Genomic DNA, 1,147,697 nt, shown 5'->3' on the forward strand with positions numbered 1-1,147,697 from the left:
ACTGGCCATATTTGAGCAATACAGAGGCTCTCAGGAGGTAACTCTTAAGTACCCTGCAGCTCTAGGCCTGGTTCTTACTTCAGGTACGCAGGCTCACAAGCATAGTCATTAGTATAAAGGGCTCATTGTTGGACCTTCCTTCTTTTTTGGTCTTTGCCATTGCACTTAGGTCTTATATTTTTTAATGTGACATTTTGTGTGATCAATGTGTCTTTAAAAAAAAGATTTAAAAAAAGACCAAAAAAAAAGGTACTGTGAAAAAAGAAAATTACAGACAAATCTCTCTAATGAACATAGACATAAATATCCCCAACAAATACTTGCAAATCAAAACCGAAAGCACATTAAAATCATTATACACCAAAAGTAAGTGTGATTTATTCCTGGTATGAAAGGATGGTTCATCATAAGAAAATTAACATAATACACCACAGAAATAAACTGAGGAAGATAAAGAAATAACAGGCATCCAAATAGGAGAGGAAGAAGTAAAACTTTTGCTATTTGCTGATGTTATGATCATGTATCTAAAAAATCCAGAAAAATTCACAACAAAGCTACTAGAACTAATAAACAAGTTCAGCAAAGTTGTAGGCTACATGATCAATATGCAAAAATCAGTAGTATTTCTATACACTACTGATGAACAATCTGTATTATAAAATTCTATTTATGATAGCAACTAAAAAATCAAATATTTTGTAATACTCTTAACCAAGGATATAAAGGACCTATATTCAGAAAACTACACAACATTAGTAAAAGAAACCAAAGAAGACTTAAATAAATGGAAGGATATTCTATGTTCATACATTGGCAGACTATATATGTTTAAGGTGTCAATTCTACCTAACTGATTTACATATTCAATGCAATCCCAATAAATATCCCAACAGCTTTTTTTGCAGAAATGGAGAAGCCAATTATCACATTTATTTGGAAGATTAAGGAGCCTCAAATAGCCAAAAAGTTCTAAAAAAAAAGAAGAGTGAAGTTGGAGGGACTTTAAAGCATATTACTTAGCTACAGTAGTAAAAGAAAAAAAACACAAACAACAACAACAAACTAGCATGGTACTGGCACAAGGACAACCAGATTGACCAATGGAACTTAGAAATAGAACTTAGAAATAGACCCTCACATCTACAGTAAAATGATGTATGACAAGGCTGTTAATCACAACCAGCTGGAGCAGAACAGTCTATCCAACAAATCATGCTGGGAGAACTGGATGTCTATATTTGAAAGAAAGTAAGAGGACTTCTATCTCACACCTTATTTAAAAAAACTTTGTCAAGAAAGTTAAAAGGCAGCCTACTTAATGGGAGAAAAAATTTGGGAACCACATATCCTATAAGGGTTTGATATCACTTTTATATAAAAAGATCATACAAGTCAGCAATAAAAAGACAAATAGCTTAATTTAAAAATGGGCAAAAGACTTCCATAGACATTTCTCTAAGAGGAAATACAATTGGCTAAAGAGCACATGAAAAAATGCTCAACATCATTAGTTATTAAGGAAATACAGATCAAAATTACAATGAAAAACCATTTCACACCTGATAGAATTAAAAAATTAAAAGAATTAAAAAAAAATTACACAAAAAAACCCAGAAAACTAAAAGTTCTGGAAGGGATATGGAGAAAGAGGAACATTCCTTCACTGTTGTTAGGAATATAGAATGGAGCAGCTTCTATGGAAGATAGTTTGGCAGTACCTCAAGAAGCTGAATATAGAACTGCCATATGATTCATCAATCCTGTTACTAGGAATATATTCAAAAGAACTGAAAGCAAGGACACAAACTGACATTTGTACACCAATGTTCTTAACAGCATTGTTCACAATTGCCAAAATATAAAACTAGCCCAAGTGTCTGTCAACTGACGAATGGATATAAGCAAAATATGTTATGTACATATAGTGGAATACTATTTAGCTGTAAGAAGAAATGAAATTGGGGTACATATGACAATGTGGATGAACCTAGGGGATATTATTTTGAGTGAAATAAGCTGGACACAAAAGGACAAATATTGTATGGTTTCACTAACAAGAACTAAATGTGATGAGTAAACTCACAGAGGTAAACGTTAGAGTACAGGTTACTAGTAAATAGAATATGGGTTGAGAATGGGAGTTGATGCTTAATGTATATAACATTATTAATAAGGTTAATTGCAAGAGTGTGGAAATGAATGGAGTTGATGGTAACACATTATAATGAACATAATTAACATTGCTTATTTATAAATCTGATTGTGGCAGAGATACTATTTCAGTACTAAGGGACAAGAATAGGGGGGTAAAAAGGGGTATGGGATTTTTCCTTTTGGAGTAGTGAAAACATTCTAAAATTGACTGACATGATGACAGCACAACTCTGTGATAAAAGCAAGAGCTACTGAGTATACAATTTGAATGGATTGTACAAAGCATGGGAATGTATAACACAGGGAATCCAATGGTAGATGATGGACTGTGGTTAACAGGACAAATATATAATACTAATATAGACTGTTAATAACTTGGTGGGTTGGGGGAAAATACACCACATATAAGGTATGGGCTATAGTTATATTAATATTACTATAGTTAGTAGTAATATTTTCATGATGCTCTTCTAGTTTGTAACAAATATTTCACAACAATACAAGGTGTTGGTCCTCTGGAGATGTGTGAGAAATTTGTATGATGATATGCATGCTTGTTTTGTAAGTGCACAAATTTTACTGTACACTTATTGTTTTTCTGTAGTCATATATGAATGATATACTTCAATAAAATTTTCTTTAAAAAAAGAGTGTATGCTACATAATTCCACATAAAACTAATCAATGGTGATAGAAATAGTATAACATTTCCTTATGGCTTGTGGGCATTTCCTGAAAAAGAGAGAAGGTAATTTTCTGGAGTAACAGATGTGTTCTTTATCTTGATTGGGGTGTTGAATGTACATATACATTTGTAAAAATTACTGTAATTATATACTTAAAGTTTGCATTTTTCACTGTAAGGAGATTTTACCTTAATTTTTAATGAACTGAATGGGTCAGCCTAGTAGGGAAGACAGATAGGTAGATAGACATTTACAAGCTGATATGATAAATGAGGTATGTAAAACTGATTAGCTTTTTAAGGCTTTGTGAAAGGGAGGTGGGGAGTATTTTTTAAAAACTGGTCTTTAAAAAATGTCCCATTGTTTTAATGTGCAGCTGAAGGTGAGAACCATTGACCTCATCATTTGCCCCAGGGTCAAATTCTCAACTGCCATTATTCACCATTGACTCCCAATGGTACAGGGTCCAGCTCAACAAATATTTTTAAATAAATTTCAAAATTCTCTGCCCAGGAAGAAACCTGTGCCAATAATTACCTTCCTTATAACTCTTTCCAGCTTTTTATTTACATAATGTCTGACCATATACATGTGAGAACATTGAGAATAAACCCAGAGATGACAAATGATTTCATCTTGCCTAGCAACTCCAATATTGGCAGTTGTAGTCTATAGCCCATTGGGTTGGGGAGGATTCTGAGGCTGAGTCTGGTTTCAACAGGAAAGAATATCATGATTAGGTAATAATTGCCTGTCACAGGTGTGGAAAATGGCATGCCACACTTCTGCCCTTCCAAAAGAGCTCAAAATTGAGTGATGCGTAATATATAAATAAGGAAAATGTGCTATACATATAGAGGCTGAATATGTTGAAGTGGATCTGCCAGCTCTGTCTCAATAAGCAGAAAAAACATTTAAGGACTGTTGAAAACTATCTCAAATACAACAATTGAGAGACGATATATACTGAGTTTTAAAGATGTGGTTAACATCTACAAGCAGACAGATTTCCTCCTATGGGCTCCAATATGTACTCATGGAGTCATTGGATAGATACAGGCATACTTCCTACTCAATATTTGCTGGATGTGTGTGCCTAATTTTTCTGGCATGCATAGTGTCTGCAAGTCACTTTTAGAAATCTAGAATTCAACTGGAAAATTCAAGCAGGGTAACACTATAATAAGTACAGCTTATTATACTCAACACACTCTAGATATTATTTATATTATACCATACTCCATGGTAGAGCTATTATTTCTCTTATTACAAAAGTGGAAACTGAGTCTCAAAGAGAGTTTAAGTGGCAAGGAGGGTGAGAACTCTGGGTGTGTGACTCGTTTAGTTTGTGTGGTCAACTGTTCTGCTATATTATTTTAAGAAGTAATTATTTTGTTGTTTCCGAAAAGGGAGCTCCTTATGTCTTACTGGTGGAATTGTCTGACTCTTTGTGCAGCAATATGTGGGGCATCTGTGACCCAGATCAGATGACTGCCCCTCTTCCTTGGCATTGCCAGGGTCAGACAGAAGAATACATGCCTTGTTTTGGAGGCTTTTCTCCTTATTACCTCATTGGTGGTTTTTGGTTCTAGCTTGGCTCTGATCTCCCGCTAATGATCTACTGCTGAAAAGAAAATACACTTCCAGAATTGCAGCTTCCAGATTGAGAAAAAAAGGAAGCTGGGAATTAGAGAATGAGAAAGAAGCACAATATTTTCAGTTTCTGAATGACTCCAAGTGTAAACTTCATGCATAAGTAAACCTTAGCATAAGATACAGGTTCTTTATATTGATAATCCCTGGAAATATCTCAACACCGCCTCTGGGTTGCTTACTCTGCAATCTTGGCCAAGGAAATGTGGGCAAAAACACATCCCAGAAAGAGGGCAAGAAACAAGAAGTTGGGGGGTAGGGTGAGAGGAAGGAAGAAAGGGAGAAAAGGAAATTAAATGAACGCAATTACTAATGAAATTATCTATTTCACCGCTACCCAGCGAGAAGTTAACGTCAATGCTTTTTTCCCGTTCCATGTTACGTAACTAAGGGATAGAAACCTGTGGTTTTAAGATCTCTTCCAGATTTCCAGATCTCTTCCAGATTTCCAGATCTCTTTCCATTGCAAGGCAGAGCATATTTCCTGGAAACTGTAACAAGAAGATTAAAGAACGTTGCCACAGAATACCTATTTGCTTTTCTTGAGGTTTAATTTTCAGGTTTAATTTTCTTCAGGACTGCATTTCAGAATTTGAGAGAGGCCAGTAATGCCAAAGCTCTGATTCAGGGAAGGGAGAAAGCTCCCCTACACTGCCCCCTTCAGGCCAACTGCCACAAGCTGAGACCTGTTAAAGATTGTTTGGAACGTTTGCTTCCAAGAGTGAATTTGCATCAAAGGAAAAATGTTGCTGTCAAAATGCAAAAAAAAAAAAAAAAAAAAGTCGGTTATCTAGCCTGTGTACCTGAATGTCTTAGAAACTCTACCTTATCCTCCAGTATATTCTACATAATCTTCCACATAGCAGAAGCATGTTAATCTGAGCATTTATTAGGATTTAATTACATGCAAAACACTGCATTAGAGTCTTTAAATACATGTTTCATTTAGTTCCTATAAGAACCTTGTAAATTAGGTATTTAATCACTATTTTCCAAATAAAGAAATTGACCCCCAGGTTAAGGAACTGGCTCAAGTTCACATAAATATTAAGTGGCACAATCAAGATTAAGATCCAAATCACTGAATTTCAAAGTCCTTCTTTGCCCTGTGCCACACTGCATGACTAATACATGGGAGGAAACACTTCTAAGTTTCTATGTATGTGAGAACTAGTCAAAGATTACTTAGAAAAATTTTATTTGCTGCTACCTAAACTTTCACTGACGGATCATCCTAAAAAAATGCCTTTTATTGTTCTTCTAACTTCAGCTGTGTTGGGAGTTCTGGGCCCCCTGAAGGAATTGAACAATGTCGGTGCTTCTGTAAACAATTTATCCTTGAACATGGCCATGCTGAGAACTATAAACACTCTGAAACTGCAAATTTTGCCTCTATTATGCCATTCTCTGGTGCCTTGGGAGAAAGAGTTCCTTTTTCTCATGCAATTAAAACAGCACAAAACAACATTCGTTAGCTTTTATTTTAAAAGAAAAAACCGTCAGTGTAAGGCTGCTTCCCTTTTTTACTCAAGAGCAAATCATTCCATATGATTAGAATGCTTTATGTGAGAAGACAAGAGTTAGTTATTGTCATGGTTAGATGTTTTTCTCAGACCTACATCTTCAGAATTGAATCCTTTTTTCTGCATGAATGGAGAGTTGAGGTTAGTAATGGCAAAGGTAAATTATCTAGCATTAAGCATCATGAGGATGCTCTGAAAATGATAAAGTACCCTATAAATGCTACAAAGTTGTACCATAATTACTATTATAAGAGGTATAAGGTAAAAACAGTAATTTCATTGGTTCCCCTTGGTGCTTCCTCATCACTCAAGACCTTTCATAAATAGTCCCACCCAACTCTTCCAAACTTATCCTTAACTCCCTGAACCGAATATTTATCTTCTACTTCCCTCAAAATTTTATTGGTGATGGTGAATGCTCATTGTAGGTTCCAGCTCCATGCCTTCCCTGGGGTTATTTACTTATCTTAAAAGTTATGCCTGATCCCACCCCCACCCCCACTGTTATCTAAATCGCACACTTCTTCAGCTCAAGTCTACCTGCTTGCATGCTACTTGCCCTGATCATTCCAGTCCACCATGCCCTCTACCTCCTCTCAACTCTGATAGCACTGACCATCTGTTCCACCATTCAGGTTCTCACATTCATCTTTTTTTGTACACTCAGTTGGGATGGCTGCACAGAGTTTAATTCGAACTATTTATAGAAGTGTAAGTAGAGTAAGGGAAACCATCAAGAATGGTGAAGCAGCCAGGTCAAAGGCAACAGTAGAGAAGAATTTACTATCCCTTGACCTGAAGTAGACAGTGCAGGAAGAATTACTATAACCCAGGGAGAATGGTGGTTTAGGAGAGATGCTCCTGATAGGATCTATGGCCTTGACAAAGAATTGCAGCCACCATCAAAAGCAGACCAGCAGGGAAGCGACCAGTAAGAGTCCTAATCTTTGCCCACTCCTGTTCTTCCTTCTGCTAATCTTACCATGGTTGAACCCACCAGAAAGCCAGAAAGCAGGGAGCCTAGTTCATGAAATCCATGGACGTCATCCTCCCAAGGCCCATGAGAAAAAGTGTGGGGAAACCGTGTATTGACAAGGACAGTCCAGTTTGTATGGCTGGTTTCCTCAATTAGATTGTAAACTCCATTGGTTCCCACAGCCTGTTGATTAAAATTCTGACTTTCCAGTTCCCCAAATCTGGAACAGAGAGTGACTGTCTTCCCCTCTGGCTCTGGACAGATGTGTCTGGGCTCCTGGACCTTATGAAGGCCCCCAGGACCTTTCCTCTACATCTAAGATTACCTGAAACTTCCCATGTCAGTTCTGTTTTACCAATTCTTCCCTGTCTGACAAGCACTAAGAACTAATCCATGTGTGTCTTCCATTTAGGAAGTGCAAGGTGGTATTCATATTTTATTTCCTTGGTTGGATTAGCACTTATTTGCATAGTCATTTCACAGTATCATTGAGGCATACCTCTATCTGAAAAAACCAATTAGTAAAGAAGAAATTTAAGCACACAATCCAGTTCACCTCTCTTTAAAAAAATGCAACAGCTTCTCCAAGGATGTTTCTTACATAATTCATCCATTGCCTCTCATTGGTGACAAGTATGACCACACATGAATAAGGCAATTTATCTCTGAAATACAGGTTTTGAAAATCATTACTAATCAAACATTTTATGTCAGACTGACAGGAAAACAGCTCAGTTACTGTGAATGCCCCGGCCAGCGGGGCAGTAAACGGGGGCTCGTGGTTGCGTGGATGGGAATGGTGAGACAGGAGACGCGAGGAATGACAGCGAGACAGGGTGAGGATCAAGCTGCAAATTTTATTGAGGGGAACAAAGCATATATACTCTTGGGAAGGGGAGGGGTAATAGGCGGAGGTGGAAGTTAGGGATTGGTTATGGTTGCTACTGACGTGTAGGGTGGGTTTCAGTTTCCCCGCCTTGCGCCTGCGCACTGCCTTATCAGTCTGGGCAGTGGCGGGAAGACGGAGAACAAAGGCCTGAAAGGGAAGAAGAATAAGGAAGTGACAGGGCAGATTTGGATTCTGCCATGTTGTGGGACCTGGCATATTGTGAGGAGCTAATTATAGTTTGCTCAAATGAGAGGGTTGGCTCTTCTCTGGCAGCCGTGCTACTGACTCTCGCTGAGGTCGGCATACATTCTTTTTATCGCTCCCAACAAGTTACATAGTTTTAAATGTTTTAGAAACCCCACAGGTTCTTTTATTCTATGTCTTAGTAAAAAAATAAAGAAAAAACATTGAGCTATGAAAAAGGAATCTTGCAATGACTTGGTATCAACACTCCCCTTCTTCCTTCTATATTTAGCACACTCAGTACTACTAAAATTCTTACAAGTGGAAGAATAAATGAATGAAATTCTCCAATTCTCCCTCTACATTCAAGGTGACAAGTAAAAACCCTTATTGCTAGGAATATCAGTGGATAATCTAAACACCTTCTGTGACAAAGTTAATTGCCTCTTACTCCATTCCTCCAGTGAAGATGGAAAAGGTAAATCAATACACTTTGTTCACATGATAAATCTTCAAGTGACCCCACAGCCTTTGTAAAACAGTAAAAGGAGTCATTGCATCCTTGATAAACTCACTTACAAAAGAGCAAAGTATCAAAAATCAGTTGGTTTGCTGTACATTTATTTCTTCAAATCAATGTTAGTCCCATCCTCTCCCACACCCCACACCACATATGTATATATATGAACCCAAAAATGATTTGTCTTGTTCCCCCATTGATTCCCAGCTATCAGCAATATGCCGGGCACATAGGAGGAGCTCAACAAATATTTCCCAAAGGGAAAAGAAATCACCATATACCCCCAATGACTTTAGCGGCACTCTAAGGATATATTAAACCACTGGTAGAAATCTATTCCTAAATAATGATTATAACAATGACAAGGACAATAACAATAATAATAAAACCATTACTGTTTTTAGTTTCTTAGGCTGCTTAAAGCAGTACCATGAAATGGGTTGGCTTTAAACAATGGGAATTTATTAGCTTATAGTTTGAGCTCACAAGAACATCCAAATGAAGGCATCACCAGGTCAGTGCTTTCTTCCTGAAAGCTGCCCCTGATCCTTGGCTTCTCTGCCACATGGCAAGGCACATGGCGGTGCTGTTGGTCTCTCTCTTCTCTTCTGGGTTCCACTGATTTTAGCTTCTTGTTCCAGTGGCTTTTTTTCTTTGTCTGAATTTCATTCTCTTATAAAGTACTTTAGTAATAGGATTAAGTCCCTTCCTGAGTGAGGTGGGTCACACCTTAACTGAAGTAGCCTCATCAAAAGCTCCTACATATAATGGTCTGCACCCACAGGAATGGACTGACTTTAAGAACATGCTTTTCTGGAGTACATATAGTTTCAAACCACCACACTGAGTATCCTGTCCTTTATTCCATTCATTATACTTGTACTAGCAATTTAATCCTCAAAACATTCCCATAAAGTTTTATGAGGAAAGTACCATTAGTACATTTTACAAAAGAGAAAACAGAGGCATGGAGCTTCAGATATATCATTTTTCCTAGATTATGGGTCAAATAGGGTGGAAGTGAAGATATACATTCAGAGAGGCACCAGAGTCAGAGCTCTTAACATTTAACTATAAAGCCTCTGCTTATACACATAAAGAAAATGAAGATAAAATCCTTCCAGATACCGGGTATGGTATTTGCATTTCAGGGGAAGTGAAAGAATAATAGCGTTTTTAAAAATGTTTTCAAGTGTGCCAATTTGGAACTCTGTGACTTCTTTATCATCAGCTGAGTAATAAAAAACTTGGCTCAGTTGTTTTTGTCAATGCTGCTAACCCCCTGAAACTGGTTTGTTACTTTACTTATACCTACAATCAGTGTTTTATTACTGTGTCCTTTATCAGAAATCACTGGGTTCAGAATGGAAGAACAAAGTAGAGTTGCAAAACTAAGTGATTAAAAAATAAAACAAAATGTGTGTCTCGATCCTGAAAAGGGAAGACTGAACAGGTGGTCTTTCCCTCATATTAAAGACCCTTCCTGTAAATGACAGAGGAAATTAGTTTTCAAGTCATTGGATGTCTGTTTACAGTAGGTACTCCCAGAAAGTAGCAAAGGTATCAGGAGGGTATAATTTCCTCCTTTGCCCAGGGTTGTGTAGATGGTGAGAATGAAGAGAAATAAAAATAAAACATAGAAAAACAAAACAGTAAGACAGAGATATTGATAGGTGGAAGAGAGATTCAGGACAATTTCTTTATTATTATTAGAACACATTTGTTCCTAAAGCCACAATAGCCTGGTTTTTATTTGTTTCAGCCACATTTACTCCTTTAATTTCTTTTGAAAACATTATTTACAGGCACAATTCCTCATTCTTCTTTGTAACTGTTGAAAAAAGTAATGAAATGTGTGTAATTCTTCAATATAATTGGTTCAAAATCAAAGTTAGGTTAGGAAAAAGGGTCTAATTGTTTAAGATACAATTCAAAAAGATGAAAGAAAACAAGAGAGCTTCATTTAAGTCCTAAACAAAAGATGAAGAAAAATAACTGTAATTCTATGAATAAACAAATCAAAACAAGTAATTCTGTATTACCTACCAGATTAATGCAAAATGTTTAAGCAGAAGAAAGCAGATTGAAAAATATTTTTAATTCTCCCACATAAAAAATATCGTCTCACTTTATCCTTTGACTTTACCCTAGGCATCAGTTTTACCTGCCATAAGTCAGAGCATCTCAAATTTTTCTGGCAAAATTCTCCTGAAGGTAAGGGCAATGTGCATATCCTCCCAGCAGGCTAACCCCATTTGCTGCAAGCGAACAGTTTTCTGAGGGGTTGTGTTTTACATCAATAATTTGAACAAATTCTGCATTCCATTCAGTAATGTAGATCTTGTTTTACTCCAAATATTTCCCCACAAAATATTCGAGTAAAACTGGTACTTCAGAAAGATTATTGTTTCCATCCATGCATTTTCCTGCAGAGCCACTGGGATTAAGAGAATTTACACAGTCTAAGCAGTAGCCTAATGGAATATTTGATGTCCTCTCCATTCAAATCTCAAGCATTAAAGTTAAATACGATGGAGACCCACACTACTAAAAGAAACGTGTTCACAACTGGCAATTTGATTTACTTTTACTTAATTACTTCTGCCTTAACCTCTAAAGGTGATGCTAAGAGGCAAGGAGCTTATCTGTAAGGGATTAGCAAGAACAAAAAGTGAAGCTATGTTGGCCTCACCGACCATGAGGTCCAGAGGTTAATCATCTCATTTCTCTTTCTTCAAACCTCTAACTAGGAAGCCTGATTAGCACACTTATCTTTCCAAGCTTTTCAACCTTTCACCATTTTCAAAAAGTTATTCTATTTTTTTTTTTTTTTCTGTAGACAGCCATCACTAGCAAAGTATTCCTTACCTTCTGGCTAAAATGCTCTAAGGTGTCAGTTTCATAAAAAGACCAAAGTAATCAATTTAAGTCTTTGCCTTTACATACTTTCTTTCTCATATTTCCTAAACTTCCTTGTTACATCTGTGGGAGCTACAGAGTATGCATTATTTTTCCCAAGGGGTCCGGGGAAGCACAAAATAGGTAATCATAAAGTGAAACAATGTCTAGATATTAGGGAAACTTTATCCTAAAAGCAGCAGGAGACGACTCTGTACAATCCCTTCAGCTTTCATCTTCATGCTTAAAAGAAAAATTGCACTTCACCTTAGAAAAACAATTTTGAAAATCAAGCATTAAAAATGAGTCTGCACCTGACTGTACTCTTGCCCCTGCTATTTTTTATCGCAGTTATCTGCTTGTAAGTTTGGATCCTGTGCTACATGTTGAGATCCTGGAGGGCACGAATCACATTGGATTCCTCTTTGCATCTCCATGCTCAATGAGTGAGCATAGAAATGTCCACTCTTGGCTATTAAGTGGACTGGTCTTTCTTTTTTGTTTCAAATTCAACTCGAAGATCCCCTTCTTTTGACCATATTCATGTGCTTTCCTCACTAAAATAAGTTGGCAAGCCTGGTTCGGGCAGTAGGAGTTTGCATAACTGGTGACAATTATTACTGGTTAAGTGGTAATGGGAGGGAAGACACAGAGGTCAATCACAAAGCCTGCTCTTTTGCAAACCGTAAGGCAATGTAAACTTATTACTGCTAAGGTAGAGAATGAGATTGGTTGTAAGAAAACCTGGGTCCCATTTCAAATGAGATAATACATGAACAGTGTTATAAAAATATATCAGGTACCTAGTAAGAGAACTATAGATAATAATTATTCTTGCTACATTAGTACTTTCTGAATACCTTCTTGTCTTTGAAAACTCCTTATCTTTACTTCCGGCTTATTTCCCCTCACCATGATACCATAGGATTAATGACATAGTGTCTGTAATGTGTTTTGAAATCCCTGAAGTATTATAATCAACCCAAGTACCATTTTATTTATGCAAACTGTGTCTACCCAGCAAGTCCACTTAAATATCTAGGATTGGGAACTTCTGTCTCCTAAGGTTTAATAAATTATTCCCTCTGGCTCTAATAGCAAGTACTTTTTCAATGACAATGGAAGGGAAAGCAAAGGAATTGCTCTGTGGCATCTGTTGTGCAATGTTCTTCGAATGGCACATCTCGATAAATGCATGAGAGTCCTTGGAGAGTTACTGCAGACAGTGAAGAGAGAATGGTAGAAATCCCAGTATCTCTGGAAAGGAAGGCAAGACATGCTAAAGTTAGAAAAGACCCACAGTTTACGTCAAGAAAAATCAACAGTGATGCATTCAGTCTCTACTTTATGCATAATGGCAGCTTTTCAGAGTCTCTGGTGAGGAGATAAAAGTAAACAGAAATGCAGATGAGGAGGTGAGGAGGTGGTAAGTAAGAAGGGTGGGGGGAAGATGCTCTATATTACAGGTCAGAATCCAGGAAATGAGACAAAATATACTTGTGTGAGAAGTTTGGACCTGTCCTAATGCAAAATAGCAATTTCAAATTAATCGCAATACTATTACACACCCTTTGAGTGCCATGACCCATATATTCATATATTTAATCCTCAGGATTAATGAAGCCCAGGTAGGGTGAGTAATTTTTTAAAGACAAGATAGCTAATAAGCAGCAGAGTAGGAGTGCACTAAAGCCACCTGGCTCTGAGACCAGAGAGCTTTGTGTGGTGCTCAATACCTGTCCCTGTTTGGAGATAGATTTCACTTCTGATACTGAGGTGGCTCACTGGAAGCACTGGTTTACAAAGGCAGCTGAGCCCAGATACAGACTGTGGGCTCAACTCAGCTTTCTGCATGACCCATGGCAGGGTTTTTTATTTTATTTTTTTTAATATATATATATTTTTTATTTTTTAAAAGAAACTTAGACTATATAAATACAACACAAAAAATATAGGGGACCCTCATATTCCCTGACCCCCAGCCCTCCCATACTTTGCCACATCAATAACATTCCTCACCAGTGTGGCACTTCCGAATGGCAGGGTTTTAAATATTCTGTTTCCTGCCTAAAAATGGTTTCAAGATATTTAAAAGTAAACGAAATAATCCATGTTAAACACTTTAATATTCTGGTAAAAAATGCTGTCTGATCAATTCCAAATATTGTTAGTATTTAATTCATCTGGCTCAATGGGAAGAAAGCAAACCTGCTACCTTTAACATACATTTACCCTAACGTGGAGAAACCCCTAAGATGTTCCCAAGTACTACATAATCGATGCAGCTATTTACTCTCACACCTGCATTTTATAGCCCTTTGTCTTGTTGAATTTGAAGAGATCTTAAAAGCATTCTCAAAACTAATTTTTAATTAGAATTTTCTACACATTGTATGCAATCTGAATGTACTCATAGTAAAAACCATAGAAAGTGAATTATTTACCTCTAAGTCATCATCAGGGATAGCTCTTCTCCACTTCATATTCCAACTGATGTGTTCATAGGCATTGACTACAACTTCGATGGCTCTGGGATAAGAATGGCAAGCCTGTATCACCTGCAGAGTAAACAGTTTCTCTGCATTCATTGTACACATATGACTCATTCATTCTGCTTACAGTGACATCAAGGACTCATTGACCCACTGGGCTCTGTATAGTCTTTTTTTTTTTTTCATCTGGTTGCTTCAGCATCTTTGTGGTGTGTTGCTCTGCTGCTGCACCTCTCCACGCAGGTCTGAGATGCCTTTTTCCAAGTTCCAACCTGGGTCCTCCATATGGTAAACAGGAGCTCAATTGCTTGAGCCACAGCCACTTCCCTTGATTGCTTTTGAAAGTGTCATACCTTTGAGTATTCAAACCCCTTGCCAGCCCCAATGGTTGAAGAGCACTTAATAAAATCACACTAACTTCCTTCACCGTCCAGGAGCAAGGGAGAAATACCTGCTAACAAACAAGCAGGGAGCTTGAAGAATTGCTTGCTCTGCCCATAACTGAAGCAATTTCGAGAGAAGCTGTTCTCAGAACACCCTTCCAGCTGCCTGGGAAACTTCCAGCTCTAGGGAAAATGTTTTAATCAAAAGGCTGAATGTTAGTCATCTAAGAACTTCAGGTTTACTGATGACCCTGAGGTGAAGCAAATTAGACAATATGCTACGAGTAGACCAAAAGTGTCTTCCCAGTATAAGCCCTGAGAGGACTGATGGTACATACCAAACCATACTCACTGGCATTGTAACTTCTGTCAACAGATAAAAGATGACAAGAAATCTAGCTATTTAGCTAGCATATGCTGTTCAACAATGCATGGCCAACCAAAAACAAAACAAAATGAAACAAAAAAAAAACCCTTGGAAAGCTGAGTCAAGGTGTCTAACATTTCCCTTAGGAGACAGAAAGATTTCGCTTTAGATTTTAAGCTGTACTGGGTATTTGTACATTTAACCAAACTTTAGCGTAACTGAATTTTAGGCCTATCTGATCAATCATTTGAGCAACATTAGGAGCCAAGTGTGGAGATACATAAACCCCACATAAAAAAAGTAAAACACACTGATTTCTGAAGACAAGCTTATCATCAGCCTGGAAGGCAAAAGCACATAAACTAAACATGTAAAGACAATAGATAGGGTTGGTCCACATATTTAAGTGTTGGATTATATGGTTTAAAAATTAGGATTTATAGGTATTCCAAAAGGAAGACTTGCGGGTGTTGGGTTTAATCAGAAAGTTTTCTCGGAGGAGATGAGTTCAACTTTAGGTCCTAGATGGTGGAGGGTGTGCATCTGTGCCACTGCGCATGTGCACGCACTTATGCACCTGTCTGTATGTGCAGCATCAGCAAATGTAACAATTATGTTGAAAGAGAGGTACTTCAGGTGCACAGCACAACAATAAAAAACAGCTTTATTCTTTCCCTTTCTCCTGCCCATGCAAACCCATTCCCTAGAATTCTTCTTATCCATTCCTGGCATGATACTGCAGGCAAGACCCATAGCTGTTTCTGATTAATTTTTAATAATAAAAACTTCCTTCAGTCATTCTAGAGACAAGAACATCACTTCTGTAATAAAAAATGTACATCGTAATTGAATAAGTGAAACTCCAAATTTTACTGAATGTAAAAGCTTCTCGTCTTCTGTAACCCAGACCTGCTTCAGGGTAGACGCCTGTAGTGGGAATGGAGATATTGTGGCTTCTCTATTTCTCTACCTCCTCTTCCCCTCCTCTCCTTCCCACTCAACACTGGACATCTCTGGGTTTGGAGGCGATAGAGGGAGAGAAAAGGAGGACCAAAAGTGTTGGTTGATAGGTACCAACTTGATCTTGCATTGTTGCCCCCTGCATTAGGCTATCCTGTCACAGGGAGATTCTGTGGGTTCTGCAGAAAGACTGGGAGCATCCAATTCTCTTGATAAGGATAGTGCCTCTCCTCAGACAAGTCCCTTACAACCCCTGGCCCTAACCAGCAACTTCTATGTCCACCAGCACACTTCTTGGTTATTCTTGCCAAGATGCCCTCATTGCTGGATGTTTTTATTTAAAATTGACCCTAGCTGCCTCTCGGATGTGACCTACAAGTAGTCAATGGAGGAAGACATGAAAACACTTGTAACTCTCAATTTAGTCACGTCTTTTTCCTTTGCTACCAGACAAGCAGCTTAAGCCACGGACTTTCTCCTTTAAATTTTCTAATCACGAGTTACATGTCAGTCCTGTGCTTCCCTTGAAACTTGAGAAAACATGTATCAAGCTTTTTTGAGGAGTCCTCTTATAGCCCCTCTCCTGGAGCTTGAGATAAGGAAAAAGCCCTTTCCCTTTCACTAGAAGGGAGGGATGCTCTGCAATTCAACAATGTTCTCCAAAAAAATTTCTTCTCAAACTCAACTACTGTTTTGGGGCACAAGGTCACAAAACTGGTTTCCCAGATCCTTTGCAAGACCTTCATGGGTGATCTAGTACTGCATTAAAAAAATTTTTAATTTATTTTTAAAAAGATTTTAAAAAGATTACATAAATGGTAGATAAAAAATGTAGGGGGTTCCCATATGTCTCAACTCCTCCTGTCCCACATTTTCCTACATTAACAACATCTTTAATTAGTGTGGTACATTTGTTACAATTGATGAACACATATTGAAGTACTGCTATTAACTGTAGTTTACATTATAGTTTATACTCTGCTTCATGCAATTTTATAGGTTATGACAAAACATTTAATGGCCTGTATCCATCATTGCAATGTCATGCAGGACAATTCCAATGTCCTGAAAATGCCCCCATGTTACACCTATTCTTCCCTCTCCCTCCCCGCAGAACCTCTAGCATTGCGTTTTTAAATGTAGGGTGATCAGCACCTACATCTTGAGGCCTCAGGCAAAACTGAGACAGAGAGATGATCATTTTAATACTGGTTAAGTGTGTGTGTGTGTGTGTGTTTGTGTGTGTGTGTGTATGTGTACAGAGGTCAAATGGAATGGAGGGTCCATGTCAGGAAAAAGCTAAAATTAATTACAGGTAAGATGGAGTTGGCTGACTGTACATCAGGCATGCTGGTCTGAAGAGTTTAGGTTTGTCTTGACAGGCAGGAGGTGGCTATTATATATTCTTAACAAGAAAGAGTTACATTAAGTTCATTCCATTAGGAAGCATTTGTTGAGCACAGTGTTCAGTACCAGGACAGTAATTCTGGGAAGTTAATGACCTATTTTTATTTTGTCTTCAAGGAGTTTACAACCTAGCTGAAGAGAAAGACATATATATTTCAAAGAATTAGAGAGCAATATAAGTCAGTAAATAATAAAGGACTAACTTAAAAAGACAATTAAGTGTCCCTTGAGCATCATGAGCAAAAGCACAAAGGGAGAAACAAACATGTTAAGGACAAAGAACAGAGGGAGGCTAATCAGGAGGGTTCCAGTGGCTTTTCAGCTAACTCGCTAATGGTCATGGGAATGAAGGAAAATGAAGTTGTGGGAAAAATTCATAAGAAAGAATAAGAAGGACTTAATGATTAATCAGATATAAGGAATGAAGGATTCAACTTTGAAGCCTGAGATCAAGGACAAGTAGGAGTGTCACTGAAAGAAATAAGGAAATTGGAAGGGCTTACAAATTTTGGATGGACAGATAACGAACAGGAAGATATTTTACATGTAATGTTCTAGTGCCAGTCAAAAATGTGCATAATAGAAGTGTTGATGAGGTCAAGAAGGAGATGGAGACTTGTGTTCCATCAAAGTATGCTCCAAATGGAAAAGGTAGAGGACCATGAACCAAAGCTTGAGGAATCCAATGAGGCAGTTGAGAAGAAAGAAGGAAAACAATAGCTGCCTTTTTTTTTTTGAGGGCTTACTATGCTCCAGAGACTATGTAAAGTTCTTTATATATTTTAGCTCTCTTCATCTTCAAACAATCCTGTAAGTTTGATTTTACAACTATTTCTGTTTCACAGATCTAAAAACTAAGGCTTAGAAAATTGAAACTGAAAGTAATTATTGCTAGTAAATGGCAGAATCAAAATTTAAACTCAGGTCTGTATTATACCAGAAGTCAAAAGGAAAGTAGATATATCAGACTGAAAGATACCAAATGAGGAGTGCTCAAAGCTGGGTTATCATCAGAACCATGAAGACCTGAGAGATGAAGACAGACTAAATATCATCAGATTTGATTAAAAGGCCAGTTTATGGAAGAGCTGGCAGACCGACATAGATAAGGACCTGATTGTGTGGGATAAATGGAGGATGGATGGACATTTGTAACTAGGGCGGACCAGTCCCCATCCAATATGACCCCCGCTAAAGATTAAATGGCAAAATAGGATCACCATCCACTATACCATGATGTCCCAGCATGCAGAGTTTCAGAAATCCAATAAATGACACTGTATTTTCTTCCTGAATTTAGAACCCATTAACAAATGAAATGCAGAAGACAAACAAGTAGAAATCAGACTGTCAGCTATATCACTGATTACATAAAATATGTTTAGTTACATGGTCACATAGAGCTTCCTAACACTCCACCCAAAAATTAAATTTACATGCCAAAACTGTAGGTCTCTTCTTGGCAGAAAGAGCCTGTTTCCATAAACTGACCACCCAGAAGAACTAAAAGAATCAAGGAGTTCCCTAGGCCCAAGGTTAAGTAAGTGAACTCAGTCCTTCTTCCCAACTCATAAATCTGATAAGAGGGATGAGGCAGAGTTGGGGATAAAGGTTGAAAGGGGGTTATTTTAGCAGAATTTTCCTCATGGAAACCTGAGACAAAGGAAACGGCAGGGATCCTCTAACATAACACATCCTCTAACAAAACCCAGTTTCGATGGCCTAAACCCAATGGGAATAAAGAATGACAAGATATGGTAATCATGGACTACAGAAACATGTTGTTTTTTTTAAATTTTCTGGAGCACAGTTTCAAGTCAGGAGGCATAGCCTCAGCTGAGGACCTGTATCAGCCCAAACAAACAATCCAATCTGAGGGCCTCCACTAGGAATGTAGGGGCTCTACTGAAGCAGAGGTTTGAGTCAGTGCTATGCCAGAAAATGTTCAACAACTGGCTCGATGAAAAAATTGTATGCATGTAAGTATACATAAGTAAATTATAAATACATAATTTATGTAAGTATATTATAAACTTTAATAATTAAAAGGGCATGTAGCATGCAATTTGTAAATAATAATTAACTATATACTACACTTTTTTTTTTGAGGTACCAGAGGCTGGGACTGAACCTACCTTGTATGTGGGAATCTGATGTTCAACCACTTAGCCACATAAGCTTCCCTGAGTTGGATTTCTCATTTGTTTTGCTTGTCGTTTGTTTTTGTTTTTTCAGGATGCACCAGGATCCAAACCGGGGACCTCCCATGTGGAAGGTGGTTGCTCAACTGTTTCAGCCACATCTGCTCCCCTACACTTTATTTTTAAGTCTCTATATAGCCAATTGGTACTCATTGAAGACTTTTCTTATGTTTTTTTTAATTGATTTTGTGTGGATATTGATTTGCATCCATAGCTAACCTATGACTGCAATTAAAGAACATATGTAGTTCCTTCATGAACATTAGTTGATATTTTTATTACATTAAAGAGTAAGACAAGAAAGAAGCAGTGAAGACATATGTTGGAACTTCACTCATTCATCAATGACATGAGTAATATTTTTATTAAATCAGATAAATAGTTTTCCAATTTTGAAAGGCAAGTTCTTCACTTTGTGTGTGTGTGCTATTCACAATGTAACAGCTACAGACATGACCATGGACACACAATTTAGTTTAATCTTCACTATCATTTTCTCCATGAATTTCATAAGTCTAAATATTAACAAAATGGGAGTGGATGTGTCTCAAGTGGTTGAGTGCCTGCTTCCCACATGGGTGGTCCTTGGTTTGGTTCCTGGTGCCTCCTAAAATTTTAAATAAAAAAAAGAAAACAGCTCAGGGGAGCTGATGTGGCTCAGTGGTTGAGCACCAGTTTCCCACATACAAGGTCCCAGGATCAATCCCCAGTCCCTGATACCTTAAAAAAAAAATTAACAAAACAATAAATCAAACTTTGATTGGTAGCATTTGCCGATTTCTGTGGCGCAAATACTTTTTATCATGGCCTACTTCAAGTTGCCAACATGAGCTCACTGAATATGAATTTGAATATGCATGATGCACAGTGATACATCATTATATTGTTTCCACCAAACAGATACAATAGATGCAAATAACTTCAAAACCATAGACATATAGAGTAAAATAATTAGGAAATGTAGAGTAGAATAACTAGAAGTTAATGTCTTTTGAATATTTATGGCATTTTGAAACATAATGTGATTGAACATTTCTATGATTTAATTTTTAATAATGGTTTCACTAACAAATAGCTTGCAAAAATTCCTGATGATTTATCAATCAGTTTTCGTGAGCTGCTATGAGCCAACACTAGCAGACCACTGCTTTGAGCTATCTTCCTATTAAAGTAGCGGTTACAGAACATGACAGATTAAAGGTACATATTAAACTCCAATTCAGTGAAGACCTCAGAATCATCTTGCTCAGTCGCTGGGTCCAAATCACATAATGAAAGGATCTATTAACATGCATCCTCTGGGCACAGTGCACAAAGTTGTGCTATTGACCATGGCTTCTTCAGTCAGACCTAAACAAAGGGCAGCCCTATGTCATCAGTCCATGAGAGGTGAGCAGGTAGGCTGGAGCCATACATCTGTTGCTATAGGCCCTGTGAAGAAACAGCATTTCTGGGCCTGCAAAAAGTATATCTAGAAGGATTTCTATCTGAAAACACAGCTATTGGGGTGGGTAGGTAATATTCCAGCATCTTGGTCTTGCCCTCTTTAGCAAATAAAAATGCCAGGCCTGGTTAAATTTGAATTTCAAGTAGACAAGAAATAATTTTTAAGATAAGTATATCCCAAATATTGCATGGCACATACTTATACTAAAAATTATAGTCTACCTGAAATTCAAATTTAACCAACATACTCTATTTTTTTCTGGAAACCCAATTCCCAGTTCCTACTCAGAAACAGTTCAAATTAAGTTATGGATATAGGAACATCATTCATTCATAGCTTAGGTGTTTCAATTTGTACTTGGCATAGTCCCATATATCACAGGGAGAAAACATTTCACCTTTTACTACAATAAAAATTAGGTGGTTCCAAAACCTAACTTAATGCAGTCTTCAGATGCATGAAGTCCAAAATTCCTACTGCTGTCTTTAGTTTTTTTCTGAGACTCTGACTACTAAGTTTTCTGCTGAAAGAAGCCTTGGTTGACACAAGCTTGACAGTCTCCCAGCTCTTTTCAGGGGCACTGCAGACTTCCAGCAGAACTAAGGCAGTTGTATATATCCTCTTCAGCTTCAGTAATTCTTTCGTCAAGCACCAACAAAAAAGACCCTTCAGAAAAGCAAACTCCTAAATCACCATGATACACTGACTACCAGGATCCTTGACTATCAAATGAGGAAGGACTGGTAGGAAAACTTTCTGCTTCATCTCTACCTGCCTGAGCAACAGAAGATATCCAATGAGCTTTGCTTTCTGTGAGTCTCTGGTGTCTCTGTTCTCCCTTCATGAAGGAGAAGTTAGATAAAAAAGCTTTTCATAAAATGGTGGCAACTGAAGGGAGATTCAGATTCCTTTCTGTCACTGACCCCTAAAAGGACAAATGAATGCACGATTTGTGAAAAAACACAATCAAGATAAGTTGCCCTGCCACAATTCCAATCCAAATACCACCTCTAAGCCACTTTAGTAGAGAAATTCTAAAGCTACCTTGGCTCTGATATATTGATATTTCGAGGTACAGAAGGGTGCTTAATGATGAAAGAAGCTGTTTTTACCCTGGGCTTCACATACAGCATTCTTCACCTGCAGAATTCTTCCTTACCTTCCTCAAACCTCCACGTTACGGTTCCTACCCTAGAAAAATGTCCTTCTTGCCCTACAAGAAAACCCAATCGTGGCTCCCTGGGGTGTCACTTCCTTCTGAATTATACTAGAAGAAAAAAACCAAATGTCCTTTTGTGCCCTGGAAAGCAATCGCAGACCCTATAATTCTTTTTTGCCTTATGTAATTTATATATTGGCTTTCAGTGAAATACACCCCTCTACAAATTTGCTTTATATTTGGAAGACAGCATCTCCAGCTCTGACCTTGTTCCTTGTAAATAAGGAAACTGAATTCCCCATCCAGAAGAGAACAAATCACTTTATCTCCAGGATAAATGAGTCAGTCATTTACGTGTTGTAAAGATGACTTTCTCTTTGCAAAGTCGGGCTGCAGAGTAGTTGCTCTAAATCACTCTGAAGCATCTGCATTGTAAATTAAAGAGTTTTTCTTTCGTTTTCCTTTGGAAGGGGGCCAGCTCTCTTACACAGGCTGTTGGGTAGCAACGAAAATGTTTATAATGCCAGCCATCTATAAGTAGCCAACTCTATCTTATATCTCTTTAGCCTGCAACCAAATGAGAGGAAATAAAGGGAACTGAAAAAGAAGAAAATGCTAACAGTTCTTTGGGACACATAGTTTAAAGCGCATTTTATGAAAGGACATCTAGTAGAGGAGACTCCTACCTTGAAGTAAGAGTATATTTTGGGAGGATGAAGAAAGTGAACTATTTTGTTGGGCACCATTACTTGGCTAAGTGATTTACATACCTTACTCACCCAGTCCACAGACAATCCTAAAAAAAGGTTTTAATCCCTTCATTTTCAGTTGAGGAAAGGGGGATCTAAGTAATGAAGAGATCAGTTTAAGAAAATCATGGGCCAGGCCAGGGCCCTTGAAGTTTAACCCCCCTGCTCCTAACTCTTCTCTCTGTCAGGGGAACTGCTTCTGTGAGGACCCTGAGGACCTTCCCCTCTTCAGCAAGACTTATTTTAGAGAGCAGAAACTCTGTTTAAGGCCCCATTCTCCCTAAACTGGCTCTAAGATTGGAGTGAGGGGAAGGTTTTTTATTTATTTTCACAGAGATGTTTCAATCCACAGTCAACCAACAGTGAGTTTCAGAATATAATTCAACATTTAGTCTCTAGGCAGTGACTTACACATTGTGTCTCCAAGTCGGGAAGGGCCCTGCTGGGTGAACCAGGCCCAGGGGCCCTGAATCTCTTGCTCAATAGGTATGTCATAATAATATAGCAACTATTATTTTATGATCATGATTTAATTTTTATTATGTGCCAGACACTGTGACAAATATCCCAAGTACTACCTCATTTAATCCAACCAATAACCCTATAAGAAGGGTATTATTTATGGATAATGTGGCAGGGATGTTTCTCTGGACCTTCATACCCTTTGTCCCTCATCATCCTTTTCTCTGTTCAGGTGGCCTTAGAGTATAAGAAATGCACAAAATCCTGCTTCGAGAAGTGAACTGTATTAGAGAGAGATGGATTTGTTTGTCTTCTAGGAGTTCCACTATGGAGAATGGCCAGACTCTGGTGAGATGTGGGCAAGAAAAAAAAAGATGGAGATAGACCAAGGGAGAGATGTTTATAGATGTGGGAGCGGGTATAGGTGGGGATGGGGGAGAGACTTGGCAGAAACTGAAAGTGACCAAAAAAAAGAGTGAAGAAATGCCTGTCACCATCCTCTCAGATCTGAGATCTCAGATATTTGTGATGCGCTGCAAGTAAGAACTTCCTTCTGGTGGAGGATTGAGATTGCCTATTATTGCCATGATATAACAGCAGGGTAAATCCATTTCACAGGGAAGGAAGCTGAGATTTAGGAAGTTTAAAAACTTATCCAAAGTCACAGTCCTAGGTAAGTGGCAGGATCCAGGTTTATCTGACTCCATGCTTCTGTATTCCTGACATAAATAGCAAGACTAGATCTAGAATGAATGCGCTATGGGTGATTATACAGAATAGAATTTTAAAATAGAAACAAATTCATAAGTAATTTAAAATATTGTGTTTTATATTCATCTTAGAGGCTATTAATAATTGTTATTTTAGCCAAATCCAGGATGCCAGTGTATGATCCAGAAAATTTGTGCAACTGAAGTAGCAGATATTTATAGCTATAAGCTATGGATTGTTATACTTCTAATAAAAGTTGCTGAATTTTTCATAGGTTATAACCATTTGACCTTTTTTCTAAGGTTACAGTGTGTTTAATAGTTCTTGAATGAAAATATTCCTTGGCTCCAACCTAAACATGAAAAAGCAGTAAAAAATTCAAAAGCCTATTGACTTGTATCAGTGGGGAAACTGCAACAAAAGTGAGGATGCACAACTGAGATCAAACAGGAACCTTCAACAGTAGATTTCACAGAATATTTTTTCAGGCCATTTGTGAAGCAGTCTTTCCTTTAAATTGATAGGGAAAATATAAGATGTAAACATCTTCATGTATCTCAGCCTTTTCAGATATATCGTGAACCAAAATCCAGAGGTAAAAACAATTAATATCTAAATTTTGGGGGGATTATAAAATTTGGATTGGAAGGAAAAAGAAGCCCTAGGTGCAAACCCATATAAAGGTGTAAAGATTTATTAGGATATATATGGAATGCTCTAAATCATGAATAAGGAACTAGTTTAGATAATTTACCAAAAAAAAAAAAGACAGAAGTATAAGATAGGAGGGTTCCAAAATCAAAGGGAGAGTCTCAGAAAAGGGTGATGTAGAGTCTGTGTTCATGGAGATTCACAAAATGGACAACACTATTACTGCCTGAATTCTTGAAAATTAAACAAAATTATCCTTTCATATCTTTTCTTGTCTTAACGCCTCTTTAGGTTTATCTTTCACAGGGAATATTACCACAAAATACAACTACAAATAATATGTCTAAGAGCCTAGGCTCTGATGGTAGTTTCAATTAAAAGCATGACGATTGGCCTCTATTAGGCCTGGGCCAACCGGCAATCTTAGGATATTTCTAAGTTCATTCACTCCCCGAGGTAATCATCTCACATCTCCTCTTTTTTCCTCACACCTTCAAACTTTCTCCCCCATTGTCATTTCCAACTGAAGACAGAAAAGAACTTTGACAAGCTCCTACCAACACACACCTGGGTCTGTGCACACAGGCTCTGCCTTCCGTCTTGTTTTGATGAGTCAACTGTGAGTCTGTGCTACTAAAACAGACATCTCCATTTGCATATTATCAATGATGTTGTTTCAGTATCACCTACACTAACATTTCTCCCTTTCCTGGAGCACTCCCATCAGTCAACAAACATATTGTAATATTAACTATCATCCTCTTCCAACTCTCCTCCTTTACAAGAGAATCAAATTTAAAAATCTCATTGTCTTCACTTTCTTTGTTTGCCCTTTCCTTTGAACCCACTCCAAGCAACATTTTCTCCCAACTATTCTACCCAAACAAAACAAAACAAAAACAAACAAAAAAACACCTCTAGACAAGGTCCCCAATAAAACTGTTGCCTAATCCAGTGGACTTCTTAACCTTCACTTTATTTGAATTATCACCTAGATTTGACCCCAGTCTCCTTTTCAGAAATAATTCTCTCTCTTGGCTTCCAGAAAAACATTCTACTCCCATCTCAGTTTCTCTCTGTGGCTTCCTTTGCTGGTTCTTTCTCTTCTACCCAACCTCTAATCAGATCACCCCATGTCTTTCCCCCCACTTTTCTTCTCTCTCCAAACTCACTCTCTGGTTAATAACCTGATATCATGGATTTATATACCATACTCCTGATGAAGACTCCCAAATTTCTATCTCCAGTCTGGACCTTTCCCTGAACAATAGGTTAGCATTATCAAAATGCCTACCTGACATCTCTACTTGGACAGCTAACAGGCATCTCAAGCATAATAGAACTATTCATCTTCCCTTCTAAATCAGTTCCTCTGCATCAGTCCCGTCTCAGGAAGTGTCTTCTTTATTCTTTACTTTCTTTCAGCAAAAATCCTTGGAGTTGTTCTTGACATGTCTTCCTCTCATAGCCCACATCCAACTCAACAGCAAATCTCATTGACTAAATATTATGGGGTTTATTAAAGGAATTGGCTTATGTGACTGTGGGGATTGGCAAGACTGAATTCCACAGGGCAGACCACAAGTTGGAAACTCCAATGAAGATTTCAATGAATTCCTCGGGAGAACTGACTGGCTGAAATGGAGATATAAATTCTTCATTCCTACTGTTGAAATTATCAGTTCTCCTTTTAAAACCTTCAACTGATTGGATGAAACTCTTCTCACTGCTCCAGGTAACCTTCTTTGTTGACTACAGATGTAATCAACCATAGATGCAATCAACTGCCTGATAGTTTAAATCCATGAAATATACTCACAGAAACAATCAGGTCAGTGCTTGTTTGACCAAAGAACTGGACACTGTCACCTGGCCAAGTTTACAAATGAGCTTAGCCATCATAGTCCATCCCTTGTCTACTTGGAACCCATTCACATCTCCTTAAAATATACTTAATCTCTAAATAAAACCAATAACAGCCAACCTTTCCCCTAATCTGATCCAACTATCCTGTGTACAACAGGAAATGCACTAGCTTTTCCCCATAAGAGTGGTTAATAGTCACTCTTAAACTTTACATCCTAAAACTAAATATCATGACATAAAGTCAGTAAAATTTATGTGATAAGGTGATAAGATATGGAATAAAAAAAGTATTTGCTTCATGTACATATACAAACATATTCATAACAAAACAAGGAAGAAATATTCCTAACAATTTGAGTTCTTATTTCTGCAGCTGATTGCATGAACATAGTTGATAGTTATAACTACTATCTTCTACTACCCATTCCAAATTCCCTTTAACCTGAGCAAGCACCTTATCTGGTCTTGGTTCCTTACTTGATGGGATGACCCAATCCTTCATTCCTGAGAAGTCTGGGGCATTAATTCTTCTGCCTGGGTTGAGTTGTTATAGTGTTCCATTGACTTCTAATCACAGGCTTGGTGTGCTAAGAGATGTTCTAGGGAATTCCTGTGTTCCAGGCAACCTCTTCTTTATGTCCATTGTGTGGCAATTGTCCTCATTTCCCTGTGATAATAAGGTTCAATCACTCCAGCAAGTTTAATAATTCCTTTCTTTGGCTGTTGATTCAGAGGCATGAGGAACCCAAAGTGGTCAGGTAGAAGCTGAATAGAACCATTGTTGTGTCTCATGGTGGAAGCACTCCTCCTTTTAGTACTGATATTTGTGGACCAGTAGAGCTTAAGGTCAGAGGGTCAGGAAACAAAGTTTTTTCTAATGGATCGCTAGGGGTAAAAGGGAATGATGCCACTCCCATTTTTACCCCTTGGTTTCTGGAACTGTGAACATTGGCATGATGATTTGAAGCTGTATATACACCAGAAAAACATGTTCTTAAATCTAATCCATTCCTGTGGGTGTGAACCCAGTATAAATAGGACCTTTTTTGATGAGGTTACTTCAGTCAAAGTGTGTGTGGTCTAGCCTAATCAGGATAGGTCTATATCCTATTAATAGAGTCCAATATAAACTGAATGATTTCAGTCATGACAGAGAAAGAGAAGCCACAGGCAGAAAGAATCTGAAATAGAACCCAGAAGGGAAGGAAGAAACCAGGAGACACCACCATGTGTCTTGCCATGTAACAAGCTCAGGACCAAAAATCACTGGCAGCCAGCCCCAGAAGGTCGCTCTTTGGGAAGAGAGCACCACCTTAAGGACAACTTTATTTGGATTTTCTCTTAGCTTCAAAACCATAAGCTAATAAATTTCCATTGTTTAAGTCATCCCATTTCATGGTATCTGCTTGAGCAGCCTAGGAAACTAAAATACTTGGCTATGGGAAAAGAACACATAAAATGGATGCCGATTTTGAGCATATACAGTCTGCTAGAGAACATTGCCCCACACCACTGGATGCAGAGAAATTTCACTGAGGTGGAAGGCCCCTAAATTTGTGTTGGATTTATCTCCCACCCTCTGAAGCAAATACCTTTCCAATGCAGGAGTTCCTACTTCTTGCTCCCTAGTTTCAATCTGCAGAATGTTATGAATATAATGGACAAGTGTTATGTCTTGTGGAAGGGAAAGGCAATCAAGGTCTTGCAGACTACATTAAGACATAGAGCTTGGGAGTTGTTATATCCCTGAGGTAGGGCAGTGAAGCTGGCCTCACCAGCTTAAAGAAAACTGTTTCCGGTAATCTTTACTAACAGGTATTGAGAAAACATTTTTTCCAGCATAATAGCTGTATATCAGGTACAAGGGGATATGGTGATCTACTGAAACAACGATACCACATCTGGAACAGAACAGCAGCTGCAATTGAAACAACCACTTGGTTAAGTTTCCAATAATCCATTGTTACCCTTCAAGAACCATCTGTTTTCTACACAGGTCAAATAGGAAAGTTGAATGGGAATGTATTATAGAGGTATCAAGTCTGTGACTACAGTTAGATATTTGCTCACCAGACCTAGAATCCTTCTGCTTATACAGATCAAGTAAGAACTGTCTATCTATTTTACTTCTAGGAGTCCCAAGATCAACTAATCAACACCATAGGTCTCTGCAAGTCAGACTATTCTAAGTACTACCTTGACTCTACTATCCATTATCATAGCCCCACCAACTTTGTCTTTGGCGATTAAGTGCTGCCACTTGGTTCCTGCCAAACTGGAATCTCATCATCCCCATTATTTTTAAGGATTCAACTTCAGTAACGGCAGTTACCACAGTAATCTCTGACCTACAGTAAAAAGCAATCACAGAGCTCTTCAAGGATAATGGAGCTGCTCTCAAAAATGTATTCTTCACAGTCCCGGTGAAAGTTATATCCTCTGGACATTACTGGAATGGGTAAGCAGGTCTTACACAATAAATCCACTCTAACATTCCAGTCTTTCTAAGCCTTTGGATTCCCTCATCTATATTATACCAGGGCAATTCTGGCATTTGACCTCTTTTGGATCCATACTTCATTCAGCTGACCACCCAAACAAACTGTTGGATCCCTTTCTAATCCCTTGAGCTACAACACTGAATCAAGAATCTCTGCTTTGTGGTCCATGTTAAATTGAGCCTGATACAAATTTATCTTCCTTCTACCATTATCCCACACCCTTAATATCCATTCCCACACATAGTTTCCTAATTTATATCTATATGAATTGCAAAACTCATGCAGTTGTTTTAGAGTGTAGCACATCACATAATAGGTCACATTTTATACCTCATCTTTTGGATCCTGCTGGGACTTCAGTCCAGTTATATGTCTGGAAAGAAAGAGGGGTTGTGTGGGTGGATCAGGAGAAGAATTAGAAGTGCTTTGCAAGCCAACTACCTCAGGGCATTCCATTGCAATTTTATCTGGTGAGACAATATTAATCTCTTCAGAGGGAGGTATGAGAGCTATTTCCTCAGGGAACAGTTACAGGTTTGACAAGCACAGAAGGATTAACCTGTACAGATGGAGGCAATATGGCCGATTCTTTAGAGTAGGTTATTAAAAGTTTATCTGGACAGAAGACTCAGTAGAATTTAGGGTTTCATAGTTCCCACAATTGTCATTATCAGCACATTTGTCTCCATTCCAATTTTCAGGATCCCATTCTTTCCACCATCAATGTCCTCATTTTAACAGCAAGTACCATGCAAGTTGGAAATTCAATTTATTTTGTAATTCAGCCACTCACACAATGAGACTCTGGATATGGCATTGAGACATTTCCAATCTTCAACTACACAAAATAAAAAACTTTCATGTCCTTCATGTAGCACTTGGCCTGGGAACTTGAAGCACTGAGCTCATCCTTTAACAAACGTATCAGCCATATTGAGGAGCAACCAGCAACACCATTATAGCTTTTAGTCTACAAATCTCTGTTAAGGTATCAATCACACTGTCAGCCAGAGCCTTTCCTCTTATAAGCATTTAAGCAATATCTGATGGTGATATTTTTCATATTTGTATTGCCAATTTATGGCATGGACTATCAGCACCATATTGATTTTTGGAAATAGAGTCATTAGTGGCTTTTATTATAATCATATTAGAGAACTAAATTCCAAAAACCCCAGAACCAGTTCAGAAATCTCACCCGTAAGATTCTGTTTCTCAAAACCACTCTTGAGGGGTTCACCTCTCACATAGGTGTTGGGTGTCCACCTCTCACATAGGAGGTTCCAGTTTCAGTTCCTGGTGCCTCCTAAAGAAGACAAGCTGATGCAATAAGCTGACAAACAAGCAGACACAATAAGCGGACACAATGAGCAGGAATCAAATGTGGCTCAAGTGGTTGGGCACCCACTACACACATGGGAGGTTCCGAGTTTGCTTCCCAAGTACCTACTAAAGAAGATGAGCACAATGAGCAGGCATAATGAGCAGACACAATGTGCAGACAATGAGCAGAGACAATATGCAGATAGACCAGGGATTCATCTCAGTTGTGGGGTTCTCCAGGGAAATGGTACTGACAGGATATGTGTATATGTGCATGTGCGCATGTAAGTATTATGAGATTTATTGTAGGAATTGGCTCACATGACAGGGATTGACAGCTGTGAATTCTGAAGGGCAGGCTGCAAGTTGGGAACTACAATGAAGGTTATGATTAATTCCCCAGGAAAAGTTGGCTGGCTGAATTAGGGATAGAAATTCTTCTTTTTCAATATTGAAATCTTCAGTTCTCCCTTTAAGGCCTTCAACTGATTGGGCGAATTTCTCTAATCACTGAAGGCTATGTCCTTTGTTAATTGTAGATGTAATCAGCTACAGATGCAATCAACTGATGAATAATTTAAACCCATGACATAATCTCACAGTAAGAATCAGGCCAGTGCTTCCTTGACTAAACAACTGGACATCATAACCTAGTCAAGCTGACCCATGAACATAACCATCACAAAAACCAAGGCCGTTACCATGGCCTACATGGAAGCATACATATATGTTGTACAAACCACCTACATGCACACCCCTGTGACCTCTTTAATTTGTATATTTCAAGATGAAATGCATTTTGGCTTCCAAATTAATTAGTGTAATCAACCTAATGCAAGACCCTCTCTCACTCATGTACCTATAGCACCCTTTATTCCTCTACTTTTCATTTACTGCATCATATTAAAATCATCTCTTGCATATTCTATACTACTTGAAGGTGGGAACCATGTTTTAGTCATACCAGTATTCCTAGGATCTGGTCCCTGCCGGCCCATTAGAGATGATAAATAGATGTTAAAATGAGAGCCTGCACTGTGTAATATTACAAGAAAGGACACTGGAGCCTGAAGCCTGGCACTGCCACTTTGTGAGCTCAGACAAGTTACTTAACTTCTCTGGGTCTGTTTCCTCCTCTGCAGAATGAAGATAATAATAATAGTTACTTCCTAGAATTGTTATGAGAATTAAATGAGTTGGATTTAGACATGTAAGATGCTCATAACAGTGTGCCTTATATTTAGTAGTGCTTAATAAATGCTAGCTTTCATTAAACTGGAAGATTAGGTGGCCCTTTCATGTCTACAAACTAATTAATCCAAAGCAAACTTAATCATCTTTAGATCAGTCATCTACTTAAGAGATGGGAAGTACTGGCCTGTTTGACACCATTCACCTCTCCTGCAAATTTACAGTGACCTTCTGATCTTTTTCAACTCAATCCCCAGGCAGCCACTACATGTTGAATTGTGTTCACTTAGGTCATGAAAAATCATTTGTCACCTTTGTTTTCATTTCTAGCTCTCAGCAACAGATTTCAAACAAACTTGGACTAAGACAAACTAGTAGGGGTCTGGGCTAAAATAGGAAGTCAGATAGAAGATCTGAGGCAGTTATCCCAACCATTCAAGCTTCAAACCATCTTGGTTTACCTGGCAATTTCAGACCAAGGTGCCATTTAAACCTCATTCACCCTGCTGACTAATAAGTCCTCCACCTGGCCTTTTCTCACATCCTTACCTTATGGAACTGTGGAGGGTATATTCGAGCAGCCCCATGGTTCAACAGTAGCTGGTAGCAGATCTCGGGCTGGGCAGCAGGTCGTACAGAGGTGACCTTCAGCACGTACTGGATAGCAGCACAGCCATTGATGTCCATGAGGTTCGCTTCGGCGCCAGCTTCCAGCATCATGTGCATGAGCACATGGTCACAGTTCCAGGCTGCCTTGTGGAGGGGAGATTTAAAGTCATCATCCCGGGCATTGACCTCAGCTTTGTAGTCAAGCAGCATGCGGCAGATGAGGTGGTGATCCCTGCTGTACTCCTGTTCTTTAAAGCGGAGAGCCCAGTAGGTTGCAATAGCCAGTGGGGTCTCCATGTGGGCATTCACACTGTCCACAATGGCCCCGTGCTCCACGTAGAAGGCCACCAGCTCCGGGAGGCCAAAGTGGGCAGCCGTGTGCAAGGGCGTCTCCTCATCTTGGTTGTTGGTCTTCATGTTCACGTTGGCCCCTGTAGTGGGAAAGTGAAGGAAATGATTACTTAAGCATATTTAGCCATTAATCCCAAGCCCTCATTAAGCAAGGGCTTCTCTGGCTGCTTCTCTTTTAACCCATTGTGGGAATAGTCTAAATTTGAAAGTGGGAAACTGGCTTGAAGTTGAAATGTTTCCATAACACAGATAAGAAGTGCGGGCTTAGGAACACTGGGCCCTGACTAGACAGAACACTGTCTGGTCAGCATGAAAACTGTTTGCGTGAGGAGGCATTTGAAATTTGTATGGCCTGTTCCCTACTACTGTAGATGTTGCACCTGTTCCCCATTATTGCAGATGTTGCAGTTCTGATAGTGAACAGCTGCATGGTAGTTTTTAATAAATACGATGTGGAAACTAGAGTGAGCCTCTCAGTTCCAGAAGCTGTGAGTCCTCTGGTCCCATCTTTATTTCCATTCTTGTGCCTTTCTTTCTGTCCTTTTATTTCTTAAGTTCTGCGTCGCCTTCTTTTCAAGCCAACCTATTGCTGAGCTGGTCTCAGCAACTCATGACTTCCATACATTTTCCTTTTTTCCCAAGTTCCACTTCTGGTCCTCATGGAAACCATTCCTTTGAAACAACAGTGCCATCTCCTGGCTAACCAGCAAATGTATCCAGGAGGAAAGAACAAAGGATTTCTGCCAGAAAGAAGGATCTCTAATGAGTTTTAGTTCTGTGGTCAAGTGGATTTGTAAATAGAAATGGTTCTTATAACTAAATAGCTTTTGTCAATAAAATAACAAATATCGTTTAAAATACAGATTACATCTCAATCCCTGAAACTCATACAAGTAGTTTTCGAAATCATCAATTGTTTTCATGGTTTCACAAAATGATATTTTCTTCTCTTTCAAAGCAGGGAAACCTAAAAGTTTGGTCTGAACAAACTCTAGTGGTATGGAAATTGCCCAGTTCTCTGGCTGAAATTAAATACTAGGCTCTGTTAGGGCTGTGTTAGTCTATAGGATTTCCTTGGAACATAGACAAAGAAAAAGAAAAACAAAACAAAAACCTTGACCACCAAACTAGCTTAAAGGTCATAGATTGTATTGAAAAGGGTAGAAATACCATTCAATGAAGAAAAATGATTGAAATATTGCAACAGGTTTGATTTGCAAATGACAAAGGATGTAGCAAGCACAAATTTTTAGTGTTTTGAAAGCACCATTAATCTTTGGCCCAGCGGTTAGGGCATCCGTCTACCATATGGGAGGTCCGCGGTTCAAACCCCGGGCCTCCTTGACCCGTGTGGAGCTGGCCATGCGCAGTGCTGATGCGCGCAAGGAGTGCCCTGCCACGCAGGGGTGTCCCCCGCGTGGGGGAGCCCCACGCGCAAGGAGTGCGCCCGTGAGGAAAGCCGCCCAGCATGAAAAGAAAGTGCAGCCTGCCCAGGAATGGCGCCGCCCACACTTCCTGTGCCGCTGACGACAACAGAAGCGGACAAAGAAACAAAAGCAGACAAAGAAACAAGACGCAACAAATAGACACCAAGAACAGACAACCAGGGGAAGGGGGGAAATTAAATAAATAAATAAATCTTTAAAAAAAAAAAAAAAAAAAAAAAGAATATTTAGCCTGACCCAGTTATTTAACCTACCAAGAACCTGAAGCAACTTTTCCTTTTTCTGACAAGGAATGCTAAGTATTAGAATGGCCAAGTTGAGAAGCTGGAATTTTCCTCCTGACTAACTTAGTGGGATGAACCAAATGACCCCCAAAGGGCAGACTCTATAATCATAAAATCACTTCTACTAGAAATTCTTATAGCTAGATTGAGTATAAATCTGAAAGAGAAACTACTATTGTTGTTAAAATATTATGCCAACAGCTGTTTATTAAGCATTCGCCATGTGCAACATTCTGAGCTAAATATTTTCCTTATATTCTCTCACTGAATCTTCCCAGCAACATTTTCCAGTATGTGCAGTTTTTATCCTAATTTTACAGATGAAGAAATTTGTACTGAGAGAGGTAATCTACTAAACAGTGGAACTGAGGTTTGAAAGTGGACATTCCTTGCTTCAAAACCTCTTAACACTGTTTCATTCTACCTTATTATTATCTTCTGTAGGAAAAATTTCCTGTAATTTGCTCTCTTGTTGTATATTAGAACTTGAAAGTAAATGAGAAATCTCTTTACATTTTGTTAATTTAAAAAATCTGTTCTCCATGTCTCGGTGCCTTTATGTTCTTATTTATGACTTCCCCTGATCAAACGGAATATTTTGAGAAAGGCAATATTCCACCCCCCACCCTCCAAGTGAGGTTTCCAAGAGCACATGACTCTGTAAACTCTGAGAATGTCTGTACTCCAAACTTGCAGAAAGTGGAATTATAACCAAAGCTTGTCTTTGAGGGAGCCCTCTGTGTTCATCAGTATTCTGCCCTGAAGGAGTTCTGGGTCAGGTCTCCTTTCAGGTCAGACTTTCTTTGCTCTGGAGTGAAATGGAATGAATAAGAACTTCTTCCCAGAAGCCAGACACAGGGTAGCTTCAGACATTGGAGAATTTCCAGTAAGGAAGGGAATCAAAGGGTCAGGATGAAAATTTTACAGGCTGACTTGGAACAAAACGCATCTTTTATCTTTTAACGAACTTGGACATTTGCAATTGATCCTTGATCTCTTGGTAGAACTAGATATGCTACGTACTTTCCTTTTCTCAGCAGGAAACCTTTGTTTTCTCCATTAGCGTTGTGTCTTCAATGTAACTTTTCCAAGTGGTATAAAAAATAGGATAATTTGACTACTTTTTGAGGCTATAGATTTTGTGATTTATTCAAGAAATAGACAACATAAACATAAATTCTTGAGACTTGAAAAAGAATTACTGTAATGTGTAAATAAAGCATGTGAAAATAAAGCATGCATTATATGCTATATTAAACAACATATATCCAGCTTAAAAAGTAAATGTAGGTGATGCCATCATCAAGGTGATGTAAGAAATCCCCTGAAAAAAAGCCCCACAGAGATTCAGCAAATATAAGGACACATTCCACTTGCTTAGAACTCTGGAGCATGATAGAGACTAGAGGACTCCACAAATGCTGAATTTAAGAAAGAGAAAATTATCAAGTAGGAAACGCTTACTTTGGACCAGTCAGTCCTCTTCCCCTCTCCCTCACATGGTTCCAGGCAAAGATGGGGAGTTCTCCAGAGGCAATAGCCAAGCTTCCTCCCACCAAGGACACAGATTATGGGGGAACTCACAGACATTTTCAGGCACAGAGACCCAAGTCTGCAGAGACCCAGGACAGAACAAAAGTAGCTGAGGAATGCTGCACACAAAAGAGAAAAATTGCGGCAGAATGCCAGCAGCTAACTGCTGCACTCAATTAATCTAGTTACTGTCAGTGGGGCTCCCTAAACACAAAACAGACTTTTCTGAAGTGCCCCACCTTTCTGGATTGACCCCATCTGGCTCCACAGGCAGGCTTATGGGGAAGAAATCAGTAAAAACCTCACAGAGAGGGAAAAAAAGGAGGGGTTTTAAAAACTGAACTGCTGTAAGATTGGAGGGCCCCAGAACTGAAAAGTGAAAGAAAAATGGGCCATCGAGTGAAGGAGTGAATTTAAACAAATCATAGGAGCTGGGGAGAAAGTTCTATGTAAAATCAAACAGAATAGATCAAGATTTCCAGAGAAGGAACAGAGAAAAGGAACCTTTCTCCTGGATGTGAAACAATGACATAAAAAGTGTAATGCTAAAAATTATACTGTATATCCAAGGCAAGAATCAGATGAATAAGAGCTGAGAAAATCTAATCAGTTAAACTCAATTCTAAAAATCCAGAATAAGTTGGACCAAGAATCAAAGAAGAGCCTTAACACAAAAGACAATTGATAATAAAGCCCTAGACAAAAGGGAGAAAGAGACCCTTTAGAGTTAACTGATCAAGATAATCAGATGCCTAGACATCAGCAAAAAATTACAAACCACAGTAAGAAACAGGAAAATATGGTTCAGTCAAGGAACAAACTGAAACTTCGGAGGAGACACAGAATTTGGTACAACTAATCAAAGAAGTTCAAACAGATCTCCTAAATCAGTTCAAGGGATGAAGGAAAATATGTATAAAGAGATGAAGGATATTAAGAAGACAATGTGTGGGCATAAAGAAGAATTTGAAAGTATAAAAGGAAACCTAACAAAATTATGGGGATGAAAGGCACAATAGTGGAGATTAAAATACACTGGAGACATATAACGGTAGATTTGAACAGGCAGAAGAAAAGGTCACCAAAGTAGAAGACAGGTCAATTGAAATCATACAGCCAGAAGCACAGATAGAGAAAAGAATGGAAAAAAATAAACAGTGTCTAAAAGGTGTGAGTGACAGCATGAAGTGCACAGACATATATGCCATATGTGTCCTGAATGAGCAGAGAAGGAAAAAGGGGCAGAAACAATTTTTGAGTAAATAATGGCCAAAAATTTCCCAAACTACTATGAAAGACATAAATATATATGTCCAAGAAGCACATCATACTCCAAACAGTACAAATCCTAGTATATCTACACCAAGACACATATTAATTAGAATGTCAAAGATAAGGAGAATTTTGAAAGCAGCAAGAGAAAACCTATTTATCACATACAAAGGATCCTTAATAAGACTAAGTGCCAATTTCTCATCAGAAACCACGGTGGTGAGAAGGCAGTGGTATGATATATTTAAGGAACTAAAACAGAAAAAATACCAGCTAAAAATTCTTTATCTGAAAAAATTGTCCTTCAAAAATGAGAGTTTAAAAGATTCACAAATAAACAGAAACTGAGAGAGTTTATCAAAGAAAGGTCTGTCTACCAGAATTACTACAAGGAGTTCTGCAGGTTGAAAGGAAAAGTGGGAGAGAGTGACTTGGAGTAGTGTGAAGAAATAAAGATTCAGAGAATAGGTATACTATTGAAGCTAAGTTGCTATCTTTTCAAATTAGTAGGCTACAGACCTAGGTTTTGCAATATAAACCCTAGTATAACGACAAAGAAAGCATTTCTAAAATATACAGAAACAGAAATGAGAAAGGAATCGGTCAGATACATTAAAAAATATCACTTACACAGAAATAAGAGACAAAAAAAGACATGACATATAAAATCCAATAGACAAAATGGCTTAAATAAGTATTGCCTTTATTGTAATAAAGCTGAATGCAAACGGATTAAACTCCCTAGTCAAGAAACACAGATTGGCAGAATGAATGAAAAAAGCATGCTCCAACTGTATGTTGTTTACAAGAGACTCACCTTAGACCCAAAGTCACATATAGGTTGAAAGTGAAAAGCTGGAAAAAGATATTCCATGCAAATAGTAACCAAAGGTGGCCTACTAAATCAGACAAAACAGACTTTAATTCAAAAGCTCTTTTAAGAGACAAAGAAGGACACCATATATTAATAAAAAAGGAAGTCCATCAAGAAGAAATAACAATCATAAATATTTGTACACCTAACCATGGTACCCCAACGTACATGAGGGAAACACTGGCAAGACACAAGGGAGGCATAGACACCTCCACAATAATTTTTGGAGACTTCAGTATACCACTTTCATCAATAGATGGGTAGATCTAGACAGGAGATAAATAATGAAACAGATAACTTGAATAATATGATACATGAACATATCATGTTATATAACAGACATATATAAAAATTGCACCCCAAAACAGCAGGATATGCATTCTTCTCAAATGCTCATTTATCATTTTCCAGGATAGAACACATGTTGGGTCACAAAACTAGTCTCAATAAGTTTTAAAAGATTGAAATTATACAAAGCATTTTCTCTGACCATAAAGGAATGAAGCTGGAAATCAACAACAGGTGAAGATCTAAAATATCCACAAATATATGGGAGTTAAATAACACACTCTTAAACAATCAGTAGGTGTCCTGGTTTGTATTTGGTGGATCCCAGAAAATTGTATGTTCTTAAGCTAATCCACCCCTTTGCTTGCAAATATAATGTAGATGGGGCCTTTTGATTAGATTCCATTAAGGGGCATTTAATTAGATCACTTTTGCTTGGATTGCTTTAGGGTCTTTGATTGGAGTGCATCAGTTAGGGATGACCTATGTTGGGTCTTCACCCTCTTGTTAGGGTCTTATAGAAACTGAAAACTGGAAGCCAACTCAACGGGAAAAAAATCTTCTGCAACTATATATCTTACAAGGGTTTGACTTCCATGTTATATAAAGAGATAATACAATGACAAAATGACAAGCAACCCAATTAAAAAATGGTCAAAGACTTAAATAGACATTTTTCCAAAGAGAAAATACAAATGACCAAAAGAACATGAAAAGACATTCCACATCATTAGCTATTAGGGAAATGAAGATCAAAATTACAATGAGATATCATTTCATACCATAGAGAATGGCCATTATTTTAAAAATAACAGAAAAATACAAGTGTTGGAGAGGATGTGGAGAAATAGAAACACTCAGTCATTGCTGGTGCGAATGTAAAATGGTGGAGCCGCCATGGGAAAACAGTTTAACGGTTCCTCAGGAAGCTAAATACAAAATTACCATATGATCTGTCAATCCCCCTACTAGGTACAATAATCAGAATAATGGAAAACAGGGACTTGAACAGATATTTGCACACTGTTGTTCATAGCAGCATTATTCACAATTGCCAAAAGATGGAAACAGCCCAAATGTCCATTAACCAATGAATGGATAAATAAAATGTGGTATATTCATATGATGGAATATTATTCAGCTATAAGAAGAAGTGAAGTCCTGATGCATGTGAAAAAATGGATGAACCTTGAGGACATTCTGCTAAGTGAAATAAGCCAGACACACACGAAAAAACAAATTTTGTATTTTATCACTGATATGAACTAATTATAAAATGCAAGCTCATAGAGCTAGATTCTGGAATATATATTACCAGAGTATAGATTGGGGGTAGAAAATAGGGAGCTGATACTTAATTTGTACAGAATTTCTATTGGGATTGATTGTAAAGATTTGGAAATGGATGTTGGTGATAGTAGGACATTATTGTGACTGTAATTAACAGCACTGAATTATATATGTAAATGTGGTTAAAAGGGAAAATTTTAGGTCACATATGTTACTATAATCAAAATTGAAAGGTTAAACACAGGACTGTATAACACAGTGAACCCTATTATAGACAATGGACATAGTTAATAGTAGTATAAAATGTTCTTTATGAATTATAACAAATGTACAACATTTACGGTGTTAATATTAGGGTGGTATGTGGGGAAAATATATGTAATGTAAACAAAGGAGGTTATTTAATATAATTCTTTTAATAATCTTTCATTGGATGTTACAAAGAAAACTACTGTTTAAAAAATAGTACAATAATTAAAAAGTGCTAGCATCCTCTCTCACCCCATCACTCAAGAAGCTAAAAGGAAAAAAGGCCAAGGGGAAAACAGTGGACCCAAGCATGCTGTCGAGAAGAAACAGGAGACCAAAAAGGTGGTAAAACTCCTACATGAGAAAAGACCCACAAATTTTGGCATTGGAAAGGATATCCAGCCCCAAAGGGACCTTACCCACTTTGCCAAATGGCCCCCTACATTGGGCTGCAGTGGCAAAGGGCCTTCTTTTACAAGTGGCTGAAAGTGGCCCTGCCATCAATGAGTTCATGCAGGCCTTGGAAGAGAGGCTTGGAAGAGAGTCTAGAAATGAGGATTATATCTGTAAAAGTAACTAAGTGTAAAAAGAGTGGTGAAAATAAAATATAACAGATAAAATCCAATGGTCAAAATGGGTGAAGTAAGAACTGCCTTTACAGTAATACCTTTGAATGTTAATGGTTAAACTTCCCAATCAAAAGACACAGATGGGTAGAATGGATAAGTAAATATGAGCTATCTATACGCTGTCTACAAGAGAATCACCTTAGACTCAAGAATACCAATAGCCTGACCGTGAAAGCAACATGGAAAAAGATATTCCACACATGCAGTAACTTAAAAAAAAAAAAAAGTTGAAGTGGCTATACTTATATCACATGAAATAGACTTCAAGAGAAAAACTGTTAATAGAAACAAGGAAAGACATTATGTATTAGTAAAAGGGGCAATTCGCCAGGAATAAATAACAATCATAAATATATATTACATAACCAGGATGTCTCAAAGTACATGAGGCAAACACTGGCAAAGTTGAAGGGAGATATAAATGATTCTACAATAATAATTGGAGACTTCGATATACTACTCTCAGCATTGGATAGAACATCTGGGCAGAGGAGCAATTACAGAGAGCTTGAATAATAAGATAACTGGACTACACCTAATAGGCATATACAAAACACTGTACCCCCAAACAGCAGGATATACATTCTTCTCAAGTGGTCATGGATCATTCTATAGGATAGACCATATGTTGGGTCACAAGGCAGATCTCAACAATATCAACCTAACACCAAAGCCAATCAAAGCCAGATAAAGATATAATGAAAAAAAGAAAATTACTGACCCATCTCCCTAATGAAAATGGATATAAAAATCTTCAACAAAAGACTTGCTAATTGAATCCAACAACACATTAAAAGAATTATTCATCATGATCAAGTGGGCTTTATACTAGACATGCAAGGATGGTTCAACACAAGAATGTCAATCAGTGTAATACAAGACATTAATAAAAGAAAGAAGAAAAATCACATAATCCTATGAGTTGATGCAGAAAGGCATTTGATAAAATACACATCTTTTTTGATAAAAATACTACAAAAGACAAGAATTGAAGGAAACTTTCTCAACATGATAAAGGCCATATATAAGAAACCCACAGCTAACATTGTACTAAATGGTGAAAGACTGAAAGTTTTCCTGTTGAGATCTGGAAAAAGACAATGATGTGCACTGTCACCAATGTTGCTCAATATAGTGCTAGATGTTATAGCTAGAGCAATTGCAAAAAAAAGAAATAAAAGGCATTTAAAGGTAAAGTAAATAGTCTCTGTGTTTATGGTTAAATATAAGGAATCAATAAAAAAAAAGTACCTTCTAAACTGAAGCATTTAAATGGCTAATTCCAGGGGTCATTATTGGTTAGAAACCTAAATTGATATTAACAACAAAAAGTAACTTTATAACAGGAAAACCTCCAAAGGTCACCTCAATCTTGCTATTAAAGTGTAAGGAAAGATAATTTTGACTACTTTGGGAATCCTAGATTTTAATAAAATAATTGAGAAAGCATTTTTTCTTGTAAAAACAAACTCTTAATGTAATCATGGTAAAAGCATAGAAGTAAAAACAAAGTACTAAAATGGTAAAAACATTTGATATGTTACACATTGCATTGGAAGTGTTTAGAAATTTATAAAAAATTAAGAAACTTTTAATATTGTTAAACTCTCTTGTACATTCAAACCAGACCTTCAGTACATTGCATGTCGTCCCTCCATTTGAGTTATTGTCTACTTTGGTCACTGAAACCCCTAAAACAATAAAAATATCCACTATATCTTTGAACATACTCCTGAAGTGGATGGAGAGTACACTACAGTTTCAGACTCTTGCAGCAGTCAGCAATGACTTGATATGGCCCGATGGACAATGGACATTGCCTCCAGACTGGCTCTGTTTCATAGTGCCAAAAGGTGCTATGCACTACGCTGGTGAAACACTGGAGCCTTACCTTCCTAGTCTCTCTCTAGGGTCAGCTGTGTTACAGCGTGCTGGCTGTGTGAAGGACATACCAAGAGGAGCAACAATTATCAGAGTACTGTGAGTAGAACTTAAATAAACACAATTGTCATTATGGCCTGCTCCCATGGAGAAACAACATGTATGGTATTGCAAACTTTAAGCTTAGATCTATTAATTGCAGCTGAAAGAGGAACTTGTGCATTGATTAATATTAAGTACTTTACCTATATGTCTGATGATTATGATGATATCTTTTTCTATTCTAGATCATATGCAGAAGGGTATTGAACATGTTAAAAATCCTGGTAAGCTTAATTAATTTTCTAAGTGGTTAATGAATGTGCCTATAAGATAAAAGAATTGCTCTCTTAAATGCTGTCTTTATTTTGCTTGCAATATGCTTGTCTTGTTGTAGCCTATACTGTCTTTGTAAGTTTACATCTAGGGCAGTGCCTCTGTTCATACCTCTCCTAGTTGTTCTAAGCATAGCCACGGCTGTGGGAACTGGGGTTGGCAGTTTATACCCAAATCCAGCAGGTCTACCACAATCTCTCCCTAGAGTTAACCAACAGCATAAAAGAACTCAAGGAAAAGTGCTGTTTCTCATCAAATTTGGGAGGGTGCTGCCTCTGAGGCCACCTGGCTTTTCTCGCTATTGTGGTCCAGTATGTCATGGCTGGCTCCCTTTTTGGACCCACCTATTACTATTTTCTCTATCCTTTTAATAGAACCATGCATCTTCAGAATTCTAATTAAGTTTATTTCTTAATCAACACTTTACTAGTTATGTGGAAATTTCATCTGATTCCAACAGGGTACCAGACCCATCTTCCCTCAACCACAATAGAATATCCAGAAAGGTTATGCTCTGTCAGGCAGGGACTACTGACCTAACAAGCAGGAAGTAACTATGGAAAAATGACCATTGCCCCTAAGCACCCCTTAAGGCTAAAGGCATGAACTCTCTGAGGGGTAGTTGAGGCAGGTTAGTACAGGGAAATGAGGAGAAGATGAGCCACAACATAGTTGACAGACAATATGGTCAACAGACAACATGGCCATGAGACACTACCGAGACCTTGACCTTGACCTTGAGGTCCCAGTTGGGACTCTTTCCAGGGTTGAGGGGAGGCCCTGTATATTCCAAATAGGCCTCACCATTGGCCCCCACCATTGGTGGGGTAACCAATAACAACTGGGTCCCTTCCCCTTAGCATTGGCAAGGGGAGGAATAATTAATTGCTTAAAAGGTAACCACACAAGCCAAATCTCACACTCCCTGCCTAGAGGAACCTGCATCAAATCTCAGTGCATATTTCCATACTTCTCTCCTATTTCTCAGCAAGCTCTATTCTTTCCCCCTGTTTCCCAATAAACTCTTTTTACCAGCCTAACAGAAACAATAAAAAAGAAATAACAGGCAATCAAATTGGAAAGGAAGAAATAAAACTTTCACTATTCACAGATGATACATCCTATACCCATACCCAGAAATCCCCCCCAAAAAAAATCTACAGCAAAGCTGCTAGAGCTAATAATTTCAGCAGAGTGGCAGGATAAAATGAAAATTATAGTACTGTTTCTATACACTAGTAATGCACAATCTGAGGAGGAAGCCAGGAAAAAAATTTCATTTACAATAGCAACTACAAGAATAAATATTTAAGAACTTAACCAAGGACATAAAGCTCTTGTAGTCAGAAAAGTACAATGCACTGCTAAAAGAAATTAAAAAGACCTAAATAAAGGGAAGAACATTTATTGCCAGAAACATCTTAAAAAGGAAAGATGAAGTTAAAAGATTCTCACTGCCAGACTTTAAATCATATTAGCTAGCGACAGTGGTAAAAAACAGCACAGTACTGGCATAAAAATAGACACATTGACAAATGGAACCAAATTGGTGGTGAAAAGGCAGCCCATTCAATGTGAGAAAATGTTTGGAAACCACATATCCAATAAGAGTTTGATTTCCATCTATATAAACAAATCCAACAACTCAACAATAAAAGAGCAAGCAATCCAATTAAAAATGGGCAAAAGACTTAAATAGACATTTCTCCAAAGAAGAAACACAAATAGCAAAAAATCTCATGAAAAAACATTAAATATCATTAGGAAGATGGTGTCAAACTAGACAGACAGGGCTCAATTTTCTCACAAAAACAACAGAGAAAGAGCCAAAAGTTGACCAAGGGACCTGCTTTAGGGATCAGCAGACCAGAACAGTGCTTCACAACTCCCAGGAGGGTGAGGAACAGAGAGATGAAAAACCCAGAACAACAAATGTGAATTACCAAACCCATGTGGCAGCCAGGAAGGGCCCCCTTACCCCACCACCAAAATATTAAGCTGGGATAAAATATCTGGCTTACTGCAGTGGACTGAGAGAGGAACAGACATCTTCCTCCCTGTCAGCTGTTATAAGGGAAAAGGAAGGGAGAGTCAAGGAGCTTTTCTTCAGTGAAGAAGGTTGCTTTGAACCTTGGTGGTGGTCAGACCAAAACAGGAAAACGGAGGTTGAAACACCTCCCTGGAAGGCTTGCCAACAAGTGCCATCTCCTGGCCAGTCATGAAAATTAAATGGACAAAAACTGATTTAACACAATCCCAATAAAAATCTTAGCAGCCTTTTTTTCAGAAGTGGAAAAGCCAATTATCAAATCTATTTGGAAAGTTAAGGGCCCCTGAATAGCCAAAACTGTCTTTAAAAAGAAGAATAAAGTTGGAGGACTTTCACTTCCTGATTTAAATGATATTACTTAGCTACAGTGGCTAAAACAAAACAAAACAAAAACCAGCATGGTACTGGCATAACGACAGACAGACTGACCAATGGTACTGAATTGAGAACTCAGAAATTGACCCTCACATCTACAGTCAAGGTATATTTGACAAGTTTGTCAAGCCCACCCAGCTGGACCAGAATAGTCTATTCAACAAATGGTGCTGAGAAAACTAGATAGCACTGTCCAAAAGAAAGAAAGAGGACCCCAACTTATACAAAGAATAACTCAAAATGGATCAAGGACTAATTATAAAAGGAACAACTATAAAATTCCTTAAAGAAAATTTAGGAAAACATTTTCTAGATCTTTGGTAGGCAGTAATTTTCTAAAGTACACCCAAAGTATGAGCATCAAAAGAAAAAATAGATAAAGGGGACATTCTCAAAATTAAACACTTTGCCCCCCCCCTCCACCAAGGACTTTTTCAAAAGGGTGAAAATGCAGCCAACTCAATGGGAGAAAATATTTGGCAATCACATATCTGATAAAGGTTTAATATCAGTGATATACAAAGAAATCATACAACTCAACAATAAAAAGACAAACTACTCGATTAAAAAATGGGTAAAAAGACTTGAAAAGATAAATGTCCAAAGAAGAAATACAAATGGCAAAGAAACATATGAAAAAATGTTCAACATCACTAATGGTTAGGCAAATTCAAATTAAAGCTTCAATGAGACATTATTTCACACCTGTTAGACTGGCAGCTATTAAAAAGCTGGAAAACTGTAAATATTGGAGACGATGTGGAGAGATAAAAACACTTATTCACTGTTGATGGGAATACAGAATGGTATAGCCACTGTTGAGGATGTTTGGCAGTTCCTAAGGAAGATATAGATAGACTTGCCACTGACCTAACAATACCATTACTAGGTATATAACCAAAAGAACTGAGAGCAGTAACACGAATAGACATTTGCACACCAATGTTTATAGCAGCATTATTCATGATTGCCAAAAGTTGGAAACAACCCAGATGTTCATCAACTGATAAATGAATAAATAAATTGTGGTGTATGCCCATGATGAAATATTAGGCAGCAGTAAGAAGAAATGAAGTCGTGAAGCATATGACAACCTAAATAAACCTGGAGGACTTTAGGTTGAGTGAAGCAAGCCAGACACAAAAGGGCAAATACCACATGATTGTGCTATTGTGAACTAAATATATTATGTAAACTCATGGAATTAATAATTAGAATATAGATCACCAGAAAATAGAATGAGGGTAGAGAATGGAAAGCTGATTGTCAATCTGTGCAAAATTGGTTAAAATGTTGTAAATTTTTGGAAATAAATGGAAATGGTAATAGCACATCATGGTGTTTGTGACTAGCAGAGCTATTATATAGGTAAAAAAAGTGGCTGAAAGGGAAAGCCTAAGGATATGTATATTACTAGAAGGAAAGCTAAAAAATGTAACATGGAACTGTATAACATAGTGAACCTCATGCAAAATATGACTATGGCTGATATTGCATATATGACTGTTTTAAAATATATAAATACAAATAATCTAGAGAAAAGGGGAAAAGAATAGCAGCTATGTATGACAGAGGAAGCATAGAGAGATTGAAAGATGATGAATTTTGTTTGTTTGTTGGTTTGGTTTTTGTTAATCATTATTATTATTGTTACTGGAATAATGAGAATGCTCTAAAAATGACTGAAGTGATAATGCACAAATATGTTACCATACTGACTCCCATTGATTGTACACTTTGGATGTATTTATGCTCTATTTATATATATCATAAAATTGATTTGCTAAAAAATGTTCAATATCACTAGTTATTTGAGAATTGCAAATCAAAATGACAATGAGATATCATTTCACATTGCATAGAATGGTCATTAATAAAAAAACAGAAAACAATAATTACTGGAGAGGATGTGGAGAAACAGGAACACTCCTTCACTGTTGTTGGGAATGCAGAATGGTACAGCTCTGTGGAATACAGTTCGGCAGTTCCTAAGGAAGCTAAATGTAGAAATGCCGTATAATGCAGCACTTCTTCCACTAGGAAGATATACAGATGAATTGGAAACTGTGACAGGAGCAGACATTTGCACACTAATGTTATAGTGGTACAATTTACAATTGCCAAAATATGGAAACAAATTAAATGTCCATCACTTGAATGGATAAACAAAACGTGGTATATACATATGGTGGAATACTATACTGCTGTAAGAAGAAATGAAATTGGACACAGGATAACATGGATGAACCTTGAAGACAATATGTTAAGTGAAATAAGCCAGACACAAAAGGACAAATATTGCATGGTCCCACTAATATGAACTAAATATGAAGAATAAAAGCATGGAGTTAAAACCTTGAGTATAGGTTATTAGGAGATAAGAGGAGGGCCGAGAAGGGGTATTGATGCTTAATGTTTGTAGAAGTTTTAATTAATTTACCTGTGACCGTGTGGAAATGGATAGAGTTGATAGTAACACATTTTAGTGAGTAGAACTCATGCAGCTGGTTTATAAATGGAACTGCGGCTGAAAAAGGTAGTCTAGGGATGTAAATGCCAATTGAAAAAAATCTAGAGAATAATCTAGGGACTGAATAACATAGTGAACCTAGAGGTGGATGAGAATTGTGGTTAATAGTAAAAATGCAAGAATGTCCTTCTATGAACTAGAACAAATATACATCAGTATTCCAAGGTGGCAAGAATATGGAGAAGCATAGGAAAAATACAATTAATATAATCTATGGGCTATAGTTAACAGCAATACTGTAATATTCGTACATGAATGCCAATGATATACTGTGTTAATAATAAGTATAGAAAAAATATACCAGAGTAGGTTATAGACCAGAGTTGGTGGTATTAGTCTGATGATACTATCTCATAATCTGTAACAAATGTTCCACAGCAAGGTAGTGTGTTGCTGGAGGGGTGTTACAGGAATTCCACACATGTGCATGATTGTTTTGTACATTCACAACCTCTCAATAAAATATTTTTTAAAAAGTGCTATCATCAATTGCAACAAATGTCCCCACCAATGCAAGGTGCTAATGGTGGAGTGGTATACGGGAATGCTGTATTTTATGCATGAATGTCCTGTAAACCTACAATTTCTCTAATTAAAAAAAAGTAACTGTAAAGCTAAAACTTATGTAACCATTTCCCAGGTTAAGAAATTGAACACCGCCAGCCTCTGAGAAAACTTCCACTTTACCATGTTTCCCACCCCATCACAATCCCTCAGTCCTGTCAAAGGTAACTATTCTCCTGAATACTGTGATAATCATTTCCTTGTATTTTTATAAATATTTTTTGCCACCATTTTATATATCCCTAAACAAGATAATTTAGTTTCACTTAGTTTTGAACTTTTCGGAATCATAAGCACATATTCTTTTCTGACTTGCTTCTTTGACTCAACCTTATGGTTTTTATTTTTTAGAACAACGTAGTTTTATTTTTTATTTTTTAAAAAGATACTTAGATTACATAAATGTTACATAAAAATATGGGGGGTTTCCATTTGCCCCGCTCCCGACCCCTCCCACATTTTCTCACATTAACATCATTAGTGTGGTACATTTGTTACATTTGATAAAATGAATTTTGGAGCATTGCCCCTAAGCGTGGATTATAGTTTACACTGTAGCTAAATCATCGGCATTGTGATGTCTAGTTTTCATTTGTTTATTGTATTCTATCTTATAACATGAGTAAACCACAATTGATTCATTCCACTAATGATGGACATTTCAAGTTTCAGGCTATTACAAACAGTGCTGCCATCAGCATTCCTGCACTGGTACCCTGGTGCTCATGTACAAGGCTTTCTCTGGATTCTATATCTATGAGTGGAATTGCTGGGTTATTGGATGTACATATATTTAACTTCATTAGATGATGCCAAACAAGTGATTGTACCAACTTAAACTCTTATAAACCATGTGTGAAAATTCACCTTCTACCATATCCTCATCAATATTTGGTATTTTCAGTCTACTTAATTTTAACCAAACCGGTGGTTAGCATAGTGGTATCTCATTGTGTTTGAATATTTGTTTACCTAATTTTCAATTAGCTTATACATATTTTACTATTTTTACTGACAAACACTGGTTCTTTATTTAGTATTATTTCATAAGCTTTTCCATGTAATTATGTAAACTTTGTAAACATTATTTTAAAATAGCTACATAATATTTCATAAAGTAGGTATGCCAAAGTGTTCTTAACAATTTCACTAATATTGTATGGGAAGGTTTTCCCCAAATTTATCTTGTAACCAATCCCACAATTAATAAATTTGTATGTAAAATTTAGTATTATTTCTTTAGGATAAATTTCCCCAGAGTAGAATTATTAAGTTGAAACACCTGAACCATCTTATGGACCTTCATGAATAATTGCCAAAAATAATATTTACATATCTTCCATCCATGCCCTAGAGTAGCTATTTCACTCAGCAGTATTTTATTATACATTTTGCAAAAACTCTTAGTGTTTTGAAGTAAAAAATGGTCTCATTTTTTCACTTGATTATTAGAGTTTGAACAGGTCCCCTATGTATGATATATCTTCTTCAGTTAATTGTCCAATTTTTTGACATTTATATGAGCTCTCCATTAAATTAAGATGTAAGCCTTTGCTATCATACTGCTATAAAATTTTTAGGCAATTTATTGGTATTTTTCTTAAATACAATGATGTTTACTTACTCAAAATTTTCCTTCGCTTTTTTTCCTTCCCTTTGTATTAGAATGATCTACTCCCTTCAGAGGTTGCATAATTATACAAATTGATTCTAATCTAATTTTATAGAAAGTTTAAAATATTTAACATTTGTTTCGTCTGGAACTTATTTTGGCATTGACATCAATTTGGGAAGAACTGACATTTTTACAGTACAGAGTGTTTCCATGCAGAAACATGCTCTGCTTAAAACATTTTTTAACATTTCTGTAAGCTACCTCCACCCCCTAAAAAAAATCAATAACTTTCATTCTGGAGGAGCAGAGTAATTTATTTCTGGGGACTCTTTATTGATACAGAAAAGGCATTTGTTAAAATACAGCATGCTTTCTTGATAAAAACATTCCAAAAGATAGGAATAAAAGGAAGCTTTCCCAAGATGGTAAAGCACATATGTGAAAAACCTACTGCTTGCTTTGTACTCAGTGGTGAAAGAATGAAAACATTCCAGCTGAGATTAAGAACAAGACAAGGATGCCACTGTCACCATTATTATTCAGTATTGTGCTAGAAGTTCTAGCTAGAGTAATTAGACTAGACAAATAAATAAAAGGCACCCAAATAGGAAAGGAAGAAGTAACACTTTCATGACTCCCTGATGACATGATCCTATATCTAGAAAATCCTGAAAAATCCACAAAAGAGATACTAGAATTGATAGACAAGTTCAGCAAAGTGGCAGGATACAAGATTAATACACTAAAGTCAATCAGGTTTCTACACACTACTAATGTGCAATCTGAGGAAGTCAGAAAATGAATTCCAATTATAATAGTGACTAAATCAAATATTAGAAATAAAGTCAATTAAGGAATAAAGAACCTGTATTCAGAAAACTGCAAAACATTGCTAAAAGAAACCAAAGAAGATTTAAATAAATAAAAGGGCATTCTGTGTTCATGGATTGGAAGACTAAATATCATTAAGATGTCAATTCTACCCAAACTGATTTATAGATTCAACACAATTCCAATAAAAATCCCAACAATCTTTTTTGCAGAAGTGGAAAAGCCAATTATCAAATTTACTTGGACGTTTAAGGGACCCTGAATAGCCAAAAATGTCTTTTAAAAGAAGAATGAAGTTGGAGAACTCTCACTTCCTAGCTTTAAATGATACTACTTAGCTACACAGGTAAAAAGCAACATGGTACTGGCATAAAGACAGACAGATTGACCAATGGAACTGAATCAATAATTCAGAAATTGACCCTCACATGTACATTCAAGCTATATTTGACAAGGCTGTTAAGCCCACCTGACTCGGCCACAGTAGTCTATTCAACAAATGGTGCTGGGAAAACTGGATAGTACTGTCCAAAAGAAAGAAAGAGGATCCTATCTCACACCTTATGTAAAAATTAACTCAAGATGGATCAAGGACCTAAATAAAAAGTGATAACCATAAAACTCCTTGAAGAAAATTTAGGAAAACACTTTCAAGATCTTTGGTGGGCAGTAATTCCTTAAACTTTATACCTGAAGCATAAGCACCAAAAGAAAAAATAGATAAATGGGCTCCTCCTCAAAATTAAACACTTTTGCACCTCAAAGGACTTTTTTAAAAGGGCAAAAATGCAGCCGACTCAAAGGGAGAAAATATTTGACAATCACATATCTGATAAGAGTTTAATATCCATGATATATAAGAAGATCATACAACTCAACAATAAAAAGATAAACTACCCAATTAATAATAGGCAAAAGACTTGAAAAGACAACTGTCCAAAGAAGAAACATGAATGGCAAAGAAACAAATGAAAAAATGTTCAACATCACTAGCAATTAGGGAAATGCAAATCAAAATTAGAATGAGATATCATTTCACACCTATTAGATGGGCAGCTATTAAAAAATCAGGCCACTGTAAATGTTGGAAATGATGTGGAGAGAGAGAAACAATTATTCCTTGTTGATGGGAATGTAGACTGGTACAGCCACTGTGGAGGACTGTTTGGCCATTCCTAAGGAAGCTGAATATCAACTTGCCATGGGACCTGGCAAGTCAATATACCCAGAAGAACTGAGAGCAGTGACACAAATAGACATCTGCACACTGATGTTCATAGCAGCTTTATTCATGATAGCCAAAAGTTGGAAACAACCCAGATGCCCATCAACTGACAATGGATAAATCACAAGATATACACATGGTGGACTATTATGCAGAAAAGGAAGAAATGAAGTCATGAAACATGACAACATGGATAAATCTGGAGGGCATTATGTAGAGCGAAGCAAGCCAAGCACAAAAGGATAAATACTGTATGTTTGCTCTATTATAAACTAAATATATTATGTGAAATACAAATATATTATGTTAAATATGAATATGGGTAAAGCTGATTTTTCTTTGAAGCTGAACAACTGTAGGCTAATACTACAAAAATTTTAATTTCAGGCAAAAAAACACATTGTACTAAGTCAGTGGTTATTAACACTTTTTGTTCCATGGTTCCCTTTGCCAGTCAGATAAAAACCACAGACCCCTTAATAAGTCCACACTATACAGTTTTATTTATTATTTATTATTTATTTATTATTTATTATTTAATAAATAGATCACATCCGCACCAACATGTCCCCACAAGAATGTTTTTTTGAATTTCAATTCAAGTTCATGGACCCTTTGTTAAGAACCCCTGTTCTAAGTGAAGAAGAGCAGACACAAAGTACTACATATTGTGTGCTCCCATTATATAAAAAGTAAATATAAATTAATTTATAAAGATGAAATTAGATTAGTGATTATGTGGGGCTGAGGACGGAATGCTAAGGGGTATGGAGTCTTTCTTTCTGGGGTAATGAAATGGTTCTAAAATTTTTGTGGTGATGAATGTACAACATTGTGATTATACTAAAAGTCACTGATTATACACTTTGGATAGATCATATGTTATGTGAATATATCTCAATAAAACTGCTTGACAAACAAATAATTGTGCAAGAATAGCCAAAATTAGCAGCTGTATACAGCAGGGGAAACAGAGATTGGGAGAGGTGAGGAATTTTCTTGTCTGTTTTTTGTTTATTATTATTGAAATAATGAAAATGCTCTAATAATGATTGAAGTGATGAGTGCACAACTATGTGATTGTATATTTCAGATGAATTGTATGCTTTATAACTATGTATCAATAAAATTGATTTGTTTAAAAAAAAAAGTTACCTCCCTGGCACCAAGGAATTATTACCAATCACCAACTAGCAATGCATTTAGAAAAAGACTTAGACCAAAAGGGGGACATATTAAATACAAATGAATTTTTATGGCTAAGAGATTTCAAAGTGAGTAGGGAGGTCATTCCAAAGGTTATGCTTATGCATATCTCAGGAGGTTCTCGTTGACTACCACAAGGAACATTGCCTCAAGCATGGGTGTTCCTGAGGGCTCTAGAGACATCTAGACACTACAGGAAGAGCAGACAACTCCAAGAAATTGGCACTCGTCATTGGGCCTTACCTTGTAATGTGATAACTTACCTCCCCAATGTACCAGAGCAAGACTCATTATAATTTTCCTACACATGGTTCTTCTGCCCGTTTTATTTGAACCTATAATTAGCGTTATACCCATTAAATATATGTCCCAGAAACTTAAGTCTTCCAGCTGTTCATATGTAGGTTGAGCTCTGAATCTCAGCAGAATTGTAGCCAACACCTACTCTCCAGTTCTTCAAACTCACCCAGGAGAACTAACAAAAGGATGATGACGGACAATGCCCATCCCCCAAAACAGAGAGTATCTACAACTGCAAGCAAGGAAGTTCCATCCATTCGCCCCATGGGATCTAAGCCCCATCTCAATAAGAAACAGTGGGGATCACCATACCAAAATCCTCAAGATTGAGAAACAAACAAACATTAAGGGAAATGAAAATATGGACTAAATTAGGCTTATTATTATTTTATTAATGGAACAACTTATAATATCAATAGAAATAAAAACAGTGGTCACCAGAGTTTCGGAAGGGAGGGAGAAGTTAAAATAGATGTAACATGGGGCATTTTGGGGACAATGGAATTGTACTGAATGATATTGCAGTGACAGATACAAGCCATTATACATTTTGTCAAACCTATAAAAAGTGTGAGGTGCAAAGTGCAATCCATCATGTAAACTATAGACCATGATTAGCAGCAATGCTTCAATATGTGTTCATTAATTGTAACAAACGTACCACACTAATGAAAGATGTTGTAAATGGGTGAAAGTGTGGAAAGGGAAGGGGTGAGATATATAAGAATCCCCTATATTTTGATGTATAAAGCGCCCTTAAAAATAAAGGAAAAACTACTGGAACCATTAAAAAAAGCAAACGGAAAATACAATTGTAGATTTTAAAAATAAAATCGTAGGAGTTAAAATTGGAGATAAATGGACAATCCCCAATATTTTGGCCACTATGTTTCTAGAACACTCTCTCAGCTTATTTGCTTTTAATAGAGGCAATATACCCAAGCCATCTATTAGATCTGACACTATAGGGCACCATCTTCTTGACCCCTTCACTAGTTTAGCTGGTCCTTGTTACATACTACCCAATATTTGTAGACAGAATGTTGATTGTTTTCACTTCTTTGTTCAGTCTTTCAGCAGGCTGGAAGAGGGTAAGAGAGATCAGATGAACAGCCGCTATGGTGTATTTTGTTTCTTCTCTCTTGATCTACAACTTCCTTATTACCCTGCACAGCAGAGCCCACCACTTTGTCAGAGGAATATCTGCTCCTGTACGTGAGACTATCTCAGGAATCAAATTATTATTATTTTTTTAAAGATTTATTTTTTATTTATTTCTCTCCCCTTCCCCCCCCCCCCCCCCCAGTTGTCTGCTCTCCGTGTCCATTCACTGTGTGTTCTTCCGTGATCGCTTCTATCCATGCCAGCGCCATCGGGAATCTGTGTCTCTTTTTGTTACACCATCTTGCTGTGTCAACTCTCCGTGTGTGCGATGCCACTCCTGGGCAGGCTGAACTTTCTTTTGCGCTGGGCGGCTCTCCTTAAGGAGCACACTCCTTGCATGTGCGGCTCCCCTACACGGGGAACATCCCTGCTTGACACGGCACTCTTTGCATGCATCAGCACTGTACATGGGCCAGTTCCACATGGGTCGGGAAGGCCCTGGGTTTCAACCATGGACCTCCCATGTGGTAGTCCCCTTTCAATATTTAATCTCTCTCAGTATGTTTTAATTCTTTTGTGGAAACATTAAAACTTTCATGTACTTACATCTCTATTTCTCAATCCAAGAGTTTAAATAGTAGCTCTTGACACGTGCTTTATGAAATGAGGATGTCTATAAGCTATTTTTCCTTCTATACTTACATGTGTCATTTCTCCCAACCCCACCGAGAATGGCTCCCTTGTCTGTGTGCTCATTGCATCTACTCATCAGCTTGTTGTGGCTGCTTGTTGTGTATGTTCATTATCTGCTCATCTTCTTTAGGAGGTACCAGGAAACAAACCTGAAACCTCCCATGTGGGAGGTGGGTGCCCAACTACTTGAGCCACATCTGCTGTCTTCATTGTGTCTGTTCATTGCATCTGCTCATTGTCATCAGCTCAGTGCATTAGCTTCTCTTCTTTAGGAGGCACTGGGAACTGAAACCGGGACCTCCCGTGTGGGAGGCAGGCACCAGACTGCTTGAGCCACTTCCACTCCCATATACGTGTCATTTTTGACAGCTGCAATTTACAATGCCAGTGTTGTTAAAGATGTTATACTTGATTCTACAACTCAATCAACTTTTTCATGTTTTGCCCATGGTTAATTATAAAAGTTTTTTCAACTAACAGATATTTAATTTACTCTGACTTAGAAGCTGAATTCATTTTGGCCTCTAACTAGAAATATAGAAATATGGACCATGATGCAAGGCAGCCAGTAACCCCCAGCCAGGGCCAGCTTTGCACAGGACACCACACTTCTAAGGGTCCCATGCTTGCTTTAATACTCTGCTGTCACCATCTTGCAATTCTTAATAATATTTTTAATGAGAGGTCCCACATTTTCATTTTGAACTGTTCCACCTCAACCTACACCAGAAAAGTCTTGCAGTCAGTGCATGATATGCTATTAATCTCCTGCACAAGTGGATTGGTTTTCATTAGCTACCTACTGCCAAAGAAAGGAAAAAGAGCATAGTAGCAGCTACACTTAAAATTTCACCCCCTGCCCTACAGATTCTACCTGAAAATAGAGCACACTGGGTCCTACGGTGTGAGCTGACCCCAGGGCTCAAGGTAGTCAGCCTGGCTGAATAAGTGGCCAATGTGTATGCCTGAAGAGGAATTGGTGGCAGATCCAGAACTCCTCCCATTGATTCTCCTACCCACCTTTTTGCCTTCCCTTCCCCATATTTATTAATTTAATCTGAGGTTGTTAATCTTGCTGTGTTTATTAAAAATAAAATAAAATGGATGCTTCTAAAAATATTTGTAACTATTGCATTTGATTTTAGAATTACTAGACCATGGTTATTTTGCTTTGTGTCTACATGCTTTAAACATCTACTAAATCCAGAAGGTGATAGAGCTAGATTCCTAGAAATAACTTTCCTGCTCTTCTCTTCTCCTTTTTTCCTGCACTAGCTTTGGAGGGGTTGGAAATGACAATTGGTAAGATGGAAGAGAAGCAGTAGTGCTAGTCGTGGAAAGAAACTATGCACCCCTTCCTCAACTATATGCTTCCAGTCTGAAGCAGAGAAAAGGGAAGGAACATCAACTTTAAATCAAGCTCGAACTATTAGGCAGTCCTGGACATGTAGCTTTTGAAATGAAACTGAGCTTTGGTACTAAAGAGATTGTACAACTTTTTCATACATAAACATTAACAGGAAAGACAAAACTGTCCAGGTTTCCATCCAGGAGTAGGGGGGAAACTAGACCTTCTGAATAATTTAAAGAGACTATGGAAAACAAAAATAAAATTGCTTTAGAAATACAACCCAGGGAAACGGACTTTGGCCCAGTGGTTAGGGCGTCCGTCTACCATATGGGAGGCCCGCGGTCCCATGCGCAGTGCTGATGCGCGCAAGGAGTGCCGTGCTACACAGGGGTGTCCCCCGCGTAGGGGAGCCCCACGCGCAAAGGAGTGCGCCCGTGAGGAGAGCCGCCCAGCGTGAAAGGAAAGTGCAGCCTGCCCAGGAATGGCGCCGCCCACACTTCCCGTGCCACTGACGACAACAGAAGCGGACAAAGAAACAAGACGCAGCAAATAGACACAGAGAACAGACAACCAGGGGAGGGGGGGGAATTAAATAAATAAATAAATCTTCAAAAAAAAAAAAAGAAATACAACCCATATTTCATACTCGATCTGGTTAATCATAATTATAGGTGCCTAGTGAATTTTTCAGGCAGGGTACCTTTTGTTATATTTTCTAAGAACTCAAAGCCTGAGACTATTGTTTTATTAAATAGTCTTATCTGAAATAACATTTAAAGAGTATAGAATCCTTGGGTAGCAGCATTTTCTCCACAGAATTCCGTAGGTTTGTTCCACTCTTTTCTGATACCAAATGTTTTGGAGAAATGGAAGCCCACCAAATTTTCTTCCTTTACAAGTAATTTATATTTTATTTATTTACTTACTTGTATACTTTTACTATTGTTTTTATTGCTGAAATTCACATTTTATTAAAGATATACTGAGATCTTTTTCATTAATTTTGCCAGGAGCCAAATTTACCCATTTCATCTCCAAATGAATGTATGTTTTTAAATATTGGTCATTTTCAAAAAGGAAACATTTCTTTATGTATTGAAAACTATAAAGCTTTCTTTGCTTAAAATGTTCACCACCCACCAGTTATCAAATTCTAGACATTGAAAAGAAATCCTTTCTCCCAATTCCTTTTTTTAACCTCAGTCTTAAATGGGATGAGGGAAAACATGATAAATTATTGATTCCTTTTTTTATGTGTGTGTGAGGCTTAAAACAACATTACTTACATCACATTTTCTGTGGGGCAGGAGTTCGGGAGCAGCTTAGCTGAGTGGTTCTGGCTCAAGGTCCCTCCGTGGTTGTAGTCAGGTGTCAACAGGGACTGCAGTCATCTGAAGGCTTGACTAGAGCCAGAGGATCTGCTTTCACCATGGCTTCATCACGGGGCTGTTGGCAGGAAACCTCTTCTGGACCTTGCCAGGAAATCTCAGTTTCTTGCCAAGTGAGCCTCTCCATACTCTGCTGGAGTGTCCTCTGACACAACAGCTAACCTCCCCCAGAGCAAGTGATCTGTAAACTAGGTATTTACCAGGACCCTGCATCTTAGACTTCTAGGCTGGGCGGTGGTGACGCACTAGGAGTTTTACATGCATTTTCTCACATACTATTAACAGTGAGCATTATTTAGAAGCATCTCTTATTCAAAGGTTAGATCTCTTATATCTTACTCAGCGCTTTCTCGTTTTCTGTGTATTCTGGGATTGTTTCCTAAATCTGTGTCTTCATCACAGATGCAATTTTGTGCAACGTCAAGTTTGTTATTAACTGTCACCAAAGCATATTTTCAGTTGACTGCCTTGTTCTGGTTTCCATTTTGCCCTTTCATTCTACAATCTATGACAGATATATTTCCTTCCAATTTTGTGCAAAAAAACCTTATCCTTTAAGTTTATGCCGCCTAACAGAACCACCTTCTATCTCTCCTTCTCTACAATCTCACAAACTCTGCATCACTCTCTGCTTTTCACCCAACACATAAGCATCTGGTTCAGTGTTTCATGTATATTCGTGCTGGCAGCATGCTGCAATGCATTTGTGGATGACTCATCCAACACTTCTCTGCCAAATCTAATACCATAGATGATACACTTCTTGAAATTTCTTTTTTTTTTTTTTTTTCATCTTTGCTGGGAGTGCTTTCTTCTCCCTCTCTGGCAACTCTTTCATGGTTTTCTCTATGATTCTCCTCTTCTTCTCATCCCCTAAATTGTGATGCTTCACCTTGGATATCAACTTTTGCTCCATGCAGTTTTATTGTACATATCTCCCTTGAGCAATATAATTATTCTTTTGGTTTCATCAATGACATCTCAAAATTATATGACCAACCATAGATCTGAAAATGTAATTGTGTCTAGAATATATTAAAAACAGTTACAACTCAACAATAAAAAGACAAATAACCCAACTTAAAAATGGGTAAAAGACCTGAGTAGACATTTCTATAACTTAGATATAAAAATGGCCAGCAAGCACATGAAAACATTCTCAGCATCATTAGCCATTAGGAAATGCAAATCAAAACCACAATGAGATACCACTTTACACACACTAGGATGGCTATAATCAAAAAAGGCAGGTAATAACAGGTGTTGGTGAGGATATGGAGAAATTGTAACTCTTATACTCCCCTGTTGGGAATGTAAAATGGTGCAGCCACTTTGAAAAACAGTCTGTCAGTTCCTCAAAAAGTTGAGCATAGAGGTAGCATACGATCCAGCATTTCCTTTCCGAGGAATATATTCAAGATAAACATGTTTGTATGTTAATGTTCATAGCAAAATTTTTCATAATATCCCAAAAGTGTAAAAATATCCATCAACTGATGACCAGATAAACAAAATTTGGTATATCCATACAATGGAATATTATTCAGCAACAAAAAGGACTGAAGTACTGATACATGCTACATCATGGACAAACCTTGAAAATGTTATACTAAGTGATGATGATGTGTGATTCCATTCTTACAAAATGTCCAGAATAGGCAAATTCATAGAGATACAAAAGAGATTAATGGTTGCCTAAGGATGGGGGGCAGTATTTGGGGGAAAATGGAGACTGAAAATTCTTTTTCACTCGTCCTTATGCCTCATTGCTCTACTTTTCTCTACAATCACCAACTCCTGTCCCTCTTACTTCCCACCCTATTAGCATGCTGAATTTGTACATTGGCCTTTCCTATAGGAGCTCATCTTCCATAATTCTGACAGTAATGTATTTTAAGTGTGTATAGACCATATTTTCTATATGATACACTCTAGGCATTTTAGAGACACAAATTTCTCTAAAATCTGGCTTTTACATCTCAGGCATTCCTCCTTCTGATTCCTTATATCACACATTGTGCTTTAATTACTGAACATCCTGTAGTTCTGTACAAACACCTGTGTGCCTTTCCTTATGTTGTTTCTTTGACCTGTAATGACTTTAATTTCTTCTTTGACTAACTTAACACATCCTTCAAGACTTAGAACCAAGTCTTCCAGAAAACCTTCCTTTCCCTCCAGGTTGTACTTGGTGTCCCTCCACTGTAAGAATTTCATTATTGTATTCTAATGAATGACAGAGTTAGGTGTCTTTTTGCTCACTCTAATATCTTTCAGAACAGATGACATTACTAGTTGTCTTTGTGTCCCTAGTGCATGGCACATTCATTCATTCAGCAAATATTTATTGAGCACCTACCCATTATGTATCAGCTACTGCTTTAGGCTCTGGAAATACCAAGGTGAATAAGACAGACGTCTCCATCTTCATGGAGTTTACAGGTTAGTGAAGAAAACAAACCAAAAAGTTAACTCATGCAAATAGGATAAAATTACAGATAGTGATATGTTACAAAGAAAAATGAAGTTGGGTACGATGATGGAGAATGATGAGGAAGGAAGATGAGCTGTCCAGGAAAACCTCTCTGAGGGCGTGACATTTGTGCATTAAGGAAGTAAGCTGCCTGAAGATTGTGGGGGAAGGTTTTTCTGGCAAAGGAAGCAGCAAGAGCAAAGTTGCTGAGAAAAGAGCAAGCCTGATGTGTTCAGAAAACAGAAAGAAGGAAAATATCAAAAGAGGTGATAGAGAGAACGGTAATAAATAGCATTCATGAGGCATGCAAGGACCAGAGAGTGCCAGGCTCCCATTTAGACTCTACTCTAAATGTGAGGGGAAGCGTTGGAGAGTGAAATGACCTGATTTACCTTTCTCAAAGATCACTTTGGCTGGCTATGTAAAAGGTGGGCTATATAAAAGGAAAGCATGAATGCAGGAAGACCATCAGAAGTCTACTGTTGTAGTCCAGGAGGAAATAACGCAGCTTGGATTAGGATGGTAATAACATAAGTGGCTTGAAATGGTCAGACTGGAGATGTATTTTAATGGCATTAACAGGTCTTGCTGTAATGAGGTGTGAAGTATGAGGGGATGTGAGGGATCAAAGATGCCTTCTAGGTTTTTGGCTTGAGCAACTGGAAAAGTAAAATTGTCATTTATTGGGATGGGTAAGGTGATGGGTGGAGGCAGGGACAGGAAACACAGGCTCTGTCTGGACATGTTAAGTTTGAGATGCTTATTAAACATCCAGTGGAGATGAGTTTCATGTAATTGGATAGATGAGTGTGGAGTTCAGGGGAGAAGGTCAGGCTAGGGATACAAATCCAAGAATGAACATCATTTGATGATATTTGAAGCCATGGGACAGAATGGGATCACCCAGATTTGAGTGTAGATGGGTAAGGGGAAGTCTTTGAATGAACCCTAGGGCGTGCAAATGTCTAAACGTGAAAAAGAGAAACAGAATCCAGTCAGGAGACTGAAGAAAGACCTGTAAAGAAGTGAAAAAACAACTTGGCACTATAGATGCTTATTGAACTGAACTATATCTCATGTTGTCTGTTCACCTAATAAGTTTCTCCTTCTTTACCAGCTACCTATATTTTTTAAACATTGAAAATAGGAAGCAAATACCATAAACCATATCCCTCTGTTTCCTGAAGCAAATCCTTGTCATATCAAAGCTTCTCTGCCAACTCCTTAGAATATTGCTTCCCATCCCTTGGCTATGGACTTTTTTCATAGAACCCACATTTATTTATTCTTTTACTTTTAATGTACTAAGCCCTAAAGAAAACATTCTAGACCTGGTAGTTGAGAATAATGAAGATACATGCACTGAGCTTAGTTGCATTGTATTGATTTTATTTTTTGTCTTTTTAATTCCAGCCAAAAATTTTGATTAAAATTTAACAAAATAACCACAGATAAGACTGCATCATTCAGACTTTGGAAACTACACAATTATCATATCATTTTGCCCCAGTCTTGTTGGGCTCTTAGAGTCAGACCATACCTTACATTGACATATTTACTGAAGGAAATGAATGGCACTGCTGTTATTCAACCAAAGAAGAGATAAATTCTGAGGAAGGTGTTTTTAGTTTTGTTTTTTTTAAAGATTTATTTATTTATTTATTTCTCTCCCCTTCCCCCCTCCACCCCGGTTGTCTCTGTGTCTATTTGCTGCACCTTCTTTGTCCACTTCTGTTGTTGTGAGTGGCATGAGAATCTGTGTTTCTTTTTTTTGTTGCATCATCTTGCTGTGTCAACTCTCCGTGTGCACAGCACCATTCCTGGGCAGGCTGCACTTTCTTTCGTGCTGGGTGGCTCAACTTATGGGGCACACTCCTTGTGCGTGGGGCTCCCCTACGTGGGGACACCCCTGCGTGGCAGGGTACTCCTTGCACACATCAGCACTGCGCATGGGCCAGCTGCACACGGGTCAAGGAGGCCCAGGATTTGAACCACGAACCTCCCATGTGGTAGATGGATGCCCTAACCACTGGGCCAAATCCGCCACCAGGAAGGTGATTTTTGTTGTTGTTTTGTTTTTGTAATAGCTATAAATTTGCAGATCGTGTAAAAGAACACAGTCCTCTATCTGGGCCTAAAATTCAGTTTGTTCTGGACTGAGCAAGGGGAGGCCTGGATCAGTCCCAAAGGTAGAGGTGAGTGGCCCTCACCACCTAGAGGCAGGATGGGGATGTGGCAGGGAAATGGAAGGGTAGGAAGGAGGTGACCCCACTCCAGAGGCAGAATGTTATGAGGGAAGGGGTTAGTAGTGAGTAGGATATTACGTTAGCAGAAACTAATTGCATGAGAAGGAATTAGTTAGGCAACAATGGCCACTGTATTTTTGATGGTCTCCAAATTGGACTTCTTTTTACCAGCTTTGTAACTGAGAGTTCTGCAAAACGGGGAGTGACCAAGCATCTCAGAACACAGTATCTTCTCTACTATCTGAAATGTGGCATTCTGGGAGTTACATTCTCAATGTAAATAGAGTGAGTTAAAAAACAGCAATTCAAGTAACCAAGCAGGAGGCCCACATTGAAGAGGGAAAGAAATGATGCTAAGACAGACTGGCAGACCTGGATGAAAAGAAAAGCAAGGAGCTGGAGTCACTCTGAAGCTGAAAGATTAGTAAGGTATAACTGAGGGAATGATGGTTGAAAGGACAGGAAGTAAAATATTGGAGCAGTATAAAGATCCAGGATGTGATCACTTGGGTTGGTGGCTGACCAAAGCACATGACGAAGGCTGTTTGAGTTGAGGTCAAGGAGCTGTGTGGGTGAGGTTTGGATTAGTAATCTGTGTCAGAATTGAAATCTACCCTGGGGAGTGACAGAGCTAGGGAAAGAGACCATAGGAGCCCGATGACAAAGTCCTCAGAAGGAAATGGTTATCATTACAGTAAATGACAATGCTTAAGATGTGTAAAGAGTTTCTATTACTACCATAATAAATCTGCATGAATTTAGTGGCTTAAAAAAACATTTTTGTTGTGGGCCAGGAGTCTGACATGGATTTTGATAAGCTAAAGACCAGGTATCAGCAAAACTGTTCCTTTCTGGAAACTAGAGGAGAATCCATCGCCTTGCCTTTTCCAGCTTCCAGAAGCCACCATTTCTCTTTGCTGATGGTACCCTTCTTCCATCTTCAAAGCTAGCAAGAGTGTGTAGAATCTTTTTCACATCAAATCTCTCTGACCTTCTTCCCTGGCCACACTTCCCTCTGACATAGCCAAGAAAGGTTCTCCAATTGTAAGGACCTATGTGATTAGATTGGGCACACCCAGATAATCCAGGACATCTAAGGTAGGTCCAAAACTTAATTATATCTGTAAAGTCCCTTTTGCTATGGAAGGTAACATTTTCATAGGTTCTAGGGATTAGGACATGGACAACTTTAGAAGCCATTATTCTGCCTACTTCAGAATTTGCCTTTAGATGGGAAACTGGAGAGCATATTGATGTACACAGGGATAAATTCAGTTCTGACCCTCACCAAATGAGAGTACCTTCTACCTATAGGCCCCAATTCCATTCTTCTAATACAGCATTTCCCAAAATCTGGTCTGTGGCATATTACTACTACAAGATGCTTTAAAAATAAAGGCTCTGTGGTTAAATCACTTTTAAGAAACTGTATACTTTGTATATTTATGAATTGTATTAACATATGAAAGATCTGAAAAATCCTGGAATAGTAAGTCTGTCTAATTTAACATGGGTTATCTGGGACTTATTTGACCGTAGAACTCATCTTTTTGAAACACCTATTAGCCCCAGCTTCAGTATTTCTTATAATGGACTTTGGAAAATGTTTTTCCAGGCAATACAAAAATGTCTACATAGGTCCAGGTATGAGGGAAAAGAGCCAACTTGGATTACTATTAATATCCCCATTTAATAAAAGAGGATGGAGATACAAAGAAGTTTGAGTTCCTTAGAGCCAACTGGGATTACTATTAATATCCCTATTTAATAAAAGAGGATGGAGATTCAAAGAAGTTAAAGCTTGTGCTCACTAGCATAAGTAGTGAATAGAATAGTCAAGATTTAAACCTAATCCAGACTGATGTTCTTAATCACCAGACTTGAGCTCATCTTTTCATACCAAATAAAAAATGCCCACTGGCCAGATTTTGTGCCAAATGCTACCCCTGATCTAATTGCCTGTGATGGGAGAAGGATCATGAATTACCGAACACACTAACTAAAGCTTTTTCTTTAGCAGAAGTTGTGAACAAGACAGTTTTAGAAAGAGCTGAAGGAGTGGCAGGGAGATATTAATTGACATGTCCAGTTAACTGTTAATTGTCTGCAGTGGAGACAAGAGTCACAGAATAAGACCACTGGAAATTCTCAGGGCAGACTCCAGGCTAACTTCATTACTGGCAAAATTCCAAGAAGGAAGGGGAGACAGCATCACCTAGTGGGAAAAGCAAGTGCTCTGCATTGAAGGAGATCTGCAAAACCTGGATTCATAATTAATCAACTTGATGAAAGCTCAGTGTTTCAATCTTCAAGTGGTAACAGTATTAACCTCACAGTGAGGATTACATGAGAGTATATATAAAGTGCCAGGCATGCAATAGTTGTGATTATTATTAATTCTTAAGTCCAAGCAGATCTTTTTCCAGGCTCTTATCCAGTCTCTTTCTCCTTGCCCTCAGTTTAATTCAACTTTGCAGAAAGAGAACATAGTTACCGCCTTCACCACCCAGTTCTTTCGTTGGCATGCCCCTCTTAATAGTTTCTGTCCAACTTCTAAGGCTTCAGGTAAATAAAGGCAAAGGATGACTGGGGATTTTCTTTCAGTGGGCTCCCTCGCTGGGCCTCCCCAGCAGTACTGAGCCCATCAGTGGCTCTCAATGAGGTTGGCTATTACCTCTTCTGACTGCTAGGGTGATGCTTTGCCTCAAAAAAGAGGGGTCCATTCTCATTCTGCCCCCATTAGCTTTCTAATGAGTAGAAACTTCTTCAAGAAGCTGGCATATACTTGTTTCTTAGCCTCCAGTTCTGATGCTATTTCTATTTCCCCTATTTTTAAAATTATCTTAATGGGAAACTGAGAGGGGAGCCTCAGGCTTGTTTGATTTAACCATCTTGCCTCCAAATCTGGGCCCCTGATTCTCATTCTAAAATTGTTTAGATTATCTTCCATAAATTACTACTTATGGGGATTACAAGGAAAAGTTGCATTTCTGTTTATAAATCTGATATCTTTTGCTAAATGATGTTTAAAATGTTCAGGGGATAATAAGATCCAGGTTCCTCTAAGTAAGAAATAAATTAGAGAAGTGCTGATAGAAAAAAATAATAATAAAGTTGTAGAGGCCTAAAGAAATTTCATCCTTCAATTTCTAGTTTCAGAAAGTTTCAGTTACAAAACAAAGTTAGCACACCTAGGCTGAAATCTCAGAACATAAGTCAAATATGGCTTTTGATAAGAGAAACTAAAACAGAAAAAGCCAGTTGGAGAAGGAAATCTATAATGCTAACAGAGGGGAAAGATTTCGCATGTTCCTTCTGAAAACGCACTTGAGCGTAGTTTTGGGCAGCAGTAAGCAACCCAGTTTTGAGAACCGGACTACCCCAGATAGTCTCATAGGTAAAACCCCAAACAGTTAGTGTTTGGATTTTCAAAAATTACTAACAGCTAAGTATAGTGACAAGCATACTTAACGTGCACTTACTTATTATTTTAAACCTTGCTATTCCACATGGTTGGAGGCAGCAACTAGAAATTCATCAAAGTGTTGCTTTTAATTAAGGAGATTCATTTTAAGGAAAATTAATTAATGGATTTTTAATGTTTCTTTTTCAATCACTTATCTGTGCCTTAGGTGGAGCAAATTCAGCAAATACAATAAAAGCTTTATACTAAGAAGGAAAGAATAAGAGTCTGGGTGGAAGTGTCTGCCCTGCAACTGCAAACCTCCTAAATTATAAGGAATGGCAGCCTGGGGATAAATGACTACCTTGGTGGGATTTATTTTGGAATAAGCATTGACAATTTCACACATCTTTTAATCAAACACCATTCTAATGTACCTAGCTGCCTTCTTATATATATATATATTTATTCATATATACATGTATATAATATATATACATATATAATATATTTAAAATTATATGTATATATATAATTTTTAAAACCTTTACAGTAGTGGATTATTTCTAAGCTAATTGAATTCTGATACAGTACTTCTCTTTTAAACTTCTCTTTTGTGTCATCTTAGCACAAACTTTTCTTCCAATTTTTTAACTAGTTAAATGTCCCAGGAGGAAAAGTGGTATAAACCAAACTCTAGCAAGGTTTAGTGGCACCATCATGGACCCAAACCAAATAGAATTGGCCCTGTTTGAATCCTACCAGCTGTATGGACTGGGGACTTATTTAATGTCTCTGAATTTCTGACTCCTCATCTATAAAATGAGGAGAACAATAGGCACCTCACATGGTTGTTGCAAGGGTTAAATGGGACATTTTATTTTAAAGTAGCCGACATATCACAGATGCTTAATGTATGTTATTTTCCTTTCCATTTTCCCCTTCGTATTTATATATACCAGGAACATCAAGTTCCTTTATATCTAAAGCTGATGCTGTTAACTTTATTAAGCTCGATTTTCCATTAAGCATTTATCCTTATTCATTAGGTAGGAGGACTGACGCACAAAGATATTAAATTATTTACTCAAGTTTAATGAATGAAATTGAAAACCTTTTTCCTCTGCTTAACATGAATGTGCCCTTTTCAGTATGCAGAGCTTTGTTGCATTTATTCAGACGCTATCGCTAAGTGCTTAGTTTGGAACACAGGATTAATGAGCCCGGAGACACAGTGTTCATCACCATGGCAACCAAACTAGCTTTGCCCTGTTCCAAGCTCAAAGAATGGATGCAGGGATGCTTAACTCTGGCCTGCAGCATAAGCTGGGTGTTCTTTTTCATATATCAAGCTCCCCATTGCCTCTTCCAATTACTCCCTGACTCTCTTAAAAAAAAAAAAAAGATAAAAAGAACATCACTTCTCCCTTGGGGTCCTGCTTTTTTAGCTATCCCAGCTCTCCTCCCTCCTTAATGCATTCATTCCCCCATTAGTTTTGAATATTTTGGCATCTGACTCATGTCGTTCCTCTCCATACAAATTCCTGCCTTCATTCTGAGTAACTTTAACAGCCACACGGACGACCCACTCAATGTCTCTGGATATCATTTTTTCCAATGACTTTCTCCTCCCTCTGACTTGGTGATTCCCACCCATAGTCATACTGTGGACTGAGTTACCTGACATTTATCAATTTCCCAAAATCACTAATTCACATACATCTTATTCTCTAACAATAGCCTGCTGCCTTTCTATTTTACTGGTTCAACTTCCCTAAAACCGTTCTTGGAACACATTAAAACCCCTCTGTGCTCTTTTGTCCATAAAGTTTTCCTTCCGTTACTCTCCTCCTATCATCTTAGATTTTTCTATTCCATCATTTCAACAACTTTGTGGCCAAAATCTGAAACCCCCTCCATCTCTTCACAGCACCCACCTGGTGCTATGAGTGAAACTAGAGTGGAGTGAACTCAATTACCTGCTATCTCAGGGCCCATACAAGCAGGTGAGTACTGTGTAGTGAAACCACTATAGGGAAGTCTGGTACCATGATAAAGTCAAACATGAAAACTCCAGTGGGCTTCCAGACTGCTCAACAACCCAGTGGTTCTCAGATTACCTGATTCTACCACTCTCCGCAATAATTATATCAAACCTTTCACACCTCTTCAAACATCTAGCCCTTCTCTCCTCACTCTCAAAAGATCACCTCACCTCTTACTTTACATAGAAACCACCGTTCAGATGGAAACTTCCTTAAAACCTTACCACCATACACATCAAGCCCCTCCTTCTGTTTTTGCCTCTATTATAGAACATGTTTTCTCTCTCTAGAATCAGTTCCTCCACATGGGCTCCAGATCTCATTTCAGAGCCTTCTCAGAATCCTCACACTAGCCATTATCCCTACCTCATCTGTCTTCAGTCTCTGCCTTGTTAATGGATCTGGTCATCTGTTTTTAAAATGCTCAGGTTTCTGTCATCTAAAAAATTCTCAAACCCTCTGCATGAACCTTATTGCCTCCTCATCACCAATACTCCTTAAAAGGCTTGTTCATGCTTACTGCCCCCACCACTTTAGTTATCAATCCATTTTGGCTTCTACATCCATCACTCAGCTAATTGTTACAACTCCAATTCCTTCCAAGTCACTAAATCCAATGGAAACTTTTAACCCTCAATTTACTTGATGTCTCAATAGTATTTGACATGTTTGATTCCTCTCTCCTTCCTGACATACTCTCTTTCAATGGGAAAAGAAGAAACCTGTGCAACAGACCATGAACCAAGAGTCATTCTGCCCATAATGGTAATGGAATTAATCTAGTTCAAACACATTCTCTTGCCTGGTCATAGTACTTGTTATTAATTGACTATTCAATAACTATTCTACAATCCATAACCAATATATGAAATGCACTGGGCCATACTGAATAAACCAGGCTTTTCTCTTATGAAATATAGGGTTTAGTGAAGAAGGCAGCCACTAATCAAAGGATTAAACAAATAAAATATGTGTCATGAAATTACAGTATGCTATGGAAATAAGGAATATAATATAGGAGTCTGAATTTAAGGGAATTAGGGAATAATTATCTTCATAAGTGAAGCCTGAACTAAGGCCTTATTTAGGAGTTAGCTCAGCAAAGATGAGAGGGCAAAACCTTCAAGAGAGCATATACACAACAAAATATACAAAGACAGGATTTCCAGGTTAAGATGGTAAATTGAAGATATGCATCTACTTTTACTCTCTCTTGAGCCCTACTTGAAGGACAGTAAAATTATTTTTAGAAGGCATAAATCCACAAGAACAAGGAATATAACAGAAGAGGCACCTACAATACAATTTGAAAAGGTATGCTTGAGAGGGAAATGGTTCAACATATCCAAGGAAACTCAATCTTAAGCTAGCAGTAGGGAAAACCAAGAACTAATGCAGTTATCATTACAGAATTCCAAAAAGGCTCAGGAATTGGCAACACTAAATACCTATAAATGGAGATAAGAAAAAGGGCAGGATGAAATAAAGAGAATTAATTTAAAGTCTGTTAAAAAGCAGTCATGGGGAGCAGATGTGGCTCAAGCAGTTGAGCGCCTACCTCCCACATGGGAGGTCCCAGGTTTGGTTCCAGTGCCTCCTAAAGAAAACAAGCAGACAGCAAGCGAAAACAATGAGCAGAGTAATTCATTTTAATAAGATATAAAGAAGTCTCAAATAGGAATTTGATTATCTGAAAGAATTATGGCCTAAATGGAAATTAAATAACTAAACCAATAATTAATTTCATTCTTAGAGATTATTGTATCCAATAGTTAGAGCTGTAATATAAAAATTAGAATTATGTTATCATTAATTTTTATTATATTTGAATTATTTTTTACATTTATGAATGTCTGTTGCTATACTATTTATTTTTTTATAATTGATTATATTATATCTAACTTGACTTGGACTCTTGTTTAAAATTTGTAATATCTTTCTATCGATTTTTCTATTTACTTTACCATTTTACAATGAAAGACTTTTTAACAGCTAAAAATAAAAAGCCATTGATTATATACTTTGGATAGAGCACATGGCATGTAAATATATCTCAATTACACTGCTTAATAAGCAAATAAACAATTGTACAAGAATAGCCAGAAATAGCAGAGAGATTGAAAGGTGAGGAGTTTTCTTGTTTGTCTATTTTTTGTTTATTATTATTATTGAAATAATGAAAATGCTTTAATAATGAAGTGATAACACACAACTATGTGATTATACCATACATCATTGACTATACACTTTGGATAAACTGTATGCTTTATTAATATGTATGAATAAATTGATTTGTTTAAAACAACAACAACAATCAGACAAGAAAAAAACAACAAGCAGACAATGAGCAAAAATAAGCAACAGGGAACAGATGTGACTCAAGCAGTTGAACACCTACCTCCCATATGGGAAGTCCTGGGTTTGGTTCGCAGGGCTTCTTTAAAAAACAGACAGACAGACAACAAACAGACAAGAAGCAACCTTCCCCCCAAAAGAAACAAGACAACCAGCAAATAATGAGCAAAAACAATGTGCATAATGAGCACAAACAAGCAAACCAATGAGGGAGCCATGGGGGCAGGATAGGCAGTCATAATCCAAGGTCTGTCCTCCCCTGCATTTCACAAGAAAACTTCCCCTCTGCCTTCCTGGCAAAGACTAAGACGAGTGCTCTGTAGTGTGTGAAACAGAGGGTCTCTATACTTAGGAATACTAGGCACAGTTGAGAAAGTGGGTACTAGAAGGATTAAGTGAACATTTGCATCCTGCATACCCAGTTCTCTTTTACAACTTGGCAATCAAGCTTCAACCCAACAGGAAAAAGTGAGGCAGCTTTTTCTTTAGAGAATATGACCCACCTAAAAATAAAGATCTAAAGATAATATGCCAGAAATTCCTCAAGAAAAATGTCTAGCCAGATCTCCATTCAGTGAAGATCAGAGTCAAGAAGCTTCCCTAGCCCAAACCCCCATACAGTAAAATCCAAATAAGATTTTAATCACTTATTCTTAATGTAGGCAGCCATTCGAGAAAAAACTAAGGAAAGTCTCTAATATGATAGATTCAAACAATGTGAAGAAGACAATCTGGAGTAAATCTCCTAGAAGGTAGAGCATAAACATGAACTATATAACAGGAGCGACATTATAAGAAATTAGAGATCCAGTCCAAGAGGCACACTTCCAAAAAATAGCACTTCAGGAAAGAGAGGATACAAAACAGAAGAAAAGAACTCATGAAGGAAATAATTCAGGAACATTTCTTAGAATTGATGGGCATGTATTTGGGGGTTGAAATGTACAGTATAGTAGATGAAAATAAATCCACCAGGCTAATCGTAATGAAATTTCAGGATACCAAAGACAAAGAGAAAATTCTTAAACCCCCAGAGAAGAAAATAATAGGACACACATTATAGATGAAGAAATAAAATGGCTTCAGATTCTTCAGCAGCAATACTGGAATCTAGAAGGCAATGGAGCAATGCCTTCAGCTTTCTAAAGGAAAATGTTTGTCAACCTCGAATTCTATACCAAGTCAAAATAGAATAAATGCACTTGAGGCATTTGTGGCTCAATACATTCTTTTTTTAGGAATCTATTAAAGGATATATGCAACCCAAACAGACAATCAACAAAGGAACAGGAAGACCCAGGATACAGAAGACAGGAAACCTAACACAGGGGGAAGGCAAAGGAGCTCCAGGATGAGGAGAAATGGAGACTCTGGGATGACAATGATATACCAGATGCATGCTAAGCTAGGCTTATTTGGAGCAGGTTGGAGGCTCCAGAAGGGAATTTTTCAAGAAGATGAAATTCAAAGAACGACCATTGTGTTTAAATATTTTGAGAAAAGTTTAAAGCAATTGGTAAATGTTTGGGGTTAAAATTGTGATGAGTACTTAGAAAACTAAGAAAGAGAATAAAACAAAACAATGGACCCCAAGAAAAGCAAATCACCGTACAAAAAGGAAATTTGCAGTTAAAAAAGGAAAGGGGCTGTGTGTGTGTGCGTGCGTGTGTGTGTGTGTGTAGGGAAGTAAATGAGAGGGAAAAGCACTAATGTTCCTTATGGCAAATCAATAGATTATCATGAACTGCTTATCTTGCTACTCTTGTTTTCAATTTTACACATAAATAAATGATTTTTTCTTAGCACTACAGAGGTAAATACTAAACTAATCAACTAAAAGGAGGGAAAGAGATTGTTTCTGAGGAAGAAGTAATTGAGAACTAAGTTTTTCATAATAAACCTTGGTATGTATCTTTTTAATGTCCTTTATAATAAATTTTTATATTACTACCACCACTTTTAATAAATATATTTTTAGGTGCATTAAATTTCTTGTGATATTAGAAATACATCTTTTCTTAAATCACAATTTCAAACTATTTGTTTCTGGTATACAGAAATACAATTGATTTTTGTATATTGATCTTAAATGCAGTACCTCTGCTGAATTCAATTACTAATTCTATTTGACCATGGATTTTCTTGGGTTTTCTATGTAAACAACATATTGTGTGAAATAATGTCCACTTTTCCTCCTTCTTTTCTAATCCTCATACATTGCATTTCTTTTTCTTTTCTCTGTGCTGGTGAGGACCTCTAGGAAGAGGCTGAAGAGAAGTGGTGAGGGCAGCACACTTGCTTCATTCTGATTCTAAAGAGGATGCTTCTAAAATTTCACCATTAAAGAGACCATAGCTCTATAAAGCACTGCTTAAGGCAGCGTTTGCCAGTGTGGTATGATTTCATGTGGGGCATTCTTTACGAGGTGGGGACACCTGCTGCCTGACCTCGTGTGAGATGTAACCTGAAAACTAATTTCATATTCACCCACTTAGAGCAGAATGACTGGAGACAAAGCTCCTCAGGACAAACAGCCACCAGAGAGTCATTTTTGCCATCAGAGAGGAGAGGGTCTCTGGGCAAAGCAAGGTCAGTATTCCATTGCCCACTATTTACAGTTACTCTTACCTTCTATTTATGACAAAGGATTTTGGTTTGCAATCTTTAATTTAATAAGTGAAGTCAATTTGAAGAAAATGTTAAGTTAATATGGTACAGGCGGTATCTACAGTAGAGCAAACGTGGCAAAAATCCCCACGGTAGTTTACAAATGATTAAATGCATAAAATTCACACTATTGCTGTGTATAATGTAAGTAGATGGAAAGATGGAAGGCGGCAGACTGCATGGTGAGAGGGCTGTCTGTCAAGCAGGTATATCTATTTCCTTGAACAAAATGAAGGCCAATGACATCTTGCCTTACTGTGTTCTGCTTCACTGAACAGGGCATTTCCTAACATGCAGGTGACTTGTGTCATTGTCACCCCAAGTAGCAGGGGACAGTCCTTTAAAGGTATGGTCTCCTTTACATTGCCCTCACGCTACATTCTGCTAGGAAACATTTGAATTTTTATGGTTTTCTTGCAGGAAGAAATTTTTCTCCTACTATCAGGATTTGCTTCATGCAGAGTAAAGCAAGCAACTTCCATTTTCCTCTTACAAAAGGGAAGAGGTAGAAATAATATGCTGCTTTTCAGTCAGCTAAACCTGACCTGACTCTCTCTATTCGTAGGTAAATGCAGGATTCACAGAGAGGACATTTTCACTGAGGTAAATAAGCCCTCTCAACTGATGAACACTATTATACTAATACCAAAGGAAACAAAGGCCAGATGATGGGGGGTATTAAGTAGAAAGGCAAACAGAAAAATAGCAGACAAAATCCAGCATGGGGACAAAGCAGGCTCTGTAACACTGAAAAAATTGGGGAAAATCCTTTAGGAGAAAATTGCATGCAATTTTTTAGCCTCAATTAGCCTTTTCCACAAAGAGCACTTTTCCACAAAGAGCCCATTAAATAGCAAACGGAATTACATCGGTTTTCAGTTGCCATGGCATTGGTGTTTCCTTTAATGGACTTCTCTGATCCTGAGTTTAATGTTAGCCTGACTTATTTTCCTGGTCTGCAGGCTGTCTCAGTTCCCTCTGTCCAGCCATGGAGTGATATATTTGACTTCTTCCCTAAGTGCCTACGACATAATCCAAAGGAGAGAAAATCCAGCCTTCAACTATTCGCTAGAGACTGAAAGGGTAAAACAGACCAACAACAGCACTTTATTAACCATGAACATAATAGTTTTCACTTATTAGATGGCAGTGGGTCCCATCCATGCACTTGCAGGTCCTGGAGCCATTCCGAGATCATTCAGTAACCGTTTATTGAGCACTTCCTATGTGACAAGCACAGTCTACAGGCTGAGAATATAAAAATGTGAAAGAAAGGATGCAAAATGTTCACAGTTTTCTTGAGTTTCCAGATTAGAATATCTACTTTCAAATACCTCATCCCTCCCTCTATTTCTCCATCCATAAAATGGGTAAAATTTCCCTTAATATTTTGATTCACAGTTTTATTTGTTTTGTTTTAAACAGACTGGACAGTTATCACACTTAAAAAGAAAAAACATTTATTTTCTTAGGAGTAAAGATTAAAATGAATAGATTTGCTTTTCTGAAATTTCTTAGTTACAGATAAATAATAGTGATGATATCCAGTTTAACTCTGATAATTTGGATATTATTTTCTAATAGTACACAAATTTGTGTTTTTTCAGTTTTCCAGTGAAATAAATGACTCTCAGAGGGCAAAAGAAGTCATTTTTTTAAGGTTCCCAATACATTAAAAAATGAAAAAAGGCCAATACATAGTTTTTTATGTGATGGTATATTTTTAATATTTTACTTAATCAAACCTTCTAATGAAAATATAAAGTAAAATATACTAGACCTGTACTATTCTGAAGATTCTTAAAGAATTAATAGAAATTGTCTTAATTTTTAGGGTACTTCAGATCATGTGATCAAGCACAAGTCTAAAGGTACATGAAAAAATGTTGCCTTCTTGCATTCTCATCAGCTATCTCTTTGACTCTGTGTTTAACCTTGCTTAGAGAAAAATCTCTAAAGTTCAAATTTGAGGCTATTAATAAGTGAGAGCCCTGGCCCAAAAGATCCTGCTGCCTGGGATTAATCCTTACAGATAGAATTTCTGAGTTAACAGAGGTTTTAAGCTTTTGATATGTGTGGTCAAATTGCCCTCTAGGTTATACCCCTTTACACATCATTAAAAATATGCGAGAACAACTGCCTGTGTTTGTCAGCATATGTATTATCATCTTTTGTGTCCTTGCTAAAGTAATAAACAACAAAAACATTTAATTGTTATTTTAATTGGGATTATGCTTATTTGTCATTTATATATTTTTTTCCTGTCCATCATTTTTGTGGAGTGGGGTGAGGTGGGTTAAGTATATTTTACTTTTTTATTTTATTTTATTTTATTTTTGGAGGTACCTGGGATTAAACCCCACTTCATATACCTATTCACCCAGGAGAACTAACAAAAGGATAATGATGATGGACAATGTCCATCCCAAAAAACAGAGAGTATCTATAACTGCAAGCAAAATAGTTCCATCCATCTGCCCCATGTGTTCTAAGCCCCCTCTCAATCAGAAATAATATTGACATCACCATCCCAAAATCCTCAGGTTTGAGAAATGAACAAACATAAGGGGTGAATGCAACTATAGACCAAAGTAGGTTTATCATTCTAATAATAGAAGAACTTGTAACACCGACATAAAGACAGTGGTCATTAAATGTTCTGAGGGGAGGGAAAGGGAAGAATAGGTTTAACATGGGGCATTTTGGGAATATTGGAATTGTTCTGCATGATATTGCAATGATAAATACAGGCCTTTATACATTTTGTCAAAACGTAAAAAATTATGTGATGCAAAGTGTAAACCATAATGTAAATTATAGACAATAGTAGCAATGATTCATTATTTGTTTATCAATTGTAAAAAATGTACTACACTGATGAAAGATGTTGTACTTGGGGAAAGTGTGATAGGGGGAGGAGGTCAGGTATATGGGAATTCCCTATATTTTCTATGTAACTTTACATCATCTAAAACTTCATTAGAAATGAAAGAAAAAAAAACTGATCTAGGGGGATTCACACTGCCTGATTTCAAGGTTTCCTATAAAGCTACAGAAGCCAAGACATTGGCAAAACAACAACAACAACAACAACAACAAAACCACAGAAATATAGATCAATGGAACAGGTGAGAATCCATAAGTAAACCCATACATATTTGGCCAAATGAATTTTGATTAAGATTCCATATACAAAAATCAACTTGAGCTGAACTATTGGGGAACTTTTTGAGATGACTGTAGTGATAGTTTCACAATTCTGCATGTTTATCAAAAATTGTATAAAAACTATACTTCAATAAATCTGATTTTAAAAAACTGATCAAATGATCTCCTTCCTCAAGTTTTCCATCTTAATAAATGCCACCACCACCACCCATTTTATAAAGCCAAAGAGCTAACAACGATTCTCAAAACTTCCTTCTTCACCCGCCCCCCCACTTCTACACACACATTTAGTCCATCTCCAAATCTCATCGATTCTGCTTCCTAAACACATTGCAAACCCATTGTCTAATCATCCTATCCAAACTTTCACCTTAGTGCAAGCCATGATCCCCTCTCCTAGACTATTATAACAGATTCCTTGCTGGTCTCCCTGCTTCCATTTTTGCCACCCTCCAATTCATTTGCTGCATAACTCTGGAATGATGGTTTTAAGTGAAAATAAATCCCTGTCATGTTCATGCTTGAAATTTTTCAGAGGTTCCATATACAAACCCCATATTTTGGTCCCTCAAGGTCCTATTATGATCTAACACATCTAATGTCTTGTGGTACTCTCCTTTCCCCTCTTACCCCTCCACTCCCACCCCACCACAGTACTCCATCTACCCCAGTCCTCTTCCATTTGTTGAATACTCCAAGTTCTTTGCTCTCCTAGGCACTTGGGATAGGCAATTCCCTGTGCCTAAACTCCTTTTCCCTTGGCTCCTTTTTTAAATGACTGGATTCTTCTCATTCTTAAAACTTCAGCTTAAATATCACGTCCTTAGGGAAGTCTTCACTGAGCACACATTAATAGAAGTTCATTCCTGATGTTCTTTTTACAGCTCCTTGTTTTGCACCTTCATAGCACTTTTCCCAATTTATAATTACATATTTATGAATTTATAGCATTAATATTTATCTACCCTGTTAAAATATAAGCTCCTTGTAGGCAAAGCATATTTTTTCTTCTCACTTACTTAGCCCATTACCTGATACAGAGTAGGAACTAAATAAATATTTGTTAAATAAATGAGTAAATTAACAAACCCACTGCAATTAAACAAATAAGATCCCAATATGATCATCACTGGGTAATCTGGCTTCATAGAACTAAATTTATATTATAATACTATTATATTATAAATATAATATGTATAAATATAAATATATACATGTAAGATTTAATGCATGAGGACACCTGCTACATTGCCTAAGATAAATAAAGATCATCAAGGTTCAAAACTGTGAGTAGACAGCAGATAACAATACCTGCCACCCAGAAAGGCTTACCTCTCCAAACCAACTGCTTAGCACAGAGAATGGAGCTTGGAGTTGTACAGAAATGCAATGCTGTATGTCCACTTAAGGAATAGGAATTGAGTTTTGCTCCATGATCACAGAGGATCTTAACGCAATCCACGTTGGCCGTTTCACAAGCCACATGAAGAGGGGTTTTCCCATTGGGTCTACAGTTGATTGTAGCATTGTGGTCCAGTAGCACCAGAAGACATTCCACATGTCCAAACAAGACAGAAAGATGTAGGCCAGTTGCCCAAGAAGACTTTAATTTATAACTAGGCAACCAATAACCTGAACAAGAAAAGGAAAGGGAATTTAACTTCTTGACTTAGGAGTTCTCCCTATTTGGGGTGATTTTAACAGTATTTTACTTTGGTCACATTTATAAAATTGGGGGGTGGGGAAATTTCAGACATTGTTAAACTAGTAGCTAATGGGTCCGCAAATGTTTTGTTTAGTAACACATGTGGATATAGTTAAGAAGGACAGCTTTTCTCCAGTTTATACTCTCTATTACTTGCTTTTATTTTGTTTATTTACTTACCTGCCTGGCTCTTGAAGGCACTGGAATTTGGAATCTTTATTTACGTGATTATATTTTACATGGTGAATTACATGACACATTTCAGGACTTTTTTTAACTCCCAATCATTGAGGACTTATATTGAATGATTCCAGAGCTATTAGTTACAGGGTTGTAATTTTTATTCCATCGTGGTTCTTTTTCCCTGTAGTTCTTATTATTGTCAATCTAAGGAAGATAAGCATGTGTTTAACATTTAAAAGAAAATTTTCATGCCAAGATATTATTTCCTGCATATTTATATAATACCTTTTTTCAAAAAAAATGAAATAATTCACAGATTTCAGACAATACAAGATTTTTTAAATGATTTAGAAAAAATAATTTTTAAAAATAGGAAAATAAAAAGAGGTCAAGGGTAAGATAGGTAAACAAAATATAACCCATGCACTGAATGCTAACTGGATTGCAGATTTGTCTTTGAATTTCCTAGCAGCCAATGTAAACAGTAGTATGATGTGCCACACAATTAACTGCGACCACAAGTTAAACACAAATTAATTGGTCAGGAGAAGCATGGCTGGTCCTAGACTTGAGATCTTGGATAAATGTTTCCTATTACTTGTTGGAAAGGTTCACGTCCTCACTGTTCTCTTTTTCCTCTGACCTCTGACTTCTATTAACTGAGCTAGTCATTTTTCTGCAAGTTTCCAATGATTGCTGACTTTATAAACCTCCTTTCCCTGTTAATATCTATAGCCATGGAACTTAAGCTCACTATGAGCAGGGAAGGCAAACAGGTACAGAAAGGTAGAATACTGATGGCAAAATGAAGATGCAAAGATAGTTCAGCAGCTCAGAAGAGACTCTAGGGCTGAAACAACAAAATACATTTTAACATGGATAAACCAAAAGTTTGCTTTTAGGTTATAAAAATTCTACTCTGCAAGTACAACATAAGCAGAATATGAATTACTGAGAATTTAAGAAAAGACTTAGGAATCTGAGTCAATGGTCATGTCAAAATGAGCTAACAGTGGGACAGAGCTGCCAAAAGGCTAAAACAATCTTAAGTTACATTAATAAAAGTGCTCAGACCAAGGGAAGTAGAAGTTGTATTCTTCACTGTATAAATGAGGTCAGAATATATTTAGAACTCTGTGATTACTCTTGGGCTCCACCCTTTACAAGAAATGCTGAGCTCTGGAGGGCGCTGAGGATGATGACCACACTGAAAATCGGCAAAGTGCTCAGGTCAGGTACTAAACTTATCTTCTGTAAGTGAAAAACAGTGGGTCCAAGCTATGAGCATGTCACTCATATTTATCTTACAAGTATAATCACTCATGTAGGAAATGCCCTATCAGGCCACTGTATTATACAACTCCAGGGAACTCCACTCATATTGAACTTAGTGAATGGTGCTCCCGGCGTGGTGAGTCCTGGCAACCCTGCCTGCACATAAGAACATAAACTAGGGAAGCGGACTTGGCCCAGTGGTTAGGGCGTCCATCTACCACATGGGAGGTCCGCGATTCAAACCCTGGGCCTCCTTGACCCGTATGGAGCTGGCCCATGCACACTGCTGATGTGCACAAGGAGTGCACTGCCATGCACAGGTGTCCCCCACGTGGGCCCCACGCGCAAGGAGTGTGCTCCGTAAGGAGAGCCACCCAGCACAAAAGAAAGTGCAGCCTACCCAGGAATGGCGCCGCCCACATGGAGAGCTGACACAAGATGATGCAACAAAAAGAAACACAGATTCCCGTGCCTAACAACAACAGAAGCGGACAAAAGAAGAAGATGCAGCAAATAGACACAAAGAACAGACAACCAGGGCGGGGGGAAAGGGGAGAGAAATAAATAAATAAATAAATAAATAAATAAATAAATAAATAAATCTTTTTTTTAAAAAAGAACATAAACTATACTCCAGCATTGTCATACTAGCTAAATATTGGGAACAAGCCCAGTGTTCATTAACAGGGGGACTGTTTAAATAAATTTTGGTACATCCATACAATCAACAACTATACAGCCATTAAAAAGAAAGGGGCAGTTATATGTATATATACACATATACAGATATGGAAAGATCTCAGGCTATATTATTATCTGAGAGGCAGAGAACAGAACAATCTGTATAATATGCTATCATATACAAACATGTTTATAAATACATAGAACAAGGAACTGGTTACAGTGGTTGCCTACAGGAAGAACTGGGCAGCTGGGGGCAAGGACGTAGATGTACTTGTCTCTAAATATCCCCTTTGTAACTTTTGAATTTTGTACCTCATGCATGCATTATTATTTATAAAAATAAGTATTAATAAAATCAAAATTAACTACTGTCCCTTTGTCCAGGGGTAAAAAGTAATTCAATTTACAGAGGCCATTCATACGGTCTTTCATGATGCTAATGAGTCCTGCAGGATGCAATGAACCTAACCTGAAGCTTGTTTTACTGCAACCTAAACTCGGTCCTCACTACACACACATACACACACATAAACAATTTAATCACGTCATTCATTCAGAATTCCAGGCCCATCTTGCTTTCTCTTCTTTCTTCCTCTCCCCTTATCAAAATCAGCTCTTTAAAAATAAGTGCAAAGTAACTTCACTCTAAGTTTTAATGGATTGAGGATTGTTTAAAGTGTGGACCTTCTCAGGATTACCAGAGTTTATATAGGAATCTGTATCAACTAATATAATTAAGTCCTAAGCTATTAATTTGAAATTCCAGATACTGAGATGGAAAGGTATTTGATGATACGAACTTTTCCTGGCAGAGCTAACACAGTATTACACACACTCAGGACTGGGATGTATTAACCCCGTGCCTCTAATTCTGTGTGTGAAGAAAGATAGATACACACATATGATATCTGTTTCTACATTTCTATTCAGCCAGGTACATTTAATCTGTGTTCCAGGCAAAGAGAGTTTTTAAGCTCTATTGTATGCAACAGTGAATCACACATTAATATCGATCCTTAATCAGTTGTTTTAATAGTCAAATGTCCTCAACAGGATGTACTTTTCTATCTGCCTCAGAAGGAAGCTGGTTCTGGATTTGCAAGGTCAGGTTGTATTTTGCCTGCCCATTAGCAGCAAAAATGAGGCAGCTCTATGAAGCAACTGCTTGGAAACTCACTCCTGCTCCTGCAATGCAAAGAAAAATGGTCTCCAAGAGGAAGCAGCAGAGAGCTGATTAAGAAAACACTATTTTGATGTAAAAAAAGAGAAACACAGAATGTTAGTGCTGGAAGGAAGATTATCCAGTCCAAGTCTTTCATTTTCCAGATGAGAAAACTGCAACTTTTTCAGTCTGCTAGAGCCATAAGTTGCCTGCCTCAGTCTAAACTAACACGCTCAGGGTATCTGCAATGCAGGGTTTCCAGCTGGCTTTGTCTTTGCAGAAGCAGAATAGGTTTAGCTCCAACCCTGCTTCATAAATCACAGGGAAAGGAAGCATATCCTGAATTCATCTACAATATGTCACATCTCTAGGCATTTGCTTGTTGATTTTTCTTCCTCCCAAATTCCCCAAAGCACCTAGGAATATAACCTGCCCATTTATTACGTGAATTAGTCATCCTTGGCTTCTCAGTCAGCTTCATCTGTGTCTCTTCATAATCATTAATTGGTAAGTCAGACTCCAAGACCACTGGGTCCCGGAATCCAGCTGACCTCCAGATTGGAACTGTGCCTACAACTCATCTCTAAGAGATGGGAATGTGTGCAGGTGGGTGGCAGCAGGACACCATAGCTGCTGCCCCTGAAATAGAAAAAGAGGAATAGGACAGATTGGAGGATATGAATCTAGGTGTGCTGAAGTGTATCTTGAAACTGTGTTGAAGAGATTTGTTGCATGTTTGTGCATGTGTTGTGTGTGTGTGTGCTGGGCATCTGGATGATTCAGCCCAAACATATCAGGAAAGCCTACCATTTTGAGCAGAGAAACAGGCAGCCACCTAGCAAAGAGGCAGCCACCTAGCAAAGAGGCACCCACATGCAATCACAGATCTTAAACAAGGCTGCAGCCACCGGTCACTGAATAACCCCAAGTGCCCCAAGTATGGAAATGAGCAGGCGTGTCCTTTCCCTTTCATCTATTCTTCCTGAGGACCAAACTCAAGGTGAAGCTGTCTTCAAAACTGCAGATGCCGCTGCACATTATAGCATCGTGGGTAGATAACAATAGGTCCAGAGATCAGAATATGTTACCTCAAATGTAACTGCCAGTGGTCACAGCATGATAGAAACATAATTACCCAGTATGGTAGATTCACTTTTTAAGCTCTCCCTTCTTCCCACAGCAGAATCGTCCCAGGGCCTCGGAATCTAGAATGTGATTTATTCTTAGCACTCGTCTTTCAAAGAGCCTCCCTCTGCTCACCTCTGCAGATGCCACGCTGCCCTTTTACTGTGTGCTCAGACTGCACAAAGGACAGAGGTGGGGCGGGACCTGGGAACAAAGCCCTTTTTGGGGGAGTGAGGAAGCCGAGGTCTCCCTCTAAGTCAAACCACTCAGATGCTCTCCCATGGCTGTGTCTGCAGTCTCAGCTCTACGGCGACTCCCTGAAGCACAGCTCTCCTTGAGCAAGGGGCTTAAATGTGAGGAAGATAGGCAAATGCAGATTTTCATCCTTTGCAAAAAATCCACAGAGGACTCCCAAATGCAGGGCACGCCCATGTGGATTTATAAAATTTGTAGTTACCTTTGACCTTCCCCGGACCACAATATGGAGAAGCTGTCTATTTATGTCATTTCACCTTCATAACCTGGTAGATTGTCAGCATGCAGGGAGCCTAGAGAGGATCTTGCCAAACCCTTCTTTTACAAATGAGAATAATTAGACTTGTGGTGGTTAAATATCGTGAAGTGCCCATGTTCGAATAAATAGCAATGACAAAGGTCAGTTCTAACCCTGGGCTCCCCAGAATCTTCAACAAAGAGCCATCTATGATCTAAGGGCTGCATGCCGTTCACCTCCTTATCAATTCACTTGTAGGTGAATGTTCTCAAGGAATTTTAGAAGCTTTACCACTACAAAAGTATGCAGATTAATCCTCTTTTTCTTGTTTGTTTTTTAATTTAAATCTGAAACCAAGGATATGTTGTTGCATAGCTGAATAGAAAACGCCCTGGTTCAGGAGGCCTGGTAAGGAGCTAGGCATTTTGGCTCTAACTGAAGAGGGCATTGGTCCTGCTCCAGCATTGAGGGAGGATGTACACATCTCTGGTAAAACTTTAGCTAAGCCCAGGCTCTGCAACAGTTATCAGCTATAATGTTAACTGAGTCCAAAGTACCCCAAACGTGAGAAACCCCTGTTATTACAGCCAAAGGTTACACACGCTGCTCGTGGCTGGATTAGCAGACATTTGTTCTGCCAGGGTCCATGTATTTGCACAGTCCTGAAGGATTATAGACTAAAGCACAATTCCTGGTTATTTTTTAACAGTTAATATTTTCAGGATAACTCTCAGCATTCCCCTGGGAGGAAAAAAAAAAAACTTAAAATCTAAAGTTTAAAAGAAGAAAGTCTGAACATCTAGGAAGGGAAAAGGGCCCTGGGATGGCAAAAGGACACTGGAGAATGAATTTCTGGCAAAGAGGGAAATTAGGTGATAAAAGAGAGTATTCATTAAGAGAATAGAAATAAGAGTTTTCGAGACACTTGGGCAGCAGTTGCTACTTAGTAAAGTAGATAGAATACCTGCCAGAAAGTTTTCAAGTGAAATCATTCATTGGTTATTTTAATTAAAACCATGACTACCAACCAAGGAACCCACAGCTGTGGCCATAAATGCTGCACTTAAAGTACATTACACTGATTAATAAAAGGACTCTGATTAACCTTGCTGACAAGGGAATTTCATACCAACGAGCTAAGTACAATATTCTTCCTGTATCATTAATGAGCCAAGGCTCATACATCTGAAGGGGAGTCAAAATGTGTAGTTGGAAAACCTTTGGAAACAGCCATATGGGCGTTCATGTTTACAACATGGAGGTCATCAGTGAGAACCAATATGAATAGCCTTTGAGCTCACTTAGAGACCCAGCGTTCACTTTACATTCTGTCTGCTTGGTTCATAGTAAACCTTTTTGCACTACCATCATTGACTCTTCAGGTACTTATTGTATTTGACAGTTAAAATTTTGTTTATGTTTGTCTTCAAGTCATTCCAATTTTAAAGTGGTCTTCTGGTCGATGCAACTCTGCTTACTTGTTTTTTGTCTTTAAAACTCCTTTCTGACATTCTCTGGGAGGAATCTCAATGCTGACCAACACATTTTCAAAGTTTTCTTAAAAAGACGTGAGAGAACTTTTTTCCTAATAAAATATGATTTTTTTTCTGAAGATTTGATTATGATGCTAAACATAGCTTGAAAATAAAATGAGATCTCTCCAACTTTAAGAGCCATTATTAAGTGGAGGGGGTAAGCAAAACCGAGGGTTTGAGCAGGGTTTAATCTCTGGTTGCTTCCAAATATCTGCTCTGTCGGACAAATAAAAGAAGCAAGGGAAACTGCTCAGCGAGATGTCCCAGTGCCACAGATGGAGGGAGAGATGAGTTCCTGGCCTGCAGTTCTACCTTCCCTTCACAAAATCCACATTTTACATTTGCTCATGAGGTCACCTTTTGATTATTAGTGTCCCAATTAGATTGTGGATTGGAGGGGCACGGGGCAATATTCAAATATGAAGTTTGATTTATTCACCAGCAAAGTTCTGAGTTACCTTTTCAAAAATTACAAAGTGACTTTCCTACCGGTTTAGACATATTATACTTAGGAATACAGTCTGATCACTTTATGACATCCTATAAAAAATGCTATATGTTCAAACACTGTTGACTTCCAGCAGGACAATCAAATGTTGAATATAGAATTATAGTGTTAGTACTATAATTTAAAAGTAGAACGAGATCCATTCTAGGTTTTACACATTGCCCTGCTTACTAAGCTAAAAAATACTAAAACCTGAAGACCCCCACACTTTCAAATTAATGTTCTATTTCCTGCTGAAGATAGTGGTTACATAGGTTTGTTTCTATTTTTGTAAATTAATCAAGCTACATGCTTAAGATTTATATGCTTTTCTATGTATAGCTTTTTAAAAGTACATTCAAAAATTAAATAGTACTGTGCAGGAAATTCAATGGGCTTCAACGTCCAAGTGGTCTGCTTTGATCTAATAAAGTGTCACAAAGTTTAGTCCAAGCACATACTCTTCAAAACCACACACAGAAATGGATCCCATTCCTTGTAACTGCTCAGAAAGGAGCTAACTAACCCATTAGCCTGCTTACCCTAGGAATTCCTTTGTAGCTTTTTAGAAATTGATATAACCCAACCACTTATTTTTCTTCACTAGAAACTATGACTCTGCACATCACTTACATTCCTAACTGAAATATTTAAAAATTGATCATTAGGCTGGAAGACATATGAAAAAAACAAGAAACTCTGAAGAAAGAAAAGGCTTTAATCTGCGATTTAAGATTAAAGAGACCAGATTCTTATTCCTGTTAAACAGATAGTATGTATGTTTCTTTCTACACACACATACCCACGCGTGGGCGGTTTCCTCCATAAAATCTGAAGATATGACCATAAATTCTATTATTTCTGGCAAACACCCACCCAGCATACTTAAGAATGGAACTGTTCTTTTATTTTCCCAGAGGGTGTAATTTGCTGTCTCCCTAATTGAAAGCCACATCCTACAGTACTAGCACTATGAAAATACCCATTAGTGTGAATGAAAATTTACCTCAGTGAGGACCAAAGCAGCCTGCTCCTATTGACAAGAAGAATTTAAAACGCATTTTCTTCTCATTCAGGGGTGATGACACCCTTGGAAGCAGGAGAAACAATACCGTATTTCCCGGGAGGCTGCCCCTAAACCTCAGAACCTTAGCATGATCTGTGCAAATTGGCATATTCAGGAGATGAGAAAAAGCAATCTTCACAATTCCGGGTCATATAAAGTACCCACTGACTTGAACCTAAGTCATTTTACACTGGGCAAACATGTTAAAGAAAAATCTTTACCATTTCTTTAGCATTCAGACATGCTTTCACTGAACAAAACCAATAAGATGAAAGTAATCAGATTATATAATGTAGACTTTTTTAAAACAGAGTCCACATCCCCTTTCTTCATCTTTCAGACAAACTAGCAATTCCAATTTACTATAAAGCGCCCAAGTAAAAATCATAAACATGGTACCTGGCCTTAACTATTATATATTTCCTTCAAAACTGACAATCAGAGAGTACTAAATTCATATAGAAATATATAACATTAATACTTTTATGTGAATATTAATGGTGCTGATTTATATAAGAACAGAAACTATTTTAAATGTGAAAATAATAACTATTGCTCTTTAAATGCTATACGCAAGACCTTATCATCTATTTTGTTTAGGCAGAAGTGATGTTAAACAGGATGTTTATTTACAGTCCACTCACCAGATGGCCTAGCTACTCTAATTCCCCCATTAACTAGCAGATTTGGAAAATCAGAATCAGCACAATTCTCATTTATTTCTTATTTATTAAGCATGGGTTCCACGAAATCCCTTGATAAAAAAAATTCTGCTCTAATTTTTTGTTTTCCTCAGTTCTTTATAAGGCAGATATTCTGCAGTAAACACATTCACAATTTCAACCTATTATAGTAGTCAAGGGAAAAAAAGTTAATGCTTTGTTTTTTGTGTGCCTGCTCTGAAAACTCATTAGAATGATGAGGACCATCAAGACGCCTGTGGCACAGCCTCACCTATTCATTAACCCTCCACATGGGGAAAAACCCTCTTTTTCATCCAGATGGACATAGAGATGATATAGCTTTAAGTAGCTGTTAATAGAGAATTAGCAGCCTGATCCCCAAGCCAGCCACATCATCTGGATTATGTCTCAACAGCCTGTTTAGCTATAATTTAGAGATGTTTTCTATATCCTATGTCATCATAGTCAGAAGAAAATTAGAAATAAACAGTGCATTCCTAAATATGAGGTCCAGAATTACAAATTCCAGACATAGGGCTGGAGAAAGAAACAGAAGAAAAGAAAAGAAGAGTAAAGAAAGAAATATGTCAGACTCTTTTGCTGTCTACTTTAAGAAGAAAAGAAAGGTTAACTTAGAAATATTTTAAAAATAAGCAAGAGGTACTTGTTTAGAATACAGGGTGACTGACACTGTGCGTTATTAAACAGACAAACAAAAAAGTCCAGTTTTTCATTGATTTTACAACTACCCCTATATTTTTACCTTGTTTATAAGATGCCAAAACCAAATTCTCATCTTCAACTTCAAACACTGTGTCGACATCTATTTGCCTTTGGATTAAAATAGCCTTCAATTTTCCGAAGTCATTTGACTTTAGAGCCTCAAGAAAATTTTTCTTAACTAACTTGGCAGCTGCAGATTTAGTGAGAGGGGCAGTGGTGCCGTCCATCCTTCGTTCCCTCAGGAAGCTTTGTTGTGATTTATCAGGAGAGCAGCACCAAGCAAACAGGCACATGCTGGAGAGTCCACAAACTGTCGGCTAATTTTATCCCAAAGTTATGCTGATCCGTTCTATTTATATGGGGATCATTTCAAACTTCAAAATATCCTTCTTGGCTGTCACTGTATTTTCAGGTCTTTCAAACTAGCTGTATAGTAACTGATCCATTCAGTAACACACAGTTAGTGTCACTATGAAGGAAAGCCTTCATTTCAGAAAATGAAATGTCACTAGCATTTCTTATATGAGCAAAGTAATAATGAAAGATTTAAAAGCTCTCATTGCTTGTTTTGTTTTGTTGTTTTGTTTCATTTTTTGACTCAGTAAAAACATCTCGTGCCCAACTGGAAATTCAGTGCCTTGCTCTGTTTAACCAATATCCAAAACTGAAAATTTGCCACAGTTGCTGATACATGTGCTTCTGAAAACCTATAGTAATTTTGCACTGTAAGCCTCCAAAATCAAGTATGACCATACATGTTTGGATTGAATCCTACATTTTTAAAAATCCTAGATTAAAAAAAGAAACAAAAAAAATTAATTGGGACAATTGAAAATCTTAAAAAGGACTAGATATTATTTATATTATGGAATTATTGTTAATTTTTTAAAGTGTGAAAAAGGTATCATGGCTATGTAGAATACACTGGTTCTTAAGTCAGGCAGTAGAGGGTAAATTGTCATCATACATAAAACTTCTTTTCAAATACCTCAAAAATATGTATAAATAAGTGTGCTTTTATGCATATGTATGTGTGTGTAGACATAAAGAAAAAACAAATGTGGCAAAATGGTAAAAATTGATAAATCTAATAAAGGTTATATGGATGTTTATTAGTTATTCTTTCAGCTTCTGTATAAGTTCGAAATTTTCCAAAATCGAAAGTTTCAGGCAAAAATGTATACCCAATTTTTTTACTTGCAAATCATTAAAAATTAGAAAAATGATAATAGCAAGTGTTGTATAGAGAACAAAGAAATGGAACTTTAACTTGTGTTTATGAATTTAAAATTCATTTATAATAATATACAGTAATAATGATAATGTGTTATATATTATATCATGTATAAATTTCTAAATATATGTATCATGCTCATACATAGAAATGTCTAGAAACATCAATTCCCAAAAGTCATCAGCAATTATCTCCCAGTTTTGAGACTGCAGGTGATTTCTTCAACTCTTTCTTGTTTTTGGAATTCATTTACTATAAGCATATACTACATTTCTGATTAAAGTTATTTCTGAATTGAACATTTTAATAACAATTTGCTAACTCAAAATAACTACAGAATTACAGGTTTTATGAGGAAAGGGACTGAATCATTCTCCTGTTCTCAGCGTCTAGCACAGAGAACAAATAGTTAATTCATTGATTGTTCAGTATCCCTCCTACTGTGTTAGGTGGCAAATAAGACCCTGTTCCTTTTATGTCTACATAGGTAACTCTACTAACAGCTTTGCATTTATTGATATTTTTTGTCCCTTTCTGGCAAACATTAGAGAAGAAAACATTCCTGCAAACAGAGGGTCCCAGAATTTCCACATTATTAGAGTATAATTACTGATAGATAAGCCTCCAAAATTGAGTCTACTTAAAATGAAGACCAAATTTCAAAGAACAGTGGAAGGAAATTCTTTTTAAATTTGTCTTGAAAAATAAAAACATCTGGTATTCCAATTATATTCAAACTCAATCACTTGAGTTCCCATGAAACGCTTATAAAGTCCTTAAGTTTTTGAATTTTTTAAATTCAATTCTTATTCAGTTATTAGTACAGAAACAACTACTAAGTCTTCAGTAGTAAATGATTTTGTACGTGATTGGGGTAGTTTTTGTCATTTTTGTCAACTTCATGAAATCTTGCCTCACTTGCAACATTTGCAATTTCACTTTGCAAAGGACATCAGATGATCAAAGTGACGTTGCCTAGATGTAGACTCAACAATGAGGAATAGGTGTTCATATGTGCGTATGCCACCTTATAACCTTAAGGAGTGAGATAATGAATTATTCATGAATACAACCCATAATTGCTAGTGGTAATAAAGGTTGTTGTTGTTGCATTAATTAATTTTTTATTAGCGATATTGTAGATTTACAGATCATGCAGAAAATACAGATTTCCCATACCCCCTCACCTGTGACACAGTTTTTCCTATTATTAATATTTCCCTTAGGGTGGGACCTTTGTTACAATTGATGAAACTATATTATTATAATTATACTATTAACTATAGGGTTCACTCTTTGTGTTGTGCAGTAGTGTTCTTTAAATTTTTATATGTTTTATATAACATAAAATCTCCCTTTTTAACCATGTTCAAATATATAGTTCAGTGGTGTTAATTACATTCAGAATGTTTTGCTACCATTACTACCATCCATTACCAAAATTTTTCCATCTCCAATCAGAAGCTCTGTATCAATTAAGCATTAACTTCCCAATTCCCCACAACCACCCTGGTCCCTGATAAACTGCCTTCTAGCTTCTGACTATGAATTTGCCTAGTCTCATTTCACATCAGTGAGCTCACATAATATTTATCCATCTGTGTCTGGCTTGTTTCACTCAACATAATGTCTTCAAGGCTCAATCATCTTGTCACTTGTATTAGAACTTCATTCCTGTTTATGGCTGAATAATATTCTATTGTAGATACCACATTTTGTTTATCCATTCATCTGTTGAATGATACTTGAGTTACTTCCATTTTTTGACAAAGGTGAATAATGCTGCTATGAACATAGGTATGCAAATATCTGTTCAAGTCCCTACTTTCAGTTCATTGGGATGTATATCTAGAAGTGGAATTGCCGGATCATATGGTGCGGCTGGGGCGGCTTGCACCCCGATGCTGACGGCGGGGTTTGGAGGGGTCAGACTAGACCGCAGTGGCGTCTGATGCTACGGCAGACAGCATCAGAGGGGCTCTCAGGCGTGGAGGACGCACGGCGAGGGGAGGAAGAATGCCCCGGAGACCAGGTCTGTACGCAAGTCCGGTTTATTGCGGAAGGGGACACAGCTTTATAGGGTTAGGGACTGCGTGGAGGGATTTGATAGGTGCGGGCGGGTACTGCTTCCTATAGGTGATTGTAAGCGGTTGCTAGGCAGAGGGCTGGCTGAGAGGTTTGGAATAGGGGAGGGGAAAGGGGGAGTGAGAGCTGGCCGGATGTTGGGCTAGGCGGGAGATAGAAAGGGGGAGGGCAGCGCCGGCCAGCCACTAGCAGCAAAGGCCTAGTCAGGCGTAGTCACCTTATCTAGGCCCAGTGGGCAGAGGCGGTATCACCTCTTGCCGCACTGTTTGCTACTGTGGCAAGCCGGGCGCCCTTCCTCCCACAATATGGTAACTCTATACTTAACTTTCTGAGGAGCCACCAAACTGTTTTCAATAGCAGCTCCCCCATTTTACATTCCCATCAACAATGAACAATGTTCCTATTTCTCCACAGGCTCTCCAACACTTGTTATTTTCCATTTATTTAATAGTACACATTCTAGTGAGTGTGAAATGGTATCTCATTGTGGCTTTGATTTGCTTTTCCTTAATGTCTAATGATGTTGAGCACCTTTTCATGTGCTTTTTGGTTAATTGTGTATCTTATCTGAGAAATGTCTATTCAAGTCTTTTGCACATTTCTGAATTAGGTATTGTTTGCCTTTTGTTGTTGAGTTATAGTGTTTCTTTGTATATTCAGGATATTAAAACCCTTAACATATAGTTTCCAAATACTTTCTCCCATTGTGTTGGTTGACTTTTTACTTTCATGATAAAGCAATTTGATGTACAGAAGTGTCTAATTTTGATGAGGTCCCATTTATCTATTTTTTATTTTGTTGCTTGTTATTTTGCTGTAAAGCCTAAGAAACTATTGCTTGACACAGATCCTGAAGATGTTTCCCTATTTCTTCTAGGAGTTTTATAGTTTTCATTCTTATATTTAAGTCTTGATCTATTTTGTGTTAACTTTTGTATATGGTGTGAGGTAGGGACCCACCTTTATTCTTTTGCATATGGATATCCAGTTTTTCCTGCACTGTTTGTTGAAGAGATTATTCTTTCCCTATTGAGTGGCCTTGGCACTCTTGTGAAAAATCAGTTGGCCATAAATGTGATGGTTTATTTCTGAATTCTCAATTCAATTCCATTAGTCTATATGTCTGCCTCTTTTTTTCTTTCACTTTCCGAGTTCTCATATCTTTATTTGTAGAGGATATCCGAAGATTTCTTTAATTACATCGCACATTTCACAGTCCATTCCTGAGGTAATCTGTAATACTTTTCTCTATCTGTTTTGTAGATGCAAGCAATCTCAGGCACTAAAGGATCATGTGGATTGGGATCACAGAACAGAGAACAGATGGACAGGAGTACTTTGAAATAGTCTTGCAAACCACTGTGACCACAGAATATCAAGAGAAATGCTGCCATTAATATTTGAGTAATAAATTCTTATTGTAGATGCAACCTTAGACTGTTTGAAGAGGTATGAAGAGGTAATCTACTGGAAAAATGAATTTTCAAGAAAAATAACCCGTCTTGCTAGAGATAGTCATTTGGACCCATTATTGTAGCTTGCCAATGGAACATGTCATCTTCACCAGGACCTGGTGAACACTGCTGGGGAGTCCCATAACAGGTCATTAATTTCTTGTGGATTCTCTTCAGAGCCATTGTGGGAGGTGGGTGGCGAATGGTGTCCCCCGGGGGGGGGGAAGGCTAGGTGGAAGGGGCGAGGATGCGTAAGTCCATCTGAACTGATCGCGGGTCACCTGTAGAAGCCAGGGATCCGGAGTGCAGACCCACAGGCCCGGCTGAGGGCCACAGGCCACTAGGCTCCTGGGCCTGCTGCAGTGGCCCCTTTTGAGCCCCCACCATAGCTGCCTTTTCCTCCAAGGTTCACCTGCGGTCACCCCTCGGGCTGAAGTGTGGTTTGCTGGCCTGGCGGGGGAGCGGCCGCGGTAGGCCAAGCCGCTGCCCCCATAATAGGGTGGCTGGTCGGACTCACCGCCACCCCTGAAGGGAGCTCGGCATGGGCGCAGAGTGCCCTCGGGTCTCCCCTTCTTGGCAGCCATGCTTCTGCGGCCGCCCCTCCTCCCGGATGGCGCCACACGATGCCTGTGGGGCGGCACCCTTCTTCTTCTTTCTCCCTGCGCAAGCGCAGGGCGGAAAATTCCAGTCTGCCCTTTTCCCCTCCCCCGACAGCAGCAACAGCCAGGCGTGGGCGGAAAAATCCAGTCTGCCCTTTTCCCCTCCCCCGACAGCAGCAACAGCCAGGCGTGGGCGGAAAAATCCAGTCTGCCCTCCACCCCAGCAACAGCAGCCACCAATCCCTAAACCCTGCCCCTTCCCCCAGCAACAGCGACAGCCAATCCCTAATCACCACCCCTCCCCCGTCCAGTACCTCCCACTGACCTTTCACCGGCAACCAATCAGAACAGGGCGTGGCTTCGACCAATCAGCCTTCCCCAGGCCCTATAAAACTGTTGCCTCTCCCTCAATAAAGTGGACTTGCTTGTTTACCTTGTCTCTGCAGTAGTTCTTCTGCCGTGCGCCCTCCAGTCCTGAGAGCCCCCGACAAGGGCCTGGCCTCCCTTGTCCCCAGTTCGTCGCCTGCTTCTCCGGGCGACCCCCTCGTTGCCGGCTTCGCCGGGCGACCCCGTCAGCCGAACCGCGCAACCCCTGTGAGACCGACCCCTCGTCTGCTGCCAGACCAACCCCTTGTCCCAAGTGGGACCGACCCCTCGTCCCAAGCGGGACCGACCCCTCGTCCAAAGCTGGACCGACCCCTCGTCCGCAGCCAGACCCCACCTCTACCGACCGAGCAAGCCGCCGCATTCACCGCCTCCTCCTCAACCACCATGGATCCCTCTGCTGGGAAACAAGCCTGAGCTTTGGGATCGCCTGCTGCTTCTCAGTCGTACAGCCAGAGGGACTGCCTGTCTTCCTGCCTGCTGCTGTTTTGATTACTGTGCTTCAGGATAACTTTCAAAATCTGGAAGTGTGGTGTGAGTCCTCCAACTTTGTTCTTTTTCAAATTGGTTTTGGCTATTGAGGGCCCCTTACCCTTCCATATAAATTAGATGATTGACTTTTACATTTCTGCAAAGGATAGCTGCAGAAATTTTGATTGGGTTTGCCCTGAACTATAAACCATTTTGGGTAGAGTTGACATCTTAACTGTGTTTAGTCTTCCAATCCATGAACACAGGAATGTCTTTCCATTTTTTTAGGTCTTCTTTGATTTGTATTTAATATTTTATCATTTTCTGTGATAAGTCCTTTATTTCCTTGGTTAAATGTCTTCCTAGATAGTTGATTATTTTAGTTGCTGTTGTAAATGGAATTTTTTTCTTGATTTCCTCATCAGATTGTTCAGTACTAGTGTATAGAAACACTACTGATATGGGGGCATTGATCTCATACCCCATCACTTTACTGACTTTATTAGCTTTTGTCATGGATTTTTCAGGATTTTCTAAATATAGGATCATGTCATGTGCAAATAGGGAAAGTTATATTTCTTCCTTTCCAATTTGAATGTCTTTTATTTCTTTTTCTTGCCTGATTCCTCTGGCTAGAACTTCCAGTACAGTGCTGAATAACAGTGGTGACAGGGTGCATCCTTGTCTTCCTGATTTTAAGGAGAAAGCTTTCGCTCTTTTACCATGAGTATGATTTTTCACCAAAGGGTTTTTCATGTATGCCTTTTATCATATTCAGGAAGTTTCCTTCTATTCCTTGTCCTGAGTGTTTTTATCAGGCAGGGGTGTTAGATTTTGCCAAATGCCTTTTCTGTATCAACTGAGATGATCATGTGGGCTTTTCCCTTCATTCTATTAATGTGGTATATTACATTAATTGATTTTCCTATGTTGAACCACTCTTGCATACCTAGAATAAATCCTACGTGATTAGGGTGTATAATTATTTTAATTTGCTTTTGGTTTTTTTTAGTATTTTGTCAAGGATTTTTGTATCTATATTCATAAGGGATATTATACCATAATTTTCTTTTCGTGATTATCTTTACCTGGTTTTGGTATTGGGGTGATGTTGGTGTAATATCATTTATTATTTATTTATTTATTTATTTATTTATTTATTTATATTAACAACATTATTTTAAGTTCGCAAAAATAAAAGAACATAAAAAGGCAGCTCAACGAGTTATGGAAACATTTTACCTAAAAAATTCTTTTTTCAGGCACTTTTAGCTCATCTAATTACAACTGCTAATTCAATTGTTCTTCTACTGCTCAGAAAGATTCACAGATGAACATAGGTTAAATGAAATAGTCAAGATCTTCTTATTAAGGAAACAAATAAAGAAGAGGAAAAAGATGCTTACTCGTATTCATATCTCACAAAACCAAACCCCATATCCTTTTTTTTACCTTTAGAATTAATATAAGACCAACTTTGCCTTTGCTACAAAAAATTTGCAATGTTGTTGTTAACTATAATCCATAAATTACATTAGTCATATTTTTCCCATGTATCACCACATTCTTAAAAAGATGAATATTGTGTGGTCTCACTGATATGAACTAAATACAATAAATAGACTTATGATTTGGACTATTAAGTGTAGGTTGGTGGGAGATAGAATGTGGGATGAGAAGGGGGAGAAGATGCTGGTTGTATGTAGAATATTTAATAAGGACAAATTGATTATGTGGTAATGGTTGAACTTGATGGCAATACATTATAATTAAACAAACACTTGATTTATGGATGTGATACTGACTGAGAGATGAGTAGTCTAAGATTAATGTTACCTGGAGGACAGCTAGAAGATAATATTCAGATTGTATGACAATGATTTTGGAAGTACATGAAGATTGTGGTTAATAATATAAATAAAAGAATGTAGTTAACACACTACAGTGTAATAAAGTTTTAAACCAAACTCTACCATTCCAAATTTTTCATTTTCTGACTTCAAGATTATCCAAATAATTGTGGAGGGGAAAAAAGACAAATACATATGAATATTGAGAAGAAAATACAATATAATACTTAATTAAATCTTACATTCTAGTTCATAAAACAATCCATCCCATTAATGGAAAATTAGAGTTAGAAATTTCTTTATGTCAAGCCAACATTTGTCTATCCGTAATTTCTCCCCATTGAGCCTAATTTTGTACATATAATCATACATTTAGTCCAGAATCTTTTTTTATGAAGGTGTTTTCTATCATCTGAAAAAAACTTCATCAATCATAATTCCTCAAGTTGCTCAACTGTTCCTTATTTGGAGTAATTTTCAGAATCCCCTTGTCCTGCCTTCTCTGTACTGGATCCTCTCTAGTTCAATAATAACTATTTATCTTAAATTGTGGTGCCTAAAATAGATCCTAATATTCCCTAGCAGGAGCTGATAACTACAGATTATGATGGATGAGACGTGGGATACAATTCTTTTTTTTTTTTTAATTTTTTTTTATTGACTTTGTAATAATATTACATTAAAAATATATATGTGAGGTCCCATTCAACCCCATCCCCCCACCCCCCCTCTCCCCCCCCCCAACAACACTCGTTCCCATCATCATGACACATCCATTGGATTTGGTAAGTACATCTTTGGGCACCTCTGCACCTCATATACATTGGTTCACATCATAGCCCATACTCTCCTCCATTCCATCCAGTGGGCCCTGTGAGGATTTACAATGTCCGGTGATTGCCTAGTACCGTCCAGGGCAGCTCCATGTCCCAAAGACGCCTCCACCTCTCATCTCTTCCTGCCTTTCCCCATACCCTTCGTCCACTATGTCCACTTTTCCCATTCCAATGCCACCTCTTCTATGTGGACATTGGATTGGTTGTGTCCATTGCACCTCTATGTCAAGAGGAGAGTCAGATTCCACCTGGATGCTGGATGCAATCCTCCCATTTTCAGTTGTAATCACTCTAGGCTCCATGGTGTGGTGGTTGTCCTTCTTCAACTCCATCTTAGCTGAGTGTGGTAAGTCCAATAAATCAGATTGTAGGTGCTGGAGTCTGTTGAGGCTCAGGATCTGGCTATCACATTGTCAGTCCAGAGATTCAAATCCCCTAAATATATCTTAAACCCCAACATTAACTGCACCTCCAGCACATTGGCATGAAAGTCTTATGAAGGGAGATCCCATCTGAGTCCAGATTCATCACACATAAACACCATTTCCAAAGAGGGGCCATCTGCCCTGGTAGTTAACCCCATCGGCCATGACCATAACTCCCGTGGGTCTCTTTAGCCCTCAAAGGAACCAATATCTGGGGGTTGTATCTGCTTTATCTGTCTCTCTGACTCTGCTCAGTTGTGCATGAGGGCAAACCTTCTGCCAGCCTCCAGACTCTTTTTTAGAAACTCGTAGCCATATAAACTCATTTCTCCTTTCCATTTCCCCCTTACTTTAGGTCAAACTACAATTCTTTTTAAAATATATATATTGGGATTCTTGGCATGCTTTTAGCAAATCTGCCTCATGCTACAGTTGTACTTCCTTCAACAAATATCTATTGAGCACTTACCATGTATCATACATTACTCTAGGCATGGAGATACAACAGTGAACAAAACACAAAAATCCCTGCCTATGTGGAACTTAGCATTCTGGTGGATTGAAATGGTGATGGATGTTCCTGGATTTTTCCCATCTCCTGTACACTATAATTTGTCACAGAGTTGCAAATTCACTCATTTCATATGGAGATAACATAGTTTGCTATATTCAATTAATCAGTCTGATTGCACGTATGGGTACCAGAGAGGAGGACAACTTAATTTTCTTCCAATCTGATATATATGGTCGGATCCAAATAGTTAGCAATCTCTGTAGGTAAATACACAATCTCTTTAGATAAAAGTCTCTATATTTGAAAGTCCTACATTTCCCAATAAGATGATTTCTGGGGATAGATAGATAGATAGATAGATAGATAGATAGATAGAGAGAGAGAGAGAGAGAGAGAGAGAGAGAGATAGATAGATAGATAGATAGATAGATAGACAGACAGACAGACACACACACACACATACACACAATACTAAAAATAAAAATATTGAACAACCAGCATCAATTAGAAGAGACTTTAACTATAAATAACCAATCCAGCCAGACCAGAGTATAGTAGGTGACAGTTACATGACTTCAGGGTGACTAAGGGGAGATGGGGTCCTCAGATGGATCTGCTGACCTATGGACCTTCCTTGATCTCCATGGCAGAGTGGCTCCTCACTAAACCCATGTTATCTGGCTGTATTCAAATGTCTGGCTCCACCACTGGAACATGTGGTCCAGGCCATTTGCCTCCAACCTTGATGTCCTCAAACACTGCAGCCTCTTGGCTAAGTTAATCCAATGCATGCTCAGAACCCATGTGTCCTCTGTGCAGGGCACATCATCACTCCTGAGCACTCATACTCCATGCGGAGTCCAGGAGGAACCCGAAACTTTCTGCTGCCACCCTCTTGTCATCTTTTTATGTCCAGAACAGACATGGACCTAAGCTGAGGTCTACACTCTTGCTGATGCTGGAAAACTAGTCTCAGGTTTGTCTTAGGCATATCTGGTTGTTTCTAAGCTTCTCCCCACCAGAGATGTACCTGGAAGAAGTGCGTAAGGCGGGATGAAAGCATGGTATCTAACTCCTGATCTCCCTTTATCTTCTCTCATAATCCCTTAAAACTTCCAGCTATAAGTCTTTCTGGCTGGAAGAGTTCAGTTTGGGACTTTTTTCTTTCTCGTTAACTTTTCCTCTTTCTCTCTGGGTGATCAAAATCCTACTGGCCCTCTACCCAGGAGAAAGGCTACTCATCACAGCATTGTGGAAGGAACTCCATGATCTGAGCCCTTCAGTCTTCATCCTTGATACCAAACTGGAATGGCTAAAGTGATTTAGAAAGAGCTTGCCTTTCTTAATACCAGATTTTCAAAACTATTATCTTTCTAAAACTCAGCTTTGAGACTCAAACTTCATCAATGACCAATTTGTCCTAGGCTGCTCCATTCTCTCTCTCCTTAGGATGATACCCTCAAGACCTAGACTCGATGGTTGAAGGCTACAAAGAACATGACTTAAGGTTGAAATTAGAAACCATTGATTCAATATTCAGATAATAGTATTCCAATTTTAACTTTTAATCTAAAGAGAGGGCTTTAATTTTTTCCCACAGAAGCTCTTTCGGTACTGCTCCCTACTGCACAAAATATAATAATAAATCTAAACTTCATGGAATAATTTCAGAAAACAAGGCAGATTTCTATGAAGAAATGTATCAAATTGAGAAAGTTATCTGGATAATTCTGCTAAAATCAAGTTTTGACCAATCTGTCCAAGCAGTAGAGGATAAAACTGTTGGCCTCCGCTGCGGCACTGCAGGCGGGTCACTGCAGGCGAGTCGCTGCCGGGGATCGGGCCTACGCCACGGCCTGACCGGGGCGGCAGCGGGCGGCTCAAGGCTTGGGGGACGCGCGGTTCGATGGAGGAAAAACCACGGAGACGAGGTCTATGCGCAGGTCTGATTTTATTCGGGAAGTACATGGGGTTTTATAGTGTCATGGAGGCAGGGAGGTTGTGGGAGGGGCATGTCCGCGGGGCAGCTGAGGATTGGCTGCAGAGGCAAGGGCGGACCTGCGGTTTATGACGTAAGCCATTGATGGCAGAGGGGGTTGTTTCCGAGGTTGTGCCGGGGCGGATACGGGATGAGGGCAGTTGAAATGAGGCGGGGAGAACAGCGATCGGCTGGGAGGGGGAAGATAACAGTGGCTGGGAGGAGGGGCGGAGGGAGGCAGCAGCACAAACTGCTGCTGAGAAGGGCCATAATACAGGGAGGTTACGAGGAACAGGCGGGCAAAGTGTAAGGAAGCGAAAGGCAGGGTGGGAGCAGGGGACATAAAACAAAGATTATTTGTGCTTACAAAGAAACAGCACCTTCATTAAATTGCCATCAAAAATCATTCTAACATATAGAAAGTAATGTGACTACTATTAATAAAACAGGTTGAGACCTGCTTAAATTATCCAGACCACTGCCTCGAGTCACATCTCTCTAGGCCTCAGGAGGCCAAATTATGCAGTGCCCATGTTTCACGCTTTCTAGTCAGGCCTGTCAGACATTCCTGTCTCCTCAGCTCTTAGAAATGAAAACGCTCCATCTCCTAAGATGAGTTTTTTTATTAGTGTTTTGTGACATGCCCAGTGCAGTGTCCTCTGCTCTTGTAACAATATGAAGAGCTTTCTGACAAGGCGATGATGTTGTGGTTAGTGGCCTGGAAGACCCCCTCCTCGTACTCTCTGGGGACCTGTGGCTGAGGCAGCAGGCACAGAGGACGGGTTGCTCGTTCTCATGTGTCTCTATACCACACCATCTGTCTACCTAGAGTATCTTTGTGAGAACACAGTTTCCTCTTTCCTTATTGTATGTAAACATGAATTTGGTAATGCTATTGCAGTTACTTTTTTTTTAAAGATGTATTTATTTTTTATTTATTTTCTCCCCTTCTCCTCTCCCACCCCCACCCTGTTGTCTGCTCTGTGTCCATTTGCTGTGTGTTATTCTGTGTCCACCTGCACTCCTGTCAGCAGCTTTGGGAATGTGTGTCTCTTTTTGTTGCGTCATTCTGCTATGCCAGCTCTCCGTGTGCGTGGCACCACTCCTGGGCAGGCTGCACTTTTTTCTCATGGGGTGGCTCTCCTTATGGAGCACACTCCTTGCACGTGGGGCACCCCTACGGGACACCCCTGCATGGCACAGCACTCTTTGCATGCATCAGCACTGTGCATGGGCCAGCTCACCACATGGGTCAGGAGGCCCTGGGTTTGAACTCTGGACCTCCCACATGGCAGATGGATGCTCTATCAGTTGAGCTAAATCCACTTCCCACAATTACTTATTAAATACAACAGCAGAATAAAGCAGCCCAGGCTTCTAAACCATACCTACATAAACCAGCGTTTCTTTGAAAACAAAACCCCTGGGCCTTCCTGACCTTCCCAGGCAGGTGAATTAGGATGTCCTTGCTATCAGCTTACAGTGATGGGTGATAAAGTGCTCTGAGTCTACCATGTAGCCTCTTACTCATTAAGCATCATCTTGTCTGGCTTGATGGCTATTATTTCATATTTGTTAGTATTAATATCTTGGGTAAAGATGCTCTGGTTGCAGGTAACCCAATAACTTGAATTGACTTAAACAAAAAGAAGATTTAGTAGTTCACATAAGAGAAAATTCTAGCAGTAGAGCGGGTTTTAGAAGAGGTCTTATCCAGAGGTATACAATGTTACCAGGGCTCTGCCAGGTAGATGGTGTTATTAGTGGCATAATTATAATTGTTACCCTTTTTCTAGTTTATGGATAAGGAAAACTATGAACTAAGTACAATAAATGAATTATTCAAGGTCAAATGACAAATAGGTAACAAATCCAAGTTTCAAGTCTAGGTCCAAGCCAATGTTCCTGAAGTTCAATTGGCTTTTGATAGTTTTGTTTAGGTTAATCATAGTTAGTATATTATGATCATTGAATAACTTAGGGGAAAAATGTTTATTCCTTCATTCAATAAGTATTTAAAGGGGACAAGAATTATATCAGTTGTCTTTTGCTGCATGACAAATAATTTCAAAATTATTGGCTTAAAGTTATAATATTTATTATTTGTCACAATTTCTGTGGGTCAGGAAGTAGTATGGAAGACCTATCTTTGCTCTATGGCATTTGAGCCTCAGCTGGAAGACTTAAAGACAGGGAGATAGAAGATCCCTTTTCACAGTGGCTCAGTCACTTGGCTGATAAGTTGGTGCTGGCAATCTGATTCCTTTCCAAGTGGCCCTTTCCATGGGGCTGCTTGAGTATCCTCATAGCATCTTGTTTCCCCAGAACAAAAATTCCAAGAAAATGAGGTGGAAGCTGCAAGGTCTTCTAGGACCTAACCTAGGAAGTTATACACCATCTTCTGCCATATTCTATTGGTCACACTGACCAGCCCTGACTCAGGGAGACAACACAAAATCTTGAATACCAGGAAGTGAAGATCATTAGGGGACATCTTAGCAACTAGAAATTTCTAAGCATGGTAGATATGTGAAGAGAACATGCAAAAATCCCTACCCTTATGAACCTTATATGTTAGTGGAAGACAGGAAAGTATGTAGCTTGTCAAGTGATAAGTGCTACAGAGAAAAAGAAATCAAAGAACTTCTAAGGTCACAACCCATAAGTAATCTTTGGAAAATCTGAAAAAAAAAAAAAGGTGTGTTCCTCTGGATTGATAAATAATCAATCCTTTACTTCCAGGCTGGTGCTGGGAAGGGGGTATGGCCCTGGAGACATTAGAATTTCAAATAAATGGTCAGAGAAGTTTTTGCAGTTGAGGTGACATCTGAGTGAATACTTGAAGCAGGTGTGGGAGTGAGCCATGCTGATACCTAGGGGGAGAGAATTCCAGGCCAAGGGAGCAACAGAAGAGGAAGGGACCCCAGGAGGCTGCCCTCACTCAGATGGCCTCCGCCTCTTTTCAGATATTTTTAAAGCTCAATAAAGTTTGGGGGTGGAATGGAGAGACACCCATTTATTTTATTCCTTCTACTTTTTGAACCCAGGATGTCTCTCTCAAAGCTAGGCCTAGAGGAGAATCTTCGTAACTGTATTCAGAGTCTGGTGCAGAACAGACTCTCAAAAACAACTTGTAATAGATGTTAGCTTTATCTCTTCCATAGATAAGCAATAAAGTACATAATTTATTTGTGGATATTCAATATTTAAGTGGGATAAACCCAAAAAGTTTCAGAATCACATTAAGATTTCAGTTATCTATTCCAGGAGGTCATTCTATCATCTTTGATCTTGGGGCATGGCACTAGGATTATAATAGAGATCCAGAAACTAGCAAAGTTAGAACAATACTTTTTTAACAGTACAAAAAGTTCTTTAGACTACTTATGCTACTTCTTAAGAATAATGTCCATGGCTACAAGAATCAAGGGAAACAATGTATATAAAAATGCTTTATACATTGGAAAGCATTACAGAAGAGTTGGTGGAGCATACTGCTGTGGTCCATGGCAATGGGCTAACAGAGCACAACAACCCTCCTGAGAAAGACTAGAAGATGTGACTCTAAGGAGGACTGGCTGGGAGACCTGGATCATCTTCCAGCTCTGGTGTAATTCGACTAACTAAAAATACCTCTCAGTGACTCGGTTTCCTCTACGTAAAAGGAAACTCAATTACCCCCTCCTCAGTCTTTAGTTTTCCTTCACTGAATACAGTATCCTGTATATTGGCAAAGCTTGATGGTATTTTACAAATCTTAGCTATAACTTCCTGATAGGCTTGCCATAGAAAGCGGCAGTGTGGGCTGCTGGTCACCCACCGACTGGATCTGGATCTGCCTTCAACCAGTTGGGATGAGAGAGGAACTCTCTTCTTGGTCATAACTACAAACTAGAAGCATGTGTTTAGCATAAAATCTGTTTTTAAAAATCCCACAGAGAAGCTGATGTGGCTCAAGTGGTAAGGCCTCCACCTGCCATATGGGAGGACCTGGGTTCCATTCCTGGGACCTCCTGGTGAAAGAGAGGAAGAGAAAATGTGCCAGCGTGGTGAGCCAGTGCCCACGCGGTGCGTTGAGTACCCATGCGAGGGCCCACGTGGTGAGCCAAGTGCTCGCGTGAGTGCTTGCATTGTGAGCCAGTGCCTGTGCCATGAGCCAGTGCCTGCACAAATGAGTTGCACAGCAAGATGATGACCCAACAAGGGAGAGACAAGGGGAAAGTGAAAGTGAAGCACAGCAGAGACCAGGAACTGAGGTGGTGCAGTTGACAGGGAAACTCTCCACATCAGAGGTCCCCAGGATTGAATCCTTCAGAATCCTAGAGAAGAAAGATGAGAAGACTAAAAGGAGAAATACATATAGAAGATCACACAGCAAAGGGACACAGACAGCAAAAACAGTGGGGCAGGGAGGGTATGGGAGAGAAGAAAAAAAAATCTTAAAAAAAAATCCCACACCCAGCAGAACTGACTGTAAATGGCAGCCCCAAAGTCCCACTCAAGCACATCTTCAGTTAGAATTCCATTTATGGTCTGGCCTCTTTTTGTTTGGACTGGACAGTGCAGTGATGACTGTACATTTGGAACCGTTATCAGAGAACAAACGAGCTGAATCGCGTATAAGAATATTTAAACAGAACCTGTAGTTCCATCATCCAGTGTTCCTGGACGGTCATGGTCACTGGTGCGAGGCTGTTTTGCTCCCTTTCAGAGGCTGCCTTGCGGCTGGCAGATGACAGAATGGCTGGATCGACAAAGCAGTAACCGAGCCCTGGTCCACCTGAATCTTGACAGACTACACATGTGATGTCATCTTTAACTGTGAAAGACAGGGTTTCTTGGGTAAGACATCTCTGTGCAAAGAGCGGGGAGGGGTGTTAGCTCTGGGCTGGAGGTCTCCAGCAACTGACCTGCATCTACATGCCCTTCCAGCTCTGTGTGAGCATCAATACCAGCTTGTAGCTCCATCCCTCACCCCGTTACACAGTTTACCAAAGCAACTCAAGGGAATAATTTACCATAATTTTGCCTAATCAGAACATTAACGTCCTGATTCTAGTACAGGCAACATTTATATTTTCTTTTTACTTTAGATAACCTTACGAAACAGAAGGTATAGCACGTGAAGAAAGCTGCCCTTCCCTTTCAAGAGTTAAATAAGTTTGATTAGCCTCTGAATTGTCTTTTCTAACATTTTCAAGTGTACCATACAACCCACAAGTTCTTAGAAGCCAGTAAGCTGTTTACCATCACAAAGAGTCAACCCTTTCTCATTTGTTGGAGATATCTAAACAGTAAACGCCTACAGAACCTGGCCTGAAAGCCATCTGAGCTGGAGCGATGCTGAGCACAACACAGAATCCCCCAACTCTTAACAGAGAAAATTGTGCATGATAAGTCATTTACTCAAAGCTGCTGCTGGAGCTGGGGGGGGGGAGGGGTTGGAGAGGAAGGGGAAGCATATTTTCAGGAAAGCCATAGGGAAACAGTCTACTTAAAGAAGAAGAGCATCCTTGCTACTTTAGAACTTGCTTGTCAAGTGAAATCACGAATTTATAAAGCTAAAAGTAGTTTATAGTTAAGTATGTCAAGCCTACTCATTTTAGAAAGGAAGTACTGAGAGCAGATGCAACTTGTTCAAGACTGCATCCTTAATTAGGGGCAAAACTGAGGCTCTAATCTAGGATCAAGGTTTGTACTTTAGGTTTTGAACTATGTAATGTTGCTTCCCTATAGTTCTTGTTTTACATCTCCTCTCTCTAAACTGACTTAGTGTCTAAAGATTGGCAGCGACATGAGGGTTCATGAGAGATATTCTACTCTCTTTAAAGTGGTAAAATTTATGAAAACTTTTCCAGATTTATAAAATCAGTAACAATCAATTAGTATTTTACATACATGATTTGTTTATATGTTAAGTCTACTTGGAGGATTCAAAAGTCGATGCACAGTTTACACCTTGTTAGATATTTTTAGTATATTATTTCAGATAGGAATCAACACCCACAGCTTCAAACAATGAAGCACACTTTCAAGAGGCAAACATTTTTCTGGAGAGTGGAGAGAGAATCAAAATTAAAACCCTGCTGCTGTTCTTTTATGAACTGTCTTAACGTGTGCAGCCACATGATGGCAGTGTTCCTCGAGAAATGAACCTGGGAAAACAGCTGCAGTATCTGGGACGGGGGTTGGGGGGTTGGGGGGGGGGGGATAGGAGTCAATGCAGATAAAACGTGATCTAGATTAAATCACAGATATGGATTTAAAAATTCTGTTTTAGTCCATGTAAACCATGTCTTTCCTGATCTTATTTTCCAAGCGTGAATTTCTCTGTTCAGAATTCGTCATGGGTATATGATTTTAGAATGAGTTTCATTCAAGACATGAGTGGCTAACAAATGCACATAAATTAAACATCGTTCGGAGGGGGAGGGGGTGTCCATTTATTGTTTGTTTTCACTGCAATGGTATCAAGAAGAGCACTTAAAGCAATAAACTAAATGTGTTTTGTGCCATGTGTTTTCAGATTCTTCCTAGTCCGACATAGTTTTAGAAGTCTCTGTCTTTGGGGTGTGGGAAAGCAAGGCTAGCTTGCTTCTCATGCTCACAATTTTCCTCTAATGCTGAAAATATTCCCGATAAGACAAGAGTGGAGATTTCCTGAGTTCTGTCTAAAGAGGCGTGAAGCCACAGATGGAGGTTAAAGCAGCAGTTACTGTCAGTCAAGGCTGCAGGCAAGACTGTGAAATCAAAGATTTGTTCCCGTTTCCCAGCCCTTGTTCTTTCCAGTGACTCTTTGCTGCCCCTTGATAGTTCCAGGGGGTAAAAGAACTACACTTGTCCTCTAGATCTTCCTTCCATTTCTTGATCCCTCATAGGTGGATTTAGTGTTTATGGAAAGCTCAGGGACTGTGAGCTTTCTAGAAATCTTAAAAGAATGAATGTCAGTCACCTGCAAGGAAAATTAATTTGGGACAAACATGCAAAGCCCACCTAACTCGCACAGCTAATAGCCTTGGCTAAAAGTTGATGACTCTTGGAGCTTGGTTGTAAGCCCTGCCACTATATACCACAATTCAACAACTATAGGCTCAGTTATTATGTGTCCACCGTGAAAGACATGGCAGAAGTAGAAAGATGAGTAGGACGCAGCCTCTGATCTCAAGAACTAACAGTCTAGGGAAGCAGATTTGGCTCAACAGATAGAGCATCCGCCTACCACGTGAGCGGTCCAGGGTTCAAACCCAGGGTCTCTTGACACACACACAGTGTTGATGCAGGCAAGGAGTGCCATTCCATGCAGGGATGTCCCCCACGTAGGGGAGCCCCACACACAAAGAGTGCACCCCGTAAGGAGAGCCACCCAGCGCGAGAAAAGTATAGCTGCCCAGGAGCGGCACCGCACACACAGGAGAGCTGATGCAGCAATATGACTCAACAAAAAGAGACAGATTTCTAGTGCCGCTGACAAGAATACAAGCGGACACAGAAGAACACACAGTGAATGGACACAGAGAGCAGACTACTGGGGGTGGGGAGAAGGGAAGAGAAATAAATAAAAAATAAATCTTTAAAAAAAAAAAAGAACAGTCTAATCAAAGAAATTGGACAATACCAACAAGGCAGTATAGAGACGAGAACAAAGCACAGGAGGCAGGGCACTGGGGCATGCTAAAAGGAAGAAATCACACCTTCTGATCTGAAAACTCAAGAAAGATTTCATAGTAGAAGTGGTACTTAACATGGGATTTTGACAGAGACTAAGAAGCCCAGGTGACTAGAAGTCTTTCTTTATACTGTGGCATCAACCAGAAAGGCAGTCCCCTACATCTCTGCTTCCCATAAACCCTTCCCATCTTCCACCACCTATGTCAAATATCCTTCATGGTGGGGAGTGGAGGGTGGGGACAGAATGATAATCCAATTTTGCTGAAGTAGAAAGAAGATGAATAGAAGTCGAAAGTAACATTGGGAAATGAGTTTGAGTCTATAAATATTGAAGGTATTGAATGCAAGTAGAGCAGTTCATGCTAAATTTGACCTGCAATTCACCGAAGATCACCAATATCCTGGGTTGTGATTTGGCTCTCAAAAGTTACATCAAGCTTGGCAGATGGAGGATCTATGTCAGGAAAGACAGTCACAGAATACAGTTTATGACCTATTCTGTTTCATGGACAGGCTGATCTCTATTAGCAGTTCTGAGACTTTAGGGTACTTTAGAATCATCTGGAGGGCTTGTTACAGCACAGACTGCTGGACCCCACCCTTAGAGGTTCAGATTCACCCCTAGAATTTGGGGTGAGATGTGAAAATGTGCATTGCTAACAAATTCTCAAGGGCTGCACGTGCTGTTGGTCTGGACCACAGTTTGAGAACCACTGGTTGATGAGATCTACAGAGTATTTGCTGGGTTACAGAAACTTAACCAATCCTAAGAAACACACTCCAAAAAATATCTCGAGTCCCTCTCCCTTAATATTTCTATATTATAACGGTCATATCACCAAATATTTATTTTTATCTTAACCACATGCATGGTTGGATAAAACCATTTTATTTTTCAAATATGCTGTGCATAGTAGGATAAAAACTAATTCTAAAAATTTGTTTAATCTCCATCACAGACTTCATCAATTTTCATCTCTATATTGAACAATCATAACCAGTTTGGCCTAGAATAACTTAAAATGTTGAAAGAAATATAAAAAACAAAGTCACAAAAATTTTTTTTTAAAAATTAATGACAATGAGGTAACTTATTATCTCATTTTATAAATTTTATTTTAAAAAATCAAAACACGCAAGTTATTATTAAGTGCTACAGTCCATGCAAATCCTATTACATTTTGGCAAAAAATAAAAAGGAAATACAAATAGCCAAGAAAACAGTAAATGTATAAAAATGGCTTGAAGCAATAAATTGAGTTGTCAAGAAAAGCTGAAGATTTAAAGTTCAGGATACATATTCAGGTGAGGGCTACATGAGGTCAGAAATCAGCATGGACCCGACGTGATTTTCAGTCAGGCCCTTATCAGTTAAGGGCGTGCCCTTACATTTAACAAACACACACATAAAAACCTAACTTTACATTAAAGGTCAAGATTCATAGACTGTTAAGCAGGAAGAAGTCTTGAGGTCATTTAGTCGCATGGTTTTATTTTATAGTTGAGGGAAGTAAAGCTTAAAAGATTGAGAAATGTGCCCATAGTTATCCAGTTTCTCCCTGCTATCCCCCCATCCTGCCTAACTCGTCAGCCAGTCACTACCCTTCCTTTCTCTCATTTCCCATGCCACTCACGGGTGAAGGCCGCAGAACAACATTCGCTTACACCAGCTCTTAGGTCCTTCACCATTGTTCCCCATCTGTTGGTTCTGTCTCTCCAACAATGATTACAAATGCCTCAAAAGCAGGAGCTGCTTCTTCATCCCTCTCCTGAATTCCCTATGGATATATTAAGAGGCTGATTATTCCTTTTTTTGTGTGTGTATTCTTAAAAAGAATCTCCAAATTACAAAAGCACTCACAATTGGATCTGTATTCTATAGACTCTTTCAGGTTGCAAGAGGAAGGGAGACCAATCGGGCTTTCCCGGTTAATGGGGATTTATTGTGAGGACAAACAGGACAAGAGCCTCAGCAGCTGCGCACACAGCCAGGCCCCATGGAGAACGCATCACTGCCTGTTTTTGTCTGGGATAAACCTGTAGCCCCTGCAGCCAGGCAGCTGCTCTCTTGGCTTACTTAACTACCTACCCTCTCTGTACCTTGCGTTCTTCACCTTTAAGATAATAATACTACATGTCTCATTGGGTCGTGGTAAGGATTAACTGAATTGACATGTGTAAAGCTCTTACAAGGGTGTCTGGGGCATAGTAAATACTGGAAGAGATTGGTCACCATTATTAATTCAGCATGGATGGACATACATCTCCATGAATGGGAGAGTTCTGACTCTTCCTTGGATGAGAAGAATTTAGAGGTGCTAAATTCCCTTTATGTCTTCTTTGAGAAGTTGGCTTCCCCATGCTCCTGCCCCATGCCATAGTGTCTGCTCACTGGTGTCATTATTCCCTGGTGGAGAAAATCAGCTCACTACCCTTCACTTCATGAAAGGCATTAGGAGCACCCAAGTCCATGGAAACTCACCACTGGTGAGCAATTGCTTATTCTAGTGCCAAGCTCTTTAAGCCCTGATAGGGGAGAGAGAGAACTCATCAGACTGGCTTGCTTGTACTGAGGCAGTCTGATCTTGTCAACAGGTTTCAACAAATCTTTATGTAGCATGCCTAAATTATGCAAACACTATGGGGTGAGAAAATTAAAATTGCCAGGAGGACCAGAATTGAAATTTTATACACAGACCTGTGTTACTGTGGAGGAACACTCCATGGGATCAGCTGCAAATCCAGCTGGGGTTACCCGTATTTCATTATTTGCAAAGAGGCTCCCGTGTAGTTAACTCTGCTGCTGAATTCGGAGCCTGTCCTGAGCCTTTTCCTGCTTGAGGCCATGCATGTGGACCTTGGTAGGGCATTGTTAAATCGGTATTAGTGAAAGATGACTGATTTCCTCTACGCAGAAAAGTATTGCACTGCAGTAAAATGCAAATCCTCTAACAGACAACCGCAGATTTATCACAATGCGGATCCAGGGGTATCACAGGGAAACAGAAACATGTCTCTTCTAGTAGACTGGAGACACAAACTTCTGCAGATTGCCCAGGATTCTACACAGGATGGGCTACGAAATTTGTGGAACCAAGTGCAAACTGAAAATGTGATTCAGAATGAAAATGTGGTTCAAAAACTATTAAGAATTTCAAGATGGCAATAACAGAGCATTAATCCAAGCACGGGGCCATTCTGAACACAAAGTTCCATGGACCAGCACAGGTCACATATCAATGAAACCAGTCCTGTTTCCATGTGTCAGTGAAAAATGGCACTTTCCATTTTGATTTGGAAACATCACATGGCCTATAGGAAGAGAATATGGGGGCAGATATAACCTTGTTTGCCCAATTTCTCCAGTTCTGGGGGCAACCATGGGATTGAGGGAGGATCAAAATGGCATGTATTACTGAGCTCCCTGAGAATTATAAGTTTCAGTATACTCATACTTCTCTTCTGATCCTTGTTTTCTGCTTTGTGTACTATAAAACATGTAAAGGTTCTACCTTGGAGAAGTTTCTGTGCTTCGGTTTCTTAATATGTAAAAAAAGGGGGGCTATAATAACCCCTTCTGAAGAAAGCATAGTATGTTAGCCCAAATAAAATACTTAAAATTGTCCCTGGCACACAGTAAATGCTATAGAGACATTACCTGTTATGAACCTGCCACCTTTGCCCCAATTGCAGTCAACTCCACCATTACCACCGCTGCCTCTGGACTCCTGAGGTTCGTGTTAGGGCTTCCTCAACTGAGACAAGAGGGCATTGGGCATGGACCTCAAATTCATTAAGGCATAAAAATTTAGATATTTGTTTTATCTGCAGATGAGGTTAGACACATACAGCATGGAGATACACTGGTAGCATTGGATTCTGTTTCCCACACACATTGAATTGCTAAATGTAAATATTTTAAATTGCACAACACCAGTTCTGGTTCTTTTTTTTCCCATTTTAAAATACACCTGGAGTGTGAAAACATGGAGGTGGATGGACCTCCCTCGACTTTCCTCCATAAATTCTGCTCAGCAGTGCCAAAGGCTCTCTGCCTAGCCACTAGGATATCCCCCCTCTTCTCATCAGTAAGGAAGTCCAGAGCAGGCAACCACCGTGTTTAGCAAATAAGAGAGCCCACAGGAGAGAGATGGGAAAGCAGCACTGGCCTGAGAGCCTCAAACACCAAGCCTTAGTCCCCTGGGGCAAGTCACATCGGTTGAAGGGACCACGTGAGCATTTTTTTGTAGAACAAGTTAATATGTATCATCCCAGCAGTAGTGCCGAATGTATATATTTGAAAGCACAATAAGAAAGGAGCTAAAGGGGAGAGGAAGAGGGAAGATAATTTTCTAGGAAATCATCAAGAACTAAAAAAATATGGTATCAGGGATGACTGAAAATGGAAATATAGAAAAAAAAGGAGTTGAGTTTAAGGCTCTGAAAGAAAACAAAAAGTTGATCTTACTTTGTCATAAGCCACACTATGAGTTATTGTGTGAATTCTGTTCGTGTTTGGTGGTAGATTAGAAGGGAATTTTTTAAAAAGCATGTAAATATCTTTTCTAATGGGGGGAAAAAAGAATACGCTACTTTTAGTTTCAAATGAGTTAATGGATGGAAAAATGCCTTGCTAAGTCCTATTATGTAATAGCCGAGCATTACCGGCCTTCCTTCTCAGATTCAATCATCACAGCTGCAAGGCCTGTCCAAACAGCAAGCAGGAAATGATAATAGAGCCACAGCCACAGCCTCAAAAAGGTTTTACTGGTCTCCTGGAGGCGCGGGGGCAGACAAGGAATCTTGAACAGATCTCTGCACTGTGCTCTATAAAATAAAAAGAGAATTTTACTGTACAAGGTTTACACTTGTGGCTCTTTAAACAAGTATTTGTTCCTTCATTTTTTTAATTGTAAAGGAAAAATAGCATTTTATTTGCTTAGATCTGCACAATTTAAGGATCTTTAGAAAATAAGTGTAAAAAAACATCTCTTTATTGCAGCATAGAGATCAAAGAAAGTTGAATTCCTCTGATAGCTATTCCTTCAAGTGTTTTCTCAATATACTGGAATTTTCTTCTTCCTCTTCTTGTTCCTCTCAAAATGGTGCATAGAATGAAAAGGCAATGTATATTTAAATGTTTCCCTTGTGTTTCCTCTGCTCTTAAGAAACTGTGTTTTCCCCAAACATTCAGTGGTAGATTACACCTAATAAAAAGACTAGAACAGATACTCAGAAACTGTGTATCTCTAATTTGGGGAATGTTTTTAAATACATGCAAACACACCACAAAACTTTTTCCATGAGGCTCTGTATGCAATATTAGGATGGGACTACTCTGAGTCAGAATCGGTTGCCATGGTGACTGACCGCGCGCCTCAAGAGCTCTGTAAGGGAGGCACGTGCAGTAATTATATAAGCTGAAGTGCTGTTGAATAACCCCAGGAAGGCAGGACTGCCGCAGTGCAATTTCTCAGAAACTACTATTTTAAAATTCATACATCATAATGCCCTCTACTTTTATATGGAAATTCACCCATTTAGTATTTTTGAATATATATCGGATATCAAAGACTGATATAATAGAAAATAAAATTTACTAAATTCTAAACATCAAAAGTATATGCCAAGTGGGGTATATGGGAACCTCATATTTTTTAATGTAATTTTTCAGTGATCTATGTATCTTTTTTTAAAAAGGACAATAAAATATTTTTTAAAAATCAAATAAACATTGATCACAAGGGGACAAAGTATATGCCAAAAAACCAGCATTATATACTAAATAATTTATTTCCAACAATTTTTCTGAGCAAAAAACCAGTAATTAAATGGTTTAGTGTCTCCTTATCAGCGGCACGGGAATCTGTGTTTCTTTTTATTGCATCATCTTGTTGTGTTAGCTCTCCATGTGTGCAGCGCCATTCCTGGGCAGGCTGCACTTTCTTTCGTGCTGGGCAGATCTTCTTACGGGGCATATCAGCACTGTGCATGGGCCATCTCCACACGGGTCAAGGTGGCCCAGGGTTTAAACTGCGGACCTCCCATGTGGTAGGTGGATGCCCATCCATTGGGCCAAGTCTGTTTCCCTAGTGTCTCAAAATAAGCCACGTGGTTTAAAATCCTTTTCTTCAATATGTAAAACAACATACATTGAATAATAAGTCAATGTCAGTTTTAACTAAGTAAACAAAATTAAATTGGTTAAGCATGAAGTGCAATCAATACATGTTTTTTAATAAAATATATTTTTAAAAAGGAATTTATACAAATTCCCTCATTCTTTTTCACCTTTAACATTTCATATAGAAACATATAGGTCAAAGGCCTTGCTTCTAGAAGATGGATTATTACTTGTCACATAGGAAATTTGTCTCTGGTAATGATATAATGTTACCATGCCCTCATTTGACACAAAAATTTTGAATGTGGACACCAGATATTTGATTTTGGACAAGTCTTTTCACCTCCTGTAGACTTCAGTTTCATCATTTGTAAAACACAAGTTTGCACTGAGAAACTGTTTTGTAAACTCACAACTTCCCTAATTAAAAAAAAAAAAAGTTTGTGCTGAGGGCTCTTTCAGCTCAGAAATTCTATCACAAGATAAAGCGTCTGTGTATTAGTCATTTTGTACTTTTGCTTTGAAGCAAGGAAGCTGCTATTTATCCAGTTTCAACTGTATCCTGACACTGTGCTAGACATTTCATGTGTGTTATCTGTGGCACTGTAAGGCGGCACTGTTTTCCCATTTAACAAATGAAGAAACTGAGTCTTTAATAGGTGACTTAATTTGCATCAGAGTGAATCCACATGTACAAAATGTTCTTTCCAGCACACTGTGAGGCCCACACTCTAGTAAAGAACCTTCAGCCATGTGTACAGATGCATTATTTTTTGTGAGGATAAAGAAATGGAAAGCATGGTTTTATGACATGTAAAAATCTTTAAGAGCATTAAATTTTTAAGTTACCAGGAAACTCTGGAATCAAAGTGAGAAAGACTAAATTGAATTGTCATGGAATAGGAACTTCCAGATTCGTCCAAAGGCAATGGGATGTAAAATGTGGACACTGCTAAGTGTCAGAACAGTGCTAAAAAAGGTATTTGAACATTCACTTATTGCTCACTGGTACCCACTTATGGCTACTCATATTCAAGTGATTGCTCATGGCTCTAGGTCTGACCAATTGAATTTTATAAAAAATTAATGCTTGTAAAAATAATCAATATAATGAGCACTTAAAATTACAGATATGACACAGTGCAGGCTTTCTTCATTAACCTGAGTATTTTCCCTATGACTCTTCTGAAAGTCCTTTCTTCTCTCTCCCTGTATTTGAAGATGAAGTTGATAATGATGCTACCATCCAGGTGTCTATGTTTGTGTATGCCGCAGTCTCCCTCTATTATGTGCATGGTCATCAGTTCAGTAGTTTCGCATACTTTTTACTGAATCAATACCGGCCTTTTCATGCTTCTATCCACAGAAAAGATGCCCCACATGTGTATAACTCAATGAATGCAATTCACCCTCTTGAATCTTGGAGAATTTTTTTTTTCCTCAAGTCCCAATGTTATGGACCCCATCTAGTTTTTTGTTGTTTAAAAGAGTGGTCTGATGACAGATTTCATGTCCCAGAATTTATTACCTATTGTATGTACTGCAGTTCATTCACAATTATCCCATCTGCATTTAGGGTAAATGGGTGGCCCCATCCTGGCCCAATTTAATAAAAAAATAAAGAGACCACTCAAAGCTCATAGCTGTGTCAGCACTACGAAAAGGGTCTATAATCAATGCAAATGTGATGTTTGCCTGCTTTGTGCAGCTCACAGGCTTGACGCCCATCTCTCCTGCTGGATCAAACCACTCTTCCTTTTTTGCACTGAGAATCTAAAGAAAGATATGGACTATATTCTCCACTAAAATAAATAAATGAAAAAGCATGTGGCCGATATTTTATTGAAATGGTAATTGGTGGGTTGTTTCATGCTCTATTTATCCCTCCCTCCTCTTTCAAGAGTGTGGTCAAGCCTCTCGAGATGTGAATGGTGCCCCCGAGGTTGTGCAGAACATAACCTGCCAATCCAGTCACCGGAGGCTCCCAGAAAGTTCACTCCTGTGAGACCCCTGGAACCTTTATGTTATCCAAGGGAGAGTCTGGGACAGTATCAGTTAAGACTAAGATTAGACTAAGACTAAGGAGGCAGAATGGGTGCTTGGGGTCTAGTTTAATTTGACTTTAAGTTTATTAAATAATGTTTTTGTACACATTGAGTACGATCACTAAGAGTGTAGAAGCAAATTCACATCCTCTCTGCACTCCAATGCGTGCACACACAATCACACACACACAAGTTAGCACAGTGTTTCTAAGGGTTCGTGACTCTCACCCTGCACCTTACCTACCTCACTCCTTAGGTCAGTAGTAAGAACTTTAGTATTTAACAATGAATCATAATTCATGTATTTTTCACAAAGAGGGGTAAGGGTGGAAAGGTAACATAACCTTCTCAAGGTCACACAAGCCATACTGGTGGTGTTGGGAGCTGAATCCAGACTCTAACAGTGTAGAACTAGCCTCCATGGTTTCTACAAAAGCCACACTCATCTAGGATGTGGTCCTTACAACTGGATTTTACTTCTTTTAAATTCCTTCATTTCCTAAAAACACTACATCTCAGAGCCTGGTCATAGAGTCCCACGTCCCCAAAAAGAGCTCATTCACTCTGCACGTTCTGACAGGTTAAAAGAGGCCCCTGTTGGGCACATCACCTTCCAACCCATATAGCCCTCCAGCCCCGCCCCTCACCATAAACATCCCCATCTCTCAGAAGGATCGTGTGGCCTTGACTGGCTCTTGAACTTCTCCAAACTTAAGATTCCTCTTCAGTAAAATGAGGGTAATAATTCCTACGGCATGAGATGGTTCTGTGAATTATGAAAAGCAGGGCATACTGACTGCTTGGCAAAGGGCCTAGTACGTAGCAAGAGCTCAGTAAGTGGCAGCTTATTATTGTAATTAAGCTGCCATATTTTAATTGGGAAGCCTGATGCTTAGTTGATAATTCTTTAAAAGCAGTGTTCTTGTGACTTCCTCCAACAGAATTTGTCAATTCTTCCTTCGCACTACCACAGTGTTTTGAACATATTTCCTTGTTGCTTTTGGGAGCATTTTAAAAAATTATGTTTTCATACGTCTGTTTTCTCCAACTAGACTGACAGCCTCACATTCATCTTTTTTTTTTTTAGAGATTTTTAGAGATTCTGTTTTCCCCTCCCCCTACCCCCATCCTGCTGTTTTTGCTGTCTGTGTCCATTCACTGTGTGATCGTCTGTATCTATTTCTCTTTTTGTCTTCTCTTCTCATCTCATCTCTCTCTAGGAATTCCAGGGATTCAATCCTGGGGACCTCTGATGTGGAGAGAGATTCCCTGTCAATTGTTCCACCTCAGTTCCTGGTCTCTGCTGCGCTTCACCTTGACTCTCCCCTTTGTCTCTCTTTTGTTGCATCATCATCTTGCTGCGTGACTCACTTGCATGGGCACTGGCTCACAACACAGACACTCATGCAGGCACTTGGCTTGCCATGCTGGCACTCATGCAGGGACTCGGCTCACCACGCAGGCACCAGATCACCGCCCGTGCACTGGCTCACAACGCAGGTACTCATGTGGGCACTCGGCTCGCCATGCGGGCACTGGCTCACAACGCAGGTACCCACGTGGGCACTCAGTTCACCACGCGGGCACTCCGCTCACTGCATGGGCACCCAGCTCACTGTGTAGGCACGCTTTCTCTTTTTCTTTTTCACCAGGAGGCCCCAGGGATAGAACCCGGGTCCTCCCCTATGGTAGACAGAGGCCTTATAACTTCAGCCACATCTGCTTCCCCTCACATTCATCTTTGACACCTCAGCAACTAGCACAAGAACAAGCACATGGGCCAGCTGCCCAAGGTAGTGCCATTCATATTTTACTAATTTTAAATGGTGAACCCTGGAGTTGTGCCTTGCTGTGCCCTGGTTGTGCCCACAATAAAACACAACTATAGTAATTCTTACTTTGTTTGTAGGAACATTTGGTGTGAAGTCATATTTGAAAAGGAATAAAAATAATGGAGGGGGAAACGGACTTGGCCCAGTGGTTAGGGTGTCCGTCTACCACATGGGAGGTCCGCGGTTCAAACCCCGGGCCTCCTTGACCCGTGTGGAGCTGGCCCACATGCAGTGCTGATGTGCGCAAGGAGTGCCGCACCATGCAGGGGTGTCCCCGCGTAGGGGAGCCCCACGCGCAAGGAGAGCACCCATAAGGAGAGCCGCCCAGCGCGAAAGAAAGTGCAGCCTGCCCAGGAATGGTGCTGCCCACACTTCCCGTGCCGCTGATGACAACAGAAGCCGGCAAAGAAACAAGACGCAGCAAATAGACACAGAGAACAGACAACCGGGGAGGGGGGGGATTAAATAAATAAATAAATCTTTAAAAAAAATGAATGGAGGACTGTATTTTAAAATATTTTACCCAACTAGTTATAATCTTTTTCTAATTCTTCTAAGGTGTCATTTAATTTTCTGCTATAAACAAAGAAAATAGCAGCATTCCTAAAGGTAACATACATCCAAAAATTAGTACTATAGATTTTGTTAGAAGGCCTTTATAGGATTTCATTTAGAATTTAATAGTGAGAAAATTAACTTATCATAAACATAACACTTCTTACTTTTTCCTAGTCTATATAAAATGAGATCATTACAAGTCAAGTCTGGTCACATAATATATCTTCAAAGCTGGTGCACAGAACTCTTAAACATTCATTTAAACTAGGAGTTCTCAAAGAGTTTATAAGAATTCTGATTTAATTCGATTTGCTACTGATGTGTCTCATGGGAAGAAAGGTTAACTATTAACAAAAGAAACTTGAGAGAAAATTTAAGGGGGAGAAAATTAAAAGGGTTGAAATTTTAAAACTGAAATCAAGCTTTGCCTTCAGAACAGAATGCAATTCAAGCAAGACTAATTTCAAAATTATGATAATTTCACTAGCTACAAGAAGGTTACCTTGATCTAATCTATGAAAGAGTAGTTTGCTAATGAATAATTACAAAATACGGGAGATGTCTAAAACATTGTTTTTGAGCACTATTTGCATTCGTTGTTTGCAAGCACCTTTTGCTCACAAGCTGCCAATTACAGGTTTAATTCATTTATTAATTTAAGTCTAACAGCATTTCTAGAAATGTTTTACTAGTGATTATTGTAATTACTTAAAGTTATATAAACGCATTTATGTTCAAACTAATATAATCCAGAATTTTTTAAGTAATTAAATCTCATCTACTGGCATAGGCCAAGTGTTAGCTTTGATTTCATTCAAAAGATTTAAAAGACAACTTCTAAATTCATACTCTCAACTATATAGTGAAGGATTGAACTGTCATGAAGAAAGTAAATAACCAAAACATCCTTACAAATATGTTGAAAATTTGTCAGAATGATTTTTTTTACTCAGTTACATATTTTTTATGCATCTGTCTTAAACTTGCACTCATCAGATAATTTATCAAGCTATCTAATGCAATAGGACATCTTTTCCCTTTTAATTAAAATCCTTACATATCCACAGTTGCCATAATTTAGTTTTGTTTCTGAAGTTGTCTAGATTAATTTCACTGGTAAAATGTTAAGTAAAATTAATTGGTATAATGGATAATTAGGTTGAAGACCACTTATATCAGCTCAAGGATACTTTTCAAAATGATTCTCTTTCTGTCTCAATAGCTATGTAGAACTCACTGATCCTGCAGTCTTCATCTTAAACCTCTGCCAAATTTTTTAGAGCGCTCCCTAAAACCCTCTGTCCTCCTTTCTCTTGTCTCTGAATTTCCCTTGGGACTCTCAGTGAAACCCTTTCTCTTTGCCCCTTCTCATTTGCCTTTTGTATAATCTCAACTGTTGCCATGGATTCAATCATAACAATGATTCCCAAATCAATAGTCGACTGATTTCTCACAAGCAGCTCAATTCAATAGCTTAGTCTGTCTCTGAGGTATTTCTTCATATGTGTAAAACCAGAATATTTCCACTACTAAATATTCAAATGCCCTATTAATTGATATACTTTTACTGAAATTAGTTATTTCTTTGCACAATTCTGTTATTACTAATATATGATTTGTCAAATGAAGTTTAAAATAATTTGATTTTTATATCTTATAAGCTTTTTGCATATAAATAAATTAACAGAAAGGAACATTCTTTATACTCTGGTTTAGATGACAGACTGAGCCTATGCAGAAGCTTTTCCTTCCACACTGAATACCCAGACATAACAGAAAATATCTGTGGTTTAAAAATTGATTACGACAGAGGAAAGCATGAATGGATACCCTTGAAGACATTCTAGAAAGCTAAAAAAGAAACAGATGGAATTAACAATGGGGGGAAAACTGCTAAAACATAAATAGGAAGGTGTTACTACAAAAGGTGCGATTCTGCAGACTTCCAGTTCCAGACAAGATGGAGTAATCACACCAACTTTACTCCTCGCATTGGTCACAATAATAAATCATGGACAAAATGTGTAAGATGACATTTACAGAAGACTCTGAAAAGAGGAGAAAAGAGGCTTGACTGACTAGAGACCTTGAGACTTGAAGAACGACTAGGCAATGAGCTCCTTGAGATTTCTCTTGCCTCAAACATCTTGGCCTGGATGCTAGGGGAGTCCATAATCAGGAAACACCAACAGACATAGATGAAAAATAGCCCCAAGCAAAGTCTGCTCTCTCTAGACAAAGGATCAGGGTCCCCCAATGGATAGAAACCTTTTGGCCATACCTGCCTGTTCTTGGGGCAAACATCACAGAAATTACTGCACCCCTTCCCCACTACAATGGGCATGACAGTGGCAGAACTGTCATAAACACCATCCCCTTTGTAGTAACGATGAGTGCTCCTTCTCCCACAAAGCCTGCTGGAAGAACTCTGCCTTCCACCATCACTGGAACAGTAAATAGGAGGCACAGGTCCCAGCAGAGTCTATGGTTAGAGCTCTGACTTACGTGTTCCTTGCAGCAGTGGGGCAGTATTCCTCCCATGTATAGAATGCATGACTTTGACTATCTTCCTGAAGTAACAGGAAGGCACTCCTCCTTCACAGAGTCTATCAGACTTTGACTCTCACCCTCCTGTAGTAACTGGGTGGTGACCCTCCCCAGCTGAGTCAGTCTTCTATTCTCATCATGCAGTAAAGAGTGGCTCCCCTCCACCCATCCAGCCAGTACTGAAAGATGGGGTGATACAGTGCTGTCATCTGGGTTTCATATAAGTGGAGCAGATCAGAATAGAGTGGGAGAACAGAGGCTTTATAAACTAAATTGACATTTCAACCATAGCAGGCAAGAAGAGCACCAGGACATGCATCCTGCACCTAAATAGGTTGCTAAAATAGAATAGCTAATAGGAATCAGGATGATAAAATATAGTATCAAAATTTTCAGGATACAGTACAAAACTACTTGTCATACCCAAAACCAGAAAAATCTCAACTCAAATGAGAAAAGATAATCAGCAGATGCCAGCACTGGGATAACACAGATGTTGGTATTATCTAAGCAGAATTTTAAAGCAGCTGTCAAAAAAAAAATGCTTCAATAAGCAATTATGAACACTTGAAACAAATGAAAAAAAATAGAAAGTATCAGCAAAGAAATAGAAGTTATTAAGAAGAACTAAATAAAAATGTTAGAACTCAAAAACAAAACAACCTAAATTTAAAAATTTATTGGATAGGCTCAAAACCAGAATGGAGGTGATGAGGAAAGTGAACATTGAGATGGATCACTAGAAATGATCAATCTGAAAAGTAGAAAGAATATAAATTTTTAAGGAATTAATTGAGCCTCACATCTAACATTCATATCATGAAAGTCTCAGAAGGATAGAATGCAGATTGAAAAAATATTTGAAGAAATAATGGCTAAAATATTCCAATTTTGGTCAAATACATAAACATATAAAGTCAAGAATCTGAAAGGACACTAAACAAGAGAAACCCAAAGAAATACACACACAACTACATCATATTCATAACTCTGAAAACTTAAGACAAAAGAAAAAACCTTGAAAGAAACTAGGAAAAGAAATGACACATTGCTTCCGGAGAAACAATTACCAACCAGAAACCATGGTGGTCAAACCAGAACTCTATACCCAGAGATGAAAAGGCAAAGAGAATTTGTCACAAGCAGACCTCCTCTAGAAGAACAGCTGGAGGAAATTCTCCATTTAGAAAGAAAATGATAATAGGACACTTAGAATATCAGGAATCAAGAAAGAACAACTTGAAGGATAAATATGTGGATAAATCTAATGCACAATTTTTTTTCCTTGTGATATTTTAAAATTGTTTTGAGCAGTTACAAGTGAATATGATAACAATGTCTGATAAAGTTCTCAATTTTTGTGGGAGTAGTATTTTGAGACAACTGTATCATAACAGGGAAGGGTAAAGTGACCTCAATGGTGATATCATATCCACATTCTATTTGGAGTGGTAAAATATTGATAGTAGTAGACCATGATAAGCTACCTATACTTATTGTAACCCCTAAAACAACCATTAAAAAAAAAAAAAAACCATGAAGAGACCATCAAAATAAATACTCAGGAAATATACTATAGTTAAGTCAAAATGGAATTCTAAAAATGTTTAAGGAAACTCACAGGAAGACAGGAAAGGGGAAACAGAGGAATAAAAGAGGGAACAAAGGCAAGTTAATAAAACGGCAGACATAAATTCTGAAACTGCAATAATTACTTTAAATCCAAACAGTCTAAACACACCAATTAAAAGAACAGATTGAAGAAAGGATTTTTAGAAAAAGCATTACCAACTGTATGCTCTCCAGATCATTCTGGATTATCCAAGTGGGCCCAATGTATCATGTGTCCTTAAAAGATGAGAACTTTCCAGGCTGTGACCAGAGGGCTATGTGACAAGACAAAAAGAGTCAATGGGATATGACATTACTGGCTTTGAAGATGGAAGAAGGGGCCATAAGCCAAAGAATGGAGGCAGCCTTTAAAAACTGAACAGGCAAGGAAACACATTATCCCACAGAGCCTCTAGAGAGTAACATAGCCCTGCCTACACCTTGATGTTAGCACAGTGAGACCTGTGTCAAGCTTCTAAACTACAAACCTATAAAATAATAAATTTATATTGTTGTAAGCTACTAAAATTGTGGTGCTTTTTATGGCAGCAATAGAAAAATAATACAATTAGCCATCTTTGAAAGGAAAATTTAAAACTACAATGAGATATCACTGCATGCCTATTAGAATAGTTAAAATAAAAAGTACTGACATACCACACTGGTGAGGATGTGGAAAAAGTGAATCTCTCATATATTGCTGCTGGGATGTAAAATGATACAGCAACTCTGGAAAGAGCTTAGCAGTTTCATATAAAATTAAACATATATTTTCAATAAGACCCAGCAATTGCACTCCTGGATATTTATCCTAGAGAAATGAAAACTAATGTTCACACAAAAACTTATAAAGGAATGTTCATAGCAGTTTTATTTGTTATAGCCCAAAACTTGGAACAAACCAAATGTCCTTCAATGAATCGATAAAAAACAAACTAGTATGTTCATACAATGAAATACTTCTCAACAATAAATAGAAACAAAATAGTGATACTTGCAATAACTTGGATGAATCTCTAGAGCTTTATTCTGAATGAAAAAAGTCAATTCCTATGGATTACAACTGTATGATTTTGTTTACATAACATTCTAGAAGTGACAAAACATAGTGATAGAGTACAGAATAGTGGGTGCCAGGGTTTAGGGATGGACAAAGTTTGCAACTATCAAGAGGTAACATGGTATCTGCCTTAAAACCTATTACAAAGCCACAGTAATTAAAACAGCAAGGTAGTGGAATGACAGACACATAGAACAATGGAATCAAATAGAGAGTTCAGAAATAAATATTAGCAAATTAAAACTGGCAATATATTTTTGTAAGTACATGATCAAGTAGGATTTTTTTGGTTACTAATATTTCCACTACTTTAACAAAACTATATATGTAATTTACCATGTTAGATTAAAGGCAAGTCAATATGATTATCTCAAATGACAAGTAAAACTGTTGATAGAATTCAGGATTCATTTGTAATTTATTTTTTAAATGATCTTAGCATATTAAGTATTTAAAGGAACTTAACCTGCAAAAAGATACCTTCCAAAACCCTCAATTATAATTAATAATTTTTTTTATTTAGAACTTTTAGAAACATTCCAGTTAAAGTCACTTCTGCTCTTTTTTCCTAATATTCAATATATTTTAAGAGCCCTTAGAAACTGCCAAAAGAAAAAGTATTTTTGCAGTCAATAATTTTGATCACTTAGAAAATTAAAGTGAATCCTAGAAGACACTGCAAGATATCTCCTTGGATTTTCAGCAGGGAGGTCAGATATAGTATCTACATTCAAAAATTAATATCTTTGCTATATCCAATTAGCAACCAATTGCAAAATGTGCTACAAAAAAATAAGTTCCCATTTATAATACCAAGAAAATCATAAAATACCTAGGAATAAGCTAAATTATAAATGTTTATGATCATCATGAAAAGAAAAAAAATGTTTTCATGGAAAGGCAAAAAGAAGACCTAATTACCAAGTTCATGGTTAGGAAGACTCACTATTTTTAAAATGTCGGTTCTCCAAAACTTAATCTATAATACATTGTTCTCCACTTCTAAGCCCAATAGGGTTTTTCATAAACATTTACATGCTGATTATAAAATTTATATGGAAAAGTAAATTTTCAAGCATAAACAAATGTTTTGTTAAAAAAGATAACAGGGCTGGGACAATAAAATCTGTCCAACCTAATATCCAATTGCATTACAAAGCTATAGTGATTCAAACTGTGTGCCACTAACACAAAAAGGAGAACAGAGTAATATAATAAAGAATAAGGATTCCAGGAACATACCCATGAAGAGACAATAAAGCCAAATCACGAATCACAAATAGCAAAGGAATATCCCAAAAGATACTTGACCTCACAAAGATTCAGAAGAATACAAATATAAAGAAAAATCAGTCTGGCAAAAAAGAAAATGTTTAATGACATCAAGTGATTGGTGGGGATAAAGGGAAAAGTTATATTCATACTCCTGGTGTGCATGTAAATTAGTACAGTCAGTTTAGAAGGCAATTTGGCAGTACAATAAATGATTAAAACTGAAATTTGCGTACTTAATCAAGTTCTGGGGACTTACTCTAGAAAAACCTCTGTACTTTTGCACAAGAAAGCACATTCAAGAATTTGTAGTAACAAAAATCTGGAAACAATTTGAGAATCTATTGAAACAGAAACAGTTAAATAAACTTTGTTACATCCATAACATGGAGGTACTGCTATGAAAACTAGTACCAATTGAAAAATATGCACAGATGACCACATGTTGAGAGATTTACAGAATTCTATCAAATACAATTTAGATATCTGTAAGACTGTTTTTATGTTTCAATGATAGACAGTATGTGGAAAGATTTCCAGCAAGATTTAGGCATGCTCAAATGGTCTTTAGAGTTAGATGGAAATACATTTACTTATTTTAGCCATGCAAAATTTAATCAAGTGATATTGCCACTTAAGTGAGGATTTCATGGTCTAGTCTGATTTAAAAGTTGGGTAATAATGTGACTCAAATCCAGGGAGGTAACTTCTCTATGTGGAAAGCCCACTCATTTTTTTTTTTAGGTACTGGGTCTGAGCATTGAACCCAGACCTCATATGTGGGAAGCTGGTGCTCAACCACTAAGCCACATTGGCTCTCCTGAGTTGGTTTCTTTGTTTGTTTTGCTTGTTGCTTTGCCTGGTTTCTAGGAGGCACCAGGAACTGAACCTGGCACCTCCCATGTGTAACACAGGCACTCAACCACTTGAGCCGCATCTACTTCCCAACCTACTCTTGAAGTTAGAGTAATTAGCATTGCAACATTTCATATAAATAGGGATCAGTGCTATCATTATTGTCACAGTGATCTCATCATATCCCATATATGTTTGTTAGAAAACTTCACCAAGCAAAGAAAGTGAACCCAAAATTATATAGGAAAAGAACTCCCAAAATTATGTGAAATGATGCAATTTTTCTGTAATGGGTAAGCATCCTTCAACCTCAAGAAGATTTAAGTTAAGTACAGAAATGTCAAGATGAAATTATAGTCAATATTTTAGCATTAAGAAATTTGAGCATATTTATATTCTATATACCTGTAAAGTTTAGTGTTTTGTCTAGTAAATAACAGCTCACTAGAATAACAGTCTTGTGGTTCTAATTTAAAATGTCTCATGAGTAATTTAGTTAGACTTGCAATTTTAATTTAACATCTATGCTTCATAAACTTTATTGGAACATTAAGAGAATTTAAGAATCACCTATTTAGAAGTATAATTTATTTGATATATGAGTTATTTAAGTACCTTGGAAAGTTTTGTATATTAAATCTGTTGATGTAGAACTTTAAAAGGAAACAGAATATATCAATGTTATGAATGCAGTTTGAAAGAATTAAAGAAGTCTAATCAACTAAGTTTATAAATAGGGCTTAATATTAATTAAAGACCTCTTACAGGTGATTGTTAAAATTTGCTAGATTTATGGGCAGAAAAATATTTGTAAGCTCTACCTTAAGCATAAGGACTAGGTTTCATAATCTATAACTTTAATAAACTATTAAGTTTGAAAACCAAAGCTAACCTCTGAAGAATCTTTTACTGGGGCAAAAACGCCATCTTCCAGACACCAAAAACATTAGTTAACAACACTGTTTTATAAAAAAAACACACAAAAACAGTACCATATGTTTCTTTGGGTACATATGTAAGATGATGATAGACAAAGAAAGGAATACTATGAAACTGAAAATAGTGTTTTCCTCTGCAGAAAGATCAAGGAGACTTTATCAGTAACCTCTGAATATTTTGCAGTGAGAAAGCATTCACATATTGTTTGCGTGAGTAAAAACAAATGAAAGAAAATCCTTTGTCAGGTCATGTGTATGTGTTCTGGGTAGAACAATCAGGGTGAACATCTGAATTTCTGTGTTGTCTCAAAATGAGCCTGTGTCAGACTCAGTGTATTATTCAGCCAAACGGGTGCTGATGCAAAATATTAGAAGTCTGTTGGCTTTTATAAAGGGTATTTATTTGTAGTAGAAGCTTACAGTTACCAGGCCATAAAGCAGAAGTTACTTCCCTCACCAAAGTCTGTTGCCACGTAATGGAGCAAAATGGCTGCAGACTTCTGCCAAGCTTCAGGCTTCCTGGGTTCCTCTCTTTCCAGGGCTTGCTTCTCTTTCCTCACAAAAAAGCTCCTCTGTGTGCTTACTACCCACGGCTTCAGTATCAAAGCTCCAACAACGAACTCCAGCATCAAAGCTCCAACTCTGTCCTTTGCCATGTCTTTTATCTGTGAGTCCTCACACACCAAGGGGCGGGGACTCAACGGCCTACTGATGTGGCCCAATCAAAGTCCTAGTCATAATTTAATCATGCCCAGGTACAGACCAGTTTACACACATAACCCAATATCTATTTTTTGGAATTCATGAACCATATCAAACTGCTTCACTCATTTAACTTACTCCTTTTATTATTAATTCAAAAGCATTAATTCTAGCACTACCATTTCCAACCATCTCCTGCCAGAGGAGCTTTATATAATGGGTAAAACTAAGATATACAAACAAGCCTCAGAATGTCATGTTGGTACTGACATTGAGCATTCAGTTGTATTTGTCAGTTTTGCCATGGCAAGGAGAGACACATACTATCGTGATTCAGGGAATATTAATGAAAGAAGTAGGAAAGCAGGCTTTGAAGAGGGCTACGGGGGTGAGGAACTACTGTCATACAAGATTGTATTTTCCAAGTATAACCAGGAGGAAAAAAACCTTATTTTCATAAAGCTAAAGGCAGAATGCCCTTAGGGAAATAAGACTCTTGTTTGTTTGCTAGTGAAAGAACCTGCAGCTAGGTGGGTGTGAAATGATGGAGGCTTTGGAGCAAGGGCTGGAAGCAGTGACAGAAAGAGAGGAAAAACGGGAATCCTCTGCATTAAGATTCCATCCTAGGGCAATACTGAGAGGATCCTAGATTTAAACTGAATTTTCTTGGATGAAAGACCTTTGTGAATTGTGATCTAGGATCCTCTCTTGAAAAATAAATAGAAAAATAAAGTGGCATACTTGGAGTTCATATACAAAAAACACATACAAAAGTTTGCAAAACATGGTCTATTTAATTCAAATTACTGCTAACTGTTGAAAACTCGTGCTTAGAAAGAGCTATTAGCTTTTAATATTAAAGGATTTTCAAATTTATTGAGTAATTTTTCTCTTAAGAAATTTGCCACTTGTGCATATGGTCTTTCCTTATCATGATAAGGCTTTAGTAACATCTTACAGGATTACAAAACTCCTTGCCAAAATTCTATGCAAAAACTTGCCAGGCACCAGAGACAGCCCTACCCTGACCTGGAAACCAGAGCCAGGAAAGCTGAGACACCTGATCTAATCTTCCTTTGCACCTACACGTTAAGCCTTGGAAGAGCCACAGTCCCAGGGAGACACCCAACACCCTGGGCAGGACTGCACTCTGCAGAAATCCCAAATTGAGCGGGGCGCTCCTCCCACCGCCCACCAGAGGGCACTGTCTAAAAGCAGCGGCAATAAAGATCATTGCTGCTCCCACTAGGGCAGGATATTAAACGCACTTAATCAAGGGAAGTCAAATTGGGGTTATTTACAGAGAAACATCCTTCAGTTCTCTCCTGGGACAATCAGAAAACACAGCGAATTTTGGTTTTGCCTTTTGCAGACCTGAAAGGGAGAAAGAGATGCAGGAGAAAATGGATTGATGGCTCAGCAAAGTGGTAGGATGACTAGACCCAAGAAGTAAATAAGACCAGAGAGAAGAGCCTGGTGGTGACAATGGCTGGGAGACAGAGCAAGGCCATGTAGAATAAGGGAACTTAATAACTCTGATATTGTTTACTGACTGTGGTGTGATGAAACTCTCCTCCACTGCTTTCCTCGCTCCCCCTTACTCTTACCTTCAGTGCCACATACTTCATTGTCTTAATGACTCTTTGTGGATCATTAATGGAAAGGGAAGGGGGCTGTATCTCATAGGGTGGAAAGAAGAGAAGAAACACCAGAAATAAGACACAAACCACAAAAAGAAAACTCAGTGCAAGCATAAAAGCAAGGTGATATAATATAAGTCCCTGAACTTCACCCTGGAAATCTTTGAAGAGATCTAGAGCAATAGATTATGTGAGATGGTGCTTGAACAAGTTTTAAAAGGTTATTAAAGACAAGGTTAACCCCAAGGTTTTGAAGTCTAAGGACCATCCACAAGGTTACTGTGTGAATTACACAATCATCAAAGCCAGACTTGGAGAATGAAGAGCTCAAAGGATGATACTGTCAGCCATAGACTCTGAGATTCATTTTCTACCTCTTTCTCCATCCATTCATGTATCATCGATTATCTATCAACTTGTCCACCCCCGATTTTCCTCAGCTTCACACTCTATTTCCTCTAAGCCTTTCTTCAGTGTTTAAGGAATTTTCTCTTCTAATTAATAACACTGGCTGAACTAGTAAGAATGGACACCCACTGTGAAGTCTTTTGCCACATCAACCTACAACAAACAAGACAAAACACCCAAATTCCTTGGAAGCAGGTAAACTGGGGGAAGTGCTGAAAAAGTGTTTTTTCTTGTTTCTCCTCTTTAGAACCAGATTTTGCTACCAAAGATCTATGAGATTGCTTCAGTGAGTTTTCCTGTATCCCTGGAAGTGTCATGGGGACAACTATAAATCCCAAGTCAAATCCAGAGCTGCCCTCAGACTGGCACCCAGGTCTCATGGACAGGCACCAACCTGGAGTCTGGGCAAGGTCTGCCCTCACACAAGCCCACTCTTCCTTTTCTTCTCTTCCTCCTGTGTGTGTGCCTCACTATTTCCTCTGTCCAATTTCATCTACCAGGAACTTTCCATTATTCCATTGCCCTGCCTGGGCACATGTTTATGACTTCTCATGGCTCGTCGGCCTCTATGTCCTGCCCCACTTTGCTGGAATTGGCTTCATTTTTCCACTCATAAGACATTCAGGTAACTTCAAATTCTTCTCATATATAAGAATCATAAAACTTACTTTTAAAAATAGTTTTTCTAATGTATGTCAGTGTTAAGAAGCATAAAAGAGGTTATTTAACCTTCACACTACATGACAAGAAATAATTGGAAAGAATACACTTAATATAGCAACTCCCTAAACTCTGCAAACAACCATACTTCATATAAACAGCCATTTTATTTGTTCACATTAAGTCAACATATATGATAAGTGCTATCTGTACTTGGAATAACGAAGAGGCTTGCAGCTAACCCCCATGTCAAAAAAAATGAGCTCTCCTTCCCCAAGACATCCAGATAAATTCAAGCTCCCCAGTTTCTGCAAAATATAACATAATGAAAAGAAAATGTACAGGCTTAAAAAGAATAATAATAATAAAAGATTGCTTGCAGGAATTGTTTAAAAAGGCAAAAACTGAAATAGGATTCTGAAAGCAATTCCTTAAGACTTCCATGTCTACTCTCTTAAAATAATATATACAGGGAAGCAGGTATGGCTCAGTGGATAGAGCATCCACCTACCACATGGGAGGTTCACGGTTCAAATCCAGGTCCTCCTGGCCCATGTGATAAGCTGGCCCAGCACAGTGCTGATGCACACAAGGAATGCTGTGCCATGCAGGGGTGTCCCCCACGTAGGGAAGCCCCATGTACAAGGAGTGTGCCCCGTAAGGAGAGCTGCCCAGCGCGAAAAAAGTGCAGACTGCCCAGGGTGGCGCCGCACACAAAGAGAGTTGGTGCAGCAAGATGACGCAACAAAAAGAGACACAGGGAAACGGGCTTGGCCCAGTGGTTAGGGCATCTGTCTACCACATGGGAGGTCCGCGGTTCAAACCCCGGGCCTCCTTGACCCGTGTGGAGCTGGCCCATGCGCAGTGCTGATGCACGCAAGGAGTGCCCTGCCACGCAGGGGTGTCCCCCATGTAGGGGAGCCCCATGCGCGAGGAGTGCGCCCGTGAGGAGAGCCGCCCAGCACGAAAGAAAGTGCAGCCTGCCCAGGAATGGCACCGCCCACACTACCCGTGCCACTGACGACAACAGAAGCAGACAAAGAAACAAGACACAGCAAAATAGACACAGAGAACAGACAACTGGGGGAGCGGGGGAGAATTAAATAAATTTAAAAAAAAAAAAAAAAAGAGGCACAGATTCCCGGTTCCACTGACAAGAATACAAGCAGACACAGAAGAACACACAGCAAATGGACACAGAGAGCAGACAAATGGGGGGTGGGGGCAGGGAAGTTGAGAGATAAATTTTTAAAAATAAATCTTTAAAAACAATAATAATACATATAAAAAATATCTAAATACCTCCTGCCTCTTTGTGCTGTACATACATATCTCATTTGGCAAGGGGAATTGGTTCCTGGAGACAGGAGCATTAACTGATTGAGCAATTGGGGAGTCTTTCTGGCATTGCTCCTATAGAGATAATTCTGGCCTCTCCCACTGACCATCACTGTCACTTTTCTGCTTTAGGCAATGGTTTCTTTCCGTTTCCGTTCATTAAAATGTTAGCCTGTCCTCCCAGGCTGCAGTCAGGGTCAGGATGAGCCACAGATATCCCCAGTCTCTGATAGTTGTCCTCTGCTCCTCAGATGATCCCGTGAATGCACTTCAAATCTCTCCTCTAAATTGGACACACACACATACAAACACACACACAGTCCCATGGTCCTCTGCATCTGTTTCCTTGTGGTAGGCCAAGTTTTATCATTTCACTGCTTTTGTTATTCTGTATGGGTCAAAACTGTTCATTAGAAGAACAAATGGTAGGAACAAAGGAGGACACTCATCTTGGGACAAAATTACTAGAGAAAATTAATAGAAAAGTCTCTCACAAGATAAGAGTATATGGTAGCCCCAGAGCACAGAAAAAATACATGTACTTAGAGTGTACTATAATGGATAATTTTACACATGATTGTGTACTTACTGTGCAAGGTGGAATTAAATGGAGAATGTGTGTAGTGAGAGGCAACAATTAAAAAAAGAAGTCAAATATCAAAGCAGTGTCACTTTCCTTCCACCGAGCATCATTTAATATATCATATTTTCAATCTCTTCTCATTAAATGTAAAAGTTTATTTCATTTTGTCCCCATTCACTCATTTCCTCAGTATTTATTTATTGAGTCCTACTATGTGTCTTTCCCATCTCAGTTAATAGCAACTCCATCATTCCAATTGCTCAGGATAAAAAGGCTTGTAGTCATCTTTGACTTTTTTTGTCTCATACACAACATTCAATACAGTGAAGAATCCTGCCTCTGCTATTTTCCAAAAATATCTAGAATCTCAATATATCTCACCACCTCTACTGCTACCACTTTGGTCCATGCTACCATCATCTCTTCCTTAACTTGTCTTCTTGCTTCCAACCTTGCACCTCTACAGTTTATTGACTACACAGTAGCCAGAATGATTGTTTTAAAGGATGATCCCCTCATTCCTTTGCCTACTCTCCCACCCATCTCACCTCCCCACCCAGTGTCTTCCCATTTTGCTTAAAGGAAGAGCCAAACTTCATAGAATTGCCAACAAAGTTCATCATCTGATCTCTTTCTTACTATTTCATACCCCACTCAAAAGCCTCCTTGTCCCTCACACTCACCAGGCATGCTTTGGTTTTGTACTTGCTGTACCATCAGCCTGGAACTCTCTTCTTCCCAGTGTCCACTGGGCTAACTCCTACCCCTCCTTCAAAGAGCTGATCAATGTTACCTTTTAGAGAGATCTTCATGAAATACCTTTTTATAATAACAATCCCACCTACACACTGGCATTTCTCATATTCCTTCTTTTTGTCCATGGCACTTATCACCAAGTAACGTAACACATTTTTTCACTTATTTATTGCCTGCCTTTCCCACCAGAAAGAAAACTCCATGAGGGCAATGATTTTTGTTTTGCCCCAGCACATAGAATAGGCTTTGCTCACAGAATAAGAGCTTAAAAAAGAAATATACATAGAAGCAAAGAGAATAGTTACGAGTTTTTTTGTGATATCCTAGACAAAAGATGATGACTGCTGGACAAGACTGGTAAGGGCAGGGATGTTAGAGAGTAGTGGGACTCTGGATATATTTTGAAAGTAAACAAATAGGATTTGCTGATGTATTAGACGTAGGATATGAGAGAAAGAGAAGAGTCAAGGATAACTTTTTTATTTGGGGCTGGGGTAGGTAGAAGAAAGGAGTTGCCACTTACTAAAAAGAATAAAATAGGAGAAACCATTTAGGAGAAGGGAACAGATTAGGTGTTTGGTTTTGTATGAGATAAATTGGAAATCCCTCTTAGACATCCAAGTGGAAAGGTCAACTAGATAGTTGGCTATATGAAGCAAGAAATCTGGTAAGAGGTCTTAGCTGCAGAAATAAATGTGGGAGTCATCAATATATAGGTGGTATTTAAAGCCATGAACTGGATGAGAAAAAGGGGAGGAGGGTGAATGGAAAAAAGACATTCAAGCCTAATTCCCTGGGTACAGAAAACTAGTATTCTTAACAAGGAGAATAAGAAGGAGTGGTCAGAAAGGTAGGAGGAAAACCAGGAGAATACGGCATCCTGGAAGCCAAGTGAAGGAAATATTTCTAGGAAGAAATTATCAGTTGAGTTAAATGCAGCTGAAAATTCATGAGCAAATGAAGCCTTAACAAAGTAATCATCAAGTTATTAAAAACTTGATAAGAGCAGTTTCACTGAAATGAGGGGTTAAAAGCCTGAACAGAGTTGGTGTAAAAGCTAATGAATTGTATTAGTAGACCATTTAACAGTGATGCTTTGGAAGGGCAGGACTGGAGACAAGTGAGGAGAGTGTTACAATGTCCAGATCAAACCCAGCTGTAAACAATGGGAACCTGCCTCAGATGCCCCACTTCACATGACTTCTCTCTGCTTCACTAATATCAAACTAGGAAGCTCTGGCCAGACATGGAACCAGCTTTGAAGCCACCACAGTCGCCTCAATCACCTTGTTCAGGAATGAGTTCGACTTCTCATTTATCATCTTTAAATAAAGGGACTCACCAGTTAACAGAAATGCCTGACAAGTAACAATTAAGATGGTTTGAAAAATAGGCCTTATTCTTCCTAAAGGAAGTTATGCACTGGAGGAGATGGATCCAAAAAAAAAAAGGGTACAGAAGTGCGTGGCTATAGGAACAGATAACAAGACAATAAGAATTGGAGATAGTTAGGTGTAGATAAATATTTCCAGGACTGTTGCTGTAAAGGAGAGCAGAGAAATGAGATAATACCTGGTGGGAAAAATGAAGCCCAGAGGATTTTCTATTCAAGAGGACAGAAATGTGTGCTGTTGGGAATGATGCAGTAAAGAAGAAAAATTGATTATGTTGGAGAAATGGGGATATTTGTTGGATGATGTCCTTGAGTGGACAAGAGAACACTAAATCTGATGCTCAAGTGGTGAAACTGGCTTCAGTGGCAATCAGGAGGAAAGGTGAATATGTGGGCCCAAATGCAAGTAAGCAGGTTCATGTGGTAACAGGAGCATCAGAAAGTCTTCTGACTGTATCAATTTTCCTGGTAAAATGGGGAGTCAGGTTATCAACTAAGAATGATGATGGAGATTTGAGAGTGGAAAATGAGTGGACCAGTGAAATGTACTATGTACTATGACAGTTGGGCTGCACTAAGGACATATTTGGGGTTAATCGTCATGAATTTAAAATGAAACCAGCCAGTGTAGTTAAATGTTCTCTCCAGCCATATTCAGCTGTACAAGGGCAAGGAGAGAGTAGAGACTTAGATTTGAGCAGGTTTGGAGTTTTACCAAGAAAGTACACAGAAAAGAGAGAGGGGGCAAGGAAATTGAGACATATGAAAGGAAGTAATAAATATAATGATGCATCATACAATCTGAGCTGGGTAAGGTAAGAAGAGAGGACACAAAAGGGATAAAAGGCAGTAAAAAGGTGGTAAATTAGTGGACTGAGGTAAAAGAATTTTTGAAGATGGAGTACTTCAGGGAATAAACTAAAAAGATAAGAGGTGGTGATTTTGGAAAATGAGATCTTTTGAAACTGAGATTCTGGAGGGTTGAGTGGTGACAAGATCACTGGAGGACAAGAGGTTATGCAATGGAAGCTAGGTGTGGAAATATTATACAAATGGATGTTGAAATCACCAAGAATTTTGACACCATGGTATAAATGGGAGTGTTTGTGAGCTAAGAACTAGAATATTCAAGGTCAGAGGGCAAAGAGTGATCCCCACGATGAGGGCATCAGGAGATAATGCAAAAAGTTGAAGAAACTACTCAAAGAAGAGGTTAAGGATAGATTTTAATGATGGATTGTGAGTTTCAGAGGACACAAGGAAGGATTTGGGATTTGTGGAGGAGAAGTGAGAGATGGGAAAAAGTCTCAAGCTAAATGGCAATGAGAGCCTGAAAGGCAAGGGTTGACTAAAAAGTCTTGTGGGAGTTCTTTATCTATCCTTTAAACCCATCGCTATATGCCATTCCCTAGTAAGGGACCATGACATTATATTGGGCTTCAAATTTCAGGGAGTTCTGGATCACAGAGTGTTTCAACAATGGCAATGGAGGGATACTGGTATGGGATACCAATGACAGGTGATATATGGCTGACAGGGAGCTGTACAGAACATATGTCCAAGGTGCATGGTAATGTTTGGATATACTCATAGTGGCAACAATTAAAAACCACAGTAGGGGGGGTACTGGGTTCCTGGCCTGTGGTGCTCTGTCGTGGTCCCTAGGGGAGCAGCGACAGTCTCCCAGGTACAGTGGCGGGGACCGGGAGGGAGTGAGGGTTCAACAGTGAGCCCCTGATGCTAATGACTATGCTTGTGAGCTGATAAACCTAAAATAAGAACAAGGCCTAGAGCAACATTGTGCCTGGGAATTTCCTCCTGTCAGCCTTCATGTTACTCAAATGTGGCCAGTCTCGAAGCCAAACTCAGCATGTAAATGCAATGCCTTCCCCCCAGCGTGGGACATGACACCTGGGGATGAGCCTCCCTGGCAACGAGGGACCACTATCAACTACCAACTGATGATGCAACTGGAAAATGACCTTATACGGAAGGTTCAATGCGGATCAGAATATCCATGTCTACATAAAATACCATGACTTTAAAATGCTGTTTGACCTAAAGTAAGGGGGAAATGGAAAGGAGAAATGAGTTTATATGGCTACGAGTTTCTAAAAAAGAGTCTGGAGGCTGGCAGAAGGATTGCCCTCATGCACAACTGAGCAGAGTCAGAGAGACAGATAAAGCAGATACAACCCCCAGATATTGGTTCCTTTGAGGGCTAAAGAGACCCATGGGAGTTATGGTCATGGCCGATGGGGTTAACTACCAGGGCAGATGGCCCCTCTTTGGAACTGGTGTTTATATGTGATGAATCTGGACTCAGATGGGATCTCCCTTCATAAGACTTTCATGCTAATGTGCCGGAGGTGCAGTTAATGTTGGGGTTTAAGATATATTTAGGGGATTTGAATCTCTGGACTGACAATGTGATAGCCAGGTCCTGAGCCTCAACAGACTCCAGCACCTACAATCTGATCTATTGGACTTACCACACTCAGCTAAGATGGAGTTGAAGAAGGACAACCACCACACCATGGAGCCTAGAGTGATTACAACTGAAAATGGGAGGATTGCATCCAGCATCCATGTGGAATCTGAGCCTCCTCTTGACATAGAGGTGCAATGGATACAACCAATCCAATGTCCACATAGAAGAGGTGGCATTGGATTGGGAAAAGTGGACATGGTGGACGATGGGTATGGGGAAAGGCAGGAAGAGATGAGAGGTGGAGGCGTCTTTGGGACATGGAGCTGCCCTGGATGGTGCTTCAGAGGTAATCACCGGACATTGTAAATCCTCACAGGGCCCACTGGATGGAATGGAGGAGAGTATGGGCCATGATGTGAACCATTGTCTATGAGGTGCAGAGGTGCCCAAAGATGTACTTACCAAATCCAATGGATGTGTCATGATGATGGGAACGAGTGTAGTTGGGGGGGGGAGAAGGGGGGTGGGGGAGTGGGGTTGAATGGGACCTCACATATATATTTTTAATGTAATATTATTACAAAGTCAATAAAAAAAAAATAAATAAATAAATAAAAATTAAAAAAAAAAAGATGCACAAGTAAAAACTAACATTTTCAAGAAATAAAACTCAAACTGTTTTTGGGCCTATGTAAAAAAAAAAAAAAAAAAAAAGTCTTATGGGGACTTCTTGTGGGGACTGCAGAAAGCAGTGATGAGATGATGCAGATACTGGAGGTGAGGCGGTGAGTGTTGGAGAAGAGCGCATGTTCCAGGGCTTTCCTAGCACTCCTGCCAGCAGAGGCAGAGAGGCCAGAAGAGGGCCTGTCTTATGCCAAGCACAAGTAAATGGAGATATCTTTTCAGCCCATCCCCACTTTCACCTTCCATGTGTTTTCCAGGCTTGTGGAGAGATGTCAAATAGGTTTCATTCTCCATTTGGACAGCTAGTGACTACCTGGAGCACTGTGGTGTGAAGCGTTTCAAGACCACATATCCAGATTTAGGGGAGAGGAAAAATGGCTGAATCTATGGCAGTATCTGCTTTCCCTAGTTTGGGCTAAGCCCTAAAGCTCAATTCTATTCCTAATTCTCTGTCCTACTTATGTTTCAACCTACCTCCAATTCACTTATGTACTCCTGATGCTCTGGGGACATTATACATATCACTTCTCTTCAGGCTACAATTTCAAATCTTCCCAAAGGTCATCTACTCAGAGTGCTGTATTCTCAGCTAATGATCCCCAAGTCTCTATCTCCAGATAAGACTGCATTCCTGAGCATCAAAAACTTGTCTGTAATTGTCTTCTGGATTTTGAGTACAGCAAATATGTGTCCCAAACTGTAGTCATTTTCTTCTGTCCTTGCCACCTCAACTTGGTGCTCGTAGCTAATTCACTCCCGTTCACCCATTTGCACAGCCCAAGTCATCTTCAATGCCTCCTTTTGCCCCACATCTTATCAGTCACCCATTTCTATTAATTCCAACTCTGAAATTCCTTAAAACTGTTTCCTCTTCTCCCTCCCCACTGCCTCTGCCTTGTCCACATCTATATCTTCTCTCTGGTATAGACTTGGGAAATAGACTCCAACCTATCATCTACCACACAGTGATCTGAGTCATCTTTGCAAAACAAAAATGTTTCTCCCTTCTTTAAAAATTCTTTAGTGGCTCTACATCACATACAGGATAAAGATCAAAGCTCTTAGCCCTGACACGTAACACCACATACATTTGTCCAGGTGCTTCTCTCTCTCAGTAGAACACAGATACTACAACGGCCGTCAACGCATGAAATGTATACCTCCTTTTATCATTGAATTCCCAGTAACTATGTAGGGACACAGAATATACTCAGGAAATGGTAAGTGAATTAATGCAAGCAGGCGAGAAAAAGTATAAAAAGAAAATAGCTTTAAATTCTTACTTGAGATCATTTTCTACAACTCTCACTACCAGCTCATTCACTTCTGCTCTTACCAGAGATGGTACAGGAATAGAAATCTGTTTATCTGACAATTAACAAAAGATATATCAAGGGTGGGGGAAGATTCTGAGCATAATTTTTTTTTAAATATTAGATCCTGACTCCACCATTTTCCATTTTCCAGGTGTGTGACCCTAGGCAAGTTACTTAGCCTCTGACTTGTTTCATCATTTGTAACTGTAAAGTGTATGGAATAGGAAATGCTCAATAAATAATAGCTGTCATTATTTCAGCTGACCCCTTCGTTAAGCCCAGCAGCTTCTGAAATGGATTGCAGATATGGTTCATTAATAGAAAACTAGAAACAATTTTGCTATTACATGATGGAAAATATGCATGGATTTCCCAGAATATGGCAAACCTGTCTTTACTCTTTTTCATTGTGCTCAGGCCATACAGAGTCAAGCTCAGACGGAAGTGGGGGACCTTTTTATCTCTGGTCTCCCTGTTTTTTCCCCTCTCTGCCAGTCTTTTCTATCCCTCTGTCCTCTCCTCCTAGCATTCTGTCACTCCTGAGAGAGAGGCAGTAAAGTTCTATGGCCCTCTGTGGAAACAGGCTTGGATCTAATAGGGGCAAGAGGGCCATCTGGCCTAGGTTTTGGGTTCACAAAGAGCCTTAAATGTTGACTTTCAACATTATCTTGAAATTTGGTTGTAATTCCACTGACAGGACTGAAAAAGCTTATTCATTTAAAATTTGAGTTCCTTTACTGGATTCCTCCTCCTCTAACAAGGCAGGAATAAATATGTTTTATAAATTGCATAATGATTTTGTGACTAGCACATTACAGCATATTTTACTTTTGTGTGTATTAGGATGAACCATATGAAATTGTTCTTTGTTTTTGACCTCTACAACAAGTTTCATGGTTCAACCTAGCAGATGAAGAATATTAATTTGTTAAATATAAGTACATAAAAATATAGAGCCCTTTTTTTTCCTGATTCTGTTGTAACATTTCATCATATTCTAATATATTGGGATTCTCAGAAAATGGAGTGGCTGGGGAGAAGTCTCTTTTATACTTGGAGAGGTCCCAGTGCATCTACAAGACAACTCATTCTCTTGCTGAAAATAACCATATTTTATAACATCTCTTCAATGCATTTTTTTGTGTTAAAAGATCCACATCTTTTTTTAAACAGAAGTACAAAGGAGAAGGAATAAAGGGAGAATTGAGGGACCAACTCTCCATCACATATTATATAAAATGACAATAATCTCATCACCTACCATGAGCATTACATGTGATCATACACTGCAAGGAACTTTAAAAGAGTTAAAGGTATAATTATAAAAGCCAGGGAAGTGGCTGTGGCTCAATCAGCTGGGCTCCCATCCACCATATGGGAGGCTCTGGGTTCGCATCCCGGGACCTCCTTGTGAAGGCAGGCTCGCCCGCAAGGCAGAGAGCAGCGGAGTGCCGCCCAGCCCGCAAGTGCCACAGAGAGCCGACTCAGCAAGGTGACCCAACAAAAAGGAGGACAAGTAAAAACACAGAAGAGCTCACAGTGAATGGACACAGAGCGCAGACAACAAGCAAGCTGCCGGCAGCAGGGGGGTGGGGGGTGGGGAATAAATAAAAATACAGACACACAGAAGAACACACAGCAAATGGACAAAGAGCAGACAGCAAGCAAAGCCGCAAGGGGTGGGGAATTAAAAAAAACAAAAACAACAATGCCACTTAAAGAGGAGTCTAAGCACTATTTTCAGTCTGTGAACCCTTTGTTTCTGGTCCACGGTGAGATAAGTATGAAAAATTTAGAGTAAGCAACGAGAAACTTGACAAAGTAATTTTATGCCATTATATTAAAAAATATATGGGCTTATATTTTGTAGGTATGATTTTGTATTTCATTTTCCAGTACTTTTTCACTGTATTATTCAAAAGTGATAGATTGGAAATAAAGAAAAACTGGTCCTTCATTAATAATAGCATGGGAAGTGTTGACATAAGTGTAACTATTTCTAAAATTTTGCTTAAGGACCACTAAATTTGTGATTATAAACTAGTCTTAAGTCATTATTTTAGAAATACTGCTTCATGCCAGTATTTCATACCAGCTAGTAAGGAGTTGTCAGCGTGCAAACAGGTTGCAGAACAAGTCTCTTTTGTATTGTGTAACTTGTTTATTTGGTAGTCTGAGCTCATTTCTCCCATGAACTAACATAAATTTAGGATTATGTCCTTGGTGTAGCCTGTACATCCCAGTTATCTCAAAAAATTGCTAAGCTAGACTATAAAATTTACTAATTTGTATGGCATTCTTTTTTAAAAAAGATTTTATTCCCCTCCCCCTCCCCCCAGTTCCTCCCACTGTCTGCTCTCTGTGTCCATTCGCTGTGTGTTCTCCTGTGCCTGCTTGTATTCTCGTTAGGCAGCTCCAGGAACCAATCGTGGGACCTTCTGGAATGCGAGAGATGCAATTACCCTCTTGCACCACCTCACCTCCCTGTTCTGCTATGTCTTCTTATTTTCTCTCCTCTGTGTGTCTTGTTGCATCATCTTGCCATGCCAGCTCTCAGCATCAGCCGGCACTCCTGCACAAGGGTGGCTTTTCTGCACTGGGTGGCATGCCTACACAGGGATGCACTCCTGCGCAGGGTGGCATTCCAGCATGGGCCGGCACTCCATGTGGGCCAGCTTGCCCTCACCAGGAGGCTCTGAGCATTGAACCCTGGACCTCCTATATGGTAGATGGGAACCCAATTGGTTGAGCCACATCCGTTTCCCAGTATGACATTCTTACAATGGAAAAGATATGCCTCTAATTTGCAACAAAGAAAATATCTCTCTTCTCCATTGCCTGTGAGAAGTGATGGATTCCTAGCTCTGACATGGGGGAAGACAGTGGGGATTAGAATAAAGGTGGGACTACTTTTGCAAAAATTGTCTCAATAGCAAAATCAGGTGGAAGAGGATGGGGGGAGTAGAAGATCAAGTGTGAGGGAACTCACTGGCCATGTTGATAAAATTAAAGTGAGGGTTCCCTAGTATCCTCTAAGACTGAAGTTAGGTAGGTTTTGCTGGGCTCAAAAGCTCTTTATTGCAACTGCTTCTGTGCGCTAAACTTTAGAATTATTCTCCCTGCCTGCTCTAGCATCAAGATGGCAGATAGACTTCATTTTGAGTTGAGGTCTCTCAGCAGCTACCTTGAGGGTTTTATTTCCCTTTTCATTTTTTGAAAAGATTGCGTAAGGACAATTCTTGGGCATGGTAGAAATACTGCTCTAATCACTTAGTGATGTCTACTGTGGACAAGTGTAAAAGGGAAAGCCAACACAAGAACTGTTCTTTTGCTATCCTATGTCCAGCCAAAAAGGCACAAACCTTCAACGCTTTAATTTATGTATCATAGCTGAAGTCAGGAGGAATTCCAAAGAAAATGGCTTTTCTGAAAGCTTAGGAAAAACAAAAGGCAAATACACACAGAGAATAGCACGCAATTTGGTAATCTTATTTACAACCCAACGTTTCCTTGCTTTGTGACACATGTGAGGAAGCGTCTGACCTGGCTCCCACCCTAGTGTCCATGAGGCGTAGATTTTACTTGTCTCTACCTTGAAAACTTGGAAACAAGACTCTCAGACACAAGAAAGAAGCCCAGGCAATAGCCCCAGGCCCACTGTTTTAAATCCTCATTCCAAATTTTGATTTCATATGTGAGGCTCTTCTCTTCCCCAGTGATTGACACCAAAAATGTCCCTGGAGAGAAAAGCACACTCCTACCTATACAGGCAAAGATAATCTTCCCTATTGCAGGGTTTTTAATCCAAATTGTCCATAGATAGAATTCAGGGGGAGTTTATGAAATCAGATGAGAAAAAAATACAACTTCATTTTCAAGTGGAATTTAGCATTTCCTTCCAAACCGCAGAAGTGTTAGCAGTACTTGTGACTTTGTTACTAATGGAAATAACAGTTATTTTCATTATTACAATATAGTTACTGCAGATATCTCAGAATAACACTTAATGCTCATCACTGAAAGAATGGTGCTAGATCTTGTTGTTTGTTAAAAGTGTAGCACGCATATTACTATAGCACATACTTATTTTTAAATATTTTCATAATTGCATTTCAGTGTCAGTGATATCCCTTGCAACCCAATGTATTTTATTGCATCCACTTACAGACATTATTCTAAGAAGGTATCGGTAGGTTTACGAGACTGCCAGAGGGGTCCAAGGTACAAGAAAGTTAAAGCTGCTAGTTCTCTATCTACCATCCAGTATAACACAATATCCCTTGGGCCTGAATCAGAGATACACACATACAAAAGCAGTGGGGTAAGTTCCATGGTGGGGGTGGGGCTGGAGGTGGGGCTAGGGGAAAAGAGAAACTGGCATTTCCTTTTATTTACTGGTTGTTCATAAAACTGCAGTTTGTTGAGAAGGTGTGATTGTCTGTGGCCATCTCTGTCTACATACTGTACAGTGGAGATTAAACACTGAAAACCATTAGCACTGTATTTCAGATATACTCTTATTATAACTGTCTCAATCTTAATAGGTAAGTTTTTCTTTCATATTTTTTTTTGTTTTATTGCTTCATGTTATGGTTGTTAAATTTAAAAAAAAACTACCCTTATTTCCATAAGCTGAGTTTGAATCAAAAAGTGTCCAAACCCTTAGGCCTCTAGTTTAAATGAAATGTGACTTAGAAACAGGATTTTTCTTTCTTCCCATCTCTACCCATCCACTCACGTTGGAGTAGTAATTCCAACATGAAATATTTTAAGACCTGTTCCTGTTTCTTTTTACCATAATAATAAAAAAGGAATCTTTACAATTTTATTGTAACCCTCTCATACCATATACAAAAATTCATAGAAGAAAAAACCTAGGGAAAAATCTTCTTAGGGTCTTTGATATGGCAACAAAGCATAAGCAACAAAAGGAATATAAAGAAAAAAATTTAAATAACAAGAAGAGACAAAATAAATTGAACTTCACCAAAATAAAAACCTTGGGGAGAGGACGGGGTTCTCACTGGTTAAGCACCTGCTTCCAATGTACGAGGTCCTGGGTTCAACCCCTAGAACCTCCTAAAAAAAATTATAACTTCTGTTATAATTCACTTTTGAAGTGAAAAGACAACCTACAGAATGGGAGAAAATAAGTCATAAATTATCAGATATAGAGAACTAAAACTGAACAACAAAAAATACAAAAAAACATTTTAAAAATGGGCAAAGGACTTTAACAGACATTCCCCAAAGAAGGTATACAAATGGCCAACAAGCACAAGAAAAGATACTCAACATCATTAGTAATTAGGGAAATGTAAATCAAAATTATGAGCAGTTTACACCCACTAGGAGGGCTATATTTTTTAAAATGACATTAACAAGTGTTGGAGAGGATGCAGAGAAACTGGAACCTTTGTGCTTGCCGATGATAATGTAAAATGGTGCAGCCCTGTGAAAAATAGTTTGGAGATTTCTCAAAAAGTTAAACATAGACTTAACATATGTCCCACAATTCCACTCCCAGGTATATATCTAAAAGAACTGAGAGCAGGATGGCAAAAAGATCATTGTGCACCGATATTCATAGCAGCATTATTCACAATAGCCAAAAGGGGGAAACAAAAAGGATACCCATCAAGAGATAAATGATAAAATGTGGAAATACGTACAATGGACATTATTCTGCTGTAAAAAGGACTGAAGTTCTGACGCATGCCCCTACATGGATGAACCTTGAAAACTTTACATGAAGTTAAGACAGAAAAAAAAAAGGATAAATATTGCATGAATCACCTTACATGAAACATCTAGAATAAGCAAATTCAGAGGCAGAAAGTTAATTACAGGTTACCAGGAGGGAGTGACGGTTAGGGAGTTATTGCTTAATGGGTACAGTTTCTGTTTTGGGTGATGAAAAAGTTTTGATAATGGGTGATAATGATGATAGTAACAACATCATAAAGGTAATTAATGCCACTAAATTGTACATGTGAAAATGGTCAAAGTGGCAAATGTTATATTACCACAATAAAAATAAATGTTAAAAAAAGCTTTATTCTAGACATTTCTTACCTAAAAAGAGTTAAGAGTTCTCTTTGTAGACTTACGGAAATGGGAAAGGCAGGCAGGCTGCTTAAGGGTTATGCCTAGGTTATCTGGGAAAAGTGGTGAAAGAATTCAGTTTCACACCATCAGCCAGAGGAAAGGCGTGGGAAGGTATCTGGGGAAATAGGTTTCCAGTGGCGGGCGGAGGACCAGGCCAAGGGCCAGGCCAGGGCGGAGCCTCCGCGGCGGGCAGAAGGGCCCGGCCGAGGCCGGGCTTAGGGCGGAGCCGGGTCTGGTCCCCGCGGAGCCGAGAAAGGGACTCCCTTACGGCGCTGCCCGGCCCGGCGAGGCGGCGCCCAGCTCAGCGCCATGGGACGGCTGGTGGCTCTGAGCCTGCTGGGGCTAGCGCTGGCGTTCCTGGGGGAGAGGTTCTTGGCGCTCAGGTAGGTGGGACCGCCCGGGACGGAGCCGCGGGGCGCGCAGCCCGCGGGCCGCTGCGCTCCTGCCGCGCGCCCCCCGCGCCCCCGCGCCCCCCGCGCCCCCGCGCCCCCCGCGGCCCCCGCGGCCCCCGCGGCCCCCGCGGCCCCCGCGGCCCCCGCGGCCCCCGCGGCCCCCGCGGCCCCCGCGGCCCCCGCGGCCCCCGCGGCCCCCGCGGCCCCCGCGGCCCCCGCGGCCCCCGCGGCCCCCGCGGCCCCCGCGGCCCCCGCGGCCCCCGCGGCCCCCGCGGCCCCCGCGCCCCCGCGCCCCCGCGCCCCCGCGCCCCCGCGCCCCCGCGCCCCCGCGCCCCCGGCCCGGCTTGGGGAGGGGGAGGGAGAGGGGAGCCCGCGGGACCGCGGGCGCGGGCGGGTGGGGGCGTCTTCTCCAGGGGCGGGCGCCGCGGCAGGGGGTGGAGAACTTTCCACTGTTCTGTTCACCGGCCGGGGTTGAACGCTTCCACCCCCAGCTTCTAGTGAAACCAGCAGAGTTTGGGCCGAATCTCGAGATTTTCTGGAAAGTTTCTAAGTCTTTGCTACTTACAAAGTTCTTTTCTGCCTGGACTGACAGGCTAATGCTTTGGAATTACCCAAAAGCAAACCCAGTGCTTTAATTTGAAAACAAAAGTGTTACGTATCGAGACATGAACTATAAAAATTTACGTTAGTTCATTGGTGCTGCTTCTTTTTGTTGCCCAAACTTGCCGCGTTCCTTAATAAAGCTATTCTGCGTCCCTCTCCTCATTGTTTGAGAAACTCCTTCTCTAATCTTGGCGGTGTTGATCAAAGACCTTTGAGATATTCAGCTACTGTTGTTACATCACTTCCTTATTTATCTCTTCCCTCGGGAGGCCTGAGGCCAGAGTGCCAAACCCTCAGTAGTTAAAGCTCTCCCACATCCTCACGTTTCAGTTTTAAGGGAAAATCCCTGGTGGGTGCACATGTTTTTTAAATTACTAACTCAAATTTTACTAGCCTCATGCAAAAGATTCGAAGAAATATTGAGCCACCTAGTTGTATATAGTGTTCTCTCATAGGTTCCTGTAATAGAGTAAGCCGCAGTCCTTACCTTTATGGAGTTTACTCTATGATAGAGAAAGAGAGAAATAAACAAATATGGTACAAATTAAAAAGACCAGACAGGTGCAAAAGAACCCTGTAGGCTTAAAGAGGAGACAGTCTATCCTCTGAAGTTGGAGTTCAGGAGGAAGAGTCATTTGACCTTAAACGGCCTTAAAGGGCCATGGAAACACCTACATATAGGGATGAGGGAAGTAATCCCAGATGGAAAGTGCAGAATGAGCGAAGGCAGAAGGGGGGAAGTTCAGAGACTAGCAAATAGACAATCCGAGGGGAGAATAAGAGATGAGAATAGTCGGGAATGGGGGAAGGATCGGTTTTGAGGCTGTTCGGTTGAGATTCAAAAATTGGGACCTGCTTTGAGAAGCAAAAGGGAACCCTCTCTACATAAATATATTTAAACAGGAACCTGCTGCCAAGGTGTGTTTCATAGAAATGAACCTGGTAGGAGGAGTGGGAGGAGAAGAGGTCTCAGTCCTGGCTGAATGTTGGGATGCTCTGGAGAGCTGATTCTGATTCCATTGGTCTGGCTGAGGCCCAAGCATTGGGAATTTTTTTTTTTTTTTAATCCTCCCCTGATCATTCTAATGTGCAGCCAGGGCTGAGTGCTAAAACAGAGAATAGACACCTGGAGACTAGTTAAGGTATTAAAGTAGTTTGGACAAGGCTGGAACTCTGGAGCCCCAGATATGAGAGGCAGACCTGCTAAAGGAATGCATGGGGAAGGGGCAGTATTGGTGGGGGCAGGGAAGGGTGGGGTGGGAAGGGGTGAGATAAAAAGCCTTTTTGGTAGGAAAGAGACAAGTTGACCTTAACTTTCATGTTATGTAAATACCCATCCTCCTTTGTAGAACATGCTTGAGATACATGATTTCCTGTGATCTGTCTAGTCCTCAGTTTCAAAGGCAAGACAACCAAAATTTACAAACCATTAAGGCATCACTAATGTTCCTACTTTCAGTGTTTCATCATGTTGGAGTTTTCTTAGTCAATGGTCAATATCCTTTTCTCCTTACTAATCTTAAGGTTAAATCATTTTAAATGATAAATGTTACAAACCTAAGAAAGGAAAAGCAAGTAAAGTTTATTGATATAGAACCATAATATAGGTCGACACACCTAACATACCTGTTACTAACATAGGTTGACACACCTAACATACCTGTTAGGTAATTTACAATTTGACACGTCTTTATAAAGATTTGACTGTATGATAAACTTTATTGGACAGTAACTGTTGGGGCAGTAACTACTGGATAGTTATGGCCCCTATTGGCTGGTGTGAGTAATGTTGATGTGGGCATAGGATTGCCAGATTTAGCAAATAAAGACAGCCTGTCCAGTTAAATTTGAATTTCAGATAAACAACAAATAATTTTTGTATAAGTATGTCCCATGGAATATTTGGATATACTTGTACTAAAAACATATCATCATTTGTCTGAAATTCAATTTTAACTGGTGTCCTGGGTTTTATCTGGCAGCCCTATGTAGAATTGAATGAAGACAGGAACCAGGAGTCATGTGATTGAGGAATTTTGAGTGCCTGCTGTTACAGAGTTCAGTGGGCTGCCCAAAGATATGGCAGTTCTCTTTATTATATTTAGAAAAGCAGCCTATTTCCACTGCCCCATTAAGCAAGGCTGTTCAGAGGAAGGAGAAAGAACAGGGGTGCTTTGTTGTTGTTTTCACTCTAGTGTAATGCCTACTGTGTCACTATTCTATTTTTAAAGATGGTACTTTGCCACAGATGGGAAACTGTATTCTAAGTTGTCTCTTTTCCTTTCTAAGCTATTAATGGCTAAAGTTTTCAGGGGAGGATGGCATAGCACACCCACTGTTGAGCAGTAAAGGGCAAAATGGAAATACACAAATGTTCCCAGGCTAGGTGCTCTGTGTCACAAGGTCCATGGCCTCGAGTGAAGACGTGAATGCTTTAGAGACCCTAGAGATGGCAGGCACCTTCTGCTTGATGCCTGAGACCCTTTGTCAGCTCCATCAAGAAGCTGTCCAAACTGCACTGGAACATCTCTGAAGGGGCAGTTTTCTTTTTTCTTTTTCTTTTCTAACCACATCCTCCTTACCATTTATTGTACAGATACTATGTGCTGTGCACTGCACCAAAAAGTGTACAGAGATCTTTGTATTAAACCAAGATGTAGGCTTATTGGTATTTGGAAACAAAGACCCCTTGCATGTATTAATTTGGTCTTCATAAATATCTTCCTTCCTATATTATGGATATGAAAACTGAGCCTTGGAGAGGTTAACAAATTAGTTCAAAAGGTAATTAGTACAGCAACCTGTACCCTAAGCCAGGTCTTGTGATTCCAAGCACAGTTTGCCCAGCTCTGCCACAGCCTCCTTGATTCTTTGCTATTGGAGCAAAATTTCTCCAGCTTTTCATGTGAGTCCAAACCACTAATTATTTAGTGCAGGCCTCACAGGGACCCAAGGGGTAAATTCCAAGGCATTTTACAAAGTCTGTCAATAAGAGCTAAAATACCCACTTGTGTGTACACTAGTGTACATAAAAGATAAAGCCTTCACTTGTAAAGGTTTCTTCATCTACAGATTCCAAACCTTCAGTTTCATAAACCCAAAGGCAGCAAGATATGGAACAAAGTAACACGTGGTAGTAACAGTGTGCTCCCAGTTTGCTCAAGGCATGTTGTCACCTCAGCATGGTGCCCCCTCCACCACTACCAGCTAGGATGCAAGATGGTAACAATCCCAGAGAAGAACACTTGTCTCATTTCATTCTGGATGGGTAGTGCTGTTTCCTGAGTGAAAGAAATAGAGACATTGAGCCATATAAATGACTGTTGGTTAAGAGTTCATGCTTTGTGCCCAGATAGTCTGAATTCATTTCCCTAGCTTCACGACTTACTGTGAGACCTGAGGTTTGTGAATTCACCTTTCTGTGCCTCAGTGTCCTAATCTGTAAGATGGGGATAATAATACCTCCTCCAAAGTAGGGTTGTGAGAAATAAATGAGTTCATTTGTGCAAAGTGCTTCAGACAATGCCAGGCAGGTAGTAAGTGCTCAGTAAAAGTTCCCTGTGACAAAAGTGATGTTCAGGCAGGAGTCCTTAACTGCTGGTGTTGTGGACCCTTTTGGCAGTCTGGTGACACTTTGCCTCTTTCTCAGCATAATGTTAATAAATGCATAAAATAAAATACATAAGATTACAGAGAAAACCAATCATATTTAAATACTATGATCAAACTATTTTAAAAATCTAATTGATGATATAATATATGTTTCTTTACTAGAGCCTTAAATGGACCTAGAGGTAGGTTAATACTTAACAATAGATATTTTAAAGTAGTGATGAGTGTAAATGTAATTTTGACATACACACAACTGAAACGTGATATAAAGATGCCTGCATTTTCTCTCAGTAACAGAGTGACAGGTGCTGCTAATAGTACTGCAGTTCATTGCTCTCATTCATTATCAGAGGAAATACAGTTAGAGGTTAACATAAAGATTTTTTTTTTCTCCATCCAACTTCACAGATCTCTGAATTCTATCTATGGACCCCTTGAAAGTCAGTGAACCCCAGGTTAAGAACTCTGTGTGTGTGTTTGGGAGGGGGTGTTCATAGGAGGAATAATTGCTGGCAATCAGTGAACAAAGCCATTATACACTCTTTCTTGTATGATACCTACTGTATAATTGAACTAAAAAAAATATTGATTGTGTGTGTGTGAGAGAGAGAGAGAGAAGGAACATAGAACAGAGAAGGCCAACAATTTTCATCTTGAGTGTCCGTTTTAATAGGTCAGTAGGGTTGCCTTGAACACCATGACTGGCTGGTAATGGGTGAAGGGAAAAAGTGCTGTGATTCATTAGTGATAGCTGCCTGACAGCAGAGTGGCAAAACTGCTGTGCCATCTCTGGCATGGTACATTCATAGGCACCCTATGAACATTATGTATTAGAGAGGAAATAGACTGAAGCACAAATAAAAACGTTTTCCTCCTCTCAGGTTATCACTTACTTGTGTTTATACCATTTATCTTATTCTTTTTGTGTGTCAATATTTTTAGACCTATTAACATGCTAGTCCAAAGATGTAGTATCACTTTCTCTTGTGTATTCCCCAACTTCTTAAATCTGTTATCAGTTAAAAGTGCTTTGATTTCAAGTAATACACAGCAAATATCAATGGTGGCTTATGCAAACAGGGCTTATATACACGAAAAGAACTCTTTAGGTTGGTCATTCTAGGGCTTGTTCAATGAATCAGGGATCACATAAGGCTGGGTTCTTCTTAAATTTTCATTCCTTGGTCCCTCACTGTTGGCTTTATAGCCCTTATAGCAAAGTGACCACTAGCCCCAGAGCTGCTAATACTTTCTCTTGTATGTGCCTGTTCTACGAGGAAAAAAATATCTTTCCCAAAAGCCTGGATCATATGACTGCCCCTAAATGCAAAGGAGGCTAGAAAAGCAAATATTTGGATTGCCTATTTCTGTAATGGGAAGGAGTGAAGGAGGAAGGGGGAGAGAATGGATTTAGGTGGGTCAATCAAAAGCCTCTGCCATCTTTGCATGCAGACATGTACGGAAACCAAGAGTTTTTCAGTTTTCTACTGATGGAATTTGAAAGTCTTGACAGAACATGAAGAATAGAAGCAAAAGCCTCTGTCTCTTTTTTTTTTTCTTCAAATTATAAGTGAAAGCCAAGAAAAGATTATTTGATTAACTAAAAGCCAGGCATACCGTTGTGTAAACTCTAGTCTTATGGCGGTCTGCATATCTGAAGTGATACTGGAGGGAAGCAGGTGTAGCTCAGTGGCTGAGCACTTGCTTCCCACATATTGAGGTCGCTGATTCAATTCTTGATATCTCCTTTAAAAAAAAAAAGTTATAATGGACAATTACTGAACCTGTTTATGAAGATTGTCCTGTTAGCATAAGGGTCATGGTCAATCATTGTGCAATCCAAAATTGACTATGAAAATTGGAAAATATTTACACAGCACCTTCTATTATACTGTTCCAATCTATTATGTTACCTCAAACAGATATTTAATCCAGTGTATAGTTTATGTTTGAGAAAGGTAGTCATAATTATTATCCCTGTTTTTGTACAAATAAGAATAATATTAAGTTGTATAAAATTGACAATAGGAGTGGGTTAGCTTAGTAGTTGAGTGCCTGCTTTGCGTGAGCAAAGTCCCAGATTCAATCCCTGGTACCTCCTAAAAAAAAAAAAAATTGACAGTAAAACCAATGCATGGTACAGAAACTTGATGTAGTAACTGTAGTTGTTACCTACTGACTTCTTTCTGCATCAATTTCTGGATTCATACAATCTTTGGACATTTAGTTACATCCTTATTTTATGCATAAAGAAAACTGGGGCCTATAGAGATGAACTAGCCTGCCAAGAGTCATGCAATCTTATTGCTAAGACCAGAACACAGATCTCCTCACTCCTTTCTGAGAAAAGTACAACAGTGCGATGGAGCAGGGGCTGCTCCGTGTGGCTCCTGGCTCTAGCACTTCCTACCAGAAAGCAGTACCTACAGAAAGTTCCTTCCCTACTTCTGAGTTAGTTTCTTCGTCTCTAAAATAGGGATAATGGTACCTTATCCACAAGATCATTTTAAAGATCAGATGAATTCTTTCTGGTAAATCCCTTAGAACAGTGATATACTCAATAATTGTAGCTCTTTCTATTATTGATTTCCTTTTGTACCAATGATTATCAGCCTCCTCCTCCTCCTCTTTATTACTATTACTTCTACCACTATAGTAAGTCATATATACAGTTGATTCTCGTTATTCACAATTTAACATCACTGCAAACACTGATTTTGTGCTTAGTGAATACTGAACCATGGCTCCTATGGAAAATAAAGGGTTACACTCCTGTAAGCCTCTAGTTACAACATTTTTTATCAACCAATCAATACAAACCTTGTTTTATGTGTTTTGTTTAATGATATCTTATATAATGTATATTGTTGATTCATTAATATTGAACTCATGGCTAACAGCCCTATAATTCATGCCCAAATGAAGCTTATCTACACATGTCTTTTCATCATAAGATACATCACAGCCTTCTTGCACTTAGGAACACTAGACAGTGCTTCAGCACTGCACTTGGGAGCCATTTTAACTGTGAAATCACCAAAAAAAAGCACAAAAATGCAGAAAGAGTGGGATTAAATACACTTCTAAAGGGACTCTTGTTAATAATATGAGAACGTTGCCTTGTTCATCCTCATCTGGGAACATGGGCATCAGGCAACTCAAAATTTTCACTGCTCTGCACATGTCCATAAACAACTGTGAAAACACTGTGAGGGGAGTGGATGTGGCTCAAGCAGTTGAGCACCCACCTCCCACATGGGAGGTCCTAGGTTCGATTTCCAGTGCCTTTTAAAGAAAAAACAAACTGACAGTGAGCCGACAATGAAAACCAACAACTAAAAACACCAGGGAGCAGGCAACAAGCAAAAACAACAGGGAAAAAAAAAACCCAACAAGCAGACAAGAGCGTGAACAATGAGCAAAACAGACAAGGAAGCCACCTTGGTGCAGGGTGGGGGAACACGGAGAGACATCGATTTGGAGGTTGCAGCGACATTTTAGTGAGTAGGCAAATTCATAAATATGGAATCCATGAATTAAGAGGATCAACTGTACTTTTTTTTTTTTTTCCTTTTTAAATCATTTCTGGGACATTTAGGAATGAGATTTATTGTTTTTTATTTCTTTGTATGTTTTAAGTAGTTTCAAAACTAAGTTATCTGATTCCAAATTCATATTTAAGTTAGAAATTTTATGCGCTATGACTAGGTAAAATATACAGTTGGCACAACCTAGTAGTAGTTCTGTGTTACCTAGACCTAGACTTTCTTTCATGTTGCTGAGAATCCTGTAGTAGCTTTACTCATATTCAGTGTCTAGAAGGCAGAGGTTGTCAGGGAGATGATTAGGAGAGGGACAAGGGGAAAACTGATACTTTGTCTTTTAAATATGTGAAAAGCATGAACCACTTTGGAAAATGTAAAATAGTCTGCAAGTGAGCATATTGTTTTTATATAGAGAATAGAGATGGTGAGGAAATGAGAGGAGAGAAGGGAAAGCCTGTGGAATGTGTCCTTCAAAATCATAGATGCCATGTGTTTGCCAAACTGCTTCATGGCTCTTTACTGTAAGGTAGAGAGGAAGGGGGAAGATATCTATTATTAACGTTCAACATCCCCTAATTGTTTTCTTCCTTTTAGTTTTCTTGATCAGCAGCACCAAAACTCTAATTCCAGTAGTTGGTATTCTCCAACTTTCCCACCCCAATAAATCATCATGGGGACGGGGCCTTCTACTTTTATTTCTTAAGTATTATTGGGGTGACTTCTGTGTGCCAGGCTCCAAGCAAGACCATTTTTTCTTGGCATCCTTTCAGGTATTGTGTGATGCTCAGGATCATTTTACATATCCAGATCATTTTACAGATCATTGTCTCCTCTGTGGCTTCAGAAAAAAGTCAGGGCTTCCGGTTCCACCTCTAGAAGTTTCTTGCCACAACACCAGACAAAGCTGTGAGAAATGTGACCTGGTGCAATGTTTATATTTGCAGAGGAACTTGCATTAGAAGTTTTATTTCCTGAGTTATTGTCTTTCTTTTACCACCAGTGGCCATTCATAGAACTTTGTAATATGCATTTTTGTTCAGCCTCATTTTGGGTGTTATTTTATGTTCCTACCCTTGTTTTTCTATTTTTTCTTTCATGTGCTTCAGATTTATACCATATTTTATGTAGTGCTGCACATCTTTTTAAATCAAGTCAGTGGCCTTACCCTGGAATACATGGTAACCTCTTTCCCCAGTGTAACAGAGTTAGACTCATTTATACTTTTCCTACACATGATTCTTCTACCCCTTTTATTTCAACCTATAATTAGCACTATACCCATTATATATGTCCCAGAGACTTAAATCTTCCATCTGTTCATATGCCGGTTGAGCCCTGGATCTCACCCTACTCTTCAGTTCATTGGAATTGTCCTGGACAACTAAAAGAATGATGCTGATCGACAGCTCCCATTCCAAAAAGCAAAGACTATCTACAACTGCAAGCAAAACAGTTCCTCCCATCTACCCCATGAGATATAAGCCCCTCTCAGTCTGAAGCATGGTTGGCATCACCATCCCACAATCCTCAAGGTCGAGGAATGGACAACCATAGGGTGGAATAAAACCATGGGCCAAAGTAGACTTATGATTATTATTGTAGCAACAGAAGGACTTAACAACACCGATATAAAGATAGTGGTTACCAGAGGTTCTGAGGGGAGGGAGGAGGAAAGAATAGGTGGTGTTCTTAGAGCATTGAAACATACAATCAGTCAAAACCTATAAAATTGTGTGCTGCGAAGTGTAAACTACATGTGAACTGTAGACCATGATTAGTAGCAATGCTTCAATATTTGTTCATCAAGTATAACAAATGTATCACACAAAGGTAAGATATTATTAATAGGGGGAATTGTGAGAGGGGACGGTTTGGGGTATATGGGAATCCCCCATATTTTCTATAATATAAAACTTCTTTAAAAATAAAGTTTAAAAAATCCTCTGGAAAACAAGTCAGGGCATATGTAACCACATAGGGGTGTGTGTGTGTGCATGTGTGTGTGTATATATATATATATATATATATATATTTTTTTTTTTATTTAAACAGAAATCGACTTAAAGCCTCCAGAGAAGTAGAATCTGTAGACCTTCCAAACTGCCACCTGATTAAAGGAATTGGTATGTATGAGAAAATCCTTGCTGTACACATTACATTGTTTGGCTAGCAACTATAAAAAAATCATAATCACATTTGATTAACAAAACTCTCTTTGGCTAATCACTTTTGATTGCATGCATCCTGTATTTCTTCATTTCTCTTACTCATACTCTAGTTTATTATTTGTGTGATCTTATGTCTACTGTTTGATTGCTTGCTCGTTTAGTGATTTTTCTGAACTATTTTTGTAAAGACTGTATTCTTTGTCATGGGTGGTCACTGAGGTCTGTGAGCTTAGTGGCCAACCAGTGAAGATAAGTCAGAAAGAAGGTAAGTTCAATATAGGCAGTAGCTATGTTTGTCTGGCTCACTACTCTGTAACCAGTATCTGATCCCATGCCTAATACATAATTGGGGCTTTGTAAATATGTCCTTTTAAAAAAGTTGCTGTTGTATTTTCTAAGGCTCTGACTGAAGATTAGGGAACAGTTGGTGGGGCTTCCTGTCCTGTTGGCTCTGTGCAGATGCACCACCGTGCCTGACTTTGAGGAGGGGCTTCTAGGAATGAGCCCTGGTTCTGCTATAGGTAGTGACGGGCCTGTCCATAGTCTCCCTCCCACTAAAGGTCTCCCAGCTTGTCTGCAAATTCTTCCACGGTAGAATCCTTGTCTTACTCTGTCTTACACCTCCTACAATCTTCCACAGTCCCTAGTACATATTAGACATTCATAGACATTCAGCAACTATTGTGGAATTATTAATGAACCATAAAAATATTGGCTTTTCTTAGGGATCATTCAAGTTACAATAGAAACAAAAAGGGTTAGAGGTCAACCCATTCTACTTTCTACTTCTGGTTCTGCCAGGCATTTGCAATATGACCTTAGACAAAGCTGGCCCTTGTATTCATCTATAGTGATGCATTTTGTAATTACATTGATGGTTTTCAGACTTTAAAAATGATCGTGGGCCATTTATTTACAATCTTACTCTAAGAACCACGTGTGGAAATAAGTAGACAACCATTGTGTCCCTTCTGTCCTTATATAATGACATCCTTTGGAGATTGGAGAGACAGTTTAAGTGTTTTTTTAAAAGTATCCTATTCCTCATTAGTAACTTGTTAAACAATTTTGAGTACTGTGTTAGTCAGTGTTCTCTGGAAAAACAAAACAGGAACTATCTATATGTGGGTGTATCTATCTAGTTATATATAATGTAAATATTATGAGATTTTTAATAGGAATTGGCTCACTTGACCATGGGGATGGGCAAATCCAGATTCTGTAGGGCATACTACAAGCTGGGAACTCCAATGAAGTTGTTCGATGAATTACCCAGGAGAAGCTGGCTGGCTGAAGCAGAGAGGGCAGTTCTTCTTGCTGACTGCTGAAATCACCATTTCTCCCTCAGGATCTCCACCTAATGGGATGAGACTTCTCTCATCACTGAAAGCTATCACCTCTGTTGATTGTAGTTGTAAGCAACTATAGATGCAGTCAACTGACTAATAATTTAAATATCCTCCGTGTTTGCTTGACCAAACAACTGGACGCTGTAATGTGACCAAGCTGACACATGAGCTTAACCATCACATGTGCCCTCCTCGACTTTGTCTATTTATGAATTCCTACATGTACACACAACTTTTTTAAAGACAGAAGTGGAATCAAATTATATGTAATATTTCAGAACTAGCTTTTCCACTGGATATTGTATTTTTGGAAACCTGTGTCTGTACACATAGAGTTACTATTTTTAGCAACTGCATGGTATTTTTAAATAAAAAGTATATGCTCATGTAAATAATGTATGTACAAATCGTATATAAAGATAAAAATGGAAAATAAAAATCTCTCAACAAACTCTCCTTCCCCCCTCCCCCATGGAGATAACCCCAGAAAGTTTTTTTTAATCCTTCCAGAAATTTCCAATGTATATGCAAACAAATATATACATACCACCCGTCTAATTTTTTAACAAAATGACACTTTGGCTTAAATACTCTGCAACCTACTTCATTCATAACACAACATGAATAGCTTTCCACATCAGCACATATAGATTTACTTCTTTTTTTTATATTTGCACATACCATGATTTATTTAGCCAATTCCCTCTAAATACACATTTAGGTTGGGCAGTATTTAGCAATTACAAAGAAATCAGTGAACATCATCATACGTATAGCTCTTGTATACCAATAGATCCTTAGTGGTAAAGTTGTTCTCAGTTGACATATATTCAAAGTTTGATAGATTGCTAAGTTGCCCTGTGATTGACAGTACTAATAAACCCAATTCCTCGTGTATATAACCACATTCACTCCAGATGGCATTCACAATGCACTTATAGCAAAAACTGTACCACACACCAGAAGGCTTCGTCTTTCATGACACCATCAGTTTTCAGAGCAGCCTTTTCCCCTTCTAAGTTTCTTTGTGGTTCTGTTATTCACCTCTCACTCTTTACACATCCGTTTCCTACATCTCCTATTTTCCCATTATTCCTTTTGTATTTTCCCAACTCTATTTCCCTTCACCTGGGCTCCCTGGCTTCTTTATCCTGAGGTTTCTCCCCTTTCTTTCAGTTGCCCAGTCACTTAAAAGGAGGATGCAGAGTCAGATCAGATGACAGACTGACTAGGTCTGTGCTAAATAATGCAGGTAATTCTAGAACTGAGGTTGTTTTGGAATCCCAAGAAACCCAGCAACCCCACCCTACCTTTGGGCAGAAACTACAAACAGCTGGTACCTGAGCTAAGGCCAGGTGGCATCTGTCAGGGATGTTGTACAGGGGCTTGGGAGGGTGGATCCGTGATCACTATGGTTACTTTTGCTACAGAGTTAATAATTGTCATATTTTTAAATAGCCCTTGGACATGCAAAGCCCACCTTCTGTGAATTCAAGTCTCAAAGTAGACAATAGGGCACAGCCAGACATATTACAGGACAAACTGCCACGTGTATTCCTCTTACCACTCACTGGGATGGAGGACACCTTCGGAGAAAAGTGAGCCCAGCAACATTTGTATTCTGAACAGGCGTCTGTCTGTGTTGGTGACCTTTACGTTGTATGTGTGCGAGCTGCTGTCTGGAATTGGAAGGAATGAAGAAATATGTCACCTATGGCCTCTCTTGTGAAGTGTTTAATGCCTCTGAGGCACTTCAAAAGGCAACAGAGCGGAGAGGAAGAGTGATTAGAAGCACATTTGAGATACGTTTTTAGATCTAATTAGAATTGTGCTTTTCAAAAAAATTTTTTAAACTTTTTTTGCTCTTGCTTCGTGGTTAGCACACCCCATATGAACATTTGTTGAATGCCATATCAGTGACATGTGGTGGTTAGTAATAACTTTTTTTTACATGTTTTTAACAACAGTTGCTCAGTCAGTGGTCTTTGATTACAAGGAAGTAACAGTGTACTGGACAAATATTTCCATATAGGCTAATGCAATTTTGTATGGCAGCAGCAAGGGTAGAGTGTTCCTCATTTTTGTTTAGACTTTGGAAGCAGTGATAGCTGTTCCTCACCCCTCACCCTTTACCTGATTGACACACTCACATGCCTCCTCCAGTGCTACAGTCACCCTCACTGAAAATGAGCCCTTTGCAACCCTTGATGCCTTATCTACATAATCATATTGCATGCCCTTCTTTTTTTAAAAAGATTTATCTTTTATTTATTTCTCTCCCCCACCCCCCGCCTCCATTGTCTGCTGTCTTTGTGTGTTAATCTGTGTTTCTTTTTGGTGTGTCATCTTGCTGTGTCAGCTCTCTGTGTGTGTGGTGCCATTCCTGGGCAGGCTGCACTTTCTTTCGCACTGGATGGCTCTCCTTACAGGGCGCTCTCCTTGCGCATGGGGCTCCCCTACATGGGGGATACCCTTGTGTGGCAGGGCACTCCTTGTGCGCATCAGCACTGTGCGTGGGCCAGCTCCACACGGGTCAAGGAGGCCTGGGGTTTGAACCGCGGACCTCCCATGTGGTAGGCGGACACCCTAACCACTGGGCCAAGTCCGCTTCTCTTGCATGCCCTTCTGTTCTAATAAATAATAGTCATTTATCACCTTTCATACAGAAGGTGTGCCTTGTTTAGGGCAGAAAATAAGTTAACCATTAATTTCATTTCATGTATCCCTTCCCAGTCTATCTTCTAGACAGAAACAAAGCTTTCACCCACCCAAGATTTGGCAGAATATCAACATCTGAATAATAAAATTATGATGACAAGAGCTAGGTAACTCTATTTGAGTTTTTAAAAAATGAAAAACGTCTTGTTTTCTAAATATCTTTGAAAGCGCTGACATTCAGAGTCCAGGACTAAAATAAAAGTTTGAACGGACTGTCTCTCTTGAGTTAATAGTTTTATGCACTTAGTAGTCAAGAGCTCGTCAATAACTTCTGCTTGAGAGTTTTTAAAAAAAACATTAAAGTTTGTGTCCCCTATTGTCACATACTTTACAGTCCACTTATGAAAAAAGAGAACCAAAAAACTACCACTGTGAGATAGAGATAAACTTTTTTCTTTTTATAACAGATAAGGAACTGAGGCTTAGAAAGGTTTGGTTACTTTTGCAAATTCTCTGTCCAATATCGTATCTTTTTGCCAGAATAATTAACATACATCCTTGAGTGGTGAACCAAAAAAGTGAAAAATAATGGGCTACAATATTAGATACTCTGTTGGAAATGGTAAGGGCTAAGAGTTGCTATTACAAAATTATAGACGCTTAGAGAGGCGGAAAGTTTACTTTTCTCTTATGTAATAGCCCAAAGGTAAGCAAGAGGCCTAGGGCGATTAGGTGGCTGTGCTCTTTGTGCTTATTCAGGGAGCCAAGATGATGAAGAAACACAGCTGTCTTCAATATATTGCTTCAGTCTTGGGCCAAGGCTAGAACTCCAGATGTTGACATTTCCCAGGCAAGAAGGGGTGGAAAGAAAAGGTACATGGATATTATTTTCATTTTACTTTTACCCAGTAGTTGCATACGTTATGAATTCTCACATCCCATCGACTCAAGCGTAGGCACATGGCCACATCTATCAGCTCTTTTGCCATAGCCTGTTCTAGAAAGGAAGAAAGAGAATGAATACTGGTGAACAGCTGCCATCTTTGACCCAGATGTATATAGTTGCTAAAGGAATAAGGAGAGATCAAAATTAGGTATGCTAAGCTAGGAGGACTTTCTAGAGAAAGAGGGTTTTGAAGGAGGTTTTATACAAAAGTGTGAGATATGAATTTGTGAAGAGAAGTAGGGAATCTGAAAGGCATGGAAGTGAGAATTTGGGGTGAGGGGGCAGGGAACCAACATATGGACTTAATTTTAGTGGAATTTACAAAGTGAAGTGTGTTTGGAGTGGAGCCAGGGGATGGTTTTGACAGAGAAAATTCATTAAATGTTAGGTTGGATATATCTTCTATTTGATTTCAAGTCAAACCAAAAGGATTTGAGTCCCAACCTTACACTTTGTACTTTGTGACCTTAGGCAATTTGCTTAACCTTTCAAAAAATCCATAGTCTCAATTATAAAATAAAGGATGGTAATATTGTCTTTTAAGGTTATGAAAATTATGAGATTATTTCTGTTAAGTACTTAGCAAGGTACTTGGTAAGCACTTAATACTTGTTAATAGCTATCATCATCATCATCATCATCAAATTAAAAGGGAAAAAAATTTCTCCAGCATTGATTGCTCTTGTATTAATCTGACCAAAGAGGTAATATGAGGTGATATAAGCCTACCCTGGAGGTAGCTGTAGAAATGAAGAGCAGGAAGTAGATCTGGAAAATAAGAAAACTACAGGTAAGTTTCAGTATTTTCATTGAAATTAGGCAACAATGTGATTGAAATGAAAATATCTTAAAAACTGTTCTCTTCTTGATTATTAAAACAATTACTGTTGTTTATTTTTAAAAGTTTAAACAAAGTGAAGTATAAAGAAGGAAATGAAACTCATTCATAATCCTACCAGATTTAATGTTGCCATTTTTTCCCTCAAGCTCTTTATCTTTTTGTTTTCGTTGTATGCATGTACACATTGAAGTAAATTTTCTTCAATGATTTTTCAGGAAAAACAAATTTTAATGAATTGAGCTCTGACTAAATGGATCCAGGAAGCAAACCTGGGACTATAGTTTGGCTGTGTACATTTGCATGTGTGTGTATGTGTGTGTGACCAGTTGCCTGCTTACATCCAGTTGAGAACCACTGTAGGTCTAGAATCCAGTGTTTCCTTACCTTATAGGGGATCACAGACCCTTTTGGAAATTGCTGAAAGCCAAACATTTTCGCAGAAAAATTCTTATCTGCACATAAAAAATTAATTTAACATGGAGTTTTGGGAGTTCATAGCCCTTTGAAAACAATTTGTGGCTCTTTAAGAATCCGTAGACCCCAGGTTGAGAAACTTCTCCACTGTGCCATATTTAAGCTTATATTTATCTTCTTTCAAAAGAACTGGTGGGTCATTTTTACAAAGTAAAATTTTTAGCCTTTTTTTCCCTTGGCCCCACTCTCATTGCACAAGAAACACTGGAGGCAACAGAGTAAATGCAAAATCATGAATCAGAAACAAAATGACTGGGATAGATAGAGACTGTTTGGTTTTGACAACCTAGAAATAATCTTGGAGAAATCCTTTGGAGAGGAAGATTGGATTTCGTGGACTCAGAGAATATGTCATGATTTGGCTTAATCTAAGCGATTTTTATTCCTCTTTTCTTGTGTTTGGGTCTATTATCCATCTGCGGAATTTACACAGTAAGACCACTGGGAGGATCTTATGTCTAATTATTTGCTGTGCTATGTGGAGTGTACTGCAACAATCAATAAACAATCAATAGTAATTGTAGCCTGCCTCAGAGACAGAAGTTAGAAGCTTCGACTGGATTAGGTACATGGTATTTTTTATTATTTTTCTTTTGCTAGTTTTTTCTGTAATTTAAAGCCCAAGTTTAAGGATTAAAGGGAAAGCTTTCTTTGCTTATGAGAACAAGTAGGCATTGTTTTTTCAAAGAGGGCATGTGTGATCCCAGGTGTTTTATTTCTGTTAATGAGAGAAATGTCTGAGTTTGCTTCAGTTTGAATGAGCGGAAAAGAGGACAAGGATATTTGCATGGTTAAGTGACTGTGAGCCCTTCCTTCTGAAAGTAAATATTCCCCTGATGTCAATTACTTTTTTACAGACATCTGGATGTTTATCATGAGAGAGTACAGATGTCAACTTTTTCTGTGTTAGAGCTATAATGTGGTGATTACTTGACTTTGATTTGAGTAAATACACACTATCTAATATTTAAAGTCAGAAGTTCACTGCAGGAAGGAGTTTAGACTGACGTTTATTAAAAAGAGTGGTTCCTTGGAAAAAATTGGAACCATCCCTAAAGATACAGACACTAGTAAAGTAAACAAAGTTCTAATTACACGCTAACAACAGAATTTGAACATGACATTTATCTATTTCTTGAACTTATAGAAGCTGGCTCTGAAGATATTGACATACTTCCCAATGGTCTGGCTTTCTTTAGTGTGGTAAGTATCTCCTTCCCTCCTCTATCTTAGTAGTGGAGGTACAAGGGCACTTCATTAGGCCTGCTGAGCAGAAACTTGTTTTCAGATTCCATCGTTTTCTGAAATGTGCTTTGAAAAGAAAATAGGTCAAAACAGGATCTTGGAAAATTTCCTCCAGTTTATCCAAATGTAGAGATTGCCCTTCATTTCCCCCACCATGTTGCACTAAGATAATGCCAGTGCATTCAGTGTTTTACAAGCATGTTACTAAAAGGATATTTTGGGCATCAGATATTACCATTTTACTATTTTAAATATGGCATCTGCCCTTACAATCCATGAGACACTCAATTTTAAGCAAATATTCTTGTCGTGATTATTTATTTTCCAGTAATATACCTGCTTTCCCAAATCAAGGCAGGTGCTTTTTCTTCCTCCTCTGCCTTCCCTCCTCAAATTACCTATTATAAATGGAAAGTCAGTAGCTACATTTATTTATACTCTTCACTTCTGCCTTCATTCTTAGAAACCAAAAAATAATATCCTACCAAGGCATATAATAGAAAGCCTTGAAACTTGATAGGTGTGTGTGGTCCTGGCCTGCACCTGTGTTCATTCTGATGGGAAATCCGTGTTAAGAGGGCAGGTGGGAAGGTTCTGACCACCTCCTTTCCTGGCTTGGGCAGAGGCAAGGGTCCTTGGCATCTTCAGAGAAAGAAACGTCTGACTCTGAAGGCAGCCTATAGAAGGAATTATTCTCTTCCCTCTCAGCATGTTATTTTCAACCTCTGCAACTCAGAAGGGATATGAAAAACTTGGAGATACTTTAGAATAGAGTTTTGACACTAGTAAAATAGTTGTCAGATTTCAGAGAAAGGTGAGAGAACTTGGCTTAGAAGAGAATGAGGCATTTTTATATATGAAAAATTGTGAGCAACTGGTTATTGGTGAGGAAAAAAAGAAACACTATGGGCTTTAGCAAAAAGAAACATGAACATTTATACTTAATAAAACCAGTATAATTTTAAAAGAAAAATTTCATTTCACTACTACACAGAATGAATAAAGTGGTAGACACATACATGCACTATTCTGGCTTTGTTCAGAAGCATGTACTTGTGCACATGTCTGTAGTCTTAGAAAAAAACACTGAGATTGCAAGTCAAAATTATTCATCAACAGTGATGCAGGCGTCTTGAATAATCTAGAAGACAGTGCATTTTCTTTGCAAAGGGTATAATCTAAAATTTTTGAGTAATCCAGAACTCAACTATTTCAAGGTGTTCCCATACGAATAAATCTGAAATAGGAGGGGTAGGTCTCCAAACACAGAGCTGCTTGAGCTTAAGGGCATGCTACAATCCTGCCATCCTTCTGTTATCATCCCTTGCTTAAATGATTTTTTTTTTTTCAAATTAAGACACATTCCCACTTGAATGCTGTTTTAAATTTACTTAGCACTATCTGTAATACCTCGCAGAGTGTGCTTCCCCTCTGAATGAATATCACACACGTCATGATATTAGTTGTTAATCTTTCTTTGTAGTATTGCAGACCATCTAACCCATTCTACTCCACAGTTACAAATTTTAGGGTCACCTCATAAATAACACCGCACTCAGTAAGAGATTAGGTGACATTCATATATTATGTAAATAAGATTTAAGTAACAGAGACTGCTAAGATAATCACAGCGTTATCACCATCACTAGTGGAGCTTCCCATGCATGTAAACTATGCTCTTGCTTCTAGGACACTGATAAAGAATGGAGATTGTTACCAGCTGAAGAGGCACTGCCATGTGGCAATAGCATAATCCCGGTTTATTCTTTATGCTGGGCCTGCCAGCCTTGAAGTGTATTTGTTGAAAAAAAAATTTTTTAATTGGAGGGAATTCCTATTATGTCAATTTTGTCCATAAAGTGAGACTTGACTTTTTATTGCACTCTTTTAAATTTGCATAAAATATGACTGTTTTGTGTTAGTAAACTGAATAAGGCAGTGTATTTAAATAAAACACGGTATCACCAAGAAGGCTTTACTTAAGATTGTAAGGATGAATCAGGGTAAAATATTTATGTTATTAATTAACTGATTTAAAGAGAAAAGATCTAGATCATCTCAGTGAGTGCCAACAAAGCATTAAATACAGTTCAACACTCGTTGCTGATTAAAAGCTCCAAGCAAACTAGAACTCTTAGAGGACTTTCCCAAAATCTTTAGCAAACATCATTCTTGATGGTGAAACATTAGCTGTATTCCCAATATGTTCAAAAGAAGAAAATGCCCAATACCACCACACCTGTCAGTAATGTAATAGAGTTGTTAATAACCCAATACAACAGGAAAGAAAAAAAAAAGAGGGAGAAAAAAAAAAGATGAAACTGTCATTATTTTCAGACAATGTGATTGCCTGTTTTTAAACAATTCAGGAGCTTCAGCTAACAGACCAGTCCTAAAAGGAGTGAGAGTTCAGTGAAATAGCTGGATTCAAAATGAACATGTAGGGAAGTGGGTTTGGCTCAACGGATAGAGCATCCACCTACCACATGGAAGGTTCAAACCCAGGGCCTCCTGACCTGTGTGATGAGCTGGCCCACATGCAGTGCTGACGCATGCAAGAAGTGCCCTGCCACGCAGGGATGTCCCCCGTGTAGGGAAGCCCCATGCTCAATGAGTGTGCCCCGTAAGGAGAGCTGCCCAGAGCAGAAAAAAATGCAGCCTGGCCAGGAGTGGTGCCACACACATGGAGAGCTGACGCAGGAAGATGACACAACAAAAAGAGACACAGGTTCCTGGTGCAACTGATAAGTCCTGGCTCTCATGGAGCTTGTGATCCAGTGGGGAGAAACAGATAGTACGCAAATAAGTATGTGTAAGATGACGATGAATGCTTTAACAAAAAGTAAAGTAGGCTGGGGCAGTGGAGTGTATACTGTATAGTATACAGTACTATAAGCCAGACACTTCCAGGGACCGGGATATAGCAGTGAACAAATAAGACAGAGTCCTGGCTCTCATGGAGCTTGTGATAGTACACAAATAAGTATACGTAAGACGGCAATGAATGCTTTAACAAAAAATAAAGTAGGCTGGGGCAGTGGAGATTGATAACAGCGGTAAGGGTAGAGTCACACTGCCTTTTTAGATAGGGAACAGATAAGGTCTCTGAAAGTGACATTTGACCTGTGTTTTAGTTTCCTACACTACTTAATGCAGATACCATGAAATGAGTTGGCTTTAAACAATGGGAATTTATTAGCTTACAGTTTGAGGCCCTGAGAATGTCCAGATCAAGGCATTGTCAAGGTGATTCTTTCTGAGGACTGGCTACCCGCGATCCTTGACTCCTTTGCCACATGGCAGGACACATGGTGGCATCTGCTGGTCTTTCCCTTCTCTACCGGGTTTGCTTGCTTTCAGCTTCTTGATGCCATAGCTTTCTCCTCTCTCTCTATTCATTCTACTTTTAAAGGACTCCAGGAAGAGGATTTAGACCCATCCTGAATGGGTCACCTTAATTCAAGTAACTTCATCAAAAGATGCTGCACACAATGGGTTCACACTCTCAGGAGTGGATTAGCTTTAAGAACATAATCTTTTGGGGTTCATACAGTTCCAAACCACCACAAGCAGAGACCAATTGAAAGCAAAGAAGTGAGTCTTACAGATTTGTGGCAAAGTGACTCCCACAAGAGCAGCACAAAAGCCTCGAGGAGTAGGTGAGCTTGCTGTGCTCGAGGAACAACAGTAATCTCCTCCACTAGCCTTTTTGTTCCTACCCTGAATCCCCTAAACATATAGCATTGATTTTATATGTATAAATATGTGTATATGTCACATGGCAATAAGGGTAATGGCTTGAAGTGAACTAGGGTAAGGAGGACAGGGAGTGCCAGGTCAGGGAGTGTTTTGGTTGACATTTGGGCACAGATATGAAGAAATTAAGGGAGGAAACCTTGAATCTCTAGGGCAGAAGCATTCCTGGGCAGAGGGAATGGTGTGTATGAAGGCCTTGAGGTGAGAATGAGCTTGGTTTGTTGGAAGAACATCAAATAAGCCAGTATGGCCAAATTATTATGAGTGAGGAACGGAGAAATAGGAGATGAAGGCAGAGAGCTAAGGTGTCTGGGAGTGGTGAGGGAGGAGGAGAAGGGCATATCATACAGGGCCTTTATGCCATCACAAGAATTTTTATCTGAGATGGGAAGCCATTAGAGAATTTTGAGCAAGGTGTGGCCTCATCCAACATCATCTGGATTTAGAGGTCAGAAGAGAATGAAGGACAGAAACAGAAAGACCAGTTAGGAGACTGTTCACCTTGTAGGTGATGGTGGTTTGGACCAGGGCAGTCATGGCAGAGGTTGTGAAAAATGTTCAAAATGTTAGGAATGGATGTATTTTCAAGGTAAAGTCAACAGGATCTGCTGAAGGATGGGATATAGGGTATGAGACAAGGAGGGGAGTCATGATTGATTTAATAATGACCAAGACTGCTGTCATTCTTGGAGCAAATTGCTTGAGGGTTTCAACTCTTAATATGCAAACTCTCCATTTATTTCTATCCTCACCTCTGTCTGATATCTCCCAATCCACCAACCTCTGTTTTACTGTCTGAGAAAAACCCCCAGGCTTCTGCCTCAACTCAGCAAAATCACATATTTTGTTCATTTTCAGCATTTTATCTTTCAATTATTTTTTTCTATTGTCTCCTCTCTGATTTCTTTGTTTTGTTTTTTAATATTTATTTTTTTATTTATTCCTCTCCCCCTCCCCCACACCCCCCCAGTTGTCTGCTCTCTGTTTTCATTCGCTGTGTGTTCTTCTGTGACAGCTTCTACCCTTATCAGCAGCATGGGAATCTGTGTCTCTTTTTGTTGTGTCATCTTGATGCGTCAGCTCTCTGTGTGTACAGCGCCACTCCTGCCAAGCTGAACTTTCTTTTGCGCTGAGTGGCTCTCCTTACAGGGTGCACTCCTTGAGCATGGGCCTCCTCTACACGGGGAACACCCCTGCGTGGCAGGGCACTCCTTGTGCGCCTCAGCACTGTGCGTGAGCCAGCTCCACACGGGTCAAGGAGGCCCTGGGTTTGAACCACGGACCTCCCATGCGGGAGGCAGATGCTCTATCCATTGAGCCAAGTCCACTTCCCTTCTTTGTGTTTTTTACTTTATGCCTCCATCTTTAACCAAAGTCTCTATCATTTATTTGTGTTTCTCACTTTAGTTGACAAAAATGTTTAAGCCATTTGCATATAACTTTTTTTTTCTGTTTTAAAAAAGGGTCTAAAATGTCAAGGACTCCACAGCTTTGCACCAGATAAGCATGGAGGAATACTAATGATGGATCTAAAAGAGGAAAAACCTAGGGCACTGGAATTGAGAATCAGTCGTGGGTTTGATTTGGCTTCATTTAACCCACATGGCATCAGCACTTTTATAGACAAGGGTAAGAGCCAATGAGCCATAATCAGTAAGAAACTTATAATGGTTTGCCAATGATTATAGAAGATATAGTTGGATTATATTTATAAGAAAAGAAGAACAATGAACTCATAAATTATTTGTCTTCTTCATACAAACATCTTGATCATTTGCTTCTTCAGCTTACAGTAGTAGGTACGCTACATTTTGAAATTTCTAATAGTTAGTACCTAAAGGAAGGTTCAGATTTCATAACTTTTTTCCTATACCTATGATCATAGCATTTGAAAAAAGAACTATATTTCTGAATTCAACTATGATCAGATTATTCATGAATTCTGTATATGGAGTGGGAAACACTCTTTCTTAAAGGTCAAGGGACCAATGATCAGAAATACTACCAGACAGACAGTGATGGGAAAGACAAAGGAAGAAGAATGATCTGTTAGGTTGTCTAACAGCTTATACATTCAACCTTTCCTGGCTTGTGGTATTTAAATGTCAGCCTCTGCCCAAAGGACCAATGGTTATTTCTTGTAAATTGACTCTGTTCTTTCAATTCTTTAGATGACACAGTTTATCTCTTTGTTGTAAACCACCCGGAATTCAAGAATACAGTGGAAATTTTTAAATTTATAGAGGAAGAAAATTCTCTTTTGCATCTAAAAACAATCACACATGAGTTTCTTCCAAGGTACTTACTCCCTTTGTTCATTCACCAATTTATCTCTAGCATTTTCAAATATCCCCCAGAATAGACTTCTCATCTTTCATAAATACCAAGCATATATACATGTATTGTTTTCTTGTAGAGCAGTGAGAGCAACACATATGAGAGTTGTGCCTCTATTATAATAATCAGTGCTCTGTGTGTATTCACTTAGAAATGACAAAAAGTAGACTATGAGGAAGATGCTCTTTGGGCCCATTTTGAGAGTAGAAGACAAACTTCAACTTTTTTTTTTTCCCACTAAATCTGTTGCACTCCTCCGAGATGACTCATCACCCAGATAATATAATATCTGTCCTGCCAAGAAAGAATGGCCTGCTTTATGTGGGGTTTGTATGCTTTATTTGGGGGGTTATCCAAAGTGCTTTCAAAGGTTAGGCTAATGACCCTACAGAATTGGAAAGATTGGAGTTGGAAGTGGGTTGCCATTACTTCAAGAACATAAAGCTAGTTGATGGTGTAGCTGAAGGAGAAATCATCTGTTCCTCCAGGGCTTAGCTTGCATGAGCCTACTGTTATTTTATTTTAAACTTGACGAAATTTTTAAAAAATTTCTACTCCCTATCTAGGGCTTCAGCATGTAATTTCTGATCATTTTTCCAAAATGTACTACATAATGAATAAAAGTATAGATATCATTCAGGAAGGCTTTGCCTTATGGAGCTCTTTCAGAAGGAAGCAACACATTTTCCCTGATTCTGTTATTTTTCATTTAAGAGAGAATAAAGTGACTCTTTTAGAAATTTTTACCTAGGGTAATTGGAATTTAAATTTAATAACACCCTTGAAAATTGGTTTTAAAATTATAATTGTTTTTAGCATGTAAGTCTCTCACCTGAAGCATTATACTATGGCAATTTCATTATCCATCTATTAATTGAATGCCTGTTCATTCTTGAAAGGTTGGTTTTGTGAATCAGGTAGATATTGAACAATCAGCCTTCGTTTAACTAATAACTCAGCAATGAAACTCAGGAAAACCCAGCAACTGAGTAATTGGAATCTAGACAGATATTGACTGCCTGACCAGCTCACCAGCCAACCAGGTTCTGTCCCTATACATGGACAGCTCTGTCTACATATCAGGATTGAACCCTATTATTTCTTGCTATCAAAAAGAAAATACCTTAACAGCCCCTAGTTCTTTCTTTTATAATAAGTCTGCCATAATTGCTAAATGACTAGCCTTCAAAATTACCTGGTACCATACAAAATTGTTCTCTGACAAACCATTGTAGTATATTGCAAATGACTATAACCATGTGATTTTAGCTTATCTTTTCCTGGAAGACTTTTTACCAATGTAAAGTGGGTATTGTGTAATACTTTTGTATACTTTTAATATGGGTACCAACAAGGCTTTTTATTTTTTTCACAAAGTTATTTTTCTCTTTCAGTGTGAATGATATTGTAGCTGTTGGACCCACACATTTCTATGCCACCAATGACCACTATTTCACTGATACTTTCTTAAAGTATTTGGAAACATACTTCAACTTACACTGGACAAATGTTGTTTACTACAGTCCAAATGAAGTTAAAATAGTAGCGGAAGGATTTGATTCAGCAAATGGGATCAATATTTCACCTGATGAGAAGTACGACCCCTTTGAAAAATATCTTTATTTCTCCTCAGTCATGAGGAGAAAAAAAATATTCTTCTTTTCAACATGGAAATAGCTTCCTTGACATTTTTACTATGAAAATAATGTATGTTTATTGTAAAAGAGTGAAAGCACTTGAGGTCATAAGACAATAACCAGTTAAATTTTGATATAGAATTTAGTTTTATAAATGTAAATTTTTATAAAATGGGATGTTATTTACCTATACATATTAAAATACTATATATATCAAATATATGTATTAAAATATCAGATAGAATTTTATTTTAAATAAATATACCATCATTTTAATTGGTTGCATATTATTCCACTATAAGGATGATCCTTAATTTATCCAGTTCCCTATTGATGGAATAGTAGGTTGCCTGTGCTTTTTCTTCCCAAGCCATTGTATAGTTCTCATTTACCACTGAAAAAACTTATCTTTTTTTTTTTTTAAGTTAAAACTGCCTAAGGGGGAATTACAGCATAATGGTTAAATCTGTAGATTTTGGAGTCAAAGAGACCTGGGTTCAAGCCCCAGCTAGGGCACTGGCTAAATGAGCTATTATGAGGACGTCTTCTTGGCACATTTCTGCAAGTGTTCCCATAAGCAGATCCCTATACAAACAGAACGACTTTCTCAAACAGTGCAAACCCTTTAAATGTTAACTTAATAGCTATTAACTTAATAGCTTAACTTATTAACTTAATAGCTATTGCCAAACTGCCCTCCAAAATTATCTCCTGGTTTTTATATGCCCAGTCCCAGCCCATAAAAAAGGATATTCAATTCTTTATTAGCTTTCTTTTCTACTATCTTAGTGCACAGAACAACTTAAACTACAAAATGTAACCTGAAATAAATTTGGCATTCCTTGACAACAAAATTTCCCTATTTTCTTGATGCAGTTTTCTTCCTTTTCGTTGAGTACAGAAAATGAATGTAGAAATTAAATTGTCTGTAACTGAACTGATCCAGCTTCTCCTGTCAAACCTGCCTCTTTCCTCAACTCTCATATTTCTATTATGAAAGTCAAACTTTACAGTCACCCAAACTAAAAATTAATAATAAAAGGGGGATTGAGATTTCACTCCTCTTTTCCCAGTAACCTCCAACCATTGAGCAAGTCTGATTCTGCCCTTACCTCCTTCCCCACTCTCGCCCACTTTTCCCTTCCCTTTGACACCTGCGTGTTTTAGGTTATCATTCTCTCGGGCAACAGTATTAAATTTGCTTTTAGCTTACTTTCAGTCCATCTCCAGTTTTTGCACTGTTGTCAATTTTGCCTCTCTATATTCCACCGGCTGTTAAGAACTCCTGATGTGACAGATATGCCTCCTTCATTCTGGCCTCAGTGCCTTTGCCCCGGCTTTCCTCTGCCTGGAAGGTACTTTGTCCTCACTGCCTTCTTTTTAAATCCAGTCTCTACTTCCATATCCTGCATAATTGCCCCCTCCTTTGGGGCTCCTGAAAATTCTTTAGTCTCCTGACTTTAAATATTTTTATGATACCAGTGAAGCTGTACTAGGTGTTTAGTATATACAAACCAGACTGATCTTTCCAACGCACTATAAACTTTTGAGCAGGGAGACTGTGTCTTTTTCATGTTTCTTTACCAATGGTATTTGCTCAGTCCATGCTTGTAGAATAATTGATTCAAAGAGTAAAATTACCTTAAAATAGTTCATTAATTCACCCCACCTCCCTGATAGATTGTTCTGAATAAATGCTTATCTTTTACTCTTAAATTTGTCAATATTTTAAGGAAATGTGTATATGCAGCACTTATTGTTACATGTAAATGATCCCTAGAAATAACAAATTTTATTGTGGAATGTAAAAGCTTTTTACGTAAACAGAACCTTTGTTCTCTTGTCCTTTGAGTGGCATATATCATGGACTTTATAATTTCAATAAGGCCCTATGTTATTTTTCTTTTACACACCCTTTGAAAAATAATTTCACGATCCCATGATTATTGTAGCAACACTGAATTGATTTTGAAAGATTACTCTTTAAATAAAAATTGAACTTTATCACGCATTCCTTGAGGGCCCATCATTGATTATTTTCTTGGCAGGTTACTAAGTCATGTGCTTTCATACTTTATATTGGCATAGTGCTTTATATTGGCATTGTGCTTTATATTGGCATAGTGCTCTAACAAGTGTCCTTTCTGCAAAGGTACATCTATGTTGCTGATGCATTGGCTCATGAAATTCATGTTTTGGAAAAACACCCTAATATGAATTTAACTAAACTGAAGGTAAAATATTTTTTTTTATACCTAATGCAGATTTTAATTTATTCTATTTTGAAATTACATAGTTATGCTATATTAGAGCAATATCTTTCTTAGAACAGAATATGGATGCCAGCATTGCTCTTCTGGGTTTTTAAAATATTATCTCCCTCCAACTAGAGAAGTCTCATGTTCCCAATGATCACAAGGACTGACTATGATTGCATGCAGCAGGTTAGGAGTGATAATGCCAAAGGATTTAGGGCCCCATTCTATAAAGCACTGATGGCGCAAGATGAATTCCAGTAAGAATTTTCATAATTTAAAGGCCTAATAGATGCCTTCTCAAATGAAGATTTATGCATGTTTCTAGTTCTTTCAATAATAAATGAAGGAAGAAATTGAGTTCCAGACCATTATTATTTTTTTCCTGCCAACAATGCATATTTTAGGTTAAGAATTTCCTGTCTTGCTTGGATTGTGTTCTTTGAGCTGATTATTGTGCATTTTTTAAGGGAAAAGGAGTTCGTTATTTTAGAGAGATTTCAGATAGATTATCACCCTGACCTCCTATAGATTTGTTATCACCCTAATTTCCTTAATTTCAGGGAAAATGAAAAGCGGCTCCAGTTTAATTAGTTTTATTTTGAGCAATGTTGGTGGTAGAGGAGCGGAAACAGGGAGATGTGTATGATTTTCCCACATGCATAGAGGCAAGAAAGGTTAGCCCTAACTTATTTAATCAAGTTTCTTGTGCCATTTAAAAACTAACATTTTTTTTTCATTTGAAAGGTACTCAATTTGGAAACACTGGTGGATAATTTATCTATTGATCCTTCCTCGGGGGACATCTGGGCAGGCTGTCATCCTAATGGCCAGAAGCTCTTCGTGTATGACCCAAACAATCCTCCCTCATCAGAGGTTTTTATATTTTTAGTTTTTCAACCTTGATTATTTAAGTCCTTTGAACTAGTAATACAATAAACTGTCATGGGATGGTTTGTTTAGTCCTTTTAAACCAGTAATACAGTAACAGTAAACTATTATGTAGTGATTTTGAAATTGCTTTAAGCCAATAATTGGCAGACTTCACATTATTCAGATTCCTTAAGGAAAGTAAATCTTTTGCTATATTAAATTATGGTGGAAGCTGGTCAAAGGCATTTTTATAAAGACAGTGCCCTTCTTGTGTGGCATACTGGCAATTTTTTACATACCTCTTTTATTGTCAGCTTACCACATGACATGAGTTTTGTTATTGTCAAAGTAGTATAAAAACAAGTACATTAGTTAAAAGTATTTTTATTAATGCTGAATTACTCTAATAATCCACAATCCTGTATTAGCATGGAATGACTAGATGATTTAAGAAAGTTCTTTCTTTAAAGTTTGGAAAAGTACATTAATTTAGACATTAAGAAGGTTGGTAACTGCTGTTTTCAACAGCAAGTGTGCTTAATCATTATGTCCGTGTGGAAGACAGGGACTATTGGTGATTAAATGGCATGGGTGATGGTGGCTACATAGTAATCCTTTTTATCTCCTGAATAGGTTCTCCGCATCCAGAACATTCTCTCTGAGACGCCCACAGTGACCACAGTTTATACCAATAATGGGTCAATTCTCCAGGGAAGTTCTGTGGCCTCGGTTTATGATGGGAAGCTGCTTATTGGCACTTTATACCACAGAGCCCTCTATTGTGAACTCTAACGTGGGTCTTTGCTATGCAAGTGGGACAAATTCACTTAACAATTAATTTTCTATCAATTGCTAATTCTAAGGGAATTTAACCAGCAGAATTGACCAAGAAATGTATGGTATATCTAGGTAATTTTTTTCAGTAAGCAAAGATCCCTTCAGTTCTCATAGCATTTTTAAACTAAAGGTAAAATGTAAAATTTTTCAAAGATGCCAAGTAAATGAGAGAGAAAAAAGCTGCTTCAGGTAAAGTAAATACACCTTGCACAAAACAAGTTTCATCTTTGCCTTTCAACTGCCAGAGCAAGAATTCCTGTGAAACAGGGTAGGTTGTATTTCTTTAAAATGTGAGTGACCTCACTTCCAACACTGTAGCTGTTCAGAACTACTGATAACAATTTGTAGTGATACTTTTGTTTACTACTAAAGAGTTGAAGTTACATTAAAGACTGACTAAAATACAAGATGTGTCTGTGTTTAATTCATTAGCCATGTCCTCAGGGAAAATGAGAGGGCTGCCACTTCCAGGCAGGGTTTCCTTGGAATAGGCAGGCATGGCAATGTTAATTTCTGTCATGGGAAGCTGACACTTTTTATTGAAAGAATTCAGTGAAACAAAATTTTAACTAAATACGGTAACTCTAATTCTAGGTTAGTATCAAGAGCCCATTGGTTCTCTTCCTTAGTGAGAGCCCACCGCAGAAACTAGAGGAGATAAATGGCTGGAGCAGGATGGTCATCCCTCATCCTCATTGGACTTAGATGGGAACTGAAGCCAGGAGAGATGAAGTCACCTGTCCAGTGGCAATGCTGGGATCTGGGACAAGAATCCCTGCCTCACAGACATGAGTTCTTTGCACTCACTGTACCTCCTGTAAAAACATCATAAACCCTGGAGAGACACTTTCCCATTTCATGTAATTTCTCAAAGCACTTTATTGGACCTCTCATACTTTTTTCCCATCTTCATTATCATCATCAAAATATTTGTCAGTTATTTACAATGTGCCAGACAATGCACTAAAAACACTACGTTCGTTATCTAGTTTACTCCTAATCATAACCCTGAGGGAGTAGGTATTGATATTATACCATTGTTAACATTTCACAGCTCTCCATCTACTTCAAATGTGAAAGTCTGTACCCTTAGCCACTGCACAAGCTACTACCATAGTACTGAAAAGCTCTGCTTTATCAAATCCTAAGTTTATTGTGCATTTATCTGTGGCACTCTTTTTCGTCTTTAAAAGGTCAAATCATTCAAAAGAACTGAAACTGCAATTGGGATATGCCACCACTAGGTGCCATATTTGTGTGTGTTCATTATTCTTTTTAATCTGAGAGGCTGTTTAATGATAAATATACTTTTCTTTCTTTCTTTTTACAGAATCTCTGCTCTTTTATAACAGCTAAATGAGAACATATGTGCCCAAGGCAGGGAACAAGAGTAATTAAATATATTTTATAATACAGTGACAGTACTTTTTCTCATTCTGTGTATGGATTAAATCACTAATGACAGCTAATCTAAGATTGATCCTCTTTCTAGAGATTGATTTGATTCAATTTGAATCAATCAAGGAGCCAGAGCCTACCTGGGCTGCTGAATGTCTACTCTTCAAAGCAGGGATCCACAGCTCCCACTGCCCCGCCACCCACTTCCACCGTTCTTTGGCTACTTGCAGTTTTCATTTCTCCCTCGGCTTTCCACAAAAGGACTTCTGGGTGTGAGAGAAAAAGAGTAGGGAGAATACCAGTGGCTCTTAGCTTTCTGTTCCTGGTTTTCAGAGTTTCTATGCCAGAAGGCAGAAGGCAGAGAAGGAAATTTTTAAAAAGCACCTGCTCTAATTTTTTCCTTTTGTAAAGGGAGCTTTTCAGTTTATTTTTAAATTTTTAACACATTGAATGGCTTTTATATAACCAGTCCTGAGCTAAGCATTAGGATACAACAGTGAACCAGACACAGTAGGAGATATATTGACCAAAAATGGAATGATTAAAGGAACTGAATAGAGGAACATGATGAGAGAATAATTTGGAGAGTCCTTTTTTCCCTGCAATTTTTTATTTTGAAAACTTTTATGCATCAGAATAGTTGAAAGAGTGACTGATTAACTGTCACCCATATTCACCAATTACTGGTTATCATTTTGCCACATTTGCTTTACCTTCCTAAGTATGTGTAGATGCTTCTATTTTTCTGAACCATTTGAAAGCAAATTGGAGAGATCATGAACCTTCACCTCTACGTTCCTCAGCTTGCAACACCTAGTAAGGACTTTTGCTCTATATAACCACAGCGCTGTCCTAACAAGTAGGAAAGTTACCCAAATTTCATATTTTCTCAGTTGTTTCAAAATGTCTTTCATAGCTGCTTTCCCTGCCTCCTGCCCTTCACCCTCCATCCAGAATCCACCTAAGGTTCACAATTTAAATTTGCTATGTCTCTAGTCCCTTTTAATTTAAAACATTTGGCCAATCTTTTTTTTCCATGGCACAGACTCTCTTTGAATGCAGGCAAGATGTCTTGTGGAATGTCCTACATTCTGAATTTGATTGTTTCTTCCTGGTTCCTTTACTTAATCCAGCATCAGTCATATTTCCTGTAAATTGGAAATTACTAGAGGCTTGATTGGATTGGGGGTAAATGACTTTGGCAAGAATAATTATAAGTGATGTTTACTTCATATTATATTGCATCAGAATATAATATAAGGCTGTTCCACTATTTGTGATGCCACATCTGAGCATCTGATTAAGGTGGTGACCACCAGATCTATAGGGTAATATAACGTTTTCCTATATATAAGTCTGTGTGAATATCCTGTTCCCTATAACCTTTCTTTCATGTGGATTTAACATTTATTTATACTAATTGTCTAAATCAGTTTCTGTACTGGGGGTTACAAAATGGTGATTTTTCTTCCTTCATTTCCTGTACATATATTGGCAGGTAGTGCTCTGTTAAAACAACAACAAAAAACTTTCTCTGCTTTTGCTATCCCCATGGAGCTCACTCACTTTCTTTTCCTCCCTGCCTGGCTTCTTCCCTCCCTCTCCTCCTTTCTCCCCATAAGTATCAACTACAGATGGTAGATTTTTTATAATCCATTGCATTATAATTAGTTACCATAATGGCAATTTGGGACATTTAACTCCCTTCACGCTTGGCCAGGAGAAGCCCTTTAAGCTGACTCCTGTGTCCTTGAGATACGGGCCATTCTTCTTACATCCTCTTTTGCTCTCTGGCATAGCAGTATGTCCTGGTCTCAGCTTCTCTCTCTGCTCCAGACAGAGGACAGCCATTTCTCTAAGGAGTCCTATTTCTTTTAATAGAGTAGAAACCAAGTTCTGGGCTCTGGACTTGCTCATTACTACTGAGTTATCATTGCTTCTAGGCCCTTTTCAATTGACAGCTAGCAAATAATGTGTATGCGCGCGCATGCCCGCGTGCGAGGTCAAACTACTTCCAACTCAAATATAATATGACATTTTTCCTTACCTTCTTCTATTTTCATATCTTGTTTAAAGGGAAAATCTCACATCCTCTTAACCTTTTTATCCTAAAATATACATCAAAGTCTTAAAATGCCAATATTACTATTACTGTCAAACTTAAGCAAAACATATGAGTACATGATTTTTTTGCAGTTTTTTTTTTTTTACATAAATTAACCCATTTATCACATGCTAGAGATGGTTCAAATTGTGGCGCTGCTACTGGTCTTTCAATTCCTTCCGGCTCCTGATGGCAGACTGTACTGTGCCTGTAGAGGTGGCGGTGCAGGTGCAGGCACCACAATGCCAGATCCCCACAGCTTTTCTCTTCATTTGGTCTTGCCAAAGAAAAGGCAAGCGTAGTTGGCGTGCTGGCTGATTTCAATCTTCTTCACCACTTTCCTCAGGGAGGCGCCTGCGGGCCCCACATACACCAACGATTCCCACCTTCTCAGTGCATTTGGCCATGTTGCTGCAGACTAACTCCCGGCACAGAGACCCAGCTCTTTTAATTGAGGCAAAGCCACATGACATATTAACCATTTTAAGTGTACAGTTCAGTGGCTTTTAGATAAATTCACAATTTTAGGGGCAAGGGACAACCGTCACCTTTATCTAGTTTCAAAATATTTTCATCACCCCCGGGAAAAACCCCATATCCATTATGCCATCTGCCTCCTTTCCCCCTGCCCCCAGCTCTTGGTAACTACTAATCTGCTTTCTGTCTCTGGAGATTTCTGCTCTGGCTATTTCATATATATGGACTTATAAAATATGTGGTCTTTTGTGTTTGGCTTCTTCCACTTAACATAATGTTCTCTGGGTTCATTCATGTTGTAGCATGTATCAGTACTTCATTTTATGACTAAATAATATTCTATTGTATGGATATACCACATTTTGTTTATCCTTTCATTTGTTGATACATATTTGGGTGTTTGAATACCTGTTCTCAGTTCTTTTGGATATATACCAAGGGGTAGAATTGCTGGTTCATATGGTACTTCTATGTTTAACTTTTTGAGGAACTGCTGAACAGCTGCTGTATCATTTCACCTTCCTGCCAGCAATGTCCAATTTCTCCACATCCTACCCAACACTTGCTATTGTCTATCTTTTTTGTTTTAACCACCTAATTGGTGTAAAATGGTATCTCGTGTTTTTCATTTTCCCATCTTGCAGTTCTTTTTGTCTTTAAATATACCTTTCTAAGGATATAAAGTCAGAGTATGGTATCCAAAAGTACTTGATTTAATTCTCTGTGTAGTTAGAGTATCAGTCCATTACTTTCTGTTCATATTCAGTTTTAGGGTTTACTTTATAAAAACCTCTTAAATTTCATTTGTGTTTTTAAAATATGTAAAACACTAATACTGTTCAAAGTCAAAGTTATATAAAAAAGAATCTTCAGAGAAGCCTTCCTCCCATACCTGCCTGTCCTCCACCACACCCCAGAAATACATTTTCATTAGACTCTGATAAAGCCTTCCTGGGTGGTTTTTTGTTGTTTGTTTGTTTATTTTAAAATAGTCAATATATTATATCTGTGAGCGTATTGTGGGTCTGTATGTGTGTGTGTGTGTGTTGTCACATTTCTCCTTCAATTTTTATGCAAAAGGTGACTAATATACCTTGCGTCACCCTTTGCTTTTTTTCCTGGAAATCGCTATCAGTTCATAGAGATATTCCATATTCTTTTTCACAGCTTTCTACTGCAATTTCTATCTTTAAAATGGGATAATAATATCCATTTTGTAAGGAATTACAATTTCAATAAAATTGAAAGTCCTCATCTGGTCTTCTTTCCCAGTGATTTAAAAACCTACATGCATAAATCATCCAGCACCCACCTTCTTCGTGTCTAGACTTCTTTATTCATCATACTCTTTTCCTCCACTCAACCTCAGTCATCCATTCCCATGGTCATATTCTGTACCAGAACTTCTTCACCTCTGAAACCTTTATTTCAACTCTCAAATTCTCCAACAGTCACATTCTGTTTTTCCAAGTCACTTGCACAGCTATTGCTATTGTTCTACAATGGTGGCCTCATTCAGCCTCAAATCCATTGACAATCCCCCTCCCCCCCATCCAATAGTCCCCTCTCTACATAAGATCTCTCCTTGTCTAGTCACATGTCCACCCTTTACTCACTTCTTTGAATATTCTCTGAATGCTTTTGTACTTCTCACATTATCTTGCATTAAAAAAAAACCCACATTTATAACTACTGCATCATTTCTCTGAACCCTACTGTCGTGGTAAAAATATGTCCACACAGTTTTGACACTCTATTCAAAAGATGAACCAAATTCACCTCTCTTTTAGAAGTGGCTTTTGAGACTAGGTCATAAATGGCATTGTGGCTTCCTCCTTGCTCTCTCAGATCACTCATTCTAGGGGGAGCCAGCTGCCATGTAATGGCAAGGAACTGAGACCTACTGCCAACAGCCATAGGAGTGAGTCACATTGGAAGTGTCCCACCTGACATTGTCACAGCTACCTCATGAAAGACCCTGAGCCAGAACCACCTCACTAAGCTGCTTCCCAATTTTAGAGCTACAACAAATCTGAGATAATACTGTTTTAAGCTGCCATGTTTTTGTATAATTTGTTACATAGTATCAGATAACTAATACACACATCATAATTAAACTTCTAGAGATACACATTGTCTCCACTTACATCCCATTCATTCCTCAACCCATAATGGTCTGGCTTTGCTTTTCACCATACAGAAACTGTTTTTGTCAATTTCACCAAGATATTAAAAATATCAAATTTGATGATTTCTCTCTTTTCTCACTTCTTAGCACCATTTGAAATGCTCTACTTTCCTGTCCTTGAAACACTCTTCTCTTTTGGCTTTCATAACACCATTCCCCTCTTACTTTATAGGTTGCTCCTTTTCTTCCTTCTTTCCTGGGTCCCCACCTCATCCAAAGTAGAAATATAATGTTTCCTTAGGGCCCAGACTTGGACTCTCTTTCCTCTCTCATCTTTCTCATGCATTCCCATGGGCTGACAAACCTTTGGCTAATCACTTCAAATTAATATCTCTACCTCAGACCTGCAGTCATCCTTGATTTCTTCTGTCCTTAACCAGCAGTAACTCTACTTGATTCTATCTTCACCTTATGTCTCAAATTTACTCTCATCCTGTTTCCATTACAAAATACCTAATCGAGCCCATTACAATCTGAAACACTTTTCCAAGTGGGCTCCTCTCTGAGTAATTTCCACTCTCCAATCCATTTTCTCCTGAGTAGCAAACATGCTCAGGTGACACCATCTTCAAGCTTAAAACTGTTCTGTGCTTCCTCACCAAGGCCTGCAAGGCTCTGTCTCCTCTCTTGCTTCCTTCTCCAGTATCATCTTGCACTCCTCTCTTCCCTGAAACTTCAGCCGTGCTAATGTTACATGTGCAGGCCTATCTGTGGGATGTATTGCCAGAATAGGCTTGCTGGGTCAAGGGATAAATGCTTTCATAAATTTGACAGATATTTCCTAACTGTTCACCAAGGGATTGTAACATTTTTACTGACAAGCTTTTTAATTTACCTGGGATTTTCTTCCTCCCATGCTTTACAAATCTAGCTTCTTTTCTTACATTAGGTCTCAGCTTTAGTGTCACATCTTGAGAGAGGCCTTCTCTGCCATCCTACTTTAAGAATGTCTCCCCTATATTTCTTCATGTCGGACTAGTATTTGTTTTCATCTCTTACAATTCCTTGGTGAACACTTAGAAAATATCTGTCAAATTTACAAAAGCATTTACCCTTTGACCCAGCAAGCCTATTTCTGGCAATGTATCCCACAGATATGCTTGCACATGTTCAAAATAAGATATGAACAAGGCTACTTATTGCAGTGCTGCTGTTTCTCCTTCTGGTCCTGCAGTCTAAGTTCTTGTTGAATCAAATTTTAATGTATGTTGGATCCATCTGGAGGAATAATCCAAACTACAGTCAAAGAGGGTCTACAGAATATTCAAGAAGAACCCTCTAGAATTGCATGGAAGATTAATCTGGAAAGGCCTCTCTTGACAAAGTATGGCTTCTTAAGACCCCATCCATTCACTGGGTACTTGTGTAGTGCAGCATCAGCCCTATCAGGCCCTGGAGCTCCTCACTGCCAAAGGCACTCAGCACAGGTGACACTAGCACATTACAGGCTGCACCTGAGTGGGGGCAGGCCTTTCCCATGTGGGCTGCAAAAAGATAACAAACGACCTCTAAGGTTTAGAGTAAAGGGAATGAACCCAGACAAAGCCTAAAGTGAAGAATTTAAAAATAAATGATAATATAATAAAGTATCTTCAATCATTTGCCTGTGAATATACCTCTTCATTTTTTTCCTTTCTTCATGTTTCGCTGGGAGGCAGCAATTACAATAATGGGAAACTTGAACTTTAGTTCATTTGTGACCTGTGTCCAAATGAAGGCTCTGATATTCTTAGTTACATAACCTTAAGCAAGTTATTACATAACCTCTGTAAGCTTCATGTTCCTTATTGTAAAGTGAGGATAATTAAAAATAATGTGATAATGCATGTAAACTGCTTAGCATATGGTACAATGCTTACTATTTCCTCATCCATTCCATTTCTTTTTACTTTCCTTATTTTTTACTTCTCCCAAGCCCATATTTTGTACCCATCCATGTAATCAATATTCACTGAGCAAGTGTTAAGTACAAGGTATTGTGGCTGGCACTAGAAGACCCAGTGATCAGTGGGATGGAATCTCTCCTTAAAAGGAGCCTACAGTCCCATGAGCAGATTCGAATGTAATTAACAGTTAATGTTTGCAGACCCATTACCTGTTACTGACTGTGCCAAGCATGGTGCTGAGCACTTAACATGCATTGTCACATTTTAATTTTAAGCAACCTAGGTGGATCTGCAGCTTAAGAAAGTTGAGTGCCTTATCCAAGCTAGATCCAAACCAAGGCAGCCTGGAGCCATGCCCCACACACAGGCCCTGGCCCCTCAGCTCTGGGATCCCTCCTCCCTTCTCCATATAGCTACTCCTAAATCCTCATGAATTAGGCATCACAGTCCTCCTCTGCTTCCACTCTTTTACAATTAATGATCCTAAAAATAAGTTATCTTCTAGTTGCACATATGCAGGAAAGACTATATGAGTACTTAAAAGCAAAACTCAAATCTTTTTACTCATGTGTATTATATAAATGATTATTTTTGTGACTGTAAAGTGATTGGTGGTGGCATTTCATATTGTTTGAGGGAGAAATAATCTATTGATTTCAGTGGTATTAAGTGTAAAATAGATGGGAACTGGACCAGTGATTTGGTTGTAAAGAAGAGTAAATAGGTCTAAAAACAAAAAACAAACAAAAAAGTTATCAATGAAACTCTAGATTTCAGAGTGTTCTTTTAGTACAGGCCATCTTCCGTAGCTTTAAGAGAGGCAGCCTGGTAGAGAAGCAGCACAGCAAAGGGCATAGACCCCAGAGCTAGGCTGCCTGGCTCTGCCATTTACCAGCCATGCAATCTAGGTCAAGTTACTCAACCACTGTGCTGCAGTTTTCTCATCTGCAAAACTGGGATGTTACCTACCTCGGAGGATGCTCTGAGAACTAAAAGACTTCACATATGTACAGTTCTAAGAACAATGCAGGGCATGCCGTAAGGGTTACATAGATGTTAGGCTTCGTTATGCAGACCGTAATTGTCCACTTACTATACATACAGTAATTATGTACCCCATAGGTCAGGGACTACTGTTTTTTTTTTCTTAATATCCCAGGCCTGGTAAATCCTGGTCTCTCAACCAATAATTTTTCAGTTGAACTCATACTGCCATTTCTCTCTGTTGGTAAATTAAGAGAGATCATGCTGGAAGATGCCACTTAGTTCTGCCCAAACTTCCGGACTCCCCTACTTCAGCTACCACCAGCCGGGCCCCTCTCCTTCAACCTGATCTTCATGATGATAGGGGAAAGTGCATTCCTTGGCCGACAGGAACCGAAGACCTAGAAAAAGAAGGATCCAGAAGTCTTCTCAAAGCCTAACCTCCCAAGGAAACTTTTGACCCGTTTTCCCCACTCTGATCAACTTACCATTTCCTATTCTGTTACTTCCTTCTCCTAATTGTTCCTTATCTCATCAACCAGATGAGATACTGATATTCATAAACTCACCCAGTAAGCAAATTGACCTGGGCACGCACCAGTGGTGTGCACACCGAGGTAGGACGAGGAGGCCCGGAGACGAGGTTCTCTCTGTGTGCTCAAAATCTTGGAAGAGAATGAGATAAAGCTTCGACTATTTTCGCTTCGATTATTCTCTTCCTCCACGCCCCCCAGTGCCTCAGGAGCAATGACTTGTTAGCCCATGACCTTCCTTCCAGAAGAAACCCAAGGTGTCTGGCTCTGAACTCCAGCTGCGCGCCTCCCGCCCCTTCAGGTCCCACCTCTCGAGGAGAGGAGCTGGGACAGGCTTCCGCGGTGCTGAGAAGCGCACGTCCTGCACAGTCCGCCAACTCGTGTGTCAAAAGCCGCTGGAAGAACTGCTGATCTAACCCGCGGCTACCGGCTCCCTTTCCCCTCCCTGCAGGTTCAGCCTGGACGGAAAGAAAGAAAGAAAGGAGAAAAAAAAAAAAAAAAGCCAGAGAGTAAAAGCGTCTTTGAGCTCCACACGTAAAAGTGGCCTTGGCCGTCGCAGGGTGGCCTTGCCGCGCTGGCGGCGGGGCTGGGGCGGGAGAACCCGAGCACCGCAGCCGCACCTGGGCGGCGCCGAGTCCCGCCGGCGGGGCTGGACGCGCTGCGGCCCGCGCCCAACCAGCGGGCGGGGCGGCGCCCGGAGCCGGGCCCGGGGCCCTGCGGGAGAGCGCGGCGCCCGCTCGCAGCCCAGGGCACCCGGGACCATGGGGAAGCTGGTGGCGCTCACCCTGCTGGGTGCAGGCCTGGCCCTAGTCGGGGAGAGGTTACTGGCGTTTAGGTGAGTTTACACCTTGGTGAAGGGTGCTCCCTCTCTCTCCTTTTCCAAGTTAAGCCAAGGGCTGCCCGGTGACCCCTTTCTAGAGGGAAAGAGGGACAGTGTCGGCACCTCATTCCTCTCTCCACCCAGCAAAGTATCCCTTGAAAAGTATCTTATGTGGAAGTGGCTGTTTCCTTTCCTAAGAGTTTAGGGTGGTAATGCTCCCAGGTAATTTCTGAAAGCCCTGTCCCCTTTCCCAGGTCGCCCTCCAGCATTCTGCTTGCGCAGACACCAACTCCTGTGGAAGTGCCAGACCTGGGGGAGGGGAGACTAGGCTGCCAGCTGGGCTTCTGCCTGTCTCAGACACTGACAGAACTTGGTTAACCCTTAAGGATTATTGAGTTGAGAATAAAAGAGCAAGGCAGATAGTAGAGAGATTAGCTGAAACTTGCAGGTGGTAACTGCTATTTTCTAAGAATCCATCTGATGGTGATAGCCATCGCAGACATATCTCAAGAAAAGCCAATACTGGGCTAGAAAGAAGGAAGATTAGATATGATAGGTAGCCCTGAGGAGATCTAGAGCCTCTGCTTGCGTTCAGTTGTCTTTGTGTTTTTATTTATTTCCCTAAGTGGAAGCTGTTCTGGGACATTACAATCTCTAATTTCTTGAGGTGCCTGATGCCTTTCGGTAAAACTTTCTAATCCAGTTTGAGAGTATTTATTGTTACATTTGCTCCCAGTGCACCTGAGTGAGAAAATCATAAGAAAAAAATGTCATAAAGTAGTTTTAAGGAGGGTTTTTTTTAAGTGACAGTAAGATAAGTCTTAGTGTAGAGTCTTCCTGAATATAGTTTTACAAAAACGTAAATTACCCCAGTATTTAGTGTTCTGTGGAAACAAGAACACTATCTTGAAAAATAATTTGACCAATTGCTTAAATTATGGTCAATTTAATGAATTTATATGAGTGCAAAGAAAGTATGAAATTGAAAAGAGAGAGAAGGAGAGCAAAAGCTACAGGATTTAGCAGTTAGGGAACCCTGTTGATTTTTGATAAAATAGTTTGGGGAATGGGTGCAAAAGGCAAGATATAGAGGATTAAGGAGGAAACAGGCAGATTTATAATAGGTGATACTTTGGCAAAATTAAAGAATGCTATTTCGTATGTTTATATTAATAATATTGTTCAATTACTCACACTTAAATAATCTATTTGGGCAGCAAAATGTTTCCCATGTTTCCCATGAGTTTTGCAGCAATAAATATGTGAGGTTGAGTAATCAAGGCACATAAGCCACATAATGTCCGCATTTACCAGTAAATAAAAGGAGGCACCAAAAATTTCCTTGTTATGTTATACATAAATTTTAATAGAGTTAACCAATCTGAAGGTGTTTAAAGGCCGTATTTAGGTATTGATTTTGGATGCCATGCAGTGACCTCCAGTGTAGGTTTTTATCTTCTACAGGCAGAGAACTAATGTATCAAGAGAAGTGGAACCAGTAGAACTCCAGAAATGTCACCTTATTGAGGGAATTGGTATGTATATGATGGTCCCAAGAGAGGCTGGCATAATTTCTTGGTCACACTCTTCCTGACTGCCAACTAATTCTTGTTTTTAATTAGAAAAGTTGTGGATTAACAGAACAACCATGTATGAAATACAGAATTTCCCTATACCGTCATATCACTAACACCTTGTATTGGTGTGGCATATTTGTTAGAATAGATGAAAACACATTTTAAAAAATTGTACTAATAATAAAAATCCGTGGGTTGACTTAGGCTTCATTGTTTGTGTTGTGCAATTCCATGGATTTTTTAAAAATTTATTTTAGTAACTGATATGTAATCCAAACTTTTCCACTTTGACCACATTCAAACATATAATTCAGTGCTATTAATTACATTAACAATATTGTGCTGTCATCACCACCAGTCAATACCAAAATACTTTTATGATCCCAGATAGAAACTTTTAGGCCTTAGTTCCTTATTCCCTACCCACACCCCATCCCCTGGTATTCTATATTCAAGATTCTGACTCTATGAATTTGCTTTCTTTATACCATAACCATCATATCATACAATATGTGTCCTTTTGTGTCTGGGTTATTTCACTCAACATGTCTTCAGGGTTCATCCATGTTATCTGTTTTAGTTTCCTTGGCTGCTCAAAGCAGATTACCATGAAATAGGTTCAGCTTAAAGAATGGGAATTCATTCTCTTACAGTTTTGCCATCTTTGGCAATTATGAATAATGCCAATATGGACAGCAGTGTGCACATATATGTTAAAATCTCTGTTTTCAATTCTTTTGGGTATATATATATATATACCTAGAAGTGGAGTTGCTGGATCATTTGGTAATTCTATATTAAACTTCTGCTAAACCATCTTCCACAACATCTGCATCATTTTGCCTTTCTCCCAGCAAAAAATGAGTGTTCCTATTTCTCCACATCACTTCCAACACTTGAGATTTTCAATTTCTTTCATAGAGCCATTCTACTGGGTGTAAAATGGTATTTCATTGTGATTTCAATTTGCATTTACCTAATGGCTAATGAGGCTAATCCTTTTTGGTCATTTGTATCTTCTTTGGAGAGAAGTTTTTTGAAGTCTTTTGCCCATTTTTAAATTGGGTTGTTTGTCTTTTTGTTGTTGAAATGTAGGATTCCTTTATATATCCTGGATATTAAACACTTATCAGATAGATGGTTTCCAAATATTGTCTACCATTTTGTAGGTTATTTTTTTACTTTCATGATAAAGTCCTTTGATGCACAAAAGTTTTTGTTTTTGTTTTGATGAGGTCCCATTTATCTTTTTTTCTTTTTGTGTTGGTGCTTTGGGTGGGAAGTTTAAGAAATCATTGTCCTAAATTTTATTTTAGGAGTTTTATAGCTCTGGCTCTTATATTTAGGTGTTTGATCCATTTTGAGTTGATTTTTGTATATGGTGTGAAGTAGGAGTCCACCTTCATTCTTTTGCAAATGGAAATCCAGTTTTACCATTACCATTTGTTGAAGAGACTGTTCTTTCCCAATTGAATGGTCATTGCCCTTTTATCAAAAATCAGTTGGCCGTAAATATGAGTTGATATCTTAGGTCTCAATTCAATTCCATTGATCTATAAGTCTGTTCTTATGCCACTACTAAGATGTTTTGATTGCTATGGCTTGTATTAAATTTCAAGATCAGGACATGAGCAATGTCCAATTTCAGTTCTTTGTCAAAATGACTTTAGCAGTTTAGACCCCTTACCCTACTACAGAGATCTGATGATTGGCTTTTCCATTTCTGCAAAGAAGGTTGTTGGAATTTTTATTGAGATTGCATTGAATCTGTCAATCGCTTTGGGTGGAATGGACGTCTTAAACAATATTTAGTCTTCCATGAACATGGAATGTCTGTCCACTTATTTAAGTCTTCTTTGATTTCTCTAGCAATGTTTCATAGTTTTCTATATTCAAGTTCTTTACACCCTTATTTAGATTTATTATTAGATATTTGATTCTTTTAGTTGCTATTGTAAATGGGTTTTTTTCTTGATTTCTTCTTCTGATTGTTCATTACTAGTGTGAAGGAACACTGCTGACTTTTAAGGCATGGCTCTTCTACCCCACCACTTTGCCGAATTCATTTATTAGCTGTATTAGTCAGCCAAAGGGGTGCTGATGCAAAATACCAGAAATCAGTTGGTTTTTATAAAGGGTATTTATCTGGGGTAGGAGCTTACAGATACCAGGCCATAAAGCTTAAGTTACTTCCCTTACCAAAGTCTATTTCCACATTTTGGAGCAAAATTGCTGCTGACATCTGACAGAATTCAGTCTTCCTGGGTTCCTCTCTTCCCAGGTCTTCTTCTCTCTGGGCTTAGGGTTCCTTTCTTCCCAGGGTTCCAGCTTCAGCATCAAACTCCAACATCAAAACTCCAACATTAAGAACCCTTAACTCTGTCCTTTGCCATGCCTTTTATCTGTGAGTCCCCACCCTTGTTCCACCCTACTGGAACAAGAGTTTACATAACTACTTAATTAAGTAAACCTATGAACCCAATAAAATTTAATATGCCCAGAGGAAAAGATCAGTTTGCAAACATAATCCAATATCTCTTTTTTGGAATTCATCAATAATATCAAACTGCTACATTAGCTTTAGGATCTTGGTTGTGAAATTTTTAGGATTTTCTCTGTATAGGATCATGTCATCTGCAACTTGGGAAAGTTTTATTTCTTCCTTTCCAACTTGGATGCAGTTTATTTCTTTTCCTCACCTAATTGCTCTGCCTAGAACTATCAGTGCAATGTTGACAAACAGCGGTGAGAGTGGACATCCTTTTCTTGTTCCTGATCTTAGAGGGAAAGCCTTCAGTCTTTCACCAGTAAGTATGATGTTAGCTGTAGGTTGTTCATATATGCTGTTTATCATGTTGAGGCAGTTTCCTTCTATTCCTAGTTTTCTAAGTGTTTTTATCAAGAAAAGGTCTGGGTTTTGTCACATACCTTTTCTAGGTCAATTGAGATCATCATTTTTCCCCTTCATTCTGTTAAAGTGGTGTACTATATTACTTCTTTTTCTTGTGTTAATTCACCCTTTCATAGCTGTGATAAACCCCATTTAATCATGGTATGATCTGTTGGATTTGGTTTGCCTTTATTTTGTTGAAGATTTTTGCAGCTATATTCATGACATGTTAGTTTGTAATTCTCTTTTCTTGTCATATCATTATCTAGTTTTAGTATGAGAATGTTGTTGACCTTGTAGAAAGAATTAAAGAGTGTTCCCTCTTCTTCAATTTTTTGGAAGAACTTGAGCAGGATTGGTGTTAATTCTTTTGGAAAGTATGATAAAATTTCTCTGTGAACTCATCTGGTCCTGGACTTTTATTTGCTTGGTTTTTTTTTTTTTTTTTTAAATTACTGATTCAGTCTCTTTAGTAGTTACTGGTTTGTTGAGATCTTTTATTTCTTCATGAATCAGTGTAGGTAGTTTGTATGTTTCTAGAAATTTGTCCATTTCATCCAGGTTATCCAATTTGTTAGTGTATAGTTATTCATAGTATGCTCTTAGAGTCCTTTCTATTTCAGTGGGCTCAATTATAATGTTCCCCTTTTAATTTCTGGTTTTAGTTATAGCTAAAAGTTTATCAATTTTATTTATCTTTTCAAAGAACCAACTTTTTTATTTTCTATCTCTATTTTTTCAGCCTCTATTTTGTTTATCTCTTCTCTAATCTTTATATTCTTCTTCTACTCACTTTGGGTTTACTTTGCTCTTCTTTTTCTGGTTCTTCCAATTTTCAGATTAGGTCTCTGATTAGAAATCTTTCTTTTTTTTTAATGTAACAATTTAGCACTTTAATTTCCTTCCAGCATTATGTTTGCTCCATCCCATAAGGTTTGGTATGTTGTATTTTATTTTCATTTACCTCAACATATTTCCTGGTTTCCCTTGTGATTTCTTCTTTAGCCAACTGGTTACTTAAGAATACATTGTTCAGTTTCCACATACTTATGAATTTTTAATTTTCCCCTATTACTGATTTCTAGTTTCATTCCATTGTGGTCAGAGAAGTTACAGTGTATAATTTCAATACTTTTTAACTCATTGAGACTTGTATTGTGACCTAAGATATGGTCTATCCTGGAGAATGATCCATGTTCACTAAAAGAGAATGTGTGTTCTGTTGTTGAGTAGTGTTATATATATGTTTGTCATATATAGTTGGTTTAGAGGATCACTCAACTCTTGTATTTCCTTATTAACCTTCTATCAAGTTGTTCTATCCATTATTGAGAGTGGTATATTGAAGTCTCCTACTATTAATGTAGAATCATCAATTTTTACCTTCACATTTGTATTTGCTTCATGTACTTTGGGGATCTGTTATTACGTGCATGTAAGTTTATCATTGTTACATCTCCTTGTTGAATTGAACCCTTTATCAGTATATAATGACCATCTCTGTCCCTTGTAACTGTTTTTGACTTAGACTATTTTATCTGATATTAGTATAGCCACTACAGGACTTCTTTTATTACTACTTGCATAGTATATTTTTTCCATCCTTTTACTTTCAACCTAGTTATGATTTTTAGTTTAAGGTCAATCTCTTTTAGACAGCACATAATTACATCATGTGTTTTTATCCTTTCTGTCATTCTTTGCCTTTTGACTGGAGAGTTTAATCCACTTATGTATAATGTCACTACTGATAATACAGGACTTTCTTCTGCCATTGCTGTTTAGTCTTTGTAAGTCTTTGTAAGTCTACCTGTTTTGCCCCTCTGTTCTTCTGTTAATGCCTATTTTTATATTTATTTCATTTTTTGTATTTACCAAATTGACCCCCTTCTCATGTCTCTCAGGATGTATTTTTCATATATTTTCCTTGTGGTCACCATGACCCTCCAAGTTAACATTCTAAATATATAGAATCATATCTGATTTGATACCATCTTAACTTCAATAGCATGCTCCTACACTGGTCTTTTTTTTTTTTTTTTTTGTCTTTATTTATTTTTTTAATGTTACATTCAAAAAATATGAGGTCCCCATATATCCCCTATCCGCTTCACCCCATTCCTCCCCCCATAACAACAACCTCCTCCATCATCATGAGACATTCATTGCACTTGGTGAATACATCTCTGAGCACCACTGCACCTCATGGTCAATGGTCCACACCATAGCCCACACTCTCCCACAGTCCATCCAGTGGGCCATGGGAGGACATACAGTGTCTGGTAACTGTCCCCACAGCACTACCCAGGACAACTCCAAGTCCCTAAAATGCCCCCACATCACATCTCTTCCTCCCACTCCCTACCCCCAGCAGCCACCATGGCCTCTTTCTCCACACCAATGCCATATTTTCTTCGATTACTAATCACAATAGTTCATGAATAGAATATCAGTAAGTTCACTCTAATCCGTACTCTATTCATCCATCCTGTGGACCCTGGAATGGTTGTGTCCACTCCACATCTATATCAAAGGGGGGCTTAGATTCCACATGGATGCCGGATGCAATCCTCCTGCTTTCAGTTGTAGGCACTCTTGGCTCCCTGGTGTGGTGGTTGACCTTCTTCACTTCCATGTTTGCTGAGTGGGGTAAGTCCAATAAACCAGAGTGTAGGAGTTGCAAATCTGTTGAGGCTCAGGGCATGGCTATCACATGGTCAGTCCAGAGATTCAGGTCCCCTGGGTATACACTAAACCCCAGTGCCAACTACAGATCCACCTACACTGTTCTTATACTGTTGCACACTGAACGTTTTAGCTTCCTACTCCACCATCTTCATATCCTTTCTAAGTAATTTATTTCCTGAGATATCTGTTTCTTGAGTTTGTGTCCAGCTGGCAATATGATAGATTTTCTTGAGTGTCAGCTCTCCTATTAGGAAGGCCTGCCCATGCAGAATTCAAAGTGCAGGATCCTCCCTGTCTTTTCTTGGTCTGTGTCTTGCTGAGGGCTTGTGCTTGCTAATGGCTTCTGAGGTCCCCTAAGTTTGGATGACCCCTCTATTTCCCAGGATACAGACTTTCTCCCTCTCTTGTTGTTCCCCTGCTGGACTTAAACAAGGCAAGCCTTTGACCTAGGCCATCCACCTCATTGGTTTCTTATGCTCCTCTCCGTGTCAAAAGGCTTTTGCCTGGAGGGCAAATTCAGGGAGCAGTGCATGTCTGAGAAGAGTTTCCCAAGTCATTCTTTCCCAGTCAGAACAAAACCAGATACCCACAAAGTGCTGACCAGCTCCAAACTAACCTCAAGAGGGGATGAAAGTGGGGACAGGAAAGGTGCCAGGAGCTTCTGCCATGGCTTCTCAGAGCTACACTTTCTTGATTTGTCCAGCAAATGTAGCCCTCTAACTGTCCCTTGAAGTTCTAGTGAAGTGTACTATCTTTAGGTCTCCTCTACCACCTTTGTCTGGGGTGGGTTGGATCAATGGCTGCCCTCAGAGCCCAGCCTCCAGTAATCTGAAGTCACTAATCAAAAGCTGTGATCCACAGTTGGCCCATGCCCATCCCAGATCTTGGGGAAATGGATTTTTATATCCCTTTCTGGAACCTGCATGCTATACCAAGGGCTTTACTCCACTACAGCCTACAACCACAGTGGGGAGAGCAATTACTGTATTTACTGTAATTTACATCTTCTCACTTTTCCCTGTATGCTGTACAGTGTTCTTCTGTACTCTGGAATTTTAAAAGATTGATTCAGACGGTTTCTGCCTGTTTAATAGTTGTTCTGGTGGAGGGACTGATTCCTAGAGTTTCCTACTCTTCCATCTTCCCACAATCTCTGGCAAGTAATTTAATTTCCCTTATTCCCTACAACTTCTGAATGGACCTTCTGCCTCAACCACTTTACTCAAGCCACCCTATCCAAGGTGTCCAGGAATTTCCTAAATTATAAAATCTACAGCTGTTTTCTTGGACTTTTTCCTTTTTCATACCTCTCCGCCTTTTGAAGAATGTCGTCCACTACCCCTTGGGTCATTCACTTCCTGAACTCTCCTCCTTTCCCTCAGTGATAGTTCACTCACTCTCCTGTGTTCTTCTGTTGCCTGTCTTATTTTTCTTTCCTTCCTCCTCCCTTCCCCCTCCCTTTCCCTAGAGACAGTCCTCGCTTCAAGTTTTAATTTATTCAAAATTTATCTTCAAGTAGTAACAGGAATATTAATCTAAATTCCATAGCCTGAGTCCTAACCTCTCAAGATGCATGCCTTCTTTTCAGTCTTAACAGGTAGCTCCACCTCAAACTCAACCTAATCTGAAATCTACTTCACATTTCTGTCATTTTTTCTCTGATTCTCCCACATACAACTGGCTCTTTTTCTAGACTTCTTCTATCTATGGTACCATCTTTCACAAGAGACTCAATTCAAAGCCCAGGAACCATTTCTTTCGCCCTTTGTCCCTCATACTATTGCATGAGACACACTGGCACCAGTTTCCTGCTCCATGTCCTCACACTTGACAGATCTTACCTACTTGTTAATGCTGTACACGCTTATTATGGCTCCATGCCTCCAATTATTTCTGATCCTGCTTCTAGAAAAAAATCAGATTCTGTTCACTGTTATGGGAATGCATTCTTTCACTTTCTCACATTTATTCCTGAAATTCTTTTCACTCATTCTTCCATCTTTGCTTGCTGAAATCAGCTGCAAACTCCTCTTCTTCCTCAGCATTCTGAAACCATGATTCACTTACGACACTTCCACCCTGCTCTATTTTATAACTACTGATGTCCTCTCTTTCTCTCCCTATCAGTTGCAAACAACCCCCTAGGGTCAAAGATTGTGACTTATTTATCTATGCGTAACAGGATAGTTTATATAAATTTATATTTACTTTTCTTGCTATAAAAGAAACAGATTGAATAAGAGCCCTTTTTAATATTGGTTTTCTGTCTTTTTTTCTCTCAATTTCTAAAAAAGAGTAACCTGAACCTTATGCTTTCTGGTCTTGGGGAGATTTGTGCTATGGGTTGGAAAGCAGAATTAGGTGAAGACAATCCCCTTCCTGATTTTTGTTTTCAAAAGCCTGAGCTCCTCCAAGTGTCGGCAGGGACACTTGCCAACTGCTGACAGCGTTCTGTGGGAGGAACAGGTCCTCAGAAGGAAAGGCTTCAAGGTAACTTTAAGGAGGCTGGACTCTGCACTGTATCTCCCTGTCTGAACAAAGAGACCTTGTGCCCAAGTAGAGCATAAAAGTGGCAGAACTGCCTAAATTAAAAAGTGTGGCAGTGAGTAACTCAGTGTGACTAGTGTACAATGAAGACTAGATGGTCTTCCCAAAATATTTGCTTAGTTTTAAAACCCACCACCTATGACCATTGCACAAACCTAGCAAAGAGATTCAGTGAATCAGATTGTGAATTTCCCATCAGCTAGGGGGGGACAGGGGATGAAGGTCAGATGTAATCTGATTTTTAAAAATAAGGAAATGTGACACTAATTCATTTGTTTACTATTTTGTGGAGTAATGTTTATACTCACAATATGTTATCTCTAAAAGATATGGGCCTTGAAAGTAATTTAGTGCAGTATTTAGACTAGATTTGCCTCCCTGATGATTGCTAAGGTATGGTACAACTCTCAAATTGTACACTTCAACTAGATTTTTTTTATTTAAAAATTTTTACTGAAGTATATCATTCATACATGAACATACATAAACAATAAGTGTGTAGTAAAAATTGTGAACTTACAAAATAATATGTATAACATCATGCAGGACTCCCATATATCACCCCACCACCAACACACCTTGTATTGCTGTGAAGCATTTGTTACAAATTATGAAAGAGTATTATCAAAAAATTACTACTAACTGTAATCCATATCTTACATTTGGTGTGTATTTCTTCCCACCCATCCTTTTATTAACAACACCCTCTATTAGTACTATATATTTGCTATAGTTCATGAGAGAATGTTCTCATACTTGTTCTGTTAACCACAGACCATCTTCTAACAAAGGATTCACTGCGTTATACAGTTCCATGCCTTGCATGATCCTTTTAAAGTATACACAGTGGCTCTCATTCTCTTCACAGAGTTGTGCTGAAACTACAGCTAATACTGTAAGGCACAAGATGAAGTTCTGATTATCCATATACTTTTGAATAGAATGACTTAAATGATTGGAACCTGGCTGGAAGCAAAAGGGAAAAAATCCCTATTATATCTCTTGACATATTTACATTTTATTGTTGAGGACCTAAACAAATTAGAATGATTATGTATCATTTTTGAATGGGATAATACTGATATTTATCTGAAAACAATTAATTGCTGCTTTATTACATAGCCTTAATGTGTATGAAGCACTCTGTTAAGTCCTTTACAGAGGAATGATCAAACGAATCAGCAAGGTGGGTACTGCTATCTGCTTCACAGAGTAGGAAGCTGCTATGCAGAAGAATTAAGTTCCTTACCCAAGTAACTTACCCAGAATTAGTGGGTGATGAGCCTAGATTATGAACCCGGGGTAGTTTTCTCTTATGCTCTTGTACTTTCTGTTGTCTAACACTGCCTTTCTTATACACTGACAATACATTTTTAGTATGGAAGCTTCAGGAAACAAGTACTTCCACAGAAAACAGAAAATATGAGTCACAAAAATGCAGAAACATTAATAGAGGCTGAACAAACCCTAAACAAGGTAGAATAAATATTTTAGTAAAGATCCCCATTAAAACAGTTATGAGATCCAAATATTGGCTGAATGAGAGACTTTGTGAAGCAATGGAGAACTATGAAAGGATTTAGCAGGGAGGTGGTAGGGGGTAACAGAGCTGGTGAAATTTTTTTTTTAGGAGGTACTGGAGATTGAACCCGGGACCTCATATTTGGAAGCTGGCACTTAACCACTATGCCACATCAGTTCCCCTGAGTTTTTTTTTCATTTGTGTTGCTTGTTTGTGTTTTGTTTTTTCAGGAGACACCAGAAACTGAAACCAGGGGCTTCACATGTGGGAGGTGGGTTCTTAACAGCTTGAGCCATATACATTCCCCAGGTGAAAATTTGATTTGTGTCTTCTTAGAGACCCGGACTTTTGGGGTTAACTTTTCTGGTAGGGAAAAACTGTTCCTTTGTTTCCTTTGCCCAGTATTCATTTTGAGAAGAAGATTTGAAAAGTGGCATATTTCTCCCTCCAGAAATCAAATCTTACAAATCTTTCTATATTGTCATGTTTTTTTCAAGGTTTTGAGGGTCAAGGATAGATTTTTTTGTTTGTTTGCTGTTGTTTTTTTTTCAAGGTTAGTTTTAACCAGGGAGGTACTTGCCTGGCCTTGACATTTAATCAAAGCTGCACTTGAAATATGGAGCCTTATTAGGGCATTTCCCTGCAGGATTATCAAGTCAGCAACCTTGTATCTTCCCTAAACCTACCGTTTCTTCCCTTCCTGTAACTTTCCCTCTCTATAAGATATGCTTCTACCCCATTGTAGGATCTGTTTATTTCCTTAACTGGCTGTCAGAACCTTCTCTCTAAGATGTGAAGTGATAGAGTCACTGATAGTGACTGTTTCTCACTGTGCCTGTGAAATCCTTCTGTAGAGGAATGATCAAAGGCCAAATAAATGAAGTTATGCCGAGTAGTAAGGGTTGACAGTGAAAAAGCAGTAGATGATTTTAGACCTAGTAGTGATAGCTGTACACTGGCTAATGAGTATGTGGGGAACACTCATGGGAGGTGTCTGGGGCTCTTACTCCCCAGGAGCTGCTGTTGCTAAGATGCACTGGCCCTGTCAAGCAGCTGCTAAGGAGGGGTGGGAATAGTGTGCAATCAGCAGGCAATTATTTTCCTTTTCTGAATGCAAAGCACTAGCTTCCCTATGCTCTGATGGAATGAGTAGATAAAGACAGGCACAACACCTTTGAAAACATGCCCACTTTGGTTGTAGGTGAATTAACTGAGGTAGGTTTATGCTGCCATAGGAAATATGAGAAATGGTGTTGGAAGAGAAAAGGAACTGAACCAGAGATCATGCAATTCAGGATGTGTACACTTCCTAAGAACAAGGAGGTTCACTTATGTAAACCTCTTAAGTGCTGTTATCAAGCTCAAGAAATACAACACTGACATAAAGCTTACAGTCTATATTCCAATTTTTTTCATATATCCCAATAATGTTCCTTGCACCTTTTCTCTTCCCTTGCTAAATCCCATCCAAGATCATATATTGCACTTATCATTGCCTTTCTCAGTGCTTGCTTGCTTTTCTCTTTTTTCTCTCTCCATCTCTCTTTCTTTCTCTCACTTTCTTTTTCTTTTCCTTTTCCTTTCCTTTCCCTTTCCCCTTTTCTTTCCTTGGGACACATGTACAACATAAACTCTCCAATCTCAGCCACTCCCAAGCATACCATTTAACAGAATTAATCACATCCATAATGTTGCAATACCCTCACCACCTTCCATTACTGAAAGTTTCCCATCCCCTTAACAGAAACCATGCATTCATTATGCATTAACTCCCCATTCCCTGGCTCCCACCCCTGACGACCTCTACTCCAATTTCTGTCCCTATGAGCTTACATATTTTCTGATTTTTTTTTGTAGGTACCATGGAGTTTAAATTTAATATCCTAAATCTATAACAATCTTGTTTGCTTTGATACCAACTTATCTTCAGAGTACACATACACAATGTTCCTATAACCCTCCGGCACCCCACCTTATATAGTTCTTGTCGCAAATTACATGTTTATACATTGTAAATCCTAAGGCACTGATTTATCATGACAGTTTATGCATTTGCCTTTTAGATCCCATAAGAAGTAAAGAGTGGTGTTACAAATAAAAAATACAATAGTGCTGGCATATATTTACCTATGTTGTTACCCTCACTGGGGATTTTTATTTCTTTGTGTGCTTTGATCTACTACTGTCTGCTGTCCTTACCTTTCAACCTGCAGAACTCTGTTTAGCATTTCTGGTAGGGCTGGTGAAGTAGTGATACACTCCCTCAATTTTTATTTATCTGGTAATGTCATAATCTCTCCCTCATTTTTGAAAGTTTTGCCAGATATAGAATTCTTGGATGACAGTGTTTTGCTTTCAGCACTTTAAATAAGCTATTCCACTGCCTTCTTGCCTCCATGGTTTCTGATGAGAAATTAGCACTTAATCTTACTGAGGCGCCCTTGTACATGACAGTTTTTTTTCTCTCTTGTGACTTTCAAAATTCTCTGACAATTGACAGAGTGAGTAAAAATGCCTATTTAGGCATTTTATCCTGTTTGAATCTATTTAGGTTTATCCTGTTTGAAGTTCATTGAACATTTTAGATGTGTATATTCACGTCTTTTGTTTAATTTTGAAACTTTTCAGTCATTATTTCTTTGAATATTCTCTCTGCTCCTTTCTCACTTTCTTCTCTTTCTGAGACACGCTCCGACAATGTCTGTATTTGTATGCTTGATGGTGTTCCACATCTTCAGGCTCTGTTCACTTCTCCTCATTCTTTCTTCCTTTTGCTCCTCTGAATGATTTCAGTTATCTTCAGGTTCTCTGATTCTTTCTTCTGCCAGTTCCAATCTGCTGTTGAACCCCTTTAGGAAATTTTTAATGTCTGTTACTTTGGTCTTAAACTGTGTTTGGATCCTTTTCATAATTTCCACCTCCCTATGGATAGTATCATTTTCCTGATTTCCTTCAGTTATTTTTCCATGTTTTACTTTAACTCTTTAAGCACATTTAGGACCATTTTTTAAAAGTCTTTTTCTGATATGTCCCAGGTCTGGTCCTCCTTATTGATTGTTTCTGTCGGAGTTGGAGTCGGTGACCCGAGGGTATCGGGAATGAAAGACAAAGAAAGATTGGGTTCAGGGGATCTGAGAGCATTGATTTCTCAAGCTCATCAGACAACTTTATTGAGTCAAGGGGTTAGTATATATACCCCTAACATACGTGACATTCAGCACAAAATCAAGTTATCTATTACCCTTACCTCATTCTATATTAACTAGTGATTGATGAACACCAACAAACTTTACTGGAACTATTATTATAAAAATCAGTAACTATGCTCATAAATCTTGTTACTCAGGTCGTTCTGTTCTATATGTTATTGTTCTGCCTGCAGGTGTGCTTTCCCTGCCAAGATTGTGATCTGCACCGATAATCACAAGGGATAGTTTGACTCAGTGGTCATGGAAGCAACCTGCCTCCAAGGAAACAACATGCGTTTGTTTCCCACATTTCCCCCTTTTTATTTTAGTCAGGGTGACTGTGCCTGTCTTAGGTTGCCCCCCAGGGGGTCTTACCCATCATTGACTACCAGCCAAGCTCACTGACTTTGGGGTACTATTGTAGTGTTTTAGCAAGTACTAAGTTATTAGCCTGTCCCATTGTGTCCACATGGTGCAATCTCTGGCAAACACCTTTACCCAGGCAAGCGACAACCATGAGCAATAGGATTAATACACATATCCCTATTCCTAAGGCAGATGAGAAATGCTGAGACTTCCACCAATCAACAGGATTAAACTTATTTAAATGTGAAATCAAATCATTAAAGATGTCCTTATCATTATCTACGTATATCTGATTATGAGACATTTCTAAAATCTTTTTCTGCAATTCTTCAATTTCTAATGACATATTTCCTTTGTGTCCTAACAAATGATTTCTGATCTTATTTCATTGAAACATAGAAATGTATAATCCAAAGGAGTAATACAAAAATTACTTTCATTCCAATCACATTTCAATCCTCCTAACAAATTCAAATTATAAACTTGATCTCCTAAGTGTAAAACAGCAGATTCCAAATCACTAATTCTGTTATTAAGTCCTTCATCAATATGCTCTTGACTATGCCATAAGTCATGCACATATTGCTGTGTTGCACCGTCTCATGCAATGCAACAGCAGCAGTGGTAGCAGCAGTGATGACACCGATGAGGCCAAGAATGCCAGCTATGAGAAGTCCCAAAAATCTCTTAGATCGTTTCAACAGTCCTTAAGCCAGATGGAAAAGAAGATGACTCTCAGGAGATGACTGCCACATCTGATTCATTTTCACCAGGATCCACACTCCTCGTCTTCGGCGAGCCATGGTGATAAATATCTCCATTCTGTAAAATATTCTCAGACAAGCAAGTATACAAAGCCCCATCCTTATAAAATAAAGCATTTTCAGTAATGGTAGCCTTACCTACCACAAACACATATGGATCTCTGACACATGATTGAAAATGATGAATTTGATCCAAATGTAAATATTGTCCATCCATACTTTTATTACCTTTCCATTCAGAAGTAGATGCCACTCCTAAGAAGACTTTCCATATTTGTTTTTGATCATGGACTCCAGTGCTATTGCACCATGGAAAAGGAACCCATTTCCCTATATTTTTTCAATCACTATTATTTTTAGTAAAAATTATTTTTTCATCAAGAAACAAAGATTCATGGAAAGGATATTGTACATTACTAATTTGTTGTCCTTTGCTATTTAAACCATACTAAATAAATCTGCCCTTATATTTGTTGGGATTCCCCATAGGGGCATTTTCCCAAACTATTCCATAGGAATCATTAAAAACGACAGATCCTCTTCCCATATGGCATTCATACCATCTTTGCATATCACCAGCATTCCTCTTAGGACAACTATAACTTGGATACTTATTTTCTTGGTATTGATAGGATAGGAATAAAGTTACCAAAGTTTTAGTATTATTATGGCTAAAATTGATAATAGTTCTATTTTTCACAGTCATACATGGTAGGTGATTGCCAATGCAAAGAGGTCAGAAATCAAATGGAAGAATGAGATTATAAATCCTTTGTCCTTCTTCTTGTGACTTAAGTGGTAGTCTGTCATCCACGGGTCCAAGAAATATATGAGTTTTATTCAAATAAACAGGAAAAGAAGGATCTTTCCAGGTTAACACTCGAAGTAATGGGGGATTAGGAATATAAGCCCAATATGTGTAATTACCATTACCATTGCCGGTTTCACTCACTATCAGTAGGATCCATATGTGTAGAAGACTCCACTTCTTCAGTCCTAGGTTTAATCGTTTTTGCCGGAAGCCAGATTTCTTCTCCATTTCCTGAAATAATAAGAGCATAACCTCGCCCCCATACTTTAACCCTGCCTTTCTTCCATTCATTACTCAAAATGTCTTTCCAAAATACTGGTTGATTGTCAGATTCTGCAATTTCTGTGGATGTTTGAGAATGTCCAAAATGACATTCAGCCGGTGTCATAGAGTCATAAACGTTAAGAAAATTTAAGGTAAATAAAGCTTTAGCCAATTGATCTTTAGGTGATATCATACCATCATCTCCCCCTTCTTGTTTTAAAAGCATAGTCTTGAGAGTATGATGGCATCTTTCAACAGTAGCTTGACCTGTAGGATTATGGGGAATGCTGGTAACATGTTCAATAGCATATTTCCTACAAAAGGAAGCAAAGGATTTACTAATGTAAGAGGGTCCATTATCAGTTTTAATTTTTAGAGGGCATCCCATTACAGCAAAAGCAGACCAGAGATGTGAGCGAACATGATGAAACCATTCCCCACTTTGAGCAGTAGCCCACATGAAATGAGAATAAGTGTCAATACAAACATGAACATATTGTAGTTTACCAAAGGATGGAATGTGAGTAACATCCATCTGCCATAATTGATTAGGAGTCAGGCCTCTGGGATTAGTTCCAGCCTGAAAAGGCACTGCTGTTAGTGGTCCACAGGTAGGACAAGTACGAATAATTTCCTGCGCTTGTAGTCTTGTTAACTTTTGATATTTATTTCGCAGGCCTTTAGCATTAATGTGAGTTAAAGCATGGTAATCACGAGCACTTTGTAAACACCCCACGAATAAATCAGCTCGAGCATTACTTGCTGTCATAGGACCAGGCAAAGATGTATGAGAATGTATATGTGTAATGTAAATAGGATGCTGTCTTAATCTAATGAGATGTTGCAAATCAGCAAAAAGTTGAGATAATTCATCAGTAACAAAAATATGAGCCATTTCAATATGCTTAACAGTAAGGCATACATATTCAGAATCAAGGACAATATTCAAATGTTCCTTAAATATTGTTAACACCTTAATGATGGCAGCAAGTTCTGTACGCTGAGCAGACATGAATGGAGTCTGCCAAGCCTGTTCTTTTTGAGAAGTAACGTATGCAGCTTTTTTATTACTATTACTATAGTAAATACTGTAGCCCTGAAAAGCACTGCAAAAGTTTATTGTTGGGTTTTTTACAGATAGAGGAATGCAGCTGGCTTGATTTGTCTAAGAAGACACTAAAGAAAGTCTTAGCAAGTTTTAAAACAAAGTGATAGCAACACAGCTGGGCATTAACTTTTTGCAACAAACTAGCAGTGTTTGGGATTGCTGCATACTACAGTGCTGTTACTTTAATCTATGATAAGAGGTTGTTTCTGTGACACACACTCTTTTATAATAATTAAAACCATAATTAACAACATTGTACTTTTCTTTTTAATATTATGCTGAAATATTGGTAACTTTATACACTTTTAAGCATTTATAGAAAACTTTTACTCATACAACTTTAATTAACAGAGAGTTAAAGGAAAGAAAAAACTTGTTAATTTTATAACACTTTAAAACACCTTTTATTCAACTTATAATTTTTCTTTCACAGTAAAAGAACAAATCTTTTATAATTAGTTTGGAATAAAAGGCTACTTTTCAGGATTTGATTTTGAGAAAGCAGTTTTGAACATTATGTTCCTTTAAAAGAGATAAAACTTTTCCTTCTTGGAACACAGAAGAAATGATGAGGTTAAAGCACAAGAAGCTGTTTTGATAAAACACTTTCTTTGTATACTGATTATTGAGGATAAAAACTTTCACCATAACAGATTAATGATTTGAGAGGCTTTGAGAGAGAACAAAATTTTAACTTTGCATTAGTGTACTACTTGATATTAAAGCTTTTAAAATTTTATAGATAGATCCATCAAATTTTATTTAACTTTAATTATAAAAATTTCTTTTCTACGAACCTTCTGCACTTCAGTATTCACTCAGGTTTTGTTCCATATTTTACTCTTTCTTAATAACCAATCATTTTATCTTAGGACAAAATCATTTCCTGTTTCCTTAATAATAAAAATACATTTCATATAGCCCACATACGAAGTTATCAAGCAAACTTCTTATAACATAATACCGTCAACACTTAACAAGCTCGTTAAAATAATAAACTTTTCTTTACTTTAAATACTTAGTAGCATACAATATCAGAAACAGTTTCCTAGAAGCAAGTTGTCAAAAGAGGCTGGCTACAGCCAAGCTTTTCTGTTATAAAATTACCTTTTATTATTATTATTATTAATTCAGGTTTGTTTAATAATGACCTTTTGGAATTAGCCACTTAAACACTTTAAACAATGCTTCATAAGACTTTTTATAATTATTTATAACCATATAGACTATAATTATATTATTTTAAGACAAATTTTACTTTTACAGAACACATTTTTTTTTTTTTTCCAGTTACCACAACACTTTCTATAACTTGCCACATGCATTTAAGTTCCAAGAGTTTATGAAAATTAGCCATCCTACTTTAGGGCAAAACACACTTTTTTGCAAAAACTTATTAAATTTCAGTTAGCATTCTCACAAACTTTTAACCTTTTTAATATTCATTTAAGTTTTACATCCTTCATGTTATTCTGTGAAGAAAAATAAGCTATTCATTTCAATCTAGGCAAGAACAACCTTTTATAAAAAGACCTATAGTAATTTTGTTAATCAAGACTCACAATTTTTATCATTGTAGAGATCTTATTAACATTTAAACTTATGTATTAATATAAGCGCTTATTTAATTTTTGGCCATTTGAATAGAGTTCTTTTATAAATTTTTTTTTTTTATATTACCATCCGGAGGTATCAAAATATACACTGACATTGAATAACAAACACAGAACAATCACAACACAGTAACAGAAACATACAGTTTACAATTAACTCATAATTCTTACTTTCTTGGTATAGCTGCTTTTAAGCTCTCCATTATATCACATTTTAAATATCACTTCTTCAGATTTCTTCTGGAATCCATGTTGCCTGTAACATGCAAGCTTGTGCTTGGAAACATTTTTATTAGTTATCAGCAATCAGTTAAGATAACTTGAGCAGCATAAATGTAGTTAAAACTCTAATTTAGCAGTTTAGACAGACCATTAACACATTTTTGGATTATTACTCTGTAAGACTATACTGAGACTTGAAGTTCAGGAGTAAACTATTGATTTAAAACTGAAAATTCCTTTTTAAACCTTGATAAAAACTTTGTACTAATTTTATTATCTTGGTTAAATAAGCCCAATTAGAATTAGCATGGAAATAAAATAGAACACCAATGTTGCCATGTTTTTCTCTTTTTTCAGTGGCTTAACTCTATTAACCCCCACTAGCCCACAGCTGCGTTGTCATGTAGACAGCAGGGGTTTTGCAGAGTTGCTGCCAGAATAGTTTCCTTATCTTAGTTAACACTTTAACATAGAGTTTTCTTCCAAGCCTGATTTCACTAACAAGGACATTATTTAGTATCTTTGCCCGTTTTAAATCTTTCAATAGTTTAAAAGTTTTTGGCTCAGGATGAAACTTGACACCCCCTTGCAGATTCTTTGTATCTGATGATATCACATGTAATGTTACAGGGAAAGCAGATAATAATTGTTTAACATAAGGCAAAGCATCGGCAACATCTGAAAACATTTCTAATTTAGGCTTAGTAACAGAAGGCAATTCAGTAGGTACAGAGGGTTGTACTGGATACACTGAAGATATTTCATTAGGACACTTCACTGAGCTTTTATTGATGAAAGGGTTAATATCAGAATGAGGAAAAAAAAAAATGTGATGGTTCCCCATTTGCCTCAACCACCTGTTCTTGTTCCAATTTACTTTCTTTCATTTCAAATTTACTTATGGGCTTAGAAAATATAGTAATTTCATCTTTCTCTCCTTATTCAAAACAGTAAAGGATCTAAGGTGGCAGCAATTTGCTGGCACAAAGCCCACACAGATAAAGGAATGGATTCCCCTTTTGATATACTCTTCTTAAAGCTTTCATTACACATTTCCACTGTTTCAAATTTAAAACATTATGCCCCTGAGGCTGAAACCAGTAACAATGCTTCTGAATTAAGGCAAAAAGCTCAAGTAAATCTGCTATTTTTATTGTGATGCCAACCGTATGTAAAAGCATTTTTAAAACTTGTGAATATTCTTCCAAGCATCCTGGCTGATTACCCATACCCTGATGCTAGCGGAAAGCAAAACTTAGTAATATGAAGCAGCAATCTACCTGGGTTAACTAATTTCTACGCTCCTTACCTTAAAAAAGGCTTTTCAGCTTTCCGCGTTCCCGATCCAGAGGTGGAATATTCTACGCCACTGTGTCTTGATGAATCCTCTGCCTCGGGCCCCACATTTGGGCGCCACCTGTCGGAGTCTTAGTCGGTGACCCGAGGGTATCGGGAATGAAAGACAAAGAAAGATTGGGTTCAGGGGATCTTAGAGCATTGATTTCTCAAGCTCATCAGACAACTTTATTGAGTCAAGGGGTTAGTATATATACCCCTAACATACGTGACATTCAGCACAAAATCAAGTTATCTATTACCCTTACCTCATTCTATATTAACTAGTGATTGATGAACACCAACAAACTTTACTGGAACTATTATTATAAAAATCAGTAACTATGCTCATAAATCTTGTTACTCAGGTCGTTCTGTTCTATATGTTATTGTTCTGCCTGCAGGTGTGCTTTCCCTGCCAAGATTGTGATCTGCACCGATAATCACAAGGGACAGTTTGACTCAGTGGTCATGGAAGCAACCTGCCTCCATGGAAACAACGTGCATTTGTTTCCCACAGTTTCTAATGCTCTAAATCTTCTCCTTTGCTTTCTGTTTCTTTGTATGTTTTATAACCTTTTGTTGAAACCTGGGCATTTTGATATTTTAATGTGTAATCATTGGAATTTAGACTCTGAGGTATCTGTTCCTCAAGTTTGAAAACAATTAGTGTTGTGACAGAGCTTTCTTTGAATGCCAACATCTAAGGAAGGAAGGTAATTAGGCAGGAAGGCAGGAAGGTTAAAAAAGAAAATGCCTTTCCCAGTCTTTGCAGTGGAATGCTCTTCTTCAGGTTTTATCCACACAATAAGTTTAGAGATGGCTATAGGCTAAAATGGAGGGACCTCCTAATCCTTTCTGTGCATGCATTTTATCTTGGACATGTGCATGCAGCTCTAGGAATTCACCATTTACATGGTTCCTTTTTCCTAGGAACCAGTTTCCTCATGGTTATAGCACTGTACTACCACCAGCAATCCCTTGTCCCAGGCAACACAACTTGATGGTTCTCCCACAGCATTCTGTAGGGGAGCTTGGTGAGCTGCCTTCTACATATGAGGCAAGTTCCAGAATGGCAAGTCCTTCAGGCCATCACCAGACAGATTGGGCCAGATATACATGTTCCCAGTATATGCGTGAATGTTACTCTGCTCACTTTAGAACCTGAAGCAGGGGTCTGCTCAATAAGATTGCAGGCTGGATATAAATGGAGCCAGTAGCCTTTTTCTTGATTCAGTGCTTGCCCTGTTACAGTCCTTTGTTCTCTGGAGCTTTGTGAAAGCTGCTGAGAAAGCTTGCTAGCTGCTCAAAGCTTCTGTGGGTGAATGGAGCCCTGAAGCAACTCACTCTGCCAACCTGATTGGGGCAGGGGTCCTGACTCAGGTTTTATTATAGATTAGCATGCTTATGGGATTCCTGAAAGTTAATATAGTTTCCCAAGTAAATGGTTGAAAAAGTCAATATAGTTTCCTAAAGAGTTTGGAGTTTGGACTTTGGAGATTATTTTTTAAACCTTCATAAATGCATCTTTCTGATCCTCTGGTTCTTTTCTTTTGCAGAAACTGGTTCTGAAGATATCGATATACTTCCTAGTGGGCTGGCTTTTATCTCCAGTGTGAGTATTTTCTACACCTTTTAGATGCTTATGTCAATACCACATAGTGCATTAATGTTACCAGCTAGCACTGCCAGATGGACCCCTACTCCATCAACTGACCTTTGAGAAACAGTCCACTAAAAAAGCCAGAACATGATTCCAGAGGGCTAATCAGGACGCCACAGGAGAGTCCAGCTTTGTCTGCTTCATGGCGGGCAGCTCCCTGTGGGCACTGACACAGTCGGTAGGGTCTCAGTAAATGTATATTGATTTCCATTCCTTTCCTAGGCAAGCCCCTAGATCTGCAACATTGCCATCCACACCATCTTTGCCCTACCTGTCTGGGCCTCAGCCTCTGGTAGTCACCTGCTCCCTGACTCTTCTTTTTCTCCCTGTGCCGGTCTGTGTTTGGAGCTCTGTAAATGTTTGTGGCTCAAATGTTACCATGTTACTCTCACTTTCCACCTTGCATTCCCTGCCCTTCCTTCCAGGTCTCTTAAAGTGAAGTAGAGAAGAGCCTGTATTTTGTTTCCAGTACCTCCTTCGCAGATTTTGTGATGATCAGGAAACTATGTGTGGAACTGAATTTCAATCAATTAAAAATGTGTATGTTGTGAAGATGCTTAAAAGTATCATGTATTTGTTAAACCAGTTGCAATTTGGAATGGGGACTAAGATTTTGAAAAAAGTAAATTGATCACATTTTCAGTATGGATTCTTATTACTGGGATGGCATGTCTAATATTCCATTTTGGCTAATAAATTACCACCAAAGAGCATGTATTTACAAATCTATATAGCTGGTGAAACAAAACAAAATGGACACATATAATAGGCCTTAATGACCTAAATTATAGTTTTAAGTATGCACAGTAAGGTATCGTGAGGATCTCATTTGATATCTAAGCTACAGCTGCTGGTGATGATGGTGATGTTGGTGTGTAGGGTGTGATTTGTGGTGTGGGTGGGAGCAATTTTATTTCTTTACTTTTCCTTGAAAACCAGAAGAGTAGAAAAGCTTTTTCTTTGTTGACTTAAATTTTCTATTGTCAATTTAGATTTTCAATGTTATGCCAGATAGACCTTTAAAAATGATTATTCAGTACTAGGATATTGCTGTTAGGAAATATTTGTCATTCCTACTCTATGCTTCTTTTCTGTTTTCACTGGACCTGAAAGTACTGAATTATTGCAACACAGAAGGTAGAGAATTTCATCACAAATATTTCCATGAGAAATGTTAACATTAAGGTCTAAATAATGGAGCTCTTTTTGCAAACTAACAACTCATATTTGTAGGCAAAGGAACATGCTCTTATTTTTAATCTCTTTGCACTTTTACAAATTTAGGTCCTTCCCCTCCTTAGTTTCTCCTACAACCCTTTCTTGCTATCCTAGAACATGTTGCTGATTTGGAGAGTAATTCCACACAATAGATATTTTACTCTCCGGAGGCGCCCAACAGGCTACGTGCCTCCTTGCCTTATAACTTGGAATTCTGCTGTCTGCCTGCAAGATTGCTCCCTTCTTCAATGCTGCTGGCTAACTCCCATTTCTTTATGAGACCTCACTATTGTTGTACTTTACATCCTCGAGGAGGCCTTCTCGATCATTCTTCTCTTGGATTATGTGCCTCCTCTATGGTCTGCCACATCCCCTGTTCTTAGACTGTTCTATATCATACTATATTGATGGTTTCCTTGTTGCCGCATCACTGGACTCCACACATCCTGGGGCCAGGACTTTGGAGTGTTCATTGGCATGTCCAGCACCTAACACACTCGCTGGCATGTTTAGCTGCTTGGATATGTACTGAAAGCAGATCTGTGAATGAAGATAGTGGAGAATTTCAATTCTTGTCCACACAGTCTGTTGCACAAAATAAGATGCCTGTACATCCAAGTGATTTTCACCATTTTCAGTAGTAAATGACATCAAAAGTATACTTGCAATCACAACATGCAAGTGGAACTGCTGCCACAACTTCTTACCCAATGTCTGAAACAGAAAACTAGATAAATTGAGCCATTTAGCAGAAATGTTTCATTGATCATCACACTTTAAACTATGCCACCCTCTTCTTTCCCATCAGATCATTTCCATTTCCAAAGGATCTAGTCTTTCTACCAGCTAGCAGTTTCCTCACATGTTCCTAAATACTTCTGGTGGTATTCTCCTTGACATGCTTTCCTGGGCAATATTCTTTACTTTCATGCCTTTTTTTAAATGGTATAGCAGAAAGAGTCTGTACAATAAATGATCTGAGTGGTTTGGCAAATTGCTTCTTTGAGCTTTGTTTTCCTCATGTGAAAAGAATAGGTGTGGGTTTAGATAACCCTGACATTTTTTTCCTAGTGCTACCATTCACTAAGTCACTAGGCTTGGTGAAATTTTGGCTGTGGGAGAAAGGGTAGACTAAAGACTGAATTTTGAGGAAAGGAAGGATTCATAGGAAGAATGCTGATTTTAGTTTTGACAAATTGATTTTGAGCTATGCTTAAAAGGAAGTTGTGAATGCATACTAGAGTTCCACAGAGAAGTTACAGCTAAATATGCAGATTTTGAAAGTCATTGGGTGGAGCAGGTGGAGCTCCCTGGTTGAGTGCATGTTTCACATGTTCACTGGTACCTCCTAAAAAAAAGTCATTGAAACAGAGGAAATACCTGGAACCTTATGAATGAGCTCCACAAGGAAAGAGCAAGAAGGAAGAGGGGATGGATGAGGACAGAATGAAGAAGAATTTTAAGAGACAGGAAGAGAAGCAAGAAACTCTTCCTAGTTTTGATTTTTTGACAAGAAATAAGGGAGTATACTATAGTCAAATGCCAAAGAAATGTAGATAAGGATAGGTAGAGGAGTTATCAAGTAAGGTGTTTTGGAGGCCATTGGTATGACTTTTATAGAGGCATTTCTTTAAACTAGTGCGTATAACTAGAGTTCTCATTTCAAGGTATTGAGAGTTGGAGTAATTCAAATCAGGCAATAAGAATAGGTGATGTTTCTAAGAAATTTGATGGTGAATAGAAGGAAAGATAAATGTATTTGAAGAGGTAGCAATGCTAGATTTTTTTTAAAGGAGGGAGCAGACCAAAGAAGGGGTCATTGGTGAAGAACAACTACCTTAGCAGGCCAGCTCATTCCAGTTACTGGAATGAACTTTTTTTGCAATTTTTGGAGAATATGATTCATGCCAGAATTTTTAGATATGCCTATAAGAACAGAATATGTTATGTTGGGTCTTGATCTGATTCTACTATTTGCCACTACATAAAATAATCTTTCTAGGATGGGAGTAATAGAGTTAATTCATACACACTTCTTTCTTTGAGGAAGGTTAATTTTAGAATACCAGGATGGGACAGAATCTTACAATCATTTTGTTTACGTCTTCATTTTATAGGTGATGATACAGCAGGTCAAGGACACAGTAGCACACAGTAGCATAGCCTTGTCTCTTGCATTATATTTTTTGGCTTAACCCCTTCTTTCTTATATGAAAACATCTTCCTTATCTTCATTCTTTCCAATTTCATGGTCATGACATTGGCAACCCCCAGAGCCAATCACGACAACAGCTGACAAAGAAAATTCCAGTAATCTAAAAGAAATTTAAGGTTTGAACATTTTTGTTTGGCTTTGAGATTTTAGTTGGAGTATGAAAATGGTATTTTGATATGTCTATGTGTGTTTATTTATTTTCTATTTTTTTAAAGGGATTAAAATATCCAGGCATGCCAAGTTTTGCACCAGATGAACCTGGAAAAATCTTCTTGATGGATCTGAATGAGCAAAACCCAAGAGCACAGGCACTAAAAATCAGTGATGGATTTGACAAAACATCATTTAATCCACATGGGATCAGTACTTTCATTGACAGAGGTAAAGCACAAAAGCTTAAGATTAAGGAGGAGGTGCGCGAATGCATGCGGGGGGGCTCTGAGCCCTTTGCCTCACGTCAGCGGGTAGTTACCCTGAGGCTGACCGGCTCGGGGCTAGTGAGAGGAGACCTACGTCGGAAATCAATGCTGAAATAAACAATGCAGAAGCTGAAAGAAAACACAAGAAGAGAACAAAATATGGGAAGTAAATGTGGAGTGTGAGCAGATTCCCAAAAAAGCACAGGGGAACTCTGCAAATCACAGGAGTGTTTGCTGCATAGAAAGTCAAGAAATAAGGACTGTGATGTATATAGTGATGATAATATCTCCAGTTAGGAATTAGAAAATAATTTTGCTGAAGAGCTTCGACAATATATAAAAGCTAAGGAAATGGAAAATAGCACTCAGTTCTTATCATTTCCTGTAAGATCTGTGGAGAAAGAGGGGGCAAATGAAACTCAGCAGACTGTTAAATAAACAAGCAAACATTATCTTAAAGCTGGTCACAAGAATGGTAAACTGAAGGAAATGAAGCAAAACAGGCTTGCTCTGGAAACAAAGGATCAAATGCTTTCCTGAAGAAAAAATGGCTTACAGGATGAGGATGATAAACCTAATGAGCCAGGGATTCATCAGCCAACATACAGCAGAACCGCAAAAGAAAGCAAATTCGTAAATATTTTCTTGAAAGGAAATGTATTAAGGATGACCAGTGTAAATTTGATCATGGTGCAGTTGTACCATAGATAAAAACTGTCTGTGTTTGCACAGTGAATATCCATGCAAGTTTTACCATACAGGAACAAAATGTCTTCAGGGAGAATACTGCAAATTTTATCATGCTTCACTGACTGCTGACTAGAGGTTTGGATACGGAAAAAAAGTCTTCATGTAAACAAAAGGATATAAAAAACTGTCTTATGACCTCAGGAGGAGCTAGGATGACAGAGAAGAACCTTGGGAAGAACCTGGGACCTTGATAACAACAAAGTCACAATTAACCAGCCTTCAAGAGGAGATGTTCAAACCAGATTTCACACCTTGTGAGATACTGCATTTTCAAATTAACCGTTTAAGCCATCTTGATCTTGGTTTTGTTAACTGCAGCCAAAGGCAAGCTAATAAATGTGAAATGAGGTCAAACCTACAATTATCGATCCAAAGTCCATGTTCCTCCCCCTCACCAAAGATTTTGTTCAATGTCCTCTGCTTCTGCAAGACAGCACATGTTAAGAAAAGCAGGACAAATGAAAAATCAGGAAGGGCTGTTTTCATAACATGGGGCAGAAAACTGCACAGAAATAGTTATGTTTAGAAGGGCTGAGGGGAGAGTGTGAATATGTCTCATTAAGAAGAGAAGATGCCCAGTTCACCTAAAGCTGTGAAGTGCTATTGGTTTCTGTGAAATTGACAATACTTGTTCATATCATTTTTAAAAATGAGAAAATATAGGCTTTTTTAGTTGCTATGTGTCATTAATTCTAAGATACCTAGTTTCACATTGAACTTCTGTGAAATTTGAGTGTTTTTTACAATTGATAGAATATCACATTTGATTTGAGTTTTTTTTGCTTAATGATACATTAAAAATGGTGAATCTTATTGTCAATAATGTATTTAAATTTGATCAAATGTAATTTTAACTGAAGTTATACTTGTGTATAGTCAAAAATTTACTGTGAAATGAAAAAAAAAAAGGAGGAAATGATGAGATACAACGTACCCATCCCCAACTAACTGACATTTATGTTAAAAAAAGGTGGAGAAGCTGTTTTATTTTCAGGATATTTACTTATAAAAATATATGATTTTTTTTTTTATGGGGAGCAGATATAGCTTAAGTGATTGAGTCCCTCCTTCCCACGTACAATGTCCCAAGTTCTATTCCAATACCTCCTAAAAACAAACAAATGAAAAGACCATCTCTCATTGGGGGGCAGATGCAACTCAGTAGTTGAGCACGTGCCTCCCATGCATGAGATCCTGGGTTCAAGCCCCAGTACCTCCTTAAAAAAAAAGTATATATGAGTTTTTAAAACATTTTAAACATTGTATTGAAGATAATATACTGGTACTTATACCCTCAGCGGTATCCTCCTTCTTCTCCCCCTTCTTTCTTAACTATCCTTTCTTGTTTTCTTCTATAGAATATAATCACCATAAAATCTTATTTGATTTATTCATTCATTACTGGATCCCAGAGGCTAGAATAATATCTGGTGCATAGTAGGTACTCTATAAACATGTTAAATGAATACATGAATGAACCCTATGAGATAGGCAAAGCAGATACTAGTACTATGTTTTATAGATGGGGAAAACCGAGTTTAGAGAAATGCTATAAAGTGTATCTCCACTTCTTTACTTAGTAAATGGCAAAACCAGAACTAGAACCCAGGTGATATTACTTCTAATCCTGTGTTCTTTCCTTCCATGAGCGGGTCTATTTAAATAACTTGAAACCCATCACTTTTTTTTTTTTTGCCTGAAACCATATTAGACATATATACTTCACTGAAGGAGGTATAGTAAGTGATTGGATTAACCTGGAACTATTTCATTGCCTCAAATAATATCAGAGGTATTTTTGTTTGATTGTTTGTTTGGGGTAGTTTGGGTTTTGGTTTTGTTAATATGAGATGGGATCAGCTTACAGATTGACCCTCATGCATATGATCAGGTTTTCAGAAGTTGAATATATTGTAATTAACAGCTTGTTTTATTTATTTGTCAACTTCCCTTAATTCATAAAGCCAAAGCATCACTTATAGAAATAGGGGTGGAATGAGTAGATATAGAGCAAAAGTCTTTCCACAAAGCATATCTGACATGAAAGAGGGGTCCAACAGAGGCCTTTTAGAGTTGAAGGAGTGAAATGGGGGCAGTATGGTGATTATTCTTGCTGTGTTCAGCATAAGAGTGCCTGGCTGAAGGGCCGTGTGTGGGCTGAAATCCAACCCACGTTTGCTTGCCAAGCTTCGGCCTTCACACAGAGCTGGGTCAGCCAGAAGAAAGATTCATCTGTGAGGTTACATCTTTTCCTAATTTGCATAAAGATGCCCTATGTGTTTCAGAGATTTGGGGTATAAACTCTGCATCTCAGGGTTTGGCTTTGCTCCATTGCAGGCTTGGAGACTGCAATAAAGAGAACAAAGCAAGCTCTACAGTGGGAGGGAGGGAGCCATGTCCTTCAAAACTCCAGAGCTAGGCTTACCTAAAACTCCTATTAGGATTTTGAGAAGTCAGGTCACCACTCTCAATCCTGTTCAAGCAGTTCACATTCCAATATGAAAACAGATAGATGACCATTTTTGAGACTGGCAGTACCTGCAACTGGCTCCTTTGCTTTCTCTAGTTATTTACCTTCCATGTCCATTGAGTCCACTAAATGTTGATACTGCAGCCTCAGGTTGTTGACTTGTGTCAAAGGTTCATTCTCTAGCTGGGAAATGTTGCTTGTTTTGAGATACTTACACAGCCCTAATGTATCTTGCATGTTGAAGGGCCACCCAGGGAAACCAACTCCATGTTTCTGCATGACCTCCTGTAAGGGATGTTCTACAGGACAGGTTGGCCTTGCACAAACATTCTGTGCCTGGCTCTGCAGCTTGGTAGTGGTGAAATTGCTCATTAACCTCCTGAGGCTCAATTTCCTCAATGAAATGGGGATTCTAGCATTTGCTCAGCTTACCTAACAAATGGACTATGAGGATCAAATACAAGGAGTATGAGAAAAAGCCTTGGCAGTAACTAAGTTTTGTACCAAGTCTAATAATAGTGTTGCAGGAGAAGTAAACTTCTTGGAAATTATCCCTTTTTATTTTACATTTTAGACCATACTGTGTATCTTTATGTTGTGAATCATCCCCACATGAAGTCCACTGTGGAGATATTTACATTTGAGGAAAAACAACGTTCTCTCATACACCTGAAAACTATAAAACATGAACTTCTCAAAAGGTATGAAATTAAAGTATTACACTTCTATTTATTTTGGACCTCTGCTGTGTGTGTTGCTTTCTTTTGTTTAATGGCATTTTTTTCTAAAGGCATCTAAAAGTTCCCATGGTGACACTGCTCAACACTTTATTAGAAATTGCTGTATTCAGTATTGAATGTCCCTATACTCTCCAATATCTTGAAAGCATTTTAATCCTGTAAAGGTGCTCAATTAGATTCCCAGCTCTAATCCCATCCTCCATACCACAACAACTCAATACCTACTGTTGGATTCTCTTTAAACTCCCACTCCCTTTTCCAATTCTCTTGCTAAATTGTATGCTGAGAGCATCACCCACTGAGTGTTTTAACCAACCTCCAGATGGGCCATTTCTTTGTTCACTCAGTTTTAAAGTAGAATTTGAAAAAGCCCACGGGCACTTATGAAAATTTGCATTTATTAAGCATTGGCTATGTGCCAGGCACTATGCCAAACAATTTAATTCATTCAACAGCCATTAGCAGCAGGCATGAGTAAGCTGAGATTTAGAGAATTTTGGGGTTGTAACTTGCCTAAGTTATACGGTTTCTAAATAGGTGTAAACCAAGATCCATCTGAATTCAAACCTGGACTCTCTCTCAACGGTGAATTTTCTTTTTATTATTGTTTTCAGAAAACTAATGTGTTTTTTTTAGTAGATGGCCTGCCCATTTCAAGGCTAGAACAATCAAAGAATTTGGCTTTTACAAAATGGGGTCAATACTAAAAAGAATTAGTTACAAAGCAGAAGAGATTGATCTTTCCATGGTGTAGGAGAATAGAGAAAGAAAAGGAAGTTCATTCTCTCTACTGTCTTTCTCAATGTAACTTACGAATTTCTCCCCATAGAATTTGGGAGCAACAAAAGCTAAGGCAGAAGAAATAAGAGAAGGTGTTGTTGTTGAATGTCATGTTGGGCTCTCAGGCTATGGTGGAGAATGGAACTCCACAAGATGGTTGGGAAACTGGACAAGTCATCTAATCTGTGTCTCAATTTCCTCAGCAAAATGGGAATTCTTTCATTAGCCCAATTTACATAACTGGTGGATTGTGAGGATCAAATATAATAATGGGTGAACTCACAAAAAGAGCATCCCAGAAAGCACAGCCAAAGGGAAAACCTGATACAATACTACTTTATTAGGGAGCACAAACCCAGGAAGCAACGTGAGAGACTAGCCTGAGGTTGGGAAGGGATACATGTGTACAGCAAATACATCATTAAAACAGGCATTGCTAAATGCAACTGATGGTTTGAAATCATAGGAAGTTCCTCTAATAGTCAACATAAGCTTTATTACAGGACAATCTGACCATGACGAGTTAAGAAGAAATATCCACAGACCCCATTAGTCGAAGGTTTGTCTCAAGGGGTGTTAATGTTCCTGCATTCTTGGTTGTGCATGTGCAAGTCAAGTCTTATGGCATCCTATGCTTTTCTCTCTGTAAGAAAGCCTTGAGGTGGGAGGTAAGAGGCCCACAGCAAGCCTGATGTAAGGTACTGTCAGGTTGCACCAATAGGAATTCAGGTTCCATGCAGAGCTAGGTGCAGCTGCAGCAGCTGGAACAAGGCAGGCTTTGAGGATCTGAAGAGGTACTCAGTGGGGGCCCTGATGCAAACGTTGAACAGGCACTTATGAGGGGCACAGCAGGGTGCTACTGCAACAAACTGAGGGAACTTATCTGCAATATCAGGGCATACTTTTCAGAGAAAGAGACACAAACTGAGACCTGAAGGATAACTAGTCTAGTGATCCTGGGAATCTCAAACTATTTCCTGATTCATCTAAATTTTGCTTTCCTAAATTTAATCCAAAAATATTTAATACTTCAGACATTGTTCTCAAGTCACCAGTTTCTTATTTTTCCAAAATGGAAATGACTCTATTATAGTTTTTTGCAGGTTGTTAGAGTGAGACTTCCTCCGTTTAAAAATTTTAATGATATTGAAGAACATAAATAAGAAAGGCTATTACCCATAAACCCCCACCCCTTACTCAGAGAAAAATGTGATGTCAGGATGGATCAGGTCATACTACAATAACAGGAAAAAACAAAACAAAACAAAACACCTAACATTTTAGGGGCTGAAAAACCACAAAGCTTTGTTTTGTTTTGTTTTGTTTTGCCACTCATACTACATTCCAGTGTGGGTGATTCAGGGACTCACTGGCTCTTAAAGTCTTCCAAAAGGACATGTCCCTTCATTTCATTGAAGCCACATGACCATGCCAAATTTCCAGAAATATTGGGGAATTATACTATGAATACCACAGTAACTGTTATTAATGGTTACAAGTAAACAGATTTTGGAGTTTGAGGTTTATTTGCATTTTTATTTATGTTTTTGCTAACTACTGTAGAAGGGGAAACTGAGAAAATAATAAATGATTAAATGAAAATCATCAGGGCAATGCAAAATGATATACTTTCTGTGGACTTCTTCAACCCCTACTAGTTCATGTATACTTTTTCAAATTGATAAACAGATTGGTCAAATAGAAATTTAGTGCTTTTTGAAAAATGATCAGGATATTTAAATATCCCATGTGTTTGTTTGTTTCTTCTTTTTCACTTTAGTGTGAATGACATTGTGGTTCTTGGACCAGAACAATTTTATGCCACCAGAGACCACTATTTTACTTCCTTCTTCATGGCACTATTAGAAATGATCTTGGATCTTCACTGGAGTTATGTTCTTTTCTACAGTCCAAGGGAAGTCAAAGTGGTGGCTGAAGGATTTAGTTCTGCCAATGGGATCACAGTCTCACTAGATAAGAAGTAAGCTCTTTTAGAACTTTTCCAACTTTGCCCTTGATATTCTGGTGGACTTCTTCCCTAAAGAGGTGGTTCCTCCTAGACTTAAGTAGTCAGTTTATGTGACAGAGGTGTCAGGCTTAGCCAAGGTTCTCAGGGTTTTATGTATGTCATTTGTCTTTTATGTAAGACATTTGTCTTTTATGTAAGTCATTTGTCTTTTTGCACTGCATTTTCCCCACTAAAATGAGGAGTTTGGATTCAAGGAGCTCAGGTCCTTGTTCCAAATTCTAGAGTCTTTCATGACTCTAGAAAGGCACTTACCTAGCACATTAAAATGTGCAATATCTTTAACTCTTATAAAGCTAATAGGTGTTTAACCACTTTTACTAAGTGCAGCTACCCAAAAGGAGACCTAATTTAGATTGGGCATTGCCATTGTATAAGTTTCAGGTTTTCTTATACCCTACAGCAAAATAGTGTATGAGAAAAAGACTCTTTAGAAGTGTTTAAAAATAGATTAAAAAAAAGGAAACTACCATGAATATTCACACACAAATTTGAGATAATGAACAAAGATGCTTCCTGTAGAAAACAACCTTAAGTGTTCTTCCTCTTTTTAGAAATGATTGTGACTGTGCTTTATGGTCATCTAATACATTTTCTCAGCATTTGTTTTTGGAGGTATCGACTCTTCTGGCCTTATAAGAGGTCTGCTACCAATCCTCACTTTAAAAAATAAAGTGTGATTTCTAAGTAATGAAACTGATCCTATATGTCATATAGAAACATCAATTTTATTACAATATAGCCCCATCTCACATAAAACGCCTATTTCAAGTACTTCAAGAATACTAAAACTACTACTTCATCATCTTATTTAACTGGGTTTAGAAAGGCTGTGCAGTAGTACTTTGAACTGATGTGAATTTTTATACCTCTTCTCTGAAGTTAAAGTTAGTGTCATCTCTTATTGCTAATAGTTTAAATATGACTGTTGTTTCCTTCCAAGGTATATTTATGTAGCTGATGTAACGGCCAAGAACATTCATGTAATGAAAAAACACGATAACTGGGATTTAACTCAACTGAAGGTAAGAGCCCTGACTTGCCAACAGGGCCTCTTACATCCGTCCCCACACTTGACCTAGGAACTTGCTCCTCTATTCCTTGAATGAAGGAAACCTAAATATTTTAGAGGAAGGCTGGCTAGATGGCTCTTGCACTTCTCAAGCAGCCAAGCCCCCTAAAGATACCAATTCCAGGAGCCAGAAGGGAGTGGTGGGACAGAGCGGGAGATGGGGAAGGACACTGAGACAGTATCTTCACTGCTTCCTCTTTGCTGAAAGGTGATACAGTTGGACACCTTAGTGGATAATTTAACCGTTGATCCAGCCACGGGAGATGTGCTGGCTGGATGTCATCCTAATGCCATGAAGCTGCTACTCTATAACCCCCAGGATCCTCCAGGATCAGAAGTAAGTTCCTATGCTTCTCTGAGCTCACAGGCAAGGCTACAAAGACAATTTGTTGAGGTGCTGTGGAAGAATTTAAGTAGGTCGTATTTGATATTACAGAACCGAACAAATTCTGTATGTGGAAAGAGTAGAGATTTTGGCTCAATGGGGAGATATGACTTTCAGGCCACCAGGTGACCATTTAATGACAGTGGTTGCCAGGCAATGTCTCTTCCTTTACAGGGCTTAACTTGCTTTTGGGAGTAATGGAAAACATGAGCCTGACTGTTTGTATTGACCCATATTGCCATGTATGCTGTTCCACTCAGGATGCAGGTTCTGAGCAGGACCAGCATTTAGGCACTGGGAGAATCAGGTACAGAACTGTCTTCTTCCACACTACCCACCATCATGCCCAAATAAAGGGGTTTAATTGACTGTTGTTGCAAAAGAAAATTAGTTTTTGCCTTCAGATTCTAATGTATACGATGGTGTTGGAGAGTGTCTCATTTTAAAGGTATAATATATGTTATTTAAAAATATATCTTCTAACACAATAGCACAAATCATTGAATTTTCTGTGGCATTAAAAACAATAGCATAAACCATTGCATTTATATGGCATTAAATTTAAGGGTGAAAAAAAATCTCTAGTGAATTTAAATACGTATATAAATTCTTGGCACTTATACTCTAAGAGGTGATTCACAAAAGTTTATTGAAAAAGAAAAAGAAAAAATAAGTTTATTGAGCTCCTCAAATATTCCAGGCATTGTTTTCATGCTTAGGGTATATCAGAAAATAAAACAAAGATCTCTGCTCTTAGGGTGTGGGGACGGACAGAAAATGAACAATAATCAAAAGTAAGTAAATTATATAGCATGCTTGAAGTAGGTCAGTTCTATGAGAAAGAAAACAGAGTAAATGGTGTCAGTATTATTGTGATCAGGACAATCAGCAGGTCAGATTATTAAATACAGTGATCTGGGTAGGCCCCTTTGAGAAGGGAAGATTTGAGGAAAAACAGAAGTTCAAATGCATGTTTGGGTAGTTGGGAAATTGAGATTCCAATTCTAGCCCAGGAATTGGCACGAGGATAAATTAGAATAGGTACTTACTTCTGTTTCCAATATTGCTCTTCTTCAGTTTAAAAAAAAATAAGGGCTTTTCTCTCCTACTAACACAGTAGTCAGAGCTTCTTGAAAATAACACCAAAAATATAAAAAGAAACAAAAGTCCTTCCTGAGCTTAAAGACTGAAGAATTACTACCCTAAGCTAGCAAACTACTTTTGTCTTAGAAATAAGCCTCCCGAAATTATACAACTTTTCCTAAAAAGCCTAACAACGACTGCTTTAAGGTAATAAAAATATGATCCTCATAGGATGATTTGAAAACAAATTATTTAGGATCCTTTTTCATATCTCTGCTTTCAAGTTTAATAATTTGTTTACGTCAAATAAGACTTCTTTCTTCAGTATCACCGTTTGAATTCCATGTTTTCCACACAGATATCCAAACTTAAGTGTTTTTGTGTGAGAATCCTGAGCTTAAGGTGTAAGATCTTACTTAAGATTAAAAACCAAAATAAAATAAAAACTATTCTAATAAGAGATGTCTGAGTGGACTCGTGCATTTCTAATTGTAATTTTAAAAATTCCTATCATGTTCTGTTTGAGTGAACCTCAACCAGGCTATTGGGAAAACTGAGCTCCTATATATTTACTGATTAGCAAAGTAAAGTTTGTTAATCTGGGAATCAATAACTGCCAGGCTGTGAGGTGTCAGATTGAATTCCAAACTATGCATTCTTTATAATTCTTAGTCACTTCACAGATGTGAGGGGGCTCTAACTGCAGCAACTGTCACCCCACTGAGAGCCAGTTTGGGCTGGCTGGCTAACTGCGTGTCCCTGTGCCCTTTCATCCAGTAGCACTTACCCCCTCCCCCCATGCTGTGGGCTCAGTCAAAGGCAAGAAAGTTCCCACAGCAGGAGGACCATTCTCAGCTCAAGAATTGGAAAAGAACCTCCACTGGCTCTTACTTCCCCATACTGGCAATGTCTGACAAAATTGCATGAACCATCTGTTTAGGAATTTGGCTAAAGTCAGACTACTAATCCACTTTAGTGGATAGATAGCATAGGACATTAGTATTCTAATGAGAAGAAGAGAAAACTAGTGAGGATATACTGATCTCTGAAAAATATATTAGTCCTTGCCTTAGTTTCCTAGGCCTTCCATAACAAAGTACCACAAACTGGGTGACTTAAAACAATAGACGTTTATTGCCTTATAGTTTTGGAGGTTGGAAGTATGACTCAAGCCGTGCTACCTCTGAAGTCTGTAGGGTCTGACAGTGACCTGTCAGGAAGCCATAACTCAATCTCTGCCTCCTTCACATGGCTGACTTTTTGTGTCCAAATTTCCTCTCCTTATAAAAATTCCAGCCAAATTGGATTCGGGCCAGCCCTAATCTAGTTTGGTCTCAGTTTAACTAATAGTATCTTCAAAGATCTTATTTCCAAATAGGATCACATTCAAGAGACTTGAGCATATCTTCTTGGAGGACACAATTCAATCCATCACAGTTTTGGAAGGTGTGGGATGGGAAATATCACTGGGTGGCTGTGTGCTCATATTGTCTACTGATGAATGATCATCTTTTGACAGGTACTCCGCCTCCAGAATATTTTGTCCGAGAAGCCGCAGGTGAGCACGGTGTATGCCAATAATGGCTCTGTGCTTCAGGGCAGCTCTGTGGCTTCCATGTATCATGGGAAACTTCTCATAGGCACAGTATTTCACAGAGCACTGTACTGTGAACTCTAGGCTCCAGATATTCCTAAGAGTCTGCATGTTTGGTCAATGTAAGCCCACAATTTTATGGGAATTGAACTGTAAGTAAATAATAAACACCAAAAACCTGTGTCTGGATTTTCTTATGGATGGAAGTATAGGAGCAGAGAGAGGTTGCATAATATACACCAAATTGCAAATCAAGTTAGTGACAGTAAAACCAGAAGCCAGATCTCTCAACTCTTTGTCTTGTACCCCCAATATTCTTTCTATGATAAGATATTATGGTCTGTGGCGAGTGGGGTCTGTAGGCTCCCTAGGGCCCCACTAGAAAATGTGTTAGCAAATTTGTCTCATATAACTGACATGCTGAGCCAGTCCAGATCAGGAGAAAAGTTAATGTTCAAATATTTACAATTCCCTTCCTCTTTCTCTTCCCCCTATTGCGCTGGGTACAAACTGCTTATCAAGAGCCCCGGCCTGCAGATCAAAGTAAGAATTGGCTTTACGAGACTTTCCAAGCCCTCCTCTAACTTTCATTCTCCAGGAGTACAGATACACAGGAAATCAGATTCTGGGAAATCTGTCAGAGACGGGCCTCACAAGCTACCTTGGGGCAGGACTGATCTGTTCCTTTGTAGTAGGTTCTTATTTGTACTTAAACCTGAGTCTGAAGTATTGCTAATCTACTTGGTCTGAAACCTGAGATGGGGCCTCAGGACAAATGCTTTTAGCTTGTTCTTCTAGATAATTAAATAAACACTTACTAAGCAACCTCCAGTGGACTTGACCCTAAAGAATCAGATATTAATAACTCCATTCCAGCCTTAACTGTCTAAGGACCAACCAACGTTAGTTTGAAGAGAATGAATAGAAGCACCCTTTTTAGGTAAAAAAACAGCAGCAACAACAAAAATCAGGACAACCTTTAGCAAATCATTAATGGGATTGAGTACACCCAAGAACCGCCCTTCCCTTTTCATGACTTTTTTTGGGGTAGAGGTTAGTTGATTTTTCTTTCTCTTCTAGGGATGGGGATTTGGAACTTTCTTTTTATCCTAAGGCACTTTGGTCAGTTAGATTTAAGTTTTGCAGAAAAGTTTTATAGCAGGGTTGACTTCTCCTTTTTAGCTCATGTAACCCTTCCTGACTTAGACAGTAAGACTTTCTGGTTTCCATTGTTTCAGGGGAGTAATGACATCAAATATTACTGACTTTTGTAACCAATAGAATATTCTAGAAATGAAGTGTGACTTCTGAGGCTGTCATAAAAAGCACTGTAGTTTCCACCTTGCTCTCAGAAACTGAACGTCATATAAGTTTCTGGTTGCTTTAAAGTGCTAAGGTTTGGAGGGATTTGTTACAATAACAGCACAACTAATGAAACAGGAAACCAATGCACAAGGAGAAATTCAGCAAAGCCAAAATTTCATTCTTTAAAAAGATTGATAAAAACTAATAAACTGCTGGTGACACTGATAAAGAAAAAGAATGGCTCAAATATCCAATGTCAGTAATGAAAAAATGAAACATGCAGACGTTATAGACAGAGAGATAAGACGTGTTAATGAACCCACTTCATACTAATAAATTAAAAACTTTTATGGAAATAACAAACTCCTAAGAAAACCACCAACTTGCTCTATTAGGGCAAAACCAAAAACCACTGTAACAAACAAAACAAAAACGACTGATTTAAAAATACGTAAATGTTTATTCCTCTTTCATGTGAAAGTTCTCAGGGGAGATGGTGGTACAGCTCCATTTGATGCAGTCCTTCAGAAACCCCACCGGTCATGGCCCAGCAGGAAAGAGAAGGCACACTCAAGAAGGGCTGTTAAGGGAAGTTCTTTAAGGGGACACTGAAAAAGGTGTGGGGAGGTTAAAGGAAACTAACAAGGCACAGTACAATACCCCAGTGCTAGCAACAGGAGAGGATGGGGACAGGGAGTGGCCAAGGACTTTTCCATCCAAGCAGTTTCTAAAACGAGAAGAGAGGAGCTCAATGGGACACCTCAATATATTTTGGCTCTTGGTAGGACGATTCAGCAAATATGTGACAACCCAGCAGGGAGAGAGCAGGGGGAATAAATATCTTGACTTAACTCTTCCTCCACCTACAGATCTCTTGACCCTCTTCGCACCTAGAAGCCTGAAGATATAGTTCCTATAAATGGAGTCCATAAAACCTCTGGACCACAGAGTGGTAGAAAGTTGCATAGAGAGCAGCGACTGGCTTGGTTATGTCACTGCACCACTCCCTAGTTCATTGTAGTCCTCTGCATATTTGAACCTTCAAGTTGGCATTCCTTTAAACTGAAAGGAGAAAAATTAGAATTAAAAGAGGAATACCAAATATCTTAGGGCCAAGGATCAAAAATAGCATGCACCACTTCTGCTCCCCTTCAGATGGCAAAAACCAGTCATAGGCCACACCTAACTGCAAGGAGGATGACTGAAGAGGTATATGTTCAAAGAGAAGCAGAGACTAAGTATTAGTCAACACTTTGCAGTCCACTTTGCAGTCTGTGGCACAGTCCCCTGCTTTGACTACCAAATATCCATCTGGACCCTTCTTCCACACATTGACTCAAATATAACCCAAAGTCACATCCAATTTCTGCACCCAGTTCAAAGGACAGGATTTATAGGTGCTGTCCTCCACTTTAGGTCCTGATATGGTTTCATGTGACAACCTAGAAAATAAAATTAATCCCCCAACACATCCAAATTACAAAGGTTGAGAATGATAAAAATAACTACAATAAACACTGATAGTAAAAGATAACACACTCAGCAGTCACTAGCCTATAGCAAATGAGAATATTCCAGCAGGGAGGAATTGAGACGTTTCCTTGTCCTGGCAGTGAGGACTTTGCCACATCCTCTGTGATTCCAGATTTTGCCATTTGGGAATTCTTCTTAGTCCTTTTTCTCCTAAGGCCTCATCTGAAGTGGGTCTTGGAAAGACTGTAATTTTAGTAGCCTATTTCCTACAGGTGTAGGTTTGGGAGCTTTAGGACATTTTCAGGCTAGGCTTGTGGTTTTCTTTGAAACACAAGTACTTTAGAAACTTGATAGGCTTCTGGGTCTGTTTGTTTTCTGTCAACACTAATGTGCCAGCAACAATAGAGATTACTTTTTAAAGGGTAGTTTTTTAGGCCTACTTTATTTCCCTGTTTTCACGTCTACCTCTTTTTCTTGCCCTCATTTGAATGCTGTCTCTTTTGAGGCCTTTCAAATGAATGAATAAGAGGAGGCAACACCCTAATTTAATCTGCCACCAGACTGGATTCCTAGGTTTTCCTACTTGGGAGCCATTTTGGAAAGGCTATAGCAATCTTACCTCCTACGCTCAGGGCACAGAGCCAGCTGCCCTTTTAAATCACAGAACTTCAAATTTATAGACACTTTCTATTCCCTTCTACTTACATACCCTCCAGTTCTTACACGAGTTCATTTTATTTTCTTACCATCCTTTACTAAAAGCATCAAGGAATAGCCAACACACATCAACATTCTGCTTTTTCTTTGGGTAAATGGTTAGCCTTTTTAGTTTAAGAAATAGTTTTACTAAATATTATGCAATATTACAAGGTCATCAGCTTTGCAGCCTGTGATATCTGTTTCCTGAACTCCGGACTAACTACATATTCAAGAGCTGGTTTTCATGGCAACACTCCACTTTTTGGTTCATACTTCTATATTTTTAAAGGTCAAACTAAGTTGTTGTAATCAAGAGGCTCCAAATATAGTGGTTAATACAGATATGGGTAAGATCAGTATATAATAGTGGAAAGAAAGAGAGATTGGGGAACCCAATTTTCTGGGTATGAATCCATCCCCTGTGGTACTGTCATCACCTGCATGATCGATCCTGGCTCGCCGTCCTGCGGAACTCTTGTCCCTGGAAAAGGAGAAGAGCGTGTGAGGAGACACACCAAATGTCTTCAAGCCCACCTGGGAAATGGCACAAACCACTTCCACTGACGTTTTGTTGCCAAGAGCATAATCTATGTTTATATCTAATTGGAAGAGAGCTGGAAATTATAGTTTAGCTGGGTGGCCTTGTGTTCAGGAAAAAGTGGAGAATGGATTTTGATGGGCAGCTAGTACCCTCTATCACAATTCCCTTAACTGACTCAAGAAGAGTTTGGAAATCATAATATGTACAGAAATGATAATACTGTAACCATCAAGGAAATTTAATTAGTATTTAAAAAATCTTCACATTAAAATAAGCTAAAACCTAGAAAGTCAAATGTCCACAAATATTGAAATGGATAAATAAATTGTACTACTTTCAGGTAATGAAATAGTATAAAGCAATGCATACCATGAATCTCACAAATAATGTTAAGTTACAGAAAACACAATGTATGTAGTATGATTTTATTTGGGGAGGAATTCCAAAACACACAGAATTAAACAATTATGCTTGAAAAGCACATGTATTTGGTTAAGCTAGAGAGAACAGGAGGCAATGACTATCACAAAATTTAGGCTAGGGTTTGCCTCCAGGGTACGTGGGGATGTGCTCAGGGAAAGGTCCATGGAGGCTTCTGTGGTGATACTGATATTGTATTTCCTGACCTTGTTGTGGCATCAAGTGATGTCTACTTTATTACTATTTTATAGCTATATATACATATTTTATACACACACAATGATTTTTATATCACAAAATTTTAAATATATGGAAGAAAAAGTCAACTTCAAAAAATAAATAAAACAGTATAATATTGGTGCAAGACAAAAAGATCAATGGAACAGAGTAGAGATCTCAGAAGCAGACTTATTCTTTTTTTTCCAAAGATTTATTTTTTATTTATTTCCTCCCACCCCCCCCCCATCCCCGGTTATCTGCTGTCTGTGTCCATTCGCTGCATGTTCTTCTGTGTCCACTTGTATCTTGTATTCTTGTCAGTGGCACGGGAATCTGTATCTCTTTTTGTTGCATCACCTTGCTGTGTCAGCTCTCCATGTGTGTGGCACCACTCCCAGGCAGGCTGGACTTTCTTTCATACTGGGTGGCTCTCCTTACAGGCACATTCCTTGCATATGGGACTCCGCTATGTGGGGGACACCCCTGCGTGGCAGGGCACTCCCTTTGCGCATCAGCACTGCACATGGGTCAGCTCCACATGGATCAAGGAGGCCCAGGGTTTGAACTGTGGACTTCCCGTGTGGTAGGCAGACATTCTATTCGTTGAGCCAAGTCCGCTTCCCATAAACAGGATAATATTGGTGCAAGAAAAGACAAAAAGACGAATGGAACAGAGTAGAGATCTCAGAAGCAGACTTATTTATGTGTGAGAACTTAATGCTAACATTAAGCAGCACCAGTCAAAGGGAAAGGATTGTTTTTAGGACATGCCATTAAAACTGGTTCACTCTATGGAAGGAAATATAACTATATCCTGACTAACACTTCCAAAAAATTACCTAACAAGGGTCAATACTGGATGGAATAAAGAACTCCAATGAAAGATAACCTCTAAAGTTAATAGAACACAATGTGAAATAATATCATTATGACCCAAAGGTGGAAAGAACTTCTGAAACAAAATTTACAAAGCAGAAACCCTAGGACAAAACAGTCAATTGGATTTGTGACATCAAAATGATGGATTTCCATTCAGTGAAGAACACCATGGATAAGGATAATAGAGGATGTCAGAATGAGAAATATTTGCAAGATTGAACTGATAAGGTATTAACACATAGACTTTACAAGAAATACCTGAGAAAACAAAGCAGAGATAGTAACCTCAAGGAATAATAGGCAAATGGTGTGAAAAGGCAAATTGCAGAAGAGGGGGAGAAGCACATGAAAAGATGCTCAGAAACCTTAGTAGTCAGAGAAGTAGCCATTAAAACAGCATCCTTTATGATGTGGAGAAAGTGGCCATGGTAGTTGCTGTGGGCAGAGAGAGGGAAGAAGAGATGTGATGTGGGGGCATTTTTGGAACTTGGAGTTGTCCTAAATGATATTGCAGGAACAGATACTGGACATCATACATACTGCCATAACCGACTGAATGTACTGGGGAGAGTGTAAACTACAATGTAAACTATAATCCATGTGGGGCAACAGTGCTCCAAAATGTATTCACCAAATTCAATGAATGCGCCACAATGATGAAAGAGATTGTTGATATGGGAGGAGTGGGGGGTGGAGGGTGGGAGGTGGGGTATATAGGAACCTCATATTTTTTAATGTAACATTTTTTGTGATCTTTGTATCTTAAAAAAAAAAACAATAAAAAAATTTTAAAACATAAAAAACAGCACCCTTTAACTGCTTTATAACCTAGCAGACTAGCAAGTTTTAGAAGGCTTGGTATTCCCCAATGTTGATGGGGATGAGGGACCACAGGGAACTTCATACATCACCGATGGGACTATAGAAAGTTGTGGCCACAATAGGTTTGCTCCACAGCTCAAGGAACCACGAGAACTGTAGGTTCCAGAGCTGCTGCTACAGCCATGGACCGCACTAGCAAAACAGATGCTTGCAATACTGCTTGCAGTACTGCCACTTTCCCTACTTAAATTCATTTCCAAATTTTAGTTTTCCACAAGCCCTTCAGATTGGCAGATGCAAAATAATATCCTGTACTCTGGCTTCAAGAGAATTTGGGAAATACAGGTTGTGGATTCTACCTTTGCAGGTCAGAAAGGCTCACTAGGAGAGCAGAGTCCAACCTCCAATTGGGGTTCAGGCATCAGTATTTTAGAAAAACTCCCCAAATGATTCTAATATGTACCCAGGTTTTAAAACCACTGCACTCAAAGATGTTGGAAGAGAGGTTGACAGTGCTGACTTAGTGCCTTCACCACACCGTCACAGAGGTATGCCCCTGGAGTGCACTAACTACTAATGACGTGCTTGTGTTCATATTGTTTGTCACAATTCAGCAGGAATTTGTCCATCAAGAAAGCAAATCACTTAGTTATTGTCAAAACTCTTCTTTCCCATGCTATGAAGTTGTTCAGAAAGATTATTTACAGCTAAGGGTAAGTCATCCAATTGAGGTAAACTAAGAGGAATGTGCTTAAGTAGGAGCAGAGAATGTAACAGAATCTTTTAACATACTCAGTTTGAAACTCTATAACAGACAAAGCAGAAAAAGCTCAGTAGATAAGGGATGACTTTGCGAAATGGTGAAATGAATATTTGCTGAAAAATGTGTTCATTGAGCTCCAGGTTTTACATACCAGAGGAGCCCTGTGGTTCCCAACAGCTAGCTGGTAAATCATGTTAACTGGTAGAAATTCACTGATTCCATCAAAAATTAAAACCTTGATGAAATGCAGATGGAGCAGTCTGTAGAGAGTTATCCTTTATCATTACAGAAAAAATATTGTCTTCTTTGGTGAATCAGAAGATTTTCCCTGGCTGGAATGCAAATCACATCTTGAGAAAATAAATTGTTCGTGAATGAGTTCTATTGAAGCCCACTGATATTTGAAACAATCACAGTGTATGCCAAAAATTACACAGATACAACTTACTTAGATATTGGAAATAGTAAAGTCAGATGTGCCTTAACATTTACATGTTTAGAAATTTTGCTCCAGTTTTATCTCGCTATCCACACTCCTTCCCAGGATTCTTCCTGAGGAGCTCCATCTCAGTAATTCCCATGCTTCTGAAATCCTCTGTCAGTCCCCACCTGTAGGGAACCAGACAGACACTGAACATCAGTCACCCACTCCCAAGAGAGGAACCAAATATGCACTTTCTCATCCTATGTGGTAAATTGGATAATTGTCTAAATGTTCTAGTTCTCTTCTTACTATGCTGCACTCTTGACCTCAGGAGTGGTCATGTGAGTTAGTTTGGCTAATGAAATGTTGGCAGAGTAACGCAGGTCACTTCCAGGCAGAAATTCTAAGAGCAAATATATGGCTTATTGTGTCTCTTTTTCTCTTTGCCCAAAGACCGGTAATGGTTAGATATATTCGCCATACCAAAGCTGGACCTGAATTGATGATGATAGGAAGCAATGGAAGTGCTACACGAACGTTAAATGAACCATTGTTACAAGCCTCTATTGTAGCATGCTGCAGTAGTTCATTCTTTTTTATTTGTTGTGCATAGTGTTTCATTGCATGAATATACACAATCTATCTCTCTATATAACTAATGATGTATGTTTATGTTGTATCCAGATTTTTTTAATATTATGAACTAACCTGCATTGAACATTCATGAACAAGGTACTTTAATGCATGTAGGTAAGCATTTCTGTTGGGCTGGAATTACTGGGTAACAGAGTATTCGTATGTGCAGGTTTAGAAGATGATGATAAGCAGTTTTCCAGGGTGATTATATCAATTTATTCCTCCACAAGTAATGCTTGAGAGTTCTAGCTGCTCCACTTTCTTGCCAACACTTAATAGAATTTTTTTTTTTTTAATTTTAGCTTTTATGATAGGTGTGTTATAATATCTCAGGGTGGTTTTTTAAATTTGTTTTTTGCATTCCCCGATGACAACTGAATTTGAGGATCTTTCCATATGTTTATTGGGTACCCTCTTTTGTGCAATGAATATTCAACTCTTTGTCCACTTAAATAAATGGGTTGGCATCATTTTAAAGGAAAATCATTCTTTTCCTTTAGGGATTGTGATTTGTATTCTTAAAATTTTTGCCTTCCCCAAGGTTATTAAGATGAACTTTCTCTGTTATCTTATAAAAATATATCATTTTATTTTCTGCATTTAGATTTTTGATTCATGTGAAAAATATTTGGGGGTGGGCTGTGAGTAGGGATTGCCCATATGTATATCTAGTTGATACAACATCATTTATTGAGAAGAAAATCCTTTTCTCACTGCACTGCAGTGGCACTTTGTATTAAATAAGGTGTCATATAGGTGAGGGTCTATGTCTAAACACTTTATACTGTTCCACAGGATTATTTGTCAATGGTTGCATCAATACCTCATTCTTTTCATTTCTATGGGTTTATAGTAAGTCTTGATATTTGGTAGTGAAAATTTTTCAAATTTGTGCTTTTTTGAGAATCGTTTATGGCTATTTTTTACTCTTTGGATTTCCATTTAAATTTAGAGTCAGCTTGTTAATTTCTGCAAAAATCCTGATAGGAGTTTGATTGGGAGTGCATTGAATGTATAGATCAGCATGAAGGGAACAGATATCATTAAAGTTTTTTTTTTAAAAGACATTTTAGATTACGTAAAAGTTACATCTAAACTATATGGGATTCCCACATACCACAACTCCTCCCCCTCTGACATTTTCTCCCATGAACAACATCTTTCATTAGTGTGGTAGAGTTATTGCAATTGATGAACACATATTGAATCATTGCTACTAACCATAGTCTATAGTTTACATTTTGGTTTACACTTTGCACTGCACAATTTTATAGGTTTTGACCACATGTGTAATGAATGACTTGTATCTATCACTGCAATATCATGCAGAGTAATTCCAATGCCCCAAACATGACATTGCTGAAGTTTGAGTCTTTCTCTACTGGAAGTTGATATATGTATCCATTTATCTAGATTTTCTTCAGTTTCCATTTGTAAAGTTTGTAGTTTTCTTTGTAGAGGTCTTATGCATCTTTTGTTAGATCCACTCCCAAGAATCTGGCATTTTTGATGCTATCATAAATGCATCTTTTAAAAATTTCATTTTCTAATTTTTACTTATTGTACAAAAACAGATGGTTCTGCATACTGACTCTGTAACTAGCTACCTTAGTAAATTCAGAAATTAATTCTAACAGTTTATCTGTGTAGTATTTTGGATTATCTACACACAGTAATGTTTTCTGTGACTAATCAAAGTTCAATATCTTCTTTTCCAATCCTATCTTTTATTTCTTTTTCTTACCTCTAGTTTAATGAGTATAAATGATAATAGGGAGTGTCCTTATCTATTTCTCAGTCGTTAGGGGATCTTTCAAATGCTCATAAAGTAAGATGTTTACTGTAGTTCCCTCTCCCCCCCTCCCCAATTTGATAAAAAATCCTCATTAAATTAAAAGTTTGCATTCTCTTTCTCATTTATTGTGTGTTGAAATTTTAAAATTACTTTTCTACATCTCCTTTACTCTGTTAATTTTATTGATTAATTTTAAACTTTAAACCAAACCTGCATATTAAGTAGATGCCCTGTATAGTCATGATATACTACTTTTTATATATTGTGGGTTCAATTGGCTAATATTTTGTTCAGGATATTTATGTCTCTTTAATAGAAAGATTGGCCTGTAATTTTTTTTTTTTTTTTTTTGCATTTGGTGAATTCACTTTGTTGTTTTTTTTTAATTTTATTTTTTTAAATTCATTTTTTAAAAATATTACATTCAAAAAATATGAGGTCCCCATTCACCCCCACCGCCCCCACGCCACCACTTCCCCCACAGCAACACACTCCCCCATCATCATGACACATCCATTGCATTTGGTGAATACATCTCTGGGCATCGCTGCACCTCATGGTCAATGGTCCACATCATAGCCCATGGCCTGTAATTTTGATTTTCCTTTCTTGCAACTGATTTCTCAAGTTTTGGTTTCAAGATTATGTTGACCTGATAAAAGAGTTGAGGTGTTCTTTCTTTTTCTATTCTTTGGAAGAATTTGTGTAAAAATTTACTATATTTTCTTTCTTAAATGTGTGGAAGAATTCATTAGTGATACCACTCATGACTTGAGCTTCCTTTTAGGAAGATTTTAAATTATGGATTCAATTAATTTAATTAACAGAGAAATATTGACATTTTCTATTTTCTTGTAGTGTCTGTTTTGGTAAGTTTAATGATTTGCTCTTTTCATTTAAATTTTCAAATTCAGTGGAATAAGTTCAGAAAATTCTTTTATTATCTTTTTAGTACGTCTAGAATCAATGGTAATATTCTCTTCTTCACTGATATTTAGAATTGTTTATATGCTTTCTCACCCTCCCACCTTTCTCCTCCCTCTCTCTATCCATATCTCTCTGTCACTCTTACTAAGGGTTTATAAATTTTATTAGTCTTTTCAATAATCAAACTTTGAATTTTTTTGTCTTTTCTAAGTTTGTTTTCTATTTCATTGGATTGCTGGCCTTATCTTTATTATTTCCATTCTACTTTCTTTGGATATTTCAGTTTTTTTGAGATGGACACTTATGTAATTTTTTTTAGGAAATTTGGAGGATTGAACCCAGGACCTGTACATGCAAAGCAGGTGCTCAACCTCAGAGCTATACCTGCTCTCCTATATAATTGATTTTTAACTTTCCTTTTTTTTCCTTCTTTGCTTTCTTTTAAATGTTATATTTAAAAAATATGAGGTCCCCATATACACCCCTACCCCACCCACGCCACCCCTCCTACATCAACAAACTCTTACATCATTGTGGCACATCCACAGCACCTGGCGAATACATTCTGGAGAACCGCTGCAGCACATGGACAGTGGTCCACATTGTAGTCCACGCTCTCCCCTAGTCCACCCAGTGGGCCACGACAGGACACACAAGGTCCAGCATCCATCCCTGCAGCACTACCCAGGACTACTCCAAATCCTGAAAATGCCCCCACATCATATCTCTTCTCCCCTCTCCTGACCATCAGCAGCCACCGTGGTCACCCTCTCCACATCGCTACTACAATTTCTTCCCTTACTAATCACAATAGTTCCCCAGCAGAACACCAGTAAGTCCACTCTAATCCATATTCTATTCCTCCATCTTGTGGACCTGGGATGGCTATGTCCAGTCCCCCTCTACATCAAGAGGGAACTTAGATTCCACATGGATGATGGATGCAATTCTCCTGCTTGCAGCTGTAGGCACTCTTGGCTCCCTGGTGTGGTGGTTGACCCTCTTCACCTCCCTGTCAGCTGGCCAGGGTAAGTCCAAGAGACCAGAGGGTAGGAACTGCAAGTCTGCTGAGACCCAGGGCCTGGCCGTCACATGGATAGTTCAGAGATTCAGGTCTCCTGAGTATACACCAACCTAAACGCCAACCACAGGTCTGGTAAAAGTAACAGAAGAGGCATGTGTAGAAAGTTTATATCTGAGTCCAACTCCATCACACTCAGGAATACAAACTCCAAAGTAGGGCCAACTGACATGGCCCTGAACTCCAGAGCCATCTGCCTTGACCATAGAACCTGTGGGTCACTGCAACCCTCAGGAGAACCAGCACTTGGGTTTCCATCTACCTTGGCTGCCTCTGGTACCCTGCTGAGGCATGCATAAGTATCACCCCCTGATGACCTCCTGATTCTTTTTTGGAGACTCTTATCCATATATACTCACTTGTCCTTTCCATTTCCCCCTTTTCATCCAAAGTCAAAAAGCAGTTTTTAACAGCTGATATTACATATAGGTTGAGATATTCTGCCTATCTGAGTTGACCTCTTTGTTCATGCTCTTTTTGTAGTTATATCATCAGATGGTTCTTGGTAGTAATCCCTCAGCACCAGGGAGGCTCATCCCTGAGAGTCATGTCCCAATGTGGGGGAAAGGCAATGCATCTACATGCTGAGTTTGGCTTAGAGAGCGGCCACATTTAAGCAACATGGAGGCTCTCAGGAAGTAACTGTTAGGCACCCTACAGCTATAGGCATAGTTCATATTTCAGGCACACAGGCTCACAATCAAGGCCATCAGTATTAAGGGCTCATCATTGGACCATCCATCTTTATTGGTCTTTGCCATTGTACTTGCGGGGTTGTTGTTGTTCCATTGGGGAATGTGATAGAGCTCCCCTGGTCAGGAACTCAGCACTCTCTCATCTGTCATTTCCAACTGAAACCACTATGAAAATATCCAAACCTTTCCTTCTTTTTATTATGTATATTTAGGACTACAAATTTCCTTTAACCATTGCTTTAGTTTCATCTCCCAAGTTCAGATATGCTCTATGTTCATTATCAATCCAGCATACAATTTCTTTCAATTTTCCTGCAATATCTTACAATTTTCATTGTGATTTCTTCTTTCACTTATGGGTTATATAAAAGTAAATGGCTCAGTTCCTAAAGATTTGGAAAGTCTTTGTTATCTTTCTGTTACTGATTTCCACTTTAATTCTATTTTTATTTCAATTCTCTGAAACTGTTAAAACCTGCTTTTGCTCAGCATATGGTCTAGTTTGGTAAATGTGCAGTTGAAAAGAATGTATAGTCTGCAGTTATCAGGTGCATGTTCTAAATATACCTACTCAGTCAGATTTGTTAATCAAGTTGTTAAAATCATCAACATATTGAATTTTTTTGTCTCCTTGTTTTATACATTACTGAAATGATTGTTAAAATCTCTACAAGTGATTGTAATTTTGCCTTATTCTCCTTTTAGTTCTGTTAGTTTTCATTTTATATATTTTGAAGTTTTAAATTGTGTTTTTAGGCACACATAAATTTAGGATTGCCAAATATGGACATATAGATTTGGGAATCCACCCTTCAGAACTGTACAACTTTATATAAAATAGGGATAATAACTTTGGCCCTACCCCATTTACCAAGATGTTGTGAGATGAGTAGGTTGGAAGCACTGTGTAAACAATTTCTAGATTTGGATAGAACTTTATGGTTTACATTGTAATTGCTTTATCATTTATTCCACACTGCAGTCTATAGAAATTATCTACATTTTAAAGATGTTATTTCTGCTACCATAAAATTGCAGAAACTGACCATGAATCCAGTATTCAAAGTCCAGTCTTTTCTATCTTTCCTATAGCTGCCTCATGCAGCATGGTGTTATTGGCATTCTTCTGACTGTGGAATTTCATGCTTTCAGGCCCTTGAGAACATTGCAACCACTACAACCAGGTGTGGCATCCTCTGTAAATGAAGAATACTGAGTGTCACAACCAATTCCATCCTTTTGTGCTTCAACAGAATTAAACTTTGCAAATTTGGCTCTCCACCAACGCATTGACAATTTTTACTGAAAAAACATTGTATCAAGCTCTATGTGGAAAATAGAAGAATTAGTAGTGTGCTTTCATCAGATATATTTAGGAAGTAACATATGAACATAGGCAAATAAATACTTAGCACATGAGAATTGAGTGGGAAAGGAAATGATATGATAAAAGTCAAAGGGAAATCAGAATTTTTATAGGAGTCTTTCTTTTTCTTTTCTTTTCTTTTCTTTTATTTTATTTACTTTGTAATAATATTACATTAAAAATATATCTATATGAGGTCCCATTGAACCCTACCTCCCCTACCCCACCTCTCCCCCCCCTCAGCAACACTCCCTCCCATCATCATGACACAGCCATTGCATTTGGCAAGTATATCTTTGGGCACCCCCGCACCCCATGGTCAACGGTTCACACCATGGCCCACACTCTCCCCCATTCCATCCAGTGGGCCCTGTGAGGATTTACAATGTCCGGTGATTGCCCCTGAAGCACCATCCAGGGCAGCTCCATGTCCCAAAGACACCTCTACCTCTCATCTCTTCCTGCCTTTCTCCATACCCATCAGCCATCATGTCCACTTTTCTCAATCCAATGCCACCTTTTCTATGTGGACATTGGATTGGTTGTGTCCATTGCACCTCTATGTCAAGAGGAGGCTCAGATTCCACCTGGATGCTGGATGCAATCCTCCCACTTTCAGTTGTAATCACTCTAGGCTCCATGGTGTGGTGGTTGTCCTTCTTCAACTGCATCTTAGCTGAGTGTGGTGAGCCCAATAAGTCAGATTGTAGGTGCTGGAGTCTGTTGAGGCTCAGGACCTGGCTATCACATTGTCAGTCCAGAGATTCAAATCCCCTAAATATATCTTAAACCCCGACACTAACTGCACCTCCAGCACATTAGCATGAAAGTCTTATGAAGAGAGATCCCATCTGAGTCCAGATTCGTCACACATAAACACCAGTTCCAAAGAGGGGCCATCTGACCTGGTAGTTAACCCCATCAGCCATGACCATAACTCCCATGGGTCTCTTTAGCCCTCGAAGGAACCGATATCTGGGGGTTGTATCTGCTTTATCTGTCTCTCTGACTCTGCTCAGTTGTGCATAAGGGCAATCCTTCTGACAGCCTCCAGACTCTTTTTTAGAGACTCGTAGCCATATAAACTCATTTCTCCTTTTATAGGAGTCTTTCTTAATGTTGGATCATGAATTGGTGGTCACGGAAAAGAAATTCTTGGTAAAAACATCCATAAATTGCCATAACTAAAAATTTTAATAATTCAGTTTTTTCGCACATTTTAAAATACCTGAAATCTGAAATGATTGCAATTTGATGGTTCCTTAATATTGTGTTTTAGATTGATAGTTTTTTCTTTCTTAGTGGTACTTACAATAATTATGCATCTTAACATCAAAGGCACCTTAAAAGCAATAAAATATACTAAAGTATTCCAGAGGCTCCTGAACTATTTTTATTTTTCAACCATTCATTCATTCATTCATTTGACAACATTTATCGAGCACCTCACCTGTTTTAGGTGCTGTATCAAGTACCAGGGCTAAAACAAAGAACAAGGCTTTGTTAAATAGACTTACAGTCTAATAAGAAAAACAGAAAAGTAATAAGGTATTCACAGTACAGAGCAACAAGAGTAATGAAAAAGAAGCATGGGGTAATGAGACATGTGAGAAAGATATTATAGAGTTAAGGTCTGGGAAGACTAGCAGAAGTGAACTCCAAACTAATGCCTGAAAGAACAAGTAAAATTTGGTCATGCCAAAAATGGAGAATAGAGAAGATATGGAGAAAAGATTTTCATACACACACACACAGAAAACGCAAAGGCTCAGAACAAGAATTCCACAGAAGGTAGACCCTTATAAAATAATTGATGGTCCATTGGGTACCACTAATTTTCCAAGAATCTTTACCTTTCTCTTAAGATAGTAATGTCCTTAATGTCTGGCCCAGGTCATGGTGAGCTTCAGGGTCAATGTGTGAAACCCCTGAAATTGAGTATGAATGTTGTATATATGTGAAGCCAAGGAGACAGTTTACTGCATTCATCAGAATCTCAAAGCAGGTTGGGTCTCTTCCAAAAAAATGAAGAATTACTGCTCTAATGTCTCATTGAGCAGAAGAAATAACTTAGAAAGGACATTCATATTATATATTTTATGAATGATCTGTACTATAAATGTGTGTATTAAATAATATGTATGAGAGCAGGTCCTATGTTCATTCAAGTTTCTTTGTGAAGGGATGGGGTCTTAAAATTGGTCTCTGGATGGTGAGATGGATGTTTTATCGATTTTATTATTGGAAGCACTAGGAATCCTATTCATTTCTGGGGTTACTCATGCATCCTTCTTAATTCCAACAAGAACTGAGCATAAATGTCCTTTAGAAAATATGTCACAGTCTGAAATTTCTTGATCATCCTCTGTCTACTATATTCCCACATAACCACAGAGCTGTAGTTGACAATTGGTACCCTTAAACCCTACTTCTACTCCTGCATCTTCTGTCCTTGACTTTAGAAACTTCAGCTCCTGCAATTAGCACTTGTGACCTCCTCTGAAGACTCTGGAGCTAAGTGGACTCTACCTCATGTTCTGTGGATCTTGTTAGCTTGGGAATTCTGGGGGCGGGGGCGGGCAGGAAGGAACAAGTTGGGAATAAGAGAGGACAGGAAATAATGGGACCTTCGGGCTCTCCATGATCTTTTCTATTTTCTCTGAATAAAGCGGGGAATAGTGAAAGCCAAGTTCTCAATGGTGGGGAGCAAATCCCAAGGTCAATTAGATTTTGACTTAATAAAAATATACTTCTCCCCTATAAGATTTGGGGCTCATGAACCAGGAAGCATCTTCCTTTTGGTTTGAATAGTAGCCTGCCTACCTCCCTAAATGTCCTTTTTCCCTATCTAGAATTTTAACTTCTGAGTGTTGCTGGGGGTTGGAGTAGAAGAACAGTAAGTTAGATTAAGGGTTTGAGTTGCAACCGAAGCCAACACAAGATGTGCTGTCTTTGTATCTCAGTCCAAAGTGCTGTATCCTGTGTGTTGTCCTGGGGAAAGTTTGCTCTTGGCTTTGAAAGAGATGTAGGCTATGGAATGGAAGAAAGATAATATTGGTTGAAAAATGAGGTAAAGAGGCACAGAAAGGACAAATATCCAATGGCCTCAAACAAATACTATGAATCTCTTGGTGATAAAAACCACATAGGCTCTTTGATGTCTGTAGGATAGCTCTGTCAAAGGAGAAGGGAATGCAGTCTCTTGTCTCTTCTCTAACCCACTCTTCACTCTCTGCCCCTTGTGCTTCTTTTATTCCCTATTCCTTGCCATTCCTTCATTCTTATATTCTTTCTGTAAATATCTGAACATCTACTATGCTCCAGAAACTATTTGAAGAGTTGACAGAAAGTAGTTCATGAATTAAGGCCTGTGCCTTCCTGAAACTTACATCCTAGTGGGGGTCAACAGACTGAATGTGAGTAAATAGAGAAACAAGATGATTTCATATGATAAAGAGTGTAGTAAAGGTAGGAGTGATACAGTTCTTAACAACCAGTATAGCATAGGCCAGTCACAAATGAATGGGGCACTATGAGGGAGTAAGATCCTGAAAACCCTCTACTGTGTGGATGAAGTAGGAGATTTCCAGGAGAGAAAGGCATAGCCACTTTGGTGGAGAACCTCTTGCGGGGATTGAGGAAGTGGCTGTTCACCAACCAGTATAGAGGTAAGCCACTTTTTAACAACCAGTAACTCTATCCAGGTACAAACATTTAACTATCAGCTCTGGTGTCTTAGTGACTAATAGTGATTGAGGGTGCAGAGGGAAGCTACTATAGATCATAGCATCAGAGTAGGTCTCTCAAAAAAAGTAATGTTTCAGCTAGGACCTGAAAAACAAGAAAAATGCAACGAGCAGTTGAAGAACAAGTGAGGAGATGGAAAGAGCATTCTAAACAAAGACTGTAAGATAGAATAAGCTTGGCATGTTTACACAATGATAAGAAAGCTAATGTTGCTGGAATATTATGCGGAGTGAATGATAAGAAATTAGGTCAGATGGTTGGCTTAGGCCAGATTTTGTGGGGCCTTTTAGACCATATTCAGAAAGTAAAATAAAAAGCCAACAGAGGGAGAGTTTTAAGCAAGGAAATGATATGATCTGATATGCATTTTTAAACGATCACTCTGGCTGTGATGAGGAGAATGGATTGAGGGTGGGGTGGGGGAAAGGACAGCAAAGAGATAATTTCACCTTAGAGAGAGTGGTGGCGTGGGTCAGAGTGATGGCAGTGGAAATGGGGAGAAGTGTGCTGACTCAAGAATTATCTGGAAGTTTTGGGAGTTTTAAGGATATGACCACACATTGTCTGATATTCCTCCCCTCAAGAGCTGGAGCTTAATTTCCCTCCCTTTGAGTGTGGGCTGAACTTAGTTCATTTCTAGCAAATAAAATATGCAAAACTTCCAGGGATGTAGTTCTTTTTTATTAGAAAAGTTGTTCATTTACAGAACAATCATTGATAAAATACAGGATTGCTGTATACCGGTTTGGGATGTCACTTTTTATGTTAGGCTATTAAAATACTGTGTCTTCCATTTGGAAGTGTACTCTCACTCTCTCAGATTGCTCACCCTGGAGGAAGAAAGCTGCCTTGTCATGACGCAACTCTGTGGAAAGGCCCGTGTGATGAAGGAGGGAATGAAGCCTTCCAACAACCACGCAAGCAAGCTTGGAAGCTGACCTCACTCACATGTCCTTCCCAGTTGAGTCTTCAAATGAACCTGCAGCTCTGAACAAGAGCTCAGCTACAGATTCATGAGAGAACATGAGTCAGAGGTACTCATCTAAGCCATGCCCAGATTCCTGACCCACAAAAACCATAAGATACTAAATGCTTGTTGTTTTTAGCTAAGTTTTAGCATAATTTATTATGCAGCAGTAAGTGACCAATACAGAAGTAAGTAGAGCCTATGAGACTGACTGATATAGTTGCAGCAAGGGGGCTTGAGGGACAAGATGAATGAAAGGAGAAGTTTACATTTTTTGCTTGAACACCTGGATGGTAACTGGTGCCATTTATTAAAGTGTGGAGAACTTGAAGGAAAGAACATGTTGGGTGGGGAGGATCAAGAGTTCTGCTGTGGACACATTATACGTCCAAGTGGTAATGTCAACCAGGCAGCTAATCAGTGAGCACTCACCAGCCAGTCAGTCACTACATGCCTAATAAGGGACTATTCTTTACCAGGCTCTTTTCTATTCTGTGGGGGCATAATAGACAACAAGTCAAAGCTCCTTACCTCAAGGAGCTTCCATTTCAGCAGTTAGCAACAGACCATTAATTTAAAAATAAATAAGATTATTTCAGAAACAATGAGGAATGAAAAAATAGGGTAATATCAAAAAGTTGGTGGAGGTGGGATGTGCTACTTTAGCTAGAGTGATCAGGGATGATTTGTTAGGTGATTATTTTAGTTTCTTGGCTGCTAAAACAAATACTGTATGAGTTGGCTTTTAACAAGAGGAATTTATTGCCTCATGGTTTTAGAGGTTAGAAGGCTTACTTCCTCCTGGATTTGGAATCTTCTGGCTGGCCAGCAGTCTTTGGGGTTGCTTGGCTTTTCCCTCACGTAGCGTAGCACATTGTGATGTTTTCTCCTTTCTTCTGGTTTCTGTTGATTTCTAGCTTCTGGCTGCCCATCCCCCATGGTTTTTCCCCTTGCTGTGTCCAGTTTCCTTTGATTTTAAGGACTTCAGTCATGTTGGATTAAAACCTACTCTCATTTGGTGTGGGCACATCTTAACTAATAAAGTGTTCAAAGATTCTATTTACAAATGGGTTCACACCCACAGAACCAGCGGTTGAAAGCTGAACATGCTTTTTGTGGAGGACATGATACAGTTCCCAACAGTGTTTAAATGCAAGAATCAGAAGCTTCAGTGAGAAGCTTGAGTTGGGTGTATACATTTTGAAAAACACCAGCATATTGACGGTATTTAAATTCACCAAAATTTGAGATAACACTTAGAGGGAGAATGTAGAAAGAGAAAGGACTAGTCCCAAGACACTTTAGCATTTAGAGATCAGTGACAGCAGGATCCTGAAAAGAAATCCAAGAAAGTAGGGAAAAAATGGAGAGAGTGGGATCACAGAACCCAAAAGAGGAAGGAATTTGGAAAAAGGGGAGAATTGATTTGTGTACAATGTGGTAATGAGTTGAATAAGATGAAGGCAGTATCATTGTACAAATGTTATGGGCAGCATTAATAAGAGCAAATTTCACAGCTGAGTAGAAAGAACACAAGCAATATTAGAAAGAGTAAAAGGATTAAAGAAAAAATGGACAATTGGAAATATTCCCTAAAGTTAGTTGCATTTAGCTAATATTATGCTTATTAAAATGGGTAAGGGATTTGGACAGGGTTTCCTGGGTAGATTCTTCTACTCCACATGGTATGAACTGGAATCCCTCAATGGTATTCTGTAAGTGTCTTGGCTAGTCTGCATGGTCCGAGAAGGCTGTGGTGGTTTAAAGCTGTCTGTACCCCAAAAAAATATGCTCTAAATCTAATACATTCCTGTGGGTGTGAACCCATTGTAAGTAGGACATTTTGATGCGGTTACTTCAGTTCAGAAGGTATAACCCACCTCAATCATCTTAATTCCTATTACTGCAGTCTTTTATAAGCAGAATGAATTCAGACATGAAAGAAAGATAGCCACAGGAAGCAAGAAGCTGAAATGGAGCCCAGAAGAGAAGAAAGAGACTGGGAGAGGCTACCATGTGCCTTGCCATATGTCAGAGGTACCAAGGATCACCAGCCCCAGAATGCCACACTTCAGGGAGAAAGATCCCTTGATGATGCCTTGATTTGGACATTTTCCAAACCTTGAATGCATAAATTCCCATTATTTAACCCAAGCCATTTCATGGTATTTGCTTAAGCAGCCTAGGAAACTACAGCAAAGTCTTTACTCTTATGGCTGTTTACTTGATGGAGATGGCAGGAAGGCTGACCTTAGCTGACCACTCCCTGTGTGTCTTAGGGACTTTCACATATACTCTGTAGTGGGGTGGTCATATCTATTACACCCAGGTTCAAGGTTCAGGAGCAAGTGTTCCAGGTGACAGGAAGTGGAAGCTGCTGGTTTATTAAGGCTGTTCCTGTCAACTTGCACAGCATCACCATATTCTATTAATTAAAGCATTCACAGAACCTGCGCGGATTTGAGAGAAGGGGTCAATGGAAAGAGCGTCATAGAATTTGCAGCTAATTTTAATCTACAGGAATTGATACAACTGAAGCAGTAACTGTTGTAACTGCTGACAGGTCTTTCAAAGAGCTTGCTTGTTTGTTTTTATTTTGTTTTTTTGTTTTTTTTTTTAAACAGCAGGACCAGAGAAGGAGGGCAGTAGATAGAATTGGGGTTAAAGAATTGTTTTCCCCAAAAAACTACAGATGTTAAAGCAAGTTTTTATCTGATGGCAATCTTCCTGAAGAGAGGAAGAGGTGGGTGCTCTAGAAGAAAGAGCTGTTTAAGTGTAGGACTGACATCCTTGACAAGTAAAGAAGGAAAGGGACCCAGAACGAAGGGAGGTGTTGGCCCTTAGTGAAGCTGGAAACACTTTCTCCCTGATTATAGGAAACCCGGTTGTACAGAGACACTTCCTTCTCGTCTTTGTGGAAAAGTTCCCTAATCAAGGAGGCCTTCCCCGACTGCCCTTTGTTAAACAGCCCCTGCAGTACTCCCTGTCTTCCCTCCCTGCTTTCCCTGCTTTATTTTTCTCAGTAGCATTTATCACTAGTTATGCAATAGTAAAACATTTTACTTGTTTCTATGTTGTCTTCCCTCACTGGAATGTAAGCTTGACGGGGACTTCTTGTCAGGTCTCCCCAGCATCTAGAAAAGTGCCTGGCACAACCAAATTAGGTGCTCCATAATGTCCACCTCGTGAAGGAAAGAAGGAATATAGTACCTGAGTGAGCAGGAGTGGTGAGGAGAGAACGGAATGCTTGAACTCAAGGTTTTTGTAGTGAGGGAGGGTGGTAGTCTGGTGGGAACAGAGTTCTGCCTTAGGGGCTCCAACCGTAGTTCATCCTACGGTGATTTTTCTCACTGAGTCACCGTGATCAAGTTCCTGCACCCCTGAGCCACAGGGTGAATGAAGGCTCACCGAAGCTCTGCTTCCCTTTCCCACGGTTCTCCGTTTCCTCCAACCCGCCTCTACCCTCCTGGCCCTGTCCAGGCGGCTGTCAGTAGAGTTCCCTCTTGCAGGCGGCTGGTGTTGATCCAGGCGCCAGGCGCGGAGAGCGCACCTCCAGGCTCCTGCCGCCGACGCGCGCCTCGCGGTCGCTGCGCCCTGCGCTCGGCGAGCTTTGGACCCGGCGGGGGGAAGGGGTGCGGGCGCTGCTGAGCCGGGCGGGCGAACCCCGCGGCGGCCGGGCTCTGGCTGTCGGGGCATTCACCCATCAATCCGTCCGTTAGTCGAAGCCATGGCGAAGCTGATGATTCTCACCCTCCTGGGCCTGGGCCTGGCTGTCTTCAGGGATCGCCGGTCTTCCTATCAGTAAGTTGGGTTGTGGCGAGGACAGCAGCCCCCTCTACCTTCCAACCCTGTCAGTCCCAGAAGCCCCCCAGAAAAGGCACTAAGCAGAAAATCTACAGGCAGCTGTTGTCCGTATATCCTGCAGCGGGTTCATAAGTGTTTGTCCAACTTTCGTGGGCCACTTGAAGCACATCCTTGCCTACAAGAGATGGGCTAAGGACAGCACTGTGATCAGCCGAGTGGTCGGCATATACAAATCAATTTTTCACGAAGTGACGTGTGCTTTGGCTGCAGATTCACTTTTCAATCATTCTTCAAAACTGATAAGCAGACTTGAGGAAAGGGGACCCTGGTATTGTGTGCCTTGTCTGCCTGGTCGTGGGGCAAACCACCTGGAGAGATTTTCTATTTGAGATGCGGGTGAGAAAGACAGAACACCCGCAGGTGGGAAAGAGTGTGCACCATGCCGCCGGCCTGCTTGAGGGGAGAGAGTGGGAGTGGGGCACCAGGTCTGGTGGGAAGAATCCTCCACCTGGCATTTGATGTCCCGGGATGTGACTCTGCCTCTTCCATTGTGGGATCTTGGACAACTCACTTTACATCTCTAAACCTTAACTGCTTCAGTAAACTGAAAATAATAGTATACAGTCCTATATAGAGCAAATAGTACAGTGCCTGGGACATAGTAATTAATCAATAAATGCCTCCTTAAAGTGCTTTATAAACTGTTAGGTGCTATAGAAGAAACACAAGTTTTAAGCATGTATCTGTAATTATGTGGTAACTTTTTACAGAAGTCAAAGTCTGGAGATCATCCTGTTCTTCACTGAATCAATAATATCTTGTTATTAACACTGAAGTAAAACATTAATAAAAAATAGAACATTTTCGATTAAAAATATGATCCTTTGGACTGATTAAAAGCTTGCATTCAGAATAGTTTTTTTTTAAATGATTATTTTCTTAGTTGTTTGTTATTTTTATAATCATAAATTGTTAGAAAAATTTCAACTAGAAAGCCAGTGGTGGTTTTGGCTTTTAAATCATCTGAAAAATCAGTTTGTGAATTTTCATTAATCATGGGGCCATTTGCTGCCCACTGATTTTTTCCCCCCTTTAACACAGCGTAGGTGTAGTTTGTGGTATTGCCGTGGGGTGAAAAGAAATGAGATATTATAATCATCCAACACCTGATCTAAGGCTTGCAGCATTTCCATTCTCCAGTTCCATCTGCACCTGTGTTTGTTCTTCCCACACTTCCAGTTGCTCCACACCAGTCGGCCAAGATGGAGAAAGGGTCTTTCTAGCTTACCATTCCTTAATTTACCCTAAGAATGTAGACTAGGTATAGTGCACACATTTTGGTATAAAAGTATAGCATTCTAACCTTTACCCTAAAAAGTTTCTCTCTCAGCATGAGGTCTAAAGAGCCTATTTTATTCAACATCATTCTTACCCAAGTTTGTTCCTTGGAACCTGAATCACAAGAGGTGCCCCATGAAAAAGGGTTTCCTTGGGAAATGTTTCTTAGGAAGCTACTGTCAATGATAGCCCTCTGTTAGAGATTGGTAATGGATTCTGGCTTATTAAAGGAAACAGTTTTCCTTCATTTAAGCCATCTTCTTGCAGAATGATTTATCCACTCCCTCCACTCCCTGTTTTGGTACTATCCATAAACATCCTACAGAACTCTGTGGGATACCTTTTGAGAAGGGCTACTCTATAGCATTGACTTGTACCAAAACTTGGAATGCCACCTGAAGAGGTTGTGGGGATCTTATACCCAGAAACAAAGAAAGCTGTCAGTGGCAGATGGGCCCCAAGACTGATCACAAAGCATGTTTTCCTGGGAAAGACCGAAGTGCAGTGTGGCCATAGCTGAACTCAAAACTGTGACCCAAGGTCAGGGGGGGCCAGTCCTATCTCAGAGGTCCCTGAGTGGTGGTCCTGCTCCCTTCGTTGGTGTTGCCTACAGCTCACAGTTGCGGAGAGGACTCCTGCGGGAGACGCTTTGACACCAGGGGTCCTGCCCTGGGAAGACGGGGTCTGGCTTGTGATTAAGGGCTCCTTCTTTCACTTTCAGGGGTTGGGAACACCTAGATCCAGTAACCAGGGGTGGGAATCTCATTCCTCTAACATCTGGCCGTAATCCCATGTCTGGAAAGCGATAGGAAGTGGGAGTGAGATGGACATCTGGCTTTAGAATGGAAAAGGGCACCTAGGAAACCTGTAGCAGGAAAGGAGTAATGCCGGTGTGAGAGGATGTTGGGATAGAGGGATGAGGGCAGAGCCTCCAAGGTAGCTGCATAGGGGACAGAAGGGGAATTGCACCATTGTCTGGAAAGTGCTAAGACATTGCTACTCAAAGGATTCAAGGGGCCATTTGCATCTGCATGATGGGGGAGCTTACTGGTCATGCAGAATTTCAGACCTCAACCCAGACTGCTGAGTCTGAGTCTCTTTACTTTAAAAGATCCTCCAAGGATTTGTATAGTACTAAAGGATAATCAAATCCTAATATCACCTACATTAGAATCTAGACCAAGGTCAAGAGATCCTGACCTTTCTTCCCACTTCAGAACTAAGGCACCTGAGTCCCAGGAAGATCAGGGATATACCCAAGGAAGAAGTGGGAAGAGAATGTGCCTGCCTCAAGAACAACCTGAACCCCCAGAGAGGACATCCTTTTTTTCTTTTGAGACGGGGTATACCCAGGTGGGGGCGGTTGACAGGAAGTTCTGTCAGCTGGAGGGACCTTGTGCCCCTGAGGATTCTCTGATGCATCAGGTGGTAGCAGCACAGAGCAGGCAACCAGAGCGAGCCCCCGGGACCAAGCACCTCCCTGCCCACCTTTGCTGGGTGAGCACTGCACAAATCCAGGGAATGCCTTTGAAATATAATATAAATACACCCTGGGAGGTGTGGAATATTACAGCCTGGCATCTCTGGGGCAACTTTCTAAATTGCATGCAGCCACCGAGCTTCTTTTCATGAGGAGGGAATAATGCAAAGTCTGCATTAGATCTCAGTACATTTCTCCCACTTCCATTCTAACTCTAGGCAGTGGGAGGAGGGCAGGGCTTTGCACATCTGGATTGGACCCCATTTCTGCAACTTTCAAGACCCTTTACCATTCTGAGCCTGTTTCTCCACCTAAAAGTTATGGGTTAATAATATACCACAGTATTATTATATATATTACGATAGGTGCTCAGGAAACATTAGCCATCATTATTGCTACGTGCGGTCTCAAAATCCACCTGTGAAATCGAATGAGTGATACTTGAATATATATTATAAAAATCTTCATTGAAACCCTAGGCTGAGGACGATGACCCTTCAGTCTTCCCTATCAATGCAATCAACACCATCTGCTCAACAAGAAAAAAAAAACTGGTAATTGTAAAACAACGTGGTAAGAGATTGACAGATGCATATGTGAAGGCTCATTAGGATAAATGAAGGAATTATTAATCCTTCCATGGAAGATCGGGAGGAGCTGTAGAATATCATGGGTAGAGGTCTTTCCTGTGGATAAGGAGGTAAAGGATGTTCTAGGTGGAGGGAGAAGCATGAGCAAATGAAAAGAGATGTGAAGGGATATGGAGAAAAGAGTCCTTGGTAACCTGTATTCTAGTTTCTGACCCTGTGAATTTATTACAATTATTTCATATCAATTGACCAGCATTTTAAAATAAATGAAATAGAATTGAATAGAAAAGATTAGAATGCATCAAAATAGAAACATGAAACCTTGTTTCAGATATGTGTGTATGTGTTTGTGCCATATAAAATGCTTTTTCTAACGTGTTAGACTGAAAAGTTTGCAGGCCATTGCTCTATCACTTCCTTTTTCGTGTTTCTCATATTAGATTTTTTGAAATCCCTTTTAGTGTCTCAAGCCATGGGGTGGATCTCAACTTTCCTTTGAATTCTGCTTTCTAAGTTCATGTTTATCATTAATGAAACCATCTCCTTGCAGGCCAAGTCTTATTCATTTATTCAGTTATTTATCTCTAGCAACCAGTTAGTAGCCCTCTACTGATGCAGTTGTGCATCAGGATGAACTAGGTGCTTTTACAAAGCATTTCACAGGTCTCTAATTCTAGCCTTTTGTGCCAGACCCTCTTAAGATGAAGTTGAGAGCCAACGGCATGATACATAGTAGGAACACAGTGCATTTTTTTTTTCCGAAAGAATGAAGACCAAATTGCCCTCAAATTCCTACACTTTGTACCAGGTTGGTAAAAATTTTATCTAGAGTATCAGTTCACCTCTACCCCATCCTCCTATGAGTTTAAATTATCAGTAAGGCAAATTAAGAATTCAGCCAAACAAGATTTCTATGGATTCTTAGATAATTGTCACTGCTCACTATAATTATATTGTATCATTAGTTCTCAGAAAGTATTTATTGTTTAAATCTCTTGGTTGTGCTAATTTTGTGGTCTTTCTTTCAAATGATTCATCAGGTGGCCTGCTGGGTATTTACTTTTCACTTCTGGTCTTTTTTCCTTTGTCCTTCACTCAGATATTCCCCACGATGTTTACATGCTAGTGTGTGTGTGTTTGTGTGTGTGTAAGAGAGGGAGAGAGAGATGCTTTTTTATATGTTGGCCTTGGGTATGATTGTCTGAAGTAATAAATCCTTTGAGCACACTTCCATTTTCACATACCCCCCAGAACAGACCTTGGCGCCCAGCTAAAGCAGATGGGCAGGAGCCCAGCTCTCAGCAGACCTAAGTCTTCCATGAAAGAAATTGGAGCTATGTTGTTATTTAACCCGAATTTCCACATAGGGCTCCTTACATAACTGATGAATTTGTTTCTGCTCCTGCCAAAGTATACAGAGCTCTGTATCGCTTTTGTGTATCTATCCACCCCTTCTAAATAAATATTGAATATCGTGCCCAGAAGACTCCACATTGCTTCCTCTGCCCAAATGCCAGGAATGGGGAACCACAGGGCCAAAACCTGGACAAAGCAGGGTTAAGGAGAACTTTGTGGTCTATTCACCTTTGAGAAAATTATAATTTTATAAGTTTTGTGTGTATTTTATTTCTTTTTGTTCCTCTCAGAACACGGCTTAATGTTTTCCGAGAAGTGAAACCTGTGGAACTTCCTAACTGTAATTTAGTTAAAGGAATAGGTATGTATGCAAGAGGATTGTGTGTCTCATTTGTACTTGCAGTATTCTATTGCCATTTACTTGATTAATAACCTATCTAGTTTTGTTAAAAATTAAAACTTTGAACCAAGAGTGTATTATTAACTCAGTAAATTGTAAGTACCAAGTTATTTGACATTGATTTCACCAACAAATTACCTATGAGAAGACAGTTTTTTGTTTGTTTTTATTTTATTTCATCAGTTTAACAAAAGTAATATTCAGAACAGTGGTTGAATTTTTGGTAATATAACCTGAAGAGATAGCAGAGGGATGAAAGGAGAGAAAGATGAGAGAAAGAAAGTAGGGAATAAAGGGTAAATTTTTAAAAAGCTCATATAACTTTGTAATTACCATGAGGCTTCTCATGCATCTCTACTTTAATACCAGGGAGGAAAAATTTTCCCAGAAACTCTCAGCAGATTTCCCCCCAGATCTAATTAGTCAGAGCTGGGCAACAGGCTCATGCCCTAGCTGCAAAGGAAGCTGGGAAAGTAATTATCCTTTCTCCATGTGGGAGTTAGTTTCTATCATCAAGAACAGGGGGTGGGGGAATAACAGCTGATAGACAAACAGCATCTGTCGCAGGACTCAACTCCACATCTGGTTTTAGCCAACCAGCTTTGTTTTTTGAGGGCAACTTGTTTGAGATCCATGTTTTTGTTTGGGTTTCTTTTTTGTTTTGAGTTTAGAATTGTTCATTCAGTTGTCTAAGGTTGATAGAGTACTTGGAAAGGCTAGACTAGAAGAGATATTCAGTTAGCACCATTAAACTTGATCGGATATCTTATGGAGCACTTTTTCTGGAAAACAAATATGATATTTATATTGAATATCACTGGGTATTTGACAAGCGAGCATCGCTAAGAGTATAAATACAAAATCAAAGACCTCATTTGTCTCCAGATTAACTGAAATTTTAAAAATGTGCATGTACTTTAAAATAAAACTAATTTGAAGATAGTGATATTTTACTGATGTTTATAAGTAATAGTAAGCTCATATTCTTGATCATATGAAATGTGTCACTGTTTTATCTCAAGCATTTAGAATTTGCTTTTATTTCCATCATGGTTTTCAGTGCTCCAAATGGGTTTATCTGATTTGAAACTTTTCGGTATAAATAGATATTTATAAATTTACTCTATATCTTTAAAAAATAGTAAGCTCTTTTCAAATGATCATACTTTTGTGAGTTTCCATTAATTGTATGTGAGAGGTTTCAGACTCAGAAAAAAATGTTTCATCCATCAATTTAAAACAATGTTTATTAAGTTTAAAATTTAATGACACTAATGATACTTATATCTTTTAACTTGCATATAATCACATTAGTTGAATACATAAATGAAAGAATGAATTATGACGAATGTATCAAAGAAAAGCTAACTCTGTAGCCCCATTTTTGAGTTAGAAGTGATGGAGAAGGAAAGCGGTGGTTGACGCTTTCTGCACTAGTCTGAAACAATCTGTCCTGTCCTCTCTCATGGCAGAAACTGGTTCTGAAGACTTGGAGATACTTCCTAATGGACTGTCTTTCATTAGCTCTGTGAGTGTCTTCTTTTCCTTTTTGAACTCTAGAACATTTTCTAGGACTAAGCTTAGATGCTTCATTTAGGCTTTCTGTATCTAGGCGCCTCCTTTCAAATAAGACGAACAGAGTCATATCACTCAACAACCAAACCATATGCTATATATGCATTTGCCACTAGCATGTGTGTGTTCCGTGTGTGTTCCTGTGTGTACACGGAACTCTTATATAACCTTATCTTCCATTGTAGCAATTTGTTTGTAAGCTCATTGAATTGTCCATTTAACACTCTATTCTTCAAAGTACTTGACTGGTGCATTCAATAAATATTTGCTGAATGGAGTGTATGTTTGTATATACTACCTCACGTGTCATTTAGATTTTTATATATTTTTTGACATTTTTTTTCAGAACAAACCCTTCAATTTAAAAACTCTGATAGGTGATTCCATGATTTCCTAACCATGAAGAGAGAAGCCACCCTGTCTGTTGAACATCTCCTGCATATGAATTACTGTAGTAGGCAACACAGCTGAAAACAAAAGAAGCAAAAATGATCTATTCTAGGACTTCATAACAGAAACAAACAGTTGGTAGGGTACAGTATACAAGTCATCCAGTTGTTTTAGAAAAATCTTTGCTGCCTGTTTTTATTTAGTCCAGTTTTCCCTTATGAAGATGGAGGACTAGTCATCCTCTAAAGCAGTGTCTTGCAAACCTTTTCTTAAGCAACAGAATGCATTTTTTTTAGGAAAATCTCATAGGGTACCCCAATATATATAAAGCAAATAACAGTTTTGTTGTTCTAGACTTTCTTTGAGGTCTATGGAAGGAGGAGTTCCCCGAGCCCACTGGACTTCCCCTAAACCTCTGTCCCTGAGATGCTTCCAAAGAAACTACCAGGAGATCGTTTGAAAACCGTGACTGAACGTTGTTAATGGGGAAATTTTAGCATGTACACTATATTACTAAGATGAAAGTTTTCCTTAAAATCCTAGGAAAAAACAAAAACAAAAAACAAACCATGACCAATGTTCTCTGTAGTCTTTTCTTATATTATTGGAGACCTTAGTAATTGCACTTTTGCTTTGCTCTTCCTTTTCTAACTTTCCATTTTGAAATAATTTCAAATTTACAGGACAGTTACAAAAGTAATACAAAACCCATACAGAGAATTCCAGCCTTCTCCTACCCACCCACCCAGATATCCAGATCCACCATTCACTCTTCCACTGTTTATCTTTCTTGTGGCCTGGAAGCTGTAGTGTGGTACCAAATGGCTTTGCTGCAGATGCTGAAAGAACCTGTGCCTGTGTGGAGTGGCCGGTGGAGCACGCGGCCTCTGTAGCCCTGTGAGGGCCTGTCCTGTAAGCCAGCCAGAGGCTCCCTGTATGGCCCACGGCCAGCTCTGTGGCTCAGAGCAGACAGTATGAACCCATGTGCTGTCTGGTAGCCCCATCAGCATTTGAAGTATTTGTCTGTGCCTGTTTATTCTCTTCCGCTTTTCACAAGGGATTAAAATATCCTGGAATAAAGAGCTTTGAACCGAATAAGCCTGGAAAAATGCTTCTGATGGACCTGAATGAGAAAGACCCAAAAGTGTTAGAATTGAAGATCACTGGAAGTACATTCGATTTGTCTTCATTTAACCCTCATGGGATTAGCACTTTCACAGATGAAGGTAACAACATTGAATGTTGACTTAAAATAAAAGCACAGTTAAAAAAAAACACATTGTAATGAATGAATATTTCTGTTTACTCAACCAAAGCATAATCATGAATAATGTCATTCTGGGTTTTAAACTTACCTCCTGTGTTAGTTAAATGTAATATTGTAACCATTTAAGTGCTTGAGAATGCTAAAATATTTAAGATTTCTAGGGCACCTAATTTTTAAAGTGAAAGCGTTCACATTAGCCCTGTAATTACAATAATAATAATATTTAGCCCTAATCATTATAGTTTCCCCATTTATAACAAATGCAGGCATGTACAGGAATAGATTCCCTAAACTAAGTTCTCTGTAACCCAGATCCAGGGTCAGAAAAGCATCATGGTCAGCTGTCTCACTGCTTCAGTGCCTCCTTGCCCACTGGTTCCTCTGTTCTGTCTTCAAACTGGTTCTTCACATTTGGAGAACCTTCAGCATAACTTGTTTCCCCTTGCCTTTTGCTTTCAGTTCATTCCTTCCCTTCTATTTGCTGTCATTTCCTTAGCCTGTACATTAATTCTCAAGCCCAGTAGCACAGAGAATCACCTTGGGACTTTAAAAAAGCCTGATACCCAGGCCCAGGCCCCATTATTCTGATACAGCTGGTCTGAGAGGGGCCTGGGAGGCAGTGCTTGTTAAAAGCTCTCCAAGTGATAAAAATGTAAGGTCAGGGGTGAAGACCATGTCTATATCCATGGTCTCCATTTGTTCATCAACTGCTCCCTCCTTTGGTCTTTCTTCTGGACTTTTTCCCATTGTGGGTGGCTAAATTGTTGCTTGGAAAGTCATCAGTGATGTCCTTATTGTTACAAACCCCCCATCCCTTCCTCCCTTCCATCCTGCATTGCTTTCCCCTTTCTTTCCTTTCTCCCTCCCTTTTTCTTTCCTTCTTTTTTTTTTTTTTTTTTTCTTGCCATGTCTTTTTATGCTGTTGACCACTTTCTCTTTCAAGTGAACTGCTCTTCTCTGGTATTCCAAGATCCTCACCTGCCCTGGTTCTGATCCTACTGCAGTTTTCTCCACTGCTTCTTATTTTGTCACTTGCTTCCAGTTCTCTGAGAATTCCCAAAAGACTTGATCTTTTATTCCTCTTTATTTTCTATATTTCAGAAAGCACAACCATGTGACAGCCCTAACTGACCTTGCTTTCTAAGAAAATACTCTAAAATGTGGGGTATTTGTTATTTAAATCAGCTCTTCAGTTCCATTCCTTCAAGTGCTGATTAGATACTTCTTATTTGGATGCCTCTCCTATGGCCACTTTAAACTCAAAATATTGAGAAAGGATTTTCTGTCCTTTAATTTTCCCTTCACCTCTTCATCATGTGGCTTCCCTTCTTCTAGACATAGTTTTCCTTTTCAATGGTCACTCCACCAATTATCAACATTACATAGTATTTTTAAAATATTTATTATTTATTTGCAAGGAAATACAGTATTTAGTGTGTGTGTGTGAATATTTATACATATTTTTAAAGAAGGTACAGGGATTTGAACCCAGGAAGCAGGTCCTCAATCACCTGAGCTACATCCACTTCCTTAGTGTATGTGTACTTTTAAAAATAAAAATGGGAAATGTTACACAAATGCTTTTATACATGGCTTTTGCATTAAATACTACATCTTGGGCTTCTTTCTATGACAGTGCATTTAGAGCTACTTTGCAATGGCTGTTCAGGATTCAGCTGCAGGGAAATACCATAATGTAGTTCATCTGCTGTTGGATATTTGGGTTCTTTCCAACTTTATGCTTATTGCAAACAATGTCAAAATAAACATTTTGTATATACACCTTCTATGAGTATTTCATTAGGGTAAATTCCTAGACGTAGAATGTGCTGCACAAAATGTTCATCCAGGTTTTAATCCTCTCATGTTTGATTTCTGACTTCCTCCTTCCTCAGCCATCTGCAGAGTCTTTCGCTTCTTGGAAAATTTTCCCATTTCCTTTCCTTTCCTTATGGTGCAATCTCTTATCTTCACATGTCTGGATTATTCTTATAGCGTCAGATTATGTCACACTGTTATTAGTCGGCCAAAGAGGTGCTGATGCAAAATACCAGACATCTGTTGGCTTTTATAAAGGATATTTATTTGGGGTAGAAGCTTACAGTTACAAGTCCCTAAAGTATCCAACTGAAGGCTCTTTTCTCACCAAAGTCAGCTGCCTTGCATTGAAGCAAGAGGGCAGGCGATTTCTGCCTGGTCTCTTCCTCCATCTTCCTCTTGAGGTTATGTGGGCCCAGCTTCTTCTGATCGCAGCTGTAGTCTGGCATTGGGTTTGTCTCTTGGGGATTTATAATCAGCTGCAAACTACCAGGTGAATGGCTTATCTTTCCCCAGGGCCACGGGATAAAATAGTGACCAAGTTCTTTCTTCTTCCATGTCTATGGAGATCTCTGTTTTTTCCTAGGTGTCTTCTTGAGTGAATGTCTATTTTTCAGCCCATCAAGGGGATGGGGAGTCAATCCTGAGTCACACCCTACTGATGTGTTGACTCAAAGCCCTAATCATAACAGGCAATTTAATCAAGACATTCATCTGAATCTAATGTATTCAAAGGGTATCACACCCAGAAGAACAGATGAGTTTACAAATATAATCCTTCTCTTTTTTGGGGTTCATAAATAATCTCAAACTGCCATACATGCCTTAGCTCAAAGCCTCCCCAAAAGTAAGCCCTATATCCTTACCTTAAAACTTAATAAGGCAAGCGGACTTGGCCCAGTGGTTATGGCATCCATCTACCACATGGGAGGTCTGTGATTCAAACCCCAGGCCTCCTTGACCTGTGTGGAGCTGGCCCACACGCAGTGCTAATGCACGCAAGGAGGGCCGTGCCACGCAGGGGTGTCCCCCGCATAGGGGAGCCCCACGCGCAAGGAGTGCGCCCCATAAGGAGAGCTGCCCAGCGCGAAAGAAAGTGCAGCCTACCTAAGAATGGCTCTGCCCACACGGAGAGCTGACACAACAAGATGACGCAACAGAAAGAAACAAAGATTCCCATGCCGCTGACAACAACAGAATCGGACAAAGAAGAAGACACAGCAAATAGACACAGAGAACAGACAACCGGGGCAGGGGAGTGGAGGGGAAGGGGAGAGAAATAAATAAAAATAAATAAATCTTTAAAAAACAAACAAACAAAAAACCTAACAAGACTGGCACTGGCTCCCTCTGTGGCTTCATCTTCTCCCACTCCTTTTGCTCACTCAGCTGTAACCACTCCAGCTTTCTCATTTTTAAGTGAAGGAGCCAAGGAAGCTCCAGCCTCATGGCCTTTGCACACTCTCTTCTCTTAGCCTGGAAGGAATGCTCCCTTACTTCACTCAGGGCTCTGCTTTAATGTTGTGTTTTTGGAGAGGACTTCCCTCAAGAAGTGACTCCATTGCTTTCCATCCCTTTATCCTGTTTGATTTTTTTCTTTGTATCACTTAACTCCAACTAAAATATATGAAACACTTGCATGTTGAATGGATTAATGAAGAGCTTCTCTGTTCAATTCTCTTCAGTTCAATTTACTAAACTTTGCACTGTTTTTCTGTAAACACCAATTTGAACATGTCAAAGGTTCCCGAAGACTTACTGCTTCTTAAGGCAAAGACCACAATCTCACTTCCCTGGCTAATTCTGATCACATCTTGGCCACTTAAAGTGATCTCCTTAATTTCCCAAAGTTACATAGACTCATGGATGCTGCTTTCCTTTGTTTCTCAGATGTTCTTCTATGATATTTATTATCTTACTCTGAGTAGATATATACTGCCTGATCGTGCCTTCTCATATTGGTAGGTCCCTCATCTTTTAAACATTTTATCTCAACTCTGCATCTCACTGCAACCATCTTGAAGTAAAAAGCTTAACAAGCTCTTTGAAGTTTTAGTTTCTGTGCTGCACATTTTAAGTTGAGGATTTACCCTTCCCCCATCCCTGGTGGAGTTTTGGGTTTTCAGAGACTGTCACTGGTTCTTCCTTTAGCCACTTCCCTTTGGAGTGATCGCAAATGTATCTCTCTACAAAAAGATGAAAATATTCTATCTGCCTGACATCCTAAGTACTAGCTGGAGGTTGAAATTGCTTTTTGGAGACAGGGCTGACAGCTCAGAGCTCAGTTCATGTTTCAATTTTTTGTTTTTAATCTCCTCTCAGATAATACTGTGTACCTGCTGGTGGTGAACCATCCGAATTTTAAGTCCACAGTGGAGGTGTTTAAATTTCAAGAAGAAGAAAAATCACTCTTGCATCTGAAAACCATCAGACATGAACTTCTGCCCAAGTACTGTCCCGAGATGAGTCATATTTCTATTTTTCTTTAGCACCAGGGATTGATGAATCTACTTTTACTTTTTCCTTTTGGCCAAGAGGGTTATGGCTATTCAACTCTACTTTGCAGTGGTCACCAACACCTCCAAATGATCTTCTGCAGAAACTTTTGAGGACTCCAGCACCTCAGAGATGAATCCCCCCTCCCCCTCATTTCCCTGGCAGGGCTGGCTGCTGTCTCCTAGCCTCAGAATCGCTGTTAGAGATTTTACTAAGAAAACCTCTGCTCTTCTCCCAGACTAGATTTAGTATTTCAAACCTAAGCTAATTTCATAGTCAAATGTCACATCTTGAGCATTTTTTATGTTTTGATTTATTTTTTGAAAATAGACTCTTAGTATCTTCTTGTGTATTAGAAGCATACCCAAGAGGAGATGCGAAATCGAGTGCATCTAAAGCTCTCCATGCACTGCCTCTACTGCTGTCCAGTTCATACCATGTGTGTAATAACAGATTTGTGGCAACACTCAGCTCAATCCAAGGGTCTTTGACCATATAACATATGGAGAAAGAAACACCCAACATTACCCAATTCCAGTCAATCCAACCCAAGTCAATTGCCTTGCTTGCCTGTAAGGCTAGTCATGGATTTCGGACAACCATCTGACGCCATCTTCCAAAGCAATTTTACTCCCTAAGTCATTATGATTTTTTATAGAATCCCAGCCTCTCTTTGCATAGTTTATGCATGACTTTAAACCAACTTAGTAAATCCAGGTTTTGTTAAATAGTTTATTATTTACATGCTGGTTCCTAGCCTAGTGCCTGGCACATAGTCTATGCTCAGTGCTACCATGTCCCTTCCTCTCTTTTCTTACCTGGTGGTTTTGACAGTAAGGAAACTCAAATGGAGAGGCAGTGAGTTACTGAATCATCTAATTAGTGGCAGAGTAAGAAGAACTACAGCTCACTCAGTCTGTACCCTTAGGATGAGTAAAATTTCAGAGAACACCTTTTGGTTGGAGAGTTTCTTCAAACATTTATTCAACAAAAATGTTTGGAGACACCCTGGGTGTCTGAAAAATATGTATAACACCAAGCTCTGAATCAGGGAAATGTATGTCACATGGAGAAGTTGGTTAAGAATAATAATGACTAATAAGTTAATGACCTTTAATGATGTCAGGTACTGCACTGAGCTAGTAAAATGGATTATTTCATCGATATTTCATGAATACCTTCTGAATTAGGATTTACTATTACTCCTTTTAGATTAAAACAAATTAAGGCTTAGAGGATGTATTAACTTGCCCAAAGTGACACAGCCAGTAAATGGCAGAGCTGGGATTTTAACCCTGGTAGTTTGAGGATGGCACTGATGCTCTGAGTCAGTATATGATGAAAGCCTATTTTATTTACTTCATCATTTAATCCTGGAAGTCTCAGGTTTTCCCAGTTCCCTAGGGTTAGTGTGTTTTTGGGGGCCCTGTTGCAAAAATACTGATCTTTGGCAGCATAAAACCAGACTGAAAATAACCATGGCAATGTCACAATTAACCAGAATTCAAGGGTCTCAACCCAAGGATTAGCCAGGTGTATTTGCTGCTTCTTATTTGTTGTCATTTGTAGCATTAATCATTATATAACTAAACATATTATAATTTAAGCATGTTATTAATACTAAAGCAATGTTCGTTATTGATCATTAAGTATAGGCCAGGCATTGTGCCAAGATATTTACATTCATTATTTCATTTATTCTTACCCCAAACTTGCAAGGAACAGAGAGGACAATGAGGGACAGAGAAGTGGCTCAGAGCTTAGTTATGTGTTCAGGCCAAATAGATGATAGCAAACAGTGTCAGGATTTCAACTGGAGTCCATCAGATTTCAAAACTATTACTCTAAACCATTCCATGCCCCTTCTTTTTATGAAAAACAGGCAAGTGATAGCAAAGGATACCAATTGCTGAATTTTACTTTAAAAAAATGGAGAGAAAAGCCAACTTCCAGGTTTATGTCTGGAGCCTATACCAATTAATCCTGAATTCCTAGACCTTATTCTTCTTGGTCTACTAGTGGCTGCCACTGATTGAAGATTCAGTGGGTGCCAGGCTCCTTGGGAAACACACACAGGCATTGTCTCATTGCAATTCCTGTTGCAATTTCACAAACTAAAGATTATGAGCCTTAGTCTTCTGATAATGAGCTGTATGACCTTGAGAAAATCATTTGACCTCTCTTTACAGATGAGAAAACTGAGGCTCCGTAAGCTTACGTAATTTGACCAGGACCCCATAGCTGCCTCAGAGCTGATGCTTTGGCCATTACACTATCCACAGTAGAGCCAAGATGATTCTCTCCCAGACAATGGCCATGGGGAGCTTCCATCACCTCATCAGCAAAGAATGACTCACGTTTTTGGTGTTGTACCTATTAAAGCAGAAAAATTAGACTCATATATCTTACATTTGCAGTAACAGATAGACAATCAAAATCAGGAAAAAAGCACCATAGCATCTTATTTTTGAGCACTTTTGTGCATAGATATTTTACTCAGTTTAGAATCATGAAACGTTAAGGCTGAAAGATAGAGCGGTCCACCATCCCCTGTTAGAGATAAGGAAACTGAGTCCAAACATGCGATATGGTTTTTCCTAGGTCACATAGCTAATAGTAGCAGAACTAACTGAATTGCAAGTCTGCAGATGTCAGCTCAGTGTTTTTGCCACTGCTCTATGCCTCGTGATACCTTGGATTGACTGGAGTAAGTTCCATATGGGCAGAGATTAATTTTGCCCCAATAATGGCTCCCGGCCTAATTTAATGCCTACGTAATTTAGTATATCTAATCACACACTCCTACAAATTCTAACACTATTTTAAAGATACAACTAAGGAGCCTTTTATGTTGCATTTCTGTAACAACCTCTTTAAGATTTCTTAGCATAATTATTGTCTTTGGGGTTTGTATAGGTGGAAATGACCTCCTATTCATTCTGTGCCACAACAGCTAGTCTGAAAACCCCAACCCATATCTTGATTTTAGAAATAGACAATAACGGATGCCAATTTAAAATCCTGCAATGCCCAATACCTTCACCCATATATCATGTGTTGTGTGTGTCTTTTAACTGCAGTTTGAATGATATCGTCGCTTTGGGACCTGAGCACTTTTATGCCACAAATGATCACTATTTTGTTGACCACTACTTACAATCTTGGGAGGTGTATTTGGGTTTAGCATGGTCATATGTTGTTTACTATAGTCCAAATGAAGTTCGAGTGGTAGCAGACAATTTGGACTTTGCTAATGGAATCAACCTTTCACCTGATGGCAAGTATGTGAACGCTTTAAAATGAAATGCATTTCTTCTGATTCTCATTTGATAATCTTTATAGCAGGGGTTCTTAATAGGGGGGTCTGTGACCTTAAATTGAAATTAAAAAAAAAAAACATGATTCTTGTGGAGACGTGTTGGTGTGGCTGTGATATATCAAATAATACATGGTATAGTGTGGCTTAGTAAGGGATCCATGGTTTTCACTTGACTGGCAAAGGGGTCCATGGAACAAATGAGGTTAAGAACCCCTGCTTTATAGCTTATTCCTTTTTTGAATAATATGATACATTTTAGCATGTTGTCCTGTTAAGATGAAATCAGTAAAAATATAAAATATGTCTTCGGGGATAAAATTTATCAGGCCATAATTTTCTATTTTGTAAAGGCATACTATTTTGATTTTCTTATGGGATGAAAGGTAGGTTTCAGGAGGGGAAACAGACATTTAATATTACTAAACAGTATTGTCTTGAAGGAAGATTTTTTGGTGCATAATGGAGTTAATAGCAAGTAGGTTTATGTCTCAGCAGTGCTGGTCTGTGACAAGGTAAGAAGCTTGCAAGGAAGTGTAGATCAAGGTACAGCTTCTTTCATCAAGTCTCACTAGGAAAAAAAGCAGTGTGCTTAGTGATGTCATTGATTAACATTATTATCTGCAACAAACAATTGACAGACCAGCATTGGTCTGGAGACCACACTTTGAGTAACATTAGAACTTATTTTTAAAATCTATGTATCCATCCATCGATACCCTTCCTCAGCTTGCATCACCAAGGATTTCAGAGGATTAGTCACATATATTTAGAAAGAACAATATAGACAGCTTTCAGTTACTTGTATCATCTGTTCTTCAAAGATAGCGGATGATCAAGCAGTCATTTGTCTTTGTGTTTCCGGACACAGTGTGTGCTTACACTAACTGCAGATATTTATGTTGGGTGTGGTGTTGCACTTGGTTTGTAATGCTAAATCCAAAGGGTGGGGATAGACTTAGGGTAGGGCGGTTCTCTCGGATCCAGGCCAAGCACCTTGCCTTCTCTGGCACCTTCCCTGGCCAACGACCAGGGGCTTGTTGTCAAAAGGCTTTCCTGAAGCTTGCCTGTGAAAACTCAGCTTGCCACTGTGTTAACACACTAGGACAAGCACTGCTGTGCATTTTGATCCCCAATCATTGAGAGCTGGTGTTAGGGCTAAGTTTCTTTCCTACTGATCAGGACACTAGGTTCCCACTTTAGAAATAACTTTTAAGAGGCTAAACCCCTTTGGGCACTGTAAATTCGTTGGGTTCTTTCAGAACTTGGTGTGCTTTGAAATGGGTTCCATTTTCCAATCTCTAAGCAAAGTTCTTCCCTAGGAAGAGTTATTACCACTTCACTGTAACCTTTTGAATTGCATTATTTCAAGTTCTTTGATGTCGCTCTTTCTTCTTTGAAGGTATGTCTATATATCTGAATTACTGGCTCATAAGATTCATGTGTATGAGAAGCATGCTAATTGGACTTTAACTCTGTTGAAGGTAAGATGTATTAACACTGTATGTTTGCAGAGTGATAATTAGATTCTAATTGATTTGCAAAATTAAAAGCAAAGAAAAAAGGATTGTTTGATTGGAGTGGGTGAGAACCAATTTTTCACTCCTTTATTAAGAGTCATCGGCATCGTTATGCATTTATTTGCTATTCACTTTGACTCCGCTACAGAGTGGGAAACAGCAGGGCACACATCTCATCCGTGGAAACTTGATTCTTTCTGTTCTAGTTTTAAGTTGGACATTGTGTTCCCAGGCTTTCCTCGCCTCCTCCCACCCTCCCTCCCTTCAATTTTTCCTCCATGTTTTTCCGCCAAGAAATAGTTTCAACTTGTATTGAATACTGGAGTGCTCGCCACAGTGCTCATGAAGCCGGAGCCATGCTGGCCGGCACTGCCTACAGGATGTCACTGCCCTCACCGCTCTGCCTTCATCTACAACAGCTCTCCCTCACGCTGCCCCTCCTGCCTCCGGCTGTTCCTGGAGCCCACCAAGTGGGGCTCTGCCTCAGAACAATATCCAGGATGCTCTGCTCCAAGTGGCCTTTGCCCCAGATTGGCTCTCTCCTGCATCTCCTGCTGGTTTTTCCTAAAAGGTCTCCTCAGTGAGGGCTTCTCTGGTTACTGTATCTCAGCTTGTAACTCCGCCCCTGCCGCCACCACCCCACGTATTTCCTATCTCCTTTGCTGTGTTATTTTTCTTTAGCATTTATTATTAACATACTCTATATTTTATTATTTTATCTTCTTTATTATCTGACTCCACGCTAGGCTTTGAACTCCACAAGGACAGATATCTCCCCATGGATTTCTGGAACAGTTCCCAATGCACAGCAGTTACCTGTTTAGTTAACAGGGTGGAGTTGGGCATACTTCAGGGGCTCACCGTCCACCCCCACCAATTCTGACCGCTCCGAAGCTTTGAGCAGAAAGGGACAAAATCACAAAGGAGAGAAAAGAGAACCAGAGCAAAGTGCAGCATTTTGAAAGCAGCTCCCGCCACCTGAAGACTAGTCATTTCTCTCCTGCTGTAAATACGTGCAGCTCAAAACATTGTCGCTCTCAATTGCGCAACTGTTGCTGTCTGAGGTACTGTCATGAGGCGCCTCACTCAGAGAAAAATTACCTTGAAGCAATACCCAATGTAACATCATGTTTGGCATTAAAAATCATTGGCAGGGCTAGTTTAGCATTAGCTGAAGTGAAACGGAATTTCACACACTCATACTGGCTGGGGGAATAAAAAACAAACTGTGACTATAACAATAGTTACTTCTGCAAAATTGAAAGTTAAAGAATTTTATAAGAAATACCCAATCTAATACATATTCAACCCATAATGCTAAGGGTGCTGCTTGAACCAAGGCAAGACTGAAGGCAAGGCTTATTTCAGGTCTGGCTTCTACTTTCGGCAACAGCCCATGCTGGTCTCTTATGGTAATGGCCCATAAGAGGTCATTGGGTTGGGTGTTCAATGAATGGGGCGCCAGATCTTGTGTCCTTCTGCTCCCACCCCTGACTCTGAGCAGCGTTTCGTCAGCCATAGAAATCACCAATAGGTGCTCTTACCCCTTCCAAAGATAACAGCAGAGTACTGAGACAAACATTTTGTTCACTGAAAGAAAAGGTTATCAGAATGGAGTGTCTGATACTGTGACAGAGTGGGGGGGAATAGGAGAGGTGGAGAGACCTGGGCATGATTTTGACCAGAGGATACTGCTCAGCCCCCTCCTTTGGCCAACCTTGCCTGTTTCCAGGGTGAAAAGGAGAGATGACTTTACATGAAGCTGAGAATGAGGCTCTGCCAGGATCCTGGAAGCTGCTCGTCCCTTCCGTGAATGTGTGGGAAGTGCTGGGCTGACTGGTGGCTGCAGCTGCCTGCCCGTGCTCTGGCCTGTGCAGTGACTCATGACCAGTTACTACAGGGTCTCTGGGTGCTGTACTCGGGGCTCCGTTTGAGGTACAGGGTAGATATTGTTTCTCCAGCTGACAGTTGGGGGTAACTAACTCGATGGAATGTCTTCCCAGTAGAAGGCAGCCAAGATGATGAAAGGTGGAATCAAGAATCATCGGTGTTATTTATGATCCTGGGACAAAGCCTCAGCAGCAATCCCTGCAGTCATCATGCACTTGCAACTTATATTTAGAAAAAAACAGCAGAGGAACAGGGAGTTTGATAGCATCAGGAAACTAAAGCACAAACTTTTCTTCAACTACAAGGCAAAAATTAGACCCTAGGTGATCATTTCTCCTCTGGCTACACAGCCTATGATTAGCTAGTAAAGAAGAGCCTACATTCCATTGATGTTCTCATTGGAAATGAATCTACATTTTCCTGGCTGTTTTCTGAATGCTTATAAAAATGTCATTTGCACATGGCATTTTAGAAGGAACTGTTTTATGCTGCACTTACAATTTTTTTTTCCGTTTCAGGTTTATGTACAGATGTTAGGGACAAAATGGTTTAACCAAACTTTTAACAGCCTCACTCAGCTTTGCTTGTCTTTCCCTTATCCTGTCTGTTGAAGGAATTGACAAAGTACTAGTGTAGGCGAAAGGGTAGAGGAATTCCTTCAGCTCTGTTGAACTGCTCAGTCCCTGGAACCTGCAGTGTTTGTGGTCAAGGGTAACAGCATTTTCCCCTGACATATTGCTCTATCATCTCAATTTTTGCTCACTTTCTCTCATTTTTTATCTTGGCAGTCCCTCGACTTTGACACACTTGTGGATAACATATCTGTGGATCCTGTGACAGGGGACCTTTGGGTTGGATGCCATCCCAATGGCATGAGAATCTTCTTCTATGACTCAGAGAATCCTCCTGCATCAGAGGTCAGTTTGAGAAATGAATCACACACACGCACATCAGTGACCTTATTTCCTGGCTAGTGTTTTTCAGTTGAAAAACATAACTCTCACTTACTTGTGCAAATAAGAGGGAAATGGATAGATGACCCACGTGATCAAAAATAAGAAGGAATTTGACTTTGGGAGGTATTTCAGAGTCCAGACAGGAAACGGATGATATGCTCAAATTGTTAATTTGGAGACAGTTTAATAAAAAGCTTATATAAAAAGGTGTGGGCAGAGAAGAGGGATATCAATAGCAGATAATGCAGTACAAAAGCAGCAAAGGGTATAGGGAATGTTACCAGAAACTGGAACAAGAAGAGAACTGTGAGTGGAGAGGGTCGCCTGACAGGAGCCTGGCCTTTGTGTAAGGGCTGTAGTCAGCCAGTGAGTGGAGACTCCAAAGAGAGGAACCCTGGAAAGTAAACACCTGGCTTGCCTCGCACCCTCCCTTCCACTGCTGCTGCTCCTCACTGGATGAACCTAACCAGAAGCCGGAGGCAAGGGAGCCCCTCAAAGGAGGCCTCCATGCATGTGCTTCAGAGCAGAGTGGAGAATGGGCCTGGAGGTGTCCAGTACTGAACCAGGCTCCATATTTTTATTTGAATAGTAAATTTCTCCAATTTGGGAATTCATAATAGTTTAAAAAACATAACAGGGCCACAACATTATGGTCTAATCATTCATTTACCTGTCTTCCTCTCAATGGCCCCTTCCTGTATGTCAGTTTCATCTCTCAAGTTAATGCAAAGGGCCAGTTCTAAAACACAACTGGCCATTCTTTCTAGACTTTCCCAGCAAAATGGGAAGGGAAAAAACTCGCTGGAAAAATTTGGCTTAAAAAATCCTTTTATTCCACCTTAGTTATAGTATCCAAAGACTCTTTATGTGTCCACATTCTTCATTACAAATAAGAATTTGAAACTCTCTTTGCCATAGGCATTCAAACATTTACTCTGATTTGTTTTCTATTTTGATTTTTCAGTATGTACAAATCATACTTGTTATTTACACCAAGTACATAATATCATTATCGACTTACTTGTCTACAGCTATGGATTTTTAAACCTTTAAGAGTTAGCTTTACCTCTGAAAAGACATTTTTCTTTTTAAAATCTGACTTTAGATAAAAAAACAACAATAAAAAAAATCCAACTGCATATTTCTACATTATGGGCCTTCATACCTTTTATCTCTAAGTTTACAGGACAATTATGGTTAATGGAAATTCTTTGTGCCTTTTGCTAGGTTTTAGCTATTAGGATTGCTGTATGTTATGTTTAATAGAATTGAAGGAATGTATGCTGTGGTGAGTTCACTGTTTAGAACTGAGCAGAATTCTAATGTTCTTGCTTGTTAGCTCATTTGGTGAACTTGAGTCATTTGCTATAGCATGAACTTGGTTTGCTGTTCTGGAAAAAATATTCCCTTTCTAATGATGGATCTTGTAAGGAATAGCAAAATGTAATAATCCATTATTTAATGCACTGCTCCACTGAAGAGTGATTCAGTTTTATCAAAAGAGGCTTACTGAAGCCAAGGTATACCATCAACTATTTCCCAGTAACTGCTGCATTTTAATGCCTTGGCAATTTCCTAAGACACCGGTCTTTGGTGCCAGCTATTTTAAAGAAATCACTTTAAATTTTTCCCACTGACCTTTGAATATCCAGGCTGTGATATTAATAGTCTGCAATATTTGGTGTTCTCATGATATAGATATCTTTCCTGGCATTTATACTAAAGGCTTAAGAGTAACAGAAAGTTAGAGTAGAAGGTAACTTAGAGATAATTTAATCTCATCCAACTTATTTTACAGGATGAGAAACAAATGGTAAGTGGACGATCCAAAACATGACCCAAAAGCATTGCCTCACAATGTAGGGTTCTTTATATTTGGTTGAATCATACAAAATTGCCAATTTTATAGGCAAAACGGTCTAACGTTGACAATTTCATACGGTCAGCCTAACAGATTACTAATGATATAATCAAATTTCTCAAACTAATGAAGGAAACTGAACTTATAAAATCTTAAACATTTAGAGTTGGGATCTTAAGTTGAGGGGAATGGATGGGTGTGTTGCAGAGATGTGTTCTTTTTGGGGCCATACTTTTTTCTTTTTTTTCTCCTTTGATTGCCAGCATTTAAAAACCAGAAGTCATGTGCTGAAATCCAAATTCCCAGCTTCTCTGGGGGTGGAGAAAACGGGCCTGAATTGCAGCATCCAAAAATTGGCTGATACTGTGTAGCAGCTCTCCCCATCCCCCGGCCATTCCGGTTTATCTTAGTTCCCACTGCTCGCTGACATCTCACACCCTGGCTGTGCCACTCAATTACATTTCCTGCTTGGCCCCAGTAGGAGTTTGTGCTTGCTACCTGTTAAAGATCATCTGATCTAAACATGCCATTTTACAAGTGAGGACACAGATATCTTAAAGATGTAGTGATTGTGGAACAAAGTGTGATTTATCCAAAAAAGTTTATTTTTTCATTAAAAAAAAATTTATGGAGAAATGACTTAAGTGACTTAAAAAAAATAGTAACCTAATCTATTTCTTTGGTAGGTGCTCCGAATCCAGAACATACTAACAGAAGAACCCAAAGTATCGCTGGTTTATGCAGATAATGGCACAGTGTTGCAGGGAAGTACAGTTGCCTCTGTGTACAAAGGAAAGCTGCTCATCGGCACTGTGTTCCACAAAGCTCTCTACTGCGAGCTCTAGCAGGCCCACACACACCTGTGTGTGCAAACCATCACTTTCAACTGCTAGCCACATTCTACGCGGCGGCGGTAATCTCATATGCAAAGAACATGGACCTTAAATTTAGACGTAATGAGGGAGGAAAGTGTTTAAATGGGAGCAGATGCGATATGTAAGGCTTTTTTGAGAGTACACTATCAAATTGGACTTTAAATACCTGAAAATTTCACTTACCAATAAAATTCCTTTTTAATAAAATGAATACAATTGTCATATCAATTATTGTTTCTTCAGTAATTTAACTGTGACCTAAAAGTACTTTCCCTAAAACATGTGAACGCACATGAACTTATTTCTCAAATCTGCCTCACGTGCTTTGTCCAAAAAATATAGAGTTAAGCAGGACGATCTCATGTGACTTCAGAACTCTAGTACTCACTCAGGGACACCAGCTCATTCGGTATACATCAATACTTCAGACATATCTCCTTAGCTAAGACATTACATAATGGCAAACTTACTGCATTTTCCTCTTCTAGGTGTGACTTTCTCTGTAAATATTAACCTAATTATCCCCAACTCTCCTTTTATTGTAGCTGACTCAATTCTCCTGCAGCAATGTGAATAGTAAAACCTTAAAATACTTGGGAGTCTTTCACACTTGAAAATTATAAGCCTAACTGTTATCTCAGTGTGGGAATTATGGTAGTTATACCTGAACACAAATTGTACACATTGGTTTTTTCACTTCAGTGATCGGATAAACAATGAAGTCCATAATTGACTCGGCTAAAGCTAAGTGCCCCCCAAAATATATTGTTGAGGTAGTGGTGATAGTGGTGTTTTCTCCCCCAAGTAACTTATTGCAGAGGCTGTGAAGGAAAAAAATGGAAATGTGAACAACCAAAAAATAGAAAAGTTCAACCACCTTTGGCTATCAACTGAAGAACACGAGAAGGAGGAAAGCACGACAACATTTTCTTATAAAAGCTGGTATAAAGCTTTTATTTCTTATAAAGCTAGGTTACCTAGCTTTGTTTGTTTGCTTGTTTTGAAGGTGGCCTCAATGTTGTGTGACTTCTTTGGGATGTTAAAGTAGTACTTGGAAACAAGGATTTTCTCAGGCAGTCACCATGATGATGATCTGGACTTTGGGGAAATATATTTTGGTGATAAATTGAAAACCACAAGCAGTTTAAGACCACTTACTTAAAGTAAGAAATGAAAACATTTTGTATGGATCAAAAATCACTCTCCTCACATCAGGATTAGAGTTTTATTTTCAGTTATTATTTTAGTGGAGCATATCATGTGCCCTATGAGTGTTCAATTATTTCAGTGGTGTCCACAACCCAGGGAGCTGGCTCTTCTGAAGTATTTTTTTTTAAAGACCATTAATGAATGAATGTGGTGCTCAGAAAAAAAAAAAAGCATGTTTTCTTTAAAAAGAATTGTTTCAGTAGTTGGTCTCTATAATATTAATAAAACAACCATCCTCTCTTCTTTCATCCTCAGTAGAATAAGCACATTTAGTCAAAAACAGAAAGCAATCCAGTTTGACGTGGCTTACATTCAAGATCATTAAAAAAAGTATACATGCTTCCCCTTGGTTGGGAATTTCATAAAACACTCCAAGGAAGAGGAAAACTGCTTACTCATTCATGCTTTGATGCCCAGATCTAAATTTCTGCATTCTAAAGGTTTAGCTGCAGATAAAGGATAGCTTATGTGTTTTGGGGGTGGGGAATGGGGGAGGGGGACTAAGCCTTGTTATAGACAAGTCTTCTGCATTTTTAACGTTTTAGAAATAAAATTGTTTAAAATAGCCCTGTACTTTCACATGGTCCTGACTCACTTTCTTAGCTTGCCCCACTGGTGAGGCCACCCCCTTAATGGATTTGTCAGACCTTTTCCTGGCTGAAAGGTATTGGAAACTTTGATGATAGACCAGAAACGGGACAGAAAGATAGGTGAGGGAGTTACTGGTGGAGGCTTTGCTCTTTTAATTTTATGCCCAGTTCCATAATTGTGCTTTCAAATGTAATTCTAACCGCCAATTTACACTTTGCCAGAGTTAAAACTTATTTTTAGTTTCATTTCCATGGAAAATGTGCACTTTGCTCTTGATTGATAGATATATTTTGACAGTTAATACAGGTTTACTCAGTCAAGGCTTGTTTTAGTTGAAGGTGAAAATGGAAGAAGAAAAAAATTACAATGACAGATATCAGTGTTTCCTTTTTTTTTTATTGCATTCGTTGTCTAACAACAATAATACTCATTGGCAAGAGATGTATTTACACAAACAAATTAAATTTAATCTTAGATATTTTCAGATTGGTCAGAAAACAAAAGACCACTGCAATATTTTGCTTTAAATGTCTCAGAAAACCAAAGAATAAGGAATGTCATTTGAAACGGAACGATCTAGAGAAGTACATATTAACCAGGCACAAGAGAACAATTCAGACATGGCACTATTGTCTCTTTCATGCAAATGATCAGACACCAAAATGTACAAATTAAGCTTCAGATAACATGCTGCTCTTACTTATTGGACTTAAAATTATCTTTAAACAACTCTGTTCCTTTAGTGATATATAAAGAAAGATGAAAATAAATCAACTTCAAACAGTGGGATGGAATTCATCCTTTTTTTTCCCCCAGCTGCCCAATTTAGTTAGTAATATGTAGCAGGTAAACTAGTGGTTTAGTTGCAACACTATTAAAAAATACAAAAGCAGTAGTTATGACATTACATAATATTAAGGAAAAAAATAGGCATATATATTTTAAGGATTTCACTAAGCACTAACTAAATTTGATGTTGTTGGGAGGTGTTATCTAGCTGGAGTGCCTCTTAATTCTCACATCTTAAGGTAATTTATTATTGGCCAATTTTTCTTTCATGAATGAATGATGACATCCTTAACAGAAAACCTGAGTGTATGAATAAAATAGCAGAAACAAACAGGTGTGTACACCTTCCAACAACATACTCATGCTCACATCCACTTGTGTTATTATCAGCATTGATCTAACCGTGCCACCATTGGACACAAGAAGTAAATAAATGGTCAGGTGATGCCAGCACTGCCATCAGAAAGCCAGTACTTTGTGATTTAGGCACCACAGCTCCCAAATATGCGTTTCAGTGTGAGCAAATGCACAAGAACACAAAGTGCAATTTTTAGCCAAGAAAACCACAGTCTGCAGTTGAAAATGCCCCAAGCTGCATAAACATTTCTGAGCTCCAACTCAGCAATGTGCAATCTTGACATCAAAGCATTAAACCAAACACTTCGGGAAAATTTATCTTTCTAAAATACCAAGTATCCAGTAGACCAATTTTACCAAAATATATAAACATGTAGAAGGATAAGAGCATTTAGTAGAAATACTTACATTTAAAAAATCTCTTAAAATCTCATGAGCCAGTCAATGTACACACAACACAAGTGGCAGTAAGGCCATGATTACAGCTCTGGGTCATAAATGACATTAACCTAAGGTCCATATACAGTATTTTCTGTTTTTCAAGTTCCATATACAGTCTTTCTTTTTTTTTACGCCATGTCATTTCTGTGTGTTGGTGTAAGATGGGAGATATATTCACACATATGGAGTTCTATACATCTACACGAGTGGCATGCACATTATTGAGAAGTTGTCTGTTGTTCTTATTTCTTAATTCTTGTTCATCCTTGAATCCCTAGCAGTTCTGGGGTTAGAGTAGGGTCACAGGTCACATGCTATGCTTGTTCCACATGCCCTGATACGTGAGCCTTCAAGTAACAAGCAGCCCCTCAACAAGCCCACATAGACACCTATGCATAGGCACACAAGTACACTCTGTCTACCGAGAGAGAAGACTCGGCTGCATTTTCCAGGGGGGTATCAATTCTGTAGGCTTTCTCTTTGTCCTCTAACTTCTCTGTTGGGTCTATTTCAAGTCGCTACTTCAAGTTATTCAAATGTATTTTGTCTGGTGTTATTCTGTCCCCAGTGTTTTGGACTAAAACTAAATATCCTGAGAATTTAAGTATCAAGACAGATGCAAACAAAATCTGCCTACATACCCAGGCTGATTTTCAGAAGTGAATCACTGAAGCACATCCAGGTTCCTCACAACATTGATTTCTTTTGAGTATTAACCTCACCCTTGACATGAAAATGAAAACAATACTAGTAGACTATATAGACATTTTATTTCTGAACCTTAGCTTAAGAATATTGTACAACTAGATCTTTGATTAAAGGTAAATTTGAAAAGATTTGATAAAAAGACTGGGCTTTCCTTTTCCATTTTACCTTTTCTTTCCAAAAGCACTATGGTCCTAGCATTAACTAGGTGACATGAACCCAGGTGCCCCTGTCCGCCAAAGTGAAAATGCCCCTGACCTGCAGCTCTGCTGGAATAATACCTTTAGTTATTAAATGGAATTTGGTATTTCTTAAACTGAGGTGGGAAAATACAACATTTTGAAAGTATAGACAATTCTTTTAAAACAGGTGGGAAAATTCGTTTCAGAATTTCTTGAACATTATTGTGGAAAATTGGGTTTCCTCTCTTGAAGCTTTGTCTACAGAACCTTTAACACTTATAGTTAGAATCTCCATATAAATGCAGATTTTCATTTACCTTTCCTTCATGAATTTTTAAGCCATGTTAGATCCTGTTGCACATTCAGCTTGAAAACCATTAAAAGCTGAAATACTAGCTCAAACAATATATGACCATTTGCTAGCCTGGGCCTGGGCTAATTTAAGATTTCAGGCTAGAGATAATTATAGGATCACAGGTGGCCGCATGGGGTTGTTTGCTTCCTCACTTGTCCTCTTGCCACTTGGTTTCCAACAACAATAATCACGGAACAGCCCTACAGATGTTCCCACTTCACTCAGCTGAAAGTTGAGTTAGGCATTAGCGCCTCTCGTTGTCGTAGTGCAATCATAGTGTGAGTTAATGCTTATGCGATATTGCAGAGGGGAATCAGTGTCAACCTCAGCTAAATAATGCTAGACATGGAAAAGTTTTATTGTCCTAAAACAAAAGGTGTATTTCATCACTGTGTTAAATAGGGCAAAATTAGGTTTCTGATTTAACTTAACACCCTGAGATAAATGTCTTCTGATTTAGGCAAAGAGGAATGAGAAAAGTATTACATAAACTGTGAGTTACTTTAAGGGAGAAGGTCTTAAACCAAGTACCCTGTATAAAACTAAACTCTCTTAATGGAAAACCCTGACCTGGATATTTAGCTCACACAATCTTCTCTGTTTCGATCACCACACGTCACCACTCCCAAACCAAGTATTACCTAACCCAGAAACACTTTTTAGCTGTTTTCAGTGTCTTACCAAGCTGTCTTTTAGGGAATATAGTTCATGGTAACCAGATATTCCTTTATTTGTTTTCTGACCATTCAAAAAACAAACAAACAAACAAACTGCAAAGTCTTTTAAGATTCATGAAACAATAAATCTGTGTTAAATTGCATGGACACTAAAAATGGCTAGCATTAAAGGAGTTGTACAAGACCCTGGAACCTCAATTAGGTGTCATGCATTAAAATCAATAAAAGAAATAACAGGAAAAGAAAATGCTCACAAGATCTGAGGTCCTTCACTTTTTTTTCATATCCTTCTATCAAGCAGTTTACATTTTAGCCTTTGTCAAACAATCAAATCAAATTATTTTTACAATTTCAGCAGTTTTATGTAGCAATGTTGAAATAACTCATTGAGACCTATAATTACTATAATTTAACTTTAAAAAATCAAGATACTTATAAACTAAATGATTTGAGGAATAAGAATTTGATTTATGTCAGCTGGACACTGATCTAAACATTGGAAATGTAAAAATAAAGTTATAATGCAGAACAACCCTTCTAAAACATTTAAGAAACCTCAATACAATAAATCATAAATTATGTGCAGAGACAGAGGCTTATAGACATTTCCAGTATATACATCCATTTTCAAATATTATCAAAGTGTAAACATAACTCAAGATAATCACCCAACTTCTTCCACTCTTGAAATGAATACAGTGAAATTTCCAGTGTGATTCAGGTCACCTTTTCCAAAGATAAGCAAAAATGGCAAAAATTTACAATAGCAAGCACTAATATTACCAGATCTTGACTAAGTTATTCTTTTGGTATTAGAAAAGGCTTGCTGAATTTTGTAGCTCATTAATAGTGGTTTCTTGTTTCTCCTGGTATTAATAAACAGCAAAGCACCAGACATCTCCAGATATTAATAGAGTACCCTTATGGCAGTTCATTGTAATACCCCAAATGAAGAGCTACAGAAAAACATACTTTGGGGCTTTGATCATTTTAGAATTCAATGTTACTTTACCTTAATGTTTCTGAAGATTGAATGAGTGATCTGTACCTCCTGATGAAAGGACTGAAATTTAACAGATACCCTGTACTCTGGCACTGAAAAGAAAACAGGCCTTGGGGAAAGGACAGGCTTGTAAATTTCTAGTTTAGACAATTCCAGAATTCAGATATTCAGATGAACAAAAAAAAAAATCACAATGTTTAAAATCTGAGAAGAGGCTATGTGGGTAAGAGCCTCTAAAATTATCAGTTATCTGTAATCACCAAGCTCTGTGCATATGACACATCCGGTAGAAGTATAGACAGTGCTGGGAACAGAGCAGAGGCCCTACAGAGTGAAGGAAGCCAGACACTTGCCCAAGAATTCCTACGGCCTCAAGCCTCTTGTAAATGTAAATGGATGACCTCCTTTTTAGAGCCAATGCAGCAAAGAGAACCAGTATATGAGCATAAAAAGCAAAAACCCATCATTTAAAATTTCTCAAGATGAGTTCATTTTTTCCTCCTTCTGTCCCAGTCCCCTGCATTTTAATAAGTTTGGTAAAATACTGAAATCCTTAATACTGGTTTTAGAATAAATATAACTTCCTCCATTGTCACACTGTATTTTATGTATTGCCTTAAAGAAACTTTAACTGAAAAGTGGAAACTTGACAGTACAGAAGATAATGGCTTAGAAAAACCATTCAAAACATCTCTAAATTGTAACTGACAGCTCTCCTTTAAAGGAACATTCTTTGTGCTCAGAAAAAATTGGTTCTCTGGTTGAATGCTACTCAAATCTAAATTTTCCCTAACTGGTTTTTCTATTTTTCTTAAAGGTAAAATTTGTTAAAACACTGAATCAACTTGGGAAATCTTGAGCAAAATACATATGACGAGTTCCTGGTTGTGCCATAGCCAGGCCATAATGTTCCCCAGGAGAGAAAACCTGAAAATGCTGGTTTCCTTAAAAATCAATTTCTTTTTCAGAATTTGTTGGTGTGTGTGTGTGTGTGTGTTGTGTCAGTACCGCTGAAATACTGAATATGCAGCAGTAGCAAAGTTCACAACAGAACCCTATACCCCATGGCTGGATTTATGTCCAATTTTCTCTTTGTTCAGCTATATCTGGAGGACACATTTTACCCAGGAATCCCAAGGTAATAGCCACATCCACATTTTTAAGGCTTTTGTTTCCTTCTGGGGTTGACAAACAATTATAATTCTTTTCTTTCTGATGCCTGGCAAGCAGAACGGTTTGCTTGCCTTTTCCCATGGTGGTTACATGGCAGGCATCACGCTTCTAGGGCAGAGTCATCTCACCATTCAGACACTGGAATGAGGAAGAACATTTCCTGCTCATTGGTGCAGATTCCACAGCCCTAGAAGTAAATACTGATCCCAGATCTCAGGGCAGAGTGATGTTTTCTGCCATGCAGGTCTGTGCAATTACCCAGTTTCCAAATCTCATCCTGAAAATTCTTGGTGCTCCGTTAACAACACAACACTGGGGTGTCATGTTCTTGTTGGGTAGGGTCATAACGGCTCTCCAAGTGATGCAACACACCCAACCCAAACCAAAATGTTGGCAAATAAGAGACGAGAGAAACACAGCTATTTTGCATTTCCCACAAAGAAGATCCCTGGTTTGTTAATTAATCAAAGGTGGTTTGGGATTATTTCAGAAGGTTAAAATTAAGAGCATACTCTATTATTGCAGAAAATGCAGTTATTCGGTACCCAGTTCTCAGTCTGCTTAGAGCAGATTCTTTACATCATCAGTTTCTTTTCCATCCTCCAGAGCAGGCAGGGCAAGAAGAATGAGGACTTCTCTTGCAGCCCCTCACTCCCTCCCCTCCCCCTGCACGACTGTTACTGTTCACCAGCACCCTCTAGAACATCTGAGGTCGTCTTTTCTGTCTTTTTGGATTTCCTTTGCATTTGCTCTTGCTCCTTTTTCCTCAGCTTTTCTCTTTGTTTTTCCATTTTTTCTTGAGCCTTGCGAGCCTTCTCTAGAGACACCTTCATTTCCTTGAGTTTTTTTTTGACAATTGCTCGGTCCTGGGATGATGTCATTCCAAGAGCCTAAGGAGGAAACACATATATACAAACCAAATGTAAAAAACCAATGACATGAGGAGGAGGTTGACATTACACTGTGTTCAAACTCAGAAACTAAATTAAGCTTAGATAGAAGAGGTAAAACTGACAAAGAGCTGATTACATTTGCTAAATGTCTACATGGCAGGGGGAAGGGGGGTTGCTTTATTTGCTCTTTTGTTCTTCCAAGTCCCTAGGACAGTAAACCTCATTAAATAAATGCTTTTCAATTTGGTAATTAATGGGCAAATGAATGCAAAAAGGGCACGATTTTGCTTCTCCAACATTTGGGCTATAGACATTTTCAGATAAAAGTATTGCTATGTTCATCAATATTTTCAAAGGGTACAAGTGGGCACCTGCTGTCACAGAAGTGCAGGGAAAACTGAAATGGCTTCCTTTCTGCCAATGCATTCATTGGCAATGAGAACCTAAAATGTCCTTGAGACCAGAATGTTCATGTCAGCATGACTAGCCATTCTCTCCCTGCAGGCAGACCTATAAAGGAAGCCTGATTACAATGAGGAGGTTGCTAGATGAGCTTGGAATTTAGAATAAGGGCAGTTGGTTACATACTTTAAATGTTTCATGACCTTAAGAATCAACAGCCAGATGCATCCATCTTCCAGACAGGACAGCCTTGTCAATGGGGCCTTCATATTCACAGGCTAGTGATTGATCTCTAACCTTTTCAAGTCTGTGAGGAGATACTCATCTGCCTGTCAGCCCAGCAGGGGTTGGAGTAGGAGGAGGCTAGCTCTAAGTTCCTTTTGCCGTTTCTTTTTACAGGGGTGGGTGCTACCTCACCCTCTAAGAGAGATGGACTAGATGAATAGAAATGAGAGTGCGATGGAGGGGATGGAAAGAAAGTTCTGGGGAGATTTCTGGAGTAGTGAACAGGGAAGAGTAGGGGTGGAAGAGAAATGAATAAAGAAGGGAGGATTCATGGACCTGGGTCTTAACTTTGACGTGACATAAAGGTCCACACTGGCCATTATTAAAACTCATACTACCTGTGAAGTAAGTGGAATTAATACATGGACCATGTGTTGCTAGGTGGAGTGAGTCCCTAGCTCTCCCAACCAGCATCCTACCAGCATTCCAAAACTTCATTTCCTACTCAGGAAAAATTCAACTTTCTGCTGATTGTTGATGAAAATGATCTTTCAAATATGCCAAATGCTCTTATTTAATGAAGATATTTTAAGTGCTAAGAGTAACACAATTATACCTGATAACCTAACACAAACATACAATTCTTTACCTTAAGTTTACTGCCATCCAACTGCAGGAGTTGCTCTCCAGTGACGTTTTGGGCACTGAATTCAGATACATACTGCTCCAGATTTAGGCTCATTAACCAGTGAGAAACCTGCTGCACACTCCATTCAAGAACGGCTCGATTCTGACACTGACTGTGTTTGGGAGACTGTCCATCATCAAGGATCTGAGATAGGAATGTTATGCAGTGATGTTAAAGGACCAGAATGCTATGGCTCAGCATGGCATATTTTGCTGTAAAAAGGAATTCCTTGCCTACTAGAGCCACACTTACTTTCAAGTCATGAAATAATAAGCTAATCGTTCTAGTTGTGCATATGTGTGTATGTATACATACATACACACACACATACATACATATACATACTTAAAAGAAATAAATTTGTTTTTAGGTATGTGGAAATAAAAAAAAATATTCCCCAAAATAAAACAGCATTATTAATGTAGGAAATGTAATATTGAGGATACACTCTGATGTTGCAGGCTTTTACATTAAAACACTTTGGAAAGATGATTAGATATAAACAAATATTTCATTAATCTCTACATGCAATGCAACACTCTATATTTGTCCTCTGATCAAATATTAGAGATATTTAAAATACATTTTAAAAATACTGAGTGTCTTCCACTTAGGAGAACATTAAGCCCTCAAGTATTCTTAGGGAGAATTTCACATCCATTATTTCATTTGAGTAGCAAAGCAAACCTGTGAGGAAAGTAGGGCAGGTAATATTCATAATGATTTTTAATAGAAGAGGAAACTGAGGCTCAGAAAGTCTATAAGATTTGTCCAAGATCACACAGCTACTAAGTAGTACGGCTTGTCATTTATTGTTTATATTCCAAATTCCAGGCTCTTTGCACTGAGAATATTGCTTTCATAGTGCAAAAGGGCAGTTTGGTTACTAGAACTGCTAAGCTGAGAGGAAATAAAGGCAATGTCAAGTCTTGGGGGAGAGACAGGAGTCACTTTTGTCACCCATGTAGGGACCACAGAAGAGGAGATGATGAAGGCAATGGAGATGAAACAGAATGGAATGTGTCAGGGTAATGGTGATGGGAGCCAAATCGAGGAACTTTGGAGATGGAATCTGAAGAACCCTTTGACTCAATAAAATATTTTAAACTAAGATCCAGATGAGGGCAGAGATCAAAACTATTTAACATAAGGAAAACTACTATCACAGAGAAAAGTTTCCTTGTATTGTTGGATTTTTATATTATCTGCAAAGAGAAAAAGGAAGGTTCAAGCAGCATCTCCTAAGTCCCCACACACAGCCCACTGATAGCTCACCTCGTCATCTATCATATCCAGGCTCTGAGTGAGGGAGCAACAAAGGAATCAAAGAGAAAAGCGTTATAGACACAGCAGGCACAGCATATCTAGAACGAAGTTTTTATAAAACTAAAATTGCACCAAGCCTGAAGAATATGGGCAGAAAAGTTTAAGAGGGAAAAAAAGTTTCCTAAAATAAAAATCATGTTATAAAGGATTAAATAAGAATATTTAGAGTGAAATTTTTTTTTGCTTACAGTGTTCCCCCCTCCCCCATACTATTTATTTTCTGTTTATCTCTTGGGGCACTAAATCAACCATAAATAACATTTTCTGCCTCTCCAATACACTTTTATCCCCTGATAATTCTTAGCAATGCATTTTTTTTTTTTTTTGACCCCAGCTTCTAAATAAGTGTCTCTCAACCTGTCTTCCTTCTGCTGGGAAAGTCACATACGCCCACCTGGTGGTCATCTCCCAGCCCTTGTCTACCCACCCTCCGTTTCTATTGTGTGAAGATGTTTCAGTCTGTTTTTGTTCCAAAGGCCTAAGCTTACCTTAAACCCAGAAACCAGGAACAAGGAGCCCCAGCTAATTATGGGGAAGAAACTCTCAGTGGCAGAGCCCCCTCCCCCTGGGGTGGATAATTAACACTCAAGCAGCATAGGGTGTCTCCTCTTTAGATGAAGTGGGGCATGTGGAGCTGCCAGATCAGAGCAGCTCCCTGGGAGACAGACCAGATGGGATCACTTCCCTGCTCCTTTGGGCCTCTGTGCTATATAAGTAATAAAGTGGACATTTGCTGAAAGTTTCTGTTGTGCCTGTACCTCTTTTCCTATGACGCACTAGGTAGCAACTTGCTTCACACCCTGTTCATGGGAACTGTGCCTTACTCCTGCAGTGATTCTCAACTGGGGGCGACACCCTATCCAGAGGGAATCTCAGAAGCCTGGGTAGGGGTGATGGGGGCGGGAAGTGAGGGAGAAAGGGAATGGATAATTTATAAACTCCCAAGTGATTTCTGAGCTGTTCTCCATCTTTGCTCCCAGTACTCCATTTCGCCACTACCATATCTCTGTTTAGACTCAGGCCATTTAAATCAGAGAAAGGTTGTGGAGGAGATGTGTGTGTGTGTATAGTAAAGGTGTTTCCTGGACAGCTTTAAAGAGGCTTGGAAACAAACACTTCACTTTCATGTTGAGAGAGAAAGGAAGAGAAATCATGAAGATTTCATTCTAAATATAAAACCATGTTCTTGATGATTTGTATGCAAAATCTATCCTAAAAATATTTTCCAAGTGATAGTTCATGAGTAAAATGTATAATCTGAGACAGTAGTTCTACCATAAATGCCATGAAAGTACCTCATCTGATGACAGTGCTAAGGACTGAGAAGGCCCAGGTGTTCTGGGTTCTGCTCCTAAGCCACTCAGGTCTGCCGAACTGGTACTGCTGGGACTGAAGTCATCGTTGAAGGTAAAATTCTGTAAAAATAAATAAAGCTTGGTGTTAAGTGAGTATAGTGAACAAACCAGTGATAAATGAGCTTGCGAGTTTGAAAAAGGTTCTTTTTAAACAATCTGATAAGAAATTCATGTTGGTTTGGTGGTGACCTTCAACCAAGCAGTGGTTGAGAATAATGCCTCTTTTGTGGCTGAAAGGGAATTCTGGGTGCTTTCCATCTAATAGGTGTTTTAGACATAATTCTTCAATCTCTCTTCAAGGGTATAGAATTCATTGTCCTCTGCAACTGCTCTGAGGAGTAATATTAATAAGCCTATATCCTTTGGCCCTAATCGTGATGAGTAACAGTGTAAGTAAAAATACAAGATGGTGTGGAGAGGCTGAGTTATTAGGAACAGATGGCACTCCATATTAGAAAGGTAGCTACAACACCCCCTGGGAAGGATCACTGGTTGTTCACAGTGATAAATACTGTGAGAAATGGCAGATCCTCTCCTGGATGTATCCTTCAAGATGATGAGTTCTGGGGGGAGGTCACAATCTGATAATACACCAGTAGTTACATGCTAAAATACAACTTTCTTACACTGGGAGAGGGGAATTTAAATAAAACTTCCCCAGAACTTCATTAAAAGTGTTCACTGAATATGAAAGCTAAATAAATTAACAATGACTAGGTAGCTGCATTTGGGAAAACATTTTAAATCAAATCTGGACTGTAAGATAATGGTAGAAGTATTCAAACAACATTTAGACGTCTCAGATCCAATACTGAAAATGTTTCAGAGCCAAAGTGGTACATTGCTGTCAAAACTTCTTTTGCGAAAATTCTAGAATGGCTGGCTTCCCAGGAACTCTAAGCACTTGACCAACACCATCTTGTTTCATATTCTACTTCCTTTGGAATTAGAACTTTAGTTTTCAGTTAGGTTCCCTCGTATTGGGTTTAATTGGTTATCAAGAATAAATACCATATCAGAGGCTGGGGAGTTCAGTACCAAACAAACTCCAAGGTTTGCTAAAACTTCAGAAAGGGAGTCTAAATCAGAGCACACTGCCTGAGGCCAGTAGAACATTTAAGCAGGGGATAAGGAGGGGCATTTAATACAGAACATAACCATTTGATGTCCATAGGGATATAACCCCAAACTCAAGTCAAAACCCTTTGAACTGCTGACCTCAAGAAAAGAAATTCAAGTAATATTTATCACATGTTTCTGTTTGAGAAAGAAAAGTGAGCACAGATAAAGAAGACCAAACAACATGTGAAAGTTAGGCACCATATGTGTTTCAATAAAAGGTTAGATAAGGTTTGCAGCGTCATGCTGGAAATAACCATCATGTGTTTGAAAACAAATAACATCCATGTGTACAACTCCTAATTCTGCTAGAGTTAAAGAACTTTGGTGATAGAATTAAAACAGTTGCTCAACATGGCAGTTTGATATTCAAAGAAGAAATAAGTAAGGGTGCTATGTCATCAGTGGATTGTTTTAAAGAGTTTCATTTAGACCAATTGAACACATACTCAGTCCCAAATTTATTTATTTTCCAGTAAATCTTGAAGAGCACAGTGAAATAGTTTTGTAATATAATTAAAAGTGGAATACTTGGTAAACAAATCTATCATACTGTTCATGATTCAAATGTATCTTTCCCAGCATGGCTTAACTGTCAAACAGAGATTAAATAGTAGTATGTGAAAAGACAGGCAAATCAAAGAGTAATGTACAATCTAGAATGGAACAGTATTAAAGAAGGTGATGGTTAAATGAGGCTTTCTTTTCTCCCACACAACAAATACCATGCACTGTTTATTGCAGTGTTATCACATTGGTTTCTTGGATCCAGAGTATACACATAAATTGAGAATGCCTTCCAAAGACTGAAGAGGAGGAGGGGTTTGGGTTTTTCTTGTTTGCTTTTTTAATCCATGTGTTTTCTACCTTGGACCCCTTTTTATTTGAAATTAGAGTCTCAGGAGAAGACTGAAGGGGACTTGTAGGTGAAGGTAGGTTCCTGAAGGAATGGGTTCCTTTTCTGCTTTCATTAAACCATGAGAAAGGCATGCAAGGTGAGAAGGTGGAAGCCTGAGCTGCAGAGGATGGCTTGGGTTTCTGGTTTTCCAACTTGCCTCTGAAGAGCCTGTTTCATGAAAAGAATGGGTGTGTTAGACAATGAAAGGACAGAAATGAGAAATTGTTCTACATAACAGATACAGTATAAATGTTTGTATTTTGTCTAGAACATCAATCATAATAGCTATCTTTTTGCATCTAAATGGATTCTAAAATAATGATCGACATTTTCATATTGCTATTGTCATGATGAATTTTTATTCAATCTGCCTAATCAGTGTATGTGGTTGCATTAAAATCAGGGAGGGTCATAGTCTTTTAGGAACTGATATTAGGTTAGGCAGCCCAGCATTCAACTGATGTGGGTGACATCTCAGTGCCTTGTCACTAGGGACATTAGCTCATGACCAACATTTTTTCCTGTCTTCCTATGAACTTATGTTCCCACGGGTCTGAGACTTTAGAAAATGATGCTCATAATGCTTTAAGCAAAAAGCATATTCTATTGGTTTTCATCATAATCTTAGTGCCTTTTCATAGGCAGAGCACCAGACCTGAAGTCCTAATATTCTAAGGTGCAGGGTTGATCACCTCCTGAGTACAGGATGCTGGCCTTTTTCTCAGCATCAATTTTCTCATCTATAAAATGTGGATTATTTCACGTATCTCATATGATGTTGTTAAGAATTAAATAAGATAATACCTCTGAAGTGCTTTGGAAATTGTCAGAACATAAAGACTTACGTTTATTGTTTAACATTGAATGTATTGAAAGGCATTTGAGGAATAATTTGAAAACAATTTTTTTCCCTTAATGCAGAAAATCCCATATTTGTATTTATCATTTAGTTGAGAGAAAAATAATTATCACAAGCCAATTAGGCTTGGGTACTAGTTTATGTGCATTTTAGAATGTGTCCAAATGTTATTGGAATGCCTGCTATTTGCTAACCATTCCTGTCATTATGACAAAGATTTCTTTTCAATTAAAAGTACCTGAACAGAACACCATTGCTAGATAACTTGTCCCATTGACTTAAATAGTGAATTTGAGCCTACGCACAGCTCATTTCAAATACAACATTTAGAAATAATACATATTTCAAATTTATATAATAAATGCTTGTATAGTATAATTCCTGCCCATTTCCAAAGATTATTGTGAGAATCAAATGGGACAATAAATAGAAAAGCATCTTGTAAACTGAAGAGTAGCAGAAAAAGCAAAAGGATTATAAGAATCATAACTAAAGAGAATGGAAAGTCAGTGAAGTTTTGGTGAATACTGAGATCAGTTGGTTGGGTAAGTAATATTTTTGGTCATTCTAAAGATTCCAGAAGATCTGATGATTTTAATAGTGTATTTCTCTTTTGAAGAAAAAAAGGGCTGCAAAGATTAGCAGAGAAAGACTAACATGAGATACATCAACCTTCCATTTCATCCTAAAGTCTAAACTTGCCAAAAAAGGTATTATCAGAAGATGGGGATTTAAGAAAGCATGTTAGCAGAAGCATACTTTCTGTAAGAAGCACTTTTAGTTCTTGGACCATGGTCTAGTGCACTGTTTTCCAAACAAGCCTAGGAAGAATCATTTGGGAGAGCTGATTTTCCAGCATCCAAACCTACTGAATTCGCACTTGGGGGAGGGGAAGGAAGTCCTTCACTTGGGATCCATATTTTAATATGCCTAAGCTGACTCTTTATGCTTTAGTATCTATATTAATTGATATTATCCTGAACACAAACGTGAAGCTTCTGGAGCAGAGCAGATTATTATTTACTTATATGAAATAATTGTGCTGGTTCCCCAAACCCCAATTTCCCCCTCCAGAGGGACTGAGAACCAGATGTCATCCTATACATGGTCTATGCTAGAGATGAGGGACCCCAAAAATATGAATCTGGATGGTTACACAAAAGAGAGACAGCAGGCCTCCCTCCTGAGAGAGGGAAGAGAAATCTTCTCTCTTTAATGTACACAAATTCACTTGGGGAAGGATTTTGGGTTTTCACCCAATGTCAACACACATCTTTAGGGGGTAGATAAAGGGAATGTCTCTATGGACCTGGGTCCCATCCCAGCCACCCCTTCCCTCATAAAATGTAAGCTCATAACTCTGGGGAGGTAAATCTCTCTGAAGTTCTTACTATCGCTTAAGATACAATTTAACTTTAATGCTTCTCTGTTAGCACAGGTCCCAAGTTCCAGTAAAATTTTCTCAGAAAGTCGTAACTATGCAGAAACATAAAAGCATTTTCTCTATAGTCCTATATTTTTTTGTGTTTCTTTTTTAAAAAATATATTTTTAATTTTTAAAAAGATACTTAGATTACACAAAATGTTACACAAAAAAATATAAGGGATTACCATATGTCCCACTCCCCATGCCTCCCACCCTTCCCCATATTAATAACTTCATTAGTGTGGTACATTCGTTGCAGTTGATGAACACATTTGGAGCACTGCCGCTAAGCATGGATTATAGTTTACATTGTAGTTTACATGCTTTCCTACTCCATTCTGTAGGTTATGGATATATAATGGCCTGTATCTGTCGTTGCAATGTCATTCATGACAATTCCAAGTCCTGGAAATGTCTCCATCTTACATCTCTTTTTCCCTCTCACTGCCTTGACTCTTATAACTGGTATGTTTGAGAAAAACTGGACCTGATGTTTCCCATGGTCCCTCTGTTATAAATTTCTCAATAATTAAAGTAACAAGGGACATTTTTTAAAAGATGTATTTATTTATTTCCTGCTTCCCCTCCCCCTCCCCCCACACTACTGTCTTTGCTGTCTGTATCCATTTGCTCTGTGATCTTCTGTATCTATTTCTCTTTTGGTCTTCTCTTTTCATTTTTTCTCCTCTAGGATTCACCAGGATTTGACCCTAGGGACTTCTGATGTGGAGAGCGGTTCCCTGTCAACTGTGCCACCTCAGATCCTGGTTTCTGCTGCACTTCACCTTGACTCTCTCCTTCATCTCTCTTTTGTTGTGTTATCATCTCGCTGCATGTGCTCACCCCATGGGCACTTGGCTCAACGAGTGGGCACTCAGCTTGCCATGTGGGTACCAGCTTGCCATGCAGGCATGCTTGCTCTTCTTCTTTTTTACCAGGAGGCCCCAGGGATTGAACCCAGGTCCTCTCATATGGTAGGTAGAAGCCCTATCACTTGAGTTGCATCCACATCCCTGAATTTTTAGAATTTTATCCATAATTTTAATAAAGTAGTGAAGTGCTAAAACACATGGATACTCTTAGAGTTTATAAGCAGGCCATAATTAGTGACATCATGGCAATATTACCGTACTCCCAAGAGAATGGCCTTTGTAACAATGCTTTTAAAACTACCACCACTACCTTTTTAAAAACTGGCAGGAGATAGGAATACTGCTTCCTAATTATTGTCATTCCTTATTTGAAAAGGACCTTGGTAGCCCCAAATCCTGGCTAGGCAACATTTGAAACAAAACCTGAAGATCACACCGACTTAAAACTCTTTCATAAAATTCTCACTGCCAAGAAAATATTCAAGACAATTATTCCATGGGGACTTGCATAGTCAGCATTGAGGACAGGTTCTGAGGCCACCATGGTGAGTGAGATCATGGGAAGTGGAGCCTCTGGTGAGAGCCAAAAGTTTTCTCTCTCCAACTTTACACACAAGGTAATGAACAGAATGATGGAATAAGTGAGTAGATGCAATGAAGGCCCACTTCTAAAGAGATAACCGTTGTCCATATAGCTGCAAACCACCAGGTCCTGGGGTATTTTGAAGAGTATTTTCCAGTTCTTCATGAAGCCTGACAGTGCCCCTGCTGAGGCTGTATCCTGGGCTGGCCTCATTTCCTTTTGTATCCTGACCCTAAAACTGCATGAACTCATGTAATCTCTGTGTGTTTCCAAGTATCCTTAAAGAAGAGTGATAAGCTTGTATCTTCTTGGATGTAAAGTTGAATTTTTTTTTTTAACGCAAATTCTCTATTAATTTAAAATTACAGACCTATCAACCTTCCAGAAAATCTTTCTAAAATAAATGTCAATTTCCTTCTGGATAAATTAGACCTACAAAAGTAGCAGGAAATTATTCTATTACTGACCATTCTTACATTCTGTTTTGTTTTTTGGAACTGTTAGAAATAACATAAAATTCATTCTTTCCTTCCTTCTCTTTCTTCCTTTCCTCCCTTTCTCCTTCTCCTCCTTTCTTTTCTTATTAACCTTTTTGACTCTAAAGCAGGTTATGGGCTAAGCTGCATTTGCTTTATATAGCATATAGACCTGTAGCAGTTTGATACAATTATGAATTAAAAAAAATAGATATTGGATTATGTTTGTAAACTGGTCTGCACCTGGGCATGATTAAATTATGATTAGGGCTTTGATTGGGCCATGTCGTAAGGGCGTTAAATCCCCGCCCCTTGGTGGGTGGGGACTCACAGATAAAAGGCATGGCAAAGGACAGAGTTGGAGCTTTTTTGTGCTGGAGTTTTAATGCTGGAGTCTTGAGCTGGAGCCTGGGAAGTAAGCACACAGAGGATCTTGGTTGTGAGGAAAGAGGAGCAAGCCCTGGGAAGAGAGGAACACTGAGCCCAGCGAGAAGCAAGCCCAGGAAAAGAACCCAGGAAACTGAACCCTGACACACATTGGCAGCCATCCTGCTCCAAGATGTGGCAAAAGACTGGTGAGCGATGTAACTTATGCTTTATGGCCTGGTAACTGTAAGCTTCTACTCCAAATAAATACCCTTTATAAAAACCAACCAATTTCTAGTATTTTGCATCAGCACCCCTTTGGATGATTAATGCAAGGCCCTTCATGATCCCCTTGAGAAGTCAAGATTGACAGAAATGAACTCCTAATTGATCTAAATAGGTATGTGTTTGGTACTTCTTTTGCCTTCTTTTTTGCTTGTACACTAGTGGCTTGATACAATTTTTGGAAAAAATAGAATCACAAAGTCACTACTATTACTCTGATATTTTATTGCTGGGAACTGGGGGAAATAATGGCTTCAAATTAACTCTTTGTAATCCAAAGTTTCATATTTTAGATAACCGATATCTGGCTATTTCAATGGTTTATAGTTGCCAGTGCTATAGAGCAACTAATTCATTTACATACATCTTGAAACCATTTTATCTTGGTGGGGGAAGGACACCCTATGGATGTTTTTTGTTGTTGCTTATTTGCTTTTATTTTGAGAACAAGGCATTGAAGTATTTATCAAAATATTAAGAATTTAGGAACAGCCAGAACAGAAAAAGTATGACAAGAATATAGAACCCAAGAAGGAAGTAGAGGAGGTTAATTGAAGAAAACTTAGCTGCAGTCAGAGAAAGGGAAGTAGAATTCAATTTACCCAAACCAGATGAAGTAGTGCTATTACATTCTAATGTCCACTAAGGAGACTTTAGGTTGTAAAGTCAGATCTATCTGAAGGAGACTTGGAAACCCCATTGTCTAACAGCTTTGAAAAATATGCATCCAACTTTGGCTCAGGGCCAACTGCCCTGGACATACCCTGCTCCCAGATCCTCAATTCTGGTCTAAATCTCTAATGAATAATCAATTTGGCCCATCTGAGCTGGTCACTATAAACTGTTCAACCTTAACTTACTTGAGATGGTAAAACTGTTCCCTTAATGGGTCTTCCCAACACAGGGAAGGTTTAAAATGAAATAGCTATCTCCTGAGAGCCTCCTTGTTGCTCAAACGTGGCCCCTCTCTAAGTCAAACTCAGCATATAAATTTATTACCTTCCCCACCAGCATGGGGCAAGACTCCTGGGGATGAGCCTTCCTGGCACTGAGGGATTACTACCAAGCACCAAATAGCAATGCAACTGAAAAAAGACCTTGCCCAAAAGGGAGAAAGGGTAAAGACAAATGAGTTTATATGGCTAAGAGACTTCAAGGTGAGTTGGGAGGTCATTCCAGAGGTTACCCTTAGGCATATCTCAGCAGGATCACATTGACTGCCAAAGTTAGTACTGCCTCAAATAGCAGGGCTCCTGAGGGCTCTGGAGACAGTGTAGGGAGGGCAGACAGTTTGGGAGTCTGAGTCCTACTTTGAAATTTATGCTCCCCAGTGTGACAGAGTTGGGCTCAGTTGTGGTTTCCCTACACATGGCTCTTCTGCCCCTTCTATTTGAACCTATAGTTAGTACTACAGTTGATAGGTATATGTCCAAGAGACTTAAAATCTTTGTGCTTTCCAAGTGCCAGTTGGGCCCTGAGTCTCAAAAGAGTTACAACACCTACTCTCCAATTCATTGGACTCATCCAGGACAACCAACAAGGAGATGATGATGGACAACAACCATCCCAAGGAACAGGGAGAGTCTGCAACTGCAAGCAAGATAGTCCCATCCATCTTCCCCATGGGATCTAAGCCTCCTCTCAATTAGAGGCAGATGGACATTACCATTCCAGAATCCTCAGGATTGGGGAATGAACAATAGACTAGAGTAGACGTACTCTTATTCTACTGTAGACTGATTGTGATTCTAGCAATTGGACAACTTCTATCATTGATGTGAGGCAGTGGTCACTGAAAGTTATGAGGGGAGGGAGAGGGAAAAATAGGTGTATTATGGGGATGTTTTCAGGACTTGGGAATTGTTCTGAATGACACTGCAGTGAGAGATACAGGCCATTATATATCTTGTCAACTTACAAAACTGTGTGGGAAAGAGTGTAAACTACAATGTTAACTATAATCTATGCTTAGTGGCAATGCTCCAAAATGTGTTCATCAATTTTAACAAATGTACCACACTAATGAAGGATATTGTTAATGTGGGAAAATATGGGAGGGGTAGGGAGTGGGGCATATGGAAATCCCCTATATTATTTATGTAACATTTATGTGATCCAAGTATCTTAAAAAAAAAAAGTAAAGTATATAAAAAAAATAAAAACATAGGAAAAAAAATACAACAGCTAGATGATCATATAAATCAAACCCACACTATGAAATCATAAATTTAAGTTTAGGAATAATGAATATATTGTTTAAGGTTTAAGAAAATTTATACTGTTAGAAATCTGAGAAAATGTTTAGAAGCTATGTTACCAGAGTTAAGTACTACACAGGTATTTGTCTGAGTTTTTGTTATCATTGCTTATGGCCACCCAGTTACTTGATAATATTTGCTTTGTAATATTTGCTTTAAATCTTTTCTAGGCTCAGTTTATTCTGACATTCTCTAATGTATTTTCCCTACTGGCCACATGCAACTGCATTTTTGTTTCTTTTTCTTTTTCTTCTTTAAAGAAAATCTTGGCTCCTCTCAGGAGCACCTCTCTGGGCCAGGTATAGGCAAGAGTGAGGTATTCTTCTATTCACGCATATATGGTCATTGATCATGCCCCTCAATTCTCCTGTAAGGGTGAATTTCCATCCCAGCTCAGATAACTGTTAAGCAGAGATCCTGCCTTAACTCAGCAGCAAGACATAGCTGTTCTCCAGGTACTTGTAATGGAATGTAATCTCAAACTCACTATTGAACCTTAATTTATGTAAAGCTTCTTGGAGAGAAATAACATCCATGGAGACTGCCTGAACTATAAATCTATATAGTCTACTCATTCTTCAAGATATTACAGAAAGTCATCCTTGGACAAGACTGTCCACAAAATATGTATGGAGACAATTTTGTTTTCCATCAGAATGGTGTTACATATTAATAATGATAATGATAGCAGTTTTTGTTAAGAACTTACAATGTGCTTAAATGTGATTATCTCAATCCTCCCCAAAACCTGATGAGGTAGGTATATGTCTCCATTTTACGGATGATGAAACTGAGGCACAGATTTGTCCCAGGGGACAAGTGACAGAAATAGGATTTGAACCAAGCAGTTTCACTCCACAGTCTGGCTCTCACTGGTGTTCACTGAGGGCCACTTGACATTCACTATGAAGATATTGTTGAAGATGTATTTTAAGTACCAACCTTACTTCCTTTTTGCTTTATCTTATTTTCTCCCTGTCCAATTTACTTTTTCAAAAAATTACTGTTGAATCATATATACTTCTGTATATAAACAAATTATTTTTGGAAAAAAGAGTAGAAAAAATAAAAGAACAAACAAATGAGTTAGAATCAAATGGTGATTTGCTTTTTGTTTTCGTAGTCACAAAGATCAATACTGTCCAATACAAATATAATGTGAACCACATATATAAATTTAAATTTTCTAGTAGCTACATTGAAGATTAAAAAGAGGTGAAATCAATTTTAATATATTTTATTCAACCTAAATAACTGAACTATAATTTCAACATGAAACCAATATTACACATTTTTTGAGACATATTCTTTTTTTTTCAGCCAAAGTCTTTGAAATTCAGCATGCATTTTTTCCTCAGCACATCTCAGTACAGACTAGCAACATATCAAGTGCTCAGTGGCTACACGTGACTAGAGGGTACCATACTGGATAGTGAACATACTTATCAATGGGAAGATAGAGACCATGTAGCCTTAGTTCAACCCTACTAATTTAGGAAACCAAGGAATTCAGAGACTTGCCTATGGCAAAGTCAGGACTAATACCTTGTACTCCTACTCAGAGTTCTTTCCACTATTCATGTATATATTTATGGTGAATAGTGACGTGCAAATTCACTTCCACAGAGGACTGTAAACTCCCTTCACTGTTTTTTCCCTTATACCACCATTCAGTGTCCTCTTCAGATAAACATATCTTTGCATAGGGCTTTCCATTCAGTGACTAAACCAGGAGCTTTTCCTATAGAGGTCCAAAGTGCATGCTCTGTTGACATTGGCGGCTACTTACTCTAAGAATTGGGATAATCTTTTATTTTACTATTTGGTGTGTAATTTTGGAGATGAACAAGCTCTGCCAACTAAATGTTTACTGCATTTGTTATCTGCTATCCTGCCTGTCCAAATCAGAATGTTAACTGAACACATATTTGTAAAAGAATTAAATCATACTTCTTCGTAGAATCTATTATTACTATGTTTAGTCTTGTCTATTTTCTCATTTGTATCTTGCTATGTCTCTTGCTCTCCCTGTGGAGCACAACAGTGTTAAACTGTACACTTTGAAGAAGAAAAAACTAAAACCAAGACCAAACTTAGCAAATGTCTTGCCTCTTCAAAGTCGTTCAGCCTCAGGCCAAAACTGACTTCATCAGATTTTAACAACCTAATAAGAATTGGATGAAAAGCCTAGAGATAAGATTACTAACTCAAACCTGAATCATACTCTTTCCATTTCTAGGAAAGCCTCCTGGGGTGAGGAGTTTATTCCCTGGTCTTCTCCACAATTGCAGCACGACTTTGTAGATGGTGCTTATCACCCACCTACCTTCCCAGTCCTTGTGAAACTAACTCAACTGCATTAAGCCCTGACTGGGCAGTAATTCTGTTCTTCCTGGAAAATGTTTTCCAATGTGCTAGGCCCATTATTAATCTAATAGGAGAAAAGAAGCTGCCATTAGATTTGATTAGTGTTAACCAATTACTCTGGTAGCTCAAAAATTATTTTAGAAAAATGTCTCTAACCTTCCCTTGTTTTCCTTCTACTATTTCAATTAATGAATTCCTTTCAGTCCTGCCAAAGTCTTACTATAATTACAAAAATAATTATAAAATTATGATTCTAATAGAAAACTAATTTACAGCAATTGTACATGGGAAATGTTGCATATTATGACTATATTTTAAAAATATAAAGCTGTCTAGGCAACTAGCTAGATAACTGGCTGCTGGCTCAAAAGTTGGTACTAGCTGTGGTAAAGCAGTATGCGGATGTTGGCCCACCCTTGACTACCCATGGCTTTGCTTATAGTAAAGTGAGAACTCACCAACAGAATCAGGATTTATTTGATTTTCACCTGGGATTTATAGGCGGAGGGGATAAACTCTGATTACTACATGTGAAATTCAGTCAAACCTTCTCCCACCTGTTGGATGATCTGTGGTTATTACCCTTTTAAGGCAACGCTTCTAAGGGAAGAGGTAGTAACTTCCTCTGAAGGCCAGCAACCAAAGAAGGGCAGTGACATTTCAGAAGTGTCCAAATTTCTCCCCCATTGTGTGCTTTTGCATCTCTCTTTTCTTTAAATGGTTTCATTATGTTCCCCGCCCCCACGCCTCCAGCATATTTGATAGTTTTGTAGTCTAAATTTTAAGGCACAAAGTAGACAGCTTTATATTTTTTAGCCCCAAACCACACACATTTAAAATGCCTTTGACTTGCAGGTGGCCTCTAATTTACTGTTATTTCTCCCGAGACTGCTGACCTCAATGTCAAAGAGTTTTCTCCTCTTCCTTCATTGTATAACAGACTAATACAAATAATTAATTTGGGAATTCTCTCTTCTTGTCCCTTAACCCATTCTCCTACAATCCCAGGGTAAAGATACAATTTCCTCATCAAGGGATATGCCAGAAAAGAGAAAAAGGAGAAAGAGAAACAGTAGGGGCAACCTATAAAACCTTTAAGTAGTCCACAAATAATTTTATCATCTTTTTTTCTTAACATTTTTATCTGTGTCTTCCTTAGTCTATGACAAAGAGATGAATCCCAAATTTCATACATAAATTTAATGGTCATTTAGGTGCATAAATAAGTGGAGGTGACATGCTGTGTTGGAAAGAGAGGTAGTAAGGAGGCAAAATTAATTGTCTGTTGCATAATCCTGGACAAATCAAATAAATTCTATGAAGGTTAAGTTTTTTGCCAATAAAGTAAGGTGCTATCATCTGCCCTCCTGATATTATTGTTAGGATCAAAGTAAGTGATAGATGTAAAAGTGCTTTGTAACTTGCAAATAATAATAAGAACAAATTTTCTGAGAGAAAATTTTCTTTATTATTATTTTTCAATATTTACTATGTGCCAGAAACCATTTTATATGAAAACTCATTTAATTCTCACAATAACATTATGTGGTAGACACTATTATTGTCCTCAATTTTACATGAGAACAAAGAGGCAGGGAGGGTTAAATAACTTGTACAAAATTTTAAAAAGCAGTAAATTGGTGAGCTATAATTCAAACTAAGCAGTCAGACTCCAGAGCATATGTTTTACTGTCTCCCTATACAAACAAATTTAAAAATTATGCAGTCTCAGAATAAAATTGAGAAAATTTGACAACATGCTCTACAAAGCTCACTACTCTATAAGAAAGTCTTTATTGTTTAGTAACCATCATCATAGTGCCTACGAAATAATTAAATGGCCAAGTCCAGCAAGAGACAGTGGTCATTCTTACACACACATGGAAAGGACAGTCTTGAAATCCACTGAGGTATTTATGTGCAAAATGACCCATTCAGATTTAACAAAAGGAGAAGGGACAAAGTGTTATTGGTGACCAGGCAAAAAATTCTGAAATATGTCTAAAGTATCACATAGATATTCTATATTTATGTAAATAAAACTGATAATGTGATCATATATCTGCAGTTAAGGACCAATGGATATGCTCAAGGACAGATTGTGGGCTCTAAGAAGAAGGAATTTTGTGCAAGTTTTCTTTCAACTCAAGGTATATCACTTCAGCTCAAAGATGCTGACCATAGATTTTGGTGAATATGGAAGGGGTCCAGAAAATTTAGGTATAAAAATAAATCTATGTTCTTAATCACCCATCCATACCTGCTACCTGGTGAAAACCTACTGGCTTCTTTTTCCTTTTCTTTCCATTTCTTTTCCTTGCTGGAATTTTTTCGCAAAGGTGCCCTATAATGACAGCATGCAGTCAGAAAGGGAAAGTTGAACTTCTATCTGTTAATTCGTCTTTTACAGAGGTCTTGCTTTTTACATCATGAAGTGCTTACCCCAGATCCACAAACTGCTGCTTAATTTTTCCTTCTTGCACCACCAATGTACTAGATGACCTTAGTGATTTGGGACTTTGGGCACCATCTAGGGTATACACATATGCGAAAAGACCAATTACTATTATGTTTTTAAAACCATGAACCAAAAATCAGTGTATCTCTGAATCTAATGGTTTGTGTAAGTTCCTAAGTGTAAAAGAAAATAATGGATGCCTTTTTATAAGATGCAGGAAACAAAGCTATGTTGAGGAATACTCAGTTAAGCCAGAAGAGGGCCTGTTGGACAGAGGCCTAATATTCATCACAAAGAGTTTTTGCAACAAACGTATTGGAATGAACAAGATAAGCAAGAATAAGCACTATTAAATCATCCCTTGCATTCAAAACAGTGGCCAAAATGGCTTTTTTTTCTGTTCCTTTTCTGGTCTAACTCTTTGCTTCGAATGCTTGGACTCTGTCTTCCAATGCCTTTCTTGCCCTTGGGTTTTAGTGCCTTCTGACAGGAACCCAGCCCACTTCCCCCATATCATCAAAGTCCAGTACAGAAAGTCACTCCTGAGCCTGAGAGACTGAGAGAGAAAATGAGAATAGAGGCTTTCCCTTCTGGTCTATCTTGTTAAGGGCATGTGGCCAGTCCTGGGATAGAAGAGGGTAGAACATGGGATAGACTTCTTAAGCAGGCGTTGAGCTACAAAACATTGGTGTCTAGTGAAAGGCCCCTCTCATAAGTGCGGTTGACAGCTTGGCTGGCCTCCCGTGGTGTAGACTAATCTTTGTCTCTGAGTTATGCTGGCACTCTAAAGAGTAGCAGCTGCTGGGGGATGGGGACACTTGAAAAGATGCCGAAAACTGATCAGAGGAGAGGCTTTGCAAACAGAGTTCAACATCAAGTGTTGAATTCCACTAGGGGTCTTATCATACCTTAGACAATGTGGATAACTCCTAAGGCTATACCTGAACAATTAAGCAAAGGATGCTGCTTGTTTTTTGTTTATTTGTTATAGCATATCTAATTACCCGAGATGATTAACAACATTAGTGTGTAAATTTAATATATATTTGTATGTGTACTTTGTATGTGAAACTCCTCCTCTCTAATAATCTGTTGGTGTCTCTCTGTCTGCCTCTATCTGTTCAAAATTTTAAAAAATTGCAGGAATTTTCTGGAAAACAAAATAGTCCTGCTAAAAAAGTGTTCAATTAACCTTGCAGGTTAATTTTACAAATGATTTTGTTTACTTCAGGTGAAAGTTCTAAACACACATATATACACATCCTTAAAAGACATGAAACAAACTGTTCTCCTCTAGGAGTCTAGGTTCAAAGCTCTAAAGAAACACAAGACACTGACGAATACTCCAAAAGCAACAGGCTTTTCATATTAGAAGTTAATGATGCTCAGATTGCAGTATCAATTCCTTGAAATGTACATAATGAAATGCAAGAGTCAGAAATATGACCATGTCAAAATCCACTTCAAGTCCCAAACATTTATTATGTATATTTACATCATTACTCTTTGGGTAACTGAATTAAATAGCCACAGATGTGACACATACACACACACAAAGATCCACAGACATGGCACAAATGCCTTCAAAGGTGATTTGGCTAAGAGTCATTTTTAAAAAGCAGAATTTTAAGTTTCTTAATAGAAGCTGAAGAAAAGCAAGTTTTGGATTCTTCCAGATCAATCCTAATGCAATTCTTAATGGCTAAGACTGTAAACAGTTAAAAGTCTGTCTAATTATTTTCTAAATTAGAGATAGCTGGGATATTTTTTAATTAGCAGTAAGAGGACCAGCTGAGATGATGCGCATGGAATCACTCTGTAACCTATTAGCATTACAGTTATTTGGAAATCTTGGGACTAAAAATCTGATTTTGCCAATCAAAGAGCCTGCTACTAGGAAATCTCACATCATTATCTCACATATTTACTAAAGTGTGTTACAAGGGACACTTAAATGAATGCTTCCCAAAGGCTTAAGAGACAAGATTAAGTAACAATTCATTTCCCCATTTTAAACCCATCAAATATATTTTTAATGCATGCCAGAACTTCTGAGCCACATAAAAACCAACATTGGATTGGTATGATTTCACAGCAAGATGAAATGTGACACTTTGGTTATCTATCTATTTTGGTAGGGCTATGTAAGATTTCTATTACGTTATTTGAAATCTCTCCAATACTACCTCTAAAAATAAGTAGAATTCTGGGCCCCCAGGTTGGGTGCCTCAGTTTTCAGTTGGACAACTTGCTTTTTATTTTTTAAAGGTAATTAATGATCTCCTGTTAGCTAAATTCTAAGGCCATTTCTTGGACTTCATTTTCCTTAATTTTACTGCAATAGACTCTTGACTACTTCCTTTATGATGGGGACTTCCAAATCAGTCTTCCACTTCCCCTGTTGAAAATGAATTAACCATTTTTCTCTCATAATGTTTCTGATTTCTTGTTTTCTGGTATTGGCGAGACCTATACTTTCAGTGGCTAGAAACCCTGAGACCGGTTTTGAAGCTTCCTCACTTTCTTCTCCCTATATCTAGCCATCACCTACTGCTTCCTCTTTAGAGGTTATCATCATACAATGTTGTTACTGCTCCCTAACTCATCTTCCTCACACCTACAGTCTTTTCCTTTTTATTCTTCTGCTCAAACAGCTTTTGTTTTCTTGGTATAGGTATCTAAGATATTTAAATTCTAGAGCTTTAGTCTTAATCTAACTGTTCAATTTTATGTTGAACCACTCTACTCTGCATAAACACAGTGCTTCAGCCAGGCTGGGATAGCCCATTCCTTCAAATGTATCTTTTGTTTGCCTATCTCAGTTAAGGCTGTTTCTTGCCTGATGTGCCCTCCTTATCTAGGTTATTTTTTTTCCCCTTCCATTCTTAAAAGGTTTTGATTTTTTTTAAAAAGATTTATTTATTTATTTTTCCCCCTTTCTCTCCTCCTGGCCTGTGTTTTTGCTATCTGTGTTGTCTTCCCATTTTCTCTCCTCTAGGACTCACCGGGATTCGATCCTGGAGACCTCTGATGGGGAGAGAGGTTCCCTGTCATTTGTGCCATCTTAGTTCCTGGTTTCTGATGCACTTCACCTTGACTCTCCCCTTGTCTCTCTTTTGATGCATCATCATCTTGCTGCATGACTCACTTGCACAGGCACTGGCTCACCACACGGGCACTTGTGTGGGCACTGGCTTGCCACGTGGGCATGCTTTCTCTTCTTTTTCACCAGGAGGCCCCAGAGATGAAACCAGGTCCTCCCATATGGTAGGCAGAAGCTTTATCACTTGACCCATACCGCTTCCCTTAAATGGTTATGTTGTCTTCCTTTGTCAATTTAATGACCTCAGCTGTATAACAACCTCTCCCTAATCTACGCAATGATATAATTTACTATATCAATACTTATAGAGGCTTAATGCAACACATTAATAAGAAATACATCCTGTAAAGCTCTCAAAAAGTCAGGATTTCTTGGCTCTACTTGCATGGATATTAATTCAATAAATATTTTTTTGAAGGCATGCTCTATGCCAGATAATTTGCTACAGCCAAACATAAATTTGGAGTAATAATCTCTAGCAATGGTGAGCAGAAAGCTGATAGTGATTAATATACTCTACTTAATTGTGTCTGAATAAAGCTCCATTGCTACGTTAAGTCTAGAGATCAAAACTTGAGTATTAGACTGTTTAAAGAGTAGACATGAGGAAAATATTTTCATATCTTCTATTGCCACTAACTTGTTTTATAAACCTCTAGAAATAATAATTTTTGCTTCCTCTAATTTTAACTGAAACACAGATGTTTATTTTTATCCAGTTATAATGGATCTCTTTCTATCTCAGTTTCCTCTGAGACCCTTCAAGTATGAGAACAAAATGATGGTTTGTGAATATAGTCTTGAGGCAATTTAGAAAAGTCCCAAGTCCAGTTAGAATAGGCAGATCATTAGCTTGAGGATTGTAATCAAATGCAGCTGTAACTTAATTATCTTTGTAGTTACTTCATAGACCAAAAGTAATGGTGTATTACTTAAAAAAAAATCTAGATAGGTGGAGAAAATGACTAAGACATTTTCAGAATTTATTCAGCAATGTTGAGTGGCAGGAAAGATACTTCTAGACCAGGGATTGGCAAACTTTTTATGTAAAGTGTCAGATAGAAAATATTTTAGGCTTGTGGGTCCTGTTGTCTCTGCTACAACTACTCAGCTCTGCCACTGAAGCATGAAAGTGGACAGTATGTACCTAAATAAGCATGGGCGTGTTTCATTAAGGCTTCATTTGCAAAAACAGGTTGGGGAGGGGGTGGGTTTGGCTTCTGGACCCCTGTTCTAGAAGACCTGCATTCTTATTAATTCAAAGAAGAAACTTAATGAGCATCTATCAAATGCTAAAACCTTGTTGGGGACCAGGAATACAAAGATTAATAAGATGAGTGAGAACACCCTGATTCATACTTGACAACTAGCTCACTTACTATCATACACATGGTGATAGATGCAGAAACAACTGTGTGAAAAGTTCTGTGGGATTGAAGAGAGAATTCACTCTGACTGGAAATAAGGTGGGCTTCATTAAAGGAGTTAAAGTTTAAGATGGACTTAGAAGAAGGATCAGAATTTTCCTGGAGTAGAGTGTTAGGTGACAGTGTGAACATGAAGTCCAGTTTGTACCTGTGAATGTGTTTTAATCCCATGCCATTTCCTTTATTGATGAACCAATGAGTCATAAGATCATATTCACAAACATAAGCAGAGGAAAATCAGGTTAACCCTATTTAACCTCTGCTGAGTCCAGGTCTGAATAGTGAATTAGTCTCATATAACAAGGAAATCAAGGATTCTATAGAATGTGACTCAGCAAATTGGCTTTTGAGAATGATAAAGCCATATCCCTCTTTATTATCTATGATATATCAGCCTCTGCAATGTTATATCAAACATGGGATTTCCCTAAAGTTCAAAGGCAACTGAGGTCCTTTTTTTGGGAACTGAGTATGGGAAGTCTTTGAGGGACATGAAGGAGTTGCAGTAATGGCACTGCTGTAGAGAAATAGAGCGATTCATCATATATTCAGTCTAATGAGAATATTCTGTACAAATATCCAGGTAACTTTAATTTTATGCTCTCTCAGCAACTTTCTGATTTATGATCTTACCAAACGAGAGAGAGAAGTGGTTATTATGTTGCTGTATCTTCCAAAGTAAATCAGGAAATTAATATTCTGGTTTAAAAATCGGTGTTTTCTGAGTTCAACCAGCATGATCAGGCTCTCTGGGCTTGATTAAATCTGGGTGACATGTTGAATTTCTGAAATTAGAAAATTGAGGACCAGCTTCTTGACCTCTCCCGGTACTATTTGGTAATCAGAATCTCTCTGAGAGTCAGTTGGTTGATGGGTCTCCCTCTTTGATATTTTTCAAGGTGAAACAGAATTTTTGTGTGGAAGGCAAGAAAGTATAAGACCTTCCCAGTTGTTGTTGGTCATAGCTATGGGATGTCAGAGAGGCAAGGCCTGTCAACAAACTCATTTTTAAAAAACAAAACAGAGAGAGGGATGGGAGAGAGAGAGAGGCAGGCAGACAGACTATAGACTCTAGTCTGCAAACTCCTTAAGAGTGGGATGGAAATCTTTTTTTATCATTGTATATTCAGCCTTTAGCACAATACCTGACATGGAGAAGGTACTCAATAATTATTTGTTTAATGAATACATTAATGAATTAATAATATCAAATAATATGGAAGGTATAGAAGACTCTTCGAGGCTAGACATTTTTATCAAGGGAAGGAAAGAATGTAAGGCTACAGTGACTACTTTGACCTGGTCACAGTTAGTTGCCATACTAGTAACTGACTATTCACAAAATCAGTACTTCATAAAAGTTCAATTAACTGTTTCTGCCTTGTTACTCAGAAGCATGATCTGCCAAGGAAAATTGAGAATGGGAAAGCACAAGTACTTGGTCTCTGGAGAAGGAACAACTCATCCCCTATCTCTTGGTCCTTCTTTCTAATCCTGGGAAAGTAAACCCAAGAGGAGGCAATCATAAACAAAGGATGCATGGGGGAGAGGACAGAATTCACCCATGTTACCACTAGAATTCATCATGTTACCACTTTTATTACTGTTAAAGAACTGCTAAGCACAATTCATATCCCATCTGAGCGGAACATCTGCTGACTTCAAAGAATCATATAAAAATTAGAAAAAAAAGGCAGAGAGAAATAAATCCAGATAAGACCAGTCTTTTCAGACATCTCTGGGTCAGAATTCATGTTTGAGTGAGCCACTTTCTGTCTGTAATTTTTTCCTGTTACTATAGCATGTCCGATAGACATAAATAGTGGACCACAAAGTATTAACCTATAGCTCCAAAGTATGTTTCAGCTGTTTTACCTTCTTATGGACCAATCAGGGTGTATAAAATATTTTTTGAATGGATTAATATAGACAGCTTGCCACAAGTCTATAGCAGTGCTATTATAAACCACAATTTCATTTAATTAGTGAAAGTTTTTGAAGGCTTTAATTCTTTTGAAGTCAGGCCAAAATCACAGTGTAACTCCCTGACCAAAACTTGACAACCACTTTTGATCAACTACCAAGCTTGACATATAGTCTCTTGTCTCCATTGGTATTTTGGACTCCCTAAACAATTTTTGCTTTGAAAAAACTTCTACAAGATCTGTACTTAGTCTGAGGAAGATAATTCAGCAACTGCAGGTTCAGGAATGGAAATCAAGAGGAATATATCAGGAATAAAACTATGATGCTTACCAAATATTACAAAATAGTTTAAACATCCACAGTGAACTGTATTTCTGAGTTCACAATGTATTTGTGTAAAATTAGAATTTTTTTTTTTAGGTACTGGAGCCAAGGATTGAACCTGGGACCTCATATGTGGGAAGCTGGCACTCAAACAATGGGCCACATTGGCTCCCAGAATTTCTGATATTGCAGAGATAAATGGCATATGGACATTCCAAACCTGTACTGATGCGTATTCATACCTGCAATGTATGAGTGTCTCACATCATAGTTGACACTGGTTATTGGAATTCTTTAAAAGTTTTGGCAATATGTTATGTATGTGGGTATTTCTGTGCATTTCAGATGTGAAAAGTAATATAACCAAATCTATTGTTTTACCTAAAGGAGTAGATCAGATGTGGTGGGAGAATGAACCTATTCTTTTCATATATCTGCATTCTTTGACTTGTTTAAACAAAATTTATTACTTCTGTGAATTGCAACATAAACTAAAAAGAAAAGAGTCTATTGACATTGCTCTGAAACCTCTGGTGTTGATTCTAGGAGCTTATTTTTAAATTTGAGTACCCTCTCTGCATAATTTGTTTCATAATTTTCTATCATCTTTGCAATATAAATTCTTATTGTGAAAATTTCTCCTAACTAAAAACCAATTAATGGGTTAAGACCTACACCATTTTGATCATCATATTCTTTTTTTTTTCTTTTTCCTATGTGACCATGTTAGTGTTTATTTAAAGTCTGGGTTGTTATTCTAAGAAATATCTAGAAGGCCCTCTGAAGAATTTTTGTCAACAGTATATGTGTGGAGAGTTGAAGAGTAAAACTACTAACAAGGTAGGAAACCTATAAAAAATGGGGATCATGTGGGGATGGTTTCTCTTATCCAATAACATAAAATGAAAGTTATGTTAATTATTATTTATGAGAATAATATTTATGAGAATGATTATGAGAAAAAGTCATTTCTATATTGTACAAATTGAGGTGTTAGTGCAGAAAGTCAAAGCAAGAGCAGAAACGACAAAAAAAGTCAACAATACCTTTTTCTTGTAATATTTTCTTGGTGGTAGACTGATGATGGCAAGGAGATTCTTCCATATTGTGATCGGATTTTGAAGAAGAGGAGAGTGAAGTGTCTCCCCAAATAGAGGAGAAAGGCACCCTTTCTGGGTGTAGTGGTCCTTCATGAAATTCAGCTATGTGGTCAGATGAGAAGGGTGCACTGCTAGCCACTGGGGTGAGGGGAGACGCACCAGAATCTGATTCTGGAGAAGAAGTTCTCAAACCCTTGGGCAGAAGTGATTTGGGAATATGCATGTGGTTATAGAAACTGTTTGAAGGCTGTTGGTATAAGAGATTATAAAGGAGATTATGCCACTGAGAATTGATTCCACATAATTCTCACTTTGAAATAAGACCCTTTTTAATGAAACCCCCTGAAAACCAATATTTGCTTGTTGGTTTAGAAATGAGAATGCATTTTTTTTTTTTCACAACAGTTCATCGTATTACTATTGCAGCTAACACAGATATCTAAATGTAGAAATAATTAATTGCACATTCACTATTTTTTACTAAGTGAAACCAACAACTAAACATAAAAAAAACACCATCATAAAATAATAATATGGATAATCCTCTTGGTTAGTTCATTGAATGAGCAAGAAAACGATTTAAACTACAATAATATATCAAGTTGAGTGGTTACAAATTCAGGAGACAAAGAAGTGAACTATTCCAGCTGTTTTCAAGTAGGGCATAGAGTTTGGTTGCAGAAAAAACATAGTTTTCAACAAGTGACACAGCTCAATTCTACAAGTCAGAAAATGGGTAAGGATGCTCACCTTTCGCTCTAGACTGTCCTCCCCATCTGTTGAACTGACACTGTCATAGAGTCTCGTCCTAGAGGGTCTGTGGCGTTTGTTCTTCACAGAGAGTTGGGCTCGAGTTTTCAATGCTTTTGAATCCAGACGCTCTGTCTCTGGGACTGCTTCATTCAAGTCTAAGAAAAGAATATGCAAAACAATCAGTGAGAGAAATCTTTGGAGAAGATTGACAAAGAAACTATAGACAGTTGATTACAAAAGTCAAGGTTGTCAATAACACCAGGCAAAAACAAAGTGACAACTGTGATAGCCTGTCCGAAGAAAATTTACAGTCTAAAGGAAGAAACCGACACTAAAATTTAACATGCTAAAATAAAATAGCATTAAACCTTCCTATGACATAATTATAAAAAGCACTGATTTGTATTCGTTTATTTATCTGTATGAATATTTGCGTGTCTGATGAGCAAAGATAGAAGGAGAAGTTGTATATCAAGGTTGTAAGATTTTAATGATCCAGGACAAAATCCTATAGAAGTGAGGTTGCAAGGTCAAGTAGAGGCAACAGAAGGTGACCATCACTTAATATAAATACTAGTCCATTTGTGTTAATTTTTTCTAAAGTAAAATTTACTAATATACTGTAAAGACTATACTATTTTGGTCTCTCTCTCTCTATGTGTATATATATATTTGTCAAACTAAATATGTTCTGAAAATGTAGCTTGTTCCTCTTTGAATCCTCCAGAAAGACCACCAAAGAATTTATTTCAACAGCAAATTTAAGACAGCTAAGGAAATAAAAATACTAAACAAGGTAACACTACCAAAACATAAGAACTGTGAAGCAATCACAAGTACTTCAATTATTAGCATTACAGATGGGGTATGATAAGCAATTTTTTTTTCTTTCATTAACTTCCTTACTTCTACGGGCCTGCCTGTCTCTTCTCTTTTTCTGGAAACTACCTTTCCCCACCTAAAACTACCCTGATTCTTCACAGGACACTGTTTAAGTTGTTAAATACAAGACTAAAAAAAAAAAGAAAAGAAAAAAGAAAAAGTAAAATGGTAAACAAAGAAAAACTAGTTAAGGCTAGTGCGAGAGAGCCCATTATAGTCCTCTGTAGTCTAGCTCTCACCATCTTCAACCCTGCTACCCTAAACCCTAGACTCTAAATGAGGACTCAAATGATGTCTGGAGAAAAGTGAATACCACAACTACCTTTTACATCAGTATATGTAATGATGCCTTAGAAATAAAGTAGTTTGTTTATCAATCTCATTTTATCTTTTTTAGGTTGGCAGTCATTAATGCAAATCATAAAGTTTAAGGAATTAATAATTTGGTGCTTCTAGATTTAAATTAAAAATAAAGCAAGGAATCTGTTGCAGAAAATTAATATATACTGGTCTTCATGGAAAAAAACAGTTTCCTACAATATCATTTTCTCAAGTAATTCTTTTGTATACTATTATTCTAAAGGTATGCTCTAAATATGTTACATTGTATAACCAAATAAGGAAGACTCTTTACTCTTTATGTTTTTCATTTCTTATCTATAAAATCTAGCCCTTGGCATATTATTCTATGGTTCCAAAAAAAAAGGTTTAAACATTTTTTTTCCCTCCAAGAGATACATCTATTGAATGTCAGTATTTGTAGATGATTTTAACTATTCACCTCTGTACTTGAAAAAAGAGCAAATATTCAGGAAAGTTAGACAATTGAAGTATATATAAAAGGTAACTAAATGTTTTCTTATGGAGAAAAAATAATCTCTTTGATCACTAAGTCCTTCCAATAAAAATTTAAATTTGAGCTGTCCATTAGGAGATCCTTAGTTGTGATAATTGGGAGAAAAATAACCTTATAAACTCTTGTTTACATATAAATGTTGGAAACATCACATAGATGAAGGTAATAATATTATTAGAACTACTGTAGTACATGCAAGTTTTACATTTTATCTATCTCATATTTGGATTGCACACTCTAGAATATAAAGCACCTGTCACATACCCCACCTCATTTTTCCCCTCATAACAGCCCTGTGACACAGACCAATCAAGTATGTTATTTCTCTCTTGAAGCTCAGAGAGCTTCAATAACAATTCGCCCTTTTCTACAAAATTGGTTGGTGAGCTGACTTGAGAATTCGTCTTTTGACTGCCAGACTACCACTTTCTCCACTCCAATTTTAGCTAGTGTTAAAAAAGTCACTACAACAATATTTTAATACCATAAGAGTTCAGTGTTTTAGGTTATAAAATCACATATGGATGTATGAAATTTACTTCAACAGGCTACATATGAAATTCCGTCATTAATTTTCCATGTGTGTGTTAGAGAAGATGGAAAGAAAACAAAGCATATTGAATACCATAGAACAAATTACTTCACAAAGATTACTTGTCTGGTGTTTTAACAACAGCTTTGGCTACTTGGTGACAAATAACCAAAGGAAGAAGCTTCTACCTCTTTTGTAAATGCAGTCCTCTTTGCAATTGAAGTGTGAATCTTGAGGACTCGGGGTATTAACCAGCACCCAGGATTGCAGTAGCTATCTTATCACTAGGTACTGAACAAATAGAAAGTAAGGGAGAATGAGAACTACTTATTAACGGTGAGTAGAGTGTAGATAATTTATTCTGCAACTCCTGGCTCCATCACAATTCAGTAATTTGCTGGGGGCTGGTGTCCAAGAACCACAAAAAGGCAATCTGTTATATTTGCTTTAATTTAATTTGATTTTGTGCAAATCCTCAAGTGCAGAGATGAAAATCCCACCTATTAAAGATGCAGATAGGGATTGTGGGAAGAAGGCAGAGTAGGAAACTCCAGAAATCAGTACCTCCACCAGACCAACTATTAAAAAGGCAGGAACTGTCTGAATCAATTTTTTGAACTTCAAAGTCCAGTAGAACACTATATAGTATCCAGGGAAGAGTGGAAGGAAGAGGCTAATAAATTACAGTAAATTTCTCTCTCCATGTGGCAGTTACTATTGCCCAGCCCCCACTCTCATGGCAGGCAACAGTGGGATATGGACCCTGGTGTAGCTTCCTGAATCCAAAAACAGATATAAAAGCCACTTCTCCAATATCTGGGGTAGGCATGGGGCAATCAACTGAGTGTAGCTTTTGATTAGCTACTTTGCATCCCTGAGATCCAGCTTGGAGGGTGGTCATTGTTCCAACCTACCCTGGACAAAAGAGGCAGAGACTTAAAGATGGTATGCTTTGCCAGACATGCAAAAGACAGTTGAAGGGCTGTATTTGCTGAGCAGGTCAAGACAGCACAGCTTTGGAAAGCTGTGGAAGAGGAAGAGGGGACTTTCTTGGCACCCCTCCGCCCGCCCCATCCTCAATCTAGGTGAGTATGGAGCTGGCTGGTACCCCCTTTGTGGGCCCCTGGCCTTGTTCTGGTTGGGAAAGACTGATGTGGGAAATTCCTCTTAGGAGGGCTCCTCCTCCCAGAAATTGGCTCAGCAGTTGAGTGCCCACTTCCCACATGGGAAGTCTCAGGTTCAGTTCCTGGTGCCTCCTAAAGAAAACAGACAGACAACAAGCAGACAACGAGCAAACAATGAGCAAAAACAAAATGAGCAAACAAGTAAAACAACAAGCAAATAGATGAGGGAGCCAACATGGCTCAGTGGTTGAGAGCTGGCCTCCTGCATACAAAATCCTGGGTTCAATCCCTGGTCCTGGTACCATGGGAGAAAAAAAAAAAGAAAAAAAAAAAGAAAAAAAAAAGAGCTGGGATATCTATACTGATTTCAGATAAAATAGACTTTAATTTCAAAAACGGTTATGAGGGACAAAGATAGTTATTACATACTGATAAAGGGATCAATTCAACAAGAAAATGTAACATTTATAAATATCTATACACCTAACAGCACAGCCCCAAAATATATGAAGCAAATACTGACAGTTTTGAAGGGAGAAAATGATGGTTATACATTAAAGTAGGAGACTTTAACACATCACTTTCAATAATGGCTAGAACATTTTGACAGGAGATCAGTAAGGAAATACAAACCTTTACTCTAAACCAGGTAGATCTCATTTCACATAACAACACAATATACATTCTTCTTGAATGCATATAGATTATTCTCCAGGATAGACCATATCTTAGGTTACAAAACAAGTCTCAATAAATTTAAAATACTGAAATCATAAAAAGTATATTCTCTGATCACAATAGAATGAAGCTAGAAATCAGTGAGAGGGGAGAAAGGTAAAAATCACAACATGTGAAATTAAACATATACTCTTAAACAACCAACGGGTTAAAGGAGATATCACAAAGGAAAGTAAGAAAAATCTTGAGGCAAATGAAAATGAAAAAAACAACATACCAAAATTTATGGAATGGAGTAAAGACAATGCCGAGAGAAAAATTCATAGCCCTAGATGCGTGCATTAAAAAAGGAGAGATTTCAAATCAGAGACCTAATCTGAAAATTGGAAGAACCAGAAAAAGAAGAGCTAACTAAATACATGTGAGAAGAAAAAAGGAAATAATAAAGATTAGAGAAGAATGAAATAGCGTGTATAATAAACAATAGAGATAATCACCAAACCAAAAGATGGTTCTTTGAAATGACCAATAAAACTGCCAGAGGTTTAGCTAGACTGATGAAGGAAAAAGAGAGGATACAAATTCCTAAAATAAGAAATGAAAAGGGGGAACATTATAATAAATGAAATAAATGGGACTGTAAGAGGACACTATAAATAACTATACAGCAATAACTGAAATAACCTAGATGAAATGAACACATTCCTAGAAACACACAAACTACCTACTCTGACTCAGTAGGAAACAGTAGATTCAACAAACCAGTAACTAGTAAAGAGACTGAACCAGTCATCAAAAAAATGTCCAATAAAGAAAAGCTCAGGACAAGATAGATTCACAGGGGAATTTTACTGAACATTCCAAGAAGAATTAACACAAATCCTGATCAAACGTTTCCAAAAATTTGAAGAGTAGGGGACACTCCCTAATTCATTCTCTCAGGCCAACATCACCCTTATACCAAAGCCAGAAAAAGATATTGAAAGAAAACAAAATTATAGACCAATATCTCTTATGAATATAGAAGAAAAATGAACAAAATACTAGCAAATTGAAGGCAACAGCACATTAAAATAATTATACACTATTATCAAGTGGGATTTATTCCAGCTACATAAGGGTGGTTCAACACAGGAAAACCAATAGATGTAATATACCATATCATCAGGATGAAGGGGAAAAATGCCTGATCATCGTAATGGACATGAAAAAAGCATTTGACAAAGTCCAGCACCCTTCCTGATAAAAACACTTAGAAAATTTAGGAATAGGAAGAAACTTCATCAACATGATAAAGGGCATATATGAAAAACCCACAGCTAACATCAGACTTAATGCTGAAGACAGCTTTTTGTCTAAGATCAGGAAAAAATCAAGGATGTTAACTGTCAACACTGTTTTTCAGCATTGTACTGGAAATTCTAGCAGAGCAATTAGGAAAGAAAAGAAGTAAAAGGCATAGAAATTGGAAAGGAAGAAGTAAAACTTTCCCTGTTTGCAGATGACATGATCCTATATAGAAAATCCTGAAAAATTCTCAACAAAGCTCAGAGAGCTAATAGATGAATTCAGCAAAGTGGCAGGATACAAGAACTCAACACCCCAAAGTCAATAATGCTTTTATACACTAGCAATGAACAATCAGAAGATGACATCAAGGAAAAATTCCATTTACAATAGTACTTAAAAGAATCAAATATCTAGGAATAAATCTAGCCAAGGATGTAAAATACTTGTACATAGAAAACTTCAAAACATTAATAAGATAAATCAAAGAAGACCTTGAATGTAAGGACATTCATGTAATGGATTAGAAGACTAAATACTATTAAAATGTCAAGTCTATCCAAAATGATTTAGCGAGTCAATGCAGTCCCAATAAAAATTCTAACAATCTTCTTTGCATTTGTGGAAATGCTAAATACCAAACCTTTAAAGAAGTATAAGTGAATTCAAATAGCTAAAGACATTTTAAGAAAGAACAAAGTTGGAGGATTCACATTTCTCAATCTTAAAAATTATTACAAAGCCACAGTAATCAATACACCATGGCACCAGCACAAGGACAATATAAATATACCAAAGGAACCAAACAGAGTTCAGAAATCAACCCTTATATTTATTGCCCACTTATTTTTTTTTAAAGGTTTTACTTTTTTAAGGTTTATTTATTTATTTATTTCTCTCCCCTCCCCCCACAATTTATTTATTTCTCTCCGCCCCACCCCCCTGGCCCTGGTTGTCTGTTCTCTGTGTCTATTTGCTGCGTCTTCTTCTTTGTCCACTTCTGTTGTTGTCAGCGGCATGGGAATCTGTTGCTTTTTGTTATGTCATCTTGTTGTGTCAGCTCTCCGTGTGGGTGGTGCCATTCTTAGGCAGGTTGCACTTTTCTTTCGTGCTGGGCAGCTCTCTGTATAGGGCACACTCCTTGTGCGTGGGGCTCCCCTATGCGGGGGACACCCCTGCGTGGCACGCATCAGCATTGTGCATGGGCCAGCTCCACACAAGTCAAGGAGGCCCGGGGTTTGAACCGTGGACCTCCCATGTAGTAGATGGATGTCCTAACCACTGGGACAAGTCCGCTTCCCCCACTGATTTTTGATAAGGGGGCAAAGACCAGTCAATTGGGAAAGAATAGTCTCTTCAACAAATGGTGCTAGGAAATTTGGATCCCCATTTGTGAAAGAATGAAGATGGGCCTCTATCTCACACCATATACAAAATGAACACAAAATGGATCAAAGACCTAAATGTAAGAACCAGAACTTCAAAACACCTATAGGAATAAGTATATAGGGAAGCACCTTCAATACATTGTGTTGGGCAATGGTTTCTTAGACTTCATACCCAAAGCACAACAACAAAAGAAAAAAATGAGACCTCACCAAAATTAAAAGTTTTTGTATATCAAGGACTTTATAATGAAAGTACAAAGACAACCTACACAAGGGCAGAAATTATTTGATAATCACATACTCAATAACTGCTTAATATTTATATATAAAAAGAAATCCTTCAACTCGACAACAAAAAAGCCAAATAATCCAAGTGAAAAATGGGTAAAAGACTGGAATAGCCATTTCTCCAAAGAAGACAGACAAATTGCAAAAAACCACAAACAAACAAAAAAACATGAAAAGATGCTCAATATCGTTTTCCATTAGGGAAATGCAAATCAAAACTACAATGAGATTTCATTTCATACCTAATAGAACAGCTACTATTTTTTTGGGAAGCAGATGTGGCTCAAGTGATAAGGCCTCTGCCTACTATATGGGGGGACCTGGATTTGATCCCTGGGGCCTCCTGGTGAAAAAGAAGAGAAAGTGTGCCTGGACAGTGAGCCAGTGCCCGTGTGATGAGCTGAGTGCCCATATGGGTGCCTGCACAGTGATCCTAGTGCCTTTGTGACAAGCTGAGTGCCCACGTGGGTGCCCATGTGGCACTGCCCGTGCCTGTGTGGGGAGCCAGTGCCTGCATGGTGAGACGAATGCCCATGAGAGTGCCTGCGTGGTGAGCTGAATGCCCGCGTGGTAAGCCAAGTGCCCATGTGAGTGCCTGCATGGTGAGCCAGTGCCTGTGTGGCAAGCTGAGTGCCTGTGCAAGTGAATCATGCAGCAAGATGATGATGCAACAAAAGAGAGACAAAGAGGAGAGTCAAGGTGAAGTGCAGCAGAGACCAGGAACTGAGGTGGAACAATTGACAGGGAACCTCTCTCCATGTCAGAGATCGCATCCTGGTGAATCCTAGAAGAGAAAGATGAGAAGACAAAAAGAGAAATAGATACAGAAGGTTGCCCAGCAAATGGACACAGACAGCAACAACAGCAGGGTAGGGGAGGGGAGGGGAAGGAAAAAAAAAAAAAAGAATAGCTACTATTTTAAAAAAACAGAAAATGACAAGAGTTTGAGCAGATGTGGAGAAATGGAAACAATTATTCATTGCTGGTGGAAATGTAAAATGGTGTAGACACTTTTTTTTTTTCCTAATCAAGAAAACATTAACATTGGTTTGCTGGACTATATAGGCCAATCTTTATCACACTGCATCATGGGGAAAAGCTCTTTTGTTAGCAGGAGGAACTGCAACCTCACAAATAGAAAAACAAGATTCAGATTTTTTCCTCCCCCACCTCCACCTCCCCCCCTCCCTTATTTGGTCTAAAGGGATTGGTGAAAGTAGCTAGCCATCTTTGTGTATCACGTGTACAAGAGTTAAGTGTCTTGTAGGTGGACAGCTAACTGCCTTGCTGCACCATGAAGACTAAAGTTTATTTGCATTCTTCTTTGTTGTATATTGTTTGACATGGTCCATGGTCATTGTTGAAGGAAGGGAAGGGCGTGGGATGGAGTGAGGGGAGAAGGAACAGTAGTTGCTCAAAATTAATCTCTCTCCCCAAAGACATAACAGTTTCCTTGACACAGTCAGAGCATGGTTCACATGCAATACATCATGTGCACTTAACAGTTTTTCAGAGTCTGAAAGCAAATATCCCAATGCCATTTTACATTAGCAATTCATAGAACCAGTAATTCATAGTCTATCCTGAGATAATTTTTTTTAACAAGTACAGAACCAGCAAAATGGAATAGATCTGAGAACTTTCTCTTCGATAGCACTTATATCAGAAGGAGCTGGAAGGAACACTGTCCACTGTCCATGAAATTCACCATGAGTAACATCCTCCTTAGGAGTATCATTCGGAGGAGATGTGAGTAGATAGGAGGAAAATTCATATCTTGGAAGACTTATGCTTCTGGGTAACTAGAAGTGGGATCTGTTGACCATTATATCTTTTACCACCATGCTATGTTAAGAATCAGAATATTAAAACTCAAACAGACCTTAGGGATTCTAGTCCAACATCATTTCTCAGATAAGAAAACTGATGTTCACACAAAGGTTACTGACTTGCACACTAACTTGTATCCACAATTAATCTGCAGAAGAGCCTGGATAGAGTTGTTTTTAGAAACCTATGCTTTTTCTAGAAGGTCACTCTCAAGACAAAGTAAACTTACGAAGCCTTCTTCAAATCCTCTTTTTAGTCTTACTTTATGTTCCAAACAAAAATACATGTCAATTGCTTACTTTGTAAATTCCCAGAAAAATAGAGCATCAGAAATAAAAAACTAACAAAAAGGATTTTATTTGGCATTATGTTTATCCAAAGAATAAAATTCTTAAGTTAAAATTTAGCTGTCAGTTTTGTGGATGGCAATGTGGTAGGATAAACTAACTGGCTCAACATTTCTGAGTTACATGCTGCTAAAATTAGAGGCTTAGAAATGGTCATGTTTTCTCACTATCGTTCAATTCCTTACAAAGATTTTTAATCAATAGCATGACACCGCTCTTTAAATTCAAGACCCCAGGTTCATCTGCTACCCTTTTGTCCAGGTTATCCTGTTCCATTGTCTACGAGGATAAAAGGAAAATTTCCTTTTCCTTTTCTGCTTTCTTCTCTATTCTTTCTTTCAGACCTTCTTGTATTTAAAATAGCTGATCTCTAACAAATATAGAGCTAGAAATACAAAAGAAGAGCAGATTCAAGTGGATTAACAAATATAGACAGACAAATACAGAAAGGATATGAAGTAGCTAATGACATGGTCGTTTTGAGTGGGTGAGATTCAGTCTCACTATACCTACATTTTAAGACTAGTTTTAATATTGCTTTATATTGGATTCTATAAAAGAACTTAATGCCTTTGATTACAAATTTAGCAGCTGTTACGAAAAATGCTCTGTGAAATTAGGATGTTATATATCCTATTACATAGAGGCTGATTCCCTACAGAAATGCTGTGAGTCATTCAGCCTTTTCACTAGATTGACGTTACTTTGACGCAAATGGAATGCTGCCTACGGAACAGATAAAGACGGCAAGGGATCTAGGGAAATGGAACAGCATAACAATGGGGTCTTTTTGGCATTTTTACGTGCATTATTCTTCCCAAATCCGTGGAACATGAAACAGTCAAAACTCATATGATCAAACTGCTTCGCTCATGTTGTTATCCCTTGAAGTGCTGAGTATAATGAGGCACTTAGTGGCATTTTTAAACTTGAACTGTATCTGCATATCATTCACAGTCACTGAAATTTCATAAAAGATAGGTCCACTGGGATTTGTCTTGATAAATATTGCATTCAGAAGGTACAGTTATGGATTGCAGAGAGGCAGTATAAAATAGTTACCCAGAGAGTAGATCAGAAGTTAGTTTTCCTTGAACAGAATTCCAGAACAAGTGGCTCTGCCACTAAATTGGGCAATCTATTAATACCTAATCTCTCTCACAGCCCTCAACCACTATGCAGCCATGATAATAACATAGTATAATAATAAATGCATTGTTATGAGGATTAAATGCATTAATAGTTATAAAAGTGCTTAGAAGAGTGACTGACATGTAAAAACACTAATAAATGTTTATATTTACTGACATGGTAAGGCCAATAAGACATTATTAGGTGACTATGGCAAGCTGCAGAAAATGTTCATTTATTTTAAATATTTAAAAATCAGTAACATAAAACATATTTTCTAATTGTAAATATATGCATATAATGGCATAGAAAAAAATTACTTCCTACTGATAATGGTGGTTAAATGCAGAGGAGGTATTAGATTTAGGCTTGCTGGCCAAAGGGTACTTTAATTTGCATGTTTAGAAATTTTTGTATTTTGTATGATGTATTTTTTATTTACGTATTTACCTGTGTATTTAAAATGAATAACAAAAGAAAAAACACATATTCAGTGCGTTTTCTTTTAGAGATCTCTTAATTCTATTCTGTATTGTTTTGGACTCAATATTCCCAGACGTTGATCTTAGTCCAGGGAACTTTGTCAAAATCTCTGTGTGAATGTCAGTCCTCCCAATGTGAGAAGCCTGCTCTTTCATTACATCCACAGTAACAGCTTGCCTGCCTTGCCACTTTACTATCTGTCAGATAATTTGGCCTAAATAAGGCCCTATGGTTTAGTTTCCAGGTACTAATTAGTTTTAGTCTTGTATGGGAAGTTGTATTCAATCCCATATGTTAATCTGAGACCAAGTTACCCATCTTCAGCTCATCTTCTGATAGCATTTTGGTGGGAACCCATCCATGGGGGCGACACTCACTACTATTAATAAATGGTTTCTTTACAGCCATCTAAAAGCTGATTCATTTTGTACCCTAAGTACTATTTATAAAATTTTCAGGAAGCTGATTTCTTACTGTTTCAGAATAAGTAGAAGATTATACATCTATACATCTCATTTGCTAAACTTTGAAAGAACAATAAGGAATTCCTTTTTATCTCTTTATCAATAAATGCAATCTCAAAACTAACTGTATGGCCTTTGAAACATAATTTGGTCATTTGTTTTAAGGTAGTCCTTCTCCAGTGCAGTCTGACATCTAACTTGGGTCCTCTTCAGCTTTTGGTCAGCCTACACTCCTGTTCTTAGTTGGCAGAGAGATCCAAAATCTGCTGCCAATGTCACAAGAAACAACTCCTCAGCAATACCACTAAAGTGCTCAGAGAGATAGTGACTGCAAGTCAGGAAAAAAACTATGTGAGCTATCCTAATTACCATCAACTATTACTTGAAATAGTTGAACAAGTTGTATGATTCTCAGAATATGAGAGAATGCAGAATTTAGATTTAGACAGAGAAAGACATTTATTTAAATAGCTCAGAATTCTTTCAGTGTCAGATGTTTTTAGAATCTGATAAAAAAAATAACTTTATAACCTAAAAAGCTGAAGAAATGTAAAATCTAATCACATGAGCAAACTGGGAAATAAAAACTTCTGTGAACAGAACTAAAGGGTCATGTCCTAATTGTATCTAGGGAGATGGTAAACGTGGACGTGCTCTACTTGAGGTTATAGTATCTTTGACATGGCAACAAGAAACAAACTTCCATGTTTTCAGTCAGGATTGCCTATAAGAATCTAGTCAGCTTCTCAGTCAAATATGGATTTTAGCAACACCAAGCACACTAAATAGGAATCCCCCAGCCCCAATTATATATTGTGGTATAATAGCTTCCTTGGTTACTATAGGAAGAACTCAGATCTTATGTCTTTAATAGAAAGCAATCTCAGTTGTCTGAGATGATAAATGTTGACTTCCTTACTAGGAAAAGCATTTGTGAATGCTGGACAGATTTAGCTACATACAGCCAAATTTAGAAAATTTAAGAAAATATGTGCTTTACCAAATTGGTAAGTATTTAATAGATGTATAAGACTTTCTGAAGTACTTGGGAAAACTATCAGTCAGCCAAATGTAGTAATTGAAAAGGAAAGTGAATATAACAAATGTATAAATTGCAACTTTAAATGTTTGTAGGTGTTAGTTAAGTTTGTAAATAGGAAAGAAATGGTATTCAAAGGTCCCTTAGGAGTGATTTGCCAACTAAATCAAGTAATTCAAAAGGTTTTTGATAATGTAGTGTGAATAAATAAAATATTAATTTTATAGCTAAAATAAATCTGAGTAAATCTTGGTGCTCAAAATCCATCAGCATCATAAAAAGACGCACAACCAACAGTTAGCAGCATATCTGTATCATTTCTAATATTTTAGTATCCTTGTAAGGGTGGAACATATTTCCTATAGATCTCAGACATAATTACTGTACAATATTGAAGCAGAACAAATTAATCTGTGTCTACCTAAAGGAATTCAGTCATAACTTGATATTATTGTCTTAAATTAAAAGAAAAAACTCTAAGGAACTCATTGCTATAATTACTGAAATGGTATAATAGTCACATTGTTCAGAAACATACACCCAGGAGAATTTTCTGGTCCTAATTTCAGAGGTAATTGTTCATCTTTTCAGTTTTAATTTTTACAGATGTTAAGATCACTGTGAACAATTGTGTTTCCCTCTTGGCTGTGACCCACCATGAAAAAAACCTGTAGAAGTCTACGCCATGCTCTTCATATACCACACTCCATGCACCATCTCTTCCTTCCTACTTTGCTGTCCTTCCTACTTCCATCCTGATTACCAAACTTAACCTTTTAGTCCATTTTACCTTAGAATAAATGTGATATCTTCTAACCTATATAATTAGAATTCCATGGTGAAACAGACCACATTTCTAAAATGTAAAACTTACTTTGGAAAATAGCTGTCTTTGAAGTTTTCTTGGAAAGGAGCTAGATCCCACATTTAGGTTAAAATTATCTTTACTTCTAGGAGATCATAATCTCTTTAACGTTCTATTGCAAGTAAATTATAATTCAAAAGCCAAAATAACTGTAAAGTAGCCAATTTTTCCTAAATGAACAGAAAAGCTCATTCTGACAAAATTAATTTGTGCTTCAATATGACTTTAGGTATCTACTAGTACTAACATATACCTCGGTAAGATTGAAGGGTATAGTGACTTCTCAGAATTTATGAAGATGCAATGAAAAATATGAAGCAAGAGGAGCTGTCACTTTGCAACTGAATACCTCCTTTAAAAAAGTGTCTCAGTGATTTGGTGACAAAAAGTCTCAATGGCTTACATGGAGACAGACGCAAAACACACAGAAAGTTAGATAATTTAGGTGCTTTGTAAGAGGACATACCTTAATGATATGCCAGGAAATAATCAATAGATACTGATTTCTCATTAATTTAACTTATTTATTAACCATTTTTCATAGTGATTTAGCAGGAAAGTTCACTCTTTAATTAGTACAATTAATAATATTTCATAGGATAAATTATTTATTGGGGATTAAAAAGAAATGAAAATTGTGTAGGAAAAATGAAAATTGTGAAAGTTTACCAAGAAAATATATCTATAGGCATAAAAAGTTTGAAACTACTCCAGAATTCCTCCCCGCCCCCCCAATTTAGAACTAAACAATGTGACAGCATGGAATAATTATCTCATTGCTTTGTATCTAATGCTGTTGCATGAGGCACTTCTGATAATGTACTGTAAGCATTCACTTCACTTTTAATGACTTTCCATTTAATGAATGTTGGCTTTAATCATGCCTTTAACCTTATTTTAAAATTCTGGGCTCCAATGCCAAAAGTGAATGTTTAATATACTCTTGGACTCTCTCAGCAAATAAATTAGTTGTAGTAGTAGGGGTCAGTTTGGCCCCATATGACTGGAATTTGAAAAGAGCCAGTAACATTGAGGGCTCAACAGAAAGGACAAAGAACATGGTTACAGTGACAGCAGAAAATTATTTTTGGAGGCATTCAATAACCTAGGGAACCCCCTTAATGATGTGAATATCTGACTGGTGTTGGCCTTCTTTTTCCTTACTAAATCTTAAATTAATATTTTAATCCTTTATGTTTTTTTTCACTCTTACCTTTCAATATTTTTATTTAAAAATACCTATCTTATTCTAACAAATGTACCACCAATGCAAGGTGTTAATAATAGGGTGGTGTATCAGAATCTTGTATTTTAGTTACGATTTTTCTGTAAATCCACAACTTTCCTAATTAAAAAAAAAACTATCTTAAATATTAAATATACAATATTTTTAAGCACATAGCAAAATAAGGAAAAAAACACCCAGGTAACTACCATCAAGCCTAACAAAATATAATTATTTTTATTTTTGAAGCCCTCTCTAGGCCCCATTTCTAGTTTTTGCTCCTGCTTTCACTCCTAGTTGTTCCACAAATGTACCTAAGAAGAATAAAACTAATTTTGTTTGCTTTTTAACTATATATATTATAATATCTTGCATATAATATTCTACAAATCACCTTTTTTTGGTCTACTCAACATTACCTTAAAGGGTGTCTAGGAGTAGGATTTACTTTTTACTGTAGCTATTATGAATAATGCTGGTGTGAACATTCTGTACACAAGAGCAAGACTTTCTGGAGGATATATATGCACATAGAAGTGAACTTGCTGGGTCTTAGAATCTGTATACCTTCCACTGTACTGGATAATATCCAATTGTTTTAATAAAATAATTATTTAAGTGTCCTTTTTTTCACATGTTGCCTATCACATGTTACTATGAAACTTTATATTTGGGTATTGTTTTATTTTTGCTCATGAGGTTTGGGTTTCCTTTTTTGTGAACTGCCTGCTTCTGTGTTTTGCCCATTTATCCAATATGAGGTGTCCACTTATGATTGGTGTGGGTTCTTTAAGTATTTTGGATAATAATCTTTTTTCTCAGTTTTATGTGATGCAATTCTCCCAATTTGTGGCTTCTAGCTCATGAATTACGTGAATGTGTCAGTCTGTTCTGGATTCTTTATTCTGTTGCATTGGTCTGTTTGTCAAAAGCTGAGATTATACCATATGGTCTTAATCATTATTGCTTTATAATGAATCTTGGTATCTAGAAGCTATCTTCCATATATATTTTAGAAACAAGATGTCAAGATCTAAAGAAAATAAAAACCCTCTTCAAATTCTGATTGAAACTGTGGGATATACAGATTAATTTGGGCACAAATGGTATTTTTACAATACTGAGGCTTTCTATAATTCCAATTTATTTAGTTCTTCTTTATGTCTTTCTATAAGTCTTGAGCATCTTGTTAAGATTATTGACTACCTTATATTTTTTGTTACTATAATAAATCTTACCTTGTAAAAATTTACATTTTTATTTGTTAGAACTGATAGATGTCTAATGACTCTTAGAGCCATTGGCCCTCCTAAATTCTTATTAATTCTAATTCAGGAGACACTTTTTTTTTGGTATTCAGTCTTATCTGTGAATAAGGACAACATTGAATAGAAGTGATAATATCCATTTAATGGTGAAATGTTAAAAGCATTCTTGAATCTTGATTTTAAAGGGGATGCTTTATTTTAACATTTCACTATTGAATATGATGTTTGATGGAGATTTTTGTTAGCCTCACAATATCAAGTTAATGAAGTTCATTTCTGTTTCTAGTTTGATAAGCGTTTCTTAAAATATCATGAATAGGTATTAAAATTTATTAAATGCTTATCTTCATCCATTGAGATGATTATATGCTTTTCTTCTCTAGTTAACATATGAATTATTTGAGAAGGCTTTCTAATAGTAAATCAGCCTTGTGTTCCTTGGACAGATACAACTTGGTCATGAACTATAACATAAAATACATTCCTGGATTCATTTTGCTAATATTTACCTTAGGATATTTAATAGCTTTCAGTGTAATTTTGTCCTTTTGCTCAATGATTCATCTTGAATCATAAGATTGTCCTTCTTTGATCATTTCTCTTCTTTTTGAACATCTCTTCTGACGTTTCTTTTCTGAGGGTCTGTATAGTAAAAATGCTGTTTTTATCTGAAAATGTCTTATTTCTCTCCTGTTTTTTGAAAGACACTTTTGTGGAATAAACAGGTTGACAGTTATTTCTTTCAGTTTATTAAAGATACTGCTATACTGTCTTCTAGTTTCCAATGTTGCTACTGTGAAGTTGAATTTCAGTGTAGTTTTGGCTCTTTTCTCTCTGGATTCTTTTAGAATTTTCTCTTTGTCTTTGGTGTTTTATAATAATGTGCCTAATTATGGGTTTATTTTTATCTGTCTACCTTGGAACTTGTTAGAATTTTAAATCATTTACCCTTTAACCCAAGGATTCTACTTTGCCTATAATAGCAAAATGACATGATATATGTATGAGGCTATTCATTGTTTATAAGGGTCCTATTCTTAGTGGAACACAATTAAAACTCTAGCTTGATGAATTTGGAGAGGTTTCCCCATTTCCCCATTCTAGCTGGTTATAAAAACTTAAGGTCAGTGTTAACAATAAAATTTCATAGCAATCATGGGTCTCATCTGCCTGGTACTTAGTTTGATAAGTTATGCCTGGTGGTCAAAGGTATCTTAGAGAGGTTAGAAAGTACATGAGAAAAATGTGAAATGGCCATTTGAGATCCTAAACAGTAAGATATAAAATTTTGAGTGCCTTGGAAAAAAAGAAACAAACAGCTACAATAAAACTTTACAGAAAAGGCTAGTTTGGCTTTTTGAAAGCAGATTCTGTGGCACAGTTACCTGATGTACTCTGCTGGGTGAGTTTTTAAGGTCCCAATCCTGGCTAACATTCTCTCATTTGTATTAGTCAACTCTCAGAATCTTGCAGAATCCAGGATTTGTTCTGACTAGATCCCTGTAACATCTTATTACTTCATGGAACTTAACAGACAATTTAAATTGAATAAAGGAGTTGAAAGTGCCTTTCTGTCTCTAGAACTATTTATAAACCACTGTAAAAGGTCAGCTAAGATGCTCAACAGAGTTTTTTTTTTTTTTAAGGAGGTACTGGAGATTGAACTCAGGACCTTATACATGGGAAGCAGCAATTCAATCACTGAACTACATCTGCTACCCAATAAGAGTTGGTTTTATTCATGTGTTTGTTCGAAGAAGTACAGGGAATTGAGCCCAGGAACTTGTACATGGGAAGCAGGCACTCAACCACTTGAGCTACAACCATTCTCCTCAGCATAATTTCTGTTAATACTACAATGATGGTAAGCAATAAACTTTCTATGTGCTGTGTACTAAGCAAAGTGGTAACTAACACGGCCTCACTTAATCCTCATAACAACCCTATAAAATAGGCTAATTATTCCATGAAAGAAATTAAATAATTTTCCATAGTCACACAAATTACAGGTGGAAGACTTGATACTTAAACCCAGGTCTGTGATCTCCAAAAATTCAGGGTATTTTTTTCACTACCTGTCCTCTATTGACCTGAGTACAATAAATGCCTTTTTTTTTTTTTTTTGGAAAGAGTACTCTTCTACTCTCTCAGAATTTTAGAATTGGTAGATTTTCAGTTTATCCAAATTGTTTGCCAGCTATTTGCTTTATCAGTTACATCCTGGAGTTCCTCAAGGTGATTTTTTTAACCTATAAACAGGTGGACTTCAGATAAAACCATCAGCACAAAAATCAAATAAATTCTTAAGGGATAATAATATATCACTTCAAAAATTTTAAAAGTTTCTTTGAGTTTGTTTAAGAAAATCATCAAGTCAACAAAGAATCTGCATCATAATTCTACCTTAAGAGTCAAATCAATTGGAATAGTAAAACAAAATAGAAAATCTCAAACAAATCAGTATTTTAGTGTAAACCCGCTTCTTAAATTCTGTATTAACTGTTGATACCATATTTAATGAGTCAAAGAATAGATAGGAGCATTCTTTTACAAGTTGGTGATAGGGTTTTATTTTCTCCAACTAGTAGTGGCTTATATAGTTGTTTTAGTTTACTGAAGGCTACCATGGCACTATACCAGAAATGGGTTAGCTTTACAATGGGGATTTATTAGTTTAAAAACTTCTATTTTCAAGGCTGAGAAAAATGTCCAAATCAAGACTTCCTCAGGAGATGCTTTCTTCCCAAGCCGCAGCTGTGGATGATCAGGCACAGGGCAGAGTGCAATGGCAGTGTCTGCTCATCTCTCTTCTCTTCTCCAGGTCTCATTCTTTTCAGCTTCTGCCTTCAATGGCTCCTCTCAGCTTCTTGTTCTGTTGATTTCAGCTTCTGGTTCCTGGGGTCTTTTCTCTCAGCTTCTGGGCATTTCTTTGTTTCTGCAGCTTTCTCTCTCCCATTTATAAAGGACTCCAGCAAGAGGATCAAGACCCACCCTAGGCTATGCTCCACTGAAGCAAACCAATCAAATAGCCCTCAATTAAATCCAATCCAATCAAAGGGCCTCACACCCACAGGAATGGGCCAATTTATGAACATAATTTTCTGGAGTCTACAAAAGACTTAAACTGTCACATCTTACCCTCTGGACCCCAAAAATACTTGTACTTTCCATATGCAAAATACATTCATTCCATTATAATATTTCAAAATTCTTAAATAATTTCAGTTAACAGTATTAAATTAAAAATCTCATCAAAATCACTTACAGGAATGTAGTCTGCCTGAGACAAAATTCTCCTCAGACTGTGGACCTATGAAACTTAGAAAACAAGTTATTTGCTTTCAATAGAGAAGGGAAGGACAGTCACAGGATAAACATTCTCCTTGCCATAGGGAGAAATTGGAAGGAAAATTGGGGTCATAGGTCCCAAATAGTTCACAAAACTTGCAGGGCATACTTCATTAGATTTCAAGGTCTGAGAAGCATCTATGGAACAATGTCTTGTTCTTAGGGCCTGAATGAGTGGCAGCCCCACCCTTTCCAAGGGCTTGCCAAGTGGCCCTGTTATCAGCTTTATCCTCATCAAGCATTTGGATGGCAGGTGAACTCTAGGCCCCAAACTCTAAGAACACTGGTGTGATGGCCTGACACTCCCCAATCTCTGAGGCACAGAGGCACACCCCCCTCAGAACAGTGGGGTGGTGGCCAAACTCTCCCCAATCTCTGGGGATTGTACACCACCCTCTCTGAAGCCTGAGGTGTTAACATTCTCTGTGAACAATGGGGTGGAAGGTCTGCCCTCTTCAGGTGTGGGACATATTTGCCCTTTCTGCACATGTGGGTGGGTTTGCTCTCTGTGCCTGAGAAGATGTCCTCAGTCAAGACTGCAGCCTTCATGTACTGCCTTTGAAGTCATTTTTCCTTCAATCTGTTCCTTTTCTGTTTCTTTTAGTTCAGGCTGGCAGTGGTTCCATTCACACAGATCTAGATCTTGCAAAAAACGTGTTGATTTTGAATGAAGGAAACAGAGGTCAAAGCCAGGAGACAGTAAGACTTTTCTCAGATCTTTCTGGATAATTGCATTTCTAATCCTTCCTTAACACTGAAATGACTGTCTGGTTCCATGTTCAGTTAAGTCCTCACTTGGGGCAGTACTGTCTGGGACTCACTTTTGGAAGCTCAGAATTTTCTAAACCATCAAGTTCTGATCTTATTGTGCCCAGGAGTTCCATTCTTAGTGTATCTCTTTCCTCTCACATTTTGCTATAAGCTGCAAGGAGAAGCTAGGATGCACTTTATACATTTAGTATGGAAATAATCCCAGCTAAATATCCAAGCTTATCACTTTCAAATTCTGCCTTCCATCTAACATCAGAACACAATTTTGCCAAATTCTCTGGCACTTTAAAACAAGGATTGCCATCTTACAGTTTGCAATGACACCTTCATAATTTCTGTCTAAAGCCTTATCAGAAGTATTGTTAGCATCCATATTTCTATCAACAATCTAGACCTTCAAAGCCATCTAGGCCTTTTCTATCAGGCATCTCACAGTTTGTCCAGAATCTTCCCCTTACCCATTTTAAAAGCCCTTTTAATATTTTTGGAATTTGCGTAGCAGCACCCCACTCTTGCTACTGATTTCTGTTTTAGTTGCTAAAGGCTGTCAAAGCAATATACCAGAAATGGGTTGGCTTTACAATGGGGATTTATTAGTTTAAAAGCTTACAGTCTTGAGGCTGAGAAAAATGTCCACATCAAGGTTTCCTCAGGAGATACTTTCTCCTCAAACTGCAGGTACGGGTGATCAAACACAGGGCAGGGCCCAGTGGCAATGTTTGCTCATCTCTTTCCTCATCTCCAGGCCTTGTTGCTTTCAGCTTCTGTATTCTGCTGATTTGAGCTTCTGGTTCCTGGGGTCTTCTCTCTTAGCTTCTGAGCATTTCTCTCTGTTTCTGTGGCTTCCTCACGCCCATTAATAAAGGATTCCAGCAAGAGGACCAAGACCCACCCTGGGCTATGCCCCACTGAGGCAATCCAATCAAATAGCCCTCAACTGATTCCAATCAAATCAAAGGGCCCCACACTCAGAGGAATAGGCCAATTTAAGAACATCATTTTTCAGGGTCCACAAAAGATTCAAACTACCACAGCAATCAACTGAGTATGCTGAAAATGAACTAAACATTACTTATTCTAAACCTGAAATGAGTATTTGGATAGAATCCTCCACTTTTTAATTTGTTTACAAATAACAATTCCATATGAGTTACCTCACTTCATTAGTAAGTACATATTTCACAAATATTTTATTTTTATTGGTACACCAAGAAGTAGCATTACTTGGGAAGCGGATTTGGTCCAATGGATAGGGTGTCCACCTACCACATGGGAGGTCCAAGGTTCAAACCCAGGGCCTCCTGACCACTGTGATGAGCTGGCCCACACACAGTGCTGATGCGTGCAAGGAGTGCCCTGCCATGCAAGGGTGGTCCCGAGTAGGGCAGCCCCACATGCAAGGAGTGCACCCCATAAAGAGAGTCACCTAGCTCATAAAAAGTGCAGCCTGCCCAGGAATGGCACCGCACACATGGAGAGCTGATGCAGCAAGATGATGCAACAAAATGAGACACAGATTCCAGGTGCCGCTGACACCAGCGGACACAGAAGAACACACAGCAAATGGACACAGAGAGCAGACAACTGGGGGGAGGGGGCAGGGAAGGGAGAGAAATAAGTGGAAAAAAAAAAGAAGTAGCATTACTTAAAGCAAGTCACAGTCCAGGCTGCATTAATGAGATTATTTTGGCTGATTAGGAAGAATGATTCTCTATTCCAGAACATAACTGTGTGAGGCACATCATAAAAAATGTATTAATCCTATTTCCAGCTCAATTTTTTGTTAAAATATGTTGATCTTTATTACATTAGTTATGAAGAAAAACATACTGAAGGTTTCTTCTAGGGAGTATAACCTGCGGCTCACTGACATTAAATATTTATTAAAAGCTCACTTAAGAACTATAACACTTGGATGGAAGGAACTCTTAATGAATATTTAATCTATTCTCTCCTTCAAATAATCTAAAATTTATTTATAGATATATGCTAAAAGAATAAAAATATATAAGAAAAAAATGATGTAAAAAATCCACCTGTTCAACGAAAAGGCAAGAAAGCAGATAAAAGGAATTAAAAAAGATGGAACAACAAGGAAACATTTTAGATTTAAACACAAATATATCAGTAATTATATTAAATAATACCTTTCTAAATACATCCTACAAATAAAGATTGGGAGACTATAATTTTTAAAAACAACAACTATATACTGTTTACAAGAGACACAAAAAGATGAAAGTAAAAGGATGGAAAAAGATTTACCTTGCAAATGCTAACCAAAAGAAAGCTGTTATTTGGCTCTTCAAATACCAGACAAAGTTACTAGAAATAAAGAGGGTCATTTCCTAACCATCAAAGGTCAGTCTACCAGGAAGGTATAACTATTGTATGTTATACAATTGTAAATTTTATGTACCTGTTAACATCACCTCAAAACACATACAGCAAAAACCACCACAACTAAAAGAAATAGAAAGAATCCCAAATTACAATGTGAGATTTTTAACATGTCTTTCAGTACTGCATTCCAGAAGTTTGAACAATATGGTTAACAAATTTGACTTCACTGACGTATATGATGGACATCTATCTGAGCATCAAGCCTGAATAACAAAGAGCTAACTAAGTAGTATTATATCCTGTCCATCCACTAACCTCAGCAATTTAAGTTGCTTTTATTGAACACTATATTGTATATTTACATGATGCCATTAGAATAAACTGAGGTTCTTTGTGTGAAATGTCCTAATAAAATAATTAATGAATCTACTATAAGGATGTTATCAATATTAATAGTACTGTTCACTACTAAGCATGCATTATTTTATCTTACTACCAAAAGTTGTACTTTTCTTGAGCAGATTGTTTTTCTCTTATGAACACTGAATAATATAATGGACAAGGGTTTCCTTTTCCTTTCGGCAGCTAGAAAGCTTAGAGTCAAATTAAGGGCCCAGTCTTAGAAAAAGTGTAATATAATTGCAGCATCACTTCTAGTCAAACATTGTCCTCATCCCTGCTGTTGTTCTTTCTTATCTTGCCTCTTTCATTTTACCCTATTGTGTCACATTAGGTATCTTTTCAAGTTACTTCTAGACAGTGCATGAATGAATGAATAATGAGATTAAACAAACACGAAAGTGGTGGAGAGAGCAGATAGCCTTAGTGAAACTTGGTTACTTTCTCTTGCTCTTCCTGATAAAGACCTTTCTTAAATCTGAGTATATTTAAGATATGAATTCAATCCAGAGTAATCAGATTCCATGCAACCACATGCTATCAACTTGGCCACAATAAGCAAATACTATGTATAGGTGACTGATGACCTAAGAAGCAGCTGTCTTGAATACCTAGGCAGCCTCAGAGTTCCACTGAAATGTCACAAGTCTTAAGTTTGGAAACAAGCATACTGGGTTTCAGATTCAGTTGTAAAGCACCATCAAAAGGTGCTGAGTTTTGGGAAATCTGGGGCTTTATTGCAACACCTGACCCATTTTGTGGAAAAAGAGAAAGCAAAAGGAGAGGAGGCAATAATGTATTATTTCCATATCCTTATGCTCCTTCTTCCTAGATAGTCTTAAATTCCCTGGAAAGTAGCCAAGAAATATTATTTTTGAAGACATCAAAGATTGAGGAATTAGAGTCACAATCGATTTTCAAAGTCTAGAATTTCCTATTATCTTCATCTAACAATTTAAATCTTTTTCTTCTTGCTCAGTTCTCATTAGAGCTAAATATTAAGTAAGTAAGCAAAGGAACCAAATGCAAAATACTTTATATAATCTTCCATGTTCACTTTGGAAATATAACATGCAGTGTTCTCCAACTAGTGGTACACTGGCTGAGTAGGTGGTTGTGAAGAAAGAAGAAGCATTGGGTAGCACTAGTTAGACTTCACAGGGATCCTTGGACTACATTTACAAACCTGGAAGTTGCATAGCTCCTATTATGCTTCAAAACTGTAAATAAGTCAAAATGTTTACAGAATTAAGTACAAACTCTTTTCAGGTATTCAAAGCCCTGTAAGAGGAGCTTTCAGACCAAGAATACTCTATGACACTTCAAATGGATCCAAATTTATGTAAGGTCTATGAATCAGGAAAAAAAAAATTTCATTTTATTTTCTCTTCTTTGAACTCCCTCACATCTCTGAAGATCTTACATAGTGTTTTATGTCCTATTTTTTATCTCATACCAAACTCTTTACCTTCCTCATCTTTGAAACCAGTTACCCCACAAATTATATACATTCTTTTTTTTTTTTAAGATTTATTTCTTATTTATTTCTCTCCCCTCCCCCACCAGTTGTCTGCTCTATGTGTCCATTCGCTGTGTGTTTTTCTGTGTCCACTTGTATTCTTGTCAGTGGCACTGGGAATCTGTGTTTCTTTTTGTTGCGTCATCTTGCTGTGTCCGTTCTTCCTGTATGTAGCCCCACTCCTGAGCAGGCTGCACTTTTGTCGCATGGGGCAGCTCTCCTTACAGGGCGCACTCTTTGTGCATGGGACTCCTCTACGCAGGGGACACCCCTGTATGGCATGGCACTCCTTGAGCGCATAAGCACTGCGTTTGGGCCAATTTCACCACACGGGTCAGGAGGCCCTGGGTTTGAACCTTGGACTTCCCATCTGGTAGGCAGATGCTCTACCCACTGCGCCAAATCTGCTTCCCGTATATACATTTTTCTATACTTTTAAGGCCTATCACTGCTCTTTCCACCTAGTGGCCATTCTTTTCCCTTGCAAATCAGTGTGTCATCTAAAGCATGCGTAGAAGCAGGTTTCAGTCTTTAAAATAATTTTAAAAAATGATATGGTACTTATTTCTGACTTCTCAAAGTAGGATAATCATAAGCTGCCTTCATAAGTAACTTCCACCTATTTGTCTTAGTCATTCCTTCAGGATCTTTACGGAATATGCATAATCCTTCTTTAACAAAACAGTCTTTAAAATACTTGAAACTGAAAACTCTGTCATCATTAGGATCTTGGAAGATCTAGAAGCCCAGGAAGAACATGTTGTTGATGTGACAGTTCCAGGAACTGTAATCAAACTAAGATTACAAACTCTTTTTTTTCTCTCATGATCTCTCTAAGATGCTTGTCTTCTACTCTTATTTTAATCCTGGGCAGCCACAGGTATTCTAGGTACAACAAGGCAGAAAACTGTTATATACACTACATTACACAGTCCCTTAAAAATGACAAACATAGAATATGTAAAAATTAACATTTTTCATGTTATGGCACACATGGAAAATAATATTTGACCCAGTACATTGGAGTAAACTAGAGAGGATTCAGGACTTATTATGGGTTTTGGGGAAAAATCCATTATATTTGCTTTATGTATTTATGGTAAGAAAACAGTTTTAGAATATATTAAATGACGAATTTGTGTAAATAATCTATATGAAATCCTTTAATGAAATATTTGAGGTGACATACTTTACATAGAGAACCATACAAAATACATTCAAATATAATTTTAACAGTGGCAAAATTTCTGCATGGCTTTAAAAATGTTTTTTATTTATTTATTTATTTTATTTATTTATTTATTTATTTATTTATTTTTATCACTGTAAAAATTTACAATAGTGCAATATTGAGGGTCTCATAATTAACCCAATCCCGGATGGAAGTTCTGTCCTAGAACATGAGTCCATGTGAAAATATAGTAGTTTGGTGCTTTTCCTTTCCTCCTCCTTTCTTTCTCCCTCTCTCACTCCCCATCCCTTTCCATTTCTTTCATGTCTTTCCTATTTTATTTTGACAGTTTTTCACTGACATATAATTGATAATCCTTTTGCTTACTGAGTTGCCTTGAGGCCTAAAAATATGCTAAACTACTCATCTTACAGATAAAACACTTCAGTGCTTATACAGTAAATCAGAACTGGACAGTCCAAAGGAGGTGGGGAGGGAGAACACTACATCTAACGGGCAGAAATTAGGGAAAATGACTGCCACCACTGTACCCATCATATTGCAAAAAGATGCCAAGGGATATTTAAAATGTTGAATGACTTCTGTTAGGTCCACAGCCTTACTCCTATTTCTAAACCTCTAGCACTTCAGCGTTCCCTAGCAACAGAAGCAAAGGATCAATTTAGAAAAGTGCTTTCCAGAGCATTCTTGTCTAGCTACTGACCAAACCATTTTTAGTTTATGTGATCAAGCAATTGAAATTTAAGGAGATTTATCACTGACTGTCCTCGGCAGCAAAAATGGGAAGAGCACTGCTTGATATGTATGCTACCAATGTTTGAGATGACGGATTCTACCTCTATTGCACTAGCATGGATTGTTTTCAGTAAGAATTAGCAGTCTCGGCATCTCACTGTGAACTGACAGTGTTGCTAGGGAAACTGATAATTATGTGGCAAAATGGAGGGTGCAGAATAGAAAAAGGGTTCAGAAGAAATGTAAGGTTTTGATCCAAAATCAGCATGTTAATAGTATAGTCTGTTGATCTTCTATAGTCATATAATTTAATAAATACCATTAATTATATGTTTGACAAGATACTGATTTCTGAACTGAAAGAAATGAACCACAATTAATGGGAGCATGGAAAGCAACTTGTTACTGATCATACTTTGTGCCACAGCAGGAACATTTACTATAAATTACAAGTAATTCTAAAATTAAAATATTCAAAAAGTGAAAAGACACTTTGGTTTGATTTCTGGTGTTTTCCTTTAGATATCAATCTTAGGTGTTCCCAAAATAAAAATTATAATTCCATAATAGCTCTAATAAAATTGTTTTTTATCCCTCATAGACAAGTCATGCAGCCTCAAAACACTCCAATAGGTGGGGAAGAAAGAAGCATTACTATTTTTATATGAGACATAGAAAAATCAACCCAGAAGTTGAGTGACCTTCCTGAAGTCACACAGTGACTCAGTCAGTGGTATTTCTGGTACTAAAGTCTCCTCTTTCAGTTGCCAGAGAGGTGTTATTGATAAGTTATATCCTATTAAGGAAAAGCCATCAAAAAGAGATAAACCTGGTAAATGGACTCGATCTCCATATACACCTTTAATTTTAAGTGAAAATTTCCAATACTTATTATTTTTAATGGCTAAGAGTTAAATTTTTAAAATTAACATTATAATGTAAACACATGTCTTGTTTGCCAGGAAAACCTTGTTGGAAACATTTTAATATGTGAGAAAAAGCATCAAAAAATTAATAGCTCATTAATGAAACAGGTTTTACTGCATTGTCAAATCACTGTCTGTGAGTTGTAGGTCCTATAATACCAATCCTTATGCCCATAATTCTTTTATTTTCCCTTTTTCCAAGGACTGCTATGTATATATTTTAAAAGTTGAAACCAAAAGTTTTATATCTCTTGTGTATTTTTCTTTACAAATCCTTATACATTTTCTAATTTATAAGGATACATTCATATACACATAATTTCTATATGGTTTATGTGTGTGAGAAAATGAGTGATGAATTTATGTTGGTATATGAAAGAAGGTGACCATTTACAATAGAAAACTTTTCCAGTGCTTTGGTCTTATTTGGTCTTTGACAGGAGAAAGAAGTGAGAAGGCCACATAGGACATCAAGGAAAAAGCATTAAACCAGACACAGCTTCTTAACTACATGAATTCCAAGTGTTAGAAGCAGGAAGTCAGCCTTCTGAAATGTTATGCAAAAGTTTTTTATTCTAGTGGATTTAAATTTTTTAAATCTTCCTCATTAATGCATAAGTGCCCAGATCACCCTAGATGGGATGGACTATCATGTTTTGAGCAGTTTATCAAATCTATTGACTTTGTGGTATTTTTAAAATAATCCTTGGTTTTCTTTAGATGACATCGTATTAATTCTTTACATTAACACATTTATTTTTGATGACAAGTGCTAAAATTATAAGTTCCTATTCTGATAAGCTTTTTCCTCTTTTCCATAATAGGAAGGCATTTTCAGCTTCTAAATCTCTGCGTAAAAAAAAGAAGAACATAAGGTCACATTATATAGTCATCAAAAACGATTTTTGTCCTTAGGGTAAACAGACCTTGACTTAAGCCATCTTGACAAGTCATTTGCTTCACATCCAAGTTCTCCATGGTATCTCCTTTAGAGATTTCACCAAGAGATGTTCTTCTCTCAAAAATGTTGTTGTTATTGTTAACTTGAGTCCCATTTTGCTTCAGTAGCCTGAATACCTCAGCTTCCAAATCTCTAATCTAGAAAAAACAAATCCATTGATAAAACTCTAAACCAGTAATTCCTCTTTAAAAAAAGGGAAAATCACTCTCTTTATTTGGTGACTTTGAGAATATAACTCACCCGTACTTGTAAGCCTTGAACTTCCACAAGATGAGCTTTTTCCAAATCTTCTATTTTCTTTCTTTCTGCTTCCTGTCTTTTGATGAAATCAAGTTCTCTTAAGAAGAAAATAATAGATCTGATTGCATCAAACACTCAATAAATGTAGAAATATGTGCAAGTTCTCATGTGAAGCAATAAACTGTGCAGTGAGATAAGTAACTAGACAGCTATTTAAATAAACAAAACACAATCATAGTTAGATAAAAGGTATATAGTAATGAAAGAAAATAAACTATCTTTATTTGGTCACAAAGTAAAGAAAACTTCTTGGATTCTGCTCATTTTGATTTTTCATATGTAGCTCCTGTTTCTAGCATACCCACAATTCGATAGGTGCACTAATGACCCACCCTGTGTAGTTTAGTGGAGAGAATTACATGCCAAGGAAAAATAACCCCACATTTACAATGTCACATCCACAGTAAACTGATGGGAGTAGATGGTTAAGAGTACAAAAAGAAAATTATAAGATTGTTCTCTACCAATAACAGGGGAGGGGATGCTAGGTAGATCAAAAACACTGAAGGGGAGCACTAACTTATACACTTAAGATTAATATGGGAAGAAGGAGAATATTTCCATTTTGAGATTCTGGTATAGAATCTGCAAATTTAACAAAATTTGTTATAAAATTATTACACAAGCTATAGTCAATCATCATATTTTGGCAAGAAGAGTTAAAATAGTGACATACTGAATTCATGGTCACAAAGAGCAAATCCTGCCCCCCTTTTAACAATAAACTTTTAACAACAATCCCTCTTAAATAATTAAAAACATTATTTCCATGATAGGAAATTACAGATATATGGCAAATCTTACACATAAGCTTAGATTCTAAGGCTTTGCCTAGAAACCAAAAAAGTTATTGGCACTAATTTTCATTTGCTAGCAGAAGTAACTTGAAAAGTTCCAGACAACATCTCCTGGTCCATTCCCCTGAAATTACACCAAGATCTGACAGAGGGAAGCAAAGCAGCAGAGCTCAGAAAGGTTGCTGCAATGCAAAAGTAGACTGTGGTGATAGTCTCTTTTAGTGCACTGATTGAGGCCCTTATGATTCTCTTAACAGCTAAGAGATGCATGGTGGTAGGGTAGAGTGCCTTGCCAGTCAATATTAACACTGTTTGCAGTGGGCAAATTCTGCAGGTACGGATTCTAAGAATAGAGATAGAAAAAGCCCTATTGACGCCCTAGTTGCTGACTTACATGCACCATGTTCAATAGTCATTCTGCATAACTTTAGCTGGGCTTCTTGTTTTTAAATCATAAAGGTGTGTCAAAAAGGATATAAGACATTCAAATAATTTAACAGTTAAACTAAATGAGTATCAAAAAAATCTGGAGGTAATTGGTTGCCAAAAATTGTAAAATAGTCTTCCATGAGAAAATGATAGAAGCGATTTCTAAACTCTGATGTCTATTTATGCTATAACTATGCCTCTGAGAGGGATAATTCTGAGGTCCTTTTTGTTTTTTCTATTACACTAGATGTCACAAAATTACCAAATACAAACCTTCTTTAGACTCACACAATTATTCTTTTGTCATTAGAAGCTGCTTACTTTTGTTGGAAATCCTTGATCAATTTCTTTGCTTTGTTGTATTTCTTTTCCAATGCCTGATACTGGCTTTGAGTCTCTTTAAGGTGTTCATTTACTGTGTGGCATAATGTTTGAGCTTCAATCCAGTAGCTCTCCAACTTTATCATTCTTTCTTTATTCTCTTCTATGTTCTGTTGGAGTTGGTTTTTTTCTAGTTCCCACCTCACTTTCTCATTTTCTGCTGCTTGCAGCTAGGTAAAGCAAATGTCAAGGCAAGTGTCATTTGGGTATTTCTGTAGCAAAAATCCCTCATAGTTATAGCATATTTCAGATTGGATTCCATTGTGACATAACTCAATGACCAAAACACTTTGAGGTTAGAAAAGCAAGTATTATTTTCATTTTATAGATTATGAAATGGAAGCCTTGCAAAGTAAAAAGATTTTCCCAAGGTCGTACAACTGATAAATGATAAAACACACATTTGCTTCTAACTTCCTTGATCTTTCCATCAAACTATGTAGTCTGAAATTCTTTGAATAGCGAAAGACGTTTTAGAGTTTGATTGATTATATTCAATGAACTCTGACATATTTTGAGAGTTTAAAAAAAATGCCCAATTATATGTAAAAAATTAATCAAAAAGGGAGCAGGGAGAGATGGAGGGAGCATGGTTGAGGGGTGGAAGCTCTGTATGGTCCAATGGCTAAAAGGGCAACTCTGGAGACATTCAACTGACATTTGAATCCCAGTTCTGCCACTATTGGCTGTTTAACCTTGGGTAAGTCAATGACATTTGCTATTGACGTTCAATTCTGTTATTATCTATATGTGGAATTACAATATAATAAATGGGTATGTTTGGAACAGCTCCTTGGACATAGCAATCACCTGATAAATGTTAGCTATTTTTACCTTGCTTTTAACCCTTTTGTTGATATTATTATATATTTTATTTCAATTGACATGATAGAGGTTGGGGTACATTATTTTGCTGGTGGTGTTATGAATTTCTAGAGCCTTATCAATTCCATAGTTGCATAAAAGTATAGAAAAGACAGTATAACTAAAAATATAAATTATTGCTGGATTAATTTAAATCCCTTCAATGGAAGAGAAAAACAGTATCTTTTAGATTTGGTTTCCAGGGATTCTTAGGAAGAGATAGCATACTTTTCCAATCCCTTCATTTCTACAGAAATTCAAGGCTGAGCCATGAGGTGAGGGGTCAAATGTTGCTTATTCACAATAATCTTCTGACCCTCATACTAGTGTTTCATCTACTTCATAGATGCTTCCTATAAAGTTCAAGAGGATACAGATTCACTATACACTATAAATGTTCAAAATCCGAGAAATTTCAAAATCATATAGCATTCAGCAAATGGAAATAATATATATATGTTTATATGTGTATTTTAAATGAAATATTTTGGCAAAACAGATTAAAAAGTTAAAAAGTAGCATAAATGTCAAAATTGGGAATTTTATCACCAACATGGATAATAAAATAAGTAAGTCTAATTTATGGATATTACATGCTAATATAATTATCAGAAAAATGTAAAATACAAATGTATAGGATTTTCTAAATTAAATGTTTATAGTCTAACATAAGCTCCATTGAAGCACTTGTAATTGTAGGAGAATCTTTCCTTTATTTCTAGCCAACAAGTTTTTAAATCTATTTTCCCATTCCATGTCAAGGAATAATAACCATCTAAAGTAGGACTCATTTTTTTTTAAACACACCTTTTATTAAGCAATTCTTTTTATTCAAGTTGTTTATTTATGAGCCATTATTAAATTAAAAATTATTATTCATAGAGCTGGGCTGATACCATGAATGATGTATATACAAATTTTGACTAAAGAGTTTATAGAGTGAGAATACCATTTAACCAAAATATCTTTCCGAATTCATCTCCATTTAAAACACATGGAAAAAACAAGAGTGTTCAATGTGAACAGGAAAACAGATCATTAGGGGTGTGGAGGAATTAAGTCTTAATTTTTAAAAGATCATAAAACAATAAAGAATATTGCTAAAAGTAATTCAAAAGCTATTTTGAAACCTTTGAAATTACTTATTCCATAAAATTAGACATAATTCCCAGAACTGTGTCTATACATGTGCTATATAACTTACCAAAGACTGTTTTTTTCCCACAAATTTAAGAATTGTTAACTAAGCTTGTCTAAAAATTTCTAGTAACACCTGGCACCTAAAATCAATTATGTATGTATTATAAAATATTAAATTTGTAATATTTAATTACTAAATATTGAACATTTTCTATCAAAAATAATTTATGTACTATATTAAAATAATACATTACTTTTGATGAATATGTTAAATATGAATAAATGATTAAGCCTATTTAACATAAGAGGGATAAAGAAAAGATAAGGTATAAAGCTTGAGTTTAAGGGTTCAGTGAACAAATGCTCTTCCATGCCTGAACTGTTAAAATATGTTTTTTTGAGGGAAGTTCAAAAGGAAATTTTCAAAAGGAACATTTGCTGGCTCAGAGACGTGACCATATATGTGCAATTATTTAAGAATATATATATTTAAAAATATTGTGTTATTTGCACTGAGGAGAGAAATGGGAGTGCTTGCTCTCACTGGCAGGTCTGTGCATTTAACACAGGCAATGAATCTCTAGTATTTGTATTCTTCAAATACATAGGAAAAAAAAAAATCCTTTAGTCCTAGGGCTGAATTTATTCATAGTAACTGAAGTTTAACAAGTACAATTCAGGCACTCTGTATTGGTTCTTACCTTGGTCTTCAATTTTTGAATCTCAGCTTCTGTAACTGCATGTTTGATTTGCAACTGAAAATTGAAAAGAAAGAAAAAACAATTTGAATTAAGAGAGTACATCTATATTTGTATAGCCTCAGAGATTTGAAAAATACCCTATTACATAGCAGAAGGCCTTGAAAAGTGCTGCAATGCAGCAGGTTATAAATGAAAATGTCTAGTGTGTAAAATGACTCACCGGATACAAACTAATTAAACAGAGTTTACAGCTCATACTTCCTAACATCAGATTAGGTTACCAGTTTAATTGCTCAGGGACCAAAGAGAAGAAGGCATATTTTCTTGTCCTCTTTGCAGCTCTTCCTTTATAATCTGAGTGTCAAGACATCCCACAAGGAATTGTTTCCTTGCAGTCCTGTGGATTGAATGGCTAACAGAGGCAAATCAGTCAGGGTCAGCGTGAAAGATTCTATTCCAAATCTGGAAGAAAGGTGGCACTATGGTTCCATGAGACACACTTCATGATACACAGCTCTTTTACAGCTCTGGGTGCTGCAAAGGATGCTGCAGTAATGCAGTGAAATCTCTACTTTTTTAAATTGCAGGGAAGGTACAGATCCAGATTTTTGCCCTCCAAAAGAGTTAATCCTATTGAACACCCAGATACCCAACAGACTTCAGCTATAGCTTATTTGCAGGAGTACCACCAACATTTACAGCAGTTTGTTTCTCTCCTCCCTTCCATAACACCAAACACTTAATATTTTGCCACCAAACTCTTAATATTTTGCCACCAAACATATGAAAATTCCCATTAAGACAGGTACATAAAGACTGCAAATAATATCCTGTCAGTTTTGGTCAGGTTTTACCACCAAATGAATTTGACATAAACTTACAAAAAAGATTGTTTACCAAGCATTTTGGATTTATGATTGTAGATGAGGGATTATAGGCCTTTAATATTACTATCACTGAATAAGTCAAAGAGGTTTTCTTATCAGAAAAAAGTAATTGTACTGATGACTCCACTGATAGAAGAACAGATGTATGGAGTTCTTGGACTAGCAACGTGAAACTATCAAGACTACAATTCCTCTATAGACCTCAGCTTTCCCTTCCACTTGTAACTTTCATTTCCTTGGTTTGTACTCAGTTAGGGGGGCATATAGGAAGAGTGAAGAGGGAAAGAAGGAATACCTATCTAGGGAAGGCTGGTTCCAGACCCATAGATGCCAGCGGGAAAAAGTGCTGGACCTTGGAGTTCCCAAGTTCCTGGAAAAGCATTCCCTCTTTGAGGCGTTCAGTTCTGTTAATACATACAGCTGGCCATGTGGTCTGCATGGTTGAAGCTCTGCTCCTGCTATTTCTTCTGAGGGGTGATACTGAAATGGCAAATTTGACTCTGCCCCACTCATGTAACTTCCCTTAGCTGCACTATTTCAAACCTGGTCACAACTCCAGCCATGCTGATGGGACTATTGCTCTTTTGCCCTCTCTGGTTCCCGGAGATTTCTGTACTCTAACAGACTCTGGGGAGGAAGGGTCCTCCTGTGCCAATGGTTTGGTTATTTTATGAAGCCCAAGTAGCTAGCTCTGGTTCTTGTAGTTTCTTGCCATAATCCTGGTGGTACAACTCTTACCTTCCTTTAGCATATGTTTAGAGCACTAGTGTATCTGGCAAGGAGTGAGTTGCAAGCTTTGTCAATGACTGGATTGGAAAAGGCTATGAGAGACACAACAGTGCTGCTCCCAAATCGTGGCAACTTCCACCTAACTGAGATACACGCTCACCCAGAATGCTAATCTTAATGCATCTTTCAGAAGACTGACACAATGTCAGGCAACCCAGCCTGACATGGCAGAATACTCAAGTGGATCCTCTAACTAAAGGTCCTGTATTACACATACTCCTCAGATTTCTAGACTCACCCACTTTAGACATGGGAAACCTAAGGCTCAGAGAAGGTAAGAAAGCAACCTGATCTAGTTCCCATAGTGAATGGTTGGTAAAATCAGTATTAGAACCCTGATCCAGTGACCCTTTCCTTAGAAAATAAGGATTGATTTGACATGCATTTATTGAACTTTTGCTTTGTGTAAGATAACCCTTCCTCCTAATAAATATTAGTGTTAGCCACCCCCAAATATAAACTAAAAAACTAAAAAGGGCATAATTATTTAGACATTAGATTTACTATATTAATTATTTTCCAAGGAGATACTGTACTTCAGTGTGAACATGCTAGGGCATCCAGAAAATCCATGTGCCTAAGTGATTTTGGAGCATCTGCAATTGTTATTGATAAGATGATCTATTCCTAGTTCTTTTCTATCATTTGTCAAGTGTGAAGAGTGGTTAAGTCAGACTGCTTGCTTTTGTCTCATTTACCAGTTGTGTGACCTTGGAAAATTACTTTGCTTCTCTTACCCTCACTTTCCTCACATGTAAAATGCAGTTCCTCATAGGTCATGACTTTCCATAATGGAAGATTAAATGAGATAAACCATGTGAAGCATTTAGCACAGTGGCAAGCATATATAAGTCTTCAATAAAGTCAGCCAGAACTAAGAAGGAATGATCTGAACTCAAATATAATTACCCCAACTCCATTTCTCAGTTAAAAGTACTAAATACTGTAAAAATATCACACCTGAAATTGAAAACAATTAACAAAAAGCACCTCTGGTTCTATTTGAAGAATAGTAAGATCAAAAGGGCAGATTTCACAGTCAACACTGCACCATGGAGGAAGTGCCAGATTTCATTTTCTTGGGTGGTTAACTCTCGATAGGGTAACCAATTGTATGGCAGGCAATTTTTTGAGACTTTGGACTTTCTTTTCTCTAGAAAGTTGCTTCTCAGGGTCTCAAATGAAAAACGAGAGGGCAAGATGTGAAGATTTCCAAAGCCCTTCCAAATATTACTGGTGTGGCATTTATGAAATGAAGAGCCTGATGGTGGTTGTCAAGGTTGCAAAGTTTAGAATTTCTTGTCCCCAGCATTTTCACTCCTGCTAATGTAAAAGCTAGATTAATACAATGATGTGAGGAGTCAATCCTTGGAATATGAAACAGCCACAGTTGATCTCCAATTCTCCCATCCCTCTCATCTCACCAAAAATGGATAACAGATCTGAACTCATTAGCAGGGAGGTAAGAACAAATGATAAAAGCTTTGCATGTTACTCCTTCATACATGCAGCTAAATTCTTTAGAAACTGTAAAGAAGAATGAAATGTGTAAATTCAGACATTATTCAAATGATGGATAAAAGCTTTAGTGAAGGTTTACTTAGTATCCATTAGGCCTAAAATTACAGGTATGTAATTATTTTTATCTGTTTTCACATAAAGAGAATTTCTACAAACCTCTTTAACAGGAAGAGCATAAAAAACGAATTAATTGAAACCTTTCATTTTATATAGGAAGAAACTTGTTTGGTAAGCTTAATTCACAGAGCTAATAAGTGCAAGCACAGTTTTAGAAATCTTGGTTCACAATTCTTCTTACTAATGCTAAATTTCTTATACTTACAGAACCCTTTATCATTTTTTTATCATCCACCATATGAGGTTGGCAAGACTGGCACTGATAACCTCATTTTACAGATGAGGAAAACGTTTCAAGAAGTTTCAGTGTGTCTTCAAGTTTCCACCAGAATGAGGTGGTAGAATGGAAATAATTCTCACTAACTTTCTCTCTTTTCCTCCTTAAAAGGCTAAGAGACAGAGATCATAAGTGCCATCTTTTCTATCACAAAGCTGCTTTAAATGCAACTTATTTAATTACCATTCTTCATGGGCCAAATATGAATGAGTTGCTTTGGCTACATTTCTCATTTAATTCTCACAGAAACCCAGAGGTGTCATATCTTTACCTCTCAGATGAGAAATGATTACTCACACTGGACCATGGATCACTTTAGGTAGTCTAAGAATTCTGAAACTGAATGCAAAATGGTGCTAAATCAACTGCTTTTATTAATGGCACTTATCAAGAACATCTCTCTCATTATTCTACCAGAATTTACTGAATGAGACTGTGCCAGGTACTGTGAATTGAATAATGTCCCCCAGAAAGATATGTTCAAGTTCTAAGTCCTGGTATTTCTCAGTATGCCTTTTATTTGGAAATAGGATCTTCGTAGATGTAATTAAGTTGGACTTTGGATGGGCCCTAAACAAATGACTGGAGGGGGGATAGAGATATGTAGATATATGGAGCAGAAGCAGAGTGGAAGACCATTTGAAGATGGAGGTAGAGATTAGGGTGATTCATATACAAGTCAGGGAATGCTAAGGATCACCACTCACCACCAGAAGTCAGGAGAAGGGCAAGGAAAAGGTTCTCCTGAGAGCCTCTAGAAAGAACCTGCCCTGTCAATACCTTGATTTCGGACTTCTGGCCTCCAGAATTGTTAGAGAATAAATTTCTGTTGTTTTAAGCAACCAAGTTTGTGGTATTTGTTATGGCAGACCTAGGAAATCAACAGAACTTGTTTATCCCATTTTGGCTTGGGCTGTGAATTCCACTTTCCAAACAAAGTGGGTACAATGGGCCTGTGGTATTTCCATTTTATGTGGAAGAGAAAACTGCTTTTCAAAGAGGTGTAGAATCTTGACAAAAGATGTACAGTTGGTAAAAGGTTGAGTTTTCTAATTCTAGAGCAGTTCTTTTTCAATCTGCTTAAGAGATAAAAGGTATGGATATTTATCCCTTGAGAATGATCAAACTGACTGCAGAGAGAGGAGTTTAACAGGGATGGTTATTAGAAATAAAGTAGGAACTTTTGGTCTCCAGGGAATTGAGGTTCAGAGGAAAGACTTGGGATGGGAGGACATAAATAAAAGGAAAAGGTTAAGAACTATCCATCAGTGTCTTAACTTATAAGACCAACCTCTTTCATCTCTTCTGTCATCTCTAATATGAATCCCGTAGTTATCTACCCCAGGATTAAGATACAAATAAACATACATGTTCTTACAGAGAACAGTAATTCTTATTTAACATTCTGTAGGTGTATGTGATGTGTATATATTCTTTTTTTTCTTTCAAAAAGATGTATAAGTAACAAGCACTCATATCACTAAATCAGTATAACCCAATGTAACTGCACTAGAAATAGAAACATCCTTACACATAAACATAAATAGTGAGATGAACTTTTTGCACTCTCTTATCTTATGCAAACACAGAAAACATTTTTCTTTAAAAAGTGAAAAATATTATCTTTGAAGGTAGATATAAGAGCACTATAGAAAGGCATTTTACAATCAGATGAGAGCAATATTCCCACCTCGCACTTTAAAAGAGAAAAATAATAATTTATATTTTTATAGAACTTTACAAAGTAGTTTCAGCATTGGAATCAGTATTTTATCTTTGTGATTATTTGGTTGATGTCTGGCTTACTCATGACAGTGTAAGTGTCATGAAAGCAAAAATCGAAGATGTTTTGCCTACATTTTGGTGCTGTTAAAAGAAAACAATATGCCAGTCAATGACTCCAGGGATTCAGGCTTTCCTATAGTCAAATAAAACCATACTGTATTCATTTGTAATTTTGCTCAAAGCTTTATATAATGCACCTATATTCACATTACGAAAACTGTTTTTCTCAGTGACTATTTTGACCGTTTTAATGTCACTTGGCCAGCAGTTTCTGATGCAGCCTCTCTCCCTGCTTCCCACTAAATTTCCCATGTAGTCACATTAATAATGAAAATCTCACATCCAAAATGGACAGTAAAACTAAAAACAACTGTCACTAGAATAAGAGAGATTCATGAAGCTGAACTTCATTTCAAAGATAGGAAGACACTGAGCAACCCGCACTGACTGCTTGAGAGCCAATGAAAAAGGCTTTTCTTTTCTAGAAAAGAAACAGAGACAAAAGAAACAGGAAAAAAATGACAAATGTAAGAAAATGTTCACAGACCAAAAAACAAAACAAAGCACAAACACACAATAAGGAAAGAAGATTGGAAAGTAAATCAATGAAAGGGGGTCTCTTTCAAGAAACTGTAATAAAAAATTTAAAATACACAGCTAAAAAACAAAGAATAAAAGAGCTATATTATAGGAATTTGCCAGGGCATACTACTTTCATGTCACTGCTTCCAATATTTGTCAAAGTTGGACTGAAAGTTAAAACATTCAAGGAAGAGTTCTTAAATATCTCTTCTCTTGCCTCTCAGGCCACCTCCTGCAGAAGCAATTTTTTTTTTCCCTTCTGCATTGCACTTTGGTTGATGATATCAGTTAATTCAGAAAGCCTTTATAAAAAATGGGCCTAATCTAGGTATAGCTATTCCTATTGTAAGGGAATTCTGAGTCTTCTGGTTATTATATAATAGTGTACTCTAGTCACAAAGACATTCATATCTGATCTTAAAGCTAGGAACCGTAATAAACCATCTGAAAAATAAATGTATTTTGCCCCAAGGACTCTGTGAATTGTATAAATGGAATGTGTTCAACCTGATTAAAAATCATGGGTGAAGAGAAATGGAGTTTAACATGGCAGTATAAAACCTCCCTGGGCAAATTTCTTCTTAGGGACAGCTAAATCAAAGGACAGATTCAATTTGCTTGGAACTTCAGAGGATGATAGACACTGGAAAAAGACTCCTTAATCACGGAATCAAAGGACAACCCCCGCCCCACCCCCACCCCCCCAAAATGATGGAGAGCATTGAAGACCTGCTAGTCAGACCCTTCCCCCATGTTCTGTCCTGTGCTATTTAAGAAACACATAGTGGCAGTGATCTGGCCAGGGCACGGCCAGCTGAGAGCCACTTAAAATCTCATGCACTTTCAGGCATTCAGGCATGGGGACCCAAGGCCACATAAAACAAGGTGGGCCTAGGGTCAGTGGGCATGTGCATACAAAGCAGTCTCCTAGAAACCAGAGCAACCTACAGCAGAACTACTGACAGGCTGTGTACATTCCCAGTTTGCTTCTTAATTGCTAGTGCAACTAAATGAAAAAATTGTATATTTTGGAACATTGACCCCAACTAGTTCAGATTCCCTAATGTGTAGGTTTATCAGAGTCAGAAAAGCATATTCCAGTACACCTATTAATCAATGGACAATATATATTAATAAATAGGTCAACCCATCAAGAAATAACTATAAACATTTATGCACCTAACAGTAGTGCTTTAAAATATATAAGGCAAACAATGGCAAAACTGAAGGGAGAAATAGACACCTCTACAATAACTGTTGGACACTTCAATAAACTACTTTCATCAATGGATAGAACACTTACACAGAAGATCAATGAGGAAATAGGTAAGTTGAAAAATACTATAAATAATCTAGATCTAACAGACATATACAGAAAAGTGAACCCCAAAAGCAGCATAAATATTCTTCTTAAGTGACATGGATCTTTCTCCAGCATAGATCACATTAGGTCACAAAACAAGTCGCAAATACTTTAAAAAGCTTTTGTATAACTATACAAAGTGTCTTCTCTGACCACAGTGGAATGAAGCTAGAAATCAGTAAGTGAGAGAACTGGAAAACCCACAAATACATGGAAGTTAAATAACACAGTCTTAAACAAGCAATAGGTCAAAAAAAGGCCAAGGAAAATCAGGAAATATTTTAAGATGAACAAAAACAAAAACAACAGTAAAGCACAACATATCAAAACTTAGGGGACCCAACAAAGGCAGTGCCTAAAGGAAGATTTATACTTCCAATTGCTTACATTAAAAAAGAAGAAAGAGCTGAAATTACAGACCTAACCATCACCACAAACAGAAACAGTTTGGCCATATTTAAGTATAGAAATACCATTACCACCTAGCAACTCCACTTAGAGGTATATCTCCAAGGAATTGAAAGCAGGGACTCCAACAGATATTTGCACACTGATGTTCATCACAGCATTATTCACAATTGCCAAAAGGTAGAAGCAACTTAAGTGTCCATAAACAGATGGACAAACTGTGGTGTATATGTACAATGGAATATTATTTGGCTGTAAAAAGAAAAGAAGTTCTGATGCTTGGTACAACAGGGATGAACATGGAAGACATAATGTTGAATGAAATAAATCAGATACAAAAGGACACATATAAGTGAGAACACTCACTTATATGAAATACACAGAATATACAAATTCATAAAGTCAGAAACTAGAATGCAGGTTTCCAGGGAACTGTTGGGGAAGGTCAATAGGGACTTGATGTTTAATTGGTACAGAGTTTCTGTTTGGGATGAACTGTTTGGCACAGGATGACGGTGATGAGGCACAACTTTGTGAATGTAATTAAGACCACTGAATCGTATACTGGCATAATTCATTTTATTGTACTTGGTTTTACTGCACTTTGCAGATACTGTGATTTTACAGATGAAGGTTTATAGCAACCCTGTGTTGTTCAAGTCTATCTGCGCCATTTTTCCAACAGCGTGTGCTCATTTTGTGTCTCTGTGTCTATTACATTTTGATAATTCTTGCAATATTTCAAACCTTTTCATATCATAATGAAAAATTATATCTGTTATGGTGATCAGTGTGATCTTTGAATGTTACTACTGTAATTATTTTGGGGTCCCACAAAGTGTGCCCAGATAAGATACTGAACTTAAATGTTGTGTGTGTTCTGACTGTTCCACCCACTGGATGCTCCCCTTTCTTTCTCACTCTCCTTGGACCTCCCTTTTGCCTGAGACAAAACAATATTGAAATCAGGCCAGTTAGTTTCCCTACAATGGCCTGTAAGTGTTCAAGTGAAAGGAAGAGCCACATATCTCTCTCTTTAAATAGAAAGCTAGAAATCATTAAGCTTAGTCGAAGGCATGTTGAAAACTGAGACAGGTCAAAAGCTAGGCCCCTTGCACCAAACTGTTAGCCAAGCTGTGAATGTAAAGGAAAAGTTCTTGAAGGAAATTAAAAGTGCCATGCCAGTAAATACACAAATGATAAGAAGGCAAAGCAGACTTATTGCTGATATGGAGAAAGCTTTAGTGGTCTGGATAGAAGATCAAAGGAGTCACAACATTTCCATAAGCCAGAGCCTACCCCAGAGCAAGACCCTAACTCTCTTCAATTCTGTGAAGACTGAGAGAGGTGAAGAAGCTGCAGAAGATAAGTTTGAAGCTGGCAGAGGTTAGTTCCGGAGGTTTAAGGAAAGAAGTCATTTCCATAACAGAAAAGTACAAGAGGAGGCAGCAAGTGCTGAAAGAGAACCTGCACTAAGATATCCAGAAGATCTAGCTAAGATAAATGATGAAGGTGGCTACACTAAATAAAAGATTTTCAGTAGAGACCAAACAGCCTTATATTGGAAAAAGATGCCATCTAGCCATCTAGGACTTCCATAGCTAGAGAGGATAAAGCAATGTGGCTTCAAGGCTTCAAAGCTCAGTCTGGCTTTCTGGTTAGGGGCTAATGCAGCTGATGACTTTAAGATAAAGCCAAGGCTTATTTACCAGTAAAAAAAATCCCAAGGCCCTTAGGAATTATGCTAAATCTACTCTGTCTATGCTCTATAAATGGAACAACGAAGGCTGTATGATAGCACATCTGTTTACAACATAGTTTACTGAATAGTTGAAGCCTAATGGTGAGACATGCTGCTCAGACAAGGACTCCTTTCAAAATATTACTGCTCATTGACAATGTGCCTGCTCACCTAGAGTTCTGATGGAGATGTACAATGGAATTAATGTTTTCCATGCAGAAGTAATTTAGAATTTCAAGTCTTATTTAAGAAATAAATCTCATAAGGCTATAGCTATCACAGTGATTCCTGATGGATCTGGGAAGTCAATTAAAAACCTTCTGGAAAAGATTCATCATTCTGGATGTCATTAAGAACACTCATGATTCATGGGAGGAGGTCACAATACAATATTAACAGGAGTATGGAAGAAGTAGATTCCAACTCTCTTGGATGACTTTGAGGGGTTCAAGACTTCAGTTGAAGAAGTAACTACAAACGTGTTGAAAATAGCAAGAGGATTAGAATTAGAAGTGGAGCTTGAAGGTGTGACTGAATTGCTGCAATCTCATGATGAGAATGAGGAAAGAAAGTGGTTTCTTGTGATGGAATCTACTCTGGGGAAATTGTCATAAACATTGTTGAAATGACAAGAAAGGATTTAGAATATTATATAGACTTAGCTGTTAAAGTAGAGGCAGGTTTTGAGAGGAATGACTCCAATTTTGAAAGAAGTTCTACTGTGGGTAAAATGCTAACAAAGAGGATCACATACTACAGAGAAATGTTTCATGAAAGGAAGAGTCCATCAATGCATCAAACTTCATCATTGTCTTATTTTAAGAAATTGCCACAGCCTCCCCCACTTCAGTAACCACCACACTGATCAGTCAGCAGCCATCAACATTGAGGCAAGATCCTCCACCAGCCAAAAGACTACAACTTAATGAAGGCTCAGACGATAGTGAGCATTTTTTTAGCAATAAAGTATTTTTAAATAAAGATATGTATATTATTATTTTAAAAGACATAATGCTATTATACACTTATCATACTATACTATAGTATAAACAAAACTTTTATATGTGGTGGGAAACTAAAGAATTTGGTGCCTTGCTTTATTGTGGTGGTCTGGAACCAAACCCACGATATGACTGCATTTGAAAGGGATAAAGAGGGAACTTTTAAATTGTATATGTTACCACAACCAAAAACAAACAAACCTGGCTCATAGAACTGTACAACACCAAGAGTGAACCCTAAAGGAAACAGTGGGCTAAAGTTAATAGCATAATAAAAAAATTAAAAATGAAAAAGAAATGGGGACTTTCAAAGAAATACAGTGACAAGAATAAATTTAAATATCACCAAGAAAAGCCATTCTGATGGCAACTTGGCATCAAGTACCACAAATCCCAAAATATACACATCCTTTGATCTAATGATTCTACTTGTGAGAAATTATCCTAAGGATAAGCACACAGATATTTATTACAGTATTATTTCTAATAGGGAAAAAAATACCACCACCACCAACCACCTAGAAATAAACTAAACATCCCTAAACAAGGAATTAAGTAAATAAATTATAAAATATCTATAAGATTAAATAGTGAATTTCTATAATTTATGAAAGAACATTTGATTATATGGAAAAAGTATCCAGAGGAGGAATTTTGCACAGTATATACTGTATAATCTCCATCCCACAACATGGGATTATGAATAAGTTATAAATAAATTTTTGGCATCTTTATACATATTTGTATTTTCCAAGATTTTATAATGAACATATGTTGTTTTAAAATTAAAATATATTTAAAAAGTACATTCATTTTGATATTCATCTCATAAAATTTGTAATAAGGAACTGAAAATGTCAGTCAATGTACAAGGTGAGAACACATAAAAACTGTCCTATTTATAATAAATATTAAAAATTAGAAATTAAAAATAAAATGAAAAATTATAAATTTGCAATTATCAAACTTGTTTTTCACAAATAGGGAAAATTTTTTTCCCCCAAGTGGTCAAGTCCGTAACAGACCTAAAACCAGAAAAGAGCGGTGTTCAAGCCTCAATGCTTTCAGGTTGTTTTAGGGAGGCTGGAAATAAAGCATATTTTTCTTCAAATAATGGAGGCTACTCCACAAAACAATAAGGAGTAAATTGTTTGGGAACCCATTCATCACTGTGTTTTACATTTTGGGGTTGGTATAAGAGATTTGTGGTTATCCCCACTTGCCCCCACAGGATCTATTCTTGACCCTACTCTCACAGCTCCCTGCCTCAACAGGCTGACCTCTTCAGAATCCAAGACTGTATAGCTCAGGCTCTCTGGGCCAATAGGAGGCATCAGCAGGAGAAGTCTAGCAAGGGAACAGATCACTCCTGCCTCCAGGATATAGTTTTTAGCAGAAGATGCATTCTTATAAACTACAGATGTTGGATGGTCATCTTTGAAAGAGGTAATATCGTTCCCTCTCAGTCATTAAGTCAAAAGATGGTAACAGCTTCCTGCTGTTGCCACTTCCTGTATACTTCACTGTCCTTTGTAAATTTTCTTAACCCTGTTAAAAGCCTGTTCGCTAAACTCCCTTCAATGAAACCCTTTGGATATGCCATCTGATTTCTTTGGGGACCCTAAATATCTTTTTAAGAAAAAGATAATAAAAAAAAGCTTTCATGGAAAATCACTGCCTAGAGAAGAGCTCATCATTAAGTACCAAAACTTCTGGAATATAGAAAATATATAACCTAACTTACCACAAAACTACACATTTAAACCTATTGAAAGTATGGGCTAACAAGTTGTAAATTGCCACTATGACAGGTAACAATTACTTTAATTAATGAATGTGGAATGAGGTCTACTTAAATTTTACCTGGAAAGTCAAAGATATTCAAGACAGCCAGGAATTAAAAAGCTTTCTTTCAAAAACCGATTATTCTTAATATATTTATTCAAACAAAAATAAATGGGTATAGAAAAATACTTTGCAGGGAAACGGACTTTGGCCTGGTGGTTAGGGCGTCCGTCTACCACATGGGAGGTCCGCGGTTCAAACCCCGGGCCTTCTTGACCCGTGTGGAGCTGGCCCATGCGCAGTGCTGATGCGCGCAAGGAGTGCCATGCCACGCGGGGGTGTCCCCCGCGTAGGGGAGCCCCACGCGCGGGGAGTGCGCCCCGTAAGGAGAGCCGCCCAGCGTGAGAGAAAGTGCAGCCTGCCCAGGAATGACGCCACCCACACTTCCCGTGCAGATGACGACAACAGAAGTGGACAAAGAAACAAGACACAGCAAAAAGACACAGAAAACAGACAACCGGGGGAGGGGAGGGGAATTAAATAAATAAAAATAAATCTTTAAAAAAAAAAAAAAAAAAAGAAAAATACTTTGCAGATCAACAACTTACCTCTTTGAACTTATGACTGAGCTTGTTTGTGTCCAAGTCTGATGGGGAAAACATGTCTTCATTCTCAGGCAGCTCAAAGACTTCAATGGCCATGTCACTGCCAGGAAGAACGGGTCCTACCTCATCCTCCTCCTCATCTGTGGCATATTCTCCTGTCTAAAAGGAAAGGGAATTCAGAAATCTAACCACCCTCACCTCAGGAGGAGACGGGTTATTTGAAAATACTTTATAAATGAGAAATAAAACATGTTACTAAGTGTGTAAAAGAGTTAAGTAGGTTTTTAAAGTCAAGCATGCCTCATGCAGCCATGTTACAAACAAATATTAGTTCAAAGAAACAAAGTGGCAAGCCTATCCCTTATATAAGTGCATTTCTAAAAATCTAATAGCTTTAGTAACATATTTAGTATAGCAACAGAGTTCCCTTTTTCAATAGGAGCATTTGATGGTTTCACTAAAGAAACTTATATTCCTAAAGGAAATAAGTAATTCCTTTAAATTTCCATCTATTGTGTGAATAAGCACACAATGTTGAGGGCAGGGAAGAAGGAAAGGGAGATCAAAGCTGGAAGGGACTTTAAGCCTTAGAAAGGTTAATAGATTAATTCCCCTAAACTTTAGATTTCAATCAGCTCTTGTTGGTTTGCTTGCTTGCTCTTTTAATATTGTTGTTAACTAGTGACCTAAAGGATAGATGTAAGGTTCTAACTAGCAGCCCATACAAGTCAATTGCTTTTGCCTGTGCAATAGTTTTATAATCTTGAGTATTTTGCCAATGTTTGCTATATAACAATTGGCCAGAGTAGTAGTGGTTGCCTCCTTTAGATGGGTCATGCACTTTATCATACCCCACAACTCCCATAACTCCATAACGTTCTACACTGTTAGCTTCACTCCTTTATGATACCTTCAGGCCCCATAGGTATTTGACTTCATCACTCACAGAATAAATGGTCCTTATAAACACTAACTTCCTTAACATTATGAGAAATAGCTTACCCCTTGGCAGTATCAGGCTATGAGACTATAATTCAAAATAACTGCTCTAAATGTATATTTTGTGATGTTATTTAAAGAAAAATCATTGATTCACATGGTTGAAAAGACAAAGTTCACTTAATCCACACCTTTTCCTTCAGGTCCTAGTATGTCTAATATATAAAACACAGACAGTAATTCATATTGCCTTTTGAAAAACACTTTTAAATAGTGGACTGAACTAGCTCTTCCTTTGATTAAATAAGATTAGCATCTGGTTGTTTAGCACCTGGTTTGTCTTTTGGTTATAGGCTAAATTTTTCCTGCTAATGCTGAAATCCTAGTTCCTTTATACTATGTTTGCACATAAAAGAAATCTGGTCATCAGTCTCAGTCTAATAATTCCTAATGTCTTGAAGGCCATTGTTAAATTGCCATTTAGACATCTCTTTTTCAAGTAAAATAATTCTGGTTTCCTTATAGGTCTTACTTTCTCTAATTGTCTTAGTGGTTGTACCCTGACTTCTCTCTAAGTTTTCCACATTCCTCTCATGATGTAGTGCCCAGAAGTTAACATAATTTCTTGTAAGGAATCTGAGGGCCATTGACCATGATGTATAAACTGCCTCAGCATCCTTCAAATTCTCTCTCTCCACACGGAAGCTATTATCATCAAGACCTTGACTGTGGTGTTATTTGTGCATAAAAGTATTCAGGATATTTCATATAGAGCAGTGATTTTCCAAACTGGTTAGACATTAGAAACTTTTTTTAGAAATAAAATCAGAGATACTTTTATTAAAATGGAAAGAAGTTGGTGGCTTCTACCTTGATCCTGTATAGCTAATTCCTTACTACCTGGAACCCTAGGACTCTTTAGAACCCAGCCGGAAAATGGCTAAACTATAAATATCATTCTAAGTGTCTTTGGCACTGGCAGGGGTGGTTAGCTCCACATAACTTCTATTTCTTGGTTCAGTGAGAATCTACAAAACTCTAATTCAATAGTTAATGTGGTATTTTGGTGGTATTCTGTAAATTAAACATATATATATATATATATATATATATATATATATATATATATATATATATATATATATATATATAAATAACTAATAGGTACTTTGGTACTTTGTAAATCCCCATAATTTTAATTAATAGGAATATGGCAAGATTGGCAAATGAACAATTTCAAGATGCTTTGCTGGCAGTTTCGATTTAGAGGTATAAAACGTGTGGTTGTTTTTCACCCTGTAATTATAACCAGCAACAAAGCTAAGCCTTCATGATCAAGACTTTAACCCGGAAAATAACATTTACTTCTATCTTTCATGCTAATGTGCTGGAGGTGCAGTTAATGTTGGGGTTTAAGATATATTTAGGGGATTTGAATCTCTGGACTGACAATGTGATAGCCAGGTCCTGAGCCTCAACAGACTCCAGCACCTACAATCTGATCTATTGGACTTACCACACTCAGCTAAGATGGAGTTGAAGAAGGACAACCACCACACCATGGAGCCTAGAGTGATTACAACTGAAAATGGGAGGATTGCATCCAGCATCCATGTGGAATCTGAGCCTCCTCTTGACATAGAGGTGCAATGGACACAACCAATCCAATGTCCACATAGAAGAGGTGGCATTGGATTGGGAAAAGTGGACATGGTGGACGATGGGTATGGGGAAAGGCAGGAAGAGATGAGAGGTGGAGGCGTCTTTGGGACATGGAGCTGCCCTGGATGGTGCTTCAGAGGTAATCACCGGACATTGTAAATCCTCACAGGGCCCACTGGATGGAATGGAGGAGAGTATGGGCCATGATGTGGACCATTGTCTATGAGGTGCAGAGGTGCCCAAAGATGTACTTACCAAATCCAATGGATGTGTCATGATGATGGGAACGAGTGTTGTTGGGGGGGGGGAGAGGGGGGGTGGGAGGGTGGGGTTGAATGGGACCTCACATATATATTTTTAATGTAATATTATTACAAAGTCAATAAAAAAAAATAAAATTATATCTCAATTTTCAAAAAAAAAAAACAAAAAAAACCATTTACTTCTAGATCATCAATTTAATGAATACCATGAATGATTCAATAACTTAAAGTCTGATAAGCCATGACAATGTGATCTATTTTAAACATGAACATTGAAATGAACAATTTGACTTTTCTTTAACAGCTTGAAAATAGATACTTGTTCTCAATGTGTGAAGGAATTAATATACATATAGGAGGGGGTCTGACACATAACAGGATCAACAAATAATAATAAAAGAATAAATCAAATAATGTCAATTGTATTTACTAGGGATTATTTAGAACCTCTTAAGCAGATTTTCAATTATATCAGGAAAATTAGCTGCAAAAGTCAAGAAAGCAGTATTCTGTCACATATATTACTATTCCTAATACTGATTAGCAGAATAGGGTTTACACAATACACACAATTCTTACTTCTAAGTATATTTCTATCTTTGTCTTCATTTTAATTATCAAAATTATCTTCCTAAATCTAAAATAAGATCTCTAGTCCTTTTTTGGGTGGTGTACCGGGGATAGGGATTGAACCTGGGACCTTGTATGTGGGAAGCTAGTGCTCAACCACTGAGACCTTGTATGTGGGAAGCTGGTGGTCAATCCCTGAGCCACACTGGCTCCTGAGTTGATTTTTGTTTGTTTTTTAGGAGGCACTGGGACCTCCCATGTGGGAAGCAGGTGCTCAACTGTTTGAGCCACATCTGCTCCCAGGAACACTTCTTTGTGATTATTTTACTTTTTGATTTAGCTCTCCTCCTCTTCCAATTACTAAATTACCTGCAAGCATTCTAAAACTCTTTTTTTCACATTTCCATTTGCTATTGTTTTCTCTTTCCAATTAGACTTGTAAATATCTGAGGACAAGAAATGTCTTTTCCTGTCTTGATTCTATTTACTAATTATTATAGTGTTTTACTGATCCTTTGCTGTTCCTTCCCTGGATAAAGGATGCTTGTATTTCAACATCACATAAAAATTTGAGAATAAAGAAGTTACATTTAGTAGACTAAGAATAATTGGTTCTGATTCTTTTATCCTTATTGAAAAGAGAAATTACTTTTATGGTTACTGTGCAACAAAATAAATGATATTAATAACATGTTAGCAGAATTTCACAAACACCAAAATCAAATTTGGTACATAAAGAGGAAGATGGAAATGTAAAAAAAAAAAAAATGATTTGCTACAACAAAATATTTCCATTGGTAGCCAGCTACTTCTTTTCTTTCATTCTGGCCAAGTTCAACATCTTTCAAATAACCAGAGACTCTTGGGCTCAACCTACAAATCCATTTTAAATAAGACAAGAACAGTCCTTAAGGTAAGAACTAATAAAGTAAATGCTTCTTTTCATACCCATGTCTATTCTCTTAATTATTATTTTTTACTTTTCCAACACCCTAAAAATGGGCAAATATTGAACAGTGACCACTTGGCAATGTTTACTTTTTTTCCCAGCTCTGTACATTCCTCAACAACTACATAATTTAGGTACTATTGAACAATCTTATTTTGAGGAAACTGCAACTTGGAGAGCTTACCAAAGGTGAGACAATAAGTTGTGGAAGTGACATCTAACAGATCTCAATTCCCATACTCTTTCTTCTGAGTCATGCAACTTACAGTCTGCAGAAACTATAGTATTGCAAAAAAATCTGTAATACATTCCTATCATATGTCCCCAATCAAAAACCCTGGTATATAATCTGGCTGTGTTGAGATTCACCTTCCACAATATTCAGTTTACACTGAAATTTGCTACTTGTTTCTAGCGAGCCCCAAAGTTCTTATCCCCTTCTCTCCTCCCCTTCCCTCCCCTCCCCTTTCCTCCTCTCCTTTTCTCTTCTAATATGCTCACCCTTGGTAAATGTATAGGAGAAGTTTTCTCCAAAAGAACGGGGAGCAGTAGATGGGTTAGTTTCAATATGAAGAGAGGAAACATTAATAGAAAAAAAATACGGCACGTCATTGTATGTTAATTTAAATCATAGAAATATTCATTTGTTAGCCTAACATTAATAATTAATGTTATTAATATCATTTATTTTATTGCAAGGCCAAATTTTTCTCTTGGACTATGGGACAGTTGACTGGTGTTTCATGTACTCTGATATAAACCAGAACCATAACATATAACGCATGAAATTATTTCAGTGTCTTTAAAATGGGTGAAAAGTTAAAGACACAAAGCAAAATGAATGCAAAATCTCTCCCAAGTTTTATGGTTTGTCCCTATCTTTTGCACTTTCCTCTCACACCTAATTTTTTTTTGGAATTTTTTCTCTTATTTTTGTTATTTCTTTGTTTCTTTTTAATTTTTTATTTACTTTTTCTTTTTTCTTTCTTTTTGTTTTATTTTCTCTTCTCTCACACCTAATTTTTTTGAGCTACTAGTCTTTACTGAATCTTTCCAAAGCATTTTACCTAATTTTCACAGATACAATTACTTCCCTTCTATTCCTTTTTTTTCATATTACAGCAGAGCACTTAATATTTTCTTTAATTACATAATTACAATAACACATACAGCTGAGGGTTTCTGCTTCTTGGTAAATGTACACCTTGAATGGTGGGAGCAGACATGTACAAGACTGTACTAAAGCCTTGACCACTAAGGAGAGCTGTTGGTATCAGACTAGGTGTTATAGAATATCTGTGTGAAGAATATCTGTTAAATCGGTGAGATGGTTAAGTGGGAATCAATTAAATAGGCTTCAAATCCTGGTTTTCCAGCCCTGGGACAGTGAACTTATAGATTTCAGCTTCTGTTTCCTCACCTATAATGTAGGGATATAATTTTTTTGTCACGAGAGAGAGATGACTCCTGTAAAGTGTTTAACACCAGATCTGGCACACAATAGTAAGTGAGAAGTTGCAAAATAAAATAAGCTATGGCTGCTATTGCTAACTATGCTACACCAGCAACATCCTAGAGCCTTTCCAAACTGTATTTTGTAACTAGACTTTAGCTTTGATCTCATAAATATAATGTTCCTATGAGCCCTCAGCACATGGATCTTTATTTTATAAGCAAATTGGTCATTTCTGAAGTAAAAATTTTCCTTCCCTTAACCCTTTTCCTTTTTCAATATCTGGAGTTTTGGTGTAGGCATCAGCTTCCATGCATGTCTCTGCTCTCCTCACTCACCACCCTTTCCCCAACTCAGGTATCTAAAATGAATGTAAATCTACCTAACACATGCACAGAAGCTGTTGCCCTTAAAAAGTTTTTGCTACTTTATGCTTCCACTATGTACCTTACATAGCCCATAAAACCTTGCCTTCTCCCATCAACTTCTTTCAAGTGTAGGCTCCTTAAGGGTACCCTGTATGATTTATCCCTGTTATTTCAGTGTGGCTAACACATTGCATGGCATATAGCAGGCACTGAACAAATGTTTGCTGAATAAATTAATACAGTTTTAGACACATCTGCACAGTACAGCAGAGCCTGATTTTCCTGTTAATTCTCAGCTTTCCAGTCAGAAACCCAGTGAAGCACAGCTGCAGCTGGGGCCTAAATGACCCTTTTGGGGATTTTCTCTTGTTGTTGGGTTCAATCATTAGCAGTAATTTTTGCGGTAGTAATGTTTACGCTGGTAAATTCAGGGAAACTAAATGGTGCTAATCATAAAAATAGCCTTAATTATGCAGTTTTTGTTGGAATTTGTTTACTGGATTTGAATTTGGTTATACATATTTTCAGACTCAATTCTGTGAGAGAATAGGAGAAAGTTCTTTTTCTCTGGAGGAGAAAGACCTCAAACTAAAGCTTTAATGTTTAAAATTCCTAAATCTGTGCCAACTATCCAGATGGCTTTGAGCTAAAGCATCCTCTTTTCTGCAAAGGCATTTCTCTTGCCTTTTTTTTTTGGAATAGTGGCTTCTGTGTGTCCTAGCTTTGTAATATTTGGCAATTTATTCTCTTTGAATGTAATTTCCATATCTATAAAATGGGGATAACCTCCTTGATAAGCCTAAGAATTTACAAATTTACAGTAGTGATAAATGTGAAATGTTCATCACAGAACCTAGATTATGCTAAATGAACACATGACTTTAGGACTATGATTATTGCTACAATCCCTTGTTTTTCCATGACACTACCACAGAGTATTGCAATGAAGAGAGTAAGGACTTTGGGGTTGGAGAGACCAGGGCCCCAAGAGACAAAAACAACTAAATTTCATAGTTTCACCAAGCAGGAAAGTAATTTATCTTTTCTCTTGTGTGGTCTCCTCTTCTATAAAATGGTGCCCCTCATATTAAGTCAGTTTTCCTTCCATTTATCAATTCATTAAAAAATTTCTCATCAATCTTTTGTTCTCAGAATATTTTCAGATTTCATTCTTACTATTGTTAACAAGCCAAGAAACATCTAACATCCATATGTAATTTATTGGTATGGTCTTCTGTGTTCCTTGCCATCAGGCTCTCAGCTCTTCAGGTCATTGGTATTATTGCTAGACAAATTATTCTTTCTAAAATTCTGACCAAATAGAGTTAAGATTTTTCTATAAAGTCTTTTCTAGCAACTCAAACTCATCTTTCCCTTCTCAATATTCTCTAGCAATTGTGGCAGGCAGTTCATAAATTAGCATTGATTTTACAGTATTTTGAAGTCTTCTTTAGTTTTGTTCCCGACCTTCTAGAAGTATACTCCTCCAAAACAGAGACCCTATTTCCTGCTATAGTAGGCAGACACTAAAATGGCCCCCAAAGATTTCTGCTTCTAAAAAACAGAATACAACAAAAGTGATGTCACTCACTTTCAAGATTAGTATACACAAAGACAGTGACTTCCAGCTTTTTTGTCCTCTGGTGCATTCTCTCTCTCTCATCCTTGCTCTGGGGGAAGCAAGCTGCCATGTTGTGAGTAGTCCTGTGGAGAGGCCCACATTACTAGAAACTAATGTTTCTGGCCAACAGCCAATGGGGACCTTAGGCCTGCAAGAGCCACACGATGGACTTTAGAAGTGGATCTTCTGAGTCCTGCCAATAACTCTGAGTGAGCATAAGAGTGAATCCTCCCTTAATTGAGCCTTTAGATGACTGCAGTTCCAGCTGACACCTAATTGCAGCCTTGGGAGAGATCTTGAGTCAGAGGGACCTAGATCATCTTACCCTCAGAAACTATGACTTGTATTTCTTGTTTAAGTTGTTAAGTTTTGGGGTAATTTGTTATGTAGCAATAGAAATGGGTGCTGCCATATGGAAAAATGGGAAAGCGGTTTTGAAAACAGGTAGTAGGTAAGAGTTGGAATGAATTTGAAGAGTCTAAGAGAAAGCCTAAATTGCCTTAGACAGAGTGTTAGCAGAAATATGGGAGATCTTTGTTAGGTAGTGGCAGAAAGCTTAGCACCATTATCCACCTTCAGTAACAAGAAAGTAAGAAATGTTCCTGTGAATTGGGTGACTTAGTCAAGTAGATTTCCAAAGTGCTGAAAGTCCTGCCAAATTTCTTTTTGCTGCTTGTAGTAAAATGGGAGAGAAGTGAGATAAATTGAGGATTGTGAAACAGAAAAGAACCATGACTTAATGGTTCTGATGACTTTAATTCTAAAATTAAAAATGCTTTCCAAAGAAAGTTCAAATCCAGGATACTACCAGGAGAACGAGGTCTAAAAATGAAGGTTTGGCCATAAAATCTTTAAAATTTCAAGCTTGGGAAAAAGATGTGGCTCAACCAATTGGGCTCTCGTCTACCAAATAGGAGGTCCAGGGTTTGATGCCCAAGGCCTCCTGGTGAGGGCGAGCTGGTCCACATGGTGAGCTGGCCCACGCAGAGTACCAGATCACACTGGAATGCCACCCTATGCAAGAGTACCCCCATGTGGGAATGCCACCCAATACCGGAAAGCTGCCCTGTGCAGGAATCCCGGCCGATGCTGAGAGCTGGCGCAGAAAGATGACATAACAAGAGACACAGAGGAGAGAAAATAAGAAGACGTAGCAGAACAGGGAATTGAGGTGGCGCAAGAGAGTAATTGCCTCTTTCCTACTCCGGAAGGTCCCAGGATCAGTCCTAGAGCCACCTAATGAGAATATAAGCAGACACAGAACACACAGCAAATGGACACAGAAAGCAGACAATGGGGGGAGGGGGAATAAATAAATAAATAAATCTTAAAAAAAAAAAAAGATTTCAAGCTTAGGAAACTTCACCTTTTAAAATAATTGGGCAGTAAGCAAGACTACCTACTCCTCTAAAGGAAGACACTACCACTATTTTCCAAGGCTGTTCACTATACAAACATCAGTGATATGAAATAAACATCAGTGAAATAAAACACAGGCCATTGGTGTCTCTGCTCATAAGAAATGAGAGAAAAGAGAGACTCCTGGGGAATTGTCTCCCAACAATATCTACCATGGCTTTCTACACTGTTGTGGCTTCCGGTAAATTCTCCCATGAGTATGGTACTCCTGGGGTTATACTTACCAATATAATCAAGAGGGGCTAGGACCAAATCCATTCAGTTTGTCTCATATAGCATATAATTAATACACTATTAACAGGGTCTCTAACCAGCAGAATGAGTTGAACCATATTCTCTAGGTTCCTAGACCCAATTAGCTAAACAAATCCCATAAACCATATGGGTCTACTTTAGAAAGCTTTCTCCTTTCAATTGGCTTTCTCCTTAAGCTTTTATGTTGACCTTTTCACTTGGCCTATGGTCTATGGTATTAATCTACATAAGTAACTTAAACTATTTTTATTTTATTTAAATTATGTATCCATCTAAACACAGCAGGGTTTATCAGCTATTGTACAGACTGCCTTGCTTCACAAGGAGAAAGTTTAAGGCAATTCTATTGTATATCACAGCTCTGGTTAAGGTTGATCCTGCATGCCTTCCAGGGCTGAGGTGCTGTCACTGACCACTTCAGCTAAAGTCAGGACAAATTTTCACACCTTATCTATTTGGATAATTGCAGTCACAAGGACAATTTCCCATATGGTATATATAATATAGAGCCAGTTATCCCTCCAGAAATCTTCCCTGAGTAAATAAGGGAAGTCACATTTTGGAGGTATCTCTACAGTAATCTAAGGGCTACACTGAACTTCCAACTGTGTTTCTTAAATACATGAAGGGCTCCTATGACCACCCCTAAAGTACATGAGCACCCCAATTTGATCAATTGCTGTAATTTGTTCCCATAGTTTGCCATCACAAACATTAATCTGACAGTCTTTAAATATTCATGTAACAGAACAGGTCACAGGCAACAGCCTAAGAGTCAGTAAAAAAATATAACAAGGTTCAACAGGAGTAATTCTGGCCAGAACTATAATGGCCTTAAGTTCTTCCCATTGAACAAAGTGACCATTTTAATTTTTGGGTCTGCATAGCTTGTGCTGACGTTGAAAAGCCTAATAGACAACAGTGCAAAGCTTAGCTGAACCATCCGTGAACTAAGCCCAGGTATTTTAGGAAACCTCTGTGAATCAAAGGCCCACTGATACAGAGGCTTTGCTTCGGGAGACAGAATGGTGGGTAATGTACCCCTAAGTGGATAACTGTCACTTTTTAATGTAAACCTGAGATACTGCCAGGCCAGGATGGCTGCTTTCTTGAATATATCACTTCCATTTGGCAAGCAAAGTTTACTGGGTCCCTCCAACTCTGTTGGTGGGTGAGTTCAAGTTGATCTACCTCAAACTGAGACTATCAGGCCAAAGAGGCACAAGACCTCTGTGGGTCAGGCATTTAGTTTCAATAAGAGCTTAGCAGCAGGTTAATAGCTGAACTTCCCCCCCCCTGCTTAATTCTTTTGGTGGCTTTATCAGCAGGTGGTAGTGGTACTCTGGGAAATGACCTGAGTAATCTGGCAACCATTATGTTTTTAACTAAGCTGTGATTTACCTTTCTTTCTTGGGATTATATATTGTTTCTGCTGCACTACCTATGAGAGACAGGGGAGGCAGACTGGGAGTATTCTACATGTCCCACTACCACTCTGTACATGCAGTAGTCCCTGAATGGAAAAATCCCCACTGAAATATGGAACAGAAAAGTGCAGGCACATAACCCATCAATTCCATTATACACCCAGCAGCAGAAGCCACAAGAACATTAGATTGAATCTGCCCAAATGGTTTCATCCATAACGTCATTTTAGCTTCCCCTCCCACCACTGTGAATCCTGCCCAAACCACATCAGTTGAATTTGGGCATCCTTTCCCACCATGGGACTGGGTCAGATGGTGAATTATGAGAGAGGATTCAACAAAGCCATCTAAAGTTAAGCGCCTCCTCTCCTCAAAGTTCCCCATACAGAGCCCGCATGGGAGTCCTAAAGCATTAGTTTTCCCTGGAGGACAAAGAGATCTCTGTTGAACCCCTAATAATCTTTTCTCCTTAAAGCAGTTGAGGTTGGAATAGAAGAAAGAGGCATCGGGGTGGAGAGAGAGCAGCAACGTGCCAGTAACAAGGCACATTAACCTTCAGTATTGAGCAGTATAGAGGTTACTCATTTTTAACCAAACTCCCAATGTTTATATTTCATCTAAAGCCCTCTAGAGGTGGGTATGATTAGGGACATCATCATTTAAGCTCTGGGGAATCTTTGACTCAAAAGTCATAGCCTTGACTACCACACCAGAAATTCTGTTAAGAAGACTACCTTAATCTGGCATTTGCTGTGCCATTGTCATGATAATATCTCTTTTGTATATTTAAAGAGATATTATACAGTTTCTCATTGTCCAGTGAATTACCTTCGTTAGCATTGTAGACCCAGTGCAGGGTTCAAATAATCATGCAGTTTCTCAGGGAGTTTGTCTCAGATAAATATCTATGAGAGTACCGATATTCTCTTGTGTCATCTAAGACCCACTGCAAAAAAACTGAGTTATTTTACTGTGAATGAATATAAAGTTGGAATGACAGAATGAAGTCAGGGGTGAGCCAAAAGTTAGCCTACCTGTTGCAGTTTCTCCTTAATTAGCATTACATGATCTGCTCCATCACCTCCCCAAAGTTCTAAGCATTCAATTTGCTTCCGACCATAGTGATTGCAAATTTCCCTCCCTTCATACTCAAAGTAGGTGTGTGTCTCTGTAACTATTGTCCAATCCATGACGGATCTTTGCACTAGTGGGTACAGAGTATTACCATTTTTCTGCTTGTTCTTTGAACCATAGTTTCCAAAGGGTGATGTGAGGGGCAAATGATGCCTGTACAGGTAGAGATTTCAGGAAAGTAACTGAGAACTTGCGTTACTTGAATCTTTTATAATAGGCAGTAAGAATGCCTGCCTTTTGCTCTAGTAGGAAAGACTATCTGTCTTCCAAAGCAGTTCATTACACAAACACAAAAGATAGTCTGGAATAAAGGACAGTTAGAGCCTCAGAATGCAAGAGACCTGTGGAAAATTTTCTCCAAATAATTATCGGGGAAAAAAATGTCTAGAGAGTCTGCTGATTTTTAAGTTTCTACAATCTTATTCAGTTTACCTTTTCAAAGACTTTCCAACCATTATTCCCTTCTATGTACTTTGTCCTGTAGGTAAATGGGTATCCTTTTTACTTAAACATACTGAAACAGGCTAGATAGGGATTCAATAGATGGATCGGGAACCTGGCAAGAAGTCCACGTGTCACTCGGTACCCCTAAAATGGCTGCTGGAAGACCCTCACGAGATTCTGCCATCCGGAATGAGATTTCCTCCAGAAGCAAGGAGAAGCCCTGGATATTCTCCAGGGGTCTTATCATTGGGCCCTCCTGAGGGATTGATGGGTGGGGTAATCAATCACTGCAGCAAACAGCTGGGACTCCTTCTGTGTCATTAGCAAAGGGGAGGAATAACTAATGGTTTAAAAAGCAAGTAAAACACATAGTAAGCACAGATGTCACCTTGTTTGAAAGCTATTGTCTTGGAATCTGTACATCAGTTTCAGGAAATATGATATGAATAAGCTGAAAGATTATTGCTGTGGAAGGGAAAAGGTTTTATGGTGGATCTGGGGAAGTACTGTATATTGTATATATGAATTTCGGTGATCTAAGACTCTTGTGAAGCTGACATTATGTTGGGATTCACTTTACAGGAAGTTTTGGATCACAGAGTGGTTCAACAATGGCAGTGGAGGAATACTGATATAGGATGTTATTGACAGGATATATATGGCTGACAGGGAGTTATACAGGGCATATGCCCAGGGTATATAGTAAGGTCTAGATATACTCATAGTGGAAACAATTAAAAACAACAGCTGGGGGGGGGGTACTGGGCCCCTGGCCGGGGGGTCACTGTTGTGGACCCTGGGGGAGCAGCGGCAGTCCCCCAGGTGCAACGGTAAGAACCAGGAAGGAAGGAGGGCCCAACAATGGGCTCCTGATAATAATGGCTATGCTTTTGAGCCTATACACCTGCAATAAGAACAAGGCCTAGAGTAGCACTGTGCCTGAGAGTTTCCTCCTGACAGCCTTCATGTTACTCAAATGTGGCCACTCTCACAGCCAAACTCAGCATGTAGATGCAGTGCATTCCTCCCAGTGTGGGACATGACACCCGGGGATGAGCCTCCCTGGCACCGAGGGATCACTACTACATACCAGCTGAAGATGCAACTAGAAAATGACCTTGAATTAAAGGTTCAATACGGTTCAGCAGAATATCCCTGTCTACATATAATAACATGACTTCAAAATGCTGTTTGACCTAATGTAAGGGGGAAATGGAAAGGAGAAATGAGATTATAAGGCTATGAGTATCTAAAAAAGAGTCTGGAGGTTGTCAGAAGGAATGCCCTTATGCACAACTGAGCAGAGTCTAAGGGACAGATAAAGTAGATACAAGTCCAGGTATTGGTTCTTTTGAGGGATAAAGAGACCCACGGGTTCTATGGTCATGGCAGATGGGGTTCACTGCCATGGCAGATGGCCCTTCTTTGGTGCTGGTGTTTCTGCATGATGGAATTGGACTCAGAGGGGATCTCTTCTCACAAGACTTGCATGCTACTTTATTGGAATTGTAGTTGGTGCTGGGGTTTAAGATATATTTAGGGGATTTGAATCTCTGGACTGATAATAAGATACCCAGGCCCAGAGCCTCAACAGACTTCAGCTCCTACACTTTGATTTATTGGACTTACCCCACTCAGCTAACATGGAGTTGAAGAAGGTCAACCACCACACCATGGAGCCTAGAGTGTCTACAACTGAAAGCAGGAGGAGTGCATCCAGTATCCATGTGGAATCTAAGCCCCCACTTGACATAGATGTGCAATGGACACAACCAATCCAATGTCCACAGAGAACATGTGGAATGGGTGTGGGAAGGGTAGCCATGGTGGCTGCTGGGTTTGGGGAATGGGAGGAAGAGATGAGATGTGGAGGCGTTTTTGGGACGTGGAGTTGTCCTGGGTGGTGCTTCACGGACAATTGCGGGACATTGTAGATCCCCCCAGGGCCCACTGGATGGAACGTGGGAGAGTGTGGGCTATGATGTGGACCATTGACTACGGGGTGCAGTGATGTTCAGAGATGTACTTACCGGGTGCAATGGATGTGTCACGATGATGGGAGAGAGTGTTGCTGTGGGGGGAGTGGGGGGTGGGGGCGGTGGGGTTGATTGGGACCTCATATTTTTTTAATGTAATTTTTAAAAATAAATAATTTTAATTAAAAAAAAAAAAAAAGCAAGTACAAAGGCTTTTTGCTCTCTTGCCTTTGCCCTGTCCTGGTGTGTGTCCTGGTGTCAGTCTGTGTGCCTGTTACTGACCTCTGCACCCTGATCTTCTTTTTTTCCCTGCCATGATTACCATGCAGGTAAAACCTGGGCATTTACAATCTATAATGGGAAATTGCAGTCTGTAAATCAGCCCACTTTATCACTTTTCAGCCCCTTCCTCTCTACATGGGACCCACAATCTTTTATTTTCTCCCATTTCTCTTCCCTCCCTACCGTAATGAATTACTGGCCTAACTAACCTGATATGCTCTTGAAATTCATTTCTGCAGCATAGACAAGAGCCTAGACAAAATTCGGTTACAATATTCTATATTGTCCCAGCATTTACAGAAAAATCATGCATAAAATACAGAAAAATCATGCATAAAATACAAAATTCCCATACACCACCCTATTAGTAACATCTTCCATTACTGTGGCACATTTATTACAATTAATTAAAGGAAAATGTAATAATCATACTATTAACTATAATCCATTGTTTACAATAGGGTACACTGTGCTGCATAGTCCTATGTTTTAAAAAAAAAATTAGGGGAAGCGGATGTGGTTCAAGCAATAGGGCCTCTCTGCCTACCATATGGGAAGACCTGGGTTCAATCCCTGGGGCCTCCTGGTGAAAAAGAAGAGAAAGTGTGCCTGTGCAGCAAGCCAGCACCTGCATGGAGAGCTGAATATCGGCGTGGTGAACCGAGTACCCATGCGGTGAGCCAAGTGCCTATGTGAGTACCAGCATGGTAGGCCAAGTGCTCATGCAAGTGCCCATGTGGTGAGCCAAGTGCCCACACAGCAAGTCAAGTGCCTGCATGGTGAGCCAGTGCCCGTGCAAGTGAGTCATGGAGCAAGATGATGATGCAACAAAAAGAGAGACAAGGGGAGAGTCAATATGAAGCACAGCAGAAACCAGTAGTTGAGGTTGCACAACTGACAGGGAACCGCTCTCCACATTAGAGGTCCCCAGGATCAAATCCCAGGAATCCCAGAGGAGAAAAATGAGAAGTTAAGACAAAAAGAGAAATAGATACAGAAGATCACACAGCGAATGGACACAGAAAGTCAATACAGCAGGGTGGGGGAGGGGGAGGAAAAATAATTTTTAGTCTACAAACATATATAAAACCTAAAATATCCCCTTTTAACCACATTAAAATATATAATTCAGTGCTGTTAATTATGTTCACAATGTTGTCTTACCATCACCACCATCTGTTATCAAAATTTTGTGATCAACACAAATAGAAACTCTGTACAATGTAAGCATTAATTCCTAATTGCCTATCCTCATCCAGTCCCCTGATAACCTATATTCTAGATTCTGGCTCTATGAGTTTATTTACTCTAATTATTTCCTATCAGTTAAGTCATTTACAATATTTGTCCTTCTGTGTCTGACTTATTTCATTGAATATGATGACTTCAAGGTTCATCCATGTTGTTGCATGTATCAGAACTTCATTACTTTTCACAGCTGAATAATATTCCATTACATGTATATGTAACATTTTGTTTACCCATTCATTGATTAAGGAGCACTTTATTTGCTTCTATCTTTTGGTAACTGAGAATAGTGACACTAAGAGTATTGGTGTGCAAATATCTGTGTTTGAGTACTTGCCTTCAAATATTTTGGGTAAATACATAGAAGTGGGATTGCTGGGTCATATGGAAATTCTATCCTTAACTTTCTGAGGAACCACTATAACTGTCTTCCACAGTGGCTGCACTATTTTACCTGCCCACCAGCTTAGAATTAGTATTCTCATTTTTCCAAATCCTCTCCAAAATATGTAATTTTCCATTTCTTGAACAGAACAATTCTACTGGGTCTGAAATAACATTTCATTGTGTTTTTGTTCAGCATTTCCCTAACAACTAATGATGTTGAACATCTTTACATGTGCTTTGCAGACATTTGAATATTTTTTCTTTGGAGAAATGTTTATTCCAGTATTTTGTCCATTTTTAAAATGGGTTGTCTTCTTCTTATTGAGTTATAGGATTTCTTTATAATTCTTGATATTAAATCTTTATTTTATATGTGGTTTCCAAATATTCTCTCCCATTGAGTGGGATGTTTTACTTTCATGGAAAAGTCCTTTGATGTACGAGCTTTTTTTTTTAAGGAGGTACCAGAGATTGAACCCAAGGCCTCATACATGGGAAGCAGGTGCTCAACCACTGAGCTATACCTGTGCTCCAATGCACAAGTTTTTAATTTTGATGAGGCCCCATTTATCTATTTTTTATTTTGGTGCTTGTGCTTGGGTACAGCCTAAAAGATCACTGCCTAACACAAGAGTCTGAAGATGTTTCCCTATATTTTCTTCTAGGAGTTTTATAGTTCTGGTTTTTATACTTAGGTCTTTGACCGTTTTGAATTGATTTTTGTTTATGGGGTGAGGTAAGGGTTCACCATCATTCTTTTGGACATGGACTTCCAATTTTTCCATCACCATTTGTTTAAGAGACTATTCTCTCCCCACTGAGTGGACTTGGCACCCTTGTCAAAAATAAGTTGGCCATATATGTGAAGGGTTGATTTCTGAGCTCTGAGTTCTATTTCATTGGTCTATATGTCTGTCCTTGTGCTAGTGCCATACTGTTTTGATTACTATGGCTTTGTAATAAGTCTTAAAATTGAAAAATGTAAGTTCTCCAATTTCATTCTTCTTTTTCAAGATGACTGGTCAACTAGCAATGAATCTGGAAAAAAGACGTTCACCAAAAGGAGGAAATATTAAATACAAATGAGGTTTTTTTTTTCTTAGTTAGCTAGTAAAAAGATATTTGGGAAATGGGGGAAAGAACAGAGCTTACTGAAAAATGGGAGAGAAATATGGAAATACACACCAAGATTTGGTGTAGGCTCCTTTAGGCAGAGAGAGCATACAAGTGAGTTTTTATAGCGAAGAGATTTCAAAGTATGTCTGGGGATCATTCCAGAGGTTACGCTTATACATGCCTCAATAGGATCTAATTGTCTGCCACAAAAAGTAAACAGTGCCTCAAACAGCTGGAATCTAGAGATATCTAGACACTATAAGCAGGGCAGACAAGCTCAGGAAATCAGCACCCTGTCAGTGGGCCTTACTTTTGAATTTATGCTCACCAGTGTAACAGGGTTAGATTCATTTATAGTTTCCCTACACATGGCTCTTCTGCCACTTTTATTTGAACCTATAATTAACAGTATACTTGTTAAATTCCCAGAGACTTAAATCTTTGGTTCGTCCATGTGCCACTTGAGCCCTGAATTTCAGCAGAGCTGCAACACCTACTCTCCAGGTCATTGGACTCATTCTGGATAACCAGCAAGGAGATGATGTTGGACAATTCCCATCCCAAGGAACAGAGAGTGTCTGCAACTGTGAGCAAGGTAGTTCCATCCATCTGCCCCATGGGATCTAAGCTCCCTCTCAATTAAAAACACAGTGAGCATCACCACCCCTAAATCCTCAAGACTGGGGAATGAACAATGGGCTAAACTAAACATTATTATTCTATTATAGACTTATTATTCTAGCAATGGAAAAACTTTTGTCATTGATATAAAGGCAGTAGCCACCAGAGGTTCTAAGGGAGGGAGAGGGAAGAATAAGTGTAACATGGGGGCATTTTTGGGACATTAGAATTGTCCTGCATGACAATACAATGGATACAGGCCATTATACATTTTGTCATATCTTGGAAAATTGTGCGGGGCAGAGTGCAAATTATAATGTAAACTATAGTCCACGGTTAGTAGCAATACTTCAGTATGCATTCATCAGTTGTAACAAATGTACCACACTAATGAAAGATGTTAATGTGGGAAAGTGTGGGAGGGGGAAGGGTGGAGCATATGGGAATCCCTTATATATATATATTTTAATAACATTTATGTAATCCAAAGCTTCTTTAAATATAAAAAATAATTTAAAAAGTATAGGAATGTACAACACAGTAAACCTGATTGTAAACTATAGTTAATAGTATAATTACATAAAAAGTTATTTCCTGAATTGTAGCAAATACACCATCCTAAAGGAAGGTTTTACTATAGGATGGTATATGGAAACTCTGCATTTTATGCATTATTTTTCTGTAAGCCTACAACTTCTCTAAAATAAATAAATAAAACCCACCATTTTCCTTAAAAAAAAAAAAAAAAGATGGCTTTGGCTATTCAGGGTCCCTTACCCATCCATATAAATTTGATGATTTGCTTTTCCATTTCTGCAAAGTAGACTGTTGGAATTTTGACTGGGGATTGCATTGAAACTGTATGTTGACATCTTAACAATATCTAGTCTTCCACTCCATGAACGCACAATATCTTTCCATTTATTTAGATGATCTTTGATTTCTTTCAGCAATGTCTTGCAGTTTTTCTATGTATAAGTCCTTTACATCCTTGGTTAGATTTATTCCTAGATATGTAATTCTTTTAGTTGCTATTGTGAAAGGATTTTTTTCTTCATTTTTACAAATTATTTACTACTAGTATAAAAAAACACTTTTATTTTTGAGTGTTCATCTTGTGCCCTGCTAGTATGCTGAATTCATTAGTTGCAGTAGCTTCGTTATGGATTTTTCAGGATTTTCTGTACATAGGATATTATCATTGTATTAGTCAGCCAAAGGGTTGCTGATGCAAAATATCAGAAATCGGTTGGCTTTTATAAAGGGTATTTATTTGGGGTAGAAGCTTACATTTACAACACCATAAAGCATAAGTTGCTTCCCTCATCGATGTCTGTTGCCACATGTTGGAGCAAGATGGCTGCTGACATTCAGCCTTCCTCTTCCTCTTAAAGCTCCATGGTCCCAGCTTCTTCTAATAGCTGTAGGCTGAGATAAGTCTTGTCTCTCTCCAGGGGCCCAATACTCTCTGGATTAGCTGCTCTCCTCTCTCCACAAGGTCAGCTGTAAGCTTTCAGGTGAATGGCTCGTCTCTCTTCCCAGAGCCTCTGCTGTGTCTAATGGAACCTTCTATCTTTCCTCATGTATCTGCTTCTACTGCATGTTTACTTCCCAGGCTCCAGGATCAAAACTCCCAACTCTGTCCTTTGCCATGTGTTTTAACTGTGGCAATGCCCTACTGAAATGGCCCAATCAAAGTCCTAATCATAATTTAATCAAATAAAAGTAAAATCTCAGAGAGACCAGTTTATAAACATAATTCAGTATCTATTTTAGAAATTCATATGCAAATTCAAACTGCTACAGCTGCCAAAGCAAAATATCAGGAATGTATTGGCATCATAATGGGAATTTATTAAATTAAAAGCTTATAGTTTTGAGACTGTGAAAATGTCCAAATCAAGGCATCATCAGAGATGCTGTCTCACCAAAGGTCAGTTGCTGGAGATCCTGGAATCCTGCTACATGGCAAGACACAATGGCCATTCTGCCAGTCTCAGTTTCTGCCCCTTCTCCAGGATTACTTCTTCCCTGAGCTCAGCTGTGGGCAATCACAGCTCTCTCCCCTCTTCCCTGGGCCTTGTCTCCTCTAGCCTTTCAGGGTTTCTCTATCCCTGCCATCTTTTTTCTGTACCCTGATGATTCCAGCGTCCAGCCTCTGGACCTCTTCTTTGTTCTTTGAGGCCTTTTCTCTGCTTGTCTCTGCTTTTTATCCTGTTTATAAAGGACTCCAACAACAGGAACAAGACTCTTCCTGGGTCATACTTCTCTGAAGCAATTCAACGAAAAGACTCCCAACTGAATCCAATCCAAAGGTCTGACACCTGCAGTAATGGATTTGCTTCAAGAACATGATCTTTCTTGAAATCTACAAAATTTACTGATTTTCTTACGTTGACCAACTCTGTATAATGGAGATGAATCCCACTTGATCACAATGTATAATTGTTTTTGATGCGCTGTTGGATTTGGTTTAGTAGCATTTTGTTGAGGATTTTTGCATCTGTATTTGTAAGGACATTTATCTGCAGTTTCCTTTTCATGAGATATCTTTATCTGGTTTGGTATGAGGGTGATGTTGGTCTCACAGAATGAGTTAGGAAGTGTTTCCTTCTCTTCAATTTCTTTGGAAAACTTTAGCAGGATAGATGTTAATTCTCCTTGAAATGCTTGGTAAAATTTTGCTGTGAAGCCATCCAGTCCTGGGCTTTTCTTTAATGGGAGGTTTTTGAGTACTGATTTAATCTCTTTACTAATTATTGGTTTGTTGAGATCTTCTGTTTCTTTTTGCGACAGAGTAGGCAGTTACTGTATTTCTCAGAATTTATCCATTTCACTCAGTTTATCTAATTTATGCAATTTTTTTGGCATTCATTGTATTCCCTAATAATCCTTTTTATTTCTGTGGGGTTGGCAGTAATGTCCCCCCTTTCATTTCTGATTTTTGCCATGTATGTCCTCTTTTTTTGTCAGTGTAGCTAAAGGTGTGCCGATTGTATTGACCTTATCAAAGAATCGGCTTTTGGTTTTGTTGATTCTATTGTTCTATTTTTATACTCAATTTCATTTATCTCCATTCTAATCTTTGCTATTTACTTTGAGTTTGGTTGTTCTTGCTTTTCTATATCTTGTAGTTTTGAAATAAAGTCTCTGATTTGAGTTCTTTCTTCTTTATTAATGCAAACATTTAGAGCTATAAATATCCCTGTCAGTCCTGCATTTTTGCAACTCATAAGTTTTGGTATGTTCCATTTTTGTTTTCATTAACCTCAAGATATTTCCTCATTTCTCTTATTTCTTCTGTGACCTATGGGTTGTTTACGAGTAACTGGTTAACTTCCACATTTGTGAATTTTTTTATTTCACCCTCTGTTATTGATTTCAAGTTTTAGTCCATTGTGGTCAGAAAAGATACTTGGTGTGATTTCAATATTTTGAATTTATCAAGATTTGTTTTTTTGACCTAACGCATGGTCTATCCTGGACAATGATCCATGTGCACTAACAACAATGTATATTCTGCTGCTATTGGGTGATGTTCTATACATGTCCATTAATTTTGGCTGGTTTAAAGTATGATTCAAGTCTTCTATTTCTTTACTGATCTTCTGTCTCAATGATCTATCCATTATTAAATGTGGTATATTGAAATTTCCTATTATTAAAGTAGAATCATCTATTTCTCCCTTCAAATCTGCTAATAGTTTTGTTTTATATATTTTGGGGCTCTGCTATTAGGTGTATATATATTAATAATTGTTATGTTGTCTTTTTTAATTGATCTTTTTTCAGTATATAATGACCCTCTTTGTCATTCATAACAGTTTTGATTTAAAATTTATTTTATCCAATATCAGTATACCTAAGGAGATGTCTTTTGGTTACTTACTTGTATGATATATTTTTTCCATCCCTTCACTTTCAACCTACTTATGTCTTTAAATTTAAACATGCTCTTTTAACAGCGCATAGTTTGGTCATGTTTTTAAAATCATTCTACCAATCACTGCCTTTTGCCTGGGGAGTTTAATCCATTTACATTTAAAGCAACTATTGATAATGCAGGATTTTCTTTTGCCATTTTGCTATTTTGGATTGTAAGTCATATTCTTTTTGGCCCTCTCTTGTTCCACTTATGTCTACTTCCATATTTATGTGGCTTTTTGTATTGTACCATTTCAAGACACTTCTCATTTCTTTCTGAGTATATTTTTGATGTATTTTCTTTGTGGTTGCATGGGGTAAATATTTAATGTACTAAATATATAAAAATCATATATAGTTTGATACCAACTGATCTTCCATAACATACACTATACACTGTTTCTATATCCCACCATCCCTCACCATTTCTTTATTTGTTACAAAGTATATCTTTGCACATTGTATGTCCCAAACCATCAATTTAGTATATTTTATGCATTTTCATTTTAGCATCTATATGAAGAAGTAGAGTTATATAACAATACAATATAATAGTACTAGCATTTATAATTATCCATATGGTTTTATTTTCCAGAGGTCTTTATTTCTTTATGCTGCTTTGGTCCACTGTCAAATGTCCTTTCCTTTCAGTCTAGAGAAATTCCTTTATCATTGTTTGCAGGGCAAGTCTAGTGGTGACAAATTCCCTCAGCTTTTGTTTATCTGGGAATATCTTATTTGCTCCCTCATTTTAGAAGAAAGTCTTGCCGGATATAGAATTCTCGGTTGACAATCATTCCCCCCCACAGCACTTTAAATATTTGTACCCCCTGCCTTCTTGCCTCTATGGTTTCTGATGAGAAAACTGCACTTAATCTTATTGTATGTAGCTCAGACTCTCTCCTTATTCTTGGCAGTGGACAATATGATTATTATGTGTCTGGATGTGGTTCTCCTTGAATTTATCCTGTTTGGGGTTTGGGATTCACCGGGCCTCTTGGACGTGCCTCTTCATGTCTTTTGTTAAATTCGGGAAGTTTTTTGTCATTATTTTCTTGAATATTCTTTCTGCTCTTTTCTCACTTTCTTCTTCTGGGACTCCCATAATGCATATATTAGTATGCTAGAGGGTGTCCCACAGGTGTCTTGGGTGTTGCTCATTCTTTTTTATTCTTTTATCTTTCCATTCCTCAGCCTGAGTCACTTCAGTTGTCCTCTCTTTGATCTTACTGATTTTTTTTTTCTTTCTCTTTCACTGATTCTTTCTTCTAACAAATCCATGTGGTAGGCGGGAATGCAATCCTTGAGCCACATCTGCTTCTCAGAATGTTGAAATAAAAAAGACTCACCTTAACAAATTTTAATGAGGAAGTGGAGAATTTGGAACTCTTATTTACTGCTGGTAGGAATGTAACATGACACAAGCACTTGAAAAGCAGTTCTAGAGTTTCTTAAAAAGCCAAAACATATATTACCATATGACCCACTCCTAGATATCTACCCAAGATAAATGAAAACACATGCCTACACAAAGACAATGATTTTAATGTTTATAGAAAGAAAACAGTGAAAATACCCCAAGAGTCCAACAATAGGTAATAAATGAAATGTGGCATATCCCAACAATGGAACACTACTTAGCAGCTTTATTTATAATTGTCTATAACTACAAATTACTCAAATTCCCATTAACCAGTGAATGAGTAAGCAAATTGTTGAATATAACAATGGAATATTACCAGAAAATAAAAAGGAACAAATTACTAATAGATGCCCAACATGGATAAACCTCAAAAAGATTATAATGAATGAAAGAAGCCAGGCAAAAAAAAAAATTGTATGTACTTTGTGATACCATTCAAATAACATTCTAGAATTGGCAAGATTAACCTATAGTGTCAGAAAGCATATCAAATGAGTGACTTGGGCTGAGCATAAATGCAAAGTCCTATGAGGTGAATTTTGGAATAATGAAACTATTCTATATCTTGATGGTGGTGGTGATCCATCAAACTGTGTTGGAAACTGAGGCACAGTGGCCTCACAAAAAGAGACATGCTGTCTCCATGGCTACGCTTGCAACCTAAGGAATGTGGTAATTAAGAGTTCCCGGCAAATGGGATGAAACTGTTAAAGGCTGAAAGAAAAGATGAGCACATACCTTTTGTAGTAAATAGAACACTTAGACTTTGTACCTTGAAGTAAGATTTTTTGAGTTCCTTAGAGTTCCTTAGTAATGCTAATAGTTAACTGCATGTTGCTTGATGTCATGTAGGGTACGTGTTCCTGCTTGTTGTCACGTAGACTGGGGTATATAGAGAGCCCCTTGTAAACAATAAAGTTGTCTGAGGAGTTATTACTCGCAGACCCCCGATCTCAGCTCTCTCGCTCCGTTCCTTCCCCTTTTTTATTTCTTTCATTCCCGATACCCTTCGGGTCCAAATCTCCAACAAAACTGTTAACTTAAATGCACCAAAAATGATACGTTTTAGTGTATATTAAATTATTCATTAAAGTTGATTTTAAAATCTGAAATATGGATATATAATGTTTAAAATATCAAATTAAAGACTTAAGATCTGTGCATTTTACTCCATGTGAATTTTACCTCAATAAAACAGTTTTTAAAACACAACTTAGGAATTGGAATTTCAGAAATGAATTAGAGTTTTTACCACTCTTCCCAGTACCAACATCAGTTTAAAATGAATGGAAACTTTACCAGACCTGGCAAACCCTAATGAGTAAGCGGAAATACAAGGGCCAATGCAGGGAATGCATTTAAGGCAGAGAAGCCAGGAAAAGCAAAGGCCTGGGAGGCCACAGGAGTCCCTGTGGCTCGTAGGAACAAAAGCCTATGCTCCCCAGGGTAGAAATGCCGCTCATTCACTACGGCTTCTACATTTCAGGAAGGACTTCTTTACTCTCAGAGGAACTTAACGTTGTGAAAGAATTTGATAAAGTTCAGTTAGTATCTAGTATCTGGCTCATAAGTAAATATAATCACAATCTTATATTTGGAAAGAAACTAACTAAGAAAACATATTCAAATCCTTGCATCATGATAAATAATATAAAACAAAGAAAATGAACTGCAAAAAGATGGCATTAGGTAGGCAAACAAAGGTTCCCATGCTAACCTCTCTTTTCCCTAGGCATACCCCATCTCCCTATCTGTGCTCAGTGTTATAAGTAATGACGCTTTTATACATCAAGAATATTCCTAAAGAAGAACTTTTAAGGAAAGAAGGATGACCACTTCCTGCGGATGGTGTGTGTGTGTAGTTACATTGCTTGGTTAGATCAAGCATGGATAAGGACCTCAAATGAATATTTCTAAGGACTTTATAGTTCTGAGATTCAGTGACAAACAATTTACTGATATTACAGATTTGGAGATTACAAATCAAAGAATGTAATTAAATTTAATGATTTTAAAGATCCAGTCAAATTGGAGTCTGTGAGCAAACCATTATAAAAGTTTTTATTTTTCTTATTCTTCAGGATTCTCTAATCAACAAATACATTTAACCCCCACTTTTAAGCTCCACTATCTCTGCTGCTGGCAGCTGAAAGTAATAAGGACTCTATTTTAAAAAGCATAATACCTTTTTTGATAGTTCAGTATACCTACCATATAAATCATGCAAATGAGTACTGCTATAATTTAAACATATATGCATTTAGTTTTAAAAATATTTAGCCTTTTATTTTCATAAAAATTAAGAACTTTGAATCAAAAGATTCCTTGTAATAATGAATAAAGAGATAATATAAATTACTATATATACCCTGAATTGTATAAACCTATACAAAATGCATGTCGTTGTAAATTTTTTATCCTCTCTAATTTGAATCACAAAAGTTTAAAGTGTTAGGGGTTAAAAACATCCATGGTTATACATTAGGAAATGAGTTCAAATTGCAGAACCTGTGCCTAAAATACATGTTATATTTCAGAGTTAAAAACTACTATTCCAAATGATTATTTTCAAACTAGTATTCAACATACAAACACATAGCTCTACAAAAGATCTTCAGAGCATAGATCTAGTTAATAAGGCACACGGAGCATTTAATTTCACACATGAAGCAGGAAGGTACAGATAAACATTTTCTTCCAAAAAACAAACCTTAAGGAAATAGTTGTTATTGTTATTGCAGTTGCCAGAGACTCCTTGCAATTCAGTCACAGTGTTCTAAAATGGTTGACAACAAAAATTAAAGAAGGTGTCCCTCTTTACAAAGAGTAGCCTAATGATAAAGGACAGAGAAAACACTGAAGATCCAGTGCTTGCTGTAATACACACTAAAAGAATATTACTGCAGCTTCATAAAAATGCCCCCACTTTTAGTTTATCAATATTATAGACACAGGATAAAGTCAATTCACATTATTAAAAGGACATCCACAATATATTGCAATTTCTGGTTTACCTAGCATAAGCTGTTTCCAACTATGAACAGCAAATGGCATGAGCCAAATTTCCCTTTAATGTTTTACACATGAAAATCATAAACTTACAAACCTTCAATACTTACACAAACAATAGCCTTCATATTACTGTCCCTAATTAATATATGTTGATATAAGTAATGAAAGTGCATATCCATGTAGGTAGCTGACCTAAATTGCATTCATTTAAAATATTCTAATAAAATGAGCTCAAGTTGCCATGTTATAGTTATAATGATATTAATATTCAGTAATGAAATCAATCTGTGAAAGAGATTAAAGTATGTTTTACAGAGAAGGGCTCTCATTTCTGGAGTGATGACTAATCTTGTTATGGACTACTGCCTAAAGAGGCTATGAAATGCCATCTATAATCTAAGACTTTAAAATGTAATAAATATTATGTTCTAGGAGAATAAGAAGTAAAATTGTCATATGCTTTTAAAAGTGCATGTACAGTAGCTTACTTCAATTTGAACAATCATATCTATTTTCTAATTTGAAAGACTGATACTATACCAATTCATATTTCCTTTCCAGTCTAAGCCCACATTATTTCAAATTGCATACTGCTCTTTGATAGAAACAGACATCTAAAGTATACATATGTACCCCACATTCCACAAAATAAATACCAGAATTACGTTCTTCCACTACTGAAAGGTAAGCATTGACAGTTGCAAAGTGTGACAGGGGATTAAATTAGTTATTGGAATTAAAATCTAGTTGAAAAATTTACCATACCCCCAGAATTTCATGGGATAGTGCTGATCTGAGGGGTTTATTCAAATCCTCCTGGTTACCTTTTAGATTGTTAAAAAAAAAAAAAGGAAAAAAAAAGAAAAGATAAGAAAAGAATAATTCTACTAAATTACTAAATCCAGCAATAAAATCCCTAATCACAAATATATTCATTTCTGCATTCTCAATAGTTCAAATTTATATCTTCTTGTTTTTATTAGTGTCCTTCCTTTTTATCTTTTATTATTCAGCCTTTTTGCAGAGCCATTCCAATTTAAAAAAAATCAGAATGTTTAACAGACTGAACAGAAACAGGAATGCAATCTAAAATTGTATTTGCTGTTTGCTTATTTTAAACTCTTCTGGTTTAATTATTTGGGGGAAATTTTTAAAAAGCAGAATTTTTTAGTTTGAAGATTATAGATTTAAAATTCATATGGGTTATGACATACTTATTTCCTAAAGCAGTAAAAGAGCCATATCTAAGCATAAGCAGTACAAGATAAGGTGTTCTTATTCATAAATATAGTACTGATAGAGGACAATCATACTTTTACAACTTGGGGATATATTTCTCACATTGTGATATTTTCTCTGTAGCCAATTCCTCTCTTTCCATATGACAAGTTCCAAGTTACAATAATGCATGGATTATTTGATCGACACCAGATGCTATCTATCCTTCAGCATAACAATGCTGATCTAAGTGCTGGTTCTGAAAATCAGTTGGATGAATTTGGTTATGCTGTCTAATAGAGGTTTCTTGGCTGGTCCAGGGAATGTGAGAGGAGATATTGTCAAGTAAAAATGATGCTAATTTTGAAATCATAAGCTGGTTCTATACATTATAAGAAAAGTGAGAAATCAAGTGATTGATTACACATATTCAGGATCTGTTCTACCAAAGATAAGTAAATTAATAAATTTTCCAATTACATATGAAATTAACTCAATTATTCGAGAACCATTATCCACTAGATATTCAGTCTTGGTTCTTTATGTTTACTGGACATTTTACTTTTCATTAACAGAGAGAAGGCAAAAATAGAAAAGGAATATAACATTCAAATCAACCAATTTAATAATATTTGGTATTATGGGTAAAAAATAAATCTGAATAGAGTAGATAAAGTCTTCACTTTGGAGTGAATTTGTATTATTTGTACAACTTTCATATCTCCTGTATATAGAAAATTAACAGTTGGTTTTACCTGGCTATGTTTTGTGAGGCAATGTGTAATATACAAGAAAACAACACAAGTCAGAAAGGAAAATGAGAGCTAGACATGAAGGAAACGTTTCCTTGATCTTTTCAGTAAAGTGTGGGTTATTTGGAATAAGGTAGCACCTGATTTTGAAGAAAAAGTTTAACTTAAACTTTAATTTTTGTAAAGTATTTGTTTTTTCAACTATTCTTCCTTTTAAGCCCTATGTAACACTGTTTAGAGTAAAATAATTTACCAAGTGTTCTGATTCCTCCATGATTAGAAATATAGAACAAAGAGTCACACAACCTAAGTATTTGAAACTCTATCACCCTAAAGAAGAATCCTTTTTCCAACATCTTTTGTTACCCAGTTATTCAGTGTCTGCCTGAATACAGATAGACCCATCAGGAATGTACTCTCCATTCCATTCAAAAATAGCACAGCATGTTGCAAAAAGTCCAGATTCCAATCCTAGCTCTGCCAACCACCAGGAAAAACCTCAGGTCTTGCATTTCGAGATTAAAACAAATTTTTTTTCTAGTTATTGTAAAAATTAAATGAGATCATATAGTAAAGGCAGCTTACAAAGTGACTGGCACTGAAATTATCTGCTCAGGTGACCATCAACTCTGCTATTCTTATGGAAATAGGCAAATAAAAAACCCATAGGCAATATTCCATTCAGTACATGATATGCAACTAAGTATAAATAATGAGTAAAAACTATCCTTTTTCCATTTACTGAAATTATTAGAGAAAAATCCTTATTAAAAAAGGTTTATCTGTTGTTAGCTGCTTGAGTTTATAAACTTTTGGAGACAAATGGGATCAACTTCTCAAAATAACTGAAGTATATGGAATGTGGTCTAAAAATTTCACTTGAGGAAACTTAAAAAGACCTGACAATCTTATTTTCCCTCTTTTCTTGCTAGATCTGGTGTCTTTATTTGACAGACTCATATTATGTTAGGAGCTGGAAGGAATTTAGAGTACTAAGCCAATTCCTGTACTTTAAAAGCCTAGGATGCTTGGCTTACTCACTTTCACCACTTGATGTCACTGTACTTCAGATTCAAAAACTTTTTAGCAGCAGTGTGAGGAGGTCTGGGTTTTTTTAAAAAATCCTGCACAGCAATGACTCTACAATTTTAAAATAGGCTTGCAACCGAAGTAAGGCATTGCCTCTGACAAAACACAAAATATTACTGCAGAGAATTGAAAATTAGGTAAGAATGCAAGGTAAAACTATTGAGGAAATCATTCCTTTTTTAGTTTCAAAATCCAAGATTACATTTTCATGTATAGTATCTCAGCATAATGAGCAAATACTCGCAATTTCAAATGGACTCTGAAAGTGTAAAAATTAAATTAAATAATTAGAATTCTAAGAGTACCTGTTCACATAAAGTCTCTCTAAATTATTACTCTGACATAAAGTAAACCAAAAAATTTAAAAAAAGAAAAGTAAACTGATGTACTGCTTCTCATTTTCTACTATAAAAAGCAGAGGAATATGCTTCTATGGAATATCTAAGTGTTCATCTTGTCATAGTGTATTATCTCAGTGGGTGGAGACCTACACAGTAAACAAGAAAATATTAAACACGCCCCCCCCCAAAAAAAAAAAGTAGAGAAAATATCCTTATTTTAGTACAAATACAAGGAAACTTTCTATACATTTGGGTCAAAACAGTCCAGGCTATAAATACATGAAAAATATTTGAATGTCTGATTATTAATCTCTACTATGCCCTGGGTATAAACCAAAAAATTCTGGAAACAATATATTCAGATGAGCAGGGACTGAACATATGAAATACATTGTGCTTATAGCAAATGGAAGAGAAAATAATACTTGTTTTATCTGCATATTTATGTTTTATAAAATATAAAATGCAAAAATGAAATTGTTGATGTATATTTTGACTTGCCAATATGAAATATATGTACATTTATAAACACGTTTATAATAAAATGTTGTCCCAATATATCAATGTACATTTGGCATTTACATTAGAAAAAAGCCAGCATCTGTATTATATTATAATATACAAGACTTCCAGACTGCCATTTTCACTTGGGGGTTAGCTTCTATTCATTACTTGATCTTCTATAGAGAACAGGATACAAAATTATTTCAGTATGTATTTACTCTATAAAACATGAGCTTATGGAAAAGGTTTGTTCTTCATTATGTTAGCACGAATGACAGTGAACAGATTCAAAGAACATTCCCTCTTTCTAGAGGAAAAAAAAACAACCCTGGAAATATTCAGCAATTTTTGGTACTTTATTTGCATGTGTGTGCATGGATATGTGTTTTTTTTTTTTTTAATGTAGAGTACTTTCTGAATTTTTTTAAAAAACCACTACATGCTTGTTGTAGAAAATGTGGCAAAGTCTAGCAAATATAAAGCAAGGAAAGAAAAGCACCTAATGAAAACACTCAAAGGTGACTGTAACTTACATTTTGGTGTTTTTACCCTTTTTTGTTTCTTTAAAAAGTTGGTGAAAGATAGACTTACTTGGTTCCAAAGTCATCATACTGTAAAAACGATACCATTACTTGATTCAGAAGTTAATATCAAATGCAAGTAATATTTCTTTCTGTGGAGTTGAATTTTTGTTGACATTAGACATCCTCCTTGAGAAACTGCAAAAAATTTGTCAAACTGTTCTACAGTAGAGGCAGAGTTTTATAAAGTAGGAAAGGTAGTGACAAGAAATGTAGCAAAAAGAATGTTTCAAGTGATACTCACCTCATCATCGTCAGCATCATACTGGGCATAGTGCTGCTCAAGCATCTCTCTCTGGCGCCTTTCTTGTTCAAGGGTCTGGCTGATCAACTGGGCAACCTCACTCACTTGTCCTGGCTTTTCTCGTCCAATAATGAATCTGTAGAAAGGTTAAGGAGGACTTGTGTAGTTTGACTCTCTAGCAGAAAGAAGTGCTAAGAAAAGTAACCAAGCTTAATATCTGAGTGGGGTTCATCAAGCCTCAGTAAAATAATACCACTTTACCTCACATGGCTGCCTGGGTAGAAGGAAAGGTTAGCTGAAAAAAAAAGTGATTTTTTGGACACAGACCATAAATGCAAAGAAAGGAAGAAAGCAAATGACTATAAAAATATCTGAAGATTTATCATTTTGGGAGAAGAAGTAACATATGTAATCCATTCTATAGTACTTTATACATTTTTTATGTCAAACAAAATAGAAGAAAACTCATAATGTATTGTACTGTTGAACTTAAGAATCATTTCCATAATAATGTGCTCTTTACAATGCAAATATTGCTTAAAAAATTTTTAAAGTATGCCATAACTTGGGTGGGTAAATAAATGTAGAGGTACTGAAATTTCTGCTAAATTACTATAACTTTGGAGGTATAAAGGAGAAGAATGAGGAAACTATTAAATGTAGCACTTTTCAGTTTTTTTAATTAAAACTAAAATAATGGAAGGTGGTGAATTAATTCATCTCTTCTTTTGGAAAGGGAGGAAAAATGAGGGAGGTGTAGCTTCTAGAAATAAAGAGATAAATGGAAATATCTGTTGACATAAATTAATTCCTGTAAGAAAAAAGCCTAAAGAAAAATCAGGAATGACATTGAATTATTACAAGCTACAGTAACCTATGACACATCCTTGTAAACAAAATGTGTTATGTTCACCAAACTAATATTCACCTTTTAACATTTTTCAGAATAACATATAGTTGTAATCTTTTAAAAATGAAAACAATGTGTCTCTAGGATACAATTTCTGTATATCACTTAACATTATTATTTTGACTATGACAGAGTTTAACTGATGTTTCCCTCTGGTCATATTATACTTTGACATATTCAACTATAGTTTTAAGCAAAATAACTCACCATTCTCTGTATAAACATTAAAGTTCAAAATTTTATACTTAGATGTTAATAATTGTCTTTTCAGAAAGAGTTTATATAGTTCTAAACAGGACTGAAACTTGAAATCATTCTTGGGTGTTCATTTATCACTTGAGTTATTTATCTTTAGGAATCAAGCATAAATAAAATTTATAAATACTACAAGTTTTTACCTTTATTGAGGTATGATTTATATCTGATAAAAAAAATAAAAAGTATCTCTAAAATAGAAAATGTCTTTGATGGGATGACTTCACCAAAGTTAGCACCACTTACTTGCTCTGTGGCCTTGAATTTTATTAATATTTCTAAACTTTAGATTCCTTATTTGTAAAAAGTAGCATGACTGTAACAAGTAAATATTATATAATACATTTAAGAAGCATAACTGAGTACCTAGTAACTATTTAATAAACACTATTCTCTAGACAATGCATTATTATTATCTAGATAAGAGTCCATTTAAAAGTACTAATTATCCAAACTGTCCAAATTATCTCTTATTTGATCACACTAGTTTAAAGACGAGTTTGTGTTTGTGAATTGACCATAAGAAAAGGATAAAATACTTCTCTTAAAGTATGCTCTGAACACCTTAATTTCATTTGATACTGAAATATAAATTATGAATTAGATGGTTACTTTAAATATAATTTTAAAAATCTTCAAAAACATAACAAAGAATAAAGTCAGGAAAAGTCAGTTCCTTCTAAATCTCTATGACCAAATCCTTATTACCCACCACTGATGTTTCTACACAATTTACATCTTAAACATTATTCTCTTCAATTGAATTTAATAATAAATGTGTTTGAATCAGTCTGTTTCTAAACTTAATGTTCCTTTAAGAGAAAAAAATACATATTTTTTGCTTTTTTAAAGTTTTTTTCTCCAAGAGGGAAGGGTATGATCTTTTTATTATTAAGAACTAGCTATAAAGATTCAGGCAACAGAAGCCAAACTCTAATGGATTTTTAAATACAAAATTGAGCATTTATTAAGCTTATGATTATCAAAGGCAATACTAAAACTAAAATGTACAATTAGTGTTTATGTTTTCAGCATGGATTGTTTCCAGAGTTTAAACAAATCATCTTGATTAAATGTGTATTTTCTCACTAAGAACTGCCACCCTCTCCCCTCTCTGCATTATTTTAAATTAAAGAAACTGTAGGTTTACAGAGAACTCATGCAAGTACAGAATTCCCATATACCTCCCACCCACCCACACTATTTTCCCTATTATTAACACTTTGAATTAGTGTGGTACCTTTGTTACAATTAATGAAATAATATTATTATAATTATACTATTAAATATAGTCCATAGTTTTCATTAGGGGTCACCATTTGTGCTGCACAGTTCCATGGTTTTTTAAATTCTTTTACTCTGGTAACATATACAACTTAAACTTCACTCTCCCCCTCAGGCTGATATACAAGAGGCAAAGGCAAATAAATCAGTTTGTTCTTTTCATCTATTACTATTATTCTTTTCATCTATTACTATTAATCCATGTATTATCCTTTGGAGTTTAGATGACTAGATTATATGGGATTTATTTAATTAATTTATTGAATTGTATAGTGAGCTGTTAAGCAAAAACTAAAGAACTATAAAATTTCATTCACAATTTGCCAAATGAAAGCCATAAAGATCTCACATGCCCTGAATGAATAATATGAGGGGTTATGTCAAAAACGATGCTTTATGGAGGGTTTTTTTTTGACATTAACTGTTCTAATAAAATTGATACTAGTAAAAAATGACACTGAAGCAATGATGAAATTTAAAAATTCTCAATAAGGAATTAAGCTAGCCTAAAAAAGGAAAGGCTCTATTGGGCCTCACTAGTTCATTTATAAGCAATTCTTTCCTCAATCATTCTTTAAAGAGATATTTATTAAATGCATGCCAAAAACAAAAAGAATATCTACTGAATACATACCATAAAAATATTGTATCTTTAAAAAGAAAAAAGAAAAATAGATGTACAAGACCCACTCCCACTATAACTGAGCCATTTACTACAAAATCACAGTGTTTTTAAAGATTTCTATAAAGTAACCCATTTTTCCTCTTTTTGATTACATTGTATGTTCTTACTCTTAAATTTGTAAATAATGAACTTAATTCTAGTGAGCTTTCACTAGAGTTTACTAAAGTTTGCTGATAATGTTTAGAGGTTAACATCCTAGGCAACCAAACTTTTTGCCTTTCTTGTATTTGTATACACTTATATCATTTTCCTTTCTATTCAAAAGGCTAGATTAATAGAACATAATATATATTAAACATTTATTATTTTTTAAAGATTTTATTTATTTATTTAATTAATCCCCCCACCCCTCATTTTGCACTCCCTGTCTGCTCTCTATGTTCTTCTGGGTCTGCTTGTCTTCTCTTTGGGCGGCACTGGGAACTGACCTGGGACCTTCCAGAATGGGAGTGAGGAGCTCAATCTCCTGTGCCACCTCAGCTCCCTGGTCTGCAATGTTTCTTACTGACTCTCTTCTGTGTCTCTTTTTGTTGCATTACCTTGCTGCGCCAGCTTTCCTGCATGGACAAGCACTCTGTGTGGGCCAACACTCCACTCAGGCCAGTTCTCTGCTCAGACCAGCTTGCCACTTGGGCCAACATGCCTTTCACTAGGAAGTCCTGGGAATCAAACTCTGGACCTCCTATATGGTAGCCGTGGCGGAGCCCAATCACTTGAGCCACATCTGTTTCCCAGATTAAACATTTAAAAATTTAAAAATTCATCTATGAAAACTTACTTTTGAGAGCTATATCTGAAATATTTAAACTTAATTGTAAGCATTACCTTTTAAAATGAATTTTGTGTCTAATCTAATAATAATTCTAAGACTTTTTTTTCCTATGCTATATTTCAATGTAAAAAAAAAAGCTCGACTTTAAAAAACATGCCTAAAACATGCTACTTCAAGAATTATATTCTATTTAATAGGCATAAATTTTACAGTTATTTACCAAAATGACTACATCCATTCCAGAAATAACATTTCTCTACTTAATGGCTGATTTTGAAGTCTCAGATTTAAATGTTTAGGTATATGAATATTAAAAAGATAATCTGTGAAATCTGTATCAGTGATACTAAAAAGTCTAATCAAGCCAAAGCATCCTTTAAATAGTTTTTTAAATCTCCATTATTTTAATCTTCTTTTTATCAACAGCAGTTATGGACCACTCTCATGTAAGTAAGATTAAAAAGTTCAGCTATGCATGGTCCCAAATCTGTAGGGGCTGCTCATATTTTCTGAAGGGCTGGTCTGAGGAGTAATGCAAATGCAAAAGCCATTATGATTGATCATTTACACGAACATGACAACTCCCTCACTTTCCTATATTGTAATATATGACACTATATTATGTACAATCACAAAACCAAAGGCTCTGACAAAAAGTGGAATTTTCAATTTCCCCTGTTCATTTAAATGGCAACAGAAACATTTATTAACACAAAGAAAATGAAGTAAAAATTTTTCAAGATTCAATGAATTTCAAATTGAAATCTAAGATATACCAATGATCTTAAGCAAAAATAGAAAATAAACTTACATAATTATAATTACATGCCAACATGTGTATCTAAAACATAAACATGCATATCTATCCAAAACTTATTTTCAGCTATTTCTATTTTCTTTTGAATATTATCATCTCTTTAAAACAGGATAGAGAAAGTATTTAAGACCTGCAGACTAATTTATTTTCTATTTTATTTTCTATGATTCCTATAAAATTCTGACCTTGTGACATGTTATATGGCTCCATGTCAAAAGTAATTAAATACATATGCTGGTGATAAAGGTATGATGAATGCATAGTTATTGATCATAGCAGATACTTTTCAGAAGGCATTTAAAATTTAATGTGAACAACACTGAAGGACAAACGTATAAACTATTAAAAATTTTAGGTTTTCACCAGGAAACATTTGCAATATATAATAAAACACTCAATATTGTTAATCTAAAATGAAAAGAGAACAGTTAATGTGTTATACAATAAATACTGCATAGAATGGGTGACTTTAGAGCCAATCTGGATTGACCAAGTGCTCATCTCCAGAGTTGCCTGGAACATGATACTGACCATTGGTTAAAGCTGCAAAATGTACTAACTAGAGATAAATTGTTTTGCAAACATGGAGTGTATTAGGCAGCCAAAGGGGTGCTGATGCAAAATACTAGAAATCTGTTGGCTTTTATAAAGAGTATTTATTTGGGTTAGAAGCTTACAGTCACAAGGCCACAAAGAGTAAGTTACTTCCCTCATTAATATCTGTTGCCATGTGTTGGAGCAAGGTGACTGCTGGTCTCTGGGAGGGTTCAGCCTTCGTCTTTCTCCTTAGGCTCCATGGTCCCAGCTTCTTGCGATCTGAGCTTTAGGTAGGTGTAAGGTTTGTCTCTCTCCCCAGGGCTAGTTTCTTTCCCAGCTTTCTCAGCTGTTCAGGACTTTATTCTCTTCATCTGGAAACTACCAGGCAAATGGCTTGGCTCTCTCCTGGGGGTTCCAGCATCCAAAACTAAACTCTGTGTTCTTCTTCTCTGTGTATTTACTACCCTGTCTTTGATTGAGCATTGTTTATATAGCCCACAAAGGTGGGTGGAGTGGGGACTCAAATGAGTCACCCTAAGGACATGGTCAAATAAAAGCCTTAATCTTAATTTAAAAAGTAAAAGTGAAACCTCTGAATCTAATACAATCTAATATGCCCAGAGGAACAGACTAGTTTACAAACACAATCCAATATCTATTTTTGGAATTCATAAACAGTATCAAACTGCCACATGGGACAAGGCATACTAGGCTATCAGATTTGTTTAGTAATAATAATTGGATTTATTACTTGTACCTGGATTTGGAATTTGGGGGTTTTTGAAGGGTTAAAAGTGTTCATAAAGAGGGGATGTGTCTAAGTGACCAGCTTAATATAAGAGACCCCTACCACATACCAACCTTGGGCTTCTAAGTACAAAAGTGCCTCACATACATGGCTATGGTGGTTTGAGATGTGAGTCCTGTGCAACCCAGCAGTGGGAAGACTAAGAAGACTGCCTGAGCTCTCCATACCCTTCCAAAGCAGAGTTCTCTGCTATTGTTGAATCACATCTTTTCTAAGTATAAACTAAATCTTTTAAGTCCTTTCCTCAACTGATTACTTAAAGTAATTAATGTGACAGTTGTACTCATTGTGAGTAATTAGTTTTTAGTGATGTTAGCAAAATGGCAGAGCTGATAGCAGTTATACCAATGCTTGGAGACAGGCATGGGTTTCAGGTCCCCCAGGTCACAGTGACCTTCAGCTCATCTAAGTGAGATTTTCTCATCTTATCACTAGCTTCATATCTTTCCCCTTCCTGGCTCTTAAATTCCTCCCAGGTCCGTACTTAACATCTATTAAAAAAATTAAACTTAATTTAGTAACCTTAACATAACATTCCTATTTGATTATAAATATTAATAACTAATAAATGTGATAAAAGAGTCACTGAATAAGAAATATAGAACAGTACATATTGTTAAATGCTCTGTTTAAAATAGTTCATTTAAAATACAGGTCTAGTTTTTGGAAAAGCTCTATTAATAAGTATACCTAAAAATACATCCAGAGATTCAACTATTCTTTTTAATAAGTTAAAATTGAGCAAAACTTTCTTATTTATAGTCAATCATTAAGACCCTAGGTTAAATAATTTGGATGTGCAAAGGAAGCTAAAGGGTCCTTGCCAATGTTAAGATATTTGCAAAGTAAATGGCAAAATAAGGTGTATGCCTTTAAAGATGAGGTTAGTGTACTCTGCAACTTCAAGGTAAAAAAAATGGCATGACTGATAAGTGCTATCAGGAAGAAGAGATTACTAGGGAATAGGCAGGTCAAGGAAGACTTCTTGGAAGGTTAAAAACCTGAAATTTGTCCTCCAAAACGGGTAGCTTCTAAATAGAAAAGAGGGCAATTGAAATAATAAAAATGGCAGTTAGAAAGACACAAAAACAGTAATGCACAAGCTACATTTGAAGGATGAAGACTACACTACTGTGAATGTACCAGAGAATGAATATAGAGAGAGATAAGTGATAAGACCAGATGATGAAAGATGTTTAATACCAGGCTAAAGAGTTTAGATTCTGCACAGAATGGAGGGCTGTTAAAGGTTTTTGAAGAGGAGAGGAACATGATGGATGCAGAATTATTATTTCTATCTACAGGTTTAGTCTTTCTCCTAGAGTTACACAGAATGAATTGATTTCTTTTTCCATGATAGCCCTTCATATATTTGAAAACTGCTATTAGAGTCCTCCATTAGGGGTAATGATTTGCAGGATTGATTGAAGTAGCGACTAAAATCAGGGACAACAGTTAAGAAGACATTTGCAGTCTGAGCAAAGCTTGATATGATAAGAGTACAAAATTATGTGGTGAACAGTCTGGATGGGAAGAAAGGGACAGCTATGATTTCATGAAACTACAAGCCTTTTTTGCAATATAAGTTGGAGTGTATTCAGTATGTATATCTTATTGATTACATTAAAAAATTTTTAAACTCTAAGGGGCAGCTTAATTCTATCATATATAAGCAGCATTGTTAGTATTCTCTATTCATTAAAAAAGGCTGCTTAAGACTGTTGCTGACATAACTGAAGGGTTCAATTAAATAAACTCTCAGGTGTTTTTCAGAATAACATTGTATTTGTGAGCAAACTTTAACATGTTTAGTATGAATCATAGTGAGATAAATTATTAAGAATTTTATGAGCTTATACAATCTTTAAAACATAAATCCACAAATCATATTCATAATGCTGAGAAATTCATTGTGGTTGGAATATATGTAAACATTATAAAAATGGAAATATATTTCCCTAAAATAAAGTTTCTAACCCAAAACATTAATGTTTATTAATTACCAAACAGTAATTCACAAGGATAGGAATGAAAAGCTAATTATCTACATTTACTTTTAAGAGCTGAGTTACAGTAATATTGATGGGAAAAGGATTATATGTAAATCCAACACCAATTTATCCAACATACTATTTATATAGCTAATTATTCTAACAAGTTGTTTTACACTATAACTAACTTGAACATATTTATAAATATTTTACCGTGTTTTACTTCCCTTCACGTTTCAGGGAGCATATTTGTGATTGGCTTGGCTTCTGCATGACTGATAATTGCAAAGGAGTTAGCAGACAGGGGGCCTGGGCCTTGGGATTATATTTAATGTATGATAAGTACTAAACATTATTACACTCCTGTACCCAGGATTAGCTCAGGAGAGAACTTTAGAAATCACTTAAGATCAAGGTCCTCATTTTACAGATGAGAAAGTGAACCCTACAGAAGTTAGATTTCCAAAGTTACAAAGTTAATAGCAGAGCTTGGGTTATAATTTATAACCCAGGCTCTTTTTCTTATTCTAAGCAGGATAATATTGTTAGCTGAATGTGCCTTAAGCTTGGAACTTTACTCCCATAGCAGGTGGCTGGGGTGGGTAATAAATGTGAATCCTTCAGGATCCAGGCAAATATCATAAATGAGCGAAGAAGGCAAGGTATAAGAAAATAGGAATAATGAGGCTTTCCTTGTCTATTTCAAATTTAAATTTTAAAATAATTTTTAAGACAACAAAACATACCTGTAGGCTAACTCTATCCAAATTCATCAGCTAGCCTTTTAAGTCTTATTTCATATTAATATTCCATTCCAGTAGTCTTCAAATTTTTTTTGATAATCACTTTGTATTTTTAAAAAACCACTTCAGATGCAGCCATCTTGCTATTGCCACACGCCAGTATCGGAGGACTCTTCCTATTGGAGCTTTACCAAGACCATGAATCAAGAAAAGTTAGCCAAACTTGGGGCTTAGGTACAGATTGCGAGTCAGGGTTCTTTCTTCCTTTGCAGAAAGAAGAGGATGGTACTTAGAACAACTACAGCTAATGATAAAAAGTTTCAGAATTCTCTAAAAAAAAAAAAACTGGCTGTGAATAATATAACTGGTATTGAAGAGGTGAAAATGATTAAAGATGAGGGGAAAGTTATTCATTTCAAAGACCCAAGGTCCAGTCTTTCCTCTCTGCTAACACCTTTGCAATTACCCTCAAGCAGAAGCCAAACCAATCACAATAATTTTCCCTGGAATATTAAGTCATCTTGGTGCTGACAGTTTAACAAGTCTTAGGAAGTTAGCGGAATAGTTCCCCTGGCAAATGCTGGATCACAAAGCACAAACACCAGAAGACATTGATGAAGAAGATGATGATGTTCCAGATTTCATAGAAAATTTTCATGAGGCATCAAAAAATGAAGTTAAATAAAATATTTCTTCTGGCTTTTGGAAGCTGGCATGGATTAGATTGAATAAATCAGCTTTGTGATTCCAAAGATTTCTAGACAAGGAGAACATCATCTGCTACTAGTTCAGTAATACAAATATTTTGTATATTAATAATGTTGTTTGTTCAGCATTTTTGGTCATTTGGTTTTGCATTTTGAACTTCTTCCCAGGATTTATTCTTTTGGTCAAAATACAAAGTATTGGTGCAGTTTGAAGGTGTTTTGGTTTTTGATTCTTGGTTTTTGTTTTCTGTTCGGGTCTTTTTGGTGGGTATATGTGTAGGTATGTGTGTGAGTTTATGTGTATAGAGTGGAGAGCAAGTTGGAAACAGTTCTGTTTGTCTCCCTCCTTCCTCTAGGAGAAATAAATCTTCACAAAAACAAAACACTTTGGCACCCCCATGTTGTGTATTTGTTTATAAGAGTCTTATAAACAAATGCACTAATTGTAGTGTGTATTGTAGCAATTTTATCATAATTTGCTAAATTTGAATAAATGTAATAAATTTATTTTCAAAGCAGACTGAAATGAAATTTCTGATCTCACTTCCAAATGTGTATGTGATGCATGTTTCTGGAATTGTGTCAAATGCCCCCACAGTCTTTTGCAATTTCCTAAAACCACTTGATGGTCAACTGCCAACCTGTCTCCTGAAGACAGGCCAGGAGATGATGAGAGACCCCAGTTATAGTTCTAAAACCCCGCATAGCTTCTCTACCTTTTCTGTTTACCTTCAAATAAACATTTCAAAATAGAATCCTGATATGATCAGGTTGCTTAGAGCTTGCCTAGGATAAGCCTAGGCTCAGAGATTGGTGAAGCACAATGTGAGCTTTTGTTCTTAGACTAGATTCTGCCCTAAAATGGCAGTGTGCCTCCAGAAGTCTAAGGATCCTGGAGCGATTTGAGGGCTTGAGCCCAGAGAAGGCCATCTTTTCCTTGACTGTCACTTTCATCAATGGCTGATACAATAGTAGAAAATTTGGTGAGAGATAAGGCACATCCAGACAACACTTAAGGATTCTTACGTAATGATATGGACAAATTACATTTTGAGTTTTAGTCAATTTGAGAAAAAAAATAGAAAAAACCCCACTAGTGATAAAACTGTAAACCAATTAAAAAAACGTATCTGATTTGTTTACAAAAAACAACCTTCTCTCTCACTCTTTCCTAATCCTTCTTTTCCATTATCACTACAAGTACTGTCACCAACCCTGCTCTATCCCTGCCCACTCTCCACACAGAGAAGCCTCCATCTGAAAATAATTCTGTTTTTATGTAAGACTTTACCTGGGAAGAAATGTATTGCTACTGATTCTATTAGTAATAGGAATTGCTCCCTATTAAATTATTTTAATACACCCTGGGATTTCTAACATTAAGTATAATATCAAGCAAAAATTATCACTTAAGTGCATATATCACCCAAGTCAAACAGCAAGTAGTAGAACTGAGTTTAAACCCAGGTGTTAGACTCTAAACTCTTTCTGATCTTTCTCATTACAGGTGAGAGTCAGTATGACAATAGCAAAAGTGGCCCGGTATGGAAATCTAAAAAGCTGAGGTCTAGTCTCACTTCCATCATTTGCTCCTCAGTAAACTTCAACAAATAATTAGGCTTTTTGGCCTTCATTTTCCTCATACATAAAACAAGAAGATTGGATAACATGATTTGTAAGTTTCTTTCCAGTACCAGTAATGATAATATTTGTATTAATATTTATCATTTCTCCACTTACAAAGTATGTTTGCAACCACTCCCTCATTCCAGTACTGATATTATTAATCTATGGTTCTAACATTTAAAATATTTTATGTATATGCCAGCATTGTTTACTCTGTAGCCAAGGAGAATAGAAACAAATCAATGAGAAAATCAGTAAAACAGACAAACCCTTAGCAAGAATAACAAAGAAAGAAAGAGAGAAGATGTAAAGAAATAAAATCAGGATGAAAGGGGGGACTTTACGACTGACCCCACAGATATAAAAAGGATCATAAGAGGATATTGAGAAACTGTATGCCAACAGGTTAGACAACCTAGATGAATTCCTAGTAATGCACAAACAACGTACGTTGACTCTACAAGAAATACAGGAACTCAACAAATCAATCACAAGCAAAGAGTACCAATCTGCAAAAGGACAATCACATATTCTGAGGGGGCCCACAAACACAGATCTGAGAGAACTTTCATATGGTTTTTCATGTACTCTTTTCAACTATTTGCATACAGTACTTTCTCAGGACTGAATGAATTCTAAAATCTGTTCCTCCGTCTTTCCAACTGCCGTTTGGGTTTTTCTGCCACTCAGAACTCCTGGCTTTGCTGCAACAATCTATGTATCTTTTAAAAATTAATAAAAAATATACTTAAAAAAAAGAGGTAAGTTAAAAACAAACAAACAAACAAAACACCAGTTGGCTGAAAAGGTGAGGGTTTATTTCTGGACCCTCAGTTCTATTCCACTGATTAATACCAGTATTATGTTGTTTTGACCACCATAGTTTTGTAATGTTTCAAGGTAAGCAGTGAAATTTCTCTCACATCACTCTTTTTAGAATGCTTTTGGCTATTCAGGTGCACTTTCCCTTCCCCAGAATTTGGTAATTGCCTCATATTTCAGTAAAGTAGGCTGTTGGAATTTTGATTGGTATTGCATTGAATCTACAAATTAGTTTGGGTAAGATTGACATCCTCATGATGTTTAGTCTTACAATCTATTAACATTCTAATGTCTTTCCATTTGTTTAGGTCTTTGTTGATTTCTTTAAGCATTGTTTTATAGCTTTCCATATATAGGTCCTGTACTTTTTGGTTAAATTGATTCTTAGGTATTTGAATCTTATTGTTGCTATTGTAAACAGAATTTTCCCCCTCACTTCCTCCTTAGATTGTTCAGTACTAGTGTACAGAAACATTACTGATTTTTGTGTGTTGCTCTTGTAGCCTGTCACTTTGCTAAACTAATTTATTAGCTCAAGTAGCTTTGTTGTAGACATTTCAGAATTTTCTAAGTTTAGGATCATGTCATCTGTGAATAGTGTGACTTTTACTTCCTTTTTTTATTTGAATGCCTTTTATTTATTTATTTTTGTATAATTGCTCTAGCTAGAACTTCCAGTACAATTCTCAATAACAGAGATGACAGTGGGCACCTTTGTCTTGTTCTGATCTTAAAGAGAAAGATTTCAACATTTCCCCATTGAATACAATGTAGGCTATGGGTTTTTCATATATGCCTTTTATCATATTGGGAAATTTTCCTTCTATTCCTATTGTTGCATTCTATCAAGAAAGGAGGCTGAATTTTGTTGAATGCCTTTTTCTGCATTGATCACTATGATCATGTGGTTTTTGCCCTTCAATTTGTTAATGTGGTGTATTATATTAACTTATTTTCTTATGCTGAATCACCCTTGCATACCAGGAAAAGATCCCACTTGGTCCTTGTATATGAGTCTTTTTAAAATTTTTTATTTTTTTAATTTTTATTTCTTGCACAAATTTTATTTTTTCTTTTTATTTTCTTTTAAATTTTACATTAAAAAAAAATATGAGGTCCCCATATACCCCCAACCCCACCCATGCCACCTCTCCCACATCAACAAATTCTTCCATCATTGTGGCACATCCAATGCACCCGGCGAATACATTCTGGAGAACCGCTGCAGCACATGGCCAGTGGTCCACATTGTAGTCCACACTCTCCCCCAGTCCACCCAGCGGGCCACAATAGGACACACAAGGTCCAGCATCCATCCCTGCAGCACCACCTAGGATAACTCCAAATCCTGAAAATGCCCCCACACCATATCTCTTTCCCTCTCCCAAGCATCAGCAGCCACCGTGGCCACTCTCTCCATATCACTACTACAATTTCTTCCCTTACTAATCACAATAGTTCCCCAGCAGAACACCAGTAAGTCCACTTTAATTCATACTCTATTCCTCCCATCTTGTGGAGCTGGGATGGCTATGTCCAGTCCCCCCTATACATCAAGAGGGGGTTTAGATTCCACGTGGATGATGGATGCAATTCTCCTGCTTGCAGCTGTAGGCACTCTTGGCTCCCTGGTGTGGTGGTGGACCCTCTTCACCTCCCTGTCAGCTGGCCAGGGTAAGTCCAAGAAACCAGAGGGTAGGACTAAGGCCCAGGGCCTGTCTGTCACATGGACAGTTCAGAGATTTAGGTCTCCTGAGTATACACCAATGCAAATGCCAACCACAGGTCCAGTAAAAGTAACAGAAGAGGCATGTGTAGAAAGGTTATATCTGAGTCCAACTCCATCACATTCAGGAACACAAACTCCAAAGTAGAACTCCAGAGCCATCTACCTTGACCATAGAACCTGTGGGTTCGCTGCAGCCCTCAGGAGAACCAGCACCTGGGTTTCCATCTACCTTGGCTGTCTCTGGTACTCTGCTGAGGCATGCATAAGCATCACCCCCTGATGACCTCCCAACTCTTTTTTGGAGACTCTTAGCCATATAAACTCACTTGTCCTTTCCATTTCCCCCTTTTTATCCAAAGCCAAAAAAGCAGTTTTTAACACCTGATATTACATGTGTGCTGAGATATTCTGCTGGTCTGAGTTGACCTCTTTGTTCATGGTCTTTTTGTAGTTACATCATCAGGTGGTGCTTGGTAGTAATCCCTCGGTGCCAGGGAGGCTCATCCCCGGGAGTCATGTCCCAATGTGGGGTAAAGGCAATGCACCTACATGCTGAGTTTGGCTTAGAGAGTGGCCACATTTGAGCAACATGGAGGCTCTCAGGAGGTAACACTTAGGCGCCCCACAGCTATAGGCCTAGTTCATATTTCAGGCACACAGGCTCATAATTGGTGCCATCAGTATGAAGGACTCATCATTGGACCATCCATCTTTATTGGTCTTTGCCATTGCACTTGGGGGACTGTTGTTGTTCCATTAGGGAATGTGATAGAGCTCCCCTGGTCAGGAATTCTGCACTCTCTCATCTGTTGTTTCCAACTGAAACCACTATGAAAATATCCAAACTTTTCTATGTACCTATATAAATGCCCTAGAGAACTCCCTCCCAACCGTGTGCCCCCCACTAATGACACCCCACACAAGTGCTCCTCCCTCACCAAAGTTGAACCTCTCTGTAGTCAAAAACTTCTTCAAAAAGGAAGGCCAATATATTGCCAGGTTCCATTAATAGAAAAATGAAATACAGTGATGGGTTTAAAGGTTAGATACAGAATACACACAAATTTAGAAAAAATAAATAAAGGAAAAATAAATTGGGGTATCAAAGAAGTGAAAAAATGAAAAAGCTTTGTTTTTGACATTTTGCCTTTCATCACTGCTACAGGTGTTGCCCTGTATATACAGTGGCAAGGCAATTTCTTCCATTTCTTCCTCAGTGTCTACCTCCTTTCTTTTTTTTTTTTTAATTTTCCTGATTATTAAGTTTCTCTTGACATAAGTTTTAGGTCACAGTAATTCACATATACAATATATGGTTCTCCCACATATACAACATCAAACCCTTTGTCCCTTCCCCAACAGTTATCTTTTTACATGTTCATATTATATTTGCTGCAGCTAATGCACAGATATTGAAACAATAGCTTTCAAACATAGTTCCATTAGGGTTTACATTATGGTTTATATTTTAGACTATACAATTTTCTAAATTTTTAGTTATCTTATGTTTTACATTATGGTTTACATTTTAGCCTATAGACTTTTATACATTTTTGGTATAATTTAACAAGACCTATATCCATCATGGCATGATCTTGTGGAACACTTCCATTGTCCCACAGTTACCCTGATTCCATGTATTCAACACCTCTTTGCTGTTCCCCTCAGGGCCCACCATGACCATCAATGTTCATTACCTGAGGGACCATATTCAGAGATACTTGCAAAAATGTTGAGGGCTTCACATACTTGACTGCCCTAACCCATTGGGAACCACAGATTCTCTCAAGATATACAATTCCCTCTGTTTGAGAACATCAGTCCACCTCAGTATGTGGATATACCTTCACTCTCATTGTATGGGTCTCCGCCCAATGATATAATTCACTATGACAAAATGAGCAATCACACACTCCCCAGAAGCTTGACCTGTGTCAGATGCCCCACCCCCCCTTAAGCATCCCAAACATGCAAACTTCCATATTACATTCTCTAAAGAGTTTTCTCTGCATCACAATTTCAACCACATACCTGACAATCTCCCATGATCAAATGTTCCCCTCACCCTCTCCCCAATTTCTTGGGAAATCTGACCCATCCTCCCATCCCTAGCACCCCTAAAGCCCACACAGCCCCACCCTAAGTTATCCCTATGCTCCCATTTTATTCCTTCCCTATACAAATACTTACCTCCCCCTTATCATAGATTTCACCCAAGTAGCTGCCAGCTCACAACCTTCCTCTACCCTCCAACTACCTTAAAGTTTATCATCCAGTCTCTAGCTCTCTGAGACACCTTGGTTTACTTATTTCATATCAGAGAGGTCATATAGTATTTGTCCTTCAATGCCTGGGTTGCTTCACTCAACATAAGGTTCTCAAGATTCATCCATGTTATCACATGTGTTTGTATTGTGTTTGTTCTTATAGCTGAGTAGTATTCCATTGTATGTATGTATCACATTTTACTTATCCATTCATCTGTTGATGGGCATTTGGGTTGATTCCAACTTTTGGCAATAGTGAATAGTGCTGCTATAAACATTGGTGTGCATATATCAGTTTGTATCCTTGTTTTCAGATCTTCTGTGTATATACAGTGGAATTGCTGCATCATATGGCAAATCTATAGCTAGTTTTTTGAGAAACCACCAAACTGTCCTCCAGAATGGCTGTATCCTTCTGCATTCCCACCAGCAATGGATGAGTGTTCCCATTCCTTCATATCCTATCCAACAATTATAGTCTTCTGATTTTTTGATAGCTGACAGTTTTATGGGAGTAAGATGGTATCTTATTGTTGTTTTGATATGCATTTCCTTAATAGCTAGGGATTTTGAGCATTTTTTCATGTGTTTTTTAGCCATTTGTATATCATCTTTGGAGAAGTGTCTGTTCAAATCTTTTTCCCAGTTTTAAATGGGCTGTTTGTCTATTTTCAAGATATAGGAGTTCTTTATATATGCAAGATATAAGTCTCCTATCAGGTATATGGTTACCAAATATTTTCTCCCATTGTGTAGGCTCTCTTTTCACTTTCCTGACAAACTCCTTTGAGGTACAGAAGGCCTTAATTTTGAGTAAGTTCCACTTATCTATTTGTACTTTTGCTTCTCATCCTTTTGGTGTGAAGTTCATGAAGTCATTTACTATTACAAGGTCCTGTAAATGATTCCCTACTTTGCTTTCCAAGGTCTTTATGGTCTTGGGTTTTATATTTAGGTCTTTGATCCATCTTGAGTTGACTTTTGTATAAGGTGTAAGTTGGTAATCCTCTTTCATTCTTTTACATATGGTTATGCAGTTCTCCAGGCACCATTTGTTGAAGGGGCCATTCTCTCCCAGTTGAGAGGGTTTGGTGGCCCTGTCAAATACTATATGGCTGTATAAGTGAGGATCTATATCAGAACTCTCAATTCAGTTCCATTGGTCAATGTGTCTATCCTTGTGCCAATACCATGCTGTTTTCACTACTGTAGCTTTGTAGTATGTTTTGAAGTCAGGTAGTGTGATTCCTCCAATTTTGTTTTTCTTTTTCAATATGTCTTTGGCTATTCGGGGCCTCTTTCCTTTCCAAATAAATGTCATATTTAGTTTCTCTAGTTCATTAAAGAATGGTGTGTTGATCTTTATTGGGATTGCATTGAATCTGTAGATCAGTTTTGGTAGGATAGACATCTTAATAATATTTAGTCTTCCTATCTATCAACAGGGAATATTCTTCCATTTATTGAGGTCTTCTTTGCTTTCCTTGGACAGTGTTGTGTAGTTTTCTGTGTATAAGTCTTTTACCTCTTTAGTTAAATTTATTCCTAGGTATTTGATTTTTTTAAATTTACTATTGTGAATGGTATTTGATTCCTGAGTTCCTCTTCAGGTTACTCATTATTGGTGTACAGAAATGCTACTGATTTTTGTGCATTTATCTTATAACCTGTGATATTACTGAACTCATTTATAAGTTTCAGAAATTTTGTTGTAGACTTCTCAGGATATTCTATGTATAGCATCATATCATCTCCAAACAGTGAAATTTTGACCTCTTCCTTTCCAATATGGATGCCTTTTATGTCTGGTTCTTGCCTCAGTGCTCGAGCAAGTACTTCTAAGACTATGTTAAATAGGAGGGGTGATAGTGGTCATCCTTGTCTTGCTTCTGATCTTAGAGGGAAGGATTTTAGGATTTCACCATTGTAAACAATCTTTGCTGTGGGTTTTTCATACATACTCTTTGTCATGTTGAGAAAGTTTCCTTCTATTCCAGTCTTTTGCAGTGTTTTTATCAAGAAACGGTGCTGTATTTTGTCGAATGCTTTTTCTGCATCTATTGGTATGATCATGTGATTCTTCCCTTCAATCTGTTTATGTGGTGTATTACATTAATTGATTTTCTTACGTTGAACCATCCTTGTATACCAGGAATGAACCCCACCTGTCATGGTGTATAATTTATTTAATGTGTTATTAAATATGATTGGCAAGTATTTTGTTGAGGATTTTCACGTTAAGGTTCATTAGAGAGATTGGTCTGTAATTTTCCTTTCTTGTGTTTTCTGTTTGGCTTTGGTACTAGAGTAATGTTGGCATCATAGAATGAGGCAATGTTACTTCTGTTTCAATTTTTTGGAAGAGTTTAAGCAAGATTGGTGTTAGTTCTTTCCAGAATGTTTTGTAGAATTTTCCTGTGAAGCCATCTGGCCCAGGGCTCTTTTTAGTTGGGAGGTTTTTAATGACTGATTCTATCTCTTTACTTGTGATTGGTTTGTTGAGATCATCAACTTCTTCTTTTGGCAATGTAGGCTGCTTATGTGTTTCTAGGAATTTGTCCATTTCCTCTAAATTGTTGTTTTTGTTGGAATATAGTTTTTCAAAGTATCCTCTTATGATAGTCTTTATTTCTGTGGGATCAGTGGTGATATCTCCTTTCTCATTTCTTATTTTGTGTATTTGCATCTTCTCTCTTTTTTTCTTTGTTAATCTACCTAAGGGTTTGTCAATTTTATTGATTTTCTCAAAGAATCAGCTCTTGCTTTTGTTTATCTTTTCGAGTGCTTTCTTATTTTATATTTCATTTAGTTCTGCTTTGATCTTTGTTCTTTCTTTCTTTCTTCTTCCTTTGGGGTTAGTTTGTGGTTTTTAAACTAATTCCTCCACCTGTGCATTTAGTTCTTCAACTTTAGCTCTTTCTTCATTTTTGATGTATGAATTTATGGCTATAAATTTCCCTCTCAGTACTGCTTTTGCTGCATCCCATAAGTTTGGATATGTTGTGTTATCATTTTCATTAGTTTCAAGGTAGTTATTGATTTCTTTTGAGATTTCTTCCTCGACCCACTGTTTTTCTAAGAGTGTGTTGTTTACCTTGCAAATCTTGGTGCCAAATGTGGGTCTCTGGCCCTTGCAGATTTTCTGCTTCATTCCACTGTGGTCAGAGAAATTGTTTTGTATGATTTCTATCTTTCTGAATTCATTGAGACTTTTTCTGTGGCCTAGCATGTGGTCTATCTTGGAGAATGATCCATGTGCACTTGAGAAGAATGTATATCCTGCTATATTTGGGTGTAATGTTCTGTCTATTAGGCTCAGCTCCTCTAATATATTGTTTAAAGTCTTTGTTTCTTTATTGATACTATTTTGAGATGTTCTGTCCAAGGTTGATAGAGGTGTATTAAAGTCCCCCACTATAATTGTAGAGGCATCTATTCCTTCACTTAGTTTTTTCAATGTTTGCCTCATGTATTTGAAGGCACCCTTGTTAGGAGCATAAATGTTTATGATTGTTTTTTCTTCTTGAAAGATTATCCCTTTCACTAATATGTAGTATCCGTCTTTGTCTCTCACAATTGTTTTGCATTTAAAGTCTATTTTGTCTGATATTATTATAGCTACTCCTGCCCTTTTTGGTTATTGTTTCTTGTAAGACTGTTTTCCAGCCATTCACTTTCAACCTCCTTGAATCCCTGGGTCTAAGATGTGTTTCTTGAAGACAGCATATAGATGGGTCATATTTCCTTATCCAATCTTCCAGTCTGAGTCTCTTGACAGGTGAGTTTAATCCATTGACATTCAGTGTTACTACTTTCAAGGAATTATCTGTGTTAGCCATATTTTCTTTGGATTTGTGCTTGTCATATTCTGTTTGATTTTCTTTTTGTTTTTGTTTTTTTCTTGTTAGTTGCTCTTACACTCTCCTCCAACTCTATCTCTTTTGTTTTTTTCTTTCTTCCTGCAGAACTCCCTTTAGTATTTCTTGAAGGGCAGGATTCTTGTTGGCATACTCTCTTAGTTTCTGTTTATCTGTGAACATTTTAAACTCTTCATCATTTTTGAATGCTAACTTTGCTAGACAGAGTATTCTTGGTTGGAAATTTTTTTCTTTTAGTACCTTGACTATGTCATATCACTGTCTTCTTGCCTCCATGGTTTCAGATGAGAAATCAGCACTTAATCTTATGGAGTCTCCTTTGTATATGACGGTTCTCTTTTCTCTTGCTTTTAGTATTTTCTCTTTGTCTTGAGCATTGGATAACTTGACAAGTATATGTCTTGGGGTAAGCCTGTTGGGATTTATGCTGTTTGGGGTGTGTTGTGCTTCCTGGACATGTACATCCATTTCTCTAAATAGGTTTGGAAAGTTTTCAGCCATTATTTCCTCCAACACCCCTTTTGTCCCCTTTCCCTTCTCTTCTCCTTCTGGGATGCCTATAATATGTATGTTTGTGTGTTTTGCATTGTCATTCAAGTCCCTAAGTCCCTGGTGGATTTTTTTTTTATCAACCAGTTCTACTATCTGTTTGATTTCAGATGTACTGTCTTCCACATCACTTAATCTCTCCTCTGCCTCTTCAAGTCTGCTGCTATTTGCTGAGAATGTATTTATGATTTCTTGAATTGTGCTGTTCATATCCATTATATTTTTGTGTATGATTGCAATTTCTTCTGTATATCCAATTGTTTTCTTTACATTCTTAATCTCTTCCTTCACTTCATCAAATTGGTCCTTAATATATGTTTTGAGATCTTTAATTATTTGTTTGATGTTCTGCTCCTCTTCCTGGTTTTTAGTTTGTTTATTGGATTGGGGCATGTTTTGCTGATTATTGGTTTGGTCTGTAGTTTTTTGTTGCTGTTTGGTCATCATTTTATCTTGACAGGTTTAGTCAGTTGCTTAGCTTCTTTGTCTAGTTTGGAGTTTAATTAGTTGTTGTTTTTGTATGCATGTTAAGTCTTCTCTTTGTCACTTTGTTCTTCTTATTCTATTTCCTTGTTGTTGGCTAAGTTCACTTGAAGGAAAATATTAGGGCCAGAGAAAGTAATAGGAGTAAATAAAGAAAATGAATAATAGTAGTATTGATAGTAAATATTAACAGGGGAACCATGTGAGATATAGGAGAATCGATATTAGATTCATGTAAGGTTTGTAAAGTTATAACAGTAAGAAAAGTAGAGTATGTAAAAATCTGAATATGGGGAGGAACATAGTATGAATTAAAAGGCCTGTGTATTCAGGAGAGAGGGAATGAGAAAAGAGAGGACAATAATATAAAGAGTGAATATAAGGCAGAAAATAGAATAAAGGTATTAGTAATAAAAAGTAAAAAAAAAATAGGGGGCAAATAAAGTGAGGTGTAATGCAAGAGAAACAATCAAATGATGGAAGATAGAAAGATGTAGAGGAAAGGGAATAGGTGTTGGTGGCCAAAATCAATACATACAGAAAAGAGTAAATGGAGGATGAGGAAATACAGCAAATGTGAAGCTCTCTCTGCAGCACCTAATGTAAGAAGAATAAGAAAGCAGAGAAAGAAAGAGAGAAAAAAGGGGGGGGGGGTGACAAAAGGGAGTGGGGAAGTAAGCAGGAAAAAGAAAAAGAGAAAGAAAGAAAAAAGGGCCTTGAGGGGATAAAGAGAAAGGAAAAACAAGGAAAAACCAACCAAATACTAGGGAAAGTTTCAAACAAGTGATCCTGTTTGTAGTGAAATAAAATGCTTAGGGATCTGACGTTTCCCCCTTTTCTCCCTTCCTCACTTCTCTCTCCCCCAGGCAGCAGGAAAGCTGCCTGAGAGGTCCAGTAGGAGATTCAAGTGGGTCCTTGTTGAATCAGCTCCAAACAGAAAACAATGACTCTTAATTTCCAGAGAGAGAGAGCACCCACACCTAACCAGGAAACCCAAGTATGCCACTGGAGGCTTGGTAAGCAACTCCTATAGTCCCTCTCCTTTAGGTGTGCTATGAGAGGGCTTGTTGATTTTCTGACTCCACCTTCTCCCAGGCCCAAGTTTCCTATTGCAGGGTATTTAGGTGAATCGGGCTTTCTCAGCAGATTCGCCACTCCTCTTTTCCCATACTCTCCCCAAGCCAGTCGGTATGCTCCTCCAAGCGCAAGAAAAGGAAAAAAGAAAAGAAAAAAAAAACGGGGGGGGGGGGAGGGAGAACACCAGAAAATCAAACCCACACTAGCCAGGCCCCCCTACTGCACCCCCCACTGAATCCCTCCCACCCACAGAGTCAGTCCAAAACCTCCAGGACTTGGGAAAAGGAAGTCTGGGACTTGCAGTTCCAGGGCACGTAGGTTCATGGAACACAGGCTATGGGGTCTCAGGGGACATTAACCTAGGGACCACACATCTGGGGACCCACGGGGCCCAGGAACGCCACTGCACAACCAACAGTTCTCAGGAAACACCTCAGCCGCCAGCCCCAGGGGGAAGGGTCCCGCCAGTCCATAGCTTTCGACCTCTGTATGTAAGCTGCAATTCTACCTTTAGCAAGCATCACCTCCGCCACTCTCTCTCCACATCGATGTCCACACACTCTCCACCCTGCAAGCTCCCAAGACAGCCCACTCCAGCAAGAATCCAACCCCATTCGGCGGCCGCTTCGCAGGAGAGACCATAAGGTGCACTCACTCAGACGCCATCTTGCCCTATCTGTTATATAAGTCTTTTGATATGCTTTTGGATTCCATTTGCAAGTCTTTTGTTGAAAATTTTTGCATCTGTGTTTTTGATGACTGACTCAATCTCTTTGCTTATGATTGGTTTGTTTAGTTCCTGTATTTCTTGTAGAGTCAAAGTAGGTTCCTTGTGCATTTCTAGGAATTAATCCATTTCATCTAGGTTGTCTAATTTGTTGGCATACAGTTTCTTAATATCCTCTTATGATCCTTTTTATATCTGTGGGGTCAGTCGTAAATGTCCCCCCTTTCATTCTTGATTTTATTTATGTGCATCTTCTCTTTTTTTCTTTGCTATTTTTGCAAAGGCTTTGTCGATTTTACTAATTTTCTCAAAGAACCAGTTTTTGGTTTTGTTGATTTTTACTTCTCAGTTTCATTTATTTCACTTGTTATTTCTTCCTTTCTACTTGCTATAGGATTGGTTTGCTTTCTTTTTCTAGTTTCTCCAGTTGTTCGGTTAGTTCTCTGATTTTAGCTCACTCCTTTAAAAAATATAGGCATTTAGGGCTATAAATTCCCACCCTTAGCACTTCTCTCATTTATCCCATAAGTTTCGATACATATGTTCTCATTTTTACTTGTCTTGAGATTGCTACTAATTTCTCTTGAAATTTCTTCTTTGACTTACTGATAGTTTATGTGTTGTTTAGCCTTCATATATTTGCAAATTTCCCTCTTTCCCATCTATTACGCTTATTGTTGATTTCCAGTTTCCTTCCATTATGGTCAGAGAAGGTGCTTTGCATAATTTCAGTCTTTTTGAATCTATTGAGAGCCGTGTTGTGGCCCAAAATGTGGTCTAACCTGGAGAAGGATCCGTGAATACTTGAGAAGAATGTACAATACAAGCTGATGATTTGGGGTACAGTCTTCTGTATATGTCTATCAGGTCCAGCTCATTTATCATATTGTTCAAGTTATCCATTTACTTATTGATCTTCTGTTTAGTTGTCCTATCTGTTGATGTGAGTGGTGTGTTGAAGTTGCCAACTATTATTGTAGAGATGTCTATTTCTCCTTGCAGTTTAGCCAGAGTTTACCTCATGTATTTTGGGGCATGCTGATTAGGTGCATAAATATTTATGACTGTTACTCCTTACTCATGGATTGTCCCTTTTATTAATATAATGACCTCTGCATCTCATCACTTTTTTGCATTTAAAGTCTGTTTGATCTGACCCAAATATAGCTACTCCTGCTCACTTTGGTTACTATTTGTGCGAACTACTTTTTTCAACTTTTCACTTTTGGTCTATATGCATCCTTGGTTTTAAGGTGAGTCACTTGTGGAAGCATATGGACGGCTCATGTTTTCTTATCTATTCTGCCAGTCTATGTCTTTTGCTTGGGCAGTTTAATCCATTAATATTCAATATTATTACTGTAAATGCATTACTTACTTCAGCCACATGGCTTTCAAATGTTATATCTTATTTTTGTCCATCTTTTTACCTTTTTGATGACCCTTTCTGATATTCTACACTTTCTTCCAAACCTCTCACTCTTATCTTTTCTTTACTGGCTGTAGAACTCCCTTTAGTGTTTCCTGTAGAGCTGTATACATATATAAGAACTCTCTTAGTTTCTGTTTATCTGTGAATATTTTAAGCTCACTGTCATATCTGAAGGACAGTTTTGCTGGATAATGAAGTCTTGGCTGGCAGTTTTTCCCTTTCAGTACCATAATTATATTATATTACTGTCTTCTTGCCTCCATTGTTTCTGAAAATAAATCTGCACTAAGTCTCATTGGATGTCACTTGTATGTGACATTTCACTTTTCCCTTGCTGCTTTCAGAATTTTCACTTTATCTTTGGCTTGTGGCATTCTGCATATTATGTGTCTTCAGGTAGGTCTATTTGGATTTATTCTAATTAGAGTCTGATTCACTTCCTGGACACATACATTCATGTCTTTCATGAAGGCTGGGACATTTTCAGCCATGATTTCCTAAAATACTCTTTCTGTCCCTTTTCCCTTCTCGTTTCCCTTTTGAACTCCCATAACACATACGTTGGTGTGTTTCATTTTATCATTCAACTCCCTGAGCCCCTGTTTAATTTTTTCCATTCTTTTCTCCCTCCATTCTTCTCTCTCTTCAATTTCAGTTGCTCTTTCCTCTAAACTGCTGAATCTTTCTTCCATGATTTTAAATCTGCTGTTGTGTGCCTCTATTGTATATTTAAAATCACTCATTGTGTGCTTCATTCCCATATGCTGTGCTATTTTTCTATCCAAGATTTCAAATTTTTCTTTGTGTTTATTCAGTGTCTCTTTAATGTCTTTTATTTCTTTAGCCATGCTGTCCTTCAACTTCATGATTTGATTTAGGCGATTTGTATGAACTTCATTGATTAGTTGTTTCAAGTCCTGTCACCTGGACTTTGATTTGTTACTTTGCCTGAGTCATATCTTCCTTTTTCTTTGTATGGTTTGTAATTTTTTGCTGATGTCTAGACATTTGATTCTGATGCTGAGCTTATTCTAATGTTCAATTTCTCTCCCCTGCCTAATGATTTACTGTTAAGGAAGCTATTATTAAGTAGCTCTGTGGTACCACTGTTCTTTGACTCTTGGTTCAACTTATTTTAGATATTTAGGATTTCCCCTCTTGAATTGCTCAAACCAGGGCTAAGGCTCCAGTAATGGGGTGCAGACCAGTTTCCAAAGGTCCTTGGAGAAGATGGCAGTAACGGCAACTGCCTGCCTCTTTTATTTATTATATTTTTCTTTCTGGTGTACTTTTCTGGTCTGGCAAGCAGATGGCACTTTTGAGCAGACCTCTGAACTCAGACCCCAGGTACTAGGGAGGAATGCATTCAGTGCTGACTCCTCAGGTGGGTGGGTGGTACAGAAGCAATGTCCTCAAGGCTGGCCAAGCCACCAAAACAAACTTTCTCAGAGACTGTTCTCCACCCTAGGCCTGCCACACACTCCCTCCCTCTGCCTCTTTAGCAACTAGCCCTGGGCAGTAAGAAGGTTGTTTGGGAAGGCAAATTATCTTTAGCTCCCTGCTGACTCTCAGGGCAAACAATGTTAGGGCCCCACCTAGCCTGGTGGTGTGTGAACCTTCCAATGCAGCGGACCTACATTGCTGACCAAAATCTGAATTTGCTGTAGTTTGTGTCCCTCCTCTCCCCTTTCATTGGGAAAGAGGACCCCTGCAACCCGATTAGTCTGCAGGCACTGCAGTCTGCAGACTGCCCTTTGCTCCATAGGTGAGAGGAAGGGCGTCTGCTGCTGCTTTTACAGCTCTACTCAAGGGATTTTTCAATCAGCTGATACTCCTTTACTTTGCCCCTCTATCTTTTGGGTTGTGTCTCGCCTTCCCCTGGAGCCCTGAGCCCCAGAGCAGCCCTCCAGACAGTCTCCCTGCTGTCCTCTAGCTATTTTTTTTCCCCCGGGAGAGAACTAATCCCTCTGCCTCTCTAATCCTCCATCTTCCCAGAAGTGACAATAGAGATTTTTAAAAATACATTCATTAGCCTCAACACATTAAGCCTACTTTTCTAAATAACATATACACCATTGAGTAGATATATAATTGTTCTCATTTCAATCTGATGTATAACTAACTGGTTTTGGTAAAAGGAGTTGGGGCCTAAATTCATATTTATTAAGGATATAACTAGAAATTCAATCTTCTTAGCAATTCTTACTCTATTAGCAATAAGACACACTAACCTAAATTAATAGTTAACGATACTGATGTACACTGCACATCCACTTCTCTTCATATTTCTTGTAGAATACAATGATTTTTAATTTTAAATTGTATTCAACTGAAGTAATACTATAAAGAAGGAAAAATTTTAAAAGTCAAGTTTTAACTGATTAGGCAAAATTCTCATTATAATTACATACATAGATATAGTTACAGCAAAATTAAAATTCACTAAAATATCAAATAACCAAATTGCAAATATATGAAGTCTCTTTTTTACCTCACATTGCCTTTGGTGTTTCTGAGAACTGTTGCAGCAAAATTCTGTGTGACACCCACCAAGCTGATTCCATCCACTTCCACAATCTGGTCATTGACTTGTATTCTTAGGGAGGAAAAAAGAAATTCACAATTTTTCTGAGAAAACATTATTTCCAATGAATTAGGTGACAAAGTGCTTAATATATTATATTTAGATGCTTAAGATATTCACAGTCTAAAACTTGATTTTAATATACAAATTCCAGATCTTAGTTTGAAAGATGGTTTTGAAAGACAGCAATAAGTAATAATAAGTGCAAATAATAATTTTATCCATTATCCATATTCCTAGCACCAAGAATTGATAACTGCTAAAACATGACATAGCTATACCATATTTTGTTACTAAAAATTAAATAAAACAAAATATAATAGATCCTGATGAATTACATATGGGTCTTATTTCTAGTCCCTCATACTACCTCTCCTTTTCAAATTCACAAGAATTATAGGGAATCCTTCCTATTCAAATATACTTTCAATATGTATTGCTCATAAATATACACTCAGGGCTGTGTTTGTGTGCAAGTGTATTTAAGTGAGATATATACTATTAGTGTTGCTTACTGTATAGTACTTTTAAATCATTTACATATACTTTATATTTTATATATGCAATTTTTAAATTCCTAATGGAATATTATAAACATGCAGAAATGTATATGGTATAAGATGATAAACACCCCACTTTATCAAATCTTAACAATAGGCAATATTTGACTCAGACTTTCTCTAAAAAATACATTAGAGGAAAGCTCAAGCCTAATCATTATTTGTCTCTAATCTTTTCTCTGAAATGCTATACCCCAGAGATAATCATCATACTAATTGTACTCTTTATACTTTCTATAAATATTTGGAAATGGAAATAATATGCATGTGTGTTTATTTGCCATATTTCAAACATTATATAGCATGCCTCTTTTCCTGCAAATTAAACGTATTTTAAATGATACATCATCATAAAAGTAATTCTAGTACATTTTAACAACTACATAGTATTATCTTTTATGTATATACCAAAATACATTTATCAATTTATCCATGTAAATATCAATTTATCCATTATTTAATCCAATAATACTCAATTTATCTGTTATTGTACATATGGACACTGTTACTTTCAATTTTAGATATCATATAAATAGTGTCACAGAAACCAATTTCATTCATGTTTCCTTATACATACATGTGAGTTGCTTTAAGATATACAACTAGAAATAGGATTCCTGTGTCAAAGAACTTAGATATTTTCAACTTTACTGGACATCAACAAATATCAGTCAAATGGTTGTTCAAATTTACATTCTCAACAAAACTGCAGGAAAGGTTCTGAATCTTCACACCCTCACAAATACTAGATATATTTAAGCATTTTAAATATTGCCTATCTGATAGGTGAAAAGGTATTACATTGTGGTTGCATTTCCCTGATTACTAATGAGGTTGAACATTTTAACAGTTATCTGATCACTTCAGCAAACAGGTAATTTCTTTTCACCAATTTAGTTACTATTGCTGGCTTGTCTTTTTCTTTTGGATTTGTAGGAAATCTTTACTATCCTGTATGGTAATACTTTCTTAGTTAAATATAGTGCAAATCTTTGCCCAATCTGTAGTTTGTCTTTTCACATTTCTTTGGAAAATGGTGGCTCTTAGGAAAATAATTTAAAAATATATAGTCATACTTGTACCTCTGACCTTATTAGTAAGTAGGTTTTGTGTTTTGTCTAAGAAGTCCCTTTCTACATCAGGTTATAAAAACGTTCAATAGTTTCTTCTAAAGATTTTAACATTTTACTTTTCTGCATTTAGGTATTTACCCACTTGGAAATTATTTTATTTATAACAATGTGTTAAATCTATTTTATTTTTTAACAAATATATAAGATTGACCTAAGAACATTTATTAATGTCTCCATTTTTCTCCACTGATTTGTAGTGCTACCTCTGTCAAGTTTTCAAATGCACATAGGCATGTTTCTGGGTTTTCTGTTCGATTCTATTTGTCTGTTGGTTTATCTCTATAGCAATACTACACTGTTTCAATTAATATACTTTCATAATTAGTCTTGACACTGCCATAAGGCAATTCCTCTCACCAGGGGTTCATTGTCTTCAAATTTTTCTGAGCTATTCTTGAGTCTTTGCTCTTCCTAATTAATTTTAGGTTTTATTGCCAACTTCTAGGAAAACACTTCTTGGGGTTTTAATAAAATTGTACTGATTTTAAAGATTACTTTAAGAAAAACTGATCTTAAGTTTTTCCACCAATGAAAATTAAGTACTACTATAATTATCCCTGGGCAAGTGTTGTATACATCATAGATTGCTGATATAAGAAAACATTCAAAACTGGGAAATAAGACTAAAAGGAGGGCAACATGTCATCTCAGTGTCAGATGGATATATTATTTAATTGGTCTACCATAGGATTATTGAGAAGGAATGTATTCAATTTCACCAATTGTTTAATATTGATATAAGGTCCTAAACATATTGAATTTGCCTATTAATTAGATTTTTGTCCTGGAAAAATGCTTTTCAATCCCTCCATGTACTAACCTGTATTGTATTGAATTTAGCAATATTTAATAAGATTTCTTTATTAACTTGCTCTAAATACTGAACTCCAAAAATGACTTTGAAAGGTTTACCATCTTACTGGTTCCCTCATTAAAAAGTAAATTGAATAAAATCTTTGGTACATGTTCATTTTACATTGTGTGAAACTCATTTTTTAACTCTTTGAATATTGGTCTACGATAGTTTTGAGGCTCTACCAAGATGCCGAAAAGCATTAATAAAGCCAATTCAACTACAGAAATGCACTTCATACGGCACATCTTTTTCTGGTCCTCACAGTGCTCCCATGCAACAACAGAACTTTTTCTTTGTTTATATTCTATTTCTCTGTTTTTTTTCCCCCTACTGAAAATCTGCTTTTGATTTTTTTTTGGTTCTTGACCGCATGGTTCTGATTCTAATTTTCACATGGCTAATGAACAATTCCACACTGGTAGAAGCAAAAATTGGGATGCAATTTTATAATTTATAATTTGACTATTTGATGACCTCTACTTGAATTATGGAAATCTATTATCTCTGATCTGAGAGACAACAGATTTTGGGTTGCTAGCCTTTTGTCTATTTGTGAGCTCAAATTATTTCACAAAATATTTCATGACCATTGGGAAAGAAAAGAGCCCTTTCAAATCTTAAACATTGATTCTTTGTGTGTTTCTCTAATTATTTTGACCTGTGGTTGAGGTTGCAAAACTGATGCTACAGTTCCCCTGTGTTTCTGTAATTGAGAGAAACCCTTATCTCTTCTTGGTTGACTGTGAAATATTTTCCCAACTTAGAAGGGTATTAGTAAATTAAATTATAAATTCTCTGAAATTAAAGGAGTTCTGATCTAATTGATTTATAGAGAAATTAAGCACTTCCATGAATCTAATATTCTAATATCAAATAATGAAAACTTTATATTTGCTAGATGTTTAAGAAAAATACTTAAAGAAACTGCTAGCAGCTCAGAAATATTTAAAAATGAGAAAACAAGTTCGTCTATTAAAAGTGAATATTTGGACAAAATACGCTAATAATTTTAGCTAAAAATGCACATCTATATTTTTCCATGATTTTAAGTATGGAATATAACAGAAGTGTTTATTTTTGTAAGACATAGGTTTGTAATCTGATTTCCTAAAATTCTTAAAGCAATTTACTGATCAATAAGTAAACAGTATTCCTATATAATGTTTAAGATCATAAAAAATATAAAATTGTTTTTACCTAAACTTAATCATAATTCTTACAAACATTTATGTCAATAGTAATTATGTTTTGTTGTGTGTCAACTTAAAACATGATTTTCAAGATTCTCAGTTACTTTCAAACCTTGGTTACCAAGCATTGTTTAAAATATATACAACTCAGCTTCCTACTTTAAATGTTACAGTTACTCTAATTTTAAGTGTAAATGAATATATTCATTCTTGCCACTTTATGAAGTTGTAAAAATAACATGTATAGCTGCAACAAGAGAGATTTTCTAGTATATTAAATTGCTTGTGTATGACAGTCAATTATTTTGAAGTTCCTACTCCTAGGAAATAAAAATTAGTTAACTAGACTACATATTAAACATGGGTAATTGAGACTATGCTAGAAGCAACTATGAGAGAAAAAATGTAATTGAGTAGGTGAAATAATGGAATGAACTTCTTACAAGACAAAGAATAATTCAGTCCTAAAGTAAAGTGACAGTTTGTGCCGAATATGAAGAAACATAATGAAAAACAAAACTTGAGTGTATGGAACAAATTGTAGAACGTTTTAAGAAGTGATTTTTATATAGAACAAACTATAAAATGGGTTTAAGTTTTGGTGAACTTCACTCAGTTTTGAAGGGCTTATTCATAATATAATTTAGAAGAAAAAAAAGTGCATGTGGATCTCCAACTGCCAAATATTAAATTAATGCAGAAGTAGAACCTGACTTACTCTCTAGTAAAATAATGTATCTGGAAGTATTTAGTCTTCTCACTAAGGGGGATTAAGAAATTTTGTTTCTGTTGAAAATAACTTTCAGTGCTGTCTGTTGACTTTGTCATTTCCTTGATTAATATAAAAGACAAACTAAGTTTGTGAAAAAGATAACCTTCCTGACAATTCTATTATCCTTATTCTACTTCGATTTTAAAATAGCAGTTTTTCATTTCAATTAAATTGAATGGCAACATAGAGTACTTCAGGCCCCAGGCGCATATCCTAAGTAAAAGATATAAATCTCCTCTTATAATTCTTATAATCTTGAGCTTTAAAAAAAAGTAAGAAATTGGGATGACTTTTACAGTTAAGATTAGCCTTTGAGATATCTGAGGCCCCTAGTAAATTCCCAAATATTTGTTCTATTTCATCTTATAAAGAGTGATGTTAGAAATAGACTTGTTTGGTGTTTTCCATATTTCTAATTAACTCAACACTATTAAACTTCAAGGCAAGAGCTTTCAAATCAAAAGATAATTCAGCGTAGGTAATATATTAAAAATATAAATGACTCAGAGATTGTACAATACAAAGACTGGATTAAAGGTCCTGGAAATCTGTTAATAGTATCATTGTCTACAGCCTGTTCTTATCTTCAGAGAAAGCACAGCTCAAATTCTTATTAAACAATGAAATATTTTACCCCAATAGAGAAGTTAATTCTCCTCCACTCTGATAGTGCTGGTTACCATAATAAATTAGCCACAACCATTTACTCTTTGTTAACAAATAGGTTGCTTCTGCTTCCCTCTACTATACACAACTGATCATAAATTTGTGCCTTCAACTAAGAACAGTCTATGAGTCATGGAAAGGGCTATATACTAGGCCATCTTAACTAATATTTTAAAGAATAGACTCTTGATTACAGGCTTAAAAAACTTTAAAAAACTTTTAGATAATCTGAGTGGACTTTCAGGATTTCTAGGACTCTTTTTGATTCAGAAGCAGACAATATCATAAATTCAAACTGCAGGCACAAGACCCAATGAAAAAAAATTACATACAACTGATGAAATTGTAGAAGGAAATTTAATTGTAGTTATTTTTTTTGGAACACTGATTGGTATTATTTTTTATGTTCTTCCTAGTGGATATATGAGAAAGCCCTTTTTCTTTCTTCTGAAGCTATTTAATCATTGATTTAATAGGTAATGCTTTAATAAAGGGCCATGGACTTTATAATTATAATGGCATCTTATCCTTGCTAACCCCTCAAAATTAAAAAAATAAATACTCTTATGGAGTCTATCTACTTGTCTAATTACAATGGCTATTTGCATAGTTTCAGTAAAACCTCTTATACTGTTTAAGAGGATTTAATTGGGAAAATTGACTGTGTAACCAAGGCTAGAACTTGGGTGTCATTTTGGCAATCTATCTCATTTAATCAAGTATGACAACACACTACTAAGAAAAAAGCCATACATTATATATGTAGCTAATACCTACAAAACTCTCCTAGAAAAACTGTCCTAGTACTTGGCTTACAAAATCCAGCCACAAAGGAAGTAAAGGGAGTCACTTCTTGGCAGGTCATGAACCTTAGCAACATTTAAGGAATTTAAATAGATAAGTATTCACCCAAATGTATGAGTATGAAAGGTGACTATATAATGGAGAGAATTTTGAGACTGGTTTACTAGGTTTAAAATGTAAGATCAAATGATAGAGGTTTTTGGAAATCCAAGATAAAATTTCTTTTAAACATTTCCAGGCAAAGCTTAATACTTTAATGTTACTAGTTGCTCAAGACCATATAATACTAGATTTGCAGAACAAACTTAAGGAGATCTAAATTGTTAAGGAACACTCTGCTGCATTTGTGTAAATCATTAGGCCGAAAATACTCGAACTAGCTTTTTTTTTGAACAAGGATAAACTTTGAGATTATTTATGATCACAAGGAGTGTGGTCTGTTAAAAAAGTTATACAAAACTTAAAAATAGAGCAAAAAGGTGAACAAATAGTACTTCTGGTGTCATATAGGGATACTGTTAGCAGGTCCAACTGAAGAATTACTTAGAATATATTTTCTTCAAAACATTATTTACTATTGATTAAAGGTCCTAGACTTAATGAATCCACATACCAATTTGTAGATTTTTGTGTGAGACAAATCCAAATAAAGTTTATCAGCTAGAAGGATAACTCTCCAAAATAATGTTGCTTGAATTGGAGGACATTATTAACCAATAAATTTTATCTTTTAGAAGAATAATTCCCAAAAATAATGTTGCTTGAATTGTGGGACATTAACCAATCCTATATCTTACCAATCTTATTCTAACATTGTCCAGTATTCTTTTTTAAATACATAGCTCCTCAACCACTCTTTAAATCACCACCAGGCTTGCCAACTTACTAGCTATCTCACTAATTAGTGAGTTCAACAAAACATTTGGCAAATGTGCATTTCATATTAATATGAGAAATATATTTTTGACTTTTTGAAAATTATATTAAAACACATGGAATAGTGCATATTATAGCTGGTCTGATCAGACTGTCACATAAGAAATAATTAGAACCCCACCCTGATCTAGAAAGAGTGAGATGTTCCAAGTCTCTGTTCCAGAAACTTTGAACAACCAGTAAGAACTTGAAGAAATATCTTTCTCAAAGCTGCAGAAATAACATAAATTGTTGTAATAGCAAGGCAAGTGCTGAATCAAGAAAAATGCAACTTAAAATGTCACTAGGATAGAATGTTGATAGTGGGGTAATGTATGGGGGAAAATGCACCTAAAGTATACTTCTATAGGAAGTTGTCATAGTTATGTTTTCTTGATAGACAGAGGCCCACAGAGTAGCTAACAAAATATTAGACTTCCATCCTGAGGAAGTCCTGTTACATTCTCAAATAAGATGGCAAAAATCTCTGGAATATATAAATCATGACTAATAAAAGGAAACAGGCCAATAGGTCAAGGTTTCAATTTTAATATGTGTACTTATGTAATTATTCCTGCAAAAGTGAAACTTAGCTTAATTAAAATTAGTGCCTAAAAGTTACCTCCAGAAAGCCTCCTTGTTATTCAAATGTGACCTCTCTCTAAGGCAAATTCTGCAATTAAAATTGCTACCTTCTCCCTGACATGGGGGTGTCTCTCTGGGATGCACCTCCCTGGCACTGAGGGATTACTACCAAGCATTAGCCAGTGATGCATTTGGAAAAAGACCTTGACCATAAGGGGGAAATATTAAAGAAAAATGAGTTTTTATGGCTAATAGATTTCAAAGTGGGGGAGAGGTCATTCTGAAGGTTACACTTATGCAGGTCTCAGGCAGATTTCACTAGCTGCCACAGTAAACAAATCCTCAAACAAAAGTGCCCCAGAGGCTCTATGGACATCTGGATACCATATTCAAGTACACGGACTCATGAAACCAACACCCCCTCAGCAAATCCTATTTGGGAAAATAGGATAATCTATTTCCCCAATATATTTTAACACAGTTATACTCATTTATAGTGCCCCTAATCATGATCTTTCTACTCCTTTTATTCAAACCTGTAATTTTCAATATACCTGTTAAATATATCTCTCAGACACTTAAAATTTCAGATTGTTCATATGCCAGTTGAGTCCTAAATCCCAGCAGAGTTGCACCCAACTCCTACTCTCCAGTTCTTCGGACTTGCCCTGGACAACTAACAAAATGATGATGTTTCATCCCTTCAAAAAAGGAGTATCTATAACTGCAAGCAAAACAATTCCTTCCATCTGCCACACAATATCTAAGTCCCCTCTCAGCCTGAAGCAGTCAAAACAAACATCATCCCAAATTCCTCAAAACTGAGGTGTGAACAAACATTAGGGGCAAGTGTAACCATGGACCAAAGGAGGTTGACTGTTATAGTAGTTATTGTCTTGTGTTAATGGAATAACTTGATATAAAGACAGTGGTTAGCAGGGCTTCAGGGGGAAAGAAGGGATGAATAGGTGGAACAGAGGGCAGTGAAATTGTTCTATATAATACTGCAATGATGAATACATGACACAGTACATTTGCCAAAGCCTATAAAACTATATAGCACAAAATGTAAACCATAAGGTAAACTATAGACTTTGGTTAGTAGCAATGCTTCAATATAGGTTCTTCAATTGTAACAAATGAACCACATTAATGTAAGCAAGATGTTAATCATAGGGGAAACTGTGTGTGTGTGTGTGTGTGTGTGTGTGTGGTGTATTGTATGTGTGTGCGTATGAAGGCTATATGGGAAGTCCCTATACTTTTGGTATAATTTTTCTGTAAATCTAAAACTAGTGTAAAAATTAAGTTTATTGTTATTTTTAAAAAGGTAGAAAACCCTCCTTGTGGTGCCCTTTATGGCCCATCCCCCATTCCCATGCTGGTTCTGCTTAGAGCTGGCCCATGCTCCTAGTGCAGATCTCTGATCATAGCTCTGGAAGGGGGAGAATAAACATTATACACATACTTTTTACATGTTTGTCAGCTCTAGTCTGTCTGGTGGCTACCTGATGGACTGAAACAGGACACTTACTGTAGACTCATTAGCCATACTTACGCTGCATGCAAAGATAGCTCACAAAGATCTCATACAGAATGCTGTAGGAGAACATCAAAATCACAATTGCCTGAGGCAAAGGACTGCTGACTGTGGAAAAGTGTGTGATGCCTGGGACTGTGAGGAAGTACATTTTTCTGAGGTAAAGAGGTCAGATGTGTATACACATGGGAATTCCTAGGGTCATGCATTCATGCATAGGACAAGATACTTGCACAGAGAAGACCAGGGTGTCTCTTAGGCTATTCAATAAACTCTGTGTGTGTATAAACTCTGAAAAAAAACACTTGTGCAAGACAATGTGTAAAAAATGATAAAGGTGTTTTATAACAAACTGTCAAATGCCAAAGAGGGAGAATTCTGAAAGTTTCAAGAAGCAATGTGTCAAGTAGAAGGGAGCTTCAATAGCATTAAATGCTGATTTTTTTCATCAGAAACCATGGAGGTAAGAGACAGTGGGAAAGCGTTGAAAGAAAAAAATTTCCAACAAAGAATCCTATATCTAGCAAAAGGGTCTTTAAAAAATGAAGACATTCCCAGAAAAACAAAAGCACAGGAAACTTATCACCACCAGACTGACCCTTCAAGAAATGCTAACAGAAGTTCTTCAGGTTGAAAGGAAAGAACACTAGACAATTGATGGAAGTCCATGAAGAATAAAGATTTGGAGTTAAGATAATGATGGGTACAAATATAAATTCTTACCAGTGCTATTTTATTTCATTTTTAAAAATTTTTAAGAGGTACCATGGATTGAGCCCAGACTTCATACATGGGAAGAAGGTGATTAACCACCTGAGCTACATCTGTTCCCCTATTCCATTTTTGAATTGTAACTTACCTTTTACTTGCCACAGTTTCTAAAATGAAATTACATAAAATATAATGATAAATGAATGGTTTGGGGCACATAATGTATAAATACATAAATTGTGATAAGAACTACATAAATGTGGGAGGGCAAAGTGATAGGAATTTAGTTTTGTGTATGCCATTGAAGTTAAGTTGGTATCAAATCAAGTAAGATTATTATAAATTTAAGAGGTTAAATTTAAGGCCAATAATAACCACCAAGAAAAATATTGGGAAAATATGCACAGAAGCATAGGAGAAGGGACTCTAAGGGGGATTACAAAAGATCAAATAAAAATAAGTAGTTATGGAAAAACTGAGGGTCAAAAAAGATATAACTTACAAAAATCAAAGAGTAAAATAGAAGAAAGTCCTACATAATCAGTAGTTACTGTAAATGTAAATGGGTTAAACCCTAAAAGCAAAAGGCAGAGATTGGAAGATTGGATAACAAAAAGCATGGGCCAACTAGATGCTATTTACAAAAGACTCACCTTATATTCAAAGACACCAGTGGATTAAAAGTGAAAGGATTAACTAACATATTCTAAAGAAATAGTAATGAAAGGAGAGCGAATGACCTAACAATATTAGACAAAAGAGAAATTAAGTCAAAAAGTGGTAAAAATGAGAAAGAAGGGCACAATATATTGATGAAAGGGTCAATCCATCAAGAAGATAAAATGATTATAAACATAAATGCACATATAATCAAAGATCCAAAATACATGAAACAAACATGGACACATTTGAAGGAAGAAATAGATAGTTCTACATAAATTGTAGGAGACCTCAATACACCATTTTCAATATTGTGTAAATCATCTATTCATGAGATCAATAAGGAAAGAAAAGACTTGAACAATACTATAAACCAGGTAGCTCTATTAGACATATATGTAACACCTCCCTATGGGAGCAAAAGACAGTATCCTCTCAAGTGCACATGTATCATTCTATAATATAGATCATATGTTAGGTCACAAAATAAGTTTCAATACATTTCAAAGTATCACCAAAGTATTATACAAAGTATCTTTTCTAACCACAGTGAAATGCAAGTAAAAATCAAAAACAGAGAGAACTGGAAATTTCACAACTATGTGAATTTAAACACTATACTCTTAAACAATCAATGGGTCAAAGAAGAAATCAAAAGGGATATTAGAAAATATTTTGAGATGAATGAAAACAAGAACATACTATACCAAACATGGGGTGCAACAAAGGCAATGCTCAGGGGAAATTTGTAGTCCTAAATGATGATATTAAAAAAAAAAGAACTCAAATAGATAACCTATCCCCTCACCTGGAGGAACTAAAAAAATATTAGAACAAAACAAACCCAAAGTGAGGAGAAGGAATAAAATAATAAAGACTAGAGTGACAATAAAAGAAAGAGAGATTGAACAAATAATAGAGAAAAGCAAAGAAACCAAAAGTTTGTTCTTTGAAATGATTAATAATATTAATGAACTTTCAGCTTGATTGACAAAAAAAAGGTAGGACACAAATAACAAAAATCAGAAATGAAAAGGGGAACATTACTATTGACTTTACAAAAATAAAAAGAATTATAAAAGAGGCATACAAAAAATTAGATAACCTAGATGAAGAGGACAGATTCTCAAAAACACCTGAACAACCTACCCTGACTCAAGAAGAAATAAAAGATCTCAACAGATCAATAACAAGTAAAGAGATTGATTCAGTTATCATAATCCTCCCAACAAAGAAAAGCCCAGAACAAGATGGTGAATTGTACTAAACATAAAAAGAATAAATAACTCCAATTCTTCTCAAAGTCCTCCAAAAAGTTGAAGAGGAGAAAATTTCTAATTCATTCTATTTCTGTTGAGGTCAGCATCACCCTAGTATCAAAGCTTGATAGAGATATTACAAGAAAATTACAGAACTACCTCCCTTATGAATAGAAATGGAAAAGCTAATCATCAAATTCATATGGAAGGGAAAGGGACCCTGGGTTGCCAAAAACCTCTTGAACAAGAACAAAGTTGGAGGACTCACACTTCCCCATTTCAAAACTTATTACAAAACTATAGTAATCCAAACATTGTGTTATTGAAAAAATGATAGACTCATAACCAATGGAATAGAATTATGAGTATAGAAATAAACCCACAGATCTATAGTCAACTGATATTTTGACAAGGGTGTCAAGTCTACTCAATGGGGAAAGAACAGTTTCGTCAACAAATGGTTCTGCAAAAACTGGATATCCGCATGAAAATGCATGAAAGTGGTATGTTATACCACACACAAAATTAACTCGAAATGGTCCAAAGACCCACCTGTAAGACCTACAACTATAAAATTCTTAGAGGAAAACACAGGGAAATATCTCCAGGACCTTGTATTATGCAACAAATTCTTAGACTTTACAGTGAAAGCATGAGGAACACGGGAAAAATGAGTAACTGAACTTCATTAAAATTAAAAACTTTTGTGCATCTAAGGATATTTTTAAGAAAATGAAAACATGACCAAGAGAATGGAAGAAAATATTTGGAAAACATGTTTGATAAGGGTTTAAAATCCAGAATACATAAAGAATTCCTACAACTAAACAATAAAAAGATAAACAATGCAATTTAAAAATCAGCAAAAAGACTTTGAACAGACATTTCTCCAAAGACAATATAGCCAAAAAGCACATGAAAAGATGCTCAACATCATTAACCACTAGGGAAATTCAAATAAAAAACAATGAGATATTATCTCACACCACTAAAATGATTATTATTTTCAATACAGAAAATAATTATGTGCTGGAGAGTATGTGGAGAAATAGGACCTTCATAAGTTGTTGGTAGAAATGTAAAATGGCATAGCTGCTATGGAAAACACTTTGGCAGTTCTTCAAAATCTTAAACACAGAACTACCATAGGACTAGCAATCTTACTTCTAGGCATATACTCAAAAGTACTAAAAGCAGGGACTCAGAGATATTTGTACACCAAGGTTCATAGCAGCATTATTTACAATAGTAAATAAATTATACAATAATACAATAATCAAAAGGTGGTAGCAAGCCAAATGTCGATTAGCAGATAAACAGATCAAATACAGTATTTACATAAAATGGAAGATCACTCAGCCTTAAAAAAGAATGAAGTTCTGAAACATATCACTACATGGATAAACTCTGAAGACATCATGTTGAATGAAATAAGTCTGATACAAAGGAACAGATATAATATGATTCCACTTATATGAAATAGCTAGAATATGCAAACACATAAAGACAGAAAGTAGGATACAGGTTACCACTGGCATGAGGAGCTAATGCATAATGGGTGCAGAATTTCTGTTTGGGGAGACGGGAAAGTTTCAGTAATGGAAGGTGGTGAGAGTACTGCAAGATCAGTGTGATTAATCTCATTGAATTGTTTGTTTGGGAGTGCTTGAGATGAGAAAGTTTATATTGTATATATGGTTACACAATTTAAAAAAAGAAAGAGCAACTAAAGGAACAATGACAACTAATGCATTACATAATCCTGGGACACATGAAAACACTGGAATGTAGACTAAAAGCTTTATGTCAATTAAATTTTATGAGCTTGATAACTGAACTTAAGATAGTTTCATAAGTATCTTTGTTCTTAGGAGATGTACTTGGAAGCATTATGCGTTCAAGGAACATGAAATATACAATCTACTCTCAAATGTTTAGAAAACATAGATGGATGAATAGATGGATGGATAGATAAACGATAGAATGATACAGTAAATGTGGGGAAATGTTAAAATTAGTGGATGCAGATATCTGGGGAAGGGGCTATGTTGGAGTTCTCTGCATGGGTTTTGTATTATTTTTGCAACTTTCAAGTAAAGATGAAAGTATTTCACAATAAAAAGTTTAAAACAAACAAACCAAAACACCAATCAAGTAGCCGTTTAAAAAAATTTAACCTAGAAATTTATTGCTAATGATTAGTGTTAATAATACTCAAATGATGCTAGTTCCAAGCCAGGGGAACTCTATCACATTCCCCAATGGAACAGCAACAATCCCTCAGGTGCAATGGCAAAGACCAATATAGAAGGATGATCCAACAATGAGCCCTTGATACTGATGACTATGCTTATGAGCCTGTGCGTCTGAATTATGAACTAGGCCTAGAGCTGCAGGGTGCCTAAGAGTTACCTACTGAGAGCCTCCATGTGGTTCAATTGTGGCCACTCTCTAAGCCAAACTCAGCATGTAAATGCATTACGTTCCCCCAGCATGAGGCATGACTCCCAGGGATAAGTCTCCCTGGTGCCAAGGGATTACTACCAAGCACCAGCTGATGATGTAACTAGAAAATGACCTTGAAAAAAAGGGTCAACTCAGACCAGCAGAATATATCAGCCTACATGTATTATCAGGTGTTAAAAACTGCTTTTTGACCTTGAATAAAAAGGGGGAAATGGAAAGGACAAATAAGTTTATATGGCTATGAGTTTCCAAAAAAGAGCCAGGAGGTAATCAGAGGGGTTGCTCTTACGCACATCTCAGCAGGGTCCCAGAGACAGCCAAAGTAGATACAACCCCAGGTACTGGTGCTCCTGAGGGCTATGGACACACACAGGTTCTATGGTCATGGCAGATGGCTCTAGAGTTCAGGGCCATGTCAGTAGGCCCTACTTTGAAACTTGTGTTCCTGACTGTGATGGAGTTGGACTCAGATGTGACTTTTCTACACATGCCTCTTTTGTTACTTTTACCGGGCCTGTGGTTGGCGCTGGAGTTGGTGTATACTCAGGAGACCCGAATCTCTGGACTGTCCATGTGATAGCCAGGCCCTGAGCCTCAGCAGACTTCCAATTCCTACCCTCTGGTTTATTGGACTTACCCCAGCCAGCTAACAGGGAGGTGAAGAAAGTCAACCACCATCCAGGGAGCCAAGAGTGCCTACAACTGCAAGCAGGAGAATTTCATCCATCATCCATGTGGAATCTAAGCCCATCTCCATATAGAGGTGGAGTGGACATAACCATCCCAGAGTCCACGGGATGGAGGAATAGAGTATGGATTAGAGTAGACTTACTGATATTCTACTATGGAACTTTTGTGATTAGTAATGGAAGAAATTGTAGCATTGATGTGGAGAAAGTGGCCAAGGTAGCTGCTGAGGGTAGGGAGAGGGAAGAAGAGATAATGATGTGGGGGCGTTTTCAGGACTTGGAGTTGTCCTGGGTATTACTGCAGGGATAGATGTTGGACACTGTATGTCCTGCCATGGCTCACTGAGTGGACTGGGGGAGAGTGTAAACTATAATGTAAACCATTATCCATGTGGTGCAGCAGTGCTCCAAAATGTATTCACCAAATGCAATGAATGTTCCACGATGATGAAAGAGGTAGTTGATGTGGGAGGAGTGGAGTGAGGGAGTGGCGGTATATGGGGACCTCTTTTATTTTTTGAATTTATAATTTAAAAAGAAAATAGAGAGGAAAAAAAAAGGAAACATAGAATCCTTCAGATTCCTTTGAAAAAATGAAGACATACAATTTAACTATCTAAACATTATAGAACATTACTCATAGATCACAGTCTTCAGTTATTACCTCCATTAATTTAGAAACATTCATAGGGAAAAAAATTCACACTACATATTTTCATCAACTATCTTTTATCACTTAATTTCTACAGGCCAAAAATTTTGCAATATATTTAGGAATGAACACTATTAATTTTAAAGCTCTTTGCGAGGGCCAAATAAAATCCTAAACCTTTGAAATGTTATAAAACAACAAAAAACTTTTCACTTATTCACCCCTATATTTTTGGGTATATACTGAATTAGTTTGGTAGAAAGCATGAATAATATAACTTTTATCCTGAATATTACAAATATGGTATAAAATTTCATATTTACATAGAAAATGTTCATATGAGAAATGTGAAAGGAAGAATGATAGGAACATGAAAAGAAAAATCTCACAACATTTTAGCAACTTAAACAAAAGCTCAAGGAATTTTATTTTTTAAAAATGATGTTCATGGCAGCATTATTCATAATTGCAACAGATGGCAGTAATCCAGATGTCCATGTATTGATGAATGGATAAACAAAATGTGGTATATACATATAATGAATTATTTTTCAGACATAAAAAGGAATTGAATCTTGAGGATATTATGCTGAGTGAAATAAGCCAGACACAAAAGGACAAATATTGTATTACCTAAATGATAGGAACTAATTATAATAAGGAAACACACAGGGACAGTATCTAATTCTATGTTTAGGTATATAAGAGAAATAAAAGAGAAATGAAAACATGACCACGTAAAAGTTGGTATGTAAATATTCATATCAGACAAAAAGTGGAAACAACCAAAATATCCACCAACTGTTGAATGAATAAAGAGAATGTGATATAGCCATGCAGTGGAATAGTATTTGTCATTAAAAAGAATGATACATACTAACACATGGATCAACCTTGAAAACTTTATGATAGTAAAAGAAGGAAGTCATAAAAGGCCCTATATTGTATGAATTCATTTATATGAAATTTCCAGATCAATCTTGAAAGACAGAGAGTAAATTGGTGGTTGCCTAAAGTTTGGGGAAGAAGGGCAAAGGATGTGGATTGCAGGTGAAAAGGGAGCGAGAATTAATGCACAAGGAGTTTCTTTTTGGAGTGATAAATATTCTAAAAAATGTTCTAATATTAATTGCGATGGTTGCACAACTCTGTGAATATATTCAAAATCATGAACTGTATACTTTAAATGAATTAATTGTATGATATGTGAATCCCATCTAAAGGTATTATATTAATCTTAAAGAGCAATTTCATCCTGCTATATACATCATTCCAATAAAATACATCTCTAAATCATAAACTTACATTTCAAGGTTTTACAGCACTGGATCTTATCATAAATCTGGCATTTTTATTCCACATTATCCTTCTCAACATTTAAAGTTTTTCAATTTAATTTTCTAATTAGAGAAGGTATAAGTCTACAGAAAAAGCATGTAGAAAATGCAGCGTTCCTATATAACCCACCCTTTAATACTTTGCATTAGTGTGGGACCTTTTTTACAACTGATGGAAGAATATTATAATTGTACAATTAACTATAGTCTGTCATCTACAACAGAGTTCACTGTGTTGTGTAGTCCTATGTTATATATTTTAATTTTTATTCTGGTAACATATAAGTATTAGTTAGTAAAAAGGCTGCCAATGTAATGCAAAGTACCAGAAATGGTTTGGCTTTTAAAATGGAAATTTTAATAGGGGAAAATCTTACAGTTCTGAAGCTAAATCAAATCAAAGTACCACCAGAGAGGCTTTCTCACCAAAGTTAGCTACTGGTGAGTTTAGTGTCCTGCTACATGGTGAAGCAAGTTGGCGACCAATCTCTGCCAAGGTCCCTGCTTTCGCCTCCAAAATCCACCATATCCTGAAGCTCAGCTATGGGCAACCAGTCATAGGATTTATCTCTTTCTGGGCCTCTTCTCTCAGTTGCAGCTTCTCTGCTTTCTTCCCACTTTCCTGATAATGCACACGGCTTGTCTCTTCAGCCTTGAGCTGCTACATGGGCCTAACCTCTTGGGGTCTTTATGCTTCAGCTTCTCCTGCTAGCAATCCTTGAGTCCTCTCTCTCACATGACTGGGTCAAAATGGCAGCTTCCTTTTTCAGTGTCCTCTTTCAATCTATGTCTCCATTTATATAAGACCCATAAAGAGGGTGGAGAGACAACCTTTCATGCCTCACTGACATAGTCCAAAAGTCCTAAATTGATCTAATCAAGTGTTCTAATCAAAGCTCGCTTAACTAAATGTAATACAATCAAAGAGCCTCAAATTCACAGGAAAAGATTAATTTAAGAACATAAATTTTTGGGATTTAAAAAGGAACTTCGAACTCACAATATATATAACCTAAAATCTCCCCTTTTAACCACATTCACATATATATTTTAGTACTGTTAATTACACTCACAATGTTGTGCTACCATCACCACCATCCATTTCCAAAACTTTACAATCAAGCCCAGTAGAAATTCTGTACAAATTAAGCAATAGCTCCCCATTCCCTACCCCAACCATCCCCTGGTAAACTATATTCTAGATTCTAACTCTATGAATTCACTTATTATAATTAATTCATATCAATGAGATTATACAATATTTGTCATTTTGTGTCTGGTTTATTTTACTCAACATAATGTCTTCAATAATTCATCCAGGTTGTCTTATGAATCAGAACTTCATTTATTTTTAATGCTGAATAACATTCCCTTGTATGTATATACCAAGTTTCGTCGATCCTTTCATCATTTGATGGACACTTGGGTTGCTTCAATCTTTTGGCAATTGTGAATAATGCTGCCATGAGAATCGATGTGCAATATCTGTATGAATCCCTGCTTTCAATTCTCTGAGGTATGTACCTAGTAGAGGGACTGTTGGGTCTACGGTAATTCATTACTTTTATATAAATAGGATAACTTTTTAATTTTTAAACTTTGTTTTAAAAGAAGTTTTAGATTACAGAAAAGTTACATGGAAAATAAAGGGAATTCCCATATATCCCACCATCTTCCCCTCGCACATTTTCATGTATTTATAACATCTTACATTAGTGTGGTATATTTGTTACAATTGATGAACAAATATTGAAGCATTGCTACTAACCATATTCTAAAGTTACATTATGGTTTACACTTTGCACCATGCAATTTCATAGGTCTTGTCAAAATGTATAATGGCTTGTATCCATCATTGCAATATCATGGAGAACAATTCCAATGCATTAACAATGCCCTATGTTTCCACCTATTAATCCCTCCACCTCCCCTCAAAACTTCTAGGAACCACTATCTCTATAACAATGTTACATATACTTCCATTACTCCAATATTAATAAGTTTAATTTGTCCATGGTTGCTTTCTCCCCTTATGTTTGCTCATTTCTCAACCTTAAAGATTTTGGGGTGGTAATGTCTGCTCTGCCTCAAATTGAGAGCAGACTTACATCTTATGGGACAGATGGAAGGAACTGCTTTGCTTGCAGTTGTAGATACTCTGTGTTTTGGGATGGGGGTCGTCCATCACCATCATTTTGCTAATTGTCCTGGGTGATTCCAATGATCTAGAGGGTAGGTGCTGGCCACAACTCTTCTGAGATTCAAAGTTTGATGGTAAATGAAAAGACCAAAGATTTAAATATCTGAGACTTATATTTAATGGTACAGTACTAGTCATAGTTTAAATAAAAGGGGTAGAAGACTCCATGTGTAGGGAAATTATAAATGAGTATAACTCTCTTACACTGGGGAAATTAAGTTGTCATATATTTCAGGGTAAGGCCCAGCAGTGGGGTGTTGATTTCAATTTCAGGGGACTATGTGCCTTGCCTATAGTGTCCAGATGGCTCTAGAGCCTTCAGGAACATCCCTATTTGAGGCTTTGGTCATAGAGGAAGGTAGTGAAATCATCCTGAGACGTACATAAGTGTAACCTCTGGAATGATTTCCCAACTTATTTTGAAATCTCTTAGTCATAAAAACTCTTTTGTAATTGATATTTGCCCATTTTGGTCAAAGTCTTTTTCCATATGCATTGCTGGTTGGTGCTTGGTATTAATCCCTTGAAGCCAGGGAGTCTCATCCCCAGGAGTCATGTCCTATGCCTGGGAAATGTATGCATTTATTTGCTGAGTTTGGCTCAGAGAGAGGCCACATATAACACATTTAAGTAAGAAGGAGGTTTTCAGGAGGTAACCCTTAGGCAGTAGTCTTATTAAGATAAGTTTCAATTGCACAAGAATAAAGTTCAAAATTACATGCATTAATATTGAGGCCTTGACATATTTGTCTGTTTTCATATATTAGGCACTGCCTATGTCTTTGAGAGATTCTTGCCTCTGTATTTGAGAATGTAGTAGGACTCCTCAGGATGGGAATTTAATTTTTTGTTGGTCTCTACCCACTGACATAACACTCTGATCACACGAACACATTCATATTCCATAGAGGCATACCCCAGATGCACCCTTTCCCATACATCCCCACCACCAACACCCTGTCCCAGTGACCCTTCCCTGACATATCTACCAAAAGAACATTCCCATGATTGTATTTTCAACCAGAGACTTACACCTCCCCTGAGTTCACCTGTTCCTTCCTCCAGCCCTCCTCCCAGTTCCATGGATAGTCCAACCAACTCAACCCTGCTCACTGCCACACTCCAGCACCACCAACCCCATTCACATCCCTGCACCACTACCACTTCATCCACTACCAAACTATCATCGTCCACCTTAAAATAGGTTCTTCCCAGATTAAGCATTGGCTCATCAGTCTCTACTCCCTTTCTGTCTCCTGGTAACCTATCTTCTAGACTCTATCTATGGAAGTCTGCTCAATATTCTTAGGTCATATTGGTGAGGTCATATAATATCTGTCCTTTAGTGACTGGTTTACTTTACTCAACATAAGGTCTGCAAGATTTTCCTATGTTGCTATGTGTCAAAACTTCATTCCTTCTTAGAGCTGAGTAATATTCCATTGTATGCATATATCATATTCATCTGTTGATGGACACTTTGGTTGCTTCCAACTTTTGGCAATTGTGAATAATGCTGCTATGAACATTGTTGTGCATATATCTGTTTGTGTCCCTGCTTTCAATTCTTCTGGGTTTATATCTCATAGAGGGATTGCTGGATCATACGGCAGTTCTACAGCTAGCTTCCTGAGGAACCGCCAAACCATTCTCCACAATGGCTGCACCATTTGATATTCCCACCAGCAGTGGATGAATGTTCCTATTCCTCCATATCCTCTGCAACACTTGTAATTTTTTATTTTATTTATTTTTTAATAGTAACCATTGGTGGGAATGGGTGGGAAATGGCATCTCTTTGTGGTTTGGATTTGCATTTCCCTATTAGCTAATGATATTGGCTTCTTTTCATGTGCTTTTTAGCTATCTGTATGTCCTCTTTGAAGAAATGTCTATTCAAGTCTTTTGCCCATTTTTTAATTGGGTTATTTTGACTTTTTATTTTTATTGTTGAGTTGTAGGGCTTCTTTATATATTCTGGATACTAAGTTCCTATTAAATATTTGGTTTCCAAATATTTTCTCCCATTGATGAACTTGTCTTTTCAATTTTGTAATAAAGTAGTTTATATTACTCTTCCCCCACCTGCCACTATGCCCTCCCTATTTTAATATGTGCAAGGTTGGATTACTTTTCTCCTAAGAAGTACGAATGCTACTCAACTTTAAGAATATTTTATTGGCCCTTGTGCTAGAAGGCGAGTTCATTATATTGGATTAAAAATTCTAACAACAGCAAATCTCTCCCCTTCTCCTTTCTCCCATTTAAGTGTTCTCCCATACAGCAGACCCATGATCAATTTCTGCCTTTGCTAATCACACCTCACAAGATTTGAAAAGCTTGGCCTCTTCAATTCTCTCTACCTTACCCTCTATTTGAGTGGCATGTTGGATGGAACCACAACCATTTTTTCTGTATCAGACAGGAATTCTCCAGAGAAATAGAACCAAAAGGGTGTGTGTGTGCATGTTGTGCATACATGTAAAGAGACTGTTATAAGGAATTGTCTCACATCATCATGGGGATTGGCAAGTCTGAACTCTGTAGGGTAAGCTACAAGCTGGAAACTCTGATAAATGGGAGCCTAAGTCCTTAGTCCAAATTCCCCAGGGGAGACTGGCTAGCTGGAAATCTGGGAAGAGCCAAAACTGAAGTTGAATCCAAATTCCTCTTATGGTCTATGAAATCCTCAGTCCTGCTTTTTAAGATGTTCAACATTTTGTATGAGGAAAGAGGAGACTGCTCATATTGCAGAGAAATCAATTTTGTTGATCACAGAAACCATCAATTGATTTTTGATGCATACCTATCTCAAAATATTCTCACATTAACAAGCAGGTCAGTGCTTGGCCAAACAACTGGACACCACAACCTAGCCAAGTTGACACATGAAATTAACCATCACAATCCTCCACCTCATTTCCTTTTAGCATAAGAAGAGTACTGGGTTTGCTTGGAACTGCTTAGCCACATCTCATATTTTCTTCCACTCTAACTTATTTGTACTTTGCTTTTACTTCTAAATAGTAAAGACTTTGGAGCATTGTGGGTAAAATTAAAGATTTGTTTCAGAGAGGAAAAAATCACAAATATATGTGCCCTTTGGCCTCTTTCAGACTCACCTAGCTTCAGACTCATCAAATTCACCTTAATCATGTGAAGAGGTAGGGAATAAAAACTTCATGTTAATTTCTTTTATATTTGCCTTTATGTAATATTTTCCCAGCTGAGGTAGTGACAGGGAAGCCCTCATTCTGGCTACCAAGCCATTTATCCATAAAGCGGCATCCTTTTGGAGGAGATATATTTATCTCATTTACACAAAAATACTAGATGGTCTAGCAGTAGCCCTACCTTCCTTAATAGGACAGTCTAGGTCACTATTTGCAAAGTAGCTAACTGCAACAGAATAATATGAAGCTATTAAAATTACAGATTACCCTGATTGTACTTCTCCAATATTCTGGTTCAGAAGATATGAGGTAAAATCCAGTGCAGACACTTGGGTTTTTACAGATGATAAAGTTGTTATTTACAGACAAGTCTTCATGTAGACACATGCTTTAATTTCTTTTGGAAAACAGGTAGGAGTAGGATTGCTGGATCAAAAGGTTAAGTTCTTTAAAAGAACTCCCATAGGAGTGAATATGGCTCAAGCAGTTGAGCGCCTGCTTCCCACATGGGAGGTACTGGGGTTCGGTTCCCAGTGCCTCCTAAAATAAATAAAGAAGCAAGCAACAAGCAAAAAAACCAACTCAGGGCAGCTGATGTGGTACAGTGGTTGAGCACTGACTTCCCACATACAAGGTCCTGGGTTCAATCGTGGTCCCCAGTACTTCAAAAAATAAAAATAAAAATGAATAAATAAAAGAAATCCAAAGCTCTTTCCTGTTAGAGAAAAACAGTGCTCAATGGGACATGGAGATTGACAATTGCCAGCAGAAAGTTTATTAGGAAGCTCATGAATTTATACCGTGTATTGATAGGTGGGAAAATGCTTAGTGAGAGGGGCTTGTGGCTTGGGTAAGACCCGAGGGCCAACAGGGAACTGTAGAGGTGAATTTTTTCCCTTATATGGCTAGGGGGTTGTGGGCTAGGGGTAGTGAATTCTAGGGACGCAGAAGGGGTTGGTGCTGGCATGTGGTTCCCTTTTCTATTCTTGTGAGGAAACGAACTATATCTGAACACACAGGCTCAGGATGGAGGGCTGTTCTACAACAAAGGAATGCAAGTGACTGTGTTAACCATTGTAAACCTTGTGATCAGTTAATCATTATAAACCTTGTAAGGGAGAACCTCTAACATTTCCCAATTGGCAGAAATTCACATTCCCACCAGACATGTCTGAGTATTCCATTTCTCCATATCTTCTCCAACAATTTATACTCTCAGTATTTTTATTTTTAGTCATTGTATTAGGTATGCAGTGGCATCTTACTGCAGTATTAATTTGCATTGTTCTGATGACTAATTATACTGAAAATATTTTTGCATGCTTATTGATGTGACCATTTTTTTATTCTTCTAGTTACCAAGTTTTAAGTTTTCTTCATACCCTAGATACAAATCTTCAAATTTATATTTTGCAAATAGTTTCTTCTAGTCTCTGGCTTAATTTTTCATATTCTTAACTGGATATCTTTCAAAGAACAAAAGTTTTTCATTTTAATGGTGTTCAATTTAACAGTTTTCTTTTATGCTCTGAGCTTTATGTCCTAATAAATCTCAGCTTGACATGAGGCTAACAAAGATTTTCACTTACATACTTCTTTTAGTGCTATAGTTATACAGTTCTTATGTTAGATTTATACTTGATTTTGAGTTAGTTTTTCAAATGGTGTGAGGTAAGGGTTGAGGTTAGTTTTGCATTTTCCCATATGGATATCTAATTGTTCTTGGACTATTTGTTGTAAAGATTATTCATTTCCCCATTGAATTATCATGCCATGTTTACTAAAAATCAAGTGACTGAATAAGTGTGGATTTCATTTCTGGACTTTCTAGGCTATTTCATTGATTTGTATTTCTATCTTTATGCCAACACCACATCATCTTAGTTATTGAAACATCAAAGGTAAGGTAAGGGATGTCCTCTAATTTTGTTCTTTTTCAGAATTGCTGTTCTAGGTCCTTTCTATTTCCATATCATTTTAAAATCAATTCAAGACAATTACCTCCTCTAAAAAATAAAAAAATAAAAATTTTAAAAGCCTACTGGGATTTTGATTGGGATTACTTTGAATCTGCATATCAATATAGGGACATTTGAGATCTTAATATTATTGAGTCTTCTGATCCTTAAACATTGTATATATGCCCCCATTTATTTACCTGACAAAATATCATATTACCATCAACTCTTAATTTCACCTCAAAAATTTTTTTAAGAAATATTTATTTATTTATTTATTTATTTATTTCTCTCCCCTTGCCCCCACACCCCATTTGTCTGTTCTCTGTGTCTATTTTGCTGCGTCTTCTTTGTCTGCTTCTGTTGTTGTCAGCGGCAGGGGAATCTGTGTTTCTTTTTTGTTGTGTCATCTTGCTGTGTCAGCTCTCTGTGTGTGCAGCGCCATTCCTGGGCAGGCTGTACTTCTTTTCGCTCTGGGTGGCTCTCCTTATGGGGCACACTCCTTGTGTGTGGGGCTCCCCTACACGGGGGACACCCCTGCGTGGCAGGGCATTCCTTGCGTGCATCAGCACTGCGCATGGGCCAGCTCCATACGGGTCAAGGAGGCCTGGGGTTTGAACCGCGGACCTCTCATGTGGTAGACGGACGCCCTAACCACTGGCCCAAGTCCGCCACCAAAATTTTTTCGTTTTAATCCAATAATATCTTTGCATAAACTAAAAGCTCTAAGGTAACCCATATCCTAAAAAGACTGTTCACAATCCTGTCTTTGAATCTTTCAGAAAATATTTTTGCCCATAAATCCCTTCCCTACCCTCTCAAAACGATTTTCTTGAAGGCACAGCTCAAAGGTTAACTTCTTGTTGAAAATTTCCTTGCTCATTCAAGCCTAGATCTTTTTCATCATTCAAACTTCTCCTATATGTTTACACTTGCACCTTACCTTATATGGTACCAGATATTGTTTGCTATTTCTTCATGTATAAGATCTCTTTAAGCAGACAAATTGCAAATATCTTGGGTCTTGTATCTAAGTCCAAAGAAACAAATATGTATTGCTTATCCTGTTAAACTATATTAAAAAATAAGAATTCACTTAATGTGTTCTCTAGATGGGACAAAGGTTAAGACTGTCCAATTTTGTAACCGAGGGTTAAAAATTAACAAATACTTACGGTTACTAAATCATTATATAGAAGTCTTTATATTATAAAATAGCCAAAAGTTAATACCTGAAATTACTGAAGTTACATAGGGTGGTCTTACTCCTTTTTATGGTTACTCTAGACTTAGCTCACCCTTGTGTAAGCTTACTTTTGTAATGGTGATTCTAGATTGACCTCACACTTGTTTAGAGATTAGGCTCAACTTTGTATATGCTTACTATTGGGATGGTAACCATTCCATCCTCTTCTCTTTAATATCCATATGAAAAACCTTATAACTAACCTTTGTTCTGTATACCCTTATCCCTGATCCTTGTGACTGACCCTGGTATATTACCATACCCACCCCATCCTGCTCAGGGCCTTAATGTTTATTAGTGGAGGAATCTGTCCAGCTCCACCCCAGTTATTCATTAACACCCCGATGATACAAAATATTAGAATTTTTGCAGATCCGGGAGGCAGTTTTGGGCCATTAGGCTACTGTGTTCCTTTGTTTATGCTACCAAATAAACTCTTTCTCTCTTTGAAATCCCCGTGTCTCAGGAATTGGCTTTAAAGGCAAATTGGGGAGAAAAGAACCCATTTTGCTTGGTATCAATTTCATGATAGCATTTCTGATATAATTCTGTTGATGAGACTCTAAAGAGTCTATATCCTATTTATTTCCCTTCTATCATTGTTTACACAGTTCCCTTTCCTGTAATGACATCCTCTCCTGGTTTGTCCTCACTTAAAAATTTATCATAGACTACGAAATATCTTTCTTACTAAAAATTACTTAACCTAATACCCTTTTTTTAAATTCATAGCTTTATGAAAATGAATATAAAACTTCTACCATACAGTTTATTATTTTTCTGTTTCACTTTATAAAAACTATTATTGTGTGGGTATGTGTTGGGTGTTAATGCCTATTATTATGCCTTGTATTTCCACTTAACTTTTACACAAAATAAACTAGAATGCGTGAAAGTAGTATGTGCTCAATACATGCTTTGACTGCAAAATTTTATCAATGTTTTTTAGTGGGCAATGACAATGATTGAACATGTATGGCAACTCTCCCAATCAACTGTCCATGGAAGAATAAGTTGACTGATTTAACAAACATCTACGGAAAATAAAGGCAAGAAAAAATTCTTTATCTTTCAAATATTTAATTTAAAAATATACTTTTTTATTTTGAAAAGCCAAATTAAAGTTGAGGTATAGTTTATAAAGAGTGCATAGAATTGGTCTTCCATCAATTAAAAAAAAAAAGTAAAGGGGAAAACTCAATTGATAAGAGGAAAAATACTCATTGTCCTTCCTTCATGAAGTTAAAATATGATAAGGCAATTTAAATCTGTTAACAGCATTTGAGAAGGTAGACGTTTTAAGGAAAGGCAAAAAACTTAATGAAAAGTAAGGAGAGTTCTAAATAGAAGATAGAATATTTTAAAACATTTTTTTAAAGCTAATATTGACAGAGCAAGCATTTACTTGGGAGGAAATAAAAGTAAAGGCAAAATATAGGTTTTATACTGTCAATAGACACAGTGATCAAAGGTGAAAGAAAACTGGAGAGATGGTTGCTTTAATGAGCAAGAATAAAGAACTACAAACTAGATCAAAGGAATTTCTGAAAATACATACCCTATACAGAATAATTTAGAAAAAATGAGATGAAACAAGTACAATTTACACAATATTTCTAAATATTCTAATCAGAAAAAAGATATCAAAATTGTTAGAAAAATGTAAGTAGAGAAAATAACATGCTTGCTTCACTGATTTGACTGATTCATTCAGTTAGTAATTTACCAACAGTGATTCATTTCTGAGTGCATACCAAGGGATGCATTCAGAGTTACTGGGATACAAATTTGAGTGCAGTATGGTCCCTGTTTTAGAATACCACATACATAGGTAAACACATATAAGGATATAAGTGTGTGTGCAGGGATTAGAGACAAAGGAGTGTGGTAATCTACAAAACCTATTACCACAAAATTGGTAAGGAAGGTATGTACACAGTAGGTTGATTTTAAGAGGAAAGAGCTATGACGTGGGTAAAGGTGAAGAGAGCTATGGCAAAGAGAAGACTGAGTATATATGGATTCACAGTGTTTTTCCAAATAAGCCAAGAAAATCACCAGCTGTAATGTACAATGCTGTCGAAAAAAGATTATTGTTAATTATCTTTAGGAAAAATAACACATCAAACATCAAAAACTAAAGTAATAAAATTTGAAAAAAAAAGTTAATTCCTAGAACTGGAATTAATCCATCCATATATAGACTTTGTCACTTATCACGAGTCTAGTAATACAACAGGTATTTTTGGAAATACCAGAAATATAATCTTGGTCCCTCTGTTAGTGAGTATGCAATGAATCTAGGGATATACTTAATATACATAACATGATGGAAAACAAGTACTACTGTTGTGGGCTATGGGTGGGAGGCTGTTCATCTCTTTTGTGGATAATCTGAGCCATATGTGTCCTGAGCTGTGTGTGTGGGACAGTGAGAAGCTGCAGCCCTGCCCTTGGTAACCATGGCAATGACTCCAGTCCTGGGAAAACAATTCAGCAACGCAAACTCCATATACATACCAGTCAGTCCAGAAAGACTCTGATAATAGAGATGCTGAAGCTTAAATAAACTTAAGCTTGGCCTCAAAGGGGGAATATAAATTAGCCTGTGCATGAATTCAAAATTATCTAATTCTGTATCCAAGTGTGCCTAAAAAATCCAATTAAGTAATATAGGCCCTTTAGTCTTTGAATGTTCAGAAAGGATGCATATTCAAGGTTGCACACAGACGGAATGTGGGCAATATGTTAATTCAAAACCTATCTAGTACTCAGACGAACAACTAAGAAAGAAAGTTGTTTTCTTTCATAAAAGCACCATTTAACTCCTCACCCTTATATCTCTTCTATATAAAAGGGAACCCAAAATTCTATTCAGGGATTGGATTTTCGAATGAGAAGCTCCGAGCCCAGCTGGTCATAAATAAATTTTTTTTTTCCTTCCCAAAATTATTCCTAAGTTCTGGCCTTTCAATATGCAAATAATTTAACCTCTCTTGATTTCTACAACATTTTGGGAGACTGGTCCAGGACTTGCAAATGAAGGCCAGAGAAGGTAGCATTTCGCTATACCTTCTGGATCCCTGAGGAAGCGAGGAGGACTTAGGTGAACCCCAAATTTGGGCACCTCTGGATAAAATTTAGTCCAGAAAAGATGTGGTCTCCACTGGAATCTTCCCAACAAAAATTGAGGGCAATGGAAGGTCTGAAAAAAAAAAAATTCTGAGAATGAAAAAGACTCAAAACATGGAAGAAGGTAAGACTCCCCAGGGAGCATAGTCAGGAAAACCCTAGCTTTAATTGCTAGGAAAGAGAGCCCGATCACTTCCTGAGAGAGCCCCAATACCTTCAGAAATTTGGGGGGAAGCCATTCTCTCTAGGTCCAGAAAAAAGAGAGAGAGAGAAAAAAAGGGAAAAAGCCTGGTGTTTGGGGTTTGTCTAACTGCATGTTAGAATTTGGTACTGGTCTTGTCTCCAATGAGGTAGTGAAGGCTTGATTATAATAGGAAAGGATGTTTATAGGTTTGAGTCCTAACATCCTGGAAATTGTCTGGAGTTTGAGAAACTTGGCTACGGAAAATGAATCGGCTTTCTAGTGAAGTTTGGTCTGGGTGTAAAGTTAAACAGTGAGAAAAGTTTAGGTCGGAGTCTTTTATCTTGGTGCTGAATTGCAGATAAATTCGCTTTGTAAACAGCCAGGGTAAACAGAAAATCCTGTTAAATTTTAGTATTGAAAGTTATCTCTTTCTAAGGTTTGTAATGGTTGCAGGGGAAGCTGTGTCTGGAAAATATAGAGATTTTGAGTTAGATTGATATGTCTTGTGCTTCTGTCTGTGCTCAAATGCTGGTGTTGAATTGTGTAATTATGTAAAGTGGTAACCTTAGGTTAAGCTGGAACCCTCCCATGCCATTGGCAAAGGAGTGAATTGATTATAGTTTATAAGGCAAAACCGTGGAATCTAAATGTTTGTGCATGCTCTGCTGTCTCATTTCTGGGTCTGCCCCTTTACCAGGGCTTGGGGGCTGTCGGTATCTGCACTGTGCACCCAAGTTTACTGAAACTGGTCCCAGTCAGGGTGGCTGGGTCCCTAGGAAAGGCACTGAATTTGAAAAGTTCTTTTAAGCCATTTTACTGGAGAGCTAGAAAGTGGGGAGTGACTTGCCCCTTTCCAGTGAGTCCATGCCTTCTATTCATAAGCCACATTCCTATTTAATCACTATGCACCTAACTGCCTGGAAGGGGGAGGTGAAGGGGACACAGAGCAGGATCAAAATAAATGCAATAAAGTTCCCTCCCTAAGGTGTCAAAGGCCAAAATAAATTTGCATTCTGACCAGGTTCTGCTTTTCTAAATCTCTCTCCCTTGGTCTATGTAGAAATGCTTTGAAATGTTTTAAAGCTGTGAAATTGTCTAAAGGAAGGAGGTTTTTGCTTGAAAACAATAGACCTCTAATCACTTGATAGCCCTTTTAATGATCTGGCTGGGAACTGTCAGCAGTAAGGGTCATAAAACTGCAGGAAAAAAAAAAGATAAACCTCAACTTTAAAATCTGTGTTTGGCTTTTGTCAGTTTGCTTGTGCCTAAGAATTCAGGGTAAAAGGCAGTTTAAAAATGAATCTTCAAATGCCAGTATTGTCTTGCTGGTGAATTAAATGCATAACGTCACAGATTGAGAATTTGTTCCATTACTAGGAAAAGACAGAACTTCACAGTATTGCTACTAATAAAATTCTTGTAACTTAATTAATAAAGGTATCCAATTCACCTTAAGGTTAAAACTTAATGAAAACTGTCACTAAGAGTTAAGATCATTTATAGATGCATTTACATTATAAAACAGCAGAAAGATAATAACTGAAATTATAACTGAGTGAATTTAGCCTGAACCTATTATTTTAAGTGTAAATTCTAAACTAACCTTACCTTTGTTTATGGACACTTCAAGCCTAACCTCACCCCTTGTCTTTGCTTACGGTTATTTCATAACAGCTTCTGCCCCTATAGCCCAGGGAAAAGCAGACATGAGACATCCCTGACTCCTGTCCTACTGGCATTAGTAACCCTGCTTTCTCTCATAATTCCACGTGTGGACTAAATTGCTGCCTGGTGGAATTCTTGACTCTAGGAGTTAAATGTCCACTGGGGTCTTTTTATCTCCAAGGACTGTGAAATGAAGGAGGCCTCCTGCCTTGACTGTTAGCATTCCTAAGAGTGGCAATTCATGAGAGAAACCATGAGGCTTTGATAGCCTTGGTGAATATAGATAGAATTAGTCTTGTTCATCCAAAATCTGCTAAAATCAAAGTAAAATATAAGGTTCAAAACAAAGGAAAATTGTATTAAAGCACTGAGAACAATTTGTTTACAAGCCATTAGTTAAGAAACAAAATTCTTGTGCAAAACTGCACGGTCATGATGTGGGCTATGGGTGGGAGACTCTTTGTATCTTCAGAGATAACCTAAACTATCTGTGACTTGTGGGTGTGGGATGATGAGAGGCTGCAGTCCTGCCCTTGGTGAGCAGGAAACAGTTTAACAATGCAAGGTCCATAAACGTTAAGTATTCAGGGGAAATGCAAACCAAATATGCTAAAATCTTATCGAATGCCTGAGGTCCATGCTAAAAGCTTACCTAAGATGTGGAAATATATGCTAATTCAAGTCTATTGAGAACTGAAACAAAAGGACCATTTGGCCTTTCCTCTCTGTATAAAAGGAACTAAAAAATCTTGTTCGGGGCTCGTGATTGAAACAGAAAGTTCCCGAGTCCGTCCGTCCGTCAATAAACCATTTTTCCTTCTCAAAATCATTCCTGAGTCCTGGCCTCTCTATACTCAAATAATTGAACTCCTCTCAAATTCTACAACATTTTTGGCAACCACAAAGGGATAACAAACGAAGGCCAGAGATGGTAGCATTTTGCTGCCCCTTCCAAATCCCCGAGGAAGCCGGGAGGACTCGGATGAACCCCAAATCTGGGCGCCCCTGGATTAAATTTAATCCAGAAAAGATGTGGGCTCCACCAGAATCTTCCCGACAAAAATCGAGGGCAATGGAAGGTCTGAAGAGCAAGATTCTGGGAATGAAAAAGAACTCCGAACATGGAAGAAGGTAAGACTCCCTGGGTGAGCACAGTCTGGAAGGCCCTAGCTTTAATTGCTAGGAAGGGGAGGCTGATCACCTCCCGAGAGAACCCTAGTAGCCCCAGAAAATTGGGGGGAAGCTGTTCTCTCTAGGCTTGGGAAAAGGAGAAAAACCAGGGAAAAGCCCTGGTGTTTTGGGTTTGTCTAACTGCATGTTAGAATCTGGTACTGGTCTCACATCCACTGAAGGAGTGGAGTCTTGATTTTAATAGGAGGGTTGTTTATAGGTTTGAGTCCTAATGTCCTGGAGAAAAACCGGGGAAAAGCCCTGGTATTTTGGGTTTGTCTAACTGCATGTTAGAATCTGGTACTAGTCTTATATCCACTAAAGGAGTAGAGGCTTGATTTTAATAAAAAGGGTTGTTTATAGGTTCAAGTCCTAACGTCCTGGTAATTGGTCTAGATTAAAAAAACAAAACAAAACAAAACTTGGTTACAGGAAAATGGATCAGCTTTTCTGGTGGAGCTTGGTCTGGGTGTAAAGTTTAAACAGTGGAAAAAAGTCTAGCTGAAATCTTTGATGGTGCTAAATTGTGAATGAATTCGCTTTATACCAAATGTTAAGTGTTCTGAGGTTTGTGATGGCTGTGGGGGCAGCCATGGTGAAAATATATATATAAACTTGTGGGTCAGATTAGTGACCTTTGTGCTTCTGTCTGTGTCAGCTCAATGCTAGGGTTGGAGTTGTGTCCTTATGTAAAGTAGAATTACAGCTGAGCTGGAGCCCTCCCTTGCCATTGGCAAGGGGGTGAAATGATTATGGGGCAAAATGAGGAGTCTGGATGTTTGTAGAGTCTAGATGTTTGTGCATGCTCTGCTGTCTTGTCTCTGGTCTGGCCCTTTCCTGGGGCTTGGAGGCCATCTGTGTCCGCGCCACGCACCCAAGTTTGTTGGGGATGTCCCAGTCAGGGTGGCTGGGTCCCTGGGAGAGTTGCCAAAGTTGAGTAGGTTCTGTCTGCCCATTTTGGCTCAAAGCTGGAAAGGGGGGAGCGGCTTGCCCCCTCCCAGTGAGTCCACACCTTCTATTCATAAGCCGCATTCCTGTTTGATTGTTGTGCACCCGACTGCCTGGAGGGGGGGAAGTGAAGGGGGTGAAAAGCAGAATCAGAATAAATGCAGTAAAGTTCCCTCCATAGGGTGTCAAAGCCAAAATACGTTTGCATTCTGCCCAGGTTCTTAGAAGGCATTGTAGTAACTTTAAGTAAGAGAATGTGGTTTGTGAAGGTAAAATTTGTCTTAAAGGTATAAATAATTATAAAAGTTTTACAAAGCATTGTTTAAATTAAGGTATTTAAATGGCTAATTGCAGAAAGTCATTATTAAACAAAAACTGAATTGATAATAATAATAAAAGGTAATTTTATAACAAATTGATTTGGCAGCCAGCTTCCCCTGCCAACTTGCTTCCAAAGAAACTGTTTCTGGTATTACATGCTACTAAGTATTTAAAGTGAAGGAAAGTTCATTATTTTAACAAGCTTGTTTAGTATTAATGGCAATTATATGTTGTAAGAAGTTTGCCTGGTAACTTAGTATGTGGGATATATAGAATGTGTTTTTATTGTTAAGGAAACAGAAGATGATTTTGTCCTAAGATAAAATGATTGATTATTGGAAAGAGTAGAGTGTGGAACAAAACCTGAATGAATACTGAAAGTGTAGAAGGTTTGTGGAAGGAAAATTTTATGATTAAAATTGAGTAAGATCAGTATACAAAGAAAATCTGTATTATCAAAATAGCTTCTTGTGCTTTAACCTCATCACTTCATCAGTGTGTGAAAAAGAAGGGGTCTTCTCTTTTAAAGAACATTATATTCAAATCCTGAAAAGTAGCTTTTTATTTCAAACTAACTGCAAGAGATTTATTCTTTTACCTTAAAAGAAAAACTAAAGTAATATTTAAGTTCATTTACTATGTTATAAGTCGAATAAAAGGTGTTTAAACGTGTTACAAAATTAACAATTTTTTAAAAAATTAATAAAAACTGTAAGTTAAAATCATTTATAAATGCATTTATATTATAAAACAGTGGAAAGATAATAACTGAAATTATGGCTGGGTGAATTTAGCCTGAAATTATTATTTAAGTGTAAACTCTAAACTTAAGTTTTCCTTAGTTTATGGTTACTTCAAGCCTAACCTCACCCCTTGCCTTTGCCTATGGTTATTTCATAATAGCTTCTGCCCCTACAGACCAGAGAAGAGCTGGGACATCATTGTCTCCTGTCCTGGTATTAGTAACCCTTTCTCTCATGAATTCAACTGTAAACTAAATAAATTGCTGCCTGATGGAATAAGGTTAAATGACCACTGGAGTTTTATTATCTCCAAAATCAAAAAGAGGGGCAGAGGGGGAGAAGTCTCCTGCCTTGACAGTCAGTGATCCTAAGAGTGACAATACATGAGAGAAACCAGTCTGTCTCCCTGAGGCTTCAAATAGTCTCAGTAAATATATATAAAATTAATCTTGTTGCTTATTCAAAATTCTGCTAAATTCAAAGTAAAATATAAAGTCTGAAACAAAAAAAAATAGTGCTAAAGCATTGAGAACATTTTGGTTACAATCCATTAAAAAAGAAAATTCTTGTGTAAAACTGCATAGTCATAGTATAAAACTGCACAGTCATAGTGCAAATTAAGAAAAGTTTCAGGAGTCTTTGAAATGTTTTGCAGTCACACTTGTAAGAATTAGAAGTTTAAAGTAACTAAAGTTATGTTGTTGTATCAAACTATTCATGTCTGCCTATTTGCTCAAATTGTTGAGGTTAAATATGCAGTTATAAGTAATATATATTTCAGGACCCCAAATTAAGCTAAACAGTATATAAAATAATGCAAATTATAAGTAATATCAATGAGTTTTGTTTCTGTGTCTAACTTTGTGTCTGCCCATTTGCTCAGTGTATGTCTTCGTACATCAGGATAATAACATCAAATTAACAAATGACAATTCTTCAAAGAGCTCTATTCAAATTGTTAATTAAATATGCAGTTATATATGTAAATAAATATTCTTAAAACCCAAATTAAACTAAGCAGGATGAAAAAGTCATAGAAATCTGATTATAGAAACAATTGGGAAAGGGCTTCCTCTTTGCAAGAGCTTTAAAGGCAAGACTAGGTGTGGCAGATTAAACCTATATACTAGGCTAGGGAATTAAGAATCAGTTTACCCTGTAATTTCCCAGTTTAAACCTTTTGTCAGCCATAAAATGTAAAAAAACAAAGATTAGGTTGATTTTCACATAAGAAAAAAAAAATGTTGATGTAACCTGGCGGCCTGCTGCCTCAGTCTCCCACTCCCGGGTTGGACAGCAGTGGAGGAGACCAGTTTAGGCCAGTCCTATGAGCAGTGGAAGGATGCCCAAGAAGGAGTTAAGTCGGTGCCATTTCAGCACTAAATTCTATTCCTTATTTGACAAAGGGGAGCAGGTAAAAACTAAAATGGTTGGAATGTGATAGAGGAAGCAGCTAAATGACAAACTTTTGCGTGGGAAAGTTAGATCTCAGATAAGCTGTAACTTCTGAAGTATCCAATCTATGGAAAAACAGAGGAAGAGCTTGCATGCTAGGCTTAGGGGTATAAAATGTGTCATTTTTCTTTGTTCGGGGCACCAGCCATATCTGGCTCTGCGCTCCTTCTTGCAAGATTGAGGATAAATTCTTTTCTTCTCCACAATCTGGTGAGCCTTATTTTCTTCCAGAAGATTTCTTTCCAACAAAATAAAGGTAATTAGTGGCTCTATTAACAAATTTCAGTAAGTAAAGGAAAGTCCATAAAAACTATGGAGAGATCTTTCCTGGGTTATGATAAAAAAAATTAAGTAATTGTGTAATGTGTTTTAAAACCTGGTAGTCAGTATGCTTTTAAATTATTAATTTTCATAACTTAAACAAAGAAAAGAAGTTTTTAGCTTCCTGTAAGGGAAAAAGAGAACATTCCTTGCATAAACTATAATGGTTTCAACTTTATTTAACTTGAGTGTAATCTCCCATAGTTAATTTAAAAACTAAATTAACATTATGTACGAAATCTTTAGAGCAATGAAAATAGTAAGTTCACATTGGTGAAATTACGCTAAAGGAAAAAGATTGTAGATATGCTCTCTTAAATAAATAGAGTAAATTTCTTTGGTAATTGTAATTTAATAAGTTTATTTAAACATGAGGTGTCTAGTCAATGTGGTTATAGTCAATTATAAGGAGTTTGTAAAACATCTGCCAAACTGAAAATATTTAAATAGTTCTAGTTCTAGAAGTCATTGTTAACTAAAACTTAGATTGGTATTGGTAGCAGAAATAACTTAATGATAATAAAACCTGTCTGAGGCTACCGTAAAGTACATATTTAAGTAAATGGTAATAAAAAGTTATCTTGATTCTATTGGAAATCTTCTGTTTTCATTTTAACAATGAAAAATAATATTTTTCCTCTATTACTAAAGTAAAGTACCTACTGTTATCTTCATAGTAAAATTGTGTACGTAAACAGTCATTTGATATATGTGTTGCATTAAGTTGTTTAAAATATATATAAAAACAAGGAATAAACTTTAACATTGTCAAACTCTTGTGCATTCAAACCAGGCCTTGAATACATTACAGGTGGCCTCTCCATGTGAGTTATTGGCTAGGCTGGTCACTGACCCCTCAATTAAAAATATTTGCTATATCAGCCTCTGGTTCTGCTCCTGAAGTCAATGGAACCTACGTTGCAGTTTCAAGCTCCTGTAGCAGCCAATAATGACTTGGTACAGCCAAGTGTACAATGGATATCACCTCCAGACTGGCACTGTTCCATAGTGCCAGAGAGCACTATGCACCAGGCTAGTAGAATACTGGAAAATCTCTCTAAGATCAAGGATGTTGCGACTTACTCACTGCATTGAAGAACATGCTAAGTGGAGCCATGATACCAGGATACTGTAAGTGAAACTTAAACACAATTGACATTGTGGCCTGCTCTCATGGAGAGATAACATGTAAAGTATTACAACAAACCTGAAACTCAAAACTAATAATTGCAACTCTGAATCCTTATGCATTAAGTAATACATTAGTTAATATTAAGTGCTGTACTTTTATCCTGCACTAAATATATGCCTAATAATTATAACGTTATCTTTTCTATTTTGGATCAAGTTCAGAAGTATATTAGACATGTTATATTCCTGGTAAAATCATTTTCTAAACAGTTAATAAATATGTCTATAGAATAAGGTGGCAGTCTCAGCCAATCTCAGTCAACTTCTATATTCTACTGTACTCTGCTGTGTAGCAAAAGTGAGGCTTGCTTGCTGATGGTGAGTCACCTATTGAACAAGTCAAAATTGCTAGAAATTGTACAATGAAAACCAAGGTGTAAAAAAACCTTTATTCTGTAGTTCTGATCACTCCCACAGGTGAAAACTAAGAGAATTTCCAACTTAGTGTTCTAATCCTGAGTGAAGCCAGTTGCCCAAGGAGTGCCAGTTCACCAGGAGCATCTGACAGAGCGAATGAGTGCCAATCATTGAACAGCTTGGAATGTGTCTTCAGACAAAGCTAAGTGTCTGTTGCAATTTCTCTCTGAAGATGAATAACTTAAAAAAGAATATATATGCTGTTCCCACCAGCTTTTAAGGAGTGCCATCTTTATAGGCACCTAACCTTGTCTACCTCTGTAATCCAATGTCCTCTTTTAAAAACGGGTATTCCAAATTTTTAATTAAGTTTGTTTCTTTCAGAGTGAACATCTTATTAACCATATGAAAACTTCATCCAACTTTGTACAGAATGCCAGATTCATCTTCCTCCAGTTAAAATAAATTAAGAGTTTTATACCTTATTAGGCAATGACTACAGCCCATGGCCAGCAGGAAGCAGTTACAGAAAAGAGATCATCTCCCTTCAGCACCCCTTTTAAATTAAAGGTGTAAACTCTTCAAGGGTAAAATAAAATTAATAGATGGATCTGGAACCTGACTGGAAATCCACGTGAGCGCTGGTGGCCGCAGGATGACTGCAGGAGGCCCCCACCCCAGGATTCTGCTGTCCAGAATGAAAACTTCCAAACTTTTAAAAACAGTCCTGGATGCTACACTAAAGATTGATAAATAATCAATCAAAACAACAAACAGCCATCCACCTCATAGCTCCAACAATAATTATGCCAAAGCTTAGCAAGTTAACCTTTGGCAAAGGGGGGAAATGATGTGGGCTATGGGTGGGAGACTCTTTGTCTCTTCAGAGGTAACCTAAACTATCTGTGACTTGTGGGTGTGGGATGATTAAAGGGTGCAGTCCTGCCCTTGGTGAGCAGGAAACAGTTTAACAATGCAAGGTCTATAAACGTTAAGTATTCAGGGGAAATGCAAACCAAATATGCTAAAAGCTTATCGAATGCCTGAGGTCCATTCTAAAAGCTTACCTAAGATGTGGAAATATATGCTAATTCAAGCCTATTGAGAACTGAAACAAAAGGACCATTTGGCCTTTCCTCTCTGTATAAAAGGAACTAAAAAATCTTGTTTGGGGCTCGGGATTGAAACAGAAAGTTCCTGAGTCCGGCCGTCTGTCAATAAACCATTTTTCCTTCTCAAAATCATTCCTGAGTCCTGGCCTCTCTATACTCAAATAATTGAACTTCTCTCAAATTCTACAACAGTCATAGTGCAAATTAAGAGAAAAAAACCTTCCAGGAGTCTTTCAAATGTTTTGCAGTCACATTTATTTTGTAAAAAGTGAAAGTTTTAAGTAACTAAGTTATGTTTCTGTGTCAAACTATTCATGTTTGCCTATTTGCTCAAATTGTTGGGGTTAAATATGCAGTTATATAAATAATATATATTTCTAAAACCCAAATTAAACTAAATGGTATATAAAATAATGCAAATTATAAGTAACATCAATAAGTTGTATTTCTGTGTCTAACTCTATTTGTGTCTGCCTATTTGCTCGGTGTATACCTTCATACATTGGGACGATAATATCGAATTAACAAATGAAAATTCTTAAAAGAGCTCTATTCAAATTGTTAAAAATTAAATATGCAGTTATATATGTGAATAAATATTTCTGGAGCCTAAATTAGACAAAGCAGAATGGAATGGTTACATAGAAATCTGATTATAAGAATTATAAGAAAAGGGCCTTCTTTTTGCAAGAGCTTTGAGGGAGGGGTTAGGTGTGGCAGATTAAAACTCTCTTCTAGGCTAGGGAATTAAGAATCAGTTTGCCCTGTAATTCCCCAGTTGAAACATTTTAACAGCCTTAAAATAAGGGTGGTTAATAATTCTATTACCAAATTTCAGTAAGTAAAAGAAAGTCCATAAAAGCTATGGAAAGATCTTTCCTAAAGTATGATTAAACAAATTATCCGATATTTCAGAACCTAGTAGTTGGTATGCTTTTAAAATTATTCACAGTTTCAGAACTCAAACAAAGAAAAGAGGTTTTAGCTTCTTGAAAAGAAAGGAAAGAGAACATTTCTTGCATAAACTATAATGGTTTCAATTTTATTTAGCTTGGGTGTAATCTCCCTTGGCTTATAAAATACCTGTTAAATAAATTAACATAATATGTACAAAATCGTTACAGTAATGAAAATTGTAAGCTCACGTTAATGAAATTAAGCTAAAGAAAATTGTAGATATGCTCTCTTAAATGAATAAAGTAAACTACTTTGGTTGGTAATTGTAATTTAATAAATTTATTTAAATGTAAGGTAACTAGTCTATGTGGTTATGGTTAATTGTAAAATGTTTGTAAAAACATCTTCCAAACTGAAACATTTAAATGGTTCTAGTTCTAGAAGCCATTGTTAACTAAAAACCTGGATTGGTACTGATGGCAAAGAATAATTTCATGATAATAAAACGTGTCTGAAGGTTACCGCAAGGTGCATATTTAAGTAAGTGGTAATGAAAAGTTACCTTAATTCTACTGGAAATCTTCCATTTTCATTTTAACAATGAAAAATATTTTTTTTTCCCCTTCAACTACTAAGGTAAAATGCCTGCTAGTATCTTCATGGTAAAATTGTAAAAAAATAAACAAAGTCATTAGATATATTATATGCTGCATTAAAAATGTTTAAAATATATATAAAATCAAGGGATAAACTTTAACATTGTCAAACTCTCTTGTGCATTCATACCAGGCCTTGAATACATTACAGTTTGCCTCTCCATGTGAGTTATTGGCTAGGCTGGTCACTGACCCCTCAAATAAAAATATTTGCTACACCTCTGGTTATGCTCCTGAGGTTGACGGAAACTACGTTGCAGTTTCAAACTCCTGCAGCAGCCAATGATGGCTTGGTACAGCCAAATATACAATGGATATTGCCTACAGACTGGCACTGTTCCATAGTGCCAGGAAGCATTGTGCACCAGGCCAGTAAAATACTGGAAACTCCTCTAGGACCAGCAATGCTGCAACTTGCTCTCTGTGTGAAAAGCATGCTAAGTGGAGCCATGATTACCAGGATACTGTAAGTAAAACTTAAACACAATTGGCATTATGATCTGCTTCCATGGAGAGATAACATGTAAGGTATTACAAACCTAAAACTTAAAACTATTAATTGCAACTCAGAATCCTTATGCATTAAGTAATACATTAATTAATACAAGTGCTGCACTTTTATCCTGTCCTAAATATATGCCTAATAATTATGTTATCTTTTCTATTCTGGATCAGGTACAAAAGTACATTAGACATGCTAAATTCCTGGTAACTTCATTTCTAAATAGTTAATAAACATGTCTATAAAATAAGGGGGCAGTCTTAGCTGAAAACAATGGGGCCACCAGTAGCTTGCAGATAGCCGGTTAATTGGTTCCAGGCTCAGCCACCCTACTACTCTACTGTACTCTACTGTGTAGCAAAAATGAGGCTTGTTTGCTAGTGATGGGTCACCTAGTGAACAGTCAAAATTACCAAAAATTATTCAATTAAAACCAAAACGTAAAAAACTTTATTCTGTAGTTCTGATTACTCCCACAGCTTAAAAAACCTAAGAGAATTTCCAACGTGATGCACTAATCCTGAATGAAACCAACTGCCCAAAAAGTGCCAATTCACCGGAAGCACCTGACGGAGCACATGAGTGCCAATCATTAAACAGCCTGAAAGGCGTCTTCAGAACAAAGCTTAGTATCTAATACTGTTATCTATTATAATTTCTATCTGAAAATAACTTAAAACGTATGTATACATACACACACACACACTGTTCCCCACCAACTTTTAAAAGGGGTGCCATCTTTATAGGCACCTAACCTTGTCTACCTCTGTAATCCAATGTCCTCTTTTAAAAACAGGTATTCCAAAAATTCTAATTGAATTTGTTTCTTTCAGAATGAACATCTTATTAGCCAAATGAAAACTTCATGCAGCTTCATACAGAATGATAGATCCATCTTCCTCTAGTCAAAATAAAACAACAATTTTTACACCTTGTTAGGTAAGGACTACAAACTCATGGCCAGCAGGAAGTAGTTACAGAAAAGAGATCTTCTCCCTTCAGCACCCCTTTAAGATTAAAGGTGTAAACTCTCTAAGGGTAAAATAAAATTAATAGATGGATCTGAAGCCTGGCAAGAAATCCACGTAAACACCAATAACCCTCAGAATGACTGCTAGGGGCAACCTACCCCCAGAATTCTGCTGTCCAGGACAAAAACTTCTAAAAACAGGATGAACCCTGGATGCTACCCAGCAACTTTGTCTTTAGGTCCTCACTGAAAAATTGATAAGTGGAGTAATCAATGAAAACAACAAACAGCCACTCACCTCATAACTCCAACAATAATTAGGCCAAAGCTTAGCAAGGTACCTTCGGCATAATGGGGAAAAATGATGTGGGCTACGGGTGGGAGGCTGTTCATCTCTTTGTAGATAACCTGAGCTGTATGTGTCCTGAGCTGTGTGTGTGGGACAGTGAGAAGCTGCAGCCCTGCCCTTGGTAACCATGGCAACAACTCCAGTCCTGGGAAAACAATTTAGCAATGCAAACTCTATATACATACCAGTCAGTCCAGAAAGACTCTGATAATAGAGATGCTGAAGCTTAAATAAACTTAAGCTTGGCCTCAAAGGGGAAATATAAATTAGCCTATGCATGAATTCAAAATTATCTAATTCTGTATCCAAGTGTGCCTAAAAATCCAATTAAGTAATATAGGCCCTTTAGTCTTAGAATGTTCAGAAAGGATGTGTATTCAAGGTTGCACCCAGATGGAATGTGGGTGATATATTAATTCAAAACCTAACTGGTACTCAGACAAACACTTAACTAACAAAGAAAGTTGTTTTCTTTCTTAAAAGGACCATTTAACTCCCCACCCTTATATCTTTTCTATATAAAAGGGAACCCAAAATTCTATTCAGGGCTCGGGTTTTCAGAATGAGAAGCTCCGAGCTCCGCCAGTCGTAAATAAATCTTTTTTCTACTTCCCAAAATTATTCCTGAGTCCTGGCCTTTCTACGCAAACAATTGAACCTCTCTCAACTTCTACAACATTAACAGTGCATGTGCTACAGTCCACTATGTTCAAGAACATAGAGGCCAAGAGTTTAGCTGCACTCAACTAGTGAGAGAGCAAAAGTTTAACTGATTCAATTGAAGAACTGAATCCTAAGTTTAGAGTCTTGAACTAAAAGATAAAATGTTGGGAGAAATATGATTCTGACTAAGATAAGGGTATGAAAGGGAATGCAGTACTGAGAAAAGCACCCAGGTTTTTAAGATGTTTAGACCTGAATTTCAGTCCCAAACCTTCCCATTACTCCTTTGCTGTTGTTTTTGATCTTTTTTTTGGTTACCATTACTCTTAATTTACTTAAATATTCCAAGCTTCAGTTTTCTCATCTATCTGATGTTTTAATAATATTTTAAGTTGCATGAAGTAGAGAAATAAAAAAAAACCAAAAACCCAAACAAACAAAAAAAGGAATTACTGAGAGAAGAAAAACCAAAAGGAATAGAAAGTATGGCAGTCTGAAAGCAGAGATTTATGCAAAGCTGCCCTGGAAAAGAGAAAAGAATCTCAGTTTAAGAAATCCAGACCTACCCTCTCATCCTGCAAAAATGCTAGGAAAGAAAACAAATAAGGGGGACTGAGGACTTGAGCTTCGTGGCCCCAGTTCTTGGTGGTAAACACCTTCAAATCTATGTAATAAGAAAAACAAAGGATATTTGGAAAAAGGATGATTCCTGGGGAAGAAATGCCACTTGAAATTCAATTCATCACCAGGGCAAAACAAATTTACAAACATCTTCTTGACACTAAGTGTATGTGAGAAAGGGATATTCTGTATGTTTGTAGAATGCAAAAAATTAGATGTATATTAACAGTAAAATAGCATGTCAAAATTTAAAAATGTATAGTAGATATTCTCTTTCTTTATGGTGAATTTTTATTATTTTATTTTAGTTTGTTATTTATAAGCTTTCATTGATTAACTTCAGACTACAGTTATCCTAATCCCACTTTCCAAAAACCTTAAATTCTTCAATAAACTCCTGAAAGAGTTAATCTGTAGTTTAAATACAGAGGTCTACTATAACTGACATGTATACTGGTTGTAAAGATTTGCAAAAATGTTTATAAAAGGGTTAACAAGGTAACAGACATATCATATCAGTTTAATACATTATAGTTTTAGTACTTATTATTTTGACTCAGAGGAGCACGGAGGTTAGGGAAGAAAACTGGTGTGGGCAATAATGTAATCTTCCTAACTGAAGTGGAGAATTGAAAAGGCACTTTAAAAATAACACTGATTTTTAATGCCAGCAAGACCATGGGTTATGACTGATAGAAAACCAAAAACAAACAAAACAGGAGAGCCACGGTACATTGTTGTTCAGGAGGGTCACATAAAACAATAGTTTGAGAAGAATAATCTGGGAACAAAATCAAGGATAAACTGGGAAATATCAGTTGGGAGGACTGCTTCCCCCACCCCCCACTTCCCCAGGAACAAAGAAAGAGGCAGATAGGCCTGGCTTAGAGATATGATGCAGAGAATGAACATAAAGGAGTAATCTGACATATATCTTGTCATAATTTACAAAATTGTGCGGGAGAGAGTTTAAAGAATAAACTATAATCCACAGTTAGTAGCAATGCTCCAATATGTGTTCATCAATTGTAACAAATGTACCACACTAAGGAAGGAAGTTGTTAATGTGGGAAAGTATGGAACAGGTAGGGAGTAAGGCATATATGGGAATCCCCTACTTTTTTTTTCACTTTTTTTTTAAAGATACTACATCTACATTTTTAATGTAACATTTATGTAACTTAAGTATCTTTAAAAACAAAAATTAAAAAAAGGATTAAAAAAAAAACTAATCTGAGGGACATTCCAAACAAACAAAAAATATACAACGCAATAAGAGATTATGTAGGTGAAAGAAATGAAAGGAAAAAAAACAACTGGAAAGTTTTCTCTGTAAAGTCACCACAGAAAACAACAGGCTGTTTAGATAAAGGAAAAGAAAGGGGAAAAAAAAGAAAAAGGAAAAAGGAATTCCATTTCTTTATGTTGAATTTGAGATGAAAATAAATCAAGTATTACGTTCTACATGTGTACGTATTAAGGGATTAAATTTGGCAGTAAATTCTACCGGGTCATGTAAAAATATATTAGTTCACTGACAATATACAAATCATATCCAAGAAGTTGGCCTTGGGAAAGAAACACTGCTTTGATGCAGGACAAAAACTAGGAGGCAATGGAACTAAAAAGGAGAATCTGTACCATTCACAAAAAAAGCAAAGGGACATGAATTTCATTAGAAATAAGAGATAGAGTATACATCATACCCATAAAAAAAAAAAGAGAGACAGAGTATAGCACGGAAAAGTTAAGTTTCTAAGAAAAGGTCACTGGATATCTCAAAATGGTCAATAATTTGCAAAGCAAAAAATCTGACAGAATAGTAAGAATAGAAACCAAAGAATAGAATATTGCTACACTTAAGTTTGGAATTCCAAGTTAGTTTTTATTGTATTTGATGGTCTTTGTTATCAGAATGCAGAAAACTACCATGCTGTTAAGAACTGAAGGCAGTTGGTATGAACTGGTTATTTGTGATGATTAGCATTAAAAGAACAGATGATAAGACAGTTGCAAAGTATGCAAACAGAAAAAAGCAAACTGAAAACAATTTATAAAAAAGAAAAGGAAACACACCGGAGTAATAAACATTTTTAACGGCTCAAAACAAGAAATTAACATTTAAAGAGAAGTAATATTTCATATAAATCAAATTATCCAAGATTTAAAATTACAGTATTCGATCGTAATAATTGTATAATAAACCACTCAGACACTGCTAGGAGGAGTACAAACTGAACACTCTTTCTGAAGGGAAGTCAATGTGCTTCTACTCCTAGGACTTAATTTCAAAGAAATAACAAGAGATATTCACAATGACTTACATGTAAGATGCTGATTTCACCACACCTTGAAACACCATTTTTGTATGACTGGTTTACACATAGGATTGCCATAGTACAGAATCCTAAAGCCTATTGCAGAAAAATATTTAATGACTTGTAATGTAGCATTTAAGTATAGACTTTGGGATTAAATATCCTAGGTTTACAACCAATCTTTGGCACTTACTTGCTTTGAGTATAAAGGAGAAAACTTAGCTTCCTTATATATAAAATAGAAAGCATAATACATATTTAATTAGGGCTCTTAAGAGATTAAATAAGATAAATATAAAGGCCACAGCACACTGTTTGCCATATAATAAGTGCTCAACAAATATTATTTTGATTAATGAAAAGTGTAAAAATAAAACTATATATTAATCTGTGCTAACAGTAAGTAAATAAACAAAGGCATACACACAGAATAAATCCTGCAAAGGAATTCACCAATAGCACTTTAATAGCAGTCAACTCAAGGGGGTAAGGGGTACATTATGTGATATTTTCCTTTTCTAATTTAAAGTTTTCTGTTTTCCAAATTTTCTACCATAAACATGTATTGCCTTTATAATTTTAAACTATCATTACACATGATAATTTAACAGTTGATGACAGATAGCAATTCATAGTGACTGGGAAAATGGTCTGAAAGTTTTCCACTGGATTAAAGCATTATAGTTATCTTTTCTTCATTAAACACTCACATGCATAACCTTAAAATAATTAGGTTAAAGATTCTGGACTCAAGGACCTAGGAATCTCAAATCCATAGTCAAAGGATATTTTCCTAAAAAATGTAAAGGACATGGGTACTAAAACACAGAGTTTTTAACTTCTATTTTTTAAAAAAATTTTTATAATGCCCATGAGATAATTAAAAAAACAGACTACAAAACATGGATAGCACTGTGTTTTGTGTATACTCAATTATACTCATGAACAACTGCCTGCCTAGAACTGCTTTTAGTCCTCTTTGTATGCTAACAAGTGGGAGAAAATCTACACCCTATTAGTGAGTCCTGGCAGGATTTTGATTTCTTAAGCTGGACAATTTTAAAGATTTAGAATTAGTAGAACCAAGTAACAAAAAAAGAGCTATATAAAAAAAAAAATAGGTGATGAGAGAAATTGGCCATCAGAGTAAAGTCACACATATTCACATGACTAGACATCAGCAAAAAATTGAAAGCCAAAGGGGAAAGACCCAGCCAAGGAACAACCCAAGTATCTTGAAGAGATATAGGATTTAAGACAATTAATTGATAATCGCACAACTCTCTTAAATCAATTCAACGAAATAAGAGATAAGGATATTAACTAAGAGATAAAGGATATTAACAAGACACTGTGTATGCATGAATAACAATTTGAAAGCCTGCAAAGAAAAGTAACAGATCTTATGGGAATGAAAACCATGATGGATGAGATAAAAAATACATAAGAGCAGGTTTGAATTGCTCGAAAACAGAATTAGTGATTTCAAAGACAGAACATCTGAACTGGAAAAGACAGGAGGAAAGAAAGAGAAGAGAACAGAAAAAAATGAACAGGGTCTCAGGGAACTGAATAATGTGAATGCACAAACATATGCATTATTAGTGTAAGAGAAGGAGAAGAGAATGAAAATTTGGCAGAAAGAATAATTGAGGAAAAGTGACCATAAGCTACCCAATCCTTATGAAGAACATAAATATCAATATCCAACAAGGACAATGCACCTGAAATGGGATAAATCCAAAAAGACCTACTTTGAGACAACTATTATTTAGAATGACAAATATCAGAGATAAAGAAAGGATACTGAAAGTAGCAAGAAAAAAACAAAGCCTTAAATACAAGGGAACCTTGATAAGATTAAGTGTCTACTTCTCATAAGAAACCACTAAGGCAAGAACAAAGTGGTACAACGCATTTAAGGAACTAAGTGCAAAAAACTACTAGCCAAGAATTCTATATCCAGCAAAGCTGTCCTTTAAAAATGAGGGTAAGTTTAAAATCTTCACACACAAACAAAAACTGATAGAATATGTTACCAACAGACCAGAATTACAAGAGATACTAAAGGGACTGCTGCAGCCTGAAAGGAAAAACAAACAAACACAAAAAAACAAAACAAGGGCTGGAGACTTGGAGAAGAGTATAGAAAGGATCAATATTAGGAAAGGAAGATTAAAGGGTAAAAAGACAGACAATAGTACGATATGACAACAGAAAGCCAAAGGACAAAATGAATGAAGTAATGCCTTTAAGTAATGGAATAACATTGAATGTTAATGGCTTAAACTCCCCAATCTAAAGACATAGACTGATTGAACGGATTAAAAAATATGAGCCATTTATGTTATCTACAAGAGACTTACCTCAGATGTAAGGACACAACCAGGTAAAAGTGAAAGGTTAGAAAAAGATACTCCATGCAAATAGTACCAAAAAGAGCAGCAGGAGTGATACTAACATTGGACAAAACAGATTTTAAATGCAAAAGGGGCAATTCACCAAGAAATAACCCATCAAACATTTAGGCACCTACCTTGAGTGCCCCAAAACATGAGGCACACACTGGCAAAGCAAAAGGGAGAAACAGATGTCTCTACAATACTTGGAAACTTTAATACACCACTCTTAGTATTGGATAGAACATCTAAATAGAGGATAATTAAAGAAACAGAGGGCTTGAATAATATGATAAATGAGCTAGACCAACCATATATCTATAGAGCACTGCACCCCAAAACAGCAGGATATACATTTTTTTCCAATAGCTCATGGATCCTTCCCCAGGATAGACCCTATGGTGGATCACAAGACAGGGCACAATAAATTTCAAAACTCTGAAATTATACTAAACAATTTGATCATAACAAAATGAAGCTGGAAATCAATAGTGGATAGGAAAATGAAAATTCATAAATATATGGAGATTAAATAACACTCTTGAATAATCAGTGGGTCAAAGAAGAAACTATAAGAACATTTAGCAAATATCTTGAGACAAATGAAAATGAGAATACAACATAAAAACTATGGAATTGCAAAGGCAATGCTGAGAGGGAATTTATAGCCCACTATGCTTACCAAAAAAAAAGTAAAAAGAGTTAAAATTGAAGCTCTAACTGCACCCCTGGAGGAACTAGATAAAGAACAGCAAACTAATCTCAAACCAGACAGAAGGAAATAGTATAGATCAGAGCAGAAATAAATGAAATTGAGAACATAAAAACAATAGAGTATCAACAAAACCAAAGCTGGTTCTTCGAGATCAACAAAATCGACAAACCTTCAGCTAGACTGACAAAGAAAAAAAGAGAAAAGATGCAAATAAATAAAATAAAAAATGAGAGGGGGGTATTACCACTGATCCCTCAGAAATAAGAGAGAATATAAGAGGATACTATGAACAACTATACACCAAAAAACTAGACAATGTGATTCCTAGAAACACACTCTGCCAGTTTGATATTATTTATGAATTTATGAAGCCTGGAAAGAAACAAATCCTATGCCAGACTACAGCTGAGATTGGAAGAAGTTGGGCCCACAGAGCCTTAAGACGAAAAGGAAGGAGATACCAGGACTGCCATCTTACTTAAACATGTGGCAACTGACCTGGGTGAGAAAGAACCTCTTATGGTACCTTGAGATGGACTCTTTAGGGCCTTGTAACTGCAAGCTTTTACCCCAAATAAATATCCTTTATAAAAACCAACAGATTTCTGGTACTTTGCATCTGCACCTCTTTGGCTGACTAATACACACATGAACCATTTATAGTGACCATAGAAGAAACAGAACATCTCAACAAACCAAACACAAGTGAAGAGATTGAAACAGTCATTAAAAACCTCCAGAAAATGAAAAGCCAGGGGTCAGGTGGCTTCAAAGGTGAATTCTACCAATCATTCATAGATGATCTAATATAAATCTTGCTCAAGTTTTTCTAAAAATTAAACAGTAAAGAATGCAACCAAACTCATTCTATGAAGCCAACATATCCTAATACCAAAACTAGTAAAGATACTACAAAAAAAAATAATAATGATTACAGGCCAGTATCTTTAATAAATATAGACACAAAAATCCTCAACAAAATACTTGCAAATAGATTCCAAAAGCACGTTAAAAGAAATATATACCAGGATCAAGTGTTTTATCCCAGCTATGCAAGGGTGGTTCAACATAAGAAAATCAATTTGTGTAATAAACCACATTGAAGAATTGAAGAAAAAAAATCATGTGGTCCTCTTGATTGATGCAGAAAAGGCATCTGACAAAATGAAGCACCCTTTCTTGATAAAACACCTCAAAAAAAAAAAGGAATAAAAGGAAGCTTTCTCTATGTGGTAAAGTGTGTATATGAAAACCTACAGCTCGCATTGGACTCAATGGTGAAAAATGGAAAGATTTCCCACTGAGATGAGGAACAAGACAAGGATGCCCACTGTCACCACTGTTACTCAATATTGGGTTAGCTAGAGCAATTAGGCTAGACAAAGAAATTGGAAAAGCCAAATATCAAACTTATTGGAAGGGTAAGGGGTCTTGAATAGTCAAAATGTTATAAATAATAACATAGAAGTTGGAGGACTCTCACTTCCTGACTTTTAAGCATATTACTCAGCTACAGTGGCAAAAACAGAATGGTACTGGCATAAAGACAGAGAGACTGACCAATGGAACTAAATCGAGAACGCAGAAATAGACCCTTGCATGTATAGTCAAGTGATGTTTGACAAGTTAAGCCCATCCAGCTGGGCCAGAACAATCTATTCAACAAACGGTGCTGGGCGAAATGGCTAGCTATATCCAAAAGAAAGAAGGAAGACATCTCACACTGTATACCAAAATTAACTCAAAATGGATCAAGGACTGAAATATAACAGTGACAACCATAAAACTCCTAGAAAAAAATGTAGGAAAACATCTTCAGGAGTTTGTCATAGGTGGTAGATTCTTAAACCTTTCACCCGAAGCACGAGGAACCTGGAGGACATTATGTTGAGTGAGCAAGCCAGACACAAAAGGACAAATACAGTATGATTGCGTTATTATGAACTAAGTATATTATGTAAACTCATTAAGTAAATAATTAGAATATAGGCCACCAGAAAATAGAATGATGGTAGGGAATGGAAAGCTGAGGTTTATTCTGTGCAGAATTGGTTAAAAAGGTGTTTGTAAATCTTTGGAAATGAATGGAAATAGTGAGAGCACATCAAGGTGTTTGTAACTAGCTTTTATATGGGAATGACAGTGGTTGAAAAGGAAAGTCTAAGATTATGTATATTACTAGAAGGAAAGCTAAAAAATGTAACATGGGACTGTGTAACAGTGAAACTCATGTAAAATATGAATATGGGTGATATTACATATATAAGACTGTTTTTGCAAAATAGAAATACAAATAAACTAGAGAGAAGGAGACAGAATAGCAGCTACATACAGCAGGGGAAGCATAGAGAGATTGAGGTGATGAGTTTTGTTTCATTTTTGTTTATTATCATTATTACTGGAGTAATGAAAATGCTCTAAAAATGACTGAAGTAATGAATGTACAACTATCTGATTAAACAGAATACCACTGACTGTATGCTTTTGATGGATTTATGCTTTATTAATATATATCAATAAAATTGATTTGTTAAAAAAAAGGAAAGGGAACTGCACTAGAATACAACAATGAAGCTTAAGTTAAACCATGGACTATATTTATGAATACAATTATAAAAATTTGATTTAAAAAAAAAAGGAAAGTGAAATGAAGACTTTTTCAGACACACAAAGCTGACAAAATTCAGCAGCAGCAGACCTAGAAAAGATAATAGGTGGAAATATGGATCTACACAAAAGAATGAAAAACAATGGAAATGCTCACTAAGACAGAAGAAAGCAAGTCCATGGAACAGTAACAGTGACAACGAACAACATTCCTCTGGGTTTGTTCTTCTCTTTCAGATACCAATGTGAAAAAAAGAACTGAAGCTTAAAATACAAGTTCTTGGTCCTACATAATTCTAAATGAATGATTCAATAAAAAGAGCATAGAGGATGAAAGGAGCCTAAAATCAAGCAACTATTATTGTTGTTGAATGAATGTTTATTTTAAAAACCTTTTCCTAATTTCATAGGTGACATTTATTAAAGAAAACATTTGAAAAGCTGACAATTAAAAAAAAAAACAACTACTTTCAATTCAAAACAAAAGGAGGGAGAAATGGAGGGAGGGAAAAATAGAGGGAGGGAGGGAGAGAAGGAGGGAGGAAGGTTCTATGGAATTTGCCATTTGAGGGGCATTTCAATAGACTATGTAGTGACTAAGGTGGAGACCAATTCAAGAAACTAAAAAAACTGAGCAGAAGTAGGAGGAAGGTAAAGCAGAGGGTAAAAGTGGTTAAAGGAAGTATTCTAGTAACAAACTGCAGTAGTCCAAGTATATTGCTGCCATAAAACTGCTCCTACAACTCCTCTAGATCAGCAGCCTATTATGGTAGGGAAAAAGTTTTCTGGTATCTGGTAACCACTCACTTGAATCTCTGATCATGAGAGACCATCACTTGTAGTTAAAATCTCAGAATAGTAAAACTGATATTATCCCTTAGCTCTTGGCTCCTGACTAAAAGCACAGAAAAGATAAGGGATAATTCCTGGTGCAAAAAAAATAAATGGATAGTTCTCTGCATCAGACCATCCCAGAGAATAAAGAATAATCACTTCTATAGATAATCCAGACTTTAAAAAAAATTTCCTGAATAGCAAAGGAAATAGTTTCATTTCCCCTGGAGACACTGCCTCCTGGAATGGAATTTATGGGAATGTACCTGGGCTAGTTTGTAAAAGCCATAGGCCTGACAGTTCCTCAAGAGTTTCTATGCATTAATGAACAAAAGTGTACAATACCACTGCTCCTCAGCTTCAGTCTCACCTTTCTCATATTCCTCAATTCTTAATCTAAAAACAAGAATCAATGGGGGTAAAGCTAGTGATATTCTAGGTTTGTTTAATGTCATTGACCCCGATGATTCTGGCAGGGGAAAAATAAAACTCTACTTCGAAGGGCTTATGCAAAGTAACTAAAGATGAATGAAAGGGATCCAGCTGCTGCAATGTTAATGAACTTTGATCAACAGAGTGTTCCCCAATATGGTATATAGTGAAATTTTAAAAGTACACATGCCAAAGGAGTAATATCTACCCCAAATCTCTAGGCGGGAACGAGTAAAATATTTGATTAAAAGAGTTACACAAAAGTGTTTGCACAGAGCGGAAACCACTGACTAAAGAATTATGATATATGGACACAATTAAAACAGGGTTTCCAAACAGAGTCCTCCTAGGCTTAAGGAGTACCTCAGGGCCACTGAAGGGCCCTCCAGGAATGTGGGTTTGCTGCAGGATAAGGAAAAGATTAGGACTCTATCTGTTTTATGTGTTGGTATTACCCAAAAGATAGTTAAAGACATTACCATTTGAAAGCCATCATTTGAATGAGAAGAAACCATGAAGCACCTTTATTTCCCATTTAATATGCAAAAGCTTGAAAGAAACAAAAACAGAGCCAGAAACAAAGCAGATCCCCAATCCATTTTTAACTTACCTTTTTAGCAAAGCATTAGTAATATTCTGCCAGTTATCATCTGTGAAATATTTTCTATTATCAGTATTTTGAATTGTTACAAAAATTACACCAGCAAAATACAGCATTTAAAATATAGTGGTTTGGGAAGCAGATTTGACTCAGCAGACAGAGCATCCACCTACGACATGGGAGGTCCAGGGTTCAAACCCAGGGTCTCCTGACCCATGTGATAAGCTGGCCCATGCACAGTGCTGATGCATGCAAGGAGTGTCATTTCATGCAGGGGTGTGCCCCATGTAGGGGAGCCCCATGTGCAAGGAGTGTGCCCCATAAGGAGAGCCACCCAGTGCAAAAAAAGAGTGGCGCTGCACACACGGAGAGCTGACACAGCAAGATGATGCAACAAGGGGGAGATGTAGATTCCTGGTGCTGCTGACACAAATATAAGCAAACACAGAAGAACACACAGTGAATGGACAAAGAAAGCAGACAGCTGGGGGTGGGGTGGGGAAGGGGAGAAAAATAAAAACAAATAAATCTTAAATATATATATATAGTGGTTAATATTAATTTACTAGAAATTTACAACTGAAACAGAAGGTCAAAATTGCTAAAAAGTCACTCAGCTAAATTAATATTACCCTGTAAGAAGCAGGGTAGCACAAAAAAACAAGGAAAGAAAAGAAAAAATGTTAGGCTTAAGCAAATGTTTTGAAAGATTAAAGTATGAGTACTGACTCATTCAACAAATATTTAACAAGGAACTCCAACATTTAAGGCACCTTATGAGAAGGTACTGACATGAAAACATGACAAAAAATTTTAGAATGTAGGCAATAATACCAAAGAATAAGGAAGACTCAAAACTCTTTATTACAAGTAAAGACAAGTTGAGTTTAGATGGCTAAGAGACTTCAAAGTGAGTTAGAAGGTCATCAGAGATGTAATGCTTATATGCACAGTGGCCACTGGAGGTGCTGAAGTCAGGGAGAAGAAAAAAGAGGTATAATATGGGGGCATTTCTGAGACTTGGAATTGTCCTGAATGACACTGTAATGACAGATACAGGCCATTATATATCCTGCCATACAGAATTGAGGGGGAGAAACTGTAAACTACAATGTAAACTATAATCCAAGCTTAGTGGCAATGTTTCAAATGTGTTCAGCAATCGCAGTGAATGTACCACACTAATGAAAGAAGTGGTTAATGTGGGGAAAAGTGGGAGATGTGGGGAACAGTAGAAGTATTGGAAGTGGGGCATGTGGGAATCCCTTATTTTTTTAAAGTGACATTTTATGTAATCTAAATATCTTTTAAAAATAAATAAAAACGTATTTTTTAAAAAATAAGCAAACCAAAAAAAACCTCTTTTACTACACTGGAAGACTTAGGAGATGAACACACAAATCAAATTTTTAAAGTACTCAAAATGTAGTGAGATTCTAAATGTTTAGTAGGGGTAAAAACAACCATAAGTTTGTATAGGGGCAGGCTGGGAGGAGGAGGGGGAGGAAAGGCCATACTGTACGTGTCTGTTGATTTAACATTCCTTGTAAGGAAGTATGAGTAAATTTGAGATCATATTTAGACAGTTTTCTTAGAAATTGTTATTAAAAAACTAAAGCAAGCTATAAAGCTATATACAGAATTTTATTGTTTTGAACCTTAAGGTAACAATAAAGAACTAATTTTGTACATAATTGAGATTTGAAGAGAATAAATCTGCCCAGGCAGGGTTACATGGTAATACCTTTATGATAGTTGTAGTTAACAAATATATATACACGTATTATATATTCTCTATACAAAAATTAAATATTCCATGTTAGATGATATCTAAACCACCACAGACTGGAACCACTCAAGATTTTGGCATATCTTATTGTCAGCTTTTGAGAAGGAAGGTGAGGAGAGAGATAGAGGCAGAGGTAGAGAAAGAGATAAGTGAATAAAGAGATCACATGTCCACACAAGAATGGCATCATGGCATCATGATAATCACACGGTTGTATAAACACGATACCATTTTTTTCCTATATTTATTACATACATATAACTTAAAAAAATATTGAGTTGATGCAAGCAAATATTCCTTTTGTAATTTTTTTTTTAAGATTTATTTTATTTAAATATGTATTTCTCCCCAACCCCTTAGTTGCTTGCATTCACGGTCTGCTCTCTGTCTTTGTTCATTGTGTGTTCTCTGTGTCTGCTTGTCTTCTTTTCAGGAGGCACTAGGAACTGAAACCGGGACCTCCCTTGTGGGAGGTGCAGTCACTTGAGCCACTCCACTATCGCTTATTGAGTCTTTCATTGTGTTTCCTCGTCATGTCTCCTTGCATCATCTTGTTGTGTCAGCTCACTGTCTTTTTTTTTTTTTTTTTTTAAAGATTTATTTATTTATTTAATTCCCCTCCCCTCCCCTGGTTGTCTGTTCTTGGTGTCTATTTGCTGCGTCTTGTTTCTTTGTCCGCTTCTGTTGTCGTCAGCGGCATGGGAAGTGTGGGCGGCGCCATTCCTGGGCAGGCTGCTCTTTCTTTTCACGCTGGGTGGCTTTCCTCACGGGTGCACTCCTTGCGCGTGGGGCTCCCCCACGTGGGGGACACCCTTGCGTGGCAAGGCACTCCTTGCGCGCATTAGCACTGTGCATGGCCAGCTCCACACGGGTCAAGGAGGCCCGGGGTTTGAACCGCGGGCCTCCCATATGGTAGACGGACGCCCTAACCACTGGGCCAAAGTCCGTTTCCCTAGCTCACTGTCTTGCTCATCTTCTTTAGGAGGCAATGGCAATCTAACACAGGATTTCCCATTTGGTAGGAGGGTGCCCAACTGCTTGAGCCACATCCCTTTCCCTCCTTTCGAAATTTTTAAAAATGTTAATACTTTTTAAATAGTAAACATTCAAATTTGTGCACATGAGCTCACCAGTAATGGTAGCAATCATAATAATAATATGTTTTAAGGATACTAAAACTTTCAAAGCTCTAATGAGGGAAGCGGACTTGGTCCAGTGGTTAGGGTGTCCGCCTACCAAATGGGAGGTCCGCGGTTCAATCCCTGGGCCTCCTTGATCTCTGTGGAGCTGGCCCATGCGCAGTGCTGATGTGCGCAAGGAGTGCCCTGCCATGCAGGGGTGTCCCCCACATAGGGGAGCCCCACGCGCAAGGAGTGCGCCCCATAAGGACAGCTGCCCAGCGTGAAAGAAAGTGCAGCCTGCCTAAGAATGGTGCTGCCCACATGGAGAGCTGACACAACAAGATGATGCAACAAAAAGAAACACAGATTCCCGTGCTGCTGACAACAACAGAAGGGGACAAAGAAGATGCAGCAAATAGACACAGAGAACAGACAACCCGGGGAGGCGGGGGGCAGGGATAAACAAATAAATAAATCTTAAAAAAAAATCAAAAGTCTAATGAGACAACTATAGGCACCTATTTTCTTATATCCATAAAATGAAAGGTATGCATAAGAAGATCTCCAAAGTTCCTCTTATCTCTAAAATTTTATGATTTTGTACATTTTTATATACCTTTCTGTAGTTTTTCATAAGATGCTTTTCTTAATAGACCTAATTTTTACTAGCGTATTCTTACTTTGTTGAATAGTTTCAAGCACAAATTGCATTGTAGTTTTCTTATTTACACAAGCTTGTTTAATGCTCACAAAAACCTTGCAATACAAAAATAACATGAAAATTAATAATTTGGTCAATATTCTACAGCTGGTAAACAATAGGGATGGAATTAGTCTCCTGGTTCACATGATACTAAAGATTCTGTTCATTTCATTACATCGAGATGACTTTAAGATATTCAGAGGCATTTATTAAGCACTTATTGTAATAACAGCAGAATTAATATACTAGGTAAACATTCCTTTAAAAGGACTGAGGAAACGCAACTGAATGATAAATCACATTATTGTGATTGTAATTAACAGCACTGAATTATATAGGTGGATATGGTTAAAAGTGGAAACTTCAGGTTGTATATGCTACTAGAATAAAAATGGAAAGTTAAAACATAGGACTGTATAACACAGTGAGCCTTATTATAGATGATGGACTATAGTTAATAGTATGAGTATAAGAATGTTCTTTCATGAATATTTAAAAATGCATGACACTAACACAAAGTGTTAATAATAGTGTGGTAGATGGAAAAATACATCTAATATAAAACACAGATGATAGTTAATACTGCTATGTTAATAATTTTTATCAAAGGTAACTATTGTTAAAAGTTTGAGTACAGTTAAAAGTGCTATCATCAATTATAAGAAATGTTCCTCATTAATGCAAGGTGAAGGTGGTGTGATAGTGTTTGAGAATCCTGTAACTTTTACATGATCAGTCTATAAACAATCAACTCTCCTAATAAATTTTTTTAAAAGTTAAGATGACATTTCTTTGAATTTGGCACTCATATTTTGGGGCTACTTTTATATCTCTTGCCAACTTTCTGCTTCAGCCCCAACATAATTCATCAGGAGCTGAGTGTCAGGATTAATAAAAATCTTTATATTAAAGATACACCTAGCTTGAGTTGATGAAAGCTAAGACTTGAAAAAATGATTACCTGATGCTCTGGTGTGCATGAGAATTATCCAAGGTGGTTGCTTAAGCATAGACTATAGACCCTACTCTAGAGATGTTATTCTGTAGGTTTAGGTGGCACTTAAGAACTCATGTTTTTATACAAAACACATTTTGAGAAACACCAATCTACTGAAATATCAACACAAAGTTAGAGTTTTTTATTCCAACCTAACTCTTTCATTTTCAAAAGTGCCAGAGCCATTACCATTTGTTTGGATATTTTTGAAGTGAACCTATATATTGATCTCCTTAGTATATATTGTCCAACTATACACACCCATATTCCTGCCACTTCCCAATAAAAAGATAATGGATAAATGGAAAAGCAAATACGGATAAAGGTGGATATAGATATCTAATATATTTTAAACCAAGCAGGTATTCTGCCTACAAACCAGAAAGTAATTCAAGTGTTGGAGATTGTACACTTCCTAGACATTCTCTGAAATATTGTCCCAAAATAATCAAAAGAAAGGCTACCTTTGATAGAAATTCCCAGGAAAATTTCCTAGAAATGTTCAATAACAACAGTACTTAGCTTACCTGCCATCTCGTTGAGCAGCACCACCTTCTGTTACTGTCTTGACAAATATTCCCAGCTTTTCAAGTCCAGCATCTGCTCCAACACCCATTCCAATAATACTTATACCAAGTCCATCCTCATCTATGAAAAAGAAGAAAAAATAAATAAAAGGAACCTAAGATTTACCTTGGTTCACCATTAACTGGTGAGGCCTATGGGCTGTTTCTGATTTTGTTCTTCCTTATGGAAGAACCAGATGATATACTTGCCTTGCCAGAATTTTATCCTACTGGGTAGCAGGAGCATCAAATAAGACCCCAGAAAAGGTTGGTGAATCTAGTCTCACTTTACTACTTCTGTTGGTTATTCATTGTGATCCCACAAGAGGTAATAATTTAGTTATTGAATAACTGATCTTTTAAATTAAAACATGGCCTCTGTAAATAATCCTATAAATTTTAGACATTAAAAACACAACACTCTACACATATAATTTAAATTTAAATTTAAATACTGTGATAACATATCTGCTATTTTCCCTTTACTCTGTGATATTTTCTTTTTTACTTGTTCCATACTCCCCATTCATATTAATAAGATGGTATGTATCCTTGAATACTTTCCTCTATGCTACTATCTAAATGTATGCTATATCTACCATATATATATCAATATGTATGTATATATATTTATGCTTATTTTTGCCTCATATTTGCTTTACATAAATGAGATCAGATTATACATACTTCTTTCTGCAGTTTACCTTTCTACTTCAATGCTACCTCATGTCTATCAACTTACATAGCTCTAAATCATTTTTTTAAAGATTTATTTATTTCTCTCCCCCCCCACCCCAGTTGTTTGTTCTCTGTGTCTATTTGCTGCATCTTCTTTCTCCGCTTCTGTTGTTGTCAGTAGCAAGAGAATCTGTTTCTTTTTGTTGCATCATCTTGTTGTGTCAGTTCTCCGTGTGTGTGGCACCACTCCTGGGCAGGCTGCACTTTCTTTCGCGCTAGGCGGCTCTCCTTGTGGGGCTCCCCTACGCGGGCGACATCCCTGTGTGGCATGGCACTCCTTGCACACATCAGCACTGGGCTAGCTCCACACGGGTCAAGGAGGCCCAGGGTTTGAACCGCGGACCTCCCATGTGATACACGGATGCCCTAACCACTGGACCAAGTCCGCCGCCTCTAAATCATTTTTTAATGACTGCATAATCGTTCATGGTGAGATGGTATCATAACTTTATCCAGTCACTTCTCTACTAACAGGCACTCCGTTTCCATTGTACTGACCCCGACAAACGCACTATTTTTTTTAATTGACTTACAAATCCTGTGTTTATTTATCCATATTTCAATTTTTCCTTCACATAAACATATATATTTTAACATCAAAGAAATAAAAAATACACTATTTTGCATTCTGTATTTTTGGTTAACAACAAGTTTATTTTCTATTGGCCTCAAAGTTTTGTAATTATGGTATATAGCCAAATTTAAAAATTGATACTAACTGATCAATAGTGATGGATTATTAAAGGAATACTGGACCATATACTCAACAGAATGCTTAAGGTTTTTCAAATAATTTTCATTAATAATCTTTACTGTATTAAATACTCTTAATTAGAAATCTTTTGAAGAGAATTCATCTCACTGGTTATTACTTGTCACCAATTGTTCCTTTAAGTATAATAAACATTACTACATCTTTATCCTAGGTACGTTAAAAATACATCATTTGGCAAAAGTATGATATGCTTGCTCAGTAAAGTGCTAAAGTGCTTTTTCCCCAGATAAGTTTTCTGGTGTGAACCTCAGCTGAAGGCATTTCCACATTGATTCTAGGCATAGATGTCTACCCAGTGAGAATTTTTAATGTTGACTAATGTATAAGTAATCACTGAAGCCTTTCCTTCATTCTTTACATTTAAAATATTTTCATATATGTGATCTCCCATATTTATTTCATTCAAATGTGCTTTTTTTTTCTGGTATAAATACTCTGACGTAAGAGGCATTTTCTTGTGAAGGATTTTCCTGTATACATTAGTGGTAGGGTTTCTCCTCAGAATGAGTTTTCTTGTGCTCATGAAAGCTCTGTGGCTGAATGCTTTCTCACATTGGTTACACGTATAGGGTTTCTTCTCTCCTTTGTTCATTCTCTTGTGTGTATACAGATTGGCTCTATTGGCTGAATTCTTGCCCACATTTGTTATATTCATAGGTTTCTCTCAAGTGTGGATCTGTTCATGTTGAATGGATGAATGAAGACTGAAAGTATGCCTAGAGTGTTTACATCCAAATAAGTCCCACCCACCCCCACCACAATGTTTGCTCTTGGGTTGTTTTAAGAAATGATCATTGTAGGCTTTCCATAGTGAATAATGACAGTGTTTCTTCTGTGAAATCTCTTTTATATATAAGTATTTAAGTGGCTGAATTCTTGTTCTTATTCATTATTTTTACAGTATTCCTCTTCATTATGAATCGTCATATGCTGAGCCAACATTGAGCTGTGAGTGAAATGTTCACATAACTCATTACTTTCAAAAGGCTCCTCTCAAATATGAAATCCTGGTACTGTTATATTAAATGGTCTTTTCCTGCAAATATACTGCATGAAACCTGCTTCTTGGTTTTTCAATTCATTTCCCTGCCTATACTCATGCCTTGGTGAAATTCTCTTCCTTCTTTCCATATTTTCTATTCTTGCTTTCATTGGGAAATTACTAGGATTTGCAGAGCTGAAAACCTGGTTGTGGGAAAAGCTGTATTAACTTGACCCATCCTCAATTCTAGTGCAGACTACCTAGAAAGACAAGATAATGACTTAAGGGCAGTATAAGGAAGAACTCAATTAACCCACGGAAACCAGATGACTCATGTTCTCCAGCATCACATCTCTGAGCAGGTTTCTTTCAGAGGTATCAAGCATGGTGATGTGCACAGTCACATTCTCAAAGACCACTGATTCCTGAGGCTGTACTGATGAGAATCCAGTAGCTACCTGTCTTTCTCTGTATTCCCACCAAGGGACAGATACAGCATGGAGTAGGCAAAGTGGCACAGAAAGAGATGGAAATGATTATGAGGCTGTACCAGTACTGAAGATGCTCTCACCAATGTTAGCAACTCAGTGCTTATTTGGTTTAGAATGCCCTTCATTGCTAGCGAGATTTGAGCCTCTTTTCATATTAGCATGGGATTTCCTCTTTAAAAAATTGCCAATTTTTCTACTGTATTTTGCCTCTTTTTTTTCCCTGATATTTTGCAAGGATTCCTAGCACATTATAGATACTAACTTTTTTGTATAATTTCCTCCAAATTATCACAACTTTATTCACTTTGGTTTACTAACTTTTACCTTTAAAATTTAAAATCCAATCAATGATGATTAAATTGGCCCACCTTTCCTTTTAGAAGCCCTGGTTTCTCATCTTGGTTAAGTCCTTCTTACCATGAGCTTTGATAAAATATCTAGTCTTATAAATTTTCTTCAAATGTTTTTTATCTTTCATATTCAATTATTTAACCCATATAGACTTATTTTTGTATATGATATAATGAAGTGACTAACTTTATATTCTTCTAGATAGATACTCAGTTGTGTCAGAACAAGTTATAATTCCCTCTAAATTGAAATTTCATATATGCCATACATTAAATTCTCATGCCTATCAAGATATTTCTCTGGATTTTCCTTTTTTTTTTCCATTGATTAAGTGCTAAGTCAATATAATTTGCTCTGATTACAGAGCTTTGGCATAAGTTCAGATATTGGTAAATTAAGTCCTTTCACATTCTATTTCATACATACTTTCATACTGTATCTTTCTGTATAAAGTACAGTATTTCATCCAATCTTGTGTTGGCTTTAGTCTTTTGTGGACCCCAGGAAATTATACTCTTAAATTGAATCTATTGTGAATCTTTAATTAAGTTAGATTAGATAAGGGCCAATTGATTAGATTGCTCCAGAAGGGCATGTCCCTGAGTGGGTGCTAATCCTTCTACTGGAGTCCTTATAAATAGAAGAATAAAAAATGCTGACACAGAAAAAGCCACAGAAGAAGCCTCCAGAGATTGAAGCAAACTAACTCAAGAAAGAGAAAAGCCACAGATGGAGCAGTGCAGAGTAGAACTACAATGAGGCCTGAAGGAGAGGGGAGGGACAAGCTGATGCCACCATTATGCCTTGCCATGTGCCTGACTATCCATAGCTGAGTTCAAGGGAGAACTCAATCCTGGAGAGATGGCCGAGCCTGGCAGGACAGTCACAGTGACTTGCTATGAGGCAGGAGTTCAGTATCACCAGTAGCTGACCTTTGGTGAGAAAACATCCTGGTATGCCTTGATTTGAACATTTTCAAAATGTCAGAACTATAAACTTTTAACCTAATAAACTCTCATTGTAAAAGCCAATACATTTCTAGCATACTGCATTGGTAGCATTTAGCAAATTAAAACAAATCCCTTCCCAGGGACCCAGCTTTGCTGGCAGTTCTATTTGGAGCCGCATAAAATTTGCCTATTAATTTATACAGGGCCTTTTCTATATTAAGTCTTCCCATCCTAGAATATGACATACCTTTCTATATCCTTAGACCATACATAGTATATCTTTCAAAAATACTTTATACTCTTATACAGATAAGTTCTATGTTTCTCTCAGTAATAAATTACTAAGTACTGTGTTGTTTTATGCTATTGTAAATGAAATATTTTCCTATTTTCACATCTAGGTTCTTAATGTGCACATAGATAAAAGCCAATATTTATTTATTTATTTTGAACAAATCAATTTTATTGAAACATATTAATAAAGCATAAATGCACCTGAAGTGTACAATCAGAGGTATTCAATATAATCATATACTTGTGCATTTATAAACTTCAGTCATTCTTATGGAACTTTCATTATTCCAATAATAATAATAATAATAATAAACAGAAAACAAAACTTATCACCTCTCAATCTCTCCAATACTTCCCTAGCCATACATACCTGCCATTCTTTTTCCATCTAGCTAAAGTATTTGTATTTATATTTTATAAAAAGTTTTATATACCAATATCACCCATATTTGTGTTTTACATGAGGTTTTACTGTCTTATACAGTCCCATGTTAGTTTTCAGCTTTTCTTCTAATAATACATATGACCTTAGGTTTTTCTTTTAACTATTGCCATATTCATATAAAAGTTGCTAGTTGCAAACATCATGACATGTTTCACGAACATTTCTATTCATTTCTAAAGATACACAAACAATCTTTTAATCAGTTCTGCAGAATAGTGCTCAACTTTCCCTTCTCTACCCTTCTTCTATATTCTGGGGACCTATAATCTAATTATTAACTCCTTGAATTTACACAATATATTCAATCATAAAAGCACAATCATGCAGTATTTGTCCTTTTGTGTATGACTTGGTTCACTCAATATAATGTCCTCTATTGTGATCATATGTGTCACAGCTTCATTTCTTCTTACTGCTGCATAATATTCCTCTTGTATATACACCACAATTTATTTATCCATTCATCACTTGATGGACACCTGACTTGTTTCAAACTTTTGGCAATTGTGAATAAAGCCAATATGAACATTGGTGTGCAGATGTTTGTTTGTGCTGCTGCTCTCAGTTCTTCTTGGTATATACTTAGTAAAGGTATTGTTGGATCACATGGCAAGTTTATATTCAGCTTCTTTAGGAACTGCCAAGCAGTTCTCCACAATGACTGTACCATTCTCCATTTGCATCAACAGAGAATAAGCATTCCTGTCTCTTCACATTCTCTCCAACATTCACAGTTTTTCTGATTTTTTAATACTGGCCAGTCTAATAGGTGTGAAATGATATCACATTGTAGTTTTGATTTGTATTTTCCTAATCACTAGTGATGCTGAACATTTTTTCATGTGTTTCATTGTCATTTGTATTTCTTCTTTGGACAACTGTCTTTTCAGGTATTTTGCCCATTTTTAAGTCAGGTAGTTTGTCTATTTATTGTTGAGTTTCATGATCACTTTGTATATCATGGATATTAAACTTTCATCAGGTATTTGATTACCAAATATTTTCTCCCATTGAGTCGGTTACCTTTTCACCCTTTTGACTCAGTCCTCTGAGATGCAAAGTGTTTAATTTTGAGCAGGTCCCATTTATCTATTTTTCATTTAGTTGTTCATGCTTTGGGTGTAAGGTTTAAGAAACTATCACCTACCACAGATCTTGAAGATGTTTTCCCACATTTTCTTCTAAGAGTTTAATGGATGTCACTTTTATATTTAAATCCTTGGGGGTGGGGGGTGGGGAGTGTGTTATATGGGAAAAAAGCAAGCAAGCAAGAAAGAACAAAAAACAGAAAACAAAAAACAAAGCGCAAGACCTAACAATGGATTTTAATTTAGGATTTTATAAAAAGATCATTGTTCACATTCCATTTCAGTCAACCTTTTAGAAATTTCACTTGGCGAGTTTTGGTGTAGTATAAAAGAAGCATATCCATAACATTCTGAAAAGGTTATTAAATTACTCATCATCTTCCATTTCTATATCTGATTAGGCAAGATTTTCTTCCTATACTGAACCAAAAAACTATTGTTACAGATTGAATGCAGACTCAGAATGGAATCTAGCTGTCTCTATTACAACAGATATCAAAGAGATATGACTCATTTCACTTTATAAAAAATGCAGTTTTTTATATATGCTATTTATATTGAATATAAATAATATGCTATTTATATTGAAAAATAAATCCTTAATCCATTTGAGTTAATTTTTGTATAAGGATGTGGTTATCCAGTTCTCCAAGCACCATTCATTGAATAGATTGTTCTGACCCAGCTGGGAAGGTATAACTGCCTTGACAAAAATCACTTGACTATAGATGGGAAGGTCTATGAGTTCTCAATACAGTTCCACTGGTCAGTGTGTCTGTCTTTATGCTAATACAATGCTGTTTTTACCACTGTAGCTAAGGAATGCGCTTTAAAGTTCAGAAGTGAGAGTCCTCCAACTTTGTTTCTTTTTAAAATTGTTTTGCTATTCAGGGGCCCTTACCCTTCCAAATCAATTTGGTAATTGGTTTTTCCATTTCTGCCAAAAAGACTGTTGGGATTTTTATTGGAATTTCATTGAATCTGTAAATAGGTTTGGGTAGAACTGACATCTTAAAGATACTTAGTCTTCCAAAATATGAACACAGAATGTCCCTCCATTTATTTAAGTTTTCTTCAGTTTCTTTCAACAATGTTTGTAGTTTTCTGATATAGATCCTAATTTAGGCCCTTGGTTAAGCTTATCCCTAAATATTTGACTGTTTCAGTTGTTATGATAAAGGGTTTTTTTTTTTTTTTTTGATTTCCACCTCAGATTGCACATCAGTAGTATATAGAAACACAATTGATTTTTGCATAATTTTGTATCCTGCCACTTTGCTGACCTCATCTATTAGTTCTAGGAGCTTTGTCGTGGATTTTTCAGGGGACTGTAAATATAGGATCATAACATCAGCAAATAGTGAAAGTTTTACTTCTTCCTTTCCTATTTGGGTGCCTTTTCTTTCTTTAACCTAATTGCTCTAACTTCTAGCACAATATTAAATAACAATGGTGACAATGGACATCCTTGTCTTTTTCCTGATCTCAGCAAGAAAGCTTTCAGTCTTTCACCATTGAGTACAATGCTAGCTGTAGGTTTTTCATATATGCACTTTAGCATATTGAGAAAGCTTTCTTCTATTCCTAACTTTTGGAGTGTTTTTATCAAAAAAAAACAAAAGGTGCTATATTTTGTCAAATGATTTTTCTGCATGAATTAAGAGGATCATGTGATTTTTCTTCTTCAATTTATCAATGTGGTTTACATATACAAATTGATTTTCTTGTGTTGAACCACCCTTGCATACCTGGGATAAAACCCACTTGACTGTGGTATATAATTCTTTCAATGTGCTTTTGGAATCAGTTTGCAAGTATTTTGCTGAGGACTTTTGCATGTACATTCATTAGATGTTTAGCTGTAATTTTCTGTTTTTTGGTAGTATCTTAGTCTGGTTTTGGTACTAGGGTGAAGGTGGCTTCATAGAATGAGTTTGGTAGCATTCTTTCCTATTTAACTTTTTGGAAGAGCTTAAGCAAGATTGGTATAAGATTGTCTTTGAATGAAAGGTAAAATTCACTTCTGAAACCATCTGGTCCTGGGCTTTTCATCTTTGAGAGGTTTTTCTTTCTTTTTAACTTAAAAAATTAATTTATTGAAGTATATCATTCATACATAAACATACATAAACAATAAGTGTATAATAATAGTAATGAACTTACAAAACAAACATATATAACATCATACATGACTCTCATAACTCACTCTACCAACAATAACTTGTATTGTAGTTAAACCTTTTTAACTAATGATTAAAGAGCATTGTCAAAATATTACTACTAATCAAAGTATTTTCCCCCAATCAACCCTATTATTATTATCTTTAGATCATTTATATATGAACATACATAAACAATTAAGTGTATAGTAAAAGTTGTGAACTTACAAAGCAAACATGCATAACATCATACAGGGGTCCCATACATCAACCCTTCACCACCACCTTGTATTGCTGTGAGATGTCTGTTACAAATTATGAAAGAATATTGTCAAAATCTTACTACTAATCAAAGTCCTTATCTTCCATTTGGTATGTTTTTCGCCCAACCCACCCTATTATTATTTTTAAAATATATTTTGTTATGACAGAAGTTGTAAACTTGTAAAACAATCATGTGCATGTGTGGAATTCCCAAACAACACTCCTCCATCAACACACCACTCTGTGGTAGAATATTTACTACAGATAAGATATCATCTGATTGTTACTCATGACCATAGTGTACATTTGGCTTACATTTTCTGTACTGCCTCATTATCAACAGAGTACATCTTTCCCATAGATGCAAGAATATTATATTATTATTGCTAGTCACAGTCCATATGTCACTCCAGCTGTATTTTCCCCACACTTCTCCACATTCCCAACACCGTGCAGTAGTGATGTACATTTGCTCTAGCTCACAAAGGACACTCTTGCATCTGTACCATCAACCACAATTCTCATCCACCTCTTGGTTTACTGTGCTATTCAGTTCCTAGATTATTCTCTAGTATTCTGTAAATTGGTATTTACATACCTAGACTACCATTTTCAGCCACATCCCCATTTTAAACTAGTTGTTACTCACTATGTGTTACCATCCACTCTATTTCCACACTTGTACAGTAAAGCTAAGTAAAAGTGCTACATACATTAAACATCAAGTAGTCCTCCTCTTATCTCCTTTAAGAATCCACCATATACCACCAGTTCTTGAAGATATTTTCCTACATTTCTTCTAGAAGTTTTATGGTTTTTGCTTTTACTTTTAGGTTTTTGGTAATTTTGAGTTAATTTTTGGATAAGGTGTGAGATAGGGGTCTTCTTTCCTTCTTTTGGCTATGGATATCCAATTATTTTGGCACCATTTGTTAATGGATTGTTCTGCCTGAGCTGTGTGGATTTGACAGGTTAGTCAAAAATCACTTGACCATACATGTGAGGGTCTTTTTCTGAACCATCAATTTGGTTCCATTGGTTAATGTGTGTGTCTTTACACCAGCACCATGCTGTTTTTACCACTATAGCTAGGTAATATTTAAAGTCTGGAGATGAGGGTTCACTTTACATTTTCATGATGATTCTGGCTATTCGGGACCTCTTACCCTTCCAAATAAATTTGATGATCATGTTTTCATTTTTTTTTTTAATGCAGTGGAATTTTTATTGGGATTACACTGAATCTGTATATCAATATGAGTAGCGATGACATCTTAATGATATTTAGTCTACCAATCCATGAGCATGGAATGTTCTTCCAGTTATTTAGGGCTTTTTTGATGTCTTATCATTGAGTTGAAGTTTTCTGAATACAAGTGCTTTACATCATTGGTGAAGTTTATTCCTGACTGAGTTTTATCTGTCATATTTTATTTTCACCACTTTTTTGACACTTGTAGTTACTTTTACTGATATAATCTTCATTTCTAGACTCTCTTCCAGCCTCTAACTCCTGTCTTTTCTTTTCAGGTCCTTTAGTATTTCCTGAGAATCTGGTCTCTTGCTTAGAAATTCTCTGTTTCTGTTTATCTGTGAATATTCTAATCTTGCCCTCATTTTTAAAAGAAAGTCTTGCTGGATATAAGATTCTTGGCTGGAAATTTTTCTCTTTTAGTATCTTAAATATATCAGACCACTGTCTTCTGGTCTCCACGGTTTCTGGTGAGAAATCAGCACTTAATCTTATTGGATATCCCTTATATGTTATGGATTGCTTTTTTCTTGCTTTTCTCAGAATTCTCTGTCTTTCCATTTGACTTTCTGATGGGTATGTGTCTCAGTGTGGTCTATTCAGATTTTTTTTTGGATGGGAGTACGTTGTGCTTCTTGGCCATGGATATCCATGTCCTTTAAAAGGGTTGGGAAATTTTCTACCATTATTTCTTCAAATATTCCTTCTACCCCTTTCCTTTCTCTTCTCCATTTGGGACACCCATGACACATATGTTTGCACCCCTTTGCTGTCATTTAGTTCCCTGAGATCTTGTCAATTTTTTCCATTCTTTTCTTCATCTGTTCTTTTGTATGTTCACTTTCAGAGGCCATTCCTTCAATCTCACCAATCCTTTCTTCTGCCTCCTCAAATATGCTATTATATGATTCCAATGTTTTTAAATTTCATTTATTGCACCTTTCATTCCTATAAGATCTGTTTTTCTATGCATGCTTTCAAATTCTTCTTTGTGCTTTTCCAGTGTCTTCTTAATATCCTTAGTATCTTCAGCCATCTCATTGAACTTATTAAGGAGATTTGAACATCTATGATTAGTTGTCTCAACTCCTTTATGTCATGTGCATCTTTATCTGTTCCTTTAACTGGGCCATTGCTTCCTGTTTCTTGGTGTGGATTGTAATTTTTGTTGGTGTCTTGGCATTTGGATTACTAGAGTATTTATTCTGGGTACAGTTTTTCTCTTTAGTTTAGGGCTTCCTGTCCTTTCTCCCTTGCTGGTTGTGCAGTAGGAGCCAAGGTTGTAATTGGTGTTACAAACTATGGAGGCTCAAGCTGCCCTCATTGCTCCAGGGACCAGTGAAGCTTCTCCCAACTTTCTCCTTTGCCAGAGGTAGGGACAGAGTCACAACTGTGTGGAATTTCCAAGTCATGCAGGCCTAGACTGTAGTTGCCCAGAGAAACTGATGAAGCTTCACACCCCTTTCTCCCCTCTGCCTGGGGCAGGAATGGAGCTGCAGGTCTGGACAGTAATCTATGCAGTGCGGGTCCAAGATGACCACAGTTGCCCCAGCAGACTTCTGATCTTCAGTCTGTGCCAGTCAAATGTACCTGCCGTTACCTGAATAGGCTGGTTTGGGCCCACCAGCCTCCTTCCTGCCAGCCTCCTTCCTGCCAGAGGCAGGGCTGAAGCCAGGCTGGGGCTGCAGGCCAATATGAGTGAAAGAAACTGGTTCCAACCATTACTGTGATTTTTGGTGAGCCAAGCTTCCCTTCATGCTGGGGGTGGAGTCAAAATGGCAGCCACCAGCCTCTTTCCAACTTGGGCAGATTCACACCCCAGCTGTTCCCAGAGTTATATCTGTTCCCAGGGTTATATCTTAGCCAGCCGAGTCTACCAATCAGTAGCCAAAAATCAGCAGCCAACTGTCTCTTCTTTCCCTGTTTTTGGGAAATGGAGCTTCCAATTCCAGCCACAGAATAGCTCCTGGGGTGGCTTGTGCTGCCAGAGTAGGATAATCACCAGCCTTGGTGGCTTCGCTGGTAATTTTCCAGAGGGGCCGGTGCAGGTCTCCACAGATTCCTCCCTGCTGGTGGTAGCACTGGAGCTTTGGCTAGAGCTGCCATCAGATCTGGATGGAAAGACATCGGTCTCTACCAGCGCTGTGATTTTCAATCCACTCCTCTTCTCTTCATGCCAGATGAGGAGTTAAGATGGCGGCTACCGGCCTCTTTCTGACTTGGATAGGCTCAAGCTTTAGCTGTCCTCAGGATTATACTTTAGCCTGCTGAATTTACTCATCAGTAGCTGAAACTGGTTCCCAACCATCTTTTCCTCCTCCATTTTTGGGAAGTGGAGCTTTCAACTCCAGACATGGAAGTGGAGCTTTCAATTCCAGCTTGTGTCTCCAGTGGAGGATAGGCATGAGTTTCCATAATGTGGAGTGCTCTACTCATGAATGTTCTCTGCAGATGGGCAGTCTCTTCCTCCCATTCCTTCAAGTATGTTGCAGGATGCTCTTTAGGCCTCCTGGAGCCCCCAAACAGGTGCTTCTGCTAGCTCCAGATAGCTCTGGTTATTTACTAACTGTCCTGTAGCAGGAGCTGATTCTAGGAGGTCCTTACTCTGCTGCCATCTTGCTGGTTGTCTTTGGGAGTTTTTTGATGACTATATCAATCTCTTCACTTGCTTTTGGTTTGTTGAGGTCTTCTCTTTCTTCTAGGGTCATTGTAGGTGGTTCATGTATTTCTGGGAATTTGTCTCTCTCCTCTACATTGTCTAGTTTTGGTGCATACTGTTGTTCATAGTATCCTCTTTTGATCTTTCTCATTTCTGCTGGGTCAGTGGTAATGTCCCCTCTCTCATTTCTGGTTTTATTTATTTGCATCTTGTCTCTTTTTCCTTTGTCAGTCTATCTAAAGGTTTGTCAATTTTGTTGATCTTCTCAAGGAGACAACTTCTGATTTTGTTGATTCTCTCTATTGTTTTTATGTTCTCAATTACATTTATTACTGCTCTGATCTATACTATTTCTTTCCTCCTGCTTGGTTTGGGATTAATTTGCTGTTCTTTTTCTAGTTCTTCCGGGTGTTGGCTAGATCTTCAATTTTAGCTCTTTCTTTCTTTTTTTTTAATCCCCTCCCCCCTCCCCCCCCACACACACTTTTTGGCTTTTTGCATGCTGTCTGCTTTCTGTGTCCATTTGCTGTACATTCTTCTGCATCTGTATTTATTTATTTCCCCTCCCCCTTTGTGGCTTGCTTGCTGTCTGGTATCTATGTTCATTTGCTGTGGGTTCTATGTTCTTGCATTTCTCACTTCTTTTGTGTGTGTGTGTGTGTGTGTCACCTTGCTGAGTCAGTTCTCCATGGCATCTGTGGGTTGGGCAGTGCTCCACAGCATCTGCAGGCCAGGCAGCACTCTGCAGAGTGTGGGCAAGCCTGCCTCCACAAGGAGGTCCCAGGACATGAACCAAGGGTCTCCCATATGGTAGAAGGGAGCTCATCTGATTGAGTCACAGCCGCTTCCCTCTTTCTTCTTTTTTAATTTAAGCATTGAGGGCTATAAAATTCCATCTCAGCACTGCCTTTGCAGTGACACATAGCTTTTGGTATTTTGTGTTCTCATTTTCATTCAAGATATTTGCTGAAATTCTTGCAATTTCTTCTTTGACCCATTGATTATTAAAGAATGTGATGTTTAATCTCCATATACCTATGACTTTTCCCTTTTTCTGTCCATTATTGATTAACAACTTTATTCCATTATGATCATAGAAAGTGGTTTGTATAATTTCAATCGTCTTGTGAACCACCATATGGTGAAGAAATTCAGTGACTGACTACTATCTTTATCTAAAATTCTATTTTGGAAAGGGATTGATGAGCACTTGAAAAGAATGTATATCCTGCTGCTTTTGGGTGCAATCTTCTACAGATTTCTTTTAAGTTTACTTCATTTATCATTTATTCAATTTCTCTATTTATTTATCCTCTGTCCAGATATTCTATCCAAATCTGAGAATGGTGTATGGAAGTCTCTAACTGTTATTGTGGAGATATCTATTTCTCCCTTCAGTTTTGCCAGCATGTGCCTCATGGATCTTGGGGCACTGAGGTTAGGTGTGTAAATATTTAGTATAGTTATTTCTTCTTGCTGGATTGGCTCTTTTATTAATATATAATGACCTTTTTCATACTTTATAACTGTTTTGTATTTAAAATCTATTTCGTCTCATATTAGTATCATGACTCTAGCTCTTTTTTCATTACTATTTGCATGGAATGTCTTTTTTCAGCCTTTCACTTTTAACCTGGTTGTGTCCTTTCATCTTAGGTGAGTCTCTTGTAGAAATCATATAGATGACTCATATTTTTTATCCATTCTATCAGTTTATTACTTTTCGTTGTAGTATTCAAGCCATTAAGACTCAAAGTTATTACTATAAGGGCATTACTTACTTCATTCATTTTGTCCTTCAGCTGTCTGTTGTCATATCATTCTTTAGTCTGTCTTCTTATCCTTTACTTTATGCTTCCTAATAATCTTCATTTCTACAACTTCTCCAAATCTCTCATCCTTGTTTTTACCTTTCATGCTGCAGCACTCCCTTTAGTATCTCTTTTAATCATGGTCATTTGGTACCATTCTATCAGTTTTTGTTTGTCTGTGAAAACTTTGAACTCACCTTCATTCTTTTAAAGACAGTTTTGACAGATACAGAATTCTTGGCTGACCATTCTTCTCTTTCAATACCTTAAATACATCATACCACTTGTACTTAACTCCATGGTTTCTGATCAGAGGTCGGCACTTAATCTTATCAAGGTTCCCTTGTATGTGATGCTTTGCTTTTCTCTTGCTACTTTTAGAATCTTCTCTTTATCTCTAATATTTGTCATTCTGAATAGTAGGTATCTCAGCATAGGATATATTTCATTTGGGGTGCACTGTCCTTCTTGAATATTGACATTTATGTCTTTCCTAAGGGTTGGGAAGTTTTTGGTCATTTTTCATAAAATATTCTTTCTGTTCCTTTTCCATTCTCTTCTTCTTCTGGGACACTGATAATGTGAATGTTTGTGCATTTTGCCTTGCCATTCAATATCCGAAGACTCTGTTCTATTTTTCCATTCTCTTCTCTTTCTGTTCTCTTGTCCTTTCCAGTTCAGATATCCTGTCTTTGAAATAGCTAATTCTGTCTTCAAGCAATTCAAATTTGCTCTTATTGGCTTCTAATATATATATATAATGTTACATTAAAAAAATATGAGGTCCTCATATAAACCCACCCCCCTCATCCCACTCTTCCCACATCAACAACCTTTTTCATCATTGTCGCACATTCATTGCATTTGGTGAATACATTTTGGAGCACTGCTGCACCACATGGACAGTGGTTTACATTGTAGTTTACACTCTCACCCAATCCACTCAGTGGGCCATGGCAGGACATACAATGTCAAGCAACTGTCCCTGCAGTACCACCCAGGACAACTCCAAGTCCTGAAAACGCCCCCACATCATATCTCTTCTTCCCTCTCCCTACCCTCAGCAGCTACCATGGCCATTTTCCTCACAGTAATGCTACATTTTCTTCCATTACTAATCACAATAGATCCAGAATAGAATTTCAGTAAGTCCATTCTAATCCATACTCTATTCCTCCATCCTGTGGACCCTAGGATGCTTATGTCCACTCCACATCTATATTGAGAAGGGGCTTAGATTCCACATGGATGATGGATGAAATTCTCCTGCTTGCAGTTGTAGGCACTCTTGGTTCCCTGGTATGCTGGTTGACCTTCTTCACCTTCCTGTTAGCTGGCTGGAGTAAGTTCATTAAACCAGCGGGTAAGAGTTGGAGGTCTCTTGAAGCTCAGGGCCTGACTATCACATGGACAGTCCAGAGATTCAGGTTCCCTGAGCATACACCAAACCCCAGCATCAACCATAGTAAAAGTAACAGGCTTGTGAACAAAGATCACATCTGAGTTCAACTCCATCACACTCAGGAACACAAGTTCCTGAGTAGGGTCAACTGACATGGCACTGAATTCCATCTGCCAGGACCATAGAACCTGTGGGTCTCTGTAGCCTTCAGAAGAACCAATACCTTGGCTTGTATCTATCCTGGCTGTCTCTGGGACCCTGCTGAGTTGTGCAGAGGAGCGACCCTTCTGATGACCTCCCAACTCTTTTTGGAGACACATAGCCATATAAACTCATCTGTCCTTTCCATTCCCCCCTTTTATCCAAGGTCAAAAAGCAGTTTTGACACCTGATATTACATGTAGGCTGAGATATTCTGCTGGTCTGAGTTGACCCTTTTATTCAAGGTCATTTTCTAGTTACATAATCAGCTGGTGTTTGGTAGTAATCCCTTGGCCCAGGGAGACTCATCCCCGGGAGTCATGTCCCATGCTGGGGGGAAGGTAATGTATTTACATGCTGAGTTTGGATTAGAGAGTGGCCACATTTGAGCAACATAGAGGCTCTCAGGAGGTAATTCTTAGGTACCCTGCAGCTCTAGGCCTAGTTCTTATTTCAGGTGCATAGGCTCACAAGCATAGTCATTAGTACCAAGGGCTCATTGTTGGACCATCCTTCTTTATTGGTCTTAACCATTGCACTTGGGGGATTGTTGCTGTTCCATTGGGGAATGTGATACCCCCCTCCCCCCAGCTGGGAACTCAGCACTCCCTCAGTTGTCATTTTTAACGGTAATCACCATGAAAATATCCAAACATTTTATGTACCCTGTATACATGCCCTGGAGAACTCACCTCCAATCATGTGCCCCCTATCAATAACATCCCACACCAGTATTCCTCCTCTGCCATAGTTGTAACTCTGTGATCTAAAACTTCTTCGAAAATGAAACCTAATATATTGCCAGGTTCCATTAATAGGAAAATGGAATGTAGTGATGGGTTTAAAGGTTAGATATAGAATACATACTAATTTAGAAAAATTAAAGTAAAAATAAATTGGGGTATCAAAAAATGAAAAAATGAAAAAGTTTGTTTTTGATGTTTTGCCTTTTAGCACTGCTATAAGTGTTGCCCTGTATGTACAGTGGCAAGGCAATTTCTTCCATTTCTTCCTCAGTATCTACATCCTTTCTTTTTTTTTTCCTTCTAATTATTAAGTTTGTCTTCACAAAAGTTTTAGATCACAGTAATTCATCTATACAATATACGGTACTCCCACATATCCAGCATCAAACACTTTGTCCCTTCCCCAGCAATGATCTTTTCACATGTTCATATTATATTTGCTGCAACTGATGTACAGATATTGAGACAATAGCTTTCAAACATGGTTACACTTGGGTTTACATTATGGTTTACATTTTAGCCTATAGGCTTTTATACATTTTTGGTGTACTTTAATGTATCCTATATCCATCTTTGCATAATCTTGTGGAACACTTCCATTGCCCCACAGTTACACTGATTCCATCTACTCAGTACCTCTTCCCCCCTCCTCTCAGAGCCCACAGTGACAATCAATCTTCATTACTTGAAGGACCATTTTCAGAGTTGCAGTTGTTACTTGCAACAATGTTGAGGGCTTGCCATGCTCGACTGCTCTAACCCACTGGGAGCCACCAATTCTCTCTGGAGAGATAATTCCCTCTATTTGAGAATATCAGTCCTCCCCAGAATGTGAGTGGGTATATCTTCACTCTCACTGTATGGGTCTCCTATAATGATGTAACCCATTATGACAAAATGAGCACTCACACATTCCCTAGAAGCCTGCTCTGTGCCAAATTCTCCCTTTTAAGTATCTTAAACAGGTAACCTTCCTTATTATACTTTCAAAAAAAGTTTTCTCAACATTATGCTTTCAACCACATACCTGACAATCTCCTATGTTCAAATGTTCCCCCCACCCTCCCCCTATTTCTTGAGCCATCTTAACCATCCTCCCATCCCTATCCCCCCTCAAGCCCACAAAGCCACACCCAAAGGTATCCCTATGCCCCCATTTTATCCCTTCCCTGTACAAAAACTAACCTCCAGCTTATCATAGATTTCACACAGGTAGGCATCAGCTTGCAACCTTCCTCTACCTCCCAAATTCCTTTAAGCCTATCATCTGGTCTGTAGCTCTCTGAGACAGCTTGGTTTACTTATTTCATATCAGTGAGGTTACATATTTGCCTTTCAATGCCTGGGTTGCTTCACTCAACATAAGGTTCTCAAGATTCATCCATGTTATCACATGTGTTTGTAGTGTATTCGTTCTTAAAACTGAGTAGTATTCCATTGTATGCATATACCACATTTTATTTATCCATTCATCTGTTGTTGGGTATTTGGGTTGATTCTAACTTTTGGCAATAGTGAATAGTGCCGCTATGTACATTGGTGTGCATATATCAGTTTGTGTCCTTGTTTTCAGCTCTACTGGGTATATGTCCAGCAGTAGAATTGCTGGGTCATATGGAAAATCTATAGCTAGTTTTTTGAGAAACCGCCAAACTGTCCTCTAGATGGCTGTGCTGTATCCCTCTCCATTCCCACCCGCAATGGGTGAGAGTTCCCATTCCTCCACATCCTCTCCAGCACTTGTAGTCTTCTATTTTTTTCATAGCTGCCAATCTTATGGGAGTAAGATGGTATGTCATTGTAGTTTTGATTTGCATTTCCATAATAGCTAGTGATTTTGAGTATTTTTTCATGTGCTTTTTAGCCATTTCTATTTTTTCTTTGGAGAAGTGTCTATTCAAATCTTTTTCCCATTTTTTAAAATGGGTTGTCTTTTTATTTTCGAGATATAGGTGTTCTTTATATATGCAGGATATAAGTCTCCTATCAGATATATTGTTACCAAATATTTTCTCCCATCGTGTAGGCTCTCTTTTCACTTTCTTGACAGACTCCTTTGAGGTGCAGAAGACTTTAATTCTGAGGAAGTCTCATTTATCTATTTGTTCTTTTGCTGTGTGTGCTTTGGGTGTGAAGTTTATGAAGCCATTTCCTATTACAAGGTCCTGTAGTTGGTTCCCTACATTGCTTTCCAAAGTCTTTATGGTCTTGGCCCTTATATTTAGATCTTTGATCCATCTTGAGTTGATTTTTGTATAAGGTGTGAGTTGGTAATCCTCTTTCATTCATCTAATATATTTTTATTCGCATCCATCATGGTCTTCCATTCCTATAAGGCCTGTTAATTTTCTTTGCAGGCTTTCAAATTGTTCTTTATTCACAAACAGTGTCTTCTTTATATCCTTTATCTCTTTAGTCATATTTTCTTTTAAATCTTTGAATTTAGAACTGTGTGATTATCATTGATTAATTATCTTAAATCCTCTATCTCTTCAGGATATTTGGTTTGTTCCTTCAGCTTGGCTGTCTTGTCCTGTTTCCTAGTTTGGCTTGTAATTTTTTGCTGATATGTAGGCATTTGAATATGTTGCTGAATTTTCTCTGGTGGCCAATTTTTCTCTCTTGAGAGTTTTTTTTTTTTTTCCAACAGGTCTGCTTTGATATTTGGTTCAACTTATTCCAAGTCTTTAAAATTGCCCCACTAAGTTATTGAAATCAGGCCAGGGACTCATTAAAGGGGCACATATTTTCTCCCAGTGGTTAAGATATGGAGAGAACTGAAAACAGCTTTTGTCCATGCAGGTTCCAGACTGGCCAGCATATGGCACTTGTCAGCACACCTTTCCACAGAGGTGTTTCAGTCTCAGTTTTCCTGTGCTCCTGTGTTGAATCTCCAGGGTGGAGAATCAAAGTAGGTTCTGCTGGCTGAATTCACTGAAGAAAAGCCCCCAATTCCCCCTCCCTTTTTCCTTGAAACAGCAGACAGGCAGGAAGATGTCTCTTCCCCTCTCAGTCAGCTACAGTGAGCCAGGGGTTTTACTTTAGCTTAATAAGTAGGGGTCAGGGGACAGGAGCCCTTCCCCACTACCACAGGGTTTGATAACTCACCTTTGTTGTTCCAGATTCTTTGTTTTTCTGCCCTTCACCCTCCTGGGAGTTGTGTAGCACTGTCCTGGTCCTGACCCCCAAAGCAGGTTTTTGGACAGCTTTCTCCATCATTTTTTGAGAGTCATAATCCCTGCCCATTAGTCTGATGCCATCTTCCCACAATCCTCCCCCCCAATGATTTTTTTATATGTATGTTAGATTCAACCTACTTGATAAATTATCTTACTACTTCTAAGATTTTTAAGATTTTATTTCCCAGGTATACAATATCAACAACAAAAAGAGATGCTGTGCATCATTTATTTCCTGTTGTTTATGCTATTTCATTTTCTGTCTTTTAGAGATATTTGAATTTCTAACATCATATTGAATAATAATGGTGACAAAGTGAATTTCAAATATGACTCCTCATTTTATTTGAAAAGTTTTTTGTGTTTCCTCAATTTAAAAACAGAATTTGCTATAGATATTTTGATAGTTTATATTCATATTTAGGTAGTTTCTTTCATGTGGTAAATTACTGGAATTTTTTATTTGAAATTGCTAAATTTCATCAAATCCCTTTTAATATGACTAGAAGTTTATTCCTTTAAATTTTTTGTGGATAAGTTTTCTAATAAATAGCTTTATTGTTTCCACAAACTAAGACTCTACCTGATCATAAAGTAATCTGATTTTTAAACATTCTTTTATCTGATATTTTATTTCATTTAGAATTTTAAAACATATTCATACTTGGTGTGGTACTATATCAGTTTTTGTTGTAAACTGTTTTTTCCCCCATAAAAATGAATTGAAGATCTTTCCTTCTTTTTCTATCATCTAAAATAGCTTTAATAAGACTGGATTTTTGTGTTCTTAAAGGTACAATAGAACCATCTGGTTCTGACTCCTTTGTATTATTATAGCTTAATTACCTTGCTAGTTTCTTTGGCAATTGGTACATTCTATGTTGAATTGAATTGATTTTGGTAATTTATATTTTATTAGGAAATAATCAGTTTTTTCTAGTTTTCACATTTGTTGCCAAAGAAATTCAGTGACTGACTACTTTCTTCTAGTGTATATTTGTATATATTTGCTCTCCACTCATAATTTGTATATATATGCTTTCAATTTTGTTCAGTTAGTACTGAGAACAACTTATCTATTTATTGGTATATTTAATGAAAAAGGTTTTGCATTACTTATCTTACTATTTTTTTTCTATTTCATTGATATTTTTATTATTTATATTATTCTCCATCTTGGTTTGATTTAATGTACATTTTCTGATTTCTAAGATTAAGTGCTTTTTTCTTTTAATTTTTTTTTTTAAGAAAATTTTTAAGGCTATAACTGAGAAGGATTTTCCTGTGTGTTATAGAATTTTTTTTCAGTGTACTCTCTTCCCAGAGGGTTTGGAATTTTAGTTCTAATTTTCTTTTTGGTCTACAAATGGATTTCTTAATTTCTAAATTCTCATGATACTAAAGGGCTTCTTGTTCTTTATTTGCCAAATGATATTTTATATATAAAATATATTTTAATCGAGTTAATTAAGTTTATTGATTATATTAATCCATTCTTCTATGTCCTTACTTATTTTCTGAACACAGATTTATCCAGTTCTTAAGGAAATGCATAAAATCCTCAGTAGTTGTATTTCATTGGATTTACTTCTAGCTTAATTCTTCTAGTTTAATTTTTATTATGATACATAGAATATACACAAAAGTTTCACGAAACTATTTACTTACAAATCATATTTAAAGAACAAAAAAGCATTCATGTAAACAAAAAGATATAAACCCTATCAATGTCCCAAAAGCCTACTATATATCATTCCCTGATATAATACTCTTCCCCATTATCCTAAATATGATATTAATCATTTCCTTCCTTTTCATAACAGTGCTTTAAACCACTTATTTCTGTACTTCTAAAAAATATGCTATTCAATTTTTCCTGGTTTTGATATTTAAATAAATGCAATTATACTGAATGACTTTTGTGATTTGCTTGTTTTCGCCCTCAATTTAATGTTTTTAAGAATTGTACATAGTATTACATGGAACTGTGACTCATTTGTTTTCGCTGCTAAGTAATATTTCATTGTATAGATGAGCTACAATTTATATACCCATTCTATCATTGGGGAATATTTGGATTGCTCTCACTTTTTGCTATAATAAGCAATAAATGCTAGGGCCAGTAGGACAAATACTGTCCAAGGCTATCTCCATATGGCTCATGAGCTAAGAATGATTTTTACATTTTTAAATGATTGAAAAGTATAAGTATCACTTTTTAAAAAAAGCATTAATCTTATATTCTTTCTAACCCTAAATTAAAGTATCTTTTAATGGAGCATTCGATTAGATGCATTTAGTGTAACGGACTGGTATTTTTTTATATTCACCCAAGTAATTTTATATTTAATACTTACGAGTTTTCACTCATTTTTTCTCATGTTTGCTGTTTTGAACAAGGTGCTCTTTGTTTTCCTTCTTGCTAATCTGTAAGTGAATCACTCATATGAACTATGTGGGTTATGTTTTCTTTAAATCTTAATATTGGCAAATTCTTTCACCAAGATAGGTAAATGTTCTGTGGGCTGGATATAGGATTTTTGGATCACTGTCCTTTGTATTCTTAGTAGTGTGCGATTGTCTCTATGACTCACCACTTCCAGCATTGAAAATGAGAAGTCTGATGTTATCCTAATTAATTTACTTGTGTAAGTAACTTTGTTTGCTTTCTTGTTTTTCTCTGACTGGATATTTTGTAAAATTGTCACTTTAACTTTGGAGGTTGATTTTTTATTAGGCTATGTCTAAGCATGGACCATTTTCTTTTTTCTTTTTCTTTTTTTATAGTACTCTTCTTAATAACCAGATGATCCTTTTCCATATGAGGCTCAACTCTGTCTTCAGCTCAGGAAAATTTTCTTCTATTATTTGTCTAATGATTGACTCTCTACCACCATCGTTTTTTTCTCTCCTTCTGTTACCTATTATTTACACATTGGCTCTCCTTCATGATTTGTATTTGCTTTATTATTTGATATATAATTAACTTTGGATATTTCCTACCCTTGCTCTGGATCACTAATTTGAAACTCAACTCTTTAACTCCTCTACTGAAACTTTTAGTTTGAAAATCAAAGTTTTTGTTGTTGTTATTGTTAGCTTGCTAAAGAATTTCTATTTTAAACTGTATTTTGAATATGTTTTGGTGGGTTTGTTTTCTTGTTTTTGTCATTTAAAGTATCATATGCTTGTTTATGTACTGCTTTTTCCCTCAGATATGCTATTTTCTATTCCTTGGGTCAGTCTAGCTTCTGGGTGTCCACCTTGCATGTTGATAAACACATAGTCTCTGGTACTTTGGGTCAGCAATTACTACAGCAGACAGGCTGTCATTCCAGGGAGAGAAATCAGAAAAAAATCTCTCTGTTATCCCTGTTCTATCAGCACTCTTCCCTCAAAGGTAGAAAGAATGCAGTCTTCCCATTTAGATCTTCCTGGATTCCTTAGGAACCAGGAAGACCAAACACAGTCATGTGGCAGACGTTTACTTTTATCCAGCTCATGCTGGCCCTTAAGATCCAACTGTTAAACTTTAGGACTTTGTAAAATAGTTGATGTTAGGATCATTCCTTGAAAATAGGCCATGGTGAAAGTATTTACTCACACAAACTGGCAAATGATACAATTCAGGCCCTCTTCACCTCAAAACATTTACCAGCACACCACTGTCTTCATCCCAAGAGTCCATAATTCTCTAAAGGCAAAGCTGTTCCATATCTACCCAATTCTGAGCGTAACTATGACTACCATCCTCCACTCAACTCCTATCCCAACCCCCTTGTATTAGTCAGGGTTCTCTAGGGAAAGAGATTCAACAGGAGATATCTGTAAATAGTATGATTTTATAAAATTTTCTTTCACTTGACTGTGGGGATGCACAAGTTCAGATTCTGCATTCTGGTTGCAAACCAGAGGCTCCGATGAATGGCCAATGAAGGTCCTTGATGAGGTCCTGGGAGATGCTGGCTGTCCAAAGACAAGCTGGGAAATCCTCTCTGAAGGCTGAAATCACTTCCCCTTTTAAGGCATTCAACTGATTGGATAAAACGTCACTCATTGATGGCAATCTCCCTGGTTGATCAAAGATATAATCAGTCATCTATGCAGTAAACTCACTGATGACTAAGACCATAAATGTCCTTGTATTACAATTAGTCCAGTGCTTACTTGACCAAACAACTGGGCACAATTACTAATACATGGCTGAGTTGACACATTAGCCTAACCATCACAGTCTACCCCTTGTCAACTTGGCAACTATACACATTACCTTAAACCATACTTAGTCTCTAAGTAAAAACAATAAATAGCAGACATGTATATATATATATATATATTTCCACCTAAGAATATTCAACTGTCCTGTGTACAACTGGAAACACATTTATTCCCTACAGAATAGAGTGCAAGTCCTTGGGTAAATTTCACTCTTAAACTTGACATCCTTAAATATTATGCCATGAAGCTAATACAACTTGTTTTATGACAAGGGAAAGGGTTAGGGAAGAAAACAAATATATTCGTTTTATGAACATATACAATCATACTCATAACAAAACAAGGAAGAAAGATTCAAGACTATTACAGTTCTCATTTCTATAACTGGCCACATGGTCAAAGTTCATATTTATCACTACCTTCTTCCACTACCTATTCCACGTTCCCATTATCCTCAGCAAGTACCTCAGCTGGCCTGGTTCTTTGCCTGTTGGGATAAACCAAACTGTCATTCCTGACATTTCTGGGCCACTGGTAGTCCTGCCTGGATTGGGTTGTTGCAATTTTCCATTGACTTTAGTCACAGGGTATGGGAGTACTAAGAGATGTCCCAGGGGATCTCCTGTATTCCAGGCAAACTCTTAACCCCCATTATGTAGATGCAGTCCTATTTCCCCTTGATAATAAGAATCAATCACCCCAGCCAGTACAGTAATTCCCTTTCTTGCCTGTTGATGCAGAGGTAAGAGAAGCCGGAAGTGGCCAGATGGCACTCTTAACTTCCAGTTCAATGAATCATTGTTGAGTTCCCTGTGGCAGCACTCCTCCTTGTGGAACTAAGACCTGTGGACCAGCAGAGTTTAAGGCTGCAGGGACAGGAAGCAAACTGTTTCCTAGGAGATCAGTAGAGATATTAGTGAGTGGTGGCACTCCCATTTCCATTCCTTGATTCCTGGACCCATGAAGCCTGGCTATGGGAGAAACAACACTTTGAATGAGTGCTGGTTTAGAACACACACAGCCTCTTGGAGAGTACTGCCACCTAGTTGGCACTGTAATTGAGCCTTCAAAAGGCCATTCCACCTTTCTATCAATCCACTTGCTTCAGGATGATGGGGAACATGGTAAGACCAGTGAATTTCATGGGAATGTGCCCATTTCCATACACCATTTGCTGTGAAATGGGTTCCTTGATCAGAAGCAATGCTGTGTGGAATGCCATGGTGGTGGATAAGACATTCGGTAAGTCCATGGATGGCAGTTTTGAAAGAAGCATTGTGTGTAGGGAACGCAAACCCATATCCAGAGTATGTGTCTATTCCAGTTAAAACAAGTCTCTTCCCCTTCCATGATAGAAGTGGTCCAGTGTAATCAACCTGTCACTCAGGTAGCATGCTGATCACCTCGGGGAAGGGCGCCGTATCTGGGGCTGAATTTGAGTCTCTACTGCTGGCAGATTGGGCACTCAGCAGTAGCTATAGCCAAGTCAACCACCTGAAAAAACTATTAATAGCCCTTTCTCACCCCTGGAGTTATAGCACTGAATCCAGAATTTCTCCTTAATGGGTCCATATCAATAAATTCAGCCTGACCCAACTTTATATTCCTTCCACTATTATCCCATACTGTTAGTATCCATTCCCATACATATTCTCCTGATTTCTGTCTATATAAATTGGAAAACTCACGCAAGTTCTTTTAGAGTATAGCATACTTCCTCATGGGTCATACTTTGTATTTCGCCTTTGGGGGCTTACTGTGATTTTAATTTAGCAATAGGTCTCCAAGAGAAGAGGGGTGGGGCGGGGGGGGGGGGGGTAAGGAGAAGGATTAGAAATACCTTGCAAGCCACTGACTTCAGGGCATTCTTTGCATTTTCGTCTGGTATGACTAATCTCTTCAGGCAGGGGTTGGAAGGCAGATTCCTCAGGGTAGGGTGGAGGTTGGGCAGTGAATGCTAGAATACAGTCTCCCTGGTTGATAGCAGATGTAATCAGCCATCTATGCAGTAAACTCACTGATGACTAAAATCCATAAATGCCCTTGTATTACAATTAGCCCAGTGCTTGCTTGACTGGGCACAATTACCAGGCCAGTTGACACATTAGCCTAATCATCACACCCCCAAAAAAATCACCAGTCCCAAGCTGTTATTTATATAAGCTGTCCCTAGGCTCTCCCCTATACCAGCTCTTTCCAGGAGTACCAACAAAACACTTATTTCCTCAGGCAACTAAAGTACCTGGGTTTCAGTTGAGAGTAGAAGGGAGGAGGGAGGTTTGCAATCCACAATCTACTCAGAGTCCACAAAAACTATGCTTGAAATTTATTAAGATCTTCCATGGAAATTAAAACTTTAGTCAATTCTTAGGGAAAAAAGTATACCCTTAGAAAAATTAGAAAAACATAATGACATTATGAACACTGTAGAACTCATATACCTTTCTCTAGTTCGACTGGGAAAAGTTCCAGTTTTTCTACACGCTTTTCAAGTTCATACTCAGCTGAAGCAGCCACAGGATCAACCTCATCATTTCTCCTGTCATAGTCTTCATTGGAGTATGTGTTGAAAACCTGTAGAAAGAAGCCAACAAAAAAATGATAATATAATCCAGATAAGACAGTTTTCTTAAAAACAACAACAAAACAAAAAAGAAAAAAAATCAACTACCCGAAATAACTTTCTATGTTAAATTTCTTTTAAACAACTGTTTTTCTTTAAAATCAATGGAGATGTTAAGGAAATGAATACTGAATCAGATAAAAATTACTTACTAACTAAAAACATTTATAAGTCATTCTACCACTTTTAGTAAGTTAAGAAACAGCAGTATTCACAGAATACATTACTTGAACAGGAATATTAATCACTTTTTATAAAATCAGAGCATACCATATTAGCTGCAATGCTCTGTTGATTTCTAGTAAAATAAGGAAAAGGGTCTTAAGGTTACCTAAGCAAACACGGACACTAACTTGTTTCATTTTATGACTTATAGCAGCCCCAAAATTGCTGTTTGTCAGTACTATAATTAATTACAATCATGCAATTATTAAAATTGACTTCTACTTTATATTGAAGTGGGCTGTGTTAAAGTGCTATCATCTGTCATCTCTCATTTTACCTGCATTATCTATTTAATTCTCATTTATCTTTTCTATAAAATGTCAATCAAAATATTGCTCAAAAGCTTAAGAACACATGGGAAATTGACAGCTTTCTTTCTGACCTAAATTTTTCAAAAGATTGCTAAGTTGTAGCCATAAAAAATTTGATGGTTCTCATTCCTGCTGATTTATTTGTTTTATTTTTACAGGAATGGAATGTATGTATCCAATTCCGTTCCTAATACACAGAACCACATTTGAAAGAAATACAGAATTCCATCAACTCTAATTAATATGTATAATAAAAGTTATTAAACAGTTGTTTAATATCTAAACTGTGCCTGAAAAAACTTACTTTAAAATCTGGAGTGTGGAATTTTTTTTAATACATAGAAAAAGATATAATAAAAATAGAAAGCAGACCAGAAGAATAAGAGAAATCCTATCTATTTCCTCTTAAGCTGTCCTTACTGGTCGAGCTGCACTTTACATTCAGAGCCCTGGAAAACTGGCAATTTGTGTATGCTATATATAGTAGCTTATAAACCAGGAATTCAAATAGCCTGTATAGAAACAGATGTTATGTGGTTCCTAATGGTAATATGCCTCAAAAGTATATCACTTATACAGTTTGTACCCAAAATGGATACTGACTTCCTTCTTTTATTTTATTACTTATTTATTTTTACACTTTTTAAACTAAAGTTAATAGATCACAAAGAACATTACATTAAAAAACATTAAAAAACATATAAAACATAAGAGGTTCCCATATACCCCACTTCCCACCCCCCACCCCATCATTTTATAAGTTGTATTTTTTTAAAGATATATACATCACACAAAAAAATATTACATTAAAAAATATAAGAGGTTCCTGTATACCCCCCACCCCCTCACCCCACTTCTCCCACACCAACAACCTCCTCCATCATTGTGGCATACTCATGGCACTCGGTGAACACATTTTGGAGCACTGCTGCACCACATAGATAATAGTTTACCCTGTAGTTCACACTCTCCCCCAGGACATTCAGTGGGTTATGGCAGTATATATGAAGACCAGCATCTGACCCTGCAATATCATTTAGGACAACTCAAGGTCCCAAAAATGCCCCCATATCACATCTCTTCTTCCTTCTACCTGCTCTCAGCAACTACTGTGGCCACTTTCTCCACCTCAATACTATAATTTCTTCTATTACTAGTCACAACAGTTTTATTGTAGAAGAAATTGTAGTATTGACTTTCTTCTTGATTTTCAACATGTTTTCATAGCATATACTACTTGGATACTGGCTTGGCCTGTCACTTTCTCTATCAGAGTAAACATTACTGGATCAAATGCACATTTTAAGCTACGGGTTTTGTACCTTTTTTTAAAGATTTATTTTATTTATTTATATCTCCCCACCCCTCAATGTTTGTACTCGCTGTGTCTGTTCATCTTCCTTGTTTCTTAGGAAGTACCAGGAAATGAACCCAAGACCTCCAGTGTGGAAGGGAAGTGCCTAATCACTTGATCCATCTCTGTTCCCTGCTTTGCAGTATCTCTCATTATATTTTTCTTCTTGTGTCTCTTGTTGCATCACTTTGTTGCATCAGCGTGTTGTACCTGCCTATTGCATCAGCTCACTGTCTCGCTCGTCTTCTTTAGGAGGTATTAGGAACCTCTGCTCCCTGCTTTGTTGTGTCTCTCATTATGTTTGTCTTATTGTGTCTCTCCTTGATTATCTCATTTTGTCAGCTTGCTGCACCTGCCTGTTGTGCCAGCTCCCTGTCTTCTTTAGGAGGCACCAGGAACTGAACACGGACTTCCCATATGGTAGGCAGGAGCTCAATTGCTTGAGCCACATCTGCTTCCCACCTTTGTACCTTTTTATTTACCTTTTCATAAAATACGCTTTATATGCCCCTTCCACAGAGTATTCTAATATTTTTCATAAATGGTTAGACGTATGATGTTCTCTTATATAGCCCTTTCATTCTTTCAATTCCTATATATATATATAAGCATATGCATTTTTTTTGTAATCACTTACCCATTTATTCATTCAACAAATAAGTCAGACATTGTGCTAGACATTGGAGAAGGCACAGTCTCAAGTAGCTTATAGATTGCTGAATCAAAATAAATAACCTGGTCTTAAAAATAAATAAATAAATAAATATATATAACCACATTATAATGTGATAACTGATATAACAGAGGAAAATGGCATGTGATTTTTTTTTTAATTTGCCTGAGAAAGGGAAGAATTTCTTGGAGGAGAAGATATTTGCACCTCAAAGAATAGGTAGGATTTACATACACAGGTATAGAAAAAAGAAATGTATATTTCAAACAGAAGACACTATATATATATATGTTGCTTTCAGAAAATGTTGAAAATTGAGTAGACTACAATGCAAGATGCCAAGAGAAATGAACTTCAATAACCTAAAGTCACAAGTTTTTTTAGGTGACTAAAAAAACCCTAAAAACTTTTGCCGAACAAAATATACCATTAAAAAGTTACGAAAATCAAAGAATTGGAGTAAATAGTGTGAAATACTAAGAAAAAGCACAAATATTCATAAAGGGCTTCATGAACTGAAACACCTGCCTATGTAAGCAGGGAAAAGGAATTTAATTGAGGATTCAACATAGAAGAGACAATAATATCCAATAAATGATGTAAAGATGCTAACTTCATTAAAAATTAAGCAAATACAAATTAAAACAAGGTGATACCACGTATCCACTCATAGGAAACGTTTAAATCTGAAAGACTGATAAAATCCAGTGTTTGTCAAGATATAGGAAAAAGGATGCTCTTTGAATAAAAAGAAAAAAGTAGAAGGAGAAAAAGAAAAGAATAGCATAACTTGAAAATAGTTAACAATATGTCATATGTCTATGACTCAATAATTCTACATCTAAGTATCTCTAATATTTGCATATTTGCATAATGACGTGTTGCAAAAAAGTCAACGCAGCACTGTTTGCAATAACCCAAATGGGAAATTACCTAAATGCACATCAAAAGAAGAGGAAATAGGTTCATGAATTACCATATATCCAAATATGTAATTCTATGCAGTGGTTACAAAAAGATCTACATTTACTGACATGGAAGAAATCTCCAAAACCTATATTATTACACAGAAAGAGCAAACTGCAGAGTTGTGTGGGTGTGGGTATGTATGATGTGAATTTCAATGTAATTTAAAAAATTTTTTTTGTCTTTATTTTTTTAATGTTACATTAAAAAAATATGAGGTCCCCATATACCCCGAACCCTCTCTGTGATTTAAAGATCTAGAGTTTCGAGCTATGTAGCTCTTGCCAAATGGTAAAACCACCCTCAACTTAAGTTTTCTAATTTACAAAACGATCATAATAATACTTAACCCATATGGTCATTGGGAAGATGAGGTGAAATAATTCATATAATCGTGCTTGGCACAATGTAGGACAGGAATTGTTTTCAGGGTAATATAAGGGATACTGATATTTCCCAAATGCCTACCAGTCTTCTCACACTCTTATAAAAAGGTTTTAAATATTTTATTTACTATAATGTTTCATGTCCTCCAAACAAATAGTTACCTAACAAATAAACGATATAAGAATGTAAATTGGTCTCCTAAAATTCCTACCTGTGTCTAGAGCAATGCCCTATTATTAGATAATGGGTCATCAGTTTCCATGCTTTCTGTTTTGCCTTGACCAGAAAGAACCCCAGCGATGAACAGAGTTGATTTAGATAAACACTATCCCTTTCATCTTTATGGTCTTGACTGAATTTTTTTTTTATAATGATTTTACTATTTTTATGTATATTACTTTAACTGATTTACAAAAAATTAATTATGAGCTAGTCTAATATTACAATGCTAATAGTCTAAAAGGCAACAGCATACTGGACCCTACTATTTAACACAATCAAAGTATACAATTTTTTTAGTTTGGACACCTTCACATTGTTCTTGTGTTATTTCATTGAGAAAAGCAAACAAAGGATGTTTAAATTTAAGACTTGTTTATGAGCCAACAAGTGATATTCTCTTCCTTGATCAAAGAAAACAAAACAAGACCTCATCTATGACTTTACAGCAGAGAGAAGACTTTCAGAGGTCCCAATTTGACAAACATGGTTAGCAATGACACTTCTGATCAAGTAACCCAAGGTTATGGAAAACAAAGGAAAATAAAAATTAGCTTATGATGAGATTTCAATTAGAATCAGAATCTTATTTACATACTGGTAGTTAGAGCTACAATACTTTTTCAAAACAACAACTTTTTCAACAACAAGGAAACAATGTTCTTATTTCCTTTACTTCCTGTGACACATTTTCTTTAATCAATGCAGGTCAAAATAAATTTGATATTTTCTGTAAATACTGACTGAAAGTAATTCCCTACAAGGTCTCAGTTCTGACTGTAGTCTGGGTTCTGCTTAATCTCCCTGACACATCAAAGATATCAAAATGTTCCCGATTCTAGCACACTGCATTTCAGATGATGGCTTGGCACACTGTGCTTCTGGAGTTAAGCCAGCATTCACATGTTCAACAAGCAGGCTACACTCATCACAGCCTCCTTGGCAGAACTCTAACCCACCTTTACACAATTTTAATAAGACTTTAAATTGAATCTAACAGTAAGCATGGAGAATAGACTCTATATCTCAAAGTTTTAAAAACAAATTTGGCATTAAACTATCCTCAGAAAGAAAGATTTTGATAGCAAGATCAAGTAATACATAACCTTAACTTACCTTTACTTCTCTCAGAACCAAAGCCAGTTCACCAATTTACAATACTAAGGACTATCATTTCTTGATTGTCTTATGTGTGCCAGGGCACATGTTGGGTACTTGTAGCAAACTGAAGTAAGCTAAACTGGTGATCACAATTATCAGACATTTTTGGATAAACATTGCCAGTATCTAAATATTTTATATAGGTGAGGGCTTTAGTCTCTTCTACATCTTGTAACATGTTACACTCTTGTAACATGAAAGAAAATTTCAATTTCTGCCACTCATAAACACACTGATGAGCAAGAAGGTGTAAAAACAGACTCACAACTCTATCTCATAAGCTTAGTAAAGTCCCAGGTTTGGGCTAACCTGCACAGAAGGTTTACTCGAGGCAGTTGTGAAATTATTCTACAGTTGGATATATCTAACCTAATCAGTTCACTCAACAGAATCCTAAGTATCAGAAAAGAGGACCAAAAACTAGAGCTAGGTGCTACTCCAAAAGCTGTTAGCTTGCTGGTCTTGCCTGACTCGAAGTCCTTTCACATAAAATATTTGAGGCTAATCCACATATCTGCAACATCACTCATTTTATCAATTATTTTTAACATCTCTAGCATTAGTGAACCATCTTGTGTAGATTTTAAGTACCCAATTTTGAAGTGTGGACTTCAAATTTGATTCTTGTAAATGCTAACAAACTAATCCTAGAGTGTGGGTTTGTGATTAGGGTACCTGGAATGCTGGCTAAAGGTTCATAAAATAAAGTCATACCCATTAATATTATGTTGTATATGTTTAAGTAATTTGAAGTAAAATACAGACATATAAAATTTTATACAAATTATTTTGAACTTAGAACCAATCAATCTAGTCAGTAAGGCAGAGAGGAATAAAGAGAGTGCCTGCTTTTCATGTTTTTACATGAAAAACTTGAGCTTGAAGAATACACACACACATACTATATAAATGGATTTTTAATGAAGATGAAGTCTGTAAGGAAAAAAGTGTATTTCACTAACTGTTAGCCTAAAGTTTTCACAGATTAAACAGGAAGAACAGGAAGTGAAACAGGAAGTGAAAAAGAAACAGGAACAGGAAGTGAAAAAGAACAGGAAGTGAAAAAGAAAACATATTCTAAACAATGGGAGATAAAAGCAGGCTAGCTAGTTCAAAAGGAAACACAAAGAAGCCCTTAAAACAGAAGATTCTCTGACTGCCCATACTGGCCTTCTGGCATCTGACAAGGATAGGTAGATAAGTGGGCTTCCTTTAAAAGTATGTAGAAATAAAGTCACAAGTCTATCCAAATGGAGACCTTAAAAATACCTGCAATGTCCTCAGAGACTGCTGACAGATTAAAGCATTTCATCTAGATAATATTATTATCTCTATATTTAAGCTCCTAAATTAGAAAAGAAAAAGCCAATCTAGTTAAGACTGCAGCATGAAAGAATGCTTAAGGGAAAATGTGTTTGACTCACAAGCAGAATTTATGCCTGCCAAGTTTTGTGAGCTTCCTGGTCCTCTCTGGGCTTAGGCTTTTGTGTAAGAAAAGAAGGCAGGCTTAATCGCCGTATCAGGCTCCTCAGTTAAAGGGTTGATTCTCAATTGCATCCTAATCAAAATCCCTGACACTCTATATCACTCTGATGACAATTCTTTGACTATTCAAAGGATTGAATTTTTGTTGGTGAGTTACTTAAAAGCACGAATTCTAAATTGTAACATCAAATTATCTTTTCAGCCTTTTTAACATTAGCACCTAAACATGCAACCTTACAGAACCTTTGAGGAATAGATCATTTAAGACCTGTATTTCCATGTAAATAATATCATTATGTGTTTTACATAGTTAAGATTTTACCATTCTACCACTTTTAAAAAAAATTAATTTATTGAAACATATCACCCACACATAGACATACATAAACGATAAGTGTATAGTAACAGTTGTGAACTTACAAAACAAACATATATAACATCAAACAGGACTCTCATAACTCACCCTACCAACAACACTTTACATTATTGTTAAACCTTTTTAACAAATGATTAAAGAGCATTGTCAAAATATTACTACTAACCAAAGTATTTTCCCCCAACCCTCCCTATTATTATCTTTATGTCATTTATATATGAACATACATAAACAATTAAGTATATAGTAAAAGTTGTGAACTTACAAAGCAAACATGCATAACATCATACAGGGGTTCCATACATCAGCCCTCCATCAACACCTTGCATTGTTGTGAGATGTTTTTTACAAATTATGAAAGAATATTGTCAAAATCTTACTACTAATTATAGTCCTTATCTTACCACTCTACTACTTTTCTTACCATATGCATGTGGTCTAGCAGCATTATAAGTGTGAAATGAAAACAATTATTTCACTGGTTCAGTTAAATATGGGTCAGGAAGGCAGCTGAAATTCCTCTCTGCAGGTAAATGATAATATCTATAATCTATTTTAGCAGGGAGAGGTTTCTGAGGGCTAACCTCCATTTGAGGGTATTGATAGGTCTGATTCTTTTCCTAACTCTCTCAAATCCATATAATGTTTCAAGTTCTGGATTCAGTAGTAGAGAAAGGAGAAGGAGAAGGAGAAGGTGAAGGGGAAAGGGAGGGGGAAGGGGAGGAGAGGAAGAAAGAGAGAAAGAGAAGAAAAGAAAGAAAGAGAGAGGAAGGAAGAGAGGGAGGGAGGAAGGAAGGGAGGGAGGGAGGGAGGGAGGGAGGGAGGAAGGAAGGAAGAACGAGCAAGAGAGGGAAGAAGGGAGGGAGGGAGGGAGGGAAGGAGGAAGAGATGTGTGAAGATTAATATATGTAAAAATCTCATTATTTGAGAGTTAAGGTGAGAACTTAATTTACATTAATTTTATAGAGACAATAAGATCACGTTTATAAACCCATATCTGAACTGGCCCAGTCTGGGATTATTTGAGGTACTCCCAGTCTAAGCATGGGTATAGTACAGCTGCTCAGCAGTATTTTTAGTTCTCCTTCTGTGTACCTGGGGGTATTGTATATACTTCCCCCATCCTGTTTTTGCAGATGGGTGGAGCTACATTAATAATTCTGGGCAACAGATTCTGGGTAGAAGTGATATATATTATTTCCTGGCTAAGGCATGTTATTGTGGTGACAAGACCTTCCAGTGTTTCTGCAGAACCTGGAAGAATGTATAACCAGAGGTCAAGCCCCTATAAATCCAGGTAAGTAGAACCACAAATCTGCTGCCATTTCAAGAAAGTCATATAAATGAAATCTAACAGTTTAATAACCTTTTGGGACTGGCTTTATATACAACATAATTCTTTGTAGGTTAGCCCAGATTGCTGTATGTATCATCTGTTAATTCAGTGATTACAATAAACAAAGGTTTCCCTCTTGACCTACAATGGACATATACCATGAGTGAGGAAATAAACATCTATTCAAAGATTTTGGGATCACATACTGGTGCAGTAGTAACTAGCCTATCTTTACTAGTCTACCATCTAAAATGACCACTTTTTCAATATTAGTATGGGTTACAAAGATCCCTGTCTTGGTTTAAAAACACAAGATATGGGGCCAAGAGATGGATCTACCAGGAATCTTTTACCTCATTTAAAGTGAAATAAATCAGATAAAGAACCCAAGTGGTCTTAGAAGCACTGATCACAAATATGACTTTGTCTTTCTCTTCTTCTGCCAAGTAAGCCCAGTACTAGGAACCCAGGGAGGTCTTAGATCTTCCCTGCTTTTCTCATCTTAGCAATGGGCATCCAGAGACGACTGCATAAAATGGCACCCAACACATCTTTCACACTACCCATCTCTCCTTTACACAACACAGAGGAGCAGTTTTTCACAACCAGTTTTTATCTAAGACATAAAGAAAGAGTAAGCAAAATGTTCTTCAGAAGTATGTGGTAGAGGAATTGGAACAAATTACACTACTTCTTAAGTCCTCTTAGTAAGTTTGTTCATTCCTTGGTCTTGAGGATTTGGGGATGGTGATGCCCACTCTGCTTCTGATTGAGAGGGTTGGCTTTGCCTCCATGGTACAGATGGATGGAACTGTCTTGATTGCACCTGTAGATACTCTCTGATTTTTTGGATGGGCATTGTCCATCACCATTCTTTTGATAGTTGTCCAGGGTAAGTCCAATGAGTTGGAGGGTAGATGTTGGCTGCAACTATGCTGAAATTCAGGGCTCAACCAGTATATAGAAGACTTAAGACTCTGGAACACATATTTAATGGGTTATATTAGTCAGCCAAAGGGGTACTGAAGTAAAGTACCAGAAAATCTGTTGGCTTTTATAAAGGATATTTATTTGGGGTAAAAGCTTACAGTTACAAGGCTCTAAAGAGTCCAACTCAAGGTTGGTTTCTCGCCAAGTCAATTGCCATGTGTTGAAACAAGATGGTTGCTGATCTCTGTGAGGGTTCAGCAATCCTCTCTCAGCAACAGGCTGACACAGGGCTTGTCTCTCTTCCTGGGGCTGCAGGATAAAAATTCTCTCCTGTGGCATCCATGGTGTTCTCTCTTCACAAGTATCTACTTGTGTTTTTCTTCTTGAGTGTCTGTTTCTATCAGCCCACCAAGGGGGGAGGGACTTAACCCTAGTCATGCCCTAATGATGTGGTTGAATTAAAGCCCTAATCTTGATTTAATCAAGTAAATGTAAACCTGTGAATTGAATATAATCAAAGGGTATCATACCAAGAGGAAAAGACCAGTTTTCAAACAATCAGTATCTTTTGTTTTTGTTTTTGAATTCATAAAAAATATCAAACTGCTACATGGGTATAGTGCTAATTATAGGATCAAATAAAAGAGGCATAAGGACCATGTGTAGAAATATTATAAATGAGCTCAGCTCCAATACACTGGGAGAAAATATGTTATCATATATTTCAAGGTAAGACCCACTGACAGAGTGCCAAATCCCTGGGATTGTCTGCCCTGCCTATTATGTCCAGTTGTCTCTAGAGCTCTCAGGAGCCCCCCTGCTTGAGACACTGTTTACTGAGGCAGTCAATGACATCCTCCTGAGACATGCCTAAGTGAAACATCTGGAATGATCTCCTGACTCACTTTGAAATCTCTTAGCCATAAAAACTCATTTGTATTTAATATTTCCCCCTTTTGGTCTAGGTCTTTTTTCAAATGAACCACTAGTTGGTGCTTGGTAATAATCCCTTCATGCCAGGGAGACTCATCCCTGGGAGTCATATCCCATGCCAGGGTGAAGGTAGTTCATACCCTGAGTTTGGCTTAGACAGAGGCCACATTAAAGCAACAAGGAGGTTTTCAGGAGGTAACTCTTAGGCAATATATAATACTAGGCTAAGTTTCAATTTCGTAAGAACAAAGTTCTTAAGTACAAGCACAATGGCCTGGAGCATTCATCTGTCCTCCTTTGCTAGGCAATGCCCATGTACTCTAGGGATTCTTATCACTCTATTAGAGAATGTAGCAGGACTCCCCAGGAATAGGAATTCAACATTCTTTTGGTTATTGTGTGGGTCTCCACCCACTGAGACAACACCCCATAACCACTTGAACATATTCCTATTCCATAGAGGTATATTCCAGGCACACCCCTTCCCACACATCCCCTTGCCACTGACACCCTGCACCAGTGATCCTCCCATTCCACAGCTGCAACTCATCTGCAATCCAAAACCTCCCAAAAAGACAAAATAAATTTTTAATTAAAAATATACATAAAAAAGTTTAAAAAAATTGTGTCTTTTATTCTTGTAAGATGCTATCTTTTATGTATGGTGACAATTTCTTCTGTATATGCCCCCAGTGTCTTATTTTTTATTTATTTTCAAAGAAGCTTTATTTATTTATTTTAAGATTTATTTATTTATTTCTCTCCCCTTCTCCCCCGCCCTGGTTGTCCGTTCTCTGTATCTATTTGCTGCATCTTCTTCTTTGTCTGCTTCTGTTGCTGTCAGCAGCACGGGAATGTGTGTTTCTTTTTGTTGAGTCATCTTGTTGTGTCACCTCTCTGTGTGGGCGGCGCCATTCTTAGGTAGGCTGCACTTTCTTTCATGCTGGGCGGCTCTCCTTACGGGGTGCACTCCTTGCACGTGGGGCTCCCCTATGCGGGGAACACTCCTGTGTGGCACGGCACTCCTTGAGCGCATCAGCACTGCCCATGGGCCAGCTGCACACGGGTCAAGGAGGCCCAGGCTTGAACCGCAGACCTCCCATGCAGTAGACGGACGCCCTAACCACTCAGCCAAGAAGCCACATAGAAAATATAAGGGATTCCCATATACCCCACCTCCTACACTCCTCTCACCTTTTCCCTAATTAATGACATCTTACATGAGTAAGGTACATTTGTTACAATTGACAAATACTGAAGCATTTCCACTAACTGTTAACCATGGTCAAGAGTTTACATTATGGTTCTATGGTTCACATTCTGTACCATACTCTTTTATATGTTCTAACAAAATGCATAATGGCCTGTATGTGTCATGCAAGATCATACAGAACAATTCCAATGCTCGAAAAATGCCGCAGGCTCCATCCATTCTTCCCTTCAGAACTCAGAAGAATAAGGTTCATAGTTACACGCATTAACATTGGGGGCTTGACACATTGTTCTGTCTCCTTTTATTAGACACTGCCTTTGTTCTTGAGAGACTCTTGCCCCTCTAGTTGAGAACCTAGCAGGACACCCCAGAATGGGAATTTAATATTTCTTATTTATTGTGTGGGTGTCTACTCACTGAAATAATAATATAGCCTGTGCATAAATTCAAACTTATTTTATATCCAAATATGCTTAGAGCACCAATTGAGAAGTATAAACTTTATGGGCTTTGGATAATCAGGAAGGATGCAAGCCAAATGTGTCAAGCATACCTGGAATGTGGGGGGTTCATGCTTAAAGCTTACATGGAATGTGCAGAATATATGTTAACCGAAGCTTACCTGGAATGTGGGGGATATGTGTTAAATCAAGCTTACCCAGAGGATATAACCTATTTAATACTCAGATAAAACACTTGAAGAAATTAACAAAAAGTTGCATACAAGCAACATTTGACTCCCCACTCTTATATCCTCTATATAAAAGAGACACAAAAATTCTATTCCGGGCTTGGTTCTATCAGGACAAGAGTCCGCCAAGTCTGGCCAGTTGAAATAAACTTCCTTCTCAGAATTCTCACATCCTGGCCTTCGATACTGCGTACACTCAACTTCTCTCTGCTACTATATTTCTGGGGGCTCTCCTGGGATTACGCTGAGCAGGTCAGAGGTGACAATGGTTGTTTGCCCCTCCCAGATGTCTCCAAGGAGGTTGGAAGGACCTGGGCGAAACCCAGCCCTGGGGCCCCTGGACTCCCCATTTCAGTCCAGAAAGAGGTTGCGGACTTCACCAGAGCCTGCCCGAAGAACTGGAGGCACCAGAAGGTTTAAGAGAACCTGAGAACAAAGCAAGGAGCACCACATTCCAGACAGGTAAGACCCCTGGGGGCATACTGCAGGAAAAGCCTAATTCTAAGTTTAGGAGGGAGCTGGACCAGCTCTCTAAAGAAGGAGGCCCCAGTACTCCTGAAAATACAGGAGGAAGCCACCTTCTCTCTAGGTCCAAGAAAACGAAAAGGGGAATTGTGTGTGTATGATTGTGGAGACTGAGTGAGATGCAGAAAATCACTTCTGTGGGGCAAGTGTGGAGTCCCAATCTGTGGTTCCGTAGTGACCTCATATGGTCAAGGGTGGTGTGGGGGGCCTCCCTGCAAAGGGACCCTCTTCCAAGTTGGGGGTTTATACCGACCCGCTAAGGCCAAGAAGTGCCAAAATCTCCTGTGAGGGACACGGCCGGAGATGGACAAAGCATGGGGCTTGAGTGAGTGTTGTGCAGCGTTGGCACAGAGCAGAAACATGGGAAACACACAAAGTAGGACCCCATTAGGTTGTATGCTGAAAAACCACCCCCATTTGTTCCATGGAGAAGTATATGGCATAAAGTTCCAGCCAGGAAAGCTTAGAATACTTTGTGAATTAGAGTGGCCAACTTTTGGTGTGGGCTGGCCCCAGTAGGGCACTTTAGATCCCTGGATCATCTGTAAAGTCCATGACATAGTAACTGGAAAACCAGGGCACCCAGACCAGTTCCCCTACATCAATGCTGGCAAAACACTGTGAGTCAAAGTCTGCCCTGGTTAGGGAAGTGCATGACTAGGGAAGCCAGGATTTGCCTAATACAGAAGCTGAGGAGTGCTGTCCCAGGAACCAGACAAGCACCATGCAAAGAGTCCAGAGAAAGTGCACCCCAAATCCAGTGCCGACCCATCCATTTTAGAAGGGCCAAATGAAAATGACCTCCTGCTACCTTATGTAATTGCTCCTGCCATGACAGTGCTAAGGAATGAGAATGAGCAAGTTTCCCTAAGCACATGCTCCACTGTGGTTATCTGTGCGGGGAAGTACGATGCCCACACCATCCCTGCAGTTGCCTTTATCGCCATCTGCACCAGAGAGGGCACCTACACCATCCCCACAGCTGTTTTTATCGCCATCCACATCAGAGAGAGCACCTACACCGTCCCCACAGCTGTCTTTGACACCTTCCACACCTAAAAATGCAGACCAGCTGCTTTCACAGCCGGTTGCCCCAGGCAACGCAGCACCGATCATCAGACAGGAAGGAGACACTGAAAAACAGCAACTCAGACCACGGGGAACCTGGGGTCAGAGGGAGCTGAGACAAAGGTGGCCTTTCAGTTACTCTCCGTGAAGCCCGGGCCCCAATTTATTATGATGCAGATGGTCAGATTCAGGGGGGAAACTGAATGTTCATCTATCAGCCCTTTACTACAACAGATTTCTTTAACTGGAAAAGCCACACCCCATCATTCTCGGAGAAGCCTCAAGGCATAACAGATCTTTTCCAGTCCATCATACAGACCCACAAACCTACCTGTGCTGATTGTAAACAACTCATAATGACTTTATTAAACTTTAAAGAATAAATGCATGTCACGCAGGGGGCTCTAACTTGGCTTAGAGAGCACCCACCTGAGGGAACTCTGGACAGTGAAAAATATGCCCACTTTCAATTCCCAGATGAAGATCCCCACTGGGACCCCAAAAACGCAACTGGGCTCAACCGACTAGACACATTCTATAGGGCCTTATTTGAAGGATTCAGGGCAGGGAGCCAGAAAGCAGTAAACATGGCAAAAACCACCCAAATCCTACAGGCTCTCAATAAGAGTCTGGCTCAATTCTATGAGAGACTGTGCAAAGCATCCCGTGTATATACGCCCTTTAACCCAGATGCTCCCGAAAGTCAAACAATGGTCAATGCAGCGTTCGTTGCCCAATCACAGGCTGACATCTGAAGAAAGCTACAGAAGTTGAATGGCTTTGCTGGTATGAATATCTCTCAGCTCATGGAAATAGCCACTAAGGTTTATGTCCACTGGGATGTAGAAACAAGGAGGGAAGAAAATCAGAAGATGAAAAAGAAAACAGATTTTCTGGCAGCAGCAGTAGTTGAAAAATCCAATCCTGTGTCAAGGAGAGTAAACTGGGAAGCCCCTGCCCCAAGGAGAGTGAATGGCCCACCCCTCAGGTGAAATCAGGGCACTGTACTGCAAGAAGGACAGGCACTGGAAGCAAGATTGTCCCAGCTGGCCACTCAACCCGTCACTGCAATGCAAGCAGCAGAAACATTAGCCAGAAAAGCTAGTGGGGCATTATAAACCAAACCCTGGTTTTGCAAAAATTTGGAAAAAAACCCCTGCAAATCAGATCACTGGACTGGCAGCAATAGAAGACTCTAATAGAGATTATTAGGACAGACAGGGCTCCTGTTCTCTTGGCCCTGTGGAGCCTATGGTTGGAGTCTAAATTGGGGGCCACACCATACATATGATGGTCGACACTGGGGCTCAACATTCTGTAATGCCCTAGCCATTGGGTCTCTATCAAAAAGACAAGCAACTATCGTAGGGGCAACTGGCGAAAGTACCCAATGGCCCTTCCTCCGAGCCAGGACCTGCAACATTAGGGGTAAGGAGGTCACTCATGAATCCCTTTATCTTCCAGAGTGCCCAGTCCCCCTCCTGGGTTGAGACCTGCTGTCTAAACTACAGGCTCAAATTACCTTTAACACCATGGAGCAATCCCACTGACACTGGGACCACAAAACCCTCTGATAATAGTGCTAACCCTTCCTTTGCAGGATGAATGGAAACTGTTTTGCCTCAGTGAAACTGGCCAATTCACAGCCACACAGCTCCCCTTTGAAGATGCACCCAAAGTATGGGCAGAGGGTAATCCAACGGAGATGGTACATGACATTCCTCCAATTATTATTGAAATAAAGCCCACAGCTAGTCCAGTAAGCATAAAGCAATATCCAGTTCCATGCAAAGCACAAGATAACAGTCTGGCTGTATATTCAGAGATTACTGAATGAAGGCATATTAACGCCGTGCCAGTCTCCACGGAATACCCCATTCTTTCCAGTTAAAAAAGTTGATGGGGATTACTGCCCATTCCAGGACTTATGAGCAGTTAATTCGGCAGTAATACTCTCCATTCTGTGGTTTCTAATCCATATACTCTTCTCAGCTTAATACCCTCATTGGCAATCTACTTTTCATGCTTAGATTTTAAGGATGCCTTCTTTTGCATTCAGGTAGTGTCCCAGAGCCAACCAATTTTCACCTTTATGTGGGACAATCCGAACTCAGGCAAAAAGCAGCAGCTAACAAGGATGCTATTGCCTCAAGGATTTAAAAATGCATCCGCTATTTTTGGACATGCCCTGGCCAATGATCTCAAATTCTTTATACCAGAAAGCCATAACTGTTTCATCCTCCGATATGTAGATAACCTTATCCTTGGAAGTCCCACCTACCAAGACTGCACTGGCAGAACCCATGCCCTTTTAATGTGTCTACAGCAAAAAGGCTATCAGTTGTCTAAGAAAAAAGCCCAAATCTGCCTATCTCAGGTCAAACATCTAGGTTATAAAATAACGCAGGGGTGCGGTGAATTGGGACTTGAAAGAAAGAAAGCTATCTGTAGTCTCCCTGAGCCCAACACCCACAAGAAGCTGTGAGAGTTCCTCAGAGTGGCTGGATTCTGCCTCAAAGAGATCCCCAAATTTGGTATCCTCATACCCCCTTTATATGAAGCCACAAAGGGGGGAGATCATGATCCCCTATTCTGGGAAAGCCCATAGAAAACTGCTTTCACTGCTCTCAAACAAGCTCTAAAGGAAGCACCAAGACTCAGGCTTCCAGATCTCAGTAAACCATTCTACCTCTAAGTTCATAACCACTAAAGCATCGCAGTAGGAGTACTCACTCAACACCTCGGTTCTTGGCAAAGACTTGTAGCTTATCTCTCCAAACTACTGGACACTGTAGCCCAGGGATGTCCCTCATGCCTGCAAGCTGTAGCAGCTGCAGCAACGCTAACACTAGAAGCCATAAAATTAACTCTTGGGCAGCTTATAATTATCCGGGTTTCGCATGCAGTAATCACACTCTTAGAAGCCAAAGTACGTACTGGCTTAATAACAGCCACCTGATTAAATATCAAACCTTATTATGTGAAAATCCATCTGTCCAACTGTAACGTGTAAAAATCCTAAATCCTGCCACCTTGCTACCCATGGAGCTGGGAGTTCCAGCCCATAACTGCCTGGAAACATTGCAAGAAGTATATTCCAGCTGACCAGACCTCCAAGACCAGCCACTGGCACATCCTGACATGGAGTTCGTCAGGGATGAGAGTTGCTTTATGCAGGGAAGCAATCGGTGAGCGGGATATGCTGTAGTAACATCAGAAACCACAGTAGAGGCCCAGCACCTCCCAGATAACATATCAGCATAGAAAGCCGAACTCATTGCCCTCACCCAAGCCCTAGAACTTGTGGCTGGGGCCAAAGTTAATATCTCCACAGACTCTAAATATGCCTTCCTTACTCTACACACACATGGAGCCTTATACAAACAAAAAGGACTCATTAACTCAGGACGAAAGAGCGTTAAATATGGCACACAGATTCTGTGCAGTTTGGGAGCCTATCAAAGTGGCTGTAATGCACTGCAAGGGACACCAGACAAGCCATAGCCCCGTCACCTGGGGAAATCAGAAGGCAGACGCTGAAGCAAAGAGAGTGGCATGGGAAGGATCCCTATCTGAAAACCTGGCCACTGCTCTCATTTCTCAACCTCCTAATTATCAGAACCTCCAGTATACACTGCCTGCTCTCCTCCCGCAGCCTCTAAATCACCAAGAGCTGCAATATACTCAAGTCGAGAGAGAGTCGATACTCTCTGAGGGCGGGACACAAGGAGAAAATGGATGGTGGACATTGCCCGATCACAGAATAGTTGTGCCACAAATATTAGCCGCAACTATAGTTCAGGACTACCACAAGAACACATACTTGGGAAAAACCCATTTTAAACAAGTGTTAGAAAGATTCTTCTACATCCCAAGTCTAGCTGCTATCACCCATGCCGTATGCCAGCGGTGCGTGACACAAGCAAAAAATAACCCTCACCAGGGGCCCACGGTAGCCCCAGGAGTCCAAAGAATCAGCAATATGCCTCTTGAAGATCTAGTAGTTGATTTCACTGAAATGCCATGATCTGGAAGCTATAAATATCTCCTAGTCCTCCTCTGTACCTTTTCTGGCTGGATGGAAGCCTTTCTCACTCTAACAGGAAAAACAAAAAACAAAAAACTGAAGTACCCAAAGTTCTCCTCAGGGAAATCATTCTCGATAGGGCTACCCCTCTCAATTGGCTCTGACAATGGACCTGCCTTTGTCTGCAAAATCACCCAAAAGATTGCCAAAGCATTGTGCATCTGATGGAAACTGCACACTGCTTACTGCCCTCAAAGCTCAGGGAAAGTAGAGTGAATGAACCATACAATAAAAACTTTATATTACCAAAATTTGCCAAGAAACTGGGCTAACATGGGTGCAAATACTTCCGAGTGCTCTCCTCCAAGTTTGGGCCAGCCCAAGTCAAAAGCTAAGCCTAACCCCTTATGAAATCCTCTTTGGGAGCCCACCCCCTGCCTTAATCCGAAATATAGAAGGGGATCTCAAAGAAAGAGAAAACTTATCAGTAGCTTAGGAAATGATCAGCTTAGGAAAAACCCTATAAAACCTGTATCACTGGGTTCAAGAAAGGGCCCCATTAGCTTAAGCAGCTCCATACACCCATACGAGCTAGGAGATGCAGTCTGGGTCAAAGACTGGAAATCAGCTCCACTAACCCCTCGATGGCAAGAACCCTATCTTGTCATTTTTTCCACCCCAGTGCAGTTAAAATAGCTGAAATCACCCCATGGATACAGCATAGCTGGGTCAAGTGAGCTGCCCCAGAGTTCTGGACCTGTATTCCAGATACCTACAACTCAACCAAATTCATTCTGCAAAAGAACAAAACACCAAGCCCTGCTCCAGTCACACCCTGGAAGCTGACTGGTCCACGCTTGGCTGAAGGTTGAGGATAGAACACTGAGCTCTGCTCCAATCACACCCCAGAAGCTGACTGGTCTATGCACAGCTGAAAATAGGAATCTGGTTTAATCCTAGTTATAATGCCCCTTCAATTATTTTCCCTACTCCTATCCCTGACCCTCCCCTGGTCCCAGTATCCAAAAGGTACAAACGGGGGTATATATCAATACCACATTAATATATCATAGCCATTGCACCTATAAGGGCCAGATAACCACCTGCCAGTTTCTAGGAATCTCCTGTAGTGTCTGAAATGTATCTGGCCAAATAACCTGCTATGACCCCAAACCTCCAACAGTCTCCCATAAATGGGAAATAAGAGTGCTTAATCAAAATGGGGAGCTACTTAACTCTACCCCAGTCACTAGCCGGAACCAATGAGGGTCCCTCCTATTTGAGGCATGTCAAGTTATAGACTCTGGGATACCATGGAACACCAAAAGTGGAGGGCTCAGCTGGGAGCAAAATATACTCATAAGTATATGTGTGCCCCAGAAATGAAAAGCACAGCCAAAGGGGGCACTTCTGGTAAAAATACATAGGTGCATACTACCACCTCTACTGGCCCTGTGTCATCCGGGGCCCCCTGGAACACAGACACCACTAAACAAACAGCCATCCTCGCCAAAGGTATGGCTCTGGCTAACTGTCCATGCAGTCAGTGTAACCCCTTAAACCTCACCATCCTTAAACCTGAATCCTGGCAGACCCAGGGAGTCCAAATGGGCCTCCACATTGATGGCAGAGGAATAGAACCAGGAGCCTACATCTGGGTTGGGTATCGGGAATACCCACTCACAAGTAAAGCCCACTCTGTGTTCCACTCCTTCTATGAAGATATGGAAAAGTCCTTTTCCATTCCACAAGCAGCAAAAAACCTCTTCATAAACCTAGCTGAAGTAGTAGGGGTAGCCTTAAATGTCTCCCTGTGCTATGTATGTGGAGGTACTAATATGGGAGACCAATGGCCCTGGGAAACTAGAGAATACAATTAGAGCCAACAATATAATGAAACTGGCCTCCCGGCTGTCTCCTGAGATAGTATGTGGCCCTTGCAAACTTCTGTCATAGGAAAATATTGTGCTTCAAGGGCTTGCCTAAACTCCTCTGTATCTGTTGGAAACCTAACACACACAGGGGAAAGTTTCAAAATTATACTACCAATACAATAGAGCCTTGGAGAACATGGAATGAATCTGACCTCGTTCTCATAAATTGTACTTTCCCCAAATTACTCACATTGTGGAACTCTACTGCAAAAGGCCCCTTTACTGCCCCAAACAGTCTGTACTGGATTTGTGGAAAAGTTGCATTCTGAGAACTTCCCTGAAACTGGTGGTACTTGTATGCTCGGTACAATAAAGCCCTCCTTCTTCCTCATTCCCTTAAAAGAAGGGAAAGAGCCAAGCCAGCCAGTATATCAAAACATAAGAGGAGAAAGGACTGTCATTACCTGGGGAGGTGAAGAATGGCCCCCTGAACATATAATCCAGTATTATGGGCTAGCACCTTGTGTAGAGGATGGTATGTGGGGTTATCGAACCCCTATCTATATGCTAAACCGAATCATCCACCTACAAGCCGCAGTAGAAATAATAACTAATAAAACAGTCCATGCTCTAAACTTACTGGCCCAACAGCAAACGAAATTCAGAAATGCTATCTATCAAAACTGTCTCACCCTAGACTATCTCCTGGCAGCTGAAGGGGGAGTTTGTGGAAAATTCAATTTCTCTTAACTATTGCCTTGAACTAGACAACACTGGAAAGATTATTGATGAAATTACAAGCAAAATGGTAAAAATTGCTCATGTTCCAGTGCAGACCTGGAATGGTTGAAATTTAAGTAATCCCTTTGCAAGCTGGCAGTCAATAGTAAACAATTTCAAGGCTCTACTGGGAATAATTGCCTTCCTCATGGGAGGATACACCACACTTCTTTGCCTCCTCCCTTTCATTGTAAACAGAATGTGCACCCTAATAATTGGTATAGTAAAAACACAGACAGCTGGCCATCTCATGGGTCTATATACATACCAGTCAGTCCAGAGAGATTCTGACAATAGTGATGCAGTGATGCTGAAGCTTAATAACCCTAAACAGGCATCAAAGGGGGGAAATGATATAGGCTATGCATAAATTCAAACTTATTTTATATTCAGATATGCCTAGAAAACCAATTGAGAAGTAAAAACTCTATAGGCTTTGGATATTCAGGGAGGATGAAAGCCAAATGTGTCAAGCTTACCTGGAATGTGGAGGGTTCATGCTAAAAGCTTACCTGGAATGTGGGGAATATACATTAACTCAATCTTACCTGGAATGTGGGGGATTATGTGTTAACTCAAGCTTACCTAGAGGAAATAACCTATCTAATACTCAGATAAAACACTTGAAGAAACTAACAAAAAGTCCTTTTGCATACAAGCACCATTTGACTCCCCACTCTTATACCCTTTGTGTAAAAGGGACCCAAAAATTCTATTTGGGTCTCAGTTTTTATCAGGACAAGAGTCTGCTGAGTCTGACTGGTCTAAATAAAACTTCCTTCTCAGAATTCTCACATCCTGGCCTTCAATACCGTGTATACCTGACTTCTCTCTGCTACTACAATAACACTGACAGAATGAAACACTTTCATATATCAAAGAAGCATACCTCAGGTGTGCCTTTTCCCATATATCCTCCCACCTCCAATGCCCTGCACCAATAACCCACCACTGCTGTATTTTCTAAAAAAAATTCCTACCACTGTAGTTTTAACCACAGACCTCCAAGTCCTCAGAGTTTTCCTATTCTTTCTTCCAGTTCCTGTCCCCCCAGTTCCATGGATGGTCTAACCCAATCCCCTTCTACCCTGCTTATACTCACATTTGAGCATCATCAACCCCTCTCATCCCTGTACTTATTAAATACATTTAGTATCTCCTTGCAAAAACAGTTCATGCCATTAAAATAATCAGGAAAAATTTCCTTCATAAATATGAACTTAGCTCATTCCAGTTCAAGTTCGGACAAATTCTAAGATACTGAAGCCTAAATTAGTAGTTTTTCTAGTTGACAGTTAACAGAAAGTTGGGCAATTTCACTGGTGTTAATGTTTTTATATGTTTTTCAAATTAATATAAACAATTAAACATATCCATGAGAAACCAGCAAAGTCCTCTTTCATTTCAGCCTGATTTTTAGTTTAAATTATAGATGTGTGCTTTACAAACTGACAAATGATGGCCAGCATTAAGTTGGTTGGGGACCTTGGTCTAGTTCCCAATGGACAGGTGTTCTCATCACAGAAAATTTCAAACAATTAGCACCAACTCTCACTTTTTTTTTGAGGGGGGGAGGGGGCTAGGGTGGGGTGGGAATGAGATTTCCTAGGAGAAATAACTGATTTATCATTTCCAGAAGTCAATACTCATGTACAGATGTAAGAAAATGAGTTAGTAAGTCAGCATTTGTCTTAGCAGTCAGTATTCACTTCTTTACTACCAATGTCAGTACTGTGTTCCTAAAGACTCAATGAAGGAAATTATTTTGAATTATCTAAATAGGAAAACAGATAAAGGGGAGTACTATAGTCTATGGGAATGAGATTTCCTAGGAGAAATAACTGATTTCTCATTTCCAGAAGTCAATGCTCATGTACAGGTGTAAGAGAATGAGTTAGTAAGTCAGCATTATACACTTTTCTTTCCCAGGCTTGTGGAGAAGTTCTCAAAGGCTCTTGGGTATGTCTGTCACCTCCTTTCCCTTTTTAACCTTAACCTGCATAGTCTATAGTATATAATGACCAAGTATTAGTTTCTAATGGAAGTGTAGTGGGAGAACACTCAAAAAGTTCCATGTTCTCCCCCTTTACCAAAAGAATTAAGTTCAAACATTCAAAGTCTCAAAGATCTGGTCCCAGTCTTTACCTGGCACAATTTCCTTCCACTCACACTATTATAAAATTGTTACTACTTTGCTTACGTTTGCAAATATTTCCTTTTCTGTTTATTTCTGCTATAGAATTTATTAGATTCTGCTCTTTATTGTATTTAGCTGTGACATTTTCTATTCAAATAAACTGTAAATGCCTTGGGAATATAGTGGAGTTTTATTCATCGCTCTATCATTTACTGTTCCTCGGAAATGTCTTAAAGCAATAGGTCTTTTATAATTGCCAGTGACCTAAATATAAATGGCACTTTAAATTAAAACGACTTCTGAACGAAAGAGTCATATAACCTTTGTAAGGCAAAATGGAAGCCCAAGTCATAAAAGCTTTAAAATAAAACTTACAACTTCAAAACAAAGAAGTCTCCACATATGTCCAGTTTGGGGTCATCTACATTGGTCATACAAGAGCCAAATAGCTCAATTAGCATAATCATTTGTAAAGGTATACTCTAGAAGAGATGGCTTAATAACATGATCTGAATGATTATTGTGAGATAAGATATAGACAAAGATGATTCAATGCTTACTACTAAAATTAATTTTATTTCTTATTTTAAATAATAAGAAAAAAGGCCAATGCCCTCCTTTTTTAAAGGCCAAATTTGCCCTTTTTAGTCAGTTTAAAAGCTGAGAGGTCAATTTACCAAAACTGATCATTTTTTTAAAATGTATTTTGAAATGTTAATATGAAGATGTATTGAGAGGAAGAGGGCAGTTAATGGTAATGACTTTTACTGACTTTTATGTCATTTGAGACATACCAGATTTTGAATTCTTTGGTTAAAATGAGGGACTAGCAGGAAGAATTTAAATGTTTAAGAGTATTTCAACGGTGGTTAAAGAGTGGATTTAAATACTTTAAGTGGTTGGCTTCCTTTGTAGCCTTGAAAATAGCAACTATTTCCAAGTGATAAGGGGTCAGTTAAGGCCATAATGCTCAGCAACTCTTCCAAATTTGTTGATTAAAATACAGCAATCACTTTTACAGTTTTGCATTCTGTCCATGGTGGACCTCTGACAAACTCTACCTGCCAGTACCTGTTCTCTCCCAAGCCAAGCCAAGCCAAGCCAAGCCAAAACAAAACAAAACAAAACCAACATAGTGTATAAGAGTTACAAGTCTGCCAAAATCTGATCCCATGTCATCTCCATGTGCCATATTGGCATTGGAACGGTGATATGTCTGAAAGTTAAAACGTTCACATGCCTCTTGAGGTTCTGGGTCTTAGAGGTATGGGAACCAGTAATAGAGAGTAGATTTACTCAAATTTCCACTTGCCTCCTATGAATCAACCTTGCCTGGCCAAAGCCCTTAGAAGCAAAGTTTAATACTGAGGAAAATTGTGTCTTATCCTTTAACTTTGGAAGAAAAACAAAATACAAAACAAGAATATCCCAGAATACAGAACTAAATTTCTTGAATATTTTCAAGTCTCACTATGATAATATCCTCTAACAGTCAATGAATTTCCTCTTCTCCAGAATGAAGAGTTCTGGCTGAAGTAAGTACTGCCTTTATAGGAATAACACTGAATGATAATAGATTAAATCCCCCAATCAAAAAACAAAACAAAAACCAGATTAGTAGAATGGATTTAAAAAACATGATCTAAGTAAACATTGTTTACAAGAGACTTCTTTGGACCCAAAGACACCAATAGGTTGAAAATAAAAGGATAGAAAAAATATATTCCATGCGAATAGTAACTAAAAGAGAGCTGGGGTAGCTATACTAATATTGAACAAATTGATTATAAATCATAAGAGATAAAGAAGGACATAATATATTAATAAAAGGGGCAATTCATCAACAAGAAATAACAATCAAAAATACTAATGCACATAACCACAGTGCCCCAAAATACATGATGCAAATACTGGCAAAATTGAAGGGAGAAATAGATACCTCTACAATAATAGCTGGAGAATTGAGTATACCACTCTCATCAATAGATAGAATATTTAGGCAGAAGATCAATAAGGAAACAGAGAACTTGAAAAAAATGATAAATGAACTAGATCTACCAGACATATACAGAACATTGTACCCCAAACTAGCAGGAAATACATTCTTCTCAAATGGACATGGATCATTCTCCAGGATATACCACATGTTGCATCACAGAACAAGTTTCAAAAATTTGCAAAGATTTAAATTATACAAAGCCATCTTCACTGAACATAATGGAATGAAGTGAAGGGCCAATAAAAAGGGAAAAAGATTCAAATGTACTTGTTGTTAAAGAAGTACAAATGGAATAAGTCATTTTTTATCTATGAAGATTTAAAACCAGACAAAAGGATAGACAAACTGTCAATCTAATACATCTAATACACTGTGGATGAAAATTTAAATGACATAACTTTCTGGAAGGCAATATGTTTAAAAAAAAACCCTGAAACTTTTAGGATCAAGTGATTTAATAAATTTTAAGTATTAAACTTCATAAAATCACAGAAAATTTTTATACAATGACATTAATCACAGTATTATTTACAAAAAGGAAAAAACTAGAAGCAATCTAAATGATCCCCCCTTAAAAAAAAGGTGAAGAGATAATGGTATATCTATAAGATAGACTGCATTGATTCTTATGGATATACCATAACACTCATGCACTATAAGTTTATTTAATGACTCAGATAATGCTCAAATATATGGCAGAAAGGATTATAAAACCAAATATGTGTGTATACACACACACACACAATAACAGAATATGAATATTCCCAATTATATATAAACCTATAGGCATATAATAAAATCTAGGATTATGGTTGCTTTTTATTTTCTTTACATTTTTCTGTTTTATTTAAATAGAAAGTTTTGGTAAACAAAAGAAAAATAATAAATGTTATCTTAAAAATGCTCATGACCAAACCCTGAGTGATCAATGAACAGTAAGTCCACATAGTGTAAAAACAACTTTATCTGGCTTTGAGTAACTTAAAATGCATTTTATTAATAGTACTTGTGGTGTAGATTTACATAGTGATACCTGCTTTTACAACTATGAGCCTAAGGAACAAAAAATCTTGTGCTTTGTAAATCTTAAAAGCAAAATAAAATCAGGTTCAAATTTTTTTTTTAAGATTTATTTTTTATTTTTTTCTCTCCCCTTTCCCCTCCCCGCCCCCCCCCCCCCACGCCAGTGTCTGCTCTCTGTGTCCAATCGCTGTGTGTTCTTCTGTGTCCACTTGCATTTTTTGTCAGTGGCACTGGGAATCTGTGTCTCTTTTTGTTGCGTCATCTTGCTGCATCAGCTCTCTGTGTGTGCAGCACCACTCCTGGGCAGGCTGCACTTTTTCACGTGGGGCAGCTCTCCTTACTGGGCGCACTCCTTGCACTTGGGATTCTCCTGTGCGGGGGATATCTAGCATGGCATGGTACTCCTTGTGCACATCAGCACTGGACATGGGCCAGCTCACCACATGGGTCAGGAGGCCCCAGGTTTGAATCCTGGACCTTCCATGTGGTAGATAATGCTCTCTCATTTGAGCCAAATCTGCTTCCCCAGGTTCAACTTTTTCAGTATAATGTGTATACATGTACAAACAGTTAAGAACTATGTTTTACAGTTAAGCTGTCACTGACTAAAAAATGCATTAGTGAATTTTTTCCTTCAAAGTTGAAGAGTCCACTTCCTATTCAAGAGACCTTAGTTACTAGAACACTCTGACTTTAATTCTGAGAATATAGTATAGGAAAGTCACCACACATTCTCTTGTTTTAGACATCTGGCTTAGGGCTTGTTCAGTGGAACATTACTGCTCATACTGATCAAAAAATAATAATATGCATTTGAAGTTTTCTGGGCTTAGTTCACAATGGTTTTTTGGTATGCAAGTTTAAATGGATTTTTTTTATTATATGAAAACAAAGAATTAGTCCTCAGAGTTCATCTATAGATTATTACATCCATACTGACTGATCAGTCTGAAAAAGATCTTTATTTGAAGCTCAGAAAAATTTAAAGATCTGTTTAATTCAGAAAAGTATTTAGTCTCTAAACTATAAAATCACAGAGTTTTTTGTTTTGTTATTTACTAGATGTGCTATATACATGCCCCTCCAGCTCTTTTTGTGGGTAGATGTTAGGCAAATACTGCCATCTTCCCAGCATCTTCAAAGCAGTCATTACCAATTGATCAAGTTAGGAGAAGTTTTGTCTAATCTCTCATTTTAAACATCAGGGGAGGCAGTCCAAGATTGCAATTCTGACGTAAGAACTAAAATTCCCAAATGTGTTATGCAGTATCCTTGATACTCCTTCAAAATGGTCCTCTTGAAAAAACAACAGGAAGCAGACTTGGCCCAATGGATAGGGTGTCCGCCTATGACATGGGAGGTCCGCAGTTCAAACCCTGGGCCTTGGGAAACGGACTTTGGCCCAGTGGTTAGGGCGATTGTCTACCACATGGGAGGCCCGCGGTTCAAGCCCCGGGCCTCCTTGACCCGTGTGGAGCTGGCCCATGCGCAGTGCTGATGCGCGCAAGGAGTGCCGTGCCACGCAGGGGTGTCCCCCGCGTAGGGGAGCCCCACGCGCAAGGAGTGCACCCATAAGGAGAGCCGCCCAGCACGAAGGAGGGAGCAGCCTACCGAGGAATGGCGCCGCCCACACTTCCCGTGCCGCTGACGACAACAGAAGCAGACAAAGAAACAAGACGCAGCAAAAAGACACAGAAAACAGACAACCGGGGGGAGGGGAGGGGAATTAAATAAATAAAAAAATAAATAAATCTTTAAAAAAACACAAAAAACCCTGGGCCTCCTTGACCCATGTGGAGCTGGAGCTGGCCCACGTGCAGTTGCTGATGCGAGTAAGGAGTGCCCTACCTTGCAGGGGTGTCTCCTGTGTAGGGGAGCCCCATGTGCAAGCGCAAGGAATGTGCCCGTAAGGAGAGCCACTCAGTGTGAAAGAAAGTGCAGCCTGCCCAACAATGGCGCTGTACACACGGAGAGCTGACACAACAAGATGATGTAACAAAAAGAAACACAGATTCCCGGTGCTGATGCTAAGGATAGAAGCAGTCACAGAAAAGAACACAGCAAATGGATACAGAGAGCAGACAACTGAGGGCGGGGAGGAGTGGGAAGGTAGAGAAACATATAAAAATAAATAAATCTTAAAACAACAACAATAAAAATAAAAATAAGTTCTATCTCATGAAACAAATTTTCTTCAGAACATAATTCCAATTTGGGTGCTACAGTTATACTTTACACATAAGGTTTATGCATTAAAAAGCATTTGCTAAGAAAATTCGTGAAAATGACAGTTGTTTTAAGGTATATGGTTACGAAATTGCTTTACTGTCTTTCATATTTTATATTTTGGTTTTCTGTGCAAAAAAAAGGGGAAATTCACTTAACTTTCTATTTAAAAAAGCAATACATTAGTGTTCCTGCTTATATATAGATGTCGGCATGGTGATTCAGAAGATCTGCTCCTCCACTTGTGTTATCTTAAGTAAGTTAACCTTTTAGGCCCACATTCTCCTCATCTATAAATATGAAGGGAAGGAAGAAAATGGTCACTGTAAGATCACCTTCAGCTCTGAAATTCCAAAACTATATGTATGATAAATGTTATATGAAAGAAACATAATGGTTTTCAGTCTCAGCAGTATTGACTGTTTGGGAGAAAAGAAACCATCTTTCCCCTGGCTTCATTTTTCATGTGAATGGACATCAATAATGCCCCCTCACTCATTCACACCAGCCCAGGGAAGAAGGATTTTCTTATCTGTTCTTCCAGAGACTTGGATTGTATAACTGGGCTTTTCTCCTTGGGCAACAGGGTGCCTCCAGAGAATCCATATGGTGATCTGCTGCTCGGTGTTGGAATTTTTAGGGCTTGCCCTTGGGTAAAGAGAATGTGGTTTTCCAGTGCCAGCAAGTAGGTAAATCTGACTAAATTTGGAGTTCAGAGTTTAGGAAGCATTTTGTTTCCACATACCTAAGCCATATCCACATATCTAGATTTTAATGGGAGATACTTTGATCTCTATAGCTCTAACTTTTGTCTTATTTCTCAAGTAGATCAGAATTTGTCAGAGAAGAATGTTGTTCCTTAGCTGCTCAAACTACAAATTTCCAAAAAATATTTGGTTTAGTAAACTCAAGTATTTACAGTTATGAGTATAGTTCATCCTCTTCCATCTGTAGGGTTCCCTGATAACAGTGATTTCTGAGCGCGTAAAATCTTCAGTGAAACTTCCAAAATTCAAAGTTATAAAGGGTGCGTAAAATCTTCAGTGAAACTTCCAAAATTCAAAGTTATAAAGCATGTGATACAGAACAATGCCATGCTCCTAAAAGAAAACGGGACTCTTGGAAGCAAGGGTGCTGCCATCCATTTAAGGCTTTTAAAGTAGAAATCAGGGAAGTGGACTTGGCCCAATGGATAGGGCATCTGCGTACCAAATGGGAGGTCCGCGGTTCAGACTCGGGGCCTCATTGACCCATGTGGAGCTGGCCCATGCGCAGTGTTGATGTGCATAAGGAGTACCCTGCCACACAGGGGTGTCCCCCGTGTAAGGGAGCCCCACGTGCAAGGAGTGCGCCCCATAAGGAGAGCCACCCAGTGCAAAAGAAAGTGCAGCCGGTCCAGGAATGGTGCCGCACACACGGAGAGTTGACACAGCAAGATGATGCAACAAAAAGAGACAGAGATTCCGGGGCCGCTGATAAGGATAAAAGTGGTCACAGAAGAGTGCACAGTAAATGGACACAGAGAGCAGACAACTGGTGGCAGGGAGAGAAAGAAAGAAAGAAATCTTTAAAAAATAAAAATTAAAAAAAATAATAAAGTAGAAATCAAGGATCAGGTCCAGCACATTCCATCTACTAAATAGTTTGAGTTTCTTTCCTCTTCTTCAAGGTGTTAAATGCTCTTCTCATTTATCATCTTGACTACTAAGTCTCTGTTCCCAGCTACTGCTCAGGTACCCTAAAATCATCTCATACTGTCACTAGAGTACTCTTCAAAAATAAGCCACAAATTTCATCAGGACTCTCCTCTGTTTAAAAAGCCAACAACAACAAAATTTTCAATTTTAAAAACCTCTGATAGTTTCCTATAAACCACAGGATAATGTTCAAACAATAAAACAGATCTGCATTTGTATCTTTTCCCTGACTTAATCTTTAGTATCTCCAGCAAACTCAAGATGTCCAGCAAGTTGAAATTCCCAGAATTCCCATTAATGATTCTTCTTACCCATTTTGAAAACTACCTAAACTTTATGAGTCAATGTAGGCATGACTTCATTTTTCAATGTATCTTGAATAATATGGAGTTAGGAATTTCTTCCACTCTAATTCTATAATATACTAAATATTATAACCTTGTAACTTTAGCACTGTTCAAAGAACTAGTCACAGTTGTTGCCTGAAAAAGATATTTCACAAATAGAAACACCTGGGAATTATAAAATGCTACATTTACTGTATCATGATGCATATGATGAGGACTTCTCTGATTACAGAGAAATCCTCTGATTACAAAATAAAACAAATTAATAAAACCTATAAATTTAAGTCCAGCCTTGCTATAAACTTATATGAACTTTTGGTTTTTGCAGTACACATACCAGTTATCATTCTAAAGAACAGTGATCCATAGGAAACACAAATACATCTGACCATCTATCCCAATACTAAAAATATTTTATCATGTTTTACTTTTTCCATCAAAATGTGAGTCCTTCAAGCATTATATCCATAAGGCTAAGCAAAAAGACTGGCCCATATTGAAGATGCAATAATGTATTATGAATAAAGGAAATTTTACTTGAAATATACTTTAAAATAAAATTAGTAGATACTATTATATTGTTCTCATACATGAAAAAAATTCAATGACAACTAATTTGTAGTGTAGTGTAGTGGAAAAAGCATGTCCCTTGGAATTAAAGAGACTTGACTCTGAATTCCAGCTGTGAATTAATAAGTGCCTCTGCGATAATTATTTACACTTCCTGAGCATGTGCTCATTCATAATAAAATGGGGACAATGATACTTCACTTACATTACTGTTTTTGTTAAATAAAATTTGTTTTGTTAAATATTCATGTTTTTATTATAAAAAATAAAATTAGATTAAAATGAGCTACAATTAATATTTTATTTCAAGAATTAATGTATTTATCTTCAAATAAAATATTTCAACTATATCAGATTTCAGAAAGAGAAATCCAAAAAACATTAACATTTTCTCAATGAGATAAAAGTAAACAACAGGGTACCATGCATTCATATCTGACCTACATTTATTTCTATGGTTTAAAGGGTAAGGTAATGTTACTGAAGACAAGTTCACAATCTCAACACAAGTATAATAATTGTGCTTAGGGCCCACTCGGAATATACTGACAATCATTTGAAGTTTTGATTTAATGAATTAGCCTTATACTTTTGGGCTTCTCATATTCTCAACTCACTTTTCTGAAATGAAATAGCATCTTCATTTATTTCACTGATTTTTTGTCTGAAATATTAACTAATTTAGGAGCTATGTTCACTCTTTCCCCTGATGTTTTCACTGGTCTTAGGCTAAAATTCAAACAGGAGTATTAAATATACTTTTTGAGTCTGTAAGTTTTGATGTGTATATTTTGTAAGAGAAGTACGTTAGAAGAACATAAGCAAAAGAATGCTTGGCCTAGTGTGGCAAAACAAGTAGGCTTCAAGAGAAAATCCTAAAACAAAAAATGTTAAAACACTAAACCTTACAACTGCAAGTGCTGCTGAATTCAAAAGTCCCTTTCACAGGAAGAAGACAAGAGGCTCAAAGAAAACATCGTTTGCCAAATTGATTCTAATCTTCCCCAAGATTTTCATTTTTTTGCCAAATGATTCTACATTTTCTAATTGTTCCCTGTAAGATATCTATTATTATGCTATATCCTGGGTCTTTTGTTAATTTATAAATGAAAGATATTCAAAACCTCTGCCAAGATCAGGAATCTTCTCTAAACTCTTAGATTTTAAGCCATGGAAATGGCAGAATCTAGGCAGCAGATTCCTCCCATCTGTGGAATTCTGATGTACTTCCACTTTTATTACTAAAGGGATACCTGAGGTATATGCATGCATGCTACATAAAATTATGAACAACAGTCAGCTTATGCAGTTGCTTCTAAGTAGATGAGTGGGGACTCCAGAAGAATCCATTCACCAACTCAATGAGTAGAACTTCCCTCACTGAAATTTTTACCAAAAGACTGTTTATTCATTTCTAAATAATTTTTCCTTCCCACTGAAGCACCTTTAAAACTCAAATAATCCTAGAAGTACTTTCATCAGATGATAAATATGAAAAGAGATGAAAACACTGAAAGTTTGGGTTATGTAGGGAGTTAAACAATACTCTTCCTTAATTTTATCTACTGCTAGATATTGTTTAAGTAAATCTTTTTATAAATTTTAATTTTTAAATTTTTTTCCTCTCCCCTCCCCCTGCCCTGCTGATTTTTGCTGTCTGTGTTCATACGTTGTGTGCCTTCTGTATCTATTTCTCTTTTTATCTTCTCATCTTTCTCCTCTAGGATTCACTGGGATTCAATTCTGGGGACCTCTGATATGGAGAGAGGCTCCCTGTTAGCTGTGCCATCTCAGCTCCTGGTTTCTGCTGTTTCATCTTGACTCTCACCTCTCTCTCTCTTTTTGTTGTGTCATCATCTTGCTGTGTGACTCACTTGTGTTGGCACTGGCTCACCACGTGGGCACTCTCGCCGCATGAGTGCTTGGCTCGCCACGTAGGCACTGGCTTGCCATGCGGGTACTGGCTCACCATGCAGGCACTGACTCACCATGCAGGCTAGCTTTCTCTTCTTCTTTTTTACCACGAGGCCCCAGGGATCAAACCCAGATCCTTCCATATGGTAGGTGGAAGCCATGTCCCTTGAACTACCATCTGCTTCCCTACAAGAAGATTTTCGTAGTATATCTTTTTCTATCTTTTTACTTTAAACCTATTAATATATTTATATGTAAATGGATTTTTCCTTTGCAGCCAGCACCTCCTTTATATCCTATCTTTTAATTCTAATATTCAAAATATTTACATTTAATGGAAATATTGATATGATTGTGTCTAAATCTACCAATTGCTATTTTTTATTTTTGCATCATTTATCCTTTGTTCCTTTTTTTTAGCCTTGTTTTGAATTTATTGAGTATATTTTTATGATTCTATTTCATCTCCATTTTGCCTATGACACATTTCCTGTGTTATTTTAAGGGTTGCTTTATAGTTTACAACATGCATCATTAATTTATCTTTATCTGCTTACAAATGACATTACAATATACCTATGTAGAGAATGAATACTTTCAAACAGTATACTTCCATTTCACTTTATGACAAATAAAATATTTGAAATTTTAAAGATAGATTTTTTATAAATTACATTGATAAAACATGCTAACTATCCAAGAAAAAAGTAAATCTAGATCCTTACCTTATTTCTTACACTAAGATAAATATTCAAAGGTTTAAAGATTTAAAGGCAAGATAAATATCAACATTATAAAGATTTAAAGGTAAAAACAAAATTACAAAATCACTGAAGGAAGAGATGACTGAATAATATTTGTAAAAGTGATACTGCAAAAGCATGATATAATACGCAGAAGCAGTAACAAAATAAAAACTATATAAATTTAACTACATAAAAATTGGAATAATCTGTATGAGCAAATAAGAAAAGACGTCATAAACAAATGTAATACTCAAAAAATAAACTAAAAAAGTTATTTAGGCACAAATGGGCTATCAAACAGCTTTTATCCTTTAAGACAAAATGCTCTTTCAAAAGGTTATGAAAGGGAAGCAGACTTGGCCCAGTGGTTGGGATGTCTGTCTGCCACATGGGTGGTCCACGGTTCAGACCCCAGGCCTCCTTGACCCATGTGGAGCTGGCCCATGCGCAGTGCTGATGCCCAGGGGAGTGCCGTGCCATGCAGGGGTGTCCTGTAGAAGGGGGGCCCCACGTGCAAGGAGTGTGCCCCATGAGGAGAGCTGCCCAGCGCAGAAGAGGGTGCAGCCTGCCCAGGAGTGGCGCCATGCACATGAAGGGCTGGCACGGCAGGATGGCGCAACAGGAGGAAACACGGATTCCGGTGCTGCTGACAACAGAGGGGTACAAGGAGGAGCATGTAGCGAATGGACATAGAGAACAGACAACTGGGGTGGGGGGGAAGGGGAGAGAAATAAATAAATAAATCTTTAAAAAAAAGGTTATGAAAAATAGTGATAAACCAAAAAAAAAAGAACCAATTACCTGGACATGTAATTCATGGGACAAAAATGACCAAAAAATAAAAATAAAAACATATTCAAGTCTATTTATAACTAAATAAATACAAACTAAAATAAAGATTAGCATTCAATTCTCAGATCAGCAAAAATTTGAAAAATTTATTAAGACCTATAAAAGAGGACAAATGGAGAACAGCAGTCTCATACACAATTTGAAGGACAATTTAGCAATATCCATGGAAATTTAATACCTGCAGTCTTTGTCGTAGGAATTATGCTTTTAGGACTTTAACTTATATGTTCACTTACACAAGTGTGCCAAATCATAATGAGGACAGTCTTTGTGGAATTATTTCAATAAAGTAAAATGGGGAAATTACCAGTAGCCTATAATAAGAGACAGATTAATAAACTATAGTAATGTTACAATGTAATAGCTGTAAACATTATAAAGCATAAAATAAATTTATATATTCTGAAATCAAAAGAGAACTACAGTAACAGCTGGTGTCTCTATATTGCCAGGAACTGTTCTAAGTACTTTATCACATATTAATTTACTAAAACCTTGCAACAACTATATGAGATAGATATTAATATTCTCCACCATTTTAACCAGGGAGAAACTGAGACTTTACGAAGTTAAATAATGGCTTCTGTCATCTTTCCATCCCTCAGTCAGCTGGGGTACGGAGACGCTTCTGGAAGAACCATCATGATGGCTGCCCAAGGAGAACCTCAGGTTCAGTTTAAACTTGTATTGGTTGGTGACAGTTGTACTGGAAAAACTACTTTCATAAAATATCATTTGACTGGTGAATTTGAGAAGAAATATGTAGCTACTTTGGGTGTTGAGGTCCATCCCCTGGTTTTCCATATGAACAGAGGACCCATCAAATTCAACATATGGGAAACAGCTGGTCAGGAAAAGTTTGGTGGATTGAGAGATGGTTCTCATGTCCAAGCCCAATGTGCCATTTTAATGTTTAATTTAACATCAAGAGTTACTTACAAGAATGTGCTTAATTGGCATAGAGATCCGGTACAAGTGTGAAAACATTCCCATCATGTTGTGTGGCAACAAAGTGGATACAAAGGACAGGAAAGTTAAGGGAAAATTCATCGTCTTCCACCAAAAGGAGATTTTCAGTACTAAGGCATTTCTGCCAAAAGTAACTACAACTTTGAAAAGCCCTTCCTTTGACTTGCTAGAAAGCTTACTGGAGACCCTAACTTGGAGTTGGTTGCCATGCCTGTTCTTGCCCTACCAGAGGCTGTCATGGATCCAGCTTTGGTTGCACAGTTTGAACATGATTTAGAGGTTGCTCAAACAACTGCTCTGCTTGATAAGGATGATGACCTGTGAGAAAAAGAAGCTCGAGTCCAGCGTCAGAGGTCTAGTTTTATAGGCAACTGTCTTGTGATGTCAATGGTGCAGTGTGTTTGCCACTTATAGAGCTAAGCAGAACATGTGTTTAATCTTTGTAATGCTGAAGGAGATGAAAGGGCTTTGAAGTGAATGTGGCGGTTAAAAAAAACCTTAATTTTTTGGACCTGTATGTTTAGTTGTTTTAGAACACAGTTGTTTCCTTTTAGAGTTTCAAATATAAGACTGCTACAGTCACATCACAATAAAATAAATAAATAAATAAAAAGAAGTAACTTGCCCAAGGTGTCACAGATAGTAAATCCTGGAAATGGGGTTCAATCCCATGCAGTACTGCTTTAGATAACATGCTATTAATCATGATGATGATTCCTGCTATATATCTTTAGGGAGAAATTTCAAGTTGTATAATTATGTGTGAGGGTGTTAACATGTTTGTATAATAATTTACTTTGGAAAAAAGTATATGCATATATATGTATCTATATATGAATATTAAATTTCTGGAAGGATACAAAATAAATTTACCAGTAGTTCTTCTGGGAAAGGAGATGTCACCAAGGACACTTTTATTTCTTCATTTATATGTTTCTATATTTTATGGAAGTTTGAGAAACATGTCTTTTAAAAAAAATCAACATTTTATCTACCTAATAATATAGATCTGTTCAATCAGACAATTTTAACACCTATATTTCATAATTTGGAGAAAAGTAAAAAAATTAACTAAAAATCTTAATAAATTATACAATTAATTTTTTTATCAGAAAAGAGGAAAGAATAACTATAAATGAAACAGTAAATATACCAAGTACAGAGACAGATGCTTTCACTTCATCTCATTTGATTTTATTTACTCTGGGATTCCTTAGGATGCTGAGAAATAAAGCATCACTGAATTTGTGTTTATTTATAGAAGAATGCATGTGTACTTCCCCTGGATTCTACTGATAAGTATCATCTTTTAAGAAAAATATAATTTAAAAAAATCTCAGCAATTTGGAATTCTTTTATCTTAAAAAGAAAGTCTTTTGGAGTGAATCCAGGCTCAAAAAAGGAATAAGAAAGAGAAAGGGGGGGGGGGGGGGGGAGAAAGAGAAGAAAAAGTAACCAAGAAACATATCAAGGTGATAACAGTTGAGAACTAGTAAAGATTATGGCCTGCTTCTATGTCCTTCTATAAAGATGGGCATTCTGAGGGTTGGTTATGATGTCTATCAAACTGTTGCTGAGAGATATCAATGGAATAAAGGGAGACTAAAGAAAAAATGGAGCAAAAAGGAATCCGTTCTAATTAATGACATAATTTGATACATGTAAAATGTAAAAAACACACCAAAAGATGATGGAGCCAATTAGGCTAATTAGTATTTTGAAAAAGTAATTCAATGTGACAACATTTATGTGGGCCTCTGGACATAACCTCATTTTACCTAAGACATAAAATTACAAAAATAACTAAGTGAAGCATGAGGAAGAGGCATCAGAAGAATTGTCATGTTTTCAAAATAAATTGTATTCCTTTTTTTTTTGAATAGTGAATAATTGTGATCCAATGTCTTTTGTGTGATATCCATCAATTTCTACCCTGAGAATGATGTGGAAATCCTGATGACCCTGTCCTCAGATTGTACTACATTGTCAGATTAAGGGCCTAGTCTTGAAGACTTTCAAGTCTCCCTAACACTTCTGACACCAACTGCAAATTTGGGGGTTTACAATACCAACCTCATGTTCAATAATTTGCTAGAAAGACTCATAGAAGTCGCTGAAAACTATTATACTTATGGTCACATTTATTACAAGAAAAGGATACAAATTAAAAATAACCAAGGAAAAGATACAAAGTAGAATTCCAAAACAAAGTTTCCATTGTTCTCAGGGACAAGTTACCCTCCCAGCATGAACTTGTGACAATATGCATGGAGTACTAACAAAAAGGGAAGATTTGCCTACCACTGGTATCAAGAGTTTTTACTGAGGTTTCAATAGATAGGCAAGATTGATTGACCTCAATCTCCAGTCTTACCACCACCCCAAGGTAGGGCTGACATATGGCCTAAAGAGTCCACCATGAGTCATTTAGTTAGCATAAACTATCAGGAATAGTTGAAGAGGCCCTATCACTCATGAAATTTCAAGTGTTTAGAGGTTACCTCCCAAGAACTAAAGACAGGCTGAATACTTTTTAAGCAAGGGAAAATTCCCTACTACACAGCCTGAGTTTATGTCTTTGTTACCTAAAATAAATTTAAATATTTTCACTTCATCTTGCCTGGCATAGATAGAAAGATGATATAGATTTAGGTAAGATAAAATTAGATTTTCAGATACAGATCTAGATGTATACATATATATGCACATATACATGCACTTATACATATTCACAAAACACTCCTCCATCATTACCATTATGGGATTATGGCAGGCATATAATTAGGATGGTGGTGTTAAATGAGGATGAAATAAACACAATAGAGTCTAAAACATGCATCTTTACAACTCATCCAAACAATGAAACTTTTTTTTATCAGAAAAGAGGAAACACTGATTATAAAAGAATCAGCAAATATACCAAGTACAGAGATAGATGCTTTCACTTCATATCATTTGATTTTATTCACTCTGGGATTCCTTAGAAATAAATCATGACTGAATGTGTGGTGGAGTTACATGGAGATGAAATAAACACAATAGAGTCTAAAACATGCATCCTTACTACTCATCCAGGCATCGACTCATCCAAACATCAAAACCAGTTTACGTAACATAAGGGACTATTACTGTTATTCTTTTGTGTTATACACCTCCCAAAAGAAGTACACTAATTTTTTTTATTACTAAATTTTAATTTTGATATATTTCAAACTTTTATTATCAGGCTATACTTAATTACTTTGTACAGAGAATGGATTCTTAAGTGGGAAGGGACTATTTGGGAATATGCCTTCGTATTTTTGGAAAAAGACCATTTCAGAATCTTACATAGAGATGGCAATGAGACGTTCCCTCTTTGCTACATCTACTGTGAGAATGAAGACCATTCTCAGTAATGGAAATGTCAAGATCATGCTAAAGGGCATATTGAGAAGGGCCCCAGAGGAACCCTACTGAGACTTCGATCACATCAATGTAGAACTCAGTCTACGTGGGAAGAAAAAGAAGAGGCTTTGGACTGACAAATGGTGGGGAAATACAGTCATGTACTTTCTGCACAGTCATGTACAGAACATAATCAAGGGTGTTACAGAGGGCTTCCATTACAAGATGAGGTCTGTGTTTGCTTACTTCCTCATCAACATTGTAATTTAGGAGAGTGGGTCTTGGTTTGAAATTTGAAATTTCTAGGATGAAAAATATATTCACAGGGTTTAGATTAGCACAGGTGTTGCTTCTTCATTGTATCAAGCCCAGAAAGATAAGTTAATTCTTAAAGGAAGTGATATTGAACTTGTACCAAATTCAGTTGCTTTGATTCAACAAACCACAACAGTTAAAAACAAGGATATAAGAAAAATATGGGATAGTATCTATGTCTCTGAAAAAGGAACAGTTCATCAGGCTGATGATTATGATCTAAGAGTTATACAGCAGTGGAAACAAGATGCCAGAGCCATTTGTGATATTTTAAAGATACAAAAATTCAAGTTTAAAAAAAAAGATGGCAATGATTTTACATCAATGGTTATTGCCAAAGTCAGGGAAGGATTTAAGAATATTTTTAGTCTCTAGTACATTCACTCTCAAAGTAACTTCTTCAATACATCCTACTAAATATAGTGTTGTTGAGATTCTGACACTGAACAAAGAAGAAATTTTATGATAATGTGAAACATTGGACTGCACCTAAATGATTCACCTTGTATTATTTTTGAATGAAATTTTAAATGTTACTTGTGGACCAGATCTGTTCAAAGTTAAACAGAAAAAGTTTGTATTACTTTTAAAGAATTCTATCATCTTTCCATTGGAAAGTATATTCATATTTTGAAATAGGCCTGCCCAAAATATTTAAACACATATTCTGGAAAGGTTTGAAGATAGACATATGTCCCCCAATTCCATCCCATCACACAATCAATCCACCAACTTATTAGAACTTACAGTGGTCCATTATGTTGTGACTATATGACAGAAATTGAAGGTATTACATATTAGCAAATAATGGAAAGAGAACAACAGCTGGAGAAGGGATCAACTAGTTTTATACAAACAGGTGTTTTATTGCAGCTCTAAAAAATAAAGTCAAATTTACCAAAAAATAAACACTAGGCCTACAGCAATAATTTTTTTTTCAAGAAAGCAAGTTCCGCAACAACTACACCAGAATCAAACCCTGAATTTATTCTCATGCTATATTTCTTGTATGGCTGTATCTTTATACAGAACTAAAATTAAAACCTTAATTCCAAATATAAACCTTGAATCAGCAAAAATAATTAACTGTATATTTACTTTTAAATAAGACAAAAGTTGTATATATTATATAAATTTTCAAAAGATTATTAAAAGTTTCTCCTTAAAAAGGCCTGTTTAAAAAAAGGGTTAATTAATACATTATGGGTTTAAAAATTTTTAAATCAGTTTTATTGATACATATTAATTAAGCATAAATCCATCCAAAATGTATAACCATTGGTCTTCAGGATAATCACATAGTGGTACATTCATCACTTCGATCATTTTAGAGAATTTATTATTCCAAAAATAATAATAAAACCTCATCACCACTCAATCTTGCTATACTTCCCCTTCTGTACAAAACTGCTATTCTGTTTCCTTCTCTCTACTTTACTTGTATTTGTATTCTCTAAAACTGGTCATATATAGGCAACATCACCCATACTCATATTTTACATGACATTTCACTATATTATAAAGTCCCATGTTACATTTTTAGATTTTCTTCCAGTAATATATATGATCTTAGACTTACCCTTTCAACCACTTTCATACCCATGTATTAGGTCTGTTAGTTATAAAGACTTATGATGTGCATTTACCATTTCTATTCATTTCCAAAGATTTATAAACAACTTTTTTTTTTTTTTTTTAACCAATTCTGCACAGATTAACCCTCAGCTTTCCATTCTTTACCCTCATTCAATTTTCTGGTGATATATATTATAATTATTAACTCGATGAGTTTACACAATATATTTAGTTCCTAATAATACAATCACACATTATTTGTTCTTTTGTGTCTAGCTTGCTACAGTCAATGTAATGTCCACTAGGTTCATTCATGTTATCACACACTTCACAATTTCCTTTCTTCTTAAGGTTGTACAATATTCCATTGTGTGTATACATGTATACACCACAATTTGTTTCTCCATTCATCAGTTGATGGAAACCTGGGTTGTTTCAAACTTTTGGCAATCATGAAAGATGCCACTATGAACATAGGTGTGCAGATGTCTGCTTGTGTCTCTACTCTCAATTCTTCTGAGTATATACCTAGTAATAGTATTGCTGGGTCACATTGGAAGTCTTTATTTAACTTCCTTAGAAAATGCCAAACAGTCCTCCACAGTAGCTGGACCATTCTATATTCTCACCAACAGTGAATAAACATTCCTATCTCTCCACATTCTCTCTAACACTTAGAGATTTCTGACTTTTTAATAGTGGCACCGTTATAATAGACATGAAAAGATATCTCATTGTAGTTTTGATTTGCATTTCCCTAATAAGTGATGTTGAACATTTTTTGTGTGTGTTTCTTTGCCATTTGTATTTCTTCTTTGGACAAACGTCTTTTCAAATTTTTTAATTTGGCAGTTTGTCTTTATATTGTTGAGATGTATGATCTCTTTATATATCATGCATATTAACCCCTTACAGGATATGTGGTTGCCAAATATTTTCTCCCACTGAGTTGACTGCCTTTTCACCCTTTTGACAAAGTCCTTTGAGATGCAAAAGTGTTTAATTTTGAGGCGGTCCCATTTATCTATTTTTCTTTTGCTGCTCATGCTTTGGATGTAAGGTTTAAAAAACTGTTGCCTACCACAAAATCTTGAAGATGTTATCCTACATTTTCTTCCAGGACTTTTATGGTTGTCATTTTTACATTTAGGTACTTGATCAATTTTGAGTTATTGTATAAGGTATGATATAGGGGTGCTTCTCTTGGTTTCTATTACCAATGTTTTGTAGTTTCTGAATACAAGTCCTTTATGTCCTTGGTTAAGTTTATTCAAAATATTTGATTATTTTAATTGATTCTATAAATGGATGTTTTTCTGTTATCCTTCTTAGGTTGCATATTAATAGTCTAGAAAAGCTACTGATTTTTCCATATTAATCTTGTATCCTGCAATTTTGCTATACTTGTCTATTAATTCTAGTAGATTTGTTGTAAATATTCAGGATTTTATGGATATTAGAATCATATCATCAGTAAACAGTGAAAGTTTTACTTCTACCTTTCCTATTTGGTTGTCTTTTATTTATCTATGCTAATCGCTCTAGATAGCAATCTAAATACAATATTAAATAATAGTGGTAAGAGTGGGCATCCTTGTCTTGTTCCTGTTCACAGAGGGAAAGTTTTCAGTCGTTCACCATTTATTATAAGGCTAGCTTAGGTTATTCATATATGCATTTTACCATATTGAGAAAGCTTTCTTCTATTCTTACATTTTGGAGTGTTTTTATCAGAAAAGGGTGCTGTATTTTGTAAAATATCTATTCTGCATCAATCAAAAGAATCGTGTGGTTTTTATTCTTCAATTTATCAATGTGGTTTATTACACAAACTGATTTTCTTGTGTTGAACCACCTATTAATACCTGGGATAAAACCCACTTGATTGTGGTGTATAATTCTTTTAATGTGCTTTTAGATTTGGTTTGCAAGTATTTTGTTGAGGATTTCTATATCAATATTCATTAAGGTATGCAATATATATATATATATATTTTGTAGTATCTTTATCTGGTTTGGGTATTAGGGTGATGTTGGCTTCATAGAATGCGTTTGGTTGTGGGAGGAGGGGCACCCGGCTTGCCTCAGTGGCAAACAGTGCGGCAAGAGGTGACACCGCCTCTGCCCACTGGGCCTAGACAAGGTGACCACGCCTGACTAGGCCTTTGCTGCTAACGGCTAGCCGGCACCGCCCTCCCCCTTCCTATCTCCCACCTAGCCCAGCCCTCACTTCCCCTCCCCCCTCCCTTAAACCTAATCTCTTAGTACGCTGTTTGCCCAGCAACAGCTTACAACCACCTATCGGCTTAGTAACAGTGTCAGCCTATCAAGAGTTAGCACATACTCTACTGGCCAATCACTAGCCCAATGCCAGAACATTGCCTTATATGGAAACAGCATTTGCCCTAGCCAATCAGAACCCGCCACACCACTCCCCAATCCTATAAATCTGCATCCCCTTCCGCAATAAACCAGACTTGTGCCATCAGCCTGTCTCCGCGACTCCTTCCTGGGTCGTGCGCCCTCCACGCCTTCGGAGCCCCCAAGGGAAGCCTCAGCGGCCATACGAGGCTTTCTTCCCCACGCCAGGGACCCCTCTCGTCCCACAACGGGACCCCACTCGTCCCACAACAGGGACCCCGCTCATCCCATAACAGGGACCCCGTTTCGTCCCTCATTTGGTAGCATTCTTTACTTTTCAGTTTTTTGGAAGAGCTTGAGCAAGATTGGTATTAGATCATCTTTGAATTATTGTTAGAATTCTCCTGAGAAGGCATTTGGTTCTGGGATATTCATCTTTGGTAGGTTTTAGATGTCTATTTTGATCTCTTCACATGTGATTGGTTTGTTGATGTCTTCTATTTGTTCTATGTTCAGTAGAGGTGGTTCATGTGTTTCTAGAAATTTGTGCATTTGTCTACACTGTCGAGTGTTTTGGCATATACGTGGAAGACTAACCTCTTGTGATCCTTCTTATTTCTAAAGAGTCAGTGGTAATGGCACCCCTATCATTCCTGATATGATTTTTTTGTGTCTTCTCTCTTTTTTTGTCAGTGTAGCTAAGGGTTTGTCAATTTTTTGACATTCTCAAAGAAGAAAGATTGATTTTCTCTATAGAGTTTTTATTTTCAATTTATTTTATTTCTGCTCTGATCTTTACTATTTTGGCTCATCTTGGTTTGGGATTAGTTTGCTAGTTCTTTTTCTAGTTCCTCCAGGTGTGCAATTAGATCTTCAATTTTTTTTCCATTTGCCTTTTTTAAAAATTAATTTATTTTTAATGTTACAATAAAAAAATATGAGGTCCCCATAAGGCCCCCCACCCCCCTCACCCCACTCCTCCCATAACCACAACTTACTCCATCATCATGGAACATTCATTGTACTTGGTGAATACATCTCTGAGCACTGCTGCACCACATGGTCAATGGTCCACATTACAATTTACACTCTCCCCCAGTCCACCCAGTGGGCCATGGGAGGACACACAGTGTCCAGTAACTGTCCCTGCAGTACCACCCAGGATACCTCCAAGTCCTGAAAATGCCCCCACATCACATCTCTTCTTCCCATTCCCACCCTCAGCAGCTACCATGGCCACTTTCTCCATCTCAGTGCTACATTTACTTCCATTACTAATCACATTAGTTCCAGAATAGAGTATCAGTAAGTCCATCCCAATCTATATGCTATTCCTCCACTCTGTGGACCCTGGGATGGTTATGTCCACTCCACCTCTGTATCGAGAAGCGGCTTTAATTCCACTTGGATGATGGATGCAATTCTCCTGTTTGCAGTTGTAGGCACTCTTGGCTCCCTGGTGTGGTGGTTGACCTTCTTCACCTCCCTTTTACCTGGCTAGGGTAAGTCCAATAAACCAGAGGGTAGGAGTTGCAAGCTGTTGAGGCTCAGGGCCTGACTATCACATGGACAGTCCAGAGATTCAGGTCCCCTGAGTATACACTAAATCTCAGTACCAACCACAGCTCTGGTAAAAGTGACCAGAGAGGCTTGTGAACAAAGATCACACCTCAGTCCAACTCCATCACACTAAGGACTACAAACTCCAAAGTAGGGCCAACTGACATGGCACTGAAGTCCATCTACCATGACCATAGAACCTGTGGGTCTCTGTAGCCCTCAGAACCAATACTTGGGGTTGTATCTACTTTAGCTGTCTCTGGGACCCTGCTGAGGTGTGTGTAAGGGCGACCCCTCTGATGACCTCCCGGCTCTTATTTGGAGACTCATAGCCATACAAACTCATTTGTCCTTTCCATTGCCCCCTTTTATCTTTCTTCTTTAATGTAAGCATTGAGGGGTATAAATTTCCATCTCAGCAGTGCTGTTGCATAGGTTTTGATATTTGGTGCTCTCATTTTCATTCATGCCATGATATTTGCTGAATTGTCCTGTAATTTCTTCTGTGACTCACTCATTATTTAAGAGTGTGCTGTTTAATCTCCATATATTTATGAATTTTCCCTTTTTCTATCTATTATTGATTCCCAGCTTCATTCTGTTATGATCAGAGAAATTGCTTTGTATTTCAATCTTACCATATGATCTATCCTTAAGAATCTGTGACTGCTTGATAAGAAGGTATATCCTACTGTTTGGGGATACAATGTTTTATAAACATCTGTTAGCGCTAGTTCATTTACCACATTATTCAAGCTCTGTTTATTTATCCTATGTCCAGATATTTTATCTGGATATTTATTTTATACTAAAAGTGTTGTACTGAATTCACCAACTATTATTGGGAAATGTCTCCCTTCAGTTTTGCCAGTGTGTGTCTCATGTATCTTGGGGCACTCTGGATAGGTGCATAAATATTTAGTATAGTTATTTCTTCATGGTGAATTGCCCTTTTATTAATATATTATGATCTTCTTCATCCCTTATAACAGTATTGCAATTAAAATCTGTTTTGTCTGAGATTAGTAATGCTACTCCAGCTCTTTTTAAAAAGATTTGTTTGCTTGTTTTTATTTATTTTTATTTTTCCCTCTTTCTCTCCCCCCCCACCCCACCCCTGGCCCTGCTGTGCTTGCTGTCTGTGTTCATTTGCTGTATGAACTTCTGTATCTATTCTCATTTTTTCTCCTCTAGGATTCACCGGGATTTGATCCTGGGGACCTCTGATGTGGAAAGAGGTTCCCTGCCAGCTGTGCCACCTTTGTTCCTGGTTTCTGTTGAGCTCCATCTTGACTCTCTCCTTTGTCTCTCTTTTTCTGTTGCATCATCATCTTGCTGTGTAACTCACTTGTGCGGGCAATGGCTTACTGCATGGGCACTTGACTCACTGCGCGGGCACTTGGCTCATCACACGGGCACTCAGCTCACCACGCAGACACTGGCTTGCTGTGAGGGCACTGACTCACCACACAGGCAGTAACACGAGCACTTGGCTCACTGCACAGGCACTCAGCTTGCCATGCAGGCACTCACACAGGCACTCAGTTCACCGTGTGGGCACTGGCTTGCCGCACAGGCATATTTTCTCTTCTTTTTCACCAGGCGGTCCCAGGGATGGAACCCAGGTTCTCCCCTATGGTAGGTGGAAGCCCTATCACTTGAGTCACTCCCACTTCCCTCTCCAGCTCTTTTTAGGTTACTATTTGCATGGAACATTTTTCCAATCTTTCACTTTTAACCTGGTTCTGTATTTGCATCTGAAGTGAGTTTCTTGTGGACAGCAAATACATGCGCATATATTTTTTATCCATTCTGTTAGTCTTTGTCTTTTTTTTTTTTTTAAGGAGGTACTGGGCATTCAACCTGGGACCTCATATATGTGAAGCACATATTCAATCACTGAGCTACACCTGCTCCACAGTCTGTCTTTGATTGGGGAGTTCAAGCTATTAACATTCAATGTTATTACTTTAAAGGCATTACTTCATCCATTTTGTCCTTTAACTTTCTGTTGTCATATCTTACTACTGTCTATCTTTTTACCCTTTCACTTACCCTTCTTAATAACCTTTATTTCTATACTCTTCTCCAGGTCACTCACCCTTGTTTTATCTTTTTAGGCCTAGCACTGCCATTAGTTTCTCTTCTAATTCTGGTCTTTTGGTAACATATTTTCTCAGTTTTTGTCTTTCTGTCAAGAGTTTGAACTCACCCTTATTTTTGAGGGACATGTCTGCTGGATACAGAATTCTTGTCTGGCAGTTTTTCTCTTTCACTACCTTAAATGCATCACACCACTTTCTTTCTGGTGAGAGGTTATTACTTAACCTTACTGAGGTTCCCTTGAATGTGCTTCTTTGCTTTCCTCTTGCTGCTTTCAGAATCCTCTCTTTATCTCTAATATTTGTCATTTTGAATCGTAGGTGTCTTGAGGTAGGTCTATTCGGACTTATTCTGTTTTGGGTGCATTATTCTTCTTGAGTATTGATATTTCTGTCTCTCATAAGGGTTGGGAAGTTTTGGGTCATTATTTCCTCAACTTTTCTTTCTGCCTCTTTTCCATTCTCTTCCCCTTCTGGGACACCAATAATGCATATTTTTTATTGTTGTTGCTGTGTGTTTTCATTTAGTTCCCTGAAACTTTGTTCCATTTTTTTCCATTCTCTTCCCTTTCTGTTCTCCTTGAGTTTCCAGTGTGTATGACCTGTCTTTGAAGTCACTAATTCTGTCTTCAAGCAATTCAAATCTGCTTTTGTGTATCTCTAATGTATTTTTAATGTCATCCATTGTGTCTTTCATTTCCACAAGCTTTGTTACTTTTCTTTGCAACCTTTCAAATTGGACTTTATGCTCATCCAGTGTTTTCATATTCTTTAGTCATATTTTCTTTCAATTATTTGACTTGATTCAGGAGAGTTGTGTGATTATCATTGATTAATTGGTTTAAATCCTGTATCTCTTCAGGATATTTGGTTTGTTCCTTTAGCTGGGCCATCCCTTCCTGTGTCCTAGTATGGGTTATAATTTTTGACTCATGTCTAGGCATCTGAATATGTTGGGGAATTTACTAAGATTGTCTATTTCTCTCTTGATTATTGTGTTTTTTCCACAGCTCTTCATTTATATTTGGATCAACTTATTCTAAGTCTTTAAAATTGCCCAACTTAAGTTCACAATCAGGCTAGTGACTCACTAATGGGGCACAGATTTTCTCCCACAAATTCCTGTTAAGAGGGACCTAAAAATAGTTTTTCTCCATGCAATTTCCAGATGGGCCAGTAGATGGCACTCATCAGTGCACCCTTCCACAGAGGTGTTTCACTCAATCTTTGCTTTTCCTTTGTTTTGGTCTGGCCAGAGAGAAGATTCAAAGCAGGCTCTACTGGTCAAATTCACTGAAGAGAAGCCCCCTGACTGCCACTTCTTTTCCCTTGTAACTGCTCAAAGGGAGGAAAGTGTCTGTTCCCCTTCATTCAGTTGCACTGAGCCAGGGGTTTTAACCCAAATTAATATCTTGGGGGTCAGGGATGGGAGCCTTTCCTAGCCACCCCAGGCTGGTAACTTACCTTTTGTTTTGGGTTCTTCTTTTTTATGTCCCTCACCCTCGTGAGAGTTGTGTAACACTGTCGTGGTCTCCAGATCCCCAAAGCAGGTCTCTGGGACAGCTTTTGGCCCTTTCTCCATTGTTTTTGTGAGAGAGTTGAGCCCTGCTTGCCTGTCCTCATGACACCATTCCAGAAGTCCACATTATGGTTTTAATATGAGCATATGCATTTCTGTTATAATAAAACAAGTTGATGAAATTAACAATTCACTTAAATGTGATATTATGGTTCATTCATATAATGTGACACTATGCAACCATTAAATTTATACTGCTGAATAATACTTAATGCAATGGACTGCTACTCAAAATACATACATACAAGGTGATCTTTTACAAAGTAAAACTATATGTTTTCATAATAAAATACCCTAGAAATCTAGTATTAAATTTCAACAGTAGTTAACACTGGGTAAGAGTCACAAATGTTTTTATTTTCTATTTGCTTATATTATTTCTATATTTAAAATAAGAAAAATATTCTTATTTTTATTATAATAAAATATTTTCTTTTGGTTTTAAAGTTTCTGGGTTCTCAGCTATTAAAAATACTAGCAATCCAAAATAATGGTTATAGATAGTGAGCATTTTTGTGCACTCTATTTAGGGCTCTTTTAAAATGAATAAAAGTAGATGACAAGTTGAGCCACATTTTCCACAACTCCTATTTTGCTACACTTCTATCATACTCAAAGGAATACCAAGTAAAAACATTCAACTTGGTTTACAGAATGAAAATTATCCATCATGGTCCTGATCTAATAAATTGATAAATACATGAACTCTCACAAAATAATCTTATATTATGTACTAAAACAATAACATTTTATACATATCTACCAGAAATTAAAATAATTGGGATTTCAATTTAGCATTAGTAAAAAGTGGTGCTTTATCTGCCCTATGAACTAGGAAAAAGTCATCACTTTTCAAAAGTCCCTGAATTTGTTTTTATTGCATGAGTTTCAATAAATATGTACTCTATGTTTATTCAAACATGTATTTCAGCATCTCTTTCTTAAGCTGTACCTCCAATCAACAATATAGTTTTTAAACATAATTAAACGAAGCATTGCTTTTACTTGACATAAAAAGCTGAGCAACTACGTTACTCCACAATATACAAAAAACAAAAAACAGGCCTGCCAAGATGTGAGGTTGACATCTATGGTTTTTACATACAGCGGAATGATTTCCGGTTAAAATCGGATGTGACTGGAATGTACAGGAAGGTTAACAAAGAGACCCAAGTAAACCAATAGCCTAGAAAAGTTGGCCTGGAAAAAATTCCCATTGTAATAACACAATATTTGCAAATATCAATATTTGAAAGTAACAAATAAAAATTATCATGTATAAAGAAGGAGCTTGAGGACAACAGAAATTTGAGCAAGACATCATTTCTGTGTATGTGCTAACATCAACAACAATTAGAATTTTCTGACCTGCCTGTATTACGCTGAAGTACTCTAATATCATTAAGAAGTAATAGTTAATTTTACTCCCATATATCTCAGCTGTCTCTAAACTACATGTTTACTCTGTCTCTGACCAGAGGATTCCCAGGAATAAAAGGTCTTCCAAACAAAAGGAGTTTTCAAGTCATGGCAGGCAGCAAACAAGAGAAAGTAAAAGAGCATATTACTGGAGAACCTTGGCTGCTACTAATCTAACAATATATGTCAATATTTTAAAAATGCAGACTGTCAAGCAGCTTCAGTGGAAGTAATTATAAAACAGGAAAAAGGCTGGACATATTAATTTTTTTTATCACTCCCCCCCTTGCGGCTTGCTTGCTATCTGTTCTCTGCATCCATTGCTTCTGTGTGTCTGTATGTATTTTTATGTATTCCTTGCCCCCATGCAGCTTGCTTGTTGTCTGCTCTCTGTGTCCATTTGCTGTGTACTTTTCTGTGTTTTTACTTTTCTCCCTAATTTTTTTTGTTGCATCACCTTGCTGAGTTAGCGCTCCATGGTGCTTGTAGGCCAGCAGCATTCTGTGGCGCTTGCAGGTTGGCAGCTCTCTGCAGCATGCAGGCGAGCCTGCCTTCACAAGGAGACCCCGGGATGCGAACCCAGGGTCTCCCATATGGTAGACGGGAGCCCAACTGATTGAGCCATAGCCGCTTCCCTGGGCATATTAATTTTTTTAAACACAACCTGAATAAAATTGGTGCACTGGATGGACAGTTTCCATACTGCTCTGAATTTTCCTTTCCTTGATCTTTCCCCAAAATGCTTTAAAAATTCCAGCCTTAAAAAAAAAAAAAAAAAAAAAAACTTATGCTAGATGGATCTCCTTCCTTCCCTGTCTTTCACCTTAAAGTTTCCTCCTCTTCTGAATATACTCTCTTTATCCAAAATGTATCTCTACTTCATTTTCTAACTTAATATTTTCCCAAGAGAATATATGTACAAAAATTTAAAGTCAAATACTACTATTAAGTTTGGCTTAAAACAAAAAGTAATCTTCTTCCCACCCTTCCACACTCCAGATTCCTGCCCCTCCCACCTCCTTTCAGGTAGTCATACACACATTGACACTATTCCACATTGGGTAAAATCAATATTCAGTCTTATTATAATATAAATATACACTTGAGCCACTTCATGTACATAATTACTTTTCCTTTGTTGAACACTTTTTTCTTTAACTTTAGAGATACCAAATGCCTTTTGAGGAGGCAGGGGTAATTTTTGTGTATCTTCACTATTCAGCACCAGACATTACTAAAAAAGTAAATTAATTAAAATTTCCCTTACTCCAGGGCAACAGCTCAGACTAATACGTGAGTTTCATGTTTGTTTCACTTAGACACTTTTCTGAAGTCTCCTACCCTACTGTTTAAACTGGACTAGATGTTCTCTAGGCATTTTTGAAGAGCCATTGTTTGAACTTCCTTGATTCAATATATTCCTTCTTTATTAATTCACTTAGTTTCATAGTGCACATCTCTAGTGGATTTCTAAAACTGAAGAGAAGGACGTTATTTTTAAGACACTGTATGTACAAAAACATATTTATTCTACTTACACACGATTGATAATTTTAGTACAGAATTCTGGGCTGTAAATCATTTTCCCTCAGAATTTTAAAGACACTGCTTTCTTTGTTATAACAAAGAAATACAGTGCCATTCAGATTTCCAAAACATTGATTTTTTTTTTCTGAAAGTTTTCAAGTTCTTGTCTTTATCTCTGATGCTTTGGGATTTCCCAACGATGTGTCTTGGTAAAAGTTGTTTTTTTTCTTCCTTTCTTATTTTGCTGCATATTTAATAAATCTTACCTTTTCAATACTCATATATTCTAGTTTTAGGAACATTTCCTTATGTTATTTATTTGATAAGTTTTCTTCCTTTGCTTTTGTTCTCTCATTTTCTAGACTCCTTGTCATTTGGATGTTGGATCTCCTAGATTGATTAATCCTTTACTTTTTAATTTTTCTCTATTTTCCGTATTTTAAATATTTCTACTTCTTTAGGAGATTTTCCAAACCTTATCTTGAAAAACTCTTTACTGATTTTAAAATGTTAACTATTATATTTAATGTCTAAGAGCTCCTTTATGTCCTTTCAATATTACCATTTTGAAACACCTATTCTTGTGTGTAGTTATAATATCTTTATATTACTTATACTATTTTTAAATTTTCCTTCTCCTTCCTATATTATCTCTACATTCTTATAATCCCATTGTAATTTGTTTGTTTGTTTTAGTATCTACCTTTCATTATTGGTTCTGAATATTTAAGTAGTTAAGAGTACATTTCTGTAAAGCTGACTGACATATTATGCCTTTGCATAAGGTTTATAAACTGGTGGATATCAATGTAGGTTGCTATCTCTGACTTGGTGCTTCCAAATATTTGCTGGTGTGTTCCTTGGTTCTAACAGTTGACTCTTAAAGTTTTTTCTTTTCTGAAAAAGTGTTTATATCACCTTTAATTTTGAAGGATACTTTAACTGGGTATAGAATTTTGGGTTCACAAGATACATTTTTTTCTAGTACTTAAAAAAAGTCTTATAGTTTGCATAGTTTCTGAAAAAAGTTCTGCTGAAATCCTTATCTTTGTTCCTTTGCATATAATTCATCATTTTTAGTTGCCTTCAAGATTTATTTTTAACTTTCACTTTCAATAATTTGAATATCATGAATCTAAGCAGCTTTTTGTAATGTTTGTCTATTTGGGAATCTCTTATCATCTGTCTTTCATTAGTTTTGGAAAGTTCTCAGACATACATATTCTATTTTTTCTTCTACAATCTTTCTTTTCTTCTTATGAATCCCAAGTATACATGTTCAAGAGTTCTTGGAAACGTGATTTTGTCCAACAGTTCTTAAAAATTCTGCTCTGTATTTTCCCCAATCTATTTCCCTTTCTATTTTGGTTTGAGTAATTTCTGTTAACCTGTCCTTAAGTTAACTGATTCTTTCATTGATTAAGTCTACCAATTAGCCTACTGAAAGCATTCTTCATCTCTATTACCTTGTTTTTTTACTTCTTAATATGGCTGTTTGACATTTTATTTTCTTTATCTTTGATGAATCTCTCCTTGTTAATGCATGCTGCCCATCTTTTCTACTAGAGCATTTAACATAATAATCATATATAAAATTTTTGGCACTTGCAACAATTTGTGTCAACTCTTGAATTTACTTCTTTGATGTAAATTCAAATTCTCTTGACAAGGGATTATTTTTCTGGCTTTTATGTATGTCATGCAATTTTTTAATTACCTGCTTGATACTGTAGTTAGAACAGTAGGAAATAAGGTAAATATTATTTGTGCCAGGTAATGGACATGCATTTTTTCTGATAGACAAATGGTGTAAGGCAAGGGTTCTTAACTTTTTTTGTTCCACAGACCCCTTTGCCAGTCAGGTGAAAACCACAGACCCCTTACTAAGTCCACACTATAGTGTGTATTATTTATTAAATATATCACACCCACACCAACATGTCCCCACAAGAATTTTTTTTGAATTTTCAATTCAGGCTCATGGACCCCTTTTTAAGAACCCCTGGCGTGGGGGGTTGGACCAATCTAAGTTCAGTTAAGATTATGATTTGTTGTTGCCATACTTGCCTTCACTGTATCAATGGCTTCAAATTCTTCTAGAGTTACCTTGTGCTCAAGATGGTAGCTGGGGTGCCAAAGAGATTTTCTCTAAGTTCCTATTCCACTTTCAGCATTCCCTGCAGTCCTTCACCTCAGGTGGGGCATCTCCATGTTCTCTCCCCTCTTCCTGTAGTAGACTTCTGTTGCTTATTACTTAGGGCTTATCAGTCTGGGTGGGGGAAATGTGGGGAGAAAAAGCATTCTTTGTTTCCTGATCCAATTTTAGCCTTAAAGAGCTCCTGCTGCCTGGGTCTCAGGAGAGGTGTCCCTCCTCCCCATGGGAGCCAAATACTGCCGTATTGACACATCTTGTTCAGAAGTGAGCATCTTACCCCTTTCTCAATTGTTAAAGGCTTCTTCTTCCCTCCATGCCTGCAATACCAATCTCTCAACACACCCCACAATCTTTCTTAAGCACCCAACGGAGGTTTGTGGAGAAGAGAAGAACCCTTGTATCTGCAGCTCCTGGAGTTTTAAACTTCCCACCCACATCCAGAATCAGTCTTCAATAATTCATAAAATTTTTTTTGTTAAATTCTTTATACTATTTTTATGGTACCCAGTGAGTCATCCTCTCTAATCTACCACATGAGAGTCAGTGCCTAGCTTCCAAGAGATTCAAAGAAAGCCTCTTTTTCTTTATACTGCAGGCTATTTGAATGTCATCAACCTCAGCTTTATAAAGAGTTCTAGAAGCAAAATAAATAAGCAAACAAAAAGCTATGATTTTGTAGTTTATTTGGCAGTTTCCTTGTTGTTTGGATGGAAGTGATATATTTTCAGTATTTCACATCTTAGGCAGAAGTGAATCTAGCCATGCACCTGAATTAAATCACAACTTTGACCTGACAGAAGACAGAAGATGGCTATTTTTGGTGATAAATAGTAGGTTACTATCAATTTAATCAGATGGTGATTCCAATTAAAACTGATGTAATCTTTTTCTTGGAACATATCATGAAAGCCCCTAAAAACTGACTAACAATGTGGAAAATGCTTTCATTTATTTTTTTCTTTTATTTAAAATAAACAGTCTTCTGAGTCTTCTACACTAATATTAAGTAACTACAGTTACTAGGAGATATATATATATATATATATATATATATATATATTTACACACACATACATACATACATATACCTAGAAGGATTGTGAAATAGTCTGGAGAGAATTAAAAAAAAAACAGTGGATTAAGAATTAAAACACTTGAGTTTTACTTCCATTTCCACACTTTAATAGGCAGGTCAATTGTGGCAAGTCACTTAATCTGTCAGAGTTTTAGTTTCCTCAAATAACAATCAAATTGATAATGTACTTTAAGTACTATGAGAATTTTATAAAGCACTATACAAATGTGGTTCATTTCATTATTTAAAAATGAGATTTTGTAGTCAAAACTCATTAAAATGTTATATTACATCAACAGTTTGAAATGACCCTCTAGATTCTATGATTATTTAAATGGCTATATGTTATACCGTTATTTAAAATGTTTAAGAAAATTTCCTATTTTATAGCAAAAGAGAAAGAATTCTGAACATATAGAGCTAATCAATTAAAAAAGTCCTAGTTATCTTGTCATAATAAATTTGTATCACCTTCTTTATATGATAAAACCTATCACATGTAAAATCTCAAAGCAATAAATATTATGCCTTACTTATAATATGAAGGAGCAATAAGAGGAATATAACTTATGACAATTTTTATATATTTATATACTTACCTCTGCCTCAACAACGCTAGAAGGCAAATCCCATAAATTTCTACAACTATCCTGATGATAAACATCCCTTGATTTATTTGGCTGTTTTGCAGATTTAAGAAAACTGTGATTATACAGTAGCTTTAAGTGTAGACCACAGTAACATCTAATAGAAAACTGACTGTATCCAAACTTGGTATATTCACATATGAGATTCTGTGGTGAATGAGCAGATCCAGGTAAAATGTACCTTTAATTGAGTAAGGCAACACTACAGGGTTATACAAGAGTAGTTGGTGAAAAAAACAAAACAAAAAACCTTATAATAAAGGAATTGACCTCTCATCAAAATGCTCTATTATTAACACTTTTTCCTAATCATTCCCTAGAGTCCTGTAGTATTACAGCCCACTGACTCCCAGCCAAGAAACCTCATCAACATTGCTCTGCATAAGTTTCCATGGCTCAGATAGATGCTTCCGCTCTTTTTCACATTAGACTTCCAGTTCTGCTTCATCCCAAGGACACTATCTGACCTGTCTATTTGCCATGGAAATATATTTTAACAATATTTGCAAGACTGCAGCTGCAACAGTGCATTCCCCTATCTGCCATCACACACCGCACAGCCGCCACTGTTACCAAGCAACACTCCTCTTGTTCTTATTGGGAGGAAACACAGATTTAAGTTCTCTATGATAGCAAAGCCTGTTGTGGATATTTTTCCTGAAAACATGTAGTGGCTCTGCTACAAGCAAAAACAAACAAAAAAAGAATAAAGTAGAAGTATAGTTTTATTATCGTACTGATGATAGTCACAGATGAAAGGGGAAAAATCACTCATTTATGAGCTAAGCGGCTTCTGTTTATAGGAACAAGAGAAATCTACAAAGGACATTTCTGTTGATCTTTTCCATTAATTCTTAGGAAATAAGGGAAGTTAGGGTTTTGGAATACCCTTATTACACACACCCAAATGTTAACTGTCATGTGCTTTTCATAAAAACAATGGTGACAGTGTTGTGTTTGAAACATAGCTCTTTCCAAATCCATAAATTAAAGGGCAGAGTCTTGGGTGATTGCACCACTGACCCTGAAAGGTCACCTAATTCATTTCCCTGACCCTAAGTACTCTGTCAGCTGTGCAGAGGAGTATCTCTCCTTATCTTCAAGATATACTGAATTTCCCTGGTCAAAGAAGAGAATAAAAACAATTATCATTATCGGAGGTTGCAAGATAAAGAACTTCTCTTCAATTAAATTACTTGAGTGGTTTAAGTTTAAGAAAATGGGAGCCTAACTTAACATCTCATGGGAATGCAGGTTTGTGCAAATCCCTAGGTATTTTAAGCAAATTCTTTATTTCCTAGCCTAATAATTCACTGTAATTTTTTTACTAAAAAACATTAATTTACAAGTCATTTTAAAGTCTATTGCTCTATATTAATAAAATTTCATTGTATCCTGGCTAGCCTGTACATGCGTTTAAAAACTTCCACAATATACAATACTGTGATTGTAATTAATAGCACTGAAACATATATCCAAATATGATTAAAAAGGGAAATCTTAGATTATATATGGGAACAGAATAAAAAAATGCATAGAACTACACACACAGTGAACCCTAAGTTAAACCATGGTCTTTAATGGTACAATTATAAAAACGTGTTCTCTTTAAGTGTAACAAACGTTCCACACCAATATAAGGTGTTGGTGGTGGGGTGGTATATGTGAATCCTGTATTTTATGCATGATTGCTTTATAAACCTGTAACTTCTCTAAAAAAAAAGAAGAGGTGGAATTTATGCAAGGTCCAAGAATTACACTTTGAGAACTGATGACCTGATAAATATTTGAGAATGAATGGATTTTATTTAATCAATGTCAGTCAACAAGTACTTAGTGGGTACCTTACTAGTGTCAGACACAGTAAATGAGTCAGGCACCATCCTGCCCTCAGGAAGTAACATTCAAATGACAGCAAATAATCAAGTAACTGCCTGGATGAGTGTCCCAATAGAAAACAAATAGCTTACTTAAAATAGGTAGTTGAGGAAAGATGAACCAAAAAAGTTTCTTTACAGTAGTGTAGGCAGAGCTAATGGAAGCATAGGGAGTGTGAGGCACCCAGTGATGAGCAACAGCAGTAATCTTTAACCATCTCTAGGCATTGCGGTAGTTTGAGTCTTTTGTGGATCCCAGAAAATTATGTTCTTAAATTAATCCATCCCTATGGGTATGAACCTATTGTACATGAGACCCTATGATTAGATTATCTCAGTTAAGGGCCATTTGATGAAATTACTTCAGTAAGGCCTAGCCCAGGGTGGGTCTTAATCATCTTGAGTCTAGTGAATACACAGAGAGAAAAGGCCATAGGTGCAGAAGAACCCTCTACCCCCTAAAACTGAGAGAGAAAGTTCCAGAAGTCAGAAGCTAAAATAAATGGAACCCAGAGAGAAAGCCAGGAGAAGAGAGAAAGACACACTGGGGCAGAGAGCAAGCTAGAGAAAGCCAGAAGCTGAAAGCAACAAGACAGGAGAAGGGAAACACAGCAGATGCCACCATTGTACCCTGCCATGTGACAGGAGTCCAAACCATTGCATGATGTCTTTTTTTTTTTTTAATGATGTCTTGATTTGGACATTTTCCCAGTCTCAGAACTGTAAGCTTACAATCTATCTAATAAATCCCTAATAAATGGTAAAAGCCAACCTCTTCCTGGTATATTGTCTTGCAACCTATAGCAAAGTATAACAGCATGTTAAAAAAAACACAAACAAACAACAACAAAAAACTTTCACAGAGAACCTCACATTGCTTACATTGGCTGCATTGTGCTAAGCCCTAACATAAACCCAGACAGGCAGCAAGTCCAGAACATTCCAAAAACATTTTGTTTCTGATCATCAGGACCTAGACACCCCCCTTATAATGCAAATTACAAAAAATAATCATGTTATTCAGGAATTCTTTTGTAATATATCACAGTACATCAAAAGCTGGTGGCAAAGTTTCTGTCTGTATATCCCACACCCTTTCCATATTTCAGTCATGCTTCCCCTGGTTCCAAATATTCCTAAGTCATCTTATTCCATAAACTAGGAATAGCTCTGACTCTAACCATTGTATATTCATAGTCTGACTTATTTTGGGAATTTAAAATTTACTCCAGCGGGGTCATTACGAGTGTGTGGTCAGGTGACACGTTCATGTTTATGAGCTTGCCACCACACGGTACAAGTTTATTATGTTAAAGCCACATTTAATTTGGAATTCTTTTCAGCCAATTAAGTGATACTGACCATTGCTCTGAGTACCTGACTCAAAGAGGTTTGCTTGGGCTTAAAATGTCAACTTTCTGAGGTTTTGGAACCACACCTAGTTGATACCACCCAGGAAGGATGCTCCCATTTGGCACTAGGAAAAAGGGTACAGCCCGAGCCATAGTCACTGCACTCCTTCTTACTGTCCAAGTTCAATTTCTATTTTGCACCAAAATCTTTTGTTTCATAAAGTCAATTCCCAACTCTGGACCAACTCCTTGCAAAACTGTATGGCTACCTCAAACTTCCACTGCTAGAGGTGTCCAATGTGGTATGTTCAGCATATCTAGACACTTGTCAGCCAAACAAATGGTAAGAACGCAGATATGTTGAATTTTAATTTCCTAAATAGGTCTCAACATATGAAAGGCATGGCTTTGGTACATTAGATTTGAAGACACTAGAGTACTTACAGAGCTGGTGTTTTAAAAATCAGATTCATAACCTCTATTCTGTGGGAGAACTGGGAGTGACAGATTTTATAAAGCCACTAGTCAATAACCAGAATTTTTGTCTCTCCATGAACATCTCCAAGCTGTCTGAGGATCTCCCTCATACTGTAGCTTCTCTCACATTCTATCCCTCCTACACCATCAGAGGCAAAACAGTTCAGCCAGACATTTGTCAGGAACTTTGTAATATTCCTTACTCCCCTCCTAGGGTTGGAGGCCAAAAGCAAAAGGACCGAAAGGGGGTCTAGATCAGGACTCAAGGTCTGCACAATCTTAAAAAGACCCAGCACACACTGGGAATGAAGAAAACCAAATAAAACTTAAATTCAGTTCTGAGAGATGGTGTATTGAGGTACAACTTTCCTTTGTGAGGCCTAATGATGAATTTGTCCTTAAAACACACACTTAATGCACATAAATGCTGTCATGTTCAACCTTACATGAAATGGTAACTGTTTATGTTCCAGGAATAATTGATATAGAAAGATGAAGAATAATTGATATAGAAAGATGAAGCAAAAAAAAAAAAAAATATATATATATATATATACACACAGATATACTTTAGGACTACTTTTGGTGCTCAGGCCCCAGTACATTTTGGGACATGTGTTTAGACTGTTTGATCACGTAACAGTCTGGCTCAAGGTTCTTTGAATTCTAAGCTGAGAACAGAGAGCCTCATTACTACTTTGTTGTTCTCTTGTATGTTAACCTCTGAAAAATATGAATAAAAAGAGGGTGGGAGTTTTACAAAGATAAAAAGCTGCTATTACAATAGATTTATTTGGGACTTTGCAAATGAAACATGGAAGAACAAATAAGAAACTAACCAGAATGGTTGTTTATAAGGAATGAAGTTTAAAGAAGAGAAGAGGCCAGGGATGACTGTGTCACTAATCTTAGTATATATATTTTTTTATATCATTTTGATAATTTTTTAAAACTATTCACTTACATTACCCATAAAGATAAAGAAGAAAAATAGTGCATAAAGTTAGGATAATAATTAAAAATGAAGAAAATATGTAGACAATATGTGAATAACTAAAGTTTAAAAAATACTGTTTTGATACAAGTAATACACCCACCTCCATTTTTCCCTTGGTAAACCAACGGATATTTTGCTTTTCCTTAAACTATTTATTTTGAAATAATTTCAATCTTAAAGGGCAGTTGCAAAAATACTACAAAACCCATACATAGAACTTCCAATGGATATTTTTCAGTCTTCATTTTATGTGTCTTATCAGGGGAGTGTCAACACATTTGACCATTCCTTCCTTGAAATGTTCTTTACCCTGAGTGCCATGAGACATTTTTCCTGTCTCCTTACCTCTCTGGCAGCTGCTTCACAATTTCCCTTTCCTCTTTAACCCAATACTAAAGGACTATACTTTGTGAGAATTCCATGGTAGGCCCTCTTTGTGTCCCAATTACATTCCCCTCAAAAGAAGTCTCCTTTACTCTTTTGGTTTGGATTGTCACAAATAAGCTTCTACTGTAAAAGTGTATCACAAGACCAGACATAAATCTTCTGATATATATATATTTTTTACAGGAAAAATACCTTATAATTATTTGTATCCTCTAACTTACCAGTATAACATCTGCTGCCTAGTAATGGATTTGAACATATTCTAGTTAATTATTTTATTTAAGACCAACCCATCCTTCTTTATTTATAAGCCAAGGAAGCAGAACAACTAAACTAAGACTTTGAGGGGTCTGGAGGTGGGTCGGCACCGGTAAATATACAAAGGAACAAAAGACTTTTTTTTTCTTTTAAATCCAATCCTTACTGAGAATATCATTTAGGGTGATTTAAGAACCACTCATTCACAGGAACTTTCTGGGCTTACTAAATCACAATCAATGAGTATAAATTTTAGAATACATATTTTCAAATACTCTCCTCCATGAATTTCTAGTTCCATAGTTAGGTTTATACCCAGTGCTCTATATATCTCTCCATTTAGCAAATACGGTCACTCCAATTATTTAGAACAAATAATTCTTCAAGTTCCAACCCATTAGTGATATTTAAGACTCAATATATGTGAAGAAAAACAGATGATTATGGAGCAGGTAAGAGAAATAAATTTAAGAATTACTCTTCAACATGATTAATTTCTCTTTAGTATTATACTCAAAGGGTACAGGAAGAAGGAATCAAATGGATTCTGTTACACAGACTATTACAATTAGAAAATCTTATAAGTAGAAGGGATAAAAATAAATAAGGGAAAAACAGGATAATTAACAAATGAGCTCAGAGAGGATAAAAAATAAATAAAATGGAGGGGTGCTTTCCATTCTTTAATGTACTTAAAATTTATCTGATAGTTCCTTGTTGGAAGAAATGCCTAGAGTTCATGGAGCAGACCCAAATTAAACCTCTCTGCTATGACAATAATTCCTAATAAACCATCCTGGGAAGACAGAGTATTCCACATCTGCACTAGATGAGAAAGAAACCAACAGCATTTGCTGTCACATTAAAAACAAGGTAGTTTCTACAAAACCATAGCATTGCATGAAGTATTCAATTACTATAGAGCTATTTTAAATTCTCTGCAATTTGCTTTCTTTTCTGTAATCTTTGCTTTTCTCCATATTCAGAAAAAAAGAATCTCATACAACTAAAGTTTGTGGCATATACAAAACAGCTGGTTTTGGTTGGATAATACACTTTTTGAAATCCCCCAAAGTATGTGACTGTTGGGAACAAACAATAGCAAAGAGAAGGGGAGGGAAAGGAAGGGGGGAAACACCAAAAAAGAGAGGGTATAAAACTCAGCAGGAAAGGTGGGCAGATTCCCTAATGAGGCTTTTGATTAAGCCATAAATTTCTCTTTTTCTTTCCTAAGCGAAGTCTCCAAACAATATTTATGTCACAGAGAGAGAGATCAAAATTCAACAGTGTTTTAAAAGCAGTAAATAGCACTTACAATTTAGTCAGTTCTTATAATAATTTGGTTTTGTCTCACAAATTTTAGTGATGGAAGGTCTGATCATTTTTTAAACTGCACTGACTTAATTACCTAGCAAATATTCAAATATTAATATTTCATTTAGATTATGGCCTTTTCAACACTCAATAATTTATGAATGTATTCTTTTCTTAAGAGCTACAGCAAAAGCAAATAAATGCAAAATATACATTGTACAAATACACATTTATACAAATACATATTTTATTTAAAAAGATCACTGATAAGTTTCATGAGGTGAATTATTATATGCAGCTGTAAATGCCATTAGTATTACTTCAGGCAAACTTGGCTATGACCAAGCAACTTCAGGGAATGCCATATAGTATTTACAAACTGAAAAATATAGCAAAATCATATGGCAGGAAAAGTCTGTTATTTTCTAACACCATCAGCCTACAATGGCTAATAAGAATGCAACACTTCATTAACCTCAGGCCACTGTGAACTTCCATAATTTGAAGTAACTAGTACTTAAAGGAAAATAAAAAGTCTGTTATGCTGTTCAAAGCATTCCAGTGTTATAATGACATTATCTTTGCATGCCTATAAGCCAGTGTGTTGATTTGTTGAGTGGAAGGTGAATACCACATAAATCCCATGGCTATAGACTTGTTCGTAGATAATGAATTATTACAAGGCAATTAGCAAATTTACTGACTTTCATCATGCCAATTTAATTGTTTGGATGAGACATTCTTATACCATTAATGTTCTTTAGCACACAGATTAATAGGTATCGAAGTATGCTAATGATAAGAAAAGTCAGCCTTTGGAAAATATAAGATGTACATGCAATTTTCACAAGTGTAATTGAAAAACTGATATGTGCTAATAGTATGTGCAAGTGGAAGACATATAAGGCATGGGTCTCGCCGTCCTGAAACCTTTTGAATTTTTAATGATGACACATTTACGTACAACAATTACATCACAACACAAGATAGTGAATAATTGCATAATATCCATATTGTGTTGTTTTGCATTAATTTTTGTGATGCTTAAACAAACATTCAGCATAGTATCCCTGGCACATGGTAGGCATCAGTAAGTGGAACCTAGAATAGTGCAAATGTGTATGTGACAGAAAATAAGCATAAATTTTTAAAGTATGTTCAGATTAAATGTGGAGTGTGTTATCAGGAAAGTCTTCCTAAAGGAGAGAGTATTTGAGTAGAAGGGCATTCTGAGTTAGAATGAGAAGAGGAAAAAACAATTGAGATGAGCATATAAATTAGAAATTGAAGAGAGGGACATGAGGCAGAATTAACGGGCAAAGGCCAGGCTTAGGAATGAGGATGTTTTCAAATAGGCTATGGGAGATCACTGAAGGTTATTGGCAACATTACTTTTAAGGAAGATTAACCTGCCTTTGGTGAGTCAGATGGGAAAGAGAAAACAAACATGTTAAAATGCTATCAAAACAATCCAGGAAAAATTGATGAGGCACTGGAGCTGGCTGCTAAGTAGTGGCAATAAAAACAGAAATTGGAGATGTTTCTAAGGAAGAATTAACAGGACTTAGAGGCTTAACTCTATGTCAAGAATGAAAGAGTGGGTAGAATTAACAATAATTCTAAGGTTTCTAGCCCAGAGGTCTCAACAGAAAGGAGGAAGTTGGAAAATAGCAATATTTTAAATGGGGAGAGAAGTGGAAAATGGAGGGTAAGTTAACACCTTCTAATTATAAAATGTCCATTTACAGTTTTTACACTCTTTTTGCAAACATTATTTGATACCAATCACAGTGAGATGGGCAATGTAGGTAGGTATTATCCCTACTTAGCAGATTCAGAAATTGAGGTTCAAGGAAGAAAGGATAATCGGTGAAAGCTTAATATAATCCAAAAAAACAAGGCCCTCTACTTCCTATATCAAGGTTCTCTTCTCACAAAACAATTTTTTTTAACACCACAACATATAAGTCACCAGGAGTTGGATAACTCCTGTAATAATTAACTTAATACCAGACACTGTCCTAAACACTGGAAGGAGAGTAATGAACAAGACAAACATAGTCCCTATGCTTTATGGGGGGAGACAGACAAGTAAACAAATACAAACAAAAAAAACAAAAAACAACAATTTCAGGTAAGTGCTATTAAAAAAGAAAAAAGAAGATGAATGTGCTGGGAAGGAGAAGGGCAAGTAATATTTGTGCCTAGACCTGAATGACAAATTAGCCATGGGATGATCTGGAGGCAGTGTTTCAGGCTGGAGGAAGAGAAAGTATAACAGTCTTAGGGAAATACAAACTTGGACCAGTCCAGGAAGACAAAAAAAACAACAGTGTACAAAGGGAAGATATTGGCAGATGAAGTCGGGATCAGAGAATAACCAGACAGGGCTGGGCATTCCTATTGTTCTGGTATAAATAGTAATAGCACTTTCTTTCACTCTGAAACGTGTTGCAATTTCAATGATAAATTAAATGGTCACCCTGGTTCCAGGAAATGCATGGTAAGGATTTAGAATTAAATCCAAAATACATCAGGAAATCATTGGAAGAGCCATGGTAGAATAATCATACATGATCAATGATTACATCCTAAAACGTCATGCTTACCTAAAATTAGCTATCTATAAATGTTTATTCTGTTTAAACATTCCATTTCCTTAGACTAACATTGTTTTGTGATTTTCCTCTGCAAATCTTTCCTATCTTTTAATATACCTATGAATTGTACTGTCTATAACTTCTAAAGAGCAGTCTATGATGTATTTTGTTAGAGTGTCTTCCAAAGCAATGCAGTTCTATTTTTCCATGCCCATAAAGAGTCGCTGTTGAGGCTTCCAAAGTTTGATGAAGACAGTAGAAATCTAAATTAGGGAATATCCTGTGGTCTACACTGTAGACCACCAGACCACCACACAGACCAATGTGGCAAGTGATTCACAAAGAAATTCTGGACTGAGCTGCCATCTTTTCCTCAAGTTTAGCAATCCAGGTAGCTAAGAGCTATTTGGGATTGAATTATGGCACCCATAAAAGGCATATTCAGGTCCCACCCCCTGGTCCTGTGTGTGAACCCATTTGTAAATAGGACCTCTGAAGGCATTTTAAGTTAAAATGTGCCCAAAGAGAATGAGGGTGGGCCTTAATTCAACATGACTGAAGACCTCATAAACAAAGGAAATTGGATACAAAAGTTGAAGCCTTAGGGAGCAGCCAGAAACTGGAAGTCAACTGAACACAGAAGAGAAAGAAGACACCATTGTGGGCATTGTCATGTAATGGAAAGCCAAAGAACCCCCAAGACTGCTGGCCAGAGAGAAGATACGCATCCTGGGAGGAGGCAAGCTTTCCAGCTGTAAGCCAACAAATTCCTTTTGTATGGTATTTGTTTTAGCAGCCTAAAAAGGAAAATATAGTTTCAATCCCACCTCTTCTGCCATAATTTAAAAATAAAGTTAAGTCTAAGATTAGGCTTTCTATGAAGTTTTCTTTATTGTTGTCAATTTTATCTAGTATTTTTATTTTTGGTCTTGAGAAACTATATTATAAACTTAATGAGTTTTGCTGCAATATTTCTCTCATATATATCAATGAGATTCCCCAAAACCAAATGTATTATGGAAAAAAATTTAGCTATACTTCCTCAGTGTGAGGTTAAAGTTCCATAGTCACATTATTCCCAATTCCTCTGTTTTATAAAATACTGATGAGCACATACTGGCATCTTATTTATAAAAGTCATAACTCATTTATACTACCTTACGTCAGAATTGATTTTGTGAAGACATTAACCATTGTCTTTGCTCTTCGTTCAATAATGAGATCCTTCACATCTATATCAACATAAAGAAACTCAAACCAAGAACAATATTTTACTGACAGACTCACATGAAAACAGAGGGGTGTATTCCTAACAGCCCATTGAAAAGCAAAGAGACAGCATCTATGAATGCAGTATGGTTTATTATGCGCAAAGATCATTCTGCAGGTTTAGTCAATAATGAGCTGGAAGGGGAAAAGCAAGCAGATAATGAGCAAACTTTTGAACTTTTCCAGTGTAGAAATGACACGAATGTGACACAGAGCAGGGGCAGTGAAAAGAAAAGAGAGTAGAGATAAAAGAGATACTGTAGACTTAGAATTGATGGCTCTTGGCAACTGATTGGACACAAAAGATGAGGAAAGAGGAAAAGACTCCGAGATTTTTGTCCTGAGGTCCTGACTGTTGGTAATGCCAGTAGCTAAAATTGAGAACAGAGAAGAAAAACTAGGTTTTGGAAAGAAGATGAAGCACTAACAGGACACCCATGTAGAGATATTTGGTAGAAAGAAGGAAATGAAATGATAATTTTATAATTCTGAGACATAAATGCTAAAATATGTCCACTTCTTTTCCTGTTTCTAAGACCCTTAGCTTGAGAATCAAAAAACAAGAGTCAAGCTACCAAATTAGATATAACATAATACTTTCCAAATATAGGCCAAAAAACATGAATGCTAAATCTTGTAAGCAAAAAGTAACTATCTTAATGCTATAAACATTGAAAACTTTGAGTGTAAGTTCAACAATGATCACTTTCATATTGATCTAAGTATTTTATTGGCCTAAATAAATTTCAATTAAAAAAAAAGAAGAAAAACAATAATTGAAACATGAATACCAGGGTCTCCTCCCCAGTGACCTGCTACCCTCTGAAAGGTAGCTGAGTTTCTAGATTTTCAGAAAAGAAAATGAGTCTAATATCTTTAATTTATCTATTTACCAAATAATTAAGAACTATTAAATCTTCCTTTCTAAGCAAAGAAAGAAAATCTCACTTTATTTTATAAAGAAGGAAATAGCCATTTGTGGCTCATTAATAAAATGTGATGCTTTAATTACACATCATTGCCAAATATATTGACATATTTCCCAGAGAAATTTCTTATGTGTACTGCTACATCTTCAAATACCAACTCATGCATGTAAAACAATGAAGGGAATTAAAACCTTTTGCAAAATTTAATAAATTCTGATACTATAGCAATGATTCAATGCAGAATTTTCAGAAACACATTCAACATCATCTTTTAGAGAAAAAAGTAGTTATATTTTTATGAACTGCTGTTGCTTTGAGTAATTTACAAATATTTAATTTGTAATTGTTCAAAGGGGATTTGATTTCTTTAAAGCAAAAAGATCAGGGCCAATAAGATGACAAAGGTTGGTTCATACTAAAATTAGTCTGAGATGGGCAAATGGAAATCCTTGATGAAAACGGAAAAATAGAAAGGGCCCATGCCAAAAGCGCCTGGTCATCAGAGTAATGTTGGAAAAACTTTGACTCTGAAAGGGAAGTTAATACTCAGGTTTATAGGAAAAAGAAGAACATTCTGAACATGAAGTGAGCATAGGCATGATAAACTCTCTATGGAGTTTTCTAGGCAGAGCTTAACAGCAAAGCAGATAAAAGATTTAAAGTAAAGAACTATCCAGAGTTGATATCACTATTGAAGCTACAATCATCAGAGAAGAAGCCAAACTAAAGATCATTTTCAGCAAAGTCTCAAACTTCTCTTTCCAACCATTACAGCCCTGAAAGTGGCTACACGTGCCCTCTAAATCCTGGAATTCTATAGCAAGAGTCTGGACATTGATTTTCAAAATCACCAACTTTCATTGACCCACGTGATAGTGAATGCACTTTAGCATCAGCTGATTAGAGAGTATATAATGACCAGAAAGTTATTATGAATTTGGTAACTGTATAAATGCATTTCATTGAATGAGACTGCCTCTACAGAAATTTGGAAAACGGTAATAATTATGTCATATATAGTATTAAGTCAGCCGACATTCAATAATGGGATGTGAAGGCCCCCTAAGATTATCCTCTATCCACATAAAGATTGAAAATCACTGGTATAGCTTCTCCGTAGACGTTTTTTTAAAAGGCAGAGATAATTGAAAGTAGGTTGATGACTTTTACTCATTCCCTTTTGTCCTTTATATTATTACAACAAACAGGATCTTTCATGACTAGTTGTATATGTAAATTATGAATTAATACTTTGTAATGAAGGGTGTAACAGGCTGATATCTGAGCTTTATAACCCTTTTTCTCCAGGGAATGAAACCATGAAAAACACCAACAGGCTACTGAAGGAAGAAAACAAAAGGTTCTTAAATCCATAAGAAATAGCAAGAAAGCAGAATGGCATTAAGATGAAACAGGGACTATAAAGGAAAAGCAGGAGCAGAAAAGTTTTTGTTTTGTTTAATAAAATACTCTAAACCAGAAGCCAGAAATTGAGTGGTGAAATCAAATTAGTAAGCGTTGATGGGACAAGTATAGCTCAGAAATGTATTACTCTGTTGTTAGGAGAAGTTCTTTATATAAAAGCATGAATTTTGAAGTAAAAAAATATCTAGATTTTAATCCCCACACCACCCCTTATTATCTTTGAACAACAGAGGAATTATTTAATATCTCTGAATCTCCATTTCCACATCTCAGAATTTTGTGAGGATTAAATATTCATGTATGACTAGCATTAGCACAATACCTGACAATAGAAGCCAGATCAAAAGTTTTTTATTGTTATTGTATTACCTAGTATTTCCCTGCTTCAATTTTCCAAAGGTCATTAATCAGTGGTAGGTTCAAGACAAAATCTTGTGGTGGTTAAACAGGTACCTAAAATTCAATACGTCTGTAATGAAACTCACTATCTTCATATAGACCTTGCTTTTCCCCCTGCATTTCTTATATTGAAGGATGGCAACACCATCCACAGGGTCTCTCCATTAAAAGCAACTAATGAGACAGTAACAATTAAATGCAATACATTAGCCTGGACTCAGTCTAATAATGGAAAAGGACCTAAAGGGCATTATTGGGACATAGGAAAAAAATGGAATATAGACAAAGCTTTGTATCAATGTTGAAATTCTTACCTTGGTAACTGTACTGCATAATGGCTACATACTGAATATGAATGTATAGGACGTACTCTCAAGTGTTTAGATAGACAGACAGATAGATAGATATATAAAATGCTAGACCAAATGAGGCAAAATGTTAAAATTGTTGGATCTGGGCATCTGATACAGGGGAGGGAAGATGTGTTAAGAGTTCTCTGTAAAATATCTGTATTATTTTTGCAATTATTCTCTAAGTTTGAAATTATTTCAATATAGAAAGTTTAAGAAAAATGCCATTAAAAATAATGCAGACAGAGGAGATGGTGACTTTAATATTTAAACACCGTAATACTAGTGGAGGTAAATGTGACATAACTCTCCTGCTGCCAAAAACAGTACAGGTTACACAAGACCAGGAGTGCTCTAACTGGATCCTTTCCTGCTCTCCTGAATTACTTCATTGTTGAAATCAACAAATCCAAGAGGGAGGCCAGCAATACAACCAAGACAAATAAAACGCTATCGCTTACAAATACCACAATACATTTGACTCAGCAGCCACACATGGTTGCAGGTCATTGTTTCTCTGAGAAGGAACAAGGAAAAAAGACATTCTAAATATTAGGGAAGAGTTTTGGAATGCAGGGTCAGGAATACATGAATATTCGCTTGCTATTTAGTTGAGGATCCCTGGACATTTATGGCTGCTATAATTTATTTAAATATAATGTATTATTTAAAACAAGGATTTGCAAACTGGTCTGGAAAAGGAGGAGGTGGGAAATCAATAGCAAGTGAACAACAACTGATATCCTCATAATCTGGAATCCATCACAGAGAATTCTCTGGACTTAATCCAGCCACTGCCATTCGGGCCTCCATCTTTTCATTCTAAAAAAGTGTCTTACAAATGTGTGTGTTAAGAAAAAGAAGTGCTTTCTATGATGCTCCATAACCCAATGTTATTAAATAGTAGAGTCCAAAATATTAGACAATGCAAGAGGTTATCAGATCTGCTTTTAGAAAAGACAGTGTCTGAAACATTTGATAAAAATAATACCCAATCTTGATGCTTAGTGATGAGAATTCTACAGCCTCCTTTACAATCCTGTTTCAGCATTTAATAACTCTTTGATTCAGAAGCTATAATTAATTATTCTCTACTGCTACATTTTAAGCCCATTTTCTCCTTTTGATTCTTTATTAGGTTATAATCAGTGTATGCCAATATAACAATATTTCATATGCTTGCAGGGGTCAAAAGATGAGTTACCTCATCTAATTTTATAATTTTATAAGGGCAAAATAAAGTCCCAAGCCTTTTCATATTTATTCTCAGGTTCTATTTTCTTTTTTTTTTTTTTATTTACCATTTTGGTTGTTCTTTTTCTGATTCCACTCAAATTTCACCACATCCTTTATTCCAGTAATTTATTTAATTTATTCCAGTAATAAAAATTAGATTAAATTATATGAAGCTCAAGCAATGCAAAAGATTGTTATTTACTGTATAGTCCTTTACCTTTTTAAACCATTTTCATATTTATTTTTCTCTGTTAGATTCATTAGAAACTTTCAAGTAAAAACCAGAAAATGGAGATTATATACCTGGTCTTACAAATGATACTGTACGGTTGATCAGATTTTAATATGGGTTGACCGTATTTTTGCTTTTAACTTCAATTACTTATATCTGGTAGAGCAGGCAGAAAGGAAAAAAGTCTGAGTGATGATAAAGAGTGACAGTTAAGTTGGAACAGAAGGAAACAGAGGGAATTCCTTTCAGGTGGACTCAATCTTTTTTAAAAGAGTAGGTGAGAGTGATGGATAAAGTGTGGCTTTCTAGGGCTTGAGGAGAGAGGAAGCAGCTTAAAGAGCCACTAGTGGAATGTGACAGGAAATTAACTACAAACAACTGAAAAGCCATAATTGCTTCATTTCCCCCTCATCTAGCCTAAGACTTCTTTTAATTATTCTCCTTATGAGTCACAGCTTGAAGCAGAAAGCCTCAAATTTATTTTTCTTCCCAGATAAGTGGAATTTTAATCTTGGTCAAACTGAAGAGTGATCCACTAAATCTTAGCTCCGAATTACTTTAAAATCTAAGAAAATTAATTAACAAAATCTAAGGTATTTAAGGACAGAAGTGGAGAGAATTGTTAAAAATGAAAAGTAGAATTAGGAGTAGAAAAAAATTGGCTTGGGCAAGCCTGTGGGAGGTAGAAAGATAAACCCATGTTTTGAAATGATGTTTTAATAGTTTATTATTTATAAATTGTTCATTTGTTTGTGCTGTGTTACATATTACTGTCCAAAGTATTCAATTATACAGAAAGTGAAAACAAGAATATTTATTGAAATGTGCCTGGTTTTTCTCAAGAAGACAGAAGTTTCATCACCCTGCTTGTACCTAATGAGGCACCACTAATTACCACTTAGCATGCACATGCCCCAGGTGAAAGAGAACCCAAGAATTTGTTTCTTCAGAATTTAATTTGAAATTGCATTCCCTGAAGTAATAGAAATATCACAAAGGAATATAATACAACAATTTTAAAGAAAGTAAATATCTAATTTAGTAGTCTCATTTTTATACACATTACAGTGATTGCACAATAGCAAAATTTCCATGTCTCCAAGGTTTATGGGGCAAATATTTTAAAAACAGAGCTTGAAGTTAGTGAAATAGTTTAAGAAATGGAATACCTAAAATCTCTCTCTGAGATTTTTCAGTAAAAATATACTTTTGTGCGTACCAGGAAAATAATTTCAAAATATGAGTGATCTGCTAAAGGTCTAGGATGGTTTGGAATTTATTTCAATTAGTGGATGATGCTAAAAACACTTTTGGCAGCTTGATATCTTTTTTCTAGTCTAGATCATGAAAATAATATCAGACAACTCACTGTCTAAATTTAACATTAACAAGAAGTTTTACTTCCTTTATATCAAGACATCATGAGGTTCCCATTATTATATACACTTACAGGTATGTTGAATACAATGTATATTTGGAGAGTATATAAGGAAAGCTGATACACTGCCAACAATCTAAAATTTACATGAATCACTGTGCATGGTTAATTTTCCAACATCATAAATGAAGTGTACCTTTACCAAAATTTAATATTTAAATTTGGTAAAACTAAAAATGATATAGACACCATCACACCCAAACAAGATATTATGACAGCATTCCTAAATTCATTTTGGGTAAAAAGTTCTCTAAATAGATGTGCCCTCTGACTCTTCTAATAAAGGACATCAGTTTCAAATATTTGTAGCACAAATAGGAAGTTCAAATTTTTAATTCAAAATTTCAGAGAGACCCATTTTGCTGCGTATGATGCAAATGTTTCATGGATTACTAAACGCGTCTTCCTCCTTCTTCAGTCCTAACTACAATCTTTGTAAAAGTCAAGATTTATGGTATAAACTGAAAGTTAAATGCTTAGGCATTGGTATATTTCATGCAAAGCTAGACTGGGAACTCCTGGGGGCAGGCCAGAGCACTCTTGATCAGTCCCTTCCCTGACAGCCCAGGTGATACCTGCTACCCACATTTTCAGTCATTCCCAGACTAAGAAGCCGATGCAGCCAGGATCAGCTGGATGTTAAGACCCTGATCTCACCAGTGAGTGAAGCCTAAATAAACACCTGTACTTCCCTTTGTGACTTGCAAAGCATTTCACCCTTAACCCATGCAAAGAATTACAACCTCTATGTGAGTGTGAGTGGTCAGTCTCCCAAAATGGCCATCCAGCCAGATTTTGGAAGTCTCATTTAAAAAAGTTTAAAGAAACAATGAATTCTTATAATATCCATTTAACAAACTGTGGTATTATTGATGTGCCACAAGTCACTTCACTTCAGAGTGTTTTGGTGCTCCTTAAAGACATGACAATAAATACTCAATTATGCCCATTCTAGTAAGCAAGAGATTTCCAATTACAAGAAATTGCAAATAAAAGAATACTCAATGAACCTTAGCTTTTGCGATAGAAACATTATCAAGTTTACATTCAGATTTTAGAATTACAAGTAGCTAAATGTAAATAATATTTTAGGAAGGCTACAAAAAAGCCACAAAAACACTGGTAAAATATGAAAGCACATCATGCTTCTCAGACTTGCCAAATAATCCTACAATCACATTGTTAAAAATAAATAAAACTGTGAATGAAAAAAAAACTGAGCTCTCTGGAAGACATTAAATTCTGCCAATACAAGTTTCCAGAAACATAGTTGAAATCTTTTTTCTCTTGAGATTAAGAGCGGAAGTGTTTTTCCTCCTATTTTTTCTGCATGACAGTCTTCCCAGATTATAAACAGACACTGAATTTCACATTTAAAAATTTTGTAGAAAAAATAATCAGCATTTTGAGAATAGTCTACTAATGTATGTCATGATCTCATTTGCAGCTGGTCTATTCTCCATGCTCATTACCACCATAACTTTAGTCATGCATTTCCCCTGTTCCCATTCCCAACTGTTCATCTCTTCCTTCAATTCCAGCATTTCCCAAGAAGTGCTCTGCAAATCATTAGAGACCCAGGAGACTTTAAGTGGATACTTCTGTCAAATAAGTTTGGAAAATATTGCATGGGATATGTTGTCTCAGAAATTAAAAAATACAGTTTTGGGCAAGAATATGAGGGTCCTTGAAAAACAGGCTTATGAACTGGATTTTACTCTGTAGACAATGTGAAAAGTGAGGAGAGTTTTTTAAGCAAGGAAGAGATGATATCTCTGTTTTGTGAGAATGGAGAGTATGCTGGGAGGATGGCATTGGGGAAACCAATTAAGGAATCACTAAAATAATCATACAAAACAAGCCAGGGATGAGGCAGTATCTCTGAGGAGAATGAAAAGTGTCCACTGAATATTGGATGTGGGATGACGTAAGGGCAGAAATGAAGATGGCCTAGGCTCCCCACGGCCACTATTTTCTTAATAAAACAGGAGATGAGATAACCTGAGTGAGGAGGCACATGAGAATTAAAGAGATGTAAGGAGAAAGATGAAGATCACGTTTGGATCAACTCCTATAGGCAATAGGAAATGGTGCTGATTGCTGATGAGTCAAATAACTGCCCAACAGCATGATTCATGGAGCCATTCCTGATGCACCCAGCAAGTTTTATCTTTTCCTTCTCTGAGTCCCCTATAACTATTTTTTAACCTTCCTTGTGATATGTTATAATCTGTGTTGTATTATTATTACATATATATATTTCTTACTTTCTCCTACTAGATTATAATACTTGGGGGAAAGAAAGGGTTTTAGGTCGTATTTATTCTGTACAACCTTTCATAAATCACATCATACAGCAGGCATTTAAAATACTTCTTAAATTGAAGGTATAAATAGATGTGTCTTTATGTAACCATGTTTCAACATCCACCTTTCATTCCTTTGTTCCTCTATAGGTAAAGTGTTCCCCTATCCCCCAGCGGTAGCTTGTAGATTTTCTCTTTGTTTTTGGTTTCCTGCTTTCTGAATGTGATGTGCCTAGGTGTGATTTTGTTTGGGGTTTTATTGTGGATTGTTGTTAGATTTTTAATTTGGTTTTTGTTTTTGGCATTTATGCTGCTTAGTGTTCTCTGAGTTTCCTGGGTCGGTGGTTTGTTGTATGTCCTTAATTTTGGGCAGTTCTTAGCCATTATTACTTCAAATAGTTCTTCTGTTCCTTTTTCTCTTCTCACCTTCTGATAGTCCAAGTATGCATATTGCATTTGTTATACCTTTTAAAATTGTCCCACACCTCTTGAATGTTTTGTTGTGTTTATTCTTCACATATATATTACTTTTTTGCATTTTATTTTGGGAAATTTCTACAGAAATAACTTCAAGCTCATTTATTCTTTCCTCAGCCATATAAAATCTATTGAGGGCCCACTGAAGGCACTCTTCATTTCTGTTAGTGTTTTTTATTTCTAGCATTTCCTTTTTATTCTTTGAGTTTCCATCTCTCTAAAGCCATCTATCCAATCCTTGCATGTCATTTACTTTTTTTCATTGGTAACCTTAACATATTAATTGTAGTTCATTTAAATGCCCTGATAATTTCACATTTCTGTCATATCTGAGTCTGGTTTTCTTGATTGCTTTGTCTCTTCAGACTGTGTCATTTTCTTGCCTTTAGGCAAGTCTTGTAAATTTTTGTTAAAAGTTAGTCAGTATGTACTGTGAAATAGGAACCAATGTTACTAGGCCTTAACTGTGAGTATTTACACTCACCTGGCTTGGAATTGGGTTGTATATATGGTTTGCTATAACGATAGGTGCCAGAGTCTTCAACTTCCTTTTATTTTTTTCCCTTCTTGACTTTGGGCTTCACTAATTACAGTTTTTTAGAGAATGTGTACTGCAGTTCTTCCAGCTGTAATCCAGTTTTATACTGGAACCCTGTTGGTGTGGTGATAAAATATGGTCCAGGGGGAGGGCTCTATAATCTTCTGATTGAATCTAAATCTTTGTCTTGAACTATGACCTTTACAAGTGTTGTGGTTTGTTTTGTTTTTATATAGTTTCCCCCCCACCTGCCTAGGTGAGGCAGGACTGGAGAGGACTGGAGTGAGAAGAATACCCTTCTCTCATGGCTACAGGACAAATAAAGTCTTTCACTCTGGAAAGTAGGCTTTGTAATTAAGAAGGGTCTGAGTATATTTCACAATAATTATTAATCATCTCCTCTTACCAGAGCCATGAGAGGATCTTGGGTTGGGTTCCTGAGGCCCAAGAATATGTGGGGGTACCCCTAAGACTGAGACCCCTAGGAGATTAGGAGTCTTAACTAGTGTACACTGCAGTCTCCAGTAATTTGTCAAAATTGCCATTTAAGTGTTCCTACCAGTGTATGGCTTTAGTGGGTTCTGTTCCAGGTAAATATCTTTTGGCTATGACTCTTCAGAGGCACCATTTCTCCAGATTTCAGGATGGCAGTTTTCTGTGTAGCATCACTTCTCTGATGGACCCAAGGAAAGTGATGAGTTTTCAGTTTGTCTCATGTTTTCTTGTTTTAAGCTTGGGAATGAGGACTTCTAAGCTCTTTAAATGTCAGATCTGAAAACAAGAAATCTCAATATCTATTTTTGATATTAATTGACACAAATCCCATTTTTTAGATTTCTATTCTCAACAAGGGGGAAGGTAAGACAATGTCTGTGTATAGCATATTCAAAGTTGCTAATGACCGATGATAATTTAAGTATGCTATAATTACACAAACCATGTATTTAGAGTCAGAAATTCTGGCCTTGAATCTATTCATATGGGATACATTGTGTTCACCTTTTAACTTCTCTAATATTAATTCAATCAACTATATGTGAAATCGCTTTTTAGTCATAATGTATGTTAATTATAATTTATGATAACTCCATGTTGCATTTTCATTAAAAAAAAAAAGCTGAGAAGGACGATGGTTTATATTACTGAATGCAAACACTAAGGAAAGAATTTCAGAAAAGTAGGAGAATCAAAATTCTCTGCATAGGTCCTTATTGCTGTAACTTAGTTTCTTTTTTCACTGCTTCTGTTAAATCTTCCCAAAAGTAATCAATTTTTTAAATTAAAAACAAATGAAGAAATAGATCGATGGAGAGATGGATGGATAGACAGACAGAATGATAGTGCGCATGTGGCAGAATGTTAAAATTGGTGGCTTCTGGTTCTGGGGGGGTGAGGGCTATGTTGAAGTTATCTGTATGGGTTTACATTATTGTTTAATTGTCCTGTAAGTTTGAAAATATTTCAAAATTAAAAGTTTTTATGCAAATGAGGAGAGGTTTACATTTATATATATATAAATTTTACTTATGGAAACTTTCAAACATACACAAAAACAGGCAAAAATAATGGACCTCTGTTTACCCAAAATACAGCTTCAATAATTATCACCATTTTTGCCTACCTTTTCTCATCTCTCGGTATTTTTTTTTCTGAAATATATTTTTTTAAACCCCAGATATCACACAAATACTGGAGTATACATTTCTTTCAGATTAGAAAGTCCATGATGTTTATACTTTAATATATTTCAAAAAGAATGACAAAATCTCCTTTAAAGCAATGGTATATGTATGCTTTAATCATTAATCCACATTATAGGGTAAGCACCCTAATAACTCTCCATGTTTTCTTCCTTGTTTTGAATATATTTGTAAATATTAACCAGTATTTTCCCATCTCCCCTGATGGTAGTGAACACTGTAATTTAGTCCTTACATATGAAATATTGGGGAGAGATAATGACTGAATTAGAAACCAAAGGTTGATACAGTGACTGAACTGACTATTTCAATCCCAATTTTGGGAAAAGTGAGGTAATTTTCCTATGTATAAGAGGCAGCTGCATGTTGTTTCCACACTGTTGCCATCTAGAAATTTAAGCATTAGGAGAGTATGGGTAGGGAAGCAGATGTGGCGCAGGCAACTGGGCTCCTGCCTACCACATGGGAGGTTGCTGGATCCCGATACCTCCTAAAGAAGACAGAGGGATGGTATAACAGCCAGGCGTGGCAAGCTGACACAACAAGAGACACAAGAAGAGGAAACATAATGAGAGACACAACACAGTGGGGAGCAGAGGTTCCGGTATGGCTCCCAGTGTCTCCTAAAAAGAAACAAGGAAGATGAACAGACACATCAAGTGCAAACAACAAGGGGGCTGGGGAGAAATAAAGAAAATAAATCTTAAAGAAAAAAAAAAAAACAGTATGGATAGGGAGTGGATGTGGCTCAAGTGGTTAAGCACCTGCTTGCCACATGTGAGGTCCCAGGTTCAATCCCTGGCCCCAGGAAAAAAAAGGAGTATAGGTAAATGTTGAGAAATCAAACTAAGTGAGTTGGTTACTACGCATGGATTCTTTTATTTACCCTTCTAACCTCCATCAGTTGGAGAGGGCAATAAGCTAAAACTATTTCCTTTGAAGTTAAAATTCTGGATGAGAATTAGTTCTACAAATAAAAGCAACTCAGAAAAGATGATGAAAACAAACATGAAGCAGAGGCTATTTTCCTACTCCACTTTCGGCTGTTTCAACTGCAAATAAGGACAGGAAAGGTGAAGTTATTTTACAGCAATGCTTATAGTACACTCTCCAATTTTCAGTGTTGTTAGGGAATTGTGCCACAGCAGCAACAGTTTAATTCTGTCTTCATGATTACTGGATTGTAGCTATGCTGGTATATTCTTAAATTCATAGTTCCATCAACAGCTTCCACCATACAGTTCTTCAATGGATCAGTTCTGTATTCTCTGCAAGTCATTCCAGTAAGGGCAGCCTAGACCCCAATCTTTAGGTCGTCCAACAATTTTAAAACACCTAATTCATTGTCTTTTAAACATACAACAAGTTTAAATATATGTTATATCTTTTTCCTGGACTGAATCCTGACTAGTTAAGTATGCTGTTTGAAGTATTGTGTGTGCCCGTATAACTGATGTAAAATGTTCATAGTATTTGCCTTTATTGTGTGATACACTAATTTTTACATTTTACTTGGCCCAAATAAAAATTTTAAGTTACATTTATTCTTTTAAATTTAAATCCTATACTATTCTCTAATCTTTACATAAATGCTCATTGTGATGTTTCAAATCAACTTTGTGATCCACCAGTGGTTTGTGTGCCTCAGTTTAAAAAGACACTTGGCAGAGCAGGTGTAGCTCAGGGGCCGAGCATGGGCTGGGGCGTACAAGGTCCCAGGCTCAACCCATGGTATCACCTAAAAAATAAAATTAAAAGTTAAAAAGAAAATGGCTTACACCATAATCTTATTAAGGGAACTGTGAATATACTAAAAATCACAATGGTATTTACTTATTTTTATTTTAATCCACCCTAGCCTTCATGAAAGACAATCTGGAGTTCTTCCAGCTATCGCTTTACTGATCTCCAAATGAATGGGAGATACTTCTTAGACAAGTGGCCACATAGCTAAGAAATATTTTTAAGTAATATACAGAAATGGAGAGCAGAGAAAAAGTGGTCTGACTGACAAAGTTTGGGAAAAAACTTCTCCTGACCTAACAGAATGCAAATTTTTTTTTCATAAAATAATTTTCTGAAAGCTTTCATTGACCAGACTTGATTTTGTTATTAAAACATACCTTTAAAAGCCATAAGCAGTATTTGATTTTTTCCCCTCCATCTACTCATTAGTCAAACAGAAATAAATTTAATGGGGGCCAAAGCAACTTTTATAAACTGAATAAACATCCTTAAATCTTGTATGAATAGTGAACTGTATTCAGTTTTTAGTTCTTGATTCCAAAACCAATAAAATCACAGCAAAATGTAAAATGAATCTACAGATCTCAGAGGATAACAGATCGTAAAACTCCCACATATTTGGCAAGATGTCAGTCACTGAAAGAAGAAGAAAGTGTGTATATACATATATATATATATATATAGCTAAAATTTCTTATTATTCTATCTTAAAATATAAACTTTATGTAAAGTGTAGGTCCTATATATGAAATAATTTCTATTTTTACAAATATATTGCATAAATGCATACTATATAAATTTATTAAATAATTTGCCTTCTATAGAAAAAATGTTTTAATTTTCTCATGTTAAACCTGAGTAAAATTAAATGTTGATTTTAATGTAATGAATATAAATCTTTTCAAAATGTACCAACTTCTTTCTTGCCTAATAATACAAAATAAAGGGAATATTCATTAATTTTTTAATCTTTTGATGCTTCAGGTTTTCATTTTCATGATCAGTTACCATCTCATGCTGAAATCCTGTGCTACACTCAGGAAATACTAACAGGAGGCAACATGTTAGAGTAAAAAAATATCATAAACTTTAAAATATTAGACACAGCTTGGTTTAGATCTAGGTACTTACAACACTAGCCCTATGATGGTAGGCAAATTAGTTCACATCCCTGCATTTGAGTTTCATCTGCTATAAAATATAGGTACCCCAGTGCTGCACACATAAGAAAGTAATAAGTATTAAATGAAAGAGTATAAGCAAGAAAATATATACTATCCATACCATATATTGCTATATAATAATACCATTAACATAAAATCAAATATCTGCTACTTCTCAAATTATAAGATTCCACAATTTTCAATAACTGATATAACTACAGGTAAATGGTAGGTAAGTGGGACACTAAATTGTAGCATTGTATATCATAAATTTTTAGAACTAAGGACAAAATAAAATGTTAAATTTAAACTTTACCTTTAAATAAGATAAATGCAATTGGAAATTTTATCTTTTCAAGTTTCATTTTGCTTACTGCTGATAAATACACATACAACTAGTTTTCATTTTTTTGTATACCAGAAATGTTGCTAAATAGTACTACATCTAAACAAAAGACATACACAAACTTCTAAAGATAAAAGTATACAATTTTATTGAGCCATCCAAGAAGATGTAGATAAATGTACAGGGGAATCCTGTGCTGCCCTCAGGAATTATTGATGTGAAGATCCCATTTTCCCCAAATTATTCTAGGAAAATCCCTACCCAAAATCACCTAAGAGTATTGTATGGAAGTTGAACAGTTGATTCTAAAATTGATATGGAAATGCAGAAGAGCAAGAATAGACAAGACAATCTTGAAGAACTCTATAAGATATAAAGAATCATTATAAACTAATAATAATTAAGACAGTGTGATAGTACAGCAACAGCAAAACAAAAGATAAATGGAAAGACTAGACAACCTAGAAGCAGACCCACACATATATGAGGAGTTGATTTAGGACAAAAGCAGCACTTTAGGAAGTAGGGAAAGGACAGTTTTTTCAATAAACAGTACTAAGGCAATCAGAGAGCTATGTGGGGAGAAAAATGAAGTTGGACTTTTCCTTCACATTACTAGAAAAAAAAATCAACTTCAAGTAAGTTTGTATATCTGAATGTGAAAGACAAAATCAAAATGCCTTTAGAATATAGGAGAGTATCTTCATGAGTATGGGATAGGGAAAGATTTCATAAACAACACACAAAAAGCATTAACCATAAAGGAAGCAACTGATAAACTTGACTACATTTAAAAAATAATAAACTTTTGTTCAATAGAATACATAAAGGTAAGTTAAAAGACAAGGTACAGAGTGAAACAAAACATTGCAACCAATATAACCAACAAGGGGTTTCTATTCAGAACTACAAATTGATGAGTAATTCTACAAATTGATAAGAAAAGTCAGACAGCCTAGCAGGAAAAACAAATGAACAAAGGACTTGAACATGTACTTAAAAATCATCAGAAGTGCTTTTCTAGTCCTAAGTGCTCTGGGAGCTGTGGATAAGGGTGCAGACATGGCCAAGTCCAAGAACTATACCACACACAGCCAGTCCCAAAATGGCACAGAAATAGCATCAAGAAGCCCCGATCACAAAGATATGACTCTCTTAAGGAGGCAGACCCCAAGTTCTTGAGGAATATGCACTTTGCCAAGAAGCATAACAAAAGGGTCTGAAGAAGATGTGGCCAATAATACCAACACCATGAGCCCATGTGCAGAGGCCATCAATGCCCTCATAGAGCCCAAGGAGATTAAGTCCAAGATCCCAAAGAGCAGCAGTTGCAAGTTCCATTGACTTGCCTACACTGCCCACCCCAAGCTTGGGAAGCGTGCTTGTGCCTGCATCACCAAGCATCCTGACCAAAGGCCAAGGCCAAGGATCAAACCAAGGCCCAGGTGCGGGCTCTGGCTGCAGCTCTGGCTCTGGCTGATTACTGCTCCCAGTCAGGCTTCTAAAGGTGCCCAGGCCCCCATGAAGCTCTCTGAGTAGAGCCTCCATTAGCCAATGTGAGGATAGAAGGACTGAGGACGCCAGCCCTACCATCAGCTTGGGGCTGGAGTCGTCCTGTGCTCTTTGTACAAATAAACCTGAGGCAAAGCTAACAAAAAAAAAAAAGTCAGAAATGAAGTGTATTATTTGGGGATGCATACAAGGTTTGTAAAACATTTTTTAATGAACAAAATACATAACCATTAATGTCAGGATAGTGGTTATCTCCAAGAATGAGACTTCTGGAGTAATAGCAATATTCGATTTCTCGACATGAGAGGTGGTTACACTACTTATTTTCATAATTATTCATAATACTGAGCAACTGTTACATGAATTTTTGTGTACACTTTATATCTTGTTGTAAAAGCTGATCTTTAAGAGTGCTAAAAGAACAGACCAGATGGTGACAATTACCAGATAACCCAGGCTATATATCCCAAAATAAAGATTCTTCTTAAAAATATAACTTCTAGGTTCAGATTTTCCCATTTTGTTGTTCTACAGTTAGATTAACCAGGTACAGGTAGAAAACAAATATATTACTTTCTCCAGAGAAGGTACATGGAAGAGGTAGCATTTGGCCTGAGTTTTAAGGGATAAGATTTTGATATGGGTAGATTGGGGAAGGGATTTAATTAGTTCTACTAATCGTCCCATCAGTTTGATGAACAAATCTTCCCAAGTTAGCTTGTTTCCCAGGGTTTTAGTTTTCTCATTCAATTAAAAATAATAAGAATTACACCTTAATAAAAATGAAAGCATCGAGTTTTCTCTTCCTGGTATTATGCCTTCATAGTATATGTCTTTGAGGAGGAGTTCATATATCTGGACCAACTGTTAACTATCATTGTGATGTCATGCAACCAAGAAAAAAAGTACAGGGGATACAGGAAATGTATACGAAAAGTGAAAAGATGCATCTTTGACTTCAACTAGCAATAAAAACGAAATTAGATATATTTGGAACCAGGTAATTCTGGGCCCAAATTTCAAACGGGAACAATAATTTCCATGCTATTAATATATATCTTGAAGGTCATATATCACAGTGGCTGCCAAAGTGATTTGAAGAGGACAAACTATAAAGAGGGAAATTGTTTCTCAATATAAGCAGGGTGCAGTAGATAAGATAGGAGAAAAGAAATCAGAGATTCTGGTTTGGGTATTTACTAACTGACTGAGCAGAGAGGAGTTGGACCAATCCAATTGAAATATTTCAAGGTGTCTTCCATCACTACAATTATATAAAAATAAGTCCACCCCAAATTATTTATCACACAGAGTGTTATACTTTCTTCATACTGATTTTATAGCAAAACTAATAATCTAATATTACAATCAAGATAAATTTGAACCTCACTTTATGAAAGGATTCTAATCTGCTTCTTCAAATAGTTGCCCCAAAGTTTACATTTCTATTTATTAAAACTAACACTTTATGTATACCTTTTTAAAAAAATGTATTTAATGTGAAAATTTGAGTTATCTTTCAGTTTATCTACAATTAACTTCCACTGCAGATTGAAGGGGGAGAAAAGGACAGGTTTCTGTTAAAAACAAATTGAAAATTAAATGTGATGAATCCAGTTTTTTATATACACATTCAGGTAACTCAGGACTGATAATCAACAATTCTACATGGGTTTCTGAAGTACTCAAGTAGGAGGAGCCATTTAACAAAGGGGCTCCAAGTGCCTCTTTTCCATCTGAGCTACCTAGTCCCCTCACCCAGAACCCCTGGGTGGAACACCTGCCCCAAACTCCCCACAGTTCAACAACTACAGTCTTAAACATTAGTACAGCTGAGGGTCCCAGGAGTTCTAGCCCTAACTCCACTGGCTGATCAATATTTGGAAAATCACCCTTGAGTAAACTGGAAGTAAGTAAAATATATGTATTTTTTTAGTCTAAAGGAAAAACAAGAGGTTTACTGGGTCTGACATCAAATTTTACTATCTCATTGGTTGAAAGCATCAGATTACTTGCTTTATGGAGGTAGAAAGTCAGAGTCACTCCTTGTCCTTTTCTGGGATGCGACCTCCTCACCTTTATTGTCATTGCAATGATAAGAATTTCAGAATGAACACTTGCACATGAAAACTTTGCTAGGCCAAATAAAACAATGCATTTTCCTCTGAAATAACAGACATCCAAAAGTATGTCAGTTTCTTTCCCTAATCTCAATCTGAGCAAAAAAAAATTGGTTACAAAATAGTTTTCAGAGAAATACATTAAAATATACTGTTTTCCTCTAATTAAAGTCTCATAAATACTTAATTGAGTAGGACCTACTTGCTATCTAGAATACCATCAAATGGAGAAAAGGATTTTGAGTCCATTAAATTTACTGACTAAATAGATTAAGATAAATATTTGAATAGTGCTTTTAAAATCCTTTCTTCCAAATATTATCTCGTTAGCATCTGATCATTTATCTTGGGATAAATTATCTCTATTTCTTAGATGAGTAAACTAATGCTCTGAGAGATCTGCCCAATATTACTCAGTTGGCTAGTGAGAAATCTGGGATTTGCACACAGGAATGTCGACATTTGAAAAAAGCACTAGTCCTGGATTAGGCACTGTGTACAGCTATAAAAAAGCCTCAGGTGTTTCCTAAAGAAATTAAAAATTCTAACTAATGTACGAAATCAGAGGAATAAAATAAAGAGTATGAAATGGAATATATGGCTATAGGGCCTCTCTTGCACTGACATTATCATGTTCATGCTACTACACAGGCCAGAGCAAAGGAGTGAAGGGAGCCCAAGTGCCTGTAGCCAGTTTACACATGATGATCAGGCTAGCCCTGCTCTTGCTTTAATATTGTCACACCAATCATTTAATAAATTACACACCAATAACATAATGTCAGGATTGATTCAATAAGAAATGCATCAGAAATTAGAAAAGCACATATGTAAAATAATTTTCCAAAAAGTAAAATGCTAATGAGCATGACAGAAAAGACATGCTTCAAAATAGGATTCTCTTCTCTGGGACTTGTTAGATATAAATCCCATCTGAAAATTAATTATAGTAATTTCAGCAATAGAGTACTATAAATCTGATAAACACAGTGCTCTTTAGTGAATTATGAAGAAAAAAAAATTCCTCTTCACAAAAGGCTTCTCACATTATTTCTTGAAACTAGACAGGCCTTTTGGGTACCTCCATTCACTGATGGCTGAATGGTTAAGTATCATTTCAATATGCAGCCTATTGAATTGCCTAAAGTTTTAACATTATAAAGTGTTGCCTGATTTCTTTTTGATTATCTCAAACATAGTTGCCTCAATTTTTTCCAATTTTTTTCCTAGAGCAAAATCTGGCTTTTTTTCCCAATGGGCTTGAAACCTGCTTACATTTACACAATACTAGGAAGTTCCATTAGTGTAGGACTTACTCTCAGAAAGAACAGTAATAATACATTTCAACTGATATTTTCACACCATCATTTAAAAACTGGCTTTGCCATCTATGAAACACTTCCTCATTCTATGAACAAGATTTGTGACAGAGAACTGTGAGAAAGTAAAGTATTTGGTATAAAAAATACACAGAGCCTCTGTATGTTAACATTTATCAATGCAACAGTGTCTAGGATGTAGTCTAGAGTGTACCCTCAGAAAGGCAAAAAGTATTAAACGAAGCACTTTAAAAGGAGGAGGCCCAGCTGTGACATATGCACCCCAAACAGGAGCTCTATATTCTGTGGGTTTTTAAAAATAACTTCTGAGAATTTCTTTTGAGGCCAAGCTGCAAACAGACTGTTCATACTGACCTCCTTGTTTGCCCAAGCATGGCCTAAAGAGTGAACCCACAATATTTGGTCAGTAAAGTTATCTTCCTGCTTCAGACTCTACTCAAAGAGAGCTATTATGTCAACGCAGCCCTGCTACAAACAACTTCTGTAGGTGTATTATTTCTATCACTGGGGATCTCCTGTCAATGGAGTTTGTTTGCATGTATTAAACAGGATATTCTTTATGTAACAAGTACATTAAAGTAAAACTTATGAGTCTATTCTAAAAGCATTACATTTCACATAAAGTACTTTTTCTTAATATTAAAAAAAAAAAAGATGTTTCTTCAATCTCCAGACGATGCTCTATGTTCTATTTAGCAGGGGAATACATACTCTTTCCTGCAACCCTATAGAGGCTATCCAATCCTTGCCCCATCACATGATTTCCAATAAAAACACAGATTACTAAATGTTGATATGTGTAATTATACTACCAAATACATTATTAAAATATGTTGTTAATTTTTAAATTTCCTTTTGCAGAGCATATGAGAATGCTATTCTAAATCATGCCAGATACACAGTAAGCAATATGAATTGATCTTTATATAATAAAAACTCATTTTCTCTAACACTTCCTTTATACTCCTTATTATAAACAGCAATTAGCACTTTCTGGCTAATCCAGACAAAGACTGGCTTTTCATCTTTGGCCAGTATTTTTCAGGCTGTCCATCTGCATTACCAGATTCATCTAACTGACCAAAATATTCTCTTCAAAGGATTAAAAACGATCTTCTCTATTAGATATTCTTTATCTCTGTATAGTATTCCCTTATGAGGTGATTCTGAATCCCGAAAGACCAATTTATCCACAGTCACCAAATTTCAGGATAGTGATCTGATTACAAACCTAAATTTATAGCTGAGGAAAGTGACACCATTTGAAATTAAATTACCTTTATGTCATCCCAAAACCTAAATAATATATGGCACTATTAAAGAGACATAAAAGTAAATGCATAGGCAGATCACCTGTAAGGCCATAGTAAAAACTAAATGTAACAAATAAAAATATAGCCAATAAATTTGACCATACAAAATGGAATATTCTAAAGATAAAATAATTACTTAAAATTATATTGTCCTCTTTTTCAATTTTATTGAGATTTCATTGCATCCAATGACTTTCAATATTTAAAGACTACAGTTTAATGGGTTTTGACCTATATACAACCATGAAACCATAACTGCAATCAAGAAAAACATTTCTACCAACCCAAAGAGATTTTTTGTGACCCCTTATAATCCAACCTGTTGCCAGGTAATCACTGAAGTGCTTTAAAGTCATTATAGATTTGTTTACACTTTCTAGAATTTTATATAAATAGAATTATAGAATTATATAGGATATATTATTTTTTGTCTGGTTTCTTCAAGGTAGTTATCATGAGATTCATCCATGATGTTTCAAATGTACAATGGCTAGCTCAAAGTGTAGATGTACGTTTAACTTTTTTAAAAATTGCCAAACTGTTTTCCAAAGTGGTTATTCACACCATCAGTGTATAAAAGTTCCAGTTGTTCCACATCCTCACCATTCTAATAGGTGTGTAGTAGAATACAACTGCGATTTATTTTGTATTTCTCTGATGACAAATTATACTGGTCATCTTTTTATGAGCTTATTGGCCATTAATATACTTTTTGTGAAATATGTTCAAATATTTTACCCATTTTTAAAATTGGATTGTTTGCTATCTCATTATTAAGTTGAAGGAATATTGTATATATTCTGGATACAAGTTTTTGTCTGAGGTATGTTACGCAAATTTTTCCCCAGTCTTGCCTTTTCATGTCCTTTTTATAATTTTTAAAAAATTTTAATTATTATTTTTTAAAGAAGCTTTAGGTTAAATGTTATGCTGAAAATACAAGGGATTCCCATTTACCCTAACATTCCCCTTCTCACACGTTTCCCTATTAACATCTCTCATTAGTGTGGTACATGTGTTACAATTGATAAACACATATTGAAGTATTGCCACTAACCATGGTCTATAGTTTAGATTATGATATACACTTTCCACTGCACAATTTTATAGGTTTTGACAAAATGTATATATGAGGGAGAAAAGAAAGCACTTCCTTACAATAGAATGCCAATTAATAAATATTGGGGAAAATGACAGAATTAGAAAATCGCCATTAGACTACTATCATAGTAATATTTGAATCAGTGGATGCAAAAACTAGTGTGTCAAAGTTTGATGAGAAAAAGGATATTTATAAAGTCTGAAAGTATCTTAAGATTTTTTAAAAATTAAAGGGTAAAATATTAACTTCATAGTGGAGACAGATGGCCAATGCCACCTTCGTCAAGTGATCACAGTTAACATTCCCCAATAGAAGCTTTGAAAAACCAACAAAACTGACAGAAATATCTTTCTAAAAGCTTAGAAAACAGTTACAGGGTTGCATTAACAGGGCAAGCACTGAATCAAGAAAAAGTCTACTTAATACTGTTAAAATCATATGGTGGGTGAACATGAGAGGGGGGAAGCCAAGATGGTGGCAGAGTAAGGAGCTTGGGAGACAACACCTGCTACAGGGCAGTTAGTAATCAATCCAGAGCTATCTAAACCACCTAGGAGACCAGAAGAGTATCCTGCAACATCTTTGAAAATATGGAAGGAGACTGTTCATCTGCAGAGAGGATTCCTGAGTAGAGCCCTACACACCATGGAGGTAGGTGCCCGTGGCACAAGCCACCTTGGGAGCTATTCTGTGGCTGAAATTGGAAGCTCTAGTTCCCAAAAAATGGGAGAAGAAGACACAGTGTGGCACTGGCTCAGTTACTGTTCAGTAAATTCAGAATGCTAAAGTATAAACCTAGGAAGAGCTAAACTTTGAGCCTGTCCAGGTCAGGAGGAGGCCTGTAGTCACCATTTTGACTCTGCCTCCAGCACGAGGGGATGCAGGGCTGATGCAGGGCTGATTGAAAATCACAGAGCTGGTAAGGACTGGCTTCTTTCCACCCAGATCAGATTGCACCTCTAGCCTAAATCCCAGCTGCACCTCCAGCAAGGAGGAAGCACTCTGGGAAACCGCAAACCACACCGCAGAGGCTGGTTCCCATCCTACTCTAGTGGGACAAGAGCTCAGCAGCTATTCTGTGGCTGGAGTTAGATGCTCCATTTCCCATAAATGATGGAGGAAGAGACAGCTGTTCACCAATCTCAGCTACTGATTAGTGGACTTGGCTGGCTAAAGTATAATCCTAGAAACAGCTAGGGTTTGAGCCAGTCTAAGTTGGAAAGAGCCCAGTAGTCACAATTTTGACTCTGCCCCCAGCATGAAGTGAAGCCTGGCTGATGGAAAATGCAGTAAAGTTAGGGACTTGCTTCCTTCCACCAAGATGGGACTTCAGGCCTAGCCTAGGCTCCAGCTCCACCTTCAGCCAAGAGGAAACTGGCGGGACCTGCACCAGGCTTTCCAGTCAACTGCAGGTGCTCTCTGCTGGATAGACTGAATAGTCAGTCACCTGGGGCTGCATCCCTGCACCCCAGTAGGATAGGAGAGGACTGGGTATCCTCAGCCTACTCAGGTAATGGCAGGTTTTTTCAGCCCACACGAACTGGTCTGTTGAGTGCCTTCCACTCTAACTCCACTCTGACCCCCATAGGATAGGAGGGGGCTAGTGTTCCTTCAGCCTCTCAGGGCAACTTCAGGGGCTTTTGACCTGCACAAGCCTGAGTGTTGGGTACCTGTGGTTCCACCCCATCCCCAATGGGACAAGAGATGGACTGTGTTTGCTCAGCCTCTCTGGGTAACAGCAGGTGCTTTTGGCCCACACTGCCTGGACAGGTGGGTACTTGTGGATCCACCCTCATTCCCCAATAGGAAAGAAGGGTGCTGGCGAACCTTTCCAGACAATGGCAGGTACTTTTGGCATACAGGGACTGGACTGTTGGATGCAATGGATCCACCCCTACCCCCAATAGGATAGGAGGGGTCTAATGTCTCCACAGCTTCTCTGGACAAAGGTGGGTAATTTCACCCAACAGGACCTGAACTGTTGGGTGCTTGCGGATCCAACCCCATGCCCTAATAGGATAGAAGGGGACTGGTGTTTCCCAGCCTCTCCAGGTATTCTTGGCCTAAAGGGACTAAACTGTTGGGCACCTGTAGAACCATCCACACCATGCAATAGAATAAGAAGGGGCTGGTGCTTCCTCAGCCTCTCCAGGGAATGGGAGGTACTTTCAGACTACAGGGACTGAACTGTTGGACATTGGTAGCTCTGCTCCCACCCCTAAAGGGCAGAAGGGACAATACTCCCTCAGCCTCTCAGGGCAACTGCAGGCATATTCGGCCCACATGGATTAAATTGTTGGGCACTCCAAGGGGTCTATTCCCACCCCCAGCAGGGAGACAGTCTGGTGCTATGTTAGTTTACCTGGGCAACTGTGGTCATTTTGGACCCACATGGCATAGATTGCTGCCCACAAACTATAGCTCCATCCCAATAGGGGTGGAAGGGATGTGGAGCTTCATCGGTCTCTCCAGGTAACTACAGACAGTCTTGTCCTGCCCAACATGGATTATTATACACAAATGCAGTTCTGTCCCTACCCTTGACAGAGGAAAAAAGTGGGAGAAGCTTCATCAATTCCTGGGGCAATGTGGACTGTTTCAGTCTCCATAGTTTATAGCACCAAGTACATCCTCCACTCCTACTATAGAATAAGCAAGTGAGAAAAGACAAGAAAGCCCTAAACTAATGAGAGAAACTGCACCCGAAATAAATACATCTAGCAAGCCAGATGCAAAAAACACCAACAAAAAATTACAATCCATACCAAGAAACAGGAAAATATGGCCCAGTTAAAGGACTAAGCCTTCAGATGACAAAAAGGAGTTGAGACCACTAATCATAGATGTTCAAACAAATCTCCCTAATAAATTCGATGAGGTAGCTAAAGAGATTAAGGATATTAAGAAGACACTAGGGAAGCACAAAGAAGAATTTGAAGGCATAGAAAAATAGCATAACTTATTGGAATGAAAGTTGCAATAAGTGAAACTAAAAATACACTGGGGGCATATAACAGCAGATTTGAGGAAGAAGAAGAAAGGATCGGTGAGTTCAAAGTCATTGCCTCCAAAAGTGTACATAAAAAAGAAAAGACAGTAAAGAATGGAAAAAAATTGAACAGAGTCTCTGGGAACTAAATGACAGCAAGAGACATGCAAACATACATGTCATGGGTGTCCCAGAAGGAGAGGAGAAAGGAAAAGGGGCAGAAGGAGTATTCAAAGAAATAATGGTGGAAAATTTTCCAACCCGACTGAAGGAAATAAATACCTGCATCCAAGAAGCACAACATACTCCTATCTGAATAAATCCAAACAGACCAACTCTGAGACGCATACTGATCAAAATGTCAAATGCCAAAGGCAAAGAGAAAATTCTGAGAGCAGCAAGAGAAAAGCAATGCATAACATATAAGGGATACCCAAAAAGATTAAGTGCCAATTTATTCATCAGAAACCATGGAGGCAAGAAGGCAGTGGTATGATATATTTAAGATACTGCAAGAGAAAAACTGTCAGCCAAGAATTTTATATCCAGGAAGATTATCTTTCAAAAATAAGGGTGAGATTAGAATATTCACAGGTAAACAGAAACTGAGAGAGTTTATAACAAAAAGACAAGCTTTGCAGGAAATAACAAAGGGAGTGTTACAGCATGAAAAGAAAAGACGAGAGAGAGAGAGAGGCTTGGAAGAGAGTCTAGAAATGATAACTGTTATCAGTAACAGTAACTAAAACTGCCAAAAATAAAATGACAGATAAAACATAAAGATCAAAATGGACAAAATAAGAGCTGCATTTACAGTAATAATATTGAATTTTACTGGATTAAACTCCCCAATTCAAAGACACAGCCTGGTGGAATGGATAAGAAAATATAAGCCATCTACATGCTGTCTGCAAGACATGCACCTTAGAGCTAAGGATATCAATAGACTGAAAGTAAAAGGTTGGAAAAATATATTCCATGCATGTAGTAACCAAAAAAAAAAAAAAACAACTACACTAATATCAGATGATAGCGACTTTAAAAGCAAAACTATTATAATAGACAAGAAAAGACATCACATATTAATAAAAGGGATGATTTAGCAGGAAGAAATAACAATCATAAATATATATGCACCTAACCAGGATGACCCAGGATACATGAGGCAAACAAACACTGGCAAAACTGAAGGGAGAAATAGACACCACTACAATAATAGTTGGAAACTTCAATACACCACCACATGAAATTTCTTGAACTTGATAACTGCTTTTAAGATGATTGTACAAGTCTTATTCATACAAAATTTATATGAATTATGTGTTCAAGGAGTACACTGTCAAATGTTCAGAAAATAGAAAGATGGATGTGTATATAGATAGAGAGATGGCAAAAGTGGCAAAATGTTAAAATAGGTGAATTTGGGTAGAGGGGGTTATATTGGAGTTCTCTGAATGGAATTTGTATTATTTTTGCAACTATCCAGTAAGTTGAAATTATTTCAAAAAAAAAGAAATGTCGCAGGAGTTAGGATGTTTACATCATAAAGTCCTTTCTTACAATTCTATCCTCAAACTCTTCCTCAATATTAATTCTAAAGAATCTTATGAGTTAAAAGGGGACCATAGAAGTTATCTCAGCCAGCTAATGGATTAATTATCTCTCAACAATAATATTCTAGACTGATGGTCATTTAGCTTGAGGAAAGGAGGCTCACCTTGTGAAGCAGCCCCCAATCAATCCAATTCTGAATGGTTCTAATTTCTGAAATTATTACAATAATATGTTTCCCTAAAATTTCTGCCTATCAAATGATTCCAGGCCTGCCTTCCATAAGAGGGCAGATTAAGTTCATGCCAATTGTCAGAAATCTTTCCTTCAGATATAATCTCCTAGTATCTTTTTCTCCAGACATCTCATACCATTCCCTCAAAATAAAAGGTCTCTTCCTAAAAACATAATCTTGTTTATTCTACAGATGTCCAACTATCCCTTAATATAGGAAGTCTACAATGGAATAAATACTCCAAAAGTATACTGATCAAGACCATTCTTAGGGTCCCTTGGAAACTGATTTAGAAACTATAATTACTATAGCCCATTACTTTGGCCGTTTGAGTATACACAAATTATTGGCTCATATAAAGCATGTTGTCAACTAAAAACACTTTGCAGTTTTCTTAAACTTAATATTTTGAGTATCATTAAATGCAGGCGATACATTTATCTGTATTAAATAGTTTTCTTTGCTATGTCATAGTGTGTCAGTCCATTGAGATAAAATTAAATTCTAATTTCTCAACCCAATATATTAGCTATTCCTTTCAACTTTGCATAAACTATAAACATGTTCTAAGTATCTCCATCTAAGTCATTCAGAAAAAATGTAGAACAGACTTAAAGAAAGAGCTCTCTTTCCAAATTGACACTGATCCATTTAGTCTACTCCCTTTGGGAACATTTAGCCACCAGCTGTGAATTATTTTAACTGAACTGTTGTTCTCTCTAATAATTTTTAAATGAATATGGTTCTTTCATGATTCTTGACAGAAGTATATGTGTGATTAATAAAATTAATTGAATACATGTGAAAAATATTAAGGAAAAAGAAAATAAATTATGATCTAGAGAAAAGTAAAGATAAAATGATAAAAACACATATTTAGCAGTTACTTTTGAAACATTATCTTAGATTTTAACTTGATTGTTCAGTTTTAAGAAAATCACAAAAATAAATAGCATCTTTATTTTTCCTGTGATGGAGGACACACAAAAGAGACCACAATTTGCCAAGAATCTCCTATGAAAGGGAATTTATACTTACTCTGAGAAAGATGAACTTGCCAAAATTTTTCAGATGCTTTTACTTATAAGATAACTTAAAAATCAACCTTGCAAAAGAAAGATACTATTGGAACTTCCATATTTGAATGTATAAAATTAATTTTGGTGGGCTTAATTCAGCTTTTAATGATTGAATAATTGTCACTTTAAATTTAACATAATGCTTAGCATAAGGTATTTTGTATATGATATTTTGATATGAAAAATATCTTCACAGAAAGGCAGATTTCTGAAAGGCACCACTGTTATCCTAAAGACAAGCAGGCGAAGCAAAAAGAGAGTTCTATTCAAACAGAAAATTCCCCTCTCTAATTGCATTTTTGTCAGGCAGATTATCTAATTTATCATTTTTATCCACCCACCATGTACAATAGTGACATCAGTGGAACTTCTGCATTTTTATGGACAATAACATAGACAACTAATCGCAGAAGTTAATACAAGAATACAGAAGTTAATACAAGAATACTGCTCTCTTAACAAATCGTCCTGTTTATCTTTAAGTTTTGAAAACCGTATCTGTTATGGTAACAGAAAGCACAAGCACAGAATGAGCTGCTGCTTTAAATTTCCCCCAAATGTCTCTGAAATGTTTTATTTATTTCTATCAACTGTGAGGTATTTAAAAGCTTATAATCACTCTGCAGTTTCAAAAATTTCTTCCTGGTTGAAATAGCCATAATTTTTAAGGACAGCAGCACATAAAATTTACAAAAAACTACCAAACTATGTGCTTTGATCATATATGAGGGTAAACTAAAGAAGACAAGAAAGAAACTGTTCAAAGGACTACTGACTACAGAAAATATTTAATCTGTCTTATTCCCAATCCACTGTCATTATTTAGTAGTTAAAAGACAAGAATTCAATTTAATTATTACATAAATTGACCCCAGAAAAAATTCTATTTCCACAAATTCATTGAATAGAATTCAGTGACAGAAATCAAATGACACAGTAAAGCTAAAAGAACAAAATTTCTTTCATTTAAAAGCAGAGCTAATTAGCAAATTTGCAAAGTAAAATGGGAGATGTTCAGAAATTAGATCATACTTACAGGAAGATTAAAAAATATTTGATATTTGCATGAAGGAGATATAACATCCATTTAGCAGGAGAAAACATTGAAGTCTAGATAGTTTCCTTAACTTTCTAACAGTTACATATGGAAGACTAAGGATGAAATTTAAAACTGATCTAACAGATATCCAAAGCTAACTCCCTTTTTCTATACTATACTTGGATTACGCTATATTTCCTCTCCATGTCGCCCTCACGTTTTTACATATTTGCTGGTACATACTGTCTATAAAATAAAAATGACCACTTCAACATAGAATAATCAGGTCTTCAAATAAAATTAGCATTTCAATTCAGTAAAGATCTATTGAATTTTTATATATGATATATGTATAAACATTTATATATAAACATATGGTGTGTATATATATCATGTTTTATACATGAATGTTAATACATATACACCATATCATATGTGTTTTATATACAAACATTTAGAGAGAGAGAGAAAGAAAAAAAAAAACAACAACTAAGGGGGCATATGTATGAGAAGTGGAATAATACAAACATGAAAAGACCTCTTTCTTGTGCTAAAGCAGTAGTTCTCAATCCAGAACTATTTTGCCCCCCAGGAGACATTTAGCAATGTCTGGACATGTTTGTCAGAAATGGAGGGGAGGGATGCTACTAGCATCTAGTGGTATAGGCCAGGGACACTGCTTAACATCTTACAATGCACAGGATAGCCACCACAACAATTATTTGTTAAAAAATTATCTGGCCCAAAATATCAGTACTGCCTAGATTGAAAAATCCTGCCCTAGAGTAATTTACAATCTAGTGTAAAACCCTATATTCCAATCAAGCATCAAAAAATTTAGTATGGGGAAGTGGCTGTGGCTCAATCATTTGGGCTCCCATCTACCATACGGGAGCCCTAGGTTCGCATCCTGGGCCTGCACACTGTGGGAGTGCCACGCAGCCTGCATGCGCCACGGAGAGCTGACTCAGCAAGATGATGCAACAAAAAGGGAGACAAGCAAAAAAAAAAAATGCAGAAGAGCACAGCGATGGACACAGAGAATAGACAGCAAGCAAGCCACAAGGGGGGAGGAGGAGAAATAAATAAAATAAATACAGATGCAGAAGAATGCACAGTGAATGTACAGAGAGCAGACAGCACACAAAAAGCCGCAAGGGGGAGGGATTTTAAAAAAATTTTAGGATGGCCATTGAAGGAAAGAAAGGGTAGATGATATATTTCAAAAAATGCATACACACATATACAAACTAGAACTTGAAATTATGTTACTCAAGCAATGGGGCAAGTGGGCAGTTCAATATAATGAAATTACTTGAGAAGATATTATCAGTCTGACCTCAGGCAGATCATATCAGAATTAGGAAGGGAGAGGGATACAGAGAAACTGTACACTTTAAAATTAGAACATAGTAAATTTTTTTTCCTCGAAAGGTTACCAGAAGGTACTATCCCACTGAATGAAAAGTGAATTTCTTATGCTATAGAAATATTTTTAAACATGAATTATAATGGATCATGTAACTTACTTAGGTTTAGGACCTTTTCAAAAATCAAAGGCCTCACCAAATATTTTCTTATATAAACAGGCATCAAAATAGTGAGATCTCAATTTTTTCATCCTTATATAAATTGCAAATTGAAATAAATGGTTCATATCTCTCAGTAGGGTTCTTGACTAAACAAATAAAACTAATGAAGAATACTAAAGCACAGAAAACTCAAAAACTTTGTTCCAAAAAATGCCACCAAGATGTTATAAAATACGTAATAAATACAAGTCTGTATTATTTTTAAGATCTCCTCTACCTCTTAACTTGTATGATTGTGCACATCAAATTTTTCTGGTACTAGGTGGGAATAACAATTTGCTCCAGATAATAGGAAAATAAGGGTAATTTAATTAATTTTTCTATTAGTATCTGTTCATTGGGGGGAAAGAGCTGGCAAATATGATCTGGTATGTTTAAAACACTTTTTATACAGGCTGCTATAAATACAAGTCAGGATATTTTTCTAAGTCAGAGATTTAAAATTCTATATTAACTTTTCTGGTTGATGCTGACCATAACCAGATACTAGCATATACTGCTTTTTACAATCAATGTGGTCTTAAAATGACCTGAAAATTGAATTTTTAAAAATAAAATTAGGTTTAAATCCACTAGGTGAGTGTATAATTTAAAACCATCCTGTGAAAAATTATTTTGCACAATTAAGTGTTAAAATGTGAATAAACTTGTATGATTCTGAATCACTTTCCTTAATATGGTTCATATCTGTAATTACATGCCTTGGAACATTTTCAACTCCTATTTAAACTTATAAAAGCTTATTATAAGACAAAGTCTCAACACTAATGTTCAAGTCAGTAGTTGGTTGATTTTTTCTATCTTTTTCTCTATAAAACTTATAAAATTATTACAAATTACCAGTTATAAGTATCCTCATTAACTGTAAAATGTCACCATATTTAACTCTGTGAGAAAACTATAAATGGGCATCATACAATTACAAAGTGAAATAACAAGAAGAATTTTAAAAAATTAAAAGAAAAACAACTTCATTAAATCCCTACTCACATGGTTCCAGGCCTTTAGACTGGAACCCAACCAGCAGAATGCAAATTCTAATATTGTTTACTAACAAAAGTATGTAGGTTCATGTAAAACTTACTTCCACTAGGATAATAAAAAATCTTTATTCAATCAATTGGCAGAAAAATTTATTCTCTCTTTTCCACAGGAAAACATTCATCAGAACTTTGAGAGTATGGGCTGCCATCAGTGGAAAGAAGTGACCATTTCTTGTGTTTCCTTCTTTCAACATGACAATGTGCAGCAACAAACATTGAATGAATTTCATGTACCCATCTGTCATCAAGGGTGCATTTAATCAACAACAGCAAGATAGCAGTAAACCTAAGTTACACAGTATACTAATCTGAACAGGCAATAAAGAAAAATTTTAATTTAGGCATATAGTATCCAGAATTACTATTAATAAGATAAATTTCTATTCTTTTCAAAGTCTTTAAACAGTTCCAGATACACGGATCACATTCAAAAAATATTTACTGAGAGATTAGTTAATTTAGAAATATATAAGTTTGAACAAAACATATAGCAGAAATGGGATAATGACAAAGTAAGCTTTCTTTAAAGATTTTAAACACTCAGAATTTAAGAGACTGTATAGCCCAGGTGTGTCCATTCTCTCTCCAACTAAGAGCTTTTGTTCACTCTCATACTGTTTCAAAATAAATTTCTTTGCAAAATTACCAGTTATTGCTCTGCCACAGCTTAGCCAGAGAGTAAAAGAGAATGCTTTTAAACTTCTTTGGTTTGAAGTGATACACGCAGATCTGTTCCATTTATACATTTTTCCTGACAGATTAACTGAGCCTCTTCACACAGTAATTTTTTTCCCAAAAATGTTAAACCAACAACAACAACAATAGAAGTTGTAGGTGGTCAACTTTTTATTCAGAGACAAGCAGAACCAGAAAAGCAAAAACAATCAATCCCTTCACTCCTGGCAATAAGTACCACAACACTGCAACATTCAAAAATATTACTTTTTTAATACTTCCAGTATTGCATTGTGGCCCAGGAGCTTTGGTGTACAGGATGCCACATCCTGCCACATCATCCTGCTCCCTTACTCCGTTCCCTTATAACAAGCACAAATGTATAGTTAGTGCTACGGGTCACTCCTTTCCTTCCTCCTTTCCCTTCTGACTTCACAGATGAAAAAAGAGATGAAAGAAGTTCAACCACATGTTTCAAAAGCAGTGGTTCTCATCAGTACTTATTCAGTACAGTCAATAAGGAACTCAAAGATCCTTGCCTGGATTCCAGCTGACTAACAATAAATCAGAATCTTTCAAGGTGAGAGACCACACTAAAAATTTTAAGAAGTTCGTTAGGTGAGTCTGAAGTGCAGCCAAAGTTGAGAACCACTGCCACAGATCAAACAAATCAGGATGTATTTGGCATATGTTTGGGATTGGGAGCATTACCCTCCCATACTTTAAATTATTTCTGTAAATAATTAAGAAAAGATCAAAACCAGTTTCTCATCAAAAGAAAAGATTCTTGTTTGAAAATTGAGGGACTAAAACCAGATGTTATATTTTTGCTTCCCCATCAGAGAGTATCCCCTTAAAAATATCATGTTCTTGCACTGTACATGGTAGACTTTGATTTGTTAATGATTTCACTTGAAATCAATGCAGCATGGCTGTCAAAGGAATAAGGAGGTTAGCTGTCTTACTTCTAGACATAGTCATTACAGTTATCACAGATGGAATATAAACAGACTAAATTAAGATGAGCACTTTTACTAAGTACAAGGACATCTGTAGAGCCCAGACTATACACAGGTAAGTTAGTCACCTATACTGTCCTACTCAATGAACTAGTTTCAGGTTAAAACATATCATGATTTCTTTGTGAGTGTGTGTGTGTGTCTGCTTAGGTTTTTTTTGGTTTTTTTTTTGGTCTTTATTTTTTTAATGTTACATTAAAAAAATATGAAGTTCCCATATACCCCCTAGCCCTCACACCCCACTCCTCCCCCCATAACAACCTCCTCCATAATCACGAGACATTCATTGCACTTGGTGAATACATCTCTGAGCACTGCTGCACCTCATGGTCAATGGTTCACACCATAGCCCACACTCTCTCACAGTCCACCCAGTGGGCCATGGGGGCACATAGAATGTCCAGTAACTGTCCCTGCAGCACCACCCAGGACAATGCCAACCCCTGAAAATGCCCCACATCACATCTCTTCCTCCCACTCCCTACCCCCAGCAGCCACCATGGCCACTTTCTCCACACCAAGGCCACATTTTATTCAATTACTAATCATAATAGTTCATGAATAGAACATCAGTAAGTCCACTCTAATCCATACTCTATTCCTCCATCCTGTGGACCTTACAATGGCTGGGTCCACTCTACATCTATATCAAGAGGGGGCTTAGATTCCACATGGATGCTGGATGCAATTCTCCTGCTTTCAGCTGTAGGCACTCTGGGCTCCCTGGTGTGGTGGTTGACCATCACCTCCATGTTAGCTGAGTGGGGTAAGTCCAATAAACCAGAGTGTAGGAGTTGCTAGTCTATTGAGGCTCAGGGCCTGGCTATCGCATGGTCAGTCCAGAGATTCAGGTCCCCTGGGTATACATTAAACCCCAGCACCAACTACAGTTCCGGTAAAAGTTAACAGGAGAGGCTTGTGGATAAAGATAACATCTGAGTCCAGCTCCATCACACAGAAACACAAACTCCAAAGTAGGGCCAACTGACATGGCACTGAACTCCATTTGCCATGACCATAGAACCTGTGGGTCTCTGTAGCCCTCAGAAGAACCAATACCTGGGGTTGTATCTACTTTATCTGTCTCTGGGACTCTGCTGAGGTGTGCATAAGGGCAATCCCTCTGATAACCTCCCGGCTCTTTTTGGAGACTCATAGCCATATAAACTCATTTGTCCTTTGCATTTCCCCCTTATTTCTTTTTGATCCCTACTAGTCTGTTTTTACTGTGAGATACTTCCTCTTTCATTTTTTTCCCCTCTTAGTTCATTCTACTTCCAACGTTTGGCAATATAATTGCTTTCAACTCTAGATTTTCCATTAACTCTGGGTTCTAAGCCTACAAATGCAACCTCATATCTAAATCGCTTTCATCACCTACTGAACGTTCATTTTAATAATGACCCTTAGGTTCTCCTCACAGAAATTGCTAACTAAACATTCTTTTGGTTTTAGGCATGTAGTACCTTTCTCAGGCCCCTTACAGCTGACAGAGCATGGACAGTACCATAAGCAGTGGCTGGAAAGGAATTCCCATTTTCAAGTGTCCTACTTGAGACACCCACCCCAGTGCACTCTCAACTCTTCTTTCCTTTATTTCCTAGAGCCTAAAGACCTTGGGTAAATTCACAGATTGATCACATTCCTGACTCCTGTTTCAACAGGCTTCTTAACATACTTTATATCAATATATGAAATCTTCAGTGTATCAAGAAATCAATTCTGGAATATTGTGATTTCTGTAATAATAACAGCTATGCTTAAAATATCATACTCATTTTCACCACATATTTTTGAACAGTATGGAGTCCCCTTAACCACTGAGGAGTAGCAAGTTCCTGTATGAACGGCAATTTTCATCCCACAAAGGTATTTTGGAGAACTAGTTACTTCCCCCTTAATGGAACAACACAGGTATTTACCACAGATGAGGCCAATTTATAATTGTTGGCAAGACAGCAGTTACTACAAAGTTCTTTTTTCTGAAAAGCATAGCTTGTGCCACTCAAAAGAATACTAAAACATTCCAAATAACTTTTTCAATGATTAGCTTTTAGGATAGACATACGTGAATTAATGCACTTAGAAAGAACAAGTGTTCCTTTTTCCATTTGTTTGTTTTTCTGATATGTCTCTGAAAAGTGGGAGTTTAATAACAGATTTTAATTAATTCCTTAGTTTTAAACACATTTAGAAAACTTCTGAGGTAGGCTTCTGCTTTGGTACTAAAAACTAACTCCTTTTGAACTGATGAACAAATCACCCTAATTAAAATGATGATAAATATGGAAAATAAAGGCTAATTAAATTACAAATGAAAATGGCAAACAAATCACAATAAAATTTGCATTTCTACTGATTTTAAATATTGTAAAAGTCCCTCAAGTCATGATTTTATACTTCTCAAGCAAAAGTCCATTGAGGGAATCATATGGATCTGTTAGGAATCTCAGAACTTGTTGCTATTTTATATTATAAGACAAAGGTTTTTTATTCAGTTCCAATTTAATACCTTTTGACTTTCAACATTTCTGCATTTATATAAAATGTACACTTACCACTGCAACAGTTATTCAACATGAGAAGAGACCACTGAAAAGCCCCAACATTTTTATTTCAAAAATAAAGTTTTCTTTTAATAGCTCAAAAGAATAGTTACATAAACATTCCAATTTTAATTATAATGCCAGTCAAGTCCTTGTTTGTAACAGTCATCCCCTGAATTCAAGTGCAAGTGTACTTCCAAACCTAAACAATATGGATCCCTTGAGAGTTGTAAAATCCAGTCCAGCCTTCTACCACTCAAAACTCTTATGTGTAAAACATCAAATTACTACAGTAGTAATTACAGATCTGGGAATCATTGTTTTCTCACCATCTGCTTACATCAGTAACAAATTATTGACTTGAGAATGTAAGATACAGAGCCTTAGGCAAGAGACTTACAATAACAATACTTTTTAAAAATCAGGATCAGAACCAATGGTTAAATTAAATTATCTCTAGTAAGTATGGTGGCTTATCATTCTCTTTAATCAAAATTACAAGCCAATCCTAATAAAAGTTAATTAAAACAAATAGATTATCTGTCACTCTTTGAAACATAATATTCAAAGATAGTGTAGCCAAGCAGAAAAAACAATTGGCCTTGAAGTCCTAATCCTGTAACTTAACTAGTTGTATAACTTGGATAGACAAACTTGACCTCTCTACATCACTTACCTTATCTGCCTACTTGTATATCTTACAATGAAGTTTAAGGGATGAACTAGATAATATGCATGAAAACCTTTTTATAAATTGGTCTACCAATCAATGCCCCACCATTTAAAGTTCAAAGTACAAGACTTTTCAGAATATAGACGTTATTTCCAGGCAATCAAATAACACAGGCGCAATAATTAAGAAGGGAAACAACTGACCCATGTTTGAAAGCTATGTTTCAATATCTGTACATCAGCTGCAACAAATATTATACGAACATGTAAAAAGATCATTGCTGGGGAAGGGACAAAGTGTTTGATGTTAGATATGTGGGAGTACCCTATATTGTATAAGTGAATTACTGTGATCTAAAACTTTTGTGAAGACAAACTTAATAATTAGGAAAAAAAAGGATGTAGACACTGAGGAAGAAATGAAAGAAAATGCCTTGCCACAGTACATAAAGGGCAACACCTATTACAGTGATGAAAGGCAAAACGTCAAAAACAAAGCTTTTTCATTTTTTCATTTTTTGATACCCCAATTTATTTCTACTTTATTTAATTTTTCTGAATTAATATGTATTCTACATCTAACCTTTAAACCCATCACTACATTCCATTTTACTATTAATGGAACTTGGCAATATCTTAGGCTTCATTTTTGAAAAAGTTTTGGACCACAGAGAGGTTCAACTATGGCAGGGGAGGAACACTTTTGTGGGGTGTTATTGATGGGTGGCACATGGTTGGGAGGGAGTTCTCCAGGACATGTATACAGGGTACATAAAAATGTTTGGATATTTTCATAGTTGTTACAGTTAAAAATGACAGCTAAGGGAGTGCTGAGTTCCTAGCCAGGGGTGCTCTATCTATCTATCACATTCCCCAATGGAACAGCAACAATCCCCCAAGTGCAATAGCAAAGACCAACAAAGATGGACGGTCCAACAATGAGCCCTTGATACTGATGGCTCCGATTATGAGGCTGTGTGCCTGAAATATAAACTAGGCCTAGAGATGCAGGATGCCTAAGAGTTATCTCCTGAGAGCCTCCGTGTTGCTTAAATGTGGCCACTCTAAGCCAAACTCAGCATGTAAATGTATTACGTTCCCCCCAGAGTGGGACATGACTCCTGGGGATGAGCATCCCTGGCGCCAGGGGATTACTACAAAGCCCCAGCTGATGATGTAATAGAAAAAGACCTTGAAAAAAAGGGTCAACTCAGACCAGCAGAATATCTCAGCCTACATGTAATATGAGTTGTTAAAAATTGCTTTTTGACCTTGAATAAAAGGGGAAAATGGAAAGGACAAAAGAGTTTGTATGGCGATGAGTCTCCAAAAAAGAGTTCGGAGGCCATCAGAGGGGTCATGCTTATGCATGCCTCAGTGGGGTCCCAGAGACAAAGTAGATACAAAGTAGATAAAACCCCAGGTACTGGTGCTCCTGAGGGCTATGGACACACACAGGTTCTATGGTCATGGCAGATGGCTCTGGAGTTCATGGCCATGTCAGTTGGCCCTACTTTGGAACTTGTGTTCCTGAGTGTGATGGAGTTGGACTCACATGTGACCTTTCTACACATGCCTCTTCTGTTACTTTTACCGAGCCTGTGGTTGGCGCTGGAGTTGGTGTATACTCAGGAGACCTGAATCTCTGGACTGTCCATGTGATAGCCAGGCTCTGAGCCTCAGCAGACTTCCAACTTCTACACTCTGGTTAATTGGACTTACCCCAGCCAGCTAACAGGGAGGTGAAGGTCAACCACCACACCAGGGAGCCAAGACTGCCTACAACTGCAAGCAGGAGAATTGTAACCATCATCCATGTGGAATCTAAGCCCCCTCTCGATATAGAGGTGGAGTGGACATAACCATCCCAGGGTCCACAGGATGGAGGAATAGAGTATGGATTAGAATGGACTTACTGATATTCTACTATGGAACTTTTGTGATTAGTAATGGAAGAAATTGTAGCATTAATGTGGAGAAAGTGGCCACAGTAGCTGCTGAGGACAGGGAGAGGGAAGAAGAGATATGATGTGGGGGTATTTTCAGGACTTGGAGTTGTTCTGGGTGTTACTGCAGGGGCAGATGCTGGACATTGTATGTCCTGCCATGGCCTACTGAGTGGACTGGGGGAGAGTATAAACTACAAGGTAAACCATTATCCACGTGGTACAGCAGTGCTCCAAAATGTGTTCACCAAATGCAATGAATGTGCCATGATGATGAAAGAGGTTGTTGATGTGGGAGGAGCAGGGTGAGGGAGGTGGGAGTAAATGGAGACCTCATTTTTTTAATGTAACATTTTAAAAAATAGAGAAAAAAATAAAAATAAGGTAGAGATTAAGACAGGCTCAGATAAAAACTGAGGGAGTTTATCACCATTAGACTTGCTCTACAAGCAGTGCTAAAAGGAATTCTCCAAATTAAAAGGAGAAGATATTAGATAGTAGTTGAAGGCAGAATAAAGAAATAAAGACCTACAGTAACAGTAACCATTTGCATAATCATAAATGCCAGAATTATTGCTTTCTATTGTTTGGTATGTAATTCCAATTCTTAATTCTTAACATGCTAAAACATGAATGCATAAAAAGTAATGACAACTCTATGCTTTTGGAAATAAAATGTAAAGTGATATGTGGTAGCAAGAACAAAAGCAGGTGGGGAGAGGAGTACAGAGAAAGTATATATGTAAGCTATTGAAGTCTGGTTGGTATCAAATCAAGTATGATTGTCATATATACTTAAGATGTTAAATTTTAACCCCTTGGCAAATATAAGGAAATTATATATAAAATATATCCTGTTAGAAAAGAGAAGGCATTCAATAATGTACGATACACCAAAAAATCAAATATATATAAAATAAGGCACTGACAAAGACTTGAGGGACTGACAAAGAATGAATAGCAAAGTGGCAGAAGAAAGTACTGCATTATCAGCAGTAAATTTAAATATGAGTGGCTTAGAAAGTAGCACTCCCTCATTGACAGATACCTTGGAATATGTGCTATTGTATCTCTCCAATGTATCAGAGTTGGACTCACTTATAATTTTCCTACACATGCCTCTTCTGCCCCATTCATTTGAACCTATAATTAGCACTATACCCATTTAAATATATGTTCCAAAGACTTAAATCTTTCATCTGTTCTTATGCTAGGTGAGCCCAGAAACTTAGCAGATTTGCAGCCAATACTTACTCTCCAGTTCATTGGATTCACCAAGGACAAGTAAATGATGATGATGGACAAACCCCATCCAAAAAAACAGAGTATTGACAACTACAAGCAGGACAGTTTTATTCATCTGTCTCATGGGATCTAAATTTCCCTCTCAAACAGGAGCAGAGTGGTCATCACCATACCAAAATCCTCAAGTTTGAGGAATGAATAAATAAAGGTAGGAATGCATATATGAACTAAAGTAGACTCATTATTCTAGCAATGGATAAACTTGTAACACTGATATAAAAACAGTGATCTCTAGAGGTTTTGAGGGGAGGGAGTAGGAGGAATAGGTGTTACATGAGGCATTTTTGGAACATGGGGATTGTTCTGAATGATATTGCAATGATGGATACGAGCAATTATACATTTCGCGAAAACTTATAAAATTGTGCAGTGCAAATTGTAAACCATAATGTTAATTATACATCATTATTTGTAGCAATGCTTCAATATGTTTTCATTAATTTTAATAAATGTACCACACTAATAAAAGATGTTGCTAATGTGGGAAAGTGTGGGAGGCGGAGGGGGTGGGGTATATGGGAATCCTCTATATTTTTGATGTGACATTTATGTAATCTAAAGCTTCTTTAAAATTAAAGGAAAAATAATAAATTAATGGATTAAACAATCCAATAAAGAAAAAAAAGGGAAACAACTATATTTATCCATCTTCATATAGTGTCCTTGTAAAATGGAGAAGCAGAAAACTACCATACAGTAGTGGTGAGAAGTGAGAATACACCGAAATGTTGGAATGTTGTTGTTGATATATTTTTTATTTATTTTTAAAAAGATACATAGATCATAAAAAATATTACATTAAAAAATATAGGATTACCCATATACCCCACTCCCCACACTTCCAATTTTTCTCACATAAATAACCTCTTTCATAGTGTGGTACATTCATTAAAATTGATTTTTTTTAAATTTAGCAAATCAACTTTATTGATACATATTAATAAAGAATAGAATGCATTCAAAGTGTACAATCAGTGGGATATGGTATAATCACACAGTTGTGCATCCATCACCTCAATTATTAGAGAATTTTCATTCTTTGAATAATAATAAAAAGAAACAACAAACAAGAAAATTGTTCACCTCTCAATTTCTTTAGGCTTCTCCTGCTGTACATAGCTGCTGTTTCTGGCTATTCTTGCACAATTATTTATTTATTAAGCAGTTTTATTAAAACATATTCATATACCATATAATCTATCCAAAGTATATAATCAATGGTTTTTAATATAATCACAATGTTGTGTATCCATCACCACTAAAATTCTAGGACAGTTTCATTACTCCAAAAGGAAAAACTTCACACCCCTTAGCAGTCCTTCCCCAGGCCTATATAACCACTAATCTAACTTCATCTTTATAAACTGACTTATATTTACATTTTATATAAGTGGAATCATACCACATGTAGTACTTTGCACCTGGTTTCTTTCACTAAGCATAATGTATTTTTTGTCTGATATTAATATCTTGTGGTTAACATACATTTGCTCAATTTCAAAGAAAAACAGTCTTTTATAACGCAATTTTACCCACATTCATATATCACGTGGTTTTACAATGCTCTACAGCTCCATGTTATATTTTTTAGCTTTCTTTTTAGTAAGATACATAACCTTAGACTTTCCCTTTAATCTCTTTCATACCCACATAATAGAATTGCTAGTGACAGATATGTTGGCCTTTCACTTTTTCTATTCATTTCCAAAGATTAACACACATCCTTTTTTATCTATTTTGCACAAGTTAACCCTCAACTTTCCATTCTCTAACCTCATTCCATTTTCTGGTGGTCTATATTCAAGTTACTAACTCCATGATATTACACAATATATTTAGTTCACAGTAATGCAATCATACAGTATCTGTCCTTTTTTGTCTGGCTTGCTTCATTCAACATAATGTCCTCCAGGTTCATCCAAGTTGTCATATGCTTTATAACTTCATTTTTTGTTTCAGTTACATAATACACCATCATCTGTATACATCACAATTTGTTTATTCATTCACCAGTTGATGGACACCTGGGTTGTTTCCATCTTTTGGCAATTGTGAATAATGTCACTATGAACATCAGTGTGCAGATGTCTGTTTGGGACACTGTTCTCAGTTTTTCTGAGTATATACTGAGTAGAGGTATGGCCAGGTCACATGGCAAATCTATATTCAACTTTCTTAGGAAATGCCAAACAATCCTCCACAGTGACTCTACCAATGTACATTCCCACCAACAGTGAATAAGCATTCCTATCTCTCCACATCCTCTTCAACACTTGCAGTTCTTTGTCTTTTTAATAGTGGCCATTCTAATAGGTGGGAAATGATACCTCATTATAGTTTTGAGTTGTATTTCCCTAATCGCTAGTGACGTTGAATATTTTTTCATGTGTTTTTTGACATTTGTATTTCTTCTTTATACAAATGTCTATTAAAGTCTTTTGCCCATTTTTCAATTGGGTAATTTATCTTTTTTTTATTGAATAGTAGCATCTCCCTATATATCATGGATATTAAACACTTATCAGATATGTGATTTCAGAATATTTTCTCCCATTGAGTCAGCTGCCTTTTGACAGAGTCCTTTGAGGTACAAAAGTGTTTAATTTTGAGGAGGTCGCAATTATTTATTTTTTCTCTTGTTGTTCGTGCTTTCAGTGTAAGGTCCAAGAAAGCACCAACTACCACAGGGTTTTTAACTTGTTCCCCTACACTTTCTTCTAGTAGTTCTATGGTCTGGGCTTTTACATTGAGGTCTTTGACCCATTTTGAGTTGATTCTTGTATAGGGAGTGAGATAAGGGTACTCTTTCATTCTTTTGGCTATGGATATCCAGTTCTCCCAGCACCATTTGCTGAAGAGACTGTTTGTCACATTAGCGTGGTTTTGGTAGATTTGTCGAAAACCAGTTGGCCGTAGACGTGAGGTTTATTTCTGGACTCCCAATTCTATTTCACTGATCAAAGTGTCTCTCTTTATGCCAATACCATGCTTTTTTGACCATTGTGGCTTTGTAATAAGTTTCAAGGACAGGCAGTGAAATTCCTGTCGTGTGCATTTTTCCCTTTTAGAATGCTTTTGGCTATTTGGGTGCACTTTCTCTTCCAAATGAATTTGGTAATTGCCTTTACTATTTTTGTAAAGTAGGCTGTTGGAATTTTTATTGGTATAGCATTTAATCTATAAATCAGTTTGGGTAGGACTGACATCGTCTAAATTCATAAACATGGAATGTCATTCCATTTGTTTAGGGCTTTGTTGATTTCTTTACCATTGTTTTGTAGTTTTCTGCACATACATCCTGTACTTCTTTGGTTAAATTGATTACTAGGTATTCGAGTCTTTTTGTTACTATTGTAAGTGTAATTTTCCCCTTGATTTCTTCCTCAGATTGTTCAATACTAGTGTACAAAAATATTACTGATTTTTGCAGGTTTATTTCGTATCCTGCTGCTTTGCTGAAATCACCTATTAGCCTAAGTAGTTTTGTCATAGACATTTCATAATTTTCTAACTATAGCATCATGTCATCTGCAAATTTGAATGCCTTTTATTTTTATTTCTTGTCTAATTACTCTGGCAAGAACTTCTAGCACAATGTTGAATAAAAATGGTGACAGTAAGCATCCTTGTCTTGTTCCCAATCTTAGAGGGTAAACTTTCAACTTTTCCCCATTGAGTATGATGTTGACTGCAGGTTTTTCATATATGTCTTTTATCATATTGAGGACTTTTCCTTCAATTCCTATTTTTTGAAGTCTTTTTATCAAGAAAGGATGCTGGATTTTGACAAATGCCTTTTCTGTACCAATTGAGATGATCATGTTTTTTTTCCTTCAATTTATTATTGGTGTGTTACATTAATCAATTTTCTTACGTTGAATGAGGCTTGCATACCAGGAATAAATCCCACTTGGTTTTGATCTATAAGTCTTTTGATATGCTGTTGGATTCTATTTGCAAGTATTTTGTTCAGAATTTTTGCATCTATTTTCATTAGAGAGATTGGTCTGTAATTTTTTTTTCTTGCACTCTCTTTATATGGTGTTGGTTTTAGGATGATGTTGGCTGTATAAAATGTACTGGGTAATTTTTTCGAAGAGTTTAAACAGGATTGGTGTTAGTTCTTCTCAAAATGCTTGACAGAATTCACCTGTGAAGTCATCTAGTTCAGGACTTTTCTTCATTGGAAGATTTTTGATGACTGATTCAATTTCTTCAAATGTGACTGGTTTGTTAAGTTCTTGTATTTCTTGTAGCATCAGTGTAGGCTGTTTGTGCATTTTTAGGAATTTGTTCAGTTCATCTAGATTGTCTAATTTATTGGCATACAGTTTCTCATAATATCCTCTTATGATTATTTTAATTGCTGTGAGGTCAGTCGTAACTTCAACTCTTTCATTTCTGATTTTATATATTTGCATCTTCTCTCTTTATTTTCTTTGCTAGTCTAGCGAGGTGTTTGTCAATTTTATTGATCTCTCAAAGAACCAGATTTTGGTTTTATTGATTTTCTCTCTGGTTTTTTGTTGTTGTTGTTGTTCTCAATTTCATTTATTTCTGCTCTAATCTTTATTATTTCTTTCCTTCTCCTTGCTTTGGGAATTGTTTGCTGTTCTTTTTCTCATTTCTCTAGTTGTTCAGTTAGATCTTTGATTTTAGCTCTTCTTTTTTAATATAGGTATTTAGGGCTATAAATTTCCCTCAGGATTGCCTTTGCTATATCCCATAAGTTTTGATAAGTTGTGTTCTCATTTTCATTCATCTCAATATATTTACTAATTTCATTTACAATTTCTCCTTGGACCCACTGATTATTTAGGTGTGTGTTGTTCAGCCTCCACAAATTTGCAAATTTACCTCTTTCCTTTCTATTATTGACATCTGGTTTTATTCCATTATGATCAGAGAAGGTGCTTTGTAAAATTTCAATTTTCATATTTATGAGAGCTGCATTCTACCCTAACATGTGGTCTATCCATGGACATTTGAGAAGAATGTACAGTCTGCTGAGTTTGGATGCAATATTCTGTGTATGTCTCTTAGGTCTCATTCATTTATCATTTTGTTCAAGTTCTGTTTCCTTGTTGATCTTCTGTCTAGTTGTTCTATCTAATGATATGAATGGTATGTTGAAGTCTCTGGCTACTATTGCAGAGATGTCTATTTCTCCCTTCAGTTTTGCCAGAGTATATCTCATTTATTTTGAAGTACCCTGGTTAGGTGCATAGATATTTTTGACTCTTATTGCTTCCTGGTGGGTTGTCCCTTTTATTAATATATAGTGGCTGTCTATATCTCTTATAACATTTTTGTATTCAAACCCTGTTTTGTCCAATGTTAGTATAGCTCCTCCTATTCTTTTTTTCTTGGTTATTGTTTATGTGGAGTACCTTTCTCCAACCTTTTACTTTCATCCAGTTTGTATCCCTGGATCTAAGGTGAGAATCTTGTAAGCAGCATATGGATGGCTCATGTTTTTTTAATCCCTTCAGTTAGCCTGTATCTTTTGATTGAGGAGTTTAATCCATTAAAATTCAATGATATTCTTGTAAATCCATTATTTACTTCCATCATTTTATTCTTTAGTTTTCATATGTCATATCTTATTTTCATCTGTCTTTTAACTCTTTTGGTTATCCTTTTTGCTATTCTTTCTTCTACACTCTCCTCCAATCCTCTCTCTCCTGTCTTTTTCTTTCAGGCTCTAAGGCTTCCATTAATATTTTCTGGAAAGGTGGATTCGTTTTTATGAACTCCCTTAGTTTCTGTTTGTGAATATTTTATTTTCATGTTCATATTTGAAGGACAATTTCGCTGGATAAAGAGTTCTTGCCTAGTAGTTTTTCTCTTTCAGTACCCTAATTGTATTATACCACTGTCTTCTCACCTCCAAGGTTTCTGGTGAGAAATTCACACTAAGTGTTACTGGGCAACTCTTGTATGTGATGGTTTGCTTCTCTCTTGCTGCGCTCAGAATTTTCCCTTTATCTTCTACATTTGACAGTCTGAGTCTTGTAGTAAGTCTATTCATATTTATTCTGATTGGGGTATACTGTACTTCTTGGACATATAAATTCATTTCTTTTGTGAGAGTTGGGAAATTTTCAGCCATTGTTTCCTCAAATACTCTTTCTGCCCCTTTTCCCTTCTCTTCTCTTTCTGGAACTCCCATGACACATATTATGTTGTGTTTCCTGTTATCATTCAACTCCCTGAACCCCTGCTCAATTTTTTCCATTCTTTTCTCTCTCTGTTCTTTTCTCTCTTCAATTTCAGCAGGTCTGTCTTCTGTATGACTTATTATTTCTTCTATCATTTCAAGTCTGTTGTATGCCTCTACTGCTTTGGAGTTGTTTTGTTTTTTTTTTTTTTTTTGGGGGGGGGGGAGTTGTTTTGTTTTGAGATCCTGGGGCCAAGGATTGAACCCAGGAACTCATGTGTGGGAAGTCAGTGCTCAACCACTGAGCCACATTGGCACCTCTGTGTTGGTTTTACATTTGTTTGCTTATTGTTTCTTTTCTTGTTGTTTTGTTTCATTTTAGGAGGCACCTCCCATGTGGGAAGCAGGTACTCAACTGCTGGAGCCACATCCACTTGCCTCTTCTGAGTTTTTTACCTCACCTATCATTTCTTTCATTCCCATGAGCTCTGTTACTTTTCTATTCAGGTTTTCCAATTCTTCTTTGTGCTCATTCAATGTGTTCTTGATATCCTTCATCTCTTTAGACATATTGCCTTTCAACTCATTAATTGATTTTGGAAATTTGTGGGCATCTCACTGATTAGTTGTCTAAATCCTGTGTTTCTTCTGGGGCTTTGATATATTCTTTTGCTTAGGCCATTTCTTCCATTTTCTTAGTAAGGCTTGTAAGTTTTTGCTGATGTCTAGGCATCTGATATAGATGGTGAGTTTTTTCAGATGCTCAATTTCTCATTCTTTCATAGGGATTTGGTGGCTGGAGTCTGTGTGTTACTGCTGTTCTTTGATTCTGGGTTCAACCTATTCTGGGTCTTTAGGATTGTCCCTGTTATTTGATGAAAACTGGGCCCTGGATCCAGGAAAGGGTTGCAGACCCACTTCTTAGGACCTTGGGAAGGGAGGTTGTAAAGGCCAGAAAAAGCCTCTCTTACTTACTTTTAATTCCCTCACATGCACTTCCTTGGTCGTCCAGCAGATGACACTCTTTGGCAGTCCTCATAGTTCAATGCCTGTTCAGAGTGAGTTTTGCAGTCACCCTTCTTTTCCTTTGCCACTCTCTCTTCTGGGTTGTGTCTAGCCTTCCTCTGGTGTCCTAAACCCTAGAAGATTGTTTTCTAGGCCATTTCTGCCTATCCTCTAGCTATTTTTCAGAGAGAGAGTCCCATGTCTTTCTAGTCTGCCATCTTCCCATAAGTTCCTATTTAGTTTTAATGTACTTGACTCAGGCCTTCTTTACCTTTTTTCAGCTCTTCTGATTTCCACTGACTTCCTGCCTTCTCCAACTACTAGCTTCCAGTCTGGAATGGTTTTAAAAATAAACTAAGACTGTTCAAACCACTAGAAGTTAAAATAGTGCCCAGGTGGGATCAATGCACTACAAAAAGATTAGTAGGAAATGGAGTATCCTAAGAACCTGATAATGAAATGCTGAAAATAAAAAAAACAGCTTTTATTTTTATTTTTCAAACCAAGCTGACCTAAGGAGGAAAAAACACTAAGGATTTAAGAGGTCTTGTTTCAAATGCTAGAAAAATCCTTTTGGGCAAGACAGAAAAAAGGTAATAAAACAAAAATAAGTAACCTGAGTTCACAATTATCCAAGTAATTATGAATTCAACAAATACTTCTATTGAATATAGAAATCATTAATGCTTCTACTATAATGGAATAACTGGAACTGATCATTCTCTCTCATTATAAACAATTAGGAAAGTATTTCTCCAGACACTGAGACAACAAGCAGCCCTGGACTGTAGTCCCTGAGTGAAGGAAAACAAACAACGGAGGTAAATTCTTCTAGGAGGCGTTTTCCATATCAGTGGGGGGAGAGGAAGTCCAAGTAGATTTGGGAGTCTCATGGTGTTGAAAAAGAGATAAGACTTTGGAGGTACTGAAGAGATGGAATCTGTGGGGCAGAGAACAAGAGTGAGACCTAGGCAGAAAACATTTTCAGAAATCTGCACAAATGTCCCTTAAGCCTTTGCCTGACTACTAAGCTACACATATGTAAGAGGAAATCTCCATGAGTTTAGGCAACCAACAATTGGGGATCTGTATGCTGAATATGTCCCATGATCACCTTGGTCTTGGAGATATTCGAGCTCTGACTGACATGAGTAGAAAGACTCACTGAACATCCCAGACATTGAGGAGACATACCAGGCACTTTAAGTGGGTATTAGACACTTCAAACAACCACAAAAGAACTTTGATATTTCATGGCTTTCAAGGAATTCGTCCATTTCATAGAAGTTGTTGAATTTATTGACAAGTAGCTGTTCCATAAGCTTAACTTTAATTTAAATTAAATATCTGTAGAATTTGTTGTGATGTCATCTACTTCATTCTTGATACTGATAATTTGTATCTTCTCTTTTCTTCCTGATCTTTCTGGCTAGATCCTTTGGTTCATTTATACTTCTTTTTGTTTTACTGTTTTCTATTTCATTTATTTTTTGTGTGGATCTTTATTATTATTTTTTCTCAGCTCCCTTTGAGTTTACTTTGTGATTCTTTTTCCAGTTTCTTAAGGTGTAGATAATTGACTGGAGACCTTTTCTCTTTTCTAATATAGTGTTCTAAGTTTCCCCCTAAAAAGTTCTTTGGCATCATCCAACCACTTCTGAAATGCTATTTTTTCACTTTAATTAAGTTCATAATACTTTCTCATTTCCCTTTTGATTTCTCTTTTGATCCTTGGGTTATTTAGAAGTGTCCTGTTTAGTTTCCACTTATTTTGGGGGATTTTCCAGACATTGTCCTGTTATTTATTTCTAATTTAATTCCATTATTGTTGGGGAACACACTTTGATTAACTTGAATCCATTAGATTTATTATATAGCCCAGAATTTTGTCTTATCATCTTAAATTCTCTGTGTGCACATGAAAACGATGTGTATTTTGCTGCTGTTGTTCAATGGAATGATGCATAAATGTCAGATCAAGTTGGTTGCTAGTATGTTTTTTATAACCTTGCTAACTTTCTGTCTACCTGCTCTATCAATTATTGAATGAAGGATATCAAAAACTCTGAATACAACAGTGAATTTTTTTGTTTCTTTCCACACTTCTTTCAGTTTTTGCTTCTTGTATTTTGAATATTTGTTTTTAGGTGCTGTTGTGGTTTAGAGCTGTACTTACCTCAGAAAATGTGTTTTTAAATCTAATCCATTTCTGTAGGTATAAACCCACTGTAAGTAGGATCTTTTGATGAGGTTTCTTCAGTTAAGGTGTAACTCACTTCATTCAAGATGGGTCTTAATCCTATTACTGGTGTCCTTTATAAATGGAATGCATATAGAAAGCCAGGGAAGCAAGAAGTTGAAAGCAATAATCCCCGCAAAAGAAGGGGAGATCATTAGATGCCTCCATGTACCTTGCCATGTGGCAGAGAAGCCAAGGATCACCAGCAGTCTGTCTTTGGGAAGAAAGCATTACCTTGATGATGTCTTCATTCAGATAGTTTCCTGGACTCAGACCATAAGTAAATAACAACAACATTCCACTATATACCAACAAATAGCACTGGGTCAACTGGATACCCATATGCACAAAAAATAAATATTTATCTATAACTCATAGAATACACAAAATTAACTCAAAATGGATAATAGACTTAAAAAGTAAAACTTAAATCTATAAAAATCTACAAGAGAGGAGAGGCAAGATGGTGGCTGCGTGAGCTTGCCTGGTAATGTCTCTGCAGGGGGCGGCTGGGCAGCGTTGAAGGCTCTTTGGGACCGCGCTGTTTCGGGGATTTTTGCTGGTTGGAAGGTGTCTGGACGTCAATTCAGTGGGAAGGTAACAGAGAGGATACGTCTATAATATATAAACGGAGGTCCCAGCTGGGCTCGGGAAGTTCCCTCCTTGGGTGGGCGGAGCCGCGGTAGCGGGCGCTCCTGAAGCTCCGGAGCCGCGGCGGCCAGGGTTTTTGTTTTTTTTTTTCCTTTTTCTGGAGGCTTTGCGGTGCTGAGAAATTCGCGGATACTGGGCTGGCTGGTGAGGGATTGTTGGGACAAGACTACTTTGCAGATCGATTTGGGGAGACAGACGGTGCTTTGTTGTGAAGCGGGGGACGTTTTGGTAGCCGGACAGGGGGGGGTAGCCTGGAGCCCCATCCCCACAGGTCCGACTGCCGATCTGCAACGGAATTGGATTTTGTGCAATAAGGGGACACAATTGGGAGACTGTTGTAGGGTGCAGTGAGGGAGGAGGACACGCCTGGAAGCTGATTGGGGAATATTTTGCGAAGTTTGGGATTTCGGATCTTAGAGTCTGTTTTCGGAGTTTCCAGCTGAAGCCCACCCCACCCGGCAGGGCTTGAGATCTGGGTCATTGAACTGGCCGTGGTGTAGAGGCGCCCTCAAATGGCCGTTGCGTGGGAGCACAGGGAGGGAGTGGTCCAAAGGCTGAAACCCTGAGGAGTAGGTGAATTTCAGGGATCAGACATTCAATATAGAATTCGCGGATCTGGCTTCCCCCACAGGGCTGGCACCCAGCTACGGGGATCCCTGAGGGCTGTGTTGCACTGCGGGGCTCCTAAGCTTTCTGTGGACCAGATTTGAGGTTGCCAGGTCTAGGTCCCCTGAACTCTGGCGGTCCACACCCCAGACTCACACCTCTTGAGTCTTCAGTGTCTCAGACTTTCCACCCCTGAATCCATCATGCCCTGGGGTCTACCTGGGGTCCATGAGTGCCCTGGACCTTAACGTGTGCGTTTTATCTTTATTGGTTCATATTGTTTTGTTTTTATTTTCACTTTATCTTATTTTTTACTCTTTTTGACGCCCTGATAGCTAATATTGCATTATCCCCTAGTCTTTTCTCCTAGCGTGTCCCCCAAAGTCCTTTTTTTTTATACAGTTATTTAGGGGTTCTTTTGGTTGTTGTTTTAGATAGTGTTGCAATTGTAACACGTGTATACCTGCATCTCTCTTCCCCCTATCTGTTCCCCACCGTTTGCCTATCCTCTTTTTCTTTCTTCCTTTCTTCTTGTCTTTCTTTTTTTTCTTTATTATAATTAGTTTCTTTTTTTTTTCTTCTCGGTTTTCTCTTTCCCTCTTGTCCCTCATTTTCCATTTATTTTATTTTAATTCAAGTACACAATAGGTGCTACAGGGAACACCTCACATTTGCTGGGTTTTCCCATCCTCCACTGCCTCATTTCTGTGTGAACTGATTTAGGCTACCTACACTATCCCCCTTCCCCGGCATCTTGATATCCACTATCATCTACTGTCTCTCCTATATTCCACCCCCCACCTCCCGTTCTTTGATACACAAAGTGTCTAACTCTTAATTTCTAATACCTTTGTTCTGTTTTCTGTCTGTTATCCACTCTTGAAACTATTACCTTTCTTTTCTTTTTCCCTCTCTCATGAAAACAATAACTTTGTAGTTCAAACCATATTCCGCCCATATTCAGTCATCTACTTCATAAAAGGTACTCTACCTACAGCTATAACTCTATACAATCTACATGAATCTAACCTCCATCCTCCCAGATCTCATATTCTTGCTTTGTTAACATACATTACCAAAACTACTTTACACTTTTCCCTTGCTTACACAATTGCCTTTCCCCAACACTAATACTTTCCTCTAAAGTGAACTTAACCAACAACAAGTAACTAGAATAAGAAGAAAAAAGTGACAAAGAGAAGATATAACACCTATGCAAAAATAACAACTAATTAACCTCCAAAAGCAGACAAAGAAGCTAAGGAACTGATTAAATTCGTCAAAATAAAGAGATGACCAGAAAGCAACAAAAATCTACAAACCAATCCAATAATCAGGAAAACATGACTGAATCCAATCAACAAACCAATAATCACGAAGGGGAGCAAAACTTGGCACAAGCAATGAAAGAACTCAGAACATTTATCACCGACAAATTTGATGCAGTAATGAAAGAGGTTAACAACATGAAGACATCACTTGGAGGGGAAATTGCAGACATATGCAAAAACATAACAGATATGATGGGAATGAACACCACAGTTCAAGAAATCAAAAATACACTTGCAGCAAATATCAGCAGACTAGAAGAGACAGAGCAGAGAATTAGTGATGTGGAAGACAGTACATCAGAAATCAAACAGATAGTAGAAGGGGTCAATAAGAAGATAGAAAAAATCCAATTAGGATTTAGGGACCTGAATGACAATGCAAAACGCTCAAACATACGTATCATAGGCATTCCAGAAGGTGAAGAGAAGGGAAAGGGGTCAGAAGGAGTGTTGCAGGAAATAATGGCTGAAAACTTCCCAAATCTACTGAAAGAGACAGAGGTACATATCCAAGAAGCACAGCGCACTCCACAAGTCATAAACCCCAACAGGCCTACCCCAAGACATATACTTATCAAATTATCCAAGGCTCAAGACAAAGAGAAAATCCTAAAAGCAGCAAGAGAAAAGAAAACCATCACATACAAGGGAAGCTCAATTAGATTAAGTGCTGATTTCTCTTCTGAACCCATGGAGGCAAGAAGACAGTGGTATGATATAGTCAAGGTACTAAAGGAAAAAAAACTTCCAACCAAGAATACTCTATCCAGCTAAACTAGCATTCAAACATGATGGAACATGATAGCATTCAAACAGAAACTGAAAGAGTATACCAACAAGAAACCTCCCCTTCAAGAAATTCTAAAGGGAGTTCTGCAGGAAGAAAGGAAAAAACAGGAAAGGCAAAGTTGGAGGAGAGTATAAGACCAACAACAACAACAAAAAAGACAAAAAAAACAAACAAACAAACAAAATATGACAAACACAAATCCAATCAAAATATGGCTAACACAAATAATTCCTTGATAGTAATAGCACTGAATGTCAACGGATTAAACTCACCTATCAAAAGATTCAGACTGGGACATTGGATAAGGAAATATGACCCATCCATATGCTGTCTACAAGAGACACATCTTAGACCCAGAGACGCATGGAGATTGAAAGTGAATGGCTGGAAAACAATCATACAAGCTAACAATAACCAAAAAAAGGCAGGAGTAGCTATATTAATATCAGACAAAATAGACTTTAAATGTGAAACAATTGTGAGAGACAAAGAAGGATACTACATTTTAGTGAAAGGGAAAATCTGTCAAGAAGATCGAACAATCATAAATATCTATGCCCCTAACAAGGGTGCCTCTAAATACGTCAGGCAAACGCTGGAAAAACTAAGTGAAAGAATAGATACATCTACACTTATAGTGGGGGATTTTAATACACCACTATCAACTCTGGACAGAACATCTCAAAAGAGAATCACCAAAGAAACAAAACATCTGAATAGTATATTAGAGGAGCTCGATCTAAAAGACATATATAGATCGCTACACCCAAACACAGCAGGATATACATTTTTCTCAAGCGCACATGGATCATTCTCCAAGATAGATCATATGCTAGGCCACAAAGAAAGGCTGAACGAATTCAGAAAGATTGAAATCATACAAAACATTATCTCTGACCACAGTGGAGTCAAGCTGGAGATTTGCAAGGGACAGAAGCCCAGATTTCACACCACAATTTGGAAATTAAACAGCACACTCTTAGAAAAACAGTGGGTCAAAGAGGAAATCTCAAAAGAAATCAATGACTACCTTGAAGCAAATGATAATGATAACACAACATACCAAAATTTATGGGATGCAGCAAAAGCAGTACTGAGAGGGAAGTTTATAGCCATAAATTCACATATCAAAAAAGAAGAAAGAGCAAAAATTGAAGAAATAACTGCACATTTGAAGGAATTAGAAAAACAACAACAAAGTAACCCAACAGGAAGAAGAAGGAAGGAAATAACAAAGATAAGAGCAGAACTAAATGAAATGGAAAATAAGAAAGCACTTGAACAGATAAACAAGACCAAGAGCTGGTTTTCTGAGAAGATTAACAAAATTGACAAACCTTTAGCAACACTAACAAAGAAAAAAAGAGAGAAGATGCAAATACACAAAATAAGAAATGAGAAAGGCGATATCACCACTGACCCCACAGAAATAAAGACTATTATAAGAGGATATTTTGAAAAACTATATTCCAACAAAAATGACAATCTAGAGGAAATGGACAAATTCCTAGAAACACATAAGCAGCCCATATTGACGAAAGAAGAAATTGATGATCTTAACAAACCAATCACAAGCAGAGAGATAGAATCAGTTATCAAAAATCTCCCAACTAAGAAGAGCCCAGGGCCAGATGGTTTCACAGGTGAATTCTACAAAACATTCCGGAAAGAACTGACACCAATCCTGCTGAAACTATTCCAAAACATCGAAACAGAAAGAACATTACCCAACTCCTTCTATGATGCCAAAATTACCCTAGTACCAAAGCCAAACAAAGACATCACAAGAAAGGAAAATTACAGACCAATTTCTCTAATGAACCTAGACGCAAAAATACTTAACAAAATACTTGCTAATCGTATTCAACAACACATTAAACGTATTATACACCACGACCAAGTGGGATTCATCCCAGGTATGCAAGGATGGTTCAACATAAGAAAATCAATCAACGTAATACACCATATAAACAGATTGAAGGAAAAAAATCACATGATTATATCTATCGATGCAGAAAAAGCATTTGACAAAATACAGCACCCTTTCTTGATAAAAACACTCCAAAAGATTGGAATACAAGGAAATTTTTTGAACATGATAAAGAGTATATATGAAAAACCTAAAGCCAATATTGTTTACAATGGAGAAATCCTAGACTCCTTCCCTCTAAACTCAGGAACAAGACAAGGATGCCCACTGTCTCCGCTCCTATTTAACATTGTCTTAGAAGTACTTGCACGAGCACTGAGGCAAGAACCAGAAATAAAAGGCATTCAAATTGGAAAGGAAGAAGTCAAAATTTCATTATTTGCAGATGACATGATCCTATACATAGAAAACCCTGAGAGATCTACAACGAAGATTCTAGAACTCATAAATGAGTTTAGTAAAGTTGCAGGGTATAAGATCAATGCGCAAAAATCAGTAGCATTTCTGTACACCAATAATGAGCAAGATCAGGAGGAAATCAAGAAACAAATACCATTCACAATAGTAAATAAAAAAATCAAATACTTAGGAATAAATTTAACTAAAGAGGTAAAGAACTTATACAACGAGAACTATACAAGATTGTTCAAGGAAATCAAAGAAGACCTAAATAAATGGAAGACTATTCCTTGTTCATGGATAGAAAGACTGAACATTATTAAGATGTCTATCCTACCAAAACTGATCTACACATTCAATGCAATCCCAATAAAAATCAACGCAGCCTTCTTTAAGGAACTAGAAAAACTAACTATGAAATTTATTTGGAAAGGAAAGAGACCCCGAATAGCCAAAGACATACTGAAAAAGAAAAACGAAATTGGAGGAATCACACTACCTGACTTCAAAACATACTATAAAGCTACGGTGGTGAAAACAGCATGGTATTGGCATAAGGAGAGACACACAGACCAATGGAATCGAATTGAAAGCTCTGATATAGAACCTCACATATACAGCCACATAATATTCGATAAAGCCACCAAACCCTCTCAATTGGGAGAGAGTGGCCTATTCAACAAATGGTGTCTGGAGAACTGGATAGCCATATGTAGAAGAATGAAAGAGGATTACCATCTCACACCTTATACAAAGATCAACTCAAGATGGATCAAAGACCTAAATATAAGAGCCAAGACCATAAAAACCTTAGAAAGCAGTGTAGGGAAACATCTACAGGACCTTGTAATAGGAAATGGATTTATGAATATCTCACCAAAAGCACGAGCAGCAAAAGAACTAATAGATAAATGGGACTTCCTCAAAATTAAAGCCTTCTGCACCTCAAAGGAGTTTGTCAAGAAAGTAAAAAGGGAGCCCACACAGTGGGAGAAAATATTTGGCAATCATATATCTGATAAGAAACTTATAACTTGCATATATAAAGAACTCCTATATCTTGAAAATAAAAAGATAAACAACCCATTTAAAAAATGGGAAAAAGACTTAAACAAACACTTCTCCGAAGAAGAAATACAAATGGCAAGAAAGCACATGAAAAAATGTTCCAAATCTCTAGCTATCAGGGAAATGCAAATCAAATCTACAATGAGATACCATCTTACACCCATAAGATTGGCAGCTATGAAAAAAACAGAAGAATACAAGTGCTGGAGAGGATGTGAAGGAAGGGGAACACTCATCCACTGCTGGTGGGAATGCAGAAGGATCCAACCATTCTGGAGGACAGTATGGCGGTTTCTCAAAAAACTAGCCATAGATTTGCCATATGACCCAGCAATACCACTGCTGGGTATATACCCAGCAGAACTGAAAACAAGGACACAAACTAATATATGTACACCAATATTCATAGCAGCATTGTTCACTATTGCCAAAAGTTGGAATCAACCCAAATGCCCATCAACAGAGGAGTGGATCAATAAAATGTGGTATATACACACAATGGAATACTACTCGGCTGTAAGAACAAACACACTACAAACACATGTGATAACATGGATGAATCTTGAGAACCTTATGTTGAGTGAAGCAACCCAGACATTGAAGGACAAATACTACATGACCTCAATGATATGAAATAAACAAGCTGCCCTAGATAGCAAGAGACTGAACGATAGGCTTACAGGAAATCGGAGGGTGGAGGAAGGATATGAGCCGATGTCTGCAGGGGTGGAATTTAAGACGAGATGGTGGTAAGTATGAACACAAAGAAGAGATAAAAGGGGAGCAAGGGGTTGCCTTTGGTTGGGGCTTTACGGGTTTGAGGGTGGCTGGGGAGGGACAGATGGGTAACGTTGCCCAAAAGTGGGGGGAGGGAGGGGTAGCATACGAACACAGGAGAGGGTCAGGAGGTGGTGGAGAGTAAAATGCCGAGAAAATCATATCAAAATATAATAAAGAGGGTTACCTGTTTAGAATGCTCGGAGGGGAGGGTCTGATGCAGGACGGGCTCCTGGGGAATGTCTAAATGCTCATTCTGCCAGAGTGGGTGACACCATGGGGTGGAATCCCAAGTAGTGAGAGTGGGGGTGGACCCACATCCTGGGGAGGACTAATGCCATCAAATAAAGGGAACTGTATCCCTCGAGAGAAAGGGTGGCTCCCAGGGCATTGGGGCAGATGAGCAAGTTAGGCCCTGAACACTATTCCATCTATCTTTGGAAGTGGCTCCTCAGGAAACGGAGGTTGGCTGTCACTGTGGGCACCAAGGTGGAAGGGAAAATGGACGTTAAATGTGTGGAACCAAAGTAAATGGGGGGCAAGAGAGGAGTTTCTTGAGAGTACACAAGGATGGATATAAAACATGTAATATTACACCATAACATAAAGGAGATGACAGACTGATAATGTAAACCATAATGTAAAACATAGGATAACTAAAAATGTAAAGAACTGTGTATCCTAAAGTATGCACCATAATGTAAGCACAGATGTTACCTTGTTAGAAAGCTAATATCTCAGACTCTGTACATCACCTTAAGTAAATATGATATGAATAGGGCGTAAGAGTATCACTGTGGAAGGGAAAAGGTTTTCTGGTGGATGTGTGGGAGTGCTGTATATTATATATATGCATTGCTGTAGTCTAGGACTCCTGTGAAGAAATGCTGAATAATTAGGGGGGGGGAAAAAAAAAAAGGATAGGATGTGGAATTTTTTCAAATCAACATTCTTTATCTAAGTTCTTTATCTAACTTTATCCAAGTTCTTTATCTATCCTTTAAACCCATCGCTATATGCCATTCCCTAGTAAGGGACCATGACATTATATTGGGCTTCAAATTTCGGGGAGTTCTGGATCACAGAGTGTTTCAACAATGGCAGTGGAGGGATACTGGTATGGGATACCAATGACAGGTGATATATGGCTGACAGGGAGCTGTACAGAACATATGTCCAGGGTGCATGGTAATGATTGGATATACTCATAGTGGCAACAATTAAAAACCACAGCAGGGGGGGTACTGGGTTCCTGGCCAGTGGTGCTCTGTCGTGGTCCCTAGGGGAGCAGCGACAGTCTCCCAGGTACAGCGGCGGGGACCGGGAGGGAGTGAGGGTTCAACAGTGAGCCCCTGATGCTAATGACTATGCTTGTGAGCTGATAAACCTAAAATAAGAACAAGGCCTAGAGCAACATTGTGCCTGGGAATTTCCTCCTGTCAGCCTTCATGTTACTCAAATGTGGCCAGTCTCGAAGCCAAACTCAGCATGTAAATGCAATGCCTTCCCTCCAGCATGGGACATGACACCCGGGGATGAGCCTCCCTGGCAATGAGGGACCACTATCAACTACCAACTGATGATGCAACTGGAAAAGGACCTTATACGGAAGGTTCAATGCGGATCAGCAGAATATCCATGTCTACATAAAATAACATGACTTTAAAATGCTGTTTGACCTAAAGTAAGGGGGAAATGGAAAGGAGAAATGAGTTTATATGGCTACGAGTTTCTAAAAAAGAGTCTGGAGGCTGGCAGAAGGATTGCCCTCATGCACAACTGAGCAGAGTCAGAGAGACAGATAAAGCAGATACAACCCCCAGATATTGGTTCCTTTGAGGGCTAAAGAGACCCATGGGAGTTATGGTCATGGCCGATGGGGTTAACTACCAGGGCAGATGGCCCCTCTTTGGAAATGGTGTTTATGTGTGATGAATCTGGACTCAGATGGGATCTCCCTTCATAAGACTTTCATGCTAATGTGCTGGAGGTGCAGTTAATGTTGGGGTTTAAGATATATTTAGGGGATTTGAATCTCTGGACTGACAATGTGATAGCCAGGTCCTGAGCCTCAACAGACTCCAGCACCTACAATCTGATTTATTGGACTTACCACACTCAGCTAAGATGGAGTTGAAGAAGGACAATCACCACACCATGGAGCCTAGAGTGATTACAACTGAAAATGGGAGGATTGCATCCAGCATCCATGTGGAATCTGAGCCTCCTCTTGACATAGAGGTGCAATGGACACAACCAATCCAATGTCCACATAGAAGAGGTGGCATTGGATTGGGAAAAGTGGACATGGTGGACGATGGGTATGGGGAAAGGCAGGAAGAGATGAGAGGTGGAGGCGTCTTTGGGACATGGAGCTGCCCTGGATGGTGCCTCAGAGGTAATCACCGGACATTGTAAATCCTCACAGGGCCCACTGGATGGAATGGAGGAGAGTATGGGCCATGATGTGGACCATTGTCTATGAGGTGCAGAGGTGCCCAAAGATGTACTTACCAAATCCAATGGATGTGTCATGATGATGGGAACGAGTGTTGTTGGGGGGGGTGGGGAGGGGGTTGAATGGGACCTCACATATATATATATTTTTAATGTAATATTATTACAAAGTCAAAAAAAAAAATAAAAAAAAAACAGCAAACAGCTGGACCCCTTCCCTGCCATTAGCAGGGGTGGAATAATTAACAGTTTAAAAGCCAGGCACAGGCCTGAGCATGCCCTCACCCTGCTCTCTTGCCTCTGGACCCACACCTGTCCTCTGTGCACTGCTCTCATCATTTTTCCTCTGCCACGTGGCCACGCAAGTAAACCTGGAGATTTATAATCTATAAGTGGGAATTGTAGCTTGTAAATCAGCCCTCTTTATCCCTTTTCACCCCTTCCTCTCTACCTCAGACCCCTGCTCTGTAATTTTCACCGATTACTCTTCCTTCCCTACCTGAATAAATTACCTAACTCACTGGGAAAAAAAAAAAAAAATCTACAAGAGCACACAGGAGAATATTTTTGTGACCTTGGGTTAACCAAAGATTTCTAAGATTTGATACCAACAGATGACCCATAAAAGAAAAATTGCTAAATTGGACTTAAAATTTAAAACTTCTGCTCTCTAAGACACTAAGAGACACTAAGACACTAAGAGAATAAAATGACAAGCCTCAGACTGGGAAAAAGTATTTGACAAAGCATACATCTGATAAAGTGCTTATATCCAAAATATATAAAGAACTCTTAAAATTCAACAAGAAAACAATAAAGGAAAATATAGAGGAAAGATTTCAACAGACTCATCACAAAATAAAATACATAGATAGCAAAAAAGCACACTAAAAAATGCTCAGCATGATTAGTCAGTAGGAAACTTCAAATTTAAACCACAACAACATTCCACTATATACCTATTAGAGTGGCTATAATTAAAAAGACTTATCATAAGTGTTGGTGAAAGTGTGGAGAAATTGGAACTCATACTCTGTTAGAGGGAATGTAAAGTGGTACAACTTTAGAAAACAATTTGGCAGTTTCTTAAAAAAATAAAACATATATTTACTCTATGATCCAGCTAATGCACCTAAGTGTTTACCCAAAAAAACAAGAAGCATATGTCATAAACACATATGTTCACTGCAGCTTTATTAATAATACCCCAAAATGGAAACAACCTCTATGTCCATCAACAGGTGAATGGATAAATAAATTGTGGTTTAGGCATAAAAAACAATTCTACTCAGCATTAAAAAAGAATACATTATTTATATGTGCAGAACATGGACAGCTATGCTGTGCAAAAAAAAAAACCTGATAAAATAAAACTATATGTATTGTAATTCCATTTACATAAAATTTTAGAAATGCAAACTAATCTATAATGACAGAAAGCATATCACCAGTTGTCTTGAGAGAGGAGACAAGGAGGACCAGGAAGGAGTGATTGCAGAAGGGCTCAAGGAAACTTTTCAGGATGATGATATCTTCACTATCTTCCTGGTAGTGATGGTCTCATGGTGTACACATGTTTAAACAAATAGTATATTTTAAATGTGTAGTTTGTTGTATATCTATTATACCTCAATAATGCTGTTTATAAAGGAAGAAACTAACAAATTAAGCTATGAAAAGCAAAAGGGGTAAATAAGAAAGAAAAAATATCAAGGTACTTCAGTTTTGCATACACTTAATGTCTTCACCGTGCAACATCCAAAGTATCATACAATGTTAGATTTAGGAAGACCTTGGTTCTCATTTGGCTTTATCATCCTGATTTTGTACATGACAAAACTGAGGTTCAGAAAGCAAGCTCATGTCATCTCAAGAGCCTTGACTCATTTTTCTTTATGGCCCCGTCACATCACCATCATGAATTACAAACTATGTAACTTCTTAGCTCCAAAAGGGGAATAGGCCAAGACTGACCTCTTAAGTCCAGTTTTTCTTACATTATACCATGTGGCCTCTGAAAATAACTGACTTATGAGTCATATTTTAAAAGTGTAAATAGGCAGATTTACTAAAAACCCTATTAAACGATCTTCAACTACAATATTTAACATTCTGAATAATCAAAATGCTCATTTTATACCAGATCAAAACAAAGCCGTTTTTTCTAATGTGTTCAAAAGATGTAAGAAACCATCACAACTATCTGATTACATAAATGCATATTACATCCCTCTGTATTCTACAAATAAGTTTAAACATTTCAGGTAATAGAAGCAAACTGACCTAGATTTTTCAAATAATGAATTGATTACATAAAAAATGATGGGAGAAAACACTATTTAGTAAATAAGTGCTATGGATGTACTAAGTGTTTACCCCGTTACATTAACAAAATGATTCTCAGATTTTAGAGTGCTTAAGAATCACCTGGAGGGCTTGTTAAAAAAAGAAAAAACTACCTAAACCAGGAAGCTGTGTAGTAAACCACTATAAAGTAGTTTCCAGTGTATTTCAATGGAAAACTATGGACTTTTTAAAGCATACCCTTTCTTATTATATGATTCTTGGATTTCATTTCCCTTGAGTTATTTTACAACTCAAACTAAGTTGTATATAACTGATAAAAATGCAAATTATTGTTGTCTACAGACTTGCAATTCTGTCCAAGAAGGTTCACTTGACTTCTCCCACCTCAACAGAAAAAGCCAGTTTCCTGACAATTTGACAATTCATTTCAATATTCCTTTACTCCATATAAATGTGTACTTCTTACATGGTGTGGTAGTTTGAGTCTTTTGTGGACCCCAGAAAATTATGTTCTTAAGCTAATCCATTCCTGTTGGTGTAAACCAATTGCAGGTAAGACTTCCTCTGGATTAGATCACATCAGTAGGACATGACCCTGGGTAGGTTTTAATCCTCTATTGAAGTCCTTTATAAATGGCATAAATATACAGAGAAAGAAGGCCACAGAGATAGCGAAAAACTCCTAGAAACTGAAAGAGGAAGCCTCAGAGGCCAGAAGCTAAAAATCAACAGAACCAGGGATAGAGAAAGTCATAGTAACAGAGAAAAAACTGGGAAACTGGAGGCAGCAAGAAGCTGAAAGCAACAGAGCCTAGAAGAAAAGGCAGAGATGGCAGACATGGCCACTGTAGTTCTGCCATTTGTCTGATCTCCCACAGCTGCAGCTGGGGGAGAAAGCATCTCCTGATGATACCTTGATTTGGGCATTTTTCTCAGCCTCAAACTGTAAACTTAAAAGTTAGTAAATCCCCAATGTAAAAGCCAAGCCATTTCTGGTATACTGCCTTGGCAGTCTTTAGCAAACTAGAACAGAGTTTATAACACTTACCTATCAGTCTGATTTCCTCATTTATAATGGTTTAAGCAATGTCATAACTGTTAATGTGTTCAACATTCACAAAAGTCATTATTTTATATCTGTATGAATCATATTTTACCTTTTTTTTACCTTTAAGAGTAAGTTGTATAGTACATACCTTAAAGCAATGGTTTTTCAAAGTTTGGTCACCAAACCAGCATTATCAGCATCACTTGAGAACTTGTTAGAAAGGCACATTCTCAGGTCACATTCAGACCTACTGATCAGAAACTCTGCAGATAAGGGCCAGCGATCTGCTTTCTAACAAGACTTCCAGGTGATTCTAATGCAAAGTAAAATTTGAAAACCATCAAACTAAAAGATTCCTCAAAATTCAGATAACCATTGTTAGGGGTTAATTATATTTAGTTTGTTTTCCCTTCTGTAAAGTCAAAGGAATCACCATATTTAATTGATAGTCTTATAAAGAAGTAAATAACCTAAAAGATTTAATGCAAAGTTTAAAGTAAGGAAAAGTTAAGTACTGAGAAAATCTAGCTATATCAGGAGCTATGAAATAGTAGAAATACTGGTTAACACTACCACCACCTCCATCATGGAATGGGGTAGAGAGGTGGATAGGTGTCAAGCCAATCTAAGATTAGGCTAAGGAAGAGTACAAGTATTTGAGCTAAACCTGTTCTAAAACTGAGATTCAGGTTACATTACACTTAAAGAATGGTTTACTCTCAATATATTCTGACTCACAACTTCTTAATTTCATTCACATTTACACTGTTTTAACAAAGGTTAAGAATATGTAACCTAAGTAATTACCTACATAATTCAAATATTTAAATCCTGTTTTCGTAACTCAGCAGGGATTTTTTTAAAAATTTTGTAACAGGGTGCTGATGCAAAATATCAGAAATGTGTTGGCTTTTATACTGGGAATTTATTAGGGTAAAATCTTACAGTTCTAGGGCTATGAAAATATCTAAATCAAAGCATCAACAAAGATGCTGTCTCACCAAAGGTCAGTTGCTGGCAATCCTGGACTCCTGCCACACGGCAAGGCAAAATAGCGTCCAGTAACTGCTTTTCCCTCCTGGCTCACCACCTCCCTGAGTTCACCTGTGAGTGATCAGGCATATGGCTCATCTCTTCAGTTTTGGGTTGCTCCACTGACTCCAGACTCCAATCTCTATCTTGGCATCTTGGGGTTTCTCTTTCTGTAGCTATAGGAGATCCTGCAGTCCTCTCTCACATGGCAGGGTAAAAAAAGTGGCAGCTCTGCTCTGTTTATATAGTTCTCTCCTCTGTTTATATAGGACTCCACTGAGAGGATAAAGACCCACCCTGAGCACAGCAATCTAACCAAAGGCCTTCAACCAAAGTGATATAATCAAAAGTGATCTAATTAAAAGTGATCCAATCAAAAGATCCCCTAACTAAATCAAACCAAAAGACCCCACATAAATAGATTTACAGGCACATTCCTGTTTGCTTTAGAACAGGATTTTCTGGGGTCCACATAAGACACAAACCAGGACAGGATTGTTTGTCCAGGTTTTTTAGTCTAGTCAGATGAGATAAAATTGGCTAATCTCCAATTCAATAATTATTAAAACACAGTATTACAATTTAGAAAAAATTTTAATAAAATAATTATAAAACTGCTGATATGACTTCTTATATGGAATTTTTAAAAAATAATGGATAGGTCTCTTTAAATAAATAACTAAATGACAAATGTCTAAAATAAATATTAAAATATGAGGAGATATGAACATTTTATCATCAAATGATAAAGGGACATCTTGAAATTTCTAAATTTTGTTTTGAGCTATTTTGTCTTCAGTTGCAATATACACACTTGGGTTCTGTCTACATATTTCTAATACCTGTTTCTAACAACATTTTTGGTATTTTAGTTTAGATGACCAAACATTGGAAGGTAAGAGTGTATCAGGAAACATAGGTGAAAATTCTTAGGTTTCTTGCCCACGAATTTACAAACAGTTCCTATTATTATTTTGTAAATTTTTAAAAATCATATACACAAACCAGGTTTTCTCACCCTTAAGCTAGGCTACTGTATTATTTAGTATATAAAAGGTGATAAGAGAGTTGTATTTCAAAGGAAAAAGAAGCTGGAAATAGGAAATATTAACACAAATGTATACAGTAGTACAAGAAGCAACTAGTACATTTGTTACAATTGATGTACAAATATTTAAGCATTGCTACTAACCATGGTTAATGGTTTACATTATGGTTTACATTTTGGACCATACCCTTTTATAAATTTTAATGAAATTTCAAAAGGCCTGTATCCATTATTGCAAAATCATGCAGAACAACTAATTTTATATGTAATTTTTAAAACTATCATTCTCATTTCATTTCCTTATTATATTTATTTGGTTATTTTCTTGGCTTCATCTTTGGAGAGGTTTTGGATCACAGAAGGGTCACAACTAAGGCAGGGGAGGATCACTGGGGCGGGGTGTCGGTGATGGGGGGATTCAAGGGAGGGATTTCATCTGGGGAATGCCTGTAAGTCATACGAATGGCTCAAATGTTAATGGGACATTGTCACAGTGAGTGACAAAGATCTTACAGTGTGAGATCCGAAGAATAACCTAAGAATATTGAATTCCCATCCTGGGGAGTACTGCTACATTTCCTAATTGGACAGCAAGAATCCTCCTAGTACAAGGGCATTGCCTAGTGAAGGACAGATCATTATGCCAGGCCCTTGGTATTAATAATTATACTTATGAACCTTTTCTTGTGAAGTTGAAAGTTAGCCTAGCATTATATGTTGCCAAAGAGTTAACTCCTGAGGGCCTCCATGTTACTCAAATTGGCATCTCTTTAAGTCAAACAACATATAAACATACTACCTTCCCCCCAGCATGGGACATGGCTCCCAGGGATAAGCGTCCCTAGCACTGAGGGATTATTACCAAGTACCAACCAGCAATGCCCCTGGAAAAAGACCTTGACTATAAAGGGGAAATGGCAAATACAAATGAATTTCTATGGCTAAGAGATTTCAAGTGACTCAGGTCATTCCAGATGTTATGCTTCTGTGCGTCTCAGCAGGATATCATTGACTGCCACAGTAAATAGTGCCTGAAGTAATGGGGCTCCTGAAGGCTCTAGAAGCATTCAGACACTACAGACAGGGCATACAGCTCAGGACTTTGGCACCCTGCCAGGGGGTCTTCCCTTGGAATTTATGCTCCCCAGTGTGAAAGAGTTGAACTCTGTCATGTGTGGTTTCCCTACACATGGCTCTCCTGCCCCTTCTATTTGAATGTATAATTAGTACTATGCTTGATAGGTGTATATCCAAGAGACTTAAATCTTTGGTCTGTACATGTGCCAGGTGGGCCCTGAATCTCAGCAGAGTTGCAACACTTACTCTCCACTTCACTGGACTCACCTGGGATGACTAACAAGGGGATGATGAAGGACAGCACCCATCACAAGAGTGTCTGCAACTGCAAGCAATATAATTCCATCCATCTGGGCCATGGGATATATAAGCCCCCTCTCAATTACAGGCAGAATGGGCATCACCATGCCAAAATCCTCAGGACTGGGGAATGAACAATGGAATAAAGTAGATTTACTATTATTCTACTATAGACTTATGTTATTCTAGCAATGGAAGAACTTTTATCATTGATATCAAGGCAGTGGCCACCAGAGGCTCTGAGGGGAGAGAGAGCAAAAAATAGGTGTAATATGGGGGCATTTTGGAGACATTGGAATTGTCCTGCATGACACTGCAATGACAGATACAGGCCATGATATATTTTGTCATAACTTATAAAATTGCATGGGACAGAGATTAAACTACAATATAATTATAATCCATGGTTAGTGGCAATGCTTCAATATGTGTACACCAACTGTAACAAATGTGCACACTGATGAAGGATGTTGTTAATGTGGAAAAGTGTGGGAGGGGGAGGGAGTGGGGCACATGGGTATCCCCTATATTTTTTATGTAACATTTATGTAATCTAAACTTCTTTAAAAATAAATAAACAATCAGTAGAAATAAGCTAACCACTAAGTCAGAAGAAAAAATACATGATAATCATGCTTTGAAAAAGAAAGGGCTTTTTTTTTTCTTCCAGAATTAAAAGGATTAGGTTATACATAATAGTAGTATAAATATTATTTTATATAAAATATTTTTCCATTTCCCATGTTGCTATAATAATTACATAAACACCCTTTTAATAGTTACATAAAGCATTTAGGAAAAACACCTAAAATGTTATATATTCAGTATAAATACATATAACTTTTAATAAATATAAATAAAGCTACAGAGAAATTCCATTCCTTTTTAATTACATAGGATATGCCAAAAGAAGTAGGCTTACTACATAAAGAGTATGAACAGGCCTTATTTTTGCTAGAGAAAACACCTCTTCTCCTGTTGTCATAGTTAATGTAAAAGGAGTATTACTTTTTTTTTTTAAAGGCTAATTTCTATTTAATTTGTTATTGAGAAAAATAAGAAATATTTGTTGGCACCAACTGCATAACCATCCTTCTAAGCTGTTCAGGTGCTTTTCTTTTTGAAAACATTTATTATCTTTTTTTTTTAAAGATGCATAGATCACACAAAATGTTACTTTAAAAAATATAAGAGGTTCCCATACAACCCCACCCCCCATCCCCTCCGACAACAATAACCTCTTTCATAAGGGTGGTACAATCATAGCATTTGATGAATACATTTTGAAGGAGTGCAACACAGCATGAATTATAGTTTACATTGTAGTTTGCACTCTCTTCCAGTTCATTCAGTGGGTTATGGCAGGATATATGATATCCTGCAACTGTCCATGCAATATCATTCAGGATACCTCTAACTCTTGAAAATGCCCCCATATCACATTCTTCTTCTTTCTCCCTGCCCTAGGCAACTACCATGGCCACTGTCTCCACATCAGTGATATAGTTTCTTCCATTGCTGGAGTCACAATAATTCTATAGTAGAATATGAGTATGTCCACTCTAATCCATATTTTATTCCTTCATCCTGAGGACCCTGGGATAGCAATGCCCACTCCACGTCTAAATCAAGTGGGGGCTTAGATCTCACATGGCTAATGGATGGGATTCTCCTGCTTGCAATTGTAGATTTTCTCATTCCCTGGTGTGGTGGTCGATGATATTTACCTACCTGTTAGTGGAACTGGGTAAGTACAACAAACTGGAGAGTAGGTGTTACAACTCTGCTGAAGCTCAGGGTCCAGCTGGCACATGGACAGTCCAGAGATTCAAGTTTCCTGAGCATACACCAACCCAAGCACCAACCATAGGTTCAGTAAAAATAACAGAAGAGGCATGTGTAGAGAGGTCACATCTGAGTTCAACTTCATCACACTCAGGAACACAAATTCCAAAGTAGGGCCCCCTGGCAAGGCACTGAATTCCAGAGCCATCTGTCATGACTACAGGACCTGAGTGTCTCCGTAGCCCTCAGGAACACCACTACCTGGGGTTGTATCTACTTTGGCTATCTCTGAGATCCTGCTGAGAAGTGTGTAAATGAAACCCCTCTGATGACCTCTGACTCATTTTGAAGTCTCTAGGCCATATAAACTCATTTGTTTTTACTATTTCCCCCTTTTATTCAAGGTCTTTTTCTAGTTGTATCACCAGCTGGCACTTGGTAGTAATCCCTTGGCACCAAGGAGGTGCATCTCCAGGAGTCACGTCCCATGCTGGGGGGAAGGTAATGCATTTACATCCTGAGTTTGGCTTAGAGAGTGGCCACATTTGAACAACATGGAGGCTCTCAGGAGGTAACTCTTAGGCACCATGCAGTGCTAGGCCTACTTGAAATTTCAAGCACACAGGCTCATAAGCATAGTCATCAGTATCAAGGGCCCATCATTGGACCTTCCTTCTTCAATGATCTTTGCCCTTGTACTTGGGGGATTATACTGCTCCACTGAGTAGTAGTTCCAGAATGGGAACTCAGCACTCCCTCAGTTGTCATGTGAATCTCTACCTCATATGTCAATACCCAACAAACATCCAAACATATCTATATACCTTATATGCATGCCCTGTAGAATTACCCCCCACCCATGCACTCCCCATCAATGACACCCCACATCAGTGCTCCTCCCCTGCCATAGTTGAACCCCTCTGTGATCTAAAACTTCTTAAAAAATAAAGTCTCATATATTGCCAAATTCAATTATTACGAAAATGAAATGGTAATGATATGTTTAGAGATTAGAAATAGAATATCTAATAACTTAGAAAAGCTAAAATGAAGTAAAAAATAAATTGGGGTCTTAAAAAATTGAAAAATATAAGAAAAAATTTTTGATGTTTTGCCTTTCATCACTCTAATAGGTGTTACCCTGTATGTACAGTGGTAAGGCAATCTCTTCCATTTCTTCCTCAGTGTCTACATCCTTTTTTTCCTTTTTTTAAAATTATGTCTTCAAAAAAGTTTTAGGTCACAATAAAGTCACAGATGGAATATAAATAACTCTCATACATTCAACATCAAACCCTTTTCCCCCTTTTCCAGCAATGATCTCTTTACATATGGATGTTACATTTGCTGTAACTGATATACAGATATTGAAACATAACTACTAACTATGGTTCCATTATGGTTTACATTATGGTTTACATCTTAGACTGTACACTTTTATTAATTTTTCATTACATTGTGCTTTACATTTTAGACTACATTTTTTTATAAATTTTTGTTGATATTTAACATGGCCTGTATCCAACATTGCAGGATCATGCAGAACACTTCCACTGCCCCCCAGTTACTCCCTCTTCCAACTACTCATTTTCTCTCTCCCCTCCCCTCAGGACCCACAGTTACAACCAAGCTTCACTGCTTGAAGGGTAAGATTCGCAGATATTTGCAACAAAGCTGAAGGCTTGACACAGTAGTCTGTCCTCCCCCTTTTGGAGCCAACCATGCTCTCAAGAGACATCCTCCACTCTGACTGAGAACATCAGGCCTCCCCAAGATGGGGACATAACACCTTCCCGCTCACTGTATGGCTCTCCACCCAATGATATAACACAGCATGACAAGATGAGCACTCACACACTCCCTGGAAGGCTACCCCAGGTCCACCCTGTGCCAGATGCCCCCCATCAAATACCTTAAACCAGTGACCTCTTCTTATTATATTTTCTAAAGCATGTTCTCAACATTATAGTTTCAACCACATTCCTGACAATCTCCCTTCTTCTTTTTATATGGCTAAAATACTGTCTTTTCAACAGGATTTAATTTCCAGATCTTTAACCATTTTTGTAATTTCACTGAATTTATATATATATATTTTTAAACAGAGTTTGAGATGCCGATTATCTGATGAATAGGACAGAATGAACTATTTTATTTGACATAAAGAGCAAAGAGACAGTGAAAAACAGAAGAGAAAAAAGTTGCAATAAAATAAACATTCCTTATTTTGTCAACAACATGATACTGTCTTTCTGCTTGATATTTTATTAAATTCCATCTATTCCCAAATTATTTTATTTTTATTACTAAACCTCACTGGCCTCTTATTTTGAGTTCATCAAGGAGCCAGATTGCTCATGCTGTTTATTACAGTTCATGGTTAAAGGGATGGTGGTCAAAGTGATACCTACACAACAAAACAATTCCAAGCCAAAGGCTGTTGTCCAAATCTATAGCTGGACATCTCAAATATGGTTGAAAAGTAGCTGAATCTTTTAGAACATTAAAGATTTGACATAAGCCACATGATTATTAGAAAGATAAATCAAAATGATCATTTTTAAAGTATACGTTATATCCAAAAGGCAGAGTTTTAAATTTCATCTCTGAATATCAATATTTTGTCCCATCTGAGAAAATAAACTTAATCATTTTATTAAAAGAGAGTATGAAATCAGGTGGACAACAAAGAATATGAGGGAAGTGGGAGAAAACATCAGAGGTCCTTCTAGAACTTGAGCCATTGGACCTATAAATTTTAAAAAGAAGATAAAGTTTGTGGAGAAAGTAGCACACAACCCTGAAGGAACTTATCTAACATTTCTAATTTTGTTCAACAAAGAGTTATAAAATCTCCCCCATATTCATCAAAATTTGTCTAGCTGTATTTTATAAATTCTGGTATCAAGTTAGTTTCCAAAGCTATAAAAAATTACACAATCCATTCTGGGGAGTTCTTTGATGACTGTTTCAAACTAGAGGATAATCTAGAGACTGGATAATACAGTGAACCCTGAGGTGGATGAGAATTGTGGTTAATAGTACAAATGCAAGAATGCCTTTCTTGGAACTAGAATGGATATATATCACTTTGCAGGGTGATGGGAATGTGGAGAAGCATGGGAAAGATACATTTAATGTAACCTACAGACTATAGTTAACAGCAACATTGTAATATTCTTGTATCAATGCCAAAGATGTATTAATAATGGGTGGGGTATGGAAAAAATATGCCAAATGTATGCTATGGACCATGATGGTAATAGTCTGATGATATTATTTCATAACTTGTAATAAATGTTTGACAATGGTGTGATGTGTTGGTAAAGGATTGTTTGTTTTTTGTGTTTTTTTAAAAAGATTTATTTATTTAATTCCCTCCCCCTCCCTCGGTTGTCTGTTCTCTGTGTCTATTTGCTGCGTCTTGTTTCTTTGTCCGCTTCTGTTTTCGTCAGCGGCACTGCACGGGAGGTGTGGGCGGCGCCATTCCTGGGCAGGCTGCACTTTCTTTCGCACTGGGTGGCTCAGTGGATCTCCTTACAGGTGCACTCCTTGTGCGTGAGGCTCCCCTACGCAGCGGACACCCCTGCGTGGCGTGGCATGGCACTCCTTGCGCGCATCAGCACTGCGCATGGGCCAGCTCCACACGGGTCAAGGAGGCCCGGGGTTTGAACCACGGACCTCCCATGTAGTAGACAGACGCCCTAACCACTGGGCCAAGTCCGTTTCCCCGGTAAAGGGTTGTTGTATGGGAATTCTACACATGTGCATGATTGTTTTGTAAGTTCACAACTTCTGTAATAAAAAATATATTTAAGAAAACAACAGGAAAAAATTGCAGTCCCTCTTCCACTGAATATATTAAAAGAGTTATCATTTCCTGTCCTTCCACCTGCCAAATCTTCACAATAAATATTTAGTTTTTTCAATTTCATTATATACATCCATATCTGTCAACACCATATATTAGAATTAAGTGGAAAAATATTTACTTATGTGGAAGAAAATATTATGATGCCATTTTATAAAGAGTGATAGAAAGGAGTTTGAGGACTCAGTTGTGAAAAACTCTCCTCTATAATAAGCACAACAATTTGTAACAATGTCAAATGTGCTTCAGGATTGCTGACAAAACATGGGCATTAGGGTGAAAAGACTATATATTTATGTATAATTATAAATGTAAGTTAATCATGGCAAACCATCAAAGACGGAGATTTTACCTGAAAAACTAAAAATTGGATCCTGAGATTTTTTCTGAGAAGAAAATTATCTGAAATATGAGCAGAAAAATGCCCAGAAGCAAATTACCTATAATAATAAGTTTTAAAAAATTGTACAGTGGGCATCTGAGGACACTGAGGAGGGGAGTACTCTATTCCAGTAAAAGGATGTGACATTTGGGATGAAAAATCTAGGCATCTGACACCATATTCCTTCCTTCAACAATACACAAATGAAATGATAAAAACTTTGAGCAAGCAATCACCTCCCATTAATCTCCATCGCGGCTCCCTAGCAATTTATAAACATTGATTTACTTATTTATTATCTCTCCTACTACACTGGAAGTTCCACAGATGTAGAGATAACCTTCATTTGTTTACCATGGAATAAGCATTGGTTAGCTCAGAGCATGGCACACAACTCAGTAAACCTAGTTATATGAATAAATGACTATATTATAAATATTTCTAAAATTACCTGATGGTGAATACCACATTCTTTTCATCAGTGGGCGCTAAGTAACTATCCAATACTTTTACCACCAAGCTATTTTTATGTACAGTGTTATAGTAAAATGTTCCAAAGAGTTACGGGGTACCTTGGAGATCAGCTAGATCAGAAATTTTCAAACACCATTTCATGATCTAGTAATGAGTACTGAAATCAATTCAGTTCATGACCAACAATAAAAAAAGTCATAATAGAAAACATTAGAATGCAATACACAATATAAAGGTGGGAATTATTTCAGGAAACTTTTCTTTCACATACATATAAACAAACATAAATATGTTAGACTGTGAACTGGGTCAGCTATAGAATGAATACTTATTATGAATTATGAGTTGGGGTAAAAATGTTTGGAAGAAAACACAGATCTAGACAATTCCACAAGTATTAAGAGTTTTCATATCTAATATTTTGATCTCCACACATAATTATTAAAAATACCTGAAAGCCAAAAAATTATTTTTACATTGTCAACCAGTATTGAACTACATTCAACTATTCCTTCTTATTAGTTCCTTGAAAATTATGCCTATGTAACACCAAGATAGAATTTGGCTTCCACTAACTGGTCAGTGGATATAGAAGATAGCTGTACAGTTCAAATAAGGAGTTCATACAGTTAGAATTCAAACAAAAACTAAGTAACGAGTCTTGCTCTTCTATCTAAATCACCAAGGAATTTGATATTTCCTCTGTGGAAAATTAAGAGGTAATTACTATAGATATTTCAATAGGCATTCAGACATCTTCCCTGGGGTGACCTTGATAATAACAGAATACAAGCAACTGCAAATCAACTGAAAACAGCTTTCTAAAAAATAATAATAAGTCTACATTATCTAGAAGTAACCTAAAATTACTGTCAAATCTTGGTATCCATTTGCTAAATAGTAGTGTTTATTATCGTCTGTAAAAATGTAAGAGTGATACACTCAAACCACCCATCTCATTGAGAAAGGGCCAATATCACCAATTCATGTCTGTGGCAGTTTGAATTTTGTGAATCCCAGAAAAGATGATGTTGGACTAATTCATTCATGTGTGTGTGGGGTCCTTTGATTGTACTAAATTCAGTTAAGGGGACTTTAATTAAATCACTTTGATTAGATTGTTTTAGGGCTTTTGATTGGGTCTTATAAACTGAGAACACACACAAAGAAAGAAGAGACACAGAGGAAAGAAGCTGCCATTTTGATACTGCCATGTGAGAGAATGGAGAAAATGAAAGAGGACTCCAGGTTCACCTACATCTGCAGAAAGACAAAGAAGCCCCAAGAGGTTCAAGGAAAAAAGCCCAGGGAGACATACCTGATCACCCATAGCAGAGCTCAAGGAGAAAATAGAGGGAGACTGGAAGACCTGCAATCTTGTCTTGCCACATGACAGAATGACAGGTTCAAGAGTAGCTGACTTTTGTGTCTCTCCGATGTTGCCTTAATTTAGACGTTTCATGGCCTCGGAAATGTAAGATTTTCCCCTAATAAAATTGCCATGATAAAAGGCAACCAAGAGACTTCCAGGAAGATGGCACTGAAGTACATGGACAGAGCTCATTTCTCTCATAAAAACAAAGGAGAAAGGGCAAAAAGCTACCCAAGGGAGCTGCTTTGGGTAGGTGCAGAAAAGGAAAGTTCTGTGCATCATTCAGGACGCAAGAGAACAGAGAGAAATAGAGGCCACAAAGGAAAACCATGCATTAATCACTCCTGTGGCTGGGAATGGCAAATATACCCTGCCCTGTAGGCAAATAACCTCGGTAAAATCCCTGGCTCACTGTAGCCAATGAGTGAGAAAGAACATTCCTTGGGAAGAAGAAGGGTCTGGCAGAGGGTAGAGAATGATTTCTTTTCAGTGAGTTTGGTCAGCTGAGCCCCTCTGAATTTCAAAAAGGATCCCAGCTAGTAATGAAGTGGTCCCAGGGATAGAGGGGATCTAATCAGGCAGGCTGTCACAGTCAAGTGCCCTGGGAGAGAGAGTAACTATATCAGTGAGGGGGCAGACGGTTGCCTAACAAGCCAGGCTCCAGCAAACTGTGATACGTCCAACTTGCCTGAGAGAATGGGCATGCAGAAAGAGCCAGATAAGCTTTCAGAAGCATACTTAACCTGAGAAGTGGGCGTAGATCTGTGTAGAAATTCCTATCTTGCATATATGAAGTCCCTGGCTTGATTCTCAGTACCTTAAGAGAAGAGAACCAGACAGTGATCCACCAAGTTATCAGGCACCCAGGAGGCACCTTATAACATGGAACTTAAAGATAGACTGAGGTTTCTTAAATTTGTTTTAGGTTTTTTTGAGGCATTACTTTTCATTTTTTATCAAGTTATTTTTGTTTAACTTTTTATTTGCTAAAATAGGGTACATCACCTGAAGAGGGAAGGCTGTAGGATGACTGACTGATGAACACTGGTAGCCTGAGAAGGTCCATAGGGGTTTAAGAGGGAAGTCTCTTTTTTCTGGGTTGATTGTTGTTGTCTTTTCCATGTGTTTGTTTCCTTTATTTCTTTTACTCATTTTTTTCTACTTACTTTATTTCTTTTCTTGCCTTCATGTTTTTCCCATCTTCTGCCTTCTGTTTCTTTTCTTTTGGCTCATCTCTTCTTGTTTCATCAGTTTTTCTTTCTCTGTTTAATTTTTTTCCTTCTTATCTTTCCAGCCTTTTAATTCAAACTATTTTTTTCTATTTTGTTTCTTGTTTCATTTTTTCTGTTCCACCTTTTTTATTCTTATTCCTTTGCATTTTTATGATTTCAAAATTATATTATTTATTTTCCTAGTTCTTGTACAGTTCCACTTCTAACTTTTTTATTATTATTGTTACTATTAATCTTTTTTTGTTCTTCCTTTTTTCTGGTCCTATTTTTCTTTTCAAGGGAACACAGACAAATGCAAGGATACAGAATAAGAGGAACCAAGTTTCAAAAAGGAAACTTACCATAAAAAATTAAAAAATATATATAACCCTAGAGTAGAAAGAGATGCTAACCAAACAAATAAGCCCATCACATAAAGAGATGCCTAGATACCAACAAAAAATTAAAAACCATACTAAGAAACAGGAAAACATAACCCAGTCTGTTCAACAAACAAAAACGAAAACATGAGGAGATGCAGAATATGGAACAATCAATCAAGGATATACAAATATCATGAATCAACTTAGTGAAGGAAGAGAAAAGGGATATTAAGAAGAACCTGGAGGAACATAATGAAGAAATCATAAACATACATAAAAAGGTAACAGACCTGATGGTGATGAATGGCACAATACAAGAAATAAAAGATACACTGGAAGCACATAACAGCAAATTTGAACAGGCAGAGGAAAGAACTAGTGATGTAGAAGATGGAAGGCTGAAATCAGATAGTAGAATAGATACGAAAAAAATCCAGGAAGGATGCAGGAATTTAATGGCAACATGAAACACACAAACATATGCATTATAAGCAACCCAAAGGGAGAAGAGAAGGGACAGGGGGCAGAAGGAGTGTTGGAGGGAATAACAGCTGAAAATTTCCCAACTCTTTTCAGGAACATGAACATACATGTCTGGGAGGATTTATACTGAAACCGTATAAATCCTAACAGGCCTACCCCAAAATATGCACTTATCAAATTGTCCTATGCTCAAGACAAAGAAGAATACTAAAAGTAGCAAGAGAAAGAGATCCATCATATATAGAGGAAGCTACATAAAAGTGCTGATTTCTCATCTAAAACCATGCAAGCAAAAAGGCAGTGGTATGACATAGTTAAGGTGCTAAAAGAAAAACATAGTGAGGAAAGACGTTTGTATTCAACAAAGCCGGAAATGAAAAATGAGGGAAAATCCAAAATATTCACAAATAAACAGCAGTTAAGAGAGTTTGCCAACTAGTAACCTGCCCTTCAAGAAACATTAAAGGGAGCTCTGCAAGTTGAAAGGAAAAAACAGGAGAGAGAGAGAGTTGGAAAAGAATATAGGAAGGAAGTTTAATGGTAAGAATAAATGAAAAGATAAAAAGAGAAATAAAACAACATATGAAATTTTAAAAACTGAAGAAAATATGGCTAATGTAAGTAGTACCTTCACTGTAATAACACTAAGTGTTAACAGTTTAAACTCTTCAATTAAGAAACAAAGACTGACAGAATGGATAAGGAAAAATGACCCATCTATATGTTGTCTACAAAAAAACTCACCTTAGAATGAGGGATGAAAGGAGGTTGCAAGGGAATAGCTGGAAAATGATTTTACATGTAAACAATAAAAAAGGGTAGAAGGAAAACCAGCAAGATGGTCCTGGAGTAAGGAGCTACTATAGTCAGCACCTGCTACAGGGCAGTTAGGTAACACCCAGAGCTATCTGGAACTAGCTGAAGCACCTGTTTGGGCACTCCAGTATACCAGAAGAGCATCCTGCAACATCCTTCAAGGAATGGAAGGAGGAGAATGTCCATCTGCAGAGATGATTCATGAGTAGAGCACTCCATGCCATGGAGGCTGGTGTACATCCTCCACTGGAGGCACAAGACATCTCGAGAGCTATTCCATGGTTGGAACTGAAAGTTCCACTTCCCAAAAATGGGGGAAGAAAAGACGGCTGGGCACCAATTTCAGCTACTGATGTGCAAATTCAGCGGGCTAAAGTATAAACCTGAGAACAGCTAAAGTTTGAGCCTATCCAAGTCAGAAAGAGGCTGGTAGCTGCCATCTAAAATCCATGACTGGCACAAGGGGAAGTGGGGTGGACTGAAAATCACAGTGCTCTTAGGGACCAGCATTACATCCAAGTCAGACTGCAGTTCTAGCCTAGGTCCCAGTGCCACCTCCAGCAGGGAGGAAGTGGCTGGGACCTGTGCCAGCCTCTCAAGGAAAATAGAGGCCAAGCTATGGAGGCCAGTGACTATCCTACTCTGGTGGTACAAGCTGCCCAAGGAGCTATTCTATGGCTGGAATAAGAAGCTCTATTTCCCAAAAACAGGGGAGGAGGAGATGCTGGATGCCAAAATCAGCTATGATTGGTAGACTTGGCTGGCTAAGATATAACCCTGGGAACAGCTGGGGTGTGAATCAGCCCAAGTCAGAAAGGGGTTGGTGGCTGCCATTTTGACTCTGCAACTAGCCTAAGGTGAAGCTGAGCTAACAAAAATCACAGTGACAGTAGGAACAGTTTTTTTTTCACCCAGATCAGACTGTAGGCCTAGCCTAGGCTTCAATTTCCCCTCTGGTAGGGAGGAGGCTAGCAGGCCCTGCACCAGCCTATCCAGGTAACTTCAGGTAATTTTGGCTGGCACAGACAGAAAATTGGAAGTCTACTGGGGCTACTGAGGTCACGTAGACCCACACTGCATAGATTGCTGTCCATACCCACAGCTCCATCTCTGCCCCAGGCAGGGGAGAAAGGGGTGTGAAGTTTCATAAGTCTCTCTGGGAAACTACAGTCTAGGCCTGCACAACTTGGATTATTCCATACAGCTGTGACTTTGTCCCTACACCTGGCAAAGGAGAAAGCTGAGAGAAGCATCATTGGTCCCGAGCACAATAAGAGCAGTATGAGCTTCTCCACAGCTTACAGCACCAACTATATGCTTGGTTCCTACTGCACAACCAGCAAGAGAGAAAGGGCAGGAAGCCCTAAACTAAAGAAAAAATCTGTACCCAGAATAAATACTCTAGAAAGCCAGATGCCAAAACACCAACAAAAATTACAATCCACAACAAGAAACAGGAAGCTATGGCCCAGTTAAAGGAATAAGAAAAGCCTCCAGATGACATAAAGGATTTGAGACAACTAATCATAGATGTTCAAGCAAATCTCCTTAATAAATCCAAAGAGACAGATAAAGAGATTAAGGAGACACTGGATGAGCACAAAGAAGAATTTGAATGCATACACAGAAAAATAGCAGATCATATGGGAATGAAAAGTGAAATAAATGAAATTTAAAAAACATTGGAATCATATAATAGCAGATTTGAGGAGGAAGAAGAAAGGATTGGTGATTTTGAAGAAATGGCCTCTGAAAGTGAACATACAAAAGAACAGATGAAGATGGAAAAAATTGAACAAGGTCTCAGGGAACTAAATGACAGCAAAAGGCATGCAAACATACATGTCATGGGTATCCCCCAAGAAGAGAAGGGAAAAGGGACAGAAGGAATATTTAAAGAAATAATGGTAGAAAATTTCCCAACCCTATTGAAGGAATAGATATCCCTGTCCAAGAATGTAATCCCATCTGAAAAAATCCAAATAGACTAACTCCGAGACACATACGCATCAGAATGTCAAATGCCAAAGACAGAGAATTCTGAGAACAGCAAGAGAAAAACAATGCATAACATATAACGGATACCTAATAAGTTTAGGTCCTGATTTCTCACCAGAAAGCAAGGAGCCAAGCAGACAGTGGTCTGATAAATTTAAGATACAACCACCACACCAGGGAGCCAAGAGTGCCTACAACTGAAAGCAGGAGAATTGCATCCAGCATCCATGTGGAATCTAAGCCTCCTCTTGATATAGATGTGGAGTGGACACAACTACTCTAAGGTCCACAGGATGGAGGAGTAGAAAATGGATTAGAGTGGACTTACTGATATTCTATTCATGAACTCTTGTGATTAGTAATTGAAGAAAATGTGGCATTGGTGTGGAAAAAGTGGCTATGGTGGCTGCTGGGAGGAAGAGATGTGATGTGGGGGCATTTTTGGGACTTGGAGTTGTCCTGGGTAGTGCTGTGGGGACAGTTACCGGACATTGTATGTCCTCCCATGGGCCACTGGGTGGACTGTGGGAGAGTGTGGGCTATGGTGTGGACCACTGACCATGAGGTGCAGCGGTGCTCAGAGAAGTATTCACCAAGTGCAATGAATGTCTCATGATGATGGAGGAAGTTGTTGTTATGGGGGTAGGAGTGGGGTGAGGGGGAAGGGGGTATATCGGGACCTCATATTTTTTTAATGTAACATTAAAAAAATAAAGAAAAAAAAGAAAAAAAAGATACTGTGAGAGAAAAACTTGCAACCAAAAACCATATATCCAGCAAGACTGTCTTTCAAAAATGAGGGCAAGATTAGAATATTCACAGATAAACAGAAACTGAGATAATTTCTAAGCAAGAGACCAGATTTTCAGGAAATGCTATAAAGTGTGCTAGAGCCTGAAAAGAAGACAGGAGAGAGAGGCCTGGAAGACAGTCTAAAATGAAGATTTTATCAATAAAATAACTAAAAGTGTCAAAAGAGTGGTGAAAATAAAATATGGCAGATAAAACTCAAATAGTCAGGAATAAACTCAACCAACAACATAAAGTACTTATATTAAGAAAATTGCAACTTGATGTTAAAAGTAATAAAAAATGGCCTAAATAACTGGAAAAATATTCCGTGCTCATGTATTGGAAAACTAAGTATTATTACATTTTCAAGTTTTCTCTAATTTATATACAGATTCAATACAATTCCAATAAAAACTTTACCAGCAATAAAAAAATAAAATAAAACAAAATCATCAAATTTATTTGGAAGGGTAAGGGGTCCTGAATAACCAGAAACATCATAAAAAGGAAAAGTGAACCCTCATCTCCAGATTTTAAATCATATGATCTAGCTATAGTGGTAAAAACAGCATGGTACTGACATAAAGACAGACACATAGAACAATGGAATCAAACTGATGGTTCAAAAATAGAACCTCATATATGCGGCCAAGTGATTTTTGACTAGCCTGTCAGACACACACAGCTTGGACAGAACAATCCATTCAACAAACGGTACCAAAAGAATTGGATATCCATAGCCAAAAGAAGGAAAGAGGACCCTATCTCACACCTTATCCAAAAATTAACTCAAAATGGATCAAAAACTTAAAAATAATAGCAAGAACCATAAAACTTCTAAAAGAAATTGTAGGAAAACATCTTCAATACCTGGTGGTAGGTGGTGGATTCTTAAAGGAGATAATAGGAGGACTATGATGATTACTGATGTTTAATGTATGTAGAAGTTTTAATTAGCTTTACTGTAAAAGTGTGAAAATGTATAGGGTAGATGTTAACACATAGTGATTAACAGGTAGTTTATAAATGGGGATGTGACTGAAAATGGTAGTCTAGGTATGTAAATGCCAACTGACAGAATGCTAGAGAATAATCTAGGAACTGACCAGCACAGTAAACCAAGAGGTGGTTGAGAACTGTGGTTGATGGTACAGATGCAAGAGTGTCCTTTGTGAGCTAGAGCAGATGTACATCACTACTGCATGGTGTTGGAAATGTGGAGAAGCATGGGAAAAATGCAGCCGAAATGACATATGGAATTTGGTTAGTAGTAATAATATAATATTCTTGCATCTATAGGAATGATGTACTGTTTTGATAATGAGGCAGTATACAAAATGTGAGCCAATGTACACTATGGTCACGGTAAAAATCAGATGATATTATCTTACCTGTAGCAAATGTTCCACCACAGTGTGGAGTGATGATAGAGGGGTGTTATTTGGGAATTCTGTACATGTGCATGATTGTTTTATAAGTTGACAACTTCTATCATAAAAAATAGATTTAAAAAATAATATAGTTGGTTGGGGGGAAAACACACCAAATGTATGATAAGGACTATGATTAGTAATAAGATTTTGACAATATTCTTTCATAATTTGTAACAAATGTCTCACGACAATGCAAGGTTGTGGTGGAAGGTTGATGTATGGGACCCCTGTATGATGTTATGCATATTTGCTTTGTAAGTTCACAACTTTTACTATACACTTAATTGTTTATATATGTTCAAACATAAGTGATATAAAGATAATAGTAGTATTAGGGTTGTTTGGGGGGAAATACTTTGGTTAATAGTACTATTTTAACAATGCTCTTTAATCATTAGTTTAAAAGATTTAACAACAATGCAAGTTATTGGTTGTAGGGTGAGTTATGAGAGTCCTGTATAATGTTATATGTGTTTGTTTTGTAAGTTCACAACTATTATTATACATTTATTTTTTATGTATGCTTAGGTATGAGTGATATACTTCAATAAATTAATTTTTTAAAAAAGGGCAGTAGTACATATAAATATCAGGCAAAATAGACTTTAAATACAAAACTACTGAAGAGACAAAGAAGAACACTATATATTAATAAAAGTGGTAAACAATCAAGAGCAAAGAGCAGTCATAAACATTTTTGCACCTAACCAGTATACTTTAAAATACATGAGGCAAACAATGGAAAAAGTAAGTGGAGAAATAGGTGGCGCTACAATTATAGTGAGGGACATTAATGCACCATTATCACCATCACAGAGAACATCTCAACAGAGGATCAATAAAGAAACAGAAATCTTGAATGATGCATTAGAAGATCAAGATCTGAAAGATATATACAGAATATGTATATGTACAAATACAGTAGGATATACATTCTTCTTGAGCACACATGGATCATTCTCCAGGATAGACCACATGCTATGCCACAGAACAACTCTCAATGAATTTAGAAAGACTGAAATTATACAAAGTAATTTAATTTCTCTGATCACAAGAGAATGAAGCTGGAAATCAGTAAAGGGCAGAGAACAAGATTAGGCAGAAAGATATGGAAGTCAAACAACACACTCTTAGACAATCAGTGGATCAAGGAGAAAATTCCGAGAGATCAGTAACTACCTTGAAATGAATGAAAATGACAACACAATATCAAAACCTATGGGATACAGCAAAGGCAGTGCTGAGAGGAAAATCCATTGCCATAAATGCCTATGTTAAAAAAGAAGAGCTAAAATCAAAGACCTAACAGCATACCATAAGGAATTAGAAAAAGAGCAGCGAAGTTATCCCAAAGCAAATAGAAAGAAGGAAATAACAAAGAATTGAGATAAATGAAATTGAAAATAAGAATGCACTAGAAAAAAGAAAATGAGAAGCTGTTTTGAGAAGATTAATAAAATTGATAAACCATTAGCTAGACTAACAAAGAAAAAAGGTGAGATGATGCAAATTCATAAAATAAGGAATGAGAAAAGGGAAACACCATTGGTCCCACAGAAATAGAGTATCATAAAAGGATGATACTTTGAAAAATTGTATGTCAACAAGATGGATAAGTTAGATGAAATAGACAAATTTTTGAAACAGACAAGCAGCCTACAGTAACGAAAGAAGAAAATTATGAACTTAACAAATCAATCATAAGTAACGGGATTGAATTAGTCATCAAAAACCTCCTAAAACAGAAGAGCCCAGGACCAGATGGTTTCACATGTGAATTCTACCAGTTATTCCAGAAAGAACTAACACCAATCCTGCTTAATCGCTTCCAAAAAACAGAAGTGGAGGAAACACTGCCTAACTCATTCTATGATGTCAATATCACCCTAATACCAAAGCCACATAAAATTGCTACAAGAAAGGAAAATAACACCCAATCTCTCTAATGAACTTGGATGCTAAAATTCTCAATAAAATACTTGCTAATCATAGTCAACAACACATCAAATGAATTTTACACCATAACCAAGTGGTTTTCATCCTAGGTATGCAAGGATGGTTCAACATAAGAAAATCAAACAATGTAGTATACACATTGACAGATCAAAAGAAAAAAAATCACATCATCATCTTTGTTGATGCAGAAAAAGCATTTGACAAAATACAGCACACTTTCCTTATAAAAACAATTCAAAATATAGGAATAGAAGGAAACATCCTCAAAGTGATAAAGGGCACATATGAAAACCCCAGAGCTAACATCATATTCAAAGATAAAATGCTAAAGGCTTTCCCTCTAAGATCTGGAATAAGACAAGGATGCACAGTGTCACCACTCTTACTAAACACCATGTAACCCACTGGATGGACTGGGGAAGAGTGTGAACTACAATGTAAACTATGGTCCATGCAGTGTGGCAGTGCTCCAGGGTGTATTCACCAAACGCGATGTACCTTACTGATGAAAGGGGGTGTTGATGTGGAAGGAGCGGGGTGAGGAGTGGGGTATATGGGAACCTCATGTTTTTTAATGTAACATTTTGTGTGATCTATTTATCTTTTAAAAAAAGACAATATTTAAAAATTAATTAAAAAATAAAAATAAAAAATGAAAGTACCTATTCAATTACTTAAGCAGGAAAAATATGCAAAAGGCACCCAAATTGGAAAAGAAGTAACAATTTCATTATTTTCAGATGACATGATCCTATACATAGAAAGCCCTGAGAAATCTACAAAAAAAAAGGTTATAGAGCTGATAAACGAGTTTGGAAAAATGGCAAGATATAAGAGAACACACAAAAATCAATAGCATTTCTGTACACCAGTAATGAGCAATGTGAGGAAGAAATCAAGAAGAAAAATTCCATTTACATTAGCAATTCAAAGAATCAAATACCTAGGAATAAACTTAACTAAAGATGTAAAGGACTTGAATGATGAAAACTATACAACACTATTAAAGGAAATAAAAAAGGACCTAAATAAATGGAAGAATATTCCCTGTTCATGGATTATAAGACTAAACATCATTAAAATGTCTATCCTACTCAAACTGAATTATAGATTTAATGCCAATTCCAATAAAAATTACAACATTTTTTACTGAATTGGAAAACCTAATTATGAAATATATTTGGAAAGGGAAGGAGTCCTGAATAGCCAAAAAGATATCAGAAAAGAAAAATAAAATGGAGGAATCATGCTATATGGCCCTAAATTATATTACAAAGCCACAGTGGTCAAAACTGCATGATACTGGCACAAGGATAGACATACTGACCAATGGAAATGAATTAAGAGTTCTGATATAGATATAGATCCTTGAATATATGGTGAACTGATATTTGGCCACCAAGTATGCTCAACTGGGAGAGAATGACCTCTTCAACAAATGGTGCTGGGTGAATAGGATATCCATATCCAAAAGAATGAAATAGGATCACCATCTCAGGCCCTATACAAAAATTAACTCATTTGGATCAAAGACCTAAATATAAGCTCCACGACCATAAAACTCCTAGAAGATAATGTAGGGAAGCATCTATGAGATCTTGTAGTAGGAAATGGTTTCATAAACTTTACACCCAAAGTGCAAGCAACAAAAGAAAAAAACAGATAAATGGGACCTTTTCGAAATTAAAAGCTTTCAAAGGAGTTTGTCAAGAAAGTGAAAAGGCAGACTACTACATGGGATAAAATACTTGATAATCATCTATCTGGTGAAGGCCTAATACCTAAACATACATAAAAAAATCCTATGTCTCGAAAATAAAGATGACCCATTTAAAAAATGGACAAGATATCTGAATAGACACTTCCACGAAAAAGAAATACAAATGGCTAAAATGCACTTGAAAAGATGCTCGACATCACTATTAAGGAAATGTAGATCATAACTACAATGAGATCTCATTTACACCTATTAGACTGGCAGTTATTTTAAAAACTTAGAACTAGAAGTGATGAAGAGGATGTAAAGGAAAAAGAACTCTCATCTGCCACTGGTGGGACTGTAGAATGGTGCAGTCATTAAGAAGGATGGTATATTAGTCAGAATTTTCTAGGAAACAGAATAAACAGGAGATATCTGTAAACAGTATGAGATTTTATAAGATTATCTCATGTGACTGTGGGGATGCAAAAGTCCAGGTTTCACAGGCAGACTGCAAACCAGGGGTTCCAATGAAAGTCCAATGAAAGTCCTTGATGAGTTTCTGGGAGATGCTGGCTGTCCAAAGACAAGCTGGGAAATTCTCAATTGAAGTTGAAATCACTTTTCATTTTTTTTTAAATTTTTTTAAAGATTTATTTTTTATTTATTTCTCTCCCCTTCCCCTCTCCCCAGCTGTCTACTTTCTGTGTCCATCTGCTGTGTGTTCTTTTGTGTTCACCTGTATTCTTGTCAGTGGCACTGGGAATCTGTGTCTCTTTTTGTTGCATCATCTTGCTGCATCAGCTCTGTGTGTGTGTGGCCCCACTTTTTTTTGTGGGGGGCGGCTCTCCTTATGGGGGGCACTTCTTGTGTGTGGAGCTCCCCTATGTGGGAGACACTCCTGTATGGCACAGCACTCCCTGCGTGCATCAGCACTGCACCTGGGCCAGCTCACCTCACGGGTAAGGAGGTCCTGGATTTGAACCCTGGACCTCCCATGTGGTAGGCAGATGCTCTATCCATTGAGCCAAATCTGCTTTCCCACTTCTCCTTTTAAAGCATTCAACTGATTAAATAAAATGTCACTCATTGCTGACAACAATCTCCCTAGTTGATCATGATATAATAAGCCATCTGTACAGTAAACTCACTGATGACTAAAGCCCATAAATGTCCTTGTATTACAATTAGAGCAGGGCTTCGTTGACCAAACAACTGGGTACAATTACCTAGCCAAGTTGACACATTAGCCTAACCATCACAGTCCACTCCTTGTCAACTCAGCAATACACAATACCTTAAACCATACTTAGTCTCTAGGTAAAACAATAAGACATGCATATATATATATCTATATTTCCGCCTAACAATATTCAACTCTCCTGCATACTAATATGGCCTGTGCACAAATTCAAACTTACCTTATTCTATATCCAAGTACGACTAGTTTCCGGAAAGCCAATTAAGTGATATAGGCTTTATAGGCTTTGGATATTTAAGAAGGATGCAGACTGAATGTGTATTCGAACTTACATCCGGACAGAAAGTGGGGGATATGTTAATTCAAGCTTACCTGGAATGTGGGGGATATGTTAATTTAAAGCCTATCTGGTACTCAAACAAACACTTAAACTCTAAGAAACTAACAAAGTCCTTTTTGCATAAAAGCACCATTTGACTCCCCTTTCCTACATCCTCTGTATAAAAGGGAACCAGAAATCCTATTCTGGGCTCAGTTTTTTTTGGACAGAAGTCCACTGGGCCTGGCTAGCTGTTAATAAATCTTCTTTCTCAGAGATTTCTCACGTCCTGGCCTTCAATACCATGATCACCTGACTTCTTTCTGCTGCAACAGTACAACTGGAAGCACATTAATTCCCTGAAAAATAGGGTGCAAGTCCAACTACCTTCTTCTACTACCCATTCCATGTTCCCATTACCCTCAGCAACACTTCAGCTGGCTGTGGTTCTTTACCTAGTGTGATGACCCAAACTTTCATTCCTGAAGATCCTGGGCAATTGTTAGTCCTGCCTGGATTGGGTTGTTGCAATTTTCCATTGACTTTAATCATAGGGCATGGTAGTACTAAGAGACACCCTAGGGGATTTCCTGTATTCCAGGCAAACATTTCCTTACTCTTATTATGTTGATGCAGTCCTATTTCCCCTTGATAGTCAGGATCAATCACCCCAGCCAGTACAGGAATTTCCTTCTTTGTCTGTTGATTCAGAGGTAAGAACCTGAATTGGCCAGGTGGCAATCCTAACTTTCAGATCAATGGAATATTGTTGTGTTCCCTGGTGGCAGCACTCCTACTTTTGGAACTAAGACCTGTAGACCAGCAGAGCTTAAGGTTGCAGGGAAGGAAGCAAAAGTTTTCTGATTACTAGAAGTAATAGCAAGTGGTGCCACTCCCATTTTCACCCCTTGATTCCTGGACCCATGAGGTTTGTCTACAGGAGAAACAGCACCATAGAGTGGACACTGATTTACAGCCTCTTGGAGAACACTGCCCCTGCCCTGCAAGGTATTATCACCTAGTTGGCACCATAATTGAATCAGGATGATGGGGAACATGGTAAGACCAGTGAGTTCCATGGGCCTGTGCCCATTTCCACACATTATTTGCTGTGAAATGGGCTCCTGGATCAGAAGCAATTTTGGTGTGGAATGCCATGGTGATAGAAAGACATTCGTAAGTCCACAGATGGTAGTTTTAGAAGAAGTATTGGGTACAGGAAATGTGAATTCATATCCAGAGTATGTGTCAATTCCAGTTAAAACAAATCACTGCCCCTTCCATTGTGGAAATGGTCCAATGTAATCAACCTGCTACCAGGTAGGAGGTTGATCACCTCAGGGAATGGTGCAATACCAGAGGCTAAGTATGGGTCACTGCTACTGGTAGATTGGGCACTTAACAGTGCCTGTAGCCAAGTCAGCCTTGGTGATGGGAAGTCCATGTTGCTGAATCCATGCATAATCTCAATCCCTACCTCCATAGCCACTTTGTTCGTGAGCCCACTAGGAATAAAAGGAGTGGTTGGGGAAAGAAGCTGAGCATTAGCCACAGAGCAGGTTATCTTTCCCCTTGCTTATTAAAATCTTCCTCTGCTGAAGTCCCCCTCTGGTAAGCATTCACATTGGACACAAATATTTTCATTTTTGCTGCTCACTGGAAAAGGACTATCCACATACATCTACCCCAGTCCGCTTTGTCACCAAATTTCCAATGTTCCATCTAAGCCATTCAGCTGAACCACTGGCAATAGCCCATGAATTAGTGTACAAATGCACCTTTGGCCGTTTCTTCTTCCCAGCAAAATGAACAACCAGGTGCACTGCCGAAGATCTGCCCACTGGGAGGGTTTGCCCTCATCACTGTCCTTCAGGGATGTCCCAGAAAAGGGCTGCAGTGCTGCAGCTGTCCACTTTCAGGTGGTACCTGCATATCATGCAGAAGCACGTGTAAACCAGGTTCGAGTGTTCTCTTCCTCAGTCAACTGATTGTAAGGGACTCCCCGAGAGGCCAATGTTGTGGGCTGGAAAAGAGAAGGTATGGCAGGGGTGGTGACCATGAGCATTTGGATTATACCTCTTGTAACTTACTGGTGCCATCAGGACCCACTCCAGCCCTATCTCGTATATACCACTTCCACTATATTATGGAGTCCTGCTGTGCATGCCCAACTTTATGGTTTGGTGGATCAGACAATACCCAGTTCATGAGAGTCAACTTGATGGCCCATGGTTAAGCGTTCAGTCTCTACTAAGGCCCAGTAGCAGCTCCAAAGTGTTTTTCAAAAGGAGAATAGTTATCTACAGAGCATGGTGGGGCTTTGCTCCAAAATCTTAAGGATCTAAGTTGTGATTCTCCTATAGGTGCCTGCCAAAGGTTACAGATAGCATTTCTATTTGTCACTCAAACTTTCAGAACCCTTGGATCTGCTGGATCTATAACCCAAGTGGTAGTACAACCTGCACAGCAGCCTGGACCTGTCGCAGAGTTGCCTCTTGTTCTGTTCTCCAATCAAAACTAGCAGCTTTTCTTGTTGCTTGGTAAATGGGCTGGAGTAGCAGACCCAAACAAGGACTGTGTTGTCTCCAAAATCCAAAGACACCAATTAGGCATTGTGTTTCTTTTTTGGTCATAGGAGGGGCCAGATGCAACAGTTTATCCTTTACTTTAGAAGGGATATTTCGACATGTCCCATACCACTGGACCCCTAGAAATTTCACTGACATGTAAGGACCCTGTATTTTTGTTGGATTTATCTCCCATCCTTTCTCATGCAAATATCTTACCAAAAAGTCTAGAGTCTTTGCTACTTCCTGCTCACTAGGTCCTATCAACAAGATAGCATCAATATAATGGACCAGTGTGATGTCTTGTTTGAGGGAGAGACAATCAAGGTCCCCGTGGACAGTATTATGACATACGGATGGAGAGCTGCTATACCACTGAGGCAGGACTGTGAAAGTATACTGTTGGCCTTGCCAGTTGAAAGCAAACTGTTTCTGGTGGTCCTTACTAATGGTAACTGAGAAAAAAGCATTTGCCAGATCAACATCTATATAACACGTACCAAGGGATGTTGATTTGCCCAAGCAATGATACCACATCTGGAACAACAGTTGCAATTGGAGTCACCACCTGATTTTTAGGATAATCTACTGTCATCCTCCAAGATCCATCTGTTTTCTCCACAGGCCAAATAGGAGAGTTGAATGGAGATGTGGTGGGAATCACCATCCCTGCATCCTTCAGATCATTAATGGTGGCACTAATCTCTGCAATCCCTCAAGGAATCTGGTATTGCTTCTGATTTACTATTTTGCTAGGCAGACGCAGTTCTAGTGGCTTCCACTTGGCATTTCCAGTCATAATAGCCCTCACACCACAAGTCAGGGATCCAATGTGGGGATACTGCTAGTTACCAAGTGTGTCTATTCCAATTATGCATTCTGGACCTGGAGAAATAACCATAGAATGGGTCCAGGGACTCAATGGGCCCAATGTGAGACAGACCTGAGCTAAAACTCCACTAATCACCTGACCTCCATAAGCCCCTACTCTGACTGGTGATGACAGTGATGTTTTGGGTCTCCTTGAATTAATGTCACTTCTGAGCCAGTTTCTAATAATCCCTGAAATATCTGATCATTTCCTTTTCCCCAATACTCATTTACTCTGGGAAAAGGCAGTAGATCTCCTCGGGGAAATGTGGGAGGAAGATTAATATAAATTTTTGGCCGTTTAACAGGATCCTTCCCCAAGGGGACCTGGCCTTCTACTCATTCAATGGGCTCTGAATCTATTAACTGTCTCGAGTCTGGGAATTGACTAAGGGGCCATGATTCTCTGCAACTGTAATTTCAGTTAAGGTTTTATTGACTCATCTAGAACTCTTCTGCCTTATACCGATGAAGAAGAAATTTAGTAGACTTCCCATCTATTTCACAGTTTCTTCTGGTGAGACAGGATTAATCTCTTCCGGCACAGGTTGGAAGGCAGACCTCTCAGGGCAGGGTAAAAGCAGTACATGCTGGAGTTTGGCTGGTACCCACCTCAGGGCTAGAAGGATGTCCAGACTCCCTGGGGCAGGCTGGAGGCTGGATGATACAAGGTTGACAAAGTGTGATCTCCACAGGGCAGGCCATCACAGTTTATCTGGTAAAGTATCTGCAGAATTTAAGGTTCAATTGTCCCCACCAATATTATCATCATTCCATATGTCTCCATCCCAATCCTCGGGGTTCTACTCCTTTCCAATCAATGCTTTCACTTTCACCACAAATACACTGCAGGGTTAAGATTTTAATTTCCTTTGTAACATCTGCTACTCATACAATGAAAGTCTGAATCTGGTTCTCAGATATCTCAAGATTTTGGCTTCAGAAAACAAGATTTTCTTTCAAAGCACACATAGAAACTTGTACATCATTCATATGCCATTTAAGTTGCAAATTTGAAGACTTCAGCTCAACTCTTTCTTTTGTAACTGTATCCAGGAAGATTCAGCCAACATCATTATACCTTTTGATTCCACAAAACTCTGTTAATGTGTTGAAAACACTCTCACCCAGATCCTTGCCTCTTATAAGTGGGGAAGTAGGGGAATCCAGTGATGATATTTTGTTTATCTCCGTTGTCAACTCAGGCCATGGACTGAGTGGCCTCTTCATTATTGGAAAGGGAGTCATTAGTACCCTAGAACCCAACTAGAGAGCCAATAGCAAAACTCCCAGAACCATCTCAAACATCCATGTTTAAGATTCTGTTCCTCAAGAACCACCCCACTTCTGGTATCAAGCTGTATTAGTCAGGGTTTTCTAGGGAACAGAATCAATAGGAGATATCTGTAAATAGTATGAGATTTTATAAGATTCTCTCATGTGACCATGGGGATGCACAAGTCCAGCTTCTGCAGCACCAGGGGTTCTGATGAAAGTCCAATGAAGGTGCTTGATAAGTTTCTGGGAGACATTGGCTATCCAAAGACGAGCTGGGAAATTCTCTCTTAATGCTGAAATCACTTTCCTTTTTAAGGCATTCAAATGATTGGATAAAACATCACTCACTGCGGACAGCTATCTTCCTGGTTGATCATGAGGCAATAAGCCATCTACACAGTAAACTCACTGATGACTAAAGCCTGTACATATCCTTGTATTACAACTAGCCCGGTGCTTGCTTGACCAAACAACTAGGTACAATTACCAGGCTGAGTTGACACATTAGCCTAACCATCTTTATGGTTTGGTGGTTCCTCGGGAAGCTGACTACAGAACTGCCACATGATTCAGCAATCCCACTTCTGGGTATATACCCAGAAAAACTGGAAGCTGGGACATGAACCAATATATGAAACCAATATTTACAGCAGCATTATCCACTATTGCCAAAAGTTGGAAGCAGTCCAATTGTCTATCAACAGATGAATGGAGAAGTACACTGTGATACATATATACATACATATTATTCAGTTCTAAGAAAGGATGCAGTATTAGCACATGGTATAACATGGATGAATCTTGAAGACCTTACATTGAATGAAGTAAGCCAGGTACTGAACAACAAATATTACATTTCACAGATGTGAGTTAAACAAATTCAGCAGACTCACAGAGCTAGAGTCTTGCAAAAATGGATATAGGGCATTTTAATTTTGCCAAATCCTATAAAAGTGTACAGTGCAAAATACAAACCATAATGTAAATCATTGACCATGATTAGTAGCAACACTTCAATATTTGTACATCAATTGTTACTAACGTACCATCTGCATGTTAAAATGTTATTAATAGGGGAAAGTGGAAAAGGGGGAGGGCATTGCATGTCTGGGAATCCCCTACATTTTCTATGTGACTTTCTTGTAACCTAAAGCTTCTTTGAAAATTAAATGTGAAAAAAAAAGGACACTTGGGGAATATACAGAAGAAACTGTCACTGTACGTACAATATAACAGATCTTACAGTGATGAAAGATATAATATCTAAAGAAATTTTGTTATTTCAAATTTTTTCATTTTTTGTATTTTATTTATTTTAGAAACTATTATTATTTTATTTTCTTATTAAATTTATTTGGTTGTTTTGTTGGCTTTATTTTTGGAGAGGTTTGGATCACAGAAGGGTCACAACTGTGGCAGAGAAGAATCACTGCTGTGGGTGTCAGTGATGCAGCACTGTGTGGGTAGAGGTGAATCTAAGGCATACGAATATGTTCAAATGTTCGTAGGGCAGTGTCTCGGTGGATGGAGACAGGCCCACACAATAAATGAAAGAATATTAAATTCCCATCCTGGGAAGTCCTGCTACATTCTCTAATAGAATGGCAAGAATCCCCTGAGTACAAGGGCAGTGCCTAGTGCAAGAAGGCAGACCATAACGTGAGGCCCTTAATATTGATGATTGTACTTCTGAATCTTGTAAAACTGAAACTTAGCCTAGTATTATATATTGCTTAAGTGTTACCTCCGTTGAACACCTTCTTGTTGCTCAAATGTGGGCTCCCTCTGACCAAACGCAGCATATAAATGTACTACCATGCCCCTGGCATGGGATGTGACACCCAAGGATGAGACTCCCAACACTGAAGAATTATTATTAAGTGCCAATTAGCAATGCATCCAGAAAAATACCTTGACTAAAAGGGGGGAAGTATTAAATATAAATGAATTTTTTTTTGCAGGAATAAGTTTATTGGGAAGCTCTCCCACTTGAGAGCTTTAGATCCCCGGCCGGCATGGCAGGGGCCTGAAGAGAGCCTTCAGCCCACCCCTGGACGGTGGTTGGTATGACTTTATACAGTATATCAATACGCAGGGAAACTTAGTACAGCCTGAGGCCAAATGGTCAAGGGGAAGTAAGCTAGGAGGTCTTGGAAAGTGAGAGGGGTTGGTGGTAATAAATGAATTTTTATGGCTGAAAGATTTCAAAGTGAGTAGGGAGGTCAATCCAGAGGTATTGCTTATGCATGTCTCAGCACAATCTCATTGACTGCCACAGTAAGCAGTGCCTCAAACAGCTTACTGGGTTCCTGAGGGCATAGAGACATCCAGACACTATCAGCAGGACAGAAAAGCTCAGGAATTCAGTACATTGTCAATGGGGCTTTGGAATTTATGCTCCCCATTGTAACAGAGTTAGACTATTTATAGTTTCCCTACACAAGGCTCTTCTGCCCCCTTTATTTGAACCTGTAATTAGCACTGTACTTGTTAAATATATGTCCCAGAGATTTAAATCTTTGGACCATTTATGTGCCATTTGAGTCCTGAATCTCAGCAGAGTTGCAACACCTACTCTTCAGTTCATTGGACTCACCCAGGACAACCAACAAGGAGATGATGATGGACAACACCCATCCCAAGGAACAGAGAGTGTCTGCAAGTGCAAGCAAGACAGTTCCATTTATCTGCTCCATGGGAATCTAAGCCCCTTCACAGTTGGAAGCAGAATGGACATCACCATTCCAAAATCCTCAAGATTGGGGAATGAACAATGGACTAAAGAAGACTTATTCTATTATAGACTTATTATTATTTTAGCAAAGGAAAAACTTTATCATTGATGTACAGGTAGTGGCCACCAGAGGTTCTGAGAGGAAGGAGAGGGAAGAAAACGTGTAATATGGGAGGCATTTTCAGAACATTGGAATTGTCCTGCATGACACTGCAATGAGAGATACAGGCCATTATACATTTGTATGGAACAGAATGTAAACTACCATTCAAACTGTAGTATATGGTTAGTAGCAATGCTTCAACATGTGTTCATCAATTGTAACAACTGTACCACACTAATGAAAGATGTTAATGTGGGAAAGTGTGGGAGTGGAAGGGGCTACGGGAATCCCCTATATTTTTTATGTAACATTTATTAATCTAAACTTGGTACAGTAAAAAACCCCAAGTGAAATGGCAAAGACCAACAAGGAAGGATGGTCCAACGATGAGCCCTTGATACTGATGACTATGCTTATGAGGCTGTGTGCCTGAAATAAACTAGGCCTAGAGCTGCAGAATGCCTAAGAGTTACCTCCTGAGAGCCTCCATGTTGCTCAAATGTGGCCACTCTCTAAGACAAAGTCAGCATGTAAATGCAATACCTTCCCCCAGTGTGGGACATGACTCCCAGGGATCAGCCTCCCTGGAGCCGAGGGATTACTATCAATTGCTAACTGGTGATGCAGCTAGAAAGAGACCTTGAATAAAAGGATCAACTCAGACGAGCAGACTATCTCAGCCTAAAGATACTATCATGTGTTAAAAATGGCTTTTTGACCTTGAATAAAAGGGGGAAATGGCAAAGAGAAATGAGTTTATATGGCTAAGAGTCTTCAAAAAAGAATCAGGAGGTCATCAGAGGGGTTGTGCTTACACATGCTTCAGCAAGACCCCAGAAACAGCTTAAGTAGATACAACCCTAGGTACTGGTTCTCCCACAGGCTACAGAGACCCACAGGGTATATGGTCATGGCAGATGGATTTGGAGTTCTGTGCCAATTCAATGGGCCCTGCTTTGGAATTTGTGCTCCTGAGATTGATGGAGCTGGATTCAGATGTGGCCTTTCTACATATGCCTCTTCTGTCACTTTTATTGAACCTGTGATTGGTGCTAGGGATGGTGTACATACTCAGGGGACTTGAACTCTGGACTGCCCATGTACCAGGTGGGCCCTGAGCCTCAGCAAAGTTGCAACCCCTACCCTCTGGTTCATCGGACTTACCCAGGTCAGCTAACAGGGAGGTGAAGATGGTCAACTACCACACCAAGGAACCAAGAGTGTCTACAAATGCAACCAGGAGAAATGCATCCATCAGCCATGTAGAATCTAAGCCCCTCTTGATATAGGGGTGGAGTGGATATCACCATCCCACGGTCCACAGAATGAAGGAATAAAATACGGATTAAAGTGGACTTACTGATACTCTACTACAAAACTATTGTGACTAGTAATAGAAGAAATTATAGCATTGATGTGGAGAAAGCAGCCACAGTAGTTGCTGAGGGCAGGGAGAGGGAAGAAGAGATGTGATGACAGGGCATTTTTGGGACTTCAAGTTGTCCTAAATGATATTGCAGGGTCAGATGCTGGACATTATATATCCTGCCATAACCCACTGAATGTACTACCAGAGAGTATAAACTACAGGGTAACCTATTATCCATGTGGTGCAGCAGTGCTCCAAATGGGTTCGCTGCACATGATGAGTGTACCACAATGATGGAAGAGGTTGTTGGTATGGGAGGAGTGGGATGGGGGGATAGGGGGTATATGGGAATCTCTTATGTTTTTTATAATGTAACCTTTTTTGTGATGTATGTATCTTCAAAAAAGTACACTTTACAAAAATGATGGAGGTGGGGGGTGGGGAGTGGGTTATATGGGAACCTCATGGTTTTGTTTTGTTTTTTTAAAGATTTATTTATTTATTTTATTTCTCTCCCCTTCCCCCCCTCCCCAACCCAGTTGTCTGTTCTCTGTGTCTATTTGCTGCAACTTCTTCTTTGTCCGCTTCTGTTGTTGTCAGCGGCACGGGAATCTGTGTTTCTTTTTGTTGCTTCATCTTGTTGTGTCAGCTCTCTGTGTGGGCGGCGTCATTCTTAGGCAGGCTGCACTTTCTTTTGCACTGGGTGGCTCTCCTTACGGGGTGCACTCCTTACCCGTGGGGCTCCCCTACGTGGGGGACACCCTTGCATGGCATGGCACTCCTTGCGCGCATCAGCACTGCGCGTGGGCCAGCTCCACACAGGTCAAGGAGGCCTGGGGTTTGAACCACGGACCTCCCATGTGGTAGATGGACACCCTAACCACTGGGCCAAGTCCGCTTCCCCATCATGTTTTTTACTGTAACATTCTTATGTGATCTATTAACTTTATTTAATAATATGTTAATAAAAAATAAAGAAATAAACTTTTTTAAAAAGGAATAAGTTTATAAGAAAAATACTATTCACACCTGAAATTATTTCAGGCCTGAAGAAACTTACTGAACAGAGAACCTATAACATTCATTATTCTTTTAAGCAATTATTCTTTCAACAGGCATTTATATGCCACACAAAAATAGTCTATTTTATAACCATAACTTGATTAAAAACACACAGGTTTTATATTACTAGGCAGTCTTAGTTTCACTTTTTGGTACATTACAATCTCAGGTAAACTGGAACAATTTAGCTTCCTAGAGTATTCTTTAGCAAGATGTCCTGTAAAAAACAACTTTATTGGCAGAGGTCAAGGCTGCAACCTAAAGTACTGTATGTTCGTGGCCAGATACTACCCTTCCCTATTCCCCAACATTCACAGGTTTTGTATCCATTGTGACCTTTATCCAACTTTACATCAGTCACCAGAAGAAGTCAAAGAAGCCCCCCACAATGCTCATCACAAAGCTCTCTATATTCTCCTATTTGGCCCCATCTCCCAACCTTCCTTACCCACTGAAGCATAGTCACCATGCTCTGTAGAATTCACTGTTAATCAGCTGTCTGTATACCCCAGCTTTAATTCCTCTCTAAATTCTTTCCTGAATCAACCCCGTTCAAGATTCAGTCCCTACCTATCCATCAAAATAACTCACCAAAGGTCACAAATGACCTTGAGCCAATGGTCAATTTTCATGTTGGTTGAACCTCAGCAGCATTTAATAGAATTGATCATTCCCTTTTTTTTTTTTTTTTCAAACTTTGCTTTGTGGGACACCATCTTCTTGGTTCTTCCTGAAGCTCACTGCCTGCCTCTTTAGTGTCCTTTGCTGATTACTTCTCTTTCCTACCTCTCAAGGTTGACTGGAGTGCTCCAGGGCTCATACCTTGGACATTTTTTCCTATATTCACTCTCTGATGACAACTCCCAATTTTCCCTCTTCAATCCTGATATCTCCCCTAAACTAGCTATTCAACACTTCAATATCAATAGCAATAGGTATCTCAAATTGATTATGTAAAAACCAGAATATTGATATCTTCCACTTCCAAGCCTCCATCTCCTACAGTCTTTCCCATATCAGGGAAAGGCAATTATATCCTTCAAGTTGCTTACACAAAAAGGCTTGCTCATATCCTTGACTCTCATACCCCATAGCCAATGAATTAGAAAGTTGACTATACCTTCACAATATATCCAGACACACATATATTTACTTACTCAATTATCATTTATTCTCTGTCTCATCTAATAAGCATATAATATATATATGGTAAGGGACGGTGTTTGTTTGGTCATTCTAGTTATCCCCAACACCTATTAATAGAATACAGACTGACACAGAGTAGATACTCAAATATTTGTTGAATAAATTATTAAATGAAGGAATAGTTCCAGAGCCTTGATTCAATTCAAAACATCAGCAACTCCACTAATGTAAAGCATTCCTGAAGACTGAACCTAAAATAGCCTTAATCATTCTTATACAGAAAGCTCCTTTTGTTTCATCAACTATGACCACTCAAAACAAGGATTAAAAATAGAACATTTTCATTATAATAGAGATAAGTTATTATACATAACTCACCAAATTTCAAAGTATTAAACTCCAATATAATAAACAATGTTATATTATTATTTCATACAATATTATCTTTCATTGATAAATAGTAGGTATTTCAGTTTTGCCCTGTAGAAACAACAATGATCCTTTCCAGATAAAAGATAATTTAACAAATAAGCCTTACATTAAAAGCCCTCATCCATCTCTTTTAAGGCAAGAAGTAATTCACTATTATTTTACATGGGTTACAAAATACAGAAAACTGGCCATTTTATGGCTAAACCTGTTATAAGCAAGTCCTAATTTAAGAACAAGTATTTACTAATGATCCAGAGTTGAGAACAGTCAAAGAGGAAGAAGAGGAAGTAAAGAAGAGGAAGAGTGGGAAACAGGACACTTTCATGAAATAGCGATCACTTAAGAAATAAATAACCTAGAAATGTGCGTTTATTAAGGGCAAGTGGGGAGAGTGGTCTGTTTGCAAATTTATAATAAATTAAAAGTTTCCAGCTTGAACTATGACCTCCTCTGAGAAGACTCTAACCCAGTTTGAAAATAATAGCATTTCTTTCAAACTGATTTGGATTTGATTTTCCCTAGGAAAAAAATATCAACTTAATAAAGTGAAATTGTACAGTTAATTCTTAAGGTTCATATTGGGTTAAAAAAGTTTTGTGAACTTGTCTGGGAACTTAGCCAACATTTTTTAAATTGCTTCAATGAGGGGAAAATGTGTTCTGAGTTCCAAACAGATGCCTTACACATAAACCTTTGAAACACAATTGGCTCATAAGCTGGAAACTGTATATAGGTTAAGTTTCAAGGGATTCAATTTGGCTCAAAGCATTTCTGAATGTATTTAAGAAATGAATCATTTTATATTAGATTTCTTTCACTCAGATGATGCAATTTCAAAGATATCCAGCTTATTCAAAGGTGAACTGACTTGCTTAACATTTTATTAATACGCAGCAAAGTCAAAAGAAGGGCTACCAGGCTTTTCTTAATCTCCAAATAAAACAGACAACTTTTTTTTATGACAGTGATCCACATTTTGGGGTTGAAGCACAATGCCACTACTTATTTGATTTAGAGACCAGAGCTTTTTTACATAGCCAGACTCTTTTAAATGGCACAACACAGCAATTTATTTGTTTTCCAAATTAAGAGAAATTAAAATGAATTTTTGAGAAATTCAAAAATTATCTGAATAGCTCTATGAGAGTGCAGCAAAACATGAAATAAGAATAAACTTATTTAAGGGGATATATCAGATCTTTAAAACATAAGGGAGATGGCCATCAATGCCTAAATGAAATAGTTAAGAGTAGATGGCATAAAGCCCAGTAAGTCACTGATATATTATCACAAATTACTGCTCTATTTATTAGCACTCCTACATTTATTTATGAATTATTATACTGTGTCCCTACTAAATAGCTCAAATAGCTGTCTATGGTGGCTAAAAATACTGTGTGCCACCTCAAGACCAGCTTGACTGTACCAACAACATTTATGTACTTTTTAGGATTTGAGAAAACAAAACAAGAAATGTCAATGTTATTTTAGAAGGGAAACAGAAATGATGCTGTGTTGAGCTAAATTAGTTATAGAGACCCACTGGCACCTCCATGTTTATGAACTAAAGTAGCCAGCAGAAAAGTTCTTGCTTTTCTTCCATCTTACCTCCTGTGATAGACCATCCTCTCCCGGGCAGGCATTTGCATTCCAATCCAATGCAAAGATCTATTTTTACAGGACATCTCTTTCTGCTTAGATGCCTTACCATTAAACTTATTGTAGCATATTAGGGTCAAATTCAACTTGTCCAAAACCAAACTCACTATTTTGCCTCACAAAACTACTCCCTTATTTCCATTTCGCCCTATTATCCCTGTTATCCCTGTACCTTTATTTGGCTAGAAACTTTTGTTTACTACTTCTGTCAGAATTGCCCCTAAGATGCAGATTTTTGCACTCTCTCCATCCCACAATGGAATGGAAGGGGCACGAAACTCGGTGTCAGAAAGAACATTTTAAATTCAAAACTGGGAGACAATTTTAGCAAGTCCCTCTCTCTCTCTAAGCGCCAGTCTCTCTGTGTGTCACACAGCAGCTAGGTTGTCCATGACCTGGATATACTTAGCTTTAGGGTCATCTAAAACCTGAAGTATTCCAAGAGCTCTCAGCCTATCTTTATGTCTTCCTTGGGACCAGGCCAGTACAAACTTGTCGCAACTCTACTTACACTTCAATTCATTTTCTTTTCACTCAGAAAGGCCAACTCCTGAAGAACTACATCCAGGAAACACAGCTGGAACAATTTAGTATCCTAGTCATTTCCCTAATGCTAGGAAAATCATAAATCTGCTATTCATGGGAAAAAGCTTAGCTACTTGAGACAAAGTGAAGGTTGAGAAAATATTTGTGCAATATTTTGCCATCATACCAGCTGACCCCCAGGCCAATGTAGAGGTCACTGTGAGAGAAGGAGCAGTCAATCACATTGTAGCAGGAAAGAAAAAAGCCTTAACAGCATTAAGTTAGGAATGCGCTGTTTGATCCTTCTCACTGGTCTGTTTGATTTGCAGCAAGGTAATAAACCATGAAAGCTAACGTCAATATGAATCTTACTCACATATCTGCAACCAAAACTTAGACTAGATAACTGATAATTAAAATAACAAAGCCATTAATAATATGTACGGTACAAAACCAAGGATGTATTAAAAAAACAGATAAATGCTTATATGAATTATAATCAGGTGTTTTCGTTCATTTCCCACAGCCACCTTCTGTGTATGCCTGGATCATCATGGTCATGACAGAAATACCTTTGTATTTTAATGTAAAACCAACTCTTTATGAGACTACAAACTAGATAATAACTTATACAGCAGTATGCAAGAGAATAGCATAGAAGACTTGTTAATAATAGAAGACTAATTTAAGGAAGAGCATAAGTCAGGTTTTAAAGGAAATGATGGCTATGAAAAGACAGAGAAGACCCTGGGATGGGCAGAAAAAATTCTGATATCCTGATGGAATTTTAAAACCCTAGAGATTTCAATAAATGAATAAAGTTCATTCTGTCTTTCTTTACAGTAGTATTAAAATTTTTTTTAATTCTTCAGCTAGATTATTGCTGCTACATTCTAATAGTAGCTTTCAGCCCACGTTTTTAATTGTTGTTTTGTTTGCTTTTAATGTCCAATGACCCACAATCACTAGCAAACACTCCTATCAGAAAACTACCATAATTTCTAAACATTGTCACATGCAGTAGATTCCAAAGTTATGCACACTTCACCCACTAGCTACAAGAAGAATAGAAACTGTGAATTCTCTTACCCTGATCCCAAATAGTTTTGAAGGTGGCCAGAATACCCTAAGTGAAAGTTAGGAGTTACAGTAAGCATAATCTGCTTGTTTCATGTTCTTTTCAAAATGATCAAAAAGCTAGCAAGTCTGGCAATGAGCAGTAATGAAAAAAAAATTGCAGCTTTTCTTGCTCAGTCAATTTCAATAATCCATTTACTCAAAAATTTAACCAGCTTTGGTCATTTACTCATATCTCGATTTGGATGACTCCCTCAGAGTTGCTTAAGTGTCATTTCAATCAAGAAATCTTCCCTAACCTACCCTCACCATCACCCTGACCCCAGATGGGTGAAGTGCCGCTCCTGAGTGGCCTACCAGCACTCCATGATTATGATCCTTTGAGGACACTGTACACTGGCTTCTAATTGTCAACTTTCAATTTTTTTTTTCTATTGTCCCCCTCCTTATTATTCTACAGCCTCTGAACTTCTCAAAAGACACACTATAGCCAAGTCCTTGCACAAATTCTGCCAGTGAACAAATGCTTACATGAGGAAAAAGTGTCAATCAAAACAGAGCTTAAGAGCTTAAAAGAACAAGAGAAATCATCCACTCCCAACTCTAACTTGACGTATAAGAAATTATAGACACAGAAGGTCTCAATGATTAGAAAATCCATTTCTAGTACTTCAAGGTGCTTCCTTATATTAGATCATTATACACCAAACTTTTAGCAATGAAAAAGTAATATTTTAGAGTAGTAACAATATACTCCTATATACATATGCAAAAGACAAGAAAGTATATGGTCTCACAAGAACTTGAACACAGATGTTCATAGCAGTATTATTCATAATAGACAAAAAAGAAGAAAAACCCAAATGCCCATTAACTGTTGAATGAAAAATTAATGTAGTATGTCTATATGATGGAATATTATTTGGCCATATAAAGGAATGAAGTACAGATAAATGCTATAATGCAGATGAACCTCAAAAAAATTATGCTGGGAAGCAGATTTGGCCCAACATTTAGGGTGTCCGCCTACCACATAGGAGGTCCAAGGTTCAAACCCAGGGTCTCCTGACCTGTGTGATGAGCTGGCCCATGCGCAGTACTGATGCACGCAAGGAGTGCTGTGCCATGCAAGGGTATCCCCCACATAGGGGAGCCCCACGCACGAGGAGTGTGCCCCGTAAGGAGAGCCACCCAGCACGAAAAAAGCACAGCCCGCCCAGGAATGGTGCCGCACACACAGAGAGCTGATGCAGCAAGATGACACAACAAAACAAGACACAGATTCTGGGTGCTGCTGACACAAGCAGACATAGAAGAACATACAAAGAGCAGACAACTGGGGGGGGGCGGTAGGGGAGAGAAATAAATAAAAAATAAATCTTTAAAAAACAAACAAAAACATTATGCTCAATGAAAGAAACCAGGCACAAAATGCCACATACTGCATGATCCCATTTTATGAAATGTCCACAACAGACAGAACCATAGAGACAGAAAGCTGATTAGCAGTTTCCTATGCATGGGGTGAGGTAGGAAAGGGGAATGACTAATAGGAATGAAGTTCCTTTGGGGAATGATGTACATGTCTAAAATTGATTGTGATGATGGTTGATAACTGTGAAAAAATTTTATAGCATGTGAATTATATTTCAATAAAGTTTTTATAAAAAATACTAACTATAGCAGTTTGATATTATTGATGAATTCCAAAAAGAAATATTGGATTATGTTTGTAAACTGTTCTTTTCCTCTGGGCATATTAGAGTATATTGGATTCAGAGGTTTTACTTTTACTTGATTAAATAATGATTAAGGCTTTGTTTGGGCTGTGTCAGTAGGATGTCAAGTCCCCATCTCCTTGGTGGACAGGGAGTCACAGAAAAATCACACCATAAAGAAAGGAGGTTGGAGTTTTGAGCCAGAACCTGAGAAGTAAGCACACAGAGGAGCAGAGCAACTGAGACCAGTGAGAATCAAGCCCTGGGGAGAGAGACAGAGCCAGTCACCTGATAATCTACAACTGGCCTTCTGGAGAGGCAAAGGCTAGAGAGCCTCATAGTCTAGAGCTGACCTTGTGGAGAAAGCAGAGCAGCTGAGCCTGGAGAGAAATGAACCCAGGGAGGAGAGGAAACTAAGAAGCCTGAACTCTGACAGACATCGGCAGCCATCTTGCCCCAACACATGGCAATGGACTTTGGTTAGGAAAGTAACTAATGCTTATGGCCTGGTAGCTGTAAGCTTCTACCAAAGTAAATACCCTTTATAAAAGCCAACAAATTTCTGGTATTTTGCATCAGCACCCCTTTTGCTTACTAATTCAGTAACTATTGTTAAAAATTAATTTATCTAGTATATTAGAATTTGGAAATTCTCAATTACAAACTTTCATTTGCATACTTTACCAATACAGGTTAACTACTGCTTAAGTGGTAAAGCCAAAATTGATTTCAAATGCCAAAAATGTCATGTTTACATCATGTTTACCTCCAATTAAAACACTGTAGGTTCAAAGAAGTTTCAATATTAAATGTATTTTTATTTTAAAATTCTGAGATATGGTTTAACTGTAACTTCATATGTTCAAAAGTAAGTCGTTTTACTGATATAAGCATATATAAGGAGGAATCAAAACCAGGAAATTTCTTTCTCTAAGAACTACAATGTATTATCCTGTTATTCTGTGGCAAATCTTCAGCCTTCATCTGAAACCCACAGATAGAGAAATTCAAAGAGAGCTGTGTTAATATGCTAGCTTGACTCCAGAAGGAATATACTTAGTCCTTCTATACTCAAGGCAGTGACACTGAGTCACTCAGATTCCCAAGATTGAAGGAAAATTAAAGTGAATTTCATTGCACTTAAGAGGTATTTATTTTTAGATTCCACATGCACCAATTTATTTTTTAGTGCAAAGTTTACTCAATACTGATCTGAATTTTCAACACAAGTGGTTTTGTGTGTGTGTTTTTTTTGAATACCATAAGCTTATAAATAGAACTCTAGATTTTTCCCTTATTAGGAAAGATAACTTCTACATTTAGTCAACAGCAAAGTGAGGTTTTCTTATAGAGAAGAAGCTAAAGATATCCAATTTAAGGTCATATGTCATAAACCCCCAATATAGGGAGTAAAACTTTTTGAGTAATTTACATTTTGAAAATTTTAAATATATATAAATACTAAAGTGGAATTTTTAAAAACACACTAGTTCCAACTGACAACCCAATATAAAAATATGTAACAGCTTTGCTTTATTATATTCATGAAGTTCTTTTTTAATTGAAGAACACCTAAACCACCAAAGTTGACAATAGATACCTAACCAAATTAATAACAGACATCTCAGCAGTAGCATATGTTATGGTTTATAAATTCTAAGACCTGTAAACTGCACGGAAACACAGGGTGAATTAATTTGGGAATGGACTGGACAGAAACCAATTTAAAAAAAAATTCATTCTATATAAAGCACCTGATACCCAGGTGAACTGTAAAAGAAGCAAGTTCTAGAAGAATAAGTTCAGTCACTCTTGATAGTCGATAAAAGGTAAGTGAAGACTAGGGGATGAGTTAATCTGCAGTGAACCCTGGGAAATGTACTTGAATCTAAAGTAAGTTTCCATCACAAGGTCCCATGAAGATCCCTGAAGTAGATTCAGTACATCTCATATAAGACATATATTAGACACATAATGAACATTAAATTATCTCCATAATAATCAATAGTATTCATAAAATAAGGCAAAATGAGAATCCAGTGACCTACTGACTCTCAGGTTCTGTGCAAATATGTTTGCTGTTTCAATGAAAATCTAAGTTATGCGCTCAATCACAAGCAAAACAAGAGTGTGTTAAAGACCTAGGGCAAACATTTTCCAAATACCACAATTCATACTTTACATAGTAATGTACTACCTAAGAGGGCATTAGTATCCAAATTTGGCACTATTTGCTATCATGACACTATACAAATATCTCAAAATAGTTTTTGCAGAGGGGCACCAGTCATTTCTAAAAATAATATTAACTCCTTAGATAGTGCCACTTCCTATTAAGATAAGATAGCCAGCCAGAACTCCCATATCTGTCTGTTATATTTATAGGAATCTTCATAGTCATCCCTTTTGTTTAAAAGATTGTTAAGTTTAGGCTCTGAATTAGTCTTGAGCAAGTAACTTGGAATATTTTTAATTTACTTACTAATCAAATGGATGACTGGGATATTCAAATAATATACTAAAATATTCATGATACTATTGAAAAGCATAAAACACTTGCTATATCTAAAAGATACCCCAGTTATCTGAGAAAATGAATCACCCCTGGTAGGATTAAAGTTTCCCTATTAGGACAAATCTGTCACTATATTGGTCTATTTTGTTGTCTTCTTATGAAGCAAAGGAAGAAGAAGAAAATCAGAGTAGGGAAAGTAATGAAATATACACTTAGGATTTTCCCATCAGCACTAGGTGCATCTTATTATTAATCAACTCTCTCCCTTACCTATTCAAACTAATTAACATAGAGAAAGGCTATGGGAAGCTGTAAGCACCAACAGAACAGAACATGTGTCTTTCCCTGCCAAAAAATGAGTCAACAAAACCAATAGGGACAATTGAGGAAATGCATTGGAAGTATGCTTTTCTACTAACTTAAAACACTAGCAGGGGGCAAAAAAAAAAGCCAAAAAAAACAAACAAAAAAGCAAACAAGGGGAAACATCAGCCATGAAAAACATGTTTTTTAAATGTATGCAGACAATCTTTATTTTGATTTAGCTTCTGGCACAGCAGGAGAAGAGGTCTGGACATAAATAGATTCAGATTCAAATTCTGGCTCTACCACTAAATGATTGTTTCATGGCTACTTCTTAAGCTCACTGAACCACCATATCTTCATCTGTAACTAAAGAAACTTTATAACTTTATGAGAGACTGATAATAGCCAACTGGCAGATTTATAGTATGGAAAAAGGAATTTAAGTAAGATGATATATATAAAACATTTGCCAATGTATCAATATTTAGTGTTACTTCCTTCATCTTCCCCTATGTCTGAAAGGGTTTCAGAAGTTCTTCATTTTATTTTGACTTAAACCAAAAACAACAGACACTATCATTTATAATACCATAAGATTACTAGTAGTGTACCTTTTATGAGCACTATTTTTTTCTTTTTTCTTTTTTCTCCTAGTACAGAGAGGACATAACCAAACCCCTGAAGAAGGGTCAAGAGACCAGCGAGTTCACTGATACTGAGTTACTTATCAGTAGAATGACCTTGGAAGTTGTGACTGAACAAAGTCTTGAGAGAATGCTAGAATTCAATCAGATACCATTCTTAATATCTGTAAGATTTCTGTGCACCTGCCAGATAGAACATGAAAAAAATTTGAGAATTTCATCAAGGGCAAAGATCTTTAGAGTTTGGTAAAAAAACATTTTATTACTTTAAAATAATGCAAAATCCAATCATTGTTAGAGGACGAGTATTCTACATGAGAAGAACAGGCACATAGGCTGCATGGGTTAAGAAGGGAACAAATTAATATAAGTCTTTAACTTACAAATAAAGCTCAGGAAGCGGACTTGGCTCAGTGGATAGAGCGTCCGGCTACCACATGGGAGGTCCGCGGTTCAAACTCCAGGCCTCCTTGACCCGTGTGGAGCTGGCCCATGCGCAGTGCTGATGCGCGCAAGGAGTGCCCTGCCACTCAGGGGTGTCCCCCGTGTAGGGGAGCCCCATGCACAAGGAGTGCACCTCGTAAGGAAAGCCGCCCAGCACGAAAGAAAGTGCAGCCTGCCCAGGAATGGAGCCGCACACACGGAGATCTGACACAAGATGATGCAACAAAAAGAAACACAGATTCCCATGCCACTGACAACAACAGAAGCGGACAAAGAAGAACATGCAGCAAATAGATACGGAGAACAGACAACTGGGATGGGGGGGTGAAGGGGAGAGAAATAAATCTGTTAAAAAATAAATAAATAAATGAATAAAGCTCAATGTATCTATCAAAGGAATTGAAAAGAATTCTTCAGGCAACCTCTAATGACTGAAAACATTGCTTGGGATAATGTAATCTCGAAGAGATTTAGTATTAAAGATTAAAATATCTAGAAGATTAATTAATATAATTTTGTGATAATAAATCCAATCCTATTATAAGTATTTCTAACTTTTAATAGAATTTTACCTATTAAATAGATAGGTGAGTCTTGTTATTCCAGTTAAAACACAAAACAACTGATATAGAATTATGATTCTAAGTAGAAATCTTACTGGGTCTATTCATAGTATTGACATATTTAATGGAACTTTAGGATCAACATACTTATGTATTTAGTTTGTATGATATATGAGTTTTTTCAGTTCTCAGGAAATGTATTTAAAGAAATCAAATTTATTAATTTTATAAATAGAATTGTTTTTACTAAGTGCTTCACCATTGTTGTCATTTCAAATAAATGGATTTTTAAATGGCTTAAGGTTTTAAGTTTGTAAATGTAACTAAATATTATTCAAAAACCCTTAAATTGTTAAAATGATAGACTTGTAGAAGAATATGCTTTATACTGAAAGATAATATGACTTACAAACTGAACTTAGAAGCCAAAGGTAAAACTAGGTTTTGAACCTTAATATTAATTGTTAAAATCAAAATAATCTCTGGATAATTTTTCTGCCTACAAACACTACCCTCAAGCATCAAAAAACATTACATTAGATACAGCAAATGCAATGACAGACTTTAAAAATAGCTACTTCTTCTACAGTATCCCTCCACTTGTAGGTGTTTATTAACACTGAAGTTATTGGTAAATGACTGTTTCCAAAAGAAAAATGAAATACTTATTAATCTTGATACATTAGTGCTTTTTCATTTACTATCTAATCTAAAATGACCTTTCATTATCACACTCTAGATTTAATTTGGATATAAAGAAAACACTTTTTTCTACTTCCTAGTAGTTGTTCATTAACTATCTTCATTAACTTTCTAGTAGTTGTTCATTAACTATTTTCCTCTTTGTAATCTGTTAAATATGTAACTATACTCATCCTTGGTAATTTAAGCCACACTGTTTAAAAAGCCCTGAAGAGAATGTGGGCAGAGATACAGAAAACGTCTCTCTTCTTTTAAAACAACCAAAGTCAATTAACGAAAGAAATTCTTTATATAATCTGAGATTTTAGCCAGTTTCAATTTTTATGAATGGGATTGGGAATAAATGCATAAGAAGAAAGCAAGTACAATATGAGGGCTTAATTTAATATTGTTGATGACTGAATGAACTATATTTACCTCAGAGCCCTGCTTTGATACAGCCACACATTATGTTTTAGGACTCACCTACCATTTATTACCATAATAACACCCATAGTACCATCATAACAATAACAACCACCTATCATGCTCCAGGCACTTACCTAGGCCCTGGGGATAAACAGGTAAAGGAGAGACATGATCTCTGCTCTTATGGGACATAATTCTAATAGAAGAGGTGGGCATTAAACAAATAAATGAAGTAGAAAACATCAGTTAATAAATTCTCTGGCGGGAAATACATAGGTGATATGGTAGAGCCTAAGAGACCAATTTAAACTGGACATCAGTTCAAACTGGAGGGACAATTAGGCAGAGACCTGGAGAACAAAAGCTGGCCATGCAAATATCTGGAAGAAGCAAGCTTCAGGCTGGATAAGCAGCTGGTTCAAGGAGAGGAAGGCAGGTACAAGCATTAAGAGCAGTCTATCTGGAGTCCAACTTACAAACTCCTAAAGGCACAGCATTCACAAAATGTACCTAGTTGTTTCAGTGTTCCCACGAGTGCTGAATCTACTGAGCCCAGCAGCCATATCCTAGGGGTTTTTGCTAAGTATACATTGTGCCTTACCTTCAATGGAGACTTATAATTCATATTTACAACTAATTAACAATTAATAAAGAATAAAGAGCTAAACTAATACCTTACCTTCCAAGCCACTTTCCAATCCAAAAAGAAAGTAAAGCTGCTTATAAAATTTCTACCTAAAAATCATGTAACAGGTCAATCAAAGTGCTTTCTCATAACCATCAGGCTATAGGCAGAAGGGAAAATTTTTAAATTGCTTTACATAGTATGGCTTTACTTAGTATGGCTGTTATTACTGTTGTCCCTACAAAAAGAGACGTGACAAAGGGGTAAGAGCAAAGAAGGGTAAATCTGCTATCTCAGGTACCAGTTGATAGCAGATTGTGGGCCTCTTTGAAAGCATACAGTAATAATCCAGGTGCTTTCTTTTCTTTTCCTCCTCCCATATTCTACAAAGGTAATTCCAAAGGTAACAACCAGTATTTAGAAAAGAAATGAAAGATAATGAAGTTTCATGGATATACCAAAAAAAGTTAAAAGATCAAGTGCACACCACCTCCAGCAACACAATAAATCCAACTCCTAACCAAATAGTCATCTAGGAAAAAAACACAACAACCCCCTTTCTTTTCACCTAACTTTGGACCCTACTTCTACCCAGACCTGCCAATAAGTATCTAATCATTCTTCTGTCTGCTTGCTGATCTCTCTCTTCCCTCTGACCAATCCTAACACCAAGCAATGAAGTGTTTTACCCTAAATTCTGGCTTTCACTCTTCTATCAGTACTTCCCAGGAACATTCTTTTCTCCTTTTCTAACCAGCAGAATCACTTTTCGAAGTCTTTCCTTACTTAAGACATAGTCTTCCAAGAACGTTTTCAGTAATATTAATAGGATTGTACTCCAAAGCGTGAAAAATTTTATGAGATAAAGAACTAAGAGGTTTAGTCCCTGTCAAGTATGATAGTTGAAGAGCTAGACTTAAAATTTGGGCTGTCCTAATCCCCTTTGTATTCTGAATGACTAAGGCAGAAACTAATCTTCCCTAAAACAATCTGATGTACTGCCAAGGAGTCCTTTATTAACAGACAAAACCCACTGCAGTATAGTTTTAAAACAGAGGATACAAGGAGCCAAATTTTGTACTTTTTCCAAAAAAATGCAAAATTGAAAACTGCCATTCTATAAATCACTTATATGATAAAAGAAAAAACTGTGTAATTCAAATTAAAGACATATTTGAAAATGATAGAAACCACTCTGTGTTTCATACTTTCAGAAAATGAAAATTTATCATATATATTGATATGTCAATATGAAGAACTACAAATATTGACCAAAGAAATTCTGAAACTAAATTTTAATGCTAGCCCATCGGACTGATTTCTCCTCGAACATTAATCGAGACCCACCGAGCCAGGTACTCTGAAATAAATGAAAGTAAGAACTGCAGTCAGGGATCTGATATTTTACATACACACACACACACACACTACTTTTTTACTTTACATAAAAAATGGGTATTAACATATGAAAACCAACATTAAGGTGAATCATATGGGAATTCATAAGAAAGAAAAATTACTTCAAGTTACTAACTAGATAAAATAATTTTGAGGGAAGAAATCTAATGCATTTACAGCTCTCATTTGTCTTTATATTTGAAAGCATAGTTCTTAGGGACAAAAATGCATGTTCCAGAAAATAGTTTTACCAATGCTAGATTAATTTGTAAAATATCCTACTGCTAAATTTTAACTAGTCATACTGAAATATAATTTCTGCTGATTTAACAGAATTTAACCACATTGCAGCAACTAGAAATGAAAGAATCAATGAGGTAGTACTCAATACTGTAGGATCTGTTTCTTTAGTCCAATTAAATACAACAAAATAATTTGAAATTCAAAATGAATAAAATTAAGAAATTAATCTTCACACAGAAAATAAAATCTAAAATTTTACCCTTGTGGCCCATAGGAGGTAATTATATTTTTGTTTGGAGATAAACTGCAGTCAGACAAAGAATATTAACAATATGTCTTTAAATAAAAGGAACATTTCTTAAATGTTCAACATCACTAGCAATTAGGGAAATGCAAATCAAAACTACAATGAGATATCATTTCAAACCTATTAGAGTTCATACCTATTAGACTAGTCACTATTAAAAAGTCAGAAAACTGCAAATGTTAGAGACAATGTGGAGAGACTGCAACACTTATTCATTGTTTGTGAGAATGTAGAATGTTACAGCTACTGTTAAGGACTGTTTGGTAGTTCCTAAAGATGTTGAATAGAGACTTGCCACATGACCTGGCAATACCATTACTAGGTACATACCCAGATTAAATGAGAGCAAAGACACAAAGAGACATCTACATACCAATATTCATAGCAGCATTAGTCATGATTGCCAAAAGTTGGAAACAACCCAGGTGTCCATCAATTGATGAATGGATAAACAAATTGTGGTGTATATACATGATGAATACTATGCAGCAGTAAGAGGAAATGAAGTTGTGAAACATATGATAACATGGATGAACCTGGAGAACATTATGTTAAGTGAAGCAAGCCAGACAAATATTGTATGACTGCCCAATTAGGAACTAAATATATTATGTAAACTCACAGCGTTAAAAATGAGAATATAGGTTACCAGAAAATAGAATGAGGGTATAGAATGAAAGCTGAGAGTTAATCTGTGCAGAATTGGTAAAAAGATTGTTTGTAAATTCTTCGAAATGAATAGAAATGGTGAGAGCACATCATGGTGTTTGTAACTAGAAGTACTATTTTATGGGTATGACTGTGATTGAAACGGAAAGTTTAAGGACATGTATATTACTAGAAAGAAAGCTAAAAACTGTTAACATGGGACTGTATAAGATAATAAAACCTCATGTAAAGCACAAATTTGCATGACATTGCATATATAATACTGTTTTTACAAAATATAAATACAAATATACTAGAATGAAGGAAAAAGAATAGCAACTATGTATGGCAGGTAAAGCACAGAGAGACTGAGAGGTGATGGGTTTGGTTTTTGTTTATTATTATTATTACTGGAATAATGAAAGTGCTCTAAGAATGATAGAAGTGATGAATGTACAAATATGTGATTACACTGAATACCACTGATTGTATGCTTTGGATGGGTTTGTTAAAAAAAAAAAGAACATTTCTTACTTGCAGCTAATTTTATCTTGGAATCATGTGTAATAAACCAGACTTATGCAGATTTTGTCCTTTCTGAAATTACCACAGGTACTTTAAAACAGTTCGGATAGCAACCAAATATGCTTTACAGGGAAGTTAGACATGCTTACTGAAATAATTGGCTTAGAAATTCACATACCAGCATTCACTAAGGGGAAGAATCCACCAAAGCAGGTGGCTAATAGTAAGTGTAGAACACAGCATCATGCAATGGAAGTAAACGCCACCGTGACAAGTACAGGCTGGTAGGTAAGCAGGCAGACTTGGCAGCAGATAGTGAGATCCCCAGATAAGGCTGCTGTAGTACCATTAAGGCAAGCATCTAAACACAAGAGGCAATAAAGGGACTGCCATCCTACAATAGGGGCAGAACAGAGAACACCTTAACTTATCTTCATACAAGTTGGCCCCAAAGCCTAAGGCAGGACTGACTCAGAAAGTGGAACAAGTTTACAGGATGTTGGTAGAATTTGGATATACATAGTCATGCAGGTGATCACAATGTCAGAATTACAAATACTCGAACAAAGAAATCCTAAATCCTATTTCAAATAAGCATGATTGGGAAGCGGCTGAGGCTCAATCAGTTGAGCATCTACCATATGGAAGGCCCTGGGTTAGCGTCCCAGGGCCTCCTTGTGAAGGCAGGCTTGCTGACATGCTGCAGAGAGCCGCCGGCCCACAAGCGCCGCAGAGTGTGCAAGCGCCGCAGAGAGCCAACTCAGCAAGGTGACACAACAACAAAAAAAGGGAGACAAGTAAAAAAAAAAAACAGAAGAGCACGCAGCGAATGGGCACAGAGAACAGACAGCAAGCAAGCCGCAAGGGGGAGGGCAATAAAAACAAAAAGCACTGATTTTTATAATCATAAGGAACAACCTCTTTGAAACAAATGAGAATATAATGAGAATAGCTATTCCCCATTTGTGAAGGAAATTCAGTGCCCAGACAGTTAAAGGAACTAAAGGAAATTAAAACAAGTTCAGATACTTTATAGGACAGTAATTAGAGCAAAAAAGAAAGTACTATCCTTTGAGACTCAAAAGAATTTGAGAACTATGTTGGGCCAGTTTTATGATAGGAAAAATCTTTGAAACTCCTATGGGTTATTCTTGATTATCCATGCCAAAGGAAGAATATAGAGTTATAGATAAAACAAAGCAATAGATATTACAAAAATCGTAGTACCTTGATGTGGGAGGAGTGGGGGGGTGGGCAGGGGTATGGGATACATGGGAACCTCTTATATTTTTTAATGTAACAGTTTTGTGATGTATATATCCTTAAAAAAGACAATTAAAAATTCTAAAAATAATAATAATTAAAGGTGGGGGGAGAAAGAGGAAAGAAAAACAAGAAAACAAAAAAACAAAAAAACCCACAAGTAAGCAAACAAAAACTATGGAAAAACAGCCTTCCCTCTTAGGCCTTTCTGGAGACTTTCAGTGTGCTGCCAGTGCTCACCAATCAGCCAGCCTGCAGACTTCCCTTCACAGGTTTGGAAGTGGGTTTTAGCAAGTAAACTATATTAAATTAAAAAAAAAAAAAAATAGATATTACAAAAATCGTAGTGCTTTGAAATATATTTTAAGATGTAAAAATTTTATACTAAATTTGTTTTAATATTTATGTCTGCTCCTGAGCAAGAATCAGAAAGTATGTGGTATTTAAAATTGATTAAGAATAAGAATAAAATTTCAGACAAAAGTATGCAGTCAAAATATTGGTAATCCTTTACTAAAGAAAGAACATACTATGAAAAATGAAACTACTCCCAGAGAATACCTTAGATATAAGAATAATTGGTGAAAAAGAAAATGCAAAACAGTTGTATCATACAAAATATGCAACAACTATATTAACAATAATGATTGTCTAATTTGAAGAGTTAAAAAAAGGCCAATTCAAAATATGGGCAATAACATAAGCAGAGGAATATTAAAAATTAATTGTATGGTTCAAGAGGAGAGTAAAAATATTGAATAACTTATATATACATATATAAACATAAACACAAACACACAAGCATATAGATTTCTAAAATAACCAAAAAATTTGACTATATTACATTCAAAATAGTAAAGAGGAAAGAAGAAATGAGAAAGCAAACCTCAAAAATTAAAAAAAAAAAAGGAAGAGAAAAAGGAACAAAAAAATGTAGGCGTGCATACAATTAAAATATGGTAAAAATATATACAAAACTAACAGTAATCTTAATAAATCTAAATGCATTAAATCCCCTAATATTAAAAATGACTGGATATTTAAAAACCTCATGACGTGCTATTCACAAGAAATGCCTAAATCATAAGGACACAGAAAACTTGTAAGAAAAATGATGAAAAAAGATAAACTTGGCCTTAAAAGAAAGCTGATATAGCTATATTTGTATCAGACATAACAGACCTTAAATAAAAATAAAAAGTGACATATAATGATACATACTGGAAAAATAATTAAAAAATTATAAAGGAAAACATAATTCTCAACTTTATATACTTAACAATATAGCTTCAAAATACATAAAAATTATTCAATGGAAAATTAACACAATTCCATCATTACTAATTAATAAAGAAAATAAAACACTTAGAAAAGATACAAAACTCAACAATATAGTTAATTAGCCTGAGTTAATGTGCACATATAGAAAGCTGCAGTCATATACTAGAGACCACAAACAATTTTCAAGAACACAGGATGAAATACAAGAATTAGCCATGAACTAAATCATAAATCAAGTTTTATAAATCTTTAAAGAGCTATATCATTATAGACCATATGCTCTGGTCATAGTGATATTTAAGGTTAAAAAAAACATAAATAGGGGAATACGTACATTAGGTAATTTTAAAATACATTTATAATTAATTCATGGTAAAAATGTAATCACATAATAAAAAATATTTAAAAATGAATAAGTATACTAAGATGCAACTAAAGCAGCATAAAGCAAAATTTAGTCTCAAAATTTTGAATTACAAAAGGCGAAATGCTGTAAACTAATGACAAAGTATCAAGTTAAGAATTTAGAAAAAGAACAAAAACAACATAAATAGAAGAATAAAGAGCAAAAATTAATAAAATAACAGACAAAAGCTGACTCTTTTGAAAAGACTAAAAATGGCATATATCTGAAAAAATAAACTATAAATAGGACAGACATGAACAATATTAGGAATGACTGATGCAGTAGCAATGTAAAAGATAAGAGAATACTGAGGATGACTTTAGGCCAATAATTTTGAAAATTCAGAAAAAATGAATAAATTCCTAGAAAATAACCTATCAAAATTGTCTCAAAAATTTTTTAACTGAAAAGTGTTATTCTCCTTAAAGATACTGAATGAAAAAATATCCTTGTATATATTTTGGTACATATGATATGACAAAAAAACTGAATCAAGACACAAATAACAGGACAATCCAACATTACAAAAATTCTTTCAGAAAACAGAAGGAGGAATGCTCCCCAGCTTTGAGGCTGGAATAACCATTACTCCAAAACCAAGCAAGGAAAGTAGAATGGAAGAAATTTATGAGATCACCTCACTAAGAAAAATATATGTAAAACCCCTTCCAAAAAATTAGCAAACCAAATCAGTTATTGAATAAAAAATATAACAGTAATGAATTAAGTTGTTAATGTAGGAAAGGGTGTGAGGTGTGGGGAATGGGGCGTATGGGAATCCCTTACATTTTTTGAGCAACGTTTTCTAAGTATTTTTTTAAAAAATAAAAAAATATATTTAAAAAACTAAGATATATATCTATAACATATAACAATGCTAGGTTTATCGCGGTAATTCAAGAATGCTTTAACATCAAAAACACCTATTAATGTAATTAAAGAAGAAACCCTGTATGAATATTTAAATGGATGCAGAAAAATACTTCAGTGAAGTACAAAATCCATTCAGAATTAGGAAGAAAAAAAAAGGAGAGATAGTAGAGAGATGGCAGAGTAGGAAAACCCAGGAATCAGTCCCTCCATCAGAACAACTACTAAACAGGCAAGAACTGTCTGAATCAAATATTTCCAAACAGCAGATTTCAGTAGAACACTATACAGCATCCAGGTAAGAGCGGGTAAATTAGGTAAATATCAGTAAATTGTACTCTCCGTATGACAGTTACCATCACCTACTGATGGCTTTACTTATTGGGCAGGTGAAGAAAGCCAAGAAATAGGGAACCATGGAAGAGGCTACCCTTGCTAGCTCCTCCCTCATCCCTCTCCAGGGCAGTTTATAGCTGGTCAGTGTACTCATTATGCGTCCCTTGTCTTGTTCCAGGTGGGAAAACTGTCTGGGGAAAATTCTCCTCAGCATGTGCCATCTCCCAGAATTTGTCCTCCAGGTACAAGCAGCTTAAGACCATGAAAACAGTATAAGAAACTACTGAGGCAGACAGCCTAGGTCAAACGCTTACCAGTTTTAAGTCCTGCAGAGTATAGTAGAACACCCTGAAGAGGAAGAACATATACTTCCTGGGAAGTAGAGAAGACATTCAAACTCTGAAAACAGGAAAACCCCTAAGCCACAATCAAGCATAAGTTGAGGACAAGACACAGCCCAGAGAGACAGGGATGACCCTGTACTTTACTTTTGCCCTGGGCAGACCTTCCTGAAGGGAAGGCTGACACCCGAGAAAATCTGTCATATCACAAGCTGGTAACAAACTCAAGAAACAGACATCTCAGGATATAAATCACAGTAGTGACATTTTAAAATATTAAAATACATAATGGGCAACAAAAGACAGCAAGACAAACAAACAGGAATTATGGCCCATGCAAAGGAAAAGGATAAAAATCATGAAAACACCAACAAAGACGACTACACTGTGGACATACCAGACAAATACTTATTTTTAAACATATTTTTTATTTATTTTAAAAGACACATAGATTGCACAAGTACAGGGGACTCCCATATGCCCCACTCCCCACACCTCCCATCCTTCCCACTTTAACAATGTCCTTCAATAGCACGATATTCAGTGCAACTGATAAACACACTCTGGAGCATTGCCACACAGCATGAATTATAGTTTACACTGTAGTTCACACTCGCTCCCACTCCATTCCACAGGTTATGGCAGGATACACAATATCCTGTATTTGTCTTTTCAATCAGACAAATACTTGTAAAAAGTTATCTCCAATATGCTCCAGGAGATGAAGGAAAATACGGAGAAAGAACTAAAGGAAGTCAGGAAAATAATGAATAAATAATGAGAATCTTAATAAGTGAAAGAAATTAGAAAAAAAGAACAAACATACTGAACCACTAGAGTTGAACATGCTAAACGAAAAAAAAAATTCCCAAGAGAATTTCAACAGTAGATTGGAGCTCCAAGAAGAACCAATGAACTTAAAGACAAGACAACTGAAATGAGTCAGGATAAGTGACAGAAAGAAAAATAATTCTAAAGAGGGAAAGTAGCCTAAGATATCTGTGGGACACCAGCAAGTGCACCAATGTATGCATTATGGGAGTCCCAGAAGGAGAAAGGGCAAAGCAATATACAAAGAAATAAGGCAAAAAAACTCCCAACTTAGCAAAAGATGTAAATTTGAATATCCAAGAAGCCCAGAGAAAACCAAATAGGATTAAACTGAAGAAAAATATACCCCAACACATATTGCTCAAACTGTCAAATGCAAAGGACTCTGAATGCCCCAAGAAAAAAGCATCATGCCATGTAAAGGGAGTCCCAATTAGATTAAGTGCCAATTTCTCATCAGAAAACATGAAGGCAAGAAGGCAGGTGGTTGAAATACTTACAGTGCTGGAAGAAAACAACTGCCAACCAAGAATTTTATATCTAGTGGGACTTTCTTTTTAAAATGAGGGAGAGATTAACACATTCCCAGAGAAACATCACCACTAGACCTGCCCTAAAAGCAATGGTAAAGGAGTTCTTCCAACCGAAAGGAATGGCCACTAGACAGTAGTTAAAAGTGACATAAACAAATAAAGACATGCAGGAAAGGTAACCATTTGGATAATTATAAATGCCAGTAGTATTGTATTGCATTTTTTAGTATATACCAATTCTTACTTCTTACAAGTACTAAAATAAAAAAATTTAAAAAAAGAAAATTATTAACGTATGATTTTGGACATACAATGTACAAAGATGTAATTTGTAACAACTATCCAAGATAGATGGGGGATAAAGGGATACAGTATATACATATGCTATTGAAGTCAAGTTGGCATAAAATCACATCCAATTGTTATATATTTATGAGGTTAAATTTTAACCCCTGGATAACCAGAAGGAAACTACATTAATACCCAGATAGAAATGAGAAGTATAATACAAAAAATAAAATAAAATAAATATGAAAGTAGAAATTAAAAGAAGATTTGAGGGGATGAGGGTGAGGAGACGAGGGGTGGTGAGGGGGAACATGAATAGTTGAATAGTAAACCCAAAGGGCAGAAAACAATGCAAAATATTACATGTATAACTTCAATTTTGGTATCACTTGAGCATTATGTATGGGTTTCCCACGTTAGCTAACCTCCTAAATTTGCTATATGTATTCATTTCATTTAACATCTACTCCTCAAGCTCAGAAAATATTCCAGAAACTCTTCTAGGCATTGGGACTACAGTGCTGTACAAAGATTTTTTAAAATCCTATAAACAAAGCCACTGCATAGGAACTGTGATGAGTACATTGAGAGATGTGAGTAGGATGGTAGATGGGGTTGGTGGTGGTAATGTGGACTCAAGGCAATATCTCTTTGAAGATCAACTTGAACTAAATTCTAAAGGATAAGGAGGAAAGTGTATTTCACACATAGAAAAAGCAAATGCAATGTCCCTAGGTAGTAAAGAATTTAGCTTATTCCAGGAAGACACTGTGGCTGGAATATATTGAGAGAATGCTCTGAAGAGAGACCAGAGAATCAACACTGAACATACAGGGATTTATGGGCCACAATAGTTTGGTTTTTATTTAAAGGGCAGTTGAAATTGCTGAAGGGAAATGAATGATATAGTCCAATCTTCATGTTAAAAAGGATCACTCACCCTTGTGTGAGGAGGGGAAAAAGTCATTGCAACATGAAATGCAAAGGCCATTTGGAAAATCTTGCAGTTTCTGGTGGAAAATGCTGTTGTCTTAGATAAGGGTCTAGCAGGAGAAATGAAGAGCTTAAATTCAAGAAAAAGTTGGAGGTCCAGCCATTGTAAGGGGACACTCTGGTGGTTCATCAAAAAACTAACTATAGATCTGCCATATCACCCAGCAATTCCACTGCTAAGTATATACCCAGAAGAATTGAAAGCAAAGACACGAACAAATATATGCACACCAATGTTCATAGGGGCATTATGCACTATTGCCAGAAGTTGGAATCAACCCAAATGACCATCAATGGATGAATGGATAAATAAAATATGGTATATGTATACAATATAATATAACTCAGCTGTAAGAAGGAATAGAGTCCTAACACATGGGATAACATGATGAATCTTGAGGATCTTCTGTTGAGGGAAGCAAGCCTGGCATTGAAGGACAAATATTATATGACCTCTTTGATATAAATTAAGCAAATTGAGCCACTCAAGAGAGCTAGAGTTTGTAAAATAGGTTTACAGGAAATAGAAAAGGAAAAGTTTGTGAGCCAATGCCCATGCAGATGAAATCTATGATAAGGTAGAAGTGAGAAGTTGTGCAGTGAAGAGATATGACAGGGGTGTAGGGATACTACTAGGTTGGGCAGTGTAAGCTTGACAGGGGTAGGGTGGGGAGGATGGATTGGATGGTCCATGGAACTGGGAGGAGGATGGGGTGGGGAATCAGGTGAACACTGAAGATTGATGGGTATATAGTTGAAATTACAATGTTGAGAAAATTCTTTTGGCAATATAAAGGGTTATTGGTTTAGGGTGTTGGATGGGAGGGGGGCATTTGGGACAGTGCACACCTGGGGCAGTCTTCTAGAGAAAGTACAAGTGATCATTTTATCAAAGTGTGTTGTATCAGTGAGGGGAGACCCACATAATGAGTGGGAAGGAGTTGGACTCCCATACTAGGGAGGCCCCATATGTTCTCAAACAGAGGAGAGGATGTCTCTCAAGAGCATGGGTGATTCCTAATAGGGGAGAACAGACTAGTATGTCAAGCCCTCAGAGTTGTGGCAAGTATCTACAAATCTTGTCCTTCAAGGAATGAAGGCCAGCGGTCGCTGTGGGCCCCAAGGGGAGAGGGGAGGAAGAATAGAAGAGATGGAAGAGGGGCTAGTTAGGGGGCAATGTAAGTGTTCTGCATGATCTTGCAATGATGGACTCAGGCCATGTGAAACCTCATCAAAAATTTATCGAAGTATATAGTCTGAAATGTAAACCACTGACCATGGTTAGTACCTAAGTTTCAATACTTGTACATCAGGTGTCACAAATGTACCATCTACATGTAAAAAAGGTTATTAATAGGGAAGGGGGGAAAAGGTGAGGATGCTGAGTATATGAGAGTCCCCTATAGTCTGTATGTGACTTTACTATGCCCTAAAACTTCTCTGAAGACAAGATGAAAAAAGACACTGGGGAAAAAAATGGAAGAAACTGCCACTGCACATATAGGATATTAGACATTACAGTGATGAAAGGCAAAACAAAAGAAAAAGGATTTTTTAATATTTTTCATTTTTATACCCCAATTTTTTTTAACTTTATTTTAGTTTTAGTTTTTCTAAGTTATTTTGTATTTTATTTCTTATGTGTAAACCTATCATTGTTATCTCATTTTCCTATTATTTTAATTTGGCAATATTCTTGGCTTCATTTTTGAAGATTTAGATCACAGAAGGGTTACAATTATTGCAGGAGAGGGTCACTGGTGTGGTGTGTCAGTGATGCAGGATACATGGGAGAAAGTTCACCTGGGCATACATATAAGGTATATAAATGTGCTCAAATGTCCATGGGACATTGTCCAGTGGGTAGAGATTCACAACAACCAAAGAACATTGAATTCCCATCCTGGGGTGCTCTGCCACATAATCTAATGGAACAGCAACAATCCACCAAGTATAGGGGCAATGCACAGTGAAGAAGGATGGTCCTCTATTGTGCTCTTGATATTGACAACTATGCTGATGAGCCTTTTGCTCTTGAAATTGCAATTTAGCCTAATCTCTCTAAGCCAAACTCAGCATATAAATGCATTACCTTCCCCCCAGCATGGCACATGACTCCTTGGGATGAGCTTCCCTGGCACAGAGGGATTACTACCAAGCACTGGCTGGTGATGCAACTGGAAAAAGATCTTTAATGAAATGGGGAAAAGGTAGACAAATGAGTTTATATGGCTAAGAGACTTCAAAGTGAGTCAAGCGGTCACCAGAGAGGTAAACACTTATGTATGCACATCTCAGCAGGATCTCATAGAATGCCAAAGTAGATATTACCCCAAATAGTGGAGCTCCTTAGGGCTCTGTAGACACTCAGGTCCTATTGTCATGGCATAGCTCTGGAGTTTGGTGCCTTGCCAGTGGCCCTACTTTGGAATTTGTGCTCCCAAGTGGGACAGAGTTGAACTCAGATATGACTAGTCTATTCATGTCTCTTTTGTCCCTTTTTTTGAACTTATAGTTGGTTCTAGAGTTGGTAGGTGTATGTCCAAGAGATTTAAATCTCTGGGCTCTCCATGTGTCAGCTGGACCCTGAGCTCAGCGGAGTTGCAACACCTACTCTCCAGTTCATTGGACTCACCGAGGACAACGAACAAGGAGGTGTGGATGGACAATGACTATACCAAGGAATCAAAAAAAGTCTACAACTGCAAGCAAGAGAGTCCCATCCATCAGTCATATATGATCGAAGCCCCATCTGAATTAGAGGTGGAATGGGCATCACCATCCCAGAATCCTCAGGATTGGGGAATAAAACATGGACTAGAGTGGACTTACTGGTATTCTATTATAGACTTACTGTGATTCTAGGAATGGAAGAAATTGTATCATTGATGTGGAGACAGTGGCCACTGGAGGTGCAGAAGTCAGGGAAATGGAAAAAGAGGTATGATATGGAGGCATTTTAGGGACTTGGAATTGTCCTGAATGACATCGCAAGGACAAATACAGGCCATTATATATCCAGCCATAACCTACAGAAATGAGTGTGAGAAAGTGTAAACTACAATGTAAACTATAACCCATGCTGTGTGGCAATGCTCCAGAATGTGTTCATCAATTGCAATGAATGGACCATACTATGAAAGAAGTTGTTAATGTGAGGAAAAGTGGGAGGTATGGGGAATAGGGCATATGGGAATCCCTTATATTTTTTATGTAGCATTTTATGTAATCTAATTATCTTTTAAAAATAAGTAAAAAATATATATAAAAAATACATAAAATCAAAGTTAAGACATGGTGACAGATTGGATATCATTGATGAGGAAAAAGAATACATTAAGACGGACTCCTGATATTTTTGTTTCAAACACCAGTGTGGTAGCCAAGTCTGGACATCCAGCCAAAGTCAGTACTGGAGCTTTAAACTGGTGTGCCAATTGGTGTGTAGCATCAAGACTGCAATAAGACAGTGCTACGGAAGAATTAATCAAGTTTGGTTACAAAAGCACGGATACCTTCCACTGACTGTCCCCAGGATGCCTGTGCTGCACTCTGTGGAAACCATGTAGTCAACCCTAGCTGCCACGCAGTGGTTCTGTGACATTAGCATGACAGGAGAAGTGGACAGAAATACAACTGACTGGATGAAGAAATCTCAATGTGGTGTACCTGACCAGATAAGAGGTAGCTCCAAAGTTAATATTCATTGAAAGCAATACATATTAACAAGACAGAAGTGTCAGCACAAACACATTATTTACAGTTGGTTGTCCTTTATTGTTGCATCTTCAAAAAATGAAGGATAATTAAGGGGTATGAGTTTCTTCCAACCTGGAGTGATAATTGCTGTTAATGCAGATGTTCATATTTATTCATTAATTCATAGAACAGTTTCTTATTGAGTCCCACTATGAACATAGCATAATGCTAGGCACTGGGGATATAGCAATAAATAAAACATGAGGACCCTCATAGAATTTACCATCATCTGGAGAAGCTAAGCAGTCATATAACCATGATTCTTGGTATGAAAGGGAAGGAAAAAGATACAATCAAAATATAAAACTATGACTCCAGAAAACAAAACAAAAAAAGTCTCCTTAAATAACTGAGCTTTCAGCTGAGACCCAGAGGATTAAAAAGAACTGGATAGACCAAGGGGCAAGAAAAAAGGATGGATACTTTGGGGAAAAGCAAGGGTGTCAGGAACAATCCCCATCAAATTACATGAATAGAATAAAAATTTTTAGAGCTCATTCTTTGTATTAGTAGCCCTTTATGAACACTTAGAGAAAAAATTTAAAAATACATTCAGGCCAACCCTGATAAAAATGGTATAGTAAGAATCTTAGGGCTCTTACCCCTTACAGAAAATTTGAACAACCAGAAATAACTGGCAGAAACATCTTTCTCAAAGCTCCAGAAAACACTTCAGGACTACAGCAACAGGGTAAGCACTGAATCAAGAGACAGGTCACTTAAAAACAGTAAGATCCCATGGTGCCTTGGATGGCCTTTCCCCATACCCCTCACAGGTGTGGCAGAGAACTGGCTCCTATACCCAGTGCAGACATCTAGGCCAGGTTCCAGAGGGAGCAGAGTAACCCTCACGTACATACTGGGAGCATGTATGTCTGGTCCAATCTGCCTGGTGGGGACCTACGGACTCACTGTCCTAGAACTTGCATGTGTAAAAGGTCACTCACAAAGCACTCCTATAGAATGCTGTAGGACAGCAGTCAAGTCATGCTGCCTGGGGCAAGGTATTTCTGGCTATAGGATATGCAGAGCAGTGTCTGGAACTGTGAAGAAACTTTGGGAACAGGGGATATTTGGAACCATATATAAATAGTTGAATTCCTAGGGCCAAACATGTATGCCCAAGGAAAGACTCATGTGGGGCAAAGACTGACCTCTACACTTTGGCCTGGATCTATTCTTTAAAGTCATTTTATGGACAAGTTCTGAAGGAGAGAACTCACACAGGTCAACCTGTAAAGACTGGAAAAGTTTTTTCTTTTATTCCTCTCTTTTCTTGTTATTTTTTGTTAGCTCCTTGCATTCAAGGAAAGTATGTGATAATACTAGCAAGATACAAGCATAGGGAATGGATGGCTCAGATTCTAAATTCCAAGGATAACACCTTAAAATATCAAAATACCCAGGTTTCAACTAAAGATTACAATACATATCAAGAAACAGAAAGTGATGGCTTGGCAAAGGAGAAGATTAGAAACCATCATTGACGAAGATCAGACCTGGGACATTCCAGATAAAGACTTAAAAATGGTCCTATATGTGCTCAAAGAGCTAAAGGAAAATATGACAGACAACTATAAGAAATCAGGAAAATGATAGGTGAACACAAAGACAATGCCAATAGAGATGGAAATTAAGAAAAAGAACTAAAAAGAGCTGAGGAGTACAGTAGCGGAAATTAAAAATTCCACAGAAGGGTTCAACAGCAGATTGGAAATGGTATAACAAAGAATCAGTGAACTTGTAAATAAGACAATTGAAATCATCGTGACAGAAGAGCAGAAAGAGGAAAGAATGAAGAAAAGTGAACAAAGTCTGAATAACCTGTGGATGGAACACCACCAAGTGTGCCAATATATACATTGTGGGAATCCCAGAAGGAGAAGAAAGAAAGAAAGCAGCAAACAGAATAGTCAAAGAAATAATGGCTGACAACCTTGAAAATTTAATGAAAGACATGAATACACATATCCAAGATGCTCAATGAACTTCAAATAGGACAAACCCAAATAGACCCAAAACATGCCATGTTATAACCAAACTGTTGAATGCCAAAATAAAGAGAGAATTCTAAAAGCCACAAGAGAGGAGCAACATGTCACATACAAGAGAGGCAATATAAGATCAAGTATCAATCAGAAATCATGGATGCAAGAAGGCAGTAGGAAGACATATTTATAGTGCTGACAGCAAAAATTTCCAACCAAAAATTTTATATCCAGCAAAACTGTCCTTCAAAATTGAGGGAGGGATTAACCACATTCCCAGATAAACAAAAACTGAGGAAATTTGTCACTATTAGACCAGCCCTATAAGAAATGCTAAGGGGAGTTCTGCAGGTTGAAAGGAAAGGACACAATTCAATTGACTCAAGCGATATGAAGAACTAAAGACTTCAAGTAAAGATAATGACATGGGTAAATACAAATACAAGTACTATTATATTTTCAATTTATAAAACCACTTCTTAATTCCTATAGGCCCTAAAAGGCAAATACATAAAATATAATCAATTGTTCTGGGCACATAATGTAAAAATATGCAATTTTTATGGAAGAAATTATATCATTGATGTTGAAACAGTGGCCACTGGAGGTGCTGAAGTCAGGGAGAGGGAAAAAGAGGTTTGAGCATTGACAGATACAGGCCATTATATATCCTGCCAAAACCTATAGAATTGAGGGGGAGAGAGTATAAACTACAATGTAAACTATAATCCATGCTATGCGGCAACGCTCCAAAATGTGTTCCTCAATTGCAATGAATGTACCACACTAATGAAAAAAGTTAATGTGGTGAAAAGTGGGAGGTGTGGGAAGTGGGGCATGTGGGAATCCTTTTTATTTTTTTATGTAACATTTTATGTAATCTATCTTTTTAAAAATATTTTTAATAAAATAGAAAAAAAATGCAATTTTTGACAAGAACTACACAAAGGTGGGAAGATGGAGTGGTATAGGTCTCAAAGCAAATGAGATTGTTATAGAGTTAGGATGTTAAATTTAAGCCCTATGGTAACCACAAAGAAACTATCAGAGAATATGCAAACTCATGGAGGCAAAAAACTAGAGTACAGGTTACAAGGGTTGGGAGAAGGAGCAATGAGAAGTTAATGCAAAATGAATGTATTGTTCTGTTTGGGGTAAAAGAAATGTCTCAGTAATGGATGGTGGGGAGGGTGCTACAACACTGCAAATGTGATTACTCCTACTGAATGGTAAACCTGGGAGGAGTGCCAATGGGAAAATTTATGTTGTAAATGTTTGAACTTATGAACCTTGTTCTTGTGAAATTGAACCTTGGCCTAGTAATATGTGTTGCCTAAGAGTTAACTGCTGAAGGCCCAAATGTGGCCTCTCTCTAAGCCAAACTCAATAAATAAATTCACTGCCTTCCCCCTGACATGGTACATGACTCCCAGGGATAATCCCTCCCACTGAGGGATTAATACCAAGTACGGTACATCTGGAGCAATATCTAGACCAAATGGGAGAAATATTTAATGCAAATGAGTTTTCATGGCTAAGAGATCATTCCAGAGGTTACACATATGCATGTCCCAGAAAGGATGTCACTTCTGCCATAGTAATCAGTGTCTTAAGTGGGGGTGCTCCTGGGTACTCTAGAAGATCTAGACACTATACACACGGCGCACAACGTTAGGAAACTGGCACCCCTTCGGTGGATCTTACCTTGGAATATATGATAACCCATCTACCCCAGAGTGTCAGAGTAAGACTCATTTATAATTGTCCTACACGTGGATCTTTTGCCCCATTTATTTGAACCTATGTTAGCACTATACTCATTAAATATATATCCTAGAGACCTAATCTTGTGCCAGGTGAGCCGTGAATCTCAGCACAGTTGCAGCCAACACATACTCCCCAGTTCATCAGACTCACCCAGGACAACTAACAAAAGGATGGTGATGGACAACATCCAACCCAAGAAGCAGATAGTATCTTCAACTGCACGCAAGAGCAATTCCATCCATCTGCCCCACGGGATCTAAGCCCCCTCACAATCAGAAGCAGAGTAGGCATCACCATCCCCAAATCCTTAAGATAGAGGAATGAACACATGTAAGGGGGGAATGCAACTTTAGACCAAAGTAGACATTATTTTTATAGTAATGAAAAAACTTAGAATACTGATATAAAGGCAGTGGTTTTCAGAAGCTCTGAGGGGAGGGAGAGGGAACAACAGGAGTAATATGGGGCATTTCTGAGACACTAGAATTGTTCTGCATGATATTACAATGATGAATACCAGCCATTATACATTTTATCAAAACCTGTAAAATTGTGTGGTGCCAAGTATAAGCCATAATGTAAACTATAGACCATGGTTAGCAGCAATGTTTCAATACGTTTTCATCAGTTGTAACAAATGCACACTAGTGAATGATATTAATGGGGAAATTGTAGGGAGGGTGGGGTATATATTTTCAATGTAATATGTATGTAATCTAAATCTCCTTTAAAAATAAAGAAAAAATTAAAAAAAAAAAAAAAAGAAGAAAGAGAAACTAAAGAGATAATGATAGGGTGGCGGACTTGGCCCAGTGGTTAGGGCGTCCATCTACTATATGGGGGGTCTGCGGTTCAAACCCTGGGCCTCCTTGACCCATGTGGAGCTGGTCCATGTGCAGTGCTGATGCGCTCAAGGAGTGCCGTGCCATGCAGGGGTGTCCCCCACATAGGGGAGCCCCACATGCAAGGAGTGCACCCCATAAGGAGAGCCACCCAGCATGAAAGAAACTGCAGCCTGCCGGAATGGCACTGCACACACGGAGAATTGACGCAACAAGATGACACAACAAAAAGACACACAGATTCCCGTGCCGCTGACAACAACAGAAGTGGACAAAGAAGAACATGCAGCAAAATGAACACATAACAGTCAACTGGGGGGGAGGAGAGGAAGGGGAGAGAAATAAATGAAAAGAAAAATCTTTAAAAAAAAAGATATACTGACAATCAAATGCAATACATGTTACTAGATGGGATGTATGAATGAAGGAGAAAAAGTTAAAAAGGACGTTACAGGGACATTAAAAAAAAATGGGAGAAGTGGATGTGGCTCAAGTGATAGGGCTTCTGCCTACCATATGGGAGGGCCTAGGTTCAATCCCTGGGCCTCCTGCTTAAAAAAAAGAAAGCATGTCTGCACAGCAAGCCAGTGTCCACGCAGCAAGCCAGTGCCCGCATCAGTGAGTCATACAGCAAGATGACACAAGAAAAGAGAGACAAAGGGGAGGGTCAAGGTGAAGCACAGCAGAAACCAGGAACTGAGGTGGCACAGGTGACAGAGAACCTCTCTACACATCAGAGATCCCCAGGATCGAATCCTGGTGACTCCTAGAGGAGAGAAAATGAGAAGACAAAAAAAGAGAAACAGATACAGAAGATGACACAGCGAATGGACACAGACAGCAAAAACAGCAGGGCAGGGCAAGGGGAGGGAAGAGGGGAAAAACGGAGTAAAGAATGTAAGCTTTACATCAATGTTAAAGTTCTTGAATTGATAAGTGCATTATATAAATGAATATATCCTTGTTTATAGGAAATATATATTGAAGTAGGTGATCAAGGATTATGATATGTGCAATCTGCTCTCCAATGTTCAAGAAATAAATGATAGATAATTAGGTAGATAGGCAGACAGACAGATGACTAGACAGAGTGATGATAGATGACAGACAAAATGATTGATAGTTAGGTACAAAGGTGGCAACATGTTTAAATTGGTGAATCTGGGTGTCTGGGGGGATGAGTAATGTTGGAGTTCTCTGAATTTGATTTTTATTATTTTTTGCAACTGTCCTGTAAAGTTTGAAATTATTTCAAAATAAAGAAGTTTTTTTAAAAAAAAAGACTTGAGGAGCAAAAAAGATATAAGATTTACAAGAACTAAACAGCAAAGTGACAAAAGGAAGTACTTGATTATCAGCAGCAACTTTAAATGTAAATGATTAACACCCAAAAGTAAGTAGTGTATATAAACTAGCAATGAACAATCAAAAGAAGAAATCAAGAAAAATTCCATTTACAACAGCAACTAAAATAATCAAATATCTAGGAATAAATTTAACCAAGGATGTAAAGGATTTATACACAGAAACTACAAAACATCGCTAAAAGAAATCAAAGACCTAAATAAATGGAAAGACATTCTGTGTTCATGGATTGAGAGACTAAATATTGTTATGATGTCAATTCTACCCAGAATGATTTACAGAGTCAACACAATCCCAATCAAAATTCCAACCATCTTTTTTTTCCTTTTTTTTTTTTTTTTGTAGAAATCGAAGAGCCTATCTTCGAATTTATATGGAAGAATAAGGGTCCCAAATAGCCAAAGACACCTTGAAAACAAAGAATGAATTGGGAGGACTCACACTTCCCAGTCTTAAAATTTATTACAAAGCCACAGTAACCAAAACAGCATGGTACTGGCATAAGGGAAGATATTATAGACAAAGGAAATTGAATTGAGAGCTCAAAAATCAACCCTCACATTTATGTCCAAATAATTTTTGACAAGGAGGCAAAGACCAGTCAATTGCAAAAAAAATAGTCTCTTCAAAAAATGGTTCTAAGAAAACTGGATCTCTATTTGCAGTGGGATGAGGTGGATCCATATCTCAAACCATATACAAAAATTAACTCAAAATGGATCAAAGACCTAACAGTAAATGCCAAAACTCTATAACTCACGGAAGAAAATGCATGGAAGTATCTCCAGGACCTTGTGGTGGGCAATGATTTCTCAGACTTTACACCCAGATCATAAGCAACAAAATAAAATATAGATAAGTGGGACCTCAAAGAGCTCAAAGGACTTTATCATGAAAGTAAAATGAAAACCTACAAAATGAAAAATATTTAGAAACCATAAATCCAATAATGGCCTAATATACTGAATATATGTAAAGAAATCCTTCAACTGAACTATAAAAAAGTGAACAACCCAATTTTAAAAACTGGCAAAAGACTTGAATAGGCATTTCTCCAAAGAAGATATCCAAAGGGCCAAAAAAGCACATGAAAAGATGCTCAGCATCATTAACTTTTAGGGAAATGCAAATCAAAACCACAATGAGATGCCATTTCATATCCACTAGAACAGCTACATTTCTTTTTTTTAATTGGAAAATTATAAGTTTTAAAAAGGATATGGAGAAACAAAAACACTCTTTCATTGCTGGTGGGAATGTAAAATGGTGCAGCTACTGTGGAAGAGAGATTAGCAGTGCCTCAGAAAGTTAAGTATAGAATTACTATATGGGAAGCATATGCGGTTCAAGCAGTTGGGCACCTGCCTACCACATGGGAGGTCCCGAGTTCAGTTCCCAGAGTCTCCTAAGGAAGACCAGCAAGACAGCAAGCTGATGCGATGGGCTGGCATGGGGAGCTGACACAACAAGATGATGCAATGAGATGACACAGGAGACACAACAAGCAGGGAGTGGATGTGACTCAAGTGATTGGGCACCTCCCTCCCACATGGTAGGTCCTGGATTTGGTTCCTGGTGCCTCTTAAAAAAAAAAAAGACAAGGAGACACAAAGAGCACACAATGAACAGACAGCAGATAGCAAGAGAAACAATGTGGGAGGAGGAATAAATAAATAAATCTATCTTTAAAAAAAAAAGAATTTCTATATCACCCAACAATCCTAATTCTAAGTATATACCAAAAAAAAATGAAAGCAGGAACTCAAAAAGATATTTACACTGATGTTTACAGCCGCATTATTCACAATTGCAAAAAGATGGAAGCAGGCCACTTGTCCATCAACCAATGAATGGATAAACAAATGTGGTATATATACACAATGGAAAATTATTCAGACATAAAAGGAATGGAAATTCTGATATATGTGACAATATGAATGAATCTTTAAGACATCATGCTGAGTGAAGTAAGCTAGCCACAAAAGGAAAAATATATTATCACATTGATATGAAATAATTAAGATAAGCAAATTCAGAGTTAGAATCTAGAATATAGATTACCAGAGGACAGGGTGAAGGTAGAGATCAGGGAGCTATGGCTTCAAATGTAGTTTCAATTTAGAAAATGGAAATGTTTTGGTTATGATTAACATTGAGACTAATGAAACAAAATACGAAATTATTCTGTACTTACACAAACCTCTTCATTAACAAGTTCTTTTTATTTTTATAAATATTTGTATGTCAAGCAATCAGATTACTTAACTTTAAACAGAGTTAAACTACTTTAGCAAAATTAATTTTCATCTTTATTGATTCTTTTCTATAAACATGTTTCCAAATTTCAAAACATATGTTCATAAATACTTCAGCTTCTTTTAACTGATACACTTTAATAGAAAGTTATTGTCTCCTAACTGAATAAACAGCAAGAGTATGTTTGTTGACTGGGCATAAATAAGAAGTGACATTGGCAGTTTTACAGCAATTTTACACAAAACAAAATGAAATACTGACAACTTTTCAGTGAACTGGGAGAAGTGCAATGAATCAATTTAAGTTATTTAGACACCCTCTCTAAAGTATGTTCCTCCACTCCCATAAAATGTTTTCTTCCCAAGGTTTCAAACTTAATTATCCAGATAACCATAGCTATGTTCATTTGACCTTAAGAACCCCTGTGGTTTATATATGTCCTGAAAATAATCCTCAAAATCTTCACTTAAGAAGGTATAATCATCTTCATTTTATAAGAGGATAGAAAAGCATGCAGCAGTTAAGTAACTTAACATGAGTTACTCAGGCTTGAAAGAGCTGAGGAACCCAAGCCTAAATGCTTTTCCAAGTATCATAGGCTAATTTTTTTGTATATACATATACATGAAGTATGATGTATATCTTACGTTAGAAGATCTAATTTTATTTAACCTTCATCTCTTTGAAAAAGTAAAGGCAATCAACAGATCTTTAGGAGCAAAACTTACCAAGTGCTTCAAAAATGTGTTCTCTTCAACAATCTTACAAACAGCATAAACATTATACATCATCACCTTAAACCTCCTGAAACCAACTGGAGAATTTGAACTTAAAATTCAAAATTTAATTAGCAAATTCTATTTCTTGAATCCTTAAAGTCTAACTATCCATTCACAACTGAAGAAGCATTACCCTGAATATTATTTCAGGGTAATGCCCTGAAATAATAGAATCCAATTAAAACTCTACCGTAGCTCTCAAAATTCTCTTTACAGATTACTGAAATAGAAAACCCAGGCAATCTGCTAATATGAGAAAAAGAATTAGAAAGCCCAATGAAGTCACACAAAGTGGCTATAGAAACTGCTTTGAGAAGGGATTGGGATTTCTACAAAGCAACAATCAGCCAAAGAAATGTCTCTGATCACTAAGCCATCACTCTGGTTTTAGTCAAAGTTTAACTAACTGCCTGTTTAGGAAATGAGTTAACCTCGTCCCCCTAAAGTAAAAATTAGCAAATCAAAAGAACCATGAATCAACTCTAAGGAGAAGCATGTAACAATCTTTTTTTTCTTTTTTAAACAGAGCACATTTCTACTATAATCACAAACAACTTCACTAATTACTGTATGTATTAAATGCTTAGTGAGTGTGTATGGATGTTGTGATAAATGCTACTAGGCATTTATATGATAATGCTATCAGGCATTATTTCATGTAAATGTCATTACAGAGGTCTAAAGGGGAAGGTGGTCAAAGGGAGTGTAAGTGTGGCGGTTGGAGGGCAAGGAAGGCAGAAGAGACTCATCTTGAAGGTTTTTCTGTAAATGGAATTGGAGATGAATAGGACACTTATACAGACAGAAGGAGATAAGCACTTTACAAAGGGAGTAACCGGCTCAGAAATTGGAAAGCTGAACATATTTAAGAAACAAATATTCCTTCTTTCCTAAAATGTAGGTCAAAATTTGGCATTCTTTGATTGTCCCATCACCCGTATAACTCAGTTAGAGATCTGAATTTTCAGCACATGTTTCTAACCTCTTTTATAAGCTATCACTATCTGCCAAGCACAGAAAATTTGGTAATTTGTAGACCTATTTTTCAAAATGTCATTATGGACCAGGAAAGATAGCTTTGTATGTAAAACACACTCAATAAATATTATCTCTACCCTACTCCCATCCCCTAGGATCTAACACACTACCTTGCACTGTGATAGTTCAATATATGTCAATAGTTGAAGTAGATGCAGACATAAGCTTCACTTCCTTCAGTTCTCTCCTTGCAAATAACTATCAAAACCCCCAGAGGACAAGTCAAAACCTTTAAATAATAGAGCTGACCCACATTAACTTACTTCAACAGATATCATCTTACTTTTCTCCTGGTGATGGTAGCAGTGCTACAGTCAACATACTCATTCCCAGAAATTGTTCTTATTTTTTATCAGATATGTCTACATGGCAAAAAAAAAAAAAAATTGAATTGTAATTGTCTAAAATCTCAGAAATACCTATCAGTTATCCTAGTTCCTTTGCCAGAGTATCCCAATGGTATAGAAAACCCTGATGGGTGTGTTATCAGGCCAGTCCCCTTAAGGTTGGAAAACTCTCAAAGTATCTAGGGAAGGGAACTAATATTTCCTAAGTGCCTACCAACTACCAAGGCACATTTTAATTATTTCAGTTTCAAGAGATCCTTTAATCCTTCCAACACCCTATCTATTAAGACAATATCTTCATTTTACAGATGAAGAAACTGGATCTCACAGAAATCAATAAACGTGCCCTAAATTATACAACTATATTAAATGATACAGAAAAGATGCTTTCAAATACCTAACTCCAAAATCTGTATTCTTTCCACTCAACCACAATGCTAATTACATAGATGTTCTCATTGCCTGATTTCTAATTAGGAGAATTATCTCAAGATATTTGTAAAATATTTCATTCTATAAGAAACTACATCTTTGTAATTGGGTCAGTGCTTCTGAAACTTAAGTTGCAAAGAACAGAGGCTCTACCTTATACGTTGATGGTTCGGGACATCAGGAGAGCTATGATCAAGTTGCACTAGAAAAAAATTATTGGTATGTTACAGAAGTCTGTAAAAGGCAGTATAAGATTTTAACATTGAGAAGTTATACAATCATTTTCAAGTTTCAAGTTCAGTTCAAGTTTGTTTTTAACTACCATGTGTTCTGTATTGGGGAATAAACCATAACTAAATCATAATCCCTTTCTCCTAGAAATGTCCAGTGAAGGAGAGAAACTCATGGTTTTAATAAAATATGATTAAGTACTGTGCCAGAGGGATACACAGGGAGCTTTTTAAGAGCTTAGGAGAGAGACATGTAACCATCCTGGAGGACAGGAAAGGACTCTAAGCAGCAATAATCCTAAGAATCTATCCCACAGCAATTTAGTCCTATTTTATACGTGTGAATCTATTCATATAATTCTAAGGGTATATAAGAACTAAAAGGGGGAAGCGGACTTGGCCCAGTGGTTAGGGCATCCATCTACCACATGGGAGGTCCGCGGTTCAAACCCCAGGCCTCCTTGACCTGTGTGCAGCTGGCCCACGCACAGTGCTGGTGTGTGCAAGGAGTGCCGTGCCACATAAGGGTGTCACCCGTGTAGGGGAGCCCCACGCGCAAGGAGTGTGCCCCGTAAGGAGTGTTTTCTATCATGAAAAGATGGGTTTTGTCAAATGCTTTTTTGCATCGAGATGATTGTGTGTATGTGTGGTCCCCTTCATTCTATTGGTGTAGCATATTAGACTGATTTTTGAATCATCCTTGCATTCCTTAAATAAATTCCACTTCCTTAAGGGATATAATCCTTTTATATACTGTTGAATTCATTTGCCAGTATATGAGACTGAGGATTTCTGCAAATATAGTCATAAAAATGTTGGTCTACAATTTTCTTGTGTTGTCTTTATCTGGCTTTGGTAGCAGGATAACACAGGTCTCATAGAATGGGTTAGAAAGTAATCCCTCCTCTTCTATTTTTCTTGAAGAGTTTGAGAAGGATTAGTGCTTGATATCCTTTAATATTTGGTAGAATTCAGCAGTGAAGACATCCAGTCCTTGTCTTTACTTTGTTGGGAGGTTTGTGATTACTGATACAATCTCTTGACTTGTTACAGGTCTGTTGAGTTTTTCTAATTCTTCATCAGATTAAGAATGTTTCTAATAATCTGTCCATTTCATCTAGGCTTTCTAATTTTTTGGCACATAATTGTTCACAGTACTCTTTCTTAATACTTTTTATTTCTGTAAGATCAGTAATAATGTTCTCACATTCATCCCAAATGTTACCTATTTATAAATTTAATGATCTTTAAAAAAACCTTTTGGTTTTGTTGATTCTTTACTATTTTTGTATTCCACAGTTCCTTCATCTCTGCTCTAATATTTACTATTCCAGCCTGATTCAGTTGAGCCACACCTTAACTGAAGTAACCTCATCATAGAGTCCTATTTACAGAGGGTTCAAATCCACAGGAATGGGGGCACAACAAGGAAACACAATGAGAGCCACGACAAGTGGGAGGGGTGGTGGCTTAAGCCATTGGGCGCCTCCCTCCCACTGGGAGGTCCCGGATTTGGTCCCCAGTGCCTCCTAAAAAAGAAGACTAGCACACAACAAACAGACACAGAGAATAGACAGTGCGTACAAACAACAAGGGAGGGGGGATAAATAAAATAAATAGAATCTTGAAAGAAAAAAAAAAGAACACGTTTTTCTGGAGCACATAACTCTAAGCCAACTCACTTCTTTTTAGAACATTCAGCTTTAGTTTGCTCTTCTTTATCTAACTTTAGGTATATAATTAGGTTATTGAGTTGTGATCTTATTTTCAATGTAGGCATTCAGAGCTATAAATCTCCCTCAGCATTACTTTTTCTGCATCCCATAAAGTTTAGTATGTTATATTATCTTTTAATTTGTCTCAAGATCATTCTCAATGTCTCTTATGTGTTTCCTCTTTGACCCATTGGTTGTTAATAGTGTGCTGTTTAATTTCCAAATATCTGTAAAATTTCCAGTGAACCTTCTGTTACTGGTTTCTAATTTTATTCCACTGTGGCCCTGATGTAGGCTATGGGGGGGGGGGGGGGGTAGTTCATCTCTTTGTAGATAACCTGAGCTGTATGTGTCCTGAGCTGTGAGCTGTGCGTGTGGGACAGGGAGAACTGCAGCCCTGCCCTTGGTAACCATGACAACAACTCCAGTCCCGGAAAAACAATTCAGCAATGCAAACTCTATAAACTTCAAATATTCAGGGAAAATGCAAACCAAATGTGCTAAAAACTCACCTATGATGTGGAAGATCTATGTTAATTCAACCTTATGGCCCTTCCTCTGTATAAAAAGAACTAAAAAAATCTTGTTCGGGGCTTGGGTTTTCAACAGAAAGCTCCCGAGTCTGGCCAGCTGTATTAAATTACTTTTACCTTTCCAAAATTATTATGAGTCCTGGCCTTTTCATATGCAAATAATTGACCCTCTCGATGTCTACAACAGTCCAAGATGATTCTTTCCATGGTTTCATATTTTTAAGTACAGTAAGATTTTATTTGTGACCTAACATATGGTAAATCCTAGAAAATGTTGCATGTGCACTTGAGAAAAATCTGTATTATGCTGTTATTAGGTGGAATGTTCTATATATTAATATTTCCATTAAGTCTAATTGGGTAATAGTGTTGTTCAAATTCTCTATTTCCTTACTGTTCTTCTGTTTAGATGTTCTATCAATTACAGAAAAGTAGTGTACTGAATTCTCCAACTATTATTGTAGAACTATTTATTTCTCGCTTCAATTCTGTCCATTTTAGTTTCGAGTAATTTGGAACTCCATTGTAAGATTTACATATGTTTATAACTGATATATCTTCTTTATGGGTTAAATTTTTCCCATTATATAACACCACTGTTTGTCTCCTGTAACCTTTTTTGACAATTTTATTTCGTCTGAAAATAATATAGCCGTTTTGGTTCTCTTTTGATTACTCTTTGCATAGAATATCTTTCTCCACGCTTTCATTTTTTCACTTTTCAACCTGTTTGTGTCTTTGTACCTAAAGTCTGTCTCTTCCTTCCTGGTACAGAGGGATTACTACCAAGCACCAACTAGCAATACAAATAGAAAAAGACCTTGACCAAAAGGGGGAAAGGGTAAAGACAAATGAGTTTATATGGCTAAGAGACTTCAAAGTGAGTCAGTAGGTCATTCCAAAGTTTACGCTTATGCACATCTCAGCAGGATCTCATTGACTGCCAAAGTAAATATTGCTTCAAATAGCAGGGCTCCTGAGGGCTCTAGAGACATACAGACACTGTAGGCAAGGCAGACGGAGCCCTGCCAGTGAGCCCTACTTTGGAATTATGCTCCCCAGTGTGACAGAGTTGAATTCAATTGTGGTTTCCCTACACATGGCTCTTCTGCCCCTTCTTTTTGAACCTATAGTTAGCACTAGAGCTGATAGGTGTATGTCCGAGAGACTTAAATCTTTGGGCTCTCCATGTGCCAGTTGGGCCCTGAATCTCAACAGCATTGCAACACCTCTCCAGTTCATTGGATTCACCCAGGACCACTAATGAGGAGATGATGATAGACAAGGGCCATCCCAGAAATAGAGAGAATCTGCAACTACAAGCAAGATAGTCCCATCCATTTGCCCCATAGGATCAAATCCCCTCCCAATTTGAGGCAGAGTGAGCATCACCATCCCAGAATCCTCAGAATTGGGGAATGAATGATGGACTAGAGTAGACTTACTGGTATTCTACTATAAACGGACTGTGATTCTAGCAATGGAATAACTGTTATCATTTATGTGGAGGCAGTGGCCACTGGAGGTTCTGAGGGCAGGGAGAGGGAAAAATAGGTGTAATATGGGAGCATTTTTAGGACTTGGGAATTGCCCTAAATGACACTGCAATGACAGATACAGGCCATTATATATCTTGTTTTAACTTACAAAATTGTGCATGAGTGTAAACTACTTACATTGTAAACTACAATGTAAACTATAATCCATGCTTAGTGGAAATGCTCCAAAATGTGTTCATCAATTGTAATAAATGTACCACACTAATGACGGATTTTGTTAATGTGGGAAAATGTACAAGGGTTAGGGAGTGAGCATATGGGAATCTCCCATATTTTTAATGTAACGTTTATGTAATCTAAGTATCTTTTTAAGAGTTAAAATGTATACTATAAAATAAAGTCAGTCTCTTGTAGATAGGATATAGATGGATTAAGCTTTTTCATCTTATTAGCCAATCTCTGCCTTTTAATAGGGGATTTTAATTCATTGACATTTAAGATAACTGAGAAAGAAGGATTTACTTTTGCTATTTAGCTATTAGTTTTCTGTATGTCTTGTATGTTGTTTGTTCCTCAATTAATCCGTTACTGGTCTGATTGTGAGGGTATTTCATGGATTTAAATCATTGGTTAGTTGATTGCATGTATGGCTGATTACATCTATAATCAACAAAGGAAAATATCTTCAGCAATAAGAAAAGTACCATCCAATAAGTTAAAGGCCTTAAATGGAGAACTAATGACTTCAGAAGTCAAAAAGAATTTCTCTATTTCAGTCAACCAGCTTTTCCTGGAGACTACATCGAAAACTTCATCAGATTTCCCAACCTGTGGCCTACCCTCCAGAATTTAGAATTGCAATTCCCATGGTTGCGTGAACCAGTTGCTATAAATCTCATAATACACACACACACATGCATCCTCTCAATTATGTTTCTATGAAGACCCCTGACTAATACACATGTTTGTACCATGAGTATTATATAAGAAAGAATATTATGGATGAAATTTATGAGATGGTATGGAGGTTTCTGAAAGTGTTATCTAATCTGATTAGGTTGAAAGCCACTAATGCCTCTATTTCTAGTTATCAAGATGGCACTGATAGTCTATGGCCTGAATTGGAAATAGAAATATGCAAAATATCACCATTACCTATGCTATTCAAATGCTTAAAAGAGACAATATTCTGGATGACACTGTATTACACCTTAACATAATTTTGCTGAGTTCAAATGTATAATGACATTGGCAGGTTGTTCCTAAATATACTGGATACATTTGTTAAAGAAAGGGCTACTCTCAAGCTTTCAATTACCAGCTCAAGGTAAACTGAATTTCCAACCTTGCAGGGTGTCTGATGTTAAAGTTAGGGCATTGACTAGGGAAAAAAAGGATCCTGAAATTTGGAATGAGACATATGGGCTGATAATGACGACAGTGGGGACACTGAAGACCTAGATTCTGCTAAGTCTTTTTTGCCAGATAAGCCTATAATGATCTTCCCAGAGAAAACAGACATCTCAATTCCAATCTATCCTGAAGAAAAGCCATCCTGTCTAGACCTAATGAGATTAATCCTGCTGTACCTGATAAACTTATAACTGCCTCCCTAAAGGAAAATGCCCTCTCACCTCTATATGGATAAATTGACTCTGTTTCACCAGATGAAACAGTAATGGAATGCCTGAGATAACTGACTTGTAAGACACTGCTAATCCCACTCATGAGTCTTTTTTCCCAGATCTGTAATTAGATTGAATTCCCAATAGGCCCAGAAAGATGAGGTGTAAAGTGTGACCCATGAGGAGGTATGCTACCATCAAAAAGAATGTATGATTTTTTCCAAAATATATAAAGATATACCAGGAGAGTACATATGGGAATATATATTAAGGGTGTGGGATAATGGTAGAAAGAACACAAAATTGGATCAGGCTAAATTTACTGATATGGTCCCACTAAGCAGAAATTCTAGATTCAGTGTTGTAGCTCAAGGGGTTACAAAGGGCTCTAACAGTTTGTTTGGGTGGTTGACTGAAGCATGGACCAAAAGATGATCTATATTACCTGAAGTCAAAATGCCAGAATTTCCCTGGTATAATATAGAGGGGATCCAAAGGTTTAGAGAGATTGGAATGCTAGAGTGGATTTATCATGTAATACCTGATCACCCACTCAAGGAATGTCCAGATGACACACCTCTCACAAGGACGATGAGAAATACATTTGTGAGAACAGCATCATCATCTCTAAAGAGCTCTGTGGTTACTCTTTTTTGTAGGTCAGATATTACAGTGGGAACTGTTGCTACTGAACTTGGAATTGATCCTGGGTTGGTAAGAAACAAGCAACAGTATTTAATCACCAAAGACAATGTGGGCATGGCTATACTGTAAGGAACAGAAGAGTCAAAGAGTGACAAGAAGAGCATGACTTGCAGAGACCTATGGTATTGTCTAACTGATCACGGGATACCTAAAAGTGAAAGAGATGGTCAGTCTACTACTTTCTTACTTGATCTGTATAAGCAGAAGAATTCTCATTCAAGTAAACAAAAGTCTAATTTGAATTACAAAATCAGGGAGCCATAGCCCCTCAACTAATTCCCAGACTTGAGATAGTTTTCAGATCCAGAACCCCTTGAATGAAGGGAAAGCTGGGTCCCTTTGGGGAAGGGCCTTGCTACACGGTCAAAAATGTATACTGTTAATCTTCCTCTGAGCCTTCCCCAAAGGGGCCTATAGCCTTTTACCAGGATGACTAAATTGAGAGAAAGGAAATGATCAGACATTTCAGGGATTAATACAGTGACCCTCAACTGACAGTGATTCCAGTACACCCAAAACATCACCATGGTCCCCCAGTCAGAGTAGAGGCTTATAGAGATCAGGGGATAAATGGAATTTTAGTTCAGGTCTGCCTCACAATGGATTTAGGGGGCCCCTGAACCCTCTCTGTGGTTATATCCCCAATTCCAGAATCCATAATTGGAACAGACATGCTAAGTAACTGGAAGAATCCCCACACTGATCCCCCAACTTGTGGAGCAAGAGCTATTACAGTAGGAAAGACCAAATGGAGGCCACTAGAACTGCCTCTACCTACCAAACTAGTGAAACAAAGCAATACCACATTCCTGTGGGGACCGCAGAAATTAGGGATACCATCAAGGACTGAAGGATACAGGGGTACTAGTTTCCACCATATTCAATACTTCTGTTTTTGGTCGTGCTGAAAACAGATGGATCTTAGAGGATGATGGTGGGTTATTGAAAAATTACCCCTGCAGTGACTCTAATTCTAGCCACTATTCCAGATATGCCATGACTGCTTGAGCAAATCAACACATCCCCTGGTACCTCATATGCAGCTACTGATCTGAAAAATGCTTTTTCTCTATGCCTGTTAGTAAAGATCATCAGAAGCAGTTTGCCTTCAGCTGGCAAAGCCACCAATATGCCTTTATGGTCCTGCCTCAGGAGTATATCAACCATCCAGCCCTATGCCATAATCATAATCTAAAGAACTTTGGTCACTTTTCCCTTCTACAGGATATCACACTGGTCCATTACATTGATGATGATATGCTGACTGGACCTGGTGAGCAAGAAGTAGCAACTGCTCTAGACTTACTTGGTAAGGCAGTTAAGTATCAGAGGTTGGGAGATAAATCCAATGAAAATGCAGAGGCCTTCCACATCAGTGAAATTTCTATTTATCCAGTGATGTAGAGGATGTCAATCTATCCCTTCTAAAGGATAAGCTGTTGCATCTGGCCCCTACTATAACAAAAATGGCACAATGCCTAGTTTACCTCTTTGTATTTTTGTAGGCAACATATTCCTCATTTGACTTGCTGCTCCAGCCCATTTACTGAGTGACCTAAAAAACTGTTAGTTTTGGTTGGGGTCTGGAACAAAAAGAGACTTTGCAACAGGTTCAAGCTGTCATGCAAAGTGCTCTGCCATTTGCACCATATGATCTGGCAGATCTCGACCTTTTGGCAGGCCCCTAAAAGACAATCACATTGCAGAGCCCTAGGGTTTTGGAGCAAAGTCCTACTATCCTTTGCAGATAACCACTCCTCTATTGATAAACACTTTTTAGCCTGCTATTGGAACTTAGGAGTGCCCAAACACTTAATGATGGGACACCAAGTTACCATGAGACCTGAGCTACCCATTATTAAGTGGGTGTTTTCAGACCAATCAAGCCATAAAGTTGGGCATGCACAGCAGCACTCCATCATCAAATGCAAGTGGTATATACGAGTTCAGGTTCAAGCAGACTGTGAAGGTACAAGTAAGTTACATGAGGAAGTGGCCCAAATGTCATGGGCCCCAGTCCCAAAACATTACCTGCTCTTTCCCAGCCCATAGCTATGGTTTCTTGGGGAATTTCCTACAATCAATTAGTTAACTGAGGAATAGAAAACTCAGCCTGGTTTACAGATGGTTCTGCATGATATATTAATACCACACAAAAGTGGACACCTACAGCACTACAGTCTCTTTCTGTGATGCTCATGAAGGACTGTGGTGAAGGAAAACTCTCACATGGGCAGAACTTTGAGCATGGCATCTAGGTGTTCATTTTGATTGGAAAGAAAAATGACCAGAGGTGGGTTTGCATACTGTTTCACAGACTGTGGCTAATGGTTTGGCTGTATACTCAGAGACTTAGAAGAAAAATAATTAGAAAATTGGTGCAAAGAGGTCTGGGAAAGTAGCATATAAATAGACCTTTCTGAGTGGGCAAAAACACGAAGATATCTGCGTTCCCTGTGAATGCTCACCAGAAAGTGACATCAACAGAGGAGGATTTTAATAATCAAGTGCATAGGATGACCCATTTTGTAGGTATCAGTTGGCCTCTTTCCCTAAACACTCCTGTAATTGCCCAATGGGCTCATAAAAAAAGTGGCCATGGTGGTTAGGATAGAGGGTCTTTTATAGATTCAACAACATACACTTCTACTCACCAATGTTGAACTGGCTACAGGCACTGTTGAGTACTCAGTCTGCCAGCAACAGAGACCAATACTGAGACCCCAATATGATATGTACCATTCCCGGAGGTACTCAGCCTGCTACCTGGTGGCAGGGTGATTACACTGGACCACTATTACCAGGGAAGGAGCAGCATTTTGTTCTTAATGGAATAGACACATACTCTGTGTACAAATTTGCCTTTCCTGCATATAATGCTTCTGTCAAAACTATCATCATGGACTTACAGAATGCCATATCCACTGTCATGGTATTCTACATAGCATTGCTTCTGATCCAGGAAATAACTTCATAGCAAATGAAGTGTGGGAATGAGCACATGCTCATGGAATTCACTGGTCTTACCATGTTCCCTCTCATGCAAGGATAATGGAAGGTAAAAAAGAAATCCCTCTATGAGCTTATGGAAAATGTCTAAAATATTACCATGCTCAAAGCAAACCTTCCATAAAAGAGTTTACACAACATTGCAAACATATAAGAGAAAACTAATACTGACATCCCAAATTAAAATAGGAAATGAGTTGGCCTGGCAACCTATCCAAAATACTGAACCCATTTTTACTTACCTCATGCCTTGCAGGAAAATTCAATAGACATTGTAGCACTTTGATATGGTTATGAATTCAAAAAATAGATATTGGATTATGTTCATAATATGGCCTATTATGGGTATAACTGAGTTATGATTAGGGATTTGATTGGGCAAAGTCATTAGGGTGTTGAGTCCCCACCCACCAAGGGGTGGGGGCTTACAGATAAAAGGCACGGCAAAGGACAGAGCTGGAGCTTTTTGATGCTGAGGGTTTTTGATGTTGGTGTTTTGGTGTTGGAGTTTGATGCTGAAGCCTTAAGATGGAGTCCCAGGAAGTAAGCACACCGGGGAAAGAGAAGAAAGCCCAGGGAAGAAAGGAACCCTCAACCCAGAGAGAAGCAAGACCCTGGAAGGGAGGAAGCCAGGAAGCCTGAACCCTCACAAATGTCAGCAGTCATCTTGCTTCAACATGTGAAAATAAGACTTTGGTGAGGGAAGTAACTTATGCTTTATGGCCTGGTAACTGTAAGATCCTACCCCAAATAAATACCCTTTTATAAAAACCAAACAATTTCTGGTATTTTGCATCAGCACCCCCGCTTTGGTTGAATAATACAGATATCATCAGGCCAAATGGCCTGGCTGAGGAACCACTGTGGCCACCCCAGGAAGGTGCTTACGTATATCTTCATTTCCTCATAGGTCACACAGAAAAGTGAAAGATACTCCTTCCTCCAATTAATCTCAAAAAAATCAGTTTATATGAGGTACATATAGTTCTGTATTAAACCAAAACACTACTGCCTTATACTGGTAATTCACGGGCTTTATTATGCTAATTAATGCCTTAAGGGATCTGGAAATGAGGATGAATGTTCATATAACTACATTATGGGTAGAAGGCTGCAACATTTCATTCATTCTCAATTAATTATTGAGCCCTTATTCTTTGTTATAGTCAATGGGGATAGAAAAATCCCTAAGACATAGAGCTCCTCCTATCACCTCCTCAAGCAGCTCGCAGTCATACAGGTTACTTAGTAAAAGTTCCAAAGTCCCATAACAAAAGGAGCTTTAAATGAGAAGTTTGTGAGATGAATAGGAGAAAAACAGAATTTTCTAAAGAGCTTATCAGCTAAGATAAGTAGGCACTCAAATACTTATTAATTACTAAGCAACTGATAAGGGATGGTATACTATACTCAAGAACCTATAAAGGCTATTATCTTAACTCTGTTTCCTGGTATTCTATGTAGACTGTTCAAGTGGACATGAAAATTTCTTCAAATGTTAAGAAAGCCCTGGCTAGTTAAAGAATAGAGAAAAAGTGATTAATTTTTTAAACAAATCAATTTTATTGATACATACCAATAAAGCACACAATTTATCGGAAGTGTACAATCAACGGTATTTGGTATAATCATATAGTTATGCATTCATCACTCCAATAATTATTAAAGCATTTTAATTATTTCAATAACAATAAACAAAAAAACAGACAAACAAGAAAATTCCTCACCTCTCACTCTCTCTGTTTCTCCTGCTGTACATAGCTGTTATTTCAGGCTATTCTTGCATAATTATTTATTTGTTTATTAAGAAGTTTTATTGAGATTCATTCACATAAATGTATTGAGATATACATTCACATAAAATTTTACTCAGGTGACTTACCTGGGGTATATGACTACCCTAAAATCATTAAACCTCACTACCTTGCCCACTCTTCAGCTTACCTGAGTTCTATAGGTTTGAAGACCTGAGCACACAGATTTTCAAAGAAGCACACAACATTAAGTACACTGGAATCGAGTCTCCAAAAGAGTTGAGAGAAGTGAGGAAAATGACTCCCACTTCATATTCTATTCTGATACTCTGCCTTTCTACCTAAATTCAGTTATGACTTAAGAAGCACTTTGATATGCTTCAGTGGCATTTCTGTAAATGGTTCAGAATATTTTAACTTCACCTTGGTTGTACTTCTGACTTTTCAGAGAAGCAGCAACCTACACTTAAAAACTGAACCATAATAAATTTCTCTCTACCCCTTGTAAATTTGTGCATTTCAAGTCAAATCATGGAAAACTATGTTCCCAGAATATTTCTCTCAGCTTTGTAATTTGATACCATACCTGTTAATAATTAAAATGCTGAAATTTTCATGCCTGATGGTAGGATAGTATATATATGTATGTGGGTATGTATATGCATAAAAATGTATGTATGCATATATAGTCAAAGAAATCTATATCTCTGTGTGTACACATATACATTTATTTAGAGTCAAAGTTAATGATTTCCTAATTTTTAGTCATATATGTAGTCACATAGTACTGATTCACTATATCTACAGATATATTCTTCACTCCCAGCCTTAGCCATCTCTTTTACGGTTATGCGATAACTGGTCACAATGGAGATTAGATGACAGAATGTGGGTGAATCAAACCTCTGTTACTTCTGCTACAAAGACAGCATATGCCCCAGGTAGACTGGAATTTCCACCACCATCTTTATAAATGAAGAGCAGCATATAATAAAAGGTATGATAATTAATGCTGGTAGAGTAGGTGTTAAATATAATTCAGGAACTGTCATATTGTTGAGTGCCACCATCCCCCTTTCCCTTTTTCTCAACCACTCCTACTTAAATCTCAAGGTAAAATGCTGTGAATACATAGTATCTCAATTTTATAAGCCAAAATTTAACTTTCAGAATAAGTTTTCCTCAGAGTCTCTCCAAATCTTTGTCTGAGTTTAATAAACTTAGAAAACACTGAGCTCACAGTGTTTTGTGGAAAAAATGTTCCCAAAAATAAGGGGTTTGACTATTCATCAGGTACTTTAAGAATTATATAATAATATTGATCAAGGTGATGTAGTGAGACATTTCAAGGCTCTATCACCACACAGAAGCATTGAACAACCAGCAAACACTGGCAGAAATCTATTTCTCAAAGCTCCAGAAAACAGTTAAAGGATAGCAGTAATAGAGCAAGCAACGAATCAAGAAAAACGGGTATTTAAAAGCAGTATGATCTCTGGTTACCTGGTTGAATCCCTCCACATCCCTCATCAGCATAGCACAGAGCTGTCTCATGCTTCTAGTATATGAGTCCCCGGCCCCTGTTTCAGAAGGAGTAGACATTTAGGTAAAGGCCTGAAGGATTCACTGTCCCAGAATTTGCCCTGTGTGTAGAAGGCACCTCACACAGAACTCTCCTACAGAACACTGTAGGAGGGCAGTCAAGTGGCTGTCTGGGACAAGGGATTGTTGGCTGTAGGAAATACAGTGCAGTGCCTAGGACTGTGAGGAAACCGTTTGCTGAAGAAGAAGGGACATTCCCATCCACAGCAGTTTGATATGGTTATGAATTCCAAACATAGATATTGGATTATGTTTGTAATCTGGTCTATACCTGAGCATGACTGAGTTATGATTAGGGCTTTGATTGGGCCACGTCATTAGGGCATTGAGTGCCCACCCACCAAGGGGTGGGGACTCACAGATAAAAGACATGGCAAAGGACAGAGTTGGAGGGTTGTTGATGTTGGAGTTTTGATATTGGAGTTTGATGTTGAAGCCTTAAGTTGGAGCCCCAGGAAATAAGCTCACAGAGGAAACAGAAGCAGGCTGCAGGAAGAGAGGAACCCCTGAGGCCAGGAAGAAGCAAGCCCTGGGAAGAGAGGAACCCAGAAGACCTGAATCCTTGCAGATGTCCGCAGCCACCTTGCTCCAATATATGAAAATAGACTTTGGTGAGGGAAGTAACTTATGCTTATGGCCTGGTATCTGTAAGCTCCTACCCCAAATAAACACCCTTTATAAAAACCAACCAATTTCTGGTATTTTGCATCAGCACCCTTTGGTTGACTATGTAAAAGGTGGCCACACATGGATGGCTCAGACAAGATGTATGTGCAGAAGGGATGAATTGTATGGATAAGCACTGAAAAAGCACACCTGCACAAGTCAATCCCAATGACTGGGAAAGTGTTTTCATTATCCTTCTTTTTTTTTTTGGTTAGGTCCTAGCAATCAAGGAAAGCTCTGTGATAACACTAGCTGGATTCAAGCTTAAGGGATAGACACCTCAGTGTCTAAATTTCAAAGATACCACATTAAAATATCAAAATGTCCAGGTTTCAACAAAGGTTACAAAGCATACACAGAAGAAGGAAGTAACAGCCCAGGCAAAGAGAAGATTAAAGTATTAGAAACCACTAATCAGAGTACCAGATGTGGGATATATCAGAAAAAGACTTTTTTTAAATGGTCCTAAATATGTTCAAAGAGCTAAAGGAAAAATATGAACAAAGAACTAAAGAAAATCAGGAAAATGATAGCTGAACATAAACAGAATATCAATAAAGAGGTGGATTTGAAAAGGAACAAACAGAGCTGAAGACCAAAACAATAGAAATTAAACATTTCGTAGAGGAGTTCAAGAGCAGATTGGAGCTGGCAGAAGAAAAAAAAAAAAAGAGAGAACTTGAAGATAAGACATTTGAAATCAGGTAGTGTGAGGAAGAGAAAACGGAAAGAATGAACAAAAGTGAACAGAGGCTGAAGAACCGCCCAGCAGCATCTCCTAACTTACCTTTGCAACCCAGATGCCCCTCACACATCACCATAGAGCCCTATTCATGCTTCTATCACAGTGTTTCTCTCACTGCATTATAATGTTTACGTGTCCATCTTCCTGACTGGAATGCAGGTTGCTTTGGAGAATATGCCCTAATATGTAACCCAAATGATAAGCATAGAGCAAGTAATCTTTACAAGAAGATGCCCTTTTAGGAAAAGAAATTTGGACCATGAATTTGTCAGACAATTGAAAAAAGGACTTAAGCTGGGAAAACTACCATATATTTTAACTAGTCTAGACCAATCTAAAATGTCTAAATGTATATTCATTCACCAATCTTTTGTTATCGGTCCAAGGCCACATCTCTGATTTTGCGTCTAAAGATTAACATGCAAGATTATCTTTCTTGCATAATGCAAAAGCTATGATACCCATTTGGGCTTTCTTAAAAGTAGAATGAAAACTAAAGAGAATGCACTAGCACAACAATTTGAGGAGTAAATCTTTCTAGATTTTTTTTTCAAAGAGTTTTTGTCATACACATCACCCTCATCTAACTCAACTGCAAGATTTTTAAGTGACATTTTTATTAAGCCTCCAAAGACTTGTTTTTATGGAAGAAAATCCTTTCTTCTCACCCTCATATTTCATTAATTTACATAATATTTAATAAATACATATTAAGATAAGTAAAATGGTTTGAGAATGTACATAACCAACTCAGTTTACATACAACTGAATTCAGTGGGCATACTCTTAAAAAATAATCTGAGCCAGAATCATTCAGATGGGCATCAGTCATTATGCTTATCCAACAAATGGAAAGCATCAATTAATTCAGCTAGTTAGTAAAATAGAAACTTTAGTAAAATAGAATACTTTAAGAGAATAGAGGGAAAGAAAAAGAAAGAATGGGGAAGGATGAATTTTCATCAACCTTCCATAAGCAACATATAGTAGGGTGGTACTACAGCAAAAACAAAGTCATCTAGCTGTTAAAACTCTTTAATGAGGTAATTCTCCACAACCTTGTATTAGGTAATACTTTCTTAGATACAATAACAAAAGCAAGGCAACTTGTGTTAATGAGGGTCCTCCAGAGAAACCGTCTTTTGCATGTAGATATCCCATTGCCCCAATACCATTTGTTGTGTGTGTGTGTGTGTGTGATGACATCATTGCTAATGGAATGTGTGTTTGTGTATTCTCGTGATTTTAAAATGCTTGTTGCAATTTCTAATATCAAGAAATTCAGCCCACATTAACAAAATGTCTTTAGAATCATCAATATATTTTAGGAATGCAAAGAGTTCCTAATAATAAAACTGAGAATGCTTGTTCCATCATCACCTTCAGTCCCATGGCTTTAGATATGATCCTATTTAATGCAGGTCTCTCCTCTAAACCCCCAAATCAAATATCGAATTATGTACTAAGCATCTCTACTTTGATATTTTTATCTCTATCGAGATATATTTCACATACTATACAACACTCATTTAAAGTATACAATTCAATGGGTTTGTGCATTTTTAAAGAGTTGTGCAACCATTATCACAAACAATTTTTAAATACTTCCTGCACTCCCAAAAGAAACTCTGTACCTATTAGGAATAACTCTCATTTTCCCCAACCCTATCCCCTCTCCAGCCCTCAGCAATCACTAATCTACTTTTTATCTCTATGGATTTGCCTATTGGAGATATTTCATATAAGCGGAATCATACAATGTGTAATATTACTAAGGTTTTTTGGAAGCTAAAGTGTTGTAGAATTTCATACTTTTTCTTTTTTTAATAGGTTCTTATATCTATTAATTTTCCTTTAATCACTGCTTTCACTACATCTTATAGGTTTTGGCCTGTGTTTTCATTTACTTCTATCTAAAAATATGTTCTAAATTCTTTCTTTGTTTCTTCTTATATCAGCTGGATTTCAGGAGTGTATTTTTTGATTTCCAAATGTGAGTTTCTAAATTTTCCTTTTATTACTGTTTTTTTATTTCATTTCATTCTATTTGGAGAAAGTGCTTTGTGTGTTTCAGTTCTTTTAAATGTATTCAGATTTATTTTGTGTCCTAATATGTGGTCTGTCCTGAGGAATGTTTCATTTGCACTAGAGAAAAAAAGATGTGTATTGTGCTAAGTGTTCTATAAATTGTCTAATGAGGCGAATAATTGTGTCTAACAATGTCTACTAAGTTTACAGTGTTGATCAAATCTTCTGTTTCATTGTTGACCTTCTATTTAGGTGTTCTACTCATTGTTGAAAGTGGCATATTAAAAAACAAATTTTTTAATGACAACCCTAGTTTGCATTTAATTTCAAACTCCTTAGTACAAGGCCTTCCTTCAACTATTACATTCTATCTCTATTTCTCTTTCTTACACACACACACACATACACACACAGTGATAGTGTGAAGTTATTTTATGAATCCCCAAAAGAAAAAGATTATGTTCTTGAACTAATCCATATCTGTGGAGTGGACCTTTTGATTGGACTATATCAGTGAGGCATGACTCAGGTTGGGTCTCTACCCTCTTACTGGAGCTTTATACAAACGGACACACAGAGAACACATAGAGAAAGAAAGCTGCCATTTTTTACTCTCCCGTGAGAGAGAGAACTCGAGAATCAATAGCAGCCAAAGCTTAAGCACAAAGCCACCAAGAGGCTGGGCCGATGTAGTAGCTCAAGGCTGAATAGACGAGCCATATGCCTGACAGCACATAGCTGAACTGAGGAACAAAGCAGAACAGCAAGACTGAGAGAGGAGGCCTGGAAAGAGACAAGCCCTAAGCCTGGTTGCCCAAAACTGAGCTCCAGGAGATGGAGGGGTAGGCAGGGACCTCGCCATCTTCGCCACATGGCAGGACACCAGGATCACCAGTAGCTAACTTTAGTAAGAAAGCATCACTGATGGTGCTTTGATTTGGGTATATTCATTTCTCCCTTGTAATGGATTGAATAGTGTCTCCCCAAAACTCAAGTCCATTTGGATCCTCAGCATGTGACCTTAGTTAGAAATCAAGTCTTTGCAGATGTAATTAGATAAGATCTCCAATGAAATCATCCAGAATTTAGATTAGGCCCTAAATTCAATGACTGGTATCCTTATAAGAGGAGAGAACACAGAGATTAAAAAGCAATGTGAAGACAGAGGCACAGATTGGAGTTACACTGCCACAAGCTGTGGAACACAGGAGCTATTAGGAGCTGGAAGAGAAAAGAAAGTTTCTCTGCTAGAGTTTGTAGAGGGAGCCTAGGACTGCTCACACCTTGATTTCAAATTTCTGGCCTCCAGAACTGTGAGAAAGTAGGTTTATACTGCTTTAAGCCATATGGTTTTTGGTAATTTATTATAGTATAACTAGGAAACTAATACAACTCTCAAAAAGTATCCTAGCTTGACAATAAATTTCATGGTCATCCTATGCATTGAGTGATACAAAACAAGACTGGGCAGTGGTCTATACTCATATTTAAAAACAGACTATATAATTTCTTAACTATGTGTGATTGTTACTAGTCACCCTTTTATTCTCAAAAAAAAAGTTAAAATTTGGATGATAAATTACATATCATTACCTTTCGCATATCACAACACTTATCAATCTATACTTTAAATGTTTCCTTCCCTATCTATCTCCTTCATAAGACTAAATTTCTTGAGGAACAATGGCTTATCTTATTCAACTTAATATCTAGACAGCATCACCCAAAGCTCAAAACATATTAAGCATATTCAATAATGTTTATTGATTCTCACCAATCAATTCAGAAGACAATGTTCTCTAAATAGCTGCAGCATAAGTTATTTATAAATACCTGAATAACAGGTGATTTATCAGCCTTTACTAATGTCTATATAATTATATAATGTTATAATCATATACATCTCAAAATGAAGAATATCATCAATGGAAGTAATTTGACATATTCGCTCAATTTACCCAAATAACATAAAAAACTTTCATAATAAGTCATATATTTTTGCCATCAGCCTTCTGAAAGATGTTTTTATTATATTCATTTTTGATATGGAATAACAACAACTTCCATGTACCACTTTTTAAATTAAGAGGATATTATCAGGGATGCTTAGAATACTAAGGTAATTCTTTAACCTCAATGTCTACATTGCTTTTTACTGAATTCTTTTTTCTGTTTCCAGAAATAGACAAACACCCAAATGTTGTTATTGCATTTTCACTTAAAAAGAAAAATATAGAAAAGCACTTAGCCATTCTCTTCCTACCAGTGTCATTAAGAATTATTTTTGCCTGGGGAAGAGTTATACATTTTGTAATTAAGCAAATTTACATCAACAAGTAAACTTATTTCAAATTTTAGTTTAGTAAAAACAGACATCTCCCAAAGAGTGTTATTCCTAGAGGAAACATAAAAACAAAAATATATCTCAGGAACTCAGATTATTTGTTCCCATGCAGTTTATCACAAATTCCAAGTCACAGAGAAAAGTGGAAAAGTGTTTTCTGATTAAAAAAGCCAGACTCAGCAATAGCCTGATTAGAGAATGAGATAACCAACTACCAAAATAATTACAAAATTGTAGCTTAGCTCTGAAAATAAAACCAAGCACATTTCTAAACTCAATATTAAAGGGGTAAAATTATGCCAAAAAGAGTCATTTCTCTCTATTCACTAAAAAGAACAAGAGGAACCACATTTTAGGAAACAGGTCAGGAAAAAGGGGATAAAGAGACTAAATGGTAAGAAATAAACTGCTATCTTTAATTAAATTTCCAATAATTTCATTATAGCAATACAGATGTGCTCTCATACTTAAGTTAACCAAAGTTATGACAAGTAACTGCAATTTCTAAATATGTAGCTTTACAACTATTTGATAGAGCCTTAATTTTTAAATTTCCTCTTAACTATTTACAGGTTTTGGCAATCATTCAAAGCAGAAATAAAGTTAAGGCAAAATGAATATTATCTCCCTCTTCAACCATCACAGCCCTGTTCTGTTTATTTACCATCTATCATTACCTTACACGGCAATAGATTGAGATTTCTGAAATGAAAGCGAGCATATAGCTCAGCAAGACAGAACAGTGGCCAGAATAAATTACAATCTGTAATGGAGTCACTGAGCTCTCATTCATAACTACTAACTTGAAAGATTTTACCTATAAACAAACCATGCAAGCATTATATACAAATACTATCACCGTCATGCCAACTTGAACCTTCAGATAGGGGAGCGGGGACGACATGGGTGATAGACTACAAATTACTACAAAGGCTAACACTGACTGTATGCCTACTATGTGTCAGGCAGTGTGACAGTCCTAGAGATACAACTATAACACAAAACCCTGTCCTACCAGTTTAACAACCTTTCTGAAGATCATATGTCAACAGGATCTGAGCCCAAAATTTGTCTGCCTCTAAACTATATGCTCCTTCACTACAAGATAGCTGCCCCAAGTAGAGGAACTCCAAAGCAAGTCTTCTAAGAATGAGAGAGATGGAAGAATTGGTTTCTCCACTAACATATATATAAAATATTAATTTTCTCTCTGAAACAGCTTCAGAGAATGCAACTGAATAAGAAAACCTGACTAAAACATTAAATATAGGACATGGGGAAAAAGGCACCTTTAAAATGTTTAATATCAATAAACCAGATACCAAAGGGTAAATATTGTATGGTTCCACTTGTATGAAATACCTAGAATAAGCAAATTCATAGTAACAGAAGTTGATTCAAGTTTACTAGGGGTGCAAACGGGTATGTATGGGGAATTGGGAAGTTATTGCTTAGTGGGTAGAAAGTTTCTGTCTAGGTAATGAAAAAGTTTTGATAACGGATGGTGGAGATAGCAGCGCTGATCACTGTAAAAGTAATTAATGCCACTGGTACTAAAAATGGTTAAAATGGCATATCTTATCTTAAATATAAGTTATCTCAATTGAAAACATTTTCTTATCAATATTCTGTTTATTTCTATTATTCTCCAGTAAGAGGGATCAACTCTACTTAGTCAACGGTTCCCTTTCTAGATTAAGGGTAAAATTTCACTGGATACTAAGAACCAAAACCAAGTAACTCCAAACTAAAACTCTTCAAATCAATACCTCAGCAGTGGGGTAATGTCCTGAATGTGCTCCAGTTCCTTAAAGATGTCTTTCACAAAACTCATTATTCAGAGAAGGAAACAGCAAAATAAACATTTGACAAGCATAGTCTCCAATGGAAAAAACTTCCAATGGAAATTCTGATCTCAAAATTATTTGGGTGAATAATTAGCTAAGAAAGCTGTCAATGCCCCAAAAACACTTAGGAGGACAAATTTACATAAACATTCTAATCACAACCAGTAAAAATATATATTTTTTCCTTTAACTCCAATTGTCCTTTTCAATATAACAAATTTTTAAAAAGGAGACAAAATTTTAAATATTTCATTGTTGAGATTGCCTTTTTCCATTTAAGTAACCCTAAAATTGTATGAAACCATCTAAGTATCATTACTATAAAACTCAGGATTCTATAAAATACAAATAGAATTTATTAGTCATATTGTTGTAAGGAATTTAAGTATATCTAGGGAAAAAATCATAATGCAACACAAGATTATAAACTAAGGCAATTTAATTAGAAAAAATGATAACGCAACACAAGATTATAAACTAAGGCAATTTAATTAGGGCTTTACCATAGTTTATAATATTCCAGAATTGTTTAAAACTATAAAATTAGCATTATTGGTTGATCTAATTAGACCTGAAACAATACTTAAAAATTCTCAATTCAGAAAACTCTGCCACTGGTCAAAAATACCTTTCTCATCATTTCATACACTATAGTATGACCTACCAAAGATTTTCAAAGGTGGAACACTATCCAATGCATGAGTGGAACTGACCCAACAACTCCAGCTAAAAATATTATATATTATCATATAATCTAAGCATACATCAAATGAATCTCTTTTCAGCTAATACTTTTGTTAAGAACAACAGGATGCTACATATTGGTTGGTGTTTTGGAACAGGAAACATATTCAAAAGGACAATGTGGAAGCCTAGACCTCAAAATCCTGTTTTTAAGTGTGTGCCTGCAAGTTTTTTCCTAGAAATTACATGCTGACATCTTTACTCTCTCAGCTTCAGAAGGGGGAAGCCTATTGAGACTCAATAACCTAATGGATCAAAAAGACAGACCTAATCATACATAGTTTTCTTTACCAAATATGTATTATTTTTAGTAAATTATAGTATTAATATTAGTAGTAATATTTAGTAAAATATTAAAATAGTTTTCCTTTCAAATCCAGAAAATATACCCTGTTTTTAAAAGCATATTTTAAGTACCATGTTAGGGTATTATGTACACAATAGCTAACTCAAGGAAAAAAAATCTGACATCTATGCAAATGTAATCATAATTTCATAAATACATTGGAATGTCTTCTCCTTCTCTAACAGACAATACTTATAAATTCAGCCACAAGTATGGGATTAGTTTGCTCCAAGATAAAAAAAATATGCATTTAATATATTCAACGGTCAAAGTTCACCCATTTTCTTATACCAACACCTTCTTCAGTGTTATATAAATGTATACTCTTCTAATAAGATTGTGTATTGTGTGACCATGATGTCCTTCAGAGGAAATTACATTAAAAAATTAAGTATTAGAAATTTGGGCAGCATGAAAAATGTTTTGTCAAATTCCTAAAGTTGTTCCCCACAACTATTTAAAGAATAACAGGCTCTTATAGAGCATTTAGAAAAGTCTAAAAAAATATTTTTAGCATCATCTTTATTCCCTCTACCCAGAGATTACCACAGTTAATATTTTGATGTACGTGCTTTCAATATTTGTTCAAAGTGCAAATACACATACTTTTAAAATAAAATTATGATGAAAATGTCTACTAAGACATTTTCTAGACTTTTTTACTCTATTATTTGTTATTAAGTGTTTCTCTCATCTTTTAAAAGAAAGCATGATTAATAACAACTTTATTCTATTCCATCATACGCACACATCATAGTGGATTTAACCATTCCCTATTATTGGATATGTAAGTTGTTTTAACCTTCTACCAATACATATGATACTTTGATATACTGCTTACTAACACTCACTGACACAGGAGGCAGTAAATAATACTCAGAACTTATATCTAAATAAAGCCTAAAAACACATGAAAACATGCAACCTTACCAACAAATCAACAAAATACACAGAAATTTTCAGAGACCATTTTCACCTACTAAATTCAAAACATGATGCATTTAAATAATACTAAAAGCCAGTGTACAGACTGTGAAAAAAAGCATTCCAATGAAATGCTTATTAATAAATACAAACTTTCTGAACAATTTAGCAGTATGTATGAAAGGCCTTAAATATTTTAGTAAATAATATCATTTTTCAGAATCTATCTTAAATAATCATGGATAATCCTAGATGCTGAACAAAATTTGACTATAGGATTAATTCCCTTTTAATGTTCATTTAGTGTTATATAAATTGTATCAAAATTCAAAAAAAGACCTGATAGGTTATCATTCTTGAGTTTTGCTTTCCCTGTTACATCATAAATTTTAATTTCTGATCCAGCTTCATTTTTATAATGCTTGTTTGTTTGCTTGCTTTTCTGTTTTAGTGGTTGATGCTCAATCTTAAAATTTCTAAGAAGAAATTGGGCATTGAGCATAGCATATTTCATAATAAATGATACACAACTTAAATCACTGCATTTCATTATTTCATCTACAAAGTTTAAAAATAAACATGCTTTATGTAATGGTATACATGATGATATTCAAACACCCTATAATAATTTTTGCCATTTCCCCATGAGGAATGGGTTCTTTAAATTTAAAAAATACTTTTTATAGCAGCTGACTCACAATGAAGACTGTGGAAGTGCATCTTTTCCCTCCTTTTGGAAACAACTGTATGTATCCATTGTATCTGAAGAAAATATTTAGTAAAGGAGTCTTTTTGATATAGTATGGCACTATAAGTAGATCTTTAAAAAAAAACCTAGGAGATAAACCTGCTTTTCCCTCTCTTCTATTGAAATCCTTAACAGTGGAAGGAAAATTCTTATAATGCCTGCAAAAGCACCTCTGACTCTGTTCTATTTAAAACTTTTATATTTGAGATTAGACAAATTTCCCTGTTATGAATGTAGCCTCCATAAAGTTCAATACTGATATATTTTTGAAAGAGGCTAAAAGTAAAAAAATAATTTTTGGAGGAGAGATCTGAAGTGGAAGAAAGAAAAAGATCCTTCTCATCGTACAGTAACAAACCCAAGGCACAAAGCCACTGTTTCTCATGGCCAGGCCAATCCAAATGTGTCAGGGAAAAACACCAAATATGTGCTCAGAAGCCCCTCACCTAGTCATTCCTGGAAAGAGATCTCCATGGTCACAAATGGGTTTACCTTTTGACCCTTACCAACTAATATGTGCCCCAACCTGGCTAACCATATTTTGTATGCCATATAATATAATTTGAAAGATTAGCTTTCCCCAGCAGAAAACTCTTTATCTAACTTAATAAAGAGGGAAGAATATTAACATGTCTATGAGCAATTTCATTTAAAGCCACTTCCCATACATATATATGAGTGAAACAGTTTCAACTCTATGGACAAACTCTTTCTATGAAATTGATTAAATAAGTGAAAAACAAAACTTCCTCTTCCTGAAATGTCCAGATATTTTTATACTCCACCATCTTATCATTCTCTTCATAAGGATAGGTGTCTGAGAAAGAAATAACTAGTTACGCAGAAAACTTAGGAATTGTGCAAAAAATTATCAATACATCCATCTTGCTGAGTTGTGCTCCAAAACTATTTCTAGAAGAAAAGTGAATAAAGAAATTAATATGTCAGCAACTATATAACAAAACATTTCTTTCTTTATTCTTAAGTTCCTCAGCAGAATGTTTTAGTGTATAATTCACCCATACTTTCAGAAGTCAAGTTGTGAGGCCCCACACCAATCAAGATGGCAGACTAAGACACTTCAGGGCTCCCATCTCCCTATAGAGGTTTGAACAAACAACAAGAACTGGTAAAAACATCTTTCTTAAAGCTCTAGAAAATGGCTAAAGGGACTGCAGTTAACGTGGTAAATACTGAAACAAGAAAAAGGATACTTAAAATTGATAGGATCACATGGTGCCCTAGCTGGACCCTTCTCCATCTCCTCACCAACACCCAGAAGAACCAAACAAATTCCCAGCGCAGATCCCTGGTCACAGTTTCAAAGGAAATGGAGTAACTCTCATGTACATACTGTCTAGTTGTGGCTTGAAGGATTCACTCTCCTAGTAAGGCAGCTTAGCTTTAAGAAAAGGGAAGACGAGTCTAAAACCTAGCAGGAAAACATGGCCACAAAATACGCGCCCATGAAATCCCCCCTGGAGACCCCCTGAGGGAAAGACCTTCACCAAGAAGACTGCTGGAAGGACCTCACAAGAACCCCATTTGGAATGAGATTGAAACAAGCTCTCATTCAGGGTCAAGGGAAAGCCCCAGATACCCTCAAGGAGCCTCACCATTGGCCCCTGGGGAACTAATAAGTGGGGTAACCAACCAGAACAGCAAATAGCTGTCCCCCGCCTCAACATTAGGAAAGGGAGGAGTAAATAACAGCTTAATAAAGATAGCCCCACAAGCCCAAAACGCTCCATGTCTAGAGGAGCCCGCATCAGTATCTCAGTGCATAAACCTGTTTTCTTCTCCCATTTCTCAGTAAACTACTGGCCTAACTAAACTGGCATGTTCTTAAATTCTTTTACGGAACATAGCCAAGAAACCAAGAGGAATCCATCATCCCCTGACTTCACCAGAACTTGCCCTGCATGTACAAAGTAGCTCCTCTGGGAGAGCAGTCAAGGCTTGCTGTCTGGGACAAGGGATTGCAGGCTGTAGGACATACCCAGGACAAAACTGTTTCCTAGGGAAGAGGGAGCATAGGTAAACACATGAAAGGGAAAATTCCTAGGATCACATGTGCATACACAAGACCAGAGGTATACACAGAAAGGATCAGGAAAGCCTGGAGCTGTTCTCTAAACTCATTTAATAGATGAGTCCTGAAGGAAAGCATATGTGCAGATCAACCTGAAAAGACTGGGAGAGGTGTTTTCCTTCTTTTTTTTTTTTGGTTAGCTCCTAGCATTCAAGAAAAACTCTTATAATATTATGTGGATACAAGCTTAAGGAACAGGTGCCTTGGAATCTAAATTCCAGCAATAATACTCTAAAAAATTAAAATGTCCAGGTTGCAACAACAGATTAGAAAACCTATAAAGAAACAGGAAGCCATGGCCCCGGCAAAAGAGAAGATTAAAACATTGAAACCATCAATGACAAAGATCAGACCTAGGCGATTCCAGAAAAAAACTTTTAAAAAATGGTCCTTGTCTTGCTAAAAAGACTTGTATTTGTATATGTGAAATTTGAGCCTGGGGGTGGTTCATGTTTTATGGCCCAAGGCTCCTTTTCCCTGGGAATATTTTGTCTTGTTTAGATTTCAAACCTTTAATTTCCCCCAAGGTACCTAACTGCCCCCCCTACCTCAATCGCCCCTTTAAAATAACTGTATCATTGTAAAAAAAATTTAAAAAAAATCCTAGATATGTTCAAAGAGCTAAACAAAAACATGGAAAAAGAACTAAATGAAACTAGGAAAATAAAAATATCAATGGAGAGATGGAAATTATGAAAGGGGACCAAACAGAGCTGAAGACCATAGGAAGAGAAATTAAAAGTTCTTTAGAGGAGTTCAATAGCAGACTGAAACAGTCTGAAGACAAGGCCTTGAAGACAAGGCAACTTGAAATCATCCAGTCTGAGAAGCAGAATGAAGAATGAATGAAAAAAAGTGAACAGAGCCTGAGGAATCTGTGGGATGCCATCAAATGTACAAACATACACATTGTGGGTGTCCCAGAAGAACAAAGAGAGAAAGGGGCAGAGAGAATATTCAAAGACATAATGGCTAAAAACTTCCCAAATTTAACAAAAAATGTAAATACACACACCCAAAATGCTTAATGAACTCCAAACAGGATAAATTCAAATAGACCCAGGCCACAGCATATTTTAATCAAACTGCTGAAAGCCAAATAAAAAAAGAGAATTCTGTAAGCCTCAAGTGAGAAGCAAGGTGCCATATACACAGAAGCTTCAATAAGATTTTAGTGTTGATGTCTCCTTGGAAACCATGGAGGCAAGAAGGTAGTGGGATGACACACTTAAAGTGCTGAAAGCAAAAAAATGCCAACCAAGAATTCCATATCTGCCAAAACTGCGCTTCAAAAATAAAGGAGGAATTAAGATGTTCCCAGATAAACAAAAGCTGAGGGACTTCATCACTGATAGACCAGCCCTACGAGAAATGCTAAAGGGGGTTCTGCAGGGTGAAAGGAAAAGACAACAGACAATTGGCTGAAGCCACATGAAGAAATAAAGATCTCCAGTAAAGATAATGACATGAGTAAATATAAATACCAGTACTACTATATTTTTTACTTGAAATGTCACTTTTTACTTCCTATAGGACCTAAAAGCAAATGCATGAAATGTAATGATAAATCAATGGTTTTGAACTCATAATGTATAAATACGTAATTTTTGACAAGAATAATAAAAGGTGGGGGGAAAGAAGAGTATAGGAGGATAGCTTATGTATGCTATTTAAATTTGTTAAGTTGTTATCAAAGCAAATAATTGTTACAGATTTAGTATGTTACAGTTAAGACCACTGTAACCACACACACACACACACACACACACACACACACACAAATCGGAGAATGTGGAAATTTATAGAAAGAGAAAGTTGAGAACATATTACCAGGGTTGGGGGCAGAAGCAATGAGGTGTTAATGAAAAATGAGTATAGGGTTTCTGTTTGGGATGAAGAGAACACTGTGGTAAAAGTAAGGAATGTTGGTGAGGGTACTGCAACATTGTAGATGTGATTAATCCCACTGAAAAGTATGTTTGGGAGGGACAGGATGGGAAGATTCATGTTGCATATATGTTTCCACAAATAAAAATAAAGTTTTCAAAGAGCCAATAATTAAATGCAATACACGATATTAGTTGAGATCTAAGAATGGAGAAGAAAAAGCTCAAAAGGACAATGGGGACACTAAAATTGGAATATATAATGTAAGCTTTATAACAACACTGAAATCCTTGAACTTAATCACATAAGTGAATATCCTTATTCATAAGAAATGTACATGGAAGTATTATGTGTTCAATGAGTATGATGTATGCAACTTTGCAACCTGTTCTCAAATGCTCAGAAAATGTACAGATAGAAGAAGCCAGAGAGAAAATGGAGGAAGGTAGGAAGGGAGGCAGGCTGGTTGGGCACAAAGGTGGCAAAATGTTAAAATATATCTGGCGGGGAGGGGCTTGGGGTATTTTGGAGTTCTGTGTATGGTTGTATTATTTTTGCAACTCTCCTGTAAGCTTGAAATTATTTCAAAATAATAAGTTTAAAATAAAGTCAAGTTGCTTTAAATCTGTACTCTATAAAAATATAATCTCTTGGCTTTAATATTTTAACTCATTTCAAATTTTTACTATAATCTAAAGCATAAATGTTTTAGGTAGCTACAGGCTGCCAGAGAAAAATATCCAAAATGTATTGGCTTTATAACAGGAATTTATTAGGATAAAATCTTCTAGTTTCCAGGCTGTGAAAATGTCCAAATCAAGGCATCATCAAGAGATGCTATCTCACCAAAGGTCTTCTCCAAGCTCCCTTTCTCTGAGCTCAACTGTGTGCACTCAGACATAAGAGTCATCTCTCAGCCTTCAGAACCCTTTCTCTCTCACAATCTCTGGGCCGCAGGAGATCCTGGAGTCCTCTCTCACATGTCACAGGGTATAAAGGTATCTCCTCTGTCTTCTCCCTCAATAAAGGATTAAGACTCACCCTGGGCCCCATAATCCAATCAAAGGCGCTTAACAATAAATAATATTTCTTTGAGAAATTTAATATAAATTATCATTTTAATATTTCATCAAAAGGTGTCCAAAATTTCCCTTTGAAATTTGTGCCTTTAAATAAACCCTATTTGTGCCTTTAAATAAACCCTATGCTGAATCAAACACTCAAGCCTCATCATTAATAATTTTAGAGCACATCAATAGACATACAGTATCCCTGGTAACGAACTTGTTTCAAACATCCTCTTTACCACATATACTTATTTTTCCTCAGTTTACAAATTATCCTCATTCCTTCCTAAATACTGTCTCCTCAACTTCAAGTCTTCTTTCTGAGAAACTGAATAAAAGAGTACACAATCATTACTTCCACATTCTGCCACTTCATCTTTAGACTGCATCTCTATCCAGAAAATTATTTTGCCCTTGCTCTCTAGATTTTCCTTCACTTTACTGAGCTCACAGTATCTCAAACTTAAAGCACCCAAACCATACTCATTTTATCTCCTATATTCCCTCTTCAAAAGCATGTCCAATTCCATTTATATGAAATGTCTAGAATAGGCAAATCTATAGGAAGAAATTAGATTAGGGGACATCCTCTCTTCTCTCTCATGGTGTAAGACATCATCTCTTCTCTCTCATGAGATAAGGGGAAAATTGAGAAATACTGCTAACAGGCATGGGGTTTCTTTGGAGGATAATGGAAATATTCTGGAATTTGATAATGGAAATGGCTGCATAAATGGTGAATATACTAAAAATCACTGACTTGAACATTTAAATATGAATATTGTTATTTTAATTTTATCTCTATTTTAGAAATTGCAAATAAAAACATAAAAACAACAAAAAACAAAGCATGCCCCTCTGTATTGGTCAGTCAAAGAGGTGCTGATGCAAAATACCAGAAATCAGTTGGCTTTTATAAAGGGTATTTATTTGGGATAGGAGCTTACAGTTACCACACCATAGACACATAAGTTAGTTCCCTCATTAAAGTCTTTTGCCATGTGTTGGAGCAAGATGGCTGCCAACATCTGCCAGGGTTCAGGCTTCCTGAGTTCCTCCCTTCCCAGGGCTTGCTTCTCTCCAGGTTCAGGGTTCCTCTCTTCGCAGGGCTTGCTTCTCTTTCCTCACAACCAAGTTCCTCTGTGTGCTTATATCCCGGGGCTCCAGCTCAAGACTACAACATCAAAACTCCAATAGCAAAACTCAAACTTCAAAACTCCAATTCTGTTCTTTGACATGTCTTTTATCTGTGAGTCCACAGGGACTCTATGCCCTACTGACGTGGCACAATCAAAACCTTAATCATAATTTAATTAAGTGAATGTAAAACTTAAGAAATATTTCTTTGTGGAATTCATCAATAATATTAAACTGCTACACCCTCCTTCTAACTTCCCATTTACCTTATAAAGTAATGAATTCTTCTAAGTGGAATTACTGAGGCAGAAACTGAATGATCATTCCTTAGGCCTATACTATTGAAGGATTTCCAAAAGTGAGTGGGAAATTACCTTTAAGAATTTATCATCTCTAAGTTTCTATGTAACAAATCAAAGTGAAGAAAAAGGGGAGAAAATTAAACAAAGAAGTAAAAGAGGTGATCAGAAGAAAATAAAAAATATGAAGCCTAACTTGAAAAGGTTTCTTGCTCTTTAAAATGAAATACAGAATACAATGAAGTAGAAAATCAAAAATAAAATAGGCCCAAAAGGAAGAACACAGAAAATTAAGGGAAAAAAGTAAATTAGACAATTGCCAAAAATAAAGAAATTACATTCAGTGTATATATAGCAATTTTTTTTTTTCAGAATTTATCCTACATCTAATTTCATTTCTTCAGTGAAATTCCCAAACCATTTTTTGTTTTAATTTAGTGGTAAAGAAGGAAGATGTTAGAAAAAATCTAATACAGATAAGATTTAAATCAGTTTACTACTGATGGGCATGTAACAGGGTAAATAAGATAAATAATATATGGGCAACATAATGGAAAATTATTTTCCCCCTAATTCAGGGGAACTGTTAATGCCCCTGAACCCAACAGCTGGTGTTGGTTGTGAGGAAGTTTAAAGGGGAGGATAATATACTATATATAGTCCAAAAAGAAACTCTCAATTTTTTACTACAAATAAATGTCGAAAATCATCTGTAATAATTTGCTGTAGAAAAGAATCCCTTTCTAAACACCAAATGACCATCGTTCAGTGAATTAAAAAAAAAAAGATCTTAATAACTATGTTTGGATATTAGAAAAAGAGATCATTCAATATTCATCATCTGATTCTACACAGTACATAAAAATATTTGACATAGTTCATTTTCCTAGTTATGAAATGTAGATTACAAAGCTTTAAAATTTAAAAGTAAATCCAATTTAAGTGTTATGTCAAAGTTATTCAAATGAAAACAAGATAATTAAGATGAGACAATTCATACACTCTCTCTAGAAGTTTAATTCAGGCTTCCAGAAGAAGGAAAGAAATAGAGTTCCTAAATCTATGAAGAACTTCCTCCCCCTGTACTTCTGTAATTGAGAACTCAGAGCACATGAAAAATCTAGGATGTGAATTTGTATATCCCAAACTTCTAATGAACTTAAGGATCATAATCTAGTTTGTTACCAGAAACAAGAGTGTCTAATGTACTTTACAAGATTATACATTGTTTCATCTTTTGAAAAAATATTCTAAGCAACCAGCTACAGAAGCCCCATGTGGAAGAGAGGTTTGTTAAGTGAGTTTCTCCAAGATTTTATGGTCAGCCTCTTTCAAAAGCCAGAAGAATGTAGTGCCAAAGTCATATTCATAGTGTCACATTAAAAATGGTGGACCTTTTGGAGTACATCCTGAAAATTCCCTGACTAATAACTGAGAACTCTGAGGGTCACAGCCTTGCAACTCCAAGTATGGTACATAGACCAGCAGCATCAGCACCAATCAAAGGCTTGTTAGAAAAGCAAAATCTCAGATCCTACCACAGACCTACTGTTATGGGAGTTTGCTATATTATTCAAGAATATTAAATTCTGCTATAGAGGACAAGAAAACAAATGGGATGGATGAAACTCCTAAGAAATGATCATTATAAATGGTAAGTAAGCCAGCAACTTATGAGAAATAGGCAACACCCACAGGCTCTGTTAAACATAGACAATGAAAATGCAAGCTTGCAAACACAATAAGAATTCATAAGATATGTTAAAAACAGTAAGTTAAGACATATAAAAAACAGAATAAGTTGAAAATATGATCAAATGAGCAAAAAGTTTACTGTAGACAGAAAGGGATGGAAAGACCAGATCACCATCATACCATCTCTGGGCTGATAACTATGTCACCCCTAAACTGGCCACCCACTGGTAATACCCTGTATGGTCCTATTCTGGACTCACAGAATATCAAAGAAATACAAATAAAGCAAATGGCTCCTCAGCAAGCAAACTGGCAAAGCTACAGTTATGTACCTGCATCTCTTTCATAACACAAGTGTGTGTCATTGGCCCAGGGTCTCACTGGTCTCTAGAGTCCTTTTTCCAACCATACCATAACCATACCATTAATGGAGAAGGCCAATGGGGCAAAGATAGACAGGAAACATGAACATGTGTAAAAGGACTCAGGCAGTGTGGTCCTTCCAACCCTGCTGGCATCTTATCTTAGTGTGTTAACTTATCCCTTTGTTTACCTCTTGCTTCTCACTGTGTACATTACCCTGATTTAATAAACACATGGTTCATGTACTATAACTTGGTTACTGGGCCTTCTGTTCCATGCCTTCTGGAGAGCTTGGCTGGTAGTATACTTGGAGTCTAACCATTACATCAAATTACATTACATCCCACAAAACACCTACAGAATCAGAAGCAGTATTTTAACAAGATCCTCAGGTGATTCATATGAATATTAAAGTTTAAGAAACACTGAGATAGACTATTAGAAAGAGAGAGAAGCTTAAAAAATAAAAATAAAAAGAGTCCTCATATAATCCCTGACAATACCTTGGAACCCTAAACAGGAAAAAGTACAAAAAGATTCATTTTCAGAACATATCCTGTAAGGTATAGAGCAGCACTGCTGCCCTTGCTCATTCTCCTTTGAAGCTCTATAAAGCATCATATAGTTTGAGAAAACAGAAAGGTATATATCAATTCACCTTAATGTTAACCCTGCAATTTCCTTCTTGGTGGGAGGCAGAAGAATCTCCGTTTTCATACATGCTGTGTTTCAAGTAACACCAACCCAAAACATAAGACTACCACAAACACAGAAAGAATATGACTTCCTTAATGAGGATGCACTGTCTTTAGAAAGGTCATCAAAGAACAGAAGTGAGCAAAACAGCCTGAGGAGCTTGCTTAATGGAGCTGTCCACTTCCCACCTACCATTAGCTACAGACTTGATCAGCTTCAGTCACTTTATTTATTTATAACATTGTGCAACACATAGTAGGGGATCAACAAATGTTCTTAACACTAAAATAATGAAAAATCATCCTTTCTACACTTGATTAATCTTAGACAAATTTACTTTAATTCAATCCCTTAGTTTTGAGAAATTCCTGAGAATGGAGACATAATTCCACACCTCAAAGTAGCAGGGTTCCATATCTTAAAGTGTGATAGGATGCTTTTCATTATTAATTCCATTCTAATATTCTACAATCCTATGTAACGAAACAACCTATTCAATAAGAAACAATTGTGTCCATGAAAAATACGTGAGTCATACTAAATGCTGGCCAGCAATATAATCGTACCATTCTTAAAAAGCAGCTAACAATATTTATGTGCAAGGAATATACTACATAGGAAAGATCAGCTATTATTTTGATGTTTTTCCGAGCCTAGATTTAAAACATCTTAGGGGGAAAATCTATTTAAAACATCCATAGAAGAACTGGAAGAGAAATTGAGGACAAAATCACACACAAAACTGATAAACAAGAGCTACCCCAAAAGACCAAAGGTGTTAACAATATTTATGCTAGAGAAGAATACTATGAAAATACCAGGAAAAGAATGCAAAAGTTCTAAAGCTCATTTTGGTAGGGTATATGCTCCCTATCGCCTCTGAAAGAGGATGTATGTTTATGTTTCAAAGGAAAAAATTTAGGTTGGCAATCGTAACTTCCTATTCCATAAACAAAAATTTGTGGAAAGAATCAGGACATACATACGGAATAGCTGAGTAAATTTTCTTCCAGGTGATCTACAATTTCTCTCTCATTTTAACCTTTTAGTACAGCCAAATACAGTTCAAGTACCATAGACCTATGGTGCATAGTCCTAAAACTACTGTCATAGGCATTTGGCAGAGTTTTTTGCACTGTTCTATATGGTTTCTAAATACTAAATGTTTAAGAATTGACTCTAGGGAAACGGACTTTGGCCCAGTGGTTAGGGCGTCCGTCTACCATATGGGAGGTCCGCGGTTCAAACCCCGGGCCTCCTTGACCCGTGTGGAGCTGGCCATGCGCAGTGCTGATGCGCGCAAGGAGTGCCGTGCCACGCAAGGGTGTCCCCCGCGTGGGGGAGCCCCACGCGCAAGGAGTGCGCCCGTGAGGAAAGCCGCCCAGCGTGAAAAGAAAGTGCAGCCTGCCCAGGAATGGCGCCGCCCACACTTCCTGTGCCGCTGACGACAACAGAAGCGGACAAAGAAACAAAAAGCAGACAAAGAAACAAGACGCAACAAATAGACACCAAGAACAGACAACCAGGGGAGGGGGGGAAATTAAATAAATAAATAAATCTTTAAAAAAAAAAAGAAAGAATTGACTCTACAAGTTCATAGAAGGGGTAACCTTATAGATTTTGTGTCTTCTGCAGCTCACAGCATGAGAATAGGCATATAATAAGCCATCCATAAATTAATTTCTTTAAGTATTAAGTAAATTTAATTTAATTACTTATTACTACCCTCTGAGGCAAAAATCTTAATTGGAGACTAATCAAAACACCACCACCACAACCACCACCACTACCAGTAGAAAGAAGCTCTCAAAATTTCCAAGTGAATCCACTTGCAAATTAAACAAAGGAAGCAACAAGGGAAAGTAATTGTCTTATTTCTTACAAAGGGCTAAGAATGAATCTTCTGTTTACAAACTCAATCCACTCCATTTAGTACCATTAAGAGCCCAAGAAAATGCAATGCATTATCTGTCTCACAAACTTTATGCTTAGTCTTTGTTCTTAATGAAATGTGTTAAACTTAAATGGTATGTAATTGATTTTTCAGTCTCTATTATATGAAATGTAGACTTTTTATTAGATGAAAACTAAGAGGCAAAATGCCTACTGCATAAGCAATAGTAGCAGCAATCATTTGAATTTCAAAAATCCTACCTAAAAGCTGGTTTGTTCACTTATGAACAGGCTTATTTCAATAATAAATCCTTTAAAATCCATTAAACATATTATTGTGCAGTTATGTTTTGTGCAGCACAGTTCCCATTTGGTTGAGTATGTAGTTGTCAACTTGATGGATTTTCATAAGCTGCTATCCTACAGGAAATTAGTCACTAGGTTTAACAAACTCTGAAGAGGTCAATTCAGTTATTTCTGCCTTGTTCAATCTGAAACAATTTAATCATGCTGCTTTCTCCCTAAAGGGTAGAAAGGTGATTTCAAAGTGGAGCCACTGCAGAAGGGGAGGTATATGATGAAATTTAGCTGGCTGGAGAGGCCAAAAGAATTGGTGGAGAGATGAGAGGGAAGGCAGGTGAAAAAGACACAATTACAAAGGAAGGTGATAAAGCAAGAAACTTGGTTTACTTTGAAATTAGATTCACATCTATAGTTTATTTTAAACATATATGAACTCGACTCGGCCCACTCTAATCCAGAACTTCTGGTTTATACTAATGAAATTAAAGTTTATCTGCTAATACCTGTTACTAATTTCAGATTACTGTTTAAAAATAGTATTTCTTAATTAAAGCAATGCCAGATTTCTCTTTGACTATTTCTATGTAAATTATTTACAGTCTCCTATAGAAGTTTCAGAAGATGGAAATAACAATAGTACAGCGATTTTGTATTTTAAGGAGAAAATTTGAACAAAGGACATACCAAATTTCAAATCTATCATAAATGCACAGTGTAAGCTAGAAGGCCCTGGGGAGTGGTTTCAAACCACACATTCTTTCACCACAACCCTCCAGATTCCCCTAAGAAGGCACGTAGCATTCCTGGAGACTCTGATAATTAACCAACTACCCCCAACCCCCAATGCCATAATGCCATTATCAGCTAACCAAGTTCCAACACCTGCTGCTGATGTACTTCATGCTACTCTTCTATACCAAATGCTAACTGAGTGAAGTCATTAAAATAGAGCAGTCAACTGGCATTTATCCAGTCTTTAGGAGGTAAAAATAAATCCATGAATGACAAATCAATTTTACTTCCTTTCACAAAATTTCATTTCAAAACTACATAATGAATTTTAGAGCTGTTAACAATCACAGCTTTTCAATTTAAGTATTTAAGTCAGCTAAATATATTTCAATAACTAAAACTTTAACTACCAAGTGGCAATACAAAAATAAGTTCCAACATTCCTCACAATCCACTTATAATTAAGTAAAGGATAACTCAGATTTTTTTTTTTGAGCAAGTAAATAAAGAGTATTATTTCTGGGTTACCATAACTATCCCATAGTACATTATACTTCATATCCTACATAGTTTAGATTCAGAAAGTTTACTGTTAGGTAAAACTAGTTAAAAAGTAATTCTTTTTCAAACTAAAACTCAAGTTTTCACAAGTTCATATTATTCATAGTCTAGTTCATTTGAATGTATCTCACAATCCATGAACATCTTCAATTTTAATATTATTCTCAATTTTAATGGTTTATTCAACTATAAGGCACATTAAGAAAAATGACAGAAATCTCTCAAATTCCAAACCTTCAAAATCACCTGACAACATGTGTAAATCAACAACCTTAAATTCCTTACAAAAACTTCCAACAGTTGTCAAATCTATTCTACACACAGGCCCAAACAATAAAAACAAACTTAGAAAACAAAAGGAAAATGTACTTACCTTAATTGGAGCACTACTAAACTTAATTTTTCTATTTACTGGGATGTCTTCTTCTTCTGGCAATCCAACAATTTCTGAGTATTCCATATCAGGGTGATAATAATTGTTTTCATCACTATCTTCCTGCTCATCCTGTTCAGTGCCTGTCTCTCCCCAGTCTGTATTATACCTGGATCTTACCCTATATACATTGTAGTCACTGTGCATGTAAACATGGGAGCTCTCAAGATTATTTGAATCTTCAGGTAATTCCTTTCCATAACTGGACCCAGAAGCATCAAAAGAGGTGAAATCACCCCCTGCAAGTTCTTTTCTCTGTTGTTTTGCTGCCTCGCTCCCGACTAAATTAGCTTCAGCATCTTCTAAAGGTTGATTTTGTGGTGAAGGGATTTCAGACTCTATTGACACTTTATTTTCAGCATAAGATTCTTTTGAGATGTCTTTGTCAATTCTGTCAGTAGTCTCTTGGTTAGATGTTGAGTCCTCAGCTTCCTTGCTCTGCTGTATCTCCTCACCAGGTACTGAAACTAGAGAGGTACTTTTAAAAGTCACTTCTGGTGCTGGAGCTGTATTGCTCTTCTGAGCATCCTCTGCATTAGTACCTTGTTTGTCCGAAGGAGACCAAGAATTAGAATCCTTAAGGTGACCGAAGGTATCAAGAATCGTAACTGTAGATGGCAAATTCAGGGGATAATGCCCAGTAACTGAGTATTCCTCACTGTTTTCAGCCTTCTCTGAAACGATGGCACTAGGAGAATCAGTATTCTCAAATACGGCACTCAGTTGACTCACAGTTGGGGAGACAGCCTCTGTCCGAGAGCTAAGGCTGTCCAAGGAGTCAGTACTGCCTCTGTTGGACTTGGAACCACCCCATTCATCCTGAGGTTCGCTCCCTCCAGCTTTCTCTTTCTTTGGAGAATAGCGGTTGTTTTGTCCTGATTCATGCACACTTCTCTCAAACATCCTACGAGTTTCTGTGAACTTAGAATATGAAGGGCCATCGTACATTGTGTCAAATCTACTAATTCGTTCTGAAACAGAGGACTCCAACTTGACCACTGAGCCATCTGTTTTCTCCAGAAATTCTTTGGGCTTCATTCTTCTCTGAGGAGATGAAGATCCACCTTTCCCCCTCGTTTTGGCAATGACTGCAGCATTCTCATTGGGTTCCATACCCATCTGCATAAATAAGTTTTTAATTCTATTGACATTGGAGCCATATTTCCTTCCCCTGCTCTGCTGTGGGCCCTCACCTTCTTTTGTTTTTTGTTCCCCATCTGACTTGGGCTTGTCAAATGTACTTTTCAGGGCCTGAAACTCAGTTCTATATGCATTCCTATGAGGAGAGGCACTTCTGAGAGTGGTTCTTTCGCCTGAAGACTCAGTTTTCAACATTTTCACTCCAGAGGTGAAAAGCCAATGTTCATAATGATTTAAAAAGAAAACAAGCAAACAAAAAAGCACTCTCTTCTCTAATCACCAGGTCGAGGAAAAGTACCTCTCAAATGGCATACTGTCAGTGATCGTCCCAACGGGTATATTATGAAATTATTCACAGTCAAGAGTTACACAAAATGGTTTTTTCAAAGCAAGATTAGAAGTTCATCTGTAACAGAAAAGAATGAATTTCTGAATTCACTTAATTATTTTAATGGATGTTTAGTCAATCAATTTACACTTTATTTTCAAAGTGGCTCGGTCATACATCAAACAGAAGAAATTATTTATTGGAATGGGAAGTTTAAAGTTAAAAGTGCTGTAAATTATAATTCTCACTGGTCTTTGGTAACAAAAATGTTTCAGATACAATCTGAAGATCCCTATCGAAGTCAAAAACACACACCACATATAAGTTGCACATCAGTAATTTGAAATCAACAGTTCAGCCCAAGTTTTAGTTGCTTCTGTGAAAGTCCTTAAAAGAAACCAGCAGTTAATAGATCTTTAAGAAGTCATTAAATTGTCCATAGTCAACTTCATTTGAACCTATCCAAAATTAGGCAGAACTTATTTTTTCTGTAGAATGCAATTAAGTTTGGAATCTATGTTTACAAACTCCAAAATATCCGTGGAAGTTTGTTTCACTCTTTCTAGACCAATATTCTCATCTGCAGCATCCCCAATGCAACACTAGTGCAATTTCAGACCAAAACTGCAGAAAAAAGTTCTTAAATGGCAGTAAGATCTCCTGTAAATTCAGTTATGTCTAATATTTGGAAGTTTATTAACACTGGATATTGACTATGGGATGTAGAATATAATGGGAATAAATGCATGAGAACGTGATGATCTGAAAGCAAATACACCATGAAATCTCTTTTCACAGCCCTCATTTGTTTATTCCTTCTTGCCTCTCACTACAGGCTCAAAATACAAGGCAATGCATGCTTGCTGGTCTCCTCTAACTCACAGCTGGATTTTTTATCAATAACCCAGCCATTAAATACTTCAATATCTGCCAAGGAGCAGACAATGGAGCTTCTAAAGATTTTTAATTTTTTGTCATATTTGACCGAACCCTATCACCCTCAGACACAATCAGCTGAGGAAGCACACACTTTTCACTTAAATCGTCTCCAAACTCGACACCTGGCCCAGCACGCATGCATGGCCCATGCAGACAAACAAGAAGGGCTTTAGAGTGTGATGTCTGTTTTTGTAAAGCATCGACAATCTCCTTTAACTCTGACATTTTTAAAAGCCAAAAGCCCCCTCCCCTCCCTTCTACATACCCATCCTACTCCCTCCCCCGCCAATTCCAACCCGAGGGGGCGGGGGCGATGGGGCCGCCAGGGATTCAAAACCTGCCCTCACAAAAGACAAACATAAATAACACCAACTTGAGAGGCAGCCGATTCCCAAGCCTGGTTCGGGACGCAATTCCTCGGCCCCGGGGCAGGGCCGGGAGAGCTGGTGACGCCAAACGCTATGGTAGGAGGTCGCAGACTAGCTTTGTGCCAAGAAGCACCTGAAGTCCTAACACATTGGCTGCGGCTCCCAGCGGCTGCCAGGCGATTCCCAGTGTGGCACGGGGAGAACCGAGTTCCCTGGCCACGTTAAAAAAAAAAAAATTAAATTAAATTACAGTGTAATGAGAATAAATCCCTTTGTTTTTCCTCCCAATGTGCCAGGAAACAATAGATCCTACTGATAATGCCTCCCATCCTCAACCTATCGCTCCCCAACCACGGCCCACCCCCACCCCCAGCCTGCAACTCAGCCTTTGTACATCCTTGATTTTTTTTTTTTCCCTCATTATCTCCACCCTCCCCAACTCCTCGCCCCGCACAGAGCCTCCCCCTTACCCGAGCGGGAGCAGCCGCCGGCGGGCAGGGTCGGGCCGCCGCGGCTCCCACCCCCTCCTCGGAGGTGCCCCAGCCCCACAGTGGCCGCGGCTCGGTCCGCGCCGCCCGGCTCCGCGCCCCGCCACCCGGCTCCTCACAGTGCGGCGCGGAGGGCGGCTGCGGCGGCCGCTTCCACTTGCGCTTCGGCCCCCACGCTCGCCCTGCCCGCGGCGGACGGCCCCGGGAGGCTCGCCGTGCTTCCCAACGCCATTGCGGACGGGCGGCGGCTCGGGCACCGTCGCGCTCGCATACTCGGGCGGGCCAGGGTGGGGGTTGCCGCCGGGGAAGGGGCTTCACCACGTGCGGCCACCCGCGACGACCCAGGCAGGACGGGTGTAATGAAGGGCAGGCCTTGGCGGTGAGGAAGGCCCAGGGTAACAGGTGCCTCACCTCAGCTGATGGGATTAACTCTAGGGCCGCAGAGAGAGGGAGCCCGGCTGCAAAATCCCAGGAGAGGGAGAGAGAGGGAGCCTCTGGCGGCCAACGGAGGGCGAAAAGCACGGAGAGGCCCGAGGCGAGGCCGCCCCACCCCCTCGGCCCAGGGCGAGGGGCCTGTATGGCCCGGGGCAGGCCTGCTCCTCTGGGGCCTGTCGGTCTTGCCGCGCGGGTGGCGGTTCCGGTGGGATTTTGGGCTGTCCGCTGCCGGGGCCCTCACTTGCCTGCAGATAACTACGTGATATCAAGGCATTCAAAACCCTGGGCCACTATCGCGGGCTGGAAGGCGGAAACCTAGGCCCGAGTCCAGTGTACCGGACCTCAGGGCCCTCCACTTACGCCACAAGGGCTGAGCTGGCCCCACCTTTGACTTTACGGCCCCACTGCTGAAAGCAGAAGGATAAAGGAGACCTCTGATTTCATCGTCTTGAGGAGTGTTACTCAGCACCCCCCTTTTATAAAGGCTCAGTACCTTCTTTCCTGGTTCCTCAGGCCCGCAAAAAATCCCATTAGTGTTAGTCTTTAGGCATGCCTCCTTTTATTGCACTTCACTTTATTGTGTTTTGCAGACAATTGAAAGTTTGTGGCAACCCTGTGTCCAGCAAGTCTATGAGAGCCCCTTTCTCCAGCAGCATGTGCTTGCTTGATGTCTCTGCCACAATTTAAATAAGGTATGTACATTTTTTTTAGGGGTAATGCTATGCACACAGTCTACAGTATACTGTAAACATAACTTTTATATGCACTGGGAAACAAAAAATAGGGTGACTCGTTTTATTGTGATATTCACCTAATCACTGAGGTCTGGAACCAAACCTGCAATATCTCTGAGGTATAAAATTGGTCATGGCTATCAATATAGATATTTAAATCAACTTTCCAAAAACTATAAAGTAGGAACTCTTAATGGGTTATTTTTCAAAAAAGTGAAAACATGACTCTCAGAAGTATAAAATGAACAGGTGTCAAATTTTTATTTGACTGGTTCATAAGGGAGGAACAGAAAAATATTTCAACCCATTCAAATGAGTGTCTGAAGAACAGATATAATAGGCAATCAAGAACGTAGCAAACGTGTTAACATCCTATAGGGCAATAAAAGGTAATGTTAGGAATTACCTGTTCTTTGGGACAAAAATCAATTGTATCTCTAAGGAACAAAATTAATTTGCACTTCTATAGTTAAGATTCATTTTTATTAATATAAATTTCTGCAGCTTTCAGAGTTGTAAAATGGCCTAGTCAAAGAGAGTCAAAAGTGCAGACTAGTAAAGAAACAGATAAATCCTGTGGATAACACCCAGTATTCCACTGAGAGAACAACCAGTAATCTTTTGAACATTTATTTCATAGTCTCTCATAAGCTTTCCCAAAAGAACTACTATGCTCTGCATTTTACAGAAGGAAAAATTGAAGTTTGGGTTTTTAATTTATCTACAGTTCATTATCTAGTTAACGGTAAGGTTGGATGCTAACTCAGGCAAGTTTGTAAACAAAATCTATACTATGGAACCAAAATCACTCCCTTTTAATTTCAAAAGTACTTCTATGTATCTTTTATTTTGAAGAGTAAGATTTGTTTTTCTTTCCCCCAAGCATCACCAAATTCTGGGTCCTTTCCCAATAAATTGGCATTATCTGTCTACATAGTAGATGCTGCTTCTATAAGCAAAAACAGATGTAAAAGGCAATGTGAGGGGGCTGTGGTTCCATTCTCCACTTTCGGAAAGAACATTTGTGCTGTCTGGAATAATTTAGTGGAAAAGTTCCTGTCATTTATTTGCAGTGTAGAAACCAGGTTTTTTAGTAGAATAACTTCAATAAGTACGGAACCTAATCACTGAGTTCTCTCTGTAAAAGAGGGGGCAGAGTTGGCAATAAAATCAGTCTTACACCTCTTTGCAATAAGATGATTCATACAGAAAAGCAGCCTAAAGAATTTAGTTGCTTTGGGGTTTAAGTTCTGAAAATGTGAAACTTAACTTCTGGAAAAAATTCTTACTGAGGGAATGAATGACAGTTTTTCAAACATAATGCTGATAATTTTAGATTACTGGATAATCTTCCTATAATCTACCTTCCACTTCTAACACTTACTTGAATGTTCTTGTATTGTTAACACATATGGCCAGTTAAAGTTCAGTTAATTAAAAGTAAATACAATTAAAGATTTAATTCCTTAATTATGCTAACCGTATTTGAAGGGATCAGTAGCTACATGTAGCTATTGGCTACTATATTGCACAATGCAGATATAGGACATTTCCATCACAGAAATTTCCATCGGACAATGCTGTCCTGAACAACATTTGTGCTATTATAAAATGGAAGAAGTACATTGATTTTATAGGAGTAAACGAGGTTCAATAAACCTTTATGATTATTATTTTACACTTTTTTATTAAAGTTAATAGATCAATAAATCTTTATAATTTAAATCTTTACTGTATTAGGGATTTAAGGTAATGAGTTTTGCATGTTCAAACTGGGAAGGATAATGCCACAGAGAGTGAAGGTCATTACTGACCTGCAAAGCCTACAAAATGTTGTGCATTTGAAGGTGTTCAGTTTTCATATATGGTTTCTCAACCTTTCATAAATCACGTGGTACACTGTGAGATGCTATTCCTCTTCCCTTTACAACCATTAATATCATTAGTAACTATGGAAGGTAGATTAGTGGATAAAGGAAAAGTACAAAATGTATTCTACATTGTTTAGGGGTTCTTTGAATATATTTTAAAAGTTTTCTTTAATATTTTGAGTAACTATTCAAAGAGTTAACTTACCCACTTGTATAAATGAAATATCTCAAAACTCAAGAATCTAGTTTTAAGACTAGGGTAAACTGAACAAACGGGTCCTGAAAAGAGAAAAGAGCACTATTTAAGAATCTCTAAAAAATGTCTTTATGAAAGAGGAAAAGTAATGGAGGAATAATGCGTATAGGTAATTTTACATAAAGCTTTAGAATAAAAGGATATTTAAGTTGTACTAGTAATTCCTTACCAGTACTAATACAAAAAATTTGTTGACAGTGACAAAGCAGCTTGTTTACCAAAAGTTTAGTTTTAACTACATATTTCACATTTGTAAATATCATGGTGCTTTTTTGCCTTTAGTCAAGAATGTTAATATTCAGTTATATGGTTTTAAAATAACCATCCAACTTGAAGGTAAAAGTTTAAATTTATACCTTTTAATCTTATGGTATTTCACACACACTCCATTGCAGATGAAGACAATATTTCTCTGAAATAGTGATAAGAGATTTCTCAGGTTCACATTCAGAATAAGTCAGATAAAGCTATGATCTGTCGGATTTTGTGAGGTTAGCTATAAAACTGAGTCTAAATTAATAAATTGATTTCACAATTCAGAATATGTCATATCTACCCAAATACATTGATAATGATTCAACATGGTTTTATATCTATGTTTATGGCCCACAGTTCAATTCCATTGATCTCTGTATTTATCTTTGTGCCAGTACCATGCTATTTGACTAATGTAACTTTGTAATAAGCTTTAAAGTCAGGAAATATGAGTCCTCCAACTTCATTCTTCATTTCAAGATGTTTTTGACTGATGTGGGCCCCTTACCCTTCCATTTAAACTTGATAATTGACTTAATCATTTCTGCAAAGTACGCTGTTGGAATTTTGATTGAGATTACACTGAATCTGTAAATCATTTTGGGTTGAATTGATATCATAACAATATTTAATCTTCCAGTCCATAGGCATGGAATATCCTTCCACTTATTTAGAATCTTCTTTGATTTCTTTTACCAAAATTATGGAGTTTTCCATGTATAATTCCTTTACATCCTTGATTAAATTTGTTCCTGGATATTTGATTCTTTTAGTTGCTATTGTAAATGGAATCTTTTTTCTTGATTTCCTCCTCAGAGTGCTCAATACTAGTATATAGAAACACTACTGATTTTTGCATGTTAATCTTGTACACTGACACTTCCTGAATTCATTTATTAGTTCTAGTATCCTTGTAGATTTTTCAGGATTTACTATAAATTGGATAAATAGTAAATAGTAAAAATTTATTTTTCCTTTTCCAATTTAGATGCCTTTTATTTATTTTTCTTGCCTAACTGCTCTAGCTAGAATGTCCAATAAAATGTTGAAGAACAGTGGGCATCCTTGTCTCATTCCACATCTTAAAGGGAAAGCTTTCTGTCTTTCGCCATTGAGTATGGTGTTAGCTGTGTTTTTTTCATATGTGCTCTTTATCATGTTGAGAAACTCTCCTTTTCCTATTTTTCTAAGTGTTTTTTTTCAAGAAAAGATGCCTTTTCTACACCAATTGAGATATCATGTTTTTTTTCCCTTTCACTCTGTTCATGTGGTATATTAATTGCTTTTCTTATATTGAACTCCCCTTGCATACCTAGGATAAAACCCACTTCATCGTGGTGTATAATTCTAATAATGTGATGTCAGCATCAGTTTGCTAGTACTTTGTTGAAGGTTTTTGCATATATCTTCATAATAGAACTTGGCCTGTAATTTGCTTTTCTTGTATTATCTCTATCTGGTGGTGTTGGCCTCACAGAATATGTTAATGTGGCCCCCTGTTTAATTTTTGGAAGTATTTGTGCAGAATTGGTATTAATTCTTCTTGAAATGTTTGGTATAATTCACCTGTGAAGTCGTGTGGTCCCAGTCTTTTCTTTTTTGGGAGATTTCTGATGATTAATTCAACCTTTACTTGTCATTGGTTTGTTGAGGTTTTCTAATTCTTCTAGAGTCAGTGTAGATTATTCATGTGTTTGTAGGAATTTGTTTCATCTAGGTTGTGTAATTTGTTTCCATACAAGTGTTCATAGTATCCTGTTAGGATCCTTTTTATTTCTGTTGGGTTAATAGTCATGGCCCCACTCTCATTTATGATTTTATTCATTTGTATCTTCAGTCTTTTTTTACTTTGTCAGTCTAGTTAAGAGTTTGTCAATTTTATTGATCTTTTCAGAGAACCAACTTTTTAAATGCTTTCTTTTGGTTTTTCTTTTTTTACTCTCAATTTCATTTATTGCTTCTCTAATATTTGCTATTTCGTTCCATCTGCTTGCTGCACATTTGGTTTACTGTTCTTTTTCTACTTCCTCCAGATGTACAGTTAGCTGTTTGGTTTTAGCTCTTCTTTTTTTTAATGTATTCAAATATATCACTCATACATAAACATATATAAACAATAAATGTATAATACTTGCGAACTTACAAAACAAACATATCTAACATCTCACCCTACCACCAATAACTTGCATTGTTTTTAAACCTTTTTAATTAATGATTAAAGAGTGTTAGTGAAATATTACTACTAAACAAAGTATTTTTCCCCTAACCAATCCAGCTATTATCTTTATATCATTTATATATGAACATACATAAACAGTTAAGTGTATAGTAAAAGTTGTGAACTTACAAAGCAAACATGCGTAACATCATAAGGGATCCCATACATCACCCCTCCACCAACACCTTGCATTGTCATGAGACGTTTGTTACAAACTATGAAAGAACACTGTCAAAATCTTACTACTAATCATAGTTCTTATCTTACATTTGGAGTGTTTTTCCCCAACCTACCCTATTATTATTTTTTAAATATATTTTTTTATGACAGGAGTTATAAACTTAGAAAACAATCATGCACATGTGCAGAATTCCGAAACAACACCCCATCAACATATCACAATGTGGTGTGTAATTTGCTACAGATAAAATAATATCATCTGATTATTGCCATGTCCATAGTATACATTTGGCTCACATTTTCCGTACTGCCTCAGCATCAACACAGTACATCTTTTGCATAGATGCAAGAATATTATATTATTACTGCTAAACGCAGTCCATAGGTCACTCCAGCTATATTTTTCCCATGCTTCTCCACATTCCCAATACCCTGTAGTAGTGATATACATTTGTTCTAGCTAACAAAGGACACTCACATCTACCACCAACCACAATTCTCACCCACCTCTTGGTTTACCGTGCTATCCAGTTCCTAGATTATTCTCAAGCATTCTGTCAATTGGCATTTACATAACTAGACTACCATTTTCAGTCACATCCCCATTTATAAACTTGCTGTTACTGTGTGTTACAATCCACTCTATACATTTCCACAATTTTACAGTAAAGCTAATTAAAACTTCTACATACATTAAACATCAGTAGTCCACTCAGTCCTTCTCTTATCTCCTTTAAGAATTCACCACCTACCACCAGGTCTTGAAGATATTTTCCAATGATTTCTTCTAGAAGTTTTATAGTTCTTTTATTTTTAGTTTCTTGATCCATTTTGAGTTAGTTTTTGGATAAGGTGTGAGATAGGGGTCCTCTTTCCTTCTTTCAGCTATAGATGTCCATTTCTTTCAGCACCATTTGTTGAATGGATTGTTCTGCCCAAGCTGTGTGAGTTTGACAGGCTAATCAAAACTCACTTGACCATACCTGTGAGGGTCTGTTTCTGAACCATAAGTTTGGTTCCATTGGTGTGTTCTGTCTGTCTTAAGGCCAGTACCATGTTGTTTTTACCACTATAGGTAGGTATTATGATTTAAAATTCTGGAGATAAGGGTTCACGTTTCCTTTTTATGATGTTTATGGCAATTCAGGACTCCTTACCCTTCCAAATAAATTTAATAATTGTGTTTTCAATTTTTTTCTTTAATGCTGGTGTTATTTTTATCGGGATTGCATTAAATCTGTATATCAATTTGAGTAGAATTGACATCTTAATGATATTTAGTCTTCCAATCCATGAGCATGGAATGTTCTTCCAGTTATTTAGGGCTTTTTTGATTTCTTTTAACATTGAGTTGCAGTTTTCTGAATACAAGTGCTTTACATCATTGGTTAAGTTTATTCCTGACTACTTGAGTTTCTGTCCTATTTTATTTTCACCACTCTTTTAACACTTTCAGTTACTTTTATTGATATAATCTTCATTTCTAGACTCTCTTCCAGGCCCCTTTCTCCTGTCTTTTCTTTTCAGGCTCTAGCACACCCTTTAGTATTTCCTGAAAACCTGTTCTCTTGCTTAGAAATTCTCTCAGTTTCTGTTTATCTGTGAATATTCTAATCTCACCCTCATTTTTGAAAGACAGTCTTGCTGGATATAAGATTCTTGGCAGGAAGTTTTTCTCTTGTAGTATCTTAAATATATCAGACCACTGTCTTCTTGCCTCCATGGTTTCTGGTGAGAAATCAGCACTTAATCTTATTGGATATCCCTTGTATGTTATGCATTGCTTTTCTCTTGCTGCTCTCAGAATTTTCTCTTGTCTTTGGCATTTGACATTCTGATTAGTATATGTTTTGGAGTTCGTCTATTTGGATTTTTTTGGATGGAAGTATGTTGTGCTTCTTGGACAGGGATATCTATATACTTAAATAGGGCTGGGAAATTTTCTACCATTATTTCTTTAAATATTCCTTCTGCCACTTTCCCTTCTCTTCTCTTTCTGGGACACCCATGACACATATGTTTGCATGCCTTTTGCTGTCATTTAGTTCCCTGAGACCTTGTTAAATTTTTTCCATTCTTTCATCTCTTCTTTTGTATGCGCTCACTTTCAGACTTTCAGAGGCCATTTCTTCAAGCTCACCAATCCTTTCTTCTGCCTCCTCAAATCTGCTATTATATGATTCCAGTGTTTTTTAATGTCTTTGATTGCATCTTTCATTCCAATAAGGTCTGCTGTTTTTCTATCTATGCTTTCAAATTCTTCTTTGTGCTCATCCAGTATCTTCTTAATATCCTTAATCTCTTTAGCCATCTCATTGAATTTATTAAGGAGATTTGTTTGAACATCTATAATTAGTTGTCTCAACTCCTTTATGTCATCTGGAGGCTTATCTTGTTCCTTTAACTGGGCCATAGCTTTCTGTTTCTTAGTGTGGATTGCAATTTTTTGTTGGTGTCTTCGCATCTGGCTTACTGAAGTATTTTTTCTGGGTGCAGTTTTTCTCTCTCTAGTTTAGGGCTTCCTATTGTTTCTCCCTTGCTGGTTGTGAGTAGGAGCCAAGCATGTAGTTGGTGCTATAAGCTGTGGAGTCTCAAGCTGCTCTCATTGCACCAGCGACCAATGAAGCTTCTTCCAACTTTCTCCTTTGTCAGGGGTAGGGACAGAGTTACAGCTATGTGGAATAATCCATGTGCAGGCCTAGTCTGTAGTTGTCCAGAAAGACTGATGAAACTTCACATCCCTTTCTCCCATACCTGGGGCAGGGATGGAACTGCAGGTGTAGGTAGCAATCTATGCAGATTTCTGATTTTCAGTCTGTGCCACCCAAACTTCCCTGCAGTTACCTCTGTAGCCTGGTGCAGGGCTCCTCAGCCTCTTCCCTTCCAGAGGCTGTAGCCTATGAGGGCTGCAGACTGATCTGCGTGAAATCAACTGTCATCAGGGCTTCCCCTCAGGCTGGGGGTGGAGTCAGAATGGTGGCTACTGGTCTCTTTCTGACTTGGACTGGTTCTCACCCTAGCTGTTCCCAGGGTTATCTCTTAGCCAGCCAAGTCTCCTGATCAGTAGCTGAAATCAGCAGCCAACCATCTCCTCCTCCCCTGTTTCTGGGAAATGGAACTTCTAATTCCTGTCACAGAACAGCTCCTGGGGTGACTCGTGCAGCCAGATTAGGATAATCACTGGCCTCCTCGGCTTGGCCGGTAATTACCTGGAGAGTCTGGCGCAGGTCCTCACAGATTCCTCCCCACTGGAGGTGGCACTGGGGCCCAGGCCAGACCTGCAGTCTGATCTGGATGGGATGAAGCCGTTCCCCACCAGCACGGAGATTCCCAGTCCGCCCCACTTCCCATCGTGCCAGGTGCTGAGTTAAGATGGCTGCTCCCAGCCTCTTTCTGACATGGACAGTCTCAAACCTTAGCTGTTCTCAGTATCATACTGTAGCCCACTGAATTTCCTCATCATAGCTGAAACTGGTGCCCAACCGTCTCTTCCTCCCCTGTTTTGGGGAAGTGGCGCTTTCAATTCCAGCCGCAGAACAGCTCCCAAGGCGGCTTGTGCCTCCCGTGGAGAATGGGCACCGGCCTCCATGGCGTGGAGTGCTTTACTTACGAGTCTTCTCTGCAGATGGGCAGTCTCCTCCTTCCATTCCCCCAAGGACGTTGCAGGATGCTCTTCTGGCTTCCTGGAGGCCCCAAACAGGTGCTTCAGCTAGGTCCAGAAAGCTCTGGGTATTTGCTAACTGCCCCATAGCAGGAACTGACTCTAGGAGCTCCTTACTCTGCCGCCATCTTGCTGGTTCTCCATAGCTCTTCTTTTTTAATGTAAGCATTTACATTAAATTTCCCTCTTATCACTCTCTTTGCTTTGTCCCATGAGTTTTTGATATGTTGTGTTCTTGTTTTCATTCATGTTCTCTGTTTCCATGTTGATCATCTGTCTATTGAACATCAGTAGATGTTCAATCTATTGATGACAGCAATGTATTGAAATTTCCAACTATTATTTTCAAAGTGACAATTTCCCCTTTCAGTTTGTCAGTGTTTGCCTGGTGTATTTTTGGGCATCATCATAAAGGAAATAAATATTTCTGATTGTTAGTCATTCTTGATGGGGATTGACCCTTTTATTAATATATAGTATCCTTTTGTTTCTTAAAACAGCTTTTGACATAAGGTCTGTTTTGTCTATTAATATTGTAGTTACCCCATCTCTTTTGTGGTTACTCTTTGCATGGAATATCTTTTCCCATCCTATAACTTTCAACCTATTGGTGTCTTTGGATCTAAAGTGAGTTGGATCATGATTTTTTTATCCATTCTGACAATCCTTGTCTTTTTATTGGGTAGTTTAATCCATTAACATACAGTGCTATTACTGGAAAAGCAATACCTCAGCCATTTGTCTTTGATTTTTATGTCATATCTTTTTTTTCCTCTTTTCCTCTTTTGAAAAGATGATCTTTTGTGATAAATCTTGATTGATCCCTTTCTTGTTTCTCTTTCTGTATATTTTAAAAATACTTTCTAAATACTTTCTCTGTAGTTACCCTGGGGTTTATATAACAAACCCTGCATCTATAACTTACTAATTTGAACTGATACAAACTTAGCTTCAATAGCATATGCATTTTCTGTTCTGATATCCCTTGTTTCCCCTCTTTATGTTGTTTTTGTCCTACATTACCTCTTTATATTTTGTGTTTCTATTACCAGGAAATATGCCTTTTTCATCTTCATTGTATTCTGGTTCTTATAGAAATTAAAAAGTTATATATTGAGGATGCAGTAATATTGTATTTTTGCATTTACACACTTTAGTTACGTTTACTGAAGATCTTTATTTCTTCACACTAATCAAAGCCACTCTCTCCTGTCTTTTCCTGTCAACCTAAAGAACAACCTTTAGTAATTCTTATAGGGCAGTTCTTTGTTGATGAACTCTCTCAGGTTCTGTGTATCTATGAATATTTTAAACTCTTCCTAATTTTTGAAGAACAGTTTTGTTGGATAAAAAAATGGGGGTTGGCAGTTTTTCTTTTTCATTACCTTAAGTATACCATACCACTGCCTTCTCACTCCCATGGTTTCTGATAAGAAATCAGAAGTCTTTTTGAGGATCCCTTGAATGTGACCTATCACTTTTCTCTTGATGCTTTCAGAATGCTCTTTTTATCTTTGGCATTCTGATTAGTATATATCTTGAAGTAGGTCTATTAGGATTTATTCTGTTTGGAATATGTTGCATTTCTTGGACGTGTATATTTTTGTTTTCCATAAGAGTTGGTAAGTTTTTAGCCATTATTTATTCAAATATTCCTTCCACCCTTTTTCTCTTCTTTTCTCCTACTTGGACACCCATGATGAATACATTTGTGTGCTTTATACAGTCACTCAAATCCCTGAGACACTGCTTGATTTTATCTATTCTTTTCTCTATCTGTTCTTCTGACAGTATAATTTTGATTGACCTGTTTTCTAGTTCACAGATTCTTCTTCTGACTGTTCTAATCTGCTGCTGTATGCCTCTAGTGTATTTTTAATATCCATCATGGTATCTTCATCACCATAATTTCTGTTATGTTTCTTCTTAAACTTTCTAATTCTTCTTTATGCTTACATATTGTCTTCTTCATATCTTTTAGCTCTCTATCCATATTTTCCTTCATCTCCTTGTATTGATTTAGATGATTTATTTGAACTTCTTGATTAGTTGTTCAAAATTCTGTGCCTCCTCTGTAGTTTTAATCTTATGCCATGACTAACCCATATCTTTCTTTTTCTTAGGACAACTTGTAAGTTTTTGCTGATGTCTGGGCATCTGATTATTTTGATGAGTTAACTCTAAAGGTTAGTTTCTCCATCTTTTCTAGGGTTTCATTGTTGATTGGCTTTGTGTTAAGTCTCTTCTTTGATGCTTGGTCCAACTTATTCTGGACCTTTACAGTAGCCTATGTTTAATTGTTCATATTTTCTCAGCTATTCGTCATCTGATTCTTATCATGGATATATGTTACCATTTCTAAGATTGCACTTTCACTGGAATTGTTTCACCTCCAAGAGAAAGCTTCCTTTCCTCCGTAACTTCTTGGAGAATCTTTATCTGTTCTGTTTGTTTTTGTGCAGAATTTTCCTCCCAGCTCCTATGAATTGTTTAAATTCTCTTCCTTATTAAGTGCCCTTTTTTCCTCACTCTTCTCAGTTTTATGACCTATCCAGTCTTAAAGCAGTTCAGTCCCTGCCCCCCCCCCCGCCTTTTATTTTCTGTGATGCTTTTCAGCCTCTGCTTTCTTCCCCATTAGGATATCATGCCTTAGGGAGCCAGACAGATTAAATCCAGAGAGGTGGGTCTATCTAGAAATGTCTGTTTTGCATTTAGATGGTCTAGCCAACAGAAACTGGATTGAGTGTGTACCACTCTTGCCAACAGTTCTACCATAGACTCTCTCTATTCCCCCCCCCCCCCCGCCCTGGGGTCTTTTGTATGTGACACATGTCAGCTGTTCATGCTGTCTCCTGGGTCTCTGTAGTCTTGCATCCTTGTCCCTCGAAATGCATAGGCTTCTAACACTCTGTGAGCATCTCTGTAATCTTCATCTCCATCAGGAAAGACTCCACCCAAGCTGCCTCTGCATAAGTCAGAGCTGCATTGGACCAATTGATGGGATTGGTCTGGACTGGCAGGTGTGAGAAGCAAGTTTCCTACCTGATCTTGGAGATTGTTTTTCTTTTTTCTTCAATTCAGCATTTGAACTCCGTCTCTATTTTCTATCAGCCTTCAGCATTCTAAGCAAGCGGAATTTGTCCTTTTATTGGTCGATTCTGAGGGGAGACTTTTCCAGAGTATGTCATACATGCCATGTAGATGACATCGCTAGGAGCTATAATTTTTTTTAACAAATCAGTTTTATTGATACATATTAATAAATCCATCCAAAGGGTACAATCAATGGTATTCAGTGTAATCACTTATTAATATCTGTACATTCATAACTTCAGGCATTCTTAAAGCACTTTTATTATTCCAATAATAATAATAAACAAAAAACAAACAAAACTCATTACCTCCCAACAGTCTCTCTGTGCTTCCCCTGCCACACATAGCAACTATTTTTTTTCCTCCTCTCTAGCAGATTTGTGTTTATATTTTGTAAAAACAGTCTTATATATGCAATATCATCCATATTTATGCTTTACATGAGGTTTTACTATCTTCTACAGTACCATGTTACAGTTTTTAGCTTTCCTTGTAGTAATATACATGACCTTGGACTTCCATTTAAATCACTATCTTACCCTTACACTAGCTCTGCTAGTTGCAAACACCCTGATGTGCTCTCACCATTTCCGTTTATTTCCAAAGATTTACAAACAACTTTATTACCAATTCTGCACAGATTAACCCTCAGCTTTCCATTCTCTATCCTCCTATCTTCTCATGACCTATATTCTACTAACTAATGCCATGAGTTTACACACTATATTAATATTTAGCTCATAATAGTGCAATAATACAGTGTTTGTCTTTTTGTGTCTGGCTTGCTTCACTCAACATAAGGTCCTCTAGGTTCATCCATACTGTCATGTGCTTCATAAACTTCATTTATTCTTACCTCTGCATAATATTCCAATGTGTGTTTACTCCAAATTTGTTTTTCTGCTCATCAATTGATGGACACATGTTGTTTCCAACTTTTGGGAATTGTGAATAATGCCACTGTGAACAGTGGTTACGGATGTCTGTTCATGTCTCTGCTCTCAGTTCTTCTGGGTATATATCTAGTAATGCCATTGCCCTCTCACATGGCAAGTCTATATTTAAATTCCTTAGGAACTGCCAAACAGTCCTCCAGAGTGGCTGCGTCATTCTACATTTCTACCAACAGTGAATAGACATTTCTATCTCTCCACATCATCTTCAAAACTTATAGTTTTCTGGCTTTTTTATAGTGGCCTGTCTAGGTGTGAAATGATATCATATTGTAGTTTTGATTTGCATTTCCCTAATTGCTAGTGATGTTGAACATTTTTCATGTGTTTCTTTACCATTTGTGTTTCCTCTCTGGACAATTGTCTTTTCAAGTCTTTTGCTCATGTTTTTATTGAGTAGTTTGTCTTTTTATTGTTGAGTTATATGATCTCCTTGTATATCATGGATATTAAATCCTTATCAGATAAGCAATCTCCAAATATTTTCTCCCATTGAGTTGGCTGCCTTTTCACCCTTCTGACAAAGTCCATTTAGGTGCAAAAGTTTAATTCTGAGAAGGTCCCATTTATCTATTTTTTTCTTTTTTTACTCATGCTTTGGGTATAAAGTTTAAAAAACTGTGGCCTACCACAGACTCTTGAAGATGTTTTCCTACATTTTCTTCTAGAAGTTTTATGGTTGTCACTTTATATTTAGGTCTTTGATCCATTTTGAGTTAATTTTTCTATAAGGTGTGAGAGAGGGATCCCCTTCCTTTCTTTTGAATATGGCTCTCCAGTTCTCCCAGCACCATTTGTTGAATAGATATTCTGGCCAAGCCGAGAGGGCTTAACCTCCTTGTCAAAAATGACTCAATTGTAGATGTGAGGATCTATTTCTGAATTCTCAATTCCATTCCATTGGTCAATGTGTCTCTCTTTTTGTGAGTACAATACTTTTTACCACTGTAGCTAAGTAATATGCTTTAAAGTCCCTAACTGAGAATCCATAAAAGATGTTAAAAAAGAAAATGGCTATTAAATTTGGTAATTGGTTTTTTCCTTTCTGCAAAAAAGACTATTGGGATTGTTATTGTTATTGGGATAGCTTTAAGTTTGTATATCAGTTTGGGTACTATTGCTATCTTAACGATGTTTAGCCTTCCAATCCATGAACACAGAATGTCTTCCATTTATTTAAGTCTTCTGTGGTTTCTTTTACCAAGGTTTTAGTTTTCTGAATATGGTCCTTTATGTCCTTGGTTAAGTTTAATCCTCAACATTTTATTGTTTTAGTTGCTATTATAAATTGAATTTTTTTTCTCATTTCCTCCTCAGAATGCACATTAGTAGTGTATAGAAACACTGTTGATTTTTGTGTATTAATCTTGTTTCCTGCCACTTTGCTGAACTCACCTATTAGTTATAGTAGCTTTGTTGTGGATTCTTCAGGAGATTCTAGATATAGGATGATATTATCAGCGAATAGTGAAAGTTTTACTTCTTTTCCTACTTAGATGCTTTTTATTTCTTTATCTAGGCTAATTGCTCCAGGTAGAACCTCTAGCCCAATCTTGAATAACAGTGGTAACAGTGAGCATACTTGTCTTGTTCCTGATCTCAGCAGGAAAACATTCAGTCTTTCATCAGTGAGTGCAATGCTAGCTGTAGGTTTTTCATATATGCACTTTACCATATTGAGAAAGTGTTCTTCTGTTCCTAACTTTTGCATTGTTTTTATCAAGAAGGGGTTTATTTTGTGAAACACCTTTTCTGTATCAATCAGGATCATGTGATTTTTTTCCCTTCAATGTATCAATGCGGTTTATTACTCTACTTGATTTTCTTGTGTTGAACCACTTTGCATATCTAGGATAAAACCCACTTGCCCATGGTGTATAAATCTTTTAATGTGCATTTGGATTCATTTTGTAAGTACTATATTGAGAATTTTTGCATCTATATTCATTAGAGATATTGGTCTGTTATTTTATTTTTTGTAGTATCTTTATCTGGTTTTGGTATTAGGGTGATGTTGGCTTCATAGAATGAGATCAGTAGCTTGCTTTCTTTTTTCCTTTTGTCTCTATTTTTTTTAATGTTACATTCAAAAAATATGATGTCCCCACATAGTCCCCACCCCCTCACCCCACTCCTCCCACATCATCAGTCTCTTTCATCATCGTAGCACATTCATTGCATTTGGTGAATACATTTTGGAGCACTGCTGCACTACATGGGTAGTGGTTTACATTGTAGTTTACACTCTCCCCCAGTCCACCCAGTGGGCCATGGCAGGACATACAATGTCCAGCATCTGTCCCTGCAGTAATAGCCAGGACAACTCCAAGTCCTGAAAACGCCCCCACATCATCTCTCTTCTTCCCTCTCCCTACCTTCAGCAGCTACCATGGCCACTTTCTCCACATCAGTGCTACATTTTCTTCCATTACTAATCACAATAGTTCCAGGATAGAATATTAGTAAGTCCACTCTAATCCATACTCTATTCCTCCATCCTGTGGACCCTGGGATGGTTATGTCCACTCCACCGCTATATCGAGAGGGGACTTAGATTCCACATGGATGATGGATGCAATTCTCCTGCTTGCAGTTGTAGGCACTCTTGGCTCCCTGGTGTGGTGGTTGGTTGACCTTCTTCACCTCCATGTTAGCTGGCTGGAATAAGTCCAATAAACCACATGGTAGGAGTTGCAGGTCTGTTGAAGCTCAGGGTCTGGCTATCACATGGACAGTCCAAAGATTCAGTTCCCCTGAGCATACACCAAACCCCAGTAAAAGTAACAGGAGAGGCTTGTGAACAAAGATCACATCTGAGTTCAACTCCATCACACTCAGGAACACAAACTCCAAAGTAGGGCCAACTGACATGGCACTGAACTCCATCTGCCATGACCATAGAACCTGTGGGTCTCTGTAGCCCTCAGAAGAACCAGTACCTGGACTTGTATCTACTTTGGGTGTCTCTGGGACCGTGCTGAGGTGTGCATAAGAGCGACCCCTCTGATGACCTCCTGACTCTTTTTTGGAGAACATAGCCATATAAACTCATTTGTCCTTTCCATTTCCCCCTTTTATTCATGGTCAAAAAGCAGTTTTGACACCTGATACTACATGTAGGCTGAGATATTCTGCTTGTCTGAGTTAGCCCTTTTATTCAAGGTCATTTTCTAGTTACATCATCAGCTGGTTCTTGATAGTAATCCCTCAGTGCCAGGGAGACTCATCCCTGGGAATCATTTCCCACCCTGGCGGCAATGTAATGCATTTACATGCTGAGTTTGGCTTAGAGAGTGGCCACATTTGAGCAACATGGAGGCTCTCAGGAGGTAATTCTTAGGTACCCTGCAGCTCTAGACCTAGTTCTTATTTCAGGCACACAGACTCACAAGCATAGTCATTAGTGTCAAGGGCTCATTGTTGGACCATCCTTCTTTATTGGTCCTAACCGTTGCAATTGGGGGAGTATTGCTGTTCCATTGGGGAATGTGATAGAGCTCTCCTGGCTAGGAACTCAGCACCCCCTCAGTTGTCGTTTTTAGCTGTAACAACTATGAAAATATCCAAACATTTTTATGTACCCTGTATACATGCCCTGGAGAACTCACTTCCAATCATGTGCCCCCTTTTAATAATATCCTACCCCAGTATTCCTCCCCTGCCATAGTCGCAATTCTCTGTGATCCAAAACTTATTCGAAAATGAAACCTAATATATTGCCAGGTCCATTAATAGTAAAATGGAATATAGTGATGGGTTTAAAGGTTAGATATAGAATACATACTGAGTTAGAAAAATTTAAGTAAAAATAAATTGGGGTATCAAAAAATGAACAAGCTTGTTTTTGATGCTTTGCCTTTTATCAATGCTCTAAGTGTTGCCCTGTATGTACAGTGGCAAGGCAATTTTTTCCATTTCTTCCTCAGTGTCTGCATCCTTTCTTTTCTTTTTTTTTTCTAATTATTAAGTTCGTCTTCACAAAAGTTTTAGATCACAGTAATTCATCTATACAATATACGGTACTCCCACATATCCAGCATCAAACACTTTGTCCCTTCCTCAGCAATGATCTTTTTACACATTCATATTATATTTGCTGCAACTGATGTACAGATATTGAGACAATAGCTTTCAAACATGGTTACACTTGGGTTTACATTATGGTTTATACTTTAGCCTATAGGCTTTTATACATTTTTGGTGTAATTTAGCATGTCCTATATCCATCTTTGCATAATCTTGTGGAACACTTCCATTGCCCTGCAGTTACACCGATTCCATCTATTCAATACCTCTTTCCCCCTCCCCTCAGGGCCCACAGTGACAATCCATCTTCATTACTTGAAGGACCGTATTCAGAGATACTTGCAACAATGTTGAGGGCTTGACATGCTCAACTGCCCTAACCCATTAGGAGCCACCAGTTCTCTCAGGTGATATAATTCCCTCTATTTGAGAACATCAGTCCTCCCCAGAATATGGGTGTACCTTCAATCTCATTGTATGGGTCTCCATCCAATGATATAACCCACTATGAAAAAATGAGCACTCACACACTCCCTAGAAGCCTGCCCTGTGTCACATGCCCCACCCCCCTTAAGCATTGGAAACAGGTAACCTTCCTTATTATATTTTCAAAAAAGTTTCCTCAACATTATACATTCAAGCACAAACCTGACAATCTCCTATGTTCACATGTTCCCCCCACCCTCTCCCCTATCTCTTGGGCCATGATATCCATCCTCCCATCCCTAGCCCCCCTCAAGCCCACAAAGCCCCACCCAAGGTATCCCTATGCCCCCATTTTATCCCTTCCCTGTACAAATACTTACCTTTCCTGTTCCATATTTTTGGAAGAACTTGAACAAGATTGGTATTAGATTGTCTTTGAATGATTGGTAAAATTCACCTGTGAATTCATCTGGTCCTGGGCTTTTCATCTTTGGGAAGTTTTTTAATCTTTAAGTTTCAATCTCTTGTGATGTGTTTATTGAAGTCTTCTTTTTCTCCTAGAGTTAGTGTAGCTGATTCATGTGTTTCTAGGAATTTGTCCATCTCCTCTACTTTGTCTAGATTTCTTGACGTACAGTTGTTCATAATATCCTCTTATGATCTCTCTTATTTCTGCAGGGTCAGCGATAATGTTCCCCCTCTCATTTCTGATTTTATTTATTTGCATCCTCTCTCTTTTTTACTTTTGTCAGTCTAGCTAAGGGTTTATCAATTTATTTGATCTTTTCAAAGAACAAACGTTTGGTTGTTGATCCTATTGTTTTGTGTGTGGTTTTTTTTTCCCCCTTGATTTCATTTACTTCTATTCTGATCTTTACTATTTCTTTCCTTTGGCTTGGTTTGGAATTAGTTTGCAATTCTTTTTCTAGTTCCTCCAGCTATTCAGTTAGATCTTCAATTTTAGCTCTTTCTTCTTCTTTAATGGAAGCATTGACAGCTTTGCTGCATCCCATAGGTTTTGATATGTTGTGTCTCATTTTCTTTCATCTCAAAATATTTGCTGAATTCCCTTGTAATTTCTTCTTTGACACACTGATTATTTAAGAGTGTATGTTTATGAATTTTCCTTTTTTCCATCCATTATTGATTTCTAACTTCATTCCCTTATGATCAGAGAAACTTTTCTATAATTTCAATGTTTTAAAATTTATTGAGACCTGTTTTGTGACCCAATGTCTATCTTGGAAAAGGATCCATGAGCACTTGAAAAAAATGTGTATCCTGCTGTTTTAGGGTGCAGTGCTCTACAGATGTCTGTTAGGTCTAGTTCATTTATTATATTATTCAAGCTCTCTGTTTCCTTATTTATCCTCTGTCCAGATGTTCTTTCTGATACTGAGAGTGGTGTATTGAAGTCTCCAACTATTATTGTAGAGACATCTATGTCTCCTTTCAGTTTGCCAATGTGTCCCTCATATATCTTGGGGGCACTCAGGTTAGGTGCATAAATATTTAGTGTAGTTGTTTCTTCTTGGTGAATTTCCTCTTTTATTAATATGTTAGTAAACATATTTTGCATTTGAAATCTATTTGTCTGATACTAGTATTGCTACTCCAGCTCTTTTTTGGTTACTGTTTGCATGGAATATCGTTTTCCAACCTTTCACTTTTAACTTGGTTGTGTCCTTTCATCTGAATTGGGTTTCTCATAGACAACATATGGATGGCTCATATATTTTTTTATCTGTTCTATCAGTCTATGTCTTTTAATTGGGGTGTTCCAGCCAATGACATTCAGCATTATTACTGTAAGGCATTACTTACTTCATCCATTTTGTCCTTAGGTTTTCTGTTGTCATATCATTCTATTTTCTGTCTTTTTACCCTTTAATTTATGCTTCCAAATAATATTCATTTCTACATTCTTCTCCAGATCTCGCACCCTTGTTTTTTCCTTCCAGCTGCGGCACTTGTTTTAGTATCTCTTGTAATTCTGTTCTTTTGGTAACATATTCTATCAATTTTTGTTTGTTTGTGAAGACTTTGAACTCATCCTCATTTTTGAAGGACAGTTTTGCTGGATACAGAATTCTTGTCTGTCAGTCATTCTCTTTTAGTATCTTAAATAGACAATACCATTTTCTCCTTGCCTTCATGGTTTCTGTTGAGAGGTTGGCAATTAGTCTTATCAAGTTTCCCTTGTATATGATGCTTTGCTTTTCTCTTGCTGCTTTCAGAATCCTTTCTTTTATGTCTGATATTTACTATTATGCATAGTAGGTATGTTGTTTTGGGTGCATTGTCCTTCTCGGATATTGATATTTATGTTTTTCATAAGGGTTGGGAAGTTTTTAGTCATTATTTCCTCAAATACTCTTTCTGCCCCTTTTCCATTCTCTTCTCCATCTCAGACACCAATAATGCAAATATATTTGTGTTTTGGGTTGTAATTCAGTTCCCTGAAAACCTGTTCCATTTTTTCCATTCTGTTCTCTTTCTGTTTTCCTGTCTTTTCCAGTTCAATTCTTCTGTCTTCAGAATCACTAATTTTGTCTTTGAGCAATTCAAATCTGCTCTTATGTGCCTCTAATGTATTTTTTGAACATTATAAACTTTTTTTAAGAGAAGATTTAAATTACAGAAAAGTTACATCAAAAGTATATGGAATTCCCATATTATCCCCACCAATTCACATACACATTTTTCCCTATTATTCACATCTTGCATTAGTAAGGCACATTTGTTGCAATTGAGGAACCAAATTAAAGCACTGCTGCTAATCAAGGTCTATAGTTTGTGCTTTACACTTTGCACCGTATAGTTTTATAGGCTTTGACAAACATTTAATATCTTGTATCCATCATTGTAGTAACAAACAACAATTTCAGTGCCCTAATGCCGTGTTCCACCCATTCATCCCTCCCCTCTGAACTGTGGTAACCACTTTCTTTTTATGAATGTTGCAAGTTCTTCTATTAACCACATTATAATACCTACAACAATAAATCTACAATGGTCCATGGTTATCCTCCCTGCCACTTATATATTTTCATTACTCCATCTTGAGGAATTTGGGATGACCACTCTGACTTCTTTGGATTGAGAGGGGTTTAGATATTATGGGGTACATGGAAGCAACAGTTTTGCTTGCAGTTGTAGATTCTCCTGTTTTTTGGACAAAGCTTGTCTATCAACAACATTTTGTTAGTTGTTCTGGGCAGGTTTGAAGAACTGGAGAGTAGGTTTTGGCCACAGCTCTGCTGAGATTCAGGGCTCAAATCGCATATAAATAGAATAACAATTTATGTCTCTGGGATATGTATATGTTTTATCTCCCATATATATATACTGTATATGTATTATATATATATATATAATGTATGGTCATAATTATAGGTTCAAATATAAGGGCTATAATAATCACAAGTAGGGAATTTATAAATGAGTCTTTGTTATATTGGGGAAATAGATAATCATATATTCTCATATAGGGCCCACTGAAGGGGTATTTGTTTCATGCACCTGTGTGCCTTTCTTAAAGTGTCTAGATATCCTTAGAGCCCTCAGGAGCACTTTAGTGTGAGATTTAGTTTACTATCGACTTAGTAAAATCTTCCTGAGACCTGCATAAGTGTAACTCAAGAATGACATCCCGACTCACTTTGAAATCTCTTAGGCATAAAAACTCATTTTCTCTTTTTAATTTAATGACTCCCCCTTTTGGTCAAGGTCTATTTCCACATCCATCAATGATTGGTTCTTGGTAATTATCCCTTGGTGTCAGGGAGGTTCATCCTCACAAGCCATATCCCATGCCAGGAGGAAGGTAGTATATTTATTTGTGAGTTTGGTTTAGAGTGAGGTCACGTTTGAGTAACCAGGAAGTTTTCAGGAGGTGACTCTTAGATATTAATTACAATTAGGCTAAGTTTCGTTTTTACAGGAATATGGTTCCTAAGTATAGGTATTAAGATTGAGGGCTGTTTTTTTTTTTTTTTTTCATTAAGCACTGCCTATATGTTCCATAGATTTTGGAAAATTTATTTGAGAAAATAGCAGGACTCACTCCTTAGAATGGAAGTTTAATAATTTGTTATCTGTTGTGTGGGCCTATATCAAGAAAACATACCTATGACACCACAGATACATTCATATACCATAAAAGTATGCTTTAGGTGCATTTCTCTATATATATCACCCCACTATCAATACCTAGTATAAGTGGTGTACCTTCTTTATAGATCCCAAAGGAACATTATTATAATATATATATATATAAAGGAACATTATATTCCTAACCACAATCCTCAGCCACCCCAGATTTCACTGAGTTGTACTGTCATCATTTTATCTTTTAGCTTTCCTTCTAGCATCATATTTGGACCAAACCTTCCCCTTTCAATCATTTTCACACTCACATTTCAGCACCATTAATTAACAGTGTGGGTCTTAATTCAGTAAAACTAGAGTCCTTAAATGCTAAGGAAACTTGGACACAGAGGTATAAATCATAGGAGGAGACAGAAAGAGACAGATTGCCATATTACATATGCAGGGAATGAGTAAGCACCAGAGTGCTGCAGAAAACATGGTTTGACAATATCTCAATTTTGGACTCTTAGCCTCCAAATTTGTGAGAATGAATTCCTGTTGTTTAAGCCTAACAGTTCTGATGTAAATTGTTATAACAGCCCTGGCAAAGTAAGTTATTCAACTAAATTACTGATTCTTAAATTGAGATCCAATAAATCTCCTTGAATTAAGATATCCAAACATCTCTTTTGATGAGAGAAATGTACAGGCCAAATTATACCGTAGGTATTCTTAGGAATTAGCTTGAAGTCAGGCATGAATGCACTGAAAAACAATTTCCTATCCAGTTTGTCAGTAGGAACCAAGTCTTTTCTTTTGTGCTATAAATCCAGGAACAGTCACTGGAGGAGAGGAAACTACATGATTTATCTATTTTTTCCCCATTCTTTTCTCTTTTTTTTCTCCTGTCTTTTCCAGTTCAAATGTTCTTTCTTTGAAATCACCAATTCTGTCTTCCAGTAATTCAAATCTGTTCTTACGTGCCTCTGGTTTATTTTTAATCTCATTCATTATGTCTTTCATTCCCATAATAAGGTCTGTTTCTTTTCTTGCAGGCTTTCAAATTGTTCTTTATGCTCACCCAGTATCTTAATATCCTTTACCTCTTTAGTCATATTTTCTTTAAATTCTTTGAAGTGATTTATGAGGGTTGTGTGATTATCACTGATTGTCTTAAATTCTCTATCTCATCACAATATTTGGTTTGTTCCTTTGGCTGGGTCATCTCTTTCCATTACCTAGCATGGCTTGTAAATTTTTACTGATATCTGGGCATCTGAATATTTTGTTCTAATGGCCAGATTCTCTCTCTTGCCTATTTTTTTTTCACAGTTCTTCTTTGATATTTGGTTCAACTTATTCTAAGTCTTTAAAATTGCCCAGTTTAAGTTATCAAAATCCTGCCAGGGACTCACTAATATGGCACAGACTTTCTCTGGGGGTTAGAATACAAAGAAAACCAAAACAGATTTTGTCTGTGCAATTTCCAGACCTGCCAGTAGAAGGTACTCATCAGCACACTCTTCCACCAACATGTTTCAGTCTCCAGTTTCCTGTGTTCCTATGTTGAATCTACAGAGTAGAGATTCAAAGTGGGCTCTGCTGGCCAAATTTGTTGAAGAAAAGCCCCCCAACTCCCTCTCGGTTTTCGCTTGAAACAGCTGACAGGGAGAAAGATGTTTGTTCCCCTCTCAGTCAGCTACAGTGAGCCAGGTGTTTTACCCCCACTTAATATCTTGGGAGTGGGGGAGGGGAACCCTCTGCAGCCCCTGCAGGTTTCGTAACTTTGTTGTTTTGGGTTCCTTGTCTCTCTGTCCCTAACCCTCTTGGGAGTTGTGTAGCACTATCCTGGTCTGCTCACCCCCAAAGCAGGTCCATTGGACAGCTTTTGGCTCTTTCTCCATTGTTTTTTTAAGACAATTGAGCCCTGCCTGCTAGTTCAGTGTCATCTTTCCACAATCTTCAGGAGCTATACTTTCAACATACTCCAAAGGTGATTCTATTGTGAAACTGGAGAAGATAGATGTTTGAGAAACATAACTAGATGATGCAACTAGTATTAGAATCTAATAAACCACTAGCATCTAATATATATCTAAAGTTCTCACCCATGAATCAGTATTTGGTGAAACCTGCACATTAGACTTTTCATATATATATGGAAATTGGTGGCATCACAAGTAGGAAGTATCAAAAACAAGGCTAGGTCCATCTTTCCTGCAAAGCAATTTGGTTGGGGAGGTCTACTCCTGGCTTTTTAGTTAAGATGGTAGTGATAGCCATTGCTTTTATAGTAGCTCTCCAGATCAGTTCCCTAAATTGAGCTAAGTAGGCTAGAGAAACTTATATATATGGTACTTTTGTAAAGGAAGAAATCCCCGACATCACATTTCTAAGAACTGAGAAGTCTTCTAGGGTCCCTCTGCTCAAAACTTTCCTCTAACTTCAAGATTATCCAGAAAAATTTAAGTCTCCTGAACAGAATTTATTTATATTTAAGAATAAGTGGCATGTTGGTTACATCTATTAAAAATTAAGAAATTAAAATATTGAGCATGGTGTTAAAAGATAATTCTCAAAAAATGTAAAATCATGACTCCCATACAGATATAAAAATGAAAATGTGTAAGTGATTTTATTTAATACATTAATGTGGAAACTGGCAAGGTGTTACAATAAGTTCAGAAGATATTACAAAATAGACACATGTGAAGTTCAGAAATATTAATATGCAGATGAAAGCAAAAGTGGCTCATCCACAGTAGGGGAAAGAATCAAATGAACCTCCATGTAGCAGAATTTACAAATATGTAGAGACAAGAATAATTCTGCATTGCTCTCAATTACCTACAATTTAGAGACTTGTAAAATAGTTCAAAAGCAGTGAAAGACTGGAATCAAATTTTAGGGAATGTTATAGTACAGGTTGCATATTAAAAATCAAGTTAACTAATTAATACTGTTGTCTACCACTGAATAGTTCTCTTAAGATACTACTAGGTAATGGGTGAGGGCTAATTCACATTACAGCTTAAGAGTTGCTGAGTTAAAACTGAGATGTGACATTTCTACACATGCCTCTTCTGTCACTTTAACCGAACCTGTTGTTGGCGCTAGGTTGGTGTATGCTCAGGAGACTTTAATCTCTGGTCTGTACATTTGCCAACTGGGCCCTGAGCCTCAGTAGAGTTGCAACTCCTACTCTCTGGTTCGTTGGACTTACCCAGGTCAGCCAACAGGGAGGTGAAGATGGTCAACCACCACACCAGGGAATGGAGAGTGCCCACAAATACAAGCAGGAGAATTGCATCCATCATCCATGTGGGATCTAAGCCTCCTCTTGATATAGAGGTGGAGTGGACATCACCATTCCAAGGTCCATAGGATGGAGGAATAAAATATGGATTAGAGTAGACTTACTGATATTCCACTATAGAACTATTGTGACTAGTAATGGAAGAAATTACACCATTGACGTGGAGAAAGTGGCCATGGTGGTTGATGGAGTCAGGGGGAGGGAGGAGGGGGTGTGAAGTGGGGCATTTTGGGGACTTGGAGTTGTCCTGAATGATATTGTGGGGATGGTTATGGACGTAATATATCCTGCCATAACCCACTGAATGTGCTGGGGGAGAGTATAGACTACAATGTAAACTATTATCCTTGTGGTGCAGTGGTGTTCCGGAATGTGTACACCACATACGGTGAATGTGCCACAGTGATGGAGGAGGTTGTTGATGTGAGAGGAGTGGGGTGGGGGGGTGTGTAGGGTTTACGGGAACCTCTTATATTTTTTTATTGTAGCATTTTTTTGTGATCTATGTATGTATCTTTAAAAATAGATAATTTTTTAAATGATGGGGTGGGGGATGGGGTATATGGGAATATCTTATGTTTTTTAATGTAACATTTTGTGTGATCTTTTAACTTTTAAAAAAAGATAATTAAAAATTTTTTTTTAAAAACTGAGTGGAATAATTCAAATTTTTAAAGTTATGTAAGAGACTGTATAAAATAAGTAAACAAAATCAGATATGAAAAATGCATTCATCTAAGTGGTAATAAATTAGATCAATAATTTTAATCTGTGTTAGGATCTATAGAATCACCCTGATTTAGACTGAAATAACTGTATATTGTTTAAAATCTTTGGGGGATGCACTGAATACAAATGAATATATAAAGAATAAATCTTTGATTTAACAGGACCTAAAAAATTTTAACAGAATATGTGAGGTACTCATGGACAGATTAACTCCTATAAACAACTGGTTTTGTTTTTGTTGTGATTATTTTCTTTATTTTCTAAGATGCCTCAAAGTCAGTCAAAACTTTTTCTATATGTAAGAAGTACTTATATAACCTAATAAGGAAATGTGATTGCTTTTTAAACACATATATCCAAAATTTGTGTCCAAATGAGTCTTACCTCAAAGCACTATCTTGAGACTACACAATAATGAATTCTTTATACCTTGAAGCAGATTTGACATTTATAAGCAATCTAAAGTCATTGGTAGTCAAATTGGATAAGAGGAATGGAAGTAGTGAATCCAGTTATATTAAGCAGTTCACTGTATCTGAGGCTGGTTCATAATAAAAGAGGAGTTTTTAGCATTATTCGAAAAAACATGTTCTTGAAAGGGGACAAGATTCATTTGGACACATAAGTTATGTGTTTTTTTATTGCATATTAGTTAAGCCTCATTATTATCACAGCTGCAGGTTAACAATACCTTAGTATTTATTATACAACAAATATACAGACGAATAACAAAAATCATTGTTTGTAATGTAGTATTTAATACTGTACAACGTCATTATACAATGGGAAGTTGTCCTAGGCACACTAATTTTAAAAGTATGAGAAGCTAGCACAGGGTATTGTCTCATAACCAATTTTATTGTTAAAAGTGTGATGCCATTGCTGCAAGGTAAACCCATAGCAAAGAGAACCAAGTTTTACATGTATGATAGTCCCTGGAGAATCACCAAAATCAAGGTTAATTGTCAGGAGAAGGCAACTGGTATGTAAATGTATTTTGCTAGGTGTTACATTTCTAACTTGACAAATACCCCAGAAGGTATGGAAATTGCATCCTCATTTTTTCAAGCACTTTATTACTTAGCTGTGTTATAAAATATAAGTGTTTTAAACTTTGAAAGTATATTACTATTTATGCCTTTTTTACCTTTGCTTTTGTATTTGTAATTATAGGTTTCATACCTTACTGTACTAATATAATACAAAAGGTCAAAAACAGCTCTTCCACCATTAATTCAGATATCATTTTGATTCTGACTCCACATCAGGATAGTTGTTTGGAGGGGAGCCACTGTTTTCAATCTGACAATGAATAATTTTAACTGTGCTAGCTTGACTCTGACTCATCTTTACCCTGATGAAGTAGATAAAGTCAGTTCTCTGGCAGTTCTGCTCTAAAAGCTAATCTCCTGAACCTGAGCCAGAGAAGACTCCAATTCCTCGTTGAACTCTGGAGTTCCAAAGTCATTGCATCTAACTCTTTCCTACTTTGAAATTCTCTCATCATCATCATCATTATCATCATCATTCTGACCAGACATGTATAAGAGCAGCTCGAAGGGAGATGCTCCATATAACTGTCATGAGTGTAAAATTGCTTAGAATCTTTCAAATAGAAACGCTCTACCTCTAGACTGTGTATCCAAGATGAGAGTACTTGAAATGTTAACTCAGATATCTATATTAGAGCACCTGTGCTAGATCATCTGAATGAAAACCATATTCTTTCCAGCCCTGAATTTTTTTTATTTTCTTCTAAATGTTACATTAAAAAAATAGGAGGTACCCATATACCCCCCCACCCATCCCCACCCCAGCCCTCCCACATCAACAGCCTCTTCCGTCATTGCGGCACATCCACTGCACCTGGTGAATACATTCTGGAGCACCGCTGCACCACATGAACAGTGGTCCACATTGTAGTCCACACTCTCCCCCAGTCCACCCAGTGGGCCATGGCAGGACACACAGTGTCCAGCATCCATCCCTGCAGCACCACCCAGGACAACTCTAAATCCTGAAAATGCCCACATACCATATCTCTTCTTCACAGCCCTGAATTTCTAAGCTTGATCCTCCTCTTTTCCCTTTTTCCTCCCTCTCACTTTCAAAACTGGAAATAGCTTTTCCTTCTCATTACCCTCCCTTATTCCCACTTCAAATTCTGGCTCTAGTGCATTTGTTTTCAACCAAGGCTATATAATGTGCAATTTGGATAACTTTTTAAAAAACCCTGATGCCAGGCCCCTCTCCAAGACAATTAAATGAAAATCTCTGGAAGTGGATTTTGTAAACTCTCCCTGTGTTATTCTAATATGCAGACAGGATTGAGACTCTAATCCACTGATTCTCAAACTTGGCTGCATGTTGGACATCTTCTGAAGACTTTTTTAAAAAGATCCTGTTTTAATTGTTCTGTAGTGTGTCCTGGGCATCAGAATTTTTAAGAGCTCCCCAGAGGATGCTAATATACCTCAAAATTTGAAAATTCCTGTTCTAATGAATAGTAATTAATAAGGTAAATATTACTTGTATGAAGATTATTGGCTTGTTTTATTGTATGTATGTGTCTAAGAATACATAACTAGAGTTCTCAAACTTTCAATCATATAACAATCTCCTGAGTTGGTTGTTCATCATGCATATCAGAATCTCTAGAGAGGTTGAGAAAGGGTTTGTCTGCATTTTTAAGAACACACAGTTGATACCTGACAGCATTTGTAAGCCTTTCAGAAGTATACCATGAGAGCAGAATTGGCTGCCTGTGTGCTATGTATATGGTATCATTTGAGGTTCACATGTAAGACTCCTCTGTCTAGCATTACCTGCTTTAGTGGACTAGCTATGTTGATTACTATCTCCCTGCTGGACTCATTTCTTAAGGGAAGAGATCCTTTTCCCAAATACTTGTAAAAGGTCAGTATTTACCTGGAAGCAACTCATAGTAACTATTACCACTTACTGATAGGTTGATTCCTTATAAAATACGTGGTTTTAAGGGAATGGAACCCAACTTAAAGCTCAGTATATTTTGACAATAAAGTCAGGACTTTCTAAAAGAGAGGAAGAGAAAGACCAGGCTGGGTGCCAGAGTGGGAAACTCTGGGCTTCCAGAGTAATGAGGTGATCAGACACTTGGGAGAACGGTTGGGTATGAAAGAGGTGAGGGTGGGGTAAGTTAGTGGATAGGAGAAACACCTGCTGCAGCTTAATATTTATTAATTCCAAAAGAAGATATTGATTAGGTTTGTAAACTGGTCTCTTCCTCTGGGCAAGATACCCTTGTTTGTATTAAATTCAAAGGCTTTATGTTTACTTGACTATGTTAAGATTAGGGCTTTGATTCGACCACATCATTAGGGCTTGCACAGTTGAGTCCCAGGCCCCTCAGTGGGCAATATAAACAGACACTCAATCAAGGAGAACATGGGAGAAAAACACAGGAAGAGAGGCAGCTCCATAGATGCTGCAAAGGCCCTGGAAAGAGCTATGAGCTAATAGCTGGCAGCTGAAGAGACCAAAGTCCTGAGACGCTGATCAGCCCAGAAAGAAGTGAGCCCCCTAGCCTACAGATGAGATAGGAAAAAGCAGAGCCCATGGAGCCTTAACAGGAAAGAAGAAGGCTAAACCCTCACAGATGTCACCCTCCATCTTGCTTCAATACGTGGCAACAAACTTTGGTGACAACCTAATCTTAAGTAGAACTCTTTAGGACCTTGTAATTGTAAGCTTTTAGCCAAATAAATACCCTTTATAACAGCCAACAGATCTCTGGTACTTTGCATCAGCTCCCCTTTTGGCTAATACAGCACCTATTTGGACTGAAAAGATAAAAATAAGGAAGAAGTGAGGTGCAAAAAAACATGCATATTCACTTACATAAGTATTTGGCCTTCTGATAAATAGTATTTATTGAGAACCACATATGTGATAGGCACTGCAATAAGCATGTTACATTGGCTCCCATTTCTCACAACCCTTGTATGTGATAGGCTATATTTTTCTACTTTGTAGGGAAAAAAATAACACATGTTCAGTAAGATTACATAATCTACCTAAAGTCATTAATAAGAAACAGGACTGGGATGTGAACTCAGCCCAATACAATTAATGTCCTCTTTCCTCCTTAATATCTTATATTTAAAAAAAGATAAATTTTTGTGCATGAAGAACAACTAGCAGAACCTAAGCTCTGCTTATTTTAAACATGGGATGGCATTAACTAATCAACATTTGCTGAGAATTCATGAATTGTTAAAGAAATTCCAGAAGTCCTGTTACCTTTACTCATGTGTACTTAGAATAGAATTCCTTAACTCAAGGTTATTTAAATTGTTTGGCTTCTCAGAAGCTTCATTTAATAGGCCTTGACCTGGAAATTGGTCAAGAGCTCTTGTTAACAGAGATGGCCCCAATACCATAAAACCTTATTTCTTATAATATTAAGAATTAAAGCAAAAGTAAGATTTCAACCAAGTCTACATTCCTCTTTTGGTGCAACTTATGTGTAAATTATTAGTGATGGACACTTACTACCATAAAAATAGAAAGAATACAAGACAAAAAGTCCTTCATTGAGAAGCAAATAAGACAGTACAATACTACATAAGACCTAACAGACTGTATAAGACCATAGAAGTCAGATTTTCTGACTTCTTCCTCTATATTGACCTGTTTTTAAAACATTATCATGGAATTAAACTAAACATTACCGTGGAAATGAAGGGCATTATAAAAAAGCAAATAAGGCTGATACTCTAATGAGAAACAATTTCAATTAAACAACTTACACTATGATCTAGACTGCTGCATAAATGGAATTTAAAAATGAAAGGAAAAATAATGACTAGTATTTATATATATATAGATGCATGGGAGTACTTACCAGTGAGAATTTTTATGTAGGAATTGGGCAAAACTGAGTATTTATTGTCCCAGAGAAAATACAAGTAAGAAAAAGGAGAACGTATGAAAAGGAAGAGCAACTTAATATTTAACATCAGCTCTTCCCAGAGTAAAACAAATTTATTGTGCACGTAAAGAGATCCAAATTATTTCTTTTAGCTTACGTTTAATTGATTTTTTAAAAATAACCCCAAAGGCAGTATGTCACTCTTCCTCACCTTAATCAACATGATACCTCAAAGGTACTGTTGCATTTCTTTAATAATATATACTAGCACACTTACGAAATCAAAATTCTGATGAAATCCTAGATCTTTATGATCATCATTTTAGATATTTAAATGACCTTAGAGAGCACCTCAATCAGTGTTTCTCAAAGTATGGTCTAGAGACTGAGTCAGAATCAGTTGAAATATTTGTATAAAAATACGTTTTCCTGTTACCAAGCAAAAGCAGGGTATTTTCTGCCTGATGCACTGAAATGACCAATTCCTGAGACACCAGGGTTTCAAAGATTGAAAGAGTTTATTACTAAGCACAAAACAGGAGACCAGATGACCTGTTGGCCTAAACTCTATCTCCCCAAGTCTAAGGAGTTTATGGGTTTTATGGATTCCAACAAGGGAAGGTAGAATGATTACAACAGCAAGTATAAACAAGGGCTGGGACTAGTTCACTAAGTTTTAGCAATTCCAGGTATTAACTTTTGGCTATTTCATAATACACTGTAAAGAAAAAAGCATCTATATAATGTTTCAGTAATCATAAGAATTTGTTAATTCTTAACTCTTGGTTGCATTCCCAGACTGCACACCAAACTGCGTGAATAAAATCTCTCCTAGAAATAAGTCAGGGCAGCCTACTAACCTTGAGTGCATACAACTCTTGCTTTATTCACAGACATCATGGGAAACTACGGAGGAATATCTGTTTCCTTCCTTCTTCCATACTTTCCGCAAGTTCAGAGAACTGGCTTAAAATCACCTGCCTTCTGTGTGATTTTATATAACTAGGACATTTTATTACCTTTCTTTTATATCTGGTAGCCATAAAATGACTATACATATTTATTGCACATATTCCAATATTTTATCAGTGTGCAAAACCTAAAAGTTTTAGAGAGGCCCCAACTCATTAAGATGGCAGAGTGAGACACTTCAGAGCTTTAAACAACCAGCAAGAACTGGCAGAAACACCTTCCTCAAAGTTCCAGTGAACAGTCAAAAGACCACAGTAATAAGCAAATACCCAATTAAGAAAAAGGCTACTTCAAAGAGGTGGTTTCTTGTGGCACCCTGACCAACCCCTTTCCACACCTTTGCTGGCTTGGTACAGAACTGGTCTATGCTCCCAGTGTGGATCCCTAGTCCTGCTTCTGAAGGTAGCAGTGTAACCTTGTTCACATACAGGGTGAATGTATTTTGACCCAATCTGTTTAGTATTGATCTGAGAGCCTTGCCATCCCAGAGCTTGCCCTCTCTTTGAAGGTGGCTCACCTAGCTCACTTGCAGAACACTCTGAGAAAGCAGTCAAGTCATGTTGCCTGAGGCAGGGCGTAGCAGTTTGATATTACTTATGAATTCCAAAAAGAGATATTGATTCTGTTTGTAAACTGTTCTATTCCTCTGGGCATGATACCCTTTGATTGTATTAAATTCAAAGGTTTTACATTTACTTGATTATGTTAAGATGAGGGCTTTGATTTGACCACATCATTAGGGTATGCAGGGTTGAGTCACTCCCCCTTGGTGGGCTATATAAATGTGTACTCACTCAAGGAGAGCACAGAGAAGATACATGGAGAAATAGAGAGATCTCCATAGACACAGAAGAGAACTTGGCAGCTTTGATCCTGCAGCCCAGAGAAAAGAGATGAGCCATTCACCTGATAGTTTACATCTGACCTTGTGAAGAGACCAGAGCAGCTGAGCCCAGAAAGAAATGAGCCCACCAACCTACAGCTGAGGTCAGAAGAAGCTGGACCTATGGAGCCTTAAGAGGAAAGAGGAAGGCTGAACCCTTGCAAATATTGGTAGCCACCTTGTTTCAACAGGTGGCAACAGACATTTGGTGAGAAAGTACCTCATATAGTACCCTGAGTTGGACTCTTTAGGGCCTTGTAAATGTAGATTTCTACCCCAAATAAGATTTCTGGTACTTTGCATCAATACCCCTTTGGCTAACTAATACACGTGATTGTGGGCTGTAGGACAGATATATGGTGCAGTGTCCAGGAGTAGGCAGAAACTGTTTCCTAGGGAAGTACCTTACCCAAAGTCCTACAGGACATAATGGCAGAATTACATTTAGATATTGGTTTATTGACTCATGCCTAGTACTCTTTCCTTACTACTCAAAGGTATCATCCGTGACCAGTTAAATAACATCATCTTGAAGTGGGACCAGTACTTCTCAAATATCAAAGTATACAACTTTTTAAAAGCCCAAAACACCTTTCAATGTATATAACAATCTCCTGTATATAAGATCAGACTCTGTATATAAAATCAGATTCTGATTTAGTATGCCTGGGGTATGGCCTTGGATGCTACATTTTTAGCAACTTTGCAATTGGTGCCTATCCTACCGAGGCCCAAACTACACTTGTGGTAAGGCCACCATGTTGATGAATTGATTGTGGCCCTTCTTCCTTGAGGTTCACTTTCCTTTTGCAAAGGGAAAGTCATCTACTCTGGCTATAATGTAGACCTAAGTCTAAATGTTGTCCAGGAGATGACTTCTATTGAGGTGCATATTCTTCCTCAGTCAGTTTCATCAACTTAGATATTTTAGAGAAATAAAGAAAAGAATAGGTATATGATGCTTAAACATGTAAAGTGTTAAACCCTAGTTGCCATAAAAGGCCAATGAAAAAGATAAGTGAATTGATTATTATTTATATATAGCTGATAAGTTATATCAAAAGGCTATTAACAAAAAAGAACAAAACCCCACTCAACCCTCAGAAATGTAATTTCTCAGAGCTTATTTGAATATGGTTTTACTAAGAAGGACTAGCTTTGTTGAAATAAAGAACATGGAAGAAAAGTTATTTCATAAATGGTCATAATAAAAAATCAATAGATAGATTTAACATCACATACTCCTTATAAACAAAGAGCAAGCATCACAAAAATCAGGTATTCATTCAACAAACATTTATTCGATGGCTACCATGAGCCAGAATGTACTAGAGTCCTTGAAATTCAAATAGGAAAGAGAGGTTTCTAACCTCCAAATGCATTCCATGTATAAAATTAAATATAATCCCATGTTAGTATACAAATATTTCTTGAAGAATATCAAGTATGGGACAGTACTAACAACTAGCAGCTATAAAGCATATTACCTTTTCAGATTAGCTTATTAACTCTACTGTGAGACAAATCTATTCTTTTTCACAGACAGCAAGAAAAAGGAGACCAAGAATTATGCAGTTTATGTATAGTACCTGAGAGGGTAAACTAGTGTTTATTTTAAAAAGTATCCAAAGCTTGGAAATTGGGAGAGATAAAGTGAAGAGTAGAGCAGTATGATCTTTCAAAGTAATACAGACCATTGTATAAAAAAACCCATTCAAGGGCTATGTAATTCTCTAAGAGAATGTACCTGTGTTTGACTTGGCTATTTTATCATTTGATTGAGCTCAGATACTGTGAAATACATATTTACTTATAGATTTCCACTTGATACAAATGGTAACTCCTAAGATCATGGTTTAACTGTCCTGTAGGACATTAATCAGTTTTGTATCTTAAAAAAAATTTTCCCCAAATGCTTGTAAGTAACCAGTTTCTTAAAGTTATGCTTGAAACAACTTTACCATCTTACTGGTACCTTCGTTAATGACTTAATAATTCTCAGATAAGTATTTAGAGAATCACCTTTTAACTTTTTGAAATTTGTATTTTGGCTCTAGAATACTAATTTTAAAATGTATTGAGCGCAATAATTATGACAATTTAAAAGTGACATTATTACTCTGAATTTCAATAAGAAAAATAGTGTTTTCTGACCATTTCAGCAACAAGTGATTAAACATATTCATTCCTATAGCACATATTGTTTGTGACCCTCACTGAATATTGAAAATAGATTGACAACTTTTCTTGTGTATAACTTCTCTTCCTAGCCAGATTCTAGCAAATCACACTTGTTTGTATCATTCAAGGTATAGATGAATAAGCATGGTAGATATTTAATATTTATTTCTTAAATAAACTGAGTGGAATATGAAATACATAAATGTATTCTAAGCCAGTATGTCCAAATTGGGGTGTATAATAAAGAAAATTTTAGACAATTCTAACAAAAGAGAAGTGGAATTGGCTATTTTAAAAATAGAAAAGGAAAACAGTAAGATTTGCATATTTCATACATGTGTTAGTCTATATGTCCTGACTTGTTTGGGGAAAAGTACAAGGTTTCAAGAACAACAAAACTACTTACAAGCTCCTATAGTAAAGTAGTATATATAAATTTTAAAGATGCGTGAAAGAGCAAAGAAAAGAAAGTGATTAATTAATATAAAGACTGGAAAGATTGACTCAGAATGCCGGATGCTCACACACCTGTAGTCAGGTTTCCAAATCAAAAATTGATTGTGGTGAGGTTAAAAGACTTTCTAGGTTTGCTGTGGCTATGTACAGCAATGATTAGGAAGAACAACAACAACAAAAAAAACTATTTTTACTTGACTGTCTTAATATCATCATGTAGTTTCTGGAATACAAACATTCCATTTAACTTTTTTTCTGTCCTATAGTCCTATCTCAGAAAATTCAGTATTATACATTCAAAATTATTATTAAATTACTAAGTTTTTGCTGTCTTCAGTCTTTTGAAAAGTTTGTTGAGATGCCATTTTTTTCCTTTAAAATGGTTTAGAAGGATAGACATGGCTAGAAAGAAGAACATTTGGTAAGTGACCTACTAATACTGGCAATTAACTTAGTCATTTACTAAGACTCAAAATGATCTTCCAAACCTATTTTCAGAGTAGCTTAATATATATATCTATCGAATATGAAACATTGACAGCACTAAAAAATAGAAGATGGCAAGCAACTTAAGATATCAAGTGTATTTAATTAAACAGCCTTCAAAAAAATTCAAGTAAATAATTGTTTTTGAGCTAGCAAACAACTTTATATAGTTTTACTCATTTCACATTTGTTTACAAGTACATGGTTTTTCTTGTGATTTGTTTTAAAGCCAAATTGCATTCTGGGAACACTCAGCAGTTTTGTAATTTAGCTAAATAGTTGTATGGTTTTATTATAATGTTGATTTTTGTCAATTTATTGATTAAATAGCTCCTTTGCAACATTAGCGTAGTTTTTCTCTTTATTTTACAAATGTAGTTCACTCACACTTACCCACACAAATGCAGAAGAAAAATAACATTAGTATCTTAAAACAAAAGAAGATCCGCAGGTGACTAAGAGTATCATTTACTGCCCTACCATTACATTTCAACTTAAAATATGTAATAACACCCATCTTTACCAAGTTTTATTCATCTGATTTTGCCCTACAGGCCCATCTGGGAAAAGTCTGGGAAAATTGTGAAATGAAGAAGACAATTTGTGAACTTGGCTAAGAGGTAGGAGAATGATAAATAATTTATGTATGTGGATACTCATGTATATTTATATTAATTTACACTTGCCCAGAACATGAAGAATAAGTAAATACAATATTTTAAATTCTGGTTAGGGAGATTAGATACAAAGAGGAAAAATTATTAAACTGTGTCACTTAATTTGAATTCAACCAATAAACCTAGAAAAATCTCCCTGTAGATAGTCTTCTATTAATACAAACGTTCTGTTATCAGTGACCTCTCTTGCAAGTGCATTGCTGTCACAATTTGAGTAAACTTAATAAGAGTTGGAAAGATTGAGTAGACTAAATACAATAGTCTATTGTTCCAATGTTTCAGTCTTAGAGTAAGGAATCTTCAGCATATTCCAGAGCATGCTGCACTGACCTTTGCTTTTGCTGCCGAGGTCTCTCTGCTTCAATAGCAATACCTTATCCCCACAGTCTCACCCTGGCAACAGCCATTGTAGAAACTCTGTTGGCTGTGCTATCCTGTGTTAGTGCAGCCACAGATTTCCTGGTCATGCTTTCTCTTAGACATTCTGGTCACCCAGAATCCCTGGGGCTTTATTCAACAAACAATGAATATCCATATTTGCCAGGCACTAACCACCTTGGATATTTACAAGAGAAACTTCAAGAGTTCTTTTAAACTGGCTGATGTTCTCAGCTCTTCCAGCACACCCTCAGGTCTAGCATTGGGTACCAGATCTATTGAGAACTTATGCTTCGACTAACCCCTCATTTTATAATTCAACCCCAACTGCAAACACTGGACCCTTAGTAGTAGGGTCACTTCGACTCCAAATACAGCCTACTCCTCGCTCATTCTAAATTTTACTATTGAGCATTGTACCAAGTGAAACTTGGGGGTGGAGGCAGGACAGAAGGCTATGTGAAAGACAGTTTCAAAAGTATTAGCTCCTAAGGGATGGGCTGGGAGAACAGAACAAAGAGGGATTAGATAAAAAATATAAAATATATAAAATATAAAATATTTCTTGCACTATGGCAAGAAATATTAAAAAATATGAAGGGGATGATGTCCTGTTTTATCTAGAAGACAAACTCTAGGCAAGGATTTCAAATTTCTTCTTTCTCTTCCTATCTATCTTAGAATTATAATTCAGAAGTCGTTGTCACTAGAGTGAGACTTACGGGAATGTATAATGGAATTACAAAAAAGTTTTTTTCTGATTTGGCTTATGATAATGGGTACTGGTTTTGCCAATGTGGTCATATGCAGGATGTTTGACCACAGAATGAACTAAATAGGAAGCTCTGAGGTTTTAACAAAAATGTAAAGCACATATGTAATATATAATATACTAAAAATTCAGCTGTATTAGTCAATATTTTCATGAGGAACAGAACCAACGTGTGTGTGTGTACAGTAAGAGATTTATTATAGGAATTATCTCTTATGACTGTGGGAATTGGTCTATCTGAATTCTGTAACGCAGGTGGCAAGTTGGAAACTCAATGAAGGTGACACTAAATTCCCCTGGAGAAGCAGACTGGCTGAATTAGAGAAAAATCCTTTCTGACTGCTGAAATCATCATTTCTTCCCTTAAACCCTCAGTTGATTAGATAAGGATATTTCTCTCATTGCTGAAATCAGTCTCTTGTTTTGTTTTGTTTTTTATTTTAGATGTAATCAGCCATAGATGCAATCAACTGATTGATTTAAAGACCCTCACAGTAACAGGCCTGTGCTTTCTTGACCAAACAACTGGGCACCATAACCTAGCCAGGCTGACACATGTAACTAACCATCACAGCAACAATTTACATTTATGATAAAATTTAAAATGACACATTTTAGAATGTTCAAGGGAGTCCATCATCTTTTAAAATTATTTGAGAGAACACTTCAATAAAAATGTATGAAGACAACTATCCTAAGAGCCCCTCAATTCTGAAACTCAATTTCTGCTCTAGGCTTCAGAAGTTAATTGCTATAAAGTTTCTAAATTCTGAGGAACGAATGACATATTGTGGTGTTTTCTTATCTACCACCAGTAGCACTGGTGATCTCTATCACAAGAGACTGCTTCCCATTTTCCCTGGGGACTAGACAAATAAGTTGTCCTATTTTTTTACTTAGATTGGAACTGAAGGCCAGTCTAACTCTAGATAAATTCGGTTCTCCATACCTAAATTTCCTAAGTTATCCTGGAAAGCAAAGTCATGGATCAGAATTATTTCAGTCAAGCAGATATTGCATGGGATGTATTTATACTTTAAAAATAATAGTGTTTTTCTGAAATTTGAATTAAACTGAACGTCCTTTATATTTATTTGCTTAATCTGTCAACCCTACAAACAAATTTACTAAACATTAATCATTATCTTATAGTTACTAGTTCCTGGATAGCTGTGTGTTAGGGGTTTTAGTTAGGATTGTTGTACTTTTATGAGAAAATCAGAAGTTAGATGGCATTTTAACATTGTTTTTAGGGAAATGTAGATAAAAAACAAATGTTATGGGAAGCGGACTTGGCCCAATAGATAGGGCATCCGCCTACCACATGGGAGGTCTGCAATTCCAACCCCAGGCCTCCTTGACCTGTGTGGAGCTGGCCCATGCGCAGTGCTGATGCGTGCAAGGAGTACCGTGCCACACAGAGCTGTCCCCCGCGTAGGGGAGCCCCATGCGCAACGAGTGCGCCCCGTAAGGAGAGCCACCCAGCGCGAAAGAAAGTGCAGCCTGCCCAAGAATGGCACCACACACATGGAGAGCTGACACAAAAAGATGATGCAACAAAAAGAAACACTGATTCCCGGTGCCACTGATAAGGATAGAAGCAGTCACAGAAGAACACACAGCAAATGGACACAGAGAGCAGACAACTGGCGGGCAGGGGGGAGGGAGAGAAATAAATAAAAAATAAATCTTTAAAAAATATTAATAAATAAATGTTAGGACCTCAAAATAATGCTTATGTTGGGAGAAGAAAACGACTTATTCTTGTCTGTGATGACCAATACTTTGCCATTCCATGATAAAGCATAGTTGACGTGATCTACCAAGTGAGCAGTCTGTGAAGCTCCGTAAGAACTTTTGGCTACCCCTAAATCCCTAAGAAACTGGTCAAACTAGCCAGCCCTTCTAATTGGGTTAATTACCCTGTCTGCTTGCCTTAATTAAATGTCAGTGAGATCAATCTGTTACCTAGCTCTGAGGGTCTGAATTTCAGTTTTAGAGATCCTGGTTTATACATCATGTCCGGGGCCGTGTGGTTCTCCCTGTGATTCTACTTTGGTCTTCCCAAGCAGAAGATAGATCCAGCAAGAATCTGTTTGGGCATGATGATTGTGATAAACTCTTCCCCATCCCTTTTTTTAACCCCTCTCCTAATACTTAGATATGAGCATCTTATAAGTGTGTTAAGTCTGACCATGTCAATTTTCCAGGCATATGAGCTTCATTTGTTCATTTTTTTTTTTCAATGGGTCTTAGGAACATGTTAATTATATTGATAATCATTGATTCATGTGACACTAGCATCATTGGGCCATGAATAGTCTTTCATTTATGAAATTTTTATTATTTTATGAAATTTAGACTACATCTCAGGGATACGTACTTTCCATCACCTTCATTCCATCCAGCTGAATGGTAGCTTGTTTCTTCTTCTCTTATGAAGGATTCAGAACACAGAGTATCTCATTTGGGCTTAGCCCAAGGTTACCTTTTAAATTTATTTTATTTTATTTTATTTTTATCTCTCATAAGAAACTAAAACAAACTATAAACCTGTCTGAATCCTTATTTTTCATTTTACAAATACATAAGTAAATTCCCTTTTGCTACTTTTTTTATTCATCCATTTTGGGACGAGTATATTCTCAGTCCTCATTTGGAACAGGGAGACTCTTTCTGGATATCAAAATATTTGTGACATTAGCAGATAATTTCATCAGTTTTCATTCTCTTTTCTCTGGCCCTAGGTTCTTGGGTAGATGGAGTGTTTAACCTAAAACATCTATTTTACTGGAAATAGACTGAACAAATATTTACATATTAAAACACACTTGGAAAATGTCTTATTCTTTTGAGTTTATAAAGCAAAGTTTCATTTAGTTAACTGAAGATCTATCACACACAAATATTTAATTCAGCGATTGCAAGGGAAATAGCATTGTATGCCTGGTTTAGTTGCACCCTTGAACTAAATGAAACAATTATGCTATGGCCTTGACAAACTAATGCAGATAATTCAAGATAACAAGATGCTACCTTACTGGCTATTTACCAGAGTTATTAATGGGCATAAATTTTGTGAGACTAACATGGTTTTCTTCTATGGCGATATACTGAAATTAAGAGTGATTTGATGTTAAAACAAATAATGTTTGTATGGTCAACTAGATAATGTATCAAAGGTCTCACTTATCTCACATAAGTTTAAACTTTCTCTAGACCCTGCTTTTAAAGTCTTTGCTGATCTCCACTATAAGTTCTACATAGTTATTTATTTAAAATATTTTGACATGATGCATGTGTATGTGTGTGTGAGTTAGCCTTAATCTACAACTTAGGAGCCTTTAGCTAAATGTAAGGAACACTATTTTGTGATCCACATAAACACCCTCCAGATATGGCTATATTAAAAGAATTTTTTTAATTTGTAAAAATTTATGTTCAGATGTATTGTTTGAATAACATTAAAAGATAATTTTTAAAAGAAAAAATCATAACTCTCATACAAATATAAAATAAATACGTGTCAAATCTATTTTTAACACATTAATGTGTGAGCCTGTAAGATGTCATAATCAGTTTAAAGAAAAATCCACATGCATAAAGACAATCAGAAATACTTAAATAAGTTTTGAAGTAATACAAAAATAGCCAGTATCTACAGAGCAATACCCTATTAAATTCTACCCCGCAAAATTCATTGGTATTTCCATGGATAAGAATAATTTAGTATAAGTTTTCTACAACTTAGCTACAAAATAGTTCAAAGGACAATGTCAGACACAGATTATTAGGCTGAGTCTACAAGACTGGAAGTCTGGAAAAGAAAAAAACTAATTTGCCTATTTCAAAGGATTTCATCGTGGTCTGAATACGAGATCATTTTTACTATTTCAGTTCCCTTTGCGGGAACTAGGAATAAGAATCCAGAAAGAGTTCTTGTTCCAGTAATGAGAGTGGCTTATATTTGGACTCACACTCTTGCAGATAAAAATTATAAACTCTGGACAAAATGTAGAATAATTGTTTGAAATCATTGCAAAAGAAGTTGGAGGGCAGAAGGAGGCAGACACTGGAGGGGATTTAAGTTTTAAAACAAAAGAAGCTTATTGAGATATATATTTTATGTATTTATATGGCCTTTCCCCTGAGGGCACTTCCCAGATCACCAGCTCAGCTTAAAAATCAAGTAATCATATTTGTTCCAGTGGTTAAAAGAAGAAGAAGAAGAAGAAAATATATAGTTTCAAGGCTGACAAAGCAGTTGTAAATTGAGGGATGATATCTTGGAAAGGAAGGAACACAGAAGAGATGCTGCTAAATCTGCATATAAACTCTTCTAAAATCCATGGTCAACCCCAAGCTGCACAGAAATGGGATTTGGTAACTAAGAGCCTGGTGGAAAGAACCAGCATGAACACTAAAAATGTGAAGATGAATTTCAGCTTCTGCCCAGAGTTTGGAGTATGAATTATGCAATTAGAGGGTGTGAGAAAGGTTAGAGAACTGTGAGAGTTAGCAAACTACAAAGTCAGAGGGTACATTTCACACAAGACCATCCTTCTGACACCAGGTGCAAGTTTGGCGGGTTTGCAAACCACCCTCAGTTTCAATAATTCACTGGAAGGACTAACGAAATTCAATGAATACTATTATACTTACTGTTAAGATTTATTTCAGAGAAAGATACAGATTAAAATTAGTTAAGGGAAGACTCACATAGAGTAGAATCTGAGGAAGTACCAAAGGCAGACCTTCTGGTTTCTTTTCCGTATTAAGATGTGCTACTTTCCCGGTATCTATGTGTGACAAGACGTACAGAGTGTTGCCAACCAGGGAAGCTAACCTGAGCCATGGTGTTCAGAGTTTGTATTGGGGACTCCATCACACAGGCATAATTGATGATTGATTTTGTCCACATGATTAATCTTAGTCTTGAAGTTAACTGAAACTGTGTGACCCAAAATCCCTACCCTAAATCACATTGTTAGTCTTTCTGATGTGAACAACCCCTACCCTAAATCATATTGTTAAATGATCTGGCAACCTAAAGTCCCCACATAAACAAAAGACACTCCTATCAGGCATGGCATTCAAGGGATTAGAGATTATGTCCCAGCAACCCAGGACAAAAGCCAAATCTCTTTTGGGACAAGGTTAAATTCTTAACTACATAGGCCACCCCCTGGTCTTAGGCCAAGGCTCTCTAACAGCAAAATGATCACATGCCTGACATTGGGAGGAGCCAATACTGGTAGGGATAGATGTAAAGAAACAATCCATTTTATAGAGCCTTTACATATGTTTTCATATTTTTATAATTTAATTACTCATTTCCCAACTTGACCTACAACTATTTGTGCCTAATAATAAACTTTTGCAGAAGTATTTAACAAAGAAATTACCTGAAGGTTAGCTAAATCTAGTTTTTCCTTGGGCTTGCAATTGGCCATCAGCATTACATCCTAAGCAGGCTTTAACTCAAATTCCTAATACCTCTGAACATTGCTATCATTATTACCAACCTTGTTATACAGTGTTACACCAAATTGCAGGATGGCAGTAGATGTATCTTCAGAAATCAGAGTCAAAAGATACTGGCACATAATTATATTCCACATAATTATTAACATGTAGTCTAGTTTGTTATAACATATGACCAGAAACATGCCACTCAGGTTTTCAGGCTTCCATTCAACGTTGTTATGAGTGATCTTGGCAATATAAGGCTTCACACTTTCAGGAAATTGATAAAATTGTTCTAAGTGACAACGTCATCTCTTCTTCTGAACCCCAGTCAAGGCATCAGTGTACTATTCTATTTCCTTCATTACATAACCCATTTTGTCATTCCTTTACCCTCAGCAGCCATTCCTCCTTTTCTCCATTTATCATTTCCATCTTTGGAAAGGATATCAGATTTGGCCAATGTGCTGATCTGGATTGCTAGCAGCAATACCAGTCTAGCAAGTGCCTCACCCAATTTACTCCCACTGATAATTGGTAGGATTTCATATTACAGAATTAGTGGGCTCTCTCCACCACTCAGCAATATAACTGTATTCACTGCCAGCCCCAATTTTGCCAGATGGGATGAAGGCACAGCCCATTGAATCAGAAATTTAGGAAACCTGGCATAAAGATTTAAAGGTATAGTTAAAGATTCTTGCATAGGAATTCTCCCTGCCTTCAACACCCACAGTTGTAGCTCTGGTCCTGAGACCTCCACATTTGGTAAGAAAAAGTGATTTGAGGTGATCTGGAGAGTAAAGAAAAAAGTTCAGGTGATGTGAGAGAGAATCTTCTCCCACGCTCTCTTTTACTAGATCCCCATGAAAAGTGGAGTAATCTATTCAATATGGACCCTCCTTTGTCTCCTGTCATCCTGAGTGTGAGCACATACTCTACAAGTTGTATAGATTAGCCATTATGCCTACATCTCCTCCTTTCAGACAACCAGTATTTCAATTGCCCATTCCAATTCTCTGTCAAATCATTAATCTGATCCTTTCAGACAACCAGTATTTCAATTGCCCATTCCAATTCTCTGTCAAATCATTAATCTGAACATGAAACTGTGTTTCTCAATTTGAAGAAATGTGACTCAGTAGTCCGGATTGGTACAATCTCTTCTGGTCCTGTCCCTCTATAATACTCTGAGCATTTGCCTCTATTACCAGGTAAACAAGGCCCATTCCAGCTTAAGTGTGTATTCCTGTCAGGACCCATTTGTAGCTATCCAAACAGGATGCCCTCTGTCCATCAAATTCAGAGTTTCTGTTTTCCTCTTCCCATGGAATCACAACATTGTTACTCATGTATCTCAACATGTAGAGTATTGTCAATCAGGGAAGCTCCACTTTTGGCACTTCCCCAGATTTCATCCTGCATGTTTCTCTTCTTGGCTATTTGAATCTGAATCCTTCCCTGTAATAAACTGTATCTATGAATATGATAACTTTCAATGAGTTGTTAGTACTTCTAGCAAATTATTGAACCTAAGGGTTGTTTGAGGGAACCCCTTGAACTTGCATTTGTTGTCAGCAGTGAGTGCTGTGATCATCTCAGCAATAGGTTGCCTTGAAGGGAAGGCAATGCAGGGCTTTATGAAATAAAATGGTGGAGAGAAAGACATGAGAGAGGAGATAAAGGTGAGGCCAGGGGACTCACAGCTTCTGGAACTGAGAGCCTCGACCCTAGTTTCCACATCGCATTTATTGGGAAACTCCCAAGCAGCTGTTTTCTATTAGAACTGCAACATCATCTATAATGGGGAACAACTGCAACATCTACAATAGAACAGGGGTAACATTTACAATAAGGAACAGGTAAGCCAGTTTTCCACAACAAGTGAGGGTGATCTTTGTGGAGGACTATGCCCTCTAAATGTACAGTTAACAAAACTCTCATAGGGAAGCTTGTACTTTCCATTGAAATGGCCACACCTTGGAATAAAGACTATGTCCTAGTAATACAAATTTCCTGTAAACCTAAAGACAAAAGTGAAACTGAACTACCCTTCCAAAATGAAAAAAATCGAACTTCCCCAAGTCTATTAAACTGTCTGTTGAACTAAAATCAGCCTCTTCAGAATAAAATAAAACCTAGAGTCTCTGCAATGTATTCCCCACAATGTCCAGTACCTAAACAAAAATTAATAGAAGTGTAAAGAAACATGAAAATGTAACCACTTTCAAGAGTAAAAATTAGACCATAAAAAGAGATATCAAGATTATCCAAGTGTTAAAATTTGGAGACAATGATTTTATTAATATAAATGCTTATATTATGCTCAAGGACAAGGGAAAGACGGTCACAAGGAGTAAATAAATGGGAATCACAACAAGGATATAGAAACAAAGAAAAATGAAATGGAATTTCTAGAATTATAAAGAATAATATCTAAATTTTTTAAAAAATTATTGTATATGTTTAATGTTGGAAGATGAATTTTATATAGCATTAGTAAAATTGAAAACAGACCGGTAGAGATTATCCAATCTGATTGTTGTACAACTCAGTAGATTACTAAATATAATTTAATCATACAATTAAAAGAGTAATTTTTTGGTATGTAAATTATATTTTAACAAAGTAGTTTAGAAAATAACAATAGGATAAAAAGAAAAGTATAAAGTAATTACCAAACATTTCTAAATAACATGTAGGTCAAAAGAAAAGGTAAAAGAAAATTCAAAAAAGTTTTCAACTGAGTGATAATGAAAAGACAACATATCATAAGATCTGCATGTAGATAAAGCAGATTTAGAGGAAACTTCATAGGTTTGAGTGCTTATATTCGAAAACAAGAAAAGTAAAATCTATGATCTGATCATCTGCTATAAAAAAAGACTACATAAAGAAGAGCACATTAAGGTCAAAATATGCAGCAGGAAGAAAATATAAAGATCAGAGGAGAAACCAGTACAAAAATATTTACAAAAGCAAAGTTGTTTCTTTGAAGAGATGAGTAAAATTGTTTATTTTTAGCTTGACCAATAAAAATAGATACTCTAATAATCAGTATCAGGTTTAAAAGAAGAACTACTATTACATATGCTACAGATATCTAAAAAATAAAAAAGAGAACATGAAAAGCAAGTTGAATGAATAAATTCAACAACTTAGATGAAATGGAAAAATTCCTTGTAAAATATAACTTAGCAAAACTGACTAAAGGTGCAAAGGAAAATCTGATTATTCATGTGCCTATATTAAAATTTGAATTAATAATTTAAAACTTTTTGAGAAACAAGTTTTCTTCCATTGATTGTTTCATTGAAAGTTTTTCTTTCATTGATTACTTTTATTTTTTTTTATTTTTTATTTTTTTAATTTATTTCTCTCCCCTCCCTCCCCCCACCGCAGTTGTCTGTTCTCTTTGTCTCTTTGCTGCGTCTTCTTTGTCTGCTTCTGTTGTCAGAGGCACAGGAACCTGTGTTTCTTTTGGTTGCGTCATCTTGTTATGTCAGCTCTCCGTGTGTGCGGCACCATTCCTGGGCAGGCTGCACTTTCTTTCACGCTGGGCGGCTCTCCTTATGGGGCGCACTCGTGGGACTCCCCTATGCAGGGGACACCCCTGCGTGGCACGGCACTCCTTGCACATATCAGCACTACTCATGGGCCAGCTGCACATGGGTCAAGGAGGCCCACGGTTTGAACCGCGGACCTCCCATGTGGTAGACGGACGCCCTAACCACTGGACCAAGTCTGCTTCCCTATTGATTACTTTTAAAACCACCTAAATAAGAAAAAATACTGACCTTCATAAACTCTTTCCTAAGAGAGACTTTACATAAGAAAATTACAGACCTGTACCCTCATGAACATAGATGCTAAAATACTTAACAAAATATTCACCAATCAAACCCAGTAATATATAAAAAGATAAAGTATTATACCCAAGTGGGGTTTAGGCCAGGAAAGTGATCTTGGTTTAATATTCAAAATTCAATCAATATAGTTCACTATATTAATACAATAAAGAGGAGAGAAATGTAAGTTTACCTAAATATATGCAGGTAAAATATTTGACAATATTCAATACCTATTTATGATTTTAAAAAATAATCTCAGCATATTAGGAAATAAATGGAACTCTCCCAATTTGATAGAGGACATCTACATATAAACCTAAAGCTAATATCATATTCAAGGATAAAATATTGAATGTTTTTCTGTGAAACTAAAGACACTCCTAATCAATTATTGTATTGAAGATCCTAGTCAATGTAATATGACAAAGAAGAGAAATAAAATCCATACAGTGGAAGTGGCTCAAGCAGTTGAGCTCCTGCCTCCCATGCAGGAGGTCCTGGGTTTGGTTCCCTGTGCCTCCTGAAAAAACTAAAACAAACAACAAATGAAAAAAACCAACTCAGGGAAGCCTATGTGGCTCAGTGGTTGAGCACTGGCTTCCCACATACAAGGTCTTGGGTTCAATTCCTGGCCCCCAGTAGCTAAAAAAGAAAAGCCTTAAAATTTGGCGAGAAAAATTGAAAGGCATGAAACCTGGTAAAGGAAAATTAAATGTCATTATTTGCAGATATGAATGTTTACAAAGAAAATCCTAAAGAATCTAAAAAATGACCACAGCTAATAAGGGAATTTAGCAAAATCACAGGATTCAAGGTAAATAATAGAAGTCAACTCTATTTCTGTAAACTTGCAGTAAACAAGTAGAAAACAAAATTTTGAAAAAGTATTTTATAAACATAAAATTTATTGGCATATATTTATCAAAATGTGAAAACCCTACTGAAACCTACAAAACATTGATTAAAGAAATTAAAGACCCAAATAATTAGAGACATATAACATGTTCATGGATTGAAATACTCAATATTGATAAGACATGTTTTCTCCAAATTAATCTGTAAATTTAATATAATCTTAATCAATATAATAAAAGGTATTTTATAGAAAAGCATGAGTTTCTAAAATTTCTATGAAAACACAAAAGTCTTAATATGGCCCAAACTATCTTGAAAAAGGAATCCAAGACCTATACCACTGGGTATCTCAATCTTGGCACAAACAACAGTTTTTTGTTTTGCGTACGCATGTGTGTGTGTTTGCCAAATACTTTTTGTTGCAGAGGTTAATCCTGTACATGTAAGGACATTTAACATCATTCCTGGCCTATACACAGTGATGGCAGTACCTCCAACTCCCCTTTGTGAGAACCAAAAATATCTACACTCTGCTTAATGTACCCTAGGGGTCAAAACTGCTCCCACTTGAGAATCAATGCTGTATAGCTACTGTAAGTGAGACATTGTGATATTGACATTGTTTGACAAGGAGATTTATGGGGTCCATTAAGTCCAGAAATAAAACTACTGGTCAGTTGATTATTTTTTTCCATTTTTAAAAAATTCTTTTTAATTAGAAAAGTTGCAGGTTTACAGAAAAACCATGCAAAAATTATAGCATTCCCACATACCCCTCCATTGTTGACACTTTGAAAACCCCTTTGTTACAGTGGATGTAAGAATATTAAAAATGAACTGACTCTAGTCCATGGTTTACATTAAATATATCTTTTTCACATAAACAATCCTAAAAACATCTTGCATTAATGTGGTATATTTGTTATAATTCATCAAAGAACATTTTTATAGTTTTAGTATTAACTATAGCATAGTTTACAATAGGCTTACCTGTGTTATAACATCCTACGTTTTAGCTTTAAATTTTTATTCTAGTAAGATATATATGACCTAAAATTTCCCCTTTTAACCTCATTCACATATATATAATCCAGTGTTGCTAATTATACTCATAATATTGTATTACAATCACCACAATCCATTTCCAAAACTTCGACAATCAACTTAAATAGAAATTCTATACAAATTAAACAATAGCTCCACATTTCATACACCCTGTGGTCCAAACCCAGGCCCCACTATATTCTAGATTCTAACTCTATGAGTTTGCTTATTGTAATTAATTCGTATCAGTGAGCTCATACACTATTTATCCTTTTGTGTCTGACTTAATTCAGCATAATATCAAGAATCACCCAAGTTGTCACAGGTATCAAAACTTGTTTCTTTCTATGACTGAATAATATTCCATTGTGTGTATGTGCTCCATTTTATTTATACATTCATCCTTAATGGACACTTGCGTTGCTTCCATCTTTTGGCAATTATAAATAATGCCACCCTGAACATTGGTGTGCAATTATCTGTTTGAGTCTCTGCTTTCAGTTCATCTGGGTATATACTTAGTACTGGGATCGCTGGTTATATGGTTAGTTTCCCGAGGAACTGACAAACTGTCTTCCACAGAGGCTGCACCATTTTACACTCCCACCAGCAATGAATGAGTGTTCCTATTTCTCCACGTCCTCTCCAACAATTGTAGTTTTCTGTTTTATTTTTTGTAGTTTTGGTTGTTGCAATAGGGAATTGGAGGTCCTAGCTAGTGGGTGTGAAATAATATCTCCTTGTGCTTTTGGTTTGCATTTCCCTAAAACCTAGTAATGTTCAGCAATTTTTCATGTGCTTTTCAACCATTTGTACATTCTCTTTGGAGAAATATCTTTTTTAAATCTTTTGTCCATTTTATAATTGGGTTTTCTTTTTATTGTTGAGTTGTAAGATTTCTTTATATATTCTGGATATTAAATCATTATTGGATATGTGGTTTCCAAATATTTTCTTCAATGAGTAGGTTGTCATTTCATTTTCATGAAGCAGGTCATCTTTGATTGCTGTTAGTGAAATTTTTTGTTTTCTGGGTACAAGTTCTTTACATCCTTGGTGAAATTCATCTTTTTGAGGATGTTTCCTTCTATTTATAGTTTTCTAAGTGTTTTTATCAAGAAAGGATAGTGGATTTTGTCAAATGCCTTTTCTGCATCAGTGGAGATAATCATGAAGTTTTCCCCATTCATTTTGTTAATGTGGTGTATTACATTAATTTATTTTATTATATTGAAATACCCTTGCTTACCTGAGATTAAAACAATTTGATCATGGTGTATAATTCTTTTAATGTGCTGTTGGATTTGATTTGCAAGTATTTTTGTATCTATGTTCATAAGAAAAATTGGTCTGTAATTTTTTTCCAGTAGTATCTTTTTCTGGTTTTGGTATTAGGGTGACTTTGGTCTCATAAAATGAGGTCAGTTGTGTTCCCCCCTGTTCAGTTTTTTTAAAGAATTTCAGAAGGATTGGTATTAATTCTTCTTGGAATGATTGGTAGAATTCACCTATGAAGTCAACTTGTCCTGGGTTTTCTTTGTTGGGAGGTTTTTGATGACTTCAATCTCTTTACTTGTAATTGGTCTTTTGAGGTCTTCTGTTTCTCCCTGAGTCAGTATAGGTTGTTCTTGTGTTTCTAGGAATTTGTCCATTTCATTAGATTGTCTAATAAGTTGCCCATTTCATTAGATTGTCTAATAAGTTGGCATATAATTGTTCATAGTATGCTTTTGTGTTTTTTATTTCTGTGATATGCATAGTAATGTGACCCTTCTCATTTATGAATTTATTTGCAACTGCTGTTTTTCTTTCCTTTATCAGTCTACTTAAGGGTTTCTTAATATTATTGATATTTTCAAAGAACCAAATTTTGTTTTTCGATGCTTAATTTTTTTATACTCAATTTCATTTATTTATGCTCTATCTTAGTGATTTCTTTCCATTTGCATTCTTTGGGTTTAGTTTCCTCTTGTTTTTCCATTTCCTCCAGGGGTACAGGTAGGTCTTTATTTTAGCTTTCTCTCCTTTTATAATTTAAGTGTTTTAGGGCTATGAATTTCACTCTCAGCACTTCCTTTGCTGCTTCCCTTAAGTTTGATATGTTGTGTTATCATCTTTATTCCTCTCAGAATATTTACTGATTTCTCTTGCAATTTCTTCTTTTACCCATTGATTGATAGAAGTCTGGTGAGAACATGGCATCAGATGAGCAAATAAGACTCAGCACTTTCACAAAAACAATGGAGAAAGAGCCTAAAGCTGCCAGAGGTACCTGCTTTGGGGGTCAGCAGACCTGGACAGTGCTTCACAACTCCCAGGAGGATGAGGGACACAGAGAGGAAGAAACCAAAACAACAAACTTTGAGTTACTAAACCTCCTAGTTGCTAGGAAGTGCTCCCCTCTCCCACTCCTCAGATAATCAGTGGAGGTAAAACCCATGGCACACTTAAACTGACTGAAAAGGTAGCAGACATTTTTATCCCTGCCAGCTGTTACAAGGGAAAAGGGAAAGGGAATCGGGGGGCTTTTCTTCAGTGAATTCGGTCAGTGGAGCTCACTTTGAATCTCACTCTGGCCAGAGTGAAACAAAGGAATACCAAAGAGATACACCTGTGTGGAAACATGTGCCAACAAGTGCAATCTGCTGGCCAATTTGGATATTACATAGACAGAAACTGCTTTTAGAGCGCTCTGTCCCCATCCCCTGGAGAAATTCTGCACCTCAATAGTGAGTCCCTGGCATGGTTTTTGGTAACTTAAACTAGGCAATATTAAAGACTTAGGATAAGTTGATCCAAGTATCAAAGAGCTGTGAAAAAATAATAGTAATAACAACAGGCAAGGGAGAGAAATTGTCCATTAGAGTAAATTCACCGACGTATCAGATACCTATACATCAGCAAAAAATTACAAGCCATACTAGGAAACAAGAAGAGGTGGCCCAATATCCTGAAGAGATTCAGGATTTAAGACAATCAATGATAAGCACACACTCTCCTAAATCAATTTAAAGAATTTAAAGAAAATATGGCTAAAGAGATAAAGTATATTAAGAAGACACTAGGTGAACCTGAAGAACAATTTGAAAGACGGCAAAGAAAAGCAATTGACCTTATGGGAATGAAAGACACAATGGATATTTTAAAAATGTTACAAGTATATTTGAATGGCTTGAAGATAGAATTAGCAATTTTAAAGACAGAACATCTGAATGGGAAAAGACAGGAGAATAGAAAGAGAAGAGAATGGAAAAAAATGGAACAGGGTTTCAGGAAATTGAATGACAAGGTGAAACACACAAACATATGCATTCTCAATGCCACAAAAGGAGAAGAGAATGGAAAAGGAGAAGAAAGAATATTTGAGGAAATAAGAACTGAAAACTTTCCTACCCTTATAAAAGACATAAATATCAATGTACAAGAAGAACAATGTATCCCAAACAGAATAAACATGAATACACCTACCCCAAGACACCTACTATTCAGAATGACAAATATCAGAGATAAAGAGAAGATTTTCAAAGCAGCAAGAGAAAAGCAAAGCATCACATGCAAGGGAAACTTGATAAGATTAAGTGCTGAACTCTCATCAGAAACCACGGAGGAGAGAAGAAAGTGGTATAGTGTATTTAAGGTATTGAAAGAGGAAAACTGCCAGCAAAGAATTCTGTATCAGGAAAAGCTGTCCTTCAGAAAAGAAGGGGAGTTCAAACTCTTCAGACAAACAAAAACTGATAGAATACATTACCAAAAGACCAGAATTACAATAGATACTAAAGGGAGTGCTGCAGCCTGAAAGGAAAAAACAAGGGTGAGAGACTTGGAGAATAGTGTATAAATGAAGAATATTAGAAAGGGTAAAAAAGGGGACAACAAGAAGAAATAACTATTTTAAATATTTATGCACCTAACTTCAGTACCCCAAGATACATGAGGCATTCACTGGCAAAGCTGAAGGGAGAAATAGATGTCTCTACAGTAATAGTTGGAGACTTCTGTATACCACTCTCAGTATTAGATAGAACATCTGGACAGAGGAAAAATAAAGAAACAGAGGGCTTAAATAATATGATAAATAAACTAGACCTAACAGATTTATTCAGCATTGCACCCCAAAACAGCAGGATATACATTCTTTTCAGGTGCTTATGGATCCTTCTCCAAGATAGACTATATGTTGGGACACAAGACAAGTCTCAATAAATTTAAAAAGATTGAAATTATACAAAACACTTTCTTTGATCATAACGGAAAGAAGCTGGAAATCAATATTGGACAGAAGAAGGGAAAATTCATAAATATATGGAGATTAAACAATACACTCTTAAACAACCAGTGGGTCAAAGAAGAAATGATAAGAAAATTCAGCAAATATCTTGAGGTGAATGAAAATGAAAACACAAATATCAAAATCTATGGGACTCCTCAAAGGCAGTGATGAAAAGGAAATTTATAGCCCTCAATACATATTAAAAAATAAGAAGGAGTTAAAATTGAAGATCTAACTGCACACCTGGAGGAACTAGAAAAATAACAGCAAACTAATCCCAAGCCAAGCTGAAGGAAGGAAAATGAAATCAAGAACAAAAAAACAATAGTATCAACAAAACCAAAAGTTAGTTATTTGAGAAGAACAACAAAATTGAAAAACCCTTAGCTAGACTGACAAAAAAAAGAAGAGAGAAGATGCAAATAAAATCAGAAATGAGAGGAAGGCCATTACCACTGACACTATAGAAATAAGAGAGCTCATAATATGAATAAATGTATGCCAAAAAAATAGAAAATGTAGATGAGATTGACAAGTTCCTGGAAAAACATGAACCTTACTACACTGACTTTAGAAGAAGTAGAAGACCTCAACAAACCGATCACAAGTGAAGAGATTGAAGCAGTCGTCAAAAACCTCCCAAAGATGAAAAGCCTGGGATCAGATGGCTTCACAGATGAATTTTACGAGTCATTCAAAGATGAATTAATACTGATCTTGCTCAAGCACTTCCAAAAACATTGAACAGGAAAGAATGCTACCAAATTCATTCTATGAAGTCAACATCACTCCAGTACCAAAACCAGATGAAGATACTATGAAAAAGAAAATTACAGACCTTAAATGAATATAGACCCAAAATCCTCAACAAAATACTTGCAACTCGAATCCAAAAGCACATTAAAAGAATTGTACACCAGGGTCAAGTGGGTTTTATTCCAGGTATGCAGTAGTGGTTCAACACAAGAAAAGCAATTAGTATAATAAACCACATGGATAAATTGAAGAAGAAAAATCATGCAATCCTCTCAATTGATGCAGAAAAGGCATTGACCATATACAGCACCCTTTTCTTGATAAAAACACTGCAAAAGTTAGGAATAGAAGAAAGCTTTCTCACAATGGTAAAGTGCATATGTAAAAAACCTACAGCTAGCACTGTACTCAATGGTGAAAGACTGAAAGGTTTCCCACTGAGATCAGGAACAAGACAAGGATGCCCACTGTCACCATTATTATTCAATATTGTGTTAGGAGTTCTAGCTAGAGCAATTAGGCTAGACAAAGAAATAAAAGGCACCTAAATAGGAAAGGAAGAAGTAAAACTTTCACTATTCGCTGATGACATGATCCTGTATCTAGAAAATCTTGAGAAGTCCCCACAAAGCTACTGGAATTAATAAATATGTTCAGCAAAGTGGAACAATACAAGGTTAATACACAAAAATCAATAGCATTTCTATACACTACTGATGTGCAATCTGAGGAGGAAATCAGGAAAAAATAATTGCATTTATAATAGTGACTAATGCAATCAAATATTTAGGAGTAAACTTAACCAAGGACCTTTTTTCAGAAAACTACAAAACAGTGATAAAAGAAACTGAAGAAGACTTAAATAAATGGTAGGACATTCTGTGTTCATGGATTGGAAGACTAAATTTCATTAAGATGTCAATTCTACCAAAACTGATTTACAGATTCAACACAATCCCAATAAAAATCCCAGCAGCCTTTTTTTGCAGAAATCTGAATAGCCAATAATCAAATATATTTGGAAGGGTAAGGGATCCCAAATAATCAAAAATACCTTAAAGGAAGAACAAAGTTGCAGGATTCTCACTTCCTGACTTTAAAGCTTATTACTTAAGTACAGTGGTAAAAACAACATGGGACTGGCATACAGACAGATTGATTGACCAATGGAACAAAATTGAGAACTCAGAATTTAATCTTCACATCTACAGTCAAGCGACCTTTGACAAGGCTATTGAGCACTCACAGCTGGGCCAGAACAGTCTATTCAACGAACAGAACTGGAAGAATTGGATAGCCATATCCAAAAGAAATAAAAGCAACCTCTATCTCACACCTTATACAAAAATTAACTCAAAATGGATCAAGGTCTTAAATAGTAAAACAACAACCATAAAACTCCTAGAAGAAGATGTATGAAAGCATCTTCAATATTTTCTGGTAGGCTGTAGTTTCTTAAACCTTATGCCCAAAGCACGAGCAACCAAAGAAAAAAATAGGTAAACTGTACCTCCTCAAAATTCAACACTTTTGCAACTCAAAGTACTTTGTCAAAAGGGTGAAAAGACAGCCTACTCAATGGGAGAAAATATTTGGCAATCATATATCTGATAATGATTAATATTATTAATATTAATAACGTTAATAATAACATATCAGATATATGATATATAAGGAGATCATACAACTCAACAATAAAAAGACCAACTACCCAATTTTAAAATGAGCAAGAGACTTGAAAAGATAACTGTCCAAGGAAGAAAAACAAATAGTGAAAAAACACATGAAAAAAAATGTTCGGCCTCATTAAGTATTAGGAAAATGCACATAAAAATTACAATGAGATATTTCACACCTATTAGACTGGCTGCTATTAAAAAGTCAGAAAACTGTAATTGTTGGAGAGGATGTGGATAGATAGGAATGCTTATTTACTGTTGGTAGGAATGGTACAGCCACTGTGGAGGTCTGTTTGTTCCTAAGGAAGTTCAATATAGACTTGCCATGTGACCTGGCAATACCTTTACTAAATATATACCCAGAAGAAATGAGAGCAGTGACACAAATAGGTATCTGCACACCGATGTTCATAGCAGTGTTATTCATGATAGCCAAAAGTTGGAAACAACCCAGGTGTCCCATCAATGGATGAATGAATAAACAAATTTTGGAGTATACATATGATGGAATAATATGCAGCAGTAAGAAGAAATGAAGTTGTGAAACATATGACAACATGGATGAACCTGGAGGACATCATGCTGAGTGAAGTAAGCCAGACACAAAAGGAAAAATACTCTTATGATTGCCCTATTATGGATTAAATATATTATGTGAAATGTAAGTATATTGTGTGAAATATGAATATGGGTAAAATTGTATATATAAGACCATTTTTCTTTGCAGTTGAACAAATATAAGTTAATACTACATAGTGTTAATATCACACAAAAAAACCTATTATGCTAAGTGAAGGAGACCCGATACATAGTACTACATATTCTATGATTCCATTTATGTATAATGTAAATATAAATCAATTCATGAAGATGACAGGAGATTAGTTACTATGTAAGTATGAGGAAGGGATGCTAAGGGGTTGGACTAATGAAATTGTTCTAAAATTTTTAAGTTGATGAATATACAGCATTGTGATTATACTAAAAGCCATTGATTTTTCATTTTGGATAGAATAGCCAGAAACAGCAGCTGGGTATAGAGGGGGAAACAGAGAGAGACTGAGAGGGAAGGAATTTTTCTTGTTTCTCTGTTTTTTGTTGTTGTTGTTTATTATAATTATTGAAATAATGAAAATGCTCTAATGATGATTGAAGTGATGAATGCACAGCTATGTGATTATACTAAATACCTTTATTGTATACCTTCAATGATTTGTATGCTTTATTACTATGTATCAATAGAATTGATTTTAAAGAAGTTCTGTGATTTAACTTCTTTGTATTTGTGGATTTTTCAGTTCTCTGTTATCCATCTTCATTCCATTATGTCCAAGAAGATGCTTTGTATAATTTCTTTTTTTTTTTAGTTTATTGGGACTTGCTTGTGACCCAACATGTGGTGCACCCTGGAGAATAATCCACATGATGGCGAAATGATCCACATGATGAGAACCTGTAGTTTTGGGGTGCAGTGTTCTGTATATGTCTGTGGAGGTGGCAGTTTCTCCCTTCAGTTTTGCAAGTTTTTGCCTCATGTGTTTTAGGGCACTGTGATTAGATGCATATATGTATATTATATATTTTGTAATAGTTGGTAGGGACTTTTTTTTAAACATTTTATATTGAAAGAAACTTTTGGTACTTGGTAATAACCCCTTCGTGCCAGGGAGGCTTATATCCAGGAATCATCTCCATGCCAGGGGGAAATTAGTGTGTTTATATGCTGAGTTTGGCTTAGAGAGAGTCCACATTTGTGCGTCAAGGAGGCTTTCAGGAGGTAACACTTAGGCAACATGTAATACTAGGCTGTTTTAATTTCACAAGAAACGGTTCATAAGTAGAACTATCAATATCAAGGGCCTGGTGTAATAGTCTGTCTTTCGCTAGGCAATGCCTGTGTATTCTAAAGATTGTTGCCTCTTTATTAGAGAATGTAGTAGGACTTCTCATGATGGGAATTCAATATTCTTTCAGTTATTGTGTGGGTTTCTACCCACTGAGATGAATGCCCTATGAACACTTGAACATATTCGTATGCTATAGAGACATGTCTCAGGTGCACCTCTCCCTAGACATCCCCATCACCAACACCCCACACCAATGATCCTCCCCTGCAACAGTTTTGACCCTTCTGTGACCCAAAACCTCAACCAAATCAAAGCCAAAACAATAAGCAAATAAAAAAAGAAAATAATAATTAAAAATAACAAATAAAATACAAAAAATAGAAAAATAATAAAATGAAAAATATTTTTTCATTGTGTTTTTCATCACCATAAGATCTGTTATACTTTATGTAGAGTGACAGTTTCTCCCATATGTTCCCCCAGTATCTTTTTTTTTTCTTTATATCTTCAAAGAAGCTTTAGGTTATAGAAAAGTCACATTAAAAATACAGGATATTCCCATATACCTAACTCTCTCCCCCTCTCCCATTCTCCCTAGTGATAATATTATACATGTGTTTGGTACATTTGTTACACTTGATATACAAACATTGAAGCATTGCTATTAACCATGGTCAATAGTTTACACTATGATTTACATTTTACACTGTACACTTTTATAGGTTTTGACAAAATGTATAATGGTCTGTATCCATCATTGCAAAATCATGCAGAACAATTAAAATGCCTTATGTTCCAGCTATTCTTCCCTTACTCTCCCCTTGGAACCTATGGTAAGCACTATGTTCCAACTTTTGAAGAATAAAGTTAAGAGTTACATGCATTAATATTGAACGTGTGACATATTGGTCTTTTTTCTTCTATTAGACCCTGTCTGTAGTCTCAAGAGATTATTGCCCCTCTAATTGAGAACATGGCAGGACTCCCAAAAATGGGAATTTGATGTTTTCTTGTTTATTGTGTGGTTCTCCACACACTGAGATAAGTCATTATAAGATGAACACTTTCATATTCCATAGAGGCATGCACCTGTGTGTCTGGTGCTACATAGCCTCTCTCCCCCAACACCCTGCACCAGTAACCCTCCCCTGCCATATTTGCCAAAATAATATTCCCACCATTGTACTTCTAACCAGACATGCAAATCCCCAGAGTTCATCTGCTGCTTCCTCTCCCCCAGTTCCACGGAGAGTCCAACCCAACACCCCCATTCTTACTTCTTCTCACATTCCTGCACCATCAAACCCAATCACATCACTATACCACTATCACCCTCATCCACTGCCCAACGACCCCCCTTGATATAAGGTATCAAGATTCATCCATGTTGTCCCATTCCTTTTTATAACTGAGTAATTTTCCATTGTATGTATAAACCTCAATTTGCTTATCCATTCATCTGTTGATGGACACTTAGGTTGCTTCTAACTTTTGGCAATAGTGGATGATGCCACTATGAACACAGGTGTGCATGTCTCTGTTCATGTCAGAGCTTTCAATTTTTCTGGGTATATATCCAGAAAATTTTCTGGATCATATGGCAGTTCTATAGTTAGAACTATAGTTGTTCCTGAAGAACAACCAAACTGTCCTCCACAATGGGTGCACCTTTCTACATTCCCCAGCAGTGGATAAGTGCTCCCATTCCTCCACATCCTCTCCAGCACTTGTAGTCCTCTGTTTCTTAATAGCCATCAGTCTAATAGGTATAGAATGATATATCATTGGGTAGTTCTGATTTGTATTTCCCTAATAGCTAGGGATGTTAAGCATGTTTTCATGTGTTTTTTTTACCGTTTGTATTTCTTCTTTGGAGAAGTGTCTATTCAAATTTCTTCCCCATTTTAAAAATGAGTTGTCTTTTTATTTTTGAGATGTTAGATCCTTATCAGATAAATGGTTATCAAATATTTTCTCCCACTGAGTAGTCTGCCGTTTCACTTTCTTGATAAACTCCTTTGAAGCAAAGAAGTTTTTAATTTTGAGGAGGTTCCACTTATCTATTTTATATTTTATTGCTTGAGCTTGGGGTGTAAAGTTTATGAAACCATTTCCTACTACAGGATCTCATAGATGCTTCCCTGCTTTATCTTCTAGGAGTTTATGGTCTTTTCTGTAATATTTAGGACTTTGATCCATCTCAGGTTAATTTTTTTATAAGGCATAGATGGTAATCCTCTCTCATTCTTCTGGGTGTGGATATCCAGTTCTCCTAGCACTATTTGTTGAAGAGGCCGTTATGTCCCACTTGAGGGGGCTTAGTTGCCTTGTCAGATATCATTTCACTGTTTGTGAGGATCTATATCAGAACTCTTAATTCATTGTCATTGTTTGGTATGTCTGGCCTTGTGCCAATATTGCACAGTTTTGACCAATGTAGTTTTGTAGTATCTTTTAAAGTCAGGTAGCATGATTACTCCAATTTCATTTTTCTTTTTCAATATGTTTTTGACTATTCAGGGCTCCTTGCCCTTCCAAATACATTTCATAATTAGATTTTCCAATTCAATTAAAATTCTGTTGTAATTTTTATTGGGATTGCATTAAATCTATAAATGAGTTTGCATATGATATACATCTTAATGATGTTTAATCTTCCAATCCATGAACATGGAATATTCTTTCATTTATTTATTAGATCTTCTTTGATTTCCTTTAACAATGTTGTGAAGTTTTCTGTTTCAAGTCCTTTACATCTTTAGTTAAGTTTATTCCTTGATATTTGATTCTTTTAGTTACTATTATAAATGGAATTTTTTTATTTCCTCCTCAGATTGCTCATTATTGGTGTACAGAAATGCTACTGATTTTTGCCTGTTGTCTTATATCCTGCCACTTTACTGAATTCATTTATTAGCTCTAGAAGCTTTGTTGTATATTTCTAAGGGCTTTCTATGTATAGGGTTATTTCATCTGCAAATAGTGAAATTTTTACTTCTTTCTTTCCAATTTGGATGCCTTTTATACATTTTTCTTGCCTAAGTGCTTGAGCAAGTACTTCTAATACAATATTAAATAAGAGTGGTGGCACTGGGGGAAAAGCCTTTAGCATTTCACCATTGAATATGATGTTAGCTGTGGGTTTTACATATATACCTTTTATCATGTTGAGGAAGTTTCCCTCATTTCTTATCTTTTGAAGTGTTTTTATCAAGAAAGGATGCTGTATTTTGTTAAATGCTTTTTCTGCATCGATAGAGAAGATCATGTGATTTTTTTGCTTTCAATCAATTTAAGTGGTGTATTACATTGATTAATTTTCTTATGTTGAACCAACCTTGCATACCAGGGATGAAACCCACTTGGTCATGATGTATAATTCATTTGATATATATGTTGTTGAATATGACTAGCAAGTATTTTGTTGAGGATTTTGACATCCAGTTTCATTAGAGAGATTGGTCTGTAGTTTTCCTTTCTTGTGGCATTTTTGTTTGGCTTTAGTATTAGGGCAATGTTGGCTTCATAGAATGAGTTAGGCAATGTTCTCTCCACTTCTTTTTTTGGAAGGTTTAAGTAGGACTGGTGTTAGTTCTTTCCAGAATGATTAGCAGAACTCACCTATGAAGGCATCTGGTCCTGGGCTCTTCTTAGTTGGGAGATTTTTTATGTTAAATTCAATCTCTTTACTTGTGACTGGTCTGCTGAGTTCATCAATTTCTTCTTTTGTCAATGTAAGCTGCTTGTGTATTTATAGGAATTTGTCCATTTCATCCAAGCCATCCATCTTGCTGGCATACAATTTTTCAAAGTATCCTCTTATGATAGTCTTTATTTCTGTGGGATCAGTCATAATCACCTCTTCCTTATATTTTATTTTATGTATCTGCAGCTTCTCTTTTTTGTTTTATTAGTCTAGCTAAGGGTTTGTCAATTTCATTAATCTTCTCAAAGAGCCAGCGTTTGGTTATGTTATGTTTTTCTAATGTTTTTTATTCTCAATTTCATTTAGTTCTGCTATAATAATTATTTCCTTCTTTCTGCTTGCTTTGGGATTAGTTTGTTGTCCTTTTACAAATTCTTCCAGGTAAGCACGTAGGTCTTCGGTTTTAGCTCTTTCTTCTTTCTTAATATAGGTGTTATTGGCTATAAATTTCCCTCTCAGCACTGCTTTTGTTGTATCCCATAGGTTTTGATATGTTGTGTCCTCATTTTCATTTGTTTCAAGGTAGTTACTGATTTCTTTCACAATTTCCTGTTTGACCCACTGATTGTCTAAGAATGTGTTGTTTAGCCTCCATATCTTTGCACACAATGTGGTTATCTGACCCTTACTGATTTCCAGTTTCATTCCATTGTGGTCAGAGAAATTACTTTGTATAATTTCAATCTTTCTGAATTCATTGAGACTTGTGCTGTGGCCTATCATATGGTCTATCTTAGAGAATGATCCATTTGCACTTGAAAAGAATGTATATCCCACTGTTTTGGGGTGTAATAGTTTCTATATGTCTATTGGATCTAGATCTTCTAAAGTATTATTCAAGGTCTTTGTTTCTTTATTGACCCTCTGACGAGATATTCTGTCTAATGCTGATAATGATGTATTAATCTCCCCACTGTAATTATAGAGGCATCTATTTCTCTACATAGTTTTTCCAATGTTTGCCTCATGTATTTTGGGGCACCCTGGTTAGGAGCTTAAATATTTATGGTTGTTCTTTCTTCTGTATTGATTACCATTTTTATTGATATATAGTGTCATATTTATGGTTGTTCTTCTGTATTGATTACCATTTTTATTGATATATAGTGTCATTCTTTGTCTGTTAAAATAGGTTTGCATTTAAAGTCCATTTTGTCTGATATTAGTATAGTTACGCCCACTCTTTTTTGTTTTTTGTTTGCATGTAAAATTGTTTTCCAACCATTCACCTCCAACCATTCACCTGGGTCTAAGGTGAGTTTCTTGTAGACAGCACATAAATGGGTTGTATTCCTTATCCAGTCTGAACTTGATTGGAGTGTTTAATCCATTAACTTTCAGTGTTATTACTGTCAAGGCATTACTTACATCAGCCATATTTTCTTTTAGTTTATATATTTCCTATCTTGTTTTTATTTCTTTTTATCTTTTTATTTCTTCTTACTAATAATCTTCCTTTATACACTCTGCTCCAACCCTTTCTCTCCTGTTTACTCCTTTCAACCTGCAGGACTTCCTTTAGTATTTAGTTGACAAACTCTTTTAATTTATGTTTATCTGTGAATATTTTGAACTCTCACTCATTTGAACACCAGCTTTTCTGGATACAGAATTCTTGGCTGACAGGTTTTTTTTTCTTTCTTTTAGCACCTTAACTATGTCATACCACTGCCTCCTTGCTTCCATAGTTTCAGATGAGAAATCAACACTATATTTTACAAAGCTCCCCTTATATGTAATGATCTTGCTGCCTTCAGTATTCTATCTTGGTTGTGAGCATTCGACAATTTGTTAAGTATATTTCTTTGGGTAGGCCTGTTAGGATTTATATAGTTTGGGGTGCCTGACTTCCTGGACATGTATGAACATGTCCCTCAAAAGAGTTTGAAAACTTTCAGCCATTATTTCCTCCAACACTCCTTCTGCCCCCTTTTCCCTTTCTCTTCCCTCCCACATATAATGTGTATGCTTGTGCTTTTCATGTTGTCATTTAATTCCCTGAGTCCCTGATGAATTTTTTTCTTTTTCTCTACCAGTTTTACTGTTTGATTTCAGATGTACCATCTTCAACACCACTAATTCTTTCCTCTGCCTGTTCAGATCTGCTCTTATGTGCTTCCAGCATATTTTTGATTTCTTGCATTGTGCCACTCATCACTATCAGATCTGTTATTTCTTTGTTTACAGTTTTCTTCAGTATGTTCCCACAGTGTCTTCTTAATATCCTTTATCTCTTCCTTCACTTCTTTAAGTTGATTCGTGATATTTGTTTGCACATCCTTGATTCTTCATCTTTCCTGTTTTTTAGTTTGTTCGTTAGACTGAGTCGTGTCTTCCTGTTTCTCAATATGGTTTCTAATTTTTTGTTAATGTCTAGGCATCTGTTTATGATGATGGGCTTATTCTGTTGGTTAGCTTCTTTTTCTACTCCAGGATTTTATTTTGTTTTGTTTTTGTTGTAAGTTTCCTTTTTGACACTTAGTTCCTCTTACTCTATAACCTTGCAGATCTTTGTGTTTCCATGAAAAAAAAAATTAGGACCAGAGGAAAGGAAAAAGAGGAAAAAAGAAAAAGAATAATAGTGATAATAAAAAAGGCAGTAGAGGAACCATACAAAAGCTAGGAAAATAAGTAATATGAGTAAAAAATCATTTAAAAAATACAAAAGAATAAGAATAAAAAAGTCAAATAGAAAAAAATGGAACAAGAAACAAAATAGAAAAAATAATAGAATGAATTGAAAGCCCAGAAATATGAGGGCAGGCCACCAGTATTCATCAATAAATCACCCTGCAGCCTGCCCTCAACAGTAAGGTACTCAGTTTTAATGAATAAAATAAAGAATACAAAAATAAATTAAATAATGATTAAAAATAATGGATGAAAAACAAATCTCATCCTATAATTTCCCTGTCCTAAGGTGCCAACTGGGTGCCTGACAATCTGGTGGATCACTTTCTGGATCCCTTTTCTTAGAGGGTACTGAGAATCAACCAGGACCTCACATATGTGAAGCAGGTATTTATCCACTGAGCTACACCCACTCCACAGGTTTAGGTAAGCTTCTGAAAGCTTTTCTGGCTCTCCCTGCCCCCTTTCCCTCAGATGAGTTGGACTTCTAATAGTTTGCTGGCTATCTCTCCTGGCTTCCCTCTCTCCCAGGCTGATTGGGTGCCTATCTCTGTCTGCCTCCTCACTTATCTAGTTTCTCTCTTCCAGGGCTGCTGCGTGTGACAGCCTGCCTGATCATATCCCCCCACCCCCACCCCTGACCTGGAGTCTCTTTTGTGTTGCCTGGGGCATTTTTTTGAGATTCAAAGGGGACTCAGCTTGCCAAAGTCACTCTCTACCCTCCACCAGACCCTTCTTCCTCCTAGGGAAGAGAACATTCTTTCCCACTCATTTGGCTGTAGTGAGCCAGGGTTTTAATAATGCTATTCAACTTGAGGGTAGGGTATATATGCCATTCCCAGCCACATGGGTAACTTATCTTATGGTTTTGATTTAGTCTCTTTGCATTTCTGTCCCTCTCCCTCTTGGATGATATTTAGCACTCTTCTGGTCTGCTTATCCCCAAAGTAGCTTCCTCAGAAAGTTTTTCGCCCTTTATTCCTTTTTTTTTTCTCTGTGAGAGAATTGAGCCCTGCCACCTACTTTGATGCCATTTTCCTGGAAGCAGGTGCATAAATGTTTTCAATAATTATTTCTTCTTGGTGGATTGCTCCATTTATTAATATAAAATGTCCTTCTTTGTCTTTTTTGGCTTAAAGTCTATTTTGTCTAATATTAGTATAGCTACCCCAGCTCTTTTTTGGTTACTCTTTACATGGAATATCTTTTTACTAAACTGTAACTTTCAAACTATTCATGTCTGGGTCTACAGTGAAGCTCTTTTGAACAACATACATTGGATCATGCTGTTTATCCATTCTACCAGTCTGTGTCTTTTGGTTGGGGAGTTAATCCATTAACATTCAGTATTGTTACTGTAATGGCAATACTTCAGACATTTTGTCTTTTGGTTTTTATCAGTCATATCTTTTTTTGTCACTCTTTTCCTTTATTGAAACCTCTTTTTATGCATAGTTGATATTTTGTGATGTATCTGACTGGTCTCTAATTCATTTCTGTTTCTGTATACTTCTTAAATATTTACCTTGTCATTACTCTGGGGTTTGTATTACACAGCCTACGTCTATAACCTATTAATTTGAAAAGTTACCAACTTAGCTTCAATAGGATGTATTTCCTCTGCTCACATATCCCTCTCTTTCCTGCCTTTATGTTGTTTTTGTCCCATATTACCTCTTTATGTTTTGCATATCCATTGTAAGGAATATGTCTTTTTCTTTTTCAGTTGTATTTTGCCTCTTACGGGAATTAAAGAGGAGAGTTGTGTATTGAGGATACAGTGCTATTGGGTTTCACATTTACCTTTAGTCACCTTTATAGAAGAACTGCATTTATTCACACTACTCAAGGCTATTCTTCCCAACTATTTCCTTTCAGCCTATAGAACTCCCTTTAGTAATTCTTGTAGGGCAGGTCTTTGTTGATGAATCTTTCAGTTTTTGTTTACCTGTCAATATTTTAAACTTTCCCTCATATTTGAAGTACAGTTTTGCTGGATAAAGAATTTTTGGTTAGTATTTGTTCTCTTTCAGTACTTTAAATATATCATACCACTGCCTTCTCACCTCCATGGTTTCTGATGAGAAATCAACACTTAGTTGTAATAGGATCCCTTGTATGTAATGAATTGCTTTTCCCTGGCTGCTTTCAGAATATCTCTGGTATTTGACATTCTGATTAGTATGTGTCTCAAAGTAGGTCTATAAGGATTTATTCTGTTTGGAATACATTGTACTTCTTGGACATATATATTTATGTATTTCATAAAAATTGTGAAATTTTCAACCATTATTTACTTAAATATTCCTTCTGACCCTTCCCCTTTTCTTCTGCAACAGCTATCATGCATATATTTGCATTCTTCATGTTGTGACTCAAATCCCTGAATCATTGCTCAGTTTTATCTATTCTTTTCTCTATCTGTTCTTCTGACCATATGATTTCAATTGTCCTACTCCTAGTTCACTTATCCATTCTTCTGCTATTTCACATCTCCTGTAGCATACCTCTAGTGTATGTTTAGTCTCTATTATTTTGCCTTTTATCCCCATAATTTCTGTTATGTTTCTTTATATACTGTAAGATTTTTCTTTATGCTAGCATATTGTTCTCCTTTTTTCCTTGTCACATGTATATGTATATTTTTAACTTTATTTTTAAAGATGTTTTAGGTTACAGAAAAGTTACATCAAAAATATATGGGATTCCTATATATTCCACCCCTCCCCTCTCATATTTTCCTCTAATAATAATATTTTACATGTGTGTGATAGTTAAACTCTGTGTCAACTCGGCTGGTAATTGTGCCCAGTTGTTTGGTCAAGCAAGCACTGGGCTAATTGTAATACAAGGTAAATTATGGGCTTCAGTCATCATTTACTGCATAGCTGGCTGATTACGTGTACATTAACCAGGGAGATTGCCATCAGCAATGAGTGATGCTTTTATCCAATCAGTTGAATGTCTTAAAGGGGAAGTGATTTCAGCAGTCAGAGAGAATTTCTCAACTTGCCTTTGGACAGCCAACATCTCCCAGAAATTCAAGGACCTTCATTGGACTTTCACTGGAGCCCCTGGTTTACAGCCTACCTGCAGAACCTGGATTTGTGTATCCCAACGGTCACATGAGATAATCTTATGAATCTCATATTATTTACAGATATCTCCTATAGATTCAGTTTCCCAAAAGAACCCTGACTAATACAATGATTATGGTACATTGTTACAGTTGATGAACAAATATTGAAGCATTGCTGCTTACCATGGTCAGTGGTTTATATTATGGTTTACGCTGTGCACAGTACAATTTTATAGGTTTTCACAAAATGTAAAATGGCCTGTATCCATTTTTACAAAATCATGCAGAAAAATTTCAATACCCTAAAAATGCCCTGTATTCCACCCTATTTGTTCATCAATTGTAACAAATGTACCATACTCATGTAGGATGTTATTAGTAGAGGAGGATACGTGGAGAGGAGGGCAGTAATGGGAATTCCCTGTATTTTCTGTGGCTTTTCTGTAACTTTTAGCTTCTTAGAATATAAAGTTAAAAAAATAAGACAGTGGAGGATCATATAAAAGAAACTGTCAGTATACAGAAAAGATAACAAATCTTACGGTGTTGAAAGGCATAATGCAAAAAAAATTATATTTTTTATTTTTTAATTTATTATAATTTGATTTAATTTTAATTACTTTGGCTTTGTTTTGGGGGAGGTTGTAAATTACAGAAGGGTTGCAACTATGGCAGGAGAGGATCACTGGTGCAGGGTGTCAGTAATGGAGAGATGTTTTGGGAGGGATGCACCTGGGGCATGCCTTTATGAAATATGGTCATGGCGTGTTGTCTTGGTGGGTGGAGACCCACACAATAACCAACAGAAAATTGAATTCCCATCCTGGAGAGTCCTGCTACATTCTCTAATAGAGAGGCAAGAATATCTAGAGTATGAGGACAGTGCCTAGTGAAAGAGGACAGACCATTACACCAGACCCTTGATATTGATGGTTGTATTTATGAACCCTTTCTTGTGAAATTAAAACTTAGGCTAGCATTATACGTTGCCTAAGAATTATCTCCTGAAGTCTTCTTGTCACTCAAATGTGGACTTTCTCTAAGCCATACTCAGCATATAAACTCTCTACTTTCCCCTCAGTGTGGGACATGAATCCTATGGATGAGATTCCATGGCATTGAAGGATTATTACCAAGTGCCAACTAGCAATGCATTTGGAAAAAAACTTTGACAAAAGGGGGAAATATTAAATACAAATGACTTTCATGGCTAAGCGATTTCAAAGTGAGTTGGGAGGTCATTCCAGAGTTTATGCTTGTACACCTCTCAGGAGGATCTCACTGACTGCAACAGTAAACAGTGCTTCAAGCAGGAGTGTTCCTGAGGGCTCTAGAGACATCTAGAGACCCTATAGGCAGGGCAGACAACCCCAGGAATTTGGCACCACATCAGTGGGCCTTATTTTGGAATATATGATAACTTATCACCTCAATTTATCAGAGTTATTCTCATTTGTAATTTTTCCACACATGCTTCTGCCCCTTGAATTTGAACCTATAATTATCACCGTACCTGTTAAATATATATCCCAGAGACTCAAATCATCATTCATATGCTGGTTGAGCCTTGAATCTAAGCAGAATTGCAGCCATCACATACTCTCCAGCTCATTGACTCACCCAAGACAACTAACAAAAGAATGATGATGGATAACACCCATCCCCAAAAACAGTGTATCTACAACTTGTAAGCAAGATGTTCCATCCATCTGCCCCCTGTCTACACCCTCTCACAATCAGAAGCAAAGTGGGCGTAACCATCCCCAAATCCTAAGGATTGAGGAATGAACAAACATAAAGGGGGCAATGCAACTATGGACCAAATAGACTTATTATTCTAGTAATGGAAAAACTTGTGACATTGTATAAAGACAGTGGTGAGCAGAGTTCTGAGGGGAGGGAGAGGGAAAATAGGGTTACATGGAGCATTTCTGAGACATTAGAATCTTTCTACATGATATTGCAGTGACAGATACAGATGATTATACATTTTGACAAAACCTATAAAATTGTACGTTGCAAAGTGTCAATCATAATGTATGACCATGGTTAATAGCAATGCTTCAGTATGTGTTCCTCAATTGTAACAAATGTACCAAACTAATGAAAGTTTTTGTTAAAGGGGGAGGGAGAGTTGGTGGGGTGTATTTTTTATGTAAAATTAATGTAATCTAAAACTTCTTTAAAAATAAAGGGAAAAAATTAGAAAAAAAAGTTGTTACCATATTATCTTTTTAATATTCTTTAGCTCTCTATATTTTCCTTCATCTGCTTAAATTGATTTTGAAGATTGTTTGAACTTCTTGATTACTTGGTTCAATTCTATGTCTCCTTGAATTTTAATTTGTTCTCTTGACTGGGCCATATCTTACTGTTTCCAAAGATGGCCTGTAAGTTTTTAATGCCTGGGCATCTTATTATCTTGGTAAGTTAACTCTTAAGGTCAGTTTCTCCCTCTTTTCTAAGGTTTTATTTTTGATTGGCTTTGTGTTAAGGCTCTTCTTTGATGCTTGGTCCAACTTATTCTGGACCGTTAGAGTAATTTGTGTTTAACTGTTTAGATTTTCTCAAGTCCCATAGCATGAGCCAAGAGAAGGAGAAAGTGAATAGATTTGGAGCAGGCCTTTCCCAAAATACCAACCACCATGATTTAACCCTGCATGGTTAGAGATGATAGGATCTCATAAAAGCTTCCCAAGGGCAGGACAGTGTCTTTTTATTATCCATGCACAGTGATTCACAGCTGTGCATCAGAATGCCCAGGATAAATGATAAAATTCAGATTCCTGGGCTCCCTCCAGACCCACTGAATCAGAATCTCCAAGGGCCAGACAACTGCACTGTCATCAGTTCCCTGTATGAAGCTGAGGATCCCCTCAGTTAAGAATCATGATATGGGTTGGTCAGGGCAAGATGGTGTCAATTTAAATGCACACTCATCACCTTTCTCACAAAAAATGGCTGTGTGGGGGTAAGATTCTGTCCCAGGTGAGCTGTTTTGGGAACCCACAGAGCAGGAGGCTTCAGGGTATCAATCTGAAGAGATCTCGACAAAGAGATAAATTGCTCAAGGTAAAACCCTGAGCTTCTGGCCCCTGAGGCTGGAAACTGCAGGATGGGAAGGCTAAGGCCCACCCTTAAGGCATTAAGCCACAAGGAGCCCTGACTCCCTCCAGCGACCCAGCCAGAGGGAGATTCTGTGAATGTTCTCCAAGAACACTTTGGCGAAGGATAGAGAGGGGTTTCCTTTCTATGGATTTGTTTACCCCTTTTGAGCTTTGAGGAACCTACCAGCAGGCTCTAGTTGGCACCAGGAAGAGGGGAGAGGTGAGTCTGCTGAGGGAGCCTGATTTACCTAGCTGATCTCAGAGAGAGGATCCTGCCTGGGAGAGGGTGTAGTCAGGCAATTGACTAGTCTGTGCTGAAAACTTATCAAATATCAACTCCCCGAAGGGAGGCAGGCAGTAGGAAGTACTTAATAAGCTTCCAAGAGCTTATTTAGGAACCCCTGGGAGGAGGGTGTGGTTTAGAAGAGAGCTGAGAGTCTTTTCTGCTAGAGAATTCAGTCAACAGGGTTCCATTTGAATTTCAAAAGTGAACTCAACCTAACCCAGACATGTGAGGGAGTATTCCCTCCCACAGGCTCTAGAGTCCTGCTTCCCTGGGAAAGAAAGCAATACTAATAGAACGGGGGCAGGGACAAACCTGCCTGAAGGAAAGTGACTGGATAGCTTTCTGAAGAGCTAACTGACCCAAAGAGAAAGTTTATCTCCGTGGAGGAGTTTCTGCCTTGAATATATGAGGTTCCCTAGTTTGATTCCCAGCTCCTCTTAGAGCAGTGATCCACTGGGATATCAAACACCCAGCTGATACTTTAGGACAGGGAAAACATAGACATTATATTTGTGCTAGCTTCTTTGGGGTCTCTTATTTTTCCTAAAAAAAGGTTACTTTTTAAAATATTTAACTTAGCTTACTTGCTAAAACCCACTTTAAAACCTGTAGAGGGAAGGCTGCAGGATAATTGATGACCACCAGCAGCTTGAGTAACTCCACAGGGCCCTAAGAAGGAAGGCTGTTCTTCCTTAGTGTCTGGGTTTTTTTGTTGTTTTCTCGATTTTCTTTCCTCTTCCTCCCCCATTTCCCCTCCCCACTTTTAAAAATTTTGATGCTACTGGTTTGTCTCTTATTTGCTATGCTTCCTCCTCCATGATTTCCCCATTTCTGTGTATACCAATTTTGTCTACCAAGGCTATCTCTTTTCTCTCCTTCATCTTCCTATCTTCCACTTTCAGTTGTTAATCTTAAATCCCACCTCTCTGTTTATCCTCAATTATTCTAGTTTATATTTCTAACTCAACTATTCTGTTTTCTTTCTTTTATTAACATTTTTCTTTTCTCCTCTCTTTTCTCTTCCCTCCCTTCTCATCATTATGGCCTTCTATTTCATTTTATATATTTTTCTCTATTTGGATTCCATTTGTAGCAGTTTGATATTATTGATGAATTCCAAAAAGAAATATTGGATTTTTTTTATAAACTGATCTTTTCCTCTGGGCATATTAGATTACATTGGATTCATAGGTTTACTTGATTAAGTAATTATGTAAACCTCTTGTGCCAGTAGGGCATTGTGTCCCCACCCTTTGGTGGATGGGGCCTCACAGATAAAAGGCATGGAAAAGGACTGAGTTAAGGGTTTTTAATGTTGGAGTTTTGGTGTTGGAGTTTGATGTTGAAGCCTTAAGCTGGAGCCCTAGGAAGTAAGAAAATAGAGGAAAGAGAAGCAAGCCCCAGGAAGGGAGGAACCTGGGGAGCCTGACCCCTTGCAGCCATCAGCAGCCATCTTGCTCCAGTGCATGAAATAGACTTTGGTGAGGGAAGTAAATTATGATTTCTGGGCTGGTGTCTGTAAGCTCCTACCCCAAATAAAGACCCTTTATAAAAACCAACTCATTTCTGGTATTTTGCATTAGTACCCCTTTGGCTGCCTAATACACCATTCATTGTAGATACCACATTTTATTTTTCCTATTACTCTACACAGCTTACATGAATTAAATATTCATTTTCCTAGGTCTTATATGGATCCTTTTCTAACTTTTACTATTGTTATTAAAGTACTTTTTCTTTTCTTATCTCCTTTGCTTTATCTGGCCCTAATCTTTTTCCTTCAAGAGAACGTAGGAATCAGCAAGGAAATAGAACCAGAGGAACAAAGTGTCAAAGAAAAAACTTAACACACACACACAAACAGCAGCTAAATAAAACCCTAGAGTAGAAAGAGAATCTAATCAACAGAATAAACCCATAAAGATAAAACGATGACAAGACAGCAATAAAAATTACAGACCATACCAAGAAACAGAAGACATTGCCCACTCCAATGAACAAACTAAAAGCCAGGAAGAGATGCAGCCCATCAAAAAACTAATCAAAGCTGTCCAAACAAATATCATGAAACAACTTAATGAAGTGAAGGAAGAGATTAAGGATATTAAGAAGACACTGTGAGAAAATATTGAAGAAATTGTAAACATACATAAAAAGATAACAGATATGATGGTGATGAAAGCACAATCCAAGAAGTCAAGAATACAGTGGAAACACATAACAGCAGATTTGAAGAGGCAGAGGAAAGAATTAGCATGTGGGGAAGACAGTACATCTGAAATCAAACATATAGTAGAACAGATTAACAAAATGATAGAAAAAATCCAGCAGGGATTTAGGGATTTGAAAGACAACACAAAACTCACAAACATATGTATTATAGGCATCCCAGAGGGAGAAGAGAAGGAAAAGGGGACAGAAGAAGTGTTGGAGGAAATAATGGTTGAAAACTTCCCAACCCAATTATATTAGTCAGTCAAAGGAGTACTGATGCAAACTACCAGAAATTGGTTGGTTTTTATAAAGGGTATTTGTTTGGGGTAGGAGCTTACAGATACCAGGCCATGAAACATAATTTACAATGTAATATTTTTAAAAAATGAATTTAAAAAAACTATCATTTACTTCCCTCACTAGAGTCTATTTTCATGCGTTGGAGCAAGATGGCTGCTGATGGCTGCAAGGGTTCAGGCTTCCTGGGTTCCTCCCTTCCAGGGTCTTGCTTCTCTCTGGGTTCAAGTTTCCTTTCTTCCCAGGGCTTTGCTTCTTCCTGGGCTCAAGTTACCTCTCTTTCTGGGGCTGGCTTCTCTTTCCTCTGTGAGCTTACTTCCCAGGACTCCAGCTTAAGGCTTCAGCATCAAACTCCAACATCAAAACTCCAACATCGAAACACCCTCAACTCTGTTCTTTGCCATGCCTTTTATCTGTAAGTCCCCACTCACCAATGGGTGGGGACTCAACACCCTAGTGACATGACTCAATCATGCCCAGGTACAGACCAGATCACAAATATAATCCAATATCTGTTTTTGGAATGCATAACCATATCAAACTGCTACACCTATTGAGAGAGATGGATGTACATGTCCAGGAAGTGTAATCCACCCTAAACAGTATAAATCCCAACAGACCAACTCTAAGATATATACTTGTCAAACTGTCCAATGCTCAAGACAAAGGGAAAATATTGAAAGCAGCACGATAAAAGAGAACCATCACATACGAGGGAAGCTCAATAAGATTTAGTGCTGATTTCTCATCTGAAACCACTGGAGGCAAGAAGGCAGTAGTATGATGTAATTAAGATACTAAAAGAAAAAACTTCCAACCAAAAATTCTCTATTGAGCAAAGCGGGCATTAAAAAATGATGGAGAGTTCAAAATATTCACAGATAAACAGAAATGGAGAGAGTATGCCAATAAGAAACCTACCCTTCAAGAAATACTAAAGGAAGTTCTGCAGGTTGAAAGGGAAAAAACAGGAGAGAGCTGGAGGAAAGTGTAAGAACAAATGAAAAAGTTAAAAAGAGAAATAAAAATAGCATATGATATACATGAATCCAAAGAAAATATGGCTAATATAAGTAATTCCTTGAGAGTAATAACACTGAATTTTAATGGATTAAACTCACCAGTTAAGAGATATAAGAGATATAAGAGAATAGATAAGGAAATATGACCCATCTATATGCTGTCTATAAGAAACTCACCTTAGACCCAGGGATTCAAGGAGGCTGAAAGTGAATGGCTGGAAAACAATCTTACAAGCGATTACCAAAAAAGGGCATGAGTAGCTATACTAATATCAGACAAAATAGACTTAAGTGCAACTCTATTGTTATAAGACACAAAGATCAACACTATATATTAGTAAAAGGGGGTGATCTTTCAAGAAGAAAGAACTATCACAAATATTTATGCACCTAACCAGGGAGCCTCAAAATACATAAGGCAAACACTGGAAAAACTAAGTGGAGAAATAGATACTTCTAGAATTATAGTGGAGGACTTTAATGCACCATTATCACCATTAGACAGGACATCTCAACAGAGTATCAATAAAAAAACAAAGACTTTGAATAATACATTGAAGAATCTGGACCTCATACTTATATACAGAAAATGACACCCAAATACAGCAGGATATGCTTTCTTCTCTAGTGCATATGGATCATTCTCCAATATAGTCCACACGTTAGGCCACAGAAACATTCTCAATGAACTCAGAAAAATTGAAATTATACAAAGTAATTTCTCTGACCACAGTGGAATGAAGCTGGAAATCAGTAAGGGCTGAAGAACCAAATTAGGCACAAAGATATGGAAGTTAAACAACACATTATTAGAAAAACAGTGGGACAAGAAGGAAATTGCAAAATGACTCAGTAACTAGCTTGAAACAGATGAAAATGACAACACAACTTATCAAAACTTATGGGATGCAGCTGTCCTGAAAGGAAAATTCATAGCCATAAATGCATATATCAAAAAAAAAAAGGAAGAGCTAAAATTGAAGACCTCATTGCATACTTGGAGTAATTAGAAAAAGAGCAACAAACTAACCCCAAAGGAAGTAGAAAGAAGGAAATAAATACTAGAGTAGAAGCAAATTAAATGGAAAATAAGAAAGGAGTAGAAAAAATAAAACCAAAAGCTGGTTCTTCAAGAAGATCAATAAAATTGACAAACCCTTAGCTAGACTAACAAAGATAAAAAAAGAGATGATGGAAAAACACAAAATAAGGGAAGCAGAGATGGCTCAACTAATAGAGCTTCCACCTACCATTTAAGAGGACCTGGATTCGATCCCTCGGGCCTCCTGGTGAAAAAGAAGAGAAAGTGTGCCCATGCACCAAACCAGTGCCTGCGCAAGTGCCCATGTGGTGAGCCAGTGCCCTGCAGAAGTGAGTGATGCAGCAAGATGATGATGCATGAAAAGAGAGACAAGGAGAGAGTCAAGGTGAAGTGCAGCAGAAACTGCGGTGGCGCAGCTGACAGGAAATCTCTTTCCCCATCAGAGGTCTCCAGGATCAAATCCTGGTGAATCCTATAGGAGAGAAAATGAGAAGAGACGACAACACAGACAGCAAAAACAGCAGGGCAGGAGGAGGGGAAGGGGAGAATTAAATAAATAAATCTTTTTTAAAAGTTCACAAAATAAGAAATGAGGAAGGGAATATCACTGCTGACCACACAATTATAAAGAATATCATAAGAGGATACTTTGAAAAATTATAGGCCAACAAGAAGGACAATTTAGAGGAAATGGACAAATTCCTAGAAACACACAAGCAACCTACATTGATAAAAGAAGAAATTGATGAACTCAACAGACCAATCACAAGCAAAGAGAAAGAATCAGTCATCAAAAACCTCCCAAGTAAGAAGAGCTCAGGACCAGATGACTTCACAGGTGAATTCTGCCAAACATTTCAGAAAGAACTAATACCAATCCTGCTTAAACTTTTCCAAAAAATAGAAGTAGAAGGAACATTGCCTAACTCATTCTAAGATGCCAACATTACGCTGATACTAAAGCCAAACAGAGATGCCACAAGAAAGGAAAACTACAGACCAATTTCTCTAAATGAACTTAGATGCAAAGATCCTTAACAAAATACTTGCTAATCATATTCAGCAACACATCAAATGAATTATACACCATGACAAAGTAGGTTTCATCCCTGATATGTAAGGATGGTTCAACATAAGAAAATCAATCAGTGTAATACACCACATAAACAGATCAAAGAAAAAAGCCACATGATCATTTCTATAGATAAAGAAAAAGCATTCAACAAAATACCAGGACCTTTTCCTGATAAAAACAATGCAAAAGATAGGAATAGAAGGAAACTTTCTGAATATGAAGAAGGGTATATATGAAAACCCCACAGCTAACATCATGTACAATCATGAAATCCTAAAAGCTTTCCCTCTAAGATCAGGAACAAGACATGGATGCCCATTATCACCGCTCCTCTTTAATATTGTGTTAGAAGTACTTGCTCGAGCACTGAGGCAGGAAAAAGATATAAAAGGCACCCAAATTGGAAAGGAAGAAGTAAAAATTTCACTATGTGCAGACAACATGATCCTGTACATAGAAAGCCCTGAGAAATCTACAACAAAAATGAGCAATCTGAGGAGGAAATTAAGAAAAAAATACCATTTATAATAGTAACAAAAAATTATCAAATAATTAGGAATAAATTTAACTAAAGACATAAATTACTTATACACAGAATACTATACCAACACTGTTAAAGGAAATCAAAGACTTAAATAAATGGAAGAATATTCCCTGTTCATGGATAGGAAGACTAAATATCACTAAGATGTCTGTCTTGCCCAAACTAATCTACAGATTTAATGCAATCGACATTTTTTTACTGAATTGGAAAAACTAACTATGAAATTTACTTGTAAGGGCAGGAGGCCCTGAATAGCAGACATATTGAAAAAGAAAAATTAAATTGGAGGAATCATGCTGCCTGATTTAAAATATACTAAAGCTACAATGGTCAAAACTGCATGGTGTTGGCACAAGGATAGACATACTGACCAATGGAACTGAATTGAGAGTTCTGATGTAGATCCTCACATATACAGTCATCTGATATTTTACAGGGCCACTCAAATGGGAGAGAATGGCCTCTTTAAAAATTGGTGCTTGGATAACTGGGTATCCATATCAAAAAGAATGAGAGAGGAGCACCATTTCACACCTTATACAAAAATCAACTTAAAATAGATCAAAGATCTAAATGTAAGAGCCAAGACCATAAAGACCTTGGAAGATAATGTAGGGAAGCATCTACACAACCTCATAGTAGGAAACCATTTCATGAACTTCACACCCAAAACATGAGCAGCAAAATAAAATATAGATAAATGGGACCTCCTCAAAATTAAAATCTTTTGCACCTCAAAGTTTGTCAAAAAAGTGAAAACAGCCTACTCATTGGGAGAGAATATTTGGTAACCATATATCTGATAGGAGCCTAATATCCAACATATGTAAAAAATTCTATATCTCAAAAATAAAAAGACAGAGAACCCATTTTAAAAAATGGGCAAGAGATTTGAACTGACACTTCTCCAAAGAAGAAATACAAATGGCTAAAAAGCACATGAAAAGATGCTCAACATCACTAGCTATTAGGGAAATGCAAATCAAAACGACAATGAGAATATCCCTTTACACCCATTAGACTGATGGCCATTAAGAAAACAGAGGACTACAAGTGTTGGTGAGGATGTGGAGGAACAGGAACCCTCATCCACTGCTAGTGGGAACATAGAATGGTCCAGTCATTGTGGAGGACAGCTTGGTTGTTCCTCAAAAAACTGACTATACACCTTCCATATGACCCAGCAATTCCACTGCTAGTTATATACCCAGAAGAATTGAAAGCAAAGACACAAACAGATACATGTGTACCAATGTTCATAGTGGCACTGTTCCTACTGCCAAAAGTTGGAATCAACTCAAATGCCCATCAACGGATGAATGGATAAACAAAATGTGGTATATACATACAATGGAATATTACTCGGCTGTAAGAAGGAATACAATACTAAAACACAGGATGACATGGATGAATCTTGAGTAAAGCAAGCCAGGCATTGAAGGACAAATATCACGTGACCTCTCTGATACGAATTAAACAAATCAAGCCAGCCCAGAGAGCTAGAGTTTGGAACATAGGTTTATAAGAAATAGAAAGGGAGAAGGTTGTGTGCCAATGCCCATAAGGATGAAATCTATGATAAGGTGGAAGTGAGTAGTTGTGCAGTGAAGGGATATGGCAAGGGTCTAGTGATACATTGAGTTAGGCAGTGCAAACTTGACAGAGGGGTGGGGTGGGGAGGATGGTTTAGATGGTCCATGGAACTTGCGGGGAGGACTGGGGAAGGGAGCACATGACCACTGGGGATTGATTGGTACATGGTTGAAACTACAATGTTGAGAAAGCTCTCTTGGCAATATGATAAGGAAGGGTTACTAGTTTAGGGTGTTGGATGGGGAAGCATTTGGGACAGGGTACCCCTGGGCAGTCTTGTAGAGAATGTGCAAGTGATTATTTTGGAGCCTGAAGGAGATGGACTTCCATTGTGGAGAGGCCTGATATGTTCTCAAACAGAGAGAAGGTTGTCTTTTGAGAGCATGGGCGGTTCCTCTTAGGGAAGGGAAGACTAATGTGTTGAGTCCTCAGTGTTGTTGCAAGTATCTATGAATGTTGTCCTTCAAGGAGTGAAGCCTGGTGGTTGCTGTGGGCCCCAAGAGGAGGGAGAGGGAGGAATAGAATAAATGGAAGAGGGGATATTTAGAGGGCATTGTAAGTGTTCTGCATGATCTTGCAATGATCAATAAAGGACATATTAAATTTTATCAAAAATTTTATAAAAGTGTATGGTTTAAAGTGTAAACCATAATGTGAACCTTTGACCATGGTTGGTAGCTATGTATCAGTTTTTGTACACCAGTTGTGACAAATATACCATTCACATATAAAAAGGTTATTGATATGGGGGGGAGGGGGAACGATGGGAGGGATGTTGGGTGTATGGGAGTCCCTTATATTCTGTATGTGACTTTACTGTGACCTAACACTTCTCTGAAGACAAAAAGAAAAAAAAAAGTAAGACACTAGGGAAGAGATGGAATAAAATCCCACTGTATAAACAGAATGACACATATTATAGTGATGAAAGGCAAAATGTCAAAAACATTTTTAAAATATTTTTCATTATTTTAATATCCCAATTTTTTTTACTTTATTTTAGTTTCAGTTTTTCTACATTATTATGCATTTTTTTGCTTATGTTTAAACCTATCATTATTATTTCATTTTCTTAATAATTGTATTTGGTGGTATTCTGGCCTTCATTTTTGAAGTTTTGGATGACAGAAGGGTTACAGCTATGGCTGGGGAGGATCATTGGTGTGGGGTGTCAGAGATGGGAGATATATGGAAAGAAGTTCACCTGGGCATACATATAAGGTATATAAATATGTTCAAGTGTTCATGGAGCATTGCCACAGTGGGTGGAGATTCACACAACAATGGAAAGAATATTGAATTCCCATCCTGGGAAGCTCTGCCACATACTCTAATAGAACAGCAACAATCCCCAAGTACATGGGAAATGACTAGTGACCATTGATGCACCTTTGATATTTATAACTATCCTTATGAGCCTCTGTCCTTGCAGTTGCAATGTAGCCTAGTGTTGGATGGTGCCTAAGAGTTACCTCCTGAGAGCCTCCCTGTTGCTCAAATGTGGCCTCTCTCTGAGCAAAACTCAGCATATAAATGTATTACCTTCCCCCTAGCATGGGATATAACCCAGGGATAGCCTCCCTGGCACCAAGAGAGTACTACCAAACACCAATGTGCAATGCAACTGGAAAAAGACCTTGAAAAAAAGGGGTAAAAGATACAGATAAATGAGTTTATATGGCTAAGAGACTTCAAAATGAGTCAGGAAGTCATCAAAGAGGGAACGCTTATGCACATCTCAGCAGGATCTCATAGACTGCCAAAGTAGATACTACCCCAAATAGTGGGGCCCTTGAGGGCTCTGGTGACACCCAGGTCCTACAGTCATGGCAGATAGCTCCAATGGTTGGTACCTCACCAGTGGGCCCTGCTTTGGAGTTTATGCTCCCTGGTGTGACAGAGTTGGACTCAGATGTGACTTCTCTACACATGCCACTTCTGTCTCCTTTATTTGAATTATAGCTGGTGCTGGAGTTGGTAGGAGTATGTCCAATAGACTTGAATCTCTGGGCTGTCCATGTGACAGTTGGGTCCTGAGCCTCAGCAGAGTTGCAATACCTACTCTCCAGTTCATTGGACTCACTCAGTCCAACAAGGAGGTAAGGATGGACAACCATAACACCAAGGAACCGAGAGAGTCTACAACTGCAAGCAAGAGTCCTATCCATCATCCTTATGGGGTTGAAACCTCTTCAGGATTGGGGAATAAAATATGAACTAGAGTGGAATTACTGATATTCTATTATAGACTTATTGTGATTCTGGCAATGGAATAAATTATATCATTGATGTGGAGACAGAGGCCACTAGAGGTGCTGAAGTCAGGGAGAGGGACAAAGGTGTAATACGGGGGCAATTTCAGGACTTAGAATTGTTCTGAGTGACACTGCAATGCCAGATATGGGACATTATATATACGACCATAACCTACAGAATTGAGTGTGAGAGAGTGTAAACTACAATGTAAACTATAATCCATGCTTAGTGGCAATATTCCAAAATATTTTTATCAATTGCAATGAATGTACCACACTAATGAAAGAAGTTTTTAATGTGGGGAAGGGTGGGAGGTGTGGGGAGGGGACCATATGGGAATCCCTTATATTTTTGTATATAACATTTTATGTAATCTAAGTATCTTTTAAAAATAAAAATATATTTTTTAAAAAGAACCATGGTATTAATTGTTGGCTCAGGCTCAGAGTAGGTGCTCACAAACATCTGTTGATTAAATGAGTGAATTAATGAATGCATGCTTCATTCAATGTTTGAAGAGGTCTGCTTTTTTGTTATACATCTATTCATATTTTCTGTTTCTTCCTGAATCAATCTTGGGATTTCATATCTTTCTAGGAATTTGTCCATTTTATCACTCCCTTATTTTTATTATAAAAGAGTGCTTTTTGGAAAGCATAAGAAGAAAGAGCATGTAGTTCAAAAATCTTACAGGAACAAATTATGTGACTATTTTTGTGACTATTGATTGTAAGTTTTAGAGATTTAGATTGAGACTTGTTTTCTTTTTAACATAGTCACTGGTTCTAAGGTTGTGTGGAAGGATAGTTTCCACTGTTCCCATTTGCTAGAAGCTAATATTTACCAAGCCAATTTAGATCGTTTTGCAACAGTGTCTTTGATTGTATGTGAGAATGAAGTAAAATTTTAAAAATAATCAGTCCAGGACATGCATAAGCAAACCCTAAAGGAGCTGAAAGCAAGGTCCTGAAGATTCCTACTGTACCAGTTATTATTCCCTGGATTAACTAGATCATGGAGGGATCTAGGAGCGCCTCAAGAAAGAAATAGGTCTGAAGGGAGGGCACCAAGTAAAGTCAAGGTAGTGCTATTTCCAAATAGTTGAGTATTTTTAATTACTTTCAACCAATTCATTTGTATCAGTTCATATATCCATACTTTTTGAATTTTTTATTTTGTTTCTGTAGTTTACCTCATTTTCTTTGAAAATGTGAAGTGTCTTTTATATAATTCCCCTAACTCCTGTAAGTTATTTAATTCCCTTAGTCTAAAAGGTGAGCATATCATATTCCCATTTCTTTATACCAACTCCGTATTCTCAGCATAGGAAATTATGCCCATTTCTTCCCAAAGATAAATAATATTAGGAATTTAATGTTCTTTTTATACATAAGCTATTCCCCTTCCTTGGAATACCCTTGCATTGCCCTCTCCTCTCACAGAAGACCAACTTATCCTTAAAGTTCCAGCTCACATGGTGTTCTCTGACAAACCCAGATAGAATGAGTAGAGAGGGAGAAAATGAAGATATAGAGGAAACAAGGGGAAACTAATTGAAGAAGTAAAGGGAAGACAGTATATGAATTAGAACACAAATACAGGGTTTCCTATGAAAGCTCAGAGAAAATTCATCAATTGTTAAAGAGGACAGAAAGAAGAACAAAATGAGTGAATAGACAAAAGTGAACTAATGATTTTCTTCTCTGATACTTCAGTTCTCTCAATACTCTCAAATTTTAAAAATCAGGCATGAGGGATGGCACTTCTTTTAATGTGCCTAAGGCTCTGGAAAGTCCTGAGTTGCCTTTATATCTCTGCCTCCACACCTTCTACCATTTGCCTGATGGTAAGATATAAAAATACAAGCAGTAAAATAATATCTTCATGTTTATAGAATAGAGGAAATAAAATATGAACTTCTGATATCTTCTTATTGTTCAGAACATACTTTTTCTGATTTGGAGGGATGAACCAGAGAGCCATGGTGGATGAGTTCTAGTAAGGTCTGATGCAACTTCCTGAATTGGGGGAGGGGGAGCAGAAATGACACAGCCAGATACACATCTGTCACTTTTCCATTGAATTTTACTAAAATTTAGAGAACCCTTGTGACTCATTTCTTGATCTTGACAGGCCTCGCATTGTCTGCAGATCAAACAGCATAATTGAAAATGGATATACAGAAAGTAGGTATTTCGAGGCAATGAGGAAAGTAGAGATAGTGTAGCTCCAAATGAGCTTGTTTTTGAAAGAAGAAAGAGAAAAATGTTTTCACAAGGTGATGGGGTTCAAGGATAACTCCTCCCTACCCTGATTTTATGGGATGTGAGAGAAGAAAAAACTCCACTTGCTAGGACAGCAGATAAAGATGAATCGTCAGGAAATAGTGAGCTTTCAGTTAAGGCAGGGAAGTGCAGTATACCTTTCAGAAGACTAATTTATTTGCAGATATTTGCTAAAACATATTCTGTGTCAGACCTGACCTAGACTTCTCTATATCTTCTAGAATACCTGACCTAGACTTTTCCATATCTTCTGGATAAACTTCTCTTTTACAACCTTACTACTGAAAAATACATTACAATGAAAGTACATCTTAGACAAAATTCTGAAAGATTTAAAACCATTTATTAAAAAGCAGACACAACATTTATGCAACACAACAGTCATGCAATCTATGACAATCTAATCATCTCAGGTTCTCTGAAATGAAGATATAATGATATCTGAGAACAGGATATAGTTGGATCAGAAAATAAAATCTTCTGTGGGATGTGGAAGACCAGCGTTTCTTAATATATCTGTGGAAAAAGACCAGGATATTTTATATTCACAAAATCATGGACTTTTGTAAAATATATTTGTAAAATATAGTAGAAACAAATTAAGAGAAATTTCTGACTTCTGGTAATACTGAAGTCGATAATGTTGGGCTCACCTTCCTACTAATACTAAGTATAAACTTTGTACTAAATTTAAAAAGCAATGTTTGAAGGCTTTGGTGAGTGACCAAAAACACATGGAAACTGGAATGAATACAACTCTTGAAAGAAGGGAAGGACACTATGTATGAACCATGTTTGCCCAACATTTCCCCTTACTGTAACTCCTGTCCGTGTGGCAATGCAGTAGGGCTCCAATGGAAAGCAGCAATTTTATTGAGCTGATGAGTTAGAGGTCAGAATTTGGGGCTGTCAGGAATAGTAGAAATTGAGTGGAACATTTCAGAAAAGAGAAAACCACATCTAAGTTCCAAATCTGCATACAACCTTAAAGCATTTGATGAAACCTGAACTCTGTGTGGTCATGGCAAGCCTCCCAGGACCCCAAAGGAAAGGAACAGGTGGAAGACTGAAAGCAGACTAGAGATTTCAAAGTTTCCTAATGTAGAAAGACAGAGTTTGGAGTTCTCTTTGTACCAATTTAGAGGTACTTGGAAAATACCTTATACATTTCATTGAAAGCCAGAAGGGCCACACCTTAGGAAGGAGGACCATATGCCAGAACTAAGGGTAATGTCCTAACATTGAGAGGAAATTTTAAAAATAGAGTCCCTAACAAAGCCTTAACTCAAAGTTCAACAGGATTAAGATAATTAGACAGTAATTTAACTGCATGACAGGATAAACCTCAACACCTTTCAGAAGATGATAAAATCTGAAATCTCTATAACATGTCACCACAATATCCAGTGTACGTTAAAAAAATTACTAGTCACATGAAACAAAAAGTCAAGAAAGAAAAAATCAAGTCTTTATTAGCATTTGCTACTTTACCTTGTACTTTTATATTACAGAGATGGCTTCTTTGCTTAACCCAAGAATCAACTTCATCTAGCTTCAATCTTTTTTTTTCTGCCACTTCCTCACCCTTTCTCAGCCTTGATAGAATTGAAGAGAGTTAGGGCCTTGCTCTGAATTGGCTTAAAGGAATTTTGTGTCTGGTTTGATCTTCTATCGAGACCGCTAATACTTTCTCCATATTAGAAATAAGGCTGTTTTGTTTTCTTACCATTTCTGTGTTCACTGGAGTAGCACTTGTAACTTCCTTCAAGAACTTTTCCTTTGCATTTACAACTTGGCTAACTGTTGCTAAGAGGCCTAGTTTTTGATCCATCTCTGCTACAGACACGCCTTCCTCACAAAGCTTAATCATTTCTAGCTTTTGATTTAAAGTGAAAGACATGTGACATTTCCTTTCACTTGGACACTTTGATGTCATTGTAGAGTTATTAATTGGCCTAATTTCAGTATTGTGTGTCTCAGGGGGAGTCCTGAAGAGGGAGTAAGAAATGGGGAAGAGCCTGTCCATGGAGCTATAAGAACACACACAGTATTTATCAATTGAGTTCACTGTTTTATATGGCATGATTCTTGGCTCCCCAAAACAATTAAAATAGTAACAACAAAGATCACTGATCACAGATCAACTCGATAGATATAATAATAATGAAAAGTTTGAAATATTGCAAGAATTACCTAAATATGATAAAGTGACAGGATGTGCGCACATACTGTTGGAAAAATAGCTCCAATAGGTTGTTCAACATAGGATTGCCACCAACCTTCAAGTTGTAAAAAACACAGTATCTGTGAAGTGTGGTAAAGTGAAGCAATAAAACAGTATGCCTATTTATTTTTATTTTTATTTTTATTTTTTGGTATACCTATATTGTAAATTTTTATTTGAGTAGTATTTGCGAAACTGTGGAAGAAAATATTTTTATGATTTTTCATGTTTGGGGTCTTTGAAGCAAATGAAAGTTGAAATATGAACTAAAAGACAAGGCTTGAAAGTTAACCAAAGAGAGGGAGAAGCCAAAGAGATTTACCTTTTTGAAGCTTACATTTCAAGGGAGAAGAGGTGGGGGAAGAAAGACCTGAAGCCAGGACAATAAAATCCTGGGTCTTCTTAACTTTTCCCCTAGAGAAATTTGTTTATATTACAAAAAGTGAAAACCCAGGATATTCCCTTTCTATTCTCTAGGAATGTTTACATTAGGGAGCAAAGTTTTCTATCCCTTTCTCAGAGGGAAGGGTGACAGATGTCTTCTAAATAAGCTCGAGATTTGATATTCGTATTTTCAGGATTCCTTACGTACAATATAGACCCTAGTAATTGTGGGGTAGCATGTAATCTGGCTCTTATGATATCTACATAAGCATGAGAAGAATTAGGAAAAACGGGAACTGATGCAGTTATTATGATGAGAAAGTAATGTTTCCCTGCCCTAGAAAGCTCATGTCTACTTTCAAGCACTACAAAAAATATACTTAAGACACTAGTATTTTATACTTTTTAGTGAAAAGGCTTTATGCATCAATTAATATTTATTCCTGATTATTTGATGTTTTTAAAAGTCTACCATGAATGGTATTCGTAAATTTTTTTCCAAGTCTGTAGAAATCCAAAAGTTTATTGCTCATATATAGAAATACAAATGGTATTTATGTATTTAACTTGATTCCATCAATCTTATTAAATTTACTCCCTAATTCAATGGTTACTTTGTAAATTATTTAGGACTTTATATATAACATATGATTAAATCATGGTTTCTTTCTTTTTTCTTTTTCCTCCTCCTCCATTACTTCCTCCTTCTCTTACTTCTTCTTCTTTGTCTTGACATATTAAGAATTCTAACCCTTTATTGAAAATAATTGTGATTATATTCCATTTGTTTTCTTACAGAATTTAAGGGGTAAGCTTCCATAATTCTCCATTAAGTAGGATGATACAAATAAGATTTATGTACATATCCTTTTCCAGATTAAGGAACTTTTATACTATTTCTAGCCTACTGAGAGGATTACTTTTTAAAAGTTAATAGATTATTATTAAGAGCAGTTTTCAGGTTACAGAACAATAGAGCAGAAAGTTAAAAGTTCCTACATTTGCCCTCTTCCCTTCATACAGTTTTCCCTATTAATATCATCTTGCCTTACAGTGGTACATTTGTTAGTTGATGAACCCATAGGGATAAATTATTAACTAAATTCTATAGTTTACATTATCTTTTACTATTTGTGTTGTACAGTTCTATGGGTTTTGACAAATGTATAATGTCATATATCCACAATAAAGAATAATTATTAGTAAAGAATAGTTTCATCACTCTGAAAATCCCCTTTGTTCCCCTATTCATCCCTTCCCTTTTCCCCAAACCCTTGTCAACAACTGAACCATTTATAATTTCCTTCTGAAGCAGGAACAGATTTTTTTTTTTACATTTAACATCTTTTCTGTGAGAACCTGATAGGGCCCCTAATGGTAAAACTCAGGAAGGGTGGAGGCCACCAAAAGTTAGATCCTCAGCAGTTTTTTTAACAATATTGTTTGCTTTGATAACAAATAGCTGCAATGGTATACACTGACTATATGTCCCTATACCCCTCTGTCCCCCTATCTTTATGTAGTTATTGTCACAAATTACATATACATATATTTTGAGTCTAAAGCTACTGATGTCTCAATACATATTATGCATTTTCCATTCAGATCTTGTAGGAAGTAAAAAGTGGAGTTGCAAATAAAAAATATAATAGTATTGTCATTTTTATTTACCCTTGTAATTATTCTCACTGGTGATCTTTATTTCTTCCTGTGGCTTTGCTCTATTTTCTATTATCCTTTCTCTTCAACATGCAGAACTTTATTTAGTATCTTTTGTAGGGCCAGTCTAGTGATGAAGAAAGCCCTCACTTTTGTTTATCTAAAATGTCTTAATTTCTCCCTCATTTTTGAAAGGTAGTTTTTCCAGATATAGAATTCTTGGATGACATTTTTTTTTCTTTTAGCACTTTAATTTTGTCCTTCCACCACCATCTTGCCTCCATGATTTATGATGAGAAATTGATAAAATCTTATTGAGATTCCATTTTGTGAGTCACATTGATTCTCTCTTGTGGCTTTCAAAATTCTCTCTTTCCATTCAACAGTTGGAATATGATAAGCTGTGGTGTAGATCTATTTGGGTTTTTCTTGTTTAGAGTTCATTCAGCATTTTGGATGTGTAAATTCCTGTCTTTCATTAAATTTGGGACATTTTCAACCATTATTTACATAAATCTACTCTCCATCCCTTTATCTCTCTATTCTCCTTATGAGACTTCTAGAATGCATATTTTCATATGCTGCATGGTGTCCCACAGGTTTGTTAGTCTCTCTTTATTTTTCTTCATTCATTCTTCTTTCTGCTTCTCAAACTGAATTATTTCAATTATCTTATCTTCAAGGTCTTTGATTCTTTTTTTCTGCCAGCTCTAATCTGCTGTTTGACCCTCTAGGGAATTTTAAATTTGTTATTCTGGTCTTTAGCTCTATTTGTTTCCTTTCCATAATTCCCATCCCCATTGATATTGTCTTTGTATTCATCTCTTGTTTTCCTGATGTCCATTAGTTCTTTTTCTTTGAATGCCAAGAGCTCACACACACACCTGAAAAAAGAATTTTAAAAATGAACATCCTTCCCCATCTTTGCAGATTGACCTGTGTGAGTGCTCTCCTTCAGAGCTTATCCATACAATATGTTTCAAAAATAGTTCTGAGCCAAAGCAGAGGGAACTCCTGATCCTTTCTGCACATGCCTTTTGTCTTGGGCATGCACATGTTGCCTTGGGAAGTCCCCCATTTACATGATTCTAAATGTCCTTGTTCCCTAGGCTATAGTTTCCTCATGGTCCCTGTCATTCTACTTCATGTCTTACAACCAACAATCCCTTGCCTCAAGTAGCAGTATTTCATTACTCTCCTACAACATACTAAAGAAGAGTTTGGTAAGCTGCCTTCTACATGCAGAGCACATTTGGGCAGCAAGACCCCTCATGTCACCACCAGACAGATTGGGCCAGATATCAAGTCTCCCAGTATGTGAATGAGGCTTACTATGCTCCTTCTGGAAATGGGACCAGGGATATCCACACTGGGATTGTGGGCCTGCTCCACACCAAGCCAGAAACATACATAAACAATAAGAGTATGGTATTAGCTGTGAACTTACAAAACAAACATATATAATATCATATGGGATTCTCATAACTCACCCTACCACCAACACCTTACATTGTTGCTAAACCTTTTTAATGAATGATTAATGAGCAATGTCAAAATATTACTACCAACCAAAGTATTTTTCCCCAACCATCATTATTATTATCTTTATATCATTTATATATGAACATACATAAATAATTAAGCATATAGTAAAAGTTGTGAATTTACAAAGCAAACATGCATAATACCATACAGGGGTCCTATACATTAACCCTCCGCCAACATCTTGCATTGTCGTGAGATGTTTGTTACAAATTATGAAAGAATATTGTCAAAATCTTACCACTAATCATAGTCCTTATCTTACATTTGGTGTGTTTCTGCCCCAACCCACCCTATTCTTATTTTTTAAATATATTTTTTATGACAGAAGTTGTAAACTTATAAAACAATCATGCATGTATGGAGAGTTTCCAAACAACATCCCTCTATCAATACACCACACTGTGGTGGAACATTTGTTACAGATAAGATAATATCATCTGATTGTTACGTCCATAGTATACATTTGGCTCACATTTTCCATACTGCCCCATTATCAACACAGTATAGCTTTGGTATAGATGCAAGAATATTATTACTGCTAAACACAGTCCATAGGTAATTCCAGTTGTATTTTTCCCATGCATTTCCAACACCCTGCAGTAGTGATATACATTTGCTCTAGCTTACAAAGGACACCCTTGCATCTCTACCATCAACCACAATTCTCAACCACCTCTTCATTTACTGTGCTATTCAGCTCCTAGATAACTCTCTAGCATTGTGTCAATTGGCATTAACATCGCTAGACTGCCATTTTCAGCTACATCACCATTTATAAACCAGCTATTACTCACTATTTGTTACCATCCATTCTATATATTTCCACACTTTTACAGTAAAGCTAATTAAAACTTCTACATACATTAAACATCAGTAGTCCATCTCAGTCCTTCTCTTATCTCCATTAAGAATCCACCACCTACCACCAGGTCTTGAAGATATTTTCCTACAATTTCTCCAGAAGTTTTTTGGTTCTTGCTTTTATTTTAGGTTTTTGATCCATTTTGAGTTAATTTTTGGATAAGATGTGAGATAGAGGTAGTCTTTCCTTTCAGCTATGGATATCCAATTCTTTGAGCACCATTTTGCTAAATGTACTCTTCTGCCTGAGCTGTGTGGGTTTGACAGGCTAGTCAAAAGCACTTGACCATGCATGTGAGGGTCTGTTTCTGAGCTATCAATTTGATTCCATTGGTCTTTGTGTCTGTCTTTATGCCAGTACCATGCTGTTTTTACCACTATAGCTTGGTAGTATGTAAAGTCTGGAGATGAGGGTCCACTTTTCTTTTTATGATGTTTCTGGCTATTTAGGACCCTTTCAAATCAATTTGATAATTGTGTTTTCAGTTTTTTTAATGCTGGTAGAATTTTTCCGGGTTGCATTGAATCTGTATATCAATTTGAGTAGAATTGACATCTTAATGATATTTAGTCTTCCAATCCATGAGCATGGAATGTTCTTCCAGTTATTTAGGACTTTTTTTATTTCTTTTAACATTGGGTTGCAGTTTTGTGAATACAAGTGCTTCACATCATTGGTTAAGTTTATTCCTGACTATCTGAGTTTTATCTGTCCTATTTTATTTTCACCACTCCTTTGACACTTTTAGTTACTTTTATTGATGTAATCTTCATTTCTAGACTCTCTTCCAGGCCCCTCTCTCCTGTCGTTTCAGGCTCTTGCACACCCTTTAATATTTCCTGAAAATCTCATCTCTTGCTTAGAAATTCTCTCAGTTTCTGTTTATCTGTGAATATTCTAATCTTGCTCTCATTTTTGAAAGATAGTCTTGCTGGATGTAAAATTCTTGACTGCAAGTTTTTCTCTCATAGTATCTTAAATATATCAGACCACTGTCTTCTTGCCACTGTGATTTCTGGTGAGAAATCAGCACTTAATCTTATTGGGTATCCCTTATATGTTATGCATTGCTTTTCTCTTGCTGTTCTCAGAATTCTCTGTCTTTGGCATTTTACATTCTGATTAGTATGTGTCTTGGAGTTGGTCTATTTGGATTTTTTTGGATGGGAGTACGTTGCACTTCTTAGACATGGATATCTATGTCCTTCAATAGGGTTGGGAAATTTTCTACCATTATTTCTTTAAATATTCCTTCTTTCCCTTTTCCCTTCTCTTCTCCTTCTGGGACACCCATGACACATATATTTGCACATCTCCGACTGTCATTTAGTTCCCTGAGACCTTTTTCAATTTTTTCCGTTCTTTTCTTCATCAGTTCTTTTGTATGTTCACTTCCAGAGGCCATTCCTTCAATCTAACCAATCCTTTCTTCTGCCTCCTCAAATCTGCTATTATATGATTCCAGTGTTTTTAAAATTTCATTTACTGCACCTTTCATTCGCATAAGATCTGCTATTTTTCTATGCATGCTTTCAAATTCTTTGTGCTCATCTGGTGTCTTCTTAATATCCTTAATCTCTTTAGCCATCTCATTGAATTTATTAAGGATATTTGTTTGAACATCTATGGTTAGTTGTCTCAGCTCCTTTATGTCATCTGGAGGCTTATCTTGTTCCTTTAACTGAGCCATAGCTTCCTGTTTCTTGGTGTGGATTGTAATTTTTGGTTGGTCTTGGCATCTGGTTTACTAGAATATTTATTCTGGGTGCAGTTTTCTCTTTATTTTAGGGCTTCTTGCCCTTTCTCCCTCGCTGGTTGTGCAGTAGGAGCTGAGGATGTAATTAGTGCTGTTAACTGGGAAGGCTCAAGTTGCTCTCATTGCCCCAGGGACCAGTGAAGCTTGTCCCAACTTTCTCCTCTCCCAGAAGTAGGGACAGAGTCAAAGTTGTGTGGAATAATCCAAGTAGTGCAGGCCAAGACTGTAGTTGTCCAGAGATTGATGAAGCTTCACGCCCCTATCTCCCCTGCCTGGGGTGGGGATGGAGCTGCAGGTGTGGGCAGCAGTCTATGCAGTGCAGGTCCAAGATGACCGCAGTTACCCCGGTAGACTTCAGATTATTCAGTTTGTGCCAACGAAATGTACCCACAATTACCTGGATAGACTGGTGCAGAGCTAGCCAGCCTCCTCCCTGCCAGAGGTAGGGCTGAAGCCTAGGCTGGGGTTGCAGGTCGATCTGGGTGAAAGAAACCAGTTCTACTATCACTGTGATATTTGGTCAGCTGGGCTTCACCTCAGGCTGGGGGCAGAGTCAAAATGGTGGCCACCGGTCTCTTTCCTTTCCAATTGGGACAGATTCACACCCAGCTGTTCCTTGGGTTATTCCTTAGCCATCTGAGTCTACCAATCAGTAGCTGAAATCGGCAGCCACTGTCTCCTCCTACTGTTTTTTGAGAAATGGAGCTTCCAATTCCAGCCACAGAACAGCTCCTGAGGCAGTTTATGCCACCAGAGTAGGATAATCACCTGCCTGCATGGCTTGGTCAGTAATTTCCCGGAGAGGCTGGCTTCCTCCCTGCCAAAGGTGGCACTGGGTCTTAGGCCAGACCTGCAATCTGACCTGGATGGAAAGCAGCTGGTCCCCACCAGCACTGTGATTTTCAGTCTGCCCCACTTCCCCTTGTGCCAGGCACAGAGTTATGATGGCAGCTCCTGGCCTCTTTCTGACTTGGACAGTCTCAAACTTTAGCTGTTCTCAGGATTATACTTTAACCTGCTGAATTTACTCATCAGTAGCTGATGTTGGCACCCAACCATCTCTTCCTCCCCCATTTTTGGGAAGTGGAGCTTTCAATTCCAGCTGCAGAACAGCTCCTGAGGTGGCTTGTGCCTCCAGTGGAGGATGGGCATCGGCCTCTGGGGCATGAAGTGCTCTACTTATAAGTCTTCTCTGCAGATGGGCGTTCTATTCCTTCCATTCCTTCAAGGATGTGACAGGATGCCCTTCTGACCTCCTGAAGACCCCAAACAGGTGCTTCAGCTAGCTCCGGATAACTCTGGGTGTTTACTAACTGCCCTGTAGCAGGAGCTGATTTTAGGAGCTCCTTATTCCACCGCCATCTTGCTGGTTTACCTATTGCTTTTACATACCCTTTTTCTTAAATCAGCACTCTCATTGGTACTATAGTCCTTTAAATGTTTACTGAAACTTTGAGAAATATGTTTCTGCCAGTTATTGCCAGTTATTTAAAATGTCTGTGGTGGAGAAGGTGGATTCCTGAAGTGTGTCACTTTTGCCATCTTGATTGTACTATTTACTAATATTTTATTCAGGAATTTTATATCTATGCTCATGCAATATAATGTACTTTTTGATATCTGATAATTTTGTAGCAGTGTTATTCAGACATCATAGAATAGGTTGGGAAAAGTTTCCTCTTTCTTTTCTGAAAGATTTTCTATAAAATTAGTATTATTTCTTCCCTAAATATTTGGAAGAATTGCATTGGAAGTCATTTGTGTGTAGTTTTCAATGTGGGAAGGTTTCATGTGAACTTATAGAAAAAAATACTATTTATATATTCTTTTTAAAAGAAATTTTCATTTTTTCTAAGCTATTAAGTTTATAATAATATCCTGTAAATTTCTTTTAATACCTATCAAATATCCCTGTCTTTGAAGTGGTGTTACTCCTTTCATTCCTGATAGTGTGATTGTTTTTTTCTCTTTTTAAATAAATAATTTTTGGATCAGCCTTGCAAGGGGTTTATCAATTTGTAAAACAAATTTAAAGTACTGACTTTGGGCTTTATGAATTATATTTTTATGTCTGTTTTCTATTTAATTTACTTATACTCTGAGCTTCATTATTTTTTTTATTTTTTTACCTTCTTAAGGTGGATCCTTCTACTTTCCTACTTTTCATAGTTTCGTATATATGCATTTAAAGTAATTTTTCTATATGCAATAGGTTTGGACTTTTTGTGGCCTTGGAAGTATAAGCTTTTACCCCAAATAAGTACCCACTGTAAAAGCCATCTATTTCTGGTAATTTGCATCAGCATCCCTGTGGAAAACTAAAACATCTTACTAATTATTTCCCAGATTTACTAACAATTGCTGGGAGAGTTGTGTTAATGTCTTGTACTATGATTGTGGATTTATCTGTATGCTCCCTTTTGGTTTGGTCAAATTTTATTTTATATATTTTGAATCCATAACCATATATAAATAAATTCAGAATTGTCATACTTTCTCCTTTGATTCTAGTAATACCATGCATATCTGAGTCTACTTTGTCTATTATTACTATACCCACACCAGCTTTTTCTTGGTTACTATTTGCTTCATATATTATTTTTAATTCTTTTGCATTCGACCAGTCAATTTTCATGTTTTTAAGAGCGTTGATTGTAATAAAATATATTTCGGCTTTTAAAAAAATCTCTAATCTTCCTTTAACTGGTATGTTTCATCTCTTTTTACTCAGTATATTTACTGATATGGTTTGATTAAAGTCTATAGACATTCGTTTTCAACTTGTTCAATCTATTTCTGCTCCAGTTTCCCTCCTTTCCCAACTTTTTGTTGGATAAAGCAAATTTTTAATACAAATAATTCTATTTTATCTCTTCTAGCTTTTATTTTTTTATTTTTTATTTTTTTAAAGATTTATTTATTTATTTAATTCCTTCCCCCCCCTCCCCCCCCCCCTCCCCGTTTGTCTGTTCTTGGTGTCTGTTTGCTGCGTCTTGTTTCTTTGTCCGCTTCTGTTGTCGTCAGCCGCACGGGAAGTGTGGGCGGCGCCATTCCTGGGCAGGCTGCTCTTTCTTTTCGCGCTGGGCGGCTCTCCTCACCGGCGCACTCCTTGCGCGTGGGGCTCCCCCACGCGGGGGACACCCTTGTGTGGCAAGGCACTCCTTGCGTGCATCAGCACTGCACATGGCCAGCTCCACACGGGTCAAGGAGGCCGGGGTTTGAACTGCCGACCTCCCATATGGTAGACGGACGCCCTAACCACTGGGCCAAAGTCCGTTTCCCTCTTCTAGCTTTTAGAGATTGTTATAAAGTACTATTACTTTAGAGATTATGTTATAAATCACAATATCCTTAATTTATTTGACTACTTCATTTTGTAATCTTACCATATTATGAATAATTGAAAACCTTTCACCAGTCCAACTACATTTACTAGTTCCCTGACCTTCATGCTACCATCACGTATTTCACTTCCATGTTTGTTATAAATGCTGTAACGTACTGATATTGATGTTACTCCTGCTTTTAAAAGATAATCTTTTTTTTTTAAAGATTTATTTTATTTCTCTCCCCTTCCTCCCCCCGCCCCCTGCCCCAGTTATCTGTTCTCTGTGTCCATTTGCTGCGTGTTCTTCTTTTTTGTCTGCTTCTGTTTTTGTCAGCAGTACGGGAATTTGTGTTTCTTTTTGTTGTGTCATCTTGCTGCATCAGCTCTCCGTGTGTGCGGTTCCATTCCTGAGCAGGCTGCATTTTCTTCAATGCTGAGCGGCTCTCCTTACAGGGCGCTCTCCTTGCACGTGGGGCTCCCCAATGCAGGCACCCCTGCGTGGCTCAGCACTCCTTGTGCACATCAGCACTGTACATGGGCCAACACCACATGGGTCAAGGAGACCCGAAGTTTGAACCACAGACCTTCCATGTGGTAGACGGATGCCCTATCCACTGGGCCAAGTCTCCTTCCCGATAATATTCTTTTGTATTTATGCACATGTTTACCATTTCAGTTAGTCTTTATTCCTTTTCTGCACTTCCATGTTTCCATTTTGCATAAGTTTATTTTAGCTTAAAAAACTTCTTTGAGTATTTTTTGTCATGTGTGTCTGCTAAGAATTACTTATCTTAGCTTTTGTTTTAAGCATCTTTATTTCCCTTTCATTTTTGAATGATATTTCTGCTGAGTATAAAATTGTAAGTTAGTAGTTTTTATTTCAGCACCTCAAAGATGTTAATCACTTCTGTTTCCATTGTTTGTATTGAAAAGTAATCTCTAAGCCTTATTTCTACTGATTTCAGTGTCATTTGGAAGATTTTATGAGATTCTCTTTGTTTTTATTTTCAGCAGCTCAGCATTTTGTCTTAGTTTATGATTTCTTTTACTTATCCTAATTAGAGTTTCTCGAGGGTCTTGATTCTGTTGGTTTATGTCTTTATTATTTTAGGAAAGTTCTTAGCCATTATTTCAAATATTGCTTCCACCCCATTTTGTATCTCTCTATCCTTTCTCTCTGGGTTCCCAAATACACTTATAATAGCCTGTTTGAGTCCTGTTCTTTCTGTTTTTTTTTCTCTCTATGCTTTAACTTGAACATTTTCTCTTTACCTCTCTTCATGTTCACTAATCCTACCTTCTGCTATATCCAGCCCACTATTTCATTCATCCAGTATGATCTTAATTTCATATATTGTATTTTTCAGTTCTAAAATGTCCATTTGCTTTTCTTTATATAAAGTCCAACTCACTATTAAAATCCTGCACCTTTCAATCCATTTTGTCCTATTTTCCTCTATTTAAGATATATTTCTAATACATATTAAATTATTGTCTATTAATTTTGACCTATGGATCATCCATATGTCTGCTTCTGTTTTCATTGTTTTTTCAGTATTCAATAATATTTTTCTTCTTCCTTGCCTGTCTTGTCATTTTTTTATTATATGCCTACAAATTAAGCTGAGTCCAATCTGGTTTACAGCTTTAAGTCATAATTATGCAACCTCTGATATTAAATATCTTCAGGACAATATTTGTGTTGTGTTTGTTGTCTTCCTATGCATTGTGATACTGTGGGAGATTTACTATACTTTTCCAGTCTAAAAAACACCTCCCAAGTCTTTTACATGGACCCTGAGCCCATTAAATTTCCAATGAGGAGAACAGGACTGTGTTTAGAGCCCCTCTAGAATCCAGTTTGTCACATTTCTTTCTCCATGATATTTATCCCAACCAGTATTTTTTCTCTATCTGTTCTTGAGCGATTTTTGTTCCTCTAATCAAAAACATAGCAGGACTCCCCAGGATGGGAGTTTAATATTTTCTTGTTTATTGTGTGCATCTCCACCCACTAATATAACACACTATGACAAAACGAACACTTAGTTCAGGCAGAGGAAGTGAATGCTGCTCTTCTAGGAAACTAGTCTGTGCACTCACCACTTATGGATATTATGGTTTCCATCTCATGTTCAACATGTCTTTGTTCTGTTTAAAAAAAACACACATATTTGTACTCTGATTCCTGTAAATTCAATTGCTGTTTTCAATTTCCACACCCACTCATTTCTGTTGCCAAGCAGTTTTACTTCAATCTTTGCTTATGTGTCTTTTATATCAATTTGCTTTTGAATGTTCTGCTTACCCTGATTCTGCACAATGCACAAATACTATTTAGTGATATTCATCTCAAATATTCTCACACATGACCTGGTGAGCTGACTCATGGTGCTGTGAATTCAGCTTTTTAATGTGAGTGGACTAGATGCATTTCAGGAACTCAACACAGTTCTCTCTTGAGGTTCTGAAGATGGAGGACTTAAATAAGGCTTTGGTCTAGGCAGGACAACTCCAATTCCAGGGTATTGCATTGACAGTACCTTCAGTATTCTGTGATTTGGGGAATTTATCTCTGTGCATCTTACTCTGTTGACCTAGGACTTTGCCTTCTTGATTTCATTTATACCTGGCTCTGTGTTATAGCAGCAATGCTACCACTAGCTAGCCCCTCACAACTTTTTTGTAGGCTAATAGGAAAAAATTGGTCCTACACAATTGTTTTATTCTTATTCCTAATTAGTGTGATTCATATGGTTTGAAACCTGAGTGATGTAAGCAAAGCCAAAAGTTTTTTTGTCTATTTTTGAATTTGTTTGTGGATTTTGTATAAAACAGTTTTTAAAATGTAAAGGCAAACACAATTATAGGTGTTAATTATGGGGTAAATTTAGTCATTCTAACCAAAACATGTGTGCTAACACATTATGCAAATTAACAAATTTATTTAGCATAATAATCATTCTGAACTATTGAGACATTTTTAAAGACATAATTCATAAGGCTTTCCATAATCACATGTTGAGGCCTAGAGATAAGTATTATTTTTAGCCTCCTGTTTGTCTTTGTGTATGTGAGTTATGACTCTAAGTCCCAGTTCTGGACACAGTACGTACAGTGTCAATCAACAAAAGTAGTCTGTGTCCAGTGAAGCCTATCACAAGGTTATGTATTTTGCAAACATATTAAACCAACAGCTAATCACATCAAGGTATTTTGTGAGGGAACTCTCATCAGATCTGGATCAACACATTAAAGTTGTCTAATTAAATATATGAGAAATATACATTCAGATAGGTAGGTCTAACAGACTCAAGTGTGTATACCAACCATGTCTAGCACCAAAGTATTAGAGTTCACTAAGTATAAAAACTCTAAGTTTTTATAGCTCAATTGAGACTTCTTTCCCCACAGGAGTACATGCTATCCTTCAGCACCCCTAATTCTGGAAGATCAAGTGTCTAGCCAAAGATGCTAGACTTCACTCTGATGAGCTCCTCACACAAAATCCCATCTACAATAACAATAAGAGACTGCAGGATAGAGAGAGCATTTATAACTATAAAGTGACTCATGTACCATCATGGAAACCTATTGAGCACTGTGACCCTCTCTCCTTACCCTAAAGTATGTGAGAATGTACTGATAAGGAAGATTTGATTTTGTTTAATTCCAATATATTAAGTAATCTTTATATTGAACAACCTTTAGTTTTGCTGAATAATCCTAATGCATATATATCCACAATATGAAAACATTTCTTCTATTTGGTTTCCACAGCTTTGACAATATAACTTAAGCAGTAACTCCTATAGGCAATGCTATAAATGTGATATATTGACTTTTCACTTTTATTCATTTAAAAACATTTTCTAATTATCTTTTTACTTGTAATATACCAAATATACATACCTATTTCTTTTCTAAATATATGGATTTTTTGTTTTTAAAAGATATTTAGATTATATAAATGTTACATAAAAATGTAGGTTATTCTCCTATGCCCCACTCCCTACACCTCCCACGTTTTCTCACATTAACAACTGTATTAGTCAGGGTTTTATAGGGAAACAGAATCAAGAAGAGATATCTGTCAATACCATGCAATTATTTTAAGAGTCTCTACGCAGCCATGGGGATACACAAGTCCAGGTTCCACAGGCTGGCTGCAACCAGGGGCTGCAATGAAAGTCCAATGAAGGTTCTTGATGAGTTCTGGGAGATGTTGACTGTCCAAAGACGAGCTGGGAAATTCTTTCTCAATGCTGGGATCACTTCTTTTAAGGCATTCAACTGATTATGTTGTCATTCATTGCTGATGGCAGTCTCCCTGATTGATGTAATTATAACCAGCCATCTATGATTTGCCACTGCAGTAAAATCAATGGTGACTAAAGTCCATAAATGCCTTGTATTACAGTTAGCCCAGTGCTTGCTTGACCAAACAGCTGGGCACAATTACCTGGCTGAGTTGACACAATACCCTAACCATCCCAACAACATTCTTCATTAGTGTGGTACATTCGTTACAATTGATGAAAACATTTTGGAGCATTGCCACTAAGCATGGATTATAGTTTACATTGTAATTCATACTCTCTTCTACACAATTCTGTAAGTTATGGCAAGATACATAATGGCCTGTATCTGTCATTGTAATGTCATTCAGGAAAATTCCCAAGTCCCGAAAATGTCCCCATATTTTACCTGTTTTTTCCTTTCCCTACCCTCAGAACCTCCAGTGGCACTGCCTCCACATCAATGATGTAATTTCTTCCATTGCTAGAATCACAATAAGCACCAATTAGCAATGCAACTGGAAAAAGACCTTGACCAAAAGGGGGGAAAGTAAAGACAAATGAGTTTATATGGCTAAGAGACTTCAAAGTGAGTCAGTAGGTCATTCTGAGGTTATGCTTATGCATGTCTCAGCAGCATCTCATTGCTTGCCAAAGTAAATACTACCTCAGATAGTGGGTTTGTGAGGACTCTGGAAAAATGCAGACACTATAGTCAGGGCAGACAGCTCAGGGGTTTGATGCCTTGGAAGTGGGCCCTACTTTGGAAATTTATGCTTCCCCATGTGACAGAGTTAGACTCAGTTGTGGTTTCCCTAAACATGGCTCTTCTGACCCTTCTGTTTGAACCTATAATTAGTACCAGGGTACATAGCTGTAAGTCCAAGAGACTAACATCTTTGGGTTGTCCATCTGCCAGCTGGGCCCTGAATCTCAATGCAACATCTACTCTACAGTTCATTGGACTCACTAAGGACAATTAACAAGGAGATGATGATGGACATCAATCATCCCAAGGAACAGGAATGTCTACAACTGCAAGCAAGAGAGTCCCATCCCTCTGCCCTAAGGGGTCGAAGTAGAGGTGGAGTGGGCATCACCATCCCCAAATCCTCAGGATTAGGGAATAAACTATGGACTTAAGTAGATTTACTGGTATTCTATTGTACCTATTTCTTAACTCACTACCATTCCACTAATCAGTATATATATAATTGCACTAGTGACTTACACTCTTAATTGTTTTTGCGTTGCAATTTTATTTTAGTTTGCCATTCAATTAGCACCTCCTTTTTACTCTTCTTTCTTTATTTTTTTTCTGATTTATGCCATGTGTTTTCTTTCTGCTGATTCTTAAAATCATTTTGTCAGCTTCCAGATTAACCTATTAAGATTGTTTGAATTGTACCGAATCCTTAAATTAATTTAGGTAGATGATCTTCGTACAATTATAGTGATCTCTTGCCGAATTGATAATCTGAACCAACCATTACTTATTATCCTCTCTCAAAAAATTATGCTGATTGGACTCAAAAGTCTCTTTATCCACATGTCTGGCAAATGGGTACTGAGTGTAGGCTAGAATACCAGTAAGGAATATTAGCTAGAATATCTACCTGTATCCTCTCCATATGGCCTGGGCTTCCTTACAACATGGTTCTAAGAGAGACCATAGTAACAGAGATTGGCAGAAGCTGTGTGGCATGTGCTAACAAAGCTTCAAAAGTCATGTAGCATCATGGCTGACATAGTCTGTTTATTTGCAAAGGTCCCCCAGGTTCAAATGGAGCCATAGACTACATTTCATTATGAGAAAAATATCAAAGAATTTGTGTTAATGATTTAAAACCACAATTACTGAGCCATTCTGTCGAAATTCTAGGTACATTTTCTGGTGTTGCATTATTGGCCCAATTCTCTCCCTACTCCTTTAATAACAACATTTCCCTGTGACTTTGCAATCCTTTCCACTCATTATTAGGAATAATTTTTCCTGCTGATTTACTTTGACCATGAGCAAGTGACTTGCTTTGGCCATTGAAATATTAGCAGATATAACAAAAGCAGAATTTTAAATGCTTTAAAGTGATGGGCCTACCTTCTTGCACTTCTGCTATGCCATCAGAAACATTGTCCAGCTTTGCTTTGAGTCCCAGAAGGAAGATGATAGAAATGTGGAGCTTATCCATCCCAGATGCCACAACCCAAAGATGAATCACCCCAGCCAATCTGCATAACTATGGGGAGAAACAAAACTGCCTACCCAAGCTCATCCCAGGTCATATACATCCCCATAAAATCTACAGATATATAAATATTTAAGCCACTTTATTTTGAGGTAGTTTGTTATGCAACAACAGTCAACCAAAATAATCTTTATTCAAGTATATTTTGCATTCCACAGTGGAATTTTAGAAATATATTTCATATATATATTTATAATTCCTTTTAGGTATATCCCAACTTCTTTTTTTATTCCTTGTTATTTTGGATGAGATGTTTGCCATTACATTTTCAAACTGCGATAGCAAAGCAACTAAAGTTTGAATATTAATTTTGTAACCAACCATCTTAATCACAAACACTGCAGTCTATTTTGTTTTGATATTAGATGATTATATATCAATCAAGTGTTAAGCATTCTTTATTTAGTATCATACATAAACCACACCAAAATCTCTTCTGTTAATTGAAAGTCAACATTTCAGATACAGGGAATTTTAATTAGATTGGCACAGTTAAGACCAAAAAGATAAAGTGCACATAGCTACCATTTTTTTCAGCTCCTACCTTTAAATACACTGATGAACATCAACTGAAACACAGGTGAGTCTTGCTCTATGAGACAGTGAAAGAATTTCCCTAGTATTTAAATATATTCATAAAACCAGTTATATAAATCTAAATATAAAACCAATCTCATATAAGTTGTGAGTTAGCATACACCATCCTTGTGAAAAGTCGAGCACTACAAATTCAACCTAGCTTTCAGTCAAATTATAACTTTAAAAGGGGGAAACAGTGAAAGCATTTGCTGAACCAAAATTATTATAAAAATTCAAAAAGCTTGATCATATTCATTTAACTATATACCAATCTTATTTAACTCAGGACTGTCCAATAAAAATATCCTATCAGCCATTCATGATCTGAATTCTGGTGTATGAGATCAATTTAAATATGGTACATGTAAAAAAGTCACAAGACATTTTTTTTTGGTAATAAATAATGCAGTGCCCAGCTGTTACTTGTTAGTAGCTATTTTGAGATAAGCCATCAAGTCTACCCTTTCTGCCACCTTCTTAGTGACAGCAAAGATCATTTTTGTTCCAGTGATGTATTTCTTGTGATTTTCAAAATACTCCATCAGTGTCTCCTCTCCCCAAGTGATGCCTTTGTTCTTGTTGGCATCTGTGTAAGAGAATTTGGGGGCCTGACCGGTCTTCTGACCAAAGAGATCATGCAGATTTGGCCCAGTCTTGTGCTTGCCTCCCTTTTCCAAGGTGTGGCAATGGGTACACTTCTGAACAAAATCTTCTTATCCTCTCAACATCACCCATTTGGAATTGCTCTCTTTGTGCACTACACAAAAGTGTCTGCTCGGATGTCCCGTGCTCTAAATCCAAGGACATGCCATTCCATGCCTATGTACTGGTGGTGGTGCAACCAAACTCACTCCACCCTCCTGCAGCCCAATGTGCAGCCATTCCAATCTTTTCATTGTATGCAAAGTTAAAACACATTTTTTACTAACAGTGCCTTACATGTGATTTTGCTTTTTAAATCACCTACTATGCAACTGGATGATTTTCTCATATAGATTATATTAATACACTCTCTTTAGGCATAGTTTATATACAAAAAAAAATACACATTTTAAGTGTTTAGTTTAATGAGTTTTGGAAATTTTACAACTGAGTAACCACCACTGTATTCAAGGTACAGAATGTTCCAATTACTCCTAAAATAACCTTTGTGGCCCTATGCAGTCAACCTCCATCTTTAAGCCCAAGCACCCATTGTTCTCTTTCCTGTCACTATTCACTAGTTCTTTTTTTAGAATTCTATAAAATTGGAATCATGTTACATGTACTCATTTGTGTCTGACTTCCTTTGCTCAACATAATGTTGATGCAGTTCATTGAGGTTGTTGTGTATATCAGTAACTCTTTTTAATTGCTGAGCAGCATTCCACTGTTTGAATATATCACAATTTATTCATTTGCTGATCAGTGGACATTGGGATGTTTTCAGATGTGAGCTATCATCATAATCATATTCCTGCATAAGTCATACTTGTCAAATTTTTAGGGGATATAGTTTGTCATTTTTCATAAATATGTAACTATAGAATTTCTGGGTCATGAGTAGGTGTATTTTTAATGTTATTAAAACTGCCAGGGTGGATTGTGGAAAGATGGTGGAGTAGGGAGCTCTAGGACTAAGTCCTTCCACCAAAACAATTATAAAAAAGGTAAGAACTATCTGAAACAACTATTCTGAGACTCAGGAGGCCAGAAGAACACTTTACAGCATGGATCCTGTCAATCTTTCCTCCCAAACCACAAAACCCTTCCCTAACACAAACTTATATAATGCTGATATTCCCATTTTTTAGAGAGGCAAGTGCAAGACTTACTCCCAGGCCTCCACTGGCTTAATAAAGTTATTTTATTTGACTGGTCAACCTTCATGTCAATTTCTATTCTCTGTGCTAAGCAAAAGAACCAGGGAATCTGTAAGGGTCTCCTTCAAAAGTAGGCATTAACAGAAGAATTCTGGGACAAAAGTGTAAGACTTACAAAGACTAAATAGCAAAATGACAGAAGTAAGTCCTGTACTAGCAGTAGTGACTTTAAATATAAATGAATTGGGAAGCGGACTTGGCCCAGTGGTTAGGGCATCCATCTACCACATGGGAGGTCCGCAGGTCAAACCCTGGGCCTCCTTGACCCGTACGGAGCTCGCCCACGTGCAGTGCTGATATGCGCAAGGAGTGCCGTGCCACACAGGGGTGTCCCCCGTGTAAGGGAGCCTCACGTGCAAGGAGTGCACCCCGTAAGGAGAGCTACCCAGCGCGAAAGAAAGTGCAGCCTGCCCAGGAATGGCACCACACACACAGAGAACTGACACAACAAGGTGACACAACAAAAAGAAACAGATTTCTGTGCCCCTGACAACAACAGAAGTGGACAAAGAAGAACATGCTGCAAATAGACACAGAGAACAGAAAACTGGGGCAGGAGGGGGTGGGGAGAGAAAATAAATAAATAAATAAATAAATAAATAAATAAATAAATAAATAAATAAATTTTAACAAATGAATTAAACTCTCCAAGTAAAACACAGAGACTGGCAGAATGGATAAAATTCCTGATCCAATATGCTGTCTGCAAGAGACTTACCTTAAATTCAAAGATACAAGTACCTTGAGGGTGAAAAGATGGGGAAACATATACCATGCAAGTAGTAACCAAAAGAAAGCCCGTGTGGCTATATTAATATCAGATAAAATAGACTTTAAGTCAAAAACAGTTATAAGGAACAAAGATGGTAATTACATACTGATAAAGGGGACAACCCAACAGGATGATAAAGGGGACAACCCAACAGGATGATGTGACAATTGTAAATTTATATGTAACAGCAAAGCCTCAAAATATATGAAGCAAATATTCATAGACATGAAGGGAGAAATTAATGATTGCACATTAATAGTAGGAGACTTCAATTCAAGGCTCTCAATAATGGATAGAGCATCTAATTAGAAGATCAAAAAGGAAGTACAAGAATTGAATGATACTCTAAACTAGGGGTTCTTAATTAGGGGTCCATGGACCCCCAAGAGATCTATGGAAAAATTTCAGGGTGTCCATGAACTTGAATTGAAAAACATGAGTTTATTATCTTTATTTTCTCTACCCTCTAACCGAAATTAACATTTCCTTCACTTATGAATGTATGCAATAAATTACAGTAGTATTCATTTTATATCACATTACAGTTGTTGCATATCGTAAAAATCGCTTATGCTCATCCATACTTTTGAAATTACTGTAGTTGTTAGACCAGATAGTAGTTGAGTGTCATAAAACTATCTGCCACTATATTCTGAGATGGGGTTCACAGTTTCACCTGACTGGCAAAGGGGTCTGTGGAACAAAAAAGGTTAAGAACCCTGCTCTAAATCAACCAGACCTAATAGACATATCTAGAATACTTCCAAAAAACAAAATGCACCTTCTTCACAAGTACACCTGGACCATTCTCCAGGATAGAGCATTTGTTGGGTCACAAAGCAAGTCTTAATAAATTTTAAAATATTTAAATCATAAAATGTATATTCTTTCACCAAAATGGAATAAAGCTAGAAATCAGTAACAGAGGGACAAATGGAAAATTCAAAAATATGTGGAAATTAAATAACATACTCTTAAACAACCAATAGGTTAAAGAGGAAATCATGATAGAAATTAGGAAATATCTTGAAGAAAATGACAGTGAAATGCAATATATTAAAACTTACGGGATGCAGTGAAGGCTGTACTGAGAAAAAATTTGTAGCTCTAAATGCTTTCAATAAAAAAGAAGAAAGACTTCAAATCAGGACATAATCTCAAAACTGGAAGAACTAGATAAAGAAGAGCAAACTAAACCCAAAGTGAGCAGAAGGAAGGAAATGACAAAGATTAGAGTGATACTAAATGGAATAGAAAGCCAAAACAAAAAAACAATAGAATCAACAAAACTAAAAATTGGAAACGGACTTTGGCCCAGTGGTTAGGGCGTCCGTCTACCATATGGGAGGTCCGCGGTTCAAACCCCGGGCCTCCTTGACCCGTGTGGAGCTGGCCATGCGCAATGCTGGTGCGCGCAAGGAGTGCCGCGCCACGCAGGGGTGTCCCCCGCGTGGGGCTCCCCCACGCGCAAGGAGTGCGCCCGTGAGGAGAGCCGCCCAGCGTGAAAAGAAAGAGCAGCCTGCCCAGGAATGGCGCCGCCCACACTTCCCGTGCCGCTGACGACAACAGAAGCGGACAAAGAAACAAGACGCAGCGGATAGACACCAAGAACAGACAACCAGGGGAGGGGAAGGATTTAAATAAATAAATAAATAAATCTTTAAAAAAAAAAAAATTGGTTCTTTGAAAAGATAATTAAGCTAGACTGACAATGAAAAAAGAGGATACAATAACTAAAATCAGAAGTTAAAAAAGGGACATTACTACCAACCTTGCTGATATAAAAATATAAAAATGACTATAGGAGGATACTATGAACAACTATATGTTATAAATTAGATAACCTAGATGAGATGAACAAATTCTTAGAAACACATAACCTATTTACACTGACTCAAGAAGAAACAGAAGAACTCAACAAACAAATTACTAGTAAAGAGATTGAACCAGTCATCAAAAACATCCCAACAAGGAATAGAATAGATGGAATAGGGGGCATTTTGGGGGTGATGGAAGTGTTCTACATGATCTTGCTATGATGGATACAAACCATATTAAATTACATCAAAATTTATAAAAGTGTATGGTCCAAAATGTAAACCATAATGTAAACCATTGACCATGATTAATAGTTATGTTTCAATATTTGCACATCAGCTGAAACAAATGCACCATCCACATATAAAATATTATTAATAGGGGAAGGGGAGAGGGGGAGGATTTTTGGGTGTATGGGAGTCCTCTGTATTGAGTAAGTAACTTTTCTGTAACCTAAAATTCGTTGAAGATAAAATGAAAAAAGTAAGGCACTGGGGGTGTAAATAGAAGAAAATGTCACTGTACATATAGGACAACAGATCTTACAGTGATGAAAGGCAAAATGTAAAAAGAAAAAAAATTTTTAAGTATTTTTCATTAGTTTCTATTACCCCAAATTTTTTTCATTTTTTAAATTCTTTTAAAATTTTGTTTGTATTTTATTTACTATTTTTAAAGCTGTCATTATTATCTCATTTTCTTATTAATTGTATTTGGCTATTTTATTATCTTCATTTTTGAAAAAATGGATCACAGAAGGGTTACAACAGTGGCAGAGGAGGATCAGTGGTGCACGGTGCCAATGATGGGGAATACATGAGAAGAAGCTCACCTGGGCATGCATAAAAGGCATATAAATGTGTTCAAATGTTCATGGGGCATTGTAACTGTGGGTAGAGATTCACACAGTATCCAAAGGAATATCAAATTCCCATCCTGGGAAGCTCTGCCACATTCACTAATGAAACACCAAGAATCCCCTGAGTACATGGGCAGTGACTAGTGAAGGAGGATGGTCCATTGACAGGCCATTGATAGTGATGACTGTGCTTATGAACCTTTACTCTTAAAATGGAAACTTAGCTTAGTATTATAGGGCACCTAAGAGTTGCCTCCTGGGAGCCTCCTTATTGCTCAAATGTAGACTCTCTCTAAGCTGAACTCAGCATATAAATACATTAGCTTCCGCTCAGCATGAGACCTGGCCCCTGGGAATAAGCCTCCCTGGCACCAAGAGTTTACTACCAAGCACCAGCTAGCAATGCAACTGGAAAAAGACCTTGAACAAAGGAGGAAAAGGGAAAGACAATGTAGACACTACCCCAAGTGACAGGGTTCCTGAGAGCTCTGGGGGCACCAGACACTATCATGAGGGCAGATAGCTGAGGAGTTTGGTACCTTGCCAATGGGTCTTACTTTGGAATTTATGCTCCCCAAGGTGACAGAAATGGACTCACTTGTTTCCCAACACATGACTCTTCTGTTCTTCTATTTGAACCTATAATTAGCACTACAGTTGGTAGGTGCACATCCAAGAGACTTAAATCTTTGGGCTGTCCATGTACCAGTTGGGCCTCAAATCTCCACAGAGTTGCAACAGCTACTCTCCAGTTCATTGGTCTCACCCAAGACAATTAACAAGGAGGTGATGATGGACAACTACCATACCAAGGTACAGAGACAGTCTACAACTGCAAGTAAGAGTCCCATCCATCAGCCCTAATGGATTGCAGCCCCCTCTCAATTAGAGGTGGAGTGGACATTACCATCCCAGAGTCCTCAGGATTGGAGAATGACCTACAGACTAAAGTGGACTTACTGGTATTCTACTATAGACTTACTGTGATTCTAGCAATGGAAGAAATTATATCATTGATGTGGAGGCAGTGGCCACTGGAGGTTCTGAGGGCAGGGAGAGGGAAAAACAGGTAAAATATGGGGGCATTTTTTGGGACTTGGGAATTGTCCTGAATGATATTACAATGACAGATATAGGCCATTACATATCTTGCCATAACTTACAAAATTGTGCGGGACAGAGTATAAACTACAAGGTAAACTTTAATCATGCTTCAAAGTGTGTTCAATGACAATGAATGTACCACATTAATGATGGATATTGTTAATATGGGAAAATGTGGGAGGTGTGGGGAGAAGGGCATAAGAGAATCCCCTATATTTTTAATGTAATATTTATGTAACCTAAGTATCTTTTAAAAAATAAATAGGTGTAATATGGTGGCATTTTTGGGACATTGGAATTGTCCTAAATGATATTGCCATAATGGATACAGGCTATTATATATCGTCATAAATTGCAAAAATGTGTGGGATAGCGTTTAAACTATAATGTAAACTATAATCCACACTTAGTGGCAATGCTCCAATATGTGTTCATCAATTGTAACAAATGTACCACACTAATGAAGGATGTTGTTAATGTGGAAAAATGTGGGAGGGGTATGGAATGGGGCATACAGGAACCCCCTATATTTTTATGTGACATTTATGTAATCAAAGTATCTTTAAAAAAAAATCCCAACAAAGAAAAGCTCAGGACCAGTTGACTTCAAAGATAAATTCTACCAAATATTGCAAGAACTTAACTCCAGTTATGCTCAAACTCTTCTAAAGAATTGAAGAGGAAGGAATTAATACCTCATTCTATGAGGCCAACATCACTCTAGTATCAAAGCCAAAAAAAAGATACCACAAGAAAATAAAATGATAGACCAATATCTCTTATGAATAAGATGCAGAAATCCTCACTGAAATACAAACAAACTGAATCCAACAGCACATTAAAATAATTATACACCACAATCAAGTGGGATTTATTCCTGATACATAAGATTTGTTCAACAAAAAAGAATCAATCAATGTAATACACCATACTAACAGAGTGAATGGGAAAAAAACAACCACATGCTTTTGTTTTTTTCTGCAAAAAACTCATTTGTTGCATAAAAGGCATTTGAAAAAACCTATCATGGCTTCATGATAAAAAATATTTAGAACACCAGGTATGGGAGGAAACTTCCTCAATATGATAAATGGCATATATGAAAAGCTCATAGATAACATACCACGTAAAGGTGAAAGATTATAAACTTTCTAAGATCAGGAATAAGAAAAAGATGTCCATTATCACCACTGTTATTCACCATTGTACTGAAAGCAATTAGATAAAGAAAGTAAATAAAATGCATCCAAATTGGAAAGGAAGAAGTAAAACTTTCCCTCTTTGCAAATGAGATGATCCTACATAAGAAAATCCTGGAAAATCCACAACAAAGCTCCTGAAGATAATACATACATTCAGAAAAATGGTGGAGTACAAGATCAACACCCAAAAATCAGTAGTGTTTCTATACAAAAGCAATGAGCAGTCAAATGGAAATCAAGAAAAAAATTGCATTTACAATAGCAACTAAAATAATCAGATATCTAAGAATAAATTTAATCAAGTATCTAAGGACTTATACACAGAAAAGTACAGGACATTGCTAAAAGAAACTAAAGAAGACCTAAACAAATGGAAGGCTGTTTCATGTCATGGATTGGAAGATTGTTTGTCAATAATGTGCTGATACTACTCAAACAATTTATAGATTCAAGGCAATCCCAATCAAAATCCCAACAATCTTTGCATAAATGGAAAAGCCAATCATCAAATGTATATGGAAGGGTAAGGTGCCCCAAATAGCTAAAGCCATCTTGAAAAAGAAGAATGAAGTTGGAGTGCACACACTTCCTGATCTTCAAAAGTATTACAAAGCCACAGTAATCAAAGCAGCATGGTACTGGCACAAGGACAGACATACAGACCAATGGATTCAAATGGAGAGCTCAGAAATCATCCCTCACATTTCTTGCCAACTAATTTTTGACAAGGTGGCAAAGATCCCTCAATTGGGAAAGAGAAGTCTCTTCAACAAGTGGTGCTGGGAAAACTGGATCTCCATTTGAAAAAAAATAAAAGGCAGATGACACCTACTGACACCATATCCAAAAATCAATTCAAAATAGATCAAAGACCTAAATATAAGATATTGAACTAGCAAACTCCTATAAGAAAATGTAAGGAAGTATCTTCAGGACCTTTTGTTAGGTAGTGGTTTCTCAGACTTTACACCCAAAGCACAGGCAACAAAAGAAAAAATAGATAAGTGGGGGTATTAGTCTGCCGAAGGGATGCTGAAGCAAAGTACCAGTAATCTGTTAGCTTTTTTAAAGGGTATTTATTTGGGGTAAAAAATTACAGTTACAAGGCCCTAAAGAGTCCAGCTGAAAGTTGCTTTTTCACCAAAGTCAGTTGTCACATGTTGAAGCAAGATGGTCATAATGAGGGTTTAGCCTTCCCCTCTGGACTTCCTCTCTTTCAGCTTCAGGCTAGCATAGGGTTTGTCTCTCAGGGCTTCCTCTCTCTCCTGGTATAGGGCTCATTTCTTTCTGGATGTTCTATATAAGTCTCAGCTGTTCTGTTCTCTTCCCAATGTCAGCTGCAAACTATCTGATGAATACCTCATTTCTCTCCAGGGCTCTAGCTGTTTGAGCCTTCTCCTTTCTGCCACATGGCAGGATCAAAAATGACAAAGTTCTCTCTTCTTTGTGTCTTCTTGAGTGAGTGTCCATTTATATTGGCCCACCAAGGGGGCAGGAGTCAACCGGAGTTATTCCTTACTGATGAGGTTGAATCAAAGCCCTAACCTTAACAAGTAACTTAATCAAGGGCCCCTCAACTAAATCCCATCTAATCAAAAGGTATCACACCCAGAAGAATAGATTGGCTTACAAACATAATCTTTCTCTTTTTTGGATTCATAAATAGTCTCAAACTGTCACAATGGGACATCATCAATATTAAAAACTTTTGTGCATCAAAGGACTTTATCATCAAAGTAAAATGACAAACTACACAATGGGAGAAAATATTTGGAGACCACATATTAGATAAAGGTTTTATATCCAGAATATGCAAAGTAATCTTTCAACTTAACAACAATAAGACAAACAATGCAATTAAAAGAATGGGCAAAAAAAAGGCAAAAGACTTGAATAGATATCTCTTCAAATATATACTAAATTCCAGAAAGCACATGAGAAGATACTCAATATCATTAGCTGTCAAGGAAATGCAAATCAAAACCACAATGAAATATCATTTCACACCTAATAGAATGGCTGCTATTATTGTTAAAAATAGAAAATAGCAAGTGTTGGGTAGGATTTGGAGGAATAAGAGCATTCATTCATTGCTGGTGACAAGATAAAATGGTGCAGCTACTGTAGGAAGGCAGTTTGGCAATTCCTTAGAAAGCTAAGTATAAAACTACCTACCAAATGACTCAGCAACCCCACTACTAGATATATATCCAAAAGAATTGATAGCAGGAATCAAACAGATATTTGCATACCAATGTTCTAGCAACATTATTCACAATTGCTAATAGATGAAAGCAGCCCAAGTATGCATCAACTGATCAATGGATAAAGTGTGGTATATATTTACAATGGAATATTATTTAGCTGTAAAAGGGAATGACATCCTGATTCAAGTGACAACATAGATGAACCTTGAAGACAACATGTGGAGTAAAATAAGCCAGACACAAAAGTTCAAATATTGTATGTCTTCATTAATATGCAACAGTTAGAGTAAGCAAACTTAGTTAAAATCTAGAAAATAGGTTATCAGGAAATAAGGTGGGAATAGGGAGTGGGAAGTTAAATGTTAAAATGTTTAGGGTTCCTATTTGAAATGATGGAAATGTTTTGGTAATTGATGGTGGTGATAGTAATGAAATGTATATATATAAAATATATATCTGATTATGATTTAAAGGGGAAATATTAGATTATGTATATGGTAACAGAATAAAAACTTTACATATAAAATCCTTGGAACAATACTCTACAAACAGTGAATCCTCAGTTGAACCACAGATTTAATTAGTAATACTATTCTAAAAATGGGTTATCAATTGTAACAAATCTTCCACACTAATGTAAGATGTTGTTGGTGGGGTGATGTATGGGAATCCTTTATTTCATGCATGATTGTTCTGTAACCCATAACTTCTCTAATAAAAAAATTTCCAAAGAGGGTTCCAAAATGGTCATATTATTGTATAGTCCCAACAGCAATGTATGAGTATTCTACTTACTCAACATTCTTGCCAACATTTGGTAATGTCATTGTTTTTAATATTAGGCATTCCAGTGGATATGTACTGGCTTAAAAGGGTGACTTTAAAACTCAGCATATAAATGATAACCTAACCCCCAGCATGGGACATGACTCCTGGGGATGAGCCTCCCTGGCACCAAGGGATTACTACCAAGCCCTAGCTGGTGATGAAACTGGAAAAAGACATTGAATAAAAGAGGGAAAGGTAAAGACAAATGAGTTTATATAACTTAGAAACTTCAAAGTGAGTCAGGAGGTCATCAGAGAGGTAACACTTATGCACGTCTCAGCAGGATCACATAGACTGCTAAAGTAGATACTACCCCAAATAGTGGAGCTCCTGAGGGCTCTGGAGACACCCAGGTCCTATTGTCATGGCAGATAACTTCAGAGTTTGGTGCCTTGCCAGTGGGCCCTACTTTGGAGTTTGTGCTCCCGAGTGTGACAGAGTTGGACTCAGATGTGACTTCTCTATACATGCCTCTTCTGTCCCTTTTATTTGAACCTTTGGTTGGTGCTGGAGTTGGTATGTATATATCCAGGAGACTTGAATCTCTGGGTTTTCCATGTGTCAGCTGGGCCCTGAACCTCAGTGAGTTGCAGCACCTACACTCCAGTTCATTGGACTGACCCAGGACAACAAACAAGGAGGTAAGGATGGAGAACCACCACACCAAGGAACCGAGAGAGTCTACAACTGCAAGCAAGAGAGTCCCACCTATCAGCCTTATGGGATCAAAGCCTCCTCAGGATTGGGGAAGAAAATATGGACAAGGGTGGACTTACTGGTATTCTACTGTAGACTTATTGTGATTCTAGCAATGGAAGAAATTATATCATTGATGTGGAGACAGTGGCCACTGGAGGTGCTGAAGTTAGGGAGAGGGAAAAAGGTGTATTGCTGGGGCATTTTCAGGATTTGGAATTGTCCTGAATGTAATTGCAGTGACAGATACAGGCCATTTTATATCCTGCCATAACTGACTAAATTGACTGGGAGAGAGTGTAAACTATAAACCATGCTTAGTGGCAATATTCCAAAATGTGTTCATCAATTGCAATTAATGTACCACACTAATGAAATAAGTGGTTAATGTGGGCAAAAGTGGGAGGTGTGGGGAGTGAGGCAAATAGGAATCCCTTATATTTTTTTATGTAGCATTTATGCAATCTAAGTATCTTATAAAAATAAATAATATATAAAAAGTTTTAAATTGGCTTTAATTTATATTTCTCTAATGACTAAGGATGTTCTTGAGCATCTTTTCATGTACTGAATGGTAATTTATATATCTTTTGCTATAAAATATCTATTTAAATATTTCATTCATTTTTAAATTGGATTATTTGTGTTGTCATTTATTATTAGATGCTTTTGTACATATAATGCAGCATATATCTGTATCCAATTATTTTCTTCTTGTCTGTATCTTCCATTTTATTGTACTAATAATGTCTTTTTCTAACAAAACAATTGTATTTATGCATATTAATAAAGCATAAATCTACCCAAAGTGTATAATCAATGATATTTCCTATGATCACATAGTTATGCTTTCATCACTTCAATTATTATTAGAGCTTTTCCATTTCAGTAATAATAATAACAACAATGAGCAAAAGAAACAGAAAGAAACTCATCACCTCTCAATCTCTCAGTGCTTCTGCTCCCATACAGAGGCAGGGCCCGCCGGGCGCCGACAGGTCTAGCGGGCCTGGGGTCTTGGGCCCAGGTGCAGTGGGCGTGGGCCCCTGTGTGCCCCAGCCAGGTCTGGGTTGGTGCGGGGCTGCGAGCTCCAAGGAAGGGCTGGGTGTCCGCCGCCTGCCTGCCTGCGTGGGTGTCTGCGCGGCTGCGCTGCCAGGGAAGGGCGCGCGGGTTGGGGCCGGGGGCGGGCATGCCTGACCCTGACAGCTGTGGGGAGCCGGGCTTGGGGCGGCTGGGGACTGGCAAAAGGAGCACGAGCGAGAGGGCAGCACATACATAGCTGCTGTTCTCTTTCCGTCTCTCTAGTTTATTTGTGTTTAGATTTTGTAAAAAAAAAAGTCTTATGTATGCAGTATACATGTCCTTAGACTTTCCCTTTCAACCACTTTCATAACCATATAATACCTCTGTTAGTCACAACACTATGATATTCTCTCACTATTTCCAAAGATTTACAAAAAAATTATTGCTAATTCTGCAGATAAACTCAGCTTTCCATTCTCTACCCTCGTTCTATTTTCTCATGACTATATTCTAATTATTAACTCCATGAGTTTACACAATATATTTAGTTCATAATTGCACAGTCATACGGTATTTGTCCTTTTGTGTCTAGCTTGCTTCACTCAACATAATGTCCTCCAGGTTCATCTATGTTGTCAAATGTTTCATGACTTTGTTTCTTCTTACAGCTGCACAGCATTAAATCATGTGTATATACCACAGTTTGTTTATCCTTTCATTGGTTGATGGACACCAGGGTTGTTTCCATCTTTTGGCAATTGTGAATAGCATTGCTATGAACATCAGTGTGCAGATGGCTACAATCAGCTTCCTTAGGAACTGCCAAACAGCCTTCCACATCCGCTGTACCATCGACATACCCATCACCAGTAAATAAGCATTCCTATCTCTACACAACCTCTCCAATACTTGTGTGGTTTCCCCACTTTTTAATAATGGCCATTCTAATGGTGTGAAATTATTTCTCTTTGTAATTTTGCTATGTATTTCCCTAATCCTTAGTGATGTTGAACTTTTATGTGTTTTTTCACCATTTGTATTTCTTCTTTTGAAAATTGTCTATTCAAGTCTTTTGCCCATTTTTTAATTGGGTAGATTGTCTTTTTATTGTTGAGTTGTAGTTATCTCTTTCTATATCATGGATATTAAACCCTTAAGGATGTGTGATTTCCAAATATTTTCTCCCATTGTGTCGGCTGCCTTTTCACCATTTTGACAATGTCTTTTGAGGTGCAGAAGTGTAAAATTTTGAGAAGGTCTCATTTATCTATTTTTTTTCTTTTGTTGTTGTGCTTTGGGTGTAAGATTTTAAAAACTACTGCCTACCACATGATCATGAAGATGTTTCCCTACATTTTCTTCTAGGAGTTTTATGGTTTTAGCTTTCTATTTACGCCCTTGCTCCATTTTGAGTTAATTTTTGTATAATACGTGAGATAGGATTCCTCTTCTTTCTTTTATATTTGGGTATCCAGTTTTACCAGCACCATTTGTAAATTACTCTGTTCTAGCCCAGATGAGTAGGTTTGAATTCTCTTTCTTTTATATTTGGATATTGAGTTTTCCTAGCACCATTTGTTAATTAGGCTGTGCTGGCCCAGCTGAGTAGATTTGAAGCCTTATCAAAAATCACTTGACCACAAATGTGAAGGCCTATTTCCAAACTATCAATTCGATTCCATTGGTCATTCTGTTTATCTATATGCCAGTACAATGATGTTTTTACCACTGTGGCTAGATAATAGGATTTAAAGTCAGAAAGTGAGAGTCTTCCAACTTTGTTCTTCCTTTTTAACATATTTTTGGATACTTGGGGACACTTACCCTTCCAGATAAAATTTATAATTGGCTTTTCCAGTTCTACAAAGAAAACTTTTATAATCTTAACAGGATTTGTTAAATCTGTAGATTAGTTTGGGTAGAATGGACATGTTTATAATAGTCTTCCAACCCATGAACACAGCATATCCTTCGTTTCATTTAGATCACCTTTTATCAATGTTTTATACTTTTATGAGTACAGGTCCTTTATGTTTGGTTAGGTTTATCCCTAAATATTTGATCCTATTATTTCCTATTGTAAATAGAAATCTTTTCTGACTTCCTCCTTAGATTGCTCATTAGTAATGTATAGAAAGGCTATTGATTTTTGGGTATTAATCTTCTATCCCACCACTTTGCTGAACTTGTCTAGTTATCATAGTTATTTTGAGGAATTTGCAGGATTTTCTAAATATAGGATCATATCATCAGCAATTAGCAAAAGTTTTACTTCTTCCTTTTGTATTTGAAAATTAATAGCAGGTGGAATTTTTCTAACCTAATTACTCTAGCTATGATTGCACATCTAGCCCAATATTGATAACAGTGGGGAGAGTAGGCATCCTTGCCTTGTTCCTGATCTCAACGGGAAAGCTTTCAGTCTTTCACCATTGAGTACAGTGTTACCTGTGGGTTTTTCTTTTTCCTTTTCTTTTCTTTTTTTTCCAATTTATCTTCAAAGAAGCTTTAAGTTAAGCTGTGGGTTTTTCATATATGCACTTTACCATATTGAGAGAGTTTCCCCTCTATTCCTATCTTTCAGAATATTTTTTATTGAGAAAGGATGTTATGTTTTGTCAAATGCCCTTTTGGCATCTATTAAGTTGATCATGTGATTTTTCTTCTTCAATTTATTAACATGGTATATTACAATGATTGGTTTTCTTATATTGGATCACCCTTGAATACTTAGTGCAAAGCCCATTGATGATGATGTATAATTTTTAATGTGTTTTTTGGTTCAGTTAGCAATTATTTTGTTGAGGATTTTAAAATCTATATTCATTAGAGAAATTGGTCTGTAATGTTCTTTTTTTTGTAATACCTTTATTTGTCTTTAGTATTAGGGTGATGTTAGTTTCACAAAATGAGTTTGGTAGCATTCTTATTAAATTTTCTTTAAATTTGATCGGTGGAATTCACCTGTGAAGCCATCTGAATCTGGACTTTTAATTTTGGGGAGGTTTGAAGACTGTTTTTCTTTACTTGTGATTGGTTTGTTGAGATCTTCCATTTCTTCTAGGGTCAGTGTAGGCTATTCATGTATTTCCAGGAATTTGTCCATTTCATCAATGTTGTCTAATTTGTTGATATACATGCCTTTTATGATCTCTTTTATTTCTTCTGGGTCAGTTTTTATTTCTCATTTTGGTTTTTATTTATTTGCATCTTTTCTCTTTTTTTCTTTGTTAATCTTCATATCAATTTTTGATAATTTTCTTATCAATTTTGTTGATTTTCTCAAAGAACGAAGTTTTAGTTCTGTCAATTCTCTTTCTTGTTTTCTTTTTTATTCTCCATTTCATTTACTTCTGCCCTACTCTTTATTATTTCTTTCCTTGTACTTGCTTTGGGATTTGTTTGCTGTTCTTTTTCTAGTTCCTCCAGTTATGCAGTTAAGTGTTTTATTTTAGCTTTTTCATCTTTTTTATATAAGCATTGAGGGCTGCACATTTCCCTCTCAGCACTGCCTTTGCTGTATCCCATAAATTTTGATATGTTATGCTCTCATTTGCACTCATCTTGAGGTAATTACTGATTTCTCTTCCAATTTTTTCTTTGACCCACTGATTATCTGAGTGTGTTGTTTAATATCCATATATTTTTAATTTTTCCTTTTTCTGCCTCTTATTAATTTCTAACTTTATTCAATTATGATTAGAAGAACTGCTTTATATAATTTATTGAGATTTGACTTATGTCCCAGCATATCATCTATTCTGAAGAAAGATCCATGAGCTCTTAAGGAGAATATATATCCTGCTCTTTTGCAGTATAATGCTCTATAAATGTCTGGTAGGTCTAGCTCATTTATTATATTTTTCAAGCTCTCAATTTCCTTGTTTATCCACTCTGTCCAGATGTTCTAGCTAATGCTGAGAGTGGTGTGTTAAAGTCTCCAACTCTTGTAGGGATGTGTATATCTCCCTTCAGTTTTGCCAATGTGTACCTCATGAAACTTGAAGACACCCAAGTTAAGTGCATAAATATTTATTATAGTTAATTCTTCTTAGTGAATCATCCCTTTTATTAATATATGGTAACATTCTTCATCTCTCATAGCAGTTTTGCATTTGAAATCTATTATGTTCAATATTAGTATTTCTAGTCCAGCTGTCTGATTACTTTTTCTGTGAAATATCCCTTTCCACCCTTCCCCTTTTAGCCTGATTGTGTCCTTGCATCTAAGATGAGTCTCTTGTAGACAACAAATAGATGGTTTATGTTCTTTTTAATCCATTCTATCAGTCTATGTCTTTTTTTTTAAAGAACATATGGGTATTGAACCCATGACCTTGTACATGGGAAGCATGAGCTCAACCACTGATCTACATCCACTCCCCCATGAGAGTTGTTTTTTTCATTTGTTTGTTTTTAGAAGGTACTCAGGATCAAACTTGGGACCTTGTACATGGGAAGCAGGTGCTTGCGCTATATCCACTTCCCAGTCTATGTCTTTTAATTTGTGAGTTTAATTAGTTAACATTCAGTGTTACTATGGTAAAGGCATTACTTTGTCCAATTTTCCCCTTGGCTTTTTGTTGTCATATCTTAACTGTTGTCTGTCTTTTAACCCCTTCAGTTTCTCTTATAATCTTCATTTCTACACTCTTCTCCAAGTCTCTTGCCCTTGTCTTTTCCTTTCAGGCTATAGTACACCCTTTAATAGGTCTCATTGATATGGCCTCTTGGTAACAAACTCTCAGTTTTTGTCTTTGAAGACTTTAAACTCATTTTCATTTCTGATAGTTTTGCTAGAGAAAGCATTCTTGACTGGCAATTTTTCTCTTTCAATACCTTAAATATATTTTACCACTGCCTTCTTGCCTTCATGGTTTCTGATGAGAGATTGGCAGTTAGCCTTATCGAGATTCCTTTTTAAGTGATAACATTGCTTTTCCCTTGCTGCTCCCACAGTCCTCTGTCTCTGGCATTTGACATTCTGAATAGTAGATGTCTCAGAGTAGGTGTATCCAGATATATCCTATTAGGGGGTATGTTGTCCTTTTGGATATTGATATCCATGTCTTTCATAAGGGTTGGAAAATTTTCAGTCAGTATTTCACCAAATATTCTTTATACCCCTTTTCTATACTCTTTTCCTTCTGGGACACCCCCATAATGTAATGTTTTCAGGTTTCATGTTGTCATTGAATTCCCTGAGACCCTGTTGAATTTTTTCCATTCTCTTTTCTGCCTGTTTTCCTATCTTTTCAAGGTCAAGTGTTCTGTCCTCGATTTCACTTACTCATTCCTCTGCCATTTCAAATCTGCTGTTATATGCCTCTAATGTGTTTTTTTAAAGATTTTAAAAATTTATTTATCTCCCCTTCTCCCCCCCCCCACCCCCCCCCCCCCAGTTTTCTGCTTTCTGTGTCCATTTGCCATGTACTCTTCTGTGACCACTTCAATCCTTATCAGCAACACCGGGAATCTGTATTTCTTATTGCTGTGTCATCTGGTGTCAGCTCTCTGTGTGTGCGGCACCATTCTTGGGCAGGCTGCACTTTCTTTCATGCTGGGCAGTTCTCCTTACAGGGCGCACTCCTTGTGCATGGGGCTCCCCTATGCAGGGGACACCCCTGCGTGGCAGGGCACTCCTTGTGGGCATCAGCACTGTGCATGGGCCAGCTCCACACGGGTCAAGGAAGCCCAGGGTTTGAACCACTGACCTCCCATGTGGTAGGTGGACGCCCTATCCATTGGGCCAAGTCCGCTTCCCATCATTTTAAATCAACACTTTAAAAATAGAAATTTTCCTGCTTCAAACGTACTGAATATATGCTCTAAAAAATTATTGGAATTTAATATAAACAGTACTATTAGTAAATTAAGAAATTATGCATTGGTGGTATTTCTTTTTTAAAAAAAAGATTGTAAGGCATCTCCATAACAAATGGTTAAGGTCTAACTTAACTGCAATTTAAAAAGAATTGAAAGAACCTTATGTGACAAAAATAATTACATAAAAGAAGAGCTTTTATCTATCAATGTCGCTTCTTGGCAAACCCACCCATGGAGATTAATCCCTTAATCTCCACTAACTAGTTCTTCTAAACCAGCAATTCAAGTATGGTGCTTACATTCACCAAGAGAAACCACACTCAGCTCTCAGTTGCACCCTCCCCCTTCCCAGGAAGGAATATGTACTTTCCCCTCTCTATCAGCTCTTGAGCTACAAGCTTTACCAAGGCTGTTCACCTCAAGCATGGTTGGGGATGGGTGGTGTTTCCAGCTTCAGGGGCATCAACTTATGGTTCTCCCTTCTCCTGTTGGTCTCTTCCTCTATCCATCCACAGTCTCTCCTAGACTATGCATGTAGCAGTCTTCTGATCTGCAGGTCTCCAAAGCACTTCCCTCTGATGACTTCTACAATTTCTCCCCTATCCTGCAAGAGAGCTGTGCCCTGCCTGAGCTACTCCAACACCATCTTGCATTTTCTAGTTTTGGTTTAGGATTTTTATCCATTTCAAGTTAATATTGTCTGTGTTGTAAAGTATGGGTCAAGTTTCATTTTTTCCTATATTAATTTTTCTATCACCACTCATTTCATAAACTATTCTTTTCCTCACTGAATTATTTTGGCACCTTTTCTGAGAATCAACAGATTATGGATGCATGGGTTTCTTTTTCGATTCTCTATCAATTACATCTGTCTATACACATGTCTATATATGTCTATATACTGTACCTGTATAATATGTATTTATATCAGGAAGTTTAATTCCTTCACACTTTTAGTTTTTACAACTTATGTGGCTGTTCTGGGTCTTTGGATTTTTTGTATACATTTGTAATTAGCTTATCAATTTCTACAAAAAGTTTTGCTGGGATGGGGATTACATTGAATCTATTTATCAATATGTGGAGAACAGAATCTTAATATTTCTCTTCCAATCAACATATCACTATTTAAAGCACCTTTCATTTTTCTTAACAATGTTTATTAATATTTAGTTACATGTCTTTCGGTTATTTTGCTAAATTTCTTTATAAAGAAAGAAATTTAAAGAAAGTAATTTTTGATGTGCTCTTTTAAGTGGTATTGTTTTATAAATTTTATTTTATTTTTCATTTGTTTTTTGCCAAAAAAGACAAATATAAGTTGTATCTTGGCTTTTGGCCTGCTATATTGCTAATATCACTTATGGGCTCGAGTAGTTTTCTGTATGCTCCTTAGGATTTTCTACATACACAATCATGTTCTCTGTGAAAAAAGATATACGTCTTCACTACTAATTTATTTTCTTTATACACTGTATAATTTTCTTTGTGGAAGGATATTTCAATAGAGATTTAGTTTCCTTAATTACTATAAGGTTATTTAGTTATTTGACCTCACAAGTATGTTTTGTAAATTCTTCTTTATCAAAGAAAAGTGCTTAACTAATTGAACTTTTCTAGTTTTTCTTGAGTGTGTTTTGTAAATTTTTGTCTTTTAAGGAATGTGTTCATTTAATCTAGTTTATAAAATTTTTTACATATTGACATATATATTTTTTTATCTTCCCCGATCTTTACGATTTTAGCCATTTTTTCCAGATATTGGTATTTTGTGTTATTTTTCAGTATAGCTAGTTTTCTCACTTTTATTAATCCTTTCAAAGACCAGCTTTTTGCTTTATTGGTTTTCTTAATTTTTTCCGTTTTTTATTTTGTTAAATTTGTTCTCTTATTCTTATCATTTTAAAAATTTACTTTAGACTTATTATGCTTTTCCTTTTCTGATTCTTAATGGCATCTCTTAGACAACAGATCATAGATATTTCTTCTTTTTCTAGTGTATGAATTGCTTTAGTTTATCCCACAAATTTTGTTAAATTTTCAATTTTCTTTGACTTCAAAACATTTTATAATTTCCATTGTGATTTTTTATCCATGTATTGTTTATATCTGTGTGGCTTAATTTCCAGACTTCAGAGACATTGGAGACATCTTTTCCATTATAGATGCCTTCATTCGCACTTACTTTTATCCTCAAAACCATAAGCTAACAAATTCTCATTGTCTAGCCCAACCAATTTCATGGTATTTACTTGAGTAGCCTATGAAACTAAAACATTTACTATACCATAAAAAGAGTTCCTTTCAATTAGAGATCATGCTTTATAACTTAAACAGCACTTTCCCAGTGGGATGAGGCTCTACCCTCACTAAGCCCCAGGAGGTGACCAGGCTCCCCGGGAATGCTAGGGCACAATCCTGTTATAGAACTGGGGTGGCCTTCATACTCTCTGTAATCCCTGGGGTACAGGCCCCACCCTCCTAGATCACTGAAGTCGTGTCCAGACTCTCTGCCATCCCTGGGCACAGGCTCCACTCTCTCTGAGCACAGTGGCAGCACTCTTCCAGACACACCCTTTCTAAACACATGGGTGTCTATGCTTTTTTTGCATGAGAAGTTGTCTTTGGTCCAGACCTCAGCTTCCATGGTTCTGCCCTTAAAGTGATTTTTTCCTTCAGTGTCCCCCTTCTCAGTCCCTTTTAATCTAATCTTGCATTGGTTCTGTTCATACATACATACAAATTACACACAAAAAAAATCTTTCTTTTTGTATGTAGTTCATAGGGGTCTGTCTTATTTTGTCACAGGGCTGCCAATGCAAAGTACCAGGAATGGGTTGGCTTTTATAATGGAAATTTATTAGGGGTAAAATTTACAGTTCTGAAGCAGTGAAGTGTCCAAATCAAGGCACCATCAGAGATGCTTTCTCACCAACATCAGCTACTAGTGATTCTGGTATCTTCCATATGGGAAAGCAAGATGGCAGCCAGTATCTCCCAAGATCCCTGCTTTTCCCTTTGGGCTCACTGTCTCCAAGAGACCAGCTGTGGGCAATCAGGCATAGGCTTCTATCCTTAGCCTTGAGCTACTCCATGGGTCTAGCCCCTTGGAGGACTCTTTCCTTGCCTCTGTGTTCTGCTGGTTCCAAACACCAGGACCTCTCTCAGCCTCTCAGGGCTTCTTTGCCTTTCTACAGCTGTAGGCAAACCCGGAGTCCTCTCTCGTCACTTTTTGCTTTCTCTCACATGGCACAGTCAAAGTGGCAGCTTTCTTTTTCTGCATCTCTCTCTCTGTGTCTCCGTTTATATATATAAAGCTTCAGTAAGAGGGTGGAGAGCCTACTGAGTCACACCTCATTGATGTCATCCATTATAAAGGGACTTTCCACAAATCCTTCCTGGATGACTGTGTTTCCAATCTTGACATCTCCTGAAATGGTTGATTGGTTCCATATTCAGTTATACCCTCACAAGGAGCACTATTCTCTGGGAAATTGGTTTCTAGAAATGCAGAATTTTCCCAAACATCAATTTCTGTTTTTTTTGTGCCCAGGAATTCAGCTTATCCCTTTCATCTTGCATTTTACTATAAACTGTAAGTTAAACCAGACTACACTTTCCACACTTAGCTTAGAAATCTCCCAGCTAAATATCCAAGTTCATTTCTCTCAAGTTTTGCCTTCCATCAAAACAACTCAATTTTTGCCAAGTTCTCTGCCACTTTAAAACAAGCGTTGCCTTTCCTCCAGTTTCCAATGATACATTCATCATTTTATTCTAAGGTCACATCAAAAGAACCTTTAGCACCCATATTTCTAACAACTGTCTCTTCAAAGCAATCTAGGCTTTTTCTATAAATACCTCACAATTTTTTCTACCTCTCCTCAATTCTAAAACCAATTCTACAGTTTTGGTATTTGCAATATCAGCATCCCACTCTTCTGTTACCGAAATCTGTTTTAACTTCCTTGGCTGCTCAAACAAATACCATGAAATGAGTTGGGTTAGACAATGGGACTTTTCTCATCTCCAGTGCAAAGTGGGACATACAGAGCCCCAAACCACCAATTATGACCAAAGCAGCTGACCTCACTGGGTAAACAGCCATGATGGGATCTCTTACCCTGCTCTTTTTGTACACTTTGTGCCATGTAAGGCATTTGCTGAAAGTTCTATTGTGTCTCAGCCAGTGTTCCTATGATGTACTATGTAGTAACTCACTCCACGGTGAGATAAATCCCACTTGATCATTGTGTAAACACCTTTTCATATGCTGTTTAATAAGGTTTGCTAATATCTTGTTGAGGAATTTTGCATCTATTTTTGTCAGGGATTTTGTTCTCTAATTTTCTTCCCTTCAGTGTCTTTATTTGGCTTTGGTATTAGGGTAATTCTAGTCTCATAGTTAGAAATGTTCAGATGTCTTCTTTTTTTGGAAAAGATTTTAAGTATTAGTGTTAATGTATGGCAGAATTTACCAATGAAATAGTCAGTTATTGCTTTTTCCTTTGTTGGGAGGCTTGTGATTAATGACTCAATTGCTTTACTTAAAATTGATCTGTTCAGATTTTCAGTTTCTTCTTGCATTCATGGTATGGATTTATAATCCTTTTTGTTTCTGCAAGGTTGGCAATAATTTCCCCACATTCATTTCTAGTTTTAGTTATTTGTATCTTCTTCCTCTTTTTCTTGGTCTAGCTATAGGTTTGTTGATTTTGTTACTGTTTTCTAAGGACCAACGTGTAGATTTGTTTATTTTCTAATTTTTCCATTCTATTCACTTATCTTCATTCTAATTTTTTTCCTTCCTTCTGCTAGATTTGAATTTAGCTTAATCTTCTTTTTCTGGTAATATGTTATAAAGTTAGTTTATTAATTTGAGATCTTTTTTCTCTTTAACGTAGTTTTATCGCCATAAATTTCCATCTGAGCACTGTTTTCACTGTATCCTGTAAGTTTTTGGTGTGCTATTTTTTCATTTTCATTTTTCTCTAAATATTTTCTAATTTTGGTTTAAGAATGTGTTGTTCACTTTCCACATACTTGAGATTTTCTAGTTTTTCTTCCATATTGGTTTTTATTTCATTCCATGATGGTCAGAGAAGATACTTTGCATGATTTAAATATTTAAAAACTATTGAATCTTGTTTTGTGGACTAATATGATTTCTTCTGGAGAATGTTCTAAGTATATTTGAGAAGAATTTGTATTCTGCTGTTGAGAGTAGGTTTTCTATGTAAGTGTTAGACCTAGTTGTTATATTGTATTGTTTATGTCCTCTATTTCCCTATAGATCTTCTGCCTAGATCTTTGATTCATTATTGAAAGTGGGATATAAAAGTCCCCGTATATTAATGAAAATCTGTTTAATTCTCCCTTCAATTCTGTCAATGTTTGCTTTTTAAAATTTGGGGCACTGTTGGTGCATTTATAATTGTTATATCTTCTTGATTGACACTTTTATTGATATATAATTTCATTCTCTGTCTCTTATAACAGTTTTATCTGACATAAGTTTAACCACCCTAGCCCTCTGTTGGTTACTATTCCCATAGAATATATTTTCCCTTCTTTCACTTTCAACCTATTTGTGTTTTTGGGCTTAATGTGTCTTTCTTGTAGACTTCATATAGTTGGATCACTTTTTAAAATCCATACTCCCAATCTCTGCCTTTTGGAGGGTATTTAATATTACATTTAAAATAATTATTGATAAGGCAATAATTGTTTTTTGTAAATCTTACACCATTTCCCCCCATAAACTCTGCATTTTGTCTTCTTTTGTGTTTGTTTTTTTTTAGTATACCATTTTTATTCCTTTCTCATTTCTTTTGTATTACTTTTAGATGTTTTAGATATTTTCTTAGCAGTTTTGTGAATTATAATAACCTCCTATTTAGTAACAATCTAGTTTGAATTGGTATCAATTTAGCTTCAGTAGCATACGAAAACTGTGCCCCTATATAATTTTGTCTCCCCCTTACAAATTACCTCATTATACATTGTGTGCTCAGTAGCTTAGATTTATCATTATTTCAATGAATTTTTATTGTAAAGCATTAGGAAATAAAAAGAGAAGGTGTAACAAAAAATAATACTGACTTTTATATTTACTTATGTAGTAATCTTTATCAGAGATCTTAATTTCTTCATATGGCTTCAAGTCAGTCTCGAGTCCTTTACTTTCTGCTTTTAGCACATTTTGTACTGGCAGTTATCTCCCTTAGGTTTTGTTTATCTGGGAATATCTCAATTTCTTCCTCATGAATGATAGTCTTGTGGGTATTTAGAATTATTGTTTGTAGTTTTTTTTTTCTTTCAGAACTTTAAATATGTCATCTCACTGCCTTTTTTTTTTTAAAGATTTATTTATTTATTTATTTCTCTCCCCTTAAGTTGTCTCCTCTGTGTCTATTTGCTGTGTGTTCTTTGTCCGCTTCTGTTGTCAGCATCACGGGAATCTGTGTTTCTTTTTGTTGCGTTATCTTGCTGCATCATCTCTCCGTGTGTATGGCGCCATTCCTGGGCAGGCTGCACTTTCTTTCCCTCTGGGCAGCTCTCCTTACAGGGCGCACTCCTTGCGCGTGGGGCTCCCCTACACGGGGACACCCCTGCGTGGCACAGCAGTCCTTGCGCACATCAGCACTCTTGTGGGCTAGCTCCACACAGGTCAAGGAGGCCCTGGGTTTGAACCGCTGACCTCCCATGTGGTAGACGGATGCCCTAACCACTGAGCCAAGTCCGCTTCCCCTCACTGCCTTTTGTTCTCCATGATTTCTGATGGGTAACTGACTGTTAATCTTATTGAGGATTCCTTGTGACAAGTCCCTTCTTTCTTGCTACTTTCAAGATTCTCTCTTTTGTCTTTTTTTTTCCATTAGTTTAATGAAAATATGATTCAGTGCGGATCTCTTGAGTATATCCTACTTGGAGTTCATCGAACTTCTTGGATGTGTGAATTCATGACTTTAATAAAATATAGGGAGTTTTTGACTGTTATTTTTCAAATATTTTTTCTTTCTTTCATCTCCTTCTGGGACTCCCATAATGTATATGTTGGTATTGATGGTCTCCCAGATGTCCCTCAGGATCTGTTAAATTTTCTTCATTCTTTTTTCTTTCTGCTTCTCAGTTGGCAAATGAAAAGAAAATGAAAAAAATTTAGTAGATCCTGACGCTTTTGCTTGCTCAAATGTGCTGTTGTACCCCTCTAGTGAATGTTTTCATTCACATATTGTGCTTTTCATTTTCCAGAGTTTTCTATTTGGCTTCTTTTTATGAATTCTGTCTCCTTGCTGATATTTTCATTTTGTTCAAATACCATTTTCATAGTTTCATGTAGTTCTTTGTTCATGGTTTCCTTTTACTATTTGAAAATATTTAAGCCAGTTGATTTAAAGTCTTTTTAAGATTGTAAATATCTTTTCTTCCTCAGATATGATTTTTATCAATTTCCCTTTTATTCTTCCTGTAAATGAGCCAACCTTTCCTGTTTGTTGGTATGCATTGGAATTTTTCTTGAAAACCTGTTGAATTTTGTTGAAAATTATAATGCAATATTTCTGGAGATCAAATTCTCTCCTTTCTCTGGGGCTTGCTGTTTTGAGGACTTCCATTGTCCATTTGTTAGTGACTTCTAAATTCTTTCCTGCAAGACTGTATTGCTTGTCCTGTGTAGTCACTGAAATTTCAATTCCTTTAGCTTGTGTTCATTTAGTGTATTGATAGAATTTTCCTTGAATGCCAGGAGACAGAGAGAGAGTTGGGCAGGGTTAGAAGAATCAGAAAATTTTTAAATTAAGGGAAAAAAAAAGAAATAGAAGAAAAGGAAGGAGAAAAAACCCATTCAGTGGCTCTGGGCTGGATTACTCCTTCCACCCTTAGCCAGGTCATTTATAACTGTGCCTTTAGCCTTCACTTACTGCCTGTATTGATCCTAGATATCAGCTAGTAGTCAAATGCAAGGGTCTTCTCAGATATTTCTAAACATATGTCCTACTCTGGGCATGTACATGCCTTTCTGAATTTCCCACTATTCAATAACACTTCTGAATGCCCGAATTTAACAAAATAGCTCTCTCCCCACCATTTCCTTCCACATTTTTAGCACTCTTGTACTCCTGAACTGTAGTCTTTTTCCTCATGTGGCTATGGGTTTTTCATTCACTGTAATGGTTTCATTCACACTGTAAGATGATTTCAAGCCATGCTTCCTACTGAGTTCTGAGTTAGGTGAAACAATGACAAGTACCTTGCATCACGTCTTCAGACAGCCCTCAGACTGGTTAGAACAATTATTTGTGAATAAGTTCTACTCTGCTCCCTTTGGAACCAGGGACTAGGCTCCCACAGTAGGAATCAGGGATGCTATTTTCAAGATTTCCATTACTGGGATTAGTTTAGGACAAGGACAAATAGAATTGCCTGAAAACTTTCCTATCATTTTTAAGTTGCCTTTTTCTTGATTCAGTATTTGCTTGGTTTCTGTTAACTTTTTCCTGTTTTCCAGAGATCTAACAATGTTTGTTCTCACAGTATCTGCTTGTTGTTTTATATTTCTATGGAGAGATGGGTGCTTAGACCTGTCTACTGGGCCATTTTTGCTGACTTCACTTTATTATAGCACTTTTGTTCTGAATTTTATAGTCATTTATCAACATAATTTTTTCCTACATTATAATATTTCCCTTAAAATCCATGTTTGTATTCCTTACAGAGTTCTTTCACTCAATGGATTCTCAATGAATATTGATCTAATTAAATACCAGTAATTCTTTTATTTTTTTGTCTTTATTTTTTTAATATTACATTAAAAAATATGAGGTCCCCATATACCCTCCACCCCCTCACCCCTCTCCTCCCCCTATAACAACAATCTCCTCCATCAGAGATGTATTCACCAGTGATTCATTAATAACCAGATTCCAATCATTTTTTTCTGTTAGTATTTATTTTCCTGTTCTGCATACTTGTCCGCATACCAGAGCCACTTGCACAATTGTTCATTGTACGCATTCTACAATTGTGTCTAGCTGAAGGGGTGATGGGACACTTATGCTTTACTTGCCAGCTTGTCCTTTGCATGCTCAGCTGTGAGCCCAGTACCAGTACTTCATATCCTCAGAGGGAGTGACAATTTTCTAAATCACAAAGACTCTCTATGGGCTAATGGCTAATAAAATATCTGGGTAACAGGAATTCAAATGTTTCCTGATGGGCATGCTCTATCTTTTTGCTTTGGAGAGTTGAGATGAAAGTAGTTTTAAAACAAATGTTTGATTAAGTACATTCCTGAGCTTCAAATATCTGAGCACTAGGGAGCACACTGGTCCATTATAATAGCCTGATTTAGATGCTACTGGAAGCCTTCAAGATCATGAACTTGTAGCTAACGGTCTTTCAAATAAAATCACTACCTGGTCACCCATTTCACAACCAAGGGAAACACGAATTCTATTTCTGGGAATTTACTATTTTTATTTTGTTTTATGGTTAGAGTTATCTTTTTACTATTTTTGCTGTAAAGGATACGCAGACATCTTTTCAAATATGGATATGATTTGTTCTTGAGTAATACTAATTTTCTTTTATAAACTCATGGTTTATAAAATTTTTTTGTTAAATATTTTTGAAAGTTTAACCTGCCTTTCAATTGAATTGTCTGAAAGTTTTCCAAACAGTTGAGGCATTAACTTGTACATTCCTATTAACATATCTCCAACTTCATCTCGATCAGAAAAAAAAAGTTAAATACTTACTTTGACTTAAAAACAATTTTTTTCTTTTACTTTTAAAGAAGCTTTAGATTACATAAATGTTACATCGAAAATATAGGAAATTCTCATATAGCCCACTCCCTCGCCCTCCCACACTGTCCCCCATTAACAACTTTCATAAGTGTGGTACATTTGTTACAATTGATGAACACATATTAAAGCATTGCTAGTAACCACGTCTGTAGTTTATATTATAGTTTACACTTTGCAATGCACAATTTTATAGGTTTTGACAAAAAGTGTAATGGCCTATATCCAACTGCAAGCAGGAGAATCCCATCCCTCAGTCATGTAGGATCTAAGCTCTCTCTCAATTTAGAGGTGGAGTGGATATTGCCATGCCAGGGTACTCAGGATGGAGGAATAAAATATGAGAGTGGACTTACTGGTATTCTACTATAGAATTATTATGGCTCTAGCAATGGAAGAAATTTTATCATTGATGTGGAGACAGTGGCCACAGGAGTTGCTGAGGGCAGGGAGAGGGAAAAAGAGGTATGATATGGGGGCATTTTTGGGTCTTGGAATTGTCCTGAATTATATTGCAGGGACAGATGCAGGACATTATATATCCTGCCATAACCCACTGAATGGACTGGGGGAGAGTGTAAACTACAATGTAAACTATAATCCATGCAGTGTATGTAGCAGTGCTCCAAAATGTATTCATCAAATGCTATGAATGCGCCACACTGATGAAAGAGGTTGTTGATGTGGGAAGAGTGGCGGGGATGGGGAGTGGAGAATATGGGAACCTTATATTTTTTAATGTAACATTTTTGTGATCTATGTATCTTTTTAAAAAAGACAAAAATATTTTTTGAAAAGTGAAAAAAGATAATAGATATTATGGTGATGATAGGCACATTGCAAAAATTTTTTGTTTTTATTTTATTTTAATTATTTTGGCTTTGTTTTGGGGAGGTTTTGGATGAAGAAGGGTTGCAACTGTGGCAGGGGAGGATCACTGGTGTGTGCAACTCTGGCAGGGGAGGATCACTGGGAGGATCACTGGTGTTGGTGGTGGTGAACATGTGGGGAGGGTTGCACCTGGGGCATGCCCCTATAGAATATGAAGGTGCTCATATGATGCAACAAAGAGAGGCTGAATAATACATTAGAGGATCTAGACCTAATAGACAAATACAGAACATTACACCCAAGTACAGCAGGATATACATACATATGCCCACTCTGCTTCCAACTGTGAGAGGGCTTAGATCCCATAGGGCAGATGAATGGAATGTCTTCCTTGCAGTTGTAGATCCTTTGTGTGTTTTTTTTTTTATATAGGCATTGTCCATCATCATCCTTTTGTTAGTTGTCCTGAGTGAGTTGATGAACTGGAAAGTACATGTTGGCTGCAACTCTGCTGAGACTCAGGGCTCAACCTGCATATGAAAAGCCCAAATATTTAAGTCTCTGGGACATATAATGCTAAATTATAGGTTCAACTAAAAGGGGCTGAAGAATCATGTGTGGGAAAATTATAAATGAGTCTAACCCTGATACATTGGGAGATAGGTTATCATATATACCAAGGTAAGGCCCACTGATGGGATACCAATTTCCTGGGGTTGTCTGCCCTGCCTATAGTGTCTGGATGTCTCTAAAGCCCTCAGGAACACCCCTGCTTGAGCCACTGTTTACTGTTGCAGTCAGTGAGATCCTCCTGAGACATGCTTAAGCATAACCTCAGGAATGATCTCCTGACTCACTTTAAAATCTCTTTGCCATAAAAACTCAATTGTATTTAATATTTCCCCCTTTGGTCTAGGTCTTTTTCCAAATGCATTGCTAGTTGGTGCTTGGTTATAATCCCTCAGTGCCAGGGAGGCTTATCCCTGGGAGTCATGTCCCACACCAGGGCGAAGGTAGTAAGATTATATGCTGATTTTGGCTTAGAGAGAGACCACAGTTGAGCAACAAGGAGGCTTTCAGTAGGTAACTATTAGGCAAAATACATTACTGGACTAATTTTCAATTTCAAAAGAAAGATTTCATAAATAAAACCATCAATATCAAAGACCTTATATATTGGTCTGTCTTCTTTCTCTAGGCATTGCCTATGTTCTCTAGGGATTCTTGCCTCTCTATTAGAGAATGTAGCAGGAGTCTCAGGATGGGAATTCAATTTTCCATCACTTATTGTGTGTGTCTTCACCCACCAAGACAATACCCCATGACCACATAAACACCATGTGTGCTGTGTCCATTCACTGTGTGATCTTCTGTGTCTATTTCTCTTTTTGTCTTCTCATTTTCTCCTCTAGGGTTCACCAGGATTTGATCCTGGGGACCTCCAATGTGGAGAGAGGTTCCTTGTCACTTGTGCCACCTCAGTTCCTGGTTTCTATTGTGTCACGCCTTGACTCTCCCCTTCGTCTCTCTTTTGGTTACATCATCATCTTGCTGTGTGTCTTGCCACATGGGCACTGGCTCTTTGCGTGGGCACTGGCTCACAACGTGGACATTTGGCTTGCTTCATGGGCACCCCTTACCTGGGGATCAAACGCAGGTCCTCCCATATGGAAGCCCAGTTACTTGAGTCACATCTGCTTCCCTCTGCCCTTTTTTATTTCCAATTTCATTCCTTTGTGGCCAGAGAAATTACTTTTTATAATTTCAGTCTTTCTAAATTCATTAAGACTGGTTCCGTGACCTAGCATGTGATCTCTCCTGTAGAATGATCCATGTGTATTTGAGAAGAATGTATATCCTGCTGTACTTGGGTGTAATGTTCTGTATTTGTCTATTAGGTCTAGATCCTCTAATGTATTATTCAGCCTCTCTTTCTTTATTTACCCTCTATCAAGACATTCTGTCTAATGGTGATAATGGTATATTAAAGTACCCCACTATAATACTAGAGACATCTATTTCTCCCCTTAGTTTTTCCAATGTTTGTCCCATGTATTTTGGGGCACCCTGGTTAGGTGCATAAGGAAAAGAGATTGGAAAACAAAAGCATGTAGAATTCATATTGAAGAATAAATGTTTGTTATTCAAAGCCAGACATTTGATCTATACTGATTTTTTTCAACCATACTTAGAAGTGAATGTTACAGTGATTCATGTTAGTTGGTTTTTACACATTCTCAGATAAGTGACTACATCTTTGACATAATAATTTTTAAAAGGTATTTGAAAATTGTTAGCATTTAATAATATACTTTTAAACAAACATATCAAAAGTCCTAAAGATAGTCTGAGTTTAAGAGATATTAAAATTTATACTCGATTCAATTACAAATATTATTAAAATAAACTGAATATTTCTCCAATAACTGAAATTAATGGTGGTATTATAAAGTAAGCATTTCCTTGGTTATTTTGTTTTTCTGGTTAAGTGTAATAATCATTTGCAATTGCAACTATTTATTGCTTTTTCCCCTGTGAGAAATAGCTATTTAAATTTTAGCAACATGTTTATATTACCAGTAGGATTTTATTTGGAATTTATTTTTATGTTGGAAAAGTATGGAGAAGTGAATGAATTATGAAAAGAAATTTCAACATTTTCTAGGAGCTAGCAGAGCCCTCTGATTTTCCATTTGAGGAAAACAGGCCCAGGTAATTTTGTGATTCCTCATTTCACAGCTTTGCTGCTACCTGAAGTTCCTAGTCCCCAGTCCAGTGTGGCTGGCCTTTTCACCTGATTTATTTGTTGTACTCATTTGCTTTTATAATAGAAGACTCTCTTAATGACAGTGCTATTTATGGAAATGTTGATCTTTTTATCAAAAGTATGGTTTTCATCAGTAATAAAGACAGTGATTCAGTAAATAAGAATTAAACCCCTAAATTTGCTAAATATGAATGTTTGGGGAAATCTCAATAAGGGTCACACTAAATTTTTTGGACAGAAAATATGTGGGAAACAGGATATGACTATATATTCTTTGTTTGGAAACATATAAATAAATACAAATGAATCTGAAGGCACATATTCACTTTCTTGTTGGTGGGATCTATCTCTAAGGTGGATGGATTAGTTATGGTGTTTCATTTGTTATGCTAAGGCTCTTGATTGGTGCTGGTAATTGAGAATTTACTATATATGTATACATCTTGTTCCTATCAAACTGAAATCTTGAAGATATTGTTCCCCATGCTGATACAAGAAAGAAGTTCTTAAATAAAGCCTGATCTGAAATAAATATGAAGAAAATATTAACAGACTATGGATAAAAATGATATGACTGACTCCGTATTGTAGAAATGTTCATTTAGTTCTAATTTACTTTTCTATTGTTCTTTTTAACCTCTCTGAGCATGTTTTAGGTACAAACATTTATCTTAGAAATTCCCAGGCCAAATGGCTGTTAGAAATTTTGGGGGAAATTATGTTACTGAAAAAAAAACTTGTGAAAAAATTTCTTAGAAACTTGAGATTTCATATTACAACAAAATTTCTGTTCATTAACCTTTCTAAATACTTTATAAATAGGAAGTTGTTTATCAATGATGAGATTTACATGTAATCTTGAAATTCTCTTTAATGTGTAGAAAGTAGGGCAGTGGAACGTTCTACTTAGCTTATAGAAATAATTATTGGTAAAGACAATATCAGCACTTGGATCCTTAAAATAATCCATTCTTTTATCTCAGTTGGGTACTATCATATTTTGAAGAAAGCACTGAATTCTGTGAGAACCCCAAGAAATGAATCTAAGTAGGAGAAGCAAGAGTTTGGCACTGGGGCAAGATTTGCACTTCCTTGACCATTTATTTCAAAAAGGCTGACCGTATTCTATAAAGATCTAAACAATAGGGCATTCTCATCATAAATACTTCATCATAAATACTGCTTACATTAGTATAGATACTTTTGCTGACATTTCGTTATTTAGTCTTAGAAGCACATACAGGTGGGTTTCAAGGATAACTGTCATTTTGTGGAATTTTATTCCTAGGCTAACTGAAAGACCAGATGACTAGTCATTCATTGCAATTTGCCTACATGATTATTTAATGAAGTTTTATGTAGTAACTATTTTGCCCTTGTTTTATGTATTTCAATTATTTATTCAATGCACTTTGCTCCCGTGCTGATTGTATCACAAACTGGACAATTTTAAAAACTGGTTATATGATAAATAATGCTAATTAATTAATTATATGAATTCCCCCCCCCCGCCATGTAACTTACAGATTGAAATCTCTTTAATTCCCTTGAGAGCAATATTTGGTGATAGGTGAGTAAATATTGATTTTCATTAATGAAGTGATTTTCTTTTAAAGCATAAAAATCCTAAGCAAAAGCATTTTCTCCAATTGATAACTGCTTAAAATCCCTGGAAGCTTATGGTACATTCACCTTGTTCATCCATCACAGAGTAAAATGGTTTGGCTTTGCAAGTTAGGCCATATATGGCCTTTCACCACTGATAATAGCTCACAAATACTGCCTTTAGGCACCTCATAGTCATAAATAGATGAGGCCATATGCACCAAGAGGGAAAAGGTGATCTCTAATAGCAGTAATGTACCTCTAACCCAATGAATTTCAGCAAAACCTTTTTTAAAGTTACCTGTTTTAGAGTATTGAAGAGTGTATGTGGAAGTTCTCACCTGAGGAAGTAAAGGTAAATAGCTGAATAATTTAATCTATGAGATTCTCCTACAAATGTAGCATAAATGTGCATTTGGTTTATTAATGAGGGTACAGCATTCATGTGTCTGTGTGTATGTATATGTGTGTGTATAGAGAGACTATATTAAATCAGTGGAGAAAGAAAAGACTTGCTGAAATAAGTTTAATTAGTAAAATAAAAAACTGATTAATATCCTATGAGGCAATAAAATTATACCTTTAGGGATTACTATTTCTATCAGAGAGAAGGATTTGTACCTCTACTAGAAAAAAAAAAACTATGTATAGACATGTAATTCACAGAACCTGGGTCTAGTCAAAGATAAGTAGTAAGCCAAAATAAGTACACACCCTAGAAAATTAGATAGTCCTTGGGTGGTCCTGTTAGACAACGTTCCAATATAATATTGAAAAAATATACAGTCATGCTTTTGTCCCATTTCCAGTTTTAGATAATTTTATTCAGCAGTACCAATTTCTTTCCAACATTACAGGTTGCTCCCCATAGTATAGCATTATTAGACTCCAGTGAAAGCTTTCTTTGCCCCCTATTTTGAACTAAAGTCTCCCCTGAGCACCACAGACATGTTTGCACAAAAGAACTTCCTTTGTAGAATTTTTCCTAGATAGTAAAATTTTGGATATCAGGGAAGGGTCTCTGACCTTAATACATATTACAAAAACAAAGAACAAGAACTGATTGTCAATCAGTATAAATATGGCAAGCAGGCCACAAAATACAATTCTATACCATATTGAGAAATCCTGGAAAAAATGAATGCCTTTATTATGTGACGATTATTTTTAACATTTATGATTATTTCCAACTAATGTTGTGTTTTGAGTTTTAAATTTTGTTTTTTTCAGTTTATATTTATCCTGGCTGTCATTAATTTAGTCATTGTTGAAATAATTTTTACTTTACTATACTTGGAGTTTCTCATTTCAAGGTCACTTTCAGCCTCAAAGAACCACAATAATGTTGACATATTGCACTGAATTTTGTTTGTCTCACAAGGCACATTTTCCTTTTCAGAGCTATTGTAAAAGTAATATATGTGAGGTCTTCATTTGAATGCAAGTTTTATTTGAACTTATAAAGGGAAGAGCTAATATCCTTCACCCAGTAAAGTTGAAAACGCAACTCTATAATGTATCATTTCTGAAAAGAATTTTCATTAAAAATATTGCAATAAGAGGTTACAGAATAGCATATTGAAGAGTATATGTGCACGTTCTTCCCTGAAGAAGTGAAAGTAAGTAACTGTGATTCATTTTATCAAAAGGAGGCAGTTATTTGAAACCAAGGAAAGAATAATAGGAATTCAATTTGATTGACCTTTAAGCTGCTAAGAGTTTATGCATACAATCCCAAAACAGCCAAGCTTTTTACAGTTCAACATATACTTTTTAAACAAATGAACCTGATTTTTCAGAACAGTGGTATATAGGGAAACATTGAGAAGATAGCACAGAGTTCTCATGTACCCTGTACCCAGTTTCTCTTATTATTATCTTATACTAGTATGGTACATTTGTGACAATTAATAAACTAATATTGATACATTATTGTTGGGATTATGTATGTATGTATGTTTCTATCTATCTATCTATCTATCCATCTATCTATAATACAGATTTCCTTAGTTCTTACCTAATATCCTTTTTCTGTTCCAGGATTCCACTTACAGTTAGTCATCAGGTCTCCTTAGGCTCCTCTTGGCTGTGTCAGTTTCTCAGACTTCCCTATTTTGATTATCTTGACAGTTTTGAGAAGGAATGGTCAGATATTTTATAGAATTGTCATCTATTGGAATTTGTCAGATATTTTTCTCATGATTAGACTGGATTTTGGGTTTGGGGGAGAACATCACAGAAGTGAGTTGACATTTTCATCACCTATCAAAGGTCATACTGTTAATATGACTTTATTGTTGATGCAAAAATTGATCATATGGCTGAGGGAGTGTGTCAGATTTCTCCACTGTAAAGCAACTCTTTTCTTTTTCCTCCCTTTCCATACTTTTTGGTAGTTACTACAAGCAGTCCACATTTAAGGAATGAGCTATAATCCCATGCTAAGAGTAGAGGAGCTACAGATATTATTTAGAATTCTTCAGCTTGGAAGATTTGTCTCTTCTTTCCTTCCTTCCTTCCTCCCTTTCCTCCCTTTCCTTCCTTCCCTTTTTCTGTCAGTATGGACTGATATTTATATGTTTTAACCCAATCCTACTTAATTTATTCATTTACTTTGTTGCTCAAATTGTTGCATCTTTGAACATTGGAAACTCTTTCAGTTGGCTATTGTGTCATTGATATTCACCCTTCATATGGGTTTTGTCTTGTTTTTGAGGACTTCCTTATTTTCCTCTACAATGAGATGCTCCTGGCACATTTTGTTTATTTCCTGCTCTAATCCTTTAATCAGCCATTTCTCCAGGGATCCCTGGTTCCTTTTACTGGAGAATGATATTAGAAACCAAGAAATGGGTGCTAGGTTACCTTGATGCTTCTGGGGTGTCACTGTTTCTAGGCCCTCTCAACTGACAGAGTATGGAAATATATGTATGTACACAAATCCCTCATGTATACACATCTATCAATATTTCTCTGTGTAACCATGTATATTTATATTAAGCTAAACATAAGGTTATACTAATGTTGTCAACTCTAATTCATTGCCATGACATATGCTTTTTAAGAGGAAAATGAATTTTCATGTTCATGTAAATGTTACTCAATTCAAATCCCTTTAAAAGTTACAATTGTTTAGATTTTGACATTACATCCGTACTTTCTTTTATAAAAAAATATTAAAATGATGCTTGTGAACATTTATTGGGTTAATACTATTTGGGTGATTCAAATTGAGGATCTCTTATTCTAATAGATATAAGAATGTATATTTGACAATGTCTAGATACAATCATCAACTTATCTTTTAGTTTGATTACTAAGGGAAAAGGGAAGTTCAGAGGCTGCAGCTTCAGCTGATGAAAAGTTCATTCTCTTTTTAAGATGTTCATTTAATTTTTGGCTAGTGAAAAATATATATGGGAAAAATTATAGCAAAAGAAAACAGAACCCTGCAAAATTAGAATGGAATGTATCTACAAAATTAGAATGTTCTCAAACTGGATTTTTGCCAGTTTTGGAGGTCATTAGCTAGAGATTTTATTCAAGAGATTCAAGTATTAGATGGACAGTAACACTAGACTTAGGTAAGAGCTTAGAGAATCTGTGATTTTGAGGTAGCAGATATTTTGTATAGCAATTATTTTTAAAACAAATCAATTTTACTGATACACATTAATAAAGGATACAATTTACCCAAAGTGTGCAATCAGTGGTATTTTGTATTATCATGGAGTTGTGTGTTCATCACTTAAATCATTATTAAAGCATTTTCATTATTTCGATAATAATAATAAACAAAAAAAAGACAAATTAGCACAATTTCTCACCTCTCAATCTGTTTCCCTTGCTGTATTTAGCTGCTACTTCTCACTATTCTTGCACAATTATCTATTAAGCAGTATAATTGAGATATAGTCACAAACTGTATGATCTATACAAAGTATATAATCAATTTTTTTTCGTTTTTTTTAAGTACTTTTTTTTAAAAAAAAAAAAGATAGATTACATAAATGTTACATAAAAATATAGGGGATTCCCATATGTCCCATTCCCTATACCTCCCACATTTTCCCACATTAACAACATCCTTCCTTAGTGAGGTACATTTGTTACAATTGATTAATACATTTTGGAGCATTGCCACTAAGCATGGATTATAGCATGCATTGTAGTTTACACCCTCTCCCGCACAATTTTGTAAGTTTGACAAGATATATAATGACCTGTATCTGTCATTGCAATGTCATTCAGGGCAATTCCCAAGTCCCAAAAATGCCCGCATATTTCACCTTTTTTCCCTTTCCCTGCTCTCAGAACCTCCAGTGGCCACTGCCTCCACATCAATGATATAATTTCTTCCATTGCTAGAATCACGAAAAGTCTATAGTAGAGTACCAGTAAGTCTACTCTAGTTCATTGTTCACTCCCCAATCCTGAGTATTCTGGGATAGTGATGCCCACTCCACCTCTAAGAGGGGACTTAGATCCCATGCGACAGATGAATGGGACTATCTTGCTTGCAGTTGCAGACTATTGCTGTTCATTGGGATGGTCGTTGTCCATTATCACCTCCTTGTTAGTTGTCCTGGGTGAGTCCAGTGACCTGGAGAACAGGTGCTGCAATGTTGTTGAGATTCAGGGCCCAGTTGGCACATGCATAGCCCAGATATTGAAGTCTCTTGGACATACACCTATTAACTCTAGTACTAACTATAGGTTCAAAAGAAGGAGTAAAAGAGACAAAAACACAACTAAGTCCAACTCTGTCACACTGGGGGGCAGGGCTGTTGGCCCTGCCTATAATGTCTGGATGTCTCCAGAGCCCTCAGGAGCCCCGCTGTTTGAGGCAATATTTACTTTGGCAGTCAATGAGATCCTGCTAAGATGTACATAAGCATCTGGAATGACCTTCCAACTCACTGTGAAGTCTCTTAGCCATATAAACTCATTTAGGTGAAAAGGGGAAGGATGTTGTGTATATGAGAATACCTTATATTCTGTATGTCACTTTTCTATACCCTAAAGCCTCTTTGAAGAAAAAATGAAAAAAAAAATAAGGCACTGGGGTAATAAACAGAAGAAAACATCACTGTACATACAAGACAATATATCTTACAGTGATGAAAGACATAATGTCAAAAAATGTTTTAATATTTTTCTCATTTTTTATTATTTCAAAATTTTTTAAAAATTTAATATTGTATTTCTTATTTTTTAAACTATTATTATTTCATTTTCTTATTAATTGCATTTGATTATTTTGTTGACCTCATTTTTTAAGTTTTGGATCACAGAAAGGTAACGGCTGTGACGGGTGGATCATTGGTGTGGGGTGTCAGTGATGGGGGACACATGGGAGGAGGTTCACCTGGGCATATCTATAAGGCATATAAATGTGTTCAGGTATTCATGGGCATTGTCATGGTGGGTGGAGATTCACACAATAGCCAAAAGAATATTGAATTCCCATCCTGGGGAGCTCTGCCACATTCTCTAATGGAACACCAAGAATTTCCCAAGTACAAGGGTAGTGACTAGTAAAGGAGGATGGTCCATTGACAGACCCTTGATACTGATGACTGTACTTATGAACCTTTACTCTTGAAATTGAAACTTAACCTAGTATTATGGAGTGCTTAAGAGTTACCTACTGAGAGACTCCTTGTTGCCCAAATGTGGTCTCTAAGCCAAACTCAGCATATAAATGCATTACCTTCCAAACCCCAACATGGGACATGACCCCCAGGGATGAGCCTCCCTGGCACTGAGGGATTACTACCAAGCACCAGCTAGCAATGCAACTGGAAAAAGATCTTGGCCAAAAGAGGGAAATGGTAAAGACAAATGAGTTGTATAGTAAATTTTAATGCAAACAAATGTTTCATGAAAAATACCTACATCTTTAAATACAATGAATAATTTCTAGTAAAATAAAGAGTAAATAGCAGTACCTGCTGTCTTTTTCAAATTCTCTAAATTATCCATGATAAATCTGTAGATGATATGGATCCTTGAGCCTGGGCATCTAATAAATATTTCCTAAATCTTGAGCAATGTAAACAAAGAGATGAAGGAAATTGATGATGAGATTTGAGCTTTTTCATGTGGACTTGTATGCTTCATGACTCTGAGTTTGGAGGGTCTGCAAGATTGAAAGAGTGTAAAGCAGACATGATGTGGGAAATGACTGAAAAAAAACAATTTTTTTTTCTTGGAAAACTCACCAGAATCAGCAGAAAACCAGATTGATGCATATTGATTCAACTGTGCTATTTTGACTCATCTTTATGGATTTGACTTTTTCAACACAGTTCCTAATTGTGGCCTACACTAAATTCCACTTCAATCATCTAATCTTAATGTAACAACCCAAGTGCTTATTTCAGCTAACCAATCCCCTTTCCTTGTGAAATTTCATGGATTTGCCTTTATGATCCATATCTCTGCCTTTGATTGGGGAGGCAGTTTCCATAGAAGCTGCTCTTCCTCTCATATTCCTATCTAAATATAAGTCAATCTCTAGTTCTTTAAACTAATTGTCTTAGAGTTACTCTTTGAGAGAGTTAAGGCCACATCCTTCAGAGTTCCATTTCTAATTCTGGATCAGATTTTCCCTGCTTTGCCCACCAGTGAATTGAGCCTACCACTCACTCTAATGCCTAGAATCTCTTTTTTACTTTTTAAAAGTAGATATAGGGAAGCAGCTGTGGCTCAATCAATTGGGCTCCCATCTACCACATGGGAGGCCCTGGGTTCATGTCCCAGGCCTCCTTGTGAAGGCAGGCTTGCCCACATGCTGCAGAGTGCTGCTGACCTGCAAGCGCTGTGGAGAGCTGACTAAGCAAGGTGACACAACAAAAAGGGAGACAAGTAAAAACACAGAAGAGTGCACAGCAAATGGACACAGAAAGCAGACAACAAGCAAGCTGCAAGGGGAGCGGGAAAAAAAGGGAATATAAAAATTGGGGGAGATCTAGCACAACACTAAACACTAAGGAAGAATGATAAACACATACCACAAATCTGAAACGATTTCTGTTAGACATAATGAAGATGTAGTGACATTGAAGGGAGACATTGAACTAAATTGTAATTTTCCCTCCTGAACATGGGGTTTGATGCTGTAGGACTGAAGTAGAGGAAACCCTGAGGTCTTCCACCTAGTCTACAACTTGGAGTTGTTTTGTTAAAGTAATATTTTATTGAAGTATATCACTCAGACGTGAGCACACATGTACAATAAGTGTATAGTAAAAGTTGTGAATTTACCAAACAAACATTTATATCATCATCCTGGGCTCCCATACGTCACTCCATAACCAACACCTTGCATTGTTATGAAACTTTTCTTACAAACTAGGAAAGAACATCATCAAAATATTACTACTAACTGTAGCCCATAGCTTACATTTGGTGTATTTTCCCCCAATCCACCTGATTATTAACACCCTATATTGGTATTATACATTTGTTATAGTTCATGAGAAAATGTTCTCACATTTGTCTGCTTAATCACAGCCTATCTTCCATCACTGGATTCCCTGTATTTTAAAGTCCCATGTTTTGTACAACTCATTCCAAGTGTACACTCGGTGGTGCTCATTTTTTTGTTGTTGTTATTGTTTTGTTTAATTATTTTCTTTGTGTGCAAGTGTGTTTCTCATCCTTATCATAGAGTTATATGCATTACCTCAGTCAGTTTTAGAACATTTTCATTACTCCAAAAGAAAACCCCATATCTCTTATACCCTGCTATTGTTGTCCCTTAGAATAGATATGCTATCTTCTTGCCATTGCTGCAAAATATTACAATATTATGGCTAACTATCAATCATAAGCTACATTAATTGTAATTTTCCTGTGTATCACCATATTCTTAGCACATTGTAAAAGAAGAGCATTCTTATATTTATATTATTAACCACAATCTTCATCCACTGAAATCACTCTTACACATTCCCTAGATTATTTTCTAGCTTCCTTTCAAATGACATTTATAGCCATATAGCACACTTTTCAGCTATAATCACACTTATAAATCAGCAGTGTTAGATATACTCACTATAGTGTTCATTCATTTCCACAATTTTACAACTATACTCTAAAGTTTACCTCTGTGAGTTTACTCATCATGTTTAGTTCATATTAGTGAGGCCATACAATACTTAACCTTTTGTGTCTGGTGTATTCCACTCAAATTAATATCCTCTAGGTTCACACATGTTATCATATGCATAACAAAATCATTTTTTCTTACAGCTGAATAGTATTTCATTGTATGTATATACCACATTTTGATTATCCATTCATCAGTTGATGGGCACTTCAAATGGTTCCATATTTTAGCAATTGTGAATAATAGAGCTGTGAACATCAATGTACAACTGTCAGTTCACATTCTTGCTTTCTGTTCTTCTGGATATATTCCTACTAATGATATTTCTTGATAATACAGCAGTTGTATGTTCAGCTTCTTGAGGTACTGCCAAACTGTCTTCCACAAATAGACATTCTTACCAACAGTGGAGGAATATTCCTGTTTCTCCACATTCTCTCCAGCACTTGTTGTTTTCTGGGGTTTTTTAATAATGGCCATTCATTAGGGAGTGAAATGGTATCTCATTGTAACTTCAATCTGCATTTCCCTAATAGCTACGGATGTTGAACATTTTTTTCACGTGCTCTTTGGCCGTTTGTATTTCCTCTTTGGAGAAATGTATATTCAAGTGTTTTGCCCATTTTTTAATTGGGTTGCTTGTCTTTCTAATATTGAAGTTTTTTAAAAATTTTTTCATTTTATTGTCTTTTTTTTAAAAGATACATAGATCACAAAAAAGTTACATTAAAAAATATCAGAGATTCCCTTATACCCTACATCCCATCCCCCACCCTCACTCCTTCCATATCAACAACCTCTTTTATCACGGTGGCACATACATTGCATTTGATGAATACATTTTGGTGTACTGCTACACCACATGGATTATAGTTTACATTGTAGTTTATACTCTACCCCAGTCCATTCAGTGGGTTATGGCAGGATATATAGTGTCCTGCATCTGTCCCTGCAATATAATTCAAGACAACTCCAAGTCCTGAAAATACCCCCACTTCACACCTCTTCTTCACTTTCCCTGCCCTCAGCAAACCTTGTGGCCACCGTCTCCACATCAGTGATACAATTTCTTCCATTGCCAGAGTCACAATAGTTCTATAGTAGAATACCAGTAAGTGCACTCTAATCCATATTTTTTCCTCCATCTGTGGACCCTGGGATGGTGATGTCCACTCCTCCTCTACACTGAGAGGGGGCTTAGATCCCACATGGCTGATGGATGGGATTCTCCTGCTTGCAGTGGTAGACACTCTTGGTTCCCTGGTGTGGTGGTTGACCATCTTCGCCTCCCTGTTAGCTGACCTGGGTAAGGCCAACGAACCGGAGAGTAAGTGTTGCAACAGCTGTAACATGTAACATGAATGAATCTTGAGGACCTTATGCTGAATGAAGCAAGCCAGGTATTGAAGGACAAATACTATATGACTTCTTGGATATGAATTAAGCAAATCAAGCTGTCTCAGAGAGCTAGAGACTGGTTGATAGGCTTACAGGAAATAGGGGGGCGGGGGAGAGGAAGGTTGTGAACTGATGCCTACATGGGCGAAATCTATGATAAAGTGGAGGTAAGTAGTTCTGCAGGGAAAGGATAAGATGGGGGCTTAGGGATACTATAGGGTGGGGCTTTGCAGGCTTGAGGGGAGCTAGGGTTGGGACGAGGGGTCACATGGTCCGTGGAATTGAGGGGAGCAGGTGAACATGGAGATAGATTGTCAGGTATGTGGCTGAAACTGTAATGTTGAGAAAACTCTTTAGAAAATATAATAAGGAAGGGTTACTTGTTCAAGGTGTTTGATGGGGGTCATCTGGCACAGGATGCACTTGGGGCAGGCTTCTAGGGAGTGTATGCATGCTCATCTTGTCATAATGTGTTATATCATTGTGTGGAGACCCATACAATGAGTGGGAAGGTGTTGTACCCCTATTCCAGGGAGGCCTGATGTTCTCAAACAGAGGGACGTTGTGTCTCCAGAGAGCATTGGTGGTTCCCAATTGGGGAGGACAGTCTAGTGTGTCAAGCCCTCAGCATTGTTGCAAGTATCTATGAATCTGGTCCTTCAAGCAGTGAAGCTTTGTTGTCACTGTGGCCCCAAGGGGAGAGAGGAGTAAAATAGATGGAAGTGGGGGTAACTAGGGAGCAATGAAAGTGTTTTATGTTCTTATATAACATGGATACCAAACATTGATTGTATAGGGTTTCCAAATATTCTCTCCCATTGAGTTGGCTGCCTTTTTACTTTCTTGACAAAATCTTTTGAAGAACAAAAGTGTTTAATTTTGAGGAGATCCCATTTATCTATTTTTTTCTTTTGTTGTTCATCCTTTAGTGTAACATTTCAGAAACTGCCGCCTGTCACAAGATTTTGAAGATATTTCCCTACATTTTCTTTGAGGAGTTTTATAGTTGTCACTTTTATATTTAGGTCCTTGGTCCATGTTGAGTTAATTTTTGTACAAGGTGTGAGATAGGGATCCCCTTTCTTTCTTTTGGGTATGGAGATCCATTTCTCCCAGCATCATTTGTTGGATAGACTGTTCTGGCCCACCTGGGTGGGTTTGACAGCCTGATCAAAAATCACTTGACCATAGATGTGAGGGTCTATTTCTGAGTTCTTGATATGGTTCCTTTAGTCAATCTGTCTTTCAGCCAGTACCATGCTGTTTGTATCACTGTAGCTTTGTAATATGATTTAAAATCAGGAAGTGAGAATCCTCCAACTCCATTCTTCTTTTTTAAGACAGTTGGCTTTTGGGGGCCCTTACCTTCCAACTAAATTGGATAATTGGCTTTCCTTTTCTGCAAAAAAGTCTGTTGTAACCTACTCACCAGTTCAGTGGACTCATCCAGGACAATTAACAAGGAGATGATGATGGACAACCATCCCAAGGAACAGAGTGTCTGCAACTGCAAGCAAGATAGTTCCATCCATCTGCCCCATGAAATCTAAGCCCCCTCTCAGTTAGAAACAGAGTGAGCATCACCATCCCCAAATCCTCAAGATTGGGGAATGAACAATGGACTAAAATAGAGTTCTTATTATTCTGTTATTTATTATTATTCTAGCAATGAAAGAAATTTTATCATTGATATAGATGCAGTGGTCACCAGAAGTTCTAAGGGGAGTGGGAGGGAAGAATAGTTGTAACATGCAAACATTTTTGGAACATTGGAATTGTTCTGCATGACATTGCAATGATGGATACAGATCATTATACATTTTGTCATAACCTATAAAATTGTGTGGGGCAGAGTGAAAACTGTAATGTAAACTATAGTCCATGGATAGTAGCAATGCTTCAATATGGGTTCCTCAACTGTAAAAAATGTACCACACTAATGAAAGATGTTGTTAATGTGGAAAATGTGAAAGGAGAAGAGGATGGAGCATATGGGTATCCCCTCTATTTTTTATGTAAGATTTGTGTAATCCAAAGCTTCTTTAAAAATGAAAAATATTTTTTAAAGGCTGTTGGGATTTTTATTGGGATTGCATTGAATCTATAAATCAGTTTGGTTAGAATTGACATTTTAAGGATATTTAGTCTTTCAGCCCATGAACATGGAATGCCCTTCCATTTATTTACATCTTCTTTGGTTTCTTTTAGCAATGTTTTGTAGTTTTCTGAACATGGGTCGTTTATGTCCTTGGTTAATTTTATTCCTAAATATTTGATTTTTAGTCACTATTATAAATGGAATTTTCTCTTCTGATTTCCTTGTCAGATTGTTCATCAGTAGTGTATAGAAATGCTACTGATTTGGGACTTAATAGTTGAGTTTGGTAGCATTCCAACCTGTTCAATTTTTTGGAAGAGCTTGAACAAGATTGGTATTAGATTGTCTTTGAACTGGTAAAATTCACTGGTGAAGGAATGTCCTGGGCTTTTCATCTTTGGGAGGTTTATGATAACTGTTTCAATCTCTTTACTTGTTGGTTTGTTGAGGTCTTCTCTTTCTTCTAGGGTGAATATAGGTGGTTCATGTGTTTCTAGGAATTTGTCCATCTTGTCAACATTGTCTAGTTTCTCAACAATAAATTGTCCATAGTGTCCTCTTTTGGTCTCTCTTATTTCTTATATGGTAATATCCCATCTCTCATTTCTGATTTTATTTGCATCATCTCTTTTTTCTTTGTGAGTCTAGGTAAAGGTTTGTCAATTTTGTTGATCTTCTCAAAGAACAAACTTGGGTTTTGTTGATTATTGTACTTTTGTTCTCAATTTCATTTATGGCTGCTCTAATCCTTATTATTTCCTTACTTTGGCTTGGTTTGGGATTAATCTGCTGTACTTTTTCTTGTTCCTTCAGGAGTGCACTTAAGTCTTTGAATTTAGCTATTTCCTGTTTTTTATCTAAGCATTAAGAACTATAACTTTCCCTCTCAGTACTGTGTTTTCCGTATATCATGTGATATGCAACATATTAAAACTTATGATTTTTCATAAAAGGATACTATGAACACCTGTACATTAAAAAACTAGGTAATGTAGATGAAATGGACAAATTCCTAGAAACACACAAACAACCTACACTGACCCAAGAAATTTCTGCTTGATTTTTCTGTAAACCTGTAGCTTGTCTAACACACACAAAAAAGAGGAAAAAAGCATATAGGCAACCTCTGTCCTGACTGTTTTCACCATCTATTAATTTTACTTGATTATATACTTCATATAAATGGAATCATATAGTATGCACTCTCTTTTAACCATTTTCTTTCATTCTTTATCATGCTTCTCAAATTCATCCATATTATCAATCATGCATATTAGTATCAAAGAATGAACTCTTGGGTTTATATCCCATTTTAACTTTTCTTTTTAATTGAATTATTGAATATTATTAAATATTGAATTATATTTTATTTTACCTTCATTAATTTCTCTCTTCTGTTGTCCTAGGACTTGACTCTTTATATTTCCTTTGATTTTATGCTTATTAGATTTACTTTTATTCCTTCCTGTCCTCCTTGCTAAATCAAAAACAGATTTAGGATTACTGCTATGAATTTGTCCCTTGGGCTACATAAGGCTCCTATATTTTAAAAAGAAATATATGTTATCTTAGATGTGCATATTGACACTACTTGGAAAATAGTTTGTAATAGCATTTGCTCCCTTATATATTTTGTTCACTTCTCATAAAGTTTCTAAGTAGTATGCACAGCAACCACTGTACCCCAACTAACACTTTCACCGGCATTCAGAACTCCAAATGGGAGTGCTTCCAAGAAGATGGTGTCAGTCTAGGCATGTAGGGCTCAACTCTATCACAAAAACAATGGAGAGAGGGCAGAAAGCTGTCTGAGGTGACTGCTTTGGGGCTAGCAGACCAGGACAGTGCTGTGCAACCCCCAGGAGGGCAAGGGACAGAGAGATGAACCTGAAATGACAATCATGAGATACTAACCCATGTGACATCCGGGAATGGCACCCATACCCCACCCTTAAGGCACACAGCCTGGATAAAACCTGTGGCTCACTGCAGCTTACTGAGGGGGAAACAGACATCTTCTCCCAAGCAATAGAAATTGTACACAGAGGGTGGAGGGGGGTTTCTCTTCAGTGAATTTGTCCAGTAGAGCCCACTTTCAGTCTAACTATAGCCAGACCAGAATCACAGGTAAGCAGAGATGGAAATCATCACATCCATGGAAAGATTAACCAGTGGCTGGGAAACAGCAGGGGGAAAAAATGCTTTTAGGTCTCTTTTGTCCCGAACCCTTAGGAGACTATCTGAGTCCCACTAGAGAATCCCTGACTTGATTTTGATAACTTAAGCTGGGCAGTTTTAAAGACTTAGAATAAGTTGGATCCCAAATCAAAGAAGAGCCATGAAACAAAACCACTAAGCAAGAGAGAATACGCTGTGTCAGAGTAAATTTACCATATATTCAGATGCTTAGACATAAGCAAAAAAATTTACAAGCCATACTAAGAAACAGGAAAAGATAACCCAGACAAAAGAAAAACCAAATATCCTGATGAGGTACAGAATTTAAGACAAAAAATCAATGATAATCACACAAATCTAAATCAATTTCTAGAATTGAAGGAAAATATGATTAAGGATATAAAAGATATTAATAAGATACTAGGTGAATGCAAAAAACTATTTGAAAGCCTCCAAAGAAAAGTAACAAACTTATGAAAATGAAAGACAAATGGATGACATTAAAAATACATTAGAGGGAAGCGGACTTGGCTCAATGGATAGAGCATCTGCCTACCACATGGGAGGTCCACGGTTCAAACCCAGGGCCTCCTTGACCCATGTGGAGCTGGTCCACGCGCAATGCTGATGCACACAAGGAGTGTTGTGCCATGCAGGGGTGTCCCCCACATAGGGGAGCCCCACACACAAGGAGTGCATCCTGCAAGGAGAGCCTTCCAGCGCAAAAGAAAGTCCAACCTGCCCAGGAGTGGTGCCACACATATGGAGAGCTGACACAGCAAGATGACGCAACAAAAAAAGAGACACAGATTCCCAGTGCCTCTGAGAAGAATAGAAGCAGACACAGAACACACAGCGAATGGACACAAAGAACAGACAACTGGGGCAGGGGGAGGGAAGAGGAGAGAAATAAATTTTAAAAATTAAAAAAACATTAGAAAAAACAAAAATTAAAAAACTAAAAATATATGAAAGGTTATGTGATAATGTAATCAGACTATTACAACTGACTATGCTCCATAGTGTACATTTAGCACTTTTTTCATACCCCACCATTATAAACACAGTACACCTTTGCCATTGATATTAGAATATCAATTGTTTTGTTGCTGTTAACCACAGTCCATAGGTCACATTGGTGAAGGGGTGTTGTAGGGGAATTCTACACATGTGCATGATTGTTTTTTAAGTTCACAACCTCTGAAATAAAAATAAATTTAAAAAATAGGGTGGGTTCAGGGGAAAATACACAAATGTCAGATATTGACTACAGTTCATAGTAATATTTTGATGATGCTCTTGGATAGTTTGTAACAAATGTTTCACAACAATGCAAGGTGTTGGTGGAGGGGTGATATATGGGACCCTTGAATGATGCTGTACATGTTTACCTTGTAAGTTTCTGTGATGGTTAGGCTATTGTGTCAACCTGGCCAGGTAATTGTGCCCAGCTGTTTTGGTCAAGCAAGCACTGGGCTAAATGTAATAAAAGGGCATTATGAACTTTAGTCACCATTGACTTTATTGCAGTGGTAAATCATAGATAGCTGATTACAATGACATCTATCAGGAAGATTGCCATCAGCAATGAGTGATACTTAATCCAATCAGTTGAATGCCTTAAAAGGTGAAGTGATTCCAGCATTAAGTGAGAACTTCTCAGCTCGTCTTTGGACAGCCAACATCTCCCAGAATTCATTAAGGACCTTCACTAGACTTTCATTAGTCTGCCTGCAGAAGCTGGACTTGGGCATCTCCACGGTCACATAAGAGACTCTTATAAAATTGCATACTATTGACAGATATCTCTTGTTGATACAGCTTCCCTAGAGAACCCTGAGTAATACAGCTTGGTACCAGGAGTGGGGTGGTTCTTGGGGAACAGAGTCATAAACATAGGGTGTCTGAGGTTCTTGAAGTTTTGCAGTTGGCTCTCTACACTCACTGGACTCAAGAGTACTGATGACTCCCTTTCAAATAACAGAGACGCTGCTAACAGTCCATGGCACAAGTTGGCAATCAAGATACCCAAAATATCATCACTGAATTCCTACTTCCACACTTAGAAGAAGCAAGGATCTGGGTGAGAGTGTTTTCAAAACCTTAACAGAGTTTGGTGAAGTCAAATGGTATAATGATGTTGGCTGGCTCCTCCTAGATACTCTGGATACTGTTACAAAAGAAAGAGATGAATTAAAGGCTTCAAATCTGAAGCTTAATACCAGATGAATGATGCAAAAGTTTCTATGTGTGCTCTGAAAGAAAATCTTGTCTCCTGTAGCCACAGGCTAGAAATAACTGAGAACTAAACTCAGACTCTTGTTGTATGAGTAGCAGAGTTACAAAGGAAACTAAAATCTCAACCACACAGGGTTTCTGCAGTTAAAATGATTGATTGGAAAAGGGTGGAATCCAGAGAATTGGGATGGAGAAATACGGTATGATGATGATATTGGTGGAGACACTGGAACCCTGAATTCTGCTGAGACTTTACCAGTTAAGCCTGCAGTGGCCTGCCCTATCCAGATCACACCCTGTCAACTTTGTATCATCCAGCTTCCAGCCTGCCCCAGGGAACCTGAAACAACTTCCAGCCCTGAGGTGGGTACCAGCCAAACTGAAGCCTGCCCTGCCCAGTCTTCAGCCAGCCCCAGGGAGTCTGGACCTCCTCCTAGCACTGAGGCATGTACCAGCCAAACTCCAGCATGCAATGCCGAGCCTCCAGTCTGCCCTAAGGAAACTGCCTTTGAACCCCTGCCTGAAGAGATTAATCCTGTCTCACCAGAAGAAAATGCAAGGGAATGCCCTGCATTTGCAAGGCATTTCTAATCCTTCTCCTTACCACCCCCACCACTTCTCTCATCTTTGAGACCTATTACTAGACTAAAAATCACAACAAGCCCCCAAAGGTGAAATACACAGTGTGACCCGTGAGGAAGTATACTTAGAAAGAACTGCATGAGTTTTCCAACTTATGTAGACAGAAATCAGAGGGATATGTTTGGGAATGGATACTAAGGGTATGGGATAATGGTGGAAGGAATATAAAGTTGGATAAGGCTGAATTTATTGATATGGGCCCACTAAGCAAAAATTCTGGATTCAACACTGTAGCTCAAGGGTTTAGAAAGGGCTCTAACAGTTTGTTTGGGTGGCTGACTGAAACATGGACCAAAAAGTGGCCAAGCATGTCTGAGGTTGAGATGCATGATTTGCCATGGTGCACAGTAGAAGAGGGAATTCAAAGGCTTAGGGAGATTGAAATGCTAGAATGGATTTACCATTTGAGAACTGCCCACCCACCCCAGAAAAGTCCAGAGGACACACCTTTAACCAGGACTATGAGGAATAAATTTGTAAGACTAACTCCATCTTCCCTGAAGAGCTCTGTGGTTGCTCTTCTCTGTAGTCCAGATATTATTGTAGGGAGGGCTGCAATGGAATTAGAATCCTTAAACACTATGGGGATAATCGGATGTCAGTCTGGTAAAAGTCAAGTATTGGCACTTAGTGGTCAAAGTCATGGTGAGCATGACTACTGTAATGAAAGGCAGATTCAAAAAAGCACTCAAAATAGTCTGAGTCGTGTAGAGTTATGGCATTGGCTAATACATCATGGGGTACCTAGAGTTAAGTAGACACGCAGTCTACTAAATTTCTTCTGGATCTGTTTAAACAGAAGAGTTCCAGGTTGAGTGAACAAAACCCTAACTGAAATTACAGACACAGAGAATCACGGCCTCTTAATCTGTTCCCAGACTTGAGACAGTTTACAGACCCAGAGCTCCTTGAATGAGGAAGAAGCCAGGTCTCCTTGGGGAAGAATCCTGTTAAACTGCCCAAAATTTATACTAGTAATCTTCCACCTTTCCTCAAGGAGATCTATGGCCTTTTACCAGAGTAAGTGTACACTGGGGAAAAGGAAATGATCTGATATTTCAGGTATTATTAGACACTGGCTCAGAAGTGACATTAAGTCCAGGAGACCCAAAACATCAGTGGCCCACCAGTCAGAGTAGGAGCTTATGGAGGTCAGGTGATTAATGGAGTTTTTGCTCAAGTCCATCTCACAGTTGTCCAATATGTCCCTGGGCCCATTCTGTGGCTATTTCCACAGTTCCACAATGGATAATTGGAATAGACACTCAGTAACTGGCAGAATCTCCACATTGGATCCTGCCTTGTGGAGTGAGGACTATTATGGTTGGAAAGGCCAAGTGGAAGCCACTAGAACTGCTCCTACTTAGCAAAATAGTAAACCAAAAACAATACTCAATTCCTGAAGGAACTGCAGAAATTAGTGCCACCATCAAGGATTTGAAGGATGCAGGGGTGGTGATTCCCACCACATCCCCCATTCGACTCTCCTATTTGGCTTGTACAGAAAACAGATGGATCTTGGAGAATGACAGTAGATTATTGTAAACGTAACTAGGTGGTGACTCCAATTATAGCTGCTGTCCCAGATGTGGTATCGTTGCTTGAGCAAATCAACACCTCCCCTGGTACCTGGTATGCAGCTGATGATTTGGCAAATGCTTTTCTCTCAATTGCTGTTAGTAAGGACCACCAGAAACAGTTTTCTTTCAGCTGGCAAGGCCAGCAGTATACCTTCACTGTTCTTCCTCAGGGGTATATCAACTCTCCAGCCTTATGTGTAATATTATCCCCAGGGATCTTTTTTTTTTTTTTTTTTTTTTTTTTAAAGATTTATTTATTTATTTAATTTCCCCCCCTCCCCTGGTTGTCTGTTCTTGGTGTCTATTTGTTGCGTCTTGTTTCTTTGTCTGCTTTTTGTTTCTTTGTCCGCTTCTGTTGTCGTCAGCGGCACAGGAAGTGTGGGCGGCGCCATTCCTGGGCAGGCTGCACTTTCTTTTCACGCTGGGCGGCTTTCCTCATGGGCGCACTCCTTGCGCGTGGGGCTCCCCCACGCGGGGGACACCCTTGCGTGGCACAGCACTCCTTGCGCGCATCAGCACTGCGCATGGCCAGCTCCACACGGGTCGAGGAGGCCCGGGGTTTGAACCGCAGACCTCCCATATGGTAGACGGACGCCCTAACCACTGGGCCAAAGTCCGTTTCCCATCCCCAGGGATCTTGATCGTCTCTTCATCCCGTAAAATATCACACTGGTCCATTATATTGATGATATCATGTTGATAGGACCTAGTGAGCAAGAAGTATCAAAGACTCTAGACTTATTAGTAAGGCATTTGTGTGAGAGAGGATGGGAAATAAATCCAACTAAAATACAAGGGTCCTTCCACCTCAGTGAAATTTCTAGGTGTCCAGTGGTGTGGGGCATGTCGAGATATCCCTTCTAAAGTGAAGGATAAGCTGTTGCATCTGGCCCCTCCTACAACCAAAAAAGAGGCACAACACTTTGTTTGTCTCTTTGGATTTTGGAGATAACACATTCCTCATTTGGGTGTGATACTCTGGCCCATTTTCCAGGTGACCAGGAAAGCTGCTAGTTTTGATTGGGGACCAGAAAAACAAGAGGCTCTATATCAGGTCCAGGCTGCTGTGCAAGCTGCGCTACCACTTGGGCCATATATTTGAGCAGATCCAATGGTGCTGGAAGTTTCAGTGATAAATAGAGATGCCATCTGGAGCCTTTGCAGGTCCCTATAGGAGAATCACAATGCAGACCCTTAGAATTTTGGAGCAAAGCCCTGCCATCCTCTGCAGAGAACTACTCTCCTTTTGTGAAACAGCTTTTGGCCTGCTACTGGGCCTTAGTAGAAACTGAATGCTTAACCATTGGCCATCAAGTTGCCATGAGACCTAAGTTGCCTATCATGAGGTGGGTACTGTCTGACCCACGAAACCATAAGAGGGCATGCACAGCAGCACTCCATAATAAAGTGAAGTGGTATATATGAGATACAGCTCAAGCAAGTCCTGAGGGCACCAGTAAGTTACATGAGGAAGTAGCCCAAATGCCCATGGTCACCACACCTGCCATGTTACCTTCTCTTTTCCAGTTTACAGCTTTGGCCTCTTGGGGAGTCCCTTACACTCAGTTGACTGAGGAAGAGAAAACTCAGGCCTGGTTTACAGATGGTTCTGCACAATATGCAGGTACCACTTGATAGTGGGCAGCTGCAGCACTGCAGCCCCTTTCTGGGACATCCCTGAGGAACAGTGGTAAGGGCATATCCTTCCAGTGGGCAGAACTTTGAGCAGTGCACCTGGTTGTTCATATTGCTCAGAAGAAGAAATGGCTAGAAATGTGTTTGTACACTGATTCATGGACTGTTGCCAATGGTTTGACTGGATGGTCAGGGAACTGGAAGGAACATGATTGGAAAATTGGTGACAAAGAGGTCTGGGGAAGAGGTATGTGCCCACTCTTTGAGTGGGCAAAAATATGAAAATATTTATCCCCCATGTGAATGCTCACCAGAGGGTGACTTAAGCAGAAGATTTTAATAATCAAGTGGATAAGATGATCTGCTCTGTGGCTAATGCTCAGCCTCTTTCCCCAGCCCCTCCTGTCATTTCCCAATGGCTCATGAACAAAGTGGTCATGGAGGTTATGCATGGGCTCAGCAAATGGACTTCACCTTACCAAGGCTGACTTAGCTACAGCCACTGCCAAGTGCCTAATCTGCCAGCAGCAGAGACCCACACTCAGCCCCCGATATGACACCATTCCTCCAGGTGACCAGCCTGCTAACTGATGGCAGGTTGACTATATCGGACTACTTCCACCATGAAAGGGGCAGTGATTTGTTTAAACTGGAATAGACACTTACTCTAGATATGGGTTTGCATTTCCTGCACTCAATGCCTCTTCCAAAACTTCCACCTGTGGGCTTACTAAATGTCTTAACTACTGCCATGGCATTCCACACAACATTCCTTCTGATCAAAGAACACATTTCACAGCAAATGATGTGTGGGAATGGGCACATGCCCATGGAATTCACTGGCTTCACCATGTTCCACATCACCCTGAAGCAGTGGATTGAAAGAATGGTGAAATGGCCTTTTAAGACTCAATAATGGTGACAATACCTGGCAGGACTTGGGCATTGTCCTCCAGGAGGCTGTGTATGTTCTAAATCAGCATCCACTCTATGGTGCTGTTTCTCCTGTTACCAGGATCCATGGGTCTGGGATTAAAGAGGGGAAAATAGGAGTGGCACCACTCACAATTACCCTTAGTGACCAACTAAGGAAAATTTTTGCTTCCTGTCCCTGCAACCTCAAAGTCTGTTGGTTTACAGGTTTTAATCCCAAAGGAGGAGTGCTGTCACCAGGGAACACAACAATGATTCCATTGAACTAGAAGTTAAAACTGCCACCTGGCCAATTTGGGCTCCTCTTACCTCTGAATCAACAGTCAAAGATGGGAATTATTGTACTGGCTGGGGTGATTGATCCTGATTATCAAGGGGAAATAGGACTGCATCTACATAAAGGGGGTAAAGAAAAGTTTGCCTGGAATACAGGAGATTCTCTGGGGCATCTCCTAGTACTGTCATGTCCTGTGATTAAAGTCAATGGAAAATTGCAACCACCAAATCAAAACAGGACTAACAATGGCTCAGAATCTTCAGGAATGAAAGTTTGGGTCACCCCACCAGGCAAAGAACCACCACCAGCTGAAGTGCTTGCTGAGGGTAATGGAAACATGGAATGGATAGTAGAAGAAGGTAGCGATAAATATGAACTTCAACCACATGACCAGTTACAGAAATGAGGACTATAATGATCATGAATCTTTCTTCCTTGTTTCATTGTGATGATGATCGTGTATGATCGTGTATGATTGTGTACACAAAACAAATTTGTCTTCTTCCCTGAACTTTTCCCTTATCATATAACAAGTTGTATCAGTTTCATGAGAATGTCAAGTTTGAGAGTGAATGTTACCCAAGAACTTGCACCCTATTCTGTATGGAATTCATGCATTTCTGGTTGTACACAGAAAGGTTGAATATTGTTAGGTAGAAATATATATGTGTATATATATATATACACATGTCTGTTATTGTTTTTACTTAGAGACTAAGTATGATTTAAGGTGATGTGTGTGGTTGCCGAGTTGAGAAGGGGTGGACTGTGATGGTTAGGCTACTGTGTCAACTCAGCCAGGTAATTGAGCAAACTTTTTGGTCAAGCAAGCACTGAGCTAACTCTAATACAAGGGCATTTATGGACTTCAGTCATCATTGATTTTACTGCAGTGGTAAATATAGATAGCTGATTACAAGTACATGAATCAGGGAGACTGCCTTCAATAGTGAGTGAAGCTTTATCCAATCAGTTGAATGCCTTAAAAGGGGAAATGATTGCAGCATTGAGTGAATTTCTCAGCTAATCTTAGGACAGCCAACATCTCCCAGAACTCGTTAAGGACCTTCATTGGACTTTCATTGGAGCCCCTGGTTGCAGCCTGCCTGTGGAACCTGGACTTGTGCATCCCCACAGTCATGAGAGAAACTCAGAAAATTGCATACTATTGACAATATCTCTTGTTAATTCTGTTTCCCTAGAGAACCCTAATATAGTTCACAATTTTTATTATACAATTTTTGTTTATATATGTTCATGTATGAATGATATACTTAAATAAATAATATTTTAAAAGTATGGAAAAAGTGTGCCAAATGTATGCTATAGACCATGATTGGTGGTAATAGTCTGATGATATTATCTCATAATTTGTAACAAATGTTCCACCAGGGTGTGGAGTTGTATGGGAAATCTACACATCTGTATGATTGTTTTGCAAGTTCACAATATCTGTAACAAAAATATATTTTAAAAAATAGTATGGGTTGGGGGGAAAATACACCAAATGTAAGATAAGGGCTATAGTTGGTAATAATATTTTGACAATGCTCTTGCATAGTTTGTAACAAATGTTTCACACCAATGCAAAGAGTTGGTGGAGGGGCAATGTATTAGACCTCTATGTGATGTTATGTATTTTTACTTTGTAAGTTCACAATCTTTACTATACACTTATTGTTTATGTGTGTTCATGTATGACTGATATACTTCAATAAAAATTTAAAAAATACATTGAAGGCTTATAACATCAGATTTGAATTGATCAAAGACAGAACTAGTGATATTAAGGACAGAACATCTGACTTTGAAAAGACAGGAGAACAAAGAAAGAGAAGAATGGAAAAATTGAAGAGGGTCTCATGGAATTGAATGATAAGATGAAACTCACAAACATGTTACTGATGTCCCAGATGGAGAAGAAAACAGAAAAGGCACAGAAAAAACATCTGAGGATATAATGATGGAAAACTTCCAAACTCTTTTAAAAGACAAAAATATCAATATCCAAAAAGGACAAGACATCCCAAATAGAAAATCTGAATAGCCCTACCCTGAGACACTTATTATTCATAGTGACAAATACAAGAGATAAAGAGAGAATTCTGAAAGCAACAAGAGAAAAGCAAAACATCATATACAAGGGAACCTCAAAATGACTAAGTGCCAACATCTCATGAGAACCATGGAAGCAAGAAGGAAGTGGTATGATGTATTTAAGGTACTGAAAAGAAAAAATGTCCAGCCAAGAATTCTATATCTGGCAAAATTGTCCTTCAGAAATGAGGGTGAGTTTGAAGTCTTTACAGACCAAAACAGAGTATGTTACCAAAAGACCAGATCTACAAGAGATACTAAATGGAGTGTTGCAGCCTGCAAGGAAAAAAAAGGGCAAGAGACTAGGAGAAGATGACAGAAACAAAGATTATTAGGCAGAAACAAAAATTAAAGGGTAAAGAGACAGACAATAGTATGATATGGCAATGGAAAGCCAAAGGATAAAATGGACCAAATAAGTGATGACTTTATAATAATATTGAATTTAATGGATTTAAATACTGAATCAAAAGATGGTCGACTGATAGAATTGATTTTAAAAAACCATTAGCTATCTATTTGTTGTCTATAAGGGATTTTTTTTTAAGATTTATTTTATTTATTTCTCTGGCCTCCCCCCCCCCCCCCCCCATTGTCAGCTCTCTGTATCCATTCACTCTGTGTTCTTCTGTGTCCACTTGCATTGTCAGGTGGCACTGGAAGACTGTGTCTCTTTTTTGTTGCATCATCTTGCTGCATCAACTCTCCATGTGTGTGGCACTACTCCTGGGCAGGCTGCACTTTTTTCACATAGGGAGGTTCTCCTTGTGGGGTACACTCCTTGCATGTGGGGCATCCCTACATGGGGGGCACCCCTGCGTGGCATAGCACTCCTTGTGCGTGGCAGCACTGCACGTGGGTCACTTACCACACGGGTCAGGAGGCCCTGGGTATTGAACCCTGGACCCTCCATATGGTAGGTGGATGCTCTATCAGTTTAGCCACATCCACTTCCTGGGATATTTTTTAATGTGCATTTTGGCATATCTTCTTTTGAGAAATTTCTTTTCTAATCTCTTGCTCATTTTTAAATCAGGTTGTCTTTTTATTGTTGAGTTGTAGAATTTCTTTATATATTCTAGATATTAAACCCTTATTGGATATGTAATTTCCAAATAATTTTTCCATTGTATAGGTTATAATTTTACTTTCATGATAAAATTCTATGATGCACAATTTAAAAAATTTTAATGGGGTTCCATTTATCTAATTACTTCTTTTGTTGGTTTTGCTTTGGATGTGAACTCTAAGAAAACATTGCCTAATTCAAGTTCCTGAATACACTTCCCCAAGTTTAAAGGGCAAAAAGACAAACAATATCATGAGTTTTATAGTAATGGTTCTTATATTTAAGTCTGTGATCCATTTTGAGTTAATTTTTGTATATGGTGTGAGGTAGAGGTCTACCTTAATTCTTTTGCATATTGACAGCCAGTTTTCCAGCACCAGTTGTTGAAGAGACTATTCTTTCCTAGTTGAGTAGACTTGGCACCATTGTAAAAAATATTAGTTGGCCATAAATGTGAAGGTCTATTTCTAAACTTTCAGTTAAATTCCATTAATCTTTATGTCTGTCCTTGTGGCAATCTCTCTGATTTTATTACCATGGCTTCATAATAAGTTTCAAGTAAAAGTTGTCCAGCTTTGTTCTTTGTCAAGATGTCTTTGGCTGTTTGGGGCAACTTACCCTTCTATATAAATTTGGTGCTTGGCTTTTCCATTTCAGCAAAGAACACTGTTGGAATTTTGGTAGGGATTGTGTTGAATCTGTAAATCATTTGGGTAAAATTCACATCTTAACAATATGTGGTCTTCCAGTCCATGAACAGGGAAAGTCCTTCCATTTATTTTGGTCTTTTAAAAAATATTTTACCAATTTTTAGTTTGCCAACTAAAAAGTATAAGTATTTTACATACTTGTTTAAATTTATTTCTAGATATTTGATTCTTTTAATTGCTATTGTAAATGTATTTTTTTCTTCATTGCCTCTTTTTCCTCTTCAGATTGTTTGTTACTAATATAGAACACTACTGATTTTTACATGTTCATCTTGTATCCAGTCACATGGCTATTCAGTTATGAGCTCTAATAGCTTTGTTGTGGATTGCTCAGGATTTTATGTTTATAGGATCATGTTATCTGCAAATAGTGAAAGTTTTACTTCTTCCTTTCAAATCTGTATACTTTTATTTCTTTTTCTTGCCTAATTTCTCTGGCAAGAACTTCCAGTACATTATTGAGTAACAGTGGTGACAGTAGGCATCTTGGTCTTGTTCCTTATCTTAGAGGGAAAGCTTTCAGTCTTTCACTGTTCAGTGTGATGTTAGCTGTGGGTTTTTTAATATATGCCCTTTATCATGTTGAGGAAGTTTCCTTCTATTTCTAGTTTTCTAAATGTTTTTTTCTTCCTAATCCAGAAGTGATGCCCTTTCTGCATCAACTAAGATGATCATTTGATTTCCCCCCCTTCATTCTGTTAAGGTGGTGTATTCCATTAATTGATTTTCTTAAATTGAATCATCGTTGCGTAACTGGGAAGATTCCAACTGACCATGTTGTATAACTCTTAATATTCTGTTGGATTCAGTTTGTTAGTGTTTCATTGAGGAAGTTTGCATCTATATTCATAAGAGGTATTGGTCTGTAATTTTATTTGGCTTTGGTATGAGGGTGATGCTGGCTTCATAGAATGAGTTAGGTATTGTTTCTTCTTTATTTGGAAGAGTTCAAGCAAGATTGGTGTTAATTTTTCTTGGAATGTTTCATAAAATTCCCCTGTGAAGCCATCTGTTCCTTGGCTTTTCTTTGTTCAAGATATTTATTTACTCATTTCAGTCTCTTTACTATTTATTGGCTTTACTTTACTTTTATTTTTCTTTATTACTTATTGAGGTCTTCTGTTTATTTTGAGTCAGTGTTGGTAGTTTTCGTTTCTAGAATTTTGTCCATTTCATCCAGGTTATCTAATTTTTTGCTGTACAGTTGTTCATAGTATCCTATTATCATCCTGTTCATTTCCATGGTGTCAGTAATTGCCCCTTTTTTCACTTCTGATTTTAGTCATTTTTGACCTCTCTTTTTTCTTCTTGATCAGTCCAATTGTCAATTTTATTGATATTTTCAAAGGACCAACTTTTGGTTTTGTTTATCTATTTTTTAATTTCCTATTTCATTTATCTGCACTCTTATTTTCATTATTTCCTTCCTTCTGTTGCTTTCAGTTTAGTTTGCTTTTTCTAGATCCTCCAGTTTTGAGGTTAGGGCCCTGATTTGAGATCTTTCTTCTTTTTAATGTAAACATTTAGAACTATAAATATCTCAGTACTGCCTTTGCTGCATCCCATAAATATTGGTATGTTGCATTTTCATTTGCCCCAAGATATTTCCTAATTTCCCTTGTGATTTCTTCTTTGACTCATTGTTTGTTTAGAGTACATTGTTTAATTTCCACACATTTGTGAATTTTCCATTTCTCCCTCTGTTATTTGTTTCTAGTTTCATTCCATTATGGTTGGAGAAGATGCAGTATTAGATTTCAATATTTTTTAATTTATTGAAACTTGTTTTATGACCTGACATATAGTCTATTCTGGAGAATGATCCATATGCACTAGAGAAGAATATATATTCTGCTGCTACTAGGTGAAATGTTCTACATATGTCTATTAGGCCTAGTTGGTAAGTTTATGTATTAGTTAGGGTTCTCTAGGCAAACAGAATCAACGAGAGATATCTGCCAATAGTATGCAATTATATAAGTCTCTCATGCAGCTGTGGGGATGCTCAAGTCCAGGTTCTGCAGGCAGGCAATGATAGTCCAATGAAGGTTCTAGAAGAGTTCTAAGAGATGTTGGCTATCCAAAGACTAGCTGGAAAATTCTCTGGCAATGCTGGAATCACTTCCCCTTTTAAGGCATTCAGCTGATTGAGTTAAGCATCACTCTTGCTGATGGCAATCTCCCTGGTATAATTGTAACCAGCTATCTATGATTTACCACTGCAGTAAAGTCAGTGGTGACTAAAGTCCATAAATTCCCTTGTATTACAGTTAGCCCAGTGCTTGCTTGACCAAACAACTGGGCACAATTACCTGGCCGAATTGACAGAATAGCCTAACCATCACAGTGTATCATTACAGTCTTAGGCTTCCTTATTGATCTTCTGTCTAGATGTTCTCTCCATTATTGAAAGTGGTGTATGGAAGTCTCCTACTCTTAATGTAGAACTATTTCTCCCTTCACATCTGTGAATAATTGCTTTATATATTTTGGGATTCTACTGTTAGATTTTAATTGCTATGTCTTCTTGTTGAATTGACCCCTATATCATTATATAATGACCTTCTTTGTCCCTTGTAAATATTTTTGTTTTAAAGTCTAGTTTATGATATTAATATAGTTACATCGGCTCACCTTTTGTTACTAATTACATGGTATATTTTTCCATCCTTTCACTTTCAACCTACTTATGTTTTTGAATTTAACATGAGTCTTTTGTAAACAGCATAGCTTTGTTCATGCTTTTTTAATCCATTCTGCCAATCTCTGGCTTTTGTCTGGAGAGTTTAATCCATTTGCATTTAATATAACTACTGGTAATGTTGTACTTTCTTCTGTCATTTTGCTATTTTGTCTTTGTAAGTCTTATACCTATTTTCCTATTTTCACCTTCATTCCTCCATCAATGCCTACTTTTATATTTATTTGATTTTTTTGTATTGTACCATATTGAGTGAGTCTCTTCTCATTTATTTCTGTATATATTTTTTTAGATATTTTCTTTGTGATTAAATTTTTTTTCCATTTTAAAAGCCATTCATTGAAGTTTATCATTCATACATGAACATGCATAACAATAAGTATATAGTAAAAAGTTGTGAACTTACAAAACAATCATGAATGATATCATACAGAGCTCCCAAACATCACCCCACCACAAATATCTTACATTGTTTTGAAAATTTTGTAACAAATTATTATGAAAAAGCATCATCAAAGTAGTGATACTAACTATGGTCCATATCTTGCACTTGGTGTATTTTCCTCTCAACCCACCCTATTATTCTTTTTTGTACATAAACGTATAACTTATCTAAAGTGTATAATAAATGGCATTTGGCATAAACACAGAGTTGTGCATTCATCACTTCAATGTTAGAACATTTTCATTACTCCGTAAAAAAACACACACAACCCACTATCATGCCCATATGTTAACATTACTAATCACAAATCCTATGATGTTCTTTCCCATTTCTATTCATTTACAAACTAGTTTTTTCCAATTCTGCACAGATTAAACCTTAGCTTTCTATTCTCTAACCACATTTCAGTCGTTTTAGTCTCTGGTGACTTATATTCTAGCTATTAACTTCTCAGTTTGCTCATTATATTTAGTTTATAATAGCAAAATCATACATTATTTGTCGTTTTGTGCCTGGCTTGCTTTACTCAACGTCCTCCAGGTTCATCCATGGTGTCACATGCTTCACAACTTCATTTCTTTTTACAACTGAATAATATTCCATCGTGAGTATATACCAGTTTGTTTATCCATTCATTAGTTGATGAACACCAAGGATGTTTCCATCTTTCAGTAATGGTAAATAATGTCACTATGAATATCAGTGTACAGATGTCAGTTCATGTCACTTTGCACATATATCCACAACTATAGATTTATCATTACTTTTTATGCATTTTCATCTTAGCACTTGTAACAAGTAAAAAGGGAGCTACATACAAAAAAAAATAATACAATAGGACTAGTATATATAATTACCCATATGGTTATCTTTACCAGAGGTCTTTAGCTCTTTTTGTCACTTTGATCCAATGGCTAGTATCCTTTCCTTTTAGTCTGAATAACCCCATTTTAGAATTGCTTATAAGACGGGTTCAGAACCCCTCAACTTTTGTTTACCTGGAATGTTCTAATTTCTCCCTCATTTGAAAAAAAAAAATCTCACTATATAAAAAAATCTTGTTTGACAATTGTTTTTTCTCATTATCAGACCTGGGGCAGACAAAGTGCAGGATGAACCTTAAACACCTTTTCTATCTAGAAATTCAGCAAGTGTTCAAAGATTTGTGGGAATATATTGAAAGATTACAAGAAGATGCCCAGTAAAGGCATGGGCCTAATCCCTGGCCCGGAGCAGGGAGGAAGAAAGGCAGTTGGTAGGTTGGGGAAACAGTCCCCATCAAATACTGGCTCTCTGGTGCCCTCAGCAGGCTCATCAAGAATGATGTTTTAGGGAAGCAGTTGTGGCTCAACTGATAGAGCATCTGTCTACCATATGGAGGGTCCAGGGTCCGATACCCAGAGACTCCTGACCTGTGTGGTGAGCTGGCCCATGCCACACAGGGGTGTCCGCCACATTGGGGTGTCCCACATGCAAGAAGCATGCCCTGCAAGGAGAGCCTCCCTGTGCCAAAAATGCACAGCCCACCCAGGAGTGGTGCCGCACAGAGAGCAGATGCAGCAAGATGACACAAGAAAAGTGATGCAGTTTCCCAGTACCTCATGACAAGAAGCAAGCAGACACAGAAGAACACACAGTGAATGGACACAGAGAGCAGACAACGAGGAGGAAGGGGAGCAAAATAAATAAAATAAGTCTTTAAAAAAAAAAAGAATGGCATTTTAATAACAAGAACACTATAACAAATCCAGAGGGAGACCATGGAAGAATGTATCCCAGTGTGCATACAAAGAGGGTTTGAAATTTTCAAGAGGAGAATAATAAGCAAATAGAGAAATTCTTTCCACAAATTTATAAAAGGTTTGAACTCTTATTCCTTTTCTTCTAATAAAGCTGGGACAGAAAACTCAGAGAAAATTACAATCTTCAGACATTTATAAACATAGTGATGAATCAAAGAACCACTGGAACATTTTCAAAATGAAAGCATAGATTGCATAAAGAATAAAGATTTCCAAATTCTTAAAGTGACTTAGAATTAAATGGTTAATATTAAAAGTCTGTTATGATGATACAGCTATTTGGTCCAAACACTTAAGTCATTTTATTAGAACATCAGTAATCTGACAAGGTCCTCCTCCCATTTCATAAAATAACCATTAGCCTACAGATGAAAATAGCAGATGTTTTTCCACAAACTACTGCAAAAACTAACAGTGAAAATGAAAAAGAAAATGGTTAATATATTTGGGGAGATCTGACACTTGCTCTATTTCTCTTATAAATTAGTTTTTAATGTAGAAAATGTCTTATCAAGCCAAGGTTATTCTTACTGAAACTATTTGAGAAAAAAAAGAAATTTCATGAAGTAATTCCTATATAAAACAGTAGAATATATTTGTGAGTACAAACGGAAACAAATTTTAGAAAATAGGACACACAGATGATAAAGCTAATGAAAAAACAATAAAATTTGAAGCAGGAAAAAAAGAATAAAGAAGACAACTTAAAGGAACTCATACCAGATCAATTTGAAATAAGTTGTATATCAAAATAAATAATGATAGTAATGGATTATAACATATGGGATAAAAGAAGAATCCATGAGTTCATTCAGTTGTAAGCAAATAGGAGAGAATGGATATCTTACAGTATATTGCCAATAAAGATAGAAGGAATGATGGAGTTAGAGCTCAACAATGCATGCTAAAATTAGTAAATGTTTGAAGAGGACTGTGATATTTTCATAGTCTCAAAATCTTTCCCCACAATTAATGACAAAGGGAAAAATAATAACTCTACAGTGGAGAGACCTGCAGACACCACCTTATCCAAAGTGATCAAAGCTGGCTAATTATCATCACTGTCATTGGCACAAACTAATATGCTCCTCTTTGTATGATGCACTGAAAAGACACATCACTTCTTCTATTTCTATCAAATGCATAATTTAAATCTTATTATGAGGAAAGATCAGACAAAGTCACATTTGTAATTTTCTACAAAATAACTGGTCTGTTCTTTTCAAAATTTCAAGGTCAAGAAATAAATGAAAAGTTGAAGAATTCTTCCAGGCTAAAGAAATACTAAAGTGATAAGCTAAATAAAGCAATGCCATAAAGGACATTATTGCGACATAGATGAAATTTTAATATGAATTGTATATTCAAGAATAGTGTATCAATATTTAATTTCCTAATTTCAATAACTATACTGTGGTTAACTAAGAAAATGTCCTCATTCTTAGTAAATATACACTGAAGTATTTAGGGGAAAAATAGGCATGATATCTTCAACTTATTCCCAAGTGGTTCCAAAAAAAATAGTAGAATATATATATATTCTATGTGTGTATAGACATATATAATATATATTTTATATGTAATATACATATATATAATACAGAAAATGGGGTAAAATGTAACAATTGGTGAATTTGGGAAAAAGGCATATAGGAATTTCCTATTCTATTCATTCTACTTTTATATAAGTTTGAAATTATATTAAAATAAAATTTTACCAAAATTTTTAGTGTTGATTTTTTAAAAATAAAAAGGTGATAAAATATAATAACCTCCACATATCTAGTGAAAAAGTGATGTAAATGCAAATATAGAAATTTAAGAATGAGATAGTGGATATACAAATAGATCAAAGGATAATAAAAGGCAGAAAAACAGTAACAGCACAACTCTATACTGATAAATTTTAAAACAATTTTCTATGTACTATAGGTGGAATATAAAGTAGCAACAAAAATCATGCTGTTGAAGAATGTTGTATGCAATGAAAAATGTTCACAACATAGAATTAGATTTAGAAATATAAAATGGTTTTCAAGATGACTGACTAGTAGAATTGGAATTATACTTAATAACAGTAATTATCTCTGGGTAGATGGATTATGAGTGTTTTCTTTTGGGGGCTTTTCTGCATTTTCCAAATGTTTGGTAGTTTTATGTATAACTTTTTCAATAGCCATTATGAAATGTCTGTAAAAACATGCAGTAGAAAAACATGTGCAATAGGTCTTGAAACTAAGGATTAGAATTCATCACATATAGAATCTTGGAAAGATTCCTACTAATTAAAAGCAGATGTTAAGGTTTAAACAAATCTAATCATAGCCAGTGAATGCTTGACCGTATGCCCTGGAATGAAGCAATAGGGAATGAACAGGAAGAGGGTCAATAGCAGGGAAACTGGTGGAACAACCCCTTCTCATTGCAGTTACTTTCTGAGGGATGAAGTTCTTCTCCCTCTCTTATTCCCTCTAATTAGGTCCATTCTTTCTAGGTTCATTTAGAATATCTAAGAGACTTAGAGAATTGTCTGAGTGCATATTTTGCCTCCATAACTGTGCTTTCTAGCTCAATCATAGGTTAGCACTCCCCAGAGTCAGAAAAGTTGGGAATGGTAGGAGAGGGAGTTGGAGCAGAGTAATACAATAATTATGATTTCATTTTGGCATATCAGTAAGAAAATCTAGAGATTTAACTATAATTGATTAAAATAGCTATAAATAGAATAAGTTACTAAGAGAAAAGAATTTTTAAAAAATATACAGGTAGGTGGGAAAAGATGCAGCTCATATGTGCTGGCTTCCCACTTATGAGGTCCCAGTTCAGTCCCTGGCCATGGTACCTAAAAAAATACATACACACACACACACACACACACACAAACACACAGAGGAAGGGAAAAGAAAGGAGAAGTCTGTAAAACTATACTGAAGAGTAAATTTAAAATAAGTAGGAGGAAACAAAATCAAACTGATTAGTTGATTTTGCTAAATTACTCAATGAAAAGTAGACTCACAGATTGGTTTAAGAATTAAAATCTAGCTAAACACAGACTAAAGAAACAAAGGAAGGGTGAAAATAAAATGGTAAAGATATGTTAGGCAAATACAAATAAAAAGAAATCAGGGAATGATGTTATTAATATTGAGTGTAGTGCAAATCAGAAGTATTCAACAAAAAGAGGGATAATTTAAGATAAAATAAAAATTGATATAATGATCACTGATATTTATTTGCCATGTAACTAAGAACATAGAGACTTTGAGTGAAACAGTCTCCAATCTAATTATATATATAATGTATGTATATATGTACATTTATATGGTATTTTATATCTTTCATATCTTTTTAATTTTCTTGTGCTCATGAAACAATTATAATAGTGTATTTGAAATTTGGCCAAAAAAAAATTTGGAAAACTTCAAAACAAAGAGATGTAGCAGGTAATTTTACTAAAATAAAAAAAAAACTAAAACCAATAACAAAAAAACAAACAAACTGTAAACTTAGTAACTTTGAAATTGAAAGTACCCTTTAATAGGATCCCAAAATGAAATGTGAATTTTAAAATGAATATGAAATCTCCGAGACAATAAAGGAAAATGTAACACATCAGAAAAACCTAAAAGAATACACCTAAATCTATGTTTGAAGAAGTCTTGATGCTTTAATTATTAAGAATGAAATGTTAAATTGAATAAATTAAAATTTCAATTGGGTAAACTGGGAAAAGAACAACAAAGTAAACAAATAAAAAAGGAGAAGAATATTATAGGTAGAATCTGAAATTAATTAAAGTCTTTTGAATAACAAAACGTTATCAAACTTAATTGTTTAAAACAAAAACGATAGATGTGGCTTGTGATTCAGCAGGTTGGCATTTTGGGCTGGGCCTGGACTTAGGTAATTTTTCTACTCCAAACTGGTATCTTCTGATCACTGTTGGGCTCAGGTGACTGCAGTCAATTGGTGGGCTAGCTGATGTTGGCTGGTTTATGAAAACTTCAATTGAGATGGATAGTGTCTTATTTCCTAGAGCTGCTATAAAACAGTACCACAAACTGGGTGGCCTAAAACACAGAGCAATAAAAAGAAACACAGATTCCTGTGCCACTGATGACAACAGAAGTGGACAAAGAAGACACAGCAAACAGACACAGAGAACAGACAACCGGGGTGGGGGGAAAGGGGGGAAGGGGAGAGAAATAAATAAATAAATCTTTAAAAAAATAAAATAAAATAAAACACAGAAATTTGTTTCACAATTCTGGAGGCTTAACATCCAAAATCAAGGTGTCAGCAGGGCCAAGCTTCCTCTGAAGTCTATAGAGAGGAATCTATTCTCTCTCCTGGCTTCTGGCAGTGACTTGCCAACAGTCCCTGGGGTTCTTTGTGTCAGTTGTCACAAGGCATTTTCTCTTATGTCTATCTGCCTGTGTCAAATTCTCCCCTTTTTATAAGGACACTTGTCGTATTGGATTAGTTCCCACTCTAATCCTATCTGGCCTTACCTTTACCAATATTTTCAAAGACCCTGTTTCCAAAGGTCACATTTACAGGACCACAGGTTAGGACATCAAAATGTATTTTGCAGGGACACAATCAACCCATAATAGATAGGATGACTGGGACCTCTCTCTGTTTGGTCTCTCATCCTCCATCAATTTATCTGATTTTGTTCAAATGGAAGTTGTGCTTTCTAGAGCAAGAGCAGAGGCATGCGGATCTCATGGAATACAGGTTCTTAACACACATGATGTCACTTCTCCCACATTCTCTTGGACAGAGCAAGTCAAAAGTGAACCCCTGTTTCAAGAAAGGAAAAGATAGATTTCATTTCTTGGTACATTGGAAAAGTTGAAAGAATGGTGGCCATTTATGCAATATATCACAAATATATGCAGCTGTATGGAAATAGCTTTGAAAATCTAGTGAAAAATGAAGGCTTTTATTTTATACCATAAATTTGTATTATTTTTTAAGAAGAATTGTAAAATTCAGAACAAAACAAGAAAAGATTGCTAAAAATCTATCAAAAAATGTGACAGTCCAATTTAGTACTGTATCTAAGTTTTATCTAACTTTCCAAGAAAAGAAAACCTTATTATTTAAATTAGTCATAATATAGAGAAATAAGAAAAATATCCCCAAATATTTGTAATATAGATCAAATTGCTAACAAAAGCACTCAGAAATAAAAATTAAACTGTTATTTAAGAACGTAGGTGCTCAAATTCTTTTAAAAATCATAAAAAGATAGCTGACTGAATTCAGGAGTATGGTAAAGTAAAAGTTTATTTATTCAACAATTATTGACCATTACTATTGATTAAGCAATTTATAAGGCATTGGATATGCAGTAGTTTGAAGTTGTATGTACCCCAGAAAACACGTGTTCTTAAATTTAATCCAATTCTGTGGAGTGGACCCATTATAAGCAAGACCTTTTGATGAGGCTACTTCAAGTGTGACCCACCTCATTCAGGGTGAGTCTTAATCCTCTTACAGGAATCCTTTATAAATGGAATGAATGCAAAGAGAGAGAGAGAAATTCACAGAAGCAAGAAGCTGAAAGCAACATAAAATAGAAGAGAAAGGAGATACTAGTAGACTCCACCCTGTGCCTCACCATGTGGCAGAGGAACCAAGGATCACCAGCAGCTGGTCTTTAGGAAGAAAGCATTGTATTGATGATGCCTTGATTCAAACATTTTCCCAGACTCTAACCATGAGTGAATAAATTCCCATTGTTTAAGCCAACTCATTTAATGGTATTTGCTTTCAGCAGCCTGGAAAACTAAAACAGCATACACTAGAAACAAGATCTCTTCATTTTATGGACTGGAGAGTTAGGGTATACAACAGACCAGGAGTTAACAAATTCAATCCTATAGAACAAATCCACCTTGCCACCTGTTTTTGTAAATTGAGTTTTATTGGGACCAGCCATGTCCATTTGTGTTTATATTGTCTATGGATGCTTTCACACAACAGAGACAATGTTGAGTAGTTTCGAAAGAAATCATATGATCCATAAGGCCTAAGATATTCATTTTTTGTCACTTTATTTAAAAAAAGTTCGCTGACCCCTGAAATAGGCAATAAAGAATTATTAAAATGATTCAAGTTTTTAAACCAATGTAAAGAAAATAAAAGGACTATTGAGATGGAGAATAACTGGGTGAATCATCTTTAGACAGTCTGGTCAAGAAATCTACTCTTATGAGGTAAAGAGGTGAAGAATAAGATTTTCTGGCAAAGAGGACTACGGAGAGAGAATTACTGGCAAAGGTAACAATAATTTGAAAGGCTTAAAGATTTGAGGAATAGAAAATAGGATAGAGGGGTGGATGAGTAATTAGCAAGGGTTATGTTGGAGGGTAGTTAGGAACTAGATCTTGCAGACCATAAGAGATCTGCATTTTACTTAGAACAGTAGAATTTATATTATCAAGGCAATAATAATCCAACAGTAGGTGATTTATCAACATAATATTTACAATTTTACAAAGCAAAATCATGTGATAATACCAGTGGATACCTTACCTTTCCCTAATAAAAATCCCATTTGGTAAAATTCAACAGCCTTTATGCTTACAACTCATAGTAAAAAGATATAGAAGGAATTTCCTTAAACATAGTAAAGAGTCTTTACTAAACCAACAATATAATAATGATATAAAATAGAAAAATATCAAAGACATTGCCATTAAAGCAAAAAAAGACATATGCTATCAACACTGTTATTCAATGTTTTTCTCTACAGTTTTTAGGTAATTCAATAATACAAGAAATACAGGGAAACAAAGTACAATCATTGAAAGAGTCAAAACCAAACAAGGTTAGCCATACAATTTCCCCAACTTACTGCCTAGAGAACTCAAGCACAATCAGGTATTCTCTCTGAGTTGAGAAGATGGAGATGAGAACCAAGGAAAGAAAGGCAGTTAGTGTTCACAGAGAAAAATACCAGAGAAGAAAGAGCTGGACCCTGGAGATCTGCAGAGTGTTAAACTTAAGTCTTCAACTGAGTGCTGATCAGCACATGCTTGTGAGGAAACTTCCAGGAACTGGAAAAAGTAACAGCCTAAAGGATGGGAGTCAAAAGTTCCTGGATCTCACACAAGGTCAGGAACTGTGACCATTACTAACAACCAGATTAGAAAAACTCATAATACACAGTTTATCTGTTAACTCTAAAGTCCTTTGCCTCAGTAATAGGGGAAAATTAGTCCTAGTCTATTCTAGAACAAAGCCTCAAAGCAAAATCTGAAAGGCTTAAAGTGTTCCAAGTAATTTAAACTCAAGAATATTTTTAGGAATATGAAAGAATCTACCATCCAAATCAGTAAAATTCATGATTATTGACATCCAGTAAAAAATTACAGGGAATGCAAAGAACCTAATAGTTTACCTTTTGACCTTCACACATCTAATTCAGTGCTCTTAATTATACTCAATAACTTCCTACCATCATTACCATCCATTTCCAAAACCTACATTCAATCTAAACAGAAATTGTATACAAATTAAGCATCAACTCCCCATTCTCTATCTCCAATACATTCCCTTAGAACCTATATCCTAGATTCTAACTCTATGAGTTTGCTTTTTATAATTAGTTCATATCAGTGAGATCATAAAATATTTGTGTTTTTTTTGTGCCTGGCTTATTTCACTCAACATAAGGTCCTCAAGGTTCATCCATGCTATCACATACATCAGGACTTAGTTACTTTTTAAGACTGAATAATATTCCATTGCCTTTACATACTACGTTTTGTTTATCCATTCATCAATTGATGGACACTTGGGTTGTTTCCATTTTTTGGCGAATGTGAATAATGGCACTATGAATACTGGTGTGCAAACATCTTTTCAAGTCCCTGCTTTCAACTTGCCTGGGTATATACCTACTAGCAGGATTGATGGGTAATATGGTAATTCTACATATGGCATTTGGAAGAACTGCCAAACTGTCTTACACAGTGCCTGCACTATTTTACATTCCCACCAGCCAAGAATGAGTGTTCCTATTCTTCCACATCCTCTCCAAAACTTATAATTTTCTCTTTAATAGTAGACATTCTAGTACATGTTAAATTACAACTCATCGTGGTTTAAATTTGTCTATGCAAGTCTTTTCCCCATTTTTAATTGGGTTCTTTATCCTTTTATTGTTGAGTTGTAGGAATTCTTTATATATATTCTGGATATTAAACTTTATCAGAAACGTGGTTTCCAAACATTTTTTCCCATTAAGCAGGTTTTCTTTTCACCTGAGTGACAAAGTTTTTGATGCACACGTTTTTAATTTTAAGGAGGTTCCATTTGTCTATTCTTTCTTTTGTTCCTTATGCTTTGGATATAAAGTCTAAGAAACCATTGCCTAACATAAGAACCTGGTGATGCTTACCAACATATAGTCAGATCATGCGTTTTAAAATCCGTTGTGCCAATATTTGTCTTTTGATTATGGGGGTTTAATCCATTAACATTCAGAGTTGTTTCTGCAAAGGTAGGACTTAACTTCAGTCATTACATTCTTTGGTTTTTCTCTGTCTCATATTTTTTATCTTTTTTCCTTGATTGAACTTCTTTTTCTGTATAGCCGATCTCCTATGATATGCCTTACTGATCCCTTTCTCATTTCACTTTCTTTATAATCTTTAGATACTTTCTTTGTGGTTACCCTGGGGTTCATATATCACAACCTACATCCATAACCTACGAATTTGAAAATATGTCATCTAGCTTCAATAGTATATGTGTTTTCTGCTTCCTTATCCCTCTGTTTTCCCTCTTTATGTTGTTTTTGTCTTACTTTACCACTTCATATTTTGTGTGTCCATTAGCAGGAACTATGCCCTTTTCTTGTCCAATTGTAATTTGAATAACATAAGAAGTAAAGAGTAGAGTTGTATATAGAGGATACAGTACTATGGGGTTTTGCACTTACCCTTTTAGTTATCCTTACTCATGATCTTTTCTTCACACTACCCCAAGCCACTCTCTCCTGTCTTTTCCTTTCAACCTGAAAAACTAGCTTTAGTAAGTCCTGTAGGGCCAGTCTCTTTTTGATGAACTCTCTGTTTTTGTTTATCTATGGATATTTTAAATTCTCCCTCATTTTTAGAAGGATGATTTGTTGGATAAAGAATTTCAGGACCATAAATATACCTTTGCTTTCTCTTCTCCATGGCTTCTGATGAGAAATAAACACTTATTCTTTTTGAGGCTCCCTTGTAGTCAATGAAGTGCTTTTCTCTTGCTCAGAATTCTCTCTTTATCTTTGGCATTTGTCACTCTGATTAGTATATACCTTGGAGTAGGTCTATTAGGATTTGTTCTGTTTAGAGAATATTGTGCTCTTGAACATGTAATATCTATGCCTTTCACAAGAGTTGGGGAATTTTTAGCCATGATTTCTCAAATATTCTTTCTGCCCCTTTTCCCTTCTCTTCTCTTTCTGGGATACCCATTATGCTATGTTTGTGTGTTTCATGCTGTCTCTCAAATTGCTGGGGCGCTACTCAGTTTTGTGTTTTTTTTCCTATTCTTTTCTCTCTGTTCTTTTGACTGTATGATTTCAATAGTCTTGTCTTCTAGTTCACAGATTCTCTTTTGCCTGCTTAAATCTTCTGTTTTATGCCTCTAGTGTATTTTAATCTCCATTATTGTGCCCTACATCCTCATAATTTTTGTTATTCTTTCTAAACTTAAAAATTTTCTTTATTCTCACTCATTGTCTTCTATATTCTTTGTCTCTATGTCTGTATTTTCCTTCATCTTCTTAAGTTGATTTATGAGGTTTATTTGAACTTCTTTGATTAACTGTTCCAAATTTTGTGTCTCTTCTGAAGTTTTAAATTGTTCCCTTGACTGAGCCATTTCTTGTTTCTTAGAATGGTTTATAAATTTTTTTGCTGATGTCTTGGCACCTGATTACTTTGATGAGTTAAATCTGATGGTCAGTTTCTCCTTTTTATCTTGGGTTTTATTGGTGCTTGCCTTGTGTTAAGACTGTTCTTTGATGCTTTGTCCAACTTATTCTAGACCTTTAAGTAGCTGTGTTTAACTGTGTTTAATTTTTCATGATCTGATTCTTGCCATGGATGAGGTTCAATTTTTAATATTGCACTTTTTGTTCACTTGTTTCACCTCCAGGAGAAAGCTTTCTTTCCTCTATTCCTTATTTGGGAATCTTGAGCTGTTCTGTTTGTTTTTGTGCAGAATTTTCTACCCGACTCCTAAGATTTGTTTAAATTCTCTCCTGTACTTGGTGTCTCTTTTTCCTTATACTTTTCAGTTCTGGGACGTGTCCTGTCTTACAACAGTTCAGTTTAAACCTCCCTTGTTTTCTGTGATGCTGTTCTGCCTCTGGTTTCTCTCCCACTAGGGTATCCTGTCCCAGGGAAATGAGATGGGGTCAATCCACTCCAGAAAAGTTCATTTTGCCTTTAGGTTATCAAGTTAATAGAAACTGAATTGAGTGCAGGCTTCTCTTGCCAACAGTTCTGCTATTTTCTCTTTCTATCTATTCCCGTCTTCCTTGGGCCCCTTTTGTATGCAGCATGACTTAACACCTTGTGTTCTGCCCTGGGTCTCTGCTGACTTGTGGCTCCTGACTAGATATGTGTGGAGTTCTAACTCACTGCTATGAGTGAGTGGCTCTATAGTCTGCGTCCTTGGCTATAAGGACTCAGGCCATGCTGCTTCTGCATGACTCCAAAGCTGTGCAGGACCAAGTGAGGGTGCAGGATCTGGACTGGCAGGTCTGGAATAGAAATTTCCTACCGGATCTTGGAAATTATTTTTCTTTCTTTTTCTTTTTCTTTAGTTCTGCATTTGTTGAATCCTTCTGCATTGTCCTATCCGCCTGAGTTCTAAGCAAGTGTGGTTTGTCCTTTTATTAGTTGGTTCTGAGGGAAGATTTTAACATGTCACCGTGTTAATGATGTCCTGTTATGTGTTTTATTTATTTAATCTGAAAATTCTTCATTAATTGATAGTAGGACATCATCTTATGGATAGCAAGAGGTATAGTTTTGGATGGATTTCTTAGTCCTCATTTGATATGTTCCATTTAAACACTGGTCTGAAGATTGCTTTGGAGGCAATTTCATTTCTATAGCCTACTACTATTCTTATTTCTTTCCCCCTTGTCCTAGTGGATGATCCATGGTTGTGAAGTTGATGCCTGGCTGCAGCTTGTTGCCCTTGCCTTGTCTGCCCAGAGTGTTCCATATTCCAAAAAGACTGTTAGAACCCCTTTAAAGGACAAAGCTTTTCTGCCTATTATTTTTTAAATTGTCAGTTATACTAACACAGTAATCTACACACATAGAATGATCAATAAGTGGTTCTGACTCATTTAAAATTTTACCTCATAATCACCAAAGACCAAAGCTTACTCAGAGCAAAACTGGCTCATTAAAATGGTATCACACTAGGTCATCCTTATTATCTTCCCCTCAAATTATTAAATGTACATGTTACTGAGCAGAGTGCTTTGAGGATTACTTAAAATGAAAAGGAAATCTATTTTTGATTGTGGGAAAATCTTTAAGACACAGGGACATAGTCAGCTTCCAACTGCTTCTGCCCCTAGGTGGAAGAGAGATTTAGGCTGCTCATTAGCAAGGCCCCTTACAGTCTTAGCCCCACAGGTTCAGCTTTATCTCAGAACACACAAATAGCCTACTGGTGTGGCAGGTAATGAATAAAGAGCTGGGTAAGGGCTCTGAGTTTAAGATTACCAAGGAGCATTCATTATAATTTAAATAGGAAGACAAATACTCTATATCTACATATTTAGCAGTGGCTCTTAGCAATTATTGAACGTGGTTTTATTTTTATTCTGTAGGGTATCTGACTTGCTTACATTTTGTCAGGACAGTTAACAGCTACTTGTTAGTTAACAGTTAACAACTACTTGTTAGTTAACTGTACACCAACTTTCATTCTCTTTATGCACAATATTATTGTTAGTGGACAAAATGAGTTCTTTATGCCCTCAAGGATAGATTTTATATGTAAAAGTGATTATGTAAAGGTTTACTTAAGCTTCTTTTTTTCCTCTTTTTCAAAAACTTTTAGTTTTGAAATAATTTCAAACTATTATAAGAACTATTACAAGAAAAATAAATAACCCATAGAAAGAACTACAACCACTCTTCACCCAGATACCCAGATCCACCAACTTAACATTTTTCTATATTTGCCATATCATTCTGTGGCAGTTTGGAGCTATGTACTTCAGAAAACCATTTTTCTTAAATGTAATCCATTCCTATGGGTGTGAACCTATTGTAAATATGACCTTTTCATAAGTTACTTCATTTAAGGTGTAAATGAACTGAATAAGGATGGGTCTTAATCCTGTTACTGGAGGGCCTATGGGGAAGACCACAGATGGAGAAATACATAGAGGGAGCAGCCAAAGATGAAAGCCAATGAAACTTGGAAGAGAGAAGAGAGGTCAGGAGATGCTGCCATGTGCATTGCCATGTGACAGAAAAGTCATGGACCAAGGATCGCCAGCATCTAGCCCCAGAATGCCACAGTCTTCTGAGAGAAAACATCACCTTGATGGTACCTTGATTTTGAACTTCTCCTTGCCTCAAATCCGTTTGCCAATAAATTCTCATTGTTTAAGCCAACCCATTGCATGGTATTTGTTTTGACTGCTAACAGATCAAAACATATATATCTATCTGTCTATCATCTATCCTCTATTCATTCATCCATTTACTCAGCTTTCTATTTATATATTTTCTAAAAAATTGAGAGAAAATTGTATGCACCATGTGCCTTGAACACTCAATACATGTACATTTGCCAAAAACAAGAATATTCATTTATGTAACCACTTTAAGTGCAGTTATCAAGTTCAAAAAATTTAACGTTGACATAAAGCTTGCAGTCCATGTTCTAGTTTTTCTTATATGTCCCAATAATGTCCTTTTGGGCTTTTTCTCCTTCATTATTAAATCCAGTCCAGGATTGTGTATTGCATTTAATTGTCATGTTCTTTAATCTCTCACTCCTTAAAATTGTAGAAACATATATAAAACATAAACTATTCCATCTCAACCACTCCTAGCATACCATTCAGTGGGATTAATATAATCTCAGTGTTGTGCTACCCAGGCACTATCCATGACCATGACTACCTTATCACCCCAAAGAGAAACCCTATACCCATTATGCAGTAACTCACCATTCCACCTGCTCCCCAACCTACTCTACTTCAGGTCTCTATAAATTTGCATACTTAGGTTTTTCACTAAATTAACATTTTATTTATTTGATTCTTTTTTAAACTTTTAATTCAGCTATTGTCTTGAATTCCTTTTAAAAGTATAGCAAGCATTTACAGTTGCTTTTAAGGATGACTGTAGAACCTTATTCATTTTCCTTAAGTATGTCAGTTTGTTAAATTTCCCTTAACATTTTATTGTAATAGGGTCAATATTGTTTTTAGCAAAACAGTTATCTTACTTGACCATAATCTTCCTGACTCTTTAACTTCTATTAATCTCATTAATTCAATTTATACCTTATCTTTAATTTAAAGAATATATTTAAATTTAGTAGTAGTTCAATTTACTATCACTAGCCTAAATCACTTAAGCAAGTACATTTAGAAAATGGAATTAAAGGGCTAATAAGACAAATAAACATGACAGAAAATATAATGGAAAAAATATAAGATTTCTTAATGCAAAATATTTACACTACAGATTTTATTTTCTTTTAATTTCTATACATACTTTTAATTAAAAGTTACTTAATCACTAAAGACAAAATTATATTATACTAAAAAAATGGGGACATATCTTCCAAGTAAGATGAGTTGCAGTATGCTTCTTAAAGGCAACAGTGAGGGATTTAAACTAAGTTTTAGCTATAAATACATAATTTTAAAAAGAGGATGGGACCCCTACCCTGCTCAACATGGTAGAGTATGATATTTCAGGGTTCCATCCCCCAAAGAAGCTTTGAACAATCAGCAAGAACTGGCAAAAATATCTTTCTCAAAGCTCCTGTAGATAGTTAAAAGATTGCAATAACTAGGTGAATTACTGCACCTTTGCTGGTCCTCCTCCATCACTCACTAGCTTGGCACACAAGCCACAGCTGCTTGTGTTTCCAGTATAAATCCTTGGTCCCAGTAGTGGAAGGAGTAGAGTAACCCTCATGCATATTCTGGGAGCATGTATATCTGGTCCACTCTCTCTGGTGGTGACCTGAAGGTCACGCCATCCCAGAACTTGCCCTACCTATAGAAGGCAGTTCACCTAGCTCTCCTATAGAATACTGAGTGAGCAGTCAAGTGGATGCATGGGACAAGGGATTGTTGACTGTAGAATTTACAGTGAAGTACCCAGGACTGTGAGAAAACAATTTCTGAGAAGAGGGGACATTTGTATCTGTGTAAATGGAGGAATTTCCAGAGCCATATGCACATACCCATAACAAAACACATGTGCAGAAAGGATCAGGGAGGCCCCTACACTTTGGTCTTGAGCTATTCTCTAAAGACATTGTATGGTTTGAAGAGAGTTCTCGCACAGATCAGTCTGCAAAGAATGGGAAAGGTTTTTTCTTTTCTTCCTTCTCTTTTTTCCCTATTAGATCCTGTCATTGGAGGAAAGCTCTGCCATAGTACTAGCTGGACACAAATTTAAGAAAAAGATGTCTCAGAATCTAAATTCCAGAACTAATACCTTGAACTATCCAAATGTACAGACTTCAGCAAAAGGTTACAAAACACACGAAGAAACAGGAACCAGTAATCCAGGAAAAAGAAGAAAATTAAAGCATTAGAAACCATTAATGAGGAGAATCAGACCTGGGATATACTAGACAAATACTTTCAAACAATGGTCCCAAATATGCTCAATGAACTAAAGGAAAACATGGACAAAGTATGAAAGGAAATCAGGGAACCAACAGATGAACAGAAAGAGAATATCAGTAGAAAGATGGAAATTATGAGAAGGAAATAATCAGAGCTGAAGACCACAGTAACAGTAATTAAGAAGTCCCTAGAGGAGTTCAACAGTGGAAGAAATAATCAGTGAACACAAAAGTAAGACAATTGAAATCATTGAGTCTGAGGAGCATAAGGAAGAATGAAGAAAAATGAACATAGCCTGAGAAACCTATGGTACAATTATTACAAATATTAGTATCAAGTGTTACTAATATAGGCATTGTGGGAATTCCTGAAGGAGAAGAAAGAGAGAAAGAGGCAGACAGAATACTCAAAGAAATATGGCTGAAAACTTCCCAAATTTAATGAGAGACATGAATTTACACACCCAAGATGCTCAACGAACTCCAAACAAGACAAATCCAAATAAATTCACACCACAGCATATGATAATCAAACTGTTGAATGCCAAAGATAGAGAATTCTGAAATCCACAAAAATCAACGTGTCACATACAAGAGAACCTAAGTAATACTAAATACCAGTGTCTAATCAGAAACCCTAGAGGCAGGAAGGCAGTGTGATGATATATTTAAAATGCTGAAAACCCAAAACTGCCAACCAAGAATTCTGTATGTGGTTAAACTGTCTTTTACAAATGAGGGAGAGATTAAAACAGTCCCAGATAAACACAGGCTGAGGGAGTTCTTCACCACTAGACCAATTCTATAAGAGATCCTAAAAAGAGTTCTGTAAATTGAAAGGAAAGTATGATAGACAAGAGATCAAAGCTACATGAAGAAAAAATATCCCCAGATTTCAGGTGAGGGTAATGAAAGTTTACTATATTTTTCATTTGTAGCTCCTCTTTTTACTTCCTACAGGATCTAAAAGGCTAATGCATAAAATGTAATGAGAAATCAGTGGTTTTTGACTCCTAATGTATACTTACATAATTTGTGACAAGAACTACATAAAGGTGGGGGATGGAGGAATACAGGAGCATAGTTTGTGTATACTCTTGAAGTTAAGTTGGTATCAAAGCAAACAAGATTGTTACAGATTTAAAATGTTGAACTGAAGCCCCATGGTAACTCTGAAGAAAACATTAGAGAATATGCAAGCACATAGCATCAGAAATTTGAGTACAGCTTGATAGGGTTAAGGTGTTAATGCAAAATGGGTGTAAGGTTTCTGTTTGGAAGATGGGAACATTTTAGTAACGGAAGGTGGTGAAGATACAACAGCATAGGGAATGTGATAATACCAGTGAATTGTATGCTTGGGAATGATTAAGATGAGAAAGTTTATATCATATATATGTATTCCCACAATTAAAAAATAAAAGAGGGTGGCAGAGTTTGCCCAGTGGTTAGGGCATCCGTCTACCACATGGGAGGTCCGCGGTTCAAACCCCGGGCCTCCTTGACCCATGTGGAGCTGGTCCACATGCAGTGCAGATGCGCACAAGGAGAGCCCTGCCACACAGGGGTGTCCCCCGCATAGGGGAGCCCCATGCGCAAGGAGCGCACCCTGTAAGGAGAGCTGCCCAGGAATGGTGCCGCACACACAGAGAGTTGACACAAGATGATGCAACAAAAAGAAACACAGATTCCCATGCCGCTGACAACAACAGAAGCGGACAAAGAAGAAGATGCAGCAAATAGACACAGAGAACAGACAACCGGGGTGTGGGGGGGGCGGGGAAGGGGAGAGAAATAAATAAATAAATAAATCTTAAAAAAGAAAAGAAAAGAAAAGAAAGAGGAACCAAAGAGACAAGGACAATTAAAATCAATACATGATCCCGGACAGGTTCTAATAAGGAAGGAGAAAAGTCTCAAAACACCATGACTGGGACAAATGAAAAAAAAATTTGGAACATAGACTGTAAGTTTTATATCAATGTTAAACTGCTTGAACTTGATAACTGCACTTAAGATGGATACATATGTGAGTGTTGTTCTTAGGACATATACATAGCATTATTGATTGTTCAAGAAGCATGATTATATGACCTATACTCACCTTTTCAGAAAATACATTTTTTCACCTAAAAAAAATTGCACGGAATTTGGTAGAGTTTCACATAGTTCATGTCCATGAATTTAAGCCACATATTTCCTAATATATATATAAGCTACTGATTCTCTCTTCAGTTAAAACTTTCTCGGTAGAATGTCTCTTGTTTTTTAATACTCCTAATTTCATAAAACATTTTTATCCCTCAATACAATATTTTAAGTTGATGTTTATATCAGAAAATTGTATATTTATGTCCCCAAAGCTCAAAGCAATATTTTTTAACTAAATGTTGAGAGGAAGGAGCCTTGAGTAGCATTCCAAATATAATTACAGAATGACTTAATCAGAGTAGAAGCCTTGAAAAGAATACCATAATGTCAATAAAGGGGATGTGACTCTGGATGTTAAACATGTAGAGAGGCATTATGGCATTACTGCATACAATATAACAGTTATAACAATTTTACAGCCTAACATTAGAGTCTGTTATTGACATGCAAGTGTTTTCTATATTTTAGGAAATTGATTGGCAGTTTTGAGTTTATGGTAAGCACATTAAAGATTTCCTGTGTAAAATAATCAGAAATAAATTCCTGATTAACAGTTTTGTACAGAAGAGCTGATTTTCAGGAAGAGTTTACTGACACAAGTACAAGACTGCATGTCTTTCAACTTGCTTCATTATCTCAGTTGGATTTTCACTTCTTTGTCTCCCAAAATATTTAAATATCTTCCTGTCTGATTTCAAAAATCTTTGGACTTGACTGTATCTTGAATTCTTTTCATATTCCTTCTGTCTTCTAGGACCATAAGTTTTATAAATATTAAAAGATACCAAATTAAATTCCTGACATCTACATTCTTTGTCTGGTTTTTGCACTCCTGACTTCTAAAATCTTTCTCTTGACACTTGTATGATCATTCTCTTTATGTATCTGCAATACCTGTGTATATTTTCCTCTTAATCTGCCTTGTCAAACTAAAAGACCTGTTGGGATGGCTGAGAGAAATGATTCTAAAATTCAGTGAGTTAAAATTAGGTTTTAATTTCTGTTTTAATAAATTGAAAGCAGTAGAATGTGTATTTCCAACTTCCATTCAAGCTGCTTCACTACAAAGATATGCTTATTTTAGTCCAAAGCAATGAAATAGTTCTTATTACTAAGTGTTTCTGTCATCTGTAATCTTATTTTTAATTTTCCTGATCATGCTAGAAGGAAAATATTTAACGTGTATGCTTTCCAACAAGATCTTAGGGGCAATCCAATTTTTCTTAACCTAGATTCTCATGGAAATAACTGTAAAATATTAAAGTCAAAAGAAAGTGATACTAGCTCTAGAAATCTGATGAACTTTTCCTGGATAGGAATGGAACCATGTTAAGAAAGGATAGATCAGAAAGTTCCTCCCTGTGTAAAAGCTGTGTATCCAGGAATCCTGAACCCAGGAAATCTGAAAGAATCAGAGGTCCAAGCTCTGGTAAATCCTCTTTCAATCCTAGCTAGTAAGAACCAGTTTGCTACAAAGAAATGGAAACAGTAATGTTACCAGATCTATGAAAGGATAGCACCATTCTAAAGAGGAGGATCATTCTGAGGAAACAGAAGATTGTCCCTCTAAAAATATTTCCCCCAAAATTAACTGTTTTGGGGAGACAACCTCAAGGCAATGATACCTTCCAGGTACCACCAGGAAAGCTATGCAGAGGTTACAAAAACAGAAAGGTTCTGAGAACTCAGACCACCTATGACATTATGATACAACTGTTTGTTCCAGAAAAATATAACCCAGGAGGATAAGACCATAAACTGTAAATAATTTTACTATTTGATCAGGGAATTTCTGCAAATCAGTTTGTCCAGGCAAATACTTTGTTCATTTGGATAAAGAGATAAGAGCTCTCCTATCAGTACAGTAGCTTGCTTGCTTGGGCAAACAGCTTGCTAATCTGACATAGTCTACTCACCATTCCCAAACTATTATGTCTTTATTTTTTTTAAGATTTATTTTTTATTTCTCTTTCCTTCCCCCCCCCCCCCCAGTTGTCTGCTCTCTGTGTCCATTTGCTGTGTGTTCTTCTGTGTCTGCTTATATTCTTGTCAGCGGCACCCAGAATCTGTGTTGCATCTTGTTGCGTCATCTTGCTGCATCAGCTCTCCATGTGTGCAGCGCCATTCCTGGGTAGGCTGCACTTTTTTTTGCATGGGGCAGCTCTCCTTACAGGGCACACTCCAGGGTTCTCCTACATGAGGGACATCCCTCAGTGGCACGGCACTCCTTGCATGCATCAGCACTGTGCATGGGCCAGCTCATCACACGGGTCAGGAGGCCCTGGGTTTGAACCTTGGACCTCCCATATGGTAGGCGGATGCCCTATCCTTTGGGCCAAATCCGCTTCCCATTATGTCTTAATTATATCCATTCACAATCAGTTCCCTGCCCTGAAAGATTTGCCTAAACCATGTAAGCCCAGACCCTAAAACCCCATAAATATTCTTCCTTGAACTTATGGTAGCTTTTTTCTCTCTTACTGCAGTGAGTCTAAAAAGTTTAGCTTCACTTAATCAACAGCTTTTTCTGATGGTCTTTTAGGGATCGACATTTGACAATCCTGCAGGCTCCTACAAGATCTGAATGAGATACTTTTGCTGCCACAGTTCTAGGCCCTCAGCTCAGAAACCACACATACCCTTGTTGCTCCCTTGAACCTCGTGTTCAGAGGACACATCCTGCTTCATTGGGGAAGTAGGTCCTGCACTGGTGCTCAGGTCCAGTATCTTTCTGTGGAACTGTTACAGGATTTTGTCTAGGTTCTTGACTAAACTGCAAAAAATGAATTTCAAGATCAAGCCATGTTGATTATGCCAGTAATTTATTAAGGTAAGGAGGGAAGAGAAATAAAAGAAATAACAGATCATAAGTGCCAGGTAGAGAGGAAAGGCTGAAAAGTGGTAAAGAGGGCTGATTTACAGACTACAAGTCCCATTATAGATTATAAATCCCCAGGTTTACTTACGTATTGATCCAGGTGAGGGCAAAGAAGGCCAGAATAGGGCACGAACAGGCACAGGGACAGGCACTAGGAGAAGCCGGTTTGCTTTCCCACTTGTCTTTTAAACCATTAATTATTCTCATCCTTTGCTAATGGCATGGAAGGAGTTCCAGCTGTTTGCTGTTTCGATTGATTACCCCATCCAGCAGTCCCTCGCAGGAGGACCCAATTGTAAGGTCCCTAGAAATTTCCTCCTGGCTTCTGGAGGAAATTTCATTCCGAATGAGAGAATCTCGAGAGGGTCTTTCAGCAGCTATCTTGGGTGTACTGAAGAACACGTGTTCAATGTTGGCAGTTTTTCTGCCAGGTTCCAGATCCGTCTATTGATTCCCTATCTAACCTGCTTCAGAACCTATTAATACTGAGCTATTTTGTGTACTAGGAATTCTCAATTATGTTTTAGGAATTCTTAATTATCTGACCAGATTTGAAAACTTAAGCTTGGTGGGAAACCTGTCAGTTATTAGTAGCACAAATATGTTGGTCCTTTTCCTGTCTTGTCCCTTTTGTTGTGAGGCCATAAAATAAAATTTTATATGGAGGATGATGTGCATAGAACCAATTAATTTATAGCTCAATCAATGCCTGAGGGTAGACAAGTTCAGAAGGTCTCATCAGAGCAACATCATTATGGACAAATTTGTCCATCCAAATCTAAGGTGAATGTTCCCTGGCCTTGCCTCTATTTCTCTGAGTACTTAATTTCTTCTGCCTGGAGCTCATCAAGCCCTGAACATTGCTGATTGGCCAGATTTTTAGTAAGTTTTGCTGTTTTCATGGGTCTTCTTTAGCACTCTGGAAACAAACGAGATGCATTCATGCTTTAACTCATGTGCCTATTTCTCGTACTAAAATAATTTCACCAAGGATAATTTGGAGTTACTGTGACCACATTGGGGAATTTCCAACATGAACATGATTGATAACATGAGAGACAAATTAGAACAAATAGGAAGAAAACTTTAGGAGCAAATTCTCTGAATTATGTGTCTAAATGAAAGATCACTTTGTTTAATATGAGATCCCTCCTCCTGTTTTTATACTTGGATGATTACTAAGTACCAACTTTTTAAGCACATGGTTTGATGAAATTGGTAAAAGCCCTAGTTATCATTTTAATAAGCTGTAATAATTTTTCTCTGGTGTGTGTATGTGTAAATAGTTTTTTTTAAAAAAACTAATCCTTTAATACTTCTTCATTCCTTGCAGAGTTTAGATAATTGCGTTTTAGCGTAATACTTTCTATTTGTCTTAAACTGGCTTCCTCTTGATTCTTCCTGAGCAACATTGGCTCCCCTGAGTTGGTTTTTTTGTTTGTTTGCTTGTTATTTTGTTTTTGTTTTTGTTTCTAGGAGGCACTGGGGACCAAACCCTGGACCTCCCATGTGGGAAACTGGTGCTCAACCCCTTGAGCCATATCTGCTCCCCTACTCTTCTTTTCCCTATCTTTAACCCTTAACTTAAATTTGGAAATTAATCGTTAATGCACATAGCTCTGCCATTTTGTGTAAATTCTAGGAATACCTAGTACAGATAAGAAGTCAAGAATTTACTGAATAAGATAGAAGAAATATGAAGTTTCTGTATTCTTTTACTTGTACAACTCTAACCCAAAAGAAAAGTTAACTGAGTATAGGTTATGGAAGAAGTTCCTAGATATAAAAAAAAGGTCAATGCTTAGAGCTTTTGCAAAATTTCAGTCTTTCAAAATTTTGATATTTGATCACAGAAGATTTTCTGTATTTAAAAAATAGGAAAAAATATTCTTAAGTTGACAACTCTTTGAATACATTAGAGCAAGTTAATTTTAGATTCAAATCAACCCTAGTGTCTTCTTCCTGATTTTATCATATGTAAATAATTTGTAGCAAAATATTCAAAAGCACAGTATGAATTTCTCATGCTTTAAATGTTTATAATATTCTCTGATAGTTCCATGTGTCCAGCAAGTTATCTAAGTTATGTATGCTTACACAAATTTGTTATAATTCCAAATTATTAATTGCACTGAAGTGAAATGTAATGAGAGTTTAATCTTGTGAATCCTTATTAACTATAAATCATAATAACAACGCATAGACCCTAGTTGTGATTTCCAAATATTTAATTCGCTTTAAGAATTTAGATGAATTTATTAAATTGAGTTAAATTACAAATGATGCCTGGATAGCTGAAATTACTGAGAAAAATATGCAAACAGCAGTTACTAAATATAGTTGGTTTTTTTTAACTGATTGAAGTATATTGATCATACATGAACATACATAAACAATAAGTATATAGTAATTGTTGTGAACTTACAAAACAGACATAAATAGAGTTATACAGGGCTCTCATACCTCATCCTACCACCAGTACCTTGCATGTTTAAACATTTTTAACTAATGACTAAAGAGCATCCTCAAAATATTACTACTAACCAAAGTTATTTTCCCCCAACCCACCCTATTATTATTTTTATATCATTTACACATGAATACATAAACAATAAGTATATAGTAAAAGTTGTGAATTTACAAAGCAACCACACATAACATCATACAGGGGTCCCATGCATCAACCCTCCAACAATACCTTGCATTGTTGTATTACAAATTATGAAAAAATATTGTCAAAATCTTACTACTAATTATAGTAGACTTGTGCATCCCTATGATCATATGAAACAATTTTATATAATCTCATAATCTTTACAATTATCTCCTGTCCTGTTTCCCTAGAGAACGCTAATATACCATTTGGTTTTATAGGCTCTTTGTATTCAGGATGGGATATATTCTTTTAGTTTCATTTGAGTACTCTTTACTCCTTGCTTAATAATGAACAAAAGCTGATCTGAATTTTTTCTTGGTATTTGTCTCTGTTGTACTGCCGAAATGTGTGATTCCCAGGGTCTTAAATGCTCTTATACAGCTACTCTTCTGCCAAATGCCCCAACAAATGAAAGGCTCTAAAAAGAATGGAAAAACCTATGCTTATAGAGGTTGACATGACCACCACTGGAAACTTGATCTGTGTGATCACAATTCCTGAAACACTGATTCAGATCTGGACTTATCAAGTCCCCAGATAATCTATATAGTGTATCCTCAAGCTCAGAATGAAGAATGTCATGGGGCAGTGGTAGAGGGAGAGGGTGCTGAGGGCTGCAAACAGACCAACTGTATCAGCATAGCACAAATATTTCTTCCAGGAAATTTTTGCCCAGGAAGATAAGAATGTAAGCCAATAAATAATCTTACAGTTTGGTTTTTTTTCCCCAGGAAATTCTTGTAAACCAATTTTATGAGAAAACAGTTTTCCTGACAGGGAGGATAGTTATCCTATCTGGACAATAAATTTTTTACCTGGTATATTAGGGTTCTCCAGAGAAATCTGAGATATATATACATCTACAATCACCTGGGGGGGGGAGTATATATATATATATATATATATATATATATATATATTTATAGATACATATATATATATAGAGAGAGAGAGAGATTATGAGGATTTGGCACAGGCGACTGCAGGCTGGCTGGTCCAAATTCCACAGAGCAGACTGCAAGCTGGAAATTCTAATAAAGTGATTCTGAAGTCTGGCAAGTCTTTGTTATCCAGGGAAAGATGACTGAGGTTGAGGCAGATATTTTTCTTTCTGATTTCTTAAATCCTTAGTTCTGGCTTTTAAGACTCCAAGTGATTGAACGAGGTGATGCCCCACATTGCTGGGAGCATTCTCCCTTGTTGATTTTAGATGCAATCAACCACAGATACAATGAATTATAGATGCAAATCCATCTATAAAATAACCTCACAGTAACAATCAGGCCAGTGCTTGTTTACTCAAATGACTGGATGCAACAACCTAGCTAAGTTGACACTTGAAATTAACCATCATATCTGGGAAAACAGCTATTTATCAGATGATTTACTCACCAAAACTCTTGCCTATACTATTATATCTGTCCTCTATCCCAATCATAATCCTGCCATGAAAGTGCATTAAACCACTAGAATCCAGACCTTTGGCCTTGTCAGTGTCCCTTTTTATACCCCCTCTTCTGATATGCTCCCTCTTCTATTAAAATGGGATTGTCCCTTATTTCAGTAAACTTAACTTTGCTCTATTATCAGCTTTTGCCTGGTGATATTTGGATAATTCATGAATCTATGACTTATAGAACAAAATTAAGATGCTCAAATCATGTGGTTTACTGAATCGATTTAAAACATGCTCCAAGATGCAAGGGGAAAGAGATGGTATAATTTAATACATTTAGGATAAGGTGCAGGTTGGGTGGAAGAACACACTACCTGAATCCTGTATAAGCATATTCATATGTCCTATCTCTCTCTCCCTCTCCCTCACACACCCCACCTTCTCTCTTCTGTAGCAGTTCTACCTCCTAATAGTGTGGTTATGAGGAGAAAAGTTGAGAACGTGCAATGGATCTCAACAGATGGATGATGTTTACATATAACTTACTTTAATATAGATAAACAAGTATGCTTGGCCAATGCCTGTAGCTCACTATTTAGCCTATGAGTTCTATCTGCCTCTCTCGGGAAGAACATCTTGTAGAGCCAAGATGGGACCATAATAGGTACCTGATATAGGAATAATTGGCAACCTAGAGGTGGCCTAATCTGTGTTTTGTGACTTGATCTATCTATAGGTAATACACTTGTAAGTTCCAGCACACACATATACACATACATTCCATTTATCTCTATGTTAACATGCCCTAAAGTTAATAACTTATTTATCCCTATATCTCACATACCTTATAACCACCTTATGTCTATACCTCACCAGCTACTATCTATATTTAATATGTGTTATGAGTTTGCTCAATCTATCTTCTATAGCAGAATTGCATATTCTCAAATAATATAGCAAACACATTAAACTGAGTTATACTGGAGAATATTTACTAATGACATAGTCTCCTTACAAACAATAGTATATCACTGGAAATGGTCTAAACAGTCATTCATTTGTTCTTTCATTCATCAAATATATACTGAGACTTTAGTATATGCCAGACATCATACCAAGTTCCAGAGATAAAGCATTGAACAAAATAGAGTAGGCTTCTCTCAGTGTATGTATTTGAGACTTTATTATAGTAAAGTAAATTCATTATTAAATATGTATCTGTTTTTTCCTTTCTCTTCTACAATGCAAGAATTTCTGTCATGGAATTTCCTGTTTGAAAGATACAACAAAGGGCACAAATAAAAATTTTAAGATTACTAGATCTGTATTATCCAGATTTCATTTAACTGACCATCTTTTAACCTACTTTCAGAGTTAGCTGACATTTCCCATATCTTTGGTAACAGACTGAATAATTCCATGGTATGCTAAACATTTTCTGCAATTATTACTATGCCCCATAGTACTTATCTCTCTGTAATTGATTTCTAGCTTACTTCCACTCTGGAGAGAGAGCATATTTTCTCATTGACACTTACTTTATTTTTTATTTTTTTAAAGATTTATTTATTTATTTCTCTCCCCTTCCCCGCCACCCAGGTTATCTCTTCTCTGTGTCTATTTGCTGCATCTTGTTTCTTTGTCTGCTTCTGTTGTCAGTGGCATGGGAATCTGTGTCTCTTTTTGTTGCATCATCTTGTTGTGTCAGCTCTCCATGTGGATGGCACCATTCCTGGGCAGGCTGCACTTTCTTTCGCGCTGGGCAGCTCTCCTTACGGGGCGCACTCCCTGCGCATGGGGCTCCCCTATGTGGGGACACCCTTGCATGGCACAGCACTCCCTGTGCACATCAGTGCTGTGCATGGGCCAGCTCCACACAGGTCAAGGAGGCCCGAGGCCTGAACCACGGACCTCCCATGTGGTAGACGGATGCCTTAACCACTGCGCCAAGTCCGTTTCCTGGCACTTACTTTATGACCAGGAAAATATTCTACCTTGGTAAATGTTTCATGTACACTTGAAAGGAACATGAATTCTGCAATAACAAAGAAACAGTGTTCTATATATATCACTTAGGTCAAGATGGAAAATTGTATTGTTTCAAATTTTCTTTATCTTTTTGCTGGCTTTTGCTTGGAAAAAACAGTGGGTTTTCAACAGTCCACTACAATAAAGCACAAAATAAAGCCTATAAAAGTTTAAGATGAGTGAACAATATTTGGCCTGCTAAAATAAAAGGCAGCACTCTTTCAAAGAAGATAGAATCTAGAGTTTCTAAAGCATGTCACAATATTCAATGCACAAAAAAACCATGAGACATGCAAACCAACAGGAAAGTATAACCCTTAGTCAAGAAAATGAGCAGTACAGAAACCAATACTTAATGGTCCAGATATGGCTCTAGAAGATAAATACTTTAAGGTAATTACTTTATGTGTTCAAAGAACTAAAAATAAAATTATGTAGAGTTAATGGAAAATGTTTTTCATGAGTTAACCTAAAGAAACTTTTAGAGAAGAGAAATAGTAACTATGCAAATAACCAAATGTTATGTGACTCTCACCTCAATAATAATGATAACAAAGAACCAACTAAACATTCTAAAACTGAAAAATTTAGTAACTAAAATGAAAAATTCACTGGATGAGCTTCATAAGCCAATGGAGATGGCAGGAAAAAGAGTCAGTGTACTTCAAAACAGATGAATAGAAGTTAAACATTTGAAGAAAAGTAAGGGAAAAATGAGGAAAAAAGAATAGCACTTCCAGAACTTGTGAGATAGTATCAAATAAAGTAAAATATGAATGACCAAGTTTCAGAAAGAAAGTACCGTGCTAAACAGGGCAGATAATTTTTTTTAAAAGATAATGGACCAAAGTGGCTAAAATTTGATGAAATATATCAACTTGAAGATCTAAGACACTTAATGAGCATTCAGCATAATTACAAAAGAAATTATGCATAGGAATATCATAGTCAAATTGCTAAAAGAAACAAAGATTTTTCAGAGAAAATTTCAAAAGCTGCAGGGGAAAATTCATATATATAATGGAACATAGGTAATAGTTAAAACTAACTTCTCATTAGAAGCCAGAAAGCACTGAAATAACATTTTTTAAATGCTGAAAGGAAAAAAAACACTTGTCACCCAAGATTTCAAACTGAAGAGAAAATATTAATCAATAAAGAAGATGAGAGGAAAACATTTTTAAGTATAACTGAAAGAATTTGTTGTAGCAGACATGCAGGATAAAAATACTAAAGGATGTTCTTCAAGTTGAAGGAAAATATCAGCAGATATTTACCTGGAGCTAGAGGAAGAAACAAAAAATACTATAAATGGTAAATAAATGAGAAAATATAGAAGACTATTTTTTCATAATTTCCTTAAAATATAACTATTTTAAGCAAAAAGAATAACACCATAAGGTGGCATCTATATGTAGAAAATTTTAAAGGCTCAAAGGATAAAAGGGTAGGTATATGGAATTGTATTTTTATATTATAATTACATTTGTGAATAGTTAATTCTAAAATAAAACGTAGTGAGTGTGAAGGATCAGGTATAAAGAATAAAGTTGTAAAATGTTGATTATAATTTTATTGTTTAGTAGTAGCCCTGGAACATATTTTTAGCTATAAAGCATTTTGGGGGGGGGGTATGGAGGAAGAGAGGTAGAATTTTTTAATACTAACAAAGGAAACAAAATAGAATATAAAATATATGATTAATCAAAACAATGCTGGAAAGAAGCAGCAGAAGAACAGAAACAAAAAAGAAAATAGAAAATAAATGGCAATGTAATTGTCTTAAATCCAAACATGGCAATAGCTGCATTCAATGTAAATGGATTAAACACTCAAATCATCAGACTGGATGAAAAACAATACCAGTCTATGATCTTACAAGAGAAACCATTTAAATTTAAAGACACAACTAGATTAAAAGTAAAATGATAGAAAGAGATACACCATGCAAACAGCATAAGAAAGCTGATATGGCGGGAAACGGACTTTGGCCCAGCGGTTAGGGCGTCCGTCTACCATATGGGAGGTCCGCGGTTCAAACCCCGGGCCTCCTCGACCCGTGTGGAGCTGGCCATGCGCAGTGCTGATGCGCGCAAGGAGTGCCGTGCCACGCAAGGGTGTCCCCCGCGTGCGGGAGCCCCACGCGCAAGGAGTGCGCCCGTGAGGAAAGCCGCCCAGCGTGAAAAGAAAGAGCAGCCTGCCCAGGAATGGCGCCGCCCACACTTCCCGTGCCGCTGACGACAACAGAAGCGGACAAAGAAACAAGACGCAACAAATAGACACCAAGAACAGACAACCAGGGGAGGGGGGGAAATTAAAAAAAAAAAAAAAAAAAAAGAAAGCTGATATGGCTATATTGATAACAAAAAGTAGAATTTAAAGCAAAAATTACCACAAAAGAGATTGTTATAAAAGAAAGAATTCATCAGGATGACAAAAAACATTTTGTGAATGTACCTATAGCAGCTTCAAAATTCATGAAGCAAAAACAGTATTAACAGGAGAATAGATGAGTTATAGTAAGGTTTGGATATTTTAATAGTCTTTTCTCAGTAATTAATGAAACAAGAATATATAGTATCTGAATGATATTATCCAATTTAACTTAATTGATACTAGCAGACACTGCATGAATAACTAACTGCAAGATAACACAATCTTTCATATTCTAGATCATAAAGCAAGTATAAATACATTACAAAATATTGAAATCTTAGAGAGTATGTTCTCTGATCACAAAGAAATCAATTAAAAATTAATAACAGAACTTTGCTTCTGGTAAGGTGAAGTAAGCTGCTAACAGACTTATCCTCCTATAGAAAATAGATTCAAACTCTGGACAAAACAAATAAAACATACTTGAAGGCTCTAGAGAGTAAAAAAAGGAAGTAGATTTTGGGGAGGAATAGAAACTTTGAAGAAGAGACTGGCAAGGGTTGAGTTTCACCTTCCTGTGGTTTGAGCCTCAAGAAAGGCGATAGTCATGGTATACTGTGGCAATTAAAACTCTAAGAGCATATCTGTTGTCCTTTTCACCTGAATAGGAATAGAGCCTAAGGAAGCCACAGTCATTGGAGAGTGAGGGTTGAATTCATAAACAGAGAGGCTCAGATAAGAAATGCTCAAATTAATATAGCCTGTGCATAAATTCAAAATTGTTTCCAAGTGTACCTAGTCTCTAGAAATCCAAGTAAGTAGTATAGGCCCTACAGTCTTTGAATGTTCAGAAAGGATGTAAGACTGAATGTGTATTCAAAGTTGCATTCAGATGGAATGTGGGGGGGACTTTAATTCAAGCTCTCCTGAAATGTGGAGGATATGCTAATTCAAGCTCACCTGAAATGTGGGGGATATGCTAATTCAAGCTCACCTGAATTGTGGGGGGTACTTTCATCAAAACCTATCTAGTACTCAGACAAACACTTAACTAACAAGGAAAGTCATTTTCTTTCAAAAAGGCACCATTTAACACCCAACCCTTATATCTTTTCTGTATAAAAGTGAACCCAAAACTCTATTTGGGGTTTGGTTTTTATTAGGACAGGAGTCCGCCGAGTCCGGCCAGTCGAAATAAATCAACTTCCTTCTCAGAGTTCTCATATCCTGAATTTTGATACCGCATACACCCGACTTCTCTACAACAAAATTTCTTTCTATAAACTCTGTCCAAAACTCTTGTTGATCCTTTAGCTATTCATTCAAGATCAAACTCAAAGCAGCTTATAGCTAAATCTACAAGAACTGAAATATGATTTCAGCTCCTGCCCACTGAGAGAAAGAAAGAGCATGAAGATTGCATCGAATCAATGTAATAGACCATCTGTACTAAAAGATCAATGCTTATCAGAGGAATATAAGAAAATCCAGAGTATTTATAATATATTTATAATATATCCAGAGTAAATATAATATTTTGAGGGTATAATTCAAAACCACTTAGCATATCCATAAAAATATGATCCATTTGTTTTGCTTTGACAAAGAGCTGCCAAAGCAAAGTAACACAAATGTGTTAGCTCTTATAAAGGTCATTTATTTGGGGTAAATCTTACAGTTCTAAGGCCATGAGAAGTCCAACATAAAGGGGAAACATAATGGGTGCTTTCTCACCAAAGTCAGCTGCCAAGTATTGAAGCAAATGGCCACCTGGTCTCTGCCTTCCCCTCTGAACTTCCTCTCTTAGGCTCAGCTGCTCTGCTTTCTTCCCAATTTCAGCTGGGCAGGGCTTGTCTCTTACTGTCTTCTCTATATCAGTCCTGGCTGTCGGCTCTCTTCCCATATCCAGCTGTAAGCTATCAGGCTTGTAGCAGGGCTGGTCTGCTTTTGAGCTGCTCCGTGGGCCCAGCCTCTTGGGACTTCATGCTTAAGCAATCCTCTTTTGTACACAGCAGTATCAAACGGCAGTTCTCTTTTTCCTCCTCTATCTCTGTGAATTCGTAATGTCAGATCCAGCAAGACAGTGGGGACTCAGAGTCACATCTCACTGACATAGTCCAATTAAAAAGCTTGACAGCAATCTTAGCAGGTAATCTACTCAAAGGCCCGCAACTAAATTTAATATAATCAAAGGGTATCACACCCAGAGGAATCAATTAGTTTACAAACATAATATTTCTCTTTTTGGGATTCATAAAATAATTTCAAACTGTCACACCATTCTCAAGGGAAAATATAATTAGAGAGGCCAATTGTGATATGACCCCAGATATCAGAATTGTCAGATATAGATTTTAAAGTAGCAATTATAACTAGGCTCTAAAATGCAAAGGAAAAAGGACATAATGAATGCAAAGATATTAAATGCCAGCAGAAAAATAGAGAATATAAAAACATGGATATTTTACAGAAAAAATATTGTATCAGAAATAAAATTTCCTTTGATGGCCTTAATAGCAAAATAGTGAGTGATGACAAAAGAAATAGTCTGTAATCTTAAAAATTGATAAACAGAAATTATCCAAGCTGAAAAAGATAAAGATGATTGACACTTGTATTTAGCAGAAGGAAAACAGATACAAAAAGGGATAGAAAAATATTTGAAGGGGTAATATTCAAAAGTAAAATATACAAATTTACAGATTCAAAAATCTTAGCCAATTTTAAGTGGGAAAAAAATAAGGAAATGATTTAAGTAGTGAAAATGTTGAATAGAAAATATAAAGAGAAAATCTTTAAATCAGTTGAAGAAAAACAACATTTTCTATACAGAAGAACAAAGATTTGAAAGAGAACTTATTTCTCCTGAAGAAACTATGCAGGCTGAAAGACATTAAACAACATTTATAAAATTGTGAAAGAAAAATATTATAAATGCAGAATTCTACATCTAGTTAAAATATTCTTCAAGGTGGAAGACAAACCAAAGACATTTTTCATATGAAATAGTACAAGAATAATTTTTTGTTGGCAGATCTTCTCTACAATGGTGAAGGACATTCTTACAGATAGAAGGAAATGTTACCATAAAAAAATCTAGTGTCTTCAAGAAGGAATAAAGAGAATCATATATGGTAAATATCTTGATAAATATGAGACTTTTTTTTACTTCTTTTCAAAGAGCTATGACTCTTTAAAACAAAATTATTACGTTTTAATATAGGATTTATAAAGTATATAGATGTAATATATGTGAAAACTGTAGCATAAAGGATAGTGGGAATCATCAGTGAAAATATATGGTTTAATGTTTCTATACATTATGTACAGTGACACATCAGTAACTCTCAGTTGATTGTATAAAGTTAAGAATGTATATATAATACCTAGAGCAAACACTAAAAAAAATAATTAAATGAAGTGTTAGGGTTTTAAAATATTCATCTTTATTAATTTTATCCTGAATGCTCATATAACATGTCCTAGATCAAAGATAAATCTCTTATTAATTGTGTTACAATAAAAATAAGGGTGTTAGCTCTCCTTGACACAGACCGTACAGCTGGGTCAACATGATAAAAGCCATGTCAAATGTCCTACACATACAAAGTCTGTATTATAAGTGAGAAACAGAGAACAATGGATTTTCTCCATTTATATGCAGGAGAGTAAAAAAAGAGAGGGAAATATTTGCATCTTTGAGATAGGATAGAAGGAATCTTGGGTTTTCATCCTAACCATTTGAAATATAAAGAAGTTTTTCTCAAGACCAAATAAAATTGGGTGTCCCCAGCTTTTATGACCCAGAAATTTCTCCAAGTTTTTGGTTCCATGTCTTTTAAAATGGCATGTCAGTCTTCCTGCACTTTGAACCTTGTGCTAGGAAACTATTCTTGGCTGTAACCAGTTGGCCTCTCTGATAAGAGCACTCAGATCCAAATCTCATGGCATGTGTAGATATGATTAGGGAAAGTGAAAACAAGTATGGAATATCTTCATATTGTATATATTTCCATGTCTCAAGAGACTAGTGTTTTGTTGTTGTTATTGTTTTTAAGATTTATTTATTGATTTATCTCCCCTTCCCCCCCCCCCCCCGCCATTGTCTGTTCTCTGTGTCTATTTGCTACATCTTCTTCTTTGTCCACTTCTGTTGTCAGCGGCACAGGAATCTGTGTTTCTTTTTGTTGCATCATCTTGCTGCATCAGCTCTCCGTGTGTGTGGCACCATTCCTGAGCAGGCTGCACTTTCTTTTGTGCTGGGCGGTTCTCCTTATGGGGCGCACTCCTTGCGCATGGGGATCCCCTACACAGGGGCTACCCCTGCGTGGCAGGGCACTCCTTATGCGCAACAGCACTGCGCATTGGCCAGCTCCACATGGGTCAAGGTCCGCCACCTATATATACTGTCTTATGCAGTAAAAGATTCATATAGTTATGGCATCAAATCTCCTAAAATTGTTCAATAGATTTTAAGCAATTCCAATAAAAATCTCCACAGGATTTTTCTGGAGAAAATGACAATATGATTTGGAAATTTATGTGAAACAGCAAAGACCCTAGAAAACCCAAAGCAATTAAAAAAAGAAGAAGAATTTGCAAGACTTAAAAAGTATTTTGCCAAATCCCACACACTAGTTGGATCAGAGAAAGGAATTAATTGTCCTACGGTTTCAGAGACTAAAGTCCAAAATCAAGGCATTGGCAAGACCATTCTTTCTCACCTAAGAGTAGAGTGTTATAATGCTGGCTTGCTGTAATCCCTGCAGCTCCATGACTAGTATTTCTCTGTCCTGTCACGTGGGGATCTATCTCTCTTCCCTCCTGTCTGCCCTTCAGGTTTCCACTGACCTCTAGCTATATCCCATTTGGTTTTCCTCTTCCTTCTCTTTAAAAGTTCTCTGGTAATATGGATTAAGAATACCCTGGTTCAGTTTGCCACACCTTAACAAAAATAACATCATTAGATGATCTTATTTACAAATGGTTTCGCATTGACAGGAATGCAGATTACGATTAAGAACATATCTTTTGAGGGGGTACAATTCAATTTATAACAATACTTAATTTCAAGAATCTATAAAACTATAGTAAACAAGATAGTGTGATATTGTCACACAGGTTGAAATTGAGTTTTTGACACACATATAGAGAGAGAAAAATTGAGTTTCAACAAAGCTGACAAGGCAATTGAATGAGAAAAGGAAAATCTTTACAAGTTTTTTTAGAACACCAGGGTATCTATATACAAAAAATGAGCATCAACCCTTACCTCATGCAATATGCAAAAATTAACTCAACATTAATTATATCCACAAATGAAAAATCTAAAACTGTATATAATTTCTAGAAGAAAACATAGGGAAAGATATTATGATCTTAAGGTAGGAAAAATTTCTTATATATGACAAAAATAATATTAAGTATAAAAGAAAGAAAATGATAAATTAGACTTTATTAAATGAAATTATTGAAAGACATTAAGGAAATTAAAAAGTCATGGCATAGAATGCTATAAAATTCTTTTGAAGAACTGCTTTATGTATGTTTTATTTTCATTTTTATTCAATTTAAAATATGTTCTAATTTCTCTTGTGTGCAAACGAAGGCCTAACTGGTGGTGCCAGGCCATATTCTGGCTGTCATAAACTGCTTTTCTCCTTCTCATTTTGTGTAATTTCATTTTGTAAAAATAGATTGAGATTTGTTACATCACCAATAATATGGTCTATACATACAATGTCCCATGTGCATTTCAATCATCATCATATAATATTTCTCTTTGTCCCATGTAATATTCCTTGTTTTGAAGTCTATGTTGTCTGATATTAATATAGACATTCTAAGTTTCTGTGGATTATTGTTCACATAGTATATCTTTTTCTTTTTCATTACCTTAACCTATCTAAGGTAGAGGGAGTGATAAACTGCAAAGGGAAATGAGGAAATTTTTTGGGTGGAAATGGTCAGCATCTGGACTGGTGATGCTTTCATGAGTTATATATCTGTTAAAAATATTCAAATTGTACACTTGAATTGAGTTTTCGCACAAAAATTATACCTCAATAAAGTTGTTTCAAAACAGAAAACAATAACAAAAAATCTGAAAAATTGCCAAATATTTGAAAATTAAACAATACACTTCTAAATAAGCCATAGAACAAAGAAGAATTCACAATGAAAATTTATAATATTTTGATCTAAGCAATAATGAAACTATATTCAAATATGTGGGATGTAATTAAAGCCATATATAAAGGGGAATCTAGCATTTTAAATATTTACATTAGAAATGAAACATTTAACATTAATCTAAGTTTCTACCTTAAGAACCTACAAAAAAGTTACCCTAAGTAAGTCAAGTGAAAGAAACAAAGATTAGAGCAGAGAGCAATGAAATAAAAAAATGACAGGCAGTACAAATAATTAACAAATTCACAATTTGATGTCTATGAATGGATACTATGAATGAGCAAGTTGTGACCATAATTTTGAACAACTATCCAAAACTTGGAAATAAGACAAGAGGATAAAGTATATCCTTTCAATGTCATACTGAATCATCATTTAATAAAAACATCTGAGAATCATTTGATTCTTTGAGAGAATTAAACTGGCACTTTAACCAGGGTTTTATCTTGTTCTTTACTATTTGATACTAGGTCAGACACTGTAAAATTACATGTTACCAAGTAGATTTCTGTGCGATAGAAAAGAGAAATCCCAGAATTATACTTGGATTTTTGTTTGCCTTTGCTTTTTATTGTGACACCATCCCACCATCAACACCTTGGATTTGTGTGGAACACTTTTTACAACTGATGATAGCACATTTTTGTAATTGTACCATTAAAGTCCATAGTTAAACTTAGGATTCACTGCTTGTGAAGTATACGGATTTTTTAAAAAATTGACTCTGTTATCATACACACAATCTAAAATTTTCCCTCTTTAATCATAACCACATATATATTTGGCACTTATTAATGGCTTTTAACAACATGCCACTATCATCACCATCCATTAGCAAAACATTTCCATCATTCCAAATAGGAACCCTGTACATTTTAAGCCTTAACTTCCCATATTACCTATCCCTACCCTGTCACTTGGTAATAACCTGTATTCTAGATTCTGACTCTATTATGAGTTTGCTTATTCTAATTGTCTCAGATTAGTGAATCCTTTTGTTCCTGACTTATTTCACTCTACATGTCTTCAAAATTCATCTATATTGCTGCAGACGTCAGGGCTTCACTCCTTTTTACACCTGAATAATATTCCATTTGTGTATATACCATACTTTATTTATTTTCCCAATAAAAATTACAAAAGCATTGTTTACTGAATTGTAAAAGCTAATTATGAAATTTATTTAGAATGGCAAGGGGCACTGAATAGCCAAAAACATATTGAAAAAGAAAACACTAGCTTTAGGGAAATGCAAATCAAAACTACAATGAGATATCATTTTACACCCATTAGACCAACAGCTATTAAAAAAATAGAGGGCTACAAATGTTGGAGACAATGTGGAGAAAAGGAAACACTTATCCAATGTTGGTGGGAATGTAGAATGGTGCAGCCATTGTGGATGACAGTTTGGCAAGTCCTCAGGAGCTAACTATCATACTGCTGTAAGATCTAGCAATCCCACTTCTGGGTATATACCCAGAAGAATTGAAAGCAGGGACACAAACAGATATATGCACACCAGTGTTCATAGTGGCATTATTCACCATTGACAAAAATTGGAAGCAGCCCAAGTGTCCATCAACAGATGAATGGATAAGCAAATTGAGGTATATACATACAATGGAATATTACTCAGCTGTAAGAAGGAATGCAGTGTTAACACACAGGATAACATGGATGAATCTTGAAGACCTTATGTTGAGTGAAGTAAGCCAGGCACTGAAGGACAAATATTACATAGCCTAACTGATATGACTTAAGCAAATTGAGCAGACTCACAGAGCAAGAGTCTGGAAGACAGGCTATCAGGAGGCATAAAGGGAGTAGAGAGTAGTGAACCAATGCTCAATATGGGCAAAATCTATAATAATGTGGAAGAGGGTGATTGGGCTGTAGATGGGGAGATAGTGGTGCAGTGATGTGATTGGGCTTGAGGATGCAGAAATGTGAGGCGGAGTAGGGTGGGCTTGGGTTGGACTATCCATGGAACTGGGGGGAAGGTTGGAGGAAGGAGCAGGTGAACTCCAGGAATTTGCAGGTCTGTGGTTGAAAGTACAATGATGGGAATATTCTTTTGCAAATATATCAGGGAAGTGTTACTGATACAGGTTGTCAGGGGTGGGATGATATACGGGTTAGGGCACACCTGGGGCATGTTTTTAAGTTCATTTTGTCATAGTATGTTATCTCAGTGGGTAGAAAATATTAAACTCCCATCTTGGGTAGTTCTGCCATGTTCTCAGTTTGAGGGGCAAGAATCTCTCAAGGACATAAGCAGTGCCTAATGAAAGAAAACAGACCAATATGTCAAGCCCTCAATATTATTGCATGTAACTATGAACTTTATTCTTCAAATATTGAAACTTAGTGATTGTCGTATGAAGGAGGCTAGTAAGACAGGAAATCAATAGATGGATCTGGAGCCTGGCAGAGAGTCCACGTGGACATAGTAACCCCCAAGATGGCTGCTGGAAGACGCCCACCCCCAAGATTCTGCTATCCAGTACAAAGACAAAGCAAGGAAAAGCCCAGATATTCCCCAAGGATTTTATCATTGGGTCCTCACTGGGGGATTGATCGGTGGGGTGATCAATCAAAACAACAAACATGTGGGACCCCTCCCCTGCCATTAGGAAAGGGATGGAATAATAGTTTATAAAACAGACTGCAAGGCCTGAGCTTGCACCCCACTCTCTTGCCTCTGAACCCGTTCCTGCCCTCTGTGCACCCCTCTCATCATTTTTCCTCTGCCATATGGCCATGCAAGTAAAACCCGGGCATTTATAATCTGTAATGGGAAATTGTAGCCTATAAATCAGCCTGCTTTATCACTTTTCACCCCCTTCCTCTCTACCTGCTCAGACCCCTGCTCTGTTATTTTATCCCATTTCTCTTCCCTCCCTACCTGAATAAATTACTAACCTAACTCACCTGATGTGCTCTTGAAATTCATTTCTACAGCATAGCCAAGAACCTAAATCCAGTAACGCATAGATTCTGATGAGAGGGGGAGGGAAGAATAGGAAAGATGGAACATAGAGCATTTTTAGGGCTTTGGAATTGTTCTGCATGAACTTGCAGTAATGAATACAGGCCAATTTAAATTTTGTCAGAGCCTATAAAATTGTGTAGGCAAAATGTATACCATAATGTAAACCACTGATCATGGTTAGTAGCAGTGCTTTGATATTTGTACATCAATTGTAACAAATGTACCGTACAAATGTAAAACATTATTAATGGAGGAGAGTGGGTGAGTGGGAGGGGTTTGGGTGTATGGCAATCCCCTATATTTTCTATGTAACTTTTTTGTAATCTAAAGCTTCTTTGAAGATAAAGCAAAAAAAGAAAAATAAGACATTGGGGGAACATACAGAAGAAATTGTCACTGTACATAATAAATAACATCTTACAGTGATGAAAGAGAATGAAAAAAATTTATTTTATTATTTTATTATTTTTTATTTTTGTATTTTGTTATTTTTAATTATTATTTTATTTATTTTTGTTTGTTTATTTTTGGCTTTGTTTTGGGGGAGGTTTTGGATCACAGAAGGATCACAACTGTGGCAGGGGAGAATCACTGGTGTGGGGTGTCACTGATGGAGGGAAGGTGTGGGGAGGACTTCACCTGGAGCATGCCTCTAAGGTATATGAATATGTTCAAGTAGTCATGGGATATTGTCTCAATGGGTGGAGTCACACACAATACCGAAGGAATATTAACTTCCCATCCTGGGAAGTCCTGCTACATTCTCTAATTGCGCAGCTAAGAATCCTCTGAGTACATGGACAGTACTTAGCAAAGGAGGATGGACCATTACACCAGGCCCTTGATACTGATGGTTGTACTTAAGAAACTTATCTAGTGAAATTGAAACTTAGACTATTTATTATATATTGCCTAAGAGTTACCTCCTGAAAGCCTCCCTCTTGCTCAAATGTGGCCTCTCTCTAAATTCAACATATAAATGCACTAACTTCCCCCAGTGTGAGACATGACTCCCAGGGATGAGACTCCCTGGCACTGAGGAATTATTACTAAGCACCAACTATCAAATAATATGGAAAAAGACTTTGATCAAAAGGGGGAAATATTAAATACTGATGAGTTTTTATGGCTAAGGAACTTCAAAGTAGTCAGAAGTTTATTCCAAAGGTTACAATTATGCATGTCTCAGGAGGAGCTCATTGACTGCCACAGTAAACATGTCTCAAACAGCAGGGCTCCTGAGGGCTCTAGAGATATCTAGACTCCATAACCAAGGCAGAGAATCTCAAGAATTTGGCAACCTGTCAGTGGGCCTTACTTTGGAATATATGTTCCCCAAAGTAACAGAGTTAGACTCATTTACAATATCCCTACATATGATTCTTCTGACCCTTTTATTTGAACCTATAATTAGCATTTTACTTGATGATCAGTTCTTTAAAATTTTGTTTTGTTTTAATGAACAAATGAATGAATCAATCACTGAACAGTACTAACTATCCATAGAAATTCTTCAAGAAGCCAGGCAAGAGTGTATAGATAGATAGATATTAACTGAATAAAGTAGATTATAATTTCAACGTACTTTTTCATATCAACAATAATTATCTTCCATACTATGTCCATTTAAACATCATTTCCAAAGTCTGTTCTTTACTTATGTTGAAAACCTTAAACTAATATCAAATCAAGGTTTAATGGATACTCTTCAGACAATTAGATAACTTCAAAGTAAGATAAATACTGAAAATTATCCAACATGGAATTTAATATATGTATTTTTGCTTCTTATACCAGTTTGTTAAAGAGGGGTTGTACCTTTGGTTTGTTATAATTGTGTTAATGAATGTGTTTGTTTTTCCTGTATAAGGTGGTATAAATGTGATGCCTATGACTGTGGCTTGTCACATTGTATTTGCGCACAGGTTTTGCTCATCCGCTAAAAAGGCTTGTTTATAACAGTTCTCAGTTGCCTATTTCATTTTTTTCCCTCTGTGTTATAATTAATATCATTGATTCAGACTCTACCAGGAGCAATAATGCAAGAGAAATGTAATAGTGCATGCAAGGCAATGAGGTGTGCTTTTGTTTTTCAAACAAGACAGAAAAATTTTTCCTAATTAAGGTGTCAGTTTGTTCCAGAATATGAAAGAGTACAATGAAGAATAAAACTTGAATGTGAATAGCAAGTTTTAGAAGATTTGAGGAAAATGAGTTTTATTTGCCATGATTTATAATATCTCAGTCTGAAATAAAAGATGTTAAAATTTTGGCAAAGTTTGCTTAATTTTGATGGGCTTATTTATGAAAATATTTGATATCCTTTACTGCCAAATACTAAATTAATGCAATCTTAGAATTTGATTTTCTCCTTGTTAAAATCTAAAAACTCCTGAGCTAATATATAAAATATAAATATTTCTCTCTTGAAATATTTAGTCTGCTTTTAACAAGTGAAATAACGCTTATTCTTTACTTTCTGTGTATTCTGCAAGTTTAGCGGAAATTCTGTATATCAACATAAAATTTCCTATAATTTGTGCTGGTTTTATGTTCTTGATTATTTAAACAAAAATGTTCACCACTTCAGAATAACCTAACTTTCCTTATAATTGTGTTACCTTATATGTTCATTATAATGTTTTTGTCACTTTGATTTATGTCTAAAGTTATATAATAAGTCATTGCTCTCAGACCTCTGCGTTCCTCTTTCAATCCAGTGACCAAATCTTCTCTGAAAGCTCTTCGTTTCCCATCTTCAAAATCAGATCCTAAAAGAATGTCATTTTAAAAATTGGTTTCATTATTTTGTCATGTGTTCTTTAGATTTTTTTAGAAATTTATTTTGAAGTAATTTCAAACTTATAAGACAGATGCAAAAATAATACAGATCTCATACAGAGAATTCCAACATACCCCCACCGAGATACTCAGATCCACCAACTCTTACCATTTGCTGTATTTGCCATATCATTTTGTCTCTTTATCTACCCTCTATATCTGTCTATCAATCCATTTATTTTCCAAACTTTTGGTAGTAGGTTGTATATATCATATTTCTTGAAATAATACATCCATATTTATTTCCTAAGAACAAGGCTATTACTTATATAGCCACCTGAATCAAAGTTATCAACTTTAAGAAATTTAACATTAATAAAGCTTATAGTCTATATTCCAATATTTTCATATGTCCCAATAATATCCTTTTGGGTCTTTTCTCCTCCATTATTAGATCCAGTTCAAGATCATTTATTGCATTTAATTGTTATTTTCTCTTTAGTTGTTCTTTGTTTTTAATTGTGGAACATATATGCAACATAAACTTTTCTGTCTCAACCACTTCCAGGCATACAGTTTGGTGGGATTAATCATTTCAATAAACTTGCACTACCCTAACCACCATCCATTACCAGAACTTTCCCATCACCCCATACATAAATCCTATACTTTAAAAAAAAAAAGATTTATTTATTTATTTATTTCTCTCCCCTCCCCCGCCCCAGTTGTCTGTTCTCTGTGTCTATTTGCTGCGACTTCTTCTTTATCCGCTTCTGTTGTTGTCAGTGGCACAGGATCTGTGTTTCTTTTTGTTGCTTCATCTTGTTGTGTCAGCTCTCCATGTGTTCGGCACCATTCTTGGGCAGCCTGCACTTTCTTTCCTGCTGGGTGGTTCTCCTTACGGGTGCACTCCTTGCTAATGGGGCTCCCCTACACAGGGGACACCCCTGCATGGCACGGCACTCCTTGCGCGCATCAGCACTGCGCATGGGCCAGCTCCACACGGGTCAAGGAGGCCTGGGGTTTGAACCGCGGACCCCCAATGTGGTAGATGGATGCCCTAAACACTGGGCCAAGTCCGCTTCCCAATCCCATACTTTTTATGCAGTAACTCCCACTGCCCTACCCCTGGTAACCTGTACTCTACTTTCTGTCTCTATGAAATTGTATATTCTAGCTATTTCATATAAGTGGAATCATGTAATGTATGTCCCTTTGGGTCTGACATTACTTTACTCTCAACATAATGTCTTCAAAGTTCACCCATGTAGTGGCATGTATCAGAACTTCATTCTTCTCAAAATTAACATTCCTGTGTGTGTGTATATACATATATACCATATTTTGTATATACATTCATTTGCTGATGGGCGTTTGTGTTGTTTCTATCTTTTGATTATTGTGAATAATGCTACTATGAACAGTGGTATACAAATACCTGTCTAAGTACAATGTCTTTTAAAATCAAAATCATCTTTGTGATTTCTCAAAGAGCCCCAGGAAAATCACAGTGATTTATGTATTTATCTTATAAAAAGAATGATGCTATTTCTGAGTTAGCTCATTACTTTTGTAAGAACTTCATGGGAAAAATTGTCAAATCAAAGAAGTATTTTGTACAGGTAAAATATTATTCATATAAATTTTTCTGAGATTGTACATTTTACAAAATATTTACAGGCTCAAAAGATTTATTCATACTGTCATTGCCCATAATATGCTCTTGCCTCCATGAAAAAAACTGCTGAAATTCTAAAGAAATAGTTATGTGTTGTGTGCCCAATATAGTTTATTCTCCTCAATTTTTTTTAAGATTTATTTTTTATTTATTTCTCTCCCCTTCCCCCGCTCCCCCCCCAGTTGTCTGCTCTCTGTGTCCATTCACTGTGTGTTCTTCTGTGTCTGCTTCTATCCTTATCAGCAGCACTGGGAATCTGTGCTTCTTTTTTTTTTTTTTTTTTAATAATATCTTCAATTGTCTTTTTTTAAAAAAGATTTATTTATTTATTTCTCTCCCCTCCCCCACCCCACCTCGGTTGTCTGTTCTCTGTGTCTATTTGCTGCATCTTCTTTGTCCGCTTCTGTTGTCAGCAGCACGGGAATCTGTGTTTCTTTTTGTTGCGTCATCTTGTTGTGTCAGCTCTCCGTGTGTGTGGCACCCTTCCTGGGCACTTTCTTTCGCGCTGGGCGGGTGTCCTTACAGGGTGCACTCATTGTGCATGGGGCTCCCCTACATGGGGAACACCCCTCCGTGGCACAGCACTCCTTGCACACATCAGCACTGCGCATGGGTCAGCTCCACATGGGTCGAGGAGGCCCAGGGTTTGAACCACGGACCTCCTATGTGGTAGGCAGACACCCTGTCCATTGGGCCAAGTCTGTTTCCCATATTCTCCTCAATTTTGATATTGTTTGTTATTATAGCAAATCAATCTCATCCATTTAGTCTTATTATTAAGCAGGTGGTTCCACTTCCTTCTGTGGTTATAGTACAAACACTATTCTTCACTTGATTCAGAAGTATACTCTTATATAGTTCTGCAAATTAAAGACTTTAAAATTTTCAGTTAAAATGAGAAATATTAAGTATGATCCAAATATTGTACAATAAGTACTATCCCGTAGCCCAACAAGTTTTTATTATGGATCCATCTTCACAAATAGCCTGAAAACCGTGCTTTTACCTCCACAATGAAAAAAAGCAGAGCAATTTTTAAAAAACAAATCAACTGAATATTTGAAGAATATGCTAAAATGACAAGTACTTTTTGATGCATATAAGTTAGTACATACATATCAGTACATACTTTAATATTTATTGTTGCAAAATAAAACACATTTCAAGTATTATTTTTTACAAAGTAGGCTTTTCCTAACATAATTAACCTAAAGAAAATTTAGAAACATTTTTTTTACTGACTAGAAAGGAGTATAATTTTATCCTTAAATATTTTTCAAATTGTAAAGATGATAATAAATATATTATATTGTATTCTTTGTTGATATGCCAATCTAAAATAAAATATTTTGTTTGAATTCACTTTTAGTTATAGAGCATAGAAAATGGACAAAATGATTTTGAAAAGAGAGTTCACAAGTCAAAAAGATTAAGAAATGGATTGTGCAATTAGGTAATAGTTTATGGATAATTTTCTTAATGAAAGCTAATAATAGGTCAGTGTTAATTTAAAAAGGTAACAATTTTATAATAAAATAAGTACTTATAAAAGGGAAATTTTTCTAATAGATATATACATAAATTTTAATTGTTTCCAGGTATTCATAGGTTCATATCTGTACAAAATACCTATTTAAAAATATGTCTAGGCTATTCAGGAAGCCATGGAACAAAATTCTTTTGTTCAGGAGAATATTTTGACACCTTATTATTTTATTATGCAGATAAATCTGATATTTAAAATTTAACTTATTTTTAAAAATTTTATTGTGGTAACATATATATTTTTACAATACAAAATTTCCTATTTTAGTCAATTAAGTGTACTTTATTTCAATCAAAATGTTGTGCTATCTTCACTACCATCCATTACCAAAACTTTTTCATCATCCTAAATGGAATATCTGTACCCTTTAAGTAATAATTCCCCATTTCTTCCTCCCATTCCTTGTTAACCTTCAATCTACTTTACACCTCTATGGATTTGTTTATTCTAGAGAGTTCATTTAAGTGAATAAGACACAATTTGTCTTTTGTGTCTAAATTATTTCACTCAACACGATATTTTCAAGGTTCATCTATGTTATCACATGTACCAAAACTTTATTCCTTTTTAGGCTAAATAATATTCCATTGTAGGTATTTGATAAATGTTTTAACCATTCATCTGTTGATGGACACCTAGGTTGTTTCTACCTTTTGGCTATCATGACAAATGCAGCTATGAACACTGGTGTACAAGTATATGTGCAAGTTCCTGTTTCCAATTCTTTTAGGTTAATACCAAGATGGAATTGCCAGGTCTATGGTAATTCTATGTTTAATTTTTTTAGGAGATACCTGTTTTCAACAGTAGCCTCACCATTTTGCATTCCCACTAAGAATTTACAAGGACTCCAGTTTCTCTGCATCATAACCAACATTTGTTCTTTTCTTTTTTTTCTTTTCTTTTTTTAATAACCATACTAGTGGGTGTGAAGTGATATATCATTATGGCTTTTATTTGTTTTTCCATGATGACCAATTTTGTTGATTTTTTTTTTTATGGGCTAATTGGCCATTGTTATATCTAATTCAGAGAAAGGTCTATTCATATCCTTTGTCCATTTTTAAATTGTTTTGGGTTTTTTTGTTGTTGTTGTTGTTGAGTCGCAGGAGTCCTTTCTATAGTCTGGATATTAAAACTTATCAGATACATAATTTACAATTACTCTCTCCCATACTGTAAGTTGTCTTTTCACTTTCTCAATAATGTCCTTGGGTACACAAAAGTTTTAATTTTGATGAAGTTCATTTTATCTCTATTTTTTTTTCTTGCTCATTCTTTAAGTGACATATCTAAGAAATCATTGCTAAATCCAAGGCCATAAAGATTTTCTCCGGAATATTTCCTGGAAAATAGCATTAGAGTAGGTAGGCAGGGCTCAGCTCTTCCACAAAAACAAAGAAGTACAGGCAAAAACCTGGCTGAGGGAACTGCTTTGTGGGTCTGCAGACCAGGGAAGTGCTGCAAATCCTCCAGGAAGACAAAGAACAGAGAGATTGAAGAGGCTGAAATGAAAACCATGAGTTACTAGCCCCCACAACAGGAATGGCACCCATCCCCCATACTCAACATGAACAGCATGGATAAAACTGAGAGGAGAATGCACGTCCACCTTCCTGGAAAGAGAGAAGAGGGAAGTAAATGTGGCTCAAGCATTTGGGCTCCCATCTACCAGGGTTCAATGCCCAGGGCCTCCTGGTGAAGGCAAGCTGATCCATGTGGCAAGTCGGCCCACGTGGAGTGCTGGCATGCTCAGGGTGCTGCCCGGTGCAGGAATGCTGGCCCACATGGAGAGCTGGCACAGCAAGATGATGCAACAAAAAGAGACACAGAGCTGGAGGTGCAGTTAATGTTGGGGTTTAAGATATATTTAGGGGATTTGAATCTCTGGACTGACAATGTGATAGCCAGATCCTGAGCCTCAACAGACTCCAGCACCTACAATCTGATTTATTGGACTTACCACACTCAGCTAAGATGGAGGTGAAGAAGGACAACCACCACACCATGGAGCCTAGAGTGATTACAACTGAAAATGGGAGGATTGCATCCAGCATCCAGGTGGAATCTGAGCCTCCTCTTGACATAAAGGTGCAATGGACACAACCAATCCAGTGTCCACATAGAAGAGGTGGCATTGGATTGGGAAAAGTGGACATAATGGACAAAGGGTATGGGGAAAGGCAGGAAGAGATGAGAGGTGGAGGCATCTTCGGGACATGGAGCTGCCCTGGATGGTGCTTCAGAGGTAATCACCGGACATTGTAAATCCTCACAGGGCCTACATGATGGAATAGAGGAGAGTATGGGACATGATGTGAACCAATGTATATGAGGTGCAGAGGTGCCCAAAGATGTACTTACCAAATCCAATGGATGTGTCATGATGATGGGAACGAGTGTTGTTGGGGGGGGGGGAGAGGGGGGGTGGGGGGGTGGGGTTGAATGGGACCTCACATATATATTTTTAATGTAATATTATTACAAAGTCAATAAAAAATAAAAAAATTTAAAAAAAAAAAAAAAGAGACACAGAGAAGAGACAATAAGAGATACAGCAGATCGGTGAGGTGGCACAAGAGAATGATCACCTCTCTCCAATTCTGGAAGGTCCCAGGATCAGTTCCTAGAGCCACCTAATGAGAATGCAAGCAGACACAGAAGAACACACAGCAAATGGACAAAGAGAGCAGACAATGGGGAAGGGGAGAGGAATAAATAAATCTTTAAATTAAAAAAAGAAAGAAAGAGGGAAGAGTAGTTTCTCATCAGTGAGTTTGGCCAGCAGAGCCCACTTTGAATCTTGGGTCTGGCCAGACCAGAATCACAGGAAACTGGAGGTTGAAAGAACACCTCCATAGAAAGATACCACCTGCTGGCTGGATGGGAAACTACAAGGACAAAAATTGCTTTTAGGAGTCTTGTCACAGTCCCATCAGAGCAAACCTACACACCATTAGTGAGTCCCTAGCCCTATTCTGATAACTTAAGCTGGGCAATTTTAAAACTTGAATAAGTTGAACCAAAAATCAAATAAGAGCCATAAAACAAAACCACTAGGCAAGCAAGAGAAATTACCCATCAGAGTAAATTCACCAACATATTCAGATGACTAGACAAGAGCAAAAAAATTACAAGCCATACTAAGAAACAGGAAGAAATGGCCCAAAGGAAAACAAAAACAAAAACAAAAATCCTGATGAGACACAGGATTTCAGACATCTAATCACCAATATTCATGCACATCTCCCAAATCAATTTAAGGAGTTAAAGGATAACATGACTAAGGAGATAAAGAATATTAAAAAGTCACTGGATGAGCATAAAGAAAAATTTTAAAACTGCAAAGAAAAGTAACAGCTTATGGGAATGAAAGACACAATGGATGATTTTAAAAATACATTAGAGGCATATAACAAGAGATTATAATTGATGGAAGACAGAATTAGTGGCTTGGAGAACCAAGCATCTAAACTTGATGAAATGAAACAGGATCTCAGAGAAGTGAATAACAACACCAAATGTACAAACTTATGTATTACTGGGTGCCAGAAGGAGAAGAAAATGGAAAAGGGACAGAAAAATATTTGAGGAAATTATCACCAAAAACTTCCCAACCCTTATGAAAGATATCAATACCAATTTTCAAGAAGGACAATGCACCCCAAACAGAATAAATCCAAATAGATCTACTCTGAGACACCTACTATTCAGAATGACAAATATCAGAGATAGAGGATTCTGAAAGTAGCAAGAGAAAAGCAAAACATCACATACAAGGGAACCTCAATAAGATTAAGTTCTGACCTCTCATCAGAAATCATGGAGGCAAGAAGAAAGTGGTATAATGCATTTAAGATAATGAAAGAAAAAAATGGCTTGCCAAGAATTTTGTGTCTAGCAAAACTGTCCTTTAAAAATGAGGGTGAGTTTAAAGTCTTCACAGACAAATAAAAACAGAGTATATTACCAAAAAAACAAAAAAACAACAACCCAGATTTACAAGCAATACTAAAGGGAGTTGTAGCAGTTTGATATTATTGATATCAAAAAGAAATATTGGGTTATGTTTTGTAATCTGATCTGTACCTGGGCATGACTGAGTTATGATTAGGGGTTTAGTCCCCACCCCTTAGGCAAGGCAAAGAACAGAGCTGAGGGTTTCTGATGTTGAAGTTTGATGCTGAAGCCTTAAGCTGGAGCCCCAGGGAAAGAGCCATTCGCCTGATAGTCTACAGCTGACCTTGTGAGAGAGGCAAAGCCTAGAGAGCCTCATAGTCTACAGCTGACCTTGTGGAGGAAACAGAGGAGCTGAGCCAGAGGAACTCAGAAAGCCTGAACCCTCACAGATGTCCACAGCCATCTTGCTCCAACATATGGAAATAGACTTTTGTGAGGGAAGTAACTTACACTTTATGACCTGGTAACTGTAAACTCCTACCCCAAATAAATACCCTTTATAAAAACCAACCAATTTCTGATATTTTGCATCAGCACCTCCTTTGGCTGACTAATACAGGAGTGTTAATCTAAAAGGAAAAAACAAGGGCAAGAGATTTGGAGAATAGTGTAGAAATGAAGATTATTAGTAAGAGTAACTTAAATGGTAAAAAAGACAGACAATAATAGATATTGACAATGGAAAGCCAAAGGATAAAAGGGACAAAGTAGTGCCTTTACACTAATAACATTGAAAGTTAATGGATTGAATTTCCCAATCCAACAAGATAAACTGACAAAATGCATAAAAAAATAGAACCAGCTATATGTTGTCTACAAGAGACTCACCTCAGACATAAGGACATAATCAGGTTGAAAGTGAAAGGTTGGAGAAAGATATTCCCACAAATAGTAAACAAAATAAAGACTGGCATAGCAATACTAATATCAGACAAAATAGATTTTAAATGCAAAGCTGTTATATGTGAAGAAGGCCATCATATATTAATAAAAGTAGCAATTCACGAAGAAGAAATAACTATAATCAATATTTATGCACCTAACCTGTGTGTCCCAAGATACATGAGGCACACACTGGAAAAACTGAAGGGGGAAATAGACATCTCTACAATAATAGTTGGAGACTTCAACACTCCATTCTCAGCATTAGAAGAACTAGACAGAAGAATTTGGAGAACTTGAACAATATGATAAATGAGCTGGACTTGACAGACATATACAGAAAATTGCACCCCCAAACAGCAGGACGTTCATTCTTCTTAAGTGCTCATGGATCATTCTTCAGTATAGACCATATGTTGGGTCACAAGTTGGATCTCAATAAATGTAAAAAGATTGCAATTATACAGAGCACTTTTTCTGGTAATAACATAATGAAGCTGGAAATCAATTAAGTACAGAAAAAGGGAGAAGTCACAAATATATGGAGATTAAACAACACACTCTTAAATAATCAGTGGGCCAGAGAAGAAACTGAAAGAGAAATCAGTAAATATCTTAAGAGAAATAAAAACAAGAACACAACATATCAAAACCTATAGCAAAGGCAGGGCAGAAAGGGGAAATTTATATCCCTCAATGCTTATGTTTAAAAAAAAAAGAGTTAAAATCGAAGACCTAACTGCACACCTGGAAAAACTAGAAAAAGAACAGCAAACTAGTCCCAATCAAGCCTATGTAATGAAATAATAAAACCTAGAGTAGAGGGAAGCAGATATGGTTCAAGCAATTTGGTGCCCGTCTACTACATGGGAGGTCCATGTTTGTTTCCCCATATGCCTCCTAAAGAAGACAAGCAAGACAGTAAACTGATGCATTGGGCTGGCATGGCAAGCTGACACAAGAAGATAACACAGCAAGATGATGCAATGGAGAGACACAACAAGGAAACCCAATGAGAGACACAACAAGTGGGAGTGGAGGTGGCTCAAGCCATTGTGTGCCTCCCTCCCACATGGGAGGTCCTTGGTTCAGTTTCCAGTGCCTTCTAAAAAAGATGAGCACACAACAAACAGACACAGGGAAATGGACTTGGCCCAGTGGTTAGGGCGTCCGTCTACCACATGGGAGGTCCGTGGTTCAAACCCCGGGCCTTCTTGACCCGTGTGGAGCTGGTCCATGCACAGTGCTGATGCGCGCAAGGAGTGCCGTGCGACGCAGGGGTGTCCCCCACGCAGGGGAGCCCCACGCGCAAGGAGTGCGCCCTGTAAGAAGAGCCGCCAGCGCGAAAGAAAGTGCAGCCTGCCCAGGAATGGTGCCGCCCACACTTCCCTTGCCGCTGACGACAACAGAAGTGGACAAAGAAGCAAGATGTAGCAAATAGACACAGAGAACAGACAGCAAGCTCAAATATTGGGGCGGGGGGGGGGGGGGGACAGTAAATAAGTAAAATAAATCTTACCAAAAAAAACCCCTTAGAGTAGAAATAAATGAAATGAGAGAAAAACAACAACAATAGAATCAAAACAACCAAAAATTGGTTCTTTGAGAAGACCAACAAAATTGGCAAATCCTTAGTTAGACTAACAAAGGAAAAAGAGAAAAAAGATGCAAATAAATAAAATCAGAAATAAGAAGGGAAGGAGAACATTACCACTGACTCCACAGAAATTAGAGGGGCCATAAGAGGATACCATGAATAACTGTATGCCAACAAACTAGACATATTCCTAGAAACACACAAAACACACACTAACCTTAGAAGAAATAGAAGACCTCACCAAAGCTATTGTGAGTATAGAGATTGAAACAGTCATCAAAAACCTCCCCAAATGAAAAGTTCAGGACCAAATGCCTTCGCAGGTGAGTTCTACCAATCATTCAAAGACAATCTTGTTCAAGCTCTTCCAAACAGTTGAACAGGATGGAATGCTACCAAACTCAACTATGAAGCAACCATCACCATAATACCAAAATGAAGACACTGTGTGAAAAGAAAATTACAGACAAATATCTCTAATGAATATAGATGCAAAAATGCTCAACATAATAATTGCAAACTGAATCCAAAAGCACATTAAAAGAGTTATACACCATGGTCAAGTGGGTTTTATCCCAGGTATAAAAAAGAGGTTCAACACAAGAAAATCAAATGATGTAAGAAACCACATTAATAAATTAAAGGAGAAAAATCACATAATCCTCTTGATTGACACAGAAAAAGTATTTTACAAAATACAGCATTCTTTCTTGATAAAAACACTCCAAAAATAGGAATAGAAAGAAGCTTTCTCAACATGGTGAAGTGCATGTATGAAAAGCCCACTGCTAGCATGGAGAAAGACTAAAATCTTTCCTGCTGAGATGGGGAAAAAGACAAGAATGTCCACTGTCACCACTGTTATTCAATATTGTATTAGAAGTTCTAGCAAGAACAGTTAGGCAAGAAAAAGTAATTAAAGGTACCAAGAGGGGAGCGGATGTGGCTCAACTGATAGAGTGTCCACCTACATCTAGGAGGTCCAGGGTTCAATACCCAGGGCTTCCTGGCCTGTGTGGAGCTGACCCACACACAATGTTGCTGCATGCAAGGAGTGCCATGTCACATAGGGGTGCCCGCTGTGCAGAAGTACCCCACGCACAAGGAGTGCGCCCCACAAGGAGAGCCACCACATGCAAAAAAAGCACAGCCTGCCCAGGAGTGGCGTCGCACACAGAGAACTGATGCAGCAAGATGAAGCAACAAAAAAAGAACACAGATTCCTGGTGCCACTTGATAAGAATGCACACGGACACAGAAAAACACAGTGAATGGACACAGAGAGCAGACAATGGGGGGGGGGGGGAGAGATAAATTAAAAATAAATCTTTAAAAAAAAAGATGCCAAGATAGGAAAGGAAGAATAAAATGGCTGCAATTCGGGAAACGGACTTTGGCCCAGTGGTTAGGGCATCCGTCTACCATATGGGAGGTCCGCGGTTCAAACCCCAGGCCTCCTTGACCCGTGTGGAGCTGGCCATGCGCAGTGCTGATGCGCGCAAGGAGTGCCATGCCACGCAAGGGTGTCCCCCGCGTGGGGGAGCCCCATGCACAAGGAGTGCGCCTGTGAGGAAAGCCGCCCAGCGTGAAAAGAAAGAGCAGCCTGCCCAGGAATGGTGCCGCCCACACTTCCTGTGCCGCTGACGACAACAGAAGCGGACAAAGAAACAAGATGCAGCAAATAGACACAGAGAACAGACAACCAGGGGAGGGAGGGAAATTAAATAAATAAATAAATCTTTAAAAAAAAAAAAAAATGGCTGCAATTCACTGATGACATGATCCGATATGTAGAAAATCCCAAACACTCCACAACAAAGCTCATAGAAGTAATAGATGGATAAGCAAAGTGGCAGGATACAAGATTAATATGCAATAATCAGTAGTGTTTCTATAGACTGTTGATGAGCAATCTGAAAAGGGTGTCAGAAAAAAATTATGTTTCTAATAGTGAGTAAAAGAATCAAATATTTAGGAATAAACTTAACTAAGAACATAAAGGACCTGTATTCAGAAAACTACAAAACATTGCTAAAAGAAATCAAAGAAGACCTAAATAAAGAAAGAATGTTCTGTGTTTATGGGTTGGAAGACTAAATATTGTTAAGAAGCCAATTCTACCTAAACTGAGTTACAGATTCAACACAATCCCAATAAAAATACCAATGGCCTTTTTTTTTTTTGCAGAAACAGAAAACAGAAAAGACAATTATCAAATTTACTTGGAACATAGAATTGCAGTATGATCCATTGTACACATATATCACATACATATGTAACCAAATGTCTTTAAAGAGAGGAAAGAAGTTGGAGGACTCTCACTTCCCAAATTTAAAGCATATTACTTAGCTACAGTGCTTAAAAAACAAACAAACACAAAAACAAACATGGTATTTATTGACATAAACATAGGCACATTAACCAAAGGAAATGAACTAGGAACTCAGAAATTGACCATCAATCTATGGTCAAGTGATTTTTGACAAGGTTGTCAAGCCCACCCAGCTGGACCAGACAGTCTATTCAAAAAATGGTGCTGAGAGAACTGGATCTCCATATCCAAAAGTAATTTGGATTAAGTCAACATGGATCAAGGATCTAAATATAAATGCTAAGCCATAAAAGTCCTTGAAGAAAATGTAAGGAAACATTTTTAAGCTCTTGTGGTAGGAGGTAGTTTCCTAAACTTCCTACTTATACCCAAAACACAAGCAATGAAAGAAAAATTAGATAAACGGGATCTCCTGAAAATTAAACACTTTTGTTTTTCAGAAGACTTTGTCAAGAAAGTAAAAAGGCAACCTAATCAGTGGGAGAAAATATTTGGAAACTGCATATCCAGCAAGGTTTCGATATCCATGTTATACAAAGAGATGATACAACTCAAAGATAAAAAGGCAAACAACCTAATTTAAAGCAGGCAGAAGACTTGAATAGACATCAGAGAAGAAATGCAAATGGCCAAAGAACACATGAAAAAAAATTTCAACTTCACTAGCTATTAGGGAAATGATTATCAAAACTACAATGAGATACCATTTCACACTTTATAGAATGACCATTATTTTAAAAAAGAGAGAAAGAAAGAGAGAGAGAAAGAAAGAGAGAAAGAGAGAGAGAAAAGGAAGGAGGGAGGGAGGGAGGGAAGGAAGGAAGGAAGGAAGGAAGGAAGGAAGGAAGGAAGGAAGGAAGGAAGGAAGGAAGGAAGGGAACGAAATGAAACTACAAGTGCTGGAGAGGATGTGGAGAAATAGAAACACCCCTTCACTGTTGGTTGGAATATATTATAGAATGGTGCAGCCTCTGTGGAAGACAATTTGGCAATACCTCAAGAACCTGAACATAAAATTGCAGTATGATCCAGGAATCCTGTTAGTAGGAATATATTCAGAAGAATTGAGAGCAAGGACATGAACTGGCATTTACACATCAATGTTCATAGCAGCATTATTCACAATTGCTAAAATATGGAAGCAACACAAGTTTCTATTAACCAATGAAATAAACAATATATGATATACACATCCAACAGAATACTATTCAGCTATAAGAAGAAATGAAAAAAAAAAAAAAGAAGAAATGAAATCAGTATGCAAATAACAATCTTCAGGACGTTTTGTTGAGTGAAAAAAACCAGACACAAAAAGGACAAATATTGAAGGTACTCAACTGAGAGTAACTGAATACAATTAGTAAATCCACGGAGGTAAATTCTAGAGTATAGGTTACTAAAAGATAGAATGTGGTTTGAAAATGGGACCTGAAGCTTAATATATGTAAAATTTTTAATAAGGTTTATTGTAAAAATGTGGAAATGAATAGAGTTGATAGTAGCATATTATAGTGAGTATAACCAACACTGCTGATATATAAATGTGATTGTGGCTGAAAGGGGTAGTCTGTGGATGTAAATGTCAATTGAAAGGAAGCTAGAGAATAATCTAGACAATGTATAACAGAGGGATTTGGGTGGTGAATGAAGGTTGTGGTAAATAGTATAAATATAAGAATGTTCTTTTTTATGAAGTGTTAAGAATATGGTGAAACATGGGAAATTTCCAAATAATATAACTTATGAATAATAGTTAACAGTAATTTTGTAATATTTTTGTAGCAATGGCAAAGAAGATATTGTATCAATTCTAAGGGACAACAATAGGGAGATGTAAGGGGGTATAGAATTTTTCTTTTGAAAAATGTTAATGTTCCAGAATCAACTGAGGTGATGACAGCACAACTCTGATGAAAATGAGAACCACTAAGTTTACACTTTGAGTGGATTTTACAAAGCATGGGACTGTGTAACACAGGAAATCTAGTGGTGGAAGATGGACTGTGGTTAACAGACAAAATATAAGAATGTTCTCTTATAAACTATAACAAATATATAATACTAATTAATATAGGATATTAATATTCAGGTGGGTTGGGAGAAAAATACACCAAACGTGAGATATGGACTATAGTTAGTAGTATTATTTTGACAATGCTCTTTCATAGCTTGTGAGAAATATTTCACAACCATGCAAGGTGTTGGTGTTGTGGTGATGTATGGGTGCCCAGTATGATGTTAAGCATCTTTATTTTTTAAGTTTACAACGTTTATTATACACTTATTGTTTATTTATATTTATATATGAATGACATACTTCAAGAAACTTCGTCTTAAGAAGATTTTCTCCTTTGTTTTCTTCTAAGAGTTTTTTGTGCTTATGTTTAGGTCTTTGATCTGTTTTGAGTTAATTTTTGTATATGGTGTGAAATAGGGGTTCAGTTTCTTTTCTTTTTTTTTAATGTGAATATTCAGTTTTCCCAGCACCATTTGTTGAGAACTTTTCTTTCCTCATTGAATGTACTTGGCACCCTTGAAGAAAATCAATTGGCCATAATGAAATTGACATTCTTAACACGGTTTACATGGTAACAACTTGGCAGCTGAAAATGAAAACATACATCTCCTTTGTGGTTTCCATTCAAATAAGGATAGGATAACCCTCTTTTCCCCCTCCAGTTTTTGGTCCTTATAAAGTCAAATGTTTTCTTTATGGCAAATTCAGAATTTATGGGGCTTTCAAGAATGGTGCAGTCTTCCTGTTCTTTATGATGCTTAGGCAAGTACAGAGATGGCTTCTGAACCTTTCAATGTGTATTGTTTTTAATATTTTTTGCTTGCTGTCAAAGAAACTTTAGGGAACAGGGTTTTTTGCAGTAATTTCAGTATTATGTTAGGTAATTGGTGAGCATACTCTCAAGCTTCAGAATGTATTTGTAGAAACTTCTTTATCTACCTGCTCCTGCATATGACCTCTGGTTTCCAAACAGAAATTCATGGGTGTATACTTTTCACTCTTAGCTTAGTATATTCCGATTATGTGTCGGAATTCTGGGCTACCATGTATACAGTTTAGGTTACCACAGGAATATACAAAGACATTGAGATTGGCAGCTAAGAGAGGAAATGCTCAGAAAACAGCAAAACATTGGACAAGAAACATTCTTGAGGAGTCTTTATAGTAAAGAGGGGTTTAAAGTATTTAGTATTCTTAACAGGATATCGTGAAAATTTTTACATGCTAATAATGTCCCATTCCCCATCTTCTGCTACCACTAATCAAGCTAAATCCTATAATCAATCTTACAAAATAAGAAACATCTAAATGGATTGTTATTTGAATATTCCAATATTGTAAGCATTATTGTCATATTATAACTCATTCCAATGTTATAACCCAAAGATGCCTAAAGGAATGGAAGAAAATGAAGAAAAGATGTTACCAGGCATCAAGTCACTGGAAAGCCAGTTGAATTTTGGGTCCAAGATCAATTATATTATTCCTAAAATAAGGGATGTGCTTATTGCACTTAGTTTCCTACTGCTATCACAAATACCACATAAAGGATTGGCATACACAACAGAACTTTACTGTGTCATGGTTTCAAAGGCTGTAAGGTTTGTTTTCTCCCAGGGTTGATGGTGTTCTGGCAGACTGGTGGTCCTTGGATTCCTTGGCTTTCCTGTCATGTGGCAATGTCTTTCCTTTCTCTTCTGAATTCCTGCTTAATTCCCACTTCCGGCTTCTCCCTGTGGCTTTCTCTCTAGTAATAAACCCACCTTGATTCACTTGTCCACACCTTAACTAAAAATAACATCTTCAAAAGGTCCTATTTACAATAGATTCACCCCCGCATGAATGGAAATAGGATTAATAAAATGCTTTTCCTGGGGTACATAACTCAAATCTACCTTATGCATTAAAATATTTCTACCAGAAAAAGAAGTATCAATGAAACCATATTTCAGGGTTATTTTTGAAAGAGCAGCACATCTAGAGCCCTGGTACCTCCTAGTGTGTCAAATTCAGCTCTTCCCATTATTGACAACAACTGTTATAATCCTAATCCTGAATCTGAGTGTTCATGTATTTTCAAAAAGTATTTATGTTCTACTTAGACTGCTGCTATGTGATGATGAGGGTCCAGGTAAGGCAGGAGGAATAGAAAACATGGACTTAAAATATATTTAAAAATTACGATGTCTAGGACATGAAGACTGTTTGCAATATAAGAAGAAAAATAGATTCAGGAGTTTACAAAAGGGTAAAATTATGAATGCTCACCCAAACATAAAATTATCACCTGTCAAATATTTTTAAATTCATTAATTAATGGAGATGTTACAAAGGACTCAAAGGAGAGTTCAAAGAATTACACATACATAAGCAGCAAATAGCACTAAAATTAATTTACAAATAGTTGCAAAACTGGCTTATTCTGTAGGAGAGGTAGTTGAGCGGAATCAATTGCATTTCCACCAGACAAAATTGATTACTCTGGACAGCAATAATTTACATTGCTATCAGCTATCTACAACTTACAGACAATGAGAAGTACAGAGAACCTCTAAATTCAGATAGTAGGAAGAGTGTGCTTAGACAACCGTCTAGTTTTCCATTAAAGACACTAAGTAATCTTTTTGGTCTATTTCAAAGGAAAGAAGATAATTCAATTTTTAAAATGTTGAGTTTTAAGATCCTCAACAATTTAAAAAGTAAATACTGGGAAGCAGGTGTTGCTCAGCTGATAGTGTGTCAGCCTACCATATAGGAGGGTCCAGGGTTTGATCCCCAGGCCCTCCTGACCCATGTGGTGAGCTGGCCCATGCACAGAGCTGTCGCTCACAAGGAGTGCTGTATCATGCAGGGGCGCCCCTGTGTGGGGGTGACCCACACACAAGGAATGTGCCCCGTAAGGAGAGCCGTCCCAAGTGAAAAAAAAGTGCAGCCTGCCCAGGAGTGGTGCCGCACACATGGAGAGCTGGTGTAGCAAGATGACATAACAAAAAAAAGATGCAGTTTCCTGGTCCCACCGAGGGTGCAAGCAGGCACAGAAAACACACAGTGAGGTGACACAGAGAGCAGACGATGGGGGGGGGGGCGTGGAATAAATAAAAATAAATCTTTAAAAAAAAGTAAATACTGAAAATGTTTATATTTGACATTTGGTAATTAATGTTACTTTTTTACTTTGGGCAAGTTACTTTCTCTATAATTCAGTTTCTTTGTTGCTCAAATAGGAAAAAATAGTACTTAACTGTTGGGGGGATTTAATGACATAGTAAGTGCCATGTGCCTGACATACAGTAAGCATTCAGTAAATGATATCTATTAATATCTTCAGAAAAAAGGCTATTTATAGCTCTAATCTGCTGATAAAGAATACATTTTGATGGAAGCTTTCATAAAGACAAAAACTCGTTTTTCTGCTTACATTTCCCAGTTTCCTCCACTTTTCAACCACATATCTTCAGCCTCATAATCTTAAATGCTAATCCCATAAAAAGCATATGAATAAGAACGATGAAGAGAACAACCATTGCTGATTTCAGCCCTGGATGCCTCATTGCATGATTACCTCATGCCCTCTTGGCATCTTAGTCCCACAGCACCATTTCTCATTACGGGGATTTTCCAGATGTATCTAGACTCTAAATGACATTCTGGCACCAAAGGTATGCTTGATTTCTTCCCCATTGCAAGTATTTATTAATCAAATAAATGCTAAATTCCATAAATCCTACATGTCAAATAAGGACAATGAAGGCACAAAGTTCTAAGGCAAAAGTGAGAGCATATTATTAAAAGGAAATTCTGAATGATAGATGTGGCCATTTGAGATTACTTTATGGATCCCAAAAAGAGAAAGATTATGTTTATAAACTAATCTACTCCTCTGGGTGTGATACCATTTGGTTGTATTAAATTCAGCTGAGGGGTCTTTGATTGGATTACCTGTTAAGATTAGAACTTTTTGATTCAACTATATCTGTAAGGCATGACTCAGATTGAGTCCCCACCCCCTTGCTGGGTCTGATATAAATGAACACTCACTCAGGAAGACACACCAGAAGAGAACTTTTCATTCTTTTTTCCCCCTCATTTGTCTTTTGCAAAGAGTCCTTTATTTTATTTATTTTTTAATTTTTATCTTTTTTTGTCTTTTTTTTAATGTTACATTAAAAAAATATGAGGTCCCCATATACCGCCCACCCCCCTCACCCCACTCCTCCCCCCATAACAACATCCTCCTCCATCATCATGAGACATTCATTGCACTTGGTTAATACATCTCTGAGCACTGCTCACACCATAGCCCACACTCTCCCACAGTCCACGCAGTGGGCCATGGGAGGACATAAAATGTCTGGTAACTGTCCCTGCAGCACCACCCAGGACAGCTCCAACCCCTGAAAATGCTCCCACATCACATCTCTTCCTCCCACTCCCTACCCCCAGCAGCCACCATGGCCACTTTCTCCTCACCAATGCCACATTTTCTTCTATTACTAATCAGAATAGTTCATGTATTGAATATCACTAAGTCCACTCTAATTCATACTCTATTCCTTCATCCTGGGGATCCTAGAATGGTTGTGTTCACTCCACATCTATGTCAAGAGAGGGTTTAGATTCCACATGGATGCTGGGTATTTTCATAGTGGTTACAATTAAAAACAACAGCTGAGGGAGTGCTGAGTTCCTAGCCACGGGAGCACTATCACAGTCACTAAAGCAACAGCAACAACCCCCCGAGTGCAACGGCAAAGACCAAAAAGGAAGGAAGGTCCAACAATGAGCCCTTGATACTAATGACTATGCTTGTAAACCTGTGCACCTGAAATAAGAACAAGGCCTAGAGCTCAGGGTGCCTAAGAGTTACCTCCTGAGAGCCTCCATGTTGCTCAAATGTGGCCAGTCTCAAAGCCAAACTCAGCGTGTAAATGTGTTGCCTTCCCTGCAGTGTGAGACATGACTCCCAGGGATGAGCCTCCCTGGTACCGAGAGATTACTACCAAGTACCAGCTGATGATGTAACTAGAAAATGACCTTGAATAAAAGGGTCAACTCGGATCAGCAGAATATCTCAGTCTACCTATAATACCAGGAGTTAAAAATGCTTTTTGACCTGAAGAGAAGGGGGAAATGGAAAGGACAAATGAGTTTATATGGCTATGAGTCTCCAAAAAGAGCCTGGAGGTTATCAGAGGGGTTGCCCTTATGCACACCTCAGCAGAGTCCCAGAGACAGATAATGTAGATACAACCCCAGGTATTGGTTCTTCTGAGGGCTACAGAGACCCACAGGTTCTGTGGTCATGGCAACTGGAGTTCAGTGCCATGTCAGTTGGCCCTGCTTTGGAGTTTGTGTTTCTGTGTGATGGAGCCGGACTCAGATGTGATCATTGTCCACAAGCCTCTCCTGTTACTTTTAACAGATCTGTAGTTGGTGTTGGAGTTTACTGTACACCCAGGGGACCTGAATCTCTGGACTGACCATGTGATAGCCAGGCCCTGAGCCTCAACAGACTTGCAACTCCTACACTCTGATTTATTGGACTTACCCCACTCAGCTAACATGGAGGTGAAGAAGGTCAATCACCACACTAGAGAGCCAAGTGTGCCTACAACTGAAAGCAGGAGAATTGCATCCAGCATCCATGTGGAACTTTTCATTCTTGATCCTGCCATGTAACAGAAAGGAGAAGTCCCGATCAGCCAACGCCCCGGGGAAAGATGAACCATTTCCCTGATAGCTTATCACTGACCTTGGGAAGAGAACTGAGACTGATATAGGATGCCCTGAGTCAAGCCCTATATCAAGAGTGAGAGGACTTCACTTAGGCACGAAGCCTCAAGAGGCTGAAGAGGAAGCCCAGGGGAAGAGGCAGAGACTAGCCAGCTATCAGCAACCATCTTGCTTCAACATGTGACAACTGACTTGTGAGAAAGCAACCCAGGCTGGATTTTTTATGGCCTTCTGACAGTAATCTTTTACCCCCAAATAAATACCCTTTATAAACAAATTTCTGGTGCTTTGCATCGGTAGCCCTTCTGAGGCAGGACAGAATAGGGACTTAAAGGAGGAAGCACAGAAAACCCTTGGAGTTATACAAGCACCACCTGAAAGGAGATCCTTAGGCAAGCCTTCAGCCTGCTAACTCACACAGACAGGTTAACACAGACAAGTTATCCAAGACAGCTAGCAGCTCTAACCCTGCAGCTAAATTGACAGAATGTAACTTGCAGCATTCTCACATGGCAGAAAGAAAAACTGAAAAGAGCCACATCACCACCACCCAGCATACTTGCACAAACACCTCACACCAGCTCAGGGCTCAAGGACAGTAGCCAGAAGCCAATTACCACTGGACTTAAACCCCTAAAAACCAAACCACCCAATGAGTTTTCTCCCTTTTTGTCCTAATACTCCAATCAGCATAAACCTTCATCCCCAATGATAATCAATAAAACCAGAAACTCTGAGAGAGGGGGCGTGTCTCACTCTGTAGCTCGGCTGTGTAAACCTATCTCTTTTCTCATTTCTTAGTAAGCTCTTTATTCTCTTGCCTACCTTATGGCATGTCCTTAAATTCCTTTATGCAGCATAGCCAAGAACCTGGACACCAGGCTCTGATAACACTTTGAAAGACTAATAAAATAGATGACTTGGATAAATCCTAGTGGTGAAGAACAAAGGTTAAAAAAAAAATACTACATACACCAGTCTTAACCATTATCCCGGCCAATTAAGCTGAGATTCTGCAATTCCTCTTACAATTACAATTAGAGCCTTCAACAATTTCAGCTATATTTTAAGAAAATGCTTGTGAAAAATGCTTGAAGAACACCCATCAAATACTTAACTAAAATTGAGTCAAGATAATGAGTTTATGGCTTTTTTCTCCCTTCTTTACATTTTACTGTACTCTCCAAATATTGTATAATCAATTACTGCAATGTTTAATAAAAAATAACATGAACCCAAAACCCACAAAACCCTCAAGGATGACCCTTTGAAGTCTTTGATATAAAAGAAAATAAAGGAGTAGACATATAAGGTAATATGAATCAAGTCTTAACTCTGTTTTTTAAAAAACCACTATACAATGTCAAAATGACAAACATTTTCTTATGTCATTAATACAGAAAATATTGTTCCCATACATTGCAAGGCTATGGAACGCCTAGTAAAAGAGTAGCCAAATTTATAACAGAAAGAAACTCCTGTGTTTTTCTGGTAAAATACATGATTATTGTTTCAGCTTTGCCAATAGAAAGTAAGCACTTCTGTTAAAGTTACCAAGTTACTTACTCCCCAGTTTCCATGGAAACCACTCTTTTTGGTATGTGGGTAAAGAATAATAAAATTAAGATGATGTTTCTTCCAGAAATAAATTCCACAGCACGTGGCTGAGAGGTGAGTGGTATGTTTGAATCCACCTTAAGATACTTCTGATCTTGCTTGTAATGACCATAACATAATGCTCCTAAACTGAACTAAAAGAAGACAGGTAAATGAGAAGAAACAAGCAATACAGGGATTTAGCTTAAAAAGAAAAAAAAAGACTGCTTAAAACTGGGCATGATAATAGTCTAGGGCTGAAGAGCTGTGAAAATAATTCACACACAATGTTTCTTTTGTCTACCCCTAGAAAGATATGGATAGGCTACACACATAGAATGCCCTTTCTGTGGTAACAGCAACTTTCCCCAGGACAAAAGGAAAGAAGAAGGGAAAATATTTCTGTACTCGGGTAGGCCTGAAGGATAGAGTTAAATAGGTGAGGTGTTTGGTAAATAACCAGGCTTTGCCCATCTCTTACTCCCTTCACCAAGGACTTTCTGCTTTCCTGCACATTTCTTTCCCCTTTTCTATCAAAGCTTAATCTTAACAATCTGTCATAAATGTTCTTAAATGTAATTACTTGATTATAGCTCATTTGGTTATGTATTTAACTCTCATTGAGGAATATGCTCGAACCAAAAGGAATAATGCTCTTAGCGTGCATTAAAGGTGTAATGGCAGATTAGTAGGCCCTGCCCTAGTCAAGATGGCAGAGTGAAGACACTTCAGGGCTCCTTCTTTCCACAGAAGATCTGAACAAACATTAAGAACTGGTGGAGCAGCTTTCTCAAAGTTCCAGAAAACACTTAAAGGATCACAGAACTAGGATGAGAACCAAATCAAGAAAAAGGTGTGATTAAAGGCAGTAGGCTCTCCCGGGCCCTGGCTGTCCCCTTCCCAACCCCACACCAGCTTTGCAAGGACCTATCCTGTGCTTCCGGTGTGGATATCTGGTTCTGGTACTGGTAGAAGCAGAGGAACCGTCACGCACATACTGAGAGCATGCATGTCTGGCCCAATCCATCTGGCTGTGACCTGAGGGACTTGCCATCCCAGAACTTGCTCTGGATGTAGAAGGCTCACCTAGCACTCTTACAGAAGGTTATGGGAGAGCAGTCAATCAGTGAGGAGGATCAGACCTGGGACTCACCAGACAAAGACTTCTTAAAAATTGTCCTAAATAAGTACAAAGAGCTAAAGGAAAACATGGACAAAGAACTAAAGGAAATCAGGAAAACAATTGATGGACACAGATTATCAATAGAGAGTTGGAAATTATTAAAAGGAACCAAACAGAGCTGCAAACCACAGTAACAATAATTAAAAAGTCCCTAGAGGAGTTCAACAGCAGATTGGAGCTGGCAGAAGAAATCATCAGTGAACTTCAAGATAAAACAGTTGAAATCATCAAGTTTTAGGAGCAGAAGGAAGAGAGAATGAAGAAAAGTGAATAGAGACTGAGGAACCTGTGGGACAATGTACACAATATGGGAGTTCCAAAAGAAAAAGGAAAGAGAGAATGGGCAGGAAGAATATTCAAAGACATAATGACTGAAAAATTCCCCAATTTAACCAAAGACATGAATATGCATATCCAAGATCCTCAATGAATTCCAAACAGAATAAACCCAAATAAAACCAAGCAACAGCACGTTATAATCAAACTGCCAAATGCCAAAGATAGAGAATTCTGAAATCCACAAGAATCAACATGTCATATACAAGGGAGTCTCAATAAGATTAAATGCTGAAGTCTCACCAGAAACCCTAGAGTCAAGAAAGCAGTGGGATGACGTATTTAAAGTGATGACAACAAAAAATTGCCTTCCAAGAATTCCAAATCCAGTAAAACTGTCTTTCAAAAAAAAGGGAGAGATGGAGACATTTCCAGATAAACAAAAGCTGAGGAAATGTACCACCACTACACCAGCCATACAGGGGATGCTAAAGAGAGCTTTGCATTTTGAAAGGAAAGTATAATAGACAATAGATGGAAGTTGCATGAAGAACTATAAATCTCTTAATAATTGTATTATGGTATTTTTTGTTTGTAACTCCACTTTTTACTTCCTACAAGATTGAAAAGGCAAATGCATCAAATGTAATGATAAGTCTATAGTTTGGGACTCAATATAAAAACCCATAATTAGTGACAAGAATGACAGAAAGGTAGGGGAATGGAAATGTATAGGAGGATAGTTTGTGTATACTATTGAAGTTAACTTTGTACCAAAACCAATGAGATTGTTACAGATTTAGGAAGTTAAATTTATGCCCCATGCTAACTACAAGGAAAATATCAGGAGGCAAGTTCATAGAGACAGAAATTAGAATTCAGGTTGCCAAGGACAGGGAACAGGGGGAATGGGAAGTCAATCCATTGGAAGCAGGGTTTCTGTTTAGGGAGATCAAATTGTTTTTAGTGGTGGAAGATGGTAAGGGTACCACAATACTGTGAATGTGATTGATTCCATTGAATAGCATGCCTGGGAATGATCACAATATGGGAACATTTATGTTCTATATATGTTCCCACAGTTTTAAAGTGTAACTGAAGAGACAATAACAGTTAAATGAAATACAAGATCCTGGATGGGATCTAAAAAGGAAGGAGAGAGGGCTCAAACGGACATTACTGGGACAAATGACAATAACTGAAATATAGACTGTAAGCTTTATATCAATGTTAAATTTCTTGAACTTGAAAACTGCATTTAAGTAGGTTACATAAGTGAATATCCTTGTTCTTAGGAAACGAACATGTCAATAATAAGTGTGGAGGAATCATGTTATATATAACCTATACTCAAGTGTTCAGAAAATGTATTGATAATAGACAGACAGATGTAAATAGGTAGGTAGATGGATGTTAGATAGATAACAGATAGAAAGATGTGGCAATAGATTAAAATTAGAGGATATGGATAAGTGGGAAGTAGGGATTTATTGGAGTTCTCTGTATGGTGGTTGTATTATTTTTATTATTTTTATAACTGTCCTGTAAGATTTATATTTTTGCGTGAGAACATCCAATTCGTTAACTTTTTCATACAACTTCACTAAATTACCATATCCTATCCCTACAAATGTTATAACATTTGTGTTGGAGAAAATATGGCTCTTACTGGGACACGAAGACTGATTGACCATAAGCAAAGAATTTATTTATTGAGAAGCTCTCCGAACAAAGGGGGAATGAAGAACAGACTTGAACCCCCCCCCCCCCATCAGCATGGTGGGGGTCTGAAGAGAGACTTCAGCCCACTCTGGAAGGGCGGGACGTGAATTTATACAGAACTTTCCTAGGTGGGGAAATGAGAGTGGGAGGGGGTTGAGGGTCTGAGTGAGGTAGTGGGAGGGGGTTGAGGGAGTCCATGGCTCCTTGGAATGCTGCAGGAGCAAATGTTTCTTTTGATCTGTAAGATTTTAAAGAGTTTGTAAGTAGTGAAGGTTTCTGTCTCTGTCTCCCTCTGATATGCAGGTAGAGATTGTAAAGATTTCCATCTCCCTCTGGTATGCAGATGGTGAAGATCTCTATCTCCCTTTATTCCTGTCTCTATGGGGTTCCTTTGTTTAACCTGTGGGAAAGTGCCACACGGGGGAGGGGGTTTACCTTTTTCCTAACGCATATCAGGGGAAACTGAGGTATGGCTTGTTAATTATTGCATATCGCTAACAATTTGGTAAACAATGATGGAAAAGTACTAAAAAGTTTAGTGATTCCCTAAGAATCACAGGAAATTAGTGGCAAACTGGATGTTGAACTTGCAGCCATTAATCCCCAGCCATTTACTTAATTCCTAGAAGCACACATAAATTCCTAATTTCCAACTTCTGTTATTTTTTCTCTATCCTAAAATGTTTCTATTTTTTGCTACTTACTATTGGTGCCACCGATTCTTATGAAGAACATACATAACTATATTGTGGATTTCTACATTTTATCATAAAAAGGACTCTTTACATGCTACTTCATGAAAAGTGAAAATGAAGAGGAAATGATTACGAATAGTAAATTTTCATGTAGTGCAACTTCTTGATAAAATTCTCATAAAATATAAAAGCATATAAATCTGAGGCAAGAAAGGGAGGTCTATTGAGGTAATATAAGAAATTTCAGAGTAATTTAATATTTCCCAAAATATATGATTTTCAATTTTAAAATATCTTGATGCTCTGTGTACAATATGTGATTAAAACAAATTGTATAATAAAGTCCAAATTCAGTTGAAACTGATTCATTCAAATAAAGTATAATTTTCATGAAACTAAAATCATGACCCTTATATGAATATAATATGAATGTGTTACAAAAATTTTATTGAACTCACTTATTAATGAGGTAACCAATAAAATAGTAAAAGTGGTTCAAGGACCATTTCAGCAGCTAGTTATATACATACACACACATTCACAAACACATAGAAATGTTTAGATGAGATGGCTGGTTAAGATACAAAACTGGTAATGTCTATTAAAGCAATAAATAGCATTATCTGTTTTACTCAACAAAAATGAATTATATCCCGACTGAACAAAAGTCTATAAATTTACTATAACCTCACTAAACCTGGGAATTTTAAGTGAAAGTAAGTATTTTCTCCTCTATCAGCACTTTTGAAATTGTACTAGATAAGCAGATCTGGGAATTTGTTCAAAATGAAAATGCCCAGGCCCCTTGTCAGATCTACAGAATCAGAAATTCTGGTGTGGGATAAAACAATCTGTATGTTTATAAGACCTTTAGATGATTCTGATGCATGATGAAGTTTGAGAAAAACCTACATAATCCTTGGGTGGCCATTACCTCAGTATGACATTGGAGTAAAGTGGCATCAACTTTTTGCCTCACTTTTGCATATTTTGCATATTTTTGCCATGGTAAATACAAATGCTAAAACACCGTATTCTTTATTTTTCCCAGATTTTGAAAATACATCCTGCTGTTACTTCCACATTTAGAGCCATCTCTTATCCCTAATTCCACAGGCATTTTTTATAGGATGAGTATTAAATATGAAATAAAAAAGAAATATTAATGCTGTAATATTTTAATAGTATCTTTGGGCATACAACTTTCATATAATTTATGGAGAAATTTGAGAGATATGGGTTGTAAGTCAAATTATAATGGGGACCCAAAATCTCTTTTTGCTATGTTAGACCTTAGAAAAAATTTTATTATATAATGCTGGTAATGCATTATTTTTTCTGCATAACAAGCTATTGTGAAATGAATAGTTTACATCAATTCTTTTGTTGCACATTCCTAACAAAATTATAGTTCTTTTAATGTGTGCTGACAGGACTAATTTCTAAACTCAGTATTTATAATTTTGTTCTGCCTTTATACACTACTGCCAAACAGTACTAAGAAGTCTAAGGAGAGAAAAACTTCTAGCGATATCAACTCTCTTTCACATTGATTTTCTTGAGTCACCCCAATGTTTTTTTGAAGGTCAGCAGCTGGCAGGAAAGAGAGAAGAAATAAGGTATAGATTTAATCTTGAGTATTCTACCATAGTATATGAAAACTATGCAGTCTGTATTTCTAAAGCTGTTTATGTATTTAGATTTCCCATACCTTAAACTTACTCAGCTAAACAATGATTACTTCTTTATGTAGCCACAGGCATGCAAACAAAAAGAAAACAAAATCAAATACATTTTTCTTTCTTTATTAGATAAATACATTTATTTTTAAATGCCACTTGTCATTACATACATGTTCATTGTAGAAAAATTAGAAAATATAATGAAAGAGCAAAAATATGAACAGCTCAAATTCCACCACCCAGAATCATAATTAATATTTATATTTTCCTATGAAAATTTATTATTCTAATGCATATTAAATATACTAATGAATATATATGGAGTTCAGAAAAAAATTAAGAAAAATTTCTCAGCAGAAGTCCTGAAATGAATTGTACAAATATCAAATAGTACTTTTCATTTTAAAAAATCACGTAAAAGATGCCCATGTCTAAGAATCTAATGGCACAAACACAAGTTCCAAATTTGCCAGGGGACATAAATCTGAATTTTCAAATCATACCAATACATCTTTGATTATTTTATATAGCATGATCATTTTAATTTTACCCATTAATTTATACATCCATTAGGCAGGGGAAAAACAAAAGTGGCCACCATACCAAGGTGACAGACAATATTACCTTTCGTCCATAAAATCACCTTGATAAAGAAGAAATCTATAACAGCACTGGAGCCAAAGAAAGGAATTATCATCAAATCAAAAATTCGAGGAATTTCTTGAAAATACACAGCAAATGGCAGGATGAGTACTAGAAACCTCAGAGGAATGCAAGGCATTAAGTCAGCTGGACTGGTAATTGGAGCAGGCCATAGGCCGATCAGTGAGCTAATTCATTAAATAATTTTGCAACAGTTGGGCTAGTTCCAACTTGAATGTTCCTCAACATTCAAGAGGCTACGTTTCTAAAGAAGAAATAAATAAGTCAGAGCTTCTGACCACTGGAAGGAGGAAACACACCAAGAACTTCTGGCTGCAGTTAAGTAAAAAGTAAAATATAACTCTTATATTGGACATAAAGAAAACAAGAAGGATAAGCAGCACTATGTTGAGTTGAACTGTAGTGATAATTTCTTTATTTCACATTTGAGCAAGGTTAGTAGGTTGTCTATCTGCTCCTAATCTTTGTGTCCTTCAGGAAAGCTGCCTTTTATTTCCTGACAGGAAGCATTCATATATGCACTCTCCACCACACTTACGGAACCCAAAGTTACTTCTCCCTTTGGGAGTAGCTGTTTTTTTGGAAGAAAGCTGGAAAATGGCCAAGCAACCTCGTGACACCTGTACTGATGAACAAAATACTTCATGTATAAATATGAATACACATACATGAATTGCCAGGCATTCTGAGGAAATCAAAAAACAAGAAAGAGAGGCACTACTAAGATGAATATACAGAACAATGGAGAAAATAGAGAGAGTAAAAAAGGTAACTTTAAAAAATTTTTTAGTTAGAATTCTAAAATAAACTTGAAAGTTTATTTCATCTAGAAAATAAAACTACCAGATAAAGAGAGGATTTTTGGAAATAAAAACATGATTACATCGTTTTTTAAAAAATTCAAGAGGACTGAGGAACAATAAAATATTTGTAGAATAACTTCATGACAGGAAGAGAAGAAAGAAATATACTTTTTTAGGAAATGAGCAAAGAGGTGAAAATATGAGGAAAAAGTAAAAAAATATATAGTAGACATTTATCATTCCAATGTCTTGAGGAATTTCCCACCTTATAAGCCTCAACAAAATAGAGGCTAGACACTTGCTTTCCCAGCCTCTCTTGCAGCTAAGGCCCAGACATACGGCCTGGATACTCTTTGTCAATCAGAAAACAAACATAACATAAAGAAAATTCACAAAGCCAAAAGTTCTATTTATCAAATAAAATATTAATAAAATCACTAAATCTCTGGGAGATTAAACTTTCTTTTTAAATGAGAGAAGGTTCTAGTAAACAGTATCTGAAATGAAAAGAGACTATCACTACAGATCATGATATTTAAATGCAGAAGAAATTATGAACAACATTATATGAAATTATGAATAATCTTATTTATCTCAGAGGAAAAACTTAAGAAAACTGACTGGAGACATTCCCATTTTCAGTTCTGTAGCAGTTTGATATTGTTTATGAATTTTAAAAAAAATAGATATTGCATTATGTTTGTAAACCGGTCTATTCTTCTGGGCATATTAGATTGTATAGTATTCAGAAGTTTTGCTTTTACTTTATTAAATAATGATTAAGGCTTTGATTGGACCATGTCAGTAGGACATTGATTTCCCCCACTTTTGGCGGGGGACTCACAGAGAAAAAAACATGGCAGAGGAGTTAGTTGGAATTTTTGATGCTGGAGTCCTGGGAACTAAACACACAAGAGAAGAACACAGAGGAATAGAGATGGCTCCACAGATACAGCAGAAGCCTCAAGAGAAGAGAGCCTGATTGTCTACAGCTTGTGGAGATAACAGCAGCTGAGCCCAGAGAGTAAAGAGCCCTGGGAAAGAGATAAGACTTATCCCAGCCTGCAGCTGATACTGGAAGAAGCTGGGACCATGGAGCTTCAAGAGGAAGAGGAAGGCTGAACCCTAGCAGATGTTGCAGCCATTTTGCTCCATCAAGAGGCAACAGACTTTGCTGAGGAAAGTAACTTATGCTTTATGGCCTGGAAACTTTTAGCTTCTACCCCAAATAAATACCCTTTAAATAGCCAACAGATTTCTGGTATTTTGCATCAGCACCCCTTTGGTTGATTAATACAAGTTCCAACAGGTAAAAAGCTTAGAAGCCGTAATTCATATACTTAAAACAAGGAAAATTTTTAAAAACTGAAGAATCAATGGCTTTTCTTGGATATATCAGAAAACTGATTTACAGGGCAAAACATGACCCCAAAACCTAGAGAGAGAGGGAAATATAGAGAATCATACTTGAGATTTCCTTATCTGGAGTAGAAGCTGCTGAAGACACAATATGGTAAGAACATTTAAATCATAATTTTGACAAATTGTTGGCAACTGAGTATGTACTAATGTGAGAATGAGAAACTCCTGGGGTTTGCAGCCTTCAACAGTTTCATAGATTTTATCTCTAGGTACCCAATCAGATTCTTATCCTCAAAAGTCATAAAAAGATCCCCTGTGACTCTGGCAAGGGGAGGGAAAAAGTAAATTATGCCCAGCATGTTCTTGATAACAAAGGCACAGTCTTCAGGGGGAAAAGACTTTATAAGAGCCTTATTTGACAGGGGGAAAAAAAGATATTTCTCTAATTCCTACCCCTTTACCTTTCCTGACTCACCAAATAGAGGTTGGCTAGGGGAAAAGCAAAGAAACACTTGTGAAGATGACAGACTAGAGGCACAGCACTAAAAAATTAAAAATTAATCACATAATTACAGAACACCCTCCCACACACAATTTATCATAACATCAACAGGTCTTCAATATAATAACTGTGGATTGCAGTCAAAAGACCTGCAAGACAAAGACTGTCTCTGAAAAGGAGTACTTAGGGAAACCCAAAGTCAAGAGAGGAGACCAAAACAAGAACCCTACAGGGAGTTGAAACTTATGGCACCTACACCTTTAGCAAACATAAAACTCAGCCTAATTACTAGTAAGAAAAATAAAAATCCTCACACTAAGGGCTTGTTACATAAGTTCCTATTACCAGAGACAACATGTCAGCTTTCAACAACAACAACAACAACAACAAAAATAGGCATTCCATAAGCCAAGTAAAAAACACAGCCTGAAGAGCAAAGCAATCATCATAACCAGCCTCAGTTATGACACAGATGTTGGAATTATCAGACAAGGGAATTTAAAATGACTGTAATTAATCTGCCAATGGAAAAGACAGCTTGCAAGAACAGATGGGTAATATAAGCAGCAAGATGGTGGGGATTGTAAGGCAGCCAATCAAAATAACAAACAGCTGGAGTCCTTTCCCAACACTTGGACAGGGGTGGAGGAAAAGACCTAACCTAGGGCCCCACGTGAGCATCTTACCCTGCAGCAGGCCTGTATGTCTCAGATTGTGTATTCTTTTCTTATTTCTAAATAAAGTCTTTACTTCCTTGTCTACCCTTAAAAAAAAAAAAAGAAATTCTGGAAATAAAAACCACTTTAGCATTAATGAAGAATGCCTTTCATGAGCTTATCATGGCTGAAAAAAGAATCAGTGAGCTTGAAGTTAGATCAATAGAAACTTCCCAAATTGAAATGAAAAGAGGAAAAAGAACAAAAAAACACCCAAGAACTGTGACGTGAAGCAATTTCAAAATGGGTAACATATGCATAGTTGGAATACCAAAAGGAAAAGAGAGAGAAATTGAACAGAAGATTTGAGTAATAATGACTGAAAAATTTCCAAAATTGATGATGGATACCAAACTACACATCCAGGAAATTCAGAGAACACCAAGGAAGAAAAATACCAAAAAATCTACACCTAGGTATATATTTCTCAAACTACGGCAAACCAAAGGCAAAGAGAACGTCTTGAAATAAGCCAGAGGAAGAAAACCACCTTATGTATAGAGAAACAAGGATAAGAATTAAAGCAGACTTCTCTCAGAAACCATGTGAGCAAGAGTGAGTAGAGTAAAATATTTAACATGTTGAAAGCAACTCACTGCTTTTACCATTTGTTATTGGAGCCGAATGGGGAGACCTCTGTGCACTTGGGGTGCCTCTTCTCTCCCTTCTCTGACTTTGGGAAATGGAAGGAGTGGGCTATCAGCAATAAACTTAAAAGAAACCATGCCTCAGACTCTGTGGGCATTCTTTCCAGGCTGCCCTCTTTCACTTTGCCACAGGAATGGAAGACTCATTCCTGTCTGAGGTGAGACAGCCCATTCCCTCAGACCCCAGTCTTCCATATTTGCATGAAATAGTTTGGTTACAGGTTGACCTGTAGAACGATGATATGGCTGTGAAGGGTCTGGTGTGTGGTGATTCTGAATAAATAAAGCAGATCTAAAATAAATAAATAAATAAAGGTGTTGAAAGCAAAAACAACACAAACAAAGACCTCTATGTTTAGTGAAATTACCTTTCAGATGTGAAGAAGAAGAGTTGTCAAGCATGCTTTCTGCTGCAGGGAGGATGCTGAAGATCCAGGTCTATTCAGCTGCAGGCCACCTCCAACAGTGCAAGATGTAGTGCAGCCCCCAGCCCCCAGCAGAGACCCCCACACACAGCATGTCTTCTACCACAGCCCCCCTGGGGCTGACACACCCCAACCTTTCCCCAAGCTGGAGCCACAGGGTATTGAGGTACTAGCTGAGGTCTTCCCACAAAGGATCTTTGTTGGCACAGCGCAATGGGACTGTGCCAGTAACAGGAATGCTGACATGGTGGGACTGGCTGAACTGGGATTCCTGCTAGAAGAGAAGGGTGAATGGGTAATTGCCAACCCAACCAAAGCTAAAGCAAATATACCCAGTGTTCCAGGAAGAAGTACAGGAAATATGGGTTCTGACATTTCCCCTGCAAGCCCACTATGCTGTGGAGAAGATGGAAGAGTTTGTACAGAAGGTCTGGGGAGGACATTGGAGGGTCATCCCATATGATGTGCTCTCTGACTGGCTGAAAGACAATAACTACCAGCTACATGGCCATAGACCACCCATGCCCTTATTTTGGGCTTGCTTCAAGAGCATCTTCTGCATCCATACAGAAACTGGCAATGTCTAGAACTATCTGCTTGGTTTCATACTGTTTTTCTTTTTGGAAATCTTGCTCATGCTCAGATCCAATATGTACTTCATGGCCCCTCCACAAAAGAAGATGATTTGGGCATGTTTTTTCAGGGTACAGTACTCTACCTCAGTTTCTCCTGGCTCTTTCACACTGACTATTGTCATTTAGAGAAAGTCTCTTGGACATTTTCCGAACAGTATTAGTCAGGGATTGCTCTACTGATTGTGGGAGCTGTTACTCCTTCTACTGCTCCCCACAGCCATGGCTCATCTACCTCTCCAACGTCCGTGTCCTAGGGATTTCTGCCATCATTGTGGTACAGTGGGACCAGTTTGCCACTCCTAAGCACTAGAAGACAAACGTAGGAGTGTTCCTGGAACTTGGCTTGAGTTGTGTTGTGTCCACCATGCACTTTACTATCACTGAGGACTTTGTCAAGGCCATTGCGGTGGGCCAGATGGGCTGATTATTCTAATGGCTGTGATGTACATCACTGGGGCTGGGCTTTATGCTGCTTGAATTCCTGAGCATTTCTTTCCTGGAAATTTGGCATATGGTTCCAGTCTCATAAGATTTTTCATGTTCTGGTTGTGGCAACTGCCTTTGTACTTTTCTACAGGGTCTCCAAACTTCAGGAATTCTGGTTATAGCATGGAAGGTGGCTTTACTGATGACTACCTGCTCTGAACCTTCCCACCAAAGGGGTGGTGGAGGAACTCCCCAAGTACTTTTGAAAATAACTTATTTGCTGAAGTGAGAGGAAGAGTTTGATTGTCTGTTACTAGAAGAAATCTTTTAGAGAATTCAATAGTAATTAAGCTTCAGCCAACTTTCACACCCACTGGGCAATAAACTTTCCATTTCCATTTCCTTAACTGGAGAGGGAGAGAATGGTCTAACTTAACCGTCCCCTTCCTCAGCAAAGCAACTACCATCGCCTCAAAGAGATAATACTTTGAAGCTCACTTTGAGATTTTACCCCTTCCTCATACCATATTGGAAAAAAATAATGACTGGGACTCCAGAAATTCTGTTTCTGAAAGAAATGTCCCTCCCTTACTCCCATCCTTACTTTGTAACCTGGCTTTTAACAGGCCATCCATTTTTGTAGCACATTTTTCAAAAACAATTATAACCTGGTCCCATCTTTCTAGGGCCTGGATGTACATATACAACAGCAAGAACAAAGCCACCAACTTTTACACAGCCCAGCTAGTCATGGAAGTATGTCTAGGTTTCACATAACTTGACTTTCAATTTTTTTTTCTTGACTGAGTAATATAAAATTAAAATGGGAAAAGATACTTAGTATTTAATACGAAGCCTTAAAAAGACATCTGTTATCATTGCTATGTCTCTTGATGCAAAGAGTATGATGATAATAGAAGTACAGAAGGGAAAAAAAAGGAAAGGAGAAATGAAATCTTTTCAGACATATAAAGTCTGAGGTAATTCATCAACAGTAGTCTGGCCCTATAATAAATAGCAAAAGAAATTCTTTAGGAAGAGAAATAGAGCAGAAACTCAGAATATATAAAGAAGGTGGAGCATCAAAGAAGGAACAAATGAAAGTAAAATAAATTCATTTTTTAATTTTTAATTCAATTATATGATAACTGATTAGGTAATAATAGAACAATATGTTGAGTATTATAACATAAGTCTAAGCGAAATGAATGACAGCAATATTATAAGGAAAAGGAGAGAGGAATGAGAAATACTCTAAGATTCCTGCAAAATACATGAAGTGGTTTAATGTTATTTGAAGGTGGAATTTGATTAGCTAACAATGAATATTGCAAAAGTAAGGGAAATTCCTACTAAAAAATGTTAAGTATGTATAAGCAATAGGCTGAGATGAAATAAAGTAGAATAATTGTAAATGCTCAATTAAAACCAGAGAATGCAGGAAAAGGGAAGGAGAATGGGGGAGTAACAAAGAACAATTGCAACTAATAGAAAACAGATACAAATATGGTAGATATCAATCTAACTATACCAATAGTCACTTTAAAGAGAATGGTTTAAATATTCCATTCAGAGACAGATTGTCAGAGTGGGTAATTTTCATGTTATTTCTTACCACAGAAAAGTCTAACCTATCCTAAATCATAAAATGAGATGCTGCCATAATAAAACATCTCAAATATGTGGCACTGACTTCCAGGTTAGGCACTGGGCAGTGAGAAAACTGGTATCAAGACTGAAAGGATAGAAATACCTGCTATACTGTGGGGGAAATAAAAGCTGGTAAAATTCTTTCTTGGTATAACTTGGAAAGCAGATAATCTCTCTAATGAACTTGTAGGTTAGAGGTAGGAAAACAAGTGCTAATAGCATGAGTTTGTTATACTGGAAATATAATAATAGATGAGTTGAAGAAAATAATTGTCCAGTTTGAAAATAAAAATGAAAGGTAATAGAGAAAGTCTAGACATTCAAGATGTGCAGAGATGGAAGATGCCAACGGTTTCTTATCTCATGCTAATAGGAGATAAAACTGACAGGGCCTTTGAGTGACAAAGGCCAATTCACTTGGTTGTGAAGCAATTTCTAAGCCAAGGGTGTGGCTAAAATACCCATTGTTTAAATATCTGAATTGCTTAAGATGGCCCCTAGCAAATCCTATCATAGGACAGAAGGCTCAGAGAAAGGAAACTAAGATATGGCAGTCCTAAAAAATCCTTTACCTGAATATGTTCATAATTAAGTTTAGAAAGAAAGACATATTCCCAAAAAGAATTTGATTAAAATAAATAAGAAACTAAGTTGTTAAGAGAGTTAATTTTACTTTCAAAAGAACTACCAGCCTGGATTAAAAGAGGCATATTTGAAGCTTAAAATGTTAGGGAGTCTTCCAAAGTTCTGCAACCAGGAACAAGACTGAGAAAGTTGTCAGCTCCTAGTGAGGCCACACTTTCAAAAGCCCTCTTCAGATGTTACTAAGGAATACCATGGAAAAGGAAGGACTTTCCAGAGAGTAGAACCTCGATCAGTAGAGACAATGGACTGGGGACTATGGAAATACAGTCATCATTTGCCTACCAGAGTTTGACAGTAACACAGGTGGTGTGTATCTCTTGTCCTCCTTTTAATAGGATTGTTATGCTATCCCTAATCTTTCATTGAGTATTGTATGCATGAGAAGCAGATAGCTGTGTGGGGTGTGTGTGTGTGTGTATTTCATCAGAGCAAAAGAAGCCACATGTGGACTTCATATAGTGATCAACCTGAAATCCTGGACAATGAACCTGATTCTTTTCTTGAAGTGTTTTTTTTGAGGGGAAGTAGTGCATTTGGGGTAGAAAAGAGACTCAGTAGAATATTTGTTACTAGAAAGAATGACTGTAGTAGACTGTATTATACTCACAAATATTAGCTGTCTCTCTCTGGAGGGAGACTCTTCTCCTCAAGTGAATTGACATCAGGCTTATTTATATTATTTACTTTTGTTACTGGATTTTATCTAGGCTCTTTGACTATGCTGCAAAAATTAATTTCAAGAGCACATCAGGTTAGTTAGGCCCATAATTTAATCAGGTAGGGAGACATGAGAAATGGGAGAAAATAACAGACCAGGGGTCCCAGGTAGAGAGGAAGGGGGTGAAAGTGATAAAGAGGGCTGATTTATAAGCTACAATTCCCCATTATAGATTATAAATGCCCAGATTTACTTGCAAGGCCACATGGCAGAGGGAAAATGGCAAGAACGGTATGCAGAGGGCAGGAACGGGTCCAGAGGAAAGAGAGTGAAGTGCCAGAGCACTTAGGCTCCGTGCTTGCCTTTTTGAACTGTTAATTATTCCACCCCTTTGCTAATGGCAGGGGAGGGGTTCCAGCTGTTTGCTGTTTTGATTGATTACCCCACCCATTCAATCTCCCATAAGGGCCCAATGATAAAGTCCTTGGGGAATATCCCGGGCTTCTCCTGGCTTCCAGAAGAGTCTTTGTTCTGAATAGCAAAATCTTGGGTGTGGGGGTCCTCCAGCAGCCATCTTGGGGTTACTGAAGTCCACATGGACTCTCTGCCAGGTTCCAGATCTGTCTATTGATTCCCTATCTTACTAGCCTGCTTCACTTTGACCAAAGAAATGTAATTAGAAATAATTGGCAGAAGCCTTAATGAGCTTCACCATATTCTCTTTTCCCTGTCCTTTGGTTGTAGAAGCAATCTATTGAGACAGAACTTCTTTCTGATTGTGTTCCAAAATGACTGTTGCTAGCAGAACTTTTTTAACTGACATGTAGCCATTTTGCCCTGGAGTGTACTTTGTGGGAAGATTTTTAAATAATTATCAATTCAGTTTATTCTAGATATATCCAAATTATCTCTTCCTGTGTGTGTGTTTTTTCCCTTCTTTTCATTTAATGTGTCAGTTTTTATAATTTAAGTGTTTTAAGAAATGTGTACATTTCTTCTAAGTTGATCTGAGAAAGGAAAGGAACAGAAGAAGCGGAAGCAATATAATATAAATAGTAATATGGTAGGTTCAAGCCCAAATATTGAGGATTATGTAAGATGTAGATGCATTAAATAGTCCAATTAAGAGATAGAGCTTGTAAGACTGCATTAAAAAAAAATTCAACCAAGAGCTGATGAGAGAGAATTCTGGCATTTCTGAGCAAAGGTCCCGGACAGGTTTATTCAAGATGTTTACATAATAGCAGCCTTGGAAAGATAAAGACAGTGATTCCCTCTGGAGAGATCTTGCTCTGAAGATATTCCAGAATGAAAAACTAGTCTTTTCCCCAAAGTGGAAACTTTTCAGAATGATAATGTCACTGTCTGAGGTGGAGGAGGGCCAGTTTTGCCAGCCACCCTTTACAAGGTTGGAAGTTTCCCTAAGCTCAGGGTTCCATATTCCACAGAACTTGGGGAATAGGGGAACCAAAAGAATCTTGAAGCTAATGCTGCCTGCTGTGCTGTGACTGATAAACTGTCTAAATCATTTGATCCTTTTGATTCATCATGAGTGGAATTTATGAAAGCAAACCTAGTAGCCTCCAAGCTACCTAGTTCTTGGGGATTCCTTGACTGTTCATCATATGCTGCTTTTAAAAAAGTAACCTTGAGTATAAGGATATTGAAAAAAATGAAGGAAATAGAAAAGGGAAAACTATACCATGCAAATATTAATTTTTTTTTTCAGGAGGTACCAGGGATCGAACACGGGGCATCATTTATGGGAAGCAAGCACTCAACCACTGAGCTACACTTGCTCCCCCAAATATTAATTTTAAAAAGCTGGTGTAACCATATAAATATCACACAAAGTAGATTTTATGGTGGATTACTAGAAATAGAGAGGGTTCTTTCAAGTTTTTGGAAATTAAATAACACATTTCTAATAACCCAATGTGACAGAATTGCAATGGAGAGTAGAAAATGAGAAAATGACGTAAAAGTGACAGATCAAAATTTGTGCTTATAGAAAAATACATTAAACTTATATTTATATATTAGAAAAATGCCAATACCAATCTAAATACCAATGATATTGGTCTCCATATCAAAACAAACAAGAAATGTAGTAGAAGGGAAATAATAAAGATAATTAAAATAGTTTATTTTATTTAATAATAAATAATTAAAAAGATTTTAAGTGTGTGTTAGAGATTCCCCATTACAAGGTTTGCAATAATTAACAGGTCATAAGACCTTGACTCCATTCTGATCCATTGAGCAAGCTGCCTTTAGGGGTTAGGAGGCAACCCTTTCCCTCCCAAGAATAAACAAATTCGGGCAGATAAGGATCTTTACCCTAGGCACCACCAACCCCTTCCACATTCCAGGATCTCCTAAATCACTGCCGCCTGGCCATTTGACCCCAGGCTGGTTTCCCTACCTGTTGATGTATGGTATAAAGACATATCCACCACCCTCCAGGGTCTGGCTGAGGTCTCTCTTCAGACCCCTATCATTCTGGTGGGGGAGGGCTGAAGTCTATTCTTCAGACCCCTTCCACTGGGTGAGCTTCCCAATAAACTTTCTGCTTGTAATCCTCAGTCTCCATGTCCCAATGAGTGCTGTTTTTCTCTAACAGTGTGTAATGACAATATTGTGTCAATAAATTTGAAAGTTTAGATAGCATGAACAAATTCCTAATTTATCAAAACTGATTCAAGGACAAAAAGAAAATCTGAGCAGTCCAATATCTATTCAGGAAATTGATTCCATTACTAAAACCTCTCCTACAAGTCCAGATGACTCCAGTAAATTCTAATAAACATTTAAGGAAGAATTTACTGCAATATTACACAAAGTCTTCCAGAAAACAGTAAAAGAAGAATCAGTTCCCAACTACGAGGCTAGCATAACCAGGATGGGAAAAACCAAACAAGGCTATAATAAGCAGGAAATATACAAGCCAACCTCTCTCATAAAGATAGAAGCAAAATCACAAACAGTGTGCTAGCAAACCAAATGCAATATTATAAAGATAATACATCCCAGCTAAGTTGATTTCATTCCAAGAATGAATATCTGTTTTATTATTAAAGTAATATTCAGTGTACTTTACCACACTAGCAGACTGAATTAGAAAAATCTATATCTTGAAAAATGTGAAGAAAACATTTGATAATATTCAACATCCACTTTTAATGAAATGAAAAAAGCTCTTAGTAAATTAGGAATAGAAGAAAACTTCATTAATCTGATAAAGAATATCAACCAAAATCAAATAAAATAAAAACCTACCACAATGGAGCAGGTGTAGCTCAGTGGTTGAGCACCTGCTTCACATGTGCAAGGTCCCTGGTATCTCCCAAGAAAAACAAAACAAAACATAAAAAACTACCACAAACATCATCACTTAGTGGTGAAATATTAAAAATATTGATCTGCAGAATAATATAAGTATGGTGAGTATTACTACTTCTATTCTATTATATTGAATGTCCTCACTGGCATAACACAGGAAATAAGAAATGAGAACTAGAAAAAATTGAAATAAACATGTCATTATTCACAGATGACATGCTCATTTGTGTAGAAACCCAAAGGACTTAATTATTATTAATAAATGTGTTTATCTGTATCACCAGATAAAAGTTAATATGAAAGATCAGTTGTGTTCCTTTTTATATGAAACAATTAGGAAAAAATTATACAAATAGCAATTACATTAGCATCAATAAAAGCAAATATTTACACTTTCACCCACTAGGATGGCTATTTTTTTTTTTTTAATGAAAAATAAGCCTTGGTGAACATATGGAGAAATTGGAATTCTCATGTATTTCTGATGGAAATGTAAAATGGTGTAGCCACTCTGGAAAAGTATGGCAGCACCACAAAAAGTTAAAGATAGAATTACCATATAGACCCAGCAATTCCACTCTTAGATATAATGCCCAAATGATTGAAAGCAGGGACTCAAACAGATACTTTTCCCAGTATCATTTTTCATAATAGCCAAAAGATGGAAACAATGCAAATGTCCATTAACAGAGATGTATATAAATAAAATGTAGTATATACATAGAATGGAATATTATTCAGTCATAAAAAGGAATGAAGTACTAATACATGCTACAACATGAAATGTGAAAACTTTATGCTAACTGAAATAAGCCAGACCTAAAAGGACAAATATTGAGTGATTCCACTTATAGGAAATACCTAGAATAAACACATTCATAACAACAGAAACAGAAAGTAGATTAGAGGTTGTCAGGGACTGTGGGGAAGAGTAATGGGGAGTTATTGCTTAATGGGTACAGAGTTTTTGTTTGGGGTGATAAATACATTTTAGTAATGGAAAGTGGTGATGGTAGCATAACATTTTAAAAGTAACTAATGCTGAAGATTGTGGCTAAATAAGACATTACAAGAGACAGCTTGTCCGACAGGGCAGTTAGTAATCTAAACAGAACTATCTAAAGTACCTGTTTGGAGGAGCCAAGAGACCAGAAGAGCATCCTGCAACATCCTTGAAGAATGGAAGGAGGAACTGCCCATCTACTGTGAAGATTCATAAGTAGAGCACTCCATGCCATGAAGGCTGGTGCTCATCCTCCACTGGTGGTACAAGCCACCTTGTGAGCTATTCCTTCACTGGAATAGGAAGCTCCATTTCCCAAAAACTGGGGAGGAAGAGATGGTTGGCCACCAACTTCAGCTATTGATAGTAAATTCAACTGACTAAAATATAATCCTAAGAACAGCTAAAGTTTGAACATGTCCAAGTAGGGAAGAGGATGGTAGCTGCCATTTTAACTCAGCCCCAGCATGAGGGGAAGCAGAGCCGACTGAAAATCACAGTGACAGTAGGGACTGGCTTCAGCCCATGCAGATTGGATTGCATACCCAGCCTAGGCCCCAGCCCCACTTCAGGCAGGGTACAAGCTGGAGAAACCTGCACCAGCTTCTCCATGAAATGGCAGGCACTTTTGGCCATCAAAGACTGAATAGTTGGACACCTGGAACTCCATCCCCACACCCCAATAAATAGGAGAGAAGCTATGTTTCCTTAACTTCTCTGGACAGCTGCAGGCACTTTTGACCCACACAAACTAGTATGTTGAACACCTTCAATTCCATCTCCATCCCTCCACCTGCTTAGGATAGGAGGGGTCTGATGTTGCTTTAGCCTCTCTGGGCAACTGCAGGTGCTTTCAGCTTTCACAGATTGAATACTTGGACAGTTGTAATTCCATCCCTGCCCCCAATAGGCTAGGAGGGGAACTGTGTTTCCTCAGCCTCACCATGAAACTGTAGGTGCTTTTGGCCTGCATAAACTGGTTTGTTGAACACTTTTGATTCTATCTCCACCCCTGCCCCACCCCCATAGGATAGGAGGGGCCCAGTGCTTCCATACTTTCTCAGGGCAAATGCAGGCACTTTGGGCCTACACAAATTTAACTGTTGGGCACTTGTGTCTCCACCCCTACCCCCAATAGGACAAGAAGGAGGTGGTGTTTCCCTAGCCTCTCTGGGTAACTGCAGGTGGTTTTGGCCCACACAGACTGAATAGTCAGACACCTTTTGCTCCATACCCACCCCCAAATTGGATAGGATGTGTGATGATTAGGCTACTCGGCCAGGTAATTGTGCCCAATTGTTTGGTCAAGCAAGCACTGGGCTAGTGGTAATACAAGGACATTTATGGACTTTAGTCACCAGTGACTTTACTGCAGAGATAGCTAATTACATTTACATCAATCAGGGAGATTGCCATCTACAATGAGTGGCATTTTATTCAATCAGTTGAATGCCTTAAAAGAGGAGATGATTCCAGCATTTGGGGAGAATTTCCCAGCTTATATTTGGAAAGCCAACGTCTCCTGGAAACTCATCAAGGACATTCAATGGGCTTCCATTAGAGATCCTGGTTGCAGCCTGTCCAAGAAACCTGGACTTGTGCATCCCCATGGTCACATGAGAGACGCTTAGTATTGACAGATATCTCTGGTTGATTCTGTTTCCCTAGAGAACCCTGACTAATGCAACTTGGTACTAGGAGTGGTTCTTGAGGAACAGAGTCTTAAACATGGTATGTCTGAGGTGGTTTGGGGAGTTTGCAATTGGCTCTCTACTTTAATTGGATTTAAGGGTACTGCAGCTGTTTGATATTATTAATGAATTCCAAAAAGAAATATTGGATTATGCTTGTAAACTGATCTTTTCCTCTGGGCATATTAAATCATATTGTACTGATTACATAATCAAGTAAACCTCTTGTGCTATTAGGGCATTGAGACCCCAACTTGGTGGGGAGGGACTCACAGATAAAAGACATGGCAAAGGACAGAGTTGAGGGATTTTAATGTTGGAGTTTTGATGTTGAAGTTTGATGCTGAAGTCCTTAAGCTGGAGCTCCAGGAAGTAAGCACACAGAGGAGAAAGAAGCAAACCCTGGGAAGAGAGGAACCCAAGAGGCCTGTACCCTGGAAGATGTTGGCAGCCATCTTGCTCCAACATGTGGAAATAGATTTTAGTAAGGAAAGTAACTTATGCTTTGTGGCCTGATATCTTTTAGCTCCTACCCCAAATAAATACTCTTTGTAAAAACCAACTGATTTCTGGTATTTTGCATCAGGACCCCTTTGACTAACAAATACAGGCACTAATGACTCCCTTTCTAATAATGAGGAAGTCACTCAGTCCATGGTGTGAGTTGACAATGGAGATACACAAAATATCATCACTGGATTCCCCTACTTCCATGCTTATAAGAGACAAGGATCTGGGTGAGAGTGTTTTCAACACCTTATCAGAGATTTGTGGAGTCAAAACATAATGATGTTGGCTGGCCTCTCCTACATACTCTAGATACTGTTGCAAAAAAAAAGAGGTGAGATAAAGTCTCTTACTGCATGAATGATGTGAAAGTTTCTATGTGTGCTCTGAAAGAAAATGTTGTCTCATGTAGCCACAGGCTCAAAATATCTGAGAACCAAACTCAGACTCTCATTGTATGAGTAGTGGAATTACAAAGGAAACTAAAATTTCAGCATGGCAGGGTTTCTGCAGTTAAAGTGAAGGCATTGATAGGAAAAGAGTAGAACCCAGAGGATTGGGATAGAGACATCTGAGATGATGATAATATTGGTGGGGACATTAGAACCCTAAATTCTGCTGAGACTTTACCAGATAAGCCTGCCATGGCCTACCCTGTAGAGACCACACCTTGTCAACCTTCTATCACCAGCCTCCAGCCTGCCCCAGATAATCTGGACCTCTTCCCAGCCCTGAGACAGGTACCAGCCAAACTCCAGCATGCACTGCCCAATCTCTACCCTGTCCTGAAAGATCTGCCTTCCAACCCCTGCCTGAAGAAATTAATTCTGTCTCACCAGAAGAAAATGCAAAGGAATGCCCTGAGGTCTTATCTACCCCCAACACTACTCTTGTCTTTGAGACCTATTAATAGACTAAAATCACAACAAGCCCCCAAAGGTGAAATACAAAGTGTGACCCATGAGGAAGTATGGTATACTCTGAAAGAACTGTATGACTTTTCCAACTTACATAGAAAAAAATCAGGGAAATATATATGGGAATGGATGCTAAGGGTATGGGGTGATGGTGGAAGGAATATAAAGTTGGATCAGCCTGAATTTATTGATATGAGCCCACTAAACAGAAATTCTAGAGTCCATGCTGTTGCTCAAGGGCTTAGAAAGGCCTCTAACAGTTTGTTTGGGTGGCTGACTGAAACATGGGCCAAAAGATGGCCCAGCATGTCTGAGGTTGAGATGCCTGATTTTCCCTGGTATACAGTAGAAGAAGAAATTCAAAGTCTTAGAGGGATTGGAATGCTAGAATGGATTTACCGTTTGAAATCTGCCCACCATGCCAGGAATGTCCAGAGAACACATCTTTAACCAGGACTGTGAGGAATAAATTGGTAAGACTAACTACATCTTCCCTGAAAAGCTCTGTGTTTGCTCTTATCTGTAGTCTAGATACTACTGTAAGGAGGGCTGTAATGGAATTCGAATCTTTAAAAATTGTGGGGATGATTGGATCTCAGTCTGGTAAAGTCCAGTATTGGCAGTTAATTGCCAAAGATAGGTGGGTGTGGCTAATGCAATGAAAAGCAGATTCAAAGCAGCACTCAAAATTGTCTGAATCGCAGAGTTATGGTGTTGGCTAATACATCATGGGGTACCTAGAAATGAAATAGATGGATGTATACTAAATTTCTTCTGAATCTGTGCAAACAAGAGTTCTAAGTCAAGTGAACAAAACTCTAACTTAAATTACAGATGCAGAGAATCATGACCCCTTAATTCCCAGACTTGAGATAGTTTACAGACCCAGAGCCCCTTGAATGAGGAGGAGGCCAGGTCTCCTTGAGGGAGGATCCTGTTAAACTGCCCAGAATTTATACTGGTAATCTTCCTCCTACCTTTCCGCAAGGAGACCTATGACTTTCACCAGAGTAACTGTGCACTGGGGAAAAGGACATGATCAGATATTTCAGGAATTATTAGACACTGGCTCTGAAGTGACATTAAGTCCAGGAGACCCAAAACATCACTGTGGTCTACCAGTCAGACTAGGGGCTTATGGAGGTCAGGTGATTAGTGGAGTTTTAGTTCAGGTCTGTCTCACAGTGGGTCCAGTGGGTCCCTGGACCCATTCTGTGGTTATTTCCACAGTTCAAGAATGCATAATTGGAAGAGACGTACTCAGTAACTGGCAGAATCCAGACAGTGGATCCCTGACTTGTGGAGTGAGGACTATTATGGTTGGAAAGGTCAAGTGGAAGCCACTAGAACTGCCGCTACTGAAACAGGCTAGTAAGATAGGGAATCAATAGATGGATCTGGAAGCTGGCAATGAGTGCATATGGTCATCAATAATCCCAAGATGGCTGCTGGAAAAACCTCCTCAAGATTCTGCCACTCAGAAGACTTCCTCCATAAGCCGTGAGAAGCCCTGAATATTGCCCAAAGACTTATTCATTGGGCCCTCCTGGGAGACTGATGGGAGAAATAAACAATCAAAATGGAAAACAGATGGAACTCCTCCCCCGCCATTAGCAAAGGGGTGGGATAACCACCAGTTCAAAGAGTGGGTGCCAGGCCTGAGTTCTCTCTCATGCACTCTCTCGCCTGTGGACCCGTCCTGCCATCTGAGCACTGCTCTCACCGTTTTTCCTCTGCCATGTGGCCACGCAAGTAAAATCGGGGCATTTACAACCTATAATGGGGAATGATAGCCTGCAAATCAGCCTGCTTTATCACTTTTCAACCCCTTCCTCTCTACCAGGGCCCCCTGATCTCTTATTTTCTCCGATTTCTCGTACCTCCATACCTGAATAACTCACTGGCCTAACTGACCCAGCCTGCTCTTGAAATTCATTTCTGCAGCATAGTCAAAGAACCTAGATAAAATCCGGTAATATTACCTAGCAAAATAGTAGATCAAAAGCAATACTGGGGACAGGGGATGGGCCAGACCCAGGGTGGGGAGAGCCTCCTGGCCCCTCCCCTCCGTTGCCCTCCCCAAAGTTGCCGTCTCCCCAGGGCTGACAGTCTTATGATCCAGCGGATCCTCCTCGGGAGGCCAGCCCAGGTAGAGGGAGCGGGCCCCCAGCGGTGGGGGCAGGCAGCCCCAAGCGGGGCCCCACCCTGCATGGGGCAGAGGAGGGGTGGTGGCCCTGCTGTGCAGAGCGGAGGCAGTGGCAGACCCCCAGGCGGTTTGGGGCTCTGATGAGATCATGCCTGGAGGCCAGCTGGCTTCAGAATGGCTCACAGCCTGGAGTGCTGATGCTCAAGTGTGTGGTGGTCGGCGACAGGGTAGTGGGCAAGACGTGCCTACTCATGAGCAATGCCAACGATGCCTTCTTGGAGGAGTACGTGCCCACCGTCTTTGACCACTACAGTTAGCGTCACTGTGGGGGGCAAGCATACCTCCTGGGACTCTATGACATGGCCGGACAGGAAAACTATGACCGTCTGAGGACTTTATCTTATCCCATGACTGATGTCTTCCTTATATGCTTCTCTGTGTAAATCCAGCCTCATTTCAAAATGTGAAGGAGGAGTGGGTGCCAGAGTTTAAGGAATATGCACCAAATGTACCCTTTTTATTAATAGGAACTCAGATTGATTTCTGAGGTGACCCCAAAACTTTAGCAAGACTGAATGATATGAAAGAAAAACCTATATGTGTGGAACAAGGACAGAAACTAGCAAAAGAAATAGGTGCATGCTGCTATGTGGAATGTTCATCTTTAACCCAAAAGGGATTGAAGACTGTTTTTGATGAGGCTATCATAGCCATTTTAACTCCAAGAAAACACACAGTAAAAAAAAGAACAGGATCAAGATGTATAAACTGTTGTTCGATTACATGAGAAACCATCTTCAGTGGCCAAGGAAACTTTCTATTTCTCTCAGAAAGCATATAAATGCTACAGTTATACCCAGGCCTCTTCTAGATAATGAAGCAGTTTAAAACTTGGGGGAAGGAAAAACAACAAAAAAACTGCCCTCAGAATTCTGTATTGTTAAGAATGCTTCTTAAAGGTTCAAGAAGCAACAAACAGCATCTGAAGTCACAATCTATTATAAATACTTTATTTCAACTGGAAGACACAATCTCTCAGGTGTTTCATAGTTTAAAAAGCTACAATTCACATCATATTGTAACTATATATAAAAAAAATAAAACAGTGCTGTAAATGGAACTGCTTGGCTTTGACAATACACATTTCTGTACAGTCTTTATGGAATTTGCACAAAGAAATTTCTTCTCCCTTTGCTCCAACTAATTGTTCTTGTATGTAATTTGCTTTCTATTCCAGTATATCCAGAGTGGTGAAATAACAAGGCCAGCCACATAGCCAAAAGTCACTGCAAGTGTACAGGAGATGGGCCACACCTGAGGAGAAAATGTATGAGATAAAATAAGAACAAGATAAAATGAGCACAAGTTAAGTGTAATCTAGATATTTCTATATTGAATCTTAATGTGTTTTCTTAAAGAATGCAAAACGAGTAACAAGATCATAACTGCATTTACCATGAAAACTAAAAATGCACACATTTTAGTTAATATGCATTAAACCATAACAAAGCTTCTGGCAAAAAAAAAAAAAAAAAAGCAATACTGGATTCCTGGAGGGATTGCACAGATTAGTGCCACCGTCAAGGATGTGAAGGATGCAGGAATGGTGATTCCCACCACATCCCCATTCAACTTTCCTACTCAGCCTGTACAGAAAACAGATGGATCTTGGAGGATGACAGTAGATTATCATAAACTTAACCAGGTGGTGACTCCAATTGCAGCTGCTGTCCCAGGTGTGGTATCATTGCTTAAGCAAATCAACACATCCACTGGTACCTGGTATGCAGCCTTTGGTCTGGCAAATGCTTTCTCTCAATTGCCATTAGTAAGGATCACCAGAAACAGTTTGCTTTCAGCTGGCAAGGCCAGCAGTATACCTTCATTGTCCTTCCTCAAGGGTATATCAACTCTCCAGCCCTATGTCATAATATTGTCCACAGGGACCTTGGTCATTTCTCCCTCCCAGAAGACATCACACTGGTCCATTATATTGATGCTATCATGTTGATAGTACCTAGTGAGCAAGAAGTAACAAGGACTATAGACTTACTTGTAAGTGTGTAAATGTGTAAGCATTTGTAAATGTGTGAGCATTTGTGTGAGAAAGGATGGGAGATAAATCCACAAAAACACAGGGAACTTCCACATCAGTGAAATTTCTAGGGGTCCAGTGGTATGGGGCATGTCAAAATATCCCTTCTAAATCTGGCCCTTCCTATGAGTAAAGAAGAGGCACAACACTTAGTTGGTCTCTTCAGATTTTGGAGACAACACATTCCTCATTGGGGTGTGCTATTCTGGCCCATTTACTGAGTGACCAGAAAATCTGCTAGTTTTGATTGGAGAACAGAACAAGAGGAGGCTCTGTGACAGGTCCAGGCTGCTGTGTAAACTGCAGTACCACTCGGGCCATATAATCCACCATATCCAATGGTGCTAGAAGTTTCAGTGGCAAATAGAGATGCCATCTGGAGCCTTTGGCAGGTCACTATGGGAGAATCACAATGCAGACTATTAGGATTTTGGAGCAAAGCCCCACCATCCTCTGCAGATAAATACTCTGCTTTTAAGAAACAGCTTTTGGGCTGCTCCTGGGCCTTAGTAGAGACTGAACGCTTAACCATAGGCTATAAAGTTACCATGAGGCCTGAATTGCGTATCATGAGCTGGGCATTGTCTGACCCACCAAACTATAAAATTGGGCATGCACAGCAGCACTCCATAATAAAGTGGAAGTGATATATACAAGATAGGGCTCAAGCGGGTCCTGAAGGTTCAAGTAAGTTACATGAGGAAATAACCCAAATGCCCATAGTCACCACCCCTGCCATGTTACCTTTTCTTTCCCAGCCCACAGCTTTGGCCTCTTGGGGAGTCCCTTACAATCAGTTGACTGAGGAAGAGAAAACTTGGGCCTGGTTTATAGATGAAAGTGGACAGCTGCAGCACTGCAGCCCTTTTCTGGGACATCCCTGAAAGATAGTGGTGAGGGAAAATCTTTCTAGTGGGCAGAATTTTGAGCAGTGCACCTGGTTGTTCATTTTGCTTGTAAGAATAAATGGCCAGACGTGCATTTGTACACTGATTCATGGGCTGCTGCCAGTGGTTTGGCTAGATGCAGGGAGTTAGAAAGAACACGATTGGAAAATTGGCGACAAAGAGGTCTGGGTAAGAGGTATGTGGATAGATTTTTCTGAGTGAGCAGAAAACATAAGAATATTTGTATCCCACATAAATGCTCACCAGAGGGTGACTTCAGCAGAGGAAAAGTTTAATAATCAAGTAGAAAGAGAACCTGCTCTGTGGCTAATGCTCAGCATCTTTCCCCAGCCACTCCTGACATTTCCCAATGGGCTCATGAACAAAGTGGAGGCAGGGATGGAGGTTATGCATGGGATCAGCAACATGGACTTCCCCTCACCAAGGCTGACTTTGCTACAGCCACTGCTGAGTGCCCAATCTGCCAGCAGCAGAGACTCACACTCAGCCCCTGATATGGTACCATTCCTCGAGGTGACCAGCCTGCTACCTGGTGGCTAGTTGACTACACTGGACCACTTCCACCATGAAAGGGCAGCAATTGTTTTAACTGGAATAGACATATACTCCGGATATGGGTTTGGATTTCCTGCACTCAATGCTTCTTCCAAAACTACCATCTGTGGACTTACCGAACATCTTATGTACTGCCATGGCATATCACACAGCATTGCTTTCAATCAAGGAACCCATTTCACAGCAAATGACGTGTGGGAATGGGCACATACCTATGGAATTCACTGGTCTTACCAGGTTCCCCATCACCCTGAAGCAGCTGAATTGATAGAACAGTGGAATGGCCTTTTGAAGATTCAATTATGGTCCCAACTAGGTGGCAATACCTTGCAGGGCTGGGGCAGTGTTCTCCAAAAGACTGTGTATGCTCTAAATTAGTGTCTACTTTATGGTGCTGTTTCTCCCATAACCAGGATCCATGGGTCCAGGAATCAAGGGGTGGAAATGAGATTGGCTTCACTCACTATTGTCCCTAGTGACAACTAGGAAAATTTTTGCTTCCTTTCACTGTAACCTTAAACTCTATTGGTCTACAGGTTTTAGTCTCAAAAGGAGGGGTGCCGCCACCAGGGAACACAACAATGATTCCATTAAAGTGAACGTTAAGATTGCCCCTTGTCCACTTTGGGCTCCTCTTTCCCTGGAATCAGCAGGCAAAGAAGGGAATTACTGAACAAGCTGGAGTGATTGATCCTGACCATCAAGGGGAAATAGGACTGCATATGCTGAGTGGGGGTAAAGAAGAGTTTGCCTGGAATACAGGAGATCCTCTAGGGCTTCTCCTAGTACTGCCATGCCTTATGATTATAAAGTCAATGGAAAAGTGCAACATCCCAATCCATGCAGGACAGACAATAGCCTAACAATCTTCAGGAATGAAAGTTTGGGTCACCCTACCAGGCAAAGAACCATGGCCAGGTCAAGTTCTTGCTGAGGGTAACAGGAACATGGAATTCATGGTGGAAGAAGGTAGTGATAAATATGAACTTCAACCATGTGACAGTTATAGAAACAAGGACTGTAATGGTCATGAATCTTACTTCCTTTTTGTTATAATTATGACTATATATGTACACAAAACAAATTTCTTTGTCTTCTTCCACAACATTTTCCCTTATCATGTGACAAGTTGTATCACTTTCATGTCATAGTATTTGAAGATGTCATGTCATAATATTTGAGGTACAAGAACTTGCACCCTATCCTGTAGGGAATTAATGCATTTCCAGTTGTATGCAGAAGAGTTGAACATTGTTAAATGTAAATATACATAAATCCATGTCTGTTATTGTTTTTACTTAGAGACTAAGTGTGGTTTAAGGTAATGTGTATGGTTGCAGAGTTGACAAGGGGTTGGCTGTGATGGCTAGGCTAATGTGTCAACTTGGCCACGTAATTGTGCCCAGTTGTTTGGTCAAGCAAGCACTGGGCTACTTGTAATACAAGGACATTTATGGACTTTAGTCACCAGTGACTTTACTGCATACATAGCTGGTTACATTTCATCAGTCAGGGAGAGTGCCACCAGCAATGAGAGATGCTTTATCCAATCAGTTGAATGCCTTAAAAGGGGAAGTGATTTCAGCATTCAGGGAGAATTTCCCAGCTTCTGTTTGGACAGCCAACATCTCCCAGAAACACCTCAAAGACGTTCATAGGACTTTGATCAGAGCCCCTGGTTTGCAACCTGCCTGCGGAACCTGGACTTGTGTATCCCCATGGTCATGTGAGAGACTCTTATAAAATCTCTTACTATTGACAGATATCTCCTGTTGATTCTCTTTCCCTTGAGAACCCTGACCAATACAGGAAGGGAGCTGTGTTTCCTCAGCCTTTCTGGGAAACATCAGGCACTTTCAGCTTACAAGGACTGGACTGTTGGATGCCTATGGGCCCATGCCCACCCTGAATAAGATAGGAGGAGGCTGATGCTATGTCAGTTTATTTGGACAACTGTGGTCATTTTGGACCCATATGGCATAGATTGCTGCCCACACCTGTAGTCGATCTTGGCCCCAGGCAGGGGAGTAAGGGATATGAAACTGCATCAATCTCTCTGGGCAACTACAGTCTTGGTCTGCACGATTTAAGTTATTGTACACAGCTGCAGCTCTCTCTCTACCCCTGGCAGAGAAGAAAGGTGGGAGAAGCTTCATTGATTACTGTAGCAACATGGGCAGCTTCAGTCTCCACAGCTTACAGTATAACTATGTCCTTGCCTCCTATTACACAACCAGCAAGGGATAAAGGAAGGGATAAAGAAAGTAGTAAACTAAAGAGAGAAACTGTGCCCAGAATAAATATATCTTGTAAGCCAGATACCAAGACACCAGCAAAATATTACAATCCATATCAAGAAACAGGAAGAAATGGCCCTGTCAAAGGAACAGATAAACTCCAGATAACATAAAGGAGTTGAGAGAAATAATCCGAGATGTTCAATCAAATTTCCTTAATAAATCCAATAAGATGGCTGAAGAATTTAGGGATATTAAGAAGACACTGGGTGAGGACAAAGAATTTTAAAGCATACATAGAACAATAGCAGATCTTATGGGAATGAAAGGCAAAATTAATTTAAAAAAACACTGGAGACATATAACAGCAGCTTTGAGGAGGTGGAAAAAAGGATTAGTGAACTGGTAGACATGGCCCCTGAGCAAACATGCAAAAGAACAGATGAAGAAAAGAGTGGAAAAGTTGAAGAGGGTCTCAGGGAACTAAATGACAGCAAGAGACATGCAAACAAAAGTGTCATGGATGTCCCAGAAGGAGAAAAGAAGGAAAAAGGACCAGAAGGAATAGTTGAAGAAATGATGGTAGAAAATTTCCCAACTTTAATGACGAACATAGATATCTGTGCTCAAGAAGCACGACATACTCTCATCTGAATATGTCTGAATAGACCAACTCTGAGAAGCATAGTCATTAGAATGTCAACTACCAAAGACAGAGAATTCTGAGAGAATCGAGAGAAAAGTGGTGCTAACATACAAGGGATACCCAATAAAATGAAGAGAGGTTTCTTATCAGAAACCATGCAAGCAAGAATGCAGTGGTGTGATACATTTAAAATACTGCGAGAGAAAAACAGTCAGCAAGAATCTTATATCTGGCAAGACAGTATTTAAAAAATGAGGGCAAGTTTAGAATATTCACAGATAAACAAAAACTGAGAGAATTTGTTAACAAGTGACCAGTTTTTCAGGAAAGGCTACAACCTGAAAAAGAAAGACAGGAGAGAGAGGCTTGAAAGAGAGTCTAGAAATGAAGATTATATCAGTAAAAGTAACTAAAAGTATAGAAAGATCGGTGAAAGTAATATATCACAGTTAAACCCAAAGGTTGAAATGGTGAAATAAAAACTGATATTTACAGTGATAATAGTGAATGTTAAGGCATTAAACTCCCTAATCAAAAGATACAGACTGCTGGAATGTTTAATAAAATATAGCCATCTATGCTTTCTACAAGAGACTCACCATAGACCCAAGGATACTGATAGACTGAAAGCAAAAGGCTGGAAAAAGATGTTCCATGCATTCAGTAACAAAAAATAAATAAAAAGGCTGGAGTAGCTATACTTACATTGGATAAAACTGTTATTAGAGAAAGGAAGGATATTATATAGTAATAAAAGGTGGGATTCATCAGGAAGAAATAATAATCATAAATGTATATGCACCTAACCAGGATGCCCCAAATTACATGAGGCAAACACAGGCAAAAACTGAAAGGAGAAATAGAAATCTCTGCAATAATAATTGGAGATTTCAATACACAGCTCTCAGCATTGGATAGATCATCTGGGCAGAGCATCAATAAAGAACAGAGAGATTGACTAATATGATAAATGAACTAAACCTAATAGACATGTATAGAACTTTGCAGTTGCAAATCAACAAGAAGTGGAAAGGGGGAAAATTCACAAATATATGGAGATTAAACAATACACTTTTAAATAATCACTGGGTCAAAGAAGAAATTGCAAGAGAAATCAATAAATATCTCAAGATGAATGAAAATGAGGACACAACATATCAGAACCTATGATATGAAGCAAAGGCAATGATGAGAGGGAGATTTATAGCCCTCAATGTTTGCATTAAAAAAGAAGAGATAAAATCAATGACTTAACTACATAGCTGGAGGAACTAGAAAAGGAACAGCAAACTATTCCCAGAGCAAGTAAGAGATTGAAATAACAAAGTTCAGGGAAGCAGACTTGGCTCAATGGATAGAGCATCCACCTACCACATGGGAGGCCCAGGGTTCAAACCCAGGGTGTACTGACCCATGTGCTGAGCTGGCCCACACGCAGTGCTGATGCACGCAAGGAGAGCTGTGCCATGCAGGATGTCCCCCACATAGGGGACGCCCATGTGCTAGGGGTGCGCCCTGTAAGGAGATTCGCCCTGCACGAAAGGAAGTCTAACCTGCCCGGAGTGGCGCTGCACACGGGAGAGCTGACACAGCAAGATGGCATAACAAAAAAGAGACACAGATTCCCAGTGCTCCTGACAAGAATACAAGAGGACACAGAACACACAGCAAATGAACACAGAGTGCTGACAACGGGGGCCAGGGGGGTGAGGGGAGAGAAATAAATAGAAATAAATCTTTAAAAAAAAAAAAAAGAAATAACAAAGTTCAGAGCAGAAATAAATGAAATTGAGAACAAGAAAAAAAAATAGAATTAATGAAACCAAACATTGGTTCTTAGTGAAAATTAACAAAATTGACAAACCGTTAGCTAGACTGACAAAGAAAAAATAAGAGAAGATGCAAATAAAACAAAAAATGAAAGGGGACATTACTACTGATTCCACAGAAATAAAAGAGATAATAAGAGAATACTTATGCCAACAGGCTAGACAGTGGAGGTGAAATGGAAAAATCCCTAGGACTGTAAAAGTAACTTATACTGACCTTGGAAGAAAGAGAAGACCTCAACAAACCAAACACAGTATAATAAGTTTTAAACAGTTATCTAACAACTCCCCAAAATGAAAAGCCCAGGACCAGATGTCTTCACATGTTAGTTCTCCCAAGCATTCAGAGAAGATTTAATACCAGTCTTACTCAAGATCTTCCAAAAATTTGAACAAGAAGAAACACTACCAATCTCATTCTAAGCTAATATCAACCTAATACCAAAGCCAAGCAAAGATATTATGAATAAAAGTGTGGTGTGGGGTGTTATTGATGGGAAGCACATGGGGGGGGGAGTTCTAAAAGAAATGTTTTAGATTAATTTAAAATTTAAAATTTTTAAAAAAGATATTATGAAAAAAAGAAAATTACAGACACATTTCCCTAATGAATACAGATGTAAAAATCCTCAACAAAATTCTTGCTCATCAAATCCAGCAACACATTAAAAGAAGTATTAATCATGATTAAGTGGGTTTTGTACCAGACATGCAAGCGTGGTTCAACACAAGAAAATCAATCAGTGTAATATACCACATTAATAAATCAAAGAAGAAAAATCACATGATCCTATCAATTGATGCAGAAAAGACATTTGGCAAAATACAGCATCCTTTCTTGATAAAAATACTGCAAAAGATAGGAATTGAAAGAAATTTTCTCAATCTGATAAAGGTCTTATATAAAAAAAACACAATAACATTGTACTCAATAGTGAAAGATTGACAACCTTCCTGTTGAGATTAGGAGCAAGACAAGAATGCCCAATGTCATCAGTGTTGTTCAATATAGTGCTAGAGATTCTAGCTAGAGTAATCAGGAAAGGAAAAGAAATAAAAGGCAGCCAAATCAGAAAGGAAGAAGTAAAACTTTCACTATTCACAGATGATATGATCCTATACCTAAAAAGTCCAAAAAAATCTGCAACAAAGCTGCTAGAGCTAATAAATTATTTCAGTAGCGTGTCAAGATACAAGACCAATACACAAAAATCAGTGATGTTTCTATACACTAATAATGTGCAATATGAGGAGGAAATCAGGAAAATTATTCCATTTATAATAGTGACTAAAAGGATGAAATATTTAGGAATAAACTTAACCAAGGATGTAAAGCAATTGTATTCAGAAAACTACAATGCATTGCTAAAATAAATTTTAAAAGACCTAAATAATTGGAAGAACATTTCATGCTCATGGATTGGAAGACTAAATATCACTAAGATGTCAATTCTACCCAAACTGATAAACAGATTCAATACCATCCCAATAAAAATTTCACCAGCATTTTTTTAGCAAATTTTTTATCCAATTTATTTGGAAGGGTAATGAACCCAGAATAGCTGGAAACATCTTAAAAATGAAAAGCAAAGTTGGAGGACTCTCACTTCCAGACTTTAAATCATATTACCTAGGTACAGTGGTAAAAGCAGCATGGTACTAACATAAAGATAGACCAATGGAATTGAACTGATGGTTATGAAACAGACCCTCACATCTATGGTCAAGTGATTTTGACAAGCCTGTTAAACTCACCCAGTGGGCTAGAACACTCTATTCAACAAATAGTGCTAGGAGAACAGGATAGCCATATCCAAAAGAAATAAAGAGGACCTGCTCCTCATATCTTATATAAAAATTAACTCAAAATGGATAAAAGACCTAAATATAAAAACTAGAACCATAAAGCTCCTAAAAGAAAATGTAGGAAAACATTTTTAAGATGTACTGGTAGGTGGTGGATTCTTAAACCTTATACTGAAAGCATGAGCAACAAAAGAAAACGTGGGGAGTAGATGTGGCTCAAATGGCTAGGCACCCACCTCTCCCATGATGAACTGACGCAACAAGCTGATAAAACAAACTGACGTAATGAGCAGACATAACAAGCAGACACAACAAGAAGGAAGCAGTTGTGGCTCAAGTGGTTGGACACCCTGGTTCCGTTCCTTGTGTCTCGTAAAGAAGACAAGCAGAGACAACAGCAGACACAAGCACAGACAACAAGTGGACAAAGCAAACAGAGACAATGAGCAGAGACAAAAAGCAGACACAATGAGCAGAGACAACAAGCAGACAATGAACAGAGACAATGATAAGATACAGTGAACAGACAATGAGCAGACAGATGAGAGAGCTATCTGGGGAGGGGAGAAAACATGGATAAATGGGACCTCCTTAAACACTTTTGTGATTCAAAGGACTTCCTCAGGAAGGTAAAAAGGCAGCCTATTCAATGGGAGAAAATATTTGGAAACCACCTATCTGATAAGGGTTTGATTTCCATTCTATTTAAAGAGATCATACAACTCAACAATAAAAGAGCAAGCAATCTTATATATAGATATATAAAATGGGCCAAAGACTTAGACATTTCTCCAAAGAGCACATGAAAAACTGTTCAATATCACTAGGTTTTAGGGAAATACAAATCAAAACAACAATGAGATATCATCTTATAACACATAGAATGGGCACTATTGGAAAAAAAACCCAGAAAACTGTAAGTGCTGGAGAGAATGTGATGAAATAGGAACACTCCTTCACTGTTGTTAGGATTGTAAAATGGGGCAGCCTCTGTGGAAGACAGTTTGGCGGTTTCTCAGAAAGCTAAATATAGAGCTGTCATATGATCCAGCAATTCCCCTACTAGGAATATATCCAGAAGAGCTGAAAACTGTGACATGAACAGTCATCTGTACATGATGTTCATAGCAGCATAATTCACAATTGTCAAAAGATGCAAACAACCCAAGTGTCCATCAACTAGTGAATGGATACCCAAATGTGGTATATACACATGAAGGAATACTATGCTGCTGTAATAAGAAATGAAATTGGGACACATATGATAACATTGATGAATCTTGAAGGCATTATGCTAAGTGAAGTAAGCCAGACACAAAGTCACGAATATTGCATGGTCTCACTAATATGATCTAAATGTGAAAAATAAACAATTGGATTTAAAACAGAGTATAGGTTACTAGGAGATAAAAGGAGGGCTGCAAAGGAGTACTGATGCTTAATGTATGTAGAAGTTTTAATTAACTTGACTATAAAAGTGTGGAAATGGATAGAGCTGATAAGCAGACTTGGTCCAGTGGTTAGGGCATCTGCCTACCACATGGGAGGTCCGTGGTGGAGCTGGCCCATGCACAGTGCTGATGCGCGCGAGGAGTGCCATGCCACGCAGGGGTGTCCCCCGCATAGGGGAGCCCCATGCGCAAGGAGTGAGCCCTGTAAGGAGAGCCACCCAGCGCGAAAGAAAGTGCAGCCTGCACAGGAATGGCGCCGCACACACGGAGAGCTGACACAGCAAGATGATGCATACAAAGAGAAACACAGATTCCCCTGCCACTGACAACAACTGAAGTGGACAAAGAAAACAATGCAGCAAATAAACACAGAGAACAGACAACTGGGGCGGGGGGAAGGGGAGAGTAATAAATAAATAAATAAATCTTAAAAAAACATAACATATTAGGGTGTGTAGCAACTGGGTTATAAATGGGATTGTAGCTGAAAAGGGTAGTCTAGGGACGTAAATGTCTTGAAATAAAGCTTCAGAATAACCTAGGGCCTGAATAACACGGTGAACCCAGAGGTGGGTGAGAATTGTGGTTAGTAGTATAAATGTGAGAATGTCCTTCTGTGAACTAGAACCAATGTACAGCACTATTGCAGGGTGGTGGGAATGTAGAGAAGCATGGGAAAATTACAATTAATGTAACCTAAGGACTATAGTTAACAGCAATTCTGTAATATTCTTGTATCAATGTCAAAGATGTACTATGTTGATAATAGGGGGTATGGAAAAATATGTCAAATATATGCTATAGACCATAGTTAGTGGTAATATTCTGGTGATATTATCTCATAATCTGTAACAAATATTCTACAATGGTGAGGTATATTTGTAAAAGGGTGTTGTACGGGAATTCTGCACATGTGCATGATTGTTTTGTTAAGATAACAACTTCTGTAATAAAAATATATTTTAAAAAATAGCTGGAAGTAGGTTATAAGTTGCTTGCAAAATGTAGTGTCCAAATAACATATGGATGCTACCGATGAAATCCTTTCAGTATGCTAGTCTTGCAAGAGCTCGCAACATACAGTCTTTGATCTTGGTGACCAGGAGTGACAGCATCAAACCTGGATATTTGTTAGAAATGAAAACTCTCTGTTCCATCATAGACCCACTGAACCAAATATTCTGGGGGAGGACCCAATGAGTGCTCCAGTGATTCTGATGTATGATAAAGTTTGAGAACCACTATTTTGATGTAATTTTAATTTTAATTTGAAGCCCAGTTCCCATATGGAGAAATAATTAGAAGAAATCATAATAAGAATGGATGCAATTAATGTATTGTTCATGGCAATAACATCATATGTTTGAAATAAAGGAAGTATTGTTTTCTTTATGTACCTAAAAAATAAGTAATTAATGCCACTGAATTGTGTACTTAAAAATGGTTAAAATGGCAAAATATGTGTTATGTATCTTACCACAATACAAAAAGTTAAAAAAACATTTAGAAAAAAATAACAAAAGATGTGTAAGACTTCTATAAAGATAACTATAACATTTTATAAACAGAAATATTAGAAGACAATGAAATGAAGGGATAGTCTTTGGTCATGGATTAAAAGAATCAGTATTGCTAAATAATTTCTCCTCACATTAATTTACATATTTTATGTGACTTTAATATTTTTTTGGAAATGGACAAGCTGATTCTAAAATTTATATGCAAATGAAAATAGCCAAAAATAGCCAAGATAATAATGAAAAAGAAGAAGGAAATTGGAGGTTCATGCTATTGGAAGTCAAGACTTATTATAAAGCTACAGTAATTAAGTAATAGTGAAGACTAGAAGAGTAAGATCATGGAATTAAAGAGTCCAGAAACAGGCATGAACATATTAAGTCATGTGATTTATGACATAAGTCACTATTGAGCCACTGCAAAATACGTGGTTCTGGCTCAACTAAATATCCATGTGAATCAAAGTTAATCTTAACTTTACTCACACCATGCACAATTCAATTTCAGAGGGATTGTAGAACTAAATGTGAAAGATAAAATGATAAATTCATAGAACAGAGCATAGGATAATATCTTCATGGCTTCTCAGTAGGCAAAACTTTCTTAGATGGAACACGAAGAGCCTTAATCATAAAAGAAAAGATGGATAAATTGAACTATATGAAAGTTAGAAATACTTGGGTTAAGTTGGGAGAAGGGTACATAGGACAGTGTAGTATTTTTGCAGTTGCCTATGAGTGTAATTATTTCAAAGTAAAAAGTTCTTTTTTTTAAGTGAGAAGATATTTACAACATATATGTTTGGAATTTAGTATGTTATAAGGTTGACATTTCAAATTAGTGGGGAAGGAATGATCTGCTCTAGGAATTCTGAACCTTCTTTATGCCATGGACCCCTTTGGAAAAGCCTGAGGACCTGTTCTTTGAACTGCTTTTAATTCCATAAAATGAAAAACAGTATTACAAAGAAAACCTGTATATATTGAAATACAGTTAATGAATTACTGAAAAAATAACCCCAATTTTTCAGATGGTAATATGTGCTTTCTTATTAAAGCATTAAAATAAAAAGAATACATTTAAAATACTGGCAAATTAAAGATAATTTTAATTTTAAGTTACATCAGAGTGAACACTGATCTATGTTGTTACTTAGCAATACCTAACAATAGCCAGATTAGTGTTGGTAAGTGAGAGCCGATACTATTGGTTCCAAGCATAATCTCCAACCCTGCCACATGGGCATTCCATTCAGGTGCCCAGTGTGCCAGCACTGTGGTGGCCAGTGTCAGGTTGGCTGAAATCAGCAGGCCAAATCACTTTTTCTACTTGGTTGTTTAGTGGTTTTTCCATGTGGATACATTTGGGTGAACACTAATATGTAATAAAAAGATCTTCCCAGAGCAGAAATGTCTTTTGGTGCTGCTACTGTGTTAATACAACTTTAGTTCAATGAACTTGCCCTGTACCCTGCCCCCCCCCTCCAAAAAAAAGATGTTCCCACTTTGTGCTTTGTTTCTTACCAGGTCCAGTAGCATGCCCATCAGTATGTTTTAGAAAAGGTTTATAATTCTCTACTGCAAATGACATGCCTTTGCACAAAAGGAGATGAAAATATAGATAGGTGCATGTCCAGGCAAGAAGAAGAGGAGAACACAGATTTGGTAAGCTCCAAAGTTTCTGTCAAACTGATACTTATCATGTATATGTATTGAACTTTTGAAAAAAATGGTGTCTTCATGTTGTCTATCTTTTATGACATGTTTTTTCCCTCCATGTTACGTTTCAAAGACTTATCCAAATTCATGTCTGTGTTTTCATTAATTTTTACATGATTATATTATATGTATGAATATATCACATTTAACGTATCTATTTTCTTCCTAATTGGGCATACAGATTCCCCACACACACATACTTTTCTGCTAAGAAATGCTCAGATTAATAGCAAAAATTTCAGGGCATGTTTTATGCAAATATTCAGCTTCACATGCCTTCCCACCAGCAGCTGTAAAAGAGACCATCTTCTCTAACCCTGGTAACTGTCAGACTTACATTTTGTTAAACAAATGCCAATAAAAGGTGTCTCACTGAGTTTTTAATTTGCAGTTTTCTAATCTAGTGAAATTGAGCCATTCTTTTTTTAATGAGATGTCAATTAATATAGATTACCAATTATCTTCATCATTTCATATTGACTTTTAGGAAATTTGAATGTATTATTAAACGTAAATCCCAATTATGGCTCATCTATTTTCTTTAGAGAGTGTTTTGATTAACTAAAGTCTTTAATTTAATGTAGTCATGGACCAGTATTTTCCTTTATTGTTAGCATTTTTATGATTATTTAAGAAATCTCTCCCTATTCTTATGTCATAGAGGTATTTTCTCATATTTTTTCTAAAATTTCTAGAATTTTAAACTTTTATTATCACTTGAAGACATTTATTTGTTTGGATTTGACTTTCGTGAATGGTGTAAAGTACAGACTCAATTTTTTTTAACTTTATGAATAATCTAATATCTCAGTACAAATATTAATTATGCTGCATAACAAATCATCCCCCAATTTTGCAGCTTAAAACAACAATAATTATTTATTATCTTTTTTGTTTTCTGTTAGTTATGAATTTGGCAAAAGCTCAACTGGGCATTGCTCACTTGGAGTATCTCATGAGGTTGTACTCTTATGTCCTCTGGAGATGCAAACATCTGAAGACTTGTCCAGCGCTGAGAAATCCACTTATCAGGGATGGCAGATAGATACTGGCTGTTTGCTAGGGGCCTTAGTTTTAATTTACATGAGCCTCTCTAAAGTGCTGCTTGAAAATCGTCAGAGCATAAAAGCTGGATTTCTCAAGAATGAGCAATTCAAGAGAAAAAGGTAGAAGATAAAATGCCTTTTATAACCTAGTCTCAGAAGTCATGAACTCTGATTTACACTGTTTTCTATTGAGTGAGGCAGTGACAGAGGACAGCTTGGGTTCAAGGGAAGGGAACACAGACTCCATCTCTCATAGGAATTGTGTCCATGTCACATTGTAAGAAGAGCATGTGGGATGGGATATATATTCACAGTCATCTTTGAAAACAAAATTTGCCAAAATGCCCTTCATTAAAATGTCCATCCTTCCCCACTTATCAGCAATGCCATTTCTTTCACACATTAAATTTCCATATATCCGTAGGTCTGTTTCTGGAAATTCTATTCCTTTCCTTTCAACTTCTTGTCTATCTGACTGCAATAACATTCTGTCTTAATTACAATTTATGTTAATTCTTAATATCTGCTAAGACAGCTCCCTCTTACCCACCGCTCCCATATTTTTCTTTTTTAGGAGTGTCTTGGCAATTCTTGGCCCATTGCTCTTACACAGTAATTTCAACAACTTGTCAACTTCCATGAAATCGCTGTTGAGATTTCATTGAAATTACATTGATGCTATAGATAAATTTGGGTAGAATTAATATCTTTATAGTATTGAATATCAATATCCATTTACATGATATATGTCTTTATGGAAAACACTGTTAGAGCTTACCAATATCTGTTATCCTCATTTTCTTTTTGGATATGCACCTAGCTATATTTTTCAACCTTCTTTGACATTAGGTATGGGCCATTTGACTATGCCCTGAGCCATAGAAGGGTAGCAGAAGTAATATGTGCCATTTCCTGGCTTAGCCTGTAAAAATCCCCCACATTTAACATTTATTTTCTTTTCCCATTCACCCAAAGAATGGAGAGAATTGCAAATTTCTAAAGGTAGTTAGAACTGAATGGAAGGAATGACCCAAATGATGTGAAATTTTAAGACTGTTACATGATACATGATGATTTTTGTTGTTCATCAATTATAAAAAATGCACCATACTCATGTAAGATGTTATTAATAGGGGAAAATGTGAAGGGGGAGGGAGTGGGTATATGGGAATTCCTTATATTCTCCATGTGATTTCTATAGCCTAAAGTTATATTAGGTTAAATAACCTAATATGTTAATAATGTTAAATAACATTATTTTCACTTGAAAATAAAGTGAAAAAAAAAGACACCAGGAGAACACGGAATAAATTGTAAATATACATAAAAGACAATAGAGTTTATGGTGATGAAATGCACAATGCAAAAAAAATTTTAGCTTTGTTTTGGGGTAAGTTTTGGATTACAGAAAAGTTACAACTATGGCAAGGGAGGATTACTGAAGCAGGGTGTCAGTGGTGGAGGGATGTGTGGGGAAGGATGCAACTGGGGCATGCCTCTAATGAATATGAATGTGTCCATTTGGTTATGGGGTATTATATCAGTGGGTGGAGACCTACACAATAACAAATGAAACATTAAACTCCCATCCTGGGGAGTCCTGCTACATTCTGTACTATAGTGGCAAAAATCTCTAGAGGTCATAGGCAGTGCTTAGTGAAAGAAGGCGGACCAATACACCAGGCCCTTGATATATATTTTTTTTACCCTTTTTAAATTAAAGTTAATAGATCACAAGAATGTTACATTAAAAAACATAAAAAATCTTAAAAAACATAAGAGGTTCCCATATACCCCACTCCCCACTCCCCCACCCCATCATTCTTGTAAATTGTATTTTTTTGAAGCTATAAGGCCCTAGATATTAATGCTTTTACTTATGAACCTTATTCTTGTAAAATTGAAACTTATTCTTGTAATATATATTGACTAAGAGTTACCTCCTGAAAGTCTCCTTGTTGCTCAAATGTGAACCTGCTCTAAGACAAACTCAGCTATAACCTCACTGCCGTCCCCCCGACATGGGACATGACTCCTGGGGATGGGCCTCCCTGACACTGAGGGATTATTACCAGTCACCAACTGCCAATGCATTTGGAAAAAGACCTTGACCAAAAGGGGGAAATATGAAAGACAATTGAGTTTTTATGACTAAGGTATTTCAAAGTGATTTGGGGTGATCAATCCAGAGGTTATGCTTATACACATCTCAGGAGGATTTCACTGACTGCTACAGTAAACAGTGCCTCAAGCAGGGGTTCTCCTGAGGGTGCTAGAGACATCTGGATACTATAGGCAAGGCAGACAACTCCAGGAGGTCGGTGTGCCTTACTTTGGAATATATGTTAAACTATCTCCCCAATGTAACAGAGATAGACTCATTGATAATTTCCTACACATGGGTCTCCTGCCTCTTTTATTTGAACCTATAATTAGCACTATACACATTAAGTTTATGTCCCAGAGACTTAAATCTTCAGTATATGCTGGTTGAGCCCTAAATCTCAGTAAAGCTGCAGCCAGCACCTACTCTTCACTTCATTGGACTCACCCAGGACAACTAACAAAGATATGTTGATGGACAATGTCCATCCCAAAAAACTATCTACAACTGCAAGCAAAACAGTTCCATCCATCTGCCCTATGGGATCTAAGCTCCCTCACAATCAGAAGCAGAGTGGGCATCACCATCCCCAAATCCTCAAGATTGAGGAATGAACAAACGTAAGGAAGGAATGCAACTATGGACCAAAGTAGACTTATTACTCTAGTAATGGAAGAACTTGTAACATTGATATAAAAACAGTGGTCACCAGAGTTTCTGAGGGGAGGGAGAGGGAAGAATTAGGTGTAACATGGGGCATTTTGGGGACATTGGAATTGTCCTGCATGATATGGCAATGACAGACACAATATTATACATTGTATCAAAACCTATAAAATTGTATAGAGCAAAACGTAAACCATAAAGTAAACTATAGACCATGGTTAATAGCAGTGCTTCAATATTTGTTCATTAATTGTAACAAATGTACCACACTAATACAAGATGGTATTAATAGCAGAAAATGTAAGAGGGCGAGGGGGTCGGGTATATGGAAATCCCCTATATTTTTGATATAACTTTTAGGAAATCTAAAACTTCTTTAAAAATACAGAAAAAAATTATCATTGTGCCCTCCTGTTAGAACGGGAGCTTAAGGATAAATGGTAATAAATAGAGTCCTGATCCAAATCCGTTTCACAGTGGGTCCAAGAAATCATTCTGTAGTTATTTCCCCAGTCCAGAAGTGCATTGTTGTGATAAATATACAAAATGTGTTTATATGAGAAATATTCATATCTATATGTGGTGTTATGATAAATGTGAGGACAAATCCTCAAGTTAATTCCCTGACATGTAAAGTAAGAACCGTTACAGTAGGAAGGACAAAGTGGAAAACCTTGAAATCAGTCCTGCCCAAAAGTTATCTCTGGTGAAGAATGCAAATAAGAAGCAATACTGCACACCAGGAAAAATGACAGAGATTAGCACTCTAGTGTCATTTTCTTCTCAATTAATTCATCTATATGGCTCCTGCTTACATTACAGTAAACTACTGTAAACGTACCTGATGCCTCCAATTGCAGCTCCTGTGGCATATGTAATATTTTTATTGGAACAAATGAACACAGTTTATGGTTATACACAAAAATCCTGGTTATTCTTTATTGGCTTACCGGGTTGGTCAGAAACATGGAAGACACAAGATTAAAAGATCAGAGACAAGGTCTTCAAGGGAAGAAACATGTGAGTGGCCCAATGGAAGTGGGCACAAAGCATAGAGGTTTTAGTGTCTACGATGTTACCCACCAAAAAGCATCCACTGAAGAAAGATGCACTTAAGTAGGCAAACCAGATGACTTATGCTGTTGATGTTATCTCTCCTAGTAGCTCCAGTATACTTGTACAATGGACCTAAAAATGGAGTCTGGTGACAAGAATAGATACTATGATTAGGCCTAATGACAGCTCCTTCTCACCTAAGCAGATGTAGCTGGTGCTGGATGCCTGACCTGTTAATGGCATACACTGAAAATGAAGAAAGAAGCATCAGTATGGTACCAACACTCAGGAAGATTTGCCAGCCAATGTGTGGCAAGTTGATTATATGCAACCTTTGGAAAAAGTAGGCATTATTCCTTACTGGAGTTCACACCTACTCTGAATATGGATTTGCTTTTCTTGTCTACAATGCCTCTGCCAGCACTGCATTCATAAAGTTATTGAATACTTGATTTAATAGCATGATATCCTGCAGTACATCACATCATTCTAAGACATGCATTTTATGACAAAAGAAGTATGAGAACAGATGCATGGCCATGGAGTGAACTTGTCCTACCATATACTATATCATCCAAAGAGCTGCTTTAATAGAGTGATGAAATGGATTATTTATGGCTCTACAGAGAAAGAAAATAGACAGTAATCCCCTTTATCACTATTCCTCATTCTTGTGCTCTTCTCCAAAGATAGAACTATTGCAAATTAACATATTCTTCCAGACTTTTGTATGTAATTTGTAATTAAGAACTGGTTTTCTGAAAATGGAACCACTTTATCTATATAAGTAAATTAGCAAGAGAGAGTTGCATTCCAGGATGCACTGTAATTGGCTATAATTCATATAAAGGGGAAATAAAGGGAAACTCATTAAAGTACACAATTCTTAGTGCACAGTATAAAGGACATGAATTCCACTGAAGAGACATTTTTTTATTTTCCTGGAATTTACCTCCAAGATCCTTATAAAGGTACAATCACACCATAATGGATATACATTGTAAAATAATGTTGCAAAAAACATACACAAATATCTAAATACATTCTTCTTGGATTATCTCTGAAAAGGCATCATGTTATATTATAGTTTGGTAGGTTGAAGTTTGAATCTCATGTCTTCACCCCTTCTTGTGTCCACATCCTTTAAGATTTGCCTTTACACTGATTCCTCTACAGGTGGTGTGTGCTTACTACCCTCCCCCCAGTACTGGGCTTGGCTGTGTTACTTGCTTTGGCTAAGGGAACAGGTCAGAACTGACAATTTGCCAGTTCTGAGTCTTGGCCTAAAGATCTGTTGTATGTTTCTGCTTCCCCTCTTGAACTTCTGCCATCACCATGGCCACTAGTCTAAAGACGATGAGAAACATATGGAGTAGATTTGGACTGAATCTGAAGCTTGGCATTAAGCCCAACCAAGACCAGTCCAGATTAACTATTACGGGTGACACATAAACTGAATGCTTCTTATAGAACTGTCCTGAGGTTTTGCGATCGTTATATAGCAAATGGGAACATGAGGGGGTAGCAACAAACGCTGTAATGCACATTCGTTTTATATATGCATAGAAAAGTCTGAAAAAATGAACCCCAACTACAGAGATTAAGTGGAAGGGGGAGGATAAGGCTTTCATTATTTTATTTTTATTTTTGTGTATTGATTTCTTTTGCTTGTATATTGCTTTTGTAATACCCCACAAAAGAAAGCTCCTATATATAAGAAAAATATTTTTCAGAAATTTGAGTTGAGGAAAATGAGCCAGTAAATGAGACTAAGTAGTAGAAAAAACTAGAATTTGTTGTGAAATAAACCAAAGGAGGGTGTTTTAAGGAAGAAAATGTGCTCAGTAAAGTCTAATGCTCCTAGAGAAGTCAAGTAAGACAAAGATTGAACAATATCCTTTTTACTCAGCTACACAGAAATCAGTGGTTAAATGTTTTTTGGGAATATACTAGCTAACTCTTGTATTCTTCATTAAGTACTGTGAGGATCCATTTTTAAAGGGAAAGAAATTATTAATGAACTTTACTTAAGTTTCTTTTCACTCTTCTTCCATAAATACCTTGTTTAATATTTGCCATAGTTTTGGGCTTCCTTATGTTATTTAATAAATTGAGAAAAGACACTTTTCCCAGATGTTTTTTATAAGACTCTGCTTATTGGCGTGCTGTTCGTTGGAAAGGCTCTTTTAAAAAACAGAATGGAGGATTAACCTTAGAAGATTACTCACAGAATTGGAAAGAAGCTACACTATTTTAACCTTATTCCCTGCACACTCTTTGTATTTGTCAGCCAAAGGGGTGCTGATGCAAAATATCAGAAATCTGTTGGCTTTTATAAAGGGTATTTATTTGGGCTAGAAACTGACAGTTACCAGGTCATAAAGCTTAAGTTACTTCCCTCACAAAAGTCTGTTGCCATTTGTTGGATGGCTACTGACTTCTGCAAGAGTTCAGGCTTCCTCTTCCTCTTAAGGCTCCGCGGTCCCGGCTTCTTCCAATATCAGCTGCAGGCTGGGATAATTCTCATCTATCTCCCAGAGCTCATTTCTCTCCGGGCTCAGCTGCTCCGTGCTCTCCACAAGGTCAGCTGTAAACTCTCAGGCAAATGACTTGTCTTTCTTTCTGGGGCCTCTGCTGTGTCTAGTGGAGCCTTCTCTCCTTCCTCGAGTATCTGCTCCAATATAAAAAAACTCCCACTAACTCCTCTGCCTTGTCATTTTCTCCTACTGATGTGGCCTAATCAAAGCCCTAATTATAATTTAATCAAGCAGTAATGAAACCTCTGAATCCAATACAATCTAATATATCCAGAGGAACAGACCAGTTTATAAAGATAATCTAATATCTGTTATTATAACTCATAAACAATCTCAAACTGCTATACTCTTCCAATTAGGCAATTGTTAAACCAAGGAGAAAGAAGTTAAGGAGTAAGTAAGAGATTATTTTGACCCATCTAAAATCCTTATCTCAAAATTAGAGATGTGTGATGAAATTACAATTATTAAATCTGGGGAGCAGGTATAGCTCAAGTGGTTGAGCACCTGCTTCCCATGTACGAGGTCCCAAGTTTGATCTACAGCACCTCCTTAAAACAAACAAAAAAGCAAACAAATAAAAAAGCCAACTCACACTGGGAAGCAGATGTAGCTCAGTGGTTGAGTGTCTACTTGCCATGTATGAGGTCCTGAGTCCAATCCCCAGTACCTCCTAAAAAAAAATTAACAATTATTAAATCAATAATCATTGCCTTGTAGTTAGAATTGTCCAAGGGTATTGTACCGGCCATGTAAAGTATAAAAGTTATGCTTAAGATGAAAGCAAGTAGATGAGTATTCCACAAGGAAAATAATGCATCAGCATCCAAGGAGATGATGTTTGACATGTGGAACTGTATATTAGTTCACAGTTGTTAGAGATGGGGTTGGATGGTCAGACCTTAAGTCATGCAGAGTGTTGACAAGAGAAAGACAGACTCCAATTGTAAAACATGTGAACCAGCACTTATAGATGGAAATCATTCTCTTCGTTTCCTCCTGTCCCTTACTTAATCTATAAATAAAGCAAATTCAGCCAACATTTCTACCCTTTTAGGATGATAAAACTGAGAGAGTGAGGCAAAATGCTAGTAAATAGGAGAAACTTTTCTAAAGGGATACAGGCATTTTTAAAAAAAGCTCTTTACTTAAAGCTTTAGAAACAATGTTGGTTTTAAGAACAATTAGGAGAACATACCAGACTTTGTTGTCACACCATCTCAAATCTGCTCAGTCCCATCTATCTGCATAAAAAACCTGATTTTCGGGTCTTGGCCCCTTGCCTTGTTTTCTGTCTAACAAATGTTCCTGCTGTTGTAAAGTCAACACCACTGCAGACTGACGGACCTCACACATGGAGCCCGCTGATAAGGGCAGACTTTCACACTGGCATACTGAATGAACTGGATCTGAGGAAGCTCTGACCTCTCAGGTATTACCTAGAGAGGCCAGGTATGAGGAATTACTATCTAGGGAAGTGGCACTTTGACCTATAAGTAGAAGGAGACAGCAGAAAAGTTGCTTGCATTTCATCTTCTCCAATAGATTGTTCTGAAACATCTGAAGATGTCCTATTAGAGTGGTTAATTATTTTTTTGCAAAGCTATGGCCAGTGTTGCAATGTAGCCCCTTGTATTCTCTCTCTATCATTGCTTTACCTCTCCTACTCTTGCCCTTATGCAATTCTTTCCCTACTCCTAAATCCTTAGTTCCTAAACCTTTGTTTCACTCTCTATTTCCTAAGGAACTTGGGCTATTCATATACTCTGAAAACTGACACATTTATACCAAGTGGTTGTATAAGATTGGTATATTTCCAAGTGTCATTGATACTTCCAAGTGTCAATTCCAAGTGGATTGATCCTTCCAAGTGTCAAAAGTTCTGATCAGCTGAGTTTTAAAGTGGCATAATTATTGAAGGTACAGAGTTAAGACTTTAAGAGAGAACATAGGGACTATAAGGAACACTATAAGGAAATCAGGATGACAAAATAGATTTTTAGTCCTGAGCTATGTGTTGAACTAATAGGAAAATATTTCCTTTGTGAAATTATTCAACCTGGAGTGATGAGGATGGATAAAATTTGTATGAGCAAAAATTTTTGAGCAAATCTTTGACTTCCTATTTCTCATTATGGGCCCTCCTCCAAAGAACAGTCTAGTATGAGTATATTAGAAAAGAAATGTCAAGTTCTCCCCATTGGTGATAGCTCTCCTCTTGGGAAAAGGAAAGGTACCAATTACAGGGACAGGTTAAAATGTAAAAACTCAGCTAGGACAGTCAAAAAAGAATAGGCAAATCATAGGAAAAAAATAAGCACGGATCACTAATGGTATGTCCCACCTGTTTTGTCAAAAAGGGTGAATAAAGGAATATTTCTGATGCCATCAAAATAGTAGCAATGGCTCTAGACCTGGGAAGGCAAGAAGAACACATGGTAGGGAACACATTGATCCTCTGAGCTCCAAAAGGACAAGCTTTGGAGGAATCAACAGCAGTTGCCGTTCAAACACTGCTGATGAAATGTCAGGTCAAGAATGAAACTGCCCCAGAAGATGGGACACAAAGGTCTAAGAAATTCCGGGGCAATGGTGAGAGAACTAAAAATTCCTTGGAAACTTCACAAGAAATGAAGAAATACAGAGAGACAGTAGGGAATCTGGACTCTAGGGAAAGCAGTGGAGTAAACTTTACTTATAATTCCTTCATACAAATGTGGGGAAATACGCTCAAAAGAGGGCACGGGGTGTTGCCATTATTTAATGCTCATGCTCAGTTTAGTCTTGGGCTGTAGGCCAGGCAAACCACAAAAGAATGGGAAAAATAGTATTTTAAATATACATGATGGACAGTAGCGGAAAGAAAAGACCACCATTGTAAATTTTTTATTTTTCAAAGGTAAACAATGTGCCAAATGAAATTCCTGAGTAATGAACCATATGTATAGTTGGATATTTTCTTCAAAATACGGTGAAATCATGGTAGCAGAACAAATCTCCTGATGGAAAACTACTTACACTTGAGTTGATTTGTTGGGTTTGAGATTCCGAATAGCAGGTGTTTAGTTGATGATTGCCATATAGGCAAGGTCCAAACCAATAATATTTCTGTTTCTTTTTTCTCCTTCTTTCCTTTGTTTATCTTCCTTCACCCATTACACTTAGGTGAAAAGCAATTTGGATCTGGATTGTACCATGTGGTAGAAACTGTGAATTTTCTACTCTAGAATAAAGATAAGAACTTGGATCCCTGATGACATTATAGAGCTATTCCATCAGACCTGGATTGTTTTCTTCTGGCCTTCCTTGACTTGAGAGAAAAACATGTACCTTAAAGTAGCCAGTGTTAACTGTGGGACTTTCTTTTATGTGCAGTTAAAACTAATAGCAATGGATGCATACCACATAATGTAGCCTAGAAACATCATTTTGCTTGGTTAAAAACTTTAATGAGTGGGAAGATAGTATTTATGTGTGTGTGTTCATGTATAAATGTATTATTCTTGTATGTCCCACTGACTCTGATTCTTTTAAAAAGCAAAGGCCAGGCTTAGGTTAATTTAATTTCAGAGATGCTGAAGAAAGTACCATCATCCCTCGGGAGTTGATAGCCCAAGCAAAAGGTAATTCCATTCCTCCAGACAACCAGTGACAACCCTGTGAACTTGGCTGAATGGAATAAGAAATTAAGGAGGACAAAATTTTGAAAATTTACTTAATTCAGAAAGGCATTCAATTTAACTTCAATTTTTTAAATAAGGTAAAGCATTTTTAAAATAAGGTAGAGCATCCGCCTACCATATAGGAGGTCCAGGGTTCAAACCTAGGGCCTCCTGGCCCATGTGGAGAGCTGGTCCATGCACAGTGCTGCTGCGCACAAGGAGTGCCATGCCATGCAGGGGTGTCCCCTGCATAGAGGAGCCCCACTCACAAGAAGTGTGCCCTGCAAGGAGAGCTGTCCCATGCGAAAAAAATGCAGCCCGCCCAGGAGTGGCACTGCACACACAGAGAGCTGATGCAGCAAGATGATGCAACAATAAGAGACACAGATAACCGGTACCACCAAGCATGCAAGCAGACACAGAAGAACACACAATGAATGGACACAAGTAAGCAGACAGTGGGGAGGGAGAGAGAAATAAAGAAAATAAATCTTTAAAAAAAATTTTTTTAATAAAATTTTATAGAAGTATATCATTCATACATGGACACACATTAAACAATAAGTATATAGTAAAAGTTGTGAACTTATAAAACAAACATGCATATCATCAGACAGGACTCCCATATATCTCTCCATCACCAGCACCTTGCATTGTTGTAAAACTTTTGTTACAAATTATGAAAAAGCAATTACTATAGCCCATAGTTTACATTTGGTGTATTTCCCCCCCAACCCACCCCATTATTAATATCCTGTTTTAATATTATACATTTCTTATAGTTCACAGGAATATGTTCTCATATTTGTCCTGTAACCATAGTCTATCTTATACCACTGGATTCTGTGTGTTCTACAGCTGTATAATTCATTCAAAGTATAAACTCTGTGGCTCTCATTTTCATCACAAGTTGTGCTGTCATCATTGTAGTCAACAACTCCCTTTTGGATCCCTTTTGGAATCACTATTGGATTTTTTACCAAAAGTGAAAAATCTTATAGCCCCCAACAGTTGTCCCTTAGAATTGATATAATACCTTCTTTGCCATTGCTGCAAACGAATTACAATATTACTGTTAAGTTACATTAGGTGTAATCTTCCCATTTATCACCATTTCTTAACAATTTGTAGAAGAACATTCTTATATTTATAGTATTAACCACAATCTCCTTCCACCACCAAAACCCCTATGTTATACATTCCCTAGATTATTCTCTAGTTTCCTTTCAATTGACATTTATATCCACAGACCACACCTTTCAGCCACAATCTCATTTAAAAACCAGCAGTGTTAATTAAATTTTATCAGCAACTCTATTCATTTCCACACTTTTACAAGAAACCTTAAAAAAAATTCTACATACATTGAGTATCAGCTCCCATTCTTAACCCACATTCTATCTCCTGGTAATTTATACTCTAGAGTTTACCACTGAGAGTTTACTCATCGTATTTAGTTCATATTAGTGAGACCATACAATATTTGTCCTTTTGTGTCTGGCTTATTGCACTCAACATAATATCCTCAAGGTTCATTCATGTTGTCATATGCGCTCTGATTTCATTTCTTCTTATAGCTAAACATTATTCTTTTGTATGTATGTACCATATTTTATTTATCCATCATAACATTATTCTATTGTATGTATGTACCATATTTTATTTATCCATGGGCTGGTTCCATAGTTTAGTAATTGTGAATGATGCTGCTATAAACATCAGTGTGTAAACGTCAGTTCATGTCCTTGTTTTCAATTCTGAATATATTCCTAGTAATGGGATTGCTGGATCATGTTGCAGTTATATCCACCTTCTGAGGTACTGCCAAACGGCTTTGCAAAGTGCCGCTCTATGCTACATTCCCACCAATAGTGAAGGAGTATTCCTATTTCTCTACATCCTCTCCAGCACTTGTCGTTTTCTGGGTTGTGTTTTTTTTCATGATGGCCATTCTATAAGGTGTGAAAAGGTATCTCATTGCAGTTTTGATCTACATTTCCTTAACAGCTAGTGCTATTGAACATTTTTTCATGGGCTTTTTTGGTCATTGTGTTTCTTTGAAGAAATGTCTATTCAAGTCTTTTACCCATTTTTTAGTTGGGTTGCTTGTCCTTTTATCATTGAATTATATGATCTCTTTATATAACATGGATATCAAAACCTTGTTAGATATGTGGTTTCCAAATATTTTCTCCCACTGAGTAGTGTGCCTTTTTACTTCCTTCACAAAGTCTTTTGAAGAACAAAAGTGTTTAATTTTCAGGAGATCCCATTTATCTAATTTTTCTTGCATGGCTGGTATGTTCGATATAAGGTTTAAGAAGCTACTGCCTACCATAAGATCTTGAAGATATTTCCCTACATTTTGTTTTAGGAGTTTTATGGTGATTGCTTTTATATTTAGGTCCTTGATCCATTTAGAGTTAATTTTTGTGTAAGGTGTGAGATAGCAGTCCTCTGTCTTTCTTTCGGATATAGAGATCTAGTTCTCCCAGCATTATTTTTTTAATAGATTGTTCTGACCCAGCTGGGTGGGCTTGACAGCCTTATCAAGCTATAGATGTGGCGGTCTATTTCTGAGTTCTCAGTTCAATTCCATTGGTCAACATGTTTATCTTTATGCAGTACCATGGTGTTTTTACCATTGTAGCTAAGTAATATGCTTTAAAGTTGGGAAATGATTCCTTATGTCTGAGATGAGTCTCTTATATACAGCATATACATAATTCATATTTTTATATGTCTTTTCATTGGGAAATTCAATCCATTAACATTCAATGTTATTACTGTAAAGGCATTACTTACTTCATCAATTTTATCCTTTGGTTTTCCATTGTGATATCTTACTTTTGTCTGTCTTTTTACCCTTTAAGTTATCCGTACTAATAATTTTCATTTCTACACTCTTCTCCCAGTCTTTTGCCTTTCTTTTTTACCTTTCAGGCTGTAGCATACCCTTTAGTCTCTCTTGTACTTCAGGCCTTTTGACGATATACTCTCTCAGTCTGTGAAGACTTTAAAATCTTCCTTATTTTTGAAAGACAGTTTTACCAGATAAAGTAATCCTGGCTCCCAGTTTTTCTCTTTCAGTACCTTAAATACCACTTTCTTCTTGGCTTCATGGGAGACTGGCACTTAGTCTGATTGAGGTTCCCTTGTATGTGATGCATTGCTTTTCTCTTGCCGCTTTTAGAATCTTCTCTTTATCTCTGAATACTAGATGTCTCATAGTATCCCTGCTTGGGGTGTGTCATCCTTCTTGGATATTGATATTTATGTCTTTCATAAGGGTTGGGAAGTTTTCAGTAATTACTTCCTCAAATATTCTTTCTCCCTTTTTCTGTTCTCTTCTTCTGGGACAGCGACAATGTGTACGTTTGTGCATTTCATGTTATTCAAACCCCTGAGACCCTGCCCCTTTTTTCCATTATTTTCTCTTTCTGTTCTCCTGTCCTTTCAAATTCAGATGTCCTCTATATCACTAATTCTGTCTTTAAGCAATTCAAATATGCTATTATGTGCCTTTAATGTATTTTTAATGTCATCCATTGTGTCTTTATTCTGATAAGCTCTGTTACTCTGCAGGCTTTCAAATTGTTCTTTATGTTCACTCATTATCTTCTTAATATCCCTTATCTCTTTAGTCATATTTTCCTTGAACTCCTTGAATTGATTTAGAAGATTTGTGTGGTTATGATTGATTGGTTGTCTTAAATCCTGTATCTTGCCAGGATATTTGATTTGTTCCTTTGGCAGGGCCATCTCTTCATTTTTCTAAGTATGGCTTGTAATTTTTTGCTGATATCTAGACATCTGAATATGTTGGTGAATTCTCTCTTGCCTTCTGGTTTTGTTTTATAGTTCTTTGATTTTTGGTTTAACTTATTCTAAGTTTTTAAAATCACCCATCTTAAGGTATCAAAATAGGGCCAGGGACTTGAATGGGGTACATCCACCCCCCAGGAATTCCCTAAGAAATGCCTAACAACAGTTTTTCTTCTTGTGGTTTCCCAGCCAGCCAGCAGATGGTCCTTGTTGGAAAATCTTTCCATGCATGTGTTGCTTTCAACTTCCACTTGCTCATGATTCTGATCTGGCCAGAGCCAAGATTGAAATTGAGTTCTGCTGGCCAAATTCACTGAAGAGGAACTACACTCTCCCCTCTGCCACACCCTCCCTCTTCTCAGTGAGGAAAATGTCCATTCCCTTCTCAGTTGGCTGCAGTGAGCCACAAGTTTTATTCAGGCTGTTCACTTTTTGAGGGTGGGGTATGGGTGCCATTCCCAGACATGGAGTTAGCAACTCATGGTTTAAATATTGTCTTCTTCATCTCTCTGTCCCTTGCCCTCCTGGGAAGTGCACAGCATTCTCTTGGTCTGCAGAGCCCCAAAGCAGTTCCCTAGGACAGCTTTTTTCCATTCTCTTTGTGAGAGCGTTGAGCCCTGTCTACCTATTCTGATGCCACCTTCCCAGAAGACTGATTTAACTTTAATTTTTCCTGGCAAGTTTGTTAATGGTAAGGAGTTCATGCGCTCTAAGATGGCTTCTTATCAAATGAATTTTTAAAATTTCTCTGTCCAACTATTTTTGGCATAATCTGGGATTGAAATAGTTAAGGGGGGGTTTTTCTGGCACAGACTGTGGAGTGGTTTTAGAATAACTAACACCCCTACCAGGTTCAAAGGTTTCTGGGAATGAAAGCTAAACTGTTTATCACTGGGTATAAGATAAGCAAGGAACTTTGCTAGTTGTTAGGGAGATCCTTACAAGTATAGGTAAAGGCCTGCCTTGACAAGCTAATGTCCTCTGCACCAAGTTCAAAACTATCCCTCTGTACCCCCACAGTTAGGTTGTTAAACCCAGCCAGTTAATAAGACAAAACATTGTGGATAATGGAGGAAACCTCTCTTAATCTTGTCCCACTTTCATACAGGGGCCCAGCTGGAAGAACTTCTGCCTCTTAGGGGAGTTCTTATGAAGAAACCATTCCCCTTCTCTCCTTCTAGAATTAGGGATATGGGATCTGTATTAGTCAGGTTATCCAGAAAAACAGAACCAACAAGATGTATGTATGTTCTGACTCTGCAACCATGGGGATTGGAAAATCTGAACTCCATAGGGCAACCTGCAAACTGGAGACTGCAGTAAAGGTGATATCAAAGTTCTTAGTCTGAATTCCCCAAGGAAAGTTGGCTGTCTGAAAAGTCTGGAAAGAACCAATGCTGAAGTTGAGGCAGAAATTTTTTTTCTGTGTTTGGAAATCCTTAGCTCTGGCTTTTAAGACCTCCAAATGATTGGATGAGGACACTCCCCATGTTGCTAAGGGCAATCTCCTTCTCACTGTAGAGGCATTCAACTGATTATAGATGCAGATAGCATCAACAAATACCCTAACAGTAATAAACAGACCAAACCTTGACCAAACAACTGAATACCATAACTTAGCCAGTTCACATATGAAACTAACCATCACAGAAGCAAGGACCATTGTTCCTTCAAGGTCCAGCACAATGTACTTGTAATTTCTTTCTTAGGTCTGCTGGCAAAAAAAAAAAAGCTTCCTGCTTCTCTGATCTTGTTCTTGAGTTCCTGGCAATTCACCTGCATGAGGGCCAAGTCCAAGACTGTGAGGCCTCTCTGGTCAGAGATTTGATCTTCCAATGTTAAGAAAGCAAAGAGAGGGCAGGCATCCTGCAGTAGGAGCAGGTTTCATCAAGCTCAGAATGATCAGGAATTTTATGCTTGGAGATCCCTAATAGCCTACTCCTAGGCATTGTTGGTGCACATGTGACTCTGCTATCCTCAGACAGCCGGTTTATAAAATTTACACATATGCAAATATGTCTTCCCTAATATGTGAGTCCTGATAGAGCTGTCACTAGAATAGAGACAACTCATATATATTGGTGTTGATAATATATACTGAGGACAGACGGGGTATATTCTATACTCATATATATATATATATAGTCTATACAGGATTTGCCTTATAAAAGTAGGCTTCTAGGCACACCTGCCTTTTTCTCACTCCTCTCTTAAGCTCTTGATGAGTGTGAAGCAGCACTTTTGCTTCCATGGGCTAAGTAGATGTTTAATCTGCACATAGTCTCACCCTCGGGTTCAGAATTGGGGTGGGGGAGGATTAAGAAGGCTAACTTTAAGCTAAGGCCCAAATTGCATTCTACAATTTAGCTTTGCTGTAATAAATATGCATTTTAATTCACAGCTAACTTCCTGTGTTCATTTTCAGGTCGTTTCAAAAGAGGAGACTGGTGATTTGTGAACTCTCTTCCAACCCCAACATTGGGTTCCAGTGAGGTTTAGTACCTAGTGACAAGACTTGAACGCAGTTCTCAGAATTGTGCATTATTTCAGGGCAGGTCTGACAAGGTAATTTGATGTGCCAGTGTTGTGGCTCTAACACTAGTAAAAAAAAATGCCATTCACCTTACTGATATTATTCTTGAAAACTTTAGTCTGCGATGACACTTAGAATGGTAGTCAAGTGACTCAAAGTTAAAGAACTGAGCAAAGCATAGCCTTGAAGTTGATTGAGGCTTAGAAGGCAGGATGTTGTACTATTTTATTAGATTTATTCTAACATCAGTTTGATGTAAGTGAGGTTTAAACAACATAAAAATCTCTTAGATATAGTTAAGAAAAATATCTGTTTCTTTGCTTATGTTTTGAAGAATTTTATCTGAAAAGAGTTTCCGCTAGGGGCTGTTCTTGGGTGTAAGTTTCAACGATGTTTTCCTTGGTTGATAAGATGGACTGCTTGAGAACTAGCCAATAACACAAAGTATATAAATATAAATATATATACGAATAATATATAAATAAATATAAATATAAATTGTCATTAATTTTAACTCACATATTTTTCTTAAGTAAAGACTATAATGGAATAATAATGGACTAGGGAAGCAGACTTGGCCCAATGAATAGGGCATCCGCCTACCACATGGGAGGTCTGCGGTTCAAACCCCGGGACTCCTTGACCCGTGGGAGCTGGCCCATGCGCAGTGCTGATGCGTGCAAGGAGTACCCTGCCACGCAGGGGTGTCCCCTGCGTAGGGGAGCCCCACAAGGAGTGCGCCCCGTAAGGAGAGCCGCCCAGCGCGAAAGAAAGTGCAGCCTGCCCAGGAATGGCAACGCACACACGGAGAGCTGACACAACAAGATGATGCAATGGAAAGAAACACAGATTCCCATGCCGCTGACAGGGATGGAAGCAGTCACAGAAGAACACACAGTGAATGAACACAGAGAGCAGACAATTGGCGGGGCGAAGGGGAGAGAAATAAATAAAAAATAAATCTTTAAAAAAAAAAAAGGACTAGATATGGAATGGTCTTCTGGAGGTTCATTTACTCTCTTTAGAGTTATTGTCTTGGGTCAAAATGACATTCTATAAATTATCCCAAGTTACCTGGAAGCAGTATTCTAGGTGCATAGATATTGACTACATCTAGGAACAATCTAGGGTGATTATTAGGAAGCTTTGTTTTGTGCTAAAAGAGTTTCTTTGGGGGTTTAATTTGGGAGAAAGAGCCATCTAGACTCCCTTTCTCTCGTTGATCCTTTCTAATCCTCAACTGAAACACACTAATAAAAATAAATATTTTCAGATTAAATAGAGGTGGGAGTTACACAATATTGTAATTGTACTGGTTGCCACTGGATTGTTCACTTTAAAATGATTCATTTTATGTTAAGTGAATTTCACCTCAATAAAAAAAGGAAATTAAACAGTTAAGAAGTTCTCAAATACCCCAAATTAAGTAGGAAACTGCAGTAAAGGAAAATCAAATTGTGCTACTGCTCACAAATGACTTGTGCAACTATGGTGCCAAAGAGCAGCTGCAGTACTCTGGCTCAAGAATCCTTGAATGCTCACACTGTTAGGTGACTCAGTCCAAGATCTGGGCCCACCACTGTGTCCCCAACACCTAGCCTAGTGCCTAAGACATTGAAAGAAAGCAACAAATAATTACTGAATACACACACACACATCTAGTTTCTACTTCACTTATATTCAAAGAAGTCAGAAGAGAGGTAAGGGGATGGCGATAGGTGTTCACTTAATTTCTCTGGGAAAATATTATGTCTTTTGGGTAATAAGTTAATTACCAAATATTTTATAGGTATGTACCAAATATGTTCCCATTCTGTTGTGCATGTTCTTTATTTTTATGAATTCAAAACAATTTATTTTTTTATCTTTATTATTTCCAGTGACCAATTTTATTTACCACCACCTGATTAAATTCTTCCTTCTTGTAATCCTTGATTTAGCTGAAATTCATTAGGGTACTTTTTGAGGTATGGGTCAAAAGTGATTCTTCTCCACCCTGATATTGCTTTTATGTTTTTAAAAGCTGTTTGCTTTCCCATTTTTGTTTTCCTTCTTATTTTGTGTTACTGATAACATATGCAAGAAACATGATTCACAATTCCCATCAGTGAAACACAGGCCTCTAAATCTATTGTTTAGAGAAGCAAATGGCTGGTGAAGTGTAAGGAAAACCATTAAAAAAAAAAAAATCAGCACAAAAGTCAAATGAGTGGCTACTTCTGGGTGGAGAGAAAGGGATGTAGTTGGGAAGCAGGCTTATCGACACAGTTACCTAACTTCTCATTTTATTATCGTGTTATTCTTTAAAATAGACGTAAATGTTATATATGTACTTCAAGAATATTTTATAATTACTGAAAAAAGATTCAAGTTGCAAAAATAAAATAAAAGCAATTCCCCAAACAGGCATTTGATAGCCAGTGGTTCTTGGACCCCTCGCCCTATTTCCCAACTCCACCCACCGTCCTGCACAGGATGAAATCTGTGAACTCTGGGCTGGATGGACAACTCTTCAGGGTAGCCTGCTTCCAAGGAGAGGCAGTTTTAATTGTATTTCTACTATTAGCCCCAGATCTTTCCATCCATTCAGTGACCACTTCCCATGTCTTTCTCCCAATAAACCACCGTGTGTATGTGACCACCCTGTCATATGATCCCAGCAACTCTTCAAAAGTGTTGCATTATTATACAGTCCCTTTCTGAAGGTTGTCTATATGCAACACATTATTTTATATCTCTGATAAACATCATTATGTTTTAAAATCTGGTAGGATGAGTGCATCATAAACCCAATTTGTCACTTTTCGTTTATTGTCTGATACCATTTTTTAGGAGGTACCTGGGACCTTGTACATGGGAAGTAGGTGCTCAAACAACTGACTACACCAGTCCTCTAACATAATTTTAAGTTTGTATAAAAATAAATTTACATGGTAATTTCTCATATATCTCTACATTATTTCATTTGGTTTTCCCAGTTCCCTTGGTTTGCCTTTTTTCCCTTTTTTTTTTTCAAATTTCCTATTAATAAATGTCAAACATTCCAGATAAGACTGATATACAACAAAGTTTGTTACTGCATTATGTCACTATAGTTGCTATCGTGTGACTTTATTTCTTAAAGTTTTGCAGCTGGAGTAGTTTAGTTGATTTCCTGAAGTACTCCAAGTGCACATGGCATTGCTCCAGCCCACAAATACCCTGTGTGTTTGGGTATAATTGATACTAGGGAGCTTGATTGATGTGTCCCTTAAACCACCCCTCACTGTCTCCTCTTCTCTCCCCTCCCCTCCCCACCCTCTTTCATCTTTCCCACCCACCCTCTACTACCCTGTCCTTCTCCCACTCCTCACTCTTCCCACCTCCCACTACTCCTCCTCCCCACAAACTCACTCCATTCCCTTAATGCCAGTAGACGCTGAAATGATGACACAGTTTGACTTAACCACTAAATCTTTATTAAGTGAATTTTATTACATCAAACAGCAATACAATATTAGTAAGTAGTGAGAGAATATCAAGAGGTACAGCAATAAAATGAGCAAAATTTCACAGGGGGAAGGGTAGGAGGTAGGACAGGATGAGGGAAAGAGGCAGGAGTAAGGAGGAGGGCTACTGACAGGGGCAGCAACAAGGATTCTTATTCATCACTTTCTTATAACTTCCATAAAAAATTACCATACATCATTATCAATTTTATTCCAGCAACAATTTTTCAAAGGGTGCCTATCCATCCTTTAACTCTCTTTCTAAAGGTTTTGTTCACAACCTCAACCCCTGGAGTTAATACCGAGGGCAAAGCAGCCTCTATTAAATTCTTTATCCAATCATCTTTTAACTTTCTGCCACTAGAGATTTTTCCATGTCCAATGAGCCCTAAAAAAGTTGATCTCTCCACTGTTCTCTCTGAGTTCATGTGAAATCTTATTAAGAGGTGCAATCACAGGGTAAAGGGTCACAAGTAAATACACACATCCATCTACAGAGAGAATACATAATATTCTAATTTTCTAACTAACCCCCCCACTTAAGATTAATAGTCCCACCCACCACTAAAATACTTACGATTACATATATCCCTTATTACTTAAACTGGTTACATGAAGAAATAATAGACAATGCAATTTTCCACAGACCAGTGTGACAATATTCTACAATCTGCAACAACAAAGAACTTTTCATTCCCACCAGATGCTTCATCTCTAGGTGAAAACGTAGCACGACTCTCAGCACTCTTCACTTCTGCAGGTGGTCCTTCACTTCTGCCCTGGTCTGTCCAGCAGAGTGTTCTCTGTTGCCAATGTTGGAGTTGTATCCAATGCGAGGTGTCTGTGGTGGGTGACAACCGGATCAATTCAGGAGTCTGACAGGTACCTGCAAACTTAAACAGAAATCCAGACCGCTCCGCATAGATGCGCCTCATTGATTTGTGTACCTGCCAGTTTATCATGCTACCACATGATTTAATTAAACAAGCTCTCAATTTTCCAGTATCTAATACAAACACCTCACTGCTTAAACGAAATTGACCCTTCAAAAATTTATGTAAACTTCCTGTTTCAGTATCGTAATATGATAACCTTGGGTAGCTCTCTCCAAACTCATCTAACAACGGGAGCTGTTAATTTCGCTCATTAACACTGCAAACTTGGGTCAATATTATATACATTTTGTCAGTTTGTTTCCAAGAATTGACTACTGGCTTTGCTTAACAATTCTGATGTTTTATTTATCTATCTCCTTCATATTTTTATTTTGCTCCCTGTCTAACTTCTTTGGAGATTTAATTCCTTTGCTTTTCCTTTTGTATGAATTAAGGCATTTCTGGAAAATGCCAAGTTTTTTTAAAGGATCCAATTAACATTAATTTGATCAACACCAACAAAATAAATCAATTGGATGAAAGGAAACTTAATCAAATTCATATACTATAGTACAATAAATTTGAGATTACTTATCCTTAACATCTACATTTATAGATAACATAGATAGCAACAGAGCATAATACACACGGCCAAGAAGTTATTCACAAGCTTTACTAAAGAGGTGAACTTGGGTCAGGGCCTTTGTCTGTGAGTTGGTAACTCACACCAGAATGCTCTCCCCAACCATTTTTGTCATTGGCCAACATCTCCAGACTTCTACTTGCAGTTGTGGCAAATATCCATGTGCATATGCGAGGGCTGCAGAAAAGTGGCTGGTTCTAGACCTGTGCAGCCTGAAGGTCAACTGACAACTGTAAATTTGACACAAGAACAACTTTATTTCAAATATATGGAGGATGGATTGATATCTGAGGTAAACTGAAGTGTTGCTTCAAAAACATCGAGAAGCACAAACGCACCATTTTAAAAGTACTCTAACAAAAACACAAGTGACTGACAAGCTTTCTGATTCCATTGAAGAAAAAAAAGAAAAAGAAGAAAAAAAATGTTGTTTTGGAAGTAGCCAATTATGTAAAGTCCTTTAAATTATATATCCTTTTGTGTGATTTTTAGAGGCCCAAACAATAAAACTGAAATTATATGTTACGATTGAAGATGAACAGGATGAACTATTATACAAATACTCCAGTTCGCAGGAGCCAATCATTCACAGTGTTGTAAGAGGAGTTCACAGTAAAGAAACATTTTACGCTACGTTACTCATCACTTTCACTTAGTTTAACTCTAACAATTATAAATTGGATACTACTTTGTTATTCAATGGAAATAATTTTTGAAAGCACAGTCACCATTTTAAAACACAGTTAAATGACACTACTGACCTACAGCTAAGGATTCAAAGTATTAAAACATGCAGGGGTAAGGGTGGGTAATAATGAATATGAGAAGAGTAATGCTGATGAAACGGAAACTTCACCATTAGACTCCTCCACATGATTGGGAATTTGAAATATACACCATGTGTTCTACTGCTCAAACTGTGTTTTGGCAAGTGGAGACTGTGTGTGTGAAACACATGCTCCTTGACGTCTACCTCCTTCTTCTCCGTGGTGGCAGCAAAATGGAGCCTCAGCGACCAAGGCAGGAAGGATGACACCCATCCTGCAGCAGGCTAATGGCAGTAGTAAAGAACTAAACAGAAACAGAGAGGTTAGACAAAGTGTTCAAGGCAGTAGCAAGGGACCAGGCTAAAGGAAGTCAGACATTCCCAGTAAGCAGAAAGCAGCCAGAAGACACCAGCGGGTGTCTCTGGACTGTGGACAACTCTTGTGTTGTCTGTTGCTTTGAGTCATTTCAATTGCCTTCTTAGGCCTTTTATCCACTGGCAGCTTCATGTTGGCTCCATGCCCTAGAGAGGACACCTTTTCACTAGGTGGAATCTGATTCCTCTGAGGTGATTATCCATCGAAACCTGAAAGAAAGGTCAGGTTATCCAGCTGGATCTGAAGCCCACTAAAGAAGTCCATATCCTCAAGACAGTGTCCAGTGCCCTAATTTCCTCTTCTTCAGCGTTCCCTCCCAGGCATATAGGAGTGTGCTCTGGGTGCTAAAATCATTTCCCCTCTCTTAGCATCTAATGCTACAGTCTAGTGAAGGACTGATGTTGGAATGCCCAGATGCATATGGGGGCAGAGACATGGAGAGGTGCTTCCAAAAACTTCAGGTGGATGCTCTTTCAGCCAATTAACAACACTCATGAACACTCTGAACCATCAGGACAAGTTAGTCACATTAACCCAGAGTCTCTTTTAAGGGTAGGGTATGGGATTGAGGAGTCCTTTTGATTTGCTACTCTTAGTCCTGGCACACGATTGAGAGGCAGTCACATTTCACAAACTTCCAACACACCTGGAGCCGCTAACAGTCCAAGTTAAATGGTTTGTGGAACCATTACTGGCATGATGATAGCAAGGTATAGTGAGAAAGCTAGAGTTCTTGAGTATGTGTGATTTGCACCAGGATGTGAAGGCACACTCTTAACATACAAGAGTCCATTTGAGAGGGCACTTCCTTCTCAGGCCTGAGGTGTTTCGTGTTGTAGGGTTTTGCCTGCTCCTGGGAGAACCGGTCGAGTTGCTGCTCCTTGAGAATTAACGGAACCATGAAAGTGGAGTTTGACGATGGTGAAGTTTCTAAAGGGTGCAGCAATAGGATCACGGAAGCCATTTCACACTGCACCGATGATAATTCTGGCTTCCTTAATAAGGCGTCGGTCCTCCAGTTATTGTACAGGAAGTACCAAAACTACAAGAAAGGTCCTGTCCTCCTCTTCCCCTCCTCCTCCATACACAGAAACTTCCTGTGTTTACATCAGCTTCTCTGTAAATGTTAAACAGGGTACCTGGTAGCCTAAAATTCAGATGGTGACAAAGGAGGGTTTAAGCAAGTAAAACCCAGGCTTCCAGGATTTACTGGAAGGTAAACTTATTTATTTAAGTATTTTAGTTAGTTTGGCAGTCAAAGTAGAAAAATGAGAGACAATTTGTTGGTAAATTGTCTGTTACTCCCAGAAAATGATGAAGGTCTTTTGGTGCTTTAGGATGTGTGTCAGTCCAGGTAGGCCTGACCTTCTGAAGCCCTTTCAGAGAGGATGTACCTAGAGGTTGGTCAGAAGGTACAGCAGTCCAATTTAGCACACAGCCAACGATTGAGAAGCTACACAGAGTAAAATGTGAGGGCAGAGAAAGGACACAACAGGTATTTACATGGTACTGTAAGATGGAGGTGGCGGCGGAGGTGGCGGTGGTGGTGGGTACTGTGGGACCGGAGGCTGTCGGTACCAATGTGGATTCCAAGTGATCATAACAGGTACGTACAACGATCTTCCATTTCCATCTCGACCCACGGGGTACCAGGCAAATCCTACCGGGTAGGTGGGGTACGTATGTGTGTATGCCGGGTAGGTTTGGTATGCAGGTACTTGAGGTACATACTCAGCGTACGTTGCCAGGTGAGCTTGGTCTTCTAAATTTGGAATAGAGAGTCGAGGATACTCATTCTGGATGGTGAAATTGTTGGGAGCTCGGCAATTATAAGAAACTTGAAGTTTCCACCCCCTTTTCACTTGGAGAACTTGGGCTCCGTTCGGTGCGATTGTTGGCGTAATGAGCCCGTCTTTCACATTCCTTGCCACGAAGTCTCGGAGAGCTGCCATTTCCGGTTCAGACAGTGAGTACACATGTCCACTAGGAATGCTGTGTGCTCCAGGTATCAGGTCTATACTGCTGTCTGCCAGGCGGTGATCTGGGTAAACGTGCTCATCGACTGGAGTGTATACATTCTGGACATAGTAATACCTCACCGGTTGGTAAACTCTGTATCCATCCACCGGGTAGTAAAGGGAGGGTTGTGGCGCTGGTGCTGGGGGCGCCGGTGGAAGAGGCATGTACATCCGGCAGTGGTAACGACAATATTCAGAATCAAAGACGATGGAGCGGGCGCTCCAGGTAATGTTGGGATCATGTGTGCTCAGCCAGCGAACCCCGAGGACCACCGGGAAGAACGGAGACTGAGTCACGTCAAATGACAACACCTCACGGTGATCTCCGATGTCAACTATCAGGTCGTGGGTTTCGTGGACAACTGGGCCCGATGCTATGGGGCGGCCATCAATTGCTTCCACAAGTATTGGCCAGTCCTTAACCCTCAGAGGAATTCCATTTTGGGCAACATATTCGTGATCGATGAAGTTGCCAGAAGCGCCAGAATCGATCATGGCTCGGACGAACAAGGTGTGTCTGCCCGGAAGATGAATCTGGAGCACAACTTGCAGATGGGAAGTGGCAGCATCATTTGGTGGGGACCTTATTATTTCTGGCCCGGTCGCTGAAGGTCCCTCTACAGCGGGGCCGGGGAGTTTCCCGCCGGCGAAGCCTTCGAGGCCTTGGCAGGACAGCTGTCGGCGTAGTGGCCTCCCGTGCCGCAGTAGAGGCAGAGGTTCAGCTTTCTGCGCCTCTCTTTCTCTTCCTGGGTCAGGCGCATGCGGGCTCCTCCCACGGGCTCGGTGGGATCCACCTGGTGGTGGCCGGAAGTGTGCGGCAGCGTCAGCGCGCGCGGCGGGGAGCGCTGCAGGCGAGCCGCGGCCGCCCTGGCCAGCCTCCTCTCGATGTGGATGCACTGGCCGATCAGCGCCGACAGCGACTTGGCGGCTTCGAGGTGTGAGAGCTCCTCCTGGATGTGGTCGCTGAGGCCCTCGTGGAACTGGTCAATCAGAGCGGGCTCGTTCCAGTCCAGGTCCTGGGCAATCATCTGGAAGGCGTTGCAGTAGTCGATGACGGACCCCATGCCCTGGCGCAGGCGGCGAATCTTGCGTTTGGCGGCCTCGCGCCTCTGCGGGTCTTCGAAGACATGCTTCATCTCCGTCATGAAGGCTGGGTAGTTGTGCATCAGGTAATTGGATTGCTCCAGCTTTGCGGAGGCCCAGCGGGCGGCCCGGCCGGTCATCATGCTTGTCACGAAGCAGACGCGGATACGATCCACGGAGAAATCCCTGGTGCTCTTTTCCATGAAGACCTGGCACTGGGACATGAAAGGAGCCAGCGTGTCTGGGTTGCCATCAAACTTCTCCGGGAGGTCTTCGGGGCACTCCTCCTCGCTCGGAGGGGCGGGGGCAGCCGCCGCCGCCGCGCCACGCAGCTCGATGTCTTCCTCCTCGTCCTCCTCGGCCTGAGGGGTGGGCTCCACTTGCTCACGAAGAGAGGTATTCTCCTCGGTGAGCTTCTGCACCTGGCTCTGCAGGTTGTTGTTCTCCTCGGACTGCTTCATGACTTTCTCCCGGAGGGAGTTGATCTCTTCGGAGAGATCATCCCTCTTGCGCTCCGTCAGGTTGGCGTACTGACCCTTTTGGCCGCAATGTTTGGAGCAGGAGGAGGAGGGGTGGTTGGGGGGGGGAGGAGGGGGAGGAGGTGGGCAGTCGGGCCCCAGGGTGATGGCTAGGGTGGGAGGAGACCTCCCAGCTGCAGCTTCGCTCCTAAGGGGATGGGGGCCTGGGTCCTGGCCGCCTCTTCCGCCCTTCCGACGTTTGGTTCTCAAAATCCGTTTATTTCTGCAAATGAAGATAAAAGTGTAAATTTAAACACAGCCGTTCAAAGTAGCACAATACAAACACAAACAAGATTTAGTAAAGTTTCTTTTTGCTGTAATTGGTTACATTAATAATTTTTAAAACCTGAGAAAGAAAAAAAGACAAGTTAATTAGGTTGACACAGAAAGCACTCTTTCTGATGTCCAAATACATACCCTTTTCTTCCTCAAAAGTCACCTGTTTATTATGATTCAATAACACATACCTGTAATAATAGCATGCTTACCTTCACAGACTTTAAAAGAATGCTGAGACACTCCAGAAAAGCAGTTTTGTACTGAGGGGGCAGAGCAAGAAACTTTCAAGGCAAAGATGGCTACAAATAAGTTACACAAAATAGCAGCAAAGTTATGTGAAAAACAGCTAATATTTCAACCAACAAGGAACCAAGGGATATTAAAATCACAATGCCTGTATTCATTAACCCTGTCTGTTGTGCTTGTGGGGGCAGAGGGAGCAGCTCTGGCCAATTGTCATGACCCTGTTTCACCCCTTCAGAAAAGGTAGCTGGTTATCAAAACAAACAAGCAACAACAACTACCACAAAAACCACGAGAGACTATCTATTCACCTTTCTAACCACAGAAGTGTCCCCTCCTTCCTTCTCCTTTCCCAGCACCCCCTCCTAATTCTTAGGCCTTGCCCCTGCCCTACTCCCATCACCCAAGGCCAGGTTCCCTATGGCCTGTGATGCTTGTGTAGTCTCTCCAAGAGTGACTATACAGCAAGCAGGATGCTTCAGAGACAGGGATTACTGGGTCATTTTAATAGTTTTAACCCTGTCACTTAATTACTTAAATAATTTTGGCTGCAAAAACAATGAATAATTGACATTCAAGGTAAAATATTCAAGTTTAGGGAAAAAATTAGAACACACAATGAACGTATCATAACCTGTGAACATTCAGCCTTATTTCTTAACTCCCTAAAGACAATTTATTGGTGACCTTTACAATGTAAGGTCATAAAATAATACATTTTTTATTTATTAAATTAGGAGTTTTAATGTCCCACTTGAAAAGTCTAATAAGCACAGGACAGGTGACTCAGGTGTCACTTCTGTCATCTATAGACATTTTAATACATTCAAAGCATAGTTGCAAGACTTCAGGAATATCATTCACAGGACGACCCCCAGGTCAGGAGGGTCAACAACCAAATGTCAATCATAGCCACTAAGGTGGGCTTTATAGAGGCCCAGAACAGGTGGTTTTAACATCTGCAAAAAATAATGACGGGAAAGAAATAGCAGTAATTAGGAGATCAGCAAATAATCACTATATTGTTTAGGAAAACAAAAATCAATAAGGATTGAAAATTCAAATGCCTTTGATATACAAAAAAAGTAATTTAAAACTGAGAGGATGGGGAAGGGGTTAAGACAACAAGGAGGGGTTGTAACTAAGTAATTTGGGAATGCATATCCCCCATAAAGATATTTCATTCCTTTTTACTCTTTAATACAGTGCTAGTTAAACAAATTCAGGGACTTATTTAGCCTGCTAGGTTACCAGATTGAGATCCCTGATTTTACCAATATGACCTGGGTGTTTGTCATTTTAAGATGGGACTCTAAGTCCTAAAGGAATAATTATTGCCCAGAACAGAGTAGCTTAGCCATTAAAAAATAATAGAGTACTGGGCAGGTAAGTTAAAAATATATTAATTCAAAAACTATAAGTACAGCATAAAAATGTTTAAACCACAACTGGGGCATGAGTAGTGTGGGAGTAGAAGCATTTGACTTGATTTGAATCACAGACCTACGGCTTCTTAACACCCCCACCTGGCGCCTCTTCCCCCAGAAGTGGTTGGATTGAGGAGGTCAGTTCCAGAGGCCAGCCCTGAAAACTAAAAGGACCCTACAGCATAAAGTCAAGCTGCCTGAGGCCGATGCTACATTTACATAAAGAGATGACAGTTTTTTAGTATATTTAGGAATTAAATACATTTCATTAATCCTTGCCTCTTCACAAGAGGTTCTTTGGACAATAATATCTAAAAATTTCTATTCCCCAAATACACCAAAGAGCAATAGTATCCAAAATCTGCCACACATCACATTAGGAAATATCACTTCATTAAGCACGTACAAATTTCTTTATGCATATTGTTTGTGCAGTGCAAATTTTGTTAATATGTGCATGTGTTTGCCATTGTTTAGATCTCTTTAAAACGCAGGTACATAATTACCATAGAGGAGAGACACAGGTTGGCAAGGTGAGTACAAAAGAGGATCACAGACTTACAGCTAGGATTAAGGTAAACACACATTTTCCACAAATTGTATACTTGTTTGGGGTGGCTGAGGGGTGACAGAAATTTTGGGGAACCACAGCCCTCAACGTCCCCTTACAATGGTCCTAGCTCATGTTTTGTAATTCATGGAACCAGGTTTTTTAATTTATTCATCCAGTTAGAAACAATTTTTAAGTGGTACATCTGACTGCCAGTCAGTTATGAATTTGTTTTATGTAGATGGGCCAGGATTTAATTAAGACAGCTAAAATACTCAACTATTTAAATACTATAACTACTTTATGTTACTCAAATTTTAAACAACACCAGCACATACCAATAAATAATCCACTTGTCCAAACTTTAAATAATTAGCTTTTGCTTTTTATTTAAAAACCAAATTATTACATAATTTTTAAAAGATCCTGTAAAATGTGAGGGAGATGAGGCAATAATTGCAACCCAGGACAACAAAGCACCATAGGAAATAGACATGAGCAAGAAACCCAAAACTCATGAAAACACCAAACAAGACACTGAATAAAACAGTTTCTTCCGGCCATTTAAAATGTAGTTAATGAGTGCCTACCTTGTGCTAGGCACAGAATTGTCTGAGGCAAGTTAGTCGAGGCTATTTCTAGCGTTTGAACCAAAAAACCAGTTTTGCAGACACAAATAAACGCCTCATCTTCATCCTTATCCTTGCTCAGAAGCCAAGCCAGCAGCATCAGTGCACCATTTTAATAAAAACTCTTAAGAAACACAAAATTAATTTATTGCTTATTTTGTAGCCACTAAAGCATCTGTTTTCCAAATGACTCATCACAAAGACATCAAAAAAAATTTTTTGTCTCAAAAAAATAAAAATCTTAAACGTGAAAGTACTTTTAAAATTGTATTTATTTCTTGTAGCAAAAACACTTGGCTGGATTCCCTTTAGAGGTGCCAGCCATGTCAACTTAGAAGTGCTATTCAAAACTACTATCAAGAGTTTAAATTACGGCACTGTTAATATATGCAAAACACTTCATTAGTAAATATAAATATATAAAGCACTTCATAAGTAAAAAGAGAATAATTATTATTGGTGTTAGTTATTCTTAGTTATTATTCTCATATTTATTAAACACTAGTAGATAAAAAGTAAAACCCGCACGACACAAACTACACCAAGACGGATCTGCGCAGCCACCCGCAGAAACGAAGGCGCAGGCGCAGAGGAAGGAGGCCTGATGGGAGGGGGGGGACTTACTCTGCGCAGGCGCACGCGGGCTCTGGGTAGGCCAGCTCAGAGGAGGTGGGCTCAAGGTGGGGCCAGGCGCTGGAGAGGAGGAGTCTGGACAAGCCAGATCAAAGGGGGCGGGCTAAAGGAGGGGCCAGGCTTTGGGGAGGCACGTCTTGGCAGGCCACCTCAGGGGAGGCGGGCCTTGAGGCGGGGCCTGGATAGGCCAAGTCCCTTGAGTCAGTGTTGGAGAGGCCAGGCCTGGAGAGGCAGGATATGGGAGGCGCGCTCAGGCGAGGCGCGCTCAGAGGAGGCGCGCTGCAGGAGAGGCGCGCTCTGAGTAGGTGCCCGGGAGGGAGGAGGCGCTAAGTGCGCTTGGAGCAGATACTGCAGAGAAGGCGCGCTAGGGTGGGCGGGGCTGGTCTGAGACTGGCTGCTAAAGGGCTGCAGAGTATCTGCTCGCCTCTCCTGGGGTCCTCCCTCCCAACACCCCTCCCATCAGCCTCCAACAGCCAGATTCATTTCTCACCGCAAGAGCAATCACCCCCAGATCCAATTCCACCCTCCAGTGCTCAGGAAACAGTTTCCACAAACTGTTGCTGGATGCCAATTCCCGCCACCACTACAACTACACCGCCACTTCAATCAAGCACAACTAGGCTGGCAGCCTGTTCTGCCACTACAGAAAGATTCCTTTTTAAACTCAAATCACCTCTCCACTCCTCAGCTTTAGGATGAATAGTGTGGGCAGAATGTTAAACACAATTTTGCCGGGGCTCCATTTTGTCTACCAGCACCATCATGCAGAGAACTGTCCTGTTGAAAAATATAGTGGGAGCCATTCCAAAAGGTGTGTTAGAGACAAAGGGTGGTGTCCCCCTGCAAGAATAAAGGGTAATCTCACTCTAGCTCCTGTCCCTAAACAGATGGATTTATTAGTAGCGCAAATCAATCTGTAGCTTCTGTACCTTTGCAACTGTTACCACTTTGAGGAGAATTTTAGGTTTAAGTTGTCCTGCAGCTCATGCTCCGCAGTTCATACGGTTTGTAGCGCAATGAAGCGCGCTTTTGTAGTATTTATGGTATCATTTTTGTAGCGCTTTTGTAGCGCTAATCTTTTGCAGCTCGATTTTGTAGCGCTTATAAAGCGCAAATCAGTCCAGTCTGCAGCCCATGTATCTCTCCAGTTCCTACTGGTTTGTAGCGCAATTGAAGCGCTTATGTACCAATCAGTTATGTTCCTCTGCAGCTTTTAACAGTTTATCGCACTAAACGTGCATCAGTGTGCCGCGTATCTGAAGCGCCCATCAGTTTGTAGCGCATTTGAAGCGCTCATTAGTTTGTAGCGCATATGAAGCGCCTAATACTTTGTAACACACATCCCTTGGTAGTGCATTTGACGAGCAAATTGCAAAGCGATCTCATGTCCGTCTGCAGCTCATGTCCGTCCGCAGCTCATATCTGTCTACAGCCCTTATCTGGACTTAGGTCCTGAAAACCAGAGCCGTAAAGGCTTGGTATCCTCATTCTGTTTTGGGGTAAAGCCAGTGAAGGCGTGACAAGGTTTGCGTGGAGACGATCAGGGGCGCTACTCCATCTCCCACAGCTCCCGATAAGAACGCAGAATGGATGTTATCTTTAAAAAAAAAAAAATCCTCACCGCATACTCACCACGCGAGGACCCCTCTGCGAAGACAGGAAGGTTGGGGTCCCACACCTGTGCAAGGCAATTGCTCCGCTGGGTGCTCTGCAGCCCGGAGTGGCTCCGGACGCGAGCCCGCTCAGCGGACCTCTCGAGGGGCTCGGTGGACCCTCTCGCTGTCCTCCCCAGGTCTTGGTCAGGATTCTTCGACACACACCAACCGAAGTTGAAGCGCGTGTACCGAGACCGCGGATTGGGTGCCTTATATAGGCAGATCCGAGGAGGGGGGCGCCAAATCCCAGCGTGCTCTGCGGGTTGGGGGGCGGAGGGGGGGCGGGAGGGAGTGTTGGGGGAGGGGGCGATGGCCACGCTACCTTTGCCCGCCGCTAGAGGGCGTTCGGGATTAGGGAGGGGGTGCAGGATGCTTGATGCTGAACTGGCCAAGCTGGGAGGAAAGAAGAAAGGGAGGGGAGGAGAGAATCGAGGACGGCCTAGCCAGGCCAAGAATGCAATTGCCCCGGTGGTGGGAGCTGAGAGACCCCTGTGTTTGGACGCGACAGGGTCGGGGGACACGCAGGATGAGCCCCGCGACCACTGGCACCTTCTTGCTGACAGGTTAGTGGCCCGCGCGCGATGGGAGGTCCTGGGGCCAACAGGCCGCCGCCTCCCCCTCCCCCCGGGTTCCGGGTACCCGGGCGTGCCCTCTCGCTGCCGCCCACCCCACTGTCGCCCTTCGCTAGGACGCCCCGCACCCCACTTCTTGGGCCCTGCGCGTTCCTCCCCAGGCTTGACCTCTGGCCTTTTCTTTTTTTTTTTCCGCGCCCCTGCGCGCCTCTCCCGACCCGGCGCGCGCAAATATCCCGTCTCCAATTTCCATTCCCAACACTCCCGTACCCCCCTCCACCCCAGCGACCCCCGCCGCGGGCCTCTCCCGGTCCCGGCGGCGAGGAGCTGGGGCCCGTTACCCCGCGATCCGGGCTCTGCGGCCGGGATGCGAGTGCTAGGAAATGGGTGTCCGTCTGCGTCCTCTTTCTACAAGGCGTTTTCTCGAAACTGATCGGGAGAGAACACCGAAATGTGACCTTCAAAACACTAATTTCCCCCTCCTGCTAAGGGCATTTCTCAGCGGCGGAAACCCCCCTTTTCTTAGGCTTTACGGAGCTGGAAATCGGAATCATGAAATGCTGGCGGCTAAACCTGGCGTTCAGGTCAGGGTTAATCCCCGCTGTGGACCCGAGACCCTGCAAACAGCATCGTTTGCCCCAGCAAATGCACTATTTCAGGAAAGCAAAAACTATTAAAAACAGCTGTGAATGCCTCCAGTGTGGTTGGCGGTTTTCGGAGACTCCAGCTACAGGCTTTTTTGGTGGTGATTACGAGAATTACGCAGAGATCTCGCTCTCCCTGCACGTTGCATTTTGCTAATTCTTGTAGGATTGAATGAATGCCTTTAGTCACGATAACCGCATGTTTAATCCTTTCAAGCATGTTGCTGAGACTCGGCCACGAATATTTGCATGTATTTATACTTATAAACATATACATTCTACGTTAGAGAAAATTGCCAGGGTGTACAAGACTCTGAAACACTGATGAGGAAGGATGCTAAAAACAATTTAAAAGCGGATTTCCATGTAAGCGCCGCAAAGTAGTAGGCGCTGAGAAAATTTACAAACTGTTGATAATCTTGGTAAAAGAAGTTTAAGTTAAAATGGAAAACCAAATTGTGTACAATCGAGTGAGACTCGAAAACACGAATGAAACATTCGTATTTGAAGGCTAAACATGAGCATATTTTAATAACACTGCTGCAGATTATTGTATACATAAGGGACAAATAAGAATTTGACCCATTGTAGGTAATGTAAAGACGACAGAGATCGCTGAAGTGAGACTTTCTAGGAATAAACAAAACTGTAGCACTTTTTTAAAACAGAGTTTTATTAGAAATGTTGACCATCAGAAATGTAAATGAATGAATTGCGGATTTCAAACAATGAAAGACATTTTTCTAGGAAGTTGGGTGAGCGGGATTATAATTTTTAGCACTCTTTTAATTTCCTATTTAAGATGCTTACCCTTTTCTGCAACATATAATAATATCAGGAGTCCTTATGTATGTTAGAGTACTTACTGTTTGGGTGACCACGGACTGTTAATTTCTTAGCAGATTTTTTTTAATACAGGAAAGTTATTTCACCTAGTTGTTAACTGATCGATTTTTTCCCAAAAAAATGACAGTAAAAAGGAATAAAGAGAAAAGTAGAAATAATTCAAGTTGAAAAATCTATCCCAAGACTCTTAAAAGTTTGAACGAGATTGAACAAGATTGAGTATTTTTTCTTTAAAAAGCTTTATATTATATTTCTCATAATAAAATTATTCCTACTCCTTGGACAAAATTCAGGGGGGAAAAACTCAGAAAACTATAAAGAAGAAAATCAAGACCACTTGTAACCTTACCAGCCTGAGACAGCCCCAGGAAACATTGTGGAGTCTACTTTTTCACACTTTTCTCTGTGTGTATATATATATAGCTAAATAATATATATTTTCATAGTATCACATATCTATAATTTTTTAAAATTAAAAAAAGGATCAAATTAATTTTCCTCATTTATTTTCTTTCCAAGGAGTCTTAAATGTCAAATAACATTAAATTTGCAATTTTTAAGTCAGTAATACTCATTAAATTTTCTAATTTCAATTTTAAATGACCAACCTAGTACATTAGGAACAGAAAACTGAAAGGAATTACCTCTGATGTCACTATTCCAGCACTCACACAACTATCATTTGGTATATATTGCCTTGTGTTTTGTATTTCTCTACATATGAACAAATTTCCACTTTGCTTGGAGGTAGAATTTTATAAGGAAAAAACCCACACCTTCAAAAAATTAATGAAGTACATTAGATAAATACTTTTTGACAGTATCATAAGTGAATTTTTGGATTTTTTCAAATGTTCTTGATATTGAATATTTCTTACCCATTGTGAACAAGATTACATGCAAAGCAAAGGAGGTGCTAATATGCATTATTTATTTTATCAAATAATAAGTGGACTTTGTATTTGGACATTTTATCCTTTTTTAAAAAAATTGCTGTGGATCTATAAAGCTGTTGATTGATCGTATGCATTTAACTTCTACTGTGGTGGAAAAATTGTATTTCTAAACAAGGTGGCACTTTCTCTTGCCAAATAATAACTAGACTTTCTTTTTGGACATTTTATCTATTTTATAAAAACTTGCCATGCATCTGTGAAGCTGTTGATTTACCTATATATTTAGCTTAACTTCTGGGGAGGGAGGGTGGATTGTATTTTTAAACAAAGTGGAATTTTCACTTGCCAAGTAGTAACTGGACTTTCTTAGGACATTTTATCCATTTTTAACAACAGTTTGCTGTTGATGTATGATGCTTCTTATTTCCCACATGTTTTTAACTTCTAGTATGGTAGGGAAAATTTACTTCTGAGCAAATTAGAATTTTCAGTTGTCAAGTATTTACTGACCTTTGTATTTGGTCATTTTATCCGTTTTTATAACAGTTTGCCATTAATCTAAAAGCTACTGATTTAGCTCATGTGCTTACCTTAACTTTTAGTGTGGTGGACAAGTGTCTTTCTAAGCAAAGTGGAATTTACACTTGTCTCACAGATGTTGAAAATAGCAAGGCAGCACCAGAGAAAGCTGGTGAAAGACAGCCTCAATGAGAGAAAGATAACATGTATAGAGTTTCTAGGACTAGTTTTACCGCAGATGGATATCTTGGCATAAACTAAATGTTGAAGCACTGAAGAAACCTTGACTTCAGAGAAACTCTCAAGTCAAGAATTGATTGTTTGGGATTCCAGTAAGAACAGTCTTTATAGATCACATTTTCTTCAAAATAAAAAGCCACTTTTTTTTCTTTTTTCTGTCCACACTTCTTCTACCTGACCCCTTTTCTTATAATTTACCCTTAGACATTCTCTGTGCCAAATACCAAAATGCAGATTTTATCACTAATCTTCTTTCTTATTCTTACTGTAAAAATCAAGCAACTAGGTGAATAACTGATATGGGTTTATGCGTCCGTTAGAGAGTCTTAGCCTGGAAGGGGAGAGCTTCTTTAATAGATTGACAGAAGTATTGACATGGTGACATTTTTCTTTCCATCATTTCCCAATCCTTTCAACAGAGACTGAGAGACAGGCACAACAGACAGACAAATGGACATGGACAAACACCCATGTGCATGCACACACACACACACACACACACACACAGGCTTTTTCTAAACTCTAGGATCTAGTCTCCATTCTGCTATCTCCCCAATTTCCAGAAATACCAAGCAGTGCAAAATTCAGAAAGAAAAAACTGGTATTCAGTAGGGACCTAAAGGAATTCATTCAACAAGTCTTTTCAGACGAATATTTTTTCTGGTTGGGGTTTCCAGATTGGAAGAATCAGAACTCAATGTTCTTGAAAGCTAATTCACATGAACTGCCTCAAAGAAAACTTCTCTCTATACAAAATTCCCAGTTAAACAATGTATCTATATTAAAGACAATATTTCATAAATAAAAACAAACATTCTCCACAGTCTAACACTGTATCATTTCCACTGATGCTTCTTTTCTAGTCTTTGTTCCATGGGCATACCTTTCTTTTACACAACTATAAATTTAGTATGTGTAGTTTTTTTATACTTTGTGTTGAAGAATAAGTGAATCTTGTTTTCAGCGAGGCATTTGTGAAGGTTGCAGAATCCTGTGTGTACGACTAATGAGCAGGCAGCTCCCTGAATGTGAGGCAGGTTGAACCGGCACCCATTAAAGAGTGTGAGTTACTGGGTTTGGGAAGATCACACACCTTTGCCCTTGGTCTCCTCTTAGTCAACATTTTTATGAATGACTTTGATGAAGATCTAGGAGACTTGCTTTAAAATCCATGACCGACATGAAAAGGGATAACTCACAAATAGATAACAGAACTTAGAATTCACATGGTTTAATCAATCACATCCTTAATATTGTGTCTGTTTCTGGCTGTCATATTTAAAGAGAGACATTGACAAATAGACAACTTCCAGAACAGTCTGTGGGGATGGTGAGGGGTCTGGAAATCCTGTCATTGGGGGTATCTTCAAAGAAACTTAAAATGTTTAGTTCTGTTTGCTTTGGAAAGTAAAACTAGTATCAGGTGAGAGGTAAAGATATATACATAAAAAACAATATAAAAAATAAAAAAATAAAATTGCAAAAGTTCATCTAAAAAAAAGATTGCACATCGATATCTTTCTAGAGTGCAGCTCAACAAGAGAATCAACATCTATTACTTATTCTATATTTTTAAAAAATATCAGAAATAGTCACCTTTACCACAGTGAATATTTCATTTGAAGCCATGATAAAATTCTAGTGTAGGTGGCAAAGATACTTGTAAGTGAAACTCTATTCTGATAAACGGTCTAAAAAGTCCTATGTTGCAAACTGATCTCTTACAACTTGAAAATAGCTGCAAAAGGCACCACAACACATCCCCACTCTCCCTCCCATTCTGTTTCTAACATGAAAATCCGAGAAGAAAATTAGAGAATTTTTCCCTCCCTATGAAGTGTCCTGGCCTTAACTTGCTTCCCAGAACTACTCCTTTACTGGTGTTTCTTGCTAGGTAGAGCAGGCTTCTCCGCAAGTTGGGGCACACGGGCTGGGGGCACACGGGATGAAGGGGAAGCAGGCGGGCTCTGGCCTCTGGTCCTGGACTGCCTAGCTGCCTCTTACCTAGAGGGAAATTGCAGGCAATTCTCCCTTCTGCAGTTTTTGTTTTGTTTTCTTTTGTTTTCCTTTTCTAACGTATCTCCCTACATTACTTAAAATGACAATTTTTAGCTTTTAAACAGCAAATCAAAAAAGTAATTTCTGCCCTTCCTTTTAACTTCTCTTCATTTCAGGTTAGCCTGATTTCTTACAGCCTCAGGGGCACATTCTCAGTGTCTCAAACACGTCTTGGGTCAGATTTTCCTTTCCTTCTCCATCTGCCTGTTGATTGTTTATTTTGGTTACCATGTCTAACTTTGAAAATGTAATTGCTCAAAATTAATTTGCGGGTTATGCATGGCTTCCCTCCAGGACTCTTATTTTGAAGAGTGTAGAACCTGTAGGATTCAGACTCCGAAGAAGCTATTTTTATGCCCTGGAGCCTTGAAGGCTAAGGAAGCTCCAGTGAGAGCTGGGAAGGAAAGAGAGGAAATGTTTTTGTCATCGAATCAACTTTTTCTTGCTTCTCTGACTCCTGCCTGCTTCCCCACACTACAGCTTTCTCCTCTGTTCAAATTGTTAGGTCAGAATTACAGTCACTTCGCTCTATGTGAAGTATATTTATTGTGCTGAACAAGTTTTTTTCTCTCCTCGTTTTCTCTGTCTTTTATAAAAATTCCATGCGCTGTCGTGGGATTGTAATAATGCACATGGCAACTGGCAGTGATTGTTTCCCTATCCCAGTTGTTGTAGGTGCCACAGGCGTTCCTTAACTGAGCACAGGTTTTAGAGAGTGAAATGCTCACAGGTGAACTTGTGGCCGTCAGTGCTCACCTGATGAGCAGACGGCTACTTGCAGTGCCTTGAATGCAATGTTTGCTCCTGGGGTTAGGGAGCAAATAATCCACAATGTTTAAAATTTAAATTTTAAAGATGTTACCTTGGAAAATACGGTGCGTTAAAACATTAGTTGCTGATATGATTATCAACGTTATATTTTTGAAAACATTATTTGTTAGTAAAAGCTAAAGTGCTATTTTCTTCTTGGGTTAGTCCCTGATAGAATTTTAATTTTTTTCTATCTTCATCTAAGGTGTAATTATGCAATAACAATTTAAATGTATTTTATTACCTAAAAGTGACTAGTTTTAGTACATCTCACTTTCTACCTAATTGCCTTAGACTTGTCAGTTTTTTAGAATAGATCTGAAGATCTATTACTGTACAATTGGAATCACTACAGATTCTTTTGTGATATAGAAGGCATACTCTTTCTTTCTGACAAATGAAACTACTCATTTAAAATAATGTTTAGGAGTAAGGCAGCTCCTGTGTAAATTCTTTCCTATTCTTTACCCTTTCACTCATTTACTTGGTCCCTAGTTTATTGTGGAGATTTGGAGTTCACTGAGAGCTCAAAAAAAGAGATCATGGTAAATTCTCCTATAGCAGTTAAAGTGAAATAAAATAGTTTAGTTTCCTATTTTTTCATCAGAAGGCATAGAAATTAAGTTGATCTTTTGTTTTGGAATGCAAAAGAAAAGAAAAAAAAATAGTCCCAAAAGGTCTGTTGTTTTTCCTCCTTAGCAAATTAACATCCCTTGCTGTGCAGTAAATAATATTGGGTTTTCTCGGCTATGAAATATTTAATCATTGAAAGGTCCTTAAACATCTTTCATTTTCCATAGTCAAATGGTTGATTCCAATCAATGACCAGTACCGCAGTAGTGGAAACAGAGCACATTGCTACACGTGCCTATCAAAATATGAAATGTACACTATTTTTTGTCTAGTCATTTTACTTCTAGAAGTTTAGCTTCCAGATATATTTATGAAAGTAATAATGAAAAAAACTAGAAAAAATAGTGCTCACTTTTACTAGTTATTTATTTGTATATTGGTTACCGACTAGTTTTGAAACCTCTGTTAGATGCTGGGAACACAGGGCCCCAGCGATCGTGGAACTTTTACATTGGTAAGGTGGACGAGGATTAATCAATAATCACACATCCTTGGAACTTTGATAAATGCTGTAAGACATTATGGGAGAACTAAGCAGGGGTTTGGCCAAACAGGGGGTTAAGGAAGGCTTCTGTAAGGAAGTGCTCAGATTGAAGGATGAGTATTAACTAGGGGAAGACGAAATGTGTATCTGAGCTAAAAGGAAAAGCTTGCTTAGAGACCCAGGCGCGCCAGGAGCCCGGCAAATAGGAGACGCTGAAAGAAGTCCAGGGGGGTTCCAGCAGAGAGCGAGGGAGAGCTTGATGTGAAATGAGTATAGAGAGGAGGTCAGACCGCCTTAAAGAGTTTAATCTTTATCCTAAAACAAAAAGGAAGTCATTGAAGGGGTTTAGGCAGGACGAGACCAGATTTGCATTTCAAAAAAGAGCATTTTAGCTGCTTTGTGAAGAAAGGATTTGATGAATCAGAGTAGATGGCCTTGACCAGATGGCTGTTTTAGTAATCTTGGATAGAGATGGTGGCAGGTCGAGGAGGGAAATTAAGATAGGAAGGACGTTCTGAGAGGTAAAAATCAACGGGACTTGGTATTGGACTGAATTTGGGATGGAAGTTGGAGGGAGGAGATGTTGAGAATGCTTTCTAGATTTCTGACAAGTGCTTGAGGCTAGACAATGGTGACATTTACACAGATAAGGGATGCTTAGAAGAGAATCAGATTTTAAGGGGAATATCATGAGTCCTACTTTGGACACATTGAATTTGAGGTGATGATAAATAAATTGTGACTAAACTGCTCAGCAAAAGCAACGTGACCTTAAAATATGGTATCTTATCATGTAAAAATATGTTCATAATATATGTTATCTGTAAAAAGTGTGATCCCATTATGTAAAAAATCATATGTTTATATGCATATGGGTATAAATGTATGTTTGTATATGCATAGAATATGAAAAGATGCAAAACTATTAAGAGTCCATACCCTAGAGTATGGCATTTAAAGGACTGTCATAGGTAGGTGAAAGGAAAATTTTCTATTTACCTTCCTGGATATGCTATTTGAATGTATTACAATGAGAATATATGGCTATTAGAATAAAGAAAATAACGCTTTAAAATAAACACCCAATGTGCAAGTATTTCTCTTTCAAAGGTTTCTTAATTGGAAATCACAAGCATTATTAATTTTTTTTTGCAAGGAAATGTTTTCTACAGTTTTACTTCTCTAACCCAACAGCTTTTACACTTTGCCTTTTAATCTTTTTCCACTAGATTGCACTATTACACTAAATTTTATAGTCCACATGATATTTAACATTCAGCTTTTCACTAATTCTGTTAATTTCAAAACAATCAACTTTTTTACAGATGAGGATGTTAAATTGTAATGGTGCATTTAGCCACTACCTGTGTTATATATCCTTTTGTTAAGGAACCCACTGGTGCTCCTTATTCACCTAGTATTTCTGAGATAGAGCACAGACAGTATATATCTAGGCAGTAGAAGCCCAAACGTATCTTCCCAGTCTATCTAGGTTGGGGTATTTGAGCAAAGTAAAGACTCCCGAGGGAAATGAGCAGCACTCTCTTCTTTAACTATTCTACCAAACTAACACTTCTTTTATTATATATACAACACTCTCCCCTCCCCATTTTGATATTATATATAATGCAAAGTTGAATCTTGTGCACATGATGTATTTTTGCTTTTGTTGCATTATTTCCTCAGAATAAATGCCTAAGAGGTTATGAGGATCCAAGTATGGACATCAGGATAACTCTCAGTTCTCTTGTCTGGTTTTCCTCAAAAGGGTTCAACAGGAACTTTCTACTAGCGTGCCTTGGTATAGGGCTGGGACAGACCTGCTAAGATGCCAGCTACTTTTGCGTTTGCCCTGTCTTGAGTGGTCTTCAGTGTTTACTCCACTCTTCCATAAAAATTTGTTTTTCATGTGTGCCATGAGAGTGAAAAAAAGTCATGATATATAATGCCAGTTGTAGTGACAATAATTTTTTTACTTGAATATTTACCCCCAAAACTCAACATTTAAAAAATCTAAAATTTCCTTCTAATTAGTTGAAGTTTAAATGTAGTAATAGCTCACATTGTTTTGAGAACTGCCTTGGGTGCTAAGCATTCTTCTAAGGGATTTAAGTATGTTATATCATTTAATACTCACAATGTCTCTATGAAGTGGGTACTGTAATTTCCCTATCAGATGAGGAAACTAAGGCACAGAGATATTGAATAACTTGCCCAAGGGACAAGACTGGGATTTGAACTCCATCAGAGTGATGTTAAACACTTCACCTCCCTTCTGCACTCCAATTTTATTTTACTCTAAAGTCTTTACTATCTCATCTATGTATGCTAAAATTATATAAAATTCCAATTATTTTAAATTGTATTAAATAATTACTTATGCTCTGCCCTGCCAGGTTCTTCTATTTAACAAGGCAGACCCTATTCTGGTGTCTGTTTTATAACCTTCCTGTTATACTTCTCTCAGTGTTTCTTTTCCTGACTCCCTTCTGAGGTTGAGGTATAATTATTTTAAATTGTATTAAATAATTACTTATGCTCTGCCCTGCCAGGTTCTTCTATTTAACAAGGCAGACCCTATTCTGGTGTCTGTTTTATAACCTGGCTGTTATACTTCTTTCAGGGATTTCTTTTCCTGACTCCCTTCTGAGGTTGAGGTGAACAGTCCTCAGCAAAGCCTTTTTTTCCCATCGGTTCTGACTAACTTTTTAGCTTTCCTCTTTCAAGGGATTCATTTCCACAAGCATTGCCTCAGTGTTGGCTATTTCTAAACCAGAAGTCAGGGGAACCTTATTTTTTTCTAGAAAGAAGAATAACTGAAGGCCTAGTGATAATAATAATATTATTTCAAACTACATAATCATGTAGTTTACAAATTATTTTCCCATCTAACTGTTTGGGAGTAGTATTGATGTGTAGATGACACAGACTTTGTAGTCAGCCAAGAAATGAGTTCAAAATCCAACTCTGCCACTTACTAAATATATAATCTGGCTTAAATTACTTAATTTCCTAAGACATCATATCCTCATTGTAAGATGGAACTAATATCTACTTCACAGAGTTGATTTAAGGATTAAATTAGTTAATATTTGCAAAACCCTTAGGGTAGTGCCTAGTACTGAGAACTCAGAATATTGTAGCTAATGATAAGAAGTAATGGTTAACTAAAATTTTTTAAAGGGAGAAAATCGTAAAAACAATGTGTCATATAAGAAGCAGTTATAAAAATATTAAGGAGAGTTGCAAAAATGATAAGGAAGGGAAGAGAAAAATTTAGAAGTTAAGGTAGGGACTTGGTTGTGTTTGAAAGAAGGGAGGAGATACGTGGGAGATGAGCTGTTTATCTAGTTTCTGAAGACAAAGTCTTCATCCCCTTTGAGTAAAATATGAAGAGACACATGATAGAGTGGATAGAGAAAGACTTGGCAGTTTGGATCTAGAGTGAGTATGTTAATCAGATTAAATTTCTTTTGGCATATCCTGCTGTTTACTTGGACAGTGGTGTCTGAGTAAGTTATTATTTATCAGTTCTGTTCCTTGATGTTCTGATTAGCTCATCAGCAATCAGTCACTATTCATAGCTCCTCAATTGCTTTTATTACGTAGCAACCTCCTCCTCCCCCAGCCAGCAAATTTTTCTGGTTTGGGAAAGACACTGTGTCTTCAGAGAGTGCTCGCCCTGGGCCAGAAGAAATGTAGTTGTGTGCTACAAGACTGACAATGAATCACGGAATCTTAACACAAACTTTAGATATTATACGGTTTCTAGGGAATTTGAGGGCATGCGAGCCACCTTTGGATTAATTCAGGCTTTGATGATTTTGGAGGGGGTTGGAAAACATTGAGGAGTTGCTTAAATTCTATACTGTGACATGCTGGCTAATGTGTGAATGTCTTCTTAGTTTGGGCTGTATGCATCCAGTATGCAAGTTATCCTTTGCTTTTGTATTTATGAATTAGAGCAAAACACACATCCAGGTTTAAGTGTAGTACAGATTATCATGAACCCTGTAAGTACAATGGAGTTGTCTTCTTTTCAAGATTTCTGAAGATAGTCCATTATCTTTGGAAGAAGTCCAAGAACCAGTTCTTACAGGTTGACATTTGTTTATACTTTGTATTTATTTTTGAAAATGCATGTGTTTAGAACAAATATTTTTTAATATAAAATCACGTTTTTTTCCCATCCGATCTAAGGACATTTCTTCTTACAGAAAAAAAAAATGCTTAGGTCCTTTTCTAATGAAAATCAAACTCTGAAATACTAACTTTTCCTCCATGAGCATTCTGCACTTGTCAGTGTACAATTACAATAATTTCCTATGCAAGAAGTTAATCGAGTAGATCCATGATCTTGGACACAGAATTAAAAGCAAATAGTTATTCCCATTTTACTGAGATTTCTTCTTGAAGATGTGGGATCTGAAGGTTTAAGCAGCCATATCTTCCATGGCATTGCTACTTGGCTTTAGTGACACTGCTTGGCACGTAAGCCAAAAGAGGAGGTCTATTTATTTATTTATTCATTTATTTGACAAAAGTCTTCTACCTTAAAAAGCATGTGGCAAAGAAGGACTTTAGATATAAAAATACAAACTTTAAAAAAATGAATGTGCTGAAAACAATGCTGGCCTTAAAATAGAACAATATCTGTGGGGTGTGTTTGAAACCATTTTGCCCTGCCTCTATTTTTTTTGTTTACAATTGAGGCACCAATCAGATTTGGTTTTTTGAATCCTGTGAAAGCCAGCTAGACTGCCTTTATACCAAACCTGGCAAATATGAGTGATGTGCTGTTGGTGCACTGGGCAAGGATGAAGAATGGGTTAAATATTATGCTGGGGTTAGTTAGGTTCTAAAAGCCAAATGTAAGGCAAAAATCCCATAAACTGAAAGTTGTTTTTCTTTAAATCTCCCATAAAGTACAATATGTGTAGTTTTGTATATATAGCTCTGAACAATAATTCTTATGCACAACACAGTCTGAGAACTACTGAGCTAGAATAATGGTAGGAACAAAAAGGGTTCTGTCTGGGTACTCAAACCATGCTTTATTTATGGTAACTTCCCAGTCCATGGAGAAGTGAAGAATTCTTAAGAGTGCCTACTTGCCTGCAAGATTCACTCCCTTCTGCTTTAAGATTAAGCCTCTGAAATCTTCATATGTGTTGATTGATTCATTTGATTTTGTAGGGATTGAACTAGACAATGTATGTGAAAGCACCTTACACTGGACCAGGTGATATAATGTGTTTACAACTCAATGTTGCTTGTCAGATTCACATATACATTGTTCTTTGGAAAGTTGTAGAGAATTTGCCCACCTGCTTCCTATATTTATAGGTTGCGATTTCCCACTGTCCAATAGTGATTTGTATGTTCTTGAGAATTGGCTGCATATATGGACCAGTTGGAGGTGGGAATGGATGGGATATTCATTTCTAAGGTCATCCCCACATTTTGTGCAGATAGTGTGACTAAGCTGAGTATCCTATATTCCCATGGGTTCTGTAGGTGTTCTCTCAGTCACTTAGAGTTTAGAGTTGTGCATGAGAATCCTCTGATAAAATTGTGTAAAACGTCTACTCTGAGTCTGTATTGGAGCTATGAATATGTGCTTTAACGTTTGGGATGTGTGTGTGTGTGTGTGAATGAATATGTATGTTAGAGACATGCCCACATGATTCGTATACAACTGGCTTGTTTCCTTTGGAACCCTAGGGGTGGGATATTTTGCCACAAGGGACTATTAAACATTTGGGATCCTCTTTTAGTTTAAATCATTTAGGAAATATCTTCTGTATTTATTTTTCATCTGGATTTCAAAGTACTAATTCCAGTTATTGAGCCAACCATTTATTTACATGAACTATTCAATGTTTGGTAGTATAGTAGATATAAAACTAGTATGCTTATAGTTTACATATTTTAAAAAGTTGAATACCAATTAAATTATTTAATCAGGGTATTAGGGTCTTTGATTTCCACTCCCATGTCTCACTGATAATAACCTGAGGTTTTCTTTGTTTTTATTAATCTGCAGTTTGAATTGCATTCTTTTTCATATTTTGGAAGGGAATTTAGTATTTCTCATAATTTAATTTAGATTTAAAATAAAATCTACTTAGAAAAGGACATTTATATTTCATCTCTGATTTATTAAGCATTATTAAGCATTAAACATTGTTTCTTGTTCTCCAACAAATGTGTTTATCTTCACTTGTCTTTACTTTCTGATTCATGAAGTATTTTCATTTACTTGTGTTTACTTGGCCTTACCCATTCTACTTCTTCTTGGATTGTGTCTCGTTGGTTATGCTTCTTTTCTTTATCTTCAGTCTCTTTCTCTCCCCTTACTTTTCCCACTCAGTTTCACAAAATTTTTTTCCCAATGATAAAATAACTAAGCCTTCTCTCCACTTCACTACTCCTCAGTCTATCATTTGATATCCTTGCTTCTCTGTACTGACAGTATTCTTGAAAGACTAATGTATCTTTGCTTTATCCACATAGACCACCACTGACTTTTTGCAATCTGTCTTCTACTCTTACCATTTTATTGGAAATCAACTTTCAGGGAGTCAGCTGTGACTTCTCACTTTTCAAATTTAGTTGTCTTTTCTAAGCTTTCATCCTCTGACTTTTGTGGGGATGTGGGGATGCCTGTCACATTTTCTTTTCTGTTGTCTTATGTGACACTTCAGTCTCAATTGCCCAACCTCTCTGGCTGCCTTGTTTCATCTTTTTTTTGCTGAATCATTTTCTCTCTCTGCTATCTAAATATGTTTATTAACACATTCTCCTGTCTTTGCTGTTCCTTCTACTTTTCGTGCATTCTTCTTGCTAATTTCATCTCCAAGACCTACAGTAAAATCTTTGGGTCCTTCTCATGAGGAGGACACTGGGGGACTCTTGATCTAAGCTGAACCCAGAGAGAACTTACCTGGGATAGCCAGGAGAAGTGAGGATATGATGGGGAAAGCTAATGTTGTAGTCAGAATATAGATGCCAAATAGTCTGAAAGGTAAGCATGAAAAATGGAAGAGTAAACAATAAGTGGTAGTTAGGATGCTGAGAAACAAGCTAGATGAATGGATCAAGAGCAAGAGTGTTCATGTGCTCCAGATCACTTTTTAAATGGTACCTAAGTGTGTTACCTGGAGCATGGCATCTTTAAGGAGTTGATCTGGGCTTCGCCTTCAACAGTCATTTCTCTGGGAATGAATTTCAAACTGGCATCTGAAGTTTGAACCAGAGTTCCATTCCCAGCTCCTTCCTCGAAGGTTTCACCTAGATATCTAACTGGTACCCCAAATTCAGCAAATCCCAAATGAAATCCATCATTTTTCTCCTGAAACTGATTCCTGTTCTAGGTTTCCTAATGTGTCACTATTCTGTGTCATTCTGAACCTAAACTTCAAAGTCATCGGTGACTCTTCCCTTTGGCCCAACATCCAGAAATTTGAAAGATATATCAGTTTTATCCTCAGGGTGTCTTGTAACTAGCCCCACATTTCCTTTCCTTTGACTTCAGTATCTGATTTGTGGCCTGCTCCATCCTATTCATTGCTGCCAGAGAAATGTTTCCAAAATTCAACTATGAATTTAAAAGATACTTTACATTTACCACAGCATTCCTAGCCAGAGGTAATTGTTTCCCCTGTAATGTTCCTGTAACACTTATGCTTTCTGCCATTATATATATATATGTATGTATATATTTCTTTATATGAATTTTCATCCCCTATGGTTTGTAAGCTCCTTGGGGGTCAGCAACTGTGTCTTATTTACCATGTGTCCCCATATATTCTTGTGTTGACAGATATTTATTGAATGGAATTAAATAGCTACCTGGGCTAGAAGGAATCCGATCCCATTTAACAGTAGGTAATCTGTGATGGTCATTTTTAACCTGACATAATTTCATTTTTGTGCATTTGTTTTATTCTGAAAAGCTTTTTTATTAAGCTGTGCTGATGGCATAAATGGAACAGTTAACTGGAAGACCAAACAGGCCAACAGTTTTATTATCAGCAGAAAAATGGCTGCTGGGAAGAAAGATGGTGAGTTTAGGTTGTAAATCTAAATCCCTTTTGGGGATTCAACTAAATGTCCACTTCTGATATTCCTTTTGTGTTTTCAGTCACGTGTGGATGTTGTGATTTTTTCTTTTTTGATAAGTCAATCTTAAAAAGATCAAATTTTGCTTTCTTCATCTTCTAAAATGTCTGATCATCTGTGTTCTTAATCTGTTATTTTCTAAGTTTTATTCTTTTGCTGTAGCTTTGCCTTTTTTAACTGAAAATAATTCCTTTGTTTTTAACCTATCCTTACCCCTTATCTAGTCACTAGCTTGTCACTTATAAAAATTGTCCCAATGTGATTATTTTAACAATTCATTTATAACATTGACAAACATTAAGAAGTACATTTACTATATATCAGTTTTTAAAAGGCTTGGAAAAATGGTCATAAAATATTTTGGCTAATTTTGGATGATTTTTGTTGATATGTTTTGTCATTAAGTAATTACTTGGCATTTATTTTCCATTGGAAAGATGACCTGACTCTTGAATGATCAGTTGTTCCTTCTGAATTTTTCTCTTATCTATAAATGTGTCTATCAGCAAGTATGCCACAACTGTTGAAAGAATACATTTCACTAGGGAGAAAGATGATTTAGTCAAAATATTAGTTATTTTCAAAATATGAATTACTGTTATGAACTGTTACTTAATCTTTCTTGATTATTTGGCCTGAACACCCCCACCCCCACCCCAGTATTGGGTATGAACAATAGCAGAATAGCAGCCTGGTTTCTATCACTAACATGTCTATAAAATTAAAATTTTACAAGAACAGTAATTATGTGTGATAAAATGGCCTTACTGCCAGATAAAATTTCAGGGAGTATTTGTAGAACTGATTCCTAGCTTACCTCGTTTTCTTTCTAGATCCCTGAAATTGGGATTACTAACTTTCTTCCAGATGGCACCCAATTATTCCTCAACTGTAATCTTCTACTCGCAGATTTGTTTCATAGCGGGACAGAGCTTCTCAACATCTCCCCTACTTTGTTGTCTTTGAAACAAACCCATAAACTTTTCATTTTAAGGACTTTTCATTGCTAATATCTGTAAACAAACACATATTTCTAGCTATAACTTCCCAGGAAACGATCACAACCATCTGTTTTAAAAGGCAATATATACGCTTGTTCCAGGGCTCATAGTCCTTTTCTCATAGATCATACTCCCTTTAGTTTTTCCCAGGAGGAGACTCCCTGTGGTTTCTTCATGTGAAATAACCCCTGATTACCCTTATCTGGCTGCTTACGAAATCAAGCTGAGGGGCTTCAGCTTCTTTGGCACATCCACCCTTCTTGTTTTCTAATTTCCTTTTTAGTCATGAGTCCCAGATGGCTGTCACTGTTGCAGTCCTCACCGTACATCTGGTCTCTCATCTCTGAAAGGCTTGGCACCCGCCAGGGCCCTGTTTTCCCACGTAAAATCCTCAAAGACACTTCTCTGGACTTTATATTGTTTTAAAGTAAATTTCAGCCATCATTTACCTTTTCTTTAGTTTCTTCCTTTTTACTTTAATTCCTAAAATCCTGTCCTCTCTTGGGGCATTTCCTCCTGCTCCCATTTGCTTTGCCAGAAGTGTAGTTGCTAACCACTTGTTAAACCCAGTGTAATGTACTCTTTCTAGACGCTTTCATATTTTCCTCTAAAATCTCCACAAGATAGCTATCTCCTCCCATTTGAAAATACGTGCTCTCATTGGACCTCAAACTGATTTTTTTCCTTGGGATTTGAGAGATACTTGTAGTTCTCAGAATAGAAATGACCAATACATCTTGAGTCTATTGTGAGGTTACCACATTTTCTGATTGCCTTAGTTTCTTCTGAACTCAGCCTTTAGATTCTTCTCCCTTTCTAGTCTCATTCTATCCAAATCCTATCATAGTTTTGCAATTATCAAAATATCTTACACAGAGAGTAAGTTTCATCAACTATATGAAAAATATTTCATCACTTCTATAGTGATAATAACAAGTACTTGTAACCTATATAGGAAGGCCATTTTAAATGCAACCTCAGTTATTAAAGGATGGAATCTTTAAGATGTTCTTGACCATGAATCCCAGTCATTTGTTTTTGATAATTTCTTCAAGAAAGCACCAATGATTATATGAGCATTTATTTAGTAAAAAATCTTTAGCAATTGTATTTTTTTGTACGTGTGTAGCTTTCTTTTTTAATAATAGTCCCATTCTAGACTCTAGCATGGGATGATGTCTTCTCTGTAAATAGGATTCTGAGGAATTTGAATGCTTCAGACCATCACATTTGACATCATTTGCATATCAACATACCTTAAAAGGTTACAGAAATAATAAGAACACTATAAATATGGATGTCTTCTTTTTCCTGCTGTGTGTTGGGGGAGGGGGAATAAAATTTATCCCAGGAATAATTTAAATATAAAAGGAATTAGACTTCACATTAATCATTTATATACTTCACTTAGATGAACATGTTCACATTTTCCTATCTTAGGGCAACTGACATTCTTAAATGGGTTCACCTTGAGTTTACTCCTAGATTTTCATTGCTTTTTTTCTTAAGGAACTAAGAGAAAGTAAAAATGATGCCCTGATTTCCTGATTATTTTCCACTTAAATTTTAAACTTTAATCAGATACTCATGGAAATGAAATAATATATAACCTGAATAACTTGACAGAATTCTCTTTTGGTATCTTAAAAGAGGCTCCTCTTTGGCTTACTGACATGCAAGGGATTATATGGCTGAAGATAAAGTGTCTCTCTAGATGACTTCTTTCCCCATTGGTTGGAGAAGAGCAGGCTCTGGGGCTAAAAATACACATTTTTCTTTCCCTTTGAAGAGTGGCAAAGTCAGAGCAAGCATCTCAAAGTTCTAGGACTGAAAAGGACCACTTAAGAAAGATGTGAGGTTTTCCTTCCAGGCTCTGGCTATGAGGACTGAAATGTTTCTTCTTCTAAATTTCAGGTTTGTTTCTTTCTTTAAACACTAATTTGTTTAAATTGTGATGATCAACTCACATCTTTCAATTGGGCATGTAAAAAAGATAACTTCATGAAATAATAGAGTAAACTTAGGCTATCTATTAAAATTCTGGTTTGTTATAAAACAAGGGGAGGTAATTAAGAAAATGAAGATGTTATGCAAAATATGTTTACTGTAGTGGGATGTAATAATAGAATGTACAATCACCAAATATATTAACTTGTGTTTTAAAATCAGCAAAATAAATAGTGACCCAGGTTCAAGTCCTGGATCTTCTTACTCTTATTAGTCCTTCAGGCTTGAAACGATTATTCAGTTTCTTTAGGTTCAATTTTGTCATCTCTAACATGAAGGACTGGACTTTCTAGGAGAGCAAATGGCAGAAGATTTTTTTTTTTTATGCCAACTTTGATTGGTAGTAATTGTCAGAAATTCTGGGTTGAGTGAGATGCTGAGAGCACATTCAAGCTCAGCAGGAATTAGTGCTATGATCTTTCTTTTAGTAGGGAAAAATATTTGGCATGCCCAGACAGGATGACATCTAAAGCTCTTTTCAACTGTAGCAGTCTGTGAGACTAAGTGTATTGATCACCAATTAGCAATGGTTTATAAACTCTTTGCAGCTGACATTTAAGACAAAAAAACAACAACAGAAAAACCACCATGCAAATATATGGGATAATCAAATTATTTAACGCCAGTGTAAAAATTAAAGTTAAGTGTCTTTAGTTGGAAAAAAGCAACTCATGAAGAAATCTTTCTGTTTTTTGTAGAAAAACACCCAAGTAATGATTTTTCTTATATCTCATATAAAAAAAAGTAGTGGTATCTCTTAGAGGAGGACTAAAGTTTAAAAAAGTAATCTGGTACCTTCCCTGTGATGAATCCCACAGCCTAAGCAAGGTGAATGGACTGCCTGTGACTGAAATGAAAAGAATAGCTGACCACCAAAAATGAATGACCTGCAGTGCTTCGATGTTGAGTAGTCTCAGAGGTGAAGGGCAGACTGCTGAGAAAAGCTTTTGATTCAAAGCCAAGATTTATAAAGCTGAATTGATAAAACACAAGGTAAATCATAGGAAGGAATAGAACAGGTTGTGTACCTGGATATTAATGTCTCTTAAATATTTTTCTACAGTAATTATCAGGTTTAATAATTAAATATCAATGTGACTAGAGAAATAACCTGTTAAAATATAAATTAGAAAGGAAACAATAAATATATTGGGCTCTGGAAACCCTGGAATGAGGTCCCATGATACAGAGATAGCAAATGAGTCTCATCTCTTATAATCAATTCCGTTTAATTGGTTGGTACAGCTTCCTGGAGTTCTGTGTACACAGGGACTCTTGGCCTCATAAACAACTTTATGTGGGAAGCCAGTGCTTAACCACTGAGTCAAATTGGTTCCCCAAGTTGGTTGTTTCATTTGTTTGCTTGCTGTTTGCTCTTGTTTTTAGGAGGCACCGGTGATCGAACTCAGGACCTCCCATGTGGGAAGCAGGCGCTTAGTCATTTGAGCCACATCTGCTCCCTTCATAAATAGCTTTTAACTGTTAAAACTGTAAAACGTAAGGCAAGAGGTCTTATTTTTTCCTGACAGTACTTAATATTTTTAATTATCAAGGATGATCACACCTAGCTGCTTGGTAAAATATGATTTTAAAACTGTACCAAATAAGTGGCTATTCACTATTATCTTTATATCCTAAGTGTATTTAAAATTCTTCATAATTCTTATCTAAAATGTTTTTTCCCATATAAAACTTACCACTAAGACAATACTATAGAGAGTATCATTTAGAAACAGTTGGAAAATATACAGTATTATTTAAGTCAATTGTGTTGAGATCAAGTACCTTTGTGATGCATTGTAATAAGAAGATTACATCCTAAAACTCTCTGGGTATGAGAGACTAATAAATTGAAATGTTTTTAGAAATATACCTTAATTTCTTATTAAAAATTATTAATTATGTTTTGTCATAATATTCTTAGGCTGATTTAGCTACTGCTCAGTGTAATACATCATTTAATCAATAGTTCTCTGTTCAAATTATGTAGTATATTTCCCCCACATCAAATTGGTAAGAAATGATTTTATACAGCACAGTAAGTCTATCTATATTGATTTGACAGTTTATGTTTACATAATATGTGAGTTGGATTAAGACTTTTACTTGTATACTTATTTATTTCTGAATGTATTTAATATGGAGCTATACTTCTATCACCATAAGTAATGGCTCTGTACCAATTACAGTAATATCATCTGTTCAGAAGTATACCGCATCAACTAAGAACCAGGAAATATATCACAAAAGGATCTTCGGGCAGCTAAAATAGATGCTGCAAAAGGCAGGGTCCTGATTTTTGCTTCCAGCGGATCTCCATGTGTATAAAGACAGCACCTGTTGGTTCTTACCTTATGCTCAATTCATCCCTTTTGGTAGTCTAGTTTCTAACCCTGCAGCAGATTGATAGCAGCAAATTAGAAGGGATAGAGAAGCTGCTATAGGAAACATACTGAAGGCAATGAGAAATGACAGCTGACAACGTGCCTTTAGAGGAGAAAACAGGAAATCTATAAAACATACAATCTTAAAAAGCATTGCAGACTGGGACCAGCCAACGTGATCCGTACATGGCACCCAAACCACCCATGAAGGTGTCACTGTATAATAGAGCAGAGTACAATAATTAATGTGCAAAATGATGACCTTAAGCCATCAAGAAAAAGGATCTACTGCTAAGTATGTGAATACTACTTTCTCTGGGATGATTTGTTCCTGGGGGTTCCTGATAAGCTGAGATTTTATTCTAGCAGTTTAAGCATTAAAAATTAGAAAATGATGATATAAATGTACTTTGAAAATGATTCATTTGTTGATAAAATATCTAAAAGTAAGATATACTTATGATAAACACCTTATAAAGGTCACCTGAACAAGAATATTGAATAATACTTGACTACTCAAAGATTTCTGAAGGGAGAGAACCTTAAATCTAGTTGTAACTTGCAAGGTCTCACGCAGCAGCTGTTTTACTTTTATAGCCATGTATTTTTTCTTGTTGATACAGAAAAGAGACTGGTACGTGTTCTCTAGACTTGTTTTGTGGCAAAGGGATTGTGGGTGTGTCTGTGCACACACACATGTCATTAAGAGTAATCACTGTAATAATTATGAAATTATATACCATAGAGTCATTAGCAATGCATCACTATAATCCTTTTGAAAATTAATGTTTACTAAATACATCCAAATTTCATTTTGCTTTGAGGTGATTGTAAATAAACACACAGATGTACACCCTGATATTTTCAATACAAAACTGATTTTGGAGAGAGGACATTTCAAATGGATGATTTATAAAGGAAGACAGGGTGCTATTTAACCAGTAATTGGTCCCACTTTATTGCTACTACTAGTACATTCTGTTACTTGGTTTTTGGCTCAGTATTGTCACATAATCTATGAATGTTGAAATGGTCTGTAGCTTCTAAATCCTCTGACTGAAATGTATGGAGAATAGTTTCATGAACAAAGATTTTGGCATCATGGTGATGAGAGACTTTGAAGCTACATTTAGGGATGGTGAAATAATTTTCCTGTCCACTTGCCTCCACACCCTTGTGGCCATTCTTTACTCAGATAAAATATGTATCTTTTTCCTAAAACAATTCCATTCTTTACAACTCTCTTCGGGGACGGGAATTTTTAGTCTTTGCTAAATCTAGCTAACCTTGCTATTCGAAAGTGATGTTGTCCATCCCCTGTGGGTTGAATGTTTAATTTAATTGTTTTTCCCATTAATGGTGATGGATTTGAATGGATTTAGCCACACCCTGGTCTCCAGTTTCATTTGTGTCCAGTGGCATGTGTTTGCAGAGGAATAGATTTGCAGCTGCGGAAGATTGCAAAGCTATGCGATGCACAAGAGAGGCCAAACCCTGTGACCTTGGCTTGGTTAGCACAGCACTATACACATGTATATTTCAGAGATTATTAGATCATAGTATTCTGGCATTTTAGGAGTATTTGATTTTCAAGACTTGATCTTAAGAAAAAATATATGCCTCACGGTTACAGTTCGTGAGTACTACTGTTGCATAGATGAGTGCAATGTGCGTTGACTGTTAGAAACAGCCTTTGTGCATGTTGGTGCAGACCCCGTCAGCATTTATTTGTGTAGCTCATGTGTAGAATGAGAGCCTGTAGCTTCTCATTCTCTGGGTCATTTGTTGTTTTTGAAGGGAAGCACAGGTATAGATACTGCCCAAATAGCCTCTCTTAATTGTTTTGCAAGTAACAAATGGCAAAAGATACAGGTAAAGATTACCTCTCTACAATGTTGTGTGGGTGCTCATTATTTAACTGATGATATAGAAAGGAAGTATTATTTTCATTATTATATTACCAAAACATAGTGGCTTAGTCACTTTCCATTTCTGATGATGAATGTGGCATACATCTGTATCATGTTTTTCTCAAAGTGAATGACATACTATACTTAAAGTAAAGCAGGCTTTACTGTGGAGTTGCCAAGGTAACTGACCAGCAAGTATGCAGTTCAGCAGATTGCAGAAAGGCAATTGAGTACATATGAATAAAGAAATGTGCATGTGCATGTCATCTTAAAACCCAGGAGGGCCATGGTGGATTGTGGTTTGGCTCTGTGGATTGCAGAAATCTTTTGTACAAAAGCAGAAACTGAGATCCTCTCTACTAGACCTTGAAGTGAAGGGTTATGAATAGCCAGTATACTTTCATGGTTCCACTTCAGGTCCTGCTGAGGGCTACATATAAATAAAGTCATTTCAATATTATTTAGCATAAACAGATTTTTTGTTGTTGTTTTATTGTGCTAGCTTTCACCTGCCTTATGGCAGCTAAAATTAAGGGACATTATTAGTAGTTTACAAAATATCTTTAAAGTGCTGTACACAAATCATGATTTGTTCAGTTTGGAAAAATGAAATTTAAATAATCTATTAAATATATTTAGTCAGCAGACAGAAGAGAAGTGTTTACTTGTACAGTGCTTTTTATTAGAGCATATGCATCCATTTAGTAGACATTGATAAAATTATTAAAATATGCCGGTCACTCTTCTGGATGCTGAGAAAATAGCAAAAAAGAGCTGGACTTCAAGGTGCTTATCATCTCTAAATGGTGATTAGATAAAGTAGATAAACTCTGTAAAGATTCATTGAGATTATTCAAAATATTTCTATGTTCTGCTTGCAGGGTGTGATCTAGAATTTAAACATCTTTACCTACAGAATGAAATGATGTCTCAGAAGGAATTCAAAACTCCCCAAATTTGACTCTTCTTTTCTTCCCAGACATGTTCCTGTACCTTAAATATACCCTAGGATTTAGCATTGCTAACTTAATTCCTTTTCTTGAAAGCGTTCCACAGTACCTCACTGCTGTATCTTACACATGCTGTTTCCTGTGCTGAATTGTCTGAATTCCCCTTCCCTCGGGTTCAGAGCCCTACTAGTATTTTATAATTCTACTTCTTACATAAATCTTTCCCAGACCTTTGCAGCCTCAATTGCTTGTCACCATCCTTCTAGATATTGTCAGAACACTTTTACTCCTCTGGGATAACATCTGGTTTAAGCGAGCCTTGGTCTATCTCCCTACTCAGATGGTGAACTCACGGAAGGCAAACACTAGGTCTTGTTCATCTTTGAATAACCCACACTTCTAGTGTTCTGGACACATTGCAGAATCAAACTTGATAAATGTCATATTCTCTTCCTCACTTCTCTATGATTCAGTTATTCTTGTTTTTGGTACATAGTGGGACCATTTCCACAGGTGAGTGCTCTGGGGTAGAAGTTAGGTACTCTAAATGCTATGGGAGGACCACTTATGGATATTGGTATAAAACAAGTCAGAAAAGAATGAGCGTCTTCCTGATAGCTGCAGCTTTCCTTCCCTCTTTGAAGTTGTGTTTTTAGTAGTAAAGCTATGGCTATGTGAAGCTACAAGCCAAATATTTTCGTTCAGTTCCCTTTTTCTTTGGCAGCCGTCCACAGAACTACAAGGACAAGTTTTCACAGATAAAGAAGCATTTTGTAGAAGTTCCTGTTTTTATGCTGAAAAATTTACTGTCAGTGGTCTTGCTATCCAGAGCTTTTAGTAAGTTGTGAGACTGTAATGAGCAGTCTTGGAGTTCCTAAGGTTAATTACTGCATTTATAAATCCATCAGTGACTAAGAGGAAGAAATGGCCTGATAGAGTTTATCTGTTGAAAACTCGAAAATCATAGCCACTAGCCAATCAGGAAGATAGAAACTCAAAAGAGATTGTAGAGGTGGCAAGGATAATGGCACTAATGTGTTGGTGGAGATGACAGTATCAGAGAAAAAACAGTAGGTGGAAACTAATCAAACCCAATTTGGCCAATTTAATGTATCCATATCCAGCTGTCTTAAGTGATCAGTAAATCATGAAATCTGCCCCCATTTCACTTACAGAAATTATTTGTATTGAATTTTATTATGTAGTTGTTGTTGCTTATTTAGGATGTAGCATAGTATAATAGATGATATTTGAATTATTAAATGTCAAGATTGGGGAAAATGGAATAAATCATTTCTAGGTGAGAGGAGTAATGAATACTCATAGAAAACTATCAAGCACATTTTTATAAGTATATGGGAAAGTCACCTTATATATGTTGATGATATTATAAGGTCTGATGTACTTTATCTAGCAAACAATTTATATGGCCAATTAAAATGGTTCTATGTACTTTGCTAGAAAAAAAAGCTGTAGCAATTAATGTAGTTGGTCAGTACCCACGATGTATTTTGTTGGTAAAAATTTCACATCACATGAACTGTAAAGATACTATGACTGTCTTCATTATTTAATAACAATTAAAAATATTAAATGTGCCTAATTTTGTATTTGTAACATAGTATTTGAAAAGACTCTGAAAACACCAAGTTGAAGGAGCTGCTACATGTTTTATCCTAACATTACTTCCTTGTTAAATAAACTGTTATTAACAATTATCTTGCACGTTGCTTCAGTTTCCAAGAAATTTCTATAGAGTGAAACCCTTCACTGTGGTATAAGCTGAATTATTGAGAGCATATCTCACAATTTGTCTTACTTTTACCTTTACTCTATGTTTTCAGTGTACACTATTTTCTCGAAGGTGCACGCTGATCGGAATGTATACCCATCTGCTGGCGTACTCTTTGTTCATGTTTTGGAAAGAGAGTATTTTAAGGGGGAATTTCCACCTTACCCCAAACCTGGTATGTTCTTGGTGAGAAAAGAGTGGTTAATTTGCTAAATTTTTCTTTTTGTTCAATGTACATAACCTAGAAGGTATATGAATGATCAGGTGTCACTAACATTATTTGAAATGGTCTCGATACATAATAACTTGGTTGCTGCAGGATAGTTCTTATTTTAAGATTAGAAATTTAATTACAGAAGAAAATAATTCATTTTTGAATTTTAAAAAAGCTTATTTCTGGATGAGTTTCATGCCTCTGAAAATTGATCTACCTGTATTCATAATAGAAATAATTAGAATGTACAATTATGATTTTCAATATTAACACTTAAGATTCTTACAGAGGACATTGATTTTTGAAAAACTATACATAAGTTATAGAAGAGAATGAAATATGGTGTTAAGAAAGTTCTCAAAAAAGCTTTTACAATATAAAATAATGGTATATAACTCCACAATAGTATAAAGGAGATTAACTTTACCTTCAAAGTAATACCAGTTATGAAGTCTTATCTTGCTTAATTCACTATTGGTTTAAAATATGTTATGTTGGATTGTCACAAATACTATCAAATTTATGAAGATAGAGAGAGAATAGCAAGAACAAACATATTAAGTTACTATAATGCTTACTTTAACAAATATGATTTTTCTCTATATTTTGTAGAAATACACATTAAGCATTAGAATATAAATATTCTTTTTGTTGTGTTTTAAAATATGTAATAAAATATAGCCAGTCGTGATCTCAATAGCATTTGATACCTTGTATGCAAGAAAAAAGGTAGTTTTTTCATTGATTATTTAAAAAAAATTTTTTTGAGGCATTCCATGTTAGCAAAACTCCATGACTAAACCTCTTGAGCAACAATTCCAACATTTGAGGTAAAGACATATCATTAAGAGCATAGTTCTTCAAGTCAGCCCAGGATTAAATTCTAGTTTACCATTAATATGACCATGGAGAAGTTACATAATTTCCCCAAATTATATATTCCACTAATAAAATTAGAGGTAATAAATAATACTTCCTTCACACCTATGTTGGGAAAATGAGATGAAATAATACCTGTAAAGCACTTAGCACAGGGCCAGGTACATGCTAATAAATGAAGCTGTTACTATAATTTATTTTAAATAAGTGCTGTCATTATTAGAGTTGTTTTGGATTTGTAGCGTCTATCTCATTCCATCCTCTAATATCTTTAAATTACATTTTTTAAATTTGATGATGCTTTTATAATTTTGAGACATCCCTTAAAATTAGTTTGATAGTATCCAGAGTTTCATCAAAGGAAGTTTTCCCAAGTGTATTAATGCATTGGTATAATTAGGTTATTTTCCTGAAAGATGATTGTCTCATGGGCAGAACTATCTACAACTAAGACATGCAAAAAAACAAAACGCCCCAAACCTAGACTCTACTTTCCTTGCTGCATAAGATTTCTAGGCAAATCAAACAAACCGAAGTACTTTTGCTTTCCATGGTGCCCTTATTTAAATTTCCAGATGATTGTTTTCTCTATGTATTTAGTTTGCTACAAATATAAGGGAAACAAATGCATGGAATTTTATACTTAAATGTTTTGATTGAAAGTAACAAAGCAAAATTTGTGAAAACAACTTCCATATGTCTTAATTCTTTGTTTTTTATCTAGGTGAGATTAGTAATGATCCCATAACATTTAACACAAATTTAATGGGTTACCCAGACCGACCTGGATGGCTCCGATATATCCAAAGGACACCATATAGTGATGGAGTGCTATACGGGTCTCCAACAGCTGAAAATGTGGGGAAACCAACAATCATTGAGGTAATTTATTTACAAGGATTAAAATTAAAGTTTTCGTTTTTTGGTCGTTTGAGTTTCAAATGTTCAGTTTAAGCTTAATGGATTTTTTAGTATTTTGCACATGCAAACACATTAGATAACATTGGGAAATGTACTATTTCTTTCTATCCATCTATAGTTTTTTCCTCCAGCTTTTATATAGAAAAGGTCAGTCACAATTAGTGGGGAAAAAAATCAAGACATTTTAAAGAACTAGAAGTATTACTATTATAAGGATTCTATTTAAAAAAATAAAGCAAATATAAAACACTCATTTGCTCCATACTTCAATTTCAAATCCCATGTTCATTCAACAGCTATCTTCTGGGTCCCTACCATGTGCCCAGTATTGTGCTAGGGGCTGGTGAGAGAAAGAAGAGTAAGAGATGAGCCCTAACATGCCTTTATGGTCCAGGAGATGGAGCACTGGGATGGAAATACATGCTTAGCCTGCACTGTTGACAACTGCCATAATAGAAATGTGCTGTTTAGTGCAACGTTGTAAATGTATAAACACTTCACAAAGTAGAAGGAAGGATAGTTCAGGCAGAGGCAACAGCACATCAAAGTATTGGAGGTATACAAATCCAATGGATGTGTCATGATGATGGGAATGAGTGTTGTTGGGGGTGGGGTGGGGGGGTGGGGTTGAATGGGACCTCACATATATATTTTTAATGTAATATTATTACAAAGTCAATAAAAAATAAATAAATAAATAAAACTGGAAAAAAAAAAAAAAGTATTGGAGGTATAAAAACATCACATGGTGCCAGAGAACAAGTATGGCTAGAAAACAGAATGTACCCCAGTGGGGGGATGATCGGAACTGAGGTATTGATGTTGGCAGGGGAAGATCTTTGAGTGCTCTGTAAGTCATTCAGATATGTATTTGGTCTTTACTTTAGAAGTGATAGGGATGGAATAATTCATCAATTTTTTACATTGTACCAGGAAGATACTAGGAATTAAAGAAACAAAACAAAAGAAACCCACTGGTCACTGTGAAGTTTAATGGAAATCAACACTTTTTAAAAAGTGTTTCACTGTTTACTAAGAATGTTTCACTGTTTACTATTCCCAACAAATTATAATGGTGATTAAAGAATTACAATGGTGATTAAAGCTGAATTATAATGACAGTTAGAAGCAGTTTTAGGCCCTGGCGCCTCCAGGACCTCTGATTCTAATCTAACTATTCAGTTCCACAAACCTTTACTGGTAGTGAGTAGAGCACGAGTAAGAGAAGTTCCAGTGGAATTGCCGGGAGCTTGTACAGGTCCTGCGAAGCATGTTTTCTATCTGTACAAACTCTCAGCTGATTCATACCTTACATTTTTCTCCAAAGTTTAAATCTGTCTTAGACTGTGGATATGAACTTCAGTGTTGGCCAGGAGAAGGCTTTTCTCCATTTGAATTGATGTTTGTATTAATGTGGCTTTTCAGTGATTTCTTTCTACATATCTGCTTTCTTAAGCCAATATAGAGACAGTGTTTAAGTAAAACTTATTTTGAGTTATTGCCAAAATTAATTTTTAAGAATATTCAGCAAATGTTGTAAAAGAAATGTCTAAATGTAATTTACTACATTACCAGATTAAAGGAGGAAAACAGCATAATCACATAATCATCTTAACAGATACAGAGAAAGCACCTAGTAAAATTTAATACCCATTCTTAATAAGAAAAAAAAAAAAAACCCTCTTAAACTAGGAAGAAATGTGAACTGCCTTAACCTGACAGCAGGGATTGCATACCCAATATGATAGCAAATATCATTCCTAATGAGAAAACATTAGAGGAAAGCCTTTTAAATTGAGAACAAAACAAGGGTGACCCCCTTCGCTCCATTCATTACAGAATATATTAAGAGACCTAGCCAGTGCAATAAAAGAAAGAAAAAGAATTTAAATGATTCAATGTACAATGATTTGAAAGGGAAGAAATTGAAAATCAATTATATAATGAATTTATAGACTAATTGTTAAAATTTTAAGTGTAACAGTGTATCCATAGAATCAATATAAAAATTCAGTTACATTTTTATACATGAATAACAAGTATTGAGAAAATACATGTTTTAAAAAGATACCATTCTAATAGCAAAAATTATGAGGTACCTAGGAATAAATCTAGCAGAAGATAATGCAAGGTCTGTATGGGAAAAATTATAAAACTCTATTGATATTAAAGAATACCTACATAAATGAAAAGCCATTCCATTCAGGGATAAGAACACTCAAAATGACAAAGGTATCACTTTCCCCCTAATTGAGCTATAGAATCTAAATGTTTCCAATAAAAATCTCAACAAGGTATTTCATGGAATTTGGCAAGTCAATTCTTAAATTTATAGAGAAGAATAAAGGGCCAAGAATCATGTAGACACTCTGTGGTAGATTGAATTATGTACCCTAACAAAAGACATGCTCTTAATCTTTGTTCCTGTGGGTGGGAAACCCATTATAAATAGGATCCTTTGAAAACATATTATCGGTTAAGGTCTCCACACATTTGTGAACAGGATTGTCTAAGATCCTACTCAGGTGTGGTCAGATTAAATATGATTAGACTTTAATTCTTATTACTGGAGACTTTATAAAGACAGGAAATTTGGATGCAGTCAGTCAGCAGAAACTGGAAGAAGCCAGAGGAGGTGGAAGCCAGAAGTCAGAGAAAGCCACAGGAGGAGACCAAGGGCAGAGCGAGCTATGCGATGGAAGACTGCCATCACCAGAGTGCTACCGACTTCAAGGAAAAATCATGGCCTTGTGGACACTTTGATTTGGGATTTCTGACCTTTAAAACCATGAGCAATAAATTTTTGTTGAAGCCTACCTATGGTGTGGCATTTTCCTAAAGAAGAAAAAGAGTGAGGGGTCTCTTGCCCTTCTGGATATCGAGATTATAAATCTATGGTAATTAACCATGTAGATGTATTGATACAGGGAAAGACAAATAATCAATAGAATAAAGAGTAAAAAAACCCAGACTCATCTGCATAAGAATCCAATGATATATGTATGTATTGCCACAGATCATTGGGGAAATGAATATCTATTGATTGGTATGTACACAATTAGATATCCATATGGAAAATGTAAAATTAGATTCTTTCCGCTAAATATAAAACTCAATTCTACAGAGATTAAATATGAAAAACTAAATTTTAAACTATTACATAAAAATATAGAAGAATATCTTTCTAATCTTGGGGTAGGGAAAGATTTCTTATAGAAGACTAAATTTTGTATGTAAGAGAAAAGATTGATACATTTTACTGTATTAAATTGGAGAACTTTTGTTCATCAAAAGAAACCATTAAAATACAAGCCATAACCTGGGAGAATATATTTTCAATACATATAGCTGACTGAGAGTATCTAAGTTATAAAAAGGAATTCTACAATTCAAAAAGAAAAAGACATTTCACTAAAGAGGAGACACAAATGCTGATACATTTCAGTAACATTAAAAAATAAAAATAAAAAAATGAAATTTAAAAAAATAAAAAAGAAAATTAATTGTATTAGTAATGAGAAATATTCACGTAAAACTATGACGTGAATTTTACCCTCAGTAAAATTCTTTGTGGGTGGGTATGGGAATTGGCCTACCCACTTTGGAAAACAGTACTGAAATATCTTGCATGGTTTATTATCACTATACCCTCTGATCTGCCATCCTACTTTTAGGTGTCTACCCAAAATAAACAGTTGCACGTGTCCACCGGGAAACGTGTACCGTCATGCTTGTTGGGTGAGAAGTGATCACACAGCAAAACACTGCACATGCACAAAAGAAGGGAGACCCAAAAGTCCATCAGCAAGAGAATAAATTGGGGTATAGTCACACAGTGAGTGTTTACAGTGACAATGACCTTAAACTTGCCAAGCAACGTGGATAAACTTTCTCAATAAAATATAGAATAAAAACAGCAAGTCCCAGAAGACTACCTACAGTATGGTACCATTTTTGAGAGGTCAAAAACAAGCAAACTAAACAATATATTTTTAAGCATGCATGCATTCATAACAAAACTATATTAAAATGAATGGGATGATAAAGTTCAAAATGGTTATTTCTGGTTGGGGAGAAACAGAGTACTAGGATAGGAAAGAAACATTTACTCAGGTTCACAGGTGTTCACTATGTTCTTATACTTTATTACTAACATATAATGCCACATATATGTATCAAATACAAATGAAAAGATGATGACATTTAGCATATCTTCTATCTGTAAATAACTCATTTTTTTCAACCATGTATAGTAACATTTGCAGTATTTAAAAATATTCTATTAACATGGTCAAAAGATTTTCACGTATCCTAAACTAATATTGACTTCATATAAATTACTGATTCATTAATTCAACAAGCATTTACTGAGCATCTAAAATAGTTCAGCTACTGTTGTAGACACAGGGGATCAAAATAAAATATATATACCCTCTGCTTCATAGTCTTCACATCATAACAAAAGTAGAATTTGATTGAGGATATTGCAGTATTTAAATCTCTTATTAGAATTGATAGGACTGCATTCTCTGATATCTGTTAAATTAAACATTAAATTCTGATAATAAAATTCCTTCTCCTGATAGAAATGTTCTTCATCCCCCTTAGGAGCCTGTGATTTAAAGAAAAAAAAATTTTTAGAATTTATGAAATTCACAATAATTAAATTTATGATAAATATGGGAAGATTAACCTTAAAAATATTGCAATTAATTTGAGAATAATCTTCCTTTCTGAGTTAAAGTTTCAAAGTATTATAACAAATAATAGAGGATTGGTACTTTTTTGTTGAAAGTATGTTTTTTTGCAGGGTAACTTTTAAACTTATGAATATTCCCAAATAAAATCTTTTTTTTTTTCTTTTACAGTTTGTATTTGCTTCTTTGGGAACAGTAGTTGCTAGTCTATTTTAATGATTGGTATTAATTTTGGTTTTCAGCATGAACCTAATTAATCATGTCTCCCAACAGATAGCAGCAATGAGGTGATTAAGTCTCCTGGAAATTTGAAATATTGTGGAAAAAATTCTTTTCATTTCATGGAATAATATGCCTTTCAGAAAATGTACCTTTTCGATCAGGGTTCTTAACCAGGGGGCAGGTCTGTGGAAAGATTTCAGGGGTCCATGAGTTTGAACTGAAAAATATCAACTTACTATCTTTATTTTCTTTGACCTCTAGCTGAAATCTAGCATTTCCTTCACTTATGAATGTATGTAATAAATAAATTACAGTAGTAGTCATTTCATATGGCTGGCAAAGTGGTCTGTAGAACAAAAAAGGTTAAGAACCCCTATTTTAGATATTGTTAAATGCTTGGAATTATTCCAAAATTCTGATTTTCACTGTTCTAACTGGTGAATAATATTTCCAATGTGTGTAGTTTGTTTCATTTGAAGCACAGATATGAGGCTATAAAAATCATTGCTATTTGTTTTTAAATGCACAAGATATTTCTTTAGTTTGCATCAGTTTTATCCTACTCTTTCGTCTCAGTGTCAACTACGGCTGCAATAACTGCCAGAAGGCTAGTGCTGGGATTCTAGGATTTTCACAAAACCTCTTGCTCTTTTGAGGTACTGCAGACGTGTCTGAATGCTTTAATATCTGTTACATAGTTTATCAGTCCTTGATTTTTGAAGCTATATCTTGTGGTTGGTCTTTGTTGTTTGCACTGTTTCTGAGAGTTGAATTTGGTATAAGTTCATTGGCTCTGCAAATGTTCACTAATATTTGATTCTATGAAGGGATTGATTTGTGTTATTGAGCATGTGCCATAAGCTACGCAGACTATGATCCTTACTGCTTTACCTTTATTATAAATAATATATGATTTCCAAAATGTTATCCGTGACGTTTGACTGGTAGGTGTGCGGTTTAGTACTAAATGCAAACAAAACAGAGATGTGCTTGTTTTAGAGTGTACTTCCCAGCATAATCCTTAAACTCCATTTAAAAATATGAAGGTATATTTTTTTGTTTTGTTGTTTTAGAAAGTCTTCACTAAGTAATTCAGAATTGCTAATCCATTTACTAATGATGCACGTGCATTGCTATCAGTTCTTAGGGCCTTTTGTGAAAGAGCCTATCAGAGTTTTACTTTATGGTTTGTTGGGTTAAATAGACCTGACTAATGATTTATTTTCCTATAATACTAAATTCTTATTTCCCAGAGAAAGAAGATTTCATAGATATATAAATAAATAATGAAAATAGACTGACAATTCATTTTTATTTTATCCCTAGTTTCATTTTTTTGAATAACACTCCACTTCTTTAATATGATTTTTTTTTCTGATAGATAACTGCCTACAACAGGCGTACCTTTGAGACGGCAAGGCATAATTTGATAATTAATATAATGTCAGCAGAAGGTAGGTATGGAAAAATAGGCTGATGATTGTTTCTTTATTTCAGAAGTCTATTTCATTATGTTTTAGAACTATGTAAAATAGGGTTAAGTGTTTTAAAGCGCCACATACCTAAAATAACTGATGAAATAATAAAATGTAGATAAGAAAATTAAATAATATTTGTTTTAAAATATGATGATATGTTATGGTGGTTAAGAGCTCAGAAGAGGAAGCCAAAGAGTCCATTTCATTTATTTCTGTAAGACTTGGTTTCTTCATCTGTAAAATGGGGCTAAGAATACATTGCTCTCATGTCTGTGGTAAGGATTACATGACTTAAGGCTTGAAATGTGCTTTACACAGGGCTCAGCACACACTCAATAATTATTAGCAATTTCATTATTTTATTTTAAAATTTACTATAGGTAGTAGTCCAGTGGTAAGTGACAATGTCAAATTGTTGGTGTACAGAAGTAAACTGTAATTTGGGCTATAATTTCCTTCCTAAATAGCTAATCATGCATCAGTAATTGCTAAAGCCCATCAACAATTTAGTTACATATGCTCAAATTGTAAGGGATTTCATAAGACTTTTGAAAGTTAGAGATACATGAAATATTCTAAGAATCACACTGTCAAGTATTTGACCCCGATTTTGGTATCAGCATGAGAAAATATGTACCACTGAAAAGTTTGTAGTTAAAATTTATATACATGGGGTAGTGTTTTTTATACTTAATATCATTTAGGAGGGTGACAGGAAAGGAACTGATACAGAATTTTTTCCCCTGAAAATAGTAAAGCAATTGTGCATCCTTGCTGAAGGAACTCTTCCTCCTCATTTTATTTAGGTGTACAAATAAAAACACAAGAGCAAACATAAAATATTTTTTCAGAATCTGTCAACTTTGAATTCATGATAATTCAGTCAAGGCTGAATTTAAAAGTACCTTTACATATAGGAAACAAAGCATTTTCTAAAGAATCGATAATACATCATTGAAGAGGTGGCTTGCTTAAAGAATTGGAACTCCCTTAAGTGAATTTTTTCCAAGTATTTTGGCAGGACCAATAAGACAGTGACTACGATTTAAAATTTAAAATGACAATAATATATGAAAAGCAAGCCCAAGTGCCCGTTGGGTGGCCCAGGACAGCAGACTCCCTGTCCACCTTCCCACCCCCAACCCCCAAGGGCTTTTGATAGGTACTAACATTTGGATCTGGGAGACTTTGCTCTTGACTGCAACTGTAATTGGATGCTTGCCTCTGGTCTAAGCTGCCCCTGTAGAATACCCTTAATGAGCAGAATAATTGCAAAGTTCCTTTCATCCTTAGGAATTCATTGATAAAATTATATACTTATATTACGCTGGACCTGGACCACCTAACCTCACTGTTATACTCAAAGGAACTCAGAACCCTTGGACAGAAGGTGGCAAAATATTAACATTAGTGGATATGATTATTTGGGGGGAGGGTATGTTACAGTTCTCTGTATGGGGTTTTGTATTATTTTTGCAACTGTCCTTTAAGTTTGAAATGTTTTCAAAATATAAAGTTAAAAAAAAACCCACAAAAACACTTTGACAGGTTTTGGAACCCCTACACACTAACATAGCCTTGTCTACAACATGAAATTCCTTCATCGCAAGTCTTGTTTCAGTCCTGGAACTACAGAGTTCATAAGACATTTTTTTTTTTAAGATTTATTTATTTTTAATTTATCCCACCCTCCCCCAGATGGTTTTCCTCATCTGTCTGCTCATTGTTTGCTCACCTTCTCCAGGAGGCACTGGGAACCGAACCTGGGACCTCCACAAGGGAGGCGAGTGCCCAACAACCTGAGCCACATCCACTCCTCGCAGGCTGCAGACTCTGCTGTCCTGTGGCACCTGCTCATTTGGGTCTCTAGCTTGTTCAGTGGGTGTGGACATCTGCTTGTCTTTTTTAGGAAGTGCAGGGACCCGTACCTGGGACCTCCTGTGTGGCATGCAGGCATCCAATTGATTGAGACATTTTCACTTCCGACAAGGCATCTTAAAAGATGTCCTTGGAGGGTGGGGACCCATGGTCAAGCAGATATTAAGTGGAAGACTGCTAGGTAACTGTAGGATTGAAAGTTGACTTTGGGGGCAATTTACCTAAATGAGGGCTTTTGATGCTATTATGCTGGTGAGGGAGGAAGAGCAGGGAGGTTTGGGGACTCTGTACATTTACTTCATGCAGAATTGCTCTACTGCCTTTTGCATAGGGGTTAAGTGGCCCAAAAGTGTTTGGAAACCACTGAACTACATGATATATATTTGTCCTTACTGGTCTGGATGGAACATAAATGGGCAGTGAAATGTACATCTTTGAGCATGGCCTATATCACACGATTTACCCCCAGATAAGGTTTAGGAAAAGAAAGAGCAAAAGTTGAATCTGAGGACAATTATGCTCAGACAGGCTCTGTGCCCAGATGTCTCCTACTCTGAGAGACCTAATGGGAAATTAGTCGTGTAGAATCACGCAGCATGGAGCTCGAGGAGAGCATATAAAGTGATTCTCCAAATTGGGTTTTAGCACTTCAGAGGCCTGCCGCCAATCTGTTAGCCTACTGTTCTTTTGGCCTCTGTGATGTCCAAATATAGCAGGCATGGGATTTCCCCAAAGTTAGAAAGCTGTTGTGACTCATCTCTGGGAGGCCTGGCAGCACCACTTGGCTGTGGAGACAGCAGGCAGCTGTGAGGCCCAGAGCCTCTGAAGGGTGTGGCGGCGGCGGCAGGCACTGCAGTGGATCTCGGGAAGGGAGCCACAAAACAGATCCAGCACACATGGATCAGGAAAAGGCAAAAAACAGTCCTCCAGAAAGGGCACTGAAAATATGAAGAAAAGTTTTACAAGCTTTTTTAGAAAACTGAATGCAAACATACTGAATAAAATTAATAGATTTCTAGCATATTCAGAAACTATATTCGTTATTTACATTGAGTATATTATTAATCACCAAGAAACTGTGTTTCATGACACAGTTCTGCACTACTGTTTCTAGGTATGGTTAAAATGCTGCATGATTAAGTTGTTATTTATCTGTATAAAAGGTGAAATGCATTATTTGTATGAAGCAGGAAATTGATCTGCAAAAAACAATAAATATATCATGTTTCAGAAAATTGCAGATGGACTGTATGTCAAATACACCTAACAGTCATAAGCAGAATCTATAAGATAGGAGATGAATAAAGGATCTTCTGTGATTAGGGCCTTGAAAAACTAAATCTTTAGGAAGAGATAACTACATTCCAGAAAACTGTTTGAAAACTCAGATTTCTGTCCTATTTCAGCAAACCCTGGCATCAAATTTCCTTTAATATCAAAGAGGCTTCATAAGAAATGAGATCAATGTTTCCTTTATTAATTATGTACTTTTCATTTGTTATGTAATGGTTAAATAAAAGTGAAGTACATGTTCTGTTTTTTAGGAGGTACCAGGGATTGAACCCAGGACCTCATACATGGGAAGCAGGCATTTAACCACTTGAACTGCATCTGCTCCCCAGGAGCTAAAATGTAATGTATTAGGTTTTTATGTACATTAGGAGCTCTGCTGAGCACTTTACATATATATATCTTCTTTAGCTTACATAAAAATCATCTGAGGTAAGTTCAAATTATAAATTCCTAAACCTCTAAAGCTGAGCTTTCTAATTTGAAAATATGGAGAAAAATGCTACTACCTACTTGCTTATTGTGAAGATGAAGTATGATAATTTGCCTAAATCCCTTGGCTTGGCCAGCCTCATAGTAAATATTCAAAATCATATTAGCCTTTATGATTACAGAAAGATTACAAAATAAAATGAAAATTCTCATCTTAGTAGAACAATCAGAATATAAGAAATGATGACTCCTAATTCAAGAGTACCATTTGAGAAAATGAAATATTTTTAAATTTATTTAGAAATACTGAAAGTCTGAATTTGGCATTGGGTTGGCTTAAAATATTACTTTTGGAATGTTCAGAGGAAATTTTTGATGAGACAGTAGAGAGAGAACAAAGCTAAGTAAGCCTTTAACAATGTGAAATATGAAATTTCATAAGAATTTTTAAATATAATATTTCTAAAGTATTGAGTCATAGAGTGATCAAAGTACTGAAACTGCAATGATTTTAGAATTCTTATTGAAAATAGGATCCCTATTTTTTTAAAATAATGTTTTAGTATGCCTCCCTCCAAAATCAGTAATATTACAAATTTAAAATATGGCATTTCAAATTGTTTATAAACAACATACAAGAATTACAGATCTTTTGTAATGTCTTCTCTATTTGGAAAGGATGTTAGTTTGTACCTCAGCTTCCTCCTCTGTTCCAATGGGAATAACATTACCTAGAATCTTTTAATAATTAAATGAGACAAAATGTTTGAAAAAGATTCACCAATTCCAAAGTACTACAACTACACAATATTATTTCTTTCCATGTAGAGTTCTATAAATGCATGTTCTGCCTGGGAAAATTGAAAAGGGTGAGGGTGTAGGTGGGTTACTGTCAAGTTAACACAAACTTAGAGTTTGAGGCAATTTAGGCTTTTTTTCCTTTTCTTGACCAAATCCTACCATTATAAACTGAACTGCTGTACTTCAGATTTAATTATATTGTAGTTAAATTTCTTTTTTTTCTTTTCTTTTTTTTAATTTTTTTAAAATTTATTTTTAAAAGATACCTAGATTACGTAAAATGGTTACATAAAAAAATATAAGGGATTCCCAAATGCCCCACTCTCCACACCTCCTACTTTCCCCCACATTAACAATTTCTTTCATTAGTGTGGTACATTCATTGCAACTGATGAACACATTTTGGAGCATTGCTACACAGCATGGATTATAGTCTACATTGTAGTTTACACGCTCTCCCAGTCCATCCTGTAGGATATGGCAGGATATATAATGTCCTGCATCTGTCTTTGCAGTGTCATTCTGTAGGTAAATTTCTGTGTTTTATGTATGTAATGCTTTTAGATACACCCCTTTGTTACATAGAAAGCCTTTACTTGGAGTCAGTATTAATATCCTCCGCCAAAGCCAGGACTTAGGATAAAACTCAACAAATCTTGAATCGTTCTTTTGTTTCCCTCTAAATAACGACTTCATAACAACTTCATTAAAGATATGCATATCTTTTCACCTTTTTCACCAAAATCAGACTTCCTGTTACCATATCAAGCAGAATTCTTCATTAAAAATATGAATGTAGAAGAAATATTGGCCAGCGAGGTTCTTGGAGACTTTCTTGGGGCAGTGAAAAATGTGTGGCAGCCGGAGCGTCTGAACGCCATAAACATCACGTCGGCTCTAGACAGAGGTGGCAGAGTTCCGCTTCCCATTAATGACATGAAGGAGGGGTGAGCAGTCCTTTCTCATTGCCTTAAATATGGATGTTTAAAATACAGTGATTTTATCGAGCTTATTACAGATAGAAGATGGTCTATTGCATTCTTTTTAATAAGAAATAGATATTGTAAAGATATGAAAATACTAGCAAATTTCCATATTGACGAAGAGGTTATGTTAATAGTTCTTTATATCTCAAGTTCCAGGTCCTGTGAAATCTAATTGTAGATCAGGATCAGCATCATAAATTACAACTCCAAGTCTCTTGTACCTTCCATAGAGAAGCTGATTATTTAGGGCCTTGGATTTCAAAGGAAATTGATGCCTCACTTATCAGCTGCAGAAGTACATGCAGACTGCTAACTTTATTCTAGGAAACTATTTCTTCGCCTTTAACATTCTTTCCACCATGTGTCAATGACTGATGGCTGGGATGGATTTGAAACCCATTCCTGTGAGACAAGAGCCTAAAGTCTGGCCCTGTCACTCACAAACTGGGTGACATGGAGCACAGTGCTAACGTCCTCTGTGCCTTAACTTCTTCACCTCCTCCAATGGGAATTATTCTCTCTTGCAATGTTGTTGTAATGATCAAATGAGGCAATATTTGAAAAGGATTTGTCAACTGTAAAGCCTCACAGATACAAAAGTGCAACTTGGACCGTGGTAGAGATCTAGAAACATTCCTCTGTGTGGGTGAATTGAAAGCATGGGTGAGTCAATGTCCTCAAGTCAAACTTTGATTTCTAATCTGTAACTTAAGGCGCATTTGCTTTTGTTTAAAAAAATACCAATCCTATAAAAGTACAGGCTGTGGAATAAATCCCATTTGTGTAGCATATCTATCCCTTTCCAAATCCCCCTTCATCCATATTCCTGGTAACACTTATAAACAGGGAACTCATAAGATTTCCACTAAGGGCAGCTTTAAAGGGGAACTTCTTTGGAAAAAGAAGAAAAGATAACAATTAGACATTGCTGAAGTCTGAGGGCGTAGGCAGAATAGGGATAGGGGAAAAGCAGTGAGCTTTGACGTTCAACTTGAAAATTGCAGAATTAAATTGTATCCTCGATGTTATGGCCATGGATTTTGGAGTCAGTCAAGCACATGTAGGAGTGCCTTGAGGAAAATAGTTGCTTTATCTCTTGTCAGTTGGTTGGCTAGCTCTATGAAAATATAATTCTGAGCTTAAATTTTCACTTCAGAGTTACAGCATGTCTCTCTCTTTTTATTTTATTTTATCTTTTTAAAGAGGTATAGGGGATTGAGCCCCAGACCGCCTACATGGGAAGCAGACACTCAACCACTGAGCTACACCACTCCCCCAGCATGGTTCTCTTTTCCACTGAGTAACTAAAGCACAACTATGGCAAGAAATGAACGGAGGTATCCCCTGAAAATATTCTCTAAATATGGAGATTTTTCAACATTTTCTTAATGTCATGCGTTCCCGGATGATTGTTAAAACAACCAGAAGATGTTGGAGGAAGCAGTATGAAACTAGACACTGACAGCGTTTTCTATGGCTGTACTTTTTCCTGGGCTAATCCCTCTTCAATCAGTATTTCAGACCTCACTCACAACTGCACTAATCTAAATTGAACTAAAGACTCCAAACAAACTCTCATCTCAAGCAATGGTTCCTAACCATGTGTAACCTGAGAATTGTCAGTAGAGTGTTCTTAAAAATATAGATAGGTTCCTGGCTTCCAGTCCCTCCTAGAGATTCTGGTTCTTTAAGCCTAGGGTTAGGCCCGATCATGTGACTCTAAATTAAGAAAAGAATTTTTGTTCTACAAGTACTTGCTAGAGAATTCCGTCATTAACTGACTGACCCCCAACACCTGCTAACAGGAGGCATATGCTCTCAGATATTTGAGAGTCAGGCCAGTGGCGTTTATTTGGACCCTGTAGTCTCAGATCCCTTCCCAACTTGAAATGTTTTCCATGGGTTTTAATTTAATGTTAAGCCTTAACCTTTACAAAGTATTCATATGAGAAGTGTTTTAAAATAGCATTTCTATAAATTGTAACCAGTGCCAACTCTGTTACTCCAGTGTCCCTATGCAAGCACCAATGAAAACAAATCCTGCTTGAGTGCAGTTTCAGAAGAAAAGTTTGTTCCTAGGAATGATAGCATACTTTCTTTAGCTGGCATATGACGTCATGGTGACAAAACAAGTTTTTAGCCCTAATGCCTTACATTTAGAAACAAATCTAGGCTTAACTTATCTCTGATGCCTGCCTTTCTTATTGATAGTGTATGTCATGGTTTATAATTCATTTAAAAAAAACAAAACAAACTTCTTGCTTCTGCACTTTCTTTTGAAAATACCAGGGACTATAAATCTGTTTTAAACAATGAAATAGTGAAGGGATGTAGGGTCAGGAACAGAAATATCAAAAGGATTTCAGCCATGCTTTTCTAAAATTTTATTCTAAACATTTATTCATATGCTTCAGAAGTATTGGTTAAGTGCCTAATAAATGTGTTGTGCTTAATAGTTAGTATGCATCTTACGTCCTGATTTAAAAAAAATTTCTCTTAAATTATTACCTGTCACTCATGGCAGCCACAATCCATTGACTGTAAATCCCTTGGTATTTGATATGTATAGTCCAAAGAATGGCAGATGACAAAGCACAACTATCAGTAGTAGACCCTTGGAATAAACCCACTACCCTTCTACAACCCAGAGCACTATTGCCAATCATCATCATCCCACTCTGCAACATCTCAACTTCTCATCCTTGATGAGCACTTTGTCAACTCTGTAAAACTCACTGACAACAGTCGAACATATCCTTAATCAAAAAGAAAACAATTATAAAGATTTATTTCAAAGTGAGTAAGCTCCTGCAAAGGAAGACAGAGCCTCCTGAAAAGCTTTGTCTTCTCTTGCCAGATCCATATCCCCAAGGCAACTGTACTCTTTCTGGGTGTTGTCTTGGGGTTGCTTTTGTTCCTGACACTGAGCCAGAGGCTAAGGACACTTGTATGTATTTAGCCTGGGATAAGCTGGTAGAAAGAAGAGCAGATTCATATTTCATTCCAGGCATGTCATAGCTGCCAACCAAGGCTGAGTGATGCAGTGTAAATGGTGGCTATGAGCAGAATGATGGGGTGTGAGGATTAGAGAATATACTCACTTTTCACAAGAGATTGTCAAACTTACACTGTTTCCTTTGGTTACAAGAGCATGTGGAACTACTTCCAGGCAGCAGTAGAGAATCCTAGTTCATTCTCTAAACCATTTCATAAGTATCACCTCTAGTTAATTGTCTGCTTTTTGCTCCTTATCGAAGGCCTCAGTCAGAAGTTATCTTGGGAAGAAATATTGGTCTAAAGCAAGTTTGTGATTCTGAGTCAATTCATAGTGCTCTGTTAAAATTCTCACCATTTGGGGTGATTTACAGGACTATCCTTTATTCTTAAATTATGTCCCTTCTGCATTTTTGGTGCAGATATCTTATCTTTCATGGATTGATGATGAGATGAGATAGGAATTTTTGTAAAGGCCTTTAATAAATTAATTAGAAACATTATTCATAATTATAACATTTAATTAAATCAATAATAAATGAAATCAGTGTCTAATATCCATTCTTCTAAGTTCTAGACATAGATTCATTTTTTCCTTTCATATTTTAACATTTATTAAGTATTTACTGTAGGGAAATATTGTAGTAGTCCTTGGGACACAGTGATTTTAAAAACACAGTCTGTGTTCACAATCTAGGAGGGACCAGGAAAATATCAGATTATTAAAAGACTGAGCTATAAGTCCTACAATGGGATACCCACAGAGAGGTCTTCTCACCCACTCCAGATCCACCCTGAAAAGGGTTCATAGAGGAGATGAAAACTGATCTTAAAGTATGATTACAAATTAACCTTATTAAAAATAAATGAGAAGGATAACAGCTTGGACAAAATCCTTTAGGTAAGAGACAGTATGGGGGATTTGAAACTACTTATCAGGGAAATGGGGGGAGAGATCAAGAAGTAATAGTTACCAAGGAGGCAAATACCAGATCATGTAAAACCTTGTATACCATGAAAAATAGTTTGAATTTAACGTGAAGCATTAGAACCTTTGCAGAAAATGTTTACATTAAAATTTTCATTTTAGAGAGATCACTTATCTTTTGAAATAAGGGGAAGACTGGATGGAGGGAGTTCTGAGTAGAGGTAGGCATTGGGATTTTAGGGGACCCTAAAGCATCCATGTTCCCTGCCAGAGGAACATGAACCAAAAGATAAGTGTCAGAGAGATGGATATCAAAATATTGCTTTATAAATGATAAAGCTCATTGGAAAATGTGGCTTAGCTCTGTACTGAACTTATCCCCTAAAACTGCCAGTCTCCCCTGTGGGGGTATGTGGGAGGGAAGTTGGACAGAGCCATCCCTGTTAAGCTAAGCCAATCCCATGGTCGAAAGAAGAGACCCAAATACCCCCTTTCTGCAAGCTGGAAAATACCCCCCCCCCAAAAAAAACTAGAAGAATGAGCCTTGTCTGCCAGTTCCCTCTTCCTGTGAGATAATCCATTCCTTCTCCAATGGGGGGTGGAGGGGGGAGTAAGTAAGGAATGGAGTTAAAGTCTAGAAGTGTTATTCTGGCCATATTCTTGCTCCTGGATATATGAGACATGATGAATAAGTATTGACTACCACAGCAGGTAGGATAATTTTTTAAAAAGTTTTATTGGTGATTCAGGTAAAATAGATGATAAAACTAGTCAGATTCAGCAATATATTAAAAGAACACACAAACACTGAACCCTAAATTAAACCACATGCCATAGTTATTAATACAATTATAAAAATTTGTTTTTTATCCATAATAACAAACATACCACACCAATACGAGGATCTAATAATAGGGTGGTATATGGAAATCCTGTATTTTATGCATAATTGTTCTGTAAACACACAACTTGTCCAATTAAAAAAAACAAACCCAACACTTCATGACCAAGTTGGGCCTATTCCAGGAATGCAGTTAGTTTAGAAATTCCATTAATGTAATCTGCCTTATAAATAAATGAAAGGAGAAAGGTCATGTAATCATCTCAATAGATGCAGAATGAGCATTTAATAAAACATAACATATTTATGACAAAAACTGTAATGATAAATTCCTCTTAAGCTGGTAATGGTTGCTACCATAAAACCTACAGTAAACATGATGCTGGATCATGAAACATTTGAAGCATTTCCTGAATTCAGGACAAAGATAGTGGTGACTATTATCCACATTTCTGTTCAGTCTTGAACTGAAGCACTAGTTTGGCCCAGCAAGACAATTAAATAATCAAATGATGGAAGAATTGGAAAGGAAAAAACAAAGCTATTAATGTTCACAGACAACATATAATTGTGTACATAGAAATCTGAAGAGAATCTGTAGATAAATTATTATAGTTAATAAAAGAGATAGCTTTGCTGTATATAAGATTAGTATACAAAATCACTCACATTTCTATTCACCAGAAACCAGTAATGAGAAAATGTGATAGAAAAAATAACCATGTATAATAGAAATAACAATAAAAAGAAAGAAAAGAAACCTACAAATAAATCTTATAAAAGATGTATACAACCTTTACAAAGAAAATTAATACTGAAAAGCATTAACGAGCATCTACTAAATTGATTCAACCCCATAAAGGTCTTAATGTATCTTGATGTTCACTGAATTCAAATCAAAATCCCAACAGAACTTTTTGGGGTACTTGATAACTTAATTAAAAAATTTATATGTAAAACCAAAGAATGTCCAAGACAATTTTGTAAAAAAGAAAATGAACATGGTGGAGAGGGTCTGACCTGCCAGATTTAAGACTAGTAATTATAAAGTTATAGTAAGTAGGGTAAGTCAACATGGAGATAGACAAATATAGTAGAATAGTACAGGGAGCTGAGAAACAGAAAATTATATATATGTAAAACTGATACATTTGACCATTGCATATCAGCAGGGAAGGATGGGCTATTTAATACGTAGTAGTAGGTGGACAATCACCCAAAGGTTAACAACAAAACTTCAGAAAAATTTTTTAATATGGAAGAATATTTTTATGATGCTAGGAATAGGAAAGGATTCCCTTCGAATCCTTCAAATTTAAAATTTTATTGATACCGTAAAAATAACAAGTCAAAGACTGAAGGAAGATATTTGCCACACATAATCAATGATGAATTAGTTTCAAGATAGTAAAGAACTACAAACCAATAATAAAAGGTCTAGTAGAAAAATGTTCAAAATACAGGACTAGATGATTCACAAAAGAGGAAACCCTAATTGCCAGTGGCCACAGAAGATGTTCACCCTCACTAGTGATCAGAGAAATGCAAATTAAAACATAAGGATGCACCATTTATCCATCCATTTGGCCAGAATTACAAAGTCTGATGGTAAATGTTTGGGGAAGATGTGTAGCGATAGCAGCCTTTACACTGTGCTGTGGGAGTGTAAATTAGATAAAGAAATAGAGAAATTGAAAATACAATTTGCAATCCTTTGGAAAGCAAAAGTTGTACATGCCCTTGTACATGCCCTGTGACCCAGCAGTTCTACTCAAGTCTATATCCTGGCCAAGATCAAATTCTGCATATGGAGGCAAGGAAACATGCTCAAGAGTGTTTAAAGAGCTTTCCTTTTACCATTAAATGATGGAGGCCACCTATACATGTACTAACAGGAGGATGGATCAATAAATTATGTATATATTTATAATATATACCCAGTGAAAATGAGTAGAACTGTATATAGCTATAGAGATAAATCTCAAAAACATGTTGAAAAAAGTTGAGGGAAATATTCAGGAAGTTGAGGGAAATATTCAGTATGATATCATTTATATAAATTTGAAATATGGAAAAATATCTACATATTGTTTATGGCTCAACACTGTAAAATTATGAAGAAACACATGGGGATAATAAACTCTTAAACTCAGAAAAGTGGTTATCTCTGGAAAGGAGGGGGATGAGTGGAATCAGGAAGTAGTTAGCTTCAACCCTATTTGCAGGTTTTCTCCCCTTAGGTTTGGGAGGATGAGTTCATGAGGGTTCACTATATTATTCTTCATATTTTAGTTCATCTCTGAAATATTATAATATTGAAATGAAGGAAAAATTTGATTAGACCATAAAATAGCTTTTATTGAGAATAGAAATGTTCAGTCAGGAGCCAAAAGTTTTATATATAAATATATATATATATAAAGTGAAGCTTGGATTGGTTAGCTAAGAAGTCATTGAGTGCCCTTGCTAGAGCAATGGCAGTGGAGAGATGGGAAGGAAGCCAGACTTCAGAGGATGGAGTGAGCAAGAGATAAAAAGTAGAATTACTGTCTTTTATCTCCTATATATAGAAAATAAAGAATAAAATATGGTTGTTACTTGGACAGTTAGGAAAATGCAATCATTGGATCTATTATCTGGCTATTGCTGAGAAAGGCTGTTTTGACTCAAATTATTTACCTGTTACTTGATTCTCCACACGATCTGTTTCAAGGCCTCAGTAATTATGTTTTACCTCAAAGAAGGGAAATTGAGTTGTCAAATTTCAAGAAAAATTCCTTCATAAGGAACAAGTTCTATCTAGTGTTGACCAGTTTCTAACATTCTGACACCATGTTTTGTTAACACTGCTTGAGAGTCTTGTGCTCAATATTACACTCTTGTCTCATGTGTTTATACACATTTGAAATTTTGAAGATATTCTGCTAATGTCATAAAGATACTGCCATTTCACCGCATAAAATTTTTAAATTTATCAAAATGCTAGCTAAAAAGGAAACATCATATTTCAAAAAACAATTTTAGCATGTATAACATCCTTATTATTGTTATACATGGCTTCATACCAAATTATTTAAAAAGCCAACTTGTTCAAACTTACTGGTTCTACAGAAAAACAATAAATACAGTTATTTTACCTAAAAAGGCCAATCTAATATCCACTGCTCTTGTACATTGTTGTTTACTGTTTAAGCTGATATAAAGCTTTTCATTTGTTCATTGAGCAGACAGGCTCCCAGGGGCCAATGAAGAGAAAGACTAGGTTAAAAGAGAATAATAGGGGCTGTTGATTCACTCACTGTGGGAGGTGACAAAGGTTACCATTAGTTTTGTAGCAGTGTGGATGGAAAAAAAGTGGACGGGTGTGTATGAGAGTTATTTCAGGGTAAATGTCAGAGACAATGATGGATTGAATATGTGGGGAGAGGAAGAGGAGTCGAAGATGATGGTGCTAGAGTTTATGGCTTGAGCATTTGGGGATGCCAGTCACTCAGAAAGGAGGAGGAGGAACAGGTGAAGGTGGGGTGGGGTACAGTGATGAGCTTAGTTCAGAACATATTAGGTTTGAGAAGTCTATGGATCATCTACGTTGAGATGAAAGTAATTTGGCAGTATGAGTCAACTGTCATAAAAATGCATCCATTTCTTTTCACTTATAAGATAGTAACATTAAAAAATGTGCCCAGAAATAGTCTTTGCAATATTATTTATAGCATCTAAAAATTGGAAGCAACTTACATGTCCAACTTTGAAATAATTGCTGAATAAATTGTGTGCACTTAAAAAATTATGTTGCCATTTAACTTTAATTACAAAGACTGTACAATATGGAAAATGCTTATGAGGTAGTAAGTGAAAAAGGTTGCAAAATTATAATTTTGGAGATGATTGCAATGAGGTTAAAATATGTACATTTCAAAAATATTCTGCAGGATGCATTGAAAAATGAAAATAGTTATCTTGGCAATAGTTATTAATATTTTGGTTTTATATCCTGAATTTTCTGTAATGTTTCAATTTTGTTTTTATAATTTAAGGAAAAAAAAGCATTTCAAAGCACCAAAAACACTTATGTGCATTATGTTATGTTGGAATGAATGAATTTTAAAATATTACCACTTATAAATGCAAATCAGTTTCATGTTTAATTAAGAGGGCTATGAACAGTTTTAAGAAATATTCGTTTCAAATTACCTTTATGTGAAGCTTAAAAGTAATAACATATTTGAAATGGAATATGTCAATTTTAAGTAATCTTCTAAATACTATACCAGTGATTTTTCATATTTGCTTTTGTTCTAAATTTTTCATTTTTAAATTGATTTTTAACTTCAGTCCATTATATTCTATTTGTGTTCCAAAGATACCATAGTTTTCTTAAAGTTCTTTCAAATAGATCTTAAGTCCTAATATATTTGACAGAAAGAGCACCTCATGAGTTTGTGTAATTGTACTCTGGGACACAGTTGTCATTTCAGGCTTGGAAGTGACTTCATACATTTACATAGCTTTAAATTTTTGTACTGTACTTTCATTTCATTTCCTTTTGATAATAATAGCCTTATTGAGATTTAAGTCACATACCAAGCAGTTCACCTATTTAAAATGTATAATTTAATGTTTTTTTCATATATTCACAGAGTTCTCAAACTACTACCACATCAGTTTTAGAATTTTCCTCATCCCAACCCTCCTTCTTATATGCCTTAACAATCACCCTCCCTGCCTGCCCTAAGCAACCACTAATTTACTTTGTCTCTATAATGTTGCTTACTCTGGTAATTTCATATGAATTGAATCATACAGTGTATGTTCTTTTGTGACTGGCTTCTTTCATTTAGCATAATATTTACAAGGTTCATTCATGTTGTAGCTTCATTTTTGTTTATTGCTGAAAAAAATTATTCCATTATATGATATATCTCCTTTATCTGTTAATCAGTTGATGACCATTTGGGTTGTCTCCATTTTTTGACACCTTATATAATGGTGCTATGAATATTCTTGTACAAGTTTTTGTATAGGCATATATTTTTATTTCTCCTGGTTATATACCTAGGAGTAAAATTGCTGGGTTATGTGTTAACTCTATGTTTAACCATTTGAGAAATGTCCAACTGTTTTTGAAAGAAGCTGCCCCATTTTACATTCTTATCAGTAGTGTATAGGATTACAGTTTTTCCATATCCTCACCCATCCTCGTGGACATGAAAGTGGTATCTTATTGTGGTTTGATTTGCATTTCACTGATAGCTAATAATGCTGGTCATCTTTTGCTTTTTGGCTATTTGTATTTCTTCTTTGGAGAAATCCCTATTCAGATCTTTTGCCAATTTTTAAGTTAGGTTATTTGGCTTTTTATTATTGAGTTTTAAGAGTTCTTTATATATTCTAGATACAAGTTCCTTATCAGATATATATAACTTGCAATATTTTTCTACTCTTTTGTGTATTGTCTTTTCTATTTCTTGATAGTTTCTTTTGAAGCACAAAAGTTTTTTAATTTTGAAGTTCCGTTTATCTATTTTTTCTGTTATTGCCTAAGATTTTAGTGTCATATGTAAGAAACCTTATGGTCTAAATTTCTTCTCAAACTTTAGTAGTTTTAGTTCTTATATTTAGGTCTTTGTTTGATCCAGTTTAATTTTTGTATATTGCGTGAGACAGGGGTTTAGCGTCATTCCTTTGTAAGTGGATATCCTGTTACCCCAGCACTATTTATTGTGAAGACTTTTCTTTCCCCCACTGAATTGTCTTGACATCTGTGTCAAAACTCAACTGCATGTGAGGGTATATTTCCAGATTCTCAATTCTATTCCTTTGATCTCTATGTCCATCCTTAAGCAAGTAGTACTACACTGTCTTGATTATTGTAGCTGGGAAGTGTGGATGTGCAACTTTGTTTTTCTTTTTAAATGTTGCTTTGGCTATTCTGGAGCCCTTGAATTTCCATATGAATTGTAGGATCGTTTGTCAATTTCTGCAAAGAGACAGCTGGGTTCTTGATAGGTTTATTTCATTTTATAAGTAGATATAGCTTTTTTATTAAGGAAAAAATATCTAGAGAATTTCTTGGTTTTCTCCTTTCTTTTGAAAAGTCCATGAAATGCTTTATCCTCTTGGGTTGCTCCAAGATTATTGTCACTATCTTCTGTTTTATTATGAAATGCTTATTGGGCAACTAAGTAATGCTCCTTTCTCCTAAGATATATACCAAAAAAAGTTTTGTTTGCTTGGTTAATTTTACCAAACAATAATTTTTCTCTTCTCTTAACTTCATAGATAAAAGATTAAGAGAAATTCTGATAAGGGACCAAGCACATAAGGGTTTCATAGTAGAAAAATTGTCAGACCTAACCATCGAGTGGAATAGGAAAGTCTGTGAAATCCCTCAGGCCTCCAGAGATGCAATGGCAGAATCATACTAAAATGGAATAAAAATGAAGATTGATTGCTATAGTTATTTAGTATTTTAATGATCATATTATTTTCTAAACAATTTCCCTCAAGGAACATTTTTTAATACCAAGTGAAAGAAATCTATCCGATGTAGTTATCAGAACTTGATACATGATTATTTTGAATTAATATAAATAAGATTAATTAATTTTTTTTTAATTAACAGAGAATCAAGGGAGTGTCTGATCTACGAAGTCAGTCAGTAAAAATCAGTTGAATAAAGGAAAGAATGAAAGGAAGCCCCTCCATGAATCACCACTTTTAAAGCCCAGGCCCCTGCCTTAGGGATGATTCTAGATAATCCTTCAATTCAAAAGTATAAATCCTGCTTTCAGAGTAGATTGTTTTTCAGCATTTCCAGTTTTCTTAAGGGATAACCTGAGAGTTTCTCATTTTTACAGAGTTTATGTCATGGTGGGTGCTGATGTCCCATTTTCTTCTTGTTTACGAGAAGTTGAAAATCCACAGAATCAATTGAGATGCAGTCAAGAAATGGAGCCTGTAATAACATGTGATAAAAAGTTCCGTACTCAGTTTTACATTGACTGGTGTAAAATTTCACTGGTGAGTCTTTGTTTCATTTTGTTTTTGCAAATGAAATTAGGAGTGACGTGGCTAGAGATAAAGTTTAACTAAATCCTCAATTGCTTTTAGGGACAAATCCAGGCTTTACTTTGTTAACTGCAATTTACTTCCCTTGAATTTAAGGATTTGGCAAGCTTGTTGACAGTGCATCCATTTAAGAAAGAGAATCTCCGGTATTGTACTCATTCTACCCTTGATTAGTTGCTGGGGCTGGATTAGCTTGGCAGGTGGTCCCAGGAACTCTGCAGACATCCAGGTAGCTCTTGGGTAGATTATAGAGTCAGGGTGGCATGTGAAAAAAGTCTTTTCTTAAATATGCTGCCACTACCCCGCTTTAGAAGGAGAGGCAAATGTGTAATAATGAATATGAAAATAAAACAATATTGTGCTATGATCCAATGTCTTGGAAATTCAAATTGTAGGGAAAATTCAAGGGACAAGAAACAATTCCAAGTGAGGAAAGTAAGAAATCTTACCCACAGTCTTAAGAATAAATTCAGAAATATTAAATATTTCTTTCTAACCCATATTTAATTTGCATGATAAAAGACTGAAAATTTGAAAAGCTTCATATATATGCAAGATATATATATTTTATGGATATCAACTTATGTTGTATTTATATATGTGTTTTGGTCCTGCTTTCTAAAAGTCTTCTTTAGTGACCTTTAGATTTAACTTCTGTCAACTCTTGATGATTGATAATAAGTGAATTAGATCTAAGTATAAAGTTGACATTTGAGAGACATTATTGACACATAAACACAACTGTCACTTCATGTTTGTGGGAGCCAACTGCAGGCAACTTTCCAGGATCAGCATTGGAGAACATATTAGTCACGTTGCAGCACTCAGCATGCCTAATGGTCTTTGCCCTGGACTCCTTGTCATGTTGCTTGTATTTAGGAGAATAATGCTCCTCCTTTCCCTTCTTAAATCAAGTAAAATAATTCAGTTGTTGTGGTTTATATGTACTATAGATAAATGCTGAATTTGCAAAGCTCAGAATTTCAGACACGGTGTGAAAGACTGAAGAGCTGCAACGATAACCTAAATAGGTGCTCCCATCAGGTTAGATGGCAGGTCCTGACAATGCCATTTTACTTGTGGTTAGGGTATAAAATGAGTTTATGTTTAGGAATGTTACCTAATTCCTAAAAGTTTACAAATGATTTATGCTTTGGGGATTTTAGTTTATGGGGAAATGCTTTGTAATGGGAAAAGTTGGAAATTTTTGTATTTTATTTGTATAAAATTCCCCTCTATTTTTGTATTTTGTATTATATTAGCTATATATATTCACTTGTATCTTATCACAAAAGATCTCAGGAGGCTTAAATAAGAGCCAAACAGTAACAATAAATAAATTATAAAAGAAACAGAAGGCCAGGAACTAAACTTTACAAATAAGATAACCATTAGGTCACGTTTTGACAATGGGCCTCCTAATGTCCAGGAGAAAATGGTTGGAAATTCAGGTTATTTAGTTATTTTCTTATAAAGGAGGTAGAGATCAATTCCTTGGCAAAAAAATAAAGTTTTTACTAGCATTGTATTATTTTTTTAAATTCTTCAAATGGATTCTTTTGGAAGAGGATACTAAGTACTGCCACAAATAATGTTCATCCCAATATTTTTTAAAAATAGCAAATGTAGTAACAAATTTCACATGGCTACTTTTTAAAATTCTTTCAATAAAAGCTTAGCAGAATTAGATGTAATTTAGTAAAAGCAGTGAAATTAATGTGGAAGTAAATTAACCTGGTGCAAGTATTTTATATATATATGTATATATAATTTTTTTTTTTTTAATTTTAATTTTTAGGAGGTAACAGGGATTGAGCCCAGTACCTTGTACATGGGAAGAAGGGATAGAAGTTAGTAAAATTGGAGCTTTGGATGGGTCACATGTCCCTTACATTGTCTTCCCTAAAAATTACCTCTGTCAGCTGGGCAGCAGAAAGATCAAGGTTGTACCTACTCAGAAATTACCCCTCATTTTTTTCTCTTTTCTCTTTAACCAACCTAGTCACCATACCTGGTTATCAGCTGCTTCACAGTTTATCACATCTTTAGCAGAGGCTTGTCATTAGGAAACAAGAAATTTACATAGTAGTGGGAGAGACATTTGCTTTGGAGGAAACTGAGAAAGAACAGCAGCTATACATGCATGTTACATATAATGCAGGAAGGACCTAGAAAGTAGGCTGGGGCTAAGCCTTTCATTTATATTATTTCATTCATCACCTCTCCCTAACTCCGATAAATAATTGCAAATTCAAGGCGATAAGTCATTGGAAAAGATTGTTTTTTAGGTCCAAGTATGTTATGATATTTGTCGATCACAAAATTTTATGATGCTTAAAGCTATTAATTTGATGTGTAATTGTCTTCTTTTGTGTCAGGTTGATAAAACAAAGCAAGTGTCCACCTATCAGGAAGTGATTCGTGGAGAAGGGATTTTACCTGATGGTGGAGAGTACAAACCCCCTTCTGATTCTTTGAAAAGCAGAGACTATTACACGGATTTCCTAATTACACTGGCTGTGCCCTCGGCAGTAGCACTGGTCCTTTTTCTAATACTTGCTTATATCATGTGCTGCCGACGGGAAGGAGTGTGAGTACTTTAAAACACTAATAAAAATTATAGAGCTTACTAAGATAACAGGATATAAGAGTCCATTAAAAGCAAGGTTTCATTTAGTTTGTAAACTACTTTAAAAATGAATTGAAAATGTGTTTGAGTCAAAATGCAGTACTTTATTCCTTTAAAATGAATTAAGAAAGTCTTGAGTCTAGTAAATCAAATTAGGGGATATGATTATTCAAAAATTATTAAGTCAAGAGGTAAATTTCTGCTGGCAAAACAGTTCCAAGAATAATTGACGCTAGATATTTTCGCTATTCAAAGGATCTTGTGTGAGCAAAGGCTATACAGAATTTATAGATACAGAATTGCACTTAAAATAAATTGTTTTAGTATGTTTGATCTGAAGTGATGGTCAGAATTCTCCTTGAAGCTGTTATGCTGTCAAACACAGTGATAAAATCTAAACATCTAAAATATTATTTTTAAAAAGCAACTTAGGAAGTAAATTAATGAAAAGTAAGATATAATTTGAGTAATGAGTCTTCACTTCATGAATAGTTAGTGCTTTCAGGACATCTATGTCAATTAAAATAATCTCCCAAGATTATCATGGAAATCAGAATAATCAAACTGGGGGAAAAAAATTAATAAAGCAGCAAGTAGCAAATTCTTCCATTTTTACATGTAGCCTGATTTCATTGTCATAGAATTTATTTCAATCAAGAGCTTGATTCTTAGTCTCCTTTTTTTTTTTTTCATTTTCCTGTGTGTTTCTCATCAGTATTCCATCGTTATTTGTGTACTCATCCAAGTAATGTCATAAGCCTGGTGGCAAATGCTGCCTGACTGCATTTAAGAGTAACAATGTCAGCATTTCCACATGGTGCAAGATCCCATGAGCATATAGTCTTAATGTTCCAAATATCAATGCTATTATTTAATTCATAAATTTTGTTTTGTTTCTAGGGAAAAGAGAAACATGCAAACACCAGAGTAAGTGTCTTCTTTCCTGTTATTTTCTTTGTCATGTTTTTTTTTCACTTCTCAGTTGTTAATCATGTTCCATACATGTGTGTCATATTTTTGTTTGTTTGTTTACCATGTTTCATAGTTTATTTCATAAATGTGAACGCTGCTTTCTAAATAGAGATATGTAGGAGGGGTAGAAAATAAAAAAGGGTTTAAAAATTAAGATTACATAGATAAAAATTAAACCTAAAATATTTCAGATTCAGAATATTAACTTGCCATTTATATTATGTGATTTCCCAATCTGCATTTCTATAAACCAGAGAAAAGATGAAAAAGAACTTTCAGACAAGTTTTCCTGAATCTACAGTAATAACCTACCATAAAATGAAACTTCTGTGAGTATTTATAAATGCCCCACCAGAAGCAACAATATAATAGCTATGGTAGATTTATCTTAATCATAGGAACTAAATAAAACACTAGTTACTTAGGGCTTTAATATTAACACAAGGCTTCATAGCTTAGTTTAATGAAAGACTTATTTAATTCAAAATTAATAATTTTCAAGTTTTCAATGTTTAAGTGATGTGAACTATATATCTCTTTCTGAGATAGTTTGTAGAATGCCCCAAGTTCAATAATATCTTCTTATTAAAATAAAAATTTCCATAACATTTTTCAAATTGATGACCCATTGAGGCTATTACATGGTTTTAAATATGTGTCATCTTATTTCTCTTTTGATCTAGCATCCAGTTGGTCCATCATAGTGCTATTCAGAAATCTACCAAAGAGCTTCGTGACATGTCCAAGAATAGAGAGATAGCATGGCCACTGTCAACGCTTCCTGTGTTTCACCCTGTAACTGGGGAAATCATACCTCCTCTACATACAGACAGTTACGATAGCACTAATATGCCACTGATGCAAACGCAGCAGTAAGTATCCCTTAGAATCATAATTATTATTGTGCATGTATATTTTTACTTAATGTCTGTAAAGACCAGAGTGTTTTTTTTTCTTTTCATTTGTTTATAAATGTAAAAGAAAACACCAGAAAGCACATTGACACTGTAAGGGTTCCACTTCCATTGTGCTGACACAAACGAAAGAGAAAAACTCCAGGAAATTTTTTTTTTTTTTTTTTAGATTTCATGAAATTTTAAAATGTGAACTTTTTTCTTCCTCAGTCCAAACAAGATCACATTCACCTTAATATTTAAGAAATTGACACTGATAATAAACTAACATGTTTGTTGTCTCAAAGATGAGTTCATTGTGAAAGAAAAAGCATATCTAATTCTTTTTAGAGATATTCTTATGAGAATAGTTTGGTTTTGTTAACCTATTTCATTTATTTCATTACCCCAGACCTATTTCCTATAAGTTTTTTCTTATTACTTAGGATAAAAGATTTTTTTCAGTTGCCTTTTGTGATCTGCTTGTCTATCAAATCAAACAGTTCCAGCTTTGGCTATTAGGTAACGTCTTTGTAGTGCTGGAATGACTTTGTTCAGACAGCCTGGAAGAGAGATTGGTAAGGGACAGGGATTGGGGGGCAGGTAGAGGAAATTACACAGTTGTGTCTGAGGAGCCATGCTCTATGCCCAGAAGCAAGGTTTTTATATATAGGAAGGATAGGTAAAACTGTTCATTTTTAAGAGCTTTGCTCTTCTTTTATTTTATAACCATATGTTATAACGAATTGAATTCAACTGAAGGACTAGAAGTAACAAAGTTTGCTTTTTCACCTTTTATAAATAGAATAGATGTAATGCAGAAAAGAAACCTCTCTTACATATACACATTTATACATACTCACATAGGCTATGACATCAAACTAAACTCTTACAGATTAAAAATGTATCTGGGATACCTGGGAGGTGCAAACTGTTTCTCATTTTGAATACTCATTTTGCAACCACGTGGTAATTTGAAGATTAAACCACAATTACGAGACAGTCAGACTCGTCAGTTTTGTACAGAATACTTTGGAAATCCAAAATTCTTATCAATATTTTATAGAAGTTCTGATAACCATTTATTTGCTGTTGAATAGGCTAAGTTATGTGTTTACTTGTGCAGGTATATGCATGTGTGCATATGTGTGTATGAGTAATTAATCCAAGTTCTTTTAAAAGTAGGAAATTATGTACAATTAAAATTTTGAATTTGGAGACAATTAACATTTTGAATTTGGAGACATCAGTATTACATCAGAGATATAAATATCAAAGTCTCCCAACATTTCATTTTACTAAATGTAAAGGATGAGATACTAATAGGAAAAAATTAGTAAAATTTCAAGAATGTCATAATAATTCAGCAACCTTTCCTACTTTTGTTAGCTGAAAATTGTAAACATCCTTATCATTCATTCTTAAACTGAAAATAATTTGTATTTATTTGTAAGGCTAGCATTTCATATATTGTTTTCCCTGGAATGGTAGTGTTCTTTGAAGGGCTGATAGATATATTCCTTAAAAAGGAAATGGTCAAATACATTTGAAAAATAGCTTTTGTTTTTTTGTTTGTTTTTAGGAGGTATCAGGGATTGAACTCAGGACCTTGTACATGTAAAGCAGGCACTCAACCACTGAGCTACATTTGCTCACCTGTTTTTTTTTTTAACTACAGTAGTTTGTAGAGCCTTCAGTGTTTTGACCTACCATGTGAATCCATCTAGAAAGCCAGGTTAGGTAATTCTTCAAAGAATGCAATTTGAGACATGTTTCCATTGACAAAGTAATAGTGCTATAAAATTTTGGAATAGAAAAATATTTGTTATAAGAAGTGGGAGAATTTGCATGTGTTTGTAAGTCAGTAAAACTCAACTGCTGGAGAAGTTGAAGGAAGTTAAAAAGGCTGCTGTCATTGTTTTAGATACACTGTCTAACTAAATATATTAAGAGTAAGAATAGCTCCTTAAAATTATTTGAGTCCCTGTGGTTAGTTAGGATTTTGCATTGTTGTTACTAATACACAAGCACAGTAAAATTTCCTTTCAAGTTTACAACTATATGTATCTTTCAGATCCTGTTCATAACTCCAAGACTGTTAGTATATTGATCAAATCTCTCTATTTGCAAATACAAGAAGTTATTAGATTGAATTTGCAACAGTTTGACTATCTATGTATTTTTCAAACCCAGAGATCTTCATATTATTCAGATTCTGCTAATGTCAAGACACCATTAACTAGCACTTCTATATAAATAGGGTACATAGATAATTGATGATGTTCACAATGATTATTCTGAGGCACGGCAAGATCATCAAGTGTGTCTGACTCATCAGAGGAAAATCAAATTACATTCAGAGTAGTTTCAATGTTGAGTGTGTATTATCTTTCTTTTATTCTTGGAAATGGATAATATGTGCATGGTCTCTATGGTAACTCCCTATAAGCCAGAATATGTGATTAACCTCATTTTTCAACTATGCCAGGTAATAGGGAATTTATTGTATCAAGTTCGTCACAACTGTCCTTTACGCAAATTTAGGTTTTGTACCTTACTTTATAAATGTATAGCCTGGTTTTTTAAAAAGTTTTATTTCAGCATCAAGTAGACACATACATAAATATTTTGGTCTTCTGAATTGAACCAAATTCTCACCGTTAAACTGAGAGATTATATTTGATGATGTAATAGTACTTGATAGCCAGGTATTTGCTTGAGTAATGATTTTTGTGTTGATTAATTAGCCCTTCCTAAAAGAGTGTGCATTTCATCTTCTCATATTCATATTAAGTATACTGAATTTATCATTCATAAACAATTTGGCTAGCTACCAGCATTTTATTCTTCAGACTTGACACCTGCAGTACTCAGGCAGAGGATAGGTAAAGTTTAACTTCGAATTCTCAGCAAGACTCAGGAAAGTTCAATGCTTCCCTTCAAAATTGCATAGAAACTAGTTGGGTTTTTTAAACTGATCAGTACACCATGGGATATAGAGAGCTCGTAACAATTGTGAAATGAGAGGCTGTTACAGTTATTTATCAATTATAGTAATATTTTCATTTTGGTAGAATGCTTTACAGGACTCCACTTGTACCATATATTAGACAATAAAACTGTTTACTCGTTTGCAGATGATAAAGATTGAGGCATTGATAAAAAGAGCTAAAATAGGTCAGAACTGAGATAAGATTATTTACCTATCCTGATATCTAGTCAGGGTAGATAATTTGGTCTTTGACCTCAGAAGTATCTCTGATCCCAGACACAAGCTCTGCAATTAAAGAGACAGTGGAAAGGACATCTGGAGCAGAACGAGATGTAGCACTTGTGCAGAAAGGAGTATTTTTCATTTTACTTTTCAGATTACAGAGACAATATAAACAATTTGGTTGTTGAAATGATCACGTAGTATAAAAAATTAAGACAAATTTTGATGTGATCTTTGCTACTTTATTTTCTTAATAAACGTTTTACTTTGAAATTATTTTAGAGGTATGGAAAATTTGCAATGATAACATAGTTCCCAGACATCTCTCACCTCATTTCCCCCATTGTTAGCCTCTTACGTGACCATGGGACATTTATCACAACTCAGAAACCAGCATTGGTACATTGCTATTAATGAAACTCCAGAATTTTCCAGATATCACTAGTTTTTCCACTCATGTCTTTTTTTGTGTCCCAGCATCCAGTCCTGCCTAGGGTATGCCATTGCATTCAATCATCTTGTCTCCTTACTCTCCTCTGGTATGGGACAGATTTTTAGATTTCCGGTTTCCCTTGGCCTTGATAGCCTTGAGAAAAACTGAGCAGGCATCTTGTAGACTGTTCTGCAGCCCCAAGGTTCAGTCAGACTTTCTGCCTCTGTACTTAATCAATTATCTAAGTAACTCAATGAATTAATTTTTAACAGCCACAAATATTAGGAAGGTTTCCTCCTCCATCAGCAGCCCCTTCATTTATTACTGGAAATCGTAATTTGGAGTAAGTCTTCCAGTAAATTGTCTCTGCCCCAACAGTCGTTGTTGAGACTGGGGGTTATGTTTATGACCAAAGAATCCAGGGTATATTACATTTGACTGATATACCTCCAAGAGGAACCTTTATAATTAGTTAAATTAGAAGACTATATTTCAAGTCATAGAATTTTAGGACCTAAAAGGCATTTGAGATAATAAAAGAAGGTTGAGAGAGTTTTCTCTTTTCCTAGCCTAGTTGTTCCCAAACCAAATTATACATCAGAATCACCTGTGGAGATTTTACAACTCAAATCTAGTACCCTGCTTCTGGGATTTTGGAGTCTGGTGGGAGTGTGTGTTATGGAGCAGGAGAAAAGGTTGAGAATCCTTGATTTGCCTACTAAACAACTTCAATTTTAGGATCAGAAAAGACCCTCTGATACTTCTCTTGGGGTTGTGGATTGCTATTTACACCCCTTTAAACTAGAGCTTAGAAAGGAGAATAGTTTGCCCTAAGGCCCTCTGAGGAGTATGTATGGAGGTGTGGAAGAGGGGTAATGCACTTGCGTCATCCTTGTCTTGAAAGTTGAGGCTGTGGGTTTGTGCTTACCAGCCTTTGGATTTTCTCATTTTCCATACCTTCTTAAGCTGCCTGAGGAAAATGGTGGCTGAGAAGTACAAAAGACGAGTGGTGATTAGAAAACAGTGCCTGGACAGAGAAATGCTAAACTATGGAAAATTAAAAAACACTGAGAGTTGTAGTAATTTTGCTATTTTGTGTTTGGAGAAAGGGACATTGACTGTGGGGAGGATCCCAAATATTCAATTTTATAAAAGATAGTTTATTATTAAATTTGTAATGTATTATGTGGGTTTAGAGGGTAGATCTGCTTCTATTTTATGCTTTTCTTATGCCAACATTAAAATGATTATGATGCATCCTTATAGACTACCCTTATGTAATGAATAATAGGGGGAAGTGTCCCATGTATTTTCTACTAATATTTTAATTGGCTATACAAAAATTTTCCTTATTCATTATACTAAACATAATATCTAATCCAAATAATCAGGTCTTCCTCAAAACAGGAGGCAGATTGTGCTTAATCTTTTGTAAATTAACAAATATGAAAGTAGAATTCATTGTCTTCTAATTAAAGGTATTTAATAACTAATTATTTTAGCTTTTTAAAAGTATTTTTCCATTTGTCTTCCCTTTGGCAATAATGAGAACCAACTTCACAGTAAAATTCCATAAAGAAAAAATTAGGTTTTAATAAAAGTTATTATCAGTTTAAAAGAATTAAAAAAAAAAAGTTTCAGGGGACCAAGATAATGGTTTCTTGTTGACAAGAAGTGTCAAGCAGCCAAGGATATTTCAGAGGCATTGACATTTTTATTTTTTAATTCAGCAATTACATACTAAAAGTGATAGATGTGATATCTTTTTGGTGGATTTTGGACCTACAGGTTTATACCGCTTCAGTTTAAAACTGGTAGGCTTTGTTTTCCCTTTAAACAAATGGAGGAGGGAGGAACAAAAATAAATAAATGTCTCCATTTTCTTTTATATATCCCATGTCTGTTTCATGCTTTTAGTTAAAATTAAGATTTTTGACATTTAAAATTATGGTGATGTTTCTAATTTTTTTTATGATTGTTCTTTCTTTTTTCCTTTCCTTTTTCTGTTCTTTCTAAATCTAAATAAAGGCATATTTCCTTAGTAAAAGTAGTTATAAGGTCCAAATCAGTATTTATGTAGAAAATTTAAAGTTTGGTCTGCATAAATTTTCTGAAATAATTGAGAAATTCAAAAAGTATTATTTGTTGTTAAATGTCTCTGTGCTAATTCAAAAGGAAAGTATTTTATATCCAACACAACTAAATTAATGTTATTTACTTTCAACTCTGGTACAAATTCTGTGGCTTTAGGCAAATCCCTTAACCTGTTTTTGTTTTGAGTCTTCAAGCAAGTAGGAATAGAAGCAGTTCATAATCACCATCCTTACTCATAGAATTACCCTGCAGGATATCTGAGAATGTTAAATTACCTTAAAATGAATGTACGAATAATAAATAATTGTGTATTTCCCCCAAGTCACTTACTAATTAATTTTCAAATTGCCTTTATTTTCTTAAAGAATGAAGTTTGTGCAGTGGTGAGTCCACACAATTTTCTACTTAATTGCATGTAATTAATGGGAGTAAAATTAGAAAATAATTAAGCCTAATAATTAGAGAATTACCATTTCCTTAAATCTTATTTCTATACAATGTGTTTTTTACATAGTAACCTTTCACTTTACCCATTAGTAATGTAATTATTCTAAATAGATTTAGGACTTTATAAAGGTCCTTTCTTTGGAGGATTATTATAAGGGCCTCTACTTGGAGGCAGCCCCCCACTCTCCTGTGTAATTATTGCCTTTTTCAGCCTGCTTTTACCAAAGACGGGAATGCTCGCACCTTCTTGCCACATTCTCAGCTTCTTAATTCTAGCAGTGTTAGTCACAGGCATTTTTCCAGTATGCCTAAAGCATTGCTCCTATGAGGTGCCTGCCTTCAACTCTTAAATAGAATACACAACTTCAAATATGCCCATCACAGATATATTAACACTCTTCACACACACAGACTCACATGTAGTCACAAGTTTGGGCAGCCACAAAAACAGCTGTGTGTGCACACCTATAATTCCTTTAAGGTTCGGTTGGGGTTACAGGAGAACATGTGCATTGTTCAAACTAAACCAACTGGGACACACACTACAGACACTTTTCAATCCCTAAACCAATGTAACTTATACAGTTGCTTTCTCACGTGTCTTCTCCACTTGCTATGTTTGTGTTTGGCACTTTCTCAACCAACCTTTTCACTGCAAATGCAGCCAAGCCCATTGCTAGTTAGAAACTTCAGCAGTGTAGCAGAAGAGGAAAGAGTGGAAACTAGAGAAACAATGATAAGGCAGTGGATTGACTTTGAACAGTGATTTTAAATGATGTTCCACAGGACGGTAGATGAGAAAGGCCAACTGGTGAGGGGGTTCCAATTACCATACCCTCATACAGATTTTGAATTTTGGGTATCTTTCATCTAGGGATTTAAAAAAACCTGTGTTTTTGTTTACCAACCACTGCTTATGCCAGAACACCTGCATTCTCTTTGCTAATTCTTATTTTGTCAAATATGTGTTGATTTAATCCATTAGTAGACTAGGTAGATATGGAAATAATAGAGGATGAGGAAGTGTTTGTGTGTCTGATGTGTGTGCCTGTGTGTGTCTGCGGTGGAGGCTATATCAGTTTCTAATGTAGAATAGACCCAAATTGGTTGTACCTGACTAATTGAAATAAAACTTATCCCCACCCCATGTTTATGTAATTGTATTATAACTTACATAGTTAACATCTGCTTTCCCATCTTTAAATCCAGAACTTATTTCTTCCTTGTGATCTGTAAATCTTTTACTTTCATGATCAATACCAGTATAAATACATTGTGTGAAACACAGAAAGAACAAACATAAACTAAAAGAAATACTCCCTTAAGTCACACAAGGATAAGTAGGGCTGATAGGTAATAGCAAAAGGAATGTAATTATACGGATGGACCATTAAGTAACCTCCCAAAAGTTGAATTAGAGTCCATTCTATCTCCTTAAGAATATATTTTAAATGGAACTAAAAATGTTCTAAAAATCACTTGAAGTAATTAACATTCCTATAAATTTAAAAGTTTAAAAAGTATTGAGTTAGCATGCACTGTTTTCCATTTTAGATCATTCTATTTGGAACATAATATTTGCCTGGTTGAAATGATTCTGAGTAATGAATGGTTTTCAAGCTCTGTTTCTTGGAGATTTCTTAGAAATGTGTTAGGGACCAGCATGTGGGGCAACAGAAACAAAGCAGACGGATGCCCGCTTTCCTTGTTTCAACCAATGCGAGGCATCCTCACATTTATCTCTTTCGTATGTTACAATTCTGCTTATGATTTCCATTAAAAAGAGTTCTACTGAAGAGAAACAAAAAACTTTGAAAGTCCCTGGCTCTCCTCTATATCAACGGGCTGACTCCTAGAATTTCTTTCACACCAGAACAGAAAGTATACACTTTCATGAACTAATTTTAATATCAAATTTTAAAACCAAATGGGTGTCTGCACATATTAGTAAATATGTGCATTATGTAAGTTTTTGTAAATATCTTCAATTTTGCATGTGTTCATTTAGAAACTATTTTTTTGCATGCTTGCTGCTGGGGATACAAAACAAAATAGGATGTTTTTTACTGTTAAGATACTTTTACTGTTAAGATATTATGCAGGGAGAAATATGACAATCAGCATGTGTGAGAAAGCGTGTGACATGGTAACCTGGTTGGAGGTGCTTAGGGAATTGTGTTGGTAAAGAAGTTGTCCTTGAGATGTATTTTTAAATTAAAAATAATAAGATAACATTTTTATTATTATTACTTGTGGGATTTATTTAAATCCAAGAATAGTACATGTCCATTGTAACAGATTTTGAGTTAGATTTTAAGGACAAATGGGAGCTGGTTGGGTGTGGGAGATGGTATTGTTTGTGGTGGTTGGTTGGGTTGGTGGTTTGTTTTCTGACAAGCGGAGAGGGCTTCATGTTGGGACAAGATCTTTTGATCACCTTCTAGACCAAGCCAGAGAAAACTGGTAATTATTTTGCAGGTAAGTATAAGGAAATACCAAAAATCATTTTAGTATTTGAATGACAATCAGATTTGTATCTTAGAAAGATCATTCTGACGGCAGTGTTTACAGTGAATTATGAGGGAGCAAGAATGGAAATGAGGAAACAAGTCAGACCAGTTACAGTAATCCAAGCCAGAAAAATGAGAGCCTCAAGCAAGTTAGTAGCAATGGAGATGGTGACACAGGGGGCAGAATCAAAGGAGAATAAGAAGAGTGGTCAAGAATTCCCAAGTGATCAGATATGGGAACAGAAGGAGAGGGTAGGTCAAGGATGACTTCTACATTTTGATTAGTGTGGCTAGGTAGCTTCAGTATCATTACCCAGGATGCAGTAGAAGACCACCAGTTTGGAATAGTGAAGGGAGGCAGTTATCTATGTTCTGTGAGTGTGCGTGTGGGGGCGGGGGGGGGGGGCAGAGGGGGGAGGCTCTAGACCTGGATCTGAAAGGGTACCGATTAAGAACACAAGCCCTAGGGTCACTGTGCAAATCTCTATCCGTTACTTCCTTTCTAGGTAGCCTCTGACCTGTAAGCCTATTCCCTCATCTGTAATAATATGTACCTCCTGGGGTTGTGAGATATTTTAGAATATAGTCTATAATAAGAGCTCCATGAATGTTATCAAATATTGTTATTTATGCCCCCAGACCCTCGTTTCCTTATCCATAAACTCATGGGTGGGGAGGAGTAGTTGTGCTGGATTAGATGGTTTCTGGGGTACTTTCCAGCTATACAGTTTTTCACTCTAATATGTCTATTCTCTTTACATGTGTGTAAGCAATCATAATTTTACCCCCAAATATTAATCATTTCTAGGAACTTGCCACATCAGACTCAAATCCCACAACAGCAGACTGCAGGTAAGTACTAAAAATAATAAGTTGATGTTTATGGTTGAAGCTGATAGATTAAAAGATACTTACAGTGCTATATAATTTATGAAGCTTTTGCTTCACCCAGTAAGGCAAAACAGTAGTGTCATTCCTTAATCAAATTTAGAACCTTAGAATAATAGCTTAGATTATTGTCTAGATTGGCACCAGAGTGATAAACACAGGGTAAATGATCTTAGAGGAAAAACATCCGTGGAGGTCCTGGCTAATTAAGGAAGACTGAATAAAAATCCTCCTCCTTCAGTGAAGCTCCCTATTGTTCACCTTGGTTTGAAAGCTTCTTAGCATGGATGCATCCAGGATTTGTCTCAGTAAGTGAGCAGCTTGAAACTGACTCTTACAAAGGGAAACCATTGTGACTAATCATTGAGGCTTCAAATGAGAAATAGTTGGCCTGGTTTTAAAGCTGCTTTAAAAAGCTGTTATGACCAGTGACTACAAGATGGTGGACAATTCTCTCTGGACTATTCTAGTTCCCTAAGACTTGCTTTCTTTAAGTTTATTTCTTTCAAGCATCCCTAAAAAGTTTCCACAGCCAATTATTTCATTCATCTTGGTACCAGTAGATAACTTATTCATGATTGTCTTCTAATTAGTGGTTGATTCCTGGTTCTAATTCCCAGGCAACCAATAATGCCTTTGTAGCTCTTTTGGAAAAGAGAAGTTTTGAAAAATGTAAGGTGGATGTGGAATTCTGCATATGAATGGTGGCATTGTAGTAGAAAAGCTATTAAGTACAACTCTTAAAAACTTCAGGGACATATAGAAGTTTATTGAAAGTTTTCATTCAAAAATTATCTTCTCTGTTAATGCTTTCGGGAACTTAAGGAGATTTTCGTTTGACAACTTTTCAAAGATTTGAGGCAAGTATAATGAAGTTGTTCATCAGATTTTAATTACAAGATGATGTTCATCAGAATTGTTCCCACAATTTTGATTATTTGTTTAAATTAAATGCTAACATGTTTCAACAAGACTGTTCAATATATTGATGTGGTTGTGCTACTGATTACAATTCAGTAAATTGATGAAGGAACAAACAGTTTTAAATGTGTTGCCTGTGGAACAAAAAAATTAAATAAATGAATACCCAGTACTACTAATTTCATGGCTCTTTTTTTTTTTAAGAGGAAAAAATTATCAGAATATTTCTACAAAGGAAATGCCAGAACTTCTTCCATATTAACCTCAGGGATTTCTGTCCCTTTTAAGATTTCTTGCTTCTGATTCTTAATCATTTCAAGCATAGAGTGAGCAGGAGATAGTAAATTTCTAGTAAAATAAAAAAATATTTCAAGGTTTTGAAAATCCAAATTTTGTATCGAGAAAATAAAGAAACTTGAGTAGATGATATTAGAAGGATTTATTGTATAGACATAAATTTCTGCAAGTAGATATGTTAGCACTTTTAGTAATAGGGAGCACTTGTAAATACAAGGATAATTTGTGCCTGAACAAATGTGATAAGAGCCAAAAAATACTCCCTAGGGGAATTTTAGGTTGTTCAACCTATTTTTTAAAACAGATTGGGAGACAGGCATTTTCCTTGTGTCAAAAAAGCTTTGATCTCTTTTTTAGTTAACATGGTAGCCTTTTACCTGCTTGTTTTATGCCTTTTTCTGTAATTTGTAACATATTATCAATTAATGTGCATTATCCCCCCTTGTTTTGTTTTGCTTTTGTTTTTTTGTTTTTTTTCAGTGAGTCTGCAGAGAAGTTAAGGGCTAAAAGGAGAAACACTAGCTACCATTTTTTAAAAATAATTATGATCAATTGTGTTTCTACCTCTTATAAATTTGAAAATAAAGTTTTGCATCCAGGAGACAAGAGCTTAATGTTTAGATTGCATTCCTTATTCCCACTCTACTCACTTAAATGGAAAAAACGTTTTTTTCCCTTCAATTTCTAAGTCATTCTGTTCTGTCTATAAATGCATAGATTGTTTCATTTTTCATTTCTCATATTCATTGGGTATAGGAAGATATCCATAATGTGTTTTCATGGGTACTATATCTTTTCTGTTCTTCCATCCTGGTTACTCTCTTGCTGAAAAAAAGGCAGTGAAATTTGTGCCTGATTATTATGAAAAGTAACTTGCTTTTTCTAAGGACCTCAAAACACTAGTGTCTCAAATTTTTTTATGAAGTTAATTTGATATCTTTTGGATATCAAATAATTTATTTGTAGTTATCTGTATGGAATTCACCAAGGGAGAATAGATTTTGAAGTATGTTTTATTTAGTTAGTTATTTTCAAGTAAATTCTCATCAAAAGTTTAAGACATGAACTAACCGCTGTTGTAGTCCTGGGCTTAGACCCTAGCTGGGATAATTGAGTAGTTACAAGTTGACAAGAACAATACTTTTGGTCTAGGCCCAGCCCATTAGGTTTGGTGCTCCTCCAAGTTTTCTCACAGTCTGCCCTTCTAACCCACATGACATTTCTTTAAAAGCCACGATTTAAAGGCACAGTCATACATCCCACAGTCAAGGTCATTCTTTTTGTTTACTGTTTATTGTACTGGGAAATACAAAACATTATAGCTTTGGTCCCAGAAGGAGAGGTATCATTTAGAATTTTTTTCTGGTATTTAAAACAAAATGCAGAGGAAAGCAGATTTGGCTCAACTGATAGAGTATCCACCAACCACATGGGAAGTCCAAAATTCAAACCCAGGGCCTCCTCACCAGTGTGGTGAGCTGGCCCATGCGCAGTGCTGAAGTGCGCAAGGAGTGCCCTGCCACACAGGGGTGTCCCCCACAGAGGGAAGCCCCATGTGCAAGGAGTGTGCCCCATAAGGGGAACCGCCCCATGTGAAAAAATACAGCCTGCCCAGGAGTAGTGACACACACACAGAGCTGACGTAGCAAGATGACACAACAAAAACAGACACAGATTCCCGATATTGCTGACGAGAATACAAGCAGACACAGAAGAACACACAGTGAATGGACACAGAGAGTGGACAACTGGGGGTTAGGGGGAAGGGGAGAAAAAATAAATTTAAAAAATAAATAAAAACCAAATATAGAGAAATAATGCAAAATCATTTTAAATTAAGCTAAGAAGATAGAAAAGTTCACCTTGCCATAATTTGTTTTGCTCAAAATCTAAGTGTCCAAGTGCTGACTAACTCATGCCCATATTCTTTCTTACACATTGCAGGTAAATGGTATCCCTGAAGAAAGAAAACTGACTGAAGCAATGAATTTGTAATCAGACAATATAGCCTCTACAGCTTATTTCTTTCTCTTCCAGTAACGCATGATCTTTTCTGGTGTATGTTGTGCATGCTGACATTATTAAGTATGTATCAGATACTATTACATAGCTTTCATTTTACTAATGTATTTTTTTGTATTTAAAGCATTTTTGACAATTTGTAAAACTTCAATGACTTTATATTTGTTACAATAAAAAGTGATCTTTAAAATAAATCTTACCAAAGAAGCCTGATATCTGGTGAAAATCACTTCAGAAAAATATTTGATTGCCTATTTAGTAAGAATCTTTAGTTCATGTGTTCATGTTCATCCCGCTTTCAACAAGTTTTTAAGTGCTTCCTATAAATATATAAAATGTTAATATTTCTGTGTTCTGAATGAGCACCTTACTTAAATAATACTTTTATTTTTGTGGCCTGAAAAGCCTGTTACTTTATATCCCACATGGTAGAATATTTTAAGGCAAATCGGTTTTATGGATTGTGGTTCTGATGACACCCATTTCATGAAGGACAGCCCAACCTGACTCCATAATCAGATGATTGGCTTTGGAAGTAAGCCAGGACCTATTATTCAAAAAGAGAAGAGTTACCTGCTAATGGTAACATGAAATAGCAAAACTCCAGGATCCCCAGCTGTGACTTTACTGTCAAAGCTTAGCAGAGCTTCCTCGTACAATCTTGGCCTGCTTCAAGCATTTTGAATACTATTGGGTCAAATATACGGCTATCTGGTCAGCTGACACAGCAGCTTATATTGTAGATTGGACCAGCTGGATAACATTCTCTTACTCTGCCTTGGGCAGATTACTGTGTTACCTGTAACTTGGTTAAAGGACCCACAAATGATATCTAAATCTGCTTCTAAAACCAAAAAAGATTCCCTATTAGTATTGTACACAGAAACTTGTTTTCCACTTCAGGGGGTACTTTGTCACATCCTTGATATTGGAATCCTCTACCCTTTCTGAAACTTACCAGAAAATATAGATTCCTCCATTTCTTTAAGAAATATCTCATTCATATTCCTTTGCCAAGATAACTAGGGTATTGCCACTTGCACAGGACTGATCAGCTCAAGGTTGTAAATGTACTGAATTATCTCCTAGGAGCAAGTAAAAGTTGTCAAAGTTGCAAAGGACTAGACTGTGGCATAGAAGCAGAGGGGTAAAAACTTAACCCTGCTGAGCAGGGTACCTGGCAACTACCTGTTTTTGGTGGTTGAAGTGAGCAGAAACAAAGTAATGCATAATAAATTGGGAAAGGCAGATATGGAGTCAAGAATTTTCTTAATCCGTTTTAATACAGAGGCCACCGTGGTACTGGAAAGTGCAGTTGGAGTTAGAATTGGTTTGTGCACCGAGAATATTGAGGAATTGAAGGGAGATAGGAATCATTGCCCAGCATGTCTCAGATCCTTGAAAATAGCATTAACCTCTGCAATTCCCACAAAAAATAATCTTGCCTCTGACTTAATTTTTTGCTTTTATTAGAGAAGCTATATAGGTTTATAGAAAAGTCTTGCAGAAAATACACAGTTCCTATATAACATCCCCCACACCCACACATAACAGTTTTCTCAGTTATTAACACTTTGCATTAGTGTGGTACCTTTGTTAAAATTGATGAAACAAAGTTATAATAATGATACTATTAACTATAGTCCACACTTTACATTAGGGTTCCCTGGTTACATTGTATAGTCCTATGGTTTTTTTTAAAAAAATATTATTCTAATGAAATAAATCTCCCCTTTTAATCACATTCAAATATGTTATGTTCACATTGTTGTGCTACTATCACCACCATTAATTATCAAAACTTTTCCATCATACCACACAGAAACTCTGTACCAATTAAGCATTAATCCCTACCACCACCCTGTGTTCTCGTTTCTGACTGTATGAATTTTCTTATTCTAATTATTTCATATTAATGAAATCATACAATATTTGTTCCTTTTGTGTCCGGTTATTTTCATTCAACATGATGTCTTCAAGTTTCATCCATGTTGTTGCATGTATCAGTACTTATTACTTTTTATGACTGCATAGTATTCTGTTATATGTCTAGATCATGTTTTATTTATCCATTCATCTTTTGATGGACACTTAGGTAGTTTGTGTGTTTCTAGGAATTTATCCATTTCAGCAGGATTATATATTTGTTGACAAACAGTTCTTCACAGTATCCTCTTGTAATCCTTTTTATGCCTGTGAGCAGTGTATCCCTCTTTCACTTCTGATTTTAGTTATTTGTGTCCATTCTCTTTTTTTCTTTGTCAGTATAGCTAAAGGTTTGTCAATTTTATTGAGCTTTTTAGAAAATGACTTTTCATTTTATTCTATTTTTTTTTCATTTTCTGTTTCATTTATCTCTACTCTAATCTTCATTATTTCTTCCCTTCCACTCATTTTGGGTTTATTTTGCTCTTCTTTTCCTATATCCTACACTTGGGTAGGTCTCTGATTTAAGAACTTTTTTAATGTAAGCATTTTGAGCTGTAAACTTCCTTCTCAGTACTCCCTTTGCTGCATCCCTTAATTTTTGGTATTTTGAGTTTTCATATTTGCCTCAATTCTCAATTTACCTTGTGATTTTGTCTTCGGCTCATTGTTTGTTGTGGTAGTTTGAAGCTGTTTGTACCCCAGAAAAACATGTTCTTTAATCAATTCCTGTGGGTGCATGGTAAGTAGGACCTTTTGATGAAGCTACTTCAGTTAAGGTGTGACCCACCTCAATCAGAATGGGTCTTAATCCTAGTACTAGCATCCCTTATAAACAGAATGAATATATAGAGAGAATGAAAGCCTTGAAAATAAGAAGATGAAATGTATGAAACTCAGAAGAGAAGGGAGAGATAAGGAGATGTCACCACAGGCCTTAAATGTGGCAGAGAAGCCAATGATTGCTGGTAGCTGGTTTTTGGGAAGAAAGTACCTTGCGATGCTTTGATTTGGATGTTTTCTCTGCCTCAAAAATATAAGCTAATAAATTCCCATTGTTCAAGTCAAACCATTTCATGGTGTTTGCTTTAAGCAACATAGGAAATGGAAATAATTGTTTAAGAATGCATTTTTAAAATTTCCACATATTTTTGAAATTTTAAGACCTCTCTCAGGTATTGATTTCTAGCTTCATTCCATTGTAGTTGGAGAAGACACATTGTATGATTTCCACATTTTTAAATTTATTGAGACTTGTTTTTTGACCTAACATTGTCAGCTTTATACTGGCAAATGACCAATTTATACTAGGGAAGAATGTGTATTCTGCTGATATTGGGTAAAGTGTTCTATATATGTCTGTTAGGTGGGATTGGTTTAGAATATCATTCAAGTCTGCTATTTCTTTCTTGATCTTCTATCTAGATAGTCTATCCATTATTGAAAATGATGTATTGAAATCTACAGTTAATGTGGAAATGTCTACTCCTTCAAATCCATCAATAATTGCTTCATATGTTTTGTGGCCCTGTCATTAGGTGAATACATATTTATAATTGTTATGTCTTCTTATTGAACTGGCCCCTTTATTAGTGTATAATGGCCTTCTTTGTCCCTTTTAGCAGTTTTTATTTTATTTATTTATTTATTTATTTATACCTCCCCCTTCCCCAAGATGGTTCTCTCGTCCATCTGCTCATTGTTTTTTTGCTTGCCTTTCCAGGAGGCACTAGGAGCAATCAAACCTGGGACCTCCCACATGGGAGGCAAGTGCCTAATGGCCTGAGCCACATCTGCTCCCCACAGGCTGCAGTATCTGCTGGCTTGTGGCATCTGCGGCATTTAGTTTGTTGTAGCAGGTGTGCCGTCTACCTCTTTAGGAGGCACTGGGACCCAAATCTGGGAACTCCCATGTGGTAGGCAGGTGCCCAACTGGTCGGGCCATATCTACTTCCCCCTTGTAACAGTTTTTTATTTAAAGTCTATTTTATGTGATATTATCCATAGCTACCCCAGCTTTCTTTAGGCTACTATTGATGTGGTAATTTTTCCCTGTCCTTTGAATTTCTTGTGTCTGAATTTAAGCTGAATCTCTTGTAAATAGCATGTAGTTGGGTCATGCTTTTTTATCCATACTGTCAGTCTCTGACTTTTGACTGGAGAGATTAATCCATTTACATTTAAAGTAACTATTGATAGTGCAGGACTTTTTACTGATATTTTCTATTTGGTCTTTGTAAGTCTTATACCTTTTTTGTCCCTCAATTCTTCCATTAATGCCTACTTTCATGTTTATTAGATATTTTGCATTGTACCATTTTAAGTCTATTCTAATTTCTTTCCATATATACTTTTCATATATTTTCTTTGTGGTTTCCATTAAGATTAAATATAACATCCTAAATTTAAAACAATTACATTTTTGTTGATACCATCTTAACTTCAGCTGCATACTTTTGTACATTCCTGCATCCCTCTGTACCTCACCTTTTTGTTATACTAGTTACACATTATATATTTATACATTGTATGTCTGAAACCATAGATTTATCAGTACTTTTTGTGCATTTGCATTTTGGAAACTGTAAGAAGTAAAAAGTGTACATACCAAAAATATAATACAATAATACTGGCACTTAAAATTATCCATTGGATTACCTTTACCAGAGGCCTTTATTTCTTTATGCTGCTTCAGTCCACTGTCTCCTTTCCTTTTAGGCTGAAAAATTCCCTTTAGCATTGCTTGTAGGGCAGATCTATTCATGAAGAATTTCCTCAGCTTTTGTTTATCTGTGAATATCTTAATTTCCCCCTCATTTTTGAAAGAAAGTCTTATGGATATAAAATTCTTGGTTAGTAATAATTTTCTTTCAGCACTTTAAATATTCTGTCCCACTGCCTCCTTTCCTCCATGGTTTCTGATAAGAAATCATCACTTAAGTTCATTGGGGCTCATTTGTTCGTAACATGTTGCTTCAGAACTCTCCTTGGCATTTGACAGTTTGACTACAATATGTATTGGTATGACACCCAGAGTTTATTGTGTTAGGCATTCTTTGGGATTCTTGAATGTATATATTCATATCTCTTGTTAAATTTAAGAAGTTTTCCACCATTATTTCTTTGAATATTCCTTCTGCCCCTTTCTCTCTTCTCTTTCTTGGACTCCCATAATGCCTATTTGGTATGCTTGATGGTGTCCCACAGGTCTCTTATGTTCTGTTCACTTTCTTCCACCCTTTTTTCTTTCTGTCCCTCAGCCTGAACATTTCAGATGTCTTGCATTCATGTTCTTGAGTCTTTCCTCTGCTAGCTCTAATCTGCTATTGAAACCTAGGAATTTTTCATTTCATTTATTGTGATCTTTAGCTCCTTAAATTTTTTTCTGTCTCTGCATTTAGATTCTCATATTGTTCATTCATTGTTCTCCTAATATCCATTAGTTCTTTCTCCATGTTTTATGTTTTCCTTTATTTCCTTGAGCCTATTGAAGATCTTTTTTTTTTTTTTTTTTTTTTAGTCTTTGGTATGTTCTAAGTCTCATCTTGTTCACTGATAGATTTTATCTCATTCCTTTGGGTAGATCATCATTTCCTGTTTCTTCATTTGCTTTTAATCTTTTGTTGCACATTGTGCATTTTAATATTTTAAAGTGTTAATGCTGGGATTTAGTCCCTGATCTGTCTGTTCCATAAGTTTGTATCAACTAGTGATTTGCCAGAGATATCCTTGAGTGACAGTAGTCAACAAAAGCAAACAAATCAATGCAAAAAGCATGATTCACAGTCTTTGCAAATAAGCTTCCTTTTGGCTGAGTTTACCTCTTCTATCAAGGTATCAGCCTGAAGGTAAAAGTGATATGGAGAGTCCTCTCCATCTTTTCTGAGTCTGTCTTGTCTGGGCTTGTCCTTGCTTGTAGCCTTAGGAATTCCCCTATTTACAGGAATTTGAATGTCCCTTCTACTCCCTGCGAAATCAACTCTTCACCCCTCTGGGATGCTCTTATTATGTTGCTTAAAGCATAATCCTTTGCCCCAAGTTGCTTTCACTTACTTGTTTCTTATTCTGCTTTAGCTATCTGCAAGCTGCTTCTAACTGCAGGGCAAGTTCTGGAGGGTGAGCCAGAGGCAACTTTCCTTGTGGAGTCTTCAGGCTGCCATGAGATAGGTTGGTACCTACATAAAGGCACTATTTCATGCATGTTGGCATTACTCTGCTCCCTTCAGAACAGAGTCATGGACCCACAATTGGAGCACAGGCTCTCCAAGGAAGGTTCTCACAAGCATGTCCTATCATTTTTTAAAACTATGTTTTCTTGATTTAGCACTTTCCTAGTTATTACAACCTTTTAATTGTTTTCCAGGTTTCTGATGAAAATGGCTCTGCCAGTTTTGGCTAGTTGTTCAGAAATTTTGTGGGTGATCAGCCCCACTGGAGCATCTTACACTGCTATCTTGGTCAACTGAAAAAATCTCTGACTTAATATTTGATGAGGACAAAGAGCTCAATAGTTCCCCCTTGGTTGTTTCTATCTTAATAGTCCTTACCTTATGGATCAAAAATAAATAATGTGGGGATTCTTCTATATATTGAAGATTTCTGTCCCAACTACTCTTCACTCTCATACTGGTCAAAATATCACATGGTGAGTTTGGGGTCCCCATGATAAACAGAGTAGAACACCTTTCTTTCAATTGGCCACATTTGGCACTTGACAAAAAATAACTAAAATGCATTCCTGCATTAATTAGGAATTCAAGTAAACTTAGATCTAGATTCCAAACATTCCCTAACAGTTTGAGATTTTCTTTTTTTACCAAGATATGATCACTCAAATAACTTCGGAGAAGGTCTAAAGTTCAATTCCATATGGTTTGTACACAAAGTCCAAAGCTTTCCCTTCATTCCACAGGTCCCATGTCTATAAGGTGGCCCCTTAGAATTGACTAGAGGATCATGACCCCTGAAAACACTGACCTTTTTTCACCAAATTTGTTGGTTATTTATTCTTGCTAGGATCTCTCCCCTTACCTGGCCATCGAAAGCTGCATAACTATTACAGAATAGTGAGAAACAAGAAATGAGTGGCCTGTAGACAAAGATACCACCTGTAACAATGGAATTGGAAGCCCACTAAAAATTTATTTTGGTCTGAGTATACATTAAAACGTCCATGTCTTTAGGTGTACACCATCCATGTCTTTAGGTATATATATTAAAACATCCATATCTTTAGTTATATACCAAAAGAATTGAAAGCAGTGAGTTGAACAGATATTTGCACACCAATGTTCATAGTGACATTATTCACAATTGCCAAAAGATGGAAGCAACCCAAGTGTTATCAACTAATGAATAGATTAATGAAATGTGGTATACACATAGAATGAAATATTATTTAGCCTTAATAGGGAATGAAGTTCTGATCCATGCAACAACATGGATGAACCTTGAAGACACCATTTGATTGAAATAAGCTAGACACAAAAGGAAAAATATTTTTTATCTCACTGATATGAAAAAGTTAGAATAATCAAGATTAAAGAGTTAGAATCTAGAGTATAGGTTACTAGGGGATGGGTTGGAGATAGGCAATGGGGATTAATGCTTAAATAGTATAGAATTTCTATCAGGGTATATTATAAAGTTTTGATAATGGATGGTGGTGATGGTTGTGAATGTAATTAATAGCACTGGAGTATATATGTAAAAGGGGAAATTGTAGATTATATATGTTACTAGAATAAAAAGAAAAAACATAGGTCTTTACAAAACATTGAACCCTATTCTAAAAGATGGACTATAGTTAATAGTACATTTATAAAAAAATGTTCTTCTATGATTATAACAAATATACCTCACTAATGCAAGGTGTCAGTAATAGGGTGGTATATGGGAACTCTTTTATTTTATGCATGATGTTTCTGTAATCCTATAACTTCTCTAAGAAAAAGAAATTACTAATAAAAAATAATTCTAAGAACTTTCAGGAAGATGACAGATTAGAAAAATATGTGACTCTCTTCTTTCCCAGAAAAATAGCTACAGGACAGGCAGAAATGGCCTGGGGGAAAATGTTCTAGGGGTTAGGACACCAGCGGAAGGAAAAAAATCTCGATGGGAAGACCATGAGTAGATGCTGCAGGTGCAGCTGCTGGCAACTTTCCCCCATACTATGGGCAGAAAATTTTGAATTCTTTGCCTTTGGGCTGGTTGCTACAGACCCAGGGGGCCACAGGGATCCACCTTCCAAGGAAGTGGGTGAGAAAGGGATGTAGCCTAAGACTGATTCAGCTTTTGGCCCACAACTTTGGTCTGTTGTGTCCCGTGAGCCCTTCCAGCCTGGAGGGACCATGCTATTTGTCCTGGGAGCCAGCATGGGACTAAAAAGATCTGACCCTCTCAATCACCCTCCCTACTGACCAGGATTGGATGTTGAGGTCACAAAGGCAAGTGGAAATGTTTCTGACCCGGAAAAGGGAGGAAGCTGCCAGCAAAGTTTGTGGAGAACACTCTGATGAAGTTTGAATTGTGAGGCTTTTAGCCTTCAGGCAGGACTCACACTGTAGCCTTCCATGTTGCAGAGAACACTCACACCAGACTTTGAAATAAGAGGGCTGACAAAGTTCGTCATCTGCTGGCCAAACAAGGAAGTGCAGGTGATGAAATTAATAAGAGCCTTTTTCCTTCTTCCCCAAGGCCCTTTGGAAGCAGGTCTGCAACCCATTTCTGAGTCCAGGACCCAAATTTGAGCAAATAATAGGGACAATCCTAAAGACCTAGAACAGGTTGAAACAATAATCAAAGAATGGCAGTAACACACAGTCTTCCGCCACTAGATCCCCCTATGAAAGAGAAGAAATTGAGCACCAGAGTGAACTCACCATTATAATCAGGATGCCTAGATATCAGCAAAAAATTACAAGCCATACTACGAAAATGGAAGAAATGGCCCAAGTAAAGGAATATATAAAAGCCCCAGATGAGACACAGAATTTGAGATAACTAATCCATGGGATTCATACAAATTTCTAAAACAATGAGTTGAAAGACAATATGGATAAAGAGATAAAGGACATCAGGAAGACAATGAACAGGCACAAAGAAGAATTTTTAAAACCAAATCGAAAAATAACATACTCATGGGAATGAAAGACATGATAGGTGAGATAAAAAAAAACATTAGAGGAATACAACAGCAGACTCAAAATGAAAGAAGAAAGAATAAGTGATACAGAAAACAGAATAGCTGAAATTGAAGAGAGAGAACACAGGAAAGAATGGGAAAAATTGAGCAAGGGCTCAGGGGTTGAATAATAACACAAAGCACCACATACACATCATGGGAGTTCCAGAAGGATAAGAGAAGAGTACAGGAGCAGAAAGAGTATTTGAAGAAATAATGGCTGAAAATTTCCCAACTCTCATGAAAGAAATGAATTTACATGTCCAAGAAGCATAGCATACCCCAGTCAGAATAAATCTGAACAGACCTACTCCAATACACATACTACTCAGAATGGCAAATGTCAAAAAGAAAAAGAACATTCTAAGAACAGCAAGGAAGAAGAAGCAAACCATCATATAAGGGACATTCATTAAGACTTAGTATAGATTTCTCATCAGAAACCATGGAGGCAAGAAGATAGTAGTATGATATAATTAGGATATGGAAAGAGAAAAATTTCCAACTGAGAATTCTTTATCCAGCAAAATTATCCTTCAAATTTGAAGGTGAGTTTAAAATACTCATGAATAAACAGAAACTAAGAAAGTTCATAAAAAAGAATATACTTTTGCAGGAAGCATTAAAAGGAGACTTCTAGCCCAAAAGAAAAAGACAGGAAAGAGAGGCTTGGAGGAGAGTATGGAAGGCAAGAGTAGCAGAAAGGATAACCAAAAGAGTAAAAAGAAAGATGAAAATCAGATATGACATGTGAAAAACAAAGAATAAAAAGGTAGAAGTAAATAATGCATTTATAGGAATATCATTGAATGTGAATGGGTTAAATTACCCAATCAAAAGATATAGGATGGGAGTGGGTGTAGCTCAGTGGTTGAGTGCCTGCTTCCTATGTATAAAGTTCCAGGTTCAATCCCTGGTACCTCCTTAAAAAAAAAAAAAAAGATATGGGATGATAGAATAGATTAAAACAAAAACCAAAAAAACATGAGCCATCAATATGTTGCCTACAAGAGACTCACCTTAGGCCCAAGGATACAAACTGACTGAAAGTGAAAGTTTGGAAAAAGATACTCTACTAGCCAAAAAGAGAAGGGGTCACCATCCTAATATCAGACAAAACAGATTTAAATTCAAAAAAGTTATGAGTTACAGAAAGCCATTATATAGTAATAAAAGGAACAATCCACCAGGAAGAAATAACAGCCATAAATATCTATGGACCTAACCTGGATGCCCAAAAATACATTAGTCAAACTCTAGCAAAACTGAAGGGAGAAACAGATATCTCTATAATAATAGTTGGAAACTCCAATACACCACTCACATCACTAGGTAGAACAACTAGACAAAATCAACAAGGAAAGAGAGAAACTGAACAATATGATAAGCTAGACCTGACAGACATATACAAAACACTGTACCCCAGATCAGCGGATTATACATTCTTCTTAATTTCTCATGGACCTTTTTCCAGGATAGACCACATGTTATGCCACCAGGTAGGTCTCAGTAAATATAAAAAGACTGAAATTATACAAAGCACCTTCTCAGATCATAATCGAATGAAACTGAAATCAATAATAGATGGTTAAGGGAGAAATGTGTAAATGTGTGAGGCTAAACAACATACTCCTAAACAATACAATTTTGCTCCAATTTCAAAGAAGAAATTGGAAATTATAAGTGAAATTAGTAAATATATTGAGACAAATGAGAAAGAAAACAAAACTTATCAAAATTTATAGGAGGGAGCAGGTATAGCACAGTGTTTGAGTACCTGCTTTGCATGTATGAAGTCCCAGGTTCAATCTCTGGTATCTCCTAAAACCAAAGTTCTAACTGAACAGCTGGAGAAACTAGACAAGAAACAGCAAGCCATTCCCAAAGCAAGAAGAAGGAAAGAATTAAAGATTAGAGCAGAAATAAATGAAATTGAGAACAAAACAACAAACAAAGAAGAGAAAGTCAACAAACCCAAAATCTTGTTCTTTGAGAAGATCAATAATTTTTTTTCTTGTTAGCTAGACTAACAAAGAAAAAAGGAAAGAAGATGCACATAAATAAAATCAGAAATGTAAGAGTGGAATTTATGACTGTTCTCAATGAAATAAAAAGGATCATAAGAGGATATTGTGAGAAACCATATGCCAACAAACTAGATAACTTAGATGAAATAGATATATTTCTAGAAACACACAAACAACCTACATTGAACTCTACAAGAAATACAAGAACTCAACAAATCAATCACATTTAAATAAATTGAATCAGTCATCAAAAATCTCCCAAAAAGAAAAGTCCAGGACCAGATGGCTTCACAGGTCAATTCTACCAAGCATTTTGAGAATTAATACTAATCCTATTTACACTCTTCCAAAAAACTTGAAGAGAAGGGAAAATTACCCAACATATTTTATGAAGCCAATATCACCCTAATACCAAAGCCAGATATAGATACCACAAGACAAGAAAATTACAAACCAATCTTTCTAATGAACATAGATGCAAAAATTCTCATGAAAATACTTGCAAATAGAATCCAACAGTGTATCAAAAGAATTATATTATACAACTTGACCAAGTGGGATTTATTCCTGGTATGCAAGGGTGGTTAAACATACAATAATCAATTAACATAATACACTATATAGACAAATTGAGGGAAAAAATAATGCATGATCATCTTGATTGATGCAGAAAAGGCATTTGACAAAACCCAGCCCGCTTTCTTTTGTTTTTTTTTTTTTAAAGATTTATTTAATTATTTCTCTCCTCTCCCCCCCCCCACCCCCCCCCCCCCCCGGTTATCTGTTCCCTGTGTCTTTTTGCTGCATCTTCTTCTTTGTCCGCTTCTGTTGTTGTCACTGGCATGGGAATCTGTGTTTCTTTTTGTTGTGTCATTTTGTTGTGTCAGCTCTCCATGTGTGTGACGCCATTCCTGGGCAGGCTGCACTTTTCTCGCACTGGGCGGCTCTCCTTATGGGGCACACTCCTTGTGTGTGGGGCTCCCCTATGCAGGGGACACCCCTGCGTGGCACGGCACTCCTTGTGCACATCAGCACTATGCATGGGCCAACTCCACATGGGTCAAGGAGGCCTGGGGTTTGAACTGTGGACCTCCCATGTGATAGACGGATGCCCTAACCACTGGGCCAAGTCTACTTCCCACACTTTCTTGATAGAAACACTTCTATAGACAGGAATAGAAGGAAAATTCCTCAATATGATAAAGGGGATAAATGAAAAACCCACAGCCAACATCATACTCAATGAAGAAAGGTGGAAAGCATTCTTCTAAGATCAGAAACAAGACAAGGATGCCCACTGTCACAACTGACATTCAATATTGCATTAGAAATTCTAGCTAGAGCAATTAGAAAAAAAAAAGGTATCCAAATGGGAGAAGAGGAAGTAAAACTATCACAATTCATGGATGACATGACCCTATATATAGAAAATTCTGAAATATCTATGACAAAGTTAATTGGGCTAATAAACAATATCAGCAAAGTGACAGGTTACAAGATCAACACTCAAAAATCAGTAATGCTTCTGCACACTAGTATTGAACAATCTGAGGAGGAAATCAAGGGAAAAATTCCATTTACAATAGCAACAAAAAAGATTCAAATCCTAGGAATTGATTTAACCAAAGAAGCACAGGACCTATATTCAGGAAACTACAAAACAGTGCTAAAAGAAATCAAAGAAGACCTAAACAAATGGAAAGACATTCTATGTTCATGGATTGGAAGATTAAATATCATAAAGATGTTAATCTTCCCCAAACTGATGTATAGATTCAATGCAATACCAATCTAAATTCCAACAGCCTTCTTTACAAAAGTAGAAAAGGCAATTACCAAATTTATTTGGAAGGGAAAGTGCACCCAAATAGCCAGAAGCATTCTAAAAAAGAAGAGGAATGTGGAAGGATTTTCACAGCCTGACAGTGAAACATACTACAAAGCTACAGTGGTCAAAACAGCATGGTACTAGCATAAAGATAGACACAACAATCAGTGGTATAAAATTGAGAGTCCAGAAATAACCCCTCACATCTATGACCAACCGGTTTTTTACAAACCTACCAAGTCCATGTTAAAGGGACAAAACTGTCTCTTCAAAAAATGGTGTGAGGAGGACTGGATATTCATAACCAAAAGAATGGATGAGGACCCTACCCCACTCCCTATACAAGAATCAACTCAAAATGGATCAAAGACCTAAATATAAAAGCAAAGACCATAAAACTACTAGAAGAATATGTAGGGAAACAACTTCAAGATCTTGTGGTAAGTGGTGATTTCTTGGATCTTGTATCTAAAGCATGAGCAACAACAACAACAAAAAATAGATAAATGGGACCTCCTCAAAATTAAACACTTTTGCACCTCAAAGGTCCTTGTCAAGAGGGTGAAAAGGTAGCCAATGTAATGGGAGAAAATATTTGGAAATCACGTATCCCAAAAGAGTTTAATATCCATGATACATAAAGAGATGCTGCAACTCAACAGTAAAAAGACAAAGGACCTGATTGAAAAATGGGCAAAAGACTTGAATAGGCATAGTTCAAGAAATGACCTATCATTTCCCATGTCCTGTCTCTACTCAATTGAGTGGATGGTTAAAGTCTACAAGTAAAACATCCTAAGAGGCAGCAGCTTCACATATTTTCATTTTGGAATTTCCTGTGGAACATGCCTACATTTGCTTATTTATTGCATGCCTAACATGTATAAATTTGTCAGGCACTGTTTTAAGGATAAATTGGTGAACCAAACCAGACACAGGCTCTACCCTTATGAAGTTTATATTCTAGTAGGAAAAACAGATATTATTCAAGTAGTCATACAAATAAATGTCAAGTTGCAGTTATGAAAATGCAGGAAGGAAAAATAATTGGTGCTATAAAAAGCTGTCATAAGGAGATTTGACCTAGTCAGTGAGAGCAGAGAAGATTCCCTAGGAAGCTTGTGTTAATATCAAAAGGATGTGAAGAAATTCATAAGATGAACAAGTGTTAAGAAAGAATACTTGAGGCAGAGAGACAATCTTATTATCTAAGTCCTTTTTGGAGGTCAGTGAGTATAGGGTCCTATCATAAAGTCCAATGTGGCCAGAGTACCAGAGCACAGAGAATAGGAAGAGATTTTAGGGAAATGTTGGGAGGTTGAGGTTTAAGAGGTAAATAGGACCAAACTATGTATGGTCTGAAAGGCAACAGTAAAGCAATGTATATTTATCCAAGAAAAATAATTCTGAAGGATTTTAAGAACAAGGGATGGTTATATGATCATATTTTACATTTCTATAAAATCAATCCAGCTGTAATATCAACAGATAAGGGGATGTGGATAGGCAAGTTAGGAGACTATTGTAGACATTATTGGAGAAATGATAGCTTTGACTATGATATTGGTGGGAAAGATGGAGAGAAATTGACAGATTCTACAACTATTTAGGAGGATTAATAGAGAGCAGTTGTTCTTATATTGGATATGGTGATAAGGAAAAGAAAGGGGCCAAATCTGACATATGGGCTTTCTTGCTCAAACGATGGTGCTGTCCATTGTGATAGATAATACTGTAAGACAATCAGGACTGAGACAAACATTTCACTTTTATACAAGGTGAACTTTAGGGGCTTTGAGAAAACTAAGAGAAGATGCAGTTGGCTATATAAATTTGAAGCTCAAGGTGGATGTCTGGACTCGTGATATGAATTAGTGAATCATTTGTATAGAGGTAGTCATTGAAGTGATGAGAGTTGAAGAGAAATCTGGTCCTTGGTATGTTGCCTGTACATCCACTGATAAGTCAAAGTTTGTGTTACAGCTTCTACAAAAGCTAGCAAACAGGAGAGAGTAGATGAAGTTGGATATTTTCTAGAATCTAATGATTAGATAAAGTTTGGCATGGTATTTTACACAATTTCACAACATTAAAAACATAATATTCTTAGGTTTTTCACAGAAATCTTGTCACTATTTTTAAAATCTTACGTTTTTTAAGGTTGTTACTTGCATTATAAAAATTTCTGGGGTCAGATCATTTCCTTTTACATTCAGTTAATAGGATACAAATAGTTCATCTTAGAGAATGTATCATGTAGTTTTCATATTAATATTTGTATTTGTTAAAATTGTTATTTGTTTATTTATTCCAGTGGCAGCTATGGAGTCATGCCATTTGGAACTGTCTTCTGGAAAGAATTTGCTATTTAGCTTCAAGGAGTAGAGTTAGCTAACCACCACCTCCAGTTGTCAACACCTTCAGGATATCTCTTAGCCTTTCAAAAGAAGACATTCTTCCTGGGCATCCACCTTACAGCAATGACTAGCCAATTCTTCCCAGTGTGGGATTCCTCTAATGGGAAATCTTTGCTCAGAAGTTCCCCATTGGTTTGGCTGGGACTTTGTGAGATTTGCTTCCCAATGAAGATTTCCTTGCCCAATCTTTTTTATTCTATACCCCCTTTCCTTTCAGAGATGTCATATTTGCATTATGGTTTGAATATTTTTGTCTCAGTTTCTTTGCTGCTGTGACAAATAGCACACATTGGGTTGGCTTAAATAATGGGAATTTATTGTCTTATGGTTTCAGAGGCTAGAAGACTTGCTTTCTCCCAGGGTTGGTAGGGGTGTGGTTGGCTAGCAATCCTTGGGTTCCTTGGCTTTCTCATCACGGCAATGCCCTCTTCTTTCTCTTCTGGCTTTTGTTGACTTCTGGCTTCTGGCTTCTTGTGACTCTTTCTCTATAAGGCTTCCAGTAATAAGATTAAGATCCATCCTGATTCAGTTGGCCACACCTTAACTAAATATATCTTCAAAAGGCCCTATTTACTATGGATTCACATCCACATGAATGGAATTAATTATATAAATCAATCTACCATAATTTTCCTTAACCAATCCTGCTTCTTCCCTCTTATCTTTCATAAGAATTAACCACCAATAAACTTTTTGCACTACTAATTGTTTCGGCATCTGTTTTGCAGAGGCTCTAACTGGTCACTATAGTATTGTTTTACATTCCCAATCACAAATGTGGATCAGTGGTTCCAAAGTGGTTCACTGAAGGATTAAAGACATAAAAATAGATGAACTACATACACACACACACACACATACACTGTAATTCAAAATAATGTCATTGCTGTTTGGGCGTCCCTAAGACCATCTCAGTTTCAAAGATTCTCTAGAAAGACTCAGAACTCAGCAAAGTTATTATACACACAAGTATAGTATATTACAGTGAAAAGATAGATGTAGATTAAAATCAGCAACAGACGGATCAGCAGAATATCCCTGTCTACATAAAATAACATGACTTTAAAATGTTGTTTGACCTAAAGTAAGGGGGAAATGGAAAGGAGAAATGAGTTTATATGGCTACGAGTTTCTAAAAAAGAGTCTGGAGGCTGGCAGAAGGATTGCCCTTATGCACAACTGAGCAGAGTCAGAGAGACAGATAAAGCAGATACAACCCCCAGATATTGGTTCCTTTGAGGGCTAAAGAGACCCATGGGAGTTATGGTCATGGCCGATGGGGTTAACTACCAGGTCAGATGGCCCCTCTTTGGAAATGGTGTTTATGTGTGATGAATCTGGACTCAGATGGGATCTCCCTTCATAAGACTTTCATGCTAATGTGCTGGAGGTGCAGTTAGTGTTGAGGTTTAAGATATATTTAGGGGATTTGAATCTCTGGACTGACAATGTGATAGCCAGGTCCTGAGCCTCAACAGACTCCAGCACCTACAATCTGATTTATTGGACTTACCACACTCAGCTAAGATGGAGTTGAAGAAGGACAACCACCACACCATGGAGCCTAGAGTGATTACAACTGAAAGTGGGAGGATTGCATCCAGCATCCATGTGGAATCTGAGCCTCCTCTTGACATAGAGGTGCAATGGACACAACCAATCCAATGTCCACATAGAAGAGGTGGCATTGGATTGGGAAAAGTAGACATGGTGGCTGATGGGTATGGGGAAAGGCAGGAAGAGATGAGAGGTGGAGGTGTCTTTGGGACATGGAGCTGCCCTGGATGGTGCTTCAGAGGCAATCACCGGACATTGTAAATCCTCACAGGGCCCACTGGATGGAATGGGGGAGAGTATGGGCCATGATGTGGACCATTGACCATGAGGTGCAGAGGTGCCCAAAGATGTACTTACCAAATCCAATGGATGTGTCATGATGATGGGAACGAGTGTTGCTGGGGGGGGGGGGGGAGAGGTGGGGTGGGGGGGTGGGGTTGAATGGGACCTCACATATATATTTTTAATGTAATATTATTACAAAGTCAATTAAAAAAAAAAGGAAAAAAAAAGAACACATTCTATTTAAAAAATTTAAAAAAAAAAATCAGCAACAGAAAAAGATACATAGGGAAGGGTCCTGGAGATACCAGGAACAAGCTTTTACTTGTTGTCTCTCAATGGAGTCATGTGGACAGCACTCAATTCTCCCAGCTACTATAACAGCATGCATAGAGTATTGCCAACCAAGGAGACTCATCTGAGCCTTCATGCTCAGAGTTTTTACTGGAGGTCAGTCATAGTATGGCTGACTGCTCCTGTGAGCGACCTTCAATCTCCAGCCCCTCCAGAGGTCAAGCTGATACCAAGGTCATCTCCATAAACTATATGGACTGGTCCAAGACCCCGAGGTAAACAAAGGCACTCTAATCAGGCAGGATATTCTAAGGGCTTAGAAGTTACTTCGCAGAATCAGGACAGGGGCCAAATCTTCCTTTGGAATATGCAAAGTATGGTAAAGGCTTGGCTTGCTGGGTTTGTCCTTTATTTCACAGACATAAATATAAACTGTTATTAGTGCTCCATTACTAATATAAAATATGTCTCTATGTACTAGAATAAGTGATTTTGTGAATTTAAGTGTTTCACATATAGGGATTCAAAATGGAAAGTGCCAATCTTAAAAGCAGATTTTATTGGATCAGAAATCTATTGACTTGTACCATCTTAGTGACCAGTCTGTTTTTGTACTATTTTCAAATACTGTGCAATTCCTCTCCAATAAGAAATCAATTATTTTTATAGGAAAATTAAGAAAAGGCATCAATACAACAGAAACATTGATCTAGTTTGTTTTCCCCTCTCAAAGCATGTAGTTCATTTGGGTGGTCATTCCAGGAAGTCGGGGTGTAAAAGCAGGGAAAGTGAGGAGAGTAGGAGATTTGGAAGGAAAGCTAAAAAAGAGTATATCATTGACCTGGCAATTATTCTGAAAAATGTAAGTCAATCCTGTCGAGGACCCTCTAGTAAACTGTAAAGAATACACATCAGAATTTTTCCTCCAAGTATCAGGAGATTTAGACATTCATCCATTGATGCAAAATCCTATCAGGTAAGAGTTACATTAACTCCCTACACTTAAGGGCTTTGGCTCTGAGTGGGCTAAGAAAGATTGTGACGCTCTGGAGAAAGCCCTAGGCCAGAGAAGCTGCAAGATGCTGTGGAAACTTGAGGGAAGAAACTCAGAAAGTTGAACAACCTAATAGCAAAATGTCTTGATCAAGAGACACTGTGGGATTTTGCATGGTGTCATTGACATATAATGTGAAAAGTCAATTTAATATCACATATTTATTAGTAGACATTTCAGTTTTCAGTGGGATGAAATCATTGATGCATAGAACATAAATCAAATTATGACATTCATGGGTTACATATATGAAGGAGAATTGTTTGATGAGGTTTTTTGCTCTATTTATCACTGAAAATTCATGCCATGAGAGGGCAGATTTTCACATATGAAAAAATATTTTGATATGACAGATATATCCCAGAAATCTCAGTGACTTAAAACAATAAAGGGCGGCGGACTTGGCCCAGTGGTTAGGGCATCCATCTACCATATGGGAGGACTGTGGTTCAAACCCCGGGCCTCCTTGACCTGTGTGGAGCTGGCCCATGCGCAGTGCTGATGAGCACAGGGAGTGCTGTGCCATGCAGGGATGTCTCCCCCGTGTAGGAGACCCCCACGCACAGGGAGTGCGCCCTGTAAAGAGAGCCGCCCAGCGTGAAGGAAAGTGCAGCCTGCCCAGGAATGGCGCCGCACACTCAGAGAGCTGACACAACAAGATGATGCAACAAAAAGAAACACAGATTCCCGTGCCGCTGACAACAACAGAAGCAGACAAAGAAGGAGACACAGCAAATAGACACAGAGAACAGACAACCGGGGTGGGGAAGGGGAGAGAAAATAAATAAATAAATAAATCTTTAAAAAATAAAATAAAACAAAATTTACTGCTCACTAATATCATAGTCTAACATAATTAGGGCAGCCATTCTCCATTTCATCATCTGAAACACATGATATCCAGGACTGCTATGGAAATATCTGTAATTCTAAAGTCCAAAGAACTCAGTGTTTTTTCATGGGTTCATAGGAAACCCATACAGTTGTAAAACTTGACCTGAACTGAAATGTCTTGGTATGATGCTTTCTATAGAAGTTTTAATGTATTTTATTACAGAATGTTGCCATTAGCCTACTGGGTATGTTGTTAATAAATAGAATATGCCTTATATTAATTACCTTTCTAAAATTTGAAAAAAATAAATAATTAAATATATCTGGTCCCAACAGATTACAGTAATGTGCAGTGAACCTTTATTACTAATTTTATAAATATTACTTTTTTATGTGATTAAAGTTTTTATTTCCTAACATTAGAGTCCATGTCCAAATTAGACAGTCAAGCAAAGAGGGAAATTTGAGGTACAGTGGTCAAGAAAATTCCAAGTAAAATAAACTAAAAAAGCTCCATACCTACACACATCATAACCAAACTGTCAAAAAGAGATTTTTTTCTAAACCTTTTTTATTTTGGAATACTCTCAGAGTTACAGGACAGTTGCAAAAATAATCCATAATCCATACTGAGAACTGCAATATATCCCACGCCCATAGGCCCAGAGCCACCAACATTTTTTCACATTTGGAGTATTATTCTTTCAATCCATTCATCAATCTATATTTCTGGTTGTCTATTTTCTAAACATTTATGGTTGTAAACATCCTGCTCCTTGAACACTTAATACATAATGTATATTTCCTAAAAACTAAGATAATCATTTATGTACACACCTTAAGTACAATTTTTAACTTCAAGAAATTTAACACTGATATAAAGCTTACAGTCTATATTCCAATTTTTTCATGTCCCAATAATGTCCTTTTTCAGCGTTTCCACTTCCATTATTGTATCCAGTATAAGATACATATTACATTTAATTTTCATTCTCTTTAGTCTCTCTTTTTTAAATTGTGGAAACATTTATGACTTAAACTTTCTGATCTCAAACACTCGAAATCCAGGGGGATAAGTCACATTCATAGTGTTGTGTGACCTCTACCCCTATTCATTCCCAGACTTTTTCCATCATCCCAAACAGAAATCCTTAATTCATTATGTACTTCTTCCCTGCCTCTAGTAACCTGTTCTCTATTTTCTTTCTATGACTTTGCCTATTCTAGCTATTTTATATAAATGGAACCATATACCATTTCTTCCTCTGTGTTTGACAAATTTCACTCAACATGATGTCTTCAAAGTTCATCCATGTAGTAATATATATCATAACTTTATTCTTTTTAAAGGTTGAAAAATATTCCATTATATTTCGATACCACGTTTTATTAATTCATTTATCTGCTTTCAATTTGGATTGCTTTCATATTTGGCTCTTATGGATAACACTGCTATGAACATTGGTGTACAAATATCTGTCTGTGGTGCTACTTTCAAATCTTTTGGCTATGTACCTAGATATGGGACTGCCAGGTCATATGTTTAACTTTTTTGTGGGATACCAAATAATTTTCCACAGTGGCTGCACCATTTTACCTTCTCACCAACAATGTACTAAGGTTCTTGTTACTCTGCATTCTCATCAGCACTTGTTATTTTCCATCAAAAAAAAATAAGACTTCTAGTTAGTGGGTATGAAGTTTTATCTCTTTGTGGTTTTGATTTGTATTTCCCTAATGGCTGATGATGTTGAGTATCTTCTTGTGTGCTTATTGGTCATTTGTTTATCTTCTTTGGAGAAATATCTATTCAAGTCCTTTGCCCATTTTAAATAGGGATGTTTGTCTTTTTGTTGTTAAGTTTTAGGAGTTTTTATATATTCTGGATATTAAACTCTTATCAGATAATCTACAAAATGGGAATCTTGAAAGCAGCAAGAGAAGTGGCTCATCATGTACAAGTAATCTTCAGTAAGTTTAACACTGGATTTCTTATCAGAAATGATGGAGGCCATAAAGCTGGAAATTTATTGTGGCAACTACAGTCATTTTGTACCCACATTGCATAGATTGCTGCCCACACCTGCAGTTCCATCCCAGCCCCAGGTAGGGGAGAAAGGGCTGTGAAGCTTCATCAGTCTCTCTGGGCAACTACAATCTAGACCTGCACAACTTTGATTATTACTCAAAGCTGTGACTCTCTCCCCACCCCTGGCAAAGAAGAAAGTTGGGAGAAGCTTCATCAGTCCCTTGGGCAATGCAGGCAGTGTGAGTCTCTGCAGCGTATAGTACCAACTACATCCTTGGCTCTTCTTACACAACCAGCAAGGGAGAAAGGGTAAGGAAGCCCTAAACTAAAGAGAGATACTGCACCCAGAATAAATACGTCTAGAAGCCAGATGTCAAGACACCAACAAAAAATTACAGTCCACACCAAGAAACAGGACGATATGGCCCAGTTAAAGGAGCAAGATAAGCCTCCAGATGACATAAAGGAATTGAGACAATTAATCATAGATGTTCAAACAAATCTCCTTAATAAATTCAATGAGATGGTTAAAGAGACTAAGGATATTAAGAAGACATTGGATGAGCACAAAGAAGAAGTTGAAAGCATACATAGAAAAATAGCAGATCTTATGGGAATGAAAGCTACAATAAATGAAATAAAAAATACACTGGAATCATATAATAGCAGATTTAAGGAGGCAGAAGAAAGGATTGGTGAGCTCAAAGAAATGGCCTCTGAAAATGAACATATAAAAGACTAGATGACAAAAAGAATGGAAAAAATGGAACAAGTTCTCAGGGAAATAAATCACAGCAAAAGACATACAAACATATGTTTCATGGGTATCTGAGAAGAAGAGAAGGGAAAAGGGGCAGAAGGAATATTTGGAGGAATAATGGTAGAAAATTTCCCAAACCTATTGAAGGACATATATATCCATGTCCAAGAAGCACAATGTACTCCCTTCTGAATAAATCTGAATAGATCAACTCTGAGACACTCACTAATAAGAATGTCAAGTGCCAAAGACAAAGAGAATTCTGAGAGCAGCAAGAGAAAAGCAATGTCTAACATATAAGTGATACCAATAAGACTAAGTGCTGATTTCTTATCAGAAACCATGGAGGCAAGAAGACAGTGGTGTGATATATTTAAGATACTGCAAGAGAAAAAGTTCTAGCCAAGAATCTTATATCCAGCAAGATTGTCTTTCAAAAATGAGGGCAAGTTTAGAATATTCACCGGTAAACAGAAATGGAGAGCATTTGTAACCAAGAGACCAGCTTTGCAGGTATTACTAAGGGGTGTGTTACAGTCTGAAAAAAAAAAAAAAAGACGGGAGAGAGAGGCTTGGAAGAGAGTCTAGAAATGAAGATTATATCAGTAAAAGTAGATAAAAAATTTCAAAAGAGTGGTGAAAATAAAATATGACAGACAAAACTCAAATATTTTGGAATAAACATAATGAATGATGTAAAGTACTTGTATTCAGAAAACTACAACTCATTGTTAAAAGAAATCAAAAAAGACCTAAACAATTGGAAAAACATTCCATGCTCACAGACTGGAAAAATATCATTAAGATGTCAATTCTACTCAAATCAATATAGATTCAAAGCAATCCTGATAAAAATTCCATCAGCATTTTTAAAAATAAATAGAAAACTTGATTATCAAATTTATTTGGAAGGGTAAGGTGTCCTGAATAGCCAAGAAACATCTTAAAAAGGAAAAGCAAAGTTGGAGGACTTTCACTTTCAGACTTTTCATCATATTACCTAGCTGGAATGGTAAAAACAGCATGGTACTTGCATAAAGACAGACTCTTAGATCAGTGGAATCAAATTGATGGTTCAGAAACAGACCTTCATATCTATGGTCATGTGATTTTTGATAAGCCTGTTAGACTTACTCAGCTTGGGCAGAACAGTCCATTCCACAAATTGTGCTGAGACAACTGAATATCCATAATCAAAAGAAGGAAAAAGGACCCCTATTTCAAACCTTATACAAAAATTAACTCAAAATGGATCACAAACCTAATTATAAAAGCAAGAACCATAAAGCATCTAGAAGAAAATGTAGGAAAATATCTTCAAGACCTGGTGGCAGGTGGTGGGTTCCTAAAGGAGATAAGAGGAGGACTGAAATGGACTTATGTTTAATGTATATAGAGGTTTTAATTAACTTTACTGTAAAAGTGTGGAAATGTATAGAGTTGATGGTAACACATTATAGTGAGTAACAGCTGGCTTATAAATGGGAATGTGGCTGAAAAGGGTAATTGAGGGATGTAAATGCCAATTGAAAGAAAGCTAGAGAATAATCTAGGGGCTGAATAACATGGTAAACCCAGAGGTGGATGAGAACTGTGGTTGATGGTACAGATGCAAGATCCTTTGTGAGCCAGAGCAGATGTACATCATTATTGCAGGGTGGTGTGAATGTGGAGAAGCATGGGAAAATACAACTGGAGTGACCTATGGACTGTGTTTAACAGTAATAATGTAATATTCATGTATCTATGCCAAAGATGTACCATGTTGATAATGGGGGAGTATGAAAAAAAGTGTGCCAAATGTATGCTATTCACCTAGTAAATCTGATGATATTATCTCATAATCTGTAACAAATATTCCACCACAGTGTGTGGAACAGATAGAGGGGGTGTTGTAGGAGAATCCTGCACATATGCAAGGTTTTTTTTTTAAGTTTACAACTTCTGTCATGAAAATATATTTTAAAAATAATGACAGGGTGGGTTGGGGGAAAATACACCAAATGTAAGATAAGGACTATAGTTAGTAGTAAGATTTTGACAATACTCTTTTGTAATTTGTAAGAAATGACTCACAACAATGCAAAGTGGTGGTGGACTGATTTATGAGACCCCTGTATGATATTGCTTTGTAAGCTCACAACTTTTACTATACACTTATTGTTTATGTAAGTTCATGTATAAATGATAAAGTTATAGTAATAATAATAATCATAGGCAGGGCTGGGGGGAAAACACACCACATGCAAGATGCTTTCGTTAGTAGTAATATTTTGAGGATGCTCTTTAATCTTAGTTAAAAATGTTTCACAACAATTCAAGGTATTGGTGGGAGGCTGAGGTGAGGTATGTGAGCCCTGAATGATGTTATATATGTTTGTTTTATAAGTTCACAACTATTACTATTCACTTACTGTTTATGTGAGAGATATATGTTAATAAATCTTTTAAAAATGAAAAAAAGAGCAAAAAGGCAATGTTAAATTTCTTGAATGTGCTACTTAAGGTAGTTATACAAGCTACATAGTCTCATTATGAAATATATGTGAATGTGTTCAAGGAGCAGGATGTATACAACATTCTCTCAAATGTTTAGAACATAGAATGAAATGACCAATGTGGCAACATGTCAAAAGTTGGTGGATCTGGGATCTTGGTGTCAGGTATGTTGAGCTCTCTGTGTGGGTTTTATATTATTTTTGCAACTGTCCTGAAAATTTGAAAGTATTTTAAAATAAACTTTTTAAAAAAGACAAATGGAAAACAGTTTCTATAGAGGTCTATCTTTCATATAGGGAAAATAATAATATAAGAAAACATATACCACTTTGCTCATTTATGAAAAAACAAACAGAGAAAGAATAAAGCAAAAACAAATGTGATTGGTTGCCTGTGGAGGTAGGAGATGGGACATGGGAATGGGGTAGAAGGAATGGAAGATGGAGGGTGACACTAATTTAAGTTTTTCTAAAAAGTCTTGTTATTTTTCTGGTGTGATTCTGACTTTTAGAACCATATTAATGTTTCACATACTTAAATAAATAAACAGAACCAACAAGTAAAGGAATACCCAAAATAAAATACAAACAAACACAAATGGATCCAACTGTATTTGAAATGAATAATATAACCCTGCTGAGGTAGAACTGACTCGTGTAACTGCAACACAATGTTTTGACTATTTGCCTTAAGGTAATGACATAAAGAACTATAAACAATATTGTACTCTAGATTAGTAGGTTTACAAAAACAGTGGTATGGGTTCACAATTCTGAAAATGATTTTACATTCTAGAATTAAGCAAATAAGTAAAGATTTTGTGGAATTGGGAACCAGATTTCTCACTGTTGAAGGGATTCATAAGTATGGAAAGGTGAAAGGTTAAAATGAACTCTGGAGTGTTGAATTGGAATTGGAGGTATCGTATGAACCCATAGATTTTAATAAACCTATAGATGGAAGATATGTATGTGTGTGCATACATATATCTATATATTTCCTGGGAGGGCCTAGAAACAATGCCACCCTACAAAATCTAGTACCAGATTCTAGGAGTCTAGGATGCAGGCTTCTTTGAGCAAGGGTTCATTTCAGGGCTGGTGTAGGAAAAGTACTAGAGGAGACTCAAATATCCTCCTGTGCCAGAAATTAAGGAAATGCTCAAAGAACAATGGAGATTTGTCAGAAGATTTCAGGGATCAGCTAATAGGGGCTCACACTGGCTAAATCTGGGACAATTTGATTAACAAAATAAATAATGATAGGAATGTATTATAAACTATAGATGAAAGTTCATGAACTTCCATACATTTGGCAACGGCCACAGAAAACAATTAGTTCATGCAAGAAGCATCAGCAGATGATCATCTAGAATCCAAGATCCAGGCACTAGATGTTTTGGGGTATCATTGCTTTAAAGCCATCTCCTCATTGCAAAGTGCTAGGAAATATAAGATGTGTCTTTGTCTATACATGTCTTCTATCCATATTAAAATTAGTGAGTAAAAGTATGTGGAAAAGTCATATAATATCACAATAGTTCCCTATGGTTGTTTGGTGCTATACGTACCACAGAAAAACATGTTTTTAAACTTAATCCATTCCTGTGTGGATGAACCCATTTTAAGTAGGAATTTTTGATGAGGTTACTTCAGTTAAGGCATGGCCTACATCAATCAATATAGGTGCTAATCCTAATACTGGAGTCCTTTATAAGCAGAATGAAATTCAGACAGATTGAGAAAAAGCTACAGGCAGCAGCCAGAAGCTGAAATTCAGCAGAATTCAGAAGGGGAAAGGTGAAGAGAGACTGCCACATGTATTGCATGTGACAAAGGAACCAAGGACCAACTATCACAGCCAGCCAGCTCCAGAATGCCAGTCTTTGGGAAGAAAGCATTGCCTTGATTTGGACTTTCTTTTAGCTTTGAAACAGTGGGCTAATAAATTCTTATTATTTAAGCCAACTGATTACATGGTATTTGTGTGAGACTCCAAGGAAGCTAAAACATTCCCTCTAAGATATTATTAATTACGAAGGGAACATTTGTAACTTTATTGTGTTAAAACCTGTAAAACACTACCTAAACCAAGTGATCAGAATTAACATCACCAGTGATGATACCATGTCCTTCTGACATGACGCACCAAGAACACAATCCCATTTCTGTGGTATTCCTGCCAAAAGATGCATTTCCTAAATATAAAAATGAAAAAACCTCTGACAGTACAAAACTGAGGGACATTTTGCAAAACAACTGGGCTTCTTTTTTAAAAACTGTCAAGATCTTAAGAGGTAAAGACTGAGGAACTGTTTCAAATTAAAGGAGACTAAAGACACATGACACCCAAATGCAATGTGTGATCCTGGATTGGATTCTGGACCAGAAAAAGGACCTTATCAGGAGGAAAACTGGTAAAATTTGAATAAGATCTGTAGATTAGATAATAGTACTATATCAATGTTGATTTCCTAGTTTTGATAACTGAACTGAGTTTATGTAAGAGAATGTCCTTATTTTTAAGAATTTACACAAAAGTATTAAAAGGTAAAGGAGAATGATATCAACAACTTATTCTCAACTATTTTAGAAAATAAATTTTATAGGTAGGTAGGTAAATAGAAATTGTTTGCATGGATGATATATGGATATGTAGAAAGAAATGATAAAGTTAGCAGGGTAAAATGTTAACATTTGGGAAATCTGCATACATGGGATTGTACATATTTACAACTTTTTGAGCAACAGCTTAGGACTAGAATGAGGAAGAAGAAAGGAAGAGAAGTATTTATGTCTTTGATAAGTATTTTATATATATATTTGATAGAAATTGCTAGTGAATTGCAGAACAGAAATGTGGAAAAAGGAGGGATAAAGATTTCTAAGATTATGGCTTGAGCTACAGGGTGTGTTATGATCCATTTACTGAGTTTAAGAGGGCTGGGAGAAGTAAAAAATAGATATCAAGGATAATACCAAGAGTTTAGTTTTGAGTACTTTCTTTCTAGTTACAAAGATCAGCTCTTACTAGGGCGAAGAGCGGGGGTGGGGTGGGGAGGGGACAGAGTGTACCCTCTCAGGGAGTTTTTAATGCCTTCTGCCAACTCTTGTGTATATGGATTTGTGTAAGTGTCTGAAAGGAACCTCCTTTTTTAAAAAGATTTATTTATTTATTTATTTATTTATTTATTTATCCTCCCTCCCTCCATTGTCTGCTCTCTGTGTCCATTTGCTGTGTGTTCTTCTATATCTACTTGTATTCTTATTAGGCAGATTTGAGAACTGATACTGGGACCTTCTGGAGTAGGAGAGAGGCGATCATTCTCTTGTGCCACCTCAGCTTCCTGATCTGCTGCATTGCTTATTATTTCTCTTCTGTGTCTCTTTTTTGTTGCATTGTCTTGCTGCACCAGCTCTCTGGGTGAGCTAGCACTCCTGTGCAGGGCAGCATTCCTTCACGGGGCAGCACTTCTGCATGGGGCAGTACTCTCTGGAGGCCAACACTCCACACGGGCCAGCTTGCCTTCACCAAGAGGCTCTGGGCATCGAACCCTGGACCTCCTAGATGGTAGATGGGAGCCCAATTGTTTGAGCAACATCTGTTTCCCTGAAACATTAAATCTTAAGGCCAACTACAGATAGTATTAGCAAAATATTAGCCACATATAATAATACTTGGCAATATCTATGTCAGTGCAAAGCATTCACAGTTTCTGTCACATATAAAAAAATTAAAGTTCAAGGGTCTTGTTTCAAGTGAATGTGTAACACAGGGCTATTTCAGATAAACTTAAAGAGGAGCAAATACATTTCAAAAGTAAAGTCAAAGGAGTTACATCTGCCTCCCTGAGTTGGTCTTTTGTGTTTTGCTTGTTGTTTGTTTTTGTTTTCTCAGGAGGCACCAGGAACCGAAACTGGGACCTGTCATGTGGAAGGTGGGTGCCCAATGGCTTGAGCCACATCTGCTCCCTGTACATTCTCTTTCAAGCCACTGTTTGTGTCACATTTACTAATATCCCATCGGTCAAAACAAGAAAGTTGTCTGAGTCCTGAATCAGAGTGGGAGAGGAATATAAGATTACAGGGTAGAGGATGGATATGAGGATGCTATTAAATGGGGCCATTATTGCAATCAGTTTGTCACTGTCTCCACTCTGGCACTAATTATTTAAATTCCTCCCCTGTGCAAAATATACTAACTCCCTTTTGTGTAGACTATGGGTTGCTCTCAGCATCTAGAGAAAACTCTCAGGTCCTGGCCAATTAGTCCTCAACATGACTCTTTGCTTCTCCAAGGACGGTAGGAGAATCTCTCTCTTGCTTTGAATCAGGCTTTCAGGAAGGCCCACCTGAGTAGGTCAGGCCAACCCATGATAATTTTCCTTTAATGAACTAAAAGTCAACTGACTGGTAACCCAGTCTCACCATAGTTATTAGTCCTGTCCATGCTCAAAGGGAGAGGATTATACAGGATATAAACACCAGGGGCAGGAATATTAGGGGCCACAGTTTGTAACAAATCTGATATTCCAATAAGCAAAAGTGCCCATTCTTCCCCACTGGAAGGGTAAAGCATTTTCTTGAGTATAGCTTACCAGTCCATTGTTCTCCACAGCTGTTGGTTCTGTCCTCCTCTTTGCCCACTTCTGAAGAGGGAATTGGAAAATTTGTCAATTGAGTAATGTTCTTAGACTTCTTTCTCACCATAGAAATTTAAAACCCCAAAGGTCTTTTTACATTTTGAACAGTCTTGACACTTTTAGTCCAGACTGGTGGCACATTTGCCAATATAATTCTCTCAAAATTTCTGTCCATTTTTTATGAATATTACTCTTTCAACTCTATTAGTTATTTCCAATTCAGGCTTTTCTCTCTAGACTTAATCAATGACAACCTCCCCAATCAAGCTGACATATTCTACTAGATACCAACTTGATTCTTTCAGATGTCTTTACAAAGGATATCACAAACACACCCTTCATTTGAGCTTTACTCTGGGGCCATTTCTTACTTGGAGAATCTTTTACTGGCTTGAGAGATTGGAAGTACGTAAGCATTTTATTTTTTAACATATCAAAATTCCCTTTTTCTATTCCCCCTAAATTCTGCTTGCAAATTTGAAAGTGCTATTTCAGGCTTATATCTTTTTTGTAGTCCCTTGTTATATGCAGCTAGTAAAATCTAGCCAGGGCTCTTAATATTTTGCCTGGAAATCTTGTTATTCAAATCCAAGGGTTTATTAAATATATTTTCCATCATCTTGAGTTATCACAGATGTTTTGCAACTACATAACATGCATAGCCATTTTTCAGCCTCTTCTAGCACTCTCCTTGCCATTTTTCTAGCTTCTACTAACTTTTCATCATTTTTCTAACCTTCATCACCTGATTAACAAAACTAATGCTACATATCCAGGTTTTTGTGAAGGCAGCACACTACTTCTAGGTATCATTTTAAAACAGGTTAGCCATTGCCACAGTAATGTTATATAAAAAACCATCACAAAACCTGACTTAAAAATTACATATTTATTTATTTTTTGCAGGCCAGTGGTTTAGACTGGACTCAGCTGGGAAGTTCAAGTATAGGTTACCTCCTTACTATGACTTATCCAGTCAGCCAAGCGGAAGCACTAGAGGCTTTCTGACTACAACAGGAATGTTTATTTGAAGCATCATGACAAGACAACATAAAGACAAGAAGGAACATTATAATAAGATAATATAAAGGGATTAGAAACATAAAATAATAAAGGAAGAGGCTAAAGTATCGGTCTTTGAAGATGATTGTATATCTGAAAACCTAAGAGAATCAACTGAAAAAACCATTACAAACAGGTAAAAAATTTTCCATAAGATAGGGGTGTAGATTTAATATAGAGACATCTCTACATACAAACAATAACTAGTTACAAGATATAACGATAGAAAATACCCCATTTAAAATAACAACCAAAAAGAGAAAACATCTACAATAAACTTTACTGGAAAAGTGAAAATTTTATATGAACAGAACTTCACTACTTTTTTTGCCACTAATCAGTGACAAAAAATACAACTTGTACAAATGGAAAGATATGCCATGTTTTTGGACTAAATAACCAAAGAATACCATGTATCTTAAATTAATGTATAAAGTTAATATGATTCCAATATAGATATTAATAGAATTTTTGGAAATAGACAAGGTTATTCTGAAGTTCATTTGGAAAAAACAAAACAGGAATAGCTAAAAAAAACCCTCTGATTAAAAAGAGAGTAATGGGGCAGGTACCATAATCAAGTACCAAAATATTATTTTATAACATATTAGAACATAATATAACATTATAAATCCTCTATAATGCAAACCGTGGGGCTATTGTATGAATAGCTATAGTGATACAGAATAAAAAGTACAGAAATGGTCCCATACACATCTCTGAGTTTAATAGAAATTATAGGTAATGTCTCAAATCAGTGGTAGAAAATATGGGCTATTAATGAATAGTATTGGACTAGTAGGTAGTCACCTAAAAAAAATTAAGTTGAATCACTACCTCAATTCATGAAAGTCTAGAAAAAAACAGACGTGATTTCTTTCATTAACTTGCAGTGGGGAAATCCTCTTTAGTTAGCATTCAAAAGCCAGAAGCCATAAAGGAAATGGTGACAGAATATGCTATATTTTGCAAAAACACAACTTCTACAAAGTAAAAACATGTAAGCAAAGCAAAAGATGGATCGAGGAAAGAGTATCAGCATTTATATCATGAACAAAAGGCTAATCTCTCAAATATATAAAGAATCCCTAGGACTTGATAAGAAAAGGACTAACAATAGATAAATGAGCAAACAATATAAAGAAATTATTCACAAAAATATTGATTTTTGAGTATGTGACAAGATTCAAATTGATAACACACTGTGTTGGGAGGCCTGTGGATGAAGCACTCATAGGCTGGGAGCAAAAAATTGCCTCAGTCCCTAAGGAAGGTGATCTGATAGCAGATCTAAAAATGGAAAATGTATATACCCTACAATACAGTCCTACATCTTGAAACTCATCCCACACATACACTTTCACCAGTGCAAAATGATATATAAATATGGCTATTCCTAGCAGTAGTATTTGCAAATAGGTGGAAATAACATGCTCAATGGGGTAATGGTAAATCAGGGAAGTGACACCCATCCTGTGAAACAATCTGTGATGGTAACAAAGAATGGGGAAGCTACATATTGATAGGGAAAGATCTCCAAGGAATATTGCTAAGTGGAAAAAAAAAGTGCAGAAACCTGGGAAGTATGGTATATTTTGTTAAAATGAGGACAATGAGAGATACTTTCATATTTCCCGGTATCATATATAGAAACTTGATGAGACTATATAAGAAACTATTAAAATGGTTACCTGTACAGGGGGAGGAGTAGTCACGAGAACTAGGGACTATGGAGGAAAAATAAAAATTTTCTTTATGTGCCCTTAATACTTTCAAATTTTTGAACCATTTAAATATATTCTTTATTCAAAAATAAATATACAGGGAAACAGACTTTGGCCCAGTGGTTAGGGCGTCCGTCTACCACATGGGAGGTCTGCGGTTCAAGCCCCGGGCCTCCTTGACCCCTGTGGAGCTGGCCCATGCGCAGTGCTGATGCGCGCAAGGAGTGCCCTGCCACGCAGGGTGTCCCCCGCGTAGGGGAGCCCCATGCGCAAGGAGTGCGCCCCTTAAGGAGAGCTGCCCAGGCTGAAGGAGGGAGCAGCCTGCCGAAGAATGGCGCCGCCCATGCTTCCCGTGGCGCTGACGACAACAGAAGCGGACAAAGGAACAAGACGCAGCAAAAAGACACAGAAAACAGACAACCGGGGGAGGGGAGGGGAATTAAATAAATAAAAATAAATCTATAAAAATAAATAAATAAATAAATAAATATACAAAAAAAAATAATGAAGGACCTTGACCTGAAAAGAGGAAGCTAGAGGACATGGGCTGGCACCAATATCCATTCATCTATTTCTCTTATCCCCACATAGTGCCCTTGGTATTTTGAAGAGGACCAGAATGCTAATATAGAGGCTTACCAAGTGTCTGGTATCTTTTTTCTAATCTCCCCTTGTAAGTCCATTTGTACTTCCAAGGCTGTTACCTTGCCAAAAATGAAGTGTACACATGCTCCAAATGGGAAGTGATGGACTCGTTGCAATTTTAGTTTTTGTTCCAATAATATGCTTGATTTTAGGTGGCCCTGTTCCAATAAAGTTAGAATTCAGGAAATCATTAAAGATATCCACTGTATGGTAGAAGTAGAGCATGAAAGGTACAAATCAAGAGAAAAGAAATAAAAACTGGACCATTCCAACTATTAGAAGAGAGAAAAATAAATCACAATAAAAAGTAATAAAGTATATAAAACAGGATGGAAGTAGAAGGTTAAAAAAACTGCAGTTATCAGAGTAAATGTGAAAAAATAAAACCTCTCTGGAAAACATCTGGAGTACAGCTATTCTGTTTAGTTGCTTGAAAGCTCAAATTTAGGTATTAAATGACTGGGGACCCAGGGTTAAGAGAAACAGCATAGCTGGAAGAGTCATCACCCTGCCACAACATGATGAACTGAGGGAGTTGTTAAGACCTGGCCAAGATGCTCCTGAGGAAAAAATTTTTGAATTTGCTCTTAATCACAGACAGATGGATCACTGACATCCCAAATTTCTGCTCCATATAGCACAGACTCAATAATTTATTCTGTGAAATGTTTAGGGAAGGTGTAACCAAAAGCCAACTGCAGCATATTAAAGAAGAAAAAATAAAATAAAACAAAACAACTCAGTAAAGCTTCCATAGAATGACCTGCTTTGAGCAATGTTGTTTCCTGATATACCCTCCAAGTTAAACTATTTATGTAATGTAGACCAAAGTAATGGATTGAAGTGATGTATTATATGGAATCATAAACTATTAAGCCAACCATAAGTTGGAGAAAACATTGTGTTTATTTTTAAATAAAACTGCAAGACTTCTTTATATAAGGCTATTAAAGTAGTTCTATTAGTTTTTAAAATACTTTTTAATTTGCCTTTTAGCCTTTTTATGCATTTTTTGACTGAGAGAAATATTTCTTTTTTTTATATAAGTGAATATTAAAACCAGGTACATTTTGTTTTCTTCTTTTGCTTATATGCGTAAGCTATTTTTTCTATAGCACAGGTCAGATAAAAATTAAAATGTATTTTCTTTCCTTCCTTTTCTTGCTTATTTGAAATTCTATGCTCACTATATTATGAAATCTCATATATGTAAGACTCTATTTCCAGAATTTTCTTTTGGTCCATTGATTTAGCACCCACAGATTTAATATGTTTCTGGGTCTCTTTATTATTATTATCAATTAAAAATACTCCCCTCATTATTCTTTGTGGTGGCCACTGAGGTGCACTGCTTGGAGAGAAGCCACTATGAGGAAGGAAAGAGACAGACAGCTTCTAGCTACTGCACCTTCAGATCTGCCTCAGGGCTTAAATCAAGGCCATGCTCACCCTGGACGGCTGCTCCCAGCCAATGACTGCGCATTACTCTCAACACCTGACACCTCTGAAAGGTAATCTCTGCTCTGGGGTTTCACCATCACCCTGGCCAAGACTTTCTTGCAATTGCACTGCAATCTGAAGCCCTTAACCAATCCACCTTCCTTTCTTTTTCTTATTACAGGGGTCAAACCTACATCATGGTTGTAAGAGTTTGACATACATATGAATTCCAAAAGTAGATATTGGATGATGTTTGTAATCTGGTCTGTACCTGGCCATGATTAAGTTATGATTAGAGCTTTGATTGGGCCACGTCATTAGGGCACTGAGTCCCCAACTCTTGGTGGGAGGGGACTCACAGATAAAAGGCCTGGCAAAGGACAGAGTTCAGGGTTTTTGAGGTAGGAGTTTGATGCTGAAGCCTTAAGCCGGAGCCTTGGGAAGTAAGCTCACAGAGGAAACAGAAGCAAGTCTCAGGAAGAGACGAACCCTGAGCCCAGAGAGAAGCATGTCCCTGGAAGGGAGGAACCTAGGAAGCCTGAACCCTCACAGATGTCAGCAGCCATTTTGCTCTAACATGTGAAAATAGACTTTGGTAAGGGAAATAACTTATGCTTTAGGGCCTGGTGTCTGTAAGCTCCTACCCCAAATAAATATCCTTTATAAAAACCAACCAATTTCTGGTATTTTGCATCAGCACCCCTTTGGCTGACTAATACAATGGTGTAAAGGCTTTTTCAGACAACCCTTGCTCCCTTTCCTCTTTATATCTGACAAGCATTTCTCCTAGTAAATCTCTTCCTCATCTTTTATGTCTTGGTGTTTGCTTCTAGGTGACCAAAACTGACAAAGTTCATAGTCAGAGGGGTCTAAGACCAGAGATGGTAAGACAGAGTTAAGGGACAGGCTCACTGCATTGCTTAGCTGGCAACAAATGGCATGTGGGTCATGGAGTCCCTGGCACAAGTTGGAGGCCTAAATTGTTGAAATGCTCATTGGGGGAAACGGACTTGGCCCAGTGGTTAGGGCATCCGTCTACCATATGGGAGGTCCGTGGTTCAAACCCCGGGCCTCCTTGACCCGTGTGGAGCTGGCCCATGCGCAGTGCTGATGCGCGCAAGGAGTGCCCTGCCACGCAGGGGTGTCCCCCGGGTAGGGGAGCCCCACGCGCAAGAAGTGCGCCCCGTAAGGAGAGTCGCCCTGAGCGAAAGAAAGTGCAGCCTGCCCAGGAATGGCGCTGCCCATACTTCCTGTGCCGCTGACGACAACAGAAGTGGACAAAGAAACAAGAAGCAGCAAATAGACACAGAGAACAAACAAAAGGGGGGCGGGAATTAAATAAATAAATAAATCTTTTAAAAAAAAAAAAGTGTTCATTGGTGGTGGACTGGAAAATGTCCTGATGAAAAGAATACACTTGCAAATGCTGATTAAGCTTTTGAAGGCATTGGTTAGGATAATGTCTACAAGGGCAGTGGAGATGGTGCGTCACTACTCATTTGTATTACTGCTCTGTAGATGGATGAGGAGAAATAGGACAGATAACAAATGGACTCAGTTTGACAGCCCAGGAGCCTTTTTGGTAGCTTGCATAGAAGGCCTAATACCCTGCAATGGGAGAGGAGAAATGTCAGGATTGAATAGAGTCACAGAGCTCCAGAGATGTTTAAAAGCTCACCTACAGTTGCTGACACAATGGTCGATATCCCCGTGTGAAAACTGAGACCCTGAAACATGGGTTGGGGACATCTAATTGTATGTCGCAAAGGGTTATGGCTCTTCTTACTCCTCTAAACCCCCTGAGGCTGCAGCCTGCAGAGATGATTCTCCTCTCTCTAATGAGTGCTATCCTTTACCCCATGTAGGAAAACACTGCAGAACTTTCTCCCTTGCAAAGCAATAAGTGCCCTCCCTCCCTGCACCATACTCTCACCCCACAGGAGTTGATCTCTCATTCCCTGGCTTTCAGGCTGAGAACTACAGTTAAATTCTAGGTAATACTGTTGAGAATATGCCGGGAGTGAGAAATGAGAAAAGAGATTACACCTTGAAAGAGTTGCAAAAATTTGCTAGTATGTTAGCAGGATCCAGGGGAGTACTCCTGGAAATGGATTTTGAGGGACTTTGACCAAGAGGAACTGGAACATAGGACTGGATAAGCCAGAAGGTACTGTGACACTTTGAGACACAGGATTTAACATTCTGGAAAATTCACTGTTAGGGTGGCTTTTACAAGCCTGGAGAAAACAATGGTCCACATTGAGCAAAGTACAAATGCCTGGCAGATGGTAGGAGAAGAGATAAAAGGCTCAAGTCATAAAATATGCTGGAATGGAAACATTGTTGAAGCCATAAGATCCATCATAGGAGTATGTTCAATGAGTGGGACCAGAGGACAAATGATTCTTCACCAGGGCTGTCCTGGTATCAGGTAGTCCTGGTGAGAGGGAGACCAGCTTCACTAAGAAGTTCAGGGGTGGATCTCCTTTATAAGCCAGGGCTGATCGCCTGAGAGGAAGCATCTGAGCCAGGCTTGTTAATCACTATGGGGTTGATGGGGGTCCAAAATAGTAGAAGTCAAATGGCAGCACAAGACTCTCCTAAGTTACTATAACCCTCAAAGTCAGAGTTGTAGCCAATGAGTCGTGACCTACAAGTTGTAGAAATAGTTAATGGAACTGGTGAATCTAGGAGGAAAATAGATGGGTAGGAAACTACTGGGTTACCAAATAATGAAAAAAAGGCAAGCAGGGAGGCACAGAAGTGCAATAGCTCAATTAAATGTTACAATTTTTAGATCTGGAAACCTATTAAATGAAGAGTTAGTCAGGACCCCAAGAGGGAGGACTCTCAGGATTATGACAAATATATATTATAAAGATTCCTTCAGTTCTTCCCCATAGAAATTTATGGACATTTGCTCAGGTGATTGCATGCTGGGAAAAGGGGAATACCCATATTTTAAGGACTACTAGCTGCAAGACCTAAGCTGACATTGATTCCCGTGTCCTACCATATTGTCATGCCCTGGTTCTTGAGTGTATATTTGGAATTTACATACTTGGAATTTGGAGTCACCCCAGTTGGGTCCTTTGTCTGTGAGATAAGGGCCATCATAGGGATAAGGCCAAGCAGAAGCCTTTGAAACGGACCCCCTCCTCTGACCAAGATAGTAAGTCACAATTTCTCATTCAGGTATGATGGCACGTTATTAGTCCAATCATTAAAGAACCCAAAGGATGCAGGTACGATGACCCCTATCCTATCTCTGTTTAATTCACCCAGTCTGGTCCTGCAGAATCTAGCTAAATCATAGGAATAGCTGTAGCCTTCCACAAGCTCAACCAAACAGTAGTCTGGATAACATCTCTTGTGCCAAGTGGGGTTTCATTGCAAGAGCAGATGAGTAGGCCTCAGGTACATGCCCACCAAGATGTAGAAAATGTGTTCTTTCTATTCCAATTAGAAAAGGGGATCAGAAACAGTTTGCATTCACATGAAACAGACAAAAACATTCATTTGCTTCAGGTAACTCTTCAGGTAACCCTCTGTCATACATAAATCAAAGAGATATGGACTATCTGGGCATCCCTCAGAACATCACACTGATTCCTTAAATTGAGGACATCATGCTGATAAAGCAGAACAAAGAAGTGGTGGCTACCATGCTGGAGTCCTTGACAAGAAACATGTGCTCCACAGTGTGGATGATAAACCATAAAAAGCTTAAGTGAAACTTTCAGGGCTGTGTCCAGATACGCCTACCTAAACAAAAGGTAAATTGCTGCATCTTGTACCTCTTACTTCAAGGAAGTAAGCCTTTAGTGTCTGGTAACCTTCTTTGGGTTCTGGAGGTGACACCTTCTATACATACTCTACTATAGCCATACTCCAAGTGACAAAGAAGGCTACAAGGCTTTGATGGGACCCAAAGTAGGAAAGGGCTTTCCAGATATCCATGGTGCAAGTTGTCTCCCACTTGGGACTAATGATCTCATAGAATCTATGGTTTTAGAGGTGCCAGTGGTGGGAAAAGATGTAAATATGATGTTACCAGTATGTCCTACCAAGTCCACTCAGAAGTCTGTACCTAAGAGAATAAAAAACATATGTTGTATGTTCATACAAAAACTTGTATATGAATGTTCATGGCAATATTACTTATAATAGCCAAAAGTGAAAACAACCCAAATGTCCATCCAACGACTAATGGATAAACAAAATGTGGTATATGAATACATTGGAATGTTATTTAGACATAAAAAGGAAGTACTGCACAAGTCACAACATGGGTGAACCTTGAAAACCTTATGCTAAGTGAAAAAAGCCAGACATAAAAGACAGCATATCCTATGACTCCATTTATATGAATTGTCCAGAATAGGTAAATATGTATTCTTACATATACAGATGTACTATCATGAAGTAGAGAAAGAAAGTAGATTAGTGGCTGCCATGGATGGGGTTGGGGTGAGGAGGCTGAATTGGGGCTAACTGCTAAGAGGTATAGGTGTATTTTGGGGGTAATAGAAATGTTCTAGAAATAGAGGTGATGGATGTCCAACACAGTGAATATACTAAAAACCACTTAGGTGTACACTTTAAAATGGTGAATTTATGTTAGGTGAATAATATCTCAATTTTTAAAAAAAGGTAAAATAAATAGAGAAAAGAGCAATTTGAGGACTTTTTAAAATTTGTTGAACCAAGAAGTCCTTCCTAAGGAGGTGAAAATTGAGTTAATTATAGAAAGTTTGGGGATGGGACTGAAAAGAGCATTCCAGGGAGGAAAAGTAGAACAGAGATAGGAGCTAAAAACAAACAAACAAAAAGAATAGGAAAGAAAAGAAAAAGACCAGTGCATCTGGAAAACAGGGAGAAAAGAGGATATGGTAAGAAAGGGGTCAGAGAGGAGACAGAGGCCAGAGGGTGTAGGGCCTTTAAGCCATGGTAAAAAGTTTGATTTTATTTTAAGCATAATGAGAAGCAATTAGAGGATTTTAAGTTGAAAAACAACGTGACCTGATTTATGTTTTTAAAAGGTTAATTCTGGTTGGTGAGTAGAGAATAAGTACAGAGTTAAAAAAACGAACAAGGAGATTAGAGTATTCCAGTGGTGCACTTGAGAGATGATATGGCTTGGGCTACGGTGGTAGTGAAAAATATGTGGATGGATTTGGGATACATTTTGAAGCTGTGATTGATGGACTGTGAAAGGGAAAAAGAGTAATCAAAATCACAAAGAGGAAAAGAGGAATGTTTTGGATGTGTAGTGGATCGAGAGTCTTGTTTTGGATATATTAGGTGAGATCATTGTAAAGCTTCCAAATAAAGTGTTATGTGGGCTGTAGAACAAATGAATCTGGTTGAGAACAAGCTAAGGGTACAGATATAAATTCTGGATTCCTTGTTAAATATATAGTATTGAAAGCAAAAGGAATGGATGAATCACATAGGTATTCATGGGGTAAGGCATCATTTAGAGGTAATGTACAGGGGTAAGAAATGTCAAAAGATACAACCAGGAGAAGGTAGTATCGCAGGAATTAAGAGAATGTTTCATGAAAGGAGTATCAGCTGCTGAGAACTCAAATAAGGTGAGAGTAGAAAAGTGAACATTGGATATTGTAGAACTGGCAATAGTTATCCTCCAGGGAAAAGAAGCTCAATTCAAGTGGGTTGAGAAGAGAATAAAAGATGATATGTGGAGACAGCAAATATAGGAAACTTTTCAAGAAAGTTTTGCTGTTAGGAAAGCAGCTAAATGGGGCAGTAGATGGAAGATATGTTACCTGGGGTCAGAGAAGTAAATTTTTAAAGAAAACACGTAAAAACTAGAGCATGTTTTATACAAATAGTGGTAATTTAGGAGAAAGAGAAAATGATGCTGCTGGAGAAAGAATAACTGTAGAACCAAAGTTCTTGAGAAGAATAAGGGGAAGTGCTGGACTTCACTAAGAGGAGAGATACTTAACTGATTGCAATATGAGGAAAGGCAGATAATATGGATTCAATTGTCATTCAATTTGTAGATTGGGTTCTCATTTAATTGATTCTACTTTTTTAGTGTGGTGAGAGGCAAGTCAACAGACTTTGTGAATGGGAAAGTATGGGAGGTGTAGAAAGAGCTTTCTTAATCTACCACTGGTGCCATCACCTTCAACGGCCATTTTTTTTTTAAAGTAAACTTTATTTCAACTTCAAAAAACAAAACAACAGGCAAAAGGCAGCTTAACAAATTATGGAATCATTACTCTAAAAAATTTATCTCATTTAATCCTAAAACACATTCTCACATTTATCTCATTTAATCTTAAAAACAAATTCAATTGTTTAATATGATGTTCTAATCTATACTTAATATACAGTCATGTTTATAAAGAGCCATTTAAAAAGAAGGATGTAAATATGTATTCTTACAAATAGAGATGTACTATTATGGAGGAATATTCACAATTCACTGTGGGAAAAAGATGTTATATAGTAGTATATAAATATCCTGTGTAATAATGTGTGTGTGTGTGTAAAATAGGGCCTAGAATAACATTAGGATATATATTGGACTATTAAAAATAGTTATCACTAGAGAATGGGAATACAGTTTGGAAAGAGAATGGAAGCAAGACTACTGCTTCTCACATTACATGCTATTCTATTTTTTTATGTCTCTTTTACAGTGAAGTTGTATTATTTCTGTCACTAAAATATACAAGATACAATAAACTATACAAGAGAAAAAATAATGATCATGAATACTTATCAGAATCAGTGGATTAAAGACAAAGCTGTATTTGGAATCAAGTTCATAGCTTTTTTCAGTAGAAAAAAAGTTAAATTATTTAATCCTGCAATTCCAAAACTTACAGAGAGAGGAAAAAAACTAAGAAAAGGGAGAAAGAAAACAAAAACAAATATCCAAAGTTAATGAATTGATAAACAGATATTGATTTAATTGATAGATAAAACCATTTATGTGGTATTTATTCTTGAAAAACAATATTAAAAAAACACTAAATCTTTAATGATTTTAATCATGAGAAATAACAGAATTTTGAGAGGGTAGAACTACAAAATGAGTAAAAAATACAAATATAAATTTAAATTCTTCAGAGAATACTATGTTTAATTCTATGCTAATCTATTATAAAATGCCCATGAAAATGGATGATTCCCATATAAAACAAAAAGTACAAAACTGACCAAAGAGAGAATCCAAATAAACAATTACCAAAACTTGATAGACAAATCAATGTAACAGAGTAGAAAGCCTTAAACTGCCCCTATGAGAGAACTTTCCATACGATAAACATGTGAATCTAGTAGGAAAGGATATATTATTTAACAAATGGTAGTTAAAATTATTTAAATTTTCATAAAAACTAAATATTGTTTAGTACCTTGTCTTAAAAATTAATTTGTTCTAGTAAAAAATTACATATATTAAGTTGAAGCCACAAAAGAATAAGAAAATATGCATAGTTATTCACAAATTTTGATGTACAGAAGGTCTTTCTAAGTACAATACCAAATGCTTCCTATAACATAAACAAGTAATAGGAAAAACTGATGGGTTTTGTAAAACAAAAAATTTAAGCATGTAAAAATTATAATTGGTCAAAATAGAAGACAAGTGGCAACTAGGAAAAGTATTTGCAAATTGCACAAAATATTATCATCCCTATACAAAGAATTTTTATAGATTACTAAGTAAAAAGACAAGCCATTAAATTACATATGGATAGAGAAAATGGACAGATATTTAATTAAGTAAAACTTGGAAACCATAAAATAATGAATTATTTTAGCCATTAGTCCAAATACTAAGAAATTATCTCCCCTCAAAGAATCTCTTAGCCATGTAGGAGAAGTTTGAGCTTAAATAGCATCTCCATAGGGAGGTCTTTTCTGACTTTGGCAAGGAAAACTGCCTCTTTAACGCTGCCTGCTTTTAAGGTGTTTATGAATGGGGGTAGAGAAGAAGGTAGCATGACCTTCTATCTTGAGTATTCCACTGAATAGCTCCTCCAAATTCCATTTTCCTTCTTACAATCTCTTCTCTGCCATGCATTTCTGCTCACTTTGCCATAGATCTTGTATTGGAAATTCATGGAATAGAGCTTCCTTAATGGTGAGAGTGCTGTTTCTCCAAAGGCCTCTATGTGGGGAGTAGGGGTTGAGCATGGAGCAAACCAAACCATCTTTCCCAACACCATCACACCAAATTGTATTTCACATTTTTCTGAAAGGCAAGGAAAACTAAAGCCACAAGAAGAGGGGAATTTTACCAACTATGCCAGCATTCGTTGGATATGGAAAAGGGGGAGACTGAGACTACATTCCAGTGGAAGAGTGCATCTGATTGAAGGTCTTAAATGAAGTTACTCTCCAGATCACATGCTGTCAGAGAAGTACTGGGATAATGTGGCAGCAAGAAGCAAGTATCCACAGCGGTCACAGCTCTGTCCTGAGGGCAAATGTGTACCAACATCTTGAGACCCTGACCCAGTGTCTGGTTCTCAGAGCAGCAAAAACAACAAAGATAGTTAGGGGAGGAACCAGCACTAATACCTCTGGAATCCTCGGCAATCTTAGGAAAAAAAAAAAAAAGAAGGAAAGAGCATTGGCCTAGAGGGAGGGGACTATGTGAAGGGAACAAGATATAGAATAAGAGATGGAGAACGTTTGTTCTTGATATTGTGATGAGTGTCATGGAAAAAATGTGAACATTTGCTCTAGGAACATTTTAGGAGCAATTCAGGGACCTGATAGTGACCGAATGGATTAGGAGACTGGGATTCCTGAGCATGGGCACTAAGGAGAGAAGAGTACTGTTTGTGTACTATGACTCTATTGCTCATCCTGTCTGGTGTGGTCTGAAAAAACACTTATGACAACCAAACTGTGTTGTTAGAAAAAGGATATAAGGCAGCTTACAGGGCTATGCAAAATGTAGCAAGATAACACCATCTGACGTAGAAGAGAGGGCAAAAGAGGCCAAGCATTAGGTTAATTTAAGTAATAAATACCAAAGTACCCTGTTCTCTGGAATGGAGCACAAATTTAACACTAGCTTCTTATCTGCAAATGTGAAAAGCCAACTTGCCGTGTCCATAAGATAGGAGCAAATGAACTGTTCAGGAGTAGCACAAATATTCCAACACAAAGGCCAGAATGAAATAACTCTTGAGAGTTTATGAAAAGACCATTGTCCTATTTAATCAACAACATTCTTACTGTTGACACAATGATGAATTCCATAGAACAGTTTCATAGGGGGTGTGCAACGCTGACCAAGAAGAAATTCTAGAGATGAATCAGGAAGTAGTAAGGTGGTCTTTGCTATGTGTCTGACTTAATTTGGGGGTACATTTAGGATCTGATAAATTTATAAAAGCAAATTCTTCATGTTCCTTTATAAACACTGCTTCCACAACTAAACCAATAGCTGATAGATATTAACTGGCTGTCAGTTCAATATTGGATATTTAATACCAAGAGATAAACTGTGCCAGGGTTTGAGAGAAAAAGCAAGAATTTTGGTCATAATAGGACATTGAGCTGGTGTAGGAGTGACATATTTTGGGGGAAAACTGAAGAGCCTAACAAGCAGTAGTTTATGAGGGAATATTCTAGAACCTGACCAAGATTGTCTTTAGGAAAAATAAAGTTATGAATCTGCACTCTCAAAGATTGATGGGCATTTAGGTTCAAATTTCTGCTCAATAAAACCTAGTCTTAATTTTATTCTGGAAAATGTTTAAGGAAGGTATAACTAAACACCTACAATAGCCATTTTAAAAATCCTACCCCCGCGCCCCACCCCCCAAAAAAAAGCATCCATAGAAAGTCTAGATTTGAGTACTGTGGTTTCCTGATGTTCTAAGTTAAATTATTTATGGAATGTACATCAAGGTATGTGAATACCTTGTGTGAATGAAATAACTTTCTGTATAGAATTAATCAAAAAACAGCTGAAATGTGGAAAACATATTGGTTTCTCAAACTATCAGATCTCTTTCCATACTCAGGATATTAAATTTTTGTCAAATATTCAGGTCCTAAAGTTTTCAAGTTTGTATTGTTTCTATTTATGTCTTTTGATGTAAAGTTTTATAATTTTATGTAATAGAATATAGTAATTCTGGTTTTACCTTTGCTTTAAACCATTATTTACTGGTTGAGCCCTGAATCTCAGCAGAGTTGCAGCCAACACGTACTTTCCAGTTCATCAGACTCACCAGACATCTAACAAATGATGATAGACAACACCCATCCCAAAAAGTCAGAGAGTATATATAGCTGCAAGCAAGACAGGTCCTTCCATCTGCCCCATAAGATCTATTATTGTAGTAAGGGAAGAACTTGCAACATTGAAATAAAGATAATGGTTACCAGAGGTTCTGAGAGGAGAGGGAAGGAAGAATGGGTGAACATGGAGCATTTTGGGGCAATGGAATTGTTCTGTATATTCTAACAACAGACACAGGCCATAATACATTTTGCCAAACCTATAAAGTTGTATGGTGCAAAGTATAAACCATAATGTAAACTACAGAGCACATTTAGTAGCAATGCTTCAATATTTGTTCATCAGTTATAACAAATGTACCACACTAATTTAAGATGTTATTAATAGGGGAAAATGTTAAAGGGGTAGGGGTATATAGAAGTCCTCTATATTTTCAGTGTAACTTTTCTGCAGTCTAAAAGTTCCTTAAAATAAAGTTAAAAGTATTATAAAAAAATTCCATTAATCATCTTGAATTTCTATCAGTATAATGAGAAAGAAAGGGAATTTAGTGTTTCCATCTGTATAATTAAGCAATTGTCCCAGGACTATCTAAAGGCTATTTCTACTTTTTCCTACTAATGTGAAATAAAATTGTCACCTTAAAATCTATTTCAGTGCATCCTATTCTATTCATTAATTCTATATATTTTTACCTCCATTCCACAGATGTAATTTAATAATGCTTCTAAATACCCAACTCTACAAGTACTACTCATTTCATACCTCTATTTAAAATTTTTTTGGGTATTTTTACCATATATTACTTCTTTTTTTAAATATTTATTTTTTATTTATTTTTCCCCTCCTCATTCCCCCCATTGTCTGCTCTCTATGTCCATTTGCTGTGCGCTTTTCTGTGTCTGTGTGTATTCTCATTAGGTGGCTCTGGGAACTGATCCTGGAACGTTCCAGAGTGGGAGAGAGGCTATTATGCTCTTGTGCCACCTCAGCTCCCCTGTTTTCTTACTTTCTCTCCTCTGTCTCTTGTTAAGTCATCTTGCTGCACCAGCTCTCTGTGTTAGCTGGCACTCCTGTGCAGGTTGGCTTTCCTGTGAGAGGTGGCATTCCCATGCAGGGCGGCACTCCTGCGTGGGGCCGCATTCCCACATGGGCTGGCACTCTGAGTGGGCCAGCTCACCACATGGGCCAGTTTGCCTTCACCAGGAGGTCCTGGGCATTGAACTCTGGACCTTCTATATGGTAGACGGGAGCCCAATTAGTTGAGCCACATTCATTTCCCTGTATTACTTCTTTATAGTAGCTATTTTTAATTTTGTAGTAGCTCATAGGTCTCCAAGTCCATGTCACTGTGTGTGTTTTGAAAGTGCTGGACACCTCAGACTCAAACTAAATGTTTATTTAGCATGTTTTCTCTCCCGGCAACATATCCTGAAGTGGGGATGAGATAGGAGGCGGCAAGGAAAGATAATGGTGGGTTCTTAGTTCATTTGTGCTCTCTCTCTGAATATATATAACAATGGCTATTTCCTTCCGAAAAGCTAATAGAAACATAACTTTCTACTCCAAACATTAATTATCTTCCAAAACTGATCTAGTGTGGCCCCTGAGGACAGTCTATTTCTTCTACTATAGGACTTTGAACCTATGAGTTGCCAAACAAAACAAAACTACAGACTGGCCTGGGAATAAAAAAAGCTAGATAAAAAAATCAAATACTTACTAGGACTGGATAGAAAATAGAATGAGGGGGGATAGGAATTTTAAAAATGTTTTAATACCTGTCAGAAATAGAATTAAACTTATTAAATTTTACTGAATGATGATATAAGCCTTTGATATAAACACGAATGATATTGCAGATATTTTTAATTTGAAAATGAAAAAAAATGTAAAATACATTTAATTTTGATATTTTTCTCTCTTGGTTTATTTTACTTTGAATTTGGGATAAAGATCTTGGTATCATTTTGTATTAAGATGTAAAATGTCAGATTTTCTATTCTGAAACTGAGTGCAGTTTTAAGTATGAAACAATTAAAGACAAATATTATTTAATTTTTTTTCATTGCCCCTCCTCCCCAAAATTCCTCATGAATGTTACATTTGAACATGGATAAAATACTTGCTTAATAGCTTTTTATTTTAAGGCAACTATTTCTAATGTATATGAAGAATTTAGTTATTCTAAAATTATCATATTTAGGTTATATATTATAAGAAATGACAGTTAACTTCCACTGTGTCACCTTATTTATACTATCACTATTAATATGGAAATGTAAAGCAAATAGTGTTATTAAATTTTCATTAACTTTTAAAATCAGAACCACTTTTCTGGAATATAGTTTTCAACCCCAGTTTTGGGAATGAAGTTTAGGCCTCCAATTGCCCTTCCAGAAACCAATTTTAGCATAAGAAAATGAACCCAATACATCTTGCCAAATAAGTTTCCCCAAGTCATAATTATCCTAGGAATAAGCATTTAGGTCATATATTTATACAATAATTTTGAATGCCTTTGCAGAGAAAATTTCAAAGTGGTAAGATGAGTTCAAAGGCCAACCGAAAGAGGCCTCTGGAGAGCAGAGAAAAACAGGCAGAATTTAGAGGATAGTTTAAACATCTATTACTTTAAAACAAAGTAATCAATTGGTATGGGGAGAATTTTCCAATTTGCAGCTTTTTCCTAAGGGTTTGCAATTGTAACATGGTGTAGCAAAAAACTCATAGAAAGACCAAATTCTTTCTGGTCAGAAGAACCAAGAGAAGAAGACTAGGGCAACCAGAGCTACCGGAGTAAGGGAACAATTCCAGAAAGTAGATGAAATGAGGTAGCCCAAACTCTATCCATGTATCTGGCTAATCCCTGAACCATGTATGCTTAAGGCAGATTAAAGAAACTGAAACGAAATTTGAGCTGCTATCCACTTCAGACAAGACAGAGTTTACAGCTTGACTCTAACCACGTTAACTGTCTGTTAAAATATAAACATCAGCACTATTGAAGACTTTAATAGAACCCAGCATCTTCATGCTATAACATTCACAATGTCCAGGATTCAGTCCAAAATACTTAACAAAAAAGTACCAGTAATATATAATCCATTCTCGTGGGAAAAGTCTTACAAAGCCCAGTCATGAGATGATCCAGATGTTGTAATTATCAGATAAGGACTTTAAAAAGCAGCATTATCCATGTGGTGCACCAGTACTCCAAAATGTATTCACCAAATACAATGAATGTCCCACAATGATGAAAGAGGTTGTTGATGTGGGAAGAGTGGGGTGAGGGGGGTGGGGGGTATATGAGGACCTCTTATATTTTTTGAATGTAACATTTAAAAATAAGAATAAAGAGAGAGAGAAAAAAGCAACTACTTTAACTATGTTCAACAAGCTATAGGAAAATATACTCATAAAGAATAAAAAAGATAGGAAATTTAGTAAAAAAATAGAAACCAAAAAACGGAAATGAAAATTTTAGAACTGAAAAATACACAGTGTGAAAAAATTCACTTGGTGGGCTTAAAGCAGGATGGAGATGATAAAAGAAAGAATCTGTAAATGTCAGAAAAATCAATACAAATTATTCAATAGGAACAACAGTGAGAAAAAATTGAAAAAATAAGTCTTAGGGACAGATTTTTAGGGACCTGTGAGACATTATCAAAAGACTTAAGATAGGAAAAAACCTCAAACTGGAAAAATACAATATGCTGATACACATCTTAGACGAACTACTGAAAATCAAATATATAGAGAAACTCATGAAAGCATTCAGAGAAAAATAACACATTACACATAGGAAGAACAATTTGAATATTGCTCACTTTTTAGAAACTATGGGAATTAAGTTCATTGAAATAACTTTAAGTGGTGGGGGGAAAACTCATCAAACCAGAACTCTTTGTCTAGTGAAAATATTAAATGATGACAAAATGGATGTTTTCAGATCATGGAAACCAAGAGAAATCATTTGTCACCATAATGAAGAAGAATGATACCAGAGGAAAACTCAGATCTTAAAGAACTAGTAAAGAGCAACAAAAATAGTTTATGAGCTTAGACTGGAGATGGGGGGGGGGGGCATGTAAGAGCAAGCAAGCAAGGTCCTTAAGAATGAAAATTATTATACATATTTTTGGTTGTAAAATTATTGGCTGGGAAAATCTAAAGCCTAAGCCTGAAGCACAAAGTTAATCCTTAAGTAGTAGATTGGGAAAAGATTGCATGATGGTAAAAGAACTAGTTCTAACTCCAAATGGCCTAAATATTCAACTAGCTTATGTTAAAAAGTGATTCAGAGGGACTTAACTAGAGCATAGTTGTTTAAGTCTAAGGAATTCTCCATATACTTCTCCCTCCTGGGGTTGTAAGTTTTTTGGCGTGTGGATCCTTAGGAACCCCAAATATGTTACGGGTTCCAGAACAGAAAAACAAAACAAAACGAAACAAAAGAAACAACTATGGCTAGGCTTCCTAGAATGTAGCCCAAGACAGCACAGTACTCACGAAGAAGTCTCATGTCCATGAGACACTAGAGCAATAAAGTAGTTTTAGCTCAGTAAGATGGACAGACCTGAGTGTAGGCTTACAGAGCCTTACAAACCCATGTATTTTGCAAAAACATCCAAAAAATTTGACTCCCCTTTTACACCAAGAGGGCCTTAGAGGTGAGTTGAGACAAGGAGGATGCTAAGTACAAGGACCTCACATTCTGAGGCCTTGGTGGGCCCACAACATCAGCAGATGCCAGTATATGATGTGCTACATTCAGCAGAGCCTTGAAAAATAGGGAAGACATGGAGTGAACACTTCTGTGTCAATGACAGTTCATTTGTAAGTCCTCTGGGAAGTATGATTAACCTGAGGGAGAAGGGAGAAGGAAAAGGGAATGGAAGCAAATCGTGAAACCAAATTCACACCTGAAAAGACTATGACCTAAAATTGTCCAGTTGCCTCTCATTGGTGGAAATAAAAGCTCTAGAGCTAAGTTAATTTCAGTTACGAACCAGAAAAGTACAGCCTGACACCCAACTGAGACATCCAATCCCATTTTGTTTCCTTTCTATCACTGCAACTGTTCTCCTTTAAAAGTATGACCAGTTGATCAAAGTTAAGAAAAATGATCCATTTATGAACCAAATATGTGTTAAAATTCTCTTAACTATCAAAAAACCTAACTGAAAATGCAAAATCTCATGCAATGGTTAGACAAGGCACCATTTTCTTTCCTACTTTCTGAAGGGGTTGAGGATATGAGAGGAGTTTCATTTTTCTATTTTTGGTAAATATCATATACCATGACTGCTGGGGTTGGGACACTGATTCTCTTCATACAGATGAGTTTCCATTACTTACATTAATAAATGAAAGTCTGGATTGATTAGTGTCATTACTGGTATAGACTCCCTCAGCAATTGCATATTGAATTTCCTCTCCCTCTTCTGTGGGGCAGCTTGACTGAAGGCCTCTCTCTGTAGACTTCTGACAACCATGAGGAGGAGTAATAAGTAGGAGGCAGCATTCTCTTCTGGGTAATAGGCAAAGAGTATATCAGCAAGTAGGTGTGCTTGTAAATTAAATGGGCGACTAGAACTGTCTCTGGACAAAAGAGCTTAATGTAATTTGGGACTCTATCTGTACCAACTTCTTAACTTGCCCACTGCTTTAGCCTCAGTTGACAGTATTTAAGAAATGCCTGTCTCCAGTTAGAAGTATAGATAATACAGAAAGAAAAACCGAGGAAACTGAGAAAAGTGGTTAGTCTATTCTTTCAGTTATGTCTCTTCCCAGTAACACATGAACTCTCCTTTTCTGTTGATCCTATAATTTTTATGACTGGAAATTGATGCTAAGTTTTGGGAGCACTCAACCAAAATTCAAGAGGCTGTAGGCAAAAGTTCATTAATATTCTAACATGGGATGTGGGTAGGATTTCACTGTACTCTCTGCTACCAAAAATACCATAACCGACTTTATGTACCTCACATTCCTACTGAAGTTCTATCCCCAGCATCCCTACCTTAGATACCTTTCTTTAGCAAGGACTTCTTAAAGGGAAAAAAATAAAATAAAACAGACATGGGCTAGTTCAAATAATGAAGTTTATTGAGAGGGTACATAAAGCATTATTAGTTAGGCAGAATCCTATGAAAATCTAGGAAGAGGCATCATAGTATATGCATACTTCATAAGGACTAGAACTGAAGTATGTTCTGTTTCACAGTTCTAGGGGGTCTCAGAAATGGGAGTTCATCTTGAAACTAGTACTCATCTATTTCATGACTTAGACCCAGCTATTCTCCATAGATCAACTTCTCTTTTGCCTGTTAATTAGCTATTTAGATTGCTCTTTCCCAATTTCAATTCTTGAGCCTGAGAATTTGATGAGCAGCATGCCTGCTTTAGTAGAACTTTGCAGATAATGCTCACTTGATTTTTTTTTTTTTTCGAGTTCTCATCCCTGGTTCAAAGTGTATCATGTGGTAGCTAACATAAGTGCTTAGCATCTTCAGCAAGGATGGTGGGAGGGGCAATCACACCAAGAAGAAACTGAGGGATGTAATCTGACTAACGTGGTCTCTATATCTACTTTGTGCAAAGCACCTTACTTTTTTTCCATAGGAGATACCATATTTATTCTTGAACTGCAGTTCTGCTGAAGGAACAGAACATATGACAAAATAACAAAACCAGGTAATTAATGACAGAAGTGTTTAGAAGACTCAGAGTATTAGGTTTCACAGAGAAGGTGGAGGTTAAATTTGACTTTAAAAAATAAGTTAGCTTTGGTAGATGAAAAAAGAGAACAAAGAAACAAAAGGAAAGAATAGCAGGTATTTGGGGAAGAGTAAGATTAGCATGGTTGGAATTCATATTAATAAAAGGTAGGTGATAAAGTAGAGGGCCTTGACCATCAGCTAAGAATTTCTATTATTTGGCAACAGATAGTTACTGAAAGTTTGTGATGAAAAGAGTTAAATAATCCATCTGTGATTTTATTCAATAAAAAAAAAGTCTTGTTAGTCATTTTATGAGAACAAATTTCTTTTCTTTTTTTTTTTTTTGAGGTAACAGGGGCCGGAGATTGAACCCAATACCTCATTTGTGGGAGGCCGGCGCTCAAGCACTGAACCACATTGGCTTCCCTGACTTGTTTTTTTGTTTGCTGTTTTTGTTTTTCAGGAGACACAGGGAACTGAATTCAGAGAGGCAAGAGCTCACTTGAGCCACATCTACTCCCCCCAAATTTCTTTTTAACAATTTTTGTAATTAGAAAATTCTCGAGTGTTTTCTAAATAAGGATCACTAGGTATCACCGAAGTAAAAGCTAATACAATTAGCTGAATTAAAAATATATTCTAATGAATATAATTACTTTTAAGGAGGAAGATTTTGCATTACACAAGATAGAAACACTTCTAAAGAGCAAATTTCCTTTTAAAATGTTGATCTATTCCATTGGTATGTTCTGGAATTGCATTTTTTAAAGTGTGCTATCAAATAAAATAATTGAGATTTAAGTAAATTATTTTTAATTTTTTAGGTATTTTATAGTTCATGATAGTCTCAAATCTACTTTTGGAAATAGTCTCATATTAGTCATTTATGATCTTTTAAGGAAATTTTATAATATTTCAAATTCATATCATAAAAGAGATTTCACTAAAAGAAAAACAAATATGGACGTAAAGGTGCCTTTCAAAAATGAGTGTCTTAAGGAGTTTTCACTAAGTGTCAAAACTACCCTAATATAACCAAACAATATTTAGTATTAATATTGTTAATATTAATATACTGCCTGACTTACTTTTTCTTTCAATAGGGAAGTTACTAGGGTGAATCATATGAAACTAGGTCAAAATGTTTTTGGAAGTCAAAAGTGATAACATTATTAGTGACTTAATACTGTTTAATATAAAATATCCAATTTGGTTCTCCCCAACTTTGCTAGATTGGTAAAAGTCTAAATTTAAAGGAAAAGAGATATTCTCCTAGAAATTGTAGACAATTTTTGACACATTGGCTTTTTACTGACTGCCTATATAAAGATACTGGCATAGGCATATATATACACACACACACACACACATAAATACATATATATATTTGTATATATGTATATATGTATTTGTGTATGTATATATAGCTTTCAAATAGCTAACAATCTAGTAAAAAATTAAATATATAAAGCAAGAATATACTTCATTATCATTAAAGTTAATTTTACCAAGCTTAGGAGCCTCCTATGCTAACATGTGAAATAATAAAACTTTCACGGACAAAAAATTTAAAATAGAATTTATCTTACAATGGAATGGTATAGTCAATTTATCTTACAAAGGAATAGTAAGATGTAAATGTTATACAATAGCATCTATAGCAAATAATAGGATCTAGCTCATAGGTAAAGTGAGTCATGGTTTTAGAAGAGCGTGAATTTTTAATGTATCCATAAAAAAGGGAAATGTTTGACAAAAGAAACAGGGAAAAGACTGGGGTAGACTTGAGTCAAGCAAGTACCTGTTGGGGACTGAGGGTAGATTTCTGAATGTGATTTATATTATAGAAAATCTGAGTTTAGAGAACCTCTGTGGTTTTATCTCAATTTAGCAGGCCTAAATATTCTCTTAGACATCTTATTTAGAAGATGGTACAATTTGTTATTTCAACTGGTAAGCATCTGATTCAAGGCAGAAAAACAATATTAAGAATTTACCATACAGAGGTGCTATCATTGTGGTAAGTTCCACCACAATAAACTCTTATCCATAAAGACTCAATAAGAAAATCAAATATAACATCAAATATATTAAAATTTATTTTAATTATTATTATATTATTAACTTAATTATTATATATAATTATAAATAAAATAAAATAGCCATATCAGCAAGAATAATATGACCACAGTACCTGGAAGTTTTTGATTTATAACTATACTATCCTCAACTTACAAGGTTGCAGTCTAGGAAGCAGAGCAATGAATCATTATAATTGTTTATCTGGGAATTGTCAAAAGATTAAGGGCAGAAAAAGAGGGAAAAGGAAAGAACATACATTTCTGTCAGAGAAATACTCCTCAATTAATGGGACGATATTACCATCACATAAATCCAGTGCTTTAGAAGTAATAAT

At 37.1% G+C, this 1,147,697-nt stretch overlaps 8 protein-coding genes, 2 long non-coding RNA genes and 6 pseudogenes across 26 annotated transcripts; 11 read left to right on the forward strand and 5 right to left on the reverse strand.

The window, feature by feature from the left end:
- Window positions 1-9,970: 9,970 nt before the first annotated feature.
- On the reverse strand, window positions 9,971-87,437 carry ASB4 (ankyrin repeat and SOCS box containing 4). Its single transcript, XM_004470731.2, has 5 exons — window positions 87,186-87,437; window positions 77,357-77,656; window positions 31,905-32,395; window positions 13,930-14,043; window positions 9,971-12,742 (listed from the first exon to the last, which is right to left on the reverse strand). Exons 1-5 carry the CDS (start codon window positions 87,370-87,372, stop codon window positions 12,554-12,556), a joined length of 1,281 nt encoding a protein of 426 aa, XP_004470788.2. The 5' UTR covers window positions 87,373-87,437; the 3' UTR covers window positions 9,971-12,553.
- Window positions 87,438-143,639: 56,202 nt separating this feature from the next.
- PON2 (paraoxonase 2) lies at window positions 143,640-173,439 on the forward strand. 2 transcript variants are annotated; one of them, XM_004470728.5, is made up of 10 exons: window positions 143,640-143,887; window positions 153,709-153,779; window positions 158,591-158,704; window positions 161,240-161,295; window positions 166,557-166,722; window positions 167,265-167,391; window positions 168,825-169,025; window positions 171,220-171,301; window positions 172,070-172,198; window positions 172,829-173,439. In XM_004470728.5, the coding sequence occupies exons 1-10, from the start codon at window positions 143,814-143,816 to the stop codon at window positions 172,985-172,987; spliced, it is 1,179 nt and encodes a 392-aa protein (XP_004470785.2). In that variant the 5' UTR covers window positions 143,640-143,813; the 3' UTR covers window positions 172,988-173,439. The 2 variants fall into 2 exon arrangements, with proteins under 2 accessions (XP_004470785.2, XP_004470786.2); XM_004470729.5 differs by lacking the exon at window positions 158,591-158,704.
- Window positions 173,440-177,658: 4,219 nt separating this feature from the next.
- LOC131278497 (uncharacterized) lies at window positions 177,659-183,195 on the reverse strand. The gene is made up of 2 exons (XR_009185817.2): window positions 182,558-183,195; window positions 177,659-182,470 (listed from the first exon to the last, which is right to left on the reverse strand). It is a non-coding gene; the product is annotated as an uncharacterized lncRNA (long non-coding RNA).
- An 85-nt stretch (window positions 183,196-183,280) lies between these two features.
- Window positions 183,281-220,913, forward strand: PON3 (paraoxonase 3). Its single transcript, XM_058296963.2, has 9 exons — window positions 183,281-183,437; window positions 184,887-184,957; window positions 205,877-205,932; window positions 209,629-209,794; window positions 213,627-213,753; window positions 216,353-216,553; window positions 217,542-217,623; window positions 217,879-218,007; window positions 220,658-220,913. The coding sequence occupies exons 1-9, from the start codon at window positions 183,364-183,366 to the stop codon at window positions 220,814-220,816; spliced, it is 1,065 nt and encodes a 354-aa protein (XP_058152946.1). The 5' UTR covers window positions 183,281-183,363; the 3' UTR covers window positions 220,817-220,913.
- LOC131278496 (uncharacterized) lies at window positions 197,763-204,789 on the reverse strand. Of its 2 annotated transcripts, XR_009185816.2 has the most exons (3): window positions 204,292-204,789; window positions 202,932-203,016; window positions 197,763-200,006 (listed from the first exon to the last, which is right to left on the reverse strand). It is a non-coding gene; the product is annotated as an uncharacterized lncRNA (long non-coding RNA). The 2 variants fall into 2 exon arrangements; XR_011648816.1 differs by lacking the exon at window positions 204,292-204,789 and having other exon boundaries at window positions 202,932-204,285.
- LOC139438960 (zinc finger CCCH domain-containing protein 8 pseudogene) lies at window positions 209,839-210,907 on the forward strand (annotated as a pseudogene).
- A 22,177-nt stretch (window positions 220,914-243,090) lies between the features above and the next one.
- PON1 (paraoxonase 1) lies at window positions 243,091-266,651 on the forward strand. The gene is made up of 9 exons (XM_012529923.4): window positions 243,091-243,292; window positions 248,350-248,420; window positions 249,932-249,987; window positions 251,482-251,650; window positions 255,832-255,958; window positions 259,086-259,286; window positions 260,724-260,805; window positions 263,520-263,648; window positions 266,235-266,651. Exons 1-9 carry the CDS (start codon window positions 243,219-243,221, stop codon window positions 266,391-266,393), a joined length of 1,068 nt encoding a protein of 355 aa, XP_012385377.1. The 5' UTR covers window positions 243,091-243,218; the 3' UTR covers window positions 266,394-266,651.
- A 1,948-nt stretch (window positions 266,652-268,599) lies between these two features.
- PPP1R9A (protein phosphatase 1 regulatory subunit 9A) lies at window positions 268,600-727,868 on the reverse strand. 7 transcript variants are annotated; one of them, XM_071215168.1, is made up of 22 exons: window positions 727,482-727,551; window positions 726,588-726,794; window positions 723,748-725,353; window positions 488,811-488,943; window positions 462,326-462,446; window positions 404,561-404,665; window positions 377,971-378,106; window positions 372,940-373,005; window positions 346,752-346,907; window positions 333,888-333,941; window positions 331,123-331,352; window positions 329,516-329,612; window positions 329,241-329,412; window positions 301,392-301,549; window positions 300,588-300,888; window positions 292,746-292,833; window positions 292,564-292,647; window positions 280,781-280,979; window positions 278,735-278,854; window positions 277,389-277,412; window positions 276,075-276,257; window positions 268,600-274,795 (listed from the first exon to the last, which is right to left on the reverse strand). In XM_071215168.1, exons 3-22 carry the CDS (start codon window positions 725,140-725,142, stop codon window positions 274,583-274,585), a joined length of 4,035 nt encoding a protein of 1,344 aa, XP_071071269.1. In that variant the 5' UTR covers window positions 725,143-725,353; window positions 726,588-726,794; window positions 727,482-727,551; the 3' UTR covers window positions 268,600-274,582. The 7 variants fall into 7 exon arrangements, with proteins under 7 accessions (XP_071071269.1, XP_071071270.1, XP_058152947.1 ...); XM_071215169.1 differs by lacking the exon at window positions 277,389-277,412 and having other exon boundaries at window positions 300,588-300,834; XM_058296964.2 differs by lacking the exons at window positions 277,389-277,412; window positions 727,482-727,551 and adding an exon at window positions 727,053-727,159.
- Window positions 386,971-387,457, forward strand: LOC139438961 (transcription factor BTF3 homolog 4 pseudogene; annotated as a pseudogene).
- On the forward strand, window positions 523,683-524,330 carry LOC101442715 (GTP-binding nuclear protein Ran-like; annotated as a pseudogene).
- Window positions 569,587-570,063, forward strand: LOC101443168 (large ribosomal subunit protein eL29 pseudogene; annotated as a pseudogene).
- Window positions 726,528-768,523, forward strand: LOC131278499 (uncharacterized). The gene is made up of 5 exons (XM_071215512.1): window positions 726,528-726,678; window positions 727,058-727,472; window positions 728,096-728,197; window positions 763,760-763,825; window positions 765,288-768,523. The coding sequence occupies exons 1-3, from the start codon at window positions 726,528-726,530 to the stop codon at window positions 728,190-728,192; spliced, it is 663 nt and encodes a 220-aa protein (XP_071071613.1). The 3' UTR covers window positions 728,193-728,197; window positions 763,760-763,825; window positions 765,288-768,523.
- A 195,575-nt stretch (window positions 768,524-964,098) lies between these two features.
- LOC101418097 (adiponectin receptor protein 1 pseudogene) lies at window positions 964,099-965,561 on the forward strand (annotated as a pseudogene).
- A 12,480-nt stretch (window positions 965,562-978,041) lies between these two features.
- On the forward strand, window positions 978,042-978,688 carry LOC101417662 (rho-related GTP-binding protein RhoQ pseudogene; annotated as a pseudogene).
- Window positions 978,689-1,013,532: 34,844 nt separating this feature from the next.
- On the reverse strand, window positions 1,013,533-1,025,463 carry PEG10 (paternally expressed 10). 2 transcript variants are annotated; one of them, NM_001291117.1, is given in 2 exon segments: window positions 1,013,533-1,020,083; window positions 1,025,243-1,025,463. In NM_001291117.1, coding segments are annotated over 2 exon segments (1,212 nt in total). In that variant the 5' UTR covers window positions 1,025,248-1,025,463; the 3' UTR covers window positions 1,013,533-1,018,876.
- A 154-nt stretch (window positions 1,025,464-1,025,617) lies between these two features.
- On the forward strand, window positions 1,025,618-1,094,311 carry SGCE (sarcoglycan epsilon). 8 transcript variants are annotated; one of them, XM_012529917.3, is made up of 14 exons: window positions 1,025,618-1,025,839; window positions 1,051,199-1,051,321; window positions 1,052,964-1,053,121; window positions 1,059,461-1,059,533; window positions 1,064,707-1,064,905; window positions 1,076,568-1,076,730; window positions 1,079,157-1,079,368; window positions 1,080,308-1,080,334; window positions 1,080,634-1,080,708; window positions 1,081,063-1,081,251; window positions 1,087,379-1,087,396; window positions 1,090,779-1,090,822; window positions 1,091,684-1,091,718; window positions 1,094,021-1,094,311. In XM_012529917.3, the coding sequence occupies exons 1-14, from the start codon at window positions 1,025,653-1,025,655 to the stop codon at window positions 1,094,069-1,094,071; spliced, it is 1,554 nt and encodes a 517-aa protein (XP_012385371.2). In that variant the 5' UTR covers window positions 1,025,618-1,025,652; the 3' UTR covers window positions 1,094,072-1,094,311. The 8 variants fall into 8 exon arrangements, with proteins under 8 accessions (XP_012385371.2, XP_012385373.2, XP_004470775.2 ...); XM_012529919.3 differs by lacking the exon at window positions 1,091,684-1,091,718; XM_012529918.4 differs by lacking the exon at window positions 1,087,379-1,087,396 and having other exon boundaries at window positions 1,025,627-1,025,839.
- Window positions 1,094,312-1,147,697: the final 53,386 nt, after the last annotated feature.

The sequence above is a fragment of the Dasypus novemcinctus genome, chromosome 5, assembly GCF_030445035.2.
Source record: "Dasypus novemcinctus isolate mDasNov1 chromosome 5, mDasNov1.1.hap2, whole genome shotgun sequence".
In the NCBI taxonomy this organism is placed as follows: Eukaryota; Metazoa; Chordata; class Mammalia; order Cingulata; family Dasypodidae; genus Dasypus; species Dasypus novemcinctus.

Excerpts from the sequence above, each read along its gene's own strand:
- ASB4 (XM_004470731.2), bottom strand. The coding sequence starts at position 87,372 with ATGGACGGCACCACTGCCCCTCTCACTAAATCTGCAGCTGCCAAGTTA. Across the intron at positions 77,657-87,185 it reads TTTGGCATCTTATAAACAAG|GTTATTGGTTGCCTAGTTAT; the intron begins GTAAAAATATAG and ends TTTCTTGTTCAG. Across the intron at positions 32,396-77,356 it reads TAAGCAGTTGGTTTGGAGAG|GGGCCAACGTGAACATGAAG; the intron begins GTAAGCCTTTCT and ends TTCCCACTACAG.
- PON2 (XM_004470728.5), top strand. The coding sequence starts at position 143,814 with ATGGGACGGCTGGTGGCTCTGAGCCTGCTGGGGCTAGCGCTGGCGTTC. Across the intron at positions 143,888-153,708 it reads GAGAGGTTCTTGGCGCTCAG|AAATCGACTTAAAGCCTCCA; the intron begins GTAGGTGGGACC and ends TTATTTAAACAG. Across the intron at positions 153,780-158,590 it reads CCACCTGATTAAAGGAATTG|GGAGCCAAGATGATGAAGAA; the intron begins GTATGTATGAGA and ends GTGCTTATTCAG.
- PON3 (XM_058296963.2), top strand. The coding sequence starts at position 183,364 with ATGGGGAAGCTGGTGGCGCTCACCCTGCTGGGTGCAGGCCTGGCCCTA. Across the intron at positions 183,438-184,886 it reads GAGAGGTTACTGGCGTTTAG|GCAGAGAACTAATGTATCAA; the intron begins GTGAGTTTACAC and ends TATCTTCTACAG. Across the intron at positions 217,624-217,878 it reads GGGATTTAACTCAACTGAAG|GTGATACAGTTGGACACCTT; the intron begins GTAAGAGCCCTG and ends CTTTGCTGAAAG.
- SGCE (XM_012529917.3), top strand. The coding sequence starts at position 1,025,653 with ATGCTGAACTGGCCAAGCTGGGAGGAAAGAAGAAAGGGAGGGGAGGAG. Across the intron at positions 1,053,122-1,059,460 it reads GGAAACCAACAATCATTGAG|ATAACTGCCTACAACAGGCG; the intron begins GTAATTTATTTA and ends TTTTTCTGATAG. Across the intron at positions 1,091,719-1,094,020 it reads CAACTTTTCAAAGATTTGAG|GTAAATGGTATCCCTGAAGA; the intron begins GCAAGTATAATG and ends TACACATTGCAG.
- LOC131278499 (XM_071215512.1), top strand. The coding sequence starts at position 726,528 with ATGGGGCCGCCAGGGATTCAAAACCTGCCCTCACAAAAGACAAACATA. Across the intron at positions 726,679-727,057 it reads TGGTGACGCCAAACGCTATG|CGGGAGCAGCCGCCGGCGGG; the intron begins GTAGGAGGTCGC and ends CCCTTACCCGAG. Across the intron at positions 727,473-728,095 it reads AGGAAGGCCCAGGGTAACAG|ACAATTGAAAGTTTGTGGCA; the intron begins GTGCCTCACCTC and ends TGTGTTTTGCAG.
- PON1 (XM_012529923.4), top strand. The coding sequence starts at position 243,219 with ATGGCGAAGCTGATGATTCTCACCCTCCTGGGCCTGGGCCTGGCTGTC. Across the intron at positions 255,959-259,085 it reads AGACATGAACTTCTGCCCAA|TTTGAATGATATCGTCGCTT; the intron begins GTACTGTCCCGA and ends TTTTAACTGCAG. Across the intron at positions 259,287-260,723 it reads AACCTTTCACCTGATGGCAA|GTATGTCTATATATCTGAAT; the intron begins GTATGTGAACGC and ends TCTTCTTTGAAG.
- PPP1R9A (XM_071215168.1), bottom strand. The coding sequence starts at position 725,142 with ATGTTGAAAACTGAGTCTTCAGGCGAAAGAACCACTCTCAGAAGTGCC. Across the intron at positions 346,908-372,939 it reads ATAACAACTATTTCCTTAAG|ACAGGAGAATATGCCACAGA; the intron begins GTTTGTTTTTTG and ends CTTTCCTTTTAG. Across the intron at positions 301,550-329,240 it reads TCAAGATGGCTTAAGTCAAG|ACTTGAATGAAGCAGTCCCA; the intron begins GTCTGTTTACCC and ends TTCTTTTCTTAG.